The sequence below is a fragment of the Acanthaster planci genome, linkage group LG07 (genome assembly GCF_054643075.1).
Source record: "Acanthaster planci isolate LZ-2023a linkage group LG07, COTS_SCS, whole genome shotgun sequence".
NCBI classification, from domain to species: domain Eukaryota; kingdom Metazoa; phylum Echinodermata; class Asteroidea; order Valvatida; family Acanthasteridae; genus Acanthaster; species Acanthaster planci.
This window is the reverse complement of record NC_141783.1, coordinates 15746637-16862542: the sequence shown is the minus strand read 5'-3', so window position 1 is coordinate 16862542 and position 1115906 is coordinate 15746637. Positions and strand designations below refer to the sequence as shown.

Sequence of the window (1115906 nt, the reverse complement as noted above, 5' to 3'; positions counted from 1 at the left end):
GGTGTGGGTTATGTTTCCCGCCATTTTTATCAGTATGTAGTAGGAAACCCTCAGCTAGAACTTGGATTGTAGAACAGGTGGTGGTCTACTTTTGGCTGCGCTGGCATCCAACCCGCTTGTCAACAAAAGACTGTTGTAATGGTGTCCTTGATCCTGGCAAAGCGAGCGAGAAATGGAAAGGTTTTCACCACACTTCCGTACCGGTTGCTTGTCCACATTATCTGCCCCAAATTTTTATTAGGCCAGCTGGTTGTAACTTGTCTTTGTATTGGTGAGCCCGTAATCGGATGTCGGCTGTTTTCGTAAATCAAGTGTGTTCACTCTTTGTCGACAACGGTGGATGATTCTAGATAATGTGGACTTTAATGGGTTCGCGTGCCTCGCGAATTTGGCTTTGAACTTGGAGGGAAGTTCCTCGTCTGCGCTGGAAAATCGTTGTGTGGGTCGCATGAGTCGTTTGTTTCACTTTGGGCTCATAATGTACCACTTGACCTTGTTGCGTGCATTTCCTGATAAACTGCAGATATAATAAGGGGATTTAGAGTCGGGTTGATGCAGCAAGACTTCTCTCGCATTTTTAATCTCGTGCAAGGGTTCGATTACGTTATACCCGTCAGTTTAGTGGGTTTTGCCCGTATTAATTGCCTGGCTTTCTTTTGTCTTTTCAGTAGATTTTTTTTGGGGGGGAGGGGTTCGAGTTACAGTGCCATGTAGTTTTTTTAGGAATCCCGATTATATGGATTATGACAGTGCACGATAACTTCAAGAATTTTCAAGGTGGCAGGCAACTTGTTTGGGGAGCCTAAAAAGTTCGGGTGTAACCATTTATGGCTCTTGAGTGGTACAGCTATACATTGGGGCTTTTTACACGCTTTTGAAAGTGACAGAAATGAAAAAGATCACAAAATTGCCCTTTTCTAATTGATTTCCTCATTCTGGGGGTGGGGCATGGCCCCGTTGCTCCCCCTATCCTTGGATAACTTTTAAAGCTGTGGTCTCGTTTTGTGAAATGATAATAAATGACACCCTATGAATGAAGTAAGACATTTTGCAGTATATCGCATACGCATTTTGCATGTACCGCAGCTTTATTTAGTATACCACTTTATTTTTTTCGAGGAGCAAGTTCCGTTACTAGAAGTACTTTCCTGTCAGAATCCTCGACACATCTTCAAACATTAAATTTATGATACAGGGCAGAACATAATTTTCATTTAATTGCACAAAATGGGGGCATCTGATGAATATTTACCTCCTCCTTTATGTTAAGTATCTGTTCCGACCAGCGTAAATTCTTGGCAAGCTGCCTTGATCACGCGCCAGCCCCAATTTTACGGCCCCGTTTGGTCTCTCCCCTAAGGCCTCAAAGGCCCCGCGGTGGGGGCCACATGGCAGACCCCCGATCACACACAATAACAAAAACCGGCGCGCCTGGCATCCACGTCGCCTTGAGAAGAAACTAACCGAGCGAGTGCTGAAGGCCGACACGTGACTCGCCTACTGCCTGGAAAAGTGGGCACATTTTTTTTTAATTCTTCTGCCTGAAAGACCAGAGATCAGTTCTGAAGTGCTTGTTGCTGCCTGTTGCACCTGGAAATTGGATCAACAAGGACAGAAAGAACTTTTTAGGGGTATGTGTCTGAAAATTGCACCCTGGCGCCTGATATCACGAGTGGGGATTCAAATTTCGGTTAATTCTGGCCTCAAGAATCGGCGATAGCATTGCCATCTCGTTTCTTTCTCCACGCACATTCATGATAAAAGTGCCCGTGTCACCATGAAATTTGGTTCTGGCGTACTTGCAGTTAGTAATTATTTGTCTACAACCCAAATGTGGAGAAAAATGTTGAGTTGTAAAATATTAACACTTAGTACTGTCAGTACTAAAATCCCTTAGACCACAGAGCAAAGTACATAATGCCGCTCAACGCTAATTGCCGGGCGCTTTATTTATGAGTCTGGAAATAACCGGTAATAAACTTCTGTTCTTATGTATACCATGATATATCATTCTGGGCGCACAATGGCCCGTGAATGGGCAGCCTCGACAGCTGTTACCAGCCGCCGGAGGGGTACCCTGATGACCTGGTAACTGAGACTATTATACCCTGGGCATAACCGCATCAACAGCTGGTACGAGTCACGTGCAACTGGCAATACTCACCGGACCCTCGCTGTTTCCTCGCCATGTGCTGCGTGATGCCGTGCAATCGTAGACCTGGGCCGTTTTCCAATACTCAACTTCGGCTACGTCTCAGGCTTCAACTGTTTTTGGTTTTTTTTACAAGCTGACTTGAAGCTGTAAGAGCAGTAATCAGTCAAATAGTGCCACAGAACTTCAAATCAGATGTAAGAAAGCCAAAACTATTATAATCCAATTGAATTTAAACGCTTCAGGCCGACAATCGGGGATTGGTTTTGGGAACGAAGCCTGAGTAGATGGAGACAAAGTTGAGTATTGGAAAACGGCCCTGGTTCCTTCAGGTCTGCATGGTGCAAAGCTTGGGGCATTGCGACTGCCTGTCGATTATTTGCGTCTACCTTCGGGGAGGATTCCTCCCTCGCATGAAAAAAATAAAAGTTGGCCTTACCTTGAACATATTCATTGTGCTCCGGTTGCAGAATCCATCTTCGGTGGGTGTCAGCGGGTTTTGTCGTTTGGTATTGGCAGTATTGATAGCTTGATGTTTGGACCAGGAACTCAAGGAATTCCGCTTTATTAGAGGCGTAGAGATGGTGAAGGATCTAAGAGATCTGAAAGATTCACGCTGGAAACACTCTCATCGTGAGTCTAAAAATAATGTTCGAGTCAAGCTAAGTTCTTTGGCTCCCTGTGGTCAACCGAATTCATTGATAATACGTGACGTCATACTCGTCTCTGCCACACGCTTATCACTCAAAAGAAAATTTGACGAATTTCAAATATAATTTGGGGAGGTAGTACTGAAAATGTTATGAATTGTGAATCCTTGAAATTTTTCTGAATTTGCTTTCTTGTCAGGGGTGGGGTGTTTCTGAATATTGTGCGTTTGGTGACTGTGTGTTAAAAAGTTTCTGGAAAATATTTCGGAGGTTAGGCCTGTCGGTTGGAAAATTGTATTAAATACACGTATAGATGGAAGTCCCCGCATTGTTGCAAGCAGCGGGCATTTTTTTATTTACAACGTGTGGCCAGAATATACTGGTTGACTTTTTAAAGAGAATGCAGACCACATCAACAGTCATCCGTACCTATCCGAATGCTCATTATACAGTAGTCGCATTGTGATTGAACTCTTCTGTTTGTCCTTTACATGGTTTGATGTTAACTGGAGGCAGCCATTATAACAATCAAAACGGTATTAAAACTTTCGACCAATGGCAACAGTGAATCAATGATGTGAACTGAACGTATTTCAGAGAGGGCGCTGTGCATATTTGGAAATGGCTGGCATCTGATGTCAACTGCTCACTACTGATCGACGTACGTATGACGACGGGTGCTGCTTAAAAAAAAATTTTAACAAAAGCAAGAGAGGTGTTCTGAAGCAGCAATATTCTTAAGGGTCGAGAGTCGGATTTGTTTCTTTATTTGCTTAAGATGAAGTATATACCAGATTGGTCGGTCAAAAAGTCACCCAGAGTATTAAAAAAAAATAGGGCGAGCTGCGGTGTTTTGAAAACCTGACAAAAATATTTACCGTCCCATCGGAGTGTGACACGGACACCCTGCTTGGAAACAATCAGCGGCATTTTTCTCATTTTTGACTATTGTCGACTTCAATGGTGAGAGGCGGGTGTTTGGCATGCGCCCAGCCGTGCGTACACACGAGCGCACCTGTTCCAAAGGTGTGTGGGCACAATACGCGTGACTCGTCCTTTGTAGTTTGGAAGGGACCGTGATCAGCGATTATGACTTCTAGTACAACTACATCTGGTACAGCTACGTCATAATACAAAACATATGACATTCTGAATTCCATAAACCAAGTATATCTACCTATTGTAAGTCTATTTGAAAACCCACCTCCAGCATCTTCCCTTAGTTGAGCACTGTGCCAATGACATACATTGTATATACGTGTTCATTTTGTAGATCCTGAGTGTGCCTTCTAACATACACTGTGCAACTGTTGTGTTTTACCTAGTTATTGTGACTGTTTCAAGAAATCCCTTTTTACTCGCCGCTCGCAGGTTTTCTCCGGGTACCCCGGTTTCCTCGTGCCTCTAAAACTGGACCTTCTTCCTGACTCCGTAGTACATGATGCTGATTAACAAAGGTTATGAATAAACGTGTACATGCATATGTGTGTAGTTATTGGCATAAATAGCCCAAGTAGCTTATAGTGCCATTGAAACAAGTCAACAACACCACCCCATTGTACGTAGCTATTTTCAACTCACTTTATCCATTGTATTGATCAGACACGTATTTACATATAAGTTGCAATTTTGATTTTGCCTTCCGTGTAATGAAAGAAAAGAATGTGGTCTTATCGAATAGCTGGTAATAGACTTGTGCTTCATTGTCTTGTGTGTGTTTAGATGTTCTGATTAAGCCTTGGACTTTTTAAAATGCACAAACTAATTATTTTTGAAGTAAAAACAATTTAATTGGTAGATTCATTGATTTGCTGGATGTTACATGTAGTTTAATCATCAGCTGGCTCGTCACTAGGTGCATGTTTTGGTCAGTGTTGGTTAGCTACTTGGTTGGTCCTAGTCAGGTTACATCCCTTGTACAGAGTTAATTTTACAGCATAATGAACGATTTACCCTAAATGAGCAACTTTTAAGGGGGGGCTTTTGGTTTGGTTTTAGGTTTTTAGTTGGAAAGTCAAGGATAAGTCAAATTACTTGGACATTCAATCATATCCTTAAAACACACCTGTTTGGTTCATATTTTGTTTGGTTTCCCTCGATTGTTGTGTTGTCGCCAATATTTGCTTGTGTATTTTTCTCTTGTGAAGCACAATTAACAACAGTAGTGTGGTAAGTGCAATATGAACATTGCTGTTATTGTTCAAGTTAGTTATCATTGGGTCAGTCAGTTTTTGGCTGGTTGTGTATTTGTTAGTTTTTTTATGTCAGCCAGTTGAATAGCTTATCTCGGGTTAATATTGTTTAAGAATGTGTAAGTTATGAACATCACTCACATCAGAAAAGTTGATTTTTACAAAATTTCTTTATTTTTTTAATGCAATAACCTCATTTTCAAAGGTAATCTCTGATTCCTTTTTACAAAATGAGTTGAAGGATTAACCTTAACCCTGAGGATGTAGGAAAAAAAAAACACATTGAAATTGGGGGACTGGGAACCGTTAGGATTAAGGATGTTTGAAGTTTTCAGTTAAATTTGTCTGTCATAAAATTCAACAGGGCTATATGGAAAGCACTTTTTAGGCGGCCTTTTTCGAATCCAATCATCCATGAATCCTGGCCAGTGTGTTGTAAAATTCAGTTCTATTCATGGAGTTTCGAGTTGATGGCACCATTCCCTAGCCATCAATGGCATTCCTTGGATCCTTGTGTTTACCGAAGCGTGTATTGCCACACGTGCAGTTCTAATAACCGCTTTCTTTTTCAGTCCTCTTTTTGTTCCTTAAAAGTGCACAGTGGGGTGAGTGGCAGCCATGTTACCGGGTACCATTATTGTCAGATATTCAACACATCTATTAGAACTTTACGAATTTCTAAAGATTTTGCCAAACATGATGGATGTTCAGGTCTGAATACATAACACATATGGATGCATCTGTACCATCCAATCCTTTTTTGAGAATATAACTTGGCTTTGTTCTATACATGTATCTCAGAGTGGAAAACAAACATATGGATCACAAGTGTTGATAGCTGAAACGATTCAAATTTTGGAAAGTGAACGGTGTCTTTGAACCATAATCGAAAACACAATTATTTCAACAAAAGTATAAAAAGATTTCATTTACGCCGTAAGTTGCTACATGAAATATATTTCATTAAAAGCTGAGTCTTGACTCACAAGAAGTGACAATTCAAATACCAAATTTAAATGAGCAATTCTAGTTGCATGTTGCTGGAATTGTGGGAGAATGTTTGGGAAAAAATAGGGCTCGGTGATTTGTTGTCTTTGGTATCTTCACGATCATATTCATTGTTTGTATTTTCACTGTTCATTAAGTAGTCAACGTTCACATTGTAGTGCCAGGCACGCGTGTACGCCAAAGCTCGGTCTGCCCTGTCTGCAAGGCGTGGACAGCCAACTCCTCCGCCTCGTGTGGAGTGAAGCCAATGATCGAGGTTCCCACAAGTCCGACGTCGTGCTCGGACGCCAGATCCTTCACTCTGGCTTCTATCTCTGCGGGCGATGTGTAGCGTATCTGGCGATAGGTGTCTTGTGGAGCGTCACTTGGAAGGGCACTGCAATCTGTTTGGTGGGTTTTGGTAGTCAACGTTTGTGATTCAGTTGGCTCAGAGCAAGGTGTATCTTCGGCGGCATCCATGGGTATGTTCTCCACATTGCAGGCTATCTCGACATTTCCCTCGTGGGCGAATGCCATCACTCTCACACCAGGCAGACCACCTGGGGTAGTGGAGCGAATCCTCTGGGCAATCTCATGGCCGATGGAGACATCACTTGTTGCCAAGGAAACATTGTAATTTGTGACGTACAGAGATCCCCCTGCACCTTGATATTTAAAGGAAAATAAAAATAGATTGAACAAGTTTATCTTAGTTCATGCTAGCATTTTTAAATTTTCATTTCAAAAGCCACGAACAGGATGGGATGACAAGACTTTTTTTACCTTACTTTTTTACATCTCTTGTGAAGTTTTTGTCAAGTGCTAAAAAGAAAACGCCATTCTCTTGACTAAGAATGCAATGCCTCTTACACAAAGGCTTCATTTCAGCTTGTAACCTTGGAAACGTCCTGTTTTTTCTCATAGTTTTTCCCGTCACCACTTACTTTATAATTGCATGTACATGTAGTCAGTGCATGAAAAACGTGCACCTAATCTTAGCTGAGCTGAAGTAAGGCTCGTTATTTTCACAGTGCATCTTGAAAGTGTCCAGCAGGTGCTTTGTTCACCCTACAATAAAACAGTCCTCAGTTGCCAAATTTATTACCACTAACACTGTAAATATAAAAGTTCTTAAAAAAGCACCCTGGTATTTTCACAGCATTCATGGTTATTCAGTTTACTTCTCAATCTGTTATAAATGACTTTCACAGGCACTTTCAGAATTTCCTCAAAATAGGTACAGAAAAAAAAAACACTACTAAACATCAACTCGTTAATTTTTTCCAAGAAATTTGGGAGGCTTATGAGAGTGTTTCAAAATCCATTAAAAGGGAAACTTAGGTCATGAGAAACCTGTAAAGTGAATGAGCCCATTATCAGGGACTGGTGACCCTCGTCAACAAAATCAGTCCAAAGCAAAAGGCAAGCCCCATGAGCATGCCTGGTTTCCAATGACAGGTACAATTGTACATGTACCTGTTAGCCCGTATCTCGCTGACGGTCTGCTCCCAAGATCATACTGGAGACTCCCATAGTCTGTATGATGCCTGCCTAGAAACCAACCAACTTCCTTGCGCCTTGCCACAAGATCTCTGTTGTGGGGAACGTCGGACGTACCAAACAGAAAGAATGAGGTACCCGGAATGTCCACTGCTAAAGTCGATGCAATTTCTGCAGTTCACAACCAAAAGGGGGCATTAAGAAAACATGAACAAGGGTCTTGCCTTATTCGGTGAAAACAAATGCATGCTTAATTTGATTTCGAACACTCATTCCAAGTTTGGAGTTATGATATGGAGAAAACCTCAGCAGCAATTGGTTGCATGGACTTGCTAGGAATATGTGATTGGCTCTACAAGTGCTTGCCTTCAGCGGGTAGTATACAAATGCAGCATGGTTTGAGGGAGGTAGTGGGAATTACTGGTCCCGAGGTGTAGGTCAGCTTCACTACCTTCCAACGCGAAGCGGAGGGAGGTAGTCAAACTGACCTATACCGAAATAAACCATGCTGTATTTGTTTTTACTACACTTCATAAATATTCAAACAGAAATCTCAAATTACTTGTACTCACAGATGCAATTGTTTCTTAGCTGCTAAATTTTCAAGTAATGATAGTGGAGTGCAGATGTGCATAGAAACAGGGCTTCAATAGTCTGGTGCTGACATACATTTTGGGTCTTTACTGTAATAGTTATTAGGATACAAATCCAGACTGGTTCCGTAAAGATTACATGACACGGACTACATATGTACGCCGCGGGTTCCAGAGGGATTTTTTTATGCTACCAGAAAACCTACCGCACGGCAGCGAGGTGGATACTCAACACTATGACGTCGCCTGGTTGTGTATCATTTCTACTTCCCAGACGCGAGGTGCAATCGGCCAATGATGTGCTCCGATTTGCTCATGAATATTTATGAGGTGTAGTAATCTTCAATTCTTCATTTTTGTAAGGACACCTCTTGGATGTAGTCAAGTCCATCACAAATCAGATTAGAAACCCAACCACTAGTCAGTTCACATGGCTGTCACAACTACGGATTAGCACTGATGACAAAGAAAGGCAATTCCTCCCGAGTCATTTACATAGCTTATGACTTTACTAGAGACCGGATGACTTGGGACAGATATGTGACAGACTTGACTACCCCCACTGGTGCCCCGAGTACTCATGTGAAGTTTCATGCATTACAAGATTGTAGCTAAGATGCAGCAACTAAGAATAATCAAGTTCTGAAGTGACTAATACAGTAGAAACTGAAACAACCATACTTAATGAGCAAGTTCGCTTAGCGACAATTTGCTAATTACTGGTCAATTTTGCCTGGTGCCCGGTTTACATTTCATGCATAGGATACCAGTCAACATTGACCATCCATTGACAACTTGTCACTGACCAAGCTTGCTCCAAGTTTTCCCTTCTGTTAGGGGCACTCTGACTTCTGGGGGCTTTGAAATCTGTTTTCTGTTGTACGCCCCTTCCCTTCCATCTGACCTCTAGATTTGACCACTTGAGGTCACTGACCCAACAGCCTGACCTTTAGCAATCACACCGCACTCCTCTACACGGACGTCCCTGGACAGAGGATAGATGGGTAGCAGGTCAACAGCACCAAGCCGGGGATGAACACCTCGTTGCTTGCCCAGGTCTATCTGTCCATAGGCTTCCCTGCATGCGTTGTAAATGCTGTCTTGCAGATACTTGAGCGGTGCCGCTATCGTCAGCACTGAGCGATTGTAGTCATAATCGGAAAAGACGTTTAGTACTGTTGATTTGCACTGCAAACCTAAATTAAGAATTTCAGAGAAATTAATGAGACGCTGGAACACGCTGAGTGCTGTGTGTTTCTTTATTCTTCAATGAACACAAATCAAATTTGATAAGAGTTTTTCTGGCTATTGTTGATAGATCTATGCAATTGCTTGAATGTGCTTGCACCATCCATTTATCTTATCTGAAATCTGTCAGTCCCGCTACCATCAATCGCCTTTTTTTTCTAGTTCACAGCTGTGGACATGGTGGAAGAACGTTTTGAAAAAGACATGGAAATTGGAAGAACATTTTGAAAAGGGCATTGAAGATTTTGTCCAGGATCAACAAACAGCAAACACAGTCAAGTAAAGCGTATCCACCAATCGTATTTAATAGATCTAGTCATCATCTAGATATGATTCCCTGAATAGCATAACAATATGTAGAATTACGTGTCCCAGTGTACAAATCTATGAGATTTGTCTGATTAAAAATGTGTTTTCAAAGTGGACTTAAATGCTTCAGAATTTTCTCAGCTAAAATTTCACTTTTAGTTACTTTAGAACATGTTATAAAATATAATTTCTGACAGCTGTTTGGATCGGCCCAAACATTTTAAGAGATTTAAATAGTGTTGTACCATAGCCTAAACTCTTTCCAAGTTGTAGGCCTATAACTTGAACTTGTACAGCCTAACATTAAGTTAGGCCTAGAGTAGCCCCACTAGTGTGGCACGGACTCTCAAGGATAAATCGGGAGTGAGAGTCCGTGCCATACTAGTGGGGCTAGGCCTAGAGAGGTTTACAATCGAGGTAAACCTCCATGGGTTTACCTATTTCAGCATCGGATACAGTCACCTCCTGAGCAGTGGAAACGGCGGCACGAGCGACAGCCTCCACCACCTTAGGGTTCCTGCCTTCTGAGATGTTCAGCAGGCAGATGCCAAGCCTCTTCATGATGCATGTTCATACATGTCATAAGAATTAAGATCAATGCTACTAAAATGCTCGCATGTTTAAGCCAGGTATTCATAGAGTGCATAATGCGCATGCGCGCCCCAAATGACGTCAGAGGTCATTCACGTACGAGCAGATTGCACTCAGTAGTACTACATGTACAATTGTACAGTACATGTACATGTACAATGCTGCCGGTGTTTATTATAGAGATCAGTGGTGTTTACACAGGTGGCACATGACAGGGGAAGCCATGCAGCTTCGAATTTTTCAAGTCAAGCGTTTTCGAAAAGAGTGGATTCGGGCTTAGACTGCGGTTTCGCTGGTTCCAGCCATTTTGAAGCAGCGTTCGAAACCAGATGAGGAACAGGCGAGATTTCCGCAATTAGCAACCTATGGGACAGTTACGCGTACTTTTTTTCCTAGGTGGGTCAAGACCCCACGTGTGCGTGTCAGCATGGAGGGAGGAGGGGAGCTTAATGCTCCATGCATGGAGCTACTGGAAGTACATGTACATGTACATTTGTACATGACTATGATCGTAGCAGTGCTAGTCTTCCATACATAGGTTACTGCAAGCTTCAACGTCGTCCTGTGTCACGAGATCTAAATGAGTAACACGCATGCGTACGGGTCTTGATATTATATTTATCCTAATGTTCCTAGGAAAAAAATTACGCGACCGGCAGAAAAGTGTAATCGAAGTCAAAGCCGAATCCACTCGTTTAGCCAGCGGTGAAATAAAAAGCCGCAGCCAGTGTTCGATTACTTGTTAAAACCTAGTCACTTGGAGACGCTGGACATGCTAAGCGTATTTTTTTTGCCAACATACAAAAATGTACAGTACAACCTAAACCGTTGAATATAATCTTGTCTAGGGTTTTTTCGGAGATGTACATGTACTCCACATACGTATACATGTACATATTTACATAGGACGTTAAAGTAATGTCAGTTTTTTAAAGTGATATTCAGTCATTTTTATGCAATATTGTTTATTCAATGTCCACAGAAGCCAGCACCTTTCCTCGATGTATCATAAACTACGAACACCAGAAAACCCTACTGAATTTTAAACTATTGAAGTACCAACTGGACTCTCAGTAGTTAAGTAATGAATTGACGTGACAGAATCACTGCGTAATCCGGCTTTTCATCTTCTGCAAGCTATAAATAGTGACTAGTTCGCAAGCTTCACCTTTATGGGTTTCGTTAGTGTATAACCCCGGATGCAAGATCGTGATGATATATAAACAGGAAATCAACGAATTCACAGCTCAGAAAAGGCAACTGCAAATTTGATTACACAAGATGATCACTGAAGTTTGAACTTGAACATGTTGAATAATCACAAAAGCTCGCTGGCGTTCAGTCTACGGCCGGCAGGCCTGCCCTGAACAAAATTTGCACTGTGGATGCACGTACGTGCGGGTCCGCACTACGGGTCCCAGCATCCGAGGTACTTAAGTGTTGTGAATGGACTTGGATTAGTTAGTTTAATATGCCTTTACACTCCTCTTGGGGTGTTGGCCGTCGACGAGTCCTCCACTGCAGAGTCTTTTGTCTTTTGCTTTCATCTCCAGCAGCCGCAGGCATGTGAAGGCAATTAATCTTCTTGGTATCTGACTGGAAGTCCCGTCGCCAGGTGCTTCTCAGATGGCCTCCTGACCTTGACCGAACGACCTTGCTTTTGTAAATACCGAGCAGGCCCATTCAAAGAATTAATCATGCACATGTATCTAGACTATAATGCTTCACCTTCAAAGTAAAAGAGTGAAAATTTGATTTAAAAGAAACTGTTTGGTAGTGCAAATATTGAAGAATAGACCTGTTGTCAGTTTTTCTTCCATTTCCCAAAGACTTTGTGCACATAATCAAAACTCAGGCTTGACGGATATGAAACTTAATCACTTTGAATGGTGAAAATATGTGCAAAAATCGCAGGAAGTAAATAATACGAATTGACAAACATCATGTTTCAGGCCATAAATACGCTGTACCAAAGGGACTGATGCCCGCCCCTTTCTTTGCTGCTAGTGTGAACCAGTGCAACAAGATCAAGACCTTTTTTTATTTTTATTATTATTTTTATTAACTTTTTTATTGCTTTATCGTTTATTCATTAAATGTCGAATCTTTTCAACATCTATGATTCCCTTCTCCAGATATATTCGTTTTGGAGATGAAATATATCAAGAGACAATAATATCGGGCAATTTCATTATTTTGGACATGAACCTGGGGACGAGTGAGTTTGTTATTGCATTTTTACCCAGACGTCATCAACGTTATCTAGGCGCCAGTCAAGCAGAACCCGTCTACCTTGTCAGGGTCGTCGGAATGTTTCACGGCGCATGCTACAAGGTAGTCTTGGCCCAAGACGTCAGTGATCGATAGTTTTTTCTGTTGAAGAGCGCCCTCGCACAGCAAGTTTTTACTCACTCTCAATAGTACGAGCTGGCGCACAGTCTAATTATGAGTCGTTAGGGGGCGCACTATGCACGGTGTCCGCGACACGAAACCAAGACTAACTAGAACTATGAGGGTAAACGTAACGCACACAAAAGACGACTTTGCTTCAGTCTCACTCAGCGTCTAATTTTTGTTATTAAAACGTTATCAAAGGCCACGGTCTTGTCAAGTATTGGTAAGTAATTTTAGTGGAAATTTAACCGCACCAGTAAGGCAGTATGATCATGCGTGGATAGTATTAGTAATGGAATGAGCTCAGCCAGAATGTAATTAACAAGTGACAAGGATGACCTAGTACCTAACTAGCCCCACTAGTGACAGTGTGGCACGGATCACTCCCGATTTATCCTTAGCCACTGTATGCGCAATTTTGTGTCGGCGTACTGAACATTTTTGGCGCACCCACTTATAATCGTGGGCGCAAGTTCTTTTGCATACGAACATGATTCTTGACCTTTCCGTTTTCTAAATACCATTTATTGAATGATTTCACTCACGTTATTCAAGTATTTTCCAGTCTTTTTTCCTTTATCCATTCAATCCAACGGGCTCACTCTCACAGTCGCCATCTTTAAAATAAGGTCGTTGAGCATTACGTCACTTGACCCCTCATCGTCTCAACGGCTCTTCCATGTCAAGACATCTAAACTGCTGCCAAAGTTTTGGAAGAGTCCATTGGTACATGTAGTATCTTATCGCTCAGTCCGTTTATTACATGTCTTGACATGGAACAGCCGCTGAGACGACGAGGGGTCAAGTGACATAATGCTCAATGACCTTATTTTAAAGATGGCGACTTTGAGAGTAAGCCCGTTACACGGTGAAAAGGCTGATTGCTCGGTGGCATGTGGTTCTACTCAAGCTTCCACATTCCCGTTGCCTCTTTTCAAAGTGGGGACTATTGTGAACCTGATGCAAATTCGGTCTTTTCATTTCTGGGCTATACACAAAGACCAATTACCATATATACAAGAGCCAGGGTCTGCCTTCTTTCACCGTGTTCGCTCGAGCGTGGGCCGAGAATAATACCTGAAAAGCGGGCTGAGGGTCTCAATTTTTACGGCGGCTCTATCCATGTCCCGGCGCGAAGGGGTTAAAGAACTTGAGAAGCTGCCCTTCTTTTTTTTAACAGTTTTCGTGGATCATCGTTGCGTTTCTCAACAAAATATTTTTAAAAATAGCAATCCCAGACGATTTTATGGTGCTTCCAAACCCAAATGGACACTTCGTGTTAAAAAAAAAAAAATCTATTTTGTACAGATAACCTACAAAGATGGGCCTACTCTGCAATGAACACATCGTGCCTTGAAATCGCACCCCTAAAAATGTGCATTTTGAATCTTCCCCATAGGACTTGCCTACCCGATATCACACTTTGCTGTGGTTACACAATACAAAAATAGATATTGATATTCCCTTCTTGAATTGTACGATGCGGCCATAATATATCTTCATATTTTCAACCTATGCTTTTTAAAAATGCCCCAATACAACACACCCCCTGAACGGCATGGTATGCACACATACACGACTATTAAACCAATTCAGATAATCTCGGCAATTTTCATTGGGCCTCCAATCCCAGACCCCCTTTCAATGTTGGGTCTATGCGTGCGGTCTGCGCTCTGGCTGGACAGGATAACACTGATCAGGGGAGTGGGGGGGGGGGCATATGGCTATTGCCAAGTGTCCCAACAATTTTGTCCCAGATTGTTGGCCTTCATGGCCTGGGCTATTGTTGAGCTAGCTGGTATTGTCATCATGGTAATGATTATTGTTCGGTATGATGAGGGCATAACACTGTGTGTTTTTTATTCAAGCCTTTGTGGTAAATGATCTGGTTCCCCTTTTCAATCATATTTTCCTGTGAGAGTGACCGTGAGGCTCTGGTGTGAAGGTTGGCTGTAAATGCATTTTGAGGACAGCTCCACCAGAATGCCAGATGAGATGTGATTTCCACTTAATCATCAACCATATCAACAGTCATGAATGACATTTTTTTGGAATCACAATATCGATTGCCAGCCATCTGTGATTATATCCAGCATCCTTTGGCCAAGTGCAGCTGACAGAACTGGCTTGCTCAGCATGTTGGTTTGACCATTTTCAAAGGTGGGGATTGTATGACTCCACTTTCGTAGAAGAGATAAATAAACATCTGTTAATCTGTCACAGCTACAAAGCCCAGTGCATGTCACGTGCCCCGATGGTATCATCTTACAAGTCACACAGCAAGGACTGTTGTGCAGTGAACACAAGATGCCCTCCCCCCCAAATGGTTGCACCGATATACGCGGAGCAAACTTGGCCATTGACCCGTCGCATGCACAGCGTGACAAAACCCAAATGGTGCACTCGGTTTAGTGTAGTGTTTATCAGTTGAAAAAGAAGAAGAACAGTCAAAAAACCAACAAATATTTAGCTGTAAGTGATGTTCACAGTCCCAGAAAAAGGGTTATATTCACCGAGTTTTCCTCAACCACATAAAAAAAGGAATGAGCCCACTAGGTAAAGGTATGCAGTGCCAACGTGTGCGCATGCATGCCATAAGTATAAATTTTCCTTGGTACGTGTACGTGCTTTGGTCTAAGTGTCAGCCAGAAGCAGACAGGTTACGAACCTAAAAGGGCAAAGTTTATTATCTTCAGGCAAACTTGAATTCTCAATTCTTATTGGTCAATCCATAGGATTCCCGGGTCACTTTTGAATCCCATATGTCAAATGTCAAAGATTTTATAATATGTAAAAAAGAAATGATACCATAATCACTCAAAATTGCACTTGTCAGGAAACATAACAAGTAGCTATACTTTTCATTGCTCAGTCTTTCTTTCTGGGATCCATTGATGTTCACTCATTAAGACCTCCCATCAGAAATGATGAAAACAACTTTTATTCTGGGGCCATGTGTGCAAAAAAAAATAAAAAATGAAAATGGGACTGTTTACCCCAATTTCAGTCTCTCCCCCTCCCCAAGGTCACTGATGAAAAGGTGACAAATTGGCAGTGATAGTCTTCATTTACCCCCCCAAAAAGCTAGGATGCTGTTAAAAATGAACCACTCTGGTTGGTCATAGGTTGGTTCAGTGTGTGAATGAAAAGAACAGATTGAGGAGGCATGATAGCCCGCTAGAGTTGAGTGTGAAATATTGCTGGACTTGTCTGCCTCCGTATTGTGGTAGTAGATTGGGAAATTTTCTTAATATGTTTTAGAAAATGTGCCAGACTTATGCGTGAAATAAATTTGAAGAAGATCATTGGAAAATGGAGCTTCTTTTAACCCCTTTTTAACTGCCTCTGTACTGTTGTTTGATTTAAAAAAAGAAGAAGAAAAGAATGAAATGAAATTTAAAATGATGAAAAAGCCAGTACCTGTACAGTAAAGGGGGAATGATACATGTAAGCATTGTATACATACATGTACACTATATGTAAATAATACAAAGCATGTGTATTACCACTGACCATACAGTTGCGTGTATGCATTCATGGACAGTTGCCATCCAGTCAGTTTTGGTTTTTCAAATGCATGTAATTCTGTAAGCTCAAAAGCTCCACAATTGCCTGTCCATTGTTCACAAAGCCATTCATCTGTTATTGAGATAGTCATTATGCATAAGGTTTGTGAGTACATGTAATGTCATGTATATGTGTGTACTTGGTTGAAGCCCAATTTATACTATTGTGTCATAATGAACTTAATATTTGATCAGTAATGGCAGCTACCCTCAAACAGTGATTTTTTAGGAGAAAAAGAAATAAAATGCCATGGTTTTCCCGTCATTTCCCCAAACTGCTTTGTAATAAGATGTCATACATCAAGGGCATGGCACAGCACAGTATTACCCAGATAGCATGCTTAGATTGGACCCATGTTGGCGGACGTTGGCGTGACAACTGTCAAGCTGTCAATGTGACGTTGTCAGGCAATGTTGGCCTGATGTAAGTTTTTTTCCATTGGGAAAACAGTAACGGCAAAATGATCTAATGTTCACAGAGGAAATGACAGGTTGTTTTTTGTTTTTTTTAACTGTACTTTCACGCTACATCCACATCCCTCCTGGTTCAACCACGTGTACACGTAGCTTACAACAGTTTAAGTATGATGAGCTTGCTACAAAACAAAATGAGCACGGTTGTGTTGAAAAAACAATTACTTGATATAACATGGCTCGTTAATGAGAATTTCTCATGCCTGTGATCACTTTATTGCTTCTCATCTACACATAGATACATGGAGTTAAATTTGTCCTGTCACTTCACATTGATGACACTATCGTGCTGGTGCTTCCCCCCCTTATTCAGCAGGTGCTTGTGAAAGGAGTTCTTTACACAATTAATACACAAACGGCAATCGTCTGAAGCCAGCTTCTTTGGTACTTGCTCCTTGTGCCTTCTTGGGGGTTCATTATGTTAATTTTGTTCGCATATTAATTTCTCATGGTTTCTGTTGGAGCAATAATTTTGAGGATGAAACACATTGTTATTTTTCTGAGTTAACATGATAGTGCACAAATCTTTTTTGTGGAATTTACTGTCCTCCACATTCTTTTCTAAAATATACACAAACGTACTATGGCACCTTAGAGGTGAAATGTAGATGATTGATAAATTTCAAGACCAAATGAGACATGCACATTCTTACATTATACCTGCTGCAGTACATGATGCACTGTACAGATGATACGGTGTATGCGGATGAATTCATTTTATCAGCTGTCAGCGCAGCTGATTTCCCCCCCTCCCCCCCGCGTTACAAGGTCCAGTCAATTTGTCAGGATGGCTTTCCTGATTTGCTTTATCTTTCATTTACCGCATGTGTCCATGTCCCTTGTGGTCACGGAAGCATGTATGAAAGCCAGGTAGAAACTAAAAAGTGGGAGTCTGTGCTGCTGGCATGTTGCCGTGGCAACACACAATATGAGATGCCATTAGCACTCCGTGTTATTTTTTTCCTTTTTTTTTTTTCAAGTAAAGGATGAAGGCAGGCTCTGACAGATGAGAGGGAGAGCAGTGAGTTCAGTCCATACACTGTATGTTGGTTGGAGTAATGTGGTCATTCCTTACCGAGTTAGAGTTACTAGTGATTGATATTTTATGTGTGTCATGTGTATTATGTTCCCGTAGGGACTGATTACATTTCAGACACTGGAATGCATATCTGTGCCGTTACTTGATCGATATACCTGTATATGGACTGGATAACCTTCAGACCTCTTCACTAAATGTGAAAAGTTCTATGTACATGTGCATGTAGATGTACATGTACACCTGTACACCTGTACACTGAATATGCACCAAAATGTTTGATATTTGCACGTGACCTATTCAAGATGGCAATAAAAGAGGAGGATAAGACTTAAAGTTTCTCCTTTCCTTCCTGAGCAGGAATGAGGTTATTATTTGCTCTGAATTTCAGAATTTGCAAACCGTCAAATTTAATTTGATGTACATGTAGATCCCTTTAGGCACACACATTGGCAAATTCAACAGCGGCAAGGTATGAAGCATTTAGAGCCCCCAAGCAGAAGCTGGTCAGTACAAGAAGTACATGAAGAACAAGTGTGACATTGCGCGGATCAACAAAACGTAATACAAATTGCCCCTGACCTTCACAGCAGAGCTAATGGATTATCTGTCATTTCTGAGAAATGCCTCTGTTTTTCATCTCAGTCCCCCACTGTTCAGCGTGATTGCGGCCCGTCTTGAGGGTAACCACGATGGATGCTTTGGTCACAGATGTCCTCTTCTACATCACAGCTGCCCTCTGCACTTTCCTAGCTATCCTGGTGTCGTACCACTGGCTGCTCAGGAAGCCCGAGAAAGCTCAAGAGGAAGAGAAGGAAGAAACTGTGAATGAGAGTATGGAGCAAGAGGATGAGGAGGAGACAGCCGAGGATGAGAAGCCAGAAGCGGTAAGGAGAGATGGGGGGAAAATTTGATTTTGTTCATGGACCCTAAATTTTTGTGTCTTAACCACTTCCTGCCGGGTGGATTTTTCTTGAGCAAGACAAGATGCCGGGTCATTTTCAGGATTTTCCATCTTCAAAATTCTTCAAAAATTCATCATTTCATTTAATGGCCGTTCATACCAAAATGAAGGACTCTCTGGGCACTACTCTAAAGCTGTTAGGTAAAATTCATTGACTCCTGAATATTTCAGCCAGGCCTGCAGCCTTAGAAAAAGAGCCCAGATTGTGCGGTGTTACGTAAGATTCGTTTGTTCCCGAAACCGGCACAGTGCACTGCTGGCGTCTTTTCAATAGGGTCCAGATTTGCGTGCAGCGGTGCTGTGTGGCTCATCGCTGCGGTGGTGGAGAGCTTTTGTCCCCGGTGGTAATCTGCTCGCTCTAAATGCCTCAAACCGTGGTACAATGTTTCAAAACAAGGCTGGATTATCTCCACTATTGAGAGTGAAAAAATGTTGGTAATGCCCAGCAGCTCAGTCTTTTGTGCTGAGCACGGTCTTTTGTTATAAGGCCCAACTCTTTTGTCCCAGTTCCGGGCTCCCCGGCTCTGCATATAAAGTTTATGGACCCGAAAACGGGTCGCCCAGTAGGAAGTGGTTAAAATACATGAACACAGCTGTAGCTTTGTCGTTAAATGCCTGTTATTAAAAAGTTGTTAAGTATACTGCTAGAGTGGTGTTTGATGCATGAACCTCATGAACCTCCAAAAGTATGCATATAATAAATTTTGAAATAACTACACCAGGAGGGATTTCCTTTTTTATTTCTGTAGATGCTCCTTATCCTTGGCCCAAATCTCTATCAGTGTTATTCAGTTTCCTTTATGCCCCACTGCACAGTGGTGAGTCGTTTCCGACAACCATTTTAGAACTGTGACCAAATTCCTTGCCAAAATCAATGCGGGCTGAGTTTGATCAGCGATCATTCATCAAGCACTGGCCAGTTCTCCCTGGTAAGCAGTGCACAAAAGATATCCAGGATACCAGATCCAACTGACCAATGGTTGACTAACTTGGCCGTAGGTGCCTTGTTACGTGGGCTTCATGTATTACTTTGTTACGTAAGTGATTGGAATCACTTACCTGGCCATCATCCATCACGTTACGCTTGGAAGTACATGTAACTTAGCTTTAAAGTAGAGGCAAAAAAAAATGCAGACATTGTTCCTCCCTAGCCTTTGCAGTTGGTCACAGTGTTCAAAATGGTCATTGTGATCAAATGACCATTGTGCAGTGAACCTTGAAAGAAACTTTGTTCTCATTTGCAAGATACTGAGATGACACGTTGTTAGGGCCATGCTGTATAACTCTACAATTTCGTGGAATGTTTCCAACTTCAGAGTCCAAGAAAGTATTGGAAACTAGCTGTGTGCTCTTAAAAGGAGCATGTCGTTCATGCGCTAGATTTATGAGCATATCCTCACAAATCTTAACCATCTCTGCCTTGGCTGTTCTCAACCCTCCAGCCTCTAGTTTGCCCCTTCGGGTTTAGTGCCCCACCCTCTGCCGACAAGAAACAGGATGACCAGCCCGACAGGAATCTGGAAGGCATCGGCAATCTTCTCATCGACAGCGCCGATATCCAACCCCTGAATGAGGAGGAGAAGCAGAAGCTTAAGGAGGACAGCACCGGTGCCCTGCCACCTGATTCCCCCAAGAGCGTAGACCGGCGCAAGGTCAAAGAACTGGAGGAAGAAGTGATCAAGTCATTGTCGGAGCAACAGTTGGAGGAAGAGAGGAGGTAAACAGTGCTGTATTGGAAATGCATTAAGACCATCACAAGACCAGCCCAAGTCCCCACAAGACCATCACAAGACCAGCCCAAGTCCCCACAAGACCATTGTAAGAACCACACTAGACCATCACAAGACCATCGCAAGATCTACACAGGACTCCCAGCCTGAATCCAAGTCACGAGCTGTTTAAATGAAGTTAGTCAAAAGCACCCCTTGGTCATTGTTCATTCACCTATTTATGATTGATCTTACGACTGGTCTTGCGAATGATGTTGTGTCTGGTCTTGTGATGGCCTTGACTAAAACGCTGGTGGTAAGTCACACGCGCCAGGATTGGCATTGTGTGAGCCAGTTACCGGTACAGCATTATGGAGACAGTACATCAAACGTGTTGCTGATCTCAGGAATTTGTGGTCATTTTTGCAGGGTTCGCCAAGCTCAACTGGAGGCCATCTTTAGCCTGATGCAAGATAACAAGGAACGCTTCGGTATGTCCTCCGTGGACGACGTTCAGAACCAGTACAAGCTGTATGTGTGACACCAACTCGGTTCTCTCAAGTCGGTATCCAACCCCTGGTATTGTATTCATGAGTTGCGAGTTTGTTCTCAGTTTCAAGTCCAGATTGCCCAACGTAAACCACCCAGACGCCTTGTACGTAGTTTGACGTGCAGTTCTGTAAAGCCTTAAAGGCCATTGCTTTACATAGAGTACCGAAGAGTGACATCACTGTGAACCAGAAAGTGCAGTGCAAACAAATGGAGTACCCGCGCATGTTGGTTCACGTGCTGGTTCTCGCGCTAATGCCTTTTGCACACTAACTGTGCGCGTGACGTATTCACTTCGGCACTCTATAGAGCTTGAAGGTCCTACATTGTCATAATTTGGTAATGTTATGTCACACTGAACAGTGCTGAATATTCAAAGATTCAGGAGTGTCCTTTGCATATATTCCGAGGGGATAGGTTTCATCTTCCAGCGGTACTGGGCACGATGTGCTTATTAAATTGTGAAAAATTACATAGAAGTTTTTATTCTTATTTATATCACCAGAGGGTGAAATTAGACAGGGAAAAACTGTTCAGACATTGTTGTCTTATGATCTGTCACATCACAAGGTCACATGGGATGTCACACAGTGTCAAAATTCCTCCACTTATTCAGATTCTAAACACCAGAAGTGTCACAGTGTTAGTATGCCTATTGGGAAAGAGGACTGGTGAATACTGAGATTCATGATGTCACATTCGTTGCTTCTTGTGCACAATTTGACCAAGCACATCCTTCTCTCTTTGCACCAATGAGGTAAATGGTTGGAAGATTATCCGATGTCTGGCCACAGTCCAACTTTTCATATGAAGGCAGCATGTGTGTTTGCAGTCTGTACTCGATTGTGCTTTAGAAGTGAAGGGGTTACAGGAAAGGGCTACACTTTCTGAGCTCCGGGCACATGGCTATCAATTGCTTGCCAATCACTGTACATGTGGCTACAGAGAGAGCTATGTGTATCTGTAGGCCAGCAGTTAGGAAGTTGAGTCCAGCCATTAGTAAGGTTTCTCAGTGCCAGCATTTACTTGAATGCATACATTTTACCACCCATGAGCATAATTGGTCATTCCAACGTTTGGCTTCTTGTTTGCGTACACATGCATTTAGCAACCTGACAGCATCCGCCCCAACTTGAAGTGCACCCCCAATCGGCAAAAGAAAGACAGATGGTAGTAAGTTTTCCAAGCGGGTTATTGCACACATTCTGTGTGTACGCAAAGACCGTACATTAAGGACTAAATGTATTTGTTACACGCACTCAGCGTGCTCCGTGTCAAATGCACCATTGATATCCGTTATAAACGCTCGCCTATACGGTGAGGACAAAAAAAAACACGCCCTCTTTTGTTCCGCTCAGAGCAGATTACAATGGAAGTTGTAAGCCTCCAAGGGGAACCTTGTATGTACAGCTTTGAAACAAAAATGGCAAATACATGTTCAGAGATTTATCCGTTTTCAACTCAATACTACATGAATGAATCAAGAGGTCGCTAAGTGAAAATTGACACTTCATCAGACATGCTACTTTGACGCGTCGCGAGCATGATATTCATACCCTTTGCGCCCACAGCGGACAGCAAGTTGCACGCTCAGTATTTGTTTTACTTATGAAACCTCTCTCTTGTCCACTGGCCTACCTTTGGGGCAAAATTAACCACACTGCAGTTAAATCAGCACGATTCTCAATTGGGTGTTTCCATTTAAACTGCGTGCTTCGTAGTTTTTGCAGGTTATTGGCGTCCATGCCAGGGTCACGTGACACATCTCCGTGCTATGGTGTTACCGAGGAAAAAGTGAGGTCCTACACATTTTTTGAAAACGTTGATTTCAAATATGACAGAATACAAATATTGAGTAGCTCAGAATAGAATTGGAGGAATATTATCCCTTGGTATAATCTGGACTTTTCCATTTCAAGAGGTGAAAACGGAACAGTCCAGATTTTACAAAGTGACAATATGCTTCCTGTTTCACAATTTCAAGCTACTCAGTATTTGTTTTAAATAACTGACATACAGGTCCCAGTCTGCCGCATCAATTAAGTCCTGGTAATCAGTGTCCGGAGTGGATGCAACTGTTGGTGCATCTGTTGATGTCGCCACCATGATAGTGTGTGCTCGTCAAGCAGCACAAATTTGGTTTTAAGCTCCCAGGTGTTGGTACGTGGCGCTCCGCTAATCAAAATTAGTAAGGCTTGACTGTTCAAAAGCCATGGGAACATGTTGACATATTGAGACCCCGGTGTGAATGACAGTAATAATAAGACGTGATCTGAGCTTCACCAGTAAATTAAATTCCCAAGGATTTGTGTTCGGTTATGTAAGAGTAAAGGGTACATGTAGCTCCTATTTCCATGATAATGCTGCTTTTGATGAAAAATTTGAACAAATGTACATAGAAAAACAAAGCTAAAATTGTACAGTTGAGAATGACCAAATGTTTGTAACAAGTTTGTTGCTGATTCTGAACACAAAGTTCTATAACTTGTTGAATGTAGGTAGTGTTAGGACCCCCCAAAACACCTTGTGAATGAAGTTGCACTAGAACATGTTGTTATGTAGATTGCTGCAGCACAGTCATTTAAAAGGCAAGAAAGGTGATGAAGCAGGTCTTTTCCCACCTTCCAGATCAATTTCCGCTATTGGGCCACTCTGCGGATTGGAGATTTTAGTCAGTTTTGTAGCAACAGTGGTAGCAGTTGTTAAAAATTGAATCTGGGTACCCACAATAAATTAAGGGAAAAATGAAATTGATTTCAGTACTTTCAGATCCAGATGATCCAGTGCTAAGGAATTTTTAATCCCATGGGTTCAACTCCAGCCATCAGGACGCTCTGTCCTTAGACAAGCTTCAGTGACCTCTGGTAGACAGGAGCCCCTTCCAGGCACAAAAGAGAGACATTTTCTACGTCATTCCCTGCCAGGATTAGAGAGGCAATTAGGTTCCAGATGTGAACCCAGATCGGTGCTTTTTTTGCATACAGTCTACAGCAAATGCTTTTATGTTGCGCAGATAGAACTTTCTCTGTTTCGTCCACATGTTCAATTGATATAAAGTGTTACGCACTGTATGCACAGTTAGGCAGATAAGACTTTACACAGGTGATAAGGTTAAGCTATGTGGCTTATGTTTTTAAATATACTATGGCCGCGGCGAACAATTGTTAGTTTGGTTACAAAGCTTGTTAGTGTTGTATGCATGATGAGTAAAAATAGATGTACGTACGTGCAGAAGTTGAACAAAACACCATAGTGTGTTGAATATCACTTGTGACTGAATTGTCTGATAAAAAGAGTACCACGTGACCACACAGTTTCCCTGAGATCGGCCGACACTGCAGTAGGCAAGCCTTTGGTTAGAACCCTCACTTCATGTTGTGACTTCTAGACAGTGGTGCCTTTTTGGCATAAAATAACTAACTTTTTTACCAAATGGTCCATTGTAATGGTTACCACCACTTCAGTGTACAGTTATTGTCCAGTGAGTACTAACTCCATGTTTCTCATACGTTTTGCTATTTGTAAAGGCTTATTTACTACACGTACCTAAACACTGTGGGCGGCATCACAGTCTACGCGTGTTTTTTTAATGAGTGGATTCGGCTTAGACTTTGGTGTCACTGGTTCAAGCCATTTTAAAGCAGCGTTTGAAACCACATGTTCAAGCTCTGACCGGAACCAGCAAAACCGAAGTTTAAGCTGAATTCACTCGTTTGGAAAACACTATGCCGATAATGATGGTGACTGCGTCTGTCACCTGGGCTAGTGAGAGAGTCCTTTCCAAAGTATTACATGACTCAGTCTGAGCAAATGACTAGGCAAGACATAATTGAGCAGGTTTTATGCCCAGTACCTAAGATTTATAAGGCTTCAAGAGCCTTGAGCAGTTACGATTCACTTTGAAGGACCTAGCCTCGGTTAATATGAGAGGTCATTTATGAAGGATGTATGGGGGCAGGGAGGAAGTTGGGCTCATCTGCTCCTTGCATACAGGAGTCCAAGGCAGTGGGTACCTTAAGAGAGCAACAACATTGCTTTAATAACTTCGCTTGACTATAATGCACTTCCAAGTTTAATACATACATGGACCAGCTTTTATACTTCAAAAAATGGTCATAACACATTGGCTTTCATCCCAACCACATGTATCTTACTAGCACTTCCCAGTGTCACCAGTCTGTTTATTCACAGGCAGTGTGTAAGTGTGGGGGGTGGAGTCAGTGCGCATGCTGTGTATACAAAGGGGGGGTCTAAAAAGTCCACATTTTGTGCATATGTACCGTACTTAGGGTGACCCCCGATGTGTCATTTTTGATAACACAGTTTTCACTGTATTCATTTTTGAGTTTGTAAGTCTTAGCTCCATGTTTTCAAAACTGTTCGTTTTTAGACCTTGACTTCTTACAGAGCTGCAGACGCACATTTGGTTTTTGTCACTTGAGTCAATCTTTAAATCACTTCCGTCTTTTATACACAGGATTGCATTGGTGTAAATGGAAAGGACTGTAGATAAATTGTACATCACTTGCCTACTTTCTCTTTTGTTTTTAAGTGTTTTACATTTTACAGAGTGAAAGTTATAGTTCTAAAAAGTAGACGTTATATGTACATTGACGTGTGAGTAGAGCAAGTGTGCATTTCAGTGAGGTAGTGCATGCATCTAACAAGAAGTCGTTTTCTTGCCACTCTCCCTCTGGTATGAAATATAACATGTATTCGATTCGACAGCCAAAATTCTGTTGCATCAAGCCGTGGAATATATGCTATTTTTTGGGGGGTGCACAAGGACACCATTATGAAATGCATGTAGGTGCTTATTCTAATTTTTTGGCCAATCCCCCTTCCAAAATAGGAAATGCTATTCAACACGAATTGCAAGCATTTTGTATGGGGTGTGTGCGAGTGGTTGACATGATCGTATCTCCTTGTTTTTCACAGTCATCGTTTAGTTTGGCACCTGTCTACATGTTCAAAAGTAGGCACCTTGTGTGCACCAGACCTTGTCAGTTACACTTGGCTTCAGTAGAGGTATGTTATTACAGCCATTACCAAAAACATGTTTATACTGACCAGCAACATAATGGTGGTCATGTTTTCTCATCCCAACAAAAATTCTGAAGCGAAAAAAAAAATGGTTTGCATTTCCATGTTGAACACCTGTGGATTGTGGATTAGAGATAATCTGACATTTCCTTTCCTTATTTGCCATGAGTGTAAAATATTTCACAGTCCAAATATTTTGCAGCAATGAAACAGCAAACCCCATCATGACCACTTTGTCATCTTTTCATCCAGTTAATATCCACTGTAATTCACACAGGTAACAACAGCAACTTTTGGTTTCATTCGGTCCCGAAGATACTTTATTAATTAAAGCTGGGAAAATATTCAACTATATCCACAAACTCAATCAAATGTTACAGTCAAGTTTGTGGTCGTGGAAACACGCCCCGTTGCCTTGTACTTACACTGGAGGTTGCAACTGTCGAACACAAGAAAATGAATATTAACTAATGATGAAAACAATAGAAACATCTCAAATGTGGGGGGGGTATTTTTGTTTACTTACATTTTTATTTCTTTCCTGTTGAATTGTACTGAGGTACAGGTTATGTTTATTGAAGTGCAATAAATGCTAGTGTTCAAAGATATGCACACTACTGACTAGCGTCAACCTGCGGTTGTTATTTATGGATAGTGGTGGAGTGGATGGCATTCAGTACTCAGATCCAACCTTTGGATATCGGAAATAGGCACCTCAGACTCGTCGGAGTGGCTCAGTCGGTTTCAAACAAAATACAAGAAAATCCTTTCAGTGTGAATTCTTGTGAATTTTGTGACATGAATATTTGGTGTCGAGCAGGGGTTTGGGGCTATAAAAGCTACATAGATATACAGAATACTAAGATATCAAAGTCAAGCTTGGTTGGGGGGGTTGATAACTGCTTAATGTGTCTAGTGGATAATGAAGCACAATCCGTGCATGGTATAAATCAAGAGACTTTTCTAAAGATGCTGGAAGAGTGCAGATTCAACAGCCACAGGCCTAGGGGAAGCTTAAAAGTCTGCATCATTACCAACAGAAATTGGAACCCCGGATGGCGTGAGCACTGTCATGCAATTACAGTTCTCTGGGGCAAGGTGCTGAAGCCAGGTTGCTGTACTGAACCAAGAGGAACAATTATGCAACACTTTCCTTTTCTGAAAAAGAACCGTGGTGCTACTGTGATAAGTGTCACCTTGCTTCAGCGTTCAACTCCTGAAAGAAAGAGAGGGATCAGGAATCACGTTATTCATTAGTAAACATGACAAGCATGTGATTGATATGGTTCTGAACTGTAGGGCGCCCTCTGTTGGCTCCCAAATCAAAGTTAAGCATTTGCCAACCATGTCCTGGCAACTCATGTACCAAGCATGTCAGTGACCACAAATCTCTTGTATGGAGTTTGACATTGGCAGGTGATGCCACAAGGGGGGGAAGGGAAGAGTAGATAAAAATGGCAATGAAAAGAGACCAACACAAAGTAAATTTTGCATAAAATTGGAACTGTAAGAGGGCTAAAATGCCGCTCTTCTTGTCTGCACCATGATAATTGAGTGATATGGATTCAACAGTGTCCCCTGCAGTACACAGAGGTCTATCCAGTCTTCAACTCATCAACTAGTGACTTACAGTTCCCATTTTGGTGCCTTCCTCTCAAAAAAACAACACTACTACAGCTGTTGTGGGGGTTTTGCCTGCGACAGTTACAAAAAATAACGTACCTTGTGGACCACTGATCCCAGGACCATCAAGGTCTGTGCTGCCAGGCCTCTGCACTCCGCATTGGGGTCCTTGCCAACGATGTCTGAAATAAAAGAAAAGGACCTTGTCATGTAAAAAATTAAGTATTACAGGCCTTGCGCTAACTTTTTTTCCTGGCTAGCCCACTGGGCTAGTTCAATGGATCTTTTACTATCCCGTTTAGAGTTTTACTAGCCCGTATATAAATATTTTTAAAAACCCAAAATTTGTTATCAGCTCACCAATAAAGAATTTGACAATTCCGAAAATAAAAGGCTGATTGTATAAACAAAGAGGCATGTATGTTAGTTACACATCGCTTGAGTCACTGGTAACAGAGTTGGGAACAAAATCACCTCTTTGCTCCATCTTTCCCCTCATTTGGGTTGCTTACGTTAGGCAAAAATTGACACTTTTTCCTTACTTTCTGATATTATATTGATAGATTGATTTATATTGAATACATGTATTTATTTTGATACAAGTTTTAACAGGTAGGCTTATTCTGAATTTTTCACTAGCCCATCGGGCAACCAAGGAACCAAGTTTAGGTAGCCCGGAGCATTTTTAGCTAGAATTTGTACGCTGGGCTAGTACTATTTCGAGGCCTGTATTATGATAAAACCAAGGCTGAGGTTTTTTCAGTATTTAACCCTAAAATTGTGGATTTTTATTTTTTTCGCTCCCATTTCTAGACTGTCCAAAAACTAAGTGCACAATTTATATGCATAATCCTGATCTTTTAGGAAAGAACCCTCCCCTTTTTAGCTATTAAAATCCCAGAAACGTCAAAAGTATTCACTGTTACAACCCCAGCAAGACTCAAAGTGAGCGATGAACACCTGCATGCAAATTGTTTGATATCAAAAGCATCTTCTACATGTGTTGTTGAATGGGACAATCTGCTACAAAGCAGCCTTTTGTGTCTGCCCATGGTTTGAGTATGGGCCTTGGGCTGGACCAAGAGAGGTCGCTACTTTCTTAGCAACAGAGGCCCCTTTGGATGGAACTGAACTCTGCTGGTTCATAAATGACTAAGAAATAGATGCATCATGGTCACATCACTACCAGCAAAGTGAACACCCCTATCAACATGGCTCTTTTCAACCGATGAGGGGGTGCTTCTGCTCAAGTAACCCTGTTACTCATGACTGGCCTTGTGATGGGACTTGTGAAAGCACTTGTGAGGGACTCGAATACAGCACTGGTTTGGTTGTACCTTCTAGCCAAAGCTTGCATTCCAACATCTCATCCTGGAGGTCAGAGACCAAGAGATGACTGGGCACGCTCAGTATCACCATGGAGACGGCAAACATCAGGGCTTGCCGCACGAACCTGGTGTGTTTATCAAATACATTACAGTAGCAGGTTGACAATGGTGAAAATGGTTACAGTTTAATCTTATGTTCATGCCACACGTTGCCCCCAAAAATCACCAAATATGGGGATGGTAGGATGAACAAATTATTTGACCAAATTAACTAACTCGTGTAATATGCTCTAGTGGCTCAAACTTGATATAAAAACAAAACTTAATTGGTGCCGGGAATGTTAAAGTTTACCACTTACACTTCAGTGTGGTACCTCAGTGTCCATACCAACTCCAGTAGACTGACTGCCATTTGTCTGCAAATCTAATGAGCGATGAGTTACACATAGAGAAAACTTGCTGTTGTCAACAAGAATTTTTCTGAAGAGGAAAATTACAAATGAATGCCAGCACGATGCCAAGAAAAGATTAGTAAAACACACAAGGTCCATTCCCAAAGTTCCTTTCTGTGAGAGCTCCACATGCCAACAGGCCTCCGGCAGCACGAAAAGTAAATGTTTCATTTATTCTAGCGAGGGCGTGTACTATTAAAATCCACTGTGAGGTTCATAGGGATTTTTCAGAATTGAGGAAGAACCCAACCACGGGACTCGATGACCCTGGTAAGTTAGATTGCAAAGAGCGTGTCGCCGTGTTCCTGAATGGGGCAAGATTTGGGGAATTCAGGAAGGCTCCAAGCTTAATGTCCGGGGAGATTGGATAATCACTGAAGAAATAGGGCAAACTGTAACAAGCAAACAATCAAAACTGGGTGCTTGTGTAGGCCAACAAATCTGTTACTTGCAATGTACTTGTTTACATATCATGTTAAACATTGATAATTTTATGTGCACAAATCAAACGGCCTGTGCTGGTACAGTGGCCTTTGTCTGGCATTGAAGGTAGCTTCACAGTGTCCTCGGAACCACTTGTACATTTACTTCGGTTTAAATGATAAGAGTCCAGGAAAAGACTTTAACTTCACGTAATGCATAGTACTGACCGGTGCATGTTGGGCAGCGTGTACCACAATGCCAAGGGTGTAGAGCATTCTACCGAGGAGTAGGAAGTCATCACCCATCATGTCCATGGTGTTGAGATTACTGTGAAGAAGAAGAAATAGTGAACAAAAAAACACTGAAAGATAATTGGGTAGAGATAGATACAGAGAGTCAACAGCATTCAGGCGTGGAACTGGGGAGTCAAGGGAAAATCACAAGGAAATCCCAAACCACTTTGAAAGTTTTTTTTTCAATTTGAGATAGCATGCATGTGAATCCAAAAACAACAGAAGAAATCAAGAGATCTATGGGAATGTGACATGCCGCAGCACTCAACTAAAGAAAATTATACTGTGTTATCCAAGCTGTGTATTTTATGACAGAACTGGACTGGAGAAAATGTACACGTAGGCTAAAAAGTCATTGCAATGCTTTTGGCATTATCCCACATTAGGAAGTTAGAGGATTAGCGATCCAAATTCAAACTCAAATTTACCTGTCGTAGCTCTTGAGAAGCGGGAAGAAGAAATAACCGGCAACAGGGGCAAACCTACTGGCGATGGGGGTAGGAGCTGGGGTACTCCTTCCCTGCAGAACACAAATCAAGGACGAAAGTGAAATTTTGTGTCAGGGAGTGACACAAAACTAGTTTTTACAAAAACGCCATCATGAAACCTGACCAAACGGATTTGAAACTGGTCAGCTGCCCTGGGCAAAGTTTAAGTGGTAGAGAAGCTACGATGTCTGCACTAGTACTGCAAGCAGGGGGATTGTAGGTTCAAGTCTCACTCTCAGGTTTGTGAATTCTTTCTCAAATGGCTCTCAGATGGAACTGAGCATACAGTTCTCGTAATCACTCAAGACCAAAACATGATACAGAGCATAGGGCACAAAAGTGTAGTATGAGCCATCCACCTACATCAAAAGAAACATAACAGAGAAAAGATAATTTGGTCACAATTCACATTGTTCTCTTTCTCTTCTTTGAAAATGGTCTGTAGCCTTTCTTGCTCCACCCCTGAATATTACAATCCTCAAATCTCAACCTCTGAAACTCTAAGCCTTACAATTTGAAAGTAACAGATGCAGTCGTGCTGCCATTTGTGATGTGATCTTGGACAATCTGCTGGTTGTCGCCAAACTTGTTTTGAAGACAAAAGCAAAATAATCTCCAAATTGTTCAGTGGACAATTTGAAACCCTGTTACATTCCAATTGTTAATATCCACATTATCAATTTTGAAAATCTAAAATAAAGATTCTACCATTTTGATTGTAAAACCATGACAGATGACAGATAATTAAAACAACTGCCTTCTTTTTTTCATTTGCATCATTTTTTTTTGAGGACAGCGATGGCTGTGTACATCAAGGAACCTGACTTCCTGCAGGAGAACTCAGGTTAACCCCTTTGCGCCGAGACGCGAATATAGCCGCCGTAAAAATTGAGATCCTTAGCCGCTTTTCAGCTATTATTCTCGGCCCGTGCTCGAGCGAACCTGGTGAAAGAAGGCAGACACTGGCTCGTGTATATATGGTAATTGGTCTCTGTGCATAGCCCAGAAATGAAAAGACCGAATTTGCATCATAATCACCAGCTTCACAATAGTCCCCACTTTGAAAAGAGGCAACAGGAATGTGGAAGCTTGAGTAGAGACACATGCCACCGAACAATCAGCCTTTTCATCGTGTAATTCAAAGCGTGCAGAGCATGCAGGGCCACAAACCGAGAATTTGTGGTTTGGCAGGAGGCCTTCATGACCAAGCGAGGCTGGAATTCTTGGAGTCGGCTTTCGGGAAGAAATTCCCGTCGTCAAGGGGTTAAAGACAATGCAAAATCATAATTTTAACAATTTTGAAAAAAGGCACAGTGTCCCTATTAATGTGATGAATATTTCATGTAATTATGACAAATTTCACCACGTGAGGAGCTGAGAGCTTCCTTGATCACATGACCATGATCGCATTTCACAATGGTGCTCAGTGTTCATTGCTTTTACATGCAAACAGATTTGAAAAAGAAAACGTTGATGGGCACAGGAAAAAAAATACCCACTTTAGCAAATCGCCTGGTCTTGCTCTCGATCCTTTTCTGTACAATATCCCTCCAATGTTCCGCCTCCTCCGAAGGGTTTGGTGCAGCCTGGGTCAAAGGTCGGCGTGGTTTCTGAATACCACTACAGGGCGCTGTTGCTTCCAGGGGTTGGGAAAGTTCTTGGGCTGCAGCCGCAAGGACCTAAAGGAAATGATATGCCATTACGATCCAAAACAATCATTTGGAACTGCACTTCTGTTCTGACTGACGGAAATGATCTGTTACTGTTTAGTCATTTTTGAAGGAGACCTCTTTAAAAATATAATCCTTACCTCCAGCATGTCCAGCCTCTGTCTGATGTTGTAGTTTCTGTCGTAGAACTCAGTTGTCAAATATTGAGATGCCTAGATAAAGTCAAAATTCGTGGAATTACACCTGGAAAACCTGACACGAAATCAAAGACAATAAGAAACTTTCGCCAGTGTTAACCGCATAAATGACCTCGTAGCAATTAATATGAATTTGGACTTGTTCCAGAGACAAAACTGAGCCAAGATTTGATTAACTGAACGATCCAACCCATTGTCACTCACTTACTGCTAAACCGTCATTAGAAAATCTTGAACTAAGGTATTATATTTGGCTGATGTACTTTCCATCTATGGTATATCCTCATAGTCATGCTTATTAGAGCTTTTATATGAAGTGTATGTCAGAATAGTAACGACTTAAGTCAATACTGGATTTGAGTCTGACTCAAATTGCAATTTTTGGCGACTAAACTCAACTCGAGTCCCGACATACACATGACTTGATACAAGTCACTGTGAGCAAATAACTCAACTCAAGTCACAAAATTTAATGACATGTTACAACTTTGGTGTATGTCCTCAATTACCTGGATTGGACATAGTACAGTTGCAGCTACCATCGCCGAGTGCCTCAAGACCATGAAGTCATCAATCTCATAGATATCCTCTAGATGCAGAAGAACCTGCAGGAACTCTACACAAACCTTGGGAGAATGGCATTCAAATAAGATTAAAACTGTTTGAATACGTGGTCAGTTTTTAACATCACAGGCGTCAAATACTATCATTCCTGAACTCAGCATCAGAGTAGGGCAAACTTTATCCCAAAGTTTTGGCACTGAAATATAGAGCCAGTAGCTCTGTCTGATTCAACTTCTTCTCAACAGTCCATTTTCTTAAAAATACCTTCAGCCAAACTCTTGGTCTTAGACTACATTGTTAAAATAAATTAAAATCCACCAGCATTGCCAGGAAAAGAATAGAGGCTTTGCTTGGTAGCCATCTTGCAGGGCAGTTCTTTTGTCCACAGGGAAACCTCCTTTGTGCATACCTGGGGGAACAAAAGAACTGGCTAACAAGATGGCAGCCATGCAAACCCTTTACATATCAAGCTTAGAAGACACCATATGCATAAATCTGCAGTTCAGTGAGTGTTCTATGCCTCTCTATCATGACACACCTCTGGCAAGTTGTCTGGTTTGCTCCGAGCAAGTTTCTCAGCCACTTTCAGACTGGTCTGTGTCAGTTCACGATTCTCTTTAGCATGCAAACCTGAAATGGTTAAAACAGAAAAACGATGCTTTGATGAGCTGACCTTAATCAGGCCTTCAAATGGAAAGAATTTACAACAGTACAACATCAGTATTTGTAGTCTAAAATTTACAACATCAGACACAAGACCGGTCACAGGTAACACGGTGAAACTGACAGAGCCATGCTTGTGCTGCAGCTCATTTGAATAACTTGTTGCATGCAGTCAGACTGTAGGTCTTGTGATGGTCTTGTGATGGTCTTGCGATGGTTTTGTGATGGTCTTGCGATGGTCTTGTGATGGTCTTAATGGTTCTCAGATACGACACTGGAATCAAGATGCCTAAGGCACATAACCCAGAAATGTCATGACTGGCTATGTTGACTTACATCCCAAAGCATTTCAGTGGCAGATGCTAACCTTCACTGACTTCTAAAATAAACAAGAGTTTCTTGGCCTGAGACACGTTTCGACACCGTCAAACATATTTGATTTGATGAGGATGTAACACGCACTCTGAAATGACCCACCCTCAATGCAGTCCCTTATGTACATGGGCGTCTGGACTTGAGATGTCTTGACGTCCTCCGACATATCGTATGGCTCCAGATCATCGTCACTGTATGGAATGAAATGAACAAATTGTGTTAGTTATGAGCTGATCTGTAACCCTCAAGATGGCAGTAACAGCCTGACTACTAACCCTCTGTAACAATAACATTAGTTACTTCTCTTGCGACATGAGTTTAGTTAAAGAACTGTGATTTTTACGCAACCAGTAGAGAACATTTTCCCCCCTTGAAAAAAGTAGGACTACGCTGCATTTCCTTATCTCATTGGTAACAAGAGAGAAAACCTCAGTTTAAAAATTTTACATTTTTTTGAAAATCTACCTCGTCTTGCAACTTAGGCAAAATTCCCAGACAATCTTGGATAATTTCAAGACACTACGCAAAATTGAGCTTTCCAAATCATAACCTCCACCATACCTCATCTGAGACAGTCCAAGATGATCACAGACTGTCTTTATGATGCTACCCACCTGTCCAGATCATTGTCTTGACTGGGGTGTAATGGAGACACATTTTTCTGCTCTGACTTTCCAGAGGCAGCGTCTTCCCTCTTCCTCTCTTCCTCACTGAGAGACATCTCAACAACGTCTCTACACGGGGAGAAATAAAAACATAAAAAACACAAGAACTATAACAAATCACACCTACCTGGTGATAGGAACGACTGGGAAATGCATAGTTGAGAATAATTTGCTGTGCTTCATTACCCTTCACGAGAACACAAGACAAGCCTAACTTTGTAACATGTTAGCTCATCAATTTGCTTAATATACAATGTTTTGCTCAGCAAACTGGTTAAGGCTACCACTCTATTTGTATCTGCTTAGCCAGTATATTCACTTAACAATAGTTTCCACTTAGCTCCTCTAAGATATTGATCTAGTTAACATATATAATGGCTTACTTTGTAATCTCCTCTATCCCAGGGTCTTTAGGGGGCACCAAGAGTGACCACAGCAGTCGAGTCTCCTCGTCCTTCTCGTACTCAAAAGTCAGCTTCGGTCCCTCTGCCTCCAATGTCTTGGTAAGAGCCTCGGCTGTGATCATTCCAAGTCGGCGCACTTTTTGCAGGGGGCTGTTAAGGTGGCACTGCATTCCTGACAGCAGCGTCTGCATGAGAACTGCAAACGGGGTCCAGGTACAAGATGAGAGAACTTATGCTTGGCAGTTGGAAATAGTGGATGGAAATGTAAAATCCTAGAGAAGTGAAAGAAATTCCTTGAGATTTTGTGATGCGTAAAAATAAACAAAATCTGACAGAAATTAATAATGTTTTATACAAAAAGGATGCAATTCTGGATTCCAAGAAAAATACAAGGGTTTTATAGAACACGAAATACATGTACATAAGGGTTTTATAGAACATGAAATACATGTATATAAGGGTTTTATAGAACATGAAATACATGTACATAAGGGTTTTATAGAACATGAAATATACGTATATAAGGGCTTAATAGAACATGAAATACACGTATATAAGGGTTTTATAGAACATGAAATACATGTATATAAGGGTTTTATGGAGCATGAAATACATGTATATAAGGGTTTTATAGAACATGAAATACACGTATATAAGGGTTTTATAGAACATGAAATACATGTATATAAGGCTTTTATAGAGCATGAAATACACGTATATAAGGGTTTAATAGAACATGAAATACACGTATATAAGGGTTTTATAGAACATGAAATACATGTATATAAGGCTTTTATAGAGCATGAAATACACGTATATAAGGGTTTTATAGAACATGAAATACATGTATATAAGGGTTTAATAGAACATGAAATATAAGGCTAGGTTCAAGTTTTTCTTACCAACACTAATTCTAGCAGTGCGACGTGGAAGTATTTTAAAATACCACAAAGTGCCTGATACTGTACAATGTTCCATGGCAGTGATTGGTCAAAAACTCAAGGGGCAGGAGTCTATTTCTGGAAGGAAGTTCTTTTTTCTGTGGGAGGGGTACCCCAATTCACTCTCGTTCAAGAAAATAGACTATTCACACAGAGCCATTTTTGATCATGTTCCCAGAATCTTAGTCACTGTTATCTGTTAAATAGGGTGGTGCCAGACTATTTTTCCATGCCTCACTTTCATGTCTCACTTTATATAATTAATCACAAATTCTAAATTTGTCATCAGCATAAATGACATTAATTTGTAATGAACTTTCATTTGTGGCATTCATTTAATTCTCAAATTCCCAAAACCACAAACTTAGCCTCGCCTTGAATTCAATATGGCCGACTCATGCATAAGATGAATGCAGGGACAGCTCTGGAAGGATTGCGATCTTTCTCAGAACAAGGTACCTGATTTGTGCTTTGCCTTCTCCTGCTGGTTGAGATGGCCTAGGCAGATGAGAATTACTTTGGTCAAGTAGGCATGCTGGTCATAGGCCGTGTGCTTGACGGCACTACTGTCTCCCCAGACATCCAATACGGTCTTTAGGGTCTGAAATTGACACCAGCCAAAACAATTACAAGAGAAAAAAGATGGGGGGAGAAAGATGGCCAGAAACAGCCTTGCTGAAGAAGTTTTCAATGGTTACAAGTGGTTCATCACATAAATATCAGCTGGCTGTCCACTTCTTTTACACATTTTGTTTTACAGTTTTCTATCCCTAGGAAAGGAGTCCAGGTGCAGTTGACTTGCTAGAAAAAAAGATCTGCACAAGACAAATAGTACAAACTGCCTAAACAGTTTTAAAACAAAACCAAAATCTAGTTACTTCTGCTGGTGAACTAGAAATCTGTTGCAGATATTAATTTTCACAACCTCCCATTCCTGACCCCAACAACCTTGCTTTGATAGAGACATTTGTCATGACCAACATTTCCACATCCAAGACTTACTTTGACCACTAGGTGTCTCCTGTTGGGTGAGTCTGCTAAATAGCCGATGATATTCTGTGGAACCAACTCCTGACATCCAAAAAATTCATATGCGTAGTGAGAAGATGGCAAATAAACTAGTGCATAGCAAATTCCGACACATATCCAAAGAGGGCGCTTAAGAGGAAACTTAAAACTGCGCTTATTGAAAGAATTGGCAAATTTTGCTCGTGAGATCTTAAAGGATTTTGGGTGATGTAAAGCTGTCAACGTGTGCTCAGACTGTTGAAATTATATCAGAACCCGCACGAATCAGCTTTCTAGGCTGCTTTTTAAAATAATCTTCCAGACTTGATTTTGAGGTTTACTTTATGCAAATATTTACAGTTTTGTCCACCTCAGCTCCAAATCAGGGATGCAGCAGTGCCTGTGAGATGCTTAAATAAACAGTCTGATTGCAATCTTGGGTCAGTGTGCAATCTCACCTGACTGTAGCATCTGAGGAGGAGGAACTTGTTAGTGAGCAAAAAGAGCAATTTCTTGTTGCTAAGCACCGCATCCCCCAGGAGCCTCGACACAATGCCATACCTTAACAGAGCAATAAGAAGGCTTAGAATTTTTGAACTGTTCAAATAACATCATTCAAATCTTTGTGAAAGTAAATAACACACACACACTGTATTCCATGCAAGATTCAGGGTTTTGTGGTCACAATCAATTACAATGGTTTTGCAAAGCTCCAGAAGTTTCATTTTACGTTACCATGGTATTTTCTTAAGGAGGCAGTCCATGATGCTCTCCATGCATCTCTCTGGAGTACCAACAATGATACGAGAGCAGACACGACACCATAGGAAATCATCAGCCGTAAATTTGACAAAGTGAGGCAGAAGAAAGGATAATATGGTATCTGAAAAAAATAGGAAAACATGACTGATAATGACTAAAATCAGAACAACATCCAATCTGTATTTATGAAGATGAATTCTCTTAACACACAATCGTCTTTTGATCATAACGTGCCTTGTTTCACACAATGGCACTTAAGTCCAAAATTACCATTTGCTTTAAAATCTTTGAAATTCCTCCACTGAATTACTGGTGACATTCATTGAACTGAGCTTCTTTCAAAGAGTTCAATCTGCATAATGCAAAGATCTACGATCATTTAGTACTAACGGCATTAAATGCCGTTAAAACACTTCCCATCTTCTTTAAATACACCAGAATCTCAAAAAAACTAGTTCTCTTATAAAGCATTTATGTGTAATGCAAATATGTTAATTTGAGTAGTAACATGGTTTTGGCACATCGGAAGAGCTGATAAAACCACTGTTACTTCAGTTTGAGCACACAGCATGTCAATGTCTGTCATATTTCCTTCAAGGCTGTAAGGATTCTTCCTGTGCAGAGTCCTGAGGCAAGGACTCTATAAGCAACTTTATCCACACTTCAAAGGTTTTGTTCTGACCTGCATGTCCATTCAGACATATCCTGCCAATCAACTGGCTTACAAACAGCAAGGAGCAGTCTTGGGTAGCTGAATGGAAGGAGAACACAAAATAAATATATAAATAATTTCATTTTGATGTCACTGATGTCCTCTTTGTTAATAGTTTTAATGTTAGGGTTTTACAGAGATCATTAACTTTTTTCTACACACCTGCTGCCAAAGGAAATAATTCTTGTTTTGAGACAACCTGGGCATCATGGCTCACCTTTGAGTTGATTATACACTTTGTGGAGTACCACCACAAGATCTTTGGCGAGAGATGTGAAATATTGCTTGGGGTGAAAACTAATGCTGAAAATAATGTTAAGAAAAAAGAGCTTTCAAACATGCCATGATTCAACATCAAACATTCAATTAAGCACATCATAGTCAGAGCCCTGTGAACAAACAGTATGAAATGCACATTTAAACCAGGGCCAGGGCAGGATGGACACACTGTGTGCCTTTGGTTTTACTAAACCACTGAGGACCAGATATTGGTTCCCCTGTAGTCCGTCCAACATTCTCCCATAGACTAAGAGTTGAACAAAGGACTGACCACTTAGAGTGGGGAAAAATTCTTTACCTATTTTTACCACATATTTGTTATCGGGTTTATGGGGACGATACATGAGATGAAATGTACACTTTATGGGGGACCAAAAACATTATGGGGAGAAATTTTTGTCCCTACAACATAATTCCCAGTTTCCTTACAAATATGCTGCTAAGTTTTGTCTGAATGTGCACAAGCCCATAGCAGTTCTGATTAAGAGCCCAACACACATTAATAACAGGGGTGCCTTTCACAAATTTTTGCACAAGAGCGAAAAGCTAAACAATGGTAGGCCTACTGAAGTTGAACACTAGAGGACTTGAATAAAATGAATACCAGATCAACTTGTCCAAATATTAGAAACCTGCTTTTTAATACAAATGATCTCGTATCAAGTGCACCCTCATCAACCTCCATGTACCTGCACTTGTCTTGCATTCTGTTGGCTACTCTGTCTGGCAATGAGACTATCACCGTCAGGAGCTGTTCCCAGAGGACACGGTGTTTGGCTGATTGGGTCCCCGAGTCGGTGAGATCCGACAGGATGCAACACTGTGTCCAGATGATGTCAGTCATCCTGCCACGGAGGAGGAAGTCTTCCAGGAGAGACAGACACTTGTTCTGTTTGAAGCTTGGACTGTAGATTCAAAACGACAGTAGCTTTTTTCTTAAAGGGTATCTTACAGTGCATGACACCATATTTCAATCTTCTTTTTTTGTTCTTGAATAGTTTGTTACTCCCGAGTTTATACTACAAAAAAAAAAATCTGGGTGCTGAAGGCACATCGCATTTGCCCTATAAAAATTGTACATTATGTTGATAGTCTTCCAGTTTGTCAACATACTTCTAATAGGAGCAACAACAAGGAAGCAGTATTCTATGGTTGTTAATTTTTAATAAATTGTTTTGTTTTTTTTTTCCTCGTTATTTCCAAAAGACTGACCTGCTCTGTGTGACTGCACTGCACAACACCAGAAAAGCATGATGGTGGACACCATCCAAGAAGAAGACATCAATCAAACTGTCTCGCTCCTCGACTGTAAACCGGCTGCACCAATCCAGGCTAAACTGACCGACCAGAAACTCTAAGAAGCGGACGTAGTGGCTGGCTCCAAACTCCACCGCTGCTTCACTCGGTGTGCCCAGAGTGGTTACATTGTTCCCATTCCGCCCGGGTAGCAGAGCAGAAATCGTCTCCAGGGCTCTGCAGAGTTCTGTGGAATCTCTGGACGAGGTGAGAATATTCTGCGATTCCCGCACTGTTTGACGCACTGATAATTTAGTATCAGCCATGGCGTAATCACAGTTGACAAATTCAAAGTCAGTCCTTTGAAATGAAAAAAAGCAAAATGTTTCCTTATTTGCATTATGTAAGACGAAAAAGAACTCTGTGTCTTTGTTCCTGATTTTAAGTAAACTTTAGAAATGGCAGTGAATGGTGTGCGTGTGACAAACATGCCTTGCAAATGCTGCAAATTACATGTCAGAATATTTATGATGAAATCTTATTTGCAATACTTTCAGTGATTGCGAAGCACTTATTCTTTTTTATGGGGGCTATTCAGCTTTACTTTTTGATGACAGCGCGAAACTGTTGTGTCCGGAAACTGGTCAACCGTCAAGCAATGCAATGCCACACTATGCCCGATGCTGAGCCTAATTGAGGCCGCGTCGTCTGCACAGCTCAACCAGATTTACTTTGACAAATTTAACGATTAATGACGGTAAGCAATATTATGGTGGTAACAACTAGTTACTGGGTTGGTCGTGGTCTTATTCCTTGACAAATTAGTGAATGAGATACAAAACACAGTTACTTGGATAGGAGTATTTAACACAACTTACGTTTCGTGTTTCCAACTGAGCCACGGCCACGAGTTAGCTGAGATACTGTGGGGCGCCCTCTGCTGGCCATTAATAGCATAAAATTAATGGCACGTGCGTTGGCGACTCCAAGGTGAAAAGTATATTGAAATCAATACATAATTATTTCTTTGAAGTCAAAAAGTCGATGATAAGGGTAGGTTCGCCGCAGTGGAGATTTCATTTCGTAAATACTCTACACGCGTTTGACACATGCATCTAAGCCGTTGGATAGACAAGGATTGATCAGTTTCGAGCACACTGAAAGTGATGGGGAAATATAGGGAGAAATACCGATGGAAAATATCCCTTGTTAGAATCTGCGCAATGTGCGGTAAGTTTGTTGTCCATTTTACCATTGATATCTCATTTCAGGCATTTACAGAATTCGTGTCATTTGTAAAGCCAAAAAATAATAATAATAGGGTCAACAGAGTTTTTATTGATAGGAAAAACTGGACCCACGTGTGTTACAAATATCCCATGTTGAATAGCCCTTCGGCCGAACTTGCACGCTGAACAATCTCCTCCTCTGAAATACTTTACACAACAACAACGAGAAAAGTTGACAGTGTTTATGAAAATAGCTCATTTAGATTACTATCTTGTGGGTTCAAAAATCTTATTATTTGCTAGTTTTCCTCATAGCCGAGGCCGAAAAAGTATGGGCAAAATGGAAGGCTAAAATGATACAAGGGATAGTTCCTTTGCCTTTTCCTCTGTCCTAGTTTTATTTCCTTTCAATTTCAAAACAATTTTCAAAATTGTAAAAATCTGTATCGCGGACAGGTCTCATTGCCGGAACAAAGGCACAGTGCTTCGTCGGGAACGAACCGGAGTCAAGAGGGGGCGCAGCCTGGGTGATGCCGACACGAGACCCGTGCGTGTGCCGAGGAAAAGCGCTTTCGCTCGGTGGGCTAAATATCAGGCCTTTAACTCGACCCTTCAAGCCGACCTACATCAACCTGTCAGATATGACGACATCGGCTCGTTCGAGTCCAGCTTTTACTGGGTTGACAAGCTGTCCTGACAAAATACGTGAGTATTTTCAATCAGAACTGTAACTTTTGTAAGCTATAGGCGTTTGAAGAAAGAGCGAAATATGGTCACCTGAAAAGGAAACAATTCATGTAACTTTGCCCTTCCACAATCCATATTTTGATCTAGGCCTATACATTTCCTCGATGACGTTCTATCGATTTTTATCTCTTTACTTTAAGTTAAATTTCACAGTAAGTTTACCACCAAGGTGACCGTTTATATAAGTGACAAAGATCGCCTGGCCACAAGACTTAATTCAATTTAAATTAGTCAGCGGCAGTGATGATAACGAGAAAAACGTTCCTCAAGGATTTTTTTTAGCTCGATTTAAAAATCAATAATACTACTGGCGTCAGAATTTTACTCGACCTGATGGCCTGATTAATTTTCGTTTACCAGTTTTGTTGAGCTTTTTAAAAACTTTTGATATTATTTTAAATGATAGGGAACATTTGGACAGGAAATAATAGGTTTTCCCAATCAGTTATTTTGAGAAATGGATGCACACATTCCTTGGCATGATACCTTAATTTTTACCCCGAATATTGTCTGGCTCAATCCTAATGACGATTCTAAAAAATAAATTAATAAAAAACAAAAATAAAGCAAACAGAGAAAACGAACATTCCGTTATAATCATGTGGCGATTGCAACTTGTGTGGAGATTGCCATCAATGCCGACATGGCATTGAACACAACCCCATTTTTATCATTATTATTTTAGCACTTTTATCATTATATTTCCTTTCTGGTAATGTGAATCCGGGGTGGATCATTTTTTTTGTAAGAGAGAGAGATGAGATAAGAGAGAAAAAATCGGTCTTTTATATTTCCTTTCCTTTCAATGGCGAGTAAAAAAACCCGATCGATGTTGACTGCCGATTATTTGACTTATTTGTGTGAGGGGGTGGCATGTAGGGGTGGATGTCATTCATTGTAAATCGCTAGGCAATCTGATAGTTATCAATACATTTCTGTATTTGATTTGCAGAATGTCATAAATTTGACAATGTGTCTGACGAGGTGTATCGCTATGAATTTGCGAAGCTCCCAAAGTTTCCTGGCGATAAAGTATTGGTAAACTTCTCCGTTCGTGCCCAGAGTGACGTGTACATCTCACTAACCAGTCAGAACAACGACGTGAATGACATGTACGAGATAATAATTGGTCGGTTCTATGGTGTGAAGTCAGCGATTCGTCGGTGTAGCGAATGCAGTGACCTGGTTAGCGATTTCAAGGTAGCAGGCAGGCTACTAGACCGGTCCGAGTTCAAGCACTTTTGGGTGAGTGCAATCCCGGGCAAGCAGCCGCCTGATCAGGATGTGGAGAGGAGTACGCTGATCGTCTCCGTCGGATTGGGTTCCGAAGAAGCCTTCATGACCTATGAGGATTCCTCCCCGCTTTCCGTCGAGTACTTGGGATTCAAGCAGGGTGACAACACTCTGGGAAGTTACGAGTTTTGCGATCTAGAGTTGCGAGAGTAGGTTGTTTCGATCAACGAGGAATCGCAGGCCAGGTGGCACTCAATGCGAAACTTTACGCCGAGCAAAAATCTCCTGTCAGGCAGAACTCATATCAGACCAAGCTTGAACACATACTTCATGACTTAACCTCTTGTTTTGGCTGAAGCTCAACTAATCTACTAATAGAGTGAAAAGTACAGTAGCAAACCTTTTTTGCTGATTACCTTAGCTGTCAAAATTTATTAAACTGGCCATGGTCATTGTTGCCGTTTATCAAAAGGGTGTGGTCAATGGTCATGATTTCCAGACATGCGCATTCCATGGGAACCTTGTTTTGAACAGTGTACGCATGAGCCAACTTAAAAACCCCATGATGTAGTAACTGCTAAAACATTCTACCGTGCGCTTCTGTATCACTAAAACTACTATAATTATTCATAACTTCGTATTATTGTTTATTCGGCCGTTTATCAGATAATATCAGGATGTTGTGTTTGTGGATTTTTAACTTGTTAGTTGCCGTCGTTCAATTTACAGTTGCAAAATTCCAAGTAACCTGTCGGGTGACTCTACCGGGTGGCATTTTATCCTCAAATAATTAGTTGGTCCATTTTGGCGATTAGTTTTAATAAAAATGGAAAATAAATTTATTCAGAAATTGAATTCCTGGAACCCAACGGTGCGGGAAGCGATTAATGCCTAATCAATGACGTAATTGCCGAGGTCGTTAACAACCCACTAGGTTTTTTATGCTATACTTCAATAATGGTTATAGATTTTGTTCTATGCCCTGATAACTAGTCAACCGTAGAAAAGCAAGGGGGGTGTACATTACCCCAAGGACGCACTGTTTTTGGTTTGTTCGTTTGTTTTTTGATTGCCTTTTTCGTCTCCTTTTCTTTCTTTCTTTTTTTTTGGTGGTAAACAGAAGGAAATACCAAAGCACGGAATAAAAATATCATTTACGAATCGAAGTCAGCCATCGTTTTGTCTCAATGGATCGGTACATTGTTGTAGTCGAGACCCCATAAGACCTTCACAAGACGCCACGATACCACCACAAGACCAACACAAGATCTTCAGTTTGAACATCAGTTCACAAGCTATTTAATTGAACTAGAACAAAAGCATTCCTTTTTCGTTTTTCACCCTGTTACTTACAAATAGTATTATGAATGGCCTTTGGCAACATCTTATGTCTAGTCTTCTGGAAGGTCTTGTGAGGGTCTCGACTTCAAACCTAGATTCGTAAAGGAGAAATTGACAACAGACTAAAAACCTTTACAAAAACTGACGTTTTTCTGGGCCATGCATTTATGCAATTACAATGCCGACAGATAAAGCACCACTCTATTGGGGCCTATTGGATCCAGAACTTGTGCTGTGCGGATGTTGACCAACTACTTATGAAGGGAACTGAGAATTTAAAACAAAATTCACTCCTGCAGACGTCTCGAATAATTTTCATGGGATTTTGGGATATGCATAATATCTCCTCCCTGCATGCGACCGTGAGGCGCTCATACACCTAATGGGCGTGGGCAAGCATTCACTGTGCTAGAAGCGAGCGCGTCTCGCTAGAATTTTGACTGCATCCCAGATAGGAAATGGTCAGGTAGCATCTCAACTTGCAAAAATCATATGGGAATAAAAAAATATTAGTGAAATCCGCTGCGATTGTCGACGTTGTATTTAGTCAAATGGGTGTCCCCCAATTTCATTTGCCATGATGGTAATAATCCGACTCCCTCACTCCTCCCCCAACTGGGCGTGCGATCAGCACCACCCCCTCCTCGCCGAGACTGTGACAACTGTTACTCTGAGGATGGGGTGGATTTTGGGCAGACGACACCAGTGGAGGGTCGGACGGGGACAAGCAGATGACATAATCCGTGGGGCCGGGAATAGTTCGTCTGTAAACGTTCCGTCCACGGCCTGCTGCAGCAGAGTCGCGCGTACCGCGTGGCATGCCTAACCGGGGTCGGTCCAAATCCTGCAGAGAGCGCCACCAATAGTCAACCTCGTCATACATGTGTGTTCACCATAATACATGTACATGTACTACTATTAGCTACTAGTACGGGCGCGTACTAGAGCATGTTTTAGGCCTAAAGTGTGTTCAGTTCTGTGTCCTTGCTCTGGCCCAGAGTCTGGGTGTTCTAGGTAAGGATCGATGATTTTCATTTCATTTTAACAAGAGTGTCTGCCAAAGAAAATACCATGTTTATCGATTTCTGTGTAGGCCTATTTTCTAAGGCGGTCATGACGGTCTTGTGCTCCGCAAGACTGGTTTCAATATTGGCTTAGCCAAAAGCCTAGGGTACTATCAATAATTTAATTTTAGCCTACCCCCAGAGCTGTAGGGGTTCATTACCTTTAGCACCCTGTCAGAGAACAGGGCTTTTGGTTTTTGAGAGAAATTTTTGGGTAAAACGGCAGCGTGCATGACTGCCCCAAAGTGGGCTGTGAACAACAAATAAGTGAATGTAGTCTGCTTCCTTGACCTGGATGGCCATTTCTTTTGATGAATCCAAAAAGCCTGACTCAAGTAACCAGACGGGAAAAAAATGGCGTCATTCGACTGAGTGGTCAGGTGGTTGTCTTTTGCCAAAGTCGGGTTAAAAATTGGAAAGTTTCTTGCTTAAATTTTGTCAAAATTTACCTAAACTAGGCCTATCAGGATTGAGTAATGGTTCCTTAAGTTCAAAATATTAGTTAGAGAAAGTGGACTTTGTGTCCAGGGTGCTAATGGTAATGAACCATTGTGGGAGAGGAGTGGACATCGGACCCCACAGTTCTGGGGGTAATTTTAGCCTAGGCCTACTTCCTATCTGACATGTCAGATGTCTCACGCCAAGTGACGGACTGACATTGCCATTTGCTTCACCTACATGTAGGCATTTGTGTAAAATATAGGGATATTGGGATTCTGTTCCTTGTTTTAACTAGTACTAATAGAAGGGAGACATACGTTTAAAAGTTTGGATTACCAAGGTCATGAAGGTAGGTTACTTCCAGAACTGTAGATAAATGTAACTTAGTGTAAGGTTGATACAAACTTATTTCTCCCATAAACATTTTGGCTGTTTTAATTGTGACAACTTACCCTTCCAGCAGTAAGTTCCACTATAGCTATTTGTGCAACCAAATTTTATATACATGTATGCCTTCCTGGTGAAGTTAGATGTCAGATGGGGAAGTTTGTTCACCTTATATCCTCATTAAGATGGTGAAATTCTTGAGCATTTTGGCCCATCCATGCTACAGAAAATCAGTAGCATCTCTGAGCACTGTCAATATCTGTCAGCTGTTTTACAGCTTGACTAATCGCAACACAGCTCTTATCTTTTCCTTTTGTTTTCCTGAACCCATCCAAATGAAAGCTGAGCTATAATTGGTCATTGGAATGGAAGCAAATTGGACCAATCGCAGTGTGCTTTCATCTGTGGGTGACAGGAAAACAAAAGGAAAAGATATGAGCTAGATTGCGATTGGTCAAGCTGTCAAACTGCTGACAGTTACTGAGAGTACATGCTCAGTGATGCTGCTGACTTTCTGTAGTGTGGACGGGCAAAATGCTCAAGAATTTCACCATTTTAATGAGGATATAAGGTGAATGGACCTCCCCATCTGACATCAAACTTCACCAGGAGGGCGTACATGAAACTTGGTTGCACAAATTGGTCTGACGGAAGGGTAAGTTGTCACAATCAAAACAGCCAAAATGTGTTTTGGGGAGTTTGTACATTGCTATCTGGAAGGGTTGCATAAACCTTACAGTGCTTGAAGTAAAGGTAGATGATGGTCAAGTCAAATTTGTATTGCTGGTTCATCAGTAAAGAAAGTCACATTTTCTTCCAATTTACAATTGAAAATTTCCAAAAATAGGGTCAGCGCAATAAAGAGAGCGTTGTCTTTGGTTTGTGGGAGACGGACCAGCTTTGCAAGATTAAAATGACAAAAAACTGTGGGTCGCCAAATACACAATCCCCAAAATGTTGGCCTGTGTGGAGTATAGGCATGGTACCTGTAGGCATGGTGACTTTGTTTCTGTCCTCATTCATGACAGTTTCATCAGGAACAGCATTGTGACAACTTCTACAGCATCCATGAAACAAGAATGGAATCCAGAAAATCAACGCACAGTAGTCATCATGATCGTTCCCATGATAGACGCAGGCACAAACACAGTGAGCGTGAACGACAAGATGAAAGACGCGACAATGTGAAAAAGACTTCAGATTGTAGCCATAAAAGCAGACATTCGAGGAGCCACAAAGGGGACAGGAGTAGTGACCCCAGACATAGAACCGAGACGTACCATGTCCAGAGTACATGTAGGGTGTACCAACATTCGAATGATGACGGGGAACGAGAATCATACTCCCACTCAGAATCATACTCCTACTCAAGCTCGACGCATCGTAGCAGGGACCCAACTAGGCCTTCATCAAGGAGAGAAGATGAAACAAGAACTGAGACAGGACGGCGATCAAAAGATAGCAGAAAAAGGACGTCCAAAGCCTGGAGTTACTTTGGCTACACTGCAGACGACATTCCTTTGCCAGACGAACATGACAAATCAAGCAGGAACGTTGAGCCTTCTGGCAAAAACACTGACACAATCACAGACAGAAACACAGGGGGAAGATCGGCTAGAGCTCATCAAGACCGTGGATACAGGTCTTTGGGGATGCAGGGCTCAAGAGCTGAATCTGACAGGTGTCCTGATGAAAAGGCTGAAACTGCTAGGGACAGTGATGGTATGTTTGACTGGAAGAGGCACAGACGAGAGCTGGATGCAATATTTTTTAGGGATGACAGTATTATCCAAAGGTACGAAGTAGACTTTTTTTACTGATTGAATAACAAGAATTTTTAGAGAGAATCTTGTTTTTGAAGTACACACTATATTGTGTTGAAAGAGAAATGAGAAATTCTTTGTAGAGTTTTTGATGACTTCTTTAAATGAAGATTTTCAGTGATAAAAGTGCCCAAGTAAAATTTGCAGAATATTTGTCTAGTTTGCATTTTTTTTTGCATGGTGAGAGTGGAACAAATCTATCTGTTACTGTGTTCTTTTTAGTTTGGATGAGAGTAGGGATTATCTCAAATGGAAAATGGACTTTTGTAGAGAAGAAATTAGTTTTCTGGCATAAATTTAGAATGTTTACTTTTAGAAAGATTTCTTTACTTTTCACATCCTTCACTGCATTTTCTTGTTTCAGAAAAAAAGTCAAACATTCGAATTGAAAGTGAGCCGTGCTTGTTCATATAATTTGATTGAAGAGGTGCATAATGCAAGATTGTTTGTAATTTCCCCCTACAATTAATCAAGGAAATCGGAAGATTATCAGGATTTCTGGAAGTTTCTTGAGCGCTACCAAGCTTTTCAATTCAAGCAGAGTGCCCGACAGCCCCACCAAGGTAAATATAAACAATTTGATTATCGGCATTGGCATTATCGGCAGTTTAGTTACTAACAGATTGTGATCTGCATATTTGAAGTATTCTTTTACTTGAAGTGTCATCTCTTTCTAAAATTGCCTTGATTCTTTTTCAGACAAGAGTGACGCGGATGACAAAGGTGGTTCTGCCAAATCTGCAGTTTTGGGGCTGCCTCTGAAATATGACAAGAGACACCGCATCAATATGGCACTAGACCTCAGGGGAGTAGAAGAGGCCGAGAGAAGATCGGAATGGTTGACCAGCAGTCAAGGTAATACTGAAAAGGTTTGTTGGTACTACACCTGTCTTGTCCAGGGTTCAAAGATTGTATTTGCTGAGAAAAACCTCACAATACTGCTATTTCAGGATTTAGGGCTAAATCATCTCAGCCTTTACCCAAACTCTCCAAGAATTTCAAGTTTCAAATCTCCATTTACGTACATCTTCTCTTCTTTGAGACAAGCAGCAGTTTTCTACTTTTGCATTTCTCAAGAGTTATCTTTTTAACCTTTCCAACAGATGATAACGATGAGCTGTCCACAGCACGAATCAAGGAATTCAGCAAAGTCGTGCTCTATTACATGGACTTCTGTCAGAAGCAACAGGTAAAAACAACATTCAGTTTCCAACCTTCCTTTTCCTTATGCCCGATTCTGCAGACCCTGTCAGTAATTGTTTGCAAGGTTCCATCTTAAGTCCTCTCTCATTTCGAAAAGATTCACTCACAGTGAGGCAACCAGGATTTTCCTACTTTTTGGGGGGTGGGGAGAAGAGATCACATGCATCATTCAGTTGTGTATATTCATTCTAAGATGCAATCTTTTGCAACACCGTTGTCTATGGCATGGTCTAGACAGTACATTTAAAGTTTATTGTTACCAGGTGTGGAAGTGAATGTCTCTTGAATTGAATTGAAAGTTGATCTTCAGGAATTTCATAGTATCTAATAAGCTAAAAACTGTGTACATGCGGACAACTTGACAGCTGGTCAACCCATGTAAACCAATTTGAGGTAGCTTAACATTCCTAAATCCTTGGAAATTTCTGTCAGTGTTTGACCCAGTTGGATCTTCTGGCAATTTTGTAACCACACCCCTCTGTAACATTGGTCCACCGATGTCCTCCGCCATGAAGCACCATCGGCATTTCTTACACAGAGCCCTACAGTCGAGATCAGGACACAAGTTTCAATAATTTTGCGCTTTGAGCTGACTGCAGCCTTGTTTCCATCACAGTTTGCCAAGTTGGCCAAGCTGCTCCGTGATCGAGCCAACCTACCCATAGCTCGCTACCAGGACATGATCGTAGAGGCAACCAGAGCAAACCAGGTCATCATTGTGGCTGGAGACACTGGCTGTGGGAAATCCACCCAGGTTTGTTGTCATTTGACCTCAGTAAACCAATTCAATTATTTAAAAAAAAGCAAGGTCATTCAGGAACCAAGCACCAATGTCCAAGGTTGGATCCAGGGAGGGAGGGGCCTTGATAGCAATTTTTGGGGAGGGGAGAAAGGTGACTTTGGGGGGTTTTGTATTTCCCTTTTCTTCCTTTCAAAGTGTGTAAAAAGCACCAGAATGTAGCCTCAACCCTCAGTAAGGCCATAGATGGTAACCTAAAACTTCCACAATTTTTGCCAACCCCCAAACAATTTTACCCCCCTCCAAAAATTGTTTTCCTCTGGATCTGCCCTTGGTGACGTCATGCAAAATTGGATGTGTTCCGTGCATGTGAGTCGGCGTTCTGGCGTGCTGACAAAGCTGACCTTGTGTGCATGTAGTGATCTTCTTGAACTGAATGACCTGTGATCTGCTTCATTTTGTCACCCTGTTGGAATACTGGACTTGCTGATCTGTTATTCTTTTGGTAAATACGGTGATGATTATGTAAATGGTGTTGGACCTCAAGGGGAGTTGCAAAGACTTTGTATATATATCTCTCTTTGGTCTCATCAGGTACCGCAGTACTTGATGAAAGCGGGCTTCAAGGGCATAGCCTGCACCCAGCCTCGCCGCATAGCTTGCATATCCCTCTCCAAGCGGGTTGGCTATGAAACCCTGCATGAATATGGCATGGAGGTAGGGTACCAGATCCGGTTTGAGGCCAGTAAGAGTGCGGCTACCAAGATTCTGTTCCTGACTGAAGGTAGAATTTGCTTAACAATTCACTCAAACTTGACAAAATGCACTGCATGCAAGAAACAAGTGGTTGTGTCCATAGGCTGGATGCTTTGCAATAATCACTCCTTTTTTTTTTAACAAAAGTAGAAATATCTTTCTTGTGTTGTTCGTAAACTGCTGTTTTAGTTCAGATTTTGGAAAAGTGGAGTGTTGTAGAGGTTCCTGTTAAAATAAAAGAATCCATTTCTGTCTATGATAAACCTTTTCCTTCATAAGCCAAGGTCTAGTCTTGTTATGGGTTTGTGCGACCATATTATCAGTGCCATTCCTATGCCTGCAAACCAGGGTATATATGAAATGTGACTCTTCGCCACTGAAGCTACAGATCACGCATGTACATGTGTACTTGTGTAATGAGTACACTTTACTCTGTCTGCTTTCAATTAGAAATCACTTCAAATGTTTCAGCAGTTTGCTCAAGCAAACACAACTCTGGACGATACTGCATGGAAGATAAGGTTTTTTTTAATGAAGTTTAACTAACTCTGTCATTTTGAGGAGGTCAAATCTGAAGTAGATGTTCATGACAATTACATATTTTGCAAATATGATCCCAGTGTTCATCTTGATTGGCCAGATCAATTTCTTTTCATAACCTCCTCCTCAGGGTTACTACTGCGGCAGCTGAGTTTGGACCCCACTCTCCAGCAGTACAACGTCATCATCTTGGATGAGGTCCATGAGCGTCATCTCCATGGCGACTTCCTCCTGGGGGTACTCCGTTGCCTCCTGGAGCAGAGACAGGACCTCAAGCTGGTGCTTATGTCGGCCACCATCAACATTGGACTCTTCTCCAGCTACTTTGACAAGGCACCAGTTATTCAGGTGAGAAGCATGACTCTATGTGTGGGCTACTTTGCCAAAACCTGAGTGTCCATGCATAGAAAGAATTTTCCTGTGACACATTTCGATAGTTTACGTTCAGTACACAATAACATTGCGCATCTTTCTGATGTAAATTAAGGCCATTACAAATGGAAAAGCACTCTATATTTCTAACATCTCTGTTATATACATGATTTTATTTTAAAAAAACAACATCATTGCCAAGTCAGGTCCTAAAATTATGCAATACTGCAGTATGAGGTTTGTGGTATAACAGAAAATGTTTGATGTTATGATCTTCAAAACTGGTTATAGATTTGAAGGCATTGCACCATTCTATTTTCTTTTTGTTTTCTTCCGAAGGTCCCCGGTCGACTGTTTCCTATCAAACTTGAATATGCCCCAATAAGTATAGAGGTAAAGTATAATAAGAGACATTATTCCCTGCTGTCAGACATGGCACCCTAAAGAAATCAATTCTGTAGTTGCAAATAGTGTACAAAATTCAAATTTCAAAGGAGGACACAGCCTTTCTAGCTGTAGTAGTCAAGCAGAACGTTGTCTTCACTGGTATGCTGACATTCGACCCCATATGCAAAGAGAGGAACAATTTATGCAAATTAGCCAATTGCAAGTGGTAGTCACTTGCTATTCATTCCTTGCCTTGTGAAGTTAATTAATGCTTAAAATTCACAGAGTAAAATAAAAAACCAGTGTAAGCTTTTTTAAAAAGGTCATAGTTTTCTACTTCCATTTCGCCAACCAGCCCTTAGTGATAATAATATTTTGGTTCGACAGGAGCAAAGTTCAAAATCAGAAAAACTGGATCCCCGTCCCTACCTGCGCATCATGCAGCAGATTGACATGAAGTACCCAGCCACAGAGAGAGGGGACCTGCTGATATTCCTGAGCGGCATGTCCGAGATTTCCAGTGTAGTGGAAGCAGCTAAACTCTATGCTGCAACGACGCAAACGTGGATTGTGCTGGCGCTGCACAGTACATTGTCCGTCGCTGAACAGGACAAAGTAGAGTATACATGATCATCCATTTGCAATGTCACCTAGTTCATTGTTGTCAAACCATAATAAGTCTAGCTTGGACTAGGTTTGACAAGATTTTCGAAGTATAATTAAACCTCTATTTCAAAAGTAAATCATTTGAAAAATACCATTTCTTTCTCAAGCTGCTTTTATCTGCAAGTCGATAATCCTAGATTCTTAGAAGGACAGATCGTTAATTGTTTTTTTTCATTCTCATTCCACCTGTTGCTTCTTTTCCCTATTAGGTGTTTGACGTAGCTCCAGAAGGTGTCAGGAAATGTATCGTGTCCACAAATATCGCAGAGACTTCGGTGACTATTGATGGGATTCGGTTCATTGTTGACTCTGGCAAAGTAAGAGATAATTAAACAAACTCAGAGGGCAGAACATTACAATCCCAGCTGAATGTTTCTCCAAGGACAAAAAGTAAAACCCATACTAAAGCAAATGTATTCTATTTTAACGACTTTTATGGATAGGTTTGTGTCACATGAAGATTCAAACACACCTTCCAGTCAGTGTATTGGATTTGAATCTTGTTAAAGCATTAAGGAAGAAAACTAAAGTTCTCTTCAAAATACAATCGTTGTATTATTCTGGGTGATACACTGTCGAGTTCTCAGTTTGTACACAAGAATTTGGGCTGCTGAAGAGGATGTCATTTTAGCCAAGTGTCGGGTAAAGCAACGGGCATGATGATCGCATCTTGACCCTTTGATTGCTCCTCAGGTCAAGGAGATGAGCTACAATGCAGAGGCCAAGATGCAACAATTACAAGAGTTTTGGATCAGCAGGGCCAGTGCTGAGCAACGTAAAGGAAGAGCAGGTAGATATTGGGACTGCAGACCGGGTCTCTCTCCTCAACAATGAATGAAAGCAAAGTGGAATAGTTGATGAATAAAATAAGCCCAGATATTCGGAGAATTATCAAAACATTTGCCTTCCAGAAGGAAAGAACATTAGCTGCCTGTGATATGAATTTGGAATCGTGTTTCATATGCTGGCATCATATTTCTCATCACATGGCAAAGTAGACTTTGACGTCCTCATTCGAAGCTTTCTTTAGCCTAGGAAGGTTGGATCGTCTTGGAATGTGAGGAACATAAGACCAGAATTACCTTTGCGATGGAATGCTGCCTTGGGAGTTTAAATTCTACCTCCTGGTTTTTGCCCTTTTTTGCCTGTGTGGAACATGAACCACTCTATCCTGTTTTTTGAAGATGTATTTTTGACTCAGACCGGCCAGCCGACCCCGGCAAGCTCGGTGGTTGAGTGGTTAAGACATCTGCACTAGTAAGCAGGAGGTCGTGGGTTCGAGTCCCACCCGAGTAAGCTTGTGAGGTTTTTTTTCGCAAGCTCTCGGACAAGCACTGAGCATACAGTGCTTATTAATATACGTTGGGTAAGGGCAAAACCTGTTATATATAATTAACACTATATCCTGCTTAGTGCTGTGGACTTATAGACTGGACAAGGAGTCTGATGTATTTGGTATTGTCATAGACTGGTGTCATAACGTTTCCATCTCAGGGCGTACTGGGCCGGGCGTCTGCTTCCGTCTCTATGAGGAATCACGGTACAATGATTTCCAGGAGTACTCCACCCCAGAGATACACAGGGTTCCACTGGACTCGCTGATCCTACAGATGATGGCACTGGGACTCCACGATCCTAGGAAGTAAGTTGAAGGATTCCTTTGAGAAAAGATTAATATGAGAATTTGCCATACACAAATATTTGAGGGTAATCTGTCTTCTGTTTCTCCAATTTTATGATTATCCTTGTCTTTAATATGTGACTTTCATGACAGAGTTAGATGTACAGTTTCGAGATTCAGCATTACTCCAAGCTGCTGCATCAAATGTTCCATGATTTTCCTTTTCTCTGATATTTGTAGAAATTTTTACACTTCCAGCTGTTTACTGTGAGCGGAGGTTTCAGTTGTGGAAATCAAAGCCCTTTGTTTTTGGGGGCAGAAAATACTGATAAGCATATTTCTGTGCTAAGCGAGGATGAGCTGAACACCAGCTTAACCTCTTGCTGCCGGGTGGTTTGAAAAATACAGTGCGTACATACGGGCGAATTTCAAGATTTTTAGATTTCAAAAATCTTCAAAAATGCATCATTTCAATGAATGGACCTATACACCCACATGAATTACTGTCTGGTGGCCACTGTAGCCTGACAGACAAAATCTATCGACGCCCGATTATTTCAGCCAGGCCTGCAGCCTTGTAAAAAGAGCCCAGATTGTGCGGTGTTATGTAACTTTCTTTTGTTCATGAACCTGACACTGTGCGCTGCTGACCTCTTTTCAATAGGGGCCAGATTAGCGTGCAGCGGTGCTGTGTGGCTCATGGCTGCGGTGGTGGAGCGCTTTTGGCCCCAGTGGTAATTTGCTCGTACTAAATGCCCAAAACCGTGGTATGCTTTTCAAAACAAGGCTGGATTATCTCCACTATTGAGAGTGAAAAAATGTCGGTAATGCCTGGCAGCTCAGTCTTTTGTGCCGAGCACTGTCTTTTGTTACAAGGCCCAGCTCTTTTGTCCCGGTTTCGGGCTCCCGGGCTTCGTGTATAAAGCCTATGTGCTCGAAAACGGGTACCCAGGCAGCAAGTGGTTAATGCAGTACGTATGGCACAGCATATTGGTTGGTAACCTGCTTTTTGCTAACTAAGTGGTTTTGTGCATAGCTGCTTTCCAAAATGCGACCCTTCATGTACACGGCAGCCAAGTTTTATTCTCCCATCTCTGCTCCCTCTTGTCCAGGTTTCCATTCATTGAACCTCCTCCTGCTACAAGCATCGAGAGCTCCATCCTGTTTCTCAAGGAGCAGGGAGCTTTAAGCAAGGAGGAAAGGCTGACTCCCATTGGTCGACTCCTGGCTGATCTGCCGGTTGATGTTGTCATCGGCAAGATGCTCATCATGGCCACCATTTTCAAGGTAACTCAGAGACATCTCAACAGAAAGCTAGTCCTACTGAGCAATGCTCAAATTCATCGCAGTGTATGTGCCTCGTGTGTTTTGGTAGCATGTGACCATTAGACACTTTTTGACCTGACTTTTAAGCTCAAGCTGCTGTTTCTATATCTATGGGTAACATTTTCCTGGTTTAGTTTTTCACATTTTTTTCTCTGCATACCCGTAGAATGCTTCACATACTTGCCTGAAACTCAAGGTCCCATTAACAGAGGACTCTGGTACAGGCTGATCTAAAAGAAACTCTCATTGGACAAGTTTGAATGTAAGGTTTGAACAAGTGCATTGTGATTGGCTGTTAATTGACTGTCTACCTACAATTTAAGGCTTGTAATCAACAGTCCACCCTCATTTGGCTCAGACTCTGCCATCAACCTGTACCAGCCCTCTTGGTCTTGTTCAAGGATGTGTACATGTGGAGTGTTGGAGTAGTTAGTTTCTTGTTCAACAGGCATCTTAATGATCAGGCATCAATTAATGTTCTGATGTCTTCCTTATTTAAGGTTGTGCTGAATGTCCAAATATCCAATCGATTATTGAATATTCAAATTTTGTTTGTCAAATTTGAATGCGAAATTCTTGAAAAGGAAGGGAGAGTTTTCTTTTGTTTTAAATAAGAAAACTTGCACTGTGGAGGCTTGTTCCAAGCAGATTCAAATGAAAAGCGACAGACATCTCCTAACAATTCAAAAAGTACATTATTCATTAAAAATTTTAAAAGGAATACATTTTCTACAGGACAAGAAGTATTATTCGTCACTTAGATCTGGCTAAATCGTGGCTGGAGATACTCGTAGATGTGAGAAGCTATTATAGTGATTATTATGTACAACTGTGTGCGTTATTGCAACTGATTTTGTACATGGTTTGTTCATCAACAATCTGCCTCTCAGTATGAACGAATATTGGGATATTCGATTGAATTGAAGGTTGAATATTCGAATAGTGAATTATTCGAATTGACTCAGCCCTATCCTCATTGTTATGATCTTTGTTTTAGATGATTGAGCCAGTGTTGTGTATAGCAGCCGCTCTCAGCGTTCAGTCGCCGTTCACCAGCAGGGCACACAGATCTGAAGCAATGGTAAAAAGAATTCCAAACTCCATTTCTGCAACATTGTTGTCTTCAAAGCTTTGAGCTTTTATGCTCATGCCTTGTCCGATGCTTTCCGTGCATGAGAAGTATATGCCATCTTAATAAATTTACGCTTTGGAAATGCAAGGGGAAGTGCACCGAAACATTTTTGTAACTGTATCTTTCCCTTCTGTGTTCCACAGACAGCGCGGCGCCCTCTGGAGTCTGATCACGGTGATCCATTCACGTTGCTGAACGCTTTTGACGAGTGGATTCAGGTGGGCTGTTCGTTGTGAAAAAGAAGTGTTTAATTTATTGATTTGCACAGATCAAATGAAATCGTTTTACTTCATGTCAAGGTCATATGTGAGGCTAATTCCATCTTGAGCAGAAGCACCCCCTCATTGTTTGAAAAGAGCCATGTTGGGGGGGAGTGTTCATTTGTTGATAGCGATGCGACTGTAACGCATGCATTTCATAGTCGTTTGTGAACCAGAAAAGTTTAGTTCCCACCAAAGGAGCCTCTGTTGCTAGGAAAATTGGGCCCTCTCTTGATCTTGCTGGGGAGGGTTTACTGAGAAAGGTTTTGCATGTAGATTATTAGTTGTCTGACCATTTGACTATTTGACTATTGAAGGTCAAGGCCAAGGGTTTACCAGCTCTCAAGTGGTGTAAAAGGCGAGGTCTGGAGGAACAACGCTTCTATGAAATGTCCAAGCTCAAACGACAGTTTGAGGACCTTCTCAGGGTAAATTCGCCAGTCTTATAGAACCACTCAACACTGAGCTACCAGCCACAATTTGTGACATGTATTGTTTGCAACTTGTGCCTGATGTGCGTAGCTGCCAATAGCGCTTCCATTTTTAAAGCAGAAGTTTTGACTTGGCAACCCATGTGATCTAGTCCTAGGACTGATGCTGTTAAGCTCTTAAAATTCCACAGCTCATGAATAATTTGCAAGTAATATGCAAAGGAATGTTAAAGGTAAATTCTTAGATTTTTTTTTTCTCTTGGGACTGAATCTATTAAAGTTGATATTCTTTTGCAAAACTCGTAAACTTACCCATGATTAGCATGATCTGAACACATTTCTTCTCCCTATTCCCAAGGACCACAATCTTGTTGAGAGATTGAGCGACCCGTCAGAGAGAAAGTTCAGCAGTGCCGAAAGATACCAAAGGAATTTGGAGAAAAAGAAGTTGAGGGAGCTCAAGAGAAAAGAGCACAGCGGGCCCAAGAAACGTAAACTTCTTCGTTTGGGCCAAGAGGTGACAAACAAGTTTGTGACTTCGGAATTTTAACTTACATCTCTGACTGTCTGTGACTTCTCTTTCAGTATACTGTTTTGTTCCTTGGATGCAGAACTTTGATGAGAGTGGCGACGATGAGGATGAGCCAGGAAGTGACCTCAAGAGCCTAGAGTTCAAACTGACCCATGACCTCAACCGCCTGCAGGTACAACCTTTCTCATAAATCCTGAGACTTCATAATCAGTTTGAGGACAAACTGGGTGGCCACAAAGTAAACAATAGTTCAAGTGTAACGCATTTGATATGAGGGCATAGTGAAATCGCATCTCTAGGGAGATTTTTATCCAGTAGAAATTGTTGCTTTTTGTTTGTGCAGACCGCAGCTAGCCTGAACCGTAGCTTCACACTGCGAGAGCTGAATCTCTTGAAGGTGATTCTCTGCAGTGGACTCTACCCACAGCTGGCTATTGCTGATGATTGTAACACCTATCGGCGAGAGTGTGACCAAGTATTCCATACCAAAGTAAGACTACGAAGTGATTTTGCATAGATTTTAAGTTTGTTAGTTGCAAAACTAAATGAAAATAATCAAGGCTATTGCAGCAAGCTTAGTAGACAGTTGAAGGAAACACTGGATTCTTCAAACGTCATATTGCTGAACATAATAATTATGAGATGGGAAGTTCTTTTACTTTCCAGGGAAAAAAAAGCTAATTCCTGAGAAGAATTGCTTTTGATTGCAGGCCAAACCGTTTGTACTGCTCCATCCTACTGGAGTGTTTGCCAACAATCCATCCATCCTTGAGCCCCCAGAGGAGAAGGATGAAGCGGGCAATGCTTGTTCCAGGGGAGTGAGGAGCAGCAGACATCAACTGATTGCTTACGTGTAAGATTGTTGTCTTTGCAACAGTGAAACGTACTGATCGGAAGAAAGCCCCCCCCCCGTTGAAAAATTTACGGTGGAAATTTTAACATTGAGAAAGCACTTGAGGAGAAATTTCAAATTCAAATCAGATATGGATAAAGTTTGTTTAAAAATCCCATTTGTTACTTGCCCTATGCCATAATGACATTTGTTAGGATGTATTTTAGGAAGTATTATTGACCCCTAAAACTGTTTCTTCTATCCTTGACATTTCAGATCTCTGCTTGAGACAAATAAGCCATATCTTGTCAATACCATGAGGGTACCAGCTCTTCAAACGATGCTACTCTATGCAAACTGTCTGGATACCAACCAAGCATGTACAAGGTACATCTGTAAAAAAAAGAATTCTTGTGTAGGGAGCTACGAGCTGGTCCATAAGTTCTGTATTCTAAGCCATGGCTTTTGATTAGTTGAAACAGTCGCTTTAATTATGTAGAAAATGTTTGCCTCAAAATCTGTAGTCTTACGGAGACTGCAGTGCATATTTTCATTTGAGCAATTAAGATTCTTTTCATTATCTGCTTGTTGTCGTGCTGAAGTTGGCCCTTTATGATCTCTTTTCAAATGCTTGCCTTGCTGTGACGACGTAATGCGACGTGCAGTGGATTTTCTTTGTGTTAGAATTGTAGTTGATGAGTGGATTGAGTTGACCATTGCTGACGTGGACACTGCTGAGCATGTGATGTCAGCGGTGATTCAGCTGAGGGCAGCCTGGCTCCAACTGCTGGAAATGAGACTACAAGGTACCAGAAGTTCAGTTAAAAACTGCATGATTGGACGTTCACTGTGAAAAATGGCATTGCGTCAGGATTTTAAAGGCATAGAGTCTACTTCTTGGCTCTTTGTATCTATTACCTAGGAGTTATAATTTCTGATGTTAAAACCCGACCTTTACGCTTTGGGATATTTGGCCGTTTTTTCAGAGCAAGGAAGATAAAGAGACCTGTGTAACAGGTGCAGTGAGAAATAATGTATATATCGTGACAGCTGCATGGGTTTCTCAAATGAGTTTATACCTGTGTGAAATCTTTCCTTCAAGTAGGCCAATTTTCTCATTTCATCACCCCATCTATTTTGTTTTGGAGGGAGCTGAATTCCTAGTCCCTTGTCTGATTGTGCCGAATGTTGAGAAGAGTACCAATATTCTCACCATCATCTGCGTTTTCTCCAGATACTAAGCTGTCTCATCCGGATGAATCCACCAGCGTCAGTGATCTAAGAGTCCTTCATCAGGAGAGACTGTTGTCAAGCAAGCTGGCCGAGTTCCTAGATTGCCACGTGGAGTACACCATGCGTAAGCTGGGCTCCACCGAGCTTCAGAACCTGTACCTCGGACCACACAGAGGTGAGTAGCGCTGTGTAAATGTGTGATATGGTGGCATTGATGGATAACTCAGTCAACAATGACCTTTGTCCGCAGCCTACTGACAGTAACAAGGGATGTTTTGGCAGTCGTAGCCAAAGACTGTTGTAGTTGTTGGTCATCGGTCAAGTATTTGGATAATTTGCTGTGTTCTTGAGCATCTGTGGCCTTTTAGTTCCATTTACATTTATGCCGTCATGTGTTTCACGGATGTCAGAACACGCACCAGATTTTGAAGGCGTATTTTGGAGGGAAGGGGTGATTAGTCTTATTCGTAATTTTTGGATATTTTGGGAAACTAGAATTCATGGATATTTGTGACCCACTCTGTGAAAATGAGTCTTAAGTCGCCAGAGCCACGTTGGAGTAAAAAGTCCTGTAGAACAATTTTGCACAGTGTAAAGCAATAGGAACCCACAGCATTTTTCACCATGGAGTATCCACTTTCATCAGGATGCCAAACTGAGCGATACATCAAAACAAAAACTCAATTTGCTCTTTCCAATATAAATTAAAACTCAAAAAGTGGCTCTGGCAACTTAAGACCCATTTTCACAGAGTGGGTCACATTTTGTCAAATTCTGTTCACAAGAAGTAAAATGAAGATCAACACATTTGTGACACAGAATCTTTTTCAGACAGTAATCACTTTTTATTGGCCTTTTGATTTTTTCAGAAACTATTAGAAATCTCTTGAAGCACTTGCTATTGAGACGAAGGAAAGGAAAAGGACAATAAAAAAATCAAATTTGGGAAGGCCAACCAAGATTAAATGTTCACGGCTGTAGTCCCAAACCCACCCAATCTTATGTGGAACTTGGCCAACATCCTTGCGAAATCCTGTTGTCTATAAATGTGAAGGATTTTCTGATTGGTAGCTTCATTTTCATTCTTTTCTATTCTTTTTTTCATAAACATTAGGACAAGGAAGTGAAGGAAACAAAGATGATTTCTTCACATCTCAGAGCCGAGATGGTAAAATCCATCCAACAAAAGGAGGGACTCAGGTCAATGATTACCTGACCTTTGGCTGGTATGGTTGGATTTACTTCATTTTCAGATTTGTTTAAATTATTGTTGATGTCCATGTTCTCACTCCACCTAGAATAAGCCAAAAATTCTTTAACCCCTTCGCTACGGACGACTGTGACTACAGCACCTTTGTGTGATCATCAGTGCACACCACACATACAGTCTATTCACCATGCAGCTTCACCATGCTGGTTCAATGGGGCCTGCTGCTGGACAAAGCCCTCCATTCAGGGCATACCACAACCCAGCAGTCGAGGTCAAAATAATCCCGCTGTTAAGGGGTTAAGGATTGAAGGAAGTGGACATTGGATGTGCAGTAATAAAATAAAGCTTTAACCTGTTTCAGAGATCACTAGGAAATCAGGTAAGGAAGCCTGATATGATTTCCTTGAAATATCAAAGATCATGATTGACATGGTAGCACTTATCACAGTAATAAAAGACTTCACCCCCCCAACAATAAACATTTCAAAAATGGAATTGTGGTTTTTACATCCGAAATCCAATGCCATACATTTCCAACAAGGATTCCACTGATAGAATGAGAGGTTTGTGACAAGAGTCCATGTGAATGGGGAAAAAAGTCACACATAATTTGGAGAGCACGGCAGCTATTCTTCAATAGTTTTTGTTATTGTTGTCTGTACTTTGCAAATAGAGGGCATTTCCCACTGTTTCAATTAGGCCCGGCTACATCTGTTGATACAAACGGGTCTCCTTTTATGTTGATCTTTGGCATTTATTACAGCAACACTTGTCTGTCTCCGTTGCGTTAATAGTTTGTACAACGTCGCCAGCGATCCTCTGGGTGAATTCAGCTCGGTAATCCGCCGTCATTGGACTTGCCCCCATTGTACCCAGACCTTGATCATCACCACCCTGGAGAAACTTCAACACGAGGCGGAATGTCTGCAACTCTCTCAAGGTGCGGGAAAAAGATTGGAAAGTGTGACATCTAGGCTCAAGTTGGCTTAGCAGAAAATGTATACCAGGCAAGATATGGAACGGAGGGGTACCCCCCTTACCTGTCCAATCCCTGCACACACTCTAGACTATTGTTACCTTACACATCCCCCCTAGAAGTCTGTAAAGAATTCCTGAGATTCCGATCAAACTATGACCAACACAAAGGCGGGGGGGTTCTCTCCGTCCCATATCTTGCTTCAAATGAGAAAATGCCACTAAGCAGATTTGCTTAGTTCACTTTGAGAGTACTAAATGTCAAGACATGTAACCAGCTGCTGGATTTGATGTCCTGATCCTCAAATCACAAATCCTAACAGGTGAGCTGCTCACACTCAAGAACAGCACTGGTAAAATTTTTTGGATTTTATTGGTTAAAATTTTATCCATATTTCCTTTCTTGAAGCTGCCGCTGTTAAAAAAGATGTGCAGATTGTTGCAGAGAACGCAAGTGACCATGGCAACAGCAGCGACATGGCAACACTCAGGAGGCAATACCAGTGTCCCATCTGTAACGAGGAGTTCTCCTTCACCTCCTCTGAGATCCTCAAACACAAGAGGATGCATGCCAAGGAGACATCAAGAGAATGAGATGAACATTCCAAGGCATGTCCTTGTTGAAAAGTGGGTCACCTATCTGTATTGGTGTAGTGTTTGCACCCCAGGAAAAATGGACTCTGTTGCCATAGTGTGCGTGTCTAATTTCACAAAGTATAACATGGCTGAGGATCAAATGTCATACAGGTCAAAATTTCATAGAACACCAAACAGTGCATGTACATTAAATATTTTTCGCCTCTCAAATTTTTCTGGTGGTGAGGATACCTCTTGAATTAGCTCAGCAATATGCAAAGCTGATGTGTGCTCAACAGAGCCACTGATAACCCCCTCATAAATTGTCTGAGCCCAGATAAGGTTCTTTTTGAGCAACGGTTTGGTTACCAACCAAAAACTCATGTGAATTACATTGCTTGTGAATGGTACTCAGTTTACTAACGCAACCAAATTTGACTATTTTCTGAAGTTAGCACTACTCTGAATTTGTTCCTCATTCTTTGCTTATTAAAATATATGTTTTTGTGTTGAAATTTCAATACAGATTGAGAATTTAAAAAATAGTCTGTTTTAATTGTATTTTGTGTAAAATTGAGACTTCTGTGGGTAGACACTGGATGTACCTCAATGTCCCAAAAAAAAAAAAGAAGTGACTTTTTCACAGGCTTGTTATTAACCACTTCACGCCGGGGCAGACTTTACTTTTCCTCTTTTTGCTAGCGGCCAAAAAGTGGCCATCTGCTTTTTGCTCGTCAAAAAAGCAGAAATGTGGATTGAACGTTTTGACAACAACCATGAATTCCACTTTTACGCTTTTGTGATAACGGAGAAGCATATTTACATAGACGGTCGAAAAGTGGCCATCTGCATTTCTGTCCACAAAAGGCCATGAATGGCGTCATGAACCAGTAGGTTACAACCATTTCTGTACTGTGGGAGTGAAAACGTAGAAATGAATACTTAACCATGCTTTCTGGGGACAAATCCCATATGGCAGTATCAATGTCCCTGCCAGGCAAAGAAATGGCATCTCAAAGGAAATAAACCAGAATAGGTTTGACCGTTATCATCCAATAGACACACAAGCTTGCTTAGGCCATGGAAAACGTGAATCTTTCATTACAAAAGACATGGTGGACTGTAATTATGGGTTTATACGTCTCCAATCCCCTAGAAAGGAAATGGTCATAACCTATGGTTTACAACCCCGTTCATGGCCCTTGGAAGGAAGAAAATCAGATAACCGCTTTTCTGCTTCTCCAGTATGGAAAAAAAAAACCCAGAAAAGTAGAATTCATGGTTGTTGTCAAAGCGTCCAATCTTCATTCTGCCTGTTCGAAAGGAGAAAAGCAGAAGGCCACTTTTGCCAAATCAAATTCATTTTCAAACAAATTCTTCAAGGAAGGTCTACATTTCGATAATTAAAAGGGAAAAAAATTCATAACAAAGCTCTTCTATCAGTTTTCATGACTATCGCTAGTATTTCACGTAAGAAAACTTACAAAAAAGAGGAACTGTTTGGAGTGTTTAGTTCTGTACAGCTCATCCATTGTTATTTTTCACACAAATAATACTAGATTGTGCAACATTTTGGAAAACTGACGAATATTCCTCACTCACATTTAATAGGAATCAAACAAGGCACGACAATCTCAGAGACAACAAGTGGTGATGGATATGTGTATAAAAATGAATAGATTAAAAATGCGAACGCCTGTGGCGTTAATTTTCTCAAATTTGATTTTATAAGAAAAATATACTCAAACAGGCAAGTATATAGAAGTACTTAATACATTCCTTTTTTATAAGCAAAATATCTGGAATTTTAATATATCTCTTGAAAAATCTCATCTATGCTTGAAATTTATGCATTATCTATGAATGATTCTACGAATGAAAACTCAAGATCAGCTGGATGGTTGAATACACTTTGAAACAGTACAAGTTATTCATAATCAGAGGCAGTTTGAAAGATGGCACTATGGATGCGTTCGATTAGCTTCCCTGAATACATTGGTGTTACACGCAAGGGAAGCCTTGAAATGAGGCTAATCAAATGCTGCAGTGTATTCGCCAAGGCATTCAGGGAAAAAGGTCCAGTCCCCGCCACTTCCATCATGCGCGCCCATGCACGAATAGTCCATCCGTGACGTCATTACACTCGGGCAGCCTCCAGAGACCCACTCGCTAGCTGGGGTAGTGGTGGCTGACACCAGGGCAGGCACGAAGATCACGTGATGGCTAAACGAACGCTCTCGTGTAAGTTTGACTTACACGTGTAAGCTAATCGAACGCACCCATAATTGGCTCAATACATCCCATCATTATCAACCAATCAGAGACCGAGAAGAATAGTCAAGTTCATGTACAAACACAATTAGCATATTATCCAATTGTTTACCGTTTCCATTCTTGGCTCCGCAGCACCACTCGCCGGATTTTACCGCTTACTGTCTTTGGTAAGCTCTCCATGAATTCAATCTATCAGTGCAAGAGATGAAACAAAAAAACAATTGATGTTTTCAGTTCATATTTAGAAACAAAGAACAGGAAAGCGAGTGAATGAGACGTGAAGGAGAAGTACAGGGAACTTCATGTTAACAACAACTGGCATCCGTTTAAAGATCAATGACATCCCTCCGGTTGGATTCTTTTCACAGTAAGAGGCAAAGTGGAGATTAATTTTTCCTGAGACATATTCAGGGACCTTCCTTCTTCACAATCCACAGAGGCTGCCCTCACACTGAGAGGTAGATTGGTCGGTGTAAAGTGCTCCGGGGCCTCAATGCTCGAGTATTTTCAAAAGCTAACTTGATGAGCATAAAAACCAGTGAGGCGTTGTCTGTTCTAACTTTGCAGCTGAAGTGACGTCATCATGCTGCCAATGCCATTCATGGACTCCAGTTCCCTTTCAGATCTACGGTGGATCTTACCTTGCGAGGGTACTTGTAAGCTGCCGTGATGTTCTTGACATGCTCTTGTAGTTCCTTCATCAGCTGCTCTTTGTCCTTAGACTTATATTCTTCAGTCAGTACAATGAATGCCTTCACAACCTGTGCACAGGGGTCAGAGTCACATGTGGAGCTTGTTCTTGTCTCTAGCCTTTGAAGGTCCAAGTTTTGTCGTTGCCTTGCCACCATGTGGGTGGTTCTTTGAAACTTTGTCACTTATTTCTGCTCATCACTTAAAAAAAAACTTACTCTTAAAAAACTTTCTTATACTTCATTATTTTTTACTTCCAAAGCTGAAGCTGAGGGAAAGACCATTACTGCTTCGATCACAAAATTGCAAAACCTACCCACATCGCTGCCAAACCCAACCAAGTACAACTTACTCCAACCATTTTAAGCCCTGCTAAGCTTTACTCCCCTTTTAACCTCATAAACCCCACATAAACTTAAAACGTAAAGCACTGCTCACCTCTCCTCTAACTGGGTCTGGTGAGGAGACTACCGCCGACTCTGCTACTGCTGGATGCTCAATGAGGGCGCTCTCCACCTCAAAGGGACCAATGCGGTACCTGGACAGATTACACAAGAAATTTGAAACTTTTAATTTTAAAAAGGCAGTTACATGCACGGTTACCTACACAAAAATAGCTAAAAACTGAATACCTCAATAAAGGAAAGGCTCAACTCCATCACTTTGGCCCAAGAGAGTTAATTGATTTCCTTTGCAACTCCTTCAAAAATACTCGTTTGGGTTTTTTGGGGGGGGTTGAACTCAAAAAGGTTTTGTTGGAGCTGGACCCTTCTTTCAATTAGGTATTCAATTGCAAACCAAAACAAAGAATAAAACGACAAAATAAAACAATGCCAGACCCTGAGGAGGTGATGATGTCATCGCTGCGTCCAACGAACCAGAAATACCCTTCTTCATCCACCAGTGCGCGGTCTCCTGTCAGGTAGAAATCTCCACAGAAAGCCCTAGCTGTCCTCTCTGGATCATCCTGGCATGGAAATAATCCTGTTCACTTAGGACTTCGGACCTGCCCAACCTTTTTCGCAGCAAAGCTTCACTTTCATGTCGTAGTACTAGCACTTGAGTTCTTTCTGCCATACTTGTGCTCACATTCATGAAAATGTATTAAACCTAGTTTCAACACAGACCTAAAGAGATGCAGAGAGTATCACTGAACTGTCCCCAACAATACGTAATCATATGAGAACACTTTATGGCCACTGACGCAAACATGGATGCAGACAGTCGGTCAAATTGAATCATGTTCAACTTCACTCTGTGTTGTGTTGTTAGATTAGGCCCACAGAAGCAAGGCTGTTGGCAGGGTTAAAGTGACCAGTTGATCATGAAAACACAGACAGCAATGCTCACTCTGCTACTGGCTTTGCAATCAATATTTAATCTGCAGATTTCAATCAAGTTTCACTGTGATCAAAATCCAATATTCAAATTTCAACCAATTTCAATTCAATCAATATTCAACCACCCAGATTTCAATGTCAATTCACTCTGACCAACACAGATGGCTAGCTCAAGCAGGATTCGAATATGTAACCATCTAAACATCACAGCGGCGCTTTACCACTACTATCCAGTCCCTTACTAAATGTTTGTTCCAAGAATGCTCGTATAGAACACGAGAAATCTGCACATGGCCAAATAAGTTATGTCAACGTCACTAGACCGAATCACCTGGCCCCAATGATGAGTGACATAGTTCACCAAGTGCTCATCAACTCACCACATAGTGAGTGAAGAGTCCGACAGGACGGTGGGGCTTGACCCTCACCCCGACGTCCCCTTCCTCACCACAGGGGAGTTCGTTACCGTCTTCGTCCACGATGCAGATGTCAAACCCAGGGGCTGGCTTTCCCATAGACCCTGGTCTGGGCTCCAGACACTTGAACATACCCATTAACAGAACCTGACAATCAGTCAGAGAAAAAAAATTAGCTGGTCCTTTTCAAACCTCTGCCCAAAATCTTTAGTATCCATCTTTTGAAGGAGTTGGCAGTGGCTCAATCCCTCAAACTGAATTATTGTGACTTAACTGTTTCTGTCTGGCCATATCCCTCGTGGATCATGGACCCTGTGCCTGCTTTCCAAGCGTCCATCACCTCGGGGTTCTGTTCAAGCAAAAAAGAAAAAGACAAAAAAAGACAGAAGAGATACTCAAGCTCAGTGGTTAATTGGCTTCAGCTCAAGCAGCCCTTGTTCAACTAACATTACGGTCATTTGTCTAGATCCTCCATTCACGGATCTGATCACCATGAGAATAATGTAATGCATAGTGGAGGTCCTAAATATCTAGGTAAAAATAAAAGTAATCCTTCTCAGTTGGTCAGAGTCATTTATTCACAGAAAAATCAACTAACGCTAAAGATGTGACGAAGGGATTGAGTCTGTACTTGTTCAGATCCTGACAGAGTGTTGTTGGATTTATGGGAGTACATGTGGTGTACTGATAGGGCATTAATGCAAACGCAGAGAGAAAAATAGCTCAGTTTGTGAAAATGTGCAACTGGCTTACCAAGGGCTCCCCGGCGCTGACGATGTGCCGCAGTGACTTGAGGTTAAACTTGGTCAAGTCCTCCAGGACCATCATGCGGTAGGCTGTTGGAGGTGCACACAGTGTGCTTACAGGATACTTATGTAATAGCTGCAACAAAAACACGGGGTTGGAAGTCTCTATTGATTCTCAATCTCCACAGACTCTAATTCAAGTAGAAATACTGACAATCAACCTACACCTCATAGAAAAAAGGCAAAAATCAAACCAAGAGAACCGCAAATGACTAGAGAGGCTTTGGAGACTGATGTTTCATGGCTCCTCACCCACAGAATGGTCTTCCAATAGCCCTCAGATCAAACCTGATGTGTCTTTCAAATCATGTCTCAAGACCCATCTCTTCATTCAAGCTTGTGAGCAGATATCTCAGATCTTAGCAAAGTTAAAAGGTCATCTAGATACCAGTATCTTACAAGTTATTATTGTGTGAAGAATTCAAAGAAACTGAAAAAGAATAACTCTTAGCATTTGAAAGGTTAACCAACCAAGAAAGCATGAAATTCACGCACGAAAACCTTTATATTTCCTCATAAATGTTAGATCTCAACACAGCTCGATAACAAGTAGCTGCAAATCACAAACACTGATTAGCAATCTTGCTTGCTTTACAAACATTCACGAGTCATAGTCAATGAGACGCCAAGAATACAGCAGTTTAGCTTCGCAGAATAAAGCATTCAATCTGTCACCTCTCAAAATCATTCTTATCAACTCGCTCATAAAGTTCCTTCATCCGCCCTGAGCAGAAGCTCCTCATCGTTTGAGAAGACCCATGTTGGTTGGGAATGTTCATTTTGTTGGTACATATAGCAATGCGACTGCAGTGCTTGTGTTTTTGTAGTCTTGTGGGAATCAGTTTCTACCAAAGGAGCCTCCATTGCTAGGAAAATTGCACAATCTCTCTTGGTACAGCTCGGGGCCCATTGTAGAATGTTGAGTAACATCTCGGCAATGGTTAGGTCGTCTTTATTACCACTAACTAACTGCTCTTACAATCCTGCAACTTGTAAGTCCTCAAAACAACAACAAAATGTCTCTTGCCCACATTATTACACTAAACCAACCTCCAGCGTGTGGGCTGCATCAAACTTTGCTGTGTAGCTGATGAAGACGCATGCCCCCTGGACCCAGGGAGCATAGAAGTTACTGTAGGCCGACTTGGCCCAGCCTGTGTCCGAAATATTCCAGTGGACGTCCGTTGGAATGAGATCCAACCAGTACCTGAGAAAAAGATTTGTGCACATTACAGGTAAACAAATCTCCAGAACCGGCTATAGGTGATGCCTGAATTCAAAAGTTAAACCTGGCTTTCAGGAATTACCTTGGCTAAACGTTTCCAGTGTTCACACAAGATGGCCAACCTTCTACCGCTAAAAAAGCCTAAAAACAAATGTCAGAAGAACTTCGCCAACTAGAGCTTCTTCTGGAGAAATCTATCAGGTTAAGTCATTTGTAAGGAACATTTGCCAACAAATGACTGTAAACTGAAAAACATAAAATGGGCAGATTTGCTGATGCTGACGAAAAAAGCATTTGCAAATGGAAGAAACTCATGAAATTGGTCCTGTCTGTAATGTTCTCAAGTTTAAATATAGTGCACGTTCCAGCTGCAGCTGGTGCGCCTGGTAACATGCACGAGACTCGTCTGACTTACTTTCCTGTGATGATGTGACCGAGGCCGTAGCTGGCATGGGTGTGGACAGCCAACTTTGCCTTGCCCGTAGTCCCACTGGTAAAGAACATTGTCATTGTCTCATTACTACCAGTCTTGACGCACTATGGTGAGAATAATCCAAGATAAGTACATTTCAAGACTGAAGCACAGTAAATATACCTAAAAACTGCATTCACTCACCAAAAATGTAACAGCTTAGGGCAAATTAAAAAAAAAACTGTGCAGGATTAGCAGAAATAACTCCATCATGAAAAGACCGTATTCTCATAAAAAGTTTCTTGTGCATATCTTTTAAACAATTACAACTTAAAAAGTTGCTGTCATTTACAAGTCACCTGATGAGACAGGAAGGGTTTAAAAAAATCTTGAGTCACATGGCAAAAATCAGGGCAAAACACAACTAGGGTTCAAAGGTCAATTCTATGAATGACATACCTGGTGTTGACCATCAGCCTTTTCAAACAGGTCATTATAGTCTAGCCAACCAGGCCTGGACTGACCACTGTTACTGACGAGCAGCCTAGACTTCACACAAGGACACTCAGAAATGTACTGCATGGGACAAGGGAGACAAAATGTACACGGCTAATAACTAAATGAACATTAACGACTGAAACAGAATATCGCTTTAAGTTACATACAGAAAATACAACAAAAAGATCTGGCATACTCATTTTCCACTTCATAATAAACTTTATACTAAACTTCGAGACTGCAGAACAGAACTTGGGTATTTTAGTTGGTACAGGATCAATGTACATTATATATATAATACTTGTATTCTCTAAATGCTAGAATTTCAAATCCTGCCCAGAGCAATTTTTAATGTAAAACCCATCACCAAATCCATGTAACTGACAGACACCCTGAAATTCAAGATCAGATTTCCAACTAAAAAAAAAAAATGCCACTGTTTTTGAATTTAGAAAATCGATGAATAACAATTAATGTATATTTATAACATTGAGCAAATGTAAATCGATAGATCAACAAAGTCCTTCCACTCAATTCATACACCACTTAATTGAAATTAATTTTTTATAGGTCTGAAGAAATCACAGCCTGATGGAAAATGGGACATTTAAATTTCTACCGAGAATTTCTACCTCATCCACCAAAGGAGCAGTGTGGTCATCCGTGATGATACAAGAAGTTCCCGAGGCTAGCAGACGGTACTTGATATCCCGCGCTGTCAGCTGGGTGGTGCCAGGGATTAGGATGGTACCTGAACCCAAGGCAGGGAATACCACGAACTCATCTTTTGGCCTTGGCCTTCTAATGTGAAATGCTCAGAAAGCCCCAGCCAATTCCTTAGATTGGATACGCGATGACTCGCCAAGTGTGTGTGCTTTCAACATGACATTTAAAAGCAATGTACGTGCACTTAGTTTGCTGCTAACATATCAATTTAATTCAATTGAAATTCCATTTCACTGAGAACAAAAGTTACATCATCTTGAGCTGTAACTTCAGCATCACTGCAGCTCTTTGAGTTCAAAATTTGTCCGAATATTTTTTGGCAGTTGTTGAGATAAAATGTCAGTTTTTATGTTACTTCAGAATCCATCAATATTGTCTATTGCAACTATGAGGATCTGACTGATTAAAATTTGAAAGTTTGTAATAGAGAGACCAAATTATATTAGCTGAAATCTTCATTGGAGCAGTTTTGAAATAGGCAGCTTTTACTTAAAAGTCGAAGAAAACAGAAGAAGTGTCATTTCAGAATATATCCAGGGCTCGTTCATCAGATTATGTTCCGCTCTTCTGACCTGTTCGCAAGCAGGCAATATTGAGAAGCCACCACTCTGGAATCCTAGGTAATATAACCATCACCGACTCATCCTTGGCTAAGCCACAGTCGTTGGTGAGTATGTTGGCAACCCTGGTTATCAACAGTAATGTACAGGGCATAAGTAATCAAAGTAAATCTGATTAATCTAAATTAATGTAATTCCGACAGCTTATTAGTTAGTGATTCCCCATGGCTTTTTAAATCGAGATCTGAAGGCACAATTCATCAAATATTTGAAATGGACATCAAAAGAGCCATTTCAAACCCAATTCAGTCAAATTCAGCGAAGTTGGCTGAGAATCTTTCTTTTTGTTGGAAACTGTAAGTTGTCTTTCAGTGAATTGTGGTTATTACTGATATGTGAACGAAACAAAATAGTCACTGAAGCAGGGTTTAAATGTGGTTTGAAAGTCCACAATACCACGAAGTACTGAACAAACTAACTCATCCCCTCTTACGTCAGGTGTCCCCCACAGGGGAGGGGAGGGGGGGACCCATACTACTCATCTAAGAAACAGTAGTTGATGGGCAGCTGCAAAGGATAAATATGATAGAAAACTAACCATGCACACTTATATCATGCCCTTTCTTCCCTTACTTCATTGACTTGTTTTTGAGATCCAGAAAACTCCATTTGATTTCATTTCCGTGATCGTCGACCCACCACAAGGCTGGGGTCTTAGAGCTCCTTGTGCCTGTCTGTGGAAAGAAAGGACCAAGATCAAATTTAATCAAGCATGCAACAGAGAAGTCAATGATGGTCCTTTGGTGGGACTCAATGCGTTCGCACATAGGTTCATGCACATTCGGTATGAAATCTCCGAGCACACACAACCAATTTCTGTTTGAACAAACAGAAAGCCAAAATTCACCTTTTTCCCTTTTTAAAATCTACAAATGGGGTTATCAATCAGGGATCAATTCCATGTAGCTAAGGAGCACAAGAAATATGCTAAGTACAGGAAATATCTGTTTGGCAGAAACAAATTATCAGCCAAAGTTCCAAGCAAAATTTATTGCAAGAATGGTTTTTCTGCTCATTTTAGCTTACTCAAATTTGCATGCTAGGTCATTCTCTCTGCTTTAATATAACCTTAAATTGGCTTCAGTACATGATTCAGTTCATGAAACATCCGGTACTAACGACCATTTCTGCACCTGTTCCTTTGCTGCCCATTCATCGAGAACATCACTTGCAAAATTGAAATATTCTGGCACGTCTAATTTAAACTGACGTCTACCCAGTTCATAATCATTGAAACCAGTGGCTGACAATGCAGACAGGAACGATCTGATTGGCTGGTAGTGCACTGCTTGTGATGGATGAGTTCTCCTTGTACTGCATGGAGTATAGCTTCTTAGTATACTGTAGGATGCCCCAAGCCTCCTTGAGTTGGAGCGCAATAACTGAATGCCTCGGTGAAATTGTCCAATGCTTAGGAGCTGGTATGGCTTCAATACTGTTGCCATTTTCTTTTATTCCAGGTTGTGAACGTCAGGTACGGGAATACTGGTGGAGTACCTCCACGTGCCTGCTTCTAAAAACCTCTTGACCTAAAACAACAAAAATACAACAACCGTAATTGGATTTGCATCAAATGTGAATAAACTGGAGGGGGGATATGAGTATCTCTGATTTGCATGATGTTGTAAGAGAAGCAATAGATCCTTGGCAGACTGAAAGCATCGACAAGTATTGCAGAGATCCTGGTACTGAAGGAGAGATCTAGCAAGGCCACCGCTTGACAGAAATTATCGGCCGAGTAAATGAGTGATTTTATGAGTCAAATTAAAACAAACTGAGGCTTGATAAGCTTCAGTTATATCAACATATTTTGGAAGCAGAGGGTTCTGAACTGTAACTTTTAAATAAATAATAAAAAATAACACTGATTGCCAAATAAATTGATTTTTAATATTATATAATGCAACACCACAAAGGAAATGCCTCAGTTAAATAATGCTCCAGTATTCTTATGTGATACATTTTTTGTTATTACAGTGGTTGTAATTAATACTCAATTTAACAAAGCTACACTAATCCGCAAATGCTTCCAGTGACAGAACAAAGTTCCTCATCTCTAATGACTTAATAATAAGGCACAGGTACATTGTACTTTGTGTAAACCCTCATCATTACTGTACTGTATTACTTCACCGGTTTACTCGACAGCCTTCAGAAATAGAAACAAAAAATACACATCACACTTCAAACAACTCTAATTTCCAGGCACCAAAATGTTGGTTCAGCATCATTAGCTTTGATGACCACTGTCGACTCATCAAAGCAGATGCAGGTAGAGTTACATAGGGTGGCACGCGCATTTACCGTACAGGGCTGCCACCTACACAGTGAGGCTCTGCATGAGACAGCCTACCTGCAATTTGACAGCCAAATTTCCAGACCATCCAAGCTATCCGTATTGCTTTTAAGCCGTAACATTTAAGAAGGTGCCCACCTGACGTACCGCACAGGATTCTAACAGTCGGCAAGAGCCAGGGCCACTACTACGGAAGACAAACAACAAAGATGGCAAATGTGGAAGCCCCAACTCCAAACCCAACTCCAGTCCCAACTCCAAGTCGATGGAGGTAAGCTTGGTGCAACGATAATATTTCATCGATCTGATCGCTGTGGCAATGGTGTATTAACTAAAAGGATACCTTTATTTATATTGAAAAAAACCCTCAATGTAAAATGGCAGAAGTGTGACTAGTGGGCAAGGTTGTAGGTCTGATATCCATTTGGACAAATGGTATAAAGTGGGTATGGCCATTTTACAACTGAATGCGTACAATCTGTGCGGTACCTGAATTGGACAAAAAAGCTACATGAAGAATTTGGAAGGCAAATAATGCTGTGGCTTTCGTAGTTTCACCAAATGAAATCTTTCTATAAATTACCAAACACAATCTAAATTGATCCTAACGGTTCTGAATTCTCAAAGATTCTGGCGCAACGATTACTCGAATAATTACTGTTTGCATCAACATAATTGATAGTGTACTACACCGGCGACGGAATAATTTTCAAAGTGGGAGGGGGGACCAGTTGTGACTGCGACCATCAGGCAGCAGCTATTAATATACCAGTTCACTAAGCCCCATTCCAGTACAGGACCTGCAAAAAGTGTGTAGGGGCTCCCCCCCAAAAAAACTGCAATGCCCGTCGCTTTAATAGATTCAAACTAGCCACTGTAGCTGACCTCGACAAGCTCAGTGGTTGATCAGATAAGACATCTGCTCTAGTGTACTGGATGTCAAGGGGTTGGAGTCTGATCTTAAAGTGAGATTGTGCTTTTTTTTTCTCACAAGCTCTCAGATACCATCAGCCACAATGCAATAAATTAGGGTAGGAAAGAACAGCAACCTACCGCTTCATATTATACATGTACATGTATATCTCTTTAATGCAAATGCCATCATTGAAGCCAACTATTAAATTTCACTGTGTCATTAATACTGCTATACTTGTATACGTGTATGCGTCACAATTAAAAATAGTTCAATGAATACACAATCACTGTTCTCTACATTGTACATCTGGTCATATAATCTACATGACTTACATGTACAGTGTATGTATCCACAACATCATTATTCTTTTATCTTTAACTGAAAATACAACCTGCAAATTCAAATTGATTTAAAGTAACATATCTTTTTAATTTAATAAACTTCACATATCATATCTTTGTGTAATTTTCCTGAGTTTTCTATATTTTTTTGTGCATATATATCATAGAAATGGTTCAATACACGATATTGAATGGGCCATGGATATACCAGTCCATGTCCATGTACACGATGCAAAACCAATAACTGTTGTATACATCCTATGCATTATGCAACACCATAACCTTGGGGTTTGTCTTTTTGAAAAAAAAGACTACACGTACATGTACATGGACTTTTATCTTTTATTTCTTTCTAATGGCATATTTTATATAGCTGTGTGAGGGCTTCAGTACGTGGTTAAGGTCACCAGGATTGATGCACAGGCAAATTTCTTTGGTGTTTTTGTGATGTGTGGTAAAACTCAATCTGTTGGTTCAGAGACTGGGATGATCACGATGAAGTCAGTCATTCACTTGAGTCTGGACTTGACATTGTCTTGCTATGGGGGTCAAAAACAACCGGTGGAGCATCAGGATCCAGGCTCACAGAGAAGGTACATGTATGTCGGAAGGTGACCCTGGGAACCTGTCCAAAAGGCCTGGATAGTCTTTGAATACTTAGGCTCATGCAGCGTCACACGAGACAGTGGCAGACCATGTTAGATAACAGGACTACACAAAGGCAATCTGTCAGTCGGAGGATGGCATTCAATTGTGCATCGGTGATGAGGAAGTCAAACTTGTGCTGGGTCTGTGATGGTTTTATGAGACATAAGAGTGAGGCTAGTCCCACTAAATGAAGTTCATTTCCTCCACTTGCTACATTGTTGATTCGGAATGGTTCATGGACTTGCATGGTGTGATGATATTATGTAGCCTCATGGAAAGGGGATTGCAATGTGCACCAGTGACAAGTTAAAGCATTGGTGTTTGTGCTTCATCTTGATTCTGCTGGGGCACTGGAAGAGGCTGACAACATTTGGGCCTATTTGTCTTCGAGCTGCATCGATCAAGTTTGTCTTTGGGTTAAGCACAGAGAGATTGCTGGATTGCTCATTATGAATGCCACACAGGCCTTTCCTGGCCTAAACACCTCAATGAGACTGGCATCATAGTGACAGTCAGTTGTGAGTGCTCCTGGTGCTCCTAAATAGTCAGTGATTGATCCACTGGACTGGCGGTATCACCTACTGAACTGAAATCAAGAGATGCTGGATGGTATATGAAGGCTTTGGTTTCTCTAGCCTGTGAACTAAATTCCTGGTTAGCAGCTTCATTTGGTATCTTGGGAGCCAAATCACTGATCAACTTCTAAGTTCGTGAGCTGACAAGCCGAGTTTGGTATGGCCATTGTGAATACTGTATCTACGATATTGTTCGCCAGGAAGTATTTGCTGAGATGATCAGTATACGGTGTACACCATCCACGCCCTTTTCTTCTTAAAAAGCTCACCAATATTGCAGAAAGTGGTCATAGTGCTGGTATATATCTCCAAACAGTTTTGGTACCCAAACAGTTTTGGTACCCAAACAGTTTGGGTACCCAAACAGTTTTGGTACCCAAACAGTTTTGGTACCCAAACAGTTTTGGTACCCAAACAGTTTTGGTACCCAAACAGTTTTGGTACCCAAACAGTTTTGGTACCCAAACAGTTTTGGTACCCAAACAGTTTTGGTACCCAAACAGTTTTGGTACTTACTGGCACTTTAAAGAATGTTGTTGATTTCCAGACCAACATACCGGTATGTTACATGCAGACACAGGAATAGCCCTATTATACATGTAGGTGATTTACACTGGGATACCAGCATGCACCTGTGCTTCAAGGATTAGTGACAAACAAGTGATGGATACTGTTACAAAAATACATGAAAGGTGTGGTCAAAAGAATAACGATCGATATTTATAGAGGAAATTGTACACTGTGGCTCAATGACCTTTCAGGAACTGTTGATGTCATTCTTGGCATTTTCATATTGTTTTTCATAATAACTCTGCTTCAGTATTTTATGTATTTTAAAGAGGACTTAGATACTTGTTAGGATGGGAAATATATTTCCAATACGGCTGAATTGCATGATGGATGGATAACCTGTTAGCCCGGGGGGGGGGTTAGGAGTTAGTTTAACTTAATTACAACTCTTCATGGGAATGAACAAAAGCTGTATCTGCATCACGTGTAGAGAAAACTAAAGACCAGTTTTATTTTTTTGAATATTCATGTGTGTAAACTCGGTGAGAATCTGGGCTTGACATGTTCAGTGGGAATGAAGTAAAAAGTGGAAAATGATCAGATGTATTGTCACTATTAAAAATGCCAGAATTCAGAGGTGGAGACAAATTATGAAAAAATAGTACCAATAAGGGTGTCAGAATTTTGAGTTAGTCCAATAGGCTTGTGTGGCAAAACAGGGGTAAGATGACTGCCAGTCTAGCCAATTAATTATCAATGCAGGTATTGACCAATCAGCAGTGCACATGGTGCAAGGTCTGGGTGCTTGCAGCAAGCTGTTGGGTTCACACAGTTTGTTCACTGGAAGGTCGGATAGAGATAAAAATTGCTAGAAACGCTGTGGAGGGCACTGTGTGCATTGGGATGAGCGGTAGGTGGAGTAGCATTTCAGTAAACTAAGGAAAGAGTTCCATACACTGACACACTTGATACCCTGTGGACATGGTGGACAAACAGGGAAAACACTGAAGCATTTTTGTAGAACAAACCTGGACAATTTTCTCACTCCCAGATTCATGTCTTATCAGCATGGGCCATGAAAAGAGCAGACTTGTCTTGTGGCTTGACTAGGTCAATAAAATTGGATTTATTGTTTCTCCTCAAGGTATTTTCAAATTCAGATGCAGGTTTTATTGTTCATGGAAAAATAATATCCTTTTTGAATTCATAAAGAGTTATTGGGTACCCCGCTACCTGGGCTAACAAGATGCCCTCGGACATTCAGGCTCAGGCTCCACATTTTTTGCATTCTGATGACTGGAATTGCTGGAATGTAACTTTCGATGTTGGGAGTTGAAGTTTCAGTCCAGATTTGCCTTTGTTTTTCCAAAAATAATGAATCATGAAATTTGTTTTGGTTGTTGGGCCAAAATCACAGGCAGGCACTAATGCGAAATAATAAATCTAATTTCATTAGCCTTAGACTTACAAAAACCACAGAGCAAGGACAAGAAAACTGACTTGTGACTTGACTTGGACTTGCAAAAAACTCACCTGGGAAAGAGACAACACTAATTTTCCCTTAATTTAATTAATTAATATTATAACAACCATCAGTCTAAGAAAGTGATTAACATGTCCTAAAAAGTGAAAATTAGCAGAGAAAATGCTGTACCTCCGAGATAACCCAGAGATTTGGTAGTGGGAAAGAGGTAAAAAACTCTACCCCTAGCTGCCTAGCCCCACTAGTGTTGCACGGACTCTCACTCCCGGGAGTGAGAGTCCGTGCCATGCTAGTGGGGCTATCCTACCCCCAGAAAGGTGGGGTCCGACGTTCGCGGGAGCGGACGTCGGATCCCTAAGTTCTGAGGGTACTACTACTAGGAAGAGCCTACTTCACAAGTTCATGAACAAGGCAGCACCCGTGTGCACAATACATGTACACACACCCACGTACAAGTAATATGGGCACGGGTACTATGACATGTATGACGTTACTGAACTCACCTATTCTTTTCAGTGGGAAAACCTAGGAGCTTCCAGAACCAGCTTTACGTCCGAAGGGTTAAGTGCCGAGGGACAGTCCCCATCTTAATTTGATCACGACTAAAATAGGCCTAGCTCTCTAGACTATGGCTTGATTATCTGGCCCAACCGATCTGCTGATCTGGCCCGAGCTAGTTCACGACCTCTGAGCTAGCTGCAAAGATCATTTAAGTTTTGTACGTGTGCAGCATGCAAGTTATACAGCCGGTTGCAACACTCAGCACCAGTGTGTATGTGTTTTGTACATGTGACGTCTGGATACCAGTCGCATGAACTGCCATGCTAAGTTTTATTTAGAGACAGTTTGTTTTGGACCCCAGTAATCGTGATTTCATCATTATTTATCCCTGTGCAACGGTGTCTGCATCCAGCCACATTGCCTTTCTTTGATTTTGATTTCATTCGTTCATGTTGAAGCTTGTGAGTACTACTTGCTGCATTTTCAAATGTTTTAGTATCTTCCTTCCTGACTACGCCGTCTACTGCGGTACATTTTTATGTGGGGACGTGATCGTGGTGATTGTTGGAAGGGGTGTTAGCTTGGGAAGTACGCAGTCTAGTACGCGTAGGGCTTGTCAAAAAGATCTCTCGGAAGAATCACTCCTCAATTTCTAACTGCAGTGTTGCATTTAATTTTGTTCTCTTTTTTCAAAATAAAACCTAAATCTTGCTGTTTAGATTACTAAATTAGGGCATGTAGCGTTACATTAGGGCCTGACATGCCTGAGGGCCTTACGTGTACGTTGTTTCAGACTGATTTTTATTTGGGGCATGTGGCTGAAGCTCTGAAGCTTAATTCTGAGGTCATCAAAGGTCCTGAATTTGGAAGACTTTTTGGTTGTGTTTCCAAAATTGAAATGTTGAGCCTCACTGCTCTTCCAGAATCTCACCGGAACATTTCCGTTTTCATATTATACCTAGGTCTAACTATTGTTGGTGTACCCATAGAGCAAGATTTCTTGCTCTATGGTGTTCCTTTACATGGTACAGCCCTAAGTTAATGTGGCATTCTTTGATTTTTTTTTTTTGCCTCTAGTGCCTTAATTTTCTTACAAACTTGTGTGGATATGTGACTGTAGGTAATCAGGATTTATCAGCATTCATCAAATTTCGTACATGTATTTCCCCCTTTTATTTCAGTGTCTCATGGTCTCATTTAACATTCTCGCTTGTAGTCATAAATCTTTCATTTATTGACCTTGTGTATAACTTGATATATACATTGCAAAACAGAAGTAAATGTTGAGTCAATAAAAAACAATTTAAAGAATTTGTCAGTGTTTTCACAAAGTGACAATAACTGGGATAATTGATAATATTTTGGTCTAGAATTTTTCCTACCATTTTTACTTTCTACTGACTCAAAGAGGTTTAGCAACACTGCATGCGGTAGAAAGTTGAGGGAAACGTTGAAGTGTGCCACATTGGGGGACTCGACTATACAGCATTAATTGATGGAAATTGTTCCATAAGTGACAATACCAAGAAGTTAAAAAGGAGGGTTTTCAGGGGCGGAATGGAAGGAATTTATGGTACCCATGGAAACAGTTATGGTAAACTTCTTGGTGTTAATGATACTCCAAAATTTATGAGGGTCCTTTGTAGATTTCTGTCCTAATTGTATATTTGGTGGCAACAATTGCCTGTTTTCTCACTTAAAAACCCCTGAAAAATACTACCGAATTCCTAATTGTTATCATCATAATATTGCACATGCAGCAGGCTTCTGAGACGATCAGTAGACGGGACTCCACCCCAAGATCCACTGACCATGGCCGACTTCATGAAGGTGGCCAAAGCCAAGATTGATGCCTCAGCCAGCAACCTGAATGCATTGAGCCAGGAGATTTGGTCCCACCCGGAGCTTAACTTTAATGAGCACCACGCCCATGAAGTGCTGACGGACTTCCTTGAAAAGGAGGGATTCAACGTGGAGCGCCACTTTGTGCTTGAAACGGCTTTCAGGTAGGCAGTCCCTCAGAGTTTGAACTCTCAAGCCCTTCAAAACCCTTTTAAGGTTGGCCTTTCTGATGTTGGTAGTCATGTTGAGTCCAATCAGACAATCTGCATTATCCCTAACCCCCTAGGGTGTGTGTAAAATCGTATTAAAATTGGAGGATTTGGGAGTGTTAGGGTTATTGGGTAATCAATGTACATTCTGGCCATCACGCTGCGCAAGCTGTCAATCGATTTGCTATTAAATTGCCCTTTTATTCTAATTTAAGATTCTCAGATATTATTTTAAAAGTGCAGTGTTATTAATTATTACGCAAATCGACTGATCTGGTGAATAGTGATATGATGACCCTTTGTTTTATCAGAACTCTACTGTAGCACAGTTGGTCAGACAGTATTTTAAATCCCTTTTTACTGACAAATTTTAAAGTTTTGATTATTTGTCATTGCAATAAAAATTCACATAATTCCCTTTTAGCCAGTTAGGTTAGGGAGTCAGGTTAGCGTAGTGGTTCTTTCCTCGCCGTAGCTTGGGTTCAATTCCTGGCCCGGTCCACATGTGGATTGGGTTTCGGTCCCTGCCTGATTCCGTGGGTTTTACCCAGAATATTCCTCTGGGGTTTTCCTCCCACCTCTAAAACTGTAACTGCTTCTCATTGTCTCCTCTCGACAGGTTTCTTCAGGCATGCAAGCTACAGTCCCGAGGGCACCTTTTAGGAATTCTTGGTGTCATTACCAGAAATAAATAAATAAATAAATAATAAAAATAAACTTTCAAAAATTATAGCATTATTTACCAGTGCCATCTGTCCACTTAGGTCTGTAAATTTTTATGTGACAAGTACCTAGATACATCTTTATTCAGGTTATTTGCCGCAAACCTTTGGGAATTCTGAATCAAGCTCTCTTGATCGTCAGTTGCTCATAGAAATGAAATAAAACAGCGCATCTGCAAATTTTGCATCAAGTCATAAAATAACTGGTTCGTTTCAAAGAGTTTGGCGTTTTGTTATGAAATTTTACAGTTTTGAAAGCTGAACAATTGCCACAGTGGTTAATTGAAATTACAGTTCAGTTTATACCAGTAATTGATCATTTGAGAAACTGGTACCCTGTTTTCAGTGAAACCCTTGAAGCATCCACATAACTGTTCCCATTTGATTTGTTCGTAAAGCAGATTTTTAAATTTGAAACACTCAACACAAATTGTACTTGCATTGCTCAGGGATATCTGTCCTTTGTTTTGATTCATAGGGCAACGTTTGGTTCGGACAATGCAGGTCCCAACATCTGCGTGATCTGCGAGTATGATGCCCTGCCGGACATTGGCCATGCCTGTGGGCATAACCTGATTGCAGAGTGTGGCGTGGCTGCAGGGTTGGGTATCAAGGCTGCACTTGAAGCCAGCGGAAACAAATATGGAAAGGTCAGAATTGAGTGGTTTTGTTGCACCTGGCATTCCTGAGGATATGAAAGATTTTCAGGGTACAGAAATCTTAACTAAGTAAAACAATGCAGTCTGATTTGAGTTGACAGAGTTCACGTGACTGATCTCTTTAGAAAAGAGAAAATTATCGACAGGGTCCACTCCTACATTACAGATATGTTTTTGCCAAACAGTGGTGAGTAAAGCTGTGGCTGGCCAACAGAACAAAGTCAACAGAAGAATTTCAGAGGGTTGAAAAAGTAACGGGGCTGGTACATTTTGAGGTAAATCCTGACACAAGCTAAGGGTCATATTCTGCTGATCTTGGCCACCCAAACAAGTAATATAAAGCAACATGAGAAGAATCTTTGGACTTTGTAGCAGATGTGTGCATGTTTCTTCCTAGTGACAACTGTAGGAGGGAAAAAGGGTTCGATAGGAGTGTGCTTCTCTCCTTGCAGTATTCCTTGGCCGTTATGCAAGCCTCCTCTGCATTTGGACTCAGTGCAGACAGCACAGGACTTCACAATGATATGACACTTTGAAGGAAACACATGAAGCGGATACAACTTATAGCTATGGCTGTGACTTTGTCACTGATTATATCACTGTTTCATATCAGTCTAGAGGAGTGTCCAAATTTTGAAGTACATGTACATTTAAAAGACATCTTGAGATTTGTTGGGCCATTATCATCAATTCCTCTGTCCCTCCCCCCAAAAAATCTAATCTCACAGAGGGTAATATGATGTATCTGGAGAGGGGTTGCTTCCAATGAGAAGAAGGAATTTCCTGACCAAATTCTTCTTAAGGATCAGCTCATTCTCACGTATATTGTAATTAGATCTTACTGCTCGTAAAGACCACAACGAATTTCATCGTATGTTTATGCAGATGACAATAAATTCAAATCCTCTGGGCCAGGTTATCAGATTTAGAGACAAATTGTTCAGATATGTTGAAGGTCCATTGTAGACTTCTTCCGTCCCTTTGCTAAATTGTTACGAACTCTTGTAAAAATGTTGTTCCCAAGTTTCTGTTTACATTATTCTTCAGGCCATCTCCATCTTGGAAAGGAAAGACAGCGTAACTCACTTTTCTTTTCCGGCTTACTCTCAGGTGACCGTGTTGGGGACACCAGCTGAAGAGGGGGGTGGCGGCAAGAGACTTCTCATCAAAGCCAATGCTTTCACTGGCATTGCTGTGGCCATGATGGCCCACCCCTACCGATACAACGTACCCCGCCCCATCGCTTTGTCAATGACAACGTAAGGCTAATTTTGATAAATTGTTTTGAATGACTTTGTCACAGGAGTGCCACGTTTGATTCTGCTTTTTGATTTCAGAGTTCTTCTGATATTTTCAGGAATTTATTTGTATTTTGGCTAAAAACTTGAGGTGACTTTTTATTGATATGAAATTAATCTTTAATTTGTCACCTGATTTCAACTCATCTAAAGTCCCTGGGCATTATTTTGCTGAGCTCTCTTTCAATCTATGAGCAAGTAAGAGCAACAACTACAGTAGAACATCATTATAACGAGCACTGCTATACCGAACATTCGGGTGTACCAAACACCCCCCTTGGCTCCCGAATTTTCTATACGCTTTTACTGAACATTACAAATTTGTTTTGAATAATACAAAATAGAACATTTAGAACTGATGATAAATAGTTCGAAGTTGGCAAAAATCGCACTCACGACAGAACAACGGCTAGCAAGTTGCGCAATCTGTATTATTAGCGAAATGAATATTGCATGCTGCCACGTGCCACATTTAAACAAATGTGCAAACACCAGTGTTGTAGTTCAGACCAGCTAAGACCACACAAGACCTTTGGTCTGTTCATGTGAACTGCAAAAAAAAAGCATTCCTTTGTCATTGTTCACCCTTTCACTTGTGTCTGGTCTTGTGTCTGGTCTTGTGATGTCTTGACTACAGCACTGACAAACACTACCATCTGTTACTTGACTCAAAGAAATTTGTGGTAAATATTGTGACGTGACAGAGGGCGCAAGTCACTAGGCGCGGTGCAAAGTTATAGATGGCGCTCTGCCCAGTAACAGAGGCAGATGTTAGGCGAGAATAGCTGTGTGTTAAGCAAGTGCAGTGCATAGGCTCCGCCTTTTGCGTTGTGCGATAGGGCAGCAGAAGTCACTGCTTGGTTACGTGAGCGCGTGCGCGGTCACAGCAGCGCAAAGGCTATAAAAGGCATGCAGGCTAGGCCTAGTCGTCCTGATCAAGGGCTGATCCTGAGATAAGAGTCGAGAATCCTGTGCAAGGGTTAAAGTCACCTAGTCTAGTGTGACTGGGCCTAAGTCCAAGTGGTGCATGTGTTGTTGAGGGGCTCGGTAGGTTAAGGGGCTTATTGGTGATGCAGTATAGTTCCTGATAGGAGCTTGTGGTCAATGCAAGGGCGGATTGCTATCTCGTGACGTGAGTTGCAAGTAGCGCAGCCCTGACAATAAGCCCTGTAGACTTGTCAAAGTCCCTGATTCGGCAATGGATGACCACAATTAATTGTGGTGTTCGCTGCTCTGGGCGATGTCCGGTCACGTATAATCACACAGTCTCCCCGTCAATAGCGCCCTCTACTGGTGTATTGGTTGAGTGTGTTGATGAATAAACCAGCCGCTTGTTAATTGTTGTATATAAGTCAGGGATCCAGGCGAAGTTTATTTCAAGTCAGGTCTGTCCGGGTTACATCATTAAGTTTTGACCAATCAGATTAGCCATCATCTCGACGAAGACCAACTTTCTTGGGGGACGGTATACTTCGGTTCAAACAGACTCGTCCCTAGCTGCTCAAGGACTCTTCGGCGTGCCGTCTGGCGCGCCGTGCCTCGAGAAGGAGGGCGCCCTCGCCTTCGTCGGAGGGGCGCGGCACCACATTATCTTACACATTTTGATAATTTTAGAAAATACTTGCCTGACATTTCGTTGCTGACTTTGGACATGTACATTATAGTGCCTCCATTGCTTCAGTATTTGATTGGTACCTGTTGTGGCTCATTCGTTAAAGTGCAGTTTTAGCAACAGGAACCAGTGTAACTGTACTACATGTACCCCATGGGGAAACAAGAAAGCATATTAATATAATTAAAAATGCAGGAATTTTCTTTTCTTTTTGTTTTTCTTGTGGGGTGGGCTGGCACTCGTTTGAAAATGTTTAGCCTATACATGTATGGACCGGAGTTCAGAAAGGGCGCGTGTGCCCGTGACTGAAAATTGCTGAACAGAACAACCGCTATACTGAACATTTTGTGTGGACCCCGTTGTGTTCATTATAGTAACGTTCCACTGTATCGGTATTGAGTTTGACCAGTGTCACCAGAGTAATGGATGAAATTGTCTCGTTAACCATTTGGAACCAGGCTTGTGGTCACAATTGTACCACGGGCTTTCATTGGCAATTTTTGTACAGAGGGAACCAATTAAAATTATTTTGTGACACTGTAGGGACCATTAACACAATGACAGATTTAACCCACAGCATAGCGTGCGGTGTTGAAATCGAGAGTGACCATTGTCCAAGACCGAGACTTGGAGTTCAAGCTTGAGACTAACACTGAGACCAAAACCAAAATCAAGACCAAAACCAAGACCAAAATCAAGACCAGATCCAAGACCAAAACCAAGACCAAAATCAAGACCAAAATCAAGACCAAAATCAAGACCAAAACCAAGACCAAACCAAGACCAAAACCAAGACCAAAATCAAGACCAGATCCAAGACCAAAACCAAGACCAAAATCAAGACCAAAACCAAGACCAAAATCAAGACCAAAATCAAGACCAAAACCAAGACCAAAACCAAGACCAAAATCAAGACCAAAATCAAGACCAGATCCAAGACCAAAACCAAGACCAAAATCAAGACCAAAACCAAGACCAAAATCAAGACCAGATCCAAGACCAAAACCAAGGCCAAAATCAAGACCAAAATCAAGACCAAATCCAACACCAAAATCAAGACCAGATCCAAGACCAAAACCAAGGCCAAAATCAAGACCAAAATCAAGACCAAATCCAACACCAAAATCATGACCAAAACCAAGACAAAAACCAAAATCAAGACCAAAACCATAATCAAGGCCAAAACCATTTTCCAGACCAAAACCACACCAATACAAAGATTGAGACTTTTATTCAAAAATTTAAAATGTTTAGTAGTCTGTATACACAATGCACAAAACTGGATATTTTCCAGCAGTCGAACCATAGTTTACATTCAAACTTGCCTCCCAAAAGAATTTAGATACAATTATTTTCTCGCCAGTGTCATTATCAAGTTCCAAGGCAAAGCTTCCCACGCTTCTGCGGCACCCTGGGATGGTAACAATGCCTTGGATGCAGCAGTCATGTGCTACCAGGCCATCAGTAACATGAGACAGCAGATCAAACCGACATGCAGGGTTCACGGTACGTGCTCTGCAGAAAAGTCTGTTAAGAAGTTGGCAGTTCTTTTCCAAACGTCTTATCATTTAAAAGAATTATCATTCCTTGGTTTAACCATGTAATCCTTCCACAGCTTACTTTCTCACAATGTGAAGTTTAAAATCTTGCCAGCATGCAGAGTTCATGGAATCTGCTCTGTAAATATTTGTGCAAAGTTAGCAATATTTTTCAGAATGGCTTGCCACTTGATCCATCCACTGCTTACTTTCAAATCATGCTGTTGTCACATTTTTTACCAGTCTGTTCTGCAGAGACAAAAAGTTGACATTTAGCATGATTCCTGGAAGAGGCTTAGTGTTTGTCAAAAAAGAAACACACTGCCCTGAAACAAGTAAAACTCTTCCATGGCTGTCCATAGAATTTGACCCTGTCATTTTTTCATCTCTTCCGGCATTTTTTTCACTTATCCATGCTTTGAAAATTGCCTGATTTGATCAGAAGACAAAGAGATTTTTACTCCTGACTGGTGTGAGGTGCATTCCAGGATATTGTTCCAATCCTCAAAGATATTTGGTATTTATGAATCAGTGATCTTTTAAAATTAATGTGGCGACTGTAACCTAAGAACCTGGAAAAATCCACTTGGAGGTTTTTGTTGTTCTTATAGGTTTTAGAAGGGTACAGCTCTGTCTTTATGACTTGATCGATGGCCCTTAAAAATATGTGATTCCTTGTTAATGAGGGATTGTGGAGAATACTTTTGGGAGGTTTGCCAGGTGGAGGCAGCAATGTGGAGTAGGTTGTGGCAGCAAGTGTAGGTGATATCTATCGTGCGAGAGAGAGATTTCTTGAATGACGCCATCTCTCGCTACTCCACATAGAGTTAGTGTGCGCATCTGATTTCTTAGATGTGTTACCAATACATTCCTGGCTTCCTCTGTTAATGCAATATAGCGTCGTTGGCCTATTACACTTGACGTTGTGTTTTGCATCGCAATCTGTAGGAATTTTCACCAATGGCGGTGCTGCCCCCAACATAATTCCCGAAGAGGCAGAGCTGACCTACTATCTGCGAGCCATTGACGAGGGCGAACTCTCAGTGTTGAAGAGGAAAGTTAGGGCGTGTGCAGAAGGTGCTGCCAAGGCAGCGGAATGTCAGGTTGGTGTTCAATTCTGGCAAAGTGTCAAAATGCTAACATTTTTGTGAAGAAAATAGTTTTCATTACAGACTGATTTTTTTTTGTAAGAAACAATTTTTTTCTCCATCAATGCATTGGGTACTTTTAGAACTGAAATTTTTCTGTAAATCTGGACTGAGGGGTTCAGACCAGGCCCCAGTTTTGAAGTAGCTGCTTGATTAAAATAGGAGATGCATGAAAATAATGCTTACTCAAAGTCAAAGCTTGTACAACTGCGCACATATGGTGATTTCCATTAATCTGTCGCAGTTTCTAGACAAAACGTTGCTGTACTCAGTGTTTAATACTGTACCAGGTGAAGCAGATCCGATGAAAAAATGAGGTGCAGGACAGCCCCTGCTCTGCATAGCACAGTTCTTTACTGCTTGAATCACCATTTTTGAAGCTCAGAGAGCAGATTGTAGCTAACAGGCAACAACCACAGTCTTAAACTTAAGCAGTGGCACACGCGTGTTTTTGGGGGGGAGGGTCAAATCTCCATTACATTTTTTGCTAAAACTTGGGCCAGATCTTATCCAAGTTTCATCATAATCAGATCTATTTGAATTGAGACGACTTTTATTCAAGTATTGCCTACTCTAGATACCATACGTTGTTCATAAAATTACATCAGAATTTCTAATTACATGTCTTAAACTGTGTCAAAAATTTCAGGTGGATGTTAACTTACGTGAAGGTTATGCCAACATCAACCAAAATAGCGGCCTTAGTTCACTCTATGAGAAATATGTTTATGAAATTGTGCCAGATTTTCCCATCGATCCATCCGTGTTATCCACGCCATGTGGGTCCACGGACTTTGGGAACGTTTCGTACGTGCTGCCAGGAATCCATCCTTCTTACAGCATTTGCACCGAGGCCGCAAATCACTCGCATGGCTTTACTCAAGCCTCAGGTAGCTCAGATTTTCAGACATTTGGAACATTTCCAGCACTCCAAGTTCATGCCTGCTCATACAGCCAGACACTATCCAGCATCAACTCAGCAATGACCAACTCTACTATTGCAGGTTTACACCCAGTTAAAAGAAGCAATTGCGTTAAAGACACAGAGTGCTTTACTTCGCTCACCGGGTTGGCACAAACATTCCGAATATTCCCCCAGTATCTAACAGACACATTATGAACATGTATGCAGTTCTTCAAGTATAGATTCATTTCTCGAAACCCATGTTAGCTCAGATTTGGTCAAGGTAAGTATGTTGTTGCAAAACGTTTCTCAAAAAGTCAGACTTTAATTTTACCATTCACTGGCATGTTCACTTGGAGGCCACTGTGGAAGATGGAACCACGCATTCCAGACTGCTGACTAATGACATCTTGGCCACCCTGTACGAGAAGCACGCCGTGGAGCTAGGGCTTGAGCCCAAAAATGGCCAACCAAACAGGGCGCTGGTAGCGACTGATTTTGGGGACACCTCTCGGGTTGTGCCCAGTATCAGTCCGATGTACTCGGTTGCAGCCAACTGCCCCCAGACTTTAGATGAATTCAAAGTAATTGCAGGTAAAAAGGAATACACCTGGCACGGTATGTAGGGGTTTGAGGAGTCTGTTGTTCTTTTCACTATTCTTCTGGCAAATGGTACAGGAACTAGAAGTTTCTTGCGGTTGTTTCACAGACACTTACACGACATATTGAATTCGTGCACAGTTTTCTCACTCTATAGTTGGTGCATGTCCACAACTTATCATTCATGCACAGGGGAGATCCATGTCCATGGTTCAGTGTGGATATTTTAGCTCTGAAATATCAACTTGGCAACAGGCATCTAGGAAAAAGAAGCACCGCACAATTACTGGTCTTCATTCTGCTGGGGGGAACAGTCGAGCTTGTGCATCATCAGTGTAGTAATCTTTGTACGTTGTGAAACAGGTCCACTGTATCCTGATATTGTTGCAGACCGGCCTCCTGTCCTTGTTGCCATGAGGGTAGCTAGTGGTATCCCAGCTGAGGGAAATTTTATTGGTTACTGTGGGCAGTGGTAGGCAAGATAAAGGCAGGCGGAGACTGTGTAGCACCTGCGTACTCATACTGGTTATGGAGCTAACTTGATCGCTTGAGGCCATCCAGTCAGAAAACTCGGGCCAAGTGTGTTAAAATAAATATGGGATGGCAATACGAAACCAGCTCTCTGGCCCAAAGAGACAAATTGCTTGATTTCACACAGTGTCATTTAGATGGCCTTGGTAGTCTATGATCGTCAGGAAGTGGTCCGAGATGTTTAAAGGTGCCCTCCAGGGGTTGGTGTGATATCTGCCTCAAGAGGCAGACAGCAGGAGTCCCAGGGAGCATGGGCTTGTTGACAGTTCCAGGTGGTTTCAAAATGGACTTTCTTGTTATCTGAGAAATATGAGGTGATGACAGAATTGGGAAATCTGCTTCAAAAGCTATGGGCGTTGATGTGATGGAGGGACTGATGTTGGAATTTTACTATGCTGCCAGTCCTACATGAAGGTGCCGAGGTTTCCAGACTTTCTTCTCAGTTGAAGTGTTGATTCTGGGAACAAACTCCAAGAGTAATCAATTTCTGTCGGTAGAGTATAATGAATTTTGTTGGAGATAAAACTCTTGCAGTGTGTTCTGGTTTTGCAGTAGTTGTGTCCATGATGTTTCCTGAGCTCAAGCATCCAAAGCCAATCCACAGTTGGCCCCAGATCATGCTACCATGTATCTCTACTCATTCAGATAGAGGCCAGGATTACGGTCTCATCTGCCAGTGTCGTCACAAACAGCACTCTGATAGCAGTGTATGAGAAATATAGCAAAGACCTGGGTTTAACCTTGCGTGAGGATGACAGCAAGGGTTCAACAGATTTTGGTGACGTGTCGCACGTGGTGCCGGGCACACACCCGATGTTCCATATAATGGACAGTGCCCACAACCACACCCGCGAATTCACAGCCGGGGCAGGTACATGTATAAATGGAATTATGCCACAATACAGTGTATGTAGCTCAGTGCAGCTGCTTGGCTTCTGAATGCTTGAGGCACTTAATTTTCATATTTCAAGATTATAGATTTAAACCAAGCCAACATTACGGGATGATACACTCCCCCTTATTTCCCCCCTCACCAACTCCTGCTGCACAGGGGGAGGTAACTTCAGGAAGCTGTACTTTTCATAGGACTGTGGGGTAAATCATTGTCACTGCATGCCTCAACAGTTCAGGCCTTTTACTTGTTTTGATGCGTGTTTGCTTCATAATCTGCGTGGATTACAATATTTATATTATTTAACCCCTTAATGCCATGTAATAACAACCACCACCATCACCATTAGGCAATCCTTCAAGTCTTACATGTAAATGCAAGAAAGAAAGAGCCATCTTTACTCAAGAAATCCAAATGCAAGGTAGTATACAAATACAGCATGGTATGAAGGGAAGTAGTTCACGTTGGGAGGTAGTCAAACTGACCTACACCTCGGGACCAGTAATTCCCACTTTTTTCCCCGAAATAAACCATGCTGTATTTGTTTTACTACACTTCGTAAACATTCAAACAGAAATCTCACGTTACTTGTACTCACAGACGCCATTGTTGTTTCTCAGCTGCTAAATTTCCATGTAATGATAGTGGAGTGCAGATGTGCATAGAAACAGGGCTTCAATAGTCTGGTGCTGACATACGTTTTGGGTCTTTACTGTAATAATTATTAGGATACAACTCCAGACTGGTTCCATAAAGATGACATGACACAGGCTACATATTTACGCAGCGGGTTCCAGAGGGATTTTTTATGCTACCAGAAAAAACTACTGCACGGCAGCGAGGCGGATACTCACCGCTATGATGTCACCTGGTCGCGTATCATTTCTACTTCCCTAACGCGAGGTGGAATTGGCCAATGACGTGCTCCAATTTGCTCATGAATATTTATGAGGTGTGGTAAAAAACATTACAACACCCTCCCACCCTCAAGAAAAGCTAGATGCTTGGAAAGCATCCACGTGTATAATAGTAATATAACTGAAGACAAAACGAAGCCGGCATCAAGGAGGTATTTTGGCAAATATGTCAATAATTCAAAAGTCCATTTGTCTAAATGATAATGTAGTTTTCACTTTAATAATATGACAGTGTAGACTCAGAAAAAAGGACTACTGTTGCCTTAATGTGAAAAGGTTTCACTTATTCAGTGTTTAGCATCTGGGTCCTGTAACATGGTTGACATGATGGTAAAAAGCTTCAAGAAGCCATAGTGCCCCTATGAAAACGTATTTACATAAATCCTGCCTGATTTACCAGTCGTCAAACTGGAAAACAATGACCAGTCACTTAAGTCAAACAGGAAACCAAGTTGAAGTAGTTTAACCAAGTCCTACTTGGTTCATAGAGTTGAAAGGCCAGGTTTGCACACCCCTCAGATGATCACGCTACTTGGCGATTTTCAGGAGGTTGGCTAGGATTCTTAAATGCAACCTCTGTAGATGCATGGGCTGCCAGTATATTAAGAGTGGACTGAGATCATTTGGTGCCCTTGAAAGTTTGAGAGGGTCTTAAGGAAGCTTTCATGGTAACTGATACCTTGGAGACAGTACTGGGAGGCACGATCAGCCTCAAAAGCACAGCAGTGAGAAATTTGTTTGCAGTGTAATGGAGGGATTGACTCTAAAGGGTTAATACTTTGATGCGAAGCTTAGATTCTCCAACCTTTAGCTAGTTTTCTCAGTCCAGGAGCCTTTGATGCATGTGGAGAGTAATCAGTTGACACCAGAGGCCAGTTAAACAATAGGTATTGATGGAGTGACAAGGCTTCCTCGGTGTATTCTGCTGCTAGACAAGTTACTTGTGTCCATCCTGAAGGCCATTAAAGGCACTTGGTTGACTGTTCAGTGGTAACAATTTGTCAAAATAATTCTATGATAAATCAGTAATCATGCATGACTGATGTTACAATGATCATATGAGATCTGTGCTATCGGACAGTGTTGCCATTTATCCCTACTCAGGTGGAGATCAGGAGCCCGGTGTCGTTCGCCAATGTTATTACCAACACTGCCCTTGTAGTCATCTATGAGAAGTATGCCAGGGACCTGGGTTTTCAGTGGGACGAAGACCCGGGAATGAGTGCAGGTTCAACAGATTTCGGGAATGCGTCTTACGTGGTACCAGGCATACATCCGATGTTCAGTATAACGGACACTGCCAACAACCACATGCGTGCATTTACGGCCACGGCAGGTACACTGAGAGTCGAATTTCTGTCTTAGTTTTGCTTCCAATTGCTTTAGGTTTCTGCAGGTGCATGCACATGGCAGTGGGCTGAGGGCATTAATTCAGGCAAAAGTGAACAAATAAAATGGGCTGAAAGCCTCCACATCCCCGCTCAGTGCTGTAGCTGAGTACATTCCGAGCGCTAAGTTCACTGCTAAACAGTGAAATGGTTAGGTGTGAAGACTAATTGGCCGTGGGCTTGGGACTCAAAAAGTACTCGACTACAACATCAACCTATCTCCTTCCTTGAAGACAAAACCTGAAATTTTTGCCAGTTGCATTAGCATATGCCAAATGACCAAGTTCCTTTACTCAACACCTCAATGTGTGCCTTCTGGTATCCCGTGAAAGTGTTTTTATTTCATATTCAGTGTATAGTCCACAAGCTGCGTCCATTAACGCAGTGACACAACTACCACACACACACACATCATCAGTGTAAACATTTCATGTGTGCCTGACTCTGCACTCTCTCCTCCCTTGAAATAATGTGACAGATTTAGAAGAGATGTCTTGCCTCCTGTGAAAAGTCATTCACTCCACTCTCAGTGTTTTGCTAGTCGAACGTTGTCGTCAGGACTGTGAGCAGCTGTTAAGAATCAGCATCAACCTTGCACCCTGTATGTAAATTCCTGCTTGACTTGCAAGGTCATTCTGCCAGAATTAATGGACGATCTCTTTAATCAGATGAGAACAAAGAAAGTGGAAATGGTCAGTCTGAGCCCAGCCTGGCTTAACGAGAGGTCTGCACATTATCTCTTGGAGGATCTCTTCATTTGGACATTGTTGGGAGGTTGGCTTTGACCGCTGCTAGTTTCAGGATAAAGATGACAAGAGTGGATGGACAGTATTTGGTTACGGTTGAGAGTTCCAGGATTTAAGGAGGCTTTCTTAGAAGTGACGTAAGAAGGAGGAATCAACAGTTGGAACGAGAGATGTTTCATGCCATGAGGCAGGGACTAGTGTTAACATTACATTGGTGCTAAAGCTTGCGATCTTCTTCAGTCTTGACACAGTCCAAGGTCAATTTCCACTGACCAGTCTGAAGCAAAAATTTTGATGCATTCTACAACTACAACTTTTTTACAATTTCTTCACTTTTTGTCTGGATTGGCGCTATACTTAAAGCCACGTTGGACAAGCTGCTTTGACCAAATACATGTACATGTTTTGCCTAATAACCAATTACCCCTTTTTTCAGAAGTGTCGTAGCTCATTGTTACGCCATTGATCTGTATACTTGCATGCTGAAATTGGGGTCCAAAAAATCAGTTGCAGGTAAAGACTGAGAGCTCATGGGCTAATGTGATTACCAATTGTATCCTGGTAACCATCTATGAGACGCATGCCAGGAGCCTCGGTTATCAGTGGGAGGAACACAGTATGAGTTTCGGGTCAACAGATTTTGGTGAAACATCCTACAAGGTGCCTGGCATTCACCCAATGTTCTGCATAACGGACAGGGCCAACATTCACATGCGTGAATTCACAGCTGCCACAGGTAAATCGGAATTATGGAATGCATTTATAACTTGTCGGTTGGTGCCCTGCCTCTGATACCCGATATTACAAAGGTGCATATTCTAGCTAAAAAAACTGAGACCATGAACCAGACTTTTTGGTAGTGACATGTAAACAGGGGAATGACTAACAAGGCTATGCAGCCCTCAAAGATTGCAAGCAGCTGTTTGGTTATGCCTTTTTTTTTTCACTTTTCATTTTTGGCGTGCAATATGCCAGGGTAAAGGGAGCTGCTTGCATATTATCCGTTCACTCTGCTTCAATACTATGAACAGATCTCCACCACTAACACGTAATAGTTACACATTTGCAAGGCTTTTTACATTTGTGCCTACAGTTACAGATAAGTGAATGTTAACCACTTCCTGCCGAGGAGCCCGGTTTCAGGCACCGTGTGTTTATACGCGTGGCCGGTGTCTCCGAAATTGGAAAAGGGAACTGGGCCTTGTAACAAAAGACCGTACTCGGAACAAATGACCAGGCTGCTGGGCATTACCGACATTTTTTCACGGTCAATAGTGGAGATAATCCAGCCTTGTTTTGAAACAGTATATCACGGTTTGGGGCATTTAGTGCAAGTGGATTACCACTGGGGACAAAAGCACTCCACCACCGCAGCGATGAGCCACACAGCACCGCTGTATGCTAATCTGGCCCCTATTGAAAAGAGGTTAGCAGCACAGTGTGCCAGGTTCGTGAACAAAAGAATGTTACATAACACTGCACAATCTGGGCTCTTTTTACAAGGCTGCAGGCCTGGCTGAAATACTCGGGCGTCAATAGATTTTGTCTGTCTAGAGTGGCACCAGACAGTAATTTGTGTGGGTGTAAACGTCCATTAATTGAAATGATAAATTTTTGAAGAATTTTGAAAACTTAAAATCTTGAAAAAGTCCTGATTATGTGCACTGCACTTTTCAAACCACCCGGCAGCAAGTGGTTAATACACTTGCCCAACCATGAGCAACTTAGCAGCAGAGCAGCAGTCAGACCCAGTACAGTGCGTTCGTCTTAAATCTGTAGACCATTTCATTTTTTTCATTTCATTTCAGTATGGTTTATTCTACACGAATGGCAGCCATCAGCTGAATTAATCATTTGTTAACAATTTTAAAAAGTCAAACATAAATATAAACAGTAAAAATATGAACAATAAAAGTAGAAACAGTCTAAGTATAACAATAACAACAACATTAAAAATGCAACGGTGATTGTGCTAGCCAAGATATGAGGCAGAATGATTTCTGGAGCCAGTCCAGCTTGAGTGAGTCCTAGTGTCTTGACTTCATTTTGTGGCATTTTATCAACAGCCTTATGCGATGGCCTCTCCATTCTGTGCAATTTGATTGGCTGATCCTGTAGGTGCCAGGGTTAGATTATGTGTTATGCTGCAGTACCAATGTTTACTTGTGTATAATTCAACTTGATCATATGTGGTTGTCAAATGAGAAAGCTTGGCTGGTCTTGGAAAATTGACCATGGTTAGACTTAGCCAGTCCTGGCTAATGTAGATGATCACACTGTTCACACTGAGATTGTTGAGTAATGAATGAGTCTGGTTCAAATGTTTCTAAGCAGATCTGTTTTTGCTAAGTGTCAGTTTCTCTGTATCCTTGCCGTTAAATCTAATGTCATAAATGGGGTACAGATGAGGAGTCCCATTTGTTGTTCCAATGTTGATCACAAACGGCACCCTTGATAGCAACCTGGGAGAAGTATGCCAAGGACCTAGGTTTAACCTGGAGCAACATCGGTGATATGGGTGGGCGTCAACCGTTTTAGGTGGTACGTTGTACATAGTACCAAGCATACACTTGTTTTTCCAGCTGTACAGCTAACAGTGCCAACAATCACTTGCAAAAATTCCCAGCTGCTAAAGGTCTAGTGGAATTTTGAGATGAGTGTGGATCTTATTCAAGTACAAATCGCTTGCCAAAGTATTAGGGGTAGGATTGAACAGTTGGGTGTCCCGCCCTTCAGATCTGTACCTGGTGTGCAACAGATGTCTCCCAAGTACCCCATATCTGATCTTGTTCCATGCTGTTGTCAGGTGGAGTTCAGAACCAACATTACATATGCCAACTTAATCACCAATGACGGGCTGTCCAGCATGTACGAATCACATGTGCAGAGAATGGGCGTTGAGTTTAGCACGGACGAGGCCCTGAGGCAAGGGGGCTCCACAGACATGGGCAATGTGTCCTACCTGGTCCCCAGTATCCATCCCAAATTTGCCGTGGGGCCCGGAGACGTTGCCACCCACACGGGACCATTCACAACAGTGGCAGGTCAGTTTCATGGGAGACTGACCAAACCAATTTGTTTGCACAGGGAGCCCTTTGGATGCAAGCCAGTGAATTAGGCCCATTGTTTTCACGTGCTCAAGAAAGCATCACAAATCTCAGCAGCGTTTTGCAGTGCGATTTCTGGGAGTGTACATGTGCTGTGTTTCTCATTGAAAAGCTTTGAGATTTTCCAAATTTTTAAGATTTCTCATTTTTTCTGAGATGGCACTAAATTCTGTTGTCACAACAAGAAAAGTCTTAAAGAATCCTTTGACATTTCACAACTGTGCCATGGATCAGGTATCAACCTGACACACCTTTTCTGTCCTACGTGTACGGTATACATTCATCAGAAAGAGAAACATCAAAGGTCACACACAGTGCTTGAAATTAATACACTTCACCCATAGCATTTAATTCCTCAGAAAAATCTCTCAAGTCTAATTATATTCAAGGCAATATTTTTGTTTCAAGTTCTGTCCCGCATATAAGCTGTCAGTTCAGCAGTCCCACCTTGCTATCCCTTTGCTTTTACTCCATCAGCCTGCTTGCATGCTACCATTTCTCAGTGTTGTAGTCGAGTACTTTCCGAGTTCCAACGTTCTCCGCAAAATACTGGACTGGGTAAGAGGGAATAAAGCCAGAGTGCACAGGCATTTGATGGTAAATGTGCAAAGGTAAGATCACGAAATAAATGTTAGAGTTCAGACACTCCCAGTTGTGTAAAATTTAAGTTTCAAGGAGAAAAGTACTCGGCCGAGTACTTTTGTCCTTAAAAGTTAATTTTAATCAAACAGTGATGGTCTGAAGTCATTGTGTTGCTTTGTAATCTTACCTTTATGCATGTACCATCAAATGCCGATGTACTTCAGCTTTGTTCCCTCCTAACTAGTTAAATATTTGGTAGAGAACTTGGTTCTCAAAAAGTACTCGACTACATCACTGGCATTTCTGCACTTATTCCTGCAATTGGCTTAGTCTCATGGTGATGGGATGGAAGTCAGGCCACGGTCCCTCCACAAAAAAAATGAAGGGGAAACAAGATAAGCTGACATGTTCCAGGCACCAGACTGTTATGAATAAATAAGATTATGCCACAGCTAAGTGATTCCAGATGAAAATCAAATGATTCCAGTTCTAAGAAACAATTTACTATGACATCAGAAAATTATAAATTTGTGGTGAAAAAATGTCCTGACTTCTTTCTTGTAGTGACACCTCATTTTAAAATTTGTGGCTGCATTGTTACTTCTACGTTCTTGTCAAGCCTAAATGTGATGAGAGGTGTGAGTGTGTGATTTTGATGTAAACTGAGGACACAGACCTAAGAGAATAACATGAGGCCCTCCGTTTGTAAGATGTCCTCAGTCTCAACCTGTGTATGGATCAAATAAAAGGAGTTGAACGAACGTTAAAAGGAGAAAAACCATACAAAGGAAACTGGAAAGTCATCAGCTAACTTCAGAAATAAACCTGTGTGGATGGATGGGGGATTTTGGTGGGGTGTGAAAATCTACCTCTTTTGAAAAAAAAAATCTTGTCTTTTCCTAAAGCCTTCAGACTAATAATAAACCCAGTTTTGTTGGCATGTGAACAAGAAATCGCTCATGAGGTAATGGAAGGCTAGGAAACTCACTTGATGTGGGAGAAGCCATCTTAATATAACTGCATTTCCCTAGTGCCAAATTTCTGGCGTATTCAAGGTGCTTATTCAAAGAGTAAAGAGAAATGGAGTAAAAGAGGCAAGAGGGTGATGTGTGGATATGAATATTTGCGAGATAAGCCTGGAAGGCAGAACAGTTCTGATGTGGTGGAAGACCTGTTTTAATCATCGGCAAACTGTTCATTTGTCCCTACTTATCAAGGCTCACCTGAGGCCCAGGGTCCCACGCTGATCCAAGCTAAGGCCCTGGCCATGACCGCCATTGAGCTGATGCAACCTAGCGGCCAGGACACGCTGAAGAAGATCCAGAAGGAATTCAAGGACACCGTCAGCAAGCTGCAGATGCCCGAGTAGGAGGTAGAGGTGGCAAAGAAGGATGAGGCAATATATTTTGGATTTCTGTTAATTGATTAAACTTGCACTGGTAGTTATATTGCTGTGATTGGGGAGATGTATGCCATTTTAATAGGAGGGTGGACTCCTTACTTGTGATCTGAGGGCCAGGGTTCGAATCAAGCTGCTGGCCTTTTTTTTATGTTCCTGGGAAAAACTAATAATTTGCCTCCCTCTACTGAGGTGTGTAAATTAACAAGGACAGTGATATTATGAGATGTGGAGTACATGTAGCCTGTTCTCATAAAAGAGTGCATTGTAGCATTTGAGACTGTGGAACTGGAAAATAGTTCTCTTAAGCCACCAGGAAATGGGGCTAAAACTATGATACCTGGTGATGGACGGGCATTTAAATCAGTGGGGATGTTTTCTCAGTTGTCATGGAAACCAGGGTAAATTCGCTGTGAAGGGTAGACTTCACTGAGGGCATGGTGTGCTTTTTATCCCTTAGAGCACTTGTATCATAGTCAGTGCATGTTGGATGCAATGTGGATGTTTTGCGAAGGCTAACAAATCCATAGTGTACCTCCATGTACAGGAGACGGGTAGAAACGTTAAAAAAACAATGGAGTACCATTTGCATTGTGTACCGAAACCCACAGATTGTTTTTTAATTACTGGTTAACGCCCCATTTGCTCACGGTGTACCTCCCAAGGGAGATAGTTGCTTTAATAGAAAAAGAAGATCCCTTGTTCTCGCACTGCTAATCACTCAAGCCAAAGAGAGTCAATCAGGTAGCCCCTGATCCTATTGTGTTCATGTTAATAGGCCATGAGGTGCTCTAAAATTTGCTTTCTAGAATCAGCCAAGCTCTGATGACCTCAGCTGATTCATGTTAGTTGCTCAAGAAGTATAATTACAGTGACAATAATGCACAAAATTGCAACTCCAGTTTTCTTTTGTAATTAAGGTGTTACAGGTGGCAGTTTTATTGCACAATATCAAAGTGTTCTCTCGCTTCATAGCAGTTTCTTTAAAAACACAATGGTTACTGATGTGTCTTCCTTGGAACGGTACAGTGTCTGGTAAGGTAGCCTACTCCGAAATGAGGAAACATTTTTAACATATGCTGTCAGAGATAAACTGTAGCCATTCAGGAAACCCTGCGATCTTCGCAAGGGTTTGGTGCATTTGCATCAAAAGCCAGGATCGAAAAACTCCAATCTGGAAGAATGCTGTTATACAGGTTCTGGCCCAAGGCCCTAATAGTAGTAATTAACGGCCAAGAGTTTACTTTCAGAAAGAGTACCTTATCTGGACATCACGTGACACCCTGTGCACAAACCCTATGAGACTGGTCTGAAAATGTCTTTCTAAGTAAATGTTTCAATATTTTCAACCACTAAATGTGACTTTTTAGGGGGTGGTATCACTTTTTGATAGCTAATAAACCACTGCAAGGGAAATTAGTGATGTCCATACATATGGAACTCCTACTGTCTTTCAGGTTAGTATTTAATTATTCAGTAGAATGCTCACTTGTGTTGTAATTCTTGCTCTGTAAAATATACACATGTACAAGGGCCAGTTTCAAATCATATACAAAAAAGTCAACTCGACTGGCTGCCGCAGTTCGTAAGCAATAATTTATACACAAAAATCGACTGGATATTTTATCATATACACTGCACATCTTGATTACATTCTACAATAAATTCTACAGAGGTATACAGTTGGCCCAATGAGTCGTGTGTCTCGATTTTCTGTGTTATGTTTTCTTTCCACTTTCGATTGAAATGGCCTGCATGCATTTCATTGAATTCACAGGACAGTGATCACAAAACATGGAAAACTATCATCAAAGCCCTCTGCATCTATCTTTTCACAACATAGCTGTCCGAAGTTCCAATAAATGAAGCTCTTGTCAATACCATTTTATCGAGTTTCATAATTATCCGCAATACTCATGTTTAAACAATTTTTCATTACTCCATTATTGTTGAAAAAACTTTCAAAAACAGAGAACAAGGTAAATCAATTTAAAATATCAAATTTCAAGAGATTTCTAGAGTTGTTCCCAATTTCTGTAAATTTAAACTTTAAAAATACAAAATGGTTTCATCAAATCTGTGAACTTTGATCCAGAGAGGCAGGTTTTGCGATGGTCCAAAATGCCCACACATTTCTATTCTGATCCAGCATGGCAGAAGAAAAACTGCATTGCTTTCTAAATATAAACAGAAATCCTAATAAATACTAGTTCCAACATTGTAATATGGACTGACTGGTGGCCACTGGCAAATGTACATGACTCTAACTCACTGAACAATGACTAATGGAGACATCGAGGCTGGGAGTCCACTGCAGGAGGAACTGGATTACACGGGGGGACAAAATCTCATATGGCACCGATTTTCAGAAGCCTATAGGTAATCATGCCGACTCTATCCAAGCATTTTATGCCTGCACTACTGCTCAGTTACTCTGCAGACATCAAGGAGGCTATGTCTCTCCTGGTATTTCCTTCACACTCTGGAGACAGAAAAGCAGACAGGTATTCTTCTTGGAAAGCAAATGCAGTGCAGTTTTTAAAGTGTGTTTTCCTTTGGAAACTTCAGCAGCTATGGGCAGGGTGAGGTAATTTTTATCTAGTTCTAATTTGACTAACACAAATCAAAAAAATCTTGAGTAACACTTCAAGAAGGACACCAAGGCCTTCTTACCGGCATCAACCCACCTCTGAAAGTTCAGGAAAAGCCTCCAATATGACAATGTCAAGCAATGTGTAGGCAAGCTGGAACAAATGAAAGTAAACAAGACTGATTGAAAGTCTCACATCAAGTCATGCACAGTAAAACCGTGTAACAAAGTTCTTCTGGAGTTACGCAAGGTTCTGTAAAGAAAAGGGTGTCACTTTTCTTTCTCGGGGCCAAGCAAATTCTTGGGCCCAAATTTCTCTTTTTGTCACCCTTCACTTCACACTTTGGGATCTGGGGGAAAGAAAGGCTTAAACACTGATCAGAATGTCCAGCATAAATGAGACAGACGCAGAAAGATCACCGACCTGCTTGTTGAGTTTGGGATACTGCAAGCCGTCAAAGACAAACTGAAGACCAGCACTGAATTTATCCTCCCCAATCACCTGGTGGAGTTGCTCTGTGTACATCAAAAGGAGAAAATTGGAATTTGGAAGGAAAGTGATTAAGCATCTCGTCACTGGAAGACAACACCTGAGTCTGGGCACATGATAGGAACAGTACTTAAACAGCACTCATGTTATGTGTTTGATTTTTACATTCAAGATATTTTACGGGCACCGGGGTGCATTTGAAGCAATATATGGGACGGAGAGAACCCCCCCGCCTTTGTGTTGGTCATTGTCTGATCGGAATCTCAGGAATTCTTTACAGACTTCTAGAGGGGATGTGTTAGGTAACAGTAGTCTAGAGTGTGTATAGGGATTGGACAGGTAAGGGGGGGTACCCCTCCCTCCCATATCTTGCCTTATATACCAGGGTGATATCATTTTATATCACAAATCAAAAAGAAATACTTAAGGAAAATCACGTTACAAAATCCTGAATTAAATGACAATTTCACTGCTGTCAGTACAGCTGTGTGGAATCTACAGAATTTAATAGTTAGATTAAAAATAGGCAAGTGAGTCATACTTGGGAAGAAGTTGAGCATCCGCTGGAAGGCTTCTTCCTTCCGCAGCTGCTTCTGGGCGTCGGTTCGTGGCGGCTCGTCATCAAAGAAAAGAACATCTGGGAATCAAACAATTTCAACACCGAGAAAATTTCACAACTCGATTTCAAGAGTTGTGACTGTGTCAAGATGCCACAAAGACAGTGCTAGTTCGGGAGGTCGAATTCAGTAAACCAGGTGAGTATTCCAACAGCGTATGCTCAAAATGAAGCACCTCTGATGTACAAAGTTGGCCCTATTGAGGCAGCCACACATTGCCGCACAAACTGAACATCATCCAGCAGGCATGTTGTTCTCAAATGGCACGGTCGAGCTGGTGTGCTTTGCTCTCAATTGACTTTCGCCTTTCTAAAATTACCAAGGACTGGCTCAGTTTTGAAACATTTCACATTTTTGTTTTTGGACAGTGTCAGATTACCTCTCAGATTGTGAATGATGTCTTCCACTTGCTCCTCTGACTGCACTATCTCCAGTTTCTTGGCCAGGTAGCTGAAACGGATCAGACTGACAAGTGCATCATACAGGCATTTGGAATGGAGCTGGCTTCAAACCAGCAGCTGAAATGGATCAGACTGACAAGTGCATCATACAGGCATTTGGAATGGAGCTGGCTTCAAACCAGCAGCTGAAACGGATCACACTGACAAGTGCATCATACAGGCATTTGGAATGGAGCTGGCTTCAAACCAGCAGCTAAAACGGATCACACTGACAAGTGCATCATACAGGCATTTGGAATGGAGCTGGCTTCAAACGGATCAGACTGACAAGTGCATCATACAGGCATTTGGACTGGAGCTGGCTTCAAACCTGCAGCTGAAACGAATCAGACTGACAAGTGCATCATACAGGCATTTGGAATGGAGCTGGCTTCAAACCAGCAGCTAAAACGGATCACACTGACAAGTGCATCATACAGGCATTTGGAATGGAGCTGGCTTCAAACGGATCACACTGACAAGTGCATCATACAGGCATTTGGACTGGAGCTGGCTTCAAACCAGCAGCTGAAATGGATCACACTGACAAGTGCATCATACAGGCATTTGGAATTGGAGCTGGCTTCAAACGGATCAGACTGACAAGTGCATCATACAGGCATTTGGAATGGAGCTGGCTTCAAACCAGCAGCTGAAACGGATCACACTGACAAGTGCATCATACAGGCATTTGGAATGGAGCTGGCTTCAAACCAGCAGCTGAAACGGATCACACTGACAAGTGCATCATACAGGCATTTGGAATGGAGCTGGCTTCAAACGGATCACACTGACAAGTGCATCATACAGGCATTTGGAATGGAGCTGGCTTCAAACCAGCAGCTGAAATGGATCACACTGACAAGTGCATCATACAGGCATTTGGAATGGAGCTGGCTTCAAACCAGCAGCTGAAACGGATCACACTGACAAGTGCATCATACAGGCATTTGGAATGGAGCTGGCTTCAAACGGATCACACTGACAAGTGCATCATACAGGCATTTGGAATGGAGCTGGCTTCAAACCAGCAGCTGAAACGGATCAGACTGACATGTGCATCATACAGGCATTTGGAATGGAGCTGGCTTCAAACCAGCAGCTGAAACGGATCAGACTGACAAGTGCATCATACAGGCATTTGGAATGGAGCTGGCTTCAAACGGATCAGACTGACAAGTGCATCATACAGGCATTTGGACTGGAGCTGGCTTCAAACGGATCAGACTGACAAGTGCATCATACAGGCATTTGGACTGGAGCTGGCTTCAAACGGATCAGACTGACAAGTGCATCATACAGGCATTTGGACTGGAGCTGGCTTCAAACGGATCAGACTGACAAGTGCATCATACAGGCATTTGGAATGGAGCTGGCTTCAAACGGATCAGACTGACAAGTGCATCATACAGGCATTTGGACTGGAGCTGGCTTCAAACGGATCAGACTGACAAGTGCATCATACAGGCATTTGGAATGGAGCTGGCTTCAAACCTGCAGCTTGCCCAGTACTGTCCTGCTCCTGCTTTCAGATATTTTCACAATAAATATTCTTCTCGCTACTGCTGCTGGGCCACATAAGGTTGATGAAGTGAGAGATTCCTTCATCCTTTCATAGTCAAACATCGTACCTATCCCCTGGGAGTGCAGCAAAGACCGTCAACGGCATTTTTCCTAAGTGCACTATTTTGAATCTGGCGTAACTTGCCTTCATCATTGACCTTACCTACCTCTAGAGGAACCTTGATCCATCATAACCCTTCCACAATAATCTTTTTTTTTTTCCTTTCAATCCTGCTACCTTGTTTCATTGTCATTCTTTCAAATTATCATTTGGTTTTTACCTTAGAATTCAGTGAATTCTAGAATTTAAATTTACAGGAAAGGTGGACACATTAAATTGGGATACCTGTCAAGGAATGTCTCCAGTGAGTTCTTGAAGAGTTTCTGGAAGACAATTAGGCCCTGGTGCAGCCAAGGAGCAACATCAAATACAGCAGTGGCTGAGGAAGTAAGAAACGTTAACGACTCAAATCAAACCTTACTGACATCTATAGGGTCAGTTTCACGGAGCTGTTTGGAGTACACATATTTTTTTCTGTCCTCCTCTGTGGTTTCCTTTCAAATGACACCAACCATGTTGCTCAATTTTATCAAGTACTGCCCCTGAATCAAAACTGGAACGGGGTGATCAGTAAAAAATGTTGTGACTCCAAGACTGATATTTCATGGTGCTAGCCAAACAATGATTTGGGAACCAGTCGCATGCATCACATGCACCACAGTGTTGCTGCTGAACTTTTTGTTGAGCGTAACATTTTTGTGCACAGCAAAATTTTCATCTTCACAAACTGTTTCCTGATTCAAGAGGCAAGTCCAAAATTCCTGATTTAAGAGTTCAAAAGTTCAAAAGACAACCTGAAGCGTCAGATCTACTTTTTTCAAATATCTGCCGTACTCAAAGCATCCCCTTAACAGGCAAAGATGAGACATGTTGGTGAACATCACTTCATCATTTCAATTATGTTTATCCTGGCAGGAGCATTTTTGCACACGAGACTCATCTTGTGCCAAACACAGAGAGCTCCCACCACAGGATCATTGTTGTTTTGTAAAAGCACGGTTACGATGCTTTGTAGATCTCTCAAGGCAACAGACCAAGAATAGGGAGCTTAATATTTTCATTACGAATCTAATTTGCGCAAGAGATGACTTACCAAGATAGAGAATATAGTCAAAGATGCCATTGAGTTGTAAGTAGTTAGCCGAAGGATCTGGGTTGGGTTCTTTGAGTGTTTCTCGTACCAATGGCAGGCCGGCATTATCACCAAATACGGGACTGTCCAACTGCGACAAGAGAAAGCAAAACCAAGAATATAACAGTTTTTGAGAGCATTATGCAAACATGTTTCTCCAAATGTTTTCAGGTGTACACAGACTCATGTTGAAGACAGGTTTAGTCTTGGCAAAACTGATACCAAAATGACTTTGTGAAAGCTAATATATTGTTAAGGCAAATCTTTTCTAAAAACAGACTTTTGGCCAGAATCTCTGACAACGTGCCATCTACCAAACATTGGGTCAGAACTATGAATGTCATGTCCCAGATCTAACATGGATGTGACCCTTCTTGAAAGAATAACTTCAGAGAATATAAAACTGGGCAGGCCTTCACTCAAGTAGTTTCAGCACTCACTTTTCAAAACAGAGGCCCTTATGCCAAAAAAACAAATTTCACTGAAGATGGAATTAATAGCTCAGAGAAAACTTGACGACTCATTTCTTGTTCTTTACCCAATGAAAAAGTATGAGCAATGTAAAAATGTTGCTTGAATATGAAGATTCTGTAGGCAATCAAACCTTTTCTGCAAGGTGTTTTGCTGGGTCAACTGGTTCTTCAAGTTTTCTGTGAAGCAATGCCAAAGAATCATATCTTTAAGTAGATCAGTAATAAGAAATTCATCCTGAAATGCCAAAGTGTGCACAACTGAATATAACAACGCTGCTGATGTGAAATGACTGAAATCAACATCAACGAACATCCACTGAGCCTCAATTACAGTGAAGCAGTGCTGATTACAAGCTCAAACGGAGTTCCCAAAAGGTAATTGTTTACTTTCAGAAAACAATGCTGAGCAAATGTATCAGATAATACAAAAATTAGGTGACAACTGGTCGTAACAAAATTAGCTGCCATTCTGGCAAGTTGTCCACGTTTGGTGAAACCAACAGGTGTTCTTACATGTACTGATGACGCCATAGTTCCCTTGTGCACTTTCTTATAGAGCCATTGGGGGTCCCCAGTCATGTATCATGCACAGCACCTGCGGTGTCATCAGTGCAGAGGCCTACTGATTCTGCACCTTACAAATGCCTATGCTTGGCAGCTCAACGGAATAGGCTGGACATACACGGTGCCCATGGACTCGGGAAAAGCCTAATTCAGCTGAAATCACACTATCAACTCGGCTGATTCCAATCCTCTATTTATGCTGTGCCAAATTCTCAAGAAGATATTCATAAGATATACAGCACTTTGAGTTTGCTTACGCCTCATGTAGATGTTTGCCACGGAAGGGGGAAATTTTTTTCTGTGATTTTTTTCACCTGTGGTATGTGAACTTTGACCCCTCTACCATTTGCACCACCTACCCTGCTTTGGGTTTGGGAGCCTCGACAGATGCAATGAATGACTGCAGGAAAGGATCTAAATGTTGGCCTCGCTACAAAGAGAAACAAAAATAAGAACGCAAACAAAAAAATGAATTCCAGTGCGGAAGGGAAAAAAATGCATTCTTGAAGAATTTCAAACACTTTAAAGCCCTCTGAAACCATTTCCCATTTAAATCTTCAATGGTTAAAATTTGTTATTTACCAATGAAACAAACAGTCAGAAATGATCCTACCTCCTTGATAACTCTGTAAGACATTGTCCTCACCAATTTCCCTGCAAGCACACAAAATTTACAATTAATCATCAATCAAATCAATTAGGTTTTCAGTACAGTTTCAATTAGGGTATTTCCTAAATGTTTACAATCATCAACAGTCAATTCAGGAAATAAATGGCTTCCACAAACTGCTCACCAAGCTAAAATACAAGCAACAAAAAATAAGGATCAGGCTGGGCATGTTGACCTTAGCAGAAAAACAAAAAAACGGATGCGGCTGACAGGATGCACCAAATGACTCAAATACGAAAACTTGTCAAGATCAAGGCTTGAGAGATAGACTCCAGCAGTCAACATACAGTGCTTAGGGGTTTCAGTAGGCCAACGCTTGCATATTACAGTGCAAAAAGGGAATTGATTTGAAGAATTAAAATCAAGATGTGAGGCCTAAAAATCTCTCAATTTGTCGGTTGCGGCACAAAGCGACATATTTTTCGATGTACCACAGAGTGACGTATCTTCCACAGACTGCGCACACAAGATACGTCAGTTGAGGTGCAGTAACTACTCACAATTCGTCAGTTGAGGTGTAGCAACTACTCACGATTCGTCAGTTGAGGTGTAGCGACTACTCACGATACGTCAGTCTGTGATGCAACTGACAAATTTACTAAACTCTGTTCAGCATGGTATAGTTCCTACTCCTGGTTCCGGCCATACCTATGTTGACGTCTCCCAAGAACTTATTGACAAACTCCTCACTCTTTGTCAGGAAGCTGTAGAGGAGTTGACTGCCTCGCAGGTTGGGTTTCGTTAAGAGCGTCTACAGTGAGAACAAAAAGATTAAGACCGTAATAAAAGGAAAGAAGTAGAATACTCCATAACCTGACATTCCATCTTGACATTCCATCTCGGCATACAAAATAGAGTAGAAAATTTCTGCTGGCTAGCATAACTAACTTATTAAGTTGCCAACTCCACAAGCAAACCTACTCATTATGAAGCCTGCTTCCTCGGGATTTTTTTATTCACTGCAAGAAGAACCAACAGAATGATAAACATCACCACTGTAGTCGAGACATCTTCAGACAATCACAAGAACTACCACAAAACCTCCAGTCTGAATTCAAGTCTATTCAGAAGACCTAGGCCCAGCTGTAGACACTAGATTTGGACACAGCCTCAAGGTAACGCCACAACAAGATTAATTGGGATGGGTAGGATACATGAGGACATTTTTTTTGGGGGGGGGGAGGAGCTGAGTTCTCACCTGGAGGAATTTTTCACAGCTGTCTTTTCTCTTCTCCATGAAGTCCAGGGATCTTGAGGCAAAGGGGAGGGGCCTTTTTTGGGGCAGCTGAGCATCGTCAAATATACCTGGATTTGTCAATCCACAAGATTCATTACCACACCAGTGGAAGAAATAGACATTTAACCCTAACCCCCTGCCTACTTTGGCTAGACACCCTGCCAGATGCATCATATTGCATCATTTGTCAAAATGGCTTGCCTGCCCAATGTAACAAGATCCAACAGGTCAACTCTCCCCACGGCCCACACAGCCTGGGAGTCTATCTGTGGTTGCCAGTCACCGCAAGGTCCAAGAGTGGTATTGTTCAATGGGACTAGCTCCCATTGTCTCAACATTCTTGTGGCTGCTGTTGATTGTCTGCTTTCTCAAAGTGCATCAGACTTTTTCCATCTGATGCACGGCGTCTGGCAGGGTTAGGGTTCAAATGCATATAACAGGGGTCAATTTCACAGGTAAGCTCAGCAAACAATTAATTTAAACACAGACAATTTTTCTGAAGCTGACCAAGGTCAATAAACATGGAGTGCATTTATTTCTGGTGGCTAACTCTCTGAGATGAATTCACTACTCATGGTAAGCCTGGTTTCATTAGAAGCTCTGGGAACTTTGCTACAGTTGGTGTCAAGGAAGTGAAGATGTCCTGAATATGTTCATAAGCAAGGATTTCAGTGTTACAAACCAGAATTGCCATCATTTTTGTTACGGGCAAATATCACATTTAAACACCAGAGAGACAAGTGTAGTCAACAACTCAAATGTGAACATCTGTTACCATGGAATTCTCTCAGTTTGGTCTCCAAGACATGAAACTCATGGTATCGTCTGCAAAAGAAAAAAATCCAAGAGATCTGAAAGTGCAGCCCGAGGTATGCAGCCCGAGGTATGCATCCCTATTAAGACAACGGTTCAGACAAATTCAAGTTTCAACGTAACACTTAAAAATTCCATACAACCTTATTTTCAGATGAAGACCATATCGGTTACAAAATGGCAGTATTTTCGACTAGAGGTGAAAAATGTTATTTAGTGACAGCCATTTCTGTACCATTGTTTAAATAATTGGTTCACATTTTAAAAGCAAGACCACCTTCACACTGCGCTGGCAGTTCATGCTTAGTGTGTATTCTTTTGGCCAATCAGTTGCATGTATTGTGACTAAAGCATTTATTTGATGTCTACCAGTTAACACCAGTTAAAAATCCCTCAATTTCTTGCAAGAAAACCGTGCCACCAAACAGTGCACAACGGAAGTTAAAGTCTATCATGTATAACACTGTTTCATACCGAAATACCGTACATTGATTTGTTTGCACGGGTAAACCACTGCTACTTCAATTCCCACTCCAAGTTCTCCAATAAGGACACATGGTGCCCCCAACACTTCTTGAACTTATTTCCTGACCTTTCCACCTCCCAGGATGTCTCTTCCCCGCCTCCTTCCTTGACATCGATCCGCTGCACGGCGATGATGTACACAAAGTAATCCTTGGTGCCCTCTAGTCTGGCCTCCACCCTGGGTATGCTGACCCTCCATGCACTCATGTCATGGATTGGTGACTTCATCCCGGCCTCCTCTTCATCAGATGCAAGTTCTGCGTCTGACTGTTTCACAAGGTTGGTGAAAAAGTTGAAAAGTCAAAAAAAAATTAGTTTTTCATTCATTTCATTTTTGAAAAGGTAAGCCCAGTTTTGGCATCAAATGATAAACATCTGACTTTTGAAATGGACAAGATATTTTGGCTGAATTAAAACAACTCTTGAAAGTCATTTGTACAATACTTGTACAGTATCTATAACCACAACCTCATGTTTTGCAACACTCCAGAGCACTATTACAGAGTGATATTTGCCACAATACAGGCCAAGTTCAAGTTAACCACATGGTCCACCTCCACAGACTTGCTGGACATTGTGTGTGCTTACAGAACAAATGGGGGGATAAGACATGTATTCATATGTCCACCATACCGAGGCTCGGGGAACAGTCGATGGTTCAACCCTTCAACGGCCCCAACGAGAACAGATTGCCTTTGTGTTGACATAGCCTCCAGTGAGAACTCAACTGGAGACCTGTCACGGTGGTTAAGGGAGACAACCAACTTTCTGAGAAATAATCCATCCTCACTGGCGACTGGTCAATGTCACCTCAGCTAGTGTCAAATGCTGTTGCTGTTACATCTTTCATCCTCAATCTCTCTTTTGAGATGAGAGGTTATCTGAAGTACTTTTATGCAAATAAGACACTGTCACATGCTAGTGGAGTATCAAATGAATGGGTTATTTTTACAGATGCACCAAGAATAAAAAAGTCTACACATCTCCAAATGGGTCTTGATTCCAGGTTGGGCATTTCTGACTAACTTACTGTTGGCTGGCTGGATTCAGACTCGGCAATATCCAACGATGACATGCTTGCGGTATCACTATCGGCTAGATCCAGAGTAATTCAATGGAGTTACAGTTAATGAAGAAAACAGCAAAAGAATTTGTTTTGACTTATGCCGGAAAAGCTTAACCCTAACAGTCCTCAATCCTTCACCTGTTGGAGGGTTGAGGACCGTTAGGGTTAATGTTTGAGCAACAGGAAGGAGCTTTAAGGAAAACAAGAAGGCCCACAAGTATGGAGGGACAAGCTCAAATCTAACAGGAGAGATTTCATATTTGCCGGATTTTATAAATAGGGTTCCTGCACATAAAGGACTATTAAATTCCATGACTTTTCCATGACCAAATTATGAAAATCCTTAACCAAATATCGCAATTTCTTGGACTATTCGACCTTTTAGGTTGCAAATACAATCACAGATTTTATGCGCTTATTTCTGATAATAGAAATCCCACAGTGTTTTATGACTTCCATGACAAAATTCAATGACTTTTAAATGACTTCAGTCATTTGTACAAAATTCCATGACTTTTCCAGGCCTGAAAAAGGAAAAACAAATTTCCATGACTTTTCCAGGCCACAGGAACCCTGTATAAAGTACCATCCATGTATTTTTGTTTAAACTAGAAGGGTTTACCATTTGAGCTGCGGAACACTCCTTTGATTTTACTCCCAAGTCTATGCATAGCTGCGATGGGATCACTAGACCGCTTCACGACAACCCTTCAGAAAGGACGAAAGAAATCCTCCAGTCAAACACAACAGGATTCATTTCATATCAACAGGGTGAAGACGGATGACTCTTTGATCTGGTACAGATTTTTTTGGACTGATAATCGGTGCAAGGGATGTCCGACAGGATTGAAGGCTAGCAGCAATTTTATCCTAAATCAAAATAGGGTATCTTTTAAAAAAGCATTGGGGGCCTTTTTATGGCAGAAAAAAATGTATTTATAACAAGTTTCAGTTTCACAATGGCTCAGAAAATCTTTAGAAAGTTTTTTCAGATAATTTAAGGGGAAGTTTCAATACCTTTTCAGGATTACGGTAAATATAACTGATCAAGAATGCAATATACCGATTCTCCAAAATGCAATCATTTCTGAGAAAGTATAATTTTGCAAAATGCAAAAGCCAATTTTACAGCTCCAATCCCAGAGCACATGGAAATATCTTATATGGGCAATGTCCAATGTACATTCCTAAAATGCACAAGAATTTTTAAAGATTCAAAACTGCAAAGCCTTGGAAAGAAAAGGCCCTTGAAAATAGATGTGTAAAAGGTCTGTTTACAACATGACATGAAGCAAACATTATATCCATCTATGACAATAAAAAACACATCTCATGCTCAGACGACTGGATCATATTCAGAAGTTCCAAGTGAAAACAATCCAACCATGATAAACTCTTGACAAAACCTTAGAAGCAAAACCTTAGAAGCTGTCAAGCTTGAAGAAAATTTGGGCTGCACTTCATTATTGAAAAAAAAAGCAACATAGGCGTGTTACCAAAAGTACAGCTGCAAGTCTGAACAGACCATCAGATGCTAGCAATATCCCACCGCCCACAATATCAAACTCTTGCAAATTTCCACAGAGGGTTGGAAACAAATTTCAACAGGTACTCAGAAAAATTTGCAAAAACAAATTCTTTTTTGGGGGGGGGTGCGATGGAGGCAAGATAGTGTTTCTGGGAGCGAGGAGACCGTGGACTCGGTGCAAGTACATGTCGCTCTTCATGCTAAAAAAGCACACACTGGTTTGCACTTGAGCCATACAGTGTCAGAGCAAAACTCATTGTCATATCTATGAGTAAAGTGTTGAGCCTGTCGGTTCACGGGTGCCACATGCAGGACACCAGTGCCATTCAAAGGCTGGCCTAGTGTCTGTCTCCATCCATGCTGCATGGAGCCCACGGCACCCCAATCTCCCAGACAAACAACAATCTATGGCCGTTTTCAAAAGTCTTTCGGAGGCTGTGGCCCTGTCTGTTGTCAGCCAGAGCCCACATCTATGTATGCCTGGACCAGACTCTCAATACAGGTATCATATAGGACCTATATCTGCAAGGTTTCATATAGGACCTATATCTGCAAGGTATCATATAGGACCTATATCTGCAACATCCAATGTACACATGAACACAAAAACACAGGTTCACAAACAATGCTTCAACTACCACTGAAAACCATAACTTATGACAGTTGCTGGGAGTTGGCATTCTACCATACACTACGACACCAAAACAGGGATGAGATTGACCAATGATAAAAATAGCTGAAAACAGCCAAAAAAAGGCATAAAGAAGCGCTACTGTGATAATCTCCTATACTTCTGTACACAGCCGGTGACGGAAAAAAGCTGAACTCCGGAACAAAAAAAGCTGATATCAGCTAAAAAGCTGAGAAATCTCATCCCTGCACTTTCCTTATGATCAAGCATTTCACCACCAATGACACAAAACACAATACCTCCCACACATTAGTGAACCAATGTCACACAGGCTAGGCTACCACTTTTTACCACTCTGAACAAGGTCTGAATGCAAGGAAGAGGGGTTAGTCATTACATACAGAAATACAAGTTGCAATCAACAATTCTCTTGCTAAACCGAAGGTTTTCCTATTACTAAAAGAGTACACATACATGAAAACTACAGTGCCTTTGTTGTGACCAAGAGTACAACTAATTCCTTAACCCTAACAGTCCTCAGTCCTCCAACAGGTGAAAGATTGAGGACTGTTTGGGTTAGGCTACTTCAAGTCTCTTCCGTTTGGCCGATAGGGCTCTCTCACTGACCAATTTGACCAGGCGAACATCTGCCACTGTTGCAGGCAATAGACAACATACCTGGCACACTGTTTTGAGGTAAGCAAGCCTCCAATGCCTTGATGAATGGCACAATATACATGTACATGTAATGCTGATGACTTGACATGATAACAACTGCACATGGTGAAGTGGGTAATTATCATGCCATTCACATGGCAAAGTGGGTAATTATCATGCCATTCACATGGCAAAGTGGGTAATTATCATGCCATTCACATGGCAAAGTGGGTAATTATCATGCCATTCACATGGCAAAGTGGGTAATTGTCATGCCATTCACATGGCAAAGGGGGTAATTATTACGCCATTCACATGGCAAAGTGGGTAATTATCATGCCATTCACACGGCAAAGTGGGTAATTATTATGCCATTCACATGGCAAAGTGGGTAATTATCATGCCATTCACATGGCAAAGTGGGAAATTATCATGCCATTCACATGGCAAAGTGGGAAATTATCATGCCATTCACATGGCAAAGTGGGTAATTATCATGCCATTCACATGGCAAAGTGGGTAATTATCATGTCATTCACATGGCAAAGTGGGTAATTGTCATGCCATTCACATGGCAAAGGGGGTAATTATTACGCCATTCACACGGCAAAGTGGGTAATTATCATGCCATTCACATGGCAAAGTGGGTAATTATCATGCCATTCACATGGCAAAGTGGGTAATTATTATGCCATTCACATGGCAAAGTGGGTAATTATCATGCCATTCACATGGCAAAGTGGGTAATTATCATGCCATTCACATGGCAAAGTGGGTAATTATGCCATTCACATGGCAAAGTGGATAATTATCATGCCATTCACATGGCAAAGTGGGTAATTATCATGCCATTCACATGGCAAAGTGGGTAATTATCATGCCATTCACATGGCAAAGTGGATAATTATCATGCCATTCACATGGCAAAGTGGGTAATTATCATGCCATTCACATGGCAAAGTGGGTAATTATTATGCCATTCACATGGCAAAGTGGGTAATTATCATGCCATTCACATGGCAAAGTGGGTAATTATCATGCCATTCACATGGCAAAGTGGGTAATTATCATGCCATTCACATGGCAAAGTGGGTAATTATCATGCCATTCACATGGCAAAGTGGGTAATTATTATGCCATTCACATGGCAAAGTGGGTAATTATTATGCCATTTGATGAAGAATTCACATTTACTTAACCTTATGTGAAAATAAGACTGTCTAGATTACAACCTACAACATATAATGTCTGACCAAACATTTGCCTACTGCAATGGTGGCCATTTTGGTGAAACTGTGAGGTCACATGACTTTCTGGCATCATTTGATCAGACCCTGTTGTTTTCCTTCTAGGGAAAAGAGAGATTATTGCATTTCCAGGATGGCTAGATCTACTCTCAGGAATCATGCATATTCATATTCAGTTCATGAATATGCATAAAGCAGCAAAGAAAAGCCCTCCCTATGTCCTCCTGTTTCTTTACACCATACCGTACAAGCATGCACTGTCAGATTTAGTGAACAAAAACCAAGTTGGTGTGGCATACTTGATTGAGTTGGCAGCCCGCTGTGGAGGAGGCGTGGCAGGCTGTGAGGTCGGCAAAGTGGGTAGGACAGGCGATGGAAGCTCCTGATCAGGGCTTCTCACAGTAAGAAGCATTAAAAAAAGAGACCAAGGTCTCGCACAAATGAAAGACATAAATTCAAACAGGAATTTTTTTTTTTATGAACTCGACCAAAAACCTGGTGCTTTATGTGCAGTGACTTTTCCCAAAATGTCTCCTGAAAGAGCATGCTGACCAAAGTAGTTACAAACTTGTCTGTAACGCATTATGATGTCTATTCGTGTTTTATTAATAATCATGAATGTTCAAGTGACACTGTGGAGATACGTTCAACAACCATCATGATCCCTGTGAGTGCAGACTTGCAGATTCCGATGATCCAATGGTGTAAACATTTCACAGGTGTGAGATGCATCCAAACCTGCCCAACGATATAATCCGCATAAAAACACACTTAACCACTTCGTGCCGGGGCATTTTTCAATGTTGATGATGCTGGGCCGGCATGACTATCATTTTTTCCATTTTCAAAATCCTTCAAAAATTCATCATTTCATTTAACGGTCGTTTATAGCCGCACGAAGTTATCTTTAAGCAGTACTCTAAGTTGACAGGTGACCTTCATTGACGCCCGAGTATTTCAGCAAGGCCTGCAGCCTTGTAAACAGAGCCCAGATTGTGAGGTGTTATGTAACTTTCTTTTGTTCACGAACCTGGCTCAGTGCACTGCTGACCTCTTTTCAATAGGGGCCAGATTAGCGTGCAGCGGTGCTGTGTGGCTCATCGCTGCGGTGGTGGAGCGCTTTTGTCCCCGGTGGTAATCTGCTTGCTCTCAATGCCCCAAACCCTGGTATAGGGTTTCAAAACAAGGCTGGATTATCACCACTTTTGAGAGTGAAAAATGCCCGTAATGCCCAGCAGCCTGGTCTTTTGTTCGGAGTACGGTCTTTTGTTACAGGGCCCTGTTTCCTTTGTCCGAGTTCGGAGACCCTGGCCACCCATATAAACCATACGTCTCCGATCCCGGAGTCCCCGGCAGGAAGTGGTTAAGAAAACTTACATTTTTCACACAACCACTTGAGAGTCTGCACAAGTACCAATTAGGCACTTCAAACAGCAAAAGCTTTCTTCATTGCAAATGAAGCTATTTCTAGAGAACATCTTAAGTAAGACATGGTCTGAGGAAGCCTGGATTTCAAATAAACAAGTGGATGTCTGGTCCAGAACCACTGTAAAACTCTGCTGCTACAATTAACGCTTGGATTGTACAAAATTCTCTCAACCCTGCACTGGAACTAAATTGCAAGGTTTCATTGCTGGCGCCTGGCAGCACTTCTGCCATGTTGTCGATGAGAGAGTGTTTAACTCTATGAATATGTAACAGACACAGTGAGTGGAAGATTTTTGTCGTAGGTCTGGACCTCCACCAAAACAACTCAAGGACTCACCAGGAATCATGTTCACTCTCAAGCGTTGTGTCCTTTCACACGATGACACTTTGTAAGATTTCTCAAGCATGAGATAATTTCTCAAGCCTCTCAAGTTTTTTGGAGGGTTGAAACTTCTGAAGTTTAAATATGGCTTTTTAAGTTTACCTCCAGGTAAGGCCTTGTCTCTTTAAGAAACACCCGGCTACATTTATACTGACTCTGACGGTTTAATTGCTACCTCACTCTGCTAAGCATTGTGACACATCAGTCACTGAATACACAAAATCCTTAACTCAATAACTAACTATAACACCACAAGAACATTTCTTACCAAGCTGTCATTTTCCTCTCATTGAACTTGTTAAGGGGCCATGTTTAACATGTTGTTCAACAAGTAAGCTTTACCTTTTTTCTGTAACTCAACAGATGTTGGCGCAGGTAAGTCTCATTTGATAAAAAACGAAAAGCCTGTGAAAAGTTCTCAGCCAAGTTTTGAGAGGGTTTTGTTCTGAAAATTTCATTTTTAGACAACTGTATGATCTTCTAAAGTCATGAATTCATTCTGCACATTCATCATTCAGTGTTCATGCTCTCTAGCTTCGCTCATACCTAAAGAGGCAGTAAATGTGTACTCCAAAACCATTCAACTACAGCACTGAGGTACGGCCAAAATGATTACTAACTGGGACATGTTGTCGGAAACAAATACACCCATTTCAGGTCAAATGACCTCAAGTCACTGTCAAATAAGCAGTCCACAGCAATGACAAAGGAACGTCTTTGTCGCAGTTCATTTGCACAACTTCTGACTTGACGTTAGCTTAGAAGACTTATGATGGACTTCCAAGGACCTGCAATGGCCTTGCAAGGACATGACTATAAGACTGCATTAGACTGCTCTGTGCCGACATGATCAGCTACTTCACACTACCGAGTGACAAGTGAACCAGTTACAGCCAAGCCACAACTACAGTGACATCCATCACTGAAAACTTTGTGACAGTGACTAAAACTTTGTCTCTGCCCTTTGACGCTAGAACATACAAATATTGTGGGATACTATCACCAGTCAACGTAAATAGTGGAATTGGACAAAATACACGTACCCTTCGACCATGAGTAAAACACTCGGTTTAAAAGTATGCAGTAAATGTAATGGCCCAGATGTAGTCAGCTAACAGTCCTATGAAGTGCATGTGACGGACCAATGTGTTTATGACATGAAGCAAACAGTGAAATTGTCAAGTACAATGTCAAGAATGTACAATGAACCTGTCCAGTGCAATATTAGTATGACTGGAATGTGATTTACCGTTTCAGTCAAAAGTGATTAGTATGTACTGAGTGAATTAACAGCAGCTTTGTGTATTTTACGACCCTAACCCTCTCACATCCGTCAAACTCCAGGTTTTGAAGGATTTTGCAGGATAGACGCAGGCAGAGCCTAATCATTTTTTTACTTTGAATGGGGCGTGATGCCCCTGGGATGCTTTCATACAAAGGCTGCGTCACAGGGTTCTGGCGCAATGAATAACTTGAGAGGATTTGGGTCACGTTCTTGCAAAAATTGTGCAGTGTGTCAGGGTGATGCACTGCAGCTGTGCATCATGGGAAGGTACAATATGCCTACCTTACTGGCTTCTTGGGAAGAACCTGTTGACGTTTGCCACACATCAGGGTGAAATACTGAACAAAATGTGAAGTAAAAAATGATTATTACACTGACAATCAAGAAGAGAAGCAATCAGAATATCCGGACACAAAGTACAATGATACTCTTTGGTTCCCTATCTGTAAGGGGAGTTTTAGAAATTCTTCTAATAAATGGAATTCCAAATCCTTGATGAAAGTGTTGAGCATGAATAAATGCAGAGCAGCTGTGTCATTAGTGGGCCTTGAGCTGGACCAAGAGAGGACGCTATTTCCTTAGCAACGGAGGCTCCTTTGGTAGTAAATGCGCATCGCAAGCAACTATGAATCACAAGCAGTTGCATCGCTACCAACAAAATGAACCCTCCTGACCAACGCAGCACTTTTCAACCGATGAGGGGGTGCTTCTGCTCACGGACACTAAGCTTTTCTGTGTCCAATGAGAATGGCCTAGATGGTATCAGCTAAAATCAATCCAAACGTAAAGCAATCCTCAACACTGCACTACACCTGTAACATAATGACATCAGGCTTTGTTTACATGTTCACTTTCCGACGGCAGTGAGGTGGGATGTGATCCACTGAGTCTCCATAAGAAAGCGCACATGCAAACAAAGTGTGACACCATGTTCTAGATCTATTGCTTCGTGTCGTTTTGAACAGTGATGGTTGTTTGTTCAGCGACGTGCATGGAGGTTAAGACCGCTCGGTTCGCACTACATGTATTACAGCATCGGCTACCAGACTCCATCAGTGGTAATGAGCATCAATCACCTCGTCGCTGTGATGAAAGAGTGGACAGAAGACATTCTCCATCAACTTGTAGGCATGCTCGTAGGCTCTGCACAAAAAAAAATCAAATGACCCATTAAGGGTGAATAGGTTCAATTTCAGTCATTAATTAATTCTCAAAAGAGAACGTACCGGCGAAGTCGAACTCCAATCAACAGAAAATATTTCATCACGTTTAATTTCATTTGAACCCGACACAAAAATATAGTTTTACCTGAACAAAGTTGAAGAAATTCTGAGCCACATAAATATAGTTTTACCTGAACAAAGTTGAAGAAATTCTGAGCCACATAAATATAGTTTTACCTGAACAAAGTTGAAGAAATTCTGAGCCACATAAATATAGTTTTACCTGAACAAAGTTGAAGAAATTCTGAGCCACATAAATATTGTTTTACCTGAACAAAGTTGAAGAAATTCTGAGCCACATAAATATAGTTTTACCTGAACAAAGTTGAAGAAGTTCTGAGCCTTGTTACCCCCTCGTATGGTCCGTTAACAACTGACATAGAGGAGACAAACATTTGTCAATGGTGTAGCTTTATCATCCAAAATAAGATAAAATAAAAATGTTTGGTGGGAAACCTTTATTTTCTTAACACACATTTGAAAGAGAGCTTCCCTGTAATGTCCACAATAAAAATGGTTTCATTAAAAAATGCAAAACCTTAATTATGAGGTCAGACAGCATTTCGAACTTGATGTTATTTACAGCTTTCAGATTCAAACAAAAACTTGAGAGCTAAATGGATTAATATATTAAGTCACTTGAGATTACTTGACACTGAAAAAATGGCTTTCCTTGAGGATTATGAGCAATTACAGGGTACTGAAGCATGATGTCATTTACACCAGGAAGTGTAACACAAACGAACGGAGCACTCACGCATGTTAATTCAAATGCTGTTTCCCACACTAATATTGTTTGTGTGCATAATTCAGAGCAAGTTCCAGTCTTCAAATTATGACAATGTTTTATTTATTCCCTTACTCTCTTTCATCTCGTCCTCGATGTCCACGTCAAACTTGATCCTATCCACAGCGCCTGGGGCAAAGTACAGCTGGTACAGGTCCTGCGCTTCCCTGTGCAGGGACTGCTTCTGTTCGTCGGTCATGTCTGGCACCAAGCTGCGTCTGTTGAAGTCCTCTGTGAAGGCCAAATGCAAGCAGAATGTGTAACATTTCTGTCTTTTACTGGGATAAACTTGTACGAATAACAAAATATGTAATATCACTATATAGACGATAACAGATAAAAAGCAATGCATTGTTATTAAAGGAAATTCCAGCACAGGGGTCTTTCTCCATTGCACATTTAACAATCCATTGCAGCAATATGAGACATAGCATATTTCACACCGGAGCAACAGACGACGGAACAAAGCAAATGATTCCCTGCACCATAGACACATATGCTCCAGTTTTCACAAGCAGTCTATACAGCTGCCCCAAAACACTCCAAACACAGAGCCCAAGTGGTCACTAACACTCCGGCCACCGGACTTATTCTTCTCTCGTACAACACTGTCAGTGAACATACCCACTGTGAGGCAGAACTGTAAGATGTTGAGGGCGCCATCCCGTTTCATGTACTGTAGAAACGGGAAAAGTAGGGAGTGGTTGCCCAGTATCTCAGACATCTCATACTGGAGTGCCTAAATATCAACAAACAAAATAGTAAATTTGGTGGAACTTTTTACAGTAAATTTCAGTAGACGCCAATCTTCACTGACCTTTATTCTTATTGGATATAAACTCAGCCGTGCTAAACTTGAATGGTTTTTGGAGTAGTTGTGTGCGATGTCTGCAAAAGGAAGTAGCATGTTTAGGGTGCAAATGTGTACCAGTGTTGTACGACTCAAGTCCAGGATTCAGACTCGAGTCACATTTTTCATGACTTGGACTCGACTCGAGTCACATTTTTCATGACTCGGACTTGACTCGAGTCACATTGGGTGACTCGGACTTGATCACGATGACTCAGACTTGAGCTTGGTGACTCGTGATTCGAGTCATGCATTTTCATTAAACATATTTAACTTATACGCAGTCGAAAATTAAATTTTATGCACCCGTACTATCACTGGTTTGCATGCGAGAAGCATCGTCGCATTGCACATTTTCCACTTTGGCCATTTACGTACGGCTAAATATCCACTGAAGAGTCAACCAGACGTGTTATATTCTGTATCCACAAACTGTGAAGCGGTCATCAAATATGCGCTGGGCACACATTTGTTATTTACATGGATGTACATATTCAGCCTCATGGATATGAACACTTTTAGCGAAATGGACCATGTGTAAAAAAAAAAAAATGCGTGGCCTACACTGGGCGTGTGAAGTTGCTTGGGTCTGGGCGAAGTGGTTGTGGTGTTGATACAGGCGTTTTGAAATGACTGGATTCGGCTCTGGATTTGGAATTTAAAATTTAAATGGTGGATGATTTTCATAAGCAAAAATATACCCATAACTTTTGCAATGTATGTAGTTAATCAGCATAAACAAAACAGAGAGCACACAACAAACTTACAACTTTGATCAGGAATAATAGGCTGAACAACTTGATTCACGACTTGTGACTTGGGACTCAGACTCGCGGTTTGAAAATCATGACTCAGACTCGAGGTTTATGACTCATAACTCAAAGTTTGTGACCCAAGACTTGGACTTGAACTCGAGGCTTGAGACTCAGGACACGGACTTGGCATTGGTGACTCGACTACAACACTGACGTATACTTTGGAATGCGACTATGGAATACTGAACGCCTGATACTTGGACTGGACACTTGAAAAGTCTTCTTAGGGCCAGCGTTTTGTGACAGAATTGAAGTCTGCTTCAGTGGGGATCAAACTTTTTCTACCTTTTAAACACGTTTCAGTTGCTAAAATGGAGAAATGTTGCAACTTACGCTGGATTTCTCAACTGGATGGACATTACAGAATGACTCCAGGAGAATCACTTTCTCGGACGGAGGGTCGATAGCTGGTGGAAACTGCAGAGGTAAAACAAAGAGAAAATTTGAAAAAGGATGGTTTAAGCTTTGGGGCTTGAATTGGTGCAAATATCGGCACTTTCTATCATGTCTACCACAGAGGTAATGTGATGTGGTGGTTGATACGGTTGAACAAAGACAGTGACAGAGAAGATACGGGTATCATGGCCGAGTGATAAACGCAATACAATTTGAATATTCTCACTTTGTAATTCAGTACTCACTGGTTCTTCATCAAAGAATATCATGAGGAGCTTGTTTACGATGTCCTGCAGATGACAACGAAGGGGGAAAAAAACAAATACAAAAAGGTAATGACGGAGAGCTGGTAATGACGCATACATTTCTATGTGGCTTAGTCCCCGTGATCTTTCACTAGCTGTAAACCTTTATCATGATGCTGCAATGTTTGTCTTGTTCCCTGTAGACCCACTGACAATAGTAATACAGCTTCCTATATTGATACTGGGAACAGACTATTTTCCCTTCCAGCCTCAGTTTGGTCACATTGCTTTGAATGGTAGAAAGCAAGATGGCTGCCCCAAGATAAAGGTCTATTCTATCTACATATTCCTAGTTGTCTCAAACGTTGACGAAGGGAAGATTTGGTCTGACTACTCCACTGCGTCATTCAATATTTTACTGGACTACTTGGGTTCTATAAGGGAGTTTACTCACTGGGTCGGCCACCACATCCATCCCGAGTAAGAAGACCGAACCGCTTACCACTTCTCTCACAAATGTTTGGGTGCTCCTGAAGGAAGACAAACCAAAACTATGATCACAACGTGCCACTCTGAGACTTTGAGAGTTGTTCCTAAATACCCAAGGTACTTGTAATTCCACCTGTCTGTAGGTCAGGCTGTCCGTCTGTCTGTAGGTTGGACTGTCCGGCTGTCTGTAGGTCGGGCTGTCCGGCTGTCTGTAGGTCGGGCTGTCCGTCTGTCTGTAGGTTGGACTGTCCGGCTGTCTGTAGGTCGGGCTGTCCAGCTGTCTGTAGGTCAGGCTGTCCGGCTGTCTGTAGGTCGAGCTGTCTGGCTGTCTGTAGGTCGGGCTGTCCGGCTGTCTGTAGGTCGGGCTGTCCGGCTGTCTGTAGGTCGGGCTGTCCGGCTGTCTGTATATTACAGTATCATCTATTTATACACAACCCTTCCATCTTTCACTTACTTGTTATCATGGGAATTAGCAGGGATCAGCACCGGGAAGAGCAGCTCACACAGATGTCTCAAGTACTCCAGCTCAGCTTTGCGATTCCTGACAGCGCAATGCAGATGATTACCGTAGGTCTTGATCACAAGGTCTTGAAACTCCTCTCCCCATTTGGCTGGAGATGAAGAAAAGAGATGAAACTATTCCATTTTTGCACACAAGCCACCAGCTCATCTTTCACTCTGATTCTCTGGACATTTTTTTAGGGATGAAATCCTAGAATCTGCCCCAATCTATCACTAAGTAGTAAATTTACACCAGATATTTCAACAGCACCGCTGCTATACTGGGCTCCGTACACGAATAAGAAACATGTTTTCTCAAGGCTGCAACTCCTTTGTGGGCCCTGTAGGCACAGGGCACCCTGACTTATTTCCACCGGAATATATGGTCTTTGTTGAAAGGGTCCACTACCAACCTCTTTCTTTGCCGATGTGGGGGTACCTTGACTCACAGGGCGGTTATCATACAATATGGGTTACGCATGGGTACATGGGATAGAACTCATGATAAATGAAGCAAAGACACCAGCTCATTATAGGGGTTGATACTGCATCACACCACGGACCATTTACCCAGGGATGTGCAACCGCGAGCGGCCCCAGTGCAAACACATGTGCCACCTTGGTTCCGTGCGGGTTACGGATTGTTATTACCCCCGCAGGCGCTCTCGACTTTCTCGAAAAAAACTCGCGACCACATGACACGTGTTGCAGCATGTACAGAGCAGCCGTGGTTATGCCGAGACGACGCGCCGACGCGGTGCTTAAATCTATTCGTTTTGACGAAAAAATCTTCTTCATTTATCGATTTTAAGGAGATATGAAGTTTTAATGAGGTAAAATTCCCCAACTTTTCTCAGAATGTATAGGATGAAATATCTTGAGCAGCATATTTTTAGAAAGGGTGTACCCTGACTTAAAATATTACAAGAAAACAAAGTGGTAGACAGGCATATATGTTTTATTATTAGAGAAAGTGTTACATAATCCAATTTAATTTCTGCTTTGATATTGTGCCAGCCCTAACATGCATTGAACCAGCTCTGAGCTTAAGTTGCACATGCCTGGGTAAATGGTCCGTGATCACACAATCATACTTTCAGTGTAGTAACCCTACCCCCAACATAATCTGGCTAGAAACCCTGCCAGACACATCAAATTGCATTCATTATTAAAGTGGCTTGCCTGCCACAAGTGTAACAAGATCCAACAGGTCAACTCTCCCCAAGGCCAAACAGCCTGGGAGTCTGTGGTTGCCAGTCACCATTAGATCCAACAGTGGCATTGTTCAACAGGACTAGATCCCATTAACTTAACATAACCAGTTTATTGGGCTGCTGTTGATATCAAAATGCATTAGACTTTTTCACCTGATGGACTGTGCTCCATCTTGCAGGGTTAGGGTTAAGACTTGAGATTCAAATTTGGGATCTCTTAACCCACACACAGCATTATGAATGACTTCCAGACATACCTTTTCGCTTGGCTCTGAGTAAAACATCAAGATGACTCAGGGCAGCCTTGACGAGCTTGTCGAGTATGAACGTCGGTAGGTCAACCTCCCTGACACGACGCAACACCACGGCGACGATGTGACGCAGGGTAACTCGCAGCTCGTTCACAAACTCCTCCTCCTTGCTGATCAGGGGCCTGGACGGAATGATGGGATAGGTCACGTATTCCGTTTTCAGAACTGCAGGAACTGCATCGTGGGACAGCTTTTGAGAAGGCTTTTGATGAATTGGTAATGACTCTGACCAACTACGGTGCCTCTTGGTGGAGGAAAGGCTGGCATGTTAAGGCTGAATGATCATCAAACATCATATAGGAGATCTTACTGAATGTTTCCTTCATTATACTTCCTGCTGCTAATGAGTTTGGGCAGTATTGAGATCGTCAAAACATTTCAACTGAATGGCTCCTTGTGTAGCACAGTGTGTGCTGACAGGAAGATATTTCTGCGATCACAGAAATAACAAGAAATCTCGGGAGTCAAGAGAAGGCAATGTTTTGAGAGAACAACAGAGGGCTTTCATGGACAGACCAAACAGACCCAAAGGTCAAATCACTCACGTGTACCAGCTGTAGATATAATCTTTCAGAATCAGTTCAAAGAGCTGGAAAAAAAAATGAATGCAAACTCGTTACTTGGCATGCTCCTCTTCTCATTTAAAAATCCAAACAAACAACAGGATAACAAAGTAAGGTGTACCGGCTCTCTGCCCCCGGATAGATTCCTCTGGTGGTCACTGCTTGGTGAAAACAATTTAGTTAGTGTCTTCTCTGTGTACCCTTTTTAATCTGGCACTAATTTTTTATTTATGTCTAGTCTTTGGTAGTAAATCAGGTTATTTGTTGTTTAGGATAGTTGCATGAAGTTTCTTGAATGATCTGAGAATGGGAGACTTTGAGACTCTGGTGGCAGCAGACACACTGTGCCTGTTTCCACAGTCTTGCACAAACTCAAACCTACGTACGCATGCTCAGGACTCGCGAGAGGGCCAGCAAACCTAGGCACGCATGCTCAGGACTGGCGAGAGGGCCAGTAAACCTATGCACGCATGCTCAGGACTCGCGAGAGGGCCAGTAAACCTATGCACGCATGCTCAGGACTCGCGAGAGGGCCAGCGCGTCTGCTACCACCAGCGTCGCAAAAGTCTCTCGTCATTCCAGTATTTGTCAGACAGACTGTATTCACGAGCCAGCCATCTTGAATTGAAAGTGAGGTAAACTTTTTTTTATTTCGGAAACCTGAGAATAAAACTGAAAGCATTGAAAGAAACTTCAGTACAAATTAATGCCATTTATGCTGATGACTCATTTAAAATTTGTGATTATTTAGGTCTAAATGTGTTAAGCAACATTTAAAAGGAAATAAAATAAAAGTGAACCCGAAGTAGTCTGGCATCACAGCATTTACACAGATTACATTGAATAAGATAGATTCTGGGAACACAATCAAGAATTACTTCCCTGTGAATAAGGACTATTGAGATGAAGCAAAAGGACAGATCCGTTTGAGAAGAAACCTACCTCAGAAAGGGCAATATCCACTCGTTCTGGTATGTAGATGTCATTCCACGGCTGCACTTTAGTCAGAGTCAGATCAGGCCTGCCAAAAAAAAATGATTCTCATAAGAACAAGAAATCAAAATCAGACAGCTTACGCACAGCCTTGTGCTTTGTTACAACTCCCATTTTGTCTGCAATCCTTCCATAGCCAACAAAGACAAGACACCAGATGGAAAGTTTGCTTTTACTTTCAAGCCAGACAAGCGTAAGCAAAACACATTGAGAAATTGTGTCTCAACAACTTGATATCTAACCGAGGTTTAAATGCATCTTATTAAAAAAAGGCTCTTTTGTCACATCTGTAAATGAGTTTAAAGAGCTACATGCATTGGTGGGAAGGCACAAGGATTTATCCCCTACAAACACAGGGCAAGGGTTCCCCTCGTTTTCTCTGTTTTCTCCTCAATGATGCAATCTACATTCAGAATTCGCATCTTAGGATGAACAGAGAAAAAAAGCCCTTTTAAGCTTGTTTTAGTTGAGTTCTAAAGACAAATGATACTGCGTTCGATTTGGATGCTTTCATATTTATTTGGACAGATAAAATCAGAGAAAACATGTTTTTACTTAGACGCGCTCTTTAATACAGTCTTTCAGTTTTACTGCACTGAGTTACTTCCATAAAGCAGGTGCCAGTCAAGATTTTAGCTGATGGGGTGTCTAAGTGTCTTTTCGACACCACATGCATATAACGTCAGACATCTTTTTTGGTAAAAACTTCAGACAACATGCTTTTCATTTCAAAGGGTAGCTTTGATACCCTTGGTCTTAAGTCCTTGACCCATGTGACTGCATACTTGTGCCTGACACAATCCGCATCACCACACACGGTGCAGATGAGGGCTGATGGATGCTGGCTGGTTGGGTGGGGTCGTTGTCTTTCGAACATGATAAGAAGGTTAGGGAGGATGGACACGTGGCTGAAGAGTATGTAGAAGGACGCCATACCACCCAGAAAGAACCAGGGTATTGCCAGGACGGACATGTGACTAGTGGCAAGAATTAAGAGAAAATCAATGAGACAGTACAGAATATACATTTCCATGTTATTCACTGAACTCTACCATGGAGCTATTAAAATTCTATGAACCATTTCAAAGAAAATATGTCTGTAAAAATGAAGAACGTTCGACTCTGAGAGGGCCACATGAATATGTGAGACGTCTCCATTCCTGAGCTTTAGTCTCAGAATGTGAGGAAGAAAATAATTAGATTTGTAGTTTGTGGTTATTAAAAAAAATTGTGGTAAAAAAATTGTGAAAATAGAAAACCCGTCTTTGCAAGTGCCACTAAAAAAGAAAAAAGCACGGGAGATTGGTTACAAACAGATAGGCTACTCGCTTTAAAAAAAATAAATGCCTAAGGCTCCCACTTCAGGCTTATGAACATATTGGTCCTCTCAAAACAAAATAGTTCTTAACATTAATATTTCAGAATTCACTTGTTTGCTGCAATTAAAAAGTATTTTTCCTCCATCAGCCACAGTAAGAGGGACTAAGGCTGACTTTATCTCGTCAATTTCCCTGTGGCACCATTTCTGCCCCGTCCCCCTCTCAAGCCCTCATCTCGGGTTCCGGCTTATTTCTCCATGCTTAGACCAAGCCCCCATGGGCGTATTAAACAGTGAACCCGTTGAAGGACCCTGTCAGTGTTGACAGCACGAACACACGATGAATGCCACAATCTTCTCATTTATTTTTGCATAATAAAATTCAGGACAAATGATATGAAACATCACTCACTTGTAAAAGACAACAGTGAGCAATGTCAGGCAACCAACTGCAGCTGTAAAATGTCGGTTCCTGGCCATTTGCTCTCGCAAACCGGCGACTTCGTCGCAGATTACCTGCCAAGTAGCCATCTTCGTGAATTTTTGTTGCAGATTTGAAAGAGATAGGTTCCGTGCTGAAGTATTGTTCATTTGCTGTGTCGATGACCAGGGAACCGTATACAATCAATGAAAAATTGGCACCAGTCTAAACCTAAGTCGGAAAACGTTGAAAAGTTACGTGCGAGTCCCAAGCTTCTGCAGCAAATGCTGCGAGCGCGTGTTCGAGAGCTTGTGTTGTGTGTAGTACGAATTTTGAATCAGTTCACAGGTCAGTTTTCAACGTCTTCAGTCCACCTTGCCGATTTTGCGATGTTAATCAAATTTAGAGAGTACTTCTGTTGTGCTGAATTTCTTTCTACTCAAATCGTGCGTGCCACTCTAGAGCTCTTAGTGGGTTTGAAGAAGTTCTGGGTTGTCGGTCTTAAAAAGTCTGTGGCACGGGCGTAACGAGTTTAGCCCAGGTTGGCGGTTGGACTAGGACTAATTTTCCTTCCATGCATTACGGCTGACGGTTTCTTGCCCGGAAGCCCAAGCAAAATTCATAGAAAATAACTACTTTTCATGAAATTAACTTGAGTAAGTTTTAGCATGTTAGGAAGTGCTTAGAGCAAGGAATTCCTTGCTTTATGGGCAGTGCAGAGGGAGAAAGAACGCTGCTAACTCAGCTGGCAGAAAGTTATTCTCATAATGGGTTTGCATCATTGTATGATTGCTAGATATTCGTCAGTCTTTGACGAACATGATGAAATCTGTCAATCCTGCCACCCTAAGTGGATCAGCTTTTCTGTCTAATTCACAGCTTTTGAATAATACTGTTTTCAGGTTTTGGGAAGCATGGGTGGGGGGGGGAATCAAAGATTTCATCCAGTATCAAGTGACCTTGACTGTGCCCAACCAGAGCACAGTTATAGTGAGGGCGTGTTTATTCTCCTCTGCAATATTCATGAGTAGATTCTGCTTTTTTGTGCTTGTGGAACTTAATTTAATAACAAAAACCTACTATCACTGAGGGATGCATTGTTCGCTGTCACAATTTCAGGGTAACAGAAGTCCATCATCCGACACCCTTTTTTCAGTGTTATGTGTCATTTAATTAAATTTGCCCAAATTTAATAACTTGAAAAACTAATAATATCACATGAATTGACTTTTGTACAGAATGTGTCTGATGCAAATCAGAAATTTCAAGGATGGACAGATCAATTGCAGGACCCCAGCGCCGAGTAGCAACAAGGAAGAGAAGTCTAACCAACACCAATGCAAGGAGCAACATAGCTGCAACAAAGAAACCAAAGGGCGCTGACAGTGAAAACTCTGAGAGACCTCATAGAACGCACACCTGGTGCAATAGTAGTACTGTCCACAATCCTAGTGGAGTACATTCAGCAGAGACTCAACCATCATTTGCTGAAGGGATGTTCTTAGCTGATCATTCGGATGGGTCAGGAAACACCGAACAGCTCCCTTTAAGTTCAAACTGTACTGCTGCTGTTTCCAATTCCCCTGCAAAGATCCATTTTGAAATAGAAACCATCCCTCACAAGAAACCTTTGTTTAAAGCACAAAGTAGAAATAATGGAAATCAGAAAGACTCCACGTTGTCAAGTGGCGGTTGCATCAGTCATGGAGCAGCACCCAAGGAAACCCAGGTGCCAAATAGTCCCCTGGTGTGGCCAGATGATGCAAATGACGAGGAAGACTGGAGATTGGCTGCTGAAATTGACTGTCAGAATTCAAGGTCTGCAAGACGAGCAGCCAGTCAAAGATCAACTGCTGTACAGGAGGTAACATCTTTCTTGTCTCATTCAGAAAAATGTACTGTCTTTAAAAGCTGTTCAGAGATTGAGAAATTAGACTTTCAAATTTGAATGCTCAAAAATCCATGTGATCTGAAAATTTGATAGTTTCTGTTGATGTGTCAACTTCTTCATTGAGATGAAATGAAGAAAAGTCCAATCACTGTCTTCATTTCCGACTAATTGGAATTTGGAACTGTATCAGTTTGAATGACCATATAGTTCCTCTTACTGGCTGCATTATTTCCCTTTAGTGTCTGGCTGATTGACGGGACACTCCTTAAGTCCTTTTGTCTTGATTTATTACACTGACAAAAATTTTGTTTCTGATTTGTTATTCGCTGCTTCAAGAATAACAATTAAATGTAAATGATTTTGCAGGAGGACACATCATTCTGTTCCAGTCCACTACCGCCCACCCCACAAGTTGCTCGCTTAAAAGCCACCCGGCGGTTGTCATCAGTTAAACTACATGCAACTCCGCATGCTGCCGGCTGCTCACAAACTCAGAACAACTCATTCACAGATTGGGACAGCGAGGATTCCTTCTATGACAAACTAGACCTGGATCAACTCATTGCTGATTCCCAGACGTCTGATGTCGGCTGGGCCAGGGTGTCTAGCAAGCACGACCTCCGAGCCAATGGGGAATGGCATGAGGCTTCCTCCCTAGCAAACGCCGGAGATTGTCCCTCTGAGAATGAAAAATTGTCACCCCAATCTCAAGCCCATCAGGGAAGCACACAAGATAAGACTAGGAAATGTAGCGCCTCAACAGATAAGGTGCAGACGAACAGTCACATCCATGCACCACAACATCCAGATAAAGAGGAGATTAGAAACTCAGACGCCAATTCTGTGACTTCAAAACGAGAGAAATGGTTCAGCCACCTGGGTGAGAAGACCGGAAGCGTGGTTCAGAATTCAGGGTGTCATGCCAATCTTAGATCAATCTCAAAGACTGAGACTGCAGAGAAGCAATCATTCACATCACAGGTGCAGTCGTCTGGGATTGAAAAGCCTCTCGCTGATCCCCAAATGGCAAGGCTGTCCCATCAAGGAGACAGTTTTAGAGGGTTTCAGCTCGGAAGCACTGGCCAATCATCCCACACTGAACTAACAACCCCCAAAGTTACCCCAGGTGCTACCAGACTGCGGCAGAGACTACAGAACAATGCCCGAGTGGTCACGCCACAGCAGACGCGTCACACCGAGCTTCGCCAGGCTAAGGTGCAAGAAGCCCTGACAGAAATGCTAGAGGAATCCAACGGCATCAAAGACAATGACATCGGCCCTTTTTACGGTCTACCCAGCAAGGTCGCTGAGTTGTTAAAGTCCCAAAGAGGAATAAACAAGCTGTATGGTAAGGCTTCTTGACTTTCAGTTGAGACAGAAATCCACTGCAGTGCCATCGTATTAAGAAGCCCATCAGTCAGACAAGGGAGTATACATGTTCCTGTGTAGGACTGTATTTAACTACATGCATGTATCAGTTAAATCCACAACCTAACCATCGTATGATTTCCAGAATGGTTAAAGACTTTGTGCAAATATAAGATATTTTAACAGAATAAATTTGAGCAATACATGCAGAAGTGCCCTGGGATTGGGGGATCTAAATTGAGTGCTTAAATAGGTCACAGGATGCATTTTTCAATCTACGCCATGTCTTGCTGTAGAAATAAATTTGTATGAATCCGAGTTCCTCAGTTTGAATGTTGCTCATCAACTGATGGACCATGTATAATTAAGAACTATTTTTTTTCACATTAAAGACCAACTGAAATATTAATGTAGGATACCCTGCTCAGCAAGGCTAAGATGTTACTTACATTTGTATTTTTCAGAATACAATTCTGTCTAACCTCACACTGCTGCATTTAATTTAAAAAAGGCAGTTTGAACAAATACAGTACTCATTTGTTTTTTCTACAATTGGTCCTAACAATCAGACTGGCAGCATTCTTGCCTAACTCTCCCGGCCATCCAGGAAGGCCGCAATCTCATCTACTCCTTGCCCACTAGCGGAGGCAAGACCCTTGTTGCTGAGATACTCATCATGAGGCAGTTGCTATGCAACAAGAAGGATGCCCTGCTCATACTGCCATTTGTCTCCATCGTGCAGGAGAAAGTAAGATGCCCCAAGATAATCTTGGTCTTGAATGTTAACCTCTTACCGCCCTGGCTCGGTCGAAATCTACTATCAGGTTTTTGCAGTATTGTCCAATTGCTTTGATAGAAATAGAACCCTGTTATAAAAGAACTGGAAAAACAAAGGAAACAAGAGTTCAAGGGTCTTCAAGATTTGTTCTTTGTGACAGTATTGTGTTGTAAGAGTGCAAGTGAGTCTGATAGGCAACTGCTTTTCCAGCAATTTCATGTGGTGATAGCACCCAAAATCCTGCGAGATAACTGTTGGAAGCTTTACCTATTTGAACACGGTAACTTTTACAATTGTTTAAAATCAGTCAAGATTCCAAAGTTTTCAAAAGATTTAAAATGTTGGAAACATTTCTACAGATGCTTGTGAGGTTTGTGAAAATACCAAAAGTGTGAAATGGAAGAAAATCCAGCCTTTTTGGAAACCAGGTGTGACTTCCACCCACACAAGCATAGCCAGCCAGCACTTGCATGAAATGTGGCACTTGGAATGCACAAAAATAGTGTAAACATTGTCAAAAATTGCAGGAATTCAAGTAACATCTAATGGTTGCATTTTTGACATCTTTCCTTAATCTCACTTTTTTTCCACATCTCAAGGCCCCAGACTTTGATGAGGGTACTGTGAAAACTTTGAAAACTATAAAAACAAATTTTCTTCAGGTGGTCTCCCTGTCGACCTTTGCCATTGAGCTAGGCTTCCTGGTGGAAGAGTATGCCGGGAGCAAGGGTGCCATTCCACCCCGCAAACACAGAAAGAAGAAGACGCTCTACATCGCAACCATTGAGAAGGCCCATAGTCTGGTCAACAGTCTCATACTAGAGGGGAGGGTTGAGAGTCTGGGGCTAGTCGTAGTCGATGAGGTGAGTCCTTGCAGTGTTTTCTCTTATCATCTGTGAAGTGCATGTGTTTTGCTGCAAATTTTAATGATCAGATGCCGTTGAACATTTCTGAAAATTGGGGGAACGGGATATAAACTATACATGTATTCACATGGTACACACACACACACAAGTGTGTATTTGCCTGCAACTGGGGACCCCCTATTGTTCCTCTTTTGTTTGTACTTTAACTTTTTTAGAAGACCACCCATATGTTTTGCACACAGTTGTCAATCGGGGACCCTCTGTCAATCAGGGACCTTATTGTCCTCTATTGTTCAGGGTCCCTGATTGAATGCAGAAACAAACTCACACACACACACGATTATGTTACTTACCTGTACCTTGTGAGGATACTTGTAAATACTCAAAAAATGCCCATTTCTCTTGTGCCATGAACACTCTTTTAAGTTGGATGTTTGTTGATGACTTCCTTCACTGTTCCTCTCTTCATTTTCATACAAATAAACTTCATGGCTGAAGGCTTCTAAACGTAATTTCAGAAAGGTGGCAACCTTTTGTGGACCTGGCTTAGTTACACAAGATTGGCACAACCTGCGTTATATGGGCCTCTTTTGTTCATGGGTCTACACTAGGTATGGAAGGCTAGCACAGTGACTACTGAAGTCACAACTTTAGATAACTATTTATCGTTGAAAAATACAAAAATGGCTGCAAACTATTGACTGACTGCTCGGAGCTGAAATATACAACTGTCGAACCGTGGGACGTTTCGATCCTCGTAGAATCGTTCTTAAAAGGTGAAATTTTTTCACCTTTCTGCAGCTTCACATGTTAGGAGATGGAGGGCGGCGCGGGGCCAGCCTAGAAGCCTGCATCGCCAAACTCCTCCACCTAAACTCCGCCCACATCATTGGGATGAGCGCTACTCTGAGTAACATCCAGGACCTCTGCATCTTCATGAGGGCTGAGGTCTACTGCAGTGACTTCAGACCCGTAAGTCTGTTAAAAGTGGAAAGTCTTGGGATCCAACCTTGAGGGTCAGTGTCACGTGTCTGAGCTTAATAAGCAATAATATCACAAATATGTCATTTGGGAGACACTTTGTGGTAAATTTTTCAACCTTAGGGAGACAGTGGTCATTAGGGAGACATTTCCATCTACCAGGAGGAGGCCGAATTTTACCGTCCAAATTTTGAGAGATGATAGATTAGGGTTTAAAATGAAAACATGCAAAGTTTGGTTAAGATTGGATTAGGGAATATTGAATTATGGGACAGTACAGTTGGAAAAATTGTGTGCATGTTCTTATGGGAATGTCTCCCTAATGACCCATATTCGGTAATTATTATTATACTATAAGGATATTTGGCACTGATTTTGATAACTGTAGACTTAACCATCAAGCTGTTCTTACAAGGGAGTCCGGTTAACGTTGTAGTACTTTCTTCACTTCTCACCTCTGTCACGACAGAGGTTTGATTCCTCCCTCCCGGCTGACACGTGGATTTGGTTTTCAGTCCCTACCTGATTCCAAGTGCTTTCCTTCGATGTTTGCCTAGGGTTTTCTTCCCACATTTAAAACCAATATGTCTTCATTGTCTTCTTCATTATGACTTACAATCATTGTATAATTGGTGCTTACGCTGGTGGATGAGCAAACAATAAATTAAGCTTAAATGTAAGAAATAGAACTGTATATACAAATTTGACTGAGAGTATTTCATTTATCTCAGTAATGATACTTCTTGTGAATCGACAGTAACGCCATTTTCTCGTACATTTTCTGCATAGGTGGAGTTGAAGGAGTACATCAAGATTGAGGATAACATCTTTGAGGTCAACCAGTCAGCACTGTGCCCAGATGACAGATTCACTCATTCCAGAATACTCACTTTCCCAGTGAGTCACTTGAGAAGTCGAGTTTGGAGTGTTCATTTCTTGAAAGACCCCACTATTTAACTCAACTCTTCCTCAAGTTGTTCACGAATGGTTATTACTCTGCCACCACACCATTGCAATAAAGGAACAGCTGAGGTCACATGTCATATTGGCAGTACCTTCAGTGTGTGTTGGGTGTGTAGACGACAGGATTGATGACAATGACACTCATTTAGTACTAGACAGGCAGAGATGTTTAAAAATAAGAACAGCGATTCGTGCATTCAATTACTATTTTTGACCTTCATTCCCCCTTCAGTTTTTTGATATCCGGGTAACAATCTATGACAATAAATTCATTCTTTTTTTAAATAACATCCACAAGCTCTGCATTTCTGTGCACTTTTATTCATCAAAATGGAATTTGGCTTTGACTGATATAAATTTAATTGACAAGGGTTCCTGAGGGTTAGCCCTGAGCGTAGCGGCACCTTATATGAAAAAGCATTCCCAGGATTCCAGCTGGCAAACCTTTTTCAATGAAAAGCAAATATAATTGCTCAGGATTATACATGTAGCCTAAATTTGTAAAATGCCCACCATTTAGGGAAAACTAGAATTCCTCTATTTTAGGGCCAGGAAGGGAGTATGCTTTCCTCATAACTTTCTTCTTCCCTGTGTAGATTCCCTTATGTTGAGTTCCTAATGCTTCTTTTCCCTCTCATATTCACAGTACACACAGTCTATGCGCAAGAACGACCCCGATCATCTGGTGGGTCTAGCCCTGGAGGTCATCCCCGTCCACTCCTGCCTCATCTTCTGTGCCACCAAGAAAATCTGCCAGAACGTGGCTGAATTCATCTGCAAACACATGCCCAAGTGAGAACAGCATTACTTCTTTACCCTTGAAAATCTTCAATCCTCTAACAGGTGAAGGATTTTGAACTGGGGTCGATGTTGAAAATTGCATCACACTTTGAATACTCGGAACGTCAGGTTTACACGAAATAAAAGGTGACCAAATGAAAGATCATGAGGCCATTTTTATTTTTCAGTAAGTTTGTCACTTTCCATTGCAAACAGCAAAGTTAGTTCCTTTGTTGCATGGATCGCTCAGTTTCCCATCCTGAGGAAAAGGACATTACACTGACAAAACAGATCAGGGTTCCCTCTGAATTGCATTGTGCAGGATTCCTTTAAAGGCCTGTAACTTGATTCAATAGTGGCTCTAGTGACTCACAACTCACATTGTAAACTCATGTTGTACAAAGGGAATGAATTTGATAGGTGACTACAAGGCAAAATTATCCGTAATTTTGCTGTAGCAGATGAGTCTAAAATTTGTGTAAGAAGTTTTTCAACCAAAATAGAGAGACATTCTGGGGAATATGATTCAGAAGAAGACAGCCAAAGCTGAGGATCAGAATGCTTGCTATGTTAATTAATCTCAGTTATCCTCTCTTGATTGTCAAAACGAGTGAGGAGATTGTATTATTCCTGAGGCAGTGCATTTTATCTAAGATCTTCTAGTCAAATCTTACTAGTCCTGTTTCGCGCTTGGACAGAAAATGCTACGCAGTAGTGCCCTGTTCTTGGCATCCAATTCCTTTTCCCACACTCTCCACTCCAGGAACGAAGCCAAGAAACTGATGCATCACAGACAGGAGGAGAAACGCATCCTGCTGCTGTCCCTGCGACGAGAGTGCGACAACCACCTGTGCCCCACCCTCAAGCGCACTGTCCCCTATGGACTGGCGTACCACCACAGCGGGCTGACCATGGACGAACGCAAGCTGATCGAGGACGCTTACTCCGACGGCACGCTGTGCCTGCTGACGTGCACATCCACGCTGGCTGCGGGGGTCAATCTACCAGCCAGGAGGTAGGCACTGGCTGATTTTGACTACCATGCCGGTTCTATTTGTTTCAAAAGACAACATTTGACAACGAGTTCTAAGACTTCTTGAAGTTGTTTTTCGTTGAATTTTAAAATAAAAACATGACCCCTGTCAACAGTGAAACTCTCATTTTTGCCTGTACACTGCATCATACATTATCAGTGCTTCCTCTTGTGAAATTTCAGTTAGTATATGAAGATCTAAACAGACTGTCACATCATTCACACTGTCTGCATTTGTTTGAAGCACCTTGAAGATTTCTCACTCAGCCTGACTGTATTGACTAGCCTGATGCACCCACGGATGCAAGCTAGACCACCCTTGATTTTCTGTTTGCACCAGTTGTGTGATCAATACATTTGATGACTGATACCAGCTAGTACGTTCTCTTGCACGTGTTGCACTTAGAGTGATCTTAAGAAGCCCTTACATCGCCCAAGAGTTGTTAACCAGCACACGGTACAAGCAGATGGTGGGCCGGGCAGGGAGGGCAGGCATCGACTCATCAGGGGAAAGCATACTCATCATCAAGCACAAGGAGAAGAAAGAGGTAGGAATCACTTATCTCTCTGCCTTGAGCAGGAGCACTGCCTTATTGATTGGAGAGGGCCATGTTGGTTGGGATCGGAGTGTTCATTTTGTTGGTAGCCACGCAGTCGTAAGGCATGCGGTTCATAGTCGTTTGTGAACCAGGGAAATGCAGTTCACACCTGTTGGTAGGAAAATTACGCCTTTTGGTCCAACTCACGGCGAATTACCATCACACTTATGCAAGCTGTTTAATGACAGTAGCTTGTACTGAGAAGTTTGCTCAAAAGAAGTTTTATGTTAGGACACACTTTACTAATTTCCACGAGCTCAGCAGCGAGTTCACATCGCAGAATTTCACTTGGATGTGCACAAAAACCATGCCACCTACATGCACGCGTTACATTTCCTCTGAGCATGAGGGCAAAGTGGCAGTGGCATCCATGTGTCGAATATTTATTGTCCATCTCCAAAAAGAAAAATAATCCTGGTTCCTAGACCCTGTCTCCATCTCGTCTCCTCTGTGCCATCTGTCCGTGTGGACTGTAGACCAGTCAGGGAAGGTTATGCAAGTAAGTATCGCTTGATTTCGTTCAACCTAGAGTAGAGCATAACCTTGGCAACTGCTCGCCTCAACTGGTGGTCCGAGTCCCTCTTCTCCAACCATTCTGCTTGACCAGAGTAACTGGCTGTATTCATTCATTACTGAAATATTCGTGTATACTCGCCCAGATTGCAGAGTTATTGAGTCAACCCATAGAGGCTTGTTATAGCAGTTTGACCCACGATGACGGCAAAGGGATCAGAAGCCTGATTCTGACGCTAATTGCTCTCAAGGTAAATAACTCAATATTCTTGCCTTGAATAGAAGAGAAGTTGCAAGAGATGTACTACGGATCACTATTGTGTGATGTAGCAAGTCTCTGTACCACCAAATATAATCTTAGAGACCCTAATTATGCAGTGGTTATTATGTGATAGCGCCCTATTACACCAGCAATATGCGGTAATTTACCCTTAATGATTCACATTGACAGCTCACTATGCACCGCAAAGCAGTCCTGGATTTCATGAATCAGACGCTCTTTGGCATTCAGGCCTCACGCACGGGGAGCGATGTCAGCACCCTGACGTCAGAGGGCCTCGGACAACTCCTCGAGCTGAAACTGGTCAGTGAGAAGCCATGCGATCAATCCCAGCATGCAGGGGAGCCTGAGTTGACAGTCACTAAACTTGGTCGAGCAGCTTTCAAAGGTCAGTGTAATAGTTGTACTCAGACTCATCCAGTCACCATGCTTAACCCCTTCCTGCCGGGGACTCCGGAATCGGAGACGTATGCTTTATAGGCGTGGTCGGGGTCTCCGAACTCGGACAAAGGGAACAGGGCCCTGTAACAAAAGACCGTACTCCGAACAAAAGACCAGGCTGCTGGGCATTACCGACATTTTTCACTCTCAAAAGTGGTGATAATCCTGCCTTGTTTTGAAACTGTATATCACAGTTTGGGGCATTTAGAGCGAGCGGATTACCACCGGAAACAAAGTGCTCCACCACCGCAGCGATGAGCCACACAGCACTGCTGCATGCAAATCTGGCCCCTATTGAAAAGAGGTGAGCAGCACACTGAGCCAGGTTCATGAACAAAGAAAGTTATACAACACCGCACAATCTGAGCTTTTTTTACAAGGCTGCAGGCCCGGTTGAAATAGTTAGGTGTCAATGGATTTTGTCTATCAGGCTACAGTGGACACCAGACAGTCCTTCACCTGTTTATAAGTGTCCAGTAAATGAAGATAGGAATTTTTAAAGAATTTTGCAAACAAAAAAAATGATAACTATCCCTGCCCAGCATCATCAACATTGATAACTGCCCCAGCAGGAAGTGGTTAAGCCTCTCATCGTAGTTGATTTTTCGTTATACATTTCTACAAAGATCAAGTTTTATCTTTTTCAGGTTCTATCGACATTGACCTGTGTGCCTCCATCTACGTTGATCTGAAGCAGGCCTGTGACGAGGGACTTGTCCTAGCCAACTCACTACATCTCCTGTACCTGGTTACGCCCTATGACCTGGTGTCCATGAGCAACCCCAATTGGGTCATATACGACAGACTGGTATGTCCAGACTGTGTTGACCAATCAGTGTTTGAAGACTTTTTCAACCTGTTTCTCAACAGTTTCAGAGATTTGTGCAAAAAAAAAAATGTAAATTTCACACAATGAGAAGAGATGAATCTTCCCTGTTCTTATGTTTATAAAGTTTAATGTTGAATTAGACTATTTAAGTAACTCTTAGACCTAACATTTATCTCAACCCTGACTCATAGTATACCAACTTGAATGATGGTGATCTGCGAGTTGCTGAGCTGGTCGGAGTGACAGACAAGTACCTCAACTTCAAAGTGGCAGGCAGGAAAACCCACAGAGTAAGTCTTGAGAGGAGTCTACACTAGCGAAAAAGTGACTTGGGGACATACCTCCTGAGCAAGTAATCCTTGTGCAAAAGGGGCGCAACATAGACTTTCCTCCAGCTGCTGTTTATGTACATTTTGCTAGTCCTGGCATTATAGAAGCTGGCAAGTGTGAAAACTTTGAAGCCCTACTTGGCATTCTCCTGAGAGCATGCGATGTGTGGCATGTGTTTTGTGGTAGGCAAGATGATGAAAGCTTTTTCCCTGAGGAACGAAAACGAATGTAGATTCATGGAAATTGCTCTAGTATCCATTTTTTCTCTTGTGCTATTGTGCGGGGTACAGGTGTGTGAACAAGCTATGTAATGCCTGTGAATTTTTTTGTATGGTTGATAATTTCATAAATTCCATCCAGTCTTTAGGCATTTTATTATGATCCATTCATTGTGAATAAGGAAGGATAAAGGGAATGAAGTGACAAAATGACCTTTCGTGGGCTCTCAAAATTTAGGAAAGTAAACCATGTATAATGTAAGGTTAGGCATCGTCACAGCATTTGGCCATCCATCTCTTGCATTCAGACTAACGAAGAAACGGATTTCCACGTCCGTCGTTTCTACCTGACCCTGATGCTGTGGATGATCTTGAACCAGACTGGCATCTGGGACGTGGCTGCCAAGTTTGAAGTCCCCAGGGGGTTTGTCCAGAACTTGTTCACCTCCGCTGCGAGTTTTGGTTCCAGCATCCAGCGCTTCTGCGAGGTTAGTGAAAATGTTTCAGCTGTTAGATATTTTTAGCATTCTTGGACTCTTGAAATCAATCCAAGTTTTGATTTGAACTTGGATCAGCTTCAACGATTATCCAACCAGTGTACTCCTTTAACCTGGTTCTGAAACAGGTGGTGAGTTTCACCATTTGCCTTGGCCGTGTTCATTGGTCAGTTTTAATCTGGTTGAAAGTGAAGTTTACTTCAGGTTTTAAATCTTACACGGGTGAGCAGATCACAGTTCTCAGGATTTCACAGTGGATTCTACTTTAAGCAATACGGGCGATTCACAATAGTGCGCCACCAAGAGTTTGCAACACTGTGGCCATTCATAACACGCGAAATGTGTCGACCCTTTCCAAACGCACGTTGGGTCGACACATTTCGCGCATTGTGATTGGCCAATGCTTTGCAAACTCTTGGTGGCGCACTATTGTGAAACAGTCGTACTGAAAGTGGGAGCATTCTGGGAGTACCTTAATTATTTAATAAACATACATTTTACTTAATACACTTGTTTGATGCAGTATCAGTTAGTATTTATGAGTGTCATTCAATTTTTATTTCAATTTTGTAGTCAGTGTTTGAGCCAAGCTCTACTTGTTGAGCCTAGTGGTTGGTCAGTTGAAGGTAGCCAGCAACCATGCAGTAATTCTAATAGATTCTGTCTTTGTACCCGGTATATTGTAGGATCTTCCAGAGTTCTGGGCCTACCAACAGCTTCTTACAAAAGTTGTGTATGACTTGACCTACTGTGCCACAGCTGACCTGGTGTCGTTACTGGAAGTTCCCGGTGTCAAACAGGTTAGCAACCATAAGGTCAAGAAGTCCTCAAGAGGTTAAAGGTCGTCAGTTTTGATGCTGGATGTGATTATTATGCATTTTTTGTGACTCTAGATTGCCTACACTTGGGCCGTTTTCCAATACTCAACTTCGTCTCCGTCTCAGGCTTCGTTCCCAAAACCAATCCTCGATTGTGGGCCTGAAGCGTTTAAATTACATTGGATTACAATAATTTTTGGCTTTCTTGCATCTCATTTGATGTTCTGTGGCACTATTTGACTGATTACTGCGCTTACAGCTTCAAAGTCAGCTAGTAAAAAAACAGCTGCAGCCTGAGTCAGAGCCGAAGTTGAGTATTGGAAAACGGCCTGAATGTGACATTGATAAAATGAAGTTTTCTGTTTACATCTTACAGAACCACTTTTGATTAGTGGTGGGTTTCTTTCTTTCAGGGCAGAGCTAAGCAACTGGTCAGAGCTGGTTACAAGACCATACGTCACCTGGCTCATGCTGACCCCAAACAGTTGGTTCAACAGGTAGAACATCTGCCCAAGAGAGTGGCCCAGGAGATCGTTGCAGCTGCCAAGGTAGAGCTAGCAATACTTGAGTTTTATTCCTTTTCTGGTATCTTTTTTTGAAGAAGCGTTGCAAAAAGCGCTTTGGGTTTATCGTTTGAAATTCAGCGCTTGTATCAACAGTAAACCAGTCATCAAACTCGGCTTCTGACCAATGGGACATTGTCTTGTGGGTCACATGATAGCCTTTTATTATTCGTTGTGCTTGAAATAGGCCTAGTTAATAATTTGTACAAGAACACAAAATTGTAATGTAACCTGCAAATATTTGCTCTGCAATTTGAAAAAGTTGACCATTTTTTTAAATCCAGCAAATTTTACTGTGAATGTTCGAAATGAAATTTGCTTCACATTTCTATTTTTTTTTTCATTCTAGTTTTTACACCGTAAACTTGAATTAAAAATGGCTGGCTTAGCCATGTTTGACATCGTTGATGACAGTTTTTTAATTTTGAGTGAAATACCGAAATACCATAAGTCCTTGAATTCTGATTTCTTTAAAATTGTCCACATTGTTTATCACACTCTTGACAAGAAAACTCTTTTGGTTAATCCTTTTTTTTGCGTTGTGTTGTAGATGGAGCTTGCTGAAAGAGCAGAGGCATTAAGGGAAGAAGCGGAAGAATTGGTCACCAAACCAGAAGATGAAAAGGAGATGATCATGGAAGATGAGCCAAGAGAGATAGGGGATAGCAGCTGGGCTAGACACTCAAACACAGGAATGGTAGCCGGACAAGTCCAACAGGCACAAGGATCGGTTGCCAGGCTGGACCAGCAGATAGAAGAACAGCAACCAGGCTGAGACCAACTGACACAGTGAATTAGCGTCAGGCTGGACCAATAGACTTGGGAATTGGTTGCCAGGCTAGACCAACAAACAGAGGAACAGCGGCTGGGCTAGACCAACAGACACAGGAATGACTATTGGGCAGAACCAACAGACACAAAAATTGGTTGCCAGGCTAGATGGGCAGACTGAGGATTGGCAGCTAGGCTAGACCAACAGACACAAGACTAGGTGGCTAGGCTAGACCAGCAGACAGAGGAACGGCAGCTGGGCTAGACTAACAAACGCAGTGTAGGTACAGCCAGGCTTGACCGACAGACAAAGTCAGTGAAGGGACAGCCGGGACAAACCAACAGACAAAGGAATGACAGCTGGGCTAGACCAACAGACACAGGGAATAGTGACTAGGCTAGACCAGTAGACACGGGTCAGATAAATGCCACTACTTTTTGACCTGTAAAGGGGTCTGTAACCAGTCCATTTAAGATTTTACTTGCAGAAGTGGATGAACTTTTATTGAAGTCAAATAATGCATAGTCACCTCGCAAATTATAAAAATGTACCACAGCTGCTCAAATTACAAAATGAAATAAGATATGTGAATTGTTCACTGAAGAATTTAGATTTTCAATGAACTTTCAGTGAACAGCATCTGTGATGTATCCAGAACATGAAAATTAGACCAGTCCTAAGAATGAGAGATTTAGCAGACTCGCGTTTGTAGACTTGGTGCAAGATTTCTGAAGTTTCTATATTCGCAAAATAATTTTCTATTCAATTTATTTACAGACTTATCTATATTGACATCACAATCTGTTAAAGTTCAGTTTTTATCAGCGACATTCTCAGCTCAAAATACTGACACAGTGTTCCAAAAGACGGAAGGAACAAGAACTTGAAAAACAAACAGATGTTGAACATCCTAATAAGGTTACAACAACCTTTTGGATGACCTGGAATAAACTTTATTCATGTATCTCACGAAAGTTAATCCTTCAAGAGTAGTCTACAAATAAAGGGCTATCAAGCATGTATCCCAAACCAAACAATTTTGAAATCCTTGAACGATGTTTATTCTGGTGCAGTTATCAGAGGTCCGTTTGGCAAACAAACCGGAGTAATGCATTGTGATTGTAATTCCAAGGATTCTTATTTGTTCAAGAGACCCTTGGAGTCCTTATTACTTGATGCGATTTGAAAGTGGTATAATCATCATTGTGTGCTGCCTAGGCTCCGTTTGGCAGCAAGATTTGCTTAGACTAGCGCAGATTTTTCAAGCAATTGAGCGAAGTCATGACGGAAGTCTGGATTTCTTGTTCAGAGGTTGCATCATGATTTCTATCAATGCCCACATATTGAACATTTAGAGAAAACATGCTCAATTTCATAATAAAGTTCCAACAGTGACGTTTGATTTATACAATTTTTTTTTATGCTGAGCACTTAACGTAAATGTTGTCAATGTCTCATTTGGTGGTGTTATTTTGTCAGTAATGGCCTTCACCACAGACATGCTCGCAAGGGAGCCCTCCTTCATGGAACCAGCAAGCTTTGTCCTGCCAGGGAGACCGGAAATTTGCTGATTTGCACAATTGTTCATCAAGGAATCATAAATATAATGAACTAACCATCCTCGGGTAAAAGCTTCGCCGAGCAAGCGTGTCATATCTGTCAGCGGTTGCTCGGAAACAGCACTAGACAGGATGAGATAGTGGGTCGCGGTTTACATCATATCATGCGAATAGCACGTGTGCTAATCATCGGGCATGATTAATGCACAGACATAAGAATGACGTTGACGTGACAAGGCACACAATAAAAAGTACAAGCAACTTCCATGGAAAAGGGTACCCCTGAATAATCGGTGTTCAGTTTCTAGAAATAATTTCTTGATTAAATAACAGATACGGAGGTCACTAAGAGACACTTCAGGATTATTTTTGTTGAGAAAGTTTGGATGCAACAAAAATTTTAAATTACCACTTATTAGGTTTCTTCAAAACTTATTGGATTTCGTACAGTTTTTCATTTGGCAAAAAAGACCCAACGAAACATAATGCCATTGAAACTCGGGCTATCAATTACAGTTTGCAAGACTCCAAATTACGTTTGGAACTGAAACACTGCCATCAGATTTTGTGTCTCAATTTTAGGCATCTACAAGCAAATGGCCAAGGAATGATCTACGCAAGTGGTGGAGGTGATGAATAACATCTGTCTACTCACTTCTCTCCCACCCCGTCTAATTGGCTGAATGTCCTAACATGTAACTACATGCACACGTGGGCTTCCAATTGAATCCTGTGTAATGAGGCCATTTGCTAATCTATCAATCTGACTTTCATCGGCAGCCCTGATTTTTTTGTGCCTGAAATTTCTCCTCAAAAGTTCTGGGAATACAATGGTCATGTCTCATTCTGAATAATTGGTGACTGTGTTTTAGATTTAGATTTACTTCATCATTTATTTTCTATTGTAATGTGTATTTATTGATATATACAGGTTGATAAATGAATGCTTATTACATTGATGACGCATTTAAGTGCTGTCATGTCAAGTTTAATAAGTGGCCATCACTCTTTTTCCCTTCTTTTTTTTACAAGCATGCAAATGTGCACCAGGGGGTATCGGGGGCCATGAGTGCTTCTCAACAATTTCAAAAACGATGCTAACATCCATCACAGAATCATCACATGTTTATTTCAGTTGGTTCTGTTAAAAGGGAATCTCAAAAGGAAGAACTCTTTGTATCCTTGTAAAAATGATGAATATAATGAATGACCTCTATCAAAGACCACAATCAGGTTTATCTTGTTACCGATAAGATGTGCTGAGCATGTAATATTTGAAATATGTAAATAAGTTTCAGTGAATGCACATTCCTTTTTTGACCCCAGTGAATGGCATAATTGGAGAGTCCTTATTCAGTTAGCATATGGTTCATTATCGGTAACATGTTTACGAGTCTCAGCAGACTTTCTGTGTGTGGCTATGTCTGAATTGCTTGGCTGTGGCTTGAAACTACACAGACTCTATAGGACGTAGCTGCAGTCACAAGCATAGACTTGTGTGTAATGTTTAGCCACATCCAAGTAATTCAGACACGACCTCATTTCAATTAGGGACCCATTTCGTAGAGCTGCAAACTGCTGAAATTTGCTCAGCAAATAAATGCATACTTAGCAAGAACAGGTTACCAGCCCAAAGGTTATGCAACAAATAAACAGATTGTGACTGTTTTTTGACTAGTTTCTCCACAGCTCTGCGCTGCTTTCCTCAGACCATGCTCCAAGCACATGTAGCTGTGCAAAATTAAGCCTTGGACTGATACCACTCAGAAAACTTCTACTGTGCACGTTTCGTAGATATGATCCCAAAACCTTGTTCGCTCCTTCATTCAAGCACGACCAGAGATTAACCAGACTGGTAAGTCTGAGGACAGCCAGTCCACAATTTCATTTTCAAGAGCTAATGGCCCAGAGACACCATTTGGCAGTGCATAGATGGAGCACTTGTGCAAAATGTTGGTGGTGGTCTGGGTAGCCCTACTATTACAGGCATTGGAGCAAGCAATACCATTGTCTTGTGGAGGAACTGTTGGGTGCATCCTACACCCAACCACAGGGGGTCGAGGTTGACCCAGGCTCCGCGATGGAGGATCCTGGTGACAGTGTAAAATAACAGATCCATGTGTATATTTCAAGTATTTCTTGAGAATTTCTAATATGAAGTTATCACAGATGCAGTGAAACCGTCACGTGCAAGGAACTGATTATGTATTGCATACATGTACACTGTTGTTCCAATGGCTTGTCATAATACACAAAAATGTAGAACTGATGTATTGTATATTTACTATTCCACGGGGCTGCCATATCACATGAAATATGAAGAAGACATGAGTTGAGATCTCATGTACATGTAGCTTATCTCACTCTTGATGGCTTGGTTCACTTGTTTTTGGAGCTGTGCTGTCACGGTAACTGAGAACAAATTATAACACGTCAAATTAAATTGGTCACAGAGAATGAGAATTGTGTAGAATCGTAATGAAAAGTGTATGATGTAATTCATGTATGAATGTAATGCCTGGTTGGGTTGTATTATTCATTAAGATTAATGTAAGGTCTCAGTATCTCTGGAGGGACGTCAGATTTGCTGGGGACGACATGAAAGAAACCTTGAAAAAAAAAAGACATCAACCATCAATTAACCTGACAGAAGTAGGTCACAAATGAATTCAAGAGGAAATCGTAAGATGAAGAGACATAGGAGTCCCCTTTAGGCCATATAAAAAAAATTAGTTGGTGATCATCCCCTCCCGCCCCTAAGAAATACACCCTCCCCCAATTTAAAAAAAAAATGTTTATTGATTGAAAAAAATGGAAAAACAGCCTTTTGGATGATCCCACATTCAACTTTGAAAATTGAGCAGCCGGTGAGGTGGCAACCACAAAAGCTTTGTACATTGTGGTTGCAGCCAAAGCCAGTAATTCAGATATGGCCTCTCTGCTGCAAGCTGGGTCATGCAATACTCAATAGCGGCGGCCATTCCAGATACTTATTCCACTTCACAGCTAGATCTACAGCACCGTGACCCACTTTGAAAAAAACTCCTATTTTTGCCTGGCTGTACAACCCCAATCTCCTTTTGTGGTGAATGACTTGCCAGTGTAAGACCATTTCGTAAAGAAGATAAATAAAACTCAGTTTAGTGAAGAAACTGCTCTTTATTTAATATTTTCCAATCCAGCAAAGATGTACCTTGAGCCGAATACACAAAAAAGCTCCAAGATTGAAAGAAATAAGGAATGCTCACCACTTATTTTTATGTGGCCTTATCCTTGTAACCACCCCCCCCATCATCTTGTTGCACGTTGGTATCCGTGGACTGCATCAACGGTAATCAAAGCATGGTATTTGATATTTGCAGTCTTCAATGCAATTACAACGTGTAAATAAAACTTATTCTTACATCTTGTCTTCCAACTTTCTGATTCTAGTCTTCTTGTGGTATTGAGATTTTTTTTCAAGAAACCAGAGAGGATCTAGAACAGTTTTATTATTCAGTTTTACATCACTCTGCGCTAGCTCAAAAAGTCCAGCTCTGTGGCTCACTAGAGCTGGGTTTTTCAAGCTATTAAACTCCAAATAACAGACATATACGTATCGATCTGCTGCAAAGAAACGAAAGCTTGACCTGTATCTCAGGAAATCCCTACATGTGAATATGTATTTACTTCCCTGTGTTTCAAATAAACATAGTGCAGTTGGGCTAGCACATGTGTCATGCTATGTCCTTTATTGTATTTAATGAAAACTGACGTAAGTACAGGTTCTGGTCCCCACCGTTGTGCATGGACTACAAATGCTTCACTTTAGGATTGTTAAGATGCATTTACAAGGATATTGCCATTTTCCTGATCCCTGTATGAAGTTCACCATGTTTACATTTTAGGAATCAAGACCTGGGAAAGCATTAAAATTGGCATAACAAGAATGAAGTAGGCTGGTGATAGGTCCCTCACCCTCCTTCACAGACTTTGGAATACCAAGGATGGGCAAGGAACCAGTCTAGCAGACAGATTTTCCCAGCTTGTGTATATTTGCTGGTCATCTTGGGCTGCATCCAAATGGTGTTTCTGTCATTGGAAACAATACATGCGCACTTATCACAGCTACATGTACTGCCTGGTAATGCGGACACGGCCACACATTAGAAACCCTTGCACTAAATTAGGTGTCCCCAGGTCGACAGCGGTCCTATTTGGCTTAAGCCAAAACTCCACAGTCGCATACAGAGTTATGAGAAAACTCTTGTAAAGCTATTCATGGGAAAAGTTTAATTTGGAAAAGTCTCTGGTGAAAAAGTTACAGTAGGCAGTTCAGAGCAAGTATATTATGGAAAGTTTGGCTTGAAATCTAAATGGGGAAGTCACAAACTTTTCCTGTCAACCTTTGTGTACTAATCCTTAACAGTATTTGTCTTCTGGTTTGATATTTATCGGTAGTGTGAATTTTATTGGACATACATATGTATTTTACATTTGATAAGCATTGATGTGGAAGCAAAATAAAGTGAATTCATGGAGTGACACTTCATCATGTTAGTAGTCAACTAGTTTCAAGTCAATTTACAGTGTACATCTTTCAAAAAGAAGCAGCATGAGAGTTCGATCGAGTAGACCTAATGGAGTAGTATAAATCTAGCTTTAAGAAAGTTAATTTTACTGTGAAACAGAAACACCACATGAACCCTGGGATAGTGCTAACCTCACTGGCTTTTCTCTAGTTTAATTCTAATTTAATTATATCCCTTTAAATGTCAAAGAATGCTGAAGGTATTCAACTTGAAGAGACTACCTTGACTTTCAATTAGGACTCAACAAGGGAAACAATCCTTATGAAACCATTTAAATTCTTTATTGAAAAACTCATCAGTGGCTGCTAAAACCACCACCATCAGTGCATTACTGGAAAATAACGATATCTGAATTACCTTAACCTTATTTACACTAAATACACTGGTTGAGATGACCTATGTCCACAGTGAAATTACTTATAACTCCAGTTACTCAACTGCAATCATCTAATAGTCTTTAACACGAAGGCTTCTTTTTAGAAACAACCAGCAAAACAAGTAGACAGTACTGCAAAGTCTTTGGAATCACACACATTTTGAAAATCAAATGCACTAGTTATTGGAATTCACGTAAAATTCAGGCCCTGTTACCACCAGAATTTTATTGCATTTTATCCCCGACAGCTTTCCTCAAGCCACACCACAAAGTCTACGGGGAGGGTTGAGACACTTGGGATTTCAGTGTCCAGGTGAAATCTCACACATGTCCAAAAAATGGCCAGCACTGCCAACTGCCTTAGTATGGGCCGCATTACATTTGTGAAAATAGGTGGTGTTCTGAATCCAAATTAGTTTTTTTTAAATTTGCGTATGAACATGTGCGTGTGTGAGCAGTTTATCTTCCCCTGCTCTTCAAGATACTCTGGACTACATCAAGTTGTGAATAACGTCCTTTGTTCTTATTTACATTTTTTATTCAAAAAGTGTTACTTTTGGTTGCATATAAGGTATAGTTAAAAACCGTTACATGTAGTACTATCAAAGGTGCTATTAAGGCAAGCTGGAATACAACCTTTCATCTTTGGACTTACAGACACAAATTTTCTGCTTTTAATTTTTAAGCAATGATCCAAATAACTGAAGATAAGAGCAATCAAAAGGCAAGGAACTTAAACCATCAGAATTCAACCCTTAATAAAATTGAAACCAAGCTTTTCTAGTTTCTCTGTTCATATTCTTCTTGAAAAGCACATGTCAAGGAAATAAAGCTGTGGAAGTAAAGCCAAGGTAATATAAACATAAAGGCTAGTCAGCATATTTGTTTTTTCATACATCTCAGTTTATACAAGACATTTGGAACATTTCCAAAATGCACTATAATACAAGAAAATACCACACAGATTTCCTGCATTCTATTCGGGCTCTCCCCCTTCAGCATTTGTAATAAATAATAAGCAATAAAAAGACAAGTACTAGGAATCCCTAGCTAAGCCAAAGTAATGAAAAACAGCGGCGAATAATATAAGAAAACTTGAAACCTGCACTAACTTCCACTGACAGAAACGGAAGAGAAAGAAAAATGCAACAACAACGTAAATACAAAAAAAGAGAGAGACAGAAACAATGACTCCCCACATCCAATGTGTTATACCACTGGCTGCTATTTAAACTGAAAGAGCACTAATTTCAATACAACAAAATAAACATTTTAGGCGAGCAAACAGAGATAAATATATGTACAAAAATAACAACTACACATGTACAAAAATATCTACAGCAGTGCCAGACTTGTACCAGGCAGCCATTACACAAAACACTGCATGATAACTTGGTATGGAAGCTGCATTATATAAATCACACACATCCAACAGCAAGGTACATGTACATCTACCGGTAACTGATGCATCAAATACTACGAAGAACTAGTTCTGTTGACTTTAAGAATTGAACACTTGGATTCAACTTGCTGTTCTCCTCCAACACCGTATTGAAATACGATACTGGAGAATTCAGTTGTGACTTGATCAGAGGAAATCAGAAAACATTTTTCAAGACAAAAGGAGGAGGATTTGAGGTCACATGACAGTACATCTAAGAGAAAAACAGGAGCATTTCACTCCGTAATGTTAGACTTGAGAAACACTTAGCAATAACAAATTTCATCAGATGTACAGTCAGCTGTTGTTAACATCTGATTTTAAGGGTTTTTTCCTTAACCTGGGGTTTTGTCAGATCTAGTTCGTATGCTTATATTTAATAAAAGATAAAATTTCCTTCCCTATCCAATCCAAAGAGAACTATTTGTAAGTCATTTCTTTTGAAAAACAACTTCTCCAACATTGAATAAATTTGTCCAAACTGGAAAGACAGTAAATGAGTACTGATAAATTACCACAGCAAAGAGTGTTTACGAAAATTTTGAAGTCATTTATAATGTTTTGCAATATCTTCACACCAGGCTCCATTACAGAAAACCTTTGACCAGAATGGTTAGATTTACTGGAAACCCAAATTCTTCATTTGTCATTTCTGGAGAGACACACTCAACCTAGTACCAGTATTGTTATTAAATCCACTCTGTCGGCTTCATTGGTAACACAGGGCAATCACACAAGTCCAGACTACCACATTTTTTCTCGGAAACATTTTCGTTCTGTTTCCTGTTTGCAATCAACGGGCAATTGATGTTTGCAGAAAACTGTACCAGGTTGCGATCAGGATAATGTATCCCAGCATGAACAATTACCCCCAATGTGTACCGACGTAACTCAGATGAAGTTTGCAAGATGAATTACAAAAAAGGTATGCTCCAAAAACAAAATTGCAATATTTGGTTACAGAAGTGTTCAAGAATAACTCCCTCATTTTGAATTGCACTGAAGGGCTTGTGCATCACCCTTATGCCATCAATTCACCTTTGATGTCTTACACAGGATCACATCTTGGAATTATAATCTGACTCACCAAGGACTAAGCCTCAAGTGTCTTGGTCGTGCCCAGTACAAATACAAACGGCACTCTGGACAGGTTTTAATCAACATCCTTTACCCATCTTCAAATGCACCAAACACCAGTACTGCGAATGTCCATTCAACCAATTCTGCAGAATTCTCATAAGTGGTCAACATCCATGGTGACCATGGAGACAGTGTAGAGATGCTGACATCCATCAACACATAGTGATTCTAACAGTGCATGCTTTAGAGCATGACAGCATCTCCCTTTAAGGGGATTTCCTCCCTGAATCTAACAGACACCTTGCTCAGACCTCATTCTATATGTTATATTTATCAGTAGCTTTCTCATGCAGTCTTGTAAATTTTTACTTTTGCCAACTCACAGCTGGTAAGTCAAATTGCTTGACACTGACTGCCAAATCCTCTCCGATCCTTCTGACATCAAGCAGGAGGTTTGGGAGAATCTGCAGGACACAGAAAGATGGGACTCAGCCATAATTACACTAAGTACCACGTGGAGTAATTGTGGCTGCAGGTGCTTTATGTTCTCAAAACAAGAAAGCACCCATCCAGAATGGCTTCCTCAGCTCCCAAACAGGTCCAGAGAGTTGCAATCAATTTTCTGGCCGAGTGAATTTTCTGGCATATTCCTGGCCATTGCTGGAGTAGTCTTTGAAGCCCACAGGCCTAATTGCACTTAATTCTTCCCCAGACAGCATGGGATTCATCACCACATCCAATCCTAGAGGCAGCGCCAGATTAAACTCCACATTCATCATGCACAAATTACGAGGGTATAGAAGACCGAATCTGATGCCAGCATGACTTGTCCCATTGAGTCAATTTATGACATGACTATCTCTGGCCAGAAAATCAAGCTGCTGTACTAAATGAGTGTCAGATGGATTGTTTTTATAAGGTATTTGTGTTAACCCCACTGTCCAGTTTTCTCCTCAAACACTTGGATCTGTATTCAACTATTTAAAAACTCTTTCATGGATGTTACTCTGCCTGAGGATTTTTGTTTAACTGGAGTGCACAGGCAACCAGTAGTTGCCTGGGCAACCAGTTGTAAACAGTTGTCAAAGGATGATTTTAACTTCTAGGAAATCGCTCATGCAGGACATTTTAGGCTACCAGATTACTATGATTACAAAGAGCTCATAGGTAAAGTACACCGACAGGCAATCAAAAGGCACAGCTTTCCACATTCTGTTCTATTTTTTTTTTCCCCAAGAAATATGGCCTGACCAAAATCAGAAGACAAAGTCACCACTGATGCATGAAGCAAATGAAATCCTTTCCCCTCAACCTTTTTTTGAACAGGGGATTTACGGTTTGTTTTATTAAAACTGGTACTGGTTAAAAAGTACCAATTTCTCAGAATAAATCGTTTTTCAAAGAGTTACAGTGTATCAAGCATGAAACATTTCCAAGTCCAATGATTCACCGGTGATGCAATAAAAAACACGAATAAATACATTAGTTAAGAGGGGAAAAAAGCTTATTAAAAACTCTTACAAGAAGTTATTCCTCTAATCCCTCAGTCTGAATTGCCTCATAAAAATAATGAACTTTCGCTGTCAGGCACCTGTCAAACTCTGTGTAGTTTGGATTTAGTATATTTGCCGAGATCCTGGATCTAGATTCTTAGCCCAAAAGAGTTGCAGGGAACATGAAGAGCAAATATGGGTGAACAATGGGTGATAAGATACCAAGGACAGATGAACACCTGGGCTAAACCCTTCCCGTTGTGGCTGAAAATTATCAGGTACTGATTAAGAACTTAAGATCAGGGCAGTGTGAAAATCGTAACATATGAAAAAGTCGAGAGACCAAGTTTCTGTTGCTGTCTAAATCACAATGATTCTTTAAAGGATTAATAATTTAGAATGTGGGATTAAATAAATCAAGTAATGTAAGTTACCAGGGAAAAACTTTCAAGCCCCCTTCCAAAGTAAAGAAATAAAGAGCAAAGGTACAAAAAAAAAGAATAAGAACAAACTATAAACTAGATATATACCACGTAGATGAATTAGGAAAACTCCAATAGTTTTCTGGGGCGTTCCTTCCCACTGCAACTTTTGCTTGAGGACTCATGGATTTTGATAAATTGACCCTTTTCAAGATCTCAAGTGAAGTGCTGTGCATTCTTTTCTGTTCAATTATCTAAAAATTAAGACCAAACATGATTACAAAGTAACCTGTTACTTCAGCTCTGATACAAGCATTTTCTGGCACAAAATGCATTTCTGTGATGACATCATGATCTTAGAAGAGAATTCTCATGTGAAAATTTGCCTCAGCGTGCACTAGGAAAATGCACACTTAGGAACAGAAATATCAATCAAATTATCCAATAAGAGCTAATTATCAATGTAATTGGTTTTACTCTCCACGTGTGTTTCTCAAAAACCAGAGTTCACAAGCACAATTGCCAACCACTTTACCGTGCAATGAAATATGACGACTGAAATCGATAAATTCACGCAAAGCATGGATTGGATCCCCCCAAAAAACCAGCCATCTGCATTCACAGCTGGTACCACACTCCACCCCAACAAGATGAAACAGCTGGTGTGACTCCCATGGGTTTGACTCCAAACCATGAGCTAGAGAGTTGACACGGTCACGGCGCAAATCTTTTGAGCAACCAGCATGACGTATCGCATGCCAGGTGTGCTGGCGCGTGGGAATCTGCCTTACCCTTTACGTCCCACCCGTACGCGTGCCTGGGAGTCACGGATGTCTGTCTTTCTGGTATTTCAAAATCTGGCTGGTGGCGACGGCCTGCAAGAACCTTGTTGGTGATATTTATAGGTTTACAGTCTGATGCTTGGGCCAATGATGCTGATGATGTTTAGGATTCTCTGCAAATCCTCAGACCAAATTCAGAAAAGCGTACAGCCGGTAAAATAGTCACAAAAGGTCAGGCAAAGGCCAGCGTGGCTCCAACCTTTTCACCCAAACTATGACAACTTTTTGGCTTGTCAGACAGCAATGATTAATTAATAACCAGCTATCCTTCAACAAAGTAACATAAGTATAAAAAATAACCCCCTCAATCACAGAACAAAGATCATACAAGCAAGTCTAAATTTGGTGTTCATTCACCGGGGAAAACAGAAACGTCGTCATACAAAACAAAAAGTAGAATATACATGTACCATTTACAACTGACTTTGGGAAACTGGCAGTTTGAATATCAAAAACCAAATTTCATGCCACTGTCTAATGGCTTGAATTTACCCTTCCCCATAAATCCACTATCTATGCCATTTGAATTTCATGAAATCTTACGGGATTAAGCAAAAGTTAGGGTCCATGTATTCACTAACCTAAGCAGAAAAGTTGTGACTACTGAAACCACACATACCCCTAATAATCAGTGCTGGTGCATTGATGAAAATTTTCATTCAAGTGTAAAGTAAATACCATTGTGATACAAATTATTGTGATATTTACTTGGATGGTCCCTCTCAAAAGATATACAGACAAAGGTTCTATTAGCACACGTGTTAAGCATCATGCACCTTGACTGTGTACTAGCACAAAAGCTAAGACTGGGGAGCTCAAGCAAAAAGCTATGAGCAGAGGCAACAAACACAAAGGAAACAGAAGGAAGAAAGTGCTGCTGTTTTGTTACAGAAATTGTGGTATTGTTTGGAATATTGAATCAAGGCACATTACACGAAGTGCTTTAATGAATAACAGGGAATACAGGATCTGTGTAGACTTTTACTGACCAATCATTGGGTGTTCCATTCTTCACTCCATTCATGCATTGCTTTTAATGGAATGGATTCGTGCCTGAATAGACAGCCTTGCATTATCTGCTTTTCTTGCAGGTATCACCAGTCAAACAGCTGGGTACAGAAAAGGTGTTGACAAGAACTCTAATGTGTACATAGTTCATCAATCATTAAATATATGTACATGTACGCAAACCATGTGCATTACTTCTGAAGTAGGCCCTCCCCCTTTTATTTCTTGGATATTTGCAATGCAAACTAAGGTAATACAAATTCTGATCACGAATTTAAACCTTCAACGAGACACAATTTCATTAACTACATTTGTTCTTGCCATTTGATGTTTGAAGTTGCTAGCCTCCTCTCAAACAGAAAATACATCCACGGAGGCAAATGACGGGTGCATGTATCTAGAATTCAGAATTAAGAAGCAAATAAACAAATGAACAAAAAGTGATTTCCACACACACGCGCACCCAGTTGTGCTCACTTCCTTTATGTGCTCCTTTCCTGAATGGAATCGCATATAAGGGTAATTCCAGAAATTAGGGGTCCATTTATTTTCAGTGTCCCTGTCACATCTGATATTTGATTTTGGAAGTTCAGAACAAATTTTCTCATTTCCAAGAGTGACGAATTAATGCAAATTACCTGCCAAACAAATCGTAATAGTTTGAAACCAATTTAAGTGATATTTCCATGTCAAATAACCAAAGTCGGATTTAACAGGGACACAAAAATGTCACACTTTTGGACCCCTAATTTCTGGAATTACCCATATGCAACAATTTACTCTGTAGACATGTCTCCACATTACTGGTAATTTAGGTAAGGGGAAAGTATTTTGGAGCACCAATTTAGAAATTGTGGTAATTGGAAAGCAGACAACAGAGGGAGTTGTGACGGTTTTAGCGAGATTAAAAAAAGCTGGGTGGGTTACGTACGCATGAGTTCAAATGGCCAAATACTTCCCATTAAAGGGATTACTGTCGGCGGCCGATATCGTTATCAAGCAACACACAGCAATGACCAGCAACTCCTGCATTTGATGCCAGAACACAATATCACTGCCCAGATGTTCATTCTCAGGATGCAGTCAGAAGCACTGTTGGCAATCCATTCCATTTTAAACCTTAACTTTGAATTGATAATTAACAAGAATTACCACACTATTGACAGCGTTTCTCTAGAAAGGCCAATTTTGTTCAAACTTGACATCTCTCATGTGCCCAAATGACCTTTTTTTTTTAACATGTGCTGTACATAATAAAAAAAATTACCTGTGTCCTCCAATTTCCCTTTCCCATGCCTAGGATTACACATCAATTATGTCATGAACATAGGTGCTGACATTTTTCCTAGAAAGTTCAGGTAAAATAGAAAAGTTCAAACCAATACATGGTGCCAGTAATGGGGAAAAAAGCCTGAAATCAGACAGCTGAGGGAGACTCAAATCCTGGTATATATGTAACTTGTCCATTATTCAGAAAAACTCAAAAATATACCTACTGAGATCATTACTAGCACTGAGATTAGTTTCATTTTTTTTTATAGGTTCTAATTATTATCAGAATTATTAATCCATACTTCTACTAATGACATGAGAACTTGCTTAAATATCTCTTTGGAGTTGATGTCAATAATTTACACACATGCAGGAAAATTTGCTCGGCAAGTACACGGACGCGTATTTGTCCACACAAGAGTCCAACATTTATGAGGCTCTTCAGTCTTTGGGAGAGGCGGGTTTTCTACTTTGCACAGCTGCTGTTTATGCAAAATCACTGGTGTGTCTGGTATCAGCAGGTGGAACCTTCTGGCATTACCCATTCCCTGGTACAGTGCCAAACCCAGGCCAAATCGGACAATGTTGCTGCGGTACATAACAACATTGCAGCAATACATAAAGGTGAATATTGTTCAGTGAATATAAAGGCTTTTGTGAAAATCGACTGACTGAAAAAGTCACGTCTCATCCATGTATCAAATCACATTTTAGCTGGCTATCAGGGCTTTGCAAATTCACGCTTGGCACAGGTGCTTAGCAACTTGGCACAGCACTTCGGGAACTTACATGTACACACCACCCATTTATGGGTAGCACTACATGGGGATCTCATGACTTAACAGTAAACATTGCAATTCTAAAACAGGAACGGTAACAATGAAGGGGCATCTTTACAAACATGATTTAAGCTCCAAACAAATGTCCACCTTGCCTCACATCTGTCCACATTAAGGCAATAATCAAAAGCGATACACATGGCCACACCTGGGTTAAGATGTGAAAGCTAGATTCTCATGGATTCCCTCTGTTGCAATGAAATGCTTTAACTCCTCAGACTTATCAAAATTTACGAGAAAAGTCAGGTGGAGTGATCACTCTCGGTCCACCACCGTGGCATATTTTACAAGTCTTTCGGATGTCCCCCGGGGCAGAATGACAAGCCATGTAGGGTAGTGCCGTCTCCAAAGCCCCGAACTCTGGCAGGCAAAAGGACAGGCTATCCCAAGAGAGAGTGCCGGTGCCATCCAGAATGTCTGTCTCCTCTGGTATGACAACAACCAGCGTCTGAACTTGTCCTGAACCTGAACAAGAAATGGGGACAAAGAAACAAACAAATTGGTATATATTCAAACTTGAATTGTACCGGTATGCCTCCAAGATTCCTCTGTCACTAAAAATCAGCAAGCAGGAATGGAGAGCAATGGGAGAAGAGTGGGTGTGGGCACCAGTGAGAATGGGGGGATGGGATGGAATAAGAATTGAACAAAAAAAAAAACCAACAGACTGTAAACCAGTCACACTCTTTTTTCTCTAAAATGAAGATTTATGCCAGTATTCCACAAGTCCATGTGGAAAATATTATTAAGATACCGCATTCTCATTGCCAAAATAAAAACAATCACAGTGCACATATACATATCTACCAACAAAAACCACCTGTAAAACTGAAGTCCAAGTGCAGGTGTATATGTATTACATATACATGTAGGTACATGTAATTCCAGAAATTAGGGGTATAAAAGTGTGACATTTTCGTGTCCCTGTTACATCTGGCATTTGCCGTTTGATATGGAAATATCACCGGAATTGATTTCAAACTATTACTTTTTGTTTGGCAGGTGACTTGCATGTATCACTTCTGGAAGTTGGAAAATGTGTTCTGAACTTACAAAATCATATGTCAGATGTGACAGGGACAAGAAAAAAAATGGCTCCCTAATTTCTGGAACCACCAATGTATACACACACCCTGAAGTGTGTATTTGCCTGCAACTGGGGACCCCCTATTGTTCCTCTTTTGTTTGTACTTTAACTTTTTTAGAAGACCACCCATATGTTTTGTACATAGTTGTCAATCTGGGACCCTCTGTCAATCGGGGACCTTATTGTCCTCTATTGTTCAGGGTCCCCAGTTGAATGCAGAAACAAACTCATACACACACACTATGCCACTGCACCCTACATTATGTGAACTTCTTTTGTGCAGAGGTCCACACTATATATGGCACGCCTGCACACTGGCTACATGCACGTGCACTATTTGAAGAAGTTAGCCAGAAAAAGCCGTTGACAGCTCAATTTTACATAAACATAAAATAGTCTGCCTATTTTTCTCAACAATTTGACTTCTTACATTAAAACTTTTCAAAGCTTTTGTGCACAAAGTAACAGGCATTTTCTAAAAAAAAAAAAACAATAAAACTCACTATCCATTTCTGCATCCGAACTCTTCATTTATTGTACAGCAGTAAACTGAATGATCTACATCCTAAAATCACCCCCCGATCCTTCAAAATCCATCAGATAATTTCTGCGGGGATTTTATGAGCAGAGGAAGGTACAAGGTCCATGTAAAAGCAGCCATTTTTGTGTTGGGGGGGGCTTCATGGACTGGGAAAATAAAGTACATATACGATCGACACCTGTTGAGAGTACTTTTCGAGCACCAAGTTAACAGCCAAGTACTTTTCTCCCTAAAACATAAATTTTACAAAACTCGGAGTGTCTGAAGTCTTCCATTTACATGTAGTTTGTAATATTACATGTACCTTGGTGCATTTACGGTACCCTTCAAATACTTATGTACTGGTACTCCAGCTCTAGTCCTTCTTGTACCCAGTTCAATATTTGGCAGAGGACCTTGGTGCTCAAAAGTACTCAACTACAGCACAGCCTGCTACTGGTCTCCTTCAAACTGGATGATTTCCAAGGAATTGGCAAAGATTTTGAAAATATTGTCCCGCAAAGCAATGTTTAAAACTTTCAACAATTTATGCTCCTCAGAGGCAGAAAATCCTTGTCATGCCATAATTCATAAAAGAAAAATAGAATTGGATAGCAAGGTTTTGTAAGATTGTTGAGTCAAGAGGGACCGTATATTGGAAATTCTTGGAAGAGAGCACTTTTAGGAATTGTGAGAATCCAAGGACATCTCCACATCAACAAGCTGCCCCATACATACAGGTCGTACCATGACATCATATAAACATGTTTACAGATTTATTAAACTGAGGTTGCACCTCACATTGACAGGCACGATGCAATAGACTTATGGCTTCAAACCAAAGCATTTTCTCCACATGCATTATAATAGACCGATTGCGCCTGGTAAGTCACGTAACCTATGGGGTTGATGCCCACTATAGGTCACATGATTTAGTGGGCACAATCGGTCTATTGAGTTTCAACAGACACCATTGTTGAAGCTGCAACACTGTCGTAGTTCATTCCATTTCACCCCCAGAAAACCACTGTAAACGATCTCTGAATAATTTGGAAGATATTCACCAAACCTTACACTGTATGAACTTTTAACCATTCAGTAAACATTTCAGACAATCATATGTATGACAGGCAGTGAATAATAATCTTTGCCGGGCAGCATACACGTATCTAAAACATTATATGCGATGAACTGCACGAAATTTGTATAGTTAACAATAAACCGGTATGTGTGTACAAAAAATACATTAAACTTCCAGGGAAGTGTAATTACGTTTTAAAAAGCCACTAACATCAGGAAAAATAAATAGTTTGGTTGATATTGTTGTTCCTCTAAAGTACAACGGGGGGTTATATCATAAATATAACGGAAAATTTACTTAAAAGGAATTTGGACCAAATTGTGAATTTTCAATGAAAAACTTTTCGTTGTATTGTATCAAAGTCACATCCAAATTGATAGCGACACTAGAGAACCCACCCATTTTAGACATTACATTTGAATAAAAGAACTCATGTATGCCACAGAACAATATCAGCACAAGAATCATTACTATTTTACTGATGAGCATAATGCACCCCTAATACTAGCCGCAGAAGTGGCGAGATTTTCACCACAAACACTGTATTAGACTAGCAAGACCCAGCAAAAACATGCAAGAGCAACATAAACGCTACATTCTTTTATTTCATACAACTGCATCTCCCAATTAGCCAACTTCCAATTCTTCTTGTTCATATTTCTCAGTTGTTACATGAGACATGCATTGTAACTTCAATTAGATAAATAAGAGAACCTTTTATGGTGGCCTTGAAACCTTCACACGTTTCTGTCAAACCAAGTTCTTTCATTTCCAGAGTATCTTTATCGTCTCCTTTTGTTTAGGGACCATCTGTTGTCCAGTTAGCTATTTGCACAGCTCTCAACTGCCCAGGCCGAGGGAGCATCCTTTTGTCTCAATGTTTGTCCCAACACACCCCTGCCCCTCTACTTTGAGAACTCCAGGCCAGTACTAAAGGCTTGTGATGCACTTTGATGGTCCAAGCAAACACTTCACAATGTTTGGCAGTGGCCCATCGAGATGCTGCATGCTTCTTGTACATGTTACACTAAGAGCAGATACATGAAGAGGGGATGCTGTGCATTCAGCATGTACAATATATGACTAAATGAAGGAAGAAGTTTATTTACTGGCTAGTTTGTCGAAGCGTTAATGTTCGGCTAGATTTTTCCCTCTTTTTTGACACAAATATAAAATGCCCTCCAGGTGAATATTGGGTAGTAGATGAATTTCAAACGAGCTTCCAATCTTGGACATCACTTGCCCATTTTGTAACAGAGGGAAAAAAAACACTAGTATCTGATGTATAAATTATGATGTATTCATGTAAAATGGATTAGCAATGATCGACTGACTTGGATTCTTTTTTCTGTATTTTGTCAATTTCATTCAAATTCATTCTTATTTTAAGGACACCTAAACAAGAAAAAAAATGTGAGTGCACTTTCAAGTTTTTAGGCAGTACCCTCCTATGTATCTACAGCCCTCATGGGATGTACAGTGCAGAAGTTCAGGTCATATGCAGGGTCCATTAGAAACTTGACCTGGGTCTAAATCCCATCCCTTAAAGGATCTCAAGAACCTGGCAATGGACCGTGCCCTCAAGAAATTCTTTCCGGTCCTCATCTCAAGCTGGCAACTTTATACAGCTTTCTCCTTCAGAAGTCAAGGTAAACAGCCACGCAAGTGCTTGATATGGACTTCAGACAGCATTTCTATGGAGCACTATCTCTTTCAATCTCCAGGGAAATTCCTACTAAATCAGCCACCGACTAGGGTTGCACCTAAAACAGTCTTACAAAAACATCCTCTTTGAAGTAACAGGCAAGCCCATGCCACAAATTCTTTTTACAGTTTTAAAAGGTACAAACGTGCAGACCTTCAACTTCAGTAGATTGTAACAATTACAATGTAATTTTAAGTGGGACATGGGTCACGTACTAGATGAAGGGACACATGCCAACGGGCATAGAGGTTTCTATGGTAACAGGGATTTGAAGGAGTGAAGTTGCAGTTCAGATGTGAAGGGAGAGCCTTTAATCCTTCCCACGGGATGAGAGAGGTGAACAGACTGTGCTCAATTTCAAAAACTTCAACGTAATCAGTGACTCAGCTCCGCTCCGTTTATTGACTCATATCAGCTTGCTGCATGCTCATCTCAACAACAGATTACCTGGTGACAACAGAGATCATCTGACAGCGATAAGACAATGCTTGAACACCCCCAAAAAATATCCATGACTGCGATGGCAACCTTAAGTTTAAAACGCTATTTATGCATACATTCATGAACACAAACGTACCCAGGCAATAAGTTATCCTGGAAAGCTCTCCATACATATGTTCACATGTAAGCTGACTTTGCCCTTTACAACTTGCTCATTAAATCAGATTTTAATTGATAATTAATGGAGGGACATAACTTTTCAAGGATTAATTAAGGCAGTCTTTCCACATCCACTACCAAATGACAAACAGGAGCTGGCGGCTCCTACAAAGAGGGGAAAAATACACACATGCGCATCATTTTATAACAATCTCATTACATGTACATGGACATGAAAGGATGAAATGAATGATCATTTAACAATTCACAGAACTCAAAATTTCCATGTTACAAAAACAAAGCCAACAAAGTTTTCCTCTGGCTTTATGTCAATTTCGGATCATTCATCTTTCTTCGATGGAAACAAATGCCTTGTTTTGTTCTTGAACCAAGGCTGATACACCTGTACATGTACATGTACCTGCGGTTACAGCCTAATTACATCAACGCAGTTGTCCTCTGTTTCTGAACTCTGTGATGTTGAACAAATTACAAAATGACAGATGGTACAATTGATTGCAAACTTTGTGCCCACAGCACAGTTGTCTTAATTATTAGGGAAGCACTTCAGTTTGCCATGATTACTAATTGACTCTACACACGAGGAATACAAAATGAATTGGCCGCCATGAATGATTCCAACTTGGGCCACTTGGCATCGAGTTTACTGGAGGAATTTACAATGTAAGAGGATTAAGAAATGAGAGGACTGAATGACGCACAGGAACTCTCAGGCCGAGGCCGAGCATTGGTGAGGGTTAATTTGGAAAAGGGTGAGGAAGAGGTTGTCAGTACATGTATGTGACAGAAAAGGAGTTCTTGCAGACATCTGAGATGGGTTGGGGGTTGTACATGTAGGTCGAGTTCGGGCGACGTGTTCTTGACACGGGTTTCTTGTTCTCGCGCTCAAACGGCGGGAACACGACTCAAGAACACTGTTCTCGGAACAGGATCACACACCACCTCCTCCTCAGGGTTTTATAGGAGCACACGGAAAAACTCGTGAGATTTTGATTTTTGAACAGCTGCAAAAAATAGAGAGATGGTTTACAAAGTTGGAGACGATAGAAAGTTTTACAAAATTAACATTAATTATTTTTCACATCACAGAAGTGAATGTTCCTGTTTGAATAGAAAAGAATTCAGCCCAGTTGTCCAAGCATTAACTCTCGAATAGTTTACTACGATATGGACGCCGCCATGTTGCTTGTCACTAACTACCAGCGATGACCAATTGTACGTTCCCAACATTTGAGCAGCCAACCCAAAAACGACAAATTAAGCTGTTCAAGAACAAACCACCCGAACTTGACCGTAGGTTGTGAGAGGTTGTAGGTGGTTATGGTAACAGTTACAGGCAAGAGGTTTGAAAGGAGGAATGAGTGTTGGCACTGAGACCCATTTCACCAACATTCCACACTTCACCAAAGATTGATGTCAAAATGTGATCCAGAAATCACTCTAAAACCACTTTTACATGTACCAGCTTGACACAATGACAACAGTATCCTGAACAAATAGGGAGGCCTAGGGAAGCCAATTTGCCTCCTTTTCCCCTTCACTGGGGTTTGTGGGGCTATGAACTCTAGACGACCGACCGGGGGTTGTTCCTGTGATCAGCTCAAACATTGGTGTTACACACAATGGCAGTACCTGGGTCCTCGTTCTGTGGTTCAACCCACAGTACTCCACTAGTACATTGTACAATGTACATATGGCTCCTTACTGATAAATTATCACCCACTCAGTCTGATGTGATTTACTTAAAGTTACAAAATATATTTTGCATACTTTTGTGCAGGTGTGCATGTTTTCACCTCGTGTTTTCAGGTTTTGAGATGGCTCCGTTACTACTCAGCAGGGTTCCAAATCCAACTGAAGAACACTTTTGAAGAACAAAACACAAAAGTCTAAACTCCAAAGGACGTTAAGACCCCCCATTTCTAGGGCTCGGTTTACGGTGAGCAGAGAATTGCCTGCTGATCGTAAACACCAATCACACTACTGATTAGCTCACTTCGAAAATAAGTTTGGCTGTACACACAGGCTGATGTGCCGGTGTCTAACTGATCTCTTTCAAGAAACAGATCGGTTGACACTTTAATACAAGTTGTACTTGCGTGAAGTAAGCACAGTGCATTAAATCCGAGACAGATAAATACACACAGCATATTTTGAGGGAGTTACTCTGCAAACAAATGAATACCAGGAGCTTGATTCACAGTTACAGTTCCCACGAACATAAATGTTTAGCAAATCTGATACATCCTGAAATATTTGCAGTGAGAAAAATTCAAGGAATTTGAAATGTATTCGGAGAATTGGCATCATCAATATTTGTCCTTGACGTCACAAATTCAGCCCATTTTCAATACATGTGTATGTGTGAAGTACATGAACCAGGCACATACTCCCAATGGGAAAAAGGTTTGTTGGTTTTCTCAAAATCCCAACACTTGAAAAGTCAACTCCCCCCCCCCACTCTGACTCCAAAACCTACGTAATGGATAGCGCAAATGAGCTCTGGGATCACTGATCGAGATCCAGATAAATAAACAGGCCTCCTGTAAACATGTTGAAATAAATAAAATCAACAAATAACTGGGATTGGGGGGGGGGAAAGATATGGTGAATCAAGATAAACAACTCGTGAGCAGGAAACGATCCTGCACTCCCACACGGTGTGCCTGAGGATTGTACAGAACTTGAAACTGTAGACAACTGCTGTTGAAAGGACAACTTGATCCTTGTCAAGACAACAGGGCAAGGAATCCAGTGATCCTGCCCAAGGCAGAGCTGGGGTAGAATTGCTACATATTAGGGTATCATTTTCGGATCATGCCTCAATTATAAAGTCATTTATCAGTGCTCATCTTTGATCTTGCCTTCTGGGTCTGGGGAAGAGTATTTGAGACCAGCCGTGCAGATCTTTGGGGGGGGTACTGCCTTCTGCTCAGCCCTGAGAGATGCTTTGACGTCACGCCGCCATTCACAAAATGTGACCCAGCATTCTTTAGGAGTTTGATACCGCAGTCAATGAAAACCAGTGTGTCAGTGCCAATGATCTCAGATGATCCTTTGGAGGAGGGTAAAGGCATTGGGCCATGCATGGGGATTGGGGGAGGGGGTACGAACTGGGAGAAGAGTTGAAAGGCAAGGAGGCCAGGGAATTTGTTCCTTGAAACGTGCACATTTTCAGTCATTTTTCTTCCAACTCCTAGTATGTCTTAAGATTCACAGCACTGGGGTACAAAAAAGCAAACAACTTCATGTTGAACGCAGGGAATTAGGGCTGTGCTAAATATCCTAATATTCAATCGTTTATCAAATATTCAAACCTTATTTTCCAAATTGGAATATTCAAATGCAAAACTCATGAAAAAGAAGGGAGAATTTCTTTTGTTTTAAACGAGAAAAATCGCACTATGGAGGCTTGTTTCAAGCAGATTTACATGAAAAGTGACAAAATAATGTATCTTACGATGATTCAAAAGTAATTAAAAATTTAAAAGGAACAGAAATTTTAAACAGGGCAGGAAGTATTGTCCATCTGCTAAAACTTGCTAAATCACGGCTGGAGATACTCGTACTCCGAGAATGAGAAGCTATCGTACTGATTATAATGTACAATTGTGTGCGTTATTGCAACTGATTTTGTATATAGTATTGTCTGTTCATCAACAATCTGCTGGTCGGTGTCACTCAAATTGAAGGTCGAATATTCGAAGAGTGAATACCCTACAGTGAAAAGTAATTGATGCCAATCCAACATATGAAACTAACGCACATTGCATCTTTCCAAACATTGAATTACATGTAGTTGAGCTTTCAATTTCATATTCTGCTGCAAACTGCGATGTGCACGGAGTGATAATACATGTAACATAACCAGCAACTCTCGTTTGATTTTCATATTGTTCTCTTGACAGTCCGCTCAACATGTGTGTATGCTACAGCTGTATGTGTGTGTAAGATGCACAATGTAATCTGCAGCCACGAACAATCTATATCTTAAGGGGGTAGAGTTGAGATCGCATTTCAACAGAGCAGCCCCCACACTGGGTACTGTCCTCTTGATCGGGTACAAGGTAGCCAGTCATACGAGACCACCAGGGGGGTAATAAGACCCCCCCGACATTTAATGGACTGCCGCCGTCAGAGGCTGTTTCATCCACAACAAACTGGGAGCCTGCAGCCCAGAGAGTTTGCTCACGCACAGTTAACCTTAATTTGTGCGCATGCTTTTAACACCAGATATGTCCAAAAATACCTTCCAGTAATTCTTACTGGTGAGTGCCGATTACAATCATCCAATAAACGTAACTGAGGGAAAATAGCTGGGAGAGTTATCCAAACTTTTACATTACCGAGGTATTTGAATTGCATCCAAAGTAAACACACTAACATACAGTTGTACATGCACACATTCCTGGCTAGTTTCTAGAAGCTTGAACATAAGAACATAAAGGTCATTTGTTTATTTAAGACATTGGCAAATTTAAACTGATGCATAGTACTCACGAAGACAGGTATTATGCTTACATAAACCAAACTGTAATTTGTATTTTACATAACTACATGTATATGTATGAAAGTACACTAACCTCAATGCACTTTCCCCCTATATCTTTACCATGTAATCAAGAAAATACTCAGCTTGTCGTCTTCGCTGCTTGTCTAATTTTGCTTTAGTGACATCTCCTGATTTCATGAAGACTCAAAAAACTAGGGCTTATGTTTCATAGACTCCAGCGATCTAATAAGATTACCTGAAGAGCAAACTCTACCTGGGCCAGTCCACAGCAAAGAAAAGTCTTTGCTCTCACGGCAAATCTGCATGCCAAAAAGCTTTATGATGGTTCCAGTAATGTTGATAGAAGTGTCTGGTACAGACAATATTCACCCAAGCAAAAGCAAGATCAAGCTAGTGGAAGTACAACTACAAGAGCCCTCTGTGGATAAGGAGGCAGCCAAGTTATGTGACCTAGTACAGCTGGGTACAATGCTTCACCTTTGGTGTGTATTCAAACACAAGTGACTACAGAGTAACCAGTCCATGGACAAGTTACCCTTCCCCACCCCCTTCATTTTTTTTCTTATCCCATCTTTTGTATGCACAATAAACTTTTCTATCAATGTTTTTATTCCGCCTCTGTCCACTTTAGGGATCAAGTCCAAGGACTCCACGCATAACACACATTGCCTACCGGTACCAGAAGATGTACTACAGTACCTCATCCAAATTCTGACATGTGAATGAATCAAAGATAGCAGACCTTTGTCAATTAATGCAAAAGCAATTATCTGTATGCACACCAGTCACTACGGACGTACATGTACAGAGCAGCGGGTTGTCACAAAGGAGAAGGCTGAGTTTATTATTTCTTTGAGGTAAATTCAATTTGTACACCTGCTAAGCATTTGGTTTGCAGTAAGACACGTGCAAATTGAAGGAGCATTATGGAAACTCAGTGAACTTCAAAACGTGTCGCTGATGCAGTCTCATAAGACAGGATTCAGGATCAAAATAAGTGAGGGATGTTTGAGCTGGCTTTGAAACAAATTGTTTGGATTATAGGATTAAGGGTGGAGAAAAAATGTTTACACAAATCCTTGAAACACTGATGGCAAAAAATGTAAACTTTGGCGTGAAAGACAACGTTTTAAACCAAAATCTGTACTTAAATGTTCATGTACATGTACCGTACCTGTTGCCTTTGAAATACATAAATATATGAGAACAGCAACAGCACACAAAGACAACAGAGTGTGCACATTTACGATAGGTGTATATTCCACTGTCGATTGGCTCTGTGACAACTCAGGTGTAAAATGTACATTAAAATGAACATATAGAACAGGTGTATGATACTGTGTATGATATACACATAGTTACAATAAGCACTTGGTTGCAACCCCTTTTAATGAGTTAGAAATGCCTTGTTCATGTTGCATGTTGGTACAAGTTTTCTCAGGTGAACCAGACACTATGTTATTTCAACTGCCCTTTGATGATTTTTGTGTCAATCATCTTCGGATCTTTGGCTCCCCCTCCCAAGAGTTAATTTGCCCACCCCGTCAAAGGATTATCTCGTCAACAAATAACAATCATGCCAGCTGACAGACAAGGCCTCACACATGGTCATAAATGCCCCCATCTCGAAAACTCCCAAGCTCCTCTGCCCTGAACAGAGGGATAAATGTAATACAACAAAGTCAAAGTGCAATAAGCCTTTTGCGAGTGACCTTTGAATAAAATCTGATACATTTGAGTTATTTGATTGCACACAAACATAACAATATGAATTCTCCATACAAAAAACACTGTTGCTATACCTTGTGATTCCAGGCAAGTTTTTGCTTAGTTACATAAGAGACGCCTTGTAACAATACACTATTCCCAATGGATAAGAAGGGCACAAAGGAACCAGTCCATTCCAGAGATGGCAGTTGGTATGCAAAAGCTTGCCCCGAATCACGAGGTATAGCAACAGCGTCTTTAGTCTGGGGAATTAAAATTGTTACGTTTGTGTGCAATCAAAGAACTCAGAGTACCAGATTTTATTCAAATTTACATGTAACTCACGAATGGCTAATTGGGTTAGGGTTGAACCATGTCGGCCCAGTCTGCTTCGATCTCCCTCCTCTCTTTTGATGTAAATGTACCGGTAACATGTCATAAAATGATCCATCTACATGTACATCATGTCTCTTTCCTGTACTTTACTTAACACCTGTAGTCTTGTACGGTACCATCGCAGTACATTAGATGTTTCTTGTAAGCGAAAGGTGCAGGTACATCATGCCTCTTCCTGTACATGGATGACTGTGTTGTTTTCGTTTACTTAACACAGGTAGTCTTGTACCAGTACATAAGATGTTTCTAAAGTAAGTGAAAGGTGCAGGTGTATTTTAAGAAAAAGTGGATTGTGTTTATAATGGAAAACACAAAAAAACTAACATACTCGAGTAACAAATACATGCGCGAACCTAGATAGCTGTACGTTCCCAAGCAACAGTCTAGAAGAAACCTGAGAACTGAAAAATGGCCTCTTTAAAAGACAGCAGGCAGAAATGAGAGTACAAATAATATCCTACGGTAACTGATGTACGCCTTGTGCAGACACTCGTCAACAGTTGTCAACACTGCGACTACATGTGCAGGGAACCATTCCCCTCCTTCCGCTTATTGGATTACAAACAAGGAATGAGGAAATTAAAACACACATCAGATTATGTCAAGTCTCTTTTGAACTGGCAGGAAGTGGGTTAGTTTACACCGTGTAATACTATCATTTATGCTTAAACAGTGAAACTAATACTGTCCAATTCCTTTCCATGTTTTGCTACCGAAGTTGAGAGAAAGTGCATGTAACAGAAATACATGTATCCCGTCCAGACATTCCCAATCAATGTTGGGGGGAAAAAATACGAACCGAGTAGAAAGGCTTCAAAGGGTCTGAGGCAGTTTGCCATTATGGAGATTCTTGGACTCTGAGCACTAGGAAACTGAGACACTAACTGCGAGGCAATGCTAATGTCAGGAGAGCCTCCGAATTTCATTAAAGCTTTGCTGTCAATCTGTCAGGTCCCTTATTCTGTGATGAACATTATACAGTTTGTCCATGTACTCATGCACATATTATGCACACAGCCTGTTCTAGGCAGCTGCACATGTATTCATGTCATGCATAATGTCCTTGAGTTTTCTTCAACTCCAACACCTACAGAGAATCTCCAGTTGAGAGAGACCTGTATAGGCTATACGCCTACATGTACGTGTACTAGATACAAATTCTTATGTTTGAGATGTACTCCAAAGAATAGTTTTGTCAAGTTTTCAGGCCCGTGTGCAAGCCATTTTTAACATACATGTACATGTGGTGAAACAGGTACATGTCCAAATGCACGCGTTCTTTTTAACAAAGGAAGTATCACACAGAGAAGTACCTGTACATGTACATACTTTGCCATGGGACATTTGTGTGTGCATACCACACAACCACGCTCATAATAATAAAGATTTCAAAGGTAAAACTGGCATACAGAGACAACAATTGACAAGCTGAAGCAATGTACTGGTGGACCAGTTCGTAAAGTGCACGCCACCAGGATACCTGGGAATGTTGGCACGCATTACAGACAATATCCGTGTTTTCAACATGCGCTGCCGAGGTGCTGGAGACCAAGAAATTCTAATGCACTCTGGATACATGTACTTAGCAGATCTGTGAGAGGTGTCACAATTTATCAAAATTCGTCAAACTAGTCCTCCTCTCCCTCGACAGAGGTGACACAGTTTTGGAGAGGATGGGTGAGGAAAACAGATTGATATATTTTCATTTGTACATGTACCAGTATGCATGTCTATTTTTTAATATAATAAAAAAGCAAAAGCAAAGGAATTTATGAAATAAGTGCTGAACCTAAAATTTCCCCGAACCATTTCATTTGATAATGTATTTGGAGTTCAATCATTGGCTTTGAATTTTGTGCGAGAAACCTTACTTCCTCAGTGAATAAAAAAATTTGTTTTTCGACTTTCAAAGGACATCAAATTCTTTATACAGTTGGGCTCTTGTAAAATTGCTTCCTCAATCTTGCAAAATCCTACAAAATGCCTAATGGATGTCAGGTGCAGATTGATTGGAATTTATTTGATCCTTAATTGCTGTGTATGCTCACAATGAGATTATATTCAGCTTGGATGGGGTGACAGATCTAGAAATGTCACATGTACCCCATCTACCCTTTGAAAACAAAAATCCACCATTCCCTGATAATTGTATTTGTTTCTTCTGATATCTGATCAGCAGGCCCTCAAAAACTTGCCAGCACAAAAACTTAACGCATGTATCTAACACCAATTATCGGCCAATGTCTATTGTCAGTGTGGCCCAGACAGCATTTGACTACCAGTAGTTGAACAAGACTAAACCAACCATATCAACTCTCATCTCTGCACTTACATGTACTTGTCGGGTACTACAAATAAGTACTTCAGCTACACTTGAAGCTTGGAAGAAGAAACATAAAAACTACCGCTATGTGCATGTGGTAAAGTGTGCACCGGGCATAACCCACGATCAACTCACTTTAAACTAGGCGATGATGCCTGTGCGGTTTTAATTTAATGACGACCACATTTTGTGTCGGCTGGGAGTATCCAATGACTTGGGCATGCGAATGCAAATGCCACTGCAAGGTCTAGAGACAACTGGGCATGCCTGAGTGGCTTAGGCGTCTTGTGATTCATTGGGTCGCAAGTGCTAATTCCAACCACACATGGGTTGTCTATTTGGGAATTACGTGTAGATTAAACGTCGGCCATCTCTGATGTAGAACCTCATGTGGTTCCAGTTGTCATATATGAAATATTCTCCTGCAGCTGGTGACTTTTACAGAATTTCAACACTTTCTTAACATCTAAGTCATTGACCCAACAAAAGCTCCATTATTCCATACATGTACATGCACCGAAGAGGGTACAAAAATGTATGCATATACAAGTATGCACATGTATACTCTTTGACAGAACACAGAGGTTACTCTGGCATACAACTTTCTTCCTTGAATGTCATGTACATGTACCTGTACATGTAGATGAGAACTTGCAAAAACCTTCACATCCACATCTTTAACCCTAACCCTCCTCAATCCTCCAACAGGTGAGGGATTGAGGAGGGTTAGGGTTAATATTCATATGCATGTATAAATCTAATATTACTACTGAATCGCGTGCATCTTGATTCACTTCTTTTGTCCCAAATCCCTTCTAGACAATGTACCCAATGCCTACCATTCTAATTTTACGGGATGATGGGGCAACCTGGCAAGCTTGACACAATGCTCCCTTTTTTCTGGAAAAATTACGATACAACACCTTTACGCTGCCTTCAACTTTCGTTTGTGCTACTGGTATTTTTCCGGCGCTGATTTGTAGGACCATTTATTTTCGCTTGTCCAATTCCAGGCTCTTGTTATAACAGTCGAGAAAATTCTTCCCTGGACTGGGAACAGATACAGATGAGTGCATGTACATGCAGATGCTCCAACCTGACTCGATCCACGAGGATGCTTCAGCAAGCATTACAGGATTCATCAATCACTATCATTCAAGTCCCCTTGACCATAATGCCACTATTTCTGGTTCAGATAATCCGTAGAACACTGGTTCACTCTCGTTCCTAATTGAACCATGTGATGATACAGGTAGCGGTAGCGGCTTTTCCAGTGCAATCCATGAACAAATCCTTAGGGACCAGTGATGTCAAGTGCTTTGCTGAAAGACAATATGTGTTAATTTGAGGGTATACACAAAGCAGATGACTTTACAGATAACATGTAAGGCTTAGTTGAAACAAACCAGTACATACATACATGTACCGACACAACAAATTCAACTTTTATCCAAAATTTATTATTTTTGTATTTTTTACTAACAGTTTTCCCAAAAGGTCATACCCCACTGCAGTTTGCTAAAAATAACCCCTGCCCCAGGGGTGCTTCAGGGGATAACAAGTATGAATTGGCAAACTTAAAACCAAGGTTTGATTCTGTTACTAATAAGTTGAGAATGACACTGACAACAATTGTGAAAAGATCTTAATGTACCTGTTGGCCTTTCATCCAAACCCACTCAGATACGTGTACGCTGAAAAAACATGCTTCGGTTCAAAATCTAAAGCAGTCAACAAAATAACTGCCCACAACAATTCAGTATTCAGCCTGACAAATAACAGGAATGTTCTTTACCTATTACAGAGCAAAACAGATGCCACAAGAATCTATACAGCTCAGCAGGGTGGGAGCACTGCACAAAACATCCCACCAGTTCCTCGGGGAGGATCCAGTGATCTGACAAAGAAACCCTAACAATACCAGTACAATGTGGGCATCCAACTTCCCTCATCTCCATTTCAGATTAAAGGTTTACCATTTTCCTCGGAACAAAAAGGGGTCTAACTGTTTTTCGGGGGGGGGGGGGGGGGGGGAGGAATCAAGGACCTGTTTTGCACCCACTACCCGAGTACCCACTTTTGTGAAAGGTTTGTTTGGTTACTATGGGGGCCATGAGAATACCTGTTAGCCAGGCACTAAAAGTCACGAGAATGAGACGGCAGACACCCTGAAGAGGACTTTGGATGAATTGGAGACAACTTATTGGCAAAAATTTCCATGACTGTGTTTCAGCGTTCCATTTCCAGGCTGTGATCTTGAAGACTACGCCTTCTAATGTACACATACGTGTATCGGTAGATTTCATAATCAAGTTTTGTAAAAGCAACTTTTTTTTATTGTAAAAAAAAAACTGCTTTCAGTATGCAGAACTTGTCTTTAAAGGAATTCCATAACCATCTTGTTTTTAGAATCAAAACTGCAAGTAACATAAAGGGGAAAACAACTTAAATCACATGCAGACCCTTGGTATCTCATTACTTTTTCTCATCTACAGAATAAAAAAAAGAAAGAAAAGTATGTACCAGTACTACAGTTGGTACATACAAATTTACCGGTAGGTCTGATGAACACAAAAAGAGCCTGGCATTTTGGCAAAAAAAGAGAGGCTAGGCACTCCATACATGTACATGTACATGTATGTAAGCTTCGTACTCCTCACAGCCTGTATGGCTGTGGTCTCTAATTCCCAAGTCGATCTTTCTGGGTACATTGGTAAACAGATGAGGAGGAAGTTCTATGAGTAAATCTTGTGTTGCTGCATTTGTCTTGCTGACACATCAGCTACACACAGAAGACGGTTACATGTATACTTGCCACTAATAGAAATACTTTACAGTTCTGGTATTTTGGCAACGATTCTAAGGACACCTTATACAGGTATCACTTTAAATGGTTCGACAAAAACAAGGAAACAAAAAAAAAAAAAACAGATCAAAAAATACACAAAAGGCATCAACTGCACGTACCGGTGCGTGTACATGTACATGTATGTACCAGAACATGTACGTGCACATATAAAAATCTAAACACGCCAAGCAATCATGAATTTTATCACTCCTCTGGAATTCTGGTCATGATCAATTCATGGTGTGCACTGAGTGATGGTCAATTTTCCAACACCCAGCCCAGGCGTGTCAGACGAAAGGTTGCAGAGCAACCTGCACACAACTACTGTGCCTAGCTCTCAAAGGGGCTTAAGCTTATAGACGTTTAATTTGCCTGGCAGTTGGCTGTACATGTAGCTTAACTATAGTGAGGTTGCCTGGTACCCTGAGGTCTCCAGAGTCAATAAATAAGCTCCTTCCTGATAAAGGCCAAACTAGTCTGTCTACTGGGGGGACTATGGGATTTAGGGTGGGTCCATTTTCCTCAACTACAGTTTGCACTCTGAGCAGTTCCCAAACACTTTTTAATCCACTGTGCACACAGGGAAGATGAGAAGCACAGTATTGTTGACTTGGTCTGCCAATATTTGCCTTGGCGATGGCATGCATGGCAGAGACTGGGAACGTGCACTAACCATGAATGGGCATTAAAGGACAGACAATATTTAGCTTCAAGTAAGAGGGACAGAAGATTTTAAGTCTGTCAGAAAAATGTCCTTGAGGTATAAATACCACATTTGTACATACATACATGTACATACATGTGTACATCTACATACAACAGGCTTGAGTGGAATAAAAGTATCCATTCAAAACTCTGAATATTTTTCATGAGCAATTTGGTGTTTTGTTGGTTTTTTTTCTGAAGTGCTTTTTGACTTTGGAAGTTTGGATTTAATTTCTAATACGTGAACATGTAGACAAATCTGGGGAGACAACATTCCTGAAGTGGCACGACTTTCATGCACATTTGCCCATTTCATCAAATTGTGCCGCCTAGTTGATCGAAGAGGTATTTTACACACGCATACCTTCCAAAGGCAAGCGTCATACGGCTGCGGTAATGCTGCTTCTAATTCTGGTCACCATCAGAATTTGGTCAATCCTAGATGGGATTAGAGTCACTTCCAAGAGGAGTTGAAGCCAATCAAGCCTACGAGTGCAGTGCACAGCGATGCAACACTGATAGACATGAACCTGCCATCAAGCACATGAAGTACTAGAGGCCACCAAGAAACAAAGAGGCCAGGAGCAGGGAGAAGGTTTTTGGTGCCAATTCATACGTCGCACACAACAAAAACTGGCATTGTTTACATCACAAATTAAGTTTAACAGGAAGAATTTGAATGTACATGTAAGCTCAGATCACCAATATACATATGATAAAATTTTCATGAAGTGAAACACTTTTTGTGTGCAGCTGCTCCAAGAAATCTGTCTCAGTGCACTTTTTGGACAAGTTGTCCCAATCATGGCATCATGTTATGAGATCAACAGCAGAGATTTGGAAATCTGAGTATGACTACTAGAGACAGATGACTGTGCATAGGAAAAAAGATACATCAGCACGTCGTACGTCTCTGCTGATTCAGAAGACAAGTCAGCCTCCGGGACCTTCACTCTATAGAGTAAACACCCATCTGGGAAAATTACTCATCTGAATGAGTAACGTTTTCTGGTGACTGGTCCCCATAAATTAAATCAGGCCTGTCCGTTGCTAAGCTGAAGTCGTACATGTATGTGCAGGGGTAACAGACAAGTGCCCACATGCACGTGGAGTGTACATTTACATGTACATGTAGCTGTGGTGAACGGGCACGTTGGCTTTCCCGCCTAGTGCAAATGGTGCTTACGGCAACTGTATTCTAATTAAGTTACCAGCAGTGCATTAAGAAATGTACATGTCATTGAAAGAAATCAACAGCACTGTTGAACTCCAAATTTGGAGGTGTACATGTACATGTAGCTGCATATCTCTCAAAAATAAGGCTGCATCCGAATCTGTTGTCTAGAGCTAGGTCTAGATCTTTCCTCCATTGGAAATGTGTGGAGACGCGTAGACAAGAGACCTAGCCATAGCTCTGGAAGCTCGTCTCGGACACAGCTTAAGCACAGACACTTCCCTTTCCAGGGATGCTTGAACTGCCCAGTTGAAAACTGTCAAAACTCTAATTCAACTGACACTTACCAATGTACATGTAGACTGGACGCTCAGATAAAGAATTTGATGTTTATGCATATGCAAAAGCTTGCTTTGGAACTACGTCACAATTTTGGGCTGGAAAATCTTTCCCACAGTAATAACTTGCCCTTCAGCACAACATACCTCACATACTACGGCTGAAGTAATGATTCACCTTTTCGGGTGGTGTTGGAGAAAAAGAACACATTTTCCCTCAGACATAAGAGGGTTTTATCAACTATTAATTTCAAATGATCTTCCAAGAATCCAACTGTGAATCAACTAGGATCCAAGCCACAGCATTGTTTCCATAAGCGCAAACCATTAAGAATATATGTTAGCCTTTGACAAAACCTAGGCATGGGAAGGCAAGAAAATTCTAGAATCTCTGGAGAAATTGGACGAGCAATTTCTTATCCCTCAGTTTTCAGTAGTCAATCTCCATCCACAGAATCCGCCCCAAGCTGAAGTGCAGCCCCAATCGGCAAAAGACAGACAGGTGGTTACAAGCGAGTTCTTGCACGCGCTCTGTATACCCGCAAAGACCATACATGCCAGAATAAATTAGTTACGCGTTCTCAGCGTGCTCCATGTCAAACGCGCATATACTTGTGCCATGAGGCAGGCCTATGCGGCGAGTACCAAAAAACACGCCCTCTTTTAATTGTTCCGCTCGGAGCAGATAACGAGCTCTTCCTTCATTAAGCACATCCAAAATAACAGTCAGGGACCACATGCAGTATTTCCCTATTTGTCTGGTTGAGGCATTCATACATTACATGTATGTACATTGTACATGATGTACTGCATATCGGTGTACACTAACTCCCAATGAACGTGTGAAGAAAAAAGTGTCGCTGAACTTGCCCAATGCTTAAAAATACGAGGTGGGTGGGTAACACTGATAGATGGATCGAATGACACACATAAACAGACAAGGACAAACAAACTGGCTTTGGCAAAACAAGCCTAAGGTATAAACAATTCAACAAAACCTGACAACCTTCTCTACACACAGAAAAAAGTGAAAAGTAATAACAAGCGCATGCTCGGAGTACTTGTATTATGGGTCGCTCTCCTGCACATTAATTTTAATGGAGGTATACATTCATCCTGTACGTGGTGTGTAAAAATAGGGTGCCCAAAGAAAACTGCAAATGCAGGTGGTAAACAGGAAGTCAATTAGAACCCAGAGGTTCGGGTGTTTATTCTCCCCTAAAAGCTAATCATTTTGTCAGTCAAAATACCCCGGTAAGTGATGTGTTTAGACGATCTACCGTAAGCCTACATACATGTACATGTACATGTAACTGTTGATGATCCAAACTAAAGGGTCGGTGAATCTGCAGAAAATAATCTCTGGCAACTTTTTTTTTTCTGACTTTGAAACAAAAACTAGATGGATTCATCTTTAATTTGTATCATTTGTCCTTTATTGAGGCAATAAAATTACTTAAAATCTAAAGACGTGAGCGCAAGATCGAACCTGATGAAGTTTCAGCTCAACACATACCGTACCGGTACATTCAGAGAGAAACAATATTCCAGGGTTTTGATTTCAGATCTAAACTTTCAGAGTCATGTTTTGAATTGTGCCTGAATTCAGAGTCTGGAATCTGTTCTCATGTTCACTCAGAGTGCGGCTAAGTGATGTCACACACTAATATGGGTGTGTGTATGTGTGTCAACGACGCTTGCACGCACTTCCCAAGGGATTCCCCAAAACACATCTTTAGTACCGGTAACTGAAATGGTCTTCTTTCAATGTTTTCTTCAAAATGACAGAGAGAATAATTTCACAGGGTGTTTAGTTCCATGACCATCTTTAAACCAACTACGCTTTTCAACAATCAGACAATAGAGCCTGAGAGTAAAAGGTCACGCAGCAAGCTTCCGGAACCCTCGCGCGGTCCGCCTATGGGGATTTTACATTGGGCCGTTCGATAATTGTTGGAAGAATAATTCCTAATTGAAATCACCCCATGAAACACTCATGTTGGAATTTTACCTTTGTTTTCTTCAACTAATATTTAGGAAAAGTCATCTGGAGATGGGTAAAAAACAAATTTCATCAACGACCTTTCACATCCATTGATATCTTACCTACTACATGTATATCATACATGTACATGATTATAAAACATTGCAAAGATTTACCTACCTGTAGTCAATGGGTTCCATGATCTGTTGATAACACAGTTGTTGTCAGCGAAGGATTTATATTAGAATCTTTGCTAAAAGATTCTAATATAGTAGATTACTGCTTTAAGTTTATCACCTTCAAAACAGTTTGTGAAACATTTTTATCTGTTTCTATTTCAGCTTTTACTGACAGACTACCATGAAATTTCATACCGTATATGTTCATCTGCACGCAAGACTGCTGTAGTGGACTGTTCTTCATGTGTTTTAGATTTTCTGAAGTGATGGGTCAATTTTTGGCAGGTTATTTCTCTTTCAGGTCTGGTAAAATTTCAGTTTCTATACAATGATATACTAGCAACTATTTTCCAAAGCCTCTTTTCAGAGTTGGAATTTTTTAGAAGTAACTGAATGAAAAAATATTACAAATTCTAAAAACTTTGCACGTTATTTTTCCTATCCAAGGGTTCCAGAAGCGCGCCATCAGGGGTCAACTTTCGGGGTCAACTTTCAGGCTCTTTACATGTGCTACAACTCATCAGGTACTTTTCTGGATAACTGCAAATGATGGACTGTTGGCCTACATGATGTATCTTTAATCCTACACAGTGCAACAACTCAACGGCGTATTCCTAGTCACATGGCAAACGGGAACATCACAACCTAATGCATAGGTTGGATGTCGCACATCTGTTTAACTGTAATGGCATAAAACACAGTAAAGGGGGCCAGTGCTGTTCGGAAAGGAGGTTTTTTCCCTCTTTACTTATACATTTTTGCCACACCTTGAGTACTCCACAACCTGTTATTCATTTGTATCAGTGTAAAGGCTATCAATGGAATAAGACCAGAGAGAGTTTTCCATTTTTGAAATGAAAATCAAAAACGTATTCATGTCCATTTTGATTCCAAAATCGACAAGTACATGTACATGTGTACTGTGCTGCGTCCCTTTGTTACTTCAAAAGGAGATAACGACTTTGCATGAACAGAGCGTTCTACTGCTCACATGCTTATTCCCGACTATACAAATAAATGTTCTTGGAGGTTAGAACATAGAAACCATTGCCATGGGCAAACACTGCTAACAAGACTCCCCCCTCCCCGCGCCCTTTACTGTGTCAGTTGAATAAGTGAATAATAATTCTTGACCAAAACATGCACGTCTTGTAGCACGGCCACTACCTCATCCCGGGTTAAATCCTTGTACCAAAAGAGCACCTGATGTCTCAGAATCTTCATTCACACTCAGCAAATATGTTTTTGAAGACAAAATTCCCACCCAACAAAATAATCACGACACTTTCCACTACAGGCACAGAGCTGTCGTGACGGCATGAAAAATTGAGAACTTTCCAAACTTTGAGACTTTCTCCTCTCATTTCTGTAAAGGCACGTTCTAAAAAACACAATGTACATGTAACAATTCAAAATACTAGGGGTTTTAACTCCAAATAAACCAAATGAGTGATGTTTAATAAAACCGCAGAAACACTCTAAAATACACTGACAAAGGGGAAGATCTTTTTTACCAAAGAAAAAAAATAATTTTGTTTGGAGGCCTACTTTGTAAATTACTTCCTAATCTTAATCATGTTAAGTACACAAAACCATACATGCGCATGTAAGCATGTACATGTATACAAAACCCTTCACACACCTGCAAGTTTACACAAGACGTACATTAGCTTGTAGTGCATGTTTGAACATCTTAACCGTACACTGCAATACAATGTATTAAATAATGTAATTACATGTAACTAGAGTGAAAAAAAAAATTATTCAATTTGGGTACTTAAACTTGAAATTTTCCAACAGTGAACAGGTTGACTGGGTTTCCTTGGTTGCTCTTTGATGTTAATTAATTAAAGAAGTGGCCAAAATGTGCGCACCCAAAGAACAGTTTGAACTCAAAATTTGGTGAAGTAGGTTTGTGTACAACAGTCTTCATAAAAAGGCAAGATACCCAGTACAAGTAATTCATATTTGATGAATGCCGTTGGCATTGTTAGCAAATTCCAACAGCGTGTCAATCTTTGACTTACCTACTGTGTCATACGTGAGACTCTCTGGAAAGCGGACTGACATTTCCGTCACTAGAGTTCTGGCCCGAGTTCCGCCGATAAGCCGTGTCATCAGTGTTGATCGTCATTTTATCAATGGACTCGCTTTTGGCCGCAACAAGGGGGAAGGCATTCTTTACCCGGTTCACTGACAGGTGCTCGCTGCTGCGACTCTTGAACCGCGTTTTGTCGCGAGATGTCAGAGCTTCCAATCTCTTGTTGTATATCCGGTTCCGCAGGTCCGTATCCTGGTCCTTGTCAGCATCGTCAATTTTAGCCTCTCTCATGACTTTCAGGATGTAGTCTCGGAGGGAATCCAGAGGGTCCATGGGTGATTCCGAGATGGAGGCAGCCCGTCTCTTCCTCATATCGTTCTCCTTTGGACTAAGGCGTGGCGTTTCAGGTGCGTGGTAAATCTGGTCAAACTTGGAGTAGTCAATGTCATACTGCTTGTCATTTTCGCTCTTCAAGAAGACCACAGAGCTGGCGAAGCGGTAACCCCACATTATCTCCGAGGGCAGGTAGGAGGTCCGGGCTTGTGTGGTGAGGCCAGTCTGCTCCACGATGCCTTCCAAGATTACTACAATCTCAAAGTCAGCATTCTCAAGCCCCTTGGCAGAGTATTCGTATAACGGGCTGTCTTCGTCGATTTCATGGCATATAATGAGAGGCCATACCAGAAATATCCTGTCCTCTCCAGTGTCAAAATCTAAATCCATGTTGAAACTGTGCAGTGGAATGATCTCCCCTTCAGCAGTCACTCGCGGTTTGATGAGGTACGCCCGCAAATGCGCTTCAAAAAGGTGGGAGTCTCGAATGTCACCCACACGAAACATAAAGCAGAACCTTCCATCGCGTTGAGCAATCACAGCATTTTTACTGAATTTGAGTGTCGCTGCTCGCTTCTTTGGGCGAGCTATCTTGGCAAATATACAACCAATCATCACAGCGTCTATCAAGCAACTTACTACGGACTGAATGACGACAACGAGAATAGCATGAGGGCAGGCTTCGGTCACACTCCTTACACCATACCCAATAGTTGTTTGTGTTTCCACCGAGAACAGAAAGGACGAAGTGAAAGAATCAACATTGTCTACACATGGTTGCCAAGCTGGATCCGTGATGTTACGACTCTGATAGTACATGTCCCCGTGAGCCACAGCAATGATCACCCACACTATGCCAAAGAGGAACCAGCTGAGAACGTATGCCAGCGTGAAGACGCTCAGGTTGTAGCGCCACCGCAGGTCAATCAACGTGGTGAAGATGTCAGCGATGAGGCGCTTGCCCAAGTTCTTGACGCGCTTGTGGGCCACGTTGCAGACGCCGTCCTTGCTGACCAGTCGCTGCATCTGCTTGCGGTGCCGCAGCTTACGGCGCAGCCGGTAGGACCGCACCGACTCCTTCCGCTCGTGGTGGTTGGGCAGGTTGGGGGAGATGCCATTGCTGCTGTAGGCACTCTCCGACGAGTCACTGACGTTGCTGCCCCGCCGCTCTTCCATTGTGTCATTTTTGTCCTCGAGCATATTCAGGCGCTCTTCGTTACTCGGCTGCATCTTCCAGACTTTCTATGCTGCTGCAACCCACACTCATGTCCCAAAAGGTCAGGTCAGCAATGCAGCTCAATAAATACAAAGGTTTGGGTTATCACCGCTAACTCAGCAGTCCACTTTAACAGGGACACACACTGTCATTGGGTGAAAACTGCAGCAAATCCTCTTGTTGATTCTGTTAAAAGGACAGGATTAAAAAGGGTTGTTAAAGATAAAAAGGGTACCCAGCGGACAGATTCAAGCTGGCCACTTTTGGACTAGAGCCTCACCAACACTTAGGGCAAATAGGACATGTATGAAACAAGTATGGGTTCACAAAGAAAATCTGCAGGAAGTATTTTCAAAACATTAAAAATGTCCTACGTGTGGACCTCCATTTCATCTGAATGTTTCTTCTGAGAGTAGTTTAATCCCAAATATTAACACCTAAAATGGCACATACAACATTGAAGGTTCGTGCTTCTTTATTTTAGAACCAAAGGCCTTCATTTCAGCTGACAGAAGCCTGTTAGCAGTGAGCCACAGCAAAGAATGTGCTAACTTAAAGAGAAGAATCTGTTTCGAAATATTCGGGGAAAAAATCAATACTTCCAACCATGCGAAAGCATCAGGTCTACAACTTTATGCTGGAAGTTAGCAGTTTAGCAACTTGACAACTTGGCCCTAGCTTAACCAAGTGAAATAAAAAGCCACAAATCAATTTTTTCCTGGTGGGAAAGAAATTTCCAGTGGCTCTTCACTTGAAACTATCCAAGAATCTTCAAGAAACCTCAATAAGGAAAGACATCCCACCTCTTTGAATGATTTTGTTCATCTCATCCCACAAGCGGGCATGAATAATGCAACGTGAAGGAAAGAAGAAAGGGCTTTTTGAAGGCATACAAAAGCAGGAGGATCAACCAACTGGCAGTTAACACAAAAGCAAGGATTAACAACAAGAAATATCAATACCAGAATTCTATTTGATCAGTCTACGCTGCTAACATCCTGATTAACACTAGTTGACAGCTTCAACTCTGTGAAAGGAAGCAGTGACGCAGGAGTGAATAGGAGTGCTGTGCCAAAAATTGATTTTCTCCCACATCCCATAAAATCAGGACTAACGACAAAGGGGGGCAGGGTAAGAGTTACCAAACAGGTCATTCCTTGAAAAAATATTGGTTTAATGCTCCAACAACCGTGGGCTACTGTTTACACAGCATGAAGGACAGTTGAGATGTTTTTACTCCCTACAATCACAATGGGTAAAATTTGAGCTCCATAAATACATGTAACTCAACTTCTAAACATACTGGTACCAAAAAATCAAAGCAAATCAAATACATGTAAATGAAAAGTACATTTGGCATGACCCTTTATCCTCACCAACTACCCATCTTCACAGTACCAGTCTACTTTTGAAAGTGTCAAAAGTCCAGAATTTTCCAGATGTTTGCAATTTACTACCATGGCCGTTCCACAAAGGCTATAAGTTGGAATACGCATATTTTCATGCAGAAGGAAAGCTCGCCGTTTAAAGATCAGAGAATTATTAAAGTGTAGTTTTCTTGAATAACAAACCGAGCAACAGCGATGATGTCAATAAACTTTAACTTGTACAGCTGCGTGTACATGTACATCAGGCTGTATCGGAAATTATTCGAGCGCCAAAACTGCCTGAGCAAAGAAATGAACATGTTTTGTGACAGCTTGTCCTTCCCTGGGGAGAGGGTGCGAATATTCTTGGATTATTATGTACACATCTCTGTGTCATGAACTGTATGCTCGTGTATCAGATACCAGCCAACTACTATCGATGGAATAAAAGTTGTGGCTAGAGAACAGTGATGGCTACTGTGCACTTCTACATAGTCCACTGAGATTTTGCACATCATGTAGAATTTTCTTCTGATTTAATTTCAGATATACCGGTATTTCAGATATTTATAATTTGTAGTTATTATTTATACCTTTGACCCTCCTTTTTTCAAGTATACATGTAAGTTTGGTTTATGCTTATACGTGTATGTTTTCAATGTTTACACATTTGGACATGAAATCAAATACTGACAAGCATGGCAAAGCAACTTCTTGTGTGAACATTTCTTACGTTAAGTCATCAACCACAAATTCTGAAGTGACTTGTAATTTACACAGGCACATTACATTAAGTGTTGTACAAATGCAACTTTTAAACTCACCCAATCAGGTTTTAATTTAAGGAAGATAAATACATGTATACAAGGCACAGCCAAAGAAACCCCTGATGAAAATGGAAGGCTGTTGCCTATCCTCATTCAATGAGGGTGATTCAACTGGTAACCTCACTTCTGTACTGTACAATAAAACTTTATGGTCCAGTGATCGAGGCTTTCAAGCTGATAATAAAATTTTATCAAAGGACTGCAATAAACATTTCTGCAGTGAGTACCTTGCTATGGATCAATCGAAAATGGGTCTTTCAACTGCTCATTGCAGAATACAAATGACAGAGTCCGTTCAGGTATGTTACACCCCAACTATAACATCAGTCCCAACTACAGCACAGAGGTCCATTGTGCATGTGTGCAGCATGTAACAAAGTCATATTGTTGACATTGTCATGTCATAGATGAAGTGCCATATTTCAGATGAATTGTGTCAAGTGTAAGATGCATAAACTTGGGTAAGGTTGAGAAAATTTCTATAGAAATTGGTCAACAATAGTTAGGCAGCCCAACTGCAGCACTACAGTTGGGAAACTACAGTTGGGGTATAACAAGTACAATGCCCATATGCTGATAAGGACTGTCGACAGACACTCCATATCTAGCAGGTTTTTTTATTACAGTGTGCAAATATTCAATAAATTGGTTTACTTCCTGAACAGTAAGGCACTAATATGGTCGAGCCAATATTGTCTACCATGTCATCTTGTGATGGAAAGCAGGATGGTACAAAAAATCTCTGAATTTTGCTAAAAATAGTTGGTTACATGGTCCAAACACCATGGGTCATCACTGGTTGTGTGATTTTAACTTGATAAATTCTTGGTTTTCGGAGGAAGACTTGATTGAGAAAGTGCAGTTTAAATGAGAAATGGAGGGTAATTGCTGGCAGCTGGGCTGCATTCAAAACCCAATGTGTTACCAACCCATCAAAAGTCAAGATTTGGGAAGTCCTACTGGGTACCATCATGACCATGCCTACACTAGTACAACCTACTACTAGTGTAAGCTAGGCATGGTCACAAGTAGTAAACTAGTAGTACTGCCTTCCTGATCAGGAAGTACCTTACCGGTCATGCCGGTGTAGTGGGTACGGCGCAAAGGGACTTGCACGCTGTACACATTTTTTTTTACAAAGCCTTGATTTCATTTCACTCTGCAGTTGGTACAAACATTAACACCAATGTCAGATCAAATAGTCGGTGATGGTAGATCGCCGTAGTCCCGGCATTTTCATAAATCGTTCTTTTCAACTACATAGCCAACATGACATGTCACAGGCCAGCATAGGCCTACTCAAACTTAAGCCCTATTTCGATTCTGAAAGTACAAAACATGACAAACTCTATGTTACAATTTCTACAAATCGTTTCATGGTTTACTCTAGAGCTTATTCCTCATACTCACCGATGAAATGACGACTCCAAATCTCGGTATTCTCGAGCAACGATTGCTTTAGAGGCGATTGTGCGAGTGCGTACTGTGGATAACCCGATTCTTTGATCCCGCGCCAACAGTCATCATAGCAAATCCATTCAGCCCGCTAGTTTTGTGCGTTATATACGGGTTGAATCATGGTGGAATAAAATGTCATACACGTGGTATGCCTGTGTTTTTCCATTGTTGTGCCACACATCCGGTGGCGCGCTTTGTGCATGTTGTGAGAAACCTTAGACGGATCCATTATTTCATGGGTAATTTTTCGCGATGAGGTTTCTGAGAGGGACCGTCATGCTTGCTGATGAAACAAATTTATGACAACAGAAGTAAGAATGGAATAAACAAATCCGTCCAGATCTTGAAAGAACTGATGACACTTCTTAAAATGGTATCAGAGTTCTTCATCCAAATGTCAGGCTTAAAATAAAATAAATTGTCTTAGATTGAACATTGGGCTCATGTCAAAAGAGTAATTTTTGTCGTTACAAGCCAGTTTTTCCAACTCAAGTTCCTGCAGATATCCGATGAAGTTATGTTCAAGTCTATATCATGAGGGATATATTGTTTTATACCTTTTCGGCATCCTTAATGGATGTTTTGTAAAATAGGTCTAACCAACCTGCCTCATTTTCTATCATTAACTTGCTGTTATCTCCAATGATGAAATGTCATGCATCATATGGTTTGGTTTTGAAAAGAAGTCATTGATATCTTTGCCATGGTGTTAATTTTTTAAACTAAAGTTGGTCTTTGTGTTTTTCCCAGGTCAATCTACAGCTATTTTTTTCCAGTACAGTAAAAAAAATTTAAAAAGTAAAGTGAATTGAATCGGAGTGAATTCCGATCAAACTGGATTACTGAAAACGAAGAAACAGAGAAACTTGGGACTGAACCCTTGCGGTCACCGTAAAAAGCCTCCGTAGAAAAGCCATAAACGATTGAAAGTTTAAAACTTTGTCTCCCAAACAAGTTTCCAAACAAGTTTGGCCCTTCAAAAATCTGGTTCTCAGAGGATCTGTTCTTGCTTACGTCAGAGACTTGAGTCAGCACTCAGGAATACTGATGAATTCAGCTCCAAAGTCAGTTTGGCCTCTCAGAAGAAAACAATTGGTAACTTTGTTCTCATGATGGTTGAAAGTACATGTACGTAGCCCGCGTTTCTTCAAACCCCTCCGAATTAAATAGCCAACAATCATTCTCCACAAAAATTTGGGCACTTGATTAGACTGAAGATTTGAGCAATTGAAAAGGGAAAAGGTTAGAATTCCAAGATATGAAGTAGATTTTAGGGGCTTGCAAGTTCCACGTCCACCTCAATGTCATCGTTATACAAGATTTGCGCATTCGTGCTTCACCTTCCAGTGAATTAAAGAACACCCCTATTTAATAAAATCGATGTATCTGAGTTGAGATTATACAGATCGTGTCGCGGCGCTATACGATCTTTGGTTTCTGTATACTAAGCGCGTGCGATGCTAGTGCTTGCATCGCGACATAGACCTGAATTTTCTGCTTCAGGTCTATGATCGCGACTAGCCATGCAGGGTACAGGTGACCTGTCACTCGCGGATGGCTGATTCTAATCCTGGTAAGGTAGACCATGAAGTTTAAAATTAAAACAAAAGAAAACACGAGTTGTCACGATCGTGCTGGAGCTCTGATGTGCTGTGATGGTATTAGATGTATAGTGTTGTGATGGTAATCTACTTATTCAAGATAAACAAGTCAAGTATGCAGCGTTCGCACGTGCGGTTGCACGTGGTTGAAGCTGCCCGTAGGAATATACATGTATACGATCACCTTGGCCAAGTCGGCACACACGTGGTGGTATTGTTTACATTTAGTCACGTGGGTGAAAAAGGTCTAAGGATTGAGTTCAACCCTGGTTCAACACATGGACATCACAGTCACATTTGACACCCAAGCTTGTGAACAAACCTAACAAGACTAGGCTAGGGCCTACGTAGACACAGTTGGTACTAATATTAATAGTAGTACAGCTAGGGGCCCACTAAATGTTCAACCCTAACCCCCTAGGGTGTCATATTAATATTGGAGGATTTGGGACTGTTAAGGATAGTTATGAGACTGGTCTGAAAATTGTATTTTCCAAGTAATGTAGGCCAAACATAATTAGGCCTATCTAGGGCCTAAGCAGTTTTAAATGCTTTGATACTCTCTTTGCAATATTTGACTTCTTTGAACTGTTACTCAGAGTTGTGATGAGTCCCCTTTTTTTAAGCAAAGTCAAGTCATGATTTAGTGAGTCAAGTCGACTATGTACAGTGCGTTCGATTAGCTTTCCTGAATACACCAGTGTTACATGCAAGGGAAGCCTCAAAATGAGGCTAATCGAATGCTGCAGTGTATTCGCCAAGGCATTCTGGGGGAAAAGGTCAAGGCCCCGCCTGTTCCATCATGTCCATGCTTGAACGAACAGTCCATCCATGAGGTCATTACACTCGGGCAGCCTCCAGAGAACTGCTCGCCAGCTGGGATAGTGGTGGCTGACACCAAGGCAGGCACAAAGATCACGTGATGACTAAACGAACGCTCTCGTGTAAGCTAATCGACTGCACCCAGTGTGTAGTCGAGTCAAGTATTTAGCTGCAATCGCATTGAGTCACAAATAGAAACAATTGAACACAATACAACAAATAAATACAATGGGTAAATGTCATTTTTTTCTTTTTTTTACGCACATCGGGGCCAAGTTACAGTCGGTGACATCATTACATCTACTCTTTATGAAAATAAAAGGGCTGCCCTTGATAGTAATGAAGGAGACAAAATTAATCCTTGACAAATCCAAAACCTAATTGCATTGTACTGTATTTATACAAACATTCATATTATGTAAATGTGGAATTTCAGTACCCCCAGAACTGTCGGAGCAGAGCGGACATCGGATCTCACAGTTCTGGGTGTAGGCTTTCAGTTATTTGTGTTTTTAAATCAAAGCATGAATTTTGTATGATCAGGGCGTAAATTTTGCTAGTGTTCTGACAATAGCCTCACCTAATAAGAAATTGCTGAGACAATGATGAAACACCAAATTGAAAAATACATTAATGTCTGGTTCTTGGTTAGCATTAATTGCTGCAGAACCACAAGATGGGAGTCCACGACATGATGTATGTTTGTTGTACCGTGAAGGAAGGACAACAGATGTCAACGTTTGTTTCACATGGATCTAGATTTCCATCAGTGATCTCAACACAGGTTTACTCCATCTACTAGGCAGGTGTTGGTGTCAGTGAACCAGTGACAGATTATCGATCAAGATTTGGATCCGTGTGAAACAAACAGGCCCTTGAAGACTCCACGGGGTCCCTAGAAGAGAAGTTTACTAACCTTCATGGACAAACATTAAACTAACAGGTTTGATCTAGTCTGTGCTTAGGTGTTCTAACTTAGATAACAAATGTGCATCGCGTCATGGCATTGTACATGTACATTGTGCCGTGCCGTTCCCTGTCAGGTCATGGATTCATATCGTGATTTCACCTGTTTCTTCAGTACTGATTAATGCATAACAGTATGTTGCATCATGCCATCGCCCATCACACCATGGCATTGCCCATTGCGTCGAACTGCAGTGTATCAATCAGCATTGAGGAAACAGGCAACTGCAATGAAGAGATAGACGATAGCTTGAAGTGACGGACGATGTCACAACGCGACAGAGGATGCAACGACATGACGTACTGCCACGTACTTATCCGCATTAATTAAGGAAATAGCTGGCGGCACAATGTGACGGGCAGTGGCACATCATGACACCATGCTGCAACACTACAACATGGTGCACATTTGTTGTCTTCAGAACACCCTTGTGTGCTCTGACTTCATCTTGTGACAAAAAAAAACCTGTATACATGTACTTGGCAGTGGCCTATCCCCATGAAGGGTGGTTGTCCCCATTCATGCCTCCGTGTCTGTTTGTTTATGTAGGATTAGTGAAGGTTGAGCACTGCTCCCAGTTAGAAGAGGTACGGCCTGACTTTTTGAAAAGCTTCCTCACTGGGGAGTGGTATGTATCCCTTTCCTTCCCCCTTTATTCCAAACTATGCACAGGTGTCACATTGCCTACATTTACTTTGACTCCAAAGTCTGTATACATGAAGCTTGTCCTCGTTCATTTTTGTTCATTCATTCATAAAATTCATGGAGAAAGTTCACAGAGAGAAAGACCAGCTACAATTTTTTCTATTTTCTTTTTCTGTACGTTGACTGGAAATTTGATATTTGAGGTGTCAGATCAAGTGACAACTACCCACAAAACCATGGTTGGCAGAAAAATCTGGAGCAGGTCAGTGTAAAATATGTGACCCACTCTGTGAAAATGAGTCATAAGTTGCAAGAGCCACTTTGGAGTAAAAAGTCCTTTAGAATAACTGTGCATAGTGTAAATCAATAGGAACCCACAACATTTTTCACCACGGAGTATCCACTTTCATCAGGATTTCAAACTGAGCGATACATCAAAACAAAAACTTAATTTGCTTTTTCCAATACAAATGAGAACTCAAAAAGTGGCTCTGGCTACTTAAAACTCATTTTCACAGAGTGGGTCACATATGCATCTGTCCTGATCAGTCAGAGTGGATGGAGCCCTCCTGTGGTTGCTTTTAACAAGTCTTTGTCATGTATGTTCTGCCCAGCCGTACATGTATGTCTTTACGAAAAATCTATTAAGAATGTGTTAAGTTAGCCTGTATTTCTTAGCTGTACGCATATATAATGCAAATTAATGATTCTTTACTCTACTAAGTGTAAAGCACCTGTGCATACAGGGTGTCCACATAAAAATAATACACGTACCAAGATAAAAATTACTGTAATGGCAAAACTACTTTATAGATGGGAAAGAGAAATACATGTATATCTCTAGAAAGGGTAGCATGTCTTCCTTGGCGTGGTATACAGCTTGTAATGTTATTGACACAGATGAGTGAACAATTTAGACCGATGTTAATGGTACTGAAATCGGCACTGTGACAACTGTACGCATTTGATTAACAAGGCTCAACCAGGCAAGTGTTCAGAATTCCAAAACCTTTGCTTTAGGAACACATTCTTGAAACAAGGAATGTACATGTACCTTAATCCATCTAATCTGCTTTGATTTTGCAACTTACATGTACCTCATAATTTTAATGTGCTGTGCTGTTCACATGGCAACCACTCCTGCCAAATGCAAATCTGACATTTTTATGTAATTTTTATCTCATTATACCTTTTATGTGGACACCCTGCGTATTGAGTAGTTTTGCCGCATGATTTACCATATCTGTTTATCCATGTAATCAGCCCAGCATTTAGAACCTAATTTCTCTCAGTATATCCTCTCCCCTGCACTTGCTGCGCCCCCCTCCCACCAGCACCGTTGCCAACTTCAGGCATTAGGGGGGCCATAGTATCAGTTAGGGGGCCACATCACAGGAACAAAATATGTTTTCACGCGTATGCGTTTTACTGATGGGGGCGCAGCTTCCTGCCGGGGGGTCGACCCCCTCGGGGGCCCCCTTGGTGATGGGCCGCCTTCCACTCAAATGATAAAAACAAAGTTTGAAAAGTGACTTCAGCTAAGTTTAGTTTGAGTACTTGTGTGCCTCTTTGAGATGTTTCAAAGTAATTTACAGATGTTATCCATCTTTGAAGGAACTCGTATGTAGATTTCTGCATCAGGTCAGATTGTCCTGTTTGGTCTCTACCCCAGGGGCCCCCCCACACACACTTTTTTGACTGGGAGATATAGTCTCTGCATATTTTGCAGGTCCTACATGATGGGGTTGGGCCTAATAGATTGCCTTGTTAATGGCCTGAGGCCTGATGGTCTGACAACTTTGAAAATTTTTCTACCACCATTCGTTAAGTATCATTGCTTTTAAATACACCCGAGTACAGGGGCAGTCCAGTAGTGTACACATGTAAGTCATGTCCAAACCAGTTGGCTCTTGCTGAGAAAAATGTGTACACCCATCTATGGGAAGCCACTGCAGCTGCTACATCATGGCTTCAATAGAAGCATATTATATTTCTAGCCATAGCCGCATCTCTAAGGATGTACATGCTGTGATGAAGGGAGTCCAGAGATCCAGCCGTTTTTTCTTTAGCATGTGCTGGTAATAAGACCACTTTTTGTGGTGTATTTCTGATTTCAAGATCAAATTCAACATAGAGCCCCTTACCCAAAGGACAGTTGGCTGCATGCACGTGTGCACATGAACAAGAACCTAGCTTGGGTATTCATCTCATGATTCATCGAGGATGTGCGTCACGTACTCCAGATATCCTTCAACCTGTGTGATGACTAAATTTAAATCTGTGCCCTTTGATTAGCTCAGCTGTGAGTTTGTACCAGTATCCTCGATCCTCCCATTTCTATGCACCTAAGACTTTGAAACAAGATTTCCAGAAAGCTATAATGTGGTTGAAATTTTATAGAGGTGATTTTATTTCTACAACTCACAGTCTGTCATTGAAGCAATTCACACAAAAAAGTGACTTCTTTTTGTGCCCAGGAGTAGGCAGCTTTTAGTGGGTTCGACCAAGTATGTGTGTAAAAATTCCTGCCTAAATCTATGCAGCTGGCGGCTTTTGAAATATACGGTGGCCAAGATGTGCTACACAAAACATATTTATTGAAAGGGTAGGTCCTGGTGTTTGGCATCATAACAGCATTGTAATAGCACATATTCTATGAATTTTAAAGCAATTTCAACAGCTTCAAATTTCAAATCTTCCAGTAGTCATTGCCAGTTCATTTGAGTAATTTTCTTAAATCAGCAATGGAGAAATAGATTTTAATAAAGAACAGCATTTTTACTGTTAATAACATGAGATTCCTCGGTCTGTCACTATTGAACATCCTTGCATAATAAAAGCAAAGTCTTATTTACTTGTCAGTTTTGACAGTCTTCACTAGCCCAACACTAAATATGGCACCCCATATCCTCCAGTGGTCTGTCCCCTCTTCTGTACACCCCATGACCATCCACCTTGTCTCTAAATCCACCTCCAAAAATAAATCTGTAATCATAATAATGAACAAATAGTTTTTAAAAGAAGACAAATAGTCTTGGTGTCCTCTAAATACCCTTTCCTAGGGCTGGTAGACCTAATTCCATTCCAACACTTACTGCCATATTCTTTGTTATTTGTACACCCTGCAGTCACTATCACAAGTTAGTCAACACCCCCATCCACACCCCTCTTACACCCTTGGGTTTATGTCTGTGCCCTTCCACGTTAATCAGGTTGGAGCATATCCCATCCCACCATTTATTACCTTTATTCATGAATATGGGCAATCCGATGTCAACCCAAGTTATCTAGCTCCCTTCTGGGAAAAAAATGATAAAGGAACACTAAAAATGGATCCACCACCAATGTTTATTCATATTAAATCACTTGACAACATAAACAAGAGATAACGTTTTGATACTTCAAATATAAGCGAAGGGTCCTATTTTCACCCTGAAGCACTTCGGTGAGTCAACAAATTTTAATGACCTCACGTGACACGTTAAAAGTACATACTACCAGACAATAGAGGGCGAACTGTTAGATTACACAAAGACTTCTGAGTTTTTGGTGGGGACTCACGACACAAAATATTATTTGTGTCTAGGAAAATTTGCCGAAAGAAGGGTTTATTTCTTTTACACATAAACTGAGAATACAGGATTAATTTCCTACATATTTTGGTCTTATGCAAAACCCGTGAACACGGAGAAATGGTACAAGTGACCACTGGCCATTCAATCACCCGCGTGTCCACAAAACGTTCTCTGAAAGGTGAGTGCGTGGAAATAGGACAGCGTAGATTTAGGAGGCCTGACGATATATGTACGCGATGTGACGGGACAAAAAGCTTGAACTCTGCAAAAGAGCCTCTACACCTGTGCAATCTAACTGCTACATTGAAAGACATTAACCAGCACTTTCACCTTTCTTTTCATCCACAGTGCCTTACTTATAAATGGCCGAACTTGGAACTCGTCTTAATCTTCCCAAGAAGTTTGTCCTGTCTGTTTTTGCTTTTGTTAAACTGTAGATGGTATAGTTTTGCTTGTACATAGTTTGACCACACACTTGTTGCTTGCTGTGGAGTGGACCAGATTGGGTTTGCAGTATTAATATGTCTGTACACAAAAGAAATATGATAAATTATCAGATGACATCAAAATACTCAGACATTTGGGCCATCCTTCACTACTCCCTAAATACCAGGGTTGTGATTACGAATTATGATTGCTGACTTTCTGCATTCCAGGTAATCTAGGACCTTGTAAAAATCATCAACACAGCTACTGTAGCAAGCAGTTTCATTGCAATGACAACAGGCCTTTATTGGCTCTCTCAAAACATTCCAAACTCCCAGTGACTACTTTAGAGCTGTTTGTTCTGCCAAAGGTGGCAATTCAGTAGGCCATAAAAGTACACCCAGTGATATAACGGCAGCCCAGTGACCAGCTGAGACGCTTTGTAACCGGCCAGATGTATTTTACTACTTTGCCAGAATTTTGGCTAATTGGGTGTAGAGTTCTTATCATCCCCTTCAGAAAGGTTTGAAGAAGTTGACTGGTTCAAAAGTTTCCAAATATCACCTGATTTATGTAGGTGATTGTGGTCACAGGTGTATTTGATTTGCATGGCGCAGATTGGTTTTTTTTTTAAGAAGTAGCCAGAATGTAGAATCTTGTAAAATATGTCTTCATATAAAAAGGAGATAAACATTCAAGTTAGGAAGTTCAAAACAGATTGCAAAGACCCTTTTTTACAAATTGTGGTGAGAACTAGTCAGAAAGTAATTTTCAAGTTGGCCTAAGTGTTGAGGTACATTACTTCTCAGAAGATATTGTGAACTCTGTTACTTTTGGGCAAAACTAACCAATGTGAAATATGTGAACATTGATTCAAAATGTTTTGATAAAATTTGCAAAGCACCAAGCTAAAAATCAGTCTGCAGGCAATTTCATGGTTGGAGTGGACACATATGTTTGAACTTAAATCCTTTTTGCTTTATAAGGTGTAGAGTTGCGGGCACCATTCAACTCTTTTTAGTCAACTACACTTTTCAAGTGACATTATGGCTGATGCCTGCACTATGTACCTCTATGGGCATTCTCCAAGTTTTGTTTATTTTACTTATTTTGCCTCATGTACATAGTTGAGGTGCCTTGTCATGGTCTTCTGCAGCACAAAAGTTGCAGCTTCGTACATAGCCTCACCTCAAAAGAAACCGAGAACTGACAAGTTTCACAGTAATGCTGACAGTGTTCAGGAAGTTTTTCACCAGTATTTAATTCAGATAACTAGCACAAGGAACTTTCTGAATCACAACATCAGTCTGATTTAATGTTACATGTATCAAGCAACCTCAGTGTAATCATCGCACTTGGGCAGTGGGAAAACTTTCAGCTAATCTGCAAATCCCAATGCAAATGATATCATCTTTTCTGTCTCATGAACTTTGACCCCCGAGGAAACTAAGATACGCATCTATCCAAATGCGCAAAATTAAATCTCTGACAAAATTTTTTTTTCACAATATTTATGGCTTATGTTCTTCAATAGAGGAAGAAAAATTGTTAACAAATGTATGCAGACTCCTCAAATGTTCTATAAATAATTATTTCAAATTTTGCAAAATCTGACAAGCGGGTTCATTTCATTTTGAATGTCACTGTTGAAGTCTGCACAATGCAGTCCACGTCATACATCATACACTGGTGAAACCAAAAATCGTTTCCCCCCTCCCAAACGTTCTCTGTGCTTGACTTTCATTTTTCTGGAAATAGCGATTCAGGATTGTCTGGCGTTGATAAGGTTGTTCCTGGGGACAGCTTCGTCATTCCTTAGACATTCTCACGGGGACTTCACTTCCTTTTTGATTTTTCACCAGCCCCCGTGGCTAAATATAACTTTCTTAACCGCAGAATCAATAAGTCACTTAGTAGGCAGGTCTCACACAAGTTCCAAATTTAATTTCTTAATAAAAAGGCTAGAAGATTGAATTATGTATGTATGTATAATTATTTGCAAAAGACCACAAACAACAGATGCATACATGTACATGCACTTCCCTCAAAGTTTCAAGATTTTCTATTCACAGTGGAATCCAGTTTAAATTTATTCCAGATTTGGGAGTGGACCCACAACATGAGTGTGAAACCCATTTTCAAAGACAAATTTCTGGTTTAGATTTTCTTTGAAAGAGCAAACTACATGTAACTCTAGACAGTACAGGTGCACGTACAGTGTATGTGAGTGATATGAACATTTTAGGATTTCTATTGATTTACATTGTGCAAGGTTCTTTCAAATGATTAATTTACATGTAGTTCAGTTAGGTCAAATCTGGATGTATGTGTATTTGCTGTGAAGTTTAAGGATGAAAGAAATTCACAGTACGAGTACAGTGTAGCACCAAGAGATAATATCCACACAGAAGGCAATCCAAAATTGTCATAGCATATTATAGTAAAAGTCAACATTCCTGCATTTAACAGTATTCCTTTTGCACGAAATATGTGAATACTGATTCTCATAAACCTTCAGAATGCATTTTTGTTGGTGTGAGTGGTTCTGCACGTTAAACATAATGACAGATGATCGACTGTAGGAGAATGAATGTACCAGTGGAAAGCTGATTGATAAGTTGAGTAGTATATGTATAGTAAGCTCCTTGGTGGCAAATTCTCTAATTGTAGATTTTTAAAGTTAACAGTTCCTCATTTCAACAAGACATGTTAGTGTTTCTAAATTGCAGTCAGCTATCCCAACTTCACATTTTCTTACCTACCCTGGTTTGCACCCCCCCCCCAAAAAAAAAGGCTGACAGAAATGATTCAGGACTTGACGAATCATCCTCTGCCAATAACCATTTCCGGTTATTAACCTGACCCCCTCTTTCTGCTTCAAGTGATTATTTGATTACATGAGGTCATACTTGTGAAATATAAATAAACGATATCAAAGATGTGGGCCCATTTTATACTGAGGTTTGTTAGTGGAAAACTTTAAATAGTTGCCAACAAATGCACAAAACTTTGTTTTCGTAAATGCATGTTAAAACTTTTCTGGTGCAATGTGACCACAAATTCAGTAAAAAATGTGCCTGAAAAATATATTTAATTAGAGGAAAAAGGACATGAAAATCCAGCCAGGCAGCAGTGCAAACCTAAAATTAACTTGAATTGACCAGTCCGCACTTGCTGAGAAAGTGAACTCGAGCACAATATCTGTGACGTCGGATTGAATTTTGCCCAAAGAATGGACCAGCCTTTATGAGTTGGAATAGCCAATGTGTGAGTTTTAAAGCTATATCAAGGCTCTTTGAAGCAGTGTATCAAAGTACGTTCTGGAACTGTGACCTGGGGAACAGTTCTTTTGTGAGAATTTCATAGCCCTAATCCCAGAAATTTTGGAGGAGTGGAAAGGACATTTTTTTTGAATGGGCAGTGAACTCCAGATGCAAGGACACAGGTGAAAAGAGACCTTTGTGAGGATGAGCATTCATACTTTCCATGTGGATGTTTATGCCAATGGAGCATTTGTTTACTTATTTGAATGGCATAAATTATCAGCTCTGTTCATCCCTGCTTTTCATCTTACACTGAACCCTTGAAAGCTTTTTCCATGGCAGCTCCAAAACTGCGAAACTCACTCCCCAGGCAGTTAAGAGAAGAACATAGACTTGAGGCTTTTTTAAATTAACTGTGTGGGTCTTAATTGTAAGAGTTTTAATTGTTTTTTTTATTACATTTATCTACATTGTTTTAGTTTGTGGTGCACTTTTGATCATGTGTAATGTAACAATTGGAAAGGGAGCAATATGAATGTTCAATTATTATTATTCTCATGATAAACCCTTTGATCAAACTAAACAGTGTTGCCCATAGTGGTTCTTCTTTCTATATTCTTTTATTTCAAAGTCAAACTGTTTCTCTGAGTCCCTAAACTACATGTACTCACATGTGCAGGCTAATGCTGTAAGATAGGGGCCTACTGTGTTTGTATTTATTTTATCATACAGTCTCTTTAGAATTTCCAAACCAAGTCTCGCACTTGTTTTGTCTATAATCTTTGATAATTCAAATGAGAATGTTTGCTATCACAATGATTCCCTTCTCTGTTATTCGCAGTCTGCAGCCCTTGCCTGGTTTGGTCTTCAGCCTTGCATGAGTGAAAAAGACATCATGTGGAGAGTCCATTGTGGAGAGTCCAATTCATTTGTACCACCTGTTTCAGTCAAGCGGTTGAAAATAAACCTCTCCCTCAAATGAAGCAAAAACTTGGTCCTTGAAAACACTTCCGATGGCTCATTGGCTTATTACCATGTACTCACGCAACAATGAATCATCAAAGAAAGGGAAATAGAATGGCAAAGTATTCAAAACCAAAGCAGTTTTTCATACCCAAAGGAATGCAATATTTAGATTTTCATCCTAGAATGACATCACAGTTTTGCATACGAATATGGAAATTTGCATCAGTATAAAATTTGAAAAGGCACTACTGAGCATTTAAAAATAGCAGAACAAAAAACTGAAAATTATGGTTAATTGAAAAACAGTGATTGTAGTAGAAAGAAAAAATTAAGAACATAGAGATTGAGCATCACTGCTGAGGTGCAAAATTCACACGTCTATTTAGCTTAAGTTTGATACTATGCGCAGCGGCGTAGCAAGGATTTTCCTAGTGGGGGGCACAAAGGGGCACCAGCATCTTATGGGAGGGGTACCAGCTTTCAGTGGTGTGTTTTTTGGGCAAGTCTTTGTTACTGTTGTTCAATATCCATTCCTCCGTTTTTTTTTTCAGGGGGGGGCACCTGGGGACACCCGGAATATTTGGGGGGGCACATGTTCCCCCAGGCCCCCCTGGCTACGCCACTGACTGTGCGTTGTGGATTCTCCTCCCCAGTTTCACATATGAGAATATTTAAACTGAAAGCACTTGTCAGGTCTGTCGAGGGTACATGTTGGAGGCCTGGATTGGGCTGGGGGCTGTTCTGCTGACCTAGAGGGTAGGGATCTGGAAATTGAGCAGGCAGAGTGGAAGATTTGAGTCACAGTGTCCAGAATTCCCAGGTCCCTACCAAGGCGACAATTCTGCTGTGCACATCCTGGGTGGATTGTGTTTAAGAAGTGCTATACCCCAAGCTGTTTGGGGGAAGATTCTGGAAACTTGCTTTGGAGCTGTAAACTAAGAAAAAATAAAAATGTATATTTTATGTTTAGGTACTCAGAATGGAGACATTTGCAGCAGATTCAAACTTTGTCCCAAAACACCTTGAGAGGTGACTTTTTGTCATAAATTCAGGCAGAGGCTTCCCAAATTACAACAGCATCAACATGTACCTGTACACAGATCAAACAAACGAAAGCAAACATCTACATTTGTGTGTACGCAACACTCATGAGAATATTGAGTATGACCATCAAGCGAAATTTCAAAAGCAAGAATGTCGCATACATGAAGTTGGTTTATAAAATACAAAAGAATGAGGGCATGACATGTGTACAGTCTGCCCCACAGTCTAGTTCCTAAGATCAGCACCTGAAATATGAAACCATGCTTGATTTATGGGAACAGGGAGTTCGTCGGGAAACAAGGTAGCCCAAACTGCAGAGTGGAAAGTGTTTCAATTTTGGAGAGTAATAAGGGACAAGTAGAGTTTTTAAAAAAAATTATAAAACAATGACTTTTTTCCAATATAACTATAAGTTCAAAGTGACAGATTTTGTCATGGTCTAGAAAAAATAGGGTTGGCACTGGCATTATAACTGTTTGCTGTTTCATTACGTGACTGGCTTCAGCTAAGACTTTTTGATACACTATGTACATAACGAAGCCAGATAACTCTATCTAACCCCCTGGAAAGCATTTACCCAAACCACCTGTTGATAGTCCCCTGCAAAATCTGTGGTTTCTGGTGAAATGGGATAGCTTTTGTACTTTGGTTCGTTGCTGGTGTACCTACTTGAACTTTCACCTCATGGGACACAATGGGTAAAATAATATAGTTCACAAAAAAGGTTCTGGAATTTTTGTACGTTTCGTTTCCCAATTCATCTTTTTTTTCCCATTGGCTCATGATTTAAAGATTTCAACCTGGTGCTTGCCCCTTTTGTGTGCGTGGGTGTGTGTATTTTTAAGTCTTGTTTCTCAACAATTCTTCCTTTTGTGGGAAAGCCAAGATTTCATTGCCTTCCTTTGTAATTGTTAACTGCATTTCGTGACACATGGTAAGCCTATTTATTGAGCTGAAGTTTGTGTTCAAAGAGTTGTGACGGTACCTTTTCTTTGATCTATTTGTACTATCTTGCAGCTTTGGTTCTGTGGTCTGTAAACGTGGTTAAATTTAATGAGGTTTGTCAACTACAAATTGTCAGATGAGAGAGCTGTCTGATACAATGTATGTGTATACCTTTTGAAAAATATAATCAAGGGATGTAGAAGTTTTTACAAGTATATAGTAATAAAATAAAAGAGTAGAAAATACTAGATATTATTGTCAGTTTCTGGTTTATTCTGGATCCTGCCATGTCAATATAACAATTCATACTTAACAGAACTTCTTTTAAAATGGACATTGTTAACCAGTTGTGTCTTTTGAAGTTCATAGAGAAGGCACTTGTGTTCATTTCTCAAGAAAGATATTTGGTATGCGTACATGTTACTTCACGATATTGCCATTGGATGGAACATTTTGATTCCATATGCTGATCTTGGCACCACTGATTATATTTTAAGACTTGTTGGAATGATGGCCACTGAACTTTGCATACTAACATACTGTAATACTTATTGTACTAAAAGTTTATGTTAATACTCCTGAGTGCGTAGCCCTACATCCCACATGATTGACTGGTGGAAATGTTCTGAAGAGTTTCCTGTCGTTGAGTTGGCCCTGTGAACAAGAGACTTTTATTTGTTTAACCTCTTCTATTTGATTCTGTTAGATTTACAAGGATTCACAGTTCACTTCAACATTCTCTTAAATTCAGAATAGTACTACTACATGTAGGGTCAAAATATGTGCAACAGGATTTGAGTTATATAAATTCCTTTCGGAAACCAAAGGCAACACGTGCTAAGTAGCTTGCAATCAGTTTTCTTTGTTATGTTTCAAGTCTTTTGTTTAGGTTTTGTCTTTGTAGTCAGCTTTGAATGAGTGCCATCTTATTGGAAGATGTACGGTGTGTACCTGTTGATTAAAAAAAGGTGAACTAGCTCTTTATGCAGAAGATTTTTGTTCAATTTGGAATAAACTTGCTTGAAAGACTTTGTACTTACATGTACTTCTCATGCAGTTTGAACACTGTTGTTTTAACAAACATTGCATTTGCAAGCATTGCATCCAGAAGTTTCTAAATAGAGAACTTCGTGGGCCTTGGGAAATTCCTGAGGACTTTAAAAGAGTAGTCTTTCTTCTAGGACTAGCAGGTGCAGGTGTGACTGTTTCCAGCAAATCAAAGACGCACGTCTTGCAGCTCAGGTAGTGACTGAGCTGCAAGAACTGATCTAATATTTCCCAGTTAAACAAGTCACGACATGTACTTCAGCTGGTTTAAATTTTTGTGTCTTAACAAGTGAAATTAAGCAAGTTATATATGTGTAAATTTTCAACCCAAACTCCGACTAACCAGACCTCCAACTTGGCTTTGTTTCAGTGCAGATTTGAATGAATATCAAATACATACCAGTAAGTACCGGAAAGTTTTGGTTGGTCATTTCTGCTTTAGACATTCATAATAAGGCCCGCACACAAAAGAATAACCTTAATAAATTAATTTCAAAGCATATTTAAAGGCTCCAAAGTCACATCTCGCCATACTTTTATTGAGCTTACAAGCAGGGTTATCCAAAGAATGTTTGTTTAAAACATCTATGATAGACCAATATGACCAGATTTGCCTGAACTTGAAGACTCCACGAATCTTGAAAGACTCCCTGAATGAATTTATTTCATTATTGATTTTTGTGTACATATAAGATAAGCTTTCTACAAAGGACAATTTAGTTCTGATCACTTCCTGCTAAAACATAAAGGTAATTGGCCCTAATACTGCAGTGGTAAAATCTCTATTAACTTGTTGCATGCAATAGGAGATACTTGGAGCATAGTTAATATTTGTGCTCATGCATTCTGTGTATTCACATTTCACGCCAACCGTAATTGAAGTATCAAAGAAACTTGGCCTCAGGCATTCAAAGTGAAACCTGTCACTTTTTTTTCACCCAAAAAAGTTACTTCAAATTCAGCAAAAAATAAACAACATCGGAGCTCAGCTCAGTTGTGTCTGTAGAGAGATGTCATCAAATGGTAAGTTTGGTTAATTCCATCAGGCAACATGCGTCTGAAAAAGTTCCACTTGCTACATGTATCTGAACCCACAATGAAGTGGGAAGTGTTATCGTGCTGATGCTCAAGTGTGTAGTCCTTTTCAAAAATAAATTGAGCAGTGAATATATACATGTATTCATTACCTTGCTCCACCATGCACAAATTCATTTGAGCAGCTACCACGGTAACTGTCCTCAGACGTCTGATTCCATTGATTCCCACCTACGTACTCCTGAAATTGTTGGCGTGGATGGAGGAGAATCTATTTCGTCAATGCATGTCATGGCTACACCGTTATAATCCGGTGGATTGTCATCCTCTGTATAGTGGAACTTCTCTTCCATCTTCTCGGCGAATCGCAGCTCCTTGCTGGTCTTCCTCATACCTAGGCTTCCAAGGTCACTGGGCAGGCTCCGATGGCTCCTCATTTTCCCGTTGGCCATATTGGGCTTTGGGGATTTCCCATTTTTCTTCATGAAGTCAAGCTCGTAAGCACTGTTCCGGGGCGTGTCGGCCACGGGATAGGTGACATTGAATTGTGAGTAATCAATACTAAGGCGGTCATCCGTTTCGGTCATGGAGACGATATGGCTGCTGAATCGGTGGCCCCATTTTATCTCTGATGGCAGGTAGGAAGTACGAGCTTGTGTGAGTAGTCCGGTCTGTTCCACAACACCCTCCAGGTAGACGACAATTTCGAAGGAATTCTCCAACAAATCAAGGTAGGAGTATTTGTACATGGGGCTCTTCTCATCAATTACATGACAGATGATGAGAGGCCAGACTAGAAGGAGATTGTCCTCAGATGTCGACGCCCCAACATCCATGGGATAGCTGTACAGTGGGATGCATTCTTCCTCCTGGGTGATCCTTGGTCTAATCAACTGAGCTCGAACCCTGGCATCAAAAAGATGACTGCTCCGAATATCCCCAATGCGGAACATGAAGCACAGTTTGCCATTGCGCTCGGCAATCGCGGCATTACGGCTGAACTTGATGGTGGCTGCTCGCTTCTTGGGCCGTGCGATTTTAGCAAATACGCATCCAACGAGGATGGCATCGACCAGTGCACTGAAGACTGATTGGATGACAACCAAGGTGGCGCCAATCCAACACTGTTCAGTTACAGATCTGAAGCCGTACCCGATGGTTGTCTGTGTCTCAACTGAAAACAGAAAGGAGCCGATGAAGCTGTCAACGTTAGCCACGCAGGGTTCAAAGCTGGTGTCGTTGCGGCTCAGATATCCCAGGTCATTATGCCTCCAGGCTAGACAGTACCACAGGCCGCTGAACCCCACCCAGCCACTGACGTAAGCCAGGCTGAAAAACAGGAGCATCAGGCGCCATCGCAAGTCAATGAGCGTTGTGAAGATGTCCGTAAGGAAGTTGAGTTTGTGGGTGACCTTGGTGTTGTGGATGACATTGCAGGAGCCATCTTTGTTCACCAGTCGCTTCAGCTTCATCTTCTTGCGCATGTTGGCCTGATGGATGATCTTCTGCACTGATCTGCGTCGCTGGAGGTGGCGCGGCATCCCATCATTCTTGGTAACATCACTGAAACTCTCCGACCAGGGAAGCGCTGGGATGGTGTGATCCCTCTCGTCAAATTCTTCTGACACTGAGCAGCTCAGGCATGGGCGGACTGGTCCCTGACCAGGTGGCCGTGAGAATCGTATCACCTCACACTCGCGACACTTCTTCTCCTCTGACGATACAATCATTCTGGCAGCTCCTTTCGATCGAACGACCAGTTCCAAGGGTTGCCTTTTCTATCTGCTGACAATGAAAAGACAAAGATTAATTGCTGGCAAAGTTCACTTTGTTTCAGCTTGAAAAAAAGTTATCTCAAATTCAATCAAACTACCACTTTCCAGTGCCCTGTTAGTTGTACAGGCTGTTGGTGCATGGAAGTCTGCCAAAGAACTGGTGATTAGACAGGATCCAAAGTCCATAATATCTAACAACAGATCCCTTTTTTTTTGGCATTGTTAGCTTTATAATAGTGCATATATACACAGCCCCACTCAGTACTCCCAGATATACCATAGAGGTGTTATTGCTCTCTTATCTTAGTTTATACAGAGTTCACAATGCATATGGTTATAGGGTTTTCACTGGATCCCAAAGCCTAGCCGCTGGAAAACATTTGTCTCCAGAAATGTCCCCATCAGGTTGAAACCAAGTCATTGTACCTGTTGATTTATCATTGAACAGGTCAGGGTATTACCAACTTGTTGAAAGTTTGTATACATGTACGTCATGAAGTGGATCACAAGTGTTACAAAAGAGAAGCAAAACCTTTTGTTCATATTTGATTTGCTTTGGTCTTGTTTCAATCATCAGCAAAAACTACCCGACAACTTGAAAATGACACAGATTATTGGAGAGGTAATCCATGTATCAACTCTTTAAGGTGCTATTAAAGAGCAACTATGAGGAAAACACAGAAACCAAGGGGAACCCTCACCCTGTGTTCGTACTTCGTAGTGGATAAACCCTTGTGCATGCCAAACAATGGCTAGATGCATTGTTTGACATGCACAAGGGTTTATCCACTATGAACATAGGGCGAAGGTTCCCCTCGTTTTCTTTTTTCTCAGAATGACGCAATCTACATTCAGCATTTTCAGAATTTGCATCTTGGCAAAAAAAATGAAAGAAGCCCTTTTGAGCTTGTTATAGTTGAGCTCTGAAGACAAATGACACTGCCTTGGATGTGGACGCTTCCATATTTATTTATTTTAAAATCAGAGAAAACATGTTTTCCTTCGAGTTGCTCTTTAATGTAAGAAAAAAGTACAAAACAAAGCAAAACCAACAACAGGTTTTTTCCTCTGAAATGCACAGGCTGAGCTTGTTCCAAAATACAACATGTTATTTATTCTGCCAAAATGCAAATCTCCTTTCAAACTTTATGGATTGTAACATTAACATTTTATCAGGAATGCTTTCCACTAGTGAACATTCTGCTAAAATTCACAGCCACCTGTTATTATTGGTCTGTTTGTACAATCACGTACCTGCCCTAGGTCGGCTCTCTCTGCATGCAGTAATTCGGATGGAGTCTTCTCAACACAACAAAACTATTGCTAAGAATATAACAATCCCACATGCATTTTTCTGGCTGTAGACCAAAACTGTCAATTTTTGTTTCTGCCCTAAAGTCAATGATACAAGCTTCCGCATTCAGATCCTGTCCAGTTAGAGTTTCCAGAACTCATGGTGCTGATACTAGTGATAGCAACTTATCCTACATCTGTACTGCACATTCCTTTCCATCCGGTCCATGGACCAGGAACTTTATTAACGTGTACTTTGCCTTTAACCATGCACTGGCGAATAAACAGAATGAAGAAAATCTGGCAGAACAATACATACTTATTCTGAATAGCTTCACTGGACTTCCACCTGTATACCACAATGTAGCTTAGAATTCCAGTTATCTGCCTTAAAGAAGGTCACCACCACCCTGCACTAGACAGTCTTCTTTCACCCAGTCACACACAAAAAAGAACTGAACTGCTCTGCTAGTGAGGCACCTCAGCTTGCTGGAAGGAAGTTGGTAATCACTCATGATAGAGTGTGCACAACTCCCTCCTGATGCTCCGGATCCCCAATGGCTTGGCAGTTATCAGGTGACCCTGAAAGTGTAACAGGTCTAACCTGGACACAGGGTGACCTTATACATGTTATACAGACTAATGTGTCACACATCAAACAGCTCTGGCTTCAGTGTCCTGACCAAACCCTTGCCTTGTCTCCTCCTGAATTAGACATTTCTTGAAGGCCACAGCAAGGGAACGCCTATAAAGAGAAACTTCAATCAAGTTGTTTTAGTACAAACCTTCAAATGCACCTTTGTGTCTCAGTAACCTTATTTTCAACTTTTGTTTCATTATTCAAAGGGTAGTTTACTGTCTTTTTGTTTTTTTATGGTAATAAGTATTTTAATATTCAATTATTGATAAGGAAAAATTAGGAAAACTGTGATGTCTTCCCAGGAAGACAGCCTTAATATTACATTGGTTTGTAAAATCCTGTATTTTTGTAGATTTTGCTGGACTCATTTTTTTTTGGGTGGGGCTGATTCATTGTTGCTTATAATCATAGCAATAAGCAAGCATCACTCCCTTTCTCAGATATGTTTTCAGTCAGTAACATCAGGGTTCACAATTTGAACAGAAACATCTGTGAATTGAACTATGTCTTCTAGATGACTTCACAGCAACAATGCCCTCAGTTGTCCTGAAAAGCATGCATAAGTTTAATTGTTTAAAAAGTGAACTTTTCAATGCATTTAACGGAACAGGAATGTAAAAGAGTTTTCATACATTGAAGAAGAGTACAAAGTTGAAGAAAAAACTGTGTCTAAGAAAAATTCACTGCAACTTCTCTTTAAGTATATAGTATGCAGTATCATTATATGCTTAGAATAGCTGTCATCTTTACTTTTCATTGAGGAGAAAGTTATATTGCCCAGTATTAGAATCTTTGTTTTTGAGATATGTCAAACTTTATGTCAGAAAGAAGAGGTTGAAATAAGCCAGAAATAACAATGAAGATTATTTCCTGTGTGTAAATATTTGTATAATCTATAATGTATTACATAATTATGTGAAATATATATGCGTTATATAGTAATTTCCTACGCTGTAAATACATAAAAGTGTTTAGAATCACTGATTTAGATGTTTACAATCTCTCATAATGGTAGCCAATAATCATTTTCTGAGAGAGTCATTTGTACGCACACAATTTTATTTCTTGTTGGCCCAGCAGCGGGAAGTATTGAATCACTAATATTTAATAAATTTTCAGAAGGTCGTGATTTCTGATTGGTCATTGCCATCAGTGACAGGAAACCAGGGAAGGTCTGGGGATAGACCGGATTAAGTAGTGATGCCATACTATTTTAGGCCAGCATTGGCTAAGTTTAAATATAGGATTCCCATTTGAGGAAACGTATCTAGGTGTGACTAACTCAAGAACCCGCTTTCTCCCTGTGGTTTGACTTTCAGAGTCTTGGGCAACATAACACAGGGTGAGTTGTACCGTGGTTGTACATTTATGTACATGTATGAAGGAAGGTATGAGGGAAGGTTGGTTGGAGAAACCACTTCATCGTGTCAGTACTAAATGGTCCTCACTGAAAAATTGCATCAAATTGCATTTTCCTTATTGAAAAGTACTATTTGAAACAGGAAACCGGCGAGAAAATTAGTTACAAGTTAAATATACTGGTCCCAGAAACTAATTTAATAAATAAAAAATAAAAGAAATGTCTGTGTGTTACAATACAACATTTCCTTCATGCTCAGAGTAAGGTCCTCAGAGTATTTTCAAAGATTGTTAATTGCGGTTGTGACCTTTTAGCACTGACCCGATCGTTCGGTCTTGTCATTGAAGAGTTGTACAACCATTGTGTTGTGGAAAGAAAGGTGAAGTATTTTAAGAAATGGAAGGAATGTACCCATTGCTTCAAGCCCTACATTCCCTGATCCATCTCTCGGCACTTGACTGATTCCCTCAAAATTATGCAATCTGCCCTCCCTTTGAAACCTTCCCTATCTGCAGTCTCACTGCCACGCCCAGGCCCCACTTCCTCACTACTGGGCAGTAGCTCCAGGTTTCTAAAAGGGAGAGGGGCAATGTAAGTACAGCATGGCATCCAAAAGTGTGGGAGGGATTTATAATTTTCAAAAAAGTAGAAGGGGTACACGACCCACCCCCATCCAGGTGACCCCAGTGGCAACACAGTGGGGGAAGGGTTGGATGGGGGGGCTTCCCCCTCTCCCAATTCTCTTGTGCCCCCCCCTCCCACATATACACAAACATCGAACTCAAAGATGAATTCTGTTTAAGTGTGTAGTTTCTTCACAACCCAGAATCAGATCAAGGATTGAAAATGGAGAGGGGAATTCTGTTGATTCTGTGCACAGAGTCCGTCTCTAGCATTAACCTTGCTGGACACTCTCCACAATGCCCCACCCACAGGTGTTTATCGCCTCAGCAATATTTCTTTGTCCCTCCTCAACCCCCCCCATTGTAGGGTCAGCCACTGGATGTGATTAAGCCAATCCTTAAAAGTTAAAACCAGGCCCTACTTCTCCGTCCATTAGAGGGGGGTGATTGGTCCCAGTCGTAGGCTTGCCAGCCAACGCTGCATTCAGATGGACATTACCCCCAAAACAACTGCCACAGATACGGGCTGTAAACTTTTACCAACTCCCTAGAATAACCCTGGTTACCTTATTTCAAAATTGTCCTTTTCCATTGTGGATCCTTTTGCAGTATCAAATTGCTAGCCTCCAAGCTGACCCCTTTACGCTCCACGGCATAGTGATAACTGATGACATGTCTGCACTTTCAAAGAGCTGACATAAGCTTTCTAAATATTTTCACAAAGTTAGTGCTTTCAAGCTGTTAGTCCCAGTAGTGGCAAAGAAAAAAGTGTATACCCAATTGTGTGGGTGTGTATATAAATATGTGTACTTAGATGGCCCCGTTCTTTGTTAAAAATTTCAGTTACGTTTACCCACACAATCTCCCTCTGGCACCCACATCCTAAAAATGTTGGACAAAGCTCAATTAACCAGATGTTTGTCTTTTTAGTGTACATGTTGGTCATTTTCCAAAAGATTTACTCAGGAGTTGGACACCTTGTGACAGAAGTTGGGAACATATTTATAGCAATTTAGGGCAAAAGTTGGTCAAAATGTGCCCATAACAACCTCCCTGCCCATTTTTTTAAATTTTATTATTATTACAGTGGTACATTAAGTATCTGATTCTAGCTTTTGTAGCCGGAAACATGTTGCACATGGCGTATAGATATTTTGCTCCTCTGGTTTATTCTAGAAATGATAGTGTGAATTTTAGTCTTTTGACAGGCATATGAACATAGCTTTTCCTGAAATTGTAACAATTTGAATTAAAAAATTCTGTTACTAGGTTTTGTGCACAGAACAGCACGTATCATGTGAAAGTTGAAACAAAAGCAGATCTAATGACATGTAGTTTAGTTTGGTGTGACATTCTTGCTTACCAAATCGCTGTGCTTTACTTCAAATTAACATAAAGTATGAATTTTTGTAAATAAAAATGTTACGACATTCATTCTTGAATACATACAGACTATACAAGCAACTTTGAAAAGAACAAGGCAAATTCACAGTTTTCATCACTTGAATCATTAAAATTTGTACTGAAAATATCGCCCCTTCCTCTAATAACAAAGCTAGCCCTGGGGAAAAAAATTGAACCCCATTAACAGTCTTCAAACTAAATACACATGTATACTTAATGCTAACTAAAACTGACTTCTGAAAAATAACTTCAGTGAAAATATATGTAAATACTTTTATAATAGCAGCCAATCAGCCGAAGCAACAATGCTATAAATACTATGTTCAATATAAAGTCCAACAATATGCACATTTTCAAAAGGAAATCCAATTTTAGTGTGCTTTACACACATTCTTTCTGGAATGCTAGAGTTTACTTGAAAGGGTATGTTTCATAACATGTAGAAATGAATGCCAGTCACGATTTTGATGACAGTAATAAAGTCCTTGCAAGGAAATTTGTGAAATCAAGATTATAATTTTTCTTTTTATGATAAAAATGATCATTGTCAAAAGTGTTCAGGCCAACTTGGAAGAGCTAAGAAGTGATACAGTGACACACATGTTCATGTGCGAGTTCCTGAATAAGCTTGAGTGCAAGCAACCAATTTTAACGGAGATGAAGTGGATTTTTTTTGTTTTTCTGTTCAGAATGACAATTTACTGTTTTTCCACCAAGAGAACACATGCAGAATAATGACATTAACATTTTCTAGATTTTAAACGTAGGCCCACAATAGATGTTTGTGAATTTAATATTACATGTAAATCAAGGGAGTCCTTCAAGAAAAAGCTTTTAGATTTTTCCAGTCTCATTGCACCAAGAAATGAAATACATGATCAGACAAACAAAGTTTATTTTAGATTTTAGGTCTTATGAAGATTTGTGTAAGGTTTTGCCGAAAAGTTTGCCGTTAAAATACAAACATGTACATGTTAAAGCTCTGGTAGTTTTTAGCAAAGTTCCTTTTTGTGAGGGAAAAGGTTGGACTATTTTGGTGAGCGGTTGAGTTTTTTACATTTTGCTTATTCAGTGTTTGCGTAGTTTTGCTAATGATATTTTGTAAAAGTCATGACCGTTGCATGGATTTCTATGCGGTATAGATTGCATCGTTTTCAACAGCGTGTTGCCCATGAAAAGAACAAATTAATGTTGCGTGTGAAGTAATTATTGTAGAAGCACATTTCAGATATTTGATTCCATAAAGTTCCAGTCATTCATCCCCGTTATCACTGGTGTGGTAACTGGCGATTCGTCTATTTCATTTACATATGTGTTTCTTGTCACCTCTCGGTTGTGTAGTGGTGTGTCATCCTCCTCTTTTTCATATTCCTCGCAGTCCTCATCATTAGAGAACAGCTCTGGGTAAAGTCGGCATTCCTTGGGTCCTGAACTTTTGCCAGATTTGTTCTGATGTGCTCGCCTAGCCCAGGCATTCCCATTCCCCATCATGGGCCGAAGTGACTTCCCTGTTTTCTTCATGTAGTCGAGCTCATAAGCGCTACATTTTGGCGTGTCACTCACAGCGTAGGTGATGTTGAAGTGCGAGTAGTCCACACTGAGCTTGTCGTCAGTGTCAGCCATGGACACAACGTGGCTGCTGAAACGATGACCCCACTTGATCTCCAACGGGAGATAGGAGGTTCGCACCTGCGTGAGTAGACCTGTTTGCTCCACAATGCCCTCGAGGCAGACAACAATTTCAAAGGAGTTATCTAACAAGTCAAAGTAAGAGTACTTGTACAAGGGGCTATTCTCATCAATAACATGACAGATGATGAGAGGCCAGACTAGTAAGAGGTTATCCTCACCTGCAGATTCTCCGACGTCCATGGGATAGCTGTGAAGTGGGATGCATTCTTCCTCCTTAGTGATGCGTGGTCTGACCAGTTTGGCCCGAATCGTTGCCCCAAATAGGTGGCTGTTACGTATATCACCAATGCGGAACATGAAACACAATTTACCATCTCTCATGGCGATCACAGCTTCATGGCTGAACTTGATTGTAGCCGCCCTCTTTTTAGGACGGGCGATTTTGACAAATATGCAGCCGACAAGTATGGCATCAATCAGTGCACTGAAGACAGACTGGATGACAACTAAGGATGGTCCCATCCAGCACTCCTCAGTAACGGAGCGGAAACCGTAACCAATGGTTGTCTGTGTCTCGATGGAAAACAAGAGTGCACCAATGTAGGTGTCTACATGGGCAACACAAGGCATAAAGTTCTCATCGCCCCGGCTGCGATATCCCAAGTCCCCGTGCCGCCACGCCAGACAGTACCAAAGACCACTGAATCCCACCCAACCAGCGACGTAGGCTAGACTGAAAAACAGGAGCAAGAAGCGCCACCGCAAGTCAATGATTGTTGTGAAGATGTCGTTGATGAAGTTGACGGCATAGGACACCTTGGTGTTGTGGACGACATTGCAGGCTCCTTGCTTGTCCACTAGTCGCTTTAGCTTCCTCCGCTTGCACGTGTCGACCTGGTGGATGATTTTCTGAATGGACTTTTGTCGCATAAGGCACTCAGGCTTCCCCTCATTCTCAGTCACACCCCTTACACTCCTGGACCAAGGCAGGGATGGATTGGCCTGATGGCCCTCTTCCATATCCACCGACACTGAGCAGCTAAGACAGGGCCTCACAGGGCCCTGCCTCACTGGTTGTGAAAACTGTGTCACTGCACACTCGTGACACTTCTTGCTTTTAGGTAGGGACATCATTGTGTGTTCTTGTCCAATAGTACAACCAGCAATCCACAGGTTGTTCCCAGTAGTTACTCTGCAGAAGTTGGACTAAGAAGACAAAGATCAATGAGGAAAAATGGCCACAAAGTCCATTTGTTTCATTCCACAAGTGTGTCTCTTGACTCTAACTTTATTGAAGTGACACACCTGGGCACATGGTGTGCAAACACTTACCACTAGATTTATGGGTCTCTTTTACAGGACTGGGGAGATCAGGTTAAATTCATTCGCTGTATAACTACTACCAGAGACTGCTGGAAACCAGTGCATGTTCTGTGGGACCAAGCTTTTCACGGCCAAGCATACCAAACTTTTCACGGCCCATCTGTTTCCTCCATTCAAACAGGACCAAGTCTGGAGCTCACTATAATTGGGGTCAAGGTAGAGGTCACCTTTCAGTGTTTGGCGATCATGAAACATGCGCATGTAAGAAACTTGCCAAATTTCCTTGAAAGTTCACTGAATCGTATCCTGTTCAGGCAATTCAGACATTCACAGCTTCAATGTTCACATTCTTTGTTCACTTATTTGTCCCTACATGGTAAATGCACAAATTTGTTTGTTTTTAATTGGTAGGGTGAGCAACACAAGTTAGCCATTGAAATGATTTAAATATTCATCATATGTGGCGTTTGTTCATTCATTAACTGATGAGTTTCTCAGAAATATTTGTCCATGTAAACAATGATGTACAAGACAAAAAGATTAATAAACAAGATCCTACAGGAAAAAAGAATAACCAGTTTTTCAAAGATGTACTTCAGAGATTTCCAAGTTTTACACATTATATGTGTGCAGGTAAATTTTCCAATTGAAGTGTTCAAACAAAAATGATTGTTAATTCACAACTTGAGTACTTTGCACTAACTTGGCTTAAACTGGGTAGTCCTACTCACCAATCAAAGGTGCAAAAGTCACTACTATTGGAGTTCCACCCTGCACTAGTGGTCAATCTCGGCTCTCTAAAAAGCACAAGCGTGTTGTTTCTTTATGTGTAACCTGTTGACAAGTGGGGCTTGCAGTGGTAATCATTGCTTTCACAGATATGTTGGTAGAAGCACTCTTTATATAGCACGTCAGTATTTGGGGAAATAAGGCACTTTGAAAAGAAATGTAGTATAATATGAGCCTCTTCGTTAGCGAGCTACAAGCCCCTCCTACCAGCGTTGTTGGCGGAAGATGCACTTATGCAATTGGTGTCTCATCCGGATCCTTGGGCCTCCAACTTAGATTCATCAGCTAATCAGTTATGCTGTACATGTACATTGTACATCCACATGTACAAGTGCATGCACATCACATTGCAAACCCTGTCACTGACACAGGGTAACTTTGGCCGACCTCAGCAGGTGCCTTCGGGGAGGTTTCCTGTTGTTTTTGTTTTTAAAAGTTCCTGAGGCAGAAAGGGACAGCTGAAGTTATGAGGGGATTTACAAGCAGGACACAAGACTGGAAACAAAGGAGAATAGCTGGTATTAATCAAAGGCATTCCAGTGAAGTGAAACAAAAGTGAAACCAAATCTTGAGGTGAAACAATTGGTGCGGTGTTATATTTTGTTTTCTCACGGTTTTGGTGGTTGGGAGGGGAGGCACCCGGTAAAGTTGTTTTTTTTTTTTAATCAAGTCGTCAGATTCTGTGTTCAGGCTGAGCCAAAATGCTAAAGAGAAAGTGTAATGTGTTGAAACAAAACGGCTTCAAAGAACTCAGTACATTGATGATTCCAAACCACATCCGGGTGTTTTCCCTCATTCTGTTTTGCAATACGATCGATCTAGGGTTTGTTTTTCTCTGTAGCACCAAGTTCATATGGTAATGTTATCAGAAGGACATTGTTTCGTTTTGTCTTTGGATGTACATGTACTTTGTAGTCATCGAGATTTACAGCATGGCACTCACAAACATGTAGGAATCTTTTTTTATTATTTTTTGATGTAGGATATTTTCTGTGAAAATAACGTGCAGAAAGCAACCCAACTGGATTTTTATAATTGGTCAAACATTTGTCATCTTCAGACCTACTTTATTGAGTGATTATTCATTTCTTTCTCGCCAAAAACAAGTGTCCGGTCTACCATGAAGTGGATACTAACGTTTCCCATAGCATTGGAATATCTTGTACATAAGGGAGTAACGTTTATGTACTTCATCAGTTTTGGATACAAGGTGTTCAACAAACTGACACTCCTTGCCTACGTCTTCAGGGTGTATTTAATCATCACTGTGCCTGACCTGTGCCCTGTCCTGACCAATTATTTTCAGCCTGTCTGCTATATGGGTAATTCCAGAAATGAAGGGTCCATTTTTTTTGTGTCCCTGTCAGATCTGACATTTGATTTTGTAAGTTCAGAACACACTTTCTGATTCATAAGAGTGATGAATTAATGCAAACTACCTGCCAAACAAATAGCAATAGTCTGAATGCAATGTCAAATAACACAGGTCAGATGTAACTGGGACACAAAAATGTCACACTTTTTGACCCCTAATTTCTGGAATTACCCATATCCCACCCCCTCTCTGTTCATGTTGGTCTGGTGGTTCAGTCAGCTGTGTCTACATGCACATCTGGGGGTGTTCAGAGCAGAACTTTGTCCTGCCCAGCACTGTTTCCAAGACTCCTGATTTGCTTCAATTTTGGGCTTCTTCCTCTTCTTCTTTGGAGTTGTTGCTCACGTCAGGGAAGCCATTCAACTTGTAGGCCATAAGATTAAAGGATCCAGGGACCACTTCAGCCATACAAAGGGAAATAAAGGGGGGCAGTCATTAATTATGAGGTCATTCATTCTCCAACCCACCCCCCAAAGGCTTACACTGATATCTACGTTTCAAATTCAGAATTGTCACATTATTTGTCAGACTCCAAATTAATCTTGTGACTCACTGGCCTTTGATTGAGTGAATATACGTTTAGTCACGCAGCTTGGCATACAGCAGTCATAGCAATGCATCAGTACAAAGTCATTTGTCTGCAGGTGATAGTGTAGGGTGCAGGAAAAAAAGGAGACAGGACGCCATTATGCAGCACACCATTGATACCAGTTTTAATTGCTACGTGTACCTTTAGACGTTAAACATACTTATATCTGTACACTTTCATCATACAGTACGAAAGTCTGTTGCCAAAGGACTTCAGCACATTTTTAAAGAAGTTGCTTCATAAATAAAAAGAGTCTCATAACTTGATTGATTACATGTTAAAATTTTATTTTGATACAATATGTTTACATTGTAGGTTTTTCAGTGCAAGGCACAAGTTAGTGCCATATGTACACATAGTGCTTATGCATCTCCAAGGACTACACTTTCTCGTTTCACATTCTCATTTATCAAAGTGAAAAAGCCTACATGTGTTATAAAACTACTGTTTATGTTGGTACCTCATCAGGGAGATTGTAACCATCTCGTCCCCATTGTCCTACACCGAGTTCACTAATACAACTGAAAAAAAAGTCGTAAAAAAACCTGCCAGTTTTGATGAGTAATAATGCGAAACTTAGTTTAGTTCATGAGTGTTTTTTATAAGACAGGCAACTGGTCTACACTTGTGAATGAAAGTGAAATGATAAATTGTAACCTTGACATACTAAAAAGCTTTTTTGAATTTTTTATGACACTGATTGCAAGTATAACTTGTAAATAAATGGTGTTAGAATATGGGGTTATTTTACGGCATAATTATGACCAAATTCCTCTCTGACGCACAATAAATTAAAGCTCATTTAGACTCGTTGCTTTGAAACAAAATGGATGAATCCCAAATCTAAGATTTCAAGATGAGAATGACGTACTCGATAACCTTCGTAAATTTACCTTGTAGTGTTTTGTTTTTCAGTAGCATAATAAGCAGACTTGAGGTCGGTGCTTGATACATCTGCTCCAAAAAAATGCAAGCAAGTTAGTTACTAGAAAAACACTACAGCATAGTGGTAAGACTTCAGAACTTATGAGATTAGTTGTAATCATATTTTACTCATACGTACAGACAGTACCTTGAAAAATCAGACGCCCTAAGCTCCGTTTTAGTAAGCTTGCAATGTTTCTCTGAAGGTGATAGTATTTACATCTAGAATCTGTGTTGCTGTGTATTACATGTATATAACTATACCACTACAGGTTAAAACCCGTCATATAAATGTTGTTATCCATCACATGCAGAGTGTCATTTGTAAATTTGAATAAGACTTTGTAGTCAAAGGAGCTTGACACTTTCGTGTATCATTCGTAAAAGAATTTGACCTTTTCCCATGAACTCTGGTAAACTGAGAAACAAAATTGAAGTTTTTGTATTTCGAGTTTTCCAGTTGCTTTAATTCCAATAATTTAAAATTTGCATTATTTACAGTTCTTTATAATCCTGAGAATGGATTTCTGTCCCTATTGCCCATTCTATTCATAAACATTTTTGTTAGGTGCTACTTTGTCCGGGAATTGATTGGAACAGGGCACAAATCGTTTTGTAAAATTCACAGTTGGCTCGTCACTTATTTGCTAATTTCCCAGCATGTATTGGGCAAGAGTCCTTCAATACTCAAGCAGTCTTTGTCTTCACCATCAAGGTTGTTCCCATGCATGGATCAAGTCTGAAGAATGCCAACTGTTGATCCAGTTAACCTTGCACCCCAGCCCTAACACTTATCTTTTCTATTCAACTTCCACACGACTGCCAACAAAACAGCTTCGTGAGCTTAACAGCAGCATTCACTTGAGCTCTCTGAGTTTCGTGACGTTCGTTTTCTGGAAATTTTTGACAAGTTACATATTTGGTCATTTGTTGATGAAAAGTCCTCATGGTGTATGCAGTAAAATGACAAATTGAGTTCAAACTCTGATCTAGTCTACATAAACACACAGCAACCAGCACCCAGCAGTGTTTTTTTAAACTCCCAATCGTAGCAAAATAATGCTGTATTTTACCTGTCCCCAAAACATTTAGAGTATTTCAGTGAGACAGGAAACAAAAGAAATCACAATTGGTAAAATAAGGTTTTACAATCTTTCTTAATTGTATAAATACTACATGAGGTTTCTTATGTTACAGTAGTACATGTACTCTTTGCAAGTAACTTTACATAACGAGGCACTTCTTACAAATGCACAATGAGCTTTGCTTTTTTATTCTTTTCAGCCTATCATTCTCTTCTGTGGTGTCAGCCATTTTTCTTCACGGTTTACTGTCCTTGGCTCCTCGCTGCAGACACCCATGAAAAGTCTGAAAGAACAAGAACAAACTTGGATAGATGAGATGGACCATAGACGTAAAAACCACAAGTAGCCCACAGGCTGAGGTCTCTCATTAGAAGATATGCGGTAAGAATTAAAGACTCATGGGGTACCAGATCAACTGAATGGGAAGTACCCCACAAGGAACATTCCTTATACTTGTGCGGTACTAAAACAGTACCCCATAAAAATTTCACAAAACTGATATTTGGAATTTTCTAAGTGTACTTATCATCAAAAATTGAAGTGTTTTATTTAAGGGATGTTTGGTCAAGATTTCAGCCAAGGCAAATGATTCAGGAACAAATGGAAGCAATTAGAAAATTGTGTTTCACACACAAATTTTTTACTACACAAGAACAAAGGATGCAAATGTAAGGGTGGGTGACCCTGGTGTTCCAAATGGACTTGCTGTCATAAATCAGGGATAGATACCTTTTCCCCCTTTGCAATACTATATACTGCTCAGTAATGTATTCATAATTATCTGATTTTCCTGTCTACACCATAGGATGCCTAATGCAGCCCATATGTGAGCTGGAAGGGTGCACAAAGTTACCCTGCTGCAGGCTAATAACTAATAAGTAGTTCCTGTCAACATGAATGCTAGGGCTTCATAACACTGGGCTGTGACATAATACTGGAAACCGATGATTTCTTTCCCTTCCCCTGTAACACTGTATAAACACTTCCTTGGAAGACCAGTTTTGACATCTCCACAAAGGCATACATGCCATTTTAAAGCGAAGCTAGTGAACCTTACCACAAAAGAGTAATTCATTTTTACCAAGCCATCAAATGCAACAAAAGAAGCAATTCAAATGCATTCAGCCAGTAAATTCTTAAATCCTTGGCTTCATTTTAAAGATTGAAAATCCTGCAAAACGTATTCTTCTCAGACGATATTTTTCACCCACTGAAAGTCGATCAACCTGAATACGGTATCTTGTTGGCCAACAAATTGAACAATGAGCAGTGTGTAAAACTTTCTCAGCAATGAAAAAGTTCAAACATTTTAAAACCACAGGGGTAGAGTTAGTTAATGTATCTCTAAAGGTTTGGTCTTTATTGCTCTCTACAATTAGTCAGTCTTAGAAAATTAGCTTTAAAATCGCTGACTCTGCTTACGTAAGCTAACTTCTGTAAGCAGTATACTCAAGTTAATCATGGAGCTATAAAAAAGAGTGTAGCAACAACTGAAGTAAGACCTGTGTCCCATAACCTTCCGAACGTTATTTGCTCAGCAAAATTGTTGTTCTCCTAGCCACTATGTTTGTTGCATCCACAGTCTCTTTTTTAAAAGTCAGTCCCTCAGGGTTTTTTGGCAAGAAGCCAAGAATGGTGACCTTGCAGATAGTGTGAAGGTTCCACCTATGGGTTGGCAGAGCTGGCTGGGTTTAATCCATTGATCAATGCTCAGTGAGCCGCCCACGAAGCTGATCAATAAAAAAGTTTGAAAGATGATGCAACAGTTTTTATGGCTACTGAAAAATCCAGCCCACAAATGACTGTTGGTAGGGGAAAGGCCCACTTCTGTCTTTTCTAACATTCTGTAAAACTATTGTTTTTTTTCTTCCACATGATAATAGGTGTTTGCAAATAATAACTACATGCACTATTAAACCTGTCTGACTCCACATCCATGCGTCCAAGGTACAGACTCATACTTATGAGGTCTAATTGGCAGTAGACCAGGGATTTCCTTTTTAGTAAGAAGGAAATATGGGGATTGGGTCACATGTCTGATTGTCTTTTGATAGGAGAAAACTGCCTCTGTATTGAGGCAGTTTTCTTCTATAGGCCTCCCGCTCAAGATCTGAATTAATTAATTGTTCCGCTTATGTTTCATGGCCCTACAAAAATAAAAAATGCAAAGGGTTAACGCTAAAAGAACTTCTTGTTTGGGCATGGGCTGTTGTTGATGTGAGTGTGTATGGCATTTGGATTAGCCTTAACAGTTTCTCAGGCCCCCCCTGGCTGCACTAAGTGCCTAGTACCGCAGACTGTTGGATAATCTGGCCCTGGTGCAAGTATTACTGTTCACTTGTACTTCTGCCAGAACTTGCAGTGCCAGTTGCATTCACGAGCCAAAACGACTGTTATGCTGTACAAGGCAATGATGGCAGGATTTTTTTTCTCTTCTTGGTATTTACAATCAGTAACCGAGATATATACAAATTAAAAATATATGTCACATTGCTTTTATGGTACAAGTGTCGGGGTATCGAGTCAGAAACTTGAAAGTTCAAGGTGGCAACAGTGGTCAGGGGCAGGCTTTCCATGACGTACTAAACTATTAAATGAAGCTTGATTTGGCAACAGACTCTGCTGTCATTGGAAGGCCAACAAAGGGTTTTTTTTCTTTTCATAATGCTGGCTTCTTTATTGCTGGACTTCTCCCTAATTAAATAAAAAGACAAAGTTCTGGCACCTTTGTGGCACCTTTGTTAGGTTGATTTGATGTGGAAAAAAATGAGAGGTCACATGTAGTTTTCAAATAAAACAATCAAACAAAGGTTTGTTTCATACGTTTTTGAAAATCCATGCTAAAAGACTGTACAGCTAGAACTGTTAGTGTGGAAAACAACTTCAGTGTTCAGTAAAGACTTAACCTTACGTAGTTGGCCATTCATTTGATTTGTTATCCAACAAATCTGTTCCAGGCTTCATCTTTGGTTTGCTCAAAGCACTTGTAGTTGTACAGTAGAATAACCTCACATGACACTCAATCTCTTGCCGTTTTTTTTTCAAGGTAATTCATATCAATAGTTTTGTGAGGATGTTGACAATGCTCATCGTGGATATTTTGACCATGTTCACATGTATTTGCAAATATCTGGGTGTGAGTAAGTATGCACCATGAAGGCAGCCAAAAAAAGAAAAGAAAAGAAAAATATGTAGGCATGCCTACTCTATGAACTTATGAAGACACAACCATTTGTAAATTTATCAGACTACTATTGATTGGCCGATAAACACACCCCCAGAACTATTCAAAAATGCACAATAGACTGGCTAACGGCTTCACCATTAATTATTCATTGAGTTACATAAGGTGCTCTTGCATTGCCCTTATAACAGGGCCAATTTTACCTTCCTGTTGGGTGTAGTTTGCACAATGTTCATAGGGCCAGTGAACATTTATATACAACAAAAATAACAACACTCCAGCAGCACAGCACAGGATTGTTCTTTTGCAGTGAATAACAGCTGTGGCATCTACACAAACAATTTAAAAAGAAATCTTGTGATATGTATGGCGGGATGACCTTCAAATATCGAAACCGTAACCCTGCAAATCAGTATAATGAGGGTGTATTTCTTGGGGCACAAGGTATGCACAATTGTTTTCCTATGGAGCCCACTGAAAGCAAAGGAACTGTGGCTTGCATATGGGTTGTGTACATTTTAAAATTTCAGGGGGAAGGGAGGCACACCCCCCCCCCATTTATACGCCCCTACTTCAAAATGATGCAACACCCCAGCATCTCCTCAAACAGCAGAGATTGTGGCAAATCAGGAAATTCTCCAAGGTTAATTATGACTTGACATTATTAACCTGTGAGGACAGTTTCAATAGTTTGACACAGTGCAGGCCCGGACATGCCACCGGATTAAATCTCTCTGCAAATCCCAGTCAGCCTAGATGCAAAAAAAGAAAAACGAACAGGAATAGGTTCGTGAACCGGAAATTTGCATCAGGTGCATCATGAGTCAGGCTAATTACGTATGCAAATGAGGTATTAGTAGTTCCCATTAAGGAGCGCAAAGAAGGCACCTACTATGGGATAACTCAGTTCCTTCAGAGGGACAGGTTCTGTCACTTTTTATTGGTGAACAAGAATCTTGATGGTTTTGTGTGTATGACAGGTGACATTTCATTGTTATATTACCTGTTTTTTTTACTTCGGTAGGCTTTCTTTAACTGAGGGTAAATATTTTTTTAATCGGAAGGGGTGTGGCTTAATTTTTGGGGGGGACAGGACTATAGGGCTTTCACGTTGCAAAATCTGCTGCTACACGGGACGGTAAGTCTCAGAATGCCCTGAGTGACTATTTGCTCTGTTTTAGTAGTTCAGTTTTAGTGATTGATGTGTTTTCAGTGGACTGCATTTTCTACTTTTCTTCTCCCCTTTCCCCCAACAAACAAAAGTCAAAAAGACTGGCAGTTGTCCTTTCATAGTTACACATTTGTGCAGTGTACATGGTGTAGCCATGACTGAAAGATGTCAACTAAAATTCAGTGTTTCCTCTCAGCCTTGGCAAGGCTCCCAGCCCCCCCCCCCCCCCCCACAAAAAAAATCCAGTCACAACACAATCACTGAAAGGGCTCTAGCACAAGGTAATAATTGGGAGTCCGGCCCATTTAATTAAGGGAAAAATGTACTGAAGAAACTTTGCCAGGATATCTTTCTCCCAGAAGAAATGTAATGCTACAACGATTTGAAGGGTCACAGGTAACTCTTTCAAGAACGTGTAGCTTGAGGTTGAAGTCTGCCCAACTTTGCTTTTATTCTGATGACCCTTTCTATGAGATATATAACTTACTGCGCTGTGCTTCCTTTAAAAAAGGACTACACCTTTAAGATATAGGTAATGTGATATGAAAAGGGAGCCCATGCGGCATGTAACTTTATAAGCACATAAATACCGTTTCCACTTTGTCATCCACTTCAAAGGATACACTGCACTGAGAAACCACCTAATCTCAGTGTGAAGACAGACACTGAACAAGATGTTCTGAATTATTATAGGCCATGTGTTCAAACTGAAAATGATTCAAATATCTACAGGTACAATGTATCCTGTTAAACCTGACAAACTTTGCTCATTGGTTGTTGTTTGAAAGGGATTAAAGATGACTTTCAGGTTTTCAGTGTCAGAATAGTAACTCACTTGGCATATAAATCTTCTCGGTGAAAAATGTGAAAAGATGACTTTCAGGTTTTCAGTGTCAGAATAGTAACTCATTTGGCATATAAATCTTCTCGGTGAAAAATGTGTAACAACTTAACACTTAACCATTTGCGACACATTAAGGCTGATATCCTGGGCAGACTCCTGTTTTAAATGTTCAGTTCTCACTTTCCTATCACAATGAAAACCCAACCGCACTTTCCTCTTCCCGATGATTTCCACGTGTGCAATCCCAAACCACCTGTCTCGGTACCAAGCCACTCCCAAGGTTTAGAGGAAGAACTTATTAAATTATCGAGTCTGGTCAATTTTAATACTGCGATGGAAAATGAATCATTTTTTACGTCATTGCCAGCTGACCTAATATCTTCCTGCTGTCAAGTGGGAGCTGTGTTCAGTTTAAACCATCAAATTAAACAGTAGATGGTGATGGTTGCAGAAATAAAAAGCAGTGACAGAGCAGTCTGATGTAATTTGATCAGAACAAAGATATTTCCTTCCTCTGTCACTGAGTTTCACTTGATCTTAAATTGTTTGTTTTCTTAAGAGCTCCACCTGAAAAACAAAATCACTAATATCATACATTTTTATTGTGTTATTTACATATTTATACCCTTGTAAACATTGCTGCAAGAGTTTGTTAATATGTCAAACCAATGCAGTTGAATGTTTAGTTTTAGGAAGTTTCTGTTAGCTCTGATGATTAAATTTCAGTGTCACCAATGCTGGACAACTTTTCAAGTGAAAAGGAAGGTAAATTGTAACCTTTACCGGAAATCGTTTTTGATAGTGGATTTGACCTTCTCTTCTGCAGTAGAAACTGAAGCATGCCATGCCATTAATCTTTGTATTGCCTTGTTAGTCCAGAAAATGTAGAACTGTCAGAATTAATTTTGAGTTTGTTTTGTGCCTCCTATATCTTTGGATTTTTTTCAACCTCCTTCCCTAATTCACCTCTTCCCGAATAAACCTCATCCTAATATAACTTACCACAGCATCATAAGTAATTTGGTTCTAATTAATTGGCTGTGCACCCAAATTGAGAAGGCGTTCATGCATCATTCTGTTCTTTGTCTAATGAAATCTAATTGACAAGACAATTAGCATGTGAAAGAACCGCTACTGATCAGTAAAATCAGTAATGCGTGCTTTTAAATGTGTTAGTCATTATGGTCATTCCTGGTTGGGGGGTTTAAAGGTACCATACATGAATAATGCAGGTAATTTTGCAGGGTGTGTGTTAAGTCTTTCAGTTGTACACATATTGCTAGGTATGTTTTAAGCTTGGGGTGATGAGTGATACATGTATACGCTTCAAAAACTGTTTGGGTTATGATTGCCGCTCCCAGGGAGCTTATAAGAAAGCTCCACAAAGATAGGTCTATCGGAATGTAATGACAGCGAGTTGAAGTTATGAAACTCATTCACATTGCTCTTAATTATTCCCTTAAAAAGGTAGTTTTCAATTTACTTTTAGTTAAAGAAAAAAAACCAAAGGTTACAAACCATATCTTGAAACCAAATACATGTAAAGTTACATGTACTTTTCCCTCTGCATTATCTTCCTTTTTGCAAATATGGTTGACTCACTCTTGTTCACATTGGAAACTCAAAGGTAAGCAGTACTGGAGTGAGAATTTGGCTTTATATCAATTTTTTATGGCCTGGGTTTTCCAGCCCTTGAAAACCCAGGAGTTTAAGGTGATTTATTGTGCATTTTGTAATCACAAAATGTCATGATTGAATTTGTTAAAGACAGAGTTATTAAATTACTGATTTTGCCCTTACCCAACATATATATTCAGTCAAAGTATCTGGAAGCTTTTATTAGATGCGAGACTCAATGTTATCCTCATCTCTGAGGATCGGCGATGACCTTCTGATAATCCCACTGTTCCTCCTCGATGTCCAGACACTATCCCTGTCCTCCTCCCTATCTTCCGCCTCTTTCATCTCGTCTATCTCCTTGGCACTACATCTTGAGAAGTCCTCCAATTCCCGCATCATGTGGAACCGCTTCATGTCCACAAAGTGGCAGTCTTCCCGCACGTCCACCATGTTTTCAAAGTGGAAGCCCCACATGATCTCGTCTGGGAGATAAGAAGTTCTGGCCTGGGTGGTAGTGCCCGTAGCCTCTACGATGCCTTCCAGGATGGCGATGATTTCAAAATCCATGTGCCGAAGATGATCTCGGGAGATGCTGTAGAGGGGACTTTTGTCATCAATGACATGAACAATTTGAAGCGGCCAGACCAGGAATAGGCGATCAATGCCAATTTCATGCCCAATATTTAAATCCAGGAATTTGTAGGGGATGACATTGCCCTCTTGGGTCAGATAGTGACGGACCATCTGCAGCCTCATGTGACCCTCAACAATATGAGAATTTTGCCGCAGGTCCCCAACGCGGAAGGTGAAACACATCTTGCCATCAAGTTTGGTCATGCAGGCGTAGTGGCTGAACTGGAGCGTCTTGGCCCTGGCTTTGGGCCTGGATACCTTGGCAATGAAGCTGCCAATGATAAACGCTTCAATGAAGTTTGCCCAGAGGGTGTGCAGGATAAGGAAGAAGAGGACTTCCCCACACTGTTCAGTGGGGCTGCGATACCCAAACCCGATTGTCGTCTGTGCCTCAATACTGTACAAGAGTGCCGATTTGAAGTTTTCAAAGTGTCTGAAGCAAGGCTTCCACTCGGGGTCATAAAGATGATCGAGGTCTCCTCTTCCTAATGCGATTCCGTAATAGATTGCAGCAAACAGCAGCCAGCTTGCCAGGAAACCCACAACAACCATAAGGATGTTGTAGCGCCAGGGCATGTCGACGGTGCTGGTGAAGATGTCCTTGATGATCTTACACCATCGGCCTTTGGACATGTTCTCATACTGGATGTTGCACCTGCCGTCCTTCTCTACCAGCCGGGTGCGTCGCTTCATCATCTGGGAAGAGCTGGTGCTGTTGCTGATGTTGCCGATACTGATGTGATTTGGGCTGACATGGTTGGAGACTGGGTGGTAGTTGTTGGCCACCAGCACCCTCATGTCCGTGTGGTTGCAATTGCAGGTACTGGCATAGCTAGTGTTGAGAGATTCAGTCGCCATGTTCGGTTGTCTATGTCTCTGTGTTGTCTCTCTCTCTCCACGGAGTTAAAAGCAATCTCAAGTCTGCCCCTTCAAAGATGGAGCAAAAGCCTCTGTTTCAAACTCTCCAACAACAAAAATCCTGTAATCCAAGTTTATTCCACTCCACAGTGCTAAGGCTGTAAGGAAAACATCTGTAAAGAAACATCAACAAGTGCTTTTTACATTTTGAAGTTATAAGAGCAAACATGCAACATTTTTTCTCCCAGAATTTGAGACTTGTCAGTTCTTCATCCTTCTAGAGCCTTATCTTGAGATGCCAAATTTAAATGATGCCAAATTATTGATTTTCTTCTTGCCTTCTCTCGTCTCACACACTAAGTGAGCTCTTCTTGGGAAAAGAAATGTTGACAAATCGTGATTCAATACCAAAGAATGGACAGTATTTATTTCACCTACCTTGACTTGATGCCTGTAACTCTCAGAAAGGGTAATTTCAATCCAATATTTGCAAAGACTCTTTTAAAATCCAAGTAAAATCCAAAGAGTGGTGGTTGGGAGAGGGCAAGAGTGCTAATTTGTGAAGTGGTATAGTAACTGTAAGCTCACATGGAACATTCCATTGTCACACAGAGGGATTCCACTCATCTCCTCCTTGACAGCCTGAACTGGCAGCTGTTTCTCCTCAAAGAGTTTTTAACACAATAGAACATTTTATAAACACTGTCACCACTTAACATCCCCTCCTGTACTGTTTTTCACTAAGTTTCTACAAACCAGGCACTAAAAAGATGGTTTAAATTCCAGAATTTTGGCCCTGTAAAGAAGCATCTTTATTTACCAACCCACCCCAGCTCAAAGTGGGCGCTTGTTTGACTTACAATTAATTTTTGATGAGCATTTTGTTTTGCAAGCCCCCAGACTGACAATAGTTGGTGCCCCAGAACAAATAGGCCCACTTGAAAAGAGGCTATTGATTCGTGGGAGCTTGGACCGTTAATACCTTGTGGCACTGAGGAGCTGTTTTCAAACACTGTGCTCCATCCAGTCATCATGGCCCTCACTGATAGTATTTAAATGACCAGAGAGATGGGCGATGGAAGGTTCTGGAATCCTATTGGTTGATAATCAGCTTAGGGGGACACACTCATTGTGTTCACTGTCCCTGAGTCCTGAATGTTTCAAGGTAACAGGTTTTCTTCAGAGTGTCTGCACACTGACCGTTGCAGGTAGACAGTACCTGACCTGAATATGTGGTTTAAACCCAGTCTTGTTTTAGTCATGTTTTGTGTCCTCGAGCAGGGCATGGAGTTTCAACCAATGCTTCTTTCTACCTGAAGAACTTAGATGCAGACGCCCAGAATCAGAATTTTTGGAGGGAGTTTTAGACTTTCTTTTTAAAAAAGGTCATTGTAAATATGAGATGTTTTAAATGTTCTGATGTTACAAATTTGGACAGGTAATTAGGGAACACTGGAAAATTCTGATTACATATGTTCATATCACATCTGTTTGCACTCTCTCATTTTACATCATTTTCTTTCAGTTTTCTCCAGTTTCTAATGAATTTGTATGACGTTCCAATTTTACTCTAGTATGGGGAGAGTTTTGAAAAAGAGAACTGTAAAAAAAAATACTTGGAAGTGCAAACAAACTGACTGGAGATGTGGACAGCATCAGCAAAGTATAGCCCCAAAACACGGGAAGGTAAACTGCTTCTGGATCTGTATGTGTTCATCACTGTATTGATTCTGGTTCTCTTTTGCTGCTATTTTCAAGTGAATAAATGTTATTAAAATCTTTTGAAGTACTTTGTCTTTGAAGCTTTTTTGTTTTTGTTTTCCGTTTGGTTTAATTTCTGTTTTCTTTTCTTTTCCCTTGTTTTTCGTTTGTTTTGTGTTTGTTTTAGTTTTTAGTTTTTGTTTTGTTTATGATTCTGAGAGGGGTGATAAGTTGGCTGGTTGTGATGTGTATTTGTTATGACCATCAATAAAAAATTTAATTACTATTTTTATAAATTTTATAAGGATCATATCCTAATTACCATACCTTCAATTTCTCTATTAGAGAATTTTTGAGTATATGGGGCTGCCAGATTGTATTCCTGAGAAGTTTTGACTAAACTGCTTTTGCAATGAGTCCGTTTTGAGTGTAGGCGTCTCTTTTTCAAATGGTGACGGCTTCACCATTCACAACTATACTTCATTTCATTTATTTCATATTTTGGGATACGCTTACAAAGAAATTCGATACGCAAAAGATATATTTAAACATTTGAAACAAAACATAAATAACCAGCTAGGTTGCTCAAAAGAACTATACATGTAGTTTCTGTCCAGGGGCTCTCCAACTGGTTAAATAAAAAACAATTACAATTATAAATGCAGAAACTTAAGGAAATAAAAGCAACATTATCGTACATAACATAATACAACATAACATTAATAAAAAATTCTTTCAATTAATAAAGTTATGAATAGAACAAAATTGTCTGGATTTGAGCGTCGTAAATTACTTTTAGTGCACATATGAAAAAGCCTGTTCTGGTAAGGTAATGGAAAACAGTGGAGAACAAGCTCCTTGGGATGGAAATATTTTCCAAAGCCCTTCATTAACCCAGTGAAATTACAAACAAGAAAAGTAAAGAAAAAGATTAAGGAATAAGCTATAATTTAAGAGTCTTTAACCCGAGAGTTTTCTTTCACATAATAGCATAACAGCGCCCTTTCGTGAATATAATCGATTAACAAACCTCGGCTTTGCTGTGGCACCGGATCCCGTTTCCGACTTTGTGATTTTAGGCGCCAACTCTAGGAACGCTAGCCTAATAATAAATATATAATACTTCTTTTCTCTACTGTAGGAAATAGAAATCGCCTAAACTAATGTTTCAATATTTGCGTTTAGTTGAAACATAATGGCTCTCGAGCCAGGGATAAACCAGTACCTTTCGCTACACAGAGTCGAAGTTTGAAAAAATGTTAACCACACGCGGAATTTGTTGTGGCTTAGACTGGTTTCGGTCGGTCCATTTCCAACCCTGATTCACAGGAGAAGTCGATACGGGAACCAGTCTGGCAGCGCGGAGAACTTGGAACACGTGTTTTCTGTCTAACGTGCCACACCTGACCTGGCGTTCCTGAAAGATTGACCGATTTCTCGATAGACATTTTCAGGTAAAAATGGGTTTTCATCACAAGTGTGCGCTTTCAGTACCAGATCAGGTATCATAGAACAATGTAAGTTATAATTAGAGCTTAATTATGATTGGAAAGGAGCTAAAAGGTGGTATTTTTTTGCGATCAGGCGATTGCGCAATTTGCGGACAGTGCGGATTGCGGGCAGTGGCGTGTCCTTGATCCTTTGTCTTTGGACGTTGAAGTTAACTTACACGTGTACTTTTTTCAACGTAGCCTAAATACTAACATGCCTAAACCGTAAGCGTAAGCATGGTAAGGGGCTTGGACAGCTCGACCGTTTGCCAGCTCAACTCAGGATCGGAACAGCTCGACTGTTGAGACAACTCGACCGGGGCCGGTGAGACAACTCAACCATGTCAACCGTCGGTGCGGTGCCTCAAGTCAAATTCACGGACAGACGTAGCCCCATTAATGTGACCTACATGTACGGTACACTGCACTCCCCTGCAGCCACATGCCCATATACCGAATTTTGTTGACTTTTTCAAGCGCTTCAAAATGAAAGCATTTTCACAATTGGAGTTGCTCGATGTACGCCATACCCTCTCCGCTTCCAAATCAATCCTTCACTACGTAATCTTAGTTCTTACCTCCTACTTTTTGAGAAATTCGCAGCTAATTTTTGAACTTCATCCATTCGTGCACATTGACGTTGACAGCTCGAATCATCATGGCGTCAAGTTTGTGACCTCTAAACTGTGACCTACATTATGCAAATACAGTACCAGGAGTTCAGATGCAATGGCTAGTTAGCCCTAGTTATGCCAGTGTTTGCCCTCTAGGAAAGAATTCCATGTACGAAGTTCACTTTTTAGGAGAAATTTTTGCTCCAGGACAGATTTAAAAAGGGGCGACATTTATTTTTGGGGGATAGAGATGTGAAAGGGGGTTCAGTAACTTAGGGGGACAGGTTTAAAAAGAAGGGGCCCCACGCAATAAAACGGCAAAAAAGTGAGTCCTTTTGCCGTTCTTTTTTTCCCCTACTATATCGTCTACCGTTTCCTTTTCCTTCACTATCCCATCCTTTTATTTCTCCACAGTTTTCCTGTCATTAGTACAAGGATTATTACAGTTAGTATACACATTTAATACATTTAATCCAAATTGTGTCGTAAAGGGGAAGCGAACCTGCAATGAAGAGAACTGTTAGGTATAGAAATACAGCAGTCTAACTGACCACGCCACACGAGCGCTTGTTGCCGGAGGAACTCGATATGTTCCATATAAAGTTACGGTTGAATTAAGGAGAGGTCACGATGAGGTCAAGATGAATATTTAAAAAAATTAAATATTTATGAAACTGAATATGTAATTATTCACGAATATTTGTATAAATTAGAATATTTGAATATAAATAAATGTGGCTATCCGTTGTTAATATAAGTAGGTTGTGCCAAAGGAAATCAACTAGGTAAGGTACATGTCTGAGCACAATTGACTTTATGACGTGAGTTATCTCTGTCGTATTATGTAAACCAAAAGAGAAAGAACAAGTAGAAATGCAGTCGGCCGTACGAAAGAAGGAATTTCGTTCCAATGCTGTATAAGAACTCAGGCTAGGTGGAGTCTTGCTTCATCCATTAGCAATACATGCACTATGAGCGAGAATTGGAGTCTTACGCGCAATTGGTGAGAGAGGTGACTATCCACACAGTGGAAGCGACCAGTTTGGGTTCTACCTGGCCGAATACATGTGGCGCTGCCGACATGCAGGAGTAGACCACTTCAATCAAATCCTTAAGGATGTTCTTCTCCTGTACAAGCCTCCCCTCACATTTTAGAGCGCAGATAGCCACACAATAATCTAAAGACAGGTTTCAGCTCCCTTTTCCCCTTCCCTCTGTATAAATATAGAAAAAACTCCTCCAACTGACAAGCACTCTCTAAAAGAAATTTGTCCCTTTTTTTCCTTCTAAACAAATTGTCCAACTTACAAACTGTCTGTAAAAGAAATTGGGCCCCTTTTTTCCTTCTAAAGAAATTGTCCAACTTTAAAATTGTCGCAAAACACGCACTATTTTCCCCCAAGTAAAAATTGTACATGTACAGTAGGGCACATTGCGCAGCATTTCGTGAACTGTGTAGATCCATCCAGACAGATGACGGCCCTCTGCACTCCTCGTGTTGCGGATTCATGCATAAAATTACCTCGATGCTTGTGGCAGCCCAACCCCTGTTACATAATGGTTCTTTCCGGATATGATTCGGTTCATGCGCACACGTCGTGCGCATTCGCCATGTTCTTCAGAAGCAAAGATGGCCGCCTGTCGATGTAAACCTGGTCCATGTGTAGCTCCAAAAGTGTGCCCAAAACTCCATATTTCTGTCCTATGATGTTCAGCTCTTCAATGCCTATTGGAATCGTCTTCATTCAGCGATCATAGTAAGGATACTTTTGTAGTAATTACGCGATATTACAGTGAACTTCGTATATGGAATTCTTCCCGCCCTCTATAATATGTTGGATTTTTTCCCCAACTCGACACCCACCCAGTGCAGTAAAAAAATTACATGTACTGTTGTGCATATCGATTCTATTCACCCTAACCTTCCCTAACCACACAGAATTGAACACGAGTAAAGAATTTGTGGCACTGGGTACTGTACCCCTAAACTGCTTGTGCTTTTACATGGGTTCAGGCATACCCAAAATAAACAGAGTCCAACAGTTTTTGTGCACAGTTTACCATATGGTGTTGGAATTTGTGTGAATGGGTATGGTTCCTAGTTAATCACTCTGGGGAGTTAGGGTTAATGATTTACTTTTAACCCTCCTTTAGTTTTACAGCACAAATATGCACAAGTGCCCAAGGTCACTCTCTTGCATGTTGGTGCAGTGCACAACACAACTTTTTTTGAGGTGTTTGCCAAGTGACCCAAAGAGTGACTTCAGCATAGGAGGGTTAATTTACCAATAACAAGCCATCTCGGTAGAATGAGTGACGACATTGTATTTGGGAATTTCAGTCTTAACTCTTGATCATTTAATGCTTGCTATTCTTTAAAAACAGATTATTTTTTTAAATGTGCAGTTCTGAAAAGAGCAGTTTTAAGTGTTTTTTGGTCATTCAACTCCAAAGATCAGACTTAAAGTGACAGCATGTCACGCTGCAGAGCGGCTAACTATCCCCAGGTTGCCATTAGCAGGAAACTTGTCGTTCCCCCCATTTTGAGGAAAATTGTTTGCCTCCATAAGCTTACATTCTCCCCACTCTTACAAATTGTGGCCCGACTTGTACATTACAAAGACCCCTTTGTATGCTTAAGTAAGTATGCTTAAGTCCAAAAAGTCGTCAAGAGACGGCTGATTTGTGTCACAGCCAATGGCGCCCCAACGCCTTTGACTTGGCAAGTCTCGTATTCAGTCACTTGCACATGGGACCGTGTTGGGCGATTGGTAGGGTGACTGGGGTCACGTGGGTGACTATAAATTATTGACAAAAGAGAAGGATGTCTTACTCTTCGCAGTTCCTCCTATGCCGTGGAATAGGAAGAACTTGGCTTAATCTCACCACTCTTCGTTCAAGGATCTCTATCATTAGTTATCGACGACAAAACCTTTGAGAGATGCTGTTATTAATCCCCTGAGGGCTAGGATGAAAAATCAATCACTCTGAATTACTTCTTTCAATTAGGCGTGCTGCCGACTGTCAACCCTCCAGGGCCTGGTATAGTTTTTCTACTTGGAAATTTACTCATATCATGGTCAAGTGGGGTTTCAGAACCCCAAATGTAAATTTAGTTTACTTGCTACATCCACCATGAAAAGCTTCAGATTTCAGATCTCATGGTCACATTTCTTGCTTGTGCCTTTTGTCCTGCATGGCCAAAAATATCTGGAGTATGCAAGTGCAATGACACGAACATATGAAAACTATTGAAACCGTCGTTTTCAATTTTATCCAGGCCCGACATTCAAGCTCCTACTCAAGGCCAAGAAGGAGATGAACCTCACAGACATGACCAGAGGAACTGAAGTCACTTTTGGCCATTCTGCCTAAAACAGGATCTGCTCTCAAGGTCTCTGATGTATGTGACTGGGTTAGTTCTGGGATCTGAATTTTTTTTTGTGGTTCAAAGAATTTGCCCTTTGAACGTTTCTGTTGTAATGCAGGTAATTTGAACTTTGTTCAGATCGATTTGTCGTAATGCCAACATGCGACAACATGGCGATACTCCATCCTCTTCTTTTTCGGAATTCTGTGAAATATGAAACGCTTCAAGAAACATTCTGCCAAGTTTTCTAAATCAAATGTTTGGAACCTTGCACCAGTTGAAACTGCCTGGGCAATACAGTCCCATCAAGGATGTACATTTCAATATTAATTCATCAACTATGAAAGCTCTGTCCTCAATCAGGAGTCGTTATTAATATACAACTATTGGAGTGGTAAATTACAATGTATCACTCAAAAGAAAACCATATCTTTCCATTAGATTTTAAAGCCACTATCAAACTGATCTTTTTTCATGTTGCCAACATAAGGGGTGTCAGGCACCATTACCAAAGTCTACAGTGGGCTCGACTGTAGCAGACCGACACACAGTTTCCCACAGTACGGAATTTTTGCCTCATTCATGTCCGTGCCAGTAGTTTCGTCTGTGATGTTTTTCAGTGACCAAAAAAAGTTGATAGGACTGAAACACTTCCGGAATGGTTGTGTTGAGGACGCATAACTGCTGAGACAAACTATTGGATTGACATGAAATGGATGTAGAGCAAATATCGTAAGATATCGCAAGATGGCGAACTTCACCGTGAACACACATAAAACGCTGTAATCACACAGGCACCATTTCAGCAAGCGATACGCCTGCGCAATGCACATTAATGCGCAGGCGCCACGTACACCTCATGAACCTGCACTAAAGCATTACCGTAAACTGCGCAGGCCTATCGCTTGCTCAAATGGCAACCATGGTAATTACATCTTTTGGGCAGAGTTATCCATCTTGCGCCTTTAGCGCTATGCGAACTTTGATGCAGAGTCATGAGTTAGAATTGCTGAAGTGTCTGATTGTCAATTTTAAAATACCAGTGGACAACCAAAGCCTTTATGAAGCATAAATTGAACTAACTTCTGTAGTGTTTCACCCCATCCGTTGCACAAACTGAAATAATGCAGTTCCATCTTTTTGTCTGTCTTTCAGAATTGCCTTTCACCTGAGTTGGTCTTCCACAAAATTGATCAACAGATAACCATATTTCAAGGTAAAAGTCCAAGAAAGTAACGTCAGGTTTCTTTTGACAATTGATAGTATGGCTGCGCCTTCGGTGATGTGATGATGACGAGGCTGATTGGTCCCTCCTGTTTCTGTGGTAACTCCAGTCCGGCATGTTTTATGTCGGACTGATCCGTGTTGCCAGGTTAGAGTTGCGGGCCAACTGCCCTGATGAAAAGTGCGAGGCATTTGTCTGAGAAGGCTATCTGTATTTGTTTTGTTTTTGTTGCGTTAAGTTTTTGCTGTCACCTTTGAAGGGATGCCTTGTCACCTCGCGTCTTTCTTTCTTTTTAGAATGGTTCACAGAAAGATACACTTACGCAGCATTCTCCGCCGTCATCTATCAAAGTGTTCTCCAGTGGAGGCTGAAGGGTTTTCAAATGGCTGAGGTGTGCCTCAAGATGTTTCTGACCGTGGAAGAAGCAAGTAAGGCAGAGACTCTTCGGAGCTGTGTGAAGTGAAGAAGGGATGAGGAGAATGGAAGATTGGCCCCAGGCCTTGTCAGTGTCCTTGCATGAGAAATCAGTTAGAATTGTGTGTGATTTCTGTAGGAAACTACTCGGCAGTGATCATTTCTCACTGTCGAGTAGTCGTTGCATACAGAGTTGCAGTGACCGAGGAAAGCAGGCCTCAGAGTCGAGAGGAATGTTTAAGTTTTAAAGTTGCAGTAAGCGTGTGCCCGAGTCGCATGGTTATGATCGTGCCTTGGGCACTTTGGTCCATTTCTCCTTCCAGTCATGTCTGGTCTTGTTTATAGCGCTCTTCCTGGGACTGTTATCAGTGACGATTTACAAGACGTTACCTATTTCTGCAATCGGATGCCTTTTCAACAGTGCATCCAAATGTAGACAACAGGACACCACTGAGATAACAGTCAAACTTATGTTTCCTTTGTCACAGAAATATCATGAAGGATTCTGCCTTTGTTTAATGGAATACATGTAGTACTTATATTTATTAACATTTTTTTTTCAGATATACCTTGAATGTGTTGAAAGATATTGGGACCCAATGTTTTTAAAGGTAGGAATCCGTCCTAAATTCATTGACATTAACAGGGATGCACTTCCTTGAGCCACAGTGATTAAAAAGACAAGTAGCTGCTTCAGCCTTGCTGAAATTCTATTGTCCTAACCAAAATGTAGACAACCTTTCAACAATAACGGTGAGCAGAAACGTTCCTGTACTAACTTGGTCTTGCCTGAACTCTAGCTTTGGACACTTTTGATTGCGCAATTTCAGAGAACATGGGAATTCAAGTTGAACCCTTTCGTGACAGTATTATTGGGACGTGGCAATAGGAATTTTCAGTGCATGGAAATTACATGGAATCTAACTTGTCTGTCAAACGGTGCTGTAGTTATTCCAGAATGAAGATGGCAGCTGCTTGTATGGGTTCCCTGTTGCTGATTCATGAATTCGTGTCATGTTCTTGTTCAGTAATGCCTACACGTTATTCTAAGGGCTGCTGTCAGTGACGATCCATTAGACGTTACCTATCTCTGCCAGGACGTGTAATTATGCACTCCGTTGTGGACAATAGGACACCACTGAGACAACAGCACTTTTCAATATCTTTGTATCCGTATTACCACAGTGCTTTGGTTTGATCTTGAACCACTTTTGTTCTTTCCACTTTCTTTTCTTGTTATGCAGGTAATGCTTTCCCCGTGGTGAGTTCCATTTCCAAAAATTGAATCTCTATTGTGCATCTGCTTTGTATGGGTTGAACCCGGTTTGTTAGAGTGATGGTGTGCCACGATGCAGAATGAATTGCTGGTCTGTGAATCTGGCAAATGATGCTGCCGGGGCAATTCATGCGGGAATTCATGTGGAGTGCCGTGGCCTTGTGATTAAGAGCATCAGATTCGTAGTCGGCGGGTAAAGCAGCAGGTTGCAGGTTCGAATCCAGCCTTGGGTCATGGTGTGTGTGCCCTTGGGCAAGGCACTTTGTCACTCATTGCCTCTCTCCACCCTGGAGTAATTGGGTCCTGTGAGAGAAGAGATGGTTATTGTGGGTTGATTTAGCTGCTTTGCGCCGAAATGGCAGCATGGAGCTGTATACTCCCCAGGGAGCTGAGATGGTTTTTGGATGTTTCATGGGCCCAGTGAGCAGGGGTAATAATAATGGATTTGCGCCTTGATCGGTTTTCTGGATAAGTGCGCTTTTTAAATGCATATTAGTATTATTACTGATGATCACATTTGAGAACTCGTGAATAGAGTAGACTTACATTGACAGTTCTGTTGCATTTGCTAAAGGAAACTGCACTAACTTGTGATACCCTTTGAGTCGATGATGCTGTTGAAAAGGTTATCCAGTTCAGAAAGTTACTGTGTTGAAAACAGAAATATCAGATCTGAGACTCGGTGAGGTTGAGAACGAAGGTACAAGCGTGGATGAGATAAAAAGTTGTATTTGAAAGTGAAACATGGGAACTGTTTCTAATTCATTTAATCCAGAGCTGACGATGGATGAGCTGATCAGGAACACAGAGGCTGAATATTATACTTGCTTTCTGTAGGTAGGTAAATCCTTGCAGTGTGCTGAAGCAGGGACATCATTTAGTGAAATTTGTTGCTATTTTGAAATTTAAAAATATTACCCTTATATAAGGCCAAACAAAAAAATAGCTGTTTCCGGTTACCCGACCCAACCTAGAAAATCATGTGGAACCTATATCTTTTTATTCGACAAATCAATGAAATATATAAACATGGTGCCTTGCTCCAAGCCTAACTTTGTGTACATTGTCCTGTATACTGTATTTTAATTTTTTTGTACGAGATGGACGGTTCTTGTTTTTTTGTATTTCAATAACCAGCTGCTTTACTACTCAATTACAGAGCTGATATGTAATATTGATGTGCACATGTACAGTATTAATCTGACTTAGTACCTGTTAAAAAATATATGCCCCCCCCCCCCAAAAAAAAGGAAAGACAGACCAACAAATTTTTGGGGCTATAAAAATTTAGAGTAAGAAACAAAATTTACCCAACCAACCACCCAAATTTTTTTTTTTTTTTTCAGTGTAATAGGACCTAAAAAGCCTTTTGCTATTAGGGAACTTCCAATTTCTTGGTTGGGGGTTATTAACTGTTTGCTTGTGTGTGATGATACCGCATATTTGACACCTCTTATGTTAGAGCCTGGTCCCAATATCCAGTACTCGATGAATAAGATAGATTCTGATGCAAGCAAACTTCTGACATGACTGTTGATGTCATTACTAATGTATTTTTGTCCCTGACTCAAATTGTAAATGTCTTAACTGCTGTACATGGCAAAAAAGTCTCATGTTTCTGAAAAAGTGTACAAGTTCTGAACATGCTTATGTCTTTGAACAAATGTTGAGCTTACCACAGCATAGAGACTTTTAAGATTCTTAATAAGAGAAACTTTTGCCAGAATGAAGGAAAAAAATGAAGCACAACTAAATTGAAGTTCTGTAACACTCTCAGGCTGCTGGAGGAAGCGTTTCTGTCAGATGTGAGCAGATTGTCATTTTCAGGTAAGCACTGTCAAGCACATAACAGTCTAACCTCTGTTTTTTTGTTCATGGCTGAAATTGGTTGCTTGTATAGGATGAAATCCATTTGACACCTCTTTTACTAGGGTCTTGGTATGATGGCTTAGACTCTATGAATAATATTTACTCTGAATGCAAGCAAGCTTTTTTATGTCATAGGCTTCCTTGCCATATTTCATATGTGGACAGAGGAAAAATCATTGGGGCAGTGAAGTTTTGTGTGTTCAATGCAGAACCTGTTTTGTTTTTTTTTGGGGGGGGGGATTTTCGTGTGGCGCTGTGTGCTAAATGTGATGAATCACAACATTCAGAATAGACCTGTTGATTTTGACTCGTATCAGCCAAGTGAAATATTGCTTGAAATTCGGTTTTTATTCCAGTAAGCAGGGTTGAAGTTAATAACAACCTCGCTCATGTTTCTTTTTGATTCGACGCTCTTGACCTCTTCCTGCCGGGGATCCAGGATCCAGAAACGTATGCTTTATATGCGTAGCTGGGGTCTCTGAACTCGGACAAAGGGAACATTCAAAATGCTGTCAAATGACAGCCGGTCCTCATCAGCTCCGCTGTTGATAAGTTACCCCTGTTCATTCTCAAGACTGAACCCTGTCTCTCAACCACTTCCCTTTTCCAAAGCATCATCACAGGAGAACAGCATCGTTACAAAATTCCCATATACAAGTGAAGAATGCAGACGCGTGGAGGATCTGTAGGTATGTAAGTCAGGAATAACTGACCGTCTTAACCCCTTCCTGCCGGGCGATCCATTTTCGAGTACATAGGCTTAATACGCAGAGCCGGGGGACAAAAGAGTTGGGCCTTATAACAAAAGACCGTGCTCAGCACAAAAGACTGAGCTGCTGGGCATTAGTGACATTTTTTCACTCTCAACAGTGGAGATAATCCAGCCTTGTTTTGAAACAGTATACCATGGTTTGAGGCATTTAGAGCGAGCGGATTACCACCGGGGACAAAAGCACTCCACCACTGCAGTGATGAGCCACACAGCACCACTGCACGCTAATCTGGCTCCTATTGAAAAGAGGTCAGCAGTGCACTTTGCCGGTCTCGGGAACAAAAGAATCTTACGTAACACCGCACAATCTGGCTCTTTTTCCAAGGCTGCAGGCCTGGCTGAAATATTCAAAAGTCATTGAAGATTAACTGTCGGCTTTAGAGTAGTTCCCAAAGAGTCCTTCATGTGGGTATAAATTAAATGGCCATTAAATGAAATTATGAATTTTTGAAGAGTTATGAAAACGGAAAATCTTGAAAAGGACCCGGCATCTTGTCTTGCTCAAGTCCACCGGGCAGCAAGTGATTAATGTGTGATGCCTGCAGCCATTGTGTAGGCCTGCTGCTATGTCCAGTGCAAGGTTGTCCGCAGAAATCAACCAGCTCAGCATATCTGTTAGTTATTGACACTGAGCTTTCAGATTTTTTTTCTTGGAGGCATCCAGAATCCTGTAAAATACGTCGGTAATTGCATATCCCCTGGCAAAGGACTCCCAGCTCAGTTAAGCATATAAGCACATAAGCATTTCGTTGCTCAGTCTTGAGATCAGCAGGAGCTATGCTTGCAAATGATGACAATAATTTACATACCACATGTGATTCGGTGATCAAAACTTCCACCAACTCTGATGCAAGCAACCTCTCAAGTGTAGCTTTTCCCCAGCAGTTTTTGTACAACATCAGTGTGGTAGTTAAGTCACAAGTCCCTGCAAGTCCATCACAAGTCATTCAGTCGTAAGCCAATTCATAATCTATTCAAATGAACTGTGACAAAGCATTCTTTTGTCATTGCTTACCCTGTTATGTATGACTGGACTTGTGATGGATTCGGCTCAACGTCAAAACTGTACGACAGTTAGTCCAGTTCCTGAAGATCTCTTTCCCAGGATGCCGTCTTTGTAGGAAAATTACAACTACCTATTCAACGCCATCAGGGTGAATGTGCACTTGGTCATCCAAATGTATTTGAAACACAACACAGTTGAAGTATGCCATGAAAACCTTAAGTCCCCAACGCCAATGCATGTGGCAGTCTGTAAGAAGTGACATTGATTGAGGGAGACCTGTCACAGGATTATAGTTTTCCGTCCATCAAAACGCCAGAAGACGTTATCACATAGAATCATAATTCTGAACTATCATTCCACCTGTTCATGTTTGCATTATTCTGTTGTCCAAAACATGGCTCACCTCGGCGTGTAATGTCCCCAACATACCCCCCATGAGTGAAAATTGATCATATGACTGATGATTTATGCCAAATAGCCATATTTCATATAAGAAGTATGGTTATTGCCCAAAATGTAGAACCCTGGATGAATAATCTTACATTACACTGGACTCTCAATACAAAGAGCTTTAACCACTTGCCACTGGGGTTGCCGATACAGGACATGTATTCTTTATCTGTCTGTCAGATTAGAGTAGAAACCAGACAGTCCTTTGTGTGGGTGTAAGTGTCCAGAAAATGAAGATAGGAATTTTTAAAGAATTTTGAAAACAGAAAAAGAAGAAAATTATCCCGTCCCAGCATCATCAACATTCCTAAATGCCCCCGGCGCAAAGTGCTTAACACATGCCCTGCTACAAAGAGCAAATTCTTAAGAGTCCAATCACTGGAATTTATTTACTTTCCGTTTCTCCAGTCCTGTTATAACTGCTGTGGTTACAAGGTAATTTGGCTTGTACCAGCAACCTTGTTAGAATGAGAATTCACTCTATCACATTTTATTTTCCTTCTTTGATCTGTATGCAGATAATGGAAACTGCTTTCTCTCAAAGACGCTGGATGCTTCAGAGTTCATAGAAAACCAGTACCATAACCTAAGTGTTGAAGTTATCTTAATATCACTTTTATTAACTCATTCTTGCTTTGAACATTCCTTGCGTCAAAATTATCTGTTTATAATGGCACCAGTAAGTTGCCTATTACATCAAGTTATTTTTAACCGCAACACGTACAAGCATGTTCGAGATCTGTGTACAGTTTCTGCTTTTTTACATCAAGATTTAAGTACAGGACACTTTATCGTATTCTTGCAGAAAAATTTGAGGTCTGTCTTTTTTTTTGTACAGAAGAGTTTGATCATGCAACAATATTAAGTCCAGAGCACACCATATTTATAGCTTACAGACATATTTGTAACAAAAATATATAAAATTGTTTATAAGAGTTGCATAACATTCTGCAAATCAAAAAGTAGGAAACGTAATTGAACAGCTGAACATTCCTAGTTTTTTAGCATTGTATGTTTTGAATATGTGTATAATGTTGACTTTTATTTCACAGACTAACACAAAACATAACTTTTAACAAGATGTTGCAAACAAATGACAAAAAAATAAAATCTATCTACCTTGTCAAAGAGTGTGTGCTGTAATCTTGACTTGCTTTTACATGTTCCAAAGTACAAAGTAAACTTCTACATAACACAAAAATACTTTTCTGAGTAGACAATCAAGTTTATGTCTCTCAATACTGGTTTAGCTGCGAGTGTTGTGCAGACTCTACAAAACTCACAAAAGTGGACAATGATTCTGGAAATTTCTGACGAAGTCTGCTGCTTTGAAAATACACGTATGCAGATTCAGTGTAACTTTTTTTTAAGTGGCTCCATCTGCCTAAAAATGGCACTCTGTGCCACTCTCTAAACGTGCAGGCACGGGGCATTTTTTGGAAGTGATTGCTTCTCAACGGCTGTATATGTAAATGGCATTTACAGTTTACATGTATGCATTTATACTTTCATTGCAGATAAGAGGGCTGAACTTGCTTCTGATCAGACTGTCGGTTGGTGATCATTATGCCACATGATGCCCAAATACAAGCTTAACTTAAAATAGAAAAACACCTATTTCAGGGGTCATTTTTAAAATACTGCTTATTTTAATTTTATTTCTTTTAAATGCTGGCTTCAAAAATGACTGAGGAAAGGCAACCGAAATCGACCTGGGGGAAAAGTGAAAATGGCCGCTAGTGATCGACACCACCAAGCAAGCAGTGGCTAACTCGTGACCCTCCAAAAGCCATCAAAGTCCAACAAAGTTTTGGAGAATGTTGCAGGATAACTAATGCATTGTATGCGAAGGTCAGCCACTAGTTGAGACACTGATTCCAACCATAAAAGACTGAAGAAAAAACTGGAGTAAGATGAATACTGCAACTACCAAGCTCACTTGCCAAACCATCTGTAATTTAAATTACAAAATGGTGACTGACACAAATGTGATAAAAAGTATTAAGTACACTTGGGAAATGGAGTTCTGATGCCACAACATAAATCCATTTATACCATCAGGTATAAAAGAATACAAAATGCTTATTTTTTGTTTTTCTGTGGACTGCTCACTTCATATCTTGACAATTTTAAAAGGAATTCCAAGTGTTGCAGAGAAATTCACTAATTAGATTGGAGTGGGTTTCTCCATTTTGTAAAAATCAACTTCTTGCATCTGTAAACTCTACAGCTGTGTAACATTAAACTACATTGGTGAGGTAGCGAAATGTTTGGAAAGCAGCACCACAGTTCACTTGCATACCAAGAAAATATCGCCAGCCTTGAGTTGGTGAGAGATCACAGAAACGTGACATGAAATGAGTTTGGCAAGCTTAAAAAGGTATTTTGAAGCATTTCAAGTCCAAAATTATTCATAATTACCCTGCAGTGCTAGTGAAGCACATTAGACTACCTTTTATTTCTACTCGTACTCGTGCATATTCCATTCTATACTTTGTCTGCATTCTACTGACGTCCACTGACTCGTAATAAAGGTATCTTTTGCTCTTGGTCATAATGCCATGCACTGCTGCTTGTGACTACTAACCTGAATACCTGAATTCAGTGACAGAAACTGGCCCCAATTCTTCTTCTTGTTGCCGAGTATACCACACGTCCACTTACAAAGCCCAGTCATAAGGCGAAGGATCGCAAACCGATCCCAATTCATTTGAATAGCTTGTGACTTGGCTAGGCCTTGATGGACTTGGGACTGGCTCATCTCTCACACTTTCAATTCCGCCATGGTGGGTGGAATGGTTTCGGGGGGGGGGGGAGTTGTGAGACCATTCCACCCTGCCCATCACAGAACCTGCCAAAAAGGGGGGGGTGGGGCATGCCCTCAGTCAAAAGGGGGGCACTGGTCCCCTGCTTCTGAGCCATTTCACCAAGAATTTCTTGCAGGATCAGCCTTGTAACTTAACCAGTCCCAAAAAATGAAGGGAATGAAATTTCAAGAGCAATGTGATACCCAAACTATTGGTCAATCACTGTTATCAATGCACATACCACAATACAGTCTCGTATGCAAATGCCTTAGCTGATTCATTCTTGAGTAATCCTTTCATCACACATTCTCCATTGGTCATCTAGCACAAATATTTTAAGTCAGTGGTTCCCTGTATGGTTAATTAGTTTAAAAGGGCTACTGATAACCAGTGATGCATGCACAAGTTTCAAACCAACGCAGCAGTCTTTACTGTTATCGAACATACTGCTTCGATAGATGAACTCGGAACATTTAGAGACCTTGCTCCAGTTCAAATCAGTTTGATTACTTCATGCATGCATACATTAAGTACTGCATTCCACATCTGCAAATCTAAAAATAGCTCACCCTGGCTTTTGAGTTTTAATGCACTGGGCCAACCATACCCCGGACAATATCTTAGAGTGCAACAGTTACAGTTTTTTAAAAATCCGTGCAAAAATACTTGGCATTTTGTTTAAAAACTAATGAAAAGTGAAGTTTTAAGCGTAAAAAGTAAAATGCTCTACATTCAATTACAAAAAACCTTGCTTAGTTGTGACATGCATAGATAATTTGGCAACCTTACAGCAGCATATCCTTATAAAGGATAGAAGAATAGGCTTGGCTCTGAACATTTTGAATGCCCAAGTCTTTAGCAATTGATGACAGATACATGTTGCTGCATCAGTTAAGAATACAGCCATGTCCGAATTACTTGGCTGTGGCCTGAAATTGCGCACGAGTCTATGGTAGTGGCCACAGACAGTTCCCATAGAGTCGTGTAATTTCAAGACATAGCCAAGTCATTCGGACGCAGCGTGCCACTCTGACTGACCAACCACAGCTCAAGTTGCATACAGATTTAAAAAAGAGCGAGGGAAACTGAAAAGAGCGAGGGAAACTGAAAGGAGAGGAGGAAAAGGACTCTGAATACGAAGAACATTTGACCAAAGCAAAAACTCTGTATTATTGAGGATAAACTAAACTTTCTCCTGACCTGACAAACACACTGAATTTTATCTTCTAGCATTCTATTAGTGTTAGAGTTTAATCCCAAATTACACAGATGAGGAAATTCTGTTCAAACTGTCCCAAGTATTTTGATTTTAAAAAATCGGTGTGGATTAAGTTTTGATTGTTCAAATGTGCCACTCCAATTTTTTTACACAAGCTTCCTTGCAAAGTTGAAGCTTATCAGCGAAAAAAAATTGGCAACACTTGAATTTCACCAGCCATCTTCAAGAACAGATCTAGATTAAGTCTTCCATAGGCCCATTCGGCCAAGGGTACCAGCACCAATTGCACAATGTGGAAGAGCATTGGAGCCTGGCATTTTTGTGTTGATGCCAAGCTGTTCTAAAAAGCTATATACTAGCTAGGTTGAAGCTTTTTCCAAAACTGAGGTCAAAGAGGGAAACACTCGGTATCTTTGTAGGTCCTCCAAATTTTTTACAGGCCCCCCAAGTTTTCCTAGGCCCTTGCTGGGGTGCCTGCAAGGCATCTGAGTAATCCAGCCCAGTTGGAGAATGTCCCCCTATCTATGGATGAAATGCACCCAGCGCAAGACAATACAGCTTGCACCTGAGCACCCTGCTTGATGATGTATCACCTGGTACTCTTCTTGAACTGTCCATCCGCCCCTTTCCCCATGTAGGAATTCCAGCTCTGCTTCTCAGCGGGTAGAAACCGGAAGTGCTCACCCACTTCATCTGTGTCCACCTCGGCCGAACTGAGCCCCTCGCTCAGCGTGGGTTGAGCTTGGGCCGGCCTGAGCCAGTCTTGCCTCTTAATGGCGCTGTCCAGGACCAGCCTGTGGACTCGCAGCCTGAGCTTGGACGAGATGTAGCTGAGCCCCTCGTCCATTAGTTGGGCCATGTGAGTCTCAGCGTAGATGTAATCCAGGCTGCCGTCATTGTCGAGGTCACCAATAACACCTGGTCAAAAGTGGTACCATGTTGAAATGATCACAATTTATTCAAACTGAGTCAATATGAATAATTAAATATTTGAACATTCAATTTTTCCCCCAAAAAAGAAATTCTCAGGATTGTTTTTCTGGAGAATTTATAAAGGCTTCCTTCATAGATTTGTCAAGGATTCCCCCAAATTCTGACAGATTACCCCTCAAATGTCCTCCGATTTAAGTACTAGATTTTTCACTGTAGATGTTTTGTCACAAATGTCTTCCAGATAAAAGGAAACAACACCAAGCAATCCAAAGTGCATGCACATCACTGGACAGACAACCACCAGCCAATAGATTTTACTCATAAGTTGGCCATACTGAATTGAAAGTGAGGTTAACCTTTTATGTTTAGGAACCTGAGAGTAAAAAATAAGGCAATGAAATTTAACATTACCAATTAATACCTGCTTCGTGAGCTTACCCTGTAATTAAATATACATCAATGTTTTACGCCACTTACAGCTTCCACATAAGTAACTATAGACCAATCCTGACACAGAATAACTGCTCATTTATAGGGGTGTCCACATCAGCAAGCATGAGCCAGTATTGTTCCAAATAACTGCCCAAATTAGCTGACTCTGCCCTTTCACCTAACCCTCAAGAGCGCGCACTGATCCCTTGGCTGAATTGTCTAAATGTATGGCTTTCTGCTTTCGTCCTTTGCTTTGCATCAACTTGCACATGGGGAAAATGAACAAGCCACCTGTGACATCACCTGCTTACCTGTGCCCAACAGGCTGGGTATGTAAACGGTGCACAAATCACCCGTGGGGATCTCTCTCCTCCTTCGTGACTTGCCGGCTTCCGTTGTTTCTCCTTTTGTCTGGTATGGCATGTCCTGGGATTCCTGCTCTGGTAAGGTGTCCTGGTCTGTTGAAGCTGTTCCAGGCTCTGTGACATATTCAGTCACGTCTACGAAAGTCTGGATTTCATTTGTGATTTGGATGTTTGGCAATGTTGAGTTAGTTACTAGGTCGTTGTTTGCATCTTTTGATGCCTGCATGTGAGATGTCTCAGTTTTTGAGGTGGTATTCTGGTTAACAGGGACCACCTTCATTTTTTCTAGATCGGCGTCAGATTTGTTCCGTGAAGGATTAACTGGCAAGTTGATGGCAATAGGGCTACTGGTGGTCGGTCTTGCAGTGACCATGATTTCTGGAGACGTCGGATGCTGTGTTGTTGTGTGCTGTGCGGTACTTTCTGCAGCTGTGGAACTTGCAACGTTTGTCACTGAGCCTGGTGTTCCAGCGTCAAGAGCCAAAGGTTGGTTGGTGCGATTCCCCACCTGTGTGTCATGACCCAAGTCTTGGCTTATGACATCCGGTGGAGGTGTAGCTATTTCTGTAACTGTTGGCAAGATGGAAGGAGCGTTACTGCTGCTTGACCGGCTGACCGATCGGTTGGTATTCATGCCACCGGTGTCCAACTTGGATTGATTGGTTGTAATCTCCTCGGTGCTACTTTCCCGTCCTGTGGTCAAATCTGAGCTTTCTGTTGTCATTTTAAGCCGGGCATTTAAATTCAAAAGGTCAGTTGGTCTTATGGTAATGGATTCTGTTGTTGGAGTATCGGTTGTTTCAAATGTTGACTGTACACCATCGACAGCTGTCGTTTCTGAAGTACGGTGCGGTGCTCTTTCACTGTTTGCACTCATGGGTGTAATATACTCAGTGCTTGTGCTTCTGTCATTATCCTTTGGTTGCACTGTTGAAGTTTTAGTGTCACCAATTGATGTGGTTGGCTGGACTGTTGACATTGTTTCAACGTCACTCACTGAGTAAGTTGGTGCTGGGGTACTAGTCTCAAACACTGCATCCTTATCGTACTTCGGAAATGTCGTTACTTCCAAGACTTCAGATGTGCTCATCACCGTGACAGATTCCTCTCCCTCTGGTGTTGTAATAGCATCTGTTGTAGTCTCCAGTCCCTCTGGCTTTGTAACAGCATCAGTTCGTAACCTTAGACTCCTTGGTGTTGTAACAGCCCCACCTGGAGTTGTTGAGTACCTGTGTAAATTGTGTCGTGCGAGATCTTCCTCAGTTACTGCAGAATGGGTATTGGTTTTTGTGGTTGTAGGAGGGGATTGGCTGGAAAGGATCCCATGCATGTCAGGTGGTACTGTTTCCACGGCGCCAGGCTTGCCATGGTGATATAAATCTTCTTCCATCATAAGCCTGTCTTCTTCGGTAAGAGCTGAAAAAGAATGGGACGTTGGTGCTTGAAGGGTTTGATAGACTTTGACAGAACTGATGATCTATCATCACACTGTGAGTGCTATTGAAGGGAAACGTATCACTCACTTTGTCCATTACGCACATGTACTTGGGTGCAAAACTGTCAAGGGTTCCTACTGGCTTACAAAGCCACTAACTCAGAAGTGGCTTCATCAGCAACTCACAAGTCTATAAGAAGTGGCTGCAGCACGATAACAGCTTCCACAGAAACACATGTTATTTCAAGTCAAAGCCACAGAAAATCTGAGGATTTGATCACATGATATGTGCTCAGTGATTTTCAAAAAGCTCAGGATTTTTTTCGAAAGATTAAATCACATAATTGTAGGGAACTTACACCCCCACTTCAAGCACAAAATTGACAAGGACTGATAACTTACTGTAATTATATTTGAATGCATCCGCAGAGGCCAGCCGCAAGGGCTTGAGAGCAAGATTTCTGTCTACTATCAGGAGGTCTGCACGTAGGACATCCAAGCTCAGCAGACACAGCTTTTCAGGTACCATCTCATCCCCGTGTCTCCGAGGTCGTCCAGGGGAAGCTAAGGACTCCTCGCTGCCATCTCCCGTTTCATCGGGCCCCATGCCGTGCCCTGCGGGCTGTGGTAGCTCTGGTCCCTCCGCATCGCCTATCTTGGCATCGAGCCCCTGAACCCAGAACAGGAAGGCGTCCTTGCGGCCGTAGCTCTGGAGGGTGAGAGGGGAGGACATAATGGGGCTGAAGCTGGGCGTCTTGAGGGACCAAAGGACTTTGCCATCCCTGCCATCAAGGATATAGACCTGGAGAAATGTGAATAAAATCCACCGGTTGAACAAATTAGTCAATGTCTTGCAACTCCACAGTGTTTACATAAACTGCCATGAAACAGCTAGCTATTTCTAATGACAGAATGTTGTTTAAGTCTGCATATTTCTGTTGCAGGAGAGCACTATTAGAAGAATGTAAACCAACTTCAACTCCCATCAGTGCCTTCTATAATTACTCAGCACAGCACAGAGTGGCATTTCAGGTTTTCCATGTGCATCCTCAAACCTTCTGCTTTTCTTCAAAGCTTTCAGATTAAAAAATGGCTTTTTTCACAAGGAATATCCTGCACAGAAGTGCATGAGTCACAGTCAAGGACCCATCTAAGACTGCAGCATCTTTGAAAGATCCTCTGGCTTACACTGGTCCTATGGAGTGATCATTTCTGCCATGAGATAGTCAAATGAGAGAGAAGAGTCTCTGGATAGCACAGAGTAACTCTTTACAAGGGAAGCTTACGCAAGAAGAGATGAATTTTGGCCATTTGCCCTTACTCAGGTGCACCATGAGATCAATGGTGTCATCGTCGTTGAAATAGCCCGGCGCAAGATTGCTGTGGAAACAGATACGGCAACTGGATAAGTACTTCTTCAAGTGAAAAAAGAATTACAACGGCATGATCGTAACTGACGCCTGTTCTTGCATGTTTAAGTTTTGCAAAGGGATTCATTTACGTGTATCAGATTTAAAAATAAAAGTAAACAAGTGAAACAAATACCGATTGACTCAATCTGTCCAAATGAAGAGTGTTTATCATCTGACGTGTTGAAAAATGAATAAAAAGCTGCCTGAAAAGGTGCATCACTACTCAAATTACTGCGGTAAAGTATCTTACTTATGGACACTTGCACCATGGCTGAAAGTGAAAAGTCAACACAAGGCACCGCGTGCCTCATAGTTTATAAAAGTTAAGAAGAGTAATTCCACTAAACCCCAGTACAAGCAGTGAACCTTGAGAGTTTAAGTTCTTCGAGAAAACATCTGCACCGTTTGGTATCTCCCAGGCCGAGCCTGAATCAACTAGCTGCAGCTCTGAGTAGAACAACGGTCCATAGACACATATCAGGATGTTACCATGTTTGTCTTATTCCCTGTAGACCCAATAGCAACAGTAATACAATTTCACACATTGTTAAAAGGGAGCAGACCGTTTTTCTTTCTAGCTCCAGTTTGGTTACATTGCTTTGAATGGAATAAAAGCAAGATGGCTGCCCCATGATAGAGGTCTATAAGGAGTGACTACAGCCACTAGCCAGAGGCTGCTAGTGGCTGCAGACAACATGTTAATTTCAGCCATAGCCCTAACCTTTGGACACTGCCTGACTTGTAGGATGTGGAGGTGTGCCTGCATACTGTCAAATACTGTTGAATGCTGGGAATGGGCGATATGGGCAGCATATCAAGCACTCTCAGAATAGAGATGGTGTGCTTAGGATGCACAGAATGATGGCAATTTGCAGAAAATTAAGTGAGTGCTTTGTTTTACTCCATTTGTAATGGCCTCCATTTGTAACGGCAGCCATGTTTATGTTTCTTCAAAAGTACACTGTTTTTCGGTAGTCAGCGTGGGTCCTGTAATACTGATGCTCCCCTCACAAACGTATGCTCTGCGCTTTTGAATGTGCCCCAGGAAAAAGGGGCCGATCACTGGTCCCTTTGAACCCACCTGTAAGTCTCAAACTCGGCAAACCTCTTGCCGGTGGACCAAATGACCCCAAGATTGACCCCATCCAGTATGGCAATGGTGCTGTTGTACATGAACACGACCAGGTCATCCACGCCATCGTTGTTCATATCTACCAGCTCAGTGGGAACAGTCACACCCTTGCTGGAACCACTCCTGTAAATAACCGTACGACGCCCCTTCATTGTGAATTCTTAGCACCATTTGTCCTGTAACTGGGTGAAATGTTAAACTTCCTGTGGTGCTGTGAACCACCAAGGTCAAAGCCCTTCTTATCTGGTTTGTGGCTTTTAAGTTAAGCATTTCAAAACGAAAAAGATGACAGTTTGGATTTTGTTTCTTCTGTTAAAAATGGCAACATAATTTCAATCAGGCAATAAGTAAATTTGAGACAACTGCACTGAGGAGAGTGTTCAACTAACAAAATGATATTTAGCAGAATGGGATGGAGGTTGAGGGGTATGGATGGGGGTGGAGGGTGGGTTGAATGTACCCTTCACTCACTGATGAGTTCTCAACACACAGTACCTCTGAGTGGCTGTTAGGTTTATCAATCACTAACACGTTCAGGTAAGAGCGGCGCAAAATGATTTGTGGCCTTAAAATCACTTTGTTAAAATCAACAGAAAGGTTGAAAGTACATGTATGCCATATGACATGTTCATCAGCCGGGCATGCTCAATAAGGAAGCAGCTTTTTTCTTTCCAGTCATCATACAAATCCAGATGAGAAACTGATCAAGTTCACTTTCTAAAAAAAAGGAATTCAAATTAAGTGGACCTCACCTGAGGATCTCCATGGCACCACTCTGAAGAGTCTGTATCGGTGTTCCCCAATGTTCATCGTATCCCTTTTTTTGCAGGGGAGACACGTGGAACAGCTGGTCTGCGCTGCAGGTCGGCATTGACATCACGTAACAGTACAAGTCACGTAGGGATATAGCCCAGAGTGAACCTGCAGAGAGATCCAATTTTTAATACGTTGCTTTCACGGTGACCAGTGATTGGTTCGGAATCTCTCCACCTCACAGTCTGGGTTTGATGAGTTGCCAAGTGTGGAAAAATCTGCGTCAGTAAGAACAGGGCCCAATTTCACAGGGGTGCTAAGCACACAACTGTATGCTAACAGAAGCTCTGCCTATTTCCTGGAGAATGGTAAGCAGTAAGCACAGCAAAAGGCGTGCTAAGCTAAAATGTGCTTAACTTAGTGGCATAACAATGGAAATCTCCATGCATGCCCATGCAATTTTCGTGCTAAGCACAGCAACCATAAAATGTTCACCGTGAAACAGGCTTACCGTGAAGCAATTTTGTGCTATGGTTAGAAAAACATTTACTTAACAGTAAGCAGGGCCGTGAAATTGGGTCCAGGTTCCAAGAAAAAATTTATGAGCGGTGGATAGCTCGTCTGACTGATGGTTCACAAGAGATCAATCTTGAGTATTTTAGTAAATCCAGTACAAGTAGAACACTAATGATTTCTAAAATCTGACTTTCATCTCCAAAGGTTCCTCAGTATCTCTATCATTTTTTTACCATTGCAGGGATGCTTGTGCAAGAAGTGTAAAGGTCAATGTGGACAACAATAGCTCAAGGTCAGGGCCACGGTCAAATCCATTACAACAGACCTTATTCATGGGGAAACCATTTTTGATCTTGCTCCCTGAATCTATCAAATTCAATAAAATCTGTTAATGGGGGGTGGTGCCACAATGTTTGGAGTTCCAAACCTCTCTTTCCAATTATTTTTTCAATGTGGCTTAAAACATTTAGACATAATTTATCACAAATTTTAAATTATTCTAAATGTAAACTGGCATGAATTTGTAACGAAATTAAAGTTTGTTGTTATTTTTACTCTTAGGTTTCCAAAATGAAAAGTTAACGTTACTTTCAATTCAAGATGGCCGACACATTAACACAGTCTATTCTGGTCATTGAAATGTAAGCAAAGACAATGGAGTGCTTTTGTCATGGTTCTGGATGATTTGTGATAGCTTGCGATTGACGCAACTGAAGCCTTACTCCTTGTAAGTGTAAGTGTGAGTTACGTCATCAGAATCAATATAAGACTTGAAGGTTTTCATGGTGAAAGAACTACATGAGTAAAACGATTGCGGTTACACCATGGATAAATCTCTTTCTTGAATATGTGTGATACCTGAGATGGTTTCACCTCCTGAGCCAAACAGAAGAAAGATAGCTCCATTTGGTCTTGTGTAGAGTGTTATGGCTGAGTAGGTCTCGTGGTTGTCTGGCAAGGAAAGGTACCTGCCCAAGCTCCGCCCGGTCTTTCCTGACAAGAGTAGTAACCTTCCCGCTGGCCTATCCAATTCCTACAGGTAAGAAATTAAAACTTGTTACAAAAAGACTTTATTAAGGACAAAATTATTCTTTCATGAATGCTCCAGAGTAACCACGTACCAATCAATGCCTACACGTTTTGCTTAATTAAGCCTTACCCTCACAGGTGCAGCTAAGTGTGACAGGTGTACGGCCAACTTGGTTGCAATTGGCAATCAACAGCACCAAAATAAACTGCCTATGTAGAGACTAAGGGAGCTCGTCTACTGAACAATGCCGTGGTTGGATCCTGTGGTAGCTGGCGACTACAGAATCTCTTGCTGACAGTTTGACTTGTTTGTTTTCATTGCAATAACATTGACAAAGAAATGTCTCCCTTGCTTGTTTGATTAGCATGTGACTTTAACTTCAGAATTATGACGACTTGACAACAACGCCTCCTCCAGTGAAACGTGCCCACATCTAAAGCAAGTGTGGTGGAGGCCCTGAGAAGGGCGATCACCATTCTGACCCCTTGACCTCTCCGGTGATCTGAGAGGGTAACATAAACTAACCTTGTCACTGAACCTTGTGTCACCCCCATGAGTCACCACATAGTCTGGTACCCCATCTTGATCCAGGTCAGGGACAACTTGACCCTGGAAGAAGTTGAAGTGAAGATTGGTCACTCCGGGATCAGCCGACCAAAGAACCGAACCTGGATAAAAAACAATCAAGCACTCAACATGGGGAGTGAAAGATGCTTGTTACTGTTTGTTTGACTTGATTGATAAGCCAGTAATCATTCCTAAAACCTTTCACAAATCAATGGAGATATGCATATTTTGATGATAGATACAATTCGACTCTGTTCAATAATTAATATATTCTGCTATCCCTGGCTAAGCAATGTATGAATTCAGACATGACAAGAACTATCACTCCAGAAAGATCACATTTGCAAAAAAAAATTGAATATACTGTGGCAGCTGTGTTTTATAATACCAGTTTCTTTTTGTTTAAAAAGATCAATGACATCATTAGATTTGGTGCACAAATGGCAACGTGGTGAGGTGCTTGGGCCTGTGCATCACATCTCAGCTTCATCTTCAGCTGTGACCATGCAAACCATTAATGGTTTGAGCAAACAGAAAGATTTCCTGTTGGTGTTTCACGGTATTCATACCAGGAAAGAGCCAAATGTCTCCAAATTATATACAAAGCATACAATTCCAAGAAGCTGGAGTCCTCAGGCTGAAGCTCAAGTGTGACACCAGAGTCAGAGATTTAAGAAATGGTCCGTGTAAATGCAGATTCATCTTGTGCCACCTACTGTGTTGAGTTTTTAAATTTTAAGGAAAATTTTGGGGGCGTGTGTATTTTCAGTCCAACCAAAGAGACTTGGTTGCAGACCTGCCTTTGGAGTTATTTAACTGTGTTTGTGTGGTGCATGAGAGGTAATTTACAGGCGTGAAGTTTTTTTGTATAAATGGACAACATTTCACTTTCTGTTTACTCACCATTAATTGGATCTATGCCGTGTAGCGTGCCCATCCGTCCCGCAGCAATGCAATCCATATGACCGTCTCCGTTGATATCTAGTTTCCCGCACTGAATAGCAAATACCTCCACCCTGGTGTGTATGGTCCATAGTCTGGTGCCGTTGCGTCCATCTAATGCCATGATTAGTCCAGCACATGGATACGTCATATCTGACAAGAGAAACATTGCAAGCTGAATTCTTCAATTCATCGGACTTGAGAATGACTTGGAACAGAGATTCATAAAACTTTGAAAAACTAAACAGGAAGAAAAAGATGAATGTGCTTGACATTAAACTATTGAGTAATGCTGCTCGTTCTGAAGGCCCTGTCTAAAATGGAAATTGACTCCAACACAGTAACACTTGAACTCTCATCTGAGCAATTCTCTTTGTTCCAAGTTTCAATACCTTCAAGCCAGGATGTACCGAGGATAACACTTTGTTAGCGAGGTAAACACCTCACAGGTAATCTGGGTCATCGTCAACCATTTCAGTATGTGATCCTTGTTAATATGAACTTCAATAAACACCTGGGATTTGAACTGACAGTAGTCAAGGCTAAGTATTGTGGTGGGTTTGTCCGTCAGATTTACATACTTTGTAATTGGTTTATTGCGGACAGGTCTAATTGGTTCAAAGTCAGAACAATTATTTATAAATTAGAGCGACTATTCATACCCGTTGAACTGTTTTTACTGAAAACAAAGAACAAAACATTTGATCATAACATTTAAAGGGAAAAACGTAAGAAAGAACAAATGCATGATGCGGCATGGCAAAAACAACTTTACAAGCTCCAGCACAAGAGGGCAGTAGCACAACCAGTCAAGATTGCACTGTTTACATGAGGTTCTGATCACCCGCATGCGGCAGTGGTGCATAGTGTACACTATCAGTGCAGGTCTTGGTGGTGCAAGCATAGCGTGAACGGACTGACTATCGCAGTGCGTGCAATCAGGTAATATTAGAGACAACCAATAATCATTAACTAATAGCCAATAACCGATACATGTCATGTTATTTCACGACACTGTGTATTACTTTCAGTGAGCGTCAAATGTTTACGATATTTGCTTTAGGATGCATGTGCTTGGACAAAGAGAAGTTGCAGTGGGGAATAAAAGATGGCTCAAACCTACATCAAAAAACTTCGATAAAAAATAACTGGTAGTAAGATTTCTTAGAATTTGGATAAACTTACAGAATCCAAATCTAACCCGATCATTTCCCCCCTTAACTTACTGACTTTCTTGCAGAATTCGACCTCGTTCTTGACGTCTCGTAATGAGGACGTAGTGGCTGCACCGAGAATAACATCCTGGATGCCATCTTGATTGACATCATATAACCGAATTGCAGTCTCCGTGGCTAGCAGAAAAGGGCAGACAAATCTATTAGCACATACCACTAGGCTCTCTTAACCCCTTGACGACAAGAATTTTTTTCTAAAAGCCGAGTCCGAGAATTCCAGCCTCGCTTGGCCACGAAGGCCACCTGCCAAACCGAAAATTCTCGGTTTGTGGCCCTGTGTGCTCTGCACGCTTTGATTTACACAGTGAAAAGGCTCATTGTTCGGTGGCAAGCGGCTCTACTCACGCTTCCACATTCCCGTTGCCTCTTTTCAAGTGGGGACTATTGTGAAGCTGGTGATTATGATGCAAATTCGGCCTTTTCATTTCTTGGCAACACACAAAGGCCAATCACCATATATATAAGAGCCAGGGTATGCCTTCTTTCACCGTGTTCGCTCGAGCGTGGGCCGAGAATAATAGCTGAAAAGTGGGCCGAGGATCTCAATTTTTACGGCGGCTCTTACCGTCTCCTGGCGCGAAGGGGTTAAGGACAGAGAAATTTAGAGGATATGATTTTTAGAAAATTTGAAGACAGCCTACACAGTTTGATATGTTTATTTATTTTTTTTTTATTTATATCTATTATCTATCATTCTATCTATTATATTTATCATTCAACAGTGCATTTAGCAACATTTACAGGGTGAAAGTGAGTGAAGAAGACAATGAAGAAATTGTTCAGTTTTAGAGGTGGGAGGAAGACCCCGGATAAATATTTCAGGGACATCCCATGGACTCAGGTAAGGACTGAAAGCCCAATCCACGTGTGGACAGAGCCGGATTCAAACTCAGGCCACCAGAGATGGGAGGCGAGGAAGGAAACACTGCGCCAACCTGACTCCCCATGCTGAAAAGACATTTTAGAAAGATCACATTCACTTGGAAAAGATTCTCTAATTTATTTGCTCATTTCTGACTGATCATCACCATTCACACTGTAATGTTATTTTGAGAGAGTGAATAATGAAAACAGTGACTATTTAAAATCAAACAACCTTCAAAAAGAGACATTTCCCAGTTTGGTTAAGTTCTTGATTGGACAAAAGCACTATGTGTCCATCTGCGACAAAAAATGAAGTCCTACATGCACATCAATTTTTTTGTATTTTAAAGTAATTTTGTTTTAGTTTGTGTTAGAAAGAGCACACCGAGCTAGCTTTGTTTTAATCCATTGTTCAGTTTGGCATCCTTACATGCACAGGCAACCAATGAAACAAGGCTATTGTACCATATTCGAAGGTCGAGGAAGTCCATCCTGTCGTGCTTTTTGTAGTTGGCCCCATCATGTACAAAGCAGAAAAGAGCAGCACCACAATGACCAGTGCGGCTAGCAGGCAGACGAGACAGCAGCGCGATGAGCTATAGGAGAGTCTGGGCTGCCTGTAGCGGGATCTGTGAGTATCCTTGTAGAACTCAATCTCCTCCTCCGAGTCGTAGCCATTCTTGGCCGGCGGCAGGAGGCGACCATTCTGGCTGCCGCCCTCCCCAAAATCGAAGAGGAGGTTTTCCTCATCTGGATCATCATCTAACCTTGTCGTCCTGGTGGAGTCCTTCCGACTAAACGTGTCCAGTGGCAAGCGCTCATAGCGAGGCTTGCGGTGGGTTCCACCTGACAATTGGGAAATAATATAATGACTAAACCAAATGTAACAAATTGTGTAATTATGACACAGTGTAAAAATATCAGACACATTTACCCTGTGTGGGAAAGAATGTATGGAATTCAATCACTCTCCGCTTTTTAGGGTACGTACAAAGTCTACAAGGAATCCTGGATATTTTACAGTACATGTATTTTCAAACAAATTCTGAAGACTCTCTTACTCTTGAATATTTCTGTGAAGTACATAGATCTGTTTGGGGTGAGAAAGAGGATGTTAAGATGAAGATGTTACCCCTCACACAGATCTTGTCATTGTGCCTCTCTGACATGTCTCAGCCTCATAGTTCCAGGGGTAAAGACTGTGTAGTTATGTATTTGGTTCATTCAACTTTTTAATGTAGTCCAAAAATTGTTAAAGATTCTATGTAAAAGATGTACAAGAACACTTGAACTAGTGAATCGGATAATTTCCCTTTGTCAACACTTGAATAGTGATGACTTATACCTTTCAGATGTAGCATTATAGATGTGGTATAACTGTTACGCCCCAACTATAGTTGGGACAGTCCCAACTGTTGTGCTGGCCCAACTATTGTCGACCAATGTCTGTGGGAAATGTCTTGACATTATCCAAGTCAATGTGTCTCACACTTGACACAGTTCATCTAAAATGTGGCACTTTATCTGTTCATCTAGCCCTATGACCAATGACATAACATTTGTAAATAATATGACTTTGGCACATGCTGGGGAAAACATGCACGTGCACACAAGACCCCGCTGCTGAAGTTGGGCTGGCCAAACTTTGTACCACTCTAGTTGGGCCCGTCCCAACTATAGTTGGGACTGATGCTATAGTTGGGGCGTAACATAACCATTGACATGATGGTGGTAGAAACAGATGACAATGCAAAACTTTGAGAGACAATGTCTAAATGTTAAGAGGGGTTTTCATGGGTCTGCAGATTCCTAATCCTAGTCTCATTACTCGGACTAAAAATGATCATGAGTTAAGAAGTCATGCAAGTACAGTCCATCCAATTAAAGCATAAGTTAGGAGCTGGGGTAGGAAAAGATGTCACAATACTCATAAATTGTTTCAAGCTCTTTTCAGTACAGTCACACAGAGGATGAACAAAACTTTTCACTCACCATTGAAAAAAGATCCCATTCCTGTTTTGCAATCTCAAATCCCATTCACTCTTAAGTTTAATTATTTTGGGACTGGGAGCATGATATATCATATGGACTGGCTGGTCGTTTACAAATTACATAGTCGGAACTTCATCTGTTGATTAAACGCCGTTTTCCCTCCCAACGTTCAACTCGGCATTTAATATTAAGGTAGCAATCCCGGGTAAATTAAGAACATGGTATTTTGTGCGATCATGGAGGAAGGAAAAGAGACGTACGGCATCGGGCATGATACGCAATAAACACGTCCTCCCGTTTTGTTACGGTTGAATGATCACTTTTGTACTTCCGGATACTAAGGTCTAATACCCTATTACAAGTCATGTTGTATGAATGCTAAACACGAAGTTTTTATTTACCAGACTAAACCAAATGCCTGATCCATCCAATGCGGTTCATACCGTACCGGTACCAAGGAACACGATCTGCCCTGGGGATGGGGCTTAAGGGTGCAGTCTGTTAGCCCCGCAGTATCTTTTGAAAAAAGGAGCTTGGTTTGCCCCAAAAATGGTGAGATTGTGTAAATCGTTGCAAGGATGAAATCCCTGGGTCTTTGAGCTTTCATATGAGAGCAGAAAGGCTAAAAACTACGGTTGAAAAATAGTCCCTAAGTGCCCAAGAAAGTTTAGGGTTGCCACTTGAAAAATGGCGACAATCGGACAAAGCACTTTTTGGGGGGTGATTTTGTTTTGTGGGAATAATTAAGAATGTAATTGGTTAACCCACCAAAAAATGAAAAGAAATTGAAAGATTAGGGACCAGACAATAATTTCATTTGTGTTTCCGAAATCTCAGGGATGTTGGTATACATGTTATTGAGCCCCGAACAGTGCTGATTTTACATTGTTTTCAATGGGGCTTGTATTAGTGGACTCATGGAGAAATATGGTGGACTGTACCTTGGTACAGGCTCAATTTTGAAGCGTTGTCATTAGACAACGATTGGTCCCACGTCACACGTTCATCGCGTATAGTGTTAGCGTGAAGGAATAACATTTTCTTACATAGAGGCTTACGAAAGATTTTATTTCGAACAATCGCATCTCCTGAAAATAATTACATGTAATTTAATTTAATTTAAAAATCCCACCTTTACTACGCAAGGGTGGGATTTTTTAAAGACAAGGAGACTGGGCCACGGCAAATACCATGGGTTAGTGACTGATATGCAAAAGTAATACAGCTTTTTAACGGAGTGGTTCCCCAGGAAAGACTGGTACCATGCGCACAGCATAAGACATCATTTTACAACGAGGATGAGATGTGAAACCAGTTACAATCAACCACGCAATTACTAGCATGCGTCCATGATTACTAGCATGTAGCACACATTAAATTATCTAAAACGAGAATTCTTTGTCACTTAGATCGAACCAACCGTGGTAAACCTTTAGCTAAAATTTATCCGCTACATAAAAACGTAATGTTGGTAGAATTTTCACCACAACTAACATTACAGATTAACGTAGCGTTCGGGGACCATGCTTGGACGTGTGTACCCTAGCCCATAATGTTTTCTATGACGTCACACACACGATAGGTTTTAGGTTTTCGTGGCGAAGTCGTTTTTAGGCAAGAGAATTTTGCACGATTTGTTTGACTGTTCATCGCAACCCAAACCACCATGTCTGCTCAAGAGCAGATGCGTAAAATGCTCGACGAGCTTATGGGAACAAGCAGAAATGGTGAGTAAACAGGACTGTCTGGGTGAATTGAATTAGGTTATCTAATTGAGGCGGCGGGTGTCGCGATGTCGCCTTCGCGGTCACTTCATCATGTTCACTAGTTCACCTCGTTTCCACTTCGTCCCTACCGCGTCGTCCCATCCCCACATCGCCCTGTCCGCACACCGCCCCACCGCCACCATGGCCTTTTCACCCCAGCCGTGCTTGTGTTTGGAAACTTTAACTAGTTACACCGACAGATTTCAGAGCTAAAATAGTAAGGGTCTTTACCATGTTTAGGCCTACAAAAAGGCTGCAGCTCAATAAACAATAGGCCTACCAACAGACCTGGCCTAAGGAGGCCTCAACCTTTTCGACGTTTGCAGTGCATTATGGGTTTGGATGACAAAAAAGCAATGCGTTTATACACAACCCTATGGGGGAAGTAAACCAGTCAGAAATCAATTTAGGTCTACAATTTTCTACTAAATATTTTTCATGTATCTTCGCATCAACTCATAGAGGCATTTATGTTATCAGATTATACGAGAAACATTTTCAAAATAAGTTTTCAAATGTTTGTAATCTTGAAGTTGAAGAAATAATTAGGATTACTCCAAATTGTATATATTTAAGGGCACCAGTCACTCTACAGGCTGAAAATAAACGTGACTGGTCAATGCGGTTTGAATGAGCTACAAGTCATAATTTTGATTGGACAGTACTCAAGCATTGATATTCACTATCTTAGTCAAAGCATGGTCCATAACAAAGAGTGGTTTTATTCAAAAGGATTCTCCGAATTTTCCTTTTCTGTCAAGCGTTAAACTTTGAAGTTTGTGAATATCTTTGCCCCAAATCAATAATTCAACACTGTCAGAAGGGGATGGCTTTAACTGGAATATAAAATAAAATGGAAACAGATTAACGGTTTGCAGGTACACCTCTCCCATAGGGTGTGCATAAAATGCATTTCATGTTTGACATCCAAACCATAATGCACTGGGAACGTCGAAAAGGTTTATTGCCAGATTGCAGAATAGGCCGCCGAGGCATGCTAGGCCAGTACCCCACCCACCACCCAGCAAGGTTAGCCTTACTTTCAGGTTTGTGATTCTGAATGTGCCTGTTTACTCTGTCTAAAACTGGGAAAGAAAGAGTTCCATGTACAGACTTCCATAGAAAGACTTCCATGTATGGATGCCACTTGATACCCTGTGCACAAACGGGATCAGGTCAACTCGGACCCAAACCAACTCGGACCCATTCCAACTCGGACCCATGCCAACTCGGATCCAGGACCAACTCGGACCCACGCCAACTCGGACCCAATACTAACTCGGACCCACGACCATCTCGGACCCACAACCAACTCAGACCCACGCCAACTCGGACCCACGCCGTTTCGGACCCACCACGAGTCAACTCGGACCCACTGAATCTTACGCGCCCGTAGACCGAAATAGCGCTGACTCTTGAACCTCGCGAAGAGGTTGGCCTTCATTTTTTCGTTGGAAATTCAAGATTATGGACAGATCGATCACTTTTCATTTCAATTTTATGAACTTTTTTATTCGTCTTTTCCCGAAGATACCCCCTAATAGTAGTAAAACTATGCGCTCATATGAATGTAGCCGCCTTCCTCTATCCGAAATAGGCCCGCGTTGTGGGGCTTTTTGTGAAAGAAATACTCTGAACCGGAAACTATCAATCCCAAATTCGGGATTTATATAAATAATTCTATGATCCCTCGTGATTATGGCACGTCTTATTGTAGAAAATAACAAACCGTGGGATCACAAAATATTAATAATGAGCTCGCGAGCAGACATACGACGCTTCAAAATTGTCTCCAAGTTTAAGCCAATAGGAAATATTCCACATTTTTATTTTAAAATGATTTGATTTGTGTTGTTCGAAATTACCAACCTATTTGCGTTATTTGGACAGTCAGTTAAGGCCTGTATGGATGAATTCCTCCATCTTGCCGGTATTGGGGGTGGGGAGAGAATGGGGCAAGGTGGAGGTGTAAGACTTGCCAGGCCAAAAAAAATTGAAAAGTGGGGTGGAGGATAACACCATTAGACACTGTAAAGGTCCAATGTTCGTGACATTGATGTGTATCTGCAGTATCTGTTGTACGTATGCAGCATCTCTTATGTACATCAGAAGGGCCTATCTGTGGCATTTTATTGCAACAAAAACTTTGGGGGCTGTTTGGTGAAAGTTCATTCGATTTCTGCTAGTGATCTGGATCTGGAAAACGGAGAGATTCTGGGAAGCCTGTGCCACTGTCTCCCTGCATAACGTGTAGAGAGGACATTACAGCTTGGCAGCATGCAGTGCAAAAGTGTCATTTACCAAATGCTAAAATGTAAAAGTGGACAAAATAAAAATTTTCAACCAGTTAATCACGCTCCTGGGGTTGGGTCCGAGTTGACTCAGGGTGGGTCCGAGTTGGTCGTGGGTCCGAGTTAGTATTGGGTCCGAGTTGGTTGTGGGTCCGAGTTGGTCGTGGGTCCGGGTTAGTATTGTGGCCGACTTGACATGGGTCCAAGTTGGTCGTGGGTCCGAGTTGGCATGGGTCCGAGTTGGCATGGGTCCGAGTTGGTTTGGGTCCGAGTTGACTCGAAACCGCACAAACCCTATGAGACTGGTCAGAAAAATTGGTGTTTTCTCAGTAAACGACTTTGTTTCTTTTCCCCCTAAATTGAACTTTTCTGGACATGTTTTTGCTTTCTGATGGCTAATAGTTAACTGTAGGGAATAATTACTAGTGTCTGTATATGGAACTTTGCCTAACGAACACCACTCGACACCCTGTGCACAAACCTTATGAGACTGGTCTGAAAATTTCTACAAATGACTTATTTTTTTCCCTCCTAAATTGAACTTTTCTGGACGTTTTTGCTTTCTGATGACCAATAGGTCACTATAGGGATAATTGCTGGCATCCGTACATGGAACGCTTCCCTAAAACCGCACTTTTTCAGTCAAATCTCGCCCCCAAAAGCCGTCCATGGTAAAAAAAAATTCTCATTAACGTGTGGCCTCGATGGTTTTTTGAACTGTCCACCTGCTATTTTTGCAAAATTCAGACCTTTTACGTAGGATCTTGCCTCGCTTCAACAAACGATCTGCACATTTGGCAACATACTGCGGTACATGTCCGTTAAACAGAAGACAGATTCTTGTCCTAGCCTTGTCCTCCGAACATACAGTGGAACACCGCTATGCCGAACATTCAGCTGTACCGAACATCATCCTTGGCTCCCAATAATTTGTGCACAGAACCTACCGAACACTATTCAGTTGCCGTTTTTAATTCCCAAACGTCAACATGACAAAACAGTCAGTGTTTTTTTTTTTTTTTTAGTTGTCAACGGTATTGAATAGACACTGGTTTTGCGACTCCACATGATCAGGTGTGGAAGAAAACCGCACGTACGTGCACGGTGGCATTGCATTAACTATAGTCTAAAGAGGGTGCCGCTGATACACAAATCAACCGAAATTCGCCACGGCATGCATCAGAGATCGATCCTTAGCGGTAGTTTCACGACTTGTAGGATAAACTTGATATCAATTTTTTGACTCCAGTTTAAATTAAAAACAAAAATAATTAACAGATACATTTCTAGAAACCTTAAACTTGAATGCAATGGCAAAACATCACGAAAACAGTGAGCTAAGGCATCATAAGAGGGTGCACTTTGGTTAGACAAGAGAGGGCACTATTCAACATGGCAACTAAACGTAAACTAAACAGTTAAATTTGCTATATCGAACGACCGCTGTACCGAACATTTAGCGTGGACCCCATCTTGTTCGTTATAGTGGCGTTCCACTGTATATAATAAGAGTGGTGACCAGTCCAATGACGTACAATGCATGCATCACCTCATTGGCAACCTTGACTCTCTGGGTTGTGTGCGCATTCCTTACGAGAAATAAACATTACAAGGCAAGATGGTACCCAAGGAAATGAGGTTGCATTATTGGACTGGTTGGTGTCCCTATTACATTAGGACAGGACAGGACAGGAACCAGTGCGGACACACGAAAGGGTGCAGCCCAATGTAAAAATGTTGAAGAGAGGTAAAATCGTAGTAAAAGGTCTGAATTTGCCAAAAATGACGCTTTTTGGGGACACTGCTGCGGTGTGCTCATTTGCATTTTTTTTGGAAATTCGGCTTGGTTTTGGCCCAATGTTTTCTTGGTACAAAGTACGAAGGTGTGTAAGCTACCATACGTAGAACTCTTGGGGGGGGGAATGGAGTAGCATTTCTTTGGGTATACAACCATCACAAAATCTCTGTTCTTGCCCTGTTAAGCATCATGTAGAGGCTGTGGTGAAAAAGGCTTGTTTTCTGTGGGGTTCATGGAGGCAGGGTGGACATCTGACCCCACAGTTCTGGGGGGGGGGGTAGCACCCAGAGAGTGCCTAACAATCCTGGGAGTAGATTAGCTTAACCGACATTCTCATGGACAGACATCTGGGAACTTCTGTATATTATGGAATAACACAGAGAGTAAATTTGCCTCTCTACCTCGTGTTAAAATTTCATAGTAATGTCATGCCGACCGTGAGAATGACCTATATGACCTAGAAGCTGGCTACGAGGTCAAACTACACTGTCAGACTAATCTCATGGAATTTTCACCTCACACCTGCATAACTAGTGATTTAACATGTACGTGTATAAATTTTTAGTGGCAGGGTATTCTGCTAATAGCCTAATTTTTTCCTTGTATTTAATCCTTTCGTATGAGACATTTCAGCTGCATCATGTAGGCTTAATATCGACAGAGTGTTAACAGTTAGGATCATTTTTGTGATCATGTTTATTTCTTGACACCTCTAACTTGGCTGGGTAGCCAAATCATCAACATTGGAACCTTTGCCTGGGTTAAAACTAACCAAAGACATGAACAGTTTCGATTGGAGCGAAGTGGCGATAGGGGGGATAGAAATGGGGCAAAGTGGGGATGGGAGAAGTGGCATTGGGGCAAAAGGACAATGGGGCGGAGTGGTTGGGGCCCAAGTGGTCAGGGGCGAAGTGGAAATTTGGCGACCTGACTGTAAAGCATTGAGACACAACTAAACAATTGTCTCTGTTCATCGTGCCCATTGTCACAAAAAGAACACCATTTGCAAATTTTGCCCAACTGATGTTTCTGTTGAGTGTTGGAAAACAGAAGTTGCTTAACATTATCTGTTGAACTAGCAACAAAAAGGCTAGCTCAAAAATAAAAAATCTCATTCCAGCTTTGGTTGTTGAAAGTAAATTGCAACTCCTGAGAATTAAAGTAAAAAGTTGCACTTGCATGCTATGAATGATGCTATTGACCAAGTTGCCGGATGATCTGGTGATCAAATTGCAAACACATGAAACACGAACAGTTTTGTTTTTCCTTTTTTTTTTTTTGCATTTTTATGCATATGGTTGATGTGTGTTTGAGCATCAAACTGATCAATACATGTAGATCTCTCTCTCTTTGGAGCCATCTTTGTTGGAAAATTGCTACTGCGTATACAGCACCATCAGGTGTGTGTGTGTGCTTGGTGCGCAAAAAGTTCTAAACTCCCATGCCTGCTGATCCAAATGTGCTCAAAATACGACCCAACCAATGTGCTTCATGAAAAGTGATCAATCTGTAGGAAGCGACGTCATTTTAGAGAGACCTATAGCCGAGCAGTTTCCCTACCGTGACTGAGTTGCTTAGCCTGATCATGGCATGCATGATTAATCATGGTGTTTGTTGTGTCAGAACAAATCTGTACATTGCAGACGTGTAGACAATAAGCTAAGTGTCGGCCTTGTCAAGATAATGCTTGTCTGATATCTTTTTAGAAATAATTTCTGAACAAGTCAAAGAAGTCGATTGTTGAAAGCAGTTAATTTATACAACAGAATATATCTGGGACAAAAAACAGACCTAAACCCTTTTATTTACAGCTTTCTTTGGCCCGTCTGTTGTAGGATCACAATGTTTGACAGCGTCTAAAGAAAGTGTCTTCCTTTTACGACAAGCAGTTGCCGTGAGTTGTTCGTTATATTAAATGTGTTCTTGTTTGGGTTGAGCAGTTAGATGGTGCCTCAACCCCCCAAAAACATTGATTTGCTAGTGGCTGCCTTACACGTGGCTACAGGCACATATCATATCTGTTTTACCCAAAAAAACTTGATCTTGTTGGTGAGAATTGCATGCTTGTACTAAATAAAGTCTGCAGCTGGAGGAAAATCAGCTAAACTTGTTTAATTTTAGCTTTCATTGGCTGAATATCTTTGTTCTGTGGACATTGGTAAGTTGAACTCTTCCTTTTAGTGTTCGCGTACAGTGTACTAGTTGAAAAAAAATTTATTGACAATTGACCCTTTCCCCTTTGATCTTTTAGCTGAAGGAAAAAAATCACATTTAGGTTTGAGCTTTAAATAGTGAGAGGGATATTCTTGTAGCGGAAGTGCTCTTACATGTACCAAAGATTCACAAATATTTTAGTTCGTAGCCATTACCATGCTAAATTGAACAATATTCTACATTTTATTTCAATGGTCCTTGGGGGCTAGTGTTAATAAATTTGGCAACCTTCGTTCTTTGAAATGTTCATCATGACTTGTGTTAAAAAGTACCCTTTTAATTTTTGTAATTTTGTGCCAGCCTCTTAAAATGAACTGACGAAGGAAAGTGGTAAAAGATCTCTGGAAATTGCAGTGATCTAGTAGAAATGTAAAACAGTGCTGGAAACTCAATTCACTCAATTCGGAAAAGAATTATGGAGGCAGTCTCTCAACTACCGCTAGAACTTTTGTTTATGTAACTCAATGAGACAATGAGATCTTTCTTGAGAGCTTCAATTTCCTTTGGACCAGGAGCCAGTATAATAAAGACCATGATTTAAGCCATTGCGTGCTGTGGTCATGTTTTTAAAACACTGACATAGACTTTTTTATTTTTTGCATATCCTGTTTATACTGAAAAAGTAAGCTGATCAAACACCCTCTTTTCCATTGGAGGGAAATTTTTGACCAATTAGCAGATGCTGACTAAAGCCCCAATTGTAGTTGACACTCTATACCAGAATAACCTGCGACAGACCATATTCAGTATAAGTAGACTGTAGAATCAACACCTGAACCAATAACTTTGGTTAATTTTGAAAAAAAAATTTGCTTTTTTGAAATAGTGTCCAAAATGAATAAAATGCACAAGAGAAAAAGTAATTTTCATACATATTTAGTAATGAGGAAGAAGTTTTTTGGGGGGGGTTTGTAAAATTAATTCAACATTCATGTACCATAGTAATTGAGTAGCTTGAAAGAAGGATCCAACTCCAACAAAACTTTTTTTAGTTCAAAAGAAAGAAACAAATATTTTTAAAGTAGTTGCAAAGGAAATCAATTAAGTCTCCTGGGCCAAAATGGTGGAGTTGGGCCTTTCTTTTAATGAGGTATTCAGTTGCAATTCAGGATCATTGACGGTAGATACTAAATAGGAAATCCATTTACTCTAGAGTAATTTTTTAGAAGTTCCTCAAGAAGGAGCACCAGTAAGAGGGTAAGCTTACTGAGTGTGCGCTGCTCTCTAGCTTCTTTAACCCTGTGAATTTATCACGCCAGGTGGCTAAAGGGGGCATCGTCAGTGCACCAGGTCTGCCAAAGGAGAACATGTAACGTTAGCCGGCGAGAGAATATCCTGAAAATCCACTGCTTTTGCGACACTTTCCGTGTGTATTAAATAATAATTATATTGTGTTGTGGATTACAGAGTGTGCCGAGTTAATTTGAGTTGTGACAACTCAGACAGCTACATCTATGCTGTGACTTTTCAACAATTAGTTTTGACACTTAAAACCATTTCCAAACAGCCCTGTTTGGCCTTGTCTTTTTTTAGTACGTTGTGCAAAAATCACGTTTTTGTCAATTTGTTTTTTAATGAGACTAGTTCGTTACACCAAAGTCAGTTGTTCTAGACAACAGAGGCTATGCAACTTGGAAAAAAATTTTAACGACAGCAAGTTTTTAATGGTAATCGAGGAGAACTTATGTCCGGAGCCTTGGCACAGACCTGAATTTGCCACGGCAAATCAACTCACATCTCAAAGCAGAAAATTTGTTGCATTCAAAGCTGTCTGTCAGCAGACTTCCTTCTTTTTTCTTGTTTCTTTGTTAATTCATATGCGGCTGCAGAGCTTGCACAAAACCCAGTCCCTGAATTCTCGTATCATGTATGGTGCTTTTGGTTTGTGTGTGACAGGTGAAGAGGAAGCAATCAACCATGTCAGCTTTGAGAGCCCGCAGGTCTGTCGTGCGTTTCTGCTCAACGCTTGTCCTCACGACATTCTGGAAGGCACGGTATGCATCGCACAATTGTTTGAATTGTTTGTTATACATCGCACACGTTTGAATTTCAAAACATGAACAGAGCCCAACATGTTCCATTGGCTTGGTGCCGGCAAGATGCAGAGTTTCAATACTTCTTACAGAGCCCAAGATGTTCAAGTTAACAGTGTCGCTAAACTTCTGGCCGCCTCTGTTTCTGTTGCAGAGAATGGACTTGGGTGCTTGCAGCAAGATTCACGACCCAGCCCTGCGTGCCGACTACGAAAATGCCTCCCAGCGCAGAGAGTTTGGGTATGACGTGGACGTAAGTAGTCTTCTGAAAGCAAAACAAGGATACAGTGGCTTTCCGCCTGTCTAGTGTACATGGATGGCTGATGTGAATGTGTGCCTGTTATGAGTCCTGCGTAACAAAACAAAATGGAACATCTGGTATTTGTAAGTTATGTTCTTGTGAGGGAAATGCTCGCACGTTTCGGCCACAGGTAAAAGAAAAAAAAATCCCAACGTCTTTCAACAGTAGTTTTTACATTTTCAGTCGTAAGGGGTCGCTTCTTTGAACAGTTTGCGATTTTTTTTTTGGTAGGCTATGCAGCAACTGAGTGCCTTCATTGCTGAGTGTGATCATCGCACAGAAATAGCCAAGAAACGGCTGGCCGAGACGCAGGAATCTCTCAGCCAAGAAGTCAATACCAAGGTGCGTAGTGATTTTTTTGGTTTTCAAAGTTGTGTGTTTTTAGCATTATTTTTAGGCTGCAATCAGTTTAAATGACTTGCCGTACTTTACATGAGGAATGGGCAAAGTGTTTATTCATCAAGAAAGTCACTGTCCGGCTATGTTCCAAAAGAGTGAAACTTGTTTTAGGTGGGATTTTTCCTTTAAGAAAGAATAGAGATTTTTTTTGCCTTGTGAAAGGATGGATGACGTGCCTGGCTGTAATGTTAAGATAGATGTTGAAAGTTCTTCGAGCATGTTCAAGCATGTTACCTTTGGAATAATACCCGGTCAGGAAAGACGCATAAACTGATCACTGATTGTTGATAGTTTCAAAGAAATTCAGTGTCAATTTTCACTTCATTCACTACATCTTTTCATACATTGTTCCTGTTGAGAGTCATCCACTTTCCTCTTTTCTCATTGGAAGGAATGTGCAAATTTTAATGATATGCGCAGAGCAGAGCAGCTCGCTGAGCCTCGGAGTTTAGCCGACGTATAAGCCCGTCCATCCCCCGAAATTTCCCCTCCCGACACCCAACACTTTCTGACTGTGCCTCCCGTACATGACTCTCAATATTGCAATCATTCTCTCCTTGGACAGATGCACCCCATGCCAACAGCCCTCTTGCTAAGCAGCCGTTGGGTTTAATTGGAGGGAATTATAAGAGGAGTTTGTAAGTCAATAACACCAAAACCAAACACCAAATAATGTTCTCCTGATGATGATGATGATGTGTGGCTGAACTGTTCACTGCCACATACCAGTATAATATAAAAGATGTTGCTCCTATACTGGTCCTGCTTTATAGCTGAGCACTCTCTTCAGTGAATGTTAAAAAGCTGCTAAGCAAAGCTGCTGAGCTGGCCTTCACGTCTTTGATTGTTCTCCTTATCAGTGAAAGCAAGGTCTTTCCAGGAAATTTTGCATGTCTTTATAAAAAGAAAATTCATGAAGAGGCTTCCGCTTGGCAGCTTTCTGTGATATGTGTTGCAGTTAGAGAGTGAAATTCCTTTTCCACTTTTGGGAAAACAAAGAACCGTCTCTGCAGGGTGTCAGTACTTGCCAAAAAGGCCACTTGACCCAGATATGCAAAGCGGATTAAAGGATAATTGCATCTTCATATTCTGGTATTGAAACCCCTCAAGTCCCAAGTTGGGAGAAGTCAATGTGATGCACCCCCTAGAAGTGTTTGACCTGTGTGTGTGTTCCGTTGTGGTGTGTGGTCCAGGCAGCTCGAGGAGAGGCGTGTTTTTTTAGGGTGCCACCACAGCACTGATGCTACGTGTCAATGACCGTTCCTTCCCGGTACATGAGTGACATAGCTTTTGCCTCCTCGATGCCAGGCACTACGTAGGGCTCCCTGGGTTCTCAGAATGATAGTCAGCAGTGTGCCACAAGTGTGTCCTTGTGTTGCCGAGGAAATATGGTTTCCTGAAAGAAAAAAGAGGAAGCATTGTCTGACAAAAGCTGGCTTCAAAGCCATCAGGTATGCCTTATACCCTCCTCCGAAAATTCTGAGTAAACTCTCCGACTTTTTGATAAGTCATAGATGAAAACTCCAAAACTGCAAGTAGAATGCAAGTATGGAAAGGAGGGTTAAGAGGCTAGAAATCTTAAATGTGTGTGGCCTTTGCATTCAGCGCTGTAGTGGAGCTCCCTAATGGTGCAACAAGGCTTGTCCAGAGTCGCCTGGATCACACTACACGCTCCTGCGTTATGGTCTAACACCCGTCTCTCCCCCATCTCAATCCTAATGTCTCGGTAGGCCAACCGCGTCCACCTACTGGCCGAGGAGATTGGCAAGAAGCTGGCCGAGGCAGAAGCCCTGGGTGAGAAGGGAGACGTGGAGGAATCCATGAAGATCATGGCCGAGGTAGAAGAAATCAAGAAGAAGAAGTACGAGGCAGAGGTGAGGAAAGCACATCTGTTACTGCAATAGGCTGTGGGTCTGTCTTTAGTTGCATTTGGTTTTTTATTCATCACCAGCATCTTGTGTATTGCAATAAAGCAAGACATTTACCTGATGCACACAGATTTCTGATTTGACGAGTTATAGCAATGATGTGAGAGTTCATCTTGGAGTACAGGAATCTCAGTAGTCTGTTCTGAACAGTTCTAGAAACAAATACAGTGCTGTCCAGTGCTGAGGTGTTTACCATTCTGAATAATAATAAAGCTCACGCTGCATAAAAAAGATAGTTTTGGTTAGATTAATGTTAAACTGTGATGTATTCTGCAATTAAAAATCTTGAGATATAATTCCGGACATATCAGGTTTGCTAAACGAAGCACTGTATTTGCATTTCTTTTAAGGTACAATGTAGATTTTTGCTTTTGTTTCGTTTTTCTTCTTTTTTTTTTTGGTGGGGAGGGGGAATGAAAAGTATTGATGGCAGGGATAATTTAAAGAATGTCAAAGATTTGAAAAAGAGGAGCTTCAAGATTCAGCAAATTATTGTCTGAGGCAACAGAGGTGTCCAAAGGACTGATTCCCAAAACAATGGACCTTTCTCCCATTAAATATGCAAATTAGATTGGCACATTCACTCTACTAGCACTGGTTGGTAAGCGAGGCGTAAACACTGTCGGCAGTGTAGTGGACTTGACTCGAGTCGGGTTCTTTGTGACGTCTTTCTTTATACACATGGATACATATTGAGACTATGCGCTGTTACTTGCTTTGCGCCCTCTTGTGTCCACTCAGTATTATGAGTTCAATTCAGAAATCCTGACTTGGCGAATCTGCCAACCGTTTGTGCACAGCAAATGGACTCATCTGCCAAACGTGGTAGCAGCCAATCAAATTGCCATACTTGTTTTAACATCGTTCATACCTGTATTATAATCATAATGAACGAATCAACAAATCTTACTACTTTGGTACGTGGAAATTCTGTACACATTATGCAAGATCATTGATATGCAATTATTAATAACTGCATATTACCAACGAGGGTTCCGATTGGCTTAGCCATCAAGTCAGACTTAATGACTGGTGACGTATGACACATGTTGTACAATAAAGGCTATCAAACGATGGCACCTTGTAAGGGTTATGCGAGCTGTTGGGCCAAGTGGACGACCGTGCGTACAGTCTGAAGGGATGGCAATGCAAGTCCAACTTGATTCAAGTCTAGCAGTGTAGGAGAGCTGCTCTGATCATGCTCAAACCTCAAACCATAACCTGGCCTGTTGAAGGTCAATCAAAACCGCAGTACAGCCTTTGTCTGACACTTCAGCAGGCTTTTCTCGAAACTAAGTGTAGTTTCAGTGTCCTGAGGTTATGGAGTAACAATTCCTTGTCTTTGTTTGGCACTCATATCAAACTGTACTAGTACAGAAATGGCGTGTATATGCCCATAGTTGCGCTCGCATGGAGATTTGTATTGTTACATCATTGATCAAAGCAACTTTGCAAACCAGTGGTGGTAATGCGCATGCGCCCGCCTTATTTATGTATTTCATGGGAAAGGTCCATTGTTAGGAGGAGGACACAGTCCCATTTGTCCCATCATCGGCCCACTATCTGCCCTTGTCCCTTTCGCAGGCACCTCCCCCCCCCCAACATCACCGTTGCTCCATCATGTTCATTTTCACCTGCAGGAGGAATACAAGAATTCCATGCCAGCGTCCACTTACCAGCAGCAGAAGCTGCGCGTCTGCGAGGTCTGCTCGGCCTACCTGGGGCTGCAAGACAACGACCGAAGGCTGGCCGATCACTTTGGTGGCAAACTCCACCTGGGCTTCATCGAGATCCGGGAGAAGCTGCAGGACTTGCGAGTGAGTGCTTGGATTTTCTATAGCTCGGGCATTTTCTTCAACCGGGGCTGTCCCCTAATCGGTTTGATCGTGCTTTAGCACAGTGGGCTATCTACACAAACGACTCATTTTAGGAGCACAAATATAATTGTTGTGAATGTGTCTAATAAAAGATAAAGATTACATAACTGCATTTTTCATGGAATTCTAAATTATTAAGTATATTCAACTAGGGTTTTGTCTTCATTACAAGGGCAGCATCTGAGAAATAAATCAATGTAATCTTTCCCTTTCCCTTTAAATCCAAAACAGACTCGAGTTGCTGAGAAAAAGGAAGCGTACGAAGCTGAGCGAGCTGAGCGGAGGAAGACACAGGAACAAGAACGTCTGGAGCGAGAGAGAGAACGGGAGAAGGAACGTAGAGAACGCAGGTCAGAAACTCAGAAACAAAACAGTAAATTAGTTTCATTTGTTTTCCTACTTCCTTGTCTGTGGATGTCTTGCATATATGTACATTGTGTCTCTTGCTGTCTTGCCTTGGCAGAAGTTAGGCCCTTGTTTTGTTTTCTCTTAGTCGTAGGGATTGTGTAAGGGGTGTCGTAGGGATTGTGTAGGGGGTGTTGTAGGGATTGTGTAGGGGGTGTCGTAGGGATTGTGTAGGGGGTGTCGTAGGGATTGTGTAGGGGGTGTCGTAGGGATTGTGTTGGGGGTGTCGTAGGGATTGTGTAGGGGGTGTCGTAGGGATTGTGTTGGGGGTGTCGTAGGGATTGTGTAGGGGGTCTCGTAGGGATTGTGTTGGGGGTGTCGAAGGGATTGTGTGAGGGGTGTCGTAGGGATTGTGTAGGGGGGTGTCGTAGGGATTGTGTTGGGGGTGTTGAAGGGATTGTGTAGGGGGTGTCGTAGGGATTGTGTAGGGGGTGTCGCGGGGGTGTCGTAGGGATTGTGTAGGGGGGTGTCGTAGGGATTGTGTTGGGGGTGTTGAAGGGATTGTGTAGGGGGTGTCGTAGGGATTGTGTAGGGGGTGTCGTAGGGGTCTGTAGTCTATACAGCTAAGTAGGTTAAACATAACCTTTCTAAAATGCAACTGTCTACAGATGCAGGGTTGGTAGTTTCCAGGCAAAAGCCTGATTGCAGGCTTTTTCATATAAACTGTTGGGCCAATGTCAGGCCTTAACAAGGTACATTGAGGCTTCTCTTCTCCTACTTTCAGGCTCTGGACAAAACCTGACTGGGTTTCCCAGGTCTGTGGAGCTTGCAGAAAGTCGAAGCTAGTCCCCTTATAGAATAGTTTCATTGGATATGAAGGAACTCCAAGGCTTTTTTTTTTTTTTGCTTTGAGGTAATTGACCTAAACAACAATCACCCTAGCTGGCCATTTTATAGGGAAACAAAGCCTGTATAATTTGTCAGATTTACTTTTCCATCGGGTTCTGATAACCTATCGTAGACTAGGCAGTGTAATCGCTGATACTTGTCACCTTTCGTAATTTATTTCTTTTCCGTTGATTTTCTCTCATCACAGAAGGAGGTCTCGTTCGCGCTCTCGGTCTCGTTCTCGAACAACCAGACAACGCTCAAGGTCTCGGTCTAGAAGACACTCGAGATCACGCTCTAAAGATCGCCGTCGTAGGTGAGTGGCAGACATGTTGGCAGTTTGTCAGTCTTTGCTTCATTCTTTGGTTAGGTGCCAAAAAGAAGGGCTGTTTGGGACATAAAATTACCCGTTAATGTGGAAAGTAAAGAAACATCAGTTACTGCACATGCATGTGGGGACAGATGTGAATTTTGTTGTTCACCCAAAATGTGAACGTTAATTTAACGATTAGGACTGCTATAGACTGCATGTGGGGACCTTTTCAGGGATGGCAAGAAAATTTGTATGCACTGGTTCATATTTGTAGTTTTGATTGCTCAAGACACATTGTGAGCATGGATCTGCAGTGTCTTTGTGCTCGAGAAATTTGCCTGGGTGTGATTGCCATCTTACACTAAGCCCGTTGTTAATTGACTCCATAGCTGTCACTGATTCTCTCCAATGTTTTGTTTTATTATTAAGGTCACGATCGCGCTCCCGAGACAGACGCCGCCGGTCCCGCTCTCGAGACCGAGACCGCCGCCGCCGATCTCGCTCCCGTGATCGCGACCGACGTCGCAGGTCTCGCTCCCGTGATCGCGACCGACGCCGCAGGTCTCGTTCCCGCTCCCGCTCTCGTCGCTCTCGATCCCGTGAGCGCCGGCGGGACAGAGATGAGAGGGACAGGCGGAGGCGGTCCCGATCAGAGTCTGGCGACCGGAAGTCGCGCTCCAAGTCGGAGAAGGCGGAGTCTTCACCCATCCCCCTGGAGACAGCTGATGCTGACGAGTTATCCGTTCCTCCACCTACAAAGGAAAGCCCAAGCGCCGTTTCCCAAAATGGAGTCGAAAGTTCACCACAGAAAGAGAACGTTGCAATGGAAGAAGGAGAAACCGGTGATAGTCCCTGAACGATACCCAGCATTCACCCGTGGAGTTTTCTCCTTGTATAGAACCAAGGTTTGTAACCAAAGGCTTACAATTGGTTGAATTTCATCTTTTTATGAGAAAAGGAGACAGATTAACAGTGAAGTTTGCATTAGGCTGCTTTCCATAGAATTAAATAAGTTGAGTTTCTCAAACATATCTGTTATTTGAATGCACGTTGTACTTCAGTCCTACCTCATTCGCAAAAAATGAAATAAGGGGTTTAACTTTCTGTGACTTCCTTTGGGTTCTGGAATTGCTCTATTATTTTCAATCTAAGTTTTGAAGGAAATTATTTTCCTTTTTGCAAAAGGTAAAGGCCGTTACGTTCGCACTAAAAAGTTTCATAGACGTTGACAGGACATATTTGTTATTTGTGTAAAGCGTGGATGGGGTTTCTGAATCCTGGTAATCTTTTTTTTTCCATTTTCTGTGTTTATTGCAGCATCTAAGCTTGATCTTAATGTCCGAATTTTTGATGACCTGTAGTACATCAAAAGGAATAAAAAGCTCCATTTCCATGTTTGTATTTTGTGATGTGGTATACTCCTATTTACTAAATTTACATTTACTGCTTTCATATTACCGGTAGGTAAAAGAAACAAAATGTAAAGATTTGTACCCTCCCTCTGATAGGAGAATGTTACTGAAATTACTAGTCAGCTGTACATTTAGCCATACAGATAGGATACACATTATTGGAATGCTTGAAAGGGGAAGTTATGGCTCCATTTCAATAAATTCTTATCTACAATGTACAATTTATATTGAAAGGCACAATTCTTGTATCAAAAAATGCCCTTACAAAGTTTAGTCTTGAAGTAATTAGGAGAGATATTGGAGCCAGAAAATATCCACATGATAATAGAATGCATGTCATGCCGGAATTGGCGTGGATATGTCTTGGCTGATAATGTCTACCAAAACACCCTTTGAAATGGGCAGCTTTTGCAAGATCGCTGGTATTTTCCTTTTTATTTTTTACCTCCCTTTTGAGCAGATTGTGGAAACTTCTTTATGTGTGTCCCTGCATGTTTATACAATACTACCTTGCTTGGCTGTAAAAAAAAATTTGCTGCTCTAATGCGAAAACCCTTCTCTCAGTCCTTAAACATGTACATATTCTTGCTGTTGACCACTTGGAAATGAGTTGGTGTTCAATAAATGGAAATTCCTAGTGAAGAAAATACAGTATATATGGTTGTCATTTTGATTGTGTTTTCTGTGCATCTGTGTTATTGCTTCTGCTGGGTAAAATTTGACTTCAACCCCGTTGCAATATGAAATAAATCGTATTTAAGGAGAATTTATCAAGACTTCAGGGATTTGCTGGGGTAAAAGAAATGAATGCGAGGTCGGCTAATGTATATTTTTCACCAAAAGAGTTGTTTCGTTTCTACGTGTACATAAAAAGGAATACTTGAAACTTATGGCATGAATAAGCCTTTTTGCGAGTGAAATTTAAATAAAATTTAGTACACTGAGTTACCTGATTGTGCATAAACATAATTTGAATCCCCCAGGCTGAAGACCGTTGCTGTAGCAACCACCAGCTCTGGAATAGACTGGTTCTTTTTTCCCCGTCTTATCCATAGAAAACTGTGTTATTTTGCAAGGCGTTTCATAATCGTGTAACTACATGTAAGCACAAGCTTTCCCCAAATCGCAAGGTGTAGCAACAGTGTCTTTCAATTCAATTATGTTCACATGAATTGCAAAAAACTCATTGTACCAGATTTTATTAAGCTTTAACTCGCAAAAGACTTACCGAGTCCCTGTATAAATAGGAGTAGACCATTCGACCTAGCACGTTTGAAACAAAATATGGACGGAGAGCCCCCCCCCCTTTATACAGGCGCGAGATGGGACAGAGGGGCAACCCCCCCCACCCAAGTCCAATCCCTATACACATCCTAGCCTATTGTTACTTCACACATCCTCCTAGATGACTGAAAAGAATTCCTATACCCAGCAAGAAATGAGACAGAGGGGTACCCCCCCCCAACATGTCCAACCCCTATACACATTCCAGACTATTGTTACTTAACACATCCCTCCAAGATGTCTGAAAGGAATTCCCCAGATTCATGCGAGACAATGACCAATACAAAGCAGGGGGGTTCTCTCTGTTTCGCGGTTTGCATCAAATGTACCTTTGTGTCTGTTCCTGGCCGGCTCTATGGTTGTTTGACCGGAATCTCAGGAATTCTTGTCAAACATCTGATGGGGGGGTCTTGAGTCCCATATCTTGCCGGGTACAACCAGGCAGTTTGAGAGTCTAACAATAAAGACACCGACTTAGTCTGGAGCCCATGGAGGACCCCATATGCAGCAAGGTATGAGACGGAGAGAAACCCCCCCCCCCGCTTTGTGTTGGTCATTGTCTCGCAGGAATCTGGGGAATTCCTTTCAGACATCTTGGGGGATGTGTTAAGTAACAATTGTCTGGAATGTGTATAGGGATTGGACATGTTGGGGGGTACCCCTCGGTCTCATTTCTTGCTAGGTATAGAGGACCCATAAGGGTGCAGCTATTAATTCAAGTGAGAATTCCTGGCCGGCTCATCGGCATTAAAAGTGGCCCGCAGTAGCTTGAAAAAGGAGATTGTATGGCCCCCAAAATGGTGAGATTGTGTAAATCTTTGCCAGAATCAACTTCCCGGGTCTTTGGGCTTTCATCCTTGGTAGAATTGCTAAAAAATATGGTTGAAAAATGGTCCTAAGTGCCTGAGAAAGTTGAGGGTTGCCACTTGAAAAATGCTGCAAGCAGACTCCGGAAAAATACACTTTTCGGGAGGTAATTTTGTTTTGTGGGAATAATTCAAAATGTTATCGGTTAACCGACAGGCAATTGAAAAGAAATTGAAAGATAAGGGACCATACAATAATTTAACGTGTGTTTCAGATACCTCAGGGATGTTGGTACGCATGTTATTGGACGCCGAACAATGCCGATTTTAAACTGCTTTTTGGCTCGAATTAGTGGACTACACCCATAAAATGGCATGTACCCATGTAAGCGTACATGTACAATGTACATGTATTATTGTGTAGTGTTTGCCCTGTGGCGTCAGAGGGAGCACGCGGTTGCACTACTCAGTTCATTCTAGTTTCGGAAAGGACTTAACGGCTACGTGAAGAGTGTACCCTGTGCTGTGTCTTTGCTACTGCTCTTCGCTGGCAACGAAGTGGAAACGGACTGATGAGACACCACCGTGGTGAGAAAAATTTCACACTTTTGATTAATAACCTCCCTTTTTGAAGTGTGTGACGCTTGTCACAGCGCCCCCTATCAAGTCCTCCATGCCAGGGTGCATTTTGGCGGTAAATGTGCGTCATCCAAAATTCTATACCTCGATCGTTCACCCAGCAGATCTGAAAGTCTGCAAGGCCCCAAAGAAAATTGAAATCCTTGACAATAACAGGCAACAGTTCCCCCATCATCGATATTTACGGAATGCTTTTTGACCAGCCTCTGACAGCTTAAAACATACATGCAGTAAACATAGAGTGACACGTACGCTGGCCAGAGGCGTCACGGTGGCGTTCTAGATCCGGAACCGTGGTGATCTGCAACATAAACAGTCGGGCATGCAAAGTCCTTTGTAAAATCCGGGATTTATCTACTTCTAAATTACGTCCGTGCGAACAGATTTGGCTCAGATTGGCTGCAACATAAAGGGCAGATATTTCACCGCAAAACTGTGTCACTGGGACACTCAAAGATCCCAGTCGGGGGCGGGCGTGTTGAATACACGGAAGTTGAATACATGAGTGGGCTTCGCTAGGTAAGAATTCGAGAACGGGATATGGGGGGGGGCGGTGTCATGGAGGAACACGAGAAAACGATGTTTGATGTTTAAAGTTGACAGAACTGGACAATAAGGAGCTATAGGCCCATATGCAGTCATGTCACACGTATGAAGCCAAACCACGGTCAAGGACATTTATAAGAAAATCTGGACTCGCAATGCCCTTAATCAACTTATACTAGAGATCATTGAATCCACTAGCAGCCATTTTACAGAGCCGAATACAAATCTTGCCCGGCAATGCCCGCCTTGTTCTCCCTAGCGTCAATAAAGCGAGTCAACCCGCAGATTTGTATTCGGCTCGGTAAAATGATGTCGGCTGATTGGTTTCTATTTCATACAAAGGCATTGCAAGTCCGTGACCACGGGTCACAACCATGCACGATGCATGACATCTATGATGTTCAACCAACCATAAAAACTTCACGTGTCAGTGAAATTAGGCTCCTATAACATTCGGGCTTTATTTTCCTTAAAAAAAAACACCTCTCTGCCTGCAATTTCGACCCAGGATTCGAGCCCATACCACATTCATCACAAACCATTATGCTATAACCGCTTGACTACCGCAATTCACACAAGTTGGCGGTGTTTTTACTGTTAATATACCGATGAACGGCTGCAACGCTAGTCTAACTAATGTACATGTACATTGGACGTACGCAATACAAACACAACCACCGTGGTTTGGCTTCATGCGTACGATTGCGTATATATATATATATATATATATATATCCAATAAGGTATGTTCTTATTGGTGGGCTCTTCCACTGAAAGTTTAAACACGAGCAAGTTAGACCACGTCTGTGCACTCTAGGTCAAAGAAAATTCACCTTAGCCGTTTATTGTTTATTTGTCATTTCTTTACTTGTAACAAATAATGAATTGAGCAATACATCAATACACTGATTTTAATTTGCAAAAGGTTCCACTACGGTGTGACGTTCAGTATATTTCACAATTTACAAATAGGTACCCTGAATAACTACACTGGCCCTAGAGTGAATTGATGGGTTTCCCGACTTGTGAATTTGTTTTAATCCAACAGTACGCTATCAGTGACATTAAATGTTGTTGACTGGGTATAGTCGTGATACGTTCCCAATGCATGCAATAAACTGAACGAGTCTGAGTTCTTTGCGAGTTTTGCCCGACGCCATTTGCAAAACAAAAGTGTCCTGACATATTGAAGCTTGCCCTTTCAACCTTTTTTTATGGCAGCAATGCAAAGAACTCAGGCTTCCCATACCAGTGAAAAACAAAAAACAAAAAAACAGTAGAGGAAAAACTTTTTTGCCGTGACAAGCACACCCGCATTGAGCCCTGAACAAGTTTGTCTGCCTCTGTCACCAGCGCCGCGACCTTAGTATGGTCGCATCGTACTTTAAAAGGTGGTGAGACTGGGATCTGCTTTCCCGCTTAGAGTTCAGACAGCTGATTGCGGGTTTTAGGAACTAAATTAGGCAATGCCCGTCCGACAGTCCGACTTGTGACACTGTGATCTCACCACGTTACTTGCCAGAGTACACATTAAAGCCATTAGCTTGCGCATTAAATACTATGTTTCACATTTTACTTCCTGTATAAACAGTTCTCAAAACCGCTATAACCGTTTTTGGTATGTTCAAGTGACCAAAGTCCACATAGCCAGATGTCATACACATCACTGAACGGAGTCAACGACCTAATCTTTAATAACAGTTTCCACATTAACTTTCTTTTTGCGGAACTATAGTGCAATCATTGCAATAAATTATCTTTTACAAGGACACATTTGACTACGAAGTTCCAAAGAAATGCCCACTTTAAAACTATATACAATCACATTAAAAAATATCTTATAACAATATCCCAGAATGTACTTACAGAGAGCGCGCATTAGAAAGCGTTCCCTTTAATGAATGTCATTTCAACATTTCAAATGAGACTAGCAACCAATGGGCTGGACTTCCCCTGGGGGCATGTGTTCCTCGTGCCCCCCATAGTTAAGTCAATATATTTCGGTCGTGCATCTGTTGCCTGATAGGCCTACAGTAAAAGTAATGCATGGAGGAAGGATACTGGAGTTACAACTCTGGCACTTCAAAGCGCTCGATGATCATCGCCGCGCGGTCAGACGAACAAGAGTAAATATTCCAAAAATGCCTAATTACTGCCTGCAGTTTAGCCAGACAAAATGGGACCGGTAATGTTCCAGCAATATTTGCGGTGTTTTCTTTTCAATTAACTACAACTTATCGCTGTGAACAGAAAATAGAGAAAAAAGTCTAACATTAGATTTACATCTGCCATCGTGATTTTTTTTTTAATTTTGATACACGTTTCCATTATCCATGCAATGTTTGCAATTTTAGTTTGTCACTCCAAAACATCATTTTTCAAAGTCTTTGAACAAAGTTTGCCGAGACTGGCGAACAGCATGCTGATCACCACAGGACAGTTAGGTTAATGTTAATGGAATTGCGCCTTCATCGGTTTTCCGGATAAGTGCGCTATATAAATTGTTTATTATTATTATTATATTTACAAATAGGACATTTGGGAGACATTTTGTGGTAAATTTTTCATCATCGGGGAGACATTGGCTTTTAGGGAGACATTTCAGTGTCTCCGTATTTTTAAACTACCGGAAGGAGGCCGAATTCTACCGTCCACATTTTCCACATTAAAATGAAAACATAAAAACATACAAAGTTTGGTTCAGATCAGATTAGGAAATATTGAATTATAGGACAATAAAGTTGGAAAAATTTTGTCCACGTTCTTATGAGAATGTCTCCCTTATGCCCATTAGCGGTAATTAATATTATTATTAATTCATAACTAACAAATTGCGCTATTTCATCACAAGGTGTGATCATGAGATCTCATAAAATCCTTTTTTATATAAATTCCGTATTAAAAATTATTTAAATAAAACACAAAATCTTATAAACAACTTGGCTATTTATTCCCTAAATAAGTCCAGAAGAAAGCATCGGGAACACAGCCTAATACAAGCAACTGCGAAAGCATTTCATTTGATGTTGCCAGATCATAAGAGGCATCAACGGTGGCATGAATATTCAATTTCCTATACTTCAGTGCTCAAAGCTTTAAGGATGTAGATTACCAACGAAAAATTGCGGCGATGATCACAGGGTACAAAGAGGTCTTATGGTGGTGAAACAGGTGGTGCTCAGCTAGCCCTCGCTGCGCTCGGGCCACGGGCATGCCAGAAATAAACTGCAGGAAGCGGTAATTGGCCAGACGTTACAGCCCGGGCAGTTCAAACTCCTTCAGTGTCCTTCCTCCATGAGTACTGTTGGTTGGATTTGATTATAACACTTACGAGTATATACTTCCAAAGTCATCGCATTTTATGGCAAATTAATACAAATCTACTCCGTATTTACACTGAACTTTAATTACGAGGAAAATCTGGGAATCACTTTGAAATTGGACGTAAATACGACTACATCAGGACAATGAGGAAAATATTAAATGAAAAGTAGTTACATGATTAAGTTAGGCCTACCCACTATTTACATTCATTACTATGATTAAGTGCTAGCAATTTGTGTGTGCTTTTGTAATTTATAAAACAACGTGGCTGGGCTACAGGAGTCCTTCCATCGACGTGTGTATAGGTACAAGTTTAGTTTTACATGTTTTAAAAACACATCTACATAAAATAAGCCCTCTAACCAACAATATATTACCTAGTGATTACACAGAGTTGCTACCAATCATGACACCACCTTTACATCCATTGTACATTTGAAGTCCACACTTAATAACTTGTATGATAAAAGAGATTATATTTCCTTACAAAAACATTCTATAAACTACATCGATTTCAGTGAAATCTTGGTATAAAAACCACAGCCACAATGGAAATGTTTTTACCTTTTTTTTAATCTGAGGACTTGCTACAGTAGTACATGCTAACCTTACCCATGTTGCGCCCTCTATCGGTTTCAAGGAGGAACATGCAGACATTGGCATTGGGGCCCTCAGGTGAAGCGCAAACCAAGGAGTTTAATCTTTTGTTTGTTAGGTCAAATCTTTTCATCCTCTGACATCCTTTGTGGATATCAGCGGCTGTCGTTCGAAAAGCACAGTCTCTGTCTCTTTGTATTTCTTTAAGTTTTCCTTGTCGGATGAGTGGTTATCACTTTTGTTTTACACTGCTAATTTCGGCAGAGGAGCCTGGATGGATGTTCACGAACGACTAAAGTTTGAAGCCACATGAAGATTAGCATTTTGACTTCTTTCACTTAATTCCCAACTGTATTAAATTAGAGGTGCCATTCAACACTGTCCGAAACGTACTTAGAATTTTACCAGCATTAATCCAGTGCAATGACAGTGCAATCAATAAATCAATCACAATGATTAGTTTGTCTTATTTGCCCAAAACATGCACAGCATCATTTTTGAAATTATACAGAGTGTGTGAAATTAACAAAATACACGTTGTTTGAACGAGCGCTGTTACTGAGCTTACGAGCGGGCATGACGGTAAACCTTCCGATGTGTTAGATTCTGTTCCTAATTTGCAGTTACCAATTTCACAGCAGTCATGGTCTGTGATGACCTCGAACGTGCAGGGAAATACCTATTGAAAGACCCGGCTTTCACATGTGTTTCATTTACCCCTTTACAGCGTCCCGGAAACAATCCTAATTAAGAACCACTCACCCATTTCTCCTTTCATCCAAATCATTTCTAATTTTCAGTTCCCCCGCGAGTAAAATACCTTACTGAAAATTTTATTAAATTATACATCCTCCCGACAAACTGAATCAGACGTAAGTATGGCCCACCACCGGCATTCAAAATTAAAGTTGCCTGTAGATGATACAGCTATATTGAGTTATTTTCTCTATGATATAGACATTTGGACCATGGAGTCAACTCCTCTGACCCGTCAGGCTGGGAGCACAGCTAGTATAGAGAGTTGGGACTCACAATTTGATTGACCCACAAGCCCTGGTTACTATGGGAACCCAGTATTCCCCACATTGCATATAATGATGACAGAGGCCTATAGAAAGTGTACTATAATAATTAGTTCTTGGAAGATTTTAACGTGAGTCAAGTTCTTAGTGGTTGATGAAGTCGGTGGTCTGAGGGTTGCAGCTTTAAGCCCAACTGTTAATTAATTCATGGGAATTGTGAATGCAAAGCAAACTCATATAACCATCAAGTTCGTCTAACAAAGTCCTGTGAACCATTGATTGATCTCAAATACCTGTTCGCACTCTTGCTTGTAAAAAGCAACAACGGGGATAGGAGCGTGTGAAATGTTTCGTTTTTATAATTTGTATCGCTACATTTGGCACGATATCTGCCGTTCCATTCTAGTAACTGCTGTAAGTGCAGGAATGTACCCAGTCTCATCAGTGACTAACAACTTGAGCCACGTCTATGTTTAGACGAGAATTCGGAAACATGAAGCGCGTGATCTCGGGAGGGCATCATTTCTCGTTCTCCACCTCGTCCATTGCGCCCAAGATGACCTTACACATGAAGCCGTAGGCCAAACCCCAAGCCTCTTTGGCCTTTGGTGTGAACTTGTCTCCAAGCTGTTCGGACATCACCTCCAAAAAAACCAGTCCAAGTTCCTGCATGAAAAAAAACAAGACGAGTGAGATATTGATATGGCGTTGGTGGGCCCACGCAGAAACGTTGTTTGATGAATTCACTCTAGATTTATCAATTAATTTTTTTTTGTTCAAAACCGTGGTTTTGTCAAACGCATTGCAGTTATTGACGGTACAATAAAAGTAGCCTTCCGCCTTGGTGTTAAATATGTAAAATACCTGAATCGCACTGTTATTACCACGTACTCGACCCAGCTACAAACAGGTATGATTGCTGTCATGGAGGAATTCCTTAATTAATGCTGCAACTTGCTGAAGACGCGCAGGATCTTCCACTCCGATCTGTAACATAGCTTCCTTTAACTAAACACCACTGCACATCAGGTCCGACGACCCGTCCATTGAACCATACCCCAAAATAAACCAAAACTGTAGTGACACGGGAATGTGCTGTAACTATGACAACTGCGAATAACACGGTTACGGTGGATCCAGTGGATTTGTCACGCTCGCTATTTATTGAGAAGAAACCTACAACCTCCCCCAGGTTTTCTGCCCACCCTGCTGTTGCAGACACGCCGCTCTCTATATCCTCTCAGTGTGAAACACGAAAGCATTTGGAGAAAAATGTTATTCAAATCGTCTAAAAATAACTGGTGGAAAAGATTGAGGCCACGCACGAGCCGTGGGAACCCATCAGGCCCTCGCCCTAAACCGAAAGGATCCGGGGTCGCTCTTTCATTGAATACCCCTGCTCCAATTTTAGAAGCTAGGTGGTTGAAATTAGCTCAGTTCAGTCGGCTCGCTTCTATACCTAAGCCAACCACCTTGCATGACACGGGGCCCAGGATCCGTTGCTGACGGGCAGCGGGTAAATTGGAACAGCCGTCAAATAGTTTGGGGGCTAACTCGCAGAAGTATGCAGTGAATTGGCCCCCCGAAGTGCTACAAGTACTGTTACTTTACCGAGAAATCATAGTGTCGGATGTTGTTTTCCACCTGACATTGAGATGTTGGGATTATAATACCTTTTCACCGTCAGCGATCGGATAACTTCTACGGCGTATTTGCTTTAACTGATGGAATATATAAATCATCCTTGATTTTTCCCAGGAAAAGCATTTTGTCCATGCTTTTTAGTGCGCAGTTGGTTCCATTAGAAAATAGAATGTTCGATTTGAATGACTGTTTTTAGCATTAGACTGGTTACGAATGTTCCAATGACACCTTGCGCAGGAACAAACAAAAACTTCCGTCCAAGATAAATTCCAGCTCTTAACCGAGACTGCATCGTCTTGTAGCATCGTGCAGAAGGAAAAATGTACATGTATTTCTGAAGAACTGGTACACTTTTTATCAATTGTTCATTCAAAACAGAGTCTTGATTTAAGTGCTCCACAATGATAGTAAATTCCCAAAAAAAAGAAATTGAAATGATCAAGCAATGGTAATTGTAAACAAAAAGAGGTACACTGGTTACCAGTGGGTAAGCCTACAGACAGGGGGACACTGAGTTCCAAGATGAGAGAGTAGTTGTCAAATTGACTTCCTCCCACGTCTCGGGTACAAGAGATTATGACCGTTACACGACTGCCACATAACATAAACAACAGGGAACTTGATGACCAGTTGAAAAGACAAACCTGTGACAAAACAGACCCCCAGATGGCATTTTTTGGTGTCCCTCCCGTGGAGAAACCTACACCTGCAGAAATCTCCACACTTCGGCAGGTGTGCTGCTAGGGATTATTTTTACACCAGGAGAATAAGCCTGGGGCAGTTCCACTAAATGCACGGAGTGTTATTTTAACTCAGTGCAAAACAATACCAAAGGCTGGAGGTCAAGTCGGGTCAGGTTGGTAATGACCGTGACTGCCTTCTTGGGTGGCGTGCGGCGATTGAATGGAGGCGTGACAAGCCCTTGGCGGTTGTTTGGCCGTTCGTCTGGTTAGAATGCTTAGAAGTCTGACTGTTCGCCGACTGATCGAGCCTACAGGCCAGACCCGTGCACTGACTGACTGCCTTAGACGCTCCTCCGCATCTGCCTCTCCAAGTGCGCTAAAGCCTTGTGACGGCTACCTAAAAGAAACACAGTGCATTCTGGGTAGCTTACCCCCCATGAGGCAGGCGCGTAAATTCTGTGCGCACGCGTAAAATTAAGGCTATTCGTCTTGACTTTCCTGCCTTTGCACTGTTGGCTGACTTCGCATTGCTCATTTGCCGCCTGACCTACATGTATGTGGGCCTACTCGCTGAGTGGTTGGTGAAAAAAAACTTGTCAGCCTTATTTTAATGAATGTTTTACGGTACGATATATGTTCAGTCTTGTTGATAGAATGGAATGTTGGGACCCTCAGGGCTAAGAAGGTACCGGTACCCAAAAAGCCCCGCATAACTGCTTTAACGGTTCCGACTTTTTTCTCAAAACGTGAATGACAGTTCTTTCCATTAGGAAAAAGAATGATAAATCGATGGGTACAAACCCTATACACATACTGGGAAACGGTACAAGGTCTTAAACTTCACGAAGCACGGTCACTTGGTAATTGAAACTGTATTCATCCACAGAGGAATAAAACTCCATGGTTCATCCATGAACGATTATATACTGAATAGATGCAATTCGATTTTTTTCCAACCGTAATACCGAACCCATTTCCCCCAAAGTTCAAGCGCTAGGACAGCTTCTCTGAGACTAAACACTTTGCCGTGGTCGGATTACTAACTAATTCATTCATAACAGGCTGCAAATTCACACTGCGATTTCTCCCATTCGGTTTCCGGGTCTGCGAAGGGGATTTCGAGAGTAAATGTCATGTCGTTTCCAGTTCCACTTGCCGCACCCCTTGAGGCATCGTCGACAAGTGACTGTTTGCACGGGCTTTATAACTCCTCTCGATGCTGTTTGCCAGCCAAGTAATAGTTGGTAAAAGCACAGACGAGTGCAATGGGCGATGCGTCCAGACCTTTTTAGGTTTACCGTCACAAGTTACTTTCGGTCAAACTATAAATCAAATATTTTTCGGGGGAAGATCTAATAATCCAGAAAATACTCCTTAGAACAAAAGACGTCATTTTGTGGTTGATGAACTCAGTGCTGTCCTCATGAGCTGTCACAAGTTTCGTTTCACAATAACTAGCATTTACCGCCGTGTTTCAAAAACATTTTACATCATGTATCGTTGAGTTGAATACCGATGAAATTACCGACATCTGTTGGCCAAATTCTCAGAGATAGGGAGTCAGGCAAGGGTGACTATTAACAGAAAATGTGAAAAACAAACAAATTTTCTAAGGGTCGGTAAAATTTTGTCTCTTCTAGTAAGCCAACCACAGGCTGCCTTTAATAGAAAACTGTGTTACCGTCTTGAAGTTGAAGGCTCAGCAAAGTTGTAATCATTTGTCAGGGCTCAGAGTTCTTGTATAATCTTTCAAATGTGAATGTTTTTAATTCCGGAGGGGGTGTGCATGGGTCCTCCCCGAATCCAAGTCATTATTTTTGCCGGGCCAATTCCAGAGGGTATAGGCCTACAGTTTATCCAAACACACCGCTGGAAAATTACTGTCAACTGGCATATTTGCTAGATGACGAGTTGTATGGTTATACGACTGTTTGACGATTGGGGAAAAATAAAGACGGAATACAATTTGGAAGCCTCGTGTGTTACCGATTTGTGCGAGATTTTTGTAACTGTTCTCCATTCTCTAACTTTTACTTAGGCCTACTTCAGACAATCATGCTTTAGTCTTGGCTACGGGCTTCAACGTTCAACTTGTATCCACAATGAAAAACTGAGAAGGGTCGAGTTCGAGGTAAGTGAAACACATCAATATATTTCTTGAGACCCCAGATGTCCAAGCAAACACTGACAAAGCCGTCTCATCTCTCTAATGTTGGCCAAAACAATGTCACTTTCAAAGAGAGTGCTTTCTAAATACAGTAGTTCCCGATTAAGTTCCCTCGCTAAAAAGTGCAGAGACATTTACAAAACATATTGGCACTATACAAACGGGTGTAAACACTCGGATTGAATGCGCTTTTTTGTGACGTTAGCTCCAATAAGCACGATACGCCCACATAGACCATTACTGAATTCGGACGAATGCCCGATCTGAAGAGGGCGCCGTGTAGCCATACAACGAGGATTGAGATGTGCCAAAGTTATGGCTTCGGCAAGAAATAATTACGTGGAAGCCACTGGACTCAGCAGCCACAGCCACTCCCCATAGACGCCTGTGACTCCTGCAGACAGCCCGTTGATGCGGTACCAAACATTTGGTGGTACACACATGAACATGCGCGATGCTGCCTAATTTTTCCATGTTGACATTAGAGGAATTAATGCATACCAGGAAAGTGCACTGCCACCCACAATGCATGGTACAGTGTTTAGTCTCATATTTACAATTGTTCACTAGCTCTTGGTTGAAGTTTGAACTTCTAGGGGCCGGGAGGGCTCATCCATTTTTTCCAGATTTTGCTTTCCTTTATCCTGTAAATCTAGGCTTTCTGCTCGCTCTTGTCGTTTTGATGAGCCAAATATTCAAACTCGAATGCGTGGACTACTTGTGGGGGACTATTTCCCCCTTTCTCATAGTTGCCAGAGGTGTAGGCTTACACGCGTTCGCAGTACTCCAAACTGCCTTGTCATTATATTAAAAAAAAAACATACTAACCTTAAATGAGGCAATACAGGCGATTCGCAATAGTGCGCCTCCAAGAGTTTGAACGCGCTGGCCAATCACGATGCGTGAAACCTGTCGACCTATTGCGCGTTCGGAAAGGGTCGACAGATTTCACGCGTCGTAATTGGCCAACGCATTGCAAACTCTTAGAGGCGCACTATTGTGAATCGCCCGTATTACAAGTCTGCGCTAGAAACATGAAGTAGTCTGGGCATTATACGGAACCCACAAAAGATGAAAGTAGGCCAATCACGCAAATCTTAAACGTCAACAGACGGAAGCTGGTAATTGGTCGATTATTCTAACGGCCACTGATCAGTCGCAAAAGATGGGGATGTGTCTTTTATTATTATTCCAACCTATCAAAGCGACCAGGTATCCACTTGCTCGCTAACATGCCTGTTCATTCCTGCTTGTATGTTTAGATATAGGACTATACATGTACTGACTACAGAATCTCATTGGTCAGTTCTGAGACTCCAGCGGCAATTCGTAAGTGGAAATGGTCTGCTACAAGCTGTTTGGAAGATATGTTTTCCAAAATTCTAGGAGACTCATTGCCTAAAATCCTGCCAGTTGTTTCCAAAATTCAACGCAAATGAAAGTGATCTGGACGCGAAAGGCCCACAGTAGACCAGCCTGTCGTATGAATAGTGCCAACTCAGCTGGTTCGCTGCGTTCTATTTTTACTGGGCTCTGGCCTGGGATTGCGAGCCTCATAATTATCGGCCTTAATTCGCCGCCTGTGACTGTGAGTTTGGTTCTCGGCGCTGCTGGAGGCGCACATCGCGATGTATACCGCGCTGAGGTGGAAACTCCGCGGCCGTTGATTCTAGCCCGCGGCTGCCTCGGCTTTTGTACCCACAGCACCAGTCGGGTTCTGCCCCGTCTGAACACTGGGGAATATTGCCACGAAGCGGACTGGAAGAAAACGTTTCACCTCATAAAAATAACGCTTTATTTGCCGCGTAATTTAATTTACACTCTTTGGGGGTGATTTCTGACTTACTAATGCATTGAGCATGGGGCCCTTTTTTTTATACTTTAAAGAGCTACAGTCACGTCGTGGTTGAAGGGTATCTTGCGCTCAAGAAAATACTTTAAAAGCCTTTTCAGAATGACTGACATAATACATGTATGCGTGTGAAAACTAGCGAAAAATATCTCATCTGTGTAACTGACGGTTTGTACCAACCATTTAATAGGGCCTAGCTCTGTAGCGCCATACGGCAAGGGCGAATGGGGGCTGGGTTCAGGTGGTCGAACGATCTCCCCTCTAATCTTCTGTAATCACCCATTGACAAAATATCAACTACAAAACAGAAATCTTTGATATGTCTTTTTGCGCACTGAAACTGCAACAGATTGCAAGATTCTACGTTCTATTTCTTTCTGTTCTTTTTAATTTTCCGTCTGGGGGTCGCCATGGCACTTCTACCCCCACCTCCCGCAGAGAATGCATGCCCTGTAACAGTCTTGTAATGTGCCACCCACTTTTTAAAATTCTCACTCGTAAGTTTGTTTATAGGGCACAGAAAAAGATGTACAGGTTATTTACCCTGTTGATGGAATTCGAATCCACGTTGCGATAGTTTAAGTCAACAGTACAACTACTTAGCTGTTTGCCGTGACGATTTCGCATGTCAGGTGCCGGAGTCAGCCACGGTGATACCGTGCACGATATGGGGCCGATGGGTACCCCCCACGTCCAATCCCTATACACACTCTAGACTATTGTTACCTAACACATCCCCCCTAGAAGTCTGTAAAGAATTCCTGAGATTCCGACCAAACAATGACCAACACAAAGGCGAGGGGGGGGGGTTCTCTCCGCCCCATATCTTGCATCATCCGTATTAGTAAAAAAAAAAAAGCGTGGGTTGTCAGAGTAGATATATGATGTAAATGCCGTGTAGGGGGTAATTCTATGAGGAAAAAATACCCTTTAAATCAACGAAACTCGATAGCCAAGTAATTCCTGGATACCACATCAGGTGGCTGTAACTATGGCTATGATCACGTCATGATGAGACGTACGCTACCCAGGTGTCGTCCCATTATGCAGTCCGTTGATACATTCATCTTTTTTTTCTATCAGTGGGAAAACACAGCAGTGTTCATATATACCCGACAGGAGTTTCTGTATTGGGTCAACCGCGTCGATGGGATGCATTACGTCAGTACAATGCAAGGTAAAGACAAGGAAGCCACAAAGATCGCGGATTACATTCGGTCGGACATGGTCGGACAAGCTGCAAAATCAGTGGATCGCAACGAACATGCAAATACATGTAGACGAATACAAATTCCGGATGGGAATCCCACTAGCCCAATAGTCCATGTTGGCCCAGATATGCGGCCAAGATGTACTTTTCTGACGGGGGGAGAATAGTAACCTTTTGACCCATAATAATGTAATAACTCAAATCACGCTTGCAGCTAATCAACAGTTCAAGCCGATGTGACCGAATTTCCTAGTCAGGGACCATATTCCAGGGTTGTTGTGCAAGAACGTGTTTTTCTACTTTTTCAAGGCTAACCATTACTTTTCTTTGCATCATTCGAATATTACTGCAACTGGAACACATTTTCCACGAGTTCGCTCTCAATCACTCCGCTGCAAGCTTGATTGTTGGCCAGTGGTTAAGGAGTGCATTGCACTTGTATGTAGGATGTCGTGGGTTCGAGTCCTGGCCGAGTTCAAGTGACAACCCGGAGAATGAACAGAGAAGGTGAAGGGCAAACATGGAACATGCATCGTGGTGTGTACGAGGCTGTATTACGAGGGTAAAAACCCGCTAGCCCCGCATTCTCGGGCAGTACAGGTATAGACTCATGCCGCGTCTGTACTACTCAGCTCCGACACATAGTAACAGTATGGGAACGGATCGAGTCGCTAGCTGGCAACTTCAACTAGGCACGTGACGTTGTATTTTCCTAGACCCTTAGCCAAGTAATTCGGGCGTTGTCCAACATCGCACGATGTAAAGAGATCCTTGACTGATTGTCGTCACGCAAGCAGACGTGTCGACTATAATAGTGAGCAATGTCTAAAGCTCGTGTCGGCTAGGTCTACGTCTGCACCGGTTAAAGCTGCAAGAGCTAGCTCTGCCCAGATGTATTAGGCATCACGAGGGATACTACCGGACTCCATCTGGATGCCTTTAAACATAAGGGACTTAGTGGAGCGTTTAAAAATCAACACGTAACAGCGCCATCACTGGGGGCTGGATTAAAAATGGGGTAGGGGGCAGCGAACTCACCTCAAAGTAGTGATGAGGTACGTTCCTCATGCTGTGCGAGTAGCCCGTGTTTTTCAGCAGCTCGATGAAGATGTCGGGCGTGTCCAGGTTCTCGACCAGAGAACAGAAGGCCGAGACTACCCGGTAGCCATGCGCTCGCATCTTGGGATTCTTCTTTAAGACATCAATATCTTTCAAGTCTTTGAGCTGGGCGAAGTGCTGCTGGGAGCTTGGATGGTTTGTAAATAGCCTGTCCGAAAAAAAAAGAAAGAAAGAAAGAAGAAATATCAAGCTTGGTACTTCAGGTTCACAGAACGACTGATCAATTTTTTCGGCGGTGCATGGGGGTATAACACTGAAACTTTCTGCCTTGAGAATTGGCCAGTGCTATGCTTAGTTTTACCTCAATGGAAAATTCTGATTAGTATCGAAGAGTTATGAAGCCTGAGCAAAGGTTTTTTAGTAACAAAATCCATGTGCTCTGGGTGCCCGTGACTAGCACTTGTTTACCAAACTTTTCTTAAGGCCTCTCCACGGTCTAAAAATATAAAACCAACACCTCAAATATTCCCATTTTAAAGAACAAAAGTGGAATAAAATTGTTCAATAATCCTCTAGTCACCGTATTTCCCAAAGTGATTCTAAACTGTAGATAACTGAGTATTTTCGTACATACATATTTTGGGGTCAAATGTAAAAAAATTTTCAAAGCTCCGTGGCCCCATGCAGTCGTCGCAAAATAGTCGGGTAATGATGGGAGCATACACAACAAAGTGAAATGTGTTATGGGAAGCACGATAACAATGGTTATCTCGTGAGAGGCCCACTGAGTCACCGGCGGTTGCATTCAGTTTTTAGAGTGCGGCATTGAGCCGATAGGTTCTTTTGGGTCACCGTGAGAGACGTGAAGGTTGAGCCCATGCAGCCTGCGTGCATTTACTGTTTTTAAGAACAGGAACCGCGGTGTTACTTATGATGACAGGCTTTTCAAAACATGATGAATGTACACCCTTACATGAATCCGTTGACGCAGACAAAACACCGTGTCAGACTGTACATTAACGAACATCCGCTAAAAGCACAGAAAAATATCTTCATGCACTGATTATTTTTGACACACCCCCTATAAACCACATGTTTTTCTCTCCAAGTGGCTGCCGCACCTTTCGTTACAGTTAACATGACCAGACTTAACCCTGTTTAGAGGCAAAGACATCTCGACTCAATATGTGCTCCCAGTGTTTGGAGAGAGAAAATCACAGATCCCTCAAAAACAGTTCACAACTCGCGTGTCCTTTCGAGGACACTGTTAGGGAATTTTCGGGAACAGGTCACGGGGATATTGAACGAGTGACGAAAAAACATACAAAAAAAGTCAAGAGACGACGTGGAAAATTTATTTTCTGAACCGAGACGTGTGATGGTTTTTCAGGATGTGTGGTTGGTTCCTTTACCACTTGGAGTTGATCACAGTCGTGTTGATCACAGTGCCCCAACTTGAACTTTAAATTGGCAATTATTTGCAACAGAAGTGTTTGCGTTCCCCCAGGGGGTACAGGAAATGTACGCCCATTTTGGAAGCCCCTGCTGTCCTGCAATGTCCGTAGAGTAAAGAAAAGTGCAACATTTTTTGTTGCCAAGGCCTCGGTTTTTCTCTGACTGCTTCTAAGGCCCTGGGGGCATGCGTATACGACCCGTAATTCAATTAGGTAAAAAGTATGTGCGGTAAATTGTATAAGCTGTATTCGACACGCCATGGCTGGCTTCGAGTTGATTTGGTATTGTGTATGCGACATGTGGGCACTTCGTGGGCACTTTCCTCGCAAAGTACCAAGCAGTCGTTAATATGAGGTGTTATTAAGTCTACCTGGAAAGGCAATGAAGATGGCGTAACCATGTACTGATCGAGGTTCCCTTTTGTTTCAAACTTATGAAGCGGGACGATTCGGCGGGAAACTAAAAAAGTTACGAAAATCGTTAAAGTTTGTGTGTTAATTAATGAAGTCAACCTGGTCCAATTTCCCGTTAGCCGTAGACAAAACGAGAAAATCGACCCTCGAGTCAGTATTTACGGTATATTAGGGTGCTTAAGGGAAGCAGTGAGCGATGAGAAATCAAAGACAACTCAAGTTCGGAGTTCTTACAATCAACTTTTTGACTGACACTTATCAGAAAAGGTTTTGAAGTAAGAATCGATTGGCGTCCAGACAAGGGCATAACTAGCTCCACACGTTCACTGCGGCGTATCACGGTCCCTCCCGAGCTCTGAGTCGGCCACGTCTACTGATCGGAAGCATGCCAATTAGCCGCGCCACAAGCGACCGGTGGTCTGAGGATCTCGCAATCGCTGCAGCGGACACGACAGCACAAAGCTGATCGACACAAAATGACCAATGTCAAGTCAAGTTGACGCGAAGTGGATAACGACAGCGCTGGAAACAGGGGCAGTCGGGAGCCTGACTTAGAATGATTGCATGCGTATGTTTTTTTTTTTAACTCGCTCGTGCTGTGCACCAGAACGTTTAGTACATTACATTGCAAACTGACAGCAATTAAAGCCCTTTTGGACCGATCTCAGTAGTCAAAAATCGTTTTTCGAGGATTCGGGCAACTTGGCGTAGGTAATGCAAGTTCCTGTTATTCTTGTCAATACTTGCCTAAAATAATAATAGGCTATTAGCTGAACCGGAAAAAGGGGGCGGCGAGCCTATTGATCGGTGGCGGGAACCAGACCGCTGGCGGATGCCCCAAAAATGACCACGTCAAAAGAGATACTGTGTCCACATAATGGTTGACGACTGATTTGTTGTTACAGACGACAAATTCTTATGTATTTGTTCTTTCTCACCATAACGGGTGGAGTCGGGTCATCAAGATTGTTTAGCCTCGTTCGTCGCGTGAATCCATTCCAGTCTCGTGGTAATTATCGAGCATATAGGCCTACATGGACAACAGCTGACGATCTCATTTCCTGAACATTTGGTTTTGTCATGGACTTTAAAAGACGTGCGCATGCAGGCTCTATTATGACGGATATTTTTTTAATTTTAACTTCTTCGAAACAAACAGACACACAGATGAAATACACACAAATAAAAGATAGCAGAAAAGTCATAAAGCAAATTGAAGTTTGAAAAAATTGGAATACCTAGGCTGCGATCACGAACATCACGTTGGAAGACGCTCTCCAACTTATCACCACCAAAATCTCAAATTTCTTTTTCTTTTGGGAAAAGTATGGAAAATTCTAACATTAACCCAAGCAGGATGTCAAATACTTTTTGTACACTTATGGGGAGTAGAAAGTTGCACACAATATTTCCAAAGTAATGTCATGTTACGGGCAGTTTAAATTGTGCAACCATCACAGATGGCGACACTGGGTCACACCTCTAAAAACACAAGTTCACTCATCCGACTGCAGCGTATCGTGTGGCGATGTAAAAGTCTCAAACTCACTTGGCGAAGAGCTCCACCCCGAACTTGGTCTTCATGGTGCAGACGACCGCCCATGACTTCCGAATGTGCTCTTTTTGTTCCTTTGTTAAACCTGTCGTCTCATCCGGGACATCGTTATCACCTGAGGGTGCAAGATATAGTGAAATGAACTGGTTAAGTTTCTTCGAGGTGGAATGGGGCTACTTTAACCTCACTTCAGCTAGATTTTTCGTGGGACAGCAGAACCTCTAACCCTTGAAGAAATGACCAGTCAACACTGTTTCGGGAGTGCTTATTTTGGAGGGAAAGAGAAAGCATAGGTTTTGAATGACAACATTATTGTCCACTGTATATCATGAAAACACAAGCTATGTTCACCTGTCACTTGGTAAACGTTTGACAGATGAGATGTTACAGACATGTGGAGGCAAGCAGCTGCTTTGACCAATTGTAGTCCATGCCATCCACTACGTGCAGAATATAAGCAACCAAATTAGTTATATTGACATAGCAAATAGTTCAAACATTTGTACAAAAGGAGCTGACAGCAGCGCTTGCTCACTTACGTTCTTGTGTCCAAAATTGACATGAGGAAGAAAGGTCTGCTTGTTTTGATGCCCTACCGTCATCAACGCCCTGATATACGATTTGTAAAAGGTGCATTCAAACTATACATAAAATGTTTCTTTTCTCCTTTATTGTGGTGAGAACAAAGCTTGGGAATATTTACGATACAACCTTGACTTCAGGTTGCATGTCCCTATGCAACCGCGTGGAAACTTGTCGAGATGCACAAACGCACTTCGTCAAAGGAAGTTCTCTTACGCTGTATGTATGACACATAACAGCAGGTAACGGTTTATTTACGATATACCAGAGCATTGGGGCCCGGTACTGCAAAATGCACCAGGCAAAAAGGTCACCACACCAAACATAAAAACCCGAATGTTCCTTCTCGACACGTCCCTATAGTGCAGTAAATCTCCAGCTAAGAACGAAATTACCACTTCGGCTTTATGCTAAGTGATCACAATAAAATAGTATTCAGGGTTCGTAGGGTTTAATGTTACAGTCCGCGAACTGTATTTGAATATTGTATGCTATAATTTTTCGCAAGCTTTCAGAAAAGCACAGAATCGTGGGTTTGATGTCTAGTCGCCATCTTGGATATCCCGTGTACAACAATGTTCACGAACGCAGCGAAGTCACCTGCAACGTTCCACAGTGTTTTCATAACGTGGTCTCTTCATCTGTGGTCAGATCTCTGTTTAATATGACTCGGTCTATGCACTGAAAAACGAAATTAAACGAATAGCATTATGAAGGCCCGACATCTCAACGATTTCATCGACCCGTTTCTGAGATGTTTTTTACTGATTCTAAGATAGGACTCCTATAGTGGTACTAGAAGACATTAAAGGCCGAGCACGGAACGATTAATTGTATAGGCCTAGAGAGCTGTTGGTCAGAATTTTCATCGACTGCTTAAAGAAAATGTTGCCAAGAAACCGACAGATCTCGAGTTGAATTAGTGGATTGCGAGCAACAAGCCGAAAAAAAAATCAAACACCTCCGAGATCGAGGTATCATCCAGGGTCAGTCTTGGAATCCCCCGTAATATCCTCAGGGTTAATTAAGTGTATCTCCTCTCCATCCACACCCAGGGTCGCTCACCAGGGATTTACTGTGCCGGCAAATTGTCAGAAATCACGGCTTCCGAGTTGCTCTGTAAACTTGGTGCCCAGGTAAAATACGGGTGGTGTGGGATTTGAAAAGGACAGAGAGAGAGAGAGAAAGGTGCCCATAGCGCTGGGATTGCGCGCGATCCTGGTACGCGCCGCGTAATATGCGAGTTATCTGGCAATAAAGCGGCGTTTGGGCTCGACGGTCCCGCGCCGATCGCCGAAGGCAACATCCGTTTTTACGGTGCGACCTATCGACTCGAAACGGAGCGATTTCTAATAATAACAGACAAGCTTGCTGTGTAGATTGGGTAAGGGCTGCCCTGGTTTTTCTGGTGAAATCAAGGTACCTGCCAAGACTCATCTTAACTGGCTTTCATTTTCTTTCTTTTTTCTTCTCTTGAAACTGAAGCGCAATGTAATGCACTCTCTACAATACCAACAATATCATGAATACAATGAAATGCAAAGACAAACAAACAAACCTGAGAAGCATACATTGAAATATCTTTGTCCGAAAGGAATACCAACTATTCCGCAGTATAAATCGATACTGTACCCCTCATGTACCCTGGTATTTGTGGTCGGTCCCTTTGCAGCCATGAAGCGTCGCGGTCTGTGGCGCAGGTTTTCTTCTGTCCAGATTTTTGTCTCAGCTGGAACCAAGTTAACGGCATCAATCAAATCGAGATTTGTGGTTTTTGCATCCCGGGCAGACGTCATCTGTCTTTGTCCTCCTGCCATCAAAGTCAAATTATGTCCAACACCTGGACTCCGACATGTCCCCTGTCACTCGAATACGCGGGTTACAGGACGAGTTGAAATACAACCGTCGAATATTTACACGACGCACCATGGAAAGGAGCATGACTGGTATCGGTGTGATATATGGTACATGTAACTCGGCAACTTCAAGGAGAGCGACTTCGATTGTGGGTATAAAGCTTTGTCCAAGACAAACTGATACTTGTTGGAAGGTTAATCGTCCTGGGATTTGTGGCTGTCGCAGTCTTGGAAACATGACGTTTTTACGCTAAATTACAGTCATCGTCTTGCGGAAAACAGGTAAAGCATACCTGACCAGTCTAATTGGTGTGGAGAATATTCCCCATTCTTCTTCCAATTTCTTATAATAAGCAGTAGTAAACCATTTCAGCATAAAGAGTTGTTGCTTTTGTGAAGTGCTCTACTTTTTTTAGCTCATTAAATTTGGTTTGATGTCAAATCATGCATTTTTCACGCCTGCTCAGTATGAAACACAGTCTTCGCTATGCTTTTAGAACATTGTTATCCGTAGCTTCACTGACAGAAACTGAGTCTTCAGCCGATGGAAACCTTGGAGCATCTTTAGTCCACTCTCCGTTGGCTTCCATGGAGTGATGGAAATTGGAGAACCCAGCTGCAGACAATAAGCATGTACGCAGTGAATGACCCCGAAATTCCGCCAAGGACACAGTCATTGGTACGTTTCCATCAAAAGAAAACAAAACCTTTTCAATCAAGCCCTGTCTGCTAGCGAAATTTGTCTGCCCCCTCAACTGTTCTTGGGCATGATGAGACCGTAATGAGACGAGGAAGTAATCGTTTTCATAAAGTGAAACTTGTACAAACATTACCATGCAGAAAAAAATATGCGCATAATCTGACATTTCTAGGTGAACGGGCAACCTGTAGGGATTTGGGACTCAATACTATAGATCCACTGCGCTCGGTGTAATGAGTTTTTGTGTATGCGCAGACACCGTCTCAGCAGATCGTGTGTGCGTATACACTCTGACAATCTAGTGTGCATTTTCGTGGTGCATTGCCGTATTGCAGAAAATGATGAGTCCAGATTGCAAACATAGCTTTCTGGGAAATTAAAGAACAAGTATACGACCAGGGGAATGGCCAAAAAGTGTAAACCACGGTGTAATCCAAAACTTAATGTGTTGGAAAGTGCTCTGGGTTTTCCGTCGGTATATAAACGACGGGAAAGCGAAAGTGAAAATCACCACACAGAGGCAGGCCAGACACCCCTGAAATCCTTCCATTCATTTCATCACGAAAACTTTTAGAATCGGCAAAAATGGGACGAGAAGAAAGCAGAAGAGGTGCTGATTTGGTTATGGGGTGAAACTATTACAAAGGGAAACACGAACTTGTGGTTCGAAATCACAGGGGACATGGCAAAAAGGAATGATAGAGGAATGATGCACTTTATACCGACACCATACGGTTATGGTCTAGTTAACGGAATTAAACTTATGTCTAGATGTTGGCTTACGCAGCTGGATTAGGTTAGAGATCAACCAGGGAACACGTTTTGTTTGTTTGTTTGTTTGTTTGTTTGTTTAGTTGTTGTTGTTTATTGTTTTTGACAACTCCTATTATATGTTAGTCGATTTTGGACAAATTAATAATGCTGTGTAGGCTTAAGGCACCTTCCTGTATTCGCGTGAACACTTGTGCCAAGCGTTGCGTATCCGACAGAATCGCTCCAAGGGCGATTTTGACGACCGAAAGCAATGGACACGTGTGTTATGTTAATGGAGTCGATTTTCGTCTGTGAAAGTGAAACGCATGAACGCATCGTGTACGCAACGCACCCCAAAAAGTACAAAGGGAAAGGTGCCTTTACAGGGGAGAATCTTCCTTCAACCTCTTGCTCCAGTTAGTCACAGACCAGTAAATAGAGGATATCCTTTGCAACAGATGGGAGGAAACACTGGAAAAGCGAGTTGGCAAATGCTAAAAATTCCCCTTTAAGGTTCCGACCGATGCCTCTTCCACCCTGGTCCACAACAATCTTCGCCTAAGCCACCGAAGAAATTGCACGACAACCCGAGAGCCCTTTGGAACTGCGCAATCATCCCAGCCAGCGCGCCAGGCAGTAAATCGCCAAGATGAAACCGGGCCCGCGGTGCTTTCTTTTCTTTTTACCCCCCCCCCCATCTCTCCTCTTTCCCGATTCTTCTTCTTCTTTTTATCTATCTGTCCACTAATGATTTGCTGGTATGTTCCAGGGCTCTTAATTTCAGGGAGAAGGAGGACTCATGATTCCTTGCGAGAAGGGTCGTGTGTGTAATCGCTCTTTTCGATTTGGGCTCGGATACCCCCGTACATGTTGAATTTGACCTGTTTTTTTTTTCTGTGGAAGGCGTCTAAGGCAAATCGCTGGTGGAGTCTAAGATGCTTCGGATGATAAAACTGCTCTCTGCTGTATCCATTGCTCCCCTTGTCCAACAGCGGCAGTTCTTGGCTAATTCAATATGAAGCTCGTCTATATGTTAACGGGTGCTCTGATTTGCTGTTATCTTGAAAGAATCAATTTGATGCTTGAAGCAAGGGAAATGATGTTTGTTAATTATGAAATAAATAGAAGCAGTGTAAGGTAGTGCATAAGTTGACGGCACCCTTTTCTCTCTAAGAGTTGTTTTTTTTTTGCTGCTCTCACTCCCATGAAAGTGTCTCTCCAGCCCAGAAAGGGGGTATCATTCCCGTTCAGACATGTACAGCAGGAGAAATCATTTTGCGAAACCTGCGCCAGTATCTGAGACGAAGCCGCTGATCTGCAATCGCGACGAAAGACGTGCGGTTAAATTCACATTAAGAATCCAGTGCCACGTCACAGAGGATTACGGTTAGACCTTAAATTCACCAACAAACCAGGGAAGAAATCGTCATTGACCTCGCAACGCCGGGAAAACAGTCTGTTTGAACCGTAGACATCGTTCCGGAAAAAGCTCACGAACTGTTCGATTAGACGAGGAACAAAAAGTGTTGTCCAACAAAACTCCGTTTGCACTCTGGGTATATGCAGGGTCCACTAAGTGCCCAGTGCGCGTGTGGGTGGCAGCGCGGCCGGTCTTAACGTGGGTAGCGTTTCCTTGGGCCAACACTGCTTCTGGCGATGTCCAGGAAATGGACACTCGACAGCCAGCGCTGACTTTCACTGAAAATGATGAGGGTCGGCCGATTTCCACGATCGATACTTGAACAATACAGGAAAGAATTTTAAAAAAAAGTTTTCTGGCCAACTGACGTCACGAAACTGGGTTCAGTTCAAGTGCGAGGGTGAGTCTTTCCGCCACAATTACACCTTTCGAATGTACCAAAGATATACAAGCCAAGTGAATTCTCACTCAAATTTGATACATGTTAAAGTGTTCCCTATTATGGCTCAACTCCTCGTTAATACTTTTCTATGGATTCACAATGTACATGTATATTCAAACAAGTTTATAACCATTAATTAAGTACTCTGTAGTCCGTTGGCTGTATGTACAGGCCCACTCCCCCAAGACCACCAGCATTAATTTCATAAAGCTGGGAAGCACTGGAGGCTTGCATTTCATGTTGATGCAAAGCTGTAGGGCATTTAACATTTACATAATGCTATAAAGTGACTACTTTAAAGCTTTGACACTTTAAAGAGAGACACAGACGCTAATTAAAACCTATTGTTGATGTGAGTTTGGGTATACGGTACACAATGGAATTTCGTAGGCCCCACATTTTTATATGAGCAAGACACAGTGCCTTATGGGCCAATTGATTCCCACACGGCTTTGGCTCGTAATGAAAACTGTATCCATGCCATTATGTTGAGAGCACCATGTTGTGCGTGTGTTGAGAACCTCAGCAAAAGCGTATCACCACGCACGGCCTCGTGCCTGCTGCATCCGCGGCGTTGGCATTATAAAACAGTGCGCGGTAAAATCAAATCGGAGTTGAGCACGTGCTACGAGCCGCGGGGGCGGCGGGAACAATTCCGGAAGTGATCTCCATTGGCACCGTGTTGACAAAAGGGAATCTTTCACCACTAGCAATCAATGTGGGAATTTCAGCAGGGTGGAGCCCCATTTTGAAAGATTGCCTAATTGGTTTTTCATAGGCTTATGTTTGAAGAAAGTGTTCGTCGACATTATTGCCGTATGTTATGTCACAGCGTTGAAGACATTCACAGCTAAAATCCATCATTCCGTGCCAAGTTTTTGTACTCCACGTTCATGTGTATTTCAAAGGCGCTGCCTGTTAATGAGTAATCGGATTTCGTTCCAATAATGAACAAAGTAATCCTCGCTCGTGCATTTGCGGGTACAGGATTACCACAAGACACGTGTGTTTTAATTGCATCACCTTTTACAGTCTATATGCAGAAGTCTTTCACCCAGGCCACATAACTACCATGCCATTTTGTTTGAGACCTAAATATAAGCTCGACGAAGAGGAGGAATGTTGCGCCCACAGAGACCGTGTTTCTACTGGTGTGTTGCCCGGTGTACGAACTATAAACAAGAAATCGGTACGGGAAACACCAGGTGGGGGCTCTGTGTTCTGAAAATAGGTTCTGGTATTCAGTGTGGGGGATGTCACAAACCAACGCAGAGAGCGGCCCTGAACCTTAACAGTATGCTGGTACCGCGCCACATCACCCTTGCACCCAGCCGGGACGGTAAAAGTCAACGGGATCGTCTTCAGGGGGATTATGAATCCGAGATGAAATGTTACCTGCCCGACGCCTTCTGCGAGTTATCCGGGCCCACCAGCTGCACGGAGGGGTATCGTGTATACATCGTCTAATTGCGCTCCACGTTTGATGCTAATCGGCCAGATGCGACCGCATTGTGCTGCTGATACAGGCACGCTATGCGGTGCACTTTCTGCTGGTGTTGTTATGGCAGGCCTGACATCTGAATGCTATTCTACGCAGCGAGAGTCATACCAGTGGTTGAATATGCAACCGCACCTGAGCAGTATTTCAAGTGGTAAATGGCGTTTTGCAGATCTCAAGCGGGGTAAACATAACGCGAGTCGGACTTGAAGTTCATGACCTCGCAAAAGGCTAATTTCATCGAAAAAAAAAAAAAGAAATTATACCAATGCAATGCGAATATGTCCTGTGCGCAACTATAAAGGCATTAGCACGAGAACCCAACATGCGCGCGCTCCATTCGTTTGTACTACACTTCCTGGTTCAAAATGACGTCACATCTCGGATACAGGTTTTTCACGGGACATAACGCGACAGGCAAAGGTATTTCAGGAAGCGTACCACGGTTGGTGGAGGCGCGTGCTTTTTTGAATCTGGGTATTTCTTTTGGCGATTTTCATTTTGTTGAACACTATGACCGTCAAAAATCACGTCTCTGTTGAATATATAAAAACACGAGCCGACAGAGTTCCCAACTAGAGACAAAGAGAAAAAATATCGATCCAGGAATCATGGCGGAAATGCCATTGGGCGGTGCTTTGAAAACCTCCCCTCAGCATTTTACCAATAATAAAAACACAACAATACGAAGCTTATGGCATATGCCAAAATACCGAATCAATAAGCCTCAGTAATTGGTACTGCTACATTTTTATGGAACAGAAAAGTGTTCCAGCAGGTAAATCCGAGGTTCCCGGGAATCAGATCGATCCGATCGCTGTGTTTGATTTCAGCATGCAGCTGTGTACATCCCGTAAGAAAGCCATGATATAACGCTGCCAGAGCCCTTACTACAGCGCGTAGTAGTATATTCATCAACATAATTATTTTGGCACTTCTGCCAGTTCCTGAATCAAAAGAAATGTTATACCTGAATGGAGAACACTTTACAGACCATTTTTGCTACTCGGAACAGGAAAAAAAATAAAACGCATCGTGGACCTGAGTTAGAAAGTAAAGCTTGTGGGAGCACTCTCATTCTGTCATTCACCTTCCGGGACGCAGTGCAGGCTTTTTTTTATTAGCTCATGAACAATAATTTGCAAGCATCGAGAATAGCTCTAGCAATCAAGCAATGGGTCTGTGCGGGCTATTGGTGTCAGCTGCAGATAAACATAGGTTAGTCGATGTAATGTCTGTAATGCAGTTTGATTACTTTCAAAAGAGAGATTGACACACAAATTAAGGGGTTATCTGCTGGCTTTTACCCGCTCCGTTGTTTTTTCCTTTTATCCTGCTCATGCTTTCTGTCCAGTTTTACAGAAAGTGGAGTTTGGAATCAGAGTAAAATATAGTTTATCACTAATTCAGAAGACATCACAGATTAGAGTTTAGACAACGTTTGTCATTTACGTTGCGTGCGGCCAAATGGAGAGTCAAACGATCCGAGTGCCAATCTCGTGATGAGCGACGCGTCTTTACATCTAAATCCATCGAGGAAAGAGTAAAAACTGATAAATGTCAAGCACAAAATTGCTCTTTCCAGACAAAGTTGACGGCCGATTTCAGATGATTCATACATTTGTAAATTGTTTCTGCCATGTTATTTGCAGACACAGGCCTGATGTCTCCTTATGAGAAAAAGTGTCAGATCTTAAAAAACACTGGATACTAAACAAAACAAATGTGTGCCAAATCATTTTTTTCCCGTAAAATACCGAGAATAAGAATACATGTCCGTAATATTGAAGAGGGTAAAAAAATAATAATGCAACTGATGGCTGTAATAAAGAGATCGAGATAGGAAACTCACACAGGTGTTGGCAGGATTTCTCGGCCAAGCTCAGATCATCGATAATTAATATATCCCCTTTTGAGCTGCGTCCAATTCCCCGTTCTATGTCCATGGTGTCTGCAAGTGACCGACCTCCTCTCCGTCTAGCTCGACCGTTGAAATGATCGCAATCTCCCGTCTCTGCCTCAATTGGCGCCCAGTGATTTTTTAATGCGCTGGGTATTGTGTGTAAACCCCCTCTGTCTCTCCTGTGTCTATAAACAGAAATTGACTAGTCCGAAAGGATGAAGTGACGACCGCAATTTATATACCTCTCTCTTCCCGGATTGATCGGGGAGCCTCGAGCCCTGATTGGTCGGGCAGCTGGAGTCAGAAGAAAAAAATCCACAGTTTCCGTTGTCGAATTCCAAGGTGAAATTCCAGATTCGCTTGGATAATTGCGTTGTTCTGCTCTTGGATTTATTCCTAAGGCTTGTGATGGAAGTGATGAAAGAGAGTGCATCAGTGCGACGCGTGTGACGACGGTGGCAAGGGAGGGGAAAATTGACATCGTCTGGCCCTCTGTATTAAGTCGAATTCCGGACTTGACGGCTGCACTTTGAGAGACGTGGATTGCTTTCCCCCAAAGGGCTGTGGTGGTCCTAACAAGTCCAATTTCTAACCCAGAACGAACCCGTGGACCCCACCGACACCATATTTACGATATGCGATACTCCGGAGTGACTCCAAGCTGGAAATAAACCTGGTTGCTATCAAAGATGAAAACAGCTGTAAAATGTCATTTTTTCTCTCTCCCAATAAAAATGAGGTTTCGTTGTTTCATGCCCTCCCCGGGATGAGCTTGAGGATGTTTGCGATACTTCTGTTGTGTTTCTTCAGCTGTACACGTGATGCTCGGCTCGCACGAAAGCGGCTATACTCTAGAGATCCCATGAAAGATTTTTTTTCTGTTCAGCATTTTAGGAGATATGTTTTTACAAACCCAACGCAGGCTAAACCCACCTGTGCAGAAGCTTTCCTTTACTGGCAAGCACTCTGCCTGGGAAGGAATGGCATGCCAAGGAAAGGGTACCAGGGCAAAATTCGAACCAGATTTTTCTTGTCTCCACTGTTTCTCCAATAAAGAGTGCAGACCGATCGTATAGTGCTTAAGATTCTGCTATTCAGCTGTCTTGCTCTGTTGAAAGATGATGAAACCTTGACGTCATTGCCCTTGCTGTTACATTCTGACCAAAGACAGGTGACCAACTGAAATCGCGTTGTAATCATCTTTTTTTCTTTTTTTTTTTTTTGCTCCAAGTGAGTGTTGGTTTGTTGGTATATCAGTCTACTCGATATCAGCGGCGTATCCGGCAGAGTTCCCATGAGTATACTGCTCTTTTTAGGAACTGAAAGCGCCAACGGTGTACCATTTGCACCCCTTGTACCATTTCTTCTACGGCTTATTTTTCAGATGAAAAAAATTGGGATAGTCTTTAGGACAAAATATTATCTCTTGGGACTCACAAGTATGCTGGATACACCACTGCCTTGTATCGCGCAGTTCTAGACTTTTTTTGTTTAATTTGCAATTCCAGCTTAGCACACGTACCACGCGTCGCCTGGATTTGAATTTATGACACAAGCTATATGGATATTGGTGTATACTTTGTGACCTTTTCATGTTGAAATATGCGACGTGGGATGTGTCTGAATTCTTCAATACTAATTGACCTATTCGCACCCTGCAATATATATTGAGAGTACTGTAGCACTCGTGCGGTCCTTGTAGGCCTATACTCTTCTTCGAGTATTTATCTGGTACTCGCAATCGCAAGATAAACGTCTGTGTACTCGGACTCTCGTGGAAGACTTACTCGTACTCACTGACATGTGCACTCGACGGCAATGATTGTAAACCGACAATCACACCGTGCACGTTTTCTGTATTTTATTTGTTTGATCATAATTTAACTAATTGGTGAGGCATTCATTCATTCATGGATGCATGGGTACACTCGCCACATAATAACGTGTCATGACGCGAAGAACTTGACTAACGTTACTTCTTGGATCGCAGACTTTCCACAGACATGTTAGGTATTTTCAATCCAATTTGAATACGTACATGTGATCACTCTTTCCCAAGGAACTATGTTAACTACATGGTGACGGGTACCGATGACGTAAGCGCTGCAACACTGTATTAAGGTAAGAAACAGAAATAACTCAAATATGGAGTCTTTCATGAGACAAGATCCTTACATTTACATTCAAGCACACCTCGACTTCCCCTTCCCTGTTGTTGCCAGGATAAGAAGGAAAGTGTAAAAGCGTGCAACAAATGCCGTTCGACACTAAGACAGTATTCATCACATCTGTCCTGAGCACAAATTAGACTTGAAAAATGGATGCCAATCTTAACATTTCGACCAGTCTATAATGTGCAGTAAAATCAAATGTTGCTTTACTTTCAAGCACTTCAGAAATCTCTTCTATCTTTACTATTTTAAATTGAACCTAGTGTTTGTGTTCAAACTTTTGACAAAAACTTTTTCTGTATTCGTACTTGCACTTGTACTCGAGTACATTTTTGGTACAAAAAGAAAATGTACTCGAACGCATGCAGAAGTACCCAATGGACAAGCTTGGTGCGACTTACGCTTGACCACTGGTCAATTGCACTCACAGTGCAGCCACAGTCGAACAGCAGTTGTTTGTAAAATCCCATCGTCTCTCATATTTTGCTGTTGGCTGCAACTTTTGCAGCTCCAGCAGTCTGTGACATCCAGTAAAGTTATTTTCATATGAATGGCTCCCTCCCTACACAGATTGGTTATCGATAACCAGTGAAGCAGAAACAATGCCATGTGGCCTCCAAATGGTTGACTAGATGGTCCAAACCATTCATCATTCGGGCGATGTTAGTCAAGGCTATAGTTAGCTATAGTCCTTGCTCGAATATGCCAGTATGCATTTGAATACAAACACAATACGAGTCATCCGACAAAGCTTGGATAACAGTGGCTGCGATTTTATTCGCCGATCAGTCATACCCGAATGGATGATTCGTTTTAGCGCATGGACAGATCTAAAAGGAGCCAACATATTTTTGAAAGCAATTTTTTTCTTCAATTTCCTTTCTCTTCCTTCCATAAACGTGTAAAAAGCCCCAAAATATTGCCTCGTCTCTCAGAAAGGACATAAAGTTACAAATTCCAAACGTTTTGTTTTGCCCAAGATTTCACCCTTCCAAACATTTGAGCGCTGCATATCAATCCATCAGAAACTGATGTGCATTGAGCCACTGTCATGCAAGAGTATTATGACTTTGTTGGCATGACTGGGAACCTCTCCTTCAATATTGTTTTAAACTAAGGTCCGACATGTCGACATCTCGAACATGTGATCCCCAACCGGTCGTTCAGGTCAGTAGACCAGATTGGGTTCCACCCAACACTGTCAATTGCTTCTGAATTAGACCGTGTAATTGTAGCCTATAGAAGGAACCTTGTTTCTCGTCTACTAGATAGAGTAGGCTTCAAATCCTATCCTTGCTCCGTAACTGTGAAATCAAGACGAAAATGCTATCACGCTAAGTTCACACTTGAAATATACCCATACGCCCTCTGAGTTACCTGTTTGATCTTCCTCCGTATATCACGCATGCGCTTTGCGACATCGGAGAAACTTTTCGCGGGCTCAATTTGCAAGCTATACACCTGTCCTAGTGGATTAGCGCAGACTTTTAACGTGGGACGGACATAATGCCACAGTGTTCTCACACTTAGTAAAATTTCAGACAGGATTACATTCCCCTTGTTGAATGAGTCGATGAACGAGTACATTGTACTTTGATGACACGCACAGTATGTCGAAACTGTTTACACCGGTTGGTCACGATGCTGTTACAGTAATGCATCTTTACGGCGCAATTGAAACCCACAAGATTTTATTTGTAACAGGTTCGGCACTTTTTTCTCTTCGGAGATTTCGCATACAGCCGCATCTCCGCATTCCGAAGTTCACACCTGTCATTTCATGACTACAGAAAGAATGTGGGGATATTTACCTGGTGCGATCTGTTTACCCCGTGTAGGAAAGCAAGGCGTACAACGCCCCATGGCCGTTCCTTCACGTCCGTCTTTCCGGCTACCACTCCAAGCAAATTACGGTCACTTCAGCCCCCGAGCTCTTTCTGCTCCGAGCTTGTCCTCGGATAATTCCCTCCCGGGCCTCGTCGGAAGTTTGGACTGAACAAGTCAGCGCGGTAATAAGGAAAATTCCTTTGCTATTCGGTGGGTCAGATTCCAGCCGACGTGGTATGAGGGTGTACGCTGCACGGCATCAATACACACACCATGCCCACCAAACCTGCTGAACTAGGGTCCTGGAGAAAGGGGAGTTTGCCAGAGCCTCTGTGTACTGAGGCGACTCAAGGGTCACATCATATCATAAACATGCAGACGCTGGGTTATGGAGGGGGAAGCGAGAAGTTACGAGTTTGAAGGAAATAGCGAAGGAGTTTTGATCCCCTGCTGCGGCAAGCTCGACGCTGCATTTTTCTACCGAGAGGACGGCATGCCGTCATCGACTAATCCAAGCCGAATGACTCTCTTTGTTTTGGGTTAACTGCTTAAACACATTGACGTTTATAGCTTAGATACTTGACGGCACAAGACATACACAAGAAAAGGTGACTCAGCAACCAGAATGAATGAACTTGGAGTCGAAGTCCATGGCAAGGTGGAAAGCAGTTGATACTGACTCCTTGTTTCGCAGCTGACAGCTGCCGGGACGCGTTAATCTTGCAGTCCTTTTCCCTATATTCTGGACTTCTGACAATGCCTCTTTTGTTGACAGCGACACATATGTATGGTTCGTATCCAGCAAGACGCATAGGCAGGATTATCTTGCCAGTGCAGATTGTCATGGAGTTTTATTTTCATACAGAGGAGCTGTACCTGGCAATTCAAACCGCAAGCACCATGGGAATCACGATTCCGTTTTGACTTGTGATGTGATTGTTCAATGCTACCTCACCAGGTGTACATTACGGATTTATCCATATCGCCTGGCCTTGTCACATTAAGGGGGCGTTGCATTTTGCACGATAGTAAAATGAAAATAAAATAATTACATAAAAATCAGATTCTCTTAGTGACTGGTTCCTCTATTTACGACAAGAGCCTCTGCGGCAAAATGATTCCAATTCACACCACGGTCGCATTATTAGAGGCAAAAAAATGCCCTCCTTGTCGTCAAGGTGTAACTATGACTGGGTCCGTAAAGTACATCTTGAGCTCCCAGCTTCTTCATGACCATGACCGGGCCCGACCAAACAAAAATCCCCTCCAAAATGATGAAAGTTGACGGACATGATTAACCCTTAGGGCGGGATCTCAGGAACCGGCACGGCTCCGTCCCCATGAGAAGTAGACAAACATTATTTTCCCTGGTTCGCTGAGAGACAGAGTCTTTGTAACTTATTGTGACAACGTATACCTGTACTTTAATGTACGTGAAATTTCATACAAATCGTATACCTAAAAGTACAGGTGGGGGAAATATAATGAATTTACGAAATAAATGGCAGTTGATCCTAGGGAGTCGGCTTGCAATGGGGCCTGTGCGTGAGAGATTTGAAATAGGCAGATACGATGGTAAACACATAGGCGCCCTTACAGGGGAACCACTGGGTGACGGCCGCAGCCAAGACACCCCGAGCCACGACTTCGTATGTGCCCGCTGTTTCTACTGGGCGAAGACCTCGATCTAAAGACACTAAATTAAGAGGCAGCCTTTGATCTAAGACAGTTTGTTTGCTTTTCACTCGTCAATTTTAATGCATTACAAAGTCGGGAGCAGTGACCACAAGGTTCAACATAAAGATAGAGTTCAGTGGGTGTCTGACCATTCTGTATGAAGCATATACGATCAGAAAACAAGAAAGCGGCTTACTTGTGAACGGGAGAATACTTGTGAAACTGGCCCACAGTTGCTTGAAGAAACTCTCCTCTGGCTGCTTTTGACTGAAAGCAGGAAAAGTGAAAAGTAAATGGAAAGTCAGATTTAAAGTATCAACGCCGCAAGGACAGGGGGATTTTCATATCTCTATTTTACTTGAATCGTATCTGTTTGATTTCCCGAAAGTGGGATTACTTTTTCTTGCGTATGTATACTTGAATCTGCACTCCAGTGTCTGTAATTTGATCACTTTGTTTTCATAGACACAATTTAAGGCATGTAAAACGTGAATTATTCGGCTGAAAATTCATTCTGACAAAAGAGGTCAGCTGGGATTCCTTCAAATTGTGGCGCTGAATAATTTACGAGGAATGTGACCGTTTAAGTAAAATTTGCTGGCATTCTCACGTTTTATGGTCTTTATAGGGTGTGGCGGAAAAAGCTCGATTGAAAAAAATCAGGAGCAATGCCAGGGTTGAGTTAAGGTCGTTGGCAAATACCTGACTAACTGCCGGGCTGAAATTACTCAATTGCCCACATGCAAACGCCTGTGGTAGTTTTGACCGCGCGTTTAGAAACATGCATGCGCGTTTTGTCCGAAGCACACTTAATCTTCAAAAGAATTATCGCACGGCATTAGGAAGGCGTGCTTTACGGAGAGAAAGGGAGTATAGCCAACATACCATACATTTCCTTTGATTGAAGACTACAAAGGGATAATATACACGCAACTGTGGATTCAAAAATATAAAAATCCACGTTTTGGTTTCGAGTCTGTTTCACTTTAGAATTCCCCCAAAAGTAATTTCGACATTTCTGTAAATATTTGAAAAGTTTGTGAAAAGTGGTGTACCCCTAATTCGGCTTTTAATTAACTAGCAGTGGTTTGTTAAGGCAAAATTCAGATTTGGGTGAAATATTCTGGCCCATAGTGTAGAGGTATTGTGGATCATTTTTACGATGACTTAAATTGGGCTGGAAGTTGAGCAACAAGTGGTTTTTAGTGCTTTGTCTTTAACAGGTGTTCTTTCGGCTGATCAATTAATTGCCAAAATGCCAGACCGAGGTACTACGTGATGACATATCCCAAGGAGGGACATGGCGCACGCAAGCATTGTACGATTCTCTTATCGACAACAAAGTACAGGGCAAGTGGTGCGACCTTCACGGTGTGTGAACAAACTGAACCTGAGGTATACTCTAAAAATGGTATTCACTGGTACAAAATACAACCTGTCATGGATACAGATATAGCATGATTGACAGGCAGGGAGTATACGTGCGTAATTACACGGAGCACTTGCTCAGAACTGCTCTGCACGCAGTGTGCTCACAAGTGCAATGCTAGACAAAAACAAACTGGCCACCGAATCATATCAGGTGTGTTTGCTGATTGTCTTCCTAAAATAAAAATCATGAGCCAAGATTCCATGGGCAGAGCTTGGGGACACTGAGTTCGGAGTTCCGCTTCACAAAGATCGCGGGTACGATTTTGCCACAAAAGCAAGAAATATAAGAGGCCACTTAACCGTCGACAGCAAAACACCGCCCTTTGACACGAGTTCTGCTGGGACCCTTGTTGAAAACCATCTGTAATCGTGACGCTCTACCGTTTCGCCGCTTAAATTGCTCGAGACTAACGCTGAAGTATCTGGTTGATTATCGACACCTCGGTGACATGTAGCAAACATCTTTGATTTATATCTTGTTTTGATCTCATGGATTTACAGTGTGGATGTGCCAAGATTTTAGTTTGTGGTTTTGAACAGAAAACACCACATTCCTCTGAAAAAATGCCGATTGTTCACTGTACAGTCGATTAGCTTCACCTGGGAACTTATTGCTTCGGAAACTTGCGAAGGCGGGGTGGTGTTAGCTTATTTTGATGCGTACGCGTGAACATGAAAATAGGTAATGATTAAAATACCGACTTGTTATGAAAAATGGCTCGTCACGTTGGGTCATGTCGACAGTTTTCTGTAACTCGTTTCCTATTATTTTTCCCAAGCAACGAACAAATGTTAATCATTAATTAAAAGAAACCGAATTACCAAACACAAAAGATATTTGAATGTGCTGAAAGGAAGATGGACAGAGATTTCGAATTTGCCAATAAGTCGACCATTTCGAGTGACATTATTGGCTCAATGTGGTCGCAATTTCAGCACAATTTAGACCCGTTCCACCTCCAGGCTTACAACCATGGCAGACTGCAACCCTGCTACACCATTTGAAGTCGCATCTTTTGATGTTCAACGTGCTAAATAGCAGACTTAAGAACGTGGCATTAAGGGTACCAGGTCTAGATCCTTGTCTATAACAGCAAATTGGTCGTCAAATTAGCTAGGAATACAGGCTGTACATCAACAGTGACGAAGCAACAAATAAGGAACTTTTTCATCACTTTTCCTTTTTTTTTCAATTTTTGAGCTCACTGAGTTCAAATATACAATTCACTAATTTCAGGATGAGGTAAGCACAGCATTGCTCAGGAACACACACGCGCCGTGACTGCATCGCCTTGTAACACGTCTGAGCTATAGGCTAACCACTTTTTTTCCACCGTGTATAGTTGGCGCACAACGTAATAATTTTCTGCTTTCCACTTAAAGCTTAAGTAATCCCATGAGGGGCTCCTTTCTGTGAAAACATGCCCACTCGATTATGGCGTTCATCATTCATTTTTATGGCGTTCACAAAACGGATTCATCAGGTGAAAGCAAGCCTCACAAAGGATCCGCTAGTCCCGTAACCTTGGCATCAGGAGCCGGGGCAGATCGTGGGAAGACCTGGCCCGTTAAAAACCGTCTCGATGAGCAGTAGATTTGGAGGGGGGCTTTCCGTATCTGTTCCTTCCACGAGCCTTTCTTTTCAGATCGGTAAATCGACCATGTGCCAACACAGTGCAGTGCACTCAGCGAACTTTTTGTCTGTCTGGGGGAAATAACAGTGACTATATAGTTTTCGCGTGAGAAAAACTTGCAACGCCCAGAGGAACTTTGTTATGAAGTTTGTACTGTAGGGATTTTCCTCGCCAAAATATCCGAATCATGGTGGGTGAATTGGTCCATCCTTCCGACTGCAATACACGCCTGTTTACGCCCAAGTAACAAGTCTTCTAAAGCTCAAGGTACATGTATGTATATGCACAGTATACATATAGTCCATCGGTAATACCAGGCGCGATTTTAGAGTCACTAGTTGGGGAGGGGGGACCAGACCTTTGCACGTGACGTCACCTTTTAACTTTTGTTATTGCTCCGTCCTGGGGGGGGTAGACAAAGTTTGGGGGTCTTAAACCGTGGAACCGAGTTGGAGTAATACGTAAAAGTCCCAACAATATAGGCCTATCAGGTTTCCAAGCTGGTATTTATTATACAGTTTAAGGCATAATCCACCCGGACGTTTAATTCTGGCAAGACGATCTAGCTCGCGAAGACGGTTCATTAAACATACATTTTGATCTCAAAATCATGTTTCTGAAGGTAGATTTTATAGATGGGCTTTAGCAAACCTTCACGTCAAATAGCTAAACAGGTATCATAAATTTAGGGAAGAAGCAAAGGTGAAATCAGTTTACTGAATCTGCCGCTTTAGAATGTTTTATCTTTTTGCTTTCTCTTTTTTTAATGTTGCTTGTTTTGTTTGCCTTCCTTCCTGTTTCTGCTGCAGTTGCAGTTGCTGTTGATAATGCTGTTGATGTTGGTTGCTTGTCATTGTTGCTGCCAATGATTTATTTGTGTTTTCCAGTTTTGCTATGATCAAGCGAACACATCTGGAGCGAGCTATATCACCATGACATTTGTCGACGACCATTTTAATTTTTATCGATCGGGGGAGCAGGCCCGAAGTGCAGTGATGAAAAATGGGGCGTGAGTTCAAAAGGCTCAGGAATTCTGCAGCCGTACTCGAACTTGGCAAACAAAAGTTTATCAGCAACAATAGAGCATTGTGGAATGCATTGTGCCTCGATGAAGTGATGGATGACGGGGCAGATGCTGTGACAGCAAAGGTACACCAAGCCTTGCGTTCCAACGAGGAGTATCTTCCCAGTAGACGCAATCAGAACAAATGCATGCGAAAGGCCAACATTATCCTGCATGCCGAGAGGTTGACGGTTTCTATAAATGAAACAATTACCATTATAGCCTTATCTATGCGTGCCAATGTCATACAAACTAAGAATAAAACCCATCAAACCCATTTTCCAAACCCAAAGGGAAATGGAACAGCAAAATATGTATTTGCCTCAAATAAATTCTGCGCCTCATTGGATACGTTATACATGTCTCTTGAAATACACCCTTTTTTTTCAAAACTTGCTGTGCGTAAATTTTGTGATTATATCTTTTAACCTGCATCATAAAGATTTCGTGACCTAAATTCAACTTGAAGGTGAACAGCAAAGCGACAGAGACTGATAACTCAGCGTCGACAACATCTCGCATTATTTATTTGTTTCATTTTGGCTACATACACTTTAATCTTGACGAGATTTTGACAACCCAACATCAAATATTTACTTGATTCTCTTCGGGTAGTGAAAGTAATAGTGCAGTGCATGGGATTGAACAGCTTGTCAACAAAAATGCTTGTCACTTATGTAAGAGGCCATGAAATACACCATTACTGTGTACAAACAAATCTTTAGTCGCAATCATGAAAATTTCGTCCCACGGCAAAGCATGTAATAATAACCCCACATATCGTTCCATGGTTTTTTCCAAGTCTTGTGATTTTTTTTACACTGTACACAAGCCGACTTACATACTTCCCTAGAATGATCCCGACAAAACTTGTCAATAGATTAAAACCCGCCGGCAGGGTTTGGCTTTTGGACGGCGACAATGAATACACCCGTAGAAATGGCTTTGGCAAACATAATAGTTCAAAGTGCGCGCAAAGTATATAGAGCTCTTGGGGTCTACACTCATTTAATGTAGTAACTCTCAAACAAACCGTGTAACTGAGCACGCGATCCGATTTTCAGGAAGTTGAGTGAAATTGATCCGGACTTTCCCTTTGCGCCAAGGTATGGCCGTGGCCTTGAAGAATCGCGAGAAATTATCGACGCTAGAAATTAAATCACCGAGACCCAGGGTTCATCACGATCTCGAGAGATACCGAAATCACAACGAATGCATTTGTAAGGCTTAAATTGTACCGGCGAAAGGTTGACGGTTTCTGTAAATGACACAGTTAATATAATGGCCTTATTTTGATGTCATGACCACGACACAAGCCCTCAACACACCCTGCTGCCCGAACCTCCAACTATTCCCTGCCTTTCGACAGCTTTAAAATCAGTAAAACAATTACGGTAAGTATTATGACTTTATTTTTTTTTTCTCAGTAAACCATTAGCATTTGAACGACTGTTTTCTTTTGGCTGACACATACGATGAAAGTTCGCTTGGCGGGGACTCCGTGAGCACTGTTCAAGTTAATGGTCTTGCCTCTCGTGCACCGTTGTAAATATCTATTTCTGTTTTTTTGTCATGTCCGTCACGGGAAACGGAAATGACGAGGAGAAAAGAGAAATGAGCGTTGTCATCTGTATCGCTGAACTGCTTTTATATTTCTTCCTTTTTTACGTTGGGGGTCTCCAAACCCCTGGATTGCCATTGCTAATGGTTTTAGCACCTCCCCTCGGAAAACAGCCCGACCACGCCCATGCCTCCAGCTTGTAGTTACAGTGGTTGCCATCACAGATGGAATGTTCAGAAGAATATCACACGTACTGTATACTATTATATGTTATTAGTCACGATTTTTCACACCACAACCTACTATTGTCATTTCTTGAACAAAAAAGGCCAGCAAACGTTTGTATCATCAACCAGAATCAACAGCTTAGGTTCATTATCATTTACCAAGCGTCAGCAGTTCAAATGTTTGCCATTTTCGATTAGTGGTGCTTACATTTGCAAACTGCATTCCCTAAGAATCGATTGTTAGTAAGGTACCGATTGCAGACAATTATGACGGAGCACAATATTAAAGCATATGGAGCCCAGTATTCAGCATGGTTCCTTCTATTCATCCTAAAACAGAACAAAATCTATGTTATTATTTTCGGTATAGCACACTCACGTTTACAGAATTTTAAAACCGGATTTAAATTCAGAAAAATAATACTTAATTAAGGTAAGACATGAGCCAGGTAAAGCTTACCTGGTTTGTGCTGTCATTGCTGCTTTTATGACGGAAGACAGATATACAACAATTTTTCCTCTCTCTAGCAATCTCTGGTTAGTTTGTCCAACAGCAAACTGGCCTGGCGCCTACGACCGTCAGTCGTTTTTTCAATTAAAACCGGTTTATGTCGCTGGCAAACTCCGTGCGCGAAAAGTCGGGTATACCGATGAGTCGAACGCTTCGTGACTGCTCGTCGAGAATGCACGACGCGTATAGTAACAGTTCCGGCCCGATTGACTCTCACTCCGACGGCACACAGAGCACAGGCTACTATTTCAGTGTAATCGTACAGTTGGAACTAATGTGGCATCTGCAACTCCAACAATCATCGTCGAGGCTCAAAGTTCAGAAACTGCAAAGGAATATGTGATTCCTATTGAAATGGTGCAATCGGCTGTTGTTGTTCCACACAGCTCGTTATCGGTCATGACACAATAGCACCACGGGGCGCAATCCCCATCTCGGCTGGGAGTGGGAAAACTGCTTAAAATCTGATGAGTGATCAAATTTGCTGTCGTGGAACAAACGTTCGCTCTGGAAAGGGTCTGCCCCCCCCCAAAAAAATAGAATAGAGCAAATATTTTCCAAGGGCTGGCAAAGTACCTGTTTTTGTGTCTGGGTTGTTTGAAGGGCTGGTGCAGTGCGCGTGGGTGGCAGGGCATTATTACAACATGCTGCTGTCAACCCTCATCTCGAGGTCTTCACAACACTGCTCAAAGGTGTTCTACAAGCTTAACTTCATTTAACCTTTTATCACAAATCCTCTCTTGAGCATGGAGTTGACTACGTGCGTTCGACACCAAAAATATTATCTTGAGCGTCAGTAGCCACAGTAGTCAATGGAAACTTAGCAAACCCGAAACAAAACACAAAAAAATGGATACCTCTCAAATCGAAAGAGGCCCCCGTACAGTGATCTGCTTGTGTTTTCTACGTCATTCCCAAGGGCCAGTCGGTGCCAAATAAGGACAAGTTCGGTGCATTTGCGTTGAACTTTGATCGTCCCCACCGCCTTTAATGCAGGGCGCTAAAGGGAGGAAATATGAATTCCACACAATTTTTGAAGGAAAAATGTCTCGGTTTACACGCGAGACATTGCGGATTACAGCTTCGCTGTCCTAGTCAGTGCATGCACACTTATTACGTACGTGTCACGTGACCGCAGAAATGCACGTTGTTTGGTGAATTTTATGCAAACCTGTGCATAAATCCCCATCTTCTGATAGGTGGATCGTTGATCACATGCATGTCGTTGAATTATTCGTTCTATTCAACGGTACCCGTTGAGCAGAACTTTATTTCAGTTGACTGGTTTCCGCCCCCATTACATGTGTCTCATTCCCTGTAAGAAAGAGAAAAATAATGTAGGGACGGAAACCAGTCTCACTTTGCACGATAAGTGACGCTTTGGCCGCGAATCTATTCCGCAAAATGATGGACGTTAATGGGCCTCGAGCTGGACCAAGAGAGGTCGCTATTTTCTCATCAACGGAGGCTCCTTTGGTCGGAACTGGCTTTGCTGGTTCACAGACAAATAGGAATTGCACGCGTCCCGGTCGCATCGCTACCAACATATTGAACTATCCCGACCAACGTGGCTGTTTTCAACCGATGTGGGTTCTCCTGCCCAAGGGGGATACACGAGCGGGAACCACTTGTTCTGCTACCAGAAGACGATTTCTGCATGTATTGTATGAAACAAATAATGAATCTTGGAATGGAAATTTTTATCCGTCACCTTATAAAAGTATTCTTACCACTGCACTGGTCAACATTCATACTGTCCAGTATCCAGTTTGTGCTCGACAAAAATAACGTCATACATCCTGGAATAGCTGCCCTTCCCAGCGCCCTCTACAAAAGGTGACAGAGAGGAGCTCTCCCCGTGGCGTTTCTCAGTTTCTTGAGACTTAGCACGGATACAGCCGTTTAAGACTGCAACTGATTTTACCAGGGTCGTGGCCGGAGGTCTGTTACTTTCTGGCAGAAGTAACACAGCCGTCCATGAAAAATCACCAAAAAGCACCGACGACCAGTGGCTTCCGTATATAGACGGACCGGCGCGGAGGTCGCGTGCGGTTATTCGGGCCTAGATCGCTGGGGACGTCGAGGTATGTCACATGTGATTTTGATTATGATGTTGCTGAGTGGGGACATCATTATCACCCGGCCAAGAACACTTCCCCTTTTTCCTGAATAAATGTAAAAGAACTGAAGGCTGGCATAATATTTGATTCAACCAAATTGATTTACCGTTGCCACAGAGGCAAACGAAAATAAAACAATGCAGGTCAAAAGCAAGCTTTTAACGTCTGAATAAATCTTTGCCATCTGATTGGTGGATTGTATTTCGCTGGTAGTGAATTATTCACCCCTAAGCACGGCGCACCTCCGCCCCGCCAAAGTAGACGCTCTAAAAATGAGTAAAAGCGGTATTTCAACAGCACAGGCCCAAAAGGAACGCGTAAGAGGTCATTCGGACGCGTCTGCAAGGCCTGCCTTATCAGCGCGGCCCTACGCAGACTCGTGCGTGCTGTTTTCTCGAATGACCTTGCTTTTTTGAAAAAAAAACTGGCTCATTTTTGGTGCTACATGGAAGATTTCCGGTTACACCATTGATGGCGCTATAACGCGGCTCTTCACACAACACAAAGACCGACGACGATAAAACGCCAAGTACCATTCTTTTTTTCTGAAAACAGAAGGGGGTTACGTATGTAAGCAAAGAGATATCCCTCTTCCCAACATTTTTGGTGACGTCAGCGGCAGACCACCGTGATTTACTCTTAACAAGCAAAGACGGATCCAAATCAAATGTTCAGGGCGGGGAATTTGTTTCGCGGGGCCAAGAAAATCTGAAAAATTTTTCAGGCAATTTGGCATTTCTCAGAGGTGGACTGCATTTGGGGATTTTTTTAAATGACGGAATAAGCAATGCATAAAAAAACGCCTTTCTTTTATTTCCCCGGGAGGCTCTTTTGAGGGAGTGGGAGGTCACCCCGTTGGTTCTCGCTCCCGCTAATCTGTCCTGGGGAGATCCTAAGTTCTGAGTGCATCTGAAGGTACCAAGACCTAAATTAGCAAGGCTTGCATGAGAAGCGGCAACTCTTTTTATTAGAACCGAAACATTGATTCAGTTTTGGACGAGTCAGTGCCCTTGAACATTGAAATCGCCGGGACCGAGGACGACTCACGGAGTCACGGTGTCCCTCCGAACGTGCTTTTGGGGCAGTTGAGTATTATGATAGGTCATGATAGCGGGGAAGAGAGCACGATCGGGCTACTCATGTAATGTACTACGCTGTGCCTTGTCATGTGTCCTTCACGAGTGACTGATTGATCACTGTATCATTTTTGCCCGATTGATCGATGATCATTTTCTTAATTGCTTGGATGGAGAGTCATTAGATCCGAGAGGAATTATCCGTACATTTCTTGAAGCACACGCACACTGTTTAGAAACTATCCCTATTCTTTTAGTAAAATGAGAAAATCGAGGCCACCCTTCACAATGGTAAGAATGGTCTTTGCGGGCCATGGTATATTAACCCCAAAAGAGCAGGGCTTTTTGGGGTCATGTCACAACCGGAGGGAGGCAGTCCCCTAAAGAACTTAGCTGTCCCAGGCAGTCCCCTAAAGAACTTAGCTGTCCCGGACTCCCACTTGATTTATTATTATTATTTGGAAAGTTGGCATGTTTGCAAAGTCACTCTTTGTAGGTACATAATGTGAAGTTTCATCTCAGTTTAAGACGATAATGTTTTTTTCACGTTCATGAAGTTCGTGGCCTCACGCGTGTCAGCCAGCGTGCAAGTAGGAAATGTATCATTTTACTGAGCTATACATTTTTGGCCGACGCTCCCTCGGAAAAACGTTTCGATCCGGCAAGAACAGTATGTCAGGGCGACTTTCACCAACAAAACATTTGAAGCAAAATAACGACGATCATCAGTCGGGATTTTTTTCGTTTGTCGACCAGCTCTTTTTGTCTCACTTCATCCAAGGCGATAAATCTTGTGCACAAACGGCACTTTTGATCATTGGGTCATCTCATGAATAAACTGATCAAATGGAAGCTTCAGAAAAAATTAGTGCCGTTCTCAGTCTTTCGTTCTGGGCACACCGGGGTAAGAGTCAAGACAAAAAACAGCGCCCTCTTTCTGCACTTTCTATTAATTTAAAGATGGCTACCATTATTCAGTTGATGTAAACTGCAATGAGTACTTTCTAGACATATTAGACGGACATGACAGAAAAAGAAAAGTATCGTGTACAAGTGTAAGTGAAAGAAGTGGCAGGTCTTCTCCCATTAGAGTTTGAGGTATCGAACGCGTGATCCACTGGTAGGTTTTCTGTTTGCTGCTTGATGTAATACAGGGGGTCCGGGCAACTCGACCGTTTGCCAACTCGACTTTCATGACTTTGGACAACTCGACCGTTGAGACAACTCGACCATTCAAAGGGAAAGACAAATTAAGGCACTGTCCGCTCAGCTCAGTCGTCTGCTTAGGCCACGATGCAAAATACTATACATGTATGCCTGAATGATGGGATGGAATTTCATGTAGTACTAGTTGTAGCAGATAGACAAGCCTAATTTCTGAGGTATTTATAAAAATGGTGGCTGTAGTAAGTCAATCTTTGCGCAATCAGTCGATCTTGCACCCGTGCTGCACGTACAAATATATGGTTTATAGTTCCATGGTACTACAGTCATTTTCCTAATTCCGGATCCTTTGAAAATAGAAACCTACCTCCTTGGTGTTGTCCCTCAGTTCTACGTTCTCAGACAGGTTCTGGTTAAAAAGTTGAATGTAAACTTCTTGTTGAACAAAACTTGCTCTCAGAAAATTTCCTCAAAAGAAATTGTGGCCAGAATTTTGATACGCACTTTGACATTTTGGAACGGTAGTGGGAAAAAAATGACAAATAGTTATAGGGCGATATATGTCACTCACTATGAGTGATCCCCAATATTTTTTTTCATACTTAACAGTCATATAAACTCTTGCATCTAATGTCTGTTTAATCAAAATGACTTTCAAGGTTGCATTTTATTAAAACTGACCGAAAACTGAACACACTTTGTTTCCTAGTTTTGGATCACACATTAATGCATGCATGCAATATAGTGTACTTTACAAACTCATCTCCCTGTACGGATGTTGCAGAAATGTACGTGACGTAATGGATTTGTCAACTGAGCGGCACGAGGTAGTATCGTTGATGGCTCGTGCTGTGCAGCTAAAAGAGTTGATTTGAAATTTACACAAGATCCAATTTTTTTTTAAGTCATTGGAATTCTTACTTTGGAATTCTTACTTATGAACCAAGTTTTTCAAAATTTAGAAAGTTTTCATTAGAAAATGAGCTTTTTACAATGGTTACTTTCCAGAAACCAATCCAGAATGAAAAGAGTGTCATCACTTTCGTTTATCCTGTACATCTGAATTAAAAGTTAAAAATTTGAATCTGATTTGGTGGTATCTCTATCACACAAGGTGGACGGTGACTGAATCTGACTGAATAATTTTTGCGATCTTGAACTGGTAAAACAACTGTATTGTGTAAAGAGATCTCACTGGTCGAGTTGTCTCTCTGTCAAAGTTGAGTTGTCCAAATGGATGCCTTGGCAAAGGTTGCGTTGTCTCAATGGCTGAATTATCTCTGTGGTCGAGTTGTCTGAAGTCGAGTTTGCAAACGGTTGAGTTGTCTGACATCCTAATAGAGAGACCACATTTTTAAAAATAACGTCAAGCAGTGACTATTTCTGTTTGTCAATGTTTGCTGTACCCATTTTCCAGACACCCTCGTGTGCTGGTTGCACTAACGTGCATGAGGGCATAAGCCTAGTCGCCACCCAAATCTGAATTTTGGCCTAAATCTTAACAATCATGTATTGTTTTGTTTTCAGGTTATAAAAGATACTTTGATAAGTCTGCTTCCATTTCGACTTGGTCTTGGTTTATTTTTCCTTGTTGACTTGAAGATGTCTTTCTGATGATAAATTTAAGTCAGCCATGCTTAGGTGGGGACTCTAGGGAAGCATATGTGTCAGTTTGCCATTACAGCAAATATACCTGATGTCCTGAAAAATCAATATATTCCCCCCCCCCATTTTGCTGGAGGGGTATCATAGTGGAGTAAACCTGAAAAAGAAATTGCAACGCAACTGTTTCAGGACGTAGGAGGGATCAAACTTTGAATGACATGCGGTGCGCTGCTTCACGCCATTGCTTGAACTGTCAAAACAGCTCATTTGCATATGCATGATTGGTTGATTGGTTGAGGCGGGAAAACACTATGCAAAGCCTGTGGTCAGAATAACCTGCTGTAATTGGTGATTCAGTTGGCAGACTATTTATCATAAAGTCTTTGACCCTTAACCCTATTCACCAAGCATATTGTTTGGCTTACAGTACTCAGTACTTCAAAATACTAAGTAATAGCCTGAGCCTGAAGGACCTAGCGCTACAGGTTACTACTTCTGGCTAGGTTACTTCCATTGTTACTCCTAGAGAGAACAATAAAGCCATGCACTCATAGTGTCAGAGCACTGTATGGTACATTGTCTTATCTATTTTATTTTATGGCTTCACAGAACAATAAGGTCATGTCCTCTTACAAGCGGCAGCACTGATTACGACATTTTACTACAAGTAGTAATCTGTAGTATTATGTAGGGTTAGGGTTAAAGAACAACTGATGAAGACATACAATCGTTCTTTGCTCTAGTGGCGACTATAGGGACGTGATGACTATACCATCACACGCGTTTATCATGAGGGGACGGTAGCCCCACACTAGGCATGCTAGGTCCAGTCTACTGGACTACTTCAGTTCCTTGGCTGTATGCCCATACTAGAAAAAGGTTGGGGGAGAGAATTCCATACACACTGCTATAGTATACGGACATGATGGATGCTACTTTGTCTACGTCTGTGATTCTAATTTTTCCCTGGAGTTAGGCCCCCCCAGGCCTAGGCGCTCTAGGCCTACATGTACCCTAAAAAGTCAAGTTTAGCAGGGAAAATATTGGAAACATGTTCAATGTACGGACAACTTTTAAAATGTTTTAAGCCTACCAGCTGTCAGAAAGTGTTAAAATAGCCTAAGTGAAATTTAGCTATTAATTTCTGAAGCATTTACTTTGAAGACACTTAGAGCATGTACGGTCTAGGTTTTTCAGACAAGTCTCATAGGTTTGTGCACAGGGCATCGAGTGTTGTTTGTATATTGAACTCTTTAAAAATATTGAGTTATTCACATAGAAAACAGAGTATTTTTCAGACCAGTCCAGTTATGCTGTTATTTTCAACAAGCGTCCACACACACAAGTAGCATCAACAAAGTGTCAACAACTTGAAGATACCCTCTGAAGATTTAAAAAGTGGTTTTATCATATTTTAGAGACTCTAAGACCTGCTACTGTGTAAGAGAAACACTGAATTTTCTTCAAGATTCTCAGAGAAAAAGAAACATTTTTCCCGATGTATGGAGGCCGCCATCTTTCTTTACTCTGCCGTCCGTACAAAACCAAGATGATGGTCAAGCGGGTTGTACAAGCAGGCCCGACTTTGTTACTCTAATTTCTACACTTAAGTATCATTTCAGATAAATGTGACACATTGAATATGATATGTAGAAGCCTAATTAATATTATAAATGTAAAACTTTGCATAAATATGCTCGAATAATTTGTTGACACTTTGTTGACGCTCATTGACGCTTGTTGATACTAAATAGCATGACCTTAAAAACTCGTATTCATTGTGTATTCCTTCATTCTCATATGTATGCCGACTCTGTATTTGCTTAGCCGACTTGGAATATATTTCCCCAACAACTCTCATTCATTGTGAACTCCTTTGTCTCAAAAGCACCTGACTCTGTCATGTGCATAGCCTTGTAAGATACCCCTGCCATTTCACACCTACAGAGTACATGTTCTCGATGCCTACCCCCAGGACTGTGGGCTTTGTTGTCTACCATTGGCGAACGACAAATCCCACAGTTCTTGGGGTACTCAATTCAGCCTTTTAGCCAACAATTCTGAAGGGTAGGTTTTGAGTGGCGGGGTAAGCAGCAATTACTCTAAGGTTAGTTCAAGCCCCATGCCTCTAATACTGCATCATTCCCCTTTATCGTGGGGTTAGTCATACCAGAGCTTTGGTGGCTCGTCACCCCCATTGCCTGAGCAAACTTTGTGGGAATGCACTGTGCATGACGAACCCCATCATTCTAAGGTATCAATCAAGCAGTTCATTAAATGGCCTGAACTGCAATTGCTCGACAGTGTCTGTGTGTGAAATTTTGGTCTCCGTTTGTTGCTTGAGTGTCTTAACCTACGTGCGAAATATGGGGCTCATTCGAACCTTTTCGCAAAAGCCCCACTTTTTGTTGAGTTTGGGCATAGGGCCAAGGATATGAAGGTCGTCCATTTGATTGGCCCTAGTCTGGGGCTGGAGGACCAAAAAATCAGTATCTTCTTTGCAAGTGTACATACACAGAACAGTGATTGTGGAGAAGTAAACACTAGGCCTGTCTTTGGTTGTGAGGAAAAAAAATTCTGTTGCTTCAAAACACACCCTTCTCTACCCCCATGGGGTTCACCGAGGGGGACCTAAGAAACCCCATAGTTAGGGTAACTGTCCTACATGTCTCTGAGTCTTACTCAGGTTGTGAACGAATTTTTATTGACTTAGTAGATCAGAATTTCAAACAGCACTTTGGGAAAAAATGAGACATTATTACACATACATGGTTTTTTCAGAAGGGACCATATGAATGGTTACAGTGCACTTGTGTTTGCAGGACTGAAGCTGCCATTTCATTACCCCTACAGCTACAGGGCTTTGAGGGGTAAAGTAACGAGCCCCATCAGCCCTTTAGAGGTATGGCAGTCACAATAGGAGGGCACTATTGAAGTGGGTAAATTTGGGGAAAACGCAAAAGCTTTTACCCAAACAAGAGAGCATCCTCCTATTGTGCCCGCCATGCTTCTAAAAGGCTAATAATTCTAGGGCTATCATTCCAAGTGGCAATTTACAACCGTGAAGTGCACGATCATTGCACTGTGAATGAAAGGCCCGGACAGGTCTAGTTCACAGACATATTCAGGACTTAAGGATTCGGGAGCAATCCGTCAATGTGGATCTGCACTAGGATCTACCGTTTTCAAGAAATATGTGAATTCCAAGAAATTGTGGGAAAAGAACATTTGAGCCTGAAATGAACATACTACCATCTTCTTATTCCTCCATGGTTTATCAGTATTTCTGACAGGTTGCGCAGTGGTTGCACGTTACTCAGAGTCACTCGTATGGAAATGGCTCCAACCATTTTACATGTGAAAGATTGGGGTTATAGAGCATAACCTTTCACAAGTACCAATAAAGTGTGGAGGAACAGGAGCGAACCTAAATGGTTGTTTCGGGCCACAGTTTTCCTCCGTCAAATTTCTTGGAAATGACAGGCTCTGTTGCCAACCAACTGAAAATGGCCTAAGCAAGGTGGTGTATTCCACTGCACATCTACCGGTATGAGTCCAGCTAGACCAGTAAAAGTGTGCCACAACGCTTTGACTACATGAATCTCCCCCTTTAAGGTTTTTCTCCAGGACACGTCAGAGACAATTGGACATCCGAAGGTTGACGCAGTCCCCTCCCATGTCAATTGGCGGCAGGGCTGCTGAGATCCCGCCCCGTCACCATGTCTGTGTACCATGAACGACAAAAGTGGGAGCTGTGCGCCTTACACGCTCTCAATAATGTGTTCCAAGACAGCCAGGCCTTCAGCAAACAAGTCCTGGATGAGTTGTGTCAGAAGTAAGAAAGATATTTAATCATCCTCAAACAACAACGCTGACAAATCTGTGTCTCATCTCTTTGAGATATTGTTGCTAAGGAAAGTACTGTTGGATCTCTGCAGTCTTGTTGAAGCAACATGTTTGAATGTGAGACGCTTGTCAGAATGTTTGAGTGTGAGATACTTGTCAGAATGTTTGAATGTGAGACACTCGTCAAAATGTTTGAGTGTGAGACGCTTGTCAAAATGTTTGAATGTGAGACACTTGTCAAAATGTTTGAATGTGAGACGCTTGTCAAAATGTTTCAATGTGAGACACTTGTCAGAATGTTGAAATGTGAGACACTTGTTAGAATGTTGAAATGTGAGACATTTTTCAAAATGTTTGAATGTGAGACAAAATACGTTCAGTTGTGGAACAGCAGGAATAAGTAGCAAATTACCGACAAAATGGATAATATATTTATAACCAAACTGCTGATTACCAGTAAAAAGGGAACATTTAAACTGGATCATTGACAAACATCAATTTACTAATTATGTTCCTGATTCAAGTTACTACCAAAGTTTAAACCCAGATATAAGAAGTGTCCAAACTATCCTGTTAATAGACCAATTGCACCTGCCAAGTCACATGGTCTATAGTAGGTATCAAACATCAACAAACCCCATAGCAAAGTGCATTGTAAGTGTTGTTTACCAAAACTGAAGCCGGTTTTTGATAAAGTACCCAGCACATCAGTAATCTTTATATTGTATCGACTGCCAGCTTTCTTTTTGATAAATGATTCTTATGAAACTATTTGCTGTGGGAGGACGCTATGTTTGTTGATGTTTAATACTCTCTGTAGATCCCATGTTTTAGCGGTTGCAATCGATCTATTAAAATGCTTTCATTGTATTAAAAGAGAATGTTCCAGTGTGCCATGTGCAGGGTGACCGGAACCTTTGTAAGTACTTCCTGTCTCAATCAGAATTTTATGTTTGTGGGATTTGAATCCTGAAGCAACAACCTTATCAGTGTGGCATTTATGAGAAAGTTATCGTATAGAACATCTCCCATATGATGAAATTCTTTCCACAGGAAACCACCAAGAAGTCTCCACTGCTTTATCTGACACCGGCTAAAATTCAAGTGGTTTCCTCCTTTCCATTATTTGCATTGTCTTTCAGTCTCTCCCCCGGTACGGTCTTGAATCCGCACAAGAGCATGCTGGGATTGGGTAACTATGACGTCAACGTCATCATGGCCGCCTTACAGCACAAGGACTGCGAGGCTGTGTGGTGGGATAAACGAAGGTAGCAATTTCCATTCCCTTGGCTCCAAATTCACTTTTGCCCTGCCACCAGTCCTATCGATTCCTAGCAAATGCTTGCCCCGGTGTAACCCTAGTTCCCAGCCGTTTTGGCCAGTGAAAGGCAACCATACAACTGATTTCTTGTGTATCTAGGAGCATGCATAGCATCAGATAAGATTAATTCCAGAAATTACCTGTAGAGGTCCAAAAGTGTGACATTTTTGTGTCCCTGTTACATCTGACTTTCGTTATTTGACATGGAAATATCACTGGAATTGATTTCAACCTATTGCTATTTGTTGGGCAGGTAGTTTGCATTAATTTATCACTCTTGAAAATTAGAAAATGTGTTTTGAACTTACAAAATCATGTCAGATGTGACAGGGACACACAAAAAATGGACCCTAATTTCTGGAATTAGCCATGACCTCAATATGCTGGATGACATGTATACATGTAGGGCTTTCTGTGCTGGCTACATGGGGGACATGTAAATATGATGTAGCATTTTCTGTATGTGGTAGAAGATGTTGGCTGTGATCATTCCCACACTTGAGTGAGTCCAAGTGTGTTTCTACTCACCCAGAGGCTCCATCTTGTCCATGGAGATTGAGTGTGTAGAGAGCCCTCAAGTGGGCGTGGATCCTGGTTGGGCATTGTAGCAGGTATTGCTCTGTGACAGTGTTTGAAATAGTGCCACAAATCTTGTGCAAAAGACTGCCGAGGGTTGGCATTTGTAAAGTCCAATTTTGCATTATAAAAACCCAGCATTTGGGGCTGGAAATTATTGAAGAATAACCTGTTTATATATATATGCTATATATATGCTATATTTGAATGTTGCGGAATCCTGAAAGTATGATGTAAAAGGTGTCATGTGTTTGTGTGTAACAGTTGCTTTTCTACTCACTCGGAATTCACAGAGGTTTGGAAGAGCTGCGACTGGAAGCTCCGATTGGATTCATTGTCAACATTCCCTCGCCCATGCAGCTGGGCTTCGTCAGCGTTCCCATCCGCCGTAAGCACTGGATTGCCGTCCGTCAGATTGACGGCACCTACTACAACTTGGACTCCAAATTGAGCAAGCCCGCCAAGATTGGCGACTCCTCCAAGCTGAGGAGTTTCCTGGAGGCAGAGCTGAGGCGGAAAGGCTGCGAACTCTTGCTCGTGGTGACCAAGGAGGTCGCGGAGGGCAAAACGTGGCTGCGGGGCGAAGCGAGTTAGTGACCAAACCAATTTGAAGAGTCGTTTGCGGCATTCCCCCCCCCAAAAAGGAAAAGTACAGGGAGTCCAGGCTTAACTAAACATCTGACCCTTCCCCTCTGTTTCCACTGAGGCAGGCTATTAGTACATGTTGATCATTTTTCAGTAAGTTGTAGAGAATGTTTTGACTCGTGCTTTCTTAAATGCTATGAGAAATGTCAAAATGGACAACAGCAAAAAAATCAGACCAAACAATTCCAATTTTGTCAGGCTCAAAGGGAGTCAAGTTTGCTCATGTTTTTCAAGATCCCAGAAACAGTTATTGGGTTGAGAAGCAAAGTGAATCGTCAGAATGACAAACTAGCTGGATGAAAGGTGGTCTGCTGAAATTTTTTTTTGTGTGTGTGAAAGTTTGATTTGTGATTGTGGACACTCCAGTGCAGAGGTCATTCAAGTATCAAAGGTTAAAGGTCAGTGAACTGTGAAGTGACCCTTGCTTCTTTAGACCAAATAACACCTGCATGCAAGACAATCACAAAAATATTTTGTGGGGCCCTTCATGATGATTTCAAGTCAGCAAGTCTGAGGAGAAATTTGAATGGTTGATAGCCGTGGAAATGGTCTGGTATCCTGTTGCATTACTTTGCAGTAACTGTTGGTATTCTTTTCTTTTTATAGGAAGCATTCGTTATCATAGAAAAGAAACCCATCTTGCCCAGTGAAAACAAAACTGGATGCCAGTTAACTTTGAGACAGTCAAACCTGCCAACCACTCCAATTTAATTGGGACTGTCCTGATTTGTAAGTTTTCCGACTGCAAGAAATTGTAATATTCCAAATTTCTTGAAAAAGAAAAAAAAACAAATTGAAAACTCCCGGCAAATGCAGGTGTTATTGCAGAAAACAAGAGTGCGTTACTTGCTATTTCAAAATGGCAGTTGTAATACATACATATGCGTGTTCATGCACAAGTAGCTCCTCTTGCGCAGCCACTTGTTTTGCTGTTGGCTCTTTTCAATGTTGGCAGGTATGGATAGAAAGCTGAAAGCTTGCTAGTAAGCTTGCAAGGTTTACAAGGTGTTAGGGGGATAACCTTGCCCCTGCCCAAGGCATGACCCCCCATCCACCCAGTCCAGCTTCAAATTCTAGCGTTGAAGAGTCGTACTGTACTTGTATATACAGGATGTTTCAAAAAAGTAAACATTTTAGAAAATTGCCTACAAAATAAAAGTTCTATTAGTTTCCAGAAATCTTTTATCATGTATCGATAGACCAAGGTTTCTTGTTTTGTTTGCCATCACATCAATTATCAGCCGTTCTGCATGAGTGAGCACGGGCGATTTACTTGTTTTCAACTTTAAATTGGCTTACGCACAGAGGTGAAAGGGTTAAAACAGAATTCCAGACTGTGGTTGCAAAGTTTGGGTCCAATACCTGATTAAAGATTTCTGGAAACTAATAAAACTTTTATTTAGTAGACAATTTATAAATGTATGCTTGTTTGATACACCCTGTATTGCTGGTTTTCCATGTCAGCATCAGAAATGCAATGAATCTGTTTTGTGTGGATCAGTTTTTGTGTGGATCAGTTTTTGTGTCAGTTATAAATACAGATGTACACTTCTTGAGTCCTCCAGTATACCCGTAGTATTAGCAATCTGTTTTTCTGCTGAAATTGTTATGGCCAAGTTCTTTTGATTTTGTTGCCCATTTACTAAGTAAGCTCATGTTGTTTAGCTGAAATTTTGTGGTTGATTGTACGCTTGTAAAGATTTAGTCATATCCTACACCTAGATTGTTATATCGGTCGTTGAAAATTTCTAGATTGGGCTGTCAAATTTCTTGTGAATGAGTGTTTTATTTGGAGCTCAATCAACATATATCAATATATCCATATTTTGGGTTGCAAGGAACATCCTCATTTTTCTGCAATTGTATTTTATATTCACAAGATGGACAGTTTACGAAGATTAAAGTAAACTGATATGCAAGACCAAAACTTTTTTTTGCGGTGAATTGAAATTTTTTCTGGTCATGCAGGCAAGTTGAAATCAGGTGTAGCAAATGCATTTATTTTAACACAGTTTGATACCAAAGTGATGTATGAAGGAATTGAATTACTTCAAATTGTAATACCCAGTGCGTTTCCTTTGTTTTAGTCTATTGCTAGGCATTGTTTTGGGTGAATCCGTAAATTTATTTGCTGGATTTGAGGAGCAAATCATAAGTGTACTTTTATTCTGAATGAAATTGATGGAAATACTAATTTCTATTTACTGTGAGAGTCAAACTGTTAAAGTTTGTAGCATGATACTGATCTTATTTTTTTTTTCCCCTTCAAACAATGGTATTATATTTTGCTCCAGCCCATCTGAAGAAGAGACCACAATTGATAATTCATATCATGAATGAGGTCGGATAAATGTAACAAAGCAGTTATACTGGTGTCGTCCACTCTATTTGCTTACATTTGGATAAGTTGATCGTACGAATCTGCATTTTCTGATATTGTTAAACTCAAAACTTAGTCATTTGCAATCAATGACATATTTATTTGCATATGTAAAGGAAGAACTTGTAAATTGATGTACCAGCACCTGTAATTGCTCTTTAATATATTTTGTCAGAAATTATGAGTATAATTACAGGTATTGATTAATCACTTTAATATGTAAATGAACATTTGTAATTATGTAGATTGATGGAGTTATGATATATTTATGATTACAAAATTGTACAATTTAGAATTTTTTCTTACTTTTTTCTTTTTCTGGGTAATATCTAGACACTACTGCAGTGTGTATGCATCTTAATCAGTTCGTCAACCAGTACGGTTGTTCTGACTCAAGTAGCATAGGCCATGCTCACCTCATTTTCATGTATGCTCATTCCATAGTTGTGGATTGAATTCCGAGACAAATTTTGTTCCTCGAAACTTTCTCTCAAATCTCCTTACAAAAGAAATTGTTCCCACAATGTGGTAATGGCCTTGGCACAAATGCATATGTAACTTGCTCTGCAGGAGTGCAAAGCAGGGATGGCATTTTGACGGGTTAATTGTTCGTACTAGTTTTATGATGGTGACGTTGATGGGGGAGGGTGTGGCTACTGTTACTGTATTGAGGTCCGTCAACCATGGCCACACCCCGTGGGGTATTACCCTTTAATTTTTAAAAACTAACCGAGCCACTGTATGTTACATGCAACATTTGCATAAAAGGTGAAACAAATTATCATTGGAAACATGCTTGAGCATCTCCCGCCCACCGGGGAGGGAATCTGTAACGGAAAACAGTCTAGAGTCAGAAAAGAATGTACTCACAATTAACGTTCATCATTGTTATTATAGATTTTGAGTGATTTGGTTGTGTCATGTGGCTTGTGCTATGATATTCAGAAACAAAAGTAGCCAATGTTTCCCCTTTTTGGTGTTTCTGGGTTTTCAATTTGTTTGTTTGTTGTTTGTTTGTTTGTTGGGGTATTGGTTTGTTTTTTTAATGTAATGGTGTTCTTTGTCCCCATCTGAAATGAAATAGGATCCTTCAGAATGTGTTTTACTTGCCCTTAAATGGTTCAACAATATTTTGTAAAATATCTTTTGATGTTATGTGTCACATGTACTGTAAAGTCTTGCTTTGTTTTGTTTAATTTTGATAACAGTAATTTCTGTACTTTATTTATTGGTAGATATCAGCACTGTTTTTCTTCAATAAAATCATCCAATGAATAAAATCATTGGTGAGTTGTGTACGTCAGTATTTTCATACTTTCAGATAAATTGCGAGGTATTGTAGAAGAGCATGATTTAAACCCAACCTGCAACTGACGTGAGTTTGTTACTGCCAGTTTTGACACAGCCAAAGGTCAATGAAATACATATTTTCAGTGTTTCGACACATTAATTGAAAGGAATCTAGTCAAAATGAAAAAAGAATTTGACGACTTTATAATCTTACTACCCCCTTAGAAATGCTGAGTTTCGTGGATGTGGCAAAGTTCGAGACCAACTTCAGGAGTGAAAAAATTATTCTATGCTTTGAGATCGTAAGCATGATCTGACGTCCCGCCCGTAGCGTTTTTCAAAAGACAGAGGGCGCTGTGAAACAGAACCATGATATTGTGTACAAATATCGTGCAGCGTGTGTTCGTCTCTGTTCTTGCTCTATGATCATGCCGGTTATATTCAGCCCGCAACTCCAGGGGCGCGGCATTAGGACTGGGACTTGTGTAAACAGTCGAAAGTGCAGCGGGTCAAAAGATCTCCCATGCCTTGTCAGGATTCAAGTCCGAGGATCAATAGCATTCGTGACGAGAGCGTGGAGCCAAGCCCTTTCGCCTATGCAGTAGCCTACAAGGACAGACTGCAACAAAAGTCTCGCATTAGGCTACATGTACATGCAAGACCTACAGAACTTCAACACAACAGCAGAAGGAGCTCCCGCGGGCTGAGCAGTGTTGGTGGTCGGTTCCCGGTCCATAGTACGAGCCCAAGAGAAGGGCTCTGAACAAGGTCCACTGTCCGGTCGGGACGTCAGTATACTTTTGTGCACGCTACTTTATCGCGGTAGGCCCATTATTAATCTGACAGTGACACACAGATCCTTGTCATTTTCAGTTGTCGTACTCCTAAGCTCGTGCTTTAACTTTGGTGTTGCCGATTGTTTGTTCCTTATAAGCGTAGCCTACTTCCAGAATTGGAAGGTTTATCATTATACAAACCTTGGAGATAGCCATGTAGGCATACTAACTCCCATTTTTGGCTGTTCTGATTGTGACAACTTACTCTTCCATCAGACCAATTTGTGCAACATGCCTTCCTGGTGAAGTTTGATGTCAGATGGGGAGGTCCATTCACCTTATATCCTCAATAAAATGGTGAAATTCTGGAGCATATGATTTGGCCCATCCACACTACAGAAAATCAGCAGCATCTCTGAGCATGTATGTACTCTCAGTAACTTTCAGCTGTTTGACAGCTTGACCAATCCCAACACAGCTCCTGTCTTTCCCTTTTGTTTTCCTGTCACCCACTGATGAAAGCACACTTTGGTCCAATTTGCTTCCATTCCAGTGACCAATCATAGCCCAGCTTTCATTTGGACGAGGGTCAAGAAAACAAAAGAAAAAGCTGTCAAACAATTGACAGGTATTGAGAGTGTATGCTAAGTGATGCTGATTTTCTGTAGTGTGGATGAGCAAAATGCTTAAGAATATAAGGTGAATAGACCTCCCCATCTGACATTTAGCTTCACCAGGAAGGCATGTATGAAATTTGGTGTTTATGGGAGTTAGTACATGGCTATCTAGAAGGTTTGTGTAAACCTAACAGTTCTGGAAGTAAGCGTAGCCTAACTTCTACAACTGCAGGGAAGATGATGGATTTTATTTTTTTCCAGCAATAACCACAAGTCTAGTATGGTTGGAAAGAGCAGCTCAAGAGAAGTTCGTTGGTGTGATAAATCACCTTCATAGCTTGTAATGTAGTGGAGTCATAAAGGTTTGAAATATACTGCTAAGGACATACATGTATGTGTCTGTCGCGTACGTTTCGTTCACATTTATTCCTTTGAATAGAATTAAACTGACATCCTTTTATTAGTTTCCCAGCATAGACCTACCATCACCAAAACGATGGCCTGTAAATACTGTCAGTCATGCTAGAATGACCTTTACGGCCAATAAATGGCCACATCTTATGAATTTCAAGACCAACTAACCTCCGTTGAAGTGTTTTGTACATAGATATACTGTTGTGCAAATAATTTTGAAGTGGTGTGATTGAAAACTTAAAAGTGAAAACAAATCCAAATACTTCCCTTATTAGGTCTAGCTGCGTAAATTTCCATTATGTGATTGTTTAAGTTTATTACATTTATATCAAGGATTTCCAAAATGAAAGGAAAAAGTTGTGGAGTTTGTCTATTTTACATGTATGTGTCACTCATAAAAAAATTTAACTGTATAAAAACAGAAAAAATATACGTGTGTGCTTGTATACATGCACAACACGCCATTAAGATTGTCTATGCTTGCAAAATAGACCATGTTAAAAAAGATATACCCCCAACAAGCCACACTCCGGATCCGTATGATTCCCAGGTCCAAGTTTTACTGTTTATAACGCTATGGGATTTTGAATGTGCCCAGTTATTTCGTCTGAGACTGCATTTTCTCAATCAAATTTACTCCCAAATGATTTGTGGACTACACTACTTTTATGTACCTCTCCTCCGTAATGGGCTTTTTTTACGATTTTCGTGACAATTTTTGTCAGTTTTCCTATGAAAATTGGTGGCATTAAGTTGTGTGATTTTGACACGTTTTATCAGTGAAATTACCTGTGAAAATTTGAAAACTTTGGTATCAGTCGAAAGCTCAGAACATTGCATAAAAGCAACTTAGAGGGCATTTATCAGAAGGGGAAGCGAACTGAAAAGTCAAAGGTTTTTGAGGATTATTTCGAAAAATGGTGTCCCCTTGTGAAGCCGCCACCACCTGACTCCGAAGCTCTCTGACTCATTGTTCTCTCCGATTTATTTTTTGGGTGTTAGACAGCAATTTAGTCCAAACTAATAACACATTTTGAAAGAGAACGTTCTTGGCTAGAAGAGGATCACAAATCGTCGTGTGCCCGGCAGAAGGGCGTAAGCGCTTAGGCCCTTTTTGCCGGGAAGCATGATCACTGCAAAAAACTTTTCCCGGCAAAAGGATGAAAGTATGCAACTATTGTATTTTAATGAAATATGAAGATTTCTTGGCAAAAAATTTGTATAAAATGCTGAAGTCCTTTAATAAATTGTTCAAAAGTTGCTTTTTGTACAGCCCAGGTTGATTTTGTTGTAAATTATATCCAATTTTACTAAATAAAGACAGTGTGTTTCTTACGCCCTTTTGCCAGGAACATTTTTCTGCTGTGATCATGCTTCCTGGCAAAAGGGCCTAACTGAATACAGATGCAGATATGTAAATAGCTATACAAAAGCCGTACAAAATTCTGAGCTTTACGTAGGTTTGTGCACTGACATGGATGCGCCCAGCAGGCATCTTTTTGTACATGAGTCATCATCACTTCAGTTTTTATATATTCCTGGCCTAGTGCCATATGGTCGAATTCAATAGTAATTGAATATGTCATGGTGCAGTAAATTCTAACAAAATGAATAGAGGAAGAACAAAAAAAACCTGCCTAATCAGTCATGTCAGTCGAAGTCATCAGTCCTACAGTTTGAGCATAATTTCTCACTCACCCTTGGTGATCAGACGATGAAGCACTGCTGTTTTTTTTCTTTATTTATAGTTTCCAGAGAAGTTTACGGACTATGAGTATGCTGTTTTTTTTAACGATTTGTTGAACAACTTGAATCTATTCGTTAAAAGATCTGCACAGTGAATCTTTTCCTACACTCGCTTTTTGTGCATCTTTACACTCTGGATTGGACCAGTAAATATGCACATGTATGCAGCTCGGGACTCTACAATTTACCGCAACTCTGGTTGTCTTAGTCTCTTTTTTTCCCAGTGTTTATTCTGCTTGTTATGTATTTAAAAAATATCAGAAAGCAAACAAACAAACATAACAAACAACACTCACAACAAGAAGTTATATGAAGTACCAGTAAGTGTTTTTAAACAGAACCCTGGTAAGAGTTCCATATACAACATCACTGATCTAGCCTAAAGTGGTACATGTATATATCAACCATTAGATACTGGTGACGTGTCCTAAAATGTCCAATTTAGCAGGTGAAATATGAAAGTGTTTACTTAGAAAATACTTCAAAAATTTCATACCAGTCTGGTAGGGTTTGTGCCCAGGGTGTCAAGTGATGTCCATGCATGAATCTTGTTCGCAAACCCTGTTTTGAAGTTTAATTTTGATAAAATACTGTTTCTTTTGGAAGTATGCATGTCACTCATACATGTAGCTTGTAAGAGTAAATTCCAAAGCAAATTAGCATACCAGTTACACACATGCTTGGTAAAGTACTGTAACCTGAATGACAAGTCTTTATTACATGTACCTCAAGAAACAACAAGTTGGTGTTGCCATGGTAACATGAAACAGACCTTTTAATAACAAACATTGCCTACCATTTATTGATTAGCAACTGCTTTTACCTCAAAATGTACATTCACCCCAATAGTTCTAGTACAGTAAATGTGGTGTTTTGGTGTGCAGTAAACAACGTATTGTGGTATTGCATAGCAGCAGTCTTTCTGGTAAAAAATCAGAGCTTTTGCTCCACAGGGGTATACACATGCGTAGACCTTTTGTACAAGTATTCCCCCCCTAACAAGTAGTTACCTTAAAGATGGCTGTCATGCAAAACCTCTGTTGACAGTCAGCCATGCATGTGGTGGGGAGTCACTGGAAGGTAATTAAAAGGCAACAGATACATGTAGGTCTATGTGAAAAGACCTGTGGTGATCTCATACATACAGTCATTCTACTAAGGGTTGATTTTGGGGGGAGGGGAGGGGGGAACTGCCATCTCCCTCCCCCCCAAAAAAATAAGATTAGAGCCGAAATATTCGGTCAAAATGTTGGTTCTGGATCTGTCCTTGATTTTTTCTGATCACTGGACCAATGGCAGCATGGCTTTAAAAATGAAATTTAACCCTGAACTGGTTAAGGGTGAAATTTTCTCTCAGAATTCCTGTTGAAGAAGTGAGCAAGACATACACGTAGTGCTGAAATGAAAATTGATGATTAGATGTACGCAAGATGAGCTGAACATTTGTCATTTATCCATTGCTGAAGTGGTATAAAGAAACCCCTTGATGGATATTCTAAGCAATCCCAACAAGAGCATTACCAAATCAGTTAAATACCATAGTCCGTTATATTTGTATGTCTTTGTTCTAAATATGTATATTAAAGCCAATTTATTCCCAGAGGTCGAATATAACATGCCCTAAATGTCCAAAGTGCAATTCCAGCATTCTGCTCAATGTTTTTTGCTGTCTTTTTAAAAGGCACCTCCAGAGATTGTGTCAAACCAACTTTTTGCAAGTTTGCAAAAAGACACTCTGCATTTAATGTGAAGTTTTGATTATAAATCACCCATTTCTTTCACTTTGCAAGGTGGTTGGTTTGATCTTCTAGTATACTCATCATGGCTTGGATGCAGAGGTTGACCTCCTATGGACTTGGTCCAGCAAGATGTAGATTATTGATTGGTCATGTCCATGGGAGTGTGCTCCGAGGTATGTACACTTGTCAAGGTTTTGAAGCTATGTGATGAGATTAATAACTTAACTCTTAATGAGCACTGTCAGAGAATTCACAAGAATTACAGAGAATCTGCACACTGTGTCTGTCTGTTACCACAGAGCTAGGAATGTCTTTCCAGTGATATTTTGGGGACAAAGGTCATAGGGGAACAGAAATGTGCGCTCAAAGTTTGCCCTATTAGTACAGTCATATGTATACCCCAATTCGACTTGTACGCATGCCTTTGTTCTTAAATGACCTTTCCTTTTGATATACCAAACTTGCTCGTTAACTGATTCCCTGGGCTATGGTGCGGGCACACTAAAGGGGGGGGTTTCCCAGATCGCAGATATTAAGTACATTTGTTTGGGTTCCTGTGTTCCCGCCGGCCTCCACTGTGGAGTTTTAAGCTCAAAGTAAAAAAGTCATGTTTGTTGCGGGAACATCAAATTGACTTATGTCATTGATCTAAAGATGGAAGCATTTTTTGAATATTGAGGCTGAAAAGTGCTTCCACTGTCAGAGACAAAGCCTGAAATAGAGATGGAGTCAAGATTGGGAAAAACCCTGAAATGCATACCACCCATGGCACTTAACTTTTATGCACATTCAACTGAAAATAACTTGTACATCCACCATGCCACACACATGCAAACCAGTGCAGGCATGCGATGAGGCCTCTAGCTTTTGTGTACCAGACCGCAAGGCACTATCACCATTTACGATAGGCCCGTGACCTGACAATGGGACAATGAATTCAAATTAAAGCGCTACTGGTAGCTGTCCAACGACAGCCTTTACCTAATATATTCGATATTGCCATGAACCAGGATTACATCTGACTGCCATTCACATCTCTGATTGGACCGTGCAACTGCGCAGTATGCAGGTTGATATTACGGCATGAAATTCTAAGGATAAAACTTAAAGGAACCAGGAAATAGAACAATTTTTATAAATTTTATTGAAAACCCTTGAAATTGCTTCTTGGGGTTTCAATTAACCTGATTTTACATGTTTGTTTTGCAATTTTAACCAATATTTTGATGCTTATTTGGTTTTTATGCTAATGCCTATTCATGAGTAGAACTATGATGTCATCCAAGGCACCGAATCTCAATGTTGCACTGATTTGTGCACAGAAAATTTCTAGATTTTTTTTAACCACTGTTATGGCAGATTTCATTTTCTTTTGCAATTTATTGCTGTGTAAGTATATAGCAATAATCCAGCTAAAATCCTTTTCACAGAAATGTTCCCAGATAGCAAATTTGGGGTTCACAATTTGAACATGGAAACATGCATCCTGAACCATGTCTTCTTGGATTTACATCAAAGCAAAAGCGCCCTCACTTGTACAGAAAGGCTTGGTCAATTTTTAATGTTTGAAAAAGTGCACCGTTCAGTTCACGTACTCAAAAAAACTCAAAAAAGATGTCAAACAGTCTTCATACATGAAAGAAGAGCACAGAGATACACAAAAAGTGATTCGAAGAAAAATTCAATTCTGGATCCTTTAAGTGAATAAACATACATGATACAGGAAGGAATGAGTATAGAGTGTTTTGTGAGGCCTGATTGATGTTACACGCCCCATGTCTGCCAGCCCTCTTTCTCAACCAATAACTCAAATAAGCCAGGGTGTAATGTCAGTTTGAACATATACCATAGTAGCATATGTTTGCTTTGAATTACATGTACCATTGCATTTAAACCATTTTAAACACTGTCCTGTTATTTTCGTTACATTTTTGTAGGATTTGGTACAAGTTCCGTGAATGCTGCAGTCAAAAAACTTGTGCCCAATGAGTATGATGAACCATGCGTCAAGACGCCCATTCCAGGCCCAAGATCATTGGTAATAATTCATCAATATTTTACCTAATTCATTGAACTGAAGCAGATCCATCTTTAAACTTTTTTCCTGTATACCCCCAAATACATTTTGACTAACTGGGCTGTGGATTTTACTTCCTGCCAATTTTAAAGTATATTGGAAATAGAGTAAGTAGGATATAGAGGCTTTGCACGATGGCCATCTTGGAGGTGCATGCTTCAGTTCCACCGGAATATGCACTAGTAGCTAATTGCTACTTGATTAAAACTTAATACTTCCAAGATGGCTGCTGCTTGCCAAGAGTAAGTCCTGCAGGTGTTATTTGAATCTTATTACCTGGGGCTTCACCATGCCTTTGACCCTTTTGCGCAATGCAATACAATGATGTTCCTTTGTTAGCCTTTACCTTGCGGTTTTGTAATGAGGAATTATCAAGTTGCCTGGAGCATTATTGAACACCATTGATTAGTTGTCCCTTTGGTGAAAAGGTCAGTCCAAAGATTTCTTTTGACAATTGTAGTCTGTACTGTAAACCGGTTTCTGAAGGTTTAACTCATGCTCTGATGGTGTTAGGCTAGTAATTCACTGTTATCTCTTTTCGTTCTCTATTTTAGGAACTTATAAAGAATTTGGACGACATCACAAAGGTGAATACCAACATGACGGAATCTGTGGACCATCAGAGAGTTTAACATGTGGATTTTCAATGGCATAGGTTTTAATACCTACAACTTTTAAAATGGTGGTTTAGCAGGATTGCATGGAATGAAAACTACTCTTTTAATGTAACCCCGGGGTTGTGCATTTATGGCTAGCACAGGGAAATGGGTATGTCATAAAGGGAATCCTAGGCAGTCAGGCACCTGTAACATATTCTCAAATATTAAGAAAAAATGAGAAGGGGGCAGCTTGAAAATTACATTAATTCAGTTTTCTCTGAAATGCTCCTTATTGACTTTCACACATAATAAAATGGTTAGTAATGCACTGCTGTCCTTATGTCTACATTGTTGATGCTGAATGAGAGTGCATGAACTATCATTAACATTAACTTAAATGCACATGTACTGATTTTCATTTCAAACTTCACTACAAAAACTTTTTCACAGCCTTAATTAAGGGTTACTAAGTAATGTGTGATGTTGATTATGAGTGGTCCCACAATTCGGAACTGGTTCTGGACAAACTTGTTGCGCACTTGGGTACTCGGTCTCATGTACGGCCCTTTAAAACCACAGTGCATTTCCCAAGATTTGCCATCTCTGGGATAGATTATCATGGAGAGAGATTCACCGGTAAAGTCCCTAATGCAGACAAATCAAATTACCTCAGCGGACCAGCTGTCAGGGTAAGACGTAGTGAAAGCCATAAAAATCAATAAAATCCCAGCACCGCATTACCAACGAGTGGATTAGGAAGAGTGGATTTCCCGAATGGTGAGTGCTCACAATCAAAGCGTTTACTGAGGGGACATATCAAAACTAAAATTTGTGCATTGGGCTTCAGGGTCACAGACTTGGTTTCTGGCATTCAATTTTAACAGCTTTCAGAACAGAGACATTGATGAATTGGCAGACTGCCAGCATAGAGTGGGAAAAGCTCAGTGTTTGAAGCTTCATGACACTGTAAAGGGCATAAATTCAAATCCTGTGAAATCCTTCTTTCCTTAACCAAAATATACAAGAATGAACCTGCTCAGTACATGTATGTATACCGTCCGTCATCGTTGATTTGATTGTTTTTCCTTGGTTTACATGTTTTTTCGTCATAAGTTATTTACCGGTACTGATTTGAATTTATAATCGGCCATTTATTGCTACATGTCTTGTATTTTTTTCCTAGGAATAGCAAAATCTACTGCAAAGATTTTTCAGAATCACAGTGGTTTGTTACTATTTAAGTACGTGATTAAATGAGAATTTAATACTTGAGTTTGAGGATTTCTAGTGTCTTGACCATGCTATTAATTGATTTTAAGTTTAAATTCCAGCCCTTGGGTTGGTGCCATGACTTGATAAAACTTGTTAATTGTTGCATTTTCATGGAAACATGCCTTTTAAAATTCCTGTGGATACTTGTATCCTGCTCTGCTCATGGAGAGACCAAAGTTTTCACAACAACTGCAGTTGTTTAGTTTGTCACATTTTATTGCAAAGTGACTACCTTGGAACATACATGTGTAATGAGCCCTTAGCTAGACCAAGAGAGGGCACAATTATCTCAGCAACGGAGGCTTCTTTGGTCGGAACTGAACTTTACTTCTTCACAAAGGACTAGGAAATGCATGTGTTACGGTCGCGTCACTACCAAAACAACACTCCTGGCCAACATGACTCTTGTCAACCGAAGAGGGATACTTATGCTCAAGGCAGATACAGTGTTTTTGCTTGGAAACCTCGAGACTGCAGCAATTCTATCAATAAATTAAACATCATTACACAGTATCCAGACATTTGGGGGTCATAAAAATGAAATGTCTACTGTAGTATATATATTAGCCCAAAAGGTCATTTAGGAGACACTTTGTTGTAAATTTTTCAACCTTAGGGAGACATTGGTCATTAGGCCTAATGCTCCAACTACCAGGAGGAGGCCAAATTTTACCATCCAAAGTTTGAGAGATGGTGGGTTAGGGTCTAAAATGAAAACATGCAAAGTTTGGTTGAGATCGGATTAGGGAATATTGAATTACGGGTCAGTAAAGTTGGAAAGAAATTTGTGCACATTCCTATGGGAATGTCTATTATAATGTGTTTATAATGCATTGTAATATAGAACGTAACATTTTGCCATAAAATACTGATTATTATGCTGAAACAAGCATTCCCTGTGAGTCTCCGGATCCCAGTGTGCTCTGCATATACAAGTAGCTTTGGTACCTGTAATTTAAATGAATTACCGGTAGTAGCCAATGCTACGATGGTACAGTGCTGTTGGACAGGTGGTCGTGGCACATGTGTGTTGCATGCCAATGGGACTAATGAGATGCTATGATTTGCCGAATGCATGCACATGTCAACTCCATGGATACGCGTACTAGTGTAGGTGCCATCACAGTGATGGCATCGCCGCGAGTGAGACATTTAAGCAGAGATTGCTCCAGTGTTTGAAACAAAACCTGTATATTTTGTGATACCTTCGCCATTGATTGTAATTTTTGATTGGACAATGCATGCCTGTCTTCTAATGTTGTACCTTATTCCTGTGGGTTTTCATCCAGTGTTGACACCGAGGTAGGTGGGTAGGGGTGGGTTCGGGTTCACGTCTAGGGTTTTCAGCACCGTAATCAATTTGATTCTTATTCAAATTCATTTTTTCTTGGGATTTTTATGAGTATGCACTGCACAGATTTTTATCATGGCATGATTTCTGATCCATTTATTTTTAAGTCATCTTTTTTATGCTTACTGTTATTATTAGTTTTCTGAAAAAAATTATTATCTTTAGTCCTTGTGTGTCATTTAAATTGTTGTGTACTTTTATATGTAAGATTACTACTGATAGATAGCCCATTGAAATCATCTTTGTTTTTAGATGACATGGCTACCAGTACCATCTGAAAATAAAGCTGTTGTTAAGTTAATATTAGAATAAGTCTATACAGTCTCAGACCTGCCAACCTAGCCGTACTCCTTCCTGAGGTCAGACATTACCACACAATAGATTAAAAGGTATTTAAATGAGCCTTCATTTCAATTAAAATTTTAATCCAGTGTGTTGTAATGCCTGACCTCAGGAAGGAGTACGGCATGTTGGCAGGTCTGTAGTCTCATCACTGCAACTATTGTGCAAAACATCTGTTGATAGATAAATCCCATGATGGCCAGATAATGATAGCTAATTGTATGACAACATCTCGGCCATCTTAGTCTGACGGCTGATACCGCACTGAAAGTGGTTCAGTTTAAAGTCCAGGTGACAACACGATCTATATTTGTGGGGAAGACATTGCTGATGAATGATATGTTGTAATCTTGACCCTCCCAAATCCTTCAAAATCCTCTCGGGGAGCAATTAACAGCATCAAGGGAGATTTCACCCAGCATCTTTCTTTTCTTTCACGTTAATTGATGTCCACTAAAAAGTCAGAGAGTTTGACAGTAATTCCTGGATGATTTCAGAGGGTTCTAGAGAGTTCCAAGCAAAATTCAAGAACATAATTAGATAACAACAAAATTAGTTAGTGTATTTTTTTCTTTTAAATAATGCATGCCAACACAAGCACAACTATAGGCTGGTTTGAAAATGGACTGCTGTTTTCACCTTCAAATTAGAACTTAAACCGTTAAGTTTTCTCCCAAAAAAGGACCAAAATACGTATCAGGTTTTTTTTGTCTACACATTGACAAAGAAAAGTAAAACCTAGGCCGTTTTATTAATCTTGTGATGCAGAATTCCGGTACAGTAAATTACTTTGTAGACTTCAAAGCCAGCTTGGGGAATTACGTGGTCGATGCTGATGGGAACCGGCTCTTGGATCTTTTCATGCAGATTTCGTCCATCCCCATTGGTAAGGAAGTGTAACCTCTAAGTGCAAAATATTGTCTAGTCATGGCAATATGCGGAAGCTTTGCCGCATGGCATTTTGTTGTCTTACTTACCTTTGCACGGTGATGATTAGTTAGGTTAACGGAAGTTTGCCTTTGCGCCCATAGGCCCTACAAGATCCACTGGAGGATCTTGAAGGACCAAAACTTGAAGTTTTGAGGATTTTACTGATGGTAGAGCCCAGCCCTGTCACATAGGGCTTCATGCCTCTTGACAATTACAAATACCTAATTTTTTTCCTGTGACCATGCACTGGAGGATTTGTCTGGATTCACAAAGACTCTTGGCAAAACATACCAACTATGGCTGATATGTTCCAGGCAACCACAAAAGCACTGTTGCCTTTGATCCAGAAAGACTCATCAAGACTCATCAAGACAGTCAATTTTATGTTCCTTTGAATTTTGTTCTCCCCATGTTCATAGGATACAACCATCCCGCTGTAATTGATATTCTCAAGAATTCAGATAATTTGGTGAGTGAAGCCCCTGGAATGCATACTCGTTGAGTTTGTCCTTCATTCTGTTTCTTACAGTTTTCTTCAAATTTAACATTAACATGTAATATTTACCACATTTCCGAAGTGCCTATATGACAAAGTATTCAGAAATAGGCGAACTTTGATAAGATGTGGTATTGATGATTTTTAATGATTTGTAATGTATTTATTCTGTATTTAATTAAATTTAGTATATGTATATTTAGAATGCTAATTTTTGTATGTTTTTAATGAGGCTTGTACGCAGAGATGTAATTTCCTTTGGGATTAATAAAATAACTATGAACTCTAAATCGTACAAAATATTTTCCCACCGACATTCAGTTCGAAAAGTTATAATAACATTTACATCAGTTTTTATTCCGATGAGATGAGTAAAGTTAATGACTTGACCTTTTCCTATATCACAGCACGTCATGGCCAATAGGCCTGCACTTGGTATGTTTCCAGTGGAGGCATTTCCCAACATGCTGGATGAGGCATTCCTGTTGGTAAGTCAGTGGGCCTTACAGCTCTGTAAATCTTCCCTAGCAATAAAACCTTGGGAACTATCTCTAAGATTCTGTACGTTATCCTCAATTATTTCTAAATTGACCAATGGTGAAATCACGAAGCTACAAGTAGTAAGATCCTCCAGTGTAAATTGCCTGCAGGATAAAACTTTTACTCTACTGACAAAGCTGTCTAGATACAAGCTATACATGTAAATGTAAGAGTTACTGCAGAGTACTTCATGAGTATGTTGTTCATTTCAAATCAAGAGAAAAGTGAAATTAGACACCAAATAAAGTCTGTGTTCAACGAGAAACCTGAACCTGCATTTAAGGATGTGTACCCAAGTTTATCCTGATTGTTCTTAAACCCAAGTTGAAATACACCTTAATCCTTGAGTCAGCTAGATGTACTCCATAAAATAGACATTCTGAAAAAGTTCTGTCTTGACAGCTCAGGACAAGTCTAATAGTCTCCAGAATGCAAGTATTGCAGAAGAAAAAAGTACAGAAACAGGCTGGTGCCTTAAGATAACTTGTATGCATCGTGTGTACGGGTCATTCCACGAGGTTAGGGCACAATTTGTGACGATGTCAATTGTTACGTAGTTCCGTATGAGCAGCTATTTCCCTGCATGTGGATTCCAAATTATACATCTTGCAAGGCTGAATACAGAGGTGTGTGTCCTTTCGACAGAGTAAATGACCTACTCTACAGGACATGACAGGTGGTAAGAGTTACCCATGTAACAAGGACACCGTCACAAATTGTGCCCCAACCTCATGGAACGACTTATACCCCATACTCCACGAAAGCTTCACATTTAGCAAGAACATAGACTATCGTCTGTTCAGAAAACATTGTTGGATGGTTTCAGGTCAGATTTTTCTTGGCTCAACTCCATTTGTTGCGATTCGTTGACAGTGCGCGCCCAGAGGCCTAAACCTCGTACAGCCCATGATGTGTGGGGCTTGCTCCAATGAGAATGCCATCAAGCAAGCGTTCATCTGGTACCGGGTAAGAAAAAAGGTTTTAGTTTGCATGATGGCCGAACTGGTGAAATCTCATATTGGGCAAACCTGGTCATTTTTGTTGCACAGAAAGAGGGCAGTCATGATGGACAGTAGGCCTCTGGTTCATGAGTAACTTGTCTCCAAAATTCTAGAGGATATCACCAAATCATTGGAAATATTCCTCAGAATAACGTGTTCACACAAATATTGTATCAAAGAAAAGAGAAAGCAAGGGAAAAAACAGAAAATGACAGTAGGATCGGTAACAATCATATTCACATTTGTGCACATTATACAGAAGTGAATGTTTCTGCTATCGCATTCTCAGGAATGATTTTCTTTGTCATGCAGCGCTGTTTTTATGGGGACCACTCGGGATGTAACAAGAAAAATCTACAAATTTTACTGTCAAGAAAAAATGTTCTCCCTTGAAATAAAAAAAAATTACTTGCAAATTTCTGTCTTCAGCGAAAGAAAAGAGGAGGGCCAGCAACACAGGAAGAGATTGACTCAAGTGTGACTGGCAAGGTAAAACTTGGCAGTTGCATCAGTAAATTTGCTCAGCAATATTTGCAATACCAGCCAAAGGGTCATGTAAAGTATATCACTGAAGACTGGCTCGGTGCACGTTTTCACTTAGTATAAATATCTGCTGAGCACAGAAATTGTGTTCATAGCATGTTTGCTTCTGCAGTGGAATACTGGCTAATGTGTCATGTAAAGCACATTACACTGGACAAGGGACTAATTTTTTTTCGTAGGTCTGCTGAGCTTGAAAATTTACCGAGCAAAAACATGTTACCAGCCAAAAGGTCATGTTGAATTTATTGCTTGTAGTTAGACTGGTTCTCGTGTTTGCTCAGCGGTGTTTTCTGCTGAGCCATGGGCCCTTGCAGTACCAGATGTAACAAACTGATAATCATCTCCTAAGAAAGTCAAACCAGTCTCTAAATTTTCATTTCAAGATGTACATGTATGTAGTTAATTACATTGCAACCTCGTTAATCTGGTGGTGTATTGCATGTCTTCATTTTGGAGTGGAGTTTAGGTTACATTTGAACAAAGATCTTCCTGCATGCACAACATGCATCCTCTGAAATCAAAGCAACAAATACCATTTCAAAGAACCGGAACGATTGATGTGCTTAATGTAGGTATGAGTTTTTAAAGTAGGAATCAGAAGAACATTCCTTTTGATCATTAAAACATGTCACCAGAGAATCTGAAAAGAAAGAGTCCTTCCAGTTTGACACTCTGACATGTTGGTAGGTTTAAGCATCAGTTGCGGAAATCTAATCTATACTTCAGTGTTGTTTCTTTCTAATCTAATCTTTAATGCCCCGTGTTTAAATACCAGGAACCAGGGTGTCCACCATACACAGTGCTGTCATTCAATGGATCCTTTCATGGACGCTCTCTGGGTAAAGTAGAAACAAGAAAACAAAAAAAATTTACCTTCCCCCTCCCCTTCAAAAAATTTATGGCAGAGACAAATGTTTGTGTATAAGCCATATTTTCAAATGTAATCAAAGGAACGTCTGGTGTCCTAAGTTTTTTAATTTGGATTTCCTGTGTCAATAAGCTGTTGTCATTTGTATAATGTGATATGAGTCGGCTTAATATTAACACCAGGCTCTCTGAAATGGTCTGTTGTCTTGTTGCCTTTGTCACTCATTCTATTTACCGAGGCACAAGCTTGCCTCCCAAAGGGTGAAAGTCACTCTTATTTTGTTTTCACTGCCGTTTCACTGTCCATCAGGTTGCTTGTCCTTAACCAACTCCAAGCCAGTGTACCGTCTGGATATTCCTACTTTGGATTGGCCCGTCGCTCCCTTCCCTCGGTTGAGTTACCCGCTGGAGGATTTTGGGTCGGAGAATCAGGCTGAGGAAAGCAGGTGTCTGCAAGAGGTATGGGGAAAGATGCGTGTGTGTCTTTTAGTCATTTTCAGCATCATGGTTGCCGCAACCGGGTTGCGTGACTTCTCTACCTCATCCTGACGAGGCGGACTCGGTAACATGGCAACATGAAGTTGTCACCTTCCAAAGTAGTGACTGCTTCACTAAACATTCCTGTGCCTTGCAAACCACTTCAATCACCTGCAGCATATTGAACTTGTTCTGTCTGCTAGAAACAACAGCATTACATACAACTTTAAAGATATCTTCGCCTGTCAGAAGACAGAACAACGTTTTGCATTTCTGGGCATCACCTGCTACTGTCTCTCCTTGCATGAAGAACTGCACCATGCCTCCCAGGTGTGCCCAGAGTACAATATTCTATCAAACTGTCAAACAGTCACGGTTCGATTAAACACAATTTAATGACACTTGACCTGCAACCAATCAATTAGATGATGGCAGTTTAAAAGCTTTTTGTGCATAATTAAGATGCTTTATATTCTCTTTGATTTAATCGTTCTTCAGTTAACAAATAAATTACGTACACATCTGTCAGTCTTATTCTTTCCATTCAAAAATAATTCAACAATACGTTTCAGAGAGTTTGTGTTCTTTCCGGCCCCTAATTTTGACAGGTGATCAGACTGATTGAGGCTAACAAAGTACGGGGTAAGGACATAGCGGCAGTCATTGTGGAGCCCATCCAAGGGGAAGGGGGAGACAACCACGCCACCGCTGACTTCTTCCATCAACTCCAGAGGATATGCAAAGAGGTACTGGTCCTGTTCCTTGTCCTGACATGGATACATCACGTGCCGTTAAGTTTGGGAGACGTGGGTAGAAGAGGTTACTGTTGGCAGTTTATTTTGGGGCATCTTTAACATGGCGCTTGGGGGGTTAAAGGTACACATCAATGATGAAGCCAAGGTCTTTATTTCTTAAATGTTGACTGCGATGTTTATGTCCATGTTAAGTCACAGTGTCAGGAGAGATTTGAGACCACTTTTGGCCAATGTAATCAATTTTTATGAATAAGTAAAGTGATAAATGCTTCGTATTCCAGTCAGTAAAAGAAACTGCTACAACATTTTTGTTTTGATGCTGGAAATTTTGCATATTTCCATGTCAAATATTGTCGAGGGGGATGGCAGATTCTCCGGTAATAGCTCTGACAAAAAATCAACATGTTTCGATTTCAGCACGGTGTGGCCTTAATCATCGACGAGGTCCAGACTGGCTGTGGGACCACTGGCCACTTCTGGGCCCACGAAGCATGGAATCTACCAGAGCCCCCAGACTTTGTCACCTTCAGCAAGAAGATGTTGTCTGGCGGCTACTACTTCAAGGATGAGTTTGCCGTGGATGCGGTGAGTGGTTCTTGGGACGAGAATTGATCCTTGACGATCAGCAGGTAGTTTTTGAAGACCAAATGGGCATCATCTTCATCGTTTGAACTTTTCATATTGAGCGTAACTATTTCCTGCCGGGTGCTTTTAAAAATGCAGTGCCTACATAAGGGTGATTTTTTAATATCTTCGGTTTTCAAAAATCTTCAAAATTCTTATCTTTTTTTCCTGAACACCTAAACTCCACGGAGTGTTTGTCTGGTGGCTACTCTAATCTGACAGACAAAATCTATTGATGCCCGAGTATTTCAGCCAGGCCTGCCGCCTTGTAAAAAGAGCCCAGCTTGTGTGATGTTACATAAGTTTCTTTTGTTCCCGAAACTGGCACAGTGCACTTCTGGCGTCTTTTCAGTACAGGCCAGATTAGCATGCAGCGGTATTGTATCGCTCATCTCTGGAGTGCTGAAGCGCTTTTATCCCCGATGGTAGTCGGCTCACACTGAATGCCACAAACAGTGGTATAATCTCTCAAAACAATGATGGATTTCTTCCGCAATTGACAACTGAAAAAATGTTGGCAATTCCCAGTATCTCTGTCTTTAGTTCCGAGTACGGTCTTTTGTTACAAGGCCAGCTCTATTGTCCAATTTTGGGCATCCCGAGGTACCTGAAAACGGACTCCCCGGCAGGATATGGTTAACCCTTCACTGACATGATTTTGAGTAACCTTTGTGTCTTCAGTGCTGTGCCAAAACTAAACTCGGCTAAACTCAACCGCCCTAAACTCAACCCAGTGGTTGAGTAGTTCCTCCATCTGAGAAAGTATCAAGCATAAGGTTGTGGGTCCGCACATTTTTTCCTGAATGTCATTGAGTATGTTGTGCTTACTAAAAATAAGGTAAGTGTAGGGAAAAACCTAATATTCAAATTTGCATCACCCTGCTGCCAACAAATTTAATCTCCAATTTTGAACTTTTATAATCAAGATATTGCTGACAGCTAACATGATGCGTGATGTTTGCAACTAGCAATGTATCCAACATCTGTGAATAGCTTTATTGAAGAGGATTTCAAAATCTCATGACAGTGAATTCTCCTTAGACAAGATAGTTGCCTACTGGGGGAGAGCACAAATTTCTGACATTGAATGATTGTCCATGCTTCTGTGATATTGTGTGCTTGAATATTGTTACAGTTTGCTCTCTTTTTTGTGCACATGCTGTGTACATATTTTGTGTACATTCAGTCGCAATTGGATGGGTAGAATCAGTACCACTGGTGTGCAAGGCTTTAGTTGGTACATGTCAAGTGGGTGGTGTAAAGCTGCTACCAAATCAACTGGCTGTGACTAAGATAAGCACTCATATCTATGCCAAGTCTAGACGCAGCCACTTTAATTTCGACACGGCTTATGGGGGCTGGAGAGGCCTCAGATGGTTGTGTGCCAACTCAATGTACGCTTTGTTCCGCTCCACAGCCCAGCAGGATCTTCAACACCTGGATGGGAGATCCGCCCAAACTCTTGATGCTGGCTGCCATCGTCAAGGTCATCAAGGAGATGGATCTGGTAGGCGTGGCCAGGGACTCTGGCCAGTACCTGATGGATGGCATCAAGGACCTGCAGGTTGGTAGCAGGAGTAAGCTATTAAAGTTGAACGCATCATTGGTATCTTAAAGATGCAGAAATCTGTGCATGCACATCACATTCATTGCATCATGTGTGACACGGTTCCTTCAACAAAAGGGTAACCCGCCCCAAGCTGAAGTGCACCCCCAATTGGCGAAAAGAAGGACAAGTGGTTCTTGCACGCTTTCTGTGTGTATGCAAAGAACATACATAGTAAATTAGTTACGCGTACTCAGCGTGCTTCGCATCAAACTCATATATACTTGTGCGCCTCATGGTGTGCCTATGCGGAGAGTACCAAAAAAGTCCTCTTTTGTTCCGCCCGGAGTGGATACCTTGATTTGTATGTGTAAATAAGAGCTGGATAGCTTTATTTACTGAGCCTCTGTTTCCCTTCGGTAACTCTCTGTGTGCATATGTATGCTCATGTACATTTGACACAAGGTGGTATTACGTTGTTGCCCAAGCCTTGCTGTATGTTACCCATGAAAGCCTACTTGTACATGGAGTTATAGATAACCTCCTAATTTCCCTGCCAGGAGGAAAGTTCAAAGCCATTTTAAAGATTGTGTGCGCGGTATTTGACTTCACCTCAACACAGCACAATTGTAGTTTACAGAGATGGAATCTTTGGTTTTTTTTACTACCTCGAGTTTGCTTATCTATTCTGAGGGTCCAAAAAATGCCTTGTTTTACCTCAAAGTAGGGTAAGATTTTCAGCTGAACATTCTCACTTTTCAGAATGGTAAGATACCTCCACCATAGTCCATTACTAAGTTGGACCATATAAATCATGACTCTTGTGAGTCATATTTTCCAGAACTGTGCCACATTTCTTGCTGCATCAAAGACGCAGGGTGATATTTGCTCCAATGCCAGGCCGTGTCACATGGTTGCTTTGGCGCCTCACACATTCAAACTCCAAGTTCGAGCCTCGGGGGGGATCAGTAAATTGTGGGGACGAGTCCCGGGTACATGTCCTCCATGAATCTGTCATAGGAATCGCCAAGGGTTTATACGTCATCTGATGTGATTTCATTAATTCCTGGATTGTTTTGCCACCGGTTCTTATGTTGTAGAGCAAGTACCCTGAGCAGTTGAGCCGAGCTCGAGGTATGGGAACCCACATTGCTGTGGACTGTAAAGATGGGGAGTCTGCCGCCAAGATCATGAAACTTGTCAGGGAGAAAGGTGGGTTTGTCAACACCCTTTACTTCCTGTGGTTTCCATATGAGAGAGTTAGCCAAGCCCCATGGGATTATGGGTAGTTGTGCCCATAAGTAGGACAGTTTGAAGTGTTTATAAATTTGGAAGTCTTTTTGAATCATGTGTGAGAGAAGTAATATCCAAAGTGCGGTATATTTTGAATGCTGGATCAGTATATAAATAACAAATGTTTATGCATGCCTGGTAAGAGTGATTAAGAACTGAATGTTCTATTGCCAAGCTGAATGAAATTATTCTGTCCACTGCACAAATGTGGAACAATCATTATTTGTTTTATGCAATATTTGAATAAGTCCTACTCTTGTGCAAGTATTTTTACATAAAATCGTGACAATGAGCAGGTGTCAACAATGCCCCTGTGTGTCTTGCATATTGTTCTTATCATTTGACATGTTTAATTAATGTTTCTTTATAGAAGCTTCAGCGCCGCCTGAAAGTTGTTCCTGTGTCACTCACAGTTTTGTCTGTTTGTATCAGTGTTGAAGTCCAGACTGCTAGACCCCTGCAAGACCACCAGTCTGAATTCAAATCACAAACTGTTCTAATGAACTGCAACAAAAGCATTCCTTTGTCACTGTTCACCCTGTTACTTGTGGCTGATCTTATGAGAGGACTTGAGATAGACTCGAGTACAACACTGGCACCATTAATGGCGACTGTGCTTACTAGATATTGCAAACATTCGTTTAAGTGGTGCTGATCAGCAGGTCACATGATCATTGACCTGCCAATCAGACCACAAGGATTTATTCAGATGTTTGTATAAAAGCTGTTATTCCTCTCTTGATGTGTTTCATTTTATTTCTTTTTCCTGGCTTCCTTTTGTAGGAGTGATTGTGGGACTGTGTGGCAAACAGTCTATACGAGTTCGGCCAGCTCTTGTCTTCCAACCTCACCATGCCGATATTTTCTTGGAGACATTCAACAAGGTCTTGGCCAACCTGTGAACTGAAAGAGAAAATTCTGCATAGCTAAGCTATGATGTATTGGTGGAAAGATCCCATAGTGATTCTTTCATCCGAATTTATCAAAATCTTGTCCTAGTAAATCATAGTACGATTTAGCAAGCTGCATGCAAAGGGCTACCTCAATTTAAAGGGGGAAAAAACCGCATACTGGGCTTCATGTTGTACATGTAGTCATTTTTGCCTATGTTGCTGGAAAGTTCTAATGTGAATATGGTCTGAAGGCCTTGACAGATAAAGATAATTTGAACAGTATACCAAGTCAAATGATTAATGAGCTATAAGCAGCAGGCAATTTGTGCATTGCTTGCAGGGCCCATTTTTTCCCAACTTTGTCTTCCTTCGATAGCAAAGAATCTCTTTTGCTGTAGCAGACAATTCTGGGCCAACGGTCAGTGTATTACAAAGCTTAGCAAGGATTGAATGCAAGCAAGGAGGAAGCCAATGGATTGAGACATAATTTCTGCGGCAGCACGTTATGCTTAGCATGGGATCTTAAAGGGATGGGCCGTGCTGGGAAGATTTTTTGTAAAACCTGCATCAACACATAAAACAAACATACGTATAATAAGAAAACACATCTGCATAATTTCAAAATGCGCGGAAATATGTTAAAAATTATAGTTTTCACGACCCTATCTCACTCCCTTCTCAGAGCAAAAGCTAAACAACAGCCGTCGGGTACTGAAAGTTGTCTGAAGAAATTCTCAAGAATCGTGATGTCATAGGATGGAGTCCTTTATCCGGCGATTGTTTACTGTTACATAATGACGTGTCGACATGTACATGTACGTGTTAGCTTGTGCCCTCATGTCAGACTCAAGCGATGATAATTCCAGCGTTGATGCTTTTTCCGATCATGACAGCGATCAGTTGTCATGTTCGTCTTATTCATTTGATGAAGAAAGCGACATTGAAGGAGCTGATTAGGCACGAGAAATATTGCCTTATCAGTTCGAACCAGAAGATACTCAGGAAAAGATTTTGCAACTCGAGGCCGTTGGCCACGGGCATGGCGGCGACCCAGAGGATGGACAACAAACCACTAACTAATTCTGGATTTTTGCCTTGCCTGACGGAAATTACAACACTGTAGACCCGAAGGCTTGTGAGAAAACTCAAAAGCGCACCTGGGTGGGACTTGAACCCACGACCTCCTGTTTACTAGTGCAGACATCTTAACCACTTGACCACCAAGCTTGCTGGTGTCGGCTGGCTGGTTCGAGTCAGATGTAGTGGTGGGTACCACTACATCTTTTATTGCCAGAACTATGCATTCTGGTCTGGAAATGTCTATGACATCACATTTTTTGCCAAGATTTGTCTGCTGCCCTCATTGACCGATTTCGATATTTTTTTGCGAAGAGCCCAGGAGGAGACTTAAAAAAGCACACCGAAAATGCCAAGTTTTGCTGATTTAATGACATAAAAGAGGGGTTAATCCAACTTACTGTTTATAAGACGGTTGAAAACTATCAAATAACGTCAGTTTAATCCTACGTGGCTCATCCCCTCTAAGTGTGAAATGGCATGGTCAGCCGAGCCAGCTCTCGGGGTCAGCTCTCATTGATGAGTTGAACCTCATGTACAAAATGGTTTTGACCCACTGATTGAATGAAAGGCCTTATTATTTAATGTTTGATTAAAAATCCCAGTGGAGCATGTACATTTTAGTATTGTGAGACCAAAGAAATGTGTACTGGTACTTTAATCATTTAAGAGTCTGATTACCAAAACTGAAATTTCTTCTTGCAAGAAAGTTATGTTTATATCAGAACTTTTGATTGTACAGAAGTGAAAATGTATTCACAGGCTGGCCAATTGTGAAAAGGTTTTCTTGTGAAACCACTCACTGCATCAGTCGAAAGAATAACAAGAGGAAAAATACAATGTACAGTATTCAGTAAAGAAATTCTTGAATTAGGAAGCATACCAAAGATGTGATAGTTAATACTTCAATCTTCCCTTCAAAAAATGTCTGTGTAAATTTGAAAAACTATACAAAGTATTTTGTGTACCTGATCGGACATTCCAGATAGGAACACCATTTGTTGCGAGTTTGAATGGGCGACACTGAGCAAGAGTGTTGGTGAGTGTAAGTATCAAGTGTCAACTCAAATTTATGATTAAAAATGTCTGCCATCGTTTGATCCCAGTCACTTTTGGGTTTAATAATGATGGTCACATTTAGATTCCACAGTCACTGTGGAGTCAGGGACAGTGTCAAAGTTGTTTGTCATACACTGTTGTAAATTTCTGCTCAGTCAATTACCTCTTATTTTGTGATTAATACAAGTTTCCCACGCACACCCACGTTGCTTAAGATTTTACACACTTGGTGTTTGAGATGTACCGGACTACAACATTGGAGTCTTGTAGGCTGAGCTGTGGGCCATAGGCCAACCAGTAAATTTTTGCCTTTTCATTTCTGTTGATGATGTTCATTTTTTGGAGAGAGCCTGAGAAATGTTTATTTTTTTGGATTTTGGAAGAAAACCCCAGTGTTGGAGGATAACCATCTTAACATATCCAGGTTTTGAGAGAGGAGGAGGTGTGAAAACGAATGTCCTTTTTTCGTTCATCAAAGACCCCTCAACTCTCCCCTCTAAGAAAGATTGCTTATTATAGTTGCTGGAGTATTGGCACTTTCAAGTCCTAAAACAAAGATGGCAACATGTCTCCAGGGGGTAACCCTCCCCCCCCGGGTCATTGAATGACTGACCACCCAATCCATGTCTTCGCCAAGGAAGAGTGGGCCATCATCCCACAGGAGACATGCAGAAAGCTTATAGACACCTTCAGGAACTGTCTTGAGGCATTTCATCAAGAACAAAGGCTATGTTATTGACCATTAAGAAAAGACATTGGACTGTGTAAACCTGGGGCATGAATAATTTTGACCAGGAGCAAAAAAAGAAACCCAGGCCATATCTGTTAGTATGCAAATGAAGTTTAGTCAACACACATGTGGGTTTGTGTGTTGCAACAAATAGACAAAAGATATAGTGGAAGTGCCAACACAATAGCTTTTACAAATAAAGAATTTAGAAAAGTATGTTATTTTCCAAAGGGTATAAATAATTTGGAGCACAACTGTATATTCTGACGTCTTACATCCATATGCATTTAAGCTGAATTTATTGAAAATGTGAATTGTAATTTTAACTGTAATGAAAAGTTTATATTGCATGACCTTGATGAAAATGATCAATGATGCCCTACAGGCACATATTATAACAAGATTATAGAAGAAAATTGAAACCATTACAACTGGCACAATTTGGAGGAACAGTTAAATGTGTATGAAAGCTATAGAAGACTTTAAAAAGTAATGTTGATTCTTTAAAAAAAAAACTTGTACATGTAAAAGCCAGTTTAAAAACAAATCTGAACGTTATGCTTAAGAATGTGTAGCTTAGAGAGCTTACAAATGCAGCTTTGAGTGCATTCAAAAGATTGTTCTTGCCAGCATGTTGAGCAACACACATTTATTTTTATCAAAGCAAAGATGTGCAGGAATGTTATGGTATCAACTCATTTTAAGATCATGTTGTCATTTTTATTCGCTTGGCATGTCTGAATATTATGGTAAGACCAGCCTCGTAAATGTAGCTTTTTAATAGATTTATAACAACAGTGATATATTTTTGAAACGTGTTACCCATCTTCTTTGGGAATGTAATTATCAGTGAAGACGAAAGTGGAATTTTCTATCTGAACTCGTTTTGAACGTATAATGTTTTCTTTTTGTTAGCCTAGCAGATAGTCAGTGGTGTCTGAGAACTTGTCTGAAATATTATGATTACTCATCAACAAACTCTGTGAAACTTGATAAACGTGATAAAAGTAAAATAAAATTGATAAAAAATAAGCCGACATTTTCATGAAGTAGAGCTGGTTCTTGGAGATTGTCATCATGTTGATGTCCATTCTTGTGCCTGCAAATATAGTCGTCACCAATTTACAGGGGTCATTAATGGTGAAAAGGTAGTTGAAACAGAAACTTCAGAATTGGTTTTACGAAATTTACTTCAACCACTGGTGACTCACCAGACCATTAAGCTTGCAGACTCACTGTGAAACTGAACTGCGAGACTTTGCTGTGAAAGTAACATTGACAGATATATTTCTGAGCCATCAAGTTGACTAAAGAATACCCTTATACAACTAAACTGATTTTTCTCTTGTTAACTTAGGAAGTTAACATGAAGCAGTGATTATGTTACAAACAGGAGAAATTTGTAATTAGGAATCTTTGTAAAAGAAAGAAAATACCTACTTGGGCCTCTTGGTATATCAGAAATCATGACTGAAAAAATGAGTTATATTATCTTCAAAGATCCTGTTAATTTCTTTACTTTTCAGTGGAGAAATGTTCAATATCAGAAGACAGAATATCGGTTATGTATGTTCTTTAGGTAGAAGCAGTACAATGAAGGAAAACTGTGTAAAGACTGTAGTGATCTCTACAGAGAGAAGTCTGGATAAATATTGCATGCAAAGCTTCTGAATTTACATTAATGATGACCCAAATGAATAAGCAAACAAAACATTGTCTTGGGAATGGTACATTTTGAGGAAAATTCATGTTAAGGTCAATGGAAAGTGAATTGAAATGTGAATTTATGATCATGTAAGAAAAGGGCATGTTGGATGTCAATCGGAACTGTTTCAGTTGAAGAGGCACTGTTTTTTCGAGCAAAACTAAAGTTGCCAATTCCAGTTGCCGAGAATGGACTTGTCCTTATCAAAGTGGAAAATATGGTGTACAATTAAGGCCACGTTACCTAGTGTGATGAGAGCGGTAAAAGCCTCGACTCTGAAAAATTACAATTCATTCTGGAATGTGCTTGTTGCCAAATCATTTATTAAGTCAATAAACACAAACATTAAAACGTCCGAACACTGGCGGTGGAAGTGGGGGAGGGAACAGTGCCCCCCACTTTTTCGGCCGCAGGGATCCCCCCCTTTTGATCCAGGTCCTATAATGGGTGGGGCAAAATGGATTGGCCTGTATTGATGGCTGAGTTCTGATGTTCTAACAATTGCCCCCCCCCCCACTTTGAAAACCGTTATGCCTGAAAAAATATTGTTAAATCGTTTAGCATTTTTAATGCCTCGAAAGCCAATTTCATGGCCTTTGACTTGGAGGCACGTGAGTTTCACATCTGTCGATGTCTTGTCTCTGAATAAAAAGCTTGCTCAACTTTGCATGTCCTGCCCTAAAATTCTGGGTAAGATGATGGCGGATTATGATTTACATTTTGATACTGCAAGCATTTATATCAAATTGCCCAATTCCAGTTGTTCGCTTTTATCCTTTTTACAATTGGCTATCGCGGTGTCACCGGGCTGGGTACTGTGGCCTGTATTGTGCACCGTACGTGCTAATCATTATTATTGTCGTGTAATCATTCCTACGACCTGATGATGATAAATGGCCGCCGGATGGAACCATAGTTAAGGCATGGTTTAGGCCAGTGTAATAACAATTCCATGACTCCAGAATTTCCGGCTTAATTTATAATCCATGTTGTTGGCTATCCAACTTCCAAGTATCGTCAGCGGCTTGTGGAAACGGGGCGAGTCGACGGTGTAGGTGGGTAGCCCAGTCATGCCAGTACTAGGAGTAGGAGTTCCATTTATCTGTTCCCTGCTCTATGCATTTACGGACAACACTTGATGTCCCTCTGCACAAACCTACGTATCAGATTTGTCTGAAAAAAAAAACACGGGGATTTTAAATTTGGGGATCCCGTTCCTGTAATAGAAGGGAGAGCTTCATTGTAACTTTTGAATTCACCCTGAGAGATGACTGTGACCGTCGAGCAAGGAACAATCATGCTCAATAACTGTAGCCTTAATGTTGTCAAAAAGGGCAGCGTTTCGAGTTCGAGGGAAATTTTGAGGGGGAGCCGTGAGTGTTGTCTGGGCGCTTGCGGCGTGCTTAGAGCGCGCACAATCAGTTTGTGGGTTTCGCTGCTGGGTCGCAGAGTGGCAGGATCGTGGAGGACGCTGTCTACCGTTCTGTGCTGTGACTGTGCGAGGTATAGCGTGGACGCTGCACCTGGGGCGCTGCGTGTAGTGACTATAACTGGTAGGTGTAGTAGCGAACCGTATTGGGTCTAGATTACTTTAGTGATAGAGCTGAGTGTCGTGAACCTAGGTGGTCTTTGCTGTTGGATTGCTTGTCGTCTGTAAGCACTGATAGTGGGGTGACGGCTGGAAGGCAATCTTGTCATTGTGCTAGCTAGCCTTGAGGTTTACTTGATGTACTCAGATCGCTGTGAGGGTAATTTCCCTTTCGTTAGATCGACCCTGTTTTGCATGACACTCTGTGTTATTTGTGTGAGGGCTATCACTATTTAGAGAGGTAACCCTTGGGTTGTAGGCTAGCTGTGTTTAAGTTAGTCGGGTGGTTAGTTAACCACGTGAGGCATATTGTATTGCCTTGAGGTATATTGTGTACATAAACCTTGGGTGATTTATATACCTTATTGATTTTTATTGCAATAAATCAAATACTTGATTATTGTCCTTGGAAATCCTGTGTCACTGTGAGGTTTATTTAGGTTTCCCTGTGTTTCATTACTGTATAACCAGATAAATCTAGTCTTTCCTAATTGGTGGTAAACTTCCACCCAACGAACTGCCCCTAGGCTTAGTCCGCCATTCGTTAACTGATATCCCCCCTTGTGTCAGGGTAGCCGCTCATCCTTGCTCAAGGTTAATAAATATATTTGTGGGGTTGGGCCAGGTCAATTCCATCCCTGATCCGGCCGGTTACTGGGTCCACCACAAGAGGTATCAGTTGCATTCGCCACAGTTATCAGTAAGAAAGTCACAGTTTCTTACAGTTGACAATTTGTTGCCGTTGTTTTTGGAGGGACGTACCAGTTTTGCAAGATTAAATTTCAAAAACCAGGGGGGTTACTAAATGTACAATCCCTGAAAAAAATTCGTGTTTTCTGAGTACGCCTAATGCTGTGGAATTTTCCTTGCTAAATTTCACTTTTTAGGACATTTTATCACTCTCTGATGGCTGTACATGTATGTTGTAACATTTTAAGGAAAAGTTAGTGTTGTCCGTACATGTATTATGTAATGATGTACAATGTATATGGAACTCTTCCTGCTAGTGCTTTCTGATTGCTTTTTGCTACAAGGCAAAAATAAGTGATGTCTGTTTGTGGAAGTGTTACCCCTCGGGATTTTAAATTGATTGCCTTCTCTGGCTTACTTGGGCATTTCTGCCGGGAGCTGGATGCTATGATGGAGTGAAGGAGAGGGGAGAGCTGCTCAGATATTATTGTGGAGTAGGCCGAGGCTAGTTAGCCTATGGAGCTAGTCTAGCCATGGAATAACTACATGTACATAAGTAAATGATTGAAGAGGTTACCAATCAAGCCACACATGTAGCCTAGAGCCAGTGTGAATGGTCACACCAGGGAATTTCATTTTATTTTCTATGTTTTCTTGGTTGACAGTAAACCTCTGTTGGGATTGCTTTGAGCCAGAAGTGAACATTAAAATTGTTTCAGTCAAGACTTCAGGTGTTACATGTAGATTTCTCATTTGTGACCTGTGCTTAAATCATGAGGTGACTAGGCTAATCATTCTGCAGCCTCACATTCTAATTGAGCCACAGAATAAAGTCACATTTAGGCCATCTCATTGGCTGAAATGGTGTTTTTGTTGGGTGCGATCTGAGTACAATCTCTTTGATCACTCTCGAGACTTGTATGATAGGATCATTGTGAACATGTGATCACACCCAACATCAACAGTCAAGTTTAGAAACATTAATGCTTTGAGCTTTGGAGTATGTACTGCAGTGGGTTTGGGCTTTCATGTCTCGTAGTCACACACACACACACTGTGGCGCTAACCTTCCATACCTAGTGAGGACTTGTGAACAAAAGATGTCTACACAATGCAGGAAAGGAAGATGCGGACTTACACATGTCCACAGGACATTTGCCCTTCCCCGAAAAAGAAGTTTAGAGGTATTTTGGGTTAGGGGTCATCTGCCGTAAAAGGAAGGATACATGTACGGTTTGTTTACTTGCGTATTGAAGGAGGGTCACTTACATGTAAGTGTATTACCGAATATGGTTTACTTATACATGGATCAAAAAGGCACGTGTTCATGCAAATCTCACTTGGAAAACTTTTAGCCAATCAGGGGTGGTGCCACTTTAGGAGTGAGCTCGCAGCAGAAACTGCAACACTGTACGCACTCTGTCACAGCCATTCATTGGGTACCGAGCAACTTTTATTTTCTGGATTACTTTCTATGGATTACTTTTACCCACCACCACCACAGTTTGCCTGTCGCAAGTATCTGGCCCCTGGGAACCTTGATGCCACACAGTTAGCATTCCTTTGGGATCAGCTGCCTGTACCAACGATTGCTTTGGAGAGTTATTGTTTGCCTGTTGTTGAAACCCATTGTTGTGTTGTCATTAATAGGGTTGATATCATTTCTGGTTAAGTGTTTGATACATGAAATGCGTAAAATAACTCAATCCAAGTACTCCCGACTGAGTGTGCAGCATCAGTGGAAGAGCTCAAGTCCAATTAAAATGGGTTTTAATTAATTAAGACAATGAATATTCCATGCACGTGTACTCTCATCTCACCCTACTTGATTTGAACTGTGTGTGTGCTTAGTTTATGTGAGAAATTGATCCAGCTGACCAAGTGAGAAATGAGCAGTTAACATCGTTCTACAACCTCTGGACATTCTCTTGAGGAATCAACAGAGCCTTATACTCACCACCATCTGGTTGTGTTTCATGTACATGTAGATTGCCTAAATATTGGCAGCGAGGTCACGCTTTATTTGTGTGTTTTAATTGCCAATCTGTGGTGTTGGTTCAAGGGGAGTTGTATATGTATACCGCAAAGTTCATGATTGTACATTAGGTGCGTATACACGTAATCTGCAGAGTTCATCACCGGCAGGGGAGAATTTTTTGAACAAGAATAACCTTTGGACATTTTTACCCAACCACTGGCCGTTGGTGTCATAGTACAGACGGCAACAGAAATGAACAGATACTGGTAGCTACAGTATTCTTCTTGTGGATTCTCACACTAAGTGTGAAACAGTTGACTCTGGAGAAACAGCGTGGACGTTGAATCCTCTCTGCATGTTCTTGTGCACACACTCACTTGACTACTAATTCCAAGATCCTTCTAAATCTTGTGAGGTGGTGGTGGGGAGAGTTATCCAGTGGATTGTAGAGGATTGAGGAAGGTGAAACCACTCGACTATGCTTGAACCAATCAGGAGAGTTGTGGGTCCAGAGTTTATCATACATGTATATGTACGTCGGTGCGTGGGTGGAGATCAGTCACTCTTTCTTTTGCTTTACACATGGCTTGATGTCGCTGGTTTTTGTTTGTCATTTTGTACTACCTTGGAAAATTTTTGAGAATTCAGGGATGTTCCTTTGTTGCAGAATGACCAAGACGTTAGGGTAAAGTCCATAGCCTAGGACCAAACCCTAGGGGTACAGTCCACTAATTCAATCCCCAATGAAACCTGTTCAGGGCCCAATAAAATGCATGCTAACATCCCTGAGACTTCTTAAACACAAATGAAATTCTTGTCTTGTCACTAATCTTTCAATTTCTTTTCAATTTTTTGTGGGTTAACCAATTACATTTTTAACAAAATCACCCCACCCAAAAGGGATTTTTCCAAAGTCTGATTGCAGCCATTTTTCAAGTGGCAACCCTCAACTTTCTCAGGCACTTAGGACCATTTTTCAGCCGTAGTTTTTAGCCATTCTGCTCTTGTATGAAAGCTCAAAGACCCAGGGAGTTGATGAGACTTGAGGCTATGCATGGTGGAAGTACTAACTATGAACAAGTTTGCGGTGACACCATGTGGATAAATTTCTCTTTTGTGAGTGTGTGTGGTTCTGAGAGGGAGTTGATCCTGGCAAGGATTTACACAATCTCACCATTTTGGGGGCCAAACAATCTCCTTGTTCAAAAGATACTGTGGGGGCAGGTTTAATGCTAGTGATCTGGCCAGAAATTCTCACTACACCCCCAGACATTTTTTCCTTCCTTGAAATCTTACTGTTTGTGACCTATTATATAATGCCTTGTTCAAAAGATACTGTGGGGGCAGGTTTAATGCTAGTGATCTGGCCAGAAATTCTCACTACACCCCCAGACATTTTTTCCTTCCTTGAAATCTTACTGTTTGTGACCTATTATATAATGCATGTTTACATTGGCAGGGAGGACACAATGTACCAGTGGTGCTAATTCATCTCTGTGGCTCTGTGCGTTACATGTACATTGTACACATGTGCGGATAGGTCTGTTGGTACATTGCCAGTGGAAATTTCCATGGATGGTTGGCTGGGTACAGTTTATGGCAGGATTGCAGACAAATGGTTTTGTCACAGCCAGGGTCAGTCAAAGGCACTTTAAATTACTGGGCCTGTAACTCTGTGGTTGCATTGATGACTTGGGGATAGAATTTGTGAGCTCAGTCTGTTGAAAGATGTACCAGTACAGGTAAGTGATCTCAACGTTATTCTCTGTTACATCATAATGCATGCACCATGGAGTATATATTGTAGACCGTGGGGAAAGAACACGGAAATAACTGCATCACTGCTCCAATTTTCCTCCTTGGATGCTATTGCAAATGAATTCACAATGACTAAGTTGGTTTTTCAGTTGCATTTGTGCATGCAACTGGCCTCTATGTAATTCGCCTTGTCTGTTGCATCATACATGTAGGCTTCCGTGCAATTTTTCCTTGGATGAGCTAGTTTCCTCATTTTTCACTCCACACTCGTTATGCCCGTGCCGTTGAAAATTGAAAACTGCTACACAAAGTCTCGAAAAGATTGAAAGGCCTCTTTTTTTGTCAGAGTCCAAGTTGCATGCCTGCATGGTTTAGTGCACTACTGATGCGGTCATGTGTGTAGATCAGGCGCAGAGGGAGACGGGAATAGTCAGTTGTGTGACCTTGTTCTGATTGAAATGGTAGAGAAGTGATTGAAGACAACCATTTGAAATCAGGTTTCGAGGTACGTAGGCCTAACTCTTGCTTTGGATTGGATGTACATGTATTATGTTTTGCTTGATACTGTCTTCATTCATCTCCATGGCGATGGAATGTGTATTTGTGACTCAGTGAGTTGGATGTTGCCAGAGTCACAAAGTTTCTGAGTTGAAGACCTTTCAAAAGAATTTTGCATTATAGAAATCAATTGGAACCCTCATAATTATTTCACTCGCATAATGTCCATTATCATCAGAATGTCAAACTGAGCGATACATCAATAAGAGCTTAGGCTGTGTCCGAAACGGGCTTCCAGAGGTAGGGCTAGGTCTATTGTCTGCGCGTCTCCACGCATTTCCAATGGAGTGAAGACCTAGACCTAGCTCTAGACAAGAGATTCAGATGCAGCCTTAGGCTGTGTCCAAAACAGGCTTCCGGAGCTAAGGCTAGGTGTATTGTCTACGCGTCTCCACACATTTCCAATGGAGCGAAGACCTAGACCTAGCTCTAAACAAGAGATTCGGATGCAGCCAGAGTCTGCTCTTGATCCTCACTAGAGTAAAATAACAGGAAAAATATGTAGGTAGTGTAATGTCTTGTGTACTTAGCTACACAGTGACTCCAGATTTGAGCTCTCACAGTATCAGGAAAACTGCAAATTTGTGTTTGCCGTCGGTCATAAGGTAGAGGTCACTCAAGCTGGTGCCATGGGTGGTCGTGGTGTATACATTGCAACGACTTTTGTGTTACTTGTTCATTGGCTCCTGAGGTGGTGATGGGTCTAGTATTTACAAAATAGGGGAATGCCCCAAATGGAGGTGACCCATGAAGATGTGGGTGAGGCATATGTTTGCTCAGTGCTGATCATGGTAAAAATGAAGAAATAACAAAAGACAAAACTTGTCTTTGTAGGGCCTACCCCTCATGCCCCCAATTATAGACAACATCACTTGCTGTGGGTACATTCATGAATATGATTTTCTTTTTATATTCCTTTCAGAAACTGAAACACATTTCATGTAAAGAGAGCTGCTAGTACTTATTACATGATGGCATCCTTTTGGCGGCAGACGTACTATCTTACATATCGTAACTTCTTACTGAAGATCCGAATGAAACAGTTGCTATCTCAGGTGAGATAATTTAGTCTGTAGGGAAAGTAAAATTGGATTATGGAATTACTTCTGAATCATTTTACAAAATGCAGTAAAAAAAGAATTCTCGGTTTAGAATAAATGCAAACAATTCATTCTCAGTATTGGTTCAAATGCAGTCTATGTTGTCTTTCTCTTTCCAGGAAATCTTCTTACCCATTATTTTAGTTTCCTCCATTTTAATTGTCAACCTGACAAACAAGCCACGAATCTACAATGAAGCCCCTTACGGTGCCTTCAGCAACTACCCACTGCTTGATGCCAACAGCAGCGTGTCATTCATGCCCGATGATTCCAAGCCCTGGGCGTTCACGCCAAACAACAGCGACACCTGGGAGGTGATGCAGAGGATCAAGAGTGCCCTTGGTGATAGGGCGCCGTCGGTGTTCTTATCGTTTCCCGACGAGGAACAGATGGTGACGGCTTACCGTTCACAGCCCGAGCCTCAGTTCTCAATCGGCATCGTCTTTGGTGCGGACTTCCCCCAAAACCTGATGGTGGCTCTGCGCATGCCATTCGAAGCAATGCCTCCCACGGATGAAAACTCTCGATTTGCATCCCAAGGTAAAATAACAAGCGATGACACAACAATGTCAGTCTAGAGAGTTATAATCTCCCTGTGCTTTGCAGAAATGTGTCTGCAAGTAAAATTCATTTGCTCCGTACATTTGCTGTCAATTTGGGAAGTTGACCTGTTAGGTTTAAGAATCTGTTAATCTTCTCAAACCTCTTCTCAAACCTCTTCAGGGCAGTTGCACGCAAGGGCTGAATTTGGTCTCATTGTTACCAACTTTATTATTTGTAACTCATAGAGATGAAGACAATTTTTCAAAAAGTGGAAGTTGAGATAGCACGTGCTGCCGTTATGTTTTAACATATTTTGACAATTTTCCACCTTCACACATAAGATTGCCCTTTTGATAATGGTACATTGAACTTGGAGAATTCAGTGAATTTCCTCAGATGTTCTTGAAAGTAATTGTTGGGTATACATGCTTCAACCATCTCAACATTCCCCTGTTTTGTTTGTTTATCCAATGGAATAGCTTCATGTCGTGCGATTGACGGACAACCTCCCGGCTTGGCATCGTACAACTGTCCTGCAAACAGATACCTGTTTTCCGGTTTTGCCGTCTTGCAAACCGTGATGCAGAATGCCATTTCTTCGGTAAGTTGGATCCAGATTTGTCAGATCTTGCTCTTCAACGAAGGGACATCTGGTCAAAGTTCATCTCCTCCAAGCTTACACCTTTTTGATCACGGATGGTAAATGTATGTAAAGGAACATGTTTCAGTTCAGGCAGGAAGTCTGCCATCTTTGTGGGGCTATGGCTCTAGTTGAAAATGAGAGATCATATCTTCCCTTACTGAATGACCAAACATTGCCAAATTGTCAACCCAAAATATGTAAGGCCACGCTCAGTGTTCGATTTCGCCTATTATGCATTGCATTTTGCAACGTAATATCGACCAAATGCTGCACACCTTCTCAAAGAAATTGCACATGGTGTGATGCAAAATGTGTGGGCCTTTCCAATGTTCATGTTGTCATATGCTTAAACCATTCAATTCACACATACAGCAAGGCACAGTGTCCTTTGAACAGTGTTTAAGTTGAGACCACCACGAGACCAGACACAAGACCATGTCCGTGACCAGTCACAAGTAACAAGGAGAACAGTGCCAAAGGACTTGTGACTTGAATTCAGACTGGAGGTCTTGTGTTGGTCTTGTGCTGATCTTCTGAAGGTCTTAAGTGATTTTGGCTGTAATACTACCTTTGAAGTATGCAGAAATCAAGTCAAGGAAGAGCTGAATTCATTGGTTCCCATGCAAATCGTGTTCACTTGAGATAGCCAAAGTAGGGAACCAGTTATGTCGAGGTATTTCGCGAGCAGCGAGGTGTGCAATTTTTCCAATACTACCTTGGCAACAAGCTTTACAGCAGGAAAAAATTCCCTTAAAACTTGCTGAAATAACATTCTATATTATTTTTCATTTGGCTTCCAAAAAATTTATATGCTGTTGCAAAGAATTTTTAATAAATCGACTCATTCCAAAGTCGGTTGATTCCCCTCTGTCAGTGTCTTTGTCCACAAATTCTGAACCCAGACTTTGCTTGGAACCTTTAAACTTCTCCCACGTCTCTCAGTCGTCTCTCTGTCAAGTTTTAAGAATCACCCGAATCTTGTGGCCACCTCACAGATGCTGACAAACGAGGCGCTTTCCTTGCCGGACGTGTCAGTCCGCATGTTCCCTAAGGATCGGTATGTGGAGGCTTCCTCCTTCCCTCGCGTGTTCTCCTCCATCTACTACGTGCTCATGTACACCATCTTCGTGGCTGCCCTTCTGTCGATCATCGTCTCCGAGAAGGAGAAGAAGATCAAAGAGGCGATGCTGGTGATGGGAATGTCCAACGGTCCCTTCTGGTGAGTGTCATTCAGAAGAGAAAAACGTGATATGTTAGAAATCCAGATAAATATAAATTCTTTGATATATCAGATTGAGCATGTCAAGTTAGGCAAGAAATATTGTTGGTACATTCTGAAATTTTCCTTTTTAACAGTTTTGGATTTGTTACTTACAAGTACAGCATTATCACACGCTGCCACATTAACTCATTTCTGTCCTTGTGGGTTAAAGTCAGGTGATACAATAAACAATCATATTTCATACCTCATTTTTATACGTCATATGTTTTTTTCCTGTCAGGCTTGCGTGGTTTATCACCTACAGTGTCATCATGTTATTTGTTGCCTTGGTGATTGCCCTCCTGAGTAAATACGCCATCCAGAATGTCGCCAATGGAAACTTCCTCATCATATTCCTCATTATGTACCTCTATGGAATGTCAAGTAAGTCCACAAATGTCTTGAGGAAAAACACAGCGTGCGTGTGGTAGGGAGAAGAAGGATGTGCCCGGGCGATGGCGGAAGGAATCCAGGAGTTTATTGCAATGACTTTGTGTCATAGGAGTTTAAAAAAAAGCCCAGAGTGATGTACAAGCAGAAGCATGCGGCGTAAGTGATCAAGACCCTGAAGTTTTTTCTATTACACTTTTTTAGTTTATATCCGGTTAATAAGTGACTTTGTTACAAAGAGGGATGTGCGTCGATTTGCAGGCTCCCATTGGATGATCGCTGCAGTTGCGCGTTAGCTTTCGGTTCCAAGTAAATGGCGATCTGTGCATGTAACTCTACATGTATGTGCAATGGGCGTGGTTTAAACTGAAGTGACATCACATGAATCGGATAGAGCCACACAGCAATGAGCATTGTGAATAGGAATTAAGCACATGAGTGCTTGGCGGGAGGGCACTCGCAAATTTCTAGGAACTATTCCACCGTTCATCCAAGCAAGCAAAACAATTGCGACCTGGGACACCTTCACATCAACACTCCCTGATAGTTGTGACTGGTCTTGTGACCAATGGAGATCAAGACAACACCGGTACATGCACGCCATTTGCCAGCAAAGGTGAAAAAAAACACAAAACATGGTGCCGGGGGAGGGGCAGAGGTGGATCTAGAGGGAGGGTTGGGGTTGGAACCCCCCCCCATTCAGCCGTGGACTAACCGGAACTATTAGTGAAATGATGGAAAATGAATAAAAAAAAATATCCTGGACGAGGCTTGCGCCGTCCATCTATCCATCTATATTTAAGTTTTTTTTTCATCAGGGAACAGTGCATGATGCTTTCAGACCCCCTTAGTTTTGTTTTGTGTTTTTTTTTACTGCAAATGGGAATTAGAATTGAATAAAGTAATTGTTGTTTCACAAAGAGATGTAACTTAACACTTCAGCCGATTCAAGGGTAGAATATGTTCCTGTACTTGCAGCACTAAGACTGAGTCAATACAAAGACGTGTAATTAAATTGTCAACTATTTGACTTCCGTTCAATTGAATATTCAGACATTCAATTGAGCCAAATTTGCTGAAAGAGACTAAATTTATCAAATGGATAAAAGAAAAGTTTTGACATCTTAATAGGTACATGTATGTATCCATTCAGGTTGATTCAGGTGATGGTAGGCACTTTTTCTACTTTCGAAAAATTTTGTTGGTTATTCATGTTTAAAAACCAATAATTTGAATATAAATGTAAACAGCCCTATGGAAGAAGGTGCACTCACTAACCATAGATTGCCAGATATTCCAGGAATCTAATGTTCTGTTTCACTTACAGTTATCTGTATTGCGTTCATGCTGACGCCGTTCTTCAACAAGGCCACTGTGGCAGGTGCTATTGGATCATTGCTGACCTTTTTACTGTCCCTAATCTACCTCCCCCTGGGCCTGATCGCTAACGTGCCTTCTGTCTACAAGTGGCTAGTGTCGTTCTTCTCGCCGGCAGCGATGGCATTAGCCATTGACCAGGTGTGTACATATACGTATTTTGACTGTAACACCCCCCCCGTACTGTTTGAGGGGTGCATATGAATGATGCCGGTGATAATAGCCCTAGCTGTGTGCGTGGATAAGTGGTGCTTTTTAGGTCTCGGTCCTAGCCATTGATGAAATGTCTATACAAATTGCCCATAGTAGTAGCTGTTACATGTATATAGTTATTGTTTGGGTTAGAACAAATCATGTCTGCAGTTGATTTCATGAAGCGCTAAGATGTGTCTCAGGAAGGGTAACCTTTCCTACTCCATAAATCTGAAATGACTTCGTTTTGTCAGGCTGCATACCAGGCACTGATTCAAAATGGATAATTTCCCCCAAATACGCACTGTCTTTGGGTATACATATACATATGTTAGAGCTAGCAGACAATTTTTTTCTCTCAAAACGGCTGCCAATCAGTCATCGTGAATTTATTGTGAGCGCGTACATTTCCTGTGGATGTTACATGTAAGTGCTGAATTGAACACAGCCATAACAGATAAGAGGTCATTGTGGTCCAATAATTAGAAGTTCATTGAACTCTATTTCTGACGTGTCTTGCTTAAGAGGCAAGTTGGTGAAATTGATTTTAAGATGCATCTTAGCTGAGATCGATCTTTAAACTGAGACTCATCTTAAGTCTGAAAATGAGTTGCAAGGTAAGATGAATTTTGTGAAATAACCTGCTGTAAGGTTATTCCTAGCTGTTGATCAGTGAATGATTGATGTCTAATGTTATCCTTAGCTGTTGATTAGTGAATGATTGATGTCTATAATGTTAGCCCTAGCTTTTGATCAGTGAATGATTGATGTCTATAATGTTAGCCCTAGATGTTGATCAGTGAATGATTGATGTCTGTAATTGATTGCCCTAGCCATTGATTAGTAAATGATTGATGTGTGAAAGTTTAGCCCTAGCTGTTGATTAGTGAATAATTGATGTCTGTAATGTTAGCCCTAGCTGTTGATTAGTGAATAATTGATGTCTGTAATGTTAGCCCTAGCTTTTGATTAGTGAATGATTGATGTCTGTAATGTTAGCCCTAGCTGTTGATTAGTGAATGATTGATGTCTGAAATTTTAGTCCTAGCCATTGATTAGTGAATGATTGATGTCTGTAATGTTAGCCCCAGCTGTTGATCAGTGAATGAGTGATGTCTGTAATGTTAGCCAAAGCTTTTAATCAGTTGTGTGGGGATAATGTCTGTAATTGTGACCCTGATGTGTGTGTCTTGTCCATGAATAAAATCCCTTACTTGCATTTGCAAAATCTTGAAGTCTAGCTATCCTACCACAGCTGTGTCCAATTTATTATAAGTGTCTTCTCAAAGGATGTCACAAATTGAAATGGATTATGGGGATGAGAGAGGTCACCAGATGTCTTTACCAAGACACAGCCATTGAAGTAGCTAGTCCTGTGACCATTATCTTTTGTGTTTCTGTGGTGACACTTTATTTCCATCTGCAGGCAGCCACTTTAGACGAGGGAGGGGCTGGTATCCAGTTTGACAACATGGGCCTGGATGGATTCCCTCCATATGTCGCCATGCTGGCCATTGACTGCGTGATCTACTTGTTGCTGGCATTCTATTTTGACAATGTTGTGCCAGGTAAACTTTTCTGGTTTTTTTTTTTCTTCTTTCAAATTGACTGTTTCAGTGCATCAACAGTGGATGTGATGCATGCTTTTCAGGGGAAGAACATTTTTAACGAAAACCCCAGTGCAGTCTTTGTTTAAGCAGCATTGAGTTCTTCTTCACAAACTGCTTATATCTGTTGTATTTGGCAAGATCCTTCAGGGAGCTTAGAGCATTCCACAAATTGTCTTTTTCTCTTTTACAGGCAAGACTTTGTTACTGCAAATGTGTGGCAACATTTTGGGGGATTCCAGTTGGCGGATCGGTGCATCCTTCTGAAGTATTACCATATTTGGACGGCCTATTCTGTTACAAATCTTGCGCAATCTGACCAATCACAAGGCTTTTTCTAGCAGCCTGCAACGGATTGTATGGGTTTTTTTCATGTTTATGGAGTGCTTTTCTTAAATGTTGCAGCATATGGAACAAAAACATCAACAGCAATTTCACTTGCAAAAATTTGATTGGCTATGCAATGAAATCTGTCTACAGAAAAACTAGAAGTTTTAAAACATGTTTGTACCGATGGGATGTAAAATTTGTCGTTGCCAACTTGAGAAATATTAAGTTGAATTTGGACAAAAGTTGCTGTATCAGTAGGGAAGGTCACTATGCCCATCCCATTCAAGACTGTTCATAGTTTCTTCCCTTTCAGCCTCTGTGACCTGCGGTTCCAATCCTGTTGTGGTTGACATTATGGACTGGGTTCTTAGCCACTTCCTGATGCTATGGGTTTTCCCTCGGAATATTTGTGACAGGCTTTCTTCCAACCTAAATAGCTGAACATTTCTTCATTCAAAAAACAAGTCGGCACTTGTGCCAGCACCTGCGAGAACCTACCTTCAAGAGCACGCCAATATAGGTGTATAAATGATTTGTTCTTGCACTCTTTATAACGGCAGGGACGTACGGTCAGCGTAAACCACTGGGATTCTGCTGTATGCCGTCCTACTGGCAGAACCGTCAAGGGGAAGCCGAGGGGATGGTTGATCTAAACACACTAGAGGATGTTCCTGATGTTGAGCTGGTACCCCAGGAGATGAAAGACAGGGCTGGCATCAGGTGAGATGCAAAAAGGGCATGGGGATGTAATACCAGGAGGTGTGGTGCTAGACTGATAATGAAGTCAGCACTTAAGTCGTGAAAAGCATTATCTCTGCTAACCATGGGTGAACATTGGACGGAGGATGTCTCTGTGATACTTTGAAATGAAGAACTTGCGGTTTTTATCGACACTAGGTACTTCGATGTATTTTGTTAATAATAGGTGCAAATACCGGTGAAGGATTATTAGTACTTGTGAAGTACTCAACTTCAGCACTATGCAATCCAATTTTTAAACTTGAATCTTTGAAACCAAAAGTGTCAAGTTGGCATCCATCCTTTGATTATATGGGTAACTGGCTATGTGCTGGACACATGGCAAACTGGCATGACAGCTCAGTGGAAGAACATGAGGAGCAGTGGAGACCATCTGTTGTACTGCATGCTTCAAATGTCTTCCTTCGTTTGGGCTGTAAATAGACCTTTGTGTGTATATCTAGCATCTAAACGATCAAGTTCTCAAAATGTTGTTTCTGTGGACCATGGAGTTTTGTACCTTTAAATATCTGAAAGTGTTTTTTTTTCCTTGTCTGAAGGATCCGCAGCTTGTCTAAGACATTTAAAGGAGGAAAGGAAAAGCAAGATGTTCTCGCTGTCAAAGGTACAGAATGATCTCCCCCAAAAGAAGTCTCAACGTTCTTGCTATTCTTTATGAATAATAACCGGTAAATATAAAAGTGTGCCATGTAGAATATATTAGTTACCGATAGAGGGTATTGTGTAACCACAAGGACAAGAATGCATGACGTAAACTCGATCCATTTTTATCTGTCTGTTAACAGGAGTAAGCCTGGACATCTACGAGGGCCAGATCACCTGCCTCCTTGGCCACAACGGGGCTGGTAAGACCACCTTGATCAACACCCTGACCGGCCTGATAGCGGCCGATAGCGGCCAGGCTACCATCTATGGCTACAGCATCCGGGATCCCATCCAGATGCAGAAGATCAGGTCCATGGTCGGGGTATGTCCCCAGGAGAACACGTTGTTTGAGAATTTGTCGCCGCGGGAGCACCTCAAGGTGTACGCCGGACTGAAGGGGGTACCCACGGAGGATATCGAAGAGCAGGTATTTATATGTGTGTGTGGACCCGTGGTTGGGGTCCACGACTCATGACCTGAGGGCTGGGGGTTCAAATCCTCCTGCTGACAGCGTGTTATATCCTTGGACGAGGCATTCCATACCCCCTACCATGCTGATAAAATAAAACGTCTGCCATATCAGCTCTCTACAGACCCTACATTTTTACCATGCGATTGCTTAGAATTATCGTTTCTGATCTCGTTGGTTTTATTCATTGCTTGTCAGGTGATGAAAATTCTGAAGCTAACGCTGTTGGATCAGTCCGAAAACACGCAGTCCAAAGATCTCAGTGGTGGGCAGAAACGCAAGCTGTGTGTGGGAATTGCACTCATCGGCGACCCTAAGGTAAGTGTTACAGAAAAATACCTGGATGTCCGTCAAACCGATCTCAGAATTCTGACTGTCGTTTGTAACCAGCCCTTTTTTAGGGGTGGGTGGGAGGGTAGGAGGGAGGGTCTTACATTTTTTCAGTTGCCAATAGAGGAGAAAATCTGTCATTGTTTTGAAAGATTATACCACTGTTTGTGGCATTTAGCGTAAGCGGATTACCACCGCTGACAAAAGTGCTCCAGCGCTGAGCGATACAATACCACTGCATGCTAATCTGGCCCCTACTGAAAAGATGCCAGAAGCGCACTGTGCCAGTTTCGGGAACAAAATAAACTTATATAACACCGCACAATCTTGGCTCTTTTTACCAGGCGACAGGCCTGGCTGAAATACTCGGGCATCGATAGATGTTGTCTGTTAGAGTAGAGTAGACACCAGGCAGTCATTCGTGTGGGTGTAAACGTCCAGTAAATGAAGTGATGATTTTTTAAAGAATTTTGAAAACTAAACATCTTGAAAATCTCCCGGTTTTACATCATGCAACTTCAAATTACAGCCGGCAGCAAGTGGTTTAGTTCGGGTTTTTCTGCAGTAAATTCTTTGTTGCACTTAACCTGTAACGAAATCCCCTCAGAAAGATTACAGTGGCTAATAAGTTACGCTTGAATCTAGAGCGGCCTGGCCAAAATCCTGAATTCAGGCTGCTTAACTCGGGCTTACTGATACGTGAGAATTCATGGACTGTTAAGTTGCAGCTCATTGTAGATGCTGTCTTCATCATTTCTCTTTTTTCTATTTCAGATTCTGTTTCTGGACGAGCCGAGTAGTGGCATGGATCCGTACTCTCGCCGGCAGCTGTGGAATCTCCTTAAGAGCCAGCGACAGGGGAGGATTATGGTCCTCACTACGCACTTCATGGATGAGGCAGACATCTTGGCAGGTCAGAGGCAGCGTTGGTGTATAGACATTGTTAAAATCAGCTGTTGCTAGAGCTTGGCCAGTAGTTTGGCCTTGTTTTTCAAGTAAACTCAGCAGAGAGGTTTGGTGAAAAGAGCCTGGTGTCCTGTATGGTGGATCTGGCTGACCCGTTCAATTTCCACATTGCTCAATTATATACTGTCTTGGTTGCAGATCGTAAAGCGGTGATGTCACAGGGCAATCTCCGTTGCTATGGCTCCTCACTCTTCTTGAAGAATCGATTCGGCATTGGTTATCATCTTGGGTGAGTAGATTGTGCTGAAGTAGATGAACACGGCCCTGCTGCAAGTAAGGCTGGTCACTTGGCAGAAAAATTTAAAGTCTGAAGGAAAAACATCATCCGTGAAAGTACAGGTGGGCAAATGAAATGATGTGCCGAGTGGCTTTTGTGTGTTGTGCTTTTTTGGTTGGGATGATTTTTACATGATGAATTGATATCGCTCAATGGGAGGAAGAACATTAGTTGACTTCCAGTATTTTAGGGCCACACAGCTCACTAAAGCTTGGAAGGTTTAGTGGTGGTCTCAAAAGAATGGTGACAGTGAATTGGACCTCACGCATGATGAGAGGCAGTGACTGAATTCCCCTTCCCTGGATTTACATCATGTAAACCAATGTTATTTTTCCATAGTTTGCTGCTAAATAGCATAGGGCCTTCATATTGGAATTTGTTTTGAATTTGTTTAAAATTCAATTGCAGATCTCTGAATGAAGTGGTTTTTAAACACAGTTTTTCTTTCCTGTGGCGCACAAGCCGAAAATAGAGCTGTTAGAAATGAGAGAATTAAAAGAAGACGGTTAAAATAACATTAAAAGAGTTTTCTCTTGTGTTGTGTTGTTGACGTGGTGATATGGTTGTCTCAGTGGGAGTCTCTCATGTCAAAACGAGAATATTGAAAAACAGTTGTTGATTTTGTTGTATTTTTTTCCCAGTATGGTTGTGGAGCCGGATGTAGATGTTGACAGAATTACGCAGCTGGTTACAGCACAGGTCCCCAACGGTCAGATGTCTCGTAGCCATGGCATGGAGCTCGCCTACACACTCCCATTAGAGGACACCAGCAAGTTCCCTGGTAATTGGGGCCTTGAGTAGTCTTCCCATCTGTCAGTTTGTTTCTGCCACATCTGGTGATTTGTTTGTCTGTGTATTGAAGAAAACAGAAAACAATGGCGTGTGTGTTTAAAAGGAGCCTTCTTTCAAACTATATGATACAGATTTGTTCAGAGCATTCGAAGAGACCAGTGGGCAGGATGGCGCAACAGTTGCCAAGCAGCTGGGCATCCAGTCTTACGGTGTCTCCATGACAACACTGGAGGAAGTCTTCCTGAAACTGAACGATGAAGAAATGGAGGACACCGAGGAAAATGAAATTCAAAATGCAACAGGTATTGCCGTGATGACTGGCTGCAACCCTGGATTCTCTTTTTAAAAAGACCAAGCTGAACGGGACGAGTAGGTTTGCCCGGTGGACACGAACAAAGTGTTGAGAGCTAGCAGTGCCTTCATTTCCAACGGTTTGTACCCTGTTCGTCGTCAGGAGATGTGTTGGGAACACACTGTTCTGAAACATTAACCCTAGGGTTAAGTTTTTTTCTCAAACTCACACAACTCAAACAAAAGAAGAGGATTTACCTTATATGTGTTAATGCAAGCCTTCCATATTTTGTTCTGAATTTCTGTTCCAAGAAAATGCACCAAGCAGAGCTGCCATGTGTGTTGGTTGGACACAGCAAACAAGAGTTGCTGGTGCATTTTTCATCTGAATGTGCACAATGCTAGCAACAGACGACAATGGTTTTAAGTTTGTCACGTCTCTCTTTCTGTCCGTGTCTGATGGCACGTTCACTCGTAATCCCTCCATTATCGGTCATTATTCTTGATGACCCGGCCAATTTACCTGTGGCTGTTTATTGCACTTGTCTACCTGTAGACACCACCCCTCTTGCTGTCAACAGCCTCAACGGCAATTATCAGAGCATGGCAGTGGGCAGCAGTGAGTCCGTGTCGCTGAATGTGGAGCACCTCATCACTGCTCCCCTCGAGCCCAATAAGTACCAGCTTAGGGGGTTGTGCATACTCCTCTTCAAGCAGATGATACGGGATCCCGGAGTAAGTCCATCTTTGGGGAGTCGGCACTAGCAGGAACCGACATTGTAGCAGGTTGTCGTTAAAGAGAAGATTGTCAGATGAGATTCAAAGAAGCCCAAATATTGTGGCAGGTTAACACAAAAAAGTAGGTTAATGTACCTTTGGCCAGTAAGCGAGAAATTTTTGAATATAATTGTAAAACATCTGGCAACTTTCCTTTTAAGTTTGTGGAGTGAAAATAAATGTTTGTTGGAACAGTATTATATAGGAATTTCTTGAAGTGACAGTTGAAATGTTCCATTCCAGTAGTATTCGAATGGGTTACTCTTTTCACTGCAACAGTGTTGAACATTCATCACTGAGTAAATCCTTGCATCATCTTCGAGTCCAGAGATTCCCTCTTACTGAGCAAATGGAACTTCCATTTACGTCTAGAATGGAAATTCTTTTTTTTTTTTTTTTTTTCAGCGCGGCAGTGCTGCATGTTGGGTGGAATAGTGCCTATTCAGTGATACACTATTCAGATATGGATTTATTCAAAACTTTGAGAATTCAAGAAGCAAGACATGATATGGCTGTCTTGTTAGCCTAAGACAAGATGACGTAAGGTCTAGACCTCTCGTCACCATGGTCTCGGTTTTCTCCTTGATTTGATGCAGACCTACTTCTCGCGCGTCTTCTTCCCGATCATCTACATTGTGCTCTCCGTGGTCCTATCCTCCACCATCAGCTTCGGCATTGGCCAGGTTGATAATCCATCCAGTCTGACCCTTGACCCCGGCCTGTACTTGCAGATGGATTCCCCGTCAACCCTACCGTTGCTGTCCCCTCTGCTGTACCAGAATAACTTGACAGTGGCCGGCGGTAAGTTGGGATTAAACAACCATCTCAGGAAACAGATCAGGGCAAGAAATGATTTGAAGCAACCATCACATCCTCGACCACAGGCCATTTTCTTTCTTCGGGAGCTCCATAGGTTTCTTTCTTCTCAACTGCCTCATAAGACAGGGCTCTGGAACGGGCTAATTCCATATGCAAAAGCTTTTGGAAGCAAGTATTCGATATTGCAAAATATTGTTGGTCGCTTGCTTCCTTTCAGAATGCAGCTACATTAAGCTCAGTGTGCATCCCGCATATGCATATGGGTCATTCCATGAAGTTTGGGCATAGTTTGTGACGGCATCCCTTGTTACATCAGTGAAAATAAACATCTTTTTTCCCTGCATGTGGATTCTAAATTGACATTGTTCTAAATCTTGCCAGGTTCTTGCAGTGGTGTGCTTCATCTTTGCTGAATAATATGAATTAATCTGTTGTAATGTGAAAATAAAGGGCAATAAAAGTTACCGATGTAAGAAGGGACGCCGTCACAAACTGTGCCTGAACTTCATGGAATGACCCATGTGGAATAGTTGAATCATGTTATTGTCGAAACAAATTCTATCTAGTCAGATCTCAAAGAAATTATACTGTGCAGTTTCCTGAACTTGGCCATCTTAGCGCCCCACGAGGGCACCTGTCAGGACTTCTTAAGTCTGCCAAAATTTGGTACTGTCAACTGAAACAATAGCTTCTTTCTTTCTACTCGTTCAGACATCAAGACCCGTTCTAATAAATGCCATGGGAACCCTGCGGAGCAGGAGTGCTTGGGATGTTGCCGTTATGGCTTTGCAATTCTTTTACGCTCTTCAGTGAGTTTTTTAATCAACAGACCACAGCGACAGTTTCCCTAATTGTCCAGAATCAACAAATTAGAAATAGGAGCAAGAGGCATGGGATGTGTATTTTAAGGGACTTCAAGGAAAGTAGCCCCTTAAAACGGCTCTGAAGATTTTTCCAAATGTTTCGGTACAAATCTACACAGTGTACAGTGCCTCGATATAGCATTGTCTCTTCGTCTTCTGCAGATATCCAGCCCTTACTGAATCAGTTAGATCGCCTGGGCTTGAAAGTCAGCAACATTCCTGATATGAGTAACCTCAGCTCAGTGGCCCCGCACAGCATGGCCACCATAGTCAATAGCCTAGGACCACCGGTGAGTTAGTTAGAGCGGCCGCATTCCCAGCATTTCATCGCCACGTTATTTCAATAGCTTTTGTGGTATCGTCTCAATAGCCATTCAGCACTGACAATTTGCATCCAGAATCGTGGATGTCGTATCCTGTTGCAAGTTTTATTTCCTGCCTTTGTTTTTTGTTAAGGTCTTCTTTTAAAATTGCAACTGTGTGAACCATTCTTTTGAAGTCCTCGAATATTTTTTGTGTAGAATTTCTTTTACCTTTATGAAACTCAATTTTGAAAAGTCATCAGTTCACCAAGATCACTGGCATGGTCCAGTTACTTCTGGCTGAGGAAAAATGAGTATTTATTCGCAATTTGAAAACTGTCTGGCTCATTTTTTTTTCTGTATTACAAGTTTGCATTTCAAACAAATTTCCCATTCTAACGGTACTCTTAGCGTATCTAATGATTCTGGCAAGCCTCACACAAGTTACCACAAGTTTTTTTGGTACGGAAGCAGTGTTCTTTTTGTGAGAATTTAAACTTGGCATGTTGTTAATCGGACTTTACTCTTGAGGGTGTAGGTCACATGCCATTGCCTTATTGAGGTAAAATGCCTTGCTCGCGGAAATCTAAGACTGTTTGTTTTCAAATAATTCAGTATTCGATATTCAAAACTGCTTTTGACCAAATATTTGAAACTTGATCATTTTACACCCCCCCCCATTTCAATCACTCAGCACCGGTCAAAAGGTACTGGCCAGCATTACAGGTGTTTTGCATGCGATTGTCGCCTTCAAAGTCGCATGGATACAATGAAGCTGCCTGAACTCTTCGAACCAAAAATTGCCAAACCAAACCAGACCGGTCGGTTCAAATGTTCGGCTTTAATATGGGATGATATTTTTACTCGAATATTTGAACCGGCAGTTTGCTATTCGAATAATCGATTGATGATCGAAAATGTGAATAATCAATATATTTGAAACAGCCCTCATGACATCAACTCTAATTAGTTTGTTAATTTATAACTTCCAGGGTGATTTCCTGGCTCTGTACAATGACACTGCCCAGCATTCCCTGCCCATCCTGTTGAGTGTCCTTGGCAATGTCCTGGTCGCCTTGGAGACACCGACAGAGACTCTCTTGAACCTGACGTTCGCCAACCACCCGCTGCCGTCCCGTGCCATGAGCTACTCCTTCAACTCTGGGTTCTTCCTGGTTCTCTTCTTGGCCATGGCCATTTGTTTTGTTCCCATAGGTTACTGTACCAACATTGTCAAAGAGAGACAGGTGTGTCAAAGCTATTTCCAATTTTTTTGTTAAAGGGAGAAAATGTACTGTTTTGGTATCAACCACTTGCTGCCGGGGAACCCCATTTCGAGCACCATGGGTTTATACGCAGAGCCGGGGTGCCCGAAATGGGACAACAAAAGACCGTACTCGGAACAAAAGACCTGCTGCTAGGAATTGCCATCATTTTTCGAAGGTAATCAGTCTCTGTTTTTAAACAGTATACCACTGTTTTGGGCAAAGTGCGCCCGCGGATTTACACTGTGGATAAAAAAGCTCCAGGGCCCCATTGATGAGCGACACAGCACCACTGCGTGCTAATCCAGCTGCGTTTGAAAAGACGCCACTCGCATTCACTGGGGACAAAGGAAATTACGCAACACCTCACAATTCTGGGCTCTCTTTACAGGGCAGCAGGCCTGGCCGAAATATTCAGGAGTCAATGAAGGTTACCTGTCTGCGTAGAGTAGCCACCAAATAGTCATTCGTGTGGGTGTAAACATCCATTGAATGAAATGATGAATTTTTGAAGAATTTTGAAAAATGAAGTCTTGAAAATCACCGGTACGTGTGCACTGCATTTTTAAAAGCACCCGGCAGCATGTGGTTAACCAAGATTCAGTGTGGTGTTTTTCTGAAGAAAGCTTCATTATTTCACTCGTATGTGGAGTCAGAAACTTGTTCGTTCTTGGAGCTCAAAGTTTGAAATATGGAGAAACTTTTAATATCTCAACCACTCAGTTCATGAAAGCCATGTATGTAGTGAGGAATACCAGTTATTGACTCTTTGTTTCCTTGTGTCTGTGACCTGAAGCCGGTCTAAAGCACTCCTGGGCTCTTTCCACTCTAAACAGTCTTTGTTCCTCATGTATTTCTTCACTATTGTTGATGACATTTTAGAAACTTTCCCTCAGATTCCCTCACTTGTAGTCAAAAGTTTTCTTTTTTTGTTATGCCCTCCCGGACCCTAGGTCAAAGGTCAGGGTCATTACGGTTTTAACAATGGAAATTTTTTTCCCACCGTAACTTGAGAAGGGCTTTGTGTAGCAATTTTTAACTTTGTGAGTGGATCTTGGTGTTCCTTCAATTTTTAGACTACATAGGTTTAGTGTCAAGGTATCGTTAAAACAAAGTTTGTGGTTTTCCTGATGGAGACGATTTTCATGGGTTTGGGAATGGACTTGACAGGGCATGTGCATTTGTCAACACATCATTCTCGTTTTTATATTTCTTCTTGTCCTTCAAACAGGAGAAAGTGCGGACCCAGCTGAGGGTTTCGGGGGTGAAAGCGAGCAACTACTGGTGTTCCCACCTCCTGATCGACACGGTCCAGGTCTACTTCATCACCGTGGTGGCTGCCATCATCATTCTCATCATCAGCGCTGCCACCGGTGGGTCCTCGCTGGCCACTGGCGGCGGCATGTTTATGTTCTTCATCTTCATGATCATCTATTCACCGCTGTTGGTGCTGTTCAGCTACTGCGTGGCCTTCCTCTTTGATGACTACAAGACGTGCCAGTCAGCCTCGCAGTTAATCTTCTTCTATGTGAGTTGCGGTCAGGTTGCTGTTTCTTATTAAACCAGAAAGGAGCCTGAGGAATCACAGTCCTCCAATACCTGTACATTTTCGCCAAGACTGGTGAAGTTAATTTTTGTTTATCTTGCTAAGCCTTCACAACATATTTGAGTTATATCTTGTGGCCATTTTGACCTCAATTTTATAGAAATCAGACGTTACCGTCTCTTGAAATGCCGGTTTTCCAAGATAAGTCGGCCAAAACTGTTAATTTTTTCCACTGGCGTGCACACTACACACAGGTGGCTGTGAGTGAGCATGTGAAATAGAAACGACCATAAAAACAAACCCCATGTTGGAATACAGGCAATTCATAATAGTGAGCCACCAAGAGTTTGCAACGCATTCGCCAATCACAACGCGCACAATCTGTCTACCCTTTCCAAATGTGCATTGGGTCGACAGATTTCGCGCATTGTATTTGGCCAACCGTTACAAACTCTTGGTGCCGCACTATTGTGAAAACGGCCGTATTGAATGGAAAACTTCATAGTTTATTATGAAGGTCACGTGTTTGTGACAAGTTTCAAAACAGCCAAGTTCTTTTGACCGCATCTCCATCCCCTCGCATGCAGAATCCTCGATGGCTGAAAAAGAAGTCAAGCTCACTGTGGGGGATGAACAGTGGGGATTTTTTTTCCCAAGTTGCCTGGTATACGGTACCAGTGACAACATGGGGTCTGACTGTACTATATTTCCACATTCCTTGATCATTGTAGAGAAATATTATACATGGCTTGTGGCAGCTTATGGCTGTTGCCATTGGCATGTGTGTTAGTGTGAGCCCCAGCCAAGAAATTTTGAAGTGGACTAAGATAACCATGCAACTCTCATGTAGACATGACTTGGAAGCGAGTGTGTACTAGTCACATGCAAAGCACTCAGTCAGGGAATATGACCAAATTAGGTTGGTGCTCAAACTGTCAGACAGCACAAGCAGAGTACAGGGTACCAAACCGGGAATCCCACCCAAAATAGCCTGTAACAACTGGCCTCGTTATTGTGAATTGGCCAAAATCTGACCCTTGAGCAAGTAAACACTGTGAATTTGACCACTGTTGTTGATTTTGTTTTTTGTTTTTCTTTTCCCAAGGGTGCAATCATTCTAGCTGTTCCTACCCTCGTTCTTGATTTCTCGGCTTACAATATTCCTGCAGCGGCCATACATTTGGTGTTCTCCATCCTCTTCCCTCCGTACACCATTTTCGGATTTCTGTACTACATTGATAAGGTAAAGGAGCGGTCAGTTCAGGCAGCGTTGTAGCTCAGACTGTCACAAGACCAGACACAAGACCAGTCAAAAGACTAGTCGCTAGCAACGGGGTGAACGTCGGCAAAGAAATACTTTTGCTGCAGTTTATTCGGATGGTTTGTGGCTCGCATTCAGACTTGTGATCTTGTGTTGGTCTTGCAATGGTTTTGTGATGGTTTTGTGCGGTCTTGTCAATACAGAGTAATGGGTGCTATGTATTGGGCCCTCCTGTCTGCTTACTCAAAGGCACTGAGCCAACATCATGTCTGAGTGAAGCTTAGGACATAATTTAAATGGACAGTCAAATACCATACATCCCAATATATTCGTCTCCAAGCCAGAAACTTGCAGTTAAACATGTTTAAGTTTGATCAACAACTGTTTATCAACCACTGGTAGATTTTTATAACCCCTGCATTAATCCATCCCTGCCGCCAGAGAGAATTGACCATCCCTTGGCTAACAGCCTCCTGTCCAACATGGCATGTATCTCAAATCAGCTGATATAAATGGTTTTCCTCGTTTAGATGAGCTTCATGATTGTACTAGTCGCAGTTTAGTTTGGCTTGCTGTTTTGCTTTTTGAGGTGCTCTTCACCATGCGGTCAGTTTAGACGTTTGACCGAAGGAGCTACATTAAAATTATGTGGTACTACATGCATTTTTTATGAAGTTTTATTTCTTTGGTTACTCGTGATATTGAAGTAACCTAGGAGACAGGCATGGTAATTACGTGATCAAATACACTCTCTCCTGCACATTAATGTTTACATTTTTTTTTATTGTAATCTACACAGGTATACCAAGTTGCAGTTTTCTCGCAGACGTTGGATGAGCTAAGCTTTGGAGACTACTTCAATTTTGACACGCTCATTGTGCCAACTTTATTCTGCGTGAGTCCACATGATATGTGCAGCCAATTAATGATCACTTCCCAATCTTTGTCATGCCCCGCCAATGAAGTTGAAGGGGAATGCTGTTTCTGCCTTGTCCTTTTGTTTGTTGGTGTGAGTTTGTTTCTGCATTCAATTGGGGACACTGAACGATAGAGGACATTAGGGTCCCCGATTGACTGAGGGTCCCCGATTGACAACTGTGTACAAAACATATGGGTGGTCTTGTAAAAAAGTACAAACAAAAGAGGAACAATAGGGGGTCCCCAGTTGCAGGCAAATACACACTTGGGTGTGTGTGTGTGCAGGCGTGTTATACATGTACATAGTGTGGACCTCTGTACAAAAGAAGCCCACATAATATAGGGTGCAGTGACATAGTGTGGACTCGCACATGTCCACACAATGTTTCACCTTCTCTGAAAAACAGTTTCAGATGCATTTTGAGGTCAAGGTTATCCGTGGCAAAATGAAGAGGAACAGTCCAGGGAATCATCATCAAAAATCCAGCTCAAAGGAGTTATCCTTGTGGGAGAAAAAGGAACATTTTCCTCAAGTTTCCTTAACCACAGGAGAACAAAGGAAAGTCTACACTTTGTATGTAAAACAGATATCTGGTGCGTAAGTTTGTGACTGGAATATTCTTGTCATCGTGATAGATTGAGAATTACTTTGTGTATGAACTTCAGATAAGGTTTAGGGATTGCACTTTGATTATCCCAGAAAGCCTATTGCATTTGGGGGCCAAACTGTAGTGTCGAGTGTGAAGGTCACAGTTGCAAAAATAGTCAATTCAATTCTTGTTTGTGAGCCAAAAATTGAAGTTGAGGGTTTAGGCGTTTGCTTGGCAGGGCAGTTTTGTGTCTTAATAATTCATTCTTGTTTTTGTTTTTGTTTTTCTTTTTGTTTTTTCAAATATTCGTGATGACAAACTTGCTTTCACACGTGAGACTTTCAAGCTGTGTGGTGCCAGTATTTGTTAACACAGCCCTGTTGCACAGATGATTCCATTGAGCTGCAATGTGGAAGAAACTTGGATTTGATGTTTTAAGTTGAACATTGTCAGATGTTCCTCCCTGAGCCCCCCCCCTAAAATCAAAAAGGCCGTACAGGGTTAATTGTAAGAAACTCCAAACTATTCCCCGACCCCATGAAAGATTCGCCAGGCACAAAACATTTTCCCTTCCTTCAACAGAATTGGATACTGAATCCACCCTTGAGTGCACACGCCAAGCTAGCGTCGTATTCTGACTTACCCCCCCCCCATGAAGGATGATGGTTCAGATTTAATCCCTCGGATTTCAGCTAGGTGTAGCTTCTGCGATTTATATCTGCCTTGGCCTTGACTCTTTTTTTTGGCAGTTGCTCGTGTCTCATGTGTGCATATTCTTCCTTCTGCGATTCTTGGAGATCCAGTCCACGGGAGGCAATCTCAAGGACACCTTTTTCTTCAGGTACGCATCCCTGGTAACACCTTTGCAATCTGACAATGAAAGGAGGTGAAGACTTAAGTGTTCAAGTTCAAGTGGGAGTAAGTTTGCAGCTGCATTGTGTGGCAGTTGTCTTGGGTGAGTCGTTGAGGCGATATTTTACACTGTTTGGTTCTGTTAGAACCAAGCTATCTCACAGAAGAGATTTGTCACATGGAGCGACCAGAAATGTACTCATAATGCAACAATTTTGGCTCTTTCAAAATACACATCGGTACATTCTACTAAAGGTATACTGATGTGCTCTGATTGCAAATCTGACTTTGTCCCAGATCGTGACAGATGTCGACTTACCTTGTCTTAATTTAACCCATAATTGTACAGAATCTAAAGCCTGCGAGCTTTGACTATGTCTTGTAAGAAATTTGTTCGTATTCTCACCGGAAAAAAATAGTTGTCGGGCGCTGGATTTATCTTAGGTAATATTTAAGAGTTCATTTAGTGTTCTGACATTAAGGGTGGGAATTTACATTTAATTTGAAAAACATTCAGAAAACTTTCAAACACATTTTAAACATTTAAACGTGTAAATGTCCTACCTTTACCATGATGTCATTGAAAACTTTAAACACAACAAATTGTATACAATTTTAATAGTTAACACAAAGTTTCGGTGATGAATTCATGGTATTCATTTGATATGACGGAGCAGTAAAGTGTTCCGAAAATCCGATTATATTTTTCAGGCATCGTTTACAATCAAAATGAAACAAGATTTTGTCAATCAAAATGACAAACCTCTAAAGGGGCGGTTCGGTTTAAATGTTTGCAAAAATGTGTAAACGGATATGAAACTTTTTTGTTTAAACGTGCAAATGTCCAACCCTTATCTGACATCATGAGACGAAAAAATGCCCGTCAAAATTGACATTCAAGGTTTTAAGGCTTGTAATACAAGGCGGAGGGCACAAACATTTGTCACAAACGGCACGAGTCCTCGTCCAAAATTTTCCCATGATTTTTCTTTGCTACCTGTACAGCGAAGGGAAAGTTGGGCATGTGATTGCAAACAGTGACCACATCCCTGACGAAGACAGCGACGTCAGGTCGGAGCGAGAGAAAGTGGAGGGCATGTTCAACCAAGGTCATCATCCTGAGGTGAGTCAGTGAATCAGCACACTCATTTGCACACAGCTGTTTTTGTTCACCATAACATTACCAGTGCACCAGCACTGTTTATGTACAGGAAATATGGAAAGGTACATGTAATAACCTTTTGAAATGAAGGGCGGGTACTTGGACACAACTTTTAAAAACCCCAAAGTTTATAGAAAAAGGAAAAGAATATGTAAAAAAATGAAATGAAATTGCCAACACCGTCCCATCAGCAATCTTTAGATGTAAACGTGAATCTCTTTCAGCATTCCATGAAGCATGGATTTTATTTTCAAATTTTCTGTTCAAACCCTTTTACAGTCTTTCTTTTTCTTCCTTTGCAAAGTTACCAAGGAATTTGTAAATTTGATTGTGGACATCCGGCTCTCAAATTTTACAAATCTCCTGATATCAACAGTTGAGTAGTCAGGCACTTGGTTCCCATATATACAGTCCTACAACCTGCCTTCAATAGGCCCCTTGCAGACCTGTGGTTCTTGGTAATGGTTCCTCAAACATGGCAAGGAACCACTGAAAAATGTGAAGCTTGATCCCTCCATAGGTCAATTCTATGGCATGTTTGCCTTTCTAGCTTCCCCAACGAGCTGGCATGTTAATTGCTGGAATGACATGTGAAGTGCGATCCCTCCATAGGTCAATTCTATGGCATGTTTGCCTTTCTAGCTTCCCCAACGAGCTGGCATGTTAATTGCTGGAATGACATGTGAAGTGCGATCCCTCCATAGGTCAATTCTATGGCATGTTTGCCTTTCTAGCTTCCCCAACGAGCTGGCATGTTAATTGCTGGAATGACATGTGAAGCTTGATCCCTCCATAGGTCAATTCTATGGCATGTTTGCCTTTCTAGCTTCCCCAACGAGCTGGCATGTTAATTGCTGGAATGACATGTGAAGTGCGATCCCTCCATAGGTCAATTCTACGGCACGTTTGCCTTTCTAGCTTCCCCAACGAGCTGGCATGTTAATTGTTGGAATGACATGTAACTTTTGAGTGTTCTGACTCTACCTTTTCATTTTTTCCCTTGGTTTTGCCTTGCAGAAATGCGCAGTGGCTGTTTGTGGCATCCGCAAGGAGTTCCAGAAGAGAAGTGGGGGCTGCTGTAAGAAGCAGGACAGCACTGGGCCCATCAACGTGGCTGTCCGCAACTTGACACTCAGCGTGAATGAAGGGGAGGTATTTGGCCTCCTGGGACCCAACGGAGCTGGTAAAACCACCTCCATGAACGTCATCACAGCGAATACTGGTGCTACCAAAGGACAGGTGGTTGAACCTTGTTTTCTCTAACCCTAACCCTGCCAGACACAGCCCAGTGCATCAGGTGAAAAAGTCTGATGTACTCTGATACACTTGGCTCTCAACAGCAGCCGAAGAAAATGGCCATGTTAAGACAAAGGGATCTAGTCCCATTGAACAATGCCACTGTTGGATCTTGTGGCGACTGTCGACCACAGACTCCCAGGCTGTTTTGTCCAGGGGAGAGTTGACCTGTTGGATGGTGTTACACTGGGCAGGCAAGCCACTTTGAAAAATGATGGAATTTGATGCATCTGGCAGGGTTTCTAGCCAAAGTAGGCTGTAGGGTTAAGGTTACGTTCACAAGTGGGTCCAGCTGTGGGAACAATTTCATGTGTAATAATTAATCACTTATTAATCAATAATTAATTTAGCAAACTTCCAAAGGGAGCACAGTCTTTTCAGAATTTCTTAATGCTCTGGAGATCAATTAATTTGAGAACTTAATTTGATTGGAATTCATGGAAGATATGCTGCAGATTCTGTTAAGATCAGAGAACTTTTCCGCGAATCAAGAAGTCTGATTAAGTCACCTTTTTTGAAATGTTATAACTTCTCCTTCCGCCCATCAGGTCCAAATTGCTGGTTATGGCATCACCTCATCCCTGAGTGAAGCATTCCACGTCATGGGGTTCTGCCCCCAGCACGACCCGCTCTATGAGAACATCACCATGCGGGAGCACATCGAGCTGTACGGGCTGCTGAAAGGAATTCAACCCAGTGACATCGAGGCTATAGCTAACCAGTGAGTGCCTGGTGGATGCCTCATTGGGGGAGGGGGGAGGGGTGGAGTTGGGGGTGGAGTTGGGTGATAAAAGGCAAGGGGAAAGAATTTAAGGGGTGGTATGCATTGTTGTAGTACTTTTCTTTCATATTTACATTGTAATTACAAGTCCCAACAAACAAGTCCCAACAAGTACATGTACTTACAAGTACCCCAGTTAATGTGAGCACAATCCATTGATGAACTCTCACTGATACTGTCCTTTTTTATTGTTCCTGTATTAAATGATAAGGTACTGGAGGCATTGCTTGGGTGGCTTGCGAAAAACACCACTGGTGCATTGTGGGTTTGCAGTCCAGTGCTTAGGGTGTAAATTGACAGTTTACCTTACCGGGGAACGAAGTGAGACAAAAACGAGAAGGTTGCTTATTCCAAGTGAAAGTCATGGAACCGCTACAGAAGTGCCAAATAGTATTTGACAGTAAGAAGTTTTTTAAGAACCATGTCTGATGCTGATTTAACACCCAAATTCAGAAGATTGGATTTCTTTGCAGGGATTGCTTTCATTTTGCTCACAGTGGCTGTGCTATCCTTTTTTTTTCTAATCACTGCAGTTACATGGATGGTCTCAAGATCTCTGAACATGCCGACAAAAGAGCTCAGAAGTTGTCAGGAGGAACCAAACGAAAGGTGTAGTATGTGCCTGCAAGAAGCAGGTGTTAGGTTCACAGAACGATTTATTTTGGGTTCATTTATTTGTAAGTTCTGTTCAACTAGTATAAACCATTTCTGGTAACGAAACCGAGGATTTTTAAAAAAATGCCAAGGGCACTTTAGCTGAAAATAGCTGCAGAGAGGAGACAGAGGGAACCAGCCTCATGAATGACAGTTTGAGAGGCCTGTTTTGTTTCCGCACGGATCTGGTTTGCAATCAGTGTTGCCGAAGCTGGTACGCTCTACCCATCATGTGGGACCTGGTGTCACTGAACCCACGTCAAATCACTGATTGAGATTCGGATCCAAACAGGCCCAGAGGTGGGAGGAAGACCCTAGAAGAATGTGCAGGCGGTGACCCACACAGACAGGGTATTCAAACCCGGGCCGCAGAGTTGAAAGGCAAGGAAAGAGCCACAGGTACCAACCTGACTCCCCATTGTGCACCTGCAACATGACTCAATTATAGGGACATGTCAGGTCTCAATCTCAGACAAAATACCACTGAATGCAGTTGACAGGAAATTGAAACTTTCTCTGTTTGTTGTTGGTTTTGTAGCTTTGTTTTGCTCTCAGCATGTTGGGGAGGCCCAAAATTGTCTTGATGGATGAGCCTTCCACTGGCATGGATCCAACCTCCAAACGATTTGTCTGGTAAGTTGACTGCAGTCGGATTGGCACCTGTGAGTCTCAGGAACATCACTTCTTGCACCCTGTCATGAACAGCAATAAGGTTTAAGGAGTCCGGGTACCAATCCCACTCAAATGAATGTCTGTATTCAGCCGTACATGTGAACAGATAGCAAGCCAGAAAAGTGTGGCCGATCACTGACAGTCTGTCTCGTCTCGACAGGAACACCATCATTTCCAGTTTCCGTGACAACCGAGGTGCCATCTTGACGACGCATTCCATGGAGGAGGCAGATGCAGTCTGCTCTCGCGTCGGTATCATGGTCTCTGGCCAGCTGCAGTATGTGATCTTGTAAAAACATTATAATGCCGACATATTTATATAGCATATATATGGGGGGGGGATTCTGTTGGATTTTTGCTACCTAGTGTTATGCTCAAACACCGTAATGTTTTGCATAGATGTTTACCAAAATCACATGCACAAACCGCCCTATTCGTTCACGTTGTGTCGTGTACAGTTTGTAAAGCAAATCCTCTGCGAGGGTTGAGGTTATCCAAAACAAAAGAATAATTTCTGTCATATCCTCACACATCCCCCCCCCAAAAAAAGAAATGGAATGCAATAACTGAAAAAAAAGAGTTTGTTTCCTTGAAGGTGTCTTGGTACAACTCAGCACCTGAAGGGCAAATACGGCGGGGGTTACGTCCTGGAGATCAAACTGAACCCGGGTCCAGATTACTACTCCATGGACCACACCAGCGGTCAAGCCACCAGGCTCCTGGAGGAGATGATGTCGGCGCTGGACAGGAAGATCAAAGAGGTGTTTCCCAGCGCCGAGGCGATTGAGAGGTTTGGGGAGCGGGTGACTTACAGGGTGCCCAGTGAGGTCCCCATCTCCCTGTCCACGGTCTTTGCTGCGTTGGAGGAAGGTAAGTGATTCTCAGCACTAAAGATGAAGGGCCTCTGTCAGTTTCTGCATCGATGTGAACAGATCCAAGCATTCAGAGCTTTACAAATCCCAAAGCTAGAATAACGTGTCAACATCTTGGAGAATATCTATAGTAGGTGGAAGATGTAAAGAAAAAAAGGGCACATCTGCATGCATTTCAAAGAAGTCAGTTTGGTACTGGATCCATTTCACAGGCTATAATCAAGCACGCAAAATTTCCTCGGATCAGCTAATTGCTTTGTTTTTCACTTCAAACTCATGCCATCAGAAATTGAAAAACGCTGCACAGAGACTTGTAAAGATCGGAATTTCCTTATTTTTCGTCCAAGTCCAAGTTGCATGCCTGTGTAGTAACAAATCAGACTTTTAGTGAGAAGCTCACAATCTGCTCAGGGAACCTCAGGTGCTCCAACTTTGGAGGAGACAGGACAACAGTTGCAATAAGTTGGTTATGCATCACACAGGTGAGCTCAAGAACCTTGACATTGCAGCAGAAAGTACCCACATGAATACAACTGGGATTCAATGGGTGTGAGAAACTTTCCTTCTTTATTGTCGGTTTCAGGCAAGGAGACGCTTCATGTTGAAGAGTACAGTTTTAGCCAGGCTACTCTAGAACAGGTAGGAAAGCAGTGTTTTTTAATTCCAAAAGATTTAGTTGATTGTTTCCAAAAAGTTTGTGGATTTGAAGAAAGGCTCCTGGCAAACAGTTGCTGGGAAGTTGATATATGAAATCTAACAAGAAGGGAAAAGGATTCCTTAAGCAGATATTGGATAAGACAAATGGACAAGAAAACTTTTTTTTTCTGTGCAAAAAGTGGTGTAAAAAATATGCACCTTAATGCTAAAGGAAAGAAATACAAGTGAGCCAACAACTGCATTTGCTCAGGTCTTACAAACTTGTTTGTTTGTGTTTTTGTTCTCTTTGTTGTACCATCAGGTGTTTATTGAGTTTGCCAAGATGCAGCGCGACGATGATGAAGAACCGGACGCTCCTTCTTCCCCTCAGCGTATGCTGTCCAGGATCAGCGTGAAAAGTGGTGGGCACTCCAACCCCGCAGCGACGGTGACGGAGGAAGTCTAGCCCCATGAAGTCACCTCGACCCTTCAGGAGCAGCAAGTGTTGTTGGTTGTTGCTCGTTCATGTACCATTCTGAAGGTGCTGCCATACCATCCTGTTTTACGTTGGGGCCTCTGAAATTGTCCACAATTTATTATACTATATAGCTGTAGTCAAGGTGTTTGCGGTGACAGATTTAATCCACAACAGAAATACATGTACAAACCCTGCTTGAATGTCCAGTGAAACATTGCTGGATTCGTCTGTATATATATTATGAGTCTCTTCAAAGGTAGCTTTGACGTTTGTCTGTACCATTTGGATGTTGAATCTGTTGTACTGTTGTATTTGAACTCAGGTATTAAGAAAGACCAGAAGGAGGAAACAACCATGTCCGGGCAGGAACTTTGTTTTTAAGGGGCAAGGCAGTTTCTTCTTGGCAAAGGAGAAACTCAACTTGTTTATTGGAACATTTCAATGGGCATCTAGCCAAAGACCAGGGGCATCAAGGTTATGGCCTTGGTTGCCCACATGGTAAAAGTTCCTGCCCCAATATGTTTGTAGCTTGTCTTAATAAACAAGTATGTTCAAGATCGGCTGGGCCCGGGAAGCTGATGATGACCGGAGCCTCACTTTTCTGGGCTTCAAAATCCACCAACTTTCAGTGGAGGCTTTTAACTTTTTCTCTTTAGAATAAATACATTTTTGGGAAGACAGATGATTTTACATCAACTTTTTTGCCTCTTTTTGTTGATTTTAAATTGTGTTTAAATTTAAAATGGTATTATTCATAATTATTCACGTACCTTATATTTAGTTTCTTTAAAATAACATTTTAAAATGGTGACATCACCAAGTACTGAATGTAGTGCAGTGTATAAGAAGAAATATATGTACATTTATACATTTATGTAATTTCTCAGTGGCCACTTTATGTTCTGGCTGGTATTTTATGAATCACTTAAGACCTTTCTTATGACGGGCTTTCAACCTATAGGATTCTGTTGTCTCAGATATTTATGAATAACTTAAATAGTCATATTATTTTAAACAGATTATAATATAAGTTTTGAGTTATCAGGTAAAAAAATTATTGCTGCATTATTACCAGAGCTTATTATGATGGGTTTTTATCTATCAAGAAGAAATGTTGTTTCAGCTTTTCCACAAGCTTGGACCAAGACTGTTCAGACTATTTTGACTTTCATCATCAACTAATTGGTTTGTATTTTCACACATGGGTAGACTCTCACCTCCCATTTTGTGTCAACACAGAGTGTCATCAATTTGGTCTTCCTTTTCAGCCAAGCGTGTGGCATGTGATGCTTTTCATTACTTTCAACACCCTTCCCCAGCTTTGGATAGAAACGAAAAACAAAGAAAAAAAAAAGGAAAATATCATGACCAAAAATGCTGTATGTATATATTTTCTCATATATGCAGCTCGAGTAGTTTTTGTAAAATGGCCAATAAATTAATTGTGTGGGGTGCAAAAGAATAGGACATAACCTGCTTGCCCTGAAGAAGGTACTCGGTTACCGAAAGCTCGGCAATCATATATTTCAGAGCTCTGATTTAATCTCATATTTTTGTCAATAAACCTACATAGTGTTCTGCAACTATTCTGGAAAAGCCACAAGCATATTGTAATCCATTCTTTCATATTTATTCGATCAATTCACAGCCAGGGGCTGAATTGCATGGCCATTACATAGCTGAAATAAAACCAAAAAAATAAATTAAACACAAAATAATGAAAAGAAAACCTGAAGTGTGCAGTAAATCAAAATTTAACAAAAAATACTTAAACTAAACATTTAAGGTAATTGAATTTATATCAAACAATAAAATTCACAAGCAAAAACAATCAGCACAAACAGAAGGAAATTAAAAACAAAGATAAAAACGCATGTACAATATAATTATAATTTTTTGGTCTTGCTGGTTAAGACTTTGGTCAAGAAGTTTTCTTCATGAGGGAGTTGCACTACCTACATACCTTTTGGTTTTGTCATAAGGAGTTTGGTATTTGGTTGTCCGAGAATCTCATTGTGAGTACTGTGATTCTACATGTCCGTGTTAATGTGTTTGATGCGGTTGGCTGCATGACTACTGGTGCATAGTCATTGTATTCCACAGTTACATAATTCCATATATTTCTGAAATTACCTGCAGTGTAGTTATTTGAGGAGCACAAAGTGATTAAGGATATGATTTATGTCACTGATGTTGATGTTTTATCCGAGGAAAGCTGCCATGGATATTCAGCTCAACCTGTTTTCATACATTTTTCTGTGTGTTGAAACTATAAACAAGATCGAAACACCTGTTTTCTTTGGAAGTGAAAACGTGGTGGTATAGTTTTAAATTCTCATAAAATACTTTCATCAACCTATGCTTGAGGGTTTTCTTTATGTTGTCTTGCAAGGCAATCAGTTTCAAAAGAGCATAAGATTTAAAAAAAAAAGCAATCTTCACCATGAATAATATTTGGAATATTGGCCATTTCTGTTCGCCCAACAAGCTGTATGTTTAACTTAAACCTACGCCAAGAAAATGTTTTAAAAAAAGTGCCGTAGATATACTGCACACAAAGCTTTGGAGGCACTCTTGCTGTCTTGATGACATCATTTGTTTGTCATCAATATATTGATAGTACAAAATCGAAAGTTACAATTTCTCCTGTTTACTGTTACAAAGAAGGTGGAAAGTCAGTGTTACGGAAATAAAGCCGTGCTTCATGTATTCACAACAACAGTTCTAGCACGTAGTCCCTTTACAGCACTTTGTAGTTAATCGAGAGTAAAGTGTTGTTTTGAACGATTCTTGGTGTTGCATTTAATGTTCAATCAAGTACTGGAGCTATTCAAAATGTCCATCTTGAAATGTTTTATTTTTTGTCTCCGTTGTGGAATTTTAGTGGTTTAAATACGGTGTATTGTAATTGTATTTAAATTTAGTTTCTGATCGTGTTTTCAAACGTTAATGCGTAAAATATACTTCTTTATGCAGCAGGACTGTGGCAATATCTATTGACCATTTGGTACATAACATGTAGCAAAACAGTAACACTGAAACAGCACGGACACTCTTGGAAAAGGGAAAGGTGATAGACCTTGTTCACCTTTGCAATACATTATAGGAATGCACCACCAAATCTCCTCCACAAAGAGAAGTACTTGTCTATATTGTGAGTTAAGTGACAACAAATGCATTGACAGAGGTTGGCATCAGTCATTTGATGTGGGGAATTTATATTTTTATTTAAAGATGGATATGAGAAGTTAAACACATGGTCATAACAAACTTTTCTAAGAGTACTACAGTTTGCCTGTGTTTAGTACAGTATTTTTTCATTGAATTTAAATTTTCAAAAATGTCTGTGTATTGTCAGTAAAGTTGATGAAAAACTTAAAAAGAAACGATGGAGGTCACATATTAACATAGAATTTCAGAGCTCTGTGTTTGAAGTTAAAATTTGTTAATGCTTAACCAAGATGCTGTAACTTTTTCGATCTTTTGTTGGTCAGTCCATACCCAATGTAATTTAATTAAATGAGTGAGATGAAAGTAAGGCACGTGTCCGTGTCGTGAAGACTAGCAGATCTTATTTTGGACTTCAGTCCTCTGGTATGCCAGATGTTTCATTTTAGAAACCATACCTTTTTTCATCTAGAAAAGAAGTTTATGGGATTTAGTTGTCTCCTTTGTTTTGTTTCCAGTTGTCACCAATTAACAATTTGTGGAATATTTTTTATTAACCTTAAAAATCTTCCCACTAAAGTTAAGATACATGTCCCGCTTAGTTTTTTTGCGACAAAAGTACGTTTTAGTCCCCCCCCCTACTAGTTCAAAAATCTTGCCTGACGTCTTACTACTTCCTAACACATCATCTGAACATTCCTGAAACCATCTCAGCTCCCTGTGGAGTATACTAGCCCGGTGCTGCCATTTTGGCGCAAATGGCTAAACTGCCATATCTGCCTTCACATGTACCCGTTTACTGCAGGTTGGAGGATCACAACATGCTGCCACCAGCTGGATGACGTGTGAGCCCACAGCGCCTAGGACCGCGGAATGGTTTGCCAGATAGATGGCGCTTTACAAGTGCTTGTTATTATTATTTATTATTGTGACGTTGGTTCTATTGTAATTTACACGGTGAACCAGTTTGGTATTTCAAAAATGGCAAAGTCGTTCAAGAACAAAGGACCCATAAGGAGTCTGCGTACTGGCCGCACGTGTAGGGCAAATTTTGCGCGCGCGTTATACTTTTCACTAATCACCTCGGACGCGCTTCAATTTAAGCATGCGCCTAATTATTTTCGCGTAATCTATGTCTTTTGTTCTTTATAATCTTTGTGCCTGTCTTTTTCCCCCATAGATATATTGCACCAATTACCTACATTTTGTTCGTAATCTTTAATATTTTTTATTCTATCCGTTAAGGACTGTTCTGGTTAAACATTTTGACGGTTATCAGCCATTTTTTTTTGGAAGTACCTTTATTAACATCAAACAATTGCCAATAAGAGACATCAAAAGTTCAGAACAGAATTGAAGTTGTAAATCCAGATCGGAGAAGTTTACAAATTGACCAATTAACAAGAGAGCACCAAAGAAAGACACTCAAAAGATTGTAAAAGGAAATTGTAATTAGAAGAGAACGTTCGACCTAGGACACAGGCGAGAAAGCCATGAAGACGCCTTGCAGAGGCCTGGCAAGACATGAACAGAGAGGAAGACTTGCATGCAAATGTCGAGAAAGGGGGAGAGGATCGAGGGGCAGGGGAGGGCTAATCCCCCAAAAAGGTAGCTTTCGATCAATGACCGTATTAATAATTATACGTGGACTTATCGCATAATCACACACGTTTCCACGGCCTGCCATTATAAAAAAATATTCATTTAGTATTTATATTTATAAATAATTTGATTAGCCAACGTGTATTCGACTTTATTATTTTGGCGAGTACGGAGCGATTACAGACAAGCGGTCAGGCCATCCGCATGCTCATCCCTCATCTCCACATGTGCGCAGCAGGAGGACCGTACGCGAAAGTATGGAATTCCATATCTGCCGTCGCCCGTCGTCCGTCGCCTCAGTGCTTTTTGTTGTGTCCCAATTCTACCATTTACCAGTTCTAAACATGCCATTTTCCGTCGCCCGTCGTGCGTCGTCCATCAAATGGGTTGCATATGTATAGGGCCTGCAACAGCCGGGTTTAAAAATGAAAGGATATTATTTTTTCTGTCAAGTGGAGTTTGGCGTAACTGCAAAAATGAATACATCTTCTAGTTCTCCTGCTAAAATGAGAGTCAGGCACGATGGATCGATCGAACAAGTACATGGACATGTGAAACGATCACGTGAAATACCACTGCGCAAACGAGACAAAAAAAAAACAAAAAAAAGGACGACGGGCGACGCACGACGTCCGACGCACGACGGGCGACGCACGACGGGTGACGCACGACGGACGACGCACGACGGGCGACCGACGCACGACGGGTGACGCACGGCGGCAGATATAGGGAATTCCATACGGAAGGCTACATTCAGGCTGGCGCCGCGCCCAGGCCACCGTTACTTGACCTGCGCGACAATACACGTAGGCTACATTGTACATTGTTATAGTACTGTACATTGTACATTGCACAACAGCCAGCTGGACGAGCTAGTCAGGCAGGCCAGCTGGATATGTGGATGTCCACGTATATCAGGTCGATATATGCAAGCAGAGCTCTCGGCTGCGCCCTCAGAGTTAAGCCTTGAGTACTGGCGTTTGCGATCGCGAGAGGGTGGTACATGGTGGTGATATTTTCGCCCATTTGTTGCAGATATTGAAAGTGGGATACAAAAGACGAGGGTACCGTGGTTGTCCAGTGATGATGGCCTTTTCGTCCCTAAGACTAACTGTGCGAGGCTTTAGCCGTGGATCTTGGCAGCTAGGCCTGTCGAAAAGTTTCGGCCGAGGTACGTAGGAATATGTGCTAATTGAAGTTTGTCCCAGCTGTGGAGATACATGTAGTTTAACCATGGACAAGCCTACTTACGTTATTACTTGAGTGCCATTTATTTCATTCATCCTACGAGTTTCTTGCTCTATGAATCATGATGTACGTAACGTTAGCACGTTTAAATTAATTATTTAAGTTTGTTGTGACGAAAAGGCTACATCGTGTAAGTTCCCTCTTTCCCGTGACAGATTTGAAGTCTAACATCATGACGTACATGTACCGGTACTATGGTCTTTGATTAAGAGACGTACGCCCCTGGCCCTCTCTTTAAAACTAGAGGAAACAGTAGGCCAGTGAGCAGTTAATCTGGTGGGCATTTTGCCTTGACCTGTTAAAGGTTCGGGTTGTAAATGCACATGGTTGGATACTGGACAAAGGAAAAGAAAGAAGTAGGACTCTAATAACTATCCGGATGTAAATTTTTGGGACGGTGTACTTATTATTATAATGGAGACTTACATTTCAACTTTTGAATTTAGCTTGGTATATGACTGGGACATCATGCTCAATAACTGTAGGGTTGATGTTGTCTAAAAGGGTAGGGATTTGAGTTTTGAGGGGAATTATGAGGGGAAACTGTGGGTGTTTCAAATTTTTTTTTTTTTCAAAATATGGTCAGCGCAATACTAGTTTTGCAATATAAACATTACAAAAAAGTGGAGGGTCCCCAAGTATACAATCCCCATAACTTTTGCTGACCATATGTCCAGATGTTAAAAGAGGCAATTCGTAGAGTCCTAGTAGTTGGACTTATCCTTCCTTCATGGTTGGACCAGGTTGAGTAAAGAACGTTGCTCAAATCAAATAGGCTAAACACCAGAAAACGGCAATTTACTGCAAAGTAGGGAACGTGTAAATCAAATAGTCCATCATTTTAAAAATACAACTAAGTAATTCAAGTACTCAACAATACAAAACTGCACAATATGTTACCAATTCAAATGTACTCCAGCTCTGTAAGACACCCCCCCCAAAAAATTTAGCAACGTTGTTTAATTGCACGTATATGTAGATTGCAGCAAACAGCCACTGCATCTCCATGTGTTACAAAATTAGTTGTGAATACTTCTGGCACTAATGGCAACCGCTCTTTTTCTAATGGCATGTCATTTTGATAAATGTAATTTGTACGTCATTCGTGTAGGTGTAGATTTAAACTTTTTCTAAGCGCAGTCAGGTAAAATTTGACTTTCCATTGCTTTAGAACATTCTAAAAAAAACAACCGTATTTCCATTGCAAGTTGAATTTAAGAAAAAAGCTAAAAAGAATGTTGTATACATGAATTTCATAAAAAAGAAATTTGAAATATATTAGACCTTTTAAATATTTAAATGTTGACTTTGTAAATTGGAGAAGAGCATTTGGTACAGTGTATGCAAAATTTTAGTTCCGTATCCATCACAATTGTTTAAATCTTTTGATTTACATTGAGGTAAATCAGTGATTTAAAGCAGCAGTAAAATATTGTGAAATCTCATAAATGAAAGTCACATTTGATTTTTTTTAATTAAAATGTCCGTATTAAACACTGTAATTCACACCTAACTTTTATTAACTTAAATGAGCTAATTTCACAAAACTGCATACAGTGCAAGTGTTCAAAGCTGATTTTTAACCTAACATTGTATGATGTAACTGGTACCCTCACCAGTCTTCCATTCTCTGAATATGTTAGATTTCAGTTTTACTTATACATAACCTTGGGACCAGTCAGGGTAACACTGACTGTAGCATAGGCTGCGTCTGAATCTGTTGTCTAGAGCTAGGTCTAGGTTTTTGCTCCATTGGAAATGCGTGGAGACACGTAGACAATAGACCTAGCCGTAGCTCTGGAAGCCTGTTTTGGACAGTGACGGTCTTTTTAAATAGAAAGATGAACACAAATGTTTAACTAAATAGGACACTTATAAAAAGATACATTAAAAACAGTTTGACTAAAAATAGGATTTGAATAAAAAATTAAATATGAAATTTTAAACTTACAGTATCATTTCTATTTTTGTTACCAGTTGATGAGTGTTGTATTGGTTGTATGGTTTTCATTTTGGACTGACTGAACTTAGTACTCTTTCCATTATTTTTAATAAGGCTTTAACTTTTAAGAAATTCGATGGCAGATTTTTTTTTGTTCAAGTAATTGTGTTTATTTCACACTTTACCCTTACGCCTGAGGTCATTTTACTAGGATGCAGCCTAAAATCTTGAAAATTCTCTGGCAGTTCCTTTCAGTACCGGTATGTGGAGGCAATGTGAATGATATTTTTGAGCACTCGGTGACCATTTCATACATATCTGGGCATAAACTTGTGCATGGCGTAAATAAACACAAGGCCCTGCCCAAGAGCTTGACACATTCCGGCCTTTCCCAACCAGCCACACATTTTTCTTGCCATACTACATCAATCATTCAGGAACTTCCTCCTATGTAAAGAGAATTTTGGAGGATTTGGGAAGGTAACGTTTTGAATTTTTCATTTTTTTTTTCCTCAAGGGGTTCATGTAAGCTCTTCAGCTTCTGTGCAGAAACTTCTTCCTAATGAATATGACGGTCCTCTGCTTCAGACAGAAGTACCTGGACCCAAAACACTGGTAATGTCTTGGTTTTTTTTATCCATGTTTAGTAACAGCAGCATTTAGCTGCAGTCCTTTCACACACCAACATTGTTAGATCAGAGCCACAAGCAGTAACCTTTCACACTTGAGGCCATGCAAACACAGTCAGGTTGATAAGATGGCATGCATAATCCAAATGCTGATTTCCCCTAACCTCCATAATGGGCTCTTTTTGTTTTGTGTACACAACTTCCAGGAAGTCTGTGGAGAGAATTCACGCCACATTGCCTGCATTTTCACAAAATTCCTCCTGTGGTGAGGTGTGAGAGTGTAACACATGTTGATGTTGGAGACAGAAATATTGCACAGACATTGTATGAAAGACTTTGAAGAGTCAGTGTTTGTGGCATTTGGCTCTTTTCAAAAAGTTGGTCCATAAATATTGCCTCTTTTTCAAAAGTTTTTCTTTTTCAACATTTCTGTTTTGGTTCTTCAATTTTGTTGTTAATGATTGAAAAAACAAATGACTGTTTGATATGAGTCCGAGTAGCACTCATTCCCCAAGTCAGAGCGTGGTTCTTCCAAAGTTGACACTCTCTTGGGAATGAGAGTCATTCTATAAATTTCGGGTCCATATTTTTTCCAGTCTCTGTAACATCTGGTGGATGATTTTGTAAGTTTTGAACACTTTCTTTAATTTCCAAGAGTGATTAAGCGATGCAAATTATCTGGCAAACAAATAAAAATAGTTTGAAGTCAATTCAAAGAGACCATCAAACTACACAGGTCAGTTGTAACAGGGACAGAAAAATGTCTGACATCAGACCCCAAATTGGACCCATTTGGAGTGCATAGGCAATCTACACTTAACATGAATGACAGTTGTTTTTTTTCCCACAGGAACTCCTGAAAGAGCTGGATTCTGTAAATAGGGTAAGTCATTAAAGGAATGTACGTTTTTTTGGAACTGGGTACCCGTTTTGTGTCAATACCAGGTACCTTTTTAAAGAACACTGAACAAATGGCATTGCATGCAATTCCAGTGAACCGTGTACCTGAATCAGGGCTCTTTTGTGTACATAGGAAGTAGTGCATTGTTCTGAAGGTTAAAGTGGAATCTCCCTCAACCTTTTTGTTAATGAAGTGTTGCCTGTAATTTGTCACAAAAATAGATCCGTCAATCCCTAAACCAGAGTTTTGAACTTTTCACTGTTAAAGGTCACATACATTTTAGATGTGGAAATATTTTTACGGGTACCCAGCTCAAAAAAATGGAACCGGGTTTTGATACCATGGGCGGGTATCCGTCACAGGCCTAAGTAATTATGTGTACACAAAATGGAAATGCTGTGTAAAACTAAAAGTACCTGGCCCTGTATGATTGGCTTTACTCAGCTCATAAATTTGAGGTATGTTGTGAAATCAAGCTTAAACTTGAAAAGATTAGTGCAGGGTGTTCAGTTGAGGTCAGAAAATAGAGGAAAAGAAATGATTTCCGTTTCTTCCAGAATGCCGGCACCGTACAGCTTTTCGTCGACTACGAGAAATCCTATGGCAACTACATTGTGGATATGGACGGCAATCGATTGCTGGACACATTTGCACAGATCTCCTCCATACCCATTGGTAATTTGCATGCAGCTGTGTCATTAGCTAAGCTCTGGGGGAGATGTTTAGGTTGAAGGTTTCCACGGTGATGTGGGAGAGGAGAAAAATTGTCTACCCAGGCATGATCGATTACGCTGTATCTTGAACTTCCAAATCAATAGTGGCCTTTCCTTGAGTCTTATTGTTGTTCTGTTTGTTGTTTCCATATTCATTTAAAAAAGACGAGAGAGAAAGAAAACAGTTTGCTGTGCTAGATTTTGACCAAGAAATTTCCAGCAGTCGACAGTTTCCAGTATATGTACATGTATGTAATGAAGCCAACGAAAATATTTTGTTTTGACACATGTAGTTCCTAATTAATCTTTTACTGTCTGAGCCAGAACAGAAGTAATTTTCAAGACTAGCACATTCCATTTGCTTGATGCAGATGTGATTGTTGTTGAATTTGGATCCAGTTTAAAAGTATGAAAAGACTGAAATGTAATGAATGAATGTCATACTTGATTTGAAGGTTACAACCACCCTGCAGTCATCGATGCCATCAAAGACCCTGCCAACTTGGTAAGTAGACAACCTAGTACCTTGGCCCATTTTGATCTTGGTACAACAGGAGATGTCCACTTAAGAACAGCTCAATGACCACACACTTCATGTCTGCCCTGGAGATCTTGCATACACTCAGTACACATAATCACCTTCCCCTGACGACAGCAGACAGCAGATGTTGTGGCGTGAAGATCTGGGCTCAGGCTGTGTCTCCTTTTTTTTCCCCTGCAGTGCTTGTTAATCGATGCACTCCTTAGCATCCAATTTAACTAGGTCTCAGTTTGTTGTTGTGCCAGGACCTTTGTGAGTTATGTGTCAGTTTCAAATCTGTGGGCAAAGGGTGATGCCATTCGAGCCAGAAACCTCAGTGTGTCCAGCTAGGTGTGTATTTCTGTACATTTTCGGTTGTCAGTTTGGTTTAGTGTGGTGAGTCACTCATGACAGTGGGCCAGTGAACATACTTTTGTCACGATTTTTTTTTTGCGGTGAACAAGTCTTAAATTCACAATTTGAACAGAAGCCCCTGATGTCTTCTTCTGACCATGTTATGACATAGCCACCAAGCATAAAAGGTTTCCATGTTAGAAACAAGTGCACTTACATAGGCCCTTTTCCAATACTCGACTTGGGCTCTGTCTCGGGCTTCGTTCCCAAAACCAATCCCCGATTGTGGGCCTGAAGCATTTAAATTAAATTGGATTACTGTAATTTCTGGCTCTCTTGCATCTTATTTGATGTTTTGTGGCACTATTAGACTAATTAGTGTGCTTACAGCTTCAAAGTCAGCTAGTTAAAAAACAGATGAAGCCTCAGACGGAGCCGAAGTTGAGTATTGGAAAATGGCCATGTATTCATTTAGAGTTACCAAACAGAGATGCCAGTTTTCTTACTTAAAAGGAGTAGAAAAATGCCCCCAAACATGTTCCTAAGCAACGTTCACATCATAAACCCTTTTTAAGCTGTCTGTCAATCATTCTTTAAGCTAGGTTTCAAGACACTCTTGGATGACAAAGACTTGTGCAGTGAGATAGGTTTTCCAGTAGTAAATTGAGAGTGGAATTTTCAATTCATCTCTGCAGTTGATGTTTTTTATTGACACCCTTTCCAAATTGTAAAGCAGATGGTTCACTGCATCCCAAGTGCATATTGTACACTCTTCATGTAAAAAAGGCAGCATTTGCTGACCACATAACCTTTGAGGGTAGGGATCATGATTGGGCCAGACGCAAAACTTGTTCTGTTACATGACATCTTAAAACACACGGTGTGGATTTTTTTTAACTTTTTATAATGATCCAATACACAGCTGACCAGTTCAAACTACATGTAACAAGAACAAGAGAGATCAGGTGACATTTGTTTAATGAAATGAACAATACTTTAAGGTCATTATGTGCATAAATAAGCTGATTCAGGTAACCTTTTTGCATCACATTCAGTTCAATGCCTGTCCCCCTCCCAAAACAACCCGTAGGGTCGCCCTGGCCAGGAATTCTACCATGACAAAATTTGTTGACCTTGGTATGGAGTGCAGCGGTGTTTATGCTTTGATAACAGGGGGTGGTAGTCCTACCTCCATGTCATAGTTATTCAGACTAACTGTTCATGAACTGGCCACATTGAATTGATTTGTATTATAAAAGGGACTGACATGCAGGTACTTTTAAAAATATCCCTGATTGAAACTTGGGATCTCTGTCAACCATGCAGCCTGGATTCTTGAGAAGGAAAAGCTTGTTTTGTGATGTTTTGTTTGGTTTTGTCTTGCATTTTGGCTCAGAGAAGTGGAGACCAGGGGCAATGTACAAAGTGTACACGTACCTGCTGCATCAAAGTATGCATTAAAGAACTGTTTATCTCAGCTCACTGTGTAGTCACTGTGTACTTGTACTCTGTTGGCAAAGTACTCGCCCTGTCTTTGTACTCGGAAGTCAAAGTACTCGGCAGTACTTGGTACTCGGAAAAAAGTACTCGACTACTACAGTGGTGTTGTGACCCGTATTATATGATTAATATTCATTATATCTGCCACTCCCAGGTGGCTGAGCATCACATGTTTTAATATGAGGATTTCAGGTTTCTGATATTAAATTGCATTTTTGATGAGATGATACATGCAGTGCAGACTGCACACCAAATGCAGACATGTATATGTATATTGTTATCTATCTCAACAGGTGGACAGAGACACGGATGTCGAATCATGTAAAGTGATGAACAAATTAATTGTGGTATTCCAGGTTGCCTCAGAATCTGAATTTTATTGTAAAGCAGGAATTTGAATAATCTTATTTGTCCCCCCCCAAAATCAGTGGCCTTTGACCTTATTGGTAAGGGGAGGGGTGTTCCTAGATGTTGAAAGTCATAGTGGTGTTTTATTTGACCTTTGCCCTAGGTTCACTTGGTGAATAGGCCAGCTCTGGGCGTGTTCCCAGGGGCAGGATTTGCCAGCAATGCAGCCGACATCTTGCTGTGTGTAAGTTGTGGTTTTTTGTGAACCTTTACGCTCAAAATGTAGGTTTTTGCTTTCTCACAATGCAACTTTGGGATGGATAGCCAGGTATGGCAATATCGGATTTGGAAGATGCCATACCTGATCAGCAAAGACTCATAGTGCAGTGACTTGGAGGGTAGCCTTTAGATATCAACAAATTAACTTGTCATTCCTTGGAGAGTGTTGCTTACCTCCACTTTCATAGCGTTTCTACTCTTGACATGTCTATCTGTCTGAACTGAAACTGTCGTTGGGATTGGGTTTTGGTTTTTAAAACATATTCCAAGAAGCTTAAAAGCACTTTGGGATCCTCAAATTTTCTAACAATACAAAACTAGAAATCAGTTTTGACATTTTGCTACAATTTCGGTTTTCAGTGTATGTGCTTAACAGGCAAATGTTAACCTTTTTTTTATATAGTTTTTGTAGATTGGAAAAATAAAGTCAGAATGAGTATTTTTCTTTCCTGTTAAACATGAATGACTCTGCACAGAACTTGAAGAAAGTGCATGGTTATCTGAAGTATCAGGCACAATTCAAAACATGACTCAGCAACTTTTGATCTGAAATCCAACTCCTAGAATATTGCTTTTCTCAGAGTACACAGTATTCACGGAGCTGAAACTTAAAGTCCGATTTGATCTTCAGCACTCTTCTTTAGACTTGGAGTAATTTTATTGCCTCAAAGGAACATAATGAACAAATGACAAATGATGGACTGTACTTTCAAACTGCTAACAATAAAATGGCATTGCTCATTGCTGGATTGTTCTAAACGATCCTGCTTTAAACTTTTATTTAGATTAAAACAATATGCAGTAATACCGCATAATCAGAATTTTTGAGCCATATGAATATTACTTTGAATACTTCTATATACTTGAATATTTCTAGAATAAGCATATTTTGGACCTTATAGCATAGTATTAACACACAATTTTATTTTCAGACATGTTCAATTAAGGTGAAATTTTAGTTAGTTTATTTAGTTTGGTTAAAAAAAAAGATTCCAATATTCAGACCCTTTCCCTTGCTGCTGAAAGTGTTTTGTTATATTTTATCACTTCTTTTTTCTGGGAAGGTAATTCCAAATTGCAAAATATTTAAAATCTACTTCTTCATGCCTATTGGCTACCAGAATCAGTCAGCCGAAGTGTTTGTCATTCCCTGAATGTTCCACATGCAAAGTGGAAAATTCCACGATACTCGGTAGGAGACATCTGTAGTTTATTTGTGTGCACCCACAAGTTTGCAAACATTAAAGAGCAAGTTCTGTGGAAAAACTTGCATTGTGGAGACAGTGTCTTGCAAAGTTTGAGCATGCACTCTCGTAGTTGACAGCACGGTCACAACTTGCTTGAGATACAGTGATCTGATAATTGTTTTAATATTTCATGTCATGGAATACAGTGATATGGGTCAACTGTGAAATGGCAGTCAGTTCTGCATGGCATGTCATTTTTTATGATTTGCATTAATAAATTATATTTTAAACATTCAATTTGAATGCCTTGTAGTGTGCATGCATGCTGGTAATTTGCAACGTTAAAAAAACAGAAGTTTAATGAATTTTTAGAATTACAAGCATCACAACAACAAACGAGGGATTCAATTAGAGAGAACAAAAAGACCTTTCATTTGGGTTGTGCACTAGTGAGATGGAATACTCTTACCTACTTTTTCATCAATTGTCCTGCTTTTTAGCTACAGTGATGGATTTGTGGAACACATTTTGGCCCCTTGTTTTAACATTCAAAGCAAAAGTGTTATGATATTTTTATTTTAAGTGAAAAAGGTTCACATTCTTTGCTGAAAGAGAATTATTGGTGGTCTTTTTGTGTTTTAACAAATAAAAACCAACGAAAAAAAGTTTTTATATGAAATTAAAACCCTGCCATTTTTCAGTAATGTTTACAGAATCATTTAGATTTTCTTTGAATTAAAATGTTAAAGATGCAGTTTTGAGGTGTAAGGGAAAGGACAGTCCCAAGTTGTTATGCTCCAAGCCACTGGCCTGCAGTCTTTTTAAAGCTCTTCTCAGAAGGTGAAAAATGGATTTGCTTGTTTTTGAACTCCTTTACAAGATTGACTATACATGTACTTTGGAGTTCTCACATTCGATTCAGGCACTTCAATGACTTCGTGTTCCGGTCTTGAACTTTTTTGAGCCAGTCTTCAAATTCCTGCTCTTTCAGCACAGAGTGAGGCTGAATTGTTTTATTGTTGTGCTATGGTTCTGACAGGTTGCCCCCAAAGGTTTGAGCCGTGTGCAGACTATGATGTGTGGGACATGCAGTAACGAGAACGCTGTGAAGCAGGCGCTGATATGGTACAGGGTAAGAGAACATTATTATCCTATGCGTAGCAGTTTGCGAACAAATACAGTTGAATTGAAGTGTATTAAAAAATTCCAAGTGATTGCTCCTTTGGCATCTTTCTTGAAGAAACACTACAGGCTGAGGTGTTTTTTATTCAACCGTCACCCAAAGAAAACCCCTACCTGTCTTTCACTTCTAACGTCAAAGGAAAAGTATCTTTGTACACACCTTTATACAGGTGATTACAGAGATGAAAACTGTCCCCCTTTTGGTGTGTGAATTGTGAAGTTTGTCTGGTGAACGCATCCCCACAATGTGCAGGGAACTCTTAGTTCTGGGAGCAGTTGCCAAAGGTCTACAGTCTGCAGAAAATCGGGCATGGATGCCCAATCCAGTCTCTGAATGTTACTTTGTCTAGATCCCTGCTCCTTTCCCTTTGAACTGAACAGTTCATGAATCTTGAGCACTGAGTGGTAAAACCCTTGGCAACTGCTGGTTACTTGTATAAGAATGAATGGCTGATTTCATTGATTGACCCTCTGTAGCCCACATTTGTATTAAAAACTTAGTGGTCTTTGCATTTGAAATAATTGTTAGATTAAGAAAAGAGGAGGTCCACCAACCACGGAAGAACTGGAGACCTGCGTCAGCGGTCAGGTAGGTAGTTGAGTCTTGGCCAGCAAAAGCCTAATGATTTGTACTAGTGTAGTTGTGTAGGATATTGCAGAAGAAGGTGGTAGGCATCGTGGGCTACATGTGTCAACAAGCAAGGAGCTTATTTTCCCCCAAGGAGCTATCTCCTGGGGGGGGGGGAATTACACTGTGTGCCTGGAATTCTTGCAGACCTCCTAACCTTGCCGTGCTCCTTCCTGAGGTCAGGCATTACCACACAATACATTGAAAGGTATTGAAATGAGCCTGAAGTTCATTTAAATGTTAAGTCTATTGTGTGGTAATGCCTGGCCTCTGGAAGGAGTACGGCACATTGGCAGGTCTGTTCTTGGCACATGTCAGGCAGGGAGCATTTTGTCATTTTACAAAACAAGGTCATACAGCAACAAAGAGCCCGCGTCATGCCAGCTTGAACTTCTTCAGTGCTTGTGCACTTGTACATCGTGCCTTGTAGGGTACCGGAACAACGGAAGGTATTCCACAAGGCCAGTTTTGATCCTTCACAAGAATTTCACAAAATAGATGTTTCAGATTTACTCAACAAGGAGGAATTTTCAAGTGTCACTCATCTGTCGCAAATTGAAGTGTTTTATATAAGGGACATATGGTCAAAATTTCAACCCAGGAAACTGAAATTGGTTGAAATGGCAGTGATTTGAAATTTTTTCCATGTTGTGTGTTGGTTTTGTACCCGAGAACAAAGGAAATACCCCACAAGTATCCATACGTAAGGGTGAGTGAGTTTGCGCATGGCTGCCCTGATAAGGTTGATCTCACAGGCTGGTTTTGGTGGTCTCGAATGGCCTATGATGCACTTCATTTTAAGCCTTCTGTTGATGAACATCAAACTGTCTCATTCTTACAATGTCCTTGTGTTGGCAGTGGGCCGTAGCTCTTATAGTGGTATTTATTTGTTGCTCCAGCCTCACCATTTAAAAGTGAGGTGATACTTAAATGCAACAAAGCAGATGTGCTCAAAGAACAGTAACTGCGCGTACATGATACAATACAACCCATTGTGGTTTCCATCTGTGCGATTCTCATACACTCTCCCTTTTTACATGACAGGAACCAGGCTGTCCGCCTTACACAGTGCTGTCTTTTGATGGAGCTTTCCATGGACGAACTCTTGGTAAGTTTTCTGTTTGGTAGTTTTCAAAATTCATTTGAGATTTTTGATAAATTTGTAGGACTTTTCAAATAGCGCTTGTAAAAGCGTGGTATTGATGAAAAAAGCTTGACTGTGACACTTGATTTGGGGAATACTTTTGGTGGTAAACTTGTTAGATGTTTAAAAAGAGTCCTTCCACTTCCTAACCCAAATGACCAATTCCTGTCCATTAGGCTGCCTAACTCTCACCCATTCCAAGCCCATATTCCGTGTGGACATCCCCTCCATGGACAACTGGCCCATGGCTCCCTTCCCCCGGCTGAAGTACCCACTGGAGGAACACGAGACGGAGAATAGGGCCGAGGAGGAGAGGTGTCTGAAAGCGGTATGTCCATGGTGTGGCTGGGTTTGGAAGAGTTCTATCGGCCATCACCCCCGTCCCTTGACACGCCTTCCAAAGAAATTTCTCTGTGCAGAAACGATTAAGAGTTGCCCAGTTTTTAAAAATCTGAAAACGTTGAAACAAAGAAACTGGCATTAGCAGGGCCCGGCATGGATTTACTCCACCCCGGGAAGGCCCTTAGTGAGGCTGTGTCTAGATCGTCCAGCTATGGCGTGAAATGATACATGAACTTATGGAAGATGGAGAAAGCCACTTCTTGGCTGCTATCATAGTCATGTGTGTTGTTCTCAGCCACAGCCAAGTATAATTTGGACACGTGCTAGTTATTGCCATAGGATTTTGCCAGCTTTTTTTTGTATATATCTGCTATTTCACCTGCAGTATTCTTGGTCAGATTGTACTGATTTTGTTGGACATGTAAGTGTCAAACCCTAATTCTATGTCACATTTTGAAGGTACTGGGGCTAAGCAGTGACTGAACCTTAAACTGCAATCCAGATATTCCTGAAAGAGCCCAGCTTTTCAAACCAGGGTTGATTTGTTTTTAAACACCCTCAGTATTTGCATATATGTTTCAGCTCACTCTCTTCAAAAATCCATGAAATTTTTGTATAACTTATTCGTGAAAATTGCTCGGTAATGTAATAAGTTTTCTTCAACGTTCTTGTTCAGGTGGTAGAAATGATGGAGCAGGGCCTTGCAACAGGTCGAGACGTGGCTGCTGTGATTGTTGAGCCCATCCAATCAGAAGGGGGCGATCATCACGCAAGCCCCTACTTTTTCCAGCAGCTGCAGAAGATATGCAAAGAGGTAGGTCAAACATTCAGTGATGAGGCACAGTTATCACTAAATCTCGCCATGGAAGCTGCGTTACTTTGGCGGGGGCTCTGCGTCGGCAGGTGCGGTTTGCATGTAGATCTGGTTGACATAAATCTGTAGTTGTGGCTGCAGCTTTGTGGAATGATGTGGCTGAGGTGTTTCTCAAAAGCCCTGCCCTGTTGTTTCTGCAGCAAGGGCATGTCATATCCTACAGTCACGCTCATGTACATGGTGAGATGTGTACATGGCATTGTGTCCCTGGCATCGGGTCCTTAAAATTGAAATCATGCATGTTCGTTGTTATTTTTATAATGAGAAAGCAAAATCAATGAGTAAAAATATGACTAAAATTTACCTTTTGGGATATTAACTTTATGGCACGGTGTGTAATGGCTCTCAAAGAATGAACACTGTTGCTAAATTGTAGTTGGAAAAGTTGGAATATTAATTATTTTTCAAATTTTATTTTACCAACATATTTGCATTGGGCCGTTGTACTGTTTCAGGTGCACCAGTTTCAGCAGTAATTGAAGATTTTATTTGATTTGTCGTGTGATTTGATTTGATGTGATTTGATCAGATGTGACCTCTTCTTACTTGATCTGATCTGTGATGATGTCTTTTGTTTTGTGATTTTTCAGTTTGGCTCTGTCTTCATTGTTGACGAGGTTCAGACAGGCTGTTGTACGACAGGCTATTTCTGGGCAAGTGAATCCTGGAATCTGGCTGAACCTCCAGACTTCCTCGTCTTCAGCAAGAAGATGCTGACTGGTGGCTACTACTTCAAGGATGAATTTGCTGTGGATCAGGTGAGACAAGAATAGCGCTTAGCAGTATAGGCTCCCCTAGAAGTGGGGTTTGAACATGGTCATGGCTGTCAGTGTTGGCATTGTCAAATCTTTGAGGATGGGTTCAAACCACCCATTGGTTACATCCTTTGATTGATCTTTTCAGGAGCAACTTTCGGTCATTCGTTCCAACCTAATCATTTAATAATTGATTATAGAGGTACACCTGCTGTTTCATGGCATTCTATTGAACGTGGCGGGTCCAAACTGAGACTTGACTTTAGTTTATGACAAACGTAACACAGATTTTAACGTCTTGGGCTTGAGCTACACCATTGCTCAAAGCAACATTTGTATCCTGGATTTAATCCTAGGAATCAGGGTCGGACTCCCTATCGTACATGGGTTTCACTTTTGTGGCATCTGTGGAAGACAGAATCACAAGAAAATTAAACTCCACTTCAAGTCAGTGACGTATGCTTTTTAAAAAAATATGAATTTCTGTTATTCTGACAGCCAAGTAGAATCTTCAACACCTGGATGGGTGATACAACGAGGCTGTTGATCCTTGGAGCTGTCCTGGAGGTTGTCAAGAAGCAGAACCTCATAGATGTAGCCAGAGAGTCTGGTCAGGTCTTAACAGAAGGTTTGCAGAGTCTACAGGTAAATAAAAGAGAAAAAGGTCAGCTTTTGGGGCAAGGCACAGCTATCAAGAAAAGTTTAAAAGTGCCCCATCAAGATCAGAGTAGTATTTTTTTGACTAATTGGTTTGTGGAAATGGAGTTTTGAATGGTATCACATAGAGGTCTTTACTAGTCATGCCGTCACCCCAAACTGGAGTTTGAGATTTGTATGATTGTTGGGATTGGATCATAATTTCTCCTTTTAAAGGAGAAATTATGATGACTAGAATAATATTCTAGTTCAGTCTGTTTGAGAGCTCCTGAAGGGAAACAAGTATTTCTATGTGTGACATGGTAGTCATTTTCATATGCACAAGCCAGTGGAGTTTTGAAGGGTGACATTTTGAGATGGTGTTATTTGGGCTGAAAAACCTGACCTTTAAAAAATGGCAAGATGTATATTGGCCCGTTTTTGAGATGCAATCAAATGCCATGGACACTGGCTTTTTAGTATCATATGTGAAATTTTGGCACAGTATCTCCTACCCATTCTCATGTTTTGCAACTCTCAGAGGCCCTGTTGCCGAGCCTAAACAACAATCGTGTCTGTTGCTAGTCTTAAAAAGCCACCTCACCCCCCCGGAAGAAAAACTGCATCACCGCATCAATTCTGGAACTTTGGTCTGACCAGAGACCGAGTATCTTTTTTTTGGCCTAATGCCAGCACATTAAAGCATTGTGGAGAACATAGAACCTCTCTCCTTCCTGTGCAGTAAAATGAGCGCTATGTCAGTTTGTTTACAACTATATGCACCGGTCGCGGTATTTGTGTTGTTTTTTTTTAATTGCAGGCTAAGTACCCAACATTAATGTCCAGAGCTCGAGGCATGGGGACATTTGCAGCCTTTGATGGCAAAAATCCAGAGACTGCCGCTGCCATCGCTCGCAAGATCAAGAACAAAGGTCAGTTTCTCCATTTATTGAGCCCATTCTGCACAGAACATTATTGTTTTGCATTTTTTTTAAATCAGTCGGGAGGGGAGATACAGTACAGCACTCTGGGGGTGCTCATGGCTAGTGAAAATGTCTGACATGGAAATTGTGATCAGTTCAGCCGATGTATTAGTGTTGTGGTCCAGACGTCTTATGACCATCAAGAGACCCCACAAGACCTTCCTAAGACCCCACAAGACCATCAGGAGACCCCACAAGACCATCTGAAGACCCCACAAGACCATCAAGAGACCCCATCAGACCATCCTAAGACCCCACAAGACCATCAAGAGACCCCACAAGACCATCCTAAGACCCCCACAAGACCGTCAAGAGACCCCACAAGACCATCCTAAGACCCCCACAAGACCGTCAAGAGACCCACAAGACCATCTTAAGACCTCCACAAGACCGTCAAGAGACCCACAAGACCATCCTAAGACCCCACAAGACCATCAAGAGACCCACAAGACCATCCTAAGACCCCATCAGACCATCCTAAGACCCCACAAGACCGTCAAGAGACCCACAAGACTATCCTAAGACCCCACAAGACCATCCTAAGACCCCACAAGACCGTCAAGAGACCCCAAAAGACCTTCCTAAGACCCCACAAGACCATCCTAAGACCCCATCAGACCATCCTAAGACCCCACAAGACCGTCAAGAGACCCACAAGACCATCTTAAGACCCCACAAGACCATCCTAAGACCCCACAAGACCGTCAAGAGACCCACAAGACCATCCTAAGACCCCACAAGACCATCCTAAGACCCCACAAGACCATCCTAAGACCCCACAAGACCGTCCTAAGACCCCACAAGACCGTCAAGAGACCCACAAGACCATCCTAAGACCCCACAATACCATCAAGAGACCCACAAGACCATCCTAAGACCCCATCAGACCATCCTAAGACCCCACAAGACCGTCAAGAGACCCACAAGACCATCTTAAGACCCCACAATACCATCAACAGACCCCACAAGACCTTCCTAAGACCCCACAAGACTATCAAGAAACCCCACAAGACCATCTATACCCTGTGGTTCACATTTCAAAATAGCAGGAACCAAATTTCATATCAATTCAATTCCGTTTTTGAATAAACTCTTGACCTCACAAAATTCAGGATTTACGCATGTATTTGTATTGTCAAATGTATTTTTTGTCAATATTCAGTTTTGACTGGTCTTGTGTCTGGTCTTGTGACCGTCTCTACTACAACACTGCAACTTATCATTGAATACACAGTAAAAGTCTAGTGTGCACACTAGACTTTCACTGTGTATTCAATGATACATGTAAGTTGCACACGTGTGGCGCCCCATATCATTTTGCATTCATAAATTCTCAACAAAATGCCACAGCACATGATTTCTTAATAGTGAAGGGGAAAAATCTATTTTAACATGTTTAATAAGAGTAGTGTACATTTATAGGAGTCAGACAAAGTTACACAAATGTGTCAGACGGCCGCAAGTCAGGCATAAGCCTAGGGAGGTTATGAGAGGACAGAATATTTCTACTGATTATATGCTCCTACATTAAGAGCAGTAAAAGTCAAAAATTCAGCTCACTTCCCTCTCTGTGCCTTTAGGTGAGCCACTAGTGTTCAAGACATACATGTATATACAAACATCAATAACGAGCAGTGTCAATACACCATCCAGCTACTAGACAAGAAGAGTGCAGGTCCCACTGTTTGGTTGTGTTCTCTGTTTGCCAATACTGATGATACAAAACACCTGTTACATAACAAGTAATTTGAAAAGCCCCAGTGACTTTGTAATAAAGGTGTTTGACAACAGTGAGCAAACCTGACATACTTGGCCAAATTCTGTCCACAAGTTGACAGATCTTGGAAACCCTTGGAAACCGCTGTGACTGTCACAGTGTATGTGCATGGTTATGGAGTGAAAATCTTGCTTGTGTAGGCATTTTGATTGATTTTGACTGGAGGCCAATTTGTCCTCCAGATTTGGAGGGCATCTAGAGAGGATAAGAGTGGTCCAGCAAACCAGATGCTGTCTAAGCTGTTATCACCTTGTTGACTGCTAATGTTGTTCTGGTAGGTGTTCTGATGGGCATGTGCGGCAAACAGTCGATCCGCTACAGACCTGCGCTGATATTCCAACCCCATCACGTGGAGATTGCCCTGGATGCGCTGGACAGCACACTAGCTGAGATGAGTCAGTGAATTGTTCTAGATTGCGAGTTTTGAAAGGACATTCAGGAATAATGGAAGACCTTTCTTATTTGACCCAGGGACATGTGACTGCAACCTTTAGACTGACTTGATGAAGTTGTAAATTCAAACTTGAGGTTTGTACTTTTTCCAAGTACATGTACGAATGCTCGATGATTTGTCTGTTGATCAATTCAGTCTCAAAGTCAAATTCAAGTTCAGGGATAGATTTTGGTTATGTACAGTGTGATGATTTCATTAATGATATCAAAATGATATAAAAGAAAAAAATGTCATGGGTTGAAAAGACATTTTCCTTTACATTTGCGACATATTCTGGCTTGTGTATGTAGGAGACTTGGTAGCCAGAGTTTCCCTCTCGTTTTGGTTTTGTGTGTAGTTTGTGTATGCCTTTTGCTTGTTCCTTTTTTTGCTTGATTTTGAGGGAATTTGTTTTGTTTGTTTTTTCATTTTGGATCAAATTTTTAAAAACTTTTTGTAATTGTATATAAATATACAATGAAGAAACTCATGAAATTTCTTCAGTAATCCTATCATCTTGTTACGTCAGGAAATCCACAAAATAATGCTTTATTTATCAATAACCAAATGCTTATTTTTATATATATTATTCAGATGTTTCATTAAATGTGTAGAGCTAAGAAAGCCCCTAGGAGTGCAAATAATTCCTGTAGACTGAAATTTGAGGAGTATGAACACGCATAATGGCATGTGTGAATTGCTTTTAGAGTGAATCATGGCTAGGCACCACTAATAATAATGTTGATATGTAAAAATCACTTGTTTATCGATTGATAAGTTTATGTGGCAGATCATAAAACTTGTGTGGAGCCCTGTCTTCTCCCATCCTTGGCTTGTCATGTCACCCTCCTGCAGAAGGGCAGTAAGTAGTTGTTGGCTGGGAGATTTCTCAATCTGAGGAGGTGTGGCATATGGGAGAATTCCAAGAAGTAGAAAAAATGTGGAAGTTTAACAGGCTCTGCCATCCTTGGGCTTTGCCATGCAGGCCTTGCTAGACAGGCTTTGAAACCAAGGCTTTGCCTACCTGGCGCAGCCACCCAGGTTTTGCCACCTAGGCTTTGCCATCCAGGTTTTGCCACCCAGGCTTTGCCACCCAGACTTTGGGACTCGGGCTTTGTAACCCGTGCTTTGGATGCCAGGCTGTGCCACCAAGGTTTCGCCCTCCAGGTTTTCCCACTTGGGATTGCACTTTGCCTGGGTGGCCCAGGCTTCATTGATCTTGCGTAGTAGCATGCACAACAGCCATAGTGAAAATTTGTGCATAGCAGTTATGCTCCATTCCATCTTGGATTTGATTCAATTCATAAGTGCATTCCTGCGAGCTGGTACAGAAACCTATATTGCCCGTTTGTTCCCACCCTACTGAGAAAATGTAACCATCTTAGAAACACAGAACCTGGACTTGAAAGCATGGAATTCTGTTATATCTTAGAGATGCATATTTCTATGATGACATATCTTGGAAATTCCAAAATTCAGAGAGAATTTCCCTGAAACACATAAATCCGTGATAAACTATGAAATCCGTTTCTGACATTACTTTGGAGCGAGACATGATTGTTGATGTTCAGATTTTTTGCAAATTGATATTTTGTTGTGGAAAATGTTTAAACTTATCAAGTTCTTTTAAGAAAAGCACACAGAATCTTTGTGTTAAAAAAACAATCATTGTTCAAATGCAGACTTTAATTGGGAGAAGGTGTGGAAATGTTCACTTCAGCTTCCTTCTCGTTTGTCATGCACACCGGCACTTGTGTCTTTATCATTGGAAATACCCCAAAAATTAGAGCAGATTTGCAAGTCTTCAAATGAAGTTTTTGAGTATTTATCTCCCATTCTTTTGAAATAACATGTTACATGTGGTATCAATTGGTGGAATTAAATATTCTACTTTTTTTTGGGGGGGGGGACTTTATGATGGTAATTTATTTACAAGTTTGCAGAGAAGCAAAAGTTGCATCTAACAGGGAAAATTATAGAGTTTTGATACTTAAGGAAACTAAAGCCTTATATTAGGTCATTTACTCCCCCAATATTTCACCAAGCGATATGTGGACACAAAATAACGACACAGGTTGTTATGGAAACATGGGGTTATTGTCTCTGAGTTTTACAAGGTCCTGTATTAAGCACACACACCAACGGTTCTCTCTACTCCACATACTTATGACATTGTACTGATGTAACTAGACTTGCCTCTTAGTCTCCTTAGACTCAAAGCCATGGAAAGAAAACAAAAAGTAGTTTCTGGTGAGAAGGATTAAACAGACTTGTGGTGAGCCAAGTATTGAGCTTTCACAAATACATGTACTTTTAAAACTACACATTGTATAATTCAGATTTGTACATTGTAAACAAAAATTCCAAGATCAAAATACGCAATTTTTTTTCAGTTCCAGTAAATATAAGTTAATTCCTTTTATATTTCAAATGATTGACATCAAACATCTTGCACAATAAAATGTTTCCCCTTGTAAATTCTATGAATTTCACTGGACTCTGATTTTAAGTATTTATGTCTTGATTGAAATGGAAGGAAGACATTCATTTTGTATTTCACTGAATTTTTCTTCACGACAAAGTGACACTGATTTTCTTTTACGCCCAATGTGGCGACTACATGCACCCCAACACGATTGGACTACCTTCAACCGGGGTGGAACGACCAGTCCCAGTTAACCAGTCTGTTAACCGACTGCAAACAAACATGGTTTGAAAAGCGAATAGTGAAAACCAGAAATCAAACTTCTTGTTCTCTTGGCCTGGCCAGTCACCACGTAACATACGGTCTTCAGTTGTTTTTTTTTTTAAATCATACGGTATGGAAGCACTTCGTTATATATCATTTACGACAGACTACAACACTGAGGCATCATTATTTCATTCAGTGGCGGAGTACGGCAACAAATTACCGGGTAAGCTTGGCTTGTTCATATAACCTTTCCTCCAATGGAGACCCAAAGAACAATCTTTTTTTCCTCTCTCTCGTTTTAATTATAAACACTACGTATAGGTGCATCGTGTGACACAGACATACTATACAAAGTACAATTTGTTTTTTAAAATGTCTTTAAGAATAGAACTTATTTTGTTTAAACCACGTATAATACTTGCTTTCCTGTCAAAAATCGATACCAAACAAGGCTAAAGTCTGTCTTCTGTTTTGCACAATCAAATGGAAGTTGTATACATTATTTTTATCAGACAATATTTCTCAAGTTTAACAATCGGCTTCAATGTAGTCGAATAATGGGCAACTTGAGCACGCTCAATACTAACCCAACAGATGAGTAAAGAGGTACAGAATATCTTCACACAATATGTACATTCGACATTCAATTCTGTATCTGTTTTTCTGCCAAATTGTTCCCAACTAGAAGCCAATTTGTATCGTAAATGCCAGTACTGATCCAATTAACTGATCCTACTGTGGATGACCTAGGCAACCTCAGCTTTTTTTTTCCCCAGACAGACACAAAAATGTGCCCAATACCTCACTAGCAATGCATTTATAGTAGGCACTACACAGTTTTTTGTCACAATCAATGCAAGAAAACCGTCCACAGCAAATCACAAATTGTGTGCAGTTACATTAAGCACTGATAGACAGTTCTCCTTGAATCGTGAATATTTCTCCCTTCTCTACAACTCTGTAGATCTTGTGACAAGACTTTTGGGTGCTTGTGAAACACAGGCACAGTAAATACAATGTTTAAATATGAATCAGCTTGTAATCTCTAGCAATTATGGCCCTTAGTGAGTGACTAAGTAATTACTGTCTTATATACAAACCACCTCTCTCCTTTTGTTTTTTTTTTTGGCAAGTTATCAGCAATGGTACACTGTGATATTGAGCGATTAACCAACATGTTAGTCAGAAAAGGTTGCCCCTTAATTGTGTCATCAAGAGAAAGCACGCACTAAAAATTTCAACCAACCAAAAAAAAAAAAAAAATGGTGGGTATTAACATGAATCTATCAAACAAGATGTTACAAACTTCACAATACTGACGGGGAAAGAAAAGGTTTAAACACTGCATCCCAGTCCAAACCATAAATCACACTCGGTACCAAATTACACTTCTTAATCCACATTGGGGGGTAAAATTTCACACTCCGGAATACTTCAAACATCTACACAGAATCCTGAATGTTTTGCCATCACTAAATCCTTAAGAATCCACACTTCCATTACAACTTCCTAGACACCCCCCACACACAAGCCACAAGGAATTTTTCCCTCCGACTTTCCTATATTGCTCCCATACAGAAAAAGGAAGTCTATTTCCACATGGAATTTGGGCAGTTATTACAACAGTGCATACAGCGGATGATTCCCCTGCCTGAAACCCACTTCAGGTTAAAAGTTTATATATGAAAACACAATTTAAAGGAAAAACAAACATTAAAAATCCAGCAATTAATGGGAACACAGCATCTCAACTACTTACATACCTCCACAGGAATAACATTACTTACTGTACACTGCTCCTATTATGAAGGCAAAGAACAATGCAGGTTTTTTTTATTTAATTTTTTTGTTTGCATTTTTAAACTTTTTTTTAATGTTTTAAAGTAATTTTGTCCTTTTTGTGGCTTTTTCTTATTTTTGAACTTTTTTATTTTGAAATTTTTTTTGGTTGATTTTCTTTTTTTTTTAAATATACTGTTTGGTTTCAGAGAATACCAGTAATTGATCCCTGCATGTGTTTATGCACACGGGATGCCAGAAACCCTGCATTGCACAGCGTCAACTACATGTTACAAATTATCAATCCCATCATGCATAGCTGACAAGTAACCAGTGGAAAATTAAAGTTGCACAGTTTTACAGCTTCTAATATTAAAAAAAAATTAAAAACTTTACTTTTTTTGTATTTTTCTTTTAATTTTTTTTTTCCTTCCTTTTTTCTTTTTTACAAAATGACAACAAAATTCCAGATTGTATCAGTCAAGTGATCTACGGTCATGTAAAATATTTATGGATAAATATTATTACTTTTTTCAATTTGTTTCTGTCATATAATATATCTTTTAAGTTGCAAAAACAAGGCTGGTTATTTGCTCTTAACACACTGGCTAGCATCTCCACGCACCTGGACATGACAATGAAAACACCTTTTTTTTATCTTCACTGAAAAAATGAGTTTTTACATATTATCAAAGTTATTAGGAATTGGTAGTTTTTTTTTTCTCTATATTAAGAAAGGCCTTCACCATTAATGCTTTGGCTTAGTGTACACGTTCAATGAAAGGTTTGTTATGTAAGAACTACTGGTAATGTTGACAAGCAAGAAAAAAAAAATATAGCACAACCAGATATCTATGTTGGGGCTCCATGCAGCTCAAAGTGTTTGACATTAATGTGCAGAACTGAAAGATATCTGACAAACCAGACCATGTTTTGATAACTGGCACGGAATAGCTCTGAAATGAGCCACTGGGACTGCAACCTTTTGTCAACAGATAGCACCTTTTTTAAGCATCCAGTTTTGGATAACTATTTTTTCTACTTTTTTAATGAATGATGAGATAACACCGTCCCAGTCAATACCTTCTACATTTTGTTTCATTTCAATTTGTAAATCTTACAGTTATTTCCTTTTCATCTCATGGAATGCATTGCATTACAAAAAACTTCACTTGACAAAATATTTAGTATAACAACTGATGAACAACCACAGTAAATGGTTGTGATTTGAAAAAAAAAAGAAAGAAAGAAGTTAAGTTGATAATTAAGGCCATATTACAATGATGAAATTGAACACTTCACAGCTGCTTGTTATACAGAGCAAACAAATGGTACCAAAACTGGAACAAAAATTGTTTAAAAAGGTCGAAAATAAAACCGTTTTTGGAACAAGCATAAACATACAAAGGTCATGAAATCAATTACATATATTGCCTCACCAATTAAGTAGTACAGCATTATCAAACGATAATCTAATTTGTATTAATATATCCGTGGCACAATTCAAACAGACAAAGTGAACGTCGGGGACATACACACACATACATAGGCTTTTGCTGAAGCCTTCTTTTTTTTTTCCAATTTTTCGCTTTTTTTTTCCGAAAGAGTAAAGTGTCTATCAATGCTTGTAATCAAATGAGAGCTGAAATCACGTCCTAGTCACACACAGTAGTATTCATAATACTTGTAAGTTTTTTTTGTTTTTTTTTAATCTTCATCAAAACCTTTTCTGGAAGAGAGTTTCTTAGAAGAATAATTAAACACTCACCCGTACAATGGTGCTTTGTTACATAAATGTACATTATTACAATTTCTTTTGTCATTTAAACAAGTTAATCTCAATACACAGCGGAAAATGGGCACATCCGCAAAACAAATCGTACAAGCCACCCAAAAAAAATTACATTCATAAATATGCGTTCAAAAACTTGCTCTGTTTTTTTGTTAATAATAAACCTCAGTAGAAGAAATTTCAAAATGTTCTTTATAGAATCAAATATATCTATTTATTGGACTAAGGTAGTAAAAGGTACATTAGGACAGGTAAACATGAAAATCTTTCTTGGCATGTCTAGTTACTGAACCAACCTCCCCCCAAAAAAAGGCCCAAACAGTATAACCTCTATCACGGAAAATAAAGAAGGGATCATTTGCTCTTCTTTTTCTACATGTTTCTTCTCTACTTGGCACATTAGTACAAGACGGAATGAAGAATACAGTCCGCTTTTATGTTAATTGAGCACAATCCAGTCTCCCCATAATGCCTACCTCCCACTCCCGACCATCTCACAGGTGTCTGACGTCCTGAAGCAGGCACATTTCTGGAAACTAGAAACTCTGAACAATAACCCAGCTCATCATGAAAGTCCAAAATCAGAAACAGAGCCGAGACTTTTGGAGGAAAAACAATACAAAAGGTAAAATGAAAAACAACTGAAGTAACCAAATGGCCTTAAATGCCATTTCTTAGTTTTCTACAATAAATATAGTTTTGCCTGTATATATTACGAGTAACGACAATTAGACATCCTCACATGGTGGAAATACATTCTTTTACTGCAAACACTGCTGCAATTTTAGAAATAAATTTCTGAAAACAAAGATCAACTGTAGCAGCTCTCTTATATATTAACGTCTGCAAAAAAAGAAATCCAAATGCTTTGGACGCACAGACTGGATTAACCAATTTACAACCAAGCATTAAAGTGTACAACATTGAAAAATATACAATGTGCCATTATCATAAACATCATCATTTACAAAAACCCTGTCAGAATTTCAATAGCTGACTGCAGTTGTGATCTTATTAACAATCTTTGAGTCGATTCTCGGATAAAATACAATTTTCAAGAGGAACCGCAGACCAAAAAAATATGGGCCCCAGTAAGAAGAGCGGAGACTGATTCTGTGTACCAAACACGTAGATCAAAATGCACTGAGTGGTTAAAGTGGTCGTTAATTATTGTTTGACATCAAATATGTGCTCATCAACATCTCCCTATTTCTTAACTTTTATGGCAGTTTTTATACAAGAGTATAATAAAAGTTACATATGGCAGCACTGGCATTGTGAACTTGTAACAAATTTATTTTAGCATTTTGGGGGTTATTTTTAAGCAATTTTGAGAGACTTAAGAACTCATCTGATCACTGCACATGACATCCACAATGCAACAAACCAAAAACCCAAAACAAGAAAAAAACAAAAACAATTTAAAAAAGGAAAAAAAAAACACATGGTTTTCTATTCAAAACCCTGAGAAAACCTGAAAAAAACTACTTGCCAAGAGATTAATACACTTTATGATATGATCAAATATGCAATGTTAAAAACCTTACACACAAGCGTTTACGACACGAATTCGTAACTTCAAGCACATAATACCGTTTTGCATATTAACTGTCCCACGAGCCGCAAATAAGGGAAAAAAATACAGGAGTTGCATGATTGGATTGGTTAAGAGGAATGCGTAAAAATTGCGTTTTCGTTTTAAGTAACTAAGAAAGTACTGCACTTGTGCCATACGACGTACGCATTTACTCACATTTTTCTTAAAAACTTTTTCGAAAAACATTTTGAAATGGTCCTTACACTACTGCCCCCCCCCAAAAAAACCACATTTATTGAACATCAATTCATTTGGTTTCATCTCCCAACAACATCTCGTAGTTCTCAGTCTTAGCAAGTGGCAAAAAATGGGAGCACACACTGCCAAAACAAAATGAAGTAAACAAAAACAGGGGAAGTAAACAATCTCTATCAAGCATTTGTACAAAGCACATATATCCAAACAAAGACTAATTCTGATTTCAGATAGCTTGTCCTTTCCTAAATTTTGAAAAAACTCAACAAAAAAATCATACATTCCTGTACATTTGAGCAAGTCCCACATAAGCACATCCTTTGGTTTCTGGTTCTGGTAGCTATCAAATTCCACGAATGAGGAAAGAAAGCACATTACTGATCCCCTTGGCAGCATACAAATAGTTGCATTCCTGTAGTGGACTAACTGTTCCCTTCACAAAGACAGCCCCCCCCCAAGCTCTCGTTCTTTTACTGACAAACGAAGAATAGTTAACATATTTTATATCACCATAAATTATTTCATTTGAATGTTAATATACATCTGAATTAAGCAAAACATGTTTAGTTGATGCAGTCTTTTGGTTTATGAACTCTAAAACAGTTTGTACTAAAAATCTGTACATGAGAAAAATTATTTGCATTGGTGACCTTTGACCCCCACACCCTGTTACAAATAGCATTAGGACCACTTCAGCATCAATCTGCCATACACCTGTAAAAAAATCCTTCACTACGCATTACCCACAATGCCCTGGCAACGACAGTGGACAACAGTAAGGCTTAATCTTTTGGATATTTCTAAAACAAAATTTGCAACCAGAGGCATGGAACAGTTTATGCAGATTTCTTGGAAGCAAAACAATTTCAAATCTCTTCAATTATGGCAGCCAAATGTCTCTAATGAATAACGTAACAAATGAATTGAAGTGCTCTACTTTATTCAATGAAAACACCACCCCCCAAAAAAAAGGAGATTCGAAAGAAAATTGGAGTACTGACACGAGAATTACAGGACAGAATGTTCCAATTTGTTTTACCCTGATATTTTACGAGAAATAATCTCAGTTGGGGCTCAACCAAGTTGCACTGTCTTTCTCTTTTAAACTGACTTTGATTTTGTTTGGCTACTATTGCTTCTGTCCATTACAAGGCATCTGGAAAACCCTTTCCTTCTCCTTACCCCTCTGTTGGCTTCTGATTAGTTTTCAATCAGCGAGAATCATTTTCCTTTGGACATTTTCACAAATTTTTGCAAACCAAACAACTCAGCTGCGACTGAATAATGCTCCGAGTGATACTGACACGATGTGAGTGAGATACCACATTTCCATTGATAATTTTGTTGTTGCTCAGAAAAGAAAATGAATACAAATAGGCATGGATATCTTCTGAATCTGAATTTTTCGTTTCTCTTGCTGATGATCAGCGAGTTTCTCGACTTCAATGAGGCAACTGAAGTAAACCATGAGTTGAAAGTAAGCTTACGTTTTCACTGAATAAAGGCTGATTTAACGAACTTGGAAAGACTCCTTTAAACATGGATGGTGGTATATTACAGTTACCTTTCCTTAATACAATCCAAATACCACACTGCAACTGTGGTGGCCATCTTGTGGAACAAACCAACCCCCAACCACTGTCCATGAGCAAAATGGAAGAGTCTTCTTTTTTTAAACCCTATTCTCTCACTGGAGAACTTGGGACTTATGAGGAATGTACCACCTTCTTAAGAGGTGAGGACCACTTGTCAAGCTCACCTCCTGGCTATTTTGTGTCAAAGCTTCCTGTAAGGAGCACAGTACAAGATTGCTTACTTAATGATGGTAGGCCCAAGTCTATTGAAGACAGAGCCCCTAAATCAACCTACGACTGCTTGAAATACAGTCTCATGCTGCTCAAAGTCACTGGTGGGAGCGAACCCTAATTTGACAAGAGACTTTGGCTTTGTTTCATATGCTGAAATGCCCCCTTTCGTGACATGAAGATTACAGTTGTCACCTCTATTCTTAATAGTACAAAATGCCCCAATAAACTTGGCTGCACCGACAGACAACCGACACAGCAGTGGAGTTGAAAAACTAAACTAATACTTTCTTTGCACAACTTAAAACCCCTTAGAAGAGTGTCCCCTGTTCTGTCATCATTCTATTTTTTGTTGAGTTTTCTTCACCTTTTAATTTTTTTTTCTAGTTTTCTTCTGTTTTTTTTTCCGTTACATTTACCTTGCACAAACCCTACATACTTGCATATATGCAAAAAACACTGGTGGTTATTTTCTCTTTAGCATTTGGCTGGATTGTTTGTGAATCATATTTACAAATGTTTCAGATTATTCAGAACAGTTCTCAATTCTTAATTATTTATATCATACGTTCAAAGGAGAGGCACTAGGAAATACAAATCCTCAAGAAGAAAGTCTGTGCAGCTATCCAGAGTTTTTTGTTGTTACTTTCTGTACAAAGAATGGATGGTTAGAAACACTGTCACTTTTCATCACAAGAAAACACGAGCTGTCGCTTATGGACAGGGAACAGAAGTGCGGTATTCAAAATACATGCTGTACACAAATCTTAAGTTGTTTCATTGTCAAAGGTTTTTTTTTTTAAACGCTTAATAAAAGTAATAATTACTACTGTTGAAAGACAATCATGTCGATTTCAGTACCCCTTCAGCCAAACACACAGAGGTTTCAAGTGGGTCACTCAGTTTGTGTAACGTTGAACTTCTCCACAGTTTTTCTCATTTTTTTTTTTATTAGTCTTTTTTTTTCCAGTTTCTTGAGGTTCTCGTGTTCACTGTAGGTGGGCTGGGTCCCCGCAGTGGTTCCACATCTCTCACAAATATAAAAACGCATCAGCATGGAAATTGCACTTTGGACGCAACAAGTTAAGTCCGTATTAAAAACCAAATTTGTGCGGCACCATTTCCGATTCCAGCTTTGATGGGGGGGAGGCCGGTGAAGGAGTTCTTGTCCATGGCCTACCTCCTCCATTCCCGCCCCTCCCCCTTGGAATTTCGTAGTTTTTCTCCTCCTTCAATCATCGTCTCTTTTAACAAAGAGCGACGGCTCAATGCCCTGCATTCCTTTGATGACAAGCACACGCCGCTTCTAGCATTCCAAAAAATGTTTTCGAATGGCTACATCGGTCTGAAGTTCTCACTAGCTCTGCAAATCCAGAAGCGTACGTTGAGTCTTACCCGGCACACCTTGGAAAATAAATTCGCTATTCACCACTTAAGCACATCAACTATGGCTCTCAACGGCTCTCGGCTCTTAGTTGCAACTGATGTTAAGAACAGCATTGAAATAGCACATGACTGTTCTTTCCACGTTTCCACAACGCTTGCATCCTTTTGTCCAACAACATATACACACATTACACCGATGCGGCAACAAATAATTGTTCTTTTTTTTAATGCAAACCCGCAAGAATATGAAGATGGAGTCCTTAAACAGAAGATAGAAAGATATTACTTTATCCATTGCACATTTCCTAGAGAAAAAAAACACCAAACAAACACGTCACTGTCGTTGTTGGAGGTTCGAAGATGCTGCAGTCATCTTGAAACACAAAAAAGCAATGCAGGAGTTCCGTTCTCCTTTTGGCCAACATGGCAAAAGGCCTTTGTTTTAGTTTGTTGCCTCTCCAGCGAAAGGTCGCTCAAAATGAAGCGATGGAGACATTGACCACAGACGCGCACACACACAGGCGTGGCAGGTGCTTCCACATCTTATTGCCTTTTCAAACGAGTCAGGATGACGTTGGGGCCGCGTTTTCCAGAAGTCCTTTTTCTCCTGACGATTTTCCCCCTCCACGTTATCGCGTTCACAATAATAGATCACGTATTCCAAATTTGGTCAAACAGACTGGTACTTGCACTAGTTGTGATTCACAAAAGGCATAAGAAGTCTTGGTTACTTGTAGTTTCCTTCACACATCATTCGGGTGAAGGTACGAATCCTTGAGCAACTATATTTTGTATCTTGGCAGAGATGCATACACAATATGTACAAAAAATGAGTAGATTTCAAACCATTAAAACACAAGTAATAAAAAGCAGATAATTTGGCATCATAGACACATCCTTTCTCCTTCAAAAGTAAAGGATTCTTTTGAACTGTTGTACAATAGACTACATCAATATACATTTCTCTCAACTCCTGGCAAACTTTGATAGAACATCTGATGCAAAAATCCAAGGAAAAAAAAACGACTTTTTTTTTTTTTTTAACAAACCTACGATTCCACTACATGTTGTAAAAAACCCTAATATTCCTGAACTTTTGACATGCTGCTTGCACACAAACAAGGGTGAGAAATCTTGGCTTTTTTTGGAAAAGGTTGACCTTTTTCACATGGTGCCCTCTCCGAGCAGATCTCCCGGCAAGAAACTCAGGGAGGAAGCCACCCCAGTGGCTGGAGTCTCTGTTTCGCCGCCGCTCCAGGGTGTGGAGGTTGTGGAGGTGTTGGTGGACCACAAGCTGGGCGTGCCCACTCCGTTCCACTGGCCCCCGCTCCCTCCAGCCCGGCTCTCCTCCTTGATCCCGAATGATGAGATGCCGCTCAGGCTTCCCCCAGGGTTGCCGCTGCCTGCAGAAAACTTGCTGCCGCCGGACTGTGACTGGCTGCGATCTCGGCTGCGGGCGATGTCGGCGCTGGTGGCAAAGTCGGCAATGATGGTGGTGTTGCTGAGCACGCAGGTGTTGAGGCTGCGCTGGGCCTTGAAGGCCTCATCCCGTGTCTTGTAGGCGATGATGGCCGTCCCCTGGGAGAGGTTCATGTGGAAGTGCTCCAGGGGGCCATGTTGGAGGCACAGCAGGCGCAAGGTGGATCCATCAATCTAGATCAACAGCAACGCATGACACCAAAATCATTTACCCCGTATTAACGTAATGTGTCAATGTTGCTGCGGTTCATACCACTGTAAAGCAAACATTGACCATTCAAAAGGTGCTGATTCTGTGTTAACCACTACATGCCGGGTGGAGTTGGCGGCATGCATCACCCGCTGCCGGGCACTTATTCCTTTTTTTCAATTTCCAAAATTCTTTAAAAATTCATATCTTCATTTACACCCAACGAATGACTGTCTTGTGGTGACTCTAATCTGACAGGCAACCTCCATTGTATTGCAGCCATGCCTGCCGCCCAGTGAAGAGCCCCAATTATGCGGTGTCGCGTAATTGCTATGCAGAGCGATTGACGGTCAAGCAGTGCGTGGGCCATGAGGGTGAACCAGGCCGTTCATTGGGCACACCGGCATAATAATTGCTACAAAGCAGTACTGTCTGTACTTATGCAGCCAGATTCCACAAGTGAGCAGCTCTATTGCACAGCTTTAGTGCTGGAGCGCTTTTGTCCCCGCTAATAATCTGCTTGCGCTAGCAGCGGCAAACAATGGTACTGTTTCAGAACAATGACAGGTTACCTCTGCTAATGCCAGCACTCTGCGCTGACAGCTTATGAACCTTGATTGGCGAGTCCCAGCAGCTCGGTCTTTTGTTAAAGAAAATTCCTATTTCAGGCACCTCGGCCATGAAACACCGCACCATGTCTACGGTACAGGGCACCTCGGCGGAAAGTGGTTAAGAGGCTCTACATTGTCAAGTTTGGGATTTGAGGGGAAACTTTACAGTAACAATATAAGGCAGTAAAACAATATTCCCCAAATCCCCCAAAAAACAAGACCAGTGCAAGAAAAGACGACTTGAAGTAGAACAAGTCCTTTGATAAAAGACGGATCTTTCTGATTTTTTGGCAGGATATACTCCAAAAAGCTGAAAGGGCATGTAAACACTAAACCGTACGCTATTTCAAACTCTTCTTGATTGTCCTTCCCTAAAGTGGCCCTAACTTCCGATGTGACCTACCTGAGGGGTCAGATTTCTAAGCACCAACCAATTAGTGGCACACTCACTGCCCGGCCAGGCTCCTGTTTGGGTGTAAAGGGAGAAAACAAGTAATATATCACAACATGTTGCCTATCAGGAGAGAAATACCCTACAATGGTAGACTCTGGACCTTCATGACTAAAACCCCCCCTCCCCCGCTATTGGTGACAAAGAGAGGGGCTGGACTGAAGGGCAAGTGTAACTGCTGATTGGTGCTACGTAGCTAAATGAAGATCAATCATGCACCAACACCTGAGTGCTAGCATGCTATTCTGTGTGCGGACCTGAGATAGCCATTGGGTAAAGTTTTGTGATGTCAGCTGTAGGTCTTGTTCGTACATAATAGTCCAAGCAGTAACAGTGATTCTAGTACAGACCTGATGTGCTGTGGGACCTGTCCCAGGCACGGCCTCCTGGGACATTCTGGGAAGACGAGACCGGCCAGCCGGCATTCCGCGGTTGATCGGCGAGGCCAGGCGGAGGGCGTGGAGGACGCTGATTAGTAGAAGGCACATTCCAGTTGGAGGCAGAGGTGGGCTGAGAGAAGGCCGAACCCTGGTCCTGATAGTTCCAGCTGGACTTCTTGGAGTTGCCCGAGTTGCCCCCGCTCCAGTTGGAGTTTGGCGGTGGAGGCTTCATGGGCTTGATGAGGATGCCCGAGATGTCGTCGCGGGAACCACGGTCATTGCGGTTGGTGCTGCTGCGGGTGGTGCCGCCCACGGTCAGGCTGGAGCTGTTAAGCAGGTCGTTGTTGACACTCCCTGGGGTGGCGTGGGGGTCGTTGGCCACATCCTTGGTGCGTGGCTTCCAGGGTACACCGGGCTTGAACTCCAGCAGGTCAATCTCGCTGTTGGAATGTGGGAAGGACCAGCCTGAGTCGGAGAAGGTGGAATCGGCACTCTGTGGCAGGCTGTCTGACTGAGTGGGTGAGTTGCTGCGGGACCAACCATCACTTCGCGATGACACATCCGAGATGGAGGCAATGGAGTCGTTGCGGCCAGCGTTGGGGAACAGGTCACTGGTGGGTTTGCCGACCGTACTGCTGAGTGACTGGCGCTGGGCGAAGAACTGCGACAGGCGTGACTGCTGGGGCTCCTTGACACTGAAGTCAGCATGGTTGGCGCTGCCCCCATCGTTATTGGGGAACACCTCCGAGTCGCTGTGGAGCTTGCCGCGCTGGTTAAATGGAGGGCGGGGCATACCGCGCTGAGTGGGCTGGTTCATCTGCTGCTGCTGCATGGCTATCAGGCGTTGCATCAGTTCCTGCTGCTGTCGCATGTTCAGCATCTTACCGGGGACGTTTTGCTGTTGGGCTTGGAAAAGCTGCTGGGTCTGCTGCTGAATGTTTTGGAATACCTGTAAGACCTGGAAATCAAATCAAATCAAATCAAATCAAATCCCATTGCATTGAATCAACACATGCCATTTCTGTTCATCACTTGTATGTCATAACAGTCTAGTACAAAGAGAGATTAGTGAGGTAAGTGAGCTATACCCTCCCCAACCCAAAACAAATTTCCATTCAGTTGGCACTCACATTTTGCAGGAATCAAAAATGTCGTGAGAAATTGATGGAAATCCCAACTCGATTAAACTGACGGTGACATCAACTTCAGAAAATCACATACCGCCTCATTTTCGTATCTTATATAGCATGCTTTATTCCAACCTAGCAAGGGGGGCCCCACAAGGGAATTTAAGCCTAATTTTTGAGGAGTGAATCTTCCTACCTGCTGGTGGCTCAAAGGCTGCTGCAGGAGGCTCTGGTTGATCAGCCCGGCCTGAACGGCCATCTGCAAGAAGTTCTGGAACTGCTGCTGCTGCTGTTGTTGCTGTTGCTGCTGCATCATCTGCTGGTTGAAGGGTGCTCGCATGGGCTGGCTAGGAGGAGCGAAGGGCGGGGCGAATCCCTGCTGTTGCTGCTGTTGCATGCCGCTGAAGCGCTGCTGGTTGGGGGGGAAGCCGCCGCGACCCATGTTGCCAAAGCCCGGCTTGGGCCCCATGGGGTTGTTCATCATGCCAGCGTTGGACATGGGGGACGGGGGTGGCAGTGATGCATCCCCCATGCCAAACGGCTTCGGCCCGTCGGACAGGTGGTTGTCCCCACCAAGCATCAGGGAGCCCATGTCGCGATTGACTTGGCGCAGGTGGGCATCAAAATCACTGGACTTGCCATCTGACATCTGCCTCAGTTCCACTGCAATAGAGACAAAACAACTCAAAATATACGGAAACATCACCCTCACATTTCCTCCCAAAAATTAATCAATCATGCATTTCCAAGCTCAGCCTGAACCAAAAAATCTGTGGCACAACTACCATAAAAAGCAGATTTTTGAAGATTTTGTGATCATCAGTTATCAGTAAAGACTTGCTTGTAGTTGATATTTCTATCTAAACTTGAAAAAAAAAAAACCTGTTCCACATAATTCTTGTATTCTTGGACGGGGGGACCCAAGGAAAGGTACAAGTCACCATTATCAAACCCAAGCATGTGGTTACTGACAAGAACTCAAGGAAGCCATTTTCTGAGTTCTATGGAAAAAGATGCTGTTTAGCTACTCACTGAGGGCACTGTCAAAGTTCATGTTGTGCTTTTTGAGTGCCATCTCAGCCTCCTCCTGCCGATAACCTTGGTCCATCAGCCTCTTGAGCTTACTGATCCAGTGGTTGGACTCCTTCTGGCCGATGCTGCCCGTGCCATTGGTACCCTAGGAGGTTGGGATGAAGCACAGAAATGACCAAAACAAAACTGAGATTTTAACGAGTAGCACAGCTGTTTGGAGAAAAAACAGGTAGCAAACATTCAAACAAACGACAACTGAAGAAAGACCAGACCAGAACAAAAAAATCCTCAGTCTCGCTCACTACATCACTATGAGGAAATGCTGTGACGTGCAAGTTTTCAAAGATCTAGATCTTAAGAAGGATCTGGCCCACAACCATTTTATCTTGGGAACCAGGAACAGTTTAGGATCAGGGATTCTCACCCTTACTGGTTTGCGGCCCTTCATCCAGTTGCTGCTGCTGACTGACGACTCGCTGCTCTGGGATTTGGTATCCCAGTCTTCCTCTCCACCCCAATGGCCTACTGCTGCAACATGACAAAGGCAAAGGCTACTTAACGACTGCTGAATTAATGGAACCAAAATATCAATCTTAATAGGCACCACAAACGCTACACAAATAAAAGCAGGTGTTTAACTGCCAAGTGTTAACAAGAAAAACAAGAAATCATAGCGCAAAATGGTGAAATAAAATGATTTGATGAACATTAGTGGTTTTTTGAAAGAACATAATTGGATTATTTGCCGGACGTTTTGAGAAAATTGAACACCATAATGCATACAAAGGATTTACACAGTGATGCATTATCAATGATTTATATGTCTACATGATTAAATGACAAGGAAGGCTAATTAAATTCCAATTCCAAAGTAATATACATCGCAGAGTTTGGAAAAGTTCCTTTGTTACTTTGTACTTCTTTCAAAGAAATAGATGCGAGAATGAACATTTGTTAGCACATTAAAGTAGCCGGACGGATGTCCTGAACTTACCGTTTCCACTTCCATTTGGGCCCTCGTTCCATCCAGTTTGCATAGAGTCCTTCTCCTGAGTACTGCCACCAGTAGTACTACTGCCACCCCAGGGTTCATCCCACTTGCCACTACTGGCTGCTGGTTTGGCCGCTCCGTTCCTGGTCCATCCAGTTGCTGGGGCCTCCTCAGATGCCTTGGGAGTCTCACCCCAGCCTTGAACCTTCTGTTCCTGGCCGGCCTCTCCCCAAGCCGACGGAGTGGTGGCACCCCCCTCCGGTTTGGCGGCTGGGTTGGCACTCCCCTCGGGGGCACTGGTGGTCACAGGGGATGGAGGCACAGCCGTCCCATCCGCTGCCTCACCGGGAGTCCCTGGGGGAGGCGTTTGCATAGTACTGTGTGCATCCACGGTGAGCATCGAGGCTATGCGGGCAATGTTGCGACGATTCTGGGCAGCAATCCGGGCATTGTGCTCAGTGGAGTTACCCCAGACAAAGGTGCCATCGTCGACGGGCATCTTGTTTGGTGGCTGCTGGGTGGGACCCCCCCAGCCGGTAGGGATGATGGTAGTGGGGATGTCAGATATGTCTGACCAGCCGCTGAGCTTCTCAGGCATTCTGGGAGGGGGAGGGGCTTCCTGCGGGGGATTAGCCTCCTCATTGGACCAGGTGCCCCAAGAGCTGTTGTCAGACTGGCTGTGGGTGTTACCACCAGGAGGCATGCCACCAAGGGGATTTCCCCAGCCAGTGGGACGGCTCTGGCCTGTGCTTTCACGCCGCTCCATCGGCCCAGCAGGTTGTCGCCACTGAGAGGAAGATCCAGATCCCATTGCGCTGCTGCCGCTCATTCCAATCCCACCACTGCCACCGACAGCACTGTTGCCAACCATGCCACGCACAGCCATGTTACCTTCCATCCCACTTCCACCCCTCATTCCGGCTCCTGGGATCCCAACATTACCATCATTTCTACCGGGTGGAACACCCCAAGCTGGTTTGCGATCTCCTCCCCATGCAGACTGAGCAGGTGGTGGCACTGACTGAGTGACCACCTGAGAGGCCTCTGTTGGCATCCTGGGCTTTCCCCAAGCAGATGGTGGGGGAGGATTGGCACCCCATCCTGGAGCAGCTGGAGTGGACTGACTTGACCCCCAGGCAGCAGTACCATTATCAACAGTCTTAGGCACTTGTTGACCAACCCCTTCCCACTGTGTATCCTGGTTGATGGGCTTCTTGCCCCATCCCTCGCTCTCCAAGGAACTGAATTTAGCCTCACTCCTACTACCAGATTCCCAGGAACTACCTGCAGGAGCTCCCCATCCAGAGCTGTTGCTTCCGTTTCTTCGAGTGTCACCCCCGCCCCAGCCTGTGGGGGTAGGTGGCTGTCTGTTGGAGCGTGAATCCACCCCGTCGTTGGTCACAGCAGCTGAGTGACCTCCCCATCCTGCTCCGGTGGGACCCACAGTGGGGCTGGGGCTTGGCAAGGTACCCCATCCAGTGGGCCCCACCGAGGGAGGGGTCTGGCCTGGCCGTCCCCACTGGCTCCCCGGGGTGGCACTGTCTCCCCATCCAGGCACTGCTGCTGCCTCGCTGGAGTTAGTCTGCTGGCTGGAGTTGGGCTTCCCTCCCCAGCCAGAGTTGGAGGAGGCTGGGGCTGCCCCCCAGCCAGTGGATGGTGCCGTGGAACTGGTGGTGCTGGGCATGTCTCCCCAGCTGGAAGTCGGTGTCTTGGGAGGGGCTGATCCCCAGCCACTAGAGCCCAGGGTGGTGGTAGAGTTGCTGGAGCTCCAGGGGGCTGTGCTGGTGGGGTCAAGCTGACTACTGCCGCTGGCAGCATTGGAACCAGTCGTCCAGGAGGAACCTAGAAGGTGAAACCGCACATTAAACCAATCAGTTCAGCATTACTCTAAACACTGCTTGCTCTGCAAAAACTTAAATGGTGTTGGAGTAAAACTATCGAATTTGAAATCACATTCACTTTGAAAGAGTAAAAAAAAAAATTCCTGTGTGATCAAATGTACACAGCGGGTCAGAAAAGAGGAAAAAACAAGCTCCCAAGCCTTACTGGCATTTCCCAGGTTCTCATGACCTATAAGGAAGTTCAAAACTGAAGAAGTCAATTAAAGCAATGAAACCTGCATTCCTGAATGTTCTTTTTGACAACCTCCCCCCCCAGAAAAAATCTCCAACTGTTATCGTAGGAGTTTGTAAGCAAACATTCATTTTCAATGGTGACTAGTCAAATCAAGAACTGACTGAAAATGAAAAAGAACATCATCCACCTTATCCCTAAAAGAGCTGGGCATTTCAGACCATTTCACAGCCAAAGTGGGGAAGGGGGTGGTGTATGGATTCCCATCCCATCAGTCTGCTGTCGCATGCCTGATTTTTCTGAAACTTGGCATGCAAACACACTTATGAGTACACCTGGGAAGTTTCAATTCAATCCAAACATGGTCTTGTTATCATGATCATTTTCAGTTCATGGTCTTGCGCATATAACAAGGGTGTGAGTGGCCATTTAAAATCAAAGCTGAAAAGAGCTATCAAAAAGCTGAAATGTAAAAGGTTCCCATACTTTTGTACAGACCAGGTGTACAAAAAAGCTGAAATTCAAGGTCAACATCTAAACAAAAGAAGCTGAATTCTCACACCCCGAATATAAGTCTGGGGGCACTGGGCAGGTTGGAAAAGGGAAAGGAAAACATTTTTGGCTGACCCGTCTCAGAAAAATACACGTAGGTGTTTTGCAAGAACGGCATGTCTGATTACACAAAATGGGTGACAAATGACCACTAGCCATTACTGAAGGTTCGGGAAACAATGCACTTCAACCATACAGGAGAAAATATCACAGGGTTCCCCTCCCCCAGCTCTTCTAAGGTGAAGAAATCACCAAGCACACGGTCTCAGTTGTCTCTTCCAGTAACCTTTCATCATTTTAATTCGGGTCCCACTGCTAAAATGTTCTTACCATTAGCACTGGTGGCAGAGTTGTTAGCACCTGTTGGGTCCTTCCCCTGACCCCAGCCAGAGGTACTAGTGGGCACAGCACTAGTGGGTTGTGGGCTCTCAGTCTGCATGCGTTCTCCCTGCCCCTGCAACACCGCAGGCTGCGTATCCATCCCATTGCTCTCCTCCCCACTCTTGCCATTCCCGTTGCCAGCGCTGCCACCACCATTCCATCCTGGCCGGGCCTCCTTGGAGCCCTCCGCGTCCCCAGCTGGGGCCGCTGGGGTGCTATTCCCCCACACACTGCTGCTGGTGCTGCCGGTGGCAGCCGCGGCCGCCGTGGTGGTGATGGAGCCCCAGCTCGTGTTCCAAATGCTGCTGCTCTTAGCGCCGCCGGCCACGGTGTTGGCCACCAGGCCCGGCTCGTTGCTTTGGCCGGCTGCCGCGGGCATGTTGGTGGGCATGCTGATGGTGTGGCCGGTACCAGCTGAGGAGGTGACGGCTTTCAGATCGTTCTCGGTGGGGGCAGGCCGGTTGTTCTCGCGCGTGATCGCTGGCCAGGCCTCCATATCGTGTTCATCAACAACTATTCTCTGTTTAGCACTGGTTTGGTCCATGGACTAAGAGTAACATCTGATGGGCAAAAAAGTATGGTTTTTCTTTCAACAATATCATAAGCAGCAAGAAACATGATCTGGGGCCAACATTTAAATACAACAAATGATGCAAGATCGGACATTTTAATTGGAGTATAATCCTGGCTGTATGTTTCGTGACCATCAGCAAGTGCAAATGCATAAAAGCAACAAAATGAATCATGTTCTGCAGTCAGAGCATAGAAATAGAAGACTCAACGCCATTGTATAATGTATCGCCCCTATTTCCTTGGAGTATAAATTTGTTTTCAGAGGTTCGCACCCTACACCCCCTTTCTGTTTATTCTAATATCTGTCTGAGTTTGTTCAATGTGAACTGGATTTTCAGTGACCTCACTTGTTAACTTCATCTCAAATACATACTCTTTATGTTTTTATCTTTAGTTTCACTGTCAGCTTCCTTTGATAGAACACTAAACGCTGATTTTTTTTATAACAGTCCATTTGTACAATAACCGAAGTTCACTTCACATTTCCACACCACTTCTTGTTACTATTCAATGGAAATTATACATACACTGTAACAAGTTCAGGTATTCACTAGCCGGGGGGGGGGGCATCTCATAAACTAGACTATGATGGCTTTACCAGTATTTAAATTGTGGTTTTGATGCCAAGCTAGTGCCAGGAAAGAAACGGAGCTCTGATCACACTCAGTTTCTAACTCACCAGTATAAAAATAAGTTGTGTATAATTGCCAATAGTGGAAGCACACAGACACCGTACGCACAGCGCCGCGGGTTGCGAGTCGGCGTGTAGTCGGTGCAGTTGCTCGTCGTATCCGATGGCAGTAATTGCTTGTGCTTTGGCTTGTACTTGATAAATCTGAGGGAGGGACGACAACGACAGCTTGTAATCCAAGGGACTCAGGATGTGGGTTGGACAGATGCCAAGGAAAGGGGAATAAAAAAAAAAAAGATGGAATCTGTTAATTCAGCGCAGGACTTCCAAACTGTGGGTGTGTGAACCCTGCACTGGAAATGACTCATTCTTGCAATTTGTCGAAATAGAAATGGATATATAGAAAATACTACTGATATGTGTTACAAGTTGCAACTTGCACTTATTTGCCAACTGTTAATGATGGCATCATTAGATACTGTTATTTCTGCAGTAACCGATTAACATCCAAGGGCTGACCATCAACACGAGCCTTGGCAAAATTCAAGATTCACTGTGCGTAATTCAGTCCAGTAATTCATATCAGTAAGGTATACAAGTTTAGGGTCACTTCATACACAAAATATTGCCCTGGATATACAGTGTACACATGTAAATCAGATTTTTACAACGAAGGGTTAAAAAGAAAAAAACCCCAAAAATCAACAAAAACAAAGACCACAACAAAATAAAAACACAACAAAAGAATGAAATTGTAAACTCACCTTTGGCGTTCTTTGTTCTGTGAAAAAATTCCTGGAATTAAACAGAACAAAAAAGTTATCAGACAAAAGAAAATTTGACTGCCTGGTCACAGGTGCGGTATCAGGTGCGAAAGCTTATGTTTACAACTGCAATTCAAAACATCAATGACTTAACACATAATAAATGTTGAATACCAAGAGAGAGAGAGAGAGACAGACAGAGGTTATGCATTGCTGGCATCTCCATGACGTCTCAGAGGCTGTGTTTGTGTAGATTTTTATTTAGTTACAATGAAAGCACAGAGGTTTTACTTGAGCCGTTCCCAGTGATACAAAACTTCTGCCCTCTGAGGATGCATTAATGCATAACCTCTATGTATACTTTCACTTTCAGGACAGTATCAAGAGCAAAGCTCCTGCATGAAGTTACCTGAGGACTGTCTTGTCAAAAACCCATGTGCTGTATACAAAAATCTTTCAAATTAGCGGTGAGTTTAGGGGTTGAAGGGGAAATCCAAGAAACATTCCAGTTGGGGTTGGTAATAACAACGGTAACATAACATGACCTGTCAGGGATTTTAATAGCTAAGATGGCATGGTCCCCTCACAAATGGCTCTGATCAATTGAATCTTGCACTTGGTTTCTCCGTATGAATTGATAAAATGTAGCAAATGTGAATAATCAGACATTTGCCAGAAATTGTTTTTGGTAAAAAATTTCCTGAAATCCAGGGATTCCATATTCCTGTTAAAGTACTCTTCCAACGGACAAGCAACAGAGCTATCCTTGCTTTCGTCAGCAGAGTTGTTCAAATTACTGGTGAAGGACTTTGTTTTGGGATGCCAGTTAGCATTTCACCCATACTTGTCCTGTACTGATAAACACAGCAACTTGACAGCTTTCATGCCCATCAATAACAGTCTTCTCTGGCACCAAAATTACCTTCACTGACTAAAGCACTACAAAAGGGCCATACGTACAGATGCAAATAGGATGGGGTGGAACCGAGTTCAAAACAATAATAAAAAAAAAAAAAATAATGTGCCAGCTTTTTGGACCAACAACCACCCAACAGTCTTAAAAAGTAAGAAAGTGCAGAGCATTATTAAACACCCCGACACCTAAAAAACCTAAGAGACGGCCTTCTTCTCTTTACTTTGCACTACTGCAAGTCAGACAGGGGTCGACTTTCAAACTAACTGGGAAAAAAAAGGTTTACCTATAATATTCTCTACTCTCGTCTCAAAGCAGACTACTAACTCCACAGCAAAACCTCCGCAGTAGTTTCACTGCTAATTCAAACGGAAATTTGCCAGCCTCATAAATAGCACTGAGAACAGAAAAAGAAAGCAAGGTTCCACAAATAAGTATGTAGTCAAAATACACGCAACGTAGTTTCAGTATACATTTGTAACACGTTAAAACAAAAGTTCTCATACATTACTTTGAAGTGGATTGATTCGCTTGAGACTCCGTTATTAAATAAACAAAAAAAAACAAGGTCAACTTTGAATTTGTTTTGATTTACTTGGGCAACAAGTGGTACCGGTAACACACCACGTTATGAGGAAGAATCTTACCTCTTTTTAAAGTTAAGGCTTTTCAGTACAACGTGTATAACAGAAGAAATCAAATCTTCTGTGGTAATATGCAGCACTGGTTGCGTCCTGTTCACAAGAAAGAGAACGACAGAGTTTAGAGTCTGTCCTTCCTCAACCTGTTACAGTTGTGTTCAAGAAATCAAAACTTTACACAGTGACACAGAAGGAAATTTGTGGCAGTGTCTCTGGTCCAGGGACAGGGGAACTACATGTATAATCTCTGAGGCAGGGCTAGAACAAACATGCACGTGTACATTTGAAATAAATGCGACTCGCTCTCCTGAAATGTCCATTCAACTGATTTCACTATATGATGCCCAACACTTCAAGACTATTTCTGAAAGAGATGTAAATTGGTCTTTGTCAAAAATATTTTGTGAAGTACTTCACGCAGGATATTTCCAACTTTAACCTGAAACTAAACTGAAATGATGTGTTGTTTGAATAGTTCAAGTGTAAAGCTACAAAAGAGCAATTCAATTCAGGAAATTATTTTTTCTGTGTCATGCCCAAAAACACAAACAGTGTTTAGGGAAGAAGAGCAAATTTATGAAGTTGGTGGGAGGCAGATAAACTGTGCTAGCAGAAAGGAAAGGAACAACAATTATGCTGGATGGAAGCGCCACTCTCTTCACGGTTTGACTTGTTTGGTTTAATGCAGACTTTATTCACAAGGAAGCTTCTCTGATCATGTCCCCTGAATCTATCTTATTAAATGTGATCCATCAAATGTGGTAGTGTCAGACTATTTGGGGTTCCATGCCTCACTTTCAATTGTTTACAATGTTGCTTAAAAATATAGTAAATCACAAATTTAAAAATCATCACAAAACAAATTAATCTCAGATGAACTTTTCTTTCACTGCTTTCATTTCATTCTCAGTCCCAAAATAAACAAGGTAACCTAACTTTCGATTCAACATGGCCAACACGTGAATAAGGTCAATTGCTTGATGACATGCACACAACAGCAGGTGCCAAACTCGTTCAAAGCCCATTCGTGGAATAGGTACAGCCTAAATGGAATGGATGGCTGAGTCAACATAAAGTTAAGGGAATGCGGCACCACTATTCTGGGCAAAGGAACGCAAATGAAAGGAAATGCCACTTTCAGTCCTAAACTCAAGTTACACATCCCAGATTCTGCACCCACGATACCATGCATTATGTGCAACCTGAGTGTCGACTCTTTAGAATGTGCAATCTGTAAATTAAGTGCTAACTAGGTGCACTTTGCATACAAAGTGCACATGTATCTAATGGCAAAAAAAAAAAAAGAAAGGGAAATTTTTTTTTTCACAAGTACAAGTATAAGCATGAAGTCCTACAGTGAAACGAAGGAGGGTGGGAGCTGACAGGTGACTGGATTGAGGGTTCTTCTACCTACCTACAAAAAGACGCTGATAAAATCTTGCATAAACCTCCCAGAGAATGGCTTGGAGGGTGATAGTCTACATGGTCGGCCCCTCGCCACTCATTGAAGCCGCAGCGGTGGGACCTCACCAACAGGACAGTTCTCTTGCAAGCAACTGAAGGAGGGAAGAGAAGAGAAAAGGGGGAAATGAGTACATGAACATTTGATCATATCTCCTGGAACACAAAATAAATACATGTAGCTCAGCAGGTTGAAGCTACATTAAAGGGCTGTATAGTAGGCTTAGAATCTTCTCTGGGGTCTTTGAAATGAACACTAGTACCGGCATCAGGGGGAATAAAACTCTCCTTAATAATTTATGCACTTGGGAACACAGAGGAACCATAAAATCGCACTGGGGATACATGCATAAATTAGCACAAATAAGAATTTATTGCTAATTTATTTCATTCCATTTTTGTAAATCAAGTTATAAGACATTTGGAGGAATTCCAAACATAAAACAAAGGCACAACTTCACAACTGAGGAAAACTTGAATGTTATGATGTCCTAATAGTAAAACAGCTGGACTTGCCCAGCAACAAATTATGGGGTATGTATAGAAAAAGTTTGCTTGCCCCCTCCAAAAGGTTTACCTGCCAAACGATGTGATGCAAATATGCTTAGTTTATGTAAATGTTTATAACCAATCAATTATTCAAACTGATTCATGGAAGAGGACCTGCAATATAACATGTGCTGTCTTGCAACCGACGAAGTACAATTTCAAAATCTAAATATAGCAAGTTGGCCATTTTGTTCATGCAGCACAGCACTCATCGGCCAGACTAAAATCCCCAATAATATTCAAGGAAAAACAAGAAGTACTGCCAACACAGATACAAATGGATGTTCCACAAGAATACCGGCAGACTGTGTGAAAACGAATACTCCAGTGAAGTACTAGGCTTGTGCATGACCATAATAATGAATTGGTACATTTGTTTACAATGGAGCAACCATATTCCCTGTTGCCGAGTGTGAAAAATTATTAACCCGTAATTAACTCATGGATAAGATAGGATCTGTATTAAGGCGTTCAAGCTCAAAATCAATCAGAATATTTTTTTCTCCCGGTCGCCACAACTCTCTTGTTATGACACCGAGGGATGTAAAAACTGTCGTGGAGCGAGTGAGCGAGCATGCAAAGCAAGCGAGCAAGCAAGCACGCGCCCGAAGAAGTTCAGCAGGACGGGGGGGGAGTGACTCACATGAAAAAAAAACGGCCCCAGCCAGACGTTGATATTCATTTCCTGTCTGGGCCGTGCTAGTGGCTCGCGGGGAGGAAAAGAACATGCGGCGGCTTATCGGACCGTGGCTGGCATACCTAATGCTGCGCTGCGCTTGCATCGCAAAGAGCAGACTCTCCGTTTTTTTTCTCTCCCCCTCCTTCTCTTTGATGCCCTGGGCTTCAAAGTTCTAACAATGCCAGTCCCCATTGAAAGAGACACACGGGGGAGGATTGAATGCTCGGCTCAACATATAAATAATTCCCGCTGACACTGTAAAATGCAGACGCTATTCAATTTTGAGGAAGCATATGGAATATGGGCAGTATCACTACAGTTAAAAGAAAACAACATGAACATGTACAAAAGCCACTAATCAACTCAATAATTACTTATCCGAAAGCTTTTTGACTGTTGTCAATAACAAGTTAATATCTTGAATATCAAAAATGGAACTCTGATTTGCACTGGAGACACGTAATGCGAGAGTTCCAAGCATTTCTGTTCTCACCAGGAGGAAAATAATGTGACTGACTTTTTCCGTCAAGTACAAGTACATGTAGCTGTAAGTTACAAGGAAATATCAATGTATTTGAAAAACTAAACAAAGATGTTGTACACACATCTGTTACATAGTCTGTAACTTTTTAAAAAGTTCACTTACTATTTCTATCTGCCGGTTAAACATTCTTCATTGTTCTTGGCAATGTAAACATACCTGGGGGGAATTAAGAAAAAAAGAATGTGTAGATTATAATCAGTCAACTCTGTAGGTTGTTACTAAATCTTCCATTTTCTGGTATATTTGAAATTGGTATCTAATGTGGCCAGTTGATCAAGTCTACACACAAGAACCAGTACACATACACATGTAATTACATGTATCAAGTCATAAAGAATGCACAATATGTACATGTACATTCAGGGGAATTATAACAAACAGGACAAAATTGCTCGGACCACTTTTATGCTTCCCATCAGAGAAGATGGATGTTCCCATATTTTTAAATTTGCGATGCATATTGTACAGATATGAGTACATGTATGTACATGTACATGTATACATGTGCATGAATGCAACTCTTATGTACCCCACACACATGCACATATGAAGCAACACAAAATGCAATGAACACATGCCAGTAGAGGCAGTACTCCAGTCAGGGCAAGTAGCTCAGCAGGCTGATAAAACAGTATTTGTGAAAAATAAACTCAAATAATAAGCAACCATACGATGGGGCAATTTGTAAACTGTCAGGTCAGGCTAAACAAGTCCTGGCATGCACCGGTGACCTCTTTATTTTAGTACACACAAATCCAATAAAAATAGCTGGGCAGAGTACCCACACACAGTTTGAAAGTACAAAGACTGTGTTGACAACTGTGGTGACATGTGACCACGATGTCGGAGTCTCTGTAAAGTCTCTATGCATATTGTACATGTACCGCTGATACATTTTAAATCGGCATGCCCACTTCAACACTGCAAAAGTAGATATAGCGACAGTGTATTGACAGATACATAAGTGTTGGGAATCACCGTGTTTCTGCTATGTTTCAGTGTGTATCCTTCATTCTGAACCACATGTACAGGGATGTACAGTGTACATGTAATGTTTTACATCCTGTCACAATGCATGCACACACAGCTCAAGAGTTTCTCTTCAAAACAGACTGCACGCAGCAATACAGTTCGAAGGGGATGCATTCCAACATGGTGGACACATTCCAACATGGCGGCTGGCTTATTTTTAGACCACGGGACAAGGCACTGACAAGCTCGAAACCCTCATCCCTCTAGCAAGCTGAACTGGAAAAACAGATGGTGTCGATGTCTGGAGTGAAGAAAGAAAATGGGCAAAATCCCTTGGAGGTAAACAAATGTGAACACGGGACAGAGCTACATGTACGTGGCAAGCAACTGCACATTTGTCGGTGGACAATGACGGCACAAACCACTCTGATTGAACTCAACCGAGATACATCCCGGGATTCAACTCCCTGAATTTGTCCCTGCAATGTTCTTTTCAGAGTGTGCGTGTGCATAACAAAGGAAGTACATGTACATATAAATAAGGATGACCAACGGATCCAGGACGGGAAGTACTTCATCATTCAAAAAGCCTGAATTCAAAGGGGAGGGGCCAGTGAGTCACACTGACTTGAGTGATCCGGTAGAAGGGAAAAGCTCCATTGTCATGACAGTGGGAAAATCAACAGACTGCTTTGTACAGAAGAAGTGATGGGAACTCTTGGTATTTTCCATGGCAATTTCCAACAAACATTAGTATGGAAGACATGTTTCAAAAGGTCCATTCAAATTGAATTCTGTGACAGATTTACCACTGTGAGGGCTTGCTTACAACTTGTAGGGTGGCCACAGTTTGCAGAATCATCACCTTTTTGTGGGTTTTCGATTTTGCCTCAAATCCCTTCAAAATTGACACTTGTCCCACTGACTTTAAAACAGGGTTGTATTTTCATTTCATATTCGTGAGTACATGTATTATTATCTGGTATTCTGATAGCTGCGTGGGGATTTTTAACACTTTGCAAATTATTTTTTTCCTTTTGCACCAACGGCCAACCATAGTTTTAGCAGCCACTTGCATGAAACACAGGACTGTGATGTCGTAAGAACAGACCTCCTGTCCAGCCCCACACAGCGGTGTGACACTGCTCAACTCAATACCAGGTCAAAGAGATGAGCACTGACTAAAAAAAAAAATCAAAAAGAATCTCGTTGCGTGAGTACAGTGTGCAGCGAATCACCTTGACAAAGAATGAATCTTTTCCCCAGCTGACCCCTTTTAATACCGTTTTGCCGCAAAGGGAAAACGGTCCATTTGATTTAATCAGAGGATGGGTCGATACCCGAACTTGGGCTGACCAAAGCCTCCACTGCTGCTGACAGGTATGGCATGGACGTGTACAGTATCTAGGCCAACTGTTATGGATTGTGTGTGTGGGGGGGGAGAGATACAATCTGCAAAATGTCAGAGGCAACCATCAGGCAATGATCTCCTTCAAATGATAAGAGGAAGTGGGACGGGCGGAGTGGGATGTGATGACTGGCTTTAAAGTTGGTCGCCCGATTCTTTAATGGACTGCTCTGCTGGCTTCAGGTTGATTTATGACATTTTAACGATCAACTGGGAGAATATGCACAAGTGAAGCCATTCTGAAATTCATATCGGTGGGCGATGGACCAGAGTATCTTGTCGACACCCAGGTAGGCAGGACTGAAATATGATAATGGAACTCCAGATTAGTAAAGTGTCAAACTCTTCACATGGGGAAAAAAAGAGTAAGAAAAGGGCAGTGCTGTCATCGGTTGTGACTGGTGGCTACTGTCGGAATGTCAAGCATGAAAAGGCACATCACTGCATTTCCAAGTACACAAGCAACTGCCCCTGTGCCAGTACAGAGCAACAATGGTTTGAAATACGTGCATTGCTCCATAATATATAAGTTTGTGGCCAACCTATGTTGCATTTAGCACAAGCAAATGCAGGTTTAAATAGCTCCGAAATACGGAAGGAGTAACACCAACAGTTCTTTACATGTGTGTCTGCCCTGTGCGCACAATTCACAGGTCGGGATCAAAATTCCCCGGTGCAGTCAAAAACTCCATTCCAGACTGCGGTGCGGGCAGGCCTACAGACAACCAAAGTCAACACAACGGCATTGTTCTGAGCATGCTTACACACGTACAGGTAACGTCTGCACATATCACATGCGCTGTGGACACAAAAAAAACCAAGGCTGCCCTTCTGTTGTGATGCCATTTCCAATAACCATTGTTATTGACATAGGGTTCAGTTCCCATGCATACAAACTACCATACTCAGCTCCTACCAATTTCTCATTCAGTCTTTAAAACACTTTCTTTTTTTGGGGGGGAGGGGGTCTGCCACAGGACCCAACCAATAAACAGTTTGAATTTTGCTTATAAGAAAGTCATCATGACAACTGCCACGGTGAATTTCCTGAAGGCTTATTATGGGCAACACCTTCAAAGGTGCAACTTCTGCTTGGATAATCCACTTTAAATGTAATTTCGGTGGGCTGTTACTGATGTAGATCTTTTTTTTTCAGGTCTTTCCACACAATGAGAACCCCAAGGTTGTTTTTCCTCCAAACATGTCATGTACTGACTGGCAACTCTGTTCAAACAAATTATAACACCGCCACCTTGCGTTGAAAAGAATGCAGTGTGAGTGTTAAACCCACGATAAACATGCCACTACAGTGGAACAAACAGAAGTTGGGAATAGTAGCATATGTTCACATTCACAGCAGATACAGGGCATCAACATTTAGCAAACAGGGTGTCTAAAAGAAATCTGGAACCCAAGAAAATACTCATACATGCTCTTGTTAACACGAGTGCTCTCCCGAAGCGAACAAATGGCAGGAGTATGCCCCGCTGATCAGTGGGAGTATACTCCCCGTCATGCAGGAGTATACTCCCGACCCGAGAGTAATGCGCGCGCATTCTCACTCGTGTTGACAGGAGGAACCGCGCGAACGCAGCCAAGATAGACGGCTCCAGCTCATGCTGGACTGTATACCTGACCAGGCCTCATCTTTAGAACTAGACCGGCGTACAAAGTCTGTTTCAAAACTCCTGCAGCAAGCTTGTAAAATGCACTCTTTAACTTGCCTTGTGGGCTAGTAAACACACCACTACATCTACATCTACATGTACCTGTTGAAACTTTCACTTGTCTTATTTGCAAAGATGAATAAAACAAAGTTTACAAATGTCGCAAATTTTGATTGCACCTTTTTGGTTACTTATTGTAACAGCTTGGAATCCCCCAACTTTGTAAGTTTAAACTGACAGCATGATTCCACATTAACTTTTGAAAAAATCAAGTTGAAAAACACCAGTCAAAGCTAGTTCTGCTAATCATTGTTAAGTAAGGTAGTGAAACTTCCTGTGAGCTGGTGAAGAAATAAGTTAATTCGCCTAGAAGACTACTTAAAAGAAAAAGCTTCAGGTCAAGGCCTGCTGACGATGACCAAGCTTACCTTGTCTTTATCATTTAGTACACCTGCAGTCCAGACAGTAATGCGACTCTCATGTGGCTCACACTACATGAATGCATTGTTGGTTCTGAAAGAGACGGAAAAAAGAAAGAAAATAATCCAGTGAATGATAAAAGAATCTCAATATGACACTGATAAAAAAGTATATTTCTTTTCTTTTGATTCCTTCAAATAATCCATAATAAATGGAAACAAGGGGTCCACGACCTCTCTTGTATGAGACCTTGAGCATTCATAGCAATACTGTTCTATTTGTACCATCACATTTCTTAAGTGGCAATGCCAAAACAAATTGAATGTAATGCATCGATAAGCCTCTCAACTGTAATATGAAAATTGCTTTGTCATTATGGGCAGCAAGCTGCAAGAAAGTATGGTCCTTATGCCGTAACCGTTGGAAGGGGCAACACCCTTTTCACTTATCAAGGAAATGCATGTCAATGACATGTGCACTGTCTGCAGTCATGGGACTACAGTTGCTCGGGACAATTTGCATGAGGGCAGGAATTAGTGAGAACGCATTCAGACAGGCGACATGCATGTGCTTATACAGGCAATCAGGTGACGCGGCTGTCCAATCAGAAAGCAAGTTGCACTCATGGTTATTCATAAGCAGGCAGTCCACTGGGAGAACACCCCCGGTCAAACATGGCTAAACACTAGGGGGTGGATATTTAGACCCATAAACTTATAAATTTCAAAGAGTTTGTTTGTGTATGAACAGAAGTGAAAGTCAATGTATGTGCATTCATGAACAATAATCACACGTATTTGCAGCAGGTGCACATGGACACAAAAAGCTTGTTACCATTAACCCACAACATACACACCAAAATAATCGTGCAAGCAATCAGCCACTGTAAATTAACAAGGTTCAGGGCAAAATGACCCAAAACAGTACTTGAAAAGGCAACACCAACATGCCACGCCCCACTTGCCAAACAAACACCAGCAACCCCCCCCCACAGGTTCTCCGGTTGAGAGGAGTCAGTAGACTTTGGTATGTTTACAGATCTGCTGCTTACTGGAACTGAAGGACAAGGGGCGTGATGTGGCTCAGTGTTTACGGTTTGCCAGGGATCTGGCATGGAAGTGTTAGTTGTGATTCAAGCTGCAAAGAAAAGTGTCCCACAAGCGCATGCGCTATGCAGATGTCTTTTGACAAAGGGAGCATCATCAATCCTACTTCCTAAACACATTCTGAACGGACAGCTGCAAATACATAGTGCTTTAGCTATTCCAACAGTTATCAGATTTTAATAGATTTTTGGTTTTGAATTAAAAAAATGAAAAAAGAAAAAAGACTTTCAGAAATGCTGAATAGCCCTCTACATGTGATATATTGGACACTTCGTTACAACATTCGCGTAATTTCTCGGCTCTGGGCTGGCTCAGTTCATTGCTCAAATCTTACACCAAAGAGCGCAAGTGGTCAATGGTTTCCTGGCAACCAATGACAGATCAGACAGGAAGGGAGACCCTTCCACAGCTTATTAGATCTTGTTTCTTCTGAAACACAACTGGGGATGTTACTAAAGCTGACCACAACTAACTCACAGCTCTCACTACATCCCCATCATAGACCCTTCTCAATTTTTACATCTGGGAGCGATGATTTCTTAACTGGTGATGTTGTTTAAGTTGACCACTGACAACTCTTGCTAAATCCCTGTCACAAACTCTTCAAAATTTTAGCATCTATCCCTCGAAGGAGCAATAATTTCTTACCCCCCCAATAAAAAAATTCTCTCAGAACCTAGCAACTCAAAGAAAGCCTACAGAAGGGCCCAGCTTCACTTCCGACCGTAACACATTCAGCATATACCGGTATGCTAGACAAAAATCTGTTAAAACCATGTCAAATATGCCATGCCACTACAGCAAAACACAACTTGCAGTGCTTAGAGCATTCAGTAATTAGACATGTGAAATACAAATACCACACAGGTACATGTAAATACAAAAAAAATGGGGAAATATGGTCTTAGCATTTGGAAACCTACATCCGTCATAACTAACGTTTTTTCCTCATGCCCCCATTCAATTGCAAGCTCCACGCCTAATTCACTAACTGCAGTGCCTGATCGTGCACTACGGCTGAAGCTTAGCGCTGGCAGCGCAATTAACACACGCCGGCCGACTATTGGAATAATCAAATTCTGAAGTGATAATTTCCGCCAAGTCTCAGCGTATCCTCCCCTCCACCGACTCTGATTGAGGGTACTGTGGGAATTAACCTCATCAGTGATGCAAGACTGGGTGCCGTAGGGAGGGGGGGGACACCTTGGACAATCCTGCCAACCTTGCTCTGCCAACTTTTGCACATGTACATGTACCGGTATTTTTAAATAAAAGCTCTGTTCCATAGAGTGACACTCATACGACGACGCAAGTAATTCAGCTGTGGCGCTGAACCATTTTTCCAACTACACGTACATTTCTCATTACTCCAAAATTTGTTTCAATATGAACAGCGCGAGGAAATCACATTTCATTACCTGTAGTGTTATATTTAGTGGATGCCAACTGAACATGATTTTTGAAAGAACAACCACAAACCCTTTTGTGAAGCTACAAAACTGCTGATTTGCATGTAAATAACATTATGCATGGTTTAGAATCAACCAAGTGTACATAATTTGATTTGAGCTGTATCTATTCACACGCAGCACTCATATCTGGGTGAACATCAAAGCTGAACACTGCGCTGCCTGTATGCGTACTTGCACAGTTAAACTGTCTTTCATTTTAGAACCAAAATGGCTCAGAGCTCAGTAAAAACTGTCCATTCAAAACTGGAGCTTCTCACCATTTGCTTTTAATGAGTCTCTTCTGAACACCTACTTACATGTGCAAAAAATTCTCGCAATGTGCAATTATCTGCTTCATGTATTAACAATTACACAGATCTCGATCCTGGTTTTTTTGGGGGGGGGTTTGAAAACTGTTCGACACATACTCACTTAACTGTCTCATTGCAATGTGCCTACTTTTTTTTTCTCATGGAAAATACAGCAAGGAGGCTGCTATAAATAACTCCTTTAGAAATTCACAAATCCGGCCAACAAGCATTATAGTGATACCAGTACTACATGTACACGAAGGAACACACACTGACGAACGCAGGAGAGGTGACCTCCAATACACACGCACAATACCTGTACACTAGTACATGTACAGTACATGTACATAATTATGCACAGTCCCAAGTACACAGCATGTACATGTATGTACATGTATCTGACAGCACTCCTGAAATCAGGAGGTGGTGCTCCAACAAATCTAGCCATACCCATAATGGCATTTCCTGTACTGATACTGGTACATGTAAGTAGGCCCTACATATACATGCACATGTACAGTACAAGGTATAAAAAGGAAAGGAGGGGAATATGTAATGACGTGGAAAGGTACGGTCATTTGCTTAGGTTTTTTTTTCCCCTTTTAACAGCTACAGCACTTGAGACATTCAAAAAAGACCCTTAGTGTACATGTATGTATGTACCAAATGATCTTTTTTTCTCAAGACAGTCATGAAATATGATTTTGCTGGGGACACAGATATTTACTACTCTGACCTGGGCGGGTTACATGCACAAGTTTCTTTTTGTTTTAACACAATGCTGACCCGTGGCTATTTGTGTTCCGGGGTTTTGCATGTACCTTTGGCCAATTCTGGCCCTGATCCACACAAAATACCTGACTGACCGTTCTTATGTAAATCCCCCAACAGAGAGAATAGTAATTTAGAATTCAAAGGTCAGTAGTACCGATTTTATCTGTACCTAAATGTAAATGCATTATGGATTTGACCTTACTCCGCGTCTCTGTTTTTAACCATGTCAAAGATAGACACAGGAAACCATGTGTACACGGTGTACAAAACCAGCACATATATGCCCATTTTACTTTCACTTCAAATTCTAAAAAAAAAAATAAATACAATTTTACTGGTCTTTACTGGTGCAGAAAATGAAACAAAGATAAAAGTGCAGGCACTTATTAAGAAAATGAAACCTGGCATGAAAAATTGCATGATGCAGATAACATACACCGACCAGCTCCATGATTTTGAGTCACCTCGTAGATAAGGCTATCTGGTTCTACAAAATACAATCCCACAGAACCAATATGCTACAAGGCAGGGAGCGTTCAAATGGCCATCAATTAAAATCAAGTATGCAAATCAACGGATGCAGTAAACAATGGCAGATTTGCTGAATTCATTTTTAGTAAATGTCAAAACCGTCAACATATGATCGGTGGCTGGTGGAATAGGAAGTGGAAATCTTCCCATTTCTTCCTGTCATGGTAAATACGCCATCAACTAGGGGGCAGGGATCTCACTTCAATCATTCCGATTAGTTTTCGTCTCTTCCTTTGCTTCATGGTCCAACAACAGTGGCCTTCCCTTATTTGACGGGCCATAAATCATCAAACCATGGTCCTGGTAAGCTGGTAAAGAGCTCTGGGAAGCTACGCAAACTGTCATGCAAAACCGTGATCACTCACAAAGATCTACTCTTGAGCTCATCCCATTCGGCAAAACATTTTCCAGCTTGAGCAGAACCACTTCACAATACAAAAACCCCAATAATATTAAGACAGCAATACAAACAATTACACATGGCAGAGTCACAGGCTATTCACAATGTCAACCCCATCGCCAATATCCTTGTACAGTCAGGTCCTCATTAAACATTAACAGCACAGGAACACATCAGAGTTAAACATCACAATCTAAGCAAACACAACCAGGCTCTTACACACAGTACTCTCATGTCCAAAAATACATAGTGCAGTCACCTACCTAGACCACAAGCATGTCCCCAGGAATCCTGGCCACATATTTCAACCCCTGTCACAGCTGACTGAGACAACCCACAAAACCACAATTCAAGCCAGTGTGGACTCTCCACCTACCTGCATGTGCACACAGCCTTGTCCATTCTTGGCCAATCCATATGTTCTGCACACTCCCAGGGCAGACGGCACTCAGTACACCCGTACATATGTAGGCGGCCATGTAATGTAGAGGCTTATTGACGTACCATGTCAAGGCACTTAGCATTCATCCAATCCAGTCTGCTCACTGACTGTCCTGTTCCCCCAACAGCACAAAAACATATGCAAGCCTGCAGGACCATCCAACTGATCAATAGCCGGTATTAAATCATTGCACAGCCAACCACAACTGGGTCCCTGCCTTATTGATTTTTCGGCACCCTATCTCTTCCCTGGAGCTTTATCATGAAAATGCAAGGGATACATGTACCTGCACTGGTACAGTTATTCAAATGAGATGCATTTACATGCACCTACATGTCCTAGCTGAGGATGGAGGGGCTGCCATGGACAATGGGTGTTTATTTTCCTAGTGTAGTGTACATCCACTTGCAAACTCAATCTTGGCGTTACTTACCCGCGTACAGCTGTACAGACTGAAGCCAGGATTCAATACATATGCTGGGTCACTGGTGGACCAAGGTCAATTGAAATCCACTATCTCCAGAACTTTCTTACATGCGGTGTGCAAAGGAAACCCCCCCCCCCGACAGAACATCCCAAAAATTTAAAATATCCGCTACGCCAGTTGGCCATGGCCAGCGATTTTGATGTTGGAAGTAAAGTGTTTTTCCTCAAATAATTACCTGGGAATTATTCAGAACTTTTCATAAAAAAGATATGGTCTGAGTTTCATTTTCTTTGAGAAAACGGGTCACATACAGGCATGTGTATGACATTCATGTTCATATGACTTTCGAGATCAAAATAATGTTTTCCACTTTGTTGGTCTTATAACGTGTTCCAGTACAGTACATTTTACGAGGGACTGGCACTGCGGTCCAGTTGTTCGTTCTTGTTTTTTTTCACAAAGCTCAACCCCTAAAATACCAAAAGGTCACTACTAAGTATTTCTCTTTTTAGATTTGAAATTTTGAACACTCACATGTACAGCAGGGCCCTACCAGTATTTCACAGAATTACTTCACAGAAAATCTTGCTGACCCAATTGACGCGCCTAGCAAAATTTGGCAGAGCACAATCCACATACCATGATATATTTGCAGGTAACCTGTTTCTAGTATTAAGCAAATATTTTCCTTGCTCAGCAGCTCTTTGACGTTGGCCCATGGAGAAAGGGAGGGGAGGACACCCTCTAGCCCTGGATAGTGTTGAGCCACTAACTCCTGCGGAGAAACAGATTTTTCTCCCCTTCGATTCCAGCCCCCAGGATATATTACAGATTAATGACGAACCAGAATGCAATAAACCTAAGCTATCTGTAACCTTTCCACTTCAGTTGAATCTACAACCTCCTCTTTCCAGACAATCCTCTTTTACAAATGACAAACAGCTACTACTACACTGACAACTAGCCCTGGGGATAAGGTCACTAAGAAATGCAATCAGAATTCAATTCACAGAGTGGCAGCACTGTTGCCTTTCAGACCAACATGAAGTACCGGACAGTGGGAAAACAAATCCTTCTCTTGATTAAAGTTATCCTTGTGGCAAGAACTGACAATATTAAAGGTGTGTGATGGACAATTTGGACATCCGAGACAGGAGCATGGGGATGAGTACATGTATGCACCGTTTTTCTATAGCACATGTAGGTCGAGTTGACCTTTTGACAGTAGGGGGTCTTCACCAAAAAATGACAACGCCATAACAACTGGTAGACCTGTGGGATACTGGAAACAAGCCGTAAATGAGCCAAAGCCATCATTAAAATGTGACTGTGTCTTGCCTTCAGGGAAACCAAATCGACACCAGAAAGGTGCCAAAGTAATATACCCATGTGCGCCTTTCAATAGTACATGTGCACGGTACATGTACATGCACAGTACACGTACAGTGGAACGTTGCTATACCAAACACCGCTATACCGAACATTTGGCTGTACCGAACATCGTCCTTGGTGCCCAATATTTTGTGCACAAAACCTACCGTAGGTTATGTAGTTGCAAATTAACTGAGATTTGCCACAGCATGCATCAGAGATCAATCCTGAGCGGTAGCTTCACAACTTTTAGGATAAACTAAATAGCAAACATAACCGCTTGACAGGAACATGTAGTTGATGGAAGTGGGCCGGTACAAAACACAGCCCTTGAAAATTTCTTCAGGAATCCATTGCTGATTAATTTGTTAGAATCCCAGCCAGGGTACTGCAGACAACAAAAGCCAACGTCACCATCATCACCATGTTTCCATGACGATGAAGACTAACGAGGACAGTGCTGTGAAGCACACAGCCACAAGAAGTCTCAGATGTAACGTTCCTATTGTCATGGACGACAAAAATACTAATTTTCTTTTCCAGAGGAAAAATATAATCTTTCATCTCAAAGCTTCTAAAGAAAAGCTGGTTGCCCTGACACGTACCAGGTGCTGACAGAACTGACAAAATACAATGTATATACAAGTAGATGTTTACTTCCACAATCTGCTAGCCAGGCTAAGTGGAAAGCAACAGACAATTGGGCAAATTAACCACTGGTGGGCCAAGTTTCCATGGCAACACTGATAGCAATAATTTTTTTTTTTTTCCTTCTTGCTCCTGTCCAAGGTTGTCTTGTCTTCTCGCTACATGTATATCATCGGGGACTAAGAACCAATTTCCATGCCTCATCGCACACTGACATTGGTTGAAAGGCAAGAGCATTCCTGCTGAGTGAAATGCCACATCTACAGGTTCATCACTTGAAAATCTTGTGCAACCAATCTTGGACAAGGTGTTCACAGACAAAGAAGAGTAGATTTTTATTGGAGTACAAATTTAGAGCCAATGATTTTCTGCGATTACGGAAAACGGACAGAATTTGCGGAATCAACACTTGAAAACGGAATCCACTGCTTGAAACGGAACTTGCAAAATTTCCCACTAAGAACGGCTTAAAAAGTAAAGAAAACTTTCAGCAAAGTGCTGAAATTTCCACTACAGAAAATCATAAAAAAGTTGGCAACATTGCAGAGTATTTCCAAACAATATTTGTTTCTTTTATTTTCCTTTCTTTTTTTGGGGGGGGAGTATGGTTGGGTAAATGGTTTCCACGCATAGTTTACAACTTGCTCTTCTATTTCATGCTTACTAAGGCATGGAATGGAATTTGAATTTCTGAAGTGGAATTTGGGATTCGGCAAAACGGAAAATACCCATTTTTGAAAACGGAAAATCATTGGCTCTACGAATTAGACAATAGGCTGTGACATTAACATGTACATTCAGATTCCTAAAAGATTCAGAGAGCAAATCACCCACTCCACATTTTGCAAAAGTCAGGGAACATTTGAAGGATTATCAGTTATCTGTAGAACAGCCACGATGTCAAGCTTTTTCGACTGCATTGAAAACGGGTGGCAAAAAATAGAAGTATGTACTATCCCCTCCGAGCGGAACAAAAGAGGGCGTGTTTTTTTGGTACTCGCCGCACAGGCATGCCATGAGGCATGCAAGCATATGCGCATTTGACACAGAGCATGGCGAGTACGCGTAAATAATTTATTATGGCATGTGTGGTCTTTGCGTACACGCAGAACGCGTGCAAGAACCCGCTTGTAACCACATGTCTTTCTTTTGCCAATTGGGGGTGCAATTCAGCTGGGGGCGGGTACAGACGAAAGGATCTTTGCTTATGCTCTGCTCCATAACGGATTTACATAATTTATTTACAGATTAGCATTACAATATAGCATAATATTAAAAGCAGCGATTTACACACCCCCTATACGGGCTATTCACATATACTGTAACTGCACCCTTCCAGACATTTACACATGTACTCCAAAAAACTCTTCGTCTCAGCTCCCTCAAGGGTACATCGTACACAGATGATACTGCAAAAACGAACAGGGTCACTCCATATCCTTTCTGCTGCTCCCGGCAAAGTGTGGAAAAGGGGTCAGGACTGAGAATATCTCCACTAATAGCCCCAAAGCCCCGTGACCAATTCCTCTTTCTGGCGCGGTGGCAAAAGTCAGCAAAGGAGGGCAACAAATGGAAAAAAAAAAAGAAAAAAAAAAAGGAAGCAAACAAACACAACGGCCACACTGCTGCCCTGCTGTTACTAATTCAGGGGATAAAGCATTGATGCAGCGATGTTTTCATTGTTGGACCTGCTCATCTAGGTTGCCCCTGGGCGTCTTCACATCCATCCCCCTTCAGTGGGGATGGCAATTTAGCATGGCCAAGGTGAAAAAACTTCCATTCCATTCCTCCCCTCCCCCTTTCCATTCAGTGGCGCACAGCAGCATCATGACTATCCCCCTCAATAACACCGACGGGCAGGAGGCACGCTGAAATAATCGTTTTCATGCCAGTCAGGTACATCTAACTGCAATCGGAATTCTTAAAGACATGGCAACACTGTATGTTTCTAACCAATACAGAGAATGAATGTGCATGGTCGGATGGTAGGGCCGAGTCAGATCCAATAACTGATTACTGGAACATCTGACGTGAAATTTGATCGCATATTAGAATACTCCGGTTGTTAGGTAAGTTTCAGCCTGCAAGGCTCAGACTACCGGTAGTTGGTTAACTGGAAGCAGACCAAACAGTATTATTTTCTTTTCTGGACTGAACTTTTAGAAGGAAAGTTGTCTGAAAGTATTTTTTCTTTCCAATTCATTGTATTTGCTAGTTTACTGAATACACACAACTAGAACACACTATCATAGCACATGATAATGCCAGCCAAGAATTTTTTTCTCTCAACAAAGCCATTTTGAAAATGCAGAGTCTACGCAGCGCTTGCCAGCATATGTTTCTGGGCTTGTTCCTCGTGCTGTTTTATCACAGCAACATGGTGATGGTGGTGGGAGGGGGGCCCCAGCAGGGTGATCTGTACTGCCCCGCTGCATCACAAACTCTCCTAACTCAATTTACAAACCAGGATCAATACCACAGATCAATATTTACCGCAGTGTAAGCACTCTTCAGACAGTAGTACCGATCCATAGTGCAGGGGACATTGAACACGGAAACATCAATTGTGTGAATGCGAACATACATTTATGCACATACATGTACATGTATATTCTCCAAGCATTAGATAGCTTCCTTTTTTTTCTTTTCAAGTGCATTTGTGAAGCGTTCGGCTGCAGGGGAGGCTGTTTTTCCCTTTTTAAAATGAACGATTTCTTTCCTGAGCTGTAAATTCCATTTATAGTAACCCCCCCTCCAAAACAACTGATTTTATCAACATTGTGTAGTAATACTGTGTGGTAAGTAACGAAATATGAACACGCACATGTACATGTACCGTCCACCTGCATGCTTGCACATACCGGGGGATAATCTAACTAGAGCTTCCATTTTGGGGGCAGAATTTCCTGAGAACCCACCAAAACCCACTGAGTGCAAACTGAGTGCAGGAACAACAAACTTGATGGGACTCATTCTTTTCAAATACTGTTTTTGCTTCTTTCCGTACTTCTTTCCGTACATACATGAAAGCTGCCTTCCTGGCCAGTACTTAACAGTATGTAGAGGAAACAGGTCCCTTATGCGTAATCCATCTGGTTCCTGCTGAAGCAGAAAAATCCCTAACATAAATTGACATGTACAATTACAGAGACTCTGCACATATGGAAACCACGTAATGCTACCGGCATGTTTAATTGTCCTAAATATTTGTTTAACAAAGACTGAGCTTTAATGCTATTACACCCAGTCCTCCAAAAAAAAAAAAGCCTCTGTCAATTCTTTGAGCAGTGAACTTCAAAATAATATTTGCACTAGTTTCACGCTCTCAAGTTTTTTGTTTTTATGAAAGCCTGCGCCTTCCAACACGAAAGCGTAATAAAAAGGGATGGGGAAGAAGGCAAACAGAGACCGAATTCCCAAGAGCAATGGCCCAGTTTTCTTAATCTGTCCACAGCCGCATCCATAATTCCCAGATTAAAACGTCCCTGGCTCGCAATGCATCCCCCCTCTTTTCTTCATCCACTGGATCTGAGGGCCGAAGGCAACAGCTTAAATTCTCTGATTGGTTGACACTCGCTGCTCCTTGAAGCGCTGATGAATGTACATACATACTGTAAATGTTTTCCTTCAGTAAAGGGGAACCTTCCATTCTGTCGAAAGAAAATGATCAAATTTTTCCCCAAAAATTCCACGATATGAATCTCAGTTCGTAAAATAATATCCTCACACTTGTTACTCTCAGCTACTGTTGAAAACTGGTACCCAAATGACCATGCACTATACATGGAACCCGGGGAGCGGGGAGGGAAAGCACCAGGCACGTTTTCTCCTTGTCTTCTTCAAAGGAAAGATTCTGCAGCATCTATATCATCTGTGCATGAATACTTCATGAGCTTGGAGGCCTGGACTGTAATCATTGCATATCAAAGCCTTGAGGAAAGAACCTGCTGATATGTAACAAACATGGCTACACGTACGTGTACACATGTATCGCCTATATTGTACACCGTTGCCTGTCTTCCCTTTTGATTCACGTTAACTCCATCATAGTCTTGTTACGGAAAAGAAAAGGGAAACCTGTCCCTTTCTGAAACCAACTGAATGGTTTGGCTCCGTAGCCAATGTGCAGTTTGCACACCCATCACTTAGTTAAGTCATAATGATTTTTTTTTGGAGCAACAGTAAATAACTCTAAAGAACCGAGAAGTTCCCTGGAAAAATTCCTGCCTGAGGATTTACTTCAACCAGTTTTTGAGTTTTTTCCTTTACTGCCTTCTATTTCCTGTCCAGTTTCCTCCTTGGCTGGGTACAGCCCCCACTGGAGCTCCACTGGTAAACAATCAACACCCGCCTCCACAATAGCACTTTGAATTTCCCTTGAAAAAGCACCAGTCAACTGCATCAAAAATAGTTGCGCTGTGTCAACATAACTCCATACAAAGTACAGTATTCACAAAAAGGGAACAACGCTGGTTGGTTACGTGGGCTTTTTACTGCCTGAAATGATACAGTGAATCTGTGAAGTGTTTGGCATCAAATATGGTGTACTGGATATTGATCAGAGCGGAGACTCTTGATAATGTCACTTCAAACATCAAATCAGACAATGAATTTACACACTGCACAAAGTAACTGAAAGACTGTTGAAAAGAAGGAAAAGAGAACTAACAAAATGACTGAAGCATCTGCTTTTGCTCCCAGCAATTATATTTAGAAATGATTGCATGTATGAACACAGGAAATCGTCGCAAACCTCAGGAATATGAATCTCATGTATGCACGTACAGCACTCTGTACATTCAATGTAACTTAAATATAAATGCGTCAAATGCAATCCTGCCAAATACAAAGGAATGAAAGGTCCCTTTCTAACCGAATAACCTCCATGCTAGCTGTCCAACACCACTAAAATGCAATCAACAATAAAAACCTTTTTTTATGCTAAATCCCAACAAACAGACATTCACTAACTTCATTTAACTATTGAAAATATAATACTACATGTAGTAACTCGTACTTGAGTATTCAAAGAAATAAGGTTGACCTCTGTAAATAGATTGAAATGGACACAAATCAAAAAGCTGGGATTATAAATTACTGCAATTTGAAATGTACCAAACAATGCAGCCAAAACAAAAAAAAATGCTTCAGGAATAAATTTTTTTCAGGAACTTATTCATTTTATACTACTTGTGTTTTGAATCTCCACAAAACAAAACAGAGTTGGTTTAAACAAACACGAACAGTCTCCCACTACAATATTACAGGTACATCCCATGAAAACTGAAAACTGTCCAGGAAAAGGCTAGGTTATTAACTCTGGTCAGTACATGTCAAATTATGCGCGCTCTGCATACGTGCTTAGGGTTCAGAATCTGCTCCAATATTGTGATCTCACCCACCTTACAATGTACTTTCCCTGGCATAATCGACAGGAGAGATCTAAGAATTCCTGTTAGCAGAGATGTATGTAGAAATGTGAAGGGTAGGACAGTTTCTGGCAGGAAACAGTGCCCTACACATCGGACATTACCATGACCAACTTCTAATGCCGTCTGGCCACCCTGTGACTCCTGTCTATGAGTATGACATGTACTTGCACTGTACAGAGACCATGTAGATGTAAAATGTGCATGAACATGCGGTGCATGGATGCACAGTACTGTACTGTACATGTACACATATGCCTGCATGACAAGACCGTTGGCAACACAGACACACAAGCAAACTAGCAATGAAGGGCCCCTAGTGCTGTGTGCTCAACCAATCAGAATGCACACAGCGTCAGTGTATTGTGTACTGAGCCTGGGCGGTCATGTCAGATTGTGTTCGGTCTCAATGGCGGTGTCTGTGTGTACGTGTGTGTACCATGCCCACTGCCTTCATGCACCTCTCTCAAAACTATTCAAGAAACCAGACCAAGAATTGATACACTATCCACAGAGAAGTGTAATCCATGTATGAGAAATGACCTAATCAAGAAAATAATCATGACTTACCTTCACTTCTGCAGATACTTGGTATTTTGCTCTTTAGCTAGGGAACTGTGATCTACAGCATGTCTGCTCGAGCAGCGCAGACACAGCTAAATGCTGGTCAATGTACATGCACAGTGTACAGTATGTACATGTACATGCATACTATGCATATGTATGTGCATACCAGCCAGCTCAGGCCAGCCGTGGCACTATGCATCTCATTATCTTGTTTACCAATGCTAAGCAGATAGTGGGTGGTGCATAGTAGCATACAGTGTACAAGTACTGTACATGTCCATGTACATGTACATGTACATACATGTAGCCAGCACACAGCTAGCTCTAGGCCGGGCTGGGCTGGACTGCCTGACTGGGCAGGGATCAGGACCTTTGACCTCTTTATGCTAATGCACATATTTCTAGTCCGGTTTTTCCCCAGGGCTTTGAGGTTGCGTGAAATCATGAACATAATGCATAGGTACACATATCACACTTGTGTTTTGGGAAGTTGTTGCTGAAATGATTAAAAACACTTGTGTATTCCAATTTTGATGTTCGTTCCACAATGCACAATACTACTGTACTACTGATAACTGAATGTCATGTAGGTCCAGTGAATAGAAAAAATTTATGTACACTTTTTTGGTCTTTTTTTTACCAAAGTAGATTTTTCCAGGTGGCAGTTGGAATGTCTGGACTCTTTTGTTGAGTACAATAAGGCACTTTCACCCCACTCAGAAGACTTGTAATTTGCATTTAAAGCTACTAACGAGTAAAAGTCAAAATATACTGGATATTTACCATTAACATGAAAACAAAATTGAAACAAAAATTTTAAATCTGGTCTGGGAAAAGGAGGCATACTGAGACAATAAACCTTTTTTCAACTCAACTTGCATGTGCTTAGAAAGGATGCAACCATTATGTATGCATATGTACAAATTTCACAAGACTCCCAACTTCATGCACATGTACGCTGCAATTAATACATGCGTCGCTGCTTTATTTAATGCAAATAGTCTCATTTACATACCGTTAAGATGCAAAGTTTAGCTACATCTACAAGTACCGTTAATACGCAAGCTAGGATAACACCATATGTATCCTAAATACGTTGTGCACGGCAGCCCTTTTTCTGGTTAGAGGTTTTGTTCTACAGGTATGGACAAATATGATGACCAAGATTAGAAGCCACGCAGGCGGTGCGCACGCATGAAATGCCTCCTTGATCAACAGACAGTAGTCAACTGCCGCAGTGTGTCCGCGCTCAGGTCGAGACAGCTGCAGGAGTGCAAATGGCCCCTTGGAATGACGTCTCGTCAGATTTGGCCATACACAGGTGAACTCTTTCGTGCTATCTTTCCGCAACAAAAGCAGTTACCAGAAAGATAGGTGCCATGCACAGCCCCTGTTCTATTTTACAGCTCAGCACACCGGGGGTACATCTGTACATGTACATGGAGGCATCCTAGGATACATGTGTACAAATTCAATTTTTCATCTGTCATTGTTGAAATTTTTGCAGCGATTTCCTATCAACTGATGGCAATTTGGCATGCACTGTACATGAACATGCACCAGAGCATGAGCAAAAATAAACATGCACTAAAAGTTACACCCTCTGAATATTCTGCATATATAACCATCAGGGTGGGAAGAGCCACTGCAGGTACCGGTAACTGTACATAATGTGATATGGGTAATACGTCACCAGATTCAGGCTCTGAATTTCTGATATGGCCGGATTCTGTACATCAAAAGCTACAATTTGATACACGAATGACCCCTGTAGTGCCCTGCGTACCGAAGATATATAGACATTTGTATATCCACATTTTCGGATTCACTAAAACCCTTTTAAGAAAAAGCTCATAAAGTGTAGCACTTGGAAACACAATGCTATGTAGGATTTCCTACTGAATGATCCGTTTTTCATCTTTATTCATCAGTATCCATGTTTGCAGTCACAAATTCTGGAAATATAAATATTATAGAAAGTATTAAAGGAAAAAACACAAAAATCACATTTTTGAAGAAATGTTGCCCTCTCCAAATAAAATAGGCCATTACGTGTTTTGGCATTGTGCGACTGAAAACCCTTTTCTGCAGAGCGGGTCATACATGCATGCATCTTCAGTTCACTTTTCATCCCACAAACTGCACACAGACATTCTATTGGTCTCAGATTTCTACTTTCCCCCAAAACATTCCATTCAGGGCATACACGATAAAGAGTATAACAGGTGTACAGCAGCCCCAACCAATCTAGTACGTAATTTTTTAAGGGACTACTGATTAATACATCAAACTTAACCCCTTCCCATGTGTCAAAACATGTACTGGTGTTAGAGGAATGCTGACGGAAAGTATCCAGGTTTTTATGTTTGGGGAAGGGTGGTTACTTTTACAGCCTGCACTCAGCTAAAAAGTTGCGTTTTCATTGGTTAGGGCAAAGTGCGGAAAGAAGGGGTGAGGGGCAATGCCCACTCGGCAAGAACTCAATGTATCAATGTCATGCACTTTCTGCATCTTGAGTTTTGAGAGGATGAGTTTTAGCAAACTACAAAATGAGTAAACACCCAAACATGGTAATGTTACATGTACATACTCTATCCAATGCTAATGTAATCGATTCAATCTAATTCGAAAAATGTTTACGACTGTTAACCTTAGACACCAACAAGCGCCTCAATTTATGCCACAAAAATAATAAGATAAACCCAAGAACATATTAACCCTAACCTTCCTCAATCCACCAAAATCCTTCGGGTGGTTTTGGAGGATTGAGGGTGAATGACAAAAGTGCATGGCTGACTGCGAAGGATGCAATGAATGAAGGAAGGACTGAAGAAGGAGTGAAGGTCGAGGGTTAGACCTAGTGTTGTTCTTGCTCAGTCTTGCATAAATTCAACCTGATATTTCTTTTCAATCAACGGCACTGCTCAAGAATGCCATTTGCACTGCCTCAACAAGATGACAGGGATTACCGGAGGATTTTGAAAGGATTGAGGCAGTAGGCACACCTCCAAGTAACTTTTTCAAGAAATTTTGGAGGATTAAGGGAGAATCCAATTTTTTCACCCCCCATATTGAAGGATTCTGGAGGATTGAGGAGGGTCCCTAGCAAAAAGGGCCTAGGGGGTTAGGGTTAAAAAATTCATGTCCATGTTTGTCCCAGCACCAGGGGTAATATTAGGGAATGAAGAAAAATTACACAACCCATCTAGGCAGAGGGGTTGACAACAGCAAAATCCATTGAAATTTCTGAAAATGGCACTATGTACATGGACATGTACATGTATCGGTATCTTTATAACCAGGAACCAAACATCTCCATCTTGCTCCATCGTGATCTGACATGTACCCTACATGTACATGTACATGTAGTTAATGCTTCAATGGGCACAGCACACAAAGCAAACTGTGCCCGACTCATATCAATGTACGGTCAATTAAGGGCAAACCAAGCATACACATGAAGACACAGGGGACAACAGCACATTCCAGCTGTGTTAATTGTGGTTTGTGTACACCTACAATTTCATCAAGATTAATTTACGGACAGGGAAATGCATGTACATATATGTTACAGAATGACTCTGACAAAAATGACACCACAAGGCTAAAACTATGCACATTCCTGGAACAGAAAGTTCTGGTTGGCTGAAAATAATGTCTGCCTGTTATATTTACAACTTTAATACAAGCCTTTTTTCCACTGAAATTGCATATACACGAGGAGTACGTGACAATAGTGCTGCAGCTGAACCGCCGAACCCAACCAAAAATCATCAAACATGGCACTTTCGAACCGAACCAAACTATTTCAGGTCACTGTAGTCAGCCAACAGTTTGAAGCAGTTTTGTATTACATACATGTATCTCCCAAACCAAACTGGTCTCTTCGGATGTTCGGCTTTAATATGGCATGGCATTGATAGCAAACGTGATAAAAAAGCAAACACAATGAAAAATGGATGGCATATGCTGCACCCATGCTCGGTACATGTGTGTGCATACAATGTACCCATTTTAAAATGCACGTGGTGAGATTTCACTAATGATTAACTGAGAACATGCAAGGTATAGCATTTCCACTGCATAACAAAGCTAAATTTTCCCTACATCCAGTAGAGATTATGCATATTCAGACTAAAATTATTTGTCAGTCTCCAATAACTGCGCACTTGCGTTCCATATTAGGCAGTGTTCTCCACAAATGGATTTTGCAAGGCGGGCCACCCCGCCAAAATTTCAGGCGCCCCTGCCAATATTTGCCGCCCTGCCAAAATTCTTACCACTCTGCCAAAGTTTTGAAATGAAAAACAAATAGAAATGGCCAAGATCCAACGGCCAGGACAATCTGCACCATTACGTGCTGCCCGCTCGGTGCCCTGAATCAGCCTTTCTGGCCGCCGGTCCCGCCATACTGTGTACATAAAGCGTGCACCATTTACTGCTGCGCTGCCTGCATGTCTTGTACATGTACCTGTAGCATGCACACTTTGTCGCGATGTTTTTGTCTTGGCGCGAATGGGAACCAGTCAGACCAAGATTCAGGTGGTGTCATTAACCAAGCAACTGCACAGATGTCACCGTCCGGAGAAAAAAAAAACCAAGCTTTTTCGGCAATCTTCAACTGAAGTTGACTAAACTTTGGAAACAGCAGATTATTCGTCTCTGGATCACCGATTAATGAGGTAATGAATACACAGGAAGAGCCAATGGGCCAATAACAGCAATAACAGGCCTAGAATCTTATTATGTGTTGGCAATTCTTCCAACTACCGGTACATACTCTTTGTAGGGCATGTTTTGTAGTATCACTATTAGGATGCACTTAACGAATACTGTGAAGTGGTGTATGTGGGTCATTCAGTGCTTTGGAAACAAGCGTACACATGTGGCACTGCAGCAACACATTATGACAAGCCAAGTCACATGTAGGACTTTGCTGTTATAGTGATTGTGCAAGGTCATGTAAGAATAATCCTTACAAATTTTTAACAGAAAAGATATCATTGTGATCTCATCTGAGGAAACTGAATTGATTATTTTTCCCTGGAAGAAGTTCAACTTGCAATCTTCACGCATGTCTGATTATGTCATAGTGCGCCCAATGACATCATCACAATCTCGATGACGTCATGCCGCCCTGCCAAAAATGTATCCATGGAGAACACTGTTAGGCCACAGAAGTCATACATGGCTGTGAAAAATGAATTTAGATTGGATTCTGCTTATAGTCAGACTTGTTTTGGATCAAAGGCAACTCTGCAGGAAAAGCCGATTTTGCCGGGCGGAGCACTGCTCCAATGTGCAACCAGATTTGGTGCGTGCGGTGGCCAAATAAACTTGCCTTTTGTTTGGTTTAAGTCAACGTATGTATACGCTGTAATGAAATTTCGCCATGTCTCTAAGTTGTTCGGATATCTCAAATAACAAAATGCCATCATCCATTCAAAAAAAGTCTGATGGTAAATTGCCCCTTCGGCCACGAGGGCGCTGTCCTAGGAAAGAATGCTGACTTGATACTAAGGTTCTTCTTCGAATATACAAAGCCATGGTTTGGAAGTAGAATCTGTTTCGTGAAAAATAACCAAAACATAATTAGCTCGAAATATGATTTGATGTTGTATCCCGAAAAGTGGGGAACTCCCATTTGAGCGTGCTGTTTTTTGTGTTTTCAAAAGTATCCTACGATCATTTTGTTGAGTCAAGCATTTTCCAAACAGACGGTTGGTCAGCGGTCGGAAAATGTCACACCTCTGACAGTAACCTTCTATGGAAATTGGAAATGTAACTCCTACGTGTGTACAAACTTTGGGGGAACAGTTTACAGAAAAAAAAAGAAGTTGAAATTGAAGTTGCTCGTGGATGGGGAATGGGGAAGGAGATTCATTGCTTAATTGTATTAATGTATTTCATACATGTAAGTACTACGGCACGTTCGTGGTGAGCTCTCTGATGTCTCAGTGAGTACTGACTAGTGTGCATTGTACATGTAGGTACCTGTACGTACACGTGTGTACATGTTCAAACCCGAACTGAAGTTTGAAAAATTTCCAAACCAAACCTTGGCACTTACATGCAGCAGTACCTGACAGAGTCATGCGAGAAAATATCAAGGTTTTGAAACATCATCTTCTGAACAGGTGAGATTGCCACCCTAATTTAACTGACATTAGGACAAAAGACAAATTCTTGGGTGATCAGATTATGGGAAACAATATCAGCAAATAATTCATTTCCAAATTAAGTATACAGAATGTAAATTTCACACTTTTAATTCAAAACTGTGACTAAATTCCTAACTCAATTTTACGAAAACAATATCTGAAAATAGTAATCCTTACATCAACAATTGTGACCCTTTGAAGTTGACATTCAATGATTGTCTGACCAACGAATCAGAGGTGGTGACTTTTTCTGAGTAGATTTGTCTAAAAGCATCCAGTGTGCTCTGCATATCAACAGCCGGAGGGGGCACGGCAGTAACCAGAATCCAGCAGAGTCATCATGGGATGGGGGGGGGGGAGTTGTAGAGAATGGGAGGGAACCTAGGGTTATCTCTAAAAAGTGAGGTTTGCTCACAGTAGCAAATTAGGTTTCCCCGAGTAGCAGGAAGCTGGTTGGCTGAAGGGGAAGTTGCACTTCCCGGCCCAGGCAACTACATGTAGAGCATGACTTCCTTCAATGAAGGGGGGGACGAAAGGTGTCCAATGATGAGGATGGGCAGGTCACGCTTGAAGCATCCGGAAATTGAAAAGCAAGATAAATTCCACGAGCTGATAACAACAAAGTTATGGTCATACACACTTTTCAAACCGAAAAGTGTTCATCAACTACTGTACCGGCATGTGTGTAAATGATTTGTTATACAGGGAAGAGATTGGAGAACAATTGAATATGGCATGTTCTTCATAAAATGGACCAAAATGCAACTCCGGATGTCTTTTTTCAAAACTTCTAAAAGAGTGACTTTGATCATGTAAAATACAAAATGGCACCTTAAGATTTATGAAAATGATTATTTGGGGATAATTTGGCAAAATGTGTACATTTTGTGGACATTTGGTTAGCTAACAGTGCAAATCAAATGGAGTTGAATTCATTTCAAGTTTTACGTCAAAGTGTTTACACCAGAGGACTTGATTTCAAAACTTCTCTCAACAAGAAGAGAATTCAGTATATTTTTTGACTGATGTATTTTAAAGCACCTAAGAAACAACTTTAGAAAAATATAAGCCACAAAAAAAGGGCACAAAATTCACGGAAAATGAGAAGAGTTTGGCTGCCTTCATTCTCTTACCGTTTATAATCACTCTCACTATACCAGCATATCTGCCAGGCCTTATACCTTTCAACCACCGAAAATAATCTTTAAGTTTGGCTGTATCAAAAATGTACAATGAGTACAATATGTTCGTTGCAAACATCATATTTAACAGAATTTTGATGACGTTCGAAAATTTTGACAAAAATGCATGACATACAAGAATGCTGAAAACGCTGTCACATGTAGTGCTTGAAAATTCTATGCGCGATGTTCATTTTGCCACTTATTTTGGAGATATCCCCTAGAAAATTAAATTAAAATTAACAACTCTGAGCATTAGATTTCTGTCACAAATCGTATTTCGGACCTCATTTTTTCGAGTGTCATTCAGAATGACCAATTTTCTTTCAAGAAACCTTGGTCCGAAGAGAAAAATCGCAGAGCGTCGCAATTCTGTGGAGGGGCTCATGAATATTGAACGAAAAAGAGGGCGCACTATCTGGGTTGATATCAAAGGTCAAACAGGCCACGATGCAGTGAAACATTTCTCTAACGGCACCACGAGAGAATGACGGAAGCCACAAATCGCCACGATCGGTATTTTGGACTGCGGCTTTCAGAAATGTACTTGAAGAACATGTGATCGGTCCAGTGGTAAAAGGATTACGGTTTGGGGGGTGCTTTTTTGCACTTTTCTTTAAAGCTTGTGTTGTACATCGATTTGTTTTTGTTTGTTTTTTTGCAGTCATTTTTTTTACACTAATGATAGAATCGAATGACGTTCGCGACTGCCGACTTCAAGACCCAATTAATTGTGAGAAGTATTTTGTGATTATGGTTTTAATATAAATCTGTGTAAAATAACCATGGGGATTATCACTCCTCGGTAAATTTCATTGGCTAGGATTTCAACAGGTTGTTCACGTCCATCAAAAGTGCTGACATTCGAGATTCTAATTAATTATCTCCTATTAAGTTGAAAGATGGGCACAGTCATCATTGTTCCACATATCAGCTATGACTTCCCTCATTTCATCAGACACTGGGAATTAATTCACTGCTGTTCACTTCAGGAAAAATGAACGCCCAAAGTGGAACATTATCTAATGGTCCACATTTTGAGGAACCTGCCATATCTATGAAACATTCACTAGAGGTTTTAACGGCCCCACAGCGGTGTAGGTTCTATGGTATACTGTTGTGTTTGCCTGAAGGCATCCTTGTAAATATAACTTTCTTGTGTCCTGTATCAACTTTTATAACTTAAAACACCATCATCGTCAAATCCAGATACAAGTATTCCGAATTCTAAAAGACTGTTTGAAAAATCCTGAAATCAGGAAAAATCCTGACAAATCTCACTCCCGGTTACGGCAGTCAATATATAAGCATTCCATTTTTAAGCAGGCACTTTTTGTACACGTATGTACATGTATCATGTATATATGCAAAGGTACACTGAACATGTATCAAATGGATCATTCCAAACGGGAAGCCTCTTCTGTGTTTTTTTTTAGTGTACATCCATGTATTTTGTGTATACGAAATTTTACCAATGAGCAAAGGGCTAAAAAGGGGAGCAAATCTGAATGGGACATTTAGTCGGACATTGCTTACTAAACTGGGTAACTCTTCAAGATTATATTCTTTGCAGTCGCTCATCTTTTGCCCTGGCAAGAAATCAAATACACGTATTTGCCACGACACATGATCTACAATTCCACACACAGTAAATGCTGACTTAAAGTTGAAGGCAAGGCAAGAACCTGCGCAAGTGTGATACATTTATGAACTGGGTCATGTTTTTGCCATGCACCTACATGTAGAATAGTCTACCTGCACATGTACATGTATACGGGTACTTTACAGGTACATTTAAGGATTTGATCAACAATTAGAGTGCCCAGGCTGCGACAGACAGGTTTATGCATTTGTCTACATTACATGTATGTGCCACTTACAGTAAGGAGATGATACCATGAAATCACTAACACACTGAGGTGAAGTATCTGACATCTAAGACAATGTGGAGAGCATTATGTAGCACTGACAGATGAGGTGACGTCCTTGGAAACAACAAAACATACTAGTAAACATAGTGTCAACCTTCACACTCGTCAATCCATGACACTTGCGAGACAGGTCAAGGGTTAAACGTGTCTAAAACACACCCTCACACTGTAAAAACATATGTGTTCCCTCTGGCCTTAAATTCAAACAGGTGCGCACTGTAGCATCAGGAACAGGACCAGTGCTCATCAGTGCTTAATTAAATACAGCATTGACTAGACAGTGTTGATCAGACAGAGCAGGTACTGTACTCGGCCCAATTCTACCACACCGACCCCACTACACTGCAGACAAACTGGTGCTAGAAATGGCAGCCCTGATGATGTAGTGGGGATAATGTCCTACACATCTCCAGAGTGATTATCCCAAGGTAGTGCTTGACTTGGGGCTTATGCCACCGTACTACCCCGTAGTGTCAATTTCATCACAAAGTAGGTGTTCGGTGGGCACTTGTGGTGATAACATTAATAATAGCCCCTGCCACAGACTTGCCAGTGTTGTCAGCATTTTGGTCTAATCATAGGGCATTTCTGTTTTTGGTACCGGTATGCGTGTACTATTATCATTATTACCTATTCATGCCAATGATACATCACAAACAAGATGGGCATTGGAGAGACAAGGTAGTAAAAACTCACTGTGGTCACAGACCTGTCCCCCCACATCCAGTGGTGAAAAATTAACAAGATATTAAAAATAAGTAAATATATATGTAAAACCCGAACATGTAAACAGTTAAATATTTCATGTACATATAAAAATATACTTGGACACTTGTACAAAAATACCTCTTCAAGCAAGAACTTTAGCAAAACATAAATGTGTGCTCTGTAAAAAATTCGGCCATTCAGTGGAAAGAGCAGTGTACAAGTACATGTAATTGGTGCTGGTGAATTCATGGAAAGAAAGTCTTGCAAAGGCATGTACATGTAGGCCTACCTGTACATGCAAATATATGTGCACATGACATGTATGTAAACAATCTTACAGGTAGCTGTCGTTTCATTCATCTTGGAAAAACCAGTTTTTTCCTATTACTGCACACTTGTATTCAATGCTAAGCCCAAAAAAAACCCAAAAAAAAAAAAACCCAACCCAGACAACATTGCATAATATATTCACTCAGCTCAGTTCACAGCACATTAAACTTACCGGCACGGGCCATCCAATGGATTAGGGCTCTGTACCGGTACACTTAACAGAATATGAGAGATTTTGACAATACCCATCACAGGTATAATTTTGTTTATTTAGTGTGTACCCTTCTATTAATGGAGGAAGGAAGAAATAAAAGAAGACCGTGTGCTCATAAAGATGAAAAAAAAAAAGAAAGATGGCCCCTTATTAGTGCGAAAATAACATGCTTCAAATATCTTAACACTCCAGTAATGTACACATATTTTAAAAATAGTTATTTCAAAAAATTTCTAGTGTGTAAATAACGTACTTCGAATGTGAAAACTTCAGTCACATTTCCTTGAAAAAAAAGAAAAGAAACACAAACCAGCAAGGGGTTTTGTCAAGATCAATGACCTAAATATGAAATTGACAAGAAAACAAACCACTTAGTAGTAAGTCAAAGTCTTTCGTCAACGTAAGAACTAATGAAATATCACAATTGTTTTTTCTCGACAAGAAATCAAAATTTGCGAATGTAATTCAAACACAAAAATAGGTGAACGTACAAAGACTGTCAGCAAATAATGCAAGCTACAAAGTCATGTACTATACGTATATGTAATTATTCAAAATGTGCAACAGTATCGGCAGTGCAGTTTTCCGGCCCCTAACAAACATGTACATACATGTACACGTATACAGACGTAGAATGGCTTGCACAGTCATGCCCAAAGACCAGCACAGCCAATCAACAGCAGGAACACAACCCTATGCCCCTAATGGCTCCTCCTATTGGCCAATTGGCAGACTATTAATAACTCTTGTAACCTGGTTTGGCCTGGTTTGTGTCAATGCCTTGCACACCATCAGACGAGCCCAATGACGCTCGCTTGCCAGGTTTCATTGCCAACACTATTTTATACTACTTGCTGCTTGCAAATGATGGGGCCAGGATTGGGTTGACACAAGTAATGTTCACCATGTGGAGAATCCCCCAGTTTAAAGGGCTGTGTACACAAACGTGGCTACATGTAAAGTGACCTTTGCTCTGTGTATGACTGTTGAATGTCATTAGCAGTGCGTGAACATTTATGCAGACAGGGGGACTGCATGTATTTCAAATCCTGCGTACGGCGTTGTCATCTTTGTTAGCCCAAATAGTCCTAAATCCTCCAATTTCAGTATGATTTTACATACTGTGCACCCTAGGGGGATAATTAACTTAACAAGAAGAACTGAAGTACATGTACACGTAAATTGAACTGTTTCTTTCAATGACAAGTCCTGGAGGACTCTTTACAAATTTTTTCCATGTTATACATGTACATGTGTTGTACAATGCAGAATGCATAATACATGTATACCACAATTGAATATTGAATTTGTAGGCCTGCAACATGTAGAATTAGGACATGAAGTGGGTTCCAAGCATGGGTTCCAAGCATGGGTTCCAAGCATGGGTTCCAAGCATGGGTTCCAAGCATGTGTTCCAAGCATGGGTTCCATGCATGGGTTCCATGCATGGGTTCCAAGCATGGGTTCCATGCATGGGTTCCATGCATGGGTTCCAAGCATGGGTTCCATGCATGGGTTCCAAGCATGGGTTCCATGCATGGGTTCCAAGCATGGGTTCCATGCATGGGTTCCAAGCATGGGTTCCATGCATGGGTTCCAAGCATGGGTTCCAAGCATGTTAGTTTACCAAGATCAAGTACAGTGTTGTACATGTATGTGTACGGTACCATACGTGTAATGTACCGGTATGAACATTTATGTTCATGACAATAATGTTTGGGTATTAATTGCACTGAGGGCCCCTCTATGCTAGTCGTCTTGTTTCAACACATAATTCCCTAATCAATCCAAACTTTGCCCTCTTTCCTAAATGAAATCTGCTGATATCTAACAAGTTATTACTTCCAGCTGTCTAAATGCATCCGCTGGAGCGTTATTTTAGACAGTCACATAGCCTGTTATTCAGGTGAGTTGAAAACTTCTAAGACTATCCTTCTCCATATCCTACGCATATTTAAACCAGCCCTGGTCTTGTCATTTGTAATGTTCTACTCTAAGTACTCTGTTAACTCATTTGGATCGACACAACTGATGACTAACAGTCCTCCTGGTTCCTCCTCATTAATTCATGCATGTTCAACTGTCAAATTAGATACGCTGATTATACGGATTAATTACTTTGCTAATTGTTTATTTTATTATATATAATGGTTACTTGTATCTTCTATCGGTAATTCAATTCCTTCAACATTCTTATTGCTTCCAATTCATGTGTTCGTTGATTTACAATTCCTATTTATATTATGTGTTTTTTGGAGTTTTTTGTTTTTTCGCCTTGCTTTAATATCTCTCCACATTGTTATTCATTTTGAATCTTATGTCCTTGATATTAATGACCAAGGCTATCAACGTGCCCTTGTCTTTGTATTTGAATGCTTAAATAAAGACATGAATGACAGTGGGAACTGGACCCTTAATTTACATGTGCATGTAACTGAAGCCCAAAGTTGCATTTTGACTGAAGGAATGTAACGTACACCACTTCAACACAAAGTGCATAGATCTCTGAAGTAATTTTGTCCCCTGGAACTGCCATCCTGAACTACGGTACTGCATTATTGACGGTGCAGTTCTAACTGCAACTCCAAGGTGATCTTCAGACTAATTTGCTGAGCAGGATTAGAAATAGAAGCCATTACTTCAGTGGACTACACTTGTGGACAGGCGACACGCACGGACTGAATGTCTCTTCAACCCATGGGGTGTAGTGACTTGCCAAAGTGGACACGTACATCAGATTTAAGAATGCATGTGTGTGGTGCCACCACATTTACGGGTCTCACCTTAATTAGTCGTCTACACATGGAAATTACAAAGAAAAAAATTAAATACTTCCCAAAGGTTTACAAAAACTTCCATTTTTATAGTGCAAGGTACTTCCTTTTAGTGGTCGTAACTTGAAAAGTAGAGAAAAATCGTTGGTGTGGCATTTCCTTTTACTTTGGACGGAAGAAACTTAACACCAAGATTACAAACACGGACAGAAAACTGGGAAAGAATTCATGACGGAAATCAGTACAGAGACAACAAAGTCTAGCATTTGAATGATCACACATACCAGCTTTGAAAACGGCCATGTTCAACTAGAGTGACTAATAGGTCCTACATGGCGCGGGCAGTACACTTGTTTGAAATAGGTCAAAGCAATATATGAATTATGCATACAGAGATGTCTAGAGCCATCTGTACTTTTGTCCTTTCTCACTCAACAGATGATCCACCAAGAGGCGGGTAAGATATTCATGAGCTGGTTTAATAATTCACCGGGATCTCTCCCTCACGGCAAAGCAGACGCATGAGAATACTGCAAACTCCATCCGTCTGACAGAAACCATTAACGCAGCAGCCTGCATCATACATGTACATCTGTACATGACTCTCCTGTCCATAGATTTTGTTTCTCTGTCTCTGCTTTTTTTCCCCCCCTCTTTCGAGGACATTTAGGCATTTTGCATTGAGCCGCCAGGTTGATTATTAGCTACTGATGGAGCTGCGTCTTGAATGGAACTATAGGGTTTCTCGCTTGCACAACGCAGCCAACCGTCTGTAAGACTGTATTAGCATGCTGACAGGCTCAAATTGTGGTTAATTCAGAGGTTGCCAAGATCTGTGGCCACAGGCAGTCAAATTTGACATTGATGGCTATTCTTCAGGGATTCCAGACAATCTATGTAGAACCAGAATCGGTTAATTTTATCCACCGAGAAATGGGCCTGATGTATAAACTCTGGATCGTCCATTTGTTCCTTACATCTGCGAGTGTCCTACAGCCACCTGGCCACAATAACCCAATGTGCGATTTGCAGATAGACATGTACAAATAAATAACTTGATGCCTAATGGAGCAAAGTCCACTTAGCATTGCCAGTAAACATTTTCACAAAGTGATGATTTGAAATAGGAAACAGTAGGCGTGAAATCAAGAATTTGCCATTTAATTCTCTGGTTTGGTGATGTCAAAAAAATCCCGAAATATACTGATACGGTCAATGTCAGCCTCACTCCTGGTTAACATTTGTCAAGAACTGAATTTTTGAATAAGGGGTGCAACAGCCATCCTGAACTTCACGGTGAATAGAGGAACTGCAGGGAAATCAGAATGTCCAATGCGAAAATGTCAATCAGCAGTCTGCCGTTTTATTTTAGGCCATGCGCACAGGAAACCAAACCACCTGTGAATATCAGCAGCACACCTGTACGTTTTCACTCTACATACATGTACACATCCACTCAACCTATTGGATATTTTTAAGACTAACCTTCAAGTTTCCGTTCCCCCCCATCTTGCATTTTTGTTCCTATGTGCAGACTCCCTGAGGTATCGGTAGATTAACCCTTTCCAATATACATGTACATGTATGTAGGAAGTACAATCAACGGGTAAATGTTTCCCTGTTTAGGTCTGTAATCATGGTAATGAAATGAAAACCTGCTGAAGGTTAGTAGACAGTCAACTCAATGGTGCAGTTGATAACTACCTTCCCCTCCACCACAAAGAACCTGGATTATTACTATAATTGGTCATTTTTTAAGAAATAAATTGACAAAACATGTGATTTTTAGCCCAAAATTACCTTTATGGTTTAAGATGCAATATTCAAGGCTAGAGACAAGCATATTTAGAATGAGCACCCCTGGTATGAGTTAGAAAACCTATTGCAGAGATCAAACGTGCAATTATCTTCTCACGGCTTTCATTTTTTCAAAAAAAGTTTTTTTAATTAATCCCATTTTTTAAAGCGTTTTATAATTAATGTGTTTTTTCTTGTAAAAAGTTTTGAGATATTTTATGGAAAACGCTACATTAAGACTAAATTATTATTATTATTATTAAATGACAAAAACACATTTTTTACCCCGAAACAAACTCTACTGACAAAAATGTGCACGTTTTGCGCATGGGAACAAGCATCTTCGGATTCAGCACCCTTGAATAGGGCTAGAAAACCTATTTTCAAGTTGCCCCCAGATGTGACAGACGGACCTCAATTTCTTTTGAGGGCTTGCCCATGGCCTACATACATGTACCCTTGTAGTCCAATTTCTGATGGATCTGGGTTTCTAAATTTACATGTACCGAGGTATACCAAACAGCACACACTGCAGTGGGAAATGGCCACAGCCACTGAACAGTGGTTTCCAAGTGCTCATTTGTTATTCCTACTGGTAGGAACAATTTAAGGCACAGCCAAGATCTACCAGGCTTCATCATCTGCTACAAGTATCTAGTCAAAGCCAGCCAGCCAGCTTCATCAGGGTGCACAAAAAAAAAAAAACTGAAGGATTAGGGATCAAATGTATGTAAAGTGTTTACTGAGGGTGTGTTTCCCACTACTGGTACGAGAGCTGGGTGCTTGGGGCCCATTTGTTTCACAACGATACTGATCGCGATCAGTGATGTTGCGCTGGTTCACCGACACTAGAAACCCACCCGAAGGATAGCGAGAACCAGCTTTGCAATCACTAATCGTGATCCAGATCTGCGTGAAACAAACAGGCCCTTTGTGTTTGTTCAGCACACCCAACTGCTACGCGTATGCACAAAGAAACAGATATTCAGCAGTCGACAGTACATTTTGAATGCTTCTTCACAAGATTCAGGGGCTACACATGTAGAGGCTGTTATCACACTCATTTCTTCTTTCACTTTGTTCATTCTCGCAATACTTTGGCACAGACTTAAACTACAGCAGGTCAGGTACTTTAAGATCGAGCTAAAAACTAGCAAACCCAGGTTCCAGTCAAGACCACTGTTGAAAGTTTTCATCTTAAAGTCACACAAAGCTTAAGACCCACATCAACATTCCAGGGTAAAGTCAGCCATCTGGCCACTGAAATAACCTTTCGCCTTTTTACCTTGGAATGTAAAAAGTTCGCATACTTTTGTACAGACCAAGTGTACAAAAAAAAAGAAATTCAGGGTCAACATCTAAACAAAAAAAAAAGCTAAAATCCGCCAAAAAGCTGAATTCTCACACCCCCGATTACACCAACTTCCGTTTGGAAGTTTTCTTTAGACAGGGTAAGGTTTGTCACTTCTGAAAACTGACTCAAGTTGTGTCCTGTTCTTTGCCTGTAGTCTGCCTGCAAAAGCGATGGTTTCCAGTCACCGTGACACCTCAGGCATTTTGGCAGACATTTATTCGAGAGCCATAAAGTCGTTAACTGCGCAGGAACTTAACAGCAAGGTCATCAAGGCCTATGTTTGTAAAGTGGCTCATACATGTCCATGTATGAATTGCAACTTTTCCATCACCAAATCAGTAAAAAAAATCCAGAGAGTTATTGACACACTTTGTTGTAATTATTATGTTGTGACCATTAAGCAATACACTGATGCTATAACATGTTGTAACACAACATGCATACCTTTGACACATCCCACAATGCTTGGATCCTCAGTTTTTAACTTGCCTCCACCCCCCCCCGCCTTAAATTTACCTAAACCTCCAGTTTTTTTAAGAATCAGGGCCGTCAAAAGAAATCCTTTCATTGTAGAAAAAAAAAACCAAGTTGTTATGCTGCATTATTCAATAGGTTTGGTCTATCCCTTGTTCTGTCTACACAATTTAAATTCAAAAGGAAAATATGTTATCGTCAGGATTAAATAACTACCCTACATGTCACATTTGAGGAAGTTCAACAACCCAATAATTTGGCATTGAAATTTTATCAGCTGAAACTGGTTACCTTTTCTTCTGGAGTTCCAAATGCAACAAAACAAGCAATGGCTTCAATATATTTTGATTTAACTCTACAATAAAAATCCCATTCAACCAGTGGTCATCTATGCATTATTCCAAGCATGTCAAAACAACTGTCAGTATTCTCAACAATAACTGCCTGATGTTTCAGTTACCAACATTAACAAGTCAGGTACTGTGGACATGTTGTGCAGTCAGTACCCATTGGGCCAACATGTCTGTTAGTGTTTGTACAATACATGTACAAGCATCAGCAACTGAAGTTGTTCCGAAACCACAACCGTGAACAGCAGCACACATGTGCACTTGCTGTACATGTTCTAATACTACCGCTTTCTACTGTACAGTACAAATGTACTGATATTACAATGGCGCACCAGCACGCACATACACGTACCAATGCAGTGCAGACTGTTACCATGTCTAGACAGATGAAATTATTATTTTCTAGCTCTATGCACCTGCAGCTATGCTGAGGTCCCTGCGCGAGACAAGGTACACATTACCCTTGCTCCTTGGCAGGGATCCAATTTATACAGATATTTGATTTCTCACTCTGAGTAAGGTTTGGTTTCCCATGTGCGGAAGACAGCAAATAATACCATCCTCAATCATGTGACTTTGAATTGCCACAGGTGATAGCAAGAGCACATAAACCAATTAAGAATCTCCAGCAGGTAATTTTTATCAGATTTAGTGGACACACGCTGCAATTAGCACAACATGTGATCCTCACAGAATCATTTAAAGTTTGCCAAGTTGGTGCTTACATCTGGGGAACATGTACAGGCACCAGTAATTTGATAAACTGTTTGAAATGTCATGGTGACAAATGCAGTGCAATCAAATTTTACCTCTCACAAGGAAGAGGCAAAAGACAGGTTTTGCTGTTGTTACTGCCAGGAAACTAAAGAACTGGTGCCTCTGGGTCTCTGAACTGCATACAGATCCCTGTAGGAAACTACATGTACATGTACATGTAAGTTCAGCAGGTGAATCTCAAGCACGCCTTACGTATATGTACATGTACACGTACATGTGGCTTGTCACAGAATTACTCAATTTGAGAACATCCTCATCAGGTGAAACAAACACACAAGTACTATAACTTACACAGGCTAGGGTTGGATTTCATGATGAAGCATACCCACACTGGATCAAGAAAAAAATTCTAAAAATGGATCAGACAAGTGTCACAGGAATGGAAGCAGCGGTACAGTGTGCATCCATTAACTACATGAAAAGACATTTGACATGCGAATGGATCTACGGTACTCGTACACTGTACATGTATTCTGTCGGTGCACTGCACACGTATGATCAATTTGTCTGGTCTTGTGACATTACAACTGACTCCCTGTCTGTTTACACAGCACATCCATGCTCAGCACAGTGACACAGCATGGATGTCGCTCGTTAGAGATCAGTCACATTGCTTCTATGCAAAAAGGTTAACAAACAGGGAATCGGTCATTCGTACCCATAAAATGACTAACGTGGCAGCTTCACTTCACATTTATAAAAGAAAATTGTCATTTTGGGAGTTCAGTTGCAACGCAAGAATGCTCAAAGTGAAAAAAAATGTATCACTGAGGGCGGCAAACAAATCTAGTGATTTAATGATGTCATAATACGGCTCTTATTCCCCCCTCCCAGTTTCCTAACCTTGCGGCCGTAATAAGGTGCTATATAAGAACAGAGAAAAGATGGATAGAGTAAGTTACATGTCTGGGACCAAGAACCTAACTACAAAGGAGGTGGAAAAGCAATGCAATACATGGAACAGTTTTGGCCGCTGCACTGAAATGATCCCACATCCTAGCCTGACCATGCTGTCATGGTCCAGCCTCTTTTAATTCACAGTTAATTTTGAGCCAGCACAGCGCGCACACACACGGGCATGTTCGCCCTGAATAATGAAACAGTCGTATCACTGCAGAGCCGTATTGTGTCGTCATCAAAACAGGCTTCTATTGGATGCTCCTGATGACTTGTTATCATTTTGCCTGATATGAAGGAGAACTTCAACGCGTGCTTTTGATGCTGGTAGCAATCTTTATTTAGTTTTTTACATGATAGATTGTTTCAAATATACATGTAACTGAATTTCATAAAATGTGAAATTGTGAAACACCAGTGGGACTGATCTTGATGCACCAGTGTGAGATGTGCATGTACAAGCAGAAAACTGTTGATTTCACCTCCTCTATTATAATTCATCGAAACGAGCACAACTGGGACCGAAACAAGAATGGCTTGAACTGTAGGAATTGTCCATGTACGTGTAAACGTATGTTTTTTCAAACTTTCTCACTCCAGGATGCCTTTTTGCTAATATTGAAAGATTAAGATAGCGAAAATGATGCTTTTATATGCATTCTTTCACCTGCAAAGCTTTCACCGTCTTTGCTCCCGACTAGAGAATTCCCACAGAGCACAATGGAGTCAAGTATTAAGCAACCGTTGGGGGAGGTCATATAACCACGCAACAAATGTGAGACAAGACTGCCAGAGTTTCATGATTTTGCATTTAATGTGCGCATTTGGTACTCACATCAGTATCAGACAAATGGCACACTGCACACATGGGAAAGTCATTCACAGCCGGAAATGTTTGTTTATACATTGATGAAATTGATAAAGTATATCCAACATTTATAATGTGCTTTTTTGTACAGGAAATACTGCATGCATGCAGCGTGGCACACGAGTACGGTACATATTGTAGGCCTGTGCTGGGTGCCCGGGTACCCGCCCGTCGATTTTAAAACCCCGTTCCATTTTTCCGGGCCGGGTACCCGTAAAAAAGTAAATATATTAGGAACAAAACATCCATGCATAAAATATCTGTGAAATTTCTTACTGAAGGGCAGACTTCATGGAAAACCACCGTGCCGCTGAAAACCCGGTCCCACGGTCATACATGAAACTTGAATTCGGAGATCGACAGCTAATTTTGTTATCCACTCTGCCCGTTGTACCGCAAGTCGTTTTCCTAGTTTCCTAGTTCACAAGAGCGAAAAAACCACTAAAATTCACGGGCAATAGGTCACTCACTACGTGTGATTTCAAATATTTCTTTAAATTGAATAGTCATATAAACCTTTGTATCTAATGTCTGCTTAATCAAAATGACTTTTTTAGAGTTTCCCTTTTTGTTAATTTACCGAAAACTGCAAGCTTTTTTCCCTACTCTAGGATCGCGCGGCGTTACCACCCAAAGTCGTTGCGAACTCAAATACACGGGCGCAGCAGAAATGTATGTGACGTAATGGGTTCGTCAACTGTGCGGCGCGGGGAGGGTACCTTTGATAGCTCACTGTGCAGTTGAAAAGTCGAGTCAAACTTTACACAATTTCTACTTTTTAATTCATTGAAATTCTTATTTTTCATCTAATTTTCTCAAAATTAAAAAATTCTCTATTAGAAAAGCAACTTTTTTAACAATGGTTTTGGCTGAAAATGGATTTTTCGTCTGGTTACTATTTATTTGTGAAGACGTTTTTGTCTCGATCCTAAACCGATCCAGAACAAGGAAAGGTGTCATTGTCACTTTCGTCGATCGATCCTGTGAGTCCAAATATAAAAGCTTAGATTTTGAAAAAAAAAAGGAAGTGTACCCAAAACACAAAGGTGACTTCTGACCATATTTCACTCGAATTTGAGGATTTTTTAAGCTGTAGTCTTACCGAATAATTTTCACGATCCGGAACTGGGAAAATGACTGTACCAAACCTATATGAACAAGAGACCGAAGGAGTTTTGTCTTATGAGGTGGAAGCGCTGTTGATGTACACTTGCTTGACTGTATTTGTAACTTTCAAATCCTGTTGGCCTAAATGACTATTGTGCAGAATTAGTAGTGCTTATTGTTTGAGTTAAGAGTATTTATGTTAAATAAAACAATATGAATGAAAATTACTTTATGTCGGGATTGACGATGAAGCGAGAGTGGACTATGTAATATTCCAGCGGTACTGGGACTCCACATGGCGTGTGGTAAGTAGTGATTACGCACAAATTGTGCGGTTGATCGGCCTCTTTTTATAACCAAAGCACTAAATGTGCGCTACAAACCCAAAGAGTCAGAGAACCAGTTTAGTTTTTTATACCAAGAAATATTCCGTTTCAAAGCTATTTTTAAATTAAAGCAACATGAATTTCCTCAGTGATTCAGCGGAACTGTGGATGAGGAATTGACCAAAAAAGCAGGAATAATGTTGTCTGTATGTACAAAAGCATTTCAAATCTAACTATTTTTTTATTCGAAAAAAAGGAAATGTTGGCAGGTGCTAGTCATAATACAGTCCGCCAATCAAATGTCCATGTCAAAGTACTTATACAATAAAATCTCGACAACTGAACCTCAGGGGAATGGAGTTATCCTGAAAAAGTATTTATTAAACTAAACCACTTCATCATGGTACCTTCGTGTGGCAAAACTTTCGTATCTCTTTGTCATTTAACAAGTTGAAGCGCCACTATTTATTCACTTGGGTTTCCCTATGTGTGGTCACATGACCTTTCCTTTTGCAGTCACATGGCCGCTGCAGTGTCAGCGATTGGACTGACTGAAAGGGACTACAATTAGGCCCGCGTTGCAATCAGTTTCAGTGTCTTGAAAGCCAGGATTACAGTTGCAGCTACGTTGATTAATGCAACGTGCATACAACTGGTCCTCTTGAGAAAAGAAATTCACTTGCGATGACTCCTAACCCAATATTGACTTCCGATACTTTCAATGCCATTTGAAGCATTTTGGTGGATGTTTTTTGAATCAGAAACTTCAAAATAAGTGGATATAATTGTGTGGGCATTGTTCGAGTTATGGTGGTATATTTGTACATAAAACATTAAGCCTTTTAACCCGCACTGATCTGGTCCGAACAAGACACGACCAGCGCTCACCATTTGTGCGCGCCACGTGCGTTCCGTGTGTACGTGGTCATGCAGCATCCGGGACATTTCCTTTTAGCGGTTGCAGGTGCGTATATCATGTAGGTGGTTTGTCGTATTTTCTGACGTTCCCCATGAGGATTTGTTTTTCTGTTTCATACACCCACAAAAAAATTTGCAAACAGAAGGTAACAATTTCGTTTGATAAAAAGGTAGGAGAGATCAACTTCGACGTTTAGAACAATGTGCTGCTTGCTTCCTATGTACCAAAAGGAACCGTGTTTCGGGCACATGGTCCACCGGGTAGCGTGCAAATGCCATTTGTTATTAAGTGATTTCTTTTCCGGGTACCCGAGTACCCGATGTTAACAAAAAACGGGTACCCAGTTCTAAAAATACCCGCAAATGCACAGCCCTAACATATTGTGACTGATTTGGCATGTCTTTAATCTAATGAAGCCGCCACTTGAATTTGAAAATACGTGTACTCCGTTTCAATCAACAAGGATTTGAAAAATATAATTTTCTGCCAAGATTTATATGTCTCAGAGATACAATCATGTCGTCCCAACTTTGCAAGTCAAACACCGTTTCCAGCACAAATCGCAGGCAATTTATCATTTCTGACCAACACATGTCCAACACACCTGAGGTTGTGCAACTAAAAAACAGACAGCACCGAGACAAAGTACCGTACTCCGATCAATAAAGACAAAAAACTTATTATTTTTTTTCATAAAAAAAATCACCAAAAATTCTCTGCTGGAAAATGAGTTTGAAGCGATAATAACGGATGGATTATGAACCACATAGAACTGCCATTCACTAATCTTACATTGTTGAGTCACCATTCAATGGAACTGTCAGGTATGAATCTGAAGTCACCAAATCCACGTATGTGCGCACTGAAGTCCAGCATAAAGACATTAGGCCGTATGATGTGAAATTTTTCTTGATGTTGCAAGACAACCCTAACCCTTTCCTTTGAGAGGCTGCGCAAAGCCCCACATGAAGGAAATGAAAATTTCCTTCACTGATTGTCACATTTGAGACTACTCTCCCCAACCCGTTGTTTGAAATAAGCCTAAACTTTACGATGGCTGAACAAATATTATTGAACTGGACTTGTTTCGGTTTTCAACATTAAAAAATGAATCAGGCTCTTCCTGCCAATCAGAAAGCATGCTCCCCCATACCGTACATGTACATGTTATTTCTCAGGGAGATTGAACGTCCCACAACTAAAGAAAAAAACCACCAAAAATTTATATGCAAGCTGTGTAAGTACTCAATGCCTAGTTGCTTCCTACGTGTACATGTACCACTATCAACATGGAGCTCATACCACAGTGATATGAAATGATGGCCATTTCTCTTTCCTCTGCAGGTGTGCTCGGAACAATGTTTCAGGGATTTGAAATGGCACTTTTATTTCTCCTGAGCTCGCTCTCTCTCAAAAAAAAAATTCGAATTTGATACTTACTACTTTAAATGCAGCAATGAAAGTGCTTCTTCCTGTGAGGACAAAACAGAAAACAAAAAAAGGAATGTGCTTCGAATAAAAACAGAAACAAAACTGAAAAAAAAAAAGTTGAAACCGAATATTCTTTAGGTTTTCAGAACAATTACTTACCAATTCCTTTTTTATTTGAGATTTTATTACTGGAAATAATAGAAAATATCAATTTGAGGGTGGCAAAACTTATCAATGTCAGTGCCAAATACTGACATTACTGTAACATAATTCTACTTACTGTATTAAAATGAGGACTCAGACAGCGTAACATCCTAGTCTTCAGTTACTAAGACTACAGCAGCCGATCATGACTTATGGAATTGTGCATCTGTTCAGTCCTACTTGTACATGTACATATGTACTTGGTGACAGTAGAAGGAGCAGAAAGGATTTGTTCTATGTGGAAAGGCCATGATTTGCCACTGTCATTACCATAACCACAGTAACATGTGAATGCAACAGGCAAGTAGCTTATTTTGTGAATTTTTGTCTTTTCTGGGAGAATTTGGAGATAATCGTAAATGACTCAATATGATGGCCAAAGAAGAAGCTGCCCAATTCAGACCACAGTGCTTTTTTTAATTGTTTCTGTGGACTGAAGAACCTGCCAGAATCTAAAATGTAACTTGCAATGATACAGAAGACCTTCCCTTCAAGATCCCATCCACCATCCCTTACAGTACACTAGCCAGTACCAGTAGGACTGGATATCAGGACAGCAACCATCTATCGATCAGAAAGCACCTTCTATCAGTGGCTTTGGCAACACAATTTCTGACCAATCAACAGCCCTGGTGTTTTTTCTTCTCATCAATGGCCCCTGCCAGTATTAGCTCCTGGAATTTTATAAAAATTTGTAGGCACTTTGCAGTTAAAGAACGACTCTCAAGAATGTGAACTCTTTTGTACGGTACATGTATGTCATTGCATTCAGCCTCAACAGCTGGCGACATTTTGCAAGTTTAATGTAGTCGAAAGAGGACTGTATTATGACTTTGAAAGGTTAAATGAGGTTGCCGATACGAGTGCCGATGATAACTTGAACAAAGGTGCAAACTCTGCACTCAGTTTTGGCAAACAAAAATCTCCTTTTTTTTTATTTGAGCATGAATACAAAGTGTGTTTGCTTTATTTGGTGTGATAAATGAATGCTTATACCATGGTTAAACCCACATGAAGTATTCCCGAAAATTACACCTGCGCAATCCATGCTGCAACAACTCAATGCATGGACTGCGGCCCCATGGAGCAGTCAGTGTACGTGTGTACCGTTTCCATAGACAGCCATTAAAACAGCCCGGGAACTACACCATGTGTGGCACACACAAGAGGTGCTGTGTGACCAGTCCGAAGGCAGCCTGCAATTTAGCCTTTATTCAAGGCACACATGGCTAACTAACACATGACGTGCACCCCTGCCGTAGGCATGCACGATGAAAATACCAATGCAATGACACAGCAGTGCCATGCGCACCTTGACTAAAGGCTACTGTGATTCAGCGCGAGGTGCTGTGTCTATTCTGCATGTGAGTACCAGGTAAGCACTGCGTGGGTTTGTGTGATCGGTTACATCAGTATCGTGCGCAGCGGGGATCGATGTACACAATTTACACGATTTATTCTCTCAAAAGTGACTGTGAAGGCAAAACCTAATCCTATTACCGGTGATGTGTAAACAGACATTTTAAGGGAGTACACTGGTTTTGTGTTGTTAGTAGGCCCGCATCCTATTCAGGTTACGTTTCAGATATTGTCGGCAAAAACATCGGATCGGACATTGGCCAATGTTCCAATTAAAACACTGGACATCGGATGGGCAGTTAAAACCTACATTGGTTGATCCCTAGTTTGGGGCGCTTTTTTGCACACCTTTTGCACATCATTTTTTATTTTACTCACTGTATTTTTTTGAAAGAATCGAATGACATTCGCAACTGCCGAATACTGGACTCGCTTATTTGTAAGAGACATTTTTAATTTTGTAATTATGGTTTTAGTATGTGTAAATATTATCCCCTATCACCACCATACACCTGCACAAAATAATCGCAGGAGTTATTACTTCGTGGTAACTTTTAGTTGGCTAGGATTTCAACAGGTTGTTCGCATCCATCAAAAATGCTGAAGTTTGAGACATTAAATAAAAAACAGAGTCGATCCACACTAAAAGACACATTTGCACAAAACCAAAATCATCTCTTCAACAGTGTTGAAAGTCAAGAAATGAACTTTAACAATTTTACTGATATTTGTAGAACTGCAGAGATATTGTTCACATAATTTAGTACGATTTGGTTGTTCACTGTTAAAATAAAAGGGATTTTGATGAAAATATCCAGCTTACTTTCGAGGTTCCAGTGGGACATGCAAATAACTGTGTCAACTCATGTTTTCAGGTTATCTAAAATACCACTCTTATAGAGAAAAGCAATTCATTGTCTGTTAAAACATGGGTACTACAGGTACAACATTTGAGAAATGTGTCAAAATCTATGGCTTATTTCCTTAAGTTATCTTAAACAGGAATTTAAGGAGATATAACGTACATCACAGTGTCTATCCACAGGGTGACAAACATCATATAGGCTTATTTTGCTATTCCTTGAGCAGATAACCTCAACAAAAATATATATCTTCGTGAGAAAACTTTTGCAAAAAACGTTTACATCATATCTGTGTCTTTTTTCTACAAGTATCAGACGACAAACTAAGATTTGATTTTAAGGAATTGCAAATGTCTGCCCCTTTTTTGTTACATTTGCCACTATTTTTTCCTTCTAAATGTAACAACTTTAGAAGATTTATCTTATGAGTACATTACAAACCAAATTCAATAAAATAACAAACCATTCATTAGAAAAGTCGTTTTATTTTGCTGAAATGAGAGTGAAAAGACTGTCTGTCTCCAGGTTATGATACATGTATGCGACAAACATTAAATCTGTCCATGAGTAACAAATGTTACTCATTGAGAAAAACTTAAAGTATTCATTTAAGCTGAAGTTTAAATGTAGTCTTTTTAACAAATATGATTTTGAAAACTGAAAAAAAAAAACAAGTTTGGTTTGTGAAAAATTCTGTTTTTATTATCTAATTCAAACACTGGAAAAATGTCTCTCATGGTGGCATACGTTATATCTGTCCATGTGACAAACGCTACATTTTTTCTTGAAATAAATTTCAGTGTTACCTACATGGGAATTGTTTTGGGGATGGGCCATGCTGGGAAGATTTCTTGTAAAACATGCATAAACAAACACATAAAACAAACATAAATATAACAAGAAAACACATCTGTATAATTTCAAAATGCGCGGAAATATGTTAAAAATTATAGTTTTCATGACCTTATCTCCCTCTCTTCTCAGAGCAAAAGCTCAACAACAGCCACCGAGTACTGAAAGTTGTCTGAAATTCCCAACAATCATGACATCATAGGACAGAGTCGTTTTTCCAGCGACTGTTTACTGTTATGCAATGACGCGTCGATATGTACGTAATGCAGTAGCGTTGGCGTGTGCCATCATGTCAGACTCAAGCAACGATAATTCCAGCATTGGTGCTTTTTCTGATCATGACAGCCATCAGTTTAATGTTTGTCTTTTTCATTTGACGAATAAAGCGACTTTGAAGGAGATTACGCGGCACAAGAAATATTGCCTTATCAGTTCGAGACAAGAATACAGTCAGGAAGAGATTTTACAACTCGAGGCTGTTGGCCACGGGCATGGCGGCGACCCAGAGGACCGACAACAAAACACTGACTAATTTTGAATTTTTGCCCTGCCCGACGTGTATTACAACACTGTATACTCAGTGTTTGCCCCCAAAGGCTTGTGAGAAAACCCACAAGCGTACTCGGGTGGGACTCGAACCCACGACCTCTTGCTTACTAGTGCAGGCGGCTTAACCACTCGACCACCGAGCTTGCCGGTGTCAGCTGGCTGGTTCGATGGAAGGATGGCAAGCTCGGTGGTTCCTGGCGCAAATCCATCCTTTGAAAAACACATTATAAAAATTTGTCTTTCTGAAAAACGTACCATGTACATGTAATTGTCCTACCATTGGCTATTCGATAGCTGTATTCACTGATGTTTGATAAATCCTCTTTTAACCCTAACAGTCCCTAATGCTACAAAGTACTACTTAGTAGTAAAATGTAGTACTCAGCCCTGTTGCTTGTAAGAGGACATGACATTATTATTCTCTGAAGCCATAAAATACAATTGAGAAGACAATGTACCATACAGTGCTGTGGCACTATGAATGCAGGTTTCACTGTTCTCTGTAAGAGTAACAACGGAATAAACCTAACCAGAAATAGTAATTTGTAGCGCTAGGTCCTTCAGGCTCAGAGTGTTACTTAGTATTTTGTAGTACTGAGTACTCTAAGCAAAACAATGCCTGGTACTGTTAGGGTTAAAGTGAACGAGTGCGTAAAAAATGGAAAAATTGGCATTTGCCGAGCAAGAAAAATGAGGAAAATCTGGCCCGTTGATGACCAAAAAGCAGAAAATGAAATTCGGCATATTCAACAAAATGCAGCACTCATCTCTAAAAAATGAAAAGCGCAGAGCACACCAAGCTACCTCTTCTCCAAAAATATGGGTTACTCATTCCGAAGTAGAAATGAAAGAATTAGTTTTTTTCCAGAGAGATTGCAGCCAGAGCACTCATACTACCTCATGAAATAGTCATCGTTCATATAGCCGAGCAAAGAAAATAAACTTGCGCTTGTGCTGGTGATGTGCCACTGGAAACACTTATTTGAAATGTATCAAGTTGGGATGGTCAGAGCTGAAGCATTTACTTGAAAAACACTTGAGCACCAGGCCTAGGTTATTTCAGACAAGTCTGATAGGTTTATGCATGTTACGCCCCATCTATAGCATAAGTCCCAACTATAGTTTGGACAGTCCCAACTGCAGTGCTGCAGTTGGGCTGGCCCAACTATTGTTGACCCATGTCTGTGGGAAATGTCTCAACATTATCCAAGTCAATGTGTCTCACACTTGACAAAATTCATCTAAAATGTGGCACTTTATCTGTTCATTTAGCCATATGACCGATGACATGACATTTGTAAACGATATGACTTTGGCACATGCTGGGCACATCATGCCCACAGGCGCTGCTGTAGTTAGGTCGGCCCAACTGTGGCACTCTAGTTGGGACGGCCCAACTATAGTTGGGACTAATGCTTTAGTTGGGGCGTAACATGCACAAGGGCATCAAGTTTTGTCCGTATATGGAACCCTTTCCAGACCAGTCACACCGGTTCGTTGTGCTCAACATGCTCAAGCGGCATCCATCATGTAGGCCTAGGCTACATAGAATCCATTCCAGGAAAGAGCAAATCACGTCACTTGTGACTTGAAAGAAAGTTGAATGTGTGAGAACTTCGAAATCTCAACATGCTCAACGGGATGTACATTACTTACATGTGACCATGATGTGACTGAGCTTAAAATCATTGTACAAACACCGCATTGTAACACGATTTGCACCACTGAATATCTCAGGTCATACGCTCTGACATGATGTGTAATTTCAAGTTTTGAAAGTTTAATTTGGGGTTTAAATAACATGTTACCAACTGGCTGAGAACATCACGAACTTAACATTAATAAAGTTTAAAGTAGCCTACAGTCTGGTTTAGTTATTACACAGGCCTACCTGCGCTGCCTACTGTCGAGACCACTGTTTTGAAGAGGAAAGGAGATCCAGCAGTCCAGATATTAACAGTTGTTCAATGGAAGAAGTCAGATTTTTCGCAACTGCGAACTCGTTTGAGCACAGCGTCGTCGTCTTCAGCCGAGGAAAGGCTCCTATTAGCGCAAGGATTTCGCAGGATTTTTTCTCTAGTTGTCGGCGAAGCTTCGTCGCAGTAATTTTGAGTCGCGATCCTGGATGAGGTCGAGGTCAATCGACTGATGCGCATGCGTTATACAATACATAGGGCCGGCCGGGGGGGTTGCTATCTCGCGGGTAATCGGCACTGAGAAAGTGAAACGATTACACGAAATTATATGGAAGTAGATTACCAGTGAAATATATCCTGAGCATTATTTGCATAATAAAGGCTGTGTCTCAATCGGGATTTTCTTGCCTACGGCTTCAGTTTTCATTAATATTGTGCCATGGATAGCAGCCTTAGCCGTATGGAGACAACTTTTCATTCACCTCAAACATTGAGCACTGGCGCGCGCACGCAGCCTGAGCGCGGCAGCAGCAGCAGGTGGGCATGGCATGGGGGAAAGGGGGCTTGGGTGAGGAGGTGAACCAGGTCGAAGGCATAAAGTAATTTCGCGATTTGTTTCTTCAATGCTGAAAAATCAGCCCCTGTAATATGTTGATTTCGCATTACGGAGAATGTTTCATTTCCGTTAATTCTAAAGGTGAGGCTTAGCTTTCGGTTACATATTATGACAATTTTTCTTCAGATAGAACCATAGAGCAAGGACACGATACAACATACAATGAGTTTAGGAATTTTGGATTGGGGAGTGTCATTTGTCTTAAGTTAATGGGGTTTGACTTTGCTTCCGTTTTGCCATCTTCAGCGGTATATGTTCTCAAACAAACAGTGAACAAACTAACATAACCAAACCAAAACACAAAACTGTCTCCATTTGATGCATCGTTGCACTGTTTGTCGCGACTTTGCAAGTCGTCCTACCACCGAGCAAGGAACAGAAGCGGGGGGGGGCTAGGGCGGTTTAGCCCCCTCCACTTCAACTTTGTCAACCCCCCCGCAAAAATGCAAAAGCAGCAGCGAAAGTTAAAAGGTGACGTCATGTACGAAAGATCTAGCTCCCCTTGAAAAACTGGCTTTAGAACTGCGCCTGGCAAGGAACAATGGTACTTTTCTTTGTAATTGGTATCAGTAGCAAAATAAATCATTTTGTTTGATCATGGAGATGGTTTGATTACAAAAGTTCGGGAGCAGTGTGTGTGACGCGTGACGACTTTGACGGGGCAATCATCACAACGCAAACTTTTGGGAATCCTGTTGTGCGCCCTCAGCGGTTAAGCAGGAACATTTGTAATATTTTATCACAAGAATTTTTACCACGTTTTGCAGTTGCTATTTTTACTGACATAAATATTTCGAAACACTAAACACTAAAAGATCATTTCGGTGGTTTTTATTGATAATAATTTTGGTAGATTAGATATTGAATTCAGGTGTGTCAATTTTTATATTTTTAAACCCAAATGTACACATGATAAAATCCATTTATTAGCAGAACATCGCGCGTTGATCGTGTGCTTGACGTTGTACTTCTGCATTAATCTTATGCATGTACCTGTTTTCAGGCATCTGAAAAGTGCAAACGATGTCAGATTTAGATATTTGCAAGTTGGCATATGATGGCGAGTTTTCTGCCTTGAAAGAAAGAATTGAAGCCGACAGGAGTGTGGTTAATCAGTTGGACAAGGTCAGATTCGAGTTAAAACGTGACAATGTATACTTTTGTGTCAATGGCTGCGGCTCGCTAAATAACACGTAGGCCTACCCCACCAATGTGAATGGACGCCTCGTTAGCGGCTACGTGTAATGATGTAGGCCTAGCTGCAAGCAACGTCGGAAATCTCGTGTGTTGCTCCCTGCCCCCCCCCGGGGGACTAAAAGTTTAGGGTCGCGGCCATAACTTAATTATTAGGTTCTACTTAGGTTAGGCCTAGCTTGGGCCTAGGGAGGTCATGTTGGTAGGCCTAACCAGAGGCAGAACTGCTGTTCTTTACGCTGTTGTCACATTTTGGGAGCTGGGTCCCTCCCTCATATTTTCTTCCCCCGCCCTCCTTTTTCCCCTCTCTTTTAATTAATTTATTTTTAGGGAGGAAAGGGGGGGGGATTTATCCCCCATGCCCCTCCCTGGATGGATCCACCCCTGCAGGTCATAGGCTAGCCCTATATCCTATAAAACCTGTTCAGTTATTAAAAACAAAAATAATAATAATTATTAGATAAAATAATAAAAAGATATGTTCAAATGCACTGCACAATGAAGACATTAAGCGTGGAACAATGAATACATTTAAACGTGGTTGAGCCGATGGCATACAAGGCCATTTGGCGGCTGCCCGAGGGCGCCTCGGGCAGCCGCCAAATGGCCCACATTCACCGACATCAGTAATAGAAGAGAAAATAAGAAGCAATTACAGTTTTAGAGAGGAATAGTCTGGGTAAAACCCACGGAGTCTGGTAGGGACTGAAAACCCAATCCACGCGTGGACCGGGCCAGGAATCGAACCCGGACCGCAGCGGTGGAAGGTAAGGAAAGACAGTGCCAACCCTGACAACCAGACTACTAATTTCATAGCTGAAAAAATTTCACTCATGACATAGGCTAGTAATAGATTATTAGGACTACTTTTCGTCAGTCCTACGCAGCCCTATTTCCTGCACGTTCTATGCACTCACCTTAGTAGACACGTGCTATTGGTTTTGTCTGTGTACAGAACTTTTGCAAAAGACCCCCAAATGTTGGTACATGTAATTATTGCTGAACTGTCATGACTGTTAGTTTAGATGTAAAATAAACCAACAGCCCTGCTTGCCTGACTCTTTCTTAAATTGTTACTCAACAGAGTGACCGAGCAGTTCTTCACTGGGCAGCATCTGGGAAACATTTTGAAATTGTACAGTATCTTCTAGAGCTGAAGCCCCCACCAAACGTCAATATTAAAGATGATGTAAGTGTCAATCCATCAACCCTGATAGTTTTCAATTTTCTAAATTCGGGAGGATTCAGGAGTCAGGACTATTGCGGCCAACCCCAGGCCTATAGAGGGCCTACATGGAGCGCCTTCACAGAGGACATGTTTTGTTAGTTAGATTTAGATGGCAGTGAAGTACTGCAGTGTCTACTCAAGCATATCACACAGGAACAAGGACCTGTCCTCAGTGAGGGCGCTCCACGCAGGCCCTTTGTCTCATGTTGACCCCTCAGATAATTATTCATGATAGCACAGCCTGTAGAGTACAAGTGAATATATCACACGCACAAGCCTATTTGTAAAAGACATCAATGCAAGAACTAGCATGTGCAAGTATTACATTCATTTGTAAGGCACTTCCTGGTTCTGAATGATGTCACACTTTGGTACTCTATAGAGGCTTTGTGTGGTTGCACAGTAGTTCTTTTGTTCCACAGGGAAACTTCTTTTGTGCACATACTGTCCAACAAAAGCACTGGCCTGCAAGATGGCAGCTAAGCAAACCCTCTATAGAACTTTTAATTTGAGGTACATTGGAGAGGCACCAAGTAACTGCCAAGCCATTCTTAAATTTGTAACTTGATTTGAAGATATCATTTGAAACGTTTGGTGCGGTCAGTTGATCTGCATGGTCAGTCAGTTGCACTGGACTATTGGTCAATCCTGTTGGATATCTTTTCAAACAATCTTCCACAAGCATGCATTTTGAAAGAGCAGGTGATTCGCTGTTGGTGGAAGGATCACCAAAATGTGTTCCAAGATTGGCCTGACATGAAACTCTGGGAATGGATGGAAAATGCTTAGGTTTGAAGCGTTCCTGTCACTAACAGTGTTATTGATTGGAGATCATGCCAAGGCTCACTCCAACCACCCTTTTTGTTTTAATTTCTTATATTCTGGAAAATGGCATTTTGGGTTTATCTTTGTGGATGTGCTTTTTATTGCTTTTGTTAATTTTGGAGGGAAGGGTATTTCCCATTCGCAATATTTTCCCTTTTCAATTTTGCCAAGTACCCCACCCGAAAAACTGCCCTGAGCTTGGTGCTTTGACTGTACTTTCATCTGTTGACACAGAGCAATTGGACGCCACTGCACATCGCATCGTCAGTGGGCCAGGAGGAGATTGTGACTGCCCTCATAGGTCAAGGGGCAGAGGTCAATGTGGCTAACAGGACAGGTCAGACACCCCTGCACTATGCCGCATCCAGGGACCGCCAAAGAGTAAGTATTGGCAAACAGCCTGGTTGGGTGAAGACTTTACGTCATCCGGCCAGTGATGGTAGAAAGTTCACTCTTCACGTTTGCTTCTTTGATGTTTGGGGAGGTATTTTCTTGAAATATTTAGTGCTTGGCATTTTGATATTTGTGTGTGAGATTGTATACTGATGGCTAGCCGAGGTTTGCCAACCTCTGATAGGCAAAACAGTTGCTGTATTACGGCAAAATAAAAATCCATACATAAATGCACAATATAATTATAGGAATTTGGTTGTTTTGTACAGGTTTGATATGAATGTGTTTCTCCCTGCCGTGTTTAAGTTTTGAAAAGGAAGGGAGTTTCGGGTAGAAGATACATTTTGTTCTTAAGTTCTCATTCATCCGTTTGAGTACTGTTTTCTAGACATTTCAACTGATTGAGATTCCAGGCATCCAATCTTTAAAAGCCTTTCTTCGATTGTTGGTTGGTACAGATAACAGAAAAACTGCTTGAGCATGGTGCCGATGCCAACATTGGGGACCAGACTGGGGCGACCCCCATGCACCGGGCTGCCTCCAAGGGGAACCTTGAGATTGTCAAACTCCTACTCAACTACAACTGCAGGCTGGACTTGCAAGATTGTGTTGGAAACACTCCACTGTGAGTACTGTGTACAGACCAATCCGAGGAGACTCAGTGTCTGAAGTAGCATCACACTCATGCACCTGTTCATCAACTTGAAACACTTGTGCACTTTGGCAAGTCAGTCAAGTCACACCACCCTGGTGGTGGAAGAGGCATTGATCGCTCATGTGACCTGTGCGTGAACATGGCACCGCTGCTGTAATGGCATCTACTTCTGGTTCCCATATGAGTCTGTGGGCCAAGGGTATGACGAGCTTAACAGCGACAGTTGCTACTAAAATTGTTACTTTCGGAAATGAAACCTAGGATTCCTTGAAAATGTCTACTGCACCCATAGGTGAACTAACCTGTGGAATGAAGGCAGTGGGTTGTATTCATTCAGTCTTAGGGATGGTTGTTACATGTTCAAAAGTGTATGGCATCGGTAAGGTATTGGAAAACTGAGCCACATTGATTGATTGATTGATTGATTTGAACCTGGAATCACAAATCTGTGCTTGCACACAATCAGTACACAGTCAGGTTGTGTACATTTTTCTAGGTTTCCTAGGCTTTTGGGTAAACTATCAGCATGCTGCACAATCTCTACGGGTTTTGTTTCAAAGCTCCGATCCATTTGTCCCTCCCCATGGTGTTTTGAACAATCACAGCTGTGATTAATGGTCAGGATTTCAGCCAGGAAGTTTAAATAAATAGCCAAGGCTTTTCTCAAACACATTAATTGAGCCACTTACATGTTTATGTAGTGATATATATACAACTGTTTTCTCGACCTTCACTACTCAGGATGATCCCCATAGTTTGTAAATATTCATTATTTATTGGCAGTAGCAAGTGGCTTCCTAATTTGACTCCTGTGGTGAAATAGTAATCACACCCTGCAACAACAAATTTCTCCACTTTCATCTCTGATTGTTAACACGCCATAGCTTCTTTTCCTCACCTTTCAGCCATTTGGCATGTGAAGAGGAGAGGACGGAAGAGGCTACCTTGCTAGTGCAGCACGGAGCTCCATTGCGCATTCAGAACAAGGTACGGACAAAGTCAGAAAAAGCATCCCTTGCTCATCAACTTGCTGGCAGTTATTCCATGCATGAGAACGTGCTGGAAGTCTGGAAATGTTGATGATTAACCACTTCCTGCCGGGGATCCCGGAACCCTACACGTATGCTTTATATGCGTGGCCGGGGTCTCCGAACCCGGAGAAAGGGTACAGGGCCTTGTAACAAAATACCCTACTCGGAACAAAAGACCAGGCTGCTGGGAATTACCGACATTTTTTCACTCTCAAAAGTGGAGATAATCCAGCCTTGTTTTGAAACAGTATACCACAGTTTGGGGCATTTAGAGCGAGCGGATTACCACCAGGGACAAGCGCTCCACCACCGCAGCAATGAGCCACACAGCACCGCCGCATGCTAATCTGGCCCCTATTGAAAAGAGGTCAGCAGCACACTGAGCCAGGTTCTTGAACAAAAGAAAGTTATATAACACTGCACAATCTGGGCTCTTTTTACAAGGCTGCAGACCTGGCTGAAATACTCACGCGTCAATAGATTTTGTCTGTCAGGCTAGAGTGGACACCAGACAGTCCTTCGTGTTTGTAAGTGTCCAGTAAATGAAGATGGATTTTTTAAAGGATTTGGAAAACAGAAAAAAATGGTAAATATCCCGGCCCAGCATCAACATTGATAAATGCCCCGGCAGGAAGTAAATCAGTTACAATCGATCAATTACCATTTTGTTCTTTTCTGAATAAAATGTATATTTACAAGAAAAACAGACAAATTACAAAAAGTAGAAGTATTCATTGTATCCTGTATTATTTTGCTAAGGACTCAACAAGAGGATTGAGTTTTTCAATCTCAGCTTTTGAATAATGGCAGATTTTACTGATCTTAATTTAGTTAATAGCAAAGGCACATGTTTTCTTAAAGTGGAAAAGTTTAACCTTGTTTTTGACTCAAAAGAAAACATCTCTGTCATTCTTTCATTTCCAGGAGGAAAAGACGCCGTTGGCTCTGGCACCAATAGGATTGGCAAGGACACTGTCAAGTCTAAAAGACTGAGTGTTTTCTACACGGTTGGCAATATGATACATGCGTGACTGGGGATGAATACAGCTATACATGTAGAATGTGCAAGTTTTGTTGAGGCTGATCAAGGAATGAGTGTCTCTGCTTCAGTGTGTCGGTGTTCGGACTCAAGACCAGGCCTTTATGACACAAGATCCCATCCACAAGCTAAGACTCATATCTATACTTTTCTCCATATGGACATCTGTCAGAGGCGCTGTCTTACTGAGTGTATGGTGAATCTCTTCACCAGATTTAATCCAAATGACCATTACTGAATGGCTATGGAAACTGCTATGGATTTCTCCACAAAGGTTAGACACTGAGTGGCTTGCTTACTCGGTAGGATGTTACATGTATGTATTTCTGTCGCATCAGTTGCTTGCGAAAGACGAGTAATATTCCAAAGTTTGAGTATACCAACTGTATGCCATTCAGTGTACTTTGAATGTCCAAACATTTTCCCAGATGCAACCAAAACCATTGCTAACACATTTTTGGACTTGAAATTTTGACATCAGAAAGCCTCGTATCACAGTGATCATAACGCCTTGTCCTATATTCATCAATTTCAAAACCTGGAGCAAATCTTGAGGGCAAAATTTCACATGTTCACCGGAGTCCCATTTTAAACACTCCCAGTCAAACCATTGTCGAGCCTTTGGTTCACCAACATTGCTGCTTGCGTTTTCTGCCTCTCCTGTGGTCACCTCCTTTTCTCACATTTCCCTATCGTTCATGTCATTGTTCAAGGTTCCCCCTGTAATGTACCTTGATATGAAGCCTGGCAGGCAGCTTTTCAGAACCAGCAGTGAAACTGTACTCCGGACCCTTGTTCCAAATAATGTACTTGGCTAGATTTGTCCAACCTTTCTGTATTCAAATGGAGTTACTTGAGCTGTGGTTCACCATATCATTGGTTCTGGAACTCAACTCTGGGTGTTGGTTCGGGCTGCTTTGGGGGCAGGAAGCGCAAGCATGTCATCAAATGCTAAGTGGATCACAAATGAATGGGAAAAAAGATACAGCTACAGTGTTTCACCACAAAAAGGTGTTTATTTATTGGTCCGTGTATTCCGAGTACATGTATATATATTAACCTGTTCTACACAGATACACTTTATGTACAGTTCAATGAACGATCTCAAATCTTCTACCAGTTCAATCTCACTGGAACTGGATATTAGCGGTAGAGTGGAATGTGTAAGCATGCAGGCTCCGAAACAAACCGGCTTAACCTAGTTGTATTTGAGTTGAAGCCGTTGGGGGTTTTAGATTATCTCGTGCAGTGCTTAATTTTTGTTACTGCAGCTTCAAATGTTGCAGTTTCACCACTCAAAAACTGTCACACTCGGCGGTGTTCAGTACTTCAACAATTTTTATAACTCAGCTGAAAAGTGCCCTGTTTAGACTCAATCAAACTTTGCCAGACTGCATGTAGCTGCTGAGTAATTTTTTCATAACCTGCAAATTGGATGTGACAAAAAGACTGACAGCTACTAAACGGTGATTGACATTTACTCAAGGCATTTTCAGCTGACCAGCATCATGAGTCTGGTGAACATCTTCAGAAAGTCTTTCTGCCAGCCCTGTGAAAGTCAGTAACAACATTGTCCCCAGAAGTTTTACATGGGGATTTTGTGCCCTGTAAAAATTTAATTAGAATTTCAATAGAAGTCATTACTACGCTGCTGAATTTTCCAGTGGTTTACATTTAGTAGTACAGTATTCTTACCAGATCAACTTTGGATTATTAAACTTCAGACAGGACTTTAAGGCCATCTGTATAGGGTGGAGTTCTCAGGCTGTATAGAGTTGTTTCATTATTGAACACTTAGTTGTGTTGTTTTCAAGTTATCTAGAAGGTTTTCTACTGTGGCTTTTGTGCACAACATAAGATGCATTTTTTGCGTTGGGGAGATGTTAATAAAAATAAATAAAAATTAACATCTCCCCAGCGCAAAAAATACATCTTGAAAATACTTTGCATACCCGCTGCTTCACCTGACTCGGACCAGCCAGCCGACACCGGCAAGCTCGGTGGTCGAGACGTTTGCACTAGTAAGCAGGAGGTCGTGGGTTTGAGTCCCTCCCGAGTAAACTTGTGAATTTTTCGCAAGCTCTCGGACAAGCACTGAGCTTACAGTGTTTATCTATATATACGTTGGGTAAGGGCAAAACCTGTTATATAAAATTAGCATAAGATGCATCACGGATTAACTACTCGCTGACCAGTGATAGTTGATCACACTACTTCCTAAAGGGCAAACCCAACTAAATTGTTTGTGAAGAAATGTGATATGATGCCCACCATTGGAACAGTTCGTGCATATGGTGTGTTAACGACCTCTGGCCTTCCCATTTTGGCCAAGTCCCAAAACTAAAGTCAGATAGACCCCTCCAATACGGAGACATTATTTTGACGCTCACTTCTTTTTAAATTGGCAAGAACCAAAAAAGAAATGGGGAAATGTTTACAGATGTGTACTACCATAAAAAGGCTTGATGTTACATGTACCTATCCCAGTTTCACAGGCTCTCTCTCTTTAATTCAGTTCTTATATTCCTTAATTTGATGAAGATGTGCCATACATGCAACCCAACCCAAGTACATGTATCGTACATAAGAACCTTAGCTGGGCAAAAAGTGATTATTTTGTTACTATATGCACATGTACAAATATAAGATATTTGCAGTTTGATATAAATTGCATTTTTGGGTCAAGGTGGTAAAACCATACTGGATACTTGCCAATATAGTATGTTGTGCATCTATTTTGTACAGATTCAAAAATATGAATGTTTTTCTTTACATAAGATTACAAAATCTTCCCTTGTGACCGACAACACATACCAGCATTTCTTAATTATATTGGAAATCAACCTACTACTAATTATCTAAGCCTGTTCGAGGAGGAGAGTACAATTTTTCAACAGAAGTCCATCATAATTGTCCAGATTTTGCAATCTCCTGTTCCCTTGAATATACCTGCATTCTCAACTAGATGAAATACACAGTAAGCTTTCAGAGAAGTTACAAGGGGATGTTTGGGCTCCATGTCTACCCTGCCATCAGCAGTAAAAAGGTAAACATTATTAGACATTTTGTGCGCATTCAAACGAAAATGAAAAGCACTCTGCACAATTCGCATGCAGGTACTTTTATGTGATCACTCTTCCCAAGCTCTCTTGAGCAGGCCTTACCCAGCCATCTACAGTACAGCATAAAGCCTACACAGACTCCACTGCCAAAGCTCGCAATTACATAAAGCAAATAAAAAATTCTCAAACCTGTTTCTGCACAGGTGTTCGCTACTGTGGCCCTTGCTTTTCCAGGGACCACTGATTACATGCAAATGATAAAGTGTTTACTCAGATTTTTATTATTCAGAACATGTTCGGCTGTTCAGTCAATTAATACTAGTACTTGAAGACCACTTCCTGTAATCTTAAAATGGTTTTCTGCATAAAGCTCTACTAGCAAGTTTAAGCTTTAAAGGAAACACTTTTCTCTGCTTTTCAGATAAAATTACTCTGCATAAGGTTCTCTTCCTTTACCTATAAACTACATAAACTGTTACTAAATGTGTTTAAAAAAACATTTTGCCATTATAATTATCAGTCATGCAAGGTACTTTTAACCACTTCAGCAATTATATTAAAGATAGTCTTCAATATTTTTTCAAGAAAGCTTCCGCTAAGTATTTATGCAGTTCCACTAATGCCAAGTCAACATTTCCACGCCCAATGTATCCACCTTTGTAAACGTGTGCCTCAATACCACTCCCTTAATAGCCCTAGTCCTAGAATATTCATTTCCAGATTTCTTGTTGGCCATTGTTTTACAACTGCATCTACCAAACTGATCGACGTTTCCCTGCCTCAACCGACTCCAATATCCTACAAACTCTAGTCACTGTGCTTCCTTAATACCCTTTCTTCTTCACTATGCCGACTAAAATTCATGGACAATTCCAGGAGTTAAAGATATGAACCCTGTGGGGTCTTAAAAACAATTTGCAACAGACAAAGGTAAACTTTGCATACAACTTGTGTTTTCCCTCACGAAAGACTTTCTCCATTGGCTAAAAGACTGCAATTAAAAGTTTTAAAATTGCATGGACTTGGCAAGTCGGAGACACAATCCAAGAATACCATCTCAAATACAACTCCAAAATCTTTATACTGTTACATCTTAACTAAAATGCATCAATGTGACTAAGGTTTGCGGCAGTGCCATGCGAAATCTATTTTTGTGAGTGAGGCTAGTGGACTTCACTCTATGGACAGTATGCTCTGTCAGCCATCAAAAGACTAAACGGATACCAACGTGGAAAGGGTTTTAATATGTTGGAAAGTTCACTGGTTCTCTTCAAAACCTCACAAAATAGAAGGTACATGTGTTTCACATGGCACTACCACAAAACATCGTCACACTGCTATGTCCAGCATACAAGCCTTCAGAACACTATTTCATTGTTCAATTTTCTATGTTATCAGGTGAAAACAATTACGTAATCCTTTCTACAAACAAAAATTAGAGCAGAAAAAATGAAAACATCACAAAAATGAAACTACTCATATTTTACAGTCAAGAGTTTTAAAAAGTAATTTTTAAGAAATATATTATCACTTAGAAACAGTAAGCATGAAATGAAGCTGCTAAACTTCCAAAGTAAAATTTCAATAGTAGTTTTTTACAACTGTAATCTTTCCTACGCAATATACATGTATAAACGTACTTATGGCCAGTGGACAAAACAGAAATACCACTCACAGTTCTGCATAAAAGCAAATTACAGAGTATTTGGACAGAAATCTTCCTGAATATGGAGCAGCAAAATACTTCAGAATCCACCATGTCTCTCAAAGGTCTTTGTTGTCTCTTCATGTACAAAAATATTCAAAAAGCACCTTTGACAGATTTTTATATTAAGTGGCACCTGCTCTCACTAGGAGTACCCTCTCACGAGCAGAGAAGGGACAAGATGGTTGGAAACATTTCAACTCGGAGCACGGTGCACGTCTGCAGACCGTACATTTCAAAAGAAATGGCTCATGGGTGCTCAGTCACCTCTCACACTAGACACGTACCAACCTGTGCCCTTGTTGGCCCCAACATTGAGGGAACCAAGTGGTTGGGATGAAATTCCGTCACTGTAACTAATTTCTCCCTGAAGTAACAACTGTTCGACACGTGTGGAGTCCCCATACTTCTAGTGCCAGGCAGCGTGTGTGGATATGGATTAAGCTTTCATTGTGTTGAGGGGACAATGTCTTCTGTTAGGAGAGTTCCAACCGAGTTTTGGGGACCAAAAAAATTATCCCCATAACGATGTACCCATGGCTGTTCACCCCCAACATTCGCATCACAAACAAGTGCAGTCCCTACAATTAGTATGTGTTCTGCACACATATACATGTCAAAACGTCCCGATATGTGAACTGTCCATCAGCCATACATGTATATATCTGGAGAGAGCACATGCAAGCGATGGATCGTACAGTTACAAGACAAGAAAACAAGCCTCGTCACGCTCACATTGTGGTTAGGTAAACCTCATTAACAACACTGAGCCCACCTGCATGTGTATGTGGGTGTAAACCCCCAAACTGTTTACTCTGAAGCTGAAGCAGTACAAACGAGCCACTTCAGCATCAACTGTTAATTTCCATCTCCCCAGCTTCTCAAAATGAAATAAATTCTAAATCGTGTGTTTACTTTTTTCCAACACACACATATCTGCAAGTCAAAAACTCACAAAACGTAGCTCTGGAACGGTCGTGGAATTGCAACCGAAGCACTAAATTGCTCCCTCTTGTGTCCAGAATTCGTGTGCATTTCTCAGCATCAAATACAATCCAAATGGAAGTTCAGTGAAGAGGAAGTCCCAGCAATGACTAGGGTATATTGTAGACTACGGTATATAGTAGGCTACCCAAACGCTGTCTGCTTTGAGTTATTGGGACACAGATATGAGATAAAGCAGTCAATATTCATTTTATAACACCTCTTTCGCAAATTCTACTTGATTTACTAAAAAAGCAATAACTGATAAAATTAACGCGTGTAAAAGAATGGTATGTCTATTTGAATAAGAAATTTGTTGAAAATTTCCAAGCACTTTTCCAAACTACTGAAATGATTGATCGAAGCTCCGTAGCGCTAGCACTTCATCATGTATGCAATGCAAACACCAGTATGCATTTGCACACAATGCTGTTAGTTCTTTGGTTGCTATGGGTATTTGGTTGCTATGGTGAAGTTCTTTCAGCAGTGAAAAAGAATGATGCATGTAGCAAAAATAGCAAATATAGTAACTGAAGCTCTTGGCCGATCAAAATACAGAATATGTACATGTAAGTGAGGTGTTTGAATTGATTACAGTTTGACCAACACTACCGGCACCTGAAAGAATTATCGTTTGCACCATCAAAGTGAGGATTTGGAGCCAGGTCTTAAGGCATGGTCTCAACACTGTTTAACTGGTTACCAATAGCAAATATAATTTATGAGTACAGAGGGAACCATTCACACAAAAATACCTGTAGCAGATGTCACTGACCATGTGCACTGTGAGAGTTGCAGCCAACGGCACAATGTGAAAGATGAGATTTTACATAAAAATTCAACAATGGGCATTCAAGTGCGGCTGTATTGCACTTGCACATTGCTAAAAGCAGTTGACTGTGGTCAAACTTTAGTTCTAGCCCAAATTTACACATTCCAGACATGGTGTTACGTCGTGTTCAAATGAAACATTAGTTTTCCATGTTTTTTTTCACAGCCTTAATCATACATTGTCCCGGTTTGTACCAGGTAATGTAACTGACTGTTCTAGCTGGAAGGTAACTTTAAGATCAATACTTTGATCATGGAAATATGCAAGACATCTTGATCATTCCATACAGCAGATTAGCTGTAGAAAATGTGGATAAAATTTGCCAAAGTGGAATCTCCCTCTAGTTAACATCCAATGCATTCTATTCGACAAATCTCCATCTATGGACATCCAAATTCTGTATCAAATTCAAACAAATGTCAAACAACCTGTGAAACGTCTTAGATAAACAAAGCCCAGTTTTATCAAGTGAATGCTTCACATTGGCATGATATATAGTCTTATTGCCAAACAGATGTCTCTGTTCCGCATAAAACCAAAATATATTGCACAGCGTTTATAGAAAAATACAAAATAAATCTAAGTGCAAAATGCATGGTTCAATATTTTAAACATCCGACGCATGTCCAAATTTCAGAAAAAGAATTGTAAACACTCAAAAGCAGAAATATACAAATAGTGAACTGTAAAGCAACAGTGGTGAAAATACCGCCTAAATGCAAGAATAGATTAGATATACTGTATACACCAAGAAATGTTCGAGCAGTGTAATTTCTGTTTCTCTCAAAATGCAGGAAATCTCGGTTGCCATTTACTTAATCCAAGCGCTTAACAAGCTGCTTTGATTCAGCAAGCTTCAGATAAAACAATTATACAAAATCTACAAAGCATACATGTAAAGGGAATTAAGGTTAATATGGGAATGCTTCCTTCAAATTGTGCAGCAACTTTAGAATGGTTATATCAGACCTTGGAATTGTGCACAATGCTCGGACCTGTACAGAATCAATGGTAATTTTAACACAAATCAAATTACATGTATTTGTTGATTACAAGGGGGTGAGTTCCATGAACATGACCAAAAACATGTTTGTGAGATCAAAACGATGATGCATGACCAATTAAATTTGTATTTATTATTTCAGATTCTGCCTTGTTGCCTTTCACAAACCCATTCAACAACTGGGATAACATCACATCAGTTGCTAATTATACGGCAATCCTGCTGCTGAAGGTTACTGTGATTTGTTGCCGGTAGAAACACAAACTTGACACTTCCTCTCCAACACCTGTCTTGGCAAATTCTTGCCAAAAATGTGGCTCCTGTCCAACTAACATTCAAAACCAAGAACTCATTAGATAAGTAGATCGGTGTTTCTGGATAATCATTGATACTGTATTCTAAAAGTTGGAAATTTTCAAATCTTTAATCAAATGTATGCTTCAGTACCTTTCAACAGGTTGTGTCAATCACAAATAACAGTCTGCTTATAAAACCCAATCCTGAGAGTGGTAATCAAATGTTCCAAAAATGGAGAACCCTACAATTCGTCCTTCTTCTTCTTGGTTTTGCTGGATTTGGCGGCCGATTTGACCTTGCTGGTGGAACGTGTTTTCTTGCCTTTCCCTCTCTTTCCAGCTTTGACTTTCTTTCGACTCCGGGTCTTTTTGACAGTAGGCTTGGCTTTGGTCTTTTTCGGGGCTGACAGCGACTCTGTGGCGGACGGAGGAGTTGCTGCGTCTGGTGTGTCGACGCCCTCAGACGGCTGTGTGTCGTAGTTGACCTTTTCACTGCCCGTCCATACTTCATTCAGACATCCTGAATTGATGAAAAAAAGGGACATTTTTAATACAACCAATGAAAGTGGAGTGGAGTAATCGGAAAGAGAATGATGGAACCACAAATCTTAAGTGACCAACTGAGAGAAAACACAACGGATCGAACGACACGATGCATGCCTAAATAAAATCCACAATTATAGCAACAACACTCAATACATCTTTAAGTGTGAAAAAAGTATACTTCTTGTTGAAATAATTAACTACGGGAGATTTTATATAAAGATTTTTGCACCAGTGCAGGTGATTCAGAGGTTGTAAAGGAAAGGCCATTTTTGCAATGCATTGTGGGAAATGATCAACAAATTCTATTTCCATATTCTGCATGAGGAACTTTAATTATTCATGATGTTTGTTAGTTGGGAAGAAGATTCTTAAGAATAGTTTGAGTTGTAATTTCAATTGTGACCAACTCTGTGAAAATGAGCCTTTAAGTCGCCAGAGCCACTTTTTGAGTTTTCATTTGTATTAGAAAGAGCAAATTGAGGTTTTGTTTCGATGTATCACTTAGTTTGGCATCCTAATGAAAGTGGATACTCCGTGGTGAAAAATGCTGTGGGTTCCTATTGATTTACACTATGCACAATTATTCTGAAGGACCTTTTACTTCAAAGTATAGATTTCTTCTTGTTGTGTGACACTGAGCACTATGGCTGCCAGTGCAATAATCCTTGCTGTGGTGAGACAACTCATTATAACCACGGCTTGCTGGACTTCAGTGATCTGGACACAGTCGTAGTCCCCATACGCATATGATGCTTTTTATCACTGGAATACCCTTGATGTACCCATCCCACTCCAAATAACAGTGCAGCTTAGAGCTCAGCGCCCTCAGAGGACTCTTCACAACATTTCATCACCAGGATTTAATTGGTCCAAATGGGCGGGTATACCTGTTTATGTCTACCCACCACTGACCATCATCCACCAGTTGATATGACTGTATCCATGGATATCCAGAGTAATCCTGGTATCGGCACTATGATAGTTGTGATCACCCACCATGACAGAGTTATGAGAACAACTGCAATATAGCGAAGGATGCTCAAAGGATTATCTACCGGTATCCAACTAGTGAACTGTACAAGTTACGGAGTACTGTCAAGTTTAGTCTACCTGAAGAAACCCTGCATGTTCTTAAACAGAGTGGCACCTTGAGATATACAGGGGGGGTAAGCAGGACGCCCCAAAATTAAACCCATCGCAGTTAGAACATCCCAGCGACTACCTCCTAAACGACACCAACAATGCTAATATTGTGCGCATACGGACAAGCCCAAGTGTGACCTGGCAGAAAACGTCTCTTGGTCCCTGTTATGATTTCCCACGAGTTATGATGACCAATGCTCACTCGATCCACAACAAGCAAGACAAACTTGAGCTCATTTTGCGAGACCAGAATATTGACCCGAGTATCTGAAACCTGGCTGTCACTCGACCAGACACCCGCTTCACAAATTGACGGTTTCATACACTTCTCAAAACTTCGAGATGTCGGAAGAGGCGGCGGGGTAATCATTTATGTTAAGCATGAGTTCAACCCTTCCACAGTTCATCGTATCATCACACCCAAGGAACTTGAAATTGTATGGGTTTACCTTCGTCCAAAAAGACTGTCACGAGAAGTCTCAGGCATCTTTGTTGCAGTCCTGTACTTTCCTCCCAACAGTGATACCGGAAATGAGCTCACTGAACACACAATTAACTCTACTGACCAACTAAAGTCTGCCCACTCCCAAGCAGGTTTTATTGTAATGGGAGACTTCAATAGGCTTGGCACTGACCCAATATGTGGTAGCTGTGATCTAAAACAAATTGTTGATAAGTTTACTCAGGAAAATGCCATATTGGATAAAATTGTAACCAATGTTCACGGTTATTATACGAGCATTCACATCATGCCTCCTCTAGGCAGGAGTGATCATAATTTAGTTTTGTGGTCTCCTATCCAAGACTTGGCGACTGCCGAAAATTCCTTATTAAACGTGTTGTTAGGCCAATGCGTGACTCCGATATTCGATGCTTTGGCAGGTGGATTTCTACTTACGACTGGCAAGAGGTACTTAATGCTAATACTACAGCGGCTAAATGTGACAATTTCTATTCTATTTTGAATAGTGCATTTGATGTATATTTCCCTGTTAGATCTGTTTGTACTCATGTGAAAGATAAGCCATGGATTACTACTGAAATTTAAGCACTCATAAAACAACGACAACTTCTTTTTAATCAAGGGGACGCTAGCGCTTGGAGGAAATGTAGGAACAAAATTATTCATTGTATTAAAAATGCTAAAAACCATTTTTATCATAGCCGTGTCCTCCACCTGAAATGTGATAATCCATCATCATAGTACAAAAATATGAAAGTAATGACATCTTCTACAGTTCAGTCTAATGTTGTTATCAACATTCCGGGGATAGACCAAACTGATCTGTTGAAAATTGCTAATGTCATTAATGATAATTTCATTCAGCTTGCTAGTGACATAGCCCCTCTGAATGTATCAAATCTTCCTGCCTATTTGCCTTGTGGTAAACAACCCATAGTTCAGCCTTGGGATGTGTTAAATGAACTTTCGGACATTCAACCTGGTAAAGCAATGGGCCCTGATGCCATTCCAGCAAGACTCATCAAACTGTTGGCTTATGAACTCAGGGTTCCATTATGTGACATTTTGAATTGTTCATTTGCCGAACATCAGGTCCCTCAGCAGTGGAAAGGGGCAACTGTAGTCCATGTGCCTAAGGAACGACCAGCATCCTTGGGAAAACTGTATCCCATAGCACTTACTGATCATCTAGCTAAAATATCTGAATTGTTAATTACTAGATGGTTATCATTGCCTAGACCCAAATCAATTCGGCAGTCGCCCAGGAATGTTAACTACTCATTGTTTAGTGGATATTGTTAATTATCTTGTTAAATATGCTGATAAACCAACTTCTGTCTCAATTCTAATCACTACCAATTGTCCCAAAGCATTTGACAGAGCAGACCATTCCATTGTGATATCAAAACTGCTCAATTTAAATCCCTGTGGCTGGCTGATTCCTTGGATGGCTGATTTCCTCACTGGATGCACCCAATGTGAGTGATATCAAGGTTGCTTGTCTGATTGGTCCCCAGTTACAGCGGGAGTTCCTCAGGGAACATGATTGGGGCCAGTGCTCATTCTTGTTCTTATTAATGATGCTCTCACCTCTGTTGGACCCCAGTGTTGGAAGTATGTCGACAACATGACAATCGCCGTATCAACACTACGGGGTGCGGCTACTGAAGCCCAAGCCACACGTAATACGTTAGACCAATGGTGTACAGAAAATAACATGCGTCTTCATATTAAAAAATGCCATTTTTAAAATTTATTTTGGTAAAAATATTTTTCAGCCACTCCATCTGACTATTGACAACCAGGTATTAGAACAAATTGACTCTGTGAGAGTTCTGGGAGTTCTTATTCAGTCTAACCTTAAATGGGAAAAACACATCCAAGGAATTGTTAAAAAAGCGAATATCAGAGTGCATATGTTACGTCAACTGATCCCATTCAACCTGCCTGGGTGTGATCTCATTATAATATACATAGGGTACATTCGGCGGCTTCTTGAGTATGCTGCACCTGTTTGGCATCCAGCTCTTACTTGAAGCCAAACTCACCAAATTGAAAGGGTTCAGAAATAAGTATTACGTTTAATTTTAGGCATCCAGTATCAAACATACAAAATTGCTCTAAAACTTGTTCAACTTGAAAAACTCTGTGATAGAAGGATTAGACTTTGCTTAAAATTCGCTCAATCACTTGTGAAATCTCATCAGTTTCATCCCTGGTTGCCATTTAATAATGCCACATCAAGGAATTTAAGAAATCCTAACCCGTTTAAGGAATTCACATGTAAATCTGAGCCATTTAAAAATGGCCCGATTCCTTTCTTTACCAGGTTTTTAAACACACGTAATTAAAACCACCTGGCCCTAGACCATATTGGCTGATAATAATTACCACGGAGGTTCACTCTTTGTATTTCGATTTTTTTTCAAATTAAATCTTTGTATATTGTTTCTTGTATTTAATATTATCCTTGTGAAATCATGTGCCACTCAGCCTGTTTGGCGGCAATGATGATTGAATAAAAAACTATAATAAAAGGCTCATTTTCACAGAGCGGGTCACACTTAGTCTTCTTCTTTCTATTGCATTCTACTGTCTACCCACACATACGATCAAACGCAAACTGCGGCAAGGCAGTCAGGCTTTTGTCAACCATAAACTTCAAAAATGGCCTCTTTGTCATGGCAACCTGGAGGTAACACTGGGCTGTATTGTGAATCAGCCCTATTTAATTTTATTCCCCATCTATAATTTTGAGGTGAGTGCAACAGCCAACTTACACTCTCTGCAAAGGCAAACACGAACACAAATTTGTAATTTAGCTGCAAACATTGGCGCTGTGAATTTGCAAAACTTCAACACATTCTGAACTGTAGTGTAATTCACAATGGATGATTTGCTTCACATGAAAATGAGGCCACTTCAATGCTCTCAGCATTCACAAATAGCTGACAGTCACTTTGTGCCGGGGGGGGGAAAGAAGAAAGAGTACTAATCCTGTACCGTGTTCGTCTTTTGTCAGCACTCTCTGAACACAGAGGTAGTCCAAGAGTGTAGTCTCTTGGTTTGTCTTGAAGAACCAATTGCCAATGGCATCTTCCTGCTCCTCAATCAACTGCTCGCACTGGGACACAAAGCAACACAATAAACCGTCACTCGCTGCAATAGGATCGACATGTCCAATAACCAGAAAGTCACCTTCTGGAAACAAATTTCATCCCCGCATGGCAAGGAAGCCTATCTTTTCAGTGAGCAGAGTAATCTTGAAGAGAAAGTTAGATGGAAATGTTGAGGGGAAGAGACAACTCATGGAGCACTGAGGGACAAGAAATACCAAGTCCACTTGGTGCACTAAGTGGAATGAGAGGTGGAAGGTGAAGACAGTACTATATTTACATCTCATGCATATTCATGTGCTTATCCACCTCTTTTATTGATTAAAACTGCAAAGCACCATGACAGTAAAAGTACATACACGTAGCTAACTAACGTTTTATTCCCATGACGTAGGGCATGGTAGGTCAGTTGGCAGAGTGCATAGTGTTCTGGATGTTGGAAGTTCACATCCCACTCCAGTCCATTTCCTTCTTCACTTTGATCATCAACAAACCCATAGTCAGTTTCCCTATATAATTTATTTGATAACATTTTGCTCATCAAGGGAAACCCCAGCTAGTGTAGTACAGTATCACTCTGCACCACTGTGGATTTGTAAGTTGTTTTCAGTACTCTGTGCATGAGTTATAAAATTCAGAATCTGACGTAAATCTGTGCACTTACACGTTGTTTCATCTTTGTAACAGGGGCTGAGGGCTTTTCCCACATATCATCAGGCATACCCAGGTCGACCTTCACTCCCTTAGCCTGCAGCCCACGCAGTGTCTGCATGGTCTCTGACTGGCCCTTGGCGAACCTGGCAAAAAAGGCAAAGTTGCAGAAGAAACTTGAATACATGTATATACAAAACAACCCAACCTAGTCCCAAAATTAAAATCCTTCAAAGCAATCTAATCTGGAAAATTTTGGATGAGGCACGATAATATTTTATTGATGTTTATGTACATGTACCAGAACTGTGGCAGTTTTTCAGATGCAAATGTGCACATATAATGTAGTATATCTTTCCAAACTATCTACCTGTATCAAATTAAAAACGAAGAACTTTTTATAATAAATAACCAGTCATTAATACAATATTAAAGTTAAGATTTTACCAATTTGCTCAAGCATGCACTGACATATTCACTACTTCTGCTAGGTTTAAAAACTAAAAGCATGGCTTGTAAGAATACTACAGCGCAGCAAATCAGTACAAAATAAAAGTTATAAATTGTTTGCTACTTGTCTTGTGCAAGACAAACGATGCACAATTGTAAAATTATCTGGATAATTTGGACAACACTTGACAGAATACACACATAGTATTTCATGACTATCTGCTCAGAACTGGGACAAGAGAGGGTGTGTGTTTTTACAGACAGGTACATGTAGCAAAGAGGCTCCTTTGGAGGGGACTCGTGCAGCATACATGTATATGGTCATGGCATGTGTGCTGGGAGAGTGAACGAGCCCAGTTGGGAAACTTCCTCCCAGCCTTTCTCTTCTTTGCTGGTGAGGGCGCCTTCAACTTGTGGCGAGGAACATTGCATGATGCAAGGGTATCATCAACAACTGTGTCTACAAGTTGTGGCTGCAACTTGAAATAACATGTGTGCCAATGGGAGCCAGTGGCTAGTGGCTGTAGCCACTTCCCATAGAGGCATGCATTTGCTTTGGGATGCCACCAGCTGATATGTATGCAGCCAAATAAGTTCCCTCATACGTGTAATTTGATCACACGGCCAAATCAACACCAATGCTCAGGTAACAGCGGAAGATTCTTCAGGACAACTGTGCAGTACAGCACCACTTAACAACACATTCTCATCCTTGCTCTCTTCCATACCCTCCCCACACAAGAGGACAAGATTCAGACTGGCAAATACATGCACAAGACACAGCAGCAGCAGCTAAGGGCAAGATCGGGTGACGACCATTTCTCGACCACTGGTCGATATTCCTTGGTAACCCATACACAAAACACACGTACCCCAGGTACCGGTACCAGGCATAATCTGCCAGCAGTTGGCAAATGATTTGTTAGTTAAACTTGCCCTTGATAAGGGAACTCATTTCACAATTGAACAGGTTGTCTCTGCTGGCTTCATTCTTCATTCTCCAGAAAATCGAAGTGCCAGATGCACTGTCGTAATACTGAAACATAAGTTCACACAATGATCCACACTGTACCGCAATGAGGGGGTTGATTAAAATCTTCTCATGCATGAATCACCGTGGATGAATAGTTTTCAGTGCCAACCCTGGACACAGCAAAATGCTGTCAGCTTGTGGAAAGGTAAGTATCAGTTTTTGAAAGTAAATTTTTGTGTTTAAATCCCATTCCAGATGTCATAAATTCCATAGATATTTATAGATATTTTGCAACATTATGTGGGGATTATAAGAAACTGCTAGCTGTTTCTAATAACACAAGACACAATCTTCTGTTGAAAACCAAAGTAAGGCATGGGTGTTGATGTCTTTTCGAAAGTAGGGCGGGAGAGGGCAACATACCCTTGATTACAACTAATATGAGCACGAAGCCTTTAACAGTGTGAGGTCTGGGGCCCTTAAGCAGACCTTGGGAAAATGTAGATGTTTTGTAGTGTAATCTGAGGCACTTTATGACCACTCTAAGGACAGGTATTTTTTGTTAGCAAATGCTTTTGCAAGATACATGTATATTTTTGTTTCAAGTAATTTTTATTTGATAGAAGAATCGAATGAAGATCTTCTACCCCTACCGGTACATATTTTAAAAAAATTTAGTGTCCCAAATATAGAGGATGGGACAAATGGTTTGATATCCCCCCAAAAGTGGGAGGGGAGCAGAATGTCCCCCCCCAATGTATCCACTATCTTCAGAAAGTCCAAATTAGTTTACATCAAATTGGCAAGAAATAAAGAAAAAAATTCCTGTAGTGACTCTCAACTTATATGTTTTTGACCAAACGTGCCTAACTAAAATCCATTATTAACTGGAAAAGAACAACAATACTTGAATTTGGTGCCAGAAAAAAAATGACCAAATATTTGTGCCATATTATGTGCACGTACAATGTGGGCACATATTGAATTTCCTAGGTCCATCTTGAAATGCATCTGAAGCGTAAACCTACTCCATGGACACACAAATGGCTCAATCAACACAAATGGGCTTTATTGTAATCCTTACACAACGTAACAATTATAGAGTCGTAACCATGACAACGGTGTCGTGCATCACATCTATTGCTCTAGCAGAGGTTGGATGCATTATTGTACGGTATATTGGGAGAAAAAATAAATAAATGAACGGGTGTGTGGGTGTGTATATATGGACAAATTCAAACATCTCTCAGGAAGAACGGGATACAGTTACATGAAATTCGGCAGCTTCAAAAGTCGCCCCAATTTCAAACTTCAGATGTTCATTGAAGAAACTGAAATTATTATCGCAGTACACTCAACTTCTATTCTGATGTACGCTATTACAAAGTTCATAAAATTCAAATTTGAAGATATCTACACAGTTGTAAATGCAAAGATTGTTCTTATTACATGTAAGTGGACTATTGTGATTGCAATTTAACGCATTAAGGGTTGGGGGGAGAGCTTAGGATAAAGTGCAGTGGTCATTGATTGTTCAAAACTGATGAGAATAATACATGTACTATATTTGAATGTTAATTAAATATGAATCCTTCAGATTACATTAATAAGTGAAAGCCAGCTAAGTTTTTACCATAAATCCAATATTAATGAATTCATAATTATAACAAATTTGTTCATATCTCTAGTGACTTTTAACGACTCAAAATTAAACTTGACTGTAGCAATCACAGCACAATTGACCAAATATTCATATTCATATCAATAATTTGTGGGAGTAACTGTGTTTTGAGCAAACAAACACAAACAAAACAAATAAACAACAAAGCAGAAATCAGAGAGGACTACAGCATACGCAGCGCAAGTCAAGAGGCACCACACACAACCACCGTTACAATCCGTCCAATGAGACGGGGCCTAATTGCTTGCCTGACTATACGTGCACCTAACGTTCACTTCCATAGATTTTTCAATTATCTCACAGAGAGAACCTTGGACGAGGAGGTGGGGGGGGTGAAGGGAGGACATCAAGCACGGTCACTGACTCTGAATGAAAAGTATCGCTGTGACGAAGGGATTGCACAGTGAGCACGGTGCAGGGACAACCACTTATGGTAAATGAGGAGAAATGAAAGCACGTACAAACCGCTACAGGCAAAAGATATGCATGGTGCATCATGGACCTGTACAGAGCAGATTGTGACCAATACAGACGGCTGTGCGTATACAGAGGAATTGACGGAATGTAGTATCAAATGAATGTTACAGCTAAGCTCTGGGGTAGCTTGTAGGATACATAACGTGAAAGTCTTTCTTCCCCATAGAATTCATCAGACATCAACAACTGCACAGGGTGTGTCGAACTTATCACCTCATCTAAGGGAAACCACTCTCTAAAACGTGATCTTGGACTATAGACAAATTAACATTGAAACCAATCACTTATACATGCAAGAGGGCAAATTCTGGTTTGAATCTGAAAACGAAGTGTACTTACGATGGGCTTTTGAAATGTAAGCAAAAACAAAGCAATGAAGTGGGGATATAATGAAAAGGTTGGAATACAAAACAAAAACAACCCAGGACTTTACAGCCGTAGAAAACAGTATCACGAACTTTGTTTGTATTAAACCTAAAAGTGTCACATGCACAAAGATTTGCTGAGCAAAACGTTGTGTATCATATATTGAAATGCATTTGGCAAATTCCAAATGCTTTGCACAAAAAATTGCTGAGCAAATTGTTCTGTATCCAATATTGACATACATTTGCTAAACTCAAAACGCACTGATTAGGCAGACCAGTCATTGTGTATTTCAACTCATCAGCTCAGTCAACCCTCAGAAAGTAACCAGTGTTTGAAGAGTCGATGTTTATTTCAATTTTAGGCCCAACATACCTACGTGAGGAAGCCCTTTCTGCATGTATGTTGTACTGCAGAATTCTCTCACAGACATCGTCCAAAGCCTCAATCAGACGAAGCTCTCTGATGCGGAGACAAGAGAAAATAGAAGTCTGATTAAAACAAGCAACAACAACAAAAAACCCCAGAGAGTTCAGCATTAACGTCATGAATACTGCATTTTGTCAGCGCTTTGGCAGTGTTTACAATTTGGTTACTGAAAGACAAATGTTTGTGCTGAAATCAAACAATCTACATTAGTAAGATGTCAGAAATTGTAAAAACAATAATAATCAAAGACAAAGATAAACACATTCAATCTTCCAATTTCATTGACATCTGACCGGACGGAGTATAAAAACAAAACCAACAGTATAACATGTCATTAACAGAATTTATTCTGGGTCCTGATGTACAAAGTAATCACAACTAACACAAGTATATGTCTTCAGCATTTTTCCTCTGGTGTTTATTTGGCCAGACACGCCATTGGGACCTGAGAACTTCATTTTCTAAATGTCAAGCCAGCTACTCTGGGCTGTCCCCCTACTCCTGCAGCTAGCTTATTGAGGACAATTGCCCTGCGTTTGGTCATGCATTATGCATTTTGAAGCAAAAGCAACCTCGCACGGTCATACAGGTACATGTGCACGTAGCTACTTCGAGTGTCAGCAGTGCACTGTGAATTTAAAATACCTGTAATTTACATGTATTTGACACCTGCAAGAATTAGAAAATGTCTAAAAGGGGGACGCAGGGAAATGAACTTCAATCAATTCTGCATTGCTGTTTGCAGTGTATGGAAATACAGTACAATGGATGAAATCATTTTTATGAAATCATTTTTATGATATCATTTTTATGATATCATTTTTATGCCACTTGCACAGCAATCCAGGTGCATTCTCTGCCCATTTATATGAAACATGTCTGAATTTTTACGTTTATTGTAAACTATTTCCATTAACAACTATCTGGGGAGTGGGGACACATTTTAATTAAAGTTTGGACCTAGCATCCATGCCACTGGCCCACAGGTCTTCTAACAGAAAACAACTTCAGGGCAATGCCACGCAAAATTGAAAATTGGTGACAGTGTTACCAACCTCATAATCATTTATAATTCATACCGGTAAAGAAAATGAAAATCAGAAATCGAAGTTCATGTTACCAACTATTAACTACACTTTTATTCTTTATGAATATCTATTTATAAAATGAAACACAAAGGACATTCAGTTACAGTACAACCAATGCCCACTTTTGTGTCGAATTGCTCTCCTGTACATATATACTTCACAATTTTCAAACACATGCGGCACCTTGGCACTTGATCACGTCTTGGAAGATTTGATTTATAAATTACACTTTTCAATGATGGGTGTCTGCCTTTTTAACTTTATACAATAAACACTGCAGTTACATGTATTATTGCCTAGCCAAGATTTTTATGCGCTGCATCATTAGATGTGACTGCACTGTTGTACAAACATTTAAACAACGAGCAAATTCAGTTTTTCCTATTTTCTTTGGCACTGTTCCCAGCACGGTAAAGTTTATGCAGTTTCTTGTGAGATATTGGAAGTACATGACAAACAATATTTGTACTTTAATAAAGATGAGATTTTAATTAAATTTTAGACATTCTTCAGCTTATCATGTTTGTGGTCAAATGTAGGGGAAAAAATGTATACATACACTTTTTTTAAACTTGGAAAAAATAAGCAGAAAACTGACGTAGTATATCATTTGATTAGCCACACTATTGCTTCGTGTGTACAAGGACCAAAGTTTCAACACAGCAGTGAAGGTCGAGATACAATGTAATTGAAACATGCTGATTGAAACAAGAAAAAAGAATCTCAGTCTTCTTCTCAAAAAAGTCACTTCATGTTTTCTTAGATTTCAACAAAGATTTTTCTCCTTCGAAGCAGCTACATGTACCTGTATCAGTACATGTACCGGGTGTCTCCCCCGAAAAGGAAAAGAGGGGAAAAAACATATGTAGAAACATGGGCTGTTAGTGGGCCTACACTTGGCTACCAGTCAGTCTAGGCACTGTAAAAAAGAAGCAGGGTGCACTTTGGCAACCTGACATGTGAACATATTACAGCTGTGGTCATTGGTTACAGGCAGCATTTTCACGACTTTGACTTTGTGATGTCATTGTTCCGACCGATGGAAAACCAAAGGATGGAGTTGGTTCAGCGTCAGTTCTAAATGGCGGAAAATAAACGGACGATTTTTGTTGCCTTTCAGAAGAGTTATTTCACAATTTTTTGTTACATACTGCGAATCAAAAGAGGCACTTTTTTCTAGAATGAGAAGAGAGAGAACAACACTGGTAACAACTTCAGGCCAAATATTGAGAGAGAATGAGATTCATCACCAAGTTCCTCTGCTTCCTTGTACCTTGTCCCTCTCGGATGACATAACTGTTTGTGTATCTTCACATGGTCCTAGTTCTTACTCTGACATCCAGAGCATGGTTTTGGTTAGGGGTCACCAAAACACCCCTTAGTCATCAACAGAAGATCTTATGTGTTGGTTTGAGATTTACATACCTGTATCTTTCCCCAAGGGTACGTGTAAGTTCGATTCTGTAATGGTCCCTTGTGACACACTGGGAAAACTTACGACTTATGGTATTTGATCTCCTTCTTCTGCTTGTCAAACTGATGTCCAATCTGTAACACTTCTTTTTTCTTGCCTGTTTCGGTCATGGTTTCTTGCAGTTCTTGTGCCACAAACTTGCAGACTGCCAAAAAAGCAATAAAAATTGACAGTAAAATGTATGTATGTATGTCTAATGTGTGATCCTGATTTTAATGGCAAAATAAGGTGGGCCTGACGTTTCAATCCTAGCAGAATCTTTCTCAATGGCAAAATGATTTTAATGGCTAGATTTTAATAGATTATCATAACAGGACACAGTGCATTTTTGCAGAAGACAACATCCCTTTATGTTATGCCCTGAGACACTGTAAGACTTTGAAACCTTTGACCTTCAGGTCAAGAAAATTGTTTTCTCAAAGGTCAAGAACACCCTTGTTGGAAAATATCTACAGATACAAAATCTGTTCTTAAGTTTTAGACTTTTTCTTAAGATACATTTTAATTACCAATATCTGTTTATGCATCCTGACATTTGGCATTAAGTGAGTTCAGCTCTAGGCCTTGAACTGAAATTACATGCACTTGGTCCAAATATAGAAGGGATGAATCCAATACAGGTGGACTTCTAGTATTTATGTGTAATACTGAGGACCGTTCCTTTGCTTTATGGAAATACTGCATACTTTTTTGCCTATTTTACATGAGACAATTGTTGAATATGGACTGCGCCATGTGCTTATATTACATATTGGTAACTGTTTTCAAAGAGTTTTCCGTTCTTGGCCTTTCATTGCAGGGGGACTGGCCCTGTATATTTTGCTAAAAAGCTGACCACAAGGCCACATTGTACAAGTACTAAGGACATTTCAAATAAAGTACAAATTTCACTGTGCCTGATTCCCATCCGACAGCAATGTAAGTACATGCACACAACCAAACCTCAAGAAATTTCATTGTTTGTGTGCAATACACAGAATTGTGGATTTGGTAAACAATAAAGGCATAATTGCAGAACACCTTGCTATGAGATCAAAGGTCACGCATGCTGTACGTAGTGTATTACGATGACCACAAGAGGGCGCTCCAATTCTGACATCATATCTGCGTAGCCGCCAATCCCCATTGAATCTGTGCACTCCTCATTCATGTCAGTCAACACCCTCTTGCAACCTTTTTCTCCTTAATTCTGACATCGTATCCACGTAGCCACCAACCCTAGACCTTCTCTGGACTTTTCCTTTTTCGCCCTTTCCCACTGACTTTCTGCTCTCCCCACCCTTTTTCTCCTGAGTTCTCACATCTTATCCATGCAGCCGCCAACCCAGGAATTGATTTGGACTTCGACTTTTTTCAATGATCCCCATTCATTTTTTGTTGCTTCGTTCTCAAAAGGCAAGCCAAACTTTGAAGCCACTTAACCGCCAACAGGGGAGTCAGTAATTTAGTTTTCAATTCAACAAACTCATAGCCAGTGATTTTAGGGGTGTATTTTTGTGTGGCAGGGTATTCTGCATTTATTACAAAATTAAAAAAAAAACTGCTGAAGGAAAAAAATTGCCATCGGAAAAAAAGGGAAAGAATTCCATCCACCGACACCACTCGACACCCTGAGTACAGATTTCATGAGACTGCTCTGAAAAATTCAAATATTTTCTCAAGTAAACGCTTTGGCAAGAGTTCCAATCACAGACAACACTAATTTTTCCTTCAAATGTTATAACAACTGTCAGAAAGTGGTAACATGTCCTTAAAAGTGATATTCAGCTAAGAAAATTCCAAAGTTTTAGGTCCTACTGAGAAAACGCTTCAGACAATTTTCATAGGTTTGTGCACAGGGGCATCAGTGTTGTCTGCATAGAAACTCTTTCCAAAGCTTTGACTTTTTCCCTACTAAAATAAACTGACTCTTTGGGACATGTCATCACTTTCTGATGACTGATATTCATGTACATGTACCACTGCACCTAAAAATGAGTGATGTCCACGTATGCATGGATGGGACTCTTCCAGAAAGGGGAATATGCGTTCTTATTAATCTTAGTACTACATGTACCTGTTAATTCTATAATCTTTGCTATTTTATCTAAATTTACATAGAAATCCTGTTTTGTTCGACTGCTATAAAGTTTCTGTTTTATCTTTCTCTTCAATTAACTTAATCTGTTTTAAATTCATTCGTATTGATTTTTCTAAGTTTTACCAGGGCCCATAAATAAAAGCAGTTTTCGACCAACAAGGCTACCCTGTGGAAATAAAACAGAAATATAACCCAAATAAATTAATTTTAACTGGTTTGAACTAGAAAAATGCTTCTTAGTGTCCACTTCTAAATAAATATCTTGATAATGCTGAACATAAAACATTTGTCAAAAATTAAGACAGTTTAAATTTTTGCCTTATTAAACTACTGCAAACTTCTCCCACATTTACTATGTTTTCACTATCCAGTATCTATGAACACTGGCAAATGCTCATTACTATATACATGTATACTAATTGCATGGAGTTCTACAATCACTGGAAAAAAGTTCCACATATGGACGCCACAAAGGCAGTTCTGAAAAATTCCAAATCAGTGTTTTCTACGAAAATGATGTGGTTTATTCCCTCCTAAATTGAACTTTTCTGGACATTTTTTAGGGCTTTCTGACAGCTAATAATAATATATAGTTCACTGTAGGGAATAATTACTGGCGTCCGTAAAACTCTTCCCCAGTCACTTTTTGGGGAACTAGAACGCTCTGCGCGAGCGATTTCAGGCATACATGTCGTAGCCTACCCCAACTTAAACTGTGGAAGTTCCGGGTTCGTCGTCAGCGGACCCCACAGTTGCAGTTCAACGCACCGGTACGGTTTAGCATGGCCTACTGCCTACCTTCGCATTTTGATGGGTCGCGATGCGGGTTGCTTTCGTCTTCGGGATCCAAATCACCGGAGTGACTATGCCATGCCAAAAGCAGCACCAGGAAAACGGCCATAAGCCTTCCTGTACTTATCTCGAACATCTTCTTGACATTGCTACTCAAAATCAAAAAGCAAAATAAAATTAAAGTGGCGGTTTCCGCTTGAGACTGGAGCGCTGGATGGTTCACGTACACTTCACTATCGGCACTGATTATAACATATGGCCGCAGCATGCATGCGCGCGTACGTATGGGAAAAGCCCGAGTATTGTTTTGTAGACATTTTAGAAACTGGTCAGGTATCCCAGATGTCTCCATCACACCACGCACTGTCACCGTAGTGTTACCAGACTGTTTCTGATACTGCTCAAAGCTAGCTAGCGCTGTTTTCTAGGGAATTTGCATGCGGTTCTTGTAGTCTTATTTCCAGACGCTACTGTTGAGTTCAGCCGACACATTCAAGAGGGCGCTATGACAAACCACTGAGCTACCATATAGTCCTGCTGTGTCACAATCGAGCTGGACCTCCCCGCTTTCACACTACCAAAGATAGCTCTCCCCGAGAAATATTTACCCCTGCTCAGGAGTAGGGTTAAAGGAGAAAAGCCTAGGGTTTAACATTTTTCCTGGGAAAAGCAACTGGTGTTCCCCTGAAATAGTGTCCCTGGGAGTTACCTAGTGGGTCTATTGTGAACGGTTGCTGGGGTTGGGTGGGGTAAAAAATCCCTGGGATTTATTTCCCGGGGATTGGCTCTGCAGTGTGAAATGGCCTCTCATGTTGTGATGGTAATCTACTTTTTCAAGATAAACTGGTCAAGCATATGCGCAGCGTTCGCACGTGCGCTTGTACGTGGTCGAAGCTGCCCGTAGGAATTATGCGATCACCTTGGCCACGGCGGTCCACATGTGGTGGTGTTGTTTACATTAGAGCCACCCAGTCCCTTTTCTTCAAACCATGGAACGAGGCTGCTTTTTCAAGGCAGGAGGGAGGGAGGGAAGGGAAAAACCAAATGCTTTATAAAACGGGACTCCAATTCACATTTCGTTCATACCCACTGTTGAGTATTGTTTGCCATTTGCAGAGCTCATTTCTGTCTAATCATTGGTTGCAGCATTGTAGTCGAGTCTATCATGCACACGCCTCCTTTAAGTCCTTTCACAATATATCATATTTTCTGTTTTTCTTGTGTCTTCCTTTTCTTAATTAGTTATTATTAGTGATCATTTCATTTTATTTTTTTTTAAACTAAAATTCAATGAGCTGCTTCAAAGGCTAGGTGTTAAACCCAAAATCAGACTTGAGTAAAGTTTATACCGAAAGAGCACGTGGTCCTTGTTGCTACCTTTGCAAGCAAGCGCGCAAGGCTATCAAGCGAACGCCGCACGTGATCTGAACAGAATTTGATGTGATTGGTACCCAGACTATTTGGTAGTGTGTAACTACATGTTTTCGCAAAATTTCAAATTGGGTACCAAGTTTGATATGTATGGAATCGGTTGGTTTCTTGCAAAATTTGAAGTACTGTTATCTGATTATGAATTGCCCTGAACTTTCCAAAGTTGTGAGAGACCAACGGACTTAATTGTAGGTAATCTTCCTTTGTGTTAAGTTGGCATTAGCGGTTTTTTGCTGCTGCTTTTAGTCCTGAGCTGCGGCCAGACCGATCACTGCTGATCATGCCGATTCGAATGATTTTCTTGGAATTATATCTGATTGGACCATTTTGTTTTCCCTTGTTCATAGGCCTACACTGCTACAGATTTTTATGTAAACAGTGAGAAGACTTCAAGTTCAGTCCTTTGTTTTCCTACCTCCATGTTTGAACATGCCATTCTATGGAAAGCAGGTAGGGGCTACATGTAGTTAATAAAATTCATTGCTATGGATATTAATCATGTTGTTAATGTAGCCATTGTAACTTTATTTAACTTGAGTGAAATTTGGAGAATCTAAAAATGGGAACTTGTTACTTCAAGAACTCAAACTAAGTACTCGATGTGGCTTCGAGCCAATGCAGTCATGACAGTTTACATGGAGTCGTAATGCTATGGGTTTTTTAGTCAAAATTGATTGGCGAATGCTAGGCCTTCACAGCTTTCACAAAGCTATTTAATCACATTTTAACGTGAGAGCAAACTTGGGTAACCTATATAGCTCTTACATAGGGCCTATCATTTTGTTGGGAGTCAGTTGTAAACCTAAGGATGCTGCCAAAGTAAGTGCACTGCCGCAGAATGTGTGTTTAGTGGTCTCGAGATAAACATTTGGCTTTCTATGGACAAACTGTTGTCAACCACAGCCTCACAGGGTGGATGGGGGGATATGTGTGGATCATAGGAGTTTAACTGCTTGCAAAGAAAATGCAGTTCAAACAATCCTTAATGTTAACAACATTTGTGTGAATATTTTTATTTAGACAAAACAACAAAACTATCTACAAATCAATGCAATGATCTTCAGAGATAAATCTTCACAGAGTAACTTGCATTTATAAGAAACAATTCTGATAAGACACAGAGAATGAATTGATTATCAGCACAAACACTGCATATGTATCGGTCAGCTCATGAGCAGGACTTCCACACAACTTTTGACAGTTTTCTCCCTTTGCCATAGGCAGCACTCGAGCCAATATGTCTCAATGGACCAGCATCTGAAATTATGAGGGAAAAAAGATCAATATGTATTGTTCATGTTTATACATGTTCTTCAAACACAGATTATTTGATAATCATCCATGCTATATCACAACAAATTGTTCTGAAACTAACACAGGCTCCAAAGGCAACCATTATTGGAGCCCCCATCCATGCACACATACACGAATCATGTCCCCCATCAAAACAATGGTATCTACCGATACACACAGCTCCCTGTTACACGTACACGTTCTCAAATGATTTATGAAACTTAAAACATATTTTTCATAGTTTCAGCTTCAATAAACACACTAAAGCCTTCATGCCTTCCATCTATAGAACTTCAAATTAACATTGGTACAAAAATTAGTGAAGAAAAGACTGTAAAATGTGATCTGTAAAATGCGAAAAAATTGGGGCGTCGCACAAAAAAAAAAGGATTTCAGTGCTTCTAAAACTGATTTTGACGGGCTTGTTTCATGGTTATTAGAACCGGAAAACACTTGTTTCTGTAGCTGAGGTACTAAATGTTCACATCCCGAATGAATCTAAGTGAGATATCAAATGGTTCTCGAGATATGGCGAGAAAAGGCCCAATTTTCACCTTGAAGAAACATTTTCCAGCGTTCCAGTCTGCGGATCACTAAGTTAACACAACAAATCGACATGAAAGGGTGTCACCCGTGTTTTGGAACATTTTGAAGTATTTTAGAGTTTTAACCAAAATCATACAATCTTTTCTCTTTTATTGAAGCAAAATTTTTAAGCAGAATCATTGTCTACAATCTTTTTTCTGGCTCTGAAAAAAATGCAAGAAGCAAAGGTAAAGTCTTTGATTTATTGTTTGTGTACTCTTACAGTACACGGCACGGCCCTTAATTGTGTTGCACTTTGATTTTTCCCCTTCAGTGCCTTTCTAATTCAATATTTTTGCCTCAGTTGTCACAGTATAAACTGAAATGTCATAAAGCTCTTTATCATCCCTGTTCATAGCTCTGTAGAATATGTACCCACTACAATGTTCCAATGAAGTTCTATTTTGATCTAATTTTCCACTTTCTTTGAAGTGCACAATTAGTTCTTTTACATTGCACAAAAAAATTGTTTGTTCTTACAAATGTGTAGTTGGTAAATGGGAAGTACTTATGATATATATCGGAATTTATCAACTTTAAAGAGATTCTTGCGTGTTCGTGTGGGATTGTGTGTGATCATGTGAGATATTTAAGTACTCCAGATTTAAAAGGGAACATGCTGTTGAATTTGTGCCCAAATTGTGGACGCCACCATTTTCGACTTAATTTCATGACACCGAAGTTGTTCTTTTCTCCTTTGCACACAAGCGTTGAAAAAAGTATGAGGCCATGTGACCACCTGGCAGAATTGAGTTGGTTTTTCCCAGTGAGATGAGATGGGTCTAAGAATTATTGGCTGTTTCTGCCTGATGAACAGTGGTAGTTGCAATATGATAGATGTCCTAATAAGGGTGGGTCTAGGAGAGGGGGGGCAACTGGGACCACCCCCTCCCCCTAAGAAGCAGTGTTACTTTGGAGAGAAAGGTGTATTGTTTCCCTTTTGTAAAAAGCATGTAAAAAAACCTAAAATGTATCCAACTATTGAGAAAAAGGCCATAAAAAGTTGCATGAGAAAATATTAAATTTTTGGCCCTCTGAACAAAATTGGCTTACCCTCCCCCCCAAGCAAAATTAGTTCTTGATTTTAAATGCACAAGGACGTTCTTAATTTGCGTTTGTAACTTGATTTAATTTAAAAACACACTCCATCATACCATATGTCATTTGTGCATCGTGCACGTTTTCGTTTGAGCCAACAAACTTACTCCAAATTTAAAGAAGGGTACCTAAGAACAAACCTTGTGAAGTTTCAGATCTGTCAACACAGTCTATTCTGATCAAAACAATATTCAAGGATTTCAGAACAAAAGTTGCCGAGTCATGTTTTGAATTGTGCCTGAATTCAGCGCCTGGGATATGTTCTCACGTTCAGTTGCATGCAGCTATGTGATATCACGCACTAAACCAGTGCATTGTAGTAACCGTATGCACATTTGTGTCGTGTCAACACTTGCGCTCGCTTCTAGTGGCTATTTTTCAAAAATGCATTTTTAGACACGTTGGAAATGGTCTTCTATTGTTTTCTTCAACAGGACAGCTTGCCAGAAAGAACATTTTCACAGGGATTTCAGTCCAGCAACCACCTTTAAACCATGCAAGTATGCTTTTTAACAGTAATTTTGTCAGATGCTTTTTGGATAATTCAAAAGTTATTTGTGTTTTTGTTAACAGAGCCTCCTGAGGGTGTACCACAAATGGAACGTGTTTAAGCGGAAGAACTTAGATCGGTACATTGAGGTTGTTCACGGGAAGGCTTTCCTCAATGAATTAAAGGTATCTCCTATCTTGTAAATAATAAAAAAAAACCTGATTTGAAATATAGCATCCTTCAGAGCAAGTTCCCAAGATAATTACTTTTAGGCACCCCAACTTGCTTCCATCCGTTCTCTTTCCAGGAGGAGAGAAAGAAATAAGCTTGTTTAATAAATCAGGCTACTGTTTTTCAACTCTGAAAACAAGGAACAAACTGCAAGCCTCCAAAAAATTAAGTAGTCACTATATGACCCTAAATGTGTTAGTGCTGAAGTGTTTCCTATCGAGGATAAATAAACGTCATTCTTCATCCATGTTTGTGAGAGAAATGCTTTATTCTCATTTGTATTCTGTAAATGAGGCATTTTTAATAAAAAAAAACCAGTTGCTGTATTCATTGCAAATATCTGGTCAGAGAAAAGCAACGGTAATCTTCGTGCATTTGTGCTTGCATTTCACAAGTGTGATTATGGACTGAATAGACATAGGGTCCAACACGATCTGTTGGCCAGTCAGTTTTTTTTGTAAGTTGATCAGTCTGCCCTTGTTAACAGTACAAGAATTAAATTTAGTCTTGTACACATGACACTTTATGTACTCATAAGATTGTGAGCTTTTTGTCTGTTTCTGGTGATTTTTTTTTATTTTACTCATCCCCAAAATGACTATTCAAGAATATGAATGTCTGTAAACTATTCATGTCTGTCTATGCGGATTTAAAAAAAATTTTGACATCAGAAGAATCTCAGCAAGACGGGGCAATACAAACAGTCAACTGTGAGACAAGTAAGATCACAGCAGCCAAAGAAAGAAGGCCATTTTCCCTTAAAACAGGGAAAGTCCTCCAACACTGAGACAACCACCGATGAGGAAAAAGCAACGACTCTCAAGGAAAAGCCAAGAAGCAAGCATGATGTGCCCCAGGCACACAGAAGGGAGAGCCAAGATCAGGGCTCTGAGAGTGCGTCAATGAGAAGACGTCAAACCGGAAGGAGAGCCAGTAAGGGCATATTTTCCGCGATGGAGCTGACAGGAGATGCTTCCAAGAAGATCAAAGAGGCAGGGGGTCCTCAGGCTGGTGCTGGGAGGATGCAAAGTCCTACAACTCGAGACAGAAGCTCCGTAATGGTCCAAGATGATGGTGCTTTTATCTCATCCAGGACGAGACTTGCAAGGAGCATTCGTAGAAATGGCAAAGAAGGTAACACCACACAAGACTGTCACCATGAAGCTGCTCTGGGGCAGAGATCTGAAGATGTTCTCTCAGGAGTCAAGGGAGAAACGACTACCGTAGATAACCCCAAGTCTCCAAGTTTTTGTCAAGACAAAACATCCGTGGAACCAGCAACTATGTCACCCAGGACAGAGGATGACAGCTCTCTGAAAGGTGAAAGAATAGAACTTGATCTTCTGGCCAGTGAGACAGGCTTTGAGCTTCAGAAAATTCAACCTCTGAATGCTGATGGGGAGTCCTCACCAGTGCTGCCTAGTGGGTCTCACTGCGAGACGGAAGACATCCTCCCACCAGCAAAGCCAAAAATGACAGGACAACCAACTCCTGAGCAGAGGGGCCATGTACTTAGAAAGAAAAGGGTCTCCCCTTCCCACCAAAGGAGGACACGACAGAGGTCTCGGTCCTCAAGACATACACCTGGAAATTACGAGGACAGCAGGAAGAATTTTGTAACAAATGAGACGTCAATGCATCAACCGAGCAGCACTTCAGAATTAGAGGTGAGAGAAGCCCTGACAGAAAGTGCAGAGAGCAGCACAACTGCATTAATGCAAGGGGGTCTTTCTAGGAGTTTAGGAAGAGTCATTACCACCCAGCGGGGGATAAAATTACGACAGACTGCGAGAAAGTGTTGTCCTCAGCCCCTCAGAGGTACAAACAATGACCATGGAGAGCAGCTGAGTTTGGTTGGTATTCACCCATTCACCTCGACCCCAGTGGATAAGATCAAAGGTTTTGGTCCTTTCAGTCGTCGGATTTCGGTTGAGGTTCACAGAATGAAAGAACCTGTGTCTCTCAGTCCACATAATCAAGTATCACAGCCTGTGGGCTTCATCAGGAAGCTTGGGAATAGAAGTCCAGCCAAGAACATCATGCCCGAAGTCAGACGTCAAGATGAAGAGCAACATGAAGGCAACAGGGAGGCCCCTGTCATTGTTGGGTCAAAAGCCCCCAAAGTAGTTTCAGTCAGTCGTGCCAACGACTCCAGTGAACAAGACCGTGTGTCGGCTCTCTCTTATACGGCCCTCTGTTATCGAGGCAGTGACAATGACGGCGCTTCTCCAAGGATTGAAAATACCCATTATGCAAGCAAGAATACCATCAATCCAGTGACCAAGAAAACACAGGAAACTCTTGATGAGAATCTTTGGAATTTGTCAGTGGTGGCTGCCATAGAGGACATCCCTCTCCTCGAAGATGACGACGAAAGAAGGAAGTCATCACCAAATGAACTGGATGAAGTCATCTCAGAGGATAAGGACTGTCAACAGTCACCACAAGTTCGGCATAACGTGGCTGTCAATAATCCAGACTTTATGCCTAAGGGAATCACCTCTCTGCGTCAAGGTGAAGATGTGGATCGTAAACCTGAGAATGACGTCAATACATCCACCGTGGATGAGTCTGTGGAAGATGGGGACGGCATCTTAATTTCGGGGAATTGCCTTCCAGGGCTCTCCCACCTTCATGAAGGGCCCACAGAGAATAATTCACCTCAAGTAGACTCTCCCATTATTCCTGTCCTCGCCTCAGTCCACCCACACAGCAGCAGGGAGAGCCAGGCTCAGATGATGAACCAAACACCCTCAAGCACAAGAGGCAGATCTAGAAACAATCAGGAAAACATGTGTATGCCATCATCCAATTTCCAAGTGGGAAAATCTTGGCTAAGCTCCCAGATGACCTCACAGGACCCGGAAGAGTCAACAGAGAATGCCAGTTCCACCCTTAGCCAGAGACACAGTGATGGGAATGTTGCCAAGGTAACAAGCAAGTACCAATCTGCAGATGCAAGGAGCAGCATACAGATTCCTTCAGACACTGAAGAAGAGGCGAGCACTGAGCTGGCAGCAGCAGTCCCAGAGAGACGATCATCACCAATGGCAGAAGTCAAGACAGAGGACAGCTCCAAGGACGATACAAAGAAGACAGACAGCAGTGTTTCCGTGGAAACACTTGTTAACGATGAGACACAGTGCACTCCAGAGCTGAAGGAACCAGAAGCAGCACCCAGGAAGATAAAAACTCCTGCAGAAAAGAAACAACGATGGTTAAGTCAACAGAGTCTAATCAAAGCTCCAGGTGAACCTCAAGCAAAAGAAGGCAGGCTTAACCAGGAGGGCCAACAGCTTCTCTCTCAAATGAGTAAGCTAGTGCTGATTCTGATTAAACTTTGGATTTTTATTTGTGTGTGCTGAATAACAAATTGTAGAGAACAGCAATCTTTTGTTAATACCTTAAGCTTTCTGTAATTCCTTTGTTCCTTTTGGCTGTATAAGAACATAATGTCATTACTCCAGTGTCTGGCCTTTAATTTTCCCAAACAACTCAGCTTTCGATTCAAAACAATGCAGTCATTTGAATTAATGTCCCCACCCCTCAGCTCAAGAAGAAAGGGATCTGATGGGTGGAGAAAAGGGCTTGATTACCAGAAAAAGAAGGCGGAATGACTCACAGGAGGTAAGCAGTGTAGGATTTGATCAGTCTTCAAAAGCTGGCCAAATTATTTTTATGCTCAGTCTACAGGGTTTTTGTTACGCATTTGCAGAATGGAAGTTTGAAAAGAAAGGGAAAAGGTTATTCTTAAAGACTTGGAGTGTTTTCGTGTTTCTTTGACCATTGATTTGCATCAGGTTTGAAGAATCTTGTTGGAGTTTTGTTTGAAACATTCCTCTCTGTTCTGCCCCACTCTGCCCCAGCACTGTGGATTTGACAAAACCAAAATAATGAACATGTAGGCTTAAGTAAAACTTTGTTTTTTTCCACTCAGGGTCGAGTGAGAGGTCAAAGTGGTTGGGAAGAAAGCCTGAGACAGAAACCGGCTGTGGTCACCAAATTCCAGGCAGGAGAAACTCCAAAGTCCTTGAAGAAACCAGAGACTGACAAGAAGAAACAGGTTTGCAGTAGCTAATGGATGAGAGACTTACTTACATTGTCTAAGAACCTTTCCAATATGAATGTTTCTTGACCTGCTCTCCAACTTCATAATTTTCATGTAATACGAGCAATTCACAGTAGAGCTCCTCCAAGAGTTTGCAATGCATTGACCAATCACAATGCGCGAAATCTGTTGACCTAATGTGTGTTTGGAAAGGGTCAACTGATTTTGCGCACTGTGATTGGTCATTGCGTTGCAGACTCTTAAAGGCGCACTATTGTGAATCGACGATATTATGAGAGATGTTGGGTTTTTTTTTACAAGTCCCGACATATAAAGTGGTCCTCCTTATTAGTGGTGTTGTGCAGGTACTTAGTTAGGATGATTTGTACTTACTGCCTTGCTTGCCAAAACAAGACATAATAGCCCTAGACTTGCAATAATACACCTGCAGAACTCTGGAAACTGCCTTTCTAAAGTTCATTCTCAAATTCTGTGTCTGCTGGATGTATATTTTTAACAATATACAGAAGTTTAGATTACAGCCCTGTCTGGGCACAAGATGACAGTATTGTGCAAAGGATTAAGTTTGTACCGTCTTGTAGAATTCCAGAATTTTTTATTTTGGTCTTTAGTCTCCTAAAAAGAACAGTGAGCCATTTCAGAGTCCCAGTAAAGCCAGCAAGGAGAAGTCTCACCCCTTGCAGCAGAAAATGCCCTTTAGGGATGTATTGAAGGTGAGCTTGTGATAAAATACTGAACAAAATCCTCCAGAACAAGGTGTGTTTCTTCACAAGTTATTTGCTGAGAGCAGTGTTGTATTCGAGTCCATCACAAGTCCAGTCAAAAGTCCCTTCACAAGGCTCGTCATAAGTAACAGGGTGAACAGTGACAAAAGAATACTTTTGTTGCGGTTCATTTAAATAGCTTGTGAATTGGCTTAAGACTGAATGACTTGTGATGGACTTGTGATAGACTGATGGTAGGGACTTGTGATGGACTCGAATACAACACTGGCCGAAAGAGCTCCAGTCCAAGAGCATAAACGATAACAATTGTTTTCTAACACTATATGCCGTGGCTTGATAGCTTGTAAGTAATGTCTTTGTTTGATTCTAAAACCTATTATGCACGTTTATAGAGAGCCGACAAATCAATCACTCATTGATCATATTTCTATTAAGTATCTGGTACTTCAGACCTTTATCAAGTTAATTCTGTCACCTTCCTTTGTTAGCCTCCTCCATCCAAGAAGATGAAGTTGATTGATGAGGGCCCTGATCCTGCCCCAAAGTCAAGTGAAGAAGACGAATTGTGCGAGCCAACGGCTGCCCAAGTAAGATTGATACACAAAACGAAAACAATGCTTTTGAACTAATCTAAGTGTGTGCCAAAATTGATGGGTTGCATCAATGTCGAATTTTAAAAGTTTCTTAGAGAAAATTCAGAGAAAAACACTGTTGTGAGAAATATTTTTACCAGTAAGTGACGGTGCTTGGGTAATGTTTTTGTCTTCAGAAAGTATCAACTTGGTGTTTCTTACATTTTTATCTGGATTGTAAGTGACTTTGTCAAACACGTGGACACACCACTGATTTCAGGCTCCCATTGGATGAACACTAGGCCTATAAGTTGTGTGTTAACTTCCGGTTCCATGGTTCCGTGTAACTCTATGTGCAGTGGGCACTGTTAAAATTGAAGTGACATCACACTTATACGAACCAGATATTGTTCCCCCCACCAATCCTACAGATTTCCAGCCCTTGCCCAAGTCGTCCTCTTCAAGACAAGTACCGATATGGCCAGCTGGTCTGGGGTAAGATGAAAGGCTTCAACTGGTGGCCTGGCACGGTGGTCCACCACCACACCTGTGGCAGGGATGCAGCAGCTAGCGATGCATGCTGGATCAAATGGTTTGGAGATAACAAATTCTCCAAGGTAAATGCAAATTGTTTGGCCGTAAAACTTTGCCCAGGTGTGGTTTTTTGGCGATTGTGTAATGTACCGAGTCAAAATACTTGAACGCTGCTTGTTTTCCATCAAACGCGTTTTGAACTCGGGGAAGAAGGATTTCAGAAATCCACATTCCACAAACAGAATAGCCCGCAGAGTTCTAAGGTGTATCAATTTATAACATACTTTGTGTTCGTTTCAAACCAGCAATCCATGTAATAGTTCACTTTGGCCTTCTGACGCATTTGTTACCAAACAAGTCTGATGGTGTCTTCAGAAAGGGTACAGGCGGCTGGTGTTTTCTGTAATTAGCCATTTATACATGATTTTCATGTTCACAGAAGCTTTGTTTGGCTGTTTCTTTCCCCTCAGGTGAACCTCAACCAAGTGATTCCCTTTTTCCAGTTCTCTGCTCACTTCTCGCAGTCCACTTTCTTGCACACTGCGCTTTACAGGCGAGCCGTCTTTCAAGCCCTGCAGGTAAGTGAGTTTGTTTAATTTTGATGTGGTGGAGCATGCAGCTTGTGTTGCTTCAAGGCTGAGCATGCGTAAATATGGAAAAGTTTAAACTTCTTTCATTACTGTAGACCTCGCCTTTGATATCTGGAGATTTGAATTGTGTGATGATAAAAGAGTTGGAGATTACCATTTGACCATAAAAGCATCCTAGGCGTTCAGCGATCCTTGTCAATATTTCTTAACTTTTGCTTGGTTTTCTGAGACTTGAAAACAATTTACCAAACAACTCTCAGTATATGTTTTGTTCAATATATTCTCATTTGACAAATTGATTTTATGGCCAATGTCAATTGTCGTCTTTCCAAATAAAGTTGGCATCCACACGTGCAGGCAAGACCTACTCCAATGATCCAGCCCAATACAGGACCGAGGTACCCAAGCACAGCCGGCACTCAAACCCAGCCTGGCAAAAATTCTACGAGCTGTGCACAGACATGATTGGATGGGCAAAGGAAGAATTTGAGCCAGGTGGCCAGGATGCCATCATGCCAAGCGAAGGTAGGTTGGTCACTTTCTGCCTTTGGTGTCTGTGGTTGAATTTAACCGAGCTGTGAAAATGCACAATTTTTTGGAAACTCTTTATATAATATGTGCGTAATGTGTGTCCAGTCTGCAGACGAGATTGCATTTTAATGTCGCTGAACCGTGCTTTCTCCTTGAAAGATTCACCTGTTGAATGCACCATGGCCATCCAATGGTGGTAGCAGTTTTTTCACTGCATTTGGTTCAAGTTGTTGGAAACAGAATGCCAGAAATTTTTACATTCTCCTGTTTGGAAAAATGTGTTTCAAAATGTGTTTTAGTTGAAGTCACTCCAAGTTAGCCTTTGATCTAGGCGCCTGCTGGGAAATGGATAGTCAAGACCACATGACAAACTGCATGCAAGCCTGGAATTAACCATGCATGCACATGCAGTAGCCTAGCTGTAGGTGTCGTGGACTGTGCGCTCCGCCGCAAGCACCTTTGGAGCTTTGTTTCCAGTGGTTATCTGAATTATTCAATAATGCTAATATCTTATGTATTATTCACATTTCTCTGGACCAATCGTGTTTTGGGGGCTAAGCAGTCCGAGCATGTCTAAGCTGCTTATGTTCATGAAGTCCCTGCACAATAGTGCGGCCTGGTATTTGAAACGTCTGCCATATCAAGTTAGAAGATTGACAAATACGTGTGCGTCTTGACCCTCCAGAACAAGCAGCCTTCACGGCCAACATTTGCTGTGGTTTCAGTTTGTCAATTGGAATTCCAAGCTTCTGTGCTGAATATTTTAGGTAATTCTGGAAGAGACAGTCTGGAGCTTACACCACTGCCGAAAAGGATGCCGTGTTGAATACGCGCGCCATTGTAATGATGAATAATTTATTACATGCACGACAGAGGTGATCGTTTTGATTGATGGAAACTTATGCATATGCATATATCGTGTCTTCTACTGAAACGGTAGCAAATGTAAAGAAAAACATAAGCTACGTGGAGCAGAACTCCAAAGGCGTGCGGGCGTGAGTGTGGTTCGTCGTGTAGTCTTTCTGCGTGTGTTGGTTTGCTGCTTAAACTAGTCTCCTCCAGCTCCTCGCTGAGGTTGAGCGACTATCCATTTCTCTGCGGGTGCCTTGATCAAAGGCTAATTCCAAGTCAGTAGTCTATTATCTTTTGGTTTGTGATACCTAGTCCAAATCATTGAATGAAAGTTCAGAAGGCACTGCTTTTAACTTAGATAATGTGGCTTCAAAAGATTGATGAAAATGATGAAAACGTCAAATTCTGAAAAATGAGCAGTACAGAAATATTTATAATTATTGTGTATTTACTATATTCTGTTTAAATGTGGATTGGGTTTTCAGTCCCTACTGACTCCGTGGGTTTTACCTAGAACATTCCTCTTGGGTTTTCCTCCCACCTCTATAACTGTAATTGCTTCTTACTGTCTCCTCTTTACTGATGATGTTGGTGAATATGGGTTGTTTGGCGGCTGCATCATCGAGAGTTTATGTGTTTTCAATCATACAAATCAACAGAGGAACAACAACCCCCACCCCGACCAGCCTCCCCACCCCTAAGCCCCGTGTTGTCCTCACCCACTAAGAAGACCGGCCACTCCTCGTCCAAGGCAGCTGAGACTTGGAAAGATATCAGAGGTAAGCGGTCACGGGAGTCTGAAAGATTGATTCCTAGTACCGTGCCCCCAGCAGTACCTAACCCTAACAGCCCTCAATCTCCCGACAATGCCAACAGTCGGAGACGTGAAGACTGTCGGAGTCAACAAACTGATCACTGCTTGGGGTGGAAGAGGGCAGGACACACACATTTGAATGTTTGTATTCAATCCCATATGCAGCAAGGTATGAGACGGAGAGAACCCCCCTGCTTTGTGTTGGTCATTGTCTCGCAGGAATCTGGGGAATTCCTTTCAGACATCTTGGGGGGGGGATGTGTTAAGTAACAATAGTCTGGAATGTGTATAGGAATTGGACATGTTGGGGGGGTACCCCTCGGTCTCATTTCTTGCTGGGTATATTCAATCCCACATCGTAACACCTCGAGATGTTTGAAATATTCCAGCTTCAGTACAGCTGGTATCTTAGGAACCAGGGTTATGGTTAAATTTGGTTTGTGATAGAAATGAAAATGGGAACACTATTTATTGTTAATTTTATTTTCAACCCACTCCCTTTTCTGATTGCATCTGTAGATACCGTTATCCCAGAGGTTCGTAATGGGATCAAACACATTGAAGGTAGGTTATGATTTAAGCATTTTTTTCTTTGTATCAAGTATTTTTATCTTAACCTGTGAATAAAAATTATAATTTTTAACATTACTTTAACTTCTTATGAGGGTAATTCCAGAAGTTAGGGGTCCCTGTTTTTTTTTGTGTCCCTGTCACATCTGACGTGATTTTGTAAGTTCAGAACACATTATCTAATTTCCAAGAGTGATGAATTAATACAAATTACATGCCAAACAAATAGTAATAGTTTGAAATCAATTAAGTCAAATAAAAAAGATCGGATGTAACATGGACAAGAAAATGTTACACTTTTGGACCCCTAATTTCTGCCCAGGAACAAAACTTTCGATTTTACGCCTCAATTTGAGAAACTTGCTTGCATTTTCCTTGTGATTTTAAAATCAAAACGGCTCCCAATTGAGTGAAACAATAGATGATCCCAACAATAGCATTTCAGTATATCATGGCAAGAGCTTATTGTGAAAAAGTAACTAAATTTATTATTATTAACCTCAAATATGTCGAGCAAACCGTTTTGATTTTATTTTCACTATTTTTATAACCATAAAAGATTAGGAGTTCACAGTTGGACAACCAAATCTAAGCTTACAGTGGTAATTTTCCAAATCCTTGCAATGCAAGATGTTCTGGCAGGACCACTTTAAAAATAGAAAATGTAACGGTATTCTTGTCACTTACCGTGACCCCAAAAATTCTTTTGTCTACTTTAGATATCTGCATTGGTTGTGGGAGTGCAGCCTTGACAGCCCAGCATCCTTTCTTCATTGGTGGTCTGTGCGAAGTCTGCAGAGTGAGTCCAGATCGAGTTCTTTGTCTTCAAATTGCCGGTTGGCGCAGTGTGTGGATCCAGACAGCTCTTTCTCTCGTTCACAAATATTGCTTACCATCTTGTCTGGGCGACCAAAGTTTGGAGCAAGTTTGCTTGGCAACAGCTTCAGCCTCATAATGCCCATTTGCCCCTCTAGTGTTAAAGAGGGAGGCATTTTTATTTAGTTTAATTATAGTACTGTTTGGTATTTCTTAGTGTAGTCAGCTGCCTAAGATTTTTCACACATTGGTAATTGTTCGTGCCAGCAATAGTTTGCCAACCACTGGTAGCCAGAGACTGTGACTGTGATGTAACAAGAGATCTGTTGTCAAAATCTGGGCAGTTATGCATTGCTTACCATTTTGTCTCTGGTCTTACAGGTTGAGTTTGTAGAGATGGCCTACGTGTACGACGAAGATGGTTACCAGGTATGAGGCACCTCATAATGCGCGGTGCTCCAAGCACAGTCTGGGGAATACAGCCCTCCTCAGAACTCAGTGAATGGTGTTACATTTTCAGCCGTATCTTGGGAAAGTTGTGTTAAAAACAATCCAGCTCAAAGTACATGTATCTCAGTTCGGTCTGTAATCTTTTTTTTCCCCCCACAAAATTTACCTGCTAAATATCTTGGATCCATTCTGTGTATTTCTAGTTGATGAAAGAGAAACCTAAACTCAGACATGGCAAATTAAAGTGAAGAAAAGTGAAAAGCACCAGTAAGGAAGCTGCTTCTAAAATATCAGTTTCTGACAAAAGTAATAATTTTCATTTTACCCTTGAGCTGGTAGCACTTGTGACATTGCTTACCAAAAATTTTCAAAATTGAAGTAAAAGTACTGCAGATTTTTTATTTGTTCAAGCTTTACACTGTCTGTCTAAGCTTAAAGCTGACTGTTCTTTTCAGAGCTTCTGTTGCATCTGTGCTGAAGGGAGTGACATCATCTTGTGTGACCAGCCAGAATGCTATCGTTCATTCTGCCACGACTGCATTGAGCATCTGGTGGGCCCTAGCTCCGTCAAAGAGGTGAGATTCCTGATACGGTCTAACCTCATTAATAAGAGCACCGTTAATACAGGATTCAAACTCCTTCTGAAAGTTCTGTGCCCTTCCTTTATGATTTTTCCAAGCTGGTGATAGCTTTTTTCCCTGTTCCCACTCGGCAGATTCTTGATGAGGACCAGTGGAAATGCTTCATGTGCAAACCCGAGCCGACCACCGGCCTGCTCACCCGGCGCCCCGACTGGCCCCAGAAGCTGCTCTTGTTTTTCCAGCAGGATCGCAGCCAGACCTTCCCACCCATGAAGACCTATCCCCCCGTGGAAATGGATCAGCGTAAACCCATCAGGGTTCTTTCGTTGTTTGACGGCATTGGAACAGGTAGTGATGATCGACCCCTGTTGTTAAATTTCAGTATCTGTTCGTATGTCTATATTTCTAACAAAGAATCACAGGTCTTGATTTCCGCCAGTTTTTCTGTCAGTATGATTAACATGGATGTAGAGCCAGATCACAATCTTCGAGATTACAGATTTGAGTCCTGCCTCCTGTTTTGTTCTCTCCACATTGTAATGAAGCTTTAGTGATTGTCACAGTGCAATCTGTTGATACTTACTGTGAGTGGATCTCGGTGAAATGCGGTTATGTCATTGAAAATCTCATAGTTGATAGCAGATGCATGAAATCGGCTCTCGGAGTTTGTCTGCTTGCTGTTTTTATGACAACACCCCCCCCTTTTCATTCAAGGCATGCTGGTCCTGAAGGAACTGGGTCTGAAGGTGGACTGTTACTTCGCCTCGGAGATCAACGAGGAAGCCATGCAGGTGTCTTCGGTGCGTCACGACGGCATCATCCAACAGCTGGATGACATCAGGAAGATCACGGCGCAAGAGGTAAGACGGGAGCCAGAGGAGGTAGATTGCCCTTACTGGACCCTTAATTGGGGAAACAGTCAGAATGTAACTTGTGATGGATGTAGGTAATGTCTTAAAGAGCGACAGTTGACAAAGCTCATGGAATATTACATGGGTATACATTCATTTGGAATATATCATGTTGCTTGTGCATTATTAGAAATAGTTGAACTCTTCTGAGCATTTTTTGTATTTACCTTTAAATGTGCAGCATGACAGTCTTGCTACTTCCAAATCACTATTCATGTTAGATAAGAATCATGTTAATGTGAAGAATTGTTGTATTTCCTTGTAAACAGTTGTATCTCTAGGGCCATTTGATCCCAGCCATGGGCCATTCTTGTTATATATGAGAATCTGGAGTTTAATGTAAGCAATTTTTTTTTTCCTTCTATGAATAAGATTCGTTCTCTTGGGCCATTTGACCTATTAATTGGTGGCAGCCCCTGCAATGATCTCTCCATTGCCAACCCGGCACGCAAAGGACTGTTTGGTGAGTTTTTGCTTAGCTAGCAAGTTTGTTAATAGATCAACTGCATTTGTCTCCACCACTTGCTGCCAGGGAGCCTGGTTTCGGGTGACTTGGGTTTGTACACATAGCTTGGTTGCCTGAAATCGGACAAAAGAGCTGGCCTTGTAACAAAAGACCTTACTTGGAACAAAAGACCGAGCTGCGGGGAATTGCTAACATTTTTTCAGTTGTCAGTAGGGGAGGAAATCCATCATTTTTTTTGAACAGTATACCACTGTTTGTGGTATTCAGGGCAAGCGGATTACCACCAGGGACAAAAGCACTCCAGCACTCCAGCGATAAGTGATGCAATACCGCTGCACGCTAATCTGGCCCGTATGGAAAAGACGCCAGCAGTGCACTGTGCCATTTTCGGGAACAAAAGAAACTTAGGTAACACCACACAATCTGGGCTCTTTTTACACGACGGCAGGCCTGGCTGAAATACTCTGGCATCAGCAGATGTTGTCTGTCAGATTAAAGTAGCCACCAGACAGTCACTCCATGGGGTTTAGGTATTCAGGAAAAAAGATATGAATTTTTGAAAAATTTTGAAAACCGAAGATATTGAAAATTGCCTGGTTTTAGACACTGCATTTCCAAAGGCACCCGGAAGCAAGTGGTTAACCCTGCCTGGTACTGGCTTACCATCAGAATGTGTCTGTCTCGGATGCTGACACGAGACTTTTCTTACAGTCTTACGAAGTTGATAATATAATATGGTTCCAGGTTGGAAACAGGTATTTTACGTCAGCTGGTAGCAGACTTGCTAGCCTTGAAACCCAACATCTTATTCATTTTATAATCTCACAGTGACAAAACATTACACATTTCTCCTTTTTTTTTTCAGAAGCGTCTGAGGTATACAGTCAGTGACTCCAATAGTAGCTCAGAGCTGACTTCAGCCGTTTCCTTTTTCTTTCAAATCAGATCACAGTTTGCATTTTGTAATCAAATATTGCAAGTTGCGTGACTGTAATGAGAGAGATTTCGTTTAGGAATACTGCCTCAGTGCCATCTAGTGCAGTTAACATCATATTTTGTTATGAGTTGGATAATTATTCCTGCGAAGCCGAAACTTTCCTGGGCTCAGCATTTACACTGCTTTTAGCTTAATCCTTTACATATTGCATTGCTAACATTTCTTGCTGCAGCAGGGACTGGTCGTCTGTTCTTTGATTTCTACCGTCTCCTGACAGTCGTGCGCCCCAACGCTGACAGCCAGCGCCCATTCTTCTGGCTGTTTGAGAATGTGGTCGGGATGCCTCACCAACACAAAATGGAGATTTCAAAATTCCTGGAGGTAGGCCAGCATCGTCCTAAAAAAACCTGCATCAATTAGAACTCAGATTGCATGACAGATTCTAGAAATTTTTCCAAAAGAATCAAAATTTTACAACTATCACCAAGAATCCTTCTACATTACTTACTTGCCCCAAATCATGTGATATACTCTGTGTTATATCATAGAATCTAACTTCCTGCAAGCATAAAAAACTTGAGATACCGGATAAATACAGCATTTTATAAAGGTTAAATATCATTTTTTCCCTCTTTTTTGCAGTGTGACCCGGTGGTTGTTGATGCAAAGGATGTCTCGCCAGCCCACAGAGCCCGTTACTTCTGGGGCAACCTGCCTGGCATGAACAGGTTGGTGTCCATGGCAACAGGTGGCCATAAACATCTAAAAGTGGATGCACTTAGACCATTGGCTTTGATGTGTGGGGATGTAATTTCTCGTCATTTGACTGAAGTTTAGAAATGAACTAGAAATTAGCTTAATTCTGAGAAGTAGAGATCTCAATACATAGATCATATTTCATTGATTCTTTTCTGAATACCCGCATCCTTGTTTTGGAACTCATACCCCCCCACACTTATTTTTGCTACCAAGACCCAACATTGCCACAGACAAGAACGCACTGTGCCTTCAAGACTGTCTGGAACCCAATTGCAACAGGCAAGCCCAGGTAGGAAAATGTGGGTAGATGTGGTTGGATAGCCAGGTGCACTATGTCAGCAAATGGGCTTTCCTCCTCTACTGACAATTTTTGTTTCTTTTATTGTCCTTTCTCCGAAGGACTGAAGAATTGCACTGTTTGTCTGTGTGAATGCTCGTGTATTGTTGCTGAAAAGACTGCCTATTTTACCAAAAAACAGAGATATCGTTCAGTGGTAGTTTTTGAGCAAGTAAGTTGAAAGATGAGTGGAGGCAACAGTTCCGAGTAACATTGACGTCGCATACAGAACCTTTTAAGATGAGATTTATCAACATGACAATTAATTACATTGTAGGTTTTGAAACATTTGTATATTTTTAAGGAAACTTGAGGGCTTACAAACAACAATTCATGGAGGATGCCCCCCCCCGTCTCTTCAAAAAAGTCCCAAGTGTGTCTATTGGAAAGTTTTTTTGACCTGTGAAGTTCAGCTTTGATCTGTTTTGTGATAGTTCTCCAAGGTCCGCACAGTCACCTCCAAGCTGAACTCCATCAAGCAAAAGAATGAGCAAGTGCTGCCCGTCCTGATGAACGGACAGGAGGACGCCCTCTGGTGTACAGAAATGGAAAGGTGAGCAGTGCTTTCCCCTATCATTGTTTCATTTTGTGCCTCCGTGTATTAATGAATAAGATTGGTTTTCAAGCCATACTCCGTTATAAGAGTGGTTAGAGTGACACTTTCCAGCAGCATGTGTGAAAAAGCTGGTAGGTTAGCCCAGCCTGAGCTGAAATTCATTGCCATAGCACCAAGATTTTGAAGATGGCTACGCTTGCCTTGCTGAAACCGCCAGCAGGCTAATGAGCTACTGGACTCTCCACATAGAGCAGTGGAGGCCAGTGTGGGGGCCTGTCTGGACTAATAAGGGCACTCGAACCACTGGACCTTGGCCCAATGAGCAGATTAATCTTTGGGACCAGTTTGCAACTGAATGTGTACAAGTTGGAGAAGAAAAGAGAAAGAGCATCTTCAGCACAGTGGGAAATAGTGACCACGTGTCCTCGAGTAAAGGTAGTTGGAATCTTTAGAGTTGAAGATGCAGGCCATAATCATGCTAATCAAGTTAATTATGCATGGTCCATCTGTTCATAATGAATCTTGTCACGCTTTGGGTTTGGCAGGATTTTTGGCTTTCCCGACCACTACACAGACATTGCGAACATGAGCCGCACCTCACGCCACCGGCTAATGGGTCAGGCATGGAGTGTGCCAGTCATCAAACACCTCCTGGCTCCACTCAAGGAGTACTTCACCTGCGAGATGCACCAGTAGAGGCGACCAGTGCAGGCAACCTTGCTTACTGACTTTCTTTCGGGATGGTTCGAGTTGGATGACTAGCTGTGTATGCAGTGCCAGATTTCAGTCCAGTGTTTTGTTTGCATTAAGCTATGATGACGTTGTGCAGAGGTGATTTTTTTTAATGCATGGATGGCTTTGGTGTATTTCACCAGGGTAATATCCATCTTGGAAGTTGGAAGTTTGTGGTGTTCACTAGTTATGTTTAATATTATGCATGAACAAATCAGGCGAAAATGAACAGTTGTACTGAGATGTGCAAAATGCTTGGAAAAATCTAACTTTTGGTAGTTTGTTCAGATTAGTTAGAATGTTTGAATGGAACACAGATTCTGGAAGGACTTCCGAATATTTGCAAAGGGCAAACGTTTATCAGTTTTCTTGCTTGGAATCCAACATTTCGTAAAGCTAGGATCCATATCTGTGCAGCATGATGGATTTATCATTTCGCATCCCAGGAATAAGTGGAAGAAGTATTTCCTTTGTCTACCGGAATAATACACTTTCTACCCTTGAAACGGTCATCATATTCAAATCGGATTCTAACATTAAAAGAGGTATCATGCGTCAAAGTTCCCGAGTCATCACATAGATTCTGACATTGGTCATCTCAGGAAATTGAGTTTTATATTTGTTACATCTTTTTTAAAAATCAAGTTTTCATAATTGGCCAGAAAAGCTGCGTTTCAGGGATCCTTTCTATTTTCATACTATTACCTCTTCGTAATATTCATTTCTCAAGTTTTTATTTTTTCATATAAAGAGTTATATGCATGAAAGTTTATTAAAACCAAAAAGGTGTTATTGTACAATCATATTTTATTATTGTAATTTATAAAATCAGTGTTTATTTTTTCAGATCAAACTAAAAAGCAAGAAGCTGCAAAATCATAACTGATTTGACATATTTTTAAATTGATACAGGCAGAACTTATGAAGCAACATTATCTTTTCAGAAAATGATCGCACAAAATATACAATTTATCGACTGGACCGAAAGCAGAGCTTAGATGATACCATAACATAAGCTTAGAAATTAAAATTTCCACTTTATGCAGATATTCTCAATAGCTGTCACTGACACTAAACGAAGACCCCCAAAAGTGAAATAGTGCTAGCTCAACCATGTTTTTAGCTTTAGGAGAAAACAGCACAAAGTACAAATAAACCTGCTGTTGTCACATTCTGTAAACTTGTAAGCTTCAATATAAAAAAGAAAATCCCTTAATTAAGTACGGTTATTTTGCTTGTTCCAACTTGCCATTTTGTGTTTTCCATAGTTGTAACTTTTTCAGTATTTCAAAGTTTTGGAAGTTCTAATAAAAGTATACTTTTGCTTAAAGGACACGCACGTATCTGAACTTTATTCATGTGGTCAAAACTTGGAATTTCTCAAGGAAGTAGAAAAAAAGAGATAATTTTTAGAGAGGTGATACCTCTGTGAGGTTTGGCTCCTGTTCATTGGGAAAGAAAAAATAAGGTCTACACTGTATGACCTGTGGGCAAGATTGAGACAACCTTGAGTGATAACCTTTGGCCGATTATCCCGAGCACAAACTATATCCCGAGTGCCAGGCAACCTTGACAAGTGGTTCACAGGTAGTTATTACTACAACTTGCCCTGTGATGCAAGATCCTTGTGCTCTGACATTTGACCTATGATGCTGACCTTCCGCGCTTCCCCCTCCTCTGCTCCCTGATCTTCCTTTTGGCGTATTTGGGCAGGTCCCAGCTTTGGCTCTTGATGTACCCCTCCAGGCTCTCCAGGGAGACAGGAGGCAGATAGCTCCTCAGGAACTTTCGGCTCCACCAGGCGCCCTCCTGTGACTGCTGGCTGCCAATTTTGGTGTACTGGTAGCGATAGTGCAATGCTCGGACGAACCTGATAAACGTTGACAGTGAATCCTTCTTTTGAACATTACCAATTTCAACAAGAATTCCTGGGTTTATTCTCATGCCTACTGAGACTGAAGTGGCAAATGTCGCCAACAAAAAACAACAAAGAACAGCAGATAATTGAAGGCAATGAAGAAACAACAGCGAAGTTGAAGTATGTGGGGTAAAACACTCTGAAGCCGTGCTCAAAGTGACTTGGTCTCTGGAAACTTGCATTTCAACGCTACCTTCCTCACAGTGAAAAAATGTTTGCAGAGGCGACTGACCTTGGCGGATCACCATCCTTGAACGGATTGTGTGCTACCAACGACGTGACCCCTTTATCATTGTAGAGGAACTTGCCAGCAAGGTGCACCAACCATGGATTGGACTCGTAACTCTGGTAAGTGGACAGGAAGAAATATCAAGAAAAAAAAGGGACAGAAAGTATAATTGAGGATAGGACTTTAGCAAAAACGTTTTTTCATCTTTCAGTTTAACACCGTGTCTCCAGATAGGTGGTAAAACAGTCTACTCGGATGACCAGAACAGCTGCTCTATGAAAGAGCAAGAGTTGCTGGGAACCTCTGAATCCTACCTACATCATACTATGCACCAGAAACCAACGGTACATCCTTTCCACAAAGAACTGTTCATATGGCATCAAGCCCCGAGTGAAATAACACTCGGTAATAACCTCCTCAATCTAACAAAATTCTCCAGAACCTCGTGGTAGATGTTTGAAGGACCAGGAAGGATGGAAATCAACAGTGAACAAGGGTGGCTTAACAAATGGTGGGCACAGATGTCAAACTCTCCACTTCTACCGGTGCCTTTGGTGATCCCAAAAGGGAAATCGTTCTGACTGATGCATTTTAATTCTTTAAAGCCACAAACTTCTTTTTTCTTCTTATCTATTCTTAACTCAAAAGTTTCCATCAGGCTGATTGGACCATAGATATTGATCACAATTGCCCGGATGAGTTTGGTGAAGAAGCAATGACCTTCTATTGTAAAATCTAATTGAATAAAAATGACGAGAGTATTTTTATCAAAACCGAAACGTACCTGGAAGGCCGCAAACCACATGAGCCAGTCCAGCCTGTAGTGGTACGGTGAGATCAGGCAGGGCCTACGAGTCACATTCCCTGGCTTACACTTAAACTCGTACTCCAGCCAGACGGCGCTGGGGTCCTTGGGGTTTGTGGCATAGGTCCCTTCAAAGATGACCTCGGTTCTTTCTTTGGTGACACTGGGGAAATTAAGTAATGGGGCATGTGAAAGTTTGGCAGGAGGATCACGTTGCTTTTTGTTCGTATTAGCAATTCTGTCCTTTCTGGCCAGGGGTTAGTGCCCACTAGGGTGCTGCAAAAAATCACGATGAAACCACAGAATTCAGGGCTGTTAGGGTTAGTGGATACTTTGATGAAGTCTCTGGAGTGTTGGAGTGGCTTGAACGGTCCATCAGTAGCACGAGTTTGGAATAAACCTCTTTCAGAAAATAGGCTCGAGAAGCCTTGAATCAAAATGCTTTCCTATTGGCTTTGTGCAGCACCTAGAGAGGGCGCTGTATGCTATTATAATGAGAAACAGGTGAGGGCTCAACTTGCATGTTCACGCCTTTGTTCCCACGCATGATAGCAAGCCAGGTATGTGAACTATGGAAATAGAATCAATTTTTCAATGTTTCAGTTCCGACTCTTTCAGAAAAAGTAGAATTGTTTGCCCAGTGGTAACTTACCTTCCGAACGCCCCATAGGTGTTGACAATTCTCAATGGGTCAAAGGAAGTGTTCATGGCTTGCCTGGTGGACAGCAGGTTGGTCACGACAGGTACACTCAGATATACAATCAGCACGGCCAAGTTTATGTGTAACACTCGCCGTGCATACACACCTAGGGAAGAGAAATGGAAGGACTACTGCTACTCACTTCTCTTGAATTAATCATGGCTATACCTCAGTTGACTTGTTGGATCCCCATTCTGAAGGCATTATCAGATGAAGTCTTTCTAAAGTTGCCCAAATCAACCACTGTGCCCATGACACTTTCTCTGGGCACTGGGATGCCCAGCACCTGTGTATTGAACGGTGGCACTTGACTCTACTGTCCAAAGTTCGCTGAAACAATGCAAAAAGACAAGCTACACTTTGGTGATTAGAAACCATTTTCTCAAAATAAAAAATAACCAAAGTTGGCCAGTTTGGCAAAGCTGCAAGTACTGGTATTAAAAAAAAAATTTAAAGAAGTAAAGCAGTTTTTCGGTTAAATTATTCCGACAACTCTGGATTTCAACAGCATAAATGATCACAGAGGCTTTCAGGCACGTCAGTACTGCCTCTCACTCCTGCCAATCATATGACCTACCAAATGTAGCCTTTGGTCCCGTCCCCTCCCTCTCCTCCCTCTGTATCTGCCTCACTGTCGCACTGGCACTGCTCATCCAGCCAGGGAAGAGCCAGGCTAGGCTCCTGTCATCAAAGCAACAGATGTTGGGCAGTATGGTCAACCAGTTGAGGAAGCTCAGGTTACCGCTGATGATGAGTACCACCTGAGGGGAGTTTTGTACACAATAAGGCTGTTTTGGAAAGGAGTTGATTCGGCTTAGACTTTGGTGTTGCTGGTTGCAGCCACTTTGAAGCAGTGTTTGATAATAATAAGGTGACTGATCTCTAGACATTGAATTTACTAAAATGTTTACGGACCCATCTTTCATTTGCAAAAGTTCTGCTCAAATTAGACAAACATAAATACAGTTAAAGAGGTGATTTCAAAGGTAATGCAGCTAGAGTCAAATTCAAATGGATGTGGCTTGGAGTAACGCTCAAGTTTATGGAAAAGTGGCTGTCAGTCACTAGCCAGTGACTTCTTTTGGTGCATGTGCTGTTATCAGCCATAACTACAACCTTCAGACAAGGTCTACTTTTTTCTGTGTTCTCTCATTTCCCGAAAAAGAAAGTCGGGTACCTGTCCTACCTGGAAGAAAATTTGAATCCCTCCGGCTAGCATCATGGTTGGTCGCCATGGGATCAAGAGACAAATGGGGGTGACCAGCTCAATGAAGTGATTGGACAACGTTTCAAACTTGTGCATAGCCTCGGGAGACTGGTGTAAGTAGTAACTGATGGGGTTAGGGACTGGTTGAGTCTGTGAGAAGAATGATAGGGGATTGACAGTAATAAGTCCTTACACCCGACATATGCAATTTATGAAAACCCTTTGGGAAGTTGAAAAAGTAGTTAGGAGAATTCAGTTGAACTCTGATGAGCATTTCTCTGTCTTTGTTCACATTGTTAGACTTGCGATGGACTCGACAACAACACTGCTCTTTCGAGTCTTTCCTTAGGGTTGACTTTCAGGTTTCAACCCGTAGGCCTCGTGCAAACTGTCACTTCAAGAAGTAGAATCAGTGGTAAAGGTTAAACGAGAGTATGTTGCTTTGGCATGGTTTCCATACCTCATAGTGGTAATTCATGCAGGTCAGATTCCGCCAACACTCATCCCCTCGGATTTTGATTAATCCCTAAAAATACGGGAACAAAAAGAAATTAAAAATCACAGGTGAATTCTCCCATCTAACTTACACAAGTTCACCATTAGAGAATGCAAGAGCATACGATAATATCTCAGTTCAGTTTCATGCATGAAAAGCCACAGTTACATAGTTTTGTCAAATTCTTTGCCACAAGTTAATCACCCAGACGTACAAGAAACCAGAACACCCCCCCCCATAAACATGACATCAAAAATCAAATCACCGCTCCGATCATGATTCTGAAGATCAGCCACCTGTACCCCCAGAGGGTGACCCTGGGGGTCGGGGTGCGCCGAGGGAACTGGCGTAAACTGAATAAGGGGCACATGAAGATAGCAAGGAAACCGGTCTCCAGGAGCTGGGATTCCCAACCTGTTCCAGAAAGCAAGATAGAATGGCATATTAATAACTGGTGTTCAGTATAAATGGGGGGGAGGGAATTGTGGAGGGCTTGTGTCCTTGAGCCTGACATTTCAATATAACTTAAGCAGACAGTGCACATGATGGGCGTTGAAAGAGAGTCTACTGCCCATTGACCCACAAATAAAACTCTGAGGTTTATACACAAGCAGTGGATAGTGGAAATAGGACCTTGAATGTACCCTGACCAGAGTAAGCCAACCTTTGGAAGACACCTACCCAATGTTGGCAATGTTATTTTCTTATTCTCCTCTGGTTACAACTGCACTGACTTGATTAAATTGTGATCTGAAGGGACATCGGAAGTCAACTGGCAGTCAGGAGGCCTAAGATTGTCGCCTTAGGACCATATCCGTGCGCAATCTGTATAAATATGGTTAGATAGCTATTATAGTGAACCACACTGTATTAATGGGGATTGCTCACTACCTCTTTGAAGTGTTTACTGGCATTCATGAGAGATTCTTGAAATCTTACCAAATGAATACCTGAATATCAAAAAGAAATGAAAGGAAGCCAGTGTTATGATGTGAAAAATTTTGAGCAGTTTCATCTGGGCAGATAATCATGATACAATTACCCCAAAAAGCCAATTGATTGGAATGGCATATGAGGGCAGCATTGCAGTCAAATCCATCACAAGTCCATTACAAGACATGTAGCTTTAACCCCTTTGCGACGGATGACGGTCAGAGCCGCTGTAAAAATGGAGATCCTCAGCCCGCTTTTCAGCTATCATTCTCGGCCCACACTCGAGCGAACAAAATGAAAGAAGGCAGACCCTGGCTCTTGTATATATGGTGATTGGCCTTTGTGTGTAGCCCAGAAACGAAAAGACCAAATTTGCATCATAATCACCAGCTTCACAATAGTCCCCGCTTTGAAAAGAGGCAACGGGAATGTGGAAGCGTGAGTAGAGCCGCATGCCACCGAACAATGAGCCTTGTCACTGTGTAATTCAAAACGTGCAGAGCACGCAGGGCCACAAACTGAGAATTTGCGGTTTGGCAGGTGACCTTAGTGGCCAAGCGAGGCTGGAATTCTTGGAGTCGGCTTTCGGAAAACAATTCCCGCGGTCAAGGGGTTAAACCAAATCACAAGCTACTCAAATGAACTGTGGTGACAGCATTCCTTTGTCACCGCTTACCCCGCCTGATTGATCTCAAGAAAGGACCTGTAACTGGACTTCATAGACTCAACTACAACACTGTGCAGAGGTATCTACTATCTAGGCACAAAACTAATACAAAAGGGGACAGAATTTGAAATGCTGCTTTATCAGAATGTTGTCCTTAGATCTATATGAAACAGAACTTATATCTCTGGCGTTTTTTATTGGAATTTATATTCAGGAATGTCTCATTTCCTCACCACTTCTGTCCGACGCCTACTAGGGAGTGATATAATAGCCACAGTGTTGCCATGACGACCATGTTGGCACTTCCAAGCAAAAGCACGAGCGCAGACAATGCAATGCCAGCGTACGCCAACACATCCAGCCAATAATCAACAGTGCCCTCCGTGTCCACAAACCACAGGACTGTCGGAGCGAAAGAGAGAGCCTGTGTATTGACTGTGCCACCGACGTAGTTTTTGATGCGGTCAAGGTAGAGACGGGTTGGAAGGAGTCCATCTTGGCCAAGGAGCTGCTTATTTTGGTGTAAGGCAACCAGGAATGCAGTTACTGCATGAATGAAATGATACAAAAAAATAAGTTGCGATGCGCACATATCTACCTTACTGATGTTCAAGGTGGTAACATTACTTTCACTGCTCCCTAGGTCCGTGAACATTCTTCACAACGATTTCAACTCCCTAAGGAGCATGCAGCTCAATCAGCCTCGACGCTGTCACTACAGATGCCAACAGCTAATCAAATGATCTACAGCTCTCACAGGTGCCAAAGTTACACCCCTGGACAGTGGACAGAGGCTAGTAAGGGTAAATTTACTCGGCCCAAGTCACAGCATGTGAACAGCAGCTGGATTTGAACCTCCGACCATCAGGAGTCTCCGATAGGAGTCTAAAACCCTCGCCACTAGTGTACGTGCCTCTACTACACTGCAGGCAAGAGGAAACGTTGAACGATGGGCTGCATTTCGTACAATGTCTTTTTCTCGTTAGAAAATATGTTTGAATTGTTACTGTTTCGGGAAACAAGCACATTAAAAATATCAACTCTTCCCTTTTAGAAAATCGTCTGGAAAATGAAAACGTCATTTGTAAGTAAATACTTAGACATTTTCTACGCTAAATTTGCCTATTAATTAAGGACTTGTTATCACTTTCTGACGACTGATATACCACTGTAGGGTCATCACTGATGCGTTTTAATAGCTCCATGGTAAACGGAAGTCTTACAGAGAAAAATCTCCTACTTGTTATCCGCTCTGGAAAGAAGTTGTATTCTACCTCCAGTTCTCTCATCATATACTACACCCGTAAACAGGGCCCTTTGTCGATACTGGACATACACAGGGCCCTGTTTACAGGCCTAATACTATATCATCTCAATAAAGGTAAACATTGCCAAAAAAGACATGAATCTGCGACTGAGACAAATTTCAAATTTGGAAAGAATTACATCTACGGATGCCACAGGTTTTTCCCTACAGTGATTAACTATTAGCCAGCTGAAAGCATACATGTACAATAGCTGACAGTAATAACGAGTCCTAAAAAGTCAAGTATAGGCCCAGCGGTAAAAACATTGGGGATTGCATATCTGGGGACCCCCCCACACAGTTTTTGTCATTTTAATCTCATACAACTGGTCAGCCCCTCAAAGAACAAAATGCAACACTCTATTTCGCTGACCCTATTTTTGGAAATTTCATATTGTCAATTGTGAGAAGATGCGACTTTTTCTTTACTGCTATACCAGCCATGCAAGTGTGACTCCACTTCATGTCATATGTTAAAACACTCACAGTTCCCCTCATAATTTCCCACCTTACTCAAAACCCTGCTCTCTTTCCACACCATCAACCCTACAGTTGTTAAGCATGATGTCACAGTCATCTACTAAGGTGAATCCAAAAGTTAAAACACACATCTCTCTTTTATTATGAACAGGTTCCTCAAATATACAATCCCCAAACTATTGGTTACTTCGCCCACTTGCCACTTCGCCCATGTGCCACTTCTTCTACGGCCTTTGTCAAAATTAAAAATGACAGGAGGTCACATCAAATTTTAAAACAACAATCCAACCCTTCCTGTATCTATTCTGAATGAATGGATACAGGAAGTTTTTAGAAGTTCTAGCTCTTAGAATTAGAGCTGTCCTTATGCATCTGGGAATTTTTCCGATTTCCATGAGGTCTCAATGCATGCTGTTGGCAAACTTGTAGCACTGTGACAGAACAATGCTTGTTTTGAAAATGCTTTCATTTTGTCCGAGTCTTGATGCTTTATTGTATCCGAAAACTTGCAAACAATAAACACGTTATAGGATGTGGAGATTTGTTGATTAATGACAGGCCTACGTGCTTGTGAAATTAGCGCATGCATCACGCGAAATATTGCGTGGGCCCTCGTGTAGGCGAAGTGGCATGTGGGCAAAGTATGTGTGGGCAAAGTGGCAAAAGGGCGAAATGATGAATGGACAAAGTGCAACAGGTGACGGAAGGAGCGAAGTTTAGGCGTAAAAAATTCGACAAGGAAAGGACGTAAAACAGTATGACACGATGGGCAACGGCAGCACGACGTAACATGTCCTGTGTGTACAAACGTAATGGCAAGATGGTGATGATGCAATGCCACGGTAGGCCTACCCACAGAACTCTGTGGTCCGACGTCCGCTCCGCTCCCATGTTCGGGAGCAGAGCAGACGTCGGACGCCACAGTTCTGGGGGAATGCCCCAGCACGACGCAAGGGAGCCAGGGGCAGGGAGCCGTTGTCATGGTTGTGCTGCTGCGCATCGTGTAGTTACGTCGCCTTGGAAGAGGCTAGAGAGAGGCAGAAATGTGTGTCGTAAATGGTGCACCATGGATGTACAAAACACGCAAAAAGTTTTAGGCCAGTCATATGTCTGTTGTTTTTATCCTTCATCCAGGCCAAATCTTGCGCTGCTGGTGCGCGCGTGTGGAGTCACTCGTACTCACGATAAACAAACGCAAGCGATCGGAGAAAAACGATGCGGGTTAACCAGTATGAATGAGGCTCCAAATCGATGCCCTTTTCGACATCTTCAGATGAATTCGTCTTAGCATCTCCTGAGTTGCTTTCTAGTGTGGAAGCTGGCTGTTTAAGTTCTCCTCCTAAGGGTTCACCGGCCTGTTTTCTGCGACGAATGTCTGTTGCTTCGTGAGCCATGGTGGCTTAGCACTGTGGCATGCGCCTGTTTTGCAAAATGAGCACGAGGGCGCTGTTTACGTCCTTTTTGCACGCTGTAAGTAGCTTATAGTATTTAATATGCAATATCAAAATTTTCAAAATTTGAAATAAAGCCAACATTTGATTCTTTGAAATAAGGCACAAATAAGAACTAAGATTTTACAAAAAGCATAAATTTTAAGCTTTTCAGTTAAAATCCCCACTTATTTCTGTGTACAAAATGATCAGTTTGCTCTGCATTACGTGTACAAAAATAATCTCAAAGCATCTTCAAATCAATATTTTTTGCTTTGCACACAGAGTCCAATGGTACGGAAGCCCATTAGCGTCAAACAAAAAATATTTTTCGAATTCTTCCTAACAGATTCCCAATCCCCTATAACGGATTCGCAATCAAATGCAAAAAGCGAAAAATTGAAATTGGATGGATAGACTTACAGCAAAGTCTGCAAACCTCAAGGAGGAGGACTAGGCCACTTTCGGTATCCAAACAATATGGTAAGGAGGATTTGTTGAAAATATCCCTATAACTATTTTTTAAGGACGGACAGTCCGCCAAAGGAAAGACGATTTGAGTTTGAGATGTAAGACAACAGAAAACCTCCACAGTCTCTTCCGATGTCACCGTAGGCAGCTTATATGACTAAACAAAAAATGCCCGCACTCAGCGCGCGCGTTAAGCTTAAAACCAAAAGAAAAAAAACAACAGGAAATTCGAACCGAAGAAAATTTTCCCCAAGAGGGAGATGAACAATAAATCAAACAGGAAAAACAAGACCAAAATCAGGTTCAAAGTGCTCAGTATGGAGAGGAACTGGAAAGCCGTGGTGGAATATTGACAATGACGTAATGAGCCCAACGGGGATGTGGAAATTGGGCACTGAGGAGCCGGTGTATTTTAGGATGTCCTCACCCAATTTTGGGATGAGACTGACGAAAAAACTTAAAATGACCTAAAATGACAACTGTAAAATGTAACGTAGATTTCAATACTCTATTTCTGAAGACTGTCGATTTTGAGTGAAAAATCACTCAGGTTTAGACTAAAAAAGTTTGGGATCCCTCTGGAGGAAATTCGACGGAAACTTCAGTCTCTTCCATTGACTAAATTTCACTGAGTTTGCCTTGTTTCTATAGTTTTAATTGGAGGTAGCGGATGTTCACTCCAACATTTACCTTTCTTTGTTAGAGCATTTAATTTGTTATAAGTGTATAAGGGTGGCTGTACATGACCCACCGCAAACTTTTTTAAGTTTCATGAAACATTGGTGCACTGGTACAACAATTAAGTTGGGTATTCAAAAAGGTTGAGGAAGAAAGTACATGTGCAACAGATGTTACATAAATGCATGAATATTGTTTGTAATGAAGGTATTGATACGGCATGGTTGCAGTTTTTAAAATTATTATGATCGTTGGTATAAATGAAGACCTTCGCCTGCGTCATGTGGGACAGAAATAGCCCTCTCTGCTCAAACACGTCCCTGGCACATGAGTAAAAACCGTTCAAAGTACATTTACTCTCACAATTCTATTTCATCAAGTTGAACAGGTACGTAAATACAGTTGCGGCAAGGCGTACATGACTATGGGACGTCCAAATGGCCCTGGCGATTTCGTGAGGACGAGATGAGGTGGGCATTCCACTCTCAAACAACTGTGTCTAGCTCTTCCTGGAAATCCCAGAAAATGAAATACATTAATTATTAGGGCATGGATAAAGATATACGGTGAACCGAATTAAAAGGACCACTGCGTGTGAATGTGCACCTTCCGTGCCGATCATTATGCCAGCATGCAGCTGAGTGTAGAGCTGACTCCTCACAAAAGGGACCATCGGGGTGAACAATATAACGTGTTGAACATTTAAAAAATTTCCCAAATTCAAAATAAAACTGGAGGAACTTGGTGATAATCACTGAAGCACTGGACCAATCACTGAAGAGCCTAATGAAAAAAAAAACACTTTACTTGCAGTGTTAACAATTTTTCTTAATTAATGTCAGGAGCCGCGAGTTGCAGACCCAATGTGATGGCTGCGCCGGGTCGCTCGACACTGGGGGTTGAAGAGCTCTACTCTTCTCGGGAGACAGACTCAAGTGGACTCCGGTGAATTTTCATATCTTTTATTCAAGCCTCCAGAATTTTACAATCAGGCGTTGTCAATATTTGAGCAAAGCAAAAGAAATAAAAATAACCCCTATAGGAAGAATGGAAAATAACAATGCATAAGTGGTGTTCTTCCTAATGTACATTGAGCAGATATCTAGCAATTACGCGTTGTTATGGGGAAATTATACCCCCTTACAACTGAAGTACATGTGAGTAATTTCTATAAGGATATTTTTGTAAAGTTTGATACCAGACATCTTTAACTCACCCAATACAGTAAAATAGAGATTTAAAAATTAATCGCTCGCCGCTTCCAATCCCCGTCACATAACAAATGTCCCCAAGGGAATAATATCAGGTATTGCGGCCGCTAGCCGAATGAATCAAGCGTTTCAGAGCGAGATCGCAGTACTGTTGTATTACATTGGATAGTCATAACTTTGTTTACATATTAATACACTGTGGAAGAATTCCTCGCACAGAAATATTTGGCCTTGATGTGCTTTTACATTCTCAAGTTATAAAGTTCGAGAAATTCAATCAATAACTCATTATGGTCCCAACCAGGGTTTATGGAGTTTTAATGATATCAAATAAAGTAGCACTATTTATGCAGCGGAGGTTCACCAGGAGGTTTACGTACCGATTTCTGCATAAATTAATAATAAGTTTTGGCCGAGAACAATTATAGAGGTCGCCCTCACTAATTTGCGGTCTCCGACATTAAAAAGTGATGATAGATTAACCTGCAATGTAGCCCCAAATTTGCCAACAAGTAGGCAACATGTAGGCACTAAGACAGCTAGGCATTACAATCTTGGGTAGCCTTACAACAGAAAATTTCAACAACGAATCCCAGTTACCTACACTAACCGCAGGGGGGGGGGGTGATCTGGGTATCTCGTACGACAGTCTATTCATACATTTTATGCCATCATAACACCATGGTAAAAACAGTACATGGCTCAAATCTTCAATTTTGGATGGAACACACCTGAGTAATGTTCATGAAGCAAAACTGAATTAACGAAATGTCCGACAAATCCTCGTTGAATTAATTCGCAGTTGTCTTTCGATTCATGAAATAATTTTATGTTCATCCAAAACTGCGAACAGTGTTTTCGCTAGATGCTCCACCAGAGCCCAATCCGTTGGTTGTTCTAACTGCTACCAAGAAAGACACCTTTTTTCCACCAGCAAAGATTCCTAAGAGATGGCAGACTGTTTCTCTGTCGACATTTATTCCATTCAAGTTTTGATGCATTTCAAATGCACCCATCGATAGCCATGTAAGCGTCCCGACTTCTGCAGTACTCTTTAATCATGGAGGAATTAAAACATTTAAAAACAAGCTTTAATAAAGCAAGCAACTTCCAGAATGTCGGTAGGACTCTTTTGTCGAAACAAACCCATGCCTCTAAGTTTTCGCTGAACAGTTCGCCTGCTCAGTAAAATAATTATGATTTGCTAGCAGCGACACAAGTATCTCTTCATGGTTAAACCCTAGCCCCACAAATAGGGCAGTGCAGTGGCTCTCTTTTACAATCTGTCTCTTATCTGTCGCACAGAGCCACTACAGCCCTATTTGTGGGGCTAGGTTAAACCTTAAATCGAAATTTACACGGATGAGTCATTTTGATGGGCAAATGGACACAAAAGTATGAATCAATATCGGATTGGGAATCTGTTGACAGTGGGAATCCGTATGACATAAAAAATAAAACAGAAAAAATAATTCAGAAAGTAGCCTCCTTTATGAAACCGACAAAAAATATCTTCCCTAGAATTGCCTGAACACAGTCGACTCGTGTACACAATCGAGGTAGAACATAAACAAAAATAAAAAAAGTATATTTTGAAATTCCTATTGGCCTTGATATCATAGAATGTGGCAATAGTATTTTTAAACATGACGTTTCTTTTATGTGATTTTAAACGCCCCCCTTTACGAATGGAAGTGGCTCAAAAACTGCGGTAACGTTCGCTAGCTCTCTCGACGGTATTATGTGTACATGCCATGCATGCACATGATACCACAGAAGGACACGTGATAAAAAAGCACATTGTACGTGAACATTTACATCATCACACCAGTCTAGTCATGATGGACGCCACTAGTTAGTACTTGTCTAACTAGCCGGCAGTTGCACAACTTAATTTTATGAGCCTACCGAGTGCCGGTAGCTCTTTGAATTTGATAAACATGATAAGGCCTCGACGGTAGGGGTACAATGTAGGATGGTCATAATCTATAACAAGTTTTAAGATTGGACCTATCGCGTGACACGGAGGGGTGAAAGTACATTGCAACGAACTGTGTGTTTCAGTCATCAATTGTCGAAGTTCGGCCTGATGTCCTGGATCATGGCTAACGTTTCACCGAACAAAGACATGGAGGAAATCTCAAGTCTGAATTTGCAAGGTTCAGTTCCTCGTCTGCAAGACTACAGCGTATCTCCCACAATGGGCTTCATGAGAGAGAACCCCTTGGTAAGAATGCCCTTGACTATTGAGTTTAGGAACTTGAATGCCTAGGCCATGGTCTGAGTGGTTTACAGTCACTTTGCCCCATTTTCACGTGGTTTCGAGTCAACTCGGACCCACAACCAACCGGACCCACAACCAACTCGGACCCACAACCAACTCGGACCCACAACCAACTCGGACCCATGCAGATTTGGACCCATTACTAAACCGGACCCATGACCAACTCGGACCCACAACCAACTCGGACCCAATACTAAATTGGACCTACGACCAACTCGGACCCACCCTAAGTCAACTCGGACCCAACACAAATCAAATCATTTTAAAAGAAAAATGTGGAATATTTCCTATTGTCTGAAACTTGGACTCGGTTTTGAAGCGTCGTATGTCTGCTCGCAAGCTCATTATTAATATTTTGTGATCCCACGATTTTTTTTACAATAAAAGGAGCCATAATCTCGAGGGATCATAGAATTATTTATATAAATCCCGATTTTGGGATTGATAGTTTCCTGTTCAGAGTATTTCTTTCACAAAAAGCTCTACATTGCGGGCCTACTGGATAGAGGCGGGCGGCTACATTCAGAGCTGAGCACATAGTTTTTCTACTATTAGGGGGGTATCTTTGGAAAAAGGCGAATAAAAAAATTCATAAAATTGAAACGAAAAGTGATCGATCTGGCCATAGTGTACATGTACATCATCACACCAGTCTAGTCACGATGGACGGCTCTAGTTAGTACTTGTCTAACTAGCCGGCAGTTGCACAACTTAATTTTATAAGCCTACCGAGTGCCGGTAGCTCTTTGAATTTGATAAGCATGATAATGCCCTGACGGTGGGGGTACAATGTAGGATGGTCATAATCTATAAAAAGTTTTAAGATTGGACCTATCGCGTGACACTGAGGGGTGAAAGTACATTGCAACGAACTGTGTGTTTCAGTCATCAATTGTCGAAGTTCGGCCTGATGTCCTGGATCATGGCTAACGTTTCACCGAACAAAGACATGGAGGAAATCTCAAGTCTGAATTTGCAAGGTTCAGTTCCTCGTCTGCAAGACTACAGCGTATCTCCCACAATGGGCTTCATGAGAGAGAACCCCTTGGTAAGAATGCCCTTGACTATTGAGTTTAGGAACTTGAATGCCTAGGCCATGGTCTGAGTGGTTTACAGTCACTTTGCCCCATTTTCACGTGGTTTCGAGTCAACTCGGACCCACAACCAACCGGACCCACAACCAACTCGGACCCACAACCAACTCGGGCCCATGCCAACTCGGACCCACAACCAACTCGGACCCACAACCAACCGGACCCACAACCAACTCGGACCCACAACCAACTCGGACCCACAACCAACTCGGACCCACAACCAACTCGGACCCATGCAGATTCGGACCCATTACTAAACCGGACCCATGACCAACTCGGACCCACAACCAACTTGGACCCAATACTAAATTGGACCTACGACCAATTCGGACCCACCCTAAGTCAACTCGGACCCAACACAAATCAAATCATTTTAAAATAAAAATGTGGAATATTTCCTATTGTCTTAAACTTGGACTCGGTTTTGAAACATCGTGTGTCTGCTCGCAAGCTCATTATTAATATTTTGTGATCCCACTTTTTTTTTTTATAATAAGAGGAGCATAATCTTGAGGGATCATAGAATTATTTATATAAAGCACGATTTTGGGATTGATAGTTTCCTGTTCAGAGTATTTCTTTCACAAAAAGCTCTACATTGCGGGCCTATTTTGGATAGAGGCGGGCGGCTACATTCAGAGCTGAGCACATAGTTTTACTACTGTTAGGGGGGTATCTTCGGAAAAAGGCGAATAAAAAAATTCATAAAATTGAAACGAAAAGTGATCGATCTGGCCATAGTGTACATGTACATCATCACACCAGTCTAGTCATGATGGACGGCTCTAGTTAGTACTTGTCTTACTAGTCGGCAGTTGCACAACTTAATTTTATGAGCCTACCGAGTGCCGGTAGCTCTTTGAATTTGATAAACATGATAATGCCCTGACGGTGGGGGTACAATGTAGGATGGTCATAATCTATAAAAAGTTTTAAGATTGGACCTATCGCGTGACACTGAGGGGTGAAAGTACATTGCAACGAACTGTGTGTTTCAGTCATCAATTGTCGAAGTTCGGCCTGATGTCCTGGATCATGGCTAACGTTACACCGAACAAAGACATGGAGGAAATCTCAAGTCTGAATTTGCAAGGTTCAGTTCCTCGTCTGCAAGACTACAGCGTATCTCCCACAATGGGCTTCATGAGAGAGAACCCCTTGGTAAGAATGCCCTTGACTATTGAGTTTAGGAACTTGAATGCCTAGGCCATGGTCTGAGTGGTTTACAGTCACTTTGCCCCATTTTCACATGGTTTCGAGTCAACTCGGACCCACAACCAACCGGACCCACAACCAACTCGGACCCACAACCAACTCGGACCCACAACCAACTCGGACCCATGCAGATTCGGACCCATTACTAAACCGGACCCATGACCAACTCGGACCCACAACCAACTCGGACCCAATACTAAATTGGACCTACGACCAACTCGGACCCACCCTAAGTCAACTCGGACCCAACACAAATCAAATCATTTTAAAAGAAAAATGTGGAATATTTCCTATTGTCTGAAACTTGGACTCGGTTTTGAAGCGTCGTATGTCTGCTCGCAAGCTCATTATTAATATTTTGTGATCCCACGATTTTTTTTACAATAAAAGGAGCCATAATCTCGAGGGATCATAGAATTATTTATATAAATCCCGATTTTGGGATTGATAGTTTCCTGTTCAGAGTATTTCTTTCACAAAAAGCTCTACATTGTGGGCCTATTTTGGATAGAGGCGGGCGGCTACATTCAGAGCTGAGCACATAGTTTTACTACTATTAGGGGGGTATCTTCGGAAAAAGGCGAATAAAAAAATTCATAAAATTGAAACGAAAAGTGATCGATCTGGCCATAGTGTACATGTACATCATCACACCAGTCTAGTCACGATGGACGGCTCTAGTTAGTACTTGTCTAACTAGCCGGCAGTTGCACAACTTAATTTTATAAGCCTACCGAGCGCCGGTAGCTCTTTGAATTTGATAAGCATGATAATGCCCTGACGGTGGGGGTACAATGTAGGATGGTCATAATCTATAAAAAGTTTTAAGATTGGACCTATCGCGTGACACTGAGGGGTGAAAGTACATTGCAACGAACTGTGTGTTTCAGTCATCAATTGTCGAAGTTCGGCCTTATGTCCTGGATCATGGCTAACGTTTCACCGAACAAAGACATGGAGGAAATCTCAAGTCTGAATTTGCAAGGTTCGGTTCCTCGTCTGCAAGACTACAGCGTGTCTCCCACAATGGGCTTCATGAGAGAGAACCCCTTGGTAAGAATGCCCTTGACTATTGAGTTTAGGAACTTGAATGCCTAGGCCATGGTCTGAGTGGTTTACAGTCACTTTGCCCCATTTTCACGTGGTTTCGAGTCAACTCGGACCCATGCCAACTCCGACCCACAACCAACTTGGACCCATGCAGATTGGGATCCATTACTAACTCGGACCTATGACCAACTAGGACCCACAACCAACTCGGACCCAATACTGACTCGGACCTATGACCAACTCGGACCCACCCTGAGTCAACTCGGACCCAACACAAATCAAATCATTTTAAAATAAAAATGTGGAATATTTCCTATTGTCTTAAACTTGGACTCGGTTTTGAAACATTGAGTTTAGGAACTTGAATGCCTAGTACAAAAAAGTAGTAGGCCATGGTCTTAGTGGTTTACAGTCACTTTGCCCCATTTCCATGTCGCCCCTAACCACTTCACCCCATCTCCACCATGTCCGCTTCGCCCCATCCCCACTTTGCCCCATTTCCACTTCGTCCCGATTTCACTTTGCTGTCTGTGCTCGAGTGTGTTTCGAGCCTCTTCAAAAATGGTCGAGAGGGGAGTTCCACAAACGACATGTAGTTATTATAGAAAACTCTACGGCATTTAATTAATGTTGACTGTGTTGTCCATTATGGTGAATTATATGGATGAACTAGCATCGGGGTTATTTCTCATCCTCTTCAAGTTTATTTCAAAGCAACACACACAATTCTGTTCATATCATTCTGGTAATTTTCGATGCATCCAGACAGCTGTATCCGAGCGATCGGATAAAGCTCGGTGCACAGGAAATTTTGTGGAAACATACTCGCTTCAAGTACGAGCAAAACAACCTAAAATTAAACTGATGAACACAGAAAATACACACATAGACAAAATACTAAGAATTAAGGGGAAGAAATCTTTTTCAATGCGTGACGGATCACGTACATGTACGCTCACTGCGGCATGAATGGACTGGTTGCTACACTTCATCACGTATTCTCTTACATGGGTGCGGCGCCATGTGAACCAGCGCTTTGTGCACATGTTTTTACCACAGCGACAACGGAACACAAAGAAACCTGTTTTTTTTTCTAACTTGCCAATAAAATCTTTAGGGTCTCGCCGAAAAATTGGGGTCCGGCGGTCATGAAATCGGAAGCATTGTTTGGCCTTTGAATTAGTGGGTAAAGGCCGAAATAAAAACAGATCGAAATGTTTTACACACTTTTATAATTTATAAGGTAATAAACATAATGTAATATTCTACTGTTACAAAAGATTCTAATATTTTATTTAACCTTTACTGACAACAACTGCGTGATGTCAACTCAACAGAATCTGGAACCCATCGATTGCAGGTAGATCAATCTTTGCAAGGTTGTACAATCTCGTTTTCAAGAAAGCACGGCGAGTGAAAACAAAACGTGTATGAACAAGGAGACCTTGGTACAAAATCACCGGACGTGAAAGGTTGTCAGTAAAATTTGTTTTTTACCCATCTCCAGGTGACTTTTCCAAAATATTAATTGAGGAAAACAAAGGTAAAATTCCAACATGAGTACTTCATGAGTTGGTTTCAATAAAGAATTATTCTTCGAAAAATTATGGACCCAATGTAAAATCCCCATAGTCAGACCGCGCAAGGTTTCTGGAAACTCGCTGCGTGACCTTTTACAACATGTACTTTCAGGCTCTTTTAAAAGTAACATGTAGTAGGCCTATATAAATTATTTATATTTTACAATTAAAATGCTGATATCCATGGACGAACTTCATACAATGCTATTATCACGGGAAAGCCCGAGGTTTCTCATTTTTACATATTTTAAGACAAAAGAGTTGAGGTCAAGTTCCAGTAGCAACATCAATGGGTAGGGTACCCCACAAGCTGGAAAATCTAACAAACAATGAATTATGAAATGCTTGTGTATGTGAGGAGAAATGAATAAATTTGACTCTGTTGAGATGACTCTTGTTGATTATGGACAAGTTCTCAATGAATAAACAAACTTTTGGCAATGACAACTACTGACAGGACATTTATCCTGTTAAGAGTTACAGACAACACTAATTTCCCCGTAAAATGTTCTGTCTGAAAATTGATTACATGTCCTAAAAGTGAAATTTAGCTTAAAAAGAAATTGCACAGCAAATCTTTGATCAACTGGAAGGTGAAATATTCAGTTCAGTTCAGTTACATGTATGTTACATTACATTACATTTATTTTCTCCTCTTGGCAAAATACAGATACTAACAATGTAAAAGATAAGCCTCTACAGATGGCAAAATCTGAAAAAGCGAAGCTTGTGTCAGGCATGCCATTACAAGAAACAAACAAGACAATACAAAAGAAACAACAGAATACAAACAGGGAAGAATTACATATGTGCGAAATGAGAATCAAATAAAAATAATGATGAATATTCAATTATTTAAATTGCTCAGCCTTACAAAAATAACACCAGGTCTGTGTGAGTGAAATCACCATTTATTTTCAACTCCAAGCTCATTCTTAACTTAAAATTTGGAGTGTTTTGCGGAAATGCTCAAATGCCACTTTGTGATTATGTGTAAAATTAGGTAAAAGTTTTGACCATTTTTTAACTGTTTTGGTAAGATAGTACTTTAATACTCTACCACATGTTATTTGGAAAAATCTGTTTGCGTGGCAGTGATTGAAATAAAAACACTGATTATTTGCATCATAAAATGAATGACATATGCATTATAAAATCAATAATTGGCATATTTCCTTGTAACTTAATAACAAATTGTGTCAACTGTGTCTCACATCTTCAATTCACATCCCCTTACCAGCATAAGCTTCCAGAGTACTTTGACCCCTGGTGGAAGATTGCTACAAGACTCCCAGAGCTCATCGAAGATGGGACACTGCGGGATGAAGTTACCAAGGTAAAAGTGGAAATGGATTCATTTATTTCTGCAAACTGTTGGTTTCATTTTTGCACCTGTCATTATTTTCTGCTCACACAAGGCTTTCGTTTTACTTGTGGATCATCTCTTTATTTTCTTTTTTAAACAAAGAAACTGACTGAACTCTGTCAGTTCTTCCTAATTTCAACAGAATACTGATTTGCCGCAACGGGCAAAGTAATAGTAAATTTGAAGGTGTGTGAAGTATTTAGGGTTCTTAACCCCTTCGCACCGGGAGGCGGCTATAGCCGCCGTAAAAATGGAGATCCTCTGCCCGCTTTTCAGCTATTATTCTCGGCCCACGCTCGAGCGAACACGGTGAAAGAAGGCAGACCCTGGCTCTTGTGTATATGGAAATTGGTCTTTGTGTGTAGCCCAGAAATGAAAAGACCGATTTTGCATCATAATCACCAGCTTCACCATAGTCCCCACTTTGAAAAGAGGCAACGGGAATGTGGAAGCTTGAGTAGAGCCGCATGCCACCGAACAATCAGCCTTTTCACCGTGTAATTCAAAGCGTGGAGAGCACGCTGGGCCACAAACCGAGAATTTGCGGTTTGGCAGGTGGCCTTCGTGGCCAAGTGAGGCTAGAATTCTTGGAGTCGGCTTCTGGAAAGAAATTCACGCCGAGAAGGAGTTAAACTGGTTCCTGTTAGTCTCTCACTGCAGTTTATTTCAGGAGTTTTCATGAAAACTGTAGCCTGTTTGAATGATCCCTGGTTGCCTATTGGGGGGTTTTGCACCGTTGCTAACGTTGCAGGAATTGATATGGCCATGGTCCCTGTGATCCTTGAGTTTAGACCAGTGCCCCTTGAGCAAAAACATCGGCAATTTGGCAAGTACTGGCAATTGAGTTAGATACATGTAGTTAAGTTTGTAGAGTAATAGTACTTTAAACTTTGAACTGGCCACTTTTCGACAACTGTCATGTGACTTGTGTAATCCTGCATTTTATTCATCTGTGCACCCATCTACCCATTGAAGTGTGACATATCTCAGCCTTATTGGCATTAAAAAAAAGCCTCGAGTTCAATATGTGCCAAAGGTACATGTATGCTTGGTCAATTTTAGGCTCTTTCACTTGTTTTTGTTTCATTTAATTTTTAAAAATAATTGTCTACTTTATGTATAATGCACCGTGACCATCTCTTACTGGCAGATACCAATGCCATGAACATGTGTAGGTTTCCATCGTTATTATTTATTCCCATTGTTGTTAAGTGTAGTACCAAACCGAGACACAGTTATGTGAAAGGAATTTCACGTTTAATAATGTACAAAATTGCAGCTTAATTTAGGTGGATGCAAACGGAAAACTGTTTGATGCGTGAAATGCAAGAGATGACAGTAGACGATTCCAGCGAGATTTGTCTGGACACTCCAGACTGCCGTCCCCCCATGCCAGCATGCATCAGTTTTGCACTGAGTGATTATCAAGGAACAGTAGCTCTTTATCACAATGCTTACTGCCATTGGTGCGGGCCGTGTAGGTGACCAGCAGAAAAGGAGTGTAGTGGAAAAGGGAAAGGGTGGGGAGGGGAGAAGTCTCCTTCCTGAAGAAACTTGGCTAGTGCTGCCACCAGACGGAATAACTAAAAGCCTAAACCTCGGAGTTCCAGCTCTCCAGTGTAGCAATCCGGATCAAAATATAAGAAAAATTATCAAGTTACCAAGGATAAATGACAAGAGATGGAGGTAAAATAAGAGCAGTCAAGAATCAGGAACTGCGGCCGAAAACACTCAAGACGATTTAATTCAGGTCCGCAACTCCAAAATAAATGATAACAGTTGCGTTTGCAACTCCAGTACAGGCTGTAACTTTTTTATCCGCAACCTCAATATTTGAGCACAATTTAGAACTAATATTTACACTCTTTATTCAAAAGGGCAATTATTTACACTTTGTATTTACAATGCAACAAATTGTCTTACCCCAACTTGTGTGCTTATCTGAGAAATCTCCAAATAGTAAATAAGCTAAAGACTCCCGATTAGGAAAAGGTAAAGCAGACACTAAAGTAAAGTGTGGGACACGATATCATTTGAACCTCTTCACTATTAAAGCACACAGGCTACTGCTTGTCTGGGTCAAGGTATCATCTAAACCTGTCCAATCAGCTCGCAAGCCAGAGCCCAGGCATTATTTAAGGCCCTCTGCCTTCCAGAAAAATAAACTACAGCCCTGGTCCTAATAGACTCGTAATTCCAAATAAATCTCCACTTTCAATATGATACAGTGACAGGGCAGGAACTTTACTGTTAAAAGGGCAAGGCAGTTTCTCATTTGCAAAGGGCACTTGTATCAGAAAATCAACTTGTCTGTGAGGCAAAGACCAGTGCTGAAGTGAATATGTCTCATGCACAAGTACATGTATGTCTGTAAAAGGCATTAGTGCGAGAACCAGCGTGTGAACCAACATACGCATGTACTCCATTCAATGTACAGCATCTACTGGCTCTAAATGATGTCACACTTTGGTACTCTATACAGCATAGTCTTGTTAAAAGGACTAGATATTACATTCTCTAACTCTTCCAGGTCCTAAACATTGAAAAAATTTATACACACAGCCCCCCAAAATGCCACTTTCAGAAGTTATGAATGAATGTAAATAATAAACATGTAGTAAAGGAATCCAAGTTAATTGAAGAAATCAGAGAAGTCACTTATGAATATTCATACTATTTTAATATTAACAGACGACATTTCACCGAAAGTCATGAAACACTTTCCTACCTTCCACCAAAAAGCCCAGAAAATAAAGTAGCTGGATAATATATTAAACAACTCTTTCATAAACTAGACTAGTTTTTAAAAGTTCCAATCTTTCAGAAATAACAGAGGAACATCCGCCCAGTCACCAAATTTCTGAGTTAGATTTAGATGGCAGCCATGTTGGATTATACACTTAGCTTATTTATAGAGTATCAAAGTGTGAGGTAATTTATAAACAGGAAAAGCTTTAGGCCTACAAACAAATGGAGTGCGTGTGCGTGATGTTTCACACACTGGTTCTCTTGCTAATATCTTTTACACATATAATTGTGTGTGACGTATTCACTTTGGTACTCTATAGCACAGTCTACATGTGTTGGCAAGACACATGAGTGCATAACCAGAATTATGGCAGAAATGTGCCCAATTTCACCTGAAAAAGCACCTGGATGCATTTTTTCATAATAGGATTACCATGGTTACTGGATTTGTCCACACGTGTACATGTACTGTGTCAATGATGGCTCGAAAGAAAATTGCCTTTTAGTGGTAGCCTACGTGTGTGAATCACTCGTATTGAACCTAATTGATTTCCATCATGCTTAATTTGACAAAACTTTTCTGTGTTAGATGCCATTCCTGGATTACCAACAACTGGACGGAGAACCAGAGTGGCGTCTTGGACATGTTGTCCTGTCTGCTATAACACAGACCTATGTCTGGGTGGCTGGCGAAAAGCACATACCACGGGTTAGTTGATGAAAAGAATTACTCCAGCACAACACAAACTCATAATTTGAGACCGTGTTAACACCTGTGATGAGAATGTCTTTAAACCATCAAATCTGAAATGGCATACATGGAAGTTCACTTTAGTCAGTCATTTTGACATCTTTATGTCAAAATGGTGGAGTCACACATAAGGAAGGCACAACACCAAGCATTATTAGTGATGTCTTCTGGTGTTGTACCCGGTACATGTACTTTTAAATGTGATGCCCCATGATCTTGTTCCCAATTAGTCAGTTACACATGTACATGTACATTTCACTGGTTGTGCAGTCAACCAGTTGATAGCACTGATTTTATTAGCCCTGGATACTGCTTGGGTTTAGTCGAAATCAACCTTCAGAAACTTCCTAGTCCAGGGCTGTAGTGAAACTGTTTTTCTGAACCTAAGTTTGACTACTGACATCCCATACACTTTCTGTGTTAGTCCCGTAAGCAGAAAAAAGCATCAAAGCTGAAATACTCTGACTTTGACTACAAAAATCATTGATGAAATTATGCTGCTTCTACTGTAGCTTAAGGAGAAATGGCCCAAAAATTCAGTTCGATCACAAACCAAGTTTCAATCCAGACAGTCTTAAAGTGGCACAAAACCAGTGGCAGCTGTGGGATAACAGTCTAGTATTGTCTAGTAACACTCTTTTCCATTGTCACCTATGCAACTTCTTTTTATACAGTCTCTTCCAAAGAACCTCGCAGTTCCATTCTGGGAGATCTCCAAACTTCTTGGCATCACTCCAAGCTTTAGTCAGTTCAATGGAGCACAGGATAATTGGATGCTTGTTGACCCAAATGGCCCCATAGTTGTAGAGTGAGTTTTTAACTACAACAATAGCAACAAATTGCTAAATGACGTCATTAATTGATTGATTGATTGAAATGATGAATTTAATGGATTGATCTCTTCTTCTGTTTATTGACCAAATGTGATTCATTGATTGATGACGGTGGAAGGATTAACAGATTGTGCCACAAGGTCAACCAATACCACAACGATCAATCAATCATGTAGATTGACCAGATATCTGCTCAGTTGGATGAAAGGTTTCTTTATCAGCAGAATGTTTAGAGAGTAAAATTGATAGGTCTTGTTTCATTGCTGTATTGATTGTTGAATTCACATGAACATGTAGGTGCCAATATATGCATTGATTAGAGGAAGTGTCCCCGCTTGATTTCAGTAATCTCAAGCCCATTGTCAACTTAGTTGATGGAGATGACCAGGCGTGGTTCTTTATGGTGAGTGCACAGGTCGAGATAGATTGTGGTCCTGCATTGTGCGGCATCGTTGAAGCTCAGCAGGTAGGGGGATTCAAATGAGTAGAGAATTAAGTAAAGAATATTCATCAGTGAAGAAGTGACATTCACATTTGGCATCTCCTCTGAGTCATCAGAGAAGAGGATTAGTTTTTTATTCACTTCATTATCTCATACATACCCTCTGCAATGTCAGTCTCGTTTGATGTTTTGCTTCTTGTTTGACAGGCAGTTAAAGATATGGATGTAAACGCCTACATAGTGGCCCTGGAAAAGGTAGAAAAAGCTATCAGGAAAATGAAAGTCTCGCTGAGTAGAATGAGAGGTATGTTATGAATGTAGCTTGTGCTCATAATTTTGAAAATGGATTCACCACACCTTAGAGAAGTAGTCTTTTAATCATTTTGGTACTGAGGGGAGGGTGTGTGAATGCACATTCTTTCAGGCATTCAAAGGTAAGGTGGTAACACCACCTGTTTTCAGTTTATGCTGTTATCTGATGTTTGAATTGTGTTTGTTGTGCCTCGCAGAAAGGTGTCGGCCGTGGGTATTCTACAATGTCTTACGTCCTAATTTGGCGGGGTAAGATACCATAGTTTTCAGGGTTGAGCTTTTTCAGGATTTTTCCTGACTGCATTCTTTTTTCATAAGGATTTTCCTGATTGCAGGATTTTTTCAAACAAACTCTTTTAAAACCTGGAAGTCTTCAGTCCACGTTTATGGTGTTCTTACATGTAAGAGTTGCTATAGAACATAAGAAATGGGTATTTTAAGGAGTGCCTTCAAGCAGACTTAGACCATACATTGCTCTGGGGCCGGGATCAGACCTTTTTGGTTTTTTTTTTGTGGACGTGTCATTTTCCTCCAACACGTCCAATCTCGTCGCTGAGTTCTAGTGCCTGTGCCAAATGCATAAACACTCTGTGAACCGCTCCTACTGACTTTTAGTGACCTTTGAACAGGCAGACGTTGATATCTGTTCATGTATTCAATAATCAGCCTTGTCTAGTTCCAAGCCCCGTAGAGGATTTGCAGTAACATGATTTTTTATACTTGGCATTTAATTTACACAGGTGTGCACGGAAACTCGCGCACCTTGGAAGTCTCAACATTCTGGCATGCATGAAACTGCCAATAGAAATGCACAGATTCAAAAATGCACACACCTCCATGGACACGGTACGCTTCCTGAAATGCCTTTGCCCGTCATGTTACGTCACATGAAAGACGTCCATATTGATGAAGGCACTGAGGTCCTGACTGTCTACTTTTGTACTTGACAGCAGCAATCATACAGCAGGCGAGGAAATTTTGTGCATGCAAATGAAACAGTGTTTTTTATGGGCAGATGTAAATCCTGACAAAGCAGTGTTAGATGGGTGTGGGGCTTATACGATACCTCCTTACCGCTTTACTTTTTTTTGGTCTTTTTGTGCATGTAGATGGGATAGCCCAGCATTTAAGGCTAAGGGTTGGAAAGGGCTAATCTACGAAGGGGTCAGTCCAGACCCACTGTGTGTAAGTACTGTACATGTGGTGAAAAACATTTAGGTGAAAATTTTTTTTCCATTCTTATCTTTTGATTGAAGGTTTTGCCAAAGCACATCATCCATATGCTGTGTTGTTGAGCAAGGCACTTTATCCCTTTTGCTCGCTGTCACTTATAGGAGAATGCACACTAACCACATTGAGTCCCGACGGTGCACCTTGTGATTTGTGACATTTTCAGGTGGGAATGAATCCTCCCCAAGTGAAAAAAAAAGTGAAACCAAGACATGTTATTACAGCAGAAATATGGTTTACATGGAGCTGGCAGTGTTGTAGTCAAGACCACTTATAGACCTTCACAAGACCACACGAGACCAGCACAAAACCAACACAACCTCCAGTCTGAATTCAAGTCACAAGCTATTCAAATGAACTGCAACAAAAGCATTCCTTTGTCATTGTTCACCCTGTTACTTCTGACTGGTCTTGTCCATGGTCTTGTGTCTGGTCTTGTGTCGTGTCTTGCGATGGTCTTGACTACAGCACTGATTGCTGGAAATATTCATTGGTTTGACTGACTACAAAACTCCTTTTCTTCCTGCTTAGTATGGTGGCGGAAGTGCTGCTCAGAGTGTAACACTCCCCTCTTTGGATGCAGGATTAGGTATCATCCATCAGCCAGAAGAAAGTAAGCAGTTTATGTCATTGAACACATAAAGCATACGATTAGTGTGGTTTTCACTGGGATGGAGTGTTGGTCAGTCATCTAAGAGGTTTGATGCAACAGCTGATAAAACCCATCCACCTAATCAGTAATTCTCCTGTGAATGAAAATTCTTTTAAATTAATTCTTTTAAGTAAGACTAATTTCAGAAATACCGAAGGTACAATGCACTCCACTTTTGTGCATAAAGAAATGGGCTGTGTGTCTTTTTCTAACTGATTTTCTCAAAAGACGAATTTTTTTTCTCCCTCTCTTTTTTTCCCATCTGGACCCTTCAGATGCATCCAGCACTTTCACTGTTGGTTGAAATTTGTGTATGTAAACCCCCAAAACCAAAGACCCAAACCATTAGTGCAGTCAAAAGAGTTGAAAAAGCAGAAAGCAGTTTCTATTTTTCCCGTTTAACCTGCTCCATTTATGATTCCTGCCTCTTGAAAATGAACTGCTTCAAATTTTGTTCTTTTGTGGGGTCGTTTTTGTGTCTGAAAAGAAAAAGCCTGCAGCAATTTTCAGAAGCAAATGTTGCCACAGCACCGTGAATTCATCAAAGCATTGGCCAATGGGCCCTCCATACGACACTTTGGTAAGTAAAACAGGCAGCGGTATACACAGAGTGTAATAAAGCAAAATCAAATGTTACCAGGTCACTCATTGGAGATTTGGAATGGTGTTATGCTGGTCAGGGGGCTGAATCCTAATTTTGTCAATTTTCTGGCCCAATGCCTAAATTCCATGATGGTCAATTAATTACTAAGTTGTTTTTTTTTTTGTGATTTCAACTGACATCACCCTTGATAGAGTTTTTGTGTGTTCCTTTATTTCCAGCAACTTTTTCCAAGAATTCCAGAGCGCTCGGAGTCTACAATGCTTGTCTGCAGGCAGTTACTGACTTCCGTTCCTTTCATCTTAAAATAGTAACAGAGTAAGACATTTGACAGTGAATTCCAGTTCATTTTTGGCATGTGATGTCCAATCAAATAGTTGTGCTGCAGATTCAAAAAAGTTGACCACAATTGAACTCCTATGAATTTCGCTTCAAATTTCGTGACGTCGAATTCGCTTCACTTTTACACTGCAAGAAATTGCTGAGTTTTTATCTGTAGCCCACCCTCAAGGTTGTGCCAACTTAGAGTAGTTAACGCAGAATGGAGTTTCACAGCAGGACCCTTCAGCCGTGATTGGCTGGAGAACTCGTAGACCTGCAACAATCCGTGATGGTCTCATGGAGGTCTCATTGGTTGCAGCATTTTGCCAGTGGATATCGGTAGCAGCGATTGATGTGTGTATACGTCCTCACTCTTTGTTGGTTTGGGGGTTCACTCAGCAGCGTATCCAGCTTCTGGTGTTGGGGGGGGAACTTCAAAAGTGAATGCAGCTTTGGTCTCATTCAACATGATGTTAGGGGGAGAAAAAAAAGCAGATGGTGTTCTATTAGAGTTTGGGTGCCAACAGTTGATAAATAAATATACATGTACCAATCTCTTTCCTACTCACCTATGAAGTATTATTTGCCCCCCCCCCAAAAAATTTGTCATGGGTTAAGCCCCCCCCCTTATATGCCACTGGGTTGACTGCGTATTATATCCTGACTCCACAGGCGCACAGCCTGTGGATGTAACAGATGTCACTTTTAGGGCAAAGTTTGGGGGTATTCATAAGACAATGCCCAAGTAAGAAATAAAGATAGGGCGTAGGGTACACTTGAAAGTCAGTGTTTGGGGTGCTTACGTTCACTTTAAATGTGGCCAAGTGTACGTCCTTTCCCTAGACAAGAGCGTATGTGAAGTAACGCTGGTGTGGAGTTGTTCATTGTGTGATGGAGGCGTTGTGCTAGCCATTGCTCAGAATGACTTTCTTGGATAGTGCTTTTGTGCAGTGGATGGTATACAGTTGGCACAGCCCTGCTGGAGTCTGCTTGGAATGTGTTTGTGATTTGGATCTCTGACATAATAGGATTTTTCCTTAATTTGGATAAGAAATTTTGCTGACCCCAAAGTAGAGAGACCAAAGGTTACAACTATTTCAGGTACCTTGTCCTCTGACTAATATACAAAAATGTATCAGAGGGTTTCGTTGAAAGGCATTGGATACTTTTTCGTTGGCATTCAGAGGTCGTATTAAATAACCCTCCCCTGGCCCCCAGCTAACACTACTAAAAGTATGATTTTTTTTGCCTTTGCAGATACATCATTATTCCGTCACATCAGGAGGACAGCAATCAAAAGTATTCTCGCCAGGCTGCATTGGGAACTGGAGGAACAGGTAGCTCTGATTGACTGATCCACTTTTGCCAATTTCGTTCATTTGTTATTTTTCACAAGTGGCATGTAATGTGAGATTAATTAACGGAGCTTGGCAAGTATGCGTGCAGTTACAGCAAAGAATTTAGATCAGTTCTTGCAGACAGTTTTTCCTGAAGGTCAAGTCAGAGTAAAATCTCTTTAAACATTGTATTGCATCTCTTGCAGGATTTATGACATTTTTGAAAAATTTGAGAACCTCCGTCATGAGTGCCTTCTACAGAATCGACGAGGGAACGGAGATTAACTAAGAAGTATCTGCCCTTCTGGTTCCTGCTTTCCCCAAACGACGTTAACCACTTCGTGCCGGGGTACGCGGTTTCGGGGACATAGGCATTTACACGAAGCCGGGGAGCCCGAAGCCAGACAAAAGAGCTTTGCCTTGTAACAATAGACCGTACTCAGAACAAAAGACTGATGAGCTGCTGGGAATTGCCAACATTTTGTCTGTTGTCAATAGTGGAGGAAATCTGTCATTATTTTGAAAGATTATACCACTGTTTGTGGCATTCAGTACGAGTGGATTGCAACCGGGGACTGAAGCACTCCAGCACTCCCGTGATAAGCGATACATCGCCACTGCACACTAATCTGGCCCCTTTTGAAAAGACGCCAGCAGTGCACTGTGCTGGTTTCGGGAACAAAAGAAGCTTACATAACACTGCACAATCTGGGCTCTTTTTACAAGGCAGCAGGCCTGGCTGAAATACGCCGGCGTCAATGAATGTTGTCTGTCAGATTAGAGTCGCCACCAGAGAGTTGTTTGTGTGGGTGTAAACGTCCAGTAAATGAAGTTATGAATTTTTAAAGAGTTTTGAAAACAAAAAATATCAAAAATTACCTGGCCCAGCAGAATCAGCATGGATAAATGGGCCCGACACGAAGTGGTTAACAAACAGGTCCAGTGGTATCTGATTTTAAGGAAGTACTAACACCCAGTCTGCAGCCGATTTAATGAAACTTGGTGTAACTTTGAACCATGCATAAGCACCACAAATTTGTGCCGTAGTTGTGCAATGCATTTAGTTATACGTTCTATTTCTTGAAAAGTTGGGTTGCTGTGCAACCTCTTTATTAGATTAAATTTCTTGAACGACAACGGCTTTTACGATGGCTGTTCCTTTGCAGTATCACTGCAGTCATCAAACAGTTGTTGAATTACGTCCAGCCGCCATTTAAAAAAGGTTTCATCTTGTTCTAATCAGAAGTGGACAGAAAAGTGTTGTTTATTTTCTTGAATAAGCCCTGTTTAGTCCAGCAGTGATGAGACTTAACCATACACGAGTCATATCATTCATATTCACTTTGTTCAGCATAACTTATGTCACCTAAATGACTCGTAAGTTATGCCGTAATTTGTTATGCAACTCACTAATTGCTCTTAATTTGTTGCAAAACATATTGTTACGCTCCCACAAACTGTTCCATTTTATGCATGTAGATTATAGTGTACATGCTACTACACACACCACTTACTCCACAGCGAGCACGCAATGACCATCTACACGAAGATTATATGGATTGTACACAGCGCATTGCATTCCACGCGCAACCCCATTGCTCTATGCTGCAACATGCCCTTGAACCTTAACTCCGAAGCACACTTCCAACTTAGTCATTTTCCCCCAAATCTTCCTCGAAGTCGATCCTACTTTCAGTCGCACATATAACCCATACATTCGACCCACACAGACCCCCAACTCATACCGTATGTGTCCCACCAAATCACACACCGAAAGCCTGTGTCTGGTCACGGCACAGCGAGGTCAATTACCTCCGCTCACCCTCAGTTTTACCCCGTAAGAATTACGTGTAGATTTCCTAGCCATCCAGAGACTAAGTGTTGTACACAACCCAATAAACCGAGAAAGGCTCACCCTTTCCGTTCCCTCGTTGACCAAGTCCCCCATAGCTCACCCGCGAGCAGCCTTTCATCCTCCCGCTCCCAAACTTCTTGAACCTTATTTGCTCTCCAGAAACTAAGTCTGCGAAGACCAAGTGTGTACAAAATCCCCATAGACTTTTCTTCCATAGACTTTCTACATGTATGAATTATTCATAACCACCTCAATCCAGTGCTCCCATTGGCTAAGACGTGGACCCAAAAGTCTATATAAAGCGACCAGCTCCAGCGGTCAGCATCGATCATTCCCAAGCGGGCAGCTTTGGAGAAACAACTCCTTGACCGTTCGTGAGTGTATAGCTCCGATATGAACAACCTTTCTATCATTCCCAAATAAATGGCTGAGATTTGGACGAGCAGTACTTGAGTACTTTCCAGCCTTACTAGTAGCAGTTGCTCATTGTAAATATGGAGAAGATGTAAATAATTCTTCAGAATAAAACGGTAGTGTGTGTATAAGTCAGTCCAATGACTCTCATTATTTATGATAACGACTCCCTACCCCGAGAGAGGTTACAATATGCAATGAAAAGTGGCGTAAGTGACGTTATGCCATTTGCATGAAGTTTCATGAAATCTGCTGTCATTCTCAATGTGATCCAGCCTTTGGATTCATCTTTTATGTATTTCTTCGTATTCCTCAAGTGTTTAATTTGTAACTACACTAATGGCTATGAAAAACAGTAGAACATTTTTTGCTGTTGGCAATTGCTTCTGCAGTTTTTGTAAATTTGATCAAATGAATGTGAATATGGTATACGTTTGTGTGCATTGAGCCAAAAAACTGTGTCACCTGGATGTGTTTCTGCATGACTTTAGTGAGCAGGTATTGCCAAGCATGATCAGTACCAAAGATCGTATAGCGCCGAAGGCGCAAGAGGGATAACTCTGCCCAAAAGGTGTAATTACCATGGGCGCCATTTGAGCAAGCGATACGCCTGCGCAGTTTACGGTAATGCAGGCTCACCAGGTGCAAGTGCCTGCCGTGGCGCCTGCGCCTATGCATTAATGTGCATTGCGCATGCGCATCACTTGCTCAAATGGTGCCCATGTGATTTCAACGTTTTATGTGTATTCACGGTGAAGTTCGCCATCTTACGCCGCTTCGCGGCACTATACGATCTTTGATCAGTACTGAAACCAGAAAACAGTTCCAAAAGGCAAAACAGATTCACATTCCCACCCTTCAGTTGTACTAAAAATATATGACTCTTGCATATGTCAGTACATTAGATTTGTGCCCATTTAGTTGAAAATGTGCTATTTGTTGTGACTTGGTGTGATACTTGGGAAGTGTACAAGTGTGCAGCTTTGCCAGTTCAATCCAGTTTATAACCATATTTTGTTTTTGTAAATGTACCAAAAACAATTTTTGTGCTTTCAGTGAATTATTGTGCATTTATAGTGAACAATTTTAGCTCAAACCAGCAAAAATATCGTCCAAGTCGGAAGTAGAAAGGATTTTTTGAACGTTGAGGGGTTTTTTGGGGGGGCTGGGCTAATAGTCTTTTTGATACTAAAGTAAATTGTTACTTGGAGGGTCTGATTTTCACAGAATCATTGCAATGTTTAAAATGTGGAATCTTTTGTACAAGAAAAATCTACATATACAATATGCAGTACGTTTAGTTGGTGTGTGCTTATGCTTGTGAGGTTGATTTAAGACTTTGATACACTATTTTTACTTAAAAGTTTGCATTATTTGGTACTTTATGCGCAATTTTTTATCAGTACTTTGTGAACTTTGGTAATTTATCAAACTCGTGCACATTTTCCTAATTGATATATATATATATATATATGCAGTGGTAATATTTTGTATGCAGCCTTTTCTACCCCTCCACATTTTTTTAAAGAATTGAACATGGTTGTGTGATGAAGTGTGATGATTTTAAAGTATATTGGGAAATTTGGGAATTTTAGTGAGTCTGATTACAATTATGTTGACAAAAGCATTTTATCTTGGCAGCTGATTTATTTCAGTTTCAGGAATATCTTGTGCGTGACTTTACAGCATTAGAAATAAATAGGTTGGCCTTATGGATCTGATTTGTGGCGCTAGTTTTGTGCTTCTTGTACTTATTCCTTTTCATACAGTGTCACTGTTGAACCGAGGCCTGTGGCTAGGGGATCCCACCTACCCACCCAGGTTTTTTTTTCTCCTACTAGTACACCTCCATCCGCACTCGGATCAGTGCACCTTGATTACATGTTTTTGGTCACAGAACACCAACCAGGGCAGAATATCAGTTTTCCTTTTTTTCTTTCTCTAATTTCTTGGAGAGGGGACAAGTCTCAAGTGAGGGGACCCATGGCATCCTGTGCTCCCCACACCACTGCATCACGCATGAGCTTGGAAACCTGTTTTGATCAAGGAGTAAAACTTGTTGCGGGATAGAACCCTTATATTGAAACCAAGACGTTTAAATTATTGGATATTGAAATTCAGAGGATCAAGGCAATGAAAATTTCTTAGAATCTAAGTTCTCGTGCATGTTAAACTCTTTCAATATATGAAAACTGTTGTAAACTTTGTTGAGGTTGAGTGAACTATTACGTGCACTTTTTAATCATTCAAAATTGGCCAAGCTTTCCCAGACAAGTGAGGGCGCTATTAGCGTGTTGTAAATCCATATTTTCATGTTGAAATTTTGAATCCCAAATTTGCTCTTTAACAACAATCTGAGATAGGGTTTTCCGCCATACCTTCATGCCTCGTGGAAGCTTCATTCAGAAATGTCGGACGGTACTACTGATCTCCATTATCAATGGACTTTACTTCCCAGGATTATGAGTTCCCAGCTGGACCAAGAGAGGGCTCAATTTTCCTAGCAACGGAAGCTCCTTGGTCAGAACCAGCGCTGTGAAGCGGCGCTATACGAGCTTTGGTCAGAACTAGAATAGCACTTCGTTGATTCACAAACAACAAGGGCTGAACTCGGGTGGCTTGTTCCCGTATGTTCACGAGCAGCTCGATTTGTTGTTCGTGGGTCGGCCGCTCGACCTCCGGGAACAAATAACCGGTTATCACAAGCAACGTGCAACATGGCGGCCACGTACGTTGTTCGAGAGTTAAGGTTTGGATGGGCTGAATTCTTTTCTATATAAACAGGAACATTCATTTCTGTGTTTCGGAAAATAATTAATGTTAATTTTGCAAAACTTCTCTTTGTCTATGTGGTCTATGGCTTTGGAAGCCATCTCTCTACTTCTTGCAGCTGTTCAAAAATCAAAATCTCATCAAAATTTTCCGTGTGTTCCTGTAAAACCCTGACCAGGAGGTGGTGTGATCCTGTTCGAGCGCGAGAGCAAGAAACCCATGTCAAGACAGGCCGCCCGAACTCGACCTAATGGCTACGCGTTGCGGTCGCGCATGGCAGCTGCGGCAGATAGGGACGGGGACCACTCCAGAAGATGGAGATGAACAATTACGAAATTATATTTTATGGTTTCCCTACGGTGAGAGTTAAATCAAAACGGATTAAAATACTTTAAATTTTACGATTTATGAGGACATAGACTTAAAGTTATAATTTGCCTTTACGAAAGATTCTAAAGTTTAACTTTGCTGACAAGAACTGCGTCAGGTCAACTTGACTGAACGGCCCGAGAACCTATCGACCGAAGGTAGGTAAATCTTTGCAGCGTTGTACAATCTCGTTATTACGGAAATGTCTTACCGCCACACATACAACAATATTTTTTTCACGTAAGTATGTGTAAACTATCACGTATGTACGTGATAATTTCACATTCGCAAGTGATACTTTCACGTACAGACTTGTTAGTTCTCACGTGCGTATGTTATAGCTTCATGTACCTTCCCCCATGCATATTCTATGTAGGCCCTACGTATGTATAACTGTCATCTACATGTACTTACGTAATGCTTTTACGTACGTATGTAAAACTAACGCATGTAGTGCATGAAAAAATATTTTATGTGTGGCGGTAATACATTTTTAAGTTCGTTTTCACGTAAACAAATGAATCGAATAAAAACAAAAGTGCATTGACAAAGAGACCTAGAAATTAGTAGAAACGATATTGCTGGAAGCACGGTGAAAGGTTGTTAATTAAAATTCATTTTTTAAACCCATATCCAGGTAACTTTTCCAAAATATTACTTGAGGAACACAAAGGTAAAATTCCAACACGAGTGTTCCTTGGGATGGTTTCAGTTAGACAAAGCTTCAATTTAAGCGTGAACTAAAAGAATTCCAGACCAACCACTGTTAATACATCCATTATAACTGAATACGTTTTTATGCACATCCATCGATCAGTACACACACACGACCGAAAATGCCCGACCTTTCAACGAAATCAGAATATTTATTAAACAAAGGAAGGAATAGATCTCATTCACGAGAAAGCCATTGTCGATCGTGTTCCCTGAAAATCTATCATATTCAATGTAGTCTGTTAAATGGTGATACGAAGTCACTTCAAACCTCAGAAAACAACATAATGGACAAATAACAACAACAACAACAAAAACAAAAAACGCAGGCTAGCATATTACGACAGTTGACTGGGGAAATATACATACAGATGTACTCTTAATTACTAGGGGAAAGACGGGTTAATCAAAATTTTGGGTTGCAAGGGCTTGTATAGCTTATCTTATGTAAAAAGTGGCGCTTATTCCAAAAAAGCACTCTTGTTGACCCCACGTACAACATTTTTGAGATATTTGCAATTTTTTACCCCAAAATACCAGATTGTTTTTACCAAATTTGGTATTTGAACCATATAATGTGTTATAAAAACACCAATGGAACATAATATGACTAATGATTATTAGGCCAAAAAGGGTTTGAAGACAAAACTAAATGCAAATTTGGCAGAAACAGAGATTTTGGTTAATATACCAAATATAAAAATGGCGTACAAATAAGTTGGTCAATGAAGCTACTTTTAGTAACATCATTTTTTGGGAAATGGACATTTTTCGTGAAAATTGGCATTTGACTCAAAGATAGTTTTGGTGGAGGGAGTTATTTAGGACTCACTACCGATTTTTTTTTTACATAAGATAAGACTGTCACAAGTTTGAATTCACACTTCTAAATTTAGTTACAAAATCTTATTTTGGGGCATAATGGCATCTCAAAAATTATGGAAGTGGAGGTCAGTGCCTTTTTTGGAATCAGCATCACTTCTTATCTAAGATAGGAATGTTGCAACATTAAAATTTACAATTCTGAAGTTTTTACCAAAAAGAAACGGGCATTTTGAGGCAAAAATTGACAAATATCTCAAAAATGTCGTACGTGGGGTCAGTAAGAGTGGTTTGAATCAGCACCACTTTTTACATAAGATAAACGATACAAACCTTTGCTCCCAAAATATCTTATTTAGCTGATCTATATCCAAGAGTAAACCCTTGAGATAGCAAACTTTACGTGCAAATCTTAATTAGGGCCTACTTCAGGTGAAAGGTACAAAGTAGTTAAAGGCACGTGCAAAATAGCCAGTATACAAATTACACGATGTAAAAAATGAACAGGTTAAATTTAACGTAGAAGGGGTATAAGATCTTGCAAACTACCGTATTTTTGAACACCCCAGGCCTACAATTACGCGCATGCGCAAACATTAACTATAACGTCACCGCCGTTTCGGCACAGAAAAGTGGTTGCGGGCATGCGCAAGATTTGTGCCATTTAAGTGCGCCCTCTTGTGGTAAAAAGTATTATGAATATTAATGAGCTGAAAGGGTCACCTTAATTAAATCCTTTTCGAGAGGCCTGTGTCAATGAATATTTATAGAATACGGCTTATTAAAAAACACAAAATTGGCCTTTAAATTGTCAGTACGTTCGGCCATTTTGGTTGCCGGATACGCGTGAAAAGAGTGTCTAAAAGTTAACGTCTGTTGGTGATTGACCCATAATCACAGAGCCACTTTCCAATAGTCTGTCAATTAAAAGTAATAAATTTACATGCTTGTATCCTTGAAACTTTTGTCAAGAGTAGCTTTGTTCTTGCTTTTGATTGGTATGTAGTTCCAGAACTATTTTTTATTTAAGGTATTAAAAAGTGACAAATTAAAACCAACGGTTTCAGTGTAAGAAAACAATTTCAAATTTTCTTTCAAAGCCTTTCAAGTAGAAATGATCCATGTTACATGTTATGTAGTTTTTGAAAGTACATATACTTTATGTACTTTTGAAAGTACAAGTAATCTGAAAAGAGGACTATTTCATTTATCAACCTTTTAGGATGTTTTTTAAAATACCAATCATTTAAAGGTTTTGACAATACCCCACCCAACCTGTTTATATATCAGAAAGTGGAGGTTATTTTGCACTGCTGGGAGGTCATAATTTACCAAAGAATTTCGAGTTAAAGTGCTTGTCGCCCCGCATTTTTTTTCTAGTCAGGCGGGTATGCAGTAGTCAGTCGGGCAGATCGCCCGCGCGTGATATACGTGTACATATAGTCTGGCACCGGTACCGCGCTTACGCGGGCTACCGAAATGGCGGTTCAGGCTTAAAATATCACCCATGTAAAGTCCACATATCTCGAAAACCTTGGAGTTTGCACAGTAGAGAAAATACAGTTTGTAAGATGAAGAGTTGTTTTGTGATATTATGTGTTGTTTTAGGCTAGGAAAACTCTAGGTCATATAGAATTTTCATCTGTAAATCTTACCTCGCCAGAAACACAAAATCGGAGCAGCTCAGTCTAGCTTTAAATTTCGCGCTTAAGAAATCCATTTCAGTTCGCTTCTGCTGTTGCACTTGTCAGTAAAACGTGTAAACGTGTCAGAGTGGTCGAAAACTTTCATCAAAATCGTGAATATTCAGTATTATCATGACTTTTAGGCAGTGTTAACAAAATGGGTCAAGATTCATGAATTATGCAACTTGCCTGTACTCGTCAAAAAATGACGCATGCGCACAACCGGTGTTCCCCGTTAACACGGAAACAGCGGTGACGTCGCCTATAATTGATCATTGAACCAACATAAGTCCAAGGCCAAAAAGGTGTAGGCAGAACGCACGAACGTTTATATTCATCCTTGGCAAAGGACGAACCTCATAGTTCTGGCAAAGGTATCTTGGATCATGGCTGCTCCAAACAAGGACTTCTTGAATCTGAATTTACAAGGTTCGATTCCTCGACTGCAAGATTACAGTGTGTCTCCCACACTAGGCTTCATGAGAGAGAATCCCTTGGTAAGTACGGAAGCGTATAGGGACCATACAAAATTTTTCACCTTTGCGCAAACCAGCGCTGGCAAAAATAAATTGGTGGGTGCAATTTGCGTGCTCTGATGATCGTTGTGGAAGTTAAGTCTTTCACAGGTTATTCACCAATCTTCGGGTAGGTTATGCCTTAATTCACCATTTTGAAAACTCGTTTTTATTTGAAAGGTTTGATATTTCCTCAAAGAGAACGAAATTTGCTACAAAACGAGGAGTATTTCATTCAACATCAACCAGTCCAGAGTTATTACAGATTCCCCCTCACAAAATTGCTCAGGCTGTCGTCCTCACTTGACCCTAACAGTTCTCAATCCTGTAATAGACCGGTTGCACCTGCTAAGTCAGTCACGCGACCTATGGTGAGTATCAAATGTCAACAAACACGGCGTACACCAAAAGCAAAGTGTTACCCAAAATAAAACAGGTATTTAGGTACCGAACTCAGTCTACTGGGTGCTGGGTAGTATACCGTAACTTGGCTGTATTATTTGTAAGCAACACTCAAAACGCACATTGCTATGGGGTTAAAACCCACTATAGGTCACGCGATTTAGCGGGTGCAATCGGTCTCATGATTGCAATATGATACACCCTAGGAGTTAGGGTTAAACACCCCTATATTTTGTTAACTCAACTCAAAAATTCTAAGAAGTTGTGTACCGGCCCAAACCTTACCTTTTCAGCCAAGGGAAGTCTTCCTTTTACAAAAGTGAAGAGATTTTAGGGAGGAAATTACCAGTAAATGTGCAGTTTTCACACGTTTCTGCAGTTGGAGACACATACGTAGGAACAGGGTCCTGGAAGTAGGAATTGCCACAAAATTGGTAAAAATATGTAGATGGCTTTCGACCAAATTCTTTGTGATCATTTGGCAGTGGATTGCTATACACGAAATACATGTAGTATAAACCAAAATATACCAAAATAGCGAGATGGCCGACAAAGCCGGAGACTATGGACGGGTTTTGTACAATTAGCATTGACAATTTTCCATGACACAGAGACATGTTCTTTTTTTTTAATGGGAAGGGTTGTAGCCTAGAAATTTAAACATGAACCCTTGAATAACCGTCGTACATGGACGCCTCTATGTTGCATGCTGATCGACACTTCAGTGCCCGACTCATGAACAACGAACCGAGTTGTGCTTGAACCTAGAAAAACACGCTGCCCGATTTCATTGATTGTTTTGGTGCTTTGGTAATTGTAATTGGTGGTTAGAGGAATATCTTGTACAAAAAGTAAAAAAAGTATAGTTTCATCTAATTGATAACGAAAAACAAAATAACAAAAATAATGAATATCAGGTCTGTGTTTGTGCGCCAACCTGGCGTAAGAGTGTGGACACAGTCATGAAGAAAACAGTCCACAAAATTAGGCCTATAGATTGTGCAAACCACTGTACATGTGGTCCCAGCACGTCCACACAAAGTGGAAAATAGTTCTAGAGGTATTTGGTGGCTAGAATATCATAGCAAAGGAAGAGAAACGTGCATGGAAACCACCTGTCCAACGAAAATCCAGCATAACGGAGTATTCATAGCACAAGGAAATTGACTATTTTCACCAGTATTTTTTACTATAGAAAAGAAAGGAATCTCCACACTAGGTAGGTGACGTAAATGTGTGCCGAGATCTTCACTGTGTTAACGAGACAATTTTCTTTTTTTTGGGGGGGGGGGGAAATTCGGAACTACGGAAGCGTATAAGGGCCACTTGCAAAATTTTTCTTTCCACTTACTATCTCGTCGCGGCGACGTACATGTACAGCGCGATGATTACATCGTTGAATGTCTATCTCGCCGTGGCGAGTCATACGATCTTGCTGCTGCATAAAATTGATATTCCACTGCAGCTGGCGGACATTTCAAAAGTTTCATAAGTCCTATTAAGCTTGCCGTGTGGTTTGAAAATAAAGGTATCCTCATGGCGATATGCAATAATTACGTTTGGTTTTAGAATGCTTGGTACAAAAGGAGATGTTACATTCCAACAAAGCTTGGTTTCCAACACGAAAGGAAGAAAAGAAATCTCACTTTGGGGTGTGAATTTCCATTCAAATGTTCAGTAGACTGGTTTAATTCCTTACTACATTTTTCCAAGTACCAATCAGAAACAAGCGGACTTCAAAGTTACATTTAAACTTCAATAATTAAAATTTATTAATTTATAGTACTGTCATGAAGAAGAACAACAGACCTTTTACAAATGCAACGCACAAAATACCTCACAGCTTTGAACGCTAAAAGTATTTTGAAGTTACTTAGTATTTTCAGGGCACACCAGGAAGTGTCGACCTGTGTTCAAATGTTAAATGAACTTGAAATATTAAAGCATTCGACCCAGCACCCTGCACTCTATGGGCGGTTTGTGTCTGGGGGTTGCAATTGCTTGCTGAAAACTTTTGAATAGTGTCCCTTTTCACCTTCTTTTCAGTTTTCCTTTTTACCTGTTGAAATCTCCAAAATCACAGCAACGGTATCAACATCTGGATTGGTCTGAACGGCAACACACATTGGCTAAACATTTGCATGGGTGTCGCCTGGATTTTTTCGGCAGGGGAACGGGAGTAACATTTCTTTTTTTTCAAGAAAATTTTCATACTGTATCATTTCAATTTTTATTTCTTTGGCTGTTTTCCTTTCATTCATTTTTTTGGGTGGCTTAAACATAAATATGATTATTTTGGTCTTAATGAAAAGGCAATGTAATCCTTTCTACAGCAGTCTACCAGGGATTCAAAGTAGTGCACCCTACTTCCGGGTACATGAATTCACACCAAAAATGAAATTATTTTCTTATGCCGTTATTTTGTGGTGGATATCAAGCTTTGCTGAATTAAACAATCTGAAACCCAGTATCCCAATGCACTCCACCCTTATGATACATCTGAGAACGACAACACAGTGATTAGGAGTCATAAAACTATTGAAATATTCGCCCCAGCGGGATATACGCCGCAGCAAGATCGTATAACTCGCCGGGGCGCGGCGAGGTAGTAACTCCAAAAAAATGTTTTTGCAAGTGGCCCTTAAACGCCACCGTACGGAACTAAGTTTAATACAGGGACAAACAAATTGTCCGTTTTGGTCCCAAAGCTTCTACATTTCATTACATGTGTAGTTCTCATAACCTCATAACCCCGTAACTATGGGCGTTAATCCGGGGAGGGGGTATATCCTTATTGTCCACTTTTTAGCTGGGGGCGAGTGAGCAAAAAGAAGAATTTGTCGGACTTCCTAACGACGTAACTATCACTCAAAAAGGAGAACAATAAACAAAGCAGTAGACATGCCGTTCTGATGTAAGATTCGGTAATGGCAGAAATTTACGCCACTGCCCCTAACAACTATGGGCGAACTCACTGTTTTTCCAAATCCAAACAGAGTTATTCTTAACAATTTAAGATTCTCAATGCATTTTTCGGGGGGGAGCATTTGTCAAAGTGATCTCTGGTACGTTTTTGGGCAAAATGTTCAGATGACCACTGTACAATTGTGTAAGCTACAGAATTATTTTTTTTTTGTTTTGAAATGCTTTGGTAAGATCATTGTACTTTAATGTTCACAAAAGTTTACTTGCGATAGCACATCAAACGATCGAAATAAAAACATTGACTTCATATATATTAAAAAAAAAACACATTCTAAAGTCAATAATTGGCATATTGCCCTGGAAATTGAAAAATATGTGTCAACCATTAGTCTTATCTTCAGGTCACAAAATTAGTATCTTAATCCCTTTACCAGCATAAACTTCCAGAGTACTTTGACCCCTGGTGGAAGATTGTCACAAGAATCCCAGAGCTTGTCGAAGATGGGACGCTCCGAGATGAAGTTACCAAGGTAAAAGTGGAAATGGATTCATTCATTTCTGTTCGTTGCGCATTATTTTCTGCTTGCACATGGCTTAAACCCGTGGACTGTCTATACCTTTTTCTAAAATTGATACCCCTACATAGGCCTACCGTACCTTCTTTGGTGAACTATCGAGCCCTGTTACGATTCTTTCCTAAATAATAAATTATTATTAATATGAAAGAACACTGATCAGCCCCAACTCGCAAAGTATAACAGACGGTGAAAGCTTCTGAATTGAAGTATTCAGAGTTAATATTTTCAATAATTGATTCCAGTCAATTCCTCACTGGTCTATAGTACGAGTTGTTGTGTGGCCTTGCTGATGTTGCAGGAATTATAACTGCAGTGGCTGTGTTCCCTAACCACGCAGCATATGCAGATCTAGTGTCTTTCAGTCAGTGACCCCTTTCAAGTAAGGACTACAGCCTTTTTGAAGCATGGCGGACGCAATAAGAGGGCGCTATTTGAGGTGGTAAAATTTTGAGTAAACACAAAAGATTTCACCCAAACCAAATAGTGGCCTCCTGTTGTTTGCACCATATCTAAAAATAGGCTGACAATTGGCAGCGTGGCCCAGGTTCTCACTACAGGGAGCCGAGTGCAGGAGAACTGGATATGTGCAGGCGTGGCATACATAGTGTGGACCTCTGCACAAAAGAAGTTTACAATGTAGGGTATGATGGCGTTGTGTGGACTCGCACACGTCCACACAAAGTCTTCGTCTCTCTGAAAAAGTTTCAGATGCATTAGGGGTTTCAAGGTTATCTGTGGCAAAATGAAGAGGAACAGTCCAGGAAATCATCATCAAAAATCCAGCTCGAAGGAGTTGGAGAAAAAGCAGCATTTTCCTCAAGTTTCCTTAACCACAGGAGAACAAAGGAATGTCAACACTTTGTATGTAAACATGTGTGTGAGTTTGTTTCTGCATGCAATAGGGGACCCTGAACAATAGAGGACAATAAGGTCCCCGATTGACAGAGGGTCCCCGATTGACAACTGTGTACAAAACATATGGGTGGTCTTCTAAAAAAGTTAAAGTACAAACAAAAGAGGAACAATAGGGGATCCCTAGTTGCAGGCAAAGACACAAGTAGCAGTATTAATTTTTCATAATACATTGTACTTGTGTTGTCCTTTGCATCCAACATTTCCAGTAGGAGGTTGACGAAGGAGGACTATCATTGATGGTTTTGTGTGCACCCCTGGCTACCGTGACGGCGCTGCGTCTCTCTGATTAGTGATTCAAATACAATGTAGTTATTATTCACTATACCATTTTCCAATGTATACGGCTGTCAGTGTCCACTTCCAGTCCTGCGTTAATCATTCATTTTATCCATCTACCTACTGAACTTCGACACACACATATATCAAGGTTGCATTATAGGCCTACCACAAGTCCCTGCGGACATATCAAATCCCTGGAGTTACGCGGTTTCCACTGAGAAGAGGCACGGTTTTCGCTCGTTTGGGTAGTCTTGGTTCCAAGTCGTTACTATCTGTAGATGTGTTCGTGTATTAATAACCTACTTATTTTTGTCTGTTTTTGGTCCACGGATATAATGCCCATGGTATGGTCTGTATTCGTTACTAAGCGTACGATAATATTAATCTTGCACTATCGGCGGTGACATAGCGCCCTCTGTTGACTGGCAAAATTTACTGCGCGAAAGTGTTCATTAATACGCGACCACAGATAGTAACGTCTTGGAACCAGGCTACGGTACTTATGGTTCCATCATTCTACAAACAATTATCTACTTTAATGTGCCAGAAGTTTCCATTATTACAAATCATTTCCGTTATTATTATGTGCAGTACCACGCAATGATAACGTTTGTGAAAGGAATGTTCATTTGTAATCCTGCACAAAATCACAGTTCAAAGGTTTTGGGGAAAACTACCGGCTGGTTTGTGTGATTCCGGCAACATTTGTCATATCACTCCAGACCTTCCCCTTTCATGTTGGAAAGCAATGTATTTGCTTTGTTCGTAGCGACTGTCACGATGCACTGCAAAAATGCCTTCCCTTTTTTGTGTGTGAATCACTTTCTATTGTCATTTATGTAATGAAAATTCTTTGGTAGATGCCATTCCTGGATTACCGGAAACTGGACGGAGAGCCCGAGTGGCGTCTTGGACATGTTGTCCTGTCTGCTATAACACAGACCTATGTCTGGGTGGCTGGCGAAAAGCACATTCCGCGGGTTAGTTTAAAAAACGTGTGCAGCTGTCAACATAAATAAAAATACGTGACAGCGTAAACAGCTGTAATGCGAACGTACCAAACCATCCAATTTAAACAGGCATAATCAAATCTTTGAAGGCAGAAAACGGCCATGAAACTGGAGATGGAGAATATTAACCCTTGAAGAGTCGGGGCGGAATCATGATCCACCCCCTCAACGTTTTCCAATATTACCGTGTGGTCTTGAACTTCAAATGACCGTAACAATAAAAAACCATAGTGAGATACGTTGAAACGTCACATTTTATAGGAGTGTGTTTAGGCTACATGCACGCCAAACAATAAAAAAATAATTTAAAAAAATGGGATAGGATAGCCGATTTCTTGGCCTCCTATGGGATGGTCCAAAATAACCAAGTTCTTTTCTCGTTTTTAACGACATTGCCATAATTACAAATAACGAGATAACGATATCGTCTTTAAACGAGATAGCTGTGTTGTTTAAACGAGATAATAAATCAATTAAACGAGATAAAATATTTTTTTCGTGTTGGCAGCAATACGCTTCCGTACGAAACTTCACCAATGGCCTCCCATAAAAGATTCACGAGATGGAACTTTCCACACTGAACAATTTTTATTGGCAATGCAGCTAAATGTGTCCGCCTAGAGCAGACGCACCCCGTCATCGGTTGAAAATAACACTGAGGTATTCATTTTCGTTGGTATAGCTATGCTACCGTACTTATGCGCGTGCATGTCATAACCGTTCAGCGAAGTTCAGTTCCGAGCCTCCGTTGCTAAAAAAAAGGAAAAAAAAGGGTTTTCTCAGCTCGAGGCCCATACCCCGGTACGGTGGTGTCCGCCGTCAACACAATGAACACTCCCCACCAACGTGGCCCGTTACAATCATCTTTGGTAGCCCTACATCGTTGGTTTGGTTAATTTCACTGTTTCTTTGTGCAGTGTCACCCACAGAGCTGTACACGTATATAAAAACTAGAACGCTACCTTCTCATTCTCCACGTGGTGAAAATTTGACGCCGCCCTGGGCACAAACATTTTGAATCCATGTGCGTGCTTGAAGAACACTGAAAATCAGATAGAATGGATATGGAATTAAGTATTTTAAAAAACAAACCTAAATGCAATGCTCAAGTCAGAGAGATGTGCGTTTTCGAAACGAGCTGATTCGACTTGAACTTTGGTTTCGCTGGTTCCCGCCATTTTGAAGAAACGTTTGAAAAACCCTTGGATAGGAAAAATAACGTGCAAAGATTTTAGAATTTTGTAATTTTTTTCGTTCAGTTACTTCTCAAAAAATCAAACTCGGAAAAGGGGCTTTGGAAAATATTTTCTAGTATATCAATTTATAGAAACTGAAAAATCACCCGACCTAAAAGAGAAATACCTGCCAAAACTGACCCATCACTTCCGAAAATCTAAAATACATGAAGAACAGTGCAATGCGCCAGTCTCGTACACTGTTGAATATTTACAGTTTGAAATTTTTTGGTAGGCCGTCGGTAAAAACCGAAATAAAAACAGATCAAAATGTTTTAAACACTCAGTCTTATAATTTCTACTTCAATTACAAAAGATTCTAATCATTTATCTGACCTTTGCTGACAACAACTGCATGATGCCAACTCAACTTTTAGGCTCTATTGTCGGATCAACAGCTGTCATTGGGATAAAGGAGTTTGCGTTCAACAGCTAGCCTACCTACCCGGCCGGGAACAACCGAACATCAACGGTACCATCCGAACATGCCAAATATAGACGGGACGACTTCGGAATATTTTCGGCTATTTCCGGAAAACTGTAGGAATTCCTCCAGTCTTGGTCACGTGGACATTGGGTTGTTGTTATTTTGTTTTAATGGCGCTTTCAGCTACTCAGGCTATTTGCACCAATATCTATACGTTTATTAGTAACCTTTATTAGCTTCACATTACGGAGTTAGGAAGAAGGTTTAGTTTTAGAGGCATGAGGAAACCGGAGGAAACTGGATGGACATTGGGTGATATCGGCCCCCACCCTCGACTCCATGGGCTGCGTGAGCGTTCCCTTAGATCACGCAAAGCATGGTGGGAACCAACATGGCGCGGCAAGATCATTCCCGTGGGAACAAGCAAGCATTTTTTTGCGCAGAGCAAAATGAAACGCTCACATAGTACTTGTACGTTCAGGTTGTTTGCGTATCGGCTTTGTTGGCGTATCGTTTAAGAGTACAGATGCAGATATAGCCGTGCTAAAGCCGTACACATTTTCGAGTTTTCGGGGGGGGTGTGAGTTTTCCATAGGTTTGTGCACACACATGGATGCGCCCAGCAGGCATCACTCTGTCAGCGCTCTGGTTTTATATATAGCTCTATGGTTTCACCATACTGTGGCGCCGACCAACTTTCGCCAAGGTCGCTCCGGCCTAGCCCGACCAGCCCTTCGGTGAACCCAGAGGAGCCGCTATCCAGGTAAACCTAGGTGGTGAGTCCGTTTGGAGTGCCGTATGCCGTGAACACGTGCTGCTCAGTATCTCTTCAGGACGGACACTTAAGGACAGACTTCAGGGGCGGACATTAAGGGACTGACCGGACAGAAAGACAGAGAAGTAATGGACGCTGACACCTTTAATTATCGGCTTCGAATAACAATCACAAGGTTTTTAATTACTGATCTCTTTCTAATTGGCAAGAAGCTCTTTAATCAAATAAATAATCAAAGGGCGGCACCTTCGTAGAGGAAAAGACTGTAAAGCACAGCCAGAACTCCTGGCCCACAGTGCAACTACAAGAACTCCCGGGATCCCCAGTCCGCACAAAGACCAAATACCCCCGGGGAATAACCAACAGGTCCCCAGTGCGTCCCCAGCTTTCGATCCCCTATCGTTCCTTCACAGTAGTTCAGCACTTACGTCCGGTTCGTTCCCGTTCGTTCTAGGCGTTGAGCAGTGATCCACTCACGTCCTTCCTCCACGACGCCCCGCGATCATCTCCCTCGTGCTCACACAGTCCGCCGACTGGGGGCGCTGCATAACAGCTACTGGCTCTGCTAACTCTCCGCAGCCCGCTTTTGCGCTACAATACCATTCGACTATTTTGCCATTTAGTTAGCAATTTTGGCCACTGACAACATGGAAATTTTCTTTGTCCGGTGCACATACAAAAGAAAAAATGTAAAAGGTGAAATGAATGTTCTCAATATGAAACAAAATTCACATATGAAATAATGCCTGCTTCTAGCTTGGGGAAAAATGGTATTACGTTCATTTTGGACACAAGCCAAGTTTCGATATTCGTATATAGCCTAGCCTGGACCCTACAAGAGCTGGCTTCTTTTGTACCATCTCACAGCCGGGGGGAGGCGGATTCCGCCTCCCGGCCCTTTTCAGTAGAAATGCGCAGTTTCAACTCAGTCTGACATTATGGTTTCTTTGTTACGATCATTTGAATTAGTAAAAGGTTACACGCGTGTCAACCCCGCTTGGATGGCATGGCAGTAGAAAAGTGTGTGGCTGACCTGTTTTGGAAAAATGGGCGCTGTGCGAGAGACTATTTTCGCTAAATGGTTCTCAAAATGACCGCAAACTATTTACAGTAACTAAAAAATCATTCATAATAATGATAATTAATAATTATTAAAAACGCAATGCAGCGATAGAAGTAGTAACGGTAGTTAGTGTAGACCAGTTTGACCCCTGACCCTTGACCGACTTCCGGTCTAGTATAGACCAGTTTGACCTTGACTTCCGGTAACGAGTAAGTAGGTAAGACGTCACGACTTCCGGGTTACTAGGTAGGTAAGGGGTCACGACTTCCGGGTTTGGAAAGGTTAGTGGGTGAGCCACGAAAAGGTCAAAGGTGTGTCTAATTAGCGGATGAGAGGTCGAACGATGGGGGCGTAGCCGCGGCAACGGTCGAGGAAGTGATAAGGGCGTTGTTGCCCTGAATTAAGAGAAGAAGAAAGAAAAGAAATAAGATAAACTTACCTCGAGAGGCGGGAGATCACCCGAGCCGCATTGTTATTCGTTGGCTTGTTTGTTTGAGGCCAAGTACGAGTGGGTGATGGCGTGGCTTCCTTGGCCGAGGAGTGTTGAATACAAAAGGAGTCCACGAACGCAAATGGATCTCCTTTGTTTTAGAAAGCGTCGGTCGTCAATTCCCACGGGGAAGCTGCTAAAATTAGTAAGGTATCTATCTCGGGAACAAAAGCGTTTGATGGTCATCCCAGGAAGGAACGCTTCGAACGCGTGGGTTCACTAAACTTCATTGTGTTAAGTCCTTCATTGCACGATTGGTTAAACCTATATTTATCAGTACCGCATGGGTACGCGATCTTTTGGTGTTGGCCTTAAGTCACCGACACCCCTGCGCGATATAAATGCCACGCTGGGTGGACCCTGTAGATCATATCCCGAACTACCGCCATGAGAACCACATTTAGTGAGACTGAAAGTTTACCAAATAGTTGAGCATCATTGCCAACATGGTCGGACACGCAAAGGCAACTACCAAGAAGACCGACATGATTGGTGTACAGCCGTCAGTATCAGCGGCGTCTTAAGCAAACGACGATGCGGTGAGCACCGGTGCGTTAACCGCTCAGCACCTGAGAGCCGGATGGCGCAAGGTGTACAGCGGCGAGAAGCAGAGGTTTTACTACCGTAACGGGGCACCGTCAGCTGGAGCTCCCTGTCATCGACCCGCTGCCCGCCTTGGAGCAGCTTGAGATCCACGCTCCCTCTGACCTCACCAGTGACGAGCTAGCCACCACCCTGGATGAAGCTACCCAAGATTCGTTTCATCGCGGGTCGGGCGCTACCGCAACAGGGGCCGTTAGCACTACCAAGCCGGAGAATGTTGACTTGTGGACCCCCGACTCCAATGCCGGTGCACCGCAGTCCCATCCCGATCTTGCTGTGAAGAGGAAGGGAGTTATGAAGAGGTTCTTTCCCCGGGACCCTGATGAAGAGGAGAACGAACGCGACGCAGACAGGTTTCACCTGGAAGGTGAGCGCCGTTACGTCTTTGTTAAAAATTTCCGGGGCAGTACTTAAGTCAACGTGAGAGAGCACTTCTGGAACACAGACAAATCAAGGCTGATTGCTAAGAAGAAAGGCATAAACTTGACTGCTTCACAGTGGAGCATGCTGATGTCACACGCCAAGCTATTACCGAAGCCGTACGCAGGAAGAGACTGGTCAAGAGACTCCTAAACAAATTTTAAGAAGTTTTGTGCTTAGTTTAATCGTTGGTTTTATTGTATTGTTTTTGTGTGTAGGCGTGGAGGCTGATTGCGAACAGCGAGTTAAAACCCTGTTAGAAAAGATTCTTGTTAAATAAGTTGTGAACAAAATTGAAGAGCTGTCCTCGAAAGATCGTGTACCGTGTGAGGGGTACGAAGTTGACTCTCCGAGCCAGTGGGACCACGAATGCGTCTGGATCACCACAGAGCATGTTCTGGAGGAGTTTGCCTCCGATTACTATGTCACGGCGGTTCAACTCGTGCTTCCACACGCGGTAATTGAACTTTTCGATGCTGCCTCTGAGAAACTAGGGAGAGAAAAATTTATTTGTCGTGATTTGAACGCAAAGGTTCGGTTGTTTATGGAAGATATCATTATGTATTTGATGGCCGATTCGAGGATCATTTTAAAATTGTACGCACAGAAGGATCAGCACTCGGACTTCACCATTGCTCTAGAGCAGTGTCTGTTTGACCTGTAAACTGTAAAATTGCTGATTAGAACTTTTTCCAAATGTTTGAAAACCATCAATTTGAGTCAGTTAATGGTTGTGTACGAAAATCTGTTCAAGTATTTTGTTCGTAAATGAATATTTCCAAGTTTATCTGTGTGTATTAGTTTAGAACTTTCGTCAAGTTTAGAAAAAAAGTTGTCAAGAAGTTTTAAAACGGTGTATTATGGTTTATGACAGGATTGGTGCACGATTGGTGTTTATAAAATTGGGAATTTGTAATAACCATTTTGTATTTAAGTTGACACACACGAAGTGTTGGTGCGTGCCTAAAATTTACGCTGTGGACTTGTATCTTGCTTTAAAAATGCCTAGTTGATACAAAGTTGTAATAGAATAGCTGTGAAGTTCGGTATTAGGTTTTCAATTTGTACGAATCAAAAAATTTTTTAAATGAAGAAAAACAAAGACAAGCAGAGACTTATAAACTGTTTGGACCATCACACTTTGTTTTGTACTCAGTATTGAATATTTTAATGAATTCCGATCAGAATTAAACCAGAATCAAGAAGTTAAGACAAAATGAACAAAGACATGAAGTTTATAAGGGTTCTAGTTGACTACCTTGAAGAAAAAAAAGCAAAGTCCTAAATTGAAACAAAACATAAAATAAACATATAAGCCAATAATTAAAAAAAGCAGAAAAAACAAACTCCCCCCAAAAAATTTCAGAGAAAGAAGCAAGTTAACAAGAGCAGTAAAAGTACATGTATGAAAAATGTGTTAACTCTCTGCAAGGTTACTAAAATGGTTTTGAAATGAATTGACTTCTAAATTAAGTACTCCGAGAAAAACAAAAGCAACTAAAAGTATCAATGGTAAACAAAATAACCAACTAATCGTTGATGGAAGCCTTCTAAATGACTGACAAATGAAAAAAAACAACTAAAAGTATCAATAGTAAAGAAAACAACCAACTAATTGTTGATGGAAGCCTTTTAAATGACTAACAAATGGAAAAACAAAAGCTGCTCTAAGTACAAAGTTTATCCCAAAAATATTAATCGAAATTATGCGCAAATGGCATTATTTAACGCTCGAGCATAATAACTTGCATTCATCTCATGGTCTTGTAAGTGCTCTTGAAATTTGTCGAAAAACGAAAGGAATGTCGCGCGTTTTAGTACCAAGGGAAGGGAAATGCATTCGAACAAATTAATTTACCGATGTATCGTTGTCCGAGGTATCTTTTGAAAACATGTTGACAATTTTACTCATGCCGATATCTCTGCGTCGATGCAATAAGAAAAATACGCAATACTGACCGCAAACGGTCGTTAAGGGACCTTGAAGGGGGTTGCTATTGTATCTCGATGCACTCGTATTTTTTCTTATAGAAGATCTATGTCTCTCAACCGAGGTCGATGCCCATACGAGTCAAAATATTCCCCAACGCCATCCCTCGTGATGTAGATCGCCACCCAGTGCCGTCCAGGTTCGGTAGAAGGATCCATGTTGACCACCAAGGCGCTAGGTCGCGGAACATGACGTGTCGGTAGCTCGTCACGGGGGAAGACACCTCGGAAGTAGTGTTTTGCGTACCGGTCCTCGCTCAGGATTTTTGAAATTTGGAAGCTGTTCATCCCTGGAGATTTAACTGCCGTAGTCGAACAGAATATCACGTGCCTGGTCTATTTCGATGACGTTGTTGAACTCGGCGTAGATGATAACCTTGATGGTCTCCTCCAGGGGCTGGGCAAAGTGGATATCTAAGCGAAGGTTGCCCCGCTTGACGAGACTCAAGTGACTCCCGCAGGACAAGTCAGGGCTGAGGTCAAAGGCGTACAGTGTGTAAGCGTTGGGATAGTCTTTCAGACTGATGTCGTTTCCTTCGTTTTGGTACATTTTATCCGTGCCCGAGAAAAGGGTGTGATAGGCTCTGACGCAATTTTCGCGTCAGGCTTCAGAGGAGTGAACGGCACTTGCTCTCCGTCCAAATGGACCGTGAGAAAATTGAGGTTAAAGTGCTGAAAGTTGAAGGGGTTCTTGGCGTAGGATCCGTTGTAGGGTAGCGTTGGATACGCACCCTACCACGATGCGTTCTGGTAGCTGTCCGAGAAACACGTGATCTTGTGTGAGCGTCAGATTGCCCCTCGGAAAGAAACCATCTTACACAGGATCCTTTTAATGGGATATTTAGCAATGGCCTCCTCTAAGGCCTTGGCATGTCCTAACATGACCGCTGAGCTGACCTTTACCTTCCGAACAAACAATGAAGCATCTACAATTTTTATCTTGTAGCTGGGAATGCCTCCAGATGCCCTCAGACAGAAAGCATCACTGCTCCTGATGAACTTTAGTTTTAATCTACACCTCTTATCAAGTGTTTATTTTGGAAAAATAAACCGCTGTGAATAGGGCCTAGCATGTCCACGATGCGCCCCCCTTTCATGAACTTGCTCCTCTTTTTTAGGCCGGTGTTTGTTTCATCGTCTCCGGCCGTGCAGTTCACGTTGTCCATTTTCCCGGCCGTGTCTTTGACAAACATCTCCGCAGTCAGTTGTGACATCTTTGCACTGTTGTCGTAACTGAGGAGAGTTTCAATGATGGCTCGATAAGGGTAAGTACGCGTTGAAGCGGAACTCAGACGTTCATTTAAAGTCACGTCCACCTGACTGAATAGAGACTGCAGCAGCAAATTGCAGGGGCCTACCTCAGCGTCATCAACAGGATTACTTCCGTCAGCGTTGACTACTTTGGCCTTGACGTAAAGCTTTGTTTGAGATGGATCAAAGTACTCGGTCTTGCCTTTCCGTTTCCTCTTACCAAAACCTGTTCAACCTTGTACAGATCGCCTTTTTTAACCACACGCTGAAGTTCTTGCTCGTAGAAGGTACCGAGCAATTCTTCCCCACCGTAGTCTCTTAATCTGTAAACGGGTGGCTTTCTAGCAATCCGTGCACTCACCGTGAAAATCTCGTCGGTCCAGTTGGGTAAGTAACCTTTTTTGAAAGGCTTTGCCGCCACGCTTATGTGTATGGTGTCTCCCACATTGAATCGAAAGGGGGCGTGTTTTGGAGCACTGACAGGTGGGTACAAGGTTTTTCTGACTGCATCCGCATTGTAAACATTGACGGTGGCGGGTGCCCTTCCAATGCTGCGGTGAAAAGACGTGTTGTACGCAGACATCAGTTTGGGTAGAGCCGTCAGGTAGTGCCGCGTATTGTTGGCCGTAAAATATTTCCACATTTTAGTCTTGAGGGTTCGATTGAATCTCTCCACCAAGCTGGCTTTGGTTTCGTTGTAGGCCGTGAAAAGGTGAATGCCTTTCGTTTTGAGGAAAGATTGAAACAGTCTGTTGGTAAACTCTGAACCCTTATCGGTCTGAAGTGTGCAGGGTGACCTGCCATCGTTCAAGATGGTTTGAAAAGCATCAATTAGTGTCTTTCCCGTCTTGTTCTTTATCGGTTGCGCCCACGCAAATTTCGAAAAAATATCTATACACGTCAGCAAATACCTTTGACCGCCATTGTATTCGGACAACGCCGACAAGTCTACGAGGTCCGCTTGCCACTGATCATCGATTCCGTCGACCACTACTCTACTCCTCTTGAAATGTTTTCGAACGGGCTTGTGCAATGTGTACACGGTTGCTGGCGTAGCCATTTTTGAATCCTTTTCCTCGTCACGTGGATGCCGTCTTTTAAGGCAGCACGGTAAACAGCCTCTACACCACCGAATGCCGCTGGATGTTTTGGGTCGCAATACACTTTTTTCAGGTATGTCTCTCCCATCCGTACTCTCGCGGTGTTCGATGATGAGCGTGCTGCGGCAACACAACAGTACACAACGCACCGTTTTTAATTTGTTGCCGATTCTGCACTGTTGTCTTGGAGGACAACAATCCATGATGAAGAGCGACTTAAAAATGAGCTTAGTTCAGAAGGTCACGGTGCTTAATATGGTGTCCATTTCATACGGGTAGTGGCAGGCCGTTCGGCTTTCTTCCCTTTCCCCTTCTTTTTACGCAGCTTTCCAAACTCAGGCCTGCTGGGGGACGCATCTAGTAGATGCGAAGCTTCTGCAAATAAAGAGGACAGCCCCAAATCTTCATCTCTGTCGGGCACAGTAGTAGCAAAGGGTTTTTTTCTTTCACTCCTTCCTCAGGATCCAGTTTGGGGAGTTCTCTTTTTGTGCTGAATGAATCGGCTTCGATCTTACTCGTTTGTTTTTCAAGGCGAGGGGGTGGTCCGATGATTTCGATTCCAGAGTCAATGTCATGGAAATTTTTCTCTGTTTGTTATACTGCATGTACTTTCCCAGGGTCTGGTGGTACAGTTTTAATTTTCTTCCGCTCCTATATCTTGTCTCTCCAGATGCCGTCTCATTTCAGAGTCCAGTCCGTGCACAACTCTAGTGATGGGGGTTAGTTAGCTTGTAACTGGTTTAGGGTCTCGTGTGGAATCAAAACCATCTCCTTGGCGTGCTCCATATTTCTTATTTGAACAACATGCTACCCAGAGCGCCCAGTATCGGTGTAAGCAAAGCTCCACGGAATCCCCCCTTCTGACGGATATTTTTTTTCTTTTTAGCACGCTTGCCCTCATTCGCTTCGCCTCCACGTTCTCCAGCTCCCGCTCCATCAACTCCACAGGGTCCATCTCTTCCTCCCTATCACCTGTTTGGTCATCAGCAGGTACACCAGGACTACACTGAAAAGGACGTATGAAGCATTGGTGATCGGCCCCTTGGTATAGTTTGCAGTTCTGACAGTACACCTCACCGCAAACGTGCTTCTGTTTCGTCAGTCGGCCCTTCTTGTTTATGGTCTTTCCACAAGTACATTTGAATATCATTGAACAAGTAGAGTTTCCACCCACGACTGCAGTGCCCCTCTCTGTCTTCACATTTCTCAGCAGCATTTTTTCTTTGTGTTTTTCGAAACATGAGGGACTCTTGAACAGCCTGTTGCAGTCTTTTCAGTCAACCCAATCACAGTCAGGAAATGACAGGTAACAACACAGACACTTAGCTATGCATTTGTGCTTTCTTTGTCGTCGTATCCCAGGAGACAAACGTCACAAAAGTACGCTCTACACAGAAAACTGGTCATGGATCTTATAACCGCAAAGTGATTGTCGTAAAAACACCAGAACAACTTCTGCGGAGCGTCCTTCCATTTGAACCAGACGGCATTAAACAGCTCTTTGGACAGAACAATCACTCAGAACCCGCTGGAATTTCAAAATTTCTTCCAAGCCACACCTCTGGAGTGGAACGTTTGCCTGATGATGCAGTTCTAGCACCAATCGAGTGGTCTCACCACAACCCTGGTTAACGGAATTCCAATTGGTTTGAGGGTCAGCACATCGGAGGGCTGCTCTGGCAATGACGATTGCCTTTGCACAACAAAGCTCGTCTTGGTTCCTGATGGTGATGCACCCCCTCTTATTTTTGAGCCATCGCTCTAAAGCAGACCCACCACGAGCAAGACAGTGATTTGGATGACCTCCCTTGTCCATCCAAACAATGACGACCCTAATGACGACATCCCCGTTCAGACTGACGCTCTCGTTCGACTGCAGAATTTTCGATGTTTGACAGAACGTCATGGACGGAGAGATTTTCTTTTTTTCTGAAGCTCATCCAGAAATTCCGGTCTAAGTTCGGAAAACGCATCTCGAACGAAACAAAGTCTTTAGGTTCCGCGTTGCTCAGAACACGGTCCACGATGGACCGGAATACGCCTCCCAAAGTATTTAAGACATTACCTATACCGCGTACAGGCTTGATGTCATTGAAACGCAAGGTATATTCGTTTCCCTGGGTGCGAAATTTACGCACTTGGCGCGAAATAACTGATAAGTCTTTGGGACTTACTTGCCGTGCCTCAGACCGTTCTTCCTACTGGATGATCTCATCTTCATTCCCTCCCCGCTGTGGGTCTGTCCGGGTGGCCGACGTGTCCATCGTGGGCTCATCACTACCCGAGGGAGGCTCGGGCTCAGAATCCGCGTCAAATCCTTTATCCGCATACACCTCGGAATCCCCATCGTGATCTTCAGACAGAGCATCTTGGAACGCCCTCGTTATTTTGACAGTGACACTGTCGTCCAGGGTCATTTCGCGGTTCAGGTTGCGAAAGTAAACTTGGAGCATTTCAGTCACTGAACGTCTCGTTACCCTTCTCAGCTTCCTGAACGGCATCCAAAAATTAGGTCTGACCCCTGGAAATTTGATAAACACGCCAATAAGATCAAATGAAGAAAAATTGACGAAAAGCCTTCTCTGCAAGGACTCGATTACTGCGCCGATGATGCGGATAAGCCTCTTGGTGCTCCGAATGGGCTGCGAAATCACTCGAAAAGTGTATTCTTCGCCTGCCGTCTGCAGGTTGTGGATGTAACGATTGTTGTAAGAGACTGCTCGGTACAGCTCACTCGGACCCCCTTTCAATTTCTTTGACGACCCAGTGGACGACGATCCGGGGCCTGCATCGTCGTTTGCATGCGCCCGGGGAAATTCATGCAGAGAAAAACTGGCGGGCAACTTTAGTTGGAGGACCGTCATCTTCGTCCGTGAGGTAAGAACACGGGACTCCGCTTATTACTCGCATTCAGAGATCTACTTCCACTTACCGCTACCTCCTCTTCCTCTTCTTTCTGCCCTCTTTCATTCAATGAGGATTGTCCTCTACCACTTTGCCAAGATTTCTGTACGAGAGAAATAAATACCAAAAAATTCATTTTCCAAAAATAATTGTGAGTTCCAAAATGTAATATATTGGTTCTCGTAAGCACTGCCTGGAGGCTATTACAGTTACTATCATTAAAAATAACAACGCCAACACGAAGTAGTCGTCTGAACCGTAGACAAATCGCCATGATTTACTTACTTCGATCCCTTCTTCCTCTCCTGTATCGTCCTCCGCGTCAGCTTTTAAATCATGGGGTGCATAGCCCAGGCATCGATTGGCGATGGCCTGAATTTCGTCCAGCTGACTTACTGTGGGATCCGGAGAAAGGAGCAGATCCTCGTTGTAACCATCGTCGCCGTGTTCGAGATGACGATCTGCAATGGCTTGTATCTCATCGAGTTGACTTTCGGTAGGGTCGGGAGAAACAAACAGATCCTCGTCTTCGTAAGCGCGATCTCCGTTTCTGGACATTTTGCTTTGTGATTTCAGCGGCCGAAACAGGGGAAAAACTGTCAAGAACTCTAACAACTAAAAAACAAATCCTTGTAGTGTTCTCACTGAAATTGAAGCGCGTAAATCACTTCACAAAGCTTAGTGAAAGAATCGTGCAGAACACGTGTACTCTCAAAAAGGTCAACAGCTGGGCACCGCCATTAAGGAGTTCCTTCACGACGTGGTGTATATGTTTCGCCACCAACGCACTTTAGACTTTAATTCTTATCATCTCTCGTTTAGTTTTTCTAAATTATTTTGGGTCACATAGCTTGTTACAATTTTAACGCGTGCTTCTAATTGGACCTGCTCGGACTTGACCGTGCAAATGAAAAAGAGCGTGCGGTTCAACTCTTCGTGTCTAATTAGACACACACCTTTGACATTTTCGTCGCTCACCCACTAACCTTTCCAAACCCGGAAGTCGTGAACCCTTACCTACCTAGTAACCCGGAAGTCGTGATCCCTTACCTTCTTACTCGTTACCGGAAGTCAAGGTCAAACTGGTCTATATTAGACCGGAAGTCGGTCAAGCATCAGGGTTCAAACTGGTCTATACTAACTACCTTTACTACTAGCGATATCGGAAAAATGTGGGGGGAGGGTAAATTCCGCCCCAGGCTTTTTGTTAGGTTTATAGTTACAAGAAACTCGAGACAACTGAGGGATAACAGTCTACTTATGCTCCAATGCAGAGAGTTCATGCTTTGTTTTTGCCATTTTAAAATATTTTATTCACAGTCTCTTCCGAAGAACCTTGCAGTACCATACTGGGAAATCTCCAAACTTCTTGGTATCACGCCAAGCTGCTGTCACTTCAATTCAATACTGGAAAATTGGATGCTTGTTGACCCGGATGGTCTCATGGTTGTAGAGTAAGTATTTTTGAATCGTGGAGGAATAAAAAAATAACAGACAGGTGGTTCAGACAGGCGTGGTACCTTTCTCTGGATTCTTTTAGATATACACACGTCTATCCTTACCCCTGCGCGTGTATCCGCTTCGAGCGGGAAGAAAAGAGAGCGTGAACTCACCGCATGGGCGCGCAAGCTTATACACGTTTAATTGACGCGGGGCATGCAAGCTAAGTACGCGCCACGAATTTATTCTGGAATGTATGGTCTTCGCGTGCACGCCAAATAGCGGAACGCGTGCAAGAACCCGGTTGGAAAGCTTCGTACAAGTCTGTCTTTCTGTCGCCTGTGAGGGTGCACTTCAACTCGGGGCGGATTGTTGAAACTTTGGTGCTTGCTCGCCGCTGATCGAAAAGGTCAGTTTGTCCATCTTGCCATTTGCGAATTTTCGGTAGGTAAGGACTTGGCTGCAGGAACGTAGAATCGTCCGGTCTCAGCACTTGAATCTTGTTAGGGTTAGTGAACACACTGTGTGAGACGTCCAAGGACTGACCGTCATGGAAATTGTGACTTTTGTTTAATTGCACAACCTTACAAGGCTTCATAGCGACAGTTCCTTTGTAGATGAATTCCGTCTTCCATTGGCTAAATTCAGGAATCTGTAGACTTCTCAATTTAAACGCAATTTGACGTTTGGGTCTGTTACCATCGTCGTCACCTTCTTCAAATGCAGGTGCACTCGAAAAAAATACACCTGGTATCGTGTATATAGAGTCAATTAAAACAATTATGAAATATGGGTAGTACGACGATAGGTTTTGATCTGCCAAGAGATCGGTCGACATACCTGCTGGATGGAGACCATCCATGATCTACACCGGGTACCTATTATTATTACTGGTAATGCTATGGAAGACGTCCTCTCGGCTCTGATTATGCATTTCTGAACGTTTTCTTGTCATCTCAATTATTTTCATTGATTCCTCTTTCTACAAAACCACCAGATATTTCCACACCGTTTGTGATGTAATTAGCGTTGTCCTGCAGTAAAAGCAAAGAGCAGGTCGACATGATGGCTTCCTGTTTGTCGGCTAGCTCGCCCTAAATCTATATCTAAAATTATCACGTAAAATCGTGTCTTGCCATTCTACTGTTTCTTTAACTTCTTTTCCATCATCTTCATGCGCCTTAATCACGTCATTTGCTCTTCGATTTAGATTTAGTGGGTTTCGAATACTATCGTCAAGGGGTGTAACAAATGTAACCCAATCAATGGCATTTGGGTTTAGTTTTAGTTCAGGTTGTATCATATTTCCTTGGAGATGAATTGGAGGCCAGCTGAATATCTATGACGGGTACAACAACCTGAAAAGTGCCATCCAATGTGAGTTTGAATCCAGGCTTGAACGCTCAGCCGCAACTGAGACCAGGATGATGACTTTGTCCGCTTACCACTACTCCAGCTCAACCCCTCCAATCCTCACACCTCTGACACACTCCTAGTGAAGTTTACAAAGCCGTTTTACAACCTGACCAATCTAAACAACAGACTAACACCTGCAACTCAAACGCCTCAACAGATGATATAAGACTATAAGTTAACTCCGATGAAAAATTTTCTCCGACAATCGGGGCCTTGGCTATAGCAGGAATGGGCTTTTGGCCTTCAAAGTACTGCCGCGGAATTGTTTACGACGTTAAAACAAAACATAAAACGCCTTCGTCATAATCTTCCTCTACTGTGCAGAAACCTCCACAGGAGTATGCTCCTTTTGCGTAATACAAGGAGCAAGTGTTTTTGCAAATGGGCAAACACAAGTCCAACGTGTTTGGCCAACCATGGAGGAAGGAATTCAGCCAACCAACCCACGCCCCTCGACTTACTCGCAGCAATGTACGCTTCCTATGATGCCCGACGCGACGTTGCAACCAATACACCGACAAGCTCCGGATTATTTTGGATCCTCTCTTTGATACATAGTACCAAGCTTTGGGAGGCTCCGGTTGTGAAGTTGGAGACTTTGGGTTTGGTGGTGGAGAGAGCCGACAGCTGCATGAGGCGGCTGCAACGACTGAGCTCACTATAGTACTGATGTCAAGGAAGTAATAAAACTAAGAGTTATCAAGACCACCGGCGGAGGAACGATTTTGGAAGGACCATATGCAGGCATCAGCCATTAATAGCTCGATCAATTGAGTCCCACTCAGTTATAGGACCTGCAAAAAGTGGGGGGCCTGGCGATCTCTCAACAACGTGAACAACTCTTCCAGGACAAGTCCTGACTCACTTGTTGAGCAGCGCCATACAATTAAACAAGTAAATAAAACACAGTTGACCGAGGGTAAACTAAAATGATGTACTTTTCCCATTCTTTAGCGATACACGTCAGGTATCTGTGTCTGGTAGAGCCTAGCTCACCTGAAGCTCCGGAGTGCAGTATGCACAGTGTGGCTTCCCATATCTACTTGTGACGTGACTGTGATCTCTGACCTTCCTGCTGGTGTTTCTTTTGTCATTCGAAAAACCTGCATTCTTTAAAAACTTTATCTAACGATAATTCTTCCAACTTCTTTTTGTCTTTTTTTTGAGGGGGTGCTTTCATTGACAGTTCCGACGTGTATCCGACCTGTTAAATTTGCCGTCGTGGGTGGATCTCATGGAATGTGGATTGGCAAACGTTTAATTGACTTTTGTCTTGCTTTTCGACTTTTGACTTAATAAAGTTTGTGCCAGGTGCGTCTTTGCGTCTATAGGTCTTTTAACTTGTGGTTTTTAGAGACACACCTGAGCGCTATACCCAAAAGTAATTTTCATTTTTACTTCCAAAATAAATGTCAGAAATGGTTGTTTGATTTAAGTACGGGTATTGCCCTTACATCGAAGTAAATCGTATATATTAATTGTATATATTAATCAACACTAATCATTCACAAGCTTACTCGGGTGGGACTCGACCCTGCGACTTCCAGCTTACCAGTGCAGACGAAACCTCTCAACCACCGTATACATGGGTGCTTATTAAATTGTTATTACATAAACTGACCCTCCTTGATTTCAGTAATTTCAAGCCCATTGTCAACTTTGTTGGTGGAGATGATCAGGTGTGGTTCTTTATGGTGAATGCTCAGACAGAGATGGATTGTGGTCCTGCATTGTGCGGCATCGTTGAAGCTCAGCAGGTAGGGGGATTGAAATGAGTCAAGAAGTAAAGAATTTACATAAGTTAAGAAATGACATTCACATTTGGCATCTCCTCTGAATATTCAGAGAAAAAGAGGATTAGTTAAATCACTTCATTGTCTCATACACACCCATTGGAAAGTCGTTCTCACTTATGTCTCGATTGACAGGCAGTTAAAGGTCTAGATGTAAACGCCTACATAGCAGCCCTGGAAAAGGTAGAAGAAGCTGTCAGGAGAATGAAAGTCTCTCTGAGTAGAATGAGAGGTACGTCATGATCATTTAAGTCTAAAACAACATACCTGAAACAGACTTCGACCACTTTGCGCCGGAGAACGTGTAAAAATGATCTCGGGTGGCGGCTGCACCCGTCCTACTGTATCCGCTCCAAGTGGAAAAAACCAGAGAGGGTGAAGGTGGGAACCATTATAGAGATCATATAGTAAAGCTAGAGGTGACAGACTTATCCGCTCCGAGCAGAACAAAAGAGGGCGTTTTTTGGCACCCACCGCATAGGCGCGCCATGAGGCGCGCAATTATATGCGCGTTTGACGCGGAGCAAGCTGAGTAATTCTGGCATGAACTGTATGGTCTTTGCGTACGCGTAGAACGCGTACAAAACCCTTTTGTAACCACCTGCCTGTCTTTCGCCGATAAGAGGTGCACCTCTGGCACAAGGGCGACGTTGTGTTCGATTACCTGTACGCTGCCATAAGTACATGAAGGCCTACTGTACTTATGATCTCTATCATGGTGGGAACACGCTTGCGCGTGCATGATGCTCTCATGAACGTCCTCCTGCCCCGAGTGCATTTCTTTGCTCGTGCGCTTGGTGCGTGCATGTACCTGGTTGACAAACTTCAGTTTTCGCCATAGATATCTACGGTTTTCGCCAGGGGGGGGGGGGGGTTCGCTCTGTAAAAATCATAGCCGCAGCTGTTTGATGAGTATTTATGAAGTGTAGTAAAATAAATATTATGCGGTTTGGAGGGAAATAATAAATGAATGTTTATTTTATAATTTCATGAGGTGACAGATGAAGCCGAGTGGAATAGACCATGGCTGATGCAACATTTCACCGGAATGAAATTATTCTTACCAACGTATGAATATGAATCTTTTATACAATACCCACAAAAATCTTTTCGGACAGTTCTCGCTTGTTACGTCCGTTATTTTGTGAAACAGATTCATTTCTGAAGCACCACCCACTGGTAGTTTCAATTTTAGACAGGGTGCCGTCCCAACATTTATGACATTTTCCTCTTCTTACCGTGAATAAAATAGATGACATGGGAGCGCAAACCAGGCAAGTGAAACGAAGGTTGAGTCAGTGGTACCCATTGAATAGAACGAATAATTCAGTGACATGTGATCCATCAATGTTCCACGATTCAGATGGTGGAGATTTATGCAGGTACTGTGTAATGAAAACTAATGATCCTTCGGTGTTGGATGATTGGGTCGATCACCTCAGCCTAGGGGCTCAGGGTACATAAATGGTTTTTAGTGTTTCGCCGCAAACCATTTTGCATTTGTATGCCCCACTTCACGGCAGTCAATAATTGTTCAATGTAGTGTATCTCACATGCACCACGTCACAGAGCACAGCTGCACACTAAAATATTTCATGTTCCGCTCAGCACTCATAGGATAGCATATTCTAGAGTGATTGTCTTCTGACCTGCTGTGCCAGGTGTTCACACTGTTTGGAGGCTTGCGGTGATCATGGCGATAGCCCCAATGGCCTGAATTCATTAAGCTCTCAAATTTAGGGTGGTAGAACTACTTGCTTGTGTTGTGTGATTTGTGTTCGTTGTTCCATTGCAGAAAGGTGTCGCCCATGGGTATTCTATAATGTCATACGTCCTTATTTTGCTGGGTAAGATAAAGTTGAGTCTCTCCAACTGACTTGTAGTTACTTTTAAGCAGGTAGGCGTATACCTCACTTTATGTACTGAATAATCAGCCTGGATCGTCTAAATCCCAGCACTATGTTGACAGAAGCACTCAGTGTTATAAGGTCTTGACCATGTTGACTGGTCTTGACCTGTACAGCCTATAGCAGGCGAGGAAATCATGTTCGTGCGAATTGAACAGTGTTTTACTGGCAAACATGAATCCCTGGCAAATCTATATTACTATTTGACTGGTATGTGGCCCACCTGATAAATAATAACAGCTTTACTTTTTTATTTTGATTTAGGTGGGATAGCCCTGCATTTAAGGCTAAGGGTTGGAAAGGGCTGATCTACGAAGGAGTCAGTCCAGACCCACTGTGTGTAAGTACCACAGAAACGTTTTTTTCTCAGGGCTATATTTGGAGCATTTTAAGGCTCCAAATTGCTTTAAAGCATTTAGGCTGGAGAATTTATAAACAGGAAGTTGAGGTTACAAGCGTCTTCCTGAAAAGTGACCCAAACAGGAGCACCGTTGTAAGAATGTAACTGCCAAAAGGATGAGGTGGAAACTTCTCAGTTTAAAAGTGTTCTTCCCTTCTGGCTTACAACTGCTTTATTTACAAATAAATGGAGTCAGTTATGTACTTCCCAAAAAAATCAACTTCAAATTCAATCAGTGAAAAACAAAATCAATTTGACCCTGTACAAATCATTTCAGGTTCCTTACAATCACAGAAGATTAGAGTTATTTGTCATGAAAATGCAAAATATGTTTAGTTCTTTCTCATTGGGAAATACATGTAGTTTTCAGTGTACACATCCCTTATAATTAAGTTCCGGCTCCCACAGTGTGTCAACTCTATTCGCTCAATTCTCAGCACTGCACTCGGGTATTTGTAGGGTTTCTGTCGTCCAGATCAGTTTGTGACACCGGGCAGCACAGGTAGCAAGGGTAGTGTGGTTGACATCAAAAGTGACCACTGACCATTTAAATTTAAAGAAATGGCAAACCTTACAAGTACTACGTTTCTAATTTGGAAAGAAAAAGTAAGTTCCTGACTATAATTTAAACTTCAAAACTAATAGCTTTTGGAAAATTACACAGCTGAATCCTTCAACCTTGACAAATATGATAGTACAATCAAATAAAATTAAATTACATCACATCCACAAGTTCTATTTTCAGTGAAGGAAAGGAACTTCATCTTATCAAAACATAAACAAACTTTATAGAACAACCAGCCAGAAAAATAGGATATTTACACTTACAAGTTTTTTCAGTGAAAGTACTTGAGGTGGTTCAGTTCTGCTCCACTGCTGACCTTGACAACAAAATCTGACAGGCTGCATGGGTTTTCCTCGGTTCTGTTCTAACCCTGGCAGGTTAGTTGTTGCATGAGACACCTGAATTTGGACCTACTTGGCAAAATTGCCTCCAAATTGTGTCTTGTGGCCAAAGAGAAAACACTTTATGGGAGCAACTCAAATATCATGCTTACATAGCAGAATCATCTGGTATTCTGACTCTCAGCCTAGCTGTGGTACTTTCCACATCACTTTCATTTCACACTTTACTCCAATAAGCTCGAGCTAATTTTTGAATCATAAAAGAAGCAGCTTTTTTCCAGAACCTGGCTAACCTAATTTACGAAAGAGACACGGACGCAGGTTCACCTTCAATGCTGGTTTATTGTTCAACACATCTGGAGTGAACATTTAACCAACTTGTCAGAAAAGGTAAACAAAATACTTCCTAGTGGACTCTCATCTCTAATTCAACTCTAAATAACACTTCTCTATCAGTGAAAGAAAACTAGTTACACTATACAAAAGACTTGCATGGAAGGACTCCAACTGGAGGGGTGTTTGCTGCAATGAGAAAGTTCCTGAAGAAGACTCATAGCCCGGTCAACTTAAATTGGAGGGGGGGAACATTCCATTAAAATCTGAGGGGTTGAAACAACTAATCAATGCACACATTCAGAACTTTCAGACGTTTGGCTGGAGTAACTTCTGGATGACAAAGACAGTCACATTTCATAATGTCCAGTCTGCAAAAACTCTTTCCTTGCTTTCTTTTTCCAAATTCCAAACTATGTCTTTCCTCTTTAACAGGAAAAAACCAACTTGCATTCTTTTTCACCTTCAGGGGTGTGAAAATTCAGCTTTTTAAGTGATTTCAATTTTTTTGTTTGGATGTTGACCCTAGATGTCATTTCTTTTGTACACCTGGTCAGTACAAAAGTATGGGAACTTTTTACATTTCAACTTTTTGTTAGCTGTTTCAGCTTTAATTTTGAGTGGCCACTCACATCCCCGCACCATTCACTGTTATTTAAATTCTCTTCCATTATAGGTTCTAACACATGAACATCTGCATGTATTCAGCTGCTTGCATGCCATGCGTGATTGTATTTACTTTTTACATCAAAACATTTATTTTCCATCTTGTCTTTTGATTCAGAGTTTGCAATGCACATCATCGGTATGCTGTGTTCTTGAGCAAGGCACTTTATCCAATCTTTCTTTTGTCCCTGAGAAGAATGCACAAAAACCACATTTTAAACCAATCAGAGTGCAGCTTGTGATTTTTGACTTTTTAGGTTTGGGCTAGGTTTTCTCCATGTTAATACAAAACTGAACGGAATCTTCTGGTCATTTCTAGAGAAATTATGTGTCGCTGGAAATATTCATTGGCTTGCTTTCAACATTGATCATAAAACCCCTATTTCCTGCTTAGTACGGTGGCGGAAGTGCTGCTCAGAGTGTAACACTCCCCTCTCTTGATGCAGGATTAGGTATCATCCATCAGCCAGAAGAAAGTAAGCAGTTTATGCCATTGAACACATAAAGCATACGATTAGTGTGGTTTTACTGGGATAGAGTGTTGATCAGTCATCTATTGAGGTTAGATAAAAGCCTGATGTGCCAAAAATGGATAAAACCTAACTTAACCTAATTTGTAATTCTCACAATGGTTTCAGTTCTTTTGAAATTGTTTTGTACTCTCGGGAATGAGCTCAATGTCTTTTAATTGATTTTCTCGTAAGGTGAAAAGTGGGTTGATTAATTCAGTACTTTAGTATTTTCACTTCTGAACTTATTTATAGTTGTATATAACCTCTGGAGGTTCCCAGTTGATTGAAATTCGTGTATGTAGCCTGGAAGTGATAGCTCAACAGATCTGAACCTGTATTCATGATACTGCAAATATATTTACAAGTGTTGGAGGCTGAGAATACTTTCTGATGTTTTCTTTTTAACCTGCTCCATATTGTAGCTCCCTTGGCAAAGATTTGTGATCGGGGCCTCGATCTTGAAATGTACTGTATCTAAATAGTATTCCTTTTAAGTTTCGTTCGTATTTTTCCGTTTTCGGGGGGTTGGCTGTTTTTGTTTCTTGAAAAGAAAATGCCTGCAACAATTTTCAGAAGCAAATGTTGCCACAGCACCGTGAGTTCGTCAAGGCATTGGCTGATGGGCCCTCCATACGACACTTTGGTAAGTAAAACATAAAGTTGTAGACACAGAATTTGATAAGGAAAATAAATGTGAAAAGGTCATTTGTTTGAGCAGTGCAATGGTTTGTCTGAGTTCTAATCCTGTTCACTTTCTTTGCCCAACATTCCTGAGATGACGTATAAATACTTAAGTTTTGACTTTGTTATTTCAGTTGATGTTAACTTGAATTACGGGTTTTACCTTTACCCGACATATATACTGCAAACCTGTAATTAAAATTAACATCTCCCAAATACAAAGTACATCTTGAAAAATTCAGTTGATGTTATTACCCTTGACACAATATTTATATTTTCTTATATTTTGCAGCAACTTTTTCCAAGAATTCCAGAGCGCTCCGAGTCTACAATGCTTGTCTCCAGGCAGTTACTGACTTCCGTTCCTATCACATTCAGATAGTAACAGAGTAAGACATTTGAATGAAGGCCAGTTCATTCTTGGTGCCAAAGCAAGCAGGAACATGAAGTTGGCATGTTGGATAAAACTCTTGAGCTAAAAAGAAAAAAATGAATACACTTCAACTCGAGCAAATTTTGCTGCAAATGTTTTGAGACAACAAATTCGGTTTGCTTTCATATTTGCCTGAAGTATGAACAGGCCATAAGAAATCGCTAACTTTTATAGCATCTTTAGCCCACATTGAACCATGTTAGTGTTATTGGCACAAAATGAAATTTCACATAGTCCGGTACCCTTTTATCCATATTTCACCAGAGAATATGCAAACCTGCAACAACTTTTCCATGATGGTATCATGGAGGATTTGTTAGCACATTTTGCCAGTTTATATATTTAGCAGCGGGTGATGTGTCTATGCGTCCTCACACTTTGTTGGTTTGTAAGTTCAGTATGTTGAACATCCATTTGGCAGTTGGCTGTCCTGACCCTGCTGTTGTACACAGACTGTACTCCTGAAGCACAGTCTCAGTGAGTGTTCAGCAGCCAGTGTAAGAACACAGTAAGAAATACAGATAGAGTAAGAAATACATATATTGTGTAGAACGGTACTCACAAAAATCTAGACTTGAGGGGCATCAAGTTGTTTAAAATTTGGCCCAGTTGATCTTGCATTTCTCAAGACCAGTTTTACAGCCTAAAAACCCTGCATCTTTTGCTTAGGGGTGATTCCTTGTGAAATAATCCTTGGGCCAATTTCATAGTGCTTTTTAAGCAAAAACTGTTTAAGCGTGAAAAAAACCTTGCTTGACAAATTAGGTTACCAGCCAAAACTTCTTGTATGATGTATTTTGCTTTGGAATGGTATTTGCCAGTCTTTTGGTTAGCATGACAATCACATAGAGTTTGAGCTAGTACCATTTATTTATTAAGCAAGGTTTTTCGTGCTTGAGCAAATTCTGTGCTTAAGCAGCTCTGTGAAATTTGCCTCAGGCACACAAGCACCATTGGTACAGTTCTGCTGCTATCCGCTCTGAGCAGAACAAGAGAGGGCGTGTTTTTTGGTACTCACAGCATAGGCGTGCCATGAGGCGCGCAAGTATATGCGCATTTGATGCGCACGCTGAGTACACGTAACTAATTTATTCCGGCATGTATGGTCTTTGCGTACAAGAACAAGAACCTGCTTGGAAAACTTACGACCATCTGTCTTTCTTTTGCCGCTTGGGGGTGCACTTCAACTCAGGTGGATTTACTGGGGTCCACTGTGAATGTGTTTGTGATCTTAGTCCAGAGCATGATGAGTTTTCCTAACTTCGGATTTAAGCCTACCTAACTCCCAAACCCAAAAGTAGATCGACCAAATGTTAAAGTTACCAATTTTTGGGTACCTTCTTCTCTGACTCATTCATAAAAATGTGTTCAAAGTTACCTTGAAAGGATACTCGATACTTTTTGTTTGCATTGAGAGGCCATATTGATAACCCCCCTTCACCTCTAAATATGATTTTCTTTGCCTTTGCAGATATGTCATTATTCCGTCACATCAGAAGGACATCAATCAAAACTTTTCTCACCAGGCTGCATTGGGAACTGGAGGAACAGGTGACTTTGACAGATTGATGGTGGCCCATTTCATCAATTTGTACTTTTTCATATTGGACATATAATTTGAGAAGGCCCTTACCAAACACAGATGTAATTATGTCAACAAATTTGATCTGGATTTGAGACAGTTTTTGTAAACGGTTTTTCCTGAAGTTTATGTTTGGCTAAGATCTCTTTGAATGTAGTATCTCATCTCTTACAGGATTTATGACATTTTTGAAAAATATGAGGAGCTCCATCACAAATGCTTTCTGCAGAATTGATGAGGGAACGGAGATTAACTGACAAGTGTCTGCCCTTCTGGTCCCTGCTTTCTCCAAAGTGGGTGACCAACAATACCAGAGGTATCCAATTTTAAGAAGTACTACATCCATCCTGGAGTCATTTAAAAAAAAACTCAGAATTTGGCTGTAATTTTAAAATGTAATCCTCAGTACTTATGAAGTTTTGTGTAACTGCCTAATCGTGATCACATCAGGATGTGCATGGGTACTGTTTCTGGAATGCAAGTGGGGGCGGAGGTGATGCTTTTTCATGGGGGGGTGCACCCCCACGCCTCCCCCTAGGCACACAGCTGCATATTTGTACTCAAAGTGTGATCCTTGCAAATCAGTGGTACTTGAGATTTGTGCTCATCCAGTTGGACATTTGCTATTTGGTTTGGGGGCTTGATGCATAAACATGTAGTGCAAGGGTATACAAGTGTACAAGCTGGCCAGTCCAGTTTGAATTCAGTTGCATTAGTATAAAACAATGTGTGGACTGGTAATGTGATGTGATCCAATTTATAACAATTTCGACAATTTTGTTTTTAAAATTTTGCATAATTTGGTACTTTATGCTCAATTTCAATCAGTACTTTGTGAACTTGTGTAAATTATCATATTCATGTACATTAATATATTTATCTGCCGTAGTAATATTTTGTATGCAACCTTCTCTTCTCCTCATTCTGTTGGAATTTAACACAATTTTGTGTTACTAATAATTTTAAAGTTCATTGGGAAATTTGTGGATTGTAGTGAGTCTGATTGAAATTATATTGGCAAAAGCATTTCAAGTTGGCGCTGACTTATTTTCTTTACTGAGAAACACTAGATCTTGTCCATGACCGCACAGCATCAGCAATAAATATATGGGCCTTTTGGTTCTGATTTTCTGTTAGTTGTATTATGCTTTACCTATTCATGTAGAGTCGCTGTTGAACACAGGCCTATGAGTTTGCCCCCCCCCGTCAGTCTTCCAGTCATCAGCACCCCTGCCCGTTCAATTTTTCATCATCCGTGAGCTTGAAAACCCATTTTTATCAAAGAATAATTGGAAGGATGCAACGCTTGTTTTGGAACCGAATATTCATTTCAAAAAAAAATTCTGTTTAAAAATTTGGCTTATAAATCCTGGGATATTCACACTGAGTATGTCTCCAGCAACGTCCCCGCCTCTAACCCACCTCACCTATCCGTCTCTCCAAAAAACTGTTGGCTGCTGCAGTGCTGGGAGGGACACTGATTCGCAACTTGGTTTGTTAGAATTTGGTTTTAAATCATCATATAGTCATCAAGTAAAGTCTAGGCAATAAAGGGTCAAATTGGTACACTTTTCCCATCTCGAGCCAGCTCCAATTTATTGGCATCTCCACAGATTTTCCGAGGTGGGGAAGGTAAAGGACTTGCCACGCACCAGAAAATCGAGAAAGCATTTTAAGTGGAAGGGGGCTTTTTAAAGCAGATTGGTGACGGTTATGCTCTTGAAGGTTTGCTTCTATTCCCCATTTTTGTGATTTTTTTTTCAGGGGAGGCGCCCTCCCCACCCCACCCCTCCGCACAGCTGGCTTAACGCCGCACAGTCGAGTCGCGCGATTGCCGTCTGCCATAATAATGAGCCATGGTCGGAAGGGGCGGGGACCAATGAAAATATTATGCCTTAAAACTTAATACGTTGCGGTGGCGTGGCGCTCTATGCAAATCCACGGACGCGCAAATGTATGTACATGGACGTATGTCTTGTACATGTACATGTGCACGTCCATATAAATCTAATCCCGAAAAGACCATCGTATACATGTACATGTAGGAGGCAGCTGTTGGACCGCTTGCAAAAATGTGTGCGCGAAATTTGTCCATTCTGGAGGAAATGTGCACGACAACAATCAGCTATCTTGGAAAGTAAAGCCGTAGGGATTCTTCGGTGTTGGAATGGCTAGCTGTCGCGAGCTATTTTAGGTGGCATTGATGTGGTTTTTGGTTGCTACGGCAGTGTAGCCAGCCTATTCATCTGTCGTGTCAACGTACAGCACATATGAACTGTACATGTATTCACACAGTCACAGCGCCTCTGCACTGGATATGTACATGTACATGTAGGCCTACACGGATGTGGGCCCAGATCGGTTGTTCTGTACATTTCATGATTGCACTCTGCACTCAGCTAGCTTTTTTGTTCATCTGCACTTGGCTCGACAAAACTGAAGTGCAACTTTTCATATTCTGCCTGGGCAAATGTTGACCATGTATCCTGAATCGTGTCCACTGGAGAACAAGATTTGTTTCCTTCGAGAAACTTAATCCAGTCAAGTTTGCTTTGAATTGATATCTGTCACCAGGTCATTTGACTCGTGTCAAATTCGGTTAGACACAACATAAAACAATGCATAAATCTGACTTGAATCTAGACCGAGTTATTGAGCAGCTTCTACAAACCACAGGAAAGCAGGTAAGATAAAAAAAAAGAGATTTAAATTAGAATAACTAACTGATAGGATGCACAAACTAATTTGTCTAGCACCAAAGTCTGTTAACCAGCCCAGTGGACGTCATCTACTTTGCATTGCGAATTATGGAAAATCATGTTAACAGATAAAAGCCCAGGTTGGACGTCATCTACATTTTGTTGTTCAACCTGGGCTATCTGTTAGGCCTAACATGCATTTCCCTAATTAATATCATGAATGTAAACCTTTCAACAACTGCAACTTGTCATGGGAAATGTATTGCCTACTTCGTTGGCTTAATTGATAATTCCTGTTTGCCTATTTGTGCTTTTATAATTTTTTCACCTAAACTTGCAAGGGATTAGAGCAGTTTATTGATGTTGCATACAGAGTATATTATGTACCCAAAAAATGAGTCTGAATGGTTGTGAAACCAAAAGAAAAGGCACCCAAATTTGTTCAAATTTGTTTTTGGAAGGAATGGTGTATCCCTACATCACGTTTTTCTTCATGCATTTCTTAGGCCCCATTAGTTTAATTATAGCCAAGATATTTTCCAGACGTGATGAATCTTCAAAAAAAAAGTTTTCAGTTTTTGAAAATGCTTTGAAAATGTTGCCGTTAAAGTGTTTATACAAATTCGGAATGTAACTCTCCCAATTTTTTGGCAGTATTAGAACTTCAGGAAGGTAGCTGTCTTTATGACCGAGGTCTTTGTTTTGATGTTCCATGATTTGTTCAACTGTTCCTATAGACATTTGTCATTATCTCTGTTAGGCCCCAACTATAGCATAAGTCCCAACTATAGCATAAGTCCCGACTATAGTTGGGACAGTCCCAACTGTTGTGCTGCAGTTGGGCTGGCCTAACTATTGTTGACCAATGTCTGTGGGAAATGTCTCAACATTATCCAAGTCAATGTGTCTCACAATTGACACAATTCATCTAAAATGTGGCACTTCATTTGTAAACAATATGACTTTGGCACATGCTGGGCACATCATGCACACAGGACCACTCTGCTGTAGTTGGGCCGGCCCAGCTGTAGCACTCTAGTTGGGGAGGGCCCAACTATAGTTGGGACTGATGCTATAGTTGGGGCGTAACATCACTAAAGGGGTACACCACTCTGGAATTTCCACAGATATGTAACAATTTAGATTGTCGACTTTGCATGTATTGCAATGGTCTGGGTGAAAAGAAGCCAACCTAATGTCTTACAATACGGGCGATTCACAACAGTGCGCCACCAAGAGTTTGCAACACGTTGGCCAATCATAACGCGCAAAATTTGTCGACCCTTTCCAAACACGCATTGGGTCGACAAATTTCGCACATTGTGATTGGCCAACGTGTTGCTAACTCTTGGTGGCGCACTATTGTGAAATGGCCATATTACAGAGAGATGTTAGAAAAACTGAGTTGGTTTATGTACACTGTACAACAGCGATTGCGAAGCTTGCATTCATGTACATTGTACGCATGTACATGTAGCCCACACAAATTTCCAGCAGTGATCAAAAAGCGATCAAATCCCTCATGTACGTTCATGAGCTGGACTGCCCAATCACATTTACATGGCGTCTGGTTTAACTGAAAAACGTCATTTAGGTGTCACCTAAATTATGTAAATTTTCTGTAATGTTTGTGCACATCATGTACATAGAAATGTACATTGTACATCATCACTTCATTATGTAAACTGCCAAAATCTGTTCCCTCTTTTATGAAATCCTGTGTGTAGGATTCCAAGCGTTGTCATAGAATGAAAATCAGTAGTGCTTAATTTTTCAGCTGATCAAGCATCACTTAAACAGGAACCTCCCAATTGCTGTGCCATCTCCTGTAGAGGCAGTTGCTGTTCGTCTCCTGTCGTGGCAGGTCCATGACACTTCTACATGTAGGTTTGGTGAATCTCAAGAATCCATCCAGTGCTTGTCTAATGCTGGATGAAGGATGTTTTCCACATGTTCAAACATAACAAATGTCCCTGGATCACAGTATGTTCTCAGAGGGGCCAATTAATATTAAACTGAGGGCAGGTGACTCTAGGCCCTTCATTCTGTAAACTTGCAGTAAGACTAAATTACACTGAACCCTCACTGCACAATACATGTACATTGCTTCCGTATGGGCAGCTGTGTCATAGCAAGTCCCAATGTGGGAGAGCTCAGGTTACATGTTTCATTACTGAGAGTATATTCTTAGTTAACATACAGTACAATTGTAATGTGATTAAGGTGGGAATTTATGTTTAATTTGAAAAATGTTTACAAAAACTTTCCCATACAATTTAAACTTTTAACCAACACTTTACAGAGTCCGCCACTGCCTACACTGTACCCTATTTCAGTGTTTTCATAGTTCAACAATGCACATGGTACAGCCTATGTAAAAATGTAGATTGTTGGGGCATTTAAAACAAGCAATGTTTATTGTCTTAGAATCCCCCTTTTTCCCCAAAAATGTACATAGATGCTGACAGGGGAAAAAACTGTATGTAAAAGGCATCACTTACAATAAAACTGAGCGCCAGATTGCATCAGTCAAAATGTCAAACCTCTAAAAGGGGTAGTCATTTGGGAAAATCTGTAAACGGCTTTTGAACTTTCCATTTAAACATTTTAACATGTAAACTTCCCACCCTTAAATGTGGTGTTTCCCCGATTGAAGTGTAGTAGTTGAAGATCTAATGAAACTTCATCATTAGTTTTCAGTTGATTTGTTGAATGTACCACAAATAAAATAGAAATTTTAGTACATTGATTTTTGTTATTCGTTTAGCCCATTATGCATGGTGCAGTTGAGAGAAATATCTTTCCATTTTATTACATTGTACTCCTGAATATTTGAATTGAAAAATAAATATAGAATCCTCCGATACTCTCCAAGTACTTTTCTTTACAGTAGACACTCATCCAAAACTTTTCCTCTAACTGGCCAGGTCCAGCTCCCGGAGAACCAGATCCGTCAGCTATGCCAGCTGTCCAGGGAGAAGTTTCTGGAGGAGCCCATGCTGCTAGAGCTAGAAGCTCCCGTCAACATCGTGGGGGACATCCATGGCCAGTTCTCAGACCTCATCCGGCATTTTGAAACACTGGGCTATCCCCCTGAGAGTAACTACCTCTTCTTGGGCGACTACGTTGACAGGTTAGTTTTCGGTTAGTGCATTCTGTCCTCAGAAGAGCATTCCACAGTAGGGTGTGCCTCCAATGTTTAGGCCCTACACCCCCCAAAAAGGGAGGGTTTGGAGCCATGCGTGATTACTGTGTAACATGGTCCAGTGATGCCAGACGTTCCCACTATGTGGTTTGTGTGTCTGCTGATTTGAGCCCTCTAAAGCTGTGTTCCCATTGGACTTTTTCTGGTTAACTTACTGCGACTTTCCTGTAGAATTACAAAATTAGATCCAATGGGAACACACAGTAAACTAATGTCCCTTTCAACTGACCACGATCGTGATGTAAAAACTAACAGGCCGAAAAGGGTTGCAGAAGATTTCCGCGCAGCCAAAGTAAGTTAGCAGGGGTGCAAAAAAGTCCAATAGGAACAGTTCCCATACCATGTAGATTGACTACGGCCACGCTAAAACTACGAACCAGATGACTGCTACAAAGTGATTGATGACGGGTATGCAAAAATGGTTGTATGGTTCCCAGTCTCCAGCTCTGTGCGTACAGTACAGCAGCATGCCGTGCACACACAGTGAAGCGCGCCCGGATAAAGCTACGGGATGCACACATTGTGTACGGAGCTTTATCTGTACAGGTTCATCTTACTTGTGGCTGATTTGCTTGAATTCGTCTGATTTTGTCAATTTTTTGCTCAGATTTCCCCGATTTCTTCATGACTTGTACACAGCAAATGTAATGCTGCAATGTAATCAGCTGGTGTTATGTTGCCTAACACAGTGAATAAACATTCCGTTACGGTAAAAAAGTCCATGTGGGAATGCGGGGTAGATTGACATGAAGGAATGCCGTGGTAGGTTTCTGCGTGCTTGCGGAAGAAAAAGTCCAATGGGAAACGGCTTAACAGATTTTGTAGTGTCCTGACTTAATCAGACCATAAGGGGAGGTTACTTCATTGTCTTTGGGCCTTAATTTTACACGATTAGCTAATTTGTTTGAGTTGACTGCTTTGAAAAAAATCATGGAAAAATACAGTGCCCTTTTCAATGTTCAAATTGAAAATCTTGTAAGGTCAAACAAAATAATAGTTGTGCTTCCTACTACATGGAAAAAAATAGGTGGAGTCGATGGATAGTGTCCTTTTTGTTTCTTCTAAAGTTTTGGGGTAGGAAATTTTTATTTTTTTTTAATTAAAAAGTGATTTTGATAATTTGTGACAACATTTTGGTTACATGTGTATAAGGAAGGTTTTGATTCAAATATGACAAGCAGCAAAAACTAGAATGCAGTATCAATGGTCAAGTGGCTTAAAAGTCTGTAGAGAAGCAGTCTGGGTTTAAATAACTCGTACGGAATAACTCTTATGCCTTTATCTGCAAAAACATGCCTTTATTCACATGAAATATAAGACAAAGAAATTACTCTCATTATTTTACTTTCTGAAATGTGAGTGCATTTCCCAAATTCTAAGGCAGATGCTGATCCCGGCCCACAGCATGCTCTCCACTGCCATGACTTGTGCAAGCACAACGTGCGAGCTTCAAGCACAATGTGCATGACGTGACTTGCGAGCGAGCACGATACATAGTCTGGTCCCTAGACTGCTTAAAAGCATTGCATTTAATATCAATGATGGGTTACGTACGGTAAGCAGATGAAATGCACAAATGAATGGCAGCAACGGACAACAGAGGATGTCATGTTAAACTCTTAGTGGGCTTTGCCTAAACTCCAGATCAAGATCAAACCTGCGACTGCCGCGATACCAATTAGCACGTGAGAAAAACGTAAAGCCTCAAGTGATAAAAAGTAAACAATCTAACAGCTACAAAGCGTTGTCTACAAAAATAAGCACGAGGGATGGCAACAGTATTTTTAATTGTAATTTTTTTTCAATAAAAAGATTTAGGGTCAGCACGATTTGCTAGGTTTGGGTGGGTAACTGTAAGCACAACTGTTGTTTGCTTTGGCCTAAGTTATCTTGCACAAAATCCATGAACTATAGGGTGAGTGAGCAAAAACATACACACAGGGTCCATCTGCAGATGAACAGGCTTGACAGGTGCTCTTGCCCTTTTAAAAAACGAGCCGTTTTCTTGGCCAAGAGTAATCAGTAAATTTACCTTGAGGTAGTATTCCTCTTCGACTGTGTAGCACTGTAGATTCATGGAAAAGCTTCACTGAGCAGTGAAGTTACTGGGTGTGGTTCGGTTGACTCGTCGGTGACAGGATGAGTAATGTGGGCATGTGCGTGTGCAATTATGCTTCATGATCACTCTTTTGCGTTGATTTGTACATGTCAATGGAAATCTAAAATCCGTTCTCAGTTGCCTGAATAATTATGGGCATAGTGCTAATTACATGTATTACTGGAAACGTGTAAGATTTAATGTCTGGAAATCATAGTTTTGTTGACGAATATTCTCTTGCTGTGCAGTAACTTTGTTCAAACCAACCCGAAACCAACCCAACTGGAAACCTACTTCGGGTCAGATCGATTTTTCCAACATTTCAGTCGGTTCGGGTTGGATACAATTTGTATGAAATAAAGGATGCTTAACCCAAACCAGACGTTCAGATTTTTTCGGGTTCAGTTACGTTTTTGTCGGTTTGTGTAGGTTTTTCCCTGATTTCTTGTCGTGTTGGGTCGGTTTGGAGAGCTCAGATGGGTTTCGGTTCGGATTCGGTTTGTCTTTAATACTTCGGGTCGGTTTGGCCTCTTCAACCCAAGTGGATGCACATCATTACTGTGCAGTGGCTGGGAAACAGCAGTCGTGTTACAGTTTGAAACATACAATATGCTTTGGGGGTTGATTGTGAGATCACAACATTTTTGTGTTAACAAAATCCCTTGCGTAGATAAAAATGTAACTCCAAACTTATTCTTTTTTCTCTTTTACTCAATATACCATTCACTTATTTTCCTATTGTTTCAGTTTTCAATGCGTTCTGTGAATTTCTGCCGATGTGTAGACTCTATGTACTTGGCAGCCGTTAACAGATATGGTATTTAACACAAAATAAAATTTTGAAACGATGGTTGGCCGACCATTAAAATCTCAATTATTCTACAGACTTTCTGAGCTTGTTACTGTTTAGTTTCCAGCAAGATATTCAAGGATTATTCTACTTCCCCATTCTTTGTTATTTTACCTATGGTGTAACCTATCTTTGAAGACATACCAGTGCATATTTATCTTTATGTACACTGTTGTATGTGTACACACTTCTAGGGAAAACCCAGTTTGAATTGCTAAAGTTTAGAGGGTGCGTGGTTGCTCATATGATGTAGACACTGAGGCCCAAACGATAATGCAGTAGTCTGATGATCAAGTTCTAAATGTGTGTGTTCATTGAGCAAGGTCCAGTGGCCAATCGCTGTTGTTACCAAATAGTGACATTTACAAACTTTGGCAATCATCCTGAGCAATTGGCCCCCCAAAAATGAATTTATGGTTAACACTGCACAAAAAGCAAGTGGCTGCATGAATTTGCACATGAACATGTAGCTAGAACTTTGGCAACTACTTGAAATTTGCCAGCTGGAACCCTGATCAAGAACAACTGAGTTGTTTTCATGCCTTGTACATGTACATGTATGTACCGGGCCATGTCCAAATAATTTTGGCTTCAGCTTGAAACCACACACAGGTCTATGGTAGTACATGTACATGTAGGTGCAGCCGCTTCCTACTCAATTGTGTGGACAGTGGTCTCAAGCCCCAGCAAAGTACATGTAAGTCACTTGCGCATGATACAACCTGCTAGACACCCTGCGTCATGCTTGTATGGTTTGTAATCCACTGAGTCCATTACAGACTCAGTCCAGGCCTTCTGGCCCAAGCTTAAGGCAGAGACCGTGCATGAATTATCTCGCTGCACTTTGTGCCACCTTGCATAATTAATGAACGGAAATGGATCTCGTTAGATTCCAATGATATTGTTATTAGTGATAAATTAAATTGGAATATTTGCCAACTTGTGGTTGTACCGGTAGGGTTGAATGACAAGAGAATGAAAAGAAGAAAGTTAAATATTAAAATGGGAACAGAAATGTATTACACTTTTATTTTTGTCATTTTCGTTGTTGGGTTGATGGGATTGAGAGATCTTCTCGACGGATTAAGGACTGAGACGATTAAGCCTTCCTTGTTACGGTCATACGATTGCCCATTGTTTGGTTTGTATTAACATACACTCACACTGTATAGACATATATATATGTATCATTTGATGAAGCGTAACTGCCATGACATTCTTTAAACCTTGTGCAGTATGATGTACATGTACATGTGATATATTTTAATCAAATGCCTGTTGGAATGATATTCATACAGTGATGGACATGTTGACAGAGTGACATTAACATGACCATTGCAAGCAGAACAGTGCCACAAGTCAAGTTTGTGTTGTCAAATTGCAGCCCCATCCCCTCCTCCAAAGAAAAGAAACAGGATTACTAATAGTTGATTTAGGATTCTCTAAAGCTGTCAAAGTTTATGAGCTGGAGAAAGGCTTGTTCAGTTTCTGTGTAATGGTGCATACATGTAGCAGCAGTGGCTGGTAAAGCCTCAAGCACACAGGATCGGGAAGAGCATTTCATTGCTGAGACTTTTTCAGGTCAAGCCTTTTACATTATCAGTCTGCCGAGTGAGAGAATCCATTTCTCCCCTTTCGTCATTCTCCCCCCTCGGTCTGTGCTGCCTCACAAAGGCTGGTGGAGAACGGCACAGCTGCCGCCCAGAGGCTGCGCTGGTTAAACACCGGCAAGTACGTGCTGCGGCGGCAATCAACGAGGGTCGGCTGGACGATTGGAGACGGAGTGTGTGTTTCTGACCCAGTTCATGTACTGCAGAATGAGGTCACATTGAATGAGTCGGTTCCGCCGCCATGCTCATGTAGCGACAGCTGATGGGCCACCAGTCTACATTTTCATAATCTGTCTTGGAAGTCAACAACAAAAGATCATGAATATATGCGGCTTACAGCAGAGTTATTGACTCAGTGTAAATGTTCTTGTCTTCTCACCCCCTCAGATACTTATCGGCACAGTATGCTACTGCAGGAGCATATTGACTGGGTGTCTGTATTTTGATTGTAATCCAAACCCTAGGACTAGTTAGACTAGGTTGCAAGTGACTTAGAACTTTAAAACTCACATCAAATGACAAATAAAAACACCAAATAACCTTATGCCCAGGTAATCAGAGGATTTTTTTCATTCTTTAGTTTGACACTTCTTCACCAGGTGGGAATAAATACAAATTATCTCTGATATCCTGCATACATATATACCTTTGTACATGTACATGTACACGTACACTCTATGTGCACATTTGCCTACACCAAATGTGGGATTCATTTTTTTCCACAGAAGCAGAGCATGTCAGTATGTGCATACATGCAAGTGTGTTCATGAGAATCCTCACAAATTATGTCGAGTCATTCCTCGACATAATCACAAATCAAAAAGCAATTCCACTCCCACAGTCTCCAATTGGAAAATCTGCCCGCTGTGTTTATTCCATCAAGGTAAAACAGAGCATCTCAGGAATTTCCCAATGAGCCAAGCCCAAAACTCACCTGAGTAGACCTGCCTCATATTAAACTGATGGTGTGTATTCTTGGATTATTGATTGGGCTACCTGGCGAGTTTGCCGGTTGGGGTTCCATACCTACAGTAGACTTGTTAAAGTCTCTTGGTTGCTTAAGAATCGTCAAAGTTCTCAGTTGGAACATCTTCATCGACCCATTTGGGTTTAATCCTCCGTACATCTGTGTAACGTTTGTGATTCTTTGGCTTCATTTATCCTTGAACGAAAAAGATGTGCACGAGTTATTGAGAAAGATAATGTAATTTAAATTGAAAAACCAGTGAAGTGATTTATATTGCAGGTTCAGTAGTCCTGTTGTAAAAGCCTGTTGTTGTTTTTGTTTTATTTTAGATAACATATTTGAACCATGTACGTATGTATGAAAGCTTTTCCATGTACAGGTTCCAGAGATTTCAGGCAAAAATGCCAGCAATTCACTTGTACTTACATGTACATCTATGGTACAGGCATCCTCTTCCCGAGTTTGCGTTATTCCTTAGAAATTAGACCCTCTACAAGGAAGCTGGTAGGAGTTTGCTTTCATTAACACCCTATCGATTTCATATTTTGACACCAATGTTTGAGAGAATGTAATTGAATTTCTTTGCAGTGTTTGTTTGGCTTTTCATAAAGGGTTGAATCAAGAATGGATAAAGGATTGCTTTTACACCATACACATAGGTCCATGGTAGACATACATTACCGTATATGTAGACACTGGCTTAACAAACCACCTCTATATATGTGAGGAATAAAAGAGGTTTGACTTCAAGTTCATATATGGTGTAAACTAAAATTAGCTGGGCCCCCTCCCCCGCTTGTCAGTGGAATTTTCACATCTCTGTTACAAGAGAAAAAATACCTAAAACTACATGTACATTGTAGTACAGTGTTTGTACATGATGTGTCACTACAGAGTGCACAGTATGCATGCTGAGTAGAAAGAGAACATTTGCAAGCTTCCCTGCTGCATTGAATCTTTTGCCTTTCACATATTCATGTCCATGGTATGATACATGTACTTATGATATTTGATAACCGCAGGGTGCAGGCTAGGAAGCTGTGCATGAAGTAACTGGATTTTAATGATCTCAACATGTGATCTTGGTACTGGTGGGTGAGCATAAATGCAGGCTTTGTATAGTCAATGAACAATTACATGTACTTTGTGTGAAACATGCCATGGACAGAAGTTTAATGCAAATTAAGTCGTACTTGCTTATTACTGTCTCATTTTAAAAGTTACCATTTATTTGCTTTTCTTCCTCTAAAGAAAGATTCAATCAGCTCCCTTTTTTCCCATTATCATGGCCATGTGGAGAGGTGCCTGGCACACAGTTGACTTTTTCACGTTAATTCATGACATTCAAATGTCACTTTCCCACGAGATGTCAGATTTCAGGTTCAGCATACCGGTACCTGTAGGGTGACCAAAAATCCTAAGGTTTTCATTTATCACATACACGTACATATTCACAGATGGTACTTGTACATCAGCATGAAATGTCTATGAGCAGCACCGTGATATTACAAATTACAATAATTGGTTCATGGGGATTAAGACCAAAGAGGACACCTGCTGGCAGATCTGGAAATAAGGAATGAAACTGACTTGGAAAGCAATATTTTCAATTTACTTTTTTTAAAAAATGTGGAATACGGAATGTCAAGATGCTTTTTACAAACCTACCCAGTAGATCTTTACGTGCATAAAATAAAGATCACAGGCACAGAAAATACCGGTAAGACGGGGGTGTTTGTATGAATCTCATATTAGTATGGATTAGAAAATGTGAATATAGTAAAAATAGAATATTAACAATGAAAAATAACTGTAGTTCTTATTGAAAAGCTACATGTGATCATTTTACTCTCTAATTCCTGTTTAAAATCGTCAAATTTTTTTTGGAGGGGGTGCAATTACAGACTTCATTTACACGTGTAACCGCATGTGAAGGTCCTGAAACGGAGCTCGTAAATCTGGTAAATACATGTTCATAGATTGAACGGTATGCACATGTGCACACCTAAAATGCCGTTGGGAATATGCTGCAACGCAGATTGGATCATGAGGAGTCTCGGGGGAAAAGTTGTACTTTGCAGAAGATTTGTCCATTGTTAGCCCAGAGGGCGTGGAAATCAGTGAAAAAGAAAAAAAAGAATGCATGAAGTGTCATTGCAAATGCATTAATGCTTTGATTACACATGTATCAAGTTTGCATGTGCTGAAACCTGGCATTTTGGCATTGGCAATTGGCATTTTGTACAGTTATTGCAAGAGCTACTTTGATGGCTTGAATATTATGCCACTGCAGTGCTTAAATGAGGACAGTAGTATTCTTTATATTGCCTGCCTGTGCCTAAACATGTTGATGATTCCCTGTTAAGGAAGAACTAATGAAACACATAGTTGTTAACCAGTAAATAGTTTGTAGCAGCACCTGAACTGTTTCATGGGCAAAGGGCTGTAAGATTTGCTTTGATATTTGACAAAGAAATTTAATGAAATGTGAAAAAAACAAGTGCTGAACAAATGGCACTCAATGTTCTTAGAGCAATACCTGGGAGAAAAACCGTCCAGACATTGAAGCATTCAATAAGATCATTCATGTAGTAATTAATGCATGAAAATGCATGATCGTATTAATTCTGCTTGGATGGAATCATCAGCCTGATGTAAAAAAAAATGGTTGTTGGCTCTATGGGTGATTTAAGAATAGAAGTGTGTGGCACTCACTGTTGCACTTATCCTCGATATTGTAGCCTGGGCAATATTTTTTCCCAGTCGAAGCCATCCAATGTTTGTCAGCAGAATAGTAAGTGATATAAAGGTCAGAACACAAATACAAGTCCCACAATCACTTCTAATTTATCGCATCAGGGCAATACACACATATGCCCAGGATTGGTATTGTTTTTATAAAGTAAACATATGTTCAGGTTAGGTGTCAGTTTGTACTCGGCATTGTATACCCAGTGGAGCTTCCATTCAGCTTTGAGATTTTAATTAAAATGCGTGCGTCACTAAGATGCTGAAAGCTTTGCTATGAACATGTGACTGCCTGAATGTGTGCTGAAGGCTTCACATGTTGAGTAGCTGACGATTTGTGTTTCCATATTGAACGAGCAAACGAACAAATATTTCCTTTTGTTTGTATAGTTTTTTTTTTTTCCGCACAGGCTTTTGCCGTATCGTTGGTGAAAGCTGTAACGTAAGCATGTTAACCACTTCATGCCGGGGCATTTTTCAATGTTGATGATGCTGGGCCGGCATGACTATCATTTTTTCCCTTTTTAAAATCCTTCAAAAATTCATCATTTCATATAACGGTCGTTTATAGCCGCACGAAGTAATCTTTAGGCACTACTCTAAGTTGACAGGTGACCTTCATTGATGCCTGAGTATTTCAGCCAGGCCTGCAGCTTTGTAAAAAGAGGCCAGATTGTGCAGTGTTATGTAACTTTCTTTTGTTCACAAACCTGGCTCAGTGCACTGCTGACCTCTTTTCAATAGGGGCCAGATTAGCGTGCAGTGGTGCTGTGTGGCTCATTGCTGCGGTGACAGAGCGCTTTTGTCCCCGGTGGTAATCCGCTCGCTCTCAGTGCCCAAAACCCTGGTATACGGTTTCAAAACAGGGCTGGATTATCACCACTTTTGAGAGTGGAAAATGTCGGTAATGCCCAGCAGCCTGGTCTTTTGTTCGGAGTACAGTCTTTTGTTACAGGGCCCTATTTCCTTTGTCCGAGTTCGGAGACCCCGGCCATGCATATAAACCATACGTCTCCGATTCCGGAGTCCCCGGCAGGAAGTGGTGAAGATAGTTGAATCTGAATTGCCAACTTTAGGCTGCGGCATTATTTTAATGTTGCCATTGATGCACAGCTGTGCTGGTCTTAAATAACTTCGACAGATTCTGCCATTTTCTTTTGTCTTGTAAGCAGACCTCCATCATATTGCCTATTCTTCATATCATGTGTGGCCAGACTTGGTAGAAATGTGTCAGGTGTACATGCATGTATACATATTCCCATCTGTCTCATAACTTAAAGATTTTTCTTCGGTATTTAGTACAAGTATTTATAACTGCACTACTTTGGCCATGTCTTAAGATCTGAGAGCTCTCTGGAATGTTCTATATTGGAGGGAAAAGCCAATGGTAGTCACTCCAGAGGCAGACAGAGATTATCATAGGTGGACAACAAGCAATGGACCGGCCTCACTGCTACAGCTGTTAGAGGCTTAACAGAAGATAGGTCAAAATGGAGGAAAGTAGTCGCCAAGGCTCTGGTAGAGTATGGTACATGATAATAAGGAGGATGTATTACTAGGTATTTTCATGTACAGGTAGTTTCATGCAATTTTTTAAGATAAACTTTGTAGATTCTTCTTTTGCTTTTGCACAGACAACCAGCTATATATTGCCAGCTGCTGATAGGCAAAAAACATAAGACCATGATGTAAAAAAGGTCTCTGTAAGTGTATAGACCTAATGGCCTAACATGAAAGCTTACAAGTGTACTTGTTGTAAACTACCATATACACGTATGGAGATGCAGAGCTAAACCCCAGCAAGTGGAGGACACTTACATTTGGGGATGAGCATGTGTTCTTCATTTGGTAGATGCTGTAGAAGCAAGCTTTCTACATGTATGCATTCTTTGAACATTGATCAAGCTCTTTGATTACAGGTACATGTTGACGAAGTAGTAAGCAAAGATCTTTGCCTTTGACATCATTTTGAAACTGTTATGAAGCTGTAAAACAATGTACTTAAAGGTTGACAAAATGCTGGTCAGTGATAGATGTACGGTGGGACACTGTTGCCAGGTCGTCTTTGGGACTTTACAAATTGCCTCTTACAGGTACATGTATATAACCAGGCACATGTACCTTGTATCCTCAGTAAGGGAAAACAAAGACTTGGGACCTACAGTAAAATTGTCCTTGCTATAAACTTGACATTGTATTAACAACATACTTTCCGGTATCGGTTTTGGCATGTTCAACATCTAGAGATGTGGTACACTGCGCATGTACATCTACATACATGTACATGTAAATACATGTACCTGTGCCAAGGGGGTGGCTGTATAAAGTGTTTTGCAAGTGGAAGATTCCAAGAATTGGATTCAGGACTAGTGGCGTTGATATGAAAAATATTTTAATAATTTCAGAGGTGCACTTACGGCGCATGTATTTGTTCTGTGGGACCTTTTCCATGCCCCCCCAAAATGCCATGCAAAAAGCAGGAAAGGTTAACATTTCCTTTCCTCTTGAGCCAGAGTTGATGAGTAACTTGCCATGTATCATTAGTATGTACCTTCTTTTGCGCAAGCCACAGATGCGTGCATTATGAATAGTTGATGGCCTTTAAGCTATGTATCTAGAATGTAAACATTTTGAGGGGCATCTACATACTTACATGTACAACACAAATTGAGAAAAAAATGAAATGTAAGTTAAGTCATCATGTGTTAAACACATTGAGAGGGGTTTTTCTTTTCTATGTAGTATCATACTGAAAGAGTTAAGCGGTCACTTTCATTTTACAAGGGTTTAAGTCAAATGACAGATGCTTTCGATGTTAAACATGATATTGACATGTAGTTGCTCAATCTCCATGCCCTTATTTGCAGGAACTCTTCCCCACAGTGCAACTAAATTTCACAAAAACCTTACATAAAATTGGAACTTTTGATAGTTGCAATTTTTCCTTTAGTGTTACCCATTGATATGTACTGGCTGAAATAAATGCTAAAAACTAGATGCATAGGTATACACATATTTATGTAACAACAAAATCGATAGCATTAACTCAAAATTCATAGATACGTACATGTATATCTTATTTCAATTTTTCATATTTACTGTATTTATAAAAGTCAAGAAAGGTTTTCCCATCACCCTTAGTGAAGAGTTTTTGTCTGTTAACATTTGTGCAGTTTGGCATTTGCTGTTATTTTTCAAACCTAATTGATAGCTCCTCCCTTCTTCCCAAAGCATCACTTGACTGTACAGTCACATCAACACAAACAGGTACTTGCTACGTGTAGAATATAGCTGCTCAAATTCACCCCAGGGTTATTAATCATAGCAATAAGGTCAGAAGGGAGTTCTGGTCTCCCCTCCCGCCCCCCACTGTCTTCTTTTTATTTTAATCGCCATAAATTCTCACAAGTGTTTTTTTTTTTCCTTTATCGTGTAGGGGCAAGCAGTCGCTGGAGACGATCTGTCTGATGTTAGCATACAAACTGAAGTATCCCAGCAACTTCTTCCTCCTACGAGGGAACCATGAATGTGCCAGCATAAACAGGTACATGTACATGTATGGGGGGAGGGGTTGGTTGGACAGGCCCGTTGGCTGGGGTTGCTAGGACGTCTGACGGTGCATTGTACATGTAGGTCGGGTGGGTGGGTGTGTGTGCTGCATTTGCAGTGATTGTTGGAGAACTTCACGGAGTGCCTGATGAGTATTGTCAAGTGTTGTATCGGAATTTGTTTTGGGAATTTAGGATTGCTTCTAGTGCAATGAATTTCTCGTGAAATTTTTACCATTTTACCGTACCTGGAGTAGGCACCGTTGATATTGTATCTTGGCTGATATCAATATATCGTTTTGTTTGTATCGTTATTATCGATATTTATTCATTTTAAACATTTTCATCTTAACTCATAGATCTCACGCCATCTACTGATAAGCGTGAGAGCAGTTTTGGACTCTATATCCTTTCTAGTCACAGCTACAAAAAGTAACTTAATTTTTTGCGCCAAAATGTCCCGGATAGTGAAACAGATGTCAACATTAGTGGTTCTGCCTTATTTTTTTAAAATTTTGTTCATGAAATATCTGAAATGTCCAACCAATCATTGTTATTTTGGATATTATCAGTGAATTATGTTTCTTTAGAGTGGCGCTGCATATTTATGATTATGCAAATAAGGGTGGAGTTTGCAGACCGATGTCGAAAGAAAATAACAACTGCAACCAGGCTTTGAATTGGAAAAAATATTCTACGTGCACCACGAGTGCATGCAATTGAAAAAGTTGACGTGCACTTCCGAAAAGTTAGATGCACCATAAGCTTATGTAAGAAAAAATAACTTCAGAGGAAAACGTAGTAACTGTGTGTTACCCTGCAAGTTTACCTCATTGCAAGCTGACTAGCTGTCAAAAACTCGACCATGTAAAACACACGATACAGTAAATGTAGAGTATACGGTACGTACTGTACATGCACATTTGACGATGCAACGGAATCATACGACATACACACATGCACTCTGTAGGGATTGGTGTCAATGCATCAATTGCTGTAACCCCCATGCTAGTCCTTCCTCAAGAGGTAAACTTGACTACATGCAAGTTAGCTGCATGTACGTGCACTGTGCCCAGTAATGCCAACGTTCTGTGCGGTTGTATTTAGGCTAGGCCCATGGTGACACAACAGAGTACAGAAGTGAATACATGTATGACACATGCACAGTTATGTGTGTAAAAGGTATTAGCGTGAGAACCAATGTAAGCCCTGGCTTATCGAAAATTACGGTAATGTGACGGTGCACTTTCATACTTTTAATAAAATTTGTTCCTGAGTAGGGATGTTTTTGGTTTAAATTTCAATAATGATCTTTTCAAAGTTTCGATATTTCTCGAAAATCTGATATTTTCGATATATCGATATCACCAAATAACTAACATTGGCAGTATTGATATCAAACCCATATCGATAATATCAATATATTGATATATCGATGGTGCTTAACCAAGAGATCATGTGATTGACTCTCGTGCATTCAGATGAATTTTGTTTTCATGCTAGTCTTTATTTAAATCATGTAGAGTACATGCACATCATTTAAAAATTACGCTGATGTGTGGTTTGTCAATTATGACTCTGGGAACTTCTTGTAATCTCAAAGATTCTACAATGAAGGAATATATTGATGCAAAAACTGTAATGGAAGGCGCTAATTGATTTACTCAGGGGCCTTTATGCATCAGCCTCAACGAATAGGGGGCAGAAAAGTTGCATAAAAATGTCATCAAGGAAAGAGTCATCCAGGTTGCAATTCAAGTACAGTTTAATAGCCGGAAGCCCATCATCTTATCCTAAACAGCCGTGGCCTCACTTCTCTCTCGCTGTTTAAATTTATGGTGGAGATGACGATGACGGACATGCACGCCTCCTCTTGTGACCTGGCAAGAGCAGAAGAAACAACTGCAATTTGGACATGCTTGGTTGCCTCCTCCCGGGCTTGCATGTTTACTCGCCCACTCGGCGGCCCATGCTTGAACCGACTTGGTAATCCGGCACCAAGTGACTAATCAGTCATCGCTGTGATGTGATCTCCGTCTGCCTAGAGAGTCTAATCAAACATCACTGCAGTGTCCTGACCCATCGGCCCAGTGAATTTTAGCTAAGGAGGAGATTTTTAAGGCATTTGACCTTTCAATATAGGTTTGACTTTAAACTATAGCCAGGAGCCCTTTTTTATGGAAAGCTTTATGAAAAATTTTCCATAGAAAAAAAAGTGGCTAAATTAAGATCTGCACGTACATGTACCGGTACATTGAGCTGTTTTGTCAAGACTATTGACTCTGTATAAGTAGGAGTAGTTAGGTAGCTGCATCTACATGTACATGTACATTCAAAGCCTTGGAGACAGGTTGTGTAGCTTGACAATTGATTGACCTTGGCATTAATTTTTTTCTGTTGCCATTGTCAGACTTTCTCAGCATGACTGTAACAGCATTCAGGTCAGATGGTCTGGCGGAATAAATTATGCCCATTTCAAGAACAAGCAGATATGAGCACATTTGGACCAGTCTTAGATTGCGTCAACTGATAGCCAAGTTAAACATACATGTAGCTCTTGTTTATGTACATGTACCTGTACATGCATAAACTGCATAGAAGAACTGTCTCCAGGCAAGACACCTCTGACTTACATGGAATCCCTCTTGTCCGTAGATTTCATGTATGGTATATGGACAGAACAATTTTGGGATGTGCGCTCAGGGAAGAATGGAGGCACATGTACATGTAAAACCCAAATCAAATGAAAAATGGCACATTTCTGGAACATTGTCATGTGAAAAATGTGTGCATTCTACCCACAATAAGAACTCAATATCAGTGTGATATTAATTATTTTAGACTCTTGTTTTAAGCAGATACATTTACATGCATTTTAAATTTTAACATTTAGACCGCAATGAGAAAAGATCTTTGCTCAGCACTGTTTTTGAAAATATTAAACTCGCTAATTAGGTACTGTGTGGTTAACAACACAGATATGTGCAATGAATGTGCATTGGTCATTGATAAGTGTGTAAATTGAACTTCTGAAATGTAATTAAGTGCTGAGGTGCCTCTGTTGCTTTAGACCTTGCTTCTGTTAGCATATAATTAACCACTTCGTGCCAGTGGCAGTTATCAATGTTGATGATGCTTGGATGGGATCTTTTTCACTTTTTTCTGTTTTCAAAATTCTTTAAAAATTCCTATCTTCATTTACTGGACACTTACACCCACAAGAAGGACTGTCAGGTTTCTACTCTAATCTGACAGACAACATCTATTGACTCTGGAGTATTTCAGCCAGGCCTGCTGCCTTGTAAAAAGAGCCCAGATTGTGCGGTGTTACATAATTTTCTTTTGTTCATGAGCCAGGCACAGTGTGCTGCTGACCTCTTTTCAATAGGGGCCAGATTAGCATGCAGTGGTACTGTGTGGCTCATTGCTGCGGTGGTAGAGTTCTTTTGTCCTCGGTGGTAATCCACTTGCGCTAAATCTCCCAATCCGTGGTATACAGTTCAAAACAAGGCTGGATTATCTCCACTATTGAGAGTGAAAAAATGTTGGTAATGACCAGCAGCCTGATCTTTTGTTATGAGTATGGTCCTTTGTTACAAGGCCCAGTTTTCTTTGTCCGATTGCGGAGACCCCGGCCATGCGTATAAAGAATATGTGTCCGATACCGGAAACCCCGAGGGCAAGGGGTTAAAACAGAAAGGCGCATGGCATGAATGAAAGGTGAAAAGTGCAACATGTGACATTTGTGTTCTGTTTAAATGTTTTTGAAGATAGTAGACAGTAAACGTTTAGTAGGTTTCTTTAATCATTCACAGAGAAAAAGGTTTATTTCCTTTGTATCACATGTAAGTTGGGCATCACTTCATTCTTTTTGGCCTGTTTTTGATGTGTTTTTAAATGCAGGATATATGGTTTCTATGACGAATGCAAACGCAGGTACAACATCAAGCTGTGGAAAACATTCACAGACTGCTTCAACTGTTTGCCAATTGGTAAGGTCAAGGATCACAGTCATGTAACCTTTGATTAACAGGACTACCTGTAAGTTTTTGGATGTTTATTTTAGGCCCTCATTATAAAGAAAGAGCTATAAACCACACTGCTCAAAACTCTAGAAGTAAAGATAAGTGCTGTCCCTGAAAGATGTGTGACTGTACAAAATATGGAACTGACAGAGAAGGCTTTATAGTAGACAAATTTGGAAGTCTTGTGCCATACCTATGGTCCAAGTTCCAACTTGTGAAATCATTCTTGAAGTGTGGAAAGCACGAAGTGAATGTCTTCTCTCTGGTTTGTAAAAGCTTTTGATGGGTTTCGCATCATCGCTGGGTGAGGATAATAGTTACCGGGACAAGGTTTGGCTTCTAATTGCCTGATCATTCCTTGGGAGTGTAAGGTCAATTTAGCGGGAGACCTTGCACCAGTCAGGGTAGCTAATCCAAAATAATAATCCTGGGTACTCAAATACTGACGGAAAGCAGGCCATGTCAGTATCACTGGGTTACACCTGACAGTATTGCACTTGCACTAATGGGAAATACATGTAGATCAAGCTGCTAATGCTATAACTTGTGACTTTCGTTGGCACTTGCATGATGATGCCTGTTGCTACTGTAATTCTTATGTGTACATGTACATAGCAACATGGAGCCATGAAAGCAGTAACACCTGGCGAAGTGTAATACCATATGTGGACTCTTGAAATGTAGCTTCATTGTCTGCACTGAACTTGTCGCTGTGCACATAATAATGAGAACCCCCAGGCACTTGAGTCAGGGAGTCGAGAAAGAATTTCTCAGAAATCCCAAATGCTGTAAGACTTGATGCATAAATCTGTATCCCATTTGAAATGTTAAAGTACATACAACCTTATGCACAAGTCACAGTTCATTAGCACTTGGTGCCCCCTGGAAAAATTTGTTCCTCCCCTGGGTATCTACCCCCCCCAGGAGATTTCACTCTAGCTGCCCCGTTTTGTCCACCAATTGCTTTGGAGCTGTTTGTCGAGCACTATTTTTGTATCCTTTTCTTCCTTTTTTTTTGTAGTTATGAGAGGCTATTGAACCTTGTGTAGGCTGTGTTAGATGATTTCAATGACGTACTGCTTACCTCCCCCCCCCAAGAAAATCAGCGCGTGGGGGCTGCAGTTGTTATGCCTTCACATCTTGTTAAGCCCCCTGGGGAAATTTAAAAAAGGAAAAGGTGAAGCATACGGTAAAACTGTGATGCTACCTTTTCTTTTTTTTCCGTTTTTGATCTTCTAAACCCCTTGAAGCAGAACTGTGATTGCTGTAATTACTGTTATGGCTAGGCATGAAAGTAAGCTTACAGTGAGCGTCCTCTGGCCTGATATTTGCCATGCATCTTAAAAGGATTAAAGAAAAAGAGGAGAAATAGCTCACTGGTCAGACATTTCAGCCTTCAGTAAATGACTCCAACTGAAGGTATTATCCATCTCTTTTTTTTGTACAGTCTGGCCGGGCTGTAATGCTGGTATGCCCTCGTGTTATGAAATATGAACTCTGTGTGAAAAACAACTATACCAGGGTCTATTTCTGTAGGGGTGGTCCCAAACTTGTGTGGTGCTTGACATACATTCCTAGGATGAAACAAATTGTAGCAGGATTTCCTTGTGATGTTTGTGGAAAGGAGAAGAAAATTTCACAGTGATATTTTAAAATGCACCCGTACTCTCCACTCTCCTTTTGTGGTCCAAAAAAATCTCTTCTGACACTCATCTGTCGTTTTCCTATTTCTTTGCAATAAAGATTGTAACTTGAATGGTCATGCTTGTCGGTGTTTTCACAGCGGCCTTAGTGGAAGGAACGATATTCTGTATGCATGGAGGGCTGTCTCCTGACTTGTCTACTGTGGACCAGCTGAGGCATATCAATCGACCCTTAGACATTCCTGACCATGGCCTTGTCTGTGATCTACTGTGGGCTGATCCAGATGATGTAAGTATAAGGATCATCTCCAGTCCCAGTGTTACTATTAATTCCACTTATGTCTTCTATCATAGCAGCCTTAACCCTAACTCCCTAGGTTGCATGCAAAATCATACTAAAATTGGAGGATTCAGGACTGTTAGGGTTAATCTCTAAAGTTTAGTGTAAATTGCTGAGAATCTTTTTGGATGTCAGATAGTTTGGGCCAGCTGCAAAAAGTGCTTAAAAAGGAATCAAATGATTTGATAGAATTCATAAATGACAAGGTTAAAATCTTCTGAAGGCTAGAGACAAAATGGAAACTGGGAAAAAAATTAGAGACAGTCACAACCCAAATTCTCTGTGTGCCCATAATTGGATTCTGTATATATCCATTGTCAAGTGAGCTTTGACTTCCAAAATACAAATGTATCTTTGATTTTAACACCATTGTCTATTCCCCAAACTTCTGTGATGATCTGCAATTGTACCATGGGATATGTGAATTTAAGAATCCATTGCCCGATGTGCTAGTTGTAGACTGGGAATTTTATATTCTTAATTTTTAACCAGAGTGTGTGAACCTATGGCTGAGGTATGGGTAGACGGTGGAGAGGGTTGCTTGTGTCCTTTGCATATGTGGCTTTCCTGTACATTTTACCCATAATCAAGAGCTCTAGAATTAAATGTGGCATTAATGTACCACAGTTGAAGTCGCCTTGTAACTTTCAAAAGAGCTTTCTGCCCTTCACTTGGCAGTCTTCTCAAAAACAAACAGATGAGAGTTGGAAGTCTTTCTTCTGATGTTTACAGGATATCACAGGCTGGGGGGAGAATGATCGTGGTGTGTCTTACACCTTTGGTGGCGACGTGGTACGACACTTCTTGAAGAGGAACGACCTCAGCCTTATAGTCAGGGCTCACCAGGTTAGAGTCCAAAATGATTGGACAAAAATATGGACATATTTGTTACAATAAGCCATTTGCGAGTAACCTTTGAACACCATCTCTGGAATGGACCGGTTCCTTTGTGCCCTTTTCATCCATTGAAAACAGTGTATTGATGCCAGGCGTCTGTTATGTAACTAAGCAAAAGCTTGCCCTGAATCACGAGGTATAACAACAGTGCCTTTAGTCTGGGGAATTTGAATCGTTATGTTTATGTGAAATAAGATAGCACGGTATACAGTCGACTCTCGTTATTACGAAATCTGCTATAACGAAATTCCGGTTATAACAAACACAAGTCTGTGGTCCCGGCAAAAACGTGCACATCTCTATTGGGAAAAAATCTGTTACAGCGAAATCACATTGTACGAAATTCCTAATACAACAAATGGTTTTCATGACTCCAATGCCTGAAAAACCATTGTTGATAACCCATTTATAACGAATGTTTGCAAATCGCGGTGGTGAAAACACGTGTGCAGTGCATCACACTGGTTCCGGCCAGGCCGAACCGTTGCCAAAGAAGGCATGACGGAAAGGCGGCAACCAGTCATTGTACAGCTCCTGCCAAAAAGGGGCGCGAACGTTCCACTACATGTGCAGTACACAAACGTTGTATACGAATGCAGCTCTACAGTTGCAAGTCGATAAAACATTGCAGTCACAAATTTTTCTGCAGGTTCATGCACAAAATGTGATCTCATGCCTATGTTTGTGTTTTCTGTGTTCATGTATTTCATTTGCTCGTACTCGAAACACGCGTCTTTCCACAAAATTTCCTCCATATGCGTCACACACGCTTACAGCGCGATACACAGACATCGTTTGCCAGTTTCCTGTAGTCATGACAAGCATAAAGCACAATTCAATAATCAGTGATTTTTTACATTGATTACACAAACATCATGACATCATGCCTCTTCAATGACTATCTCGCGCGCGGGAGGCCGCGCTGAAGTGGGCGAGTGAACACGGAGTATCGATCAATGGTGTCATGCAGCTTGTGTCCAAAATCAGATGACAGATGGAAATTAAATAAAAATGTCTCTCCATGACACAATTTGTGTTGGAAAGACTACGTACATGGATGGGCGCTTCAGTTGATGAGTCTTCACATTCTTGCAGGTACACACAGGCCTACATGTGCATGCCGTTTAGCTTCGTTGTCATCCATGGCGATGCCTGTATCGATGCTTTCACATGTACATGTATTTGCTTTTTTAAATCTCACATGCACATTAAACATGTTTTCGTATGACAGTGAATTTTATTATTCTAAACACGTCACAATATATTTAATTAGTTATAACCGAGAGATCTTTTTGATATAACATCAACCACGGGTTCATGTGTATGCACATACATGCATACACATGCATATGCATGTACATGGCATTGTACAACGATGCACCAAAGCCATCACTCTGCATTCCGCCTACGATGAATTTCGGATACAACGAACGTTTCTATGTGGTCCCGCGGATTTTGTAATAACGAGAGTCGACTGTACCAGATTTTGTTCAAAGGTTACTCACAAAGGACTTATTGAAACGACGTGATCTCTGAATGTGGTCTCCAAACCTAGCATTTCTGCATCAGAGCAATTTAAAAATGTAATCTTTTGCAGTTTGTTACCTTTTGACGTGGACCTGTTGAAACAAAGTGAAACGAGATCTATTTTATGGCAGTTATAGGTAGCAGCTCTGTCTGATTAAAGATGGGCACTGGTTTACTCTGCAGGTCTCTTTGCTGAACGTGATAGATGGGCACCTCCCACCCCCCCCATGAACACATCTTTCCATCATAAATAACAAGCTGCTTACCTGGGTAGAAATATTTTAGCAAGTTTTCAAGTTGTAGCAATGGAGGAGGCAGATGTATGTGTAGATATTTCCATGTTTCCACTTTTCTTGCCCGTGTCATCACTTCATTTTCCTTTTCAGGTCGTTGAAGACGGGTACCAGTTTTTCCAGAAGAGGAACTTGGTGACGCTGTTCAGTGCTCCCAACTACTGCGGCGAGTTTGACAACGCTGCCGGTGTGATGATTGTCACTGAGGACCTCACTTGCTCCTTCTCCATACTGCCGGTGAGTGCAAACATCTTGCAGTGTCTCAGTTCATATGAGTGTACCTCTGAATTTTTTGGTATGAAAGGCCTTCGAACAGTTTAAATTCAATGACTATCATTCTTTTGTACAGTTGTGCACAGACTTTGTCAGGCTTCATCTTGTGTATGGGAACTGTTGTTTCCCGAAATAGGATGTCAACTCCCAAATAATTTTTCAGCCTCTGTGGAAAGCGTATAAAGTGGATTGTTTACTATTTTTGAAGAAGCCCTTTCTGTGACTCATTTGGCATGAATGAGAGCCACTTTTAGTCAAGGACTTTAACCATAGTGGCAGTTGTGTAAAAATGGGGGGATGTGCCCCCAGCAGAAGGTTGTGCCCCCAAGTGCCCCCCTCCCTCCATTTTAAAGCCACCATTGATTTGCTTTCAGTTCCCCCGTGACAAAATGTTTGTATTCTGGTGTGCTTCCTCTGAAATTTCTCACGTTACATTGCTGCATAGCAGGTAAGCATGAATGGTCTTATCCAGGCAGTGTTTATGATGAGACCAGAACAGCAAGGTCGGTAATATGTCTCATTGCCTTAAATAAAAAATGGTTGAGGTTTAAGCTTAGGCTTATATGGGTGTTTGTAACACAGATGGTCCTCAAGAGGTATTAGAGGCAGACACAAATGAAAGAGATTTTGCATGGCGTCATTCCACCCAAAAATTTAAACAAAATGGCGTCCGAACTCCGTGATTTTTTTGCAGAAAATACCCATTTAGATTAATTGTACTGCCTCATGATGCCAAACATGTACGCCAGTTTCATGAATTTTATTGATGGTCAGCTATTTTATCATAAGGGTGTAATATTTAAGCATTAAGGAGAAAATGGGCAAAATTCGTGGAACTGAGTGAGGACATGGATTGCACAGTGGTCATGCCAGCATGCATGTTTGTATACGGGGGATACCACTGCTACTCGACGCAGACTGTCGGCGAAGTTAAACCTGGCTCAATTTTGCCAATCATTCGTGGGCTGGTTTGAATTTGTCTGTGTTGTTGGTGATACCTCCGTTAGGCATATTTCCATATGTCTGCGGTGCAGTTTCCATCTTGGTTGCGTTTCTTATGTCGATATGGAAACCAGGCTTTACTCTCTGTCTAGGAAGTATCATTAGGAATTGTAATGCTTGCTGATTTAATTTTTTCCTACCTGCACAGCCTGAAACCAAGAAGGAAATAACTGGCAAGAAGAAATAACAAGGCACTGTGGAGTGTGCAGATAATGCTCACCTTGGTCCCAACTCTTTGCAACCTGAGAGCAGTCGGTCAGTGAAGATTACCCTCGCTAATGAGCTTTGTGGATTTCCCCGTGCAGGCAAGGTTTTGTGAAGGAATCAAGAGGGTATAGTTGGCATCTGTCCAACCAAAGCTGATAAGGGAAGTAAATAAAAAACTTCCCCGATTTCCATACAAAGTAATGAATAATAATAAACAAAAAGTTTTCTTAAAATGTAGAGAAAAAGAAAGACATTTCAGTCAGTTTGTGGAACCGTCTTTGCTTTAAGAAATTAGACCTTGAATACATGCTTGTTGGCATTTAGTTTTCAGCCCTGAAAAGGAATTTAAAAAGTTCCTCGTAAGCTCCAAAGCTTAGAATGATAAAAACAAAAAGTGAACTGAAGAAAAAGAGACAACTGGAAAAATGTGACATGAAAAATGGGAACTGAAAAGTGGAAAAAAATCATTCAAGCATGTCCCTTGTACACCTATCTGAAGCTTAAATGTTTTATGTTTTGCTTCCGTGGGTCACTGAAAACTTCAAGTATGCAACTCCAGTTGATTTTATTTGCTTACAGCTCACAATGCCATCTTATTCCTTGCTGAATACATATCGACCAATCTTGTAAATATGATTTTAAAGCAGTGGCCCGAAAGTTGCCGATATTCTCTGAAGTTCCGAGTTTGCTGAGTTAGGTGTTCTTCTGCATATGGAGTTAAATATATACAACCAGTACTATTCAGAATTGTTCCTGTGTTTTTCTGATGGTAGGATTTAATTTCCATCTTGCCATGGTTCCTGATAGTACAATACTTGTTCAACATTCCTTATACCCTCCAGTGCTCTCTGACAAACTTTAAGAGTCAATTAATTTGTTGTAGAAATATATGCCTCGGTCGTTGAACTGCCTTGAGAGAATTTATTAAAAATTCACATGACATTTTTTGAATTCATTACTACCATCTGAAGCACACAATCCCATCCCAGAGCGTACTTTAAAAACTGGAAATTCTTTACTTTGTAAAAATTGAACCATAAAAGTGAGGTAGTGTAGTAACTGATGTACAGTATTCAGCTTAAGCCACCTCTAGCTATGTGTGCTACACCTGTCCCTCCATCAGCCATCAACCGTCCTTATGTATGCCCTCTGCATTTTACAAAGCAGTGAAGTCGGCCACCGGTTCACTGAAAAGGAACTGTAGCTTGTAGAGCCACTCAATGCAGTCAATGATTGGTCAGCTCAGCAAAATTAACAGTTTGATTTGGCCGCAACAGATCGCTTGCTAAGATATCCTGTCACCTGATGCGTTCTGCATCTGCTGGTCCTCGGCTGGGTTTCTTTAACCACTTGCTGCCGGGTGTAATTTGAAGTTGCATGACGTAAAACGGGAGATTTTCAAGATTTGCTGTTTTCAAAATTCTTCAAAAAATCATAGCTTCATTTACTGGACGTTTACACCCACACGAATGACTGTCTGCTGGCTACTCTAATCTGACAGACAACATCTATTGATGCCTGAGTATTTTAACCAGGACTGCCGCCTGGTAAAAAAGAGATTTTGTGGTGTAACATACATTTCTTTTGTTCGTGAAACTAGCACAGTGCGCGGCTGGCGTCTTTTCTATCGGGTCCTGATTAGCGTGCAGCGGTATTGTGTTGCTCATCACTCGAGCGCTTTTGTCCCCAGTGGTAATCCGCTTGCACTGCATGCCACAAGCAGTGGTATAATTCAAAACAGTGATGGATTTCCTCCTCTGTTGACAACTGAAAAAATGTTAGCAATTCCCAGCAGCGCGGTCTTTTGTTCCAAGCAGGGTCTTTTGTTATAAGGCCTAAGCTCTTATTTCCGGACTCGGGCTCCCTGGTTTTGTGTATAAAGCCTATGTGCTCGAAACTGGGCTCCCCGGCAGAAAGTGGTTGACCCGTTTCGGGCACGTACTCTTAATTGCATAGCTGGGATCTCTGAAATTGGACAAAAGGAACTGGGCCTTGTAACAATAGAGCGTAATCGTAACAAAAGACCAGGCTGCTGGGAATTACCAACATTTTTTCACTGTCAATAGTGGAGAAAATCCAGTAATTTTTTGAAACAGTATACCACGGTTTGGGGCATTTAGTGCGATCGGATTACCACCAGGGACAAAAGCGCTCCACCACCACAGCGACGAGCCACATGGTTACCGGTGCACGCTAATCTAGCCCCTATTGAAAAGAGATCAGCAGTGCACTGTGCCAGTTTTGGGAACAAAAGAAAATTATGTAACACCGCACAATCTGGGCTCATTTTACAAGGCTGCAGGCCTGGCTGAAATACTCCAGCGTCAATAGATGTTGTCTGTCAGATTAGAGTAGAAACCAGACAATCCTTCGTGTGGGTGTAAGTGTCTAGTAAATGAAGATATGAAGTTTTAAAGATTTTGCAAACAGAAAAAAATGAAAAAGATCCCGTCCCAGCAGTATCAACATTCATAAATGCCCCCGGGGCGATGTGGTTAAGATGCTACATTGTCATTTGCTGGGAAGAATTTTTGCTGTGATTTTCTGCATTTACTTAGCACTTGCGTGAATTCGAGCCCAGCCCTGAATGTACCAACAGCTCCTTAATTTAAATCTTCAGATGAAAAAGTACTGTCCGGCTGCCTTTTCCTTCCAGCAAAGAACCAAACCTTTTCAATCTCAGAATTATTGCCAGAGCCCCGTGTACTTATAATGCAAAGTGTAAACACATTTGGAAAAGTTAGTTTTATGTAACTATTCAGCACGTACAATTTGGATGCACACTGTGAGGAGTTGTGAACTGTACACATAAAACTCACAATCATAGATTTAGGAGAGATGTGGTGGGTAGCATGCTTAAATGTACAATCTTTAAGAATTCTTGGAATTGGAAAGAAATACAAGTGTTAGAGTATGTTCAAAAGAAATTTTCCTTAAAAAGTTGGATTTCAAAGTTCTTTAAAAATAGTTATTTCATGTCTTACATTTTGAGTTTTTTGTGCAATAGAAAATATTGAATCTCTTACCGAAATGTTTTATGTATTTTTGTAGAATTCTCCAAATCTTGTAAACTGGTTTTTGTTCTTGCTTTGTGACACAGCTTTTGCAAGCTTTAGAGTTCAAGTCACATTTTTAGTCTGTGTGTAAATTTACTTCACCAAAGTTCATGTCCTTTTTTTTTCAAACAAGATTTTTTAGCCTTTGCTTAACATGAATTTCGCATTTCTCAGTTGGTTTTTATTCAGAACAAAGGAATATGTTGTAAAATTTATTTTCTTATAGATACATGTTAGAAACATCACTCGCCGCAAGGCTTTAAATACGTTGTACTAAAGCCACAGGTGTTTCCTGTAGATTAGAATTTATCATCTACACAAATAGAACCGCAATCACAAGTGATTGTAATGGAAATGATTAATTAGTCATTTCATGATTTTTCAAATGCTCATTCAAGAATAACCTGTCCCATCTTGCAGTGCCGCCTTTGTTGATAATGTGACAATGTCAGACCAATCCTCATTAAGTACTGCTGTTCATGGTGGCTGTTTTTTGTTGATTTCTTTTATTTTATAAATTACTCTGATTGCGGCTGTACACATCTGTTGGCAGTGGAGGCTGACTTGGCCCTCATTGGTGCATGCGTTGTGGATGGCCATAGCCACGACCTTTGGACTTTACATACCAATGACAGTCATGTTTGTTTACATATGTGCTTTCCTGTGGGATCTTAATGGATTGTGTCCCACCTGACTGCCATAGGGAAGTGCACAAGTAAACAAAGCCTGATGCCGTGATGTAACAGGTCTGTTGAATGCTTTCTTCTGCTGTGCCCTGTTCTTGGGCAAAGATTACTATGGGATTTGTGACAATACCGGATTACCGGTACATACTGTCAAACTGTCTGCCAGTTGAATGCCAGTGATGCTTCAAAACTTGTGAATGGATAATTTTTTTTGTTTTGGAGAGCAGCCACATCCACTTGCACACAGTGTCACCTAGGGAAGGCTTTGTATAAAGAGCACCTTCTCTTGGTTGTGCATGAAGCCAGTGTGAGCTCGGCTGTACATGCACATTGTACTCCGAGTAAACTCTATGAAATGTTGAACGTTGCAGTGTTTGCATTCAGCTCAAGAATCACAGAAATGCTTGAATAACAAAATTACAGTACTCCGTAGTGTTTCCTAGTTGATGATACGGTCTCACCTTGTGTTGGGCACACTTTTTAACGTGATGTAAAATTAGAATGATGATTTTTGACTTGTACATAGATGAGATTATTTATGTCACACTTGACGGGTTGATTGCAATTTCTAATGTTTAGAAAGAGATTTGAGAGTTTTTTCTTCTGAAAAGTTGGGCATAAATTTGTCAGAGATACCTTAAAATGCAGTGTGTCCTTCCCAAATATATGTTTGTTAAGGTCCACAATTAAACAGTTTGTTAGAGTCTGTATGGGTAATTATGATAAATTGGCAGTTGGAAAATACAGAGATGTTTTTAAAAATTAACTCTTATGGGGGAGGTACTTTCTGCCTGCCTTGTTTTTTGTTTTACTTGACCTGGATAATGCAAGTACAAGTAGGATGGTAAATACGCAAGTTACGACCTTGTAAAACACCTCAAAAACAAACACCTGAAGTTGATCCTTATTTCTTTTGGTCTTGTTTAGTCTTCTTTTATTAGTATTCTGAAATATGCCCTTGGGCTCAGCCACTTGGGTTGTAATGATCTATTGATGCTGTGATATGACGTAACAATATGGATGGTTGTATCTCAGTAGACGGTTGTGAATAACTACAGATCAGATCAACAAGTTCCATGCATGGGAAGTCCAACTTTGTGGACAACACATTTTACATGTAATTGTGAACAAAAGTGTACTGGTTTGGAAAGGATTTCTGCAGTATCAAGAAAAGATCAGCAGTTGTTGCAGCTCGTCAGAATTGTCAACATCAGCAAGATGAGAAACCCAACACACATGCAACTCGTGTTGGAAAAACTCACATTCACTGTAGGGCATAGAGAGATCCACATGTGTCAAATGACTACCATGACTGCCAGTAACATGCACAGTAAAATAGCTGCAGATTGTGACATGCATTATATTTTGACCTCATTGTCGTGATGCACATCATAAGCATGAACAAAATGGTAGCGTTACTATCCTGTTTTCATGTTCTACTTGAAGGTCTTGGACCCTTTTCTGCTGAACATGTTCGGGGGGCTATGCAGCCTTACTCATAAAAGCCTGGTGAGGCTTTTATTGCAGGTAACAGCGAGAAGCCAGAAGTGCAAGCTAAAGCAGGATTTTGGTTAATGTTGCCACTGACAGGACTTCTTACTGAAACTGTTTTCGCTGTTCCCTTGTTTCCTATCAGTTAGTCAGAATTAGATGTGGAAGTACTTTAGTGTGCATAATAGGACAAGTGATCGTGAAGGTTTTAATGAAAAATATGCAGGATCAAAGATGGCACAGGCGTTTAACATAGATTCAGTGGATTGAATGCGTCCATTGACTGGTCACCATGCACCAAAAAGGCTACAATGCAAAATTCACTTCTCAATTTGGTCATTTCCCCCATCCGTAAAAGAGGTGGAATACAGCATTGGGGCATATATATACGTTCCAGTAGATTTATTAGATGGCCAAATCTGTCCAGCTAATGGGTTCTTCGTTGACCAAATGTGACCCACTGCCACCTTGTGAAATTCCAATGCTTGTACACAAAGTTTTCCATTGACTGTGCCGTTCTGTAGACATTGAATTGACTTGAGCCGTGGCTACTTTTAGACTGGGTGAGCTTATTATAAATTTAGTAGGAATGGTGAAATAACTGTAGGGAACAGTCATGGAGATCACTTTGTCTGACGTATTCATATTGTAAAGAAATAAAGATTTAAATTTGTTCCCTTTTTCAACAAGTGAAAAGGTTTTTTTCTTGGTTTTTAAACAGTGTGTAGAATCCTCGGTGTTCATGCAAGCGATGAACTGAACTGTCTTGTCCAAATTAACCATTACTACTCCCAAGAGGAAGATTGTCCAACTTGTATTAACTCTGTGAAGTCTTCTAATAAAATTGAGTGCACTACCTGCACCCAAACTAAATCTCATTGTTGAAACCGCGCATGTAGTTTTGAAGTTCTTTAGCAACAGATTTTCATGTTGCGAGATTGTACATCTTCTAACCCAATCTTACTGAGTTCACTGAAACGTTCTGTATTTCGTATTTCACTGATAACTTCAGGCCGTACTTGCCACGTTTGATGTGTTCACAGCATAAGAAAAAAATAAATCTCTAGATTTAGATGGAAATGTTTTGTTTCTGCGTCCTGTTTTTCTGAAAGTGTTGCAGTCTCACGCCATGCCCCTACACGTCTTGCTCTCCATAAATGGTCTTAAAGACTCCGAGTTTTTAGTTCCATCATTAAAAGGTATTCTGAGGTTTACCATCTTGGTTTGCTTGGTTGCAATGCGCTCTGAAGTCGTGACTGACAAGTCCTAGGTTTAGGAACAGATATTTTGAGGGTGATGATTCATTACTGAGTGACCTGTACAGATTACGAACTTTTAATTTTGGTAACATCTTGTCTTACAAAAAAGACTTAGATTTCTGAACAAATATTTCATTAATTTTTCTGATGTCTGAATCACCGCTGGTCCCACTATTTGACCCGAGTATCTTAATTTTTCTATTTCGGCAACAATGCTTTAAAAATTGGCCCTAATTTGCAGCAATCGTTTCCAATCAAAATTATCTCTTGGAAGAATAAATTGAGTTTTGCTTTTAATTCCACTGAGAATTTTGTTATTCACAGTGGACGTGTTGAGAGATATTTATAAGGTACAAGTTTTATTTTCATACAAATGGTTCAGGAGAAAAATGTCAAGAATGAAATATCCCCTCGTATCACAACATATTCACTTTCAGTACAGGTGTTGACTTCATTTGACTTTATAATGTAATAAAAATCTAATTATTAAGCCTCATTGAGTATGCCAATGCACATTTCATTTTTCCTGAATATTTTAGAACACTGTCGGAATAGCAGTGAATTAAACATATAATCAGAAAAAAAAACAAGCCGAGTATCAGTTTGAATTTTTTTTCTTTTTATAAGATGAGAAGTATACAGAAACCCCACGTTTATATGCAATAGGTCACTTCACGGGACTAATGGCCAATTAAATTCAAGTGGTGTTCAATTCAGATGAGACAGTGGTGCAGTGGCTAAGGCCCTGGACATACATGTGTACACATGTATTTGGGACTTGATGGCAATACTGCACAGACAAGTCAAGATTGTAAACATTCAACCAATGCAAGGGAAAAGGGACCAATTTCATTGGAGTTTAAATTTCATGTGACACCAGAAATGTTTTTTATCAGCCAGCTGGTGCTTTGTCAAGCATTCAAGACCAGCTTTCTTGTTACGAGCTCTTGACTAATGGGATTGGCTGTGCATTTATACCTACTTTTTAAGGTTAGTTAATAAATATTAATTTTAGCAAAACACGTTTTCTACCTTGTGCCCCTTCATGGGATTAAAATGCTGCTTGGGAGGTTCTCATCTTCCTTAGGTGATTCTGCCAGACATCACTCTATCCTGTTGAACCACTCACGTTCCTCCACCAAGAAGTGTCCGTTTCTGATACTTCAAAGATTTAACTTCGACTCACCTCAATTCAACTCACTCTGCCTCTTGGTGTCAATGCTCACTTGTCATCAGGCTATGAAACTGAAGTTTTTATAGATGGATTGTTTGAGAAATAAGATCTGTGGTGTAATGAAATACAGGCAGAGATTTACCGGTAATTCTACAAAACAGATTATTGGGTCCGGTGCCCATTGTACATCAGGATTGGAAAACTTTATTTCCACACACAAATGATGCATTTACAACAGTAGAAACTAACTCCACGCTGAAGAATGATTTACAGCTTGAACTGGGCAGTTTGTATACTGGCGACTGAAAATAACTGGATGTTGAAATGATTTATGCACATTCATAAACACCGAGTTTGACGATCCGTTGTGCCTGAAATGAGCAAGTGATGAGGAAGTGATGTGAGTCGTGGCTCCAGACTTATGACTTGGCCGGATTCTAGATCGGTAAACATGAGATCTCTTGAGGATCCTGTATTTGGAGTGGGAAAAGCAAAGGTCAGCTCTATCTTGGGTCAATATATCCCTGGCCTGATTCGATGTAGCATTTATCATTATGGCTCCAATATGTTGTCACTGTCTCCATAAAGCTGTCCATCATTCTATATCTAGCCTCTGTGGCATTTTTAGGTCAGATGTTGATGAAGCTGTGGTTTTCTCAATATCCAGTCTTGGTTGCATCTGATGCCATCTACAGATGCAGAAAAGGTAAGCCTCATTATGATGCAACTGCCCCGATGAAGCCACTGTTCTCTGTTCAGTCTTTGTAGCATTTGCCACCATTGTCTACAGAGAAGCTGTGATTCTCCCTGCTCCAAGTCCCTGAAGCTTTGTCATTACCAGTAGTGATGCGGGGAAGCTGTACTCTCTGTTCCAGGTATGTAGCATTTGTCACCAATGGCTGTGAAAGACACAGCTATGTGGTGACTGCCTTTGTGAATTCATTATTCTATGTCTAAGTCTCTGCAGCATCTGTCATCACTGTCTATAGATATGGAGAAAGTAAGCCTCACTATTGTGTGACTGCCTGACTGAAGATATCGTTCTCTCCATGCAGTATAGCGCTTGTCTGCCCATAGACACAGAGGAGGTGAGCCTCACTATGTCGTGGATTTTGGCAGAAGCTATCATTCTACCTCAACCCTGTGGCACTTGTCACCTCTGCATGTGGATCCAAAGAAGGTAAGGCCTTGTTATGCCGTGACTCAGTGAATGAAACTACCCCTCTATGTCTAGTCTCTGCAGCATTTATTGCTGCTGTTTCTAGACGTGAGAGAAGGTGAGCCTCGTTACGTTGTGACTGCCTGGATGAAGCTGTCTATTGTTCTCTCTATGCCCAATCTATGAAGCATTTGCTGGAACCTCTCTGGTGCTGAGGCCAAGACATTCTGCTCATCCAGCTGCCTCACTTTGGACAAAATTAAAATTCCACACATTTTGTTTATTAGGAAGATCAAAGGGTTTCTACAAACGTTTCAACAAAATCAAATTTCAAATCATCACTACATGCAAAGTTAAAAGACCACTAAGAAAAGAGTGGTTGACGGGGATGAAATTAAATACAAGTAAGATCTCTAGACAAATTGTGCCTGCTGATGAATCCCTGTCAAATTCCCAGGTGTATGAACAGAAATCTCCACACAATACAACATCTATCATTTACAAACTATTCCCAGTAAAACTGGACCTGTGTACAGCAGACAGCTCCCCTTCACTCTGTACTTACTTTGCTTGGATGGCATTACTTGAAGTGATATCTGTTGATCTGCTCTGCCGGTAGAAGAAAGCCCGATGTTCCAGGTGATGATGTACTGAACGCTGGCGGGGAAAAATATCTGAATAACATCAAGTACTTCTGCATTTGAGCAGGATTCTGCTAGGATCCGAATATTGGACCTCTTCACATTTTATAGTACATTGCGTTTCAGGTCACTCCAGTCCCGACTGCTGTGATTTACCGAGCCAAATACAGTCTCGGTTTGATTAATTCTTGGAATGCGCCATTACTCAAGGCAATGTTGTAGCTAAATGGAATGGTCCAGGAATCCTCTACTATTAAAGTCTAGCTCCAGTATTAAAAGTCTGGTCCAGCAAATAGTAAAATGACTGATGGTGTTCAGTGATTCAGTGATTGGTACTGGAGATTTGGACACAGTAAACATGATCAACAACTCGGTATTACTCTGAATTGATGGCAACAGTGGCCATATTACCCTTTATTGGAAATAACTCCTCCTTCCTCATGACTACACATGGCACACACTGGACAAGGATATAAAACAATACTACTGACAGCTTACTATGTGGCCAGTGCGGTAGACTCAAATGATTTCTCTCTTGTAAAGCCACAATTGTCACTTTACAATGGCTGCAAGACAGCACGCCTCTGAAACTTGCTTAACATGGGAAAGCATGTCTTTGATAAGGACAGAGACTACGGTATTTTGGGGCACCATTGCTGGCATTGTAAAAAGGAAATGGTTTATTCAGTTTTCATACCTAGACAAAGGAATTATATGACTGACCTGCCCTGTGAAGGCCTGCTAAACTTCAGAGTTGAACCAATGGAACCTAGAGGTAACATGACAGCCTCAGGGTATTGTTTCTGTGGATGGGATAAAAACCAAAATGTTTAGTTTTTATATGCGATTTATAAAAACTTGATGTACAAGTTGGGAAAGGGGCAAATTTGTAGGAGTGGATATGGTTGGTGATGGTGCAATCTTCCATTAAGTCAAAAACAGGCCGTCTGCGAAACGGAAAAACCTTTACCTTAAAATGTTCCAGTGCCTTCTGTCGACCGGTAAATCGCTGTGCGTATTGGCTGTATCCCCTAAGAAATGGCTGAAGGGCACAATCCCGCTCAGCCTCTCTGACAAACGGTTCCAGTTCCCATAAGGCCCTGTCGTCAATCTGGATTGCGAGTGATTTCACGTGGGATCTCGTTTCTTGGTTGCTCCCTGTGGGAAGCTGCTTTTTCTCAGCGTCTGTAAGCTGCCACCGGAAAAAAGAATTCAAGAAATAAAAATTGAACTGTGTATTTTAGAAGGCAGAAAAACCTTGTAATAATAGAGAGGTGGTATGGCACAACTGGCCAAAACCTTAAACTAAGAATCTCAAATGTCCAAATTTTTGGGGGAATGAATGTGCATTGATTGAAAAAAAATAGTCAAAAGCAAAAGCTGGTGGGCCTGGTTACAATGTAATTTGCATTTTTGCTGGCAGTGGGCCAACTCCTACTAATGTACCACCTACCAGTCGCTCCTTCACTTGAAACTCAACTTGGAAGCTGAGCCCTGAACACTGGCCCTGCAGACAGTGCTGCCTGGTGGTCTGTTCTGCATCCTGCTTGACAATCCTTACCGTGGCATCTGTGTACTGGATACCGGTGAAGGCACCTTGGAGTTTTAACTGAAGCAAACACAGTACAAGGCCGTGTGGTTATTAAGACGCCACTTATCAATCATCCTGATTCATGCCAGATCTTGAAATGCTCAGTAACAGGCATTTGTTAATAACCACAGAGCAGGGAGAAAACAAGCTTTTAGTATCTGAGAAACAGTTTCTGTCAACATACATGATCTTGAGTGGCCTGATCTGTACCAGTGCTCGAAGAATTCTTGCCCATTTGAAGTGATGATCTAAACAAGAACACACAGAAAGAGAGAGATCTGACTTTAAGAAAGAACTTTTTTCAGTAAAAACTCTCACATACGCCTGAATTGCAGTTACTGCTATTAAAATTTTACATGAAGCAGGTAAACTGACCAGCACACTGTGTCAACTGCGTGTATTTAGGAATACTCAAAATCTAGAACAAGTCATTACTGCACGACAAATTGGCATTGTTTATTTCAGGACATAACAGATATGATAGATCCACTGAAGTAGAAAAGCTAAGAAGAATTCGGGTATACATGTAAGTAATCTCCAAGTGCATACATGTACAATGTACACGTAGATGCTAGGATATAAATGTACACCATACATGCATCTGTGCAATCTGCAGTGGTATACATTACATAATGTATTTTCACCATGGTACCTACACAGATGCTCCCACGCACACGTTTATCAATCCGATAGGTACATGTACTTGTGCACCAAATTTTTATTGACATGTAAACTCCTGGCTGTTTTAAAATGTACCGTGTCACCCTAATTGTGTGATAACATGAGCCAGTTTTGAACCTACTTTCAGTTAAAGGCTAGCAATGTGCTTTTCTGTACTCACACTCATCAAGTTTACTCAGTCGCAAACACTCATGCTTGAGTACAATACCAGTTCTCACTGATGAGTATTTACTCAAAAGCACTGCCAAAGGGAGATCAACACCAGAATCAATGCGCTTCTTACTGTATCCTGTCCAGCGACTCCATCTTGATCTGCAGCAGTTTCTGCTCGTCGGCTTCCACCTGCTCTTCCAGCGATGTCACCTCCTCCCTCAGGCGTTCTATTTGGGCGGTGTACCTCTCTTTGGTCCCGGTGACCGTTGTCATGGTAGCCAAGCAGTCATCTAGTTGGTCTTCGTGGTCTGTGTCATTGTCAGGATTGTTTAATCTGAAATCAGTGGTCGGTAACAGAGAGGAGTCATAGTCTGTGGTAACCACTTCCTGATGGCATTATTCCATGTTGCGCTGGCCCTGGGTGTAGTAGTGTTTTTGACCAACAATGCCGACTTTTGGCAATGACAAGATACCACAATCACAGTCCTTCACAAAGTTGGACTTTTACAAATGCTGACCCTTGGCGGTTATTTGTTCAAGATTTCTTAATGCACCATTGCTTTTCCAAAATGGCACTGAGATGATGTTGAGGAGCAATATTTGTTGCTACACCAGTCCATGACCCACAGCGCCTTGACGGATTCACACACGCTCAACCTCCAGGACTGATTCAAGCCTGTGTACATGTGCGTACAAACTCAATGGGTGACACTCAAGCTCGGGGCGAGTATAAACGTTGCGCAGCTTTTTACACGGAATTTGCCATTGCAACATCATGTTACAACAGGAAATTCTTGCATGTTGAAATGTCATCCGGCATGAAGTGGTCAAAGCCTAAGCCCATTAAAGCCTTGGGTGAGTGTACATGTAGGTAAGTTAACTGATCTTATTGAGTCCACCTGCTGTTGGGTCCCTTTTTCACACTGTGGTAGGTATGGGCATCAACTAACAAGAAGCACGATCCTGACTACCATTACATAACAATCACATCAAAGTCAATGTTCTGAAAACCCAGTTTTGCATGGATAAATCATGTTCAATACACATGGCCAACACGTTGGCCAATCACAGTATGGAATCTGTTGACCCAATTCGCGTATGGAAAGGCCGACAGATTTTATGCGTTGTGATTGGTGAACGCATGGCAAACATATCGATCAGGTCAATGGAACTTTGAATTGGACAGCTGCTAGCTTTCACTAGACGTAGGCCTAGTATAGAATGTGGAACTGGAATTTGTGGGTAGGGGAGTGAACCAGAATTTCTCCCAACCCTGGGGGGCTCTCAGTCCCCCCCCCCATTGTAACGGTGTATTTGAACTGATAATGTGCAAGGTACACGTAGTAAAAATAACTACCATATGATTCAGTTTTCCTCCTTAATGCAAATCTAATCAAACATAGCCACAGGCAAGATAAAAAAAAATCAAATCAAGATAGTGATACATGTACATGTAAGGATATTCAGTAATATTTGTCTGAAATTGGGATGTCTGTGATTGTATCCATGTCATTTTATGGGTCGAATAAATATTTTTGATGAAAATTCAAAGTTTTTGAAGTCAATTCCACAAATCGCATTTTCATTATTCATACAAGTGCCCCTCTGGTATTAATCAAGGTCAAAAACAATGGTCACACAAAGATTCCAAAATAGCATATCAGGAATAGCCCCACCAATATTTACTCCCGGAACTGTGAAGCTTGATGTCCAAACAGCTCCCTTGTGGGAGCGGGACAAATGTCGGACCCTACAGTTCTGGGGGTAACCATAGCCCAGGTTGGACGCCAGTCTTCATTACATTACGACTGACGTCCAGGTTCCAACATGTCTAAAACTTGTTTAAAATACAACCCAAAATTTTGTACAAATTTGTTCTTGGTTTATCTTGTTGAAGAAACTAATTTCAGGTTGTCATGTTCTTTATGTCCTTATCTATCCATCTGGGGGGTTAAGGAAATTCAGAACGAACCATGGACTGCAAAATTGAGGAAAATACGGTACACTCAGAAACAACATTACAGTTTTTCATGGTTGTAGATGTAATTCATTCGTTCTTGAGTTGCAAAGTGCACACACGTACAGGAATCCGAGCTGCAGTGCATGCATGCACTATGCATGCGCGATTTCCTGGCAGTGAAGATCTGTTGCACACTGCTACACGGAGGCCTTGACTGGTACTCGGCTAAAACCCGCCTGCCGATATCAAAACTGCAGTTCCGTTTTTTTGTCGGGTCAGGGGCTTCAGTCTGACTAGTAGCACCCCTATTGGTTACCCCTAAAATGTTCAAAATTTGTTCAACTTAACATTTGCGTTTATAAACATAAATTTGCAAAACAACCCGCTATTTTATAAGAATAAGCTTGGTCAGCATAGCTGGCTTCATAAGTTTGCAGGGTGCTTGTAATGAGAATAATGGTCATCCAAGATCTCGCTTTGAAGTGTTAAATTTGTTTATGGTTTTTTTACTGATTAAAGATGTATAAATACACAGTATTGTAGTGATCTGATTTTTAAAAATGAAAGAGTAACTTATCTTGATAAATCAGGAATAAAAAAGAGGCATGATGATTGTAATGAAGAGGCGAGAGTGATGCTGTAGATCAGGAACACAGTATGCAGAGGCCGTGCTGGCGCGCGCACAATGTGCGGTAAGTAGCGATCACGCACAAATCGTGCTGTTGACCGGCCTTTCGTTCTTTTATTCATAAACCAAACATATACATGTACATGTAATATAAAGCAGACTGACTTTGAGATTGGCAGTGACGAGTTGAATTTTAGAGCAACAGACAGACAGCTAGACAGTGTCGACTTTTAAAAGATCTCCTAATTCATACAGTTTTTTTTGGGGGGGGGGAAGGAGATGCTCTCTTAAAACCCTCAGCCTCACGTAGACCTATATCAAACCGCTGGAAACTTTTGCATGAATTTTTTTTGGAGTCCTCTGCAATCATTAGTGTCTTCTAATATTTTTGTCAATGTTTTTCGCCAGTGAAGAAATGTCACCGAACGTCTTTGTCAGTGGGCTTAGAATTTATCAACTGGCTTTATTTTGGGAGTGCATGCACTTTACAACTCAAGAATGGATGAATTACGTCTACAAAAGTAACATTGTCTCTCACTTATTCCCCTCGATTTTACAGTTGATGGTTTATTTCTGAAGTTCCTAACCCCCCCAGACAGATGGATAAGGCCACGGAGAACTTGTAAATGTAAAAAAATTGTTTCTTCAACAAGGTAAACCAAGAACAAATTAGAACCAGTTTTGTGGTTGTTTTGCACACAACTTTTATATACCCTGGACGTCAGTTGTAATGAAATGAAGATAACGTCAAACCTAGCCCCACTAGCGTGGCAAGGACTTTCACTCCCGCTCCATCCTTAGCCACACATCCGTATATGCAATTTCAGATCGATGTACTTAAAATTTTCGGCACACCCACTTATCATCGTCGGCGCAATTTCTTTTGCACACAGAGATGATCCTCAGCCTCTCCACTTTCTTAGCGCCATTTATTGAATGATTTCACTCACGTTGTTCTGGTATTTTCCAGTCTTTTTGCCTTCACCCATTCAATCTCACAGGCTCGCTCTCACAGTCGCCATCTTTAAAATAAGGTCGTTGAACATTATGTCACTTGACCCCTCGTCTCGACGGCTGTTCCATGTCCAGACACAGACTGAGCAATAAGATACTACATGTACCAATGGGCTCTTTCAAAACTTGGGCAGTAGATTAGATAGGCCTATGTCTTAACATGGAACAGCCTTCAGACGAACAGACGATGAGGGGTCAAGCGACATAATGTTCAGTGACCTTATTTTAAAGATGGTAACTGTGAGAGCAAGCCCGTGAGAGTGAACTTTGAATGGGTGAAGGCAAAAAGACTGGAAAATACCAGAACAACGTGAGTGAAATCATTCAATAATTGGCGCTAAGAAAGCGGAGAGGCTAACATGGCTAAGGATCATCTCTGCATGCTCTGTCATGTCTGTGTGCAAAAGAAATTGCGCCCACGACATGCACGATAATAAGTGGGTGCGACGAAAATTTTCAGTACGGCGACACGAAATTGCGTACACGGATGTGTGGCTAAGGATCGAGCGGGAGTGAGAATCCGTGCCACACTAGTGGAGCTACGTCCAACCTGGGCTATAGCATGCAGCATTCATTTCGTGAAGAACTTAAGTCTAGGCTACTCTTAACAACATACTTAATTACATTAGCTACTTACCCCTGCAAAGCTTGGTTGACGACCTCAAAAATGTCAGCATCGGACGAAACTGCCATGTTCATCCAAATGTAGCTTCAACTGCAACCAAAGCAAAAAATAAATCTCTCAAATATTGACAATCTTCGTAACAAAAACTTCAGAAATTTGCGCTGGGCGCATATCATAACTAAATGCTATCGCTTGAGGGCGCACTACAAAGTTACCGTCACTTTACTGTCGCCACAATGGACCCCGTCGAGCAGAATTTACATTGATCTTTGAAAGTCCCTCAGTTTTGCCAGTAATGTACAGTCACATCCAATCATACCATTATCTTGAATATATGGGCGATTTATGAAACATCGAGTAACCAGACTTCGAAACCCTCCACAAGAAAACTGTATCTCAATTTAAGCACCCTCTCTTTCAGAACAAACCATGAAAGAAGTGATAAAAACAGCCACAGCAAAATGATGACCTGAGCCCCTTTCCTCGTCTAAAATCTAAGAACTTGGCCATACGTTATACAGTGTTAGAGATTAAACTATCACATGACGGTAAGAGTAAAGTCAAAATATAAATCACTTTGCTTCCGGGCTCGAAGTCTCAGCGTTTTAATCGTCAAGTAACATCAGTTTCATACCACCATGGCAACCCGTCAACCCGACACCGAAATGCACCATTTCACCGCCCAACCTTTCTTTCTAACCCTCGCTCAACTAGGGTGTCTTCTGACGTTCGCCGCCGACTCCACTGTTTATTTATTGTGGTTGGATGGCTAATGGCCACGATGGAGTATCGTTGACTTACACTGGTTGATTCATGAGCATTCATTTTTTAATTCTGAACTTAAACAGCATTTTTCCCAAACCCTCAGTGCAATGTTTTGAAATATGGGGTTAACCACGGCAGTGTAAATAATGTAGTGTTGAGCGGTCGTCTTTTGGTGGTCCCTGTGTTGAACTTTTCATTTAATCAGATATTATGGCTTTGAAGTGGAGCAACCATTTTGTGGGGTAAATAAATAAATTTGACCGCAAGAAATGTAATTGCTCCAGGTCACTAGATAAAGAAGCGCCGACTACTGATATTCGACACATATTTTCTGGGACCGTCGTTAATGATGGGTGATACACCGATCATTTTGAAGATGGAGCTTCAGAACGCAAAGCTACGTATCTCAATCATACCCAGGGAACGAAACCGTAAATCTTTTAAGAAACCTTGGAAGTTAAACTCAATGAAAATGTCAAAACCATGGCAACGAAAAGAGGAGCAACGCACACACAAAACAGGTTTCATCTTAGAGAACAATTTATCAACCACCGCCCGTCTTACAGGGAGAAGATCCGCCCTCCCCTTTTTATAGTTTACACATGCAAGAAACTGAAAGCTTGTTACAAGACTCGATAGATGATCTTTGTGTTGAATGTTTCATTTCATCGGAAATTGTCGCTATGAAGTGGAGCAACTATTTTGCGAGGTAAATAATTAGTATCTGGTCGTCTTGGGGAAAACAGTATCCTTATTCGTGGTGTATTGGGTGGGAGAGGCGGGGGTAAATTGCACGTTCGATAATTATTTCAAGGAATTAGAAGCGCTAGCATTCTGGAAGCAGCATTACCACCTTTTCTGGGGGGGATTGAGGATTATTTTACAGATGACAAAAAGTAACAGTCGTTTGTGGAAAACGATTATATTTTGAACCCCGACCCAAGATGAATACGCCACTATTTGGACGATCGTCTCCCAATAACTTTCAGACGTGGTTGAAACTAAGCGTCTTTCTGGAGACGAAAATCACGCGCAGGACACGTCACACTCCGCAAGACCCGAATTATAATTCAGTTAAAAGTGACACATCCATATGGTTTGCCCATAGCTCACTGTCATCGGGCAAAATATTTCTGACACAGTATCAGCTGGAATGATCTAGTCCATAATCAATAATTTCCTGCTCGAGTTCCAATGGCATCCGCATAGGAAGTATCGTGACACGGTCTGGCTTAGCAACAGTGTCGAGAATTCCACCACGGCAAGGCGGGGAAAGAGAGAAGTTGGGGGAAAAAGAGAAAGTGGGGGGGGGGGATACCGGGAACCACCTTCAGGCAATGAATGATGTCATCTTCCCTAAGATGTTTAGCTAGAGAGGATTTACCGCGCGCACACGGGCCCGAGGGAGACGCACACACTTTCATCACCGCTGGACTTGAGTCAACAGACATCAGGGGCTAGGTAAGGCCCGTCTACTTCACCGGCGGGGCCGGGCCCTCTAGAAGGCTGGGCATGCCGCGAAACACCCGCACGCCGTGAGGCTCATCTCCCCAGCGGCTCCCAGCGGCTCGGATTTCTTCCGCCCGTAATTTCTGCCGATTTCCTGGTCGGGTTCTGGGTTACTGAGTGATAACCGCCGGCGAGTTTGTCATCACCTCCAGCTCTGCTCTTATAGAAAAAAGTCGAGTCAGGGACTGCATTTTTTGTTCCCGTATTGCTGGGAGAATACTCATGCGAAGAAAAATTAATCCACAGATTTTGGTCCGAAGAGGACAGATTTGGAACATTATCGGGCTAATCCTAGCTGACGAGTTGATAAATGTTTTAAATCGCTCTGCTAAGTCTATGGATCAAAAGCTCTCTCTGGACAGGTCAAAGATGTTGAAATGTAAAATATTGACCTTTTGACCACATCAGATCAGTTCTATGTCGAGGCGAAAACGTTGAAAGAGAAATCGTGCAGATCGAGCCTTTAAAGGAACTTGAGCAAGACAGCACATTATACCGGTACTGAAGTCAACAGTGGAAGATCTCGACATTTGCTACCAATTCCCCAAATTCTTTCAACAAATTCTTCCACGGGACTCTAAAACTTTACAGAAACCGTCACAGTTTCACGTCATGGGAAACTGAATAAGCATACACGTGTCGCAATTTAAGTGATGACTGGTAAATTGAAACTCCTTTCAACATGGGTTAAAATGCAATTCCTGAAAGTCTAGATGTAATGCGCTCGTGTTGTTACAAGCATAACTAGTTCCCTCAACTCCAGACAGCACAACTCTATGGTTTTCCCACGCGGTGCATTGTGTCTACGCTATTATTCAGCATCGAGAAAGGAAAGTAGGTTTTTCCTTCCCTCGTTTTCCCAAATCAAGTAATCCACAGAGCGCCGACGACCAACAGAATATACACACAAAACAGTGATCTGCCGTCTTGGGAGCCAGGGGGAAAGAGGGAGGGGCGGGGCGGGTAACTCGAACTCGAAAGCATCCCCTACCAAGGGACACCGAGTATCCGTTCCTTAATGCCCAACATGCAACTGGACTAAGGGGAAACACACACGATGCCGTGTGACATATGGCAAGAATACTGGCAGAACAAGAACAAGCTTCAGGATTGCTGTGAAAGGTACTGGCAATATGAAACCTCCAGACGGAAGTCTTCGGGTGAAGACAACCCCCTCAGAGAACGGTGAGAGCGCCCTCCTACAGTTGTGGCAGTCAAAACGCGTACTGCAATCAAGTCTATGAATTTATTATTGCAATGCACTGCGCACAAAAAGATTCGATTCTGATGAAAGCCGAAATGCATGCGCTGGCAATTATTTCGTAAACTCTTCAGCAATTTTCTTCTGCGACGCTGTCTGTGATGATATCATGATAAAAAATGACACCGCTGGAACAAATTTATGATTTCGAAATATCAAAAGTAGATCAAGTTTCATGGTTTGTACTAGTTGAAGCTTCAAATCTGACAAATACTGAGCGTGAAATACCGTTCTATCATGTCATTTAAGTTCCAGAGAGATGGGGGGGGGGGCCTCGCCACAAAGGAATAATAACTGCGACATAACAGTAACAATTTCGAGCTTGTTTGCTCTGACCTGGTTGATATTAACATTGTATGGTCGGCATTGTTTTATATCTAAGTGAACTGGAGGCAGGCCCATCGATCGTTCCCTCCAAAAAAGTGGCGCATGCAGCGTTACAGGTGTGTAGACAGTCGTCATGTATCGTTATAAATGATTAGATCTTGTCGACTTCTACGGGTGGTCTGCGTGTTCAAGCGCTGTATGTACAGCACTATTGACATGGCGATGAGTAATTACATTATTTTATGAATGTCTCGACCGCAGCCATTGCTGAAATGCCTTTTATATAGGGTGCCAAGACCCAGGCCACAATTATTTGGCCACCGATGTTATGATAGGCCACAAAGCTCAAAGCCCCCCCCCCTAGCAGGTGCACACGAGTGATGAATACGTCTTTACCCTTGGGACGACACAACTCTACACCCGTCACTCCAGAACTCCACCACTTGACCAAGTTGAATCCATCAACTTTTGAATATTTTGACACAAAGTTTTGATTTTAGCAACCCCCCTCCCCCCACTTTTGTTAAAACTCTCGTGGTAAAAAGTGGTGTTGACAGAGCGAACGCACTGCCGGGGCCAAGCAATGCTATGCCCCACGAGCTTACAGAAACAACCATGGGTGGCGAGTCACTAGTCCTCGGAGTTGGGAAGGTATACATTCAGGTGCCCAGGAAATGTCTGAAAGCCGACGATAATTTGATATTTTTTCGGGTGAAGTGTCACTGTATAGTGTATCATTAGCAGTGTGTGTACAGACACCGGTGATTATAAACCTACCGAGAAAACCACTCGACCACAACGGAGAGGTCTCGAGCAGCGGACCACACATGAAATCATTATGGGTCGATCGCGCTAAAATTACGGACGAGACGGTGGTGCCTTTTTTTGTTTTTTTGAAGGATGGCGCGCTGGTCGTGTGGCGTGCTCATGGACAACTTGTCAGATTCATTTAGCGCCTGTCAAAAGCTTGGGGCCGAGAGAAGGAAGGGAGACGTACCCAACAACGTTAACCGGGGACATAAAAAGTGAGACGGGTTCCCTGAATTTCGGCGGGGAACAGCTAGCTTCAGGGTGGGCTCAGATCAACAATGTGATGGCATAATGTAACAAACAGGTGTATGCCACATGAGTAGGGTTCGAACCTGGGACACACTTTCACAGCTTCCAGCATTATTACTCCAGTTCGATTCTACAAAACTTTGAGGGTGTTTGAACTAGTGTTTAAAGGCCCATGCTTCAATTGCATCCACACCATACTGACATTGGAAGATTCTTTGTAGGGAGATTTGGGAGATGTCAGGAACGATATTTGGTCGTCTCCATTCTTCTATGAAGACGTTATTAGGTCTATTATTAGTAAAATAACATTGATTTAGTAATAGTTAATTTTAAAGATTTTCAACAGAATCCTTAACTTCCGTACAAGGTTAAGCATGTGAGTTCCTTTCACCACACATAAGTAAAGTAGATAAATTGGACAAAAGTGTTTAATTTCTGTAATAATTAGTAAAATATCAAAGAACTTGATTAGAAATGGTGATGAACTTTGGCTTGGGTGAACTCTGTACACATTAAACTTGACTCTGGTAAGCACACAACCACAAACAAACCATAACTCTTACATGATATCATCTGGCCACAAATCTGGCCAAAGACTCCCGAGGCGAAGGGAATTAAAAGAAATTTGGGAGTGGGAGAAATGAAGGCGCGGTTTTGACGAGCCGTGTCTGCGGGGACAGTCCCGTAAATCACGTAATGATCGAGACACGCCGGTCTTCTTGACGGGGGAGCCGAGGCAGACACGGCCCGGTCGAGTGACCCAGCACTGCATGCGACGGCCGGCATTTCCCCGCGCCCTCGTGCCCGCTATACTACTCCCCGCGGAGCCATTAACGGTAAATGTATCGCTTTAGATTTCGTTCTCGATTTTATTTATTAACATTTCAGGGGAAAAAAAACTGTCGGAAAATCCAGCGGAGACCGAAAGTTGGAGTCAAGCCAGACAACTTGGAAGTTGCGTTGTTTTTCAAATCCTTTTTGAGGGGTTGGATTTTTGTAGACTTTAACTGACAGGCTTCAGGGAACTAGCGTTCTCATGGGCAAAGAAAAACTAAATCAATTTTTGTTTCTTCTATAAACCCATGCAATGGTAAGACACAATAATATTTAAATCTAACAAACTATACAGTGACTGAGCTGGGCTGCAGCGCATTATCAATCTCTTCTGATAGAGAAGCATGATGTTGGATCCTTAATAATGTCCACGCACCAATACAGTTGAAATTGAGTCAGTTTTAGGGGGAAAACTTCTGAACAAAAGTGTAAAAAGGCCAAGAATGAAATGAAAGCTGCAGTTCGACAACAGGCCTAATTATGCACTGCACAGGAGCAGAGGCGTCATAAGACTGAAAATTTCACCATATCCTGCCGAGTCATTCCAGATTAGTTTACAAAGTGATTCCATTACTGTAGTTATTGCAAAATCGGCTTAGTAATGACCCATTTATTGGAAAGAGTGAATGGGCTGAGGTCGAACTCCGTGCTAGAAGAGGAGACATGGTCTGTACCTGAAAAACCCGATCCTTGTTTACCCGTCTTTTCATTCGGGGAGTTCGTACAAGAGTATCGAGTTTTTAAAGGTTGAAATTGAGGCGAGCGGAGGTTTCGACTTAAGGCGTCTGTGGTCGCTCATTATAGCGTCCGTAAGACTGGCCTCCGTGATTACGCACTGTCTAGTCCTTTGCTCCAAGATTTCTCCCGACGAGGAAAAGAATATGATTTTCGATTCTGAAAAAAGGAAGTTGTTTCATTTTCGTCAAATGTTTCGACCTTCTGCCAAAAGAGGGCGCAATTAACATTCTATCAAGGGAACACCTTCCGATTACTATAATATCGTCATGTGTTGCTGTGATTTCTGAAAAAAGAAATGAAGGCTATAAGCGACTCTTGCAGACTACATTCACATAATCACGGAAAAACGAGTACATGGCAAAACTGAGGTGTTGAAATAATGACGCCAGGTGGCACCTGCACCGAATCGAATCGTATATTACATTAATCATAACAGGCCAAGCATCTGTTCAGGCTTCTTGGCCAACTTTAGCTTCGTGGCTCTGCGCTCGTGAGGCAACATTGTACATTCGGTCAGTTCTTTTTTTTTCTCGAAATGTCACAGTCAGCCCTGTAGCGTTCCAACTGAAGCATAAAATGTGGTGGTGAATTTAAATCGTACATGAAGTCGCAACAATCCTCACAACAAGTCGCTCAAATCGAAATTAATTGCAGCAATTCCAACAGATGGGATACACTCGTTTTCCGCATCCTCCCTCAGACAGCTAGGCTAAATTGCGTCTTTCAGTAGAAGCGTAACCGCCACCCCCCGTTTGCAGGGAGCGAGCGCGAACGAACATGCTTAATAACTGATCGAATTACCGCTGACTAAAAACCAGGCTCCACCGCAGCAAAGGCTTTCTGTCCTACATGCTCTGGAGGCGAAGGCGTGCTCTTCTCCGATGGCACACCTCTGCCCTTTGCAACTCGATCTATTAATACGGGTTTTTGGTTTCGCATTACAATTAATAACTTCCCAGAGAATACAGCAAAGGGAAGTTCGCTCATTTGGCAGATCTGGGAGATCAAGAAGTATTTTCTTTGCCAATTGGAGGAACAGGAAGTAATTGATTGGCCAGGTAAGGTCACGGCACAAGTCCGATTTGACATTCAACAAATAACGTTAGAAACCAAGGAGGAGAACAGAAAGAAAGGAACAATATTCATGCCACAATGCTTTTATTAATTAAGATGTATCCAAAGGCGCTGAAGCAACAGTTTAAGTAGATAAGCAAAGTACCACTTGTATGTTTCGAAGGCAGGCCCTTCATCGCAAGGGACCCGTTTTCACACGAACGCTCACGTACGAAAATGGTAAATCTACACAAACTAGTTTGACATGCACAACCTCCACTTCTTCAATCCAGTCCCTGACCATCGTCGAAGAATAACCGACTTTTGTAGCACAAAATCACAAATAAAAAGCAACCTACATTTTAATAGTATTGCAATATACTTCATCAAAATCTCATGGTCTCATTGTCGAGTATATTTGGCTATTACCAATTCTATAAAAAAAATCCGCTTACTGACTGTGTAAACGTTTACCTTCTGGTGAGTGTGGCCCCTGGATAATTGGGGGCGGGGAAGATATACAAGAACCAAAGGAGGGTGGATTAAAACAAGGACAAGCAAACAAACAGAGCAGTAAACAATGACAAAATAAGACTCTCAGCCGACCCATATGGCGCGATGCAAACTGGAGAGTAATTTACCGTGTAACATTGCCAACGGTTTACGGTTACAAACTCTGGCAAACACCAAACATACGCTATGATATCCCCCTTTGACAGGGCCATAGGGGGATCTATCGGAAACAACCTCAATCCTTCTGTGTATTGATTGCAATCGATCGAAATAAATCTTAACTGTTAGAGACGGGCGGTCTGCCTAAGGCCCCGTGCGTTATCTGCCGCACACCGGCTGGGAGTCGACGGGGCCTGGGCCACCTCGATGCCCCACGAGATATCACCTGTTGGGTACGGTAAAGCAGGGTTCAGCTGTAATGTGGCTCGACTGGGTAAAAACTAACGCTAGTACCCCTGCAGGATGGCCGACACATTAGCGTTGTAAATCTCAGGATTTCTCTCCGTTCTACAAGGATTTGGCAAGTTAGAATGGAACAACACGGGGTTCCTTCCGGCGGTTTTGATCAGATTTCCGAAAAGAAAAAAACTATGGACGCAAGCACTCGGTACAGTCTCAAGACTCAACACGATTGAAATTGCAAGCGTTAAAATTCTTTCCGGAAAGACCTACAGCTGTAACAGAACCGATGCAGACAGCGCTCTTGAATAATCATCTCAAACGCTTTAACCTTCTCCTCAGTCGATGGCATTTTGAAAAGTAGTTCATTTAGGCCTACTGAAGTAGATTCGAAGCTTTGTTTGATACGATTCTAATTAGCACAATAAAAAATCCAAATTGTGAGGAGCTGGCTATTCTCAGGATAATACTGTCACTGAAAATATCTTGGGGTATTACTGAAAAACTATCATAATTTTTGCAAAAGCTGAACACTGTCTGTTTCATTCAGAAAGAAGGTAGCGATCCGAACATCTTTCAGATTGAGTCTCGCTAAAAAAAATCCCAAAATGGCGAAACATTTTGGGCATTATATTTTCGCCAAAAATTGTATCATATATACGATTTGGGGAAAAGTTTGAACAGCCTTTCAAAAACTTCAACATGTAGGGTCTTCAGACAGTCGATTTCTTAACCATCACTGTGCAATTCCTAAAATTTGATCTGAATCAAGATTGTAGCCAAGGCTGTCAAATAAACTGTTCGGAAACTCCTTCCCCTTTAAAGTCCTTTAAAATGAATTCACTGTGTCGATAAGAAAAAGAAAATCTCGGATATAATACAGAACACGGATTGAGTTACGAGACAGCGGCTCGCTCGTATTTATACCATGCCTCATCTATACAAATATGCAGTATATCAACAGTTTAATGTCATATAAATCGTCGTCAGAAAATGTAAAAAATGTGCGCAAACAGACACTGCGCCGGGGGTCAAAATGGCGACTGGTTGCAAGGGCGTGTCGACGACAGAAATATTCTCGAGCAATTTTTTTTTCTTTCTTTTCCAATTCTCCGTTCGCCAGTGGAATACGTGCAGAATATCACGCTAACATCAGTCATCGCATCATATTCCTATACAGTAAATCAAGACGGTGAAAAGAATATAAACTCGCTGTAAATTCCGGAGGGAGGCTATTTTTTTTTCTGTTTGTGCGCGCAAGCAGACGCAGACTCATGTCACACATGACTATCTTCTCCGGATTCTAGCGAGGACTTATTGGGAACAGGTTTTGTCCTGCGGTGTCGTCTGCTACCGCGCCAACTGTTACACGCCGTGAGCGACAGCAGGCTATTGTGAAGGAAACGAGATGATGGAGAGGTCTAGAATAGCAGGAAAGGGGTGGGGTGTTGGGTGTGGCGGGAACTGGAACGGCTACCAAAAACATAAGAGTGCAGTAAGGCTGATGTATTGCCGTGGTATCAAGTTAGGAACAGAATAATGCCCTATGACTATCGATCCGACTATGATCCGACGTATCATAAAGGGGCTTGGAAACCCCCGTAGAAACTCACTACCCATACCACAGTCAATCAGTACATTGAACTCATAACCATAGCGCATGGACCATCGTACGTGATGGCCTGCCGGCCTGCCGCCGTAACCCTCCACCCGGTATCCTGAATTAACATGTACGTTTTCTCCACTGGCCGCATGTCGAACAAAAGGGCGCGGGCGCAATGCCAACTTGAACAGCCAATCCGCCCCGAGTTGAAGTGCACCCCCAAGCGACAGAACAAAGACAGGTGGGTAGTAAGGTTTCCAAGCGGGTTCTTGAACGCCATCGGCGTGCACGCGAAGACCACCATTTTCCAATACTCAACTTCGTCTCCGTCTCAGGCGTCGTGTAGGAAACCGATCCTCGTTGTGAGGCTGAAGCGTTTAACTTAAATTGAAATACTGTAATGTTTGGCTCTTTTGCATCTTACTTGATGTTTTGTGGTGCTATCCGACTTACTATTGCGCTTATAACCTCAAAGACAGCAAGTAAAAAACAGTTGAAGCCCGAGACGGAGCCCAAGTCGAGTATTGGAAAACGGCCCTACTTAGACTAAAATTGTTGCGCGTATACTCAGCGTGCTCCGCGTCAAACACGTATAAACTTGCGCACCTATGAGTGAGTACTAAACATTGACCTCCATAAGTCTATAATAACGGAGAGCAATTTTACCAAAGGACCGTCAATTTCATTTAAAAACACGCCCTCTTTTGTTCCTGCTCGGAGCAGATTACTCAGGAAAATTGGGTTTGCAGCTCTTTCATAAGTGTTGCCACACGCCTCAGTGCTGGTCAAACCAAGAAACGCAATTTTATGTGGCCAATTTATTGGCGGATCGGACGGGGATACGAGGCCAATCCCCTCGAAGGGCAAAGGCTGCGTTTCATTCTTAAAATATAACGAAAGGGAAGATGTCCAAGTATTGTTTTAATCCCCTCATACTCGAGCGTGCCAAGTTCATAATCAATAAAATTACAGGAAGAAATCCTTCCACATTTTGGTTCCAGCCAAAGAAAGTGCTCCTTCCATCCGTTTCCTGGGGTTAAAAGAGTATCTTGGAAAACTACGTCAAGAGAAAGTGTACTGTCACATCAGAATCTTCTCAAATCACGCTCGAGTAAAAGTTATTAAAGCCAAGTTACTACCTAAAATCGGCATGTTTTCACTCGAAAAGAGAGTCCAAATGGATATATTGAAAGAACAATTGAGGACGCAGCACTTTCCTACGGAATAGTGCAAGAGTCTCCCCGAGTAGTGGCGGCTTTCTGCGGCCGCCGGCGGCACTCCCACCGTGACAAGCTAGGTAATGTACCGAGAGATCCTGGGGCGACATCAGGGCCCTCTGCGGACGATGCACGGCCAAGATCTCTCGGACCTTATCCGTCACGAGCTCCGGAGCTGTCCTTGGAACAACCGTAAAACCACCGAAACTCCGAATTCTAGTTTTCAATCTAAGACGCATCGAGAGCTTTTTTCCCCTTAAAGGTTCAGGGTAGAGGCCGTTGAAAAGAATGTAACCCACACACCGCCCGAGGCGGGCTGAAGAGGAGGATTTTGCTCTCGAGAAGTCTTGAGTGACGCACGTTTTCAGGACCGTCCGCGAACTCGGGTGGTGCTCTCTGGTATGGTTTAATTCCTTATGTGACCACGAAGCATTGAGGGATAAATAGGGGCGAGATGTAATTGGAGGTCAAGGGTCGGGTTCTTTTATCCTTTGACGATGGACACAGTACTGTGCGTTTTTGTTGGCAATAAACCCAAAGAACATGCAGCTCTCGAACAAGAGAATTTATGCATGAAGATACACATGAAAATGAACAGAAGGTGTCAAAATCAGAAAATTAAAATCCTACTGAAAAGCTCCTATGTGTCTTCAGAACAAAACGAACATTATTTTACGTTCGGTCTCCAGGCCTGTGCGCGGTAAACTTCCAACAAACACAATCTAATTCAGGTCGACTCCCCAAGGGAGGCAATAAATTATCCCAAATTTAAAAAGCTTCGAACCTCCGATTGTTAACTGGAACATTTAATGGAACGACCACATTGGCTTCTGTTTGTGAGCATTAGGGGGAAAAAAAGAGAAGGCCTTCTGTAGAAGTCACAACTCAGCAAGAGGCGAAATGTTTCGACAGCGAGATGAAAATCAGGAAAACAAATGGTGGCGAAATCCCTGGGAGGGAGAGTACCCGTTTCATTTTTCAAGCCTGAAATTTAGGGTTTGATTTCACGCGTTTTTTTTCAGTGTGTGTGTTTTTATTATGTCCGGTCACGCTGCTTTAACGGGTTGCACCCCCACTGTTTTCGAAAGTGTTTTTTTTTTTCTTTCGCTGTCTTTTCCCTTTAGCTCTGTGCCGTGGCTCGTGGAATGATTTGTGTTGGCTGTTATGGCACTCACGCTGTGAGGATGCAGGGGGTGTATAATGATGCAGTGACTTTGGGACAGAGAAGTATTGTGTGTTTTTTAAGGGAAATGAAGAACATTGTTTTTTTCCAGCCATTTAATAGGATTTCCAGTTTTGCACCATGTATATTTCACCTTTTCCTTGATTTCGCCATTACCTTGATGCTTCATTGTTTCTGGCTTTCACGAGAAAGCAGAAATCACTGATGTGAGAAATCCCGAGTATTGGATACCGAGTGGGATTCAACTCTCGAGAGGATGGTGTCCAAGGCTTTTCCGAACGCAATAGAACTAGACGCTTTCTTCCAACAAGTTTTCTTCGCTGGCTTGTACCAGACACGAGGCCACCCTAACCCATCGTACCACCCGCTCAAGTCTACAAGCACAACGACTGTGCCCCTTCCCTAAAATGAAGATTAACCCGTCAAGTATATTCCCATAGTAAAATTACAAACGAAACAGATAAGCCTTGGGTACAGGAAAACGCTCAACGGGGGAAAGGCAGTAAAGGGGACATAATTATTATTTGTATTATTATTAGGGCGCACTCACATCCATGGAAGCTTATTCGCCCAAACGGTGGCCTTCCATAAGGCCCTGTCATACCATTTAAAGAAAATCAACTTTAAAAGCTACATTAAATTGAATGTAGGCCTACTTTAAAAATAAAATACAAATTAACAATACTAAGATTTTAAAAGATCACAATGGAATGAAAATAAACAGTAAACGGTTAAGTAAAATTAGTAAAAGAAATTTAAAACACCACAAACAGCACATATAAAACAACACATTTAAAACCAAACACAGCACAATACAGTAAAAATATAAATATATAGTAAAATAAAATAAAAATATAAATACTATAAATTTTACAAATGAAAAAAAAAACCGTATAAGGTTGAATATCCTGTTTTAAATTTCACTCTTCACGTTCACAAGCTCCTCTCTGGTAGTCCCAGGGGCGCAGCGAAAGCATTTTCTTGGGGGGGGGGTTGGTGTTCGCCAACGTTGCAACGTGTAAAATTCACAAAGAGCGGAAAATGTTAATCCGTACGCCTCATTTCATGCTTCAGGGAAAACAACCTATATCGTTCGTGTACCAATTTTGGATTCATTTGACGACCGAAGCTCTATTTGCCAACTGGAATTAATGACTGGGGGTGCCCACACCCACCCACCCCCATCGCTACGCCCATTGCTACAGGTTCCCTTTGTTCGTACCCCAGTTTCAGTGCTAAAAGGAGTCGCCCATATCAGTTGCATTAGTCTAAGCAGTCGTATATTCTTGAGTAATGCCTAAACCGCTCAGCTTGAAAGTGCTGAACTTGTGCAGAAAAACTACAAAAAAAATCCGAAGCAGACTAACAGCGTAAGACTCGCCATACAGCTTGATTTTTTTTTACAAACAAAATGAATTTAGGTTTCCTTACAAGCCCAGTCTCTCAAGAAATGGACAGACCAAAATATCTAGTACACCGCTATATGGCTCTAAAACGATTCGGTTCTCTCGTTTGCTGTTAGATTTTGCAAAAGCCGTATCCCTGCGATGTGCGAAGTTGGGAAGAAGTCTCGATACAACAATTACAAGGCCACACCCGGACCCTGGACGGCATTAAACTTGCCGAGCGCCTGAAAAGAAAATGATTAAGACATATTCCTCGCACGGGGACATAATCTAAACAAGGGCTAGGGATATCATACATGTCATCGGCATTCTATTAATCGCAATAATTCTGGCCTCGATTCCGCCGCTGCCCTGCAAACCGCTAATATAATCGAGAGCGCCGGCCGGCCGGCCCCGTGACTGCAGGGCAGACCGGGGGCCGTCGATGAAACGATTATGAGTGACGCTTCCTCCCCCGAGGGAGTCGATTCTCCCCCGGGGGGGAATCGATACTATCGCAAAGCGTAATTACACGGACTCTCGACTCGAACCGATATTCGATGGGGATAAGAGTACAAAATGACAGACAGCGCACGCCATGAGAAAGAATTTGTCTTAATTTCCGAGACAGCAATTACGGTTGTACCATCTTACAGCGCCTGCGTTTCCGACAAACCAAAGGTGTTGTGTTTTAATTTGTCAAATCACAGCAACTAATTCTTTTACAGTAAAACTGAGTTCACGTTAAACTAAAGTGTCGCTGAGGAAAGGAAATATCCCATTGTTTTCACACCTGCTAAGAAATTCAAAGCATGAATTTTGATAGCCAGAGAAAAGTTCGAGGTTTTCCCTGATTTACGTGTGTTCGAAATAGTGCTACGGCTTCAGGCAGACGAAAAAGGAAATGATTTTGTTACCATACCGGTACTATAGGCTCTTCTTTGAACCTATCCCTTATGCTTATAATGAGAGCAAACTTACTACTTAAAGAACTTCGCTGAAATGCCCTTGAACACCGACACCCGAAGAATATTTAGGCAATATCCCTGTTTCCACAGAGATCTCGTGTGTTCTCGAACTTCTGTGTTTTCCAAGTCGCTTGATTACTTTTACAAAATGGGTACGGAAAGAGGGAGGAACAAGAAGCAATTTAGTTCAATGGCCGACAGGACATCGGGTAACCTGACTTCAGTCCTCTCCTCACCTCACGGGAACTCACGAGGCCCCTTAAATCAACGGCTACTAGGGATATATACACCCCTTCAAGATCAAAAAAGAGGACAATTTCATTAAAGTAAAATAGCTGCAATAATTGGTGAAGAAAGCCGGGTAATTATGGGTGCTTATATGCATGAATTTAAGAGAGGATAATTTATCAGGTTCCTTTCTTCTTTTTTTTTTTTACAGCCTTCACCCGTCACGGTAAGGGTGCTGAGTTACGGGATTATAGTCTCGAACCGAGCGAGGCGCCGGCTTACCTGCGGTGCAGCACGGCGTCTCGACCCTCGATCGTCTGCCACCGTGCCCCCTAAAAACCGTAATTTCGACCGGCAATTTTTTTCCTCCGGATTACCGATTTACGAGCTGATGATGTTACGATGGGACGAATAGGGGCAGACTTATAGCCTAGGAATTTGGTGAAAAAAAACCAAGGCCCCAGGATTACGAGCCCAGGGAGAGCGGGAAAAGTCAGTTTTTACTCACTCTTCTGGTAAACTCAATATAATCATTGGGATATAAGACGAAGTGATTTATTTATTCCTGGTATTTTGTCCGCAGATTTATGTAATTTAGGAGCGCTTACACAGCGTTACATTGGATAGGATAACTTGAAAAATGACCCCAACGATCATTGGGGAAACCTTGCACGGAATCAGCAGGATCGGCCACATCTCCTATCCGCGGATTACAGCTCGGAAGGGATTCGAACAGCAGCAACTAGAACAAGAGACTTTGCGCTCGATAGACTGCGGTAAACGTAACTGCCTTAGCGTGTTGACGCAAAACTTTCACGCAAGTGGAGATAGATGAATCTTGAATGCAGACAAAATGACGAGGAACGGAGAAGACACGGTAGTTGTGTTCAAAGCAAAGTACAGGAAATAAGCATTGTGGGCAGCACTTAGGGGTCTAACAGAAACACTTCTTCGCTTTAGTAGGCCTATGCAACAAAATTATTGTCAAAAATAGAAGACTCGTCTTACATACATAGGCTCGGATCACTTTAAGAGATACAGCCCTTTTCCTGTATGCATTATGATTATCCAGCTCTATTAAACTGCATCTACAATCTAAAAACGAGTGAGATGCGATTTTTGAAAACTGACAACAGGCCCTATTGTACGCTCTTACTTTTTTCAACTGTTTCAATTCCGAGTGTACAAAGACACTTCTCACGAAATCCTTAAAATCGTGTTGATTGTCAATTAAGTCACTACATTATTTCACACCTTACCCATGACGCGCGCGAATGGCCGTGACGTGACCGTGACGCGTGACGTGAAACGCAAACGAGGCCAAATAACAGCACGACCAGGGCCGGGCGTTTAAAAAAAATGCACATCACGCAACGCCTTGACAACCCTGAGATGAATTCTGCTAGAGGAGGGCACACTGGTGACATCACAGACCTCTGAAGCCTCAACCCTGCTAAATTGTTTTTTTCCCTGGGACCTCACCATAAATTCGTCAACTACTTGGCCAGTGTATTTTGGCCACTTCTGAAATGATGAAACGACCATAATGGCTACTGTTCGCATGAAGCGATTTTAAGTCAAACCCCACATGGAAGCGTACATGTTTTGTGTGATTGATGCTGAAAGTACACCAAATATGAAAACAAAGCAGTTCCGATCACAACTGGAGCTCTAAAATGCCTTAAATCTCTCAAAAAAGGGCAGAAATCTGATGATCGCAAAGTGTTGGCTGGTAGCGATTTAGGCCCGCCAAAAGATGACTTACTGTTCTTATTTAAAATATTTTGTCCCAACAAAGAGGCATTTGGGGTCCTCTGTCTGAAATGATCGGAAGTCTGTGGGGAAAGTATTGTGTTGCAACATTTCAAAATCCCCGCACCAATTTAGAAGCGCCCCCTGGCGGCCAAACCTAAACAGGGTGGAAAATCACAGTTTAGTTCCCCCCCGCCCTCCCCATCACACCCGACCGCCTTCTCCAAAAATTGTTGCTGAGTATCGCCTTACGAAAATATGAAATTAATACATCTGCGCCGGTGTCATGTTGACGCGTCGCCTCGGCTGTGCCGGGCAGACTTGTCAGTACCGTCACGTTGCCGCACCGTATGTCGTGAATCAAGAGCCCGTGTCAGCAAGGATTCCAAAGTTCAGCTGTAAGAGGTTAATATCTTTAGTCTGATTCTTCCCCTCAGGAAAGAACTGCGGCCTGGCGTCTAGCTATCGAGATTCATGAAGATTTTTGGGGTCAAAATTTTGTTTCCCGTTTTGAAGTTCCCCAATCACAGTGGCTCATTCAAAATGTGATTAAGTTAGGTAAGCTTGAAATGATTCCCCCACCGTTGACTTACTACAGACGATCAAAATGCAAGCAGGTTAATTTCTGGGGGCACTTTGCGAGAAACAGACATTTACCCTAAACCTTTAGACCAACTACATGTATTTTGATTTAAACATTAACGTACTCCTAGGAGAACAGTGGTGATTTTTCTTGCCAAGAGAGTGAGGAAGCATAAGTGACAATTACAGGACAACCGTAAAGTGTATAGAGGGTTTGCATGGCTGCCATTTTGCAGGCCAGTGCTTTTGTTCCACAGAGTATACACACAAAGGAGGCTTCCCTGTGGAACAAAACAACTGCCCTGCAAGATGGCTACCACGCAAAGCCTCGACAGGGCAAACAGATACCAATGACTCCAATGAGGTTTGGAACACGCAGGCATGAACAGCACTCAACAAAGTACACTAGCATAAGCAAGACACATTATCCCCCCCCCACCCAGCCTCAACGGACAATTTGGGGCTCAAGCGCACCTGCCTTGAATGCTGCACAAATCCCCTTCCTTCAGATCACGCAGTTGGCAACGTGTTGAGTACCAATCTCACAGACATTGGGAATATTCCCACAACCCAAAGACATACAACCATCCTTCGCAACTATGTAACTCGTAAATATTATAAGAAGTACGCCTGAACATTTCTCAACGCACTTGAATTATTGTCACTCGTGTCATGGTGAGCCAACTGCACTCATAACTCAGTCGCCATGCGACCCGCGCGCCGGCCCAGGTGGACCTGCTCTCCACGTCACACTTTTAGAGTTTATCACCAGAGAATATTCTTCCCGTTACAAAAAATAACAATAATTGAATGTGAGACTCCAAGACACCATTTGTACTCACTGGAGGCTCGAAAACTCCGACTTGGCTGCGACGCATGTACCCCCCACAAGATGCTGACACGGCACTGTATAACGCAAATCTTAATAAATTACTAGTTTTTGATCAACAGTGCAACAAAGGAATCATTACTTGAAAAAAACAAAGACAAAGCGTTCGCTGCTTTCAACATACACTTTTCTTGATGATGGCAACAACACTGGAAACTCTACGTGTATTCATAAGTGTGATGTCGGCCTCCTATGCGTGTTTTATAGTTTTGTCCCATTTAAATTTTAATGCAAGGTTCCAATTTACTTTTAAGCCCACACTTTTGGTAATTTGGATCGAATCAACAGACCACATTTCGTGCATACAAATTATGAAAGAACTAGAAGTTCAAACCCTAACCCTAAAGAACTTGATAAGGACATGTCTGTCAATTTCGGCAATGGTCATCGGAACAGTAATGCAACTGCTTGATCAGGACTATAAAGTTCAAAAAGCGAATTTCATGTAGCGCGTTAATGACAACAAACAGCTGCGTTGAAATATGTCCATGATGTTTAAAGCCTATCTAAAAACAATGAAAAATGAGCCCCGTTGCTCTAAGCATGGAGGTAGGAAGACGTCCATGCTCTAAGTTGCTAAAGGAAGAACAAATGGGAATTATCTTTGTAAATGATTGTAAGTTATGTATGAGCTCCTCGGTTCAAGTTTTCGCATAACAGTCCTGGACTGGGAGAGTGCAAGATTTATGGGAAAGCAATTCGATTGCAGGTTTACAAGCGAGCGGTAATTTTTTGTTGGGTGGGGGGGGGGAAGGTTCGAAAATACAACGTCCTCTGAATTCGAATAGGCCTAGTGAGTGATAAAAGTTATTCAAAGTCAGGGCGCTTTGTAACACTTGAAAAGAAAGGCTTTCAAGAATATTGCCGGCTTAATTATCCACGGCAGAACTGTTTAACAGCTTAAATACTGTCTCGAATCTTCCTCGAATTCATATCGCGGGTAAGTCGTAAATGCCACTAAAATCAAAGATCATTCTAATTACCCCCTCCCCCCATAGATTAACGGCGTTCGGCAACAGTCGGGTTATGATAAATCTTTCATCTCAAGCGTTCGGGCTGCTGACCACTCACGGCTGGTGTAAAAAGAAAGTCCGAGATACGAGGCCGAACGGCAATCGTGGACGGGCAGGTAAAGAACCGCTGCGGGCGGCAGCGGCTCGGCCTTAGATCACACTGACCGCAGTGTTTCACACCCTTCGTCTGGACAGATTTTTTTCTTCTTATCAGAGAATTTCTCAGTTCAGAAGGTTCCGAAATTACTGCGTGAGAACTATAGCTAATCACGAGCGAGTTGTAAACCTGTCTGATCGAATTAGTGCATTTTTTGTCGGGGCGAGTATCAGTAGTGAATGTGGTGGGATGATGAGGCATATTTTTTTTGATGGGGGGGACTGCCAGGTTTGACCTCTGAACCTTGATTGGCGAAGCAGGGACCTGCTTTCGAGGGCAGTGACCCAGGATTGTACCAATTACGAGTTAAGAACAACCTGGTTGTGTCTTGCCATACAATCTCCACAGAGAGCATCGAATTCTACAATAAGTACCGGTAACTCGTAACTCTATTGTAACTTTACAATACTTCACTTGCAAACTTAGTGAATGTTCTCAGAACTGACTGCCATCAACCAAGAGAGGGCGCTATCAATTTCAATCGCCACTGTAACACGCGGGTCACATGTCAATGATACGACCGTAAAATCTCTGCACAAAGCCAATATCGCCCAACCGTCGAATTAAAGGGACTTTTATCAACGTCACCAAACAAATTCACAGACAGCATCGCTTACGAGAGGCCTGTAAGTTGGAACTACTTTCATCCTTAGGGGTTCACAGTTCAGGTCTCATAAAACGCTAGAAGTTGCCTTTAAAAAGTCGCACGTGGCACAGGTGAAACCAAAAAAGTCATATTGCCCCTAAGGCAGCGAACATTCCAACTGACTTCAAAGTCAGAAAATATCCGCCCGCATCCAGGTGATGACTGAGGCCTGGTCCAGTCCTGGGTCGGCCCAGACTGCCTCCAGGTGATGTGACAATCAGTTCAATGTCTTACCCCAATGTCTCACGGTTCCCATGAATTCCCCATGCATGTTTGTCTTGGTAACTACTGTACATGTTGTGAGCCTTATCATATCTGAACAGCATTATACTCTGATCTTTCTTAAATAACGATTTCATGCCAAAGCACACAAAATTATACGTTAATTAGATTATGATTTTTTTTATTACTGGTGCAGTATTTTTTGCTACCAAACTGTAGTATGGAAATGAAGTTGATACATATATTGATATATTCCAGGTCATTTTTCATAAAAACTATACAGAGTGCATCTCCTGTAATCAATGTTTACCAAGTATATAGATACACCTGTTTCTTGATAATTTCTGCCCGACCAACAGGTTTTACTATTATTTTCCCCAAATCGTATGGAACCTTTAGCGGTTATCTCTATACGTATCGTGCACCGGCACAGATCCCATATTATGTTGGGATGGGCAGCGTCACGTTGTGCGAAAAAAATTCCTAATCTGAGAAAAAGAACAGCACCCCCCAAAAAAACTTCGAAGTGTCTCATTTAACATGCTGCATTTGATATGTGAGTAGAGTACGTTAAGATGTATGCAGAATTTGAATACGCCATGAGTGGACAAGGAAAATTGACCTGTGACCTCCTAAAAAATACCATGTGCTTATAACAGAACATCAATAAAATTTATATACCTCTGTGGTGATTGCCTAAATTTTTTTAAAAGTAGCACTGGGAATATTCTATGTTCTAAAATTTAATAAAGCCCTGACATCTAAGCTCTCAGATCTGAAGGCGAGTTTTCATTCTGTTTGCTCTTTGGGGGCGGGGGCTATACTTCCGTGTGTTGTCTTATGCCATGATCTAGTCTCCAACAAGTGTGTTTTCACAGGAGCCCCTCTGCTATTGTTGAGGTTTTCGGGGTAGGATCTTGCCTACCTGTGACCCTCCTTGGCACATTAGTGCCGATTAGTGCCAACAGCCATCAATCAATCACACCTTCTCTTTCCCCCTAACCTAAACGTAACGACAACAATCTGGGGTTTACAGAAGCTGCGATAAATACGGGGGTCAATATCAAAGGGGGATACCGTCCCGAGCTTGGTGGGCCTTGCCCAAGTGGCAGACTTGGTGTCGCTGTCAGTATCGCACCGTTGGATGACACGGCCTGCTAGTGGCCCACTCAGGCCGCCCACATTGTACTCCGGCCGATTCATACAACGCTTTCATCAAATATCATCGCTATAATGCGGTGTTTATTTACGCTCTGAGATCCACGCTCAGAGGCACAAAATCTTAACTTTCACTTCTAACAAGGATGATTTCATACGTACCCTCTCAATCGTTTCCGGGTCCACAGCCTGTAGAGACTGTGTTAACGCTCTAAAAACTGCTAAAAACTTTCAGGATCATGTATTTTTAGCCAGCTTCACCAAAAATTAATTTCTAGAAAACGAAGTCACTTTACACTATTTTATGCTTACGTGTAATTCCTTTAATCCATCGCATCTAACACTATTAACACCCTGACTAAGTGCGAGGAGCTTTGCTCCCCCCATAACTTCGAGATTTATCAACTAATCCGTGCAATAGAGAAATCCACTCTAGTCTAAAGCCCCTTGGAATGGCAGACGCACTGTACCAGATATAAGAAAAAATCACAGCCCGCCAGTCTCTACAATACTAGCAGCAGTACAATAACTTTATCGCCATCAAACCGATTGCACATTATTAAACACTGTGCCTGCATTCGTTCGTAATGCAGATACCAATTATTGTTACAAGACACCGAAAACCAGGACTAATAAGTCTTCTTTAAGTTAAAAAACCAAACAAACGCAGGACACGCACTGGCCTTGTTTGTTTAAAAAAACTTCTCAATCCCATGAACGGCCTGCCACCCCTTTTATTTTACTTTTCAAGTGTCCTTACCGATGATTAAATCACCGTGGTATCGGCTGTCCGATGGCTGCGAATACAATCTGTGTTTTCGGCAAGCTCATTGCCCATGACGCTGTTTATTTCTTGTACAAGTTAGACTCCATTCGAAACGCCGAGAACAAACAAAGCTTGGTCGTGATTTTCTCGCCGCGAAGGGGCGTGGAGGGAGGAACTGCGCATAACCACTCTCGTATAGTACTTTGTCCTCCTCCCCTCTTCTCCTACAAACGCTTTTTTGACGTCTCACAATCAAAGCAAAAGACGGCATCAAAACGCTTTGTCCTTGACAATTAGTCTACTGACTTGTACGGAGTCTATGATCAGTTGAAATCGCGGTAGCCCTCGCTTGCACCTGGCCAAGGTTACCGCGGTTACAGCGCGATCAGACTTCCGGGCATGGTTTTTCGTTTGGCGCCGATTTGAGGATAGGTTTACATTTTCAAACGTTTGGTTCGGTATTGTTGGGGCTAATTGTCGAATTTACATCATACATGCAGTATTATATCCAGCCTTTAAAAAGAGATTTGATTTAGTCTGAAGTATTTCCTCTGGCAATAACAAAACCAAGGGAAGACGTTTTAATGTTTTTTTCAAATGCCCATTTTGACCACTTCAAATGCAATTGAGTGAGAGAAAAAGATTGTGGTTGCTGGTGTCATTTCTGGCGCCATCATCTGATGCCTATCTCGACTGAGTTGACACAACTAAACACCGGAGTAAAAAGATTAAAAAACCTTACACATAATGGAAGTACAGTGAAAACGAAAAAAAAGAAAAAAAAGGGGGGAAATAATTTTTCATTATGTCACTTCCGATGCTTTATTTGAGGAGGATACCAGATGTATACGAAGGCCATTCATAATTCAGCCGCTATAATACATTTGAACTTTCCCTTCTCGGGATATATCATAATAGGCCTATGTGCACGTGTTAGCAATTTCGTGCGCGAAATCTTATTTGTGTAAAACACAGTTTCAAATACAGTTTGCAGAGAGTAGCCTACTTGAAAAAAACCGGTTATTACATGCGAATTATTTCCCAGAGAATACCACGATAGATGATGAAATGATTAATGGCAACATAATATGATACGACACGATATGATGAGAGGATTCACGGTGATACACGATACAATGATGATAGGATAGGGGATGGGATGGGAAGGGATGGGATTGGATGGGAAGGGATGGGATTGGATGGGAGGGGATGGGATTGGAAGGAATAGGATTGGATGGGATTGGATGGGAAGGGATTGGAGGGGATGGGATTGGAGGGGATGGGATGGGATTGGAAAGGATTGGATAGGAAGGGATCGGATTGAAAGGGATGGGATGGGATGGGATAGAAGGGTTTTTTTCCCAAAATGCAAAAAGTACCATACGGGTACCTTTGAGAATCACTCTCTCCCGGCACCAGGTTACCTAAAATCCCTGCAGTTGAATACAACCGTGATCAGCCACAGTGAAAATTCTGTTTGGGTACACCCAATATACCCAATATTTTATTCTTTAATATTTCATTTATTTTTCATATGGATAGATATTGCGCTCTATGGAAATAACCCTTATGTTCTTTTTATAACTTGAATAAAAAAGGCAAATCAACACAAACACACAAACAGTGTTTTGACCGGGGGGGGGTTGACGGTATAAAGGCGTGGATCTCCCGCTTCGGATTCTAGCAGTCCAGAAAGGAATTTTACTGAAAACATAGGTGAACTTAACGACATCCGATATTTTCTTTTTGTAGGTGTGGTTTTAGCACTACTGTGAATAGGCACTTTTTTCTGGGCCGATTTAGTGGAAAACGTAAGATGACTCAGTATAGCCTGCATGTGTCAAAACTTTCTTTTTCTTCAGAAATTCCTCGAAGAGCTTTACGAAAATGCATGGTACGATAACAGCGATGATGCAGCAGGAAGAGGGCAAAGTCCTACCTAGAGCCCCATCAGGGTTAAACAAGTTACGCAGAACCTGGGGTGGAAACCTTCATCGACTTGCTCAATTTGCTTGACAGATACACGCCTCACACTTCAATGATATTTAATTTCAGAGCGAACAAAGAACATTGCAGTGAACGCCGAATCTTCGAGATTCACCGCACACGGCAGGCTGTTTTTCCTTCAGGAACTGTCGAGCGATATAATGTTGGATGTGGCTCTCGTGCATTTTCGGCTTAAAAGATGGGGGTTATTTTTCAAAGTTGACGGGAGTGCGTAGGTGAAAATTATGGGAGGACTATTTTCCGTATAAATGTACATGTATCTCCAACCACGGGATCACCACTTTGCCATAAATACAGAACAATTGTTGCTTGAGACCCCAACTGCCCTTGACTGCTCTGTAAATTTCAAAATGGTGGTTAACTTCTGCCTTAATTAACAGATATTTTTTCTCAAACAATGCATGTAGCAATTGTTTGCAGCCATTGTTTGGCATGCACAAGGGTTTATACACTACGAACACAGGGCGAGGGTTCCCCTTGCTTTCCCTGTTTATCTGAGTGACGCAATCTACATTCAGCATTCGCATCTTGGCACAAACAGAAAAAAACCCTTTTAGCTTGTTATAGTTAAGCTCTGACGACAAAGGACACTGCGTTCGATTGGATGCTTCCATATTTATTTGAAAAGATAAAATCAGAGAAAACATATTTTCTTTAGATTCCAAACTTAGAGGTGTTAACCAACGTGTCTCCTACTTCATGCGTCCCCGATTCATTTGTCAATTGCCTGGTATACCCAGCAAGAAATGAGACCGAGGGGTACCCCCCCAACATGTTCAATCCCCATACACATTCCAGACTATTGTTACTTAACACATCCCCCAAGATGTCTGAAAGGAATTCCCCAGATTCCTGCGAGACAATGACCAACACAAAGAAGGGGGGGGGGTTCTCTCCGTCTCATACCTTGCTGCATATGCTGCCTGGATATCATCGCGTCGCTGGTGAGGTATTCATCAGCCAAGCCTTTTGCACAAAAACGACAGCGCTCCAAAAGCCAATGCACGTAGGCCATTAAAGAGTTCGATCCCACTCTGTGAAATTTACAGGAAAAAGCGTATTCGGAGGGGGGTTGACCTTAAACCCGATATATAGCCGATGAAACGATCGTCACCCGGTCAATTTTTCACGCACATATTTCATGACAAAGTGACGGGGAAGCCACAGACGAATCAGTGGCAATAAAGACTCACCTCTGACGAGTGACTTCAGTCGAGGGTCGAAATCTTCCTTTATCTTATTTGCTGACCAATCCTTAACGGTTGCTTTTTCTGACTAAGAAAACATAAACCCACAAATGAGAGGTATTCTAATTACTCAAATCACACCTTACAAACCCATGTTGGCATTTGACACCGTGCACTGCCTGCGTCAATTCTTTGTCCACGTATGTCTTAATACTACAATCACCAGTCTGATTTCTGGAGCTTTCCTGTGTAAAACTAAAATCGTACTAATATCAAAAAAATGAGTCAACAAACAGTATTACTTTTATTTTTTCGTCACTGGTACCTAAGTGGCGTCCAACAAACGTGTGTTTTTTTAGGGGATGGGGACAAGGGGACCTATCTCATAGTGGGGGAGAGGCAAGGTGGCCATTCATTACATCAAGAAGAATACCCCTGGGCTTAGTTTGGGTTCTGGAAGAAGCACTGGAAGGGCTTGAAAGACAAAACACATTAATCATGGAAAACACTGCCTAGATCAGCGTTTTTTGGTTATGATATCGCGAGTTTATATGACCAAGATACAGTTGTAACCAACAAACTGGCGCCGGGGAAAGCAGCACCGTTACGGCCCAATGCAGGGCCTGGCGGAACGGATCGACTACGCGGAACCGACATGCGGCCTCACTTGATCTGCTGCCTGGTGGAAACAAATTTGACATAACGTCTTGAAAAGGGCCAGCCACAATACAGCTTTACAATTGTTTTGGGGTACATACAATTCGTGGAGGGGTCATGGCTTTGGGTAAATATTTCCTCCGAGCGAGACTCTCACTCGATGGAAATGCTTTCCACTCTTCATGCTCGTATGAAACGCCTGAGACCTCACAGAGGATGATGCTGGGCCAGATAATGCACAGAAAACGCATTATACGCCATACACCGTATACGGTTGAGGTGAAAGCTCACTTGTCTGACTGATTTTGCTACAAAATTTACAAAACAACGCCAAATCTGTGATGAGCTAAAGTTATCCATCTCAACAGATTATAATGTCTTCCAAATAAACAAAACAAAACCACACAAGTATAAAGGCCTTTCACTCGCCAAAGTCTGGAAAAACAAACGACTTGAAATACGGCCACGGCACTCTAGACATCATGCCCCCAGGTTGAACAAGCAGCTGTGACAGTGACAATCGACGTCACGTGACTTCTCTAAACATCCCCAAATGTTTTCCTCTATCAAGATGATTTACCTTTAGACCCCAGACACCTAAGCCTTCACTGACCAATATATTACGCCAATGTAGTCCCCTCCCCCCTAAAAATCTGTAAAATCGTTTGGTAATACTTCAGGGGAAATTAGAACAATTTCCGGTCTGGGTAATAATATCATTCTGCACATAAAAATAGGTTGGCTGAGGTGCTGGAAAACACCTGTTGGCAAGGCTCAATGCCATGTGGGCAGAACATTAATGGCAAGTCACTGGTTCGGCAATTATTCAAGTAGTCATTACTCCTATACCACTAGTACCACATCTTGCCGGTTTGGCAACGACACACGAGCCACTGGATCGTTTTGAGTTTGGCTAGACGTGGTTCAAGACCAAACACTTCTTGATGGGGGGGTCCTACCTAAGAAAACAAGACAATGTTCAGTTACACATATTTGCCAGAATTTGACCTGACTTCCGAAATCCGTGATCGTCTCTTCTTTGGGGAGTACTGGGAAATGTCCATCGTGCCAACTCTCTCTCTCTCTCTCTCTCTCTCTCTGCAGAAAGCACTTCTGGGACAAAGTATTGCCGAACAGTCTTAACTTGTGCGTCGGTGCCAGCAGGAACTGCTAAATTATTACGCAAGAACCCATTCACGTGAAAGATGATTGCAAGTGACGCCTCTGTTCCAGCTCCATCGCTCACAGAGCCCGTGTCGACAATTACAAACATTTAAACATTTGACCAGGAAAAATCATGGTAAAGAGACTCAACAACAACACCTCATCATACAAAAAAAGTGTTGAAGCAGAAAGCGAAACTCATGCAATGTCATTTTGCCCCTGCCGACTGCCGACCACCGTCAAAGTGGTGCCAAAACTGGCAACAGAGAAAATGGACTTGCGTGAAGTAATTTCAGACTCCCGTGTCTTATTTACAGTGAGGCATAATTGGCAGAGAATCACAGTGCTGGTGATGTTTGAGGGAGAAGGTTGACCTTGACCCTGCACGTTGTCTCCTCTTTCGCACCCTCGTAGCACTTTTCAGTGGGAAAACATCTGCAGCGGCTATTGACGCGTCTCCATGCATCGATTATCGTAGTAGTAATAGTATTACAGAGCAATATGGACGCAATCACTTTGAAACTGTCCCGGCCCAGTTGTGTTTGTTTTCAAGGGGGCGTGGTACAGCGTCAGGAACCGAACGGCATCCCCTGCATCTCCTAATAACAACATTGGGAAGGGAAATCCGGTCCACCTTTTACCCGACACGGCTTCTGCAATCTCGGTCCCCAATTCCCACAAGTTTTGCAAGGCAAGCCCGTGTCCCAACTGGCCCTAAAACCAGGTCATGAACTATAATCAATAGTTTGTCTCCCAGGAGCGAGCGAAGAGAGGCCGGGGCGCACCATTCGCCTCTGGCGGCGCAGGGGCGAGGCAAGACGGGGTCGGTGTGGTGACGAGTGCGCGTTAAAAAAAAGACCCCGTCTAAACTTCCGACACAACATCCACAAGTCGTCCAAAATGATGACACCCGACTTGCAGACTGTTCCTTCTTTCGGGCTCGGAAGTGGGGCAACACCTCTGGCTGAGTAAATGGGAAATGGTGCAAAAGGCCAGGGAGCGCCGTGTACGGTCGGCTGATTTCTCGACTTCAAAGCAGTCCCGTTGTAGGACGGCGGAGAGGCCTGGTGTACCTTGTACGCTGAATGAAGAAGTCTTACCAGCATTACGATTCACAGAGGAATGAGTTCCTGACAGAAAAGGATGCAGGCAAACTAATTCTGCACGGTCCTAAGGGTAACTTGAACAGCTTGAAAACAAACAAACAAACAAACAAACAAAAAGTAAACAACCGCAAAACAAAAAACACACAAATCCATCTCTGTGCATCTCGACGATTATCGACATACAAGCATGAAACTCAGTAAACGAAGGATTAAGAAGTGGCTTGGGCCAACAGTAACTGTTGTATAAATAAGCATTGCGGACGATAGTAATCGAAATTTAGAATACATTTGGAGAAAAAAAATTCACAAGAAATCAAATGATAACATCACCGCACGTCATGTCCTTATTGTCAAAGCATTTGCGGCAGTCTAGTGAATAAAAAAAGGTTTCCTCTGCTTATTTTCGTCAAAGGGTTCTTATTTTTGTGCTTCCCACGAGTGGAACAGGTGGGATTTTTCACCAGCCTCGAACTTCAAAAAGTCCCGGGTCTTGAGAGGAGGTTGCCTCCTCGTGGGTGGGACACCGCTCAGAGTGGAGACGACGGAGTAATTCAACAACTGAATGATTGATTCCGGTCGAGCAATTTGGAAGTTTGTAGACATGTATTTAGCCGACTTCAAATATTTAGACAATAACTATTAAGCTTCCACCGATAATGCAGTCAGAATTATACAAGCCTACATTTAAGCAAGTTAACATTCCATCGATTATTTATTGCTTCAAACCACAACAGTGAATAACATTTTAAAATTGCATCTTTTTTCCCAAACCTGAAAGCCCATTCTCAACTTGCGCGAAAAAAGGGAGGCGAACTGTAAACTAGATGTTTGATGAGAGAGCAGGGTCAGAAATTTAGTTAGATTTTTCTTTATATTTTTGGAATAAAATACACTGAATAAACATTGAGAATAACCTCTACTAAACAGTTCATTCACGAAAATGATCTTAAACCTGCCTCACTTAACCAAAATAATCACAAGGGGGATATGTGTGTTTTTAATGAATTTAGACACCCCCGTACAAGTTAGGTGACTTTTTTTTCAAACATGGGATCAGTGAGAAAAACGTTCAGTTTACAGACTGCTAAAGTGCATGTGCACACAATGAATAACATGTACATGTACGTGTACATGTATATGTACACGATGAAGCCCCTTGGACGGAGTACCGGCATGCTTTGTGTTCAGGCCTATGTAAATGCAGGAAGTGCCGGAAACTTACTGTTTGCTCTGGAGGTAAACGAAAGGCCGAATGATTGATTAATTTCTCTAGACACTGTGCAGATATGATCACCGGAAGGGGGGGGGGACTATCACTGTTTTCGATTTCGATCACGTAAACAGAGGTAAAACATGTTTGCACCTATCCAGTAATCAAACGCACCTTTTATAAATACACAGTACGTTTAAAAATATATCACTGTCGTACTGCTCCGAGGAAGAGCATGAAGAAAATGGGAAAAAGGAAATGTACCATGCTGACTTTAAATCGCAACTTGGACCCAAGAAACAAAACAGTGAAAGGTCGTTCCAACCCCAGGCTACTTCATGTATCATATACTATTTCATATTTTTTATCATTAACGATAAATAAAAAATGGGAATTGCCATCTGTACTGAAAGACTGTGAAATTTCAATTGTCTGATGTCCCCGAAATTCTATACATTTTACAGAGCACTGGCCTCGTTTCATAAAGCTTGATTGTGGATAAATGCTTGTCACAAACTGCTAGATCGTTCCATTTGAATTGCCCGCAGACGCGAGTCCGGAATTGTAACTTTGTAAATGCACTTCAATTTTCCGTTCCCCCTCTACAGTTTAAGTGTGAAGCAAGATACCATGTATTATGGTCCACATGGACGAGACGTTCCCGGGCAATTAAGACATCTTGCCTGGCAGATGTCAATCCAACAAGAATTACTTCCCACCACTGCGGGATTTCAGCAAAGTAAATCAGCTTCCAAACTAGGACCAGGCCCCGTTTCCGGTTCGTACTTATTGAAAAAAAAAAGCGACCCGCTCAAAAAGTCGTTATGGGACGATTTTCGCCGCGTGTTCATCCTGTGGTTGTGCCGGGCGTGTGGGTGTGTGTATGCGTGGTGCCCCTTTCGTCCTTGGTAGCGTGGTGGCATTTCTGTCACTTTTTTTTGGTAATTAGAAAGCTGACGTACACGTGTCGCAAGTGTTTAATTTCACGACCAGGGTTAACTAAGCAAACATGGTTACTTCGGGAGGATGAGTCATGCACGGAGACCCTATCAGAAGCAGGAACAAGCGAAAGTTGAGATCAGCAAGAATCGGTGTAAAACACAGCTTTCACTTGAGCACAGCAAAGACGATAGTGTCGAGCGAGAACCGTGGGCAACTCGTCCTGTAGTGTAGTAGTACATGCACTACACGTAATGTAATGTATTAATGAGGTTAGGGATAAGTCAACATTCTCGTAAATTGTTGGTTTGTACTATTGTGCCAAAATGTGACCCAGGGGTAAATGAAAGAGCACAGGGTCTCATGATTCTCACAATATCTGTCAAAAGAAAAGTAATTCAATATAGCTAAATTAATTAACACGAAGCCAGATGGTTGCTTTACATTACATTAACGTGGCCGCACTCCGCCGCACATGTGTCGAGCGAGTTACTCTCGTCAAACAAACAGTTGTGCATTTATTCCCCGTGAACCATGTTTAAAGTAGTCGACGAACAAGGTCGCTGTACGCGGTAACCATTTCTCACAAACTGCAAACTGTACACGCGTCGTGTTTTAGCGCCAAAAAAACCGCCGCCAAGAGGTGGGACCAGCGCTCAATTCCCATCGGGCGCAAAGACTGCACCATGTATAAGTTTATCTTAGGCGCACGACCCCAGTGACCTGCGACGTGTAATGGACCTCACATTAACCCAGTTCAGTCATAATTTGACTCCAGGTCTGCCTTATAAAAAAAAAAAGCGGGTGCTCGCACACTGCAAACACCGCACTATACCACAGCGCCATTCCCACAATGACTTTGAAGGGAACCAGCACATTAACCCACTCCTGAAATGACCTTAGGAGGGGAACATGATGTATGATAGTTTAAACGTGGTCCACAGCGAAGGCCATTACATGGAACTGAGAAAGCAGATGCGACGTACGTGGCATGACGACCATTCCAAGCTTGTAATAAGGTGCTAGTTATTCTGGGCAAAACTCGGACTTAATTGCTCGTCATAAATTGGGAGAATTAACAGGCTTCCTACATGCATTCTGTGTTGATAAGACTGAATTGAAGTAAAAATCAGGGCAAATGAAACTTATCCGCGTAAAATGAAAATTAGAGTTCAAGGTATAGTGTAGACTCTCCGACGGTCACGGCATTATTTTCGCGTATTAAGTGAATTTTTAAGACACGAACATTCAATTTTTATCTGGGCAAAAGAACTTGTATGAATCAGAAATCGACACGATACCCAAATTAAAGCCCTCAGACAGTCACTTTTAAGGGCGCCAAATGCGTATCCACGGAAACGGATCGCTGGCAGCCGCATTCAGCAACAACGAGCCAACCGTGATTACGACTGTTGACAGAGAGGATTCAGGTCCCGGAGGAGGGTGGGGAACACACGGTATGACTGTCAAGGCCATGGAACCATCAACCAGTGTAACTTCTCGGACAAACTCCTCAATAGTCGAAACAAGCCCAAATAGCGTTATATTATTAAGGATTTCTATACACAGTCGAGAGTCATTGGCCCAGAATAGAACGTCTGAGGTCCGACCATGATATGATCATGGAGCAGGGCCAAGCAGAGTCACCTACTGTTCTAGCACAAAGTGCAGGGTCTGAGTAGATGCTTCGTGAGTCGATTATGGTCTTATACCCTTATAAATAGTAGAGAATCCGTGTGAATACAGCGTCAGTGGTTGAATCCGGGGTCCATGCATTGAGTATACGCACGGAGGAAGGAATAGTTGTGCACAGCCTTGACCAAGGCTGAGCGAGCGAGCGGCCGGTGCCGTAAACCATAACTCACGGCATTACTCATGCTGCTCACTGGCTATGGACAGCGTCCATGGTGTGAGACTGTCAACACGAGTTTATTTAAGTATACAGCCTGTCTACAGACTTTATTCACGATGAAGCCATGTTCTACACATTGTAAACTTTTGGTCGAGATGATACCCGTCTACTTTATGATTGGCGTGCGTTCCAAGCCCCCCTGTCAATATCTTTAAAATCTGACTTACAAACACAAGGGTTTTATGTAATCACAAACTTGAAATTAGTCATCAGAGTAGACATGCACCAATTTGTCAGGAAATTTTAATTTTATAGCTTTCATTTCTACTTTCAATATCCAAACACGATTTTCAATTTCAATAAGGCTGACCAATGAATAAAGTTTATTCGCCAAGTATAGAGTCCGTATATAGTTGAAATACACAACGCTTTATCCGAGGAAACAGTCCAAAAGCCTACGACTGTTTTATTAACCAAACGTCTTTATCCACGACCGCGCCAATACAAACATTTCGCCAAGGAAAAACTTAACACGATCGAAAAAAAGTTTACTAGCAGAAGCTGAGAACATGTAAGTTTGTAGGCCTATACCCAGAGAGATAAATCTCTGTGGACAAGTTTGAGCGGCGACTGTCGTTAACTACATGCAGCCTATATGGTTTAACCAACACCGCCCGAATGATGGATGGTTTATACCATCTAGTAGAGAACTCTATGACCATTTAGAACCAGGCCCCCGGGGTATGGACGCGCCGCTGGTTATCAATGCAATAGCCAATACAATTATATCAGTACGGATGGCCTAGGGAACCGTTCACGTGAAACTAACTCTGCGAGATGTCATTGACCGTGTAGCCAAGGGTTGCAGCCAAGAGCAAAATACGAGTTCGATTAGCTTCTGCTAGTTGATTCGGTTTAACCTCGTCCCCACGGTCTCTCGTTTGACACAGCACACATGTGGCCATCGCCAGGTCAGGATGGCTCCGTGTAAGCAAATCGGACGCACCCAAATACGGTAAAAACTAAGGCCGATCGAGTGCGGCTATAATGTGCGTGCGCGTTGCTCATTGCAATGGTTTAGTGGTCAAACTTGTAGTTCGCGCTCGAACTTGCCCTGAGAAGGGTAGAGGGGCCTTTTTTATTCGCATGATAATAATGGTCCCATGCTGCACCACCTACAACATTCACACGTGTATTTCCTTTGCAGGTTCATTTGGCATGATTTTCTGCCAAGCAGCTTCGCGACACAGGCCCTTTGTGGACTCATGTCGGGAGATTCCACAAAAGGATAACAGCACCCAAAGAGCCGATATCGTGCCACTCTAAAACATCAACGCGCGCCGATTGCGAGATTCGCCGAATTTGCGTCGCAGAAACCCGTCGGTGCGTCTCTAGTGGTTTGCTGTGAGACATCGGACGTACCGACCATACTGAAGCCGACATTGCTAACGGTTTACCTGTAACAAGACGGCACTCCTTCGCAAAAGGGTCCCCGACTGCTAATCACAACATTCCCAACATGGGCGAACGGCTATAGGCTGGTTCCAGGCTCATTACGTGCTCAGGGTGCATACATGGGCGTTTGATGAGAAGACTGAAGTCAAACCAAACTTTATAATGTGAAAGGGAACCTTTCCCGTTTGTACACAATGCATGTCTTTTAATTACTTTGAACAGCCTTTACTAGTTAGAGAGAAACCTGTCGGCTCAATTAACTGAAAGGATACTTTTGACCCATCCCTCTCTACAAAATGTCAAATAATCGTGTACAGAGGAAAACATTCGGCAAGGACTTTCTGTCATTCAGAGCATCCACGTTCAGACTGTCAACGTTAGTCACTGAAGTTTGTTTTGGCCCTGACACTAATAGACTATGAGTCAAATCGACACGTTTGATAGTCAAAGTTGGATCGCCAGCCTGTTCCAAACATAGCCAGGTTGATTGTCGGTCATGGAAACCGAATAAAATCTATCAACAATAACAACCCTGTCCTGGCCCTTTTACCGTTGACGGTTGAACCCATGGAGAACCCTGACAGGTTGTGACACGGTGGTTTGCCTCTGTGAATCCATGCAGGCCACATTCCGGCATTTTTGGTGCTCTGAAAATGTTCGACATACCGGTAAATTTCAGACGTTCATGAGAAATGCTAGAATTTATAAGAATTACTCGTGATTATAATCTAAAAGTATTGGTATACATTTTTTTCTATTTTCTTTTTCATATCAAACTTAACTTAACCCTCCCCCCAAATCATACTGCGCGTGCTGCAAAGAGTAAAAAAGAATGGAGATGGGTTCCATGCGTATTTTTACCCTGTCCAGTTAGTGAGGTCATTGATCCCAACCCCAAGAAAAAACGAAGAAATATTCCAAATGATATACTCAAAACATAGAGAGCACCTCTTCTGGATTATAGAACGTAAACTCAATTACAGTGATGTACTGAGTTACTTAGGCAACAGCGTTATAACTAATGTTAGCAACTATTACACAAAAACAACAAACCTGGAAAAAACTAACCAGCAGCTAATTCGCAACAGCAAATTAACAAAACAGATCGCTGCGCAACGCCTCCAAGTTTCTTTCTTTGGCCCGTCGAGCGCTTGGCGGGTCTTCAACTTTCAAGATGGCACGCGGCTGGGTCCCAGCGCCCACACCTGCCAGAGCTTAGCAAAAACAGCTGGTGGGCTGTCCTAAGCTTGGCCGGCCCGGTATCTGCCTTGTAATGGCCAGAGCCCGGACCACGACAGACCCATTTCCGTGGCGGGGCTCGCAACCCGGTGAGCTGCCCAAGCCACCTTGATCGCCCGCTCCGTCCCCGGCGGTGCCTTTGAAACTCCGGCCGGTGATAATTGTGAAATCTGCTCCTCATTTTGCGCCAGAAATGGCTGCCATTACAGACTTCTCTCTTTCCCCCCTGCTCTTCTGAGCTGCCACTTTGAGAGTGTAATTGAAATTATTACATGAGACAACGGGGTGCCGATAATAAGCGGTAAATTGGCAACCTGCTAGCGGTCTTATTAGGGCGCATTTGATAGGTGGCCCGGTGACAAATTCGGCAACGGGTATGGTAAGGGACATCAACACGAGATGTACGGCAGCACACTGCTGGATTTTTTCACTCGGAGTCATTCTCGGATTTTGACCCACAAAAGAAAAAAATCTGACCCAGTAAAAGGAAGCTCAATTCAATTAGTATTCAATGGCAAAGTGTTTCAGTAGCCATGTGAAAGGGCAAACGAGAAAACAAACAAAAGGAGAGCCGCCACATTGTCGTGAGAGAGGGACGTTTTCTGATAATTGATTAAATACATTTAATGACCCACCAAATGAAACCAAAGCAAAAGCACCGAGTAAAAGTTATGGCACAATCTCCCTCTTGCTCGGCCCCCACGCACCGTGTAGTTCCTACTTCACTTGGAATATAGCCTATCATGTGATTTAGTAGAAATAACCTGGAAATGCTTTCGAAATGTAAATTTCCGGGTAGCAGCCCCCCCACACCGACCATTATCCGTTTGTATACTACCTCCCAGCTGTCCAAGTTCCAACCGAGCCCGAAGAAAGTGACAAAGACTGTATGCAGAAATTACAGTCCACCTTCCAAATAGCTCTTAAAAAGCGGTTTTACATAAAAAGTCCTTACTTTACCGACATCTCCCACACTCGATAGGGTATCACATAACGCCCACACCAGTCCTGGCCTCCGCCCAAGTTCAGCCCGAATTGGCATAGCCGTAAAGACTGAGTGTACTGTGACTTATAAGACTTGACGAAAAACAAATACATAAACGTTTTTCCCTCGATAGTATACCAAATGTAAAAAGGAGGACACGACTGCGAACCCAACACCCCTGCAGCTAGTACGTCACGTACGACGACCGAAATACAATTGAGGTTAAATATAAACATAATACACAAACATTGCCAATGTTCCATTCTGCTCATATTGTAAAGGGCGAGTGTTTGATAAAATTCACCCACACGACATGGATTGCCGGAGAGGCACCAAAATTGTCCTTTTGTTCGTGGCATTGGTCTGATCATGGAGGTAGAATCACACCTCCATGGTCTGATGAATGTGAGCTTGTCAAGTGAACAGCCAACCTGCCACAGAAAGAGGTGGCCTTGACGCTTCATACGTACACGTGACTCTCGATTTCTGCTGATAATGGTACACAGAGTTGTTACAACAGAGGATTATCTCACAGGGCAATGTCAAATTCTAAGAGTGCTACTATAGTGCTTTAAAGCACTAAAACGTGTTATTAGTGTTAAACGCACTCACACAAGACACAGAATTACTCTCTAAACTTCTATGAACCCTTTAAAATGTCGACCGGGGATGTAACAAAAAAGCACCAGATTATTTACCGCTGCATGTATCGAGCCACACACATCATACGAGGCCAAGGCCAACATCTATAATTCCAAATCATCGCTACTAACTCTGAGGGAAAAAGTACTGTGTGAGAAACTCAATATGTATAGGCGTGCATTGTATGTGAAAACCAAGCCAACTAAATTGAAAAGTAAACCTTTCCTGTCAAACTACTGCGAACCTTAAGTTCATGTCATTCACTGTGCACGTATTTGGGAAACTTTTCTGATAAAAAAATGCCTTGCTAAGTGAATTCAAGGAGGCTATCTTCGGGCTGAGTTGTTCGATTCTTTCATGAGTACCTCCTTCATCAATCGTCCATCAATATGCCTCATTTAGCCACCGCCGATGGCTACCCATAAAAAGAAGCAAACATCCGTGTCGAGTTGACCACCAAAAATAAACACACCCCTGACTGTTTCTTGGGTTAACTTTGAACTATTTCAAACCATAACGTTGAGAAAATAACGTAAAACTAACAGTCTAAGAATATATTGAACCTGAAATTGTGGGCCTTTACCTCATGGCAGTTCGGAAAAAGGCCGTGCTTTGTGCTTCCCTGCACAGCGACGCTGCGTTGTTGCTGGAGTCATTCGATTGAACTGGTTTGTTGAGATATATTTTCGAAAAATTAGCGGTAACAGCTGAGAGTTGAAAGAAAAAGTAAAGAGCAAACTGCCCTCTACGGTTTTTATCTTAATACTAACAATTTTAGGGAGGCAGATCTGAATATGACTAGTTTGGCCAAGTATCTCGGCCTTTATTATGCCATTCTGCGGTGTGCTGTAGACCGTACTGTAGGAGTAATGGGTATCCTGGTTTGGGGTCCCAGGAGATTGGGATTTTTTTTAAACGAAAGCTCATTTTATTTCACCCGAAAAAGAAATACCCCCCCAGGAAGGTGGTAGCAGTGGTGTAACTACTGGGGGGACGGGGGGAACATGCCCCCTCCTCCGGGTGCCTCCCATTTGAAAGCTGTGAATAATTTCCGTTGAGTTTACATAGCTTTGCAGCTGCAGCTTCTTTTCTTGTGGTGCCCCCCTTGAAAAAACGTCTGCACCCCCAGGTGCCTCCCGGACATCTTAGCCCTTGTCACGCCACTGCACTGGGTAGTAGTGCGGTGTCCAAAGGAAATGGCAACGTGTCTCCAGGGGGAAATCTAACACTCCCTCCCTCCATACGCCACCGTGAGACAGTATGGTAGTCAAGTTAGACCAGACAGCCACAAGGTCCGAGCTGAGATAAGGAAAGGACAACTATTTGCCATAGTTTAGCGAAAATGAAAACAAGGTGCTGCATCCATGTCACGGGGGATCAAAGGCTTTTGGATTGCCGGGGATGCAGGGATTACGGCCGGGACAGACCGGATGTTATGTCCCATGAATGCTCGTCATCATCTCCACTGCTGACTACCTGGCCACACACGCGTGGGGCAGGGGCCCGGGTACTGGACCCCTTAAACACGCTGCTGGTGGTGGTGATATCGCATTGCAAATTTACGATTCCTTCCTGCGTCTTTTACTGGGTGACATAAACCACTTGTCGTCTGTCATTATGCGCTAGATGTGTTAAAAATGCTCAGAGAATTTTCAATGTTAGCATAAGGCCTGAGGAGAAAGTTTTGGGCGGAGAGGTGATGGGTGGTCCGATATACATGGGTCATAATTTGGTTCCAAAGTTGATTTAGAAATAATCTGGTCGGGTCAAAAGGCAAGAAATCAGACGAATACAATAGGCCCAAAGGAACAGACCCTACAGAGCATGTGGCTGTGTGACCGTGTTTTAAATATTCGATAGAAATTCTGGATACAAAATAAATAATCTTAAATACAATGCCAGTTGTAGATCTCGGTAAGAGTAAGTTTGCACGAACGTGTGGCTGTAAAATTTACACAAAAAATCAACCCTTCCTTACAGTAACACAATTTTCATATTTTCCTGCTGGGGTATCTGAAAATATATCTCTAAACAATTTCAACATAAAATGAGAGAAATAACCGGGAACAACAATAAACAGCCTCATAAAAATGCTCACAGAAAATCTAATTAAAAGGTACCCGTCGTAACACAGTGTTTGCCACCATATATGAAGACAACCCGAGAAGGTTTAGCGACAAACTACCCCCCCCACACACACACACTCCGCAAAACTGTAAAGATGAAAGGGTGATAGTTTCCAATGCCTGACTGTTTAAAAAAAGTACAGTAACTCGGTTGTGTTTCAAGTAACTTTAACTAGGTGTAATTTGAAATGCAGGCAAACAGGAGTGATCGACGTTTGCCGGTTTAATCAAAAGTCCGGCAAACTGTAGATCAGGTAATCATAATGGCTATAGGAAACCATCCAGGATGATTATAAATTCCCGTCTTAATTACGGACAATTCGTGCCACACGCGCGCACCTTTTGGTCAGCTTCATTCTTTTGTTTCTGCGGTTTGTTGTCAATGAAAGTGTCTTTTGTGTCTGGTTTACGAATCAGTAATCCCTACTCGCGTGGAAGTCTGTAACTGCACGCGCACTATTGCTCAAAAGTGTAGAATTTCATGTCAATGGAGTTCGAGATGCTATGGTGTCCGCCGTACAGAGTTACAAGAGACGACAAATCTATCTGTGGAATTTCTCCATCGAGTAAAATCAATGAGGACTCCGAAAAACATTTCGCATGCATCTGTGTCACTACAACTTTAATACAAAATTGCTCAGGTCCGTGAAACTCACAAGAATTTAATGCACTATGCCCTGAGATTGGAAGTACCGGTACAAAATATCTGTTCATAATCAAATCTTGGCGTTCCCCTAAAATACATAGTACTGCATGAGCTCACACTGTAAGCAACCTCTGAGAATCAACGCAGAGTTTTAATAAGATTGATTTATTTTGATAGTTTGCTGTCTTTTTTTTTACTGTAACACAATGATTATTCTTTGTGTTTTACAACTTGTCAGAGTTTTACAAGTCGTTTCAATATGTCTGCAGTTGTATATGTAAAACAATACAACATTACTGGAATTATTTTAACCGAATGGTTAAATCAAAGCTATTCAAAAAGTCATTTCTGTAGACGGAAATGACTCAACCAAACTTCAAGTTGCCCTCAGCAAAAAGCGATAACCATTCTTATACCCAGACCTCGTACCTTCACCCGTCCGTGGGTGTCACCAATCCCACCCTCACATTTCTGCCCGACTTGATGCGATTATCACCGCGTCTAATCAGCTCGCGGGCCACTCGGCAAACTCAATCAAATAAACACTTGCATGGGCGAAACGGCCTGTTAATTACCACCATTACTGCAACCTGTTACCAGGGTCGGCAGAGCGGAAAGGGTATTGTCAACGCAAACCTCCAGCCACAAAAAGGTAAAATCTCGTTGGGTGTTCTCCTCAAATTGACTAATTGTTGGAATAATTGTTTTTGATGGCCTAGTGGGGGAATTTGTTACACCGCGCCTTCTGACCAAATTTTGTACGGATGGCTGGGTAAGTTGGTAAAGTAAAGAAAGGTATCGAAAAAATGAATAAATAAAAATTTAAAAATCGTTTATCTTGTTTCAAGTGTTATGGATGGTCTCAAATGCACAAGATAATGGTTTGGGGTATTTTACCATGAAATAAGATCCCTCTATGCTTTTACGGACTGCTCAAATCTTATAACCGAATCCATCTTTTATGTATAAACCTTTTTTACCCAAGTGACTAAATGTATACAATACCACCACGTGCGGACCGCCTTGGCCACGGTGATCGTATATATTCCTACGGGCAGCTTCAACGACGTGCATCCCATCGCAACACTATGCACTCATTACCATAACGACAAATCAGATCGTGACATCACTGTAAAAGGTCTATAGACACTGCAACGACGCATACGGACTCGCATGCTTTCAATGTAGATAGACGGTCACTGTAACTAAAAAAAATCTTGTGTTCCAACAACTGGGTTATGAGCCTATTTATATTTTGTGTTTAACGCACTGGTCGGGGAGAGCAAGCAGTGAAGCATTTCGGGGTGGTCTGAAAAGTTGTCGACTCCCAACCGGGCCTGTCGTGGTCGAGGTCGGGACGATGTGAGGCAAATTACAGCACGTTTCATTATGTAATTATAGGCACCCAGGACACCAAGGACAGACATCATCCGGTGACTTCCGCTGAAATTTGAACACGGTTGTACTAATGTCTATACTTTTTTTTACTGTGGGAAGGATGGGACACTTCATTGGCAGCGGCCTCTGTGACTACTTTTAATCCCCTCCGTCGCGAATGGTTTAGCAATTACCAGACCATAACTGCCCAGAGGTTTTTTTGCAATTTTCCCGATTTGTCGTTTCCTTCTTAAGAAATCCGAGCCGGACACAATGTCCAGTTTACAGCCACCACTCTGATTCGATCGGCAGCAAAGTGGACGGACTTCACTGCTGCAAAGGATGACGAAACCATTCGAAACACGCTCAGGCTGTGGACCGGCAAATTCTTCCAACTACTTGTCGAGTGACACCCATGGTTGAAGCAACCATACAACAACAACAAAAAACCAACCTACCCGGTCCATCAAAAAAAAAAAAGAAAAAAAAAAGTAAACATAAATCATACCTGCTCAGGAAAACTAAACATGCATCAGAATGTTCAGTGTTTTCCCACGCATGCATGACGCCAAACATTTTCAATGTCAACTCTTCTTAATGAAATTACATACTTCAAGATGCGTCATATCAGATTTGCTCGGGGTAAATGTTACTGAAGTTACTGAAATCAAATGATCATTGACCATCGAAATAGAATGGTTCAAACCTATATACCACTTTCCAGCATCTGCTGGAAATGTAAGGGCTTGTACTTTTTGTAGAAACAAGAGCCCGCGGACTTTTTAAAATACACTGCTTACGCCCAAATACACCGTAAAATTAAATACAAAACAATCACAACACGTGTAGCTATGTGCTACAAGAAGAACGAGGAAGCCTAGATTTTACACGTCACTCACGTACATTTAAGAAACCACAAATAACTGATGATGAAGAATTGAGCCTTACAGTTGACCCCGAAAGTTGACCCCTGATGGTGCGCTTCCGGAACCATTGGATAGGAAAAATAACGTGCAATGATGTTAGAATTTGTAATATTCTTCCCTCAGTTACACCTTTAAAAATCCAACTTGGAAAAGGGGCTTTGGAAAGTATTTGCTAGTTTATCAATTTATAGAAACTGAAAATCACCTGACCTGAAAGAGAAATATCCTGCCAAAAACTGACCCATCACTTTCCAAAAATCTAAAATAGGCCTATATGAATAACAATTCAAGTGGCAGTCTCGTACGCAGATGAACATTTACGGTTTGAACTTTTATAGTAATCTGTCGGTAAAAGCCAAAATAAAATAGATCAAAATATTTTACTGACTTTTTTAATTCATAAGGTAATAAACTTAAGGCAATAATCTATTTTCGCGAAAGATTCAAATATTTTACCTAGCCTTTGCTGACAACAACTGCGTGATGTCAACTCAACGGAATCTGGAACCCATCGACTACAGGTAGGTAAATCTTTGCAGCGTTACACATTCTCGTTTTTTATGTATAAGCATGGGAAGTGAAAACAGACGTGCACAAGGAGGCCTAAGTAGCCTACGATATCGCCGGACATGAAGGTCGTCAATGAAATCAGTTTTTTACCCATCTGTAGATGACTTTTCCTAAATGTTACTTGAGGAAGACAAAGGTAAAATTCCAACGTGAGTGTTTCATGGGTGGTTTCAGTTAGGAACTATTTTTTCCAAAAATTATCGAAGGTGATAGGACGGCCCGATGCCCAATGTAAAATCCCCAAAGGCGGACCGCGCGAGGGTTTCGGAAGCTTGCTGGGTGATCTTTTACTTTCACGGGCTCTATTCAAAACTTTCTCGAGTCTCCTTCAACGACATGGAATGTTCTCATTGTACTCATGTAGGGAATAACTTTGAGTAAATCTTGGATTTGTAAATGTTAAAAATATTCAAGGGTGCAACTCATAGCACTGCATGGCCACATTCAAGGCACAGTGCTATTGTCCGCTGGGGCAAGGGAGTATTTCCCCAACACACGTCAAGCCCCCTTGAAGTCTGAGCCCACTCGGTCACAATAATTGAAATTGCCGGCTACCCGTTGAGCCAATTTTCGATTTCCAGCGAAAAGCGACCCAGCACTGTCGTGCGAAACGTTTGAAGCGTTCACCCAGAGCATATGGCCCAACAGCAGACCGCGGCTTCACAAAAGCGAAGACAATTGTACTGCATTTTACAAGTAGCTGTCTCGCCCTTTGGTCTTTCATTGTAACTTGCCGCAACTGCGTGGCCTGAGAACCACAACTTAGAAGGCCCGGTGAGTCAAAAAAAGGTTGCCGAGCATTAAAAGCAGCGGGAACTGCCATGCTACCCGTCCTGTGAATGGTTGAATCTTAGAGTGTATTGCACCTGCACTGCTCTTCCTGGTTCACCCTGGAGGGCAACAGTTAAGCGAATGTCTTGGTTGCTCTTTTTAATGTGTCTAGAAAATCTTAGCCTCCGTGTGCATGAACAACGTAAAAGACATAGTCAAGCGGTCATGCAAACGCGTTCATCCGCATACATGTATTACAGTAAGTACTGTACATGTACATGCATATCATCTCTGACTACAATGCGCGTACATGTTCGTATGTATACAGTACATATGTACATGTACATGTGCATGCACTTGTACACGGCCCTTGTGGGGACACGGGCACTGATATTAGGCCTGGTACTGCTGTAAATGCATTGGACCATTGCACCCAAATCCTAAAAGCGAGGTCAAACGAGTGCTTGATCCCCGACCCATTTTAACTACCGTGTTTGTCTTGAGCGTTCTTCATTGTTTGTTGGTTAAGGATTAATTTCGCGACAGGCAATCTGTGGTCATTCTGTGGAAATGAGTCAGTACAGTCATGGAGGAATAAGAAACGGCGGAGTTGAATTGCACTGGTGAATACTCCACGTATGAAGTATAATGTGTCCAGGTTTTCCACAAGAATCAACTCCGTTGACGCGTGAGTAACACGAACACTGTAAGTTTGGCCATGGAGGAATGACCAAAAATTTAGAATGAAGGCAAATGGAGCATGAGCAACGTGGATTCAGTCCTGCTGATACCAAGCCCATTTCTCAGGCTTTTTTTTTTTACTATGGTGTGGTGTTATTAACCTGTGTCTGAGCATGGTCAGAGAACTTTTGGCAGGGCCGGTGACGTCATTTGTGGGTAAAATGAGGTAATGCCACAAGGGTAAAAAGCTGGATCGATGAGTGCCACTTAAGTCTGGGCGCGGAACGAGGTTGATTAAGGGACCAGTTTAAACCGCATGCATTCACACTATCTCGGTAATTCTCGTGGGAAGCTCAGAGAATTGAAGTTCCAAAACTGTGAATTAAATTTAAGTTCAGTAAAGAACATTAAATCCCCTCATGACATGAGTAATTTAGCTTGTTCTATTGAAAGCGGATATTGCTCATAATTTCAGTTAAGTAAAGAAATTATTTGAACTGGTGGCAAGAAGCAAAATACATTCAATCTAAGAACTATTATTTCATATATTTTGCTGGACCTGTGATTCACTTTCTTTCGTGGCGGCAAAAGTTTGGAGCTTCAAACGTGCTGTACGCAGCTTGCAAATGTCTCTAAATAGCTTTCCTTCAAAAAGCTTCATGAAAGTGGCACTTGGTCGGCTGAGAGGCGGAGAACAGCCCCCACAGATTTCCGCCGTTTAAGAAGTGCACGATGACAAAAAAGGCTTGATAATACGACTATGTCGTCCTGACCGTGGCATGGCATACAAGTCACGGCAAGGGGAAAAGGCCAATTGGGAGTAACTTAAAGCTCCCGGACAGTGGGATTTTTTATGAGATACACTGTACATCTCCAACGAATGAGGGCAACACTTTCATTTAAAACAGTGTGTTTGAGGCGAAGGTTTAGTTCCACTATTTATCAATTTTTTTATTGGCCTTAAGGAATAAACAGCGCTCACGTGTAGTCTTTGTATAAATACAATGATTTATAGGCCTGTGTTTATTTTGGATACTTATAAGAACTCATATCTTATTTGATGACTGAGTTCCACTTTGTATAAAGCAAAAATGTGGTTGGGCAGTGTTCGAACAATTCACAGAAATTATTTCGTTCAGATTATCTCCCAGTATGCACGGCTTCTAACTGCCAGCCGGACACTTCTCTACAGCCTAGGTAACATAAACATACATGTACATGTACATCGTACAGATGCCTTCTGTACATGTACGTCTCGGTCTGCAATGATGCCGAACAATCACACATCGTCGACTCGGTGTGTTTAACGAGTCCGCGTTCAGCGGCACTGCAACACTTCTTCAATGGGAAATCACCGCAGATATAACAACCGGCCAATCAGCAAGCATGTGTTGGCGAGCGGCCAATCACATTACGTACCGGCCACGATGGGTGTTAAAGTGCGCACCCAGCCAGACGGATAGGGTACAAGCTCGATCGAATTAGAACGCTCGCTGCAGTCTTGTTTCCTTAATTGTATGTCAATAAACGATCCAACAATGCATGAACAGCAAGCGAACGCTGTGTAGAGAGCGAGAAGTAGTGACTAACTTGAGGCGGTCGGTTCGGTCGGTCAGATAAAAGCCACCGAGAACCTATACATGAGTCATAACTATTCACCTCAAGACACGAATTACATCGGACTGGCACAGTATTATTACAAACCTGTATCACCTACCACAACCGGTTCGATGCTGAAAATGAATGTCCAGATAACAGAGCTGGAGAGGCCTCTATCCAGGGGGAGCGACGGCCCGGTTAGCCCTGGGTGCAGCGAGTCCGGGTCGGAGTCTGACACCGCGACCTCTGGCGAGACCCCGTCCAGTTTGGACCCCCGTTTCCCACCGTCCATCCGCGACGCCGTGTCCCGTGTGCTCCAGGGTTACGACTGGTCCCTTGTGCCGATGCCCACGCGTGTTGCTGGCAACCCCAACGCTAAGCCGCACATCAAGCGACCCATGAATGCATTCATGGTGTGGGCCCAGGCGGCGAGGAAGAAGTTGGCCGATCAGCACCCTCACCTGCACAACGCCGAACTGAGCAAGACGCTTGGCAGATTATGGAAGTGAGTAACACTGCAAGAATATTCATTATGCGGTCCCAAATAACACTAAGAAAGTATCGCTTGATCTTAGGAACAAGATTTTTTTCTTCCATTGGTTTATTTCTGAAACTATGTTGTAAGCTTTTAAAATTAAATTGAAACGCGCGGGCGGTATCTTTAATCTGTACAGCACGAAAGCACCAGCTCTATCGTCCGTGATCATATTCCTTTAACAAGCATGACAAGCTTGACTTTTTTCTTCTCCAAGTCAATCTGTGCTAACTTATAGGCCAATCGGTTAAACTAACATTTTAGTAACAAGCATTGAAGCAACACATAGCCAATTACTGCGACCAAACAAATCTTCACTTTTTTTTACAATGCTGACGTCAGCCAGACAATGAGCTGCGTGAAAAGTGGTGAAGAAATTCCACTTACAGTGATTTACAACTTGCACTTTAGAACGCACTATGTTACACGTTGCTTCAACAATAGAACCCCCGAATATTTTGAACCATTCATGGTTATACCATACCCTGGTTGGACAAGGCTCACCTAACCTCCTTCCTACATGTCCCAGACCGACCTGGCACGTACAGACCATTCATACCTTGCTCTGTACTGTCAGACTGTAGGCTATCATGGTGTGGATGGAACGTGGTTAACAAATTCACGCACCGTCTTGGTAGTTGAGTAAAATGAAAGTCAATCGGCGGTTACTCTTGCGCAACATTAAACACTGTCTTAAAATAAGCATCAACCACTCCTTGACATAAACTTTAACTGCAACCCGATATAACTCCTAAACCCCAGGCCTGACGCCTGCTGGTGGTAGCTCGTGTGTATCACGCCTTACCCAATTTTAAGAGGATGTTTCCTACTTGATTAACTATCAACAAAATTTTACCAAGCACGACTGGCTGTCGAAAGTCTGGCATGCCTGGTAGAGGCGACCATCCGACCATTTCCTGAAGTTGACTACGTTTTGATAACGAACAATCCTGTCCTAACGCTGCTCGACGTTCTTCGCCGGCGAAACGTTGTAATAATGGTTTCGAGCTGAAGGGTATACAAATTTTCCTTTTGAAAGGTATCGCCGGCGGTACATGCGATTCACTCTCACATCTTTTTGTCAGTGACGCGCTTGAGGGCACTAGAGTGAGCTCCTGTCAGTCACCAGATTTTACAATAAAGGGAAGCTATCAGTTCGGTCATAAACTCCGGTAAAGCTCTCCGAAGTTTGGAAATTCTAACCATTCCAAAAAAAGTCGCAATTGTTGGCATATGAAGTAAAAATTCATGGGCTACTGACGAAGCCCCCCGCAACTGATTGATAGAATTTTGCGAGTCACAATATGAAAACCTGCTCAACAGCAGACGCGGGCCTCTCTCGCGCGCACTGAAGCTTGAAGTCAAGGTGAACACCTTTAAAAAAGTGCAGTGTCCTTGCAGGTTAGTAATCCCTACATTTTTCGAAAGAGAAAAATGGAGGTCAGACATGAAAATTTGCTGTCTGGTGCTGGCACTTGAACAGAAGTTGTAATCGCTACACGTTATTAACTGTATGTCTTAGGCGTCTGAATGGATTATGGATATGAACTCTTGACCAAACCTTCGAAGAACTTGACAAGAATTTGTCTTGTAATTTGTCTTTTCTTCCGTTGTCAGACTGTTGTCAGAGCCCGAGAAGCAGCCCTTCATTGAAGAGGCAGAGAGACTTCGTCAGCAACACAAGAAAGACTATCCTGATTACAAGTACCAGCCAAGACGCCGCAACAAGAACAAACCCAGCAAAGTCCCTCTGACCTCCGAGGCCACCGTGTGCAAGGGCTCTCGCTCTCCTGGTGATGCAGCCAGGGAGGATGGTGGTGAGCGGTACGCCATGCATGCTCAACCTCAGCAGACAGGTCCTCCAACTCCACCCACCACGCCCAAAGAGGAAGCCGAGCGCCTGAGCGGTCAGCCTCCCCAGAAGCGCATGAAGTATATTCAGCTAAAGGGGGAGCGTCCACACCAGCAACTGCCGGTTGATCTAGTGGGTGTGGACATCCGCGACCTGAGCAGCGACATGATGGCCAACATGGATGGCTTGATCAATGAGGATCTAGACCGCTACCTGGTCACAAGCTCTGCCCATGGACAACACCAACAGGTACCACCACCAAACAGTCCCAAGTGCAGCACCTACTCAATGATGAATGTCTGCCAGAACATTGGGCGATCCGAGCAGTGGCTCAACAGGCATGGGGCATCTCAGATCTCAGTCTCCAGTGAGTTGAAGCTGGAGGAGGCGATGCTGTCACCGGACCACCACTACACAGCCTCACCGACCTCAACCCAGGTCCAGCCCTACGACTACAGCATGCAGCATCAATATGCAGCGGAGTACCCCTCCATGACTGGTCAGTCCTTCGACTACCCACACCAACCTTCACAAGCTCAGCTAGGTTATTACACCAACAACCCAAACAGTCCCTCAGCAGTGTCTACGCTACCTGCATCCTACCAGTACCCTCAGCAGCAGACCTCACCAAATCACACCTCCTACGGCCTCCTTGAGGGGGCTCAGCCTGTTCTCTCTGAGGCACGCACATGGGACACTTACCAGCAAAACCACAACAGGTCTTGGGAGGACCAGACTGTACACTCTGCTGACAAACCTTGTAAATCGAGCCCCATCAACTAACTTTCCGAAGGTATTTCAAGTGTCCAATAATATGCAGGAAAGCCAATCAACTAACTTATTTGGGAACCACATGTACACTTGAATAACTGATGTAAATATGACTGGAAAGAAACATGCTGTGCATGTTCAGCAAACTACTATCCTGAACATTCTCCACTCTATAAAATACCAGAAATGAATGTACAAAGTTTTATGTAAATATAACTTCTTTTTTTCCAATTGGTTTATCCATGCTGAATCAGTAAGGTTGGGGTTAACAGGTGCAGAGGTCAACAGGTGTTTTTCCTACCTTTGGACGAATGGAGATGGTTACTGCTGTTGAAGTACATCACGTATGTAATGCTTCACCCAACAAGGCATGCTAGCAGTTGGTAACAGGCATGTAAAATGTATTCAAACTGTTGGGTGCTTTCCACGAGGCTTGCTGTGAGAGTGAACAATGTCATTTCTCTTACAGCAATGCACCCTTTGCATCCTTTTTTTCCCAAATACATGCACAAATGAACACCATGTGCAGGGTAAGCCTAAGTATTTCAAATGTGTCCTCTCAATTATGGTACATGTGTTTTTCCCTGGTGGATTATTTGATTGATGTAAATAACGGAACTTTGATTCAGCAGGCCTTGAACACTGTCCCACTCTCAGCCGTTAGTTCTGATAATCTGCATTTGGTTAGCACATGGACATCTGTCTTCCTTTAAAAACATGTTTATTTTACTCTTGTTCGGATGGTTTTACATCGAGCTGTACAATGGGAATTTTATAAAAGGTGTACATTTTAAGAGGATCAGTTCAGCAATTCTCTTTACATCTGTATGTTGATAGAATCGCAGACTTCACAGTTCCATCTGAAACGAAACCACTGCATATATTAGAATCAAAATTTCCATATCGGAGTACAGCAGGGGTCCTCAACTGTGACACGGCCGAAATCGTATTTTCATTATATATTTTGAGATTTGTCTTTTATATCACAGATGTATATTTTACAATATGTTTTGGTACTTTTTGATATTTAACAGAGATAAATGAGCGGTTGGGGATCACGTCAACCTTGAATGTACAAAGTAAAAATGAGGCCTTTTTACACAGAAGAGATGAGTTGAAGTGGTGAATGTGTTGCTTAAGTTTTAGTGAGTATAAATACGTAAGGATGGGCTCATTTAAGTGCACCTATTGTACTTGTTTTCTTTGTGTTAGATACACATGCATCAACTTTCCAAATTTTGGGGTTTTATTTTTATCATTTCGTTTCAATACATTCTGTGCTTTCTGTCTAGAATGGATTTAGGGTGAAACTCCTCATAAAAATGATCCCACTATGCCACAAGGGGGTTGTTTCATAATTTGTGCTGTGTTTTGTTTGGAATTTTTGAAAAGTAACTGTTCTTGTCCTGCTGTAGTTTGTTCAGACTGGGACCACACATACCATACCCCATTCTGGAGGCCCCACGCAAGCTAACACTGAACATATGTTCCTTTGACACTGCTGGGGGCTGTAAATTGCACTTGTGGTGGGATGTCGCCCATCATATCTGGGCGGAGTATTTGCCCCCCCCCATCCATTAGAAATTAAGTTTGATGGATCCATGGGGATTAAACAGTCATTAGATTGGTTCTAGTGAAAACTGTATGTGTGTGTGGGGGTTGTTTATATTTTTCTGCAGTGTCTGATGCCTGTTAATGGGACTGGTCACTGTTTCACCACACATCAAAATGAATTACTCCTGACATCTGACCCCTATCTATTTTGGACCCGGCAGCAACTTTGGGCTGCAGGACAGGGTGCAAAGGGAATTGAGATGCTCACTCTCCTTAGTCGAGACATTTCAAGGGAGATTTGTAAAGAGAATATGCAAGACAGGAAATATTGGTTAACTGCTGCTGCAGTATACATTCACTCTGGACTTTATACTGCATTTTGGCTTTTTCATTCACTGGGAGATCAATGTTACGAATGTATTAGTTTTTTTTGTAAATTATTAAGGTTACTGATGCTTAATTTCACATTCCCATTTTTTAATTTATAACTTGTATTTATGTCTGTTGGGATACAGTGTCCAACTTTTGTTGAAACCATTAAAACATTTTTGAAATTGAAAGAAAAATGCATGTATTTGGACTGTTTTCTTGCAGAAATCACTGTTACTTGTGTATCATTGTTGTGGTTAATCATTCACTAAAGAAACGAAATTAAGAGAAACGAGGAAAAGGTTGACTATAGGCCTAACAGATAAGTACACGTATGACCCTGGAAGGGACCCATTCAACAGATAAATTTAGAAGAGGGGGTGGGGTTAAAGGAGTCTGGAGGAGGGAGTTATTGATGACCTTTCATGTAGCAGCCGTCTGGGTCCCAGTACTTGGGCTACTTGTACTTGTGCTTTCCCACACAAACAGGGACTTGTGTCTGTACATTATTTAGTACATTTTCTTTATTCTCCACAACTTAGCCATTTTCAAAGCAAGGTCTATGTATGATTTAACGTGTTGCCAATGTTGATATGGTATCAAAAGAAACTGGGATAAGGGTAGATTCTATAGACATGCACCTGATCAGTGTTCATCACGGCTTACAGGTACTATTCTCTCTACACACCCATAAGGGTAGGTTCTACAGACATGTACCTGATCAGTGCTCATCACGGCTTACAGGTACTATCCTCTCTACACACCCATAAGGATAGGTTCTACAGACATGTACCTGATCAGTGTTCATCAGGGTGTACAGGTACTATCCTCTCTACACACCCATAAGGGTAGGTTCTACAGACATGTACCTGATCAGTGTTCATCAGGGTGTACAGGTACTATCCTCTCTACACACCCATAAGGGTAGGTTCTACAGACATGTACCTGATCAGTGTTCATCAGGGTGTACAGGTACTATCCTCTCTACACACCCATAAGGGTAGGTTCTACAGACATGTACCTGATCAGTGTTCATCACGGCTTACAGGTACTATCCTCTCTACACACCCATAAGGGTAGGTTCTACAGACATGTACCTGATCAGTGTTCATCAGGGTGTACAGGTACTATCCTCTCTACACACCCATAAGGGTAGGTTCTACAGACATGTACCTGATCAGTGCTCATCACGGCTTACAGGTACTATCCTCTCTACACACCCATAAGGGTAGGTTCTACAGACATGTACCTGATCAGTGTTCATCAGGGTGTACAGGTACTATCCTCTCTACACACCCACTTTTGGAGGGGAAAGGGAAAAAATACCTATCCTCTCCTAGAAGCCCAGAAAATTTGCAGTGGCTTAATAAAATGAGAATTGCACAGGCAGGAATGGCACCACCATCGTCTGCAGTAAAACTGAGGTAAACTATAATCTAGGTCAACTATCATGTGACCCTCTTATACATGTAACAGTCCAACATGCTGGCCTCAAGTTTACATGGGTAGGGCCTCATTTGGAAACCGGGGGGGGGGGCTAATGACGGGAGAACTTCCAATCCACACATCAATACAACTGAAATACACTATTGGGTGCGCTTTTATTTGGTTGGACTTTGAATTTCGTAGGGCAACAATTACAGCATTTTTTGACTAAGTTGAGCATGCAGTGTATTGTGTAAAACATAAATATCCACAATACATAAAACATGCCTACTCACCAGGAAAAGGTCCCCGGGGAAAAAAAGGGGGGAAAAAGTACAGCCTCAGAAACCCAGGTCAACTGTCCCTGTGAATGATGAAGTTTGGAAAACTCTGCTCTGCTCTCAACAAAAAGAATCATAAAGATTCTGGGAACTGACTTGTTCTCCTTTTATTGTCAGCAAAGCCCCCAAATCCCATTAATATGGCCGCAAAAGATAACATGACCCAACCAAAGTGAACCCTGCTGACAATTTGTCAAGTTGGGCATGCATAATTCCTCCTTGGAAGATCGCTGAAGCTGATACTATTCCCATGGTCATTGTGAAATAACACAGTTAATTTATAATTACTGCTCAAAGGGTGCAGCAAAGAGCTACTGGTCCAAGCAGCTTCAGGCTCGGATTGTTTTTTTTAAATACTGATCTGGACGAGTCATTCGATTGGAATGCGATGACAAATAGCAGCCATGTTCTGCCAGTGTGGATTGTGGTTTGAGAGTTGCCCAGCAACCATACCCATACTGTCTCAGTCAAACTGCCTATGCCAGTGCATTCATGAGCCACACTCAATTTAATTGGGCATGCACTTGCACTGTTGTGTCCTGAGGTGTTAAAACCCTCTGGTTTCAAGGTACATTGCCGGGTAAATGGCCCATCATACTCCACCACCATTTTGGTATTATTTTGGTTTTGTAATGTAACAATGCCTCATTAGAGATGTAGGATGGTACTGGACTGTGTAGGAGAAGCATGGTTCAAGATATTCTGGGGTTTTTTGGGGTGGGGTGGATCTCATAGAGACACCTTCAAGCCACCTCTTATCACACAACGCTAAAAGTGCAAATTCCACTTTCGTAAATTTACACTACTTTTCCAAAATATTCACCATGGTTGCATGGTCGTAAAAACCTTTTGGTTACTTGTATTGAAAAGGGAACCTGAGTGAACTCCAAACATATTTCCACTTGAGTAATAAATGATTGTGAACCTCAGTCTCTTTCTGATACTCTTGATACTTTAGTCTTTACCGCTTCTTGTTGACATGATAAAATGAACGATGAAGGCTGTGCTATGTGAGTTTTTGCCCCCGCAAGATAAATAACAAGACCCTAAATACTGACTGGACAGATCTTCCCAGAATCTATCATCGATGGCCACTTGAACCCTGCTGGAATGAACATGCATCATACTCTAAACAGACATTCTGTCATGAGAATTGCGGCATGTCTATTCCAAGAGATTCAAGAAGTTTTGTTTCGTTGACAAGCCTGTGTTATAAACAAGTCAATGCACAGAAGAAGGCATGCTGGTTAAATACATTTGTCGATGACAGTTTTACAATTGTGTTTGCCTGTTAGAAGATTTTATTGGATTTGTCAGTCCATTCAAATAAGTAGTCAATATCGCTACATTTCAACTTCATACAGCTTCCCAAAATGCTAGCTTCCCCAAAGGCTAGTCCATAAAATACTTCAACCCTGAAAAAAAAACAGGTTTCGCCATCATCATCACAAAAGCTCTAGTTAATGTCAGTTTTGACAAAATTTGACAAATGTCCACAACAAACAGGTTTTCTTTCCCAAACGAGCTTGCACTCATGAGCTTAGCACTTGGACATTAAGGATCATTTAATAGCATACAGTTGATGACACATTCGAATGACAATTCAAACTTCACAAAGACAATTCAAACTTGTCAGCATGTTAGTTTTCAGCTATGGAGATGCACAGTTTTGTCAAACTTATTGCCTCACAAACTTCATATTGAACTGGCACAAGCCAGGATTGAGGTGGTTGACCACCTCAATATGTTACTGAAAGGAGTTAGTTAGGAGTTAGATGCAAAGCCAGCAAAACAGAAAGAAAAAAATACTTAGACAATACCCCCAATGTACTGTGGTACCATCTATTATGGCGTTCAACTCTTCTCCAGAAACCAAGTTTTCACTGTGTCTCATCTGTTACACAACAGGACCACTTCCTGTAGAATGACCATCATTTCTGTGGGAAGGGTACATGCTGGGTATTTCTGGATCTTTTTTTTTTTTGCAGCTCTCCAATTAAGGGTTATTGACGAGGTGCTTGAACCCCACCTGGGAGTGAGGTTTGTTGTAACACTACACTCCACCTCATCGGCATCAAATGAATCATACATATGCCGGGATGAACCTTCAAGAACCAAATCAAAGTGGGCCGCGTCGACCATTACAGGGGTTTCCAGATTTCAGCCATCAACTTTGTCGGCGACTTTTCTATTCTCCCCCACAAAAGAGAAGCATCTCCCTCACCTCTCCTGTCTACCTTTTCTTCAGAAACAAAAGGACTATAATCTGTCCAGAGAATGGCACAATACCCGGGACGACAGTACTTCTTAGATCTTTTTTATCTGTCTGTTTTGTTGGGCACTAACGTCCTCCATTGTTTGCAGTCAACAGCCCAGGATGGATTAGCTCTGCTAGGAGACAGATTGGAAGAGCACCACAATGTGTCCTGGCTATTTGCAGGTGACTGGCCTGATGGCCTTTATGGACAGACGATTTTGTGGTTTTCCCCCTACCTTGAGCCTGTGGATGCTTCCCAAGCAGATTGATTTTTTTTTTCTCTGTTTCCCACATATGTTGATGAGACTGTTGACAGTCAGATAAATTCGTCTCAAGGATAAATAGGCCGATGTATAATTTTACTTCAAGAATCTTTGAAAGTGCCTAGGTTGAAATGTCTGATGGGCAATTTTTCAAACAATCAGGCATGATGACAATCTGACAACTCAAACTCATACCGAGAGAAGAACCAATCTACTTTTTTTTCACACATTCACAGTGTTTGTCATTTTTTAACCATCATGCAGTGTCTTTTCACCCCTCTGCTTCTGAAGTACTTTTGCAATGGCAAAAGAGAGTGGTCCAACGGCTACCAAGACGTCAACTTGGCTGAGCCAAGTTGGATTTGAACCCGGTCACAACAGAGAGCAAATCTTGCCCCACTACTCCCCAATCCATCTTTCCTCAACAACAGGAAAATCTGCCTAGTGTTGCCAACTGCATGAGATTTAACAAGGGAGACAAAACCCATCTGACCTCTTGGGAAATGAACTATAGTGCTGGAGCTTGAGCGTTTTCATCCATGCTTATTCTGTCATTTTTCACCTCCATCATTCTTCTCATCTCTTCATTTTTGCCCCCAACATTATCTGTATGCTAATAGTTCCTCTCCAAATCTACTCACACATATAGAAAAATGACACAACACACCAAAATATAGGTTTCAGACAAATTTTTCATTTATTTTTCTTCACATCAAAAAACCTTGGTGTGACATGCTGAAAAATGCCATCCATAGGCCCCCTAATAGTTTTCCCAATCACGGCATTACATGTATTTGTTTACCATTGTTCTTGAGTAAACTTAAAAGCAAACTGCCTTTGGTCTTACCTCGTTATTCAGGATCGGTCCTTCAATTCATGTACAACTTCGTCAGCATGTGCTGTCCTGTCCTGGAAAACAATTTCAGGGAACTTAAAATTTTTATCATATAGTTATTTTAACAGGTGACTATCAAATTTAAGTAGCGAGTACGGTGTAGGGGGTTTGAAGTCTGAACTCCAATCCAGCTGACTGACAATTTTTAAAACACTTGTTTAATGAGTAATTAGCAAAGTGAGCATAAATGTCCTGTCTCGTCCATTATTACATTTCCAAATCCAACAGAAAATACCTCACCATATTTCATACGTAATCATATGTCCCCAAAATACTGAGTCATAATTCAAGACCCATTTTCTTATCATTACGTTATATCCAGGGGAAAAATATCATATTTCCGACAAACCTCAAGAACCAAACCACCAAACAAAGGCATGGAGAACAAATCAATAATGTCCAGACCTTCCGACTTGCCACCGGGTCACTCTCTGATTATTGCCAGATTAAACGCTACAATTACCAGCTCCCAAACACTGACAGTTCAGGAACAGTCCCCTCAGGGTTCCCAAACCTACTAGTGTGATAATTCATCAATATAAAAACTACCTTCTATATTTTTTCCTTCTCTCTCATGGAACTGTGAAAGAAAATAGAGAGAGGAACCATGGGTTTTGTGGTTTGTGCACGATAAGCATGGCAAGGCAGGATTTGTTGTGGTTGGAAATGGTGCATATCTTGTATTTTTCTGAGCACCTTGGCAGCTACTTGCAGAAACTGGGAGTGGGTTTCTTTTGCTTTAAAGTACAGAGCAGGAGACCTCTGGAAGACTTCAACCCATTAGTTCAACCTAGTCCACTCTGGATTGGTATTCATTTCGACCCGTGGAGTGAAGCCAAAGGGCAGTTGCCTATGACACTGGCCAAATCCAGCAGAAGCTTTTCCTGCCCTTCTGAGCTTGAACCCGATCACTGGCCCTGCCTGTAACTCCTCCCCTATTTCTCCCTCTCTGCAACTGCCATTGTTCCAAGATTTCAAGCCATGGTGAATGTGCTGCTGCTAACGACCCTTATTTACAGCTAAAGAATTGGAAAATGCCACAGGTAATCAGACAAAATTTGCAAGGTGTGTGAAAATCAAAATTCCTGCATACTGCCAAGACTGGGAGGGGGTGATGAGTGATAAGCTGTATACAGGGAAATGGGAAAATGCATGCATAGAATTCACAAACGGAAGAAAAACATGGTCATTAATTTTTGGGTCTCCTTTTTATTTGGTGCCAAATGATGAAGGTGTTAAAATATCAATCACACATGCTTTGGTTTGAATGCAAAGTTTCTATGGAGGATTTAATGACACCTTGGCCATTTTGACAGGTTTCAGCTCTGTCGACTTTTCCAGAATCATAGGATTTTCCAGTCATACAAACCCTGTTGGGGGGTGGGGCAGTGGTAGTTTAGATGAAGCAAAGGCCAAGAGAAAAGTACATGAACCTCCTCTCCCTCCACTCCAAACCCCCCCCCAAAACAAATTTGCCCCAGAAGAAAAAAGATCAGTGGCAACTTTTGGGATGGAAATGAACTTTAAATGGAACACTGACATGCAAAATTCAAAAGACTTCCATATGAGTATCTTGTACTAATGTAAATTTTGAGGTTTTGTGAGGTATTGTTGCAGTGAGGTGACTAGTTTCAGAGAGCGAACAAAATCCAGCATTTACAAGATTATGCAGTCCTTACCCTTTTAAGAGTTCCCGAGACTGATACAAGGCTTATATTTTCTGGGCTCATTGCTGCCCCAGGCCATCAAGGAGGTTTCTTTTTTTGTGTTGCCTCTGCAATCGGACAAAAACCTCGAGAGAGATTCATTGCGGCCGGGCACTACGGACACAGCACAATGGGCTTGGGATTTGACACTATTGTGCCGACTGGAGCTTTTACTTAACAATAATTAGTCAGCTGAATTGGGGGGAAAACCTGATTTGAAGGATTGAATGGTGCAGTCTTTTGAATAGGCTGCGGTCAGTCGGTCGATGGACTTTAGTTGGACGGTTCAAGAGGGAAATATACGGCCATCAAGGTCGGACAAGAAGATTATACGCAAAGCAAACTTTAATTAAGCACACATCAACTTTTTAAGCATGGCAGGGAACTTTTCTGACAGGGCTACTGCCATGTCAGATGTATGTACACTGGTTATGGCTTAGATTTCACACATTAGTTCTAAATGCTTCAGGGCAGAGTTAGTTTTGATGATAAAATCAAACTGGTATTACTGTTAGCAATCACAGGGTTTTACAGGAATTTATGGGGTGGAGTAGATTTCAAAGGGGGGAGGGGGTTGGAAGAAACCAGGGAGGTGGAAGAAGCCCGGAAGGCTCAATTATGCCTGCCTGCCTGCTTTGCCTCAGCTGTGCATTTCCTACAATTTTTAGACAGGGCTGCAAACACGACTGATAAAATGTTGACAAGTGACTGAAATTGTTGAACATGAATTGTAACTGAAATTACTGGACACCACTACGACTGCGTACCATTAAAAGGCTTTCCATCCACTCAAAAGACTGTGTCTTGAATCTGTGAGATGGAGCACGTCACGTAGGAAATTTACAATGGTCATAGATGGCAAATTCGCGTGATGAAAAATACTTAAGTGACAATAACCATACACCCACCTGACAAACCAAATGAGGACTGTAAACTAAGAAATAAGACTAAGTCTGAGATGTTGAGCAGACCATGAGGAGACACATTAATGGCTATTTGTACATGGCACACCTTTAGAACTATGCTCACATTGGGGACATGAACCCATTGACATGGGTATGAGCTTGAAACATTTGCCGACCAACGGCAGCTGCCACAGGAGAGACCATGTTTCAGGAAACCCTGGACTCGGATCTGACGTCTCCCCTACACAACCCTGCTGCTCTGGCTCGACCCCCACTGACCCTGACGAAATGAGAGGTCAAGGGGGGGAAGCCAGAGACTAACCAGTCACCTGGATGAAGTGAAATGCCTGGAAGGCACCCGACTGCATTATTCCTCCCAAACACTCGCTATAATTAATAACGTATACACAAATTGATTCAAGATTACAGAAATGTCATACCCCATCCATCTGGAAGCTGCCAGGGCTGGGTACAGAAACCATGCAGCAATCCCCACCCTAACAATACCAGATGAGTGATTGATTACATGAAATTCCTTCGACCACAATCCCACTTAATTTCAATCACAGTCTGCAAACATATCTCAGGTATATTGATGTAACCTTTTCTCTACTGTTCACACTGCATTGGGGAGCTCACTGATTTACATTGTTGTCAACCCCACTCTCCCTTAAACTTCTTTGGCCACTTCGTTCACAGTTAGTGTCACTCAGTATTATAAAAAAATTGACACTAATGAGAAGCGAATACTTGTAGCAAGTTCTATTGTATGCTAAGAATGAACTGGTAAGTTGCGGATGTGGCAGGGGTACCAACTTGGAGAACAGAATTTTGTCAACTTTTTGAAACTGAAAATGTCCTGCTTGGTCGAAAACACCGTTTTTTCTTTTAAATGGCTGCAATAGACCACAAACATTTTGTCACAAAATCTGACTGAGGGAAACCATAAACCACAGGAGCAAGGTTCAAATGAAACACAACTTTTGAAGTTTGGGGTTTAATTTGTGAAAAAGTTGAGGGTCAAATACACCTAGGAGTGGAAGGATTTTGTTGAAGTAGGTTGTTTGGATGAATGTAGACAAGCCTGGATCATGGACCACCTTTGGCTTAATTAACGGGTGGGTTCCTGCATCATTTTTCAAATTCAGTCTGAGTCATTAGGTTTAGTGACACTGGAGCAGCAGATACTAAGGCTGTGAAGACAAAGTGCCATCTTCCCAGGGATATATATACCTAGAATTTTGGATCTTTAGGACAAAGAGCACATAACCAAGAAACCCTTACAAGGTGCAGTGAATATATTCAACATAATGCTTCCTGTGTGTTTTTAAATATGAGGGTAAAAGTATAAAAACCCAAAATTGGCCAACGAAATTAGTTACATTATAGTACCCCCCCAAAAAAAATCAGCTGCAAAACATGTTCAGTATGTGCTATATTATGTAGGTCCAAAATCAAACTCAGTTTCAGCCAGTTGCTCATATGAATCTTCAATGACCTGTCTGGTTCTGGCTGTACTTTGATGGATCTGTCTTCACTGCCTGCTCTCCTGATGCATGGCCTCCCTTCCACTCTGGAGGAAATGCCTGCAGACACAAAACCATTTCCTTCCCAAAAGTGTGTGTGCCTTTCCCCGTTCTGGGATTTCGAGGGGTGAACGTGGGACAGTGCAAGACTTCCCAAGTACAGGACTGGTCTCTTGCCAGTTAACTGCACTTTTTGTGTTGTGGGTGGGGTGTACAAAGCTCCACAACAGGTTTAAACCAGCTGTACGCGTAGATGTGGGTGGAGCTGTTTACTATCTGCACATAAATAAAATCAGAGCAAGAACCTAGGTTGACATTGACTCAAAAAAAATGACTTCAAGATAACAGAGTGGGTTTAAGACTGGGGAAGAAGTGCTTGAGTCACCTTGAATTTGTGTGATGTGTGTTCAAATCCAAACCATTGCATGCAGATTGTAATTTCAATTGCTACCTGATTCTACAATTCCCCAGCATGGGCATCAACCAGTGGGGGTCGGGGGATGTTCCTCTCTCACATCATCTGTCCCCCACCCATCTTTCTTCCAGACCCCAAATAAGAATTGTAGGCCTACATTTTATTCTATTGTTCAGAATAGCTGATTCAATGAAACCCAACATAAAAATGGAGTTTATAAAGAGAGGCATCATTTGAAAATAAAAACGAATCTTGCAAAGGAGTTTGCTAAAGAAAAATTGGTTCAACTACTGAGGAATTTTTAAACTGGTCAGACGTTGCCACAGATTGCAACAAAGAGCATCTAGAATCCATACTTTCCCAGGGCGGGGCTCTGAACCCCATTTGTTCTGATCATAGATATGTCCCCTCCCCCAGCCCCCCACTTGAAGAAGCGAAACCTTCATGTTTTACATGGGTTGTTGGGAGGTCTTGTCAACTCTAAAACTGAACATTTTTGTTACCCTCTCTCTACAGGTCTCTTGAGAGTTGTGTTCACTTTGAAGGAACTAGACATCAAATTCTTACAAAATAATTTGGCAGGAGGGCTTCTGTGCTGTCTCAAATTTGGAATGATTAGACTGAATGATTTAGACTGAAGAGGAAAACCAAACAGAATTCAGCGTGTCTATCATGGGCGTCAATCGGTGGGGGTTGGGGGACCGGTCCCCCCCCCACTTGAAAAAGTGTGGGGGGGATACTATATCAACCCCCCCCTTTTTTTTGAAAATCAAATGAAAATGTATACCTTGCAAAAGCATTTGTTAAAAAACTGGCTTAAGTAGCCAGAAATCATCTCAGATCACACCACAGAGCATCTGCACAACAAAATTTTCTGGAGCCCTTGAGCGGGCCCAAGATTCCACGCCGCTTCGCGTTTTGTTCTCGCATTTTTTCTGATCAGGGCTATGTCCCCCCTCCCACTTTCCACTTGATGTCTATAAATACTATTTGGAGGTTTTCTCTGATTCCTAATTATGGCAAGACTGCAAGAAGCTTTCAAATTCCAATCTGTGAAGTCATTTAAGATACAGGAGTCACAAAGTTCAATGAGAAAAAAAAATACCACTCATCAATGGGTTTAAAATGTGTATATTCGGGACTTGACCTTAGCAAAGTGTGATTCTAATTTAGTGACATGGCCGTAAAATTCATTAATATAATACAAAAAGCCGACAGGTATGCTGTGAAGGTTACAGGGAGAGAATTTTAAAGGAAAGAGGGGAAAGGGATAAAAAAAAGAGGTGGCCAGTGGGGCTGAAAAAAATCTGCTGCCCGATGAAAGAGATGGAGGGACAGGTGCTGCAACCACAAATCAGGGGGTGCAGGGCAGCCAATTGAGTGCCCATAATGAATTGACTAATTGCAGCAAGCCTTTGGAGGTCTCCATGTATTCCCTCTCACAGGCAACTAACGATAGCAGCTAACTCTAAGCTGCATATGGTACAAACATGGTAGTTACAAGGCAGAGTTTTAATGACTCAAGTCAGTGACTTGATTCAAGTCCAACTCAACTCACAATTTGTGGCAACTCAAGTTCCAATGGGTAAATGACTCGAGTCACTTAACAGAGCAAATGACTCAACTGGAGTGAGAGTTAATCAGACTCGGGTCCCAAAAATTAAGGTAAACGTCTTTGTGACAAAAATATATGCAGTGACTTACATGTGTTTGTACAGTGCCGGTTTATAATGTTCATGTCGTGTTATCATCATGAGTCAGATGTGGTGTGACCACATGTAGAAACCCAGAGGTAAATTTAAAAATGTCAAAAAAAAAGTGACTTTCTCTGTTGCTTTTATTTATCCTAATGTGTTCAAATATTTGTGACTCGAATTGACTCGAGCTAAACACTTGACTTGACTCTACATTTTGGCCTAATGGCTTCACTTGAGTCATTACGTTGCAATGAATCAACTCTACTCAAGTCACTACGTTGCTCGATTGAATGGAGTCACAAAAATTAGTGACTCTTTATAACTCTGTTACAAGGTAATTTTACACTGTGAATGGTACCAGGAAATTCTACACTGCAGTTCCAAGTTTGCTCCAATCTTGCTGTGGAATCAGTGATTCAATTCTCCCAATCCACCTCCTGTCGAATAAAGATGGAGTCAATTATGCCATCAGAAGTTTATGAACCTTGAAAAAAAAACTTTTTTCCCACAAGGAATATGAAGTAGCTGGGAATTTAATAGGGCTGATGAAAGCTAGGAGAGGTGAAGAAGGTGCCAGGATTGCCTTCCAATGTGAGGATATGGCATGTGATCAGACAGAAAAGACCTGTTAACTGCCCCACATTAATTGAATTTCGGATATGTGTCTTGTGGTGCCAGCCAATGCTAAACCTGGGCCCATCAAATGATCTGAGATAAGGGTGCCATTCGTCCCTGGGGTGGTTGGCCCACCATGACAGCTAAAATCTACTGAGCCTTGAAGCAGCTTTGTGAGGAAATCTTGGGAGGGCTGAATCAGTGAATGGATGGCTGATGGCGGGGCTGACAAAAGCCAGCCATAAATTGATTCTCCCCAAATCTTTACGACCTGTTAATGTGTCCCCTTTCTCTCCTAAAATCAGTTATAAGGTGCTACATTTATTGTCTTCACAGACTAAAGGGGTGATAATTGTGCACAGCAGATTGAAAAATTTAGTAATAATTGCATATGCATGTTTTTATGTGTATAGGCCCCCAAGAAGGAAAACTAGAGAAAATTTTCACTCGCCGAACAAACATTAATAAAAGTTTTTCTCGAAACAGAAGCCACTAAGTTGTCAGAGCCTTCAGCCACCACACACCAGTGTTAGTTACCTCTTCATCACTGTGGAAGTATGGGTATACTACTCCTGGTAGCTTAGCTCCGTCCTGGATGCACAAACTCTCCTCACACCCCCCTCTTTTTCTGTTTTAAGTTTTAAGGTTTCACTTTCATTTGCCACCAAAGAGCCTGTCGCTGAGGGGGCTTCTTTCGTGAGGGCAAAGGCTCTTTATAGGCGTTGTTGAAAAGGAGAATGAGAACAGTGGGCCGGATTAGTTTTTCTGTAATGAGATGTATTATCCTCTCCGAGTCAAGCAGGTAGTACACCGTGTGAAGAGGGAGCGAAAGAGAAACTAGGCGATATCATCCCTGAACTAATCTCATGTCGCTGCGAGCGATGACATATTCAGTTGTGCAACTGCACAATGCCCACGTGAGGCAGCCAAAACATAAGGTCAGAATTGGCATTGTTGCACACCATTGTGAAAATATCCACTTTATTTGATTGGAAAACATGGCAAGTCACACAACTCAATACAAAGAAAAGAAAAAGGACAAGAAGAAAAAAATCCTGGACGGTGGGAAATATCGTTAAACAGAAATCACATATAACGGCAGTTGAGGGTACCGTTTATGATCAGACAAGGAAACAATTAAAAAGGAACTTGTAACTGAAAAACTACCACAGTTGAAGTGAGAAATAACCTGTGTTTTAACCAAAAAGATATAAAGGAATGACATGGTATTAACTTGGAGACAACTTAATGGCTAATAAAATAAGCAATCATGGGTAGAGATTCCAAATTCCAAAGGGCAGGTTTGGAAAATTGGCCTCTGGAGGAGAAGTTCCACTCAAAAAAGAAAGGAAAAAAAGACATCCAATAACATACATGACCCTGTAGAACTTACACCATGGATGAAATGGCATTGAATGGTGCCATATTTGAACCAGGTGTCGTTGCCTGTCAGGTGATGGAGCGGGTATAGAACTGTCTGGTGCGTTATGGGTAACCCGGAGGACGTTGACATTGGACATGGCTCTCCAGTCTTTGACTGAGGGGTTAGAAGAGGGTATACTGGGATGGGTTTAGTGGTGGCCCCGCAGCACTGATTATGGGAAGGAAAAAAACCCACAAAATCCTCAACTTAAAACCACTGCCAACCAGATACCCTGGCCTACGTGTTAATTTCGGGACCACTCTTTTCAAATGGCTGGGTCTTAAACTGAGCGGACATGTACATACCAGTTATAGAAAAAACTCTCGAAGCAATTTAGAGAGTCTTGGAGGGCAGTAACTTACACATGTGTCAAGATAAATTATGTTCAACACCAACTGAAGAAAATCTCACTGACTCAAAAGTGGTTAAAGATCTTAAAAGAGTTTTAGAGATTTAAGAGAAGCAATCAGACTGGATGTGTGGAAAGCCAGGGAGTGGTTTTTTTAGTGGGCATACCTACTCTCTACTAGAAAGCCTTCTAGAAAAGATTTGAATATTGCTAAAAACCCATCCACCACTTCTTCTCTCTGAAGAACAAAACACACAAATACCACAAATTATATGTAATGAGAAATTACTGATATCAACCATTCATTTAACACTATATTTTAATAAAGAGAAACAACCCATTTCCACAATTTCCACACTTTCATGTTTAAATTTGGTCAACCCTCTGATTTAACATGTGGTTCTCATCTGCCAACTTGAAAAAGAAAGTGACACTATATAATTTCGGGGGGGGGGGCATTAGCGGAGGAAAAAGAAGTATTTTTGGAAGCACATTTCATCTTTTACCTATTTCTGAATGCTAAATACAACATGTACAAATGTGAACAAATGGAATGTAGCAACCACAGCCATCACATCATGACGGTTATCATGATTAACCCTAACAGTCCTCAATCCTTCACCTGTTGGAGGACTGAGGACTGTTAGGGTTGAACAAGGTTCAGCTTACCAAAACTGGTAAAATTTCCCATAGCCCTGATCGTCCAAGAAAGTAGAAAGGGTATTAATCTCATAATGTAAATAATGTGAAAGAGGAGATCAACCTAGCAGAGGTAGGAGATTTCAACACTCAGTCATGTCAGTAACTGCGTGGCATGATCATTTTGTAATAGGCCACCCCAGAAATTTGGTGGCACATTTCCTTTGAGGATTCAGAACCCTTGGGCATAGTCTGTGAGACACAGCATAGAATCTTTTGGGCAATTTGTACAGGTAGCCAGATTGAGGCAGGGATCCCCAGGACTTTGCTCTGAGATTTCACACAGTTGCATATTACCAGCGATTATACAGTCAAATAAATAGGTGGTGTGGGCTTAGCTAGGATAAACACCATCTCTAGCCTCCCACAATATTTGCACAAGCCATTTCAATTAGACAGCCATATATACACTGGGGCCTAGCCCCAAACCTATTAGAGAAACCCAGGGAGCGGTTGGTGGGCCCTGGCTGCAGGGCACTCCCCAGCCATGTGATCTGGACGGGGTGCCCTGATACTGGTAGAGGGTCTTGATGGTGCGAATCATTACCCCCCCCCTGGCCTGAAGCAGAGTGTGCTAGACTTGTCTCATGTCCCTGCAGACCAACCATGGATGTCTGGCTGGTTGAGTTGGGAGGGGGGGGGAATTCCAAAATCCTCAGCTTCGTTTGAGGTTTTTGACTCCATTTCCAAATACGTTGCTAATAGAAGTGAATGGAAATGCTCCCCATAATTTGGCTTCACATCAAACATTGCAATGTTTCTGAATACACAGAAAGTGGCACTGCACCGACCCAGAGAGCCTGCCAGAGGGTCTCAAACTCAGGTTATCGGGGCCTAAATTTACAAAATTGTAACCTAAAGCTGCAACCAGATTGCCGTCAATGGGGGAGACAATTACATGTACCTGTAACAAGAAAAAGAAGAATGCTTGCCCTGGCATCCCTGCCTGGTTTTCTCAGGCGCGGGGACCAAAAAGCAACGGAACAGGAAACTTTGTCCTCTGTTCTCTAACCTGTACATCTACTGCAACTCAACCATGTGTTAAAAATAACTGTCAAAGCACTTCTACATGTACATGTATATTACAGGTGTCACTGCTTAAACCATGTCGGCGATGGCAGATTTGGTGGAAGAGGGCAAGGGGTCATGTCCCCACCCCACCCCCCCAAAAAGGACCAAAACATGTTTAGTTTTTAAGAAACGAAGGGCAATTTTGGGGCTAGTTTTTTGTCTCCCGGCCCTGTAAAAAGGTCACAAAAATAAATTTCAAATATTTATGGTTTCTGCCCCCCAAAAAATGGTACTCCCTCCTAAAAATAAAAATAAATGGAGTTCTAGATACACCCTTGGTTAGAGAGAGTTTATATTCAGCATATGACTGAGCACAGATGGATTGAGATAAGAAGTAGGATCATCATTTCAGAAAAGGGGCACAAAGGTATCTGCGTATTCAGTTTTAGAAATGGTCAATTGACAAAATCCCCCAAAAAACCAAAAAAAACTCAATCAAGTAAACATCTGCCCAAACTAGTCCTAAGAAAAAGCAAAACATGTTGAAACAAATTCACAAGTTCAGGGGAAAATATAATGGACAATTCCACAAAAATCAGGACTTGGAACCCCACTCATCCTGTCCTAAATACCCTTGCACTTTTGGCACTCCGCTTGTGTTCAGGCGGTACAAGAGCCATCACACAGAATTTCCACGTTAGTTTTTAGTCTTCAACAGTGGCTGGATCCGGGGAACAACTGACAAAAGAGGACTTGAGACAAGTCTAGCCTACAAATCATACCCACCCACTTCCAGAATCTGTCAGATCAGGCTAAATTATATCAAAGGGTTTGGTTGCGGGCTAGTGTGTGCTAGGGTTGCACTTGGGTCGGCCGCTGAGTGACCAAACAGCACGAAGCAAACAGAGTTCCATGAATGGCCTGGGTACATGTCAAACAATTTTTAAAAATACTTCAGAAAGAACTGATATTTTAATTGTGGACCAGAGGCACTTAGGAGTCCTTAAATGACCAATGACTGAGACCGCAAGAGGAGAAAAGGCAATTTAACAAATGCAATAAAACCCCACTCACACCAGTGACACAATAACACTTGTTAAATTTCATATATGTACAAAACTCCTAAACATTCAATTCACCGTAGGAAAATTATCAACATGTGGGTACATGCATCAAGAGCAAAAGATGTTATTGAGCCAAAAAAGGACACACTTGCACTCTGCTCTTTTTCACACAGTTCACAGTGCATGCACCTGTATACTCAGCTTTGATACCCAAAATTCTAATTTTTGAAATGAAAAGTCAGTGACTCAGTGAATAACATCTGGATGGTTCTCACTGCAGAATCTTTTAAGGCCTAGACACTGAATCTCGAAACTTTTCCGAATATTTAAATACTAAACCTGATATGAACTCGCTTATAAAATCCGTAGATCTAGCACCTTTTCTCCGTACTTGAAACCAATGAAATACTCATTTTGAAAATCTGTCTAGTGCTTGGCAAGGTGTCAGCTTTAAAGGGCTCCCAAATTCAAATCAATGAGGTTAATTTCCCAGCAAATTGTTTTACGTGTGCTAACCAGGCAGGCTCCAGTACTCATAGACCAGCATTAACCTCTTATATGATAGGTTAACACCGGCCTGCGGTCATGGGTGGCTCTCGTAGCGCAGGTGGTCAATTAGAGGGGTTGGGCAACTTCAGGGTACTGGGCAGGCAAGCCGGGGGGAAATGGTGTGGTGCAAAGGTAGTGTGGGCCTGGGCTACGAGCAACTCCCACTCCTGAGAGGGGGGCCCTAGCTGCAGGGGTGAATTTCTGGAGGACGTTAAGCAGGAAAGGATTCACCTTACCATATTCATTGGTTTTCAATTTCACGGGCTTGTTTTTCTACAGTCTTAGCAAACATGAGACTAGAAGCTAAGAGTAAAATCAATAGTCCAACTACAAGTGATTTTTTTAAACTGCTGGGAGAACATATAAAGGCTTTCCAGAGATATACTGCAGTACACTACCTATAACGTAAGTTTTAAGGGGAATGTTAACCATCAGGTTTGGAATTCAGTGAAATGTCTGACAAACTATTTGTGCCTTAGTTCAAAGCATGACCAGTTTTGGCTTAGCCAAAATGGCCAATTACAATCAGTAAACTAGCTCAGCAAACACATTCATCCTACTTCTGTAACATTAACAGACACCAATTCTGGCTGTGAAGCGTTGCAACTGGTGACTAGTTCATGTTGCAGATGCTACATGTTCATGCAGATGTGCTACAGAGTAAGTGCTGCAAATTTGGTTATTTTACATTTTACACTCCAAGCAGCTCATCGGAACTGGCCTTGGATTGCTCCCAGCTCTTCCATGTCCCATTACCTCTCTTGACAGGAAACCCCAAACATAAACGCCTTGCCGATCACCAGCTGCTGAGCTGCCAAGGAAATTGCACGCCCCTGCAGGGGACAGCTAAGAGAGATGTGCTTACTTTACCCTGTGTTTGAGGAGGGAGATTGAAGGGGGGTATGGGTGAGAGAGAAAGGAACTAGGAAGGTGTAAAGTTTGGGCCTGGAGTAGTAAGAAGAGGGGTGCTCACTGATCGCTTCCTTGATGGTGATGAATTTGGCAGGAGGCCAGAATGAAGGGTTCATTCAACTTGGTGGGGCCTTACATACTGCAGCGAGGATTTAATAGGCATATGGTAAAAAGGCTTTTGGGATTAATTTGCCTGGCTACAGATGAGTTGACCAGTACAACCATAGTGTGGAGAAGTTAGATTTTTTAACCCCGGTAACATTGTCTGGAAAGGATGGGGAATAAGTAAGAGGCCAAAATAGGGCCAAGGTTAGATTCAGAATTGGCATATGGAGGAAATGTGTAAAAGAAGTTTCATAAATGTTATCCTCCCTTGATTGTGTGTTGATTGGACTCCCAAGTCTTTACCTTCAAGACATGACCTGTTCCCAATTTCTGCATTAAAAACCATTGATTATATCGCCCTGCAGTTTCCCTCCTCATCTTTTCTTAACTGGAAGTGTCACTTCCTCATCTTTTGCTACGCCCGGAAGCACTGTTGTGACAAAATAATCACTACGGACCACTTCAGCCCCTGAGCTAAAACAATTGTCCAATTAGTGAAGTTAACAACTTGACCTCCTGAAAGGGTTCTGAAAGTAGGTTAATAATTTCTACCCCCCCCCCAAAAAAAATCTGTGTCTTTTATTTTACATTAAGGATGAAAATATACACCAGGCTTTTCTCTGAGGAACATTTTTGTTGCCCTGGGCTAGAGGCCAAATGTTTGGCTTGCTGCAGAAATTTGTTTTTCTGTCCAGCGGGAGAGGGAATTCCTGCCACCATTTTTTGTGTTACAGCCATGTAGCTCTCACCATAGCTCTCACTAATTGATAGTGTTAAATTCTGCCCCGCAACAATGTCTGGGTGGCTGTTTTTCATCGCTGATGGGATTTAAGGTTTGTGGTTTGGCTAAATCAACTTTTAATACCAGTCTTTCTGATTAAACGAGTCTTTCTTTTTGCTACAGTCACAGTTTTTGCCTCCTGGTTCTTGGCAAACTGTGACTGACTGACTAAACTAGCAAAACCACTTTCCCACAGGTGTAACAAATGCTATTATATTTCAGACACACAGATCATTGTCATATTTGTCATTTTTGCCACTTTGTAGGAAAACTACAACTGTATAACGCCAACAGGTGTTTGTGTGTGCAGTGTGTAAATGTCCTCTACACGTGCACATGGTTGATCATGATATCTTTGAAATACGGCACAGCTGATGTGTCACAAAAATGTGTCTAAAATGCTGATACATTTGTTAATCTGAAGGAAGTGACATCATGAGAGAGAGAGAGACCTATTTTGAATAATGCAACAGCAGACCAAAACCCGGGGAGAAGGTTGTGACCCAATTTGTGCCACTTGGCAAGCACACATAATCATTGCAGTGACATCAACAGATGTGTCAATGTCAAGGTCAATTCTGGACTCTGACTTAAAGGACTTAATCAAAGCAACAAACTCGGATCTTTAAATCAGTTACATCAAACAAATCTTGAATGACTTTAAATTGTGAAATGGGAGAAACATACACCTCTTCACTAGTTCATAATAATGCATGCGTGTGCACAATGGCCTTGGTGGCAAGAAGTGTGAGTGGGCTATTGAAAATGTACAGGGGTGTGACTTCAATGATCATTTTCTCACAGGATTTTTGACTGAGAAAATCCCTTAAATCATTTAGTTTTTAATTTAAGTGGAATTTTTAGTGCTCTGTAAAAAATTTTTAAAATCACAATTTTTCCTGTGCGCACAAGATTGTCGTTTCTTCAATCATAAGCAACATAAACTACATCGTTTGTGTTCTTGGAGCCAATCTGCGCATTTGTAAAAACACGTACTGATGTTCAATCTACCTGCATGGTTTTTGTACCCATTTGATTTGCTGCTTTCTGCACTTGGGAAATCTGAAGAACCAGGTCTCTTTCTCTTTGAAATCTGCACTTTGTCTTGTACAACCCCAAACACAACAGGTGGATACCATTTCTTTCAGTAGTACTCCAAACTATGACCAAGTTCAATGATTAGCTATGTACATGCATGTACAGTATACATGTACATGTTTTTACAAAATGCACAGGTTGGTTCCAAGAACACTAACAATGAAATGATGATCTCGTGCACACAGGAAAAATTACGATTTTAAAATCTTTTAACAGAGAACTGAAAATTCCACTTAAATTAGAAACTAATAGCAAAAATGATTAAATGGGAGTTGCTCAAGAAAAAAAGGAACAAAGTCAGAAAACCTGAGAGAAAATGAATATCCAAGTCATACCCCTGTACATTTTCAATAGCCTGCTCACAATTCTTGCCGCCTAGTGGCCTGTAACCACTTCCCACAGCCAATAGATTGGAATACAGGCTTTCTACAGTGACAATGGCAGCAACAGCATTAGCTGCTCGGGCATCGGGAAATATTACCAAAACTCTGTGATCCCAAACAGCATAAAAAATTCGTGATAATGAAAAATCTGCTGAAATCGGTTATCAAACATGTTGAGTGACACTGCATGACAACATTTCATGCAGACTGTCAGAAAAGTTTGCTTAGCAAATTTATTTGCTGAGCAAAAAGAGAGCAGTGAGCCAGTTTCAACTATTACACCTTGCATGCACTTTGGCTGGCAACCTGTTTTTGCTGAGCATATATTTTAATATTCTATGCTAAGCAGGTGTCTGTGCTTCACGTACATTAGCCTAGCCCCTGGCAGGTCATTCAACCTCATCAATCCTCCAGCATAAAATAACCCTGACATTCCTGCGTGATTAGCAGATTCCAAAAATATCACTCCCTTAGCAGCATTAAAAAACTTCACATAAATAAAACAATTATCGTCCTGACAGATTGAGATGCGAACTCTGACTGAAGTCAAATCAATGGGGTAGGGACCGACAGGTCCGAGGAGGAACTTTTGCAATCAGGTCTGGCATTTGGGTTCAAATGGGTGGCTTTGCCAATATCATAAATTTGTGGGCCGATGACAGAGATACTATTGCCAGTAATTGCTCAGAGTCCAGGGATCCTGACCAGATCCTAGCAGCACTCATTACTGGCAGGAGAAATATTATTCTTGAAGAGAAAAGCTTTGGGTTAAATGCCTCGTGGTGAAAAGTGCCGAGACAGTTGGAGGGGGGGGGGGCACAGATAACATACTCACACAGTTAATTAAGCAAACAGATCAGCAGGTAAGCAAGCAAAAAACAACATCTGAAGGCCAAGCAGTCAACTTAAAATAAAGATTCAGTTGTCGTCACAGTTCCTGATGAAATTTTTGCTGGGCTGACTTTTTGAAAGAAAAACTTGTTTAGGGATACTTGAATTTCCACGTCTTTTTGAATATTAAACAAAACATTTTCAGATAATGTAGTGTAAACTTTTGGGGATGGAGGGGGGGAGATTAAATACTTGGTTTCAATTGTTTGTTTGTCTTCAACACGTGCACTGAAGAATGAAGAACACACATACTACATTCCCTCTTCCGCACTAAGAGCACGCACGGTAAGCACATCCCAGATACATGTGCCCTTAATTAACAACTATCATTTAAAAATCCTGTTCTGTAAACTGAAACAAAAATATCTCAGTGAAACATAAAACGACACAATGGAAGAAACCACCTCTCTCACTTTCCCCTTCCAAATATTATCCCTTCCCCATCACAAGTGAGGAAGAAAGCAGAGTCCATGTGTAGCCATTTCATCTGATCGCATAAAAAAATGGCCAAACCAGAGGCATATAGAGTGATGGAGAGAGGGGGGGCCAATGCCCCCATCATGTTGCTTTTTTAAGACATGGAAAGCTGCAGCATTTTAGAAATGGCTCTTTCACCTTTCCTAGGAGGATGGACGATGTTGGGATTAAAGATTGAGAAAAACATCCATTTTGTACCCCTCCCCCCACCAAAGATCTGGAAAAAAGTCATTTGGGCAAACTACACGTACATGTATGCAAGAATTTTAACAAGGTCGACCAACTGTTGACTTCTCACTTAAGTTTCAGGCCAACGTGAAGTTAAAATGTGTACTGCTGTTCAAAAACAAAAGGCTTTATCCATCACTGAAACACTCTCATCTTATGTAATAGATTTTCATAGACGAACTGAAGTACTGTTGGTCTAAGGTGTGTTCTTATTCCTCCATGGTTCCTTCTTGGTCACCTGTCACAGTCTATACTGGTGATCACTAGGCTGAGTCAGGGTCAGTGAGTAGAATACACCTGACCTACATTATGCCCGATCTACATGTATCTGTACGTGTACATGCACTAGTTTCAGCACATGATTACCCTTCACTGGTTGAGTAACTATGCACACTATTACTTTTGCTCAATGAATCAGCATAACACAGATTTTTCTGAGGGGTTTACCAGGACGGGTAAAATGTTAAAAGAAAAGGATTCGATTTCAGGACTTATTTTTGTCAGAAATGTTACTGGCATGTACATGTACATGTAAGTTTCCCTGTAAATTTAACCCTTGTATCACATAAAGTTGATGGCATTACAGCTTTGCGTCACTGTACAATATGGCTGCATTAACTTGAGCTTCACTGTTCCCAGTATGAGTCTGCTCATGCTGGAAAGTTACACACCAAGAAGGCAAGACAAATAAAATTCAGACTTGGAAAACTACAATGTACAAGAAGCCAAGCTCAAGGAAGACTACAGCTATGATAAGCTCTTGTTTGTTGATGCTGCTTAAGGTCTGAGGAGACCATTTCCTACCCTAATCCCTCCACCTCCAGAAGGCAATGATCAACGTCCTTGGCTGAATCATCATCTTCTCTACATCATCCTACTCCAGGCTAGGCTTTACCTCCCCATACAGCTCTGGACCTTCTTCAAAAAAAAAAAAAAATTACACACCACATCATGGTGGCCTGTTTATTTGACTGTACTTAAAGTGTAATCTTTCCATGATTTCAGTGTGGGGTGGTTAGATGGGCTTGAATTGAATCTGTCTGCCGGATGCGGTGCACAATGCAATGCATCAGGTGATGGCTTTGCATCACGTACAAACCCCTTTGCCAGCTCTGGTACAAAGACCTGACCCCTGACAACATTTTCAGTGCAACAGCTGGTGCAGTGCTCCCACATTCAGTAGCTGCTTCCTGGGAGGAAAGGGATATATCATGTGTTTCCATTCAAACAGCTTGAAAATTAAGGAGAGAGGATCTTGTAAGTCATAACAGGGACTGGATGCACGTGTATAATAGTGTGCTGGCCAACCGTTCAGCGGGCCTATGTCAGTATATCCAGTCGGTCAGCTCCACTGTACTACCTGAAGTGAGTCGATCCAAAGTCACCTACAAAAATCCATCAGCCTACAATAAATGAGCCAGACAGCCAGACATGGTCAGCCAGTAAAAACAGAAGACTTTGTAATTGAAGGAAGGGATGAGATACAAGAGGGAGGCAAGTTGGGGGGGCCAAGCAAGACATTGGAATAAACCAACCATTTAGCTGACCATGACCGACATATTTCTACCACCTTGAGCAGCAAAGACCTACTGTCAGCAGATCACAGCAAGTCAGAATGCATCCAAACTAAACCCAGCTGCTCCACAGAAGATCCATGCTCATGCCTCCAAGCCCAACTTGACCCAGTTCAATCAAAAGGTACTGAGAGAGGGACAAGAGAGAGGTAAGACAAGGGGTGGTCTCCTGCCATAGCCAAACACCAACAGGTCGGGGACAAACATTAGTTCAAAACAAAGAGCTGTTTCGGCCGGTGCCAGAAACAGCTCATAATACAAGCTTCAGAACAGACAAGCCACATATAGCCTGTACCGTAGTTCTGAGAAAGTGCGCGTTTTTATCATACAAAGCTAAACAATGCAGATAGCGGGAGACCCCAATAAAAAATGCCAAAACTCTTGCCGGCCCTATGCTGTTGGTTTCAACATGAGCAGCACATGGAGAATGAAAAAAAAAAGAAAGAAAGAATGAAACTCATGGGGTAAGAACTCTTTCTTGTAAAACCATTCAGTGTGTCAGCAGGCCTCCCCATACCAGGTGCTGCAGTGAACACTGGTCACCTTAGAACCCTTTTCAGTTGGGGCTGCTTGGTTGGGAGCTCTCAGCCGGAAGCTCAAGGTTAATCTGCCAGAACAAATAATTACTGAACTGCTTTCCCAGGGATATCCAGAGCAATTTCCGATTTGTCTGTTGATTTTTTTGGGCTTGCTCCTCTTTTCTGGATGGTTTTTTGCAGAGTTGTGTCTATTAATATTTTCCAGGAATGACAAATGCACATGGACATATTTTTTTCCTTTCTATCACATCTGTGAAATTGCAGAGTTCCCAGGTGTCGATAAATTGAGTTTAATGTTGTTTTCTGCACACTAGAAACAACCTGGTAAGCTCATCAATAAGATGGAGGGCATTAATCTGTTTGTCTGCAGTAGAGGCATTCCACAGTGATGCATGTTCAAGTCTACAGTAAAAAGAATGGAATCTGTCTGACCCTCTGACAAATTAGGCCACAGCCAAGTAATCATACTGAAGTTCTAAAAAAAAAGGACCAAAATTTTCCCAAATGAATTATCAGTTTTCGGGGAAGGGGGGTTTACAAGATGCTAGTTGGTCAGAAGACAAACTGAGACATGGAAACATAGAATATGAAATTTCTGTCAATGGTTATTACGTATCAAAAAAGGGGATCCTACCACCATCCTGTCTCTTCCTTCTTTAGAACTCATGATTTTTTCGCTTGAAAGGATTCTTTCTCTTTTGAAATAAAAATTTACACTTTACATGGTAAACTGTCACTGCAGCTATGATTGTTCCAGTGGACTGACCAAGGAACTGCCTTTCTGTATAGTGTACCGGTACATGCATCTGTGTACATGTACATTTTACAACGTACATGTAGCTACATCAAGAAAATGCATGGATCACTGGCAAGAATTTGCTGATTTAAGGGGTTGGAAGTCCAGGTGGAATAATTATGAGTGGTGGGTATCATTGGGACTCTTTCCATCCAGCCAAAAGCCATCATGGGAAAATTATATTGGTCGAAAGAGGAAGATCAAATTTGGGCCTGATTGCCAATTCATGAGTTTTACATCCAGGGCAAGTTGAAAGCAGCCTGGACAAGTTAGCTAACCGTCTCATGTTCCTGATGCAGAAAACAAAAGTTGGGGGGGGGAGGATGGAGGGAGCGAGGGGAAGTGAGAGTTATCCAGCAATCGCTGGCCGTATAATTCACAGCAGACGGCTGGTCTGGCAGACAAATCATGCAGGTCAGAGTACATTCTGTCTTGTCGTAATTTAAACACACGATGCATATGTACTGGTGGAGGGTGCCCCCTGGTTGGGGTGTAGGCCCGCAGGATTAAGGTGAAGGTGTATCTACGCATTTTCAGGCTGTTTTGGAAATTTGTTTTTCTTGTTATTACTTTTGGGTGTTTTTGAGAAGGACATTTTTGAGTAACAGACCTGTTAGCAATGGATAAGATGTTTGAGCTGAGAAAGGCAGGAAGTGATGCAGGAAACAGATGCTGTTAGTTTATGGCTACCTTGGCAAGTTGGCATTATTGCAGAAGCAAACTTGAAGAAAAGATGTGCTGAAAACACTCCAGGTGAACAACTGGGAATTACAGAAAGACAAAATTCCCAACCACACAACATTTTGTACAGTGTTATTTTTAATAAATTCGTAATGGCATAAACGAGTTGACAAGTTGAAAATTTGGGAATCAGTTAATCCAATGAAAAGTTGCAAAACTGAAGTTTGCAATGAGTTTATGATCCACTCTGTTGTCAGAGACCCACAATTTCATGAGATTCCAATGGGGCACTTAGGACTGCGCATCTATTTTCAGGAGGGGCACCAAAAGATGGCAAATTGGGCTTGTACATGCATACAGGTTGTGTATATTTGAAATGGCGGGTCACCCAGCCAGGGGCACCCAACCAGGGGCACCCAACCAGGGGCATGGACCTTTTGAGACACAGGTAGAGCTTTTGAGAGTAATCTTCATGTTAAATCAGATAATAAAGTTTGTGGACATGTATGTGGGGTGCAGAGGCAAAAGTGAATGTCCAGAAGAACTGACCAACAACCCCACCAAAACATTGCTGGAATGAATTGTTTGGGTTGTCTTCCATTTAGAACATTACCTTTATTGGAAGAAGACAAGTAAAAGTTGACATTTTGGCTCTGATTGACTGACTGCTGACATCACATGAAAGTCACAGATGGAGAAGCATTTAGGAGGTGCTGTGTTGAAGGGGGAAACCGAACCAGTGACAACACAGAAGCACATGATGGATTACGAGCCGAATCAGAGAGAGAGAGAGAGGCACACGCAGCAGGAAGACTGGGGCTGAGTGCACCTCTCTGTGGGGGAAAACTCCTTGGCCTGACAGAGCGCCTGAGAAGGGAATGGATGCCCCCGAACAAACCCTGCTCACCACAAAAAAGGTGTGAGAGGTATTGATGGATTAGTGGGGGCTATAATAGCGCCGTTTAAGTGCATTGTGGTAGGGGTCCAGAAGCCAGACCTCGGTGGAGTTGCCTGATGCTGTGGACCCATAGGGAGCAAAAGAGTCCAGGTCTGGTTTTTAGATCAGGGACTCTGACTCATATTTGAGCAACAAGGAGATGTCGTGACCCAGGAAAGGATCAGTGGAACGTGTACAAATTACCAGGGCAACGATGGCTTTTTCATTTTTTCTTTTACAGTTGTGGCTGAAAGTAGGAAGTGCTCTCTCTCAGGGGTTTTTTGGAAGGGGGAAAATGTCATTTCCTGAAGAACTGTCGACAATTCAAGAGAGATTTTGATTGATGGCTTGTGACAGAGGATCCCGTCCAATGGAACTGACAGCATCAACGGGCACTAGGTTTTGGTTATTGGTCTCCTGGCAGCCACCCATTGAATCCTGGGAAAACCTGTCGGACAACCTACAGGAGCTCCCTCGCCATCCAGTGTGGCTTACTGATGAGAATACCATACCTGGGGGCCAATACAGAAGAAATTAATCATACAAATGTAACATCATATAGTTGCTCCCTCAAGTCTTTAAATATCAATCACAGGGCTACTTTGTTCAAGTGATTTTAAGGGAGAAGATAAATCACCCCAAAGCGGAAACTTTTGGGGGTGTTAAACTGGGAAATGGAGACATCAGCAGGTCATGGGAACTGGTTACACATTTTCAGGTTTTTTGGGGTAAGGATCGGATGAAGACCAAAATGTCTAGGGTAAGATTTGTCTTTCCACTTGTTACAGCCTAACAATACAGATACTAATCTTTTGCCAGGAATCCCCAACATCTTTTGTAATAGTTAATTCGAAATGTAGCACCCCCGCCACATTTAAAACTGATTTCCACAAGTTCAACCAGTCTCAAATGCAACACTTGCTTTGAACTGTAAACAGAATGACAACAAACTCTAAAGGCACAATGAAGAGAATCCCAAATCCCAAATGAAAAAAAACATTTCCAACTGATCACATTTTGATTACAAAAAGGGAATAAAAAGTTCTGGAAAAGGTGAAACGCTTTCCTGTATAAAGTGAACAGTAGTTGTATAAAGCACATGTTGGCTTTCAAAATCACCCTTTTGGCTCTTTTCCCAAGTAAAAGCCAATCAAAAATTCCATTAAAACCAGGACTTTGGTTGAGCAAACCCAAATTGGAGTGCCACGCCTTCAATTTTCCACGTTAAGTGCCACGTAAAATGCAGTGACTGGCATTATATTACAGAAGGTCATACCCAATTGAATTCAATTAAATACATGTGGGTCAGATGCCAGGCTAAGGGAAACCCAAGCTTCAATTTCAGGAATTATTTCTTACCACACAGCAAATATGCCAGTGGGGATTTCCAAGTGCAGAGTAGCCTGTGCAAAGAAATTCCAATAAGGAATATTCAGACTTCAATGGTATTCTTATGAGAGGAATATTTTCATTTGCAGCTACCAAGTACCTTGATTGCAACTGACAGGGAATTTGTTGATTATGCTGGTACAACAGCACTGACGTCTAGATTTCATGGGATGTTTGAGGATGATGTTTCATTTGTACAGTTTATTGTATTAACTGTATGAAACATTTGGAAACAGCTTTTTGCCAACCACCTCCCCCCACACGTCCAAATGTTCCAGTCAATGTATTTTCTTGGGACCTTTCCACAATGTTTTAACTTCAAGGATTCCGTGTGGTACTTCTCAGTACAAAGCCTGAGTTTGTACTTCACCAACAACTCTTCCAATAACGGCAATAGACCCTTGTTCTGGCTACACACTGCTAAAGGTCTACATGATGCCCGGCTAGCATTTCTGAGGATTACACACAGACAGATTTTTTTTCATTGGACAGTCATATTAAAATTTACTTGAAGATCACCTTTCCTATACATCTAACCAACACTTGAGACCACTGAACTCCCGGATTCCACTCACATGGCAGCAGAGCCACTTAATGCTTGTAGTTTTCTCAGATAACATCAAATAACTGTGGAGTGCCCTGCTTCCGACAAACCTTTGACCCCAACTTAGCTTTTAGATGGAATGAAAAGTGACACTTAATATGGATTCTGGCAATGAAACCTGGGTGTTCAGAGACTCCTGTAAAACCGAGTGCCAAGTTCTGAAGCATAAAGTGCATACAAATTGGGGTTTTCAACCAGAGAAGCACTTGAAAATAAAGAGCTGGATTGTGGAGGTTGTCTGTCTGGCAAACTTCTAGAGGTACTATGTACACGATTGTACAGACAAGGGCCAAACTCTGTCATTCTTGGAGCAATAAAGATGATACAAACAAAGACTTCCCAACTTTTTCTATTACTGGATTTTTGTTTCTTGCAGGCTTAGATGGAAAATCTGATAAACACCAATTTTACAAAAAGTGAAGAAAACTAATCCATCTAAATTCTCAATATTTTCAGAACAATTAATTCTCTTTGAATGAAACTTTTAAGGGTTCTCAAGATGGAATGATGACGGAATGAACAGTTCCTATTTGTGTTCAAAGTAATAGGCTCTCTTTGTTTTTAAAGCTGATTTTCTTGAAACAATAGTGAGAAATCATCCAAAATGTGACACCTCTCCGTTTTCTATTAATACATTGTCTTGGATGAAGCAAGTTCAAAACCAACATCACTCTTGACTTGAGACTCTGTATCACGATAGGCAAAAGAAGGAATAACCCACCAGTGGTGTTAATTTACCAGACTGCAAATATCTTGCAGGGAAAAAAATTCACCTGAACTAACAAATTCTGTTCAAGGAGGGACGGGTCAAAAGTTAAGATGAAGATTAGCGTCCCAATGCCATCCAAACATTACTTTGCGGTGGGTCTCAAATTATTTCACCCTTCCTGTTCCTCCGAGCTCTGTTTCTACCGGCATACAGCCAACGTTATAAACAATAACCTAGAGATACAACTCGGGGAAAGTGCTGGCAAAAATCCCTCCCGAGTGAGCTAAGAAAGCAGAGGGGGGTTGACTTAAGCGGGCGAAGGAGTTTATTTAGACGTCTCCTGAGATGGAGGATTGAAAGGGGGTTCGGGCTGCATCTGCCAACACAATTCAAGATTTCAAAACAGTGGTGGTCTGCACCAAAGGACTGCATGGGATGGGAATGTACCAGGGCTGTGCAATTTTTTTTGGGGGGGATCTTTCTGGAGTGAAGGACCTTGGAGGCAGTGTCATCACTACAGCATGATGTCATGTCATTACCTGAAGCCTGCCCTCTGGTGACAACAACTAATGATAGGCAGACACATATCAACGCTTTTATGTACCACTTAGAAGAGAAGGGAAGGAGGATGAGTAGCTGATCTGATTCTTGGAGACTGAAGGCCTTTACAAAGAAGTTCAGACCAGCTTCTGTAGCATGGGACCTTTCTTGGAATCGGATCACAAGCATCAGGCAAGAAAATCAACAAGTTTTATGCACTACAAAACTTCACTAAGGCTAATGCCTGAAGAGTGCTCCTTGAAGCATCTATGTGTAACTGGCTAGGTTTAAGGTAATGACATGAAAAAACTGTGAACCCAGTGGAACAGAAAAACATTATAAGTAGATGTGACCAGCAGAGATTGAGCTTTACCCTTGATAGTGGGGACAGACATACCTTAAAACTGGAGAGCAGTAACAGTTATAGTCAGATGTCAAAATAGAAATACACTGTACGTAAACAAGCAAATTGAAATGACCTTGGTAACTTCTGTCAAATAAATGTGCACATGTACTTTTAATGTGACACTTCATAAGCACAGATGTGTCCTTTCTGCACATGTGCAGAAAGGATGCATTTTTCCCCTCCAGTTTATTAGACAGGTGCCCGTGCATAAATCAGAGGAGAACAAGAGCCCCTGAAAATAGGTCACTGGGTGCATGACTTGGTAACAGTTGTAGTTTTTTTCGCTCCCATCAAATTTAATACCAATGATTGATTTGGTATCACTCAGATGCCACGGAGCAGAAGCATATCAATGACCTTATCCCCAAAATGTTGGTAATTTATGTGACCAGACTTAAGGATGTCAACTGAAATTGACTTGTTGCATTGCCATGGTTGATGGCCTTTCTAAAGTGATTCTTGGCCCCAGTTTCGCCATGTAGGAGTAATCACATCTTACTGAAGCAGAAAAGTTCAACACATACTGGTAAGGGGAAAACTCACTGTTTCAGCAAAACACCACTGTCTCCTTCTCTATCTTTTTTACTCTGCTCCTAAAAACACATTCCTATAGTGTACAGAGGGGTAACATTTACCTTAGAGGCAAGTGAATAATTTTTACATGCCTCAAAGATTATTAACATTAAACCTATTAATTGAAAAGATTTGAATTAATAAAAAATAAATCAACAACATTCATTACAAACCATGGTGGGAAAATTAACGTTACAAAAAAAAGTTACGAATGTTGCAGACAGATGACAGATCACCGTACTCCAAAATGTAGAGGGTGAAAAGTTGAGAGACTGCCAAGGTCAAATTAAAATTTGCTATAGCATGGGCCTAGACAGTGTTCTGGGGTTGCAAATTCAAATCCCACTCTAAAATTCTTTTATTGCCCAGAAGACGTGACTCAGTCAGAAAACTTGCTTCAAAAAGTCTAGAAAATCAAATCTTTAAGTGTACTTTAATCTCATTTCCTCCTTAACTTTTCCACATTAAATCATTCCTTTCCAACTAAAACTTAGTTTGGACTCATTCACTGTACATGTCAGTTTTAATAACCACAACAATATGACTAGACCACATGTAATGTGAATGCCTATGTCTCACTGTGACATTACTGTAGAGGAAATACCATGTGGATTTTTTGTCTGTTGTGAGCTTCTGCAGTCTAAAATTAGCCGTGATTCACTCTCTCTGTCATTGATACCCTTGAAAGTGAGTGGATTCTTTTAAGAAAGCCCACGGACTTGTAGCATTCTTTCTGAGAACCTTAAAGACAACTTCGGTTGATCATCATAAATACAATCTGGTTTTTGTTTATAGTCTGTTTCTAAACTTGGTAGCTGAACAGCTGCAAATAGACTGGTTTGAATTTCCCAAGCAGGTTTCCCGGGCTCAAAATAGCAATCTATAAACAGCAAATCACAGCTCATTAGATCTGAACAAAGTAGAAACCTCTGAAAAAAACTGGGTGGGTCTAAAAATAAATGATAGGTGTATATAAATGCAAGGTATCACTAGCCACTATATCTGAATAATCAAACTAGATGTTTTCCAGGCCAATGGCTTTCCATCTAACAAAAGGCACCGCTGTAAACTACAACTGAAAACAAATTCAGGAAAGAGGTGTTTAATATTTCATGAGCATTTACTGGCCTGTAAGGAAGAGATACCTTTTTCAAAGCAAGTGTTTCGATTATTTATGGTGGCCCCGAAGGGACGTAAATATTCAAGACTAGTAATGAATATTTTCTGCAATGTTGTGACCTTATTTGTGACTAGTTGTGGTTATTTGTGCGGCATCATGATTTTTCCACAACTAGTCGTGAATAAATTTACGACAATTGAATAAATTCACAACTACATGTAATTGTCGTGAATGTTTCCCCAGTAACTTGAGGGGTTTGATATTTGCCCCACTGATAATGTCATCTAGTATCCAAAGCAAAAGCTTAATCATCATTATAGTCAGGGTCTTCAGCAGGGAGCCAGTCTAGGTTTGTGTTAGCATGAAGAGTCTGACCTGATAACCGATTTACAAAGGACCATACAGCAAGGATCAACGACGAAGCACATTTCTTGGATCAATGTCCTGCATCATGTGGCAAGTGCAACTTCCCACCATTTTGTAATAGCGCCATTTACACCCCAAGCTACTGGAAAAATATTCACAACTGGTCATGATATAATGCACATGATGAAAATATTCACAACTAATCAAAAAAAAAATCCACGACATCGCGAATATACTCACAAGTAGTCGTGAATGATTCATGATGTTGCACGAATACTCACAACTACTGTAATTGTGACTAAATTCACGACGTCGCACAAATAGACCTTTTCACTAATAAACTCATAATTATGCATGCGTGTGCACAAATGGCCTTGGCAGCAAGGAGGGTGAGCAGGCCATCTAAAATGAACAGGAATCCTTTTCAATCATTTTTGGTATAAAATAGCACGAAAGGAGACCGGCTTAAGTATAGCAATCTCGTGCTCACAGGAAAAATTACGACTGTAAAATCTTTTTTACAGAGAACTAAAAATTCTGCTTAGATCAGAACCTAATAGCAAAAAAAAACATTTGAAACCCTGACCTTCCCTAACCACACAGAATTCAACACCAGTAAAGTGTGTGAGTTTGTGGTACTGGGTTCTGGTAGCTTATTATCTGGTGTTTAATTATTATATGTGTGAATGGGAAATGTGGGCCTGCACATACCCTGTTGCATTTTGACTGAATGGGTACTGTGGCACTCTCACTTTTTACCATCAAGAATTTCAAATAAGTACTGTATTTTAAAGATTATGTAATGATAGAAAGCTTCCCATTGAAATGTAAGTACGTTAGGTAGTATGCAAAATTATGTAATAATTACCATAAGAAGGACAATCTTCCTTGTTTCTGACCACAATGCAGCATGATGGTGTGTGAATTTGTTTGAATAGGTACTGCCTGTCCAAACTCTTTGTACTGTGCAATAGGCCGTCTGTACCCAGTCAAACAAAATTACACAGGTAAAGACCTGTTGGAGTTTGTGTGATTGGGTACTGTTGCAGCAGGAGTACTACTGTTGAAGTCTGTGGGATTGGGTACTGTGAGGTAAGGGTGTTTTTCCAAGGTGCTGAAGTCTGTGTGATTGGGGGAAGGTTAGGTCCAGCAACCTTTGGGCGGTTACGGTTTTAAATTTTAATGGGATTTCCTGAAGAAAAAACTGAACATTAAGACAGAAAACCTGAGAGAAAATGATCAAAACTGCCCCCCTGTACATTTTCAATGGCCTGCTAACACTTCTTGCCGCCAAGGCCTTTTGTGAGCATCCATGCATAATTATGAATTTATTAGTAAAAAGGTCTATATTTACAACTAGTTGTGAATTTTTATGTCCCTTCAGGGCCATCATAATTGTATGGATCATCTGGAACAATTATTCTTATGCTTTGTCTCCGCAAAAGTTTTACTCACCTGTACCACAAAGATTGTTCTGTACGGTGACCGAAGCAATACACAAATTGTTCAATTCAGTGTCAAATTCAATGACCAATGATATAAAAGTTACATATCATCTTTGAATAACATTTCAAAAAATTTCTTCTTGTAGGTCTGGGATCTGAAGAAGGCAGATCCTCCTTCACTACCTCACTGCCAGAGGGTAAAACGGCAGTTCTTCCTGGGCTAAAATCAAGGTAAATGTGTCTGTAATTCCAGTGCCCAATTGTCATGAAATCTGTTATAAATGAGTCAATTCAGTTTCCAAAAAAAGAACACATTCAGGAAAATTATCTTTCAAGAAAGGGTTGGAAAATTGGGGCTTGACAGACTTTGGAGAGAAAGCACCCCAGCCACAACTAAACCCCATCCATGTCAAATGGGTAATTTTACCACCTGTGATCAAGGGAAAAATACTCCCAAGTCAAATGGATGAGTTCCTGCTCAAACGGGGGTACATGTATGTAATTCTCCTGCACATGTACATGTACCTTGCACATGTACCTTACACATGTACCATGACCAGTCCACGATACATGTCAACCAAAAGCCAAAAACCACACCAAGGTGTGTGGTTTGGAGCAATTTGAGCCAAGGACACGGAGGGAAACTCATCCAATGGGGTTGGGTCTCTCTGGTCAGGCAAGTCCAGTTAAACCCTCTGGAGTATAAATAAACATGTAATGGGCCCTGCACTTCCTATGACTTGTCTCTCCTTTGGCCAAGGTGCAGTTAACAGGTGATCCTAGAAGAGTGGGCATTTGCAGAGGTAATGGGGAGACTGCTGTGGTCAGGGAATTGTTTATTTTATCAGGCAGGAGAAAGTGGCTCTCTGCAGAACGGCTCTCTGTGATTCACTATTTGTGGTCCCTAATGATGTGTCTGGGGGAACAGGGGTATTTCAATAATGATGCTGAGGGTGGGTTTATGGTATTGGTGTGGATTTACTGGTAAGTCTAGCCCACCTAGCCCAAGGACAAATTGAATGAGCTTTGCTGGATCTTGGCCCTACCATATTTCCAAGTGGTCCCAGTCTCCAGTTGCAGCATCAAGACACTATTGGCAATTCATTAGAAGCTAATTGCCAAATTTGTTGTCCCAATTAATTTGGCTAATCATTTTTGACAGGAGAATTGGACAAATAACACAAGAATTGTTAGCCTACAGCCACAAAATACTGAACTGTCATTAAGTAGAATGATGGAGAGGCCAAAAATAAAGGCAAAACTACTCTGAAATGTATGTTATTTGTTTGCGAGGTCCATGTGCATTCTGAGCCTTGCAAAACAGCTAAGTACCAATATGGGGCCAATAACATTCACACTACATGTATATGCTATTCTCCACAATGCAACTTGTAATAAAATAAGTTCCTTGTGTTAAACTGATTTACTTAGAATTTTCAATAATGTACAAATGAGAAATGAATATCTACTGCCACCCTGTCACCTCATGGATTACAAGAACATGACTGAGCTACATTTATTCTAACATTGAAGGCTTTCAATCAAACAGAACTCTATTATTAACTTTAAAAGCATGTGGTATGGGCACACAGTGCTGGAACCTGGACTAGTAAAAACCAGAACTCTTCTGACTGTCCTGACGTCATGGAGTTTTATTGAGTAGTTTGGCCACTCTTTTTGAAGGAAGTTTGCCACTGCATCCATAGAGCATTTCTTTTCACTTAAAGGCCAAGAGTGAAACACTGCCTTAAGAGTGCATGAACTTCCACTCATTTTAAATAGCCACTTTATCCTGCCAGGTTTACTCACCAGTTTTAGGGTTGATGTAAAAGTCAGAGCGTCCTCTTAGAACCTAAATCAATATTTTAACAGCTGCATGCAAGACCCCAACCTCACCATCTTGAAAGAAATCTTTAGGACCTTTTGCCCATGTCAAATGGTAGATTTGAAATTGAATCCCCCATTTCAACCAGGGGGATTCTCTAAAATTCCCTAATTGCATACTCCACCAATCAAGTGCCCATAACTTTCAATCTCCGTTTCATTCATCTTCGGACCGTTTCAACTCTGTAACTTGGCATTGGTTGCACTTGCAGCCAGAGGCTTCCAATGCTCCCTCAAACAAGATTCTCACTTTGAACTATTCATAGGGAATCCCAGAGCCAATTACCTAGTGTCACAGATGTAAAATTACCTCTGCTGTAAGAAACCGAAAGAGGGGAAATGGGTGTGACCTTTGACCCAGGATCCCTGAGGCAGGAGCCATTCACCTGGGGAGGCTGAGACCTGGGGCAGCTAGAAGGGATGTTGAGTTGTTCACTTGGCACTGTAACAAATGAGATATCTAGCTGTGGATCATTTGCACTGGTTTTTTTTTTTTTTGCACACCACACAGGTACATGTAGGCCTTGCTCCCATCCAACACGCTCTCTACATGAAGCAATTCTTCCTTGACTGTAATGGACTGGAATGTAAAATTCTACATATGTATATTGAAAAATCAATTCAAGTGGGAGAGCTCTCTAGCATTTAAGAAAATATGACCCAATCAACTGACCAGAACTCCCACACTCCAAAACTCCTCTTTCAACAAACACTGGAACTAAAAAGAAGTCTCATCAGAGGCAAAGGTTACGCAGAGGAAAAAGAAAAAATCATCACACTCTGGCAAAGAGCTACACACAATGCACACAGGTGGGGGAAGGGTTCTGCTTCTCTCTGATCAGACCACATAAATAGTTCCAGGGCACACTGGCTTTTACAAATGCTCTGAAGGTATCGGATTGATGTCCTATTAAAAGCCTTCTTTAAATGAGCTTTTCTTGGGGTCATCAGCTCGTCTCACAGCACATGTTCCAATTGAGAAGAGAGTTGGCCCCCAAGGCTTTTTGTGCTTTTCTTTAAATCTAAGTGGAGATTGGAAAGAGGTGTAGGGATTCTCAAGGAGGGGGCAAGTGTGCTGTGGGAAGTGCAAAAATGTACTCCTCGAATGTATTTTTGTGGAAGTTTGCATCAGTCTCCCCCCCCCTTAAAAAGTGCATAACTGCTTATCAAATTGTCTAACAGAAGCGAGTTTTAGCAGAGAGTATTGAGACGTTTCATCCCTGCTACTCTTATGGTGAAGGCACAGACATTAACCCCAGGGAGATCTATAAATTGCCACAGTCAGGGAATTTTGGGTTTTTTGTGATCTCCAGTACCACTCACTTGTCAGCATAGTTATCTATACTGCTACATCAAGGGCAAGAAATATATCAGCATACCAAAGATGACCTCTTTTCTCCCTTCTAAAAAAAGGAAAAAAATATCATGACAGTTGTATTGGCTGCAGCGAAAAGTGCAGCTTAACACCAGACTGAGAAATTGAAAGGAAAAACACTCTGAGCTCGTCTTTTTGTGGCTTTCAAACAGTCAAGCAAAGTTTGACAACTGATTACAAAAGGCTTTTGAGCCTTGACCCACCAGCAAAGTCAAACAAGAAATCACAATGGCATCAGACAGGACCAAAGCTCTGCCGTTTGACAGCTCCAAGGACATGAATAGCCCATCTATCAGAAACTCTGGAGCCGCCAATGGGCTTTGTGGAAATCCCCTAACAAAAGATGTTGGACAATTACTGTGCAAAAGTCCCTGAGCACATATCGCCCCATCTGGAATCACCTGGAACAGTTGGGGGAAAAAAAAGAAGTTGAGGGCTCAAAGCAGCTTCTTTTGGAAGGTAAATACATTATGGCAATCTCTTACTTGTCACCTTTTGTTGTGCTTTGTTCTGGGAACAATAGGGTAAACAATAGCTGAGGTTGGGCACAAAGGCGTCTTATCACAGAAGCCAATGGAGTGGCTGGACAGGCTATTGCCAGCTTTTGTTGTCTGTTGTCCACTGGTTATTCAATCCATCCCATCAACCTATTGTTCACTGGGTGACAGCGTATAGCTGGGCGGTGTGCAATATATGGCAGTATTGTTGTGGGTTGAATCGTAGGAATTGTTGTGGGTAATATTAATCCCTCGGCTAACAAGTTCTTGTTGTCAGGGGTCATAATCTAGAGGAATATAGCTGTCCTTTGGTCAACATAACTGTGTGCTCTTTTGGTGTGAAGAGGTTTTCCAGGTTAATGATAAAGACAGGAAACATAGGAACTGCACAAACACTTAGAGCAAACACATTCCATGGCTCACTGACTGTTTTCATCCGGATTTCTATGATGCAGTGAAGAAAGAGTTCAAATTCCAATCAGACACAAATCTGTATTTCAGTAAACCTCTTGAAAATTGCGTGAAAACTACCAAATCTGTTGAGAAAGTTGGACTTTAAGTTTGCCATTCCTCAAAGTTTTGAAAAGAAGCTGTGTTTGAAAAGAACCAGACAGAATCCTGTAAACCTGTACCCTTCACTTCAGGAATAAATTCTCAGAGAATTTCCTGCCTCCCATCCAAACAGAAAGGAATCATTTCTGTTTTACAGAGGAAACCCTGAAATTTCAATCCTAGAACATTGCATAAAGCATGAGCACGATTTTATTACAATTTTCAGACCAAGTACCTCAAGGCTATTTGTATTATTAAAACAAATCAGGCCTAGGATGGTTCCCAGCCTATTAAGTGCTTGCATGTAATTTGCTTCACTCAGAGTCATGGGGTTTTGTCCAAATTTTGACGACACTTTGTGTTTGGGGGAATACAGGCTGTTCTGTATAATATCCTCTGGTTAAACATGAAACTATTATTTAAAATTTCATTTTACCCACACTTCAGATGCTAACACAGACGGAATATGCACATGTGAATAACATCATCATTCAGACAGGTATGATAAGAAACACAGAGTTTATAATGACATAAGAACCAGTTCATTACTGGCAGTTTACCACTGAAAATGTAAAAAATTGACAACCTACGATAAGTTTGGACAAATACCTGCAGCAAGATCCAACCTACATGTACAAAACAATATTTGTTAACCCTAGAAAAATGTCTTAAACTCGTGATAAACTCCTTTTGACCATCATGTATGCAGAATTTCTCCTTTCACAGGACTTGGTTGGGCAATTTTTATGGACCTTACGAAGGGCGCCCTCAACCAACCAGAAAATAGGGAAGGAATACACAGATCATGGGCAAATCTTGGAAACAGAGCCCCACATTTACATATTCTTGTAAACCTGATTTTTTTGGGGGGGTAGGAAGGATAAAGAGGGGGTGATTTTTCTCTGATTTTCTTGAAGTGATTTCTGAGATTAACAGAAGTGATTTCTGAGATTAACAGAAGTGATTTCTGAGGCTAACAACTCTGAGTACTTTTAAGCAAATTGCTAGCTTTCATTGCGTCTCTTCAATTTTTGTTTCAGTAACTCTTTTCCCCCCTCCCCCCCAACAATTTTTTTTGGGGGGGAGGGCGGTTTACAATGTCCAAGTGCACGAAGTGTAATCATTGCAAGAACCAGTAACGACCAGTATGATGGCAAAACTGACTTTCACAAGTTATTACACTTTTTTAGATCAACACATGAGAATGATACCGGTTAAGTTTAGGTTGCCTAGAAAATCCAATCCATTGGTCAGAATAAACAATTTGCAGACTACATGTATAGTAAAATTGATACAAGACACAAACCATGGAGCTGTGGTATTTTTCTCTTACCATTTTTCTCCTTCCAACTTCAACGATAAGATTTGGCCAAAGTGTAATCTTGTGACCCCTGGTAATGTCTCCCTTCTGAGAATGGAGAATTTTCTCCGGTTCTCTTATTTGGCTATTGTAGTAAAGATGTATACTATGTGATTGCAGGAATAACATTGGGGGTGGATGGAAAGGTAAAATGGGAACAGATCCAAGAACAAATTGGAGGATACTGTCTGAGAGACAATAGGGAGAAACTGAAATTCAAAGGGAACGGTTTGGTATTTTGTTCATACTGATGGAAATATGTAACTGTTAGCTACATGTAATTTGCATCATAGGAAGGCTAAAACAGTACGCAGCTTTGCACAAAATCGACATGTTCCATCATATTTCATATTTCAAATTGTCCCAAGTTTATGGGACTAGAAAAAAAGTGCAGAGCACCTTTTCCAACAAAATATATCAACATATCTATAACAATATCGTTGGTGTGGAACACAAACAGCTCACTATGGGGACTGGTAAAAAATGACAAATATTACAAACTAGGAGAAAAAACTTGACTTGACCTCGGCAAAAGAATTATCGGTGCCTGGATCAGCTTGTGACCTGCAATCTCTTTTTATTTAATAAAAAAACCCTTCCATCTTCACATCAGCAAATTTGCGATGCCTAGAATGTGGCTGCGTTTCTCCGTACCAATATGAAATCCATCATAATGTTTTGGTAGCCCTGCTGTGTTTACACAAATCGTACAATTTATTGCTGGCAAAATGCGAGTGGCTTCGCACCGAGGGTCCGAAACCAGTCATTAGAGGTGTTGCTGTTTACACTGGACAAAAATGTGTTGACACGAAATTGAATTGAGCAAATATTCTTCCCTTCTAAAGTGCTCCTTTTGAATTTTTCGATTCTTCTCCTTCTCTGAGACATTGCCTGCTGAGTTTATTAGCCCTATCAATCTTTGTCTGAGGACAGAAATGTAAACTGTGGGGGTGTGCAAAATGATTGTTCCTGAAATGTGGAGCTTTCTTTTGGTGCTAGGCTGAAAGTTGACCACTGACTGAATGGTCTAGACCAAACAAAAACTGGCACTAATGTGGCAGCCCAGGCTCTGTTGAGAGATGCTTCTCAACAAACACAACTTTTACAAGGTACACCTGCTGGCCCCTTACCTGTAACTCATGAATGGAAGGGGGCTGTCACCAAGACGAAATTGTGAACTGGTGAACCTGAGGGCAGGGAAGGTTCTAAGAGGGTGCAAAAGACTCACGCCCCCTTCTTACCTGCCTGTCACCCCCGAGAAAAAATTGCAGTCACAGTAAAGCAGCTCTCCCTCAATGGCCTTTTTATGTATGTCGCAACCATGATTTACAAAAAAAGGCAATCTGAAAGTTTGCTTGGGATAAAAACACACCCCAGAATAACCACATACAAGAAAAGGACAACTTAACAAGTCTATAGTTTAACTAACTAAAAGTAGAAGTTGATGAGTTGATGTTTTTAGAGCTCAATACTTTACAAAGACCCTCAAATTGGACATTTGATTTAATGATTCCATCTCAAGACACCTTATTAACTGGGAAGCCATTTTTATCTTGCTTCCTGAATCTATTATATTTAATGTAATCTGTTCAATGGGGTGACGCCAGACTATTTTGGGTTCCAAACCTCACTTTCGTTTTTTTCTTAATTTGGCTTTGAACATTTAGAATATAATTCATCACAAATTTTAAATTATTCAAAATGTAAAACCGGCATTAGTTTGTAATAAACTTTTATTTCATTGCTGTTATTTTTAATCCTGGGTTCCTAAAAAAGAAAAGTTCAACACAAAAATGAACATTTCGAAATTCATTTCCAATGCACATTCAAACAAGTCAGATTCCACGGAATACATGTATGCAGTCCAAAAGTTTGAAAACTAATTTACCAAGGTTTTAGATGGTCTCAAATACCCTAGATCCTATTTCTAGGGTTTCTAAAGGTCAGTTGCAATGAAACTTGTTTCTGCAACCCCCCCCCCTCCAAAACAATTTCTCACTATAGCCATGGCCTTGCATCCTTCAAACGAAATTTCTGTCAGGACTGAATCTGGGATGCAAGGACCTGACTATTTGGCTCCAAAGTCATTCAATGGATCGATGGCTTCAAAATTAAAAAATGAGGCCAAATATTGCTTTCTTTTTCACCCTACATCACAAAGTGGGCAATTGGGTCACTAGAGCTCGATGAGTCCTCACGCACTTACTCAACTGCAGATAACAACTTTTCAGGCTGAAACAAGCAAAAGGTGCTGGTCTGACAATGCCGTGAACAATTTACAATGCAGTGAGCACGCTTTAGTGTTTTCCATACAGCCCAAACAAAGGGCTGCAAAATACCACAGTCAACAAGCTTTTGTGCAAGTGTACAGTTACATCTTGTTCTGTCAGTTCTGTACATGTACCCGCAAACTTTCCTCCTCCTAAATACCATCGATGATGATTCACTTGGTTAATCATGCAGGGGTTGCTTGACCAAAGACAACATCAATAACTGTGCAATATCTGTACAAAATTTTATTGCATTATGAAATAGCAGAAAACATGCAGGTATGTTAAAAAGTGTGGGGCTTTTCTCTTGTATCAAACCACATTATTTAATGATTTTTATGCTGCTTTTTGTCCTGCCATCAAACCCTGTACCATTACTTTGGCTTTGTTTGTTGTGTTGCGACAATGATGGAAAAGCTATGCCCGTAAGTTCTTCTCAGGTCCATCAGACCAAAAACGGCTGTCTGGCGGCGCAACAGAGGGGAGGACCATAACAGTACCACAAAAGCATCAGAATTAGGTCAGGTCCAAGGTGGGCAAAAAGTACAATGAACCCGGGTCAGCAAGAACTTGAGTCGAACCGGCTCCTGAATCCATGTCATGAGGAGTGGCAGAGACCACTAGATTTCTTCGAAGATGTTACCGCAAAAGATGCCACACATGGGTAAATAAGCAATGTCACCAGTGCACACTTGGTGAACCAATAACGAAAGTTAAAGTATCTTTGCCAAGCTTTCCAATGGAACTTTCATTTCACAAGTCAAAACACTGGAGGCAATTTGAAAAGAAAGTGCAGATATCCCTTGATAATGCTGAAAAGGACTCCCCCCCACAAGAAAATGCTAATTGTTGGAAATATTAACAACTGAGCAGCTACATATTTAAGAAAATTGTTTTACACATAGAAAAGTTTGCAACATTCTTAGCCCGTTTCACATCTCATTTCCTTAAAGACCTAGAGGCGTTAGCTTTTTGTAGCCACAGCTTCAGTGCATCTGAAGAAGTACATGTACATGTATAATGATACTAATTTGATCATGAAACAAACAAACAAACAAACAAACAAACACCCCAACATTTGACCACAAACAAAGCAGAGAAAATTATTGTACATGCATTAGAAATGGCCTGTGAAGATGTACATGCATGCAAAGATAAAAGATGACCATGTTAAATACTGGGACGAAATCGCTCGGGGTCGAAGAACCCTTAACATCATCTTTCCAGTAAAAGCTGGGCGTCCTGGCTGCTGTCTGCTGGACTTCAGGTAAAATACTGACCAATACAATAACCAAACAAATTGATCGGTACAACCAAGTACAATCATTTTTTTAAAGCTGAAAAAAGACAGTGATAGATGACCAGCCATCAACCTACTGTTCGTGTCAAGACTGGCCTTCACAACTCATCCATCTGATGACTGGTGGAAAATAAAAGAATGAAGGGACCTAGGTGACTGCAGAAACCCTATTTTAAAAGTTCAAGGTGACCCCTCAGAGCACCTGTCAGAAGGGCAACCCTGGATTGGGGTGGCTTTGATCAGCGGTCCTTATCAATCACACCATTTTGGAGGGAATGGACTATGGATCATCCGCTTGTGAAACAATTAGCTTTGGCGGCATGTCACTGACAATGGTGGCCATAATGAAAGTCCGGCAGGTACAAGCCATTGGCATGTTCCCTTTGTACACCTAACAGCTCGCTGGCTCAGCCCTGCAGACATGCAAACTACTTTGGGGTAACTTAGACACTGACCAATCTGTCTTGATACTTCAAGTGCTGAAGACCTGCTGAAGACCTTTAATACCACAAGAGTAAAGTATTAAAACAAATGGAACAGAGTCTACCAGAATCATATAAAAGACAATCAAAAAAGTATAACACTCCCACTGACCAAGGTCAGGTACTAACCACCGAGGACGATAGACTAACCACCGAGGACGATAGACTAAACACCGAGGACGATAGACTAACCACCGAGGACGAGGGAACAGCCTTTGCTCCTGTTGTGTTCTGTCCTCTGTTAAGTGGTCAAGTCAAACTTGTACGCATGCGTGGCATCTTGAAGTCTCTGATACCTGTTTGAATTCGTCAGTGTCCTGGAATCTGTATGTGTGAGTGTTTGCATTTTGAATTAAAACAAATCCTGAAATTCTGCAAAACACTGTGCTCTGGAATATTGGAAAACAGTTACACTCACCCTATTATAGTTTTCAACCTTCCATAATTACTGTGAACGACCTCTTTCAGCCTTTCACTTTTTCCCGTACTAAAAATGAAAGTATACAAAACCATTTAAAAGCCTGTAATACAGCTACAACATCAAACTCCCAATATCTCCTGATTTGCACGAGGATGAAATGAAAAGTAAGAATCACAAAGAGCTAGGAGATTTCATGCAGCATCTTCCATTATGACCAGTCAGGGTTAATGTATTATTTCCCTATAAACTGTTACCATTCAAGAGATACCAGTATTTTCCTCTGGCTGGCAAGTGATCTGGCCATTCATTCACGGAACGCCTACTCATGAAACAGAGACTCCTATCCCTATGAAAGAACTTTTGTAAATTATAAAATGTACAATGCCAACCTTGACTCTTTTTTCTGGGATACTCTCTACTGAAATGGCACCGTCAGGGCAGAAAGTACGTGTACTACTCACCTGCTCAAGGTGCAGAACAGGATTTTGAACCCTCACGGGTCAGTTCAACTCTACTCCCCCTCCCCAAAAAAAGTACTCCCTAATTCGGACAATGGACTGTGCTGGCTCTTTACTTTGCTGGTACATGCAGTTTTCCTCCATTTTAGTTAAAATTTTCTGCCTTAAATATGATTTATGGCAAGTTTTGATGATCTTTGTAGCATCAATTCATTGACAGACTAAAATTTTCCTCTAGGTCATACCAAAATTCATCATCTTAAATCAAAACAGGCTTGCCAGATAATTTTGACATACACTTCTTTACAGGACAAGTCTGTTGCTTATTACCAGTTGTTATGGGAAATCTCTGCTTCTGCAGTATGCCACTATTTTAAAGAAACGTGAAAGATATTGTGTCCTTTGAAATCCAAATCAAGTATAACTGGCATAATGTGCTCACATGAAGTAGACTGATTTCTTTTAAAGTTTTTGACAGATTTTGGTTATTAAATTTAAGGCCTTGTCGTAAAAAAGGCATTTGGCTATACAAATTTGAGTTTTGCCGTAATATCAGCAGGCATTTCAAAAAGTTGGATCACTGACCATGACTGACTTGGTGCATCTACTGTCCAATCCCTTTTTTTTACACCTAACTGATTTGATATTTGGCAGTAAAATTATGTATTCGATGATTATTCAAAATGTACAACACTATTGAAGTATGGATTGGGTAAAACTCAGTTGCTACCTCATTCCAGGGTTTTCTCCCATCTTTCTGGCACTAAAAGTGTCATCCTCATTTGCAGAGGTGTCTTCAGGCTTCCAGGCTATAGAGACTTTGCACATCTGAGAAATTCTTGATTTTATTACCAGAGAGAATTCAAATGTTGTTAGTTTACCAAGTTAAGACATCGCATTGCCCCCAGGATGCAGCTGTGGTCAACTGAGACTTTTACAACAGAAAATTTGGACTTTGGTTGTAAATAAAACTCATGTACCCCTTACAACAACTCCACCGATTGGCCCGGGCAATCTATGCGGAGCTTACATTCGAACACAAAAGCAGAGGCCATTTTACGAGGGCTTTTCTGACACAAACCTAGGCTCGGTAACTGATCATTTTTTATACATGTATATGAATGTTCATAAGGAGAAAAGGTGATTCAGAGATGAGCAGAGCCCTATAAAATGTCTAGCAGAGGGGTGGTAACCATGACAAGAAAACACCGTGACTTTTCACGGCAGCTTAGAATGTCTGTGATCGGTGTTGGTTCTCTCACAAATGAAAACGCATTTTTTGGGTCAAAGTGCCCAAACCTTGCTACACTGTTCATGAGTGGCAAAACATGGAAAACATGGAAGCATAAAAAGCTCTAAATATTCCACAATTTGAGGAATAACAACTACTGATATTGGCAACAAAACTGAGAAACCGCAGGGAGTGAAAGGAGACTTATGTCCCTTTACCTATACCTTATAAATGCATCATCTGAGTATGCAAGTGCAAAATGATTGAAGAAAATGGAAAGAAAAGATGTTCCTTGTATGACTGGAGCTCGGGGCACTAGCCAGATTGATGACCCAATCGTTTATTCCACCCAGTCGAACAAATAAAAGTGAAACAAACAAACATCTGTTACTTTTTCCTTCTTCAGATGTGACAGAGATACAATGAAGGAATAAACAATGAAGCTGGGATTTGGATTAAGAAAAAAAACACGCTGAGACACGGTGAAGGACAGAGACAAGGTGCTTCCTTGTTGCTCAGGTGATGGTGGGACTTTTGTATCACGGGCAGAAAAAATGGCCTACCAGTACGGATAGATGTAAAAAAAAAAAAGAAGCCCTTTGCGAATGAGTTTGCCCAAAAATCTCCGATTCACAATGAAGTCCCCTCCCTGCATTGTGTACTGTCCGAATACACTCTGCATGTGTCCTGGAACACCATAAAGTCAACAGTTAGTTTCTGATTTCTAAAACTGAATTTTCGTTCCTATTTCCTCCAGGCTGCCTGCCTGCAACCATTCCCTCCTTCCCTCCCCCTTTAAGACCCTAAAATCTGCACCAACCACAAAAAAACTGTCCAACTTGTTGGGGCAGATTCAGAGGCAACTGGCCCTGTTTGCATGCCAACATGTTCGGGAAGGGGTACAAAGATTAATGCCCTCCAAGCAGGGCCAGCCGGTGGCATAAATTGTCTACCTCGCCCACTGGATTAAAATTGAAAAAAAAAAAAAAATCATCCAAATAGGAGTTTGGAATACGACCAAAACTGACCAAAAAATTGACATCGGCCATAAAATAACGGCAGACGGGCCAACGCACCAAAAGAACCTATCTGGGTCTAGGGACTGCTATGTGTGTGTAATTGCCAGCATCATGATGACGGACTTGGCGCCAGATACTGTTCATTTAGAGGCCATTACCTGCCCCAATTGTGACCCCCTTAACCCACTTCCAACATCATCTGCATGAATTTTTTTCTTACTACGGCATGCAGTCGCGGCAGCACGGCTGCAAAGGTTACATCTTCGGGATTGTTCAACATCTTTTTATGGGCATCACCAGATAAGGGGTGTTTTAATGAGGAAGTCGAGTGCGTTACAAAGTTCAAGTTGAGACAATTTGTAGGGGAAGCACTCTTGAAATCAAAACAGAGAAGCTCGTAACTTTTCAGGAGATCTGGGTCCGGGGAAGAGACTTTGCAGAAGTCGGCATGCAGAAGTCTCTGGTCAAAAGCTTTCTAGGTTATTCTCCTTACAGAAGGCCTCTGATTACATGTTACTTTCACACAAACACTTGTACTGCAACAAAAGGAAAAAAAAACAAGGAATTCCCTCCTCACAGTGCCACAATGGTCAAAATTCTTCAATTTTCAAAGAAACGTGTAATCAGTGGCACTCCCAAGGTTGTTAGCGGGGAGACGGGGCTCGGACCAGAATTTGCTTCCAAACTGGTTAATGATGGTCAAGTCAAGCCCCCCCCTTACTCAGTTACGCTAGAGGGGACTGGGATATGTACATGTAAGCAATATCAGAGCTGGAAGTGTAACATATAGGTTGGAAATTTGATTTTTCAAGCCCAACGCAGCATTGGCTTACATTTGTTTCGAGCAAAACCGGGCTTTTCGGGGCGAGTTCAACCTGGAGACGACCCCGAACAATTTTCAATCCGGTTCAAAAATCTCAACCCTGGTCCAGAGCAGGATTGAGATCAACCCTGGTTGAAGTAAATCTCAGGGTTGATGCTGGGTTGGCCCAGTGGCTGAAAATGAAAAGTGTGGATTCGACCCTTCCTCAACCCTGCTTCAACTCTTGAGATTTGTCTAGTGTAAAAAGGCCTAAATACAGACAAGTCCTGGTTGCATGAAACGTGTATCATTACCACTGTGATCGCCGCCAGTGGAACGATTTCCAAAGTGGGGCAGGGGCCAGTTGTTGGACAATCAGGCATCAGCCATTAAGCCCTACCCCATCAAAGGACCTGCAAAGAGAAGGGGGGGGGCAATATCCCCAGTCAAAAATTGGGAGTGCCACTGGTCCCCCTGGCTATCCCACTTCCATTGCCAGTGACTGATAAAATCCAAAATGTCCCTTTAGCACCAGATATAACCTGAAGGACCATCTTCGGGACAGGACACAGCAGGGTTAAGCAAATTAGGCTTAATTTTTATTTCCTTGTTTTGTTGTTGTTTTTTTGCTCGATAAATCACAGGCTGGTGTAACACTACAAGAATAACACATGAAATGTGCGAATCTTGCACTCAGTGGATGAGAGTGGCATCCCTGATGAATGCTGACTTTTCTTTAAATCAGACACCGTTTCAACCAGTGTTGACCAGGTCTTCCTTCTAGACTCCACAAGGAACAACTAAAAGGTTACTTTTTCAAATCCTAACATTTCAGTGGTTTCTTTGGAGGACCTTTATTTCATTTATGCACGTTCTACAAGATGACTGCGGACTTGTCACAAATAACAGTCTTCTGATGCTATGCCAATCCTGCACCTTTGTTTCACAAGCAGGATTCTTAACCAGTTAATGTCAGGTATTTTTACCTTGAAAGAGCTCCCTGGGGTGGTGTTTTTTTTTTCATTGCAAATTCTTCAACCTTGCAGTTTATTGCTAACCCAACCAAGCACAATGCCTTAATACGTCAATCGCGGAAATGAAAGAGGAATTTTCAAACAGAGTGTATACATCCTCTGTGGAACAAATAAGGAAAACTGTGTGTTTTAGCACGTCATCCGGCGGCAAGTGGTTAATAGAAAATGTTTCTGCCATAAAACGGACGTGTCATATAAATTGTTACATTACAGTAACCAAATCACTAACAATATTTGGCACATTTTAAAAGTTCCATTTGAGTTGTAAACAGGACAACACATGAACTACTGCAACATTCTTGGTAAACCATTTTCAAAGCAATCCTACATACCTATTGTATCTGAGAGTTTCTCGATTGGGCTTACACTTACCAGTCTAATCCAAAATACCAGAGAAGCTTGTAAGACATCTCAAACTCCAGAGAAATGTACAATATCCAAGGCCTGCAAAAGAGAACCGAAAATGCATAAACTACCTTACTTTTTATCTGGACTAATATGAAAAGAAACCGATTTAAACAAGTACGTAGGAAACTTCATAACCGTCCCATAGCATTGAGTGCAGAGCACAATGTACTTATTGAACAACCAGACAGCTCGACCTTTTTTGCTGAAACGTGAAAGGTTTGTTTGTCTATCTTCTGAAAAATCTTTTTACCATTCGCTGGCAGTCATCCCTGGAAAAAATGTGTCAAACTTGAAAAATGTGTCAAACCTGTCAATAAAGGTGTCAAACCTGTCAAAAAAGGTGTCAAACCTGTCAAACATGTGTCAAACCAGTTAAACAGTAAAAGCCAACGAAATGAAGTTATTGGGCTAGTAGAATCGGAAAAGAAAAACTGTTTTAAATGAGAAAAAGGTAATGAATACAAAATGAAAATAATGAAAACAAATTTATTTATTATTTTTTCTCTGTTAATGTGTGAAAAAGTACTTGTTTACAGAAGTAACAGGGAATTTGTGACATTTAAAACAGTGCTTCCAAGAATGAAAATCAGACCTCAATCTTTAAGTCTTTTGCCTACCCTAGGCTAACAAACCTTTGAGAAATTTTGTGAACAAGGCACGAGCTTGGCAGACTCACAACCCATAACCTCTTGCTTACTAGTGCAGTCAAATGAGCCTTTATTTGGCAAATGGCAAAACCAAACAATCAAATTTACATATCCTGATGCCAAAAAGGTTGCAGTGAAAAAGTTCATAACAATCTTACAAATTACAACATAACATTTCGAACCCCAAGGATTGTTAATTTTTTAAGCCACGTCTATAAAATCTAATGATGTACACCAATGCAAGACACCGAGAGATTATCATGCACTCACTGTGGACTGCAGCAGTGTTGGCATCATGCCAGCAACTGTTCAACATAACTGCCCTATTACGGTGATTTTTCTAATGCCATCTGGCATAATGATTCCATCATTTCTGGTCTGGTGTCTCCCTCCCCTGACTCTACACAGTGTAGTCATCCCGTGGTGGGATCGGTCTACAGACACCATGCATCAGTTCCATCTCGTCCATGATGAAGGAGGAGAAAGACTTGGTTGGCACATGCATGCGACAACCAATGGTGGTGGAAGTGGGGGAGGGGGGGATTTTTGACTGGGGGCCTGCCCTCCCCCTACCTTTTGCAGGTCCTATAATGGTGTGGGGCTCAATGGATCAAGCCCTTAATGGCTGATGCCTGATGGTCTAACAACTTGACCCCACCATGAAAATTGTTCTGCCACTGGTGCGGCACCACCGTGATGCGAGCCCTATGGCTCGTGCCCAGGCAAAGATCCCACAATGGTCATGCATGCTCTGCATTATAATGCCCACAAGCGAGCAATGTGTTGGCGCGACTCCTGGAGTTACCCTGTAAAAACTGGCCTGACTGGATGCTGCTGCTATGTAACAAAGAACCATCTCTCATTCAGGCACTGAGTCTGAAGTCAAAAGAGTTGAGTAACTACCAACAACAACTTACACATGCAGTCACAGTTATAGCGAAAACTCTCACTTAATGAACTTGAAATAAAGCGTGAACAAAAATCTCATTAGATTTTAGCAGTACATCCCAAATACACACATTCCCAAATTACAACCCGGTAAAAGTGTTCAATGCAGACCTACATTTTGGGACTATTCCCCCTCAAAATGTGACAGTGACCTGTTCAACCGAATTTCTGTCCCCATCAAAAGTTAGAAAAGAGGGAAGTATGTGAACTTTTGTACAACTGAAAGGTTTTTGTGCCTTGGTACTAAAGTCCTTTCACATCTGTCAAGTAACCCCCAACACAATACAGACCACATAGGTTATCAATCATTTAAGCATTCTGATGGGGGGAAGATAGCCGCCGGCCAGTGTTGTTGATCAACTTGTTCAACAACAAAATTGAAATGAGAGGATTGGTATAAATCCCTGTGCTTTACTGGTCCCTTTGCGAGCTCACATGTACTGGGAAGAGTACCAGAGGAGTCGTGTCTAAAAAAAAACACTTCAGATGTGTGCAGTATGTGCATGTATCCGCATTGTGAAAAATGCTATTAAAAGGATTTAATTACATGTATGGGCCTACATGAAGAAAATGAACCTACTTGAAGGTTATCCGAACTGCTGTGTTAGTGACAGAGTGTATTTTCCCTTGAAACTCTCAAAGAAAAGTTAGAAGAGATAATGTTGAAAGTTGAAGCAATCAAAGAAACTTTCTAGACTCTGAAACCTGGATTATGATAAAGATGCCAATGACTTGCCACAATTCAGGGAACCTTATTTCGATGCAAAAAGAAATATGTTAGTGTCCATTGGCTTTTGGGGGCAAAAGTACAACAACGAGCAAATACAATGTTCTTCGTTATTTCAACGATACCGCCGATTTCATTTTAAAGTGGGGCGCTCAATTTCAGCACAAACATTTTGTTTGCGCCCGCTCCAGATACAGAGGCATGGAAATAGGGGGATCCATTACAGCAAACCAACCCGAGCGGCTGAAACATTACCCTAATCTAGCCTACATCAGATCCAGCACTGACGTTAACTGTGCTGGCTAGCAACCGACATTCCGAGCCAATTCACAATGTGCAGCGGTGCAAAGTTGTGTTTGTAATGGAGCCCCGAACTTTATATGTCTTCCCAGCCCTTTCGCCTGACATGGAATCCTCTCCGAGTTGTACTGGGGCAGGAAAACACTTGATGAATTCTGAGCCTGATGTCCTAGACTTCAAGAATCAAAGACCAGCCACACCTTTTCTCAGCACTTGAGTTGCAATTTGCAAAGTACAAAAACTGCTAATGTGAGCAAGCAGCAATATACTCAAAATTACCCATTTACATGGTAAACTATGGTTAAAGGGAACCGTTTCAAACAAAGTACCGCCTAAGGCTAATGAGTTAAACAAAATTCAGTGGTAAACTGGCAACAAGTAATATGCATGATTAACAACAAACATCACATGCCCTCTTGCTTTGTTTCTTTTTTGTAGGATTTCTACAAAATCAAGCCAATAACAAGTGACGTGTTGACCAAACTAACACAGTTTTTTGTTGAACTCAGAAAAAAACTCTGTTTCATAAAAATGGGCGACCAGAAAAAATGCTTTGAGGCAAAATGTATGAATGTATACAGTCTGTAACTGGCTTAAAACTGGACACTGCTTAGACAGGTACAAATTACTAAGCAAAATTGTCTGCTTAGCTACAACATTAAATTAAATGGCTGTGCAGTTTGGGATTGAAGAAAGGTGTATTAGTCTTCAAGTTGGCATCAATTTAGGTTCCCCAAAAACAAACAAACAAACAAACAAACAAACAAACAACCCAACAAACACCCCAACAACCCAACAAACAAACACACAAACAAACAAAAAGGACACTCTGACCTGCCCGAGGTTGAACAATTGCAGCATTTAGGCCGCACGCAGTCATCCTGTTTTTGTGTACTGGTTTGTGGTTCAATTCCTACATGAGCCAAGAAAATGTGTGACTGAGTTCCTCACCAGTGTGGCTTTTGCTTAAAATTATTTAAGAAATTTGTTTTTTCTTATTTTGTGCTGCTTGTACTAGAATGAACATGCAGACATTACTCCTTAGTTTCCAAGTTCTGGTCTGTGGTTTGATTCTTACCACACCACTTGGATTTCTGAATTTTTTCTAAGTTTTTGTAGAATTTGTTTACAGTCAAATATCAAGGTTACCTTGTTGAGTTTTATTTTTTAAATTTTATGGTCTTTGTACGTTGAATATGCGTGCAATCACCCGACACGTAGAATCATGAAACATTTGTTGCACGGTAAGGCCTCAACTTTTTGTTTGAACACTCAATCACATCAATCATTATCAGAAAAATGTTGATAGCTGTTAGCTCTCATGGCCTACAACATTGCAGCCGTCACTTAGCCCAGATACATCTAACTCATGATTTGTTAGCCTCAGGTGTTGAACAGAGACCCACGACTGGGCAATAATTTCTTGTCATAGTTGCATTTTTTGGTGGGGTGTTCATTTGTTTGTAAGATGCCAAGATTTGCTACGTGTTACAACTCTGTTCTCGGGAAAGGGTGTCGTGACAAGAGAGGTAACTCAGTACTGCATGCGTGCGAAATACAAAGTGATGGATTATGGGTTACCAAGAAAACCTGTTTTGCTAATTGGTTCATTACCCTATTTCACCCCGGTAATTCAAGGTTAAAATGTTGGGTTGTTCCCTTTTGCATACATTCGTCCATATGGAGGTCCAATACATCTCCATGCAATGGCAATATTTCACAATCCTTATGAAACAGTAAATCCTCAAGATATTACTTACAAACAATATTTCAAACCTTAGTGCTGACTGAGAGGTTTTTTGTTGTTTTTGTCTATTTTTTTTTTTTGTGGCTTTTGGGGGAGAGTTGCTTCTTGAATAATCCAAGGGTTCAGTTTGTTACAATTTTGACACACAAAAGTTCCAGCACGTTAGTTTAAATGTGATATGACTTGAAAGGCCGACCACCAATTTTTTTAAAAAAAGGACAGAGCAACCATACAACTTTTCCAGTGTAGTGTGTACCAGCAAGTTTTGTAGCTAAAGTCTGTTCCACTGATAACAGAAGCAGAGATTCTAGCCACATGGAGCTTGAGTCACTGAAATAATTCAGTTTGTTTAGCCGAACAAACACCTCCTTTTACCCTGAATAAACCTTTTCGACACATGCATTATGGGTTTCGATGACAAACAAGCAATGCATTTATTTATATTACAAATAAATTATTTATAAATAATTTTGTGAAGGCTTATTCGGTGAAAGTGTCATTAACGACTTCAGGAACAAGTGAAGGTAGCAGGCGTTAAGTCTATAATATTTATGGCCTTTCTGGTTTGTGTTTCGGTCCATCCAATGAACCACTTCTGTCACTTCTGTCGTTTCTCAACCAAGTAACCAAATGGGAATTTTCCAACCAATCGATCAGTGATATGTTTCCAAACATAATCTTTGATATTGAGTGTTTTCTGGTCATTGGTTGTTATTCAAAACCCAGCAGCAGCGTGAACCTAAACATTAATTTGAACTGGCCTAAAAACAATCAAAACTATGAGAAGTTTCCAGGCCTGTGACTTTAGGCAAGGATTTACACTTACTAACGATAAACCATGTAGTGCATGAGGAAAAGCAGCATCAGGGAAACAGTCAATACCATTTTAAAAAGCTGCCGCTTCCATTAATTAAAAAGGACGATAAACTATTTTTTCTTCACGTGGCCTAACACAGCGTCGACTTGTCTGGGCTGTACGATCTGTCTCGCGTGCGCCCGCTCACGTTAGATGGAGGTGTCAGCCACCCATTCAGGTTAAACTAGCGAGAGTAATACTTCAAGGATTTATGAAACATTCTGGCGAGAAATTAAATCTATGCAACCTGTATCGGAATCAGTTCCATATTATACGGACAACACTTAATGCCCCTGTGCACAAACCTATGTGAGACTTGTCTGAAAAAAAAACCCACGTATTTTATAAGTAAATGTTTTGGAAATTTCTCAGCTAAATTTCACTTTCTGGGACATGTTTGGGAAAATTAGTGTTGTCCGTATATGGAACTCTTTCCCTTGTATCTTCAAAACAACTGGGTACAAATTAAATGTAGGCCTATACCTTTTTGTTCTCTGTGACTATTTTTTATATACCACACAGGTGCTTCCTCTTGAAGTATTTGGTCGGATTTGACCGCGACTTTCCCAAACGCCCCTGATCGATCCTGCGTGCGGGCTGATTACGGCGGTAAGAGGGCGGTATTTACTTGTAACGTGCTCCTGGGCCGTTTTCCAATACTAAACTTCGGCTCCGTCTCAGGCTTCAACTGTTTTTTTTTTTTTTTTTTTTACTACCTGACTTTGAAGCTGTAAGCGCACTGATTAGTCTAATAGTGCTACAAAACATCAGATAAGATGCAATAGAGCAAAAAATTACAGTAAGCCATTTTGATTTAAACGGGGATTGGTTTCGGGGACGACGCCTGAGACGGAGACGAAGTTGAATATCGGAAAACGGCCCAGGTTCATTTTTGTTCGGCTACTTTTTTTTTTTACAGAGGGCGCTATGCACAAATAGCGGACAACTTTTGGCCCAAGCTTTTTCAATGTACCTGTAGCTACAATCGCGGACAAATCTCGTTGGGCCTCTAATCCCCATACCCCCTTTCAGTGTTGGTTCTATGCGCGGTCTGCGCTCCGGCTGGACATGGCAACATTGATCGGGGGAATGGGAGAGGCTGGAGAGCGTATGGCTATTGCCAAGTGTCCCAACAATTTTGTCCAGGATGGTAGTCTACATCGAGGCTCGGTTGATTCAGGATCCGCACCAGCGTACGTCCACAGCCCAGAAACCATGCATAGGGCCTTCCAAATTCACAGTAAATGCAAAGATATTCCATATTTTAGTTATGTAATGCCGTTAACTGGTCTCATAGTACAACATTGACTCATATTTGAACGGGACTAAAGAACCAGGGACGGAAAAAGTACATTGACAGAGTGGGAAAAAGATTACTTGAGCACGTACTACAGAGTCATGAACGACGGTGTTTCGCAGTGGCTTTGCACACAATGTAAATACCCGCGATCAAGATACTTTGGATTTGAGGTTTCAGTTGGCGACATCGATGGCTAGATACTGCAAAAGAGACTGCAAATAAAATCTTGGAACAGATTCGCAAAGCTATGACACAATGCCAGACAGATGACAAGCGCATGGGTTTCTAAAAGGTTCGAAATCGTCAATGAAACACCTGACGTTTTAGACCCCTTCCCTCGTAACCGAGTCATATGCAGCAAGGTATGAGACGGAGAGAACCCCCCTGCTTTGTGTTGGTCATTGTCTGGCAGGAATCTGGGGAATTCCTTTCAGACATCTTGGGGGGATGTGTTAAGTAACAATAATCTGGAATGTGTATAGGGATTGGACATGTTGGGGGGGTACCCCTCGGTCTCATTTCTTGCTGGGTATACACCGAGTGCATGGCTTACGCAAAGGCGACAGGATTTTTCCGGGGTAGCCTAACTGAGGGTGAGGGATTAAAGCACTTATTATTGAACAACAAACTGACATATATTAAGGAGATCGATTTCGCTATATTTTCAAGCAAATTGGTGATTTTTGCGACATGCCTCTATTAGTCCTATGGCGCCGGTATTCGTTACATCTAAAAGAGGGGTGAAAGGTCACGTCATATCCCTTCAAGTTGGTACATTTTCTTTAAGTTTATTTACTGGTGTGAAATTTTTATTCCAAACTTTTCTTCAGTACTTTGAAAAGGTTCCCTGGGCATTCTTGCTTAATACATGCGATGGCTGAGGTGCATCGTGTCTGATGTTAAACTATGTAATGGCGAACGTCTATTCAGCCAAGCTGGCGGCGTAACTTTTTTCCTAGGAGGGTCACGGGCTATTATCATATATGGGCATGATTAACTGCAAGCTCGGTCAATTAAGTGGACACTTGGAAAATTAGGTTAGAAAATAAATTTCAGGCTTTACTTTCCTATTATAAAACATCCTTTTACCAAATAACCCCCCCCCGAAAAAAATAACTGCATACATGTTTAACATGTATACTCAAACCCTTGCCTTGCCATGCCGAATACAAATTTAGCGCTCTTTTAACTGAGCTACTGTGTAACTGGCCGTTGTTGGTAATTTTGTTGTAGATTATGCTTAAAAGTTCGTCCACCCAATTATGATAATTGCCCCCAATCTTTTTACGAAAACGCATGCGAAACAGTTCAGATACCCCCATTTTATTACAATTACCCCTGACCCTCCAAGGAAAAAAATTATACAAGCTGGCGACCATAGCTTTACTTTCACTGATGTCCTGATATTCTAACCGATAGATAGGATGAGCGTTATGCATGTCAACATAATGCATATTCTCTTCAAATAACCTTTTGTTGTTGACAAAGCAAAGATTAGATATTACGGATACACTCACGCGAGGATGGATTCCGCATACAGAGTTGGATACAATTGTCATATCCGACTCTTAAATTTAGTTGCGTAACAGAGCACTGCGCGGGACGGCTGCCTGTGTCCCCCCGGCCAGGTAACAGCTACGCAGGGTGCACCCTCGTATTTAGGCCAGAAATATGTTCGCCAAGCTCATTAATAAAAGTTATACACTCAAATATTCTATATTAGAGGGTCCTGAGAGCCATGGAACTGGGGAATGGAAGAAATATGAGACTGAACCTCTGGGTCGGACTCAGGGCTTCCAATTCTGAGCAATCAGGTCCGAAAGTGGCACTATTTGAGCCATTTTGCAGAGGGATGGTTTTTCAAAATGGCTACTTTTCTGGAGAGGGACATTTTCTGCATTTGAGGGGTGGTCTGCTTCTGGTGAAAATTTCTCAAAAATTCACAGGTCAATCCCCCGAAATTGAAAGGAAATGAAAGATGACATGTGGAACATCATTTTTCTGTATAGCCTGAACACCTGTGAGAGTTGTGAGTATTTTTAAAATATTTGTTTAGTATGAGGATTTATCACTACAGTCTATGGGAATTTATTTCTAGTGGTGCACCCCGCAGAGCGCAGGCCGTAAATATTGAAGTGCGCCCTCTGTTGGCGAGGTGCATCACTAAGTACAGAGGGCACCATTGTAACGGTCGGCGCGGCCGATCGGTCCGAATCCGGTTCTGAATCTTTACATGCAGTTGGCAAGGCATCCATCTGGAAACATCACATCTACTTGATGGATTAGAGCGCAGAGGTGGAGGAGTAATCTATACAGCTTATATGAAAGTGCAAAACAATTGGATGAGTTCCACCCTAAACGTGCTAAAGGAGAGATGTTTCAATACTATTGTTTTGGGGAAAAAACTACTGCTGAGTGAAGATTCTGGTTCTGGCATACAGATTAGATTTTGTTGATTTCCCTGAGATGAGCGGGCATTTTGGATTAACAAAGCTAAAGGCGTCTGCTGGTACATCTGTGTTGTTCAGGATCTTATGGAGGATTGGTCTTCTACTAATTTTACTTCTTTGTTCGAGAGTGAGCCATCCATGATTTTTAAGAAGTGATGTGTCAGTTCCTGTTGATTGTGCTTAAGGCGTTGTAGATAAATCCAACTGCATGCCTTTGGACTCGTTCAAGGTAATGAGTATATGCTTTTAGGTGAGGATCCTAACAGAAAGAAGCACGCTCTAATAAAGGACGAACCAAGGTTATATCATATTTCTTGATTACTCCCCAAATCTTCTCGGATTTCTTAGCCACACTGGGGACGTCTCTTGACAAGGACGTTACTGGTGACAGCAACCCTCTACAGATCTTGACCCACAAAAACTGGTAAACAATTCGAGTTGGTCCCTGGGTTACTATGGGCAGAATCATTGGACTTCTTAGGGCTGAATTTCAAGAGCCCCTTTAACTACCATCTTCCTGAAGTTGGTGCTTCGGCAGATGAGACAGTTATCTGCAAAAAGACGAACTGTGGATGATAGGTTCACCAGTCAGTTATATAAATCAGGAAGAGCAATGGTCCCAGTAAAGAACCTGGGGGGACACCTGATGTAAGTGGGGCTAACTCCGACACCCGCCCTTCAACAGTTGCTTTGGGAACGCCTGAGTTCCTATAATCCAGGTAAGTAGGGGCCGGTAATTCCATCTAATGGCAAAACTTGAGCATATAGGAGATAGTGAGTGAACACCTTATCAAAAATGCTTCAGAAAAATCCAATATTGCTGCATACAGTCTTCGTCCTATGTGATCATTCTTTTGGCCTACGCCATGGAGGGTTGTGGTTAACTGGGTTTCTGTAGACCACCTGACCCTGAATCCGTGTTGATTATCATCACGAGTGAAAAGATGCTGTACTTCTCTAGGCGTGTATTGCATTAGTCGTCACGTTTCGTTCGTCACGCATTGATGCTTCGCTGAAAAGTTGCTTCCGACAAAATTAAGGTGGAAATTTGTAGACATCATTAGACTGTCGTCTACAAAGTGTGTTCCCCCGCATACTATTCCACAAATTCCTCACTTAAACACGGGCCGGGCTAGCCTGACGTCTTCCGGAACACCGTCAACTCTTACACCTTTTTAGTTCTACACAACGGCGATGTTGGTAAATGTTAAGAGGTATTCAGATGATGTGTATGTGTTATACACTTAAGCCCTCTTTAAGATCAGTTGTATCTGTCTTGGATATCAAGTGTATTTTCGTCTTTTAATTTCTGTACGTTTCCGGTACGTTTCTATTCTTAATTCTGCCAACAGAATAATTTCCGTATTTTATGATGCGGACGATAAATTTGTAATCTAATCTAATTATGTCAGTCAAATTACACTGGTGTGGACTTTTGTGCCAACATCCTGCTTTCACTGTTGAAAAGGCAAGCAAAATATGTTCTGTCGATACGGTGCGTTCCATTTACATTAGCCTCAATACATCGTTCCTATCCTTATGACGCTGAGTAGAACGGCCAACCCAGCAGACTTACTCTCATCAAACTCGAGTAGCTCGGAATAACTGAAATATTCCCAAAAGAAGGCATGAGTTGGTGTCTGCTTCCTATTTCTTGAAGGCGCTATTTACACTTCACTGGGCCACTCCATTCACAAAGTTGGTCTCTTTATTGGGCATCATCAGTCTGAAAATTGTCCAAATCCAGAGATTGCGGTGTCATCGGAACAAAATTATTACTTCTTACTTTTATTTACTTTTTTGCCAGCGCGGCATCCCGCTAGTCGCTGAAAATTCCCGGTGACCCACTTCAATGGAAGGAAGCATGCTGTGGGGTTTTCAACGGAGCGGCGGCTCACGGTCACCGATCAGTGGCTTACCGCCACTGGCGGAATTCTGCCACTTCAAATGGCCATGCGTTGGCTGCGCTATCATGGTAACTGATTCGTCTAATTATGTCCTACTTACACGTGGTGTTGACGGTTAATTTTCAGCTCTTATTGGAAACATTTTGGTTTTAAAGTTTTCCGTCCCCGCAAGTGGCAATTACCTAAAATGAAGTCTTGCGTATTACCTACAAGACAGAAAGGGACTGGCCAACGTCACCTGTCTTGACATTTAATTTCTCGTTATTTAAAAAGCGCAATGACTCTTCCAAAATGTAGGGACCCCGTGATGTCGTTCGCTAATCCCATTCGGGTGTCTCATAGCTAGGTTTTCTAGACTTCTAGAGTGGTCAAGATCTGTGTATACCGAGACCCAGTGAAACGAGACAAGCTTTTGAAACAACCAAGAGTTTTAATCACAATCACAAGACTGTCCCAAGTCAGGAGCAAAGAAGTTACATAGAAGAATATATAAAACCAAAGAAAAATTCAAAAGTAAAGAGCGGGCATCACCGTAACTAGATCTACAATCACCAAGAGTACATTAACCTAATGATTGATGTACATGTAGGTCTAAAGTTGATCCCTGTTGTTAGGCCTATCTAGCGGGTTTGAGCTATTAGTCCACTTAAGAGCCAGGTTTTAATGGCAGTATGGACATTATGGTCGTTTTTGTGGACTAAATTTTTATTCGCTTTTAGTTGGTTTTTGTTCTTTCCCTCGTGACGGGAAATAAATCTGGTGGGGTCTAAGCGAAGCACTAACGTCCCAAAACTCCTCCCAATATGACTGCATCGATAAAAGTACACAAATTCTAAAGTCCTGCGTTACAGAGCCGAAAGGTAAAAGGTCACTAATATGGAACCCTCGCGCGGTCCGCCTTTGGGGATTGTACATGGGCCGTCCTGTCACATCCGATAATTTTTGGAAGAGTAATTTCTAACTGGAGCCACCCCAAGAAACACTCATGTCGGAATGTTCCCTTTGTCCTCCTCAAGTGGTATTTAGGAAAAGTCACCTGGAGATGGGTAAAAAAACGAATTCCATTAACGACCTTTCACTTCCGGCAGTATCGTTTCCAGGTCGCCATATTCACGCACGTTTGTTTTCATCCCCTGTGCTTACGTGAAAACGAGATTGTACAGAGTTGCAAAGATAACATACATGTACCTGCAGTCAATGGGCTCTCGATTCAGTCGAGTTGACCTGACGCAGTTCTTGTCAGCAAAGGTTAGATTACACATTAGAATCATTCGTAAAAGGGTCCATAAACTGATAAAGAACGTACGCACGAAATGCCGACTTTTCAGCCCCCTCCTCTATACGCATGGCGTACGCAGTGGCTCCACCCCCCATACACGATATGCATTCCACAATTCCGGAAGACGCTGCCAGTTTTTGTGTCAGGAGTAATATGTTGCGGTTTACATTAATAATGGGCATTGGCACGGGAGGATAAATAGTGGGGTAAACGGTGGGGTAACTTAGTTATCTCGTTTAAACGACATAGTTATCTCGTTCAAACAACATAGTTATCTGGTTTAAACGACTTAGTATCATGTTTAAACGACCTATATGTAGGCCTAGATATGTCGTTGAAACAAGACAACTGTGTCATTTAAACGAGCTAAAATATTTTTTTGCGTTGGCAGTAGTACGCTTCCGTTGGATACTGTGTTTGAATTTCGACGCATTAAAGCTGATTCTACAGTATTTATTTGCATGAGTAAGCGTATTTTGCGTACGGTACGCACTGGGATGAACCCCCACACACACCTCTGTGCGCATGGTGTACGCAATGGCACCACCAGCCCCCTCCCCATGCGTACAAATATGTACTTTATGGACGGCCCCAAAGCAGGTTATTGCTTTCAGTTTATTTCCTTATAGATTACAAAATCCTTAAGATAGTTTGGTCTGCTTTTATTTAGGGTTTCACCGAAAGGTTAAATACCATATACCAAGTATAATTCCGAAACTGTTCATCTGCGCATGAGACCACCGAATTGCACTGTTTTTCATGTATTTTTATTTTTAGATTTTTGGAAGTGACAGGTAAATTTTGGCAGGATATTTCTCTTTTAGGTCAGGTAATTTTTAGTTTCAGTAAATTGGTAGGCCCGTTGTTGGCAAATATTTTACAACGGGCCTTATTACAAGTTGAGATTTTAAGACGGAACTTAACAAAAAATACTAAAAATTCTAAAATTTTTGCACGTTATTTTTTTCTATCCAAGGGTTCCGGAAGCGCGCCATCAGGAGTCAATCTCAGGCTCCATTGGCCGGGAGCTTAAATTAAAAAGAAACTGACGACGCTATCTAGCTACATTGGAACAAACTCATCCTCCCAGTGCATATTCACCAGTTTGTTAATTAATTACTGTTGTTGTGTTGTGTTGTTTGGTTGGGGTTGTGGTTGGGTTGGATTGGGTTAGGTTAGGTTGGGTTGGGTTGGGTTGGTTTTTTCATCTCATTTCCTTTCTACTATTTGTATTTCTGATGGAGTCTTGGATGTTATCATGGTAATGTGATATCGAATTTAATGTTATCCCCAATCAACTAAAGACTGTGTAAAATTGAAGAAAAAGTTTTAGATTTATAGAATAAAAGCCTAATTGTAGCTACGATCTCGCCGCTTCGTACTGATAGTACAAAATCAAGCATTTCGTATTGTATTCTTTTCATAAAGAAAATTTCACTCAATGCGGAACTTCAGTTTTTGTATTAATTGCAAACTTTAAAATTTCAAATACAAGTCAACCCAAATTGGGTTTGAATCAAAATGCTTTAAACCAAACCAAACAAAACAAACAGAGCCGGACAGATTACAAATCTAAGCCTGTTTGTTTCTAAGTTACACCATGGAGGAAGGAAAAGACTGAACGAACTTCTTCGGTCAGCTTCGTCATTTTTCACCGTGACATCTCAGTTTTCATCCAAATTCCCCCCTGCCGACTTGAACACTACACTCGCTCCATTCAGAAGCGCTGTTTACCACCCCACCTCACCCAAGTTTGTTGCCCTTTATTGGTACCCGAAGGAACGTGGACCATACCCCCTCGAAGCATAATGGCTCATTCATCCTGACCCTAGTCCCGGTGGCACGCGATGTAACCCAAGTGATAAACAACTTCAGCGGAAAAAGTCGACTTGCATCAAGTCCCCATGGAGCAACGAACCACTGCGCCTTCTAAAAATAGCCACCCTTGATGTGTCATTCATTAACAACCATCTCAACAGGGATTGCAAAAATACAGGGAGAGACAAGGACTGAAGCAAGTTTGTTTCCCTCTCTGTGGAAATTCCGCTGGATTTAGCTCTTTCCTTTTCATCCTGCGTGCCATGTGGAAATATCCACATGATCCAGGTATGCTTCATCGCCGGCCAGCATTTACAAATGATGCAAGATATGGGGCGGAGAGAACCCCCCCGCCTTTGTGTTGGTCATTGTTTGATCGGAATCTCAGGATTTCTTTACATACTTCTAGGGGGATGTGTTAAGTAACAATAGTCTAGAGTGTGGGATACCCATTGGCCCCATATCGTGCACGGTGTCAGCATTTATGGCCGAGTAAATGTTTCAAGATAGTGCTTAACTGAAAATTTTCAGTCCTCAAACGGATAAAATTTTCCATGGTCAATACATGCATTATTCTCACATACTTTTTCAGCTTTTAGTATTATTTTTAATTTAAATCTCTCTGCTTTACGCCCAGCTGTTTAAGTGGAAAAAACCCTGAAAGGAAGAAGAGGCTATCCAAGATTAGAGCTGGGAGGAAAGCCCCAGGAAGGTATTCCGGAAAACCAACATAAATGGGTAGGGAGTGATCGAAGATTTAATAAAACAATTCACGTGTCGACGTGGTTGGAATTCGAACCCCAATCACCGAAGCTGAAACCGAGGAATGCTCATCATCACAGTGCAAACCCGATTCCACGTATTGCTGACGTCACTATACGACATAAAATAAGGTTCTGTCATGTCTGTGCTTTCGGGGAAGTGCAAGAAAGGTTAATAGAAATGAGTTTGCATTCATTAACAGTGTAACATATCTTCACTTTTAAAAATTTCCCCAGAGCAAAACACGAGCTGAGGAGAAACAAGGCTGAACAGGTTGTAATTTACTTACCCCTACTACCAATCAAACCCAAGACGCCGGCTCTGCCATATTCTGATGAATGCAACATCACTTTTAATTGAGAGCACCTCATTGCAATTGTTCCGGACACAAGGCATGCAAGGTGCGTATCTTAGCAACGCTACAGCAACAGTCGTGACAGTCGTGGTTGAGAAACATGAGGGAGGACGACGATCTTGATGAAGAGAAGATCCAGGCCCATCGCGTGAAATAGGTCCCCATAAGCACTTGTTAAATCCCACAGCCAATTTTCCTTCACAACAGAATACTGTTTACGAGCATCTCCAAATTGTTCCCTTGCTGTATGCTCCATGGAAACGTAGAGGAATTGCACATTTCCACAGCTGCTGCAGAATTTGTCTTAAACTTCATTTAGATTCCAGTATTAGCAAGCGCAATGAAAATCCATAAGTTCGGAACAACCGATCCAGAGTAGTCCGACTGCTTTGGCAAGGCTCCCAGGTGTGTACACACCATGTGTTGACGGTAAATTCCTTGGTCAACCTCATCAAGTGTGACCCACTGTACAATCCCCCGTCTCTCCAGATGCACTCACCGGTAAATTGTCATTGACGGAGCGGTTACGCCCCGACCCCCAAGCCTCAGTTGTTGGGCTCGCTGACTTGCATTCGGACTTTCGTCTCCAATTTGGAACAGAACCCCGCATGCGCACAGGAGCGGATGGCATGCATGATACTGAATCCCGCGAGCGATTTCCCGACATGCGAACGCACGGGACCAAGCGATAGCGTCGATGTGGTCCACATACTTGACATACCGATGACCCGTGTACTGCACAGGTTGTTACTAATTGGGCACCTGTTTGAAGCGGGCATGGGGAAACCCAAACAACAGGTTACAATGCCCCTGAGGTAAATGCGAAACCCGGATTTCACCGTGCTGGGCTTATACAGTGTATAAGACTGTGCCTGTTGACGGCTTATGAGCATATGAAAAATATCGTGGTAAAACCCTCCATGGTGTGAGTAATACCAACCAAAGACAGTTATGTCCTGTTTTGGAAAAGCGGATCCTCCCTTTTTTTCAAAGTGGAGAGCGAGGGACACGGATGTGGTAGTTGCCAGATGCTCTTTTGAAGTCACAGTCGTGTTTTTCATACAAGTGGCTTGCCGTCGTCGGTGCGAAAGGAAAACAATAATTCACAAAGTGTTACAAATCCCACGCTGCTATCAGAACACCGGATAAACAAAATGAAACAAAATAACATCGTTTTACGAGATGAAAACATTTTTCAGTTTTTGAAAATGTATACACATGGAGGAATAAGAACATGGTTATACATCAAAGCACGAGGGCGTTTTCGTACTCCTTATGTGCACCTTAATTAATTAGACACTATTGGCTTCTTTCCATCTCACACTCGACTCGGACTTTTTAAAGGGTCAACTATTTAAGGCTGGCCGTATCCACAAAGTGTTTGAAAAAAATCTCATGCAGCTATTAGAACGTCAAATAAATACTATGACTAAAACAGTACTTGGTGAAAATACACCCTTACTTTTTAAAAGCAATGAAGAAATGAATATCTTAAGGCAAAACCTCCCACCAGTCAGTGGTGGTATATTTCTGCGAACTTTACCAATTCGAATTACTGGCAGCTTATATGACATGTAACCAGTACCACCTTCGATCCTTTTGGGGTCATTCTATAAATCTGGGGTCCGCATCCGACGTTTGACATTTTTCCATTTCTGCTACACCCGACATGTACACCGTGACACGGGATATATCAGTGAAATTGATTTCAAACTATTTCTATTTGTCTGACAGGTAATTTGACATACTTATCCAATCTTGGAAATAAAAGAATGAGCTCTAAACATTAAAAAAAATCATACGCCAGATGTAACAGGAACGGGGAAAGATGGATCCCAAATTTAAAGGCAGGGCAGCCATTTAACAGCGGGAATGGATAAGCAGTCTGACAAATACGGCTGCAAGGACACTTCGACGCCACAGAATCAAGCGCAATGTCGGGACACAACAAGCGATGGTCACGCCCGTCTCTCTAAATTAAACCAATTTATTGCCCACTCAAATCAACAAAATATACACCGACGACAACATGATATCAGTTTCGAAGATAGCTACTTCTAGAATCAGGCCAGCCAACCTGAATGTATGAAAAACGAAACGGGTGCGGCTTAAATTAGAATAGTAACAAAACACGGTAACAGTAATAACAAACTGATTTCTTGGGGGAGGGCGGGGAGGGATATGCTGTGGATAGGGCCGAGATGGGGTAAGAGGTTTTGGGGAGGGGGTCTAGGTAAAGCACTCTCTTTATTAATAATTAGCATTTGTACTAAAGTAAATGTTGGGATATTTCAAAAATAAAGTACTAAAGACACTCATTTTTCTTCACAGTACTTGTGCGGTTCTCATTAAGGAGTTTTAAGTACAACCTCTTTGAGCAGAAACCCCTCAGTAATAAAACAATTTTTTTCAGTATCAAGCTATAAATTGCTTCGAAGTACATGTACACATGAAAAAAAAATCCACCACCAGCAATTAGAAATATTGTAAATGTACATCTGTCAAAGTTTAATAATCACAATAAGCATAAATGAAACCCAAGACTAGACAACAGACAAAGGAAGTTATGAGAGAAGAAAATATTAAAAAAAAAACTTGAAACTGGAAAAACAAATTAACAGCTTGAAAATCATAATCTGCCTAAACGTCATTGCCTCAGTGCACAAAAAAAAACTTAAAAAATAAGGTAAGTAATTCTGGTACATATCATTTCATGCTGTGTAACTCTCTTTGAAAATCGCGACAAACGGAAGGAAAAACATCGAGATCAACAAGGCATTGCTTCTTTCTTCATCCAAGTTGTTTCTTGTCTCTCCCCAGGGGGTTATTCAAGGTGTGGACAGGAGGAAGGTGTTGGAAAGGATTATCCACTAGGCACAGAAGGCACTGGGTCTAGGCCCAGGGAAAAACTTGCAGCCAACAAAAATTTTGAGGGCCTTTGAAGATTCTGAGAGCCTACAAGAATTCCACAACATCACACAAGAGTTTCCGCATCTCTATTTGAATTTTCGATGTGGGAAAAGCTTCCAAATAGCTTCTACAAAACTTAGAACAGCTTGACATCATCAAGAAATGCAAGACTTAAGTGCTACAAAATTGATGCCGGGGCCTCAGGCAGAGTGGGGCCATAGACTACCGGTGCCTTAGGCCTAGCCTTAATCCTGGTTCTGGGTGTAATGACGTAGGGTGAGGTAGAGGTGATTGGTGCATAGGTAGTGAGGGACAGAGAGCGGGACAGGGTGATGGTTGATTGGAAGTTATCCAAGGCCGACATCTAGTGACATCATGATGATGAAACCTACAATAGTCCCCCAGGAAGCTAGTAAACCGTTGCCGCTGAAACAAATCAAGAAAAAACAGGAGAACACGTTGAACGAAAGAATAAAATTAAGAAAAACTGGACTTCAAATAGAGGAGGCTGGAGGTCTTCATTTTCTGAGAAACTATTTCATGGGTTTTGTTATGAAGTTAACAGCACTGCAACACAGCAAGAAAGCATCTCAATTGGCCCTTACAATACCAAATCCTTGGATTTCAATATGATTTTACAGACACCCTTGGGGTAAGGGTTAAAAATGATCGAATTTTGCTGCTTATCTCTAAGGAAGAAAATCTAGATTGAGGAATAAGAAAAAACTGAATTAAATGAAAATAAATGCAGCAGAAATTATGGGAACATGACTTGGGGGATCACTTAAACATCCGACAATGTTATCTCTACCTTGTTTGTGCTTCTGGGAGTATGTCGTCGGCAACGACGTAAACCATTGCGCCTGCTGCAAATGATAAGGCAAAGGGTAGAATTGGCTCAGCGATTACCACGGCGACAGCACCCACCACAGCTGCCAATGGTTCGACCATCCCACTTAGCTGTCCGTACCTTGAAGGCAAACAAAGGATATAGAAATCAAGAGTGTAAGGCCATACCTGAATGAGTTTCCAGAGCTTCCGGAGCTACATATTTGGAGTGGTCGTAAACTTAAGACCTAGACCTCGACAGAAAGATTTGGACAAGGCCTGAGCACGTCCAAAAACTGACAAAGCTGAGACAGATATGGGCATCAGGGGGAATGCTCTGCCAAAAAAATACGCTATGTAACTCACGGCCTTCGAATGAATTCAGACGACCTTTTCAACTTGGTCAAATAACATTTCATAAACGTTTTCTCTCTAAATCCCTCAACCTCCTTCTCACTACAGCTACTAAAGTTGACATTAGCACACTCACTTGCCAGCAACACAACCTTCATTGTCCTACTCACCAAAAGCTCATCCATGTGGAGTAACCAGATCCTCGAAGGGGAAGACTGACAGCAAGGCCTTCTGGGAAATTCTGTATGCCAATCCCGATGGCTAAATTTCTGTCACAAAACCCAAACCAACATTCATCATAAAGATCTATTACGAGATGGGACATTTGTTAAATTTGTGAGGCCAAAGAAAAAAAAATCTTTCGTCTTTGGTCAGCACGCGCGTCGATTTCAAGCATGCACGTCAATCTTTTCTTTTCGAGAGCTGCAACAGTGCCCTCTGTTGCTGCACTGCCTAAGCATTTTTACGGGCAGCTCAATCTTTTACTCAGGGCGATAGATCCCAACGAGATTGATGTTGACAATGATAGCAGATTATGGATACAAAGTTGTTTGTTGTCAGCTTGTAATCATAATAAAGTTGGTCTAGTCCCATGACTCGACAACATGTGTCTGCAATTGTCTGCACGATCCAACCCTGGAGAAAACCCTAGAATATCAGTCTAACCAGAGACAAACTCTTTTTATTTTTGCCTTAAATTGGGTTTCTGATCTTGAATATTTCTGATAATTGATAACGGCAGAACTCAACTCGGTTTTAACACCTAAATTATGTTTGTTATTGCTCTACTTCAAACACCCCCGGTTTTCTCAAAACCTTTTGGACTGTCTAGTGATAATTGGAATACCCCCTTGAAGTCTGCACTGTTAATACAGGTGCGGTATGCACCTGGAACTGGGTTTCTTTCAAGAGCACTTTAAATCCCACTTTAAATAATACCTCTGTGTTGAATGAAAATGTCGAATGAAATGGTAATCTGACATTTGGGCAAGTGTTTAGAAACTTTTACAGAGAGCATGACAAATTAAACAGTACATTAATTATTGAATTTTTAAATATTTAACACGAGCAGTAAGTGTGAAATACATATAATTCAACATGTCATTCACACAATAAACAAACAAAATATCACTAGGAAAAGAGATTACCTAGCACTTTCAAATGTAGCAGATGGAGTTTTCCCAACAGCACCAAATCCTACCCCTACAGCTAGACCCTCTGCAAAAGATCAAGAAAAAAAAAGTGTTTGACTCGCACATGATGATGTGTGGGTGCCATGATGGGTGTGGGCAAAAACACCTAACCACATGTACCTCTTTCTACCCGGGAGTACAAATGGGTACCTGGGGTGCCTCAGGTGTTTGACTCGCACATGATGATGTGTGGGTGCCATGATGGGTGTGGGCAAAAACACCTAACCACATGTACCTCTTTTTACCCGGGAGTACAAATGGGTACCTGGGGTGCCTCAGGTGTTTGACTCGCACATGATGATGTGTGGGTGCCATATGATGGGTGTGGGCAAAAACACCCAACCACAAGTACCTCTTTTTACCCGGGAGTACAAATGGGTACCTGGGAGGGTAGTGATCTTGAGCTGCTCAGTGCAGAAATGGATCTCATGGCTTAGTGAGCAGGGATAAGAAATTAAGCACTTAGCGACTTCGGTGGTGAAGTGCTATGTGTGACCGGCTCCACAAAAATGGGTAATAAGTCACCAGATTCAGGCTATGAGTTTTTGATATGGCCGGATTCTGTACATCAAAAGCTACAATTTGATACATGAATGACCCCTGCAGTGCCCTGCGTACCGGAGATATACAGACATTTGTATATCCACATTTTCAGATTCAATAAAAGCACTTTTTGAGAAAAAGCTCATATCGTGTAGCGCTTGGAAACACAGTGCTTTTTAGGATTTCCTGCTGAATGATCAATTTTTCATCTTTATTCATCAGTATCCATGTTTGTAGTCACAAATTCTGAAAAAATAAATATTATAGATGCTATTAAAGGAAAAAACACAAAAATCACATTTTTGAAGAAATTTTGTTCTTTCCAAATGGAACAGGCCGTAACATGTTTTTGCACCGCGCGACTTATTACCCTTTTTTGCAGAGCGAGTCACGTTTTTCTGGAGAATGTCAATCATGCTTACCAGGAATGTTATGAATAGTGATGGCAACGATGAGTAGTAAAATTCTCTTCCATGTCAAGAGCCTTTGCTCGGAATTTGACCCTTGACCCTTGAGGTCATGACCCTGTGGTTCTAAATCACCGTTTGGGCTGGTTCCTGAGATCTTCCTTCTTCGCTGAGTTACTCTCGAGTCTGGAAATGGGGAAAAGGTCTGAGAATATCACACACAGAACATAAGGCCGATGGATTAGGAAATATGAAGACCATCAGAGGAAAGAACAAGTGCAGTGTAACACACTCACCGGTGATCGCCGCTTCTTCATCTTTGCTACTGCTTAACACAGAGGTCAATGGGGGGTCAGTCTCTTCGTGGATCTTGGGTTGGGACTGCAAGGCTAGGGCTGTGGATGGTGAACCCTTGAGAAAAACACAGAAAGTAATCTGGCTCAGCCTAACACAGCTTAGGATGGCCCAATCAACCCAGCCCAACGCAGTCAAGGAAGGCACTGCCCCAGTACAGTACTGCCCTGTCCATTCCAACCCAGCTGAGCCCATTTCATCAAAACCAAGCCCAGCCCTGCCAGATAAGCTTAGCCCAGCACAGCCCAACCTATCCCATCAAAACAAAGCCAAGCTCAGCCCTGCCAGACAAGCCTAGCCCAGCAGAGCCTAACCTATCCCATCCCATCAAAACCAAGTCCAGCCCTGCCAGAAAAGCCTAGCCCAGCACAGCCTAACCTATCCCATCTCATCAAAACCAAGCTCAGCGGGTCTATTCCAATCCAAGCACATCCTAGCCTAGCCCAAACAAACCCAATCAAGTCCAACCTAATCCAACCAACTTTTCAACCCATTGAAAACTAAGCACAGTCAAGCACAATCCTGCCCTGTTCATTCCAACCCAATCTAACAAAATGCAGCCTAATCCATATGAACCAAGCCCAGCCCTGTCCAATCTAGCCCAGCCCAACCTATTACCCAAATCAATTCAACCCAACCAACCCACTAGAAACAAGCCCAGCCCACCCAGTCTAGTGTAACTGTAACCCAACCGAGCCTGATCCCACCCAACTTATCCCAGACCAACTTCCCTACTCTCACCAGTGCTGGCATCACTACATCAGCTCCATAAACAAAGACTGCTCCCATCAAGAACCCAACTGCTGCAGGGATGAACGCCCACTGACCATCAGTGCCATAATTCCCTGATAATTGGGCGAGCTCAATAGCAGGTGCTAGAAGCGACCAATAGGATGCAGCCAGCATTACCTGTGAAAGAGTTCGACATAAGACGCTTTACAAAGCATCACCTGCATTAAAGTTTATTGTTAGAATAAATGTCCATTGTCAACAATGCTGGAATTTTGGTAACTCTCTTATTATCCAAGGGGAAAAGTTTACTTGTGCTCAGCCGATGAACTTTGAATCAAGCTCAGTGCTGACCATACGTTGTGGCCCTAGGCAAGCCACTTAGTTGCCTCTCTCCATCTAGGAGTACACATGGGTACCAGAATTCAACCTGCAATGGCCTGGCATCCCATCCATGGGAGGGGGAGATAGAAATATTCTCAGTCATTTCATGCTAAGCGAACGGGACATAAACATTGGCCTGAGGGCCAGATTGGTTCTGACGGACTTCAACTTCAAACGAAACCAATGCCTAAATTGACAGCTGGACTGCATGCCTCGTGAGTGGACAGATGTTGCCTTTGTGCATAACAAGATAACTGCAGAGTCTTTCTTTTTGAGCAAAATTCATGATTTTGATGTTTCCCAAAAGGAATGAAAATGTCTCACCCCTGCAGCAAAACCCAAGCTACCATCCAGAATTCGCCTCTGTCAAGAGATAAAATTGTTTTGAAGACAATGGATCAACTAAGAGTCAAGATAAGCTACTGTTCACAAAGTTCTGCCTAGACTGCCCTGCTCAATCTGTAGATGGCAAAAGCACTATTTTACTAGCCTATCTTGCAGATTTGATCAATTTTTGAATGAAAGATTGGGCAACGGTCAGATGGTAATCATTACAAAGCAATTTTAATACAGGTTAGAATCAGAAATTAATTTGGAAACAGTTCCAAATATGAGCAACACTTATAAATTTTCCCTGGATATAACAGCCGTTAGAAAATGGTAACATGTCCCCAAAAGTGGAAATTTAGCAAGGAGAATTCCGAAGCTTTTACTTAGGAAGCACTTTTTCAGACAAGTCTCATAGGTTTGTGCATAGGGGCATCAAGTGTTGTGCGTATACGGAACTTTTTCATTCATTTTATCCCATGAAGATCTCTCCTGTTAATTTGTTGCCCTTTTTCAAATCAACATGAAGTGGGCCTAAGTTACCATGGTTACATCCAAAACTGAGGTTCGTTGTTTGCTACTGGCCTGAGTTAATTTCGACCTCATGAATGTTTTCAATGAATGTGTTGTCCGGACTTTGTACCCGTACCCCCAGAACTGTGGGATTCGATGTCCACCCCGTCATGCCCGTGGGAGTGCGGTGGACATCATCTGTGACAAATATCACTAAAATCCCCCAAATTTTCCTTTGGCATTTAACCCCTTTGTGCCGCGAGATGGTAAGAGCCGCCGTAAAAATTGAGATCCTCAGCCCGCTTTTCAGCTATTATTTTTTGCCCACACTTGAGCGAACACAGTGAAAGAAAGCAGACCATGGCTCTTGTATTTATGGTGTTTGGCCTTTGTGTGTAGCCCAGAAATGAGAAGACTGAATTTGCATGATAATCACCAGCTTCACAATAGCCCCCACTTTGAAAAGAGGCAACGGGAATGTGGAAGCGTGAGTAGAGTCGCATACCACTGAACAATGAGCCTTTTCACCGTGTAAATCAAAGCATGCAGAGCACGCAGGGCCACAAACCGAGAATTTGCGGTTTGGCAGGCGGCCTTCATGGCCAAGCGAGGCTGGAATTTTTGGAATTGGCTTTCGGAAAAAATTTTCCATCGTCAAGGGGTTAAGAAAGCCAGTAGGTGGTGAAAAAGGTATTTTTGGTGAGTCTTTGGAATTTTTGAGAACTGTTTTCACCTTACTATATGCTATGCGTAATGTCGTGGAGCGTTAGTATGACGATCCTGTCCAAAATCAAAAAAGGGGAAAACTGACGCTCCACTTATCACACAGTTCTGTCTAGGGCCAGTCATGCCAGTAAGGGTACTGATTTTGCTCATTATTCACTTACTTTTCCACTGGAAAATACAAACACAAGTCCAGCGCCAGCTGCAGTAACGCCCCATGTAAACAAAGTCCCAAGCAACGCCTGAGTAACTGGACCGTAGCCTTGTATCATCGTCAGGGAAGAGAGAGGGGCTCGATCCCACGGTAGAGGAATCTGTTTCAACGCCGCTGGTTCTCCCAAACGGTTCAACCGTTTCTGTGGCTACAACAAATCAAAAAACGAATCAGTAAGCTGGGTAATAATCACAGAAAATGCACTGCACCTGATAAACTTTCACTTTCTCTATTTCGGAAGAGTCAATAGCCAACGTGTACATTCAGTCAGTAATCAATAAAGTAAACGGATATAAACCCACATATATACTTGCGCATAAGGCACACACCCTGGACCGTACGTCCGTCTGCGTATTTACACATACGTACGATCGTGCACACCGGGCAATTGATATGGCGCCACCAAGAGGCCATTGTGAACCAGGTCTCAATAGTTCTCCAATTTTTCCTGTTTTCAGAAATTTTGTCCCACATTGTCTGCTTCCTGCTCACTTGTTGTGTGACATGGCGAATCCAAATGATACTGGAGATCGTCAGGTGATACTGGCAACAGCTGGCTATGACCACACTATCCGATTTTGGCAAGCTCACACAGGAATTTGCCACAGGACAGTCCAACACCAAGATTCTGTATCCTTGTTCTGTTGTTGAGTAAAATGATTAGGCTTAGGCCTATGTCAGTTTGTATATTCTACCTTGGTTCTACCGTGTAATATCTAACCATGTTGGGTGGCTAGCTTGACTCTTGCAGTTTAGTCATATATTGTCGAGAATTCTCACCACTTTAAATGTGAGAGGTCTGCATTTTATTTTTGCAAGGGTAATGAATGGATAGGGGAAATTTGCATTCAAAGAAAAAGTTCACAGGCAGTACAGTAGGCCTAGCAGTAGCAGGTTGGAAATTCCAAAACCGTCGTTACAAACTTTACCAAGCTGTAAGGTTTTACAATGTCTGTCTGTAAGTTTATAAAAAGCTTACAGATAGACATATACAACTCGCTAAAAACCACAGTTTGAGCTGCTCTGATCATTATCAAGCCAACTTACTCTACCAACACAGATATTTGTGCAACAAAATTTCATACATGCCTTCTTGGAGGGATTAAACATCTGTTGGCGAGGTTTATTCACATTATATCTCATTAAAATGGTGAAATTCACGAGTATTTTGTCTATCCACACGATGGAAAATCGGCAAGATGTACTCTCTTGACTGTTGTCAGCAGTATGACAGCTTGACCAATCAAAACAGGACTGAAGGCTCCTGTCTGGAAGGTCTATAAAAACCGTTCAGTTCTTGAAGTAGATTGTAAACAGGGAGGGGATGGGCAGAATATTCAGCAATTTAAGGGGCAATTTTTACGTGTTATAAGCGAGGCATGTGCAGCAGACAAACTAGTATGAGTTTCATCGAAAACTGTGTACGAGGGAAAGTTCATTACCATGACAATGTAGGATGCAATCAGTGGATCTGCACGAGTGGTCAAGCACATGGGGGAATGGCGGATCTTTTTGTACGATCTGTCAATATTTCTACTACATGGTTGTGGAAGATAGTGTGAAAATTGGAAGTTACGTATACATGTAGGTCTGAAACTTCCTACATTACTGACCGATGCTGTAGATTGACTGACAGTGCCCTACAATAGAGCTCTGTATCAATGTGGTCCCCCACTTGCTCCATGGGAAACAGAGTGTGACATCATCAGAACATAGGTCCGTGTTGGATCCAAGGTTTTACACGTGGTGCATGCATGGACACATAGGTTCATTGTCTTTGAAGTGGGAAAAAAATGTTTCCTACTCAATACTGGGCTTACTGACTGAGGTCACTGCCCTTGCCATAAGTTGGTAGCTGTTCATACTTCAACTAAAAAAGGATCCTAACGCGTAGTGTTTTTTAGTGGAGTTCATCAGTTTTTGTCACAGGGAATAAGAAATCAATTTAGAAGTCCAGCCACAAGTAATAAGGCCTTCTTACTTGCAATTGACATTGGAGGGCCTGTGATTTATGTATGAAGGACTCAACAACAGCACTGCCTGTGCAGAGGTTGTTACTGTAGGAGGAAAAGCAGGGTTGTGTTTCCTTAACTACCTTTTCTTTGTAGCAAGTGAATTGTCTAGAAATCACACCTGACAGACATCTGCTAGCTGCAGCAGGTATGCTTAGCTTATGAAGAAACATAGCGATGGCAGTAGATTGATCCATAAAACCCTGTCCCATGATGTTCTGAACCAATCAAAGTTATGATATATGTCCGTCATGCATGCTCAAAATCCAGTTTGTCCATGTGCGTAGAGTGATGTAGCTAGAATTTAGAAGGTGTGGCCTTGAAGAGGGCATTCGTTATCAGAGCCCTCTATAGACAGAGTAGTGCCATCTTCAGACTTTGGAACAACAATGGCTGTTTATTATCTGTGCAGTACAGCATGCAGCTATTCCGTGCCAATTGTCCATGCACACTGATGCATAATCTGCCATTTTGGTTCCGACAATTAAGACGCTCTTGTCGCAACTCTCTCTATAAACAGTTCTGGCGTAATCTGCCCATGCTCACAGTTGGCTTGGACTACTGAATTATAAGAGTAATATATTGTCGGCTAATTGATGAAGAATTTTTTCTTGAACCACAGACTGGGGACCAGTGACATCTACAATTCGACCTTTTTCTGCTCAGTTTTTCAAAACCCTGTGTTCATTTTCAGAGCATAATATAGATGTTTTCTTCCAAAGGACCATCAAACAGTGTTCTTACTGTGGAAATTGATTAATTTTTTCATTATTTCAAAAATAACAGGTTATCAACACATTCGTATGTATGACATCAACTCTAATGAAGCCTCACCAGTTATCAACTATGAAGGAATCTCAAGGAACGTGACGGCAGTGGGATTCCAGGAGGATGGAAAATGGATGTTCACTGGGGGTGAAGACTGCACAGCTAAGATATGGGATCTCAGGTTAGCCGTTTCCAGCAGCAAAGTTTACTGTCAGGAGCAAAAAGAGGTTTCAAGAGCACAAGAATCGTTGGCTTTATGCACCTGTAGGCGACTAAATACTCCTCCCAAAATTCCAATAGGGCAAAGATGAATTCCGGATTGTTCCCACTGGTCAAGTGTGAGGTTACAGCATGGTGGTGAGATAGATTCTGCAACCTGTTGGTACCATCGGGTAACCGTTTGCTCAGCGTTCACTTCAGAAACCTTCAGTTTCCAATGGCATGAAATGAATTTTGTTTGACGAAACTGATTAATCTCAATAGGCAAGGTCTTCTCGATAGTCTGATTTTGATGAAACCGTCAATCTGTCCTTACTCGTGCAGTATTAGACTAAAACCTACACCTTTCTGTAAACTGATCACCAGCTGTGGAAAGCATTTTGTTAGAGCTGTTCTGTTGAACACTATAATCTTTTGTAATTTTTCAGAATGAGGAACTTGCAGTGCCAAAAAATCTTTCAAGTCAATGCGCCAGTCAACTGTGCCTGTCTACATCCCAATCAGGTACAAACTTTATTTCTGATTATCCACCACCCATATGATGCAAGATATGTGGCAAAGGGGGACCCCCCTTCTATTGTGTCTTCTTTTGTGTTGATGGAATCTTTGGAATTCCTTTCAGATTTCCGAGGGGGGGTGCAGTAGGCACAATGGCCGTAGGGTTTACAGCTTGTGCATCACATTAGGGGGGGTCCCCATTTCCCACATATCGTGCCGGGTATCCCACCACCGGTAAATATACCTCGCGGTTCATTTCTTATCCGCTTCATTTGTTGCTCTGTATTGTTTGGCTTTCACAGGGAGAGCTCATCGTCGGTGACCAGAGTGGAACAGTTCACATATGGGACTTGAGAAGCGGTCACAATGAACAGCTGGTAGGTAGCCATGGCGCAAGCATTTCAAAAAGTTCTACAAAGTTGCACGCTGGTCTCCCTTCCTTGTTTTTTCAAAGGGGGTATAAATTGTTATTATAGCAGCAAAATCAATCCTGGGTCGAGCTGCTCGTCTCATCCGTGCCTGCCCAGTTTTCCTAAATCAACTCAAACCCAGATAACATCAACTTCTGATCAAATTTCCCCCTGGGTTTGCAGTGGTCCGAATAGCAAACAAAAGGCATCTGTTCTAGGCATTGAATTCAGCAGGCTCGGCACGCTGTGTTGTTGAATTGAGTCTGGGGAACTCACTCTCACACTCGCTGGAAATCACCTTCGTTTCAACCACATTACCTTTCAGGTACCAGAGCCGGACTCGTCCATCCAGCACCTCAGCATTGACGCCGAAGCCACCCACATGGCCGCCATCAACAACAAGGGCAACTGCTACATCTGGCGGGTCTCCCCTGGGAAGGAGGACCCCATCTCCCAACTCATCCCCAAGACCAAGATCCAAGCCCACAAGAAGTACGGCCTCAAGTGCAAATTCAGCCCAGACTGCACGTAAGCGAGTTCAAGACTTTACACCTTTTTTGTTGTAATGTTTATCCTTTGGTCACTAGGGGTCCACACTTCTGATCCACTTTTGATCAATCGTTACCTCGGTAATTAAAAAAAAAAGCACTGCTACGTACATTATCCCCAAGCAAACTGAAATGCAGGATCCTGATTGGGTCAAACCAATCCATGGCAACCAGCTGCACACTGTATATACCCTGGGCCACAGAGCACTCCAGTCATTGTGCCATGGATACGTGTGTTGTATTCCTTTGGTGCTGCACAGTCCGCTATGAATTCAAAAGTGGAGAGCGTGCATTAACCCCTTGACGACAGGAACTTTTTTCTGAAAGCCGACTCTGAGAATTCCAGCCTCGCTTGGCCACAAAGGCCACCTGCCAAACCGTAAATTCTCAGTTTGTGGCCCTGCGTGCTGTGCACGCTTTGATTTAAACAGTGAAAAGGCTCATTGGTGGCATGAGGCTCTACTCAAGCTTCCACATTCCTGTTGCCTCTTTTCAAAGTGGGGACTATTGTGAAGCTGGTGATTATGATGCAAATTCAGCCTTTTCATTTCTTGGCAACACACAAAGGCCAATCACCATATATACAAGAGCCAGGGTATGTCTTCTTTCTCCGTGTTCGCTCGAGCGTGGGCCGAGAATAATAGCCGAAAAGCGGGCAGAGGATCTCAATTTTTACGGCGGCTCTTACCGCTTCCCGGTGAGAAGGGGTTAAGTGTGCTTGATGCACAATGTTATTATTCTGGAACACTTAAAAATGTGGTGCGGTTGTGTCCCACGTACCTGGAGGCCATGGATAAGTAATAATACAACTCATTCTGTAGCATTTAATCTAATCATTGTTAAGGGCACTATCTGGTTGTAAAGAACTCTCCATCTAAAAAGGAGCGTGTATCTTAGGCAAGCTTAGGAAAGTCATGTAGCCTGTAAAGCCAGCATGCATGTTGGTTACTCAACAACTTCCCAGTGAATGAATGAATGACTTTTCAAGTCACAAATAGAAAATATACCAGCGTGAATTCTCCAATTTCATTAGAAGTTTGATATGGATCTAAGGCTTTACAGTAAATTCAACCCTTGACATATTGCCTCCATTAGACCACTAAATCAGTGCAGATGTGGTACAGATGATCTTCCTGACTGGATTTGAAAGCCAACATACCATGGGGCAGAATTTAGGGATTTTTGAGGAATGGACTTCCAAGACATTCACTCAAATATTGTGTGTTGCACTTTAACACTAGCAAACTTTATCTCGCATTAACAATAATTGGGTCCTTGGTATCAAAAAAAGATGAAATAATCTTATATTTGGGAAATGTTTTTCCTGATTTCTTTGATCAGGCTTCTTGCCACCACATCAGCGGACCAGACCGTGAAGATTTGGAAGACAGCAGACTTCACTCTCTTGACAACTCTCGCAGACTCGGTGCAGAGATGGGTCTGGGACTGTGCGTTCTCGTCAGATTCACTCTACATAGTGACAGGTGGGCGGTCAAGATTGCTCTTGTCAGTATGCCTTGGTGCATTGTTGCCCCAGATAAAAACCAAAACGAATGATCAAAGATGACAACAACAGTAAATTAGTGGTCAAAGGTTGGGTTATAATCCACAAAATGACATGGAATGGGGACAGCGAAGCATTGAAAATCGTACCCACAAAAGAGGCAAGGCATGTGATTCTGTTTCATCTTCATCCTTATTCAGATTTTATCCAGGCTGTGGGGATTACGTTTGGGGGTTCTTGCCTCTCAATTTGAAAAATTCCCAAACTTATTTAGGGGTTTTTTAGTAGCCCAAAATGAAATAGTTCTCTGCAGATTGCTTCACACTATGCAAACATTTCACCAAGCATTTCAAAGGGCCTTGTTGAGGAAGCAAACATGACCTCACTAGAAATGTGAAACCAGTGCAGTGACACAGTGGCCTGGGTCAGATTTGAATCTGGATCGGAGGAGAAATTTAGATTAAAGAACGTCTGTGTTTGTTTTTTTCATTCCAGCCTCGTCGGACCACACAGCCAGGTTATGGAGCGTCGAACAAGCTGAAGTCAAGCGTGAGTTTAATGGACATCAGAAGGCCATCACAGCACTGGCGTTCTCTGATGGGATTTCAACATGAGTGGAATAAGCACAAGGTCTCTCTTGACTTGAGTGAATTTGTCAAGAGACAGTGCCAGAGATCTTTTTGTTGAATACCCTTTGAGAGAAGAGGGCTAATTCAAAAATCAGAAAGGTACTTTGATTATTAGCACTGTGGAAGATGAATTTTAACATGGACTTGAAACCCCAAAGGAGATTCACTCTACTTCAGCTGTACTTCTGAAAATCAGAAACTTGTAATTACTGTTGAAAGCCATCAAAATGTAAAATTTACTACATGCAAAGGTTTTTGGCTTGATTTGTCCAACTGTTACAGCTTTTATCACAACCAATAATTACAGCTGAAATTAATCTCCGAACTGAAGTCTGCCATGCTATTCAGTGTGTAATACATTGTATGTACTGCAGTAGATTGCACGGCCCGTGCATTGTGCACGACAGAGGTAACCCAAAATTAACATTTGAGGATGTACATGTAGTCACAAGATTATTGGCGTTAATACTGAAGCAAACACTGAGGCCATCTTTGTGATTACACACTGTAGTTGAGATTGGGGACATAAACTCATGTATACGGTCGACCCAATGCACGTTTAGAAAGGGTCGACAAATTTCGCGCATTATGATTGGCCAAAGTGTTGCAAACTCTTGGTGGCGCACTATTGTGAATTGCCCGTATTGCACTAGCCTCTGGCCCCGCCAACAATTCTTCCATCTTGTTAATGTGATTGGCCAAATTTGCAAGTACATGCACGTACAGAAATGCAGTTTCTTTTTGGAAAAGCCTGAATATTTGAGTACACTTGACTCTACAGCATCTTGATCATGCATAGGACACGAATCTGTCCTAGCACAATGGCTTGAAAGGAGCCACTTTGGTATTCCAACAGCACATGCCCAAAATGAGGCACGTCTGAATGACCTCATCCTAGATTTGTCTTGTCAGCGCGGCCCAATGCAGACACAAATTCCTGCTTTGTTCCTGAACCACCTTGTTTTTTGAAATACCAATATGGCTCACTGTCTGTACTCCGTGTGAAGTTTGTGTCCTTGATGTGCCTTAACACAGCCACGCCCATGAAGAAGTATGAACTAGTAACGACTGAATGAAGCCATGCTTTGACATATTTACCTGTACGAACCTCCATGTAACCCTGACAGTATAACAGATGACTGCTTGAACAGTTTCACTCTAGAACTTGATTATTATACATTTTAATACACGTACTGTACACTTCTGGAGCTGTTGGTTAACATGCTCCATCCAAGATAAATCCATATCCATGTATAATGTAAATTTCGGTGTTCTTAAATTTATGTGTAAATAGTATCATGAGAATAAAGCGAAAGGTAAATAAATATGAACTGATCTTGAAGTGACCTATTTTTGACTGTTGTGATTCTCTGGCCTGTTCTTTCTCAGTAATTAATAATGATGACACGGGATTGAGGGTTCCTTGCACAAGTGCCTGTGGGAGCATGATAACTTGCTCATCCATGTGGGACACATATCGACACGCAATGCAATGAGTCACTGGAAGAGGAGTCAATGTTGGTTGTAAATCAACATTTCTGGTAATGTAATGAGAAGTACTATTTTCAAAGCATTTATGCACGTAACTACCCGAAAAACAAAATCACGGAATTGTGGTCAATAGTTGTGAAGACCACACATTGCAGAAACCCACTGCGTGGGGATGAACCAAAGTCCACCCTCCTCTGGTCCAAAATTTCCCTACATAAGAAAACTTGTCGGCCAGGGCACACCAAAAACCACTTAACACAAACATAAAGTCCAAGGATAAACTTTATACAGAGTAAACAAGAATGCTGCAGCTGCTACTTGAGGGCATCACGTGACGTGCTAATAACAGATGTGGGCCATTGTAATGTCTCGTGCACATCCACGTGCTCCTGGGTTTCACTCCGAGTACATTTGAAGCAGTATACATGTACTTGGAAAACAATCCACAAAAATGTGCATAAATCTGGTGCCAGATTTAAACCAGAGACACACAGACGAACAGATGAGAAATGGTCATGTAGTGCTTTCAGACAACTAGCACATGAAGTTACACAAAGCACTATCGCCCACCCTCAAGACTCTAAATCAGAAATTAACACCTGAACCAATTCTAGTCTGAAACACGGACGTACATAAAAAAAACCTGGACTTGCAACGCCTTTGTATGAAAAAGAAGCCAACCAGCGGCCATTTTACCGAGCCGAATACAAAGGCGTGGGTTGGCTCCCTACTATTGACGTCAGGAAGAACAAAGGCGGGCATTACCAGGAAAGCTTTGTATTCGGCTCGGTAAAATGGCTGCGAGTGGATTCAATGACTCTATAAGCTGATTAAGGGCATTGCGAGTCCAGATTTTATTGTACACGTCCGTGGTCTGAAATAGGTAACTGTGTAACAGATTAGCTTAAGTTCCTATTTTTAGCATGTACCTAATATCATTCGAGTAGCAGGTGGTACTGACATCATTCGCATATCGATTGCGTTATTGATATCTTCTCTTGGTACTGCTTGTAGTAAGCATTTGCTAAGAAGTAGAATGGTGCTTCCACGTTCTCACGCTCCTTCTGCAAAATGTCCAAGAAGCAGAACAAGGGGATGAGAAAGAAATGTTCAAGAGAATCTTAAAAACTGCCAATCACATCACAAACTATTCTATCATGACCCTAAAATGTGACTGATCTTCTGCACAAAGTCTAGGCACGATACGTCGCTCCACGGTATATGAAAGCACTGCTTTGTGTTACAACTGTTGATATGATCGACATAATTACCACAGCTTAACATTATCAGGAAAAATATGAACAGATATGTACAAATTGAAGAGACAAAACCAAAGATAAGAATCTATTAAATGAGAAACAAGATGTCTGGTAATTACAAGTTTGGAAAATTTTACATGGATTGAAAATATAAAAAGAACACTCACCGCAGAACACTCAAAGTACTCAACCTCCATCCCAGCAGCAGCTTTCTTTGCAATGTCTGAAGTGACTGCTCGCCTCGTATCTAGATCAGTCTTGTTCCCAACCAGTACAGCTGCACGATCGTGGGGAATATGCACACAAAATGTCTATTAGTCTGGTGAAACTGAATCTTGTCTTGAAAGAGAAATTACGAAACAAGACAGGCAAAATGAGTTTACTTGAACACACGATAAGGACAACTGGAGCTGTTGAATCACCTGAATGCAAATGATGCTAATAATTGAAATGAGGCGACAAATCAGTTGTCTAGAGCTAGGTCTAGTATTGTGCAGAGACACTCTGACAGCAGGCAGTCGTAGATCTGGAAAGCTGGCCTTTGATACTGGTTCCCTAGGCAAGAGCGTAAGAACCATGCTACATTTTTAAGGGCTTTGAAAATCCGTAACACCTGTCCAGGTCATTTTCTATTAAAAAGTGAGATACACTTTTATTCGGAGGCCTCTACTTTCTTTTGGTTAAACCCTTTCAATCCAAAAACTGCGATGTACTGTCTCCGGTAACATTTCACATCCGTGGCAATGCGCGCCAAGGATGGCACATTTAAAATGTACTGGATTCATGAGACTCACATCAGATGGAAAGCATTCCATATTTACCTCTGCTCGGGAGTGGGGTTAAAAGAGAAAACCCCGGGGTTTAATGTTTTTCTTGGGAAAAGCAACTAGTGTGAACGCTGGTGGGTTTGAACGTACCACAGCGTGTCGAGCCGTTATCTTGAAAGGTCACAGGGTCACAAATAGCGCGCCAAATAATTTGCACGGTAACTTAGTATTGTAATGCAGTACCTTTCAAACTTCAACGTCAACTTGGCCTTGCGCGACGAAAACAGCAGCAGCTTGTGCATGCGCGTTATTATGGGATTGGACTTCCGCCCTGAATTTATTTGGGAACGTCCGGATGGGCGCCCTCAGTTCACACATTTCCCGGGGTTTGATTGCCAGTGTGAAACGACCATGCATATTCCCAGGAAATCGTGTCTTCGGGAGTTACCAAATAGGTCTAGTGTGAACGATTGCTGGGGTTTTGGTGGGGCAAAAAGCCCCGGGGATTTTCCCCAGGGATTTATTTCCTGGGGATTGGCTCTGCAGTGTGAAAAGGCCTTTAATTATTCAGTCCTTGCCCAGTACCTGAACTCTAAATACAAGATAATTTGCATTCTTCATACCATGGATGTCTCGTCCTGCCTTGGCCTTAACCCGCTCTAGCCATTTCACACAGCTGGAAAGAGACTTCTCATTGGTCAAGTCAAACACTACAAAGGCCAGTGATGGGCTGTCCCACTGTTAATCAGAGAGAGGTTTAAAGAGAAAATTACTGTTAGCAGATTTCCCTTTTGTTCTTTTCTTACTTGGATTAAACGGCATATTAACTCACTAGTATGTGCTTGATTTTCCACTTACTGTCCTTGTTTAAACATTACAAAAAATGCCTATTTTGAAGTTAGCCACAAACTAGTTACAAACAGAGAGGAAATTTCTCAAGTACCTTATGTTTCTCAAAGCAGGTTGGCAACTTACCATCTGTTGAATGTAATCGGAGAACATTTCTTTTCCAGCAGAATCATAGATGTACAATTCCTGAAAAGGAGACCAGCAAAACAATTTGTTGCCAAAATGCCGAATAGCGTTTATCAATGCTGAAATACCTGAAAACAATTGTAAAAAAAAAAGAAGGCCAGTGTTGAACTCAAAGAACACTCACCACACTGTTGCTTGTGTCTGGGATGTTCACAGTTTTAACGCACAGCTCTACTCCAACTGTCTGGAGGAGAGAAAGACACTGATTCTGTTAGGGGTTGAAATATCTATTACAAAAATACTCCATCTCATCCTGTACCTCCCGTACTGAAAATCAAGTTTTATTTGTCTGTACAGTGGCTTGGTTTCACAATACGTTGTTCAGAACTCCAAGTAATCAAAACCAAACTTTACACTCAAAAACAAAAATTTCAACATTACCATAGAGTACGCCTTAGGAAAGTGTGTGCCATCACTGTGGAAAACTTGGGTCAGTGCACTTTTGCCCACTGTAGAATCACCTGTTAACAGGGCAATTAAAAATTGATATTCATTAACCACGGTGCTCCCAGGTCCTTCAAAACCTGTGGTGCTTTGAATTTTGATGGATTTAGGCTGGCATCAAGCCAAGCCATTATTACATCTGCAATTATTGAAATACTGCTCAACACTCCTTGTTGCACTGCAGTCGGAATAACCTGAGGGGGGCTGTGAGTGTGCATGAATGTTCTCTAGTTTCTTAGGTGCTGGTATGTACAGTTGTTGCATGAAAGTTGACTGCTGTAATGTCCATGGTGAACTGTTTTCAATCAATTACAGTCCTTGGGAAACAGGAATATTTGTAGCAGTCTTTTCTTGCTTGTAATCTGAGGAAGGTATGCATTTGAAGATCTAGATGGGAACGTGGTCGGGATTAAGTGGTTCCTGTCGGGATGGCCAGGTGATGACTTTACATGGGGCTTGATGCTTTGCAGGCCTAAGCTACACAATTTACCTGTACAATTTACCTAGATGATCTCAAGCATAGACCCTGACTACTTACAGAACTGCAAGTCACTTCTGTGTGACATCAAGAGCTACCAAAAAGGTACTTCACGTTTACACGTATGGGAAAAATTTATTGCAAAAGTGGAATTTGTATCACCGTTAATTTACCTCAAAGACTGGACTTAAAAAATCAGATAGCGTTACGACCCTCATGCAAACAAAAATGGCTCCAAGGCACACGGAGCAGTTCTGTAAATAGACCATGACATCCATGTAGACACATGCATGACATGACAAATATTTCAGATGCAACTCGCTGTGACATCCAGAAGATTTGTAACCTTTTGCGGTGAAAACAAACCAATATTACCACAAGTCAACAGTGTTTTCACCTTGCTGTGACCTTGGGTCACAAACGCTCCAGGATGAACGCATACAGCACTGGCATCCATCCATTATTGATTATTTTTGTCCAATCATCATTGTGCAAGCCAAAATTTTATACGGTCAGATGTCGAACTGGTCTGCATAAATATTATACAATGCAATAGGCCTAGGCCAAGCCTACTGCAGAGCTGCGAGAAGTAGAAGACGACTGACAACACAAACTACAGCCTGACAGTAGCACAGGAAGAAGATACCTTTAGGACAAAACTTTCTTGTATTGATACAGTCATTATCATTAATAAAAGGCACCCACCACATGTATTAGAGTCAGCTGGCCACCTGCCCCTGCAAATACTAGTCCTGTATTGCTAGTGGAGGTTGTTTCAGTACTAGGAAGAAGATGACAGTCTCCTTCCTCCATAATAATCTGACCATGGTCATGGAGAAACCCGGTTTCCTCCCTACATCATGCACCAACCAACATGACCAACATGAACTTAGCCTAGTAGTAGTACAATGACCAAAGCGAGTGCCTAGACCTGGGGGCCTAGGCTAAAAAATATTGCCTACTCCGAGTAGGCCTAGTATAGTAACACTACCCACTGGTATAAATACGTACCTACAACCACGCACTTGGCTCGCAAAACCACCGGCATGGCGGCAGGCATCTTGAAAGATCACGCAACCAAAACTGCTTCTTAAGCTGAGAAGTTTACCTGAAATGAAGAATTATTTAGTTCTCATTTTGCCACTCAGTTGACAGTAACTAGTGGAAACTGTACACAACCTGCGAGCGCGAGTCGGAATGTCCAACCTCATTCTCACATTACAGATAGAGCGCGAAACGGTTCTGTCTGGCACTCTCTGAAGAGTATACCCTGAAACAAGGTTGTTACAAAGGTCCCTTTACGAAGGGTATGGAGCGCAAACTGTAAAAACAGTTGTTTAGTTGATCTTATTATTTGTGCATGGACCAAGTCAAATAAAGACGCAACAGATGATCTCGAACTTGTCCCTTCAGTAACTTCCAGGACGATGATGCCATTATTTTTTAACTTCACAAAAATTTGTTTAAGTCTAACAAGTATTTTCGTCCAGTTTTATTAAAGGTAGGTATGGCAAAAAATGAAAACAAAATGTCCTTTATAATCATGTATCATAAGACGGCACTGACTTTTCATTATACAACGTCAGCCATCCTAAGGATACAACTTTCAATATTCCAATGATTGGGTTGGGTTTAAGAAAATCCTTCCGGTTTTGAGTTGTAATCCCAAATGTCATTGCACTTCCGGTTACCCTTGAAGTCAAAGTCACGTGACTTTCCGTTGAAGTTACGGCAATGCTGCCCAAGATATAGTCTACCCATAGAGCTATATATAGAGAGCTAGATATATAGCAGTGTATAGCTATAGAGCTATATAAGTATATATAGCTCTGTGAGTCTACCTTTCTTGGGCAAATCTTAGAACATGAACGTGCTACCTCATTCAATTCCAACTTTGACTTTATATTACTTGTAATTTGATGTTTAATGGAGTCACTAGTGACGTCACGAAAGCATATCTCGACATCAAGGCATTACATGGTTTTATATTTATGTCCTAACCTGGACGATATTGACTGATGCACTGATTTAAGGGGGTGGTTTGAAGCATTTAAAATGTACCTGAACTTTAACCCTCATTAACCGCTGAATCAAAGGTCAGACGGCATGACGGACAAAACGGTTGTCCATCATCTCAAGATCTGTCAGAGCTATCACAAAATATGGACTCCCGGTAATGTATCAGTTCATGAGATACAGCTGATAGACATTTTTTTACGACAATAGCTTGTAATTTGACATCAGATTATGTCATCGTGACGTCACGTATGCTCATCTAGTTTCAGTTTTATACGGTAAATCTTCTCGGGGAAAAGTCTTGCGGAATTATTGTCAAAAAAGGGCGAAGAAAGATGGACCCCTACAAACCAAATAGGTGACCAGGTGGTACCCGATCACCTAAAAATGGCACTGACACTCTATAAAGTACTAGTGGTAGGGTAGTGTTGGATAGAAGAAAGAATGACGTGTCATTGTCTCCGTATTATGTACATGCATGTAGTAAATGTCAGGCGTCATCGGTCGATATGCGCGATCCACAGATCTTGTCCCACAATTTGTCGATACTGATAACCGTGACTCCGCCATTAGCCAGCCACCTTTTCTGTCTGATTCGCGGCTGGGAAAGATTACATCAAAAAGTTTAAGATCTGATACAGGATAGACCAGTTGCCTTTCCGGATTTTGGGTTCAGGGAGGGGCAAAATGGATTAAAAAACAGGCATCCAAGTTTTTTTCTTCCGTAAAAAATTAAATTCTCACGCCCTTAAGTGGTCGTACCGTTTCGAAAGTGTTTTGCACTATCAATTTTTTTACGAAAACAAAAATCAGCAAAATGCCGGGGGAAAGTTTCCCCCTGCTGGATATACGCCAGTGACACATGGTATATGGGGGGGGGGCAGGGCAAATTGCCCCCTAAGGATTTTTAAAATTCATTTATTCATTATTTCTTTATTCATTTTTTTTTACAAAGAATATCTCATAGGTAAGAAAGTACATGTCATCGGTATATTTATTTATCAAATATTAGCACCAAAACCCTAAGAAAACACTACCGCGAAATAACTAAAAGCAAGGATGTCGGGATATTGCGAGTAAGGTTTGATATTTTTCCTCTTCCAACATCATATCGAATGAGCCCAGAGCCGCATTCTCTTTTTTGAATCCCCCTCCACCTTACAACAAAACCTGGATACGACGCTGATTCCCCCCTTGATGACTGTCAAAAGGGAACAGAAGCCGACTCGAGCAGACGATTCGAGTGTACTGATGATGATGCGGGATGTTGAAAAACAAGTGCATTGCTCACAGCTGCATATGCATATTCACCCTTTATCTTCCGTCAGTGGCATAACAAGTTTAAATTTCTGGAGGACACCCTGCTTGCATCTCGGGGTGGGGGGGGCATCCAAAGCCGATTGTACATAAGTTGTGTACATTTCCAAGTTTTCGTATGCTGGACCTGCTGTGTGTGTGGGGGGGGGGAGGGTGTGACCCCTGTACGCCAGTGCCTGAGGTGATCCATCGAGAACATGTGCCTGGCATGTGGTGGGAATAGTCATCAAGTCTTAAATTAATAAATATTTGTTTTAAAGTCTTAACACAGTGGTTATGCAAAAGGCATACTTACGCAGCAACCCTTAGCACTCAATTAAAATTACGTCTACTGATCACATGTATAATTCATTGAAAAGGGAATAATTGTAAGTGTCTTTTTCATTCAAGCTTTTTTATCCGGGGAAATGACGGTGTGCTATATGTATTTTTACAGGATCGTGTGATTATGGCTTCTATGATGTATGGTTATAGCCATGCAGTTGAGGCTGAATTATTTCAAGAATTTGCAAGTCGGTCAGCAAAAGTTCTATACTCTTAGACAAATGTTATGAACTTTACTTCTGAATTTTTTTTCTACCTGGTCCTGTCTTGTTTATTTTACTAGATAGTTTATTTCGCATAAAGCTGTTCCTCATTTGATTGCTTGAGTTCAATCGGCCTCCCATACCTTTCCGTGTTTTGTAGTAGTATGGCTCTGCGTTAACAGCCTTTCATACTGCAACGGCGCGCAGGAGGGGACACGACTCCCTGAGTGCGTTGATTGGTAACTTACGTCTGTACGTGTAGGCCCTACCCTGCAGGACCGGGAACACCGAGGTACTCTTTCTGGGCTTGAATCATATGGGGGCTTGGTCGCTCGGTGTGGAAATCGGAAGAACCTCTCCTTGCCAAAAGTTGTTGTCTAAAGCAAACTTGCTGGTCTGCATCATATCTTATCATCGACAATTCAAAAGCTATGGCGGAATTGCCGTCGAGTGTGAAGAGGAAGGGTCACTTCGCTGCTCTGATTCTAGCGAGGGGTGGAAGCAAGGGGATCAAGTTAAAGAACATCAAGTTACTTGCTGGTCAACCGCTGATTTCCTGGGTTCTGAGAGCAGCCATAGATTCAGAAGGTAGGCCTACGGGTGCACTGAACCAATTCAAGCTCCATTGAAAATATTGTAAAATCAAGGAAGGATCGGTGGCTCTGCATGATTGATTGGTTGTGGTATCGGTCAGGTTTAGGGCATGTCCACAGCTTTTGTCAGGTGACTATATTTTTTTTTCAAATTACAGCTGTTGAAGAATATTCTGGAAATGGAAAGTTAAATCCAGATATTTTTGTAAGTCTTATCGCAAATACTGCATGGATGATTTACACAATGGGAGAAAGGCATTGTGGGAAGGAAAAAGGAGCAAACATTGCCTCTTTTTCCTTTCCACAATGCCTTTCCACCATTGTGCAAAATTACCCATGCAGTATTTGCGATAAGGCTTATAGTCTCGAGTAAAAGCCTTATTCAGGACAGATACCAGGGAAAACAATCTATAGTCCAAATTACAAAAAGACATGCATGGCCCACATTATACTAATGATCAAAGATCGTATTGCGCCGTGTAGCGCCGCGAGATGGAGAACTTCACCGCGAATACACGTAAAACGTTGTAATGGCATAGGCGCCATTTGAGCAAGCGGTACGCATGCGCAATGCACATTACTGCATAGGCTAGGCGCAGGCGCCGTGGCAGTCACGTGCACCTGGTGAGCCTGCGTTGAAGCATTACCGTTAATCGCACAGGCGTATCGCTTGCTCAAATGGCGCCCATGGTAATTACACCTCTTGGGCAGAGTTATCCATCTTGCACCTTTGGCGCTGTACGATCTTTGCTAATGACAATGATGACGTGCTGCATTTTAAATAATCTTTTTGTTTTTACGTGTGTACAGAGTTTGATAGTGTGTGGGTTTCCACAGACCATGATGAGATAGCTCGTATCTCGGAGGAGTGGGGTGCAAAAGTTCACCGCAGGTCTGCTGAAGTATCGCATGATGCCTCCACATCCATTGAGACTGTCCAGGAGTTTTTGAAATATCATCCAGGTAATTGCAGGTGACTTGATCTGTTTGTAACACCAACAAAACAAATTTTCTGTTTGTTCTCGTTCAATAAAGAAAATTTTTGACCGTAACAGTTGTCATTTTCGTAACATCTAAGTTACTGTATTGTCATGAAATTTGCGTCTTTATGACTGTTTGAGGACTTTCCAGAATCACTTCAGTATTTTTCAGAAAAGTACCATAAAAAGCTTTCTTGTGAAAATCTTGGACTCTTTCTGAGATATTTTTCTTCAAGGAAAGTTTGCATTGTATGGTTGTCAGATATATTGAGAAATTCTAATTTTGATGTTAGAAAAGTCCAGGATTTTCTTCCTTTTTCACTTTTCAGGACAATCTCGGAATTGTCACAGTTTGTGCCAAAAAAACACCAGTGTGTCTTAATTTCATGATGATCTACCTTTTCTTTTCGTTTTTTTCTCAGAGGTTGAATTAGTTGGGCAGATTCAGTGTACATCACCCTGTCTTCAACCGTGGCATTTACAGGGCCCTGCCCGCATGATCAGGAATGAAGGCTACGATTCAGTATTTGCTGTCTCGCGCAATCACCTCCTTCGATGGAAGGAAGTCAAAAAAGCAGGTATTTCAATAGACCTTATTCACACTTTTTTTGTTCTGTTCCCAGAATCTATTGTATTCAATGTAATCTGTTAAACGGGGTGGTGCCAGACCATTGTGGCATTTTATTCCCATGAGCCAGCCGAGGTCTTGCCTGTCTGGGCGAACTGTTTCCAACTGTGAAGAAAGTCACCTTACCTAAACCTAAACTATCTGCCTTGGCCCTTGAGTTTGAAGAGCAATCTAAGGTCTAGAGGTGAGGGGTCGTTTTGGCAGAAATATACCACCGATAGGTAATTGATTTGGTGACCCGGTCGACTGACATAACAACGAGCATGTGCGTAAACAAGATATTACCGATCAACTAAGATACAAGATCAACTAAACATATTTAATATACTTTTCTTTAGCTTATATAATTACTATTTTTACACAATTAGAATGACTTATTTTATACAAGAGTTACAAAACAATAATAACACAAAGCACAACTACAAAGGAACACTTCAATAATCCGCACTCCGCAAAGTGCTGCTTCACTTTCAGTTTTTTAAATGTGGCTTAAAAGATTTATTTATTTTAAATTAAATTTAATTTTAAAATTTTTCATCAGTATAAATGACATTAATTTGTTGTGAAGTTTTATTCCATTGCCTGCCTTTTTATGCTCAGGTGTCAAAATAAAAGAGTTAACCTTGCTTTTAATTCAATATGGCCAACTTGTGAATTAGGTCAATTGGAGAAAAACCATGTAGTCCATTTGTTGGCATTAATTAAGTTATTCTCATACATGTGTATACATGTATTTCGGGAAGAAATTGTGGCCCATTCAAATTTTTGAAACCAACAATTAGAAACTGCTGTTGAGAATTTATACTTCATTTTGCCAAGGAAACCTACGAACGCATGATGCTAGGATGGTACTCATTACAAAATATGTAACCTGGTACGACAGAATGAGAGTAAAGTCACATCTCACTCTGTCCTATTTGAGGGTTCAAAGTCATATTGAAGCCGAGGTCAATTTTTAGGTTTTGTAATATTCGGAAAGAGTATGAGAGTCTCCTATTTAATTCCATACATTTCACAGGATCATATATTTAAAAATTGCATTTTCTCAGCAATTTTGACGAAAGTATGATTCGTGCCTGGTCTGAAATGGTGAAAATATGTCGGGAACAAAGACGCAAAGCTGTCAGAATAATGTCCCTTCGTCACCTGATACTTTTACCCTAAGTTTTCCATGTATATACCTCTGGAAGGCTCTTTTTCTGCTGAATTCAAAACTATCAATACATGTCCTGTTGTTCTAACAAATCACATGTAAATAAGTTTTCTTAGCACAGATCTATTTAGGAATTCATGCGGAAGCCTTTTGTGTCTCATGATATGACATAGTAGCTAGGTTTACAAAACATAAGATTATCTGACTTTGCATGTGTGCATAAAATATGTTTAGTACAAAGAATTTTAAGCACAATTCATTTCAGTGCAACATACATTGTACATGTGCTTATGACACTGAGTAAAGGAAGGTAAAAATTGCCAATTAAAAACGAATGAATTTTGTTTTGACCAAAACCAAGTGAAAGACCCATTTCCTCTGGAAATATTTTACCATGATATCTGGTGTGCATTTATACGTGTCTGCATAATTCAGTAAAAATCAATACGGCCATTGAAATCATTAAAATTGGTAAAATCAATAACGCCTGTGCTTCCTATGTTAGTAAGCCAGCTGCAAGTGCTTTCTACTGTGAGAAAGGCTGCAGGCCTGTGTATTTGCATGCCTTGTTTGGAAAGATAGTTTGCAGAATTGGGTCACAATTAACATCATTCTCAGAATCAAAAGTTTTTCAGAATAAATGTTTTATGTAGGGAATTGTACACAACAATGGATATAGTACATTTGAAAGTTTTAGGCATTATTTTGTGGGGAACCATTTGAGGCAAGAATGTGAAACATGCATATACATGTACTGTAGTTGTTTGTGTATTCTGCACAGATTAATATGTGAGTGCCTAAATGTTAGTTTGGTGTGCAACACACATTTTCTGAACTTAGTTTAGAAAAATTTTGCAGAGAAAAGCATTTTTTGCACATCTGTGTTATGTCCTTGTATTTGTAGTGTATAGCCACATTCTAAAATGTCTTTATCTCCTGGTTGTTGCTTTATAATTGCCCCGCTACGCTGAAGCCAGGTTTTTTTTTTACATTGGTTGGCCATTGTCTTGTGTAAAAAATTTTCATATCGATTTTCAAGAAGAGTATTACGTAAAATGTGTGCCAGTTTTTGTCTTCAATTTTTTAATGGATGCATTTTGTAGGTGAGCAGACCGAGGCAGAAAATTTCAATCCAGCCAGGAGGCCACGGCGCCAGGACTGGTCGGGCCAACTCTGTGAGAATGGATCGTTTTATTTTGCAACTCGGGAACTACTTGAAAGTGGACTCTTCCAGGGAGGGAGGTAAAGTAAAAAGTGGGAAAAAAAGGGCAGAAAAAAATTATCAAATTTTCAACGTTTTCAGTTTCTATAGAAAAAAGTGAAGGTCTTTTAAAATTTTTAATTCATTATATTGGTGTAAATTGGTTCCACAAGGTTTCCGAACTGTGTAAAATTTTCAATGAATTCCCTGCTAAACTGTCAACACAAGTGCTTAGCGTTAAATGACAATTAGAAAAATAGGAACTTGTCACACTGAACAGTGGCACTTGTGGTTCCTGACTTCCTGTGATATCGGTCTGGCAGGGACTACAGTTGGTTGGTCTGGTAGTGGTTGGCCCAAAGATTGGATCTTGTCATCTGAGGTGGCTCTTCACTTCTGTCAACTATAACATGCTGCATTGAGCAGGGCATCTGGCAAACGTGACCTTGACGATTGAGACCAAAACCACCTGCAGTAAATCAAAATATTAAGTTACCTCGTGCTTTGGGCCAGTATTAATCAAAGGCAGATGCAGCTTTTCTTGACTCATGTTTCAAGTCCTCCTTACTTTCATATTTTGTCATTGTAACAACCAGGATCGGCTACTTTGAGATGGGTCCTGAGTACAGTATCGATATTGACACGGACATTGACTGGCCAATCGCAGAACAGCGGGTCATCAAGTTCGGTTACTTTGGCAAGAAAAAGCCTCATGGGGCACGGCTTGTAGTCTTTGCAGCTGATGGTGTTCTCACGGATAATATGCTACACATCACCTCTGCTGGTAAGTGGATCACCGTATTTGGTAAAATTATGAAAATCTCAAATCCAATTTGAACAAGAATGTACTGCCACTGACATTTGCACCGTCGGATGGAGGCAGTCTTTTGGAAGGAGACAGCAACTTCAGTCTTGAATGTGCTGCAATTTTCATGTAAGGTAGCTGTTACCTGCGTATCATACTTATTCCAGAAAGCTTTAGTTCTCAACAAGATCCAATAATATTTTTGGTATCTGTGGCTCATTGTTAGTTTCCTGTCTTGTTTTGGTAGCTCTTTTGATGTGGATTTTATTTGTTTGCTCTTCATTGTGCCAATTTTTCGTGGGCGTATTTAAAATAAAATGGAACAGCACAAGTAAAAGTCCTCGACACTTGTTTTGGCAGGTGAGGAGTTCCGCTCATACAACTTCAGCGATTCCATCGGGATCAAGTCATTGATAGCAAAGGGAATGACTGTACGGATTCTTAGTTGTAAGTTGTCCAAAGTTACATGTCGTGAGTTCTTGAGCCGTAAGTTACAAAGGCCCTTTTCTCCTCATGTGAGAAGTCCATTACAGTAAGATCAAATGTGTGACCAAATCTAACAAAATGAGATGAAAGTCACTAGTGCCAAGTTTGAGTAATAGACCTTTGTTACAATCTTGTCATTAGTAAAAATCTTCAACGTCTGTCTCCTATATTATGTTCATCGTCATCAGAAAACTGAAGAATGCAACTAAACAAGGAGCCTGTATGCTCTCTTCAGTGCTATAGAGTACCAAAGTGGAAATGTCACATGCACAATGACGTTTGTTGAATGACATCAGCACGAGAACCAGCACATGAATCAATATACACTCATACTCTGTTCATTTGTACAGCACTTCCTGGTTCTAAGTGACGCCACACATTGAATGTCACATGCACAATGACGCGTGTTGAATGACATCAGCACGAGAACCAGCGCATAAATCAATATTCATGCATACTCTGTTCATTTGTACAGCACTTCCTGGTTCTAAGTGACGCCACACATTGAATGTCACATGCACAATGACGCGTGTTGAATGACATCAGCACGAGAACCAGCACATGAATCAATATACACGCATACTCTGTTCATTTGTACAGCACTTCCTGGTTCTTAGTGACGTCACACTTTGGTACTCTGTAGAATAAGCCTTTTGCACATTACATTTGAGTAAAATGTGGTACACTGAGTTATCTGATTTGACATAAAGGTGATATTTTGAATTCCCAGACTGCATATACTGTTGCTATACCTCATGATTCAGGGCAAGCTTTTGCATGGCGACCACCATCTCTGGAATGGACTGGTTCCTTTGTGCCCTTCTTATCCATTGAAACCAGTGTATTGGTGCAAGGAGTCTCTTATGTAACTTACGGCAGCCACCATCTTTGGAATTTACTGGTTCCTTTGTACCCTTCTCATCCATTGAAACCAGTCTATTTTAAGGCGTCTCTCACTTATGTAATTGAGCATATGCTTGCCCTGATTCACGAGGTATAGCAACAGGGTCTTTAGTTTGGAGAATTTAAATTGTTTTGTTCGTGTGAATTTAAAGAACTCAGTGTACCAGATTTTATTCAAATATAACTCACAAAAGGCTTATTACTGGGATGAGCTCAAAACTGTGGGATTTGGTCACATACTTCACTAAATTCATATCAAAGCTATGTGAACTACATGTAAACCTAAACTCTGCATCTGCCCCCCCCCTTTGAGCTTGTGCATTCTGAATTACTTATGATTCTTTTCCTGTCCTGCAGGCGAAGAGAACGTGACTCACCAAAAGTTTGCAGACAAACTAAACCTTCACCTGACCATGGGGTGTCAGGACAAAGTGGCTGTTTTGGAACAGTGGAAGAAGGAATTGGGGCTGGACTGGACAGACATTGCCATCATGGGTAAGTCACTGCCTGTCCTTGTGGGTGTGCTCCGAGGTTATGTGGGTGGGTTGGGGCACATCAAACTTACGCATACTTGAACTCTATGCTGTCTCCAATTGTTAAATTTAGTACAACATTTAAAATGCCATTTTGAACCCCTATAGCAAAACTGTGTAGTTTTCTTTTTTTCAATGAATGTTGACATAGAAACAGTTTAATAATCAGGAGAGATCTGCAAAATTTAAATGCTCCAATTTTGTGGCCAAAAAGAAATGTTCCCCTTAGTCTGAATTTTTTACTTTCCAAAGCTTCAAGTTCACTTCCATATAATTTGTAAAAGTTGTAGTAATGTACCATTGTCTCGTCCAGATAGTGACGAATCCAGTGACTATGATGACGGTCTCACTGGCCACTTGCAGAGGCCCCCCCAGCCAGTGGCAATAAAGATTGTGAGAACTGTTGTATGAAGCCACTGTTCCGTTCCTGTATTAAAGGGTGGGGCATTGAAAGTGATCAGTGAAACATCATTGGATTCATCTATTGCTGAGCGCTCTTTTCAAGATCTCCTCTTTGGAAATTGAATCCTTATTTTTGTCATGGCACTGTGGTAGATATTCCATTAATTTGACAAATTAACTACGAGACAATGACCCGTCATGTATAGATCCCTTTAAGTCACACACTTCAATTTCACATTGCAACTCACAGGCTGCGATGCACCCGACATTGAGTGCCTCAAACGCTGCGGGGTCAGCGGATGTCCGGCTGATGCCCAAACCCCTGTCCAGACTGCAGTCCACTTTGTCTCCAAGCTGGCCGGCGGCCGGGGTGCGGCCAGAGACTTCTGCGAGTACCTTCTCCTCATCAACGAGAAAGCCAAGTCGGCACTGGAGCAAGAAAGGTGTGCCACGCCTAAATAGTTGGCTCCTCGCACGAAGCCTGGAGGCTGTACTGGATTTTTCTGAATGGTGAACATGAAATGATAACAATGCAGTTATCATGGATTTCTCTTTGATTTAATGGTACAGTGTAACAAAACATGTTCAAATTCCATTAGTCAAATAGAACCAGTCTTATTTGATTACAACTCACTGAAATGATTTTAGCATCAAAAATGGCATATGTTTTAGTAAACAGGATGCCAGAGCCTCTTGCAGTGGCTTGTTGGCCGAATTTCAAGTTATAGACAGAGGTAGTTACAAACTTTATAGTGTACGTCATTCCTCAGTGTGAGGAATGATATGTTTGTGTCAGCTGAAAACTTGATCAACGTGCTCTGTGAGCATTGGTTGACCAGTGACTAATTTATGACACCTTTCCATGTGAACGGTGCTTAAACTAGTCAGTTTGAGTTGACCTGAGGTCACAAACCTTCATGGTTGTGGGATCTTACAGTGTATTGTATAGTACACAATGTGGCAACTAACTTCAGTAAGCCTGTCTGATGAGATTGATAGGATCAGCCCAGCTTGCCCTAAAATGAATGAATACATGATTGAACACAGGTGTTCTTCGGTCAGCCATTGATCTTATGGGAATTTAGTGATTGACTTGATTTTTTTTTAATTACTGTATTCAGAGATGAAATATAAGGAACTACAACATCACTGAAATGACTAGCTGTTCTCGATTGTGTTTTATCTTTTACGGGCCATGTAAGCAAGACCTTTCATTTTTTGTTCCCATTAAGTTACCAGAGCATCATACTAAGCTGATGTAAGACACATGTGCCATCTAACTGTGTGCCTGTGGAAGTGAGTTTTCTGGTCCCTCGACTTTCACAGCTCGTTGCTAGGCAACAGTGGTGGAAATAGTATACCTAGTAAAATTGCCTGTAAGCTTTGGGCTGGCCTGTGTACTATTCATAGGCGTTGTTGTAAACCAATGCTGCTACTGTGCAACAGCCATTAACATTTTAGGCTTGTCTTGGAATGTTGGCATGTATTATTTTTTAAGTGTAGCAAGAATTACATTATAACCCATTCCTGTCTGTGGCTCAAGTACAGGATTTCAACATTGGTAATTAGCAAGAGAAAAAAATGAAACATTCCAAATGTATGTCTATTTGAATTCCAGTTTGGATGCTCATCTACCTGAACAGCATAAAGATTGCTCAGAGAAGTCTTTTGAAGCATTTGAAAATTGACAGGAAACTTGAAAACACATTTGGAAAGACTATGCTAACTCTGAATGTGCTGCCGATTGGTAACATAGTGCTTTATCTTACTCCATCAGATTGTTTGCTAAATCAAGTAGGTTTGTCCTGAAAAGGACATTTTTATTGACATAATGTCTTCATTTAGTAAGGTGGAAGTATTTTTTCATCATAAACCTGCAATATAACAGTCTGTTTGAAGGAATAATTGTTCCCCTTTGTATAAGCATTATTCAGTTGTATATTTTTCAAGCATTTAAAGGGAGAATATAAAACATGACCAATTAAAATTGTAGGCGTGGTAGTAGGTTTGGATTTGGCCAAAAAAGTGTCCATATCTTGACAATAATGGTCATCAAAATTGTTTTACTCTGCCTACTGGAGTTAAGAATCTGTTCCAGTTGGCATTGTTTCAAATAATCTTCTCTTGTAGTCGTATGTTCCCCTTTTCAAGCTGCTTTTCGAGAAGGAGTGAACTATTGTATCCTGGAAGGGGGAAGTGTGTGGATTATATAAACCATTATATTCCACATATTCATATGGGACTGACAGGATATAACCACTCTCAAGTTCTCAACTGAAGTTATTTCATTCTTTGCTGGGAGCATGAGGTATGTGGAGTCCACCTGTGAGCAAAGGACGAGTCTGGTGTGCTGTCAAAGTCCGCTGTGCTGTCAAACCATGAATGTATTACCCTCCACTGACACTGTATCGCCATTGACTTCACTACCTGTAGGATTTGTACCTGTGCTTATATCCCCCCACTATGAAATGAAGTGATGTCTGTGGAGATACATGTATGCCAAGCAGTGGCTTTCCCATGCGTCAATTTATGAAGAGACTGGTATAGGTCACGAGGCTCCACCTCTGTATTGATGCCACACTTTGTGTGCTTTCTTGTAGAGGGATTTCACATTAGCGCCGTCTGCGCATATCCGCATCGAAACTGAGGCTCTCTGTGTTGAACTTTGTTGCGCATGCCTGCGGAGTCCACACAGTACATGAAGTATCCGGTTCGTAAATGCGAAGCCACTTCAGTTTAAACCACGCCCACTGCACATGCAGATACATGACCATCGCAGGTACGTTAGTTCACGGTAAATTGTCGTTAGTTTTTCTTTTGATTTTACGTGTCGAGTCATCCTGAAAGACTCTTCCACAAAATTTGCAGCCTGAAATGTCTGAATTTAACATACCTTTATGCATTTTGTGTCTTGACTCCTTACTTTCAATCGTCTGATCGTATTAAGAATAGAAGCTGCAGTGGACTGTGAGCCCCCAATAGGCACGGGAAAGTGCACGTTAACAAAGGAAGACATCATCAGTACACAGGCCTACTGGGAGTGGACTGTATTGCGAATTAGGCTGGGCCTGTTTCAGAGTTGAAGGGTAATACAAGATCTCAGCCATGATGAACAGGTTTCTTGATTATGATTAAGACTTCACACCTTCTTTTCCTGAGTGACATCACACACAATTTAAAAATATATAATTGGAAATTTATTAGACATGATTGCTTTGCAATTTGTAAAAGTACAAGCCTCAATATTGACTGATCCAAAATATACAACTTCTTCGTTGGAATGCTCAAATAATTTGGACAAAAAAGGAAATTGCCTCTGGATTCATTAACATATTAGAAATAATGCAAAAAGTCTTTGGATACTTTAATTTAGCAGTGCAAAAATACTCAAAACTGCCTTAAATTTACAGGGAATCCACCTCTTGTAAAATTAACAGAGAGAATTTATTAGTGAGAACTAAATTTCCTTCAAGAGCAAACACCTTGACTGAAATTATTCCAATTATTGCTTTAGACAGCAGCATGTTGCTCAAAGGAAAATTTACATGAAAAATTCTTGGAACTCTGAAAAAATCCTACATTCCATTTATCCACAACAGAGTGACCCTAACGGTCCTCGACCCTCCAATTTTTATATCTATATTTCACATACCTGAGGTTGGGTTGAGGTTTTTTAAATGTCAAAGTACACAGTGACTTCAAATGCAAATTACCTTCTGAATGTATAAAAAAAAATCACGAAGTCTTTAAGCTTTTCAGATATGGAAAAACTTAGAAGGCTTGTTAACTTCTCTCCAAGAGGGACTTGTTTCAGCCATATAAGGTATGTTAGCTTCAGCCATTTTCAGGTTAAGATTGTAACATCTAAACTTAATCCCTACTTCTAACAGGAGCAAAGTTTGCCTTTTCTAATGTAGACTAAAACAAAATTACCTTTATGGCCTCCAGACTTATTTTGAAAAACCTGTTGACGCTTTTAAAACCTAGACATTCTCCAGTAACAAGACATTACAAGTATTGATCCTTAGTAGACCTACAATTTGGCATTGTCCACCCTCTTTGCCATAGCCTCTATGTTGTTGTCGTCAGTCATCCAGCTGCCCCCGTCTACCACCACGGTGTGCCCTGAGATGTAGCTGGCGGCCGGGCTGGCTAGGAAGACTGCACAGTCGGCAATATCGCACTTGGTGCCCACGCGCTGGAGCGGCAGGTTCTGAGCTAGCTTGTCCAACCCTTCCTTACCCAAGAAACCGCCACCTGTGCAGTTGTATGAATTGTGCAGGCCCCAGTCAATTGGCAAAATAGGTACAATGACTCCCTGTGACAGAAGTATTAAATCGCATACTGGTGCAATTCCTCTTGTTACTACTTGAACTCTGAAGTATTTGCAGGATGCCAGAACGAGATGAGTGATCACTGGCTGATCAAACATGGTCTATAAGGGACTGTATCTTCCGCCCCTTCACAATGTAACATCCGCCTCCCACAACCCCCTTACCAAATGACAATTGCTATGCTGAATTAATTACTGGTTTCCACCTGTTTGTAAGTGGCATTCTGAAACTACCCCTTGCTTGACACGTATACTTCAGAAGACCTTCAGAAGAAAAGACCTTCAGATCCTACGCTGCACAAGGAGCCTGTGAAGCTGTCACAACCCAGGATATTCCAAGTGCAGGACTCAAAAAGGGGTAGATGGTGAAATTTCAAATCTACAGTTTGGCATCAAGCAGCCTTCTCCTCATGGCTTCCTGGTTGTTATCCCCTGTCATCCAACTCCCCCCATCCACAACGATGGTATGCCCCGTGAGGTAGCTAGCGGCCGGGCTGGCCACAAAGACGGCACACTCGGCAATTTCCCGCTTGGTCCCCACCCGCTGGAGTGGAATGTTCTGAAACCTCCTCTCCAATTCCTGTTTCCTACGAGAGCCACCTCCTAGGAAAATTAAGTCATTGTAAAGTCTAGTCTTAAAGATGTGTCTCATTCCCCAATGCTTGTTAAGAAATGAGGGCAGTATGCTCAGTACCCATCCATCTTTTAGCTTATCCATCTCTTCTATCCACAAGCCTACCCAGCAATCAATTCAAAAATCAACAATAAAAATTGACTAACTATGAAGCTGGCCAGCCATTCAGCAACCACTTTACCTGTTGGGCAATGCAGCAAGCAATTAGTTGAACTAACAACCAATAAATTAACCATTAACTAGTCAATCAACAACCATTGGCCAGTTTCTTAAAAAGAACGCTTAATCGATAAATCAACCAACTGAGCAGCCAACTGACCAACAAGCAAGCTTGATGGGTAAATTTTGTGACTCACCAAGCCTCCTCATACCCTCAGTGTCACCAATCGGTCCTGGGGCTATGCCCACCACACGGATGCCTTGGGGGCCCCACTCGTTACACAGTGTCCTTGTCATTGAATCTGTGAGTGTAGACAAATACAATTCTCTTGATCGAGTGAAACCCCAACTTCTGAAGAAGTCTGGATCAAAAATTGCACCACCAGACAGCAATGACAAGAGGCTAAGACAGGAGATGCCTCAGTACACTTAAACTTATCATCTCTCATAGGGCCGCCCATACTGAATAAACTCTGGCAAGTCACAGCAAAAAAAATTGCAACAGCACTTTCTTACATGACAAGAAGAGCTGCAAAGAGACTGGACCAGCTTGTATGAATCTGTGGCCAGGCACACCTATGTAGTTTTTTCACCAGAGCATGCTCTGTTAAGAGGTAAAATGTAATGATTTATGAAGAATCATACGAGATCCTTAACCCCGACTTCCTACCGCACTTGCCCTTCAATCCACTTCAGAATTACTCCAATCTGTTGACTGGATACTCCAGTCTCCTACAAAGTGCCTGAAGATGCCTGCTCTGCCTACCTATGGCTGCCTTGGCGGCTGCAGCATGCAACTGGAACATTTGACCCCTGTAAGCAAGCGTCGCACTGATGTTCATGATCACACCCCCATGTTTCTAATGGAAAAGAAAATGTATCTATTAAACCTACACATTTACATGTATATGTAGTACAAAGAGATTGAATATGGCATCTTTTCATCAACGGTATTTCCATTGTGAGGTCAAGTACAGAATTTTTAACTTCTTGAATCTTTTGCAAACTCAAATGTCAAAGTTCTATGTACAGGAAAAATGTACGGCGACAGAGATTTTTAGTTTTTTTCTAAAGTCAATTTAGAAACCTGCTTTAAATACATACATTCATGTATTTATCGTAGACAGCCTTGGAGGTGTTGTATGTTCCCATAGCATCGATATCCATAACTGTCCTGAATCCATTGTATGAAAGGCCGCTAGCGGGGACTAAGAAATTTCCTGCAGCACCTTAACCACACAGATCAAAGCAAAAGGCACAAAATTACCGTTGTAATTCTAGAGTTTTGCACAGAGTTGATTAAATTCTGAGTATCACGTTAAACTCCTTACCAAAATGCAAAACAAAGCTTCACAAAAACTGTCTTAACCTAGGCATAAATGAACTCCACTTAAAAACAATCACTTCACTAGTTCATCTGGTTTGTCACAATTTCATGTTTCTATACCTTCAGTATGTGTACACTACATATTTTGAGTTGAGTGAAATTTAACATTAAAATCTGTCTTCTCAAAACCAGATTTCATTATTCAGGCCTGCAAGTTGGAGTTTGACAAAAACGAGGCAGTTCCACTATTTACAAGACTCTGTACAGTGTTTTTCAATGTTCAATGATATGAGTGTGAATGAAAATCAGCTCATCTGAGGAAAATTTGCATGCCTGATTATTAGAGGATTAAAAAAAATTGTCAACCAAGTTGAGAATGGTTAAGAGTCTTCAATGTCAATATGATTTACCATTAATAAGAATGTCAATCTTTCCAAAGTGGCCAAGTGCTGCATCAACACCTTTCATCACATCCTGAGGCTGAAATGAACACAAACAAAAAACCCAAAATTTAAATGACGCCTCAAAATGAAATCAACGAAAATAAATATGTGAAAGAAAACAAAAATGAAGGGAAACCCCAAACCTCTCATTAACCCTAACCCTCCTCAATCCTCCAACAAGTGAAGGATTGAGGAGGGTTAGGGTTAAGTTCATCAAAACCACTGGCAAGTTCAATCAAGGACCACTAGTTAACTAGTGGTTGGTTTGTGACTTACCTAATGCATATGCAGTGAAGTAAAAGTGTGAACGACCCTAGTCAACTATTGTAAGGTCATAGGAGAAAAAAATTGGCCGCAGGAAGGGCAAAACAGCAAACAAACAAAAAAGTCAAAATGGTCATTTACTAGTGACTTACTGGTTTTGCAGCACTTCTTACAAGTGGTCCTCTCTGCATTCTGCTATTACAAATGGTTAAATGACAATCAACAATGTGACCAACCTCAATTGGTTGGTCGCGAATAGTTGACGAGACTAAGTCCAACCAGCGTCAACTAGCGTGCGTTTGATCAGTTAGTCAAACTATGGTTAACTGTGGTCCTTGACCCAACTTGTCCCATGCTGTCCATTTCTAGTTCAAGGCAAGCCAGGAAGAAAGGGTAATATTGCAATGTCTATGTATCGACAAAAATTAAATCAAAAGATTTAGCGAACTGGATGGGGAGTCGGATTGGCAAAGTAGTTCTTTCTTTGCCTTTCACCTCTGTGGCCTGGGTTCGATTCCTGGCTCGGTCTACATGTGGCTTGGGTTTTCAGTCCCTACCTGATTCCGTGGGCTTTACCCAGAAATTTCTTCCCCAAGGTTTTCCTCCCACCTCTAAAACTGTAACTGCTTCTATTGTATCTTTTCTATAGATATAGATGGATGTGGGTCGTTTGGCGGCTGCCCGAGGTGCCCTTGTATGCCATTGGCTCGACCCTGTTTTATGTCTTCATTGTAGAGTGCATTTGAACATATCAGTATGACATTTGCACTTTATAAATGAATAAATTATCATTAATTACATGTATAGTAATGCAGAGAAAGGCAGCGTGTAAAGTTTGTGCAATTCCCTGCAGTAGGATTTTTTGCGAGGCGTTTTTTAGTTTCAAACAGTCTAGTCTTTACCATATGGCCATCTCTAGCCAGTCTGAGGTAAATACCTTTCGGACATCCAGCTGAAGTGGTAAGCATTGCTGGCCAGTGGCTTTTTCCAATTTTTTAGCAGCCTGCAAAAAACATGTTGTGATAAATGATTCTCTGCTTTATAGTACAAAAGTACAGAAGCATCATGTTGAATTCACGAATCCTGATAATGCTGTTCTGGTCGACGTTTCCACAACTTTACATTGGAGGAATCTAATTAAGTTTCATCCATAATCTTGTCACTACCCAAAAAATTTTCTGCTTACTGTTTAACTAATTTTGCAGAGAAAAAAAAAAGGTTATGACTTCAAACACACATATTACACATCTAGTCTGGGTAACAAAGACTCTAAAAATACCTCTTTCATCATCTGACTATAATTTATCGCTGGATCACGTTAATGACCACATGTGAATGAGGCGACAGATCTCTACTATTATGACATTGCTTTTTGACAGTGAAGTCGGACAAGATCCAATGAGGCCCCCATAGGACAGAGCATGTGCAATCAAAGTGTGAAGTCATTAATGTTTAGGTCTGTTTATGCATGACTTCCTAGATACTGACACTACCAGAACTTAGGGTTTACACTGATCTATCACAAAATGTTTAATTAAAGGTTGGACATGTTTGAGATTCAGTTGGCAAAATGAGATTCAGTTGGCAAAATGTAATGTACACGAGGGGACATACCACTTGAACCCGCTGAAGATTCCTACTGGCAATGACAGTTTGACACTGATGCCTGGAAAGACAAGGTTTAAGAATTACTGGGATTCAAGAGAATAACAGAGGACAATAACATTAGCTTGAATATCTGATATTGGATTTTCACATTTGTACAGAGAATATGACTGTTTCTATTTTTACTGATTACTTGGCGATTAGTGTGGAATGCAATACCCATAAAACTATGGTGTTCAGCACAACAAAGCCCATGGCTCTAGGGGTAGGAAAGTAGGACAAGATATTTTGACCTCAAGGTTTTTGTGACTTTAAATGTCTGTTTCAAACAAAAGGGCTCTCCGTCATTAATTTTAGGCACAGACTTGCAAATGTACAGATGGGCCAGCTTTACACATTCACAGCTGATTATATTCAGAAAAATCACTAATCACTTAAACAATGAAACATGACATTATCAATTCGTACCTCATAAAAACTTCGGCAATGGTGAAACAGATCCCTGAACCACCGCCTGTGATAAAAGCAACCTTGTTTCTGTATGGCACAAAATGCACTTTATGTCAGTTATGCGTGCCATATTGCATTTTACCAAAGTCAGTATAAGTCATGAACATAATATGTACATGTATGGAATGGGCATTAGCGCATGAACCTGTGCATACCCCATTAATATGCACTTCACTTTCTGGTTCAAAATTACGTCACAATTCGGTATCCTATGGTTCCAGCATTTCCAATCACTTCAAAAACATGAAAACCCTGTAGGCATGGGCACTATCATGATTGCGAGGGGGTAGGACACTGCCTGTCCCCAAGAAAACAATGATTGGGAGTATAAACTCCAAATTATTTGGATTAGTTAATAGGCCTACATGAAGCAATGGAACAAAAAAATGGTCAAGTCATGAATGTCCTTGTTGTGCACAATTGGCCGATCTGCATCATCGATCTTTGCTTTATTTCTTGATCTTGTTCAAGTTGTTGCACACAGCGACGTGGCAAAGGCATTTTCTTTGGGGGGGTGTGCCAGGGTCAATTTGCCGACTGGTCGATGTACATCAATAATTCCTGACATCAATTTCAGTTTCATTTGCCGAATGAAAAGAATTATTGGGGGCGTGCACCCCCCCCCACTCGCTACACCGCTTGTTGCACACTTTACCAAAAATTCTGCCACTGGGCAATCGTCTTTTATTTCTACTTTGCAGCTGTGGAAGTTTGTAACAAAAAAGGAAGCAAGGTCAAAGTTTAAGATGATACAAAATTGACTAAAATACACAACGCAATCGTGTGATCATGCTAATTGACCAATGCACCTAACAAGTAACATCCAGGCCAACATGGCCAAAGCAAGCCAGACTTGACTGTAGGCATGGCTATGGTAAGGTGGAGTTGGAACAAAAGAAAAGGGACGCTGAAAAACACACAGAAAATATTATGTTATTAGGGCCTATCATCTACTATAGCCACATCTGTGACGCTGGCTATACATGGATTCAATTGGCTATTTAGTATTCAATTGGCCCGTAGCTATACATGGATTCAGTGAATCTGTTGCTACGTACTGAAGAAGTCGCCAGGTCACTAGTTTTCACAGTCTGGCAGTAAGTGTCGAAATGAGGGGTCGACTTGGGGCATTACATAATCATCATAATCCACAATGGACCCATCTTTATCAAATTTAGGCTACGCGTAAATCATAAATGGCACGGGGCTACTTATCACGCGGACATATTGAATCGATTATTTTCACTCCACAGGCATGTTAGGCCTAAGGCTAAGCCATACCTCAAGACATCTGGTTGAAAAACGTAATCATACGTCGGCATGCACACATCAAAATCAAACTTGTCTGCAGATACGGCAGCCATTTCTAGCTCGACGTTTCACACTGTGTGGTATGTGGTCATGGCCTGGCCTTGCGTACAGCCTGAACCCTGTACTTCGAACCCAGTCATGCGATGCCCACTGGTCAAATAATGCTACGCTCATGCGGTGACCTTTTATCTCTCTCGAATCAGCAGGGGCCGGGCAGGGGGCCGGGCAAGCGCAGCCTAGCCAAGGGTAATTTAACTAGGCGCCAAGACGACTTAAGCAGAGACTATACAAACTCGTGTTTTGCTGATAGTCTCCCTCAAGTCGCCGCAATGCGACACCTAACTCTCCGCATCCCCGTCAGGTAGCCTTGGGAAAAAATTATTTCACTGCTGATATTTGTACTTTTCTCACAGAGTGTGCCACCAGAGCTATACAGAAATGCTCAACCTTTTGTATACGGACAACACTTGATGCCCCTGAGCACAAACCTTTGAGACTTGTCTAAAAAAAAAGAAAAAAAAGAAGAGTTTTCCAGGTAAGTGTACATGCAAATGCTGTGGAATTTTCCTTGCTAAATTTCACTTTTTGGGACATGTTATCGCTTTCTGACGGCTGTTATAACACTTTAAATGGAAAATTAGTGTTGTCTGTATCAGACTTGTATTCGAGTCAAGAAACATCAAGTCCAAGTCACATGTCATACATGGAGGTAGGAAGAACCTCCATGGTATTGCCTTTATGCAAAATCTTACATCAAAATGCCATGTTTTTGACCTTTTCCATTGTTTTCACTTATTGAGCAATCTTTTTAGTCTTGGTAAGTCAGAAAAAACCTCACAGTGAACTTCGATTTTTTGCTCACCACGAAAAGGTGGGAGGACGGACTATGATTGAATCATTCCCCAACGAGTTACACCCCACGCCCTGGAACTTGAAAATGGGACCATATCCTCACTAAAGATGGGGGAAGGGGGAATTGAAAGATACATAGAGTATTGTACACGACTTAATAATTTGGGGATAGGAAAAGATATAAGGAGGCTGCCGCCATTTCATTTTGTAACATCACAGTTCCTTTATTGTAACAGTTTTGTTTACGCCGTCACAAGGACATCGCTTAATCAAATATTTAAAAAAAATCATTTCTTGAAAATTGCGACCATGGTGCCTTCCATCAATGATGCAATCTCAATACTCCTAAGCGCAATATATCAAAAAATCAACACATAATTTAATTTTCGAAACTTTTTTCACTATTCCAGTTTCATCTTGAAATGGCAAGAATTTCGGTCTAATTTTAATGCCACATTCTTTTTGGCAACTATACACGGATTCAGAGTTACCCTTAATTTCAAATGTTAACCTTAAAACTATTTTACTGTCTTTTTTTTTTAAATTGTGCTTTAGCTTAAGGCCATTCAATGCAAACAAACTATTAAAATTATTATCTACCGCTTCTAAGTACTAAAATGTAATGAGAGAGGTGGGTGTGGCCTAAAGAACCCCACCCAAGTTGGATGAGGTGTCTGGAGACTGGGGGAATCACTGCTTCCTACTTACTTTTAAATCATCAAATGAATGAAATCTTATTTGTGTGCCCACAGAATATTTACAAAATAGCCATTTATGCCACGTCACCTGTTACGCCAGGTAGATGACAATTCCATGACCACTTGTCAAAGTCCATTCTACAGTTTGCCCTTTGGTTTGGCGTAGAAACTGAAGTTATTGTCATAGGTCATCCAGTGTCCACCATCCATCACGATAGTGCTGCCCGAGATATAGCTGGCCGCAGGGCTGGCTGCAAAGACAGCGCAATCGCCAACTTCACGTTTGGTACCAATCCGCTGAAGGGGGATTTTTTTCAGCACCTCCTCACCAAGCATGCCCGCACCAGCTGGAAAAAGGATTGTTATATGTTAGACATATATGCGGCCTGCAAAACTTCCTGTTTCGTCAAAAAACATTGATATTGGCATTTCAGACTTCATGCACACTGGATTCAAACCAAACATGTGATCACCACAAGCTCTGTGGTTGAGTACTTGACAAGTCTTCACCAGTACGAGTCTCAACTGAGCAACCTTATGAATTGTTTCTCACGAGCTCTTGGACACTCACAAGCTCACTGAATTGAAATCGCTGTAAGAATGAATGTACACCCGTAACTGAACCATCTGCAAACCTTCTTGCAACATTATTACCCCTTGAACACTCAGAGCCTCTTGTCATAATTTATGATTTTGATAACTCTATAAACCAGTTCATACCTCAAGCTTCTAATGTTACTAATCATGCACTTTTCCAATTGTTCCTCGAGCCCCAAATGCTCACCCTCTATGAAGTATGTTTGATGTACTTTCTTTACATTTCTAAGGGGTAGGTCTATTGACATTCACTGTATTTGTTTAGATTTACAAAGAATAAACACCGCTTTTACTTGAACAATAAATTTGAGGCAATCTTACCCAGCCTCCTCAGACCCTCAGTATCACCAATCGGTCCTGGGGCTATGCCCACCACACGGATGCCTTGGGGGCCCCACTCGTTGCACAATGTCATAGTCATGGAGTCTAGGTAAAATAAAGCCCAAATAAAATGGCTAAGTCTGGTGAAATGATAAATATGTCATGATTTTCAAGTTTTCAAAAGCAGTAACTTAAAATTACAGGTGGATTCTTTTGCAGTGTGGCAGTACAATGCTTACCAATCGCTGCCTTTGCTGCATTGACATGGATCTGAAAAAGCTGGCCACGATAAGGCAAAGTGGCAGATATGTTGATGATAACCCCTCCATGATCCTACAGAAAAGAAAACAAATTTTCCAAAAAGTGGTTCTTATTTTTGTTAACTTTAATGGAATCATTATTTGCGAACAAGTTTGCTTCACTAACAAACCTGCCTGCTCACCATTAAACATGTTATGCTAAATCGTCCTGAATTTTTTTGCAGTGAAGAAGATTCATGGCAGCTCTGGATAGTGGATACCAATTGCAAATAACGGAAATTACTATTCAGGATCCAGTAGGGAGTTCTGGCATTCTCCAACATGGAAAGTGGAAAGTTTTTTATTCTGGAACCATCCATTAACCCTCCTTTCATTTAACAGCACAAATATGCACGAGTGCCCACAGTCACTCTCTTGCATGTGCTTTCTATGTGGAACACAAACATGCACAGGTTCAGTGTGTACACGGTTGGCCTTTTGTGCAGTCCTCTTCGCTGCATTTGGTTTACTGCACAATTATGCACATGAAACAGTGAAGCACAGTTGTTGGGCAGCACAAAAGTGCAATCTGATATTCCTGTGAGGGACTGTTGGTGGAGTGCACAACATGACACAGCTGTGCTTCTTTGAGGTGTTTACCAAGTGACCCAAAGAGTGACTTCAGCATAGGAGGGTTAAATAGATAGCTGTGGGCACATACTGAACAGTACATAATTATTTTATTTACAATTGGCTAGTTTGCAATTTGTGCTAGAGAACAAAATTGGCAGATGTTGGCAACCTTGGCCTACCTTCATATACTTGTCATAGACAGCCTTGGAGATGTTGAATGATCCCATGACATCAATGTCAAGAACTGTCTTGAAACCGTTGAAGGAGAGTCTACTGGCTGGAGTCGGGAAATTTCCAGCGGCTCCTGAAAAACAGGTGTTGTGAGATGTAAACATCTTACATGATGTTCATACCAACATCAAAGGCGCATTTGCTTCCACAGCTAGTAATCTATTGATTGAAGCATGATGAATGAATGAGTTTTGAACGGCTGGAACAGATATGAGACGTTTGTGTGTATATTTACCATTGATGAGGACATCGATTCTCCCATAGTGACTGAGAGCTTGGTCAACACTTCGCAACACTTCCTCTGGCTATGTGGTAGGAAAAAAAAATGATTAAACAGGCAAGCATGTGCTTGCAACATATCTCAAATACAGTCACAAATGCTTTTCATAACTCAGCATCAAGATATCAACAAAAGTAAGCAAGCTTGAGATTACATTTTTGGCCGCCAACTGTATATTCCACAGGAAAAACAATTTAAATGCCATTCTTTATAGTTTGAGCGTCTTAGGGTTTCAACAAGCTACAAAAAGAGATGGGTTGGCCTCCAAATTACCTTTCTGACGTCAACTTGAAGGGGCAGACATCTCTGTCCTGTGGCAGTCTCGAGTCTCTTGGCTGCCTAATGAACACAAGGGAATGTCACAAATAAACCTTTTATGAAAGTCACCTCCAAGAAAGGTTAGAGACCCATGGGGATACGCAACGCAGTCAGTCCAATTCAAGGACTGCAAAATACTGAAAATATACAAGTTCAATGCTTGTAGTCTTAAAATGATCAGGCCAGTTGGGAAAACTTAGGACAAGACTAGACGCTGTGCCACTGCTGGGCCGAACTTAATTCAAATGAATGCGACAATAGCAGGGCAATAGCGCGGCAGTTGCGCTAAATGCCAAACTTAAATAGAGCAATCTCATGCCACTTCTATTTGGAACGATGATAGCACGGCATACCCAGTCGAGTTAAAGGGCTTGCCGTGCCAAATTCAATTAACATTGTGCTATTGCCAAGCCGAACTTAAAGAAATTGAATTGAGTTCGGCACGGCAGTAGCATGGCGTATAGCCTAGGCCTTACCTCTTTCAACCTGTTCAGATTTCTGCTGGCAATAACTGTGTCACATTGATGCCTGTAAAAAGTAGGTAAACAGAGGACGTAATCAGATGTGTAGCCACTGGGGGGGGGCACATGCCCCCCACAAATTCCCAGTGTCCCCCAGGAGCCCCCCCACTGAAAAAAAAAGGATGAATGGATATTGAACAAGGCTAACAAATACTTAACCCACACCAATGAAAGCTGGTACCCCTCCCATAAGATGCTGGTGCCCTCTTAGTGCCCCCCACTCGTAAAATCTGAGCTACGCCACTGAACATAATACCAAGCATACCAAGCAAGTAATGTGCAGACATTAGGAGCAGGTTACCAGCTAATTAGCCAAGTAAGTGTTGCTAGCAGTATGATTGTTGGATGAAAATCATTTGTCGCATTTTTCATAGTTTGGGGTTTTGATGTTTCACTACTTCACCTCATGAATACTTCTGCAACGGTGAAGCAAATTCCCGATCCACCACCTGTGATAAAGGCGACCTTCCCGCTGAAAGAAAAATACCATAAAATGAATCCTATTAAAGATCTAAATTCTAACGGTTCTTGTTCCATCTGATCAAACGAAGACTTTGAAAGCCATGGGTCAACCAACTGTGAAATTAAATGCTACCAAATGTATCCTTATAATTACTAAAAGCAATATAAGCTCTGCTAATGCTAAAGTGTCAATACTGTCAATCGAGTCCAAATACTTCAAAAAAAAATACTTCAAAAAAAGTACTTCCACTGTTTTCCTTACAGAACTGCAAATCACTACTAGAAACCCAACACGCGAAGTGTGTGATGTGTTTGGGAAACAAGAGGGTTGTGAGAAAAAGCACCTTTTTTTACCCCCCCCCCCATAAAATGGGTCATCTAATTTAAAGAGATAAACACCAGTTTCGATGGCTTTTTAGGGGAAGTTTGATCGAGAAAGTGGAATATACGCCCCACAGAAATGTACCTCGATTTGACGTTAGTGAATTCATAAACCCATATCCTTTCAAATCCATAACAACTTGGTGGGCTGGTAGTCACATGGAGCAGCACCATGCTTGCAATTCTGTAAGTTTTCCTTATGTACCATGCCTGTTAATTCTTTTTATGTAGGCCTAGCATATCCCAGGCTGCAGGCTGAATGTTGTGGAACACTTGAGCATGACGTCTGGGCTTGCCTGATCAGGCTAAATGTATGAATCTTTTCTCATTTAGGGGGGTATTTAGGGGGGTGCAACTGAATTTTTCACTCTTCTACACAGGCAATGAGGCAAAGATCCTTGGATTGCCTGATCCTGCCCAAATGTTGAACTTTTAAAGGCAGCTTATTATATTAGAGTTTTAATCACTCAGACCCTACACTCGGACCAAGGAGGAAGGAAAATACACGGACTACATCAGCAGCCCAGGATTGGAATTTACCGTAAAATGTCGGGCTTGAAAACATAGTCGTAACTGGTCAAACAAGCATCTAGCGTTGAGTCGGCCATTTGCGTTTTAACTTCAGAACCTCTCATCAGACGAAAGCGAACGAACGAACTCGATCACGACCAGGACCCAACTAACATGACTAATCAATCTACCCACAACGCAAGTGCAGATGCAGGTGGCAAGGAAGCTTGCCCTGTGATCTAAATGTTATAAATATGAATGTGGCCTATCTCCATGGTAGTTCAGTTGGTTTTAGCTGGCTTGATGCAGTGAATGAATCGTATCAGATGGAACTAAAGTGTGTGTAAGCGCGTGCTTACTAGTACAGTTACAATCACAACTTCAGTAGAGCGAAGTTCATGGGCATTAGGCATTTCTCAAGCAAAGTCACACATTGTGATTCGGTTTTGACTGCGAAGAAAGACAACTAATACTTGCAATACCGTACGACTGTACTACTTTTTAAATTTTAAATGTCTGGCGGGAACTTAGTATGATGTGCATGCTCAGTGCTTGTGAAAAACAAGAACTAAGCCACGTTATATTTGCTTTGAGGGATCTTAAAATTTGATACGCCCTGTTGCGACGAAGCCGCGATTTCCGAAATTGTGCAGGGTTTGTTTGCATGCTGACTTCGCAGTTTGCATCGATCCACTTATTCGAGACTCGGTCAATCAAAAAAAAAATCAAGTTCGTACTACTAGTAGCTCGATCTTCTCAGACTTTTCAGTACAAAAGACGAGGTCACTAATTAACCAAGAAATGACGTATGCATGTGTGCGGATTGTGTGTAAGAGCCATGTTTGTGTTCCTTCCTCAGTGGTAGCCTGAGCCGATTTTTTCTACTGCAGGGGCAAAACATGGATCATACAACAAAAAGGATGAGGATATACAAGCAACATTAACTAACATGAAAAAGTGATCACAAACTTTTATTTCACAAATTTTATACAAAACAAATCATCTAATTGTTCATCTTGGATTTTATCGGGAGGTCTAAATATCGTGAAAAAAGATAAATTTCAAAACAATTGCGTGTATAAGTCAGGTGAAACTACAAAAAGTGAAACATGACGGGCAAAGGCATTTCCAGGAAGCGAATCATGTCTGTGGAGGCGCGTATATTTTCGAATCTATGTATTTCTATATATTGGAATTCCATGTACGTCAGAATCATTGATTTCCATTTTTAAGACATGGAGATCGATGGTCAAAACGTTGAGGGAGTCGAAGGCGCGTGTTTCCACGCACATCTGTGTAAATGAACTCTGACCAGATTGATTAGCATTCAATGTCGGTTAGCGGCCATGCCACTTTTCAGTACTTTAGTAAATATTTTTCTTGGTGACAATCTCCTGCCTGTGTAAGAAATAAAAATACATTCCACTCAAATAAATACTGATAATTCACTTTTAAATTTAGGACGTAGTTTATTACAACTTACATGTCTTTTAGGAGTTTCTGAAGAGCTTTCGGGATTAATTTTTACTTGCTTTAAAGCATTCAATGCTAGCTTGTTAAAGTTCAAGGAAAAACGTGCGGAAATTGAGGAAAATTGCCCATGTGTTGTTTCCTTTAGACAGAAAATAATTACTAAATAAAGTGAATGTACAATGTATGCAGTGCACGTCTCGATCATACCCTCCTGAAGCTAGCGCGCCGCCACTGTTCAGCCGACACATAATTTGCGCACAAACAAAACGCGTGATATCCTATCCAGTCTCTAAAATGGAGATTAGTGGCTGACCGTCAAAACACCGGACTGAAAATCCTCTGTAGCCAGGTTAAGTGCCGCTAACAGTGCGATATGAGGATGAAACCGTTTGTCGCCATTGTCATTGTATTTCGTTTGTTTTATTTTTGCTCTTATTAATCAACAATGTCCCTGATGTTTCACTACTGCACCTCATAAATACTTCTGCAAAGGTGAAGCCAATTTCCGATCTACCACCTCATAAAGGCGACCTTCCCGCAGAAAGACAAAATGCCACAAAATGAATCAGTGAAAAGATCAAAAGTTACCTTCCTTTTAAGTCAAGGTAAACCTACTGTGAAATAAAATGCCATCAAATGTATCCTCGTACTATGCTTGTACTAAAAGCAGCATAGGCTCCGCTGATATGTTACTGTCAACATTGTCTAACAGTCAAGGTCGAGGTTTTTATAGCTCTATGATATTCACGTACTTTTTCAGCCATTTGTGTTTTAAGAACCTCTCATCAGACGATGGATGTTGCGATGAACTCGATACCGTATCAATCTACCCGCAGCAAAAGAACAATGGCAGGTACTAGGGTGGCAGGGAAACTTGCCCTATGATCTCATCATAATGAATGTACTGAATACAGTTCAATTATCTAGCCTGTCTGACCGAGTACGGCTGCGAATGAATCGTATCACATACGCCTTTGGTGCATATTCGCATGTGCCTTCATTATAGCTTCGGCACCGGAGCGAAGTTCATTCCTTGACATTTGGTATTAAAGTTGCTCAAGCGGTCACGTTCTGGTGTCGGATTTGAACACGAAGAATGACAATTAATACCTGCTGCATCACACAGTTGCCCTACGTTTTTTTTAAATGTCCGACGCGGGGAAATATATTCCTCAGTGCCTGTGGAACGAAAGTACAGTCTCTGTTGAAAGGGATCTTAACATTTGTGAAGCCCCTTTTGAAATGAGGACGAAGTTTTAGAAGTGACCCAGGTCCCAACTTTGTGTTTGCATGCTGTGGGATACTTTGCACCCACTAATTAGAGTGTAGGTCAATAAAAAAGGATTTTATTTTCCAGCATCTTCTAGTTATCAGACCGTTTTCAGTTTAACAGTTTTTTGTCAGTTTAACAGAGGACAAGGTCACCAACCGAGAATTGATATAATATGCCTGTGTGCGGATTGTGCAGAGTTGATTTTCTACTGCAAGCCAAGGACAAACAGCTCAGTAAGTCACACTGCAGGAACATTTTACCTTTCAAACAAAATTAGGCCGGTTGCACCATACATTACAATTTTGTATTCAGTCCTTCCTTTGTTTTATGGCCTGATGGCGCTTAAAACAGCTCTTGTTACTCTGATATTAATCACTGTCCAACTAAATAATTTTTCTGCTACCTATTTCAGCTGTTTATTCGTCTGCTGAATTTATTCGAATTAAGAACTCTACTGGATCAATCAGGTAGGCTGGATTGTTACAGCTGCGATTGATATCTTTATCCTCTATAGCCAATGGTAAATGTTAGCGGTGTAGTACATCACTGAATGACTAGGCCATGCTCGAATAAATCGGCATTACATTCATGAACAGAGAAGCAGAACTTGAGCACGAAACACCCACAGTAGCAACAGGAAAAAATGTAGTAAAAATAGGAATTAAAACAAATGAGTATAAATAAACCATCAAAACATTGATCTCTGTCAGGTTTCTACTTAAGTGTTAGTCAGATGTCATGACGTAACGTTATTCTATTTATAAAAGTATTATTATATCATATGCAGTTGTCCAAGGTTTTACCATTTCAAGTCTGATACCTTTAAAGACTTTTTTGTTTTCATTTCTTTATTGTTATTTTTTTATTTTGTGTAGTTTGGTAACATCTTGCGCAGAAATGCTAAATGTAGTAAAAACTGTCTTTTTTGTCAACTGCAATTGGAAAGGACGAGGATACACGAGCGATATTCATAAGAAATTTATCAGTAATTAATTACATCCAAATGAATCATCCTATTATTTAACTTGGTGTTTATAACAATATTACAATAACTGCATGCGCGAAAATTAGGTGAAATTTTCAGTTCCAACAGCAAACCCAAAAGCTATGTAATAAAAAACACGTAAAAGCAGAACCAGCGATGTTTACAGAAAAGAAGTCAATGGAGTACACTTTGATGAACACGGAGTGCAGCCAACATGTTAATTTTTTCTGGGGACATAAACGCATACTGTCTTTTTTTCTATTTCCTCCATTTAAAAGATGAGCAAATGGCCAAAGTTTCGCCCTACGGTTTCCCCTCCATTTAGTTTTATTTTGATATCCAGTACAATAGGTGCACCTTTGCTAAAAATGTTCGTTTGCAATGGTAAGGTGTAAGTCACTGCCGCCTTTGGATATTACAAATTAGTCAGGTTTGCACTTTATGAAGATGGTCAAAATGTGAGGAAGGTTTTTGGCCAAAACTCGCAAGTAGTCACTCATCCTGCCCCAGAAACTAAAAGAAAAAAGAAAAAACACACATATAACCCTCTTTATTCTGTCCATCAGGGATGACACAAACAGTACATCCAAATGAATGGATTTCAAGTTTGAAGTTGAGCATAATCCTTCGAGGAAAACTATCGCCATTCTTGCCACTATTATGATGCTAATTCATTGGGCTCAGTGAAAAACAAATGTTTGATTTTGTACACTTTCCGAAAACGAAACGAGATAAAAGAAAATCTTATAAGCGCCTCTCCTCTCCCTTCTTTTTAGCCTTAACCTGAATACATTTAAGTGCTAAATTTGGCCGTTAAAGATAACAGAATCTCAAGAGGATAGACCTCAAGGCTCTAAGGTGAAAACTTGAGAGCGTCTAAGAGTTCTTCTCAGGCACTTTGATGACGACCTGAAATGAAATCAGTATGATTTAAGTCATTGAAAAAGATATTCATAACGAAGATACAATGTGCGACAAAAACTTTATTACATAATCAGAAAGATGACAAACAGCAAACACCCCTACGGACAAACGAACAAAGTCAGATGATATGAGGCAACGCTTTCTAATGTCTTACCACACGCCGTATGATTATATATTGCTGTGTTTTTTGGTAGTTTTATATTTTTTTTTCAAACCGAACAATTTTGCATCTCTGATGAGGTCCCAACCCTTTCCAATTTAATACAATATGTATAAAATACTTACAGTTTTGACTTCACAATATTCCTTGAACCCATCTTCACCGCTATAAAAGCAAACAGAAAATTGTTCATGACAATTCAAACAAAAAGCGAAACACTGCTTTGAGGTATTTTAATAACTATAGTTAAGCGGCAACGTGAAAAGAAATTAAATTGAAAAAAATACATTTACGCGCATGTAATTTGAATTTATTTTATCTTATTTAATAGAATTTCACATTTCTACAAGACATATTTTTTGAGGGTGAAATAGCTATCCCTGGGCCTGTAGATGGACAAAGTACAGTTACATGAAATGTATGCAAATGGTAAATATACAGACTGTTAGTTTAAGATTTCTTTCACCACAATGGTGATACTTTGATCTACATTATCAGCGCGGTGCTATTATCACAGAGGCCATCGAGCCTTTCAAGTCGAGCGCAACTACAACACAGTGCATGATTATCAAACTTGCTCCCGACACGGAGCTCTGCGGACCCAACTTTCATTATACCAATTTAATTTTGTGGTTTTGTTTTTTTTTCTGAATTGGATTGATTGGCAGACAACTACGCCAAAAATGCTACGCGAACTGTTACTCATATAGGTGCCAACGGAGTGTTAGCGTATTACTAATAAGCAACACATCTCCTTCATGAAGTACTTGTCCAAAGTTCAAAGCGTACAGACACCACCGGGCACGTTTTATGCCAGTTCAAAGACCGATGACTGGTGATTTATAAAATTTCAAATAAAATGCACGAAACTAAAGTTGCTTCTCAGCTGGAGCGAAGTAAATGTACCAAAACATATGCATCACTCTGATATATAATGAAAAGTATTTCAATCATACTAATTAGAATTTCAAGTTCTTTGATGGCGAATAATTCAGTGTTATTATCATGCTTGAAGGAAACGTTTGTGGAGAAAGACTTTCATTTAAAGGTTTCTTATTTCAAAGATATGTAATACAAAACTGCTGCAAACTATTTGCTGACAACAATGACCTAAAATACAAATCTCAAAATATGGAGGGCCTGACGTTTCGATCCTAGCCGAAAGATTCTGCTGGGATCGAAACGTAAGGCCCTCCATATTTTGAGGTTTTTTATTTCAAAAACAAACACAACAAAACAGAGAAAAATCCTCACCCTTCTCTGCCGACGCCGGACATTTTGTATCCACCGAATGGAACCATGGGGCTGAAAGTACCGTAATTGTTTACCCTTGGAAGTTGGAAAATTCAAAGAAAAAATGAAACATTAGGCCTAAATTTGTTGGTATTGTTTATATTTGGCGGGGATAAGCAATAACGTGCTGTACGTGCGCTTTGTTACTCTGACATTCTTTTGAGCCAAAGAGTTTATTTAATATATCTTCATACCTACTTTCGAGTAATTTAAATTGTCCATGCACTATCTTTGAATTCGGGTTTCTTTTTAGCACCACAAATGGGTAACAAGGAATGTTCGTATCAAATGGACGTTGGTAACATAGACGGAATTTTCTTATTAATATGTTGACGTTGGTTTGAGCAATGCACTGTTGGTAAGTCTTATATACAAGTGATACCCAAGAAGAAAAAAAAGCAGAGTTTCATAAATACTAAAAAAACCTTATTTTACCAGATAAGACCGGCTCTTATGGTATTAGCTACAGCCAAGGCCTTGTCGATGTCCCGAGTGAACACTGCACCAGCCAGACCGTATGTCGTTGAGTTGGCGCGCTCAACTACTTCCTCAATGGTTTTGAATTTCAGAATCTGCTGAACAGGCCCAAAAATCTGAACAAGAAAAAGTATCACGGAATTAAGTAAATCCAGTAATGTTTTTGGAATTTTCTTAAAATTCAACAAAATTGGAATACTTTTGCAAATCTTGCTTGGTACTTCTGCAAATATACTGGCGATGTTGACAACAATGAGAGGCCTAACCTCCTCCTGAGCAATGCGCATGTCATCTTTCACATCGGAGAAGACGGTGCTCTCTACGAAGTATCCATTCTCCCCCAAGCGTTTTCCTCCACACTCGAGCGTAGCTCCTTCTTTCTTGCCACTTTCAATCAGCTCCAATACCTTGTCTAGTTGATCTTGATCAATCTTAAAATGCAGGTAAAGGATGGGCAATAATATATAATAATTTAACGTATAGGCCTAATGAGTAGAATTTTAGCACAAGCATCATTTTAAAGTCTCAATTACAGACTAATTTAATGTAATTTAATCATTGTTTTAAGTTACAGACCGTCTGTTGATGAATGGAAGAAAGGAGCGTACAGCAATCCCAACTAATTTTGTACTTTAATGTCATTTCTACGAGTGTACGTATATTCCTTTACTTGGTATTTTCGCTGTTGGTTAAGCAGTTCCGTGGCCTCTATGACCCCCGAGCTGACCGAAGAGCGCACATTTTCTCGGCAACGGAGGCTCTTTTGGTCGGAACTGCTACCAAGAAAATGAACACTCCCAACCAACATGGCTCTTCTCAACTGATCAGGGGTGTTTCTATTCAAGGTGGAATAATCGGTTGAAAAGAGCCATGTTGGTAGGGAGTGTTCATTGTGCCGGGAAAGCGGCGCGACCGCATTTCCTCGACATTCGTGGACCAGCAAAGTTCAGTTCCAACGAAGAGCCTCCGTTGCTAACAAATATTGCGTCCTCTCTTGGTCCAGCTCTCTTGGTCCACTGCAGTTCGGCGGTGATGTGTACATGTACTAACATAGCAAATTCGTGCGGAACAGAAGTTACGTCATATTTCCGGCTTATCAAAGTTTGTTTAGCTATTGTTCAATTCGGTAACAACAATTAGAAGCCACTGTTTGAATTGGGTGGCACAGCGCTTTTGCACAGGTGAAACGTGGACATTATAAGCGACCTTCTCGACCAACAAGGTAGGCCTATTTTGCCTGATATACGCGCTCATGTCATGTTGCAGAACGCATGCGTGAGTGCAGCACAACGCAGCTATAGCATCTCCTCGTATTACTATACACGGTCTGGATTTATTTTGCCCTTGCTGTCTTTTATCATACTGTATACTTTACTGACGTTCAGTATTCTAACTCTAAGTATACTTTATTAAATTTCAGTATTCTAACTCTTAGTATACTTTATTAAATTTCAGTATTCTAACTCTAAGTATACTTTATTAAATTTCAGAATTCTAACTCTAAGTATACTTTATTAAATTTCAGTTTTCTAACTCTAAGTATACTTTATTAAATTTCAGTATTCTAACTCTAAGTATACTTTATTAAATTTCAGTATTCTAACTCTAAGTATACTTTATTAAGTTTCAGTATTCTAACTCTAAGTATACTTTATTAAATTTCAGTATTCTAACTCTAAGTATACTTTATTAAATTTCAGTATTCTAGCTCGATTTTATGCAGGTAGTTTTACGTAACTGTTATGATATTGTATTATGCAGTCCTAACTTTTGCAGTATTAGGTCTCTAGAACACTATCGCCCTTTATGTCTCTATTCCCAGACCGGGGGGGGGGATTCACTAGAATGAATGGTTAATCGTACCAATGAACGGTAGTAGCAGTCACCGTACAGTTGCTGCCAACCATTTTTTTTTGGGGGGGCGGGGTTTCAACATCCATCTGCAACTCTGACACACGATGTTAAATGGTCCAGTTAAAAATACTGGCTCAATTGAGCGCATGCATTAGCGTATAAGTTAGCCCCTTGAAACATTTTCCTTAGGCGAAATTACCCACCTGAGGTCCACCCTCGGTCTTCAAATCATACGGGTCACCCACCACCCGCCTTTGGGCTCTCTCTCGGCTCTTCTTGACGAACTCGTCATAGATGTCCTCCTGCACAAAGGTCCTGGTGCCAGCACAGCACACTTGACCGGAATGGAGGAAAACGCCCCAGTGACTTAGCTCCACTGCGTAGTCGACTGCCCAAAGAAATATAATGTAAATGTTAATTTCAAGTTCAAACAAAAGATAAAAGGGTTGCTGTTTTTATGATCCATTCATGACCGATTCTTTAGATCGTCAATAAAGAGAAATCTAAACAGAAAATGTTAGCATTAGCAGAGAACGTAAAAGAGATGGAGTGGACCCATTGAGGGAAATGGGGATGCAATATTACACAATGAACGTGTACTATGTAAAAAGCAGTTTAAGATTTGGTAATGTATATGATACAAGATTCATAGCACTGCAACGCAAAGTCTATGAGAGCCTTACGACGTTATCACTGACAAGCAAGAGGATTTTAAAGAATGAACAAGCATAAAATAGATTACACATGGAGGAACAATTGATTATGCAGATTTTGAGTTCTTTCTTACGATCACAGTCTGCAAAGACGACATTGGGGCTCTTGCCACCCAGCTCCAGATGTATCTTCTTCAGATTGCTGTCAGCTCCAGCTCGCTGTATGATACGTCCAACCTACAAAGGAAGGCGTTCACACAGACGCCCCATGTTAACATCCACCGTAGAACTTTTCAGTATACAAAAAAGGACATTTTTACCTCACCATCAACAGTATCTTCACTATCAAGTTCAACAATAACGTAAACGGGACTGAATGTTAGAAACAGTATAGCTTATATTCTAGCACCAACTATGGATAAGACAGAGGCATGAAAGGTTAGTTGATGACTATTTGCCTCGAGCAGAAGTACCCCCTCATTGGTTCAAAAGAGCCATACAAGTCGGCAGTGTTCAGTTTGTTGGTAGCGATGGACAGCAACACATGCAATTAATAGTCATTTGTGAACCAGCAAACTTCAGTACCGACCAAAGAAGTCTCCATTGCTGAGAAATTTGCGCCCTCTCTTGGTCCAGCTCGAGGCTCATATCCTGGAAAACTCGAGTCGAGGAAAGTTGACGCAGAACATGTAGTGGGAAAGTATGCCCTATTTGTGAAAGTTATTTAATCTTTACCTCGGTTGAACCAGTGAAGGTCACCATGTCAACATCCATATTGCTAGTCAACCCTGCGCCGGCTGTTGGTCCATAGCCGGGCACTACGTTGATAACACCGGGAGGAAAACCAGCCTGAAATGAAGGAGACAATTTTTCGAACAACCCATTGCTGTTGACAAATTTTCAGCAAAATGCCAGCATTCAAAACGTGAAATTATTATCCGTGCGATGAGTGAGCTATGCTTTAAGTGAATCTCAGGGTCAAGAATGCGCTGAAGTGAGTGCTCTTCCTTGAATAAAACAGATTTTCTGGGCTAAAAATTTGAAGTTGGGCAGGAAATTAAATGTCGTTTCAAAAATGACCTCATTTGCTCGGAGGCAAACTGAAAATAAACAAGAAAAAAGGAAAGAATTTAGAAATATCATCCAGGATTCCAGCCACGTTCATCCTTCATATTGTTATTTTCCCTTATGATGTACCCTCCACTCAATTCATACCAGATCAACTGACCTCTCACCTTTGTTCCTTCTGATCTATTATCTGCTGAAGCTGTGCCACCGACAGGAATGGTACAGCGACATTGTACGGAAGCCGAATAGTGACAAGGGGATAATGCGATTTTCTAGCAGTTATTTATTTATTACCTGGAGGCCGCCACATTACCTGTCGGCAGCCACTTACCTTAATTCGGACATTAGGATCTGAAAAAGGTTACAGAACTTCTAGGCCCTGCAGTTGAGGTAAGTATGATGTTTCTTCTTAATAAGTGGTGGCCATTAAAATATTATGCTGCCACCAGAAAATATTGTTCCCCCGGCCCCCCCCCAAAAAAATCTTACGCTGTACAAAAATGATCACAACCTTTCCTCTGGTACTTTCCACCTTGTGTATACATTTCGATGCGAAATCCTTCTATATTTTGGTATTAAGGCATGGTTTGCTCTTCGCCCAGTGCCCGAACAGGGCGCTGGGTACGGCTGGTGGCTTTGCACTGTGAATGGCTACTTTGTGCACGACCTCCGACGACGAGGTTATCACTTCCTGTTAGCGAAGAGTTATGGATACTGGCCAAAGTTTCGATTAATATGATAAAAACATGGCCTTGGTACAATCACGGTAATTTATCTTCTCACTAGGTATCACTGATCACGTATCTTTCGGCAATATATTTCAAATCATTGGTTATCTTGATCAATTTTGGATGAACTAAGAAAGTGCAGTGAGAATATGTTCAGCAATGGGGGAAAATCGAATCGATAACCGCTACATTGAGCGAGGTTGCACGCCTGGTAGAATTTACCCACAATGCTCTACGCGTCGTTAGCCGTGACCCCGTGTGATGTATTTCATTTCCTTCACTTAAAATTCCTGCATGGCCACCAGCCCTTCCCAGCACCCTGTTCGAGCGCTGGGCAACCGAATGAATGGTGAATCTTACCTCTTTGGAGAGTGCAGCGATGTACAGAATGGTGAGCGGGCTCTGTTCGGCCGGCTTGACGACGATGGTGTTGCCCACGGTCAAGGCGCATGAGAGCTTCGCCCCAGTCAACAGGCAGGGGAAATTCCAGGGAGTGATGGCTGCCACTACGCCGATCGGCTCGTAGCGAGAATAGCAGAAGAAATCCCCATCTGTAAGAGTATGAGTAGCCGACGGTGAATTAATGAATCTAACAAGAAAAGAGGCCAACCATGGTATGGACGATAAAGACCATACAAAAAGTCCTTGCTCCATTAATTTAAAGCGTCAAAGGTTTCTAAGTTTTGGCGCAGCGCTCTTAAAATGAGAACAGATTCAGAAGGAAATCTTCAGCCACAATACTGAAAAAGGTCAACTGGTCATGTCTGAAAACCGGTTGTTTTTCAAAACAGGATTGTTTGAATTAGAGCTTCCTTTGTGTTACTCCAGGAAGACAATATATCGTTGAAAAAACCTCCATCAAACATGATATTTCCATTTGTTAGGAATGCTGGCGTTTATACAATTCTTCTTCTAATGCACCTCATACTGAAACCACATAATTTAGACTGCAGCTACAGTTTTTTGTAGATATGATTCCACTTTGGATAGTAAGCTCCCGTTTTCGGGAGTAAAAGTAAAAGTAAAAGGTACTAGTTAGCTCACCTAGAGGTACGACCTTGCCGTGAAGTTTGTCAGCGTAGCCAGCCCCATAACGCAAGAAACCGACACAACCCATAACAGAACCCGTTGCGTTCTTCACTGTCATGCCGTTGTCCATAATCTCTAAGTTCTGGAAGACATTTTTGGAGTGAAAATACAACCTTTTACGGTCCTAATTTTTGCGTTTTGATTCCTTTTGAGCTAAGTATCAACTGCTTACACTTTGAAAGAAGTTGTAAGTTTACTTGTATTTTCCATCAGCTGAGGTAGTACCAACTATCTATCAACAGTGTTTTCCATCTTTTTCGACCATGTTCTGATTGTTTATTTGAAGTGTTTTCCCGATGCAGGCATGCGAGTAACCCATTGTTTCCCCAATCGACAGCCCATTTGTGTAAAACTTTCTTACCACAAGGTAATCGCGGTCTCTTTCGATGAGGTCCGCCAGTTTATTCAGCAGTCGTGCGCGGCCCGTAGCGTCCATTCGTCGCCACGGCGAGCCCAGCTTGAAGGCATCCTGGGCCGCACGGACTGCTTTGTCAGCGTCCGCCTTTCGTGAGATGAAAATGGGAGATCGGTGACATTATTTCTCGGGGAAGCGAGTGGCAGTGGCGTAAATAGGGTGAAATTCGTGGGGAGCTCACCTCGGGTGCACACATTACTTTCAACGAAACACTGAAGGGGTAGTTTGTAAAAAAGTTGTTCACATCAGTGGCCTAAATTTGAGCAGAAAATAGGGGGGGGGAGGATGTGCAAATTTGGGGGGTTAGGATGATTTCACTGGCCATGGAAAGTTGATAAGTGGAGGGGGTGCTGACACCTATGGCACTTTATGGGGGCGATGTTGATGCTATACTTATGTAAATCTGTAATATTTATTAAACTCCTGCAGAATGTTACATCAGAATGGCACATTAATGGTTTTTTTCTTCTCCACTTTTGTGTGCAATTGAATATATTTAGGTTGTGGTTGACCGGTCCAAAAAATTCTTCATTAATCCATCTTGATGTTTTCCTTACTACGAAAAAGTGGGGGAATGATTCCATGACCCATCTCCTGGTCATAAAGCGGAGGGGATATTTGCCCCCATCCCCCGGTATTTACGCCATGGGTGCACATTTGAATGTTTTGTGAATGAGCATTGGGGAGCGAACTTCCTCTGGGGGCATGTTCTTCCCCGCACTTTACACGCCATTGACGAATGAGCCAGAGCTACGTCGAGAGTGCATTAATTATCAAAACGTACAACACAACTTTATGCACATTGCTACCATGAAAATTTTAAAACCACTTTTTGAATTTTCTAACGTGGTGTTTGTAGACCCACCTTTTATTTATGGACTACTGGTACCTTCCGAAGATAAAGTATTATCTCATAACTTTAATTACACGATAAAATTGGGGAGTCAGGTTGGCAAGATAGTTCTTTCCTCGCCTTCCACCCCTGTGGTCCCGGGTTCGATTCCCGGCCCGGTCCACATGTGGATTGGGTTTTTCAGTCCCTCCCTGACTCCGTGGGTTTTACCCAGAATATTCCTCTGGGGTTTTCCTCCCACCTCTAAAACTGTAAGTGCTTCTCACTGTCTCCCCTTTACTGATGTTGGTGAATGTGGGTCGTTTGGCGGCTGCCCGAGGTGCCCTTGTATGCCATCGGCTCAACCACATTTAATTGTATTCATTTTTCCATGTTTAATGTCTTTATTGTACAGCGCATTTGAACAGATCTATAGGAAATTTGCGCTTTATAAATGAATAAATTATTATTAATAAAATCAAGGTCAGCCTCTATTGGCAAATGCGTCATCTTCATTATCATCGTCATATCACTCATATCCCTGACCTCTTTTGAAAAAACTGCAATACTGCACTTTTGTCTCCATGAAAATCTTCATGGAACACCGCGAACATGTCTCGGTCGAAGTTGCTTTGGGTAGCAATCATACCCCTTCATACACTTACACTCGACAGCGTTGGGTGAAAGGATCCATGTTAGGATTTACAATATGTTTCTTAAGTCTAGCATAAAGGAGGTCGAATTCATGGGAAACACCTACTTCAGGGGTGGGAGGTGTTCAACGAATTTCGACGAAAGAAACTTAGGGCTACCAGCCAGCTACCAACACAAAACTATCAAAACTCTTCAGTCACCGAGACACAAGGTCCTACCAGAATTGCGTGAGAATTTGCCGGCCTTACCTTATCTCCCTCCTGAACATCGCATGTCGTCTTACCCGTGGATGGGTTGATTGTCGGGAAGGTCTTTCCGCTCACTGAGTTGACAAACTCATTGTTAATGAAGATCTTGCCCCAAAAGAAAAACAAAACACATACTATTCATATCTAGAACCAATAGATATAGATCTATACTGGTGGTTGAAAAACAAGATGAAATGGATATCGAGAATGTCATCAATAACGAAGTCGAAGTCGTTAAAATTCGTTTAACTTAAGGCCCTAGACCAAGACCTTAAAAATTTGAAACCTTGGAAGTTAACTGTTAATAAGAGCGACTATCTCAGGTTTGTGTACCCTGTGACTACATGGTGGTCTTCGGAAGCCGTATATGTGCGCAGACACCACGCAATGTGAGTTTCATTCGTCGATCAAATAAGCACCGCTGATAGTGATGTTAACCTCAGTTGAACGATAATTTTCAAGGCTTCCTCTCTGGTCTTCACTTTAATCTCAGGCTTTAAAGCTGCGGCGTGTTTCTGAGATAAAACAAAACTGAAATATCATCCACCGTGTGTTTGAAAGAAATATGCACACTATACCTGTGTATATTTGACTTCTACGGGTCCGTGCGCCATGTTAGTTTTGTTTCCACACTGTATCGTCGTCGCTGACAAATAAATTGCTTCTGTCTGCAACTGCTGCGAAGCGCAGAAAGAACGAATCCCGGTGAATCAACAGCTTTATTATCACTTTTATCAGATTTGAAAATCGCTGACACTGCAACTCTGCATTTGCTCAACCTTCGCCCGAAACCATGGTACGTGTTCAAACAGGGCCTACTCTTCAGGCTTCATCGGGTGTGTATTCGCTCCTGTAACGTGCTGATTCATGGCGAACACAGGTCGAAGTGCAGTTGAACCTGTGATCGATGCAATACTGTTCTGCGGTTTCACGTACCAAGGAGAACTAATTTAATAAGGAATAAAAATATCAATTTCAGATTTCGTCCCAGCAGTTGATGTTACTGAACACGTTTCAGGCGAAGTATATTTTCGAAACACTGCTGCTACTTAAGGCAGATTATTTTAATGCACGAACTGTTAATGTCACTTGTTTTTAATGCCCAAAATACCAAGTGTGCCTTGGGTGACGTATCAGCCTCGTTATTTCCAGTAGATTCGTGAAAATCAAGAATATGATATAGAGCCTGCCTGAAAGTAAAAGTTCACGCAGCGAGCTTCCGGAACCCTCACGCGGTCCGCCTATAGAGATTTTACATTGAGCATCGGGCCGTTCTATCACGTTCGACAATGTTTGGAAGAATAATTCCTAACTGAAACCACCCCATGAAACTCTCATAATGGAACTTTACCTTTGTCTTCCTCAAGTAATATTTAGTAAAAGTCACCTGAAAATGGGTAAAAACGAATCTCATTAACGACCCTTCATGTCTGGCGATATCGTAAGGGGACACTGCAAATCTAGTTGGTCAAAGTTTATACAACATTTTTGACCAATGTTGGGTCAAATATCAACTGGTCCAAAAGCAAGGCCAAACTTTAACCAACAGTAGTTAGGCAATAAGTTTGTTCGATTATTGGGTACAAATTTGACCAAATTCCATGTCTCCTTGTTCATGCACGTTTGTTCAACGTTGCAAAGATTTACCTACCCGCAGTCGATGGGTTCCAGGTTCCGTTGAGTTGACATAACGCAGTTATTGTCAGCAAAGGTTCAATAAACTATTAAAATCTTTAGCGAAAATAAATTATTGCTTTAATTTTGTTACCTTATAAATTAAAAAAAGGGTGTAAAATATTCCGATCTGTTTTATTTCGGCTTTTACCAACTGACTACCACAAAATATCAAACCGTAAATGTTCATCTGCGCACAAGACCGCCTCGTTGAACTGTTTTCATTTATTTTAGATTTTCGGAAGTGATGGGTCAATTCGAGGCAGAATATTTCTCTTTTAGGTCAGGTAATTTCTCAGTTTCTATAAATTGGTATATTGGCAAATATGCTCCAAAGCCCCTTTCCAGAGTTGGATTTTTTAAGAAGTAACTGAACGAAAAATATTTCACATTCTAAAGTCTTTACACCTTATTTTTCCTATCCAAGGGTTCCGGAACCGCGCCATCAGGGGTTAACTTTCAGGCTCTATTGCCCAACTTGAAGTAATGGTTTGGTGCAAATTGAACCTCAGTTTTTGCGAAAAGGCTAAAGAAGATTATTAGTTGGAGTCTTTGAGTTATTTTATACAAGAACCCATGCGGGAGTGCCGTCAACTACATATTTCAAAAGGTGACGTGTACATTTTTTCCCAAGTTCGTTTTTTGAAGTATATTTTTTTTCAACTACATTTTCACGAGATACATGTATATTTTTTCCCAAGTTCGTTTGTTCGAGATAGGCCTACACATTCTCCAGATCGGTGCCTAAAATCCCGTAGGATCTACAAATAGAAACGTTGTTTCTATTTTTGAAATCAAATCGTTTTTACGACAAATATTTTTCCAAGTTCGTTTTTAGATTTTTGTAAGTTCGTTTCTATGAGGTATATTTATGAAGTTTATTTTTGTGAAAAATAAATCCAAACCTGACAATGTATATCTCCTGAAAATTAACTTTGAAAAAATATGTCTCACAAAAAACAAACTTCATCAAAAAAATATATCTTGTGAAAATGATCTATTTCCAAAAATTGAAAAAAAAAGTTTCTAAATACAGATCTCATTAGAACGAACTTGGGAAAAATATATCTCGTAAAGACAAATTTGAAAAAAACCCCATACTTCATAAAAACGAACAATGAAAAAAGTTTCTCACTTTTTGAAAATACCTTATGGCACTACAGCACAAAGCTTTTGTAATTTTCCACTGAACACCACCAGCTGCGTGGCATCACGGTGTAGCGTCTCTGCTGCGTCATCGTTTTCATGTACACCTGCTATTTGTTTTGAGCTTCTTTTTTTCAGTGACAAGTTTTAAAAAATGATTTTAAAAAATTGCAAAATTCTGATAAGAGTAACGTTTTGGTGGGAAAATATATTACCGTACAAAATAGAAGGTGTTATGGGGAACCCTTTTCGGGGGGAGGGTTGTAAACACATCTCATGGAATGTGAAATAAATCTTTCACATTGTAAGCAAAGATAGTATAGTACTAGCGGTACCAGCTTGTTCAACACATTTCCCGAAAATGGTGAATGATTTTACCAACGTACAGAAACTAGGCACCTAATAGTGCCCGGGAGTGTCATGGGGCGCGATAAGCTTGATTGTAGGGCTCGCAATCACACGCACAAGCTAATCACTCTCCCAGTATTCAAGTACCATGACAAACTGCAGCCTCAGCAAGTGTAAAGTCCATTTGCATTTTTTATTAGCTCAAAAATGGTTGTTTGTTATAATCTCCCTCCACGTGGAGAGATACCAATTTAATATGACCTTTCTTTGATTTTCTACATTTATACATAATTCGTAAGGAACACATGTATAAGCTTTAAACCTTGGTTGGGATCAAAGGTGTAGATACAAAACAAAATTGCATAGGTATAATGTAATACACCAACTCTTAGAATACTTGGTCAAGCTTATGAGCTTTGAAACTTATCACTAGTGTTGAAGGTAGCAAGTTAGTTATCGAGGTTTGCGGTATAGCACCCTGCAAGGATACCTCTTTTATGAGTATGTGTGGTTCTGAAAAGAACCGGAGGGTCAAGTTTGTCAAGTGGAGTGGGTGGAAGGTCAAGTCAAGCTTTTTACATTTTAAGCAGCCACTATCTGGAGGCACTTAACTGACCTTTCTCTACACTAAATCTGTGCCGGGGACTGGGGGATGGAGGACTTTAAGAAAACATCCCAGCCCAAGAAATTCAAAAAGTCGGGGAGGGGTGTGCTGTTCATAATACGGATGAACATCTCATATACTTACAACCCTAAACCTTACATTAAACTGCGCATTTGTACCGTACCTTTTCTCCCTTTTCCGTAAAATGGAAAATTTTGGGTTGTTGGGAAGTACAAAATGTAGATTTTTCCCGGATATTTTAACACGATTTTTATTACATTTCAAAAATGTGTATTTTCGATTTCGTCCAATGAAATCGATTCAGGCTATATGTCAGACAATTTCAGATGTCAGTCAAGCGAATTCTAAGCATGAACACCATACTGACCGACGAATGTTCTATTCATCTCGCTTGCGCTGAGCTGCGTTATTAAGAAAACAGTTTCGTCTTACGTCGAACATTTTGATCATTGTGTTCGAACCTTTCCTCAAAATTCACTGCAACACAATAGAATGCATACATCTCGCTGGTGAGGATATTGTAACCATTTTTTAACTTTTCTTCTGTGATCGGTGTAATTTGTGCTCTTCCTTGATATTGAGAAATTTATGTGTAGGCCATGTTTTCTTTGCAGTGCAACTAAACTATACCAGGCAAGATATGGGACGGAGGGGTACCCCCCTTACCTGTCCAATCCCTATACACACTGTAGACTATTGTATGAACTAAACTCCTCGAGTAAAACGGGATTGATTTACCTAACAAAAGTATTACAGAGATTTGCACAAGATGATTCGATTCGGTGGTGGTGGTGGTGGTGGTGGTGGTGGTGGTGGTGGTAGTGGTGGTGGTGAAGAAGAAGTAGGGAGATACTCCCTTCCTGCGGGACTTACACCCCTGATCGGCCGATTATTTTGTCATTTGATACATTATCCGTCGACAGGGGATACATTAAGGGTTGGGCATTTTCTGTCAGCAGACGGTATTCTTATCGATTAGAAAGTCTACTCCCTGTCAATTTGCCGGTTGCTGATCATACATTAATGGTTGGTGATGCGTCGCATACCACATTATCGGTTGCAACATTTGGCTGAATCTGAGCCCTGCAGTTGATTCATTGTGGCTAAGATTCGGAGCGACTCTATGGACAAAGTACAAGTCCACGAAATGCAATAAAATGGTGAGACATTCACGCTGTTAGTTTAAGCATAGAGCAAGGACGAGATTTCAGTCAACACAATGAATGTTTAGATATTCACTAACATCAAAGCTGGTCTTATCACAAAGGGCATCACACCATGAAAAACCCACTTGGATTTTTTCCGGGGGGCACCTACCAGCAGCAAACAGGCGGTCCATGAACGGTGGAAAGGGGTCGATTCAAATTCCAAGTTGGTGATTTGAATTTCTTTGCCGTCCTCTTTGCATTACTCCTGCTATTCCCCTTTTAAATTATTTTTTTCCTCTGCGTTAACTTTCTCATAGACTTTCAGTAGTAGTAACATATTTATATGAGCAGTCTGTATTACAGACAATGTAAGAAATGCTTGATTCCAAAGTTCAAAGCATAGGCACCACCGGGCAGGTTTTATGTCAGTTCAAAGGGCGATTAATATATGGGATTTATCTGCACTGAAGCAAACATTAATGGAGCGACTCCTCTTTCAGCGTTGACACACGCACTCAAATGCCATGGCATCAGGCTCCCCAGCTAGAGAAATGTCACATTCTCTTACAGTACATCATGCAGAATTTTTTATTATAAACGAAGAGAAAGTTACGAAACACTTTGATATTTTTTCTGTCCCCCCCCAAAAAAAACACTCTTCTCTTCCACTGCCATACATTTTGTATCCACCGAATGGAATAGTGGGGCCGAAAGAACCGTACTTAAAGGAACCAGGAAATGAATTTTTCTTAGAATCACTTTTTGTGTATCTCTGTACTCTTCTTCCATGTATGAAGACTGTTTGACTTTTTTTTTAGTTACGTGAACTGAACGGTGCACTTTTTCAAACATTAAAAATTGACCAAGCATTTCTGGACAAGTGAGGGCGCTTTTGCTGTGACGTAAATCGAGGAAAACATGGTTCAGGTTGCATGTTTTCATGTTCAAATTGTGAATCCCAAATTTGCTATCTGGGAACATTCCTGTAAAAAGGAATTTTTGTTGGATTATTGCCATATACTTCACCAGCTGTACTCATGCATTAAAGCTGTACTCAAACCTCTACCCAATAAGAAAAGTCTGTGTCTACGTTACCCGCTTTGGTGCCAAACAGAAAAAAGATAGTGGGCCATTTAAATTACTTTAGAGCAATTATGACCCCAAAGAAAAGTCGTTGCTATAAGTAACAAAGCGTAATTTCTCGTTATCACTTAGCGCATGCATTATTGTGCTTTCCCCCCCAAAAAGATAAACGATACAAGTACATTTTTTCTTTTATTTATTTTTTTAATTGACAACTTCTAAGGGTTAATGAAACCAGGAAATAGAAGTGTTTTTATAAATGTTAAAACCCTTGAAATTGCATCTTTTTGTTTGCAATTTTAACCCATATTTTGATTTGTTTTTTGTTTTACGCTAATGCATATTTGCATATTCATGAGCAGAACTATGATGGCATCCAAGGCACTGAATCTCAATGTTGCACTGATTGGTACACAGAAAATTTCTAGATTTTGTTAACCACTGCTATGGCAGATTTTATTTTCTATTCTTCCAGTACAGTGTCTGTTTCTAATATCGACGTGGAATTTAAAGAACTTTATGGATTGGCCCGTCGACCTGTTGCGCACATCTGTGACCCAGTCCCAGATCTTCCCTGGACGTACACATCTTACCACGACATTTCGTTAATTATATGCACTATCAAAAAAGTCATGATTTAGGTTGAGTGGGTTTTGGAGGCCGGGATTGCTGCTGAACGATAGAAAATGTTGTCTTTGAAATATCGTGATTGTGATATTCATTTTTGTCCTAGTTATTGGGCTGCACCAGTGTCTTATATCAAGTGTACAGCCCATCAAAGACTCACTTTTGTATCTATGTTCATTTCTTTAAACTTCAGATTCAAATGCTCCCCCCTCCCACCAAAAAATCACAAGTTCCCAGCTTGACTTCGTTTCACTGAAGTACATAAAAACTATTGTTTAAAACTTGGAACCTTTTAAAAAATATCATCCAGTACTTTTGCAGCGTGATTTTCTTTCATTTTTCGGAATATTGATGCCCTTCCCCAGTGCTTCTGTTTTTCTTGTTATTATGAAAGCCTGCACGGTTGCCATGTGAAATGAGGGTTGAATGCATTGATACGCATGACTCATTTTCTTAATCGTTATTCCCCTTTGCTTTATGATAGATCATCTGTGATCTTGACATGTAAAACTGAATAGGCGTATTGTTGGCTCTATATGTAGATGTTTTTGTATTGAGGTTTACAATTTTCGTAAATGCTTTCTTATTTAACCGTTTTCAGCTTTGTTGATGTACTCTTAAGTGCTTTTAACTTTCTTGTTTCGCTTTAGAAATAGTTTTACCTTACTGTTAACGGGCCCATGCGCATGTGCATGCGCAAGGGCCCATGAAGTGGTTGCTTCACATAGCTAAGAGTTCGGCGATGGCTCTGTCCACCTTCCCCTGTGAGCCCGAATTTCGCCGTCCAAATTTTCCGATATTTCCCATCTTTCGGAAAATTGTGCATACTTGTGCCATCTTTACCCTACTTGTGTTGCCACAAACTGCAGCAACGGACCTGGTCGGCATTCTCTCCAAAATTGACTAGTATTGTATCAAACTTTTGGTGGTCTCGAAATCGCGTTTTCGCACGAACTGCACAGAAAACACACAGTGCTAGCGCCGGCGCGGCGACGCTGACCGACGTAGGTTCTCAAACGTATGTCACAATTATGCAAAATTTCTATGCTAATAAGGTGTTTCTCTTGGGGCAGAGCCTTTCGTAAAAAATCTTTATACTTTTTTTCTCATACTTCATAATTGAGGCGATAACTTTTACTGACAGGACATCTTTTTTAAACATATTATCTTTCATTCAAACAAATAAAAAACACGTTTCATGGGCCCTTTAAATATAACAATCTTTCACCTCAGGTATTGTGATTTTATTTCCTTACTTTTGGGCTCAAAATGGTATGCAAAAACAAGTACCGCAAACTGAAGTGCATACCAGCTGGTTCCTGCAGCCTTTCCAATTTGGCTTTAATTTCTATTTTGGACCCATGTAACAATCTCAGCTGGACGGCAGTGCTGAGCTGGGCGGATCCGTAACCCACCCAGCTGAGCACGTTGTCACCACATTCCGCGTGCTCAGCTGGGCGATGTCTGTGAAGTGAACGTGGGGCGCCCCCTACAATGGATAGCGCTCCAACCACTCAACTTTAGATTTTTGCCCTCCCCGACGTGTATTTTAACACTGTATACTCAGTGTATGCCCCCGAAGACTTGTAAAAAAAAAGACAAGCGTACTCAGGTGGGACTCGAACCCACGACCTCCTCCTTACTAGTGCGGACGGCTTAACCATTCGACCACCGAGCTTGCCGCTGTCGGCTGGTTCGAATCATCTGATTCATCCGTTCTTGCAATATCAGTTGAACGTCTTCTTTTCTCACACAGAGACCAATTTCTTGACATTTGACGTACATCATGCGGTATCCATGTCACTTTCCTGACACTTATAACTCATTTTGAATGAACTGCACATCGTCGGCCAAATTCGAGTACCTCCAACGGTATAGATTATTAACAGCTAAAACCTGTCGTAGATGTCGGTGACTATAATCACCATCTTATGCCGTTTTGCTAGCATAAGGAGAATATCAATGTATGTCATTCTAAGTCGACGTATAATTTAATAAGAAAATTACCCTCTGCTTTTTTTCATCCTCATCCTGTTGCCAGTGTTGTCCGCGGATGGTAAAGTTCATAGCATGTGTCATTACGGCGAGTCACATGGAGATGAGGTCGTGAGAACGAGATTATAGGTTGTTATTGTTGCTGTTTTGTTTTAATGGCGCTTTCAGCAACTCAGGCTCTTTGTGCCAATAACTATACATTTATTCATAACCTTTATTAATCAGCATCACATTACGGAGTTAGGAAGGAGGTCCAGTTTTAGAGGCAGGAGGAAACCGGAGTGCCCGGAGAAAACCTGCGAGAGCGAGTATGGACTGGAAACCAAATGCACTTAAAGCCTGGGCCAAGCCGGGACTCGAACCCGGGCCTCATTGGTGCAAAGCGAGGAAAGAACTGCTACGCGAGATCAGCGTAACTAGTTTGCACAAGTTAATTTCGACCAGCCGGCCCAGCCTAATTACTGAAGCAACGGTAGTAACAATTAATCCTGCAAACCAGCATTATAGAACGCATATAAGCTAGTTACAGCGACTGGAGTCACTCATTCTGACCAGCGAGTGAGGTATGAACTAAATTTAAGTAATTCTTTTGACGTACATGTGATAGAGACGCCCAAGTGATTTCAGAATACAGAAGCTGTTTCCTCGAGTAATTCTCTTCATGGTCTGTCACTTACTAATGCGTGCGCTTGCGCATTTTTATTAGTTAACTGCTTCTTCTTCTGATGGCGAAAACCTTCCTGGTGAGCCTAGACTGTCTCACCCTCCCCACCCCTACCCTTCGACCCCGCATAATTAGGAAAGTTGTTTGATACTTCGGATTTCTCCCCCTCTCCGTCGCTCGTTCCCGTCCCTTCGACCTCGTCCGCTGACTGTGACTAAGACTACTAACAATAGGCAAGACAGCCTTAAGTATACGGTGGTATATACGCCAGGTTCTCATCATTCTCTGACTCAACGGCCCCCCCCTCACCTGGTACAGCACTGCAAGTATTAGTTGTCCTTCAAAACCGACACCACAAGCACAACTTGTGACTTCGCTTGAGAAATACCCAATGCCGATGAACTTCGCTCTACATTGTGGGATGTATTTCTAAAGATAATGTAGGCACATGCACACACGTTCTATCTGATACGATTCATTCGTAGCATCAAGCCAGCTATAACAAACTGAACTATAACATCTAGATCATAGGGCAAGCTTCCTGGCCACCTAGTACCTGCATCTGCATTTGCGTTGTGGGTTAGTTGGGTCCTGGTCGTGATCGAGTTCGTCGCATATACCGCTTGCGTCTGAAGTTAAAACGCAAATGGCCGACTCAACGCTAGATGCTTGTTTGACCAGTTACGACTATGTTTTCAAGCCCGACATTTTACGGTAAGTTCCAATCCCGCGCTGATAGTCCGTGCGTTGGGGAGAGTTCCATTTGATCAGACGGAACTGTACAAGAACTTTGAGAATTTAAATCTTTAATGGATTCATTTGGTGGTATTTTTCTTTCAGCGGGAAGGTCGCCTTTATCACAGGTGGTGGATCGGGAATTTGCTTCACCGTTGCAGAAGTATTCATGAGGTGAAGTAGTGAAACATCAAAACCCAAACTATGAAAACTGCAACAAATGATTTTCATCCAACAATAATACTGCTAGCAGCACTTAGGCCTACCTGGCTTATTAGCTGGTAACCTGCTCCTAGCATCTGCAAATTGCTTACTTAGTGCTGTGTCCTCTGTTTACTTTTTACAGGCATCAATGTGACACAGTTATTGCCAGCAGAAATTTGAACAGGTTGAAAGAGGTACGTTTTCTCAAATCGCCTGATCATTTTAAGACCACATGCAAGAAGGCACAGTGTAACTTGTATATTTTCAGTATTTTGCAGTCCTTGAATTGGACTGACTGTGTTGCGTATCCCCATGGGTCTCTAACCTTTCTTGGAGGTGACTTTCATAAAAGGTTTATTTGTGACATTCCTTTGTGTTCATCAGGCAGCCAAGAGACTCGAGACTGCCACAGGACAGAGATGTCTGCCCCTTCAAGTTGACGTCAGAAAGGTAATTTGGAGGCCAACCCATTTCTTTTTGTAGCTTGTTGAATTACAGCTGCCAGGCAAGAATGTAATCCTAAACTTGCTAAGTTTTGGTGATATCTTTATACTGAGTTTAAATATGAAAAGCATTTGTGACAATATTTGGGATCATGTTCTAAGTAGATAAGCGTAACCATTTCATCCCTTTTCTTCCTACCGAATAGCCAGAGGAAGTGTTGCGAAGTGTTGACCAAGCTCTCAGTCACTATGGGAGAATCGACGTCCTCATCAATGGTAAATATACACACAAATTTTACATATCCGTTCCAGCCGTGCAAAACTCATTCATGCACCATCATGTGTCAATCAGCGGATTATTGGCTATAGCAGCAAGTGCGCCTTTGATGTTAGGATGAACACAGTGTAAGATCATTCTTGGGATAGCTGTTGCCTCTTGCTGTGCATGTGGGATGGCCTGTAGAATTAATCTATATCTCACTCTTGAAAGCCTTGAGCCAGACACAAGTGAATGCTTCCACAATACCCGTTTTTCAGGAGCCGCTGGAAATTTCCCGTTGCCTGCCAGCAAAATCTCCTTCAACGGTTTCAAGACAGTTCTTGACATTGATGTCATGGGATCATTCAACATCTCCAAGGCTGTCTATGACAAGTATATGAAGGTAGGCCAAGGTTGCCAACATCTATTGTATCTTTTTGGTTATCGTGATCAAGAAACTGGTCGGTTAGACAAATGAAGAAGGGAATGACAGCAGCATAAGGCTTAAGAAGACAAAAATAAGTTGTCTGAAATATTTTATATTGTTGATTCTAAAACTGTACGATGTACGGCCCAACCCATTTCTTGACAATGGACTACACGGTTGTTTTTCACACTGCCAATTTGGTTCTCCGACACCAATTGCAAACCAGCTAGCTGTAAGTAAAAAGTGTCTTGTTAAGTATGTGCTCACGGCTATCTATTTAACGGATGGTTCCAGAATAAAAAACTTTCCACTTTCCATGTTGGAGAACGCCAGAGCTCCCTACTGGATCCTGAAGAGTAATTTCCGTTATTTGCAATTGGTATCCACTATCCAGAGCTGCCATGAATCTTCTTCACTGCAAAAAAAATTCAGGACGATTTAGCATAACATGTTCAATGGTGAGCAGGCAGGTCTGTTAGTGAAGCAGATTTGTTTGCAAATAGTGGTTCCATTAAAGTTAACAAAAATAAGAACCACTTTTTGGAAAATTTGTTTTCTTTTCTGTAGGATCACGGAGGAGTGATCATCAACATATCTGCCACTTTGCCTTATCGAGGCCGGCTTCTTCAGATCCATGTCAATGCAGCAAAGGCAGCGATTGGTAAGCATTGTACTGCCACACTGCAAAAGAATCCACCCGTAGTTTTAAGTCACTGCTTTTGAAAACTTGAAAATCGTGACGCCAAACTTAACCATTTTATTTGGGCTTTATTTTACCTAGACTCCATGACTATGACATTGTGCAACGAGTGGGGCCCCCAAGGCATCCGTGTGGTGGGCATAGCCCCAGGACCGATTGGTGATACTGAGGGTATGAGGAGGCTGGGTAAGATTGCCTCAAATTTATTGTTCAAGTAAAAGCGGTGTTTATTCTTTGTAAATCTAAACAATTGCAGTGAATGTCAATAGACCTCCCCCTTAGAAATGTAAAGAAAGTACATCAAACATACTTCATAGAGGGTGAGCATTTGGGGCTCGAGGAACAATTGGAAAAGGGCATGATTAGTAACATTAGAAGCTTGAGGTATGAACTGGTTTATAGAGTTATCAAAATCATAAATTATGACAAGAGGCTCTGAGTGTTCAAGGGGTAATAATGTTGCAAGAAGGTTTGCAGATGGTTCAGTTACGGGTGTACATGCATTCTTACAGCGATTTCAATTCAGTGAGCTTGTGAGTGTCCAAGAGCTCGTGAGAAACAATTCATAAGGTTGCTCAGTTGAGACTCGTGCCGGTGAAGACTTGTCAAGTACTCAACCACAGAGCTTGTGGTGATCACATGTTTGGTTTGAATCCAGTGTGCATGAAGTCTGAATTGCCAATATCAATGACTTTTGACAAAACAGGAAGTTTTGCAGGCCGCATATATGTCTAACATATAACAATCCTTTTTCCAGCTGGTGCGGGCATGCTTGGTGAGGAGGTGCTGAAAAAAATCCCCCTTCAGCGGATCGGTACCAAACGTGAAGTTGGCGATTGCGCTGTCTTTGCAGCCAGCCCTGCGGCCAGCTATATCTCGGGCAGCACTATCGTGATGGATGGTGGACACTGGATGACCTATGAAAACGACTTCGGCTTCTACACCAAACCGAAGGGCAAACTGTAGAATGGACTTTGACAACTGGTCATGGAATGGTCATCTTCCTGGTGTAAGAGGGGACATGGCATAAATGGCTATTTTGTAAACATTCTGTGGGCACGCAAATAAGATTTCAGTCATTATATGATTTTAAGTAAGAAGGAAGCTGTGAAACCCAAGCCATGTCATCGAACTTTGCAGGCAGTGTTGTAGACTCGAGTCACCTGACTTGAACATGAGGTGGACTCGAGTCGCTATTTTTATGACTCGTGACTTGATTCGGAACTATCAGTTTTTGACTTGTGACTTGGACTTGCAAAAATGACTTGTGACTTAAGGGCCGATTTCACGAAACTCATCTTGCAACTTATCTTAGGGCTTAAGATGAGTTCCGACTCTAAGAAGGGTTTCAAGATCGATTTCACCAAACCCATCTTAAGAAGGATGGGTCAAAATTTGAAATTTGGTTGCTGTTTCATGTTTCGTTGTACCCTTTGATGAAAACAGTCGTTGGAAATATTGGGAGAGCCAAAATACGAACGTGCGGCAGAACAGTTGACTCATGTATGCTTCCAATCATTTTGACAGATCCATTGTAAAACGACGAATAGGTTTTCCGGTACCATTAGATTTTTTTAATATTTAATTTTAATTAAAACTACCTTTTTTGTAAATGATAACACTTTTCAAGTCTGTTTTTGCAGCTAGTTTTCATCCCATAAAACTGTTACAAATTATAGCTCTAGGACAATACTCCTCTTTCACTTCGACAATAATTACTGCATGCATTAATGAGACAAGACGACCCTCAGACCAATCTTAAGTTAGGAAGAGTTCTTGAAGAAGTCAGGACTTGTTGAACGCGTCGTCAAGTTTGGTGAAATTGATCCTAAGATGAGTTGTAAGATTAGACAAGTTACCCTTGATAAGACACGTCTTAGCGTTTCATGAAATCGGCCCCTCTCAGCCCGTAGTAGGGGAATGAGATGCAGCGCAATCAGGAAATATGATGGACGGTTCACTTGGAAGTGAAACTCATAATTGTGTATCCTGTAACATTCAAAGACAATGAGAGAAACAAAGCCATGTAGTTTAATTAACCAACAAATTGTTTTAAATATTTCATATATATAATTCCTGAAGAAAAATTCAGAGTGCCTTTTGAGGAAATAAAATTAATTTTAAAACTTTTATAATGTGAGGCCCTCTGAAAATGCCAATCATATTTCAGAAAGAACAAACAAGTTTATTCATGTTCACATGTCAACTATGTTCTCATTTTTTGGCCTTTCAGTATCCCCAGACAAATTTGAGACCAGTGTGATTGTTCTCCTAATGAGTAAATTTATAAATAAATCAGCAACGTCATTCGCACACAGCAGTGCAGCATGGCTGTACGCGTGCTTTGTAAAATTTCGAACCTTGTTGGACAAAGGCGATGCCGGTGTTACACATCAGGACGTTCAGCGACTGCATCCTCTGCTTGGTCTCCCGAATGAAGTCCTTGGTGGTCTGTAGCGAGGACAGGTCCGGCTTGATGTATTCAACTTTCAGCGCTTTGACCTCGGCTTCTTCGGCGCCAAGGAGTGCTGGCCAGACGCCTTCAAGGAAATAGTGGAAAGAGGCCTAGTGGGATTATTTCACACAGGAGGAGGAAAAGGTTTTGATCTTCTCCAAACTGTTCAGGGCCTCTTCCAACCTGCCCACCTTCACAAAACAATCTAACTTCCACTGGAAGTTATCGTAAAGTTGGTTCTTTATCCCGGTTGACTGAAATACATTCACATGAAGCTCACTAACAGAGGCCCTTTCTTTACTGGCCAAAGGCAATATCCCTTAACCTAAATGATGGTGAAAAGTTTTTACAAATTTACTGTAAAGTTGTTCAAAGTGTTCTCTGCTATTCTTTGGGTCACCTAAATGACACAGCTAATATCCATAAACTTTAAACATTCCACTCACGCGAATTAAAAAGAGTGTCACAGTTTTCAGCAAGCATGCCACGTACTCCACTTTCACATACCGGCGCACGACAACTCTTCAGCACTTCATGGTTGTGTTCCTAAATGGCCAACAATTTAAGAAATCCACAATACCAAAATGACACTGATAAAGCAACTTGACATCAGCTTTACATATAAAACCACAAAAACTATGTGCATAAACTTACAAGCTAATGAGTCAAGTCTGTTTCTGCAGGTTCACAATTACTTGCGAACTCCACTTTCTTTAACTGCATCACATCTGTTCCCCGCCCCCGATATACCGAACGTTTCATATTGCTCCACCAATATACAAATTATCAATGAGCAGTGGCCGTGTGAATAAAATGTCTCATGAAACCTGCTCTCTATGTATACAATTCATGTTTACACCTGGAGAATGCAGTATGGCTTTCCAGTGATCAAAACTTCATAATCCTTGTCGAGCCACAAAACTGGATCTATATAGCATTAAACCAGTTCCCTGACAAATTCCCCTTCTCGCATTTCCCCGATAACTTATATCTTACAGCAGGTGATACACACCCTGGCTCCCTTCTCTGCAACGGACTTGGCAGTTTCCTATCCAATCCCTGCATCAATGCAAACCAGCTTTTCGAGATTATCAAGAACAACACTATTTCAGACCAGGCTTCAACTAAATAAAAGGCAGATTTAGCCAAAGATTTGCAAATAAAGACAAGCAGGTGATAACAATCTTGCAAAATCCTCCAAAACTTCAAACTGGATTCCGCAGGATCCAGGAGGAAGTTAGGGATAAAAAGGGCAGGCAATTGGAACTATATTTAATTAAAAAGCAGTGATAGTCACAGTGTCATTGAGCTGACAAACTGCCTATTGATGGAAAGAAAGGACAAGAAACAACGAAATTAAGCAAAGAAATGAAGCAAATTAGAAACAAATGGTAGGAGTACACATGGTCAGTTCAAGTGATCTATCAAACGAATTCAACACAAGATGGTTATCCCCTCCCCCTCCCTGTTTTTACCAGTGTTTCCGCCAGTCACCATCACCAGTTTCTCTGGGGGAAGCTCCACGTTAGGGTGCTCCAATTTATTCCCCATCTTCCACTCTCCAACGTGATTTAATTCTCTTTTATCAAACCTGGAGGGAAAAATGAAGAAACCTAACATTTTAAAACATTTTTAACGTTTTAAAAGACATTGTTACACAAGTAGCTACCCGTAGCTGACTTGCAACTGATCCTAGATATACCCAACCTAAAATGAGCTCGCTTTTTCAATAAAAACAAGTTTTTGGTCCACAAATTGGTCCCTTTTGAACAAATTAAATTCATGCAGAAATAAAGTCATTGACCCTATCGATTGTTATGATCATGAACCCACGGATATGGCAAAGAATCATTCATAAGCCTTCCATCATAACTGTGTGTAGTTATGTACTCCAGGGATAGGGTCTGCTCCAGCCCAGGTGGACTCCCTCACCGTACTACGTTACGGAGGGAGTCCAGGGTAAAAAGGGTGCAAAATCGGGCGAAAAATTTTGTAACTAAAATTTGCAACATTTCTATGTTCTCCAATGAGCCAATTTAACGTCTGTAACTCCTATGCGTCCTTATCTCCACGGCTGGTGGGTTTAGAAATTCGACACATCGCCGTCAATGACAAAAACGATAGCGAAGTCTTTCTCTAATTTTACCACATATAATTCAGAATTGTTTAAGGTTTTTGATTTTTATCGATTGGTCCGTGGTGAAATATTAGAGGACACTCGGTTCGACATACTGCCGCCATGCAGCACATCAACTTTGTGATTCTATATTGCATTATATTCCATCTTTAAACATGGCGGTTTCGTTGATGTGTCAATGGTCAGATGAAGGTCCAGAACTTGAAACTTCTTAACCAAACAAAACCGAACCAAACCAAACTAAAATATATATGCCACCGTCCGGCTTTTCTCTTCCCTTCCTCTGGGACTCCACAGTGCGTACAGAGTTTAAGAATATGGGTGTATGATCAAGAACTTGCCCACAGATCTTGCCAGACCTCCTGTTTTATCAATCAGAACCTCAAAGACCCTATTCAAATTGCGAAATTTGATTAACTATTTGGTGTTTCGAAGAATAAAATGTTGACTCATGTATTTCTTTGTACTGAGTTTCATTATACATGTAAATTCCAAACTCAAATTCATGGGAAATTACGCACAGATTAATGCTGATGTACACGGGTACTCGTACTGCACCCATACAAAGATAAGAATGATGCCATCTTTTGACTGAAACCTAAACTTATTAAAGCCATTTCGTGACAATAGCTACATAAGTACATCTGATTTCAAGATATTTTATTGCTTTTATTTAGTGTTGAAACTCTTTCCCTTGTTCGTTTTCAGTATTCTGCTGCTAGCTGAATGCTTTGCTGAATATTCTGCCATGCCCGTCAAAAAAATCCAGGTGATGCCTTTGCATTGAGCCCTCATAAGAGAGGATGTACAAGCAATACGAGCGTTTCACAATAGTGCGCCTCCAAGAGTTTCCAACGCGTTGGCCAATCGCACTGCGCGAAATTTATCGACCCAATCTGCGTTTGGAAACAGTCGACAAATTTCGCGCGTTGTCATTGGCCAACGCGTTGCAAACTTTTGGAAACCCACTATTGCGAATCGCCCGTATGTGCAGGACTATTTTTAATGCAGACGTTTCACAACAGTGCGACTCCAAGAGTTTGCAACGCGTTGGCCAATCACAATGCGCGAAATCTGTCGACCAAATGCGCGTTTGGAAAAAGTTGACGAATTTCGCGCGTAGTGACTGGCCAACGCCTTGCAAACTCTTGAAGGTGCACTATTGTGCATTGCCTGTACGTTTCAAAATGTGTGAACGAATAAAAGAGGCACAGTTTTCTTGCTTAAAGAAGAACAATCTTATTTATGTGGAAACGGAGGTGGCGTACGTGTTTGCGTGACTGTAAATTTATCATGTGATACAACTGCTGGCAACTGACATTCAGTGAGCTAACGATCCATAACCAAAGATCGTACCACTACCAGCGCCGCAAAGGGCCTTCGGCGCAATATCTTTGTCCATAACATCAGTGGAAGGGTTTTACGGAGCGAGATGTTTGGCTGCGCGATTCAACTTCAAGTGAACCTTGATCCTTTGACAATCACATTCGTGACAATGCAGTCTAGACAGTGTGATAAAGTGCATCAGTGTGTTTGTGGTACCAGTTCCACACGAGCTTACAAGCCAGAAATTATTCCCGTTAATTAGCCAGACCCATCCACACTGACAAGTTCTTGGTGAGTACATATGCATGTACGTGTGCGTTTCTAGAGACCACTCTCATTTTGCCTACAAATTATACGGGCAATCAAAGCGTGCAGAATATTTACCCTTTGTTGGTGTTCAATTTTACCTCCATTTCGTTCAAAATGTACCTATGTCCCTTCCATTTTTAGAGGGTTGTATTTAAGTATCTAGTGACAATTATGATCTGGTATTTAGATAGTTGCTTAGGATTTTTAACATGTTGTGAATTTTTGTGTTACTTTTGTACTGAGGCCAGCCATACAGCATGGAGGTATAAATTTCTACCTCCATGCACACAGGAAGTTTCAGCAGCCAAAGCACAGCTGTTATAAGTGAGCATGGTTTTCTGGAGCACACAACTACACACAGTGATGGAATGAAGGTTTATCATTCCCTGCCATTTCTGTGGGTTTGGGATCATATAGATTGATCGGGTCAATGATTTTATTTCTGCATGAACTGAATTCGTTCAAAAGGGACCAAAAAAACTTGTTTGAGTTGAGGGAGGGAGTTTATTTTAGGTTGGGAAGTCAACTTAGGATCGATTGCAAGTGATCTGCGGGTAGCAAATTGTGTAAAGATGTCTACACTTTTAAGATATTATGTGTCATCAACAGTGAAGTGTTTAACATTAAAAGGAGTTTTTTTAATCAATCATTCAGGTATTGATTTTATAATAGGCCCTGTCAAAAGGGGTAAATTTTGAAATAGGACAAAAAGTGTCATGGATTTGAAAAACCTGCCTAGAGGTCAATGTGAATCATTCAGCAGTCCCTTGATGAATTGGAGATGATTTTATTCAATGTTAATTTTTGGGGGGTTTGCTTTCCAGATCTGAGAAAGAAGAAATCACGCTGGAAATTTGAAAATGGGGAATAAATTGGAGCACCCTGATGTGGAGCTTCCCCCAGAGAAACTGGTGATGGTGACTGGCGGAAACACTGGTAAAAACAGAGGGGGAGGGGATAACCATCTTGTATTGAATTCGTTTGATAGATCACTTGAACTGACCATGTGTACTCCCACCAATTGTTTCTAATCTGCTTCGATTCTTTGGTTAATTTAATTGTTTCTTTCCATCAACTGACAGCTCATTTCTCTTCACACTGTGACCAACACTGCTGTTTAGTTCAGTTCTTTGGCTGGTGTCTTTATCCCTATTCTCTCCCAGAGCAGAGCCTGCAGAATCCTCTTTAGAGTTTAGAAGATTTTGTAGGATTAATATCACCCGCCACGGGCTTGTCTGTACTAGTACTTGCAAATGTTTGGCTATGCTCGTTTTTTGCGGGCTCAATTTGGGGTAAGTTTGAATTTACATTTGTGGAAGGCATTTTTGTAATTTTATGTGCTAAATTTTGTTCTTGATAATCTTGAGAAGTGGGTTTACATTGATACAGGGCTGGGATATGAAACTGCCAGGTCCATTGCAGAGAAAGGAGCCAGGGTGTGCATAGCCTGTCGCTCAGAGGACAAGGCTAAAGATGTAAGTTAAAGGGGTGATGTGAGGAGGGCATTTGTTAGGGGACTGATAATGCCCAGTTTTGTGACTCAACCTGCTTACCACGGTTTTCTGAAGTTTAGAGGAGCAGACAGAGTTAGCCTGGAGACCTCAGTCACACATGCACATTTAACAAGTTAAAAGTCCTTTGCTAGCATTAGAAATGCACTCATTACTATAGTTATTGTACAGTAGTCTTTTAGCTACAGGTTAAGTAGCTAGGGATAATTTGCTTAGTGGTTAGCGGATTCGTTTTGAGATCGAACCACCTTCAGTTAGCATCTTTCAAACAAAAACAATCATTGTGCTCCCCACACATATATTTAAGCCTTGCCCAATACATGCATGTGAATTGTGCGAATCTGATTTAGCGATTCTCCAAAGCCATGCTGCATTCTCCAGCAGCAGATTTCAAGAAACGTGGCGTAACCTTGACCCATGCATAAGCCTTGCACCACAAATTAATGCCTTAGCTGCACAATATATTTACGCTCATTTTCACCAAAAGTTGCGCCACATTTTGATAATATTGAATTTCTCGGGCAAGGGAAAAAACAGTTTTTACGACGGCTGTTCCTTTTCAATATAAAAGCAGTCATCAAACACTGGTTGAATCTCCATTTTTAAAGTTTGTTTGTCTTTTTTCGTCGGAACTGAACAAAAAAGCTCGCAGCTTTCTCACAGCCAAACAAGTTTCTTATTACCTTCTACAACAAAGCAGTACGTTTCTCATACAAGCCTTGTTAAGTTCAACAATGATGAGGCTTAACCAAACATGATAAACTAGTCAAATCAGGCATTTTCACTTTGTTTGATGCAACTTGTGCCACTTGAATGGACTGAGTAAGTTACGGCATAATTTGTTGTGTAAGTCGTGGGCTCAAGTTCCATAGTGCATGAGTTTCGAAGAATCAGTCTTCATTTGTTGCACAACTTATAAGATAAAATGTGGCGCAAGTGGAATTACACCGTTGCGTAAAGTTTTGTGAAATTGGCTGCAGGTGTAAGCGTTAATTGTATACATGAGAGAGTATGTTTTGTGAGACATTTTGGTCACACAGTCACTGCGCATTGATAATTGGTATATTAGTGGAGCAATATGACACCTTTCATGTTTTAACCACTTCGCGCCCGTGGTATTTATCAATGTTGATGATGCTGAGATGGGATAATTATCATTTTTTTTCTGTTTTCAAAATTCTTTAAAAATTCAAATCTTCATTTACTTGACACTTACACCCACACGAAGGACTGTCTGACAGACAACATCTATAGAGGGATCCCAATATGACGCTTTTAGCGTCGATCTGCGCGCTTCCGCATTTTAAAACGAGGCTGTATGTGTCAGCTTCAATTCTTAATACGATGAGACGATTAAAAGTAAAGAGTCAAGACACAAAATACAGAAATTCAGACTTTTCAGGCTGCAAATTTTTGTGGAAGAGTCTTTCAGGATGACTTGACATGTAAAATCACACGAAAAATAACGGCAATTCACCGCGAACTAACGTACATGTGCCTGTGATGGTCGTGTATCTTGTGCAGTTGACGTGGTTTAAACTGAAGTGGAGTCACACATAGTACGAACTGGATACTCCATGTACTGTGTGGACTCTGCGGGCACGCGCGATGAAGTTCAACACAAAAAGCCTCGGTTTCAATGCAGATATTTGCGCAGACGGCACTCATGTGAAATCCCTCTATCGACGCTGGCGTATTTCAGCCAGGCCTGCCCTCTTGTAAAAAGAGCCCAGATTTTGCAGTGTTACGTAATTTTCTTTAGTTCTCGAAACTAGCTCAGTTTGCTGCTGACCTCCTTTCAATAGGGGCCAGATTAGCGTGCAGTGGTACTGTGGGGCTCATCGCTGCAGCGGTGGAGTGCTTTTGTCCCCGGTGGTAATCTGCTCACGCTGAATGCCCCAAACCGTGGTAAACTGTTTCAAAACAAGGCTGGATTATCTCCACTATTGAGAATGAAAAAATGTTGGTAATTCCCGGCAGCCTTGTCTTTTGTTACGAGTACGTTTTTTGTTACAAGGCCCAGTTGCCTTTGTCCGATTTCGGAGACCCCGGCCACTCGTATAAAGACTACATGTCCGAAACGGAAATGGCAAGTACTTAAGGGAGGGGAGCAGATGTGATGGTTACAGTTGGAGTTTGCAAGTATATGTAGTTATATAAACCTCTCAGAAACAAATCTGACTCAATTATCTTGTAAATGCACATACATGTACATTCAGATGTCAGGTTGCTCTGTCAACCACCACGTCACTTTGTTGATTCATTTGTTGCATTTTAGGCAATTGAGCGAATGCAAAAGGAACACAAGAATGAAGTGCTGAAGAGTCGAAGTGTTCGGGTATGTAAAAACTGAACTACATAGCTTGCGTTTTGTGGGAAATAGTCTTTTCATTTGTACGTTTGTACTTGAGGGACATAACCTGTGTCATTCAAGTGATCCAAAGAATAGCAGAGAACAACTTAAAAAAATTTTAACTAAAGGAAATTTTTTCACTATTGTTTGGTTTAGCAATAAAGGTTAATTTGCTTATGGCCAATAAAGTTGAAAACCTCTGGTTTCCAGCCAATGTGGCCAATCGACCTGGTGCTATATCCAGTTTTAAGGGGCCAAAATGACTGAGAGCATCTGTGATCTCCCCACCCCTGGGCGGGACACTAGACCACAGCAAGTGTCTCCTCGTTCACTAGCTGTCGTTGGCGCTCATTTACATTTCAGCACTTTTCCTACCTCCCTGATTCCAAGGTGGAGAGAGGCAAGAAAGGAAGAAGTGACTTGTCCAGGGTCATAATTTAAAGTGACTTGTCCAGGGTCATAATTTAAAGTGACTTGTCCAGGGTCATAATTTAAAGTGACTTGTCCAGGGTCATAATTTAAAGTGACTTGTCCAGGGTCATAATTTAAAGTGACTTGTCCAGGGTCATAATTTAAAGTGACTTGTCCAGGGTCATAATTTAAAGTGACTTGTCCAGGGTCATAATTTAACCTATGGCCCAGAAGCAGCTAGATCCAACCCTGGGCCCTTTTTGTTCATAAGTTATAATGGTATAACCACAGGTCCCACTCTCTTGGCACTTTGCCAATATGGACTGACACAATTGGGTCATGATGAGTGCAGCATATAATGCACATCTGTGTGCAACAAGGGACTGACCAAAAGAGGTCCTATGTCATCTTAAGGCCGAAGGCTGAAGGAAATAGGACCCGGTGCCTGAGGAGAGATGCACAAGTGACTGCATCATGTCCGTCCATAGTACGTACCCCTCCGTCCAAAATATTAAACGTGAAAAAAAGGAGGGGGGTTTAACCAGCTGAAATATTTGGGTATATTGCCCAACCGGACACTAGTACTCTGGAATTCACATGTGTACATTGCCTCACCATGCATCCATTTTACACGGATCCAAGTTTCGTGCTCTAGCCTATATTGGACTTGGTCCACATGACTGAGGTTCAGCCAACCAGGATAAAGAATCATGCAGCAAGAGATGTGTTATAACCCTCATATCTAGTATGACAACTTCCTGTAGATCCAAGAGTGTTTTTTTTTTAAGGTAGGCAAGTTGGAAGAGGCCCTAGCTGAACTACTTTGAGAAGGTCAAAACCTTTTCCTCGATCCTCCTGTGTAAAATAATCTCACCAGGCCTCCTTCTACTATTTCCTTGAAGGCATCTGGCCAGCCCTCCTCCACCGCCGAAGAAGCCGAGGTCAAACCGCTGAATGTTGAATACATCAAGTTGGACCTGTCCTCGCTACAGTCCACCATGGACTTCATTCGGGAGACCAAGCAGAGGATGCAGTCGCTGAACGTCCTGGTGTGTAACGCCGGCATCGCCTTTGTCCAACAAGGTTCAGTATTTCACAATAGCATAGTCATTAAAGAACAGAGGACATGTGCGAGTCGGTGGACACCTATGTTGATAGGGCGGACCTTGCCCCAATGTATCGCAGTTTGTGACCTCTAATATGCTGCATTTTGGGGATTCCCTGTTTGAATATCAAATTTACTCTTTGCCAGGAGCAATCATGGAAGTCAACTGAGGCAACTTGAAAATGTCTCATATTTTTCAGAACATAGTTGACATTTGAATAAAAATAAATGTGTTAGCTCTTTCCGACAAGTGATTTCCATTTTCAGAGGGCATCATAATAATATCTAGATAATATGTGTTTGTCTCCTCTAGAGGCACTCTGATATTTTTTGTCTGGATTTGAGGGGCAGCATATGTAATATTTAAAAAGATATTTAAAATTAATAAAATTTGTTGGTTACACTAAATAACCTTGTTTCATTAATTTGTCATTTTTCAATGCTACAGGATACACAGAAGATAATTATGAGCTTCACTTCCAAGTGAACTATCTATCACATATCCTGATTGCACTGCATCTCATGCCCCTGCTGCGTGCTGGTGCTCCCGACTCCCGCATTGTGTTCCTGTCATCAGTCGCACACAGCAGTGGGAAACTAGACCTGGATAACATGCAGTGCCGCAAATCCTACAGTCGCTATGGAGCCTATGCATCTTCCAAGGCCTACGTGGTGAGATTTCCTGTTACTATTCTCAGTGAAGAGGGCTAGAGGAGAATAAAAAGGGCCCATTGGATTCAGATATTTCACCGCCTCTACCACCCACCACCTCAAAATGGTAGTGAAATGGTATTATGTGCATCATCAGGTCAGAATGCGATTGCAGTTCCTTGTCCAAATAGTACATTTGCACCCAACTTTCATTATGAAATCAATGTCGTGTTAATTAAAGGTCATGGCTGCATGCCTACTTGCTCGGAGGCTGAAGGGTACTGGTGTGAGCACTTTTGCAGTTGATCCTGGAGTGGTCAACACAGATATCCAACGTAACTTCAGTGACTGGAGACTGCTGAGCTTTTTTATGGGGGCTTACAGTAAAATGGGTGAGCTCATGGGATGAGATATTTATGTATAGGCTTAATTTTTGTAATTAACAATTTTAGTCATGTGAAGTCCACGTCTAAGAAGCAGCAACCCACTGGTGGTCATATCAACACTGTTTCAAACTTCAGGTTTACGTGCATGAAGCAGCGTGGTTTTTGCCAAAACATTTTGAATTTTCCATCACTTAAGAGAAGTATGCTCAGAAAGCCCACTGAATGTATAGCACGGATTGCCCTTCTCTGTTCATTATAGGCATGATGCGTACACCAAAGAAGGGGGCAGCGACTAGTGTTGTGGCCTGCATCCAGCCAAGCCTTTCTGGCAGAACTGCAGTGTTCATGAAAAACTGTCAACCTGCTAATCCAGCAAGCTTCTGTCGGTAAGGCTTCTAAAAATGTTTACTTTTAAGGTTGACGAAACAGTTTAATGTAACCAAAAAATTGTAAAGAGAAAAGTGGATCAGAGGAGTCATTTCATTTTTATCTACCTTGACCAATTTGAATGCAAAAGCTAACCGATGATCCCAACTGATTGGACTTCCTTGATTTTTGACTCTTGGGTCCTCTTGGTGTGTAATCAAATTAGCTTCCTGACCCACAGGTTCCTTGTCCTCTAACCCATCAGCATTATTGCCATGTGGGTCATGAATGACCCTTGGTGATCCATGAGATCGATGAGGCTTTTCCACCTGCAGTCTGTCCTTTGCCCTTCTATACAACATTCGGAGGGCAAAATTTGGCATTCTGAGCCTTCATCTTTGGATTGCCCCCTCTGGGATGATAGGCATTGCAGGGGGGCAAGGGGGGTCAAGTGCCCCCACCCCTGGAAATAAAATTGGGGGGAAAATGTAGGGATTGGAGGGGGGCAAGAGAAACAGAGATGAAGGGAATGAAATTAGAGAGGGAAATTAGATGAGTACGCTGTCGGAGTAAGGAAGTGGTCAAGCTTTCATCGGAAGTGGCTCTGACTTCATCAGGACTGAAGTTAAGGAGCAGCAACTTGGACTTAAATACTATGGAGGGACGTCACGAACAAAGTCAATGTTGTAGATGTGATTGTAACCAGTTATTATGACAGACGCGGGAGAGATCGGTTTGTTTGATTTGCTCTGTTGACCTTGGCTATCCCACATGTGGCTAACATCCTTGCCATCCATTCTGTTGATTGTGGAAGCCTCAGTACTCTTGATCTCAAGCAATTCTCTGATCAGTCTCATCCCTTGATGGCTGACCCTGGCCAAACGCTTACATTCGTCCCAGAGAGGTGTGTTGTGTGTTCTTGCATGTAGGTTTGGCCAGTGCGGATTCTTTTACCCTGTGCTGATCAGTAGCTCGTATGTGCTCCGATACCCATGTCTTCAGGGGACGCTTGGTTTGCCCTACGTACTGGGCTCTGCAGCTACATGTACATGGGAGGAAAATCTTCAAAATTGCTTGAAAAAACCTTAAAAATTGACCTCGGCCCACTTTGAATGGTATACATGTATCAGTTTGCAGCTGATAAGTGCTTCGCCCTCCCCCAAAATTCCTGGTAATGCCCATGCTAGGGTCCTTAATTTCCAACTCCAGGCCTTTGACTCGGGAGTCTTCGTTTTTGCATTGATTCCTTTGGTTTCTGATTCAAGAGTCTTTCATGTGGTTGTTTTTTTTTAGTGATGAGGCAAATCAGGAGAAGCTTTGGAATTACACTCTTGGATGTCTCAGTCAGTTCATCAATGATGATGCCCTCAAAGAAGCCTTCCCGTTTGCCGAGCCAGATTTGCTAGTCATTCCCAAGAACACGGAGACTGTCGAAGAGCAGATTGCAGATGAGTTGGGGAAACAAGAAGGGAGCCCAGATGGCAAGGAGGGATGTCAGCCCAGAGGAGGTGAGGCATCTTTTGCGAGCAAAAAGGAAGAGACAGAGCCTGAGAAGGAACACCCATCTGAAGCTGCAGAGGTAGCCTCAGAAACCGTCAAGATAACACAAGAAGCAAATGGATATAGTTCAGGAGAAAAGATGCGTGGAGATGCACCCGAAGATGAGGAAAAGCCCACCAGATGCGAGGTAGCAGGAGAGGAGCAATCCGAGAAAGAACCCTCGTCTGAAGGTGCAGAGGAAACCTCTGAAACCATCCACATAATGCAAGAAGCGAATGGAGATAGTTCACGAGAAAAGATGCGTGGCGATGCACCCGAAGATGAGGAAAAGCCCACCAGATGCGAGGTAGCGGGAGAGGGGCGATCCGAGAAAGAACCCTCGTCTGAAGGTGCAGAGAAAACCTCTGAAACCATCCACATAATGCAAGAAGGGAATGGAGATGCTTCAGGGGTAAAGATGCAGGGAGATGCACCTGAAGATAAGGAAAAAGAGTAGGAGGCATCTTGAAAAGGAAGATGAGAGGAACTGGGCAAGGATAAGTCGGGTTACAATTGATAATTTAGTAAAAGCCTCCAAGAGGAAAGCTCTCTTCAGGCCTGCAACTTTTCCTCGGATCAGCTGATTGCCTCGTTTTTCACTTCACACTCATACCAATGAAAAATTGTAAAACACTGAACAAAGTCTTGTAAAGATTGGAATCTCCTCATTTTTGTTAAAGTCCCAAAGTTGCATGCCTGTCTCTTGGAAAGAAACTCATTGATTTCTTAAACTTAAGGAGTATTTAACTATCTGACTAGATTCTACGAATTGTATCTCAATTAATCACTTGCTGCTGGGTAGATTTTTCTTGAGCAAGATAAGATGCCAGGTCCTTTTCAAGATTTTCCGTTTTCAAAATTCTTCAAAAATGCATCATTTCATTTAATGGCCCTTAATGCCTACATGAAGGACTCTTTGGGCACTACTCTAAAGATGACAGTTAACCTTCATTAGCGTCCTGATGAAAACAGAAATTACATGAGCGATAAAAATGTCGCAGGTTGCCATTGATTCTACATTGTGCGAGATTCCGTCCTGTAGTCGAAGGCCTTTGATACTGGCAACTTGCAACTCATTTTGCTAGGTTGTTTTGTAGGTTAGGTATATTGCATTTGTCATCTTCTGTGAAATTAGAGTAACAATTAATTTCTTAATGTATCCTCTTTTGTATTGACTTGATTTGGCAAACATTTTCGCAGCATTTTAGTTTTACTGAGTGATTCCAGCTTAAAGTTCAAACTCAAGCATGCAGTTTACATCAATTGTAAAAATCATGCTGTAAGATTTTCAGAATAATTTCTACGTTGTGTCATTCTGGAAGCATGTTGCCGTTGCTAAATGTAAAGGAGACATAATCATGTATTTTCGTTTTGAACACATCATGTACGTGTGTGTTCACCTGATGAATTTGGGAGTATTTCTAAATGCCAAAAATCATATCCAGTACTTACTCTTGCTTTTTGCAGTATACTCTTACAGTAAAGTGATTTATGCCACAGCATTCAGATAAGTTTGAAATATATTGATTTTTATACTGAAATTTGTGTTTAAATGCAATGGTAATCAGGAATAGTGTTCACATTTCTTTTTTTTTCTGGTAAGGAGTAAATTTTGTGATGTCTTTCAGTTTTACTTCAGGCGAAATTTTTTTGATCTTTAAGTAACTGCAGATGTGCCTTTTTGGAGTAATTTTACAGTTTTTGATCCTTCTGGAATTCCAATTCCAATTTAAATTCTGAAATACGCTGTTAAATGTGTTTTACTGTTATCTTTGTATGCAAAATATACATTGTAAACGCATTGAAAGAGTTGCGCTTTGAGGGGATGTAGATGTGTCAAGTGCCTGCATCAAAATCAATTTCCCATGTAACAGTGCCATTGCCAGATATTATTGTGTATAAATCTACTCACATCACCTGAGTCATTTCCTCCAGAAAAGTTCTTTGTATGAACTGAATAAATTGGTCAAGTGCTTCATTTTCAGTTGCTTCAAGGATATTTTGTTTCATTCCTTCAAGAATTTTGCTGTGTTGTATTAGAGTCCATCACAAGTCCTTTCACAAGTCCCTTCACGGTACGAGTCATAAGTAACCCTGCGAACAATGACAGAAGAACAGTTCTGCCTCAGTTCATTTGAGTAGCGTGTGAATTGGCTTAAGAGTGTACCACTTGTGATGAACTTGCAGGGACTCGTGGTCGACTCGGATTATATACAGTATGCAGTAATGGACTTCGCTGTCTGGGGACAGATCTTGCCCAGATGGAGGACATCAGCTTATCTGAATGCAGTTGGCCTGTGACCGATCAGCCTGATGCACATGGATCCGACATGTCTGTGTACGTCAAGCACCAAGTAGTTGCGGTGACTGTCAGTCGGCCCTCCTTACATCTCCGCTTCTCCTGAAGGGCCAAGTATGCAACAAACTAATTTTGCCTACCAAATGCAGTGATATATAAGTGGGTATCGAACACTAACAAACATGACATCCTCCAATAGCAAAGTTTGCCGACAGTGGGTAAAGTACTTGGACTAATGATGTGCCGAGTACTACACTGAATAGGACCCCATGTTTATTGACGTGTAATACCCAGACTACTGTAGGTCACATTACGTTATTGCTGGGCGCAATCGGTCTATACTTGCAGGAGATGTGGATGTTTCATGCAGTGCTGTAGTCAGGTCCATCATGAGGCCGAAACAAGACCCACAGTCTGAATTCAATTCACATGCTATTCTAATGAACTGCACCTTAAAGCATTCCTTTGTCACTGTTCACCGTTACTTGGTAACTGGTCCTGGCCACAACAGGTTGATGGCCTACTCGTGAGAGAGAGTGAAGTACAAAAGCATGTTTACAAACAATGTTTAAACACAGAATGCGCATGAACTATTTCATCTTTCCACAAAAAAACAAACCTCGACTTCGGCACAACAGAAATGGCATCCTCACAAAGTAGTAAGCATTTTCACAGCCAATGGTGACTCCATTGTACCAAGACAAACCAACTCCTTTTCTTTCGCATGTCATCTCTGATTTCCATGAGATTATGAATTAATCCCTCCCTTAAAGGCAAACTAGGGTTCCAATAAGCCTTTTGCGAGTTAACTTAGACCAAAATCTCGTACACTGAGTTCTTTATAATTCATGCTAACATAACATCTTGAATTCTCCATTCTAAAACCAATGTTGCTATACCTCGTGATACCTCATTGCTTTACCTCGGGGCAAGCTTTTGCTTAGTTATATAGGAGACTCCTTGCAACAATACACAGTTCTCAATGGATAAGAAGGGCTCAAAGGAACCAGTCCATTCCAGAGATGGTGGTCGCTATGCGCAAGCTTGCCGTGAATCACGAAGTATAGGCAAGTGTCTTTAGTCTGGGGAATTCAAATTGTTATGTTTATGTGCAATCAGATAACTCAGTGTACCAGATTTATTCAAATTTAACTTGCAAATGGCTTATTCAAAACCACCTTTGGAGATTTGACAAAAACTAACAGGGATAACTTTACAAATTAATCGACATTGCAAGCCATGTTTCATTCAGGGATCCCATTCAGGTCTTTTATTCCTGTTGTTATGCGTTTGAGATTCTTTTTCTTTACACATTTCAATACAGCCTTGATCAGTTCAGGCAGAATACACGATCCACCCAAAACAAAATCAGGTCGAATAATAATGTGCTACATAATGTACTGACGTACCTCACGTCAAGACAAGTCTGGTACATCAACACTTTGAAAAAAAAAAACACAACCAAAGAAAAAAACTTCAGTGATTGATTTCGATATCATTGGGTAAATCTTGCCGGACAATGCCCCTCAACGCCTCGGGAGAGGCGGGCGTTGCCACACCTCAGTGGCCTAGTCGCACTCCTCTAGGCCTGGTACTGCTTCCAGCGTGACAGGGGACCATGGTTGGGCAGGTACTGCACGCTCACACCGTCTGGGATCAGGCGGCCCTCGCTGCGCAGCTCCTCGTACCTCTCCCGGGTGAACTTGGTGAAGCCCCAGTTCTCAGAGGTGAAGATCTGTTGAGACAAAGCAAAAGTTTAGGAGGGGGGGAGGGGAGATGCTGCAAATAAGGAAAAAATCCTCGAAACGTCCAACTGAGGGGGAAATGCAACAATAAAAAACTAATGACAGTTTTCCAGGGTTGTCACATATAATGCAGAAGTTCTTTTAAAAATAGCTATGCTTAATATGTAAATCTTGCGCAAGTACAAGTCAAAAACATTGCCAAGCCAAGTAATTAACCCCCCCCCAAATTTCTTGGTCAGAAATCTTGAAATCTGCAAGAGTTCAGAAAGATTTACTCCCCTCAAATATCAAAGCAGCACTTTCAAGGGGTGTGAGTGGAACATTAAAAAAACAGCTGAAAATAGCTGAAATCGTAAGCACGAAGCATATACGGTGTGGGGCCCGGGGCCAAACCTTGAAATGTAGATGCTCTGTGATGCATTTTACAGCCTCCTGGTGCAACCATTGGCCATTTTGTTTTGTCATTTAGGCTGTGCATATTTTTAATTTTACTTTTTCTTCACGTTTGGTTGAAATTCCCAGGTTAAAATGAACTATGTAAATATGGAGGCTTGTGAGTTGGCTCTTTTCCCTCCTGATCTAACCACGTTTTCAAAATTTCTATCGTTTAATGCTCATAGGACGCCCCAGGCTTTTGGATTTTCTGGGCATGGACTGTGTTTTCTCCTTGTCACATCTACAGCGAATTCCATTCACATCCATTTCTGTGGATTTGTAACTTGAGGATCGGCCTTATCAAAGGCTGTATCCAAGTCAGAACTTGTTTAGATGACTGTACATTTGTATGTTTCGATCAGTTTATGTCCCAAAAATTGTTTGAAAGCCCGTACAAAACGATGCAAAACCGTGAGATAATACAAGGCACAAGAGCTTTGCCTACCCCACGCCAGTTGTCATGAGTTGCTGCGAAAGCAAAAATTTACTGCACATGTACACTCGTATACATTACGATGCTTTCCTCCAGTACTGTTCGGTGTCGGAAAGAGGATGTGCTAAGTTTGGCCTGGCCTTTGTGTCGATAGAAAACGAAAAAAATGAAAAATCAGCACTTGCGCAGGAAGAAAAATGAGGAAAATCTGGCCCGTCGATGGCAAAATAGCGGGAAATGGCATGTTTAACAAAAAAGGGGAAATCCGCTAAAAAGCGGAGATTTCATACCCCTGCACTTTGATTACAAAACATCTCAGACTGAAACAAAGCTAAGGTCCTGCAGCAAGAGGTTGGATCAAGTCTCAGAATGAGAGGTTGTCACACTGGCTGGTTGTTAAGAACATGAAGCACAAGAAAACTGTACGTCTGTAGGTACTCTCCATGTACTAACATTCCAACTGGTTTACTGATAATAAAATCAATGAAATGATGCACCTCACACAGGAATCTGCACACGCTTGAAACCTTCCACTGCCCTCTTCTAGTCTGATGATGTCTTCTGCATCGTATTTCAAATACAAAAAGTACACTTGATGTACATCCCAAGGGTTTCGTTCCAACATTCACAAACAGGTCTTGGGTCATACCTTTTGTCTGCCTGGGAACTTGAACTTGGCGCGGCGGAAGGCCTCAATGGCGAAGGCCTTGTTGCTGTCCTTGGTCCTGATGGACATGATGGTCTGGCCGATGTGGACGCGAGCCACGGTGCCCTGAGGCTTGCCAAAGGCTCCCCTCATTCCGGTTTGGAGCCTGTAAGAAAGGGGTAGAGGAATGGCATACGGTAAGAGTCAGCCCCAGTAGCACAGATTGACATGAGGAAATAGTAATAGCAATAGTAGTAAAGATAAGTAGTTTTCTAGGGATCTCTCACACATCACCAGTATCATACAAGTATAGAGACACAGCTGAGATTTGAACTGGGTATAACCACAGAGATGAAAGTGTTATTTTCTTGAGTTTCTTGAGGTGCAAAAAACTCTCAACCACTTTTACTTGCAACAAGGTGCTCAACAATGCACTCTGGATTTACCCTAAGCATGTCTTTCAAAGTCAGATATGAGATTTGTCGGTACATAAATGAATTCAGAACTGCACAGCTCAGTCACAAGTAATGTCTACAGGTTTCAAAGTGCCAGCTTCACAAAGTGTAAAGAATGCACATCGGTTTGATGCAGTGTTGGTTTGTGGATGTTGCCCAACATGGTGGAGGAGAGGGAACGTAATGCGAGAGAGTAATCAATGCACAATCTAAGCTTACCTATCAGCTCCGGCACACGACAACATCTTGTTGATGCGCACGACATGGAAGGGGTGGAGACGTATCCGGATGTGGAAGGAGTCTTTGCCGCAGTGTTTGACCATGTACTTGTTGGCGCAGATGCGGCCTGCCTCTAGCGCCTCCGAGGACAGCTGCTCAAACTCGTCCGAGACCAGGTGCACGCAGAGAGGGAACTCATCCACACGGGCCTTCTTGCGGCCCAGGTCGTAGATACGCAGCTTGGGGTCTAGAGGAGGGAGGACAATGTTTTCTTGAAAGGTCCATTTATTTGGGGGATTAAGTCACAGCTTGGAATTTCCACTTGCTTCTCCCACCCCCAAATTGTAGTCAATTTATCACAAGATGACCCTTTATGACCATTGAGATTGATTTGAGTGCTATTCTGATCTTTGAAGCTTCAAAGCTCCTCTGATATTGCTCTACTGGGAGCTTACCACCACCAAGGTTAAACGTGACCCACCACCCCAAAACCAGGCTGAAGTCGGTAACTTCATGACCCTAAAATAGTGGAACTTCCACCTTTCAGATTTTCATGGGAGTTTTACAGCTATCCCTACCCATGAGAAGCTTACTGCAGACAGAAATTTTGAGCTAACATGGATCACTTTAAAGAGCATAAAAGGCTGAAGGAGGGGAACTGTCCAACATTACAAATACCAACTTCAGCCGGGTTTTGGGAAAGTGGGTCACAAATTATTCTGATCTTGTTCGAAACTGGAAGGAATGCACGACTAATGAACAGGCCAATGGTTCAAGGAAGGCAAAGGCAGTTTTGAGATCCATATACCAGTACTGGCAATGCTGGTCTATTCCATTTATCGGCAGAGCTTGCGATTCAGAACCATCTATCAGTTTCACTGATCTTGAGAAGAAATGGTGCATTACTAGTTTAGGCAGCTAGTATTTCTAGTAGCCCTTTCTGGTGGTATTACTTTGGACTAATAGAGACGTCCCTTTCAACCCAATATTCCGTAAATCAATTCAAAAATTCCACATTTCAGTTCCTGGTGGAGTTTAATGCTGCAAACCTCTGCTCTTTTTCTTCACTTTGGACAAATTGTCTCGACTGGGTGTAAAGACTTATTCAAATTTGCTAGTGTCTGCATGGATTTGACCAGATTCAAGAGGGTTTGTTGCAAAAATGATTACGAAAGGTTTCAAGAAAATGGCCACTCCCAAAGTGCTCTTCTGGAAGGTACGCTAATGTAGCTAGCTTGTTGGTTCTTTCATACATTCCAACCAAGAATTAAACAGAGCTGTAACTCTAAAACAAATCCTACCTGGGACACCACGGCAAAACCTTGACTTGGGATAAGGCTTGTTCTTACAGTAACGATAGCTGGAAAAGAAAGTTGTCATTATAGCTATGAACAACGGGCCTCTGCTCTGATTTTAAAGCATGTCAACCCTTACACACTGCGTTGTGGAAAAAAAGGAGGCAAAATCGTATAACCCTGTTACACAGAAACCATACATGGCTTTACATCTTCGTATGTACTTTTGTCCACACTTTTACAAATAAGGCCAAGTAAAAGAACAAAATCAGTTAATCATCCCGTTTTTTCTAAAGTGAGGATGAGGGTCTGTTTAATTTTTTTTCCAAGATGGCTGCCAGTGTATGAATTCAAAACAGCTGCCAAGTTTTCAGTTCAAAATGACTGCCAGCCTTTTATTTCGTGTACAGTAGAGACAAAATATTCATGTTAACAATGTTGCTTTTATTTCATTGACGTGTTATTTCATGTTATTGGTCATTGGAATGGAAGCAAATTGGACCAACTCAGTGCAGCTTTCATCTGTGGCTGACCGGAAAACAAAAGGAAAAGGAAACGAAGGCAGTGCTTTGTGTGTCGGATTTCAAGGCACCCAACAGGTGCTCTGGTATAGGTTGTACCATACAAAACTGGTTCTCTCGTCACCTTGCGTGACACAAACAAGGAACCGGTGAAGTTAAATTTGAATAACATTAATATGCATGTCACTGTACCATGTTCCACACACGTGCTGTGGGCGTACTGTACACTTACAAAGTGCACGCGCAACTTATTACTAAGCAATACTGTGACAACGTGAATTATGGATCTACGGCACCGGTCCAAACTCTAAGGAATATCTAGTGTAAGTAAAATTGTCGAGTCATTCTCATTTCGGAAGATATTAGGATTCAAAGTTTGTGACAATCCTGCAGTTTGAGTTTCAGGCATTTAAGACATGCCTTGGAGTAGGGCTGTGGTGGTGACACATAAGGGACAGAGTGTAAAAGAGAGCAACTACAGCACTACGTGTCTAAAGTATTACGAGCATGAATGGTGTGGCAACAACATTGCAACAATTGCACACTAAGCCTATTTCACGCTCAGTGTTTGGTGGCGTGTTGAATACGTGATGGGTGCACACTTGGGCTTGCAAGTTTCTTTTTAAAAACCTAAAAATCTGATTACAATTTTCCACCCCATGAAAAGTAACAAATTAAGTAACTCGTCGTAATATGATGACTGATAGCATTATAGTAATATTAGTATTGAATGATCCTACCATCTTGCTGGTCGTCGCCCCATCTTGCCTGTTTTGAGGCTGAAATTGCAACAAATGAATGTACCCGTTAAACACCGAACGAAATCAAAATATTCAATAACTGTTTCTCACTCTAAAGTTAGTGATGATCACGACTAATTTTGTTGTGAAATAACGATGACGAAGGATTTTAGCAGTAACCTTTCGAAGGCTCTCACCTTTTTGTCAATCAAGGGCAAAAGAGGCCGATAGAGGGCGTCAATTAAAGTAGCTACAAATTGCTTGCTCATGTAAAACGTCTGCAGTGCTTTTCGTTCACATTCAGCTCTGAACTTCATGAACTTTAGAAATATCGCTCGTAATAATCTTCTTATTTTATCTGAATCACGTTATGTTTATTTCTTTGAATATTCCTTGTGGAAATATTTATAATGAACATTCTAGTGGGCAGACTGAAACATGTTTAGTGATTACTAAAAATAGACAACAGAGGGCGCGGCGCCAAATACGCGCACACCATCGTCACCAGGGCCACCTGTCCACCGTCATGATCGTATCACTTGTACCAGATGTTGTTTGCATTTTGCTTGCCGATTGCGCGATCATCAACTTGGACTAAACTTCATATTTCTCAGCATGCATGACATGTCATTGCTTTGGTTTGTGATTTGAGCTTACTTATTAAGTAAAACAAAACTACAGGCAGAATGGCGACCAGGGATCCCTTGCTCAGCAATCTGAAAGGTAAGAGTAATTTAAACAATTGCCAGTCATAACGCCGTACTCGCTCGTCCACCCCACCTCTAACGGGATCAGGTCAACTCGGACCCAAACCAACTCGGACCCATGCCAACTCGGACCCTGGACCAACTCAGACCCACACCAACTCGGACCCACGACCATCTCGGACGTACAACCAACTCGGACCCACGCCAACTCGGACCCACGCCGTTTCGGACCCACCTCGAGTCAACTCGGACCCACTGAGTCTTATGGTTGCATTACACCAAATACACGCCCGTAGACCGAAATAGCGCTGACTCTTGAACCTCGTGAAGAGGTTGGCCTTCATTTTTTTGTAGGAAATTCAAGATTATGGACAGATCGATCACTTTTCGTTTCAATTTTATGAACTTTTTTATTCGCCTTTTCCCAAAGATACCCCCCTAATAATAGTAGTAAAACTATGCGCTCATATGAATGTAGCCGCCTGCCTCTATCCAAAATAGGCCCGCATTGTGGGGCTTTTTGTGAAAGAAATACTCTGAACCGGAAACTATCAATCCCAAATTCGGGATTTATATAAATAATTCTATGATCCCTCGTGATTATGGCACGTCTTATTGTAGAAAATAAGAAACCGTGGGATCACAAAATATTAATAATGAGCTCGCGAGCAGACATACAACGCTTCAAAACCGTCTCCAAGTTTAAGCCAATAGGAAATATTCCACATTTTTATTTTAAAATGATTTGATATGTGTTGTTCGAAATTACCAACCTATTTGCGTTATTTGGACAGTCAGTTAAGGCCTGTATGGATGAATTCCTCCATCTTGCCGGTATTGGGGGTGGGGGAGGGAATGGGGCAAGATGGAGGTGTAAGACTTGCCAGGCCAAAAAAAATTGAAAAGTGGGGTGGGGAGAACACCATTAGACACTGTAAAAGGCCAATGTTCGTGACATTGATGTATATCTGCAGTATCTGTTGTACGTATGCAGCATCTCTTATGTACATCAGAAGGGCCTATCTGTGGCTTTTTATTGCAACAAAAACTTTGGGGGCTGTTTTGTGAAAGTTCATTCGATTTCTGCTAGGGATCTGGAAAACGGAGAGATTCTGGGAAGCCTGTGCCACTGTCTCTCTGCATAACTTGTAGAGAGGACGTTACAGCTTGGCAGCATGCAGAGCAAAAGTGTCATTTACCAAATGCTAAAATGTTAAAGTGGACAAAATAAAAATTTTCAACAAGTTAATCACGCTCCTGGGGTTGGGTCCGAGTTGACTCAGGGTGGGTCCGAGTTGGTCGTGGGTCCGAGTTGGTTGTGGGTCCGAGTTGGTCGTGGGTCCGGGTTAGTATTGTGGCCGACTTGACATGGGTCCGAGTTGGTTGTGGGTCCAAGTTGGCATGGGTCCGAGTTGGTTTGGATCCGAGTTGACTCGAAACCCCTCTAACCAACCATGCTAACTGCTAGGACTGCCTCTGTAGCTATGGGCCCGGTCATGTGCAGTAAAAAGTTGACATGCAGAGCTACATGTACAATGTAGCTCGGCCATTGGCCCGCGACAGCTGCCACATTGTGCACCGTCAGACCGTATGATGGGTTTTCTGTCAACTCGGTCCCAAACCAATTTGGGAAAGAAGTTCTACTTAGGACATAGGAGGGAAAATACCAAGTCACTTACTTGGAAAACACTTGACTTAAGCCCTAGAATTTTTCCGACCAGTGTCATAGGGTTTGTGCATAGGGTGTCGAGTGGCGTCTGTATATGGAACTCTTTCCCAAGTGGGACTCATGCCAACTTGGACCCATTGCTACATGTAACTTCGACCCAATGCCAACTCGGACCCTACCACAGCTAACTTGGACCCAACCTGAGGAACAATTTATATATGGTAAATTCTACCAAGCTCAATATTTCCGTTCTTGAATCTTGAGTTTATGCACCAGAGACAAAGATCGCATGAAATTCTGGGGCCTACATTTATTTTTGCAGAAATTCCCATTTTTGTTTTTAATGGAAAACTGTTAAAAATGTGCTCAAAATGAGAAAATAATTTTCTTACAAATTTGGAATTAGGAACATGCATTTGAGTGTATTTAATACAAATTAATTATCAAAAATGTTTTTTCTATGGAAAAGTGACGTTAAATGTTTTGAATAAAATGAAAAAAAAATCATATTCTGATCAAAAGAAGTGGTTGAAGAGGTCAGAAATGGCTTCAGTCACAGTACAGAAAGTACAGAACCCACTATATATTAGGGGTCCTAAAGCAAGCCCAAGAACCACGCTGCTGGGGCCTTGCACTTACATGTACATATATACATTAGTTCAAAGTTTGGCTTTGTTAGCCTATAAGGCTTGGCTAACAAAGCCAAACTTTAGCCTGTAAGGCTATTAACTGAGTATTTTTTTTTTATTTCATGAAGTCCTTTTCAATTTGTTTTATCAGTGGGTCTGAGTAGGTTTTGGGAGGGTTTAAATTGGCATGGGTTCCAGTTGGTATGGGTCAGAGTTGGCATGGGTCCAAGTTAGTTCGGGTCCAAATTGATGATGCACACAAAGTGTTCAGCATGGTACAATGGTAGAAAAACTTGAAATTGACAAATAAAGGACCAAAAAGAAATTGGTCTGTTTCCTACGGCATGAAAATTCCAAGAACAACTACATGTACCCAGCAGCTGCGTTTTGGCCTTCACTGATAAACAAACCTCACATTTGTTTCTCTTCATAAATAAAGGGACAAAGAAAAAATGGAATGTTCTTATTTTCTGTAACTATTTCTTTGCATTGTAGCAAGAAAGTTAGGAATAAACATCAACATTTGCTAAATACAGCACTTGTAATGCCATTTTCAACCGTCAATCTCTTCTGTGGCTGTGCATCTTGCGAGGTACATTGTACCGGTACATGTACGTTTTTGAGTAGTTCAGTACCATCTCTGACACTTGCTGGGTATTATCCACATTATTTTGAGCTGCTTCCAATAAACAGAGTGTTTGCCACCCCTGAATGGTCAAGCTTTTTCTTCTGGCAGCCTGGTTGTTGGATAACCTTGCTTACATGTACATTTCAGGTAGACCCAGTTGCAACATGTACATGTATTTTTTGTCACATTAGCGTTCAAGCAGGAGTGTACAATTTCAATAGGACGGAGAAATGGGGTGAACGGAGGAAGATGCTTCAGTTCAGTGGTCCCGTTCCCTGATGGTAGCTCAGCATGACCAAGAGGCCTTGCATTGTCAAAGGCAAAGTGCCGGTGCTCTTCCTGCAACAATATTTGCTGGCAGGCTTCAGCCGTTTCTTGCAGAATGTTTTCAAATGAAGCATTGGGTTGTGGTATTCAGGTTTATGGCTTGGTGAACAAGTCCAACTACGCGTAAACGTGGATGTGTAACGTTGCAGTTGTGTCCACGATGGTTGCTCACCACTCTGTGAACAGGCTGTCTTTTTTTTTTTACTGCTCTCCAGTATGAATGCCATGTGGGGCTGTCATATCTGCATTCATCAATAAAGATGCAGTGACCAATGATGCCATGTTTCAAGAACCAGTTAGCAAAGTTGGCAGAAAGGGCTTAGTCCTCTCTGGGTGGTTCTCCACTTTGTTCGTTTACAGATGAAAAAAAATTGGACAGATCGTGCCACAAAAATGTCATGTTGCCCCCCCCGGACTAAAAGTCTGAATTTGCTTCTGTAACAGAACTGTGAAAAGACTGCAACTTTTGGCATGGCTTACATGTATTGTGTGAGTGTAAATAGAGCGGTCATTGTTCAGCCATTCACATTCTGATTGTGTACATGTACAATGTACATTCAAGCAGTCAAAGTACAGTAGAGTTGACTGATGAAGTTCAATGTAATAACCAGTAGTGTACCAAATAGGGTTGCAGAGGCGTGGAACACAGTGGACTGAAGTTTTTCAGAGCAAAATCTGCCATAGATAGACGACACGTGGATTATAAATCATTCCATGACACGGATCATAAATGCCAAACTGGGACGGTGTGTAATAATAGGATCAAGTAATGTGCTATACCATGGAGGAAGGAAAACAGGGTTACAAATACCAGTACCTCCAGATGGGATAGTGTGAAATTTGAGCTTGCTTCAGTTGAAAATGGTGATTTGCGACTGACAAATCATTTCACATGTGGACTTGGTTTCTGTAACCATCAGATCTTTGAGTATAGTGTACATGTACTCAGCTGTAGGGAGGGGAAAATGGGAAGAATGATGGCCTTTTTTATTCATGGTGCTAGTAGGGTTATGGAAACTCAGTTGTAAATAAAATATTCATAGACAAATCATAGATTTGAAAAATCTGCTACATGTGTATGACACCTTAGTGGCTGTGATTGAAGGGCATTTATCAAAGTGAGGTGTGTATTTAAATGTGTTTCAGAAAAATCTTTGAAATTTGTGATCATATGTGTATTCTATTGTAGGCAGTACTTTTGTTACAAAAGTTAGCAGATCAGCAATTGTGCATAGATCATGGGCAGATACATTTTAAATAATGTCAATTTCAGAGAGAAAGTGGCATTCAAAATTTCAAATGGCACAAAACCTGGGAGAGTTGTGAACATTTCTGAAATATCTCCTAAATAAATTTAAATATTTGCCTAACATCAAATGTGCTCTTATAAATACAAAGCATATTGACCAACAATCACTGCAAAAAGTGACTTGAAAATACCACATATCGTCTGTATCTTCCCCCATGTCCTGCAGCTGTTCTGCTGAGGCTCAAGGAGGCCAAGCAGCCAATCGCGGACAGCAACTCAGACCTTCAGGTTCTCTGTGAGACCGTGGAATGCATCCTCCGCAAAGGACTCAAGAGTAAGTGAGCATCTGGGGGCCAGACTAAAATCTGTAACCCCTCTCAGATCCACCAGGACATTTCTGGATTGAAAGATTTAGGCTGGTACATGTATAGGACAACCCAACCACTGTTGCACATTATGTAGGGGTCAGCACTTCTTGACAGTGCAAAAGGTGTGCTGTTGGTTTCCTGCACAGTGGAGGATTTGGGAGGATTGAGAGAGGTTCCAGGCAAGAATGCTTTAAAGAACCAACTCTAATTTTATGTTTTTAATAGTTATTTTCTGACTATTTATGTAACCTGAAGAGTATAAGTCCTTGGACTTCTTCTTTGGTGGTGTTTCGCATTAAACCTGATTTGAATTTGAATTGAATTTGAATAATAGAGCTATATGTAGCAGTTCAAGCAGGTGGGTTTGCTGAGCACAAAATGTTCAAGAATTGGACTCTGAGTATAGGAAACTGGACCAGCTCTGTATCCAACAAAATTGTCCCAAATCACCTCAAAGCAAAGATGGAAATCTCTTAGCGTTGTCTCATCCTAGGTTTGGGGTCTAAATTCAAAATTTACAGCTTCATGTAAATTATCACTTCTGTTTTTTTCAGCCAGAGTTTCTGTAACTTTTCAACTCGAAGTCAAAGCCAAATGATTTCAACTGGCACGTGTTTGATGTTTCATACAGGTTGAAAGTTACTGTACTTGGTTGCATGAAAATGGAGAAAATGTATGGAAATGGAGACTCAAACCCCTCACAGTTCCAGAATGATTGCTTTATGCACCAGTCTGTTTGCTTGCATGACATGTTTTTGCCGTCTAAATACTGGGGAATTGCAGTGGACACATTTATGAGAGTTCTAAATTTGCGGTGTGAAGTCGGGTTACTAATCGTCATTTGACAGTATTTGATGCAATGTTGTTCACAACTGGCACAGATTTTTGCTAACCACACAGATTTGTTGAGTACAGTACATGCCTGGGGTCCCCATTTGAAGCGAGATATGGGACGAAGAGAACGCCCCCCGCCTTTGTGTTTGTCATTGTTTGATCAGAATCTCAGGAATTCTTTACAAACTTCTAGGGGGGATGTGTTAGGTAACAGTAGTCTACAGTGTGTATAGGGATTGGACAGGTAAGGGGGGTACCCCTCCGTCTCATATCTTGCCGGGTATAGGGAGCCCTGTGAAATCGGGTCCTTTTTAAAAACCATTAATCTATCACCAGTATCTGGATCTATGAAGAAATAAGTTTGAAGTAAATTTGAATCCATTTTAAAATGGTTAGTATTGCAGCTGTTGAGAAACGAGAAGAAAACCTGCAGAAGTCCACATTATTTATCATTTCAGACTCATTAATACTTCACTTTACTTCCTGCCTTCAGAGCCTGGATCTTTGTTTGGCTTGTACAAGCGGGACTACTGGTGTTGGATGGAGTCTCTGACCACCTCTCCTGGAAGTGAAAGGTATACATAATATGGACATTATTTGGCTTGGACGGGTCTGAAATGGGCTTCTGGGGCTTTGGCTATGTCAATGGTCAGCACGCCCCTGTGTATTCCCAATGATCAAAGACCTAGACCTACAATGTACATGCAACTCCAGACTGTAGCCAGTGGCCTCCTGGCCTTTATTTTCCCTTGGAGATGTTGAAAAGGCTCGAAAAAAGAAAAAAAAAGTTCCCTCGAAAATACAGCAGCGTCTGCTATCTGATCACCAGTACCAGGACGTCTGCCGTAATGGTTCAGGCTTTGGTATTGTCATTACTCAGCGGAGCAGAAAGCCACACCTCATCTCACTTGGTTTCTAGACTGCATGATCTGAGTATTGTGTCGAGACAATAAAAATTTATGAACAGGAAAGCCCGTTTGGCCACTGCTATTAAAAACCCTGATTAATTGCCAGAAATAATGGTCATCGGGGTTTCGATAACGGTATCTTTTAAATACATGTAATTATACATCATATTCAGTTGGTTCATGGAAAGCACAGACGGTATCACAGCAAAGGTTTATTTAGGTTGGATATTGCGATAGTGCCAGACAGGGATTGTAGCTGTCATTGGCCATTGTCGTTATACAGGGAATACATTCAGTTTTGGTTATAATCCTCAGCAATTTTGGAGGGGAAAATGAATTGTGCTTATCATTGCATTAAAGCATGTCAGCTGGAACCCCGAGAGTTATTGCTGAGTTTGTCTGAATCTACATGTAAATGGAAATTTGTGATTGTGGTCTATAAAAAGAATCCAGCATGTGTTTGTGCACAAAGCAATGCAATTTTAAGGTTAACTGCATACATGTAGATGATGTAGATTTGCTCATGAATATGCAAAGTTGCATTACTTTGCACTAAACCAAAGAGCCCCTCAAACTCCATTAAAATAGAAAAACAGATGTGGAAAAAAGGTTAATTGAAACCCAAAGGTACAGTGTCAAGAGTTGAAGTAAAATAATTCCATTACATGGCCCCTTTAAGAAATGATACATCAGAAAGATCAAATTTGATTTGCTTAAATGCACTGTGTCTTCCATACATGTGTTTAAGGGCAATAGTCATTTGCTATGGTGGAAAAAAAAACAGACCGCCTGATCTCAAAAGATTTTGAGGGCTCTCCAGTCACTAAGCTGCTCACAGTTCCGAGCATAGCCTCTTTCAAAGAATGTTTTTGACCTTCTAAATTCTTAAATTGTTGCCAAATGCCCATCCATATGGCTTAAAAAAAAACACTTCTTCCATCCAGTACTTACAGGTACATGTATAGTCAGCTGGCCAGACACAACCAAGGTTCCATGTAAAATGGAAAATGTTTCCGCTTGAGGTAGTGACTATAGTTTTGTCACATTTCGTCTCGCCGCCCTGAATATTTTGATAGAATTTGTCACACTTAGAAGTTTTGAATGATCACAATGATTTATGTGTCTACTGACAAAGAAAGTGTTACAGTTTGAACCAAAGGGGGAGTCAGCCGGCTGTTGTCACTGAAGTACTGGGGAATGCATGGAAAGATCTCTTTTTATGGGCATGTTTGACTGGAAGACGCATGGCTTTCAAACATCCTTTTTCAATACAGGTTACCCTTGCTTATGACAGTTGCTGTAGAAATTCTGGGAGTCCCAATTGTGGAACACTTTTCATAATGTAAAAACATGTGAAATGCAGTCGAGGGCTTGTTAGCTCTCCTTTTAATGTGTATTTTCTGTCCTGATTTTTTTGGGGGGGTTTGTATTTCCTAAACTGTGTGTGTAATTGGACAGTAAGTAGAATACTTGTGATAAATTCAAGATCTGTCATTAGTTTTTAGAATCACTTTTTAAATTAAAATATGCTGAAAAAGTATCTTTCATATTAAAAATAAATGAAAATTGAAATTGTCACAGGTACATGTACATGTAGCATTTTGTCAGGACGTGTCATCCATAACACTGACCAAACCCTGAACCCCAAACCTTATACATATCTGGTCCCTGCAGTTTTGCCTGTTTTCTCTTGTGATGTCATAATTTTCCACCTGCTTGAACCCAACTTATTAGGACCTAATCACCACACCGTTTCTGAAGTGCCTGTGAGGTTTTTTCACTTTGGTTCGGTTACACTAAATTAGAGTGCCACAGTACTGTGCAAACGATCATACTGTCTGCATTTGGATTTTGTTTCTGTTTAATTCTTCTGTGTGTTCATTACGGTATTTATCAGAAAGAATAATTACATGTAAAGTGGCCATATGGAATAACCATGCATACATCTACCTATATATATCACTTTCGTCTGCTCTCGTTCATACCGTTCACAGCTTGGTATTAGTAATGGATTTTGCAGTGTTGCCAGTCTGGCGTTACATTGTCGCATTGCTCATTTCTCATTATGCAGGCTGCATCCTATGTTCTCATTAGCCATTGAAGCCTGCAAGTCATCCACCAAGGTAGAGTGAAGCTCAAATCAAGTTCAATACAGCTGTATATTTTGAATGTTTGTAACAAGGGGCCTTTATAATCTTTGAGAACTGGTGACATACATGTACATGCACTATTCAGTTTTAATAATCTTTCGCACATTCCATATATGCATCCTTTTAAAGACTAGAAACGTTAACCCATCCGGTACTGCAGTGTGGCACATGCACATTTATACCAGTATAGCCTTAAGTACATTGTACATGTACATGTACATATTGTATTCATGTATGGAGGAATGTACATGTAGCTTCGTCAGTTTCATTCTATCCCATTCTACATGTGCATATATACCCACAGAACGAGCTATGCTACATGCATGTATACTAGGGGCACAAGAATTTCATTTTTTGAAACTCTCTCATGAGGCATTGTGCATAGCTTAACTGCAACTTTTTCGGAAGGTTTAAAATTATGCATTGAACATTCGATGATATGAAAGGGACATTTTTGGTAAGTTCAAAGGCTTTGCAATTGGGATTTTTTCATGCTTGGTTTATGATGAGTGATTAGGCATTGCCTTGGTTTTACTGTGATACATGAAGAAGAAGTAAACTTTTACATCCAGTGTACCGATACATGCAGTTCATTCTTGTTATATGAATGACCAAAAATCACTAAGATACCATACATGTTTACTGATAAGATCTTAGCATTTCCCTTGACTAAAAAAGAAACAATTTTGAAAAATTGGAGTAGTTAACAGAGGTTGGGTACTTGAAAAGGTTTCTTCCTGAAAAGAGTTCCAAAACCCTCAAAGTTTTGGCCCAGAACCACACGCAGGGAGGAGTTGCGTTCCTTTCCTCCCATTACTTTGGATTGCTGGGCCTCTTGGCTGTGGTTGGTCAGCCTAAACTGTCTACTAACTCAAAATATTGGGATGATTTTGGGCTGCTTTAGGTGAGGACGCATCAGGGGCGTGGTCGTTTGCTGCTGCGTATCTGCCTCCACAAGAAGATTCTAGCCGTCCCCATCGAGCATCTGCTCAAGAACTGCCGGATGCTAGAAGTAAGTTCAACCCTAACACTCCTCAGTCCTCCAACAGGTGAAGGATTGAGAAGGGTTAGGGTTAACCCCCATCTCTTTAAAAGCTGAACCTCTGACAAACTTCTTGAACCTCTCTCAAATCTCCTTACTCAGACCTCAACCTTAAAATTTCTACTCTACCTAGAAACATTCATGAACATGATTCTTTTTTTTTACAAGATGGCACATGTATTGAAGTTATAATGAAATCTTTCTTTGGACTTTACTGTGGTTCTTGCAGCCAGGAATTTTGTTTCCATGTGTGAACCCCTCTCCCCATTTGGAAAATAAAATTGGTTACTTGTTATTCTTTTCTACTTGGGGATGCTGCATGGGGATATTGCTTTCAGATTTTGGAAAATGTCACGTGTAGGCCTCCGTAAAACACAAAAGCCAAAATTCACATTGTGGCATTTTGGTGGAATAAGACAGTACAGCGAACTCTTCAATATTGTCTCGCATAGGCCTCGATGTTTCACACAAATGCACCATTGCTTTACTGCAAAGAGCTTGGTCTGGGTGGGTTTAGAAAGCTTCCTACAGTGGCATAAATTGCCACAGAGTTTGCTGGGAACGAAAATGAGACCAGGAATGAGATGTGTCAGGAGTTTTCCTGATTTCAGAATTTTTCATCGGGATTTTGAACAATCTCTTTTTAACATCTTGAAAGTCTTGAGTGTACCATTAAGATGTTTTGTCATCTGAAAAGTAATGTACAGCACAAGAAATTGGTATTTTAATTCAGGGGTGTTATGGGGCAAACACAAATGTATTCATGTACCATAGACCCTACACTGCTGTGAGGCCCTCAAAAACCTCCGGTGTTCATTTCGTGGATATTTTATTTTTCTCCAAAATCTCACCCCTGTAATGCAAATTTATAATTGCCAGCTTGTTAGCAAACGTGTCAATAAGGCAACCAATAGTTGTGAACATCTGTTTGTGGTTTCTCTGCATCATAATTAATATTTGAACAGTAAAACCAGGGGAAAGGGTAAACATGGTGTACGTACCCTGTGCATGCTGAAATAGTATCGCTTGATTGTATAGACTGTTTGTGGATGAGTTACGCATGGTCAGCCATGCATCTCGGCTGATGCCACGAGGCTGTAATATCTTGGGTTGCAGAATGTCAGAGGTCAGTTTGGTTTGCATATTCGAGCCCATTAAAGGTGGCAACTTTTTGTGTGTTATTAAACATAACTGATGCTGTTCATTGCTACTGTACATGTACCAACATACAGTGTACATGTATAGTTGTTACTAGCAAATAATTTGGAATGACACAAATTCAACAGCTGTGGTTGTTCCTTTATACACAGATATGGTATGACCCATTGATGTCAATTATTGGAAGTGAACTTCTAGTAGGTAAGTTGTTCTCCACATGTTGTTTGGAATGGAAAGTAGAATTGTCAATTGAACCCTGACTTTGACTTCATTTGTAAGCAATAATTAAAAAATGTTCATTAAAAGAACTGACTCATTGCCTGCATGAACTTGTTTCCCCAGAATCGCTGACATCACTTCTAATCTGGGCCTCAGAAATCCATTTCGAACTCAATATAAAGGTAAATCATACTCAATGATGTCATGGGAAAGATGAAATGTCAGTCAGGAACTGAACTCATTGAAGTTATTAATAGAAAACTGTGAATAACTTTCAAAAGGTGAATCTGATGTACTTTAATGTCTCCTTTCAGAATGCAAGTTTTCTCGACGAGACATGGACCCTGCCTGTCTACCGGCAATACGAGTTTGTTCCGTCCAAGGACCTAGGGGTGATCATCAAAAACATCAAGCAGCGGGTCTTTGTGGCCAAAGTCAAGCCCGACAGTGTAGCAGCCCACAAAGTGAGTAGTGATAGCCTTGGTTGAGTAACTTGAGTTAGAAGAGTTGGAATTGAGTTTCCACCAGTTGTCACTCAAATAGCATCATGGGTTCCTGTCACTCTGAACTGATGTTGTGGAAGAGTACTTTTCAAGTGGCAGCTTGACTGCTTCGTGTTGGTTTGGTATGAATAAACCTGGAAAAAATGGATGGTATGTAAATGTTCAAGGGTAACACTGCAAAACAAAATAATGACTTCATGGCAATTGTGTACAAATTAAGTTTTAGAGGAGAAAGTACCGGCTCAATACATAACTGAGTACCTCTCAAGTACATGTACTTTCTCATAAAAACTTATTTGTGGCAGAACTGTGAGAATCAGCAATCTGCGTTTATTTTGTAATCTTGCTTTTGAGTGTTAACCATTCAGTGTCCAAGTTCTCATGCTTCATTCACACTTTGATAACCAGTTTAGTATTTGGCAGTGAACTGGGTACCTGAAATTACTTGCTGCAGCACTACAATGTGAGCAACTACACCCATTAATAATCCCAAGCCGCATCATTTAGCAGAGATATTAATCCCCCCAAGGCCGTTTTCTCTGGGGATCATTGAACCAATCCTGTACTGGCCTCACTCCCTCCTCCCCCCCCCACAGTGGGCAGACTAGATGGGATTATTTGCCCACTGTGCAACAAGAGCTGGTGTGCTATCACACAGCAGTAACCTGCCATCTGTGTGCACAGGTTTAGTCGGGTGCGCTGAGCAAGCACGACCAATTTATGTTTGAATCTGCAGTCCCCACAAGTGTAACCTCTCCCCTCTTTGTCCGGAAGGAGATGCTTCCAGTCAGGATGGACAAAGTCAGAGGATTACCATGGGGTGGTCATTGTAATTATAAAGTACTCTCTAGTAGTCTCACTGTTACCCATCGGCAAGTTCAAAGGACACCCATATGTCAGCCACCAGTTGGCTTTGCCTGGCACCTTCAGTGTAGTGCACATGGAGCCAGGGAAAATTGACTAGTGGTTGACAATTTAATGGTAGCCACTCGAACCTGCCCCACAGTGCTTCTGAGTGAGAAAGTCCCAAACAATTGATTTCCAACTCTTGTCTCATGAGGTTGAATCAGTGTTGGAATCGAGTCCATCATAAGTCCTTTCACAAATCCAGTCACAAGTCCCTCCACAAGGCCAGTCATAAGTAACAGGGTGAACAATGACAAAAGAATGCGTTTGTCACAGTTCATTTGAATAGCTTGTGAATTGGCTCAAGACAGAGTGACTTGTGATGGACTTACAAGGACTTGCAGGGACTTGTGATGGACTCAAATTCAACACTGGGTTGAATAACCTGTTTAATAAGACAGCAGGCTCAAATCAGCTCCATCAATCTGCAGATACCAGGGCTTCAGTTGCGGTGTACAGCCGCTGGGACTGTACTTTTCTTCTCACTGCCCCCTCACAGGTTTGTATGCAACGGTGCCTGGAGTGCATGTAAGGAATCCTTGGCAGTGGCGTAACAAAGACAGGGGGTGAGGTATGGGGGCTTGAGGTCTCTGCCCTTCCCCCCATCAGAAATAAGAGGAGGGGCAAAATGATGATAGTCCAGTGTTTTAACTGACCGGAACCCCTTAAGTGCCCCCCACCCCCGCAACCTGTACCCCAGTTATGCCACTAATCCTTGGTTTCATTACAAGAAACAATCAATATATTTTTTCATTTGTACAGGACAGGATAGAGCCTGGTGACATCCTGGATGAACTCTATGGGGAATCTCTCTATGGCAGTAAGAAAGGGAGCAGGGTAAGAGCATTACTCTAAACCTAATGACGGTTCTGCTGTTTATGATTTTTCCTCGTTATCCATTTAGGGATTGCGTTCACCTGTGCGATGATATACACGTACATCTATTCAGCCACTTGTGGATGGTCATTAATTTGGCCATCCATTTTGACTTTTGATACACCGCCAAACGCCACAAATGTTCACTTCAAGTAGTCGTTTAAACAACAGTTGTAGGATCAAGTTCAACACGCTATCAGGCCTCCACAGACCTGGGTGACTTTGCCCGTGTGCACAGAACAAATGTGAGGATTAGCAGGCAGAAATATCTGCCGGCAGTGACTCAGGGCTCACGAGGCAGTTTAACCACTCGTCAGCCATCGCTGTTTGTACAGACTGCCAGATCGTGTTCACATGTCCTGGCTAAAACAGAATGAGCAATCTCATCCTGTGTTGGCTGAAACATGAAAATAGGACATAAGGAGAGAGGTCCGGTGAAGAAAACAATGCAAATGCTTCATGCCGTTTCTTTCTTTCCATCTGTTTTTCTGCACAGATTCCCTCGTTACTTAAGCAGCACGAGGGGTGGCCAATTTACATATCAGTAATAAAGGTATGATCATTCCTTTGTTCAGAGAACAGACACCTCCGATTGTTCTGTAACAGTGTTGGTGATTCTTTAACCTCAGAAAATAATCGAGAAACAGCGCAGTTGGCTTTCAGGGTGTCATCATTTTCATGTGTGGAATTGATGCATTTGTAAATGCGGCCAGATTTCTGTTTTATTAATGTAAAATACATAAATCATTAAAAATCTGTTCATTTAGTGTCTTCTGAGTGAATTGAGAGAAAAACGTCAAGTGCAAAGACACCTCACTCTTAACTGAACTCTTCAAAATAGATGGATTTCTCCAGCATTTCAAGGAGCTAAAATCAACAGTCCTTTATAGTCACAGGGAAGCCATTTTTTTATTTCATTCCCCGAATCTATCATATTTAATGTAATCTGTTCAGTGGGATGGTGTTAGACTATTTGGGTTCCAAACCTCGCTTTCTTTTTTTAATGTTGAATGTTGTTTAAAACATTTAGATATAATTTATCACAAATTTTTAAAAATTCTAAACAAAAACTGACATGAATTTGTACAGAAGTTTTATTTCATCACTATCATTTTAACGATCGTGTTTCCTAAATGAAAAGATGTACCTCACTTTCAATTCAAGATTGCCGACAGATGTGTACAGTCTATTGAGTGTTAGTGACAAATTCAGTCAGACTCATCTCCAGTAGTCAACTTGTGATGCTTACTGCAGAAAATGAACTCCATTATCACAATCAAGCTGAACTTTTCTTTGCTTTCGAAAAGTGCCATTTGCGAAATGGAAAGGTCTTCTACAACGTGAAGGACCACCTCTCCGTTTTGAGGGATGAGTTTGAGGGCTTCACGATGCCTATCGATAGAGATCTAAACCAAAAGAAGAAGTCATCCCAAAATAAAGATGAGCAAGATATTTCCCACAGACTAAATGGAAGGTCAGTGTGTGTCGTTTCACCTGTTTTTTTCAGGAGACTAACTCTTTAAGTCTGCCTGTTCTGTCTCTTAATACACATGGTATGGGTATTGTACAAGCACCATCGTTTGATATACGCATATGCAAAAATCCAGTTTACGAGGAGCTGACTTTCACCAGTTCGCACATAACTCGAGTTCATTTTAGATGGCCAAACATGGAACCAGTTATGCCCGTGCATCAAATGGTCTGGTGAGCGGCTGGATGCAGCATGTACATGTATACAATATTGTGGATTAACAACACATGGGCATCATTTCACGGATCACAGTTGGGCATTGAGTTCAGTTTTGTCTTCTAAACATGTCAAAATGGAAGTTGAAAGTGGTGAAAATGTAAAATCAAAGAATGGATGTGTGAATTATAAGTTCAAGTGACTCTGGCTAGCAAAAAAAAAGCGATGGATGTTGTATTGGGGACTAATGTTACTTACTCTTTACGGATGATCGACGTGAAGCTAGCATGGCGCATCATGTGTTGCCAGATTATACATATCCTTTTGCTGGTAAGCCATCGCCAGCCACACAAGAAAACCAACACAAGTGTTCACACTTTCACATGCCAAATGAAGGCCAGAGCCTTTCAACAGTACAATTTAGTTTATCAGAAAGAGGGGTAGGATACTCTGTCTTTAGCCATTGATGTTCAGTATGTTTTTAGTTAGATCCCCCGCGCACATATTTTTAATACCCCATATTTCCGGTACTTTTACACCTACCAGTACTTAACCCACTTTCAAACTTTTTCGGCCCTGGACTGAGAACCCTCTGGTAATTCCCCCTCTCCAACACGTGTCAGCTCCCCTCCCCTTTTTAATTTTTCATGGTTCGTGGTTTGGAAAGATCAGGTTCCATCCCCATTCCCTGCCCCTTCACGTACACTTGATTCTTCATCCTTTTTTTTTAAATCAAGGCAAATATTACCAAAGGTTATCACTGACTTAAAGTTTCGCCTTTCGCCTTTTCAATCAAACCCTAACCACCAGGGACCACTGACTATATTCAGGCTCTAGTTGAATTCAGCATGATTAGGGGTGTATAGTACATGAGGTCCAAATGCACGCTCAGAACTACCCGTTCATAGGTAGTTTGACTTTCCCGTTTTCCCTCCAGCTACTAGCCTGACAGACACACAGCTAAAATATCACCCACCTTGGACTGTTACCAGTATGGCATTTTATTTGATTGAACAGGGTATCGTGTTTCTTGTTTGCCAGACACAAGGGTTTGTAATTTTATCTTCTGAGGGCAAATTTTCACCACCTTGGGTGCGTTTCGAAGTGTAAATTTTCACCCTGTGGCTTTTTACCGGACCTACTCCATCTTTACATGAACACGTATGTAAGGTCCTCTGGAAAATAGTCTGTCAAAGGTGCATTATGTTGAGGAAGTAGAGGGAAAGGTCTTCTAAGATAAATTTCTTTGGTTTGGGGGGAAGATGGCATTTGCATAGAGGTACATGTCCTTTCAATTAAAGTAACCAATTTCTGTGAGCTTTATCAGTGTAAGTCTTTCCCCAACAGTAAACAATATTGACTGTAAATTCTGTGGTATCCTCAAAATGCCAAAAGACAATTCCCCATGAAATTACAATGCAGTGAATCTTTAAAAATATGACAAAACAAAGGAAACTCTGCCGGCTGGTTTTTTTTTTTTTTTTTTTGTAGCCATCCATAACTTTGCTAAATTTATTGCAGCAATCTGATCCAGGATAGCTCGGGAGGCTCTCATTGTAATGAAAGCCAAACAGACAGCAAATGATGTTTTATTGATATTTTGTCGCCAAGCTCCGGGCCTGGCCGGTAACTGTATAGGGAATGAACAGAGTCAGATTGCAATCCCTTTTGTAATTTGATTGTCCGCCACACTCTGGACGACCTTTCCAGTTGGTTTGGACGACCTTCTTGTCTGCTGATTTCCAATCTAGCTGTGGGTGTGCGTCCCTGTCAAGGATTGGTTTGTCGCCGGTTTTTTGCAAGTTCCCTTCGTGATGCAAAAATTTTAAGTCAATTTGCCTGTTCAATATTTTCTGTCACTTTTCAGTTTCATTTGGGATCAGAATAACCTTTTGTAAAAAATCATGTTTCACAAATGCCAGAAACCTAGTTCTTTTTTTTTTTATCTGTTTCAGTTCTGTTCATAAAGTGAAGTATGTAGGGTGCACAGATGTTGGCAAGGTAAGGCAGTTGGAATTCAGTTTTTGCATTTTGAACAGTGATTCAATAAAGTTCAAGTTTTGTTTGAGCTCTATCTCAAGAATTTCAATTTGCAAGTTGAACTCAAAATCTGGGCAAGTTTTTGCTGTGTATTTGTTTTGTATCCAGCTTGCCTTTTTGCATTTTTAGTGCAGATGCTGAACAAGACGGCATTGTATGTACATGCATGTTTTAAGATTAAAATTGAGCCATTTGTGTCCTACATGTATTCAGGAGGGTGGGACCTCAGTCATTGAAGGTGCTATCTTGAAAGTACTTCAAGAACAAGGCCGTAACCCGACGGTTAGTGTTAATTCTTTTCCTTTGTCATTCTTATGTTGTAATCAGTTTTAAGAATGAGGTTCACATCCAGATTGCCAGGAAAAAGAACGGGAACACATTTTTCAAACAGAGAATGCAGACTTAAGCCAAAAAAATAAGTGCCAACTTGTAGATGTTGAAACATGATTGATTTACAGGAGGGAACTCAAAAGAGCCAAAAGACCAGAGTGCTGCTGCAAATCATCCAGTTTCTGCCATGTTGACATTTGTTAAGTAAAGTGGAAAATGCTGCCAGCCATTGTTTATGTCCACAAACTTCACAAGATTTCACCTTTAAATTTGCCATATTTGCATGGTGAAGTTTGATTTGATCAAGTAGTCGGATTCCTTTCTTTCACACTTGTGCATTCCAAGGTGAACTTCCTTAAATATACTGTTGCTGCGTACTATGCAATCAGGGACAAACCTCCCACAAGCCACTGTTACATGTACATGCACCTCTGCAGTGGTCTGGTGTCAGCAGCCCCATTGCCAGCTTCTGGCGTTAAGGGGGGCTACTGTATCAGCTTGGGGAGGGCACATCACAGGAACAAAATATATATTTCATGGTTATGCTTTTTACTTAGGGGGGGGCACCGTCCCACTGGAGGGGCCTCGGCTCCCTCGTCCCCCCCTCCCTTTGGCAACGGGCCCGGATGTCAGGGCTACTCTCATCTAATACAGATATGTGCATGTTGTCATTGGGTAAAAATAACAGTGTCTTTAGCCTAGAGAATTGTTTCACATTGTGAATATTGATGTGTTTGAGCCCTTCGTGATTTTGTCTCTTTGTGTTTGATTTTCCTTCATGGCATTTGCTGAATCTGTCGTTTCCTACAGACATATAAGGTAAGATGTCTGTGTATGTGGCATGATAAAAATTAACTTTGACGACTCTTTGACTCCTAAATGCAAAGATGCTCTGATTTTAAAAGCAAGAGAGGAAAAAAGGGAAGAAGGATTAAGAGGACGACTTGTAAGTCATGGATTGAGAGAACATAGACTAGCATTTGACGGCCGCTTGGGAGTGTCTGAATGATTGTTTTGACATGAGCTTGCAGATAGCCTCTCTTGATGTTATAACCTGCAGATCATTGGGATCAGGACATCACTCTGTATTTCACAATTATTCAGAAATTCTGAGCTGCAGATCAATATTTGAGGCACTTACTTATTCTGGCATGTCATTAGCGAGAGTTTGGGTTGCATAAACTTGGGATGAGAATGCCAAGCTGATGTGTTTCTAGGGGGTGCATGTTTAAACCTGATGCATTGACTGCCAAGGGGGTAGTGTGTTGTTTTGGGGTGCATGGCTGAAATATCCTCACCCTGGTGAGTGGCGTACATGTACATGCACCTCCAGGATGTGTACTTGGAACTGGGAGAGACCAATCTGATTACCTGGGAGTCTTCAGACGGGGATCGTGTCGTCATGAAACACTGCTACCCCGAGATCTCATCCTGTGGTCGCCGGGTTGATGCACTTCTCTACTTTGCATACGTTGCAGGGTGAGTTGATGCTCTGTGTCTGGACTACGGTTGTATATACACTCAGACTCAATGTCGTGTCCAAACGAGTCACAGTTTTTGTGTCTGTGACTCGGACTTGCACTGTTGCAGCACTGTACCAAAATTTATACGCAACCCACCCAACTCAGAAATCGAGTTGGTCGTATTTTTTCTGACTCAGATAAAACACTCAGTAGTCGCGGTAGCCATAAAGAAAGCTCTAGGCAAATGTATACGTTGAGATTGATGAGATTATCTCAACTTAAATAAGGAAATCAGCACCTTCAATTCTAGATTCTCTCGATCAGTGCAGTAAAACTGAGATTTCGGTGGTACAAACTGGCTGGCGACTGCTTTTACTTTCTGTAAAGAACAGATAGACTGGCATGAAATTATCTGTCATGATTTTGAAACAGAAATATTAGAGCTCCGTGAAAATCTGTCTCATGTTGAAGACAGATAGTTGGCCTGTAATACAAGAAGAGCTGTCATTTATAAGCTATTGTTTAACTAGAGCATTCACTGCAGCAAAATGTAATGATAGTTTAATGTCTTAAAATGTTTTGTCATGTTGCATGTTTCAGTGACACAACATGTACTATATCTAAGCAGTTCAAGTGCTACGTCTACTTAGCAACTTGCGACAAGGAGGTTAGTGACCTTTTGATCAATTTAACGCCCCCCTCCCCTTCTGCAGAATCCCTCTTGAATCCATTAGCTTGCCAAGGATTATTTAGCTTATGGCTTACATTCTGTAAGTGATGTAACCCCACTGTGCAGAAAATAGGTGGTTGCCATTAATTTGGTTCGTTACCTTGAGTTTTACCACAACTCTTCCAATAAAATAGCTCTAGAGAAGACTAGAGTCATTTATAGAGAGAGTTGCAACATAAGTGTCATTGTTGGAAACAAACTGAGAGGTGTATGCGCCAGTGTGCACGGACTGTTGTATTCAGTAGCTGCAAGCTATCTGGTATACAAATATTGAACAGCCATTTTCTTTCCAATATCTGAAGCTGATGCTGCTCTCTCTGTACACAGCTCTGTAGAAGACTTGTAAAGGGTGCCCTCTAAAGTCAGGGTGAGTCCATCAGACTCCCCACTAGCAGTCTGTGTTGTACATTGACATAAGAATATGCAGCAATGGGTATACATATAGCCATGACAACTGCCTTTGACCATACCAGGTTTTTTTTTGTAATGCTAACTTTTGTTTCAGCCACTTAGAAGGACATGTTGTAAATCACAAGCACTTTTGCTTTTTTTCCCTTTGAGGTCTGGAAATGAAGATCCCATGTATTTACCTGACCACTCATCCCAAGACCTTGATGAAATATTGTGAATGTGATGGTATTTTAACTGAGAACTGTCTTCCTCTCCTATGAGGATGTGTTTCTTCTCATAAAAGAGAGTTCGCAGCTTTTAAGAATTCCAGCAGCCCTTGCATTTGTAACCCCCGATAGAAATACCCGTGGATCACCCTATAGCATTTTCCAAAATGTTTCAGAAAGTTTTATGAAAAAAAACCTGGAATATGACAGTATTAAGAGAATGGTCCCCACGACACCATTGACTAATACATGGAAAGAAAGCATTTTAGAGGAAGTAACAGAAAGCAAGGGTCGATTGAAAAAAATCCTGGAAACAAGAGGAATTCCTTCCATTTCAGTCACACGACAATGTTGGCTAACTGACCTAAGATATATGTACATGTATCTATCAAAATAGTTGGTATCTTGTGCTCTGGTAACTGGACTAGTGATGTTCAGTTGTAGAGCGTATTTTTAGGATTTCTTTGAATAGTTGGGGTTTCAGTAACAATGTTGGATGCCCTGTGAGGGCAAGAGATTGCAAGAATGTTAGGTTTTTTATTACATATGACTACTTAGGGGGTTTGAGTTTTTTTTTCTCTCCATTGTTTTGACTTTTTTAAAATACATGTCAATTTAAAAGGGACTAAGAAATAAGTTACAAATGTAGAAATCACTTGTACCAGCTTCTCAGCTTAAAATGGTTCAGTAAGCATTTTAGCATAATGCAAAAGTCTTTGAACAACATGTCTTGGGTATCCTCTGAACCATATCAGTTTTGAAATAGGGCATTTGTCCCTCAGACTGCTGGAAGCCAGTATTCTGAAACAGTGCAAGAAGTCCAGTTTCCTTTGTGTCCTATGTCGGGCAATGAATCTGTGGCAACTGTGTGTACTGTAGAAATCAAAGACAGTCGGGCTTTCCAGCAGAAGGTGCATCTCTGTGCTCAACAGGCTATGGCACGTGCCCTTGGTAATGCTCTGAATACCTTCCTCTGAAGTTGTTGTTGGAGAAAGGATATAAGCCTGAATTCCACAGTTTAGCATTTTTCTCATCAAGTCATGCGGTGGAGTTTGTTCATCGCCATGTGTACCAGTCACGTCTCCCTCAGTCATACACGCACTGGTTTATCGTGCACTCACTCCTTATGAGGATACAGTTGAGACCTTCATGTAGTCCAGTCTAGACTAGCCCGGTCACAAGTAACAAGATGAAAAGTACTTTCTTTCCAGATGGCTTTTCTCCCAGAGCCATATGTAGAGAGAGTTGTGACATCTTCAGATAAGAAGCCACTTTGGTTCCAAAGTGCACCTTTATTGGTGGTGTATTTGCACATGCATGTACAGTGTAAATCAGTCCTACACGTACTTTGGCTTTTGCCATTTTCCAATCGATTAGTGAAACCCCACGCTTAACAGCCAACTTTGGAAACAAAATGACATACAGGAACTCATGTCACAACTCTCTCTACATACGGCTGTTGTTTGGTTGAAAGGTCAAAGCCTCAGAGTAGATAAAATTGAATTTTGAATTTAGTAGATTTTGTTGTTTTTAAGGCTTTTGGGGAGTTTTTCTGTCATCTTTTAACAACACACACATTGAAATTTAAATGCACTCCTCGTACATATGAATGAAACAATTTCTTTTTTTAGGGGATGGGATGATTGCGATGCGAGAAGTTCTATCCTTCCGTCATTAATGACTAACATGCGGCAAACAAATTTCAGTTCTATTTTTGTCGATACAATTCCTTGAACATTAGCTCCTTCGAGGCAAACTTCTGAAATATGTAGCTGTCATTTTGGCTGCATCCGCTGTGCAATAAGGTCGCCTTTAATTAGGCCAGAGATAAGTATCCTTCAGAGAATAACTTTCCAGGAAGTCAACTTGTTCAGTTGGCCACTCACATAAATTATGGCTGCCTCTACATAGATGAAAAAGCATGATGAGAAAAATCCAGTCCTGTCTTTCCAGTGAACCTTTAATAGCATCCACTTTTGGACTTTCACACTGCACTGTAATAACAAGCAGACAAAGCGATTAGCCAGGTTGGAGGCAAAACAGCAGACAGTCGTGCAAAGTGGAGGCTATTTCTGGCAGTGATGAGCCCTGCCCTCCAGGAGGAGAAAGATCTCAAGGCTCATCCAATTGGCCTGCTGAGACTCAATTACCATGGCGATGAGTTGGACCAAAGCCAAATCGGGGTGATTTTTGTCTCTTGTGATTAAAATACCAGGGTTCGTCAGCTCTCTTAGCAAACACAGATTTTAGCTTTGATTTTTAATGAAGACAAAATACCTTTGATGACGTAAGAACCCCTTGATAACCAAATGGATAGTGCCTTGTTATTTTCAAGCTATTTTTTGCTTACCAGATATGTCTACAGGTAAAGCTTGCTTAACAGATGTATCTGCAGGCATTATGTTGCATAGCAGATATATTTGCAGGTTCTGACATATGTTGCATAGCAGATACAATGTACATGTGTATCTGGACTTTCGGAGGCATATCTTCAACTTTGAAAATCTTGCTTAGGAAATACCTGTATTTTTCAAGGTACATTTTGCCAAGCTGTTAATTTTGATATTTGGAAATTTTAAGCATGATAACTTTTAATACTAAGCTGCAGAGAAAATGAGGACATCAACCTCAACTTCCCTCTGCCTTGGGGCACCTGTTGACTTGGTAACAACAGATACATGATATCTGTACAATTTTTTTATTTGTGGATTGAGCCTTCTTTCAAGGAAATAATGATTTGTAATAACAGATCACTATTTCACTATTTCACTACCGGAAATGGTAATAAAGAATCTTTTAAATTCTAAGCTTATATGTGGTCCAAATTGGCCAGATCTTTCTTAAAAGAGGTAAAATGTTTCCCCCTGAAAGTCTGAAGTGATGGGTAAAGAATTGTATGCAGTGCACTGATTTTGAGACGGCTTGCTTTTTGTGGCAACTTCTCGAATTCAAAAGAGGCGGATCAACTTTCCAATAGCCATACATAAGAGGAATCAATTAATTTCAATAGCTCCCCCCACCTTTTTTTGTAGTGTTTTCCACCTTTCCATATTCCCAAGACAGATATTTGTGCCAAAATAGTCCCCGAATGAATTGCTTTGAAACCAGAGTCCTGCCACTGCGTGGTGCGGCAGGCAGCACTGTAAATGAGAACATCCTCCAGTTCCAGAGCGGGCTTTTGATAGCGTCACGCTCTGTTTGTCCGCCAAAATTAACGCATTCGTCTGCACAGCAGTGTCAATATTTGGCTTTCCTGCAATCTGATCCTCACATTCACACCCGATCAAATTGCGTTAAGTAGCCATTACCTTTTTTGTCAGCTTTTCGTTGCCTTGGTAACAAGAGTCACACAAATTGTGTTCAAAAAAGTAATCTCCAGTTGGCTGGTATTTATGAGCAGATTTTGTCTTCTTTCATGCCTTCGTCAGTTTTGTCTCTTTTTGGGGGGGAGGGGCATAAAGTCTCACATTATGTGTTTGTGCTGAGCAACAAGTGAACCTCGGTCATCTGTAGGAGCTGCAGTCATCTGCAGCAAAAATTCCTTTTAATTGTGCATTAGTGGTTGTAAGACTTGTTTGTGTTTGTTTTTTGTTGGTTACTTGAACATAAAGTAATCATAATCTTCCTAAAATTGGCCTTGAAAAGGTCAACTGAACCTGCTTTATTCATTTCAAGGCCAGTTCATTATTTGTTTAAGTCACCATTAAATATGCTTGACTGAAGATTGGAAACTCTCTGGTTTCACTGCATATAAACATTTGATTGATCTGGTCAAGTCAGAATATATTCCTGGTGTAACTCCTCATACCTGGGGCCTCTCCACACTGAACCCCAGCAAACATCAGTTCACTATCTCGCAGTGTCATCTTCCATATATCCACATGAATAAAGTTGAATCCTAGAAGAATTGCCAAGTCGATGCTGTGACTACCCTGTGACAGGCATGTACCCCGGACTCGTTTGTCAGAAATGTCAAGATTCAGGGGAGATGAAGGGCCAGCCCAGTGGGCAACATTTTCTCTTCTCCTGGCGTCAATAATTCATGCTTCGGTGGGATCAAGGGAATTCTAGTGAAATGCATGTGTAATTACCCACTTGGGCTGTTCAAAAGTCAGTATACAATTTGGCTAAAATCCTCTGTCAAGTAGAGAACGGCTGAAGTTTAGTTTTTCTTTGTGTAAATCACTCTGCAGGGTGTCTCAGAAAAGATGCCTGGCTGTGGCTGCAGATGCAAATGGTTGTATATCAATGAAAATATCAATACAGTCTTTAATTCGCTTTCTCCTACCCTATCCCTGCTGATCGTCACAGCCTGTTGTGCTTTCCCTTTAGGGGAGCACCTTATTATCAGATACATTTGATGAGGATGGCTTTACATTTGTAATTGATTTGTGTGTTCCTCTGGTGTATTTCAAATCCTTTTGTCAAATTGTAGAAATTGCTCAATTCCTGGCTGTGCACTATGGTTACAGCATATTTGCCTTCACATTTCAATTTTTGATTAAAGGACATTTGGTGATTAAGTTTTAGGCAAAACACCTGTTTCCAGGCACCACCACCTTAATCTCATTAAAGTCTATCACTGCTCTTAAATGCCTTTTCTTGAATTGTGGCAAAGTCATTGGTAATCTGTGATAATCGCTACTTGCATCGCAATCACACAGCCATGACAGCTGTAGTGAGCACCTGACATCATTTTTGCCTCTTCGTTCCTCTTGAGTCTTGCAGATTACCTTTGTCCGGTTGAGCTTGCATCATTTTTCTCTCACAGCAGACTGCTACTCTGTGTTTCTCAACCACCTTCCCTCGTCAAAGAGAAAGGAGATGTTAATATCTTGCCTCAGACGAATTAGGAAGTATTGAATATACACCTGTATAATCACAGAAATTCAGTCAGGCTGTTGTTCACTGAGAACCATCGGTCTGTTGATCACCTTGAGCTGGTTTTCCACTACCATACCTCGGCATTTTTCTTCCCCCCCCCTTCTCTTTCTGAGTCAGTGGCATGTGATAGCTTTTTGTCATCAGCAGCTTTGGCTTGCAGCGTGGTAGAGTTTACGCGCCTTTCTTCATGGGAAGATCAAAATAGCCAGTGCTGCTTGATGATGAATTCTTAGATCTATCTTAGTCATGGCCATTCAACACCACCACCTGGCTGGTCACCTTCGACCAGTTTTACTTTGAGGACTGTTTCACCTCAAAATAGAAGTTTGCATACTTATATATCGACTTGCACAATCTGAGTGGGTTTGCGGGTTGCAGAAAGTAGAAAATATGGCATTCTCACCTAAGGCTTGGCCAGCGGATAGGGTTACACTTTCCTGACCTTTTAGTGTAGGTTGCAACTCCAAACTTACAACTGATTACAACTGAGCTGTGGGAACGGATGTTAATTTGTGCTTGTGCTATGGTTTGGTGCATTTTCACAGTGCAATTACCCCGTGAGCCACAGGCCATCAGGGAAATTCAAGCAGGTGTAGCTCTTAAGGTCACACAGCTGAATACATGTATGTACATACATGTACATGTACCTTTAACTGATTGGTTCCCCAACCCATCTTTATTCTCCTGTGGTTTTTATTCTCATTTCTGAAATTAGAAGTTTTGTCCCCAGTTTATCTCTGAAGTCCCCTCTCCCCCAAAAGAATTATTCAAATAAAAAAAAAGTAATTCCTTAAAAGGGAGGAGGGAGTGCCAGGCTGTGAACGGGCTAATCAAGTTGGGTAGGAAGATAACCTTGATATTTTCATTTGAGTGGGAACTTTATATGGACAGTGCTAATGGATTCCCATCTGTTTCAGTTTGTTATCTGAACCTTCCGCCCACGTACTTTGTGCCTTGTATATATCCCCCTTCTGTTCCCCCCCCACTATCTCGGGAGATAGCAAGCACACGTGTCTTGTAAAGTGCAGAGGACTGCTTTGCTGGCCGATCCACTTGTTCCTCTGTGTAATTCATCATGTAGAGCACAACCAGTTGTCTGGCAAATGGAGCTAACAGCTGTGTATGGCCAGGAAAATTGAGTGTCGGTGGTAAACACCACAGGTTGATATTTTTGGCCCGGAAGTCAATACTTTTTATCTTCGGGTACATGGAAACAGTTTCTGCTGCCTGTATGGAAGTGTGATAAATTTGTTATGGCGGCATTCGTTGCAAAGCAGTGTGCACCTGGGATTGGGCTGGGTCTTCTTTGTCCTTATCTCAATTTTTTTTTCTGAAGAGCCTATTACTCTCTATAGTACCCAAAATGGCCCTGCTTGTTACTCCCTGTACCACTGCAATCTACCCCAATTTGTCCCAATCTACCCCAATCTGCCCCAATCTGCCCCAATCTGCCCCAATCTGTCCCAAGCTGCCCCAATCTACCCCAATCTACCCCAATCTACCCCAATCTATCCCAATCTGCCCCAATCTACCCCATTCTACCCCAAACTGCCCCAGCAATGCATAGCTTAATAGATTTATTGGCAATATTAACAGTTTATAGTACCGGAGCGAATATTTCACGTGAATTCTTTTGTGTGTAAAAGGCATTAGTGTGAGAACCAGCGCGTAAACCAATACGCATGTGTACTCCAGTCATTTTTCACTACTTTTCCTGGTTTAAAGTGACATCACACTCTGGTACTCAATAACAGAATGCTATGCAAGTGCTAAGGCATCAATAAACTGCCACCAACAGTTAGGAAAACCAACAGTAAGGGAGAGGACTGCCGACTCTTCCCGTAGAGTTTGGATAAGAATATACAGGCGTAGTGACAACTTCTTACTTCTTAAGTATCGCTAAAAATGTGCCCTGCTTCGAATTTTTGGTTCACCTTTGTTTTGCACGCCCCTTCCTTTCTTGAATGCTAGATCCAGCACTGTAATCCAACAGCTGAGGTTCGAGATGAACTGGTAGCCTAAGGCACTTCCCTCGTGAAATTAAAAAAGTGTTCATAAATGGCATTGTGAAGCTCACTCACAAGAGCCACCAGTGCAGGTCATAGTGCATTCCTGTATTGCATAGAATGCCGGACCAATTTTCATCAGAATGTGCACAGCCCTGCAGTATCCTCATAATCCTGTTTTATACATGATAGCAAGGTCATAAATATCTCTGTCTCTTTTATCATTGACTGAGTATGTACCGATTGGCCGTGTCTTTGCGCATCTTGTACCGTCACATAGCCAGAGTACCCCAGATACAGTGCATCCCAAACATAGCCGTTCCCAAGGCAACAGGCTGCAGCTGGCAGCAACACGTGCCTATGGGATATAGTAGCAGCCACTAGCCAACAGCCCCGTGGGGGTACACATGATGCAGTATGCCATAATGCCATCTGGCTGCAGCCATAACTTTCAGGCACGACCTGAAAAACTGTGCCGACTTTTTTGTTCCCTGTCACATTTTTTGCATCAAGTAAGGAAGGTATCAACATTTCGGTGCAGAATGAAAGTTTGCTTACGGCTGTCTTATCACAGTCTGCAATCTTGATCACAGAGTGTTTGTCATGCAAAAAACGCCAAGTTCTGCTGAAAGCAGAGATGGTTTAATGTTAACACTAACAGCTGTGGAAGGGTCTGTTTACTTTTGGAGATACGAGAATTTAGTCTGGACGGGGAGGAAAAAAGTGCTACTTCAGTGGTGTCACATTTCAGGATGAAAATTAACTTGAGAAAAAAGGCCAGTTGAGGCGTTCCAAGAACTATACCAGACCAGAAGTTGTACATGTATAATGGAACAGGCTTTTCTATTTGATTAAACTAATTCCTCCAGAAGAAATACCAAACCCAGTATAATTGAGTTTTTTTAAGATCATCCAGTAAATAAAGAATGGAAGATATGACTTGACCAGAAGTGCATAAAGTTCTACATCAAAATACTGTTTGCTGGGCTAGTTTTTGCACTTTATTACAGAGGACTTGCTGTGAATCTTCTGACACAAAGTGTTGATTTTAATATCAGAATTCCCCGCTTGGCAGAGTCCTGATGTCGGCTCTGGTATAATCCTAAATTATGTTCAGTGGCAATACTTTGTACTTTCACCTCAATTTTCCACCATGTAAACATCAAGAGATTGCATTCGACACAAAAACCAAGAACCATTGCTGTAGTTGAGTCCATCACAAGAACTCTTAGGAGTCCCTATACATGTACATGTCCAATCACAAATCCCTTCACAAGACTAGTCACAAGTAACAGGGTGAACAATGATAAAGGAACGTTTCCATCACAGTTCATTTGAATAGCTTGTTCCTTGGCTTAGACTGCATGACTTGTGATGGACTTGTGACTGACTCAATTTAACGCTGCGAAGAATCCACAAACATACACTCGGCCAAACCAATAACAAAAATGGGCTCCAGGCTACTGCAAGGTTTTGGCAAAATCATTTTGTCATCAGGAAACGTTCATTCCTCAATATTGATGGCAACATCGATAGCGGCGGATGGATGTCACCTGAAATATTGCAAAAATCGATACCGCACAGCCTCGTGCATGATGTACATGTACCCTTGCTTCTTTTATGGGTGCATTGCAGTGCAGCACATTATACAAAGTGCTTTGCTTGAAGTTGAAACTTAATGCTTCATCCTATGAGCATGAACGGAACACCGAAAACAAATTAAAGCACGTGTCCAGGAGTGCCGTATGGTCAAGTAGTGCAACCCAATTAGTACCTCCTATGAGAAAAGTGTTCCATACCCAACAGATGTTTTGGTTTAATTATAACTGGAGGCATTGTGATCTGAATGACCACCATGAGTGGTCAGTATGATGGTCACTCAAGGGGGTATGCATGCTCATGCTCTTATACAACCAGGACTGACGTCGCAGACGTTGACTTCACAATTATTAGATAACACTGGGTTGTTAGCATGTCGTATCCTAGCAACTGGACTATAAAATTCAAGCATCAAGAGAATGCAAGTAAGCAGAGAATTGGTTTCCACCTGGATCAATCTGGCAGGCCTTGCAAGTTGCATTTAAGACCTGAAGGATTTAAGGCCAAAAATAAAAAATAAAAACGTGCTTTAGTGCGTAATGAACATGTATACATTATGAAGTCCGTCATGCCTTTTCTTTCCCCATGTGCCTTAAAGTTTCATGTGTCTTTAATAATGCCGTAGTAAAAAAAAAAGCTAATACCATGCACTCCTTGGCTCCAGCAAGTAGCCTACGGCCTTTTAGGGGCATTTTCTCTGGCAGGAACCTTCCTGAATGCACTGTGAATCCACTGTACACTCAAAGCCAGTAGTTTATTCTTTTAGTATGCGTACATCAGCACCAAGCGGTCAGCTGGCCTAAAGCAAACTGACTGCGGGAAGCAGATTGTCTTACTTTCCTAAATCTGTCAGAATCCTGTGAAACTTCAGTTTCCTTTTGATATGGCCTCATTGTAGTACGTGTAGGGTCCCCGCTGGTAAATTTGAAACAGCAGCAATGTTAAGCTACACTGTAAATGCACATCTTGCATCCACTTTTTTAATGCAATGCTAAACAGTTTTTTTTTTCTGGCTACATGTCGTTGCATGTATGTAGAATTATAGTCAAAGTTAGTAAATATTCACCCTTTAGTGACAGTCGCAACAGAGCTGAAACCCTGCTGCAGTCAGTTGTTAGGTGCACGGTTTTGCAGACTGGTTTTGAATTTGTTAAAATCTCAAACACCCTCTGCATTTCTTAGCTATGGTTTGATTGGTATTGATAAGAGATTAGGAATGATTAAGGTTGAAAGTACACAGCCAGCCAGCTGTGGATGGTTTGGCTAATTACACACACCTGAAGTGGCTTCAGCCACTGAAACTAATCAGAGGTTTCCACAGGGAGACAGCCACCTATTATTGTTATTGCCAGCCGTAGCCGAAACTTTTCAGATGCAGCCAAATGTGCTGAGGGCACAAAGTGCATGGTCATTGAACCCAGCCGAACATGGCTGACACATTGAGTGCCAGTCGAGTTGAATTTGTCAGCGCTGTAATTCACAGCGTCGCAGCCTTGCCGTGATTACATGTACATGTACAGATACGTTCAATTTGCTCGTTTTAATTCCACGGTGCGGTACTATGGACGCCTCTGGGTATGACGTTTCAGAATTGAGGAAAGTGAGAGATGATTAAGACTTGTGGGGAGGGGAGAAGGGAATTGGAAGGATAAAAGGGCTGGCATTACAAATACTTAAGGCTGATGAGTGAGGAATTACATGGACACTTATTCCCCTGGCTGTTTTGTCTCGTACTTCCTTCTCAAGGAAGCGTCCCCTTCAACATCCATCCATCCAGCAGTCTATCTGTCCACGAGTCTGAATCGGGCTTCCAAATCTCGCTCAGAGTTTAGAATCCCAGAATAGCGAACATTCAAGAGGCTTCTACCCTTTACTTTAATGCAGCATGAGGTCGGGTCTCCAGTCTGTCTGCATGATCAGCTCCGGTCCTATGTGACGAGTGATCACATAAGAACAGTTGCACGCGTCTTGATTTATACCGAACCTTAAGTATGTAGCATGGGTTTGATATAGTGGCGCTGCCCTCCCCATTTAGTCTCCACCCGTTTGACTCAATTTCAAATTCTAATCAACGGATATTAGTTCCACCTTTTCTGTCTATGAGGCCCAAACACTGTCTCTCCCCCCCCCGTCTACATTTTGAAATGTTCTTTCCATATATTCAACTTACCCTTTGCTGTGCATGAGTTGGTCTTCTGTGTCTTTACCCCGTGCACCCCTCCCCTTCTTGATATCCTGTAATTGGTCCGTCTGTGGTATAGACATGTCGATTAATGAATGTCTATGACAAGCCATGTCTGAATGACCTGGGTGATGGGGCTTGAAATGACCCACAAATCCATGCAAAGTGGATGCAGCCACTGTATTCTGAGGGTCAGCCAAATGATTTGGACATAGCCATAATATTTGCACGCAGTTTTGCTGATCAGTTATGTAAAACAGCTACGTCTTGAGATTGCGACCAGTCAGCTGAAAGCTATCAACCAGTGAGCATCCGTACAGTTTTTCTTAGAAGTGGCTTCTATAGAGAGATTTCACATTAGCTCCGTCTGCGCGTATCCGCATCGAAACCGAGGCTCTCTGTGTTGAGCTTTGTCACGCGCGCCCGCGGAGTCCACACAGTGCATGCAGTATCCAGTTCGTAAGTGTGGTGCCACTTCAGTTTAAACCACGCCCACTGCACATGCAGATACATGACCATCGCAGCCACGTTAGTTTGCAGTAAATTGCCGTTATTTTTCCTTTGATTTTACGTGTCGAGTCATCCCGAAAGACTCCTCTACAAAAATTTGCAGCCTGAAATGTCTGAATTTAACATACCTTTATGTATTTTGTGTCTTGACTCCTTACTTCCAATCGTTTGATCATATTAAGAATTGAAGCTGACACATACAGCCTCGTTTTCAAATACGGAAGTGCGCAGATCGACGCTAAAAGCGTCGTTTTGGGATCCCTCTATTGGCCTATTGTGTCTGAGGATGGGCTGTGGTAAACTGACAGTATATACTTGGACAAGGCCGTGAGTTTTTACCAAGAATGTGGTTTCCATTAAGGGTGAAACGTTTCCACGTTTAAACCTTTAAACATAAATGTTCCAAATCCGTTACACAGTTTTTCCCAAACATTTAAACGGAACCGCCCCTTTTAGAGGTTTGACATTTTGATTGCCACAATCTGCTGTTCATTGTTATTTTAAATGATGCCTGTAAAACGTAAGATGATTTTCAGAGCACTTTACTGCTCGGTCATATCAAAGGAATACCGTGAATGCATGAGCAAGACTTTTGTGTGAACTACACTTACATTGTATACAATTTGGTGTGTTTAAAGTTTTCAATGACATCACGGTAAGGGTCAGACACTTTGACATTTAAACCTTTAAACGCTATGGGAAAGTTTTCTAAGCAATTTTCAAATCAAATGCAGACTCCCACCCTTAGTTTCCATCTGCCTCTTCACTGAAAATCCCGTCCAACTCTTTGTCTGGGTGGGTTTTCTCTGGCTTGGTTGCCAAAATGCCAAAGATGGAGCCATGTTGCATGTTTGCATGATTTTTAAACTAGGATGTTGAAAAACATGTTTGTTCTTGGACTGTGCATTGACAGTAATTTGAGAGTAGAATTTGAGAAGCGTACAGTTGGACCGAAGGGATTTTGTGCCAGGGCTCAATCACATCGTCTATCATACATGTACTTGCATCAGAAGTCTTTTCTTTGTGTCAAGATGGTGTTGTAGATTCATACAATTACCAACCGTCAAAAAGAGGGCAATACATTATCTTGAAAGCAAGACTAATGAGAGGCATCTCCTGGTGAATATGCATTCAGGTCTTACTGCTCTGGCCAGTAGGTCGCATGTATAATTCTTAATTCAGCATCAGTTGCACTTAGAGGACACTTCTTCAAGACAGTGCTGCAGTGAGAGCTCGATAGTTATGGGTCCATACAGGGATGGATACTAGCTTTCCAAAAATAGTTTAACCTGTATAAAACTGATCAAATTCTGTCTTGCTCATTAGTTCAAATAGTAATTTAATGAAGCAAAACCCGTCCTAGTTCTAAGATTCAAGAACTTGCAAACCACCAAACATGATTCATAAAGAATACAACTCCTGAATCAAGCCCCCCCACACACAAATTTCATTCTGCATGCTTGCACCAAGAAGTAATAATTTGGGGGCTATTTAGTCTGGTCCATCTCCTCCTTCCAAAACAGAATGCGCCTAGCCAGAGTCATGTTGTAAATGTTTCACAACCTTCATTAGAGCTAAGGAGGTCAACAATCTCATTAAAAATGAACTCGTACAAAAGCTGCAGGATAACCACGAGGAAGCATACAGTATGTGTTCTTGAGGAGTTGTTGAGGCCTCGGTAGCCAGCACAAACAGAACTTTGGACTTCCGACTCTGAGAGCCTTTGGAGAAGCCTGTACGGTAACATCACACTGATATTTGGACACGCACGCAGTTCATAGAAACTCAATCCCCCCCCCCTTTTGAAAGCATCGGGTCTTAATGAGTCAACACAGAATAGGATTAATTACATGAATAGGTTTCAGTACTGGGTTCGAAATTGAAAATTATTGTACTGATGTCGTGTTGAATATTTTGCGATCTTTTAAATATTAAAATTCAGTTATTTTCCAGCGTATTTGCTAAATCACCTGGAGAATGCATTGCTGGTAATTAAATTTTGACAACAAAATACCAGCTCCTCTGATATTAACTATGATGAAAAACCTGCAGTGGTTGCCATGTAACAGGTACCGTCACATGTATGAATCCAATTTATTTAATCAAATTTCCTCATCAACTTTGGCATTGAATCAGGCTTAATGTCTGTTTCTCTGACTGGTTGAGTTATTTCTCATGCAGATAGAGGGGAAGATTTTGCATTTTTTCCCCAGGAGTGCAGTGTGATGCTGCCCATGGGCTTGCCTACATGTATATAAACCCAATACTCTCCTTTTTCCAATGAGTATAAACACTTTCATATGAGAAACTCTTGAATTGCAACTCAGCTATCAGAACCGTCAGAAGAACTCTTTACATTTCACAAGGTGTCACATCCTGTAGTGGATGAAAGTGGCTGAATAAAAGGCCATTTTGCTTGACAGTTTTGCCACAAAATTTGCAATAAAATTCCGCTGAGAGATGTGCATGTACAGGTATGCTGGGCATTACTGTCTTTCCATCTGCTCATAGATTTTAATGCCATTCCAAAATTCTGCACCTGCCGATAAGTACACCTGCTGCAGGGATACTTTCAAAACAGCTGGATTCCATCCATTCTTCTGTAGATGCTGGAACTCAACCACCATAAATTGACTGGATAGCGTGTCAAGATCAGGGGCTAGGTACCATCTTTAGCAGCCAAGAATTGGTCCATGTGCGAGATCAGAAACCAGCATTAAGCTTGAGATCTCAATCACAGTTGCGGATCCTTCATTTAAATCATGAACATTCCCTTTCATGTCACCAAAGTTTCCATTTTAACACATGAATTATTCAGTTGTCGCTTGATACTGATTGAAAAGGTTTAAACATTATAGTTTGCTGTGCTGCACCCAATGCAGTGACAGTGACGGAGTATCTTGGGAGGCCCTAAAAATTCAGTCATGGGGTGGCTTTGTTTGTGCAAACAGTGGGCTTGATCGCTATCCCAGTCAGCATATGAAGGTCAGTGGCCTCTTCCCTGATCCATTCACATAAAATAAATCCAGATACTGAGAATGAATAGCCGATAGTGGTTCATTGTTATTCAATTTTATTGACGGTTATTGACCAAAAAAATGTAAATTTCACAGATGGGTGAAAATTTGATTAGCCATACTGCGTGAAGTCGATAAAGCAAATAAATGCCAGAGAATTTTCTTGGCTGAACAAATAGCAGCCAATTTCCAGTCAGATGTTGGAGTAATTGAATCTAAGCAGTCTGTATTTCACCCCTGCCTTCGAAATTAATTCTGCGGTTTCCACAAAGTGTAGTGACAGCTTGGTCAACACTTACTTAATACCATAAAGCCATTTTGAGGATGGCTAATATCTGGGTCATGCACGCACTCATCAAAACGCCTCTGTCTTTCTAGCTGGCCAGAGAGTGACCTAAAGCATAACCCTTTTTCCCCACATTATGAAGGTGGGATAGCGTTTTTTGTGAGAAAGTACCCTGATTGTGATTTCAATCACATGGTGTTGCACGCTTGCCTTCAGCTTTGTTGGCCAAGCTTGACTAATACAACAATTGTTCAGACCAAAAAGGTAGGAGCATAATACAATAGGTGTAGTTTCTTTGGCGTTGTAAGCAGCTATGATCTCAAAAAGTTTTTCTGGGTGAATAATATTTGTGATGTTTTGATTAGAAATGTTAGTGTAGTGTTGATTAATTTTACCTCATTCAGTGATCACAATATTAAACAAAAATGCACTTTTTTTAAGCTGCCTAAAAAGCCACAATTTTCGGAATATTTTAAAACTTAATGAATAGCAAAAAACCTGCTGAGTGCAATCTTAATTTGGGGCATCGGTATAAAGATTGAACTAGATCTTCTGCGCACAATTTCAGACATGAACAATTGAGTGAGATCATCCTTTGTCTGGGGCTTCTCATGGAGCTGTTGTGAGTTAAGAAAAGTGCTGAACGTGTTACCAGTGAAAATGCCATGCAGTGTATATACTGCTTGCAACTGGTTCTCCATCTTTATTTTTGTTTAGTGCTTAAAATTTTCATCTCTGCTTTTAGGTTCCTGTTTTTATAGCCACTCTGAATGCCCTCCAAATATATGCCTGCAGTGTAGCATTCTGCCTATTAATGTTATGTGTGATGATTGTAATCCAGTCTGTCGTTATCTCTCAACATCTGCAAACGGGCGAGGGGAAAAAATGGTTATCGGCAACTACAGTTATTAAAAAAGTTGGAGCATTGAAGCAAGGCATATGCCTTCCCTATACAAATGTCATGGCCTTTATTTACAACAGCCTTAAATTTTTTTCCCGGGAAAATGTTTTATTATTCGCTTTGAATTAGAAAAAAAAAAGCCATTGTTCAAGATCGCCATCTCACACACACCCTCCGGCATGTTTGACAAACATTAAGTTACCGACGTGGAAGGTCGTGGTCTGATGCCAGCGAATAATTACTCCCATTAATTTGTTTTTCTGGAGTTCATTACACGTGAAGTGGGTTGTTTGAATTGAGGCAGTGAGCGCTCGCCGGTTGCATGTACTTTTCTCTTTCCCCTGACGAGTTTCAGTTTGATGACCAGGAATATGTGCACATATAGCCAACGAAATGTGCTTCATTCTGATTTCACACTCTCTTGAGTTGGCGACAATTTTGACACTTGAAAGGCTCATCAGCATGGAATGGATGTACATGTAAATTAACTCCACCCTTTTAAATCATTCTTTGCACAAAGCTACCGATCCCCCATCCATTCTGACAGTATCTTTATCCAGTAATGAAGGATCTTTCGGGGGTTTTTTGTCATGTAATATACTATTCGGCTTTGCTGCATGTACATATGCTGTCCGTGCATGTGTAATTGACTGTCGTCAGAATTTATTGCATTCTTATACACCTGTGGGTGGCCAAAATTCAAAGAAATATCATCTTTAGTGTCAGATTTTACCTCAAATGTACATACAGGTAAATGTGGGACTCATTACGTTTCATTTTAGTGTTTGTTATTGTTTTGGTGTTCTTATGGCTGACACTTGAGATTTGCTAACACTTCCTGAATTATTCTTTTGTTTTTTGTACTGACAACCAGCCGTAGTTTTGCAAGGCGTCGGTGGGCCAAAATATGACCGTGATGTAGACAGAGCAAATCCTGGGGGGGGGGCACTGTCCGTGATTACAAGAGGCTTCCTCTTAATGTTGTTGATTGCTGTTTATGCATGGGGTTACAACTCTCCGAGGTACCACTTGAAAATTCGGTTGACACTATTCATGGACATTGTGATTGTATGTTGACACATACCGTCTGGATTGACACTGGTTTACTAATACATGTCGCCATATCGCAACAGGCATTTTGATAGCCGCTGTATACAGGCATTCGGTTAACACTCCATAGACTGCAACATATGTTAGATTGAAAATGTTAAACATCTCAGTTTTACTGTCTAAATTGCAAGATGCTACTTATGCATGTTATAACAATGGTTTATGCTCCATGATTCTTTATACCACGCCTGCTGTCAAGTTCTCAACATGCATGAATTTCCTACTTACCAATGTGCAGCCTTCTTTTTGTTTACTGTCCAGGCTGTCCTTTGCAATTTTTGTTTAGGGTGCAGCTGCACACACAGGGCCTCTTTGCTGCAGGTGGCCATACCACCGGCCACTGCCCTGCCCGCTGGTACGCCTGGCCCCAGGGTGTGCAATGAACTGACAAATTGGCACATGGTGGGTCAGTCTTCTGCCACTGAGGTAATTTACACACATGCTTGACAACCTACCATGCCCAGGGACGTCAATCCCATTTGCGGCTGAGTACCGAGGTATTTTTGTTCCCCTCGTGCTTAATGTGATGCTGGAGAAGTTACTAGCTGGTTGTTAGTGTCTTGGCAATCATGGCACCTGCTTAAATCTACTCTAATCGTCTCTAGACTGTACTTGCATGTGCAACAGATGCATGTGGCTGTTGTGTACAGAGATGCCTGACTGGAATCCTGTGGAGGACCCACTGATACACAAACCAATTGAGTGGATTTAACACAAGGCATGGAATAACAAAGATTTACATGAATGAAAAACTGTACAAGCTGTCTGTCACTGAGCTCGTATGATCATGATGGCACAGTGGTCCTTATTTGTCTGAGGTGCACATACATGTTCTTAACAGCTGATAGCATGCTTTTTACAACTGAGTAATCAGATTTTCAACAGTAGTTGGCTGATGTAATGTTAATAGTTGAGGGAGTATCCTCTGATTGGTGGATTGAAGAGACATTTCTGTCTAATAACATGTGCCTTGTATACACGTGGGACCCAGCATAAGCAGCTCCATTCATATCTGCATTCTCAAAGCTAACTATTAAATGTCTCTGTAATCAAATGAATCCACAGCGGTGAATACTGTCAAAACCTGGGCTCGGATTTTGAAAAGAAAAGTTCGAGGAAATCCTTGATCGAGGGGCTTATGAGGCAGATAGCGTATTCATGTAGCTCACTTCATTCAATCCAAAATTTCATCAAATATTTATCCAATTACTTTTGGCGAGGAAACACTCCTGAAGGGTTTCTTTTCTCTTTGAATCCTTGGTCCTCTATCAAATATGAATGAAAGCAATGGATACAGAAAATGAGTTACAAATGTGGAAGCTTCATCTTCCTCGGGATTGGATCCCCATGGCTGGACATTAACCATTCACTAGCAGGTTTCATTAGCAAGTACATGTACATGTATTTTGTTGGCGTGCAGTGAGAACGGTGAAATTGATTGGTGCAGCAATAGTTGGGTTCTGGGAATCTTCATCGGCATATTTTACAGTCGTGTTGTCTCCCAGAGAGCAACCGTCAGATGCCTCTGACGAGTGGAGCTTATATTAAAAAGGGTAGATTATTTGTAGATAATCCTATTTGAAATTTAAATTTAGACAGGACATGCATGTCCAGGGGTCATGGAAGTACAGATAACAGAGACTGCACAATGCAGTGGCTGCATCCTTCATGAGGTGACTTTTAGGAAAGCTGACATTTGTGTAAAGTTGTTTTAGACGACTAGGATATATCAAAACGGCGTATTGAAATGTGAAAATCATAAGAGTTGATGAAAAGATCTGGTGTAAGTTAGGGGGAAAATGTGCTAGATTTAATACATTAGAAAGTGGGACACGGAGTGGTATAATGCTGTGTGCATGTCAGCTAGGCAACTTTGAGGGTTGACTTAGCGTTGGAGCTGTGCCTTCCTGCTGCTATGATGCTTAGCTGGTGGCCAGCATCTCAGATGTTAATGATCATGTGTTGTGAAAAGCTTTCTTTTCAACCCTTGTGTCCAGGATAGGGTATTTGGACACCTGATCAACTAGATTTACTGTAGATGTACGTCAAGGCGTAATGAGAAGGTTAAATGCTTTGATGTTGGACAGGAGGGCATATTAAAAGCACCCTTGCCAATGTTTTCAGTGAAAGTAATGGTAGCATTTCTGTAGCTTGTTTACCTTTTTGTTAATAGCAGGGGACTTAGGATCACTAAATAAGGTCTTTGTCATTATACAAACACAGCACACCAGTATTCAGAAATTGGTTGTCTGAATTAATCAGTAAATTCACGGAAAAAGAGTGTGTCAAGGTTTTGCACTGTATGCGTGTACGCACATCACCATGTTGCCAAGTGTACATCACTACAGGTTACCATTCTGTAGGTGTTGCTTACTCATAAAGCAAACATCAGTGAACTGGATAATGGACAAATTGTTTTGGGTGCCATACTTTCCAGGAATGCCCCACTGATCTATTACACCATTAAAGAGCTTTTAATCCACAGAGAAAAACAGAAATTTTCCACACTTTGCTCTACCGGTGTTACAAGCCACTGACACTGAGAAAGACCTATGTGTCTTGGATTTGATGGATCCCTGGGTGACACGTGAGATTAATGGCAATTTTTATCACGGAATTAGTCCAAGTGTCATCAAGGCTGGGCGATTGATACGCCTGAAATCATGTTTCGGTGTCTGAATCGGCAGGATGGGCTAATGTGCTCTGAGAGTAAAGTGGTTGGAAAAAAATCGTGCCCCCCATGCACGTAGTTTTGACAGTTTCAGAAGATTAATTGGATGTTGGCCAAATGCATTAAAACTGCAGGGAATGAACACTACTATTATCCAGACTCTATGTTTACCAGCTGCGATTCAAGGAAAGGGGAGAGAGAGATTTTGAAAGCGATTCGGTTATTTACGATGATGAAACACATGCAGCTTTGTTTTCCTTGTTCATGTGCAGTGACATTTGTTTGGTCAGATTTGGCTTGGATCATGGATTACATCAACTGATGGTGGAAATTTTTTTGGAAATCGCCAGTGGCCGGTTCATTGCAGAGGGAATGAATGCTTTTGATGCAATGTGATTTCCTGATGGCGTTAATCAGACACGTGAGAAGGATGTAACCAGAGAGGGATGTAATTTATGCCTGAATCATCATACCTCAGGCAGAGGGGGGGGACACAACATGAAATTATAAGCAATTGATGCGAACTCAAGCAAGTCAGAGACAGTGCCAAGAAGCTAATTGAAAGATGTGTCAAGTTACATGTAAAGGGCCAAAATTTATAATGGAGTGTGGAGGCAATCATTATATATGGCATGTCCAGGTTGTGACCCGCTGACTTACTCAATTTGTCACAAGAGGGAGGGTGTCACAGGGGGGGCCCCTGAAAAATGAAAATACATGTAAAGGAAAAGAAATGAAGAAAGGAGAAAAGGGGTTTTGGGCAATTACCTTGAAACAAATTTATTTTCAGGAATAGTTTAATATTACTTAGTGAGTTATGTTTTGTTTGCTTTTGATAATGTCTGAAGTCGAATTGACAAGTTTCTTGTTTGTTTTTTTGCATTTATATCTCGGACCATTTGGTATAACTCTGACTTACTTCAAAACATATCTTTTGTTTTGCTGCTAATCACACCTGTTTCATGCCCAGCATTTCCATGAACAGTTATCTGACACAATCAGATAAATCATTTTGAGTATTAAGGTAGATAAAACTTGTGAGCATTAATTGGAGTGGCTGTGTTTTGGTCTACGTTCAGGAGTACAAAGAAGGAAAGCATTTGTGTTGTAATGTATCCCAGAGAACTAGACAGATGTACAGACACAGTAACTAAAAGGAAAACAGAAAACAAATCAACAACAAAATACAAACAAGTTTACAAGAAGAAATAAGTTACTGCTTGTTTCAGTGGTTATGTGTCAACACCCTGTAAAGTTAATAGCCTTGAATACTTTTTTTTTATTTTATTGATTAATTTATTTTTGGGGGGGTATTTTACTGTTACTTTTAGTGTACAGGAGGGGAGTATTGTCGAGTGTTTCATGAAAATTTTTCATTGATTGAATATTTGTTTCAGCCCAAACAAATATGTGCACCGTAATGTAGGCCAAAAGTTGTATCGACTGTATTAGACAAGTTTTTTTTTTTAGGTTGTAAAAGTCATAATCCCGTTGGTTTCTTGCTGTTGATGCTGGGTCAGTATTGATAAAGCTTGCCTTCATTCTAGAGTGGTTTTGGCCATTCCGGTATAGGGGATTTCTTTTTTGGGGGGGGATCCAGTGGGAAGCATATAATCAGTTCATAAATGTGTAGTTTTCAGAGAATTCATTCTTCATACTAAACAGACTTAGTATTGAGTTAGAGATTTATAAATGTGTAACACAGCAAGTTCTGTAATACCACTTTCCTGTCAAACTGTATTGAGCCAGTATTGAGTAACACGCCATAGCTTTGCATTTCCCAGTTCGTTTCGTTTGCAGTAAACCCCAAAAATCACACAGCGTATCAACATGCCTAACATTGTAAGACAACACCGCACGTTCGGCAGAAGAGGTAGAATTGACCAGGAATGAGCTCACACATATTATTTGTGTCCCACGTTACACTGTGAACATTGAAGTCCCAGCCAAACTTTGTGCCTCTGCTGTTTCACCCTCAGTTCATGCAGTGGGTTTATAAAGCAGTGCATACCAGTGATACACAACTCTATTACATGTATTTGTACAAACTAAATTGTGTTGTGTAACACAACTGAGCAAAAACCAGTTTTCCACTGGTGTGCCTGTTTAACTGGGAACCCTTTATGAAAAGAAAAGCTCATATTCTTGTAGCTCAACTCTGTACTGCTTTTGTTTCCTGCCAAAAAAAAAACTCTGAACATTGCTGAACACTGGTTATGTAATTTCACGTGTAGTATTAACCAGCATCCAGCAGAATGCCTTGGATGTACCGGTACAAGCACTTTGCTCTGTCTCTCCCAACCAAAAACACCACTCTGTGAGTCACGCTTTGCAACTCGGTAAGGATAACCTTGGGACTTGCTACACCACGGTCAAAATTAGTCTTTCGAGCCGGCTGTGGGTTTTTATCCAGTGATGTGCATGTTGTGTATTTCGGTGGAGGGTACTTTGGATTGGCAGTGGCTCACAGACATACTCAGCATTTTGAGCATGCCATATCTCTGAAGGATGTGAGGTCCGTTGGAAGGGATTGGTTGTAACTACCCATTTCAAAAATCTATTGTATTGTACTTTTGTCTTTTTTGGAGTCTTTTGTTAACTGGCCTTTAGAGTCAGTCTGTTGAATATTTGGCTGTTGGTTTTAATTGATTTTGATAGATCTAGGACTGTTGACCATTTCGGTATTTACTCCAAAAATACACCATGACACTAGTGCATCATGTCTGTGTTTGGCAAATTATCCAAGTGCACTTTTTCCCCCTAAGCTGCAACTTTATTTGATTTCTAGTCAAGTTGTTTTGAGTCAGGAAATTCTTCCTCGCGAGATTGCCCCGTGTAGAAAGGAGAATGTCAGGGATTACCTTGGCATCCCTACTGCCTTGTCCCCTAGGTTAAACAGGTGAAACATGCACAGTGTTCCAGTGGCACTGCTGCGGATCGGATTGTCTATGCCTTTTAAAACAACTGGTAGGGCTTGCCTGTGAATATAACTCTTCAGCCTGTAGACCTCATTTGCATTGCAGAGTGCCTCTGCTTGTTTTTAAATGAATTCAGCGCAATCTGAAAGGGCCATTAAGGTTTTGTATTTTTCTTGAATCCCGGGATTCTGTGAGGAGTCACTTTCATGTTTAGATTGATCAAAAAGCCATGAATATCTCTAGAAATGTCATCAATCCCATGTGTATTGGCCAGTTGCAGTCGCTACACCCAAGAGGCCCTTTTATTTAAAGAATTATATCTGGCTAATGATGAAGATTTTATTTCTGTGACTTTGGGAGTTGCACTCAGGATTTGGACTTGATTAGGATTAGGACTGGACAGTTTTGACCGGAACTAGGACTTCACGAATACAAGACTGCTGTGAAGTTCTACATTTTGTACATCCATTCAGGATTTGGTTGAGCCCCTTCTGTGAAGGCACAGAAACTGTGCAAATTTTTAAACATCTGTTTTTCTAGATAAATTAATGGAGCTTTAAAGGACTTGAAGACTTTTACCATAACTCTTACCACATGATGTTTCAGAGGATTTTTCAGGATTTGGTAATGTGAAGACCAATCAATATTAATTACAGCTTTACATCTCTTGGAAATTTTAACATAGACTATGTGTCATTGGTTTCCTCCAAAGTAGAGGATTTGGGCAGAATTATATTAAATCACTTGAGTTAATGGCTTAACGTGTGTTAGACCAATCCATTTTTTGGGCGACCCAACTCAAGTCCCCATGGGTAACTGTAATACTCAACTCGAATTGCTGCAAGCATGTCACTCCACTCAATTCCTTCACAAGATTCATCTCGTTTCACTCATTAAGACTACTTTGTAATCCTTTATAGAATCGTGCAGCAAAAGCTGCCTGTTGGATCTATTCAGCATATTTTGAAATTTTGGGGATATCTGTCGACAAAGCTGTGCCTTATGCATGTTTTTTCATATTTGACAATTAGTGGTTGAACCCCAACCCGATCTGCATCTCTCTGTTGTTAATTTGTTAATGGCATTAAAGTATCAGTGACTTCAGAGTGACTCAAGCACAAATTTTACTTGACTTGACTGAACTGTACACTGTGACTCTCAATCCACCTTCTTGATTAATGACTTGACCTAATTCGAGGCACATCCCGATAATGACTCCATTTGAGTCTCAAAATTCAGTGACTCGTTACAGAAATGGATTCTCAAAGATGCAAGAATTTCCCCCGGCAAAAGTGCACTGGGAATTCGGCTGTGTCATGATTCAATTTGTTTTTGCTTCCCTCCTTTCTTTCTCTCCCCCCCCCATAGAGCAAACAGATCTTGACCAGCATTGCTCAGGGATTTGGGAGGACCACCTGGTTTGTCTAACCAATCATGTTCCAGGTACCAAACAGATCTCTCCATATTCCTTCAGTACAGAGACTCCTGTTGGCCGGCTCTTGGTAAGGCAAACCACCTCGTTTCAGCTTAATGTACCGGGTATTCTTGTCAATCACCACAGCACAGTACTGTAGAAAATGCCATTTGCACGTATCAGAAAACTACTTGGACATTCAAGTGCAGTGTAAACTGAGAATGCAAATGAAAACAATTGTACTTCCTGAAAAATACAGAGAATCAGCTCTGCAGTGATTCTTACTAAAATCTTCATCTAAATGAGCATATTATACATGTAGGGGGCTGAAAAATTTTCTACTTTAAAATCATTGTTTAGTATGACACTGTATATTTTCGGGTGAAAATTGTTATGAAAGAATTCTTGTATATATTTTAAAATGTACAGATATCCCTTTATTTGTCCTTCAGTCTGATGATTAGATGTTTAATATTTCATCCTTATTTATCTAGACATATATATTTATCTAGATAGGTGAATTTGTCCGGAGTAAAACAGACCTTCTGCTCATAGCACTTCAGTTGGAAATTAGTTTTGCACCTAAATCATTGGCATATTGTTTGTTTTGAAAAATTCCAACCATGTGGTTTATTAAACATTGTGTACCATCAACTATCCTAGATTCAGAGCTTAAATGAAATGTATGGCTTGGCTTCATGAGCTGTGGCACATTCAGGCAGTTTCTTAAAATTATGACATTTCATTGGACATTGTTCAAATCTCAGTGACTCAAATTGATTTCAATTTGACAATTAAGGCTGGACTGGGCCTTTTTGGCTTAATGACTCGATGCGAGTCACTTCTTAAAAATGATCTGACTCAACTAAACCCACTTTTAAAGTGATTCATGTTGACTCGAGTCAAACAATAAACCTTTGCGAGTTCAATTTGGAAACTGGTACACTGAGTTATCTGATTGCTGTTAAACACAACGATTCAATTCCACAGACTAAAGACACTGTTGCTAAACAATGTGGTTTAGGGTAAGTTTATGCATAGCCACCACCATCTCTGGAATGGACTGGTTCCTTTGTGCCCTTCTTATCCATGGAAAATGCTGTGGAAGGTGTCACATATGTAACCAAGCAAAAGCTTGTCCCGAATCATGAGGTATAGCAATAATGTCTTCAGTATGAAAAATTTAAGTTTACTCATGTGAATTTCAAGAACTCAGCTTTGATTTCACGTTTAACTCACAAAAGGCTTATTCAGTGACTCATTACAACTCTTTCCTGGTTGATGAAAAATACTAAAATTAATGATCAGAGTGCGTTTGGCAGGTATGGTACCTGTAAGTACCATAATTTCATGATGCCTTCCTTTTTTCCATTTCAGGTTATTTCTGAAATGCATGTAGGTACTTAATTATTAATGCCAAAAGCAGAAGACAGTTTGGATAGTGACGTTTCAAACAAACAGGGCAGTGATACCCTGTTATTTATGATTCTTTTGCCTTAATTTATTCTGTCCACAACATTGTGTGCAATTTTCTTGTGCTTCAGTCGTAAATAAGTCAGGATTTTTTCAAACTACAGTTTTCATGTATTTAATATATTGAGGTATAGAAAGTTATGTGATTTATGGGGAAAGTGAAATCCAAAGGTTTTTTTCGTGTAATATTTTTAATGAGCTGAATGTTAGATATTGTTAAAATATCTAATCAGTTATGTGACCTGGTATTATTATCTGGGGATATGTATAGTGTTGAAGGAGTGTTGAGTTACTTATCCCAAGAAGTTGGCAGATCTGACTACTTCCCGATGTGAAGCAGAGTGATGCAGTCAGTATCAACCCCAACCCCCTGCCACCTAGGTTTGCAAATTTTTTTAAGGGGGTTACTGAAAACAAATGGACTGCATGAATATGTTTGGCTTGACCGGCCAATCCACACCATTGCCTGAAGACTTTGCACAATTGGTCGATTCTGTAATCGCCAACTTTACTTCCCTTTTTGAGACAATCTTCCATGGACATGAAGTAGAAAGGAATGGGGATCTTGGCTGATGGTGGAAATATTGACTAGACAGGAGGTCCTTGCAAGGTTTCAAGATGGAATTTATCCCGCATTAACCACTTAGGGTCCTCCAAGTTGCATAAAAACAATGACATTTCTTAAAATAAAGATATTCTTTTACATGGCATTCATTATACGGGGATATCAGGGACTTTAAGAAACACAGAAATAAATCCCCGGCGATCAGGTGGGTCAAAATTCCATGTCAGTGGGACCTTTGCTGTTGTGCTGATGAGACTTCGTTCATTACAAAGTCTCATTGAGAAAAAGTATGTACTATCGTGTCATCCTGCCCACCTGGTCAGCAGCAAACAGAGTATTGGATGCCTGCCTCAACACGTGTACATGATCAGATTGCATCACTGTTCTGCTTTCAGCTCATGCGGGATAGTACCACGGTCCATGTTTCCTTTCTTTGTAGTGCCACTGAACTCGATCTTAGGTGTGTGGTAACTGATGGATCTCTCCTCAGAAATTATTACATCTATTGTTTGGTTATGGTTTACAAAAGGATTGCTTTTGCATATGACAAAGGTCAATTTAGTCAAAAGTAAATATTTAATCAATAATTTTGTTTGTTCAATTCAGACTGTGGTGTGCATGTTGCTTCCCTAGTGTCGTGTTCTTTAATTTGAAACTCAACACTAATCAATATGGGCATATCACAATAGCTCGCCTCCAAGAGTTTGCAAGGCATTGGATAATCACAATACTCGAATCTGTCGACCCAATGCTCGTTTGGGAAGGGTCGACAGATTTTGTGCATCGTGATTGGCCAACACATTGCAAGCTGTTGGAGGCGCACTGCGAATCACCAGTATGCATTAAGTACTCAAAAAGTCATAAATTAAAGTTTATTTTTTACAATTTAAGGGAAAGGGCATATGCATACACCATAAAGTTGTCATTGTTAAAATTACCCCATTTGTCAAGGAATGGAGTGGGTTGGCATGCCAAAATAGCGGATTTGCTTTTATTCATAACTTCCCTTTGTGAAGGACTCGGTAAAGATATGAAACGAGTGCCTAATTTAAATTACCAATGGTGTGAAAAATAATTTCTGCCACTCTTTTAGATTTGAAATTGAGTTTATTTATTTGGTACACTTTGTGCTAATAAATTACTTAAAATTAGCATTTCAATGTTATATTTGTAGAAACATTTTTAAACCAAATGTTTGGTTGAGCAAAGATTCTCATCCTGACCCTCCTGAAATATTGAGGGAAATTAACATCGGGGGATTTTTTATTACACTACATGTCTTTAAAAATCCAGAGTCTTATAAAAGCCACAGTGTTCGAATCTGTATGCCGGAGACTGCTGTAAGAAGTTTTTTTGTCAGAGATCAGGGACTGATGCTGAAATCCGATCTTCACAGTGAAGTCATCAGGTGTCGGTGATGGGAATACAAGAAACATTTTGTGTTGTCTATGAACCTGGGCACGTCAGTCTGAGAGCAGGTGAATTGTCAGAGATGCTAATGCCGGACAACCACTCACCCCCGAGTGCTGTTGCCAAGTCTTCCCTGAAACCATCTTGGCTTTTCAAAATGGCTTTTGATCGAAGTATTTACTGGAAGCATTCGCCGAAATGTGGAAAGAAAACATAAGGGGCAAGGAAATCCGTTGCGATGACGTCATAGTTGCAAGGGTATTTGAGGTGGGCAATCAGCCGCACAGTTAGAGGAGGGTCACAAGTTCAGACGATGCAGTTCCTTGGTGCATTGTTCGCGATGTGGTGTTGAGAAAAGCTTACGCTGCAAATAAAACTCCACTGTGTGCTTCATTATCGGCAACGCTGCACGCTGACTGGCACTATTTTAGGTTTTACATTCCTACGCTTGGGATTCAGTGTAGAAACCACAGCCAATTTTGCCAGTTGTTTTTGAAATGGATAAGTACATGTACTTAATGCCATGTGTAACAGCCACTGATGGGGGAATTTGTGTTTTTGTTTTTCTGAAGCAGATTTGTGTTAGACGTTACGGTGGTTGAAGAATTAATGCAATAAAAACGGTGAATATCTTCTTGGACGAATAAACTGAATTGATATCGAAATTTTAAAACCCATTGTCAATAGAGTTATTTTCTCGCCTCGTGTAAATTGACCAAAACTCTCGTATCAAACGTTACCTTTGTACGAGAACCTTTTGGCACATTCTTTGTTCTTTAACTTGTACGGGGATGCGGCGCCGAGATTCTAAACCCTGATGAACAACAACCCAATCCTGGTCCTATCATTGCCCAGCTGTAAGCCTGGGGTGCCTTTGCGTTCAAAAAACAGAAGCCAGTATCATTTATTTTAGTACTTCTGTGGCAAATATAAATATGGAATTGGCCAGAGTAACCAGGCCCTTCTCAATCGCTCACCTAAAATGTGCAAGGCTCAAAACAACCCTATTCGGAACCTTTATTTCTTCAGTTTTTATCATCTTCACGGTTAAATGTCAACTGTCTTAAATGTCACAGGTGCCTTGATAATTACTCTTTTTTTACTTTGAAATTCCTAGGCTACACATTTTCACCCTATCCACCCCCCACACCTTTTTTTGACCCGTCCCAATCCCACATGAACCTTTTGCAGTCAAGTTGTGCAGTCCTTTGCCGGACTTAACTAAAGTACTCTCAGTGCATTTCCCTGTATCTATTTACATTTTGGAGTTTCTAGAAAAAAACACGGCCTTAAGTTACCCAAGTGCCATCCTGGTTCACTGAATGATGTGATTCAACGTAAACATTCATTTATGTTATCATTACATACTGCTGGCTGCGCGTTTCCTTGTATTTACCTGCTGTCCCATTCGAAGTCGCTTCTTTCCGCCCATCTACGGAGGTATATAGCTGCCGACGCAAAAAAAAAATAATTTATCTCATTTAAACGACACAGTTATCTTGTACCCATCCACTCTGGTAATACTAATGATGTTTTAATTATGCCTTTGATGTCAAACTTTTTAGCTATCAACGTTCCTGCCTTGATACTGCAGGGCCACTGGTCATGGCAACTGCTTTACAGTGGTTATAGAGCATGAAATGTTTGTATAAGGGAATCATTGCTTAAAGGAGCAGTGATGCATTGTTGAAAAACGCCCAATATGCCCTTGTAGGTGCTATTAATACCGCTGGCTCAAAGTGATCTGCTAATTTGACCTTGGGCCCAGGGACTAGACCCCTGTAGTGATGAAAGCACTCTGCGTTTACGATGTGCTTTCCCAGCTCAGTGGACCAAGTGCCCCCAGTGGCTCCATAGAAAAATGAACATGACTTGTAAACAAAGTGTGACGTCAACAGTAGTGCGATTCACAATAGTCCTCCTCCTAGAGATTATAACGCGTTGACCAATCACAAAGCGCGAAATCTGTCGACCCTTTGCAAACGCGCATTGGGTCGACTGATTTCGCGCATCGTCATTGGCCAACGCGTTGCAAACTCCTGGAGACGCACTATTGTGAATTGCCCGTATTATCACCAATATGGAACCCTCTAATCAGCGTCATTGTTGTCATGCATATTCAACTTTTAAGACGACGGTGAAGTTCCATTCCATTATCACAGATTCACGTGAACCTACTGAGGTTTATACTTGAACCTGAAATCCTCTGTAACTGTTCAGCAAACGCAATAAGGATACACCTTTAAGGTATGTGGATTCTAATAGGGGAAGGGATTCTGATAGGTGAAGGCTATTAAATAAATACTCTTTTCCGATGCTGTTACTGTGCCCAACAACCATCAACCCCCACATGCGGTTCGATGTATGTAGTCTGGACATTACTCATTCTTTTATTAAATTAATGAGGAATCTTAATTAATTTCCAGGAAGGTCTTTTCCTGCTAAGCCCCAGGCGCCGGTGGGGGTTATGTTGACAAAGACGGCTGACACGACGTTGTATACTGTTTGCTGTTGATATTTGTTAAACCTGAAAAATGCAGTTAATTGGTCCTCGGTTCTATTGTTTGTGCGCCATGATAAAATTATCATTTGGATCTCTGCGTGGGCCAGATTTTATTTATTGGCGGGAAAGTCAAAGAAATTAATATGTTTACAAGTTAAAGGTGTTGGGAGTATTGCTGTCAGAGGGGTGGTATTGATGTTCTTTCTTTTCTTATCTTCATTACTGGAGGAAATAATGTAGAATTAAACTATGAGGGCCTTCCAAAAACTTAAAAGAACGTGCTGGAATGCTGCAAAATGTTGACATGTATCTCGTAAAATTCAAAAGGGCGCGAGCTTCTATGAAAAGCCAGTCTTCGATTTCAGTAAAATTAGATCGAACTCGCCTTGATTGCATCTATTCTGTCGTTCCTTGAAAACGGTCGCTCACCAATTCTGTCCTTGTTCGCCGCCTTATAACGAGGTCGGGGTACGAGCGAACTTACCAATCAACTTGATTAACGGGACGAATGTGGGCTTGGACCAGGAGAATGGACGATGATATGCCGAACCGAAGGCGAGGGACATTATCAGCGTCTGTTATCCTGAGCCGGTCTTTTTAATGTCCGCTTAGGGCTGGCCAAGCACATACCCAAGCATAATCCCATTCATTGATACGTTTTGAGTCCCGAAGTCAACACAAGTTTTTTAATGATAAATTGCCAACCATTTAGTTTAACAAATGTTCTTTTTTCAATATTATCCCCCTCTATGTTCCTCTCGCAAGCTGTTAACAAGCTCACATATACATGTACACCTTTTTCCTGTGATGTCACGATCGTACTGGACCTATGACGTGCTGTGACGGTATGAGTGGATAGTGTTGTGATGGTAATCCACCTATTCAAGATAAACTAGTCAAGCGTACAGCCATCGCAGTGCGCTTGCAGGTGGTTGAAGCTGCCCGTAGGAATACATGTTTATGGGATCACCGTGGCCAAGGCGGTCTACACGTGGTGGTATTGTTTACGTTTAGTCACGTGGGTGAAAAAGATCTATAGAGATGGGTACGCACGGGGCACACGGTGCGTAATCATCCTTTGCTTTATAAACCGTTTGGAATCGACCATGCGGCGGATTCTTGACCAATAGGAATGACTTAACTGTTAGACGCCCTGTGGACCCATTGATAAGTCGAAATTAACATTGGCAGCAGTTTATCCCCTTGACTTTTGACCGACTGACTGACCGTATGGCCAGTTAGTAGATAGGTGGACTAATTGGTAAAGCCTATGCACATGTTGGTAAATAGGTTGATTGGTTATTTTATTGGGTTGAGTGGCTGCCGGCAGGCCGCTATTTTACCCGCTAAATTGACAGTTTTCCAGTTAGATTGTGTGCTAGTCGCTTGTTTGCTTACAGCTGACAGTCATTTTGGCGGCTTACATGGCGTTTCGTAACGGCTTGACTGCGTTTAACTTCTGGCAAACTGCTTGTTGGCTCGATAACTGGCCGCCGTTCTAGCATATTTTGGCTGGTTCTGAGTATGTATGTATTCTGAGTATAATTATCTGGCCTGAGTGGTAGATAGACGGCCCACCAGCTGTCTTATTCCTCGGCGTATCCATTGTCCTTTTTTCATGTGTTTGAGACAATCTTTGAGACATTGTGGAAAATTAAACTTTGAGTGGTTGTATAGTGGGTTCGTATGCAGATTGTTGCGTCGCGGCTGCTAATTGCAGAAACACTTTGTGTCAGAGGCTGCCGATGATATAATGGTGTAACCACCAAATAAAATGTTGGACTGCATAAGACTGCATCATGAAAGAGGGGGAAAATATGAAAGAGGGAAAAAATATCTGTGGTAGGTCAATATCAATATTGGCAGCCATCCTGAAGAGCCACACCGGGGGCTATTTTTTTCAGGTTGGCTAGATAGTCCGTGCCATCCCAGCGAAGTTTTCCTGTCGTTTCAGTGACGCTTCTGTCGCGACTATCTGGCCGGCAGAGCCTCGTCAATTCTGTCCGCCACAATTTCTCCCCTGTTTTCCTGCCTATGGCGACAGCCAGTCTCCTTCGTTCTGAAAGCTACTTGTACACACAAATGTATATCGATGTTGCTTTTTGCCGGTGGATGGCCGTTCGGTAAAATTCTATTGCCACCAGGCAGGCGCTCTGCTGGTTGAGTGAAAGCAGTTCGACTATGGGGGAGGTTACACAGCGTCCGTGGATTGAGCGTATCCCTTCGTTTTGTTGTTGATGACAGCCTCGGGCCACGCGTGATCATTGACTCTCACTGAACATGGCAAAGCTCGTAGCGTTGTTCACTCGAGAGTCCAGAGAAAGTTCAACAAGAAATCAGTTCACTTGAACTTGGACATACACACTGCTTTTTAAACGGTTAAACATCTTGATATTTTGACAGCTTTTACAGAAGTAGGCCTATGGCTGCTTAGAAGCTTAAAGAGAGCTTGAAGGAAAGTTTATTTTTTTCTCCACGGTACCGATTTTCCTTGAGGTTTATACAGATTAACCTTAATTTTTAGGCTTTTATCGCGACGTGAGGAAACTTTTTGCAGAAAGGCTGACATATCAGAACTTTTGTATATCTAATACGTTAAATCCAGTCTTGAATTTAAACACCTAATAGCCCCCTTTAAAAACTCCTTTTAGAAAACTCGAAATATGGAAGACCTGACGTTTCGATCCTAGCAGAATATTTTTCAAAGGCAAAAACTTTTTTAAGTAAGAAATAAACTTCAGTGCGTTGACTTGCTTGCTAACACTTTGTGCGTTAAACGTTAGAGTCTACCACTGTTTGGGATATCAAGTTGCATATTTCAGGTAATAGTTCACTCCTTTACCAATAGTACATATTTAATGTGTGGTTCTTTTGTTCTTGGTATACGTTAGTGTAATTACCAAACCCTTTTTGGTCGGTAACTACCAGTCATTAAAATCTTTCCCAAATCATAATACACCTCCACTCAGCTGAAAAGATTTTCATCATGGACAAAATAAATGCCGTTTTAAACACTCCAGAGTTTGTTTTCATATCATAAGATGCCGTTGAGGCCATCCATCTTCGACCCACTAACAGCCGTCTAGCCGATGGGCAATTCAAGCCTCACAGTCCCGTCAGATGCAGTCATGCTTGCAGTTGCACACTCCTCTAAGGATATTGATCCTGCCACGAGATGCTCGTCCCAACGCCGGTTTGTAAGTTACACGGGCTTAGTTTACCCTTTGTGCACACGCGCATGTTTGTGTGTTATAGCCATAGACATTACAGGAGTGATTCTGGTCATGTCTATGGGTACGTTCGCGCAGTTACTCCTGTTAACACGAGTAGGATGCGTGCGCATTACACTTGGGTACAGGAGTATACTCCCCCTTTAGCAAGCCCCGGGCCGCACTCCAGCCGTTAAGCGCTCAGGAGTATACTCGTGATAACGCGAGTAGCTCGCTCGAACGCCCTCCATGGTGACGGCCAGTGGTTGTTGCGGCGGCCTCGTCACGCGCACGCGTATTTGGAGTAAGACAGTGTCAGCACGCCAGTCAACCCAGCCCAGGAAAGTGTCTGCCTACCGCTGGCCTCTTCTCCGAATCATGACTATTCGATGGTTGGCTGTTATAAGACGGCTCTGGTATAGATTGATCGAGGCTCGTATCCGTTTATCCGCAAAGACATGGATATAGGCCAGGGAAGATTGGAGCTTATTACAGGCCAACTCTCGGGTTACCGGGACGGCGAAGCCTCTAATTCTTTTCTTGGCGTTTATCGCCCCCCGTTCTCTCATATGCTAAAAATATTGCCGCATTGAAAGGGCTTGGCGGTGATCGTCACTGCATGAAAGGAAACTCGGGACAAGACAGAAAGTGATGAATCATTAATCCAAAAAGGGGTCAGGGATGCAAAACAACATTTCCAAGAGGTGATTAGGAAGAGAGAAATGAATGTCCGGTAAAATATCATGACATTGAGGGGAGTGTAGAACTTACTCGGAAATTTACCCCAAAATAGGACATGTTTACAATCTACGATGCCCTCAACCTAAAAAAAAACCAACCAGTGGTAACCGTTTCCAGTCAGTTTTCCTACAAACAAGGAACACTGAGATATTCGCATATACGACGGTATACCAACCGATCATAAGAAAATATTTATGAGGCTCTTACTGCGAAATGCCTCGGTACTGCGAAATGCCTCGGTACTAAGCTTGTAGGTAATATAGTACAAAAGGCACCTGCATTATGTAGCGGCTCGAGCAGCATTACGAAGAGTCGTTGCCGCCAAAATAAGAAATAAAGGAGGTTGGTCGAACCATGGTCGACCTGGCTTGCATGTAGTAGTGGAGAAGAGAAGGGATAGTAAAGGAGAATGTCCATGGTTCAAATACTGCATGGAACTTTTTTCTCTTTTTGTTTCAGTTTATTTCCTGTTCCTGTTTTAAAGGTTACTCAGTTTTCTGCCGAAACTGGTAACTTGGTCGTTTGTTTTTAATAATATATTGCATATTGCAATAACCTATTACTCCCAGGTTTAGAACGTTGGTATTTTGCTGTGAAAGCCTCGTCTATTAGCAGTGGTTGGCGGTCGTATCGGGTCGAGAAATCCTCTTTGTATCAGCAGTCGTCCACATCCATGTGACGAGTCTTAAGCTCGTTCCAAAAAAAGCAGCGAAATGAGCGTGAGTTTAAGAGGTGCGCATGAGCTGGACCTCGACCCGAAATGCACTTTACGCATACTGTCAGCAAAGCCTACCCGCCTTATCAAATGAAGCTTCCTACTCTACTTTCAGCCTTAATCTGAATTTCAGGTTTGGAGTATTAGTCCGAAAAAGAGGGAGATAATGCCATTCAATTTTCTATCGCCAGGCAGTCAATGACTCCAACCTCTAGACTATTAACTTCGGTGAGATAATCCAATTGGATGAGATTACCGTCCAGCTTCATTTCAAATCCTTCTCATCCAAAGTGACGGCTGCTCAAAAGAATGCTCCGTTTTCTGTCCATCTGAGGGCTGTTTTCTGGACAACACGCACCTTATGACTGTGAAACTCACTGTCATGTGGACTTTTTTTTTCGAGAAAATGTACAGATTGTTGTAGTGAGAAGAACTGAAAAATAAAATGGATATTCAGAGCCAATGTGTCAGTGATCGTCGACAGGTATCACACGGTTAGCCTAGGAACAGAGTGAAGAAATAACCTCCCTGAGGGCAATCCAGTTACAAGCTTCATATATTTGTGCCAGGCTGGTACTGGACCTGATACATGACAATAAAACTCATCTGCTGGCGATGAGTTTTTCTTTATTTCTCAAATACCTTGCCAATGTCATCCCCTTAAAAACTCACATTTTGATTGGCTAATTTTAAACAGCTTATCAATCAATGCCTGTTGAAACTACCTCACCTTAAACCAGGATGTCTGACAAATTATATTAAAATTAGAACATTCAGGACTGTTAGGATGAGGCATAGTAATTTAATATACACAGATATTGCTTTTGGCAGCAAAAATGAAAATCTGATAACAAATATTGATCAATAAAGATAAATTGTCTTTGGCTGTGGTTCACTGTACTCATGATTTTATTTCGTGAAAAATATGTTTGATTATGTCCAATAAATATTTGTGTTGTTTGGTGTTGTTTGAAATGTCTGTTTTTCATAAACGGTGACCAAAGTCGACAATGCTACCAGCACTTATTCTTAATCTTCCCCTATCGCCCCCAAACCACCCTTCTATGTCACAAGCAAGATCATTTGTCCTTGATAATCCAATTTACTTTCTCCTGGTGCTGCCGCAATTTTTACTTGTTCCTTATGCTGTTCTTGACGGTCTGCCTTCGCCGGGTTCCGTTCCGCGGGCACGCCGAAATGCTATATCCGCTGTACATACAAGTGGTGGGATTTTTAATCATCATTCTACCCAAAACTTCGTTTGGAAATTATGTTCACATGATTGACCAATCCCTGACCTGTTCTAAACGGACATTTGCTAATATCCAAGTTCCCGTTTATTTTTTGAAATTTCGTTGCCGTCCGTGTCTCTTAATCGTCGTTGTTGCCTTAGCCTTTGAAAATAAATATGACATCGTTGTCATTGTTGCTTTAATCCAGCTCTCCCAATGCGATTATTTACAGAAGTGATTTTCACAATTACCACACAAAAAGGTTTTGGACATTATGCATCCTAAAAGGGTAAGTTAGTGGATAAATTTACAAACATTGAACACGTCACAATGACTGGCTTTGTGTTTGACCCACGAGGTGCACATTTCGACCACATTGGCATGTTGTACTTCGGTCAGTGATTTCATTGGCTCAGAAAAAGTCACGTGTCAGGTTTGTCATTGAGGCTATGAGGACCACAACAAAGTTTGTATATGCGCTGCATGTCTCTATAGACAGAAATACTGCTTTGCACATCGATTACGTCACCCAGCTTATCCTCATCGCACAGCAATTACACTTGGTATCATTAACATGCATATGCTATCTTCGTAAATCGCGGCAGGAGGGAGTTGACTGACGATCTAATGGAAACACGGACACCATAAACGCGTTATAACGTGAAGTGTGTCCTTCTGACAGCTCAGGCTGCCATCATGAAGGAAACCGTTTCAAAGGAAGTCATTTCAAAGACCTGTTCTGAAATCAATACCTTCTTGAGAATTTCTGAGAATCGGACCAGACGTAATTCAAACGCGTTCTGAAAATGAGGTTTTCTATGAAAGTAATGTAACGTTATAAACTTGTTATTTTGATGTTAGTGTTTAGTGTATTACATACTGTGAAGCGCCATGGAGCATCTGGATGGAATTGGCGTTCATGTATTATTATTTATTTTATTATCATTAAAGAGACAATTAACACAATTCAAAATACGAAACCCACAAACAGTGTGCATTTTCTCGGTAACTGCAGTTTCCGCAGAGGTTAAACTTTATCAGGTTGGTTATTTAGCCCACGTCTCAAAATTTGGAACAATTTTGTCCCTTCAAACAAAATCATGTACAAGTGACAAATGGTTTATTTTAAGTGTTATGGCACCGAGAGATTGTACTCATCCTTATTTGGCGCTTTTGACATCATCACAACTTGAAGCCACCAACAGCTAATAAATTAGCAAATGAGTGACATCATGTATTTCTGGGAACCGTCAATGGTACTGCTGACCGTGAAAATATACATTTCATAGATGCGGGAAATTTAAGAGGTGTGGCAGAATTATTACTTGCCCTTAATGAGTGCAGGCACGTTCTCTCCGTCTCCCTCCTCTGAGGATACTGTTATCGTATTTCACAGTTTTTCTTTTGTTTCGGCCAATGTCGCTAAGATGGTAAACGAGATGTGTCATAACGTACGCTGTGTATGAGTACTTCGCCAGGTTTGACAAATTCAGGGAACTCTAATTTGTTTCCCACGATACTAGCGGCTCTAGGCAACTGCGTCCTTCCTCTGAATGTTTTGTCTCTGTTACTGCCCCTAATTTCGGGAATCGACTCGTCACTGTCAATTCTAATGTCTTATTTGCAGTCCTCAGTCTTCCAGTGAACTGTGTGTGGATAGAGTATAATTATTAAGGGGCAATCTAGCGGTTCTGTGTATTTGGAATAGCGCAGCTCTGCACGTTTTGCATCGTTGTTTTGCAGTGGATTTAGAGTGTGTAAATGAAAAGCCACAGGCAATGTTCTTCACCGACCAGGATCTAATTTCATGCAGCAGGTTACCTAAATATAGTGCTGGGCGATTTCTTGTGCTGGGAAAGAAAACTGAAAAGCAATTACAAGCAGTTAGATTGCAAAGGACTGTTTGGTTGGCTACCTGTTTTTGGTGTATTTTTTGTGAATAGCGAATACTAATTGCAGCTCTATGCAGCTGGCTCATGATACATTGTAATGGTTCCCGCTTCACAGTCAGTGGCATATCTAGCGGGGGGGGGGGGGGGCTGGGGGAACCAGACCCCGGACGAATTTGTTTTACAAAAATATTTCATAGGGGAGTATAAAAGAAAGAAATCGGTATATTTATCAAATATTAGCACCAAATCTCAAAGAAAATAACACCAGCAAATAAAAGGAAGGCGGTCGGGACTGTAAGGCTGTTGGTTTTTTTCTCCACAGCATCATGTTGATTGAGCCCGAAGCCGCGTTCGCTTTCCAAATTTACCCCCCACACACACACCAAAAACTGGATAATCGCTGCTCACACTTACATTATTCGACATGATTCGCAGTGTAACAAAAGACCCAGAACATGTCCTCTCGGATGCTCTAGCCACTCCGTCAGTCATCGTCCTCATTTGTGTGTTAGTTATGCGGTGTATTCTTAATGCTAAAACCTTGCAGACCCATAATTCACGTCCGCAAACAGAACCAGCCTGGGACACATTGCCGTAATAATGTGTGCTGATAATCATCTGGAATTGTGTAGGGACCTTCACAGCATCATGCCAGTCACGTTTCTCACCCTGGGTTCTTAAACGTCACGGCTGAAACGATTTTTGGAAAGAGCGTAAGATAAAGTGGCCGAGATCTGCCCTTTTTCCCGTTCTGTGTTGCTGGGACGAGAACCTTCGAAACACTCAGGATCATTGTCGGTATCTCGGCAAATTCTGAGGGAAGGGGCTCTGGAGCTTACAGCCTGCTCAGTGTAAAGGAAAGCATTTAATTTATCAGCGGTGCAGCAGAGAAGGTAATTGAAAATCGACGGTCTGTACGTGACTGACAAAAAAGGGGTCATGTGTGTGTCTGTTAGATCTGTGTAGCAGGCACTAGACCTGCCGCCGAGTTCATCCACGCAGGATGCTATCGGAGGGAACGGCGCCCTCCTTGTTTGCAGTGACCAGAGTGTGGTGTCCAGCGTGGACCAATGGGATTGGAGAAGTGCAGGCTGCGTTTTTATTCGCTGGCACGCGGGATGCAGTTACCGCCAGGAGATGTTCTAATGCAGTCGCACTGATGGTGAGTCACTGATAGTGGAAAATAATTTTCCTTTGAAAACTGTCGCTCGGCGCGGCATACATCATTACCTTAGCAATTTCTGTGCCGACGGCGCATCGTTTCGCTTTCTGCAGTTAATTGGCTGCTACTGAGGTGCGATAGTGCATGTGTGAATAGCCTACTACTCTCGATAGTTCTGCAGTAGTTTTTGTCTGAGGAAACCACCGCCACTGACCAAATTGCCAAATAATACGGTTTCTGTTTATCGTTTTCAGCGTACAAAAGTAAAGACAGCTCTTTTACAGTGTACCGATTGAAGAGTCTCATCTTTGATTACAATTTCGGACATTTTCTCCACCTTATGCATGGTGACCTGTCGTCTGTTGTTATCATCTGACACTTCAGCCGGCTGGTCTTTGAAAAGCATCCCCTTGTTCGCATCACATTCTCATCACTAGGAGCCTGTTGTTCCTCCGGCAGAACGCAGCGTGGCGTTCATCTACGCCGCGGACGCGTCTTGATTTCAGGCCATTTTGGATTAATCCCAAGCCGGATCGTTGTCAGGTCCGTGTGCTCCGCACACTTGATATCCAGCGAACTCGGTTATAGGGCCATCGGTAGAGCCAGAGAAGACTCCTGGAGTCCTTGGGTCGGTTTTTGCTCGACCAAGACTGTTCTCCCCTCTCCGAGGGAAGACAAATGCCAGCCCACGCCATGGCCATGGCATCGAAGGCTTCCACACCGGACTCGGAGGTCTCAGCCCCACAGGAAAACTGCTACCGCCTGGTGGTGGTCGGCTCACCCAAAGTGGGCAAGACAGCCATCGTTAGCCGATTCCTGAACGGCAAATTTGACGACCAGTACACGCCGACCATCGAGGACTTCCATAGAAAAATCTACAAAATTAAAGGGCACGTGTATCAACTAGACATTCTGGACACGTCTGGGAACAATCCATTTCCAGCTATCAAGAAGTTGTCCATATTAACAGGTGTGTGCTCTACATTTTACTTGTTTCTAGTTGTGTTTTTTTCCGTATGTACATGTAATACTAGTTCAGTGCACTTCCAATTAAGCGCACTGAATGGCAATAGCGACATACAGTGTCAGAAATTAACGTTAGTTATTTTGTTACTTGGTGTCTTTGTACTTGAGTTTTCTTTGTATCTTTGTTGTATTTTTACATAAGATTCGCGACGTTTTTAGAAGTAGAATTGTCTGGAGGACGCTGAAATACACTGTTTGACCTTGTATTCAACATGAACAGCGTTGCGGATTACTTTGGTAGAGGAGACAAAATGTTTGCGATTTTTCCCTCGAAAAGCTAAGTATGCTCTCACAGTCGGTTAGGATGCCGGTATCCATTCAAAATGTTCGTCGGATGGGCTATGCACGAATTATTTACTTGTGAGGTTCGATTCCACAAAAAAAGCAAACACGAGATGGCGGGCACGTATCACTAGTGTCAGTTAAGTAATGGGACTGTGTCTTCTCGTATTTCCATGGCAACGTCAAACTGTCAGTGACTAAGAATCCTCCCGGCTGCTAGGTCTGTAAGCCTTATCCACTACGGTCTGTTTACAGTATAGTCATGCAAAATGAGATGTTTATTGGGTTGATTGAGAGAAGAGGAAACTTTTAACTCCAAAAAATGCTTTATGTGCAGAAGATTTTTTCAGGGAACCCCGTTTTTGCCGGCTTAGGCCTATTTAGAACACCGCAGTTATGACAGTGTTTTCGGTCGTGAACTGCGCAGTGAAAATGTATGACCATCGTTGAAATCTGTAATTTCTTCTCATCCCAACTCTGTGAATACTTCCAGTATTAAATTTGCGCGATCAAAACTCATCGAAACTGTATTAAGTTTTGCCCTTGAAGTTTTCAAGACCTGAAATGATGGCACAATGCATACTCTTACTATGCCTTTCTTATTTTGCCTTAGAGGACAGAATACAAAGGGAACCAAATCATATGTTTCACTGTCCTCGGAGGTTAGTCTATTGTCCTGGATGTATTGTCCTCGCTTATGTGGGCGAGTGCTATATTGCAGTGCCCTCTCCTCAGTGGTATAGCAAAACACGACTTCGTGGTGAAGCATGGTGTTTCCTGGTGTGGATATGGTGATAGGATGATGTTTTGTAATATTGCCGGCATTAAAGTACCTTCTCATTGGTCAAACAATATGATTGATGGCACACTTTTCATCTTGACTAACTTAAACATCGGCGAGGACCCACCCTGGATCTTCCAACCACTGGGGATTAAAACAAAATGCACGCAGGGGAAAGAGTGCTCTTACCGACAGGAATCGGCGTTGATTAGCGGGGACGGGAACAACCATCGAGCGTGTATTTCATTAGCCGGCGCTCGTCCATTGATCTGTGAAGCCACGGGCGAGGCCAGTGGGGGACAAAATTCGACATCGCTGAAAGACATCAAACGACTCTCGGTGGCTGTGCACAGCGTGCCCTGTGTTGTATGCAGACTTGTTTGAGCGCCACAAAAAACATTTTCCAACTGACATCTATACTGCTTTACGACCATCTCTCCTGTTATTAATTCTAATAAGTCAGACAGAGTTTCTTTTTTTCACCATAGACGTTTAGAGGATCATCAAACTGTGCTCACTTTTGACTTTAGTAATCAACACGTTTTACGATAAAGTATCACTTTGGATACACTGGTCTGAACCTAAACCTTTGCCAGTCTAGGTTTCTCGCCGTTTTATGCCTCTCTGTCTTTTATGTATCGAATTCAAGTCTTTGCTATTCTAGCGTATTTAGGCTACAATTCTTCTATAACTCGGCGAACGTGACATTGGGTTGCAAATTAAAGGTCAGTGGACGAGCCTGCCCGCCCAAATGGCGGCCGGCCTTCTGTTTGCAGACGACGTCAGTATGGCCAATTAAATTAAGATTCGAAATTACCAGCAGAAAAATGCCGCTCAGATAATTCTATTCTGTGCCTAACTTCCATCCTATAGCCCCTGGTGCTTGGATCACTAATAACAGTTGGACCGCCAACCTCATTTGAACGGGGGCTCGAGCGTTGCTGTGTAGGCCTATAGAAGTCGTGAGCCTGAACTATTGCCCCCGGTGGCTACACCGGGGGCCACAACAACTGAGAAATGCGCCTGAAGTGTGTTGCCTCGGAGACGAAGAACCAGATGTATCAGAGTGGCGGCCACACTGCAAAAACTGTGGTGTTAGATCAACACCTTTTAGTGTTATCAAATGACCACACCGTACGGTGTTACTTTAACACCACTGGTGTTATTTTGCACACCAATAAGTGTTACAATGCACTGGACGACGTTAAAAGTAACACCGAATAACACCACATTTTTTAACACTAGTGAAAAGTGTTGGTGTAGTCCTCTGATAATATCGGAGGTATTAAATTCACACCGCAGTTTTTGCAGTGCACCCTCGATAATTGGCTTTTAATGAACGATATATGTCTCCTAGCCATTAAATGGAACTTCATGGAATCTTTTGAGTCGCGAAATAATGCGTCAACGGAAAGAACTTTTTAAATTTGATATTAACCAGGTCCCTATGGTTAATTAATTCTAATTTGATAAAGAAGGAAATACGGGGAATTACGATACGAATAAAGCACCACCACATAACTGCAAATGGCTTTTTTTTAAATGTAGACGGATATTGAAATATTTTTGTAAATCCACCTCTTTGTAATAATTGAACTATGGGCCCTGAGCTTGTTTTCATTATTACAATCATTCTTGGCATTTTTACACCTTATTTTCAGGTTCTACCAATGCACGCACGAAAACGAATTCTTGCAGATGACTTGTTGGGAAATCACAGCAAGATATCGATCAGTGCAGGTTATTGCATCACACATGGCTGATTTAACGGCGACAATTACAGTACGTTTTTCACATTAAAACATGAAAAGTGCACCGCGTAAATGATGAGTTCCATCTTCTGTATCTTACTCACTTTGGACGAACACCAAAGGCCATCAAATTCGAGAGGACGTGAATAATGGATGAACTAATGTCCACGCACTGGACTGATGCAAGAGTCATGTGAGAAACACATCAATGCCCAAACAAAGCAAAACAAGAAATACGTTTCAGTTGTGTCCATGAAGAATGTGACGTCATTAGGTCAACCAGACATCTGTGTCCATCATGGTCTGACACCTTGACCGGTTCAATTATTAACCCGTTTCTGTCGTCAAGAGTAATTTTCCTAGTAATAATTTAGTTCACTTCTCTCCCATGGGGTACCAGTCTCCCCACACAAAATGTTCCCGCTCAATTTACATCAAAGGACAGCCACGGCGTGTTGTTATTACAAAATTTTGTCATAACAACGTTTGCGCAGTCGTCTTCAAACAAATGCTTATATGTTGTTTTGGAGGCTTTTTGGTGAGAGGGATTGTGGAAAAACTGGAAATCTTTGCGGCTCGAAAGAGGTTTCAACCAAGTCTCCATGTGTTAGCCCAAAAGCCAGAGCCTTCTTCCATTTCGATATCAACGTGACAAGTGTCTTTCAAGTCAATCCTGATCACATTTTTGAATTCAAGCCGAGTGGTCGACTGTCGCGGCAGGCGACAGACCGGATTGGAAAAACAGAACTTCAAACATTGACCGGAATGTACCACGCGCTCTGTTCTATTTTCAGCTCGATTTACTCCGCAACAGACTTCGATCCCGAATCGTCACTGCGCTGTTTCAAGAAAGATACGTGGGGTGAGAATGGATATATCAGCGTCAAGGTGGCGGGGGGGGTATTTACTAAACCGTTCAGCAGTGCAACATTACGAATGTTTCATCATCAACCATTTGTATTGAGCAAATTACAGACTTTAGTGTTTAGCATCCACATCGCCTTCACGTACTTGGCATCTCGTACAGAGTTTAACCTGAAATGTTAATGCCTTGCATTTTCCATTCAAGTCTTGTGACTTTCTAGCAAAAAACAAGAAATCGGAATAGAATCATATCAAAGGACCAACTGCTGACGCTAGTCCGTCAAAAATCTGGAGGCTGAATAAACTAAAGAATTTTTTTCTGCCTAGACGTTGGTCAATCAATTTGTCTGGGTCGAACAATTACATTTTTTTCTGCTCCTGCACCGACTAACGGAATTTAGTATAATTATAGTTGTTGGCGCGCTGTATATGCCACAACAGCGTCAGGTGTGGTGCAGTATTGCACAAATTTTGACAACAGGAAGAAAAATGTGCAACGCTGGTTCAATATCGACGTTGTACGGTCAAGAAATATTGTCGTTTATTTGTGTGTTGTGTCAACGATTAATTTCATATTAACTTTTTTGCCCTACAACACTGGGATTTATAATTCTTTTTATGTAGTTATGTACTGTACATATATACCATTGGATGGACAGTGTAACAAACAACAGGGGCAGAAATTTTCAAAAACAAAGAGAGAGGGTAATTTTATGAAAACATTTTGAAGTGGCTGGAATCACGTGATCCTGCCCAAATGGTCTCAATCAAAGTTTTGAGTCTTTCCGGTCTTCCAAATGATCCACCGCCATCAATCTTCGCGTCCAAAATGATGCGTCGTTTTACGACTTCGGTTGTAAAACTTCCTCGCCATGGCATACCACTCAGAAGGACTGATGCATGGAGGTGTACACGTCTGCATTTCAGAAACTATTAGGAAGGTTTGCTAACAGCGATTTGGCAGTCAAACGACCTCCGCTTACGAGCCCTCCACATGTTCTCCGATCAGCTTCTACGGCTTGAAAGGCCATCTTGAAATCGTCCGCCCATTTGCTCCCTTCTCGTTTGGAGCCGGGAGAGAGGCTCAATTTTCTCAGGGCCTGGTCGGTTGGGACATACAAAGTACCTCTCCACTGGCAAAACGAAGACGACACACATTGGATAAAGGAACTGGAGGGAGCGGAAAAGTATGCCTCCGGTGCTTCTCTTTAGAACATGGCTAGCTGCCTGTTACCAAGCCAACAGAGTATTCATAACAAGCACTGAGGTATCTTAGTTTCTGCAGTCCGAGATTACTCATAGATACGAGAGTGGACGCAGTACCTGCAATGGTGATTGTGGTGCAGAAACGCTGTCATTATGCAGGGTCATTTTGTCTTGAAGTATACGAAAGCACTTGTGCGTGTAATTTACCGTACAATGAAAAATTTCCTCATCTGATACCGTATGCCGACATACCGATCTCTGGCTGGTGGAAATACAGCATAACTATTGCTGGACTGAGTCACGATGTTTGCATAATAACAGCTTCCGGCTCATAAATTGTCATAATGGGGTCCATGTGTTTTGAACCAAACCCGTCGATCCAGTATGGTATTAATTTCGATTTAGCATACGCACAGATACTCTTCCGACATTTTCGTATTGGGCCCCGGGAGTAAGCAGTTACTCAAAGCAAATCACAGTTCAACCAAAAACAAAGAGAAAGCTAAAAGATCGTCCTGGTAAAACATTGACCAACTAATTATCTATTGCTTCCTCTTGTGCACTCAAAGTATCCGTTAAATCCCAAATCGTCGTGTGACGTCATGCAGGCTGCGTCCTCAAATGCAAACGGACCAAGAGCGCCGAAAATAGTGGTCCGTGAAAACGTATAAAATTCGCCACAGGTAATATATAGCTATTGCATCGCAAAGCATGATGCCAAAATTTGGATACGGATTGGTCGGAACAAAAACAAATTTGTCTTTCACAGCTCTGTGGTCGTTGTGGCAATTCTCCGTCAGTGACACGGGGACAGCAACACATCTATACAAAACTATATCCATCGCTGTACAAAAACACACTGGTGAAGATATAAGCCAATGGACATGCACATGCTTCTGTAGTCTGGTTCCAGTTATTGACCCACTCTCTGAAAACTATTCTGAGAAAGGTATTGACGTTTTATTACTGCTATGCACATAAAGAACAATGAATCAGCATAGAGAAAATTTAGTTAAGCAATATCTACAAAATATGCATGACCTTTTGCGTACAAGCCAATGTAATGCTAAGGCTTTCTTCCGGGAACTCACTGTTTTGCTCAGGAATATGAAAATACTCAGCAGGAAAACTAAAAAGGCAGTAAAATACCCTTTATAGCAGTGAAACAAAAGATGAATGCAAGGTTCATTTTGAAAGTTTGTATTAAAACAAATCGATCGCAGCTTCCCCTTTACGAATTAATTTTTCTAACAGCAATTTGTTCCTCACCAACTCACCACATGCGAGTAACTTGGTGAGATATCTGTAGCTCTGTAAGAATTGTAAGTAATTGTAAGGAATTGTAAGAATTGTAAGTAAATGCAACTCCAGATTCTAGTTCAGTCTCACCCACGAGGGTCAGAGTGTACAGCATATGATATCATTTGAGGCTATAGATCCAGGAGAGCATAATTTCACTTATGTGGCGCCCATAGTGGAGGTCTATTTGCTATCGCAGGCTGCAAGAGCATGGAGCGTGTTCGGGTGAATATGCCACAATATCAAGCCATACAATCAACGGTGAGAAATCGATAAGCCCATATTAAGCTCGCGCTAGACCGCGGACGCAGGCACGTAACACATAAGGCATTCTCACTGGAACCTGCAGAAAGCCAGCCCGATGGGTCACCGAGTTTGCATCGATCCATTGTTAGTTTAGCATGTAGGCTACATGATACACTCGTAGAATTTTTCATTCATCGGTGGGCAGGTTTCGATTACAGCATACGGTTGAAACTACATTGTACGTCTTAAGAATAGCTGTAACTTGTGTTGCTTATATCTTTGTCATTATTTTACACTAAGCCAATTGTTTCCTTTGAGCCCATACGCCTTCTGCAGAATTGAAGGCCTTGACTACACTCTGTGAATGTTCTAAACAGGTTTCTTGGTAATCTTCTTGCATTTATTTCGTTTTAGATTATCTCTACACATGCTTTCCATATGAAGTTATAGCCTAAAAAGATTACTACTTTCACGATGACGAAATCTACCATTTAATCAAAAAGTTGTTTGCTATAATCTAATTTTGTGTTCTAGATTACAATATCTTGTCCTTTCCATAAACTTTCCCTAAATTTCCCACTTTTTCCCAATGAAACAAATAACCACTTTCTACCAGAATTTAAAGTATCAAAAAGCGCCACGCAAAACAGAGGAATTGTTGTCAGTTTCTGGTGAATACTTGAAAGCCTGGATATCTTCATGAATAATCATGCATGGCCGGAGGCTGTGCGTACTCGTTCATTTGGCGGGCAAGGTTATTACTGTAGCTTTCTGGAAGGTTTATTCGAGTTCAATCAGCGATGGGATGGGCCCTGCCAGGGACACCAAAAAGCCTTGGTTTTTAATTCCGGAAGAATGTTGAGGATGTTTCTTTCTGTGTCGCGCCTACTCCGAGCGTCTCTCCTTCGTGCGTTGGCGCCAATCAAATCCTGGATGGCTCAGGGCTTGTATGAATAGGTAATCAACCGCGGTCGGCTGGGCAGAGGAACAAAAGTTGAAAATGCACAGTTAATGGGGCCCTTGGGAATAATAACATGATTATCACGAACGTGACTCGTATAAAGGAATATCTTTTGTAGCAACATAATTCGTTGCAATGAGTCGGGGGGAACTCGAGGGAAAAAACGACCAACGTCTGTGAGCCAGTCGACCTTTTATTGAGTCTGAGGCTGTAATTGGCGATCCACTATACTTGCAGGAGAGTAAGAATTAATTTCTTGAGTTTAAGAAACGGATGTTAAATGTTTTGCAAGACTTGCTCTTTTGGGGTGGGCGAGGGAGGGAATTTACCACAACGGCATGTACTGCGAAATGGTTAATTCAATTTCCCCAGTGGGCCCGTGCGGGAGTTGCCTCAACGTCGTTGCATTATTCCATTGAAATTCTTTCATTTTGCTACCCACACTGCTGGCCTTTATAAATTCAGTAAGGCACCTGAACCGCCTGTCTGTGCTACGTTTACTGATTAAAATTGGGTTCCAATCCTAGGTGTAACTTTTAGCCACAACCTGTAAAAACTGCTGATACCTACGGTCTTTTCCGCCAGTATTTTTAATGTAATATTATTTCTGTCTTGTTTGGGAACCGAGTTCTTGCTTACCAGTGGTTAAAAACTTTTTGGTCTAATTAAAAGTACATTCTAATTCCATAACAGGGCTAACAGAAACTGTCCTGCAATTTATGTCCGAGATTTCCTGTTGCCAAAGCGAGAAAAATTTGTCTATACATCGATGGTAACGTCCGAAGTACAATTCAATTACACCCGAGGCTAGAAGACATCTCGACTCACTCTAGTCCTGATTAAGACGCATCGATGATTGCGTTCTTCCGATTAGATGCGGAAGCAACCTTGAAAAAACTGAGCCCGGACTTTTAAAGGAAGATTGCATTGTTGAGAATCCCTTGACAAATCACCGGAAATTACAGCAGTTTTAATGTATTACCCGCAAATCGAATGGAGCTGACTGCGTACCGAGGCATGCGCAACTTCCCTCGTTGGTAGCGACTGCAGATTCGATCGTCAATTTCACGAACTAGAAATTATTGCTCTCATTTTCGAAATGTCTGCGTTGTTGCCTCCGTGCATTTCAGTTGATTGATCGTGTTGTGTGTGACAAGCTTCAATTTAATCTGATTGGTTGCATCCGTTCATCACATGGCATAGCCTTCCAAATTGAGAGAAGATTTATGGGTCAAAGAATAATAGTCAGCTACTGGTGAAAAAATAACTCGTGCCCCAACGACGGCTAAGGCCTGAACTCTCAATGATCACTCAATGAGTCATAGTGATCTGCTTTGATCTCACACGACGATGCATGGACGGAATATCAGAGCTTGTCGCTTTAGCCACCCATAGCCTGTACATATTTATGGGATTAATTTCAAAATATTACCTCTATTTTCCCAAAGCCCCAACCCCTCAGAGCAGAGTGCCCTTGGACTCTAACAAAATCGTCTTCAGTTTGGGTCGAGGGGTTTCAAATATACCACCCAAACCCTCTCCTTCTAACAGACGCTTGTAACAGAAAGTCATACAAACGGATGTATGACTTTCGCAAATTTGTGTATGAATTTCCTGAAACCATGGACGGAGTTTGCTGTACCTTCCGGGCCACCAAAGCTAACCTTGTCATCAACCAAAGCCTTGCCGTCACCAGGATATTCCCAGCTCACCGCCGAAGAACAGATAAGTGGGTCGTCTCATTTTACGGCATTGTGCATATTCCCCGCAACTGTCAAATATTTTCTTTTCCTTTTGACGGGGTCGTCGCTCTTCCGTAGGCTGTGATGCAGCACTTTGAGGCGTCCGAAGGACTAAAGGAACCTAACACCAAGTATTCTGTGTGTGCTGCCCCCAAGAGGCCATACCACTTAATGCCTCTATTGAGAGTTTCGATCTGCGTTCGTTGAACGATGAAGTGCGTTGTTTGCCGGGAAACCCTCTCACTATTACGGGAAGTCACATTTTGTTTCTTTCTCGGGCTATTGTCATGGGAATCGGTTGATTTTCGGGAAGGAAGCGACGGAAGTTTGATGCTTTAATAAAATGTTGATGAAACGCTTTAAGATCATTTAGATCACGTATGTGTTCTATTGTGCAGAGTGCTGGATTATTTTGTGACTCAGTAATATGGCGGCAACTTATTCCCCAAATTGTATGGAGGACATGCGAATTTACAACTTTTTTCGATGCTACGTTTACCTACGAACATCTGTACCAGCATTCCTAAAATATTACAGACTTCGAACTGATGAACGGTTGATCATATCCTCATTTTGTCTGACGAGATTTTTTTATACCTAATTAACTTATTACCAACATTTTAGTGGATACTGCGAGATACCTTTAAAAAGCTGTATGTCCTATGATTTTTTTCCTCCCCTTTCATTGAAAGTAATCCAAAGAGATGCGAGATGGTTGGTGTAAACACGGTCCCCAATGAAATTCACATCATGAGTCACCCTTTAATTCTGTCAAACTACCATTCAGATGCCTCTCACCAAGTCTGCTTTCAAAGTAATCTTGTTTTCGTCAGGGCATTCATCAAACTATACGCGAACCGATATCCCGCTGTCGATAGGTTGAGCGATATAAAACACGGCCTGGTGCGAGCGTAATGTCCTTTCTCAGGGCCTGGAGGCACAGTAGGCGAAATGACACGGCGGTGGCGTTTTGTTCCGTTGAATATTACAAGCCTCAAACCGGCCTACTTCTTCTTACTGGCCCTGCCTGTCGGGAGGCTTCTATACCGCGTGCATGAGATGAATTTCGGCGGAGTTAGGCTTTTTATCCCATAATTGTTAGAAATCAGTTTTATCTTAGCTAGCTCTGGTCTTCTATGTTAATAGCGATGCTGGTGTTATGCCTATTTGATTATTTCCATTGTATAGGGTTTCATTACGTTTCATTAATTTCCTCTTCGGTTGCACTGGATTTGTGAATCCTGCATTGGCAAAACAATTATGTGCAACTGGAAACAGCGGAACTTGCAAGTCCATATCACAATTTCATGTCAGTCTTCAATTTAATATAGATATGCCATTCTCGACAAACCCAATATGCCTACTAATATCGAATATAATTGTCCTGCACTGTTCGCCGATAATGCAGATAATCTTCCGGAACATTTGCCTGTCTGGTCTCTTTCAGTGAGAGTCAAACTTTCGCTTGTACAGTTATAACTGTCCACTCAACTGTTTCTTTTCTGTTTATCCAGGAGATGTGTTCATCCTAGTTTTCAGCATTGACAACAAGGATTCATTCGGCGAGGTGATTCGCCTGCGCAAACAAATCCTGGAGACGAAATGCGGCAACGGTGCCAAATCCGTTCCGATGGTGATCGCGGGCAACAAGTGCGATCGGGAGACCAGTCGCCAGGTGAACACTGAGGACGCTCGGCGGGCCTTCGAGTCCTCCAAAAAGTGCACCTTCGTGGAGACCTCCGCCAAGAGGTGCTACAACATCGATGTACTGTTCAAGGCGCTGTTCGAGAATGCCAAAATGCCCAGCGAGATGAGTCCGTCCCTCCACCGCAAGATCAGCGCCAGTAGCAGCCCCGCTCTCAAGCCGAGCAGCAACGGCAAGCTGGCCCTCCGCAGGCGCCTAAGCGAGGCCTGCGGAATGGTGTCGCCTCACGCAAGGCGACCGAGCGTGCGGAGTGATCTCCTTCAGCTGAGGTCCAAGGTGCACCGTAACAGTCAGGATGAAGACGACGACGACGACGACGATGACAGGAGCAGTATTCAGAAGAAACTACGGAAAATCGCCTGCTGTATACAGTGACAGCGATGGTCATTGGTGTTGCGAGTTGCATAATAGGGACTGAATCACGAAAGAAGTTATGATGTTTTTTACCTTAAAAAGTTTGCTTTGTAAACCTGACCAGTTTTATTATAACCAGAGTCTTTATTTTTGTTCAACAAAGACGATTTGAAAATAAAAACCTGACACTCGACGAAGACGACTTTGAGGACGTGACAATAGTCCGTCACACATTCTGGCACGACAGTATGGCATATAAGTTTTACTTTTGAGAAGTTTCAACTCAAAAATACCTTTCGAGCAAGAACTTGCATCCCTTGGCTTGTACATTGGGTTGCCCCTGAACTTTGCACAAAGAGTTTGGCAAAAGGGCAAAAGAGCAGCTGTTGGCATCGTCCTGTATAGGCCAACTCGACAACACGTCTTGCCTCTAGAACACCTCTCACATCGCACCAAATCATCGATTTCCCTCGAAAACTGACCCAGACAAGACTGAACAGTGACCCCTTGAATACACAATGCGATGTGCCTGCAGTTCGGGCGGTTAGAAAGGGTTCGATTTCAGCTGCACATCGGCCGGCAGATGCCCGTGTAGGCCGCGCCGGAAAACGGACAAACGACTTCGCCGGATTGATCTTACACGTTTGCACCGACTAGGGAAATATCTGTGCATTGAACGGACAAAAGGATGTAATTAAAACAGCACTTCCACGTGATTCTGTTGAGACTGTGACGCGACGTTAAATTGACAGATATTTAGGTGTTTTGTTTGATTTGCATTAACTGTATAGGCTATTTATGGTGTGTGCTTGGAGAAGGTTCAGTGGGTAGTTTTGCAGGAAACACCTCAACTACTCAACAATGTATTTTCTTACAAAGTCGTGATCGCTCTTGAAAATGGTAATACCTAATAAACTGTTCAGCAACAGTTAGCAAACTGTTCACTGCAGCAGAATGTTGCATCCTGAAAGCGAGTTTACTTTTTTGGCGATCTTGGATAAACTTTCCTTCTGTATTTTGTTTTAAAGTTCAAGTTTCTTGAAACGTATTCGACGAATTTTACAGTTCCACATTATTTTGTTGAAGCACAGCTTTTGCAATTATAATGTCAATGTATTATTTTTTAAACCTCTGTTAACTATTGTACATTGTTATTGATAATGCCTTGTTTGAATCTGTTGTATTTACACGGGATTTAAACTTATGCCATTGTTGCTTTGTGAATTTCTCGGAAATGACAGCCACATTTCCGTTGCTGTTTAGAAACAGTCGTCTCACACCGTGCAGGTACATTATACATTCACGTAATGTTACTGGTCGTGTGATGTGGTTACAGCAAAGCCTCGAAAGATGTCTTCATTCAAATATCTGACCAATGGATTGCGCGCTTTGTGTCATGTGCCGGCAAAACATGTCAAAATATTCAGCTCTGTGCTATTCACCGTAATGATAATTCGTCGTACTTGTGGTGACTAGTGATCACTGAGACAATATGGTATTCTGCTGAATTATTTCTATTTTGTTTTAAGTTTATGGGAAAACATCGGCGTTGTACTTTAGCTTGGAACAAAGGAACACCAATGTCGTTTATTGGTGGTTCGTACTATTATTCAACCATCAATTTGGAGAGGCACACTTTGAATCTCCTACGCAATCGCATCCAGGGTAGATATTATTTTCATTTTTAATTAAATATCAACGGAAAGAAGTTACAATATTTTAGCACTGCTTTTTTTTCATAATATAGTCCTAAATCAGTCATCTTCCAACTCAAATGTGTGCAATTAATGTAACTATGTAAGCGACCCCTAGAAGTACATGTCATATATATTTCATATGAAAAAAAAAGATCAAAGTAATAGCGTTAAAAAAACAAACATGGCTGCCAGTCCATAAATGTTACCATGGAGTGCAATGTGGCGGTGGCCCAAAAAAAATACTGTTTCAGATGTTGGTCATTGGTTTAATAGTATTTGGTGATCACGGCGTTCTTATTTGCTGTGACCTTTGGTTCCATTCACGGTTATGACATCAGAAACATCCTTTTTATGAACACTTAAACGCGCCCTGAGTGTCACGATGTCTTTCCCATAATCATATTAGTTAAAATTGCACTTACTGAATGCTAAACAGATGGTAGAGGCGTTATTGAACTCATATTTGTTAATGATATTTTATTAAACCATCATTATCACGAAAGACAAAGACAGGATGTTTCAAGCGGGGATAAAAACTTTTTTAAGGTAATGGTGCTTTTTGTAAGAACGTACGGTAACTTACCGTTGCAAATCGACAGTTTAATATTGCGTAGGGGACAAAAGAACCAAATCGATGCACATCTGATTAGCAGTTAATTCCCGACGAAATAACCACTGTGACTATGACATGCGTTCCTGTGATGTTATTTTGTCCCTGTTCGTTTCTGTTTTCAGCACGAAGGGTAAAGGTGGTTTCAATGTAAAACGTCATTTGAGTATTTTTGCCAACATGCATAAAAGTTGTAATAAAATTGTTGTACGAGAAACGAAAGATGTGCTGACTTCGTATCCTTTCAATTTGAACTTTCACCCTTAAAAGGACGCGGCTTAACTCGCCCCTTAATATTTTACCACATTGCATTGAATTTTTCCAACCTCCTAGAGTTTTCAGAAAATTGGACGGTGTTGCGCACCCTGCACCTTCCCCAAGATAGATCAGCCAAAATGTCACACAATTTCCACTGACGTGCTCAATGCACAAGGGACAATTCGCGTGAGGTCATGAACTTCAAAATGAACACAATTTGACATTGTTTAATTATAATGAGTGTCTCGATATACACACTAAATTTCTTTACATGAACTCTAAATATCAATTACTAGTAAACGATCGTGCACGTGACAGCCAAGATAGTCAAACATGACTAGGTCCTCAGCCCGCGGTTTAATTCGACACCCTAAGTATTCATACATGATCGTAATAATTGACGTAAATCTGTACAAGGGACTAGGCGATGATTTAAATCAGCAACTGCCCGGCCGTGGAATTTAAGAAAGGGAAGGAGGGATAGGTGGACGCCACGTGACTCTGGGCGTGCTGTTCATGAAACAAATTGACAACTTGCGATATATAAATAACCTCTTAATTAACCTTACATCAGAACGACATATCACGTGTGTACCTCTTCCACCTTGTTCTAACCAGGAAAAGATGTGTAAGTGAGTTTGTTTCTGCATTCAACTGGGGACCCTGAACAATAGAGGACAATAAGGTCCCCGATTGACAGAGGGTCCCCGATTGACATCTGTGTACAAAACATATGGGTGGTCTTCTAAAAAAGTTAAAGTACAAAAAAAGAGGAAAAATAGGGGGTTCCCAGTTGCGGGCAAATACACACTTGTGTGTGCACAAGTATACATATGTAATTGGGGGTGAGTGTGTAAACGCCTTCAATCGTGGACCTATAACAATAGGGGACAATAGGGTCCGCGGTTGCCGAAGAGTCCACGGTTGGAAAACGTGTACAAAACATATGGGAGGTCTTCCGAAAAAAGTTAAAGTATGAACAAAAGGGGAACATTGGTGTCCCTTCCGTTGTTCCTCAAAACAACGATTAGAAACATTTCGTCGAGTCTGATTTGGTAGGGAGGTTAGGTTTTCATTGTGTTTACGCAGAAAACGTTGCAAAATAATCGACCGATGTGGTTTTAGTGTTACGTTGAGGGCGCCATAAACAATATAAGCGAATGACTAAAATACGCTTGTCGTAGCCAAATATTTTATTGGTTCTCATTGGCGCCGAAAGAACTGCATGCAGGGAGCTATCTGTAACGGATGATGTTATCGCTGAATTCTTCCCGCAGGGACAATGTAATCAGCTGGGTCCAAAATCGATGAGATCACATGAGGGTTAGAGGGCGCTCTAACGAGAGCTGATGCGATCCAAAAAATCTCTCTGCTTACTCAGTTTTTATCCCTTTATCCATTTTTATCCCACTTTTTACTCGCACATCCTAGCTCTTCTTATTGGAAATTGTAAATTTTGGTCCCTTGTGAGCTTGTGGAACACCTTTTTGATGTTGTATTTTGTTTTAGAACGGGGATATCTTGTCGTCGTTTGATCTGCCCATGACGCCATGTTGCTTTCATCCGGATTTCATGTTTTACTTGGACAATAGCTGCCTGTTACCAGACTTGCCAATGAAAAAAAATGGGAGTATCCACATAGTTACAAACCACTGAAACTGCGGTAGGAATATATGTTCCTTTAAGCTTGTACGGAATTGTATGATGCAATTAGACCTAGACTTCAGACTGTGTATGTCGTACGCATGCCCGACTAAGCGACGATCTAGTCCGGGACGTTGCCCATTATGTACACTCCCAACGTAGGTATTACATGCTGTTGTCTTGTTCACAGATATGCTTAGTGGCGACAGAATTAAACCCAGGTCCCAACAAACGTGGTCGAAAGCGTAAATTTCCATGTGTAATGATTTTTAGGCGCTTTTTTAGTTTAAAGAACAATGATGTAGCCATGCAGTGTGATGGATGCGATTTGCGGGCATATACTACGTGTACTGATGTTTCAAATGAGTTATATGAATACTACCAAATGAACCAACAAGAACCTTGGTATTGTCCCTGCTGTGCATTCATGAATATTTCTGGTTTTGAGTCATCCTTCGACCAGAGCATTTCCTCCATGGTTAGTGCCAGCCTGAGCCTCGAAAACTCTATGACTGACGTTCCACCAGCTTGTTCTTCCTCTCTGAACCAATTACCAAATACTTTCATTTTGATGTTCGCTATACTCCTTGTTGTTAACCACGCCTTAGTAGGAGATGATGGTAGCCACCTTGGGATGCAGCATGGGCTTGAATGTTGCCACTTTTCATTAGGGACTATCACCAGACAGTATGGGCCTGTATGTAGGAAGTGATCTCTAATATCCAGTGGTGGGTGGTGGATGAGCTTTAGATCAGATCATGCGGAAAGTGACCCATAAGTTGAACTTGTAATTGGCATATTGTCAGTTCCCTGGCGCTGTTCACTCAGAGCATGATCAACAGTCCACATTACAGATCGGGTGGATCCAGAACATGACTTTTTTTGGGGGGGCCAAACTTGTTGGGGGGGGAACCATTTGTTTCATGCAACTTTCTTGCCTCTCTATGGTGGCCCTGGGGGACATCGCCAATCGTCAATATTGCCGTCAATATTTACAACCAAATTCACGACTCTTTCTGGTCACGAATATTGACGTCAATAATTTCGCGCGACTGAAGAGTGGGTGGTGAATTTTGGTCGTGAATATTGATGGCAATATTGACGATTGGCGATGTCCCTCTGGGCCACCATACCTTTCTGATGGATGAGGCTTCATGTTGAGACTCTAACACTATTAAAGGAAGGGTAATAAAATAGACCGAATAATTCTCATACGTCCTCTATTTGTTTTTCAAAAAAATCGTTCCAATCTTTGCCCCGATCCGCCCTTGCACATGACAAAAAAGAAAGAAAAAGTACCACTGGCCCAACAAGTAGGCCCTACATTTATACAAGTGTATAATTATACTTACTGTGAATATTTAAGTTTTGTCAAGCCAATAACAAGCTTAACTTGAAATTTGTTTCAGCGGGGAAGTTGTTGTTTTGTTTTAATTACTGACGCTTTCAGCTACTCAGGCTATTTGTGCCAATAACTATTCGTTTATTCATAACCTTTATCAACCAGTATCACATTACGGAGTTAGAAAGAAAGTCCAATTTTAGAGTCAGGAGGAAACCGGAGTACCCGGAGAAAACCGGCCAGACAGAGTATGGACTGAAATTACACTCATTGAAGCCTGGGCCAAGCCGGCACTCAAACCCGGGCCTCATTGGTGCAAAGCGAGGAAAGAACTACTGACTACGCTAATCTGCTCCCCCTCAACGGGGAAATAAATAAAACACAAGTACCTATCCTTGGCGAGCCTCTATTTTTCACATTGTGGTAATTTGTTTTCAATGATTATCATCGATAAACCATTTACGGCAATTTATTTTATCATTGCTTTTTGTGTCAAGTTTTAGATTAATGAACAGTTCATGGTGAAGTTATTTTTGGTAACGAAGAAGAAAAAGCAACATATGCTACCGTATCAACTCTTGCTTGATTTGTGCATTGAGCGGGCATCGTTTCCTCATTATTTTTACATACACCCGGGAGGATTCTGCCGGATTTTCATAACCCACTACCGGGTCCCTACGTTCAAAGGACGTCTGTACGACGTCTGGAGATTACTTACGGGACGGGAACCAGTCTATGGTGTACTATTTACGACAAACATTTCTCTCTCTCTTCAGCCTCCCTCCAGGCGACACGACCAGACGACGCGACGGCACGACGGCTCCCTTGCGTCGTGCGTCGCGTCGTGCCGTCGCCCGTCACGTCGTGCTACTTTAGGTATTTTCCATGTTGCATTTTTGGCCGCCTAAACGTCGCCCCTTCCGTCGCCCGTCGCGTCGTGCTGTCGTGCGTCGCGTCGTGCATCGTGTCGTGCGTCGCGTCGCCTGAAGCACGACGCGACGCACGACACGACGCGACGCGTCGTGTGCTGTTGCCTTTTACTTCATGGTGTTTATAGAGGGCGCCTTTACTGTTTTCTTTCACCTTTCTTGCAAAGTACATGCTATTCGCTCTTTGGTGTTGATTTTTCATTGTTTTTATCTCATCGATTCATTAATTGAGATTAATTTCAGTCATATTTTATTGAAAGAAATGATAAAAGTGGACAAGAAAATCCGAATAAATAGGAATTGCTCAGAATTCGTCACTCCTTAATTTCCCAGTCAATGATTTCTTTTGTTTTCTCTAATTTCCGTCCAACGCGCTTGCAAAATACATGCCCTGAGCCGCAGGCGTTGATTTTGGGGGGGTGGGGCTTTTTCATCCGTTCATCAAATTGAATTAGTTGTGTCATATTTATCCAAAAAAAATGAAAACGAGCAAAAAGAAAATCTGGGTATGTAGGTGCTCTCACATAATAAGTGTAAGCCCAGAATTCTTCACTTTTTTACCCGGCTGATCCTGGTTCGAATGTCTGTCCAATTTCTTTTTTAAGACCGTTGATGAAGTTCCCATTTATGGTAAAGTTGTAACCTTATAAATATTTCTCTGTGATCCGTGCCAGCAGTTTCCAAGTAGTTCTCCCACTCCTCCAGACAACTTGTCTACAATAGTACGACCACAAGTTTGAACACGGGTTCAGGTAGTTACCATCCAGCCCGCACTATATTATTACCCTCAGAATATTCAGTCTTCAGTCTTCCTCCAATTTAGTCTGCCTCGTTAACTTCATCAGCACCACACTTTCAATGATATTAGTCCGCCGGCGTGTTTCTTATTAAAACACTGCAGATCCTGCTCCCGTTGTGACGGTGTCTTTTCTTCCTCTCTGTTTGGCCTCGCGCTTAATTTCTCATCAGATCCGCATGTTACATTTCTGCATGCACGTAATAATGATTGATGTATTGTATCTTAGAATGGATTTACAATATTTATTAGAAAAATAACAATTAGATAAGGAAAAGCTAAAACATTGTTGTGGCTGACGTTAATGTTATATATTTCCTGGAGACAATGCCGATTAGTCGCAAAACTCTTTCTGATTACATTTGATTTAAAAAAGAAAAAGGAAAAGAGTTTTCTTCAATAAATCACTCTTAATGAAAACACAAAGTTAGAAAGAATCTACGAAAAAGAACAACAGAATCATGGCCTGGTACCTATGGCATGTACTGTGCAAGCAAGGGTCGGGGGAAGGAAATGAAAGAAAACAGTAAAGGCGCCCTCTATAAACACCATGAAGCAAAGCTCGACAGCACACGACGCGTCGCGCGTCGTGTCGTGCGTCGTGTCGTGCTTCAGGCGACGCAATACACGACACGATGCACGACGCGACGCACGACAGCTCGACGCGACGGGCGACGGAAGGGGCGACGTTTAGGCGGCAAAAATGCAACATGGAAGGGCCTAAAGTAGCACAACGCGACGGGCAACGGCACGACGCGACGCACGACGCGACGCGTCGTGTGTGTACAAAAGCAATGGCAAGAAGGCGACGGTGCGACCCGACGGCACGACGCAAGGGAGCCGTCGTGCCGTCGCGTCGTGTAGTTGCGTCGCCTGGAGGGAAGCTAAAGAGAGAGAGAAATGTTTGTCGTAAATAGTACACCATACCAGTCTACACACTGGGGTTTGTGCATCACAAAATCACTTAGCACGTGTGCTGGTCCCCTGTACTTCCTGTTGTCAACCAGGCCTTGCTAATGGCAACCAACTTGCAATGCTGCATGGGTCTGAAAGGAGCATAGTACATGTATACACAAGGAGAATCGTTAGTGTGTGTCACAAGGTGATAACCAGACTAGGACTTTGAACTTGACAAATTATGTTCTGCTTCCTTCCCAATTTGCATAAAAATGAACATAAAAGAATTGAAAATTGAACGGCATTCATTAGATCTATGCAACTCTGTAATGATGTATGCTGGTTTGTCCACTTGAACGTGATATATCACGGCTCTTATCACAAGGTTAGTCATAGTCACTGAAAAATCATGAGGTTACACATTGCGTCTCGTGACAGGCGCATGTGACACAGACGGTAAAAATACGAACCACTTCAGTGGTATATTGCTGTCTAATCTTAAGAAACTCTTTTAAGGGGTACATAAAATGAGCACGTCATGCAGTTGTCGGCATTACGGGCAATTTTTAACCTGAGCAAAACTAAAACAAAAAAATGCAACAACGACTTAATGCCTTGTTTCGACATATTTAATGAAAATCGGTGTCAATTTTGACTAATATAACTGCAGGTGATAAACAGTTTAGGGTAGTAAAAGACACAAAAACAAAGGCAATAAAAACGCTGCAAGATTCTTTAAAGTGTTGTTTTCAGGATACAGGCAATTTGGCTGAGAAGAGGGATGTTTGTCCTGTAGAAAACTAAATGACAGTAATTCGTGGATGCCCTTACGGCAGAACAAATGACAAGGCAACTTTGCCAGGGGCGGATCCAAGAAGTTTTCTAGGGGAAGGTCAGGCCGGAGAATTTTTTTAATATCCCATTTCTCCGGACAAGCGGCACGGTAACACATACATAACATACATTGTTTGCAATTTTTTACAGTGGTATTAGTGCACTTATAACTTTATTTTTCTTTATTTTTCTCGTTTTTACTTTTTTTTGTCTCAGAGCAAGGGGATCGACCCCCTCCCTGGCCTGTTGGCTGTCCCTATTGTGATAGTACACAAAGAGGACGGAATGTCAAGTGTGTCGACAATTGGTCACCCGTCCACCACCCTCTTTTCTGTGGGAGGCCAACCCTAGCAACTCTCGAGGAAGTGTTGAGACGGGGATGGGAAGGGAAACTACAGAAACTCATTAGCTTGGCTGGGAGATGTTTTTAGTTTGATTCTGTAATGATAGTCCTCTTTTCTCTTGTAAAAAATTACAAACTTTAAAGAACGTCACCGGCTTCCAGAAAAGAGGCAATTTTCGCTGGGATGAGGAATGAATGGACAGATAAGGGATGCCTCGACCTTCACCCTTTCCACTGCCTATACCGATCCGCGATCTGCTGTTGCGGCGGCTTCGTCACATTGACGTCAGTCATCACTACGCAGGTTCCGCGACCACGTTTGTTTGGGTACATTTTTATCATAGCAAGTTCAAAAGAGTCGAGCATAAGCGTGTCCAAAAGGGTGACTAGTTCAGCGAATGTGGGCCATTGAAACTCACGTGTTTCTGACTCACTGGGATTATTGGCTCAACTGTGGGTGGTCTACAATCCGTACGCTTCTGCCAGTCCTGCTTGTGGTGCTCGTGCTGGATTACTTATTAACGCCACATTTCATTTATTAAATGTTGAGTAACAATGTACATCGATATGTATTATTATAACCCGTCAGTACCAGGGACGTACTGGTATCGTCCGAGTGACATGAATAAGATCCCCCTCTCCTGATTTTGTTCAGACGACAGCCAGGCCTCCCATCTTGTTAGTGATCTAATAAAATCTGTTTACAGACAACTGTTATTGGTCAGTTTGGAGCATCTTATTGGGGCGTTGTCTCTAGCTGGTGGAGCAAAGGTTTCGTCTGCTGAAACAGTCAGACCTATATAAAGGGATGCTGCAGATTGCCCGGGCCAACTCGCTGTAACTGCATTCATGGTCTGCCTACAAATCTACTATGTCTCGCGTTGGATCGACAGATCACACGACAATCTCCACCCGGCTGGTAGCTTGACTTCTTAAACCCCTTCACATCAGAGAAGGAATCCTTCCACATTGTACTAGTTCGATCGAGCCCAAGGACTGCTGAGTTGATAAGTAATGTATATTTTTCCTCAGCTGTCTGTTTTAAAAAATAATTAGGAGATACTGGCAAACGAGTAGAATCATTCTTATCGACAGAAGTGTAGTGAATGCAAAACACCTGCTTTCAACTGAAATGACTCAATATTATGCAGACTCCATAAAGACTAATGAAAGCCATGTTTGATTCAATATTTCGTTCTTTATTCAGAACATCTTCAGGACTGAAGATGTTCTGAATAAAGAACGAAATATTGAATCAAACATGGCTTTCATTAGTCTTTATGGAGTCTGCATAATATTGAGTTATCTGAATATTATCAGTGGATCACCTACAACTGAAATGGTTTCATCAAAATCATTCAAAACAAGTAACTTTTTTATAGACCTTAATTAAAAAGGCGTTTAATACAGTTAACCACGAAATTCTTCTGGCCACATTAAGCCTTAGGGTCGCTTGGCTGTTCAGCATGCAGGTAGCAGGTGCTCTGCAGTGGTTTTCTGGTTACTTCTCAGGCCGCACACAAAGAGGGTATTTAAATATAGCGTACTCTAAACCCCCAGTGTCGTTTCTTAGACTGTACTGTGGGGCATGCACAGGGCTTCATTCTTGGACCCGTACCTCTGTTGTTTTGTATTTATATGAACTCTATGCCCTCCTCCTACAAAGCAGAACTAGAGTCAAAAGATCGGAACACGTTTTCCGAGAAATGAAATTTTTTTTAAAGCAGACCGTACTTTGAATTTTTGAATTCATTTTCCAAAACTGAATGAATACCTGATATATCTTTTTTGGATGAAATTTTACAGACCTAACATATTTTTAAGATTCGAATAAAATTTTGTAGACCTGACATGTTTTTAAAATACGAATCAAATTTTTTGGACCTAATATGTTTTTAAGATCTGAGTAAATTTTTTTAGACTTAACATGTTTTGAAGATTCAGATGAAATTTTTTGACCCAACATGCTTTTAAGATTCGAATAAAATGCTGCAGACCTGACATGTTTTTAAGATACGAATAAAGTTTTTGGACCTAATATGTTTTGAAGATTCGAATGAAATTTTTCAGACCTAACATGTTTTCGAAATCCGAATGAAATTTGACAGACCAAACCTTTTCCAGATTCGAATGCATTTTCCCTGATAATAAACAGCCGAAGGTTTCGAGTTCAGCACCCGCATTTCATCCGAATGCAGAAAGCATCAATTGCATTGACACAGATTTCTGCTGGGTTAAACTTAAATCACCTTGTTTTAAATTAAATTGTGATAAAACCAACGTGATGGTCATTGGGGGAGAGGAAAAACTTAAATTAAAGAGTGGAGGTGAATGATATTGTTGTGAACTTGAGAGTTCAGAGGACCAAATGTCTAGGTGTGATTATCGATGATGAGCTTAAATGGACCGATCAGGTAGACAAAGTTGTGAGTAGTGTGCAAGCAAAGCTAGGCAAAATGAGAAATATGTTCCCCATGGAACGCCACAAGTCTATCACCCATGTGGATCACTTTTTCAAGAAAGCGGAGCTCCAACTTGCAGCATTTCATTAAACGAGGAAGGCAAGTGCGCATGCGAAAAGCAGAGATATATGTACATTTGCTATTTTACTTTTCGGTCATCGAGTATCAAAAACTCAGGCTCACGTAGGCCTATACGTACTTTCACTAACAACATACTACTTTCACAAAAAACCCCAAATTTGGGGGGGGGATATCTTCTGGGAAAGGCGAAACGAAAAGAAAAGTGATCTTCTGGCCATACTCTTGAATTTTCAGTGAAAGAAATTTAACGGAGGCCAACCTCTTCACCAGACTCAACAAGCGGCGCTATTTCGGTCCGGTTTTGCACTGTTTTCTATGGGCGCATATTTGGTGTAGTGCAACCTTATCATGGTGGAACTGAACTCCCCAGATGACGTTTTTTATAAATGTGAAGAGAAGCTGCAACGTTAGGCATGATAGCCTATGGATAACAATGACCAATTCCCTGTTAAATAACCACTTTACATCAAAACTGTGTGATCATAATCTATCGATCAATCAATCAGTCGTTTATCGATTTTAACAGTGACAATCATTATACTTGAGAACTATGGAGGGCGCTATTACTGGTTAAAGGCGCCACGCGGCGCCCGTTTTGGAATCAGTTAGCATGTATGTACATGTACAGTTAGCCTGTGTCTGTAGGCATCACTGTAAATTATCACTCAGTGACAGGAAGCAGTTAATGATTATTTTCTTTTATGTTCGGAATGAAGGATGGGATCGACGTTACTTCGTACATGTACACGCGATGCATGCAGCATGGTAAGAGAGTCAGCACAAGCACTTGATTCTCCGAATTCCGGGTGCAAATTTCCGGACAGGCACATGCGTGACTACTGCATACTGTACTGTAGGCATATGGCATATGATTATCAGCACTGACATAAAAACTTGACAAGTATGACAAGCAAATGTCAACATAGTCAATGAATGTGAACTGCAGTTATTTAATGAAGGCTTGCCCTGAGGCAGGCAATCCCGGACAAAAATAGTTTTCAAACTGCCCTCAACTTGCTTGACCATTTTGACACACACTTCAAACAGCGGAAGTGAGTTCAATATCACCCGAAACAATGAGCAGCAAAATAAGTAACTGTTTTACAGAACCATGCGCACAACCAATCCTGCCTGTGTGACCCCTGAATTCAAGGGGTGTTGGTGCAGTATCCATCAAAATGCAAAAGAGGCCAAAATACATGGAAGCTCAGCTGGGACTTCAAATGCAGCACTAGATTAAATTTTACCAGATGACCAACTTCAGCCTCCATTGGGCATGCTGGTGTCCTGTGTGCACAGCATTTCTTTAGTCTGAGTAACTTGAACTTTACGAATTGCCTTTTCAAACATTTGAAGGATTGTGAATTTGAGGAGCCCCTGTTTTTAGTTACTTTTATTACGAATTTAGACGTGTTACTGTTAGATCAGCCCTGAAAAAGAGCGTTACTCTGGCAATGTCTCTTGATTGCCATGGCCCGATGTGGGTTGCATCTGGATGAGTAAATTGCCTTGTTTTCATCAACGCAAAGAGACCATCATGTTGATAGGCACAAACATGGGGCCGTTCTGTCTAACAGACCTACCCCCTCCCCGTAATGTTAAACCAATTCAACTCTGTCTTTTACTCATGCAAATAAGGTACTATCCAATCAGCAAAATTCATCCAAAAAAGGAATTGGCAAACATTTACGTTAGAGCTTTGGCTGTTTTTTTCATACTCTTACTCCCCAAATGGATCATCTCGACCACTCAGAGGGCCGCTTTCTTAATAAACTTTTCAGTAACCAACGTTTTGTGGAATTTTCACTCTAGTAGTCAAAATTCTTTCATTTATGGACCTTATGTAATTTGATATATACATTGCAATATGAAAATAATTTTTAGTTCAAAAAAAAAAATTCAGGAAGTTAACATTGGTCTATAAAATTCAATGTCAAAAACATAGGTCAGAGCCAAAGTAGGCAGCCATCTTAGAATGTTGTCAATTCTTTATCATTAGAAATAAAAAAATTCACTTGTAGTAATTTCTAGTTCTCGTTTTAATTGAACTGTTCCATTTATCAAATTGTATTTTTTTTGTTTCATTTGCCCCAGTACGTCCAACACTTCAAGACGTCACCCCTGCTGTTGACCCTGTCATGGCAGGTTTTTGCCGTCAGCTCCAGTATCTGCTATACCGCAACCTGCTACTGAAACGAAGAAACAAGAAACAGTTGTTTCAGGTGGGGCTTTGGTCAAATTTAAATGGTTGACACATACATGTACATGTAGAAAAAGAAAAGTTTCAGATTGTTTGTATACATGTGCATACTGTTAGATCCCATTCAATGGTGTTATGTCAGCTTACTTTTTGCTTATGATCTTCAATACCTTTGGAGAATTTTTTTGGGGGCCCTAAGACATACATGTAGGCCTGCTGTGCCTACATCATCCCATGTACTTGATATTTCTGTAACTGGTATGATGCTTCAATTAAAAACTTTCCACCAACCATTCATTAATTCAGAGGAACATCAGGTTGTTTTGGTTTTAGCTGTGATCACTGGGTGTATTTTCTTTTTGATTTTGGGGTTGGTAGGAGTTGCTCTTTCCTCTGCTCTTTATTGTCCTCATCGCCTATGTAAATGGAGTCTCACCAAAAGTGCGCTATGAACCTCTTAGCTATGATGCCTTTGAAAGTTACCCACTGCTGGGGGCCAACGAGAGTGTGTCCTTCCTGCCAGATGCCAGCCGGCCCTGGGCGTTTACCCCCAACACCACCCACACCCGGCAAGTCATGCTGGCTGTCAACGCTACCTTTGGGGATAATGCACCTGCCAGCTTGTTGGCCTTCGACAGCATGAGCGACATGGTGAAGGCATACAAGTCGGGGCAAGACTCGTTCACCATCGGCGTCGTGTTCAGCAATGATTTCCCAGCCAACCTGACGGTGGTCATTCGCATGCCCATTGGCAGCATCCCCTCAACAGACCCAGGCTTACGGTTCATTGACCAGGGTAAATTAATTGATGGTTTATAGTGCTAATATTGGCAGGTTATCAAGTTTTGCTCTTACCCATGGCTAGTGGGCTTCGTGGTCTTTCTTGGATGCCTTATACATGTAGCTCCCAAGAGAGCATTGTGATCACCTTCAGGCCAGTTCCTGCATGTATTTGGCATGAAGACAAACACGAATGCATAATTGTGTAAACTCAGATCAAATATCAATGTAAGTTTGGCAAAATCACAAAAGTTGAACCTATTTCGACCAAGTGAATTTCTGCAAATGTTTTGTGACATACAGTGCACGTCTGTCTTGGATTCTTTTTTTTTATTCGCTTGAAGGATGAGTCAACCCTGTAGTAAAGCAGTTTTATTATATATATGAAAATGCTTTGTTTCCTGAGGTTTTGAGGAGGTTTTACTGCATGTTGAAATTGTTCACATTTTTGTCTTTCAGTGAACCTAACGTATATGTACATGTAATGTAAATGGGACTAATGTTACTGCAATTACATTGTGACCTCTTTCGGTTGTCAGACTTGCAGGCACTTTTCAGATTGAAGATGTAATAATCTTTCCCATTAAACCTGAATTGTCACATCGCTCTTCCTTTCCTTTTAGGACTATCAACTAAGTAAAGTAACTTAAATTCAACCATGTAAAGATGAACAAAGATATTGACTGGAGCCGCACTTTACTATCTTAGTTATCTGGCCCTCTGCTGGCAGTTTTGTTCATGGGTACTTCTAGAAATTGGGGGTCCAAAAGTGTGACTTTTTGTGTCAGTGTTACATCTGACCTTTGTTATTTGACATGGAAATATCACTGAAATTGATTTCAAACAACATGTATTATTATTTGTTTGGCAGGTAATTTGCATTAATTCATCACTCTTGGAAATCAGAAAAAGTGTTCAAAATCATATGTCAGATGTGACAGGGACACACAAAAAAGGGACCCTTATTTCTGGAATTACCCCATCAGTTGAAAACGTTGTTCAGAGCTTGCATTATGTATTTGAGGCATGATTCCTGACTGTATGGTGTTTGGGGTTTTATGGCTTTCTGATGAATGGTGGTTTTGACTACTGGGGAAAATATAGGGTTAGACAGCTCAGTCAGTACAGATTGTCGGTATGGCATTCCACAGATTACAGGTTCAAAACCAAATCTCTGCGTGTTTTGTTTGATAATGGAAACTTAAATCAAACTTCAAGCCTGTAACTTTTCCATGTACGTACATGTATATTTGCCTGGTACCTGTATGTTATAATACATTAACAGCTGAACTGGAAACCTGTTTGCGAGCATTGACTAATTTGTGGTTTTGTTTGTTTGTTTTTTTTAATATTTTTTTACTGCAACAGTAAACTGTCGGGGCCCAAACCCAACACATCCCGGACTGATAAATGGAATATGCAGTACAAATCGGTACTTGTTCTCGGGCTTTGCAGTCCTTCAGACTGTTCTACAAAATGCCATCTCTTCGGTAAGTCAGATCCAAGACTGGACCATCAACTATTTTAATTCTAAATTTTATTTTGAAAAAAAGAAACACCATTTAACAAAAAAGACACTGGGCAGAATATATCCCTTGCTGAAGATCTCAGCTGATCCATGTTTAGAAACCTGGTGTGTGTGTGTGAAGATATCATTAAAAAGCATGTGTGTGTTTGGGAAGCATCAATCTAATTTCACCTCTACAAGTACAATTTTGTCGTCGTGGTAATTTGTGGTTCATAGATGCGAGGGTTTTAGGAAATCTCAACTTTTTTGGCTAACGTGTCTTGAAAAAGATGGGCATTTCATGAGACCCCCAAGGTCTGTCTGATTTCCATATAAATTTGGCGTCAAAATGACATTACTTGAAAACACCTCGAGGCTCAGCATGAAACAAAGGAAACATTGCAATAATATCCGAGAAAATACTATAGAGGGACAGTGGTGGCTTCCATCGCTGGATCTTTTTGGGTTAAAATTAGAAAGAGATTTTACAATGTACCTGTACGTCCAGTTTTATTGAAATTGTTTAATATACATGTATATGCAAAAATGACTGTCATTTCCAAGCTGGCCTAGTAACAAACTGAGCCAAACTTTCTATTGTCCTGAGAATCCCTTCCCTCCTGCTGTGTGCCTGTTGTTTTGATAGAAACCAAAGTCAATTTAGAATGGCACATATTGGACTGCAGTAGGCATGAATCATGGGCCTCAAATGTCATGGAAATGATGACTTTCAATGTGGCAAACTGACTGATTTTATTGGTATAGTGCACTGAAGTGCACAAAGGGGGCTGGTCATTACTTCACAAAGTAATGGATGCAGCAATCTGATGTTTGGAGCACTGATGGTTATATTCTGTTGTTGAAATCCCAAATCACCTTGAAAACCAAGAAGAGTTTAGGGTAACAAACTTAATGAAAGACACTTGCATATTTGCTTTTTCCAAGAGTGAGAAATGGCAAAAGAAGTACATGTACATAAGCAAATTCACTCGACAAATGAGAGAGGTTCGCTAATTAACGATCACTTAATTGACATACACTGAGACAAAGTAAAGACTTCCTAGGCTAACAGTCAACTACAAAGAGAAATCTAAACCAATCCAAAGGATTGATATGATAGCCTTAGACACAATATTCCTAGGAAAATGTCCTACCGTTCACGCCTTAGACATGTTAGACAAGCATTATTTGTCCCTAGATAGGTTATTACATCTTGCAATATCTCTAAGTGGCCTAAATGAACAGAAAAATATGACTGGAATAATTTTCCAGGAAACTGAATAACATTAATAAGGTGAAATCTTAATGCAAGGCACAAACGGGATGAATGCGTACAGTATGACCAAATTAATACAACATAACTTTCAATCTTAAGATAAAGATCGGAAAGTGATCAGACGATACATAAAATCTTTTACACACAAAACTAATAGTTGGGTTTTCGTACCCTTAGAATGGCATTTTCTGGCCCTGTTATTGTGTCTTCATACCTTTGAAGTCAAGCTCAGAGAGAGTTCACATGTGTTATTACAGAACAGGACGTGCGCAGACGCACAATCCATCTCAGGACGCCCAGAGAACCTGCTGATGGAAACTTATCCCACCGCACCAGACTGACACTTACAATGGGCATTAATTTCCTTTTTTTGTTCTGAGGATCACCATTCATTGCATTTTAACCCTAACAATCCTCAGTCCTCCAACATGTGAAGGATTGAGGACTGTTAGGGATAGAGTACCAAAGTTTGTACAACACGCTCACAGTTATGTGTGTAAAAGGCTGCATTATAGCGTGTACTCCATTCGCTTGCAAGTGCCGCATTTCCTTGTTCGAAATGATGTCATCACACATGTCAATACACACACCCTTGCCATCACCACAGAAAAACCAGACACAGCATTTGTGTATCATTTACATATCGGACCATTCTCGAGGTCGGAGGCTGTTCCATATATTGCACTCACGTCTGGGGAAAGGGGCAACTCACCATTCACTTTTTACAGTGATTTGTTGCTGTAAAATGTACAAATATAACTGAAACCTTTTTGGTACAGTATGGGAGATAGTCATTGCGCATAAATAGTGAATTGCATGTACAAGGGGGAAACCAGTCCATAACCAAGGAAAGTTACATGTACTTTGTAGCTAATCGCAAAAGTGGTTAGTTTTCGTGCAGGTCATATAATGCCTGGTTTCATTGGCTTACAGGTTGTTGCTGGACAGCCCATCAAACTTCCAGATTTTTCTGTGCGCATGTTACCCGTGGGTGGGGCCATTGTGAACTCGACTGTAATGAGGATCATGATGGTGGTTTTCTTTGTCTTAATGTATGGTATCTTTGTTGCCGTGCTCCTGACCAACCTTGTGTATGAGAAAGAGAAGAAGATCAAAGAGATGATGCTCATGATGGGGATGTCTAACGCTGCCTTCTGGTGAGTGTCTTGGCTCCGATGTTGGACTTGCAGTCAAGCGCCATGTAGGAGTCTTTGTGTATGTGTACGTGTGAGTCGCAGTGAGTGTGAGAAAGACAGAATTAAGGAAGATTATGATTTGAAGGTCCAATACTGGCTTTTGGTGAGTGTTTCTGCTCAAATGTTAGAGTCTCAGTGAGTGTGGTCATGAATCACCATGAGTGTTACAAATCGTGTGCTCAAAACCTACTTCCAGAATTGTAAGGTCGCCATGCACAAACTCTTGTTACCACAGTTTGGCAGTTTCAATTGTGCCAACTTACTGTGCCATCACAGCTATTTGTTCAACAAAATTTCACACATCCCTTCATGGTGAAGTCAGATGTCAGGGAGGTCTATTCACCTCATATTCTCATTAAAATGGTGAAATTCTTGAGCATTTTGCCCATCCACATGACAGAAACTCAGCAACATGTACTCTCAATAGCTGCCAGCTGTGTAACAGCTATAGTGAAGACCAATCACAACACAGCTCCTATCTTTTCCTACTTGTTTTCCTGTCAACCACAGATGAACGCTGTGATTGGCCCAATTTGCTCCCATTCTAATGACCAATCATGGCTCAATTTTCTTCTTGATGGGGACAAGAAAACTAAAGAAAAAGGTCTGTGCTGCGATTGGTCAAGCTGTCACACAGCTGACAGTTACTGAGAGTACATGCTGCTGAGTTTCTGTAGTGTGGATGGGCAAAATGTTCAAGAATTTCACCATTTTAATGAGGATATAAGGTGAATAAACCTCCCCATCTGACATCTTACTTCACCAAGAAGGCATGTATGAAATTTGGTTGCACAAATAGCTGTGATGGAAGGGTGAGTTGGCACAATCAAAACAGCCAAAATGTGTTTATGGGAGTTTGTACATGGCTCACTGTGAGGTTTGTGTAAACCTTACAGTTCTGAAGTATTCAAAACCTATGCACAATATATGCCCCTTTGTGATATGACCAACAGTTTATGCAAAGACTTCCCCCATAACTAACATTTCCTGCTACAATGTCAGAGCTCCTCTGCATGTACATCACAGTTTATGGTAAAACTGGAGTTGGTTGGCCAGACTCATGCAAAGACTGGTCTAATCTGGAAAGGCAAAATGTGGGTCAGTTTTATAAGTCACTATGTGAGGGAACCACAAATTAACCAAGCCGTGTGATATTCCAAAAAGCCAAGGTCATTCAAGAACAAAGCATGCGACATTAGGCCATTTCTGACATGTTTAATCCTTGTGAATTGGTGTGTGGCTGCCCTGATATTGCTGACCTCACAAGCAAATAAAAATGTATCATTACAAATGACCTACACGTACACAGGGCCATATTATCAATGGTGGTACTCCGAGTCCGGGCTTTACATGTCAGTACACTGGTGAGCTGTGATACTTACATGTAGCATATCATGTTGAATCTGAGCTGTACTGCACCAGTTGTTTGATGTTTTCCTGAATTGAAAATTCAGAGAGAGAAGTCGAAGCTTTCAAAATAACTAAGTGAACTTTTTGTTTGTCATTTTCATAGGACCTCACATATGAATTGGGTTTCAGTCCCTACCTAAGTCCGTGGGTTATCCCTGAAACCGTTATCCAGGGTTTTCCTCCCATCTCTAGAACTGAAAATTTATTCATTGTCTTTGTCATGCATTATCATCCTGTAATTGGCGTTAAATATGCTGTTGGGTGAACAGATATAAATGAAGCTTTTTCACTCTCACGTCCCATCACAGGTAGGAGGAGATGAGCAGCAATAGAGGTCTGGAATGCCACACTTACAGTCAATGTGCATAACTCATGACTTGGTGTGATCGGACCACAAGACTGGTGTGTGTTTGTCAGGGCGAGTCAGTTCAACCAACCTTTCTGTTTTCCCTGCCTTTTAGGCTGTCCTGGTTCATCATTTATGGAGTCATCTTAACTGTTCTGTCAGTGCTGGTTGCCGTGCTAGTTGTCTTTGTCCTTCGGATTCTTGGCAGTTCAAACTTTCTCCTCATTCTCCTCATTCTGTTCTTCTACGGAATGTCACGTAAGCAAACTGTTGCATCCTTTCAAAAAAACGTTTTGCTGTAAGAAGCCACGCATTCTGATATCGATTTGACCTTGACCCATGTAGCCAATTTATCTAGACCTGCTAAGCTTAGAAAGTCATTAAGATTGAAACATCCGCTTACCAGCCAAAGAGTCATGGTATATCTGTTGTTCGTGACTGATTATCTGTAACTTTCTTCTCAGCGCACGAAGTAGCTGAAAAAGATTTTCTTTGTAAGTCCTCTATCAAAATGGGTTCAGGGTCCGATATTGTGACGGTAATAAGTAACACAAGTTGTCTGCTATGTGATGTGATCACGCATATCCTTGGCCCGTGAGTTCTAAGTAAAGTTTTGCTGTCCATTTTTGAGGTCTGTGAAAATGGTCAGGACCCCTCCCCTAATAGGTAGGGCATATTGTGCTCTGCCAACCTGAATAAAAATTAAAATGATAAAAAGAAATCTAATATCAAACCAAAATAACTTCAAAAAGCCTCCGTCTATTTAATAAATTTTGGCTTTCGTTCTTAAGATAAACAATATGACTTTGACAATCTTTTCTTCTTGTTGAATTGTAAAAATTTCCAATCATTTCCAATCATCTTGTGCAGTAATTTGACCTCACAATATTACACATGGCCATTAAGGTACCCCTTGCACCGCCAACAAGGTGCCTCCCAGCTACGTGTACGACAGAGATGGATTTACAATTGGCGGGTTGTTCTGCAAGAAAAGTTAACCTTCATGAACTCAAATATAAAACAAGACAAATACCTCAGCTATTTTTTTCTTTTTTTACATGACTTTTTTATGGGTACCTTGCCCTTCAAAATAGAGTCAGGTATTGACACCGGTGGTTGGGTACCTGAGTGCCAAGACAGGCCGAATATACGTACATGTAGGTAAACAGAAAGCCAAAACAGTCATTTACTGGTTATGAAAGAACGGTAAGAGAAGCAACATGGTGAATGAGTAAATATTGTACGTCTTTGTTCAGAGTTTGGGGTTGGGATGATTTTCATCCAACTTTGTTTTCTCTACTCTCTTTGTTTTGTCTGTGCTCAGTGGTCAGTTTTTCCTTTATGCTGAGTCCGTTCTTCAGCAAGTCGCTGGTTGCTGGAGTTGCAGCGACGGCGGCCACCTTGACTCTGGGCCTCATCTACATCCCCTTTGGAGTATTCCCAACCATCCCCACCATCTACAAGTGGCTGCTATCATTCTTCTCTCCCCTGGGGTTTGCCCTGGCTATTGATCAGGTATATTTGAAAAGAGAGTTACCCAAGCCTAGTTTCACTGCACTGCTTAACCGTTAGCGCAAAAGTTGCGCTAACGGGGACTGTATCAGAACGCCACACTGTTGCTCAAGCACTATTTCATGGGTGGATGACAATGGACATGGTCTATCACTGATTTATGAAAGCATCTTAAGTGTATTCTCAGACAGTTTGATTGGTACTTACATGTAGGTTTGAACACTGGAGCTTTTCTGTCTTTTGTGAAAGCACATCAGTAATTTTTATAAAGATTCACGACTAGGAACGATGGTTGTTTCTCAAGGAAAGGAGAGGCACTCCTTTTTCCCCTTGCCTGCTTGTCCTGGTGTTAAGAACTTAAAGATTAGCCTTTAGCTGCCCAGTTATTCTTTCAAAAATTTCCCATTGGGGTAGACCCAATGGCTATAATTCATGCCACAACATGCAGGCGGCCAATTGTCTTCCTTGTGATTGTTAAATCTGTTATGCCTTAAAACAAAATCATATTAATTTGACATTTATACTGCTTAATTTTTGTTGATTTAGGCTTTCTCTCTTGAGGACTGGAATGTTGGGCTCCAGTTTTCTAATCTTGTTGTGGATAGTTTCCCACCCTATGTTGCCATGCTTGCCTTGGACAGTGTGCTCTACCTACTGCTAGCTATCTACTTTGATAATATCATTCCAGGTACCAGACTCATTGTCTTCCCAGGTTTATACAATGTACATGTAGACTTTTAGCGTTTTTTCAGCATTGATATGGCCTGGATTGAAGCATGTTTAAATGTGTGCCCAGATGGGCCATATTGTAAGGACTAGGTTTTGTATACTTGTATTCTCCTTTCTGGAGATTTCAAGAAAACGGCAAGTTTGAAGCAGGAACTATGATTCTGAGTAGTTCAGACTGCAGTATGTTATTTCAGACATCGTTATTAAGACCATGGAGGTTGTTTTCTGTCGCCACAAAAAAGGCATAGTTTACTGTTCAATATTTTTTGTTTATTGGACTTCACAATGAAATTGTGTATACTCCCCGCTATTTATCCGTAGCCGGTCCTGTTTGTCCGATTCTGTTGTTCCGCGTTAAGAATGCATTTATGAATAAATTTGCTATCGAAATGGATTGCCAGTGGAAGTAGTAATCCAAGTTGAGCTTTAACCACTTCCTGCCGGCGGACCCTGGAATGGGAGACGTATGCTTTATATGCGTGGCCGGGGTCTCCGAACTCGGACAAAGGAAACAGGGCCCTGTAACAAAAGACCGTACTCCGAACAAAAGACCAGGCTGCTGGGCATTCGCGACATTTTTCACTCTCAAAAGTGGTGAAAATCCAGCCTTGTTTTGAAACCGTAAACCAGGGTTTGGGGCATTTTTAGTAAGCGGATTACCACCCGGGACAAAAGCACTCCACCACCGCAGCGATGAGCCACACAGCACTGCTGCACGCTAATCTGGCCCCAATTGAAAACAGGTCAGCAGTGCACTGAGCCAGGTTCGTGAACAAAAGAAAGTTACATAACACTGCACAATCTGGCCTCTTTTTACAAGGCTGCAGGCCTGGCTGAAATACTCGGGCGTCACTGAAGGTCACCTGTCAACTTAGAGTAGTGCCTAAAGATTACTTCGTGCAGCTATAAACGTCCGCTAAATGAAATGATGAATTTTTGAAGAATTTTGAAACTGGAAAAAATGATAATTATGCCGGCCCAGCATCATCAACATTGAAAAATGCCCCAGCATGTAGTGGTTAATGGATGGTTGCAATCATGCACACATAGTTACAACTAATCTTCCTTTGAAACTCTGACAGATCACAATTTCCGAAATAAAGAGGATTATTCTTTTTCAATTCAGTGAGCCAGTTTGGTATTTTTTAAAACAATGGTCATTTGGGAACAAAGCACATGTGGAACTGTGCTGGGTCACACTGATAGGGCAGGCCTCAGACGTGCTTCATATTGGGCATGCACTGTTGGAATACTGAACTGGCTCATTTTGTTGAAAATTAGATGAACAATAATCAAATGGAAATCAACAATTCGCTTCGCATTACACACACACAAGTGTGTATTTGCCTGCAACTGGGGACCCCCTATTGTTCCTCTTTTGTTTGTACTTTAACTTTTTTAGAAGACCACCCATTTTGGACACAGTTGTCAATCGGCGACCCTCTGTCAATCGGGGACCTTATTGTCCTCTATCGTTCAGGGTCCCCGATTGAATGCAGAAACAAACTCACACACACACACTTTAATCGGGGAGTGTTGGCATCCATACATGGCACAGTTGTAGCTCATCACAAAACAACTCTCGGTGACCTTTAGGCTCACTTTTCCAGTTCGCATACAGAACCTTTTTTCGCAACTTGTAAAGAGAGAACAGTGTTGTAGTTGAGTTTACCCTCAGTCCCTGCAAGTTCAGCACAAGCCATCCAGTCTCAAGCAATTAAAGTGGCAAGCTACTCAAATGAACACCACCCTGTTACTTATTACTGGTCTAATGAAAGGGTTTATGACTGAGCATGTGAAAGGACTGAAAATGGACTCGACCGCAACACCGTCGGGGTACCTGAAGAGCAAGCCTGGGTAAACTTTCATTCTGATTCTCTCTATCCGGACTGAAGGAAACTACGGTCAACGTAAGTCCCCGTGGTTCTGCTTCATGCCGTCTTACTGGTGCGGTCACCCAGTGGGGAGTTTGGTGGACAGTCTCAGCGATCTGGAGTCACGGGAGCTTAACTGCCAAGATGATGTGGAGCTGGTCTCCCCAGAGATGAGGGCAAAAGCTGCCATAAGGTATTGTAACCCCACTCCCCCCCAAAAAACCTCTAATAAAGATATTGAGTGAAATAAAGCCTCCTCCAACTGTTTAAAAAGAGCTAGTTCTGTATTCGGACAGCAAAAGCTGAAGATGAAGTTTGCTGTAGGTCATTTGAGAACACCTGTCTGGGGGCACAAAGTGGGCCCATAGTCATATGCCAACTAACCTGCAAAAACCACTTTGAACTGGCATGATGACTCATCGTCAGGGCAACAAAACATATCTGCAAGAGTCAGGCTGAAGAAAGGAATTTTCTGGGCCATTCTCTTTCAAACTTTCAAAAGTGTCGCTGTTGTGTTGATGACACGTTTTATCTGGGACAGTCAACTCAAAAGTGATGCGCAGATGAAAATTGCACCAGATTTTTCTTTTCTGAAAACCCTAAGCAAAAGAAAGGTTTGAAAAGACTCGTCAAATGACATCAGTGTGGCTGAAGGCATTACCACTACCTTGTTACCAGCTCCCTTGGCATTCATGTAAACTCTCTTGTTTGTCAAATTGTACATGTATATTCTTTGAATTGCAGGATTCGCAGTTTGTCCAAGACATTCAAAGGTGGGATAGGAAAAAAGAAACCGGACATTCTTGCTGTCCGAGGTAAAACTATCATTCAGATTAACTCTAGAATATGCCATTAAAAAGGTGCATAAGGACAAACTAATACCATACTTAACACTCCAGAATCAATGTTACTGTTAATTTGACCTTTTTTCTGAAACCTGCCTTAATAACTGATGAGAATGAAAATGTCAACCTTCTTGTGTCATGAAAGGAATGAGCCTGGACATCTACGAGGGCCAGATCACCTGCCTCCTGGGCCACAACGGGGCCGGTAAGACTACCCTGATCAACACCCTTACTGGCCTGATAACGGCTGATAGCGGCCAGGCTACCATCTATGGCTACAGCATCCGGGATCCCATCCAGATGCAGAAGATCAGGTGCATGATGGGCGTGTGCTCCCAGGACAACACACTGTTCGATGACTTGTCGCCGCAGGAACACCTCAAGGTGTATGCCGGACTGAAGGGGGTTCCTTCAGAAGAAATTGATGCACAGGTGAGAAATGCTTGCCCGCTGACACCTGTCTTTCACTCTTTAAACAGATGCCCCATTAATTAAGTTGATAGCTGAGCTTGCTGGCAATTTTCTCATGTTTTGTTCTTCCTTTTTGTCTGTCTCACCAGGTGGAGAAGATCTTGAAACTTACCATGCTTGATGAGGCAGCCTGCACCAAGTCCAAGGATCTCAGCGGTGGACAGAAGCGCAAACTCTGTGTTGGAATTGCCCTCATTGGTGACCCCAAGGTGAGTGAAGACCAAACGAAAAGCCAGAATTTTCACTGACAGCAGATAATTTGTGTCCTGTTTGAGAATAATAAATGAAAGCATTGCTGTTGATATGGAGGGTAAATTCTTTAGAGCGACAACTTGTCCCACCAAACGGTTGTAACTCGTAGCCACCCATTTGTGACATCTGCCTACCACGTTTCTGTCAAGTTCAGCAATGCACAGAGGCCCAATCTATTGCATTCACTTTTCTATTGTGACCACCTGTCCAATTGTGGCCATCTCGTCCACTGCAACCACCATCCGTCGTGGCCACCTGTTCTTGATGGCCAACTTGTCCATTGTGGCTGCATCAGCTGTCCGTTGCCGCCCCCGTCGGTCATGACTATCACTGTTACTATACATCCAGTAATGTTCGTGGTAAACATTTTAATAGAAATGTCCGTTATCTCAGATTCTGTTTCTGGATGAGCCAAGTAGCGGCATGGACCCGTACTCTCGCCGGCAGCTGTGGAATCTCTTGAAGAGCCAGCGACAGGGGAGGATCATGGTCCTCACTACGCACTTCATGGACGAGGCAGACATCTTGGCAGGTCAGAGGTCAATTTGACTTCTACGTTTATTTGATTTATTGATTATCATGATTAGATGCCAAATTGGATAGATTTTTATTGGATATTTGAATGATGCTGTTTTTGTCTTAATTTGTAGACCGCAAAGCCATGATGTCACAGGGACGTCTCCGTTGCTATGGCTCCTCCCTCTTCCTGAAAAATCGTTTTGGCATAGGATATCATCTTGGGTAAATGTTTCCCACCAACATTGCTCCCCCCCCGTCCCCCACCCCCAATCCTTCAATTTTCTTGTCTGTCTGGTTCAAAGTAAGGTTCTGAATTGTGAATGAGAGTCTACTCCAAGCCAAAAGGGCTCCTGAGTCCATTGTTCCACTTCGGTTTTCTTTATCATGAAGTAGCTGTGAACATTTTGCTCCACTCCAGATGGGATTCCAGCTCATCACAGATTGTCATCCCCAGTATGGGGACCTGGTGTCCTCCTGTGTGAGGAGAGATAAACATGGGTAAAAGGGCTTGTTTAAAGGCACATCACATGGCTAGCGACTCCTGATCATGGTTTGTTAGCCCTGACCACTGGGATGCACTGGTGGAGTTCGTAGTTGTTTTGCATGAACAATTCGCATGGCTGGTTTTTCAATGCTTTATTTCTTCAGCATGGTCGTAAAGAAGAGCACTCAAGTTGACCAAATCACTGAGTTGGTGAAAACTCACGTCCCTCATTGTGAAGTCTCCCGCAGTCATGGAATGGAACTGGCCTATACCCTACCGCTGCAAGACTCCAACAAGTTTCCAGGTACAAAAATAAAATTGTTTGTAGTGACATCTTTTTCTTTTTGTGTTGAATAATAAAAAAATAATTCTTTAACTTGTGTGAGCTCTGTTTATTGTATAATTGTGTTTGTATGGTGACTAATCACAACCCTAAAAAGTTCTGTAATGGGTGAGTCATAAATCAGGCCAAATTGAGATTAAACACCCTGATTTTTTTTGCCAATCTATGATGGACAGCTCTCTTCCAAGCCTTGGAGGCAACAACCGGGATGCAAGGCAGCACGGTCGCCAAGCAACTAGGCATCAAGTCTTACGGGGTCTCCATGACATCCCTGGAGGAGGTCTTCTTGAACATCAGTGAGGAGAGTGAGGATAACGAGCCATTTGAGGAAACTAATCCCGTCCAGACTTCAGGTATAGAGGGTTTGCATGGCTGCCATCTTGCAGGCCAGTGCTTTTGTTCCACAGGTTATGCACAAAGGAGGCTTCTCTGTGGAACAAAAGAACTGCCCTGCATGATGGCATTTATCAATCTAACTTTTAGGAAAGAATCACTGTATTTTGCTTTTGGAAACTGAGCTTCAAATTGGAAAGAAATGTTACATTTGATGAAAATATCTCTCAAGTAAAAATATCTCTCAAACTTGACTAATCTGCAAATGATGTGATCGCATGAATCTAGTGAAGATGAAGTCATATTCAGAATTTTGATTCAATGTAGTATCTGATCAGAAATTGCTGGAATACTGTGTCCGATGTTTGAGACCATGGCCAAATTTCATGGCGTTGCTTACTACTACGTGATTTCACACTTACAGTGGCTCTGCGTATTTCATGGAAACCTTAAGCAGTAAGGACAGTCGAAGGCATGCTAACCTTAGAGGAAAAAATTGCTCAAACTTAGTGACATAACAATAGAAATCTCTGTGCTCACGCAACCGTTAGCACAACTATGCCAAGCGCTGCCATGAAATAATGCTTAAGATTAGCAAATTTTTCTGCTAAACTTAGCACGACTTTTCTGCTAACTGTTAAGCAGCTTTGTGAAATCGGGCCCATATCTTTCAGGCCAAAGTTTCTATTAAAGACTGTTGAACTTTGACCTCTTGCCCCCCCCCAGATATCTCGCCAATCAACACGGGACCTGCCAAGACCTACAGGGCCATTGATGACCAGGCCATGTCGCTGAGTGTGGAGCATTGCATCACCCAACCCCTGCAGCCCAGTGGGTACCAGGTCCGGGCACTTTGCAAGCTGGAGTTTCTTCAGATGCTGCGCAACCCTGGCGTGAGTTGAACTAATAAGCTCCGTGAAGAGCTGCTGTGGAGGCCGGTTGACACTCCAGGAAACTGCAAAAGCAAAGCAAACCATCTGCGTAGAAATTCGCCTGCATTGAAATCTGTGTCCTTTGTGCAAATATTTTTGATCTTACGTCTAAACTTCACGTTCATCTTCACATTTGCACCAAGTATGAAATGGTTTCATTCTCCTAAACATATCGCTTATCTGTTGGGAAACAGTAGTACAATTCTCGGGTTCACCACGAAGTGACGCACCGTCCATAGACGCTGTACACACGATATGTCACTTCGTGGTGAAACCGATGAGTTGATCCAAAACTGTGTATGTTTCGCATTAGAAAAGTTTTCCACCTTGAAACACCCATATCTCCAAATCACTGAAGGTACACTCACTCAACAAAAAGAGATTTCACCTGTTGCTTTAGCTACGCCACAAATGCCAGATTTTCTTTTGCATTTAAAAGTCTCTGTTTGGTCAGTGAAAGAGATCTGACTGAAGTAGGACTTTCAATGCGTGACCTCAGAACTTGGATGAGTCCTTTTTGGGCCGTAGCATACTTTTTGTCTGTTTGAGTTTGTGGTCACCTCATTTATCACTTTACATCTACATTCAGCATTCGCATCTTGACATAAATAGAAAAAAGCCCTTTCTGGCTTGTTATAGTTGAGCTCTGAAGACAAATGACACTGCGTTCAATTTGGATGCTTCCATATTTATTTGAACAGATAAAAATCAGAGAAAACATGTTTTCCTTAGAGGTGCTCTGTAAATACCTTTTGGAAAGATTATAGGTTTTGTTTTTGTCCTCCCTGCCTTGCAGACTTACATCTTTCGTCTCCTGTTTCCGATTGTCCTCCTGGTAGTCTTGGCCGTCGTGATCGCTAGAGTGAACGTTGGCGGAACTGACAGTGACTTACCCTCATTGACCCTCGACCCCAAGCTGTACCTGGAGACATCGACGCCGTCAACTCTGCCAGGCCTGACCCCACTGCTGTACCAGGACAACTTGACCAGTGGGCAGGGTAAGACAGAAATTCAGCCAGTTCACATCGGAATGCACGGAAACCAGCAATGATCGTCTTCTACATTTTCAGAGAGATCGTGGTAACATGTTCAGACACTACTCATAACCTGTTTTTACTGAACACATACAGTACGCTGCCAGTTAAAGTCAGCATTGTGAATGAAAATGTGTCAAAATGTTTTTCCAAGCGGTGAGTAAAGTTGTGAAAATGTTTTCCCACTAGTGTGAAGGGTGTCAAGCCTCTCCCACTATGAGTTTTTCACAGTTTGTGTCATGATAGTGAATTCTCCGGGAAGAGAAAAATGTGTGAAGAGAAATGCCCAATGCCAGGTTAAATGTATTTGCAATTCTCTGCTGAGTAAATTTCTCTGCTTTGTGTATTTGTGTCCATTCAGTTGAAAATTCAGTGTTTTTGTCAGTTGGCCACGTAGCCCCCTTCTAGAGTGCATGCTGATGGGCTCTCTTCATAAGGGTTCATCCTGATTTTTGTCTTTTTCACGAGCGTACAATATGTACACTAGAAGGAATCAATTGTGAGTTTGGGAAAAGGTCAATAGACCATTATGCTTTTCCTGCGCACAGCTTCGGAGGGGGAGCAGTCATAGGAAAGGGTATGTTTTATACGCTTGAGGAGAATGTCCAGTTATACGGATGTCTCTCCCACAGATATCAAATTACTCGTGAAGGAGTTTGACCGTGTAGGGCTGACCACTGATGCCATAGCTAACATGAGTAAAGTGTGGTCTGAAGCTCCACACAGCTTGGCCACTGTGGCTACAGACTTGGGCACAATGGTAAGACCACAGCAAGTTATCAGCTCTTACACCTTTCAGGGTGTTGCTTTACATGAACTTTCAAGTTTTTGTTTATCCTATAAAAAATTGCCTTTAAGGAATCCTTTTTCTAGAAACTTAGGTTTTCAGTAAAATTTGTTCACATAATTATGTTTTGGTGCTTGATCTTTCTTTTTTTTGGGGGGGTGTTTGAGATTTCTGGTAATGGCACCAAGGATTACTTAAGATAGCTTGGCTTGAAACCTGTAGAAATTTTACAGTGAAGGAATATAACTCTTTTCAAGGAGGTAGAGAAATGTGTATAAATTACTTCAAAATTGCCTTCACCCCATCCAAAACCTGGCGTGTGATACTTGTTACATTCATTTTCCCCAGTCAGCTTTGGCATCTCCTGGCATCGCAATAACAAATGAAAATGCTCTGGCTTGATTCCAGCCTGTTGCTGTGGCTGTCTTGAGTCTTTGGCCGTGTCCGAAATGGCCTTCCAGAGCTACGGCTAGGTCTAATGTCTACGCATCCCCGCACATTTCCAATGGAGGGAAGACCTAGACCTAGCCCTAGGCAACAGATTCGGATGCAGCCTTAGTATGCATCAAAGTTCTTGAGCCCATGTACATGGGACCCTCTATTCTTAAACCAGGCTGTTGAGTTGTGGGCTATATGGAAAATGACACCAATAAAGACGTGAACAATGCAAATGAAACAATTCTATTGTCTGTAACCACCAAAACTTTCTACAGACAATCTGTTTTTTACTTTGATTTCTTTGAATACTGCGATTGATAAGAGGATTGAGTTGTCAAACATTCAAGTTTAATACTTTCTTTAGCCACAGTATATTGGTTGACACATTTTCACTGGGTTGCCTTTTATTTCCTCCTGTCTATGGATCATCACTGACTTTCTGAAGCCCCGCTTTCCCCCCCCCTCCCCAGAGCAATGCGCCAGAGTTCCTGGCTCTCTACAACAGCACTGCCCAGCACTCCATCCCAGTCATCCTTGGCCTCCTGAGCAATGCCCTTGCCCATCTGCAGGCCCCCAGCAAGAACTTTCCAGACGTGGTAGTGGCCAGCCAGCCTTTTGCCCGTGAGGTCAAAGGGCCAACCATCACCAACATTGGCATTGACATCCTCGGGGTCTTCCTCTTTGGTCTTGCTGTCAGCCTGCTTCCCGTGGGGTTTATCTCCCAAGTTGTAAAAGAGCGACAGGTGCGTGAGTGAGCAAACCGGTACATGTACCCTGCCAGTGGCCCGGCTTTTCCATTGGAAAGCCATATCGTGCTCAGGCAAAGCAGGGGACCTTTAGGCTTTGTTGATCTCTTTCTTTGGACAATAGGCTCTTCTCTACGGGCCTTTGCTCTGTCCTGGGCCATTGTTCCCACTGAGATAAGAGCTCCAGTTTCAGCTTTGATTGTTTCAAAGATTTTACGTGTACTTCCCAGTTTTGAAAAAAAAGAACTTGAGGTGTATTTGTAATTGAGGTCACAGGGCCACTAGGTGACTGTAGCAAGTAGATATCTGTACAACCATTGCTCTGTCTGTGGGTTGGTCCAACCGTAGATGAACAGGAATTAATTCTGGCCAGGCCATCTGGGGACACATTTGATTAATTAGTAACATCAATGCAAGGTAGCAGGGGGCTAACAAAAGGAAAATTACAGACCTCAAGGTCCAGGCCAGAGTTGTAATGAGTCACTGATTTTTGTGACTCGAGTCGAGTCATTTTACAGCAGAGACTCGAGTCCAGTCACCCAAAAATGCGACTTGAGTCGGACTCAAGTCGAGTCATTGACTTGAGTCATTACAACTCTGGCCCAGGCATAAACCAAGGCCATAACTCCAGTTCCAATTTCCTCACTAAAAGTAGAGATTGATTTCTTAGAGCAGCTGAGCATCACAGTTTAAAGCATAGAAGATAGTTGCTTTGAACAAAAGCTGGCTACCAGCCCAATACATCATGCATGGCACACTCAATTACGACTGGTCCCCAGCCGATTTTTGCTTAGCGCATATATTTGTCAAGCAATATTTCCCGCTTACCTTTTCCATCACTTGCAATGTAGTTGTATGTCTTCATTTATTTATTTGGGTGCTTCTTTAAGGTTATATCGCAAAAGCAAGGTTTATTCTGCCGTAAAACCTTTTCTCGAAAAGCAAATGCAAAAGACCAAAAGGGGCTTAGATATCTAAGATATTCTATGGGTTTTTTAGATTAGTTGACATCTACCTCATTTAGTTTGTGAGGGGGTCACAAATGACAAGACTCACAGAGTTGAATCCAGAAATTTCCATGACGCATCTGCCCACCAGGAAAAGATACGCACCCAGCTGCGCGTGTCGGGTATCAAGGCGACCCATTACTGGGCCTCCCATCTCCTCATCGACGGGGCTCAGCAGTACCTGATCGCCGTTGTGGGTATCGTCATCTGCATGGCTGCAGGTTTGTCCATAGGTGGCTCTTCTCTGTCGACCACGGGGAGCATTTTCATTCTGGTCATCTTCACAGTCATCTATGTCCCATTGGATGTCCTCTTTGCCTACTGTGTCAGCTTCCTCTTCAAGGTGTACAAGACAAGCCAGTCAGTTGCTCAGATATTTTACATCTATGTAAGTTGATGCTCGTCAGCCTTTGGGTCGGGATGGGTGCATGAACCATTGAGGGCTTACTCGCAAGATGCAATGCCTGATTGGTGCTTTGAAACATTGTGGAAAGCGCATTATAAATGTTGTAAGTTATAGTTATGCAATAGACCTCTATCTCAGGGCAGCCATCTTGCTTTTCTTCCACGCAGAGCAATGTAACTAAGGTGAGGCTAGAAGGAAAAATAGTCTTCCCTTTTTTAGTGCGTGAAGTTGTATTGCTAATGTCAGTGGTTGTACAGGGCACAAGAAAAACATGGCAGTGTCATGACACAGGTCTAGTGAGAACATTTCCTTGATGCTGAAGGTCTGTCCGAAAGATGTGGCAGCAGCAGGAAATCAAACGTGTCCCTGGAAACCATTTGCTCGAAAGTGTTGTCATCACTGCCCATAGACACATTGCCCAATCCTGGCTTGGGCTAGGTATGACCTAATATTACATGGGAACTAGTAGACAGCCTGTGTAGAGGGGGAAGCAGCATTGGGTTTCAAAATTGACCATAAAAGTACCCCTCCCCATGGGCATATTCGTTACATAATTCGTGCATGAAACAATTCGGTTTTGGGACTTTGCTATTTTCCAATCAATACACATCCCCTTGCAAATCTTTGAAAAACTTCTTGTCAGTAATGTGCACTGTAAGTGACCTATGACCCTAAATGTGCAAAATCTAACAAGATGATAGATCAACCAGCATACAGCGCCCAAGAGAGTTATGAGTGAGGGGTGAATGTTTCTTGCTCTAGTAATTTTAGATTCTGTAACAGCCGACTTCATATGTTGCCATTTATCAATTCTGTCTTTTTCAAACATAACATTTTGGACAGGGCTGTCCTTTCAGTAATAATCAATTAACTGACAAATGTTCATTATATGTACCTAGTGCTAGAGGAGACTTTGATCAAAGAATTTTACTTTTTCTGAGTATTTCAATAGTAGCTCATCTGCATTGATAATATCAGTTGTGTTAAATGAATTTTAGTTCCAACAGCATTTGAACTGGGAGACAAATTTCAGTTTTCGATGTGGCAAACAACATGCTTCTAGTGCATGATTAAAAAATGTGTTTGTTGAATCACACGTCACAAGCTCGTAGTTCTGGGATACAAGCCCTCATCAATTAGTCCCTTGATTCAAATGTCTTTGGGGTTACATTTTGCAGTTTCCTATCCTGTTGGTGGTAGTCATCATAGTGCTGTCTGTCACCGAATCCAAAACTACTGCTGTGGTTTTACATTACTTATTTTGCGTCGTGTATCCTCCATATGCCATCTTTGGGGAGTTGCACTACATCAATCAGGTGAGACAAATAGTTCTTTCATGATAAGCCATTGGCAAAGGAGTGCATAGTATCCCCTATTCACATCTGAGTTTATATTGATTGGCCTACCTTTGTAACTGACTATACATTTATCATAGATTGCCATAGAATTGTAAACAATAAACTATTAATTAATTATTGACTGCTGTGACCTGGCATATTTTGACATCTGAGGAACCCGTCATTAACTGACTCCATCGTTGAATTCATTTGTTCTTCATTTAATTCAAATTTAGGTCTATTCCGAGGCATCGTTCACTGGAACTTTGGACCAGCTAAGCTTTAATGATTATATCAACTTTGACAACGTTGTGTTGCCCACCATAATCTGTGTGAGTAAAGAGAGAAACTGATCTCCACAAATCCCTCAGTTGTATAGCTTATTACCCGATGCCCCCAAGAAAACTCCCTTATCTTCTTCTAGTCACAGTTTCACTGTAGAGCTTAGCTGAGCTCAAGAAAAATGTTGTTTCCACTTCATTACTTCCTTTTGGAATTGGTGAAAGTGTGAGCCACTGCTTAATTAATTCCGACAGTCCTCAGTCTTCCAAAGAATGATAGGTTTAGGGCTAAAAGGGCTGGCAAATGTGATGTGGCACACACTGTACGCTGAATATTGTTCAGCAAAGATTTGCAAACTATCTGTGTGCTTACACACATTCATGGTTGCTATTTGGAGGTATACTTTCTTGTTGCAATCACATTAAAGCAGCCAAATGAGACTCTTTATCACTGAAATGTCATGAACGATTTCATCCCACTAAATTATTTGAAAGCTTGACAAATAGAAAACATGGGAAACCCTCACCCTGTGTCCGTAGTGGATAATTCCCTTGTGTATGCCAAACCATGGCTAAGGGTTTATCCACTACGAACACAGGGCGAGGGTTCCCCTCTTTTTCTGTGTTGTCTCGGAATGACGCAGTCTACATTCAGAATTTGCATCTTGACACGAACCCCCCAAAAAACCCTTTTAAGCTTGTTATAGTTGAGCTCTGAAGACAAACCACACTGCGTTCGATTTGGAGGCTTCCATATTTATTTAAACAGATAAAATATGAGAAAACATGTTTTCCTCAGAGGTGCTCTTTAACCTTGCGCACATGCCCATTGCTGTTGTCGAGAATTCCTATGAGATACTTCATTTGCAGCATGTTCTGTCTGAATATCTAACTTACTCACTGTTATTGCTTTCTCACAGATCCTAGCTGACCTTGTAGTAGTGACCTTTCTACTGTATATGCTGGAGATCTACTCCACGGGAGGTAATCTGTTGGAAGCATGGGGCTACAGGTGCAGTCTGAAACCCTTTCTGTCTTTGGCAAATTTCCTCCAATTGTTCACGTCCTTCTCAAGGAATTTCGTTTCCACACCTGCATGGAATTCTAATTGAGATGCTTCTTATGAGGTTTGGCTGTCGTGTCATAATGACAAGGGGAACCAAAATAAAGAAAGTTAGCATTTGTCACAAAAGAAATATGCATAACCTGTGCATTCATACATCTAAATGTACGCACAGTCACATATCACAAGTGGTGCTGATATGGGACTTCTCAATATGGGACTTTTTTATATACATATCCTATAATGAAACTTTTGACTGGAGTATTTTTATACCACAAGTACTTCTTTGCAAGATTTGTGTTAATTGATGTCATGATGTATTAAAAAATAACCCCTTTTGGTTCGCTGCGTAAAGTTGGGGGGGGGTGATCCTAGAGCACATCCCCAACTTGTCAGAGGAAATAGGTTTGACATAGCACCCTCCTTCAAGCTGGAATCTATGCATGTGTTTGCTAGACATAATTAACCGAGTTACACTATCAGTTATTCTTTTGACTGTAGGAAGAAGGCATCCGGGGGTCTGAACAGTGATATCAGCGATAACGAGGACAGTGATGTCAAAGAGGAAAGGGAAAAGGTTCAGGCCATCTTTGACCGAGGCCATTACTCTGAGGTCAGTGTCTTTGTTTCCTTCCTCCAAGTTGTGAAGTCCCGCGTGTTTCCTCCAAGTTGTGAAGTCCCGCGTGTTTCCACACCAGACCTGTGCAAACTGGAGCATGTGGAAATTGCAGTCGATTTTAAATGTGTGTCCAACATTCCAACAAATGTATGCACAGGGCTAGAATTTCACGAGAGCCGTGGCCCTCCCTTTTGGCCTCGATGCCTTTAGTAAATCCACATTGAACGGGGCCAAAATGGCCTGCCCCTTTTCTGCCATGGCCTTGGATGCCCTCTTGGTGAACATCGTGGGTCGCCCTTAGGACTGACCTGAAACACAGATTGATGTTTCGCTGCTCGTCGTTTTTAGATGTTTTCCTACTTACGTTTGCAATTTTTTAAAAGAAACTTCCGTTATTTTCATGAGTTACCTTTGCATTTCGTTGTCGCAGTGGTAAAAACGTGTGCAAATCTCAATGCATTAAAGCAATGCTTCCCCAGTTCCCACCACGCCTCACCCATGCAAAAGAATGCGTGATGGAAATGTGCCAACCAGTCTAAACGTCCCTGTCGATTAAACTAACATTGGCCATACATGCATGCAACTCCATAGCTGCAGGTTGAAAAAAAATCAATGTTGTGAGAGGATTTCTTCCAGTTAAGTCATAAAACTTGATCTCTTGTTCATGTGTATTTTCTGTGGTCACAAGATCAATTTTAGGTTGTTTTGCTCGTACTTGAAGCGAGCATGTTTCAATAAAGTTTCCTGCCACAGCATGAGGTTTATCACCCGCTTGTCTGGATGCGTCACGCACGCTTACCACGCGATACACAGACATTGTTGGCCAGTTTGCCATTGTGATTACCTGACTAGCATCAGTTGAATTGTCCATAATGCTTGTGAATTGTCGACTATAGAAATTTGTGCGTAGATTAAGACAGGTTTCTATCACTGTTTGAGATGATTTTTGGAAGCTTTCGTCCCCATTCATGTCATTCAACCAGAGCGAAAAATTGACCCCCACAAAGAAATTCCGAGGTACCACTAGTATCGACCCTATCTTTAAGAAGCATGTAATCGAAGGCAGAACTATTTTTTGCCTTAATTGTCATGACCATGGTCACAACTAAACTTCTTCATAGCTTTTCACCTTAACTATTTGTAAAAGGGATCGTGATAACTGGACCTTGGATCTGTCCAAAATACAGTCTGTCGGTCGGGGCAGAAATCCAACGTACACGTAGTTATTTATTACAAAATCATCAGTAATAAGACTATTTAGAGTTCATTGCTGCCAACAAACTTTATACAAAACTTGGTTCATAGTGCACAGTGTTTAATTTGTAATTTCTAATTTGTAGCTTATAATTTGTTTTTCCTTTTCATGCTTTGCTTAGCAAATATAACAAAATAAAGCACATCCCACTGTGAAAGTGCTTGCATGAAAATGCTGACCCAGTAACTTTTTTTGTGGTGTACACATGTGTAAGATGAGAACCGCATTACCGTAATCAGTAAGTCATTTTCCAATGAATACATGTACATAAGTGAATGTAACAGGGTGCTATACTCTATCCACTCCAGTAATTGGAATGAATGAGTAAATTTTCAACATGTGATTGGTATAACCTAGTAATGCTGATGAACACTTGAGTATTTTTTGCCCCAACTTGGTACATGTAGAATGACCCATATCTCCACTTGCTAATTCATTTCACAGTTGAACAAACACCTCACAGACTCTGCATAATCTAACACTATGCAAAGAAGAACTTTATAAGACTGAAGGTTTTCATGGTGAGAGAACTATATGAGTAAAACGCATGCGGTTACACCATGGATCAATCTCTTTCTTGAGTGTGAGTTATTCCCCGGTTCTTCTCAGAACCACACATACTCAAGAAAGAGATTGATCCATGGTGTCACTGCAATCGTTTTACTCATAAGACTGCATTACTACCTGTAAATAGCAAAGATGGCCTTGGTGCCCAAAATATTATTCACATGATGGCCTCATTGGCTTCAGTGCCCCTTATTTTGACCAGCCCATTGGTTCCATTTGACAACAACATTCAAGGCCTGTATGTAGTATTGTGTTATTGTCGTTGATGGCTGGAACACCTGCAGCTGATTTCACAAAACTTTGAGCAACCTCGCATCATGCATAAGCCTTATGCCTTCAATCTGCACTTGTTAATTTCATGGAGAAAGGTTGAAGGTTATCTTACTGCAAAACAAGTTTATTATTATTAAAAAAAAACCAACAAGTTATGCATTTTCTTGTGTAAACTGACTAAGTTCAGCAATGATGGGTCTTAATATGTACAAGATTAGATTAAACAGTTTTGTCATCCGTATCCAATTTCTTCTGCACAACGCACACCACCTAAAATGATTGTGAAAGTTACTACACAAATTTGTTGCTCAAGTTGTGAACTTGCGTCATAATTTGCATCAAGATAAGCAGAGAAATGTGGTAGATTGAAGTGTCATTGTGTAAAGTTTCATGAAATGAGGTACTGTAGTCTGGGTCCTGAAATTCAGAAGAGAGCATAAAGCGACATCAAGCCGATGTCGGAGATATATATGGCAATTTAAGAGCTGTTGTACTGGGCAAAAGTTTTGAAGGTCCTTTTTTGGTCCCGTTTTACATTGCCCAGAAATGCGTTGTCGCAGCTGCTGGTATTCGCAAAGAGTACGAAATGTCCAAGGGCTGCTGTTGCAAGAAGTACACCAGCAAGTTGGCTGTCCGCAACGTGTCCCTGAGCGTCAACGAAGGGGAGGTGTTTGGCCTCCTGGGACCCAACGGAGCCGGTAAAACCACGTCCATGAACGTCATCACAGCGGATACCGGCGCTACCAAGGGACAGGTTTGTATCTGAGGTTTAGTCCCGGTGAACAATTCAGAAGGGGATAACCCCCAGCTAGAGGTACATGTGGCCTAGTGGTCAAGGTTTGCGACTCAACCAGCAGGTCAGGGGGTTGGAATCTATGTGCCAGCCACATTTTCTGGCCTCGGGCAAGTCATTTTGCCCTACTTGCTTCCCTCCGTCCAGGAGTTTAAATGAGCACCAACATTAGCTGGGGAGCAACATCCCATCCAGGGGGAAACAGACATATACTTGGTTGTATCATGCTAAGAAAAAAAGCAGATAAACACTAGGCTGTTGAGTAAGGTGGCTCGGTTCGGACATGCTTGTTTTTGTTTTTTGTTTTTTTTCTTGTAAATAAGGCTATTTAAATTAATGGAAAAAGTGCGATGGAGTTTCAATTTTAAGTCCTGTCTGTTCTTCTAAATCCAGAATTTAATTCCTAACTTCACCAAAATCGTGATAAAATTGCACATTCTGCCTTCGGGGAAAATGGCTTAGGTCACATTGATATAATGGCAGGCTTGTGTTTTACATCACTCAAAATACTGCAAGGCTTCAACTGTTTTGTGTATTTTTCTTCCCATCTTTGAGGGCAGTTTTAGCAGAGCAGGCCAGTGTGGCTGACTTTAGTTTTCATGGGAATGTCTCTGTGTACTCACTTGTCCCTTGTTTCACCTTGCACCATGTACACTGTGGTTCTCACTGTACCCCAGCAGTTGATAACCAGTTAACACTACCGCTGTTTGTGTTTTGCCCTTTTAAGGTCCAGATCGTTGGCCATGACATCATATCATCCCTGAGTGAAGCCTTCCGCCTCATGGGTTATTGTCCCCAGCATGATCCACTGTACTCCAATGTGACCATGCAGGAACACCTTGAGGCCTATGGCTTGATCAAAGGCATTCATCCCAAAGACGTCAAAACCGTAGCCGAACAGTGAGTATACTCACATCTGCCATACTGAGGATGATATTAGGCCTACATGTATTTTGAAAATTCCATAGTGAGTCCTAAGATGCAGTGGGTTGACAGTAGACACAAGTTTGGTACACATGTTGTTTAATAGACCTTGGGCCATTTTTAATCTTGTTCCCCAAATCTGTCTTATAAATAGTAAACTGTTGATGTGGATAATATTTCATACTGTTATGTATGACGGCGCCCCCCCTTTTAATATTTTTCAAAATTTGGCTTAAAACACGAAAGGCGTGTTTGATCACAAATTTGAAATTATTTATCAGAGTGGATAGGTACTAATTTATCATGAAATTTCATTTTAGTGCCTTCCCTTCTCCAGTCAATTTCCAAAACTGTAAAACTGAAAAGTTATATCTCGCTTTCAATTTCAATATGGCCGACTCATGAATAAAACTGTTTGCATACGGAGCCAGACTGTTCCAGTTGGAACAGACTTCAAGCAAAAATCTTTTCTTTTAGCAGTTTGGAGCAGAGAAGTTTCCGAAATCAAGCAGTCGAACACCATTAAGGACTATAGACAAAGATGGAATTGTCACTGCTCTTTTTTCTTCATATCTCAAGGGAAATTTGTCGGACTTATGTCCTGATCTTGAGTGACTTGTTCTTTTGCACTTTTCTGGTTAGTTTGGCATTGAAACAATTTTTTAATGTTTTTCTAAACTCTAGAACTATACATTGTAAGTTGCTCAGATGATTTTTATTTATTATGTGAATTTGGCAGCATAGTCGGTTCTCTATTCCCTCAAAAGATTTACTTTTTTTGGCCACTGAACAGACAGTGTTATGTAGTTTAATATCGCTGGCTGATTGTATCTAACATTATTATACACACTTTTCATTAAGATGTGAAACTTGTAATGTTTATTCAGGTGATGCATTCAAATCATGTAATGATTTTCCTCTTAAAGTTTCATGGATGCCCTGAGGATCACCCAGCATGCGAACAAGAAGCCTCCTGAGCTGTCAGGGGGCACCAAGAGAAAGGTATTTAATTATGAGGAGAACAGTAGAAATGTGTCAAATTCTAAATTTTTCTGTTCCTTTTGGAGTGTCATCATATCTTTGGGAATGCCCTAGTTCCTTTTGGAATGCACCTGTTCCTTTCGGAATGCACCTGCTCCTTTTGGACCGCACCTGTTCCTTTGGAAATGAATATACCCATTCCATTTGGAGTGCACCTTGTAATGCACCTGTTCTACAGGTATTTCTGTTGTGGATTTGAAAGTGCTTTAAATATGAGCGATTATATTGCAGAAACAGGCCTAAATCCAGGCTTAAATGTTCATTAGACTGATCAGTATTTTTTCCTCACATTTCTGGGCAGTTGGATAAAGTTTAGTTACAGACGTGTATTTTGTCAAACCCTAATTACCTACATTGCTCAAAAATTTCTTATTGAATCGGTCATTGGAGACAATTGTATATAAGATATTCTGACTTCTCTTCTCCAACTTGTAGCTGTGTTTTGCCATCAGCATGCTGGGGAAGCCCAAAATTGTGTTCCTGGATGAGCCGTCAACTGGAATGGATCCAGCCTCCAAACGTTTTGTCTGGTGAGTCCTTAAAGGTACCAAATATTGGGGAAATATCATACTTCTAGTATACGACCGACCCTACTTCAATTGGCAGAGGATGGAGTTCTGTTAGGAAGATAGGAGACCCAGTTGAGATGACCATCAATACAGGAAACTTGAGACACTTCCTTTGATTTCCGCCACAGAGCAAAATGTTTAGTTTTAATTTAACAGCAATACCAAATAATGAAAAACATTTATAGTCGAGCAAGTTAAAGCAATTAACGTTGAGCCATCTTTTGTTTATGAAAATTTTCGCTATTTTGATTTGTGGAGATCTTCCCTCATCCCAAAAAGGAAATTACTTTATACCTAGCTCATTTGGCGGCCCACCTCACATGTTTTGGTGACCACCTCAGGTGTTTCTGTTGAAGTTTTACCACCTTAGGATGTTTTAGGATGTCCTTTGGTTGTGCTTTGCAGGAACACCATCCTTGCCAGTTTCCGCAGTGAACGAGGCGCTGTCTTGACGACACATTACATGGAGGAAGCCGATGCTGTTTGCTCTAGGGTGGGCATCATGGTCTCTGGAAGATTGATGTAAGTTGCTTACTTGACCCAGCTCAACAGAAAGAATTGCAAGTCACCAGAGCCACTTTGAGCCATCATAGCTACTTTGAAGTCAAGGCCTGTGACTCATTAGAACAAACAGCTCAGTATGTTGTTTCCAATACAAACTAAACAAAATTTCTTAATGACCCTTCAGACTTATTTTGTGGGATATGGTCACATGTTAGATATGGCATTGTTCATAATTTATGTGGCATCAAATTTCAGGTCATGTTTTGCCCAGTTTTATTTCAGATGAACATATTTTCCTCCTTTTAAAACAAAGACCAGACCAATTTTCCAAGGTATAAGGAGGATGGGGTTGGGTGCTACTTTCTTGGGGGCAGTTAATAGGTCTGATAAAAGTATTTAACAATGTACGGCTGTCCTCCAATTTCTCAGCTGGTGAGAGGGATGCCTCCAGTTTGGGCTCTTCCTCCATCATGCCCCAGTTTAGCAAGGCCACACGCTTCATTTATTGTATCGTATTTCAACTTTCTCCATCTCTTGTCAGGTGCCTGGGTACGACCCAACACCTGAAGAGCAAGTACGGTGGGGGCTACTTGCTGGAGGCCAAACTCAACCCAGGCCAGGCTTACTACTCCATGGACCATGCCACGGATGAGGCAGATCGCCTCCTGGAACGGCTGGGGACAGCACTGCATGACAAGATCCAAGAGGTCTTCCCCTCCGCTGAACTGCTGGAGAGTTTCGGGGAGCGGGTGACTTACAAAATCCCAAGTCAAGACGTTCAGTCGCTGGCGACAGTCTTCGCTGCTTTGGAGGAAGGTGGGCAGATTAGTGTGTCTGTAGAGGGAGGCATGGAGAACATTAGCAAGGAGAGGGGGGGGCCAAATGTCTGTCTCTTTTTGTTTTTAAATAATTCCTTCTGTTGTATGAATACACAGATTAATTTTTCTTTGTTTTTTTTAAGGAAAAGAGACACTTCAAATTGAGGAATACAGCTTCAGCCAGGCCACTCTGGAACAGGTATAAAGCCGATTCTTGATATTTCAACCATTCCTTATCTCCAGTTGACAAATCTACAACCAGAATGTCAAGTATTTCTTCTCATTTGTTAACTCAAGAGAACTTATTAATCCAGCTGAAATGCGTACATCGTTTCATTTCTTAGGTATTCCTGGAGTTTGCCAAGATGCAACGAGACGACGAGGAGAGTCAATCGGAGCAGCGGCATCAAGTGTCATGGAGAGCCAGACAACAGGACACCATCGTAGTGGCATGAAGAGGACACTTCACTGGGGTTGTGGAAGGCCAAATGTGTCTCACTGTTGTCAAACTACTCCCGAGAGGGTGTCGACGAAGGAGTAAAAGTCAAAACACTTCATTTTCAAACAAGGGAAAACATAGCAAGTTCTTCGTGGGATTAGAAAACTCCCTTGACGATTGATAACAAGATACATCTAAGCTATTTTCTTTCGCAATAGAAAGCTGTATTATTGCAAAAATTCTGGAGACTGGACACGTATACACATGTATAAATTGATTAAACTTTATTCTTTCAGTTGCTTGCAGTCACTGTAATGCCGAAGAAAAATGTTATCCCAGCAGTGTGAAATACAGAATGCTTGGAAATTATATAAGCCTCTTTGTAGTCCCTGATTATTTTTTCAGTACCGTGCACAAATTTTAGGACGTTTAGGAAATAAATAGCTGGAACAGGTTTGTCTGCAATGTCTTGCGCTATATGATATCAACTATGCGCATGTGTTTTGTGTCGACAATTGTGTGCACTTCGCTGAATTAAAAAAAAATGAACAACTGACAGTCATTGCCATTAATTAAATGCATCGTTAGAGATAGCCTTCTTTCGTATCGTAACTAGGATGCTGTTCAATCATTTCGTCAGTTTGTTTTGGATAACTGCCAATGATGGACTGTACATTCGAGAGTGACAAAAATTCCTTTGATGTCCATGGAGGATGCTAAAATCTCAATATATTAATTTTGTCCGATTTAAATTAGAATTCCAATTTGTTAAACTGATTTTTAAATTTGATTTAAGGCTACCAGACGTACGTGTATTTAGATGCCTTTTATCACTCTGTGAATGTTTTATGTATGGTTTTATGTGTAGTGTTTTAATGTGTATGTTTTCATTAAAGAACATAGACTGTTTTTGCCACAGACAAAAAAAATTGGAGTTGAAAGTGTTCAAATTGAATTTTCGTAGAGCACAGTGGTTAAGTGGTCCAACTCAAGGTGTTGCACTTGTGTCACGCATTAGGGTGCGACCCAAAGAAAAATTAAACGTGCTGACAGTCCCCCAGGCTCTCGAGACACTTTTCAAACGAGTTCTACTTGTGAGGATAGAGAACAGAATGCGTGTTTATGGGGAGCCATTATTTGCATTAAACTTATCTCATATCCCAGTGAATAATAACTGTCTTGCACCTTGAGACATTTGTATTTTCTGCTGTGAATTAATGTAAAAAATGGTTTTAGATGTTGGTAGATATTGTACAGTAGCGGCAGATTCAAGCAAAGCAGTGGCATGGGTCGTCATTCTATTTCGTTATGAAATAAAATTAAGCATTCATCAAATTTTGATGGTATTGTGTATTTCAACATGTTGCATGCTTGAATGTTACTTCAATATAGCATGAATGCACAACATGCAGTTTAATCGATCGCTAAGTTTTCTGAAATTGTGTTTCACCTACATGTATTTGCGTCGGGAAGTACTGAAATAAAACCGCAGCCCACTTGTTCTGCGAAAACAACATTCTTTCCGGCGCAGTTTGGTATCATGCTGTGTTTCAATTCCTAAATTCCCCTGCCCCCCTTCCCCACGTACGGGCCATCACAGGATCTCCGCTGTAATATTCCATTCAGAATTTTCAAAATCGTATACATGTTTATATGCAACATAACTAATATTTCATTCCCAAGGAAACGCAGATTTTCTTTTGTAGTGTCGTGACTTCTGACGGTACTCATAATACGGCCGGTTATGCGGTGAAAGCCAACCGCATGGGAAACGTGGATTTGCTTCATGTGGTGAGGCAGTACACACACATACGGTGTGTGGGATTTGGGACGATACAGACCGTCCTCACAAGGCTGGTTCGGGTGCGTTTTGCCCCAGAGACACACTCTCGTAGGAAATGTGCACGCTAGCTCGAAAACAGCTTGCGTATTCCAACCCTATTGGAAACGCAAATGTGCTTGATGTAATGCGGCAATAATGGTGTATACGGTGCGTAGAATTTGAGCAGTTACAGAAGGTCCCCGTAGGGCTGGTTCAGGTGCGTTTTGTGCTGGAAACACACTCTCGTAGAAATTGTACAGGCTCGCTTCGAAACAAGGTGTATATTGTTGCCTGGTGGAAAACGCCGATCAACCTGATGCAGTGAGGCGGAAAACATGGACATCGTATAGCGTAGCGACGCAATGCTGCAGGTGGAATTCAGGCTGTTTGAGAGGTCCACAAACAAAAGGGCCTGTGTACATTGGCTGTGAAACTGTGTATGTACGTGAATAGGCCATTCGATGCATGTAGAAACTTGCACGAAAATGCAGCAAGGTTTTTTGGGTTGACCAACAAACAACGTGCATGAAATAATTACGCGGATTTTAAGAAGTATTGCCTAAATGTTGTAATTTATTGTAACGGTGCTATGACAACCATGGAGGAAGGAGGGACAACATGCTTGAGGTCTTTGCATCCTTTCTTGAATTTGTTGTACATAGTATGTACCAACCGACTTGAGCTGTCAGGTCAATTGGTCACTTATTTAGTTTTGTGTGGCACCTAATTTGCATACCAGTCGGTCTGACTCTTAGTAAATGACATTCCTAGAGCTATTAACCCTAACCCTCCTCAATCCTTCACCTGTTGGAGGACTGAGGAGGGTTAGGGTTAATTTGGCTGGATCTGTTTAGCTAGGCCATGCCTTTTGATTATGTAACGGCATACTTGAGCCCAAGAGGGTGTGTCGCCTTATAATGACTGACTATTGATTCCTGCACCAACCACAATGGCATGAAGACCATTTTTTAGTCATTTCGTTTTGTTCCTGAATTTTAGGTTCGTTCGGGGGTTATAATTACACCCCACGGGTCGTCTTGTCGTCGGTTGCAACTCGTCTTTGGATTGTCTGGCTTTTCTTTATGACGCTTTGGTGAGTCCAAAATCATTAATTCTAATTAATAATAGTTGCTGTTCAAAATGTTGTTCTGGTGTGAATACGTATATTGCTTCGTCATGTTGGGGATGGTTTATATTTAAAATTTATTTGTTACAGCCAACCTCTGACTAGTTCCGTGCTCGAAACTTATCCGGGATCGACGTTGAGTCATCACACAGAACACCTTTTTATTAAGGTATGGGATGGAAAGTGTAATTGCTAATATTTTCATTGTATAAAATGTGATTGTGAGGTGTTCACCAGTTGTATTTCCAGTGTGTACCTTTTAGTATGAATTTGCTTCCTAGGTCACTCTATACTTTACATTTCATATTTATTTGAAACATTCCCATTCTTTCCTGAAAAATCTGGGTCTATTTTATTTGACAGCTGTTCCTCTTGCCCCATATTTTTGGTAGCCTTGTATTTCTGACCAACAATTCATAAATTGACTTTAAATTATAGATAGGTTCGTTCTCTTGGAAGCTTTACTCGAAACTAGAGCAAGTTCCAAAACACAAGAGCCGTGTAAAGATACAATTGTGACTCTTGCAATTTTCTTTGTAATTTCCGTATAAACATATCATGGAATGAGGTTTGAGACATATAAACTGAATTTTGATATTATTCTTATTTATTAAACCTCAGATTCAACCAATCCCTTTTGAGTTAGTCTTTGCGAATTATTTGTTTGTTACACAACCGTGTTCAACAGTAAATACCGAGGGATAATACTCCTACTCCCTCCTGCTTGTGCTCCTTCATTACATTAGTTCCAAATTTTAGGAGGAAGAAAGTGCGTTGTTTCAACGTACAAACTATTTCAAAAAAACACAATAGAAAAAATCCAAATAACCTTTCAGAGTAAAACTGTGTGACGTAATCTCTCTGATTTAGAATTTCTGATATTGATTTCCTTTTTTAATAATATTGAACAGGTGTGTGGGTGCGTGTGTGTGCACACACAAAATCCTCACAGTTGGCATTCGACATTGGCGCTCCTGGCTGGGCTCGGCCACACGCTGATTTTCCTTTCCCGATGGAAACTTCGACTTGCTCCAATTTCATGTAAGAATCTTGGTACATAGGGAGTGTTTCCCTTTGTTACGGTTAGTCCTCATAAGGTCGGTTCGGGTGTGGTTTGTTACAAACACACTCTCTCGTAGGAAATGTACAGGCTCCGTCGGAAACAAACTGCATATTCCGACTCCACCGCATACGCAAATTCGTTTGATTTTGTGTAACGATATTGACATATTCGGTATGTGGAATTTGGGCGGTGATAGACGGTCCTCACAAGGCTGGTCCACGTACGTTTTGTTCCTCACACACGCTCTCGTAGCAAATGTACAGCCTCGCTTCGAAACACGGCGCTTATTCCGACCTGGAGGGAAACGCAGATTTACGTGAACCAGTGAGATGGAACATGCGGAATGTACCTGGTCGCTGTTGCGGTCGGTCCACACACATGGCCAGCCAGTAGTTGTGGCGTTTCTTGTGCAACACAGACACACACTCCCGTAAGAAAAAATGTACATGCGGAGGGAGGCGCTCGAAGGCACGGACGGATAATTACATTTGGAAACGTGGGTTTGGGGTCCACAAAAGGGCGGTCGTGGCGACCACACTCTTCTTTTAAGAAACGATAGACTCGCTATGAATAAACTGGAGGGGGCGGAGTCAAGGCCGCATAGCGTATTATCGGGCAAGAGGATCGATTTTCTTAAAACATAAAGCTAATAAATGTTACAATTTCCAAGTCTTGCAAACTCATGCAACCTAGGTATGGAACGTGTTTGATGTTATTAGACGCTGGATCTTGTTGAAAGATTTCACATTTGTACACTAGAAACCTTGTCCCAGATCTGTTACATTATTTATCAAGCCGGGTAGTAGGGACTAGGGTCTCCCATAATGCAGGTGCATGGCTCTTGAATCATGCTTGGATACAGGCTTTTATGCAAAATGTTACTTTGCAAAACTGTATGTGTGTATTCGTGTATCTTGGAAACATGTTTTAATTCGAGAGTTACTATGGGGTACATGCTATGGTATCCGAAACACTGAGCAAGCTGACTCTATGCTTCTCGATTGGTAGTTAGTGCTTGTGGAAGTAAGGCCGATTGTTAATTTACTTTTGAACGCAAAAACGCACCTCGGAGGTGCCTTCTGGCGTCCAGTAGTTTATACAGTTGGTCCTCGTATGGCTGGTTTGGGTGTGTGTATGTTGTCCGCAAGTCACACTGGAGAATTTCTGTACACAGGCTTGTTCTAAAACCCATGGAATGAATATTCCGACCACATTGGAAACGCAGGTTTGCCCGGTGAAGAAAACGTCCCTTATTGGCAACTGCCCACAAAACTATGGGAAACATTTGTCCAGAAAAGAAACAATTGAAATTTACGCACACACTGAAACACTGACACGCGAAAGACGGAAACGCGAACTGCCATGAGGAAACTTACTATACTATCTTGTGAATTAGAGGGGTCGGGATGAAATATATGGCAAAAGTGGAGCCAACCCGCTCGCCATTAAACATTACAAAACTTCCTTCCAACCATGCCACCGCGGAAACGTTGTTTTGCCCAATTTCTGTAAGTCCATGAGGCAAACCGGATATACATGACTTCTTTCATTGAGCCTACGTGTGGAGGCATGCACGATTTTCCAACCCAGGCTGGTACATAAATACTGTATTTCCCATACACTGCAATCGGCTTTGCAGCACTTTTGATATTAAATTTTAATTTTCCCAATCAACGGGGTCTCTCTCTTGAGTAAAAAATGTCAATCGATTTTCTGTTCTCAGCCAAGTTTCATTTATATGAAAGCATTTTAGCAACATCGTATAAAAGCAAACTATTATTAACCTAATCAATTATTAAAGACAACACTCTTATATAAACAAGTGTACCGGACAAATTTGATCTTCAAAGTACTGGATATATTTTTATTTTTGAAATAAATAAATTTGCCATATACATTGTACAACACGAACCAGAACAATTCTATCAGGAATGTAAACGCAGGAATACAACACTAAACATAAATGGAATTCTATTCACGTTTCTATTTTCACCCAAAATTTCACGGTCCAGTTATGTGAAAAGGTGTCATATGTATGAGCAGTACAGTTCTGAAAAAAGTACGAAGGCAGACTAATGTACATTTGATATTTTTACCAATTTCCCATTTCACAATACAAAGCCAACCATTCTAAAGTACTCGCTTCATGCTACAAAATTACCATTCAATGAATGCCAAAAGTGAATTCATTTCACTTTTGCCGACATAGATCAAGGTGCAGAAATACCCTTTCTCTCGTTATTAGGAATTTTTTGGGGGGGGGGGTGTCGACAAATCTTGATGTGACAGCTTAATATTAATAAATAGTTATCTTATTTACAAAAAGGGGACTGTCCACAGTAATTGTAATGAGCGACACATGGACAGAGCCCGACAGGCCGTCCTTTTTATTTAATGCATCTACAATGCACTCCCACTGTCCACAAAAAAGCAGTGTTCCAAACTTTGATCTCACAGTAGGGTTTAACATGTTAAACCCACATTACCCAAGTGAAAAGAAATTTAAAGGACCTGTGAGGCTTAGTTCTCCTGTAAACTTCATTCATGGAATACAAAAATCTACGCACCGAAGTCTGTGCAGAGAATACCAGTGTGTAGCACAAGATTTACCTACAGCAATTTCTTCTGCTGGGCTGAGCAGATGCGAAAGATTACAGCAGTGCTCTTGAAGCTACAAACTCCAATAGAAATGGACCTACACACTTTGAAGATATTTGAGGCCACTACCATAGACTTGCATGTCATTTCAAGCCATGGGTAAGAATTTGGGCCATGACCTATGTTGCCTGTTGGAGATATTTGAGGGCCACTACCATAGACTTGCATGTCATTTCAAGCCATGGGTAAGAATTTGGGCCATGACCTATGTTGCCTGCTGAAACTACTCTCAATCTTTCAAATAAACCTGATTACTGTTTCTTTTTGTTATGCCAGTTCAAAGGGATATCGTGTTTGGTGTGATGTATGAAATCTCCACTCAAAAAGCACCTGTGTAAATTTCACAAGCTGACAACCTGTGGAAGATTTGTCAGTAAATCCAATCCCATGCTCAAAGTTATGATTTTGGAGTTGTTACAAGAGAGGCTAGCATAAACGTCACTTTGCAACTGTAAGAGATATGTAGTGTTAAAACATTACTTGTCCTTAAATTTATGTCAAAAACAAAAGGTAGACTAAGCACCTGGCACTTGTGGGATACCTTCACCCTGCAAAGATTGCTAACCATTTCCTCTAACTAGACTGTAACATTTCTTACTGTGGAGCCACGGAGTGCCAGAGAGAGAGAGAGAAGAGGTGGTGCTTGCCTAAGAGGTGTCGGCCTACACAAGTCAATCACAATCATCCAAAAGATATCAAGACACTGCTCCAGTGAACGGCAAACCAGTCAATCTTCCATCCAATATTCCTTGTGACTTGTGACATGCAATTTGTGGTTGACTTGTGATGGCCGCAACAACATTAGACGGATCCTGTAGGCCCCGCCCACTATGCCACTGAGCAACTGACATGCTGCTTCACCATGCCCCAATGCATATTCCACCTGCGTTCATCACATGCACGAGCAGGCATGTCGGACATAAATCAAGGCCGTGATTGGTCAAAATTCCATGGGGCGGGGTTTAACGGATCAGTCTATCCAGTCTTTTCTGATCAAACTATCCACATCAGTCTATTCTGACACATAATCTCGGGACATCATCATTCTGCTGTCATAATGGCACTACTCAAGATTGCCCGGCATAAGGATCCTTCCTCCGCGAGATCCATTTAGCTGGCTGGCGAGATGAGTTCCTCCTCGGCCTCAATGACTGCATCCTCCCCTTCGCCCGTCTCCTCCTCATCCTCATCTTCGTCATTGAATTGGTTGCTGGTGTCGTAGTTGATGGTGGTGCGTAACAGGTCCACCTCAATGGGGAAGATCTCGGCGTCCTTCATCTGCTGGTGGCAGTCTTGGAGGTAGTTGGCCATGGCAGAGACCAGTCTCTGGAGCTGGAAGACTATGTCTTGAACTGAAAAAGAAGACGACAATCATTATTTATTAAAGGGTTGCTGCAATGGAATTCTTTTAACACAAACCTCAAAAATGCACATCTATGTTTCACTTAACCACACTTTCAGTTTTGTGTCCCTATTTCAAAGTGCTTGTTGCTGCCTTTTTGGTTTTTATGCTAATGTTATTTCCATGTTTATGAGCAAATTGTGATATCATCCCAGGAAGACATTGATGTCTCATTGGTTTTTGCGCTAAAAATGTTTGCACGAAAAATCCTGCATTTCTAAAAGCTTTGCAGAACAAAATTCACTCTTGTTTGGTAATTTGTTGTGTAAGGACACAGCAATAAACAATCATCCCTCCTTCATAAGTGTTTTCAGTGAGGTAATTCTGGGTTCACAATTTGACCAGAAAAAAAATTAAGAACTGAACCATGCCAAACCTAGATGACATCACAGCAATAGTGCCCTCAGAAAGTGTAGATAATTGTATATGTTAACCACTCCCTGCCGGGGATTCCGGATCAGGACACGTATGCTTTATATGCGTGGCCGGGGTCTCCGAACTCGGACAAAGGGAACAGGGCCTTGTAACAAAAAACCGTACTCGGAACAAAACGCCAGGCCGCTGGGAATTACCTAAATTTTTTCACTCTCAAAAGTGGTGATAATCCAGCCTTGTTTTGAAACGGTATACCACGGTTTGGGGCATTTAGAGCGAGCAGATTACCACTGGGGACAAAAGCGCTCCAGCACCACACAGCACCGCTGCATGCTGATCTGGCCCCTATTGAAAAGAGGTCAGCAGCACACTGAGCCAGGTTCTTGAACAAAAGAAAGTCATATAACACCGCACAATCTAGGCTCTTTTTACAAGGCTGCAGGCCTGGGTGAAATACTCGGGCGTCAATAGATTTTGTCTGTCAGGCTAGAGTGGACGCCAGACAGTCCTTCACGTGTTTATAAGTGTCCAGTTAATGAAGATAGGAATTTTTAAAGAATTTTGAAAACAGAAAAAAATGATAAATATCCCGGCCCAGCATCATTCAACATTGATAACTGCCTCATCAGGAAGTGGTTAAGAATGTGTACTACTTTTCAATGCATCTAACCCAAGAAGGATATTCAAATAGTTTTCACACACTGAAGAACAGCATAATGTTGCATAAAAACTGTGTTTGAGAGAAATTCATTGCAGCTACACTTCAACGCTCCTGTGGTTTTACAGCACAAACATGCACCAATGTCAACAGTCACTGTTTTGCATGCGTTTTCTATACGGAACACAAATATGCACAACTTCAGTGCGTGCCTGTATACAGTTCTAGCTGTTTGCCAACACAAAATGACACAGTTGGTTTACTGCAACATTACGCATATGAAACCACGAGGGACAGTTGTTGGACAGCACAATTTATAATATGATACTCCCTGTGAGGGATAGTTCGTGCAATGCACAGGATGACGGAGCTGTGCATTGCTGTACTGCTAACCAACTGACCTGCAGTTTGACTTTAGCATGGAGGGTTATTTTAACAGTAAATTTCCTTGAAATCTTGATGCCTCCAATGACCAAACACAAATCCGGAGGATTTTTTTTCACTATGGGTACTTTGTCGACTCTTGGTAAAATGGATCTGCTCAAACAGAAGACATGGGGCCATTTGCCCCCCTCCCCCGAGTCTCAGGGATCAAAGGTTACTATCATGCCTCACCATGTTTTTGGTCTAGCAGCTCCAGCTTGACCATGACGTCAGACCTCAGCTTAGCAAACTTGGCTCGGGCCAACTGACGACACCTTAAAATTAACCTTTCAAAAAAATAGATAAAAAAATTTCAAACAAAACCTGATCATTGAAAACAAGCAATTATGAGGGTGAGCAGTGCTAATGTTATCTGGCTTTGACGATAATTATTTTGACTTAATTGACCCAAAACATCTGACATACTCGGCAGACGTGCTGGCAAACTGTTACCTGTACTCGTAATTGCCCGTTTCAACTCTGTAGAGTGGCTCCCCAAGGGTGGCGTAAGCATATTCTTCATCATCCATCTCTTTCACTTTCAAGCAATAGGACTGGAAGGGGAGCAACACACAATAACACTTACAGTACATAAAGGCACCGTTTCCAAGATGAAGAATTCAAACTTTACATGGTTTACTAACAATCAACTTTTTGATAACCAAACTGTGTGTACTCACGATGTTTGAACATCCACACCAGAGTTTGATGTGTTTCTTTACTGTTTTTGGACTGCCCAACCTCAAATTCACTTTCATTTGTTGGAGTGCAATTTGGATAAACGGAAGGTGTTGAATTTTGTAGAAAACCCTCCAAACAAAGAGGACCTACATGTAGGTACAAACGGAGTTAAGTAACCTACATGCCGAATTGCCGATGGCAAAAGCCTCACCCGGTAAAGTACATAGACATCTGGCTTTTCCACATAACTCTACTCAAGGTCTTTGGCAGAAAACCTTCTAAATTCACCTATATCCAACACTCTGGACAGCTGCCCCAAGTGTGAAGCCTGCTCAATGCACACAAACCAAATAGCCATTAACAGACGGATGATTTTGGGGGTACGCTGTCAAGCTAAACAAACCTAAGGTGGAAAGCTTGTGGTAGCACCATGCAGGGATGCGATCTCTTAGTGAGTCTGTATGGTTCTGAAAAGAACCAAGAGGAACTCTATGTCGGCATCTCTTCAGTCTCCTGACGACGGACAGAGCATACTGTCCAAAACTTTAATAGAGTTCCTCACGGTTCTTTTCAGAACCATACAGACTCACAAAGAGATCGCATCCTTGCATGGTGCTACCGCAAGCTTTCCACCTTAGTTGTCTGTCACCATGAATAGCTTGAAATCTCATCTAAACAAACCTACCAAATACTCGAACTTGGCGTCTGCGTATTTCTTGATGGTGAGTCGTGTGTCTGGAATGGCTTTGGTGAGAAAAGTCCCCAAATCAGTCAGCATCTAGATTAGTGCAGGATACAAAATCACGATACAAGGATTCAAAAATTAGCTAAACCATGTAAACAAAATTTAAAAATGCCTTCACAAAAGTTATCTTCAAAAGTCTTCAGATTAACATTTACGAGTTACTTTGGCTAACATTGGGTTCAGAACTTCCTCCTTTACAGTGAAACACACATCACAGCTTGTCAGAGGAAGGCATTTCAAAAACCACAGAGCTAACTTCAGAGGTGGTTGATCACATTTGGTTTAAACCAACCCCCCCCCAATTCTCATTTGTAATCATTTGACAGCAACAGCGGCGGAACCATTTTCAAAGTGGGGGGCAGTTGTTGGACCATCAGGCATCAGCCACTAATAGGCTGATCCATTAAGCCCCACCCCATTATAGGACCCCCCCTACTTCCACCGCCTTGCTTGACAGTTTCTCTCCAGAGGAATGCTGTTTTAGGTCTAACTTACAGGCTTAACTGTCCTGAGCAGACGGATACCAAACTTCTCCATGTTCCTGTGAGCATCTGCAAACACAGTGAAGGCCTCGCTAGCCTTTGGTTGGGGCTCCCTGGCCCCAATGACACCAAAGGCCTCCCCAAAGGCTGAAAAGGGAGAGAAAGGTCGCAGTGATAGAAATTTTGAACTCAAGATGCATAAAAAAGCTCACATTTTAGCTTAGAATTACAACTGCTCGTCCTCTACATGTAGAAAATGCCATGTACTTCTAGAGATATGGAACTACACATGCATACTGTCATTCGTCAACCTGCCTGAAATTCACTGCTACACGTAGCCTAAAAAAACAACTAATTTGAGATGACTTGAAAACTATAGTGGTTAATTTTGGGATGTTTGCGTTCCCCTAAGATCATCATGGGATCTCCACATACCTCTGTGCGATAAGGAGAGATCATAGAATGCCTTCAGCATCTTCTTTGCGTGCTCCATCAAACCCTTATACATTATGGCAGTGGCTTGAAGCTCATCTAGTTTCTTAATTAACACGTCTGAGGAAGGAAAACAGAACAAAAACGGTATGAGATACCACAGCGTGATGCCGTGAATTTAATGCCGAAAAAGCTGGCATTTTGTTCAACCATTTCATAGCAGGGGGGTCCTGCACCATACAGATCTCAGCCATGTAGTGAAAGATTTCCTGGCAACATGGAATGTGCAGTGTGGTGACATTTGTGGTTCACACATAGGCAAAGTTTCAGCTCAATCACAAAAATCACAACTTTCCGTGCAGGATCAATGTAAACATAAGACTTTCTCAGGTCCATGTAATTTCCCATTTCACGAGAAGGATATGTCCAAATATTACAAAATTAGCATGTCTGCTCAAAGCTGCATTTTGACAATCTGAAACAAGGCTTGGCACAAAAAAGTACAAGAAAGATGATGATGGGAGAGAAAAACGCACAGGTAGCGTGTTCTTCCCTCGGACTTTAACCACTTCGTAAACACACATATAGGGATTTTCTGCACTCAAGACTCAGGTGGACGGCGTCGTGGTTCTGTGTGCAACAGTGCGTGACATATATTACTTGTCTGCATGCTTGAGTAATTCCCGTCAAGTCTCTACCCACACCGTAGAGACTTGTTCGGTAGACAGAAAAGGAGGTCACACGGAATGACTTCAGTCTTATGCATATCATGCTCAGAAAGGGTACAGTACGTAATTTATGCGTCCTGAGCATAATATGCATATAACGTATGTCGTTCTATGTGGCATCCCTTTCTGTCTACCGAACACACACACAGGCTCAAATTAGTCAATAGAAGGTGAGTGCACGTGGATTAGGTGTGCTACACATGGATTATGCATGTGATGTTGTATACACATACATGTATGAATGTTGGGTGTATCAAATCTTGCTCCATGGCATTGTGTGGGAGTGTAAAAAATGAAATAACTAATTTTGGTCAAATGACCACTGAGAGCCAGTATTTGTGAAGTTCAAATTTGTAACAGACAACAGTTTGGTGGTGTTATCACAGCCTTAAACAGTCCAGGATCCTGTGGATTCTAATATGCATTTGAACACAGTCTAGGGAGTTAGGGTTAATGTTTCAACAAGCCGTCATTCCCACTGAAACTGGGGTTGCATCCGAATCTCTTGTGTAGAGCTAGGTCTAAGTCTTCGCTCCATTGGAAATGTGAGGAGACGCGTAGACAATAGATCTAGCCGTAGCTCTGGAAGCCTGTTTTGGACACAGCCTAAGGCTGCATCTGTATCTGTTGTCTAGAGCTAGGTCTAGGTCTTCCCTTCATTGGAAATGTGTGGAGACGCGCAGACAATAGACCTAGCCGTAGCTCTGGAAGCCCGTTTTGGACACAGCCTAAGGCTGCATCCGAATCTGTTGTCTAGAGCTAGGTCTAAGTCTTCCCTCCATTGGAAATGTGTGGAGACGCGCAGACAATAGACCTAGCCGTAGCTCTGGAAGCCCGTTTTGGACACGGCCTAAGACCACACAGACCAGAACAAGTTTGCTGTGGAGTTGTACTGCCTGCAAATGGTTACCATTAACTCTTTGTCTGCTAAATGTATTTGACAAGCAAGAAGCCCCATCACCACACAGCTGAGGAGGGGAGGAGGTTACTGACCATTGCAGAGGATAGCTCGGCTGAGACCCAAGGCATCGGCTGTGGAGGAGCTCATGTTCTCCACCATGCGGTGCTTGACCTTCTTCAAGACGATGTCGAGTGACTTGCCCTGCTTAGGGTCAGCATGCAACTTGTTGTAGTTGATGATTACCTCTGACTAGAACACAACAGAGAGAGGAGTATAGTACATGTAAGAGCAACTTTTCTAAACTACCAGGGTAACCATGGCTATTGTAGACACATTCCTACCACTGCACAGTGCTTACTTACACTCTCAAATCCCCCAGTGCTTTCTTTTGCTCCATTTTGTGCATAAAGTCATGATATCTAATTTAATCTTAACCAAGTACATGTGCGTATGCCTCAGAAGATGTCAAACCAAATATCAAATGATTTGAGCAGATTTAAGACTGGGCCAACTGGACTTCCTATGGAAGCAGCATTGGAAAACTGGATCCCTGTCAAACCACACAAGCACCATGGTACACTTTATTATCAGAACAAAACTCAACACAACTGCTTGATGGATCTCAATGGGCTGATTACAATACACAGTGTGTACCAATGGATGAGACAGTCTTAACATTTTGCTCTGCAAGTACTGAGCACCTTTTAAGTATTCAACAGGTCGAAATACATGTTTTGCTTTTCCTGCTAAGCACGGGGCACTATTATATCAACTCTCCACCTCCACTGACACTTTCTAGGTAACCTCTTTGAATTCCTGCTTACCTTGATGGACTGTATCATGCGAGCCACCTCTACTTTTGTCCTTCCTTTCACTGACTTCCCACTGACCCCAACGATCTCATCGCCTGATGCCAAAGTCCCGTCCCTTGATGCTGGAGTGTTATCAAACACCTGGACATGCCGTAGGTCAGTCAGAAATAATTATGTTACCAGATTTAACACTAAAAATGACGGAAAACTGCAAATGTTCTAAGAAATTAGAGCAAGAGTTGTTTTTCTTTCAATGTTTCCAAATTTGTACTTCCAGATACGAAAGTTCAAGTTTGAATAAAATTAAAAAGATTTAAACATTCTGAAAATAAAATACGATACATTTTTCACATCATTTTAAACTTTTTTAACACATTTCTGTGAAAAAACTGTCAGCAATCTTACACGATAAACTGTTGATAAAGCGCACACTCCTGAAGTTGCTAATGGTAATGAATTTTTTGCTCCAATTTCTTCAAAAACGATAAAGGAGTTTGACTTACGTCTACAAAAATTAAGTTGAGGTTGAATTGGTGGGATATGCATGTAATACCAACCTGCACTATGTACAGACAGGGGCAGAGTGGTGCCCCGCCTCCTATGCTTATACCAATCAAGTTCTGCTTGTCTTTGATCAGGCTGACATTGCCAGGAATGGCTTCCATCCCCCTGCAATCCAAAACAGGACAGAGAAAACAATCTGGAGATTAATCCCTACCAGTTTACATAAACGCAACACCAAAGCATCCCGCGTTTGGAGCAATAAAGTGTAACCATGGTAACCCTAAATGTGTACATGCATAGATTTGGCTAAAGTATAAGCATGGCTAGACATCGCAAAAATGTTTGCTACCACATAATATGAGGAGACCTAGTCCCATCAACCCTAGCAACCCTAAATACCGGTACTTTAAAATGCTCTGATTGGTTTCGGAGGATTTTAGAAGATTTAGATGAATGGCAAAAAAAGTGTGGCTGACAGCAAAGGATGCATTGTGTCAAGGTCTTGAATTAGACCATGTGTTGTTTATGCTCAGCCATGCATAAATTCATGTCTCAACTACAGTACTGCTCCGGGATACCAATTGCATTGCCTCAACATGACAGGAACTGCTGGACGATTTTGAAGGATTGAGGCAGTGTTCGGTCATTCCTCCAAGAACATACATGTCCATGTATTCAAGACGAGTATGTAATGTACATGTATTCAAGATGACATGTGTTCCAGAAAGATTTGGATGACTGAGGATGGATGCATTTTTTGGCAGGGCAAGTGGAGTATTTTGAAAGATTGGGATGTGCCCCAGAAAAACGGGCCTAGGAGTAAGAGTTGTGCATTTACATGCAAAGTTAGGAGTAGGACCAAGCTGTAATGTTCACTATTACACGTGTACATGCATGTACATGTAGGTACATGTGTAAGTAATCATGCTAACTGAGTTTGTATTAATGAGAGTCCACTCTATTCTTGTCATAATTTCAATCCATGAGAACGGTTCACATGATGCATTTTAGAGTATTATTCTTTGTACTGCTTTCGGTGAAAGAGTTCAAATAAACCCTGAGTACAAGCATGGTACAAGGTGCATGTACATGTACACGTACTTGTATACATGTACACTTGAGTGGTGCTTCCTTGGACTCAATGCAACTCTTCACTGTACTCTCCCACATGAAGTGTGTCGTGTTGGCTGGAGTTAACACTCATGCTCCTTGAACCAGCTTTTCCATCTATGTTTGTACAGATGCCTTCCGGTGTAATTTCCAGCCGACGCCAAATAAGTTGGACGTGAACTATACATGTACGTGTATATGAATTATTCCCTTTAGTGTCACCATTTTGTGGCAAATGATTCAGTTCCAGAACATCGGGGGGGGGGGACCTTGCTGCAATCTGCAAGTCACTGCCTGACATCCAGGCTCATATTGAGCAAGGTTATCTGGGACGCTGCGGGGTGCACCCCTGTCAACAACTTTTCTGGGTGGGGGAACTTCCATCAATGTAGGGGAGGTCTGCTTTGAGTGAAAATTTCTCCAAAATTCATTGGTCAATCCGCTAAAAACCGAAAGGAAAAGGAGCAAGGACGTGATGAACATCATTTTTCTGTGCAGCCTGAACACCTACGAGAGTGGTATTTTTAAAATACATGTAATTCTAAAGTATGGGGATTTATCACAGGTGTTTTGGGGAATTCATTTATTGGGGTGCACCCTGTGGGACCATGAGGAAAATAAAACACAAGTGGGACAGACAATGCATTTACCCGTACAGGAAAGATGAATTTAAAGCCACTGTACAAATACCGGCACGTAGGCTTCATGATACACAATACAGCCATTATACATGTATGACCATATGGTGCAGTCACTGTTGTACGTTGCACTACAAAATTGCCTGCATATTTTGGGAGGCAGATACATACATGTATGGTAGTATAGCTGTAGACATCAGCGGCAATGTATTACCAGTGTACCAGTATACACATGAACTTCAATTACATGTGTGCATATGATGTACGTTGTACGTGCACTTCTCCAAAAAGAGTTCCGAACTTCAACATGGTGCTGGGTATAATTTACGTACCTCTGATCACAAGGATCGATATCAAGCTGTCCATGATACAATAGGGAGAATAAAAAGGTCTCTCCTGTAAATTCCATCCAGTAACGTAATCAATACAGACCGTGTTCATGAGCTGCCCTATCCCAGACCATAACCACTATCTCATATATCAACTAAACTTGGCCATGGACCATATGCTCTGTGTCAAATGTCCAATGTACATGTATGCCGATAACACAAGGTAGCAGACTGCAGTGTTGTACCAGTAGGTGGGGACTTGCAGATAACTTGGGGTTCTTTAAACTCCCACTGTACATGTCCATTATCAAAGAATATGTAAATACATGTACATTATACCACAGATTTACTTGGTTTTTATTTGTTCACATCTGAAATAGAGTTCAAAGTCCTCTACTCCACCACAAGTCCAAAGTGCTCTTGGACCATCATTTAAAAAAAAATTACAAAAGCAAAAAATGGAATCTTTGTTGTGGATTGTTCGTTCTTTAAAGTCTAGCTGCAATGAATTTTTCCTCAACACAATTTTTCTGCATCTTTGTACTTTCCTTCAATGTATGAAAACTCTTCCACACTCCTATTTGGTTAAATGCACTGAAAAGTGCACACTTTTAAACCATCAAAATTATCCATGTTTTCCTGAACAACTGAGGGCGCTGTTGCTGTGAAGTCATCTAGGGAAGACATGGTTCAGTGCATAGGTACTTCTGTTCAAATTGTGAACCCAGAATTTACTAACTGCTGACATTTCTGAGAGCGGGATTGATGGTTTCTTATTGCTATGCACATAAACAACCACGTCATTTGGTCACAGGACAAGTCAAGTCAAGTCAAGTTGGTCTAAACACAAGTCAAGTCACAAATCTCTTTATCCAAGTACGAGTCAAGCTGCACATTATTTTGTCCAGCTGTAATCAGCAAAAAGAACTAGACGTCAACTTAGGAAGTTATGAGTTAATAAAATATATGGGGTCGATCAAGTAGCGTCTGACTTGGGTCGGTAACAAGTCATTTTTTGCAAGTCCAAGTCAAGTCACAAGTCAAATCTAGTATTCACAAGTCAAGTCACAAGTCACAAAAATAGTGACTCGAGTGCAACTCGAGTCCAAGTCACGAGAGTCAGCAACTCTGCCCTGCACTAAACTTTGTCCAGTGCCAACTTGATGAATGTCCTTCTATGTCAACGAAGATGGGCATGCCTCAAGTCAGCATTTGCCAAAGTTCAGGTAGTGGATAAGGTTGGAATATGTACATGTACAAATATCACACTAACAACTTTTCATGGGCAAGATACCAATCCTCCATTGAATTAATTCACTGGAATATTGTCACAATCACCGCAAGGAGCTTATCCCTTTGGCACCCCATATCAGAGTTCACTGCAAAACTTGTCCCTTTAGCACCCCATATCAGAGTTCACTGCAAAACTTGTCCCTTTAGCACCCCATATCAGGGTTCCAGCTTTTTTGTCATCATTGCAGCAAATACTTACAAACTTTGTCTATTATCCTGAGCAATTGGCTATAAAAAAAGTTGTACTAACCCTAACCGCCAAGCATATTGTTTGGCTTACACTACACAGTACTACAAAATACTAAGTAGTAGTCTGAGCCTGAAGGACCTAGCGCTACAAATTACTACTTCTGGCTAGGTTACTTCCATTGTTACTTGTACAGAGAACAATAAAGCCATGCATTCATAGTGCCACAGCACTGTATGGTACATTGTCTTATCTATTGTATCTTATGGCTTCACAGAACGATAAACTCATGTCCTCTTACAAGCGAAAGCGCTCAGTACTACATTTTACTACAAGTAGTAATTTGTAGTATTATGTAGGGTTAGGGCTAAGCACTGCAGAAATGATTATAGCACCCGGGCTATTGTGTATTTATTTAAACCTTGCAGGAGCTCTGGTACCCTGCCACATTCAAAATGACAGATACAGAAAGACCAAGGGTCATGTGCAGCAACAGTGGCCACACAGCCACAAGAACATGTGTTCAGTGTAACAGCTCTGTTTCCGGAGTTTGGGCTCTTTGGATCTTACAGTCATTAGGAGACATTCTAAAAGGTAGTTTGTAACATCTCTTCCCCCTGGGCCGAGACCCTGGCTTCCAGTTTGCTTTTCATCCCTGGGCTATCTTTACTTTAAAGGGTAGCTGCAATGTTATTTTTTATGCAAACCTCAAAAATGCACCTACATGTACATCTACGGTACATCAACGGTTTTTGTTTCACTGTTTTGAAGGGTGTTTAGTGCCTTTTTGGTTTTTATGCATATGAAAATCTCTATATTCATGAGCAAAACTGTGATGTCATTCCAGAAAGAGAATGTCAGTGTTGCATTACTTTGTTAAACTGTCATTTTTCTAGATATTGCTGGCCTCAATTTTCTTTTCTTTGGCGATTTCTTGTTGTGTACATATAAGTACATGTGCGGTACCTAGCATTAGCATGCAACCCTCTCTCAGAAATGTTTTTAGTTTGGGTTCACAATCTGAACAGAAACTTTGGCCCGTGCACTAAATCATGTCCTCTTTGGGTAACATCACAGTCACACCAACAGCGCCCTCAGTTGTCCAGGAGAGCATGAGAAGTTTCAAATGTTTCAACAATTGCACTTTTCAATGCATTTGACCGAAAAGGATTGTCAAATAAGTTGCAGGAAAATGAGAGATCTACCCTGTATGAAACATTCACTGTGGATACACTTTAGTACATACATGTATGTACATGTACAGAACACCTCTCTTGGCATCATAGAGTGTTTTCAAAATGAGTGGATTTGGCTTAAACTTCGGTTTTGCTGGTTCCAGTCAGAGCTTGACCATGTGGTTTCGAATGCTGCTTCAAAATGGCTGGAACCAGCAAATCCAAAGTCTAAGCCCAATCCACTCGTTTCGAAAACGGTCATAATAGTAGAGAACCTGACCCTCTTTAATGGCTAAATATGGACAGAAACTCACATTTTCTTTTTATGTCCTCCCAAAAATGATTAAAATGTTGCAGCGCAAAGACTAACCAGGCTGTAAATGACTAATCAGGCTGCAAAGGTCACTTCTGGACTGATACACAAGCTCTATTCTACGCCAAGAGTTCCATGCACAGACATCACTAAGATTTCCTTGCAGTGGTACATGTAAATCAGTCCTCGGCAAAGGATAACATATCCTACAATGTCAAATTTAGAGGGGAAATTATTGAAGCCTTGACTAAGAAAACAAAATTTTTCAGACCCATCTCGGGAAGAGTTCCATATAAAACACTTGATGCCCCCGTGCACAAACCTGTGAGACTTGTCCGAAAGAAAAGTGTTTTCTTGGTAAATGCTTCGGAATTTTCTTCGCTAAATACTATATGTACACGTATATGTAGTATCACTTTTAGGGATATGTTAAATTAAGGAAAGAGTTCCATAATCCATATATATGGACAACACTTGTTTTTCCTTAAATACAATAACAACCATCAGAATATTTGGCCGAGAAAATTTCGGAAGAATTACTTAGAAAACACTTTTTTCGGACAAGTGCCGGTACACTGTACACTGCACATGTACATACATGTAGTAACGGTAGCGTACATGTACATGTATCTTGTACAGTGTAGTATACCGTACATAAGCCATTCAATGTATTCACAGCAGGTCAAACAGCTTTAGCCACAACACAAGAATTGTTACAACTTACATGTACATGTATACTTACTTTCTGTCTTCCAAGGCAGAGAAGCCATCGTTGTTGGTGATTAAATCTAACTTCATGATTTCTGCCATACATATAATAAACAGTACAGTCTTTGTAGATTTTCATTATCTTGGTGCCCCTGTTCAACCTACAAACTGTCTCTCTATCCTTCTGAACTTATCACACTGCAGTCCTGCACCGAGCGCTGGCTTCCTAGCACAGTGCAACATCCATCGGAAAATCAGACATTGCACACTCTGAATTCCCGGACCACTAGCTCAACACTGCGGTGCCAAGAAACTTCAAACAAGAAGTTTGGAATACGTGTACATGTGAGTGAACACTCAGCACACTTCACCCGGTTCCATGCACATCCCACAATAGAACAACCCAGGTGAAGAGTGGTCATTTTTTGGGGGGGCCGTTCTATTGCACCAGCGTACTTTTTTTTCTACACACACAAGTGCAGTTCGATAATGAAGTTAACATCGCACACAAACAATCCAGCTTGTCCTATTGATTGCTTAGGCTACTTAGCAGACTGTTACACAACGGTCCATTATTACGCCCGGAACCTCTGGTAAAAGTTGCATCTCTTTCATGGGGCTACCTAAACAGAGTGGAGGCCATCTGTATAGTAAAGGTGTTACAGATCAATGAAAACGTACTCTACATTGGGTTAAACCATGCATGGACTTCAGACGGAATGCACTGTATACATGTACATATACATGTACAATGTGCATGCAAGTTGGAATGCAGAGATGTACATGTATGTACACAATAGGAGAATCAGTGGGTATTTTAATCAATGAACATACCAGTAACTGTCTTAGTGTTTTTTTTTCTTTTTGAAAGGGATGAATGTAAAGAGCCATATTGACAATGCAAGTGTGATGGATGTACATATGTACGTGTACATGAACCAATTGAGTGACACTGATTGTTTCACTAATTAAAGCTGAGTTGGTTTACATGTGATATTCAGTTAATCGACCTTTCATCGACCAACTATTCATTACCACGCAAATGTGTGTGGAATACAGATTAATCCAGAACATCAGTGTCTTATACACCACTCGGCTGAAGGCTGAGTGGTACATGTATTAAGTACAAGTTACATAGAAGCGTTACATTAATTATTCCATGTTCCGTAAGTACGAGCAAGATAACAAATTTATTTTCATCTTCGAGCAAACTGGACGTTCAGTAAATATGGAATATGATATCACACTGTTTGTTGCCATGGATCGACCAATCAGAACTGAGGATTCAAGTTTGCTTGAATATACATGTACATATAGATGGTTATTCCAACAAAAGTCTCAACAAAACATACATGTACACATACAGTACATGTACATACATGTGCACATGTATTCAGCTGACAGACCAGTTGGTCAATAGACTGCCAAATCTGTACATACATACACGTGTATGTATTTGGTGGTTTGTTTTGTGTTAAGTTGAAGGAGGAGGCTAGGAGTTTGATGCTGCGTTGGTCCAAGCAAGGTTCCTTTTTGACAAAAAGTCAAAAAGGAGAAGGAATGGAAGGACAGTGCAGTATACACTGTTTGAATGGTCACATTTTGGTCTTACTTTTGGGTATGTACATGTACAATTCTAATGAACTCCAGACATCATGAAATAAACCTTAAGAAAGCAATTTTGTAACCAAACAATTAATTTTTTCCTTTTATTTCATTTATTGGGCCTCCAATTTACTAATTTTGAAAAAATCGTGGGAATATCTTTTAATTGTGGTGTGATCAGTATGCGCTCTACTGGTATCTTTAGGAAAATTTTCCTTTTCTAAATTATGAGGCCTACCCCTACCGAGACCAGAGTCCCAGTTACATACATGTACTTACATACAAACGAGTACATGTACATGCACATGTGGTACATATCTGTACTATATAGCCCCCCTTCATCACATCCATAATTTTTTCATTCGTCATTTGTGTGAAAACCAGTGAAACTTTTCTACAATACGTAGTGGGTTACTTACATGCACATGTAGGTGGTGAGATTAGAGACCCGGCGACTACAAAGGGAAAGAATTCCATACGGATGCTGCTTGACACCCTATGCACAAACCCTCAAGGACTTGAAGACTGGTCTGAAAAATTCTGTTTTCTATACTATGTACATACCAGTCTAAAGGGTACATGTACATGTACATACATGTATGTACATGTATACCAGTCTAATAGGTGCATGTGCATACATGTATGTACATGTATACCAGTCTAATAGGTGCATGTGATACATGTATGTACATGTATACCAGTCTGATAGGTACATGTACATGTGCATACATGTATGTACATGTATACCAGTCTAATAGGTACATGTACATGTGCATACATGTATGTACATGTATACCAGTCTGATAGGTACATGTACATGTGCATACATGTATGTACATGTATACCAGTCTAATAGGTGCATGTGCATACATGTATGTACATGTATACCAGTCTAATAGGTACATGTACATGTGCATACATGTATGTACATGTATACCAGTCTAATAGGTGCATGTGATACATGTATGTACATGTATACCAGTCTAATAGGTACATGTACATGTGCATACATGTATGTACATGTACGTACTGAAACTGCAGGGAGAAATTAGCTGCATCCTTACAGGGACATGGGATTTTGTCCTCATATAGAGTCATGGACGTTTTAGCTTAGGCTGCTTTTTGGAGAGGATCTGTGTAAGAAAGTTGAACTCCAGATTTGTAAGTAATCTGTATCAAATTCAACTATCCAAGATAATGTCCAAATTGGGTTCAAATCCCACGTTAGGACAAGCCCTGAATGAAAGCGCTAACAGTATGAATATGATAAGTCGGACCTTGGAATAAGTATGAGTATGATAACCTCCTACCACACGGCTATGCTAGACATAGTCCAAGTTACTTGGACCCTACAAATCCCCTCTTTAAACATTCGAACAGTACGGTCAGGTGATAGTACACGTACATGTACATGTACATGTATGAGCTCATAGCTCAGGCCCAACTATGTACAAATGTTTAGAAAGGCAATTCATAGGGTCCAAGTTACTTGGACTATGCCTCCGATGGATGGCATACATGTGTGAAAGGGTGCCTTCTACATCATAACATGTACATGTAGTTTCCACATGTGGAAACCACATTTTTTTTATGTGTGAAATAATCCTTAAAAATGTACATAATTCCCCAAGAATTACGGCCATCTCATTAAGCCTGAAAGATTTTATTCACACGTAAGAAATTCAACGTAAGAAATTTGAGAAAATGAAGCCAATGTAATTAAGTCCTTCATTACCACGTGTAGTTACCCTGAAGGATAAATGTTCAGTTGATAAAAGTCTATTACTATGGAGATTGGGGCATGCCTTAAGCAGTTTTTCAGCGCAGAAGTTCTTATTTGACTCTGAAAAAATCAGGCAATTTCGTAGTTAAAACGTGTAAGCTTTGGTCATTTCAGCAGTGAAATCAAAAGTTGCAACATTTTCATACTTTTTCATATTTTAAAAATAATCTTAAGGCCCTAAGTCATTGATAACATGGGCGACAATTGTCAACTCAGGGCTCATTGGCAATGCAAAACACAAAATTTCCGATGATGCGATAACACGTTAGGCATTTGCATCCATAAGGCATGTTAGGGGCCGTCCATAAATTACATACGTGTATGATTCTACCTCCATGTACATGTACGTACCAAGGATGGAGGGGAGGTTGATGTCGTTGCGTACACCATACATACAGAGGTAGAGGGGGGGGTTCAAGCCAGTGCACTCCTTACACAAACCGAAAATTTGCCTTCAATGAATCTTCATCATATCAATACACATTCTCGTAGAAACACCAACCAGAATCACCCCATCATTTAATATTTATCCTTACATGCCAAAGCACACTAATAGTAAACCACAACATTACTCATGACACAAAGACCGGCAGCGTCTTCCGGAACTATATGAATGTGTATCATGTGTATGCATACCGGGGGGGGGGGGAAGCCACTGCATACGCCATACGCACAGGGGGAAGGGGGTCTGAAAAGTTGGCATTTCGTGCGTACGTTCTTTAAAGACGGCCTAATACTAGGCATTACCGCAATGTTAGAACCAAGTTACAACATGTTGACAGCTATCCCATCAGCCCATCCACCATTGTCCACTGATCAGTGCTGATCGAGTCCGAGTAACTTGAAGTTGGATGCTACAAATCACCTTTTTTTTAACATCTGGACATGGTCGGTATGGTCAGGCGAGGGTCCAACATTTCCAAGTACCTTCCACCATGCACCATGATGTTCATACACTTTTGTTTCCTCTTGCTCGTACGCCGACATGCCCAAGTCAAAATCCTCTGAATTCACCTCTAAAACTGTCCTTAAAATTTCTAATGCGCCCGTCTATGGATTAAGTGAGAATCGAAGACTGTCCAAATGTTTAAAAAGGCGATTTGTAAATTGTAAGGTCCAAGTTACTCGGCCTCGGATCACCGCCGATCAGATTCCGTTCACCATGTTCATCATTAAAATAATTGGCTTAGCAGATTTAACCAATTTTAAGTTCAGTTACTTACATCTTATCTTCTTCCATTTCGTAGTCCATTATAAAGTCCTTCTTTAGCACTTGAGAATGAAAGGAAATATAAGACTTCGTAGATTTCTAGGCCCAATTTCCAGTATGTCAGTGTTACACAGCGCAATTGATTACGCGTAAAGGTGATGAAGGTAAACGATATCCGCCATGTTGAAAAGTGAGCCCTCTACAGAGTAATATCTGCTCTGACAGACACGAAGTCATCCGGGAAAAGACATCGAAGGCAAACATTCTCTGCCTGGTCAAAAACACCTCGTTCAGAAAAACAAGTAAAATATGGTACTTGTTTATACTTTCAAAACTACATTCAAAATGCTTTATTGGGAACCCAACTGTTTTCTGCCAGGTCAATATTATTTATAATAAATACATCGCTCTCCCTAAATCTCAGCAAATTAGTGCACAATAAGACGGTTCAAAGGATTCCATTTATATCGATACGATGGGGTCCCTGTGCGGTGGCGTATAGACCTATCTAGCGGGGGAGATGTGTTGCTATTTTTTTTCAATTAAGAGCTTTTACACTTCAGAAACGGTACAACAACATCTCTTGAGGATTCCTTCACGGTTATCTTCCAGACTCTGCTGGGGAGGGGAAAGTGGAAATAGAAACGCCCCCATCACCCAGTGGCGTACCCAGGGGGGGGGGGAACCTGCCAACTATAGGTGGATAAATCGTTGAAATAAGCAGCCACTTTGGGATCCCAACAAACTTTCTGAAGTCATTTGTCGAACTGCTCTTTTGTCTATTGAGATCATATTTGATGTCAGAGCTCCTAAGATTAATTACGCCTGGAACTTGAGAAGAAAGTACCATAATAACCCATCCCCATCTGAGAACTATCGCCCTGGTTTCCCTGTTGCTCCCTACAGAACCATAATCCATTCAGATCTATCCACTCACCATACTCGACAAAGCAAACTGAGCTCTTTATTCCCTTGTCAACAGATTGATTAAAAATGATAAAATCCTGAATTGTTTCAATATGTAACCAGATCCTGAAAAAATTGAGTCCCAAGGCCACTGGGCAATTTGAAAGAGCAAAACAAAATAAAATGTATAAAGTAATGCCCTATATAATTTAGCTTGAAGGTGAGAATTTCGAGAGTAAATTTTGAAAGTGTGCAAAGAAACTGGTTTCCTTCGTGAGGACTAATGCAGTGCTAACGATGTGGAGAAGGGAGAGGCCCTCTAATCATGCCCAGTTGACGATCTGCAGACAGGGCAAAAAAAGTCAGATTCTACGTCACGAGAGACTTTAATTGTGACAAATATTGCACTGAAGCTCGGTTAAATAAGCATTAAGTTCCAGTATACAGGGAGACGATTATTTTTACTCTCAACTGGTGTTTTTCGAAGAAAACAATATGATTTTTAGATCTTTTATTTCACTTTTTTTTTCTGTGCAACTTTTGTACGTATACATGGGGCCGGCATACTACAAGTAAATGATCAGATATACAGTGAATTTCAAACTCGTATTTCTTGTTACTGGTGGAAAGTGAAACGATATCGACTCAATCCTCCTCCTCGTGGTAAAAAGATGTAAATTCTGTGTCCATTTAAAAAAAAAATAGAGAAAATCGAAGCGAAAAAGACAATAGCGGGTTGTTCGGTAAGGGAAACGCCAGTGACCTTCATAGACACCAGTTTGTGAGCCTTGCTGGTCCGCCTCAAGCAGCCTCTCTTCCCCAACAAGGGGGACGACATCCGGGAGACACTCTAAGCAGCCTTGCTCGGCCCTGGCCTTGAGTTCTTTGAACTTCTTCCAGGGAAGGAACAGCCTGTAGGTGTAGGAGCCATCGGGGTAAGCCGTTCCGATCATCAGGAAAGATTCCCGCGCCCACTTGTGGAGTTAGCTCTCGTCCATCGCAAACTGGAAAGAGCAAAACCCTCAAGAATGATGTCCAGAATTTCCTACCTGCTTAATGTTTCAGGTAGCAAATATACTAAACCCGAAACAAAATCAAATCATCAACATTAGTCACTACATGTATTATTCTACCGTTCTGAAACATTATTTTCAACTACACACAAGTTTCCACAAAAGTGACTTAACCGTGAATCATATGTTGAGGATAGTGAACACAAAGTGAGAACTCATCTGGCTAATTACACCTTGTCGCGCACCTGTCCATCCTCTGGTGGTATTCTTTCAACTCCATGTAACTGTGCGTATAATTATGTATTCCTGGCCGTATGTAGTTCATCTTTCCATACTCAAAAGAGTGTGTTTCGTACGATTGCGTGGACACCACCACATCCCGCGATAACCAGGTCTCGGCAAAGGGTGAACTGCCGGTGCTACGGCTGGTCGTGCAGAAGGTGAGAAGTTGATATGAATCAATCAGTCCTAAGTTTTATTAAATGATAAAGGCAGTGGCATACAGGAGCCTGCGAACCTCAGAACATTGTACTGCTGGATTACCAACAGTGGGCTTGATGTCTAAGTTTTTAGAAGATATGTGCATGGATCACATGGAATTCAAACCGGTCAACCGACCCTGGTAAGCTCGTCAGTGAAGTTGTACATGTTGCACGTTCAGGGTTCGAATCCCACCCGATCAAGCTTATGACTTTTCGTGCAATCTCTCCGACTACACAGCACTGAGTATACAACGCGCAGTAAAATTATGCATATTAAAAATCTGTCTTTAACTTACTCTAGAATGACGACCGTTCTTTCGTCTAGCTGTGCCCTGATTAATTTGTAACGAAAGTGAGTTTTGACTTCCTCTAAACAAATCTGTGTACAAGAAAAGCTCTACATGTAACCTAACTTTTGGTAACTGTGCCTTGTATATTGTAAATTGTAAATGGACATACGTTCCTTCGCGTAAATGTTTACAGTCGTTTCATACCAAGAATACTTGAAAAAGTACCCCAGTTTTACGAAGCCTCTCTGGGGATAGATGTCGAATATGAGGGCTCCAGCCCAAACAGTCCGAAGAAAACACTGAAACTCTATCAACGTAGCATCCCTCAAGGCAAATCACGTTTTTAACATCTTTAACCAACTTTCTCCAAACTATCTCAAGCACAACTTCACTTATATTAGAGATGTCCATCATTACCCCCACGAGATCCAATCAGTTCAATATTTATGCACCCACATCAAAGGAGCAGACATTAACTCGTTTTTTTTACACCGGGATTAAATTATGGAATTCACTGCCATCCACCCTGAAACAGTGTGCAAGGAAACCCTACTTCAAAACCTAGCTGAGTTTCCTTATAACGAAATTCGTGCTGCCGATAGAGCTAAATAAAGATGAAGATGTACCAGATATCCCCGCAGGATGCCACATATATTTTGAGTGCAATAAGCTTGAAACTGATGCCTCAATTTTATTAATGCTTGAATTTAGATATTTGTAGTGTAAATAATCACTGACATAAAGTTGCATTTCTTTAATAGAACATCTATTAATTACTGTCTTAATTATAATTTCAATTGATGAGCTAAGCGTCAAGTTTTATGGTTGTTATTTGGTTTGTGAATTTGTTGTTTTGGGGCTTTTTTGTTGTTCTCAACAACATGTATCTGTAATGGACGGGGTTAAACATAACAATTTTTATTATTTGTACAAGTGGTGGCTGTATGAAACAAAGCGCAATTTTCAGGGGGGTTGGGAGAGCAATGTTCTGATAGTGTATGTTGATTTGTTGACAGCTTTTATAATTTTTGATGGATTTTTTAAAATCTATTCTGCTGTACATGTACTTATTCAGATTAATTTCCTCACCAGGTGCACGTGGGACCACAATGGAAATAAGTTAATTCAATTTTGTGCGTTATCCCTACTGTTTCCACTATTGGGAATCGTTGAGTATGCTTTTATTTAATTTTTGTAATAATAATTTGTGGAAATAGTGAATAAATCAAATCAAATGAAAAACGTGGCGTAAGTAGTGGGGGGAGGCCTGTCTAGCACACTTTGACCTTTGACCTAAAAGAAAAGGTCATGAATATGCATAAGCATAATAATATGATATATGAATAGGAATGAAAATGGGTTTTAAAAAAGTTTATGGCACAAGGTGACCTGTTGCAACCCACAATCAGTTTTCAATTGTTCTTTCATACGCACAGTCACCCGCATGATCTTGTTTATGTAGTTCTCAAGTGCATTTACATATTCATTTACACATGCTTGTGCAGCCATGCACCTTTGAGTCTGTTCACAATTTTAAATTTTAATTAAGCATTCTCAACTGTTTGGGTCATGCCTAAATTTCAATCCACTACAAGTATAAGATAGGCAGTTATAGTATTGCAGTTGACCAGTAAGGACTACCTACCCGTGAGGATCATTTTGTACATAATTAATTGCTTTTATGTATAAAGAAGCACTGACATTGAATAAACCAATCATATGTGTCTTTGAAATCACTAGTACCATGGTATTTGGTCCAGTCTGTCACTTCTGTTGACCTTTATGGACATTGGAATCAATTTCCTAGTCACAGAGTGGTGTAAACTAGGCTTCCATCAAACAAACAGCCCAAAGGCATAGTCCACGATTATCCCCCATACGTTTGGATAGCAGCTCATTCTTGCGTTAGGTTGAATAAATATATTTGTGGGGTTATATTCCAGGTCAATTCCATCTCCGATATCAGGCCAGTCTACCGGTCCGCTGCAAAAGGTGTCAGCTGTCCCTTCACAGTATTCAACGTCACCAGTTCACCAGTGTGTGCAGTAAAATCTTGCGGTTTTATCGTGCCAAAACAAGTGAGGATTATTGTTCACCAGTTTGGGTTCCGATCATCGTTTGACTGTCTGTTTTAACATGGATATTTAGACAGTTCCTGTCTAAAAGCGTCATCAAACTGAAAGCCGTGTACCGCGGAGAGTAACGATACTGCTCATCAAGACCATGGAGGTAGAATCTTCCATGTCAAGACAAAGTGTGCCCCATGGCGCCTATGGATATCGATGTATTTTGTAATGGTTAGTTTTAATTTGCCAAACGTTTTAACCATTCTTTCATAATTTTTACGATGCCATCTAGCGTGCCACTCCGTTTCTCCTTCACACACGCCAGGAACGAAGTCCCACAATCCCTCGCTGATTTTTTTCGAAGGATCTGGTCATAAGGCCTAGGCCTATTTGCTTTCATTTGAGTGGCAGATTGTGGTTGTACAGACCATAATTATTTCGAGTCACGCTTTCACAGCTTATGGCAAGATGGCGGAAGAATGACCGGATTTGGAGAGCGTTATAAATATCTCACTCGATCTAACAGAATGCCACATTCGTGGTTTCTATGTTATGATCTGATGTCGAAAGTCTCGAACATGCCTCAGTGATATAAAAACATGAGCACGATACAATAATCGGGATCATCATCTGAATGGAGGAAGAGTCGATGCAAAGTGCAATTGACAGTGACAACTCGAGGAACATCACAATTTTAATTTCAAGTTTGCACGGCGCCGGTGCGATGTCAAACTGGTTATGATTTTTTTTCGAACGTAGGCGGTGCTATTTGTAGACTGACTGGTTTGTATGGAATTCCATATCTGCCGTCGCCCATCGTCCGTCGCATTTTTCTTTTTGTTGTGTCCAAATTCTGCCATTTACCAGTTCCCAACATGCCATTTTCCGTTGTGCGTCGTCCGTCGTGCGTCGTCCGTCGTGCGTCACCCATCAAATGGGTTGCATAGGACCTGCAAAAGCCGTTGTTATTAAACAAATGACAATGTGATGATTCCATTCACTTCTAAAGATCTTTTCCGAATAAGGCAAGTACAAATCCCACCTGCAAAGCATATACTAGTCACATAATTAATTAGAATAATGATAGACTACCCCTGCCCCTTGACAAGAAAATATCGGCTCTCTGAGAATTCAACCAAGTGTTTTTTGGGAAAAACATTTTCAGCAAAAATGTTCCGGCCAACTTATCCACAGTGTTATTCTAATTCGCATACTGTAAAAATGTGCCGACTTGTTTTCATCGAATTCCAAGAAGAAATCTGCCAACCGATATTTTATCTTGTCCTCTCAATTTCACCTTGAAATCCAGAAATACTAGACGTGCTGTGGATAACAAACTGTTTATTAAATGTATTGTTAAGGGGCAATTACCACTTGGTTTAAGTTTCAGAAAATATGACGTGTTGGTTTTTGTGGGTGTGTATGCCATGGTGGATAGACCAATGAGAACAGGTTGTCCAGCACATCAGTGTTATTTATGGGGCTAACAAGTAACGTTAATGTTTAAAAGACTTCTGTGAGCCAACCTGCAAATAAAGTCATGTCTAATTTGGAGTATACAGCAGATTTCATCATAGGTATACCCGCCCTCAAAATAATGTTGAATCAGTTCGTCTCTTATGAAAACTATTGGGAATCAAACATTGTAAATAATCTATTATTTACATTCCGTTCTGTGGGATATCGTGCAGGGACAGACAGAAATATCACATAGGCTATAGACCTAAAGTCTGGCTGTTAACGAGTAAAGTTACGTCTAGAGTAACTAAGTTATCGAGAAAAACAATCTACCCTAACAAAAGTCTATTTTGTTGATTTATTTATGTAACCAAAATGGCATTTTTTCGTTTACACGTTACTTAGCCGATGTCAGGATATTATTTTTTCTTTCAATTGGAGTTTGGCGCAACTGCAAAAACGAATTCATGTACATCTTCTAGTTCTATTGCTAAAATGAGAGTCAGGCATGGTGGATCGATCGAACAAGGACATGTACATGTGAAACGATCAAGGGTCAAAGTTAAAAATACCACTGTGCAAAAAAAAACACGCACGACGGGCGACGCACGACGGACGACGGGCTACGCACGACGGCAGATATGGAATTCCATAGGTTTGGGTGGCTTGTTCTCGTTTGTTCACGAACACCTTCACTTCTCTTTCATTTTTACAGTGTTATAGTGGATGGAGGCCTCTAAAAAGCATAGCTTGTCTCGTACCCCCAGTTATGTTTATACATACATGTATATGAAATACCTGTCACAAGTAACACCTCAATATGTTGTTCGTGGGTCGGCCGCTCGAACGTAGGGCCACAACCGGTTTAATTGCTGGCAAGCAACATGCAACACGGCGGTCACGTACTACATCATTCTTCGAGGTTTAATAGGGAGGTTTAGATGTACGTACGCCAGCGTGAACGCGAACGTGACAATTTGTTTGAAAGTTTAGATGCGCATCCCACACAAAATGTCCATTTTCCAATGAATACTCAAATGAAAGGACAAAATGATCTATCGCAGCCGGTAAATCTCTCAAAAGACGTGTAATCGGTCATCATAAACCAAGCATGAACAAATCCCAATTGCATAGCCTTTGCACTTTCCAAAGATGTCAATTCTATATCAGCTAATGTTCACCGCATAATTTTAAACCTTCCGAAAAAGTTGCAGTTTCTCACGCTTTGATCCAACGTGAACTTCTCATTCACGTGTGGGGCGTCCGTGCGAACTACCCGTACGTGCCGGTTATGCCAGAGACAATACGCACGAAGCACTGACGTCAGCAAGAGTCCACACTTTTGTTGCATTCGCGTTCACGTATAACGTGAAGAAATTGTGATCTTATGGAAGAATGACCCAGAATGAACTCCCTAGACTCAAGGGCTCCCATTGTAGGGCGAAGCATAGAAAAATGCTGCTGAAAAATTGTCCCAAGTGCCAGAAAAAGTGGAGGGATGTCATTTGAAAAGTGGCCGCTGACAAACTTAGGAACGTTCACTTTTGGGGGGAGGTGAGTTTGTTTTTGGTGAATAATTAAAATGTCGTTGGTTAACCTACTAAAAATTGAAAATCAATTGAAAGCTAAACGACCCTAGAACACTTTGTTTGTTTGTTTGTTGGGGTTGTTTGTTTGTTGGGGTGTTGGGGGTGTTTGTTTGTTGGGGTGTTGGGGTGTTTGTTTGTTTGTTTGTTGGGGTGTTGGGTTGTTTGTTTGTTTTTAGATGCCTGAGGGTCTTCGGTTGCCTGCACCCGGGCTGCAAACTTGGTCGAATTTACATTGTCCTCAATGGGGCTTCAATTAGTTCAGCGCACCCCCATACTACTCATGTTGTGAGTTTGAATCTGATACCCATACTCAAATCACCAATTTTTAATCTGATTTACTAAAATTACTTCTGGGAGCAAGACGTACCGGTTGCATGCGGCGCTAGCACGACAACGACGACGTTGCAGCTATCTCACTAACTGGCGCGCTGTCTAATTGTGAGTCGTGAGGGGGCGCATTATGCACGGTGTCCGCTAACAAGCACTAACGTCTTGAAACCAAGACTAGCTAGGGACCAAAGCGCGGCGCTATAGCTGTACGTACGTACAGGGATGTCACGTCGACGTCCAGCTCGCGCGCTCGCGGATATGCAGCAGAGATCAGGCAGACGTTATTTAATATCTAAGACCATGGAGACCAGGACTGTATGAGTTGCGGTGCCGCTGTTGTTCTGAAGCTGCGTAAACACTAGTTTTGGCGAACATGGGTAGCACAGCCACGGATGTATCCTCTGTTAAAGTTGTTATTATTGGGGGTGGACTGGTTAGTAAACTTCTGTTTTGATTCCAAGTTTCCTGGGCGCAGGCAGCATCTAGGAAAGAGTTCAACTATGGACGAAGGAAAATCGTACATGTATGCATGGTATGCGGACGCGTACTACAAGTAGTGGGGGGGGGGACTAGGCCCAGGCCTAGTACTGCGTTAACCTACATCGTCAGATTGTGACTGGACAAGACATCCCATGCATATTAATCCTTTGATTTGGAGACTGTCTAAAAAATTCAAAGTGTTCTTTTAAGTCAACGACTGGGTATTTTCCCTCCTGAATTGAACTTTTCTGGACATGTTTTTGCTTTCTGATAGTTCACTCTCAGACCTGCAGACTTTTGCCTACGAAATACGGGGTTCATAACCTTTAGCTCCCTGTTCCTATTACATATATATGGGAACAAATTGTCCTTTTTTGAAATAACCTATTTTAACAAGTTCTTTGCGATGCCCTCTTACATATTAGAAAAGAAAACAGGGCTTTTGGTTTTTGAGGGAAATTTTGGGGTAAAACGGCAGCATTCTGCAAAGAGCTGTGAACGACAAATAAGCGAATGTAGTCTGGTTCCTTGACCTGGATGGAGATTTGTTTTGATGAATCCAAAAAGCCTGAGTCAGGTATCCAGATGAAAAAGAAAATGGCATGATTCGTCGAATGAATGGTTGTGTTTTGCCAAACTCGGGTTAGAAATTTGAAGTTTTCTTGCTTAAATATTGTCAAAACTTACCTAAACTAGGCCTATCCGGATTGAGTAATGGTTCCTTAAGGTCAAAATGTTAATTAGTGTGAGAAAGTGGACTTTGTTTCCTTATTATAGGAACAGGGTGCTAATGGATATGAATCCCGAAATACGTGCCTACCGGTTCGATATGCACAATATGGTGCTCTTCATGCCGAGTGACAAGAAGCAAGTAGGGCCTAGGCCTAATGCCAGCCTACATGTATAAATACACAGGTGTAGGGCATATAAGCCCATTCGGTATTTCATTTGCACATGGCCTAGGCAACTGGCCTTGACGAACCTTTTTTTTGGATAAACAAGCCGTGCTCCATAGCAATGCACATGTTCGCACCTAGTATTTTTTTCGACTTGCTATTCTAGTTCGGATTTTTCCGAAATTAAAAAAAAGATGTTCTACAATGTGCCTGGGCAGTTTTGGGATATATATGAAAGGTGAATGAAGAACCCCCTAAATATTTCTTTTAAAAATTCATGTTAAGTGCAGAAAGTTGAAAATAAATGAACTCTTACTCATTCGAATGCCAAGTCTATGCTATACCGTACCACTGGCTATGCTATGTGGGTTTGTTTATCCAATTTTTATCCCACAATTCCTATGACCTGGTTTATTCAGTATTCCTCCCTGCGTAATACCTTGATGGCCTGCATCGGGCACAGGTTACCCCCAGAACTGTGGGGTCCGAGCGCAGCCGACAGCGCAGCCCCGAGTTTTGGGGTTATGCTTTGATCTGTAGAAGTCCCCCTCTCCCTGTTGCTCTGGATAGAAAAAAGATTAAAAAATTGAGTAAATAATGAAATACAAAACAAAAGTCTAAGTGAGTGCATGAATACCATTGTCAACAATGTATGTCATATAATGTTTCACCATCGTTTCCGCTTGTCTCAAAAGATGAGACATAAAAAATGTCCGGCTTGAAACCCCCCCCCCAACAAAGCTGGATCGGCCTCTGCTTATGTCCTCCCAGTACTTGGGCCATATTGGACATGCCAAATTAGGAAAACAAGGCAAGAACTGGCTTCAGGTCCAGTATGCAAGTTCTATGAATGTCTTAGCAGGCCTCATAATTGTAGAGCAGTGGTAGATCCAGAGCTTATAAGAAGAGGTGGCACCCGGCTGAAGGGGGTGCCGTAAATGGAATGGAACCCAATTATATGAGCAGGTTATTTTCAGTGATAATTTTTGTCCTAATAGGGATTAGATTTAAAACAAGGGGGTAAAAGGAAAGGTGTCTTCCTCTAAAATGAAATCTTAAAAAATGAGGGGAGGGGCTTTGAGGCATGCCCCCCTCTAGATCAGCTTCTGCTGGTGTGTATGGTGCCGTCATCATTCTGTTGTGATGTTGGAAAACAAGTAGCTCTTTTATTGTATAAAATATTCATAAATGGAAGATCTGTGCTAGTCAGGTGGGGGAAGAGCACTGGGTATAAGGGATCAAAATATAATCTTTCCAAGGTGTTTTTTTTTTCTTTTTTAGTTGAGGAGATGAACAAACAAATTGACTGGAGTGGGATTTGAACCTGAGACCTCCGGAATATCGTACCGGAGTTCTACCAACTGAGCTATCCAGCTATGCATTGGTGGCTTTTCCCATTAGTCAATTATGTTAGTTCAGGGACGCTAGTCAGAAGTCATTTAATCTTGAACACTGTATAGTCACAGATCACACCCGAATTGTACACGATACAACTTGGGAAGTGGTTTGTTCCCAGTACAGTTTGTTCCATGATCTTTTTAATTGAGATGACAAAGTTCACCTGTCCCTAAAGAGGGATGGGGTTCGTGCCAGGTGCAAACCCCCCACCCTGTGGGGATCTGCCACAGACTGAGACTTTATTAAACTCTCATTAAAGAGAGACAAGCAAGGGCATTGGTCATTTGATTGTGATTAAAATCATCAGTTAATCCTTTGGTTAAATAAATTAATACATGCACCATAAATTAAACAGTCTTTATGATAATTTACTGATTTTCATATTCATGGCCTTTATTGGCAGGTTGGAGCGCTGGAGGCTATTTTTATGGCCAGGCGGGGTTTCCAAGTGGATTTGTACGAGTCCAGAGAAGGTATGCTACACCCTCACATATATGTATGCAGGAAAAAAATCAAACAGTGTTCTGAGAGTCTTTTGTTCTTAGGTCTTGAAATAAAAGGGCCTGCGGTATGAATGGAAATATTTGTTAAATTTACTAAACGTTTCTTGAAACTTTCACACCATATTCAAAAGTTTAGCCAACACTTCTTGTGTACATAGCAGGATCGGCATGTTATCTTCTCATACATAAATTGAAAAAGCATCAAATTGCTATTTATTAGTTGTAGGCCATAGTTATTGTACACGTATTCACTGTCTTTATAAGTTTGTATCTTTAGTTAAAGACGGAAAATCAGCAATTCAACTCGAAAATACCTGTTAAATATTAGTATTGCACACTCATAACTCACAATGGTAACCCTAACGATCCTCCGACCAACCAAACTCCAACACCAGGATTTGTTAGAATCTCTTAGGTTTATTACTGCACTGGTATACTGGTTGTGTTTTAGGTGGGATTAGGCTTACCGCAAATAAACAGAGTCCAACTGTTTATTTGCACAGTTCGCTGGTGTTGGGATTTGCAAGAATGAGGATGGTTCGTTGTGAATCACTCTAGGGAGTTAGGGTTAGAGAACAGCATAAGTTGAAAATCTTGAATTACATTAAAATGATTATTTTACTACACAGATGAAAGTGTTTTTGAGGCAATAGGAAATGAAAAACTTTCCTTACAGGATACTGTAAGTAATAAATGACATTTCGAAGCACTACATCGTTTCTGCTCATGTCTTGACAGACATCCGCACCTCGGAGCGTGTGATTGGGAGGAGCATTAACCTGGCATTGTCTGTCCGAGGGAGAGAAGCATTGCGATTGGTTGGATTGGAAGACCAGGTAAAAGGATGTAATGTAATGCTTACGACCAGTGGTACGCTAATTAATAGTACTTCTCGGCGTTTGTTCAAATCTGGACTTCTGTTGGCTTTGCCGTAAGCTCCTCACTCATTTTGAAACCTTTACTGATGGAGCCCAATGAAGATGCTCCACATGCTGGCATCTCATTCAACAACCTGACAATTCATCCCCGAGCCGTGTACAGAGAGAGTTTGCGATGCGAGTGTCACCATTGCTGGAAACCAACTGTCAGGTGTGTGAACCATTGCAGACGGACAGCTGGTATACAATAACCACACTCTCTACTGTTTCAGAATCACTCGACCATTTTATTTTCAAAACCGGAAGCTGGCACTGCCCTCTCTGCTTACGGCGTTGTATCATCCTGATCTCCTGAGTGCTGAAAGTCTGCCCTGTGTCTGTCATGATGTGTTTTTTGATTTAACCTCAGATTGTGAGTAGGGGTATACCAATGCATGCCCGCCTTATCCATGACGTCTCCGGGAAGAAGTCAGCTCAACCCTACGGGAAAGAAGGCCAGGTACATACACGTAGATGCATTCATGTAGCACAGTTTCCTTTTAACACGCAGCTGGGTCATTCCATGAGGTTGGGGCACAATTTGTGACGGTGTCAATTGTTACGTAGATTCCGTAAAAATGAACAGCTATTTCCCTGCATGTGGATTCCAAATTGAGATTGTTCACATTGTGTAAGGCTGAATACAGAGGTGTGTGTTATTTTTACAGAGTAAATGACCCAATCCACAGGTCATGACAGGTGGTAAAAGTTGGGGATGTAACAAGTGACACCGTCACAAATTGGGCCCCAACCTCATGGAATGACCCAGCTCTGTAGACATGGACATGAGGTGCAATGCAAGCAGCTGTCACACCTTTCAACTAACATCGTAGCAAACTTTTCCACTGGCCTCATTCCGTACACACTGGTGCATGCTCATGAATACATATGTACTTGTTGATAGGGCTACACTTGCGTTCAAAGAGACATGTAAGAACCACAAACGTAAAGGAACCATTCCCCCCCCCCACCCACCCAAGTCTGTTCCATGTGCCTCTTTCCAAATGCACCACATCCTAGTTACCAGGTCACGGGGGACATCTCATGTGTTGAAATACAGATGTTATGGGGACCGCAGACGTTATGGGGAGACATTTTGGTTCCCTCAAGGGGGTTCCTCCTTTCCCACCAAAAGAAATGGTCCTCTAAACACAGGGAAGGCGTGCCCACACTCTCATGACTGTCCTGCCCATCTCTGACCTACATGTATTCATAAACACTATATACATGTACTTACTGTTGTCTTATGGCTCGTGAAAAAATGTCCTACTTCGTTTCTGCAGAGGGGGTCTTGTGCCTAGACTCATACATGTAGTTTCCCCCAAGATATACTCATTACATCTTGTTTTTCATTTGCAGTTCATTTTGTCAGTGGACAGACGGCACTTGAATGAAACGCTCCTGACCGGTGGGTCACACATTGTCTGTCATTAGCAGTTTCAATCTTGATTGATATGTTAGCCCTCTCTTTCAGGGATGTCTTTGGTGTTGAAATCCATATTGATGTACCCTTAATAGGCTGTATGCACTCAAGGAGAAACTCTCACTGGCCCCGTAGTTACGGGGAGCTGCACTCGTGTTGAATAATAGTTAATTTGGGGATGTACAAATTTCTTATAGTAACAAATGTTTGTCCCCGTAATTTCAGCTGAAGTTTAAAAGAAATGAATTTCACATTCATGGGAGTTTGCCATTCCAACCTTAATGTTTGGCTGTCTTTTCATTTTGTACCCACAAGGGCTTATAATACTTATAATCACATAGTTGAGCTGGGGACAGCAGTTTAGAATAGCGCGATTATACAACCTCTGCCTTCCAATGTCAACTTGACCCGTATCTGGTTTCTAGTGTGCTTGCTAAGGTAGAAGTTAAGGTTCGCAAAAAACCAAAAGGCAATCAGCAAGTTTTTATACACCGATCTGAACAGATCTACTTGTAATTCTATTTTTTTTTTCATTTTTAAGTACCGTAATTTTCCGAATATGAGCCACGGCTTATATATTGATTTTCACGGTAAAGAATGTCTCTGTGGCTTATACGCCGGGTGGTTTGTACCGCAAACTTTGAAGGATAAAATCAGTCACAAAAGTTATGGCCGGGCCATGCGTACCACGTGCAGGTGGCGCAGTCATGTTTTTGTTGGTTGTTGTTTACATGTGAAAACTCGAACCTTGGAGAATAAATAAAAATCCAAGTCCAACCGAGTGGCCCTGTATTCTATAGTTGTACCAAAATTCAAGTTGTCCTGATTTCAAGTAGGGAATTCCCCGAGTCTTGGAGTCATGAAGTGTGTACGTATTCTTAAACTGTACTTGCTCTGTCTGGCCACAATTTTTTGTGATTATATTCCTGCTTTTTATTCAATCTCATGGTGTATTTTTTACAGACATATAATCGTATTACTAAGATTTTTTTTATTCTTGTAACCTAAATATTTCTTTCTCCCTTGAAACAAAAATCAACCTCCTCAATGGCGTACATGTACCTTTGTGTGGCAGATCTTTCGTCTTTTTGCCAATTGTGTTTGGCGTGACATGCCACAGAATTTCGGGGTTTTTTCACGTGGGGTTTTCTAATGACAACACTTTCTGTGGTCACGTGGTTATTGAAAAGATTAAATTAAAATTAAATTTGAGGATCTAAAATTCACTTTTTATGGTGACACTCGTTCGCATATTGCTTACTTTTATTAGGATTGCACACGTACGATGGTGTAGTGGAACCATTGATGCACTGTACTTTATTACATGCTGTATTGGTGCTTCAGCATGCAGGAAGCCCTTCGTGGTTGGATCGCAGTGCGGCTTATACGCTGGTGCGGCTGATACACCGACTCTAAATCTTATTAAAGTTACCGATTTTTACGTGCTGCGGCTTATACACTGGGTGGCTTATATTCCAAAAATTTACGGTATGTTGTGTTGGTGCTTTGTTGCGCATTATTCATCCCACAGTAGACAGATTATCAGCTGGACGTTCCCATGTCTTCCACCTGGTTGACTTTTTCCTCTTTCTGCAGAAGCTGAGAGGTTCCCAAACATACGTCTGCATTTTTCTCACAAGATGGCGCAGGCAGATTTTGACAGTGGAGTCATCTTCTTCACAGAGCAAGTGTTACTATAAATTTAAATATTTTTTCAGTGTAGCTTGTAAAACAATATCTTGCAGATTGAGAAATAGTGTTAACAATTCTTCAATTTCTGATTGTAATGGCAATCATTAAGGCCGTCAGGATTTTAGCCGTCATTTGCCATGTTGGCCAAATGGAAAATGTGTACCGACTTCTGCTATAATCCTGACCATGTTGGCAAGAAGTAAAATTGATACTGCATTTGCAAAAGAAATTGCTGAAATATTTAAGCGTTTAGCTGAAACTCTCTGTTTTTAAAAACTTGCTTGCTGGCAGGACTATTGCAGTTCTTTTTTTTTTAGTGAAAGAAATGCATAAACAAAGTACCATTTTGAAAAATTAAAAAGTGTGAAAAAACACTTGGAACCTTTAGAGTTGGAGTCCACCGTCAATTCATGAGTTACAGGGAGATCTTGTAAGCCATCGGTGAAAGACCCCCTAGGCCCCTCTCTTTTCACTCTTGACATCCCAGTTCAACTTATCACGGTTTATTACTTTTGCTGTACTTGATAAAATAGCAGAGCCACCTGGCGGTGGAGAAGATGAAATGGTTATGGTGAACTGTTGCTTTAATTTAAACTTCTCCAGTAAGGATGGGTCAAAGGTCAAGGCATGCCCGGACCTCACCATTGGCTGCGATGGGGCATACTCCACCACGCGACGTCAGATGATGCGCTGTGGGCGCATTAATTTCAGCCAGGAGTACATACCGCATGGATACATGGAGCTGTGCATGCCGCCCAAAGACGGCAAGGCAAGACTACAATTGTGTTCTTCCTGAAACAATCGTTATTGGTATTTGGAATTAGCATTGACCCATTGTTGTTCCCTCCTCCGCCACACTGTGCCAGGTTGTCAGGTTTTGATAAGTCATGTTTTCTAAGGCCCAGGGTGGGAATAAGCCCTTTGCGAGTTAAATTTGAATAAAATCTGGTACACTGAGTTATCTGATTACACATAAACAGAATGATTTGAATTCCCCAGACTAAAGACACTTGCCTATACCTCGTGATTCACAGCAAGCTTGCACATAGCGACCACCATCTCTGGAACGGACTGGTTCCTTTGAGCCCTTCTTATCCATTGGAAACAGTGTATTGTAGCAAGGTGTCTCTTATGTAACTAAGCAAAAGCTTGCCCTGAATCATGATGTACAGCAACAGTGTTTTTAGTTTGGAGAATTCACACTGTTATTTCCACGTGAATTTAAAGCACTCAGTGCACCAGATTTTATTCAAATTAACTCGCAAAAGGCTTATTGATCACTTCAGAAGTGACCATATCGAGCATCATAGGTGTGGCTGCTGACAGTGAGAAAGGAATTAAACCATTGATAGGTCATCAGTACCAGGAACATTCAGTTGCTTTACTCCCAGGGGAGATTCTGAAAGGTTTTACGGGACAGATGAAGCACCTTCAGCCTCAAATTTCGTGGCTGTGTGAGACCTCGTGCAACTCAGCATTATATCACCATTTATCATCGCAGTTTGCCGACAAGGAAAACTATTTGCACATCTGGCCGAGGCATGAGTTCATGATGATCGCCCTGCCCAACCAAGACTGCACATTTACCTGCACGCTCTTCATGCCATTCCAAAACTTTGAGGAGGTCAACGCTGCTGGGGGACAAGCTCCCTTGGACTTCTTCCGGAAGTACTTCCCGGACGCAATCCCGCTGATTGGGGAGGAGGCCATCTTAACAACTTTTGAGGAGAGGCAGGGCCTTCCCATGGTGTCAGTCAAAGTAAGTTTGCTTCTCCTGGAAAATTTAGATTAATTATCTGTTGAAATAAAGGCCTCTTAAGCTTTCTCCTGTATTTTTTTGGGCACATCGCCGTGGAAAAATGTGTGAGTAGATTTCTTTCTTCCCAAGGACATTAAAGCATGGCATATGATGGAAGATTTTTCGCCTTGAAATACCTAATGAAAAGTCGCTATTTTGCAAGAGATTGAGGAGTCTGTCCACATATTTGTTTTCTTCTTAATAGTGTTCTCCTTACAACTATATGGACAAGGTGGTGATTCTTGGTGATGCGGCGCATGCCATGGTGCCATTTTACGGCCAAGGAATGAACTGTGTAAGTTTTTCGGTCAGGTGCCGATGTGTGAATGTGAATTTGAGTCTTGTATTGGGCAATGTTGTAGTCGAGTCCATCTCAAGTCCTCTTGTAAGACCAGTTACAAGTAACAGGATTAAGAGCAAAGGTGCAAGCTGGATAACTCTGCCCAAAAGGTGTAATCACCATGAGCGCCATTTGAGCAAGCGATACGCCTGCGTGGTTCACGGTAATGCTTAGCCGCAGGCTCACCAGGTGCACGTGCCTGCTGTGGCACCTGCACCTGTGCATTAATGTGCATTGGGCAGGCGTATCGCTTGCTGAAATGGCGCCCATGCGATTCCAACGTTTTACGTGTATTCACAGTGAAGTTTTCCATTTTGTGCTGCTATGTGGCACTATACGATCTTTGGTTAAGAGTGACCAAGGAATGCTTTTGTTGCAGTTCATCTGAATAGGTTGTGACTGGATCAAAAACTGATAGCTGACTCCGGCAGGTACAGCCTTGGTCTTTCCTGTTGTGCGTATTTATATTCCACTGAAGTGAGACCACTTTACCGAGGTAATGCAAGTATCCAGCTCTCTTTCAACAAGAGCGGTCACTGAAACGGAATGCTTGCCTCAAATTCAGGAATGGAAGTGACTCAGACCTATGCGTGATACCTCCTCAGCTGAATGATGTAATTGAGACTCCTCAAGACCATCACGATGAGACCAGCAATCTAAGTCGCAAGCTATTAAAAAAAAAACCGAATTCCTTTGTTATTGTTCCCCCTGTTACTTGTGACCCGTCTCTGTCAGCGGTCTTGTGTCTGGTCTTGTGTCTGGTTTCGTGTCTGGTCTTGCAGTGGTCTAGGCTACAATACCGTTTAGTACTGACTTGTAAGAAGTTGTTTTAGGAGCTGTGTTAATGTACTTCAGGTCCACTGTGGGTCCACAGACCACTAGACACGAGTGTCTTTTATACACTGAATACAATGAATGTTGGTCAAGTCATCCCCGGGTCAAGTCTTCCCTGAGTCAAGTCATCCCTGGATCAAGTCGTCCTCCGTATAAATAGTTAAATTATAATCATAATGTAACTTTTTTTTTATTTATTAATAATCAATATATCAGACAGGACTGAAGTACTGAGTTTACTCTGGAAAGTGTATTGGCTCTAAAAAGAAAAAGAAAATTACATGTACAGATAACACTTGTAAGAACTAGTGGGGGAGCTCTTGACCTGGAGACGACTTGACCCGGGGACGACTTGACCAAGGTTTCAATTTTGGGGGACGACTTGAGTACTCGGGGACGACTTGACCTATTTCCAATACAATGACCCCTTTTTCTCCTCAGGGGTTTGAAGATTGCATTGTCTTCAATGAGTTCTTAGACAAGTTCAGCAATGATTTTGGTGAGTGTCGGGTTGTTACTTGTTTTGAACTTGACGGCAGTTCTTTGATGTTTTTTTCTCAATTGGCCATAAGCCATTACTTTTAAAGTGAAGTTGAACTGTGGAAATCCTTGTGGAAAAACTTGGCTAGTTTATGTTGCCTCCTCCAAAGTCATGGTGAGGGCGTTTAGCTTGGCTTTTCTTCTCACTGTGAAGGAAGATGTCACTAGTTTTATGGAGCTTCCAAGCACAAGTGTTGAGCATATAAAGGATATTGCATATCAGAGATATGTTATAGTGTATTAGTCACAGGATGTAATTGTTGTTTGTGATTGATGGTTAGCACTTACACTATGCACTTACGTCCAACCTATAATTAACTGGAATTGTTGAAATTGCAAACTACTGTAGCATTGAAAAGGCCAAATTCCATCAACTGACACCATTGTTAGCTCTCTTTTCACACAATTCACTGATGGTGAAATCTACCAAGCTCATGTTTGCTCCTTGCTCATGGCAATTTGGACAAATTGGCGCAAGTGACAAAACCTGATTGACAGCACATGGTTCAGAGTCATGTATGCAAGACTGAATCTTTGTGCCAACATTAACTGTTCTCTCCGCAGCCAAGGCCTTGCCTGCTTACAGTGAACATCGTAACCCTGATGCCAAAGCTATGTGCGACCTAGCTATGTACAATTACATTGAGGTACAGTGACTAAAATCCGATCATTCCATCTTGTTCTCAGCAAAAAGAAAGTGGAGAGCTGTACAGCGGGCTCTGTGTTTGTTATTGCTGCAGAATAAATGGCAAATTCCTCTAAAGAGATTTTCTTTAAACTTCAAATGCTCAGAAAGTTACTTTAAGAAAGCCAACTGTTGAATATGTATTCTAGTTCTGTGTTTTTGTCGTGTGTGGCCAAAATGTTTGCAAAATGTTGAAAAATTTGTTCCTAAAATTGCACACAACGGCAGACACAGTAGTGTGAAAAATGTGGATATTTGTAGCATCCACAATAAGGTGAAGTGTAGTCATCACTGGCAAATGCTTTGTGCATATATCTTGAGATCACATGACATTGTCTATGTAGTAATGTTTGCAGTAGAGGTATTAATGCAGAGTAGTGGATGTGGGGGGATGAACCCATCCCCATTTTTCTGTTTTTTGGATCAGACGTACGTTTTTTATTTTCCCCTGATTTTTTTCTTTTCTTCTCGCATGTGCATGTGTATATGACAGTGGATGATTCACAGTTATGAATGCAAGATTGAAGCTTTGTGCCAACGTTTGATATTAAAAGCCTGAAAGACAGAAGTTGTCACTTAAATATACACTACACTTATGTTGGATTCACCTCACGTTCGGCATCCCCTTATGCACATGTCACATGTCCCCCTCCCCCACCCCCCCCCGTAAATGTCAGGTGTTAAATCAGTGACACTCTTCGATCACTTTTGCAAGGGGCTAAAGACAAAAGTAACCCAACACAAAGTCGGTGATGACTTTGTGACTGATGATGATGGTGATTGTTTTCGTCTGATTTGGTTGGCTTTATTTTGGTTTCCAGATGAGATCCTTGGTGAACTCCCGCTGGTTCCTGTTCCGGAAGCGAGTAGACCAATTTTTGAACTGGCTGATGCCAAACAAATACATTCCCCTCTACACCATGGTGACATTCAGTCGAATACGATACCACAGTGTCATACAGCAGTGGAAGAAGCAGAATACGGTGAGCACTTTATCCACTGACACTCTGTCAAATTCATTTGAAATAGTGGCTCAAACTGGGCCATGGTTATTAACTGGTACTCCGGCTCGATTTCATTTTCAAATATAGTTACTGAACAGTACCAGTAAAGCGGTCACAAGCTGTATAAATCACATTTAAATCCTGGTAACCTTTCTCCAACCCGGACCATTTTTTTTCTCTGCTCAAATCTTTTGCATTAGTTTTATTTCCATAATTAGTAGTATTTCCATAATTATCTATAACTAATTCAACTCCTAAGATTTTTTTTGGTAGTCTAATCTAAAAACCCACTTCCCTGACAGTGGTCGTCATTGTCAGAGTCTTATGCGATGGTTGCCTACCGAGTCTTTTTGACTGTCCATGTTCTTTACCAGGTTGTCAGTAATGGGCTGCTCTGTCTTCTGTGCCTACCTGCCATCATTGCTGGAGTGATCATGTTGAAACACCTCAAGCCGGACATATTCAGCTGGTTGAAAATCATGGGAAAAGGCTGAATTATTTTACAGATCGTATTTTCTCTGTGGCCACCATTTTCAAACACCTTGCCACTGGTTAGGTGCACTGTAAAGCAAGAGCCACAAAGAAACTTGTACATGTATTCACATAATGAATGTGTATGAGTGCAGTGTTAAGAATGTCATGAGATGACAGATGGAATGTTCCATTCCCGCAGCAAAGCTGTGTGGAATGGAACATTCCATTTGTCACAGAATGGAATAATTCCTTCCAATTTAACGATGTGAAACATTTGTTGCTAGTTTTATACAACACCTGAGTTAGTTCAGTAAAAAAAAATCTTGGCATCATGTGAATACATGTAAATCTCTGTATGATCCGAGTGGTCAAAAATTTCTTGTGACCTTAAATCTTCTTTGTACCTTCGATGAAACTTCTAATATGGCAGTACAGCCGTGCCATGCATTTTGACAAATAATTCAAATGGCATAGATTGACAACCCAGCAATCAGATTGCAGGGATTTGTTCTGGCATTTGTAAAAAGTTGACAACCTATTTTCAAGTTTTTTTTAATAAATATTAGTTACACTCTCAAAAGTTCTTTACTCTCGTAGTATTATGTAAATATGAACGTGTCTTATTCCAGCAACTACCTGCCAAGTTTCACTTACTGGCACACAGGAATTGGTGCAAGCGTTTCAGGGCAAATAGTGGCCCAGTGGGAATGGAAGAATTAAAAAGCATTGCTTTTAGTGACACTGTGCAGGCTGTGTGCCTTTCTCAACCATTTATATATTTGTATACTGGTACGGCGTAAGTCTGCTAGAACTTGCTGTGAATCCTGTGATCTTCCACTGATGTCTGAAGCTCTGAGGATTAGTAATTGAATGAGTCAAAACATATGAATGGGAACTTGTCCTAAAATAGTGCGATTTAGCAACAGGGTCTTATGTCCAGAGAATTGATAGTATTACGTACTGATGAATTAATTTTGGAGATTTTTGCCCTTCCTGACGTGTATTTTAACACTGTATGCTCAGTGTATGACCCGGAAGGCTTGTGAAAAAAAAACAAGCGTACTTGGGTGGGACTCGAACCCACGACCTCCTGCTTACTGGTGCAGACGTCTTAACCACATACTGACAAGGAAAGCGTACCTGGTATATAGATATTTGAATTGCAAAAGGAGTAGACCACTGTCTCATTGGATGTACAGTGTTGACTGTGCATGTGACATAACAAATACAGTGTATAAGTTGAGTGTTGTTTGCAAGGATTCCATTCACTAAAATTTGTACTTTTATGTGAAGCAGTACTGTTTAGGATCATGCGTCAAGGTCAATTTTAAGACAGGGCATTGCTCTTTATCAGCATCATGTCCATTGGTTTATGTTGGGCATTTTTTAAATGGTTTGTATCACCCTGTTAATTTATTGCCAATTTTACTGTGTACTGCGTCAAGTCAAAATGAGTCGAAATCAGAAAAGAAACACACCAGCTAAAAACTGAAAATTAACAGATAAAAGCCCCTTTCTGGCATACAACCTTCGAAACTGTTTGAACTCTGATGTTTCTTCTGTCTTAGACAGTGAACAGAATTGTTTTGAGGTTTAATTGCCCTTTGTGGCCTTATTATAATTCATGTTTTGCGTTTTTTTCTTTATTTTAAACATTGCCTGTGAGGTTTGCAACCTCATTGCTGTGTGGGTGTTTGTTTGCTTGAAAAAGTTTGTTGAATTGCGCTGTGAAATTGGGGCAACATACCAGTTTCTCAGAGGGCCCCTCTTAGTTCACAAATGGATTAAGGACAAATGTATTTTTGTTGAAAAAATGCATATTACATATTTTCTTTGCTTGCCCCGGTTAAATTGAAGCTGAGCCGAAGGGTTTTTTTTGGGTTGTTTTTTTTTATTTAGTCCATCAGACTTTTCCTATTCACTCTTTGCATGCTGCCGCCATAGGCATGCAGAGCCTCAATTTGGCAGTTTTACACACGAAATATAGTTGGTTCAGTGGTTCGCTTGTGTGTTGCTTAGCAATTTTGCATGTGCTGCTTTAGTTCTTATACAATGCAATTGGACAATATTTCAAAAAGCTGCGTTAACACGATTCTGACGCGATTGTTCAAGCTGCCAGTTTAAGGCTCTGTAGAGCATGCAAAGAGAGCATAGAGATTGTAATTGTTAACCCTGGCTGATATTGGAAGATTTGCATGGTTTAGAGTGCAGTTTCGTTGTGTTCTTTTCACTTTCCTGAAATTGTACTATTTGGGTATGAAAGCTTCAATTTTTCATTTACCTTTTATTGACTTAATTGGTATCGAAATCATTATAAAGTTAGTGTGAGTTATTAACTAGAATTATTTTAAGAACATTAGCGAAGACAGGGTTAAATTGCACATCATGAGCATGAGAGAATTTGGCTCTTTCAAATGGCATGTGTCTCCATATTCCACTCAGTTGTTGGCAAGTTGGTTGGGTGTGCTTTTTTGGGGGGAGGGTAGGTGTGAGTTTGTTTCTGCATGCATTTGGGGACCCTGAACAATAGAGGACAATAAGGTCCCCGATTGACAAGAGGGTCCCCGATTGACAACTGTGTACGAAACATATGGGTGGTCTTCTAAAAAAGTTGAAGTACAAACAAAAGAGGAACAATAGGGGGTCCCCAGTTGCAAGCAAATACACACTTGTGCGTGTTTGTTTATTTTTTCATTTTTTGTGCAATTAATGCTATTTTCGATTGGTGAAAAGGCTCTGCTATAAGAAAGTACGTTTTGAGTCAGTTTTATAGTGTCGTAGTCCCGCACAAAAAGGTATTGTTTGTAAGTAAGCATGGTCAAGGAGAAAGTATTAAACATTATGAAATCAGGAAAGGAAGATCGGGTACATGGGAGCTGCCAATCAAAGGATTCGCAGCCATTACCTCGCAGAGGGATTTTGCTATTTCCTGGTCCGAGTAACTTGGACTCTAGAAATTGCCTTTTTAGATTAGGATTTAAATCCTGAAGCTTTTTCAGACGGATCTGGATTCAGGATTTAGACACATACCCAACCATGTCCAGATGTTTAAAAAGGCAATTTGTAGAGTCCAAGTTACTTGGACAAGTTATTTCCCAGCTCAAAAGGGATTTACGGACTTCCTCTGGCTTCATTAGCAACAGTAATCTGGAATGACTAGTTTTTTGCAAATTGTGAAGCTTCAGGATTGATATTTTTCTCGTGGTTTTTGTTCAGTTTGTTTTTGTAACCTCATTTAGAAAAAAATGTAAAAAATAGTGGAAAAACGGAATGGCGAGGTATAAAAAATTGAGATAAATATACGTAGTAATATATGTTATTTGGGGAAAAAACCTGGCGATTCTGTGGTATATCTTGGGCCTGTGTTTTTGATGATCTGCTGCCCTCTCGCGATTCTAGTGCCGTTTTCCTATACTCAACTTTGACTGCGTCGCAGGTTTCAACTATACTAGCTGACTTTGAAGCTGTAAGCGCAGAAATCAGTCTAAAAGTGCCACAGAACATCAAATAAGACGCCAGAAAGCCAAAATTTACAGTAATCTAATGTAATTCAAACGCTTCAGGCCCGCAATCGGGGATTGGTTTTTGGAACGAAGCCTCAGACGGAGACAAAGTTATGAATTGGAAAACGGCCTAGATCTACATACAACGGAAATGGCGTAAAAAGACTGAATCTTCATTGGTTATGGGGTGGCCGGCCATGGCCAGGCGTGTCAATTTTCCTGTAATTTGATTGGGCTAGTTTCCCGAAAACATGCGTGTAACGAGGAGTCCCCCACAGATGTAATTGTGAAATATTTAAATTTTTGACCTCGTCTGAGGTCATAAGCAAAGATTGTAGATATAGCGCCGCGCTAGCGCTAGCGCTATGCAATCATTAGTCATTAGGACGACCACTAGCTCCAGACGGCCAGCTAGCTAGCTTGCCGTGGTCAGTGCTGTTAACGCTCTAATCGGAGACAGTTTAGTAGTTACTGATCCTTATCTTCTTGCTGCTGGGACGTGTTTGAACAGTTTATGGGTATTGGTAATTGATCGAGATCCAGTACATGAGGTTTTTTAAACGAAGAAACTGGTAAGTTTTTATGCAGCAACTGACGTTAGTGTGACTTCGACCATGGAGTGGTCATGAACTCGATAAAGTAAGCTCAGACTCAGAGTTGAACAAAACTTCAACCGGGGGTATTTCTGCCTCCATGTTAGGATTAAACCCGTAAACAGGACCCGACGAATACTCCTCCGTCGTATACGACGGAGTATTCGTCGGGTCCTGTCCTAGGACCGGCCATGGAGGAATATTGGACCGGCTGACCCGGTTAGACCGTGGTTGGAAGTCTTCACGGTAGGAGTGCAACTGCAAGGGCCATATTCCGTGGCTGACATTGTGAATGTGATGATGACGTCCGATAATGTGATGCCACCTGATAATAAAACAGGCTTAATAACCGCAAATCAACCAATAAACACCGACAGTCGTGACAGGCTTGTAAACAGGTGGACCTAGGCCTAAATGTATTTTTGGAGTGTTTTGCGACTTCACTTTTTGGTTAAATTTTCACATCTTACTGGAAGACTGGAAGTAGGCTCATCCTACCTATGGAGTATGCAACTGTGAATGCATTTTTAGTTTATTCTGTTGAAGGTGGTGTTTTAGTTTCTTTTGAAAGGATTCTTAGCAGGAGTTTCCAATATAGTAAAATGCTACTTCTACATGAGGTATTGTCTGTAAGTGTTCAACTAATTAACAAGTTAACAGCAAAAATGTAACAGTTTTACTCTTGCTCCAAACTTTGGTTTGGGGAATGATATCATACCGTAATATACTGGTACAGACAGGATAAGTGAGCTGTTGAGGGGCGTGGGACATCAGAAACCATTAGTCCTCTTGGTTGGAGATCCTTTTTAGCTTAAGTTTAAGCAAGAGAGATGTTGCTGTGAAGGGAATGAGCCGTTGATTTGAAATTTGTTAGAAATTCCAAGATGAGCTTAATTGCAGAGTACCCCACTATCCCACAGCATGATCCACCTCGTACCATAGCCCACCACAAGGTCAAAACGTCACACTGTTTTTATGGGGTTTTCTACTTCGTGTCCACATAACCACTAAACCAATGATTTCAGAGGTGTATCCTATTTCCAAGTGGCAGGGTATTCTGCTATTACTCCCAAAGACGAAAATTTAAAAAATGTTTCTTGGTGTCGCCGCTAAATCACCCAAGGTTGTGTCACAAAATATAGAACTGCATAAGCGTAATTTACAATTATGTCACGTAATACATACATGGGACACATCATAATAATATTACTGCTGTTTTGACCTAAACTGCACCCCTGCCTGCTTATAAATGTACGTGCTTTCAATCTGAAAGAAAAAAGGGAGTGAAAATGAAAAAAACAAAAATACAAAATCCTAAGGATTTCGTCATGATGTCAGAGTAGTTAATCTTAGGATAAGGACTGAAGTCATGTAATCCCCCTGTATCAAGTCAAGTTTGAAGTTGACGTGTTATGTGGTCTTGAACTGGGAAGTTTTGTTTTCTGGGAAATTGTAAAAAGCCAGTCATCTAAAAAACACTAAAATAGGTAGGCTAGGAAATTAAATCCACCCCAAGTGTTGCAAAACGATAGCTAATCTATGGTTGATAACTTATTACATTATCTGCTGTAACAGGCCCCCTCAACTGAGTTCATCAGGCGACAGGGTAGCACTATTCACAGGCTAATTCCCTCTGTGGATGAGGTGATCTTTGGCACAGACATGGGCAATACTGATCACAAACATATGTGGGCCTCCTCCTTACTTTCAGTCAATGATTGATAAGAATGGACCTGGTAAGGAAGATCAGGTGTGGTGCAATAAATAGCTGTCACTATGGTAGTACTCTGGTAGTGCCTACACCCTTCCAGATTAGCTAGGGCTTCATTAATTAGGCCTTGGCAATGGCATACATGTACTAATGGAAAACTTTTTGAGGGAACTTTGAAGTAACAGTAGACCCCAAAGCATACCACGTGGCTACATGTACAGGAGGGTTTGGAGTAAGTGCATATGGATTGGGGCCAGATAGATTTGACTTTTAACTCTTTTTAGGGGAATGTGTTGGACCAAATGATGTTAATCAGATTTCCTGGATCAGGGCCAAGCCATGTTGCATTGGACCTTTGTTAGATTTTGCTTAAAGTAAAGAAATTACCATTTAGACTTTTTGAGGCCGCTAGGTTTCATTTTTTTATATTTACCACAGGAGTAAAATATCAACAAAATTCCAAGGTGTGCCTTTTGTTCCGTTCATAGCTACTAGGAAAGGACTTTCTTATTCCATTCCTCCATCCGTCTCATTTACTTTCCCTTTTCATAATCTAATTACTGTTATGCCCGGCTATAGCATCTATTCCAATAAATACATGTAGTTGGGGCCGTCTCAACAATAGTGCTGCTGGGCCAGCCCAACTGCAAGTTGCAACAAAACAATGTTGGTATCATCCAAATACAGTTTGTTCTATTCCAATGCTATAGTTGGAGCAATACACTGTATATACATATATAGGAGATGCACTTTGCACTTATGTGAGAACTGATCTTTGCCCTTTTTGAAAATTGTTCCTGAAGCAGAGGTGCCTGTATGACTCACCCTTTTTCAGTTCTGAGACTTACACAAAGATTACAGCCAACTGTTAGGATATTTGGGGGTTATAGGGTCTTCTGCAGTGTCCGGTTTAATCAGCAACAGTGAATATGGAATGCAGGATATGTACAGGGGGAGCATTTTATATCAAGGATCTGGCAAGATCACCATTTTGGAGAGTTTCACGTTATGATGCTGTACGGTAATATTTTTTCACAGTTGTAACAACACAGTAAAAGTCCTGCTGTACATGTGTATATTTTTTGATACCCCAACTTTCTCCCCTGGCATCCTACTGACACCTGCACTGGGCTACCTGTATATCCTAGGAACATTGGGATGTATACGTTGTAACGTCTGATTGTAACGTGAGAGTTATCCAAATCTTCACTTCTTTTTGTTGCAGGCTCCAGTCTCTGTCAAAGAAACTGCTTTATATCCTTAACCCCCAGGGTGTGAGTAAAAATTCATATTGAAATTGGAGGATTGAGGATCATTGGGGTTCACAATAGGTTCCTCATGTTCCACTAAGAGAGGATTCTAATTGTTATTCTAGTATGAACAGATCCTTTCAATTCAAATGACAGTTGCTGACAAGTCCAACTGTCTGATGTGTTTTACAGTAAATGGATTTAAGAATCATATGGTTGAAGATACATGCATGTCTGAAAGCTTGGCCTTTTGCTCTTGGTAGGGCAAGGTTTAGACTTAGGGGAAACCCCTTTTCACCATTGGTGTGCCCGTTTGAGTTTAGAGCCAAATTGATGAAATCCTACTTCATGTGGCAAGAATGTGGCTTGCAAATTACTTGGTTGAGCTAGTCTGTCATTAACATCAGAAACTTATTATAGTTTATACAGAGAGTTATGTTTAGGGGTACATCATGGGAGCAGTCTCTTTTTAGGAAGGACTGTTGGCTCTGAGAAGAACTGGTGGTGAGAAAAGGTGTCCAAGTTTCAAACAGTGTGCTGTGTTTGTCTTCCTGGAGAGGAACGAGTTCACTGTTTGAACGGAGACTGTTTCCATGGTGTACCCGCAAGCATACCTCCCTGTATTCTACCGTGGCGTGCAAGGCTCATCAAGCCACACTTTTCATTCTTTGTGCTATGTACAATACATGTGCTGGTGCACACACATGCCTACGGCAATGTGCCCTGTGCTGGCCACTGGATCATCGGCTTGTCAATGAACATTGCATGAGGTTTAAACCTGCAGTGTCTAAAAAACAACCACTGAGCAGGGAATCTGAAATGCATTGTGCCACAGTGCTGCCCAAACTAAATAGTGTCAGAGATGACGTGTGTGTGTGTGTGTGACTTTCACCGACTGGGCCCCTCCAAACCGCACGGACACCTGAAAAAGGGTTACAAAGTAGTTGGACCACCACTGAAAATATTACACAGTTCCCTGACCTTGACACTTCTCCTGCTCCAATGCAGATGCACTATTTTGCCACATTGCCCCTTTTGTTGATTGTGGCTGTCTGTTGTGACTGGTTTGTGTTTGATTTCGTCTGGCCTTGAGCCGACTCTGTTGTTGATTCCAGTACACAAACGTACATGTGCGTTGGATGCATGACACCTGTCCCATCAGTGGGAGTGTGCTCCAATGCATAAGTAAATGCCATGTAAATGTTCATGCGACAGGTGTACATTCAATTGTTATCAGATCCTCACTAACTCTAGTGAAAAAGCCACACCCATTATCTTGAACCCTCCCGTCCCCAACCCTACAAAAAATTGCTGATACATTTGGATAAAGTTGCAGATTTTGACAATTTATCAACAACTTGAAATTCGTTAAATTTATGAATATAAAAGAAACACAAAACAAAGCAACAAACTAGAGAATTTGAAGATTATCAGTGTGAGAGGATCTTGCTGTAACTCAAACAATCTCAAATATGTAAATATAAATTTTGCATCAACAAATGATGACAGTGCTGAAAACTCAACAAAACGTATTCAAACTTATAATTTATGTACCTTCACGCATTCCCCGAATATATGCATTTCTGTGTAGTTAAAACTTTGTGAATTTTTTCTTTGAGAGCTGATACCTGCTTCAATTGAAGTCACTTTGTATGTATTTTGTTTTGTTGTTGGGTCAATCTGTTCACTTTGTGTTTGCTCAGGTTTTGATATCAACTGCAGGAGAGAATGACCTATTTAAGAATTTGACCTACAACCCTTGGTGGAATGGAGTGGGTGGTGGCTTGGATTGTTGCAATACTTCTGTCTGGTCTGGAGAGGGTTGAGGCACAGGGAAATAATGGTAAGACTGGCCTACCCCCTTGTAACAAGGGAGTATATATCTAGGATACAGTCTGCACCTATTATAGTAACTTGATAGCTTGCACCTGCACTGTAGAGTGCTGTCACATTGCCTCCTACCTGTATTGGTAAGGAGAGCCTAAGTTTGCAGAAATATCAATCTTGCTTTGTAGTGACAGATTTAACCTCAACCTGTGCATTCGCCCTATTACTTTAAGTAGTAGTGTTTATTGTATTTGGTGTGAAGATTTTAGTGTATTTATTAATTTTTAAAAAGATTTTTAAGGCTTGCTGAAATTCGCTTTTGCGTTTGGACTGATGGCCAGCCATAGTTTTACAAGCCACAAGGAGGTAAAAATATGACTATAGCATGGAAAGAGCCAGGCCTTATTGAAGATTTTTCTTGCTTTCACGGTTACGTCCTGGGCATTTAGGGAGCTTAATGAATGATCCCAAATTCAACTCTGTACAGTAAATCAGGGGTAGATTCCTTGCACAGAATTCTGCAATATCAGACCCTTTACTCCCTTGAAGTAATTGTGGTTGTCATGTGCAGTTCAAAATAACGTGAGTGTAGAACCGAGTCTGGTGCAACATTTAGGATAACTAGGATGTAAATTGAGTCGATGGATTAACATCCAAACAGCAGAAGTCATTAATTGGAAAAGAAAGGAGATTTAATTATTTTTTTGTTTCAAGTAAGAAAATTGATTTTTGCAGGGATTTTTTGTTTTTCAACGTGATTGGAAGTCACAAATTCTTTGCCCCTTTCTTGTTTCCCAATTTGCAGGTGGCTTATCAGGTTTGGCGATAGGTTTAATTGTAGCCGGTGCTGTAGTATTTGTTATTATCGTCATTGTGGCCGGACTGTGCTGTTTCAACTACAAACGCAAGCAGTGAGTTTTTTTTGGGGGGGGGGTTCATTCTCATACAGTCCGATTTATTTTTTTGCAGAAGTTTGTGGATATTCAGGTTTTGTTTGTTTGTTGGGTTCTTTGTTTGTTTGGTTACACTATCGCACAAAACGGATACTCTGCATTTGGAAATTTTTTTTATTTTGCACCTTACACGGGATCTACCATTACGTGTTCAGTACAGTTTGAACAGAAGTTTATTTCATCACGAAACAACAGTGGATAGGATTGTAGTGATATTTTCAAGAGTATAAAACCCAATCGGTTGAAAATTAAAGATTTTAGTTTGAACAAAAATTCAGTGTTAATTTGATCACATATAACATGATCACCCTGATTTTATTTTTTCTTTCATTTGTCTAGTCTCGGCCATTTGGAGTTTGAGCATCCTGAATTTGAACGAAGTAGGGAACCGTACATCAGGACCTCCTCATTTTCGCATAACCCGGACCTAGCGCCCGTCCGTTATGATGACACAGTTGCCGACATAGCAACAGATATCCCTACCGGGGCTGAGTCAGGTATATCTTGGTTAATAAGCCTCTCCAGTGGGTGCAATGATATACTACGATACCAGTGATGGCAATATGAGGAAGTACTGTGATACGGCATACGGTGTGACAAGAGTCTGTATTGCAGTGCAATGGTTCAAGGAGGATTATTTCAAAGTCTGACTTTGTATATGGTGCCTCTGTAGCTGTGGCACAAGAGTTGTAAATATAAGAGAAGCAGTTTTAACCCAACACGTGCGCTGTTCATGTGGATGATTTTACGATCAACTACAATAAAATGCATATTTGATAAACAGATGTCACACCTGGAACAACGTGAGTTTACGGCATGTATCATGGTGGGTGTCATGTCATGACCTCTGCTTCCAGACACATTATATCATGCTACAGTGTTATTATTACACCACTGCCCCCTTGCTGCCATTGCAGACCCTAGGGTAACTGTTTGGTTCACCTGTTTGTGACCCATTTTGTGCACAGCTTATATATAGAAGGTGGAGATTTTTCTTTGTCATGAACCCTATACAGCGGTAGCCATTCAAATATTTATAGATTTGCCCCTCTTAAAGGACCTGTGCCTTGAATTTTACTTGGCACCAGATTTGGTGCACTTTTTTTAAAGATAACATTTTTATATTTTTTTCTGCCTTTGCTCACAAATGAGGGCGCTGTTGCTGTGATGTCATTTTTAGGAAGACACTCGTCGTCAATGCGGTTTTTATATTTAACTTTAGAACCTCAAGCTTTCATTAAGAGTGTTGTTGAGAAAATGGTACTTACCTACTTTCACGAACAGAAACCATGAATTAGAAAAAAGGGAGGTATAAAAAGCAAAACAAAAAAATCTGGGAAAGCTTGATGTTTAAATCACTGAAATATTGAGATTTTTCCTTGAAATGACATCACAATTTTGCTCAAGAATGCGCAGATTTTCATTGGTGCGAAAACTCAAAATGCAGCAAAATGCCCTTGAAGATGGCAAAATAAGAACATCAAATAGGATTAATGTTACACATTGATGCATTTGCAAGGACTGCTTTAAAAATAATCTTTTGCCTGAATTTTTTTTTTAACAATTTGCTGTTTCCTATGTACTGCTCATGTATCTGCAGTGAACCTGTCATTGGCTCACATAGGTTACATGTAGGTCTGAATGCATATTCTCTCCTAAATTGAATTTGGCTTTCACAAGCTAAAACTGTTGAACCATTCTAAAACTGTTTTTGTCTGAGTCAACCAACGACAAAACAGCTGGCCAGCTTGAAAATGGTTTGCATATCTGCAAAAAATGGTGCCCACAAAAAGGCGATTCTAATCTGCTCGGTGAGCCTTTTCACTTTAGCCAGAATTCTCCTTCTGATCAGTTTTTTTCCTTGGGGTATTTCCCTGAAAGAAGTCACAGAGAAAAATATATGTAAGCCAGCCCCGAGGGGTTGGTGGAAAGGAAATCTGAAAATGAGCAAAGTTATGCAAACATCAGTAATTGTTGCAAAACTGGACAACGTCTTTAATCACTGGCTGCTCATCAAGGAATCTTTCATCATGTAATCAACACCTTCTTTCGCACTAACAAGTTATCGCTCAAACTTATAACCATTCAGAAGGTCTAAATAGTACATTCAATCCCAAAGAAATGAAACTATAACTATTGGACGAAAGAAACATAATACACAAAATTTTCATACATGCATAGAAGTATGGCAAGAGCACAATTGTCAAATACTCATTTAGATCCTTAAACTATACTGTGTCTTTTCACCGGGCTGAGTTGCGCAAGTAAGTGAACCAAAATAAGAGTGAAGTCAATCCTATTAAATATGCACAAGAAAAATGTGTGTTCTTGGCCCTACTAGTTTTCACATGGTTTGGCACTTGCAGCTGCTGCCATATAAGCACATGGTCGAAGATAAACGACCTCTTATCTCAATCAGTGCCTGTGGTCACTACCCAGTGAACCACATGGGCACATCCTGTCTCCCCTACCCTCGCCCGAATACTAATGAGCTAGGGCTTGGTTCCAGGAATGCGTGACTCATCTCTGCTTGGACCATTTCCTGTCCAATGTACGATAGCCACAGACACTGTACATATACTTGCAATATAAAATGCATGGTCCAACTCTACTGAGTTTCTCCAGAAAGTGACGAGAGCGGACACTCAATTCAACACTTTCAAAAGTTATGAACAAGTGGAAAAGTACTAAATTACACATTCGTCCACATCCTCTATGCACGTAAAGAAATACCTCTACGTATGAGAAATCGCTCTTATCAACGTAATAATCTGGCAAGTGGCACTCCAAAACCTGTCACTTTTCTAAGGTTATATAAACTCAATCAAAATCTGGCATCTCCTACTGGAAACTTAAATAAACTTCCTCAAACTTTCCAAAACTGGAACCCAAATCCTTGTTTTTCCTGTTTCCCGTGAAACTATCATTTGGGAAGTTTCAGAAAACACAAATCAAAGTTAAACATTTCTCTAGTTGCTTTGCTTTCTTTTAAGCCAAATTTTAACTGAAATCACTGGGTTCAAGAAAGACAAAACAGTATCAATCCTACAATTACGTAAATACAACTAAGTCTAAAATATGAGATACATGTATAGTGAAAGGAAATGAACATACCTGAAAATGAGCAAAGTTATGCAAACATCAGTAATTGTTGCAAAACTGGACAACGTCTTTAATCACTGGCTGCTCATCAAGGAATGCTTGAGACCGCCAAGGTGAACAAAGAGGGTGAAGTTCCATTTCCTGCTGGGTGCCTTAGCCAATCAGAAGGAAGTGACCATGGCAACTGGGTCACTGCCCAGCTGACCAACTGTACAGGCTAAAAGTGAGCATGTGCTAGCCACAAGAGCACAGGGAAAGTGCATGAGGCAAACATACCGGGAAAGACTATTTTTTTTGGGGGGGGGGAATTTCCTAAAACTTTCTCTCAGCTTTCGGAGGGGCCCTACATACTCCCCCGAAAAATTAAATGTTGTCCTCAACATTACAAAACAATCCGTAACAGAAACGTATGTACAAAAAAAAAAAACAAATGAGTGCTCATCACCTTATAGGACTTATGTGGAGTCGGAAGTGCGAACTATGGAGAATCTCTCCAACTATGAGCCAAAAACATCTCTCCATAAGTTTACGGGCATAGTGCGATAACTGGAATCATTCAAGGTGATCAGCCAATTTAAATTCCAAAAATCTGATCAAGAAGATCAAGTTAAAAAAAGAAAGTCGCACTTCCCTGCAAGACTTTGCAATTTTGTCCTTAGGAGCCAAGCATCATTCAATTAGGTCACAATTACTACTGTTCTACTATTGTTCAGTTCAGCACACTCCAGGTGGGTTGAAGTACGGTAGAGATGTCACTGGATGCGATCCCTGTACATACTGCTGGAGAGGATACTGCGGTAGTGCAGGGTAGTATCCCATGGGTGGCGCTGCATACATGGAAGGATATGGCTGTGGAAATGAACCATTCCCATAGGGCATTCTGTAGGGGTAAGGGGCTTGAGCAGAACCCATCTGCTGGTTGGGAACCTCAGGCGGAATGGGGGCGGGGACATGTGGGGGCAGGGCATATTCACCGAAAACCTGTTCTGGGGTTTTCGCAGGGGGTTCCGACGCGAGCACTGGCAGTACTGCAGAAACGTGTTGACGAGGGACACCAAGTTGATCATAGGTGAGTGCATCCGGTGGCTGTCTGTTCCGGCTTGGGTACCTGGCTTCAGTCTCTGCTGTGGATACATCGCTTCCTTCAGGTGGGGCTTCATCTACAGGGGGTTCTGGGAGAGCTGCCACACCCGGCTGTTGTTCCGGCTCCACGTTGAGTTCCAGGTCTGGAAGGGCCTGCATCTCCAGCTCTTGTTGGGGCTCTGCTGATGAAGGTTGGATGGATGTTGTAGGGTTTTCATGCCCCAATGTCTGGTGCCGATCAGGAATGATGTCCTCTTCTGGGGTGAACTGCTCCTGCAGTTGATGTGGCATCTGAAGATAGACCTCTTCATCGGAACTGCTGCCGTCTTGAGTTGGGCTGGGCGATTGGTGAGTTAGTCGTTTTGAGCGTCGTTGCTTCTTTGGTTGAGCTGTAGGTTGTTCCCCGTGTGTTTCTGATGCAGGGAGGTGGTCACAGGAGAGGAGAAGGTTTCGATGAAGAACCCGTGTCCGCCCCAGTCCATTCTCAGGTTTGACCTCATACACAGGCATGTCGTCCTGCATCTGCCTGATGACAATGTGTATTTTCTCCTCCCAGTAGGCTCTCAGCTTTCCTGGACCACCGGTCTCATTCAGGTTTCTTACCAGCACTCGGTCTCCAGGCTGTAGGCTGACGCCATGTAGCTTTTTGTTGTACAGTTTCCGGTTGCGGAGCGCTGTCTTGGAGCTATGTCTGGAGGCTAGGGCGTATGCTTGCTTCATCTGGGCCTTCCATTTTGCAACATAGTCAGCATGGTTGGTAGCTGAGCCTTCTGTACTTGCTGGAAGGTTGAAGGAGATATCTATCGGAAGGCGGGGTGGTCTACCATACAGAAGATAGAAGGGTGAATACCCCGTAGCCTCGTTGCGGGTGCAATTGTATGCATGTACGACTTTATCAAGTGATGCCTTCCAGTTTGATTTCTGTTCTTCAGGTAGAGTTCGCAACATGGACAGTAGGGTTCTGTTGAATCTCTCAACCTGTCCATTTCCCTGCGGATGATAGGGAGTTGTACGTGATTGTTCAATACCACACAGCTGCTGAAGTCGGTGGAACAGCTGGTTCTCGAACTCCCGGCCCTGGTCATGGTGCAACCTTCGAGGGAACCCGAACTTCAGGGCGAAGTCGTTGAAAATCTTCTCCGCAGCTGTTCTGCCAGACTTGTTGGTTGTGGCATAGGCCTGGGAAAATCGGGTGAAATGATCCACTACGACCAAAATATACTCGTATCCACCTCTACTGCGCTCCAAGTGCAAGAAGTCGATGGACACTAACTCAAATGGCTCTGTGGTAGTGATGCTCTGCATAGGGGCACGCGTTGGCTTGTTGGGTCGTCGCTGTTTCAGGCAGGGGCACTCTTGAGTGACGTAGTGTTCGATGTCTTTCTGCATATGGGGCCAGTAGAACCGATCTCGGGCAAGGCTGAGCACTCTGTCTGCTCCCAGGTGGCCCATTTCGTTATGTAGTTCCCGGTACACCCGCCGTCTGTGTTTCTGGGGGAGAACAAGTTGTCGCTGGGACCCTCGCTGCCGGTAGAGTCTTCCCTGTTTGAGATGTAATTTCTCCCACTCATGGAGAAGAGCTTTCGTCTCTGGATTTCTGCTTCTCTCATGCTTCTTGGGTCGTCGGTTGCGGCTGACATACTCCAGTACCGGTCCTATCCCAGGGTCTGCTCGCTGGTCAGCAGCCATCTCCTGATCTGTTACATCTTGGATTCCCTCACTGCTGGGAGGGATTGAGGAGGTGATTGCTGCTATCCATGAGAGTCCTGACTGCTGCGCTTTAACAGCCTTGATAGTGGCATCAATTGCCATTGGGGTTGTCTCCAGGGTGCAATCGGCCATGTACTTCTCAAAGTCGAGGGGTAATCGTGAGAGGGTGTCAGCATCGATATTGGATTTTCCTGGCTTATACTTTATGTCGAAGTTGAAGTCTGACAACTCCGCCACCCAACGATATCCCGTGGCGTTCAACCGGGCAGAGGTGAGGACATAGGTGAGCGGGTTGTTATCAGTGTAGACCGTGAACGACTTTGCGTAGTATAGGTAGTCACGGAATTTCTCGCATATCGCCCACTTCATGGCCAGGAATTCTAACTTGCCCGAGTGTAAGTTGTAGTTCTTCTCTGCCGGAGTGAGAGTTCGCGACCCATAACCGATGGTTCTGAGCTTTCCCTGTTGCCGCTGGTAGAGGATAGCTCCCAACCCCTCATTGGACGCATCTGTATGAAGGACAAAGGGGAGGGAGAAGTCAGGGTATGCCATCACAGGTGGATTGGTCAGCCGGTCAAGAATGGAGTTCAGAATTTGCTGGTGTTCGCTTGTCCAGGTGATTGGTTGCTTAGAGGGGACCTGTCCTGCACCTTGTTTGGCGGGCTTCACCTTGCCTCGTTGAGTGGTATGGTGTTGGGGTTTCTCTCGGTTGCCTGGGCTGATAGTGAGAAGGTCATACAGGGGTTTGGCTACCCGGGAGAAATCCTGTATATACCGTCTGTAATAACCAAGGAAACCAAGTAATTTCCTCAGCTCTCCTACAGTTCCTGGTACCTTGCCCTTCAAGGCTTGGACGGCGCTGATGTCAGCAGGGTCCATCTTGTGTCCTTCTGCAGAGACAACACGGCCAAGGTATCGGACCTCCCGCTGAAACAGGCGGCACTTACTGGGCTTCAGTTTGATTCCATGTTGTTGTAAGCGATGGAGTACCTTGCGGATGTTTTCCAAGTGGTCTTCAAAGGACGTACCATACACCAGTATGTCATCCAGGTAAATGACGGCTATTTCCCCTGTCAGACCCTCGAGGCACGTCTCCATACACCGTTGAAACACCGCTGGGGCGTTCGTGAGGCCAAAGGGTATTCTCAGCCACTCGTACAATCCCCATGGGGTCACAAAGGCTGTCATGGGTCTGCTGTTTTCTGCCATGAATCCCTGATGGTAGGCTTTACCCTGGTCAAGGGTGGAGAACCAAGAGTTCCCGCCTAAACCATCAAGGACGTCTTGGATCCTCGGAATGGGTTGCCGGTCCGGAATTGTCTTGTTGTTCAGCTCCCGGTAGTCAATACAGAGACGAAGACTGCCGTCCTTTTTTCTAACACAGACTATGGGAGAAGAATACGGAGAGGTAGACTTGGCGATCCACCCCCTGTTTATGAGATCTTGGAGGTACTCTTTCACCTCTTTGTAGAGGGGGCGGGGTACCGAAAGATAGGTCTTCTGGACGGGTTTGTCATCTTTGAGTTGGATGTTCATCTTGAGGTTAGTGATACACCCCATGTCACTGTCATCTTTGGCAAAGGCCCCAGCCTCTTCCTTCAGCATTTCTTCTGCTGCTTGTCTCTGCTCTTCAGACAGATGACTGAGGTCTACAGGCGGAGTCCACTCTGATGACTTTTGGTGCTGTGGGACAGTCACTTTATTAACCCGCACCTGTAAGTTTTGGGAGGCTTCATGAGTCGGGGCACGTTCGTCAAAGCAGGGAAGAAGTGACCTGACCTGTTGCAGATCGCCAAGGATAGTTCGGCCTCTGATGAAGACGTCGTGTCCAGAGTGATTAGTCACTGGCACACGAATGTGTGAACAAGAACCAGCCTGTATTGTTACACAGCACTCTCCTACATCTGCTTCCTCTGGCCATGGCGTACTGATGTTGGGCTCGAATAGCACTGGGATGTCTTCGCTGACGGGTCCTGTCATAACCCGGCAAGCCACTGCTCTCGTTGTTCCCTTTGGGATCATTACACCTTTCTTTCCCACTCTGACTTGGCACAGGCTATCAGGACTATCATCATGAAGGAGACTAACCAGGGCCTTGATGGCTGCAGACTTCATCCTGGGAAACCCCGAGCGTAGGATGCCCCTGGTGTCGCCTTCATGCTCTTTCGTGAACTGTTCAATGACGTTGTACCCGATGATGGGTTCACACACATCTGGGGTTACAAGCATGGGTACTTGCAGCTTTGGGGTTGTCTGATTTCCCTCCTCACTCAGCGAGAACCCTGCTTCGATCCAACCGTCAAATGGGATGGGGGTTGAATTTGCAGCTCTCACATCCAATGGGGTCTCGCCCAGCAACTGATGAAGGGGTCGTAAGGGGACGTGTGCGAAATGTTGTCGAAACCACGAACGGGGAAGAAGAGAGATCTGGGACCCTGTGTCCCAAAGTGCCTCTGTCCGCTGCCCATCAATGTAGCAGTGCACCATGCATCTGTTCCCGACTAGACGACTTACTTTCTTGTGTTGTCTCGGGGTGAGGTGGGCACATACTTGGGCTGTTACTCCTGTCCTTTGCTCCTCCATTGTGGTTTCTCTATGCTGGGACTTTGTCACTGGGGTGGTTACTGCTCGCCCCTCGGCGGTAACCCTTGGCCGTTTCCCGACTGGTTGCTGCAGTTCCGCATGTAGTGGTCAGGTGATCCACACTTGAAGCAGTGTCGACACTGGTCACCAACACCTTGTGTCTGGCATCCCTGGCAGCCCCACTTCCTGGGAGGGCCCCGGGGGCGGGTCGCTCTGCTGCTCGCTGCATTGGCGGACTGGTTGCCGCCTGCTTGCAGAGCTGTGACCAAGGCAGCAACCTGCTGCTTCAGCTCCTTCACGTCTTCAACTAGAGGGTTGGGCTTGGGGGTCTTGGTGGGTGCTGGTTCAGGTGTGTTCTGAGAGACGCTGCTGACTGTGACGGGTCGTGACCCGTTCATCTTCTGCTGAAGCTCTGCCTCATGACTGGCTGCTATGTTCAGCTTCTCTAGTAGCTCCTCGTCAGTGATGTTCTGGTCCTGGAGATACGGGCGCATGTCGGTCCGTACCCCCTCACTGCGGAATCCTGTCTGGAGTGAGTGAAGGAACATCGCCCTCACCTGTTCCGCCTCATACTTTGGGCCTGCAGTCAATTCCTTAGAGACGAACCGGACCTTCTGTTGCAAATCCATGGCTCGGATCAGGAACTCCTGGGGACTTTCCTTAACATCTTGCCGGGCCCTCGACAGCTGGTAGTAAAGCTCGGTAGCATCCCTCTCCCCGTAGTGTGACCTTAGGATGCGACGCAAGTCAGCTAGGTTGAGCGAAGGTTTTCCCTCAAGGTAACTTCTCAGGCGTGACGCTGGGTTAATGGCCCTGATGACGGCCTCTACCACCTCTCTCTCCTTGTATTTTCTCGCCAACCCCGCCTCGATCTGATGCATTAGGGACAAAAAGGTTATTTTGTCCTTCTGCCCCGCGTCACCAATTTGCCCAAAGATTTTAAACTCCCTCCGGAACACCGGGCCAGCTGCTACCTCCGTCGATGAAGGGGCACACGTCTGGCTTGATACGGCTGCCTCCTCCTCCTGCGGTGTGCCTGATGGGGCCCCCTTCAGCACTGACAGTACTTTTTCAAGTACTGCAAGGCCCTCATCCTCCTGGCCCTCTACGTCGTCACTGCTGAGGTGCTTCCTCACTCGTCGGAGAAGGGCTGAGTTGGTCTTCCCATCTCCCTCCTCCAGGCCGAGTTCTGCATATACAGCCAGCAGGACATCCCTGGTTGCTGACTGCAGCCGCACATGAACATCGGCGTCCACCTCGTCCAGGGATGCCATCTCTCTCTTACAGGGGGGGGGGCACTGGTTGCTGGGAGATCGGGTCCGCTATGTCATTCGTGGTGCTGCCCTCTCCGCTGCATCACAGGTTCTGGTCACAGGACAGGCGCACGTCGTCTAGCTTGTCAGAGTTGCATAACAAACAGACGCACCTGTCCTGGCAAGGTCGCCAAATGTAAGCCAGCCCCGAGGGGTTGGTGGAAAGGAAATCTGAAAATGAGCAAAGTTATGCAAACATCAGTAATTGTTGCAAAACTGGACAACGTCTTTAATCACTGGCTGCTCATCAAGGAATCTTTCATCATGTAATCAACACCTTCTTTCGCACTAACAAGTTATCGCTCAAACTTATAACCATTCAGAAGGTCTAAATAGTACATTCAATCCCAAAGAAATGAAACTATAACTATTGGACGAAAGAAACATAATACACAAAATTTTCATACATGCATAGAAGTATGGCAAGAGCACAATTGTCAAATACTCATTTAGATCCTTAAACTATACTGTGTCTTTTCACCGGGCTGAGTTGCGCAAGTAAGTGAACCAAAATAAGAGTGAAGTCAATCCTATTAAATATGCACAAGAAAAATGTGTGTTCTTGGCCCTACTAGTTTTCACATGGTTTGGCACTTGCAGCTGCTGCCATATAAGCACATGGTCGAAGATAAACGACCTCTTATCTCAATCAGTGCCTGTGGTCACTACCCAGTGAACCACATGGGCACATCCTGTCTCCCCTACCCTCGCCCGAATACTAATGAGCTAGGGCTTGGTTCCAGGAATGCGTGACTCATCTCTGCTTGGACCATTTCCTGTCCAATGTACGATAGCCACAGACACTGTACATATACTTGCAATATAAAATGCATGGTCCAACTCTACTGAGTTTCTCCAGAAAGTGACGAGAGCGGACACTCAATTCAACACTTTCAAAAGTTATGAACAAGTGGAAAAGTACTAAATTACACATTCGTCCACATCCTCTATGCACGTAAAGAAATACCTCTACGTATGAGAAATCGCTCTTATCAACGTAATAATCTGGCAAGTGGCACTCCAAAACCTGTCACTTTTCTAAGGTTATATAAACTCAATCAAAATCTGGCATCTCCTACTGGAAACTTAAATAAACTTCCTCAAACTTTCCAAAACTGGAACCCAAATCCTTGTTTTTCCTGTTTCCCGTGAAACTATCATTTGGGAAGTTTCAGAAAACACAAATCAAAGTTAAACATTTCTCTAGTTGCTTTGCTTTCTTTTAAGCCAAATTTTAACTGAAATCACTGGGTTCAAGAAAGACAAAACAGTATCAATCCTACAATTACGTAAATACAACTAAGTCTAAAATATGAGATACATGTATAGTGAAAGGAAATGAACATACCTGAAAATGAGCAAAGTTATGCAAACATCAGTAATTGTTGCAAAACTGGACAACGTCTTTAATCACTGGCTGCTCATCAAGGAATGCTTGAGACCGCCAAGGTGAACAAAGAGGGTGAAGTTCCATTTCCTGCTGGGTGCCTTAGCCAATCAGAAGGAAGTGACCATGGCAACTGGGTCACTGCCCAGCTGACCAACTGTACAGGCGAAAAGTGAGCATGTGCTAGCCACAAGAGCACAGGGAAAGTGCATGAGGCAAACATACGGGGAAAGACTATATTTTTTGGGGGGGGGGAATTTCCTAAAACTTTCTCTCAGCTTTCGGAGGGGCCCTACATATAAGATGTGCAGAAAGTTGTCTGATGTGCAGTTTCCCTGATGTGCAGTTTCCCTGATATTCACAGATCTATTTTGTTGATGTTTTTTCGCCTTCTAGATGGTGATACTGCCTCAGGTGACAACGTCGTCATCTCTCCATCAAAGGCAGAAAAGCGGGAGAGGTTTGAGAAGCAGTTGAGGGAGCTGCAACCACATGCCGTCACCTTCCTGGAGATGCAAAAGGATGTCCAGGAACGGATCAAGAATGCCAAACACGGCAATCCCAGGGTGCATGGCTACAAGTGAGTACACTTCATACAAGTATACATGTACCTGGGCTTCCCCCGCCCCCCAAACAAATCTTGGCGTCAACTCTTGGCTCCTGTTTTACGTCAAATCAGACACTTTGATGTTGAAGCCAACACTGGAACTACATGTACTTACATTTTGAGTTGAAGGGTCTCAACCCAGGGGCTTAAATTCCGGAAATTGAGGCCCTAAGATGGAGCTGAAAGATGGAGCTAAGGTTGGGCAATCTCCTTTATCTCTGGAAAAGAATTATCAGTTTCTACTTGTTTGGCTCCCTTGTAAGTTGCAGCCTCTGCTAATTTGGCCCTCATCCGAGAGCCCAATCCCAATTTGCCCAATCTGAATTGTCACTATTTAAGTTTTCCTGCCTGGATGTTACAGGGCAGTGGCCCGCGATCTGAGTCGAGTGCAACATCTGCTGAGCAACAGGAACTCCGCCGGCCTCAAGATGCCGCCAGATGGCTTGGAGCTCCTAGCCTGGGCTGGCAAGACACACGAGAAGTACCTGGAATTGCAACGGGTAAGAGTCTGAGGTTGCCCCATCGGGTCGGCATTGGAAAAAATCCCTTTCACGCCATGATGGTCAGGGTTCAAATCACATGCTGGGACTTCCATCATGGCTTGGCTTGAGGGGGTGCCGTTGTAACCTCATTACAATAAGTTGTCATTCTGCTGTGTAACATGTCTGATATTCACCCTAAGATGTTTATTGTCAGGTACTTCCTGTAATGCCCAGCCCCGCGTCCTCCTCTCACCTCGATGCCGGAGGGGGCCGCCGGACCAGCCGGGAAGCTGGCCGGGCTCGGCTCCCCCCGTCTGGGAGGTCTTCAGCATAGTTTGACACCATTTTTTTTTATTTTGATATGTACAATTCTTGTAAAATGTCAGAGTTTTGATACTTAGAAGCCCAGAAGTATTTGAATTTGTCGTGCTCATGCACACACAGGGAAGCTTTCAGTGTGTGAAGTGAAACTTGGCAAAGTTAGAAAGAACAAGTCTATCTACTTGATATTACAAAAATGTCCCTCAAGGATTAATCCTAAAAGAGCTGGGAGCTTTAAACTTTAATCCTGCCCCTCCTTCAAGATCTTGGCCGTCTCTCATCTGATCTGTTTGAAATTTGGTATGAATGTAAAAAGTTATTGTAAGTACAGTCATTTTTCAAAAGCTCATATAAACCTGGTGTCAAAATGATCGTAAGACATTACTGGAAGTACTCCTGTAGGCTCAGCATGGGGAAAAAAGCATTACGAAGATATGTTGAGGGAGGGTTTCACTTCCCCTTCCCACTCTAGGAGGGACTGAAATACCCCCTCAAATGTAAGCTTGGGTATTATGTTCCCATTTGCAGTACAAGTCAAAGAGAGACAGTGGCCTGTCTTCCGAACCCCCGGAGGTGTGGATCCAGTCTAAGGATGACTCGGTGTTTGAAGACGAGTCGCACAACGAGAGCGACGTGATATAAGGGACACGGACTGCAGTGGTAATGACAAAGCACGGAAAATTGGTTTGCGGTATTTTTTTTTTTTTTTTACAATGTGTACTATGTCTTTTGATTTGGCAAATAATTTTGTATGTAGTTGAGTTGACAGTGGACCACCCTGTTGACAACAGAAGATATAGTGATTATCCACACATCCCATTTGAGCCCGCTTCAAACATCGAACTTCTGCCGTGTAAATTCCAAGAATAGTGCAAAATTTTAATTAGACGTGGAAAAAAGTCAACGTTTCAAGCAACCGCCAACTTCCTGCTGAAAGTTTGACAGGTCTTGCCACTTGTAACAGCAGAAGAGCGGCACAGCTTAGACCAAAAGATTTTTGCCGTGTCTAAGTCAACTGGCAAGTCCCAAATCAGATCTGTAGTGGTACCATTTTGAAATGCGCATGCGCTTGCCAGATTTGTTTTGAGAACCAAGAGGGACTGTGCATAAGCAAACAAGAAGAAACTTTTAACCTGTGCCTTAGTTAATGTTTCGTTGGCGTTTTCAAACTTTTACAAATGTTTGTAAAACTGCAACGTATGAAAAATTGTACAGTGTATTGCGTTAAATACTCAATGAATAAATTTTTATGGGCTGTTTATGTCATTTTGGAAAGACTTTTTTAACCCTTGTAAAATTTGAGCTGAAATAAAATTGCAGCTAAAAATGGTAGTTAAGATAGTATTGGTTGAGGAGAGCTGTTGTGAATGGTCTCCTAACCCTAACACTCCTCAGTCCTCCAACAGGTGAAGGATTGAGGAGGGTTAGGGTTAAGGTATTTTGAAAACATGGAGTTCAAATAAAGGAGAGGGCAGTGTACATAATAGACCTGGATTTCCTCTACAGTTTGGTTAGGCTACATGTGTCAAGGTGCCGTAGTGTTTCAGGGAACATTTCAAAGGGGTCGGAGAAACCAAGACTAAGGCAATGTCAGCTATGGTTTCAATGGCTCCTGAGAAATTCTGTGGCCTGCAAACACGTCATTACAATCAAAAACAACTAGGAGAGACACATTATTTGAATGGACAGAAAACCAATAGTTTAGTTATCTGGCGAAAGAGTACCCAAATCTGTCGGTACCACAATACATCACTGAACTTGAGAAGTTAAAAGGGCTTTTGTCCTTAATTTGCCATCACACTTTTAAGCTACTCCTTTTTGTTAGTAATGACACAGACATGGAATTCTTTGATAGAAAAATAGAAAAATTTTTATGAAGAGTACTTCAAAAGGTTCAAAATTTTGTCATTTTTACTGATTCAAATTGTACATAAGTTTTTATATCTTTTGTAATATGAAGACTGAAAAAGCTTTGCAAAATGATATAAGCCTTTTGAAATACATGTAGTAGAAAATTTTATCCAATTTTTATATTTTTGAAAGGAAACGACAGGAAATGTATCCGTGTTATTTTTACAGCTGAAATTGCTTCTGCCTAGTTTCTGCCTAGAGGTTGAGCAATATTCACATATCTTAGATGCCAACAAGAAACAGCGGCCGGGTGCAGACCAGGCTGTTTCAAGAGTAATTAGAATATAGTAAATCAGTGCCAGGCATGTGTGTCTTGGACAAGTAACCACAATTTTTATTTTGTGGAAGACTGAAGGCAAGAGCTCTGTGTAGCTCATTACCTAGGGCCTGCTTGTTTCAAGCGATCCAGGTTGTGATTAGTGATCCGAGGTTGGTTCACTGACACCAGAACTCCTCTAATTGATATTGCAAACCTGCTTTCAGATCGCTGATTATAAACCAGATCTGTGTGGAACAAACAGACCCTGAGATGTGCGTGCATGGATGCAACTTCTGGGGGACATGAAGACATCGACGAGAAGTCATGTTGCTTGCCTAGTTGTGACTGGACTCGTGATCAAGCCCTGGTGTTGGTGTTTGTCTGTAGCCCAAGGCATAAAATCTGGCATGACACCAGTACACTGCACTTGATATGCTACAGAGTGGTGTACTATGACATATTGGCAAATAGAAATAGAGCGATGAAAATCTTCACACATGTGCTAGACTTGAATCAAGTCCAAGTCGGACTTAGGTTGCTCTTCCCTAGTCAGCCATCCCTTTAGTTGGTACGTGTATACGCACTACATGGTCGTCACGCTCAGCCCGGCAGCTCACATAACCCTTATAAGGCGCCCTCACTTGATAACCTTTATTGTACAAAATTTGTCATTCGTCACCAGTCAGTAAGTCCGACTTGATGGATAAGCCAATCGGACCCCCTGTAGGTGACATGTAGTTATTCATAATTGCATATGAATGACATGATCTTGCATAATGTATACGTAATTTCCACCAATCAAAGTAGTCAGACTTGTAGACTTGTTCATACCTGTATGAATGACGTAAAAACAAGTCCGGCAATGTGATTGGCTGCTACCACTTACGGTAGACGAGCCCATTTGCTGTGTACAAATGGTTGGCAGATTCGTCAAGTCAAGATTTCTGAACTGAACTCATAGTAATAAGTGGACACAAGAGGGCGCGAAGCAAGTAACAGCGCACGGTCTCGATATGTATCCAAACAGAAACGAAGACGTCATAGAGACCCAGACTTGAGTCAAGTCTACACATGTGCAGATATTCATGGTGCAATACCCCAAATGATTTTGCTTGAATGAGCACCAACCACTGCCCTTAAAATTTGACCCACTGAGATGCATGATTCATTAATCTACAATAACCCAAATCATGACCTTGAGGTTGATATTCATTGCTCACTGCTAATTAACAACTTGATGTATCTGTTTTCGCGATAGGATTCTGCCAGTTTTAAATCAATTCCTTCTTGTAGCTTGAATGCCAAAGATTTAAAAAAGAAGTTTGAACTATTTCCTCCGAATTCTTCAATTTTTATATCCAGCCTTGACAACACTGTTTGGGCTAAGAAATAACTGACCCATTCATACATGTGTTGAAAATTCTTTGCCTTTAATTTGCTGTGCATGTGCACCAACCTTTGTACATAAGGACTAGTGACTTAATGTTGATCTATGCTTGCCTATGTTAACAGCATTTTTATCTTTTCCACTAAGCAAGTTAAAAATGGGATTGAAATAACAATTCTGCTAGAATTCTGAGCAGTTCTGTATGTCAGACTAAGGGTAAAAAGTGCTTCAAATACCATAATAGACTTAACATATGGTTAAATATCAGTTACAAATCTATGAAAACTATTTTTCAACTACAAAATACATGTATTCTTGAAGCTCACCCCTGGCATAGTATATGCAAAAATCATTTGATTTCTGCAGGAGCCTTTTTGCAGTGACTTCATCAGACTGTTAATGTAATTTATTTTCCAAAAAAGCCCCCTAAAGTCCACAAATTCAATAAGATTAAACAGGAACCATTTATTTACACATCACATACCTGTGGATGCTTCCATTGGTTATTGTAGAGTTAGGGAAATGCAGTTGCTTCTAAATAGAAACTTCATAGTTCAACCATTGAGGAAGGACACAGAAGGAGTTTGACCTGCCTGGGCTATTACATCTGGCCAATTACAAGTACCGCTTTCTGGCATGCCCGGTATGTCCATAGCCAGAGCGCAGCAAATGCTTGATACGCACCAGCTGTTTCACAATCATAACACCCCTTTGTACCCCATGATCATGACTGCAATTTTTCGCTGGTGATCTGCATCCTTAAAACGTTGTGTATTGTAGTAAAGAAAGCTGAATATTCGTGCCATTGTTGGTGCTTGGTACAATCTAACATCCAATTTAATGCATGCCCAGTTGTTCGTATTAGGCTGTGTACTCGAATTATTTATATGTAGTTATTGCCCTTATCAAACGCTTTCTTCTGGACTTATTACTGGGAATAAATAGCCAAGTTGTGTTTAAGATTTAATTTACATCATTTTTATCACAGAATTTATGGACAAAAATGTATTTTATTTGATCTTGTGATGAAACAGCGCATTTTGTTTTCCATGAACTTAACTGTCTCATGGTGGTCAACATGTTGTTAGCCAGTCTTGGCCAAATTTGTACAAAGACTTTGAAAACTGATGTTTTGGAGTGACAAAATAAAATCACAAACATTGCATGGATAATGGAAAAGTGCATCAAAATCTTTTTAAACATTCACTACGGCAAAAGTAAATCTAATGTTAGATATGTTTTTCTATTTCCTGATCACTGCGATAAGTTGTAGTTAATTCCAAAGAAAACACCACAAATATTGCTACACATTACTGCCCCACTTGTCCGGCTAAGCTGCAGGCAGTAATCCGGCATTTTTGGAATGTTTACTATTGTTCGTCTGACCGGGCAGCGATGCTCATCGAGCACTTCGATGTGCCAGAGTTCTAACTCCTTCTGTGTTCAACTGTATCATTTAAGATTTGTTATACAGCCTAGATTGCAAGACATGATCTGTTTGAGCCACTTATCTGACTCTATTTCCATAACATCTACTGTAATGCAGTTACCATACATTTGTGTGTTCTTTTTAAACCTAACCCCCAAGGGTTGCTGGACCCATATGGGACACCCATATGGGACTTTGTGCACAGAGGCTGTTGGACTTTGTTTTTCTGAGGTATGCCAAACCCAATGCAAAAGCCAGCTGTTACGGGCCTGCCAGACCTATCCCCACAGAATTACATACTTTACTACTGTTTAATTCTGTGTGGTTGGAGAAGGTTAGGGTTAAAGACAAGTGAACATGCAAAATGCCTGCATAATCTAGAGCTAAAGCAATGCAAAGGTGCTTTGTGCATGTACATACCGGTTAGGAGGCTACCATATCCACCAACCCCCCCCCCTTCACTGAGAAGAATGTACATATAGCAGTACTTAAACAACATTTAGGTATGGCTCCATACTTGAATAAGGGAGGGGGCGGGGCATCCTTGAGTGCACAGAGCCTGTTACTGAGTAGGAATGAGGTCAGGGGGGGGAAGGTTTTGATGGAAATGGGGGGGGTGATCATTTAGTCACTTAGGTGCTTTCTTATCAAAGTTGTATGAGGGTTTTGTTTATGTTATTTTATATATCAGTACTTTTTTTTTCAGGTTGCGTTGCGTTGCAGTGATATATGGTACATAAGAAATTATCGCACAGCACTGTATTCGATCGAATTGTCCAGTAAAGAATAACCAGCTATTGTTTTTGTTTTCAGTGTGCCAAAAATGTATCATACAGCTTTTGTTTTACACGTGATTTATCATTTTATCGTACTCTTTTAAGAGGAAAAAAGTTTTTTAGGGAAGAAATTATGCAGTTTCTGAAAAAAATAGAATTTCAATAAAAAATTTGACAATGCATGAGGCTCACATGCAGTTCATGAGTTGTCTTTTCCACAGTTACTTGTGGTTTGTATTCATCAAATGATGACCCCCAGCTGGTCTGTATTGTTTAAGTACAGTCTTGTGGTGCAACCCCTCCCTGGTAAACATAATGTACATGTACGTCTGTTTGTAGCCTGAAGGCTGGTTTGTACTTGCATGGAGATAGAATTCTACCTCCATGGTACTTGATGCAAAAAATGAACAAGAACATGAAAGTGTGACCTCAACTACATCAAATGTCTGTGCTGTGAAAATGATTCACACTGTGAATTCCCAAAAGTCTCACGTTTTTCAACTCCGGTGATTTCATTTTGAATGTTTCGTGACATTAACTTCGCTCCCCTTTAGCATCCGCTTAATGAAGTAGGAAATGGCCTTTATGCAATATAGGGTTTTAAAAATTCAACAGATGGTCAGCAATGGATTAAAACCTGTCCACAGAAGTGGGACTTGCTGTAAAACTTGACAAGTTTTATCATTCTGAACAAGAGCCAGAAGGGCAGCTATATGTCAGTTGCTGTAACACAGATTTTGAAGTGAAAGAGCAAATATCTCAGAAAAAGGACTATCATAAGTTTTACCCCAAAGACCTCTCTCTAATTAATGTATGAGATTGTCCATATTTTTAGAAAATTTATGATTTCCACCCCGCTCCAAACCAGACCTGTGGACTTGAGTCACTAGGCTTAAGTCGGACTCGAGTTGCCATTTTTGTGACTCGTAACTTGACTTGTGACTAGCAGTTTTTGACTTGTAATTTGACTTGGACTTCCACATTTTGACATGTTACCAATGCAATTCAGATAATCAAATTAATCAAACCCATTAAAGTTTTAAATTAGGCCTATTAACTAACGCCTTACAGTCTTAAAATAATCAGAATAAAACTTTATTTGGCTCGCAACTTTTACCCACAAGGCCATGCCTGAATCACTTGGCAGTGGCGTGAAATCACACATCGCATAACTTGACTTATACTTGGATACAAATACTTTAACTTAAGCAACTGACTAGTGACTTGACTTGGCCTGTGCTCAAATGATTTGCGACTTGACTTGGACTTGCAAAAATTGACTTGCTACTTCCGCTGCTCCCAACCGATCCAAAACCTGGATACTATCAAGTTTCCAGGCCTTTCAAAATTGGGCTTGAATTTTGTCATGCCAGTTGGATGTTTTTGGAACATTTTAAGCCTCCATTTGTCTAGTATGGATCACATTTCAGGTCTTGGAAGAAGCCGTATGTTATTTTTGCCTTGAACAAATGCGGAAGATTGTTTCTGGAAGCTGGCAGTCACACTGCTGAGTTGCCACAGGGCTTATCCTTCATTTTTTGCTCACCTTGATGCTTCTGGTGCCTCTTGACAATATCTGCTGGCATGTGTAATCTGACATTCCTCATATTCCTGTACCTTAATTTCATGTAGATGGTGACACTGACTTCCACTTCGACTGGCTGCATTTTTAGTTTCAGGAGCTGTGGAGAGAGGGTGACAGTGAATTTTTGGTCCTGCCCGAAGTTTGGAATATTGTCTTCCAAAGTACAAACAATAGGATGGGCCGTATCTTGGCCTTCTAATACAGTCAGTAATATAAACCTTAAGCATCCTTTTGCATTCTCAACTGGAAGAGTGTATCTCGGTTTAAGATGATACCGTATGCCCCACTGCTCAGAGTCTTTGTCGTAGAAGGTGACACCTTGAAGTGACCAGTTCTTTGTATCTTCTCGTGGCTCTTCACAGACATTGTTTGCAGACACTCCCACCACTTTCACGGTAATGGCATTTGCCCCATTGCCCTCTCCTAGACGAAGATGTTGCTTGGAGTGAACTGCATGCAACTTCAGTTGATTGTACAAGTACCTACTGCCGATGTAGTAACGTAGCTCAGTGTAGTGTCGTGAGAAAGCAGCAAACCGGACATGGTAGGGTAGTTTACTGAAGACATTGTCAGGAGCCAGCACCTTCCACTCATATATCCCAGGCAGCACTCTTTGAAGGGCCTGTTTTAATGCTGGGTACGTCTTTGAACTTTGAAATAGCATTGAAGTGATCTCTTTAAGTACTGATGGTGATGTGTGAGGAAACCGTACCAGGGAAAGGACCTGCTGTGTGTACGTCCTGTGCTCAACGTTCTCTTTGTTCATTAACCAAGCACAAGCACATGCCAAGACCTTAGATTCAGAGGGTACTACCAGCTTTGAGCTTCCGAGAAGCCTTAGGAACAATTTGGGGCAGATGTTGAACAGGCTGGCTCGAGGGAGAAACTCAAAATTGTTCTCAAGCACACTGAAGCAGTGTTCATACAACTCGGTCATCCCAATCTTTTCAGCCTTACTGATCATCCTAAGAGCAGCGTCTTTGTCATTAGACACCTTCTCCATCAGAAATGTCTGACAGACATCAGAGAGATCTTGGACCTTATACTTCTTGGCAAGCTCAAAGAGTGGATACACATTTCTCTCGGTCAGATCCAATGTCTCAGTGTACATGAACTTCAGGAAGTCTGCAAAGACCTGAGTGTTCTGTGTGGGTTCTTCCAAGGTAATCTCCTCGGACAGATAATCATTGCTAGCTCCTTCATTATGACCTCCTAGCCTAACTGGTGCCGATGTCCTCCCACAATTGATGAACATCTCCCGAAGAGCATCACTCCAAGAGCAAAGGATCACCTTGTGGGCGTGGAAGATGTTTTCTCCCACCTTGAATTTGACATCACTGAACTTTGTATTGTTGAAGTAGCATGCCAGCTGTTGTGAAAGATCAGTGTCTTGGTTGGAAAGATCATCATCAGTAGCAGAACTCTCTTGAGGTGAGTCTTCCTGATAGAAAAATAAAGAACCAGGAAATTTTTGACATCTGTTCTAATAATTTCCCAGCAAGAAAATACTTCACTAAAAAGGTAGGGCTCCCGGCTGTAAAAGTACATATGATCTCAGTTTCTAGAAGTACATTTTGTCTGCTTGGCCCATGGAGCAAGGTAAGCTAGACCTTTTTGATATTCATGTACTCTAAGTGGATGTAAACTACAAACCAGAATTCTGACAAATGGATCCTGAAAAGTTTGGAACGGATTATTAGTTTGGAAAAAAAGTAAAAACAAAATGAAAATCATGGCAAAAAGAAGATGTTTGTATTCATAAATAAAAATGGGTATGTTTCGATTTGAGAGAAGTCTCAGAAGGAATATTTTCTAACTTTATCTTTGCTTTGCATGTAGTCTATTTCCTCTCTGTTTTGTGTGTTTATCTGACCATGAAATGTTCACTTTTGCTGATTCTCTCCGTGTTTGTCGTTGCTTTTGTCTTTCAGAGGCTATTGTCGGTGTTGTTCCTCTTGTTTTTCTGAGACTGTAATTATCTACAAACTGTATTTGGAGGGCCTCTAGATGAGCTTTCTAGCTTTTAAGGGAAGATCACAATCCAAGCAGATTTTTTTTGGGCATTATAAATTCTCTATTCGTATATTTGTCTTTTGTTTCAATTTTTTATTTAATTTAATGCTTGTTTATGCAAAGAATTTGTAATAATCTAAATGATTTTTTGTTGCAGCCAACTGTGTAGATGTATTGTCAATATGTGAAATGATCTAATAAATAAGCAAATAATTAAAAAAAACATGTTATGTCTGACAATCTTCCCCTCCTTCAGCACTGTAGAGTAATGGTGGCCTTTATACTTACATGCGTTTGGGGCCAGAGAGAGTTTCTCAGCATGTGAGATAGAAGTTGCCTGCGACAAAGCACCTCAACAAGATTGTCTTCCTCCGAGTCCGAATCAAGCCAGTCACGACGTGGGCTCATGAAAGCCCTGTATGGGAAAAGCTGATTAAATGCCATATCACAGCTCACTGATGAGGTGCTGATTGCTCAGACCCTGCAATTTGATGAATCAAAACACTTTCAAATATTAGCCCTAACCCCCCGAGGGTGTATGTAAAATCGTATTGAAATTGGAGGATTTGGGACTGTTGGGGTTAGTGTACCGTTTCACTGGTTTAACTTTCCAATAGCCCATGTACATGTTCTGAGCAGCAATGAAACTGAAGAACAGCACAAAATTTAAATCCACGGTAGGCAGAGTGCATCTTTAACGTGTATTAACTGCTTCCCCTAAGCATGTTAAATCTCATGTGTAAGTTTCCAGATTCTCCCAGGATTGCAGGCGATAACTGAATGAATGAGGACAAGTAGGATATCATCCCTCAGCCCCACGCCACTGCTGTGTGCAACTGATGCATGTAAGATTAAAAAAGCTTTAATCAGCTTGAAAAACAACACCTAACCAGCTGCTGCTGAAATCATGATCATGATGATGGTGCCGTGAGTGCAGCTGGGCTAGGGGTTGTACCACATATTTGGGGACTCCGTTCCTATAACAGCAGGGAGACCGACATTCCAAGATTAGATTTACCTTAGTAGATGACTGCGACATCATTCTCAATGACTGTAGTGTTGATTTTGTTGAAAGAGGGCAAGGTTTTGAGTTAAAGGGAAACTTTATTTGCACGGCTGGTTTATCAACTGGTAAGAAAGTCACACTTCCCCACAATTTACAATTCGGTATTTAAAAAAATAGGGTCAGCACAAAATAAAGAGAGCATTTTCTTGGGTCTTTTGGGGGCGACTGACCAGATTAAAATGAAAAAAAAACCTGGGGGGATGCCCAAATATACGATCCCCGTGCAGCTTCCTTCTGCAAATTTGTGTAGTAATGTACATGTACACAGCCGTCTTTCCTTACCGTATCATGCATACAGCAGATTCTCCAAACTCCTACTACAGTGTCATCGATCGGCTGCTGAACAAATTTAACCAAAATGAGACTTGAACTCCACGAAAATTTGGTCCATAATCACTGTCGGTGTCACCGTGGTGTCATTCACTTAGTAGGTGTGGTTTTGCCTTGAAAGCCACTGACAGCTAGCACGCGTACGCAAGCTGGTCCTATCCTGCGCATCATGTCACGTCAGCCCACTCGCAGAAAGGATTTCTCACCACTCGCGCTGTAGCTGCAGCAAAAAAGGGAATTCCCCAATGATGGTGGCCAAAAATCTGGCTACAAGCCAATACCCAGCTGATTAACTTTCACCGATTTGCCGTTGAAAGCAAGAGTAATATTTTGCATACATATATCAACGGCAGTTTTTTCCCAAGTAAGAGGGGTATCGGGTGCTTATTCAAGGTTCGAGAACAAAAATTACCGGGGGGTGGCAATCTGGGGATTTTTAGGGAGGGGGAAAAAATTAAAGAGCACCTTTAAGGAAAAAATGTTTTCTCTGATTTTATCTGTTCGAATAAATATGGAAGCATCCAAATCAAACGCAGTGTGGTTTGTCTTCAGAAATCAACTATAAAGAGCTAAAAAGTGCTTTTTTTTCTGTTCATGCCAAGATGCGAATTCTGAATGTAGATTGTCATTCGGAGAAAACACAGGAAACGAGGGGAACTCTCCCCCTGTGTTCGTAGTGGATAAACCCTTGTGCATGCCAAATAGTGCACGTAGCCATCGTTTGTAGCCATTTTTTTTGGGGGGGGAGGTCTCCATTGCCCAGGTTTTTGCCCCAACCCCATCCACTCTTGTTAATCAGACTTGTTTGATTTATGTTGTCCTTTGTTGCTGTCCTCTTTTGCTCTCTCCTGAAGACAATCAAAGAAAACTGGTCAAAACGTTTGAGGAAAATCTAGAGCAACACCACCAGAAAAGAGATTATTCTCAGGGAATGAAAACTTCTTAGTTCCACAAGAACTGAAACAATTTACACAGAAACAAGCAAGCCTTTATTAGCCTTTGAACAAACAACTACATGTATTTATTTATTTATTGAAAACTAGAGCTTTTCCTAAAACATCTAAAAAGGATGCATGTACATGTACATGCACACGTAAAAATTTCACATAACAATTGTAGACATATCCACTGATTAGAGAAGAGAACTACACGTATACTGTCCACTGTAAAACCTGTTCAGTAAATAAAGATAAGAAATACACCGTCCGTGTATGTTGTAAAAATTGTTAAGAAATCATCTTTTTTTCCCATTAGGATGCACTGTGACCAAAACCGTACCTTGTGGTTTAACCCAAAAGCTCCCTTATCTTTCAATTACATGTACACATCCTAGGAGACTATAGTTTATTTCTACTTGATTACATATGACCCAGCATTTCCAGTTTGATGTAACTTAAAAGCTCCAAATGTTAAAACCATAATACTGTCTTATTTCACCACTCTTGAAAATATTTGGTAATGTAACAAACCTAACAAACAAAACTATATACACATGCGTATTAATGCTTCACATAAAAACAGCATTTATCTTCATCTTCCCAGAGATAAAATTTTATGAGGTAAAATACACAAATAAAACATGACCAAAAAATAACAAATGAATTATTGCAACTGTGTAATGTCAACCAGTTAATATACTTTACCTTTCAGTTGAGAATCTGCAGCATTGCGTAACCATGTTTTTTTTGCCTAAATACAAGGAACTATCTGTGTAAAATTGTAGATATAAATTTAACATGCCTTCTATCCTCACCATGAACAGTTGCCCTCAAAAATGTTCTGTATCAAAAAAAATTGAGAAAAAGTTGAGGGGTTGGATCAGAATTTTCCAAATACACGTATTGTTTGTAGGTAAACTTCCTGTACAATTCTGAAAATTTGAGAAATCTCCTTTGAAACACTTTGTCCTAAATTCCTTAAAATGCATTATGTAGTAAATGAGATGTGAAATTTAATTTTTGATGTAAAAATGCAATCACCCATATGTTATTTCATTTTCAATTGAGCACGTACATGTACATAGGCAGTCATTAAAACCTGGGAAATCATGATTGCACTGCATCAGTGCAGTTTGTGCTGCTTTTAACTCGTTCCACCCCTAAACTCACACATCTACAGTAAAAATGGTGCAATGCTACTCTATCAAATTGTGCCAAAACAACAAACTAAAACACTTATCTGTACATCCGTGACTTTGACTTCAAACTGTTGATTTTCTCATATTGATCGGTGAGCAAATGCCAGTATTGCACTCAGTTTCTTTGGTTGAACGTTTCTGACCTGCTTTGATCCAAGAAAATGTTTGATCCAAGCAGTTAATGAATAAGGTATACACCCATGCAAAGTACTGTTCCACCCCCCCCCCTTTGACCTTAAGATGAAGAGAAATTCTACAAGTTCTGTCCACCTACTTGTACATCCAATTGCCACAACTTTTATCGGGGCCAAAGACCTGAATGCCCACTTTGATCCACAATCTGGTGGGGTCAGCACGGCAGTGCAGGGCTGTGGGTGGTACATCGATGCCTATCACTTTGCCGATGTCCCCCGCATCTACGCAGGTGACTGGAGCATCAAACGAGTGCTCTCCCTGCGGGGCAGACTTCAGCAACACGACGGCCACTCGGTACGATCTTCCAATGTCTTCAAAGTCTGGTTTGAGCATGAACCTAACAGCCCACTTGTCCTCGGGTGATTTCCTGAAGGCCATGCCCCCAATCGCCCACATATCCTTGCTGACAAGGTAGATATTCTTGTTTTCGCTCTGGCGAGCCACTGGACAGGACAGCTTGCGATGCTCGAACTCTGTCTCGTTGTCCTCAGGGCATAGTTCAAGCTCCCTGAAGGAACGCCAGCCAGCAACCTCACATTCGTTGTTGGCTACACGCACGCAGAACATTGGCTCCAGGTACATGCGTGGACTGGAGAATTCCTTAAGCGTGTCTTGGTATGCCTCCTCACCGGCTAGAGCTCTCACCTTGAGTGCCTCGAAGATGTGCTCCTTCAGTTTGGGTATGAGTGCAGCTGAGCAGTCATCAAGCAAGGTGGCCAGGTCGCATGCCGGGATGTGCTCAAAGCGGACCAGGGACAGCAACTGATCGGAGAACTCCTGGCGCTCCACAAGGCAGCTCTCTGTGCCCAGCCAACGCAGGACGGCGTCAAAGATGAAGGTCTCGTTGGGAACAACAAGATTGGAGCTCTGCAGCAACTTGGCCAGGAGGCTACCCTCAAACCAGTACAGCGTGGGTACCTTATCGTCGTCAGTGGTCCACAAGTGAAAATGGTTTTCCAGCAGGCTGAAACTCTTCTGTTCAACCCTGCTCAGATCTTCTGTCAACTTAAGTGCTTTAATGGCATCCAGAAAGGGTGCAGTAGAGGTCTTCAAATTATACAACAGATATTCCACACACACATGCTGCAAATCCCGGACCAAGTACTTGTCGGCTAACATCAAAACGGCGAAGACACTGTCCTCATCCAAGTCCACCTCCTCCGTGTACAGGAAGCGCAAGAAGTCCTCAAAGTACTCCTCACAGACTTTGTGCTCATTCAGCGTATGCACCTCAGGCTCGTCACTGGGTGAGCCTGCTGCCCACCTCTCCCCCAGGAGTGACCGGAATACTTCACTCCAAGCACAGAGGATGAGCTTGTGGGCGTGGAAGACAAATGGACCGACCTTCAAAGTGACGTCGCTCAAGCGGGGATTCTTGAAGAGAGGTGAGACGCAATTTATGAGAAACTGCGGCATCAACTCCTGTCGTCTTTTCCGCATCCGATGCTCCACCATTTGTCTGCCAGTCTCCTACAGGAAAAATGAACATATCACAACTCCTAATCCTAGCTGGCAATGGTGCACAAGAAGTTTGTGAATCCAACAAGGCCAACAGTATCTATCAAAAATTATACGCAAAGCAACAAATTCAGAGGAGGCATCTTAAAGCAGATTTATTGTATAATCTGACACATTAATTTGAAACATTTTGATCCATTGAGGCAACAGTCACCCCTCCAAGGAACACATTCAAGAAATAGGGATTACGGAGGACGGAGGTTATATCCTTTTTTCACATTGAGGCAATCGAAGAATTTTGCAGGATTCAGGTTGTACAAGTGCCTAGGAAGTTAGGATTAATCTATTAATCTATTCAGTCAATTCATTCTACCGTCCTGAGTTTGTTTCTCTCAGCGTTGTCCTGATTTCACTTATAAAATCATCATCCCATCCCAATCTGCATCCTGCTTTGCTATACTTCGTGTTTCAGTGAAATTTCAATATAATTGACATGAACTACAGACAGATCTTGGCCACCCTTTTGTATTTTTGCATCAAGCAGCCTTTGCGGTCAGCACAGTTTATGTTCATCTTCGGGTCAATGAGCCCAAACCTGCATGGGCATGCAGTAAATCCTCACTTGCCTTTCATGAGGAGACGGATAACATCCGTCTTCAGTCCCGCATAAAACCGTCTCGGTGACGAGTCTTCCTGACCCCCATGCACTCCCTGCACTTACCCTTCTTTTCTTCCACAGCAAAAACTCGGCATATCCGTTCTTGTTCCGTCTTCTGTCGTTCGTATCACCTCGGCGAAACAACTCCCGCACCTGTTCCTCTATCGGTGGCTCATCTTCATCGGAGGGATCTGCATCATCTTCCCCGTTACCTGCTTCGGCTGATGAGGGGAGAAATCGTGGGATTGACGTCACCTATGACCTCTGACCCTGCCATGGACTCCATGTACAAGTACATGTACAGTTTGCACATGATGTGGCTGCTTTAGTGTGTATTATTCTCTATACTTGGGAATCCGTTGTGCCAACATTTCAAGGTTGACGTAATGTAGGGCTGGTTTGGACAGTGTATGAAATTAGGCCAAAAAGTGGTCAGATGGGACATCCTGGCACTATCAATGTTGTTCTCTTGATTAAACATACCGGTGCGTGCATTTACATGGTCTCATGACCGGACATGCTGTCACAGTTTTAATGTCATGTTTTCATTTTTACCTGCATGTCAGTTACCAGCAGTACTTTTCTTTAAGGGCTTTAATATCTTCACATTTCCTTTACATTTTGTTTGACCGTATCTGTTTTAGGTCAGACTAGTACCTAAAGCAGTTGGAAAAAGGCCAATGTCTGACCACAATGTCATGCTCTTGTTGGAACCTGGAGATACCCACGATGATCAACAGTGAACATTTCTACTAAAAGTAAACTTGAGGCAAAAACTACTAGACCGGCAAATGGTAAAAGGGAAAGGTATTAAAAAACGAGACAATTTCATCTGACACATGAACGCACATACAGCTCAAAATTAAAGTCCAAAGTATTTACAAAGATAATTTGATGAAGCTGGAATGCATTCACTTTTATGTGACTGTACTGTACATGTAGGCTGTGCTGGTGTATGCTTACCATGACATGAAAGGTTGTGCCAAGTGCACACTAACCCAATGATACAAATTGAACTGTGGAAGTGACGACATCAAGCTTTCGGTGTGGTAAGGAGCGGATTGCTGATGCTACAAGTAAAAATCGTCTACTGACTTCATGACGACTGTAATATCCAACTCGGTATGATGGTCCAAGACATGGTTTCATGGTTATTATTGTACCTTGACTAAGCTCAACGAAATCACTTAATTTAGTACTTGTATTATTGTGGGAGGAGGTAAGGACTGATACCATGAAAGCAGTGCCGACTTACCCTGCAACATTTGTCTGCGCAGCCTACGCATGGCACGTATCATTGCCACTTGTTGCTGTGGGGGCTCTTGTTGTGGATTGGCTTGATTCATCTTGCGTTACGCTAGTGAAGTCCAAGTGTCCTACCCAAGCTGCAAGACTGAATATTGGAAGCTGCAATTGTAAAAACTATTCTACCTACTACCTACCCTATCTGCCACAAAACACAACTCTTTAACCCCAACAGTCCTCAGTCCTCCAACAGGTGAAGGATTGAGGACTGTGACCGTATAGTCACTGGGGGGCCGATTCACGAAACTCATCTTATCTTGCAACTTATCTTACGGCTTATTGGTCCCAACTGTAAGATTGATCTTTGCTAAGAAGGGTTCCAAGATTGATTTCACCAAACCCATCTAAAGAAAGATGGGTCATAAGTAGAAATTTGGGGGCTGTTTCATGTTTCTTTGTACCCTTTGATGAAAACAGTTGTTGAAAATATAGGGAAAGCCTAAACACGAACGTGTGGAAGAACAGTTGACTCACATGTATGCTTCTCATCATTTTGATAATTTGATTTTAAAATGATAAATAGGGTTTCCCGTACCATTAGATTTTTGAGTATTTCATTTTAATTAAAACTACCTTTTTTGTAAATGATAACACTTTTCAAGTCTGTTCCTGCAGCTAGTTTTCATCCCACAAAACTGTTACAAATTATAGCTCCAGGACAATACTCCTCTTTCACTTCGACAATAATTACTGCATGCATTAATGAGATAAGACGACCCTCAGACCAATCTTAAGTTAGGAAGAGTTTTTGAAGAAGTTAGGACTTGCATGTGTCCTAAAGTTTAGTGAAATTGATCCCAAGATGAGTTGTAAGATAAGACAAGTTACCCTTCTTAATGCACATCCTAACGTTTCATGAAATCGGCCCTAATTTTGCCACCTAATGTCAAGTCTGATTGGTTTTCATAGTAAGTGGCAAAATAAAGGACCTACATGTAGCAACTATACCGTCATGTATTTTCAACTGCCTAAACTAGTACACATTTTCTGACAATGTTCTCCCCTTCATTACTTGTGTATAAGGAAGATATTTCAAGGTTGAAAAGGCATAAATCAGTTGCGGCTTTTTCAACAACCCGTGCACTACTTTGTAAAAAGATTTTAAAAACTGCAGTTGCTATTGTTACAGAAGTTCAGACAGGTTTCTGTCTACTTTCTTTCACCAGTCGGGAGCATTTGGAAACAGCAACTAAAGCACTACAACATGGATCTTCAGACTATTATTTCCTTTGTAAACATCCTCAAGAGGTATGACTCTACTAAAAAAGAAAAGAAAAACAAGTATAGAAAGTGCACATGTGATCCGATGGAGAAAATTTAAGAAAGAAAAAAAAAAGGAAGAAAAATCTCCCAACGAGTGGGCTTGATCCTATACGTCAGGATTGCAGACCAGCATGCATACTGATGGGCCACCGCAATGCCACGATGGTATTGGGAAATTGGCAATGATAATTGAGCAATCCCATAACTACAGAATTTGAAAGTCAGGTTACGGTTCCTGTAAAAAATCCAGTGGAACAAAATTGAACAGGTTCCCCAAAAGTAACACTGGGTAAAGATTGCCATGGTCACACTGTTATTGTCCGGAATCATGTTACATCCCGACAATGGTATCAGTCCCAACTGTAATTAGGACTGTCCCAAATACGGCGCTGTTGATGCGCTGGCCCAACTGTGGTCGCCTAGTTTCCGTAGAAAGTTTCTCAACTTTTTCCTTTAACTTTTGTACAAGTTTTGCAGCTGGCTCACGCCAAGAGTTTATCCAAATAACATGTTTAGCACCAACAAGCGTCAATGCACACAACTTGTAGCGTCAAAAAAGCGTCAACTTGAAAATACCCTCTGAAAATTTAAAATGGGTTATTGTTATATTTTAGAGACTTTAACATCTGCCACTGTGTAAGCTGTGAATTTGTTTTCCAGATTCTGGCAGGAAACAAAAAATCCTGTAGGGGGGCTACCATTCTTCCTTTCCTCTGCCGTCCACACGAAAACAAAATGGCTGCCGGTCAAGTTGCACGAGCAGGCCGACTTTGTCACTCCAATTTCCACACAAAATATCATTTTTGATAACAATGAATTCATAGGATATGTAGCAGACTAATTTATATTGTAAATAGGCCTTTAAAACATTTTCATAATGCCTGAATAACTTGATGACGCTTGTTGATGTTAAACACAATCTTGAACCTTGCACAAATCTTTGTTAGTTCTGTACTCCTTTCTGAGTTGATCGTATGAATGGATGTTATTCAAAGGCAACGGCAACTCAGGATGGAGGTCAAATTTGCGCAAGGTTCAAGACTGCTCAACACTGACACTAAGGCTACATAAACAGACCCAATACATGCCATATGCCAATCTAAAACACAAGTTTAGGACGTTAATTATGCCAGGGCTTCAGATATTGCCACTGCTGATTCCCGCCACGCACTATGCAGATATGCATTCCTGCAGGAAGCCCAGCCCACTTGCATGAGATTGCCTGCGCACTGATGTTCACCCACCGCTGCAGGTGCACCACCAAGTTAATACACGGGTTTGTATGGGGTTGCGCATGACGGGCGAGTCGCGTTCTGGTCGCGTCTCCTACGACTACATCTTCGAATTTTGATCATATGATGAAGAGCCATAGCCAGTGTTCAATACTAGTGGATGTTGTAGTCTCACATGGAGACACTGCAGGGCACATTGCCAACATAGCACGCATAGTGTGCAACATAAACCGTTCAAAATATTTAATACAATATATAAATATATTATAATATTTCAATACACTACATAAAAGCAAAAAGTGCTACATTCTTTAAAAACGTGATATTAAGTCATATTCTGCAATATCGTCATTTAGTGTCCACAGAAGCCAGTATTGATCCATCAAAAATCATAAAGCAATTTTTATCGTTACCACTTAATCTTACTGAATTCTATAGAACTATTCGAATATCAACTCGACTTTCCGTAAAGTGATGACTTGCTGTATCATAAAGCAAAACTAGGCCTACATAGTGGAGGGAATGAACATACGTGTACCACCCTAGCCCGAAAAGTGTGGCACGGACTCTCCCTTCCGCTCCATCATCCTAGCACAGAGCCACACTAGTGGGGCTAGTACGAACCCAGAATTGTAATGTGTCGGGTTCAACATCCGCCACGCCGCCGGCATGCACCGGGCGGCGCACGACCGTTTGCAGCAGGCTGTCGAACCCCACGCCTCTGCAGGTTTATCTACATAGAACAATGTATGTAGTAATTGCCTGTGTACGTACGTGTGCAGCGGTTAAAATGCTAACATCCTGAACATCCGTGTTTCTTTAACTTACCACACAACAGGTTAGAGTTAAAATCATCAATCGTTCTCACACAACAGGCTCATCAAATGACCACGCGCACGCTGTCGACAAGTCATGGTCATAAGCTTTATGCATGAGCGTGCCAAATACCCAGACGTACCTACACCAAGCGGCGGGAGATACGCGTACACGTAGTTAAAAGACACACCAAACGTATTCCTTATGTGGCAAGGGACAGGGGCCCGACTCACACGCTTCAGTGAACAACTGCAGCCCGGGGCTAGGCTATGGCCAGCGGAGCCGCGCTGTCTAGTCTAGTTCCACAAACCGCCTTGACTATGACAAATTAATCAATCAAAAACATCAGAATCAGGTACCAGTCAAATCAAAGCAATTTCACTATCTTCCCATTTTCAGTAAATTTTCTTGTTGGGGGGGGGGTTTACTCGACAGATAATCACTGAAAAATGATGTCTCGACTCCACTACAAAAAAATTATGGCACAGTTTCATCCAACTTCCGCGGAAATGCAAGTCAGTCCTGCCTGTAGCTTCCGCTCTTCAGTAGCGATGGGCGGGTGGGGATGGGGATACTAAGATATTGTTTTCTAAAAACTACAATCCAATGTTTTCCCAGACTCCTCATGACGCGCAAAAAGATTGTAAAACCATCTCTAAAGTGTTAACACTTTCAATTCTTAAACATCACTGCCATCCTCATCTTTTGGGGCTTTTTAATACATGCGTCACACCACGAAGTCCACACATCCCTGTTTCCTTCCTCCACGCTCTAACAGAACAGCAGAGAATTTTACTGAGCATGCGGGGCATAAAGGTCATAATTTGGCCTTGCATAGTCCATCTCTGGCTTCTTTGCTGGCTTCAAACTTTGACCGTAAACCATATGTTACATTGTGACCGCATCATTTATAATCAGCAGAAATTAGTACAAATGTGTCAAGTGACAATCTTTGCCAGCTTGCCTACATGTACTCTGTGAAGTGCATCTCCAACGAAAATCAAAATCTTACTGAATAACTATAACCTGGTACGTGTACTTTTACCCGACCCAGTGTTTACTTTATCTCAGATAATTTTGAATTCGATTTCCTCCTAAAAGACTTTACGATAACAAAACTGACACGATGAAGCACACAAACGCAAACACCCAGATATAACACACTTTCTTGAGTTAATTATTTCACAAACTCTTTGACAATTTATTGTTACAAATGACATTAAATAATACAACAAATGACACGGTGCATGTATTTCTCCCTCTTTCAATCTATCAATGTTACATACAAGTTGATCTGTTCTGTACAAAGGTACAACGGTGCTATTAAATGTGTAATTGTTGAAGAACGGCACTGAAGCAAGTTGAACGCTTGATACTGTTCCGAAGGGGTAGTTTTGAGGGCTGTTCAAACAGAATTTATACTAGGACTAACTTTCTGATGTGTAGTTTCCTACAAGTCTCCCAAAAACTTTTTAAGTTAAAGTACAATTTAGCAAAAGCATTCATTTTACCACAAGGGGTCTGGGTTGAAGACTTGTATCATACAACTTGGACTTGACTCAAGTCACTGTTTTTGTGACTGGTGACTGGACTTGGACTAATAAATAATTACATACTGCCAAGTCTGCCTAAAGCAGCACTGAAGTGCACGGGGGATTTGAACAGTAAAGCAATCGTGTACTAATCAAACTATTTAAGTTCACTTGTCCATAACTCATACAACACTTAAGTCGATGCCTTGTCCTGGTGGCTTATTACAGATGGACTTAAGATTATCTGACCCGACGTGTACTTTGACAATGAAACTTGTCATGTCGGCAAAGGTTATGTAGTTTCACAAGCCATAGCCTATCAGTGACTTAGTAGTCAAAGTGGAAGTTACGAAATTCCATTAAAAAATGATGCAAGTTCTAAACACGTTAATTTCTTGAAGAGAGAGAAAAAAAGAATAGTGCAAAACAATGTTATGACACGTGAAAAGTGTCTTAAGTTTTAGTAGAAACTGGAGTTTTACATGCTGACAAGAACAATTCTGTCAGGCTTAAAGACTCATTGATATGCAAACAGAATATCTGTGTTAAGAAGCAAAGATCGTATAGTGCTGCGTAGTGGTGCAAGATGGCGAACTTCACTGTGAATACACGTAAAACGTTGTAATCACATGGGCGCCATTTCAGCAAGCGATATGCCTGCGCAATGCACATTAATGCACAAGCGCAGGCACCACGGCAGGCACGTACACCTGCTGAGCCTGCGCCGAAGCATTACTGTAAACTGCGCAGGCGTATCACTTGCTCAAATGGCGCCCATGGTGATTACATGCATGCCTTTTGGGCAGAGTTATCCATCATGCGCCTTTGGCGCTATACAATCTTTGGCAAGAAGTACTCTGAGATTAATTGTTAGCAAGATAAAGATGAAAAAAAACAAACAGGTAAAGAGTACTTTACTTCAGCTGGGAAACAGGACATAAAACCAATAGTGGTTTTATGTCAATGTCAAGCTAAGGGAAGGATTAACCCACGTACACAACCTCTCGGGAATATACATACTCTGGTTTCTCTTCCCAGACGTAAGGTGCGAACAAATAGATCCCATCAGCTGAGGCGCGCTTTGCACCCTTGTCTACGGTCCCACTGTGGTTGATTATTATGGGATTCGCCGTGTCCTCACGAGACTTAACACACCAGACAATGCGGTATTTCTCACTGACATGCTCCCATCTGGGGATGAAAAGGGCTTGCACGCGCCAATTCCCGCCAGGGCTTTCTTGTCGGCACATGATGCTCACCTCCCAGGCTTCGTTGTCGGCCTGGCGGTACAGGCCCCCTTTCTGTTGCCTCCTCCGCCATGTCTGGGCGCGGCGATCCGAGTAGTTACTGCTGAGATGGTTGACCCGGGCCCGTGTGAAGATGTCCTTCTTGGCCTCCTTGATGCTGGACAGTTTCCCACCAGGGGGAACGAACTTGAGGTAGAAGCGGGGTGGGACAAAGCCACACTCTGACACCTCCGTAAAGTCCACTTCCTCTGAGGCTAGGGCACGGACTCGCAGGGCCTCGGTGACTATCTCGGGGTACTTCTGGGATATCTGTACGCCCAGCCGGGACTTGCCAAACTGCTGAAGCTGCCAGATCGTCATGTTGGAGAAGCGAATCTGAGGCAAGATCTTCTCCAGACTGTCCCACAGGTTATCATCAGTGACCTGCTCCGATCTGATCCAGGTTTCGATCTGAATCACAGAAATGGAAACAAGTCCCAAGAACTTTAACACTTGTGCCGTGTAGATGTAAAGATTTTACAGATCTCTTTTTTAATGAAATGCAAGCATTTGAAAAAAAGGAAGACTGTCAATGTGAAAATAATTCTATGTTTGCTCTGAAACATCATTACTTCCGGTAAACACTGCTCTGCTCATAAAAACACTCAAAACAATCTACATAAAGGCAGAATGTGTGTACCTTTAAAAATAGAGCATACTCATCCTCTATGACAACATCAGAGCTCTCAATGACAGACATTAACTGGTCCAACCGCTGTGCCTGCCAGGCACTGTCAGGAATGTATTGGACGTAGGCCCTCAGAACTTTGAGGCAGCTCTCCCGGAGAAATGTAAGGTTCTTCTCCTCTGCTTCTCTGAGCCACTCCAGGGCTCCGTCGATGTTGTGCTGGCCAACCTCTTTGCTGATGAACTGCTCGCAGATCTCCTGCAGTGCCTGGATCCCGTACACCTGGGCCAGGTTCAGGACCACCTTGACTGTTGCCGAGGTCAGGTCCGCCTTGCCCGAGTACAGGAACCGTAGAAACTGCTGGAAGGCGGCGTCGGAATCCTCAGAGCTGCTGCCTCCGACCACATCCTCGTCGAGGTCCAGCAGGAAGGGCTGGCCCGTTTCTGCCCCGGCGCCACCCAGCCTTGGAGCCTTGGCCATCTTCTCCTCTAACTTTGAGCTCCAGGCCCCCAGGATCAGTCTGTGGGCGCGATACTGCTTTCCATCAAAACACAGCACCACGTCTGACAGTTCGGTCTGGTTCATGAATTTCTCAATATAGTGGCTGAGTGCTCCAAGCTTCCTACAAGTCTTTTTGCTCGGTTCATTGTCCTCATTAACCTGTTCAAACAAGAGACACCAAAATTTATTTCCCACTATAAAAGAAGCAAAATGGAAACTCTACCACTTGCGAACATGTACACAGGCCCTTCCGTACAAAGCATTGACAGTATGCTTTCATCATTCATAAAGGAGAAAATGAGAGACATCTATTGATAGAGACATGCAGAGCCTCAAACTCCAAAATGGAGTCAGAATCGCTTTGTCCAATCTCGCATGGTATAAGAACGCAGCACGTGCAAGATGACATAAGCAACATACACGGAAATCACTGAACCAGCTACATGTACATGTATACTGATTATGTAAAGCTGCCAGGTTGAAGCTCTGCATGCCTATGGCGTCAGCATTCAAAGAGCGAATAGCTTTGCATTGTTGGGTAAAAACACAAGCAAGCTCTGGCTGTGTGAATGGATTTGATGCACGAACACATTCTCCTAGTTTTACGAACCTACATAGTGACACAATATAAATTAGTGTCTGTGTTGCAATATCTCTCGTTCTGCGTGGCAATGCGGGCAAATTCACAATACAGTGCATAACCAAGAAACACAACCAGAAACGCCAGTTTTGCAGTGCCTCTTGGAAGACGGTTGACATATTCCGTTAGCATGGGAAAATTGAATTATTCCCATTGTTTGTTTGTCAGGGAAGAAGATTCGTAAGGATATTTCAAGTTGCAGTTTCGACGTATCCTTTCTTCTTTTTGTAAAGGATACAAGTGCGCCCCCACTGTTGAGAAAAGTTTACTGTCCGACTAATTTTGCATATTAATTTGTAGACCTATTTGCTCCTTGTACAGCTTCCAGACAATTAATCCTAAGTTCTAGTAATTTTTTGGATACTTGATTCATTGACTGTAAGATATCCTGTTATGTTTAAACTCTTTAGCTTCAAAGTTTGATGCTTACAAACTACGTTGCCTGGAAGACTGGTTATGGTTGAACTGTGTTTGGCGTAGTAATATATGCAGGACAACTTTGGTGATGTGGCCAGTTCCTTGTCCTTTTTACCTTCTTGGAACGTCTGTAAGCACACTGTGCTATTTTTTTGTTACTTTAACTTCTGTTTATTCTAATTCTGTGCCAGAAACATGGCTTGGCCATAGCCATCATGCTCCCTGTTTAGAGAATCTACTCAGGGAACCCCAGGTAACTAAAGTCCACAAATGAGTTGATGGTTGTCTGCTAGGTCTAAGTAAATTCCTGTCACATGTAATTCATTTCTGATGCAATGATCATCAGTGAGTGGTCGTCTGCATTAATTTGGGGATGGGATCTCCACAATTCAGCATTGAGCTGTCCCTGTTCCATTAATTTCTATTGTATACAATGTCTCAGTCTATAAAAAATTTCCTTAAGTTGTCTACTGACATATGCTTAAATACACATTACAGCAAAGTGGACATCCTTGACTGTAAACAAGGAAAATGGTTTTGCCATGGCAACTTCTTGGTGGTGCACTGAGTTGTAAACTGCGTCTATTTTTTGGCAAGAGAGAATTCTACACTCGAGAACTCTTTGAACAACTATGGTATGACTCACTTTTGGTGGATCAATGGTGACATCCTGGACCTCCATCTCTGTCTCGGAACTCATTGTGAGTATCTGCAAAGTAACCAATTCCACACTTACAAGTGTTGGCCTGAGTAGAAAAATGGTGACGGGTGCAATTAATTGATATCTGCATGATCAGTCAACCTTACTCTCTGGTCTGTCAGTGACTTTACCTTCCATGTTTAATTCACAGTTGTGGAAGACTGTTCCAAAAAAGGAAAGCAAAGTTAAAGATTTCACACACAAGACATGGGCAGAGGTCTGTAAATGTTTACCCAGCAATTTGCCATTGATAGACGTGTGGCCAGGGATACATTTAGGTAAGTCTCCAGACTACACTCAGTCATGGGACTACATGACTATTTGCTCTGTTGATCCGGTGAGTGTTAACTTAGCAGGCTTCATCTGGCTAATCATCCTGGCTAGCCACGAGCCTAACACTGGATATTTCAGGCTACAGAAAATCTGTCTCAAGAATAAATGTCATGACATGTCATGTTATGCTAACATGAATAGTAGCATGAATAACTCTAGAGTGGTGAACTGTGAAGACAAAATGACATGTATGATGTATCCCGGGAAAATGGGCTGGGGAAATGCCTTTACCAGGGTAGTTCTCCTTCCTTACCCCCAGAACTGTGGGGTCCAATGTCGGACCCGCTTCCACTCGGACCCCCGCAGTTCTGGGGGTACTCTTTCCCTGGATGGACAGTTTAACCAGGAGACAGACCCAATGGATTTAGGCTTATTGTCTAAAGGCCAATTCACAAGTGAATGTGTGATGTGACGTGTGCAAGCAAATTTCACGCAACAAAAGATTCGCAGCAAAATTTTGCTTCAGTCTGTCAGTTGAGTTGATCAACTATTGCGAATTCACATCACAGCATAAAGACTTGATCTAACGTCACAAATTCACGTTTGTGTTCATTTTCCTAGTAAGTATGAAGCAGCCTTAATGCTACCGTACCATTACCAATATTAAAGTTATAGCTTACATTACGTAACACCCAGCACGACTCACCGGAAAGCCACGCACGTGATTCTTCAATTTTCGCTGACGGTTAACTTCTTCCAAACTCTGAAGTACAGGACTTGGCGCACTGTTTCAAGTCAAGTAAGAAGTACCTACGCGGGTTTAGAGAAGCTTACAGACGCACGTCTGTCTCCAACAGTAAAATCATACAGATGACGGAACAGTAACCTGAGTAACATGGAACAAGCAGAGTTATCGCTTTTCCAACAGCATAATTTCGATAGGGGTCCGTACGTCCTGGAAAACCTGTACACATATGTACGTACGCAACACGCTGTCTTCCATCCAGACCCTACGTCTTTTGTCGGGAATTTTTCTGAGCACGCAATTTTGTAAACAGCGCCACCAATAGTTAGACTTATGTATCTAAGTATGGAGAGCCTTGGAAAAATTAGAAAAAAGAAACTGTGGGGAGAGATACACGCGTACGAACTTGGTACATGTACTGTACATGTACATGTAAATTCACAATGAAGAAGGGGTGGCTGAAAGTTAGTGTCCAACCAATCGATAAAACTGTCTATCAAGTGACTTTAGAAGGTATTTGCAAGCCTGAGTCAGGGTAAAATTTGAGTAGGTCAATGCACCGACACCCAGCAGATCACCAGCAGGAACCCTCCAGAAAGGTATTAGCCATACGGGCTTGAGCTAAGTTGATGTTGCTCATTGATGTGGGGCAAAGCTGTCACTAAATATCCAGCGGTCCGTAGACACATTGAAATTAACTTGATTCGTGGATCCGTCAACTCATCAAATTGTTGATTTTTATCGGTCCATCCATCGGACCATCCGCGTGATGACATGATATTGAACTCCCCCTGTCAAAATGGAATTAAAAAGATTTGAATGAGAATTCTAAAAAGAAATTGTAATTTAAAAACAAATTCGGATTAATGTCGTCTTTGTCCTAAAATAAATGAACAGTTTAATTGTAATGCTTTAAAGAAACAATTCTTCTTGGCGTCACTTTTTTCTCAACGTACTTGACCAAGCTCTTCCAGACGAGGGAGAGCATGGTTAGTGTAATAAGACACTGTTCCGTCAGTTCGCATGTCTTAATATTCGAATTTGGAACCCCAAGTTTGATTTTCGAAAACATTTTTGAAAAAAAGGTTGCTCGCTAATTACCAAAGGATATGGAAATCTTCAGTAGCAGAGTATGAATCTAGCAGTTTTGTGCACAAATTAATGCAACAATGAGGTTCATTGCCTCGGACTACGTCACAATTTTGATCATGAATATACAAGCATAAACCAAAAAGGCCCCTAAAAACAGATTGACTAATAGGAAAACAAATATGTAAAATAAGTTCATCGAAACACAAATGTGCAATTTCTAGGTTTTTGTAAAATATTTCTATTACATTTTCCCTTTAAATGTTGAAACATGAAAGCGTACTGGCCTTGGAGTAAATATAAAAGAAATAAAATGAAATAAAGATGAAATATTTTATTTTCGATAGAATATTCGGGGGAAAATGCATGTTCAATTCATCAGAATTAACTGTTTGTGGACAAAAATAGTTTCTGTGATCCGTCTATTTTTAAGCTTTGGCTTTCCATAGCACGTACAACATGACACCGACATCATAAATTGCAACGTACAGTACACTATACTACACGCCATCGGTCGTCGTGCTAGTGTCTGTATATTGCAACCACCGTGCTTTGACTTTTCAGAAGTTTGAGAAGTGTTTTAGTTGTTGAATATACAGTAAGTGGAAACAATTTATCCATTTTTGAAGTATGTCCACGTGTTTTTACATTTTACTGATTCTTGTTTTCCTTGGCCATGTTCAATGATGTTGGCTTTTGTTGTTACCTTTCGCAAGCTAATTTCCATCAGTACGTGTCATGCATGCGTACATGTACATGTACTTACACGTGCCGGTTGATGAGGCAAGGTGACATCATTATTTAAATATGTACCGGTACTTTCCAGTTCTGTGTAGAGGTGCCTCTTCATTCCAAATATTAACTAGCATTGCCTTATACGGTTTACTCACATGTAATGCCGACTATGTGTTTTGTGTTCTAAACTAGAGCCTTCTTGTGCCGCATGCCTCTGAATATAGTTTAGAGTTAGTAAAACTTCATCAAACTCCCGTTATTCCATGGAGGTATCTCCATGGTTATTCTGATTCATAAATCTCAATTTTGTGTATCCGCTAAAAACTTTTGATGAGATTTTATTTTTATCCTATTTTCCAAAATTTTTTCTGACACCCAAAATGAACGCTTTTAGGATATGAAAATAATTTTCTGACATGTTTGTGGAAGGGTAGGTGAGCAGAAGGAATGATGCTTTACAAGAGTTTATTAACTTTGAAGAATTTGACAATGTTTATGTGGGATTTTCTGAGATTTTTTTCAAGTGAGCCATGTCAGGGAACACTCAGCTGAATAAACCTTTTTGACGTTCGCAATGCATTATGGGTGTGGATGACAAATAAGAGATGCATTTTATACACAACCCTATTTGGGAAGTGAACCAGTCAAAAATCAAGTGACAATTTTCCGCTAAATATTCTTCATGTATCTGTTCATCAACTCACTGATGCATGTGTATTGTCAGATTATACAAGAATCTTTCAAATATGTTTTCAAATATTTGTAAGAACAAATCACCATTAATTGCCTTTTTTAAGGGCACCAGTCAATCTACAGGCTGAAAATGAACGTGACTGGTCAAAACGGTATGAATGAGCTGCAACTCGTAATATTTATTGGACAATAATATTTACGAATTAGTCAAAGCATGGTTTGTGACAAAAAAGTGGTGTTGTTGGAAGGAATTCTCCGAATTTTCCTTCCCTGCCAAGCTTTAAACTTCAAAGTTTGTGGATATCTTCGTCCTAAATCAATAATGCAACACTTGGTCAGAAGGGGGTTGCTTGAATTGGAGTATGAAATAAAATGGAAACAGATTAATGTTTTGCAGGTACACTGCTCCCGTAGCAGTATAAAATGCATTGCATGTATTACGAACATCAAAAAGGTTTATTCAAGCCCAATTTCTGGATGCCGACATTTTTGGTTTTGGGATGAAATTTCACCGTCCCTGACATGACATCTGTGGTCAGAATGGGTTGGAAAATGGCTGATTATATGTGATAATCCCAAGTCCAGCCATATTTTCATACTCTGCATTTGCTTAAGCATGGAACTGCAGATGGCATGAATAAGCCATTTGTGAGTTAAATTTGAATAAAATCTGGTACTCTGAGTTATCTGGTTGCACATAAATATTACAATTTGAATTCCCCAGACGAAAAACACTGTTGCGATACCTCGTGATTCAGGGCAAGCTTTCGCCTAGCGACCACCATCTCTGGAATGGACTGGTTCCTTTGTGCCCTTCTTATCCATTGAGAACAGTGTATTGTTGCAAGGCGTCTCTTATGTAACTAAGCAAAAGCTTTCCCTGAATCACGAGGTATAGCAACATTGATTTTAGTCGGGAGAATTCAAGTTGTTCTGTTCACATGAATTAAAAGAACTCAGTGTATGAGATTTGGGTCAAAGTTAACTCGCAAAAGGCTTATTGACCAGTTGTGGAAAAGAATCTTTCTTTATTTGCAAGAAGACTGAAATCTTGGGGGGGTGGGAGTTTGTTTCATTGTTTCCATTGGTTCAAGATGGAGCTAAAGTATTTATGGGTATGTTTGAAACTTTCAATCTTTTCCCAAAAAGTCAAATGATTATAAAGTCAGTTTTCCTTGCAAAGTTATTTGTTCACAGTTCTCAGGAAGACAAGACACGCGTTCTGATGCAGTCATAATGTGTGACGACTATGATGACTATGTTGATGACGACGATGAGTTTCTGTATGAAGCTGGGTCAGATGATGACGAGTATTTCATGAATCGAGATGGAGATCTCATCTTCCCGGGAGACTGCTACGATGCAGGATTGGAACGCTTTCACATATTGGTGGTGCCATCGGCGTCTGGGGATCCCCTGAAAAGTGAAAGCTCTAAAAGAGATGAAGCTAAGGTAGGTTATAGCACAGAGGACAAAAATATTAACAAGAGATGGTACCATTCACCGGCGCTGACATTGACCAAGACAGTAATGTAGGTCTGAGCAAAATGTATGAAACAAATATACATGTTTAGTTTTCAGTTTGAATATTCTTCAGTGCAGTACATCGTAATAAGGGAAAAACTTTGTTCTTTGTAACCGCATTGCCTCTTAATGCCTAATGCCAAACAAAGTAGTTGTGCTTTACGCTATCAATTAATTAAAGTTACTGTAATGATTAAAATTTGTTATTTGTGCATAACTAAAAACTGCTTCTCTAGGCTAATGATTCACAGTAAATATCATAGAGTTGCTGGACGAATACTCAAATAATCAGTCATTTTATGTTACTCAGCCCTACATCAACGTTTACATGATAATAAAAACTAAGGACTTTTATAGGATTGGAAGGAGAAGATGACATCATGACACTAACAAGATGAGGTTTATGACCAAAAAAAGGTGTAGGGATGAGAGTGGTTAGGATAATGATAACAGAACGATTGTTACGACAGTAATGACAACAGCAGTGATTACATGTATTTGGGCTGGGGGAAATGGGAGGGACAGAAGTAATTATGAAGGAGGAGTTTGATTATTATGTGAAAGTTTGCACAGGTTTACTCTGTCTCATTTCTTACACAGAAAGAGCTTCTTGCCAAAAATAAGGGCCTTGTGGCTGATAAACTGTCAAGATTTATGAACGATCCAAAATACAGCGATGTAACACTGCAAGTTGGCCCTCACCATTTCCATGCTCACAAGATCGTCTTGTGCTCCTGGAGCGAGGTGTTCCTCAAGATGTTCACCGACCCCTCTTGGACCAGCCCTCACCGAGGAGAATCCAACGGCCCTGGTCCGGAGTTTCAGGTGCTGGTGGAGCCTGACGATTGTGTGGACGTCTTCTCAGTCTTTCTCAAGTTCATGTACTCAGAGACAGTGGTGCTGAACTTGGAGAGCGTTTTCCCCGTCCTGACACTGGCCGACAAGTACATGGTCCAGGAGCTGCGCGACGCATGCGAGGATTTCCTGCTGGAAAGGGTGGCCAACATCAGTGGTGAGGAGGCAGTCAAGGCCTACAAAGACGCCGAGAGACTTAGTCTTGCAAGGGTACAGGAGCAGTGCCTCAGGATTCTGGAGGCCAACATCAGTTACCTCAGGGAGAGTTGCGTGCAGAGCATGCCTGCGGAACTGTTGCTGAGGCTGGTGGCCAGCCCCGACCTCGTTGTGGAGGATGAAAAAGATGTGTACAACATGGCGTTGCAGTGGATGAATGCAGAGGGGCAGCAGGTGACGCGGAAAGAGCATGCTGAGGAGATCTTCAGCCTCATCCGCTTCCCACACATGCCCTCCGCCAAGCTGAAGGATCTCATGGACACGCCGCTGCCTTCTTTCTTGCAGGCCGACTTCCAGGCCAAGGTGGCCGGCCTGGTGGCCAAAGCCTTTGAGTGGCGAGCCCTGGCAGCAGAAGAAGCCTACACTGTCATGGAGGAGGACTTCATCCAGCCTCGCTTGTACAGGAACCAAGCGTTCTCCTTGCATTGGTCCAGTAGCTTCGTAAGTAAGGTCACGGCCACGCCAGACACCTTCCGCAAGCTGATCCTGTCTGAGGAACACCAAGATGATTACTACCACAATAAGCTTAACTTCCGGGTAGCCAGCCAGGCAGAGAAGAACGTCTACAAGTACGGCAAAGGCGCCTGGGAGGTCAGTGCGGTCCCCACCAAGGATGCTGACTCGGACCTGTGGGGGGTCAGCTACGTCATCCAGACGGGTCAGCACATTGGCAACCAGTATCGCGTGGCGCTGGTAACCCGCCTGACCGAGGAGGAAGACATGGAGGTCAGCCCCGTCATCACAGTGCATCACGGGACCGTCGAGGGGAAATTCATTCTCAAGGTCCCCCCGCCTCTCCTAAATCAGACGGAGAAGCCAACCAAAGTGTGGTCCGTGATTGTGGCCTTGGTAGAGGCCAAGAGTGAACCATCCCTACCGATAAATGCTTGGCTGAAAGAATTGAAAGAATAAGTATGAGCTGGCTTTGATGCCAAATCTTCCCAGATCTTTGCCTGTCTTTTTAGTTTTTGGCCGGATCACCGATAACAGGACATTTACTCATATCCTGGTATTTTCCAAAATAATAAATACCACTCAACAGTGTTACTCTGTCATTCAGTGCATAATTTCTCTGCTTTGAATCAAAAATGTGTTACTAAGGACAGATGCGGAATCAAATTCTTGTTTTGAGGGGCCAACTTGTTTTAGGGAAGGGGTCCCAAAAATTTGGAATTTTTCCATGTAATTTTTTTGCCATTTCTGAGGGGCTTTTTCCATAGGTTTCTTTCTTTTTTTTTTAGGAGGAAAATGAAATAGACCAAAAGAAATAGCCTTTTGTCATCTAAAAGCAAAAAAATGATTTTAGGGGGAAGCATGGATCCTATATATTGCCCCCCCCCGATCTGCCCTTGTGTGTCAGTTTCTTTAAGCTTGGTTGGAAATCAAATATATATTTTCTGTTGCCATGAGGTTATCATTCCCGGTACTCCTGTATTGTAGTCAGTTTATTTACAAATTGCTAGACATATTTGTTTGAGATAATTTTTTCAATGATGCAGAGCAAAGGCATACACACAATCTTGGGCTGCTTAAATGCATACAAAAGACATTGAAATTGACAACCATGGCATCAGTATCTAGACAAATTAGCCATATTTTCAGAATTTTATTTGAAACTCTGAGAATAAAGTAATGGAAAATGTCTACTTAGCATACTAAAGATGCACTCAGAAGTGTTGTAAATGTGAAGCAGAGTCATGTTTTCCCTTTCAACGGATCGAAATCATTTGTTCGTGTTCAAGTCTTCCAACGCTTGTGAGTCTTTGTTCTCGGTCTTGGACTTACTTAAAGTCAAACATTAGCCAATTCAGTTGATCATTAAGGTGAATGATGTGTGTTTGTAATGTAGAAGAAATCAGAGTTGCTCATACTGTATGTTTTTCACCCACCACTTCATGCACTTTTTCCATTGTATTTCTGCAGTACTGAAGTGTTAAGCTTACCAAACTTGTTTTAAAAAATCTGTTCTTGTTTTGAAAGTCAAAACAAATGCAATCTTGAGGAAATAAATTTGCGTTTAAAAACTGAAGCTGATATGGAGTTTTTGTTAGCGCTAATTCAGTTTCATTTATGGCTATTTGCCTTCACCCTCTCTCCAGCCCCGCCCCCCCCCAAAAGTTTTCTGGCCTCTTGAAGTGCTGCAAGTTGTTCCCCTCTGACAAAATGTAATCTTGTATTCCAGACTGTATCTCAGCATGCACATGGTCAGCCCGCCCAAGGGAAGCCATTTCTGTAACAAAACACCCTCTCATGATCTATGTACAGTGTAGCAGAGAGAAGCAAAGGTAACTATGAGGCCCTGAGATGGGAGGGGATTAGGAGAAGCTACGGGGGCAGTGGCGGGTAGAATGCACGTCCATAATTACACTGTTCAAGTACCGACTTTTGTGCGTACTGCATGAATTGGGGAATACATCATCGTTTAAACAACAAAGGGTTTTATTCACAGCCCCCCCCCCCGGTAAAGACAAAAAATGTGAGGTAAAATAGTTAAATCAAGTTCGGGTGAAAAATAAATGCTCACTGTCAACTTACAAGGAAACGTGTACAATACTATAATACGTGATGCAGTTTATTTTGGTGAACCACATATTGCCAATGGAGGGCGCTATACTTCCCACCTGATTGTTTGATTGCTTGTTTGATCGATCGTGGTCGCGTGTTCGGGGACATTCAGCTTTTCCGACGTTCAAATTAACTGTTGAGGTATGGTCGAGGTAAAGGTTAAGCACGATTAAGACTGTATGACTTTGAGGCTTTATGGGGAGTACGGCATTACAGGAGATGTACTGAAAAAGAATTATTTTTCTCTATTTTTCTTGGCTACCTCCCAGCCGGCGCGGCGTCCCACACCATCAACACTGAGTGACGTGCGGGCTAACGCGCAATCATATTTGATCAGCACGGTCGTGCGCTAGCAGTCGATCCTGTAAGAAATCTCTGATTTTTCTTTCCTTTCTAAAAACAGTCTTCAATATCCGACGTAATCAAAACTTTAAAAGGCGATTGGCTGATCTGTAGATCTTGCAGTTAGATGGGCAGATCATGCTAAAAAGTAAGATCATGATCTTAATCATGTTGATCATGTTGATCATGATGATCATCTTGATCATAATGATCATCATCAAGCGATTCAACTGATCACGCCTAATTGTGGACACCTTGGAGGAACATCTTTTTTAGGTGTCTTCAGTGGACTTTCATGAACGATAAATTAATCTCTTTGTGATCTGTTGATCTAATTGCACAGTTTGCTTACCATGTACATGTATTTTGCCATTAGTCATGGCTGTGGAAGATTGTTTTGAAAAGGCCTATTAATAAAAGGGAAGAAAAGTCAGGAATCTCACATATACTTGGGATGCAATCGCATTTTTGCACAATGCGATTGCATTGTCTTGCTGATGGATTGATCATGGTAGCCCTGTGAGTGTGGCTTGGATACTTGCCTTGCTTTATTCAAGGATACAGCAAGGCGAGTATGACCGTGCCAGACTTCATGGTTACGTGAAAAACTGAGATCAAAATCAGTGATACACTTAGCCATTCAGGAAAGAATTCATCATGTCATATTATATTAGTTATTAATTATTACAATTCCTAGACTGTCATGGTGTGTCATTCTTGCATCACCTCAGCTAGATTTTCTTCGATCACTCAGTCTCACCCCTAATAATTTCACTTGGGAAAACTTTGAACTTGAATTGGATTAGGGCTATAGTTACTCCACCTTTAGCTGTACATGTTTTTTTGTACATGTTTTACACACAGATTTTAAAGTTTGAGAATCCTGGAAAGAAGGAAGTAGCTTGCCAATGGCAACAACCAAAGATGAGCCTAGAGGTCAGCAGAATGGCAGAACCATGGGTCAAACGTTGGACCTCTCCTCCACCAATCTGACAGAGTTTGGCATCAGCAAGAAAGAATTGAACACGTGTTCCACCCTGATACTGGACTACAATGCCCTTTCAGTTTTGTCCGAGGATGTCGGGGAAGTCTTGCAGAGCCTCAGTGCTCTCTCCCTGACTGGCAATCAGCTAAAGGAACTTCCCAGTTCCTTTGGAAAGCTTTGGAACCTGAAGGAACTCTCTCTGTCTGAAAACATGCTGACCTCCTTGCCCAAATCTCTCGAGGGCCTCTGTAGCTTAACAGTGCTGAAGCTGGTTGGAAATAAACTGAAAGAGTTGTCTGAAGATTTTGGAACCCTCAAGTCCCTGCGGAGGTTAGAACTAGATGAAAATGAGCTGACAACACTACCAGGATCATTTGGACTCCTTGAGAATTTGGAAATTTTGGAAGCCGCAGATAACTCCCTGGAAGCACTCCCGGCAAACTTCGGAGGCCTAAGACACTTGGAGGTTCTAAACTTGAGTAATAACCGTTTAGCTACTTTGCCTAGATCATTCGGGTCACTACCTTCACTCCGGAGGGTAGATCTGTCCAGTAATAAATTAGAAGAACTGATGGACTATTTTGATTCATGCCACTGCCTTGAAAAGCTCTTTCTGACAGGGAACAGATTGAGCACCCTTCCTGATTGGATCGGGAAACTTCCAAAACTCCAGGAGATCAGCCTCAGGGATAATCAGCTAGCGGCCAAGCCTCTGCCCGAAGCCTTTGGTGAAAGCAGCAGTGAAGGCCTGATGTACTTGGACATGTCCGGGAACTTTGTCATGGAGCTCCCGTCCACTCTCGGCCTGCTGACCCATCTAGACTTCCTCCACCTCGGCAGCGTGATCGGGGAGCTGGAACGACGCAACTTCCAGAACGGGAACTGGATTGAGAGGCTCCCGGATAACTTTGGCAATCTGACCCTCTTGCGGGAGCTCAGGGCTGAAGAGAACCAACTGAGCTGCCTGCCGGAGAATTTCGGGGATCTGGTCTCCTTAGAGTTCCTTGACCTGGGCCAGAACTTGCTGAGGAGACTTCCAGACTCCTTCAGCAAGTTGAAGAATTTGCGGGTCTGCTTGTTATCCAAGAACAACATTGAGTTGCTACCAGACAATTTTGGCCACTTGGACGGACTGTTGGACCTTCGACTGGATTGTAATAGAGTATGGCAATCAAACAAGTTTTCTTAAAGAAAACGTTACGTAATCAATTAAAAACTGTCCCGCATTGAAAACAGTTTCTAATTTTCCACGTGGGAAAATCCTCATTTTGTGTAATTTTTTGTGGACTGCATTGCCAGCCATCACGCTTTATTGAGTCATTGAATCTGTTCCTTATATACTGTAACTTTTGACACCAAAACTGTCAAAACGAACATGCAGTGAAATCATCAGATCCCAGGCAAACAGTTCAGAGGCTTCTGGAAGCTTGTCTGCCTGATACCACGATACAATAGGTTTTCTTCCACTGCAAGAAATGAATCAGCTCTCTGAACTTGCATCCAGTGCCCATGTGTAGTGGTATACATGTTATGGGTTTGTGCACATTCAAATGACAATTGGTAGTGCATCTTCTGTGTGTTTGTGTGTGTGGGTGCAAAGTAGTGTGCACAAGCACCAGGTCCTGCTCATATTGGCTCTTGGGAGTTACCCACAAAGTATCATATGCTACTCCTGTGCAGAGATCATTAATTTCTTACATGAGTTCAAGTCATTAATTTTAAGTTTTTGGGGGGTTTGAAGTTACTGAGTTTTGCAGTGAACATTTTGGGCTTGTTTTTTCCTTGCACCCAGCTGACCAAGTTACCTGACTCCTTCACCAGACTCACCAACCTGGAGACCCTGGACCTATTTGACAACCACCTAATTGAGTTGCCCGAGGTGTTGAAGTACTTGCACAAGTTGCAGCGTTTGGACCTTGACGAAGTAGGTAGTGATGGCTTTCAGTTGAACCCCTAGGGAATAAGACTCCTAGGGGTTTATAAAACCTTGGCTTTGGTTTCAGTTCCAGCTTCGCCAATCATAGCTTGAGAAAAACGCCAAATTGGAAAGATAAAGACGGTTTTCTGGAAAAGACTTGAGGAAGTCCTGCACTGTCTATGCTTCTGCATGTACACTAACTGGTTCGCCTAATGTCGTTGCAACAATTCCATTCTTTCCTCAAATGTTTGATGTCACTGACAGGCTCTTGGCTTGGCACTTGTCCTCAGTCATAAAGTCCTCAAATGCCTTGTCTGAGTCCCCTATTGCCGAGTGCGAGTCTGAATCCACAGTCAAGTTGTTGGAGTATTTGAATTTGATTTACTCTGTGTTGCAAAGGTTGGGTTTTATTTCCAGGCTCAAGTCACCAACTCGGCACCTCAAAAATTTGGAGGGAGGCACAGCTAGATTTTCTTTGTGACTTCAAGATTTGTGGTTTATTAAGCTACTCAACAGCTTCATATCAACAGATAAAACTACAAGATTAAAAAAAATTTTTCAATAAGATTTTTTGTTTTGCTGGGTAGTTTCCAAAAGTTTTCAGTGTTTCAGTAAAAAGAGTAAATTTCATTTCAAACGGGGTCCTTGCTGGTTGCAAGTGTTGGCTCAGTCCGACGTGCTAAAAACTGACTTGAGTCCAAGTCCAAGTCAGATATCAGCAATTGCAGATTGAGTAATAGATCAGTGTTACCATTCATATGGGGCATGTGGTTTTCTTCTGAAGTTCAGTCGTGGATTCTTACCAGGATTATTTTACTTCACAGAATGATTTTGACATGCCTGCCCTAGCCGTGCCCAATTACACCAAACCCAACCGGTATCCGTCGGCGGGGAAGTCGGTCACCAGCAAAAACTGGCGGACAAAGATACGACCAGATGAGCTCGTTGGTTCACATCTGGCCACAGAGGCAGGTTTTGAACAGGCTGTAGACCTGCAAAGTTGATCAGGATTGGCCAAACTATTAAAGCCAGTGAATTGTAGGGCTTGTGTCCTTGAGCAGGATACATAGCTGCAATTACTTATCTCCACCCAAGGGTGGTAGTCAAGGGCGTAGAGCTGGTCAGTAATAGATATATTGACAGTGACTTAGGGCTCTTCTGTAAAATCTTCTGATTTTCCTAGAATGTACTCAAATCGCACCAGACTTTCCCTCAAAGGTGTGGAAGAGATGTACACCAAGTATATTCAAACATGCCATATAATTGATTACAGCCATAATTGAATTGGCACATGCTAAGTTATTGTGTTTTTTTAACACACGTTCATGTTTCTGACTGAAATATCAGTTCTGAAAAGAAATCTCATTCACACCAAAATGACTTTTGCACCCCAGGCTGAGGAGTCAGAGGGAGGCGACAGTACCAGTGAACAGTCCAGGCACATTAACTGGACCAGCGTCCTGGCCCAAGCTGTGCAAAAGGGACCGTCCATGTGGCAGTCACACGAGGGCGCTAGCACCAGGGAGTCCAGTGGCAGGTCATCGCCCTCAGATGAGTGCAGCTTGCGGCGGTCCTACGGTGCCAGGTGCACGTTCTCCTACAGTGACGAAGATAATTTGTCCAACCTTAACGGCAAGTATCGCACAGTAACAGGTTTACAAAAGTCGTTGGAAGCTTTTTGGTGTAGATGGGCAGAAGATGACTCCATAATGTGAATCAGTATGAACATAAATTGATTCATCATTCAGTGAAATTTTTGCCAAGCTCCGAGTCCAGAATTTTTTCAAGAAATAACTTCCCTTGTTCTTAGTACACTTAGCTGTCCAGTCAATGCTAATGAAAAAAGACGATAATTCTTTTCTTTTAAAAATGTCTACCGACCTGCAATCACTGTAGACGATGACGAAGACCTGTTGGCGAACAGCCCGGATGATCGCCAAAGTGACAGCACCCACGCTCACCCATCGCAAGAGGTAACAGAGGCCCCCGAAGAGAACTGGGACGATGAACTCGAGCACATCTCCTGTTACGGTAAGTGCTCTCATGGAATCTTGACGGGCTCGACAACAGCGGTGCTCTCTTTTATTATTATCAATTTCTTTTGAAGAATGGGAAGTGCTGAAGGGGTAAGGCGGGGGCATGTGTGTAGCCATGGTGTTGATTGCGCATTGCAAAATAAAATACCATCCTGTTAATAGGCTCAGGTACAGAATTGGCCAATGAAGACACTAGTAATACATGCACAGTAATAGTCTTTTGGGAATACTTCTGCACCCCTTTTTATTTTTATTACCTCTATGAACCATTTTCACCAACCCAATTTTCCAGTCTTTTTTCTCTGTCCCGATTTTGCATTACTACACCATTTGGCTGTCCATACTTTTCTTTTAAAATCCCCATCCTGTTGCAATTCCCCAGGGGCTGGTCCCCCTTTCGCATTTCCTGGAGGGGTACTCCTTTCCAGTGCGGTACTCAAGAGTTTGCTGGGCTCCTTCACCAGGCTGTAATTTCATCATTAGCAGTCAGTTGCAACTTGCAAGTCAAGTCACGTCAGTAGTGGACATAAAACACGAGAAAATGGATTAAAGGGGAAAAATCATGTAATCCTTGACCTATCTTTGAAACTGGTTTGCCCGTGGATTGAAACGCATCTTTGGCTCGGGGTCTACACAGCCCAACTTCAGCTCCAAGTCTCATGTGAACCCTAACAAGGGTGTTTCTTTCTTGGTTCCCCGTTACTTGCACACTGAGGTTGTGAGTTGCATTGTGATTAATTGCATCGCACCGGTGTTCTAGCTCAAAATGTTTCTCCTTACAGCTAACCTGACAGAAAATCCCACATCCCATGATTCTCTTGCCTGGAGGAAAATTCTGAATGGTCTTTATTTCACTTATGTCAGGTTACGACAGAGTTTACAAACATCCAGTGAATGATCTCCACGAGCCCATGGGTCTGGAGCCCAACTTTGCATTCACCCCATCCGATGAACACGTCATGAATCTTCCTTGTCCCTGCATCAATTTTGACACCGAGGAGGGGCAGTTTGATGACGCTGATGATAAGCCGGAGAAAACAATCAAAAATTAGTGTCCTGATCCAAATCAATTACAAATTAATTGAGAGGTGTTTGCATGTTGGCATCATCCATTATTTTTAGCACCATGCAAAATTGCCAACAATTGCACCCTGAGATATTTGGCTTACAATAAGTGGAACCAATCCATCTATGCAGTTACTTGAGGGAGCGTGTACTCATTGCGGAAGACCTGGAAAGTCATTGTTCCAAACCAACCTTAGCATTAGTGTTTCAAAAACTGAGCCCCGTCCCCCAGACTTGCTGTCATTGTGGCTGAAGCTGTACACAGTAACATCCTCTCGATGTATGTGTGAAATTTAACTCACAACCCCCATGACATAAAGTTGTTCAAAGTTTAGAGTTGTTCAAAGTTTTAAGACTCTGATTATTATGAAAACGAAAGTTGGATCCAATTATTTTATTTTTACAAATTGGATAGTTTTAATGCTTGCAGTGTCCTGAAATGAAAGTTGGAGTACCATCAAAGTCGGTGAAATAGAATGTCTTTACAGGTTAATTCCCGAAGTCAAGTTGTCATAAAAATCACAGATTTTATAAAACAATGTAAGTTTATTATTTCTGGTTGGTTCTCATCTAAGTAAGTCACCACATCAGTGGCGTAGCTCGGATTTTACTAGTGGTGGGGCATAAAGGCGGCACCAGCATCTTATGGGCGGCACCAGTTTTCAGTGGTGTGCTTTTTCAGGGCAAGTTTTTGTTAGCCTTGTTCAATATCCATTCATTCGGTTTTTTTTTAGTGGGGCGCACCTGAGGGGCACGGGAATTTGTGGGGGGGGGGATGTGCCTCCCCAGGCCCCCCTGTGGTTACCCAACAGCACCACATCAGCAAAAGGATTGTATTTATTCTTGAGCGGTAGATGGCAATTTGAGGTAACTTCATTCAGCGGCCTGACTTTAATAGAGCTGAATATGGTCTTTTGTCAGTTCATTCTCTGTTGGCATTATTTTGTTTGAACTTTTGGCCATCTGTTAAAACGTGAAGAAATCTAGGAATCAATATCTGGCATACTGCACCAGCTATTGCCAGAGTGTCCGGTTCACATAGATGAGGACTGACCTAATCACAAAACTTGTATTGGGAAACTGTTTTCCTTTTAATAGGACTGCCAACAATCTCAACCATTTGAAGGAGAATATATCATTTGGCAATGACAATTTTATTTGAATGAAGCTGCATGTGTACGGTTGAGCACTTACACTAAACATCCCAGACCCTTGAAAAACCGACTGGGATTGTTCTGGAGGGGATTTTTTGCATTAGTAGGATAACAGGAAATGGCAACCTATCCACTGTCACTATCGCCCGATGCTTGATGCCTCAAAGAATGTGGCAGTGATCTCCTGAGTGGGCATTGGAAGAATTGAATCAATGGAAGGTTCCTCGCCTAAATGATGAAAGTGCGAGAATGATGAAGCGTTTGTAGCTTGCATTTTAACGGCATTTTCTGTTTGATTTCAATTTCCAGTGTTTTTCCTCCTCGAAGATAAGAATAAGTACTTGAGTTGTATTGACAGTTTTAAAAATTGAAGTGAGGCAAGGCTTTTACTTACGTCATGCTGCCGCCCTAGTGAGCATTTCACGTTTTCAGTATCACTATTTTAAAATATTTACCTGTATTTTTATATCATTGTCAGTAAAACTCAGGATTTTTCTAAACAATAAGCACTATTTTTGTCAACATTTTGCTTTGGGTTTTATGTCAAATGTTGGAAATCCTTTTCATTATAAATTTGATTTTTGCAATAGAATGATTATAATTAATTCAAATGATATGTCTTGTTATATTTAATGTCTTGTAAACTAACTGTTTTACCTGAGTTCAATCATGACAAGGTATAAACCAACTTTGAAACTTATCCCTTCAGAAAACTTGCAGAAGTGGGATAGTCGAAGTCGTCAATTCTTCAGTGCTTCCAAATCGGCATTTCACTTCTGTTTCGATTATTTTTGCAACTGTTTCCGGCAGGATTTGTTCTGATGAAATTTTTATGTAATATTTGACTACCGACATATTAATAAAAGCGTTACTACATGAAGTCTTAATTTGATAGTATGTTATAGCCCACGATTCTCTTGTTTTAAAATCCTCATATAACTGCTTTTGTTTCCAAACCTAGTGCATGTCTAACACAAGACATCCAAACGTGCGACTGGTCTATTTCTTCCGCCATGCTGTAGCATGAAAGCAATTTTTTGCAAAGGTTCTTTTATCAATATTCTAATCCCATTTTGAATTCACAAAAGGATTATTGGTTGATTTTTAAAAACTTTTTCAAAAGTTACGTTCATTCCCACTTTTTCTCCCCGCCATTAACAGTACTTTTTAATATTCGCTGAGAGTTCTTGACAACTTTAAGATACAATTTCCTGTCCTAAATCTTCCTGCGTGATTACACCTCAGGCTGGAAGCTCATAGACATAAAACAGGGCATCTAGATATAACTTGTCAAAAGGTTACATTTTGGTGAAACTGAGGATTCTAAGTATCCTAATTATAGGCCAACTTGTAAGAGGTGGTGTGGGCAGGAAACTCCGGTTTTAACTTGACGATTTATGGGCCCAAGCCGTTTTATTTTTAAGAAATTCTACTGAAATTAATATTTTCTTCGAAGTTGAGCTAAAAGTTCGGCATCCACCTGTTTCTTTATATATGAAATATGCATTATTTGAGGTTGAAGTGAACCAACCCCCAATCATCAGCTTGCTGAAAGAAGTACATACACCGCTGGCGCACGGCTGTCATTTGAAGAAGAACCTGCCATCATAAATTGACATCGATGCCCTGGTCGTACACGTCGCTACCGAAGCCCTGCTGAAGTATTTTGAATTCAGTGTTGGGGGTAAGTACATTGTCCGTTATAATTCGCACTATGTAGAAAGCGGATTTTCTCGAACCAAAAGAACGGTTCACAAGGCTTTAAAGAGGAGCTTTTGAAAATATGTATAATATCAGAATTTCGGAGTACTAACTCAACTGATTTCAGTCTGTTCATAAACTCACGGGTTCGCTGCTTTCATAAACGTCAATCGGTCCGTTAAAACCAATGTTGAAGACCATCGTTGGGTTGCATTGGCCTCGACCTGGATTCGGTGTGTACACCAACTCCTTGAATCGGCCTGAAGGAGACATGGTAGGCCTACTTTTATAAGGTTAGTAAAGATGTTGGGTGGGCTTCTATGACTCGTGCTCTCAGGCAGGGGAAAACAAACTGGTAAACACAAGCTGTTTTCAGAGAATAGGAGAGGAGTGAATATACTTGTAGGCCTACATAGTGTGGTAACGTACAGTTTCAGTGTTGTAGGATTTGTTATGCTAATTTGGGGAAAACGAGCTTTGGGGGAAACATAATCTTAAGTTGAAATTGTCAGGGAAGAGAAATTAAAAGAAAAACTCGGAAAATGTTTAAAAAAAATAAAAAATAAAAAAAAGAATGTGAAGCTTGGGAAACACTGAACATTGGGAATACTGTTTGAAAATTTTCAACAAAACTAGTCAAATAAAAACGAGAGCCTGCGTTACTGCAGCTGTTCGGGTACACGCTTAACATTGGATGTGGACTAACTTACGGCACGGCGACGTACAAGCGTCTTTGTCTTCTCTCATCTTGGCCCGCTCTGTGTCATGGACGCAAAGAACAGCATAACCGTTCAGGCGACTCGGGCTCTGCATGGAGGATGGCCAAGCTGCTGTCTGACGAAGGCTGCCGGCGTGTCTCGACAGGTTGTTTGAAGTTCGCCTGAAGCTTGAGGTTGCAGCTATAGTGTCTATCAAAATTACAGATGGGATTATCCCAACTGTGCAACCATAGCGAAGAGATAATAGGGTGTCTCACAACATGTGTCAACGTTAATTCGGTCATGTCCGTAACTCGTCCAGCAGAATCTGGTTTTTGTTTGTGCTGTGGATGGAATGCCAACTAACATAATTTGGATTGATTCTGTTGGGTGTGAATTGCAAAATCTTTGAGTACGTTGAGAAATTGGCTGTTGGATTTTGCCGACTGTCGGCTGAACAGTTGGGGCGTAACTGTACGTGCAACAGTCTTTTCAATCTGGGCGTGCTCCACTATATCGGAGGCTTTTGAGAAGTCCGTCAGGACTACTGTTCCCACATTGTGCTTTTCCTCCCAAAAGGCACAAGATTAACCAGGTAATGAGTAGTTGATAAACCATTAACATTACTAATTATCCAGTCATATCCCGGATTTCAGTAAAACCCCAACTCCCTATAGGGTGTATGTAAAATTATATTGAAATCGGACGATTTGGGACAGCTAGGATTAAGGACCAAGCCTGCAATTTAGCAAAAATAGTGAAACCAGTCGTCTAGATCATTTACCCCCTAATCCGAGATGTCGATGCGCAGGTCGTAATTACCAGTCTTGTTTTGCATTGGTAACAAATTTAATCCGCCATGCCATTTTCGAGGATCGGAGTGTTGCAGATTTCTGATGAAAGTGAACATAAAAGGTTTTGTTGTTGTTGTTGTTGTTTTGTTTGTTGGGGTGTTGGGGTGTTTGTTTGTTTGTTTGTTTGTTTGTTTGTTTGTTTGTTTGTTTGTTTGTTTGTTTGTTTGTTTGTTTGTTTGTTGGGGTGTTTGTTTGTTTGTTTGTTTGTTTGTTTGTTTGTTTGTTTGTTTTTACCTTTTCAATCTCCAGTTCAATCCATTTTCTCCGTCTGAGCCATTTCTGATGGCTGTGGCAATCAAGTCTGTTCAGTTCTTGAATAAGTTTTTTGATACATGTGTGTTGTCAACCAGGGCTTATCGCTGTGGTGGGTAATCATCTTTTTAACAGGAAAATTCAAAGGCAACACCAAGCGTATTATAGAAAACATTTGCCTTTTGTTATGGCATACTACAACCCAAACATTCTTGCCAGTCCTGATGATGAATCCATACTCGAAAACACGTATCCTTAAATCCACCAGGGGAGCCAAAAACTTGGTCTTAGGAGTACATGTATTTTTGATCTTATGGTGTGGATTAGGAAGTCATGTGTATCTTTGTCAAGATAAGCCTCTTTACATGAGAAAATCAACTCCCCGAAAAGGCTGGAACTCTCCAGAAAAAAATCTATTTCACCATAATGCCCTCTGGTCTGGGTTCAAGAACACCACTTTTAGTGTGTATGCGTGCAAATTTATGCAACTTAGCGTGCCATGAAGCCAATCGAAGCTGACTTTGCAAATTGTGGAACAGTCTGGGTCAAAAACGAGACCACGACTATTGCTTGATCCACGGGTCAGCTTATGCTATTTCTAAGAGTCATCCCCCACACAAGCGATTGGCTTCACTGATAAGTTTCCTGGGTGGGTGAAAACTGGAACTACACAGTAGTTTAGGTTGTTTCAACCCAATTTGGGTGATTGGAATGACTTTTTGGTTTGTTTTTAACCAAACAATGGCTAATATCCACTCATTTTGGAACAACGGCGTATTCAGTTACTTGAGAAACTTGCAAAGTCCCTTGTCGGATCGAAGCACATGTCCATGTTACCCCCTCCTCGTAATTCACAGAGCACTCGTACTCTTAGAAATACTAGTGGGTTTTTGGTTTCCTTTTGCTGTGCAAACAGATATCAAAGATCATTCCACAAATTCTTCACATCATTAATTCTTTTAAGCTTGTTTAGTCCCTATGTATATTTATCTTTCTAATATATTAATCAATGGTAAATATGTAATTTGTAATCCAATCACTATAAATTTTCGAATTTCTGTATTGGAGATTTAATATACCGAAGAAAAAAATTGTGGGTGAAAAATGAAACAGAAAGTAATTCTCATCCCCAAAATGGGTTAACACAGCCCATATTTGGGTAGTTGAAGTTTTCACCCTTCCTTGAGCTGAAATTTAACACAGGCAATTTTTCAGATTAAGATTTGGGTTTTAAGATGTTAAGATTCTTCCCTCAAAAGTTTTTCTTGATGTTTCCCAACGCTTCCAGAAGCAAAGAGAAACACGTTACCCTGCACCATTACCCTTACAGGACAAGCGCAACGTTTGTATGTCAACCGAGTAAACTCCGCATAAATAAGTTATGTGTTCAGATGCCAAGGAACTTGTTTTCTGCTGAAGAACTAACACTTTCGAAATCACACAGACAAATTGGATGACAAATCTTCGTATAAGATATAACGGTAATTTATTAGCGTATTTAAGTGCAATGTAAGGTACCTTTGGACAAACTACAAAACATCGATAAAAGAAAAGACAAATGCGCATTTCGAAACATAGCTTTTACCAAATTTGAATGCAAATCAAGGGAATAAATTTGTGCAGCATGCACCGTAAGGAAGATTAAAAAAACACAAATATTTAGTGATTGAATGTTAGACCATACTGCCACGAGTAATCGAGAAACTTACAGAAATGGTAGTTATTGTAAACAAAGCTTACTTACAAGTCCCAATCAATTTGTTTTGTTCTGTCAATTCACTGTCTAATTTAGACATATAAAATCAATTACAAAGCATAATTATCTTTTCAAAAATATTTTTGGTCTTTCAACATAAAGAAAACGAAAACTAAGAAAGCCAAAATTATGTACACATATCCCAAAACAAAGCGTAATTTTTCAGCCAAAAATCCCGGTAAGACGGAATGAACGATGTTTTTCGTTTACACATTACTCTCTCCAACTTCTCTTACATCAGTTACACCACTAGATCATAAGCGTCGGAAACATTTACAATATAGTCGTGGAAATTCACCCTGTAATGCCGCGGGACGTTTTCTGTAGAAGTAAACTCGGCGACGGGTTTCTTAAAATTAACACTGGTCGACTGAAATTTAAATATGGCGATAAAAGCTCACGTCTGTCTCGAGAACAATCGTCTTTTAAAGCCACTAAACTAAAATCTACGTTTTTTATCTTCATTGCGGAAGGTAATCAACATTATGAAAGACGTCTAGTGGTCGCAAATTTGCCCTGTCAAAGCCAACAACTTGCGTGATTCTTGTACAAATACTTGTTTGGTAGGAACAAAGACTGCTTATTTTCAGGTGTTTTGAAACATTATTTCCAAATTTTTCAAGACCATTGTTCTAGGCCTTATTCCATAACAGTAAACCAAATTAAAGTTTTTAGCAAAGAAATTTATAGCCATCCTGTTAATAGTATGTGCAAAAGGCTATAAGGTATTTGATTTTTATAAACTTTACCACTTACAAGCACAATTATAAACTGCTCACGGTTACTTCAGCATTCAATGTTGTTTTTACAATACAGTAGCAACAGCCATTTTACATAAATCTCAAGAAGTCATTATCTAAAGAACCAAAGAATGAAGAAAAAAACTGAAATGGTATGCATAGTTTCGATGTTTGATTTAAGTACATATGAATAATAAAAAATGTACTACTTGTATCCTCAGTATTAGACAAAATCTAGCCTACTTTTTACGGAATGAGCAATATTGTCGCTTGAGCAGCGATGGATGGACCATGGGTCATGTCAAGTAGGGAGGCATAAACCAAGAGCTAACAATTAGCACGCCATAGGCACACTATTACTATGGAGCCGTGTCCTAATCACTTGGCTGTGGCTTGAATTTACATACAGGTCTATGACAGTGGCTGCAGCCTCTTGCCATTGACTCGTGCGTAATTTCAAGCCGCAGTCAAGTAATTATGAGACAGCATTAGTTCGCCACCGAGTTACAGTAAATGGCTGTAACTTAGGTCTGCAATTGGTCCAGTACCCTAATTGTGCAACAATAGTATGTGCACCCATGAGAACGACGCAATAGAGGGGTCCCAATACGATGCTTCTAGCGTTGATCTGCGCACTTCTGCGTTTGAAAACGAGGCTGTATGTGTCAGCTTCAGTTCTTAATACGATCAGACGATTGAAAGGAGTCAAGACACAAAATACATAAAGGTATGTTAAATTCAGACATTTCAGGCGGCACATTTTTGTGGAAGAGTCTTTCAGGATGACTCGACACGTTTGAACTAAGGTACCTGCGATGGTAGTGTATCTTGTGCAGTGGGCGTGGCTTAAACTGAAGTGGCGTCACACTTACGAACCGGATACTGCATGTACTGTGTGGACTCCGCGGGCGCGCACGCGATGAAGTTCAACACAGAGAGCCTCGGTTTCGATGCAGATATGCGCAAAGGGAGCTAATGTGAAACCCTCAATACGGTGACCCAGATTTGGTCCACGAACACAACCAAATACAACTCAATCGCACGTTATTTTCTCCTAATATTGGAATATGAGAGACGTTACTTCCATTTATACGCAAACAAAAGACAATCATGCAGTTAAACCTGCATGTTATGGCCAGTGAGTAAGTGGCTAATGGAATGCGACTAGAAGGTCAAAATGACCACAACACGGTACGCTTTGGATTTCCAAAATCAACAAAAATGTTGCTGTTTTCATCGGAGAGTTTTGTAATGTATAGTCGCTTTTACAAATCATTAGTATGGTCGTAAAAAAACTCCTAGTCCACTACAAATCGTTTCTAGAACTCCCATAGAGTACTCTTTTTCATCTCTGTTCCCGTTGCTCTCATCTCTCCATGCTGTTTGCCCTCCAGCAGTTTCCCGTTGGAAGCGCGGATCAGGAACTGCGACCTCTTCATAAACTCCAAGGTGAACTTCTCGGGGGCGCCCTCACTCAACGTGTAGTTGCCTTCGCCGTCCACGGTCCATGCTGTGTTGGGATCGCGGCCTGGATCCAAATAGACGGTGAGTAAAACCAAAACGGTGACTTAAAGGACATAATAATCAAGATGCGATTAAAGACTTCATGACAAGATACACGAGTATTTTGGGCAATTTCAATGTTTCTTTTAAAGTATTATGTGCTGTGTACTGAAGAAACGCCCAAAACAAATCGAAACCAAACCAAAAGCACCAAAAGTATTGAAACGTGGACTCTGCCCAAAGATGGTTCAATTTAATTTGTGCATAATTTTTACTTACAGAAATGCTTTCCTACCAGTGCTTAATCTAGATTAAAATTTGATAATTTAATTTAAAATCCACTGCAACCAAAATGTACCTATGACCATGACAGTTGTTACACTGTCACAAGATATACGACAGAAGACTGCATATTAGGTCTACACGGCCCAAATACATTTTTTAAGAATCAGTTGCATGACTCTCGAAATCATGGGTAATGCTGGCTGCTCGAGACTGAGATCCCCTCACCTCTGAAGATGTAGGTCCCGTCGTTTTCGTACGACACCTGGATGACCTCGTTGTCCACTGTTGTCCGGTTACACTCGAAGTTCTTCCTCAGACCGATGAAGCCGTGCTCCCCCTTCAGCACCAGGTTGGGCCGGTTGCTCAGCTTGAAACGGAAGGTCTCGGGCTTGCCCACCTCACTGCCGGAGGCCACCAGAGGCCCACTGCTCTTGATGCCCACAAACTTGCCATTGGCCTTAGCCTTGAGCGCCACAGTGCCGGCCTCCAGCCCGTCGTATACCAGTTCGAATAAGCAGGCATTGCTCCTGCGATTGGACGGTGTAAAAATCAACTTGTAAATAAGAGAAACACTAATGATAAATGGCTGAATTCAACACCAAAGTGAAGCCCAGCCCAACAATATGACTGACATATTTGGGTCAATCCCCTTTTCATCCTTATTTTCACGAGCATGAAAAGCGGTCAAAACAACCTCTTCCCCTGGCCCAACAGTTGGTACCCTCGTGACAATCATAACAAGAACACGGATGTTACCGTTCGACCTTGTCTTTTGGTGTGCACTGTGCACCAGTAAGCATCGCCAGGATGTTTTTTTTTTCGGGGGAAGGGGAAACGTTTGCGGGGGGGGGGCAAAGCACTCAACAACGAACTGATAAACCTTCCATTCTTAATTTCCTTTCAACAGAGGGCGGTGTAACTGTCCACGGCAGTCGGGTGAATTAATACCGAATTAGGGGCGTTTACATTCACCTTAATTAGAGGGAACTGGTAATGTTTAATTACATAGGTAAATACTTTGGCCAGATCAAGACATGATTGGAATGAATTTTCTGACCCTCATTAAACATAACTGATCCATCATTTAACTCATTAACTACGAACTAACAGGAAACAAAATTATACATATTAACCAGATACATGTACATATTGTCTACGACGGTATGACAGAAATTTCACCTACAAGTCCGACTGCAAGAGCGTGTTGTCTGTCTTCATAGCGAAGAGTTAGAAATTTTTACTTCAGACACCCAGTATATTTATCTTGACAATACAACCTGTTTTCTAGGCATTAAGCTTTTTCCGGTTACCCACGCTGTAGGCTTACTTGGATTTGCCATTATTGAGAATGTCTTGCTTGCCAGAGTCCATGGACCAGTAGTTACCGTTGCTGCTACGGACGGCCCACTCGTTAGTCTTTCCGGGGGCACATTCTAGCTGGAAGGTCTCGGTATCTGTCTCCTCGTGCTGGTTGGCTGAAACGTGGATATCTGTGTGAAAAAAAAATGAGGCAGAAATATCATCTATAATGGTCCTTTCTCTAAAACTGGTCCAATGCTATGATCGTGGCAGTGGTATGTTGGCCGAACTCATTCTCAACTCTCTCGGGAAATGAATTCGAATGAACATCCCCTAGGTTAGAATGTGGAGACATTCGTCCAATGTTGAGACACCACACGGTGTTCGAGACCATGTTATTTTCACCGTGTGTAGTTTTTGCTGCGCACAAAAACAATCAAGCTATTGCCCGTTTAAGAGGAAGCATTTAGGGGGCACTTCTCTTTTTCGAAATGGCCGCAAGATGATTCACTATAAAAAAAAATCATATCTGTGGTGTAAATATTGTGAACTTATTGCATCAAACTTCCCCATGGACTTTTAATAGAGCATAACATGTACCTGTTATAGGGGAAAATAAATGTGCCTCATGCAAAAAGTTCTCGAGTAGGCAGTCTGGTAAACACACGCCCTGTTGCAAATAGTCTAAAATTCCGCCAACAAAACCAATTAATTTGAATTCAAAACCCATCAAACTCAGTTGTTTGGAAGTCCCACACAGAGCTCAAAATAAACAGAGTGTCACTTCACCTGACACCCCCAACTGTCACCTTGTCTTAATGTCACCTTGACGCCATTCTAACCAGGCATCATTACCGATTTCCTTGTCCCAAGAAGATTGGCTTTGTCGCCCGGGGAACTTTCACCAGACGTGCAAGACAAAGAAGGCTTCATTCTGCGTCCACGTACCAGTCGCTATTAAATTTTAGGGTTGTTGTGCACGTGGTGATTATGCCGCCGAGCATTTTTTCGGGTCTGCGAATCATTACCATAGGCTATTCTGCATGGATCAGTTTGAGTTGGAGTGAGAACAGAGTGAAATCTGTACGGTAATCGACCCGCGGTGTTGAGAAAAGTAATCGCTATCAAAGAATGAAACTGGATACAGAAATGTGCAAAGTGGAAACCTCAAAGGCCAAGGGAAAAACACAAAAGACGATTCAGTCGGCCCTTCTTCCTGTGACTATGGGAGGAGAGATCATTCATATCTATTCTTGTGATCACTCCTATGTAATAAATTCGTTTACGCTTCCACATCAAGTGTACACGTGCACATTGAAAACCAGCCAGTAACCGATACAATAGATCCCCCGACAGTCCCAATTTCTCCAATTCCAATATGATTTTACGTACACTCTAGGGGCCTAGGGGCCAATATTCATTTGATGTCAGAAATGAAGTTGGGGTAACTGTCAGTATTTTTTTTCACTCCCGAACACTTGTGAGGTCATGTCTGAAATCAAAACAAGAAGGATCCTTGACATTATCGACAACCCTTTTGCTGCTATTTTGCCATCCACATAGCTGGCTTTGTTTGTGGACAATCGTTCTTTGTTTGTAGAAATTGATTATTTATTTATTCTGGTGAACCACAAATTTCAAGGCCTTCAGTAAATACAAAGTCGTGGGACGTATAGATTGTTCAATGTCTCTGATTTTCAGTCCCGTGATACAAAAGTAATAAATTTTGCGTGAATTCGAAGATTGTAATAAATGGAAGGCGCATCGGAGACATTTTGAGGGCGTGGTGATTACAGTTAAACCACAACACTGGTTTACCTATAGAAATGTATTGTCATCTGATTTAGTTGGGAGTTGCTCAAAACGAAAGAGAAAAGTTCTGACACATATTGAAATGTTTAAAAAGGTTTTGCTAATGTTTACAAGGGTTTTGCTATTTATCCGTTAACCATAATGTAAACACCAATCCCAGCGTCTTGCTTTGACCACATCTCTCTTCCAAGTTTCACCGCAAACAACAGCTACACAATGTTTAGTAATATAGTCTTTTTCTTGCGATTTAGAGTACACGTGGACTCCAACAGCAATTGCTCCAACCATAGAGCTATAGCTCTACCAATGTTCCAAACTCTAGTTCAGGGGTAATCACTTGGCGCCCTTTGAGCTAAAGATAATCTAGATAATTAAGATAATTATAGGAATTCGGAACACGACAAGCGTTGCTTCCACTCCCGTTCGGCACATGCCGAAATGCTCCAAGCTTTCGTATCAGTCACTCAACTAGACAGACTCCGGCTGCGCCAATGCAATATGGTCGAGTGGTTAGTACCACAGTGGTGGCTTGGGAGATTAAAATATTCATTGCTTCACTTAGAATTATAATATTGCGTGGGTTAATGGTCACATGTACATGTATACGTACATGTTTGTCTGTCCCATGAGTATCGTATTATTTGTCCGTCAAGGTCTCCTCATTCCGATGATATAGTTGTGTAGGGTTTATGTAGAATACAGAGATCGAAATACCCGAATGTACTAAAAAATAACTCCAAGGGCCCAAGTTGGAAACCAAAAATTCCAACACTGCTTGTTTTGTTTTCATTTTCAAAGATTTGTGCCATAGCTGAGTTGTTACAATCTGTGATAAATCGTTAACTGGTTGTGTATGATGGCGGAGGTATACAATGTACATGTAATGCTATAGTAAATGATGCCACAAAACCCCATACTGAGTATTGTTGATCTACGAGGGGTCTCATTTAGCAGGGTGACTCAGAAAATATGACGGGCTTAATTTCATTAAATGCCATTTGTGCACTTTGGTGGCATCTCAAACTTTCCTACAGTGCATCTCATTTTGCGCAAACGAATTGTCTGTGCATGCAACATGCTCGACACGACTGAAGGTCTGTAGCTTTATTTTGGGTTGGTTAACCAGGGCGTCACTATGGCAGAACAGAGGGTGAGATCGTCGATCCTGTTTGTCAACTCAAGATAAGATAAGATATAGTTACAAGTTTGCAAACACAAAACTAAACACTCTTTCGTAGCATACAAATAAGCTTCCAGTTTTGTCAGACCTCCATAGAGTTAGGCCGGCACACTTTTTCAAGTTTGTGCCAAGCAAATTTGACATTCCGAACGTCCGCTGTCCTTGAACCGCTTTAATCTGCATAGCGCCACCCCACCAAAAAAGCACAAAGGAAGTACAGGTACCACTCCCGGTCTCCGGAACACTACCCCAGTACAGGAAGTTCTCGCTTAACTTAAATCCTAACCGGGACAAAACCCGGATTCTAGTCCAAAGAGATTCAACCACAGGATTATTCCAAACAGGAAAGATGCCACATGTAAACTGGCAACACGATAGTACATGTATGTTACAAAATTTCCTTGTTGGCACGGATAGTGGCTGTTTTGTTTTTCCTAAATTCCGGCTGAATCCAATCCAAAGAGGAAATATCAAACATATTGTTCAATCAGAAGATACAGCTGTAATATAACTGCATAAATCCTCGAGGATACCATTTCTTCTGGCCATTTTCTAATCCATGAACTACCCTAGCTCTAGTAGTAGTAACGTGACCCGAGGGTCTATTGCACCGCAGATACCGTACATACGCGCCTTGTGCACCGCAGCGGAAAACGTGGATATTATGTAAATTTAAGCAAAATATCACCTACCACACACTTCGCAAGCAATATGGTATTCAGGCTTCAGCTGGTGAGCGGGAAATAGCATGGATAAATTTTTCTGAAAACATGATTCCCATTTTTTGTGTGTAAACCTTGATTCTAGTGCTGGCTTCAGGGGTATAGGTGCCACCATCATTCCCCTGCGTGAATGCAATAGCGTTTCCTACAACAAATAGGCCCTATTTTTTTCACGTAGAATGGCATGGCTTGACGGACCTGAATAAGAGAAGAAATAAAGGGTGATGGCATGGGGCTACTTGTCACCTGTTAACAGTATCTTTGCATTATTTTGGAAGTCCATTCAATATAACAATGCACCGTCGCTTGATAATTAATGACACTCACTGTCTGTGCATTTTGGATTTCATTTGTATCATGGAGGAAGGATGTTCGTATACAGTATAACGGGCGGCAAAAACGCACTTGGAGCAGAAGTTCAATTGATTCTCTTTTCCTACAATACACAGCGTAATATTTGAGGAGCCAAATGCGAAATCAAATTTCCAGTGGGACTGCAAGAATTTCTTATGCGGTTTTCCTTCCCACATGTCAATGCAATAAGCAATGACCAACAACCTTTTCATGCGTGACGGGTCATCGACAATCCACGGATGCACTCCGGTTGAAAAATCGCTGTGTACTAATGTGCATGTACATGTACATTCAAAAACGGCGTCGCACAGAGCGAGTCAAGGGAAGGATGTCTTCTTTTTTTCTTATTTGAGACGACTTTCATCAACAGTTATTATGTTAAAGTTGTGTATTGAATCGTGGCTACCGTGTAAGATGTATTAAATCTTCATCCCAAAGTATTATGTTAGAAAAATTGTTATAGTATTTATAGTACCTAATACATGTCATGGACTGACCCAAATTATCATAGGCGTCCCTTTCAGGATTATGTGAAAATGTATGTTTACTTTAAGAGATATGGATAATATTTCCATGAGAATAACACACGTGCAGACGGTGTGCAGCACAGCCACGTTTTCAAAGTTTCATATTGAACAGCGTATCAACTTCGACAAAATTTCGTAGTAGTTTGAGACTGAATACAAGCCAATGAGAGAACGCAAGAGCAAATCAATGATGAAACTTTGTAAACGGAGTGATGTTACCAAAATAACAATTTACAACATCTATTTAGGGACAGATATCTTATGTCAATGACGTTGAACACAGAGGATATCGTGGTTCGTAATGTCCTAAACATGTTAAAGAATGTAGGTTTACAACGAGTATTAAAAAACTGGTATACTTCAATATCAGAAAAGCATCTGCACAACATGTTATGCGCCCTATTTCTGGATCAGAAATCGAATATAAACGAGTTACCAGACAAGGGTTATCGCAATAAAAGCAAGACGTGAACGAGGTAGGTCAATACAGTGCATGAATATTAAAGAGGGCAGGGGTGAGAAGTAACACGTGTGACCAATCGTTGTATTCTGACACACAATCGATACAAATCACAAGTCTGTGGCGGGTGTATCCCCAATTGACAACATTGTTCCCTCATACGACATGCTTGTATCGCTTTATTCCGTGTTTACACAGCAGGTCGTAGGCCACACAATCTGCTATTATTAAACGAGTTTGTCGGGCATGATCTTTATACTTTATTGATTTGCATAAAAGGACCCATATTGTTCTAATTACTTAGGTCATCAAACGTAGGTTGCTGCGAACAACTTCCTCTGCCTAGAGATGGATGTTTTCTTTGAAAGCAAGTCAGTTTCCGTATTTTATCAGAAAACATGTAAGGTTTCCTGTGGGCTTTCTCACTATCATTTGCCCACCCAACAACGGAGCTATCTCGAGATAAGTATGTCTATACGTATAGTCGTGGGTTGGAAGTAAATATCCAGTCTCCCCCTATTCTTTATTGGCATTAAATGATGTTGGTTCGGGCCCTTTGGTGACATTTTCCTGTTGCTTGGTAACCAGCGCCTGATCTGCAGTTTTAACTGTTTGGTAAACATTGAAAAGGCATTCCCAGGCATGTAAACTCAGAAACCTTTTTCTATAAATGCCAGCGCTATTTCGCGAAATACCGGGGCCGTCTTTTTTGAATTTTCACAAGAATTTGAAAAGCTACAATAGCCCTGGCTAGTTTTCCAGACTATCTTTCTTCCTGCTGGGCCACCTGCAACAGGATAATTTCCTGCGTCCTGGTACAACAACGCCAGACCTCAATTCACATCCTCATTGGCTGGAGAGTTGAACTACTTTTTCCCGTAAAAAAAAACACGCCAAGAGAAAAGAGCCGGTGTGCCCAAAGACCTTGGCCGTGTTACCCCAGCACGCAATCTTTTTAAGAGGCAGCAATAACAAAGCTTCAGTCCCCACACAATATAATCACATCACGTTTTCGTCTTCCCGCTGCAGGCTGCATGAACGTCCCTTAAATTGCGTATCTATACACCCATAAGAATATCGTTATCATCGTGCAGCTCGAGGGAATTAAACTCGCATGCCGCGACCTCACCGGAAGGTCACAGACAGCCGTAGACTGAACATGTCCCAAGCTAAATTTCAAAACCACGCTTGATTTTTCCCCTTTTCCCCATGCAGAAGAGAAGTCAACTGATTTATGGATTCACAAGGCTTACACACTACGTTGCGGAAGCATGTTAGAGCACCAATGATTAAGTGCGTCCTGCAAATGCTCTCGTTGTGGTAAAGTTGCGTCACTCCGCTATATAACACTGCAGTTCAACGTTAGACAACTTCATTTTTTTTAAAAATCACAAACCGTTTACTAATTACATATAGGCCAACTGTGCGATTTCCTTCGACAGAATTGCCCAGTTCGATTGGCAAGTGCTGAATTACCACAAAAGGTGTTCTACAATTTCTGAAACTATATAAACTTCCTGTATCAAGTTGGCACAATAGGACCAAAGTTTATAATCCATGAGAGATGAAGTAGGTTATCAACGACCAACTGATATAATGAGGTCAAAAGAAATGAATTCGAGCCTTTCCTGTCTAAAGGTCTGATCCATTACCACTGGCGCCCCTGGGATATTGCAACCTTTGATATTTCACTGACTTCAAGATTTCTCCAACGCATAACACTAAAAAAAATATGACTGAAAATATCATGAATCGGCCTCCTACATGACGCATAGGCCTGATGAGCAGGGGAATGTCAGACCTAGTTTGATTTTAAAACGAGGAACAGTGTTGCCAGTAATCCTAATATCACTTTACAAATATGCGGACGGACCGAATGAGTCATGTCAGTGTTATCCCCACGTCAGACATAGTGTCGAGGTTTGCTGCGCACTGTATGTTTATATAATATTCATGTATCCAGCAATTCTTATCTTGTTATGAAAATAATCTAATAAAAAGTGCAACTGCAAGGCGCTTACTGCAGGATCTGCTATGCTGCCACAAGAGATTTGCTATTAATGCGAAAACCGGAGGGGAAGCCGTAGTCATGAGTGCGTATATTTACTCTCAGCAAACACCGCCGCGGATGCACGACTTCAAGAGCTGTGTCTTTTTATTTTGTTCATTGCACGCTATGTTCACACACAGGACGGTTGCGTCTCATGCGTGTTTCTGCAAAGTACAAAACCGGCACTCGAGATAATACAAACAGTTCCTCCGGTGATTTCAAACGAGCCACTTCAGAAAAATGAAACCATGTAGACAGTCCAATCACAGTAAAATTTCGTCAGTTTTAAGCTAAAAATGCAAGAATTTCAAAGGGGAGATCATTTCTTTTATATGCTGTTCATCTGGAATCCGCCTTATTTTTATGCTCTTGCTAAATCAGTACTTAATCAAGCGCACGTGCTTCTTCTGCCCCGACAGTCCCAAATCCTCCAATTTCAGCATGATTTTACATACACCCTACTGGGTTACGGAAGACCTTTGTTACGTGCCAAAATACTGGTGAAAAAGCCTCATCTTTTTGTCCACAATAACGTTTAATTTGACGCAGTCTTTATATGAAAAAGCATTCTAAATCAACACCAAGAATGGTCTAATGTTATCCCATTTCCATCAGACGTCAAACACTGAGTAACGTGTCTAAAAAGAAATCATTTTATAGTAGAGATTAACTTTAACCGGAAGCCAGGATCGCATAACAGTAATCTACAACGCGGCGAGTCCCTTCTAAATTACCCTCCTCCTTTGAAAAAAATATATTTCCAGTCACGTGATAAACGTGGGAAAGAAGGGGGGGAGATTCCCTCCATTGTCGAATCAAAATGGTGTAAAGACACAACAAAACCTACACATGCTAGGACACGCATGCCATGACACACATCACAACCCGTATTATTACATCCCAACTTCACACGGACGTATGGGAACGTACAGGCCTTTCAAAAACTTAAGTCACCAGAACAATGCACAAAACGAATACGGTCATAAGTAATCCAAGCATTGTTCGATATTTTCTATAGAAATTGGTTATTTACAAAGTCTGGGACTGGTAGTCGGGGAACCAAAGGAACACAATAGAGCCCTTGACGAAATGAAGAGCTTTATCCTAGCTGCCCAAATATGGCAAGAAATATCTCGATCAGGTTTGACCCGTGCAAGTAGAAAAGCGTATCGGACAAGCCGTGAAACTGTTGAGTATTTAGTTGACAATGGCGCTACATATAGAGTGATACTTTTCTGGTATTTCCAAAATTCCAAGTTTAATGCGTACACCGTACTTGTTTAAATAACCCCGTCGATGCATGTCAAGATCTGCCCCGGGGCTTGGTTCAAACAATCGAGGTGGCATACAATTCGTGGAATCACACTGCTGACTGTTGAACGACAAATGTGGATTGTAAGATCACAGAGCTGGTAACAAGCAAGTCGCTGTTCCAGGTTGTCGTTACACACTTCTGCTAACAGTTCAACCATGGAGGAATTAATTCCTCCATGGTTTGCCCACAAACCCTTAAAAACGGCGAACAAAATTTCCGTCAAAGAACTGTCCTATACAGAAACTCGTATTGAAAGTCTTACTCTTAGGTCCAAAAAAGACAGAAAAATCACGACTTATAATAAAATGAGAGCTATATAGCTATAAATCAGATACCTTCATTTCTTATGGCTCCATGGCTTGCCTAATAGCCAAATGACAAAAAAGATGTTCAAATTGAACGGAGGATGGGTGTTCCAAAACACCGCCTCATTTCCTATAGCCCATTCAATACGAGGCGGTCGTACAATCATAGAGCATCTCTTCAAGGACAGTATTAACATAGTGTAGACTGAGCAAGGCCACAAGTCGGAACCAGCCTAACAAACAGTATAAAAGCAGTCATTAACTCACTCAGACGTCGTCGCCATTATTTGCTGCTACTTTCATATTAGTGAGAGCTTATTATATCAAATAATGGAGGTGAAACATAATGTATCTCAACAGAATTACACTGGATCGCTGAAAGTAAGGTCATCATTTCTGAAACTATCATTTAAATTTACGAATCTCTGTTGTGGACCCATGTTAATGTTGAGAAAGTATAAACCAATGTGAAGCATGCAGTCCACAGCAACCTATACGTCTGTATACTTTATTAATACATCCTGGTCCGGAGTTGATTTGCCTTTGAATGAAATCCATTCATAGGATACACCCAAGAACTGTGGGTTCGGGGTTCGTCGTCCGCCGCGACCCGTGAGCTCCATATTCATAAAATACCGATACTCATAGATAATCTAGTAACATGACTAGGGAGGGAGCGAGATAAATTTGCCTAAAAATCAAGATTGTCCTGAAAAATTTTATTTCCTCTCCACGTACCTCCGGAGTATTTGAGCTTCTTACCTTGTTTCATGGATACGATTTTGTTGTTGCTCAGGTTATAGAAAATACCCTGAGGGTAGCTGTCCTCCAGCTTGAAGAGTGCCTCCTTGCCCACCGTTCCTTTCCTAGTCATCAGCTCACCGTCTTTGCCGCCAACCGACAGGTACTTGCCACCGTTCTTGAAGGCGAGGTGCTCGCCGTGGAACTCTAAGGCAAAGAGGGCATCCCCGGACTTGTCAGCAGACAAGGAGCCGTCGGCGTTAAGGAAGCGGTCGTCGGCGGCCTGGATGAGGTACTGGCTGGCTGCCGCGTCCCAGATTAGGGTCATGACAGCGTCCCCGCCCCAGGGGATGTTCTCGTTGAAGAGGAGCCGTTCCCTCTCCAGGTCCAGGTGGGCAAACTGCTGGCGCTGGACGCTGAAGATATTCACCTGGGGGTGGATGGCTAGCTGGATGCTCCAGGTCTCCGACGTCCCGACCGACTTGGCCTTGCACGTGGGCTCGGCCCCGGCGCTCAGGTAGTCCAGCGTCTCGGCCTTGATGGCGAACTTGCCGTCACCCTGCGGCTCCACCCGGAACTTCTGCATGAGGTCCGGGCTGGTCTCGTCATCCATCTTCTCCGCCGTCACCTTACCGTACTTGTCATAGGTCAGGCGGTACACGGTGATAAGGCCAGACTTGGATGCCTTGTTGGACAGGAAGAAGAGTTTGCCGTCTGCGGTGGCGGGGTTGAGGGTCCATACTTGTTTGCTCTTCAGCGAGGTCCCGTTGACGTTCACCGTGCCCAGTTCCGTCGTCAAGTACTTCTTGGAAGAGGCGCTGATCAGCCCCACGTCAAACTGCAGCACGTCGCCTCCACTCGCGGTTCCGTTGGCCGCCGACATGGCTAGAAATGGAATGTCTTCGTCTTACACAAGTTACAGTGCAGTAAATCACACAAGTGTGCCAATGCAGCCTTCGCAACTCACTCTACTAGCGCCGAGCACCAAGCTTAGTTTCACCGAGGTTCGTAAAAAAATGGCTCTCCTCAGCTCACTGCTTTTGCGTTTACTGTTCACTAAACGGACAGGCCTTGCACAGTAATCAGATATTCGCGTTCAACTTACGTGCTCCGACAGTGAGTCAGCTTGTGCTGCTGCCGGTAAAGCCCTGCTGTGGGTTCACCCGGCCCACACATCGACAGGAAACAGTTTGGTGACTGTGATAAAGGGCGTTGGTTGGCACCGTCACGTGACCAGTACCGCTACCAGCGTACCACACACACAAAGTTCTCGTTGTAATCGGTGCACAGTAAAACCGCAGGGGGGCCAGGCAGTCGGGTGCCCGCAAAGATTTTGCACCCGTGTGAGCTCAGAATTCCGCATTGACTTGCATTCGTATTGTACATGTACATGTACAGTGTACACGTGTGTTTCAGTGCACGACTAGTTACATACACACTTGTGCAACACACGAACTCAGTGTAGGATGAGCCCTGTCTTATGCTAATGCTCATTCGTAGACCAATAGCAGTCCAGTTTACGTCATATAGTGATAGTCATGCGTGACTGGCTATGACACTTCGATTCAGCGCCTCGATGATTAACATGAGAATGGTAGCATCGATCAGTACATTTGCATGTAAGCTGAGCCCAATCCTAACATGGAAATACGAACCACTTGCTTGAATTACAAAATTTAATCAGAATGGGTAAAGCAATAAAAAGAAACGTTTTTGAAAGATCAGACCAA

At 41.5% G+C, this 1115906-nt stretch overlaps 49 protein-coding genes, 3 long non-coding RNA genes and 4 pseudogenes across 151 annotated transcripts; 29 read left to right on the top strand and 27 right to left on the bottom strand.

Moving 5' to 3' along the window:
* Positions 1 to 5145: 5145 nt before the first annotated feature.
* LOC110980206 (uncharacterized) lies at positions 5146 to 10283 on the bottom strand. Its single transcript, XM_022236646.2, has 4 exons — positions 10069 to 10283; positions 9022 to 9270; positions 7458 to 7652; positions 5146 to 6646 (listed from the first exon to the last, which is right to left on the bottom strand). The coding sequence occupies exons 1-4, from the start codon at positions 10190 to 10192 to the stop codon at positions 6150 to 6152; spliced, it is 1065 nt and encodes a 354-aa protein (XP_022092338.2). The 5' UTR covers positions 10193 to 10283; the 3' UTR covers positions 5146 to 6149.
* Positions 10284 to 12688: 2405 nt separating this feature from the next.
* LOC110980211 (uncharacterized) lies at positions 12689 to 26574 on the top strand. Of its 2 annotated transcripts, XM_022236661.2 has the most exons (5): positions 12720 to 12839; positions 17637 to 17697; positions 18338 to 18579; positions 20099 to 20373; positions 20795 to 26574. In XM_022236661.2, exons 3-5 carry the CDS (start codon positions 18385 to 18387, stop codon positions 20904 to 20906), a joined length of 582 nt encoding a protein of 193 aa, XP_022092353.1. In that variant the 5' UTR covers positions 12720 to 12839; positions 17637 to 17697; positions 18338 to 18384; the 3' UTR covers positions 20907 to 26574. The 2 variants fall into 2 exon arrangements, with proteins under 2 accessions (XP_022092352.1, XP_022092353.1); XM_022236660.2 differs by lacking the exon at positions 17637 to 17697 and having other exon boundaries at positions 12689 to 12839.
* On the bottom strand, positions 25690 to 40977 carry telo2 (telomere maintenance 2). 3 transcript variants are annotated; one of them, XM_022236631.2, is made up of 22 exons: positions 40919 to 40976; positions 40017 to 40400; positions 39494 to 39709; positions 38743 to 38828; positions 38496 to 38564; positions 37787 to 37934; positions 37510 to 37612; positions 37046 to 37114; positions 36503 to 36644; positions 35082 to 35298; positions 34648 to 34767; positions 34136 to 34224; positions 33534 to 33625; positions 32941 to 33057; positions 32375 to 32446; positions 32064 to 32243; positions 30505 to 30596; positions 30011 to 30110; positions 29268 to 29332; positions 28918 to 29033; positions 27680 to 27762; positions 25690 to 27173 (listed from the first exon to the last, which is right to left on the bottom strand). In XM_022236631.2, the coding sequence occupies exons 2-22, from the start codon at positions 40364 to 40366 to the stop codon at positions 27150 to 27152; spliced, it is 2550 nt and encodes an 849-aa protein (XP_022092323.2). In that variant the 5' UTR covers positions 40367 to 40400; positions 40919 to 40976; the 3' UTR covers positions 25690 to 27149. The 3 variants fall into 3 exon arrangements, with proteins under 3 accessions (XP_022092323.2, XP_086995337.1, XP_086995338.1); XM_087139211.1 differs by lacking the exon at positions 40919 to 40976 and adding an exon at positions 40645 to 40667; XM_087139212.1 differs by lacking the exons at positions 25690 to 27173; positions 27680 to 27762; positions 28918 to 29033; ... (1 more) ...; positions 30011 to 30110; positions 30505 to 30596 and adding an exon at positions 30628 to 30923 and having other exon boundaries at positions 40919 to 40977.
* Positions 40978 to 41084: 107 nt separating this feature from the next.
* On the top strand, positions 41085 to 44391 carry LOC110980361 (uncharacterized). Its single transcript, XM_022236974.2, has 3 exons — positions 41085 to 41270; positions 41726 to 41974; positions 42969 to 44391. The coding sequence occupies exons 1-3, from the start codon at positions 41207 to 41209 to the stop codon at positions 43460 to 43462; spliced, it is 807 nt and encodes a 268-aa protein (XP_022092666.2). The 5' UTR covers positions 41085 to 41206; the 3' UTR covers positions 43463 to 44391.
* A 1086-nt stretch (positions 44392 to 45477) lies between these two features.
* Positions 45478 to 64928, top strand: dhx34 (DExH-box helicase 34). Of its 2 annotated transcripts, none has more exons than XM_022236834.2 (27): positions 45478 to 45604; positions 47511 to 48277; positions 48780 to 48868; positions 49005 to 49160; positions 49409 to 49494; positions 50125 to 50262; positions 50842 to 51031; positions 51674 to 51891; positions 52255 to 52308; positions 52690 to 52917; positions 53178 to 53285; positions 53662 to 53758; positions 54463 to 54610; positions 55702 to 55876; positions 56913 to 56996; positions 57191 to 57265; positions 57625 to 57735; positions 58097 to 58255; positions 58350 to 58442; positions 58614 to 58760; positions 58981 to 59123; positions 59379 to 59489; positions 59787 to 59908; positions 60337 to 60510; positions 61450 to 61561; positions 62340 to 62485; positions 62930 to 64928. In XM_022236834.2, exons 2-27 carry the CDS (start codon positions 47562 to 47564, stop codon positions 63112 to 63114), a joined length of 4065 nt encoding a protein of 1354 aa, XP_022092526.2. In that variant the 5' UTR covers positions 45478 to 45604; positions 47511 to 47561; the 3' UTR covers positions 63115 to 64928. The 2 variants fall into 2 exon arrangements, with proteins under 2 accessions (XP_022092526.2, XP_022092525.2); XM_022236833.2 differs by having other exon boundaries at positions 45487 to 45604; positions 47520 to 48277.
* On the bottom strand, positions 64667 to 79571 carry LOC110980284 (acyl-coenzyme A synthetase ACSM3, mitochondrial-like). Of its 3 annotated transcripts, none has more exons than XM_022236837.2 (15): positions 79376 to 79568; positions 73237 to 73632; positions 72677 to 72777; positions 72056 to 72168; positions 71390 to 71508; positions 70719 to 70835; positions 70263 to 70384; positions 69673 to 69829; positions 68570 to 68698; positions 68091 to 68165; positions 67781 to 67963; positions 66900 to 67027; positions 66499 to 66598; positions 66012 to 66131; positions 64667 to 65559 (listed from the first exon to the last, which is right to left on the bottom strand). In XM_022236837.2, the coding sequence occupies exons 2-15, from the start codon at positions 73546 to 73548 to the stop codon at positions 65476 to 65478; spliced, it is 1860 nt and encodes a 619-aa protein (XP_022092529.2). In that variant the 5' UTR covers positions 73549 to 73632; positions 79376 to 79568; the 3' UTR covers positions 64667 to 65475. The 3 variants fall into 3 exon arrangements, with proteins under 3 accessions (XP_022092529.2, XP_086994682.1, XP_086994683.1); XM_087138556.1 differs by lacking the exon at positions 79376 to 79568 and adding an exon at positions 74457 to 74587; XM_087138557.1 differs by lacking the exon at positions 64667 to 65559 and having other exon boundaries at positions 66123 to 66251; positions 79376 to 79571.
* On the top strand, positions 74536 to 101153 carry LOC110980285 (xaa-Arg dipeptidase-like). 9 transcript variants are annotated; one of them, XM_022236843.2, is made up of 8 exons: positions 74536 to 74670; positions 81134 to 81379; positions 82625 to 82796; positions 83916 to 84064; positions 87079 to 87221; positions 88202 to 88356; positions 97186 to 97423; positions 99286 to 101153. In XM_022236843.2, the coding sequence occupies exons 1-8, from the start codon at positions 74609 to 74611 to the stop codon at positions 99435 to 99437; spliced, it is 1317 nt and encodes a 438-aa protein (XP_022092535.1). In that variant the 5' UTR covers positions 74536 to 74608; the 3' UTR covers positions 99438 to 101153. The 9 variants fall into 9 exon arrangements, with proteins under 9 accessions (XP_022092535.1, XP_086994687.1, XP_086994686.1 ...); XM_087138561.1 differs by lacking the exon at positions 97186 to 97423 and adding an exon at positions 94887 to 95115; XM_087138560.1 differs by lacking the exon at positions 97186 to 97423 and adding an exon at positions 93350 to 93581.
* Positions 100370 to 129141, bottom strand: snx14 (sorting nexin 14). 3 transcript variants are annotated; one of them, XM_087138553.1, is made up of 31 exons: positions 128984 to 129139; positions 128039 to 128230; positions 127203 to 127281; positions 126243 to 126286; positions 125644 to 125819; positions 124126 to 124282; positions 123637 to 123712; positions 123183 to 123227; positions 122875 to 122958; positions 121501 to 121615; positions 120952 to 121107; positions 120405 to 120462; positions 119943 to 120009; positions 119149 to 119204; positions 116071 to 116163; positions 112331 to 112416; positions 111673 to 111737; positions 110710 to 110909; positions 110080 to 110129; positions 109266 to 109372; positions 108716 to 108818; positions 108011 to 108051; positions 107757 to 107827; positions 106965 to 107010; positions 106322 to 106451; positions 105514 to 105607; positions 103544 to 103614; positions 103089 to 103184; positions 102482 to 102573; positions 102155 to 102211; positions 100370 to 101949 (listed from the first exon to the last, which is right to left on the bottom strand). In XM_087138553.1, the coding sequence occupies exons 1-31, from the start codon at positions 129100 to 129102 to the stop codon at positions 101920 to 101922; spliced, it is 2856 nt and encodes a 951-aa protein (XP_086994679.1). In that variant the 5' UTR covers positions 129103 to 129139; the 3' UTR covers positions 100370 to 101919. The 3 variants fall into 3 exon arrangements, 2 of the variants coding, with proteins under 2 accessions (XP_086994679.1, XP_086994680.1); XM_087138554.1 differs by lacking the exon at positions 116071 to 116163 and having other exon boundaries at positions 128984 to 129138; XR_015425767.1 differs by lacking the exons at positions 100370 to 101949; positions 102155 to 102211; positions 103544 to 103614 and having other exon boundaries at positions 128984 to 129141.
* A 101-nt stretch (positions 129142 to 129242) lies between these two features.
* On the top strand, positions 129243 to 144923 carry helq (helicase, POLQ like). 5 transcript variants are annotated; one of them, XM_087138962.1, is made up of 18 exons: positions 129243 to 129340; positions 130231 to 130856; positions 131250 to 132231; positions 132821 to 132999; positions 133692 to 133892; positions 134697 to 134867; positions 135666 to 135773; positions 136486 to 136631; positions 137383 to 137634; positions 138059 to 138200; positions 138911 to 139015; positions 139276 to 139432; positions 140133 to 140293; positions 140506 to 140604; positions 141171 to 141350; positions 142046 to 142159; positions 142591 to 142725; positions 143291 to 144923. In XM_087138962.1, the coding sequence occupies exons 2-18, from the start codon at positions 130263 to 130265 to the stop codon at positions 143513 to 143515; spliced, it is 3951 nt and encodes a 1316-aa protein (XP_086995088.1). In that variant the 5' UTR covers positions 129243 to 129340; positions 130231 to 130262; the 3' UTR covers positions 143516 to 144923. The 5 variants fall into 5 exon arrangements, with proteins under 5 accessions (XP_086995088.1, XP_022092719.2, XP_086995086.1 ...); XM_022237027.2 differs by having other exon boundaries at positions 139216 to 139432; XM_087138960.1 differs by lacking the exon at positions 129243 to 129340 and adding an exon at positions 129345 to 129438 and having other exon boundaries at positions 139216 to 139432.
* A 4978-nt stretch (positions 144924 to 149901) lies between these two features.
* On the bottom strand, positions 149902 to 186994 carry LOC110980394 (G protein-activated inward rectifier potassium channel 3-like). Of its 2 annotated transcripts, XM_087138958.1 has the most exons (4): positions 186791 to 186994; positions 184149 to 184213; positions 181624 to 183372; positions 149902 to 158880 (listed from the first exon to the last, which is right to left on the bottom strand). In XM_087138958.1, the coding sequence occupies exon 3, from the start codon at positions 183198 to 183200 to the stop codon at positions 181632 to 181634; it is 1569 nt and encodes a 522-aa protein (XP_086995084.1). In that variant the 5' UTR covers positions 183201 to 183372; positions 184149 to 184213; positions 186791 to 186994; the 3' UTR covers positions 149902 to 158880; positions 181624 to 181631. The 2 variants fall into 2 exon arrangements, with proteins under 2 accessions (XP_086995084.1, XP_022092720.1); XM_022237028.2 differs by lacking the exon at positions 184149 to 184213.
* A 1273-nt stretch (positions 186995 to 188267) lies between these two features.
* LOC110980296 (uncharacterized) lies at positions 188268 to 241614 on the top strand. 15 transcript variants are annotated; one of them, XR_015426025.1, is made up of 13 exons: positions 188268 to 188411; positions 190778 to 190856; positions 216896 to 216986; positions 218186 to 218367; positions 233382 to 233516; positions 234627 to 234687; positions 234993 to 235124; positions 235674 to 235721; positions 236355 to 236371; positions 237162 to 237223; positions 238164 to 238213; positions 238868 to 238944; positions 241002 to 241614. It is a non-coding gene; the product is annotated as an uncharacterized LOC110980296 (long non-coding RNA). The 15 variants fall into 15 exon arrangements; XR_015426021.1 differs by lacking the exon at positions 216896 to 216986 and adding an exon at positions 213406 to 213485; XR_015426022.1 differs by lacking the exon at positions 216896 to 216986 and adding an exon at positions 213406 to 213485 and having other exon boundaries at positions 238868 to 238948.
* On the bottom strand, positions 201345 to 207044 carry LOC110980293 (G protein-activated inward rectifier potassium channel 3 pseudogene; annotated as a pseudogene). 3 transcript variants are annotated; one of them, XR_015426018.1, is made up of 2 exons: positions 206562 to 207044; positions 201345 to 204959 (listed from the first exon to the last, which is right to left on the bottom strand). The product of XR_015426018.1 is annotated as a G protein-activated inward rectifier potassium channel 3 pseudogene, transcript variant X2 (transcript). The 3 variants fall into 3 exon arrangements; XR_015426017.1 differs by having other exon boundaries at positions 201345 to 204956; positions 206562 to 207043; XR_015426019.1 differs by lacking the exon at positions 206562 to 207044 and adding an exon at positions 206204 to 206482 and having other exon boundaries at positions 201345 to 204956.
* LOC110980292 (G protein-activated inward rectifier potassium channel 3 pseudogene) lies at positions 210016 to 214327 on the bottom strand (annotated as a pseudogene). 4 transcript variants are annotated; one of them, XR_015426014.1, is made up of 2 exons: positions 213956 to 214327; positions 210016 to 213107 (listed from the first exon to the last, which is right to left on the bottom strand). The product of XR_015426014.1 is annotated as a G protein-activated inward rectifier potassium channel 3 pseudogene, transcript variant X3 (transcript). The 4 variants fall into 4 exon arrangements; XR_015426015.1 differs by having other exon boundaries at positions 210016 to 213093; XR_015426013.1 differs by lacking the exon at positions 213956 to 214327 and adding an exon at positions 213234 to 213396.
* On the bottom strand, positions 218134 to 226955 carry LOC110980294 (G protein-activated inward rectifier potassium channel 3 pseudogene; annotated as a pseudogene). The gene is made up of 3 exons (XR_015426020.1): positions 226735 to 226955; positions 224986 to 226469; positions 218134 to 218269 (listed from the first exon to the last, which is right to left on the bottom strand). The product of XR_015426020.1 is annotated as a G protein-activated inward rectifier potassium channel 3 pseudogene (transcript).
* Positions 241077 to 258444, bottom strand: LOC110980291 (uncharacterized). The gene is made up of 12 exons (XM_022236853.2): positions 258118 to 258444; positions 256591 to 256971; positions 255253 to 255378; positions 253988 to 254179; positions 253043 to 253185; positions 252346 to 252520; positions 250971 to 251139; positions 250168 to 250341; positions 248961 to 249054; positions 248077 to 248476; positions 246186 to 247655; positions 241077 to 245427 (listed from the first exon to the last, which is right to left on the bottom strand). Exons 1-12 carry the CDS (start codon positions 258134 to 258136, stop codon positions 245099 to 245101), a joined length of 3672 nt encoding a protein of 1223 aa, XP_022092545.2. The 5' UTR covers positions 258137 to 258444; the 3' UTR covers positions 241077 to 245098.
* Positions 258445 to 259659: 1215 nt separating this feature from the next.
* LOC110980254 (putative RNA-binding protein Luc7-like 1) lies at positions 259660 to 276336 on the top strand. Its single transcript, XM_022236767.2, has 9 exons — positions 259660 to 259844; positions 268083 to 268180; positions 268374 to 268472; positions 268752 to 268862; positions 270650 to 270793; positions 272488 to 272664; positions 272956 to 273074; positions 274166 to 274273; positions 274700 to 276336. Exons 1-9 carry the CDS (start codon positions 259784 to 259786, stop codon positions 275124 to 275126), a joined length of 1344 nt encoding a protein of 447 aa, XP_022092459.2. The 5' UTR covers positions 259660 to 259783; the 3' UTR covers positions 275127 to 276336.
* A 3438-nt stretch (positions 276337 to 279774) lies between these two features.
* LOC110980223 (globin C, coelomic-like) lies at positions 279775 to 305535 on the bottom strand. The gene is made up of 4 exons (XM_022236687.2): positions 305041 to 305535; positions 295932 to 296052; positions 292494 to 292722; positions 279775 to 284565 (listed from the first exon to the last, which is right to left on the bottom strand). Exons 1-4 carry the CDS (start codon positions 305132 to 305134, stop codon positions 284419 to 284421), a joined length of 591 nt encoding a protein of 196 aa, XP_022092379.2. The 5' UTR covers positions 305135 to 305535; the 3' UTR covers positions 279775 to 284418.
* A 1501-nt stretch (positions 305536 to 307036) lies between these two features.
* Positions 307037 to 333224, top strand: josd2 (Josephin domain containing 2). Of its 3 annotated transcripts, none has more exons than XM_022236692.2 (4): positions 307037 to 307212; positions 326774 to 326993; positions 328147 to 328272; positions 329195 to 333224. In XM_022236692.2, exons 2-4 carry the CDS (start codon positions 326878 to 326880, stop codon positions 329493 to 329495), a joined length of 543 nt encoding a protein of 180 aa, XP_022092384.1. In that variant the 5' UTR covers positions 307037 to 307212; positions 326774 to 326877; the 3' UTR covers positions 329496 to 333224. The 3 variants fall into 3 exon arrangements, with proteins under 3 accessions (XP_022092384.1, XP_086995057.1, XP_022092383.1); XM_087138931.1 differs by lacking the exon at positions 307037 to 307212 and adding an exon at positions 315946 to 316288; XM_022236691.2 differs by lacking the exon at positions 307037 to 307212 and adding an exon at positions 321325 to 321509.
* A 403-nt stretch (positions 333225 to 333627) lies between these two features.
* Positions 333628 to 358012, top strand: LOC110980372 (4-aminobutyrate aminotransferase, mitochondrial-like). Its single transcript, XM_022236992.2, has 16 exons — positions 333628 to 334038; positions 338560 to 338681; positions 340446 to 340546; positions 341140 to 341172; positions 344918 to 345035; positions 345499 to 345548; positions 345983 to 346063; positions 346989 to 347081; positions 347546 to 347605; positions 348435 to 348498; positions 348837 to 348985; positions 349612 to 349749; positions 350176 to 350343; positions 351800 to 351946; positions 353029 to 353140; positions 354005 to 358012. The coding sequence occupies exons 2-16, from the start codon at positions 338591 to 338593 to the stop codon at positions 354121 to 354123; spliced, it is 1524 nt and encodes a 507-aa protein (XP_022092684.1). The 5' UTR covers positions 333628 to 334038; positions 338560 to 338590; the 3' UTR covers positions 354124 to 358012.
* A 1525-nt stretch (positions 358013 to 359537) lies between these two features.
* On the top strand, positions 359538 to 396511 carry LOC110980279 (cholesterol transporter ABCA5-like). 6 transcript variants are annotated; one of them, XM_087138882.1, is made up of 33 exons: positions 359538 to 359740; positions 366180 to 366312; positions 366477 to 366897; positions 367380 to 367501; positions 368539 to 368762; positions 369046 to 369188; positions 370522 to 370712; positions 372190 to 372331; positions 373261 to 373420; positions 373999 to 374063; positions 374245 to 374531; positions 374772 to 374891; positions 375678 to 375816; positions 376008 to 376098; positions 376788 to 376927; positions 377070 to 377240; positions 377786 to 377964; positions 378603 to 378807; positions 379851 to 379978; positions 380983 to 381237; positions 382487 to 382783; positions 383907 to 384044; positions 384862 to 384957; positions 386320 to 386411; positions 387428 to 387545; positions 388602 to 388823; positions 389429 to 389601; positions 390195 to 390270; positions 390854 to 390948; positions 391148 to 391276; positions 391583 to 391857; positions 392443 to 392498; positions 392818 to 396511. In XM_087138882.1, the coding sequence occupies exons 2-33, from the start codon at positions 366226 to 366228 to the stop codon at positions 392959 to 392961; spliced, it is 5181 nt and encodes a 1726-aa protein (XP_086995008.1). In that variant the 5' UTR covers positions 359538 to 359740; positions 366180 to 366225; the 3' UTR covers positions 392962 to 396511. The 6 variants fall into 6 exon arrangements, with proteins under 6 accessions (XP_086995008.1, XP_086995013.1, XP_086995010.1 ...); XM_087138887.1 differs by having other exon boundaries at positions 359539 to 359740; positions 391148 to 391264; XM_087138884.1 differs by lacking the exon at positions 359538 to 359740 and adding an exon at positions 360077 to 360238.
* Positions 396512 to 398583: 2072 nt separating this feature from the next.
* On the top strand, positions 398584 to 418599 carry LOC110980268 (4-aminobutyrate aminotransferase, mitochondrial-like). Its single transcript, XM_022236808.2, has 15 exons — positions 398584 to 398914; positions 401451 to 401548; positions 402413 to 402445; positions 403021 to 403138; positions 403632 to 403681; positions 406062 to 406142; positions 408404 to 408496; positions 409076 to 409135; positions 410219 to 410282; positions 410495 to 410646; positions 411337 to 411474; positions 412125 to 412292; positions 412788 to 412934; positions 413746 to 413857; positions 415964 to 418599. Exons 1-15 carry the CDS (start codon positions 398827 to 398829, stop codon positions 416086 to 416088), a joined length of 1527 nt encoding a protein of 508 aa, XP_022092500.2. The 5' UTR covers positions 398584 to 398826; the 3' UTR covers positions 416089 to 418599.
* On the bottom strand, positions 418213 to 490857 carry LOC110980267 (uncharacterized). Of its 8 annotated transcripts, none has more exons than XM_022236801.2 (17): positions 490628 to 490857; positions 484919 to 484950; positions 447862 to 447946; positions 443489 to 443542; positions 441568 to 441709; positions 440160 to 440246; positions 439799 to 439909; positions 438600 to 438630; positions 437884 to 438039; positions 436581 to 437191; positions 433629 to 435467; positions 433059 to 433162; positions 432635 to 432779; positions 431799 to 432265; positions 430446 to 431433; positions 430048 to 430109; positions 418213 to 429017 (listed from the first exon to the last, which is right to left on the bottom strand). In XM_022236801.2, the coding sequence occupies exons 10-17, from the start codon at positions 437173 to 437175 to the stop codon at positions 428529 to 428531; spliced, it is 4689 nt and encodes a 1562-aa protein (XP_022092493.2). In that variant the 5' UTR covers positions 437176 to 437191; positions 437884 to 438039; positions 438600 to 438630; positions 439799 to 439909; positions 440160 to 440246; positions 441568 to 441709; positions 443489 to 443542; positions 447862 to 447946; positions 484919 to 484950; positions 490628 to 490857; the 3' UTR covers positions 418213 to 428528. The 8 variants fall into 8 exon arrangements, with proteins under 8 accessions (XP_022092493.2, XP_086995477.1, XP_086995476.1 ...); XM_087139351.1 differs by having other exon boundaries at positions 433065 to 433162; XM_087139350.1 differs by having other exon boundaries at positions 433059 to 433159.
* Positions 490858 to 492000: 1143 nt separating this feature from the next.
* LOC110980269 (uncharacterized) lies at positions 492001 to 500114 on the top strand. 2 transcript variants are annotated; one of them, XM_087139354.1, is made up of 7 exons: positions 492001 to 492139; positions 492272 to 492393; positions 493547 to 493651; positions 494750 to 494896; positions 495367 to 495533; positions 496469 to 496550; positions 497519 to 500114. In XM_087139354.1, the coding sequence occupies exons 2-7, from the start codon at positions 492292 to 492294 to the stop codon at positions 497585 to 497587; spliced, it is 672 nt and encodes a 223-aa protein (XP_086995480.1). In that variant the 5' UTR covers positions 492001 to 492139; positions 492272 to 492291; the 3' UTR covers positions 497588 to 500114. The 2 variants fall into 2 exon arrangements, with proteins under 2 accessions (XP_086995480.1, XP_022092501.2); XM_022236809.2 differs by lacking the exon at positions 492001 to 492139 and having other exon boundaries at positions 492178 to 492393.
* Positions 498623 to 521587, bottom strand: cnpy4 (canopy FGF signaling regulator 4). The gene is made up of 6 exons (XM_022236827.2): positions 521251 to 521587; positions 518397 to 518517; positions 515757 to 515843; positions 511448 to 511580; positions 510671 to 510791; positions 498623 to 506035 (listed from the first exon to the last, which is right to left on the bottom strand). Exons 1-6 carry the CDS (start codon positions 521510 to 521512, stop codon positions 505758 to 505760), a joined length of 1002 nt encoding a protein of 333 aa, XP_022092519.2. The 5' UTR covers positions 521513 to 521587; the 3' UTR covers positions 498623 to 505757.
* A 1143-nt stretch (positions 521588 to 522730) lies between these two features.
* Positions 522731 to 543507, top strand: LOC110980297 (uncharacterized). Its single transcript, XM_087139319.1, has 24 exons — positions 522731 to 522867; positions 523023 to 523125; positions 526225 to 526326; positions 527044 to 529684; positions 529923 to 529999; positions 530310 to 530435; positions 531053 to 531154; positions 531655 to 531753; positions 532170 to 532355; positions 532743 to 532850; positions 533201 to 533387; positions 534905 to 535024; positions 535579 to 535623; positions 536349 to 536428; positions 536827 to 536874; positions 537351 to 537470; positions 537611 to 537824; positions 538191 to 538336; positions 538760 to 538850; positions 540023 to 540171; positions 540433 to 540518; positions 540763 to 540838; positions 541321 to 541439; positions 541988 to 543507. Exons 2-24 carry the CDS (start codon positions 523105 to 523107, stop codon positions 542136 to 542138), a joined length of 5094 nt encoding a protein of 1697 aa, XP_086995445.1. The 5' UTR covers positions 522731 to 522867; positions 523023 to 523104; the 3' UTR covers positions 542139 to 543507.
* On the bottom strand, positions 543181 to 552353 carry lmf1 (lipase maturation factor 1). 3 transcript variants are annotated; one of them, XM_022236864.2, is made up of 11 exons: positions 552099 to 552353; positions 549363 to 549675; positions 548469 to 548479; positions 547795 to 547943; positions 547494 to 547559; positions 547013 to 547183; positions 546404 to 546587; positions 545779 to 545932; positions 545106 to 545289; positions 544325 to 544437; positions 543181 to 544044 (listed from the first exon to the last, which is right to left on the bottom strand). In XM_022236864.2, the coding sequence occupies exons 1-11, from the start codon at positions 552307 to 552309 to the stop codon at positions 543819 to 543821; spliced, it is 1782 nt and encodes a 593-aa protein (XP_022092556.2). In that variant the 5' UTR covers positions 552310 to 552353; the 3' UTR covers positions 543181 to 543818. The 3 variants fall into 3 exon arrangements, with proteins under 3 accessions (XP_022092556.2, XP_086995442.1, XP_086995443.1); XM_087139316.1 differs by having other exon boundaries at positions 552143 to 552277; XM_087139317.1 differs by lacking the exon at positions 552099 to 552353 and having other exon boundaries at positions 548421 to 548479; positions 549363 to 549500.
* Positions 552354 to 553869: 1516 nt separating this feature from the next.
* LOC147798664 (uncharacterized) lies at positions 553870 to 555855 on the bottom strand (annotated as a pseudogene).
* A 2410-nt stretch (positions 555856 to 558265) lies between these two features.
* LOC110980392 (indoleamine 2,3-dioxygenase 2-like) lies at positions 558266 to 576511 on the top strand. Of its 2 annotated transcripts, none has more exons than XM_087138993.1 (13): positions 558266 to 559244; positions 563169 to 563264; positions 566632 to 566751; positions 567468 to 567601; positions 567972 to 568092; positions 568276 to 568372; positions 568578 to 568629; positions 569490 to 569565; positions 570142 to 570223; positions 570750 to 570842; positions 571085 to 571181; positions 572442 to 572521; positions 572728 to 576511. In XM_087138993.1, exons 1-13 carry the CDS (start codon positions 559107 to 559109, stop codon positions 572808 to 572810), a joined length of 1269 nt encoding a protein of 422 aa, XP_086995119.1. In that variant the 5' UTR covers positions 558266 to 559106; the 3' UTR covers positions 572811 to 576511. The 2 variants fall into 2 exon arrangements, with proteins under 2 accessions (XP_086995119.1, XP_086995118.1); XM_087138992.1 differs by lacking the exon at positions 558266 to 559244 and adding an exon at positions 559476 to 560351.
* Positions 576512 to 581395: 4884 nt separating this feature from the next.
* On the top strand, positions 581396 to 613238 carry LOC110980378 (indoleamine 2,3-dioxygenase 2-like). Of its 7 annotated transcripts, none has more exons than XM_087138987.1 (13): positions 581411 to 581649; positions 585429 to 585524; positions 587627 to 587746; positions 601354 to 601487; positions 604526 to 604646; positions 604818 to 604914; positions 605935 to 606064; positions 606854 to 606929; positions 609289 to 609370; positions 609957 to 610049; positions 610380 to 610476; positions 611992 to 612071; positions 612277 to 613238. In XM_087138987.1, exons 1-13 carry the CDS (start codon positions 581539 to 581541, stop codon positions 612357 to 612359), a joined length of 1320 nt encoding a protein of 439 aa, XP_086995113.1. In that variant the 5' UTR covers positions 581411 to 581538; the 3' UTR covers positions 612360 to 613238. The 7 variants fall into 7 exon arrangements, 6 of the variants coding, with proteins under 6 accessions (XP_086995117.1, XP_086995114.1, XP_086995116.1 ...); XM_022237001.2 differs by lacking the exon at positions 605935 to 606064 and adding an exon at positions 606478 to 606529 and having other exon boundaries at positions 581415 to 581649; XR_015425901.1 differs by lacking the exon at positions 609289 to 609370 and having other exon boundaries at positions 581396 to 581649; positions 612277 to 612334.
* An 866-nt stretch (positions 613239 to 614104) lies between these two features.
* On the top strand, positions 614105 to 646347 carry LOC110980287 (serine/threonine-protein phosphatase PP1-beta-like). The gene is made up of 8 exons (XM_022236847.2): positions 614105 to 614786; positions 617729 to 617934; positions 629716 to 629823; positions 633731 to 633819; positions 635636 to 635784; positions 636568 to 636681; positions 638646 to 638789; positions 639976 to 646347. Exons 1-8 carry the CDS (start codon positions 614721 to 614723, stop codon positions 640012 to 640014), a joined length of 915 nt encoding a protein of 304 aa, XP_022092539.1. The 5' UTR covers positions 614105 to 614720; the 3' UTR covers positions 640015 to 646347.
* LOC147798663 (uncharacterized) lies at positions 622172 to 624924 on the bottom strand. The gene is made up of 3 exons (XR_015426055.1): positions 624756 to 624924; positions 623499 to 623726; positions 622172 to 622854 (listed from the first exon to the last, which is right to left on the bottom strand). It is a non-coding gene; the product is annotated as an uncharacterized LOC147798663 (long non-coding RNA).
* Positions 646348 to 646586: 239 nt separating the features above from the next.
* Positions 646587 to 771013, bottom strand: LOC110980221 (centromere protein P-like). Of its 7 annotated transcripts, none has more exons than XM_087138643.1 (12): positions 770417 to 771013; positions 755351 to 755422; positions 732818 to 733653; positions 711733 to 711794; positions 656165 to 656242; positions 652056 to 652233; positions 651276 to 651339; positions 650954 to 651109; positions 650471 to 650692; positions 650224 to 650303; positions 649425 to 649516; positions 646587 to 649106 (listed from the first exon to the last, which is right to left on the bottom strand). In XM_087138643.1, exons 5-12 carry the CDS (start codon positions 656202 to 656204, stop codon positions 648988 to 648990), a joined length of 951 nt encoding a protein of 316 aa, XP_086994769.1. In that variant the 5' UTR covers positions 656205 to 656242; positions 711733 to 711794; positions 732818 to 733653; positions 755351 to 755422; positions 770417 to 771013; the 3' UTR covers positions 646587 to 648987. The 7 variants fall into 7 exon arrangements, with proteins under 7 accessions (XP_086994769.1, XP_086994768.1, XP_086994766.1 ...); XM_087138642.1 differs by lacking the exon at positions 732818 to 733653 and adding an exon at positions 681580 to 681657; XM_087138640.1 differs by having other exon boundaries at positions 652056 to 652259; positions 770417 to 771011.
* Positions 699963 to 706034, top strand: LOC110980220 (transcription factor Sox-10-like). Its single transcript, XM_022236681.2, has 2 exons — positions 699963 to 702023; positions 703671 to 706034. Exons 1-2 carry the CDS (start codon positions 701560 to 701562, stop codon positions 704686 to 704688), a joined length of 1482 nt encoding a protein of 493 aa, XP_022092373.2. The 5' UTR covers positions 699963 to 701559; the 3' UTR covers positions 704689 to 706034.
* Positions 771014 to 772451: 1438 nt separating the features above from the next.
* On the bottom strand, positions 772452 to 780357 carry slc39a11 (solute carrier family 39 member 11). Of its 2 annotated transcripts, none has more exons than XM_022236710.2 (10): positions 780264 to 780357; positions 779912 to 780109; positions 778509 to 778547; positions 777813 to 777980; positions 777014 to 777128; positions 776733 to 776903; positions 775723 to 775792; positions 774745 to 774843; positions 774204 to 774362; positions 772452 to 773818 (listed from the first exon to the last, which is right to left on the bottom strand). In XM_022236710.2, exons 2-10 carry the CDS (start codon positions 780017 to 780019, stop codon positions 773740 to 773742), a joined length of 1008 nt encoding a protein of 335 aa, XP_022092402.2. In that variant the 5' UTR covers positions 780020 to 780109; positions 780264 to 780357; the 3' UTR covers positions 772452 to 773739. The 2 variants fall into 2 exon arrangements, with proteins under 2 accessions (XP_022092402.2, XP_086994891.1); XM_087138765.1 differs by having other exon boundaries at positions 780260 to 780351.
* A 21-nt stretch (positions 780358 to 780378) lies between these two features.
* On the top strand, positions 780379 to 787895 carry LOC110980235 (target of rapamycin complex subunit lst8-like). The gene is made up of 8 exons (XM_022236713.2): positions 780379 to 780591; positions 782070 to 782121; positions 782760 to 782922; positions 783389 to 783464; positions 783761 to 783835; positions 784194 to 784396; positions 785758 to 785900; positions 786416 to 787895. The coding sequence occupies exons 1-8, from the start codon at positions 780466 to 780468 to the stop codon at positions 786532 to 786534; spliced, it is 957 nt and encodes a 318-aa protein (XP_022092405.2). The 5' UTR covers positions 780379 to 780465; the 3' UTR covers positions 786535 to 787895.
* LOC110980236 (intraflagellar transport protein 27 homolog) lies at positions 787715 to 793246 on the bottom strand. Of its 2 annotated transcripts, XR_015425817.1 has the most exons (8): positions 793035 to 793246; positions 791483 to 791562; positions 791226 to 791285; positions 791042 to 791101; positions 790690 to 790804; positions 789467 to 789576; positions 788921 to 789104; positions 787715 to 788661 (listed from the first exon to the last, which is right to left on the bottom strand). XR_015425817.1 is itself a non-coding variant. In XM_022236714.2 (7 exons), the coding sequence occupies exons 1-7, from the start codon at positions 793081 to 793083 to the stop codon at positions 789003 to 789005; spliced, it is 576 nt and encodes a 191-aa protein (XP_022092406.1). In that variant the 5' UTR covers positions 793084 to 793246; the 3' UTR covers positions 787715 to 789002. The 2 variants fall into 2 exon arrangements, 1 of the variants encoding a protein (XP_022092406.1); XM_022236714.2 differs by having other exon boundaries at positions 787715 to 789104.
* Positions 793247 to 796126: 2880 nt separating this feature from the next.
* LOC110980233 (N-acylneuraminate cytidylyltransferase-like) lies at positions 796127 to 806070 on the top strand. Its single transcript, XM_022236712.2, has 8 exons — positions 796127 to 796471; positions 797287 to 797439; positions 797879 to 798034; positions 800341 to 800479; positions 801035 to 801222; positions 801604 to 801690; positions 802990 to 803127; positions 803818 to 806070. Exons 1-8 carry the CDS (start codon positions 796315 to 796317, stop codon positions 804027 to 804029), a joined length of 1230 nt encoding a protein of 409 aa, XP_022092404.1. The 5' UTR covers positions 796127 to 796314; the 3' UTR covers positions 804030 to 806070.
* Positions 806071 to 806741: 671 nt separating this feature from the next.
* LOC110980385 (peroxisomal 2,4-dienoyl-CoA reductase [(3E)-enoyl-CoA-producing]-like) lies at positions 806742 to 814259 on the bottom strand. 5 transcript variants are annotated; one of them, XR_015425816.1, is made up of 10 exons: positions 814124 to 814259; positions 812801 to 812869; positions 812342 to 812393; positions 811665 to 811730; positions 810431 to 810500; positions 809798 to 809922; positions 809460 to 809553; positions 808891 to 808995; positions 808107 to 808503; positions 807692 to 807824 (listed from the first exon to the last, which is right to left on the bottom strand). XR_015425816.1 is itself a non-coding variant. In XM_022237012.2 (9 exons), exons 1-9 carry the CDS (start codon positions 814204 to 814206, stop codon positions 807601 to 807603), a joined length of 888 nt encoding a protein of 295 aa, XP_022092704.2. In that variant the 5' UTR covers positions 814207 to 814259; the 3' UTR covers positions 806742 to 807600. The 5 variants fall into 5 exon arrangements, 4 of the variants coding, with proteins under 4 accessions (XP_022092704.2, XP_022092703.2, XP_022092705.1 ...); XM_022237012.2 differs by lacking the exon at positions 808107 to 808503 and having other exon boundaries at positions 806742 to 807824; XM_022237011.2 differs by lacking the exon at positions 807692 to 807824 and having other exon boundaries at positions 807997 to 808503.
* Positions 814124 to 820576, bottom strand: LOC110980398 (peroxisomal 2,4-dienoyl-CoA reductase [(3E)-enoyl-CoA-producing]-like). The gene is made up of 9 exons (XM_022237033.2): positions 820227 to 820576; positions 819247 to 819315; positions 818799 to 818850; positions 818278 to 818343; positions 817960 to 818029; positions 817673 to 817797; positions 816861 to 816954; positions 816622 to 816726; positions 814124 to 816050 (listed from the first exon to the last, which is right to left on the bottom strand). The coding sequence occupies exons 1-9, from the start codon at positions 820319 to 820321 to the stop codon at positions 815842 to 815844; spliced, it is 885 nt and encodes a 294-aa protein (XP_022092725.2). The 5' UTR covers positions 820322 to 820576; the 3' UTR covers positions 814124 to 815841.
* Positions 820577 to 823333: 2757 nt separating this feature from the next.
* LOC110980365 (retinal dehydrogenase 2-like) lies at positions 823334 to 835059 on the bottom strand. The gene is made up of 13 exons (XM_022236977.2): positions 834901 to 835059; positions 834323 to 834427; positions 832535 to 832675; positions 832129 to 832255; positions 831445 to 831635; positions 830024 to 830137; positions 829423 to 829525; positions 828839 to 829023; positions 827048 to 827212; positions 826740 to 826897; positions 826266 to 826340; positions 825137 to 825176; positions 823334 to 824836 (listed from the first exon to the last, which is right to left on the bottom strand). The coding sequence occupies exons 1-13, from the start codon at positions 834934 to 834936 to the stop codon at positions 824804 to 824806; spliced, it is 1473 nt and encodes a 490-aa protein (XP_022092669.1). The 5' UTR covers positions 834937 to 835059; the 3' UTR covers positions 823334 to 824803.
* A 9126-nt stretch (positions 835060 to 844185) lies between these two features.
* Positions 844186 to 848720, top strand: LOC110980338 (peroxisomal 2,4-dienoyl-CoA reductase [(3E)-enoyl-CoA-producing]-like). Its single transcript, XM_087139484.1, has 9 exons — positions 844186 to 844346; positions 844473 to 844541; positions 844714 to 844765; positions 844956 to 845021; positions 845221 to 845290; positions 845552 to 845676; positions 846268 to 846361; positions 846482 to 846586; positions 847158 to 848720. The coding sequence occupies exons 1-9, from the start codon at positions 844279 to 844281 to the stop codon at positions 847364 to 847366; spliced, it is 858 nt and encodes a 285-aa protein (XP_086995610.1). The 5' UTR covers positions 844186 to 844278; the 3' UTR covers positions 847367 to 848720.
* Positions 848721 to 852389: 3669 nt separating this feature from the next.
* LOC110980252 (retinol dehydrogenase 11-like) lies at positions 852390 to 862933 on the top strand. Of its 3 annotated transcripts, XM_022236759.2 has the most exons (9): positions 852390 to 852609; positions 853452 to 853563; positions 854017 to 854102; positions 856417 to 856476; positions 857805 to 857985; positions 858456 to 858679; positions 858900 to 859050; positions 859304 to 859430; positions 860704 to 862933. In XM_022236759.2, the coding sequence occupies exons 2-9, from the start codon at positions 853488 to 853490 to the stop codon at positions 861404 to 861406; spliced, it is 1608 nt and encodes a 535-aa protein (XP_022092451.2). In that variant the 5' UTR covers positions 852390 to 852609; positions 853452 to 853487; the 3' UTR covers positions 861407 to 862933. The 3 variants fall into 3 exon arrangements, with proteins under 3 accessions (XP_022092451.2, XP_086994850.1, XP_022092454.2); XM_087138724.1 differs by lacking the exons at positions 852390 to 852609; positions 853452 to 853563; positions 854017 to 854102 and adding an exon at positions 855654 to 856046; XM_022236762.2 differs by lacking the exons at positions 852390 to 852609; positions 853452 to 853563; positions 854017 to 854102 and adding an exon at positions 856064 to 856227.
* Positions 862934 to 864490: 1557 nt separating this feature from the next.
* rpl10l (ribosomal protein L10 like) lies at positions 864491 to 869897 on the bottom strand. Its single transcript, XM_022236758.2, has 5 exons — positions 869738 to 869897; positions 868483 to 868541; positions 867182 to 867428; positions 866511 to 866673; positions 864491 to 864983 (listed from the first exon to the last, which is right to left on the bottom strand). The coding sequence occupies exons 1-5, from the start codon at positions 869758 to 869760 to the stop codon at positions 864831 to 864833; spliced, it is 645 nt and encodes a 214-aa protein (XP_022092450.1). The 5' UTR covers positions 869761 to 869897; the 3' UTR covers positions 864491 to 864830.
* Positions 869898 to 870220: 323 nt separating this feature from the next.
* LOC110980329 (uncharacterized) lies at positions 870221 to 918396 on the top strand. The gene is made up of 17 exons (XM_022236914.2): positions 870221 to 870460; positions 875173 to 875280; positions 876642 to 876723; positions 879128 to 879179; positions 880111 to 880218; positions 881559 to 881607; positions 881749 to 881807; positions 881940 to 882089; positions 883797 to 883871; positions 884407 to 884463; positions 885218 to 885384; positions 887553 to 887598; positions 887851 to 887919; positions 888778 to 888786; positions 889301 to 889446; positions 890031 to 890097; positions 914230 to 918396. The coding sequence occupies exons 1-17, from the start codon at positions 870424 to 870426 to the stop codon at positions 914287 to 914289; spliced, it is 1341 nt and encodes a 446-aa protein (XP_022092606.2). The 5' UTR covers positions 870221 to 870423; the 3' UTR covers positions 914290 to 918396.
* Positions 918397 to 928828: 10432 nt separating this feature from the next.
* Positions 928829 to 943923, top strand: LOC110980355 (GTP-binding protein Rhes-like). Its single transcript, XM_022236963.2, has 2 exons — positions 928829 to 930147; positions 940850 to 943923. The coding sequence occupies exons 1-2, from the start codon at positions 929856 to 929858 to the stop codon at positions 941413 to 941415; spliced, it is 858 nt and encodes a 285-aa protein (XP_022092655.1). The 5' UTR covers positions 928829 to 929855; the 3' UTR covers positions 941416 to 943923.
* Positions 943924 to 955417: 11494 nt separating this feature from the next.
* LOC110980354 (cholesterol transporter ABCA5-like) lies at positions 955418 to 986711 on the top strand. 3 transcript variants are annotated; one of them, XM_022236962.2, is made up of 32 exons: positions 955418 to 955509; positions 955949 to 956283; positions 957636 to 957757; positions 959984 to 960207; positions 962118 to 962260; positions 963327 to 963517; positions 964061 to 964202; positions 966139 to 966310; positions 966862 to 966932; positions 967108 to 967394; positions 967523 to 967642; positions 968079 to 968217; positions 968336 to 968426; positions 968853 to 968992; positions 969208 to 969384; positions 970091 to 970257; positions 971093 to 971294; positions 971963 to 972090; positions 973026 to 973298; positions 974400 to 974696; positions 975893 to 976030; positions 976288 to 976383; positions 977253 to 977344; positions 977897 to 978008; positions 980654 to 980863; positions 981630 to 981802; positions 982753 to 982828; positions 983303 to 983397; positions 983842 to 983958; positions 984482 to 984756; positions 984902 to 984957; positions 985103 to 986711. In XM_022236962.2, exons 2-32 carry the CDS (start codon positions 956064 to 956066, stop codon positions 985211 to 985213), a joined length of 4857 nt encoding a protein of 1618 aa, XP_022092654.2. In that variant the 5' UTR covers positions 955418 to 955509; positions 955949 to 956063; the 3' UTR covers positions 985214 to 986711. The 3 variants fall into 3 exon arrangements, with proteins under 3 accessions (XP_022092654.2, XP_022092653.2, XP_086995491.1); XM_022236961.2 differs by having other exon boundaries at positions 955424 to 955509; positions 955866 to 956283; XM_087139365.1 differs by lacking the exons at positions 973026 to 973298; positions 974400 to 974696 and having other exon boundaries at positions 955424 to 955509; positions 955866 to 956283.
* Positions 986712 to 986882: 171 nt separating this feature from the next.
* On the top strand, positions 986883 to 991715 carry LOC110980250 (uncharacterized). Its single transcript, XR_002598294.2, has 3 exons — positions 986883 to 988112; positions 988236 to 988314; positions 989057 to 991715. It is a non-coding gene; the product is annotated as an uncharacterized LOC110980250 (long non-coding RNA).
* Positions 991045 to 1010566, bottom strand: pick1 (protein interacting with PRKCA 1). 4 transcript variants are annotated; one of them, XR_002598293.2, is made up of 11 exons: positions 1002090 to 1002323; positions 1000063 to 1000174; positions 999518 to 999646; positions 998786 to 998942; positions 997068 to 997184; positions 996646 to 996779; positions 996091 to 996183; positions 995178 to 995278; positions 994917 to 995011; positions 992072 to 993218; positions 991045 to 991985 (listed from the first exon to the last, which is right to left on the bottom strand). XR_002598293.2 is itself a non-coding variant. In XM_022236756.2 (10 exons), exons 1-10 carry the CDS (start codon positions 1010400 to 1010402, stop codon positions 992977 to 992979), a joined length of 1209 nt encoding a protein of 402 aa, XP_022092448.1. In that variant the 5' UTR covers positions 1010403 to 1010566; the 3' UTR covers positions 991045 to 992976. The 4 variants fall into 4 exon arrangements, 3 of the variants coding, with proteins under 3 accessions (XP_022092448.1, XP_022092446.1, XP_022092445.1); XM_022236756.2 differs by lacking the exon at positions 1002090 to 1002323 and adding an exon at positions 1010374 to 1010566 and having other exon boundaries at positions 991045 to 993218; XM_022236754.2 differs by lacking the exon at positions 1002090 to 1002323 and adding an exon at positions 1005797 to 1006237 and having other exon boundaries at positions 991045 to 993218.
* A 4695-nt stretch (positions 1010567 to 1015261) lies between these two features.
* Positions 1015262 to 1034248, top strand: kmo (kynurenine 3-monooxygenase). Of its 4 annotated transcripts, XM_087138611.1 has the most exons (14): positions 1018748 to 1018927; positions 1021152 to 1021279; positions 1021672 to 1021741; positions 1022510 to 1022607; positions 1023059 to 1023148; positions 1024048 to 1024096; positions 1025708 to 1025795; positions 1026407 to 1026572; positions 1027305 to 1027562; positions 1027807 to 1027896; positions 1029217 to 1029274; positions 1029880 to 1029962; positions 1030822 to 1030983; positions 1031379 to 1034248. In XM_087138611.1, exons 2-14 carry the CDS (start codon positions 1021247 to 1021249, stop codon positions 1031496 to 1031498), a joined length of 1365 nt encoding a protein of 454 aa, XP_086994737.1. In that variant the 5' UTR covers positions 1018748 to 1018927; positions 1021152 to 1021246; the 3' UTR covers positions 1031499 to 1034248. The 4 variants fall into 4 exon arrangements, with proteins under 4 accessions (XP_086994738.1, XP_022092443.2, XP_086994737.1 ...); XM_087138612.1 differs by lacking the exons at positions 1018748 to 1018927; positions 1021152 to 1021279 and adding an exon at positions 1015262 to 1015348; XM_022236751.2 differs by lacking the exon at positions 1021152 to 1021279 and having other exon boundaries at positions 1018739 to 1018927.
* Positions 1034249 to 1035342: 1094 nt separating this feature from the next.
* Positions 1035343 to 1059862, top strand: LOC110980231 (uncharacterized). 3 transcript variants are annotated; one of them, XM_022236709.2, is made up of 7 exons: positions 1035343 to 1035553; positions 1040258 to 1040378; positions 1041168 to 1041273; positions 1041655 to 1041812; positions 1052890 to 1053073; positions 1053462 to 1053600; positions 1054432 to 1059862. In XM_022236709.2, exons 2-7 carry the CDS (start codon positions 1040303 to 1040305, stop codon positions 1054543 to 1054545), a joined length of 777 nt encoding a protein of 258 aa, XP_022092401.2. In that variant the 5' UTR covers positions 1035343 to 1035553; positions 1040258 to 1040302; the 3' UTR covers positions 1054546 to 1059862. The 3 variants fall into 3 exon arrangements, with proteins under 3 accessions (XP_022092401.2, XP_022092398.2, XP_022092399.2); XM_022236706.2 differs by having other exon boundaries at positions 1035344 to 1035553; positions 1040239 to 1040378; XM_022236707.2 differs by lacking the exon at positions 1035343 to 1035553 and adding an exon at positions 1036141 to 1038301 and having other exon boundaries at positions 1040239 to 1040378.
* On the bottom strand, positions 1057884 to 1065533 carry LOC110980227 (uncharacterized). The gene is made up of 3 exons (XM_022236698.2): positions 1064612 to 1065533; positions 1063552 to 1063744; positions 1057884 to 1062691 (listed from the first exon to the last, which is right to left on the bottom strand). The coding sequence occupies exons 2-3, from the start codon at positions 1063705 to 1063707 to the stop codon at positions 1061165 to 1061167; spliced, it is 1683 nt and encodes a 560-aa protein (XP_022092390.2). The 5' UTR covers positions 1063708 to 1063744; positions 1064612 to 1065533; the 3' UTR covers positions 1057884 to 1061164.
* A 92-nt stretch (positions 1065534 to 1065625) lies between these two features.
* LOC110980229 (uncharacterized) lies at positions 1065626 to 1073884 on the bottom strand. Of its 5 annotated transcripts, none has more exons than XM_022236702.2 (4): positions 1073736 to 1073884; positions 1070363 to 1070500; positions 1069171 to 1069328; positions 1065626 to 1068461 (listed from the first exon to the last, which is right to left on the bottom strand). In XM_022236702.2, exons 2-4 carry the CDS (start codon positions 1070451 to 1070453, stop codon positions 1067067 to 1067069), a joined length of 1644 nt encoding a protein of 547 aa, XP_022092394.1. In that variant the 5' UTR covers positions 1070454 to 1070500; positions 1073736 to 1073884; the 3' UTR covers positions 1065626 to 1067066. The 5 variants fall into 5 exon arrangements, with proteins under 5 accessions (XP_022092394.1, XP_022092393.1, XP_022092395.1 ...); XM_022236701.2 differs by having other exon boundaries at positions 1070363 to 1070492; positions 1073736 to 1073878; XM_022236703.2 differs by having other exon boundaries at positions 1070363 to 1070492; positions 1073682 to 1073874.
* A 1003-nt stretch (positions 1073885 to 1074887) lies between these two features.
* LOC110980258 (BTB/POZ domain-containing protein 17-like) lies at positions 1074888 to 1080753 on the bottom strand. Of its 3 annotated transcripts, none has more exons than XM_022236779.2 (4): positions 1080381 to 1080753; positions 1079374 to 1079436; positions 1077182 to 1077829; positions 1074888 to 1076952 (listed from the first exon to the last, which is right to left on the bottom strand). In XM_022236779.2, the coding sequence occupies exons 2-4, from the start codon at positions 1079425 to 1079427 to the stop codon at positions 1076239 to 1076241; spliced, it is 1416 nt and encodes a 471-aa protein (XP_022092471.2). In that variant the 5' UTR covers positions 1079428 to 1079436; positions 1080381 to 1080753; the 3' UTR covers positions 1074888 to 1076238. The 3 variants fall into 3 exon arrangements, with proteins under 3 accessions (XP_022092471.2, XP_022092472.2, XP_022092470.2); XM_022236780.2 differs by having other exon boundaries at positions 1079374 to 1079473; positions 1080407 to 1080753; XM_022236778.2 differs by having other exon boundaries at positions 1080407 to 1080752.
* A 1253-nt stretch (positions 1080754 to 1082006) lies between these two features.
* Positions 1082007 to 1087586, top strand: LOC110980257 (BTB/POZ domain-containing protein 17-like). Of its 2 annotated transcripts, none has more exons than XM_022236777.2 (3): positions 1082007 to 1082132; positions 1084160 to 1084414; positions 1085087 to 1087586. In XM_022236777.2, exons 2-3 carry the CDS (start codon positions 1084199 to 1084201, stop codon positions 1086467 to 1086469), a joined length of 1599 nt encoding a protein of 532 aa, XP_022092469.2. In that variant the 5' UTR covers positions 1082007 to 1082132; positions 1084160 to 1084198; the 3' UTR covers positions 1086470 to 1087586. The 2 variants fall into 2 exon arrangements, with proteins under 2 accessions (XP_022092469.2, XP_022092468.2); XM_022236776.2 differs by having other exon boundaries at positions 1084146 to 1084414.
* Positions 1087587 to 1088176: 590 nt separating this feature from the next.
* On the top strand, positions 1088177 to 1096509 carry LOC110980256 (uncharacterized). 2 transcript variants are annotated; one of them, XM_022236772.2, is made up of 7 exons: positions 1088177 to 1088263; positions 1089329 to 1090611; positions 1091242 to 1091373; positions 1092192 to 1092335; positions 1092762 to 1092999; positions 1093264 to 1093398; positions 1094268 to 1096509. In XM_022236772.2, the coding sequence occupies exons 2-7, from the start codon at positions 1089373 to 1089375 to the stop codon at positions 1094453 to 1094455; spliced, it is 2076 nt and encodes a 691-aa protein (XP_022092464.2). In that variant the 5' UTR covers positions 1088177 to 1088263; positions 1089329 to 1089372; the 3' UTR covers positions 1094456 to 1096509. The 2 variants fall into 2 exon arrangements, with proteins under 2 accessions (XP_022092464.2, XP_022092466.2); XM_022236774.2 differs by having other exon boundaries at positions 1088187 to 1088274.
* A 4081-nt stretch (positions 1096510 to 1100590) lies between these two features.
* LOC110980316 (protein singed-like) lies at positions 1100591 to 1115590 on the bottom strand. Its single transcript, XM_022236896.2, has 4 exons — positions 1114198 to 1115590; positions 1104739 to 1104901; positions 1103637 to 1103938; positions 1100591 to 1103151 (listed from the first exon to the last, which is right to left on the bottom strand). The coding sequence occupies exons 1-4, from the start codon at positions 1115057 to 1115059 to the stop codon at positions 1102943 to 1102945; spliced, it is 1536 nt and encodes a 511-aa protein (XP_022092588.1). The 5' UTR covers positions 1115060 to 1115590; the 3' UTR covers positions 1100591 to 1102942.
* Positions 1115591 to 1115906: the final 316 nt, after the last annotated feature.

Coding starts and splice junctions, on each gene's coding strand:
- LOC110980206 (XM_022236646.2), bottom strand. CDS start 10,192: ATGAAGAGGCTTGGCATCTGCCTGCTGAACATCTCAGAAGGCAGGAAC. Junction 9,271..10,068: donor TGTATCCGATGCTGAAATAG/GTAAACCCATGG, acceptor TTCTTAATTTAG/GTTTGCAGTGCAAATCAACA. Junction 7,653..9,021: donor GTGCGGTGTGATTGCTAAAG/GTCAGGCTGTTG, acceptor TGTGAACTGCAG/AAATTGCATCGACTTTAGCA.
- LOC110980211 (XM_022236660.2), top strand. CDS start 18,385: ATGGATGCTTTGGTCACAGATGTCCTCTTCTACATCACAGCTGCCCTC. Junction 18,580..20,098: donor AGGATGAGAAGCCAGAAGCG/GTAAGGAGAGAT, acceptor TCAACCCTCCAG/CCTCTAGTTTGCCCCTTCGG. Junction 20,374..20,794: donor CAGTTGGAGGAAGAGAGGAG/GTAAACAGTGCT, acceptor TCATTTTTGCAG/GGTTCGCCAAGCTCAACTGG.
- telo2 (XM_022236631.2), bottom strand. CDS start 40,366: ATGGCTGATACTAAATTATCAGTGCGTCAAACAGTGCGGGAATCGCAG. Junction 39,710..40,016: donor AGTGCAGTCACACAGAGCAG/GTCAGTCTTTTG, acceptor TTGAATCTACAG/TCCAAGCTTCAAACAGAACA. Junction 38,565..38,742: donor AGTGTATAATCAACTCAAAG/GTGAGCCATGAT, acceptor CCTTCCATTCAG/CTACCCAAGACTGCTCCTTG.
- LOC110980361 (XM_022236974.2), top strand. CDS start 41,207: ATGGGGAAATATAGGGAGAAATACCGATGGAAAATATCCCTTGTTAGA. Junction 41,271..41,725: donor TAGAATCTGCGCAATGTGCG/GTAAGTTTGTTG, acceptor TATCGCGGACAG/GTCTCATTGCCGGAACAAAG. Junction 41,975..42,968: donor AAGCTGTCCTGACAAAATAC/GTGAGTATTTTC, acceptor TTTGATTTGCAG/AATGTCATAAATTTGACAAT.
- dhx34 (XM_022236834.2), top strand. CDS start 47,562: ATGGAATCCAGAAAATCAACGCACAGTAGTCATCATGATCGTTCCCAT. Junction 58,443..58,613: donor ATGACCTCAACCGCCTGCAG/GTACAACCTTTC, acceptor TTGTTTGTGCAG/ACCGCAGCTAGCCTGAACCG. Junction 62,486..62,929: donor ATGTCTGCAACTCTCTCAAG/GTGCGGGAAAAA, acceptor CCTTTCTTGAAG/CTGCCGCTGTTAAAAAAGAT.
- LOC110980284 (XM_022236837.2), bottom strand. CDS start 73,548: ATGGCAACAGTATTGAAGCCATACCAGCTCCTAAGCATTGGACAATTT. Junction 72,169..72,676: donor CTCAAAAACAAGTCAATGAA/GTAAGGGAAGAA, acceptor GTTGATAACCAG/GGTTGCCAACATACTCACCA. Junction 67,028..67,780: donor GACTCTTCACTCACTATGTG/GTGAGTTGATGA, acceptor TTTCCATGCCAG/GATGATCCAGAGAGGACAGC.
- LOC110980285 (XM_087138558.1), top strand. CDS start 74,609: ATGGCAAATGTGGAAGCCCCAACTCCAAACCCAACTCCAGTCCCAACT. Junction 88,357..89,050: donor CCAAGGCAGCGGAATGTCAG/GTTGGTGTTCAA, acceptor CAAAAATTTCAG/GTGGATGTTAACTTACGTGA. Junction 89,292..99,285: donor TGGCTTTACTCAAGCCTCAG/GTAGCTCAGATT, acceptor CTACTTATCAAG/GCTCACCTGAGGCCCAGGGT.
- snx14 (XM_087138553.1), bottom strand. CDS start 129,102: ATGGCTACTTGGCAGGTAATCTGCGACGAAGTCGCCGGTTTGCGAGAG. Junction 110,130..110,709: donor ACATCCTGGGAGGTGGAAAG/GTCAGGAAATAA, acceptor TTTCTTTTGCAG/ACGATACCATGAGTTTCATG. Junction 108,819..109,265: donor GCTGTGAAAAATTCCTCCAG/GTGAGAACTCAG, acceptor TTCTCACTGTAG/ACGCTCTTAACGAAACCCAA.
- helq (XM_022237027.2), top strand. CDS start 130,263: ATGGACAGATCAATTGCAGGACCCCAGCGCCGAGTAGCAACAAGGAAG. Junction 134,868..135,665: donor ACTGCAGTGACTTCAGACCC/GTAAGTCTGTTA, acceptor TTTTCTGCATAG/GTGGAGTTGAAGGAGTACAT. Junction 140,605..141,170: donor CAGGCAGGAAAACCCACAGA/GTAAGTCTTGAG, acceptor TCTTGCATTCAG/ACTAACGAAGAAACGGATTT.
- LOC110980394 (XM_087138958.1), bottom strand. CDS start 183,200: ATGCAGCCGAGTAACGAAGAGCGCCTGAATATGCTCGAGGACAAAAAT.
- LOC110980291 (XM_022236853.2), bottom strand. Junction 248,477..248,960: donor CAAAATTCATCTCTTCTTGC/GTAAGCTTCCCT, acceptor ACATTTCTCCAG/GTCTATATCCTTGATGGCAG. Junction 247,656..248,076: donor TGCATTCAAATATAATTACA/GTAAGTTATCAG, acceptor ATTCTTTTTCAG/CTCTTACCGAAGAAGACAGG.
- LOC110980254 (XM_022236767.2), top strand. CDS start 259,784: ATGTCTGCTCAAGAGCAGATGCGTAAAATGCTCGACGAGCTTATGGGA. Junction 268,181..268,373: donor ACGACATTCTGGAAGGCACG/GTATGCATCGCA, acceptor TTTCTGTTGCAG/AGAATGGACTTGGGTGCTTG. Junction 273,075..274,165: donor AAGGAACGTAGAGAACGCAG/GTCAGAAACTCA, acceptor CTCTCATCACAG/AAGGAGGTCTCGTTCGCGCT.
- LOC110980223 (XM_022236687.2), bottom strand. CDS start 305,134: ATGGACATAGAACGGGGAATTGGACGCAGCTCAAAAGGGGATATATTA. Junction 292,723..295,931: donor GGGGTGGAGCTCTTCGCCAA/GTGAGTTTGAGA, acceptor TTTTTCGGACAG/GCTATTTACAAACCATCCAA. Junction 284,566..292,493: donor TACCTCATCACTACTTTGAG/GTGAGTTCGCTG, acceptor TTTTTCATGCAG/GAACTTGGACTGGTTTTTTT.
- josd2 (XM_022236692.2), top strand. CDS start 326,878: ATGTCTGTGTACCATGAACGACAAAAGTGGGAGCTGTGCGCCTTACAC. Junction 326,994..328,146: donor CTGGATGAGTTGTGTCAGAA/GTAAGAAAGATA, acceptor ATTGTCTTTCAG/TCTCTCCCCCGGTACGGTCT. Junction 328,273..329,194: donor GTGTGGTGGGATAAACGAAG/GTAGCAATTTCC, acceptor CGGAATTCACAG/AGGTTTGGAAGAGCTGCGAC.
- LOC110980372 (XM_022236992.2), top strand. CDS start 338,591: ATGGCTTGGATGCAGAGGTTGACCTCCTATGGACTTGGTCCAGCAAGA. Junction 341,173..344,917: donor ATTTGGACGACATCACAAAG/GTGAATACCAAC, acceptor CTTGTGATGCAG/AATTCCGGTACAGTAAATTA. Junction 348,499..348,836: donor CTTTCATGGACGCTCTCTGG/GTAAAGTAGAAA, acceptor ACTGTCCATCAG/GTTGCTTGTCCTTAACCAAC.
- LOC110980279 (XM_087138882.1), top strand. CDS start 366,226: ATGATGGCATCCTTTTGGCGGCAGACGTACTATCTTACATATCGTAAC. Junction 367,502..368,538: donor TGCAGAATGCCATTTCTTCG/GTAAGTTGGATC, acceptor GCCACCTCACAG/ATGCTGACAAACGAGGCGCT. Junction 390,271..390,853: donor CAGGAGGAACCAAACGAAAG/GTGTAGTATGTG, acceptor TTGGTTTTGTAG/CTTTGTTTTGCTCTCAGCAT.
- LOC110980268 (XM_022236808.2), top strand. CDS start 398,827: ATGATGGCCTTTTCGTCCCTAAGACTAACTGTGCGAGGCTTTAGCCGT. Junction 411,475..412,124: donor TGCAGAAGATATGCAAAGAG/GTAGGTCAAACA, acceptor GTGATTTTTCAG/TTTGGCTCTGTCTTCATTGT. Junction 412,293..412,787: donor ATGAATTTGCTGTGGATCAG/GTGAGACAAGAA, acceptor TTATTCTGACAG/CCAAGTAGAATCTTCAACAC.
- LOC110980267 (XM_022236801.2), bottom strand. CDS start 437,175: ATGGACCAAACCAGTGCTAAACAGAGAATAGTTGTTGATGAACACGAT. Junction 433,163..433,628: donor CCCAAATGGAAGTGGAAACG/GTAAGTTCAGGA, acceptor GTCATGTTGCAG/CAGTAGGCCATTGGGGTGGA. Junction 432,780..433,058: donor AGGGCCGCAAACCAGTAAGG/GTGAGAATCCCT, acceptor CCAACCTCCTAG/GGTACCAATGGCACGGGCAG.
- LOC110980269 (XM_087139354.1), top strand. CDS start 492,292: ATGTCAGATTTAGATATTTGCAAGTTGGCATATGATGGCGAGTTTTCT. Junction 492,394..493,546: donor TGGTTAATCAGTTGGACAAG/GTCAGATTCGAG, acceptor GTTACTCAACAG/AGTGACCGAGCAGTTCTTCA. Junction 494,897..495,366: donor CATCCAGGGACCGCCAAAGA/GTAAGTATTGGC, acceptor TGGTTGGTACAG/ATAACAGAAAAACTGCTTGA.
- cnpy4 (XM_022236827.2), bottom strand. CDS start 521,512: ATGCTGCGGCCATATGTTATAATCAGTGCCGATAGTGAAGTGTACGTG. Junction 518,518..521,250: donor CGACCCATCAAAATGCGAAG/GTAGGCAGTAGG, acceptor CTTTTTTGGCAG/TCTGCAAGTTTGTGGCACAA. Junction 511,581..515,756: donor GAAAGGGCTTCCTCACGTAG/GTATGTTGGGCC, acceptor CTTTTTTGCCAG/GTTCGCCAAGGGCCAGTCAG.
- LOC110980297 (XM_087139319.1), top strand. CDS start 523,105: ATGCCATTCTATGGAAAGCAG. Junction 531,155..531,654: donor CCTTTAGGGATGTATTGAAG/GTGAGCTTGTGA, acceptor TTCCTTTGTTAG/CCTCCTCCATCCAAGAAGAT. Junction 540,172..540,432: donor AGATTTCAAAATTCCTGGAG/GTAGGCCAGCAT, acceptor TCTTTTTTGCAG/TGTGACCCGGTGGTTGTTGA.
- lmf1 (XM_022236864.2), bottom strand. CDS start 552,309: ATGGCTCACGAAGCAACAGACATTCGTCGCAGAAAACAGGCCGGTGAA. Junction 549,676..552,098: donor ATCGCTTGCGTTTGTTTATC/GTGAGTACGAGT, acceptor TCATTCATGCAG/TAACTGCATTCCTGGTTGCC. Junction 547,560..547,794: donor TCAGAATCATGATCGGAGCG/GTGATTTGATTT, acceptor CCGTATTTTTAG/GGATTAATCAAAATCCGAGG.
- LOC110980392 (XM_087138993.1), top strand. CDS start 559,107: ATGTCCTGGATCATGGCTAACGTTACACCGAACAAAGACATGGAGGAA. Junction 563,265..566,631: donor TGCGGGATGAAGTTACCAAG/GTAAAAGTGGAA, acceptor TTTCTGTGTTAG/ATGCCATTCCTGGATTACCA. Junction 568,093..568,275: donor GCATCGTTGAAGCTCAGCAG/GTAGGGGGATTC, acceptor CTTGTTTGACAG/GCAGTTAAAGATATGGATGT.
- LOC110980378 (XM_087138987.1), top strand. CDS start 581,539: ATGGCTGCTCCAAACAAGGACTTCTTGAATCTGAATTTACAAGGTTCG. Junction 601,488..604,525: donor GATGGTCTCATGGTTGTAGA/GTAAGTATTTTT, acceptor CCTTGATTTCAG/TAATTTCAAGCCCATTGTCA. Junction 610,477..611,991: donor CACATTCAGATAGTAACAGA/GTAAGACATTTG, acceptor TTGCCTTTGCAG/ATATGTCATTATTCCGTCAC.
- LOC110980287 (XM_022236847.2), top strand. CDS start 614,721: ATGCATAAATCTGACTTGAATCTAGACCGAGTTATTGAGCAGCTTCTA. Junction 629,824..633,730: donor GAATGTGCCAGCATAAACAG/GTACATGTACAT, acceptor TTTTAAATGCAG/GATATATGGTTTCTATGACG. Junction 636,682..638,645: donor TTATAGTCAGGGCTCACCAG/GTTAGAGTCCAA, acceptor TTTCCTTTTCAG/GTCGTTGAAGACGGGTACCA.
- LOC110980221 (XM_087138640.1), bottom strand. CDS start 656,226: ATGAACATGGCAGTTTCGTCCGATGCTGACATTTTTGAGGTCGTCAAC. Junction 650,693..650,953: donor TTCAAGTGAAGGAGCGACTG/GTAGGTGGTACA, acceptor TTCCGGTGGCAG/CTTACAGACGCTGAGAAAAA. Junction 650,304..650,470: donor AGGCACTGGAACATTTTAAG/GTAAAGGTTTTT, acceptor TCCCATCCACAG/AAACAATACCCTGAGGCTGT.
- LOC110980220 (XM_022236681.2), top strand. CDS start 701,560: ATGAGTCATAACTATTCACCTCAAGACACGAATTACATCGGACTGGCA. Junction 702,024..703,670: donor ACGCTTGGCAGATTATGGAA/GTGAGTAACACT, acceptor TTCCGTTGTCAG/ACTGTTGTCAGAGCCCGAGA.
- slc39a11 (XM_087138765.1), bottom strand. Junction 778,548..779,911: donor TTGTATTTTCCAGTGGAAAA/GTAAGTGAATAA, acceptor ATCTCTTGACAG/AGGCGAATTCTGGATGGTAG. Junction 776,904..777,013: donor TGAAGAAGCGGCGATCACCG/GTGAGTGTGTTA, acceptor CCCCATTTCCAG/ACTCGAGAGTAACTCAGCGA.
- LOC110980235 (XM_022236713.2), top strand. CDS start 780,466: ATGGCGAATCCAAATGATACTGGAGATCGTCAGGTGATACTGGCAACA. Junction 783,465..783,760: donor CCTGTCTACATCCCAATCAG/GTACAAACTTTA, acceptor TGGCTTTCACAG/GGAGAGCTCATCGTCGGTGA. Junction 785,901..786,415: donor TTCACTCTACATAGTGACAG/GTGGGCGGTCAA, acceptor TTTTCATTCCAG/CCTCGTCGGACCACACAGCC.
- LOC110980236 (XM_022236714.2), bottom strand. CDS start 793,083: ATGCCTGCCGCCATGCCGGTGGTTTTGCGAGCCAAGTGCGTGGTTGTA. Junction 791,563..793,034: donor AGCCAAGTGCGTGGTTGTAG/GTACGTATTTAT, acceptor CCCTGTTAACAG/GTGATTCTACAGTGGGCAAA. Junction 791,102..791,225: donor CAGACACAAGCAACAGTGTG/GTGAGTGTTCTT, acceptor TCTCCTTTTCAG/GAATTGTACATCTATGATTC.
- LOC110980233 (XM_022236712.2), top strand. CDS start 796,315: ATGGCGGAATTGCCGTCGAGTGTGAAGAGGAAGGGTCACTTCGCTGCT. Junction 797,440..797,878: donor GTTTTTGAAATATCATCCAG/GTAATTGCAGGT, acceptor TTTTTTTCTCAG/AGGTTGAATTAGTTGGGCAG. Junction 798,035..800,340: donor GAAGGAAGTCAAAAAAGCAG/GTATTTCAATAG, acceptor TGCATTTTGTAG/GTGAGCAGACCGAGGCAGAA.
- LOC110980385 (XM_022237012.2), bottom strand. CDS start 814,206: ATGGCTGCCGTATCTGCAGACAAGTTTGATTTTGATGTGTGCATGCCG. Junction 812,870..814,123: donor TTTCAACCAGATGTCTTGAG/GTATGGCTTAGC, acceptor TGTGCCATACAG/AAACAAGGTTGCTTTTATCA. Junction 807,825..808,890: donor TGAGGGTATGAGGAGGCTTG/GTGAGTCACAAA, acceptor ACAACTGCACAG/GTGGCGGTTTCTTGGGTAAG.
- LOC110980398 (XM_022237033.2), bottom strand. CDS start 820,321: ATGAGAGGTTCTGAAGTTAAAACGCAAATGGCCGACTCAACGCTAGAT. Junction 819,316..820,226: donor TTCAAGCCCGACATTTTACG/GTAAATTCCAAT, acceptor TTTTTCTTTCAG/CGGGAAGGTCGCCTTTATCA. Junction 816,727..816,860: donor TGCAGCAAAGGCAGCGATTG/GTAAGCATTGTA, acceptor TATTTTACCTAG/ACTCCATGACTATGACATTG.
- LOC110980365 (XM_022236977.2), bottom strand. CDS start 834,936: ATGGCGCACGGACCCGTAGAAGTCAAATATACACAG. Junction 827,213..828,838: donor AGACCGAGGGTGGACCTCAG/GTGGGTAATTTC, acceptor CTGCATTTTAAG/ATTGATCAAGATCAACTAGA. Junction 826,898..827,047: donor TGCGCATTGCTCAGGAGGAG/GTTAGGCCTCTC, acceptor TTTCTTGTTCAG/ATTTTTGGGCCTGTTCAGCA.
- LOC110980338 (XM_087139484.1), top strand. CDS start 844,279: ATGGCCGACTCAACGCTAGATGCTTGTTTGACCAGTTACGACTATGTT. Junction 844,766..844,955: donor ATTTGAACAGGTTGAAAGAG/GTACGTTTTCTC, acceptor TGTGTTCATCAG/GCAGCCAAGAGACTCGAGAC. Junction 845,022..845,220: donor TTCAAGTTGACGTCAGAAAG/GTAATTTGGAGG, acceptor CCTACCGAATAG/CCAGAGGAAGTGTTGCGAAG.
- LOC110980252 (XM_022236759.2), top strand. CDS start 853,488: ATGGGGAATAAATTGGAGCACCCTGATGTGGAGCTTCCCCCAGAGAAA. Junction 857,986..858,455: donor CATCGCCTTTGTCCAACAAG/GTTCAGTATTTC, acceptor TCAATGCTACAG/GATACACAGAAGATAATTAT. Junction 859,431..860,703: donor AATCCAGCAAGCTTCTGTCG/GTAAGGCTTCTA, acceptor GTTTTTTTTTAG/TGATGAGGCAAATCAGGAGA.
- rpl10l (XM_022236758.2), bottom strand. CDS start 869,760: ATGGGGCGACGACCAGCAAGATG. Junction 868,542..869,737: donor GGGCGACGACCAGCAAGATG/GTAGGATCATTC, acceptor TTTCTTTTCCAG/CTATCGTTACTGTAAGAACA. Junction 867,429..868,482: donor GTTTTGCCGTGGTGTCCCAG/GTAGGATTTGTT, acceptor TCCCTCCTCTAG/ACCCCAAGCTGCGTATCTAC.
- LOC110980329 (XM_022236914.2), top strand. CDS start 870,424: ATGGCGACCAGGGATCCCTTGCTCAGCAATCTGAAAG. Junction 870,461..875,172: donor CTTGCTCAGCAATCTGAAAG/GTAAGAGTAATT, acceptor CATGTCCTGCAG/CTGTTCTGCTGAGGCTCAAG. Junction 889,447..890,030: donor TACTTTGCATACGTTGCAGG/GTGAGTTGATGC, acceptor TGCATGTTTCAG/TGACACAACATGTACTATAT.
- LOC110980355 (XM_022236963.2), top strand. CDS start 929,856: ATGCCAGCCCACGCCATGGCCATGGCATCGAAGGCTTCCACACCGGAC. Junction 930,148..940,849: donor GAAGTTGTCCATATTAACAG/GTGTGTGCTCTA, acceptor CTGTTTATCCAG/GAGATGTGTTCATCCTAGTT.
- LOC110980354 (XM_022236961.2), top strand. CDS start 955,426: ATGGCAGGTTTTTGCCGTCAGCTCCAGTATCTGCTATACCGCAACCTG. Junction 955,510..955,865: donor ACAAGAAACAGTTGTTTCAG/GTGGGGCTTTGG, acceptor TGGGGTTGGTAG/GAGTTGCTCTTTCCTCTGCT. Junction 973,299..974,399: donor AAGTTGTAAAAGAGCGACAG/GTGCGTGAGTGA, acceptor TCTGCCCACCAG/GAAAAGATACGCACCCAGCT.
- pick1 (XM_022236753.2), bottom strand. CDS start 1,002,166: ATGGAATTTACAGGAGAGACCTTTTTATTCTCCCTATTGTATCATGGA. Junction 999,647..1,000,062: donor CCTGTCTGTACATAGTGCAG/GTTGGTATTACA, acceptor CGGCATGTCCAG/GTGTTTGATAACACTCCAGC. Junction 997,185..998,785: donor CCGAGCTATCCTCTGCAATG/GTCAGTAACCTC, acceptor TTCCTTCCTCAG/ACGTGTTAATTAAGAAACTA.
- kmo (XM_022236751.2), top strand. CDS start 1,018,868: ATGGGTAGCACAGCCACGGATGTATCCTCTGTTAAAGTTGTTATTATT. Junction 1,022,608..1,023,058: donor TGGTTGGATTGGAAGACCAG/GTAAAAGGATGT, acceptor ATTTAACCTCAG/ATTGTGAGTAGGGGTATACC. Junction 1,029,963..1,030,821: donor CTATGTACAATTACATTGAG/GTACAGTGACTA, acceptor TTTGGTTTCCAG/ATGAGATCCTTGGTGAACTC.
- LOC110980231 (XM_022236709.2), top strand. CDS start 1,040,303: ATGGAGTGGGTGGTGGCTTGGATTGTTGCAATACTTCTGTCTGGTCTG. Junction 1,040,379..1,041,167: donor TGAGGCACAGGGAAATAATG/GTAAGACTGGCC, acceptor CCCAATTTGCAG/GTGGCTTATCAGGTTTGGCG. Junction 1,041,813..1,052,889: donor CCCTACCGGGGCTGAGTCAG/GTATATCTTGGT, acceptor TTCGCCTTCTAG/ATGGTGATACTGCCTCAGGT.
- LOC110980227 (XM_022236698.2), bottom strand. CDS start 1,063,707: ATGGCATTTAATCAGCTTTTCCCATACAGGGCTTTCATGAGCCCACGT. Junction 1,062,692..1,063,551: donor CTCTCTGGCCCCAAACGCAT/GTAAGTATAAAG, acceptor TTTTTCTATCAG/GAAGACTCACCTCAAGAGAG.
- LOC110980229 (XM_022236702.2), bottom strand. CDS start 1,070,453: ATGAATCAAGCCAATCCACAACAAGAGCCCCCACAGCAACAAGTGGCA. Junction 1,069,329..1,070,362: donor GCGCAGACAAATGTTGCAGG/GTAAGTCGGCAC, acceptor TCCCCTCATCAG/CCGAAGCAGGTAACGGGGAA. Junction 1,068,462..1,069,170: donor TGCTGTGGAAGAAAAGAAGG/GTAAGTGCAGGG, acceptor TTTTTCCTGTAG/GAGACTGGCAGACAAATGGT.
- LOC110980258 (XM_022236779.2), bottom strand. CDS start 1,079,427: ATGAGTTCCGAGACAGAGATGGAGGTCCAGGATGTCACCATTGATCCA. Junction 1,077,830..1,079,373: donor TCACCATTGATCCACCAAAA/GTGAGTCATACC, acceptor TTGTTTGAACAG/GTTAATGAGGACAATGAACC. Junction 1,076,953..1,077,181: donor AGTATGCTCTATTTTTAAAG/GTACACACATTC, acceptor TCTGTGATTCAG/ATCGAAACCTGGATCAGATC.
- LOC110980257 (XM_022236777.2), top strand. CDS start 1,084,199: ATGTGTGACGACTATGATGACTATGTTGATGACGACGATGAGTTTCTG. Junction 1,084,415..1,085,086: donor CTAAAAGAGATGAAGCTAAG/GTAGGTTATAGC, acceptor TTTCTTACACAG/AAAGAGCTTCTTGCCAAAAA.
- LOC110980256 (XM_022236772.2), top strand. CDS start 1,089,373: ATGGCAACAACCAAAGATGAGCCTAGAGGTCAGCAGAATGGCAGAACC. Junction 1,093,000..1,093,263: donor TAATTTGTCCAACCTTAACG/GCAAGTATCGCA, acceptor CAATCACTGTAG/ACGATGACGAAGACCTGTTG. Junction 1,093,399..1,094,267: donor CGAGCACATCTCCTGTTACG/GTAAGTGCTCTC, acceptor CACTTATGTCAG/GTTACGACAGAGTTTACAAA.
- LOC110980316 (XM_022236896.2), bottom strand. CDS start 1,115,059: ATGTCGGCGGCCAACGGAACCGCGAGTGGAGGCGACGTGCTGCAGTTT. Junction 1,104,902..1,114,197: donor AATCGTATCCATGAAACAAG/GTAAGAAGCTCA, acceptor TTTTTCACACAG/ATATCCACGTTTCAGCCAAC. Junction 1,103,152..1,103,636: donor CGGGACCTACATCTTCAGAG/GTGAGGGGATCT, acceptor ATTTGGATCCAG/GCCGCGATCCCAACACAGCA.